The sequence below is a fragment of the Zootermopsis nevadensis genome, unplaced genomic scaffold (assembly GCF_977971745.1).
Source record: "Zootermopsis nevadensis isolate Lab colony 2312 unplaced genomic scaffold, Znev_1.0 Znev_ptg000006l, whole genome shotgun sequence".
Classification (NCBI taxonomy): Eukaryota; Metazoa; Arthropoda; class Insecta; order Blattodea; family Termopsidae; genus Zootermopsis; species Zootermopsis nevadensis.
Genome location: NW_028259138.1, coordinates 12,523,885 through 13,539,461, shown reverse-complemented (window position 1 = coordinate 13,539,461; position 1,015,577 = coordinate 12,523,885). Strand labels below are relative to the sequence as shown.

Here is a 1,015,577-nt window from a genome sequence, read left to right as displayed (position 1 = left end):
TAGAAAATTTGGAATCATCTGACTTTGGATAGGTGTCAGTCCTTTTGAGAACACGGCAATATAATTTTCGTCTCCATAAAAGCGATAAATTTCTTCTTCAACTGAGTGGTCACTAGATACTGTCTCGAGGAGTTAGTTAGTTAGTTAGTTAATTAGTTTTCTGCTTAGTAATTCAACAATTATAATGCTAGTGTCGTTTCTAGTTTCATGATGTTCTTACCAAATTAGAGCGAAGTAAGATTTCTTGGATAGGAGAGCAGCGAAGATCGAATGTGTTGATAACATGAGCCAATCTTTCCTTAGAAAATCAGGCGTCAGCTAAAAATGTCGAGCCCCGTTAAATTATAATTCCTTATAATTATAATTTCGTATAAATGGACAGTCATAATGACATCCAGTCTTGCACACGCCACTGACAGACCATCGTGCTGCTTACTTAAGTAGATTATGCTCTTTTGTGTAGGTAAGGAATAAATTAGCTAACGACATGAAACGTGACTGTTTCAGACTATAATAAATAATAATAAGATTCATCCAGACTTGTTCGGATGTTTTTTTTATTGTAGTTACATTGCAAATCACTTTCCAGCATAATAGACTGTAAAATAACGGGAAATCACGTCATTGTCAGGTCTGGGATAGTAACAGTTAAATCAATTTTTAATTCACTTCTAACGATAGCCTGTGGGCTAGGTACATGTGTCAATACAATGTATCTTTTCTGCCTACAAGACGACGTACCAATGAACGTAATGCATTCAGTAAGCATGTAAATAAAGTAAAACTTTTTATAGTTGGAAAATCATTTATATTTTAAAGAACTACATTCCAGTTAAAATATATAATACTATAATTTTACCTGTTGTCTTGTATGGGCGTGAAACTTGTTCTTTCAAATTAATGAAAGACTCTTTGAGAGAGGATGTTGAGGAGAAATCTTTGACCAAAAGGCATGATCCTTAAATATTATAAGAATGTTTAAATCAAGAAGAATTCGGTTGACGAGACATGTAGCACTGAACTGTACGTAACAGCCATCGTTAAACGTCTATCTGAAAAATACGACGACTTGCGGAACAATATTGAATGAAAATTTTTGTTTCCTGTGCCCCTCTGAACAGCTCGTGGGACAAATAAGAATGGCAAAGCCTAAAATGCCTATAGGCTGTTACAAATTGCATTAATTTTTGTTTTTCTGCGCGTGGTTCAGTGATTGAAGAAGTTAATCTAGCCTAACCTAACATAACCGAACCTAACCTAACATAACCGAACCTAACCTAACCGAACCTAACCTAACCTAACTGACTCGCCTTTCCACCTGATCCAGACGACGGGCAAAGCCCACCAAAGCCAGTGACCAATAAAATACGGATGTCATAACTTAAGGCATGAGCCTATGGCCACTAGGAACAAGTTCTGTCTCCATTTTGATAGCATTTTTTAAACTTCTTAGTGAGATTTGACGTCTTACAACTTGTAGGGCCTTATAGTCTAGCATTAGTTTGTGGACGTTTCAGAGGTCCTTGCTGCCACCATCATCAGGACGCGCGAAACTTATTACCAATTTAAACATAGAAGAGCTTCTTTATAAAATATGTGCATGAAGGAGACACGAGTCATTAAAGAGGAGAGCTGATGGTCTTCAGTGGACAGAAATGTGTGTCAGCTTTACGCTCCGGCTGCTCTAGGTCTAGGGAAAGTACCCTGGTACCATTCGATGGGAGATGGATGGACCCCATAGTTGGTGTAAATTTTGTGGTGAAGAAGGAAATCCGTGTCCTTGCAGGGAATGGATTCCAGGTCGTCCAGTCTTAATTCTTGCTGTGACGATATTAATTCAACATAAGTTGCTACTGGGGGACTACGCCATTCCATTTGCCTTTCGAAGACTTCAGCGACCTCACAGGACGCATAATTGAATGCCATTGACAGAAAATAAATATTTTTGTTTCGCAATGCAGTCATCAACAAACAATATCCTTGCGATCGAAGTCAGTGACACCAGTGACAGTGGTTTTTCTTGTTTCCGATGACACTCGAGAAGAATGTGTCGATGATGCACAAAGTGAAATGTTCACCAGAAAATGTCGTTCGAGCCTGCTTGAAATTCCTGAAGGTCATCGTGCCAATTTGAATTCATTCTTGCAAGAACAGCATAAAATAGAGGCCTATTTGGTGGGAGGGTGGGGTCTGTCCGTCTTCTCTCATGCTCCATTTCCGATTGTATGCGCTACATAAGGCTGCTCGAACACGTGGATCATGGGTTAGAACCCCACTCGAGGCTTGGATGTGTGTCCTCGTCTATTCTGCTGTCCTGTGTAGATCGGGTTTATCACCCGTCCAAGAATTCCCACCAAGTGTCTGAAAGGATTAATAATGTAAGAAGTATTTCTGAATTGGGAAATTTCATGAGGCATAATGTTAGGAGGAAAATGAAATAGGCCTATATACTTAGACTTAATTAAGTCACCGGGCAGTTTATTGACTAATTAAGCGATAATTAGCTTCTTAAGAAGGACTCTCCTTCAAGGATTTAGTTCATATATCAAATTAAAAGGAATCTGCACCCGTCATTGGAATCCACAAAGTCGATTTTGTATAATTGAGGTTATGTTACTTGGTAAATTCTCCCATAATAGTCTTTACCTATAGTCTACAGACTGTATGATTATTTTATTATGTTAGGTAACATCTTCACGTCCTTTTCACAGCATTAGAAGGGACGAATAAGATGTTCTTGGTTGTGGTTTATGTTTGTTTTAAATCTAAAATGCAAGATGTTACTGTAAACAATATTACCAACGTCATGCATGTAGGTAACTAAAAATGTTTTGGTAAAAGTTGAATGAGAGAGTTACGTTCGACATTCAGAAATACCGTCAACATATTTTAACATGCATACAACTTGATCGTAGATTATTAATAAATAAGGAAAATATGGTAGTAAAGTGGCGATTTCATTCATTGACACATTTAATTTTATATAAGTATAAAGATGTTTTGAGTTTGTGTGTTTATTTGCTGGTTTATAGCTCAAAAATGGATACACCGATTTGCACCAAACTTGAATTTATTAGTCGTGGGTTACTCAACGCCGCTCTATCAAATTCAAAAGCTGAAGGTCGTCATGAACGGAGGAACTCAAAGAGATTTTCTGTTTCTATAATACATAAAATAATACATAAAATAGCCACGAGCAAAATGTGCTATTTATCTTTGCCAGTGCGATAGCTCAGGCGGTTAGTCACTGCCTAACAGAGACACACCCCATTGTAACAATTAAAAAGAAAACGAACATGAAATAGGGTCACTTTCATTGTTGTCATACCGCGAGTGTTAATTTTTAATACTTTTATAAATGGATGTGTTTTAATCGGATGAATCCAAACATTGTTCAAGTGCACCCTAGGTAATGAATATTATGACTACTATTCTATGTTGTATCTCTTGTCATGTCTTTTGTTTTATCAGAACAATTACTAGGATGTTAGCCAGTACGGAATGCATCAGTGTACTTATCTGAACCTAACGTCAATTGGCAATTTATCGTGGATCACACTGATAATTTGAGAGTACAATTATGACTTTTGTCAAGAATTTATCTGGCAAAACGGCAATATATAACAAAGGAGCAGGAGTATTCTTTGACAGCTGCGGTCTACATATTTATTTTTCTTTTGAAATGGCCACCGAAGCTATCCTGCGAGGGCACTGCCAATACGTAAGCAAACCGGTACGTGACGTAACGGTGTGAACACTTGGAGTGGGGGAAACGCTAGTGGATCAAACTTCAGATTCTCCTTTCACAAGCTTGTGTCACCACATGCGCGGAAATTGTGCGCAGTAGTTCTGTGCGTTGTCTGGATTCTTTGTGCCATTCTTGGCATACCAAAATCAGAGTTACTCTTCATATTTACGGACCAAATACCGTCCTAATTTCCACCAAACTCGCTGAGAAGGCGTCCAACTTTCCCTCTGGTGAGTACTTTCATATTTCAATATAATTTTCATACATTACATGAAGTGTTTTTGCAGAAATAGCACTAGAATGCTAGCAATGTGATCGCGATTCCTCCAATACTTTACATACTTGTCATGTTTGCCACTACGAACTTCCGGCGACGGAGGATTGAGTTTACGTACCAGTGAGTTGTGACAAAACATGGATTTCAGGCATGTCAAACTAACCTACAGAAAACGCAACGTGCAGTTGTTTATTGATCGTGGTGTTATGTGTGGTCAGAGAGAGTTATATGTGGTTAATGGCAATATTGCGAATGCGAGGTTACTGGACTACTGCAGGAAGCATGTCGACTTCTGTTTGGTACGGTATTAAATTTGAACGATTTGTTACGTTTCATCACGTGATTATCCGAATAATCACTGATTTATAGTGCACAGATCTTTGAGGTCTGCATCATGTTGCATAATAATTAGGTTTCAGTGATTAGTATTTGTGCTACGGTATAAAATTGCGTGGAAAGTACCTGAACGAATTCTGTTCACCGATAAGATTTTCCAAAGTAAGTTTTGTTTGCAGTTAATTTTCAGTTTGTCTGTAATGGTGTGTGATGTTTATTTATCTTCAACATCTGTGTGTGTTTGAACGTAAAACAGAATACAGGTATGTAAGAAGACTGATTTTGTCAGGAATAATTATAATTAGTGTCGTCAAGCATTAAAATAGTTCCAGTGAAATTGTTGTATAGTACCACACAGTGTAGTATTTTGTTTTCGTAATCGGCCATCACTAAAGCTGTTTCACTGGTCGAATGTAGAACGCATTGTGCAGTTGGTGTGAACGAATATTAGAAATTCTAGATTATAAAGCAAGATATTACGTGTGTAACGAAGTTCTAGTCTACATGGCAGCATGAAGCTAACTCGTAATGCGTTTAATTGGTTTAAAATATTTATAATTATCAGTAATATTTAAATATAAATGTAGATGGTAACGCGAGATTCGTTGGCGTACATAACACAGTACAGTTAAAGCAGGCGTAGATTTTGCTGCGGGCAGAGACCGGGGTATGTCTCCGTTGCCTTGTTTTCTGATGGGGAAGGAAGGGCAGATAAATGCAGTACATTCATACCTTTGTTTACTCAGAATTTGTTTCTGTGAAGAATCGATCGATGAACAGTTTTTACAATGGGTTATCATAGGTCAGACCCTCGTAAGAGAAGTTTGTTTACAATTTTTATCGCAACGTTAAAGTATACATAATGTTTTAAATTTGACTGTGGTAGGGTTAGTACAGACTTTCCCTTGTATGATCATCACAGGGCCGTAACCGAGAGCTACTTTGATATAATAAGATTTTCTGGAAACATATTTTTCTCCTTAGGATCTCGTTTACACACATGGTTTATGCATTGTCATCGAGTCGTTCTCTAAAAAAAAGTTTTGTCTATCTGCTCCTCCAGATATTTCAAGAGGGATTTTTGATGTAAACCTCCCTGTGTCTGTAGCCGAAAGGATTATTGTTTTCAACAGTGGTAAAATTCTGTTTTCATTCAGATGTGTTTGGAAATATAAGAGTAAATTATTATCATTTTCGAGGCATCGTGATATATTTTTATCGTGTGCATTGGCAAAACTGTATTATAGGTTTTTGCTTAAATTATGAGCAAATTAGATTGTGATCCATACAGAATCACTTCACGTGAAGATTTAAATTTTTTTTTTAATATTTAATTGAAAATATTCTTCAAAATCGTCGTCATAGTGTGGTCTCTTTATCCCCTGTGAAAATATAATCAAATAATCAAATTACATTTTTAATGCGATGTATCGTCGAGAAATGTAGATAAGCAAGCCTGGGTGGACGAACGCAACATAGAATACAGTTCTAAGGAAGCAGGAGGTTATGTACTATTTTCTTTTAGATTCATTGTTGTGTTCGGTTTTCGGTAAACGATGTCTGTAGGCCATACGTCATTCAATGTGTTATTTTACCGCATTAGACCGTATTTTTTATGTACATTGAGCGTATTCACGGTTCATTTCGATTGTTGGCGATCGTGGTTCCATTATTCCTTCTCCATGTCCGACGAGAGTAATTTTAGTGAAGTTTAGTGTAGGTTGTCTGCACTAAAACTTGTGTCATATTTGATTTTGAACGGTAGCCGTGAAATTGGGTTTACTGTATAAGCTAATATTCGCTTAGTTCGTCAAGACATTCCCCACGTATTATGTAACCCAGAGGTTTATTTGTGTGTTCACAAAAGCCTTCTATCAGTCCCAGCGAGTCTGCAGTGCACGTCTTTTAAGATTAATCCTTATTTTGTCTTCCCATTTACGTCTGTTACCAACAGACGAAGATACAAATTATCATAATTTATTGCAATTCCTTAAAAAATACAGAAATATAAAATGTCTGATTCTGATTAAAGTCGGTATAGTAGATTCGATTATGAACAACATCGGTGTGCCATTGTTACCAACTGACGAAGAAAAATACTGCTATCGCGTCATTAATACCGTATGATAGATTCTCATGAAATTAGGATTAGTTAACTAACTAAATATGGTCAGGAAAATACGATTTTGAATCACAGTGGTTCATTATTGTTATCAACAGAAGGGAAATGCATATTTTTTCAGTGCGTGGATATTAATTTATTTTCAGTTTTGTTGAAATTCGATATTATCTACAATCATGTTTGATTTTGAAGCTCATCGATGCGTCTGTATTAGTAAAGAGTCGAGGATTTGGGTTTCCGTCACGTGTTTAACGTTTCAAAGAATCTGGTCTAGTTATTTTTCATTATTTATCCTTGTTTCGAACAGACCATTAGTAAACCCATCGGTGATGAGACATTTACAGATTGTGCAGTTGTTATAATAAATGAATGCATCTTAGGTTCGAGTGAAATAGCTGTGACTGTGTTTTGTTTTTATGCAATGCTGTTGCATGTTTCGACCTGCTTTTATCATGGAATGTAGACGGTATCAAACTTCACGCCATGAAAACCTCGTCTCAGGTTGATTTGTAAGCGTCGTATGCGTTTTAGTGTCTTCATTGGCACCTTAACCGGAAGGAAAACATTTTCCGGTGGTGCCCCGTGTTATGATTCCGTTTCCAGTCACATGACATCATTATTCAGGTACATCTCATCTTTCACGTAATCTGTGAAGGGCGAAGGAAAAATTAGAGGAGGCTGCACAATTATTATAAAATTCCACTACCTTCAGAGTTTAAAATTGCACAGAAAGTCTCTTTTAATAACCCTCTCCGTACACGTCCTTAAATAACCTCCATGAACCTCGATTCACTTTAATATTATATTTTGGTGCTTACCGTGTTGCATTAGGCCTTTGTAAATAATATTTTAATATACCCCATTATTTAATCCCGTATCTAATGCAAAGATAAAGTAAGATTTGTCCTTTGTCGCCATGAAGACGTTCGGGGTAATGGGGGTTCAGGCCCCGGCCGCTTTACCCCCGGGAAAATACTTTGATGCCCATTGAATAGGAGGTTGGGGTGTGTCCCCCAGAGCCGGTCTGGACGCAGAGATAAAAGAAAAATCTATTTTCCATACCGAACCATTTAATATGAAATTTATGGTTGTAAATGTTTTTATACATTTATATTGTGCAATTTTAATTGTAGGAAACTCAAAAGAATAAAATATTAGGTCAGGAACGAAACCCCCTCGCCCCACCAGTTGTGATCTATGTTTACGTATCACGTGTTTTTTTTTTTAAGTAGTGAATCCATGTGACGAATTTTGCTTCCGGTGTGTAGTTTGAAATGTTTTTTCAAGACGTGACTAAACATCTTGGAGCTAATACTAGTCAGCGCCAGCGGATAAAATAAATACAGTAGCACAGAAAACGATGAAAAGTGAACACAAAATTAAATTAAATACTTATTGTCAATGTAAACACTTTCTCGTATCGAGAAAGTGCCCTCAGAGGGGACGATGTGTTCGTCAAAAATGTGCATATGTCATTTGCGTCTAGCCGAAGGACTTTGTCTTAATGCACTGCTTACGCCGAAGTTGCCCCCGATGTTTATAGGCCTCGGGTTCGATTCCCGGCGGTGCCCGAATTTATAACTTGTGTTGGGCAAGGCCGTGGTCTAGGCAACACGGAGTTTTCCTCCGTTGCATCCCAACAATTACTCCATTCACACAGAGAAGAAGGCAATGGCAAACCACTTCTGGATCATCTGCCAAGAACGTATATGAACAGGTCCCAGTCCGAGAAAAGGATGGAAGGATCCTGTTCATATGGACCTGTCGTCAGACAGAACACTACAAATAATAATAAGATGAGGTGGTCTAGCGGTTAGAACGCTGGCCTTGTAATCCTGGGGTCTCGGGTTCGATTCCCGGCGGTTGGGCAAGGCCGTGGTCTAGGCAACAGGGAGTTTTCCTCCGGGGGCTTCCCCGGTTTCTCCGTGGCATCCCAACAATTACTGCATTCACACACAGAAGAAGGCAATGGCAAACCACTTCTGGATCATCTGCCAAGAACGTATATGAACAGGTCCCAGTCCGAGAAAAGGATGGAAGGATTCTGTTCATATGGACCTGTCATCAGACAGAACACTAAATAAATAATAAACTAGTTTTTGAGATATTCGATGAGGTTCGATTAAAGTATGGCTTATAACTAAGCGTCATTAAATTCGCACGACAGCTTTTTCTGTAGATCAATATGAAACTTGCGGATCGACAGACAGGACTTGGCCTCTGTATCCTGTGCAGAAAACGCGTGCCCTTGGTAAGGATGGATATAAAATCAAAAAAAAAATCAGGGTGTCCTTCAGTGCTCGTGATGATTGGGGCCGAACATCTTTGACATTCTGTAGCACTCGCCTCGCCCCCAAATACCTGGCCGCTGTTTAACTGTGTCGCTTTGTGCTGTGCACTAAAATATCCTTGTCTTAAATCTCACAAATGAATTAAATTAAAATCAGAACCCGGGCTAAAGTGTCTGGCCAGGTCCTCGAGGAAGCCAGTTCTTTTGTCTTGAAACCAACCAAGTCCCTGCGACCTGGTGATCCGCCCCGCCACCATAATAATAAATTTTCGTAACCTAATACATTTTTTACTATTGTAAAGAACACTTAAAATATAACACAGTAATGGGCTGTTGTTACTCTGAAAGAAATAATCCCAAATCTACATTCGGTTAGTCTTTTCACATCGCGCCATATTTTCTAGAATGCAGACATTGCAGAGTTTCGGAGGAACATGCCGCCTTAATCCTCGGGATAGGAGCGTTTTTCCGAAGCTTACCAACAGTATCCCAGAAGACCACGGTCCTCGTGGCATATCCCGATAAAGAATTCTCAGGTGACTAATCCTACCCATAGAAACGCACGTGTTTTTATGGTGCGAGCGAGATTCAATCTAGCGATCTCCGAGTTCTGGGGCCTCTGTCTAGTACAGGGCGATGTCCCGACCTACGTTTACCGCCTTTTATTCTGGATGTTGCCGATTGAAGACAAGGGATTCCTTATAGGCCTTCAGTGGCTCTTTGTAATCTGTCTAGGAAAATCGTGCACTTACGTCCACTATTCCCCGAGTCCGTTCCTCTAAGACACTCATCTGAACTTCGTCGACCCATCTGCAGCTTTACCGGCGAATAGTTCCAGTCGCCCAGATTTAACTATTTTCACGTTTTCTGTTTTTAAACTTCCAAATGGATTTCCCTTTTCGTCGCTTGCAACTGATTTTCATTCAGGTCAGGGCATTTTTCTTAGAGCGGCCTGTTTTCAAATGCAGTTTGTGTCGGCCCTCAGAAAGAGTTAGGTCACGTATCACAGCCCACACAGTACAGACAGCGAGCGGTAAGTTGTCTGTCTGAATGTCCTGCAAAATGCTGTGGTGTGTAATGACTAGGCTTTGTGCTACGTATTCGGGAGATCCCGGCTTGAATTTCGGCCCCGGGGACCTGTTTTAACACGTTTTTCATGGTTTTTCTCAGTCCCTCCAGCAAACTGTGGGATAGGATATTACTGCATCCTGTCAGGTGAGCAGTCTCGTTGCCTTCTCTGGCCGATGACACAAGACTTTGGAACTCGAGGTGGAGCTCTCCGTGATCTTACTCAGGATATGAATGACTCGTCTTATTGCATCGTATGAATTTTCGTGTGCATTTGGAGCCTGGCCTTCATTATCGCCCCGATGATGGGTGGGGGGGGGGGGCAGGAAGTTCCTCCGAAACGTCGGCCAATATCTGCCAGACTACAGGCAAAACACTCATCGACAAACTTTTTTAGCCAAGAATTAGCACATGCTATGACGATTCTTACATAAGGGAGGACGGAGATGAATTTTATATATATATAAAAAATAAATGTATCTGACAAATTTCGATGGAAAGAACCTTTTTATCTCTAGATAAAATGTGTTTCAAGTACCAACACCATAGGCCTACGTCGTGTATTTCACTACTGAATAGGGGGCAACATAGTTTGATCTGTTGTCACGTGCATGTACGCTAAATAAAGATAAATTAATCTTTACCTTCGTATTCCGCGGTATTCTGGAAGATGTCTTGTTATTCCTAGGGACTGACCCTCCTTTAACTGTCTTGCATTGGCCCGAGTTCGAAATTTTAAAGTTTATTTTCTTGTTTTCTGCAATTATAATACGATTTTCACTTTTAAGATCTCGTTTATCGGTCACTTCACGTTGACGTACCTGGACAGAGTAATGAAATGTAACGCTCATTGCATTTCTGCGGCGTTAAGAGAGGTTCGCCCTGATGATAGAGGCACCAAGGGCATCCGAAACGTCGGTGAAACGTCTGCCTGACGCAACAACCCAGAACAGAGCCGTCTTTCGTAACATTATGCATTTAGTGTTCGTATTATTTTAACCCGCGTGGCTTCGTTTGTTTAACGATCCAGGTGGGAGAGTACACCTCAAGGTATAGTGACAACATTTTACGGTTGGCCAAACTGCCTCGGCTTATCGCTGGCCTCTGTTGACCTTGAGAGAAGGTACTAGATGAACATTTGCAGCAGGTATGAACTGAATGTTATAGACCAGTGGTAGTCAACCTGGGATACGCGAAGACATCTTAGGGGGTACGTGAAATTAAAATATATATAATTTTATTATAAACACTGAATAATCAGTAATGTAATTTATTTAATTTATTTTAGATGTAGATTATATACTATGTATAACTTGAATTATACACCAACAACTTTGGGGGGGCACAAAATTGAAGAGAAATTATATCTGGGGGCACGCGAACAAAAAAGGTTTAATACCACTGTCATAGACGATGACTTCCCTTCATTACTATCCAAAACGTAGGGATACTATCAGGAAAACAAAAGTAACTTACTATTTTCACCATGAATTTCGTTTCTACTGAAATCAAGGCGGCAGATCTGAAAAAATTACGACGCATTTTTGAAACTGAATGCAATCTTACTTACTCTTTATACCGCATTTCCCGATTTTCCCCGTTAATTTTTAAGATCTTATTGAGTTCTGTTGAAAACTTCGCAATTCTTCCCCTGTTTACCTCAACTCGATAGGTTACATTTAATACTTGTGATGACATGTAGTCATTGGCTCTTTTTTATATTTGTAACACTCATTTTGTGTTGCGTTGTTCTGAATATGTTTACAAAAGACTTTCAGAACCGCTGTGTAAAGCTGTAGGCATTAAGGTTGATATATTCCACTCGCAAAGTAATCCAATGACCAGACTTTCTTGTACTCAGTCCATTTCACAGATCTATTGTACGAGATTTCGCTGAACTTTGAGAGGTCATTAAATGTTAAGTCGTTTCCCAGTGGAAATATAAGTTAGGTTCCAGACGCGGAACTTCTAGTAACCTGTTGAATACCAACGAATTTGAGAAAACATTGACCAAGATGGCTGATACATCGATAACGCGCAAGTCTAATATTTCGGAGGCATTAGGTTCGAATCTCCGCCGTGGACTACGAATCCTACGTGAGAGAATTCGTGGTTTTCCTCAGTCTTTCCAGGCAGCTGCAGAGATAGTACCTGTATCCGGATTTGCCATTAACACATCTGGAGCTGTGTGCGCCGTAAAATGAACAAGTCACAACACTTAGAAAGCGATTATATTTTAAAATCGTGAAGCAAGGTTTGTCATAATTAGGGCCTGTCGTTTAGATTGCAAACGGGAAGTATTAACGGTTTAAAGCAAGTGTTTTCTTGGTCCCGTTAGATATTGAGTGAAACACTGCTTTTATCGATATGTCACACAGTATGCCAACCTTCTAAACCAGTGGTATTCAACCTTTTTTGTTCGCGTACCCCCAGATATAATTTCTCTTCAACTTTGTGCCCCCAAAAGTTGTTGGTATATAATTCAAGTTATACATAGTATATAATCTACATCAAAATAAATTAAATAATTACATTACTGATTATTCAGTGTTTATCATAAAATAATTTATATATATTTTTTTAAATTTCACGTACCCCCCAAGATGTCTTCGCGTACCCCAGGTTGAAACCACTGTTCTAAGGAAGTAAAAGTCCGGAGGTTTAATTAAGTTCATCGCCGTGGACACATAATGAAAAGTGGAGGTTTGTGGCCAAGTTCACGTCTCGGCCGCTGGTAAAGAAAGACAATTCCTACCTCAGACTAGAATCGAACCCCGGTTGTGTTTTAACAGATCCGTTTGAGCTGGTGAATTTCTTGTCACAGATTTGCGTTGGGTCGGCAATACCAAGGTCATAGATTTTCTCCAGGTAGAAGAGTCATCTCTCCAGTCGACTTCAGGGCTAATGGGCGACGTGACACTAACTTAACGAACTTTATAAAATGCCAAGGACTCTTTAGTTCAGTGTTCCGTAGCCTTTTTCACTTTTGGCGAACCCTAATTTGCCAAAGACACAGGACGGCACACCCCAAAATTTCGCCACACGAAAAGGGGGTTCAGTACAACGCACGGCCGTAAATATGAATCATCATACAAATGTCATTAGGAATTCTAATTACGAAGGGTAAGATACTGTATTTTTCTGACTGAAGTGTGAATATACATTCAGGTTCTTACAAAAATTCGCGGCACACGGGTCGCGGAACACAGCTCTAGTGGTATAAGCCGACGTTTCGACATTCCTAATTCCAGCCCCTACTATTCATTGTATGTGATTCTGACCCAGTTTGTCCCACGTCATCATATTTTTTTTTACGAGATTCATCATAATGTCATCGTCCCATCTTCGCGAGCTTCCAAGTGGACACAATCCAAGAATTTCGACACCGGAGAACGCGTTCCTTAGCCATCCGAGCTTCTTGCCTAGCCAGTCGCAATGCACTTGATTACAATGTCCAAGCACTAATCCAACTGGGTGACGTTACAAATTATGAAATTCCTTGCTCTGCGAACGTTTTCCCGAGCGCTTATATCACTCGGAATACAAAATCATGCTCCTCTGTGTTAATCGTCTTACGATCATTATATTTATTTGTAGTTTAACGACGCTTTTGAATTGGAAAGGATGTCGTGGCCTCATTTAAGGTACTATAATAGCATTTCCCTGGAGGGACTGAGGAAAATTACGAAAACACGAGTCAGGATGGGCGGTATCCGGACCGAGATTTGAAACCGGGTCCTCCCGAATACGATGATTACGTTAATGGTGAACTTTACTTACAAATAAATATTTCATAGACGCAGAAGTTAATCAGAATTGAGATAAGTGTGATGGGGTGGGAGGGTTGAATATTCCTAATAAGATTAAGACGAACTTTTCTCAGTTAAACTTTAATGTTTTCTGAATATTGTTAAGTACGTGCGTTGTGGCGACGGTCAGGTAGACGACAAGTGATCACGCGATACAGCATTTAACAGCATTATCAGTGTATTTCTGTGATTAGGGCAGTAAACTTTCTCACGTGTCTTGAGGAGTAGATGGGCACCTCCCGAGAAACTTGAAGAGCAGGTAGGTTGCGTGGTGCCAGGGCCTCTGCGTCGAGAGCTATCTTTAGAGAAGTTAAAAGCAAGGCGAGCCAAAGTTATTTCTGGGAGCAAACTGCTAAGCTGACACATGCAGTAGCAGGCTAGTAGTCTCCGCCCCAAAAGCTCAAATTAAAAGCAGAACCGAGTTCAACTGAAGACTCACAGCCGAGCCTATTGTTTCTAAATTCAGCAGCCATCATGTTATATGAGACGATTAGAGAACTGAATTGAAACAAAATCTGTCAAGAGAGGGCATAGTTACACATAATGGCTGCATGATGGCCAGAATCGTATATGAGAGAAACACTAACTAACTAGATGGCTTACCGAACCCGTAGGTTCATCACCGAACTAACCAAAGCCCTCCTCCGGACCCTGTCTCCTTCAACTCCTATTTCCCATAGTTCCCGAGTGACATTATCCTCCCATCTACGTCTAGGTCTCCCCAGAGGTCTCTTCCCCTCAGGCTTCCCAAATAGTGGACCCAACCAACCAGATGGCTTACTGAACCCGTAGGTTCATCACCGAACTAACCAAAGCCCTCCACCGGACCCTGTCCTGGGCCAACAAAATCCAGTCTCCTTCGACTCCTATCTCCCATAGATCCCACCTGAGATTATCCTCCCATCTACGTCTAGGTCTCCCCAGAGGTCTCTTCCCCTCAGGCTTCCCAACCAATACCCGGTGCACACCTCTTGTACCATCCATGCGCGCTACATGCCCACCCCATCTCATTCTGAAAAAGTTAACTTGTGTGATGCACTGTTTGAATTAATGATGGTTATGTATATTTCAAAACTTTCCCCTCTTAGTTTTCCAAAAATGGGTTCCAGTAAGCTGTGATGAAAAAAAACACCATTTGAGTGTTCAAACTTTAACTTTTACCATAATAATGTATTGATAATGAACAAGCCACACAAGGAATGTAAATGGCTAATTGAACCACAACTAATTATAAATCTAATCTCAATAATATAATTATTTTAGGTTAGGAACGATTCATCGAGGTTCAAGTATTCCAACACTCTCTGGTGTTGGCACTTGGTAAATACACTAAAGACTAATAAATCAGTAGGCATTGAGAAATGGTTATAACCTCTTATATTTCCAATGCAAAGCGATTATTAATGCCTACTTACTTTCCACCCACCCTGTAGTTGAAAGATGCAGAGGGAAAGAGTTTTTAAAACATACATAATATATTTGTGGTCCGGAGCTTATAAATCTTTGCTCTGTGTACCTATTAGCTTATTGTAGAGAAGTGGGGACCTGCACTCTCTAATTTTACTTCGTTTTGTGTACGTTAAAGTATTCTAAACTTATTTACGACAGGACTGTTTCTGTTGCGAAATCGATATTCGCGCAGCTGGTAAAGAATCTCTCCCCTCTTATGATCGCCTAGAATGATCGTTACTGTGTCAGTAAAATTCATCCACCGAACCGTAAACTTAAGTCGCTTCGCCCTATTTTTGTAAATATCCGTTCCAGTATTTTTATTCCATTTACGACTAGATTTCTGAAATGGTTTGTTGAATTAAGTTCTGACCGAAATTGCACGTGATGCATGAAACTTGTTCCCACATTAATCCATCACCTTATAATAATATTTGGTGAGAAGTACAAATTACATTTTTCTACGTCTCGTATTGCTTACGGACGTTCTTGAGGAACGTATTGTGTTATTCGTCTCATATTTTTTAAAAACAATACGCGGAAACGTAGTTTTGTAGGTTTTTGGTTGGAGACGGAATAACAAATCCATTAATCAGATTGTAGTTGTTCTGCATTTATTTCTAGACCTGCGTTTATCAACCTATGGTACGTGTGCCACTGGTGGTACGCGAGCCAATGTTGAGTGATACTCGAACTAAGTAAGAAATTCAAAAGATAACATTAACATTAATAAGTTTTCCCTGAACGCATTTGGTCAGTGGTACATTTACATTATTATTAGTGGCACGCTAGCGAAAAAGGTTGAGAACTCCTGTTCTAGACCAGTGGTATTCAACCATTTTTTGTTCGCGTACCCCCAATATAATTCAAGTTATACATAGTATATAATCTACATCTAAAATAAATTACAGTACTTATTATTCAGTGTTTATCATAATTTTTTTTTTAAAATTTCACGTACCCCCTAAGATGTCTTCGCGTACCCCCAGATATAATTTCTCTTCAACTTTGTACCCCCAAAGCTGTTGGTGTATAATTCAAGTTATACATGGTATATAATCTACATCTAAAATAAATAAAATAAATTACATTACTGATTATTCAGTGTTTATCATAAAATAATATATTTTTTTAAATTTCATGTATCCCCTAAGATGTCTTAGCGTACCCCCGGGGGTACGCGTACCCCAAGTTGAATACAACTGTTCTAGACCATTCTCGTTAATGCTGTCTGGTACAAATTGTTGTTTTGAAAACATTTATGATTCCATGCAATAGGTTAAATCATCAGCAAAGATCATTCGGATTTTTTTAAACTTCAGAATGATGTGAGACTGTCTAAAAACTAAGTTAAAATACCAATAAAGCGAAGTATATCCGCTTTATCGGTCTGTTCTGAATAGGAAATGCATCAGACAGAATTTTTCGAGTCGGACTTTTATTTTCGTTTCGTTTCGTTTAAATGCATTTTAATTAGCCAGTTTAATTTCATGGTAGACTGAGTGAAAACATTTGTTCTCAGACAAATTCCACGAAACAATAATGTGATGTTCAGTCAACCTATTTTCTGTTGAATTCGTGTTTGTATTTCTGTGTACACGTTAAAGATCTCGCGTTTGTTGAAGGTGATTTTATATTTTTATTCTCTGGAGCGCAGTCATTTTTCCGATAAAGGATTTTTTTGTTTAATTCTGGTTCCAATTTTAAGGAATTTTTACTCTGAAGTTTCGTGTAAGTTCCGAAGGAACGAGTTGCCTTAATCTTCTACACTGGAAATGAGTCTAATATTGCTCAGGACTGTTCAGATACGTCACGACAGACAAAGAAAAGGATTTTGTCATCGGCGTGCAATTTTTCGTTTAGATTAATTTAATTGTAAGCAAAACTCCTGGTGGGAACTCGTCTGTGTAGCTTCTACAAAGATGCCTTAAGGCTTAAAATTTATGGTGTATAATAATCGTGTGGTAAACCTAACTTAAACGTTTTATAGCTTGAAGCCAACCAGTGGTAGACGGGTCGGATCTTTGTGGATCCAGTATCCTGCCTTATAAGAAGAGTTAATACCCGGAACTTGTCCTGCCTCGAGCCACCGCCAGCCACTCGCTCCTCACACACCACAGGTTACAACTCAGATCTTATGTTTTCGTTACCTTTCATGCCCCCCCCCCCCCCCAACCTTTATTCTATTTCAAGCGATTATTAACTTTTCCTCATTTTGTAAGGAAAAGTAGACTTACGATAAGCCCATTCATGTCAATGAACAAACATTTCAAAATGGTGGGATTTCTTCGCAGGGCCTACGAAAGAAAGACGATAATTCACATCTGCTTGGAACCCCGCGATTTTAAAGGTGGGTGGGTCTTGTAATAATCGAAGTTCGCCTCAGACCGCCCGCCTTCTGGAGAAAACTTTAAGCCTGTTTATATTAGAGGTCATAATCGGGACAAGACTGCAAGGAAGTCTCGATCGTGAATGGAATTTTGTCCATCATCGAGGACCTATGTGATTAATAGGGCTGTCCCTGATGATGGCAGTTGAGATAGTCGCCGAAATGTTGGAAAATGATTACGTAATCACACGGGTGATCGCCTGAGATGTCTGTTGCCGTGTTCTCCTTCGAGTCCCGAGTTTGTCGACCACTGGTAAGAGGGAGAAGTCTATATATCCTTCTCGTGGGAATTTTTTTCGTTGTAAATATTAATTTAATTAAATAAAATACCGCCCGGTGTAGATTTTCGAACACTGAAATTATGAAGTTTGTGTTCCATATAAGCGCCATTTGTGACTGATTTATCTGTTTAAATATTATCGTCGTATTTGCATCCAGAAAGCCGTGTCCAGTTCATTATTTGGAACAAAGGTTAATATGATTTGTCCCCGTTTTAAGGCTTTTGATGTTTCGAGCTGTAGATTCTGTGGCTCTGCCGATCAGAGGCCATTGTTTTCGGCAGGTTTCTACATGAAAGGTTTTGCCTGCCGGTGTGGCAGGCACGCCAGGTATGACTGTGTGACCACTCGGAGTATGCCAGTAATGTTGACGGCGCTGGACTCTTCCCGTCTCTGTCACTCGCTTTGGCTTATTGTCGCCAGGGAAACAAAGAACGTACATAGTCGTTTGATGTTGCGGGGAGAAGGGTGTTTTGGATTGACGATGGCGATACGAGACTGCCGCAGGGCGGGGCAAGTTTTTATAGATGTATATTATTCAACAGACCAAGGTCAGGTCTCTGGGATCGGGCGGTGAGTCGGCAACGAGAGTGGCTGGTGTGTGGCGGTCGAGTCACGCACTCCCACTCTGTTCTCGTTCTGTTTTGGTCTCCTTGTATTCTGTTTTGAAAGGCAAAAGCAACAAGTTGGCTAATCTCTTTCCCGGAGCCCCTCGGAAAAGTGTCCTTCCTCCAGATTCCTTCTCTCTGCGTCATTTGTGTACAAATCGTGAATGAAATTTGTGCTAATCTCGCTTGGGACTCTCCCGCGCGCGATCTCTCTGTCTCTTCATGCCTAGCTTATCCTCCTCTCCCCCCACGTCGTTCGTCGGGCGCCCATCGTTCATTTGCATAACCTCCTCTCCTCTCCTCTCCTCTCCTCTCCTCTCCTCTCCTCTGACGTTTCGCCATGTACTTGCTACGCGGCCATAGCTCCATCGTCCCCCGTCAGAAGCCGCGTAGGTTTGAATGAGATAGAAGCTTTTCTCCTTTCTCGTCTCTGCATGTAGCCTTCGTCTTTGGCCCCTTGAGGGGAGGGGGAGGGGAAATCAATATGGCCGGCATGTCCGTCTGTCCCCCCCCCCCACACACCCTTCGGTAGCTTTCGAGTTACCGAAGAACGTGTGAGGGATGTAAACAATAAGTTACCCCTCACCCCAGACCGACATTGCTGTCTTTTTTGCAGAATCGTCTTCCCCCCCTCCCACTCCAAGGTCTGGTTTTCGGAAAAGTGCTTCAAGAACTCGGGGGGGGGGGGGGGATACCAGCATCAAATGTGTCCTCACATGTGGACCGCGGAAGAAGTTAGGTTAGGAAATTTTGTAGGACGAGTTAACCCTTTGAAGCCGAAGATCGTCTGAATATTATTTATGAATCCAGACCGTACCGCGAAGAAAACACTTCACTTAACCATTAGAAGTCGAATCAGGCGGTACCACATAACATTTAATGGGACGCGGTATTCTTTGTCACACATCAACGGTGATAAACCCCGAGCTGATGAATGCGTAGCCCATTAAAGTGATAATTCAGTTACAAATGTACGTAGTTCGGATACCTACGTCTATACATTTACTCAAACCAGACGCCGGTGACAGTGACACATACCCTAATCTCTGAACACAATCCGCCATTGTTCTCGTATAAAAGTGATGTCACCAATATCTCAAATTAATTATTCTGCTGTACAACAATGGTACCAAATACCACTTGTGTCATTATTATGCCACTGTTGAAGCACCAGTCCTGTTCATTGGTGGATTTTATGATTATACGATCGTTATAAATCACATTGATTCCAGATTACTGTCAGAACAGTCAAAAGCGTGAACGCTTTCGAGGACGCTGACATTGTTTAGAGGACTGTGATTAATTATTTGGGGCATTGTTAAGCGGGACTCGAGACGTGTTTGTTGCGATGGAAGAGTGGGGTCCAGTTCATTGATGCTTCTTATCATGTTTTCATAGTGATTTAAACGATTACGTCACGTGACACGACGAGATAGTACTCGTAAAGATTATGGAAGCTGTGCTCTGCAGCCCGGTTTCTGCGAAGATAATTTATCTTTCCTCTTTCCTATGGCATTGCATTAAGTTTTTTTTAAACACGTTACTTTTGAAACAGTTGACAGATTTTGATTAAACAGGTTACACCAACTGATGTAATACTTTTGGAAACTACGCCACTTTCATACCAACCGAGCGAACTTCTGAGGAGGAAGGGACTCTCTTACCACGAATTTAGGATTCTACAGGTTTTTTTATAGGATTCAAATGTGTTACAAGTACGCAACTTTGTTGAGGTCAGTATTTTATAAAATAAAATAATGATGTGACGACAGTCCGAATTTTATATTTAACTTTTAATTTTAGGCGGAAAAAATAGTGAAATATTACAACCGTGCATGTAAGAAATTGGTATGGGGCTAGATTATTAACGCTCCCAAAAAATGTTTTATGATATACTTTGTACTAAAACTAACAGACGTTGCAGTGGAGATCAAAGTTTATGTAAAATAGACCCAGGATTACTAATCTTAGCCGAAGCAGTCTTCGAAGGACTGGACTTATATTTCAGGGTCCATTGATGGATTTATCTTAGCATGGTTGTGAATGTTGAGATTTCAGGTTGACGGCAGTGCGTATGGAGATGATTCTCAACTGGGATGTTGCTCCGTTTAGTTTAGAAATTAGCCGTTGATGGAGGCAGAACCTCTGAAACGTCGGTCACTTTCTACACGGGCCAAACTTTGGCAACGTCGTAACGTAACCTACCGTTTTTCAAGTCGAGAGATCGGTGTCATCAGGAATAACGCATTCCACATACGCCTGGAACTCCCATTTCATATTTTTTTTGTAGTTTAATCTTAATTTACTGCGAAGTCTTAAGTTGAAAACAACTTTCCATCTGCACACCCTTAATTAAGTCGTCACCTGAATTCGGTAGCTTCGTTTTTGTCGCTCGCTTAATTGCATTCGAAGCCAAGTAAATCCCCTTGGCATCAGTTTAAACGTGTGTTAAGGGGGTGGGTTGGGGGGGTGAAGAGAAGGGAAGGCGATTAATTTAGTACCAAAGTCAACAACAGGCAGAGTGGGAGACTAGAGACCATCATGGGGATTTCCTCTCTACGTGATCGAAGCGCTGAGTGCAGGGCAGTCCATGGCGAGGTGCCAGGCCGACTTACGCCGTCCAGGATGATGGTGGTATCTTTAACGCCAATGCCAGATTGCAGACGACATTTGGACCGCGTGCTGTCGCCCAGATAGTTTATTGCAGTTCATAATCACTCGGCAAGTAAAGGAACTGAGAACGATCACATACGTTTATGCGGGGACACATTAGAAGTTCCGATGGACCGAATAACGCGAGATTAATCCCTTTGCAGCAGTTACATCTAGGTCTGACAGAAATTGTTACAGACATCGGGAAGTAACACGTTTTTTTGGCTGCTCTCACCTGAAACATAACAGAGCAGTTCGTCTGGAATACCTGAAATATTATTTTTGCACGCTGATAAAATGTTTGTGTTATTAAGTTTCAGAATTTATTTTACAAATGTCTGTCTTTGAAGTTTCGATAGTGTCTCCTCTGTTCATGCGTACCAGACCATGTCGTATAAAGGATATGGAGGTGGATCTCCGTACATTCTATACCTCATATGAATGATCAGTTTCCGGTCAGAACAGAGTGACGGAAGTGACAAATCAGACGCCGACCGTCAATGCCTTCAGTGACTAAGTTGCATCTGACGAAAGATACGAAGTATGTAGTTAAGTTATTTAGTTAAGCGAGTTAGTGATCAGCTCCTGCATGATAACAGAGCCTCCAAACTTTCCACAAAATTTTTTTTCCTAACATACGTGAGCCTGAAACCAGGGCTGAACAAACCCACTCGTTCACGTGACGAGTGGAAAAGCCGACTCCTCTGTTAACATTCTTTGTTGTCGAACAACAAATGTTGTAATAGGCGTCGTGTGAGGGCCAACACTTTGTTGACCCTGACGTGTGAGAAAGATTAGAGAAAAATACATCGCGCCGGTCGCTTTGTACCATTTAGATTGTTTCAACACGTAGGTCTGTAAGATACCAAGAGCTGATGATAACAGTGGTTCACCTGTTTCTCCGCAATATGCTCGAGGGGACCTTTGTGTACTGAAAAGGGTTTTGGGGTTGTCCACGGCAATTTTGGGGCATTCACGAGGAGTTCTAAATGTTTTTGCCCCATAATTTATCACAGCCTCGTGATATTTTCTCTTAGGACAGTTGATACAGCGGATCAAAGAACACATTCGCACATTTTCTTTTACGGAAAATTCGTACGTAAATCTCTGTTTGCTAAGCGTGACCACACGTTTTTCAGTCTCTGCACTAAATCACTTTCACGCTTTGGCTGTATTACTTCTGAGGAAAGAGTCTCATACCAATTGGACGGGAGTGTGTGTTATTAAGGGCTGTAATTTTTGTCTTTTTCGAAACTAAAAAAGCCTGAATGGAGAATTAGAAGGATTAGAAGTTAAAAAAATACAAACTGATAAGGGATCTCAGACAGTCGCCCCGCCGAGTCATTGGCCCGCGTGTTCATAAATGGACCCGTGACTTGTATATCTTCTGTACAGATGTTTCAGTATTAATTAGGCATGTGTACGGGAACTTTGGCATAGAATTCCCAGCGCAGCCGAGCGTTTATAGAAATAACGTCATAGGCGAATACCACAATTTTTTTTATGAATAGTTCTCTGGTAAATGAGGGAGACACTGAACTAACGGGATGTCTGTGATAATTGACTGTCAGTTATATGTGGATAGCTGCGTCCCACCAGAATAAGCTGTCTCGAGAAAGGAACACATTTTCTATATGTATTTGCTGTTGGCGCGCCATACCGTTTGCCTCGTTAAGCATTAACTATGTTGGCAGGAACTCCCTCCAGATCTCATTATATGCCCCTGTTGATTGGCAGTAAGCCTTCCTGAAGAAGAAGGCTACTGTAACAGCATCTCTAGTCTTCTCCGTTAATGACAACAGTAAACTGTATCGTGGCGATTTGAAGGCGACGTTAAATAAGTGAGACGAGCAATCTGTTTCAACAGCGGAGTTTGAGAAGGCATCTGAGCCTCCTTTTTAAATATGCTTATCTGATGAAATATCCGCGTAACAAGTAAGTGACTGCGAGTAGAATTATGTGCCTTTCTCGCTTTCCGGAAGTCAGGTTCGATTCCGGGTTTTTTTTTCTTTCAAAAGCTGTGGTCGTTAGTGCGATAAATCATCTGTTGGAAGTTCCCACCGGGATGAGTCATCTTATGATGTTCTAATCCATTTTCTATGTCCTCCCGTAAGCACTGTTATCTGTGTTCCCTCATTCCAACTTTCTCTGTTTTGTATTTCTTCTCCTTTTTAGTCCTGTCCTCAGTCGTTTGTTCCAATTTTGATGCTTTCAGAGATGTCCTGTTGTCGTAACAAATCTCCATTGCAACATTCTTAACATCATCAATTATTTCGGAAGGAAAGATTTACTGTATCATGTCTGTATGACTGCTGACCTCCCCCTTCCGCGTACTTTTGAATCTGACGAATTTTCTAGCAACTTGGTCCAGCGTCGTGCCACCAGAGACCATCTATTGATCCAGGGTGTTGATATTGGCTGTGAAATGTGAGAATTCGTAAAGTTTCGTTTGTTTGTTTGTTTGTTTGTTACGTGGAACTGAAAGTAACAACATGGCGCCCGCACTAAATCTTTCACCATTCGCGCTAGCATTTGATATTATAAATAATGTAGATTACAGAATACCTACAGATTTTGTATGAATTGTTTTTGTTACCAGTTACAAACTATGTTGACAATACGGAAAAATTGATTATGTACAGATCTTAATGTAGTCGGAATGTGTACTGGTACATAAAAGTTGATGACTGTAATTTACTTACAATTTCACCGAAACGTTGGAGGGGAGTAGGCGTCTTAAGTTCTATAAATAACTTCTTAGCTCTGTATTGTTTCTACCACCTGATCTTAATATCATGGCTTCAGATTTTAATTACTCTTTTCCTTATTATTATTTAGTGTTCTGTCTGACGACAGGTCCATATGAACAGGATCCTTCCATCCTTTTCTCGGACTGGGACCTGTTCATATACGTTCTTGGCAGATGATCCAGAAGTGGTTTGCCATTGCCTTCTTCTGTGTGTGAATGGAGTAATTGTTGGGATGCCACGGAGGAAAACTCCGTGTTGCCTAGACCACGGCCTTGCCCAACACAAGTTATAAATTCGGGCACCGCCGGGAATCGAACACGAGACCCCAGGATTGCAAGGCCAGCGTTCTAACCGCTAGACCACCGTGGCTATCTCTTTTCCTTATCATTTCTTAATGTTCCGTGCCACTTTATGAGATTGTTATTTCATACAATTTGCGTTATCGATGTCCATTAATTACTAGTAAATTTAATTAATGTACACATTCGACATGGCCGTGCGATTTTTAACATGTGTGCAGTACCAGCCATTCACAGCCACTGTTTACGTCAGCATCCGAAGTGTCACACGTGAGAAAACAAACAAGGATGTTTCGAGTGTATGGACAGAGTCGCAGTTTCTAAAACACCTGTTTGTGAAAGACCTACTCGCTTTGCTGCCGCCAGGTGCCTTGTCCATCCCGCGAGTGTACGTCACCGAGAAACAGCTGCAGCATCTTTGTCGGTCCACGTGACGCAGGAAGGGTTACGACATGCCAAGTCTAATTGAAGTTATCCTTGTGGTTTCATCTCTTCGTGTAAGCCCATCAAGCTGACTTACAAGATACTGTGTTACGCCCATCTTTGCATTCGTCTCTTTCAAGCATGTTGTTCTGTCATTCGGTCAGGTTAGTGACGATTTCTAAATGACTGATTCATCTCAGCCATAATCGGTATGAAAAGAATAGGGAGACAGTATTTTGGAAATTAGGTTGTGACGGTGGGCGTCGATAGAACAAGGTTCACGATTGTGTCTAATGACTTGGCTATGTTTTTGCGGTTTGAATATTAAAATGTGAATGTGTCACAGGGCTTGAAATTCTATTACAGACCCGTCCCCCCCAGCCGATGTAGAGTTCTTTAAGCAGAAACCATCTACTTTTCCGAGTGAATACAAATTTTAAACCGCGGATACATAAAGGTTAACACAAATTGAAAATCGGTCATAGACCTAATTGATATTCGCGCCTGGCGACGGATTACTCTGTGTAATATCCATGGCAATTTGACAGTGACACATAATTTTGATTGTCAAAGAAAACGCGAACATCGTTAAGTACCGAAGTTATTCAGTGCCGAACTGGCTGGACGAGAAGCCAGCGTGGAAAGCGTCGGTTATTATTTAGTTTAACATTAATTGTTGTAGACTATTCTGTAGACTCCAGATGTCTTTTTGAACGGAAGAGGTATTTGCGTGAAATAATCTCTCTGTGTAATGTCGTGTTTAAAAAAAGAGAGAGAGAGAGCATTATCACTGCTCCTTCCCGCATGTTGGGAATCCCTTTTATAGCCTATATCAATTTGAGTGCACTTCATTAGCCACGAAAAACCTCTCTCCCGCGTGCTGCTTGCTTTTACTAATGGAATGTTATTCATCGAACACCGGGACTGCGGGCAAAAAAAACCGTTCTTTTGGTGTCACACAAAATTGTAGTCAGCGTGAAATGAAAATTCAATTTGGACATAGGAGACGACGAGAGCATTGGATAAAAAAGAGAGCCGCGTGTGTTTTCTCTTTGATGCGGTGATATTGGATGTAAAAAAGGGGAAAGAGGAGAAGGGGTGGGGGCGTGTGAGGGGGGGTGACTCAAATTTGCATTTTGCTTTGTGGATTCGGTAAACTATCACTTGCGTTCTTGCTTGTGATGTCAGTAGGTAAAGAGCTGGCGACAGGACGATGGATCTGGCTTCCATGTAACGCAGTCCCAAAACATAATCGTGTAATCGGACGACGAAATGTGCGTCTGCTTTCACTGCATCGCCAGTTTTTTTTTTGTATATATGTATATTCTGCGTCCAGACCGGCTCTGGGGCCCACCCAGCCTCCTATCCAATGGGTACCGGGGTCCTTTCCCGGGGGTAAAGCACGGCAGGGGCCTTTTGCTGACCACTCACACCCCATCTACTGCCGAGATCAAGAATTAGTAGGAGCTATACCGCCTCCCCCCCCAAGCGCCTACATGGCGTATAGTGGGACAGCTTTACTTTATTTATATATATATATATATATATATTTACTTTTTTTTTATTTAGTGTTCTGTCTGACGACAGGTCCATATGAACAGGATCCTTCCATCCTTTTCTCAGACTGGGACCTGTTCATATACGTTCTTGGCAGATGATCCAGAAGTGGTTTGCCATTGCCTTCTTCTGTGTGTGAATGGAGTAATTGTTGGGATGCCACGGAGGAAAACTCCGTGTTGCCTAGACCACGGCCTTGCCCAACACAAGTTATAAATTCGGGCACCGCCGGGAATCGAATCCGAGACCCCAGGATTACAAGGCCAGCGTTCTAACCGATAGACCACCGTGGATCATTCATTCATATATATATATATATATATATATATATATTGCTTAATTATAGACTGACACTCGGTTGAAGTTTTATAATATAATATAATAATATATCTGAAGTAGTATCAGGTAATTTTGTCCCAGTCTTTATTTTAATGAAAGCGAAAAGCAGATGAGACTACTCGATTTACGTGGCTGATAACAGGGGTCAGCAGTAGGAACTTGTGAACACACTAATTAACAGCTGTGTTCCATAGAACGCAGGAGGTCTCTTGGCCAGCTGAGATCTTGTTGTTATAGCTTCTCAAGAATGGCTGTGATCCATGGAATTAGTGAAAGTGGGGAAGAGAATTATTCCTCATTCAGATATCACTGGCCTATCTGTTCCTATTTGACTACATGGCTGACTGATTAGACGTGTGTAGCTACATGACTGTCCGATTAACGAACTAAGTAATTCTCAGCGAATTTGCATACCAGCAACCTGACTGTTGTAACTAACTCAGGTACAGGATAGTTCTCGAACAGTTGATAGATTTTCAAAGTGATCCAAAAATTATCTTAGTTCGTGGAACGCAGAGAGAAGTAAGTAGTCACGTATGTTGATGTCTAATCTGTTATCACCAACGTGCCAGACAAAATTGTAATATGTAGATGATTAATAAATTCTTCGAAAATGTTGCATGCAGGCTATTTGAAAATAAAATAAAGGTAAAATTCACTGAAGAGTTGATTAAATTCAGGGAATGTTAAAATCCAGGCCAGTCTTTGTTCCCTACGGTTGACGAATTAAAGTAACCTCAACCACATACTCACTGCGAACCCTAGATGAGGCTTACAAAAACTCCCATCCGCTACATATCCACCCTGAAGATGGCAAAGTATTTGCCGAAGTGTGAATACGAAGGCAGACCCCAACTGCATAAACTATGCCCTAGGCCAGGATCTCACCCTTTTTCGCAGGCGTACCACTAATTCTAATTTAACACATTAAATGTACCACTAACCAAATGCGACCAGGGCAAACTTATTTATGTTAATATTATATTTTGATTTTCTTACTTAGTTTCGCGTACCTCAGGTTGAGAAACACTGCCCTAGGCTGTTCTCTGCCCACGAAACTAGTCAAACTAAGACTTGATATTGAAATGTACGCTCAAGGTGTAAAATAGCGTTTTCCCCCGTGTCTGAGCGACGCGTCTCCTACAGATGTTATCGTTATTTCGCCTGTCGGAGCCTCGTGAAATGTGTGGGCGTGACGTAACGGTGGGGCTGTTTTAATAGGGAACTTCCGAGGTTTTGAAGCTCTGTGTCACCCGGCGTTTAGAAACTAACGAATTGCGTGATTACCTCACGGGATGACACAGTTCAAGAAATCGAGCAGAATTTTGTTGCTTGCGATTTCTGAAAATCCGAAATATACTTACCTTTTCGGTAGACTTAGGAAGTGAAATGGTGCATACACAAGTTTAATCCGAGTATCTGTTTCCCTGGGTGACGTATTTTCATTCAAATCTGAGAGATGAATTCCGGAATGTAGAGTAACTTCGTGATTTGTTTCTAAGAGTTGTATCGTGTAGTTGGGGGTAGTGGTGGTTGTGACGTATCGTAGTTCATGTGGATGAAACAAGAAATGAGCGCATAATTTTGATGGAAAACCTCCCGGAAAAAGCCACTTTGAAGACCGAGAAAGAGACGGCAGGATAATATTTAAATTGGATCTTGGGCAGACGGGTTGTGAGGACGAGAGATGGATGTAACTGACTCAGGATTGTGACGAGTGGCGGGCTTTTGTGTTAGCTGTGTTGAACCTTTGCTGTCTGTTACCGTTCTAAGGAAACATGGGTATATGGTCCATATCCATGTGAATGACACCCCACCCCCGCAGTACCCAGAAGTTTGATAATAAACATATATGTCAAGAAGTATGCAACATTTGTTTGAGTTATGTTTCTAGAATGCAAAATGCATATTAACTTTTTATTTGATTGTAATTATGAACCGTTGGAGCTAGGCTTATGTAATTTTGTACGGAGGGAGATTTTAAATTCGCCTCGGCACATATAGCTTTAATGAAACGGTTAACAAGTCGTCTCGAAACTTCGAGGTTATGTACGATAAATACAGTACTGTACCTATATTCTGAATCTGTACTCGGCCTAGTAGGAATTATGCATTGAAATGGGCTACTCCGACTGGATTTTTGTTGTTATTAGCCTCACCTCATTTGGAAGTCACTTTTTTATGGATGTGTCACTCACTGTGTTATGGTACACCCTGTATCAACTTATTCGTAACGGTCGCCTATCGGTATTCAACGTGTGGACTGATGTGTTCTGCAGAAAACTGGTTCTTGAACATTCTTCGTGTATGTTCGAGGATAATGTTGGCAGTTATGTTATTCATATTATGTTACAAAAACATCGTTGTGCGAGGAGAATAAATAAATGACGAACACTTCCCTGGCCTGGAAACAAGTAACTGGAAAATGGTCTACAATATCGTGTTCAAGGCGATGGGATAAAATTCTTATACGAGCTTGCCTACTCATTTGAGGTTTCCATTTCTTTCCTGTTTGTGGCAGTAATGTTCTTTCTTAGATAAATTTCAAGAAGCTCAGTTTGGAATTAATCTAGTCCCATCTGGGCAGAAAGAAATGTTTCTGTTTATGGGTGTTTTACGTTGCCTTTAAGTTTGTATTCTCGAGTTCTGAGGAATTTTACGTCAAAGGAATTTTTTGATATTCCGTGCTTAATTTTAGACATGACCTACTGTCTCTATTAATTTTATTAATATTGATTGATTGTCTAATTTTACGTGGGCGTCATGTCACACCGTAGTATAGACACTAGCCTCTTCGTTAAGGATTCGTGATGTCCAGGGCGCGCAGATGGAGTTCTCTTGTGTTAGTAATACGAGTGTGTTGGTCATCATTGAACTACTTATTAAAAATACTTTGCCGACATCTGTGTATTTACACTATTTCCAATGTCCTTCTGTAGTGACTGAAACTTCGTGGCACCAGGTGTCCCCTGAGCAGATGATAATTTCTCCGATCATCAAGTTTTCTCATATTTTTACAATACCTAAACCTCATTACCGCATTCACAAAGCCCGCCATATGATCTTAATTTGAGCTATTGAAACCTACTACTCATACATGATGATCCATTTTAATATTATACTTCTGAAATTATCCATTATGTGATCATTAGACCATAATGTTGTGTACATTGAAGTTTCTGTAATGCTTGCTGCATGTCTTGCCCCTTTCATTCGTTGGAAAAAGGTGGCATTGTGAGATGGGATGATAATCGTGAATAGAGAGTAGATAAGGGACTTGGAATGTCGCAGTTATGACTTGTTAAAGGCGTTATCCAAGTCTTCTGCTTTGACAGACAGAAAAACACCGAAGTACTAGCCGACATTTCAAATCGAACATTCCCTGAAGGATTCTAAGAGTTCTACTGTCTATAATTTATTCTCTTCTCACGTGGGCAGATGATCCTCGGGGGAGGGGGGGCCATAAATCATAAAAAAGTTATAAGTTGATATAATTGCGTCATATTGTGAATTAAAATTTAATTATTCGTGTTTTTTTCCGTCTAATCACAATTGTATATAAATAAAATTATACATAAGATATTAAAATATCATTTACATATTTGGTACAACTTGGTATGTTCATTTTTACATTTTACATTCCATTTTTATTTATTTTTACCTTATTACATTTTGTCTTCTATACTCGTTCTTTTAAGTTCAGTAATAATTAAAAATATTTTAAATTATTTACGTAACAGGCCAATGTTAAACCACTATCACTTCAAAATATACCCTCACTCCAATGAATTTGGATGTAAACATCATCAGAAGTTACACAACAACAGTAATTAAGTTTTAGTTTATAAGATTATAATTTTTAACTTTTAACTTTACACCTGAAGATGGTTCAATGTAACCGAAACATGTAGTAAAAAGTTGTACCAAATATGTAAATGATATTTTAATATCTTATGTATAATTTTATTTATATACAATTGTGATTAGACGGAAAAAAACACGAATAATTAAATAAAAAAGTTAGATAAAAGTGCAGTAGATTTTTATTGCCAACAAGTGTGTTGTATGGACAGGTACTAAACATAGGCTACTTGCTCAGTGCCTTTCATAACTACTTGTTTTCAGGAGGTGAAAGGATGGACTGTAATAAGCCCTAATTATGAGCCCATGTGTACAGAGTTAGAAAGTGTTCTTTATACGAACGTAACCAGTGTACAACGTCAACTGCAGTGGGGCTCCGCGTCCCTCTTCTTCTCTGTCCTCCTCCACTCATCTCATCCTCCTCCTCGCACGTTTATTAAATCGATTTCATCACAAGATATGTGTCCGTTGTCTGTTGAGTTAGTGGGAAACTGTTTCGTGTCTCCCCCCCCCCCTCGCCTCCAGTAGAGCTCTGTTCTCCCATCCCCCCAAAACTCATTCTCCAGAAGCGTGGTCTGTCGGCTGGCTCGGTCTTTGACGCAGCCATAGCTTTGTCTGTTGTTGTGTTTGTTGGCTACAAACTGAAACGACCCCGGCTCGCGCTCGCTGCTTGATTTAGAGAAAGATCAATAGACCGTGCGCAACACACGCGTACACTGGGTGCGTTAGTAATAAACAACTGGGCGAAACAGATGATGATACTTGCGAGGATGCAACCCACAAACAGAATGAAATCAGATATATATCACAAGTACTAAGGTCCAGTTGTTTGTCTGGTATTTGCAGACGTAAGGCCTGCTTAATATCAGCACGTAATAGAGCTATGATGACCAACAAACCTACTACTACTACTCCCTTCCTACTGAGTTGGGTAAGTTGATTGATTGCGTATGTTACGAAAGTTTGTCACGTGTCCAAGAAATTGATCGGTCAGTAATCGTTGCAGTTTTTATCGTCACATTCATCGAATCTAAATTAAAACATGACAAGGCTCAAAGGCATACATCAGTGGAGTTTTACAAATATGTACTTTGAAGTTTTGGTCTCGTCATAGGACTTTATATTTAGATGCGAATTTATTCTTGAAAAAAAAAAAAACTCAAATTATTTTCATCGTGTTTCGTTAGATGTTCATATCGGAAAAACCGTTTCAAATACGAGTTAAATAGATTTCGATGAGGTCCATTATTATTCTGCATACACTACCAGGAAATCACGATTATTTTTTTTATTTATACTTAGAATACGCCAGTAGGAAGGTCCACTGTCTGTCCGCCAGCCGATTTTTAGGTATTTTTATACAAAAGGAATTTTCACTCTGTAATTTTCCAGCCTTCTGTGCAACTCGAGATCATTTTTAATATTATCCTCACTTTTAACTTGCTTTCCACGTGATCTCTTCTTTCGATTGATCAACTTTTATGTTTAAAGCCCTGCATTAGGCCTGTAAGTCTTCTTTGTTTCTTCATACCTTCCTCTTGTAGTGAAGTAAAGTGTTATTTCTACACACTGTGTGTTGACGGTGTGGATTAATTAATCCTCGCCATCTGCGACGACAAGAATATTCTTGTATGTATTCCAGGAACAAAATTATGTGAAACAGTGTCCATGGAATGTAGAGGAGACAACAACTCCCGCGGCTGATCAAAGAAACTCATCGCCTTTTATGGAACAAGAATGTTTAATGACCTTCGACGTAGCCAGATGAATCCAGTCCTCTCATTTACAAATCACATGTCTCTAAGACCATTAGTAATAAGTTATTATTGTCATTTGTACTTTTATGTGCACCAGGTGTTGTGGTTGGGAAGCCTGAGGGGAAGAGACCTCTGGGGAGACCTAGACGTAGATGGGAGGATAATCTCAGGCGGGATCTATGGGAGATAGGAGTTGAAGGAGACTGGATTTTGTTGGCCCAGGACAGGGTCCGGTGGAGGGCTTTGGTTAATTCGGTGATGAACCTTCGGGTTTCATAAGCCATCTGGTTGGTTGGGTCCACTATTTGGGAAACCTGAGGGGAAGAGACCTCTGGAGAGACCTAGACGTAGATGGGAGGATAATCTCAGGCGGGATCTATGGGAGATAGGAGTTGAAGGAGACTGGGTCCGGTGGAGGGCTTTGGTTAGTTCGGTGATGAACCTTCGGGTTCCGTAAGCCATCTAGTAAGTAAGTACTTTTATGTAGCTCTTAAGTGATCGCTGCCTGCAGGTTTTCGTATTAAATTGTAATCACCGCTCCCAAGCGTTCTTACAAAACAACCATTTCAGTCGTTAACAGCGATTTCCTGTCAGTCAGTCATAGTGAAAGATTTTAAAATCGATCACGACTGAATTATTTATTGCCTGTAACTTTTTCATGGCACTGGACAGATCTGCAATTTTTAAATTTTATAAAGATCCATCAGATCACCCCTTTTTCACGTGTAACAATCGTTGTACTGATTGTCTCAGCTTTTCCAAGTAGTCGAGTGTTACTCGGCTTAAGTTTTTGTGTTTGTTTGAACTGTTTAAATTTTAGAATACTTAATTCGAGACGACGACATCTCCTCGATGCTTCGTTTATCAAAGTTTTCAAGTTTTTGGTCGTTCCATTGTCGACAGTCTTGTGCCTACCACGCAGATACGCCAGCTGTGAACAGAGACACGTGACTTTCTAGTAGGTGTCAGCTGTGATTTTTTTCGGGTGGTTTATACAGTTTTTGGGCATTTTTAAGGAAGAAATTCCTGCCTTGTTGACACTCTCTATACGAGAAAATGCTTAGATTGGTTATTTCTGTTGTGGTTTTGTTTTAATGTTGTGATGTATTTATGTTTACGTTTCGTAGGTAAAGGAATTGAATAATCATCGTCTTCAGTTGATTGCAGCTTTTCGCCTGAACATTTTTGCGTGGTGTTGGATTGGTCGTTCACAATTAAAAGTTGGTTAATGTGGGCACCCAAGGGCCATCGAGCACAACTCGAGTTGCACCGAATGACATTTAGAAAGCTGCCGACTTATATAAAATCTGATTAGGGCCGTGGGTGGGTTCGGCTACTGCATAACCAAGAGGCCTACCGCTGTGCTAACTAGTTCTGGGTCAGCACAACAGTAGCAAATAGAGGGAGGTTGGCGATTGTTTTTAATCAGCGTTCATTGGTTGCGTTCCTGTGGGTTGGTGAACTAGTTAGAACTGAAGGGTTGGAAAGGGTGGGGTTTGGAGGGCATATCGCGGCTAGCGGCTCGGCTACTCCGGTATATCTGCTGGCACTATGGAATGTGTGAGGAACGAGGCCCATTCCGCAAATACCCGTGGCGGCCTGCTCCCCTAGCTCTACTGATGCTGTAGGGTATCTCTTGGTCCGCCCGTTTCGTGGTCGCTTCATTAGGGGTAGCGGCTTCACATCAGTTAAATAACAGCGCCACTCCCCACCACAGCAAAACTGCATGTCCAATCAACATTTTATATAGAATAAAAATAAAGAAATTCGCCCACCACCGCCAAATCAAATCATCACACTACAGAGAAACATGGAGTATTAGGGAGAGGGGTGAGGTGGATGGAACCGACATGAGAGGGGTATTTAATTAAAACAGATGCACTGCATACATCCGGGGCGACGATGCGCGCGCATGGGCTGTGCCCCCCCCCCCCCCCGGCTACAGAATACCTGTCATGGTCTATTTTATTTATTTTTATATTTAAATCGGTAAATGTGAGGTTGTCCCTTTGCGTAGGCACACGGGGTGTGTGGAGGTACAGCTTCACGCTTCGCCCCGCTTTATTACCGGAGGAGAGAAAGACCGGTACAGCATTACCGATGACGGATGTGGTCGTGAAGAGAAGAAACACGGCCTCCCGTCTCGTAATTCGTCACGTTTCTGATTATAGACATGTGATGTGCTATATCTGCCAATTGTACGGCCTACTGCAAATATTAACCATCTGTAAAATGCTTCGTGTAGCGTTTGTAGGACTTAATGAGATTTAGATTTTCTGTCGCGTAATTACCAGCTGTGCCCCACTTACGTTACATTTAATCAGGTGCGTACTTAGTGTGTGTGAATATAATTGAAATAATCGCTGTCAGGTCGTTTTGAGACCGGGATGCTTATGAGAATGTTTGTAGCAAAGATAGTTATAGGACGATGGATAAAATAGCTTCATAATATTCACTCATCCAGATATTATGATGATTAAATTAAGGGGGTGAGGTGGACGGGGCATGTAGCACGATTGAGCTAATAAATGCTTGCAAAATTTTGCTTGGAGGGATTGAAGGCTAAAATTTAGGGATACTATTCAAGTCGATTCTCAGGAAGGGAGGATATGGGTGGATTTATCTGACTTGGGGTAAGAACCAGGTAAATTTATTGGCTAGATAAGCGGCTTTCAGGTTTTTAAGGTGGGCTTAGTTGAATATTTGGAATATTAAGGTGGGTACCACCTGGGGACAAGAATTATACCAGATGAATTAATATATAAGATCCGATTCGTATATCTTCAGGCATGAATTTTCTGACTCCTGGTGAGTTCCATGTTGCCTTTTTCCTTTCCATAGATTGGCGACTATTAAAAGTGAGCTTAAACCGTATAAAAGTTCCGTAGTTGCCCCCGAAGCTAATTAAAACATGGATGGTGTCTGAACTACAACGAGGCAAGCAGTCCTACCTCACTCACATTTTCTCGCTGACTGCGTAAATCTGTTTTACTCCCGAATAAACATATTAGCAAGGAAGCGGTCATGTGGATGCACTATCACATTCACTGTGTACCGAGTATAATCGCCGTACAACACTTTATCGGGAGAAAGTTTTTTGCTGAAAACACTTGATATTAATTTATCATATACCTGAACGTACACACAGCGAAGTTTTCTGCGAGACGGAACTCATTTTTCATTCCTTCCGGTGTCTCTTAAGAAGACACTTCTAAGCAGATAATGTAACGGTTGCTTTGAAGATTAATCCTTTTTTTTACTGTTTTTGAAGAATCTTATTCTGTTAGAAATTTCTGTGAGAACCAGTAATTTGTGATATATCTTTAACCGGTGTAAGGATAGCGGTCGACGTTCCTTTCCTCAGGCACCCGTTCCATTTAATAATGCCCAGCACTTTTAAAGAAGCATATTGGCTTGAAGGGTTAGTAGTGGATTTTTATGTTCCCCTTAGGGGAACCCTGTTAACTGGCTGTCAGTGTCTGTCCGTCCGTGTGTCCTAAGTCAATTACAGACGTGTTGGCTGCTACAGACTTTGATCGAATTTTGTGGTGTCTGTTAAAAAACCATGCAATTAAAGAACGTAGCATTCCAGTACCTTATAACATTTTTATCATCCTCAGTACCAACATGGCGACTAAGCGAAATTATGATGTGCCGCCTTTAATGTATGGTCCTGAATTTTGTATGGAGTTTCCTTTAGAAGTGTGGAACTTCTTTTCTTGTAAGTTCCATCGAAGCGAACTTTTCGGTAGGAACACCAGTCGCTTGTACTCCGAATAATTGTGGTGTTTAATAATGCTATTAAAAAACGTGTTCTACGTTTCAGACTTTATTGCATTTGTTTGTAACGTTTATCAACGGACGTCTTGCCTACTTTACATGCAAATAAATTAACGCAGTTCTACGCGGAAATTACGAAGGTAGGCATATATTTAAGAAAATAAAAGTAGTTGATGCGATGTTTGTGTGGCGTTATGTATGTTTTTCATATAAAAGCTACGAACCAGGATTAAACAGAAAACTTTCTTGACGAAGAACTTACCTGGTCTCATTCCAGATAAAGTCAGTGCCTTGGTCCAAATAGGATGATTGCAAATTAAGATGAAATTCCTGATGCAGAAGTTAAAATAACTTCAGCGTACGTTCTTGACCGAGGAGATGAAGGAACACATTTTCCACTGCGGTTTCAGTCATACTCAAAATGCCTTTGATTATTTCGTAGTTGAGCAGAGGTCAGCGATGTCGCTGTGTTTCTCGCAGCTGAACACAAATTTTACTGGAGGTCTATATTATTTGTCAAGAACATGTTTCCTGTTGCGGACCCTTCCTGCGTTCCGAAAATGGGTTGGTTACCAGTCGGTGTATCGTTGGCTTATTCGTTACTTCCGTATCAGATACGCATAATTAAATACTTTACGAAATGAGCGGGTTAACATTGTTGTAACGCTCTAGGCTTCTACCCAGGATGTTTTAGGTTTGAATGTCAGTCGGTTCACCGTCTATTTGGAAAGGAAGATTTCTTCATGATCTCACTCTTCAGGCGAATGCAGCGATAGTACGTTAAAATAGGTCCCGATCGCCTCCTTCCAAATCCTGTCCGTAATTCGTAATAATAGGTAACTGCTGTTTTCTTGTTGGATGCTATGTAACGTCTGCAGTTGGAAGGTAGTCGTTAAATATACTTAGTGTAAATAATAAAGTAAAGTTTGTCCCATTATACGCCATGTAGGCGCTTGGGGGTGAGTGGAGGTATAGCTCCTCTCTTTCTTGACCTCGGCACTAGATGGGGGTGAGTGGTCAGCATCACGCCCCGGCCGGCTTTACCCCCGGGAAATGACCCCGGTACCCGTTGGGTAGGAGGCTGGGTGGGCCCCAGAGCCGGTCTGGACGCAGAGGCTAGAGGAAATATCCTCTGCCCCCGTCGGGGATCCAACCCCGGTCGTCGAGTCCGTGACATGGTCCCAGATCATGGTATGAACTCGAAGGCCAAATGTTTCTAACCGGCCGCAACATTGGGCCTGTGGTATTTTGCCTCGGCGTTGTGTTTTTGGCTGGGTATATGACACTGAATTTAACTACGTGGCACATTGCCCTTAGGCATAAATTGCATTGGGAATCTGTCTATTTTAGCATCGTGCTTTAACATTTATGTTGTAGACTCGCTTAACTATGTGAATTGAACACAATCAAACGCCGTTCATGTACGGATAAAATGCTGGCCTCGCAGTGCCGTTATACCGGGAGGTTCCCATAAGTGGGGGTTCACTCCGTGTTCCCGTTTCTTACAGGGGAACAACAGGGATACAGTGAAAAGAACTTCAGTAACCTTGAAACTTCGATTTGATGGTTAGTTGTGATAAATAGCGTTCAGAAGTTTTAATCTTATTTGTTACGACCGTCGGTCCATTGTGAACTAGGTGTCTTACCCCCGCGGATACCCGGGTTGTACATATGCGATTTGTGGTGGACAGAGTGGCAACGGACAGGTTTTCTCTCCGATTCCTTCGGATTTCCCCCAGTCATTGCCATTCCACAGCTGATCCATATTCATATTCATCCATCTGCGGGGATAATGGGCACGTTAGCCGCCCAATCCACGGAGACAGTCTCTCACCCTGTCGCAAGAACACCTGTACCAAGCTATCCCCGGAACATCAGGAGTTAGCACACGCATTTAACGTTCAATCGGTCCTAGGTTCGATTTCGTTCTCTCATATGTCGAAGAGAATTAAAGAAAAATTTTATAATGATGAACGGAGGCAGGAAATTGGACAGACAGAGAAAATTGATGTAATGATGAACGGATGATAGCCAAGTGGGAGGAAAATAGACAAGACCAGCAAAAGAATCCCCCCACCACTTAGTTCCTTGTGTTTACAGCTAGCTCAGTGGCGTACCTACGGTTTTATATTTTACAGTATTATGTTTTAACGTTTATACGAACTAAAATTGTTTTCATATCAATTTTCGATGTAGCCTTTATCGGTTATTAAAGTCCGATGATTGATTTGTTGAGGTCAGTGGCGCCATGGAAGGCCCTCGCCCACAGTGGCTACAGCGCAGTAGTTTTAACTATGTTTGCTATGTGGGAAATCCTCCAGTAAATCGACGTACCTCCTTTATTGAAAAAAAAAACTGGTTAATTAAATTTGCCAAATTCTGTTCCAGTGAAGTAGTGGGATATTCTACACGAACGGGTCAACAAATGACCCAGTTCCTTGACAGTTTCGTCCTGAGGATCGTCATATTTCGAATCATTGGACTTTGTATTTCGTAGGTGTTTGCGTTCGTAATTGTAATCTGTTAAGAATTTTATCATGTACGTAGTAAGTGTGTGCATTTTGTTTATTTGAAGGAGGCTGGTTAATGCTCGGCTGTCATGAACTACCATGGCAATATTTCTGTAGTAACAAGTAGTGTGGATTTTACATCTTAGGCGTATCTCCAAGTTATAGGAGTTTATAAAACTTCAGTTATAGGTGATTATTCTAATAATGTAACTTGCGTAAAAGTAAAATATTTAGTAAAGTTCGTGTGGTTTTCCGATGCCAATTTTGTAATCTATCGTCTCTTTCTGTATCTGGAAGGGACCACGTACTAGAGTCGCTGAAAAAATCAAGCATTTGGGAATTGTTTTGGGGCCCGACTGTGTTAGGAGCAGTTACGAATAACTTTTACTTTGCGAAAATCAAGAATTGCCCTAGAAAGCCCGAAATGTTTGATTGCTATCATTCGAACTAGGGCCGTCCCTGGGGCAGGGGTCGGGTCGTGCTGACCTCTCTAGCTGCAGGAATTTAGTATTGCCATTCGTTTCGCAGTTTTTATGCGTAAAGGGTCCATGTGTAGCCATTAGAGTTGGATCTTAGACGCAACACCTGTAGGTCTTGTTAAAAAAGGTGATGACGATAATTTAATCTTATCTGGTTTGTTAATCACGATATCTTCTTTATTATTACTTTCTGTTTAATTGGTGCCGACATCGAGGCCTTTGTTCCAACTTGTATTTTTCGCTAGGGTCATTGGTAATGTATGTGTTGTAGCAAGTATTTCTCTTATAATTTGACTTTGTTATTCGTGCCATTGATAGCTGTCTACGATACTTGATTGTATTTAAATGTTTTTAATTATTCAGCTGTTCACACCGAATCCTGAACCGCCTGACAACGTTGCTTCCGAGTGGCCAGCACTGCTATTTCGTATCTGGAAGGTTTCTGGCTGATATCTCTGCCCAAAGACCGGTTATTCCGAGAAATGTTTTCTTGGTTTTCCTCAGTTTCTCTCCGTAAATGATGGGGGGGGGGGAAATTAATTCCTTGTATACACTTTCAGATACACATTTAATTAATCATTCTATGGTAAAGGAAGCCGTCTAAGACACTATCAGCGTCACTAAGTAAACAGCAAACCACAAACCTATCCCGCGAACTACTTCTTTTCAGAGCACTCCTTTGTATCATGTTTCTTTGAGATTCGTTTTAATATTATCTTCCCATCTCTTTTGTGTGTGTCCCCCCCCCCCCCGCCAAATACTGTTTCTTTTTAATTCTCTGTCTCATTTGTTATTCGTCGTCTGCGACTTCGCGTCATCGCCACGCACAGTTCGCCTGTGCCGCGTGTTGCCAGTCACTTCCCAACGCTGTTGCTATGGTGATAGCTAAAAGCAATAAAGTGACCACTGTGACAAGCGCTGGAGTTCCAGGCTCACTTCTATTTCCTGCATGGCCTCCTTCTTCCTCTTGTCCTCTCCAGGATATTGATTATGGTCGCCCGCCATGAGTCGAGACGGTCCTGGAGGAGAAAGGGTGGAGAGGCGGGTTGCCTGATCGGAGGAGGACCAAACCGAAAACGACCGTCCGATCTTCCCAGTTCTACTTACCTGCTTGCTCAAATCGAAGGGACGGAGGGCGGTGTGCAGAAATTGATGACGCCAGCAGGGACAGAACGGATGCTGCGACGTCATGTGGGGCGGGGGGGGGGAGGCGCAGGAAATTTGTACCGGCGTAGTGCAGTGTCCATAAAGCGAGAAGCTTCTAGTAAATTACCAGCAAGTATCGGCGTAGTATCGGAGACCTGTTTCCTTCTATCATTTACTTTCTGAGATGTTAGACTAACCTAGATGTTCTGTTGTTCATTATAGTCGGAATCTGTCACAGCAGTCAACAAACAGTGGTTGGATGCTAGATTTTACACGTTGTAATAACAACTGGAATGGCGTTTTCCGTACTGGGATGCACACATATGAATTTTTATTCAAATTCTGGTCAGTTATCTTTCTCGTACAACTTTAGTTTCAAATTATACAAACCGCGATGTCGTAAGTACCTTAAATCGACAATGACACCGTATAAGGCGCTTTAGCTCCGCGATAGTGTACTGTAGTCGCACGATCGAATTTTAATAAATTTTCTTTCTTATCTCTTTGCTATTTTACACCGAACAAAGAAATACTTTTCCAGAGTTTTGTATTTTGCCGTTCATGGCGCTAGTGACGATATCACCTCACAAGTTTGTTCGTCCGCCATGTTTATATTACCGATTGTACAAAATTTGAAAGTACGATTTTAGGGTGGTCCCCAATGGCATGACGCCACTACCAAATTTCATCAGAATCCGCCCAATGGTTCTCGAGTTGAATTATGCGGACGGACATAGGGGCAATACCACTGTATATACTTTTATTGTAAATAACGCATGATAAGCGGGGAGTGGTGAATGAATTGTGATATTGGTCAGGCGATATCTGAGCGCAGTTAACGCGAATTTGGGGAAAGGGGAATTCAACCAAAAAATTCTTGTTTTTTACTAGTCTGTTCGGGGTTAAATAAGTACATTGTTACGTATATTATCAAATTTTATTCGACGTTAAACTATTCAGGAACTGATACCAGAAGTTTCATTGTACAGCCTCTGTTAGAATTGTTTCGCACTGCACGCATTGTACTAAATGTAGCAGATGGTACAGATGGAGTACTGAAAACGGGTTTGAATTTAGGACACATTCTGCGCGTAGGATTGACACTTTTTTTCCCCCCCTTTTAACTTCTCATATGGCGACAGAGGCGTAGCTCGACCGGATAATCTGATATTTCAAAGATCCACCGCGCATTGTGTTCATTCGCGGAACATTTGCCCAGTTAATGCCTTAAGGACATTACAGTTATCGTGTCTGAAGCAAACTTACTTTCATGAACTGTCAAGTTTGTACAACCTTTGTTCAAAATACTGCGTTGCTCTGCCGACCTTCCGTTTCCTCCTCCCCATATTTCTCTTTTTCTACTTTAATTCTTTCATGAGTCAGAACCACGACTCTCATGTGTTCCATTCTTTTGCAAGCCGTTTTTTTGGACAATAATAATGGCGGACTGCCACTATCTTATAAAATAGTCCTCAACGTTATTGCATAATGCCACGCGTGACCTCTTACGGTAGGGCTTTTGAAACCACTGGTAACATTTAGCGGTTAGAACGCTGGCCTTGTAATCCTGGGGTCTCGGGTTCGATTCCCGGCGGTGCCCGAATTTATAACTTGTGTTGGGCAAGGCCGTGGTCTAGGCAACACGGAGTTTTCCTCCGTGGCATCCCAACAATTACTCCATTCACACACAGAAGAAGGCAATGGCAAACCACTTCTGGATCATCTGCCAAGAACGTATATGAACAGGTCCCAGTCCGAGAAAAGGATGGAAGGATCCTGTTCATATGGACCTGTCGTCAGACAGAACACTAAATAAATAAATAATAACGCACTGTAACTCTAATTTTACGTGGCAGTTTGAATTTCTTGCTTCAAAGTAGTTCCCAGTACGCAGTGCCAGGAGGTCTCCTGATACGGGACAACATTTTATTCAATCCGTGCACTTTTTTGGGTAAAGAATATCAGACAGAACAAAGCTCCCCCCCCCCCACCCCGCGTTCGTCACACGAGGCCTGCCCTACGTCCTCGCAAGAGATCTGAGTAGCCAGTTGTCCAAAATTAAATTTAGAATACTGAAAGGCTATTTCTGGCGTGGCAGGATGATTTCTTGTTACACTGCGTTCGCTGTTGGTACGCTTAAAGAGAATTTTATTAAATATCTACAAGTTACTTGACGGAACGGAAAGAAAGGAAGAATAAAGATGTGCGAGGCGTAAAGGATGAAGAAGATTAAGAGAAAAATTATACGTGATAGAAGGAAAAGAAACACACGGAAAAACATCACAGATTTGCTGACGATGTCACCAGCTACGGTTCCGCCATGTTCCCCGAAGACAAGTTTGGTTGATAACCGCTACACCAACCTTCGATTTCATGAGCTCTGATTCGATTTGCGACCATGAATACTTCTGTTGACAGTAGATAAGTATGATCAAGGAACGGATTTGGAAAGTGTGCGTACTCCTCATTGGAGTAATGCGTTTTCTTTGGTGGAATTCATCGAGAGAGAAATAAAAACAGTGGAGCCTGGATACCACATACTCTGTTACAGTCGTTATGATAATTGTGAATCATGGCGACATTGTATGTGGGGGGGGGGGTGCTTTCTGCCTTTGATCTTTCCCGCTCATTCGACTTCCCCACTTGGCTCAGGTTGTAAGGTGAATCTCTTGCGATGTCAGTGTCAGGTGATTTGTTTGGGTAACCATCACCGAAACGAACAGAGACAAAAACCAGTCACACAATCTCGTGGGATTCTGTGCATCTGTCGAGAAACCTGCTCCGCTGTCGTGAAGTTAGAAGAAAAACCACATCTTGACTGTTTTCAGGATGACACGACGTTGTTCCTCGTCAGCGTCGACTCTTCTAGGCTCAGTGGGTTCTTGGTCGGCTGTGCTGTGGCCAGCTACGTGTTACTAGACGGATTTCATGCTCAGGAACTCCGGGCGCCTTTGCTCTAAAGTTCCTTCGTGTGTAAAAGACTAGGCCTACATCAATGCTAAATTAAATTCAGGCCCACAAAGAATGTTCATGGGCTTTTACTGGGCGTCAGATTATTTTTCTTTATATCTTTAATCGATTGATGTTGGTAGTCACTTTGAAATTGCTGAATTCTAACAACAAATTAGCTCTTTGTAAGGTGACACCTGTTTTTATCCACAATCATTTAATAACTACCGTATTTTTTACGAACTGAAGTTAATATTTAAACCCCCCTCCCCTCCAAAACCCCCCAGCCATTCTTTCCGAAGAATTTATAGATTGTCAGTACTGTTAACATATTTTAGTAAGAGTAACACCGAAAATGTAATTATTTATTGATATTGGTCAATTTGTTTCTGTTTGACATGTAATTGCGATTAATGGATTCCAATGAAATGTACCCTTTTTTGGTCCGTACATATTTTATACATGTGACGTGTTCAAAATTGGCTCATCGTTATATTAGGGGTACATTAAATTCGGCACCTGTTTCAATATTCAGGACGTCAGAATTGGGCCTTGAAGTGAATGAAGTTGGTTTCTTTTGATTCAGAAAATATAAACAGCTTCTGTTTTCCTAGAGATCATTAACAGGGTTGTTTCTTTAGTCGCGAATCTTGGAATCCTGGTAATTGAAGAAAAAACAGCGTGTGTTTGCAGGCTGACACAGGGTTCTTGTTCATCGAAAATTAGTTCAGTGTGTCTGGTATAGAGGGACAGTCGCTCAGAGATGTCTGATTACATCTGCCTTACCCAGATATGACGACACAGTTTTATTTTGAAGATATCCGTCTTCTGGGTTATTGCGCTGTGTAGTCTGGTCGATGTTAACCAACGTTTCAGAGGTCATACTGCCTCCGTCATCAGAGTATGAAGATTTCTGTCTTCTGGGTTGTTGCGCTGTGTAGCCTGGTCGATGTTAACCAACGTTTCAGAGGTCATACTGCCTCCGTCATCAGAGTATGAAGATTTCTGTCTTCTGGGTTGTTGCGCTGTGTAGTCTGGTCGATGTTAACCAACGTTTCAGAGGTCATACTGCCTCCGTCATCAGGACGATGAGTATGAAGATTTCTGTCTTCTGGGTTGTTGCGCTGTGTAGTCAATAGGGTGTGAGGAGCTGGATTTATAGGCCGGGAAGTGAAAGGTGTAGCCTGCCCGGCCTATAAATCCAGCTCGTCACACCCTATTGGCATATTCATCGCCCTGATGACGGAGGCAGTATGACCTCTGAAACGTTGGTTAACATCGACCAGACTACACAGCGGAACAACCCACAAGACAGGAATCTTCATACTCATCGCCCTGATGATGGAGGCAGTATGACCTCTGAAACGTTGGTTAACATCGACCAGACTACACAGCGGAACAACCCAGAAGACAGGAATCTTCATACTCATCGCCCTGATGATGGAGGCAGTATGACCTCTGAAACGTTGGTTAACATCGACCAGACTACACAGCGGAACAACCCAGAAGACAGGAATCTTCATACTCATCGCCCTGATGATGGAGGCAGTATGACCTCTGAAACGTTGGTTAACATCGACCAGACTACACAGCGGAACAACCCAGAAGACAGGAATCTTCATACTCATCGCCCTGATGATGGAGGCAGTATGACCTCTGAAACGTTGGTTAACATCGACCAGACTACACAGCGCAACAACCCAGAAGACAGAAATCTTCATACTCATCGTCCTGATGACGGAGGCAGTATGACCTCTGAAACGTTGGTTAACATCGACCAGACTACACAGCGCAACAACCCAGAAGACGGAAATCTTCATACTCTGATGACGGAGGCAGTATGACCTCTGAAACGTTGGTTAACATCGACCAGACTACACAGCGCAACAACCCAGAAGACGGATATCTTCATACTCACCGCTGTGAGAACCTCAAGTCTTACACAGTTTTATTTTAGCTAGTATCCACATATCTAGCGTATATTGTGCATCACGTATGTACGAACATGTTGATTTACTTCTGGTGTTTTTTTTTCTGTTGAAAAACAAAATCACATTTGGCTGGTTTATAGTTCGTATTTAATTAAAATTGTCACGATGAACGTACGTCCACAAATGTCCGATTTGTGGCGGCGGTTGTATGCTACACGTGTTTTCATTTTTGCACATTATTTTCGCGTGTTGGATGATTTAATTTGTGTCGTCATGTTTCTTGTTTTTGTTTTGAGAATAATCTATAAATTAGTGTCAAGAAGTAAAGTCTTAACAAATAAAGGTTGAATTATAACATAAGTATATTTAAATATACAAAAATTTTGTATGTGATAATGATACGTCGCACAATATTGTTAATAACTAGGGGACAGGAAATTTCAATTTGATGTTTTACATTAAAATGCAATTGCTATTAATTCCTCATTATACATCTACAGTAGTGTCCTTACATATAATTTCAGTGCAATTTGTTATATCAGAAGGAATTGCTTTTCTCGTTGTTAATGTTACACCCGATCAAAAATAATGTTCTGTGTACCGAAAACGATCTATTATAATTACTTCAAGAGACTTTTAGCAGTGGAATGAAACAACAGTTGAATATATTTACAGTGCCATCATCAGGAGGAGAGACAGTTTTCATAGCAGATACTTTTGAGCACAGCGAGCCAGAGTTTGAAACAAAATACCGGGCGTCTCAGAAATCATTACCATTAGCAGAATTATGAATTTCGTGAAACAGGAGAGGTAGATATTTGGATTTTGAGTCACAGATGCATAAACCCCGTCAGTCGTCATTATCCTTGAGCAAATATCCAGGTGTTCGCCCTTCGTGGTGCCTTGGCAAACGTGGCATCTCTGGTGTGATGGATTCACAGCCATGGATTATTGCGAGACGCAGATAACCAGCTCACTATCCTTTTGTACTTCCAGAAAAAAAAGTCATGAGGGGTCAAATATGATGACCTTGGAGACATTCCAGTGTATTTATCTGGAAATTGCTCATTCAGGATGTTGGTCATTGTGTTGACGTTAGATGGAGAGGTTCACTTCTGCTGGAATAAGTAGCCTTCTTGTGTCTGAGGCACCACATAATTTTTCCAGCATGCCAAAGCATTCTGTTGCTGTAACTGTCGATTCGGCGCGTAGAGGCTTTGCCCATTCATGAAATCCGAAAGTAGGGCACACAAGTTTACTTTGTACCTGTCGCGTTCATTTTCCGTCACGTGTATATGTGGATTTTCACTTCACCAAGTTCTAGAGTCGTATCTGTTTGCATTAGCAGGTAAGTGAAAGGTAGCCTCATCAGAGAAGTGTAGCGTGGTTCGAAAGTTACGTTTCTGCGCCAGTGCGAACGTATCTCGGATAGGATTGGCATTTGCTTGCAATTTTTACGCGATTTGAATCTAGTTAGATATGGGAAGTCGCTTTATGGGCACTCCGGTTTGACAGCATGACGTAAGAATGCTCAGTTCGCAGACTGGCATATAATGTTGGAGGCCGGGTTGAAAAGGGGCTTCTCCCATCGCGAATCTGCTCGTTGCACATCCACTCCGTGATTGCCGATTCATTTTTAAAGTATATCGGTAATTATATGCACCACTTGCTTTAAAATTTTTAAAAAAAAGGGTTTTGTCCATAGATTTTGTATATCGGTTTGACATGATTCTCAGAATAAACAGCGATTGCGATTATTTAATTAAACAATATTAACCAACTCATATTGATAACGGAGTTTATTATTATTTTTTAGTGTTGTGTCTGACGGCAGGTCCATATGAACAGGATCCTTCCATCCTTTTCTCGGACTGGGACCTGTTCATATACGTTCTTGGCAGATGATCCAGAAGTGGTTTGCCATTGCCTTCTTCTGTGTGTGATTGGAGTAATTGTTGGGATGCCACGGAGGAAAACTCCGTGTTGCCTAGACCACGGCCTTGCCCAACACAAGTTATAAATTCGGGCACCGCCGGGAATCGAACCCGAGACCCCAGGATTACAAGGCCAGCGTTCTAACCGCTAGACCACCGTGGCGGTCTTAAACTTCGATTTATACCGTGTTAATTATTGGTGTTCAATTTTCGTTAACTTATAACTATCATAATTCTTTTTTGGGGCATTTATTTAAATACTAAGAGATCCAAATTATAAATTTACTATCGTTAGATGCGTTGGTATCATAGTAAATAAGTTCATGGCAAGAACCCGAGAGCTTACGTCAGGAATTTCTAGAACATTCTGGATAAGCCTGTTATTGTTGGCACTGGAGTTGATATTCTTCCGCTGCGACTGTTAAACAAGTCGATGAAAAGAGAACGGAAAGCGATTTCTAACAACGAGAATGTTGTGTTTTTGGGACGATCTGTATATTAATCTCTCGTAGATGTTTCATTCATGTTGGATAATGTTTTTGCAGCAGTTTTATGAAATACGTGACAGGAAGCGATGTTACTTTCTTCCAAGGATTTGTATTTTGGAACATCTGATGTGAACTGATCACGACTGTTGGTGTCTGAGCGACAAACAAAGGTGATGCACCCATCAGATCTCAGCTGAATATATACATAAAAGAAATTCTGACGAAATTGAGAAACTTAGATCTTCTTTGAAAAGATCGTGTAGTTAGAATAGTTGAAAAGACCAATGGCTAAAGATTGCGTGGAATTAAAACGGAATATGGAGACATTGGATTGACTCTCCCGGAGGAATGACCTTAGGCAAGGCCACGCACTGCCTGCATATGAAAACATTATCAATTAGTGGGTCACAAGAGGCGGTGAGTCCAAAGATGGTCTGGTAGAAGTTTACCATCGTTCCAGAGCCCTCATCTCCCTGATGATGGAGGCAACAAACACCTCTGAAACGTTGGTAAACTTTTATCAGACTACACGACGAGCTAGACCCCAGACGACAGCCATATTCAAACGCAACTCTGCGTGCTCAGTCACGTGGGGCGCGTATTCAAAAAAAGGTTTAAAATGCAGTGGTAATGGGATTGGAACCCACGATCACAAAGATCGATCGGTACGCGCTGACGTCACACGACCATTGTGACTGACATAGTGGTCTGTTTGAACCATGTGCCTTTCTAGTGGGCTTCGCCATTTTCCTTTGCCTGATGCTTAGCTAACCAGACATTAAAATGACCGATTCGGTAAATGTTTGATTTTTTTTACCTAAATCTAGATTTCTGTGACACGCTGTATATAATTGTTCGTGTATGTTATAAAACGAGTGTCCTCAAGCGGAAAGAAGGTTGTTCTCGGTACGAGAAGCTGTTTCGTTGTAATTGCTGTGACCCCTCCCCGCTATTGTGTAGTGTTACTCACGGAATGAGTAACATGGGCTACCACTCGCTCCATGTGGGAAGGTATTATTTTAAAAAATGCTCAGCAGAAACCTTTGTAACCAAAAACAATAAGGCAATAGTTTTGTACCCACAAATAACAGCATTTAGTATTCCGTTATTTAATGACATCCAACCATTTATTTTGTTGACATCTTTTGGACCCAAGAGAGTGCAGGGAGCAGAGGAAAGTAGTGAACTCCACGTTTGTACTTTTACTGATAGGAGCTGCACCAATCCATGGACGGTGTAGGGGAAGTGGAGGTAATGTTCGCGACTGTAATCTTGAGACTTTGCAAGGAATGCAGGAAGTCCGAAGGGTTAAAGGCAGACGCTATCTTGCCTCCTTCACCTCACTTCCGCACCCCACAAGTCTCAAGATTACAGTCGCGAACTATACAGTCTTACGTTGCGGCCCGGTGGTAGTATTCGTGAGGTCCCGGGTTAAAACCCCAGCCCGGAGACCGATTATCATGACGGGGTTTTGTGGTTTTGGGTAGGTAGAGGTCGGGAGAAGGAAACAATAGAATTGGAAGAATGCAAGAAAGAAAGAAATGTACTCGTACGTACGTACAGTCATCGCTGAATCATCATGTGTGTTGTTGGTCTTATGAAATATCGTAGTTGTTTTCCTTAAATCTGGGAGTAGTAAGGAAGAGTTTGGTCGGTGCTTGTGGGCGGGCGAACCACAGAAACTGAAAATGTGTCGGCTAGAGAACTGTGTCCTAACCGGTGACCTACAGACATCCTTCCTTAGCGTTGTATTATAGACGTAGGTGTTTTACCACGACTGGAAAGAATTTCTGTTGCCGAAATAAACAGAGGTTAAACGGATTTCTGCTAGTTTTTGTTTTAAGCCTTTCGTGTCATCTGCAGCTTCTAACGGTGAGACTAATAATAAACGTGAAGAAATGGTCAGGGAGTTTTCGTATGAATCATTTCATTACCCATAAAGATGGAGCCGAACTGACTATTCTGAATATGTAATTTGGAAAGTTTTACGCGAGTGATTTGGACACATGGCCGACCTTAAAATGCCACTGTTATATTTAGACGCCACAGTAACACAGATTAGTAGATCTTACTTATTAATCTCCCGGACAGCTGTTATATGTACATATGAAGGAGTGTCTTAAGTCAAGTACAGGACCTAGCGTCGTTATTGCAAAAATTTCAAAGTGACTGATGTTGTCGACAGGACATGCCTATTATCTACGTGATTTTCAGAACTTTGTTCCGCTTTCGTCCTTAGGCGGGGGGGGGGGGGACTCCATATTCTGTTGGTCCCTTTGGACAAGCTTGTCTCAGGCCTGGACTGACTCGGTCAGGGCGTCGAATAGAACGGGGTTTTGTTGTTCCGTCGGTCACCTGAAAACGGAAGTAGAACCAACTTGCGAAACGTGATTTTGATTTTAAAACAGATTATCGGAAAAAGTGCAAAGTAACCTCTGAACTTTGCTTACGTGAATATTAGTAGACATTATCGGAGGCTTGTGGGCTTACGATTAAATTTGTCACGCGACAAATGTCTGATTAAATGCGGGCGGTCCTGGACTCGGAACGAAACTGGGTGTACTGACTTGGGCGAAATTTGTTAACGTGTGTGTGATGTGTGCTGGAAATATGTCCAGTTCTGGTTCTTATCTGTCTATTAAAATAATCTGTGTACTTTACATGAAACTGAAATTGAATTTGATGATATATCTCAAAATAAGACAGTTCGTCCATAACAAGAATTTTAGCTACACAGTTCTTAATCGATGTATTACAATTTCATTTCGGTGTAAATGTAATGAATTATAAGGGACATGAATTATGACTTACAGCTGTGTGTTCTAATATCGATAGTTTTCGCAACGGTAGATTTGTTTCTGCAAGGAACTTCTAGAAAATATGCTTACTCCATATTATTAGACTCCTTACCATTCTTCGTGTAGTTTAAATATCCAGTTCAGTTGATTACACACTTTCATAAAAGGCAATGTAGTTAGGCCTGTTTAAAGTTCGTCATATTTAATCGTCGTTTACAAGAAGCCTGTTCGGTGAAGGACGTACTTTTTTTTTGTTCCTGTAAGGATCTTCTTTAAGGACCCTAGGGACGTTCATACATTTTTCCGAATATGTTTCGGGCTCAACCCATGTCGATGTAATTAAAGTACGAATTCAAAATCAAGAAATCCATGTGATGACAACAGATAACCTGAACACTATAGAGTAGGATGAACTCCCGAAACGTCGTATATATTAATGTACCTCATGGAACGGACAGTGTTCGACATTGTTCCGATGTACGTACATTGTGTCTTTATTCTAGGATTGCTTTTAAGTTTTTCCGTCAACTTAATCGAACACGTGGTATAAATCCTTAGAGGGACGTCTGTCGTTACAAGAAAACACGGAGGAACTAATTACCAAACGTGGTTTTGAACCCGCCTTCCCAATGTCGAGACGGGCAAGGTCTAAAACTCCCTTAAAATGCTAGGTCACGGGCTTTGGTTTTTCAAGCTGTTTGCGTTTAGATAAATTGATGTTTTAAATACAGAAAGCCATGTTAAATTGTCTAAAATATGGCATGTCGTCTTCTTTCTCTCAGAAGCCGACGTCCCGTGAGCGAAAGTTATGGCGGCAACACTCATTTCAGACTTAGGAAGCGACCATCTCGCTCTGTGGTTGCCTATAAAAACTAGAGAAACGGGTATTAGATGCCTCCTCCCTGCCTTTTCTAAGAATCTGAAGCCAGTAGTTCATCTGTCCTGTTCGTTTCCACCGTAACCATTGTCAGTTTCTGTTCTCTTAGTAAGATTTTAGTAGTGGAAATTTGTAAAAATTCGGCAATAGGCCTTCTAAAACACTCGGATTTTTTCCACAAAAGGAAAATCACACCAACACTTTGAATGTCGGTCGGATAATTAACTCTTTGTAAAGTATTGGTAATTATATTTACCGCCTGATTCAACCTTTGACCCTTACAAGTACAGTGTTTGCTATATGTACCACTCAATATATGCCCAGTGATTTCATCTATGGGCGTCGTGTAACTGTAATAATAAATTGCGATTAATTCCAAAATAACTTAAGCCTTGTGGTACTTACATATACCACCATCTTTGAAATTCAGTGACTCTGTGGGTTTCGTGTTATTATAAAATTAAACAGCTATTATTTCCCCACACGGCATTAACCAACTGATCTTAGTAATGGCCACGTTTTTCTTTGAGATGTGGGGCGAATTTTTTTATATATTATGTCTGTGAACTTTGGGCTTCGAAGGACCGAACAACATTAATTAACTGGTCTTTGTAATGAAGACTTATCGTGGTTTTCTTTGAAGTACGAGATGAAATTGTAATTATTGTTTAGATGAATTTCGTGATCAGCATTACGGTGACATCGCACAGACTCTGTCCCCAGAATAAACAACGATTGTTTTCGTAGATATTAGCCAACGTGTCTTTGTAACAAATCTTCTCATTTTCTTGGACGTAGGGGGCGAAATTTTTAGTGATTTATTATTTGTACGCCGTTCGTCTCTTTTAAGAATTGAGACTGGAAAAATGTCCTTCAGTCTGGCCCTTACTGTCACATGACTTCGAAGTGCTTTCTTTGAAGATGGCTGCCTTCTGGGTTCCAGCGCCGTATCGAAGTTTGAAATAATAGACGGAGATTACACTAATTAACGTTTGATTTTAATCTCAAAACTGGTGTAGGATTTAACAGTGGGTTGATACTAACCAAAATTAATTTCGCCCGAAAACTTTTCATGTAGGCGTACTTTTCTAATGTTTTCGAACTGAGTGACACCTCCCCATCATGCGCTTATGTTGGGAAATAAATACTTGAAGAATTTTAACCAAAATAGCGCTAATAAGCGGGCTATTCAATAGCACAAATTTTTCGTCTGCGCAGAATTTTAATTTCGAAAACATTTTACTTTAAGACAGATTTTTCGCTTCTGTATTTCTCTGTTTTACTCACGATATAAATCCATACTGTGAAAGGGGTACGTAAATTCTGCTAAATTTTATCGCCTGTAATTAGGCCTGTCCTTTTTTATTTTTTTAGTGTTCTGTCTGACGACAGGTCCATATGAACAGGATCCTTCCATTCTTTTCTCGGACTGGGACCTGTTCATATACGTTCTTGGCAGATGATCCAGAAGTGGTTTGCCATTGCCTTCTTCTGTGTGTGAATGGAGTAATTGTTGGGATGCCACGGAGGAAAACTCCGTGTTGCCTAGACCACGGCCTTGCCCAACACAAGTTATAAATTCGGGCACCGCCGGGAATCGAACCCGAGACCCCCAGGATTACAAGGCCAGCGTTCTAACCGCTAGACCAGTTAAATTCCGAACGAGAGCTGTGTTATTGTCCATTTGTCCAACGCCACACAATCGAAACATTCATAAAATTCGTCAACACACTTTTTTCGTAGTTAAGGCTATTGTTTTTCTGTCCTCGTCCGTCGTTCCTTCGACAGTTTTAACTCGTAAGACTCTTGCTAAGCTGTGAGAGGTGTTTTGCAGACCAGCTCGTGTTGTGTGTATAGAGCAAGTAATTTTTCCGTTTTCCTCATTCTGTCCAGACGTTTCTGGAATAATATACGCCATTATTTTCGCCCTCGCCTTGAAGTTGCGTAATCTCAACCACTGAAGTTGTATTTCAAGTGCGATCCTTGAAGTTGGGTTACGTTGATCTGAATTAATCAAAGTCACACGAGGGCCTTTTTCAACTCTCTCTTCCTCGTGTATACAGTAAACTTTCTTTGTTTTCTTATTCCGTGAATCTTGACCCGAAACTCTGTCGTTTATTTCACAAGTCCGAAGGAGAATCTACACCGAAGATGCACATCATCCAACACAACAAGAAGCAATTGAGAATTGCGTCTTTTTAACTGACAGTCTAGACTACAGAGGCGCTGCTTCCCAACGTGACAGTTGCAACTTTGCAGCCGTAATGGCCAGTGACGACGACTAGCTTAGACTCTGGAAAACTTTTTTTTAAACTTTGTATGCGATTGTTTGCATGAATATTATGCAAATTAGGAGGATGACGCACTGTGGCACGAGATTTCGAAGAAAATTAACTTATCAGCTAGGCATATACTTGTACGTAGTATTTGTATAATTTAACAATGTATCACGTAATATATAATGTGTGTTGAATAATATGGTAAGGTAAGTGTTTTAATCAACAATGATGTATAAAATGAGATCTAGCAGTCACATTACAAATTACTATCTCGTTTTATTGTTTTGACTTGTATCCGCATTGTTGAATGGTGAGGAAAGTATTGTTATGAAGTTGTCGCTTGATTATATTATCCGGAATCTCTGGTTTATAGCATATTGGCTGTTCATATATACATAGAATTTGGGCATTAATATGCCAAAGGCACATTCAACTGTCTTCCTGCCTTCCGCTAGCTAACCTGTAGTTGAAAAGTGGCTTATGGTTCAGTAGCCTTTTTGGATAAGGCCTCAATACATTGCTTTGGGAGGGCACTTAAACAATGGGGAAACCTGGTTTGGCTTTCAAGCTCGGCAATCTTGCTGGCCTGGGTATATTTTCAATGCGCGTTTTTTTTTTTAAAAAAAAAAAGCAATTGGGATTTTGTGGGTTTTTGGCATTGACGTGTTTACCATCAATGGCACCCACGAAATTAGGTAAATTTTACAACTCCTGGTATCTTTCGGACACTTCTCGCAATTTCTGCTGTGTTCGGGCGGGCGTGAATTTTGAACAGTGGGAATCCCCGTATCGCCTTGCCGTTGTGCGTTCGTCTGGTACACATTTGTGCAAAAGTATCTTCACCACGCGAAACTTAACGGTATCTATAAGCCGACGTTTCAGTTGCATTGTCTGTTGGAAGTCTGGGAATTGATTTTGCTTGTGTTGTAGATTTTCAGCGCTGAGTAATAAATACTTTTCTTGTCTTCTACGAGACACTCCCAAATCCCTTGGTTGTCGGACTACGCTTGTTAGGAACAGAATTATGACTTTGGAATGTGGAAGGAGCTATTTTTAAACAGGCTATTGTCCATACCTAACGGAATAATGAATGCAGTAGGCATGTTTGCTCTGGTGGTGTCTTTTCAGGGAGTCCGGCGGTATACCTGTTCCCTTTGTGGAAAAGTGTTTAGGGTATACATGAACAAGTAGGAAAATATGTAATTCTGCGAAGTGATTTCGAGGGATGCGAAGAACTGAGAATACCTTTCACTTTTGGCGACGTAACAAACATAGAGCTTACCTGCTAGTGTCAAACGCACGTTGAACTGGAAAGCGTTCCCGTGAGGCACTCCTGTTGGCGTCACGGGAACATTGTGCGTGAGGAAAGAACGCCCAACAACTGGAAGTAAAATTTTCGAGGTTGGTCTAAGGGTTCTGTAGACCAGTGGTAATCAACCTGGGGTACGCTTACCCCCGGGTGTACGCGAAGACATCTTAGGGGGTACGTGAAATTTAAAAAAAAATATTATTTTATGATAAACACTGAATAATCAGTAATGTAATTTATTTAATTTATTTTAGATGTAGATTATATATTATGTATAACTTGAATTATACACCAACAACTTTGGGGGTACAAAGTTGAAGAGAAATTATGTCTGGGGGTACGCGAACAAAAAATACCACTGATGTAGACTACTACTTGGGTAAGTAGAGGCCATTAGTTTTTGTTAATACGTTCAGGAAGTACATATTTTGATGCTTGTTTACGGTAAGATTTAGATTATTTTGAAGTGATTTTAATTTTTTTTCCCTTGAAGTTGTCTTACAAAATCAGTCGAATTACACGTTGTGTAAATCTTTTTTTGTACAAAAACGCAGTTTGGGCAACGTGTTATTAGATTTTGATGAAATTCTCTCGGGCTACAAGCCACGTCAGTTGGTTGAACGGTGAACATACTATATCGTCTGCGCGCAGGAAAGGGTAAGATTTGTTACCCAGCAGCCCTGAGGATGAGAGCAGAGATTGTTCTCGATATGGTTTATTCATCGTTCGGCGACCTTACTTCAGTAGCCGCGAAACCTTCACTTTATACATGTTAGATTTTTTTTTTTTTTAAAATTTTAGTATGAACTGAAAACGTGGGTCAGAATACTGGAAGGAAAGAATCAAGAGAACCAAGAAATCACGAAACAAGGAGATAAATTATTACTACTCGAACTTATGACAACACAATGTTTTATCTGTACAGTTGAGTAGCTGTATCAATAAGCTACTTTTCTGTCGAGAATGAATGGACTTTCACGAAGAAAGCATTTGGGAAACACGTGTTTCCCTCCATTCAGAGAGGTCTGCTGTATCCTAGCAACCTGTGTCAATGAGAGTAGGACTGACGTAATTTTAACGCGGTCTACGAATGTTCGAGCCCTACGCTTGTGTGTCATATCTCTCACAGGGGGGCAAAAATGCCGTCTTCCATGTTTCTTATGTTATATTGTGTATTTGTTTTTTCCTTTATAATTCATTCTTCTATTAGAGTAAAAAGGAATGAGATTATGTGTGTTTTCTTACGCGTTGGAACAACAAAATCTTTGTTTACGTCAGCTCTCGAATGTTTTGGTCCACGCTCATATTTCTTTTCGCCACCTGTCCTTTTTCCGTGAAGACGTCCTTTGCATGATCTTGGTTTCTTGGCTCCTGGTTTGCGTGTCCCGTTGAACGAGTGCCCGGAGCAGAATGGTGTCTAAATTCGAGTGAAATTACATGATAAGACGTACGATATGTGAGAAAACATTAGTCTGATGGGATGTACGTTTTGTTCAACAAACGATGCTATTTTTTCTACCTTGTAGTACACGGCAGTAATTAAATAATTGCACTTGTCTCGTGCACTAATTGGCGTGGCCACGTGGATCGGGGGTGGGGGGGGGGGCAGTGACTTAAAACTCACAATTCAGGAGACATTTCCTTTCTGTGGCAGATTCTTCACTACGAGTGTGAGTTCATGATAGTGCAGATATATTTATTGTCTTCAATCTTCTTTTCGTTGTCATTGCACCCCCCCTGCTTTAATTTACTTATCTTCAGTGATTAAGAAATATATTGTCTGTACCGGCCTATAAATCCTCTGTCCAGCATGAAATTGTTGTTTGAACGGATGGAATATAATGCTTAATATTTGGGTTTAATTACTCTGCTGCTTATCTTGTCTGATTTGATCTTTAGCAGCCTCAAAGTTATCTTCTCAGAAGATGACTGTATTCTGGGTTGTTGCGCCGCGTAGTCTGGTAGAAGTTTACCGACGTAAGTGAGCAGTTCAGTTGATAAAGTTTCGTGAAATATATTCGTAAACAAAGAATAAAATTGAGGAACAGGGAAGGAATTAAACTAAGAAAAACGTAAATAAAGAGTAGAGTACGGAAAGGAAACAGATAAACGCAAAGAATATTAGGAATAAATTGAAAAAAAAATGTAAATTATTATAAAACTAGAAAAAAATTTCGAACGAAGTAAACAGAAACAATAATAAAGACTTAAACATAGAAAATGAAGAAAAGATTATGAAAGAAGGAGTAAGTATGATCTGAAGCCTTCACGGTGACTATTTTAAGCGTAATAAATTCTTCTCGGGCTACCAGACGTGTCAGGTGGCTTAATGGAGAAAATATCAGCGTTTCGAGAACCATCTCCTACAATTACAGTGCCCTGAGGACGAGGACGAAGATGGTTCTCGAAACGTTGGTGGCTGGTAAGCGGTAATTAATTAACAAACAAGAAGCGATTAATTAGGGATTTCCATGTGGTGCTTTCGTTTCGTAGAAATTCCTAGTACAGCGTGCCAGAGAGTGTTCGTATGATTGAGACGTCTTATACATTACGCTCGGAAGATTCAGGCGACCGACAAAGCCAAGGAAAATCCCCCCGGAACTTGATCGGATTTGAGATCCGGGAATGTTCACAGGTCTTTTATGTTTCGCTGATTCATACATACCCAGTGCCTGAGATTCTGGAAATTGAAGTTTGATACGCTTATGAATGTTCGTAGCTCATTCACTACCTTCAGTCGTGGAACCAAGTTATGAAATATTCAGTCTCGACCATGTTGACTGAGCGGGTAACGCGTCATGGCTTTGATATTTTTGTTGCTAGGGGGGGGGGGTGTGAGACTGTGTCACGTGCCCATTGTCCGACCTCCAGATGGTACATTTGCCGGTGTCACTTTACCACCATAAAATCCGTGGGCGCGAACCCGGGTCTCCGATGAGATGTGGGCGACCACGGTCTGATTTGTAGTCCATTGTTATTATTGTTGTTAGTTTTGTGTTTGACGTGTGATGTTTCGTAATGCGGGTGGTTTGTGTCAAAAGTTGACTAGTATCATAGACATTCCAACACTATTATTACTTGTTTCAATTAAGTGGGATTCATATTAAATTACAGGATTGTTGTGTTGAAGAGGCGGCTCTGTATGTATGTATACCCCATAATTTAACGCGAGATGGGCCTATGTCGGCATCTCTGTAAGGTACGCATTTATCCTGTAGCTAAACAGGCTTATCTTCGCTTTGACAGTACGTGAATAGACCCAGATGTTGTCCAAACTTTCAAATAAGAACGTTTATCTAATTTAATTATTTTATAAGAATAAAACAGCCACGGTGGTCTAGCGGTTAGAACGCTGGCCTTGTAATCCTGGGGTTCGATTCCTGGCGGTGTCCGAATTTATAACTTGTGTTGGGCAAGGCCTTGGTCTAGGCAACACGGAGTTTTCCTCCGTGGCATCCCAACAATTACTCCATTCACACACAGAAGAAGGCAATGGCAAACCACTTCTGGATCATCTGCCAAGAACGTATATGAACAGGTCCTAGTCCGAGAAAAGGATGGAAGGATCCTGTTCATATGGACCTGTCGTCAGACAGAACACTAAATAAAATAAATAATAATAAAAATACAGGTAATGATGTCTCCATGTCCGTATTAATTACCCTAACTGATGGACTTTCATCAGACTCCGTATTTACATCATGCGATTTAAGACAACCCAGTTTTTTTTGTACTTTTATTTAAAAATACACCTATAAAATAAACTAATTTGTATGGAAAAATACAGGCAGTACGTTACAGAAAGAGTATTCCGTACTGTCCATGGTGTTATTAATTTTTTCTGTGGCCCTACATAAAGATATGAAGAACCAGGCGCTTCGCGGTAATTGAGAGGTTGCCGACCCTTGTTCTAGACAAAGGAAAATATTTAGCAGAAATTACAAAAGAATTGCCACTTTTATTGTCTTGTTTGAAGAGCCTTGGGGCATCTGTGTAAACCCGGAAGCTAAAAGAAATATGAAAGGGTCACCGTCGTTGCAACATCCGCGTGCCAACTTGTACTAATGGACCTCAAAAGAAAAGTAATTTACCAGAAAGTAACCTTGAGTATGTCGAGGTATCTGTTATCAGAAAGCTTTAGAGTTTCGTACACAAATAATAAATATCCATTTACGCTTATTTTTTTTATGAAAGAACTGTCAGTGAGAAGAGTGGAACTCGAATTTGGACCAGGCATCGTCAAGAAACAGTAACCTCCGAAACGTCGGTTAACTACCAGACTATACTGATGCATCAAGCCACATTCGTGAGTCCGTGAGAACCTCACAAGGCTACAACGCGTTTCTGCGAAAATGGCAACACCTGGCAGGAACTTTTTTAACCACCCGGTGATCGATCGACCCCCCCCCCCCCCCCGTACCGTGCAACAGTTGCTTTGGCTGAAACGATCTGCTCTGTTTTTTGTACGAAGCCATTCAAATCTTCAGTCGCTGAAGTGACCTTCGGCTGATACGACTTGTGCGTTTCAGCTCATTTAACGCAGTGACTGCTGTTCTTGTAAAATGCTGGCGCAAGGCTCTATTTTATGCGGAAGTGCATTTACTTCTTGAATTACGTTGCGCCAGGGGTGTACACGAAGTCCGCAGTGACTGCCCCCGGGGCCTCCGCGGTGAGAAGTCGGCGGCTGCTAACCGCCTGAGCTGTGACACGGCATCGTAAAGCGATGTTAATTAAAACAACAACGAAATTTCGGAATGCAGTTCCGCTGAACTACCCGGCTGTTATTGCTTCCTGCATCCATCCCCACCCCCAACCCTTCATGGCTTTCGGTTAGTGGCCGGTTGCAACCTGCGTATTGTTATATTGATTTCACTGGTGTATGTTCAGTGCAAAAAAATCACTCGCCATCCCCGCACCCCCCGACAGAAACACATTTCGAAATACGCTCTTGGGTTGCGGGCTGTTGTATAATGGACACAGAAATGTCGCAAATTTTGTGTGTGTCTGTCCTGATCATATACATCCATTCATCCTCTGAGATCAACTTTTATATTATCTTTTTTTTTAAAAAAAAAAGGATTCCAAGCAGTCTTCCATTAAGCATTTCCGGCTAAAATTGTGAGTGCATTTTTCATGTCTCCCCATGCGTGCTACATGACCGCAGAGATCCGATAACAAATCTCATTGCCACGACTGATAAGAATTTGTCTCCGGTGTGTTAGGTGGCCACGCCCCGGTCGTGTATGTCTGCTTCCGTTTTAAGGGGAGAGTTATTATAGATGTTTCTCGTTCTCTACCCCGGTAACCCTGGGTGGGCCCCAGAGCCGGTCCTCTGCCCCAGTCGGGGATGGAACTCTGATCGTCCAGCCTGTAGTCAGTCATACCCGGCTCTTGTCTGAAATCATGAATGAGTTATCAGTGACCTTCGCACCGGGGATCCGAATGGGTTTTTTTTGTGATGGTGTGTCGTCATTTGCCAACCACAGACTACAAGCAATGTACAGTAAAACAGTAATCAGTAATAAACTTTGTCAATCGCATAAACGTGTTTTATTGTTTTTTTATAAATTGTCTTTAATACTAAGTGTGACAGAGTTAAATATCTGGGAATCAAAATGATATTCATGAGGAAGTTAGGAGGAGATTAAATTCCGGAAATGCTTGCTACTTCTCAGTCCAAAATATTTTGTCTTCCCGTCTGATTTCTAAGAACCTGAAAATTAAAGTATACAAAACAATAATCTTGCCTGTTGTTTTGTATGGGTGCGAAACATGGTCTCTCACTCAGACGGAGGAACACAATTGCTGGTGTTTGAGAATCGGGTGTTGAGGAGGATATTTGGGCCTAGGAGAGAAGACGATGGGGCGTGGAGAAAACTGCATAATGACGAGCTTAAAAATCTGTACTCCTCCCCCAATATTGTCAGGGTGATTAAGTCGAGAAGAATGATATGGGCAGGGCATGTAGCGCGCATGGATAGGACAAGAGGTGTGCACCGGGTATTGGTCGGGAAGCCTGAGGGGAAGAGACCTCTGGGGAGACCTAGACGTAGATGGGAGGATAATGTCAGGCGGGATCTATGGGAGATAGGAGTTGAAGGAGACTGGATTTTGCTGGCCCAGGGCTTTGGTTAGTTCGGTGATGAACCTTCGGGTTCGGTAAGCCATATTCATCGCCCTGATGACGGAGGCAGTATGACCTCTGAAACGTTGGTTAACATCGACCAGACTACACAGCGCAACAACCCAGAAGACAGAAAATTTCCATCTGGTTAGTTGTTAAAATTAAAGTTAAGTTGTTAGAGTAAATTCTCCAACGTTTTGGGTTAGAACATTAACAGTCAAAGGTGTACTGTCTGAGCAGAGCAGTCCTATATTTAATCGAAATTCGTCTGACTGCTTCGAAGATGTAACATCCGATTCCACAAACACATCACAGTTATGCTTTCATTGAATCCAGTCTGTACAACGAGCGCTTGAAACTGCACAGGGAATTAGTTCTGTGTAAAAATATGTGTACACACAAGGGTAATTCTTATGTCGTATTATAATGTGTGTACACTTTTAATGGGACATTCTGTGTATAATACCAAGCCGTTGCCTGAAATCGTGTTAAGTTTACTGGTCGGGATAGTGGCGGGGGGGGGGGGGTATAAAAGAGCTGGTTATCTTCTGAACATTGCGTCAGAGTTTAAAACGGTTGGAAATGAAAGATTTAAACACCATTGACTGTGATATTTGGCGTAGAACGCAGGATAAAGGCAGAAACAAGATAAATATTGTGTAGATAACCGAGCGGGTTTACTGCGATAAGAACACATGATCTCTTGTATGTGCTATCTGACCTCTTGATTGATAAGGTGTCCAGTCCGATGCTGGACGGACACCTCGGAGTCTGTGTTTGTATGAAGTCATTGCTCGAAGTTCATTAAAAACGCGTATATGTGCGATTATTTTGTTCTGTTAATAGATTTATCCTTGCTGTAAATGATAATCATTACCAATGACGTATTAGTGTTAACAACAAAAACAAAATATGCGTAATTTGTTTTCCGCTGTGTTTTTCCTTACCAGAAGAAAGTAGCCTCAACATATGCTTTGTAACTCTTAAAGGAAACTAAGTATCGTATGTCCTTTCCAGGAATTCTTTTTCGTCAGTAACTAAAGACGTCAATATGTGACATGCACTTTTAGATCAGAACTCCATACGAGCCGTTTTCCTGTGAAATATCCTTACAGACAACTGAAAACAACCCTCGTTTACTTCTTCAACTGATCTCGTCATCGCTGTAAATGCTACAGTCTTGTAGCCCCAAGTTTCGGAAACATTTTCCGAAGTTCTCTTTAGCGGTGACTTCATTTTTCCAAAATGCCATCTGGCAAATGCTTGGTACCGTTTTCGTCGAATTGAATTTTTTAATCTTCGAGAGCGACCAGTTAGAGGTCTGAGTCGAGTGAATAAAGAATCTTATACAGAGGATAGAGAATTTGTGACAAAGGACCGTCTCAAAACAAACCAAAGGTCCTGTATACATGCTGCTGGGAGTGATTGTCGAGGTGGCTTTATGCGAGCTCTAAAGGTTTACTGAAATTGTAAAGTTTTTTGTAAAAAAACAAACTAAGGAATGTTATAGACTTGTCTGGAATTCACTTCTTGTCCAACTCGATTTCAATGCAAATTGACATGCTTATTCAAAAAATGATTAATACGAATTATTTATCTCGTTTCAGGTAAGCCTTCGGTTTGTTCTTACTACACTCAGTAGACTACATCGCTGTACATCTTGGGAGTTACTTCTCTAATGAATTTACCGAGTGTCATTACAGACACGGACTAGTCAGATTCTCAGGTAAGACGATTTGTAAGATCCACTCTTGCGACCTCCCTTTCACAAACCTAATCAAACACTTTAAAAAAATTTTCTCATGTCAAATTTTGGCCCCCACTTAATTCAGAATTTACATGCACGGTTGAACGACACAAACCTTCCCGCAGTGCGAAAAAAGAAAGAACGTTAGTGACCAATTCATGTCTGATTAATGGCGACATTTTCCATTTCGTGTCATTTTTACGCCGTTAAAAAAATTTCATTCTGTAGCTGACAACTGGTTTTCCTTATTTTGTGCATGTTTCGATTAAAATATGACGATCAGGTTCAGTGAGTCACTGCGCCAGTAATTCAAAAAGTATGTTCACTTCTGATCTATAAAACCACTAAAATACTATATATAATCGTTATTTTTATATGCGTGTGTGTGTACTTTGTGGTTGCTTATTTGTGTCGGTGTATTTATCGTCTTGTGTGGCCTGCGTTTTCGACGTTTTGGTAATCCGATGTCTTGGTGCCAAGGACTGAGGACTTACGAACATTTTTTGTGAGACTCATTTTGTTTTGTTTTTAAGAATTTTTTTGAGGTACGAAGTTAAGAAAATGTCGATTTCCGTCTTCTGGGTTGTTGCGCTGTGTAGTCTGGTAGGAGTTAACCGACGTTTCAGAGGTCATACTGCCTCCGTCATCAGAGTATGAAGATTTCTGTCTTCTGGGTTGTTGCGCTGTGTAGTCTGGTCGATGTTAACCAACGTTTCAGAGGTCATACTGCCACCGTCATCAGGGCGATGAGTATGAAGATTTCTGTCTTCTGGGTTGCGCTGTGTAGTCTGGTCGATGTTAACCAACGTTTCAGAGGTCATACTGCCTCCATCATCAGGGCGATGAGTATGAAGATTTCTGTCTTCTGGGTTGTTACGCTGTGTAGTCTGGTCGATGTTAACCAACGTTTCTGAGGTCATACTGCCTCCGTCATCAGGGCGATGAGTATGAAGATTTCTGTCTTCTGGGTTGCGCTGTGTAGTCTGGTCGATGTTAACCAACGTTTCAGAGGTCATACTGCCTCCATCATCAGGGCGATGAGTATGAAGATTTCTGTCTTCTGGGTTGTTACGCTGTGTAGTCTGGTCGATGTTAACCAACGTTTCAGAGGTCATACTGCCTCCGTCATCAGGGCGATGAAGGTTTCTGTCTTCTGGGTTGTTGCTCTGTGTAGTATGGTAGATGTTAACCAACGTTTCAGAGGTCATACTGCCTCCGTCATCAGGGCGATGACGCCCTGATGACGGAGGCAGTATGACCCCTGAAACGTTGGTTAACATCGACCAGACTACACAGCGCGACAACCCAGAAGACGGAAATCTTCATACTCACCGCTGTGAGAATCTCAAGTCTTACTTAAGAAAATGTCCTTTTCTTATAGGGTAATATTTCTTAGCCTTTCTGGTACTGCTCCCCCACTCCAAATTATCTTGTACTTAGTGATTAAATGAAATAGGCTAACTAAAATGTATATAGAAGTCGAAGTCTTGTCTATTCACATTTTTACTCCAATATGTAAGAAATGTGATGTGCTCAATTCGTGGACTTTCTGGGCACAATTTGGGAAACCCTGGTTGAGAAACGCTGTTATAGTTTATTCGGTTAAATATGACACCCCCGTTTATTCCAAGGTAACGTTCAGGGCCCATATATCAACGTTCGCTATATATTTAACATTTATCGTATTAATACAACTCAGAGTGGAACCCTGCTTTTTTGAAGTTGTCTTCATCTCGTTGCCTTCTGTGGTAACTGGTTTTACCGCGTAAACGATCTCGTATAAATACATATTTAAGTAAGTTTTAAGTTTCGGAGAGAAAGACAAAAGTGTATCGTATCAGGACACCTGCACTACACTAAAATATTTGCTGAAAAAGTTTGTGTTTATTTCCTTAGTCTGTTTTAACAGCTGTTATTGGTGTAACTGGACGTTTCAGATCTTAGCTTTCACTTAGATACGTAATCCGCACTTGTTTCGGGAAGCTTTGTGGTTACGTGCGGCACGTAAATGTGGACCTGAGCTAAACTTGGAACTCAAGCTGCTCCGTCATTACCAGGTTGAAAACGTGAATTGGCTAATTTCTGTTGCGGATATCAGCGGTTCTATAAACGAATTAAGTACTACTCAATTAATTCAAGGGAGTATAGATATTTTAGATTGTTTTCTACAGTGATGAAGCATGGTTTCACCTAGGTGGATAATTAACCCTTTGAAGTCGAAGATCGTCTGAATATTATTTATGATGGGAGGATAATCTCAGGCGGGATATATGGGAGATAGGAGTTGAAGGAAACTGGATTTTGTTGGCCCAGGACAGGGTCCGGTGGAGGGCATTGGTTAATTCGGTGATGAACCTCCGGGTTCGGTAAGCCATCTAGTTAGTTAGTTAGTTAGTTACCACGTTATATACAGGAATTCTTTTCGATCCACGTGTTTCGTGCGTTATCAGATTGCTATTGGGTTGGGGGGGGGGGTCCCCGCACACTGAGATTTGTTCGTGGGATATGCAATATTTCGTCCTTCTACATTAATTTCACTTGGTTTCTCGAAAGAACAGTTCTGGAGACCTGCTGTTATGTACGAGTCTGTTTCTCTGCTCACTTCCGTACCAGGGAATGGAGAAGTAAGAGTGAAGAGAGAGAGAGGGCTTGTTCCTGTGTTCTGGTTCTGCACAGTAGCTGCGAACACTTCCCGGTACTGAGCTCCAAGTTAATTACAAACTGCTACTGGTACTATCACGTGCTGTGACGCTGGATTCTCCGCATAGTTTCTCCGTAGTATGGCGCTAGTTACACTCTCCGCTCGCTTCCTTGCTTGGATGCATGTAGAAGCAACGTCCGTCCATAGGTTTGTCTTTACAGACCAGGATCTAATTCCTGAAGCTAGCCATCCATCACATTGTCTGCACATCGGTCCATCCGTTTATCCACCCAGTTACCCAGTCCGCCGCCCATTAAGTTAATTAATTGCAATCGTCCATTCGAAGTTTGACTCGTAGAAGATCAGACGAGCGGAACACGTGGCTTGTGTGGGGGAAATTGACGATACGTGTGAAATGTTTGGTGAATCAAGTCGAGGGGCCTATTTGTGAGCTCTGGTTGTAGGTGAGGCGGTATTAAAATTGATTTCACACAACTGTCGTCAGGGTGTGAACTGAATAGAGTGGTTTAAAATTCGGAGTCAAATTTTGGGCTTTGTGAACACGTGGTAAATGTTTGGCGCAGGCCCCAGATAAAGGCAGGGAATTCTCCGATCAACTGTATAATTTTTATTTCATTAAGGGAAAAACCTGTGTCGTTGAATTGGTTAATTAAATATTCAGTTTGTTATAATTAGCAGTCGATAATTTGATTGAGTCTGTACTGTTAAGAGATCTTGTTAAGTAATTTGTACTCCTTAGCCATGCGTACTCCACCGGTTTGTTCCCCCCATTTACGTGACGTAGCGAACAAAATTAACAAAATTAACAAAAAAAACGGAAAATGACTACGCGTGACTCGTACAGCGCAACTCATCGTGACACGTGATTAGCTTGCGTGCAGCCACGGAACAATACACGCACGCTTCCCGCGTATTCGCATTTTATTACGCCGTCCGTCGCCGTGTAGGCGCACAGTCTAGCTAAATAATTTCTGCTACAGGATCTTTGAAAAGCTGGACAAAAAATTCCCGACATTTCATTGCCGTGTTCACAAAATCCGCCATCGAAACTTATCCTGTCGGACTCGAACACATTTCACATCCGCGCACCGGGTTCATTTAAGGATATTTTAATACCCGTCATCTTCCTGTCTTCGCCTTGGTCTCCCAAGTTGTCTCTTTCCTCGAGGGGTTTCGACTGAAATGTGGATTTCTCATCCTCGATGCATTGCCGCGGCGTGATCTGACGAACTCTTGAATCACCTACAGACAACATCGGAAGATACTGTTCGCGACTGTAATCTTGAGTCTTGCGGGATGAAGGATGAATTAGGAGAGACAGCGTCTTCGGACTTCCTGCATTCCTTGCAGTTCTCAAGATTACAGTCGCGAACTATAGTCAGTCACGTGCTTAAATTTATTCTGCGTGCCTTACCTGCCGCTATGCAGCATGACTGAAACGTCGACGTTTGGACTTAAAATGAAAACTGATAACAGTAGTACCTGGTTCTGGGCTGTGGATTACATCGCGTTAGTAAATAGTAAATCCACCGACATAAATATTGAATCTGAGAGAATTATGTAAGGTCCTCCATCTTGTTACTTCGTGTGTTTAAACTCTCAAAGACGCTAGACCAGGTTTTACACCCATACACAGGTGTTGTATGTATTGTGGCTTTTATCATCGTGTTCTCCCCATAAACGATGTTCGTACGTGCTTGGGGGCTACAGGGCGTCCATACGTTCTACTTTTTTTGTTTAATAATCTAATTAATATTCACGATCCGAAAGACGATTCCGACCTCAAGTACTGAAATTTTCAAGTAAAGTGGCGCCACTAATCGACGGGTGGAACGAGAATTAAATTACCTAACAGCGTTCAGTGGCGCCCTATCGTAAGAAATTAGCGAAATGTGTAGTTTATCTTCTCTGATGAAACGTGCAGATAATGTTTCGGCTTTATGCAGTGATTAAAACGGGTACCTCATTTTATATCCTTTTATATCTGTACCGTCTGAATTTGGTTTTTGGGGGTTGTCTTGTGCTATCTAAATAAAAAATTTCCTTCTCGAAAAACCAAGTTTTAAAATCATCCGCGTCGTTTTTGTACCGCACAAAAATACCTTATTTTGTGTATCTCTCAGTCTGGCACTTTCGAATTTGATTTAGGCAGGGATGGCAAGACCTATGCCCGAGGTCACCGCGGTGTCAGCTGAGGTGTTTTCGTGTGCCCTCAAGAACTGTCACACTTCACGCCATCCGCCCTATTTTCTTAACTTTTCGGAAGGGAAATACATTTCCGGCTTTGAGCAAAGTTTAGATTTTGTCATTCTGTTTGTTTCTTTGTGTCATTCTTGTTTCCTGGACCTCGGAGTTGGAACAGCAAAAGTGCTTTCGTCAGGTCAGTGGACAGGGATGCAGATAGAAGAGTCCCATCTGCGAGCTGCGGTTTTAGAATTTCATGCTGGGGGGTGGGGGGGAGGTGAAAGTTTACGTGGAGGGCGTGCCCTTCTCGAACAATTTGGTTTTCTGGACTGTGTGTGTGAAATTGTGGGGTTACAGGGGAATAAAGTGACAGGAGAAAAAACAAATTAAAGACTAATTGTACCACAAGGAACCCAAAAAAAACAGTTTGTATTACTTACGAGTAATTCATCATAAACCTTCCGTTATCTTTGTGAAGAAAAGCTAGACGAAATATGCATTTAGCCTTGTTCCATGTTTGTGAGAGAACGTATTAAAATATCAGCGTTTGTCTGGGGTTTAGATAATAAGAATGGATCTGATAAAAAAATCATGATTTAAAAAAATTAGTGGGAATATCATTTTCGTTTTACTTTTGTTAAAGGATAGTGCGTGTTTGTTACGCCACTGTTCAGGAAACAAAGAGGTTTTGAAACCAGCCACAAGGACTGTGACACAAAGTTTCCCCGGGACATTTGTACTGTTAGGAGAAAAGACTGTGTTATCAAAAATTTGAACTATCTTCATTAGGCCAGTTCAGTGAAGGAAGTGTACATTAGCGTCGTACAGAATTTCTCATCTTCTCAAAAAGCTTTTGAGCCGAATTAATTGTAAGTAAAGTGACTTACAACTTACTTATTAAATCTGAAATGTATGCGTAAGAAATTCTTATTTCGCGAGACTTGAGTGTACCGAAATATAATTACCAAAATTTCCCTGATTTGTGGAAAATTTCTGACGTGAATCAGAGGCAGTTCAAATTTGCGTAAATCGTTGATGGCAAAGGAGGGAGTTCAGCCATCTTTTACGGCGTACCGCTCCTTATATTTGGGGTAAGGTTAAAAATATGAGAAAATGCTTGCGTAATGTATTAATGATCCATTAATCGTAAAAAGTAATGTTTTTAAATGCACACTTTTGGAGCCCGTCTTGAATTTAAATATCCTAGTTCTGTCTATCCAGGGTTTAGGATTACATTAAAATAATGCAGTTTAGGTCAAAGAAGTTTGACTGGAAAGAATGTTTAGCACGTTTTGGGGTTTAGCGCAGCAAGTGGAAATTTAGACGTTTCGGGAGATTATTTTACGAAAATAGTTTGTGGTAGAATTTTAACGTTACGCATCGTCTTTTTGATTTGCAGCGATGTGGAGGTACGAGATACCGACATTTTAACAGAAACGTACTGCCCTCATCTTCAGGGCTGGAAATACTAAGAAATTTCACGTAAGGTAGATTTACTGACAGTGCGTGTGGCTTGCTAAGTCTTGAGTTGTATGCTTTGCTAACACAAGTCTGCAGTTTGTACTACTTCATGACAGGAGAAGTCTTTAGGCTGCGTTATGTCAATATTGCGTGTAGCCAGACTTGTGCAACTGTGTCGTATGTTTTCTTGCATGCCCCAACGTGTCTGTAATTTATTTTTCATAGTCATGTCATTTAGTGTTAAAGGAGGACGCCTATGCAGTAAGATTTCTTTGAAGCGAAGATTAATTACACATATTTTGCCCCTGTGAAGTTCTGAATTTTGAGCAGACCGTCTCGGGAGTCCATTCTGACACCTGCCCTGAAGTACTCGGCCTCCATATATAGTTCTCCAGGTCTAGAATGTCTGAATATTACCTCCGACCTTTGGTGCCTCTATCTTCGGAGTTGTCTGGGGGTCAGTGACCTTTTGCACGGCGGGATGTCCGGCGCCTGTCTCGCTGGGCGATGACGTCATGACGGGGATTGTGGTTGTGAGAGTAGCTGGGGATTCCCCCATGCAGGATTTTCACACCCAATCACGCTCTTTGTGCAAAGTATCCTTTATTGTAGCCGAGATTGGAATGTGTCAACAAATTTTAGGAAACTTTCGATATGTAATATTTAATGAAAATCCTTTCAGCTGTTCTCGTTACATACGGATAGACAGACAGACATTCTTAACAAACAGTTGCATTTTTGTGGCTATAGTTTCGAATATCGTGCCTAAAAACATTTAAATGAAGGCTCAACTAACATGGATAACATTTAAATAAATCTCGATAGTGTTATCTTATTGCCTGAGTCAAGAAGGCTACGGTCTGTCCTCTTGTCGGGAGTTGAACCTCGCGCCTTCAGTACATAGCCATTCAATTCACTGACAACTGCCTCACGCTGAACATTCGTATGTCGATTCATATTTTGAGCGTTTCCGCTAGTTCTCAAACTAGTGTCGAATGTTTAGGTCTGTGCGGTGTCCTGCCTCGGATCTAATTACCCGCTCCAAAGGGAGGCAATAATACGTCACAACCCTTGGTCTTGCGAGCGAGCCCACCCGGAGCTTGTGAGCAGTAATTAAACATTCTCAAACTGTAATGCTGAGTCAGTAGTCAATGTTTCAGTCTGCAATTGTTGACTGTTACACTTTGCAATTCTGTATCATCCTGCATGGTGATAAATGGTTACCTGAGATCAGAAAACACTCAATTGTTAGCCACTTAAAACATAATGGTGTGCCAAGTTCCATGTCATACACCGACAATGAGTTTTACCCACAATCTATAGCTTCTTTAGTGGTTTTGTATGAGCCCCAGAACAAACATCGAGTGTTTGCTTGGACAGCAATAACCGTTTCATTCTGTCGTAATAGAAATAACCGATTTGTTCTTTCTTCAAGATAAAAACTTCTGAACTTCGGTTTTTAAAGTGTTAATGACGTCACCATGGTGCAATAATCGTGATTGTGAGCAACTGTAGTACGCCACGGTGGTCTAGCGATTAGAACGCTGACCTTGTAATCCTAGGGTCTCGGGTTCGGTGCCCGAATTTATAACTTGTGTTGAGCAAGGCCGTGGTCTAGGCAACACGGAGTTTTCCTCCGTGGCATCCCAACAATTACACAGAAGAAGGCAATGGCAAACCACTTCTGGATCATCTGCCAAGAACGTATATGAACAGGTTCCAGTCCGAGAAAAGGATGGAAGGATCCTGTTCATATGGACCTGTCGTCAGACAGAACACTAAATAATAATAAGATGAGGTGGTCTAGCGGTTAGAACGCTGACCTTGTAATCCTGGGGTCTCGGGTTCGATTCCCGGCGGTGCCCGAATTTATAACTTGTATTGGGCAAGGCCGTGGTCTAGGCAACACGGAGTTTTCCTCCGTGGCATCCCAACAATTACTCCATTCACACACAGAAGAAGGCAATGGCAAACCACTTCTGGATCATCTGAAAAGAACGTATATGAACAGGTCCCAGTCCGAGAAAAGGATGGAAGGATCCTGTTCATATGGACCTGTCGTCAGACAGAACACTACAAATAAATAAATAATAATGAGCAACTGTAGGGCTTAACACCCATCTTTAACATTTAGGCCTCGGAAGAAACTGTGTTCTCTCTACGGTATACATGTTCGTATTAGGCAAATTCCTCGTCCGTTCAGCTTTGTTTTGGCTAGATTCTTATATAACTCCAGTAGACGTACTGAATGATGTAATTCTAATCAACATTACAGACATTCCATATACATTTCAGATTATTGTTGCACGCAGGAATAATTATATTTATGTTGTTATCGATGTTGCTTGTCTTAATGATGTGTTTAGAAGCAAAATTATTCTTTCTTTCATGTTTTATTGTCATTCTTAAGTTCAAGGTCACTCCTTCAGCTAGCTGGGTTTCTGCTATTTGCGAGGACGTCGGCGTGTTTAAAAATGGTTACATTTCACTAACGGGTATTATGTAACATTGCGTGAACAAAGATTTTTTCTTCTGTGTCCGTAATATTTTGGTTTCGTGTTGTACTTTTGACCTGTGCTTCGTATATTCTCCTTCAGCCATACAATCGAGTTCTCCCGTGACCCCGAATGTAGGGACATTCCGTATCCAACAAGTCAATATTTTTAATATCGACCTTTCTTGTAACGTATTAATTATAAAAAAAACAATTCACAAAATATATTTTATTACATTAATTACATAACACCTTGAACTGGAGCTTCGTACGCCTGCGTCGTTAATTTCATTAGGTGATACGAAACGCTCTTTGGCTGATGGAGGTTCATAGAAATTGTACCGAAAATTGGTGTGAAATTATACATGACCTCGTTCTCTTAACATATTTGCCCTGTATGTGTGCAGGAATATGAGAACAAATCATGACACTTGTGTGTTTTACGAATTCTGATTACGAATGACAATTTTGTTATAAAATACTCACGGCACACACTTTTTGGAACACTAGGCGTAAGTGCTCATCACGATGAAATTGCGGTCCAGTCGGAATTATTTCACTGTTTGCAATTTTAAATATATTATAGGTAATTGTTAGTGCGACTAATATCAGTCCCTCTCCTCTCCCTTGGAAGAACTTGTTGCTTAGGAACGGGGTTTGTTTCCGTTATATTTTGCGTATCAAACCCCAAATGTTCGCACGGCCTCCATCGATGTAACTTATCTTACAAAATATAATTCGTACAGAAATTGTAGGTATGTACGAGTTCTGCCTTCGTATCAAATTTCGATGCCTGGATTTATTAGAACCTTTGAGTATTGCCATCAGACCGAAAGCTAATGTAATTTTTGTGTATTTTATAATTCATGCACATGTAATGGGGGTGACGCCAAGATGTTAAGAGTCGTGGAGTGCCTCGAGAAGACATTAAAAGTTCATTTTATTTACAGAGTTTTTGCGTGTTTCAATCAACTTAGAACGTTGGCGAGTTCATATATTTGTACACTGCTTCTACAATACGATAATTATTAATAAAATTAGTGGCGTGTCTTGGGTTTCACTTCGAAGAACGGATGTCTCAGTAAGGCGTGAATGTTATTCTACAGTCGTTAAGTCGTATTGAAATCACGTGATCTGCTGAGGCAACTCGGCTACCAGTTCAGGAGAGACGCCCTGTACCACAGTGGGGGAGATTCCTTTACGTGAGATGTGCCAGAGAGGATCAGGGTTTGGTGGGAGGTGTTCCAAAAGTCTGCGTCTAATTTTACAGTTTATTAGTATACTTTAGGTGATGCCACGTGTTTGGAAATGGATTAATCACAGGGCACAGTGGTCCCAGGAAGACCCAGCTTCCTAAGGCCGTTGATGACGACAAAAATAAAACAAACAAAAATGAATTCATAAAGTCGTCCGGCCGACCGACGTCGAATCCAGTGGGTAGCCTGCTGGAGTTCCAGCTTCTGGAGCGTGATGCTGACTGCTCGCCTCATGCGGGGAGAAGGAGTGGTTAGCATCCCTGTATCATATTCTAAAGACTTGATTTCATCCCAACAGGTCTTTGTATTCGAATGTTGTGATATTAATTTAAAATGGTCCTCTATCGCTTTCTTCCATAACCTTGCCAGTTCATCAAACTCAGTCATCCCATTATTTAATAGTGCGTAGTTAAAAAGTTGTCAGTGGAACCACGGTTCCGGAGAATTAGACGTAAATACGTCTATACGGAAAGGAATTTTATATATTGGCTTTAATCTAAATATTTCCTTTATACATGATTTACAATTGAGTAAAGTTTGATTAAGACTTTGCTTATTTAACTTGAATTAGTTACGCTTAAGATGGGTCTGTGGTAGCTGAATGTAATGTAATGTAACGTTTCCTAGGTAACAACAATTCCGAGTAAACACGACGTTTCCTAGGTAACACAACAATGAAGTTACACTTTTTCGTAACAATTTTTTGCCGAATGACCCTTCCTTATAGACGTATTTACGTCAAAAGGCGGAGTTCAGTGTTTTATTTTTATTTATTTAGTGTTCTGTCAGACGACAGGTCCATATGAACAGGATCCTTCCATCCTTTTCTCGGACTGGGACCTGTTCATATACGTTCTTGGCAGATGATCCAGAAGTGGTTTGCCATTGCCTTCTTCTGTGTGTGAATGGAGTAATTGTTGGGATGCCACGGAGGAAAACTCCGTGTTGCCTAGACCACGGCTTTGCCCAACACAAGTTATAAATTCGGGCACCGCCGGGAATCGAACACGAGACCCCCAGGATTGCAAGGCCAGCGTTCTAACCGCTAGACCACCGTGTTAGAAGAAGTTAATGTAGCCCCGTAGTTGGTGCTGGTAGCTGTAATTCGAATTTCAGTGAAGTGATTTAACTTTTGCGTTATTCGAAAACATTTGTTTTTTTAAAATTAATTTTACCGAGTTCGAATGTGTTTAGATGCGAAGGATCCTTTGTTAAAGAAAGATTCTTACAAGGGCTTTGTTTTACTATAATTTACGTAGACAGTAGCGTGTAAGGCTGATATTAGACCATCATATTAACATGCGTGCGTGTTGATGGTTTTCCAATGTTACTTATCGGTTGCTTTGTTTTTAGTGCGTACCCGAAACGACAGTAGTTCATAGTGTGACATGCAACTGCATATTGAAAAGTTTTACAATAAAAAAGCAGTCTTTGTTTCTCTGGAGGCGATTTATTTCGAGAATGGTTTTCTAGGGGGGGGCTTTAACATCGTTTGAAGTTTTTTTTCCCCCCGTTTTTCCTGATCAGTAGAACACTGATGTTTTAAAACACGCCTACAGCGATAATATAGAATTTCAAAATTTTTGCTTAGGGCTGTATTAGTAAATAAAAAACGCTCAACAGTAGTAGTCCGACCACAACATTGGATATTCTTCCTACTACGCATGGGTCTTCGTGCTTTACAGTAAGTATAGGGGGGATTATAATTATTGGGGCCCTGGAGCGTGCGTGCACCTGTATTGTTGCTACTAAGCGTGAGAACCATCTCCCCCCAGCCTTGCCCCCGCTGGGGTGGCTCCGGGCGGTGGCCCCTTTCTCAGGTAAACGAAGTCTGGACCGACTCATCGGTATCTTGACGCTGCGTTGTCAGTTTTCCACGCGCACAGCATCTTGTATCTACATATATTGTTATTGGGGGCCTCGTTTCGCCACATCAGCTGTTCTTGTCAACAGCTGATGCATTATCGTGAAGTAATTTACAGTTTTAGTGACAGTTTAATTCAGGGTCACTTGAATTTGAGGTTTTCACGGCGTAACAACCCAGAAGACAGCTATCTTCATTTGGTCAGTTGCATCTGTGTAGAAAGTAGGGAACAGTAATATCTAAATAAATGGCCGACTGACTCGACAGTCAGCTACCTAATTAACTCATTTGAATAACAATTTTCTTGGATATTATCCATCGTCTAGTAAATAAAATATAAAACGTAACACGACGTTTCGGAGATGGGGCTCTATCTCCGTCTTCAGGTTCCTACTCAGTTGGGCCCACTAGATAGGAGTAGGAACCTGAAGACGGAGATAGAGCCCCATCTCCGAAACGTCGTTTTACGTTTTATATTTTATTTACTACACGATGGATAATATCCAAGAAAATTTTTATTCAAATAACTCATCACCATCGTCAAGAACTTTTAGATTTGATATACCTAAATAACTAATACATTTTGTCTGATTGACCATCTAACCATCTTAACCAAGTTTATAACCATTTGCTTGTTTGTGTGTTGTTTAATTTATCCGTCGTACTCCTGAGGCGTTTGTGACGTCTCCCATGATTTTGGTAGAACTACGCAAAGCCTCCGCTAGGTTGGGCCGTCCTCAGGGATGAAAGTCTGATTTGCGAATCTCCGGAGTTCGAAATGAAGTCGGGATATTTGCCGCTACATTCGGCAATAACTCTTGTCTTCAGTTGTAAGATTTTAATGAGCTTTTCCTTTCTTTTGGAATGGTGGGTGAAGTGGATAGATTTCTGTGAGTTTTTAGGCATGGAGAAAGCTTTCTGCATTCAACTTAGTTGAGCGTAAATTTATGATATCTTAGCACCGGCCTGAATTAAGAAAAGAGAGTTCTTTGGAACACAGTGAAATCCTAAAAGTGTCCTTAACGTCAGCATTGATCACGGGGGGGGGGGGGGCATGCGGGTTGCCTAATGCCCAGGAAAACCGCGACGGGCTGAGACGCAAACATGAACGAGGCCATTAAGAGGCTGAAACGTGAAGAAGACCTCAAAGAAACAGCTCGAACTCCTGGACAGAGATGACGGTAAAGGATCGAGGTTTTGACTTGTCTGGTCGAGCCTGTTTAGTCATAAACTTCATTTACTGTGGTAGACAAGTATGGAGCGGTTCTTTGTAATAGGAGTAACGCTATTTTTCCGCGAATATGTTTGCGTTAGATTCGACACTTTATCTTAATTTATTGCCTATCAGTATTGATCCTGGCTCTGCAATGACGAACGTACACGAACATGTAACGAGCCTAATGATTAGGTTCTAATCAAAGCACGTTGTTCAGAAAATGTTGGTCGCAGTGATCTTAAATTGTGTGAGAAGTGTGTTCAGGTGGAATTGACAGGGCCTGAACAGAATTTGGGGACGACAGTGGACTCTATCTAAGAAAACAAAACGTTCGTGATAATGTTGAGATAATGATCATTCTTAGTCACCGCCTTGAAAACCTCAAATCTCACGGACTGATAATGTTTGCTACTAGTCGTTTAACAACCTTTTGTTTTATGTACCTTATCTTAAAACGTAAATATTAAAATATACAAACATGTAGGGTCTTTTGTGTCTTATTTGTGTGGTTACGTAACTTTCTCGCTCTGAGCGAAGAAAATTGAGTTTAGAAGAAAGTGAATCTCAGAGACGTAAAATAACGTCGGGACTGGTAAAAATTACATACACATGAACTTAATAATATGTAGTCTTCGCGTAATATAGCGGGTTAGGGCAATGAACTGAAGTAGGCGATGGTTGATGCATGTAGAATGTGCGGGAGAAATATAAATGCATACAAAATTGTGGTCGGAAAAACACAAGAAATCCCAGTAATATTATTAACGTTAATGTAGATACGAGGTAGGTACAACTGGGGGCGAGGTAGGGCGAAGGACGTTTTTGTTAACACGGTGATGAATTGTATTCCATGAAAACCGGAAATTTCTTTAAGCTTTGTCATACAAGGTGAGATTTTAGGTTCTGATGGCGGTGAAAATTTTGATGCTGATCTTCTGGGCAGTGATATTGTATTACCAGGTGAAGATGCCTTCTGGATTGTTACGCCAAGGACGTGGTAAAAATTGACCGACGTTTCAGAAGTGCTTACTGGCCCTGATTATGGCAGCACTTCTGAAACTTCGGCCATTATCTCTCAACATTATACTCGACGCCGTGAGAACCTAAAATCTTACGTATTATCAGGTGATGAAGAAGACCCTGCCAGTTCGTTAATCATCGAAATTAATTATTGATATAAGTTTGCGTCTTTGAACTTGTGGTGATCGGTGCAATCCGGCAACTGTGTAAGAATTCCCACCCTCTGACCTTAACCCAGTGTGAAGGCGGGGTCTACCTGCCTTCATGACGTTGCTAGTATTTCTTCTTGATACTGAAGTGCGTGGACCCATTCTGCCAGAGGGAGGTTGTGAGGATGTGCTGGGGGGCTTCGTACTTTTATGGGACTCACGTACCTGCTCTGACTTACTTGTTCCTTTCTCTTGCGAATTATGACGGCCGCCATATCCCGTTCCTGTTTAACACTGAGGTCAACTTAGAACGAAATACGACACTCGGACGTCAGAGCTTTATGCCACGTAGGGGTTGTTTTTCGCCCCTCCCCCCCTCGTACCAAATTTCGTGAGTTTGAATCCCATTCCGTTTATTTCTGCGTGTGTACGTTACCGCCTTAAGTAGTTCAGCAAATGTCTGAAAAGTATCTATAATTTGAAATGTAATTCCGAATAAGAACGGTATTGAGGGTAATAAGTTACGCCGCTCGTTTGGCAATGAAAGGTCACAAGCAGAGATTCGTTTCAGGGAGGTCGTGTTAGTTGACAATGGAGTACGTCATTCCGTCGGTTACTATAAATAAAAAATCAAAGCAGTCAAACGACTTGCAGGAAGGAGAAAGTCGACGCGTAAAATTTCAAGGAAGACAAGTCTCTGGCGTTATAATTTTAAAATCTGTAGCTTTTATCCATCTCTAGCTGTGTATTTAAAGAAAACATGTTCTTATGTTGCTCTGGTAATGTGCAGTTCCTGTCGATGTGAAGTCGGATGAGAGATGATATGGCATTTATCATTGGAGAGTTTTACAAAAACTCGTCGGACGATTTTAATTTTAATTTACAACGGGCAAGTTTAATTATCACTTTAAATAAATAAAAAATACACAAATGTTCTCATAAATTGACTTTTTTTTAAACATAGGACATAAGTTGGGAAAATGAATTTTAGCTTACTTCAGTAAACATTTACTACAGTATTAATAAAATAATCATTGTGATCAAAGTGACGTCATTTGGAAGTTTAGTTAATTTTTCGTCCCCAATTTGGCGTCGACTTATTTCCCCAACCTCTGGTCTGTTGTGCGATAGACAAAAAAGAGAGATAAACGAGAAAGACGAATTAAAACAGAATAGAAATTAGTTCATGCAGTGAAATGAAATCAAAGAGTTGATTTATTGCTTATTTGGGTTCGAATCGGAGGTCCGATGTACTTTTGTTTCTCTGCATTAGTCCTTCGTGGCTTGAACCAGAGCAGAGTTCTTATTCGTCTTACGATGTAATTACGAATTCTTTCATACCCGCTGTAAGTACTGAGAGAGAGTTTTGGACAACAAACTTGTTACCTCTTATTAGGGCTATTTTGCTTACGTTGGATTGTCTGGGCCTGTACTGGAGTTGGTAATATTTTTCTCTTTTCCAATTCTAAAATGACACTAGGCATTGTAAATTCTCCTTCCCGATGGCTACTTGTTGTTTTTTTTATGGAAATAAGGGAGGATGGACCCTGAAGCCCACTCCCGTCTTTCATGACTGTTTAGAATGACTGAAACCTTAGCTCCTTGATCTCTAAATGCCTCCGTGGAGTAGCGGAACGCACGGATTAACACGTTACAATTTATTCTCCTGTTTCTAGGTTTAATAAGCGGGCTGTATTTGTAGATTTATAATTTAAAGTTTTTGTTCGATAAAGACGCTTAATTTTGTTTCAATCTTATTGTTTATTTTGCATTCACAGTATTTTCCGGTTTGTTTGACGACATCTTTTCAGCTGTCTGTTGTTTATACAGCGTGGAATGGTAATATTATCAAGAGTGATGAAATGGCAAGGTTTTAGACGGAAACAGCTGTTACTGTTATCCCGGGATTTGGCTGGATAGTCAAAGTAAAACCAGGATAATTGTTCTTTGGCTGATTAGTCGCCGAAATGGCCAAGGTAGTTCGATTGTCGCGCAAGTCGTTCGCCGTTTCTGAGGTTTTCGTCTCTTCTCTGCGTCGTTTGTAAAACGCCTGAGTAATACCACGAAATTGGTCTCAGACTTTGTCTCTGTCGCAGTTCCTGTCCTTTTCATAATTTCACTCTGCTCTGTAGGCCTGTGACGTATAGTTTCAGCACTTGAAACAGCGTCATCCAGTCAGTGTACCCAAAAAATTAAATCTCAGTAAAGGATCGAACATTTCGATAGAAAGAGCATCATTTTAATATATTTTAAATATTAAATGTTAATTGTAGTAATAATATTTTAATATTTAATAAAATATTTTATTGTGATTAGACGGTTAAAATTAATGACGGAGGCAGTATGACCTCTGAAACGTTGGTTAACATCGACCAGACTACACAGCGCAATAACCCAGAAGACAGAAATCTTCATACTAAGAATCGCCCTGATGATGGAGGCAGTATGACCTCTGAAACGTTGGTTAACATCGACCAGACTACACAGCGCAATAACCCAGAAGACAGAAATCTTCATACTAAGAATCGCCCTGATGATGGAGGCAGTATGACCTCTGAAACGTTGGTTAACATCGACCAGACTACACAGCGCAATAACCCAGAAGACAGAAATCTTCATACTAAGAATCGCCCTGATGATGGAGGCAGTATGACCTCTGAAACGTTGGTTAACATCGACCAGACTACACAGCGCAATAACCCAGAAGACAGAAATCTTCATACTAAGAATCGCCCTGATGATGGAGGCAGTATGACCTCTGAAACGTTGGTTAACATCGACCAGACTACACAGCGCAATAACCCAGAAGACAGAAATCTTCATACTAAGAATCGCCCTGATGATGGAGGCAGTATGACCTCTGAAACGTTAGTTAACATCGACCAGACTACACAGCGCAATAACCCAGAAGACAGAAATCTTCATACTAAGAATCGCCCTGATGATGGAGGCAGTATGACCTCTGAAACGTTGGTTAACATCGACCAGACTACACAGCGCAATAACCCAGAAGACAGAAATCTTCAAACAATTATAATTCATCACAATATGACGCAACATTATCATCTCAGTAAAGGAGTTAAAAGAGAAATGTTTTGTTACGAATGGAGCATGTTTAATTTGTGAGCGTATGTAGGAGAATGTTAGTTTCACATGATTTATTTTTTAAAAAAAAAACACTTTCTCCTTCCCCGAAACGGAGCTTCTGTTTCAGAGGTAAGCATTTCGTGACGATAATGGAATGGTTACATTCGCTAGCCATTGTAATTTTGCTGTTTCAATCCAAATGGTCAAGGTTAATGCCTGAAGGAGCACGTGTAGTTTTTTTAGACGCTGTACAGGAGTTCTGTTCTCTAAATGTGTAACAGCGGATTATATGATATTTCAACGTTTTATAACCGGAGGTGTGATGTAATGTAGCAGGTCTGTTCAGGTAAAACAACCAGGTTTTAACCGCGCACTTGATAACTGATAACGGGTTAACAGAATTCAGGAACTGAAATATAGTAGAATGGATAACAGACAGATCGTTTGTGGCCGCGTTCTGAGGCACAAAAGTTTTAGGACGGCCAAGTACCAGGGTACCGGGTTCAAAACCAGATTGCATTGATTGCTCGTCATTTATTTTTCTTATTATTATTTAGTGTTCTGTCTGACGACAGGTCCATATGAACAGGATCCTTCCATCCTTTTCTCGGACTGGGACCTGTTCATATACGTTCTTGGCAGATGATCCAGAAGTGGTTTGCCATTGCCTTCTTCTGTGTGTGAATGGAGTAATTGTTGGGATGCCACGGAGGAAAACTCCGTGTTGCCTAGACCACCGTGGCTAGCCCTTGCTTTACTGTGTCATTATTATATCATTGTCCAAGGAATTATAATTGGCTGTCTAAATGTATTGTTCAGAAAAATTATTTGAAGAGATTTGTGTAAGGCAAACACTGTCTTCGCATTTAAATCACGTTCGATTTCCACCTGGGGCGGTGATATTTCGTCTTAGTTCATGAACTGGGTCATGATGCTGGGCTTTCGCGTTTTCTGTGATGAATACCCATGTTAAGTGAACAACAGGGAATTTGTTTAACAACTGAATTGTTATGAACTGTTCAAAGAAGAACGTGAACTACATGTTTGATAGGGCAGTCGAAATACCGGTGTTGTTCGTATCCAGGAGTCCTTACTTTTGTGTGGGAGGTGTCAGGAGTCCGTAGGTTGCAGAAATTTCCATTGGATGCTGTGTTACACGCATCCATTTTTGCTAAGTGATTAAGAATGACAACGCCTCGCCTTTACCTTGGTAAGAATCATAATGTTCTTTTATGCGACTGACATTATAATCTTTATAAATAGTCATGCGAGATGCCAACCTTGGCGAATTAAATGGCATTGAGTTGGGATGCTGGTTGAGTTGGTACTTGAGTCAGATGGCTCAACTATGAAATCTTTCTTTGGTGTGACAACGAAGTCTTTGTTTTAGGACTTAAGTGGACCTGTGTAGGATGACGGTCAGTTGAGATAACGAGGGATGTCGTGTATTTGCACATCGTTTTGTATTGTCGAGATAGTGAAATGCGAGAGATAACGATGTCGTGTAGCCCCGGTGGGAAAGACCGCAGTGCGCAGTGCGCAGAATGAAATTTTAGCGAGGAAATCTGTTTGAAAACCATCCCTTTGGAACACGATAATACTAAGATCGGTCATAAGTAAGTTAAGATGATAGTCGCATGAAAGCGCTCAGGATAATAATCGACGTAGTCTTAGAATAAATGTTTGTTTTTCAGAGACTTTATTTGTGGGAATTGTTGACAACGGACTGAGAGGAGTTTGGTCTTGAGACGTTTGGCTAACACAACGTTCATTTCACTTTTAATGTAATTCACCATAGGACTTTAATCTTAGTTATTTCATTGCATTTCATATCCACACAACATGCAGTAATAATATTCATTTCAGTATTATCTCATTGTTTTTCAATTTTTCAAGTAATCTGTATACATTAAGTTTTCCAACCAAACATTTTGTATGCCCCCCCCCCCCATGAACCTCGTTTCACGACGGTTATGCTACTGTGTCGGAGTATTTCACGAGATGTCTCTCTGCCCACGCCCGCATTTAGTGTTCCCTTTTGAACCCAAGTATTTTTTCTCAAAACCCTCTTTCCAGTCGCAGGTTAGGTTAGGTTAAGTTTGGTTAGGTTAGGTTAAGTTTGGTTAGGTTAGGTTAGGTTAAGTTTGGTTAGGTTAGGTTAAGTTTGATTAGGTTAGGTTAAGTTTGGTTAGTTTAGGTTAGGTTAGGTTAAGTTTGGTTTGGTTAGGTTAGGTTAAGTTTGGTTAGGTTAGGTTAAGGTTGGTTAGTTTAGGTTAAGTTTGGTTAGGTTAGGTTAAGTTAAGTTTGGTTAGGTTAGGTTAAGTTAAGTTTGGTTAGGTTAGGTTGAGTTTGGTTAGGTTAGGTTAAGTTTGGTTAGGTTAGGTTAAGTTTGGTTAGGTTAGGTTAAGTTAAGTTTGGTTAGGTTAGGTTGAGTTTGGTTAGGTTAGGTTAGGTTAGGTTAGGTTAGGTTATACGTTACATTTCCTGCCATCCGGAATGTAAAACGGTAACATTCTAGGCGTTTGCGATGGAGGTAAATGGTTTGAATCTCTGACGGCTTCCGATCCGCGGTCATCGTGTTATTTTTACCATTCACGATCATGGCTTGTTTTTATTCTTCCCCTCATATCATCTATGGCTGAAAGGGAGTGCTAAAACAACCGGAAGAATGGTTCCATCAATAAACCATTCTGCATTTTGTATCGAATTCGTCAGAAATTCGTTTGTTTATTTATTTTCGATCCGGAAGTCGACCGTCCTGAGAGATTTTCCGTGATGTTCTTTTAGTTTTGTCAGAGGTAAAACTGTAGGAACACAATTTTAAAATCAGTGGAGACGGCTTGTTTGATGGAAGCAACTAGTCATTCGCTGTTCATTTCGTTCTACAACATGCAACAGATTTGTAATCAAATTAACGGAGAATAAAACAGCTGATACCAACTTGGAAATTAAATAACGAGAAAACAAATCCTGATACTCTGGTCAGGCAGAAAAGTTCAGTGATACCAACCGCTTATTGTTTGTTGTAGGGAGGCTCACCTCTAGCATGTCATACCACACCCATCTCCCCTCCCCCCCCTCCCAGCTGTTCATGCAACACGTGGTGTTCTCTTGTAGCCTTTGTCTCAAACAACCTGGGTAAGGAAGTTGTAATCACTGTGGAACGTAGCTGTTAAGCTTATCCGGTTCGAATTGGAAACTCCATCCTTTATCTCCCTGCATTTATTCAGGATATCTGAATACAGTAAAGTATCATCTGTCTTAAAACAAGGTCTGAATTAAACATAACTCTGTCTTAATCGAAAGGGAAATTTCGATTCGGTGTGTGGGCGTGCCTGTTTATAGGGTCACACAGTGGGAAGGGAAATTGATATAAATTTCCCGGAATAAAACTTCAGCGAAACCGAATAACACCCGAATATTTTGAGATTCCATTTTAATCAGGCGTCTCTCATAACTTTCGTTAAAGTATTTAAGATTGTCGACTAGGACAGCGGCTTTACAATATCCGGAGTCAGGACAACTGGTGGGTGGCATTTTTCTCTTCGTCAAAGTCCAGAGTGGCTGTAGGTCTGCAGCTGTGTAGTCAGTGACCTGGATGGTTCACTCGGTATAATGATCATGTTAGGGGCTGAGTGATCGGTGTTCGATTCCCGGCACCATATGATGTTTCTCTCTGTCATAACTTGCAAACCGGCGATAGGTCTCACCCAGTCAACTGTGCAATTGGTACTGGGGTATTTTATCGGGGTACATTTTTGCTCCCTTGTACGTCTTAGTGGGGTAATTTTTTTGTGTTAAGCGCCACCAACGACTTTAGTCGTTTGCTGCCGAAAATGTTTAGCCGCGAAGATTAAATTTTTATTTGAAACGATTGCATTTTTTGCTGTTATATTCGTTGCCCACTGCTTCAAATTTAAAGGCTTTTTAAATTTTTGCTGTTGATAGTTATTTATGTTTTACGAAATTTATGATACATGATCAGTTGAATGCTTAGGGCTGTTAATTATACCAAGGTTTCCTTTTAACATCCCCGCTTTCAACAAGGACATTGTTAGATTTTGTCTTTGTTCGTATCATATGGTTTTAAAAACTTTATGCGTCGTGTACATATTCGCATGCAAAAGTTTCGTTTTTCTAGAACAAAAGCTGGATAAAATCGAAGTGGAAAGCTCTACAAAATTGCCCCCAATAAACTGAAACTGTTTAATGCGGAAATGGAAAAACAGAACAAGAATTTTAGAAACGATTCCGATGTGTATTTCATATTTATTGATTACTTTTCGCGTTGTTGGTATTATTATTGTGGAGTCGGTACTAAAATCTCCGACTCCGACCCCTTCATTAAAGCTCAATATGTATTAGTAAGGGTAAACCTACTAAAATGGTAAATGCACCTTAAGAGATTTCATCACCACCACGTGAATCATCAGCATAATTTTTAGACTTAAAACCTATATTTAAATATTATTGCAGAAATCGGTTGATTTATAGACAGTTTGTATTCTTAAGGTACGGAAGCCAAAGGTACAAAGCATTTTTCCAACACCCTGTGGCTCAAAGCGTCGTTGAATCTCCCTACGCGTGAGGATGATTTTGTGAATTTGAAAACGTGTGCTCTAGAGCAGTGGTATTCAACCTGGGGTACGCGAAGACATCTTAGGGGGTACATGAAATTTAAAATATATATTATTTTATGATAAACACTGAATAATCAGTAGTGTAATTTATTTTAGATGTAGATTATATACTATGTATAACGTGAATTATACATCAACAACTTTGGGGGTACAAAGTTGAAGAGAAATTATATCTGGGGGTACGCGAACAAAAAAGGTTGAATACCACTGCTCTAGGGTGTCGGTTATCTCAGGTATAATGTGAGGTGCCCTTTCCAAAACATTACATTAATTCTGTTTAATTGCAAGTTACCGCTGACGGAATTATATCGGAAAGATTATCAACACTGGATATCAATACATTTATGTTTGTTAAGAAATAAACAGATAATACTGAATTATAATTTCTTTTCAAAGCAGGCGTTCCGGCGACCGATAACAGCCCTAGTTTGCATTCTTGATTAGTATACAGGCATACCTCGGAGATATTGCGGGTTCGGTACCAGACCACCGCAATAAAGCGAGTCACACGAATTTTTTGGTTTCCCAGTGCATATAAAAGTTATGTTTACACTATCAAGTGTGCAATAGCATTATGCCTAAAGAAACATTGCGAGAATTACCAAAATGTGACGCAGAGACACGAAGTGAGCACGTGCTGTTGTCCCACTATACGCCATGTAGGCGCTTGGGGGGAGTGGGGGTATAGCTCATCTCTTCCTTGACCTTGGCACTAGATGGGGGTGAGTGGTCAGCGTCACGCCCCAGCCGGCTTTACCCCCGGGAAAGGACCCCGGTACCCATTGTAGAGGAGGCTGGGTGGGCCCCCCAGAGGCTAGAGGAAAAATCCTCTGCCCCCGTCGGGGATCGAACCCCGGGCACTGTACTGACTGAGCTACGCTGGTTCTGTATGGTACATTAACCACCCGGCCAGCTTCCTCACTAATCGAACCCCTGACAAGTCCCGCTGTATGCATCTGACCTTATAAAGAAAGGAGTAAAAATGTGAGGGTTTGGGCAATATGATTTTGTATCATTCGGTACCTGGAATTTATCTGATATGGAACATTCCTACCATAAATGTGAACTGATTAATCTGGATTCTCCACAAAATATCGCCGGTGTCAGGATACAGAGGAAAAAAACTCCCAAAAATGACAACAAAACCACGATTGCTTTTTCACAGATAATATTTGATTTTTACCTGTAATTTAGGAAAACTTATCACTTAGGCCACACAAGTTCGTGTGTGAATTGCGTAATCGTATTTATGTAATATTTAGTGAAAACACCGAACAAGATTTATTGTAGGATTCCCGAAAAAAAATGTTTTTCGCGTCGTGAACATTTTTACCACAGAACCGGCGTTATCTGCAGAATGTTGGGAAAACTAAAATGGAAGATACAATGGAAAGACTGCGGTGGTAGATTTATGCCATTTGGCGTCCTTACGGTGGTTAGACATCGATGTTATAACGCTGTGTGGATTTGCGTGGGTATACGTATCCTGCCAAAGGCCACGAAGCTCTGATGTCAGTGTCGTGCTAATACAATCATGGGGTTGCCTTGATTGGGATATGGATTCCAGATGTTCGGAGGAACCTTCTGCGTCCATCTGCCCTGAAGATGGGGGGAAAATATTTGTCCTTAAGCTTTTGTGTCAACCTACACACGGCGTCACTGCCCAGGAGATATTATTTTGTATGTACAGAAGGACAAATTCAAATTCGTATGGAATGCATTTCGAAAATATTTTGTCTATTTGAACACAGTGTCTCTGTACCTATCGCGACCCCTCCTGTTTGATAAGCTGCCCGAATCCGACAATGTTTTAGCATATTTTCTGTCCAAGTAGTGTAACACGTGTTCAGTGTCGTTGCAGTTTACAGATGTTTTTGGTACGGTATGTACAGTGCGGAAGAAAGCTAAAAACATTTCCCTCTTCCTTTCATTTCTCTTTTGTGTGGCTACACCTTCAGGCATAGCTTCATTGAACGCGCAATAAGCTCATTCTTGTGTTTCGAAACAAAACTGAAACGTGCAAGTACTTTCTTTAAAATCACGGTTCTGTGCGTGCTGTCAGCGCTGGTGATTCAAACCGGAGTTGTCGTTATCATCACCTAGCGGTAATGCAGTCGCAAACATTTCTTATCGCCAAGACAATAAGAAAACAAAGAGTCACGTGCTTCAAGCAAACTGTGAACATGCTAACAACGAAAGACCTAATCTATTTATATCCCGTATTTGGTTTAAAAACGCACCTTACTTTCAAGAAATAAAGTTTCGTGAACTTTTAATATCTTCGGGTCAGTATTTTTTATTTATTTATTTAGTGTTCTGTCTGAAGACAGGTCCATATGAACAGGATCCTTCCATCCTTTTCTCGGACTGGGACCTGTTCATATACGTTCTTGGCAGATGATCCAGAAGTGGTTTGCCATTGCCTTCTTCTGTGTGTGAATGGAGTAATTGTTGGGATGCCACGGAGGAAAACTCCGTGTTGCCTAGACCACGGCCTTGCCCAACACAAGTTATAAATTCGGGCACCGCCGGGAATCTAACCCGAGACCCCAGGATTACAAGGCCAGCGTTCTGACCGGTAGACCACCTCATCTTATTATTATTTAGTGTTCTGTCTGACGACAGGTCCATATGAACAGGATCCTTCCATCCTTTTCTCGGACTGGGACCTGTTCATATACGTTCTTGGCAGCTGATCCAGAAGTGGTTTGCCATTGCCTTCTTCTGTGTGTGAATGGAGTAATTGTTGGGATGCCACGGAGAAACCGGGAAAGCCCCCGGAGTAAAACTCCGTGTTGCCTAGACCACGGCCTTGCCCAACACAAGTTATAAATTCGGGCACCGTGCAGTCTGGTAGAAGTTTACCAAAGTTTTAGAGGTCCTTGCTGCCTCCATTATCGGGGCGACCTCTGAAACGTTAGTATAAACTTCTACTACACTTCACGGCGCCACAACCCATAAGACAGCCACCGTCGTGAAAACCTCATATCCTACTAAGTAATTAATTATTTAAGTTTGTATGTTGGCTAGATCGGGTAGTAAAAGTTGCTTGAAACGGAATTTCAGGGAACATAAATATTTTTTTTTATATATTTTTCGTCGTGTATGGGCACTCATCCAAATCACACGCCATAAAGTCATGCTACATATGTACTCTGCTTTTATATAGAAGGTGATTTACGTTGTCATGTTATTTCTTTGCAATTTATGATTCTGTATAAATTGTGTCGAAGTTGGGGCTCAATTTCGTGACCATGTTTTTTTTTTGGACAAGAATGTTCTTCTCGGTTGAATTCGAAGACGCTAACTGTAGAATAAAATTACGTAAATATAAATAATAATAATAATGATAATACATCTGTGCTGTACTGTACATTTTTATCTGCACGTATTTGTGAAAATTAGTCAGTTCCGATAAGATTTTGTTACAAGCTAATTCTGTTGTAGTGCTGTACTACTAAGCGTGGAGTCCTGACAAGTCTGTCCCGTTAGGTGCAATGATCTGATATCCAGACTTCGGCTGTAGCAAGAGAAACTTGTTTTTGCTTGGGGTATCGACTCCGGGCCAGTGCAGGAGGTAGCTTGTTACCCGTGAAATTGACGGAGTGGCGAGGTGTAGAATATTCCATTATTTTACAAACGTTGTCTCGAGTTGTCGCGAGCTGATACTCACTGCAGACACAGACTTGTTTAACGTTACGTATACCGACAATTTCTTACTTACGACGAGCCGTTTAAGCTTCATGTACGGACCAAATTACAATTGACGTTCCTCAAGAGATGTCGGACTTCGCCGAACATTATTCAAGGTCAGACATGCGTCGTGCAATCTGTGCAAAGAATGTATGAGATTTGAGGTTCTCACAGCGGTTAATAAAGGAATTTGGGCCTGAAGATGGAAGCATTGTGTTCCTCCGAAACGTATTGCCGGAATTTCTGATTTTGGGGCATACTAAGAAAGGGAGAATGTGGCCCCAGGATTGGATAATGTTGAGAAACACTGCTGTGGATCTTCAATATAATATTAGTCGCACAATCCCGCAAACAGTGGAAAGCTAGAAATGCGGACATCTTGTTATAAACGTGGAGCGGTTCTCCGTTGATCACGTGCCTCGAGGGACTGTACATGGGCCATCAGAGTTCATAAGTGTGTCGATGCAAACAAGACTGGACATCGTAATCCGTATTGGCATATCCGGAGTTTCCACACGCGTTCTTTGCAAAGCCGTACTTCTAAATTAACGCAACCCTCGGAAGTAAACATGTCCAAAACTTCAACAGTTTTTAGTAGACCCAAATTGTCGTGTAACCTCCATCTCAACTATCATAATCTAAACCAACCTAACACAACCTAACCAAACCAAACCTAACCTAACCTAACCCAACCAAACCAAACCTAACCTAACCAAAACAAACCTAACCTAACCTAACCAAACCCAACCCAACCAAACCAAACCAAACCTAACCTTACCTAACCAAACCAAACCAAACCAAACATAACCAAACCTAACCTAACCAAACCTAACCTAACCAAGTCTAACTTAAAACTCACACGACCGAAAGCATAGAGGGGCTCCTCCCCAACCGTGGGCTGCGTCCCAAAAGCCGCAACCATCTCTCACTACTGCACCCCGCAAAGAACCTGCCGTGTTCTCCCCAGTAGTGTTTTCTTGGGACGGAGGTCGAATTATCGCCCTCCAAATGACGAATCAGCACCCTTTTCCGAAATATCCCCGGCAGGTCATTTGCCATTTTTGTGCATTGTGTGAATCACATTTTCAAGCCTCCGTGAAATTGATTCGTGTTTGCTTATGGGAACTTTTTATATAATGTCTGATGGGGAGACGGTGGGATGAGTTTGTCGGCATCTCGTCGTCGGCAGTCGGGAAGCTGCAGAACGGTGCAACAAGTGGGGGCAGGAGGCGAAGGGGGTTGTCGCGGGGGGTAGGGGGCTGGCGCCGTAAAGCGCTGGCTCACATCTCTGGGGGGCTTTGCGTTATTAGAAATTAAATTACAGGCTCCTTTGGTCTGGAGCGTCGGGGCTTGATAGTCAGTTTAACGCTGGGTAGAAAGGGCTCTTACTGCACGGGCGCTTACACAATGACCTCGGGGGGGGGGGGAAATTAAAAAGACACTTTTCCCCTCATACAACATGGCTTGGAAATGGGTGTTGGTGTGGCACATGCATTTTGAATGGCTAGTTTATGGAATATAGGTCGTGGATGTCAGTCGATTGGGTTTGGGGGGGGGGTCTGGCGGGTGGGAGGGGGGGCGAGAGGAGGTGGTGGATTGTATTAGGCGAGTGGGGAGGAAGATAAAATTTATTTCAACACTTGCCATCCCCCGTTCCTCCCTCTACTCGCATATACCCCCCCCCCCCTTTCTGCTACGTTTTATATAAGCTGTAAATTTGGTGTATAATGATTGTTCCATCCCCTGTTGGAATGCGGGTTGCAGCGTTTAATATCGGACGGTTGGCTCTATATTCATGGCGCTGACTGCCCTGCTGTCCTGTTCATACATCCGCTGCGCTGTGGCATACAAATTCTGACTCAGTCGGGGGGGTTCGGAGTGAAAAGAGAGACAGTTAGTGAGTGCCTCACGCTCTGGATGGTATGGGAGGGGGGGGGGGAACTCATTGTCCCACGCGTTTAATTAATGCAGCAACCTCATCCCACTTGAACCTACCCTTCATCTAGCTGGGGCACGGACTAATACCACCGTGTGGTTGATATACCTTGTTTCCACACATGGAATTCCGATTTGCCACTGGTCTGTGTTTCACCACATGTTGTAATTTGAATCGGTTTTAAAAAAAAAACTTATGCCGCTGTACGCGATACAAAATGAGTTTAATGAAGCGATACTTGGATCTTCGGTATGGATGTAACGTTAACAGAGCTTGTGCCAACAGTCTCGTTTATACGGAAGTACTTCTGGTGTTATATATGATCGTCGTGTTTCGTAAAGATTGGACCTTTCAGTTTTTAATAACATTCGAGGAGAAATTAAGATCAGATTAAATTTGGAGAATCCTTGATACCTTTAGATTCAGGACCTTCACGTGTCCTGTGGATGTTTTGTGTGGGTGTGAAACTTGGTCTGTCCCCCCCCCCCCCTGGGGAAGGAGAACATACATTGAGGATATTTGAGAACATGTTGCTGAGAAGAATGGTTGTGATGAGAATCTGAACTAGCGATGTTCCTATTCTGTTTATTAAGCAGATACAACCATTGGCCTTTGTCGGATTGTAACAGCAGAATTGGCCCCTGTTCTTGAGCGACGAATTGCAATGCTTCAGACAGACAGACAGACAGACAGACAGACAGATTCCCCTGTTCAGCTTCGTTTAACCGTTTCCAAACCGGGTCTTTGTTAAAATACTTTCTTATTTTTAATTACTTTCATAATGACGTAAAATATGAGCTTAGATGTTTAAATGATGGAGGTAGGTGTTGCCATCTTCAAAATACGAAATTATTCTAGTCTAAAAGGGTCGATAATTCCAAGTGAAATATCTCACGCGTAACTTGTAAGAGGTTAGCGCATTTAAAATATGCTACAAAGAAGCGAACCATATTAGACAATACTTTTTTATCCTGCAATGGAATTATGAGTTTCATTTAGTTCCCCCCCCCCCCCAATTCTACTCCTCACACATCGAACCTCACGTATTTACTTCATACAAAACAAACGAGATTAGATATCTCATTCATAAACTGTATTAAAATCGTATGATTCATAAACAAAATGTGGACATTCAGCTCGCTGAATCACATTTCTATTTTGTTTTACACAATAAATTGTAATTAATGAAAAATTGCTTTAATTGTAGTGACAGGCAGCGGCGTACAGCGACTGGCTGTGACATTGCATCATGGGACCGCAATGGAGTCGCGTGTGTGTGTGTTGGGCTTCGTTTATTTAGATCGGTTGTGTTGTGTTTTGGAATTAATTAAATGCGATGACGGTCGTTCTGTGAATGTCTCGTACACATTTCATCTCATTTCTGCTCATTTTTTTTATTATTTACAGCAAAATTGTAAAACACATTAATAGTTTGTCTTTGTCATATGCCTTCACGAAGTCGGACCATTAAATGTGGTCTCTGTGGGGCGTTTATAATAGTACAGTGTTTATTTGGGTTCTTCGTGTGTTTGTAGGTTAAGTTCAGCGAGATTTTGTCGAATGTCTAGTACCTAGTGGCGTATTTCAATATGAAGAAGCAACTTGCTTTAAAATTACAAATCTGAAAGCTGATTTGAATCAGAAATATATTCTTTGAACTGGAGTTATTGTCCAAGCTTGCTGAAAGCAAGGAATTTGTAGATGCTTAGGAAAAAACATGTCGTGAATGGACCCCAGTTTCTAAAAAGTTTCAATCTGCAAGTCCGTAATTGAAGTTGTAATTTTTAAAAATATATATTGAATAACGAAATCAGAATTGTAGTCGGGGAAGATCTGTCTTTGTGGTGACTGAACTACCACCTGGACGGCTGTGATTCGATGCCTGGTGGGGTCCACCCAGCCTCCTATTCGATGGGTACTGCCCCCCCCCCCCCCAGCGGAAAATCCCCCGTGAGGCTACACCACCTGCGTCCATCTAGCGCCGAGGTTAAAAATATATTCCTGGTCCAGAGGTTGAGAGTTTGTGATTGGCGATAATTTCCTTAGAGATAGATTTTAATATTATGAAACAAGTAATGGTCCAATTTTACAAATTGCTGTCACTTATTACTCCAATTTGGAGACCAGGTAGTAGATGGGAGTATAATATTAAAGCGAATCTTAAGGGTGTGCGTTGTGAGGATGAGATCTGGACACACCTCTCTGTAGTTGTAGATTGCTAATTTTGATGTGCCCACGGATTCTGCCATTACCAGAAGGTTAATTAGGTCTTTCTTCTGATACGAATATGGAAGTTTTTGACTTGTTAGTGACAGCTTTATTATTGTTTTAATATCAGATGACGATTCTGTATATCTGATAAGCCCCACGCTTTATACTTTCTCCAGGGTATTTCCTGGGCACTTCCTAGAAACAGAGGTGCATTGCGTGTTATTTATTGACTTTGTAAATCTGCCTGGCGTTTTTTTTTTCCATCGCTCTGTTGACTGCAGGAAAAGTGAAGCATTTCTCATCTCCAGAAAGTGAAACAAATCCACACGCTTTTCCCTGCCGCTTCACTGTTTTACGCAAGGCAGAACAAAGACGCTCGGCGCTCTGGCTTAGTTGGTTAACTGTTCTTTTGGACGCGAGAAACGAAATCCAGAAGCTGTACTCCATGAAGAATTGCTATGGTGAGCAGAAGGCTCCCCCCCCCCCCCCCCCCGAAAGGGTGCAGTTATCGCAGGCATGGATTGTTAGTTTTCTGCTGATTTTATTCAAAGGGGTAATGTTCGGACGTGGTTAGTGAAGTCTTTAAGTCTTTACACGACAGTACACAGTATTTTCATAAATAAATAAAAACAGTTGAGATTTTGACAGAAAGGACACTGTGTCATCTCGGTTAGGACAAGGACATTTTAGCAGGAACATTCACATCCTCGGAAGGACACGGATAGGACGTGGGATTATTTATTCTGGCAGCAATTTGTGATGAAATTGAGAAAAGATCTTTATAATTTGTTCTCTAACGAGTATCAGGCCGTGTTCCTTGTCAGCACCATGGACAAGTGGATGTATATATTCTCGTCTTCGGCACAGGTGGAAGTGGTCAGCTTCACACTCCGTCCGCTTTACCCCTGGGGAAAGAGCCCCGAATACAGGAGGCTGGATGGACCCGTGGTGGCGAAGAGGAAAGTCTGTACTTCCCGGGATTCGAACCCAGGTCGTCTGTACCCGTAGCCCAGCCACTGTATTGCACTGGTCTGTCCACGCTACGCATTAGACTGGTCAGATCGAGGAAAATATAGCACATACGGGAAAGAATGGAGTTAACAGACCAGATGGGGCATTAACATCAACAGAGGTCTTAAAGATGTGGACTATATTTGCATTGACGTGGACGGGCTCCGGGACGAGCTGTTGTGACAATGTCTTGAAGTTTCTGGTAGTACCTTTCTTAACGGGCTGAGCGACTGTCAGCTTTCCAAGTGTTTTACTGTATGGAGTTATCGTACACGTATTGCAGTGGAATGACCCAGTTCTCGCTGAGGCGTCCGGAGGCATTTTCATATGGAGATGTCTGTTTTGTAGTCAGTCGTTGTGACATTGAAGTTTATTTTCGTCTTATTTTGTCGGTGATAGAGCCTTAAAAGTGTGTCGACCGCGTATGCGTCTTTGATTTGCATACAAAAAAATCCCGTTCCTGGATAAAATTAAATATTTTAAGAATATCATCGTACCTTACGTGCGAATGTAATAACCTTGGCATACGATGAAGTGTGTTCAGAATACTTTTAATGGACTGCAACTACATGTGTAAGGTTAGAAATTCGGAAGTGCAGTCATGGGGGTGTGCTGTAGTCTGAAGGAAGTTTACAAAAGTATCAGTATCTTCTTTTATCCTCAACGTACGTACGTAGAAAACGTCTGTGAGTCATGGTCAATGATGGCTGTTGTCTAGCTCTGGTTTGCCGGACAGTTGTTGACGTACGTCTGTTCCAGGAAAAGCCGGAGATAGAACGGACATCTTTTCTTGTTGCACTCGAATCGTGATGCAGGTTGCTCCTATGTATTGCAGTGTTGCCACATGTAAGACGAGAGAGAGAGACCATTCTATTTTTTTTTATAACAGAAGGACCTGTTGAGGGGAGTTGGATGAGTCATGTGATGAGGTCATGGAGGTTCGTCGGACAGCGCCCACTCTGGCCCGAGGCCGTAGAGAACTACTCGGTAGGGGGCTCTGTGCATCACAGAGCGGTTATCATTCATACTTTCTTTAATAAAAATAGGTTATGCGTGGGTTGGGCGGTGTTTGGTTCCAACGCCTTGAGTTTTAGGTGAGAGGTTCGGAAACTTCGTGACAGAATACGGGCGTGTTTTCGTTGACCCATTGTTTTTCAACCGGAGCGATGACGTTTCGGTCGTGTTACTGGCATCTGACTGAGGATTTCCGTGGAGGAGGAGGTTTCTTTGCTTCAGGACAATGACGTAATAGTAAGCTACATTGTACACTTATATAAAAAGTTCTTTGGATATTTTCCATCGTCTAATAAAATAATGAAATTGAACGACGTTTCGGAGATGGGGTTCTATCGATTGGGCCCAACAGAGTAGGTACCTGAAGACGGAGATAGAGCCCCATCTCCGAAACGTCGTTCAATTTTATTATTTTATTAGACGATGGAAAATATCCAAAGAACTTTTTATTTAAATAATTCACCATCGTCACGAACTTTTAAGATTTGAGAGGCATTGTACACTCCTTACCATCATCACTTTAGCTGTCCAGCGACTATCCCAAGCGTGTTTATGTTGATGGTATAATAGTAGTGATAATAACTATGATAATGGCAGTATCAACTCAGATGTTTATTATAGTGTACTGTGTCAGCTGAAAAATGAGGAGTTACAGATGCAGTATAAAGATGAATTTTAAAAAAAGTCCCAAAATAAGGATATTATAACTAACACTGACATGGGAAGACCAAGAACAAGATGGAAGGAGACGTAGTAAATTAGAGGCCAGAACAGGCGAATCACCTAACATACGAAAGAAAGATGATGAATAAACATTAAAAAGAGAAAGCACATTTAAATGGCGCCTTGTATGAAAATTTAGGTGATCTGAAGCTCTCGCAAAACGATAGTGGAACTGAGAAAAGAATCGATTTTAAGGAGGCTGAAAACTTTCGATGGATTTGTTCGCGATGGTTGGCGCCGGTAGGAGTAAGATATTTCGTATAACGGAGGATTTTTCAAAGTTTACATCTAAGTAGATCGAAACAGAGCATCAAAAGACTGTCGAAAGTTGAAAAAAGAAGATATATGAACGAGACCTAACAACTTGATCGATTGTCACATTTCGATTCATCGTTTATGACGTCCCCCGTCAGGGGGTCCACAAAGATTACCCCCCCCCCAAAAAAAAAACAACGGTACTAGTTGAGGATTTCTGTATTCTGGTAATGTTGCGCCGGGTACTCTCGGAGATATTGACCGATGTTTCGGAGGTGCTTCATGCTTCTGTGATCAGGGCGATGTTTCCCAGGTGTAAAGAATAACTTGTTTTATTAATATCAAACTTCGTGAAGTTCAGGTAAACGGAAGCAATTTACGTAATGTTTATGAAGACGCAGGGCGTGCGATACGAGGCGAAAAGAACCGGTAAGATCAAAATTGTTGGTCACCTTGTTGAGAACAAGTTAAAAGAGTAACGAAATCAATATAAGTAACATATTTAGTAATAAATAATGATAAAGTTTAAAAATTATGAAACACGAATTAAGAAACCATGTCAGTCAAAATAATCTTTCGTAAATTTGAGGACCATCTTGTATGGCCCCAACGAAGTAAAAAAATAATATAAAAAAACTCTTTGTTCTGGAAAGGTTTCTATTTTGATTTATGCTCCCTGGTGATACGTGTTGCAAATTTCTTGGATAGTATATCTGTCTTCCGTATACAGGAATTCAAGGGCAGATATTTCTTTTCGTAACTACTGCTATGGGGTTACTCAACCTACGTGAAGAAAGCGATTCCGACATAACCATCAGCGTTGTACTGTGCATTAATGTGTTTCCGGAAATTGAATTGATGTTAATAACGACAAGTACCAGTCGTAATTAAAATTGTATCGTAGCAACTTCGTTCTTGTAATGTGTCCTGGGAATTACACAACGCGAAATAATAAAACGTAATTTATTTATCTTTTTAATAATTAGATAAGTAAACAAATAAAGTGTACGGATTTATGGCTGTTGTTCAAATGGACGACTCGGTGTCCCCGGTTTGGGGTGCAACCCTCAGCTGAAATTTCGCGTTTCATGTTCAGGGACAAGATAACGTATCGATGCGTTTCTGCTGTGGCGTAGTTCATTTTTCGGGCTTGTTCAATGGTACATGAGCTACGGTCTTCAATTGTGAATGACGTACTTGAGTTGAGAGAATCTCAAGGTCATATAGCTCATGCCCCCCAACGAACTATGTGTACGTACACATCGGCTTGGATTCTTCCTTTCTCGTACGTGAGTAACATCTCGGTATCCGAAATTATAACAAACAACAGCTGAGTAGAACACTACATAGTTAAGTGCCGTACTGACCAAGAAATTTCCATCCGGAGATATTTCCGCACGTCCAACGTTTTTTGTTTGAAGTGACCGTATCTCAGAGTTTAAACATTTCCGGGCTGATGTGTAGTTGCATATTCCCTTGTTTTTTTTTGTCATGAAGCACATCTTTAAAATTATGAATTGCAATATTGAATTATTCTGTAGGAAATATTGAACTTTTTTTTAAAAAAATAAAACGTGTCTAAAATCATAAGAGATGGCGGTGCCCGAATTTATAACTTGTGTTGGGCAAGGCCGTGGTCTAGGCAACACGGAGTTTTCCTCCGTGGCATCCCAACAATTACTCCATTCACACACAGAAGAAGGCAATGGCAAACCACTTCTGGATCATCTGCCAAGAACGTATATGAACAGGTCCCAGTCCGAGAAAAGGATGGAAGGATCCTGTTCATATGGACCTGACGTCAGACAGAACACTAAATAATAATAAGATGAGGTGGTCTAGCGGTTAGAACGCTGGCCTTGTAATCCTGGGGTCTCGGGTTCGATTCCCGTCGGTGCCCGAATTTATAACTTGTGTTGGGCAAGGCCGTGGTCTAGGCAACACGGAGTTTTCCTCCGTGGCATCCCAACAATTACTCCATTCACACACAGAAGAAGGCAATGGCAAACCACTTCTGGATCATCTGCCAAGAACGCATATGAACAGGTCCCAGTCCGAGAAAAGGATGGAAGGATCCTGTTCATATGGACCTGTCGTCAGACAGAACACTAAATAAAATATAAATAAAACTCTTTATTTTTTGAACTAGTGTAAAATTACCCCCAGAAAAGCGTATTAGCAAAAGAATTTAACGAAATGTAGTCTTTTTGAACATTTTCGCTCTGAACTAACGCATTTTTGTTCCGTTCTGTGCTCCTTGGTGTTTGTCTGTGAAGGAACATTTCTGTCACAGACGGGAGACGTTTAAGACAGACCACCAACAAAATATGTGCGTCGTACTGTAGTGGACTGTGGGCCGGTCTGTCGGGGTTTGACTCCCGACAAGGGTGGAGATTTTCCTCATCGGCGCACATGACCAGAGGTCCACCCAGCCTCCCGCCCACGGGGGGGTCATTTCCGTGTTTTATTTCGCCCGAGTAATGCGGCAGGAGATATAAACTCACTCGCTGTTCTTTGGAGACTAACACCGTGGATAATATCTCTCTGCTTCTTGATGTCTGAGCACAGACTGAACATTAATTCCACCTTTGTCTTTATGACGTCACATTAATAGATGTTTGCATGACTGAGCGATAAAATAGCCAAGGCGAGAGTAAAGTTATTGAAAGCCGGGGCGGATTTCAGTTTTCTGCCCAGATGTTCAGAGGATGCAGGACAGGTTACGAGAAGATTTGTCTTGTGTTATCTGCTTGGTGTCAAAAGGGCGTCGATGTTAACCCTTTGAAGCCGAAGCTCGTCTGAATATTATTTATGAATTCAGTCCGTACCGCGAAGAAAACACTACACCTCACCATTACGAAAATCAGCTGGTTAATCCCTTCGAAGCCGAAGCTCGTCTTCATAATATTTACGAATCCAGACCGTACCGCGAAGAAAACACTTCACTTAACCATTAGAAGTCGAATCAGGCGGTACCACATAAGATTTAACAAAAGAACATCCCGGTCGAAGCCTTAATAGTGTCTGACCATTTGCAGCTCCAGAATTTCAAGACATTTTTTTCTCATCTTGATGTATTAACCACCGCGAGAATAATTCTTGGATAGTGAAATGTATAAATTCTCATCATTGTGTCATTTCGTACAGTCTTCTTCGTTCTTATGACACATACGAATCAACTCGTGAAGTTATGGCTATGCAGTTTTAGTCCTTGGGTTATATACGCTGCATTCTTTTGATATAAATCAAACTTTTACTCACATCGATTGTAAAATTGCGTCATGGTTAAATATGCGTTACAAAATTACAAACATTTGATACTTTTAAACTTTAAAAATCTTTAAGAATTTTCTTAAAATGAACTATTTTTGTGCGAAGTTATGAAGTTAACAATTATTTATTTTAATCCGTCTGATCACAATATTTAAAATTTCTTATAATTAAGTTAATAAAATATCATTGATGTTCCATATCGATTGATCGATTTACAATTTCGGAACATTTACACAACATGATATGGAACATGAATGATATTTTATTATCTTAATTATAAGAAATTTTAAATATTGTGATCAGACGGATTAAAATAAATAATTGTTATAATATTCACAATATGACGCAATTACACTATCTTATGAAGTTAATAAAACGAACTCCATAATAGCTGAACAAATGTCGTTCATTTTAACTTGAAGTTTTAAAGCATCAGATGTTTATAATTGTGTAATTGTGTGTTTTAATCAGGCGTGGCGGATTAAAAGGTGACATTGATGATGGTCTCAAATAGGTCGAAATGCGTTTGGCGGCGTAATTTTACTATTATTGTGGGTAAAATTTGGTGGTACCAGAAAGGAATATACACATTTGAACTACACGACATGTGAAGTGATAGGACCATAGATTTGTGTGTAAGAGTCGGGGAAGATGTGAGATTCTAAACTGAGGTATTAGAAACACTTTATGGACTTAATCTGCTCGGATCATGCGTGTGTGTGTGTGTGTATCACTCCGCTGTGTTTGAACGTTGCGACGTTTTCGAAGGAACTATTAGCTATTACTGTACCTAACCGCGAAAGTGACTTGATGTTTTTGTCGTATGAAATGGACGTGAACTGCGTTTGTAGTAGCACTCTGAGGTCAACGGTCTCCCGTTGACTTCTTCACACGCCGACCAAATAATATTGCATCATAAAAGCTATGCAGCCCGCGTTCCATTATGGAACTCACTGTCGAGGGTTTGCGTACTTTACGAAGCTGTGACCTGCTTACTCGACATGTTACAGGCTGGTTCTTTACTTTTTTTGTTTCTTTGATGTGGAAACGCAGATCGAAGGCGTTTGAAAACGAAGCTGAGGAGAAGTTTTGGACAGGAGGTGGGGGAGGAACTTAGATGAGGGCTGTAATTGGTAATCATTTTGTATTTAAACTTGAAGGGAGGAGACTACTTGCAATACGTAATCGTGGATGGGAGGATAATATTAAAATGGGTTTTGAAGCAATTCGATGGGATGAATTAACTTTTTCTTGGGCCGGGAACACTGTAGAGAACTTCCGACTTCCGTAAGAGGCGAATTTATTTGTGAGGCGACCGATTCTTAGGTTCTCGGGCGTTAATGGTGGACCCGAAAACTAGGTCGAGTTGTGGGTCATCTGATGTAGTTTAATTCTGTGAAATCTGGGGTTCTGTCAGCTGTGAAGAATGTCGACTGTGGTGTTCTGTGTTATCTTGTGTGTGTGTGTCGTGCGTTGGTTACCAGTGTTTCGGAGGAACGTACCACCTTCATCGCCACCTCGAAAATTATGTTCTCTGTGAACACGTTTCAGTACTGTGATGAGTATGTATACTCATTACAGCTCAGCCATGTCTGATTTAATGTTTAATAACTTGGGTGCATTTGCAACTTTCGTCCTCGCACTAAAAGCGTCCATGTCCTGAAATGTCGCAGATCGGCTGTGATTTTTCGTGTTTACTTGATGGACGGATACGAATTCTTAAAGGTTATTTTGGCGAGCTTCGCTCCTTGAAAGTTTTTAGGATTAATATCAAGAGGCGTATGTATTTAACATAAAGGGAATAAATAACTGGGGTTCGTTCGGTTTCTAGAATACTTTTTCCGACAACCTGTAACTGACTGAAAGGTGGTTTAGAAATTAACTTGTATTTTCTTGGGCGTAGAAAAATTGGTGTGTTTTTGAACAGCGTCTCATAGAATGTGGTAGCCTACTGCAATAAAACTTGCAGCATTTTTATGTTTTGATGTTGGTATCATGCTCGTCCTCTTGCCGACGTTGAACGGAAGAAGGTTTTGAGATGTTGAGGTCTTTATGTTGCAGATAGTTCGCTGGCAGCCGGCAAGATTTCCTCGCCGTGGACTCCCGCCAGCTCCGGGCCGCCGGCCGATACCAATGGCTCCGGCTCGGATTCCAAAAACCTCGACGTCGGGGACGAGGTAAGCGACGAGGTAACGTGTGAACAACTTATTATTATTATAATTATTATTATATCTATTCACCACTTTATAGGGCATGTACCCGAGACAAACCTTGCCCTGAGGTACATAGAGCAGCAGCTATTTCCGAAATACATTTGTTTTTAATACGTGTTACATGTATCATACAGTTTTATTGTGAGGAATGACTACATATCTTTCGAATGATGCATGAAGATCCTAAAATGGAAGTTTTCTGAAGTTCCCTGATGTCGTGTTCGCCCGGAATGTTGGTCAAATATTTTCTGAGTGACCTGGAGACAGTTCCAGTTGCTCCTATAATTATTGGCATTACTTTCACTTTCCACATTCTCTGTATTTCAATGAGAAGGTCCATCTATTTCAAGATCTTCTCGACTTCCTTCTTAATTACATTTCTGTCGGTCGGTATTGCTATATCAGTTAAGAGACAAGTCCCATTTTTGTTTCGGATTGTATCTTTATTATAATTGTAATTAGTGTATTATTTATTTAATGATATTGTTTACTGGCGCCAGTAACTTCAGCGTGTTAGGCCACAGCCAGAATTCTTCGTTGATGGTGTTCAAGTGAGTTCTAACTTCCGTCGATTGCCGAGCCTTTGAATACGTGGAGTTTCACTCAACTCTCCGTTTTTATCGTCGTCATGGCTTGGCAGTTACAGACAGCTCTACCGGTTCCATTACATCTTATTTTATTTACCAGAGTTAGAACACTGTGAGATTGCACAATGATGATCTTGTGGTTTCCTCCGCCACCATCTTTAAGCGATGTAGACTGTTGTTCTTTCTGTATGTGTGGTTTATCCGTTATCCTTTTTACTTTGTACAACCAAGACACAAAATGGTTCCCTATCATCGTCTCATCTTCGAATGTTTAATCTGATTATTTAAAGACGCTGTCAGTATTTTATACTCGGCCTCTTAGTGCAAATAACGAATTGGAAAGGATGTGCATAGAAGTGGTCGTGGCCTGATTTAAAATGGCATTCCAGTATTTACCTGGAGGGAATGAGGAAAAGTGCAGAAACTTCTGTTGGAAAAGCCGGTATTCGGACCGAGAACTGAACCCGAGATCTCCGCTCGGCTACTACTTTTGGTCGAAATGATTAAAGGTCAGGAGTAAGCCTGCGGGCATGGGGTGTGCATGTTTGTCGGCACTTATGTAGTACCACAGAACAGGAGGGTCGAACACCCCCACAGCCGATTTCTACCAAGATAGAACTTAATTTTCATGCCGTCCAGGTGGCCTATCTAGTGGTTTCCCCACCAATATTCCACGTGCTTTATTGTGTCCCCATCCCAGCCACATGTCCGGTCCATCGTAGCAACCTCCTTTCATCCCTTTGGGGAAATATTTCTCTCTTTTCTTCAGTCATGTCGACCCGTGTACATAAATATTTTGTCATTTTCTATTTTATTATTTTTTAAAGTATACGAATGGTCACAATTTTTTGTACAGAATTATAAGCATTGTCGGAATTTATTTTCCTCCTAATTTCATCGTGAACGTCATAAAATTTGTTATATTAATGCCCGCAGTGTGCCTCAGCGGTATTTTTCATAGAAAATGTGCAGGTACTTGGCTTTTCACGGAATATGTGAAACTGACTTGTTACTGCGTTGAGCGACTGTCTGCCACCGTGTGTATGTGGGGGGGGGGGGGGGGGCACGCTGTTCAGGCAACGTCCCCTGACACGTCCATGAGTCAATGGTTAATTTGACTTACTCATTCTCTCGGCCTGCAATTTTCCCTTCTCCGCCACACCCAGACCGGCTCTGGGGCTCACCCAATCGTCACCAGGGATCTGGGGTGTGAAATTTTTGCGTGAGGATGGATCATAAACATTCATATTACAGTTTCTGCAACGAGATAGTTATTGCGGGCAAATCTAACGCAGTGGGTGGTGACACCTCACTGGTGCGATCATTATCATCAGTAATGAACTATCATGAAAAAAAAATCACATTTCATGAATTTTATGTCAATGCTTGTGGAAATTATGCAAAGCATGAATCACGTACGGCTTGGCCACGCCGTATTGATTGGAATATTTTAAAGAATAATGCGATACGAAGATGTCTGTCTTCTGGGTTGTGGAGCCATGTAGTCTGGTAGAACTTTAACGAAGTTTTAGAGATCCTCGCTGCTTCCATCGTGAGTCATCGCCCTGATGATGGCGGCATCAAGGACCTCCGAAACGTTGGTAAACTTCTACCAGACTACACGGCTCCACAACCCAGAAGACAGACATATTCGGGCTCAACACCGTGAAAACCTCAAGTCCTGTTCAGTGATGTGATACTTTTTCAATACGACGTGTTTTTGTTAACTGACTGTGTAAATCGCTTGCTGGAAATGAGATCGTAATTAAGCATTACCCAACTGCTTATTGCCTACTATATATAGTCTTGCAGGTTGATTTTATATGAGCAGATTTCAGAGAAATTCCATTGTCTTCAGTCTGTGTTCAAAGACGTACTGCGACATTCCTTCCTTGTTGGTATGGCTGGGTTGCCTACGTCATAGGCTGATTGCAATTTATTTGAGAGCGGAAAAACGGGAATACGTAGGATTATGTCCATTTTTGGGCAGACCGAATGAATACTGACGCCTCGTTCTGCAGCACTGGTCTGTTTTACGTTTCCTTTGCACGCATTAAAGCGTTCGTGCTCGATTAATTTTATATTCTGGGCAACAAACTGAGTTCATCGGACAAATTTATTGTTTATCTATGCTAGTCCAATGTAAACAATGGGTACTTTACGCAGATGGAATTGTCTATTGTATAGAAAAAAAGCTCGTCATCAAAACGTTGGCACGTGACTATAATATATCTCTCTCTCTATATATATATATATATTCAATTCAATTAATTTATATATATAATTAACAGGACACTGAAATTACGTCCGCCCACATGCCTGATTGTAGTTAATTTTGTGGGCTGACAAACAGATATTGACAGTAGCAATTTGTATCAGCGGGCCGCAAGAACGATGCGAGCATGCCAGCGAGAAAGAAACTGCATCTGATATCTTTCACATTTTTTTTTTAGATTTTACCTTACAATGTTCAGTTGGAATGCACAAATATTTCACAATGTTGCGAAGAAAGAAATCCTTTATAGGAAAATACATTTATATTCATTACAATACCAAGTTTAAATCTTTAAATACAAGAAGTTTTATGTTTCCCATGCTTGGCATTCCGTAAACACAATTAATATTTAAAATAAAACATATTTCCTCGTCATCTGAAACTTCTGTTTCGGACATTTTGGATACGGCGAATGGTTAACGAAATGCAACGAGAAATGCTTTACGACTTTGCGTGCGGTGTGTTTGTAGTTTGCCGGTGACTAGTCTGGGTCCTTTAAACCTCATTTAGCAACTCGGGAATTAATTTGTTCCAGGTACTGAGCAAGCTCATTAACCTGCGATTCAAGATTAATGCACATGATGTACCCATTAAAATGGGGTCTGGGTAAAAGACGTTTTGAAAGTGGGAAGTGGATTAAACTGGCTGTGGGCAGGTTCCAGTGACGCGCTTATGTAAATGATTTATGAATCTTTTCGATTTTTTTGGCAAGGACTTGTTCGAACGTCTAATTTGATGCCAACTTTGCGATGAAAACCAAGCACCGCGGAGGTGGTCTCAGTTAGTTAATTAACTGACTAACTAGATGGCTTACCGAACCCGAAGGTCCATCACCGAATTAACCAAAGCCCTCCACCGGACCCTGTCCAGTTTCCTTCAACTCCTATCTCCCATAGATCCCGCCTGAGATTATCCTCCCATCTACGTCTAGGTCTCCCCAGAGGTCTCTTCCCCTCAGGCTTCCCAAATAGTGGACCCAGCCAACCAGATGGCTTATGAAACCCGAAGGTTCATCACCGAATTAACCAAAGCCCTCCACCGGACCCTGTCCTGGGCCAACAAAATCCAGCCTCCTTCAACTCCTATCTCCCATAGATCCCGCCTGAGATTATCCTCCCATCTACGTCTAGGTCTCCCCAGCGGTCTCTTCCCCTCAGGCTTCCCAAATAGTGGACCCAGCCAACCAGATGGCTTATGAAACCCGAAGGTTCATCACCGAATTAACCAAAGCCCTCCACCGGACCCTGTCCTGGGCCAACAAAATCCAGCCTCCTTCAACTCCTATCTCCCATAGATCCCGCCTGAGATTATCCTCCCATCTACGTCTAGGTCTCCCCAGAGGTCTCTTCCCCTCAGGCTTCCCAAATAGTGGACCCAGCCAACCAGATGGCTTATGAAACCCGAAGGTTCATCACCGAATTAACCAAAGCCCTCCACCGGACCCTGTCCTGGGCCAACAAAATCCAGCCTCCTTCAACTCCTATCTCCCATAGATCCCGCCTGAGATTATCCTCCCATCTACGTCTAGGTCTCCCCAGAGGTCTCTTCCCCTCAGGCTTCCCAAATAGTGGACCCAGCCAACCAGATGGCTTATGAAACCCGAAGGTTCATCACCGAATTAACCAAAGCCCTCCACCGGACCCTGTCCTGGGCCAACAAAATCCAGCCTCCTTCAACTCCTATCTCCCATAGATCCCGCCTGAGATTATCCTCCCATCTACGTCTAGGTCTCCCCAGAGGTCTCTTCCCCTCAGGCTTCCCAAATAGTGGACCCAGCCAACCAGATGGCTTATGAAACCCGAAGGTTCATCACCGAATTAACCAAAGCCCTCCACCGGACCCTGTCCTGGGCCAACAAAATCCAGCCTCCTTCAACTCCTATCTCCCATAGATCCCGCCTGAGATTATCCTCCCATCTACGTCTAGGTCTCCCCAGCGGTCTCTTCCCCTCAGGCTTCCCAAATAGTGGACCCAGCCAACCAGATGGCTTATGAAACCCGAAGGTTCATCACCAAACTAACCAAAGCCCTCCACCGGACCCTGTCCTGGGCCAACAAAATCCAGCCTCCTTCAACTCCTATCTCCCATAGATCCCGCCTGAGATTATCCTCCCATCTACGTCTAGGTCTCCCCAGCGGTCTCTTCCCCTCAGGCTTCCCAAATAGTGGACCCAACCAACCAGATGGCTTATTGAACCCGAAGGTTCATCACCGAATTAACCAAAGCCCTCCACCGGACCCAGTCTCCTTCAACTCCTATCTCCCATAGATCCCGCCTGAGATTATCCTCCCATCTACGTCTAGGTCTCTCCAGAGGTCTCTTCCCCTCAGACTTCCCAACCAATACCCGGTGCACACCTCTTGTCCCATCCATGCGCGCTACATGCCCAGCCCATCTCATTCTTCAGTTAGTTAATTACCGTTCACATTAACTCTTAACCTTTTAACGGTTCAAGTCCTGTGTATTAAGACGGAACCAAAACACGCGAGCTTCCAGGGGAAAGTGAATGAATCTACACTTACAGATTTATTCAAGTTAAGTGCCATTACTCCTGCTTCGTATTCGGGAGGTCGCGGGTTCATATTTCGGCCCGGAAACCGGCTCTCCTGACAGAGTTTTTTCGTGGTTTTTCTGGGTCTCTCCAGGCAAATGCTTGGATAGTACCTTAAATTAGGCCACGACCACTTCCTTCCACATCTCTAACAATTCATTGTTCACTGTCATCCTCTCATTCGGCGCTGTATAGGCAGAGCTACTGAAAACGTCATTAAATATACCATAAATATAAATGCGTATGCATAGTTAAAGGCCGTTCAGCTCTAGATGTTGATGTTACAGCGTAAAGCCTGGGTTAGCCGTAAACAGAATCATTTGCGCCTAGCCTTGAGATCTTGGACATTTATTTCGTGTTAAATAGCATTTTAAGGTTCCAAAGGATCAGACCGAAAAGTTGTATCGCCGTACTACAAGAACTATTTGAATTTGTTTCGTTCCTTTCCCCCAAATTACATTTTGGGAAGACCTACAAATCCAAATTTAATCGAAATCTATTTAGTTGTTTTGGCGATGAAACATGCTATTGGACAGAGAGAACCCTCCCATTTTGTGTTCATTTTAAGCGCAGTCGTAAGCCAAGGAAAAGTTCTTTTGAGCTGCAACGTTCGGTCTGATATTAAGTTAGCAGTTTCGAACAATTTAGTAGCCACAGAATGGCCCAGTTTCCAGTCTTGTGTTCAAAATGGGTCGATCGTCTCTCATTGCCCCTTTGTGGTCATTGCTCGGTGTTTTAAAAGTCTATTCTGTTACAACTCGTGTTTTAATTACGCGATTTCGATACGTCACAATAGGGGGCCAGTGTTTCAAAATGTGGGTTCGTTTTAAGGCTTTGACCGGGATGTTCTTTTGTTAAATCTTATGTGGTACCGCCTGATTCGACTTCTAATGGTTAAGTGAAGTGTTTTCTTCGCGGTACGGTCTGGATTCGTAAATATTATGAAGACGAGCTTCGGCTTCAAAGGGTTAACCAGCTGATTTTCGTAATGGTGAGGTGTAGTGTTTTCTTCGCGGTACGGTCTGGATTCATAAATAATATTCAGACGATCTTCGGCTTCAAAGGGTTAATATAATGCTTTCGAATACAGTCTGTGTAGAAATATGGTGTAGGGAGAAACGGTAAGTTATTTTTATAACGCAGGGTTTTTGAAGAACGCTGATATCGCGTTGTAGCAAAACAGACTCTAATGGCTTTATCTCTGTGTACGGGAATCAAACACTACGGAACGTGTGTCAGTCGGATGTCAGCCTACCTCTGTATAAACAACAAGCTTATTGTACACATACTGATTAAGGCAATGGGTTTAAATGTGCTAACGAGGTTAGTGAACTAATAATGCATGGTATACGGTGGGTTAATGCGTAATCCGTCGGTTTAACAGATGGCAGTGATTAACCTTCGGACTCAATAATTTAAATCAACTCGATAGGTGCACTCCGCGCATCCGTAAACACGGGCAAGGTATCGGGCTCAGCATAAAAGAATTCGCGAAATTCAGAACTAACCACCAATCACAGCCCTGAATACATTAAAACACGTGCGTTGTGTTACTGTACGCGAACTACGTTATTTTGCTGGTGTCTAGAGACATATCCTCAACTACGATAAGGAAATTAATCGGTTTCCAGTCACTGCGATGGTTCTTCGTTGTTTCTGCCTTTGTGGCGTATATTTGCGTTCATTACAAGAATGTTCTTTGCAGTGGAGTTAATGGAGGTGAAATCTTTTATATGTAAGATTTGAGGTTTTCACAGCGGTGAGTATGAAGATTTCTGTCTTCTGGGTTATTGCGCTGTGTAGTCTGGTCGATGTTAACCAACGTTTCAGAGGTCATACTGCCTCCGTCGTCAGGGCGATGAATATATTCGGAGGCAGTACGACCTCTGAAACGTTGGTTAACATCGACCAGACTACACAGCGCAACAACCCAGAAGAAGGAAATCTTCATACTCTGATGACGGAGGCAGTATGACCTCTGAAACGTTGGTTAACATCGACCAGACTACACAGCGCAATAACCCAGAAGACGGAAATCTTCATACTCTGATGACGGAGGCAGTATGACCTCTGAAACGTTGGTTAACATCGACCAGACTACACAGCGCAACAACCCAGAAGACAGAAATTTTCATACTCATCGCCCTGATGATGGAGGCAGTATGACCTCTGAAACGTTGGTTAACATCGACCAGACTACACAGCGCAACAACCCAGAAGACAGAAATCTTCATACTCATCGCCCTGATGATGGAGGCAGTATGACCTCTGAAACGTTGGTTAACATCGACCAGACTACACAGCGCAACAACCCAGAAGACAGAAATCTTCATACTCATCGCCCTGTTGATGGAGGCAGTATGACCTCTGAAACGTTGGTTAACATCGACCAGACTACACAGCGCAACAACCCAGAAGACAGAAATCTTCATACTCATCGCCCTGTTGATGGAGGCAGTATGACCTCTGAAACGTTGGTTAACATCGACCAGACTACACAGCGCAACAACCCAGAAGACAGAAATTTTCATACTCATCGCCCTGATGATGGAGGCAGTATGACCTCTGAAACGTTGGTTAACATCGACCAGACTACACAGCGCAACAACCCAGAAGACAGAAATTTCCATACTCATCGCCCTGATGATGGAGGCAGTATGACCTCTGAAACGTTGGTTAACATCGACCAGACTACACAGCGCAACAACCCAGAAGACAGAAATTTTCATACTCATCGCCCTGATGATGGAGGCAGTATGACCTCTGAAACGTTGGTTAACATCGACCAGACTACACAGCGCAACAACCCAGAAGACAGAAATCTTCATACTCATCGCCCTGTTGATGGAGGCAGTATGACCTCTGAAACGTTGGTTAACATCGACCAGACTACATAGCGCAACAACCCAGAAGACAGAAATCTTCATACTCATCGCCCTGTTGATGGAGGCAGTATGACCTCTGAAACGTTGGTTAACATCGACCAGACTACACAGCGCAACAACCCAGAAGACAGAAATCTTCATACTCATCGCCCTGTTGATGGAGGCAGTATGACCTCTGAAACGTTGGTTAACATCGACCAGACTACACAGCGCAACAACCCAGAAGACAGAAATTTTCATACTCATCGCCCTGATGATGGAGGCAGTATGACCTCTGAAACGTTGGTTAACATCGACCAGACTACACAGCGCAACAACCCAGAAGACAGAAATCTTCATACTCATCGCCCTGTTGATGGAGGCAGTATGACCTCTGAAACGTTGGTTAACATCGACCAGACTACACAGCGCAACAACCCAGAAGACAGAAATCTTCATACTCATCGCCCTGTTGATGGAGGCAGTATGACCTCTGAAACGTTGGTTAACATCGACCAGACTACACAGCGCAACAACCCAGAAGACAGAAATCTTCATACTCATCGCCCTGTTGATGGAGGCAGTATGACCTCTGAAACGTTGGTTAACATCGACCAGACTACACAGCGCAACAACCCAGAAGACAGAAATCTTCATACTCATCGCCCTGTTGATGGAGGCAGTATGACCTCTGAAACGTTGGTTAACATCGACCAGACTACACAGCGCAACAACCCAGAAGACAGAAATCTTCATACTCATCGCCCTGTTGATGGAGGCAGTATGACCTCTGAAACGTTGGTTAACATCGACCAGACTACACAGCGCAACAACCCAGAAGACAGAAATCTTCATACTCATCGCCCTGATGATGGAGGCAGTATGACCTCTGAAACGTTGGTTAACATCGACCAGACTACACAGCGCAACAACCCAGAAGACAGAAATCTTCATACTCATCGCCCTGTTGATGGAGGCAGTATGACCTCTGAAACGTTGGTTAACATCGACCAGACTACACAGCGCAACAACCCAGAAGACAGAAATCTTCATACTCATCGCCCTGTTGATGGAGGCAGTATGACCTCTGAAACGTTGGTTAACATCGACCAGACTACACAGCGCAACAACCCAGAAGACAGAAATCTTCATACTCATCGCCCTGTTGATGGAGGCAGTATGACCTCTGAAACGTTGGTTAACATCGACCAGACTACACAGCGCAACAACCCAGAAGACAGAAATCTTCATACTCATCGCCCTGTTGATGGAGGCAGTATGACCTCTGAAACGTTGGTTAACATCGACCAGACTACACAGCGCAACAACCCAGAAGACAGAAATCTTCATACTCATCGCCCTGTTGATGGAGGCAGTATGACCTCTGAAACGTTGGTTAACATCGACCAGACTACACAGCGCAACAACCCAGAAGACAGAAATCTTCATACTCATCGCCCTGTTGATGGAGGCAGTATGACCTCTGAGACGTTGGTTAACATCGACCAGACTACAAATCGCAATAACCCAGAAGACTGAAATCTTCATCGCCCTGATGACGGAGGCAGTATGACCTCTGAAACGTTGGTTAACATCGACCAGACTACACAGCGCAACAACCCAGAAGACAGAAATCTTCAATCTTGAAATGCTTTGAACGTTTTTTCAATTTTCGATATTCTTCTGGGTTGCGACGCCGTGTGGACCCTTAAGTAGATACAGACCTTTCAGAGGAACATAACTTTCTCCATTTCCAGGGTTGATGCTTATCCCTTCTTATGACTCTACGTAAACTACGTAGTTCCCAACACCCCACTTCGACCCTCAGTATGGCGACATGTTTCTCCGAACATCATCTCGCGTTTTGACACAAGTCAATCTTTTTTCTTCAGGATGACAAGGACCTGGCAGCCGCGGATGCGGAGGGCGTATGGAGTCCTGACATCGAACAGAGCTTCCAGGAGGCCCTGGCAATCTATCCACCCTGTGGCCGTCGGAAGATTATCTTATCGGACGAAGGCAAGATGTACGGTGAGTACAGTGTTTCGCCCGCGTGGGTTTCCCGTTTCATCATCGACATTTTTCCACCCTCAGATTATCGACTTTCTGCTAAAACGTGTACCCGGGATAGCTCAGTTACCTGAGTGACTGGTGTTTGGTTCCCGACAGATGCAGGAATGTCTTTGCATCCAGAACTGCTCTGGGGCCTTTGCAGTATCTTATCCACCTTACCGTGGAAGCTTCAGGACAGCAAGACAGACGACAACAGTCAAGGACTCCTTTTTCTGAGGTGTAGATGTTCTGTAATGTCTATTCACGGTGAACGATGGTTTGACTAGTGTTAGGAAGGAAATGATTGTGATCTATTTTAGGGCACTTTCTGGATTTTTGTTGAGGAACTGAGGAAAAGCGTCAGTTGTTTGTTTATTTCGAAACGTTCACTACGACTGACTGTTATCAGATATTACCAGGCTGTCAGCCGTGTCGTGATTAAAGTCTCCGACGTTTCAGGGAGAATATCTGACCTCATTATCAGGATTGTGATGCAGATATGTTTCCAGATCGTCTTTCATATACACGTCAGTCCAGTGCTCATGTTTGATTCAAACGCGGACTCTGGGCCGACCAGATTTTGACGAGATTTCCTACCGGCCATCTCCCAAGTAGGAAGCATCCACGTTCGGTTACTCAGGAGGATCTTGGAACCTTCTTTATAGTTTTACACTAGTCGCTGTATAACTAGCATCGTTGAAACATCGTCGTTAAGTGAATTAAGAAACTTTTGGCCGCAATTGCGGGATGCCCCCTCTACGATGGTGTTCTATACTGTTCGCGACTGTAATCTCGAGACTTGCAAGGAATGCAGGAATTCGGAATCGTTAAAGGCTACTGCATAGCACAGTGGTATTCAACCTTTTGTGTTCGCGTACCCCCAGATATAATTTCTCTTCAACTTTGTACCCCCAAAGTTGTTGATGTATAATTCAAGTTATACATAGTATATAATCTACATCTAAAATAAATTAAATAAATTATATTACTGATTATTCAGTGTTTATCATAAAATAATATATTTCTTTTAAATTTCATGTACCCCCTAAGATGTCTTCGCGTACCCCAGGTTGAATACCACTGGCATAGCATACGCTATCTTTCCTCCTTCACCCCTCTTCCTCACCCCGCAAGTCTCAAGATTACACTCGCGAACAGTACATTGCAGTAGTCAGAATGGCTGTATCCTCGTATCCAGCGGGAAAAAGGAACTTTTGATGCTAGACTGTTATCGTTAAAGAATGGTTGTCTGGGGGGAGGGGGGGGCTACTTCTTTGCAGCTGTATTAGCTTACGAAAATCAATGCAGCGTTGAAGTTGCAATCATTATTGTTTGTCACCCAAAACACATACTTTCACGTTCTTAAAAAAATTAATACTTTCGAGAATGTTCGAATGTGCTACTTGTTGACAGCAAGGGAGTCTTACGTGTGGCCCATGAGGAAATCCGGAACGCTGATATAACCGCTAGAGATCTTCACGAAGACTGTTCACAGAAGCTGCCTTTGCTAAGCGGTCGAAATTAGTTTTTCAAGAACCAGGAAAATTAAAATACAATCCCAGTTTCCGTTTACGTCAGTATGCTATTGATTTAAAGTGAATTTCACTTTTTTTTCCTTTCACGGTTGTGGAAAATGCCACACAACAGCGTTCTCAGGTTTCATAATATTTGAAAGTGTCCTTTTAAAAGATGGCTACGTGGGAAATTTCTGATTCCCAAATGTTTCACTTTTTAGCTTACGTAACCCCGAAGTCTGTAATTTGTTTCTAAAGCATACCCAGGCCATCCAGACAAATCAGCTGCAAGGAAAAACTATCTACCGAAATGCTGCGAAGAAATACTGAAGAAAATTTGCGTGTCAAAAATAAAAAGTGGTTGGATGGTTCGATTTTTGTTATTTGGCTTTTAAAAACGATCCGAGAAATAATTTCTTGTGTCATGCAAGGAAATTGTCTGCAGTGAATCACGTAATAGCAAGTGTTTTTGATGATTCATAGAAACGATGTGATCAGATTTTGTGAAGTCACACCGCGATGTTGCTATTTACACATTTATTTTATTATTTAGTGTTCTGTCTGGCGACAGGTCCATATGAACAGGATCCTTCCATCCTTTTCTCGGACTGGGACCTGTTCATATACGTTCTTGGCAGATGATCCAGAAGTGGTTTGCCATTGCCTTCTTCTGTGTGTGAATGGAGTAATTGTTGGGATGCCACGGAGGAAAACTCCGTGTTGCCTAGACCACGGCCTTGCCCAACACAAGTTATAAATTCGAACCCGAGACCCCAGGATTACAAGGCCAGCGTTCTGACCGCTATACCACCTCATCTTATTATTATTTAGTGTTCCGTCTGACGACAGGTCCATACGAACAGGATCCTTCCATCCTTTTCTCGGACTGGGACCTGTTCATATACGTTCTTGGCAGATGATCCAGAAGTGGTTTGCCATTGCCTTCTTCTGTGTGTGAATGGAGTAATTGTTGGGATGCCACGGAGGAAAACTCCGTGTTGCCTAGACCACGGCCTTGCCCAACACAAGTTATAAATTCGGGCACCGCCGGGAATCGAACCCGAGACCCCAGGATTACAAGGCTAGCGTTTTCACCATAAATGAAAAAAGGCAGTGGAAGAAGGACTTTTGCTGAGTTACCATAAACTCGTACACGTTACATGCTTTGCGCATGCCCAGGGCCTGTGAATCAATTCTTGTACTTTATGCAAATGTAGACAAGTCGGTCGCTAATGCGGATCACATCTTCGTGAATTCGCCAGCTGGAATATAGCTGTTTAAAAACAAAGCTCCAGAATCTTCGATCCTTCCTTGGGGAGAACGTGGTTGGTTGCTTCCTCTATTACAGGTTGCAAGACATTTCATGCAAATTTTAGCTTTCTCTCGCGGTCTGTAACAAAGACGGAAAACGCCCCGAATTAGTTGTCAGAAGACGACATTGAAGATGAACCGAACTGAGCCAATGACTCGAAAGTTGGCTCAGTAAAACGCAAATCGCACTTAAGTTTCGTTAAGGGTTTTCGTGTGTGGAATAGACGAAAAGACCTGTTGATTCCGAAGACCTGATAGACCACGGTGTTGTGTTGCGACGCGTGGAAAGACTGAACACTGGTCTCCCCCTGTGACGCGGAACGTATATTTTCTCAGTACAAACCACTTCCCTAATAAAAATCACCGATTTACGACGTACAACTTAAAGTTAACTTTTCTGGTTCATTGCATCACTACTCTTTTCAATTTCTGTTCGAGGTACTGTCTTGCTTTTGGTGAGTTCTTTGTGTAATGACGGCCACTTCAAAAATATATTCTTTTTTACTTTTAAAGCACGTTTAAATATCTTTTTAAATTTTTATTTTACCTTTGTTCTGTCATGAATCTTCATGGCTTAACACTGCAATTGCATTTCCGTACTGGGCATGTGGAGTATTATCTGTTGTTCTGTTCGAGACATGTGTTCAGGAGGTATCTGGTTCGACTATCGGCTGCGATACCCACCATCTTGACAGCTGTTTCTCACGGGCTTCCTTAGTCTCTACGTGGATCCCAACCCAGTCTTTACCCATTGACCGTCAGTGGTCATTTCATCTCATTAGACATTCTGTACATTAGCCCACTAACCAGAATGTTTGTAGCGTCAAATTTCTGCATTATCGCCAGAATTGTAATTTCAAACATGAAAGAATGTTGCATACAAAATTTACAGCCAACATTTATGATCTATATCAACTACCGCATTCCAAATTCCTGTCTGTTCATTAGTTTATCGTTTTTTAACTATTGGTATAAATATAAACCTAAATACAGGTTTTGTGCGGCCGGTGATTTGTTATTATCATATCATAAAATGTCTAAAAAAACTGGTTTTATTTTGTAAGGTATTAGTTACTGGAAGGCATCTAAATCCTGCCCCGTCTAGTGACGGGAATTCTTTACGGGTAGAACAGTCGCTCGCCTTTCTGCTTCACAGAGCCGTACAAGAAGACACGAGGGCGAATGTGACAACATTTTAGATTTTTTTTATTACCCCTTAATTTTATGTTGCGCGAGACATGTAGCATGGAAGATATGTGAAATACATACAAAATTTTAGTCGGTAAACGCGTAGATAGGAGACCTCGTGGGAGATAATGATTAGATGGGAGGGAGGATAATATTAAGATGGATAAATAAGGTGAGAGAATGTGATCCGGATTTATCCGGCTCGGGACAGGATCTTGTTAAGGGCTTTCGTGAAGACGATAGTTGGTTTCCGAGCTTCATAAAAGACGGAATTTTTCAATTACCTAGTAAACATGTTTCGACGTGCAAGATGTAATTTGGTATGAGGGCTATTAAGGCGTGTACTGTCTGGGGTCTTGAGTTCGTAGCCTGGACGAGTGTTCTCTCGTCTGTGTCGTGCTGCCCTCTGACATGCGACGACCGAACTCCACCCCAAAGTAGTTCTTCCAAATATCTAAAAGAATTCATAGTTTCTGAAGCTTGTTCCGAATCAGAAGAGACCAGAGGGTGTAATCTGTAACCGCTGAAGTCAAATGTTACCATAAATTGTGCTGCACAGTGCGAAATAGGTCAGGTGCTGGTCTTAGGGGGTGGGGGTGGGGGGGTTCACCTGTTACTGTATCAGAAAACGTCGAGAGTCGCTGATTCTTGCCTCGCGGCCTAAGTTGTTTTTTATAGCTTATTGTTTCAGCTGCAAACGTGAGGGGCCACGATTTGATTTGAGCAGAAACATTGGTGTTGATCTCTGCTAGCCATTATCTGCTAAAAGGTGTTAACTAATCCTGTCTGCCCCACTCCAATGGTAAACACAACGCCATTATAGGCGTAATATTGGAATTACCCGATGTCAGGTTTCAGCGCTGGACCCAGTTCGATTAAGTGCATTGGTAATTGCGTTGGGCTTCGGAGAGCAAATTCGTCTGTGACGAAGTTTCTTGCGGGCCTATGTTATTTCTTCCTCTGGTTCTAATCTGCAGAGAAATGTCGAGCTTAAATGCTTTTAAGTTTGATCTCAGCAAAATAACCGAATTATAATAAAACGTTTTTCTGCTGTTTTAACTTTTTAAAGCACATTGCTAACTGTCATGAACCGTTTGCCGTATCATGCAAATTTCGTGGCTGTACAAAGGAAATGTATTTCTTTTCCAAACATTAAATGTGTAATTTCGTCGATTTAAATCTTTCATTGTGTAATCCCCTTAAATATATTGTTCTCATTTACTTAATTAATCTATTGTATGTGCCTTAAGATTGTATCCTATCAGCATTTATACAACGTAATAATTGGGGGATGCCACGGTGGTCTAGCGGTCAGAACGCTGGCCTTGTAATCCTGGGGTCTCGGGTTCGATTCCCGGCGGTGCCCGAATTTATAACTTGTGTTGGGCAAGGCCGTGGTCTAGGCAACACGGAGTTTTCCTCCGTGGCATCCCATTCACACACAGAAGAAGGCAATGGCAAACCACTTCTGGATCATCTGCCAAGAACGTATATGAACAGGTCCCAGTCCGAGAAAAGGATGGAAGGATCCTGTTCATATGGACCTGTCGTCAGACAGAACACTAAATAATAATAAGATGAGGTGGTCTAGCGGTTAGAACGCTGGCCTTGTAATCCTGGGGGTCTCGGGTTCGATTCCCGGCGGTGCCCGAATTTATAACTTGTGTTGGGCAAGGCCGTGGTCTAGGCAACACGGAGTTTTCCTCCGTGGCATCCCAACAATTACTCCATTCACACACAGAAGAAGGCAATGGCAAACCACTTCTGGATCATCTGCCAAGAACGTATATGAACAGGTCCCAGTCCGAGAAAAGGATGGAAGGATCCTGTTCATATGGACCTGTCGTCAGACAGAACACTAAATAATAAATAATAATAATAGTGAATAATCCATATTGTTCACAGTGTCTGAGAATGCAGTCAGAGAACAAGTTTAAAACACTGCTGACATTAAAATGGATGGTGTTCGCCTTACTCGTGAAAGAAATAATTTTATTTTGCTGAATTTTATAGTTTAGAGCTTTGCAGTCTACAGCAAATATGAGAAATTTGTAATGATTCATTTTAGTAGAAAGGTCGTTAACAAATTTGTTAAAACGAAAGAGGTCAGCGGTCAGGGGTCTTCTGATACGCCCAACAAGGCAGGAAGAGAAGAATTATTTCCCAAGACACGAACGAAGGAATATCGATTTTGGAACCACTAAAATGAAGTAGTCCAAAATTATTAAGTTTATCCAATAATAGAGCATGAGGAATTTTATAGAAGGTCCGGCCAAGTTAAAAATAAACCGAATCAAACTATCCCTGTGAATGAACAGATGGTGAAACATCATTTAGGTCAGTTACTAAATTAGTTACCGCACGTTTTTATTTGACAGAACCATTCCGATTTGAGTTCAGCTTAGATTTAAAATTGGAGAAAAAAAGATTGTCTACATTGCTTTAATTTTTTTGGGATAAATTATTTAAAATTAAGATAGGACCATAATTAACAGCTAGAGCTCAGCTGCCTTCGTTAAAAATAGGTATTTCCGTAATGAGGAGGGGCCTTCCCACTTAATAAACTTAAGAGTGAAAATGTAACGTAAATTAGGAGGAAGTATCTCAGAACAGCCTTATTATATAATTAGGAATTTATTTTCATCCGACTCATTTCGTTCAGCGGAGACGAATAATGGCTCGCTTATCGTCTGAATCAGAAATATATTAAATATCCAGAAAATAATCAGTTCAGTTCAATCCATTTAATAATAATAAATTGCTCTACAACAGCTGAAAAGCCAGTTAGGGTCTAGTATTAAAATGAAAAGAAAATATAACAATTATTTTCATTTTCATTTTAAAAATCTGACTAATATCGCAAAGCAAAATACAGGGTGATTCAAAAGGTTGGGGCCAAACTGAAGGAGCGTATAGAGGGACTCATAGAGGACAACTTTCGAATAGAAATCCATGTCCTCTGATAATTTACCGCTGAAATAATTTGGTTTGTAAGATTGCTAATGTAATCCTTGTACATTAATAAAAAAAACCAAAATTAAGCTAGTAGGAGAATAGCAAAGTACGATTATTTCAGCGGTATGTTATCAGACTTCCCTACCTTCAATGGCCTCGACTGACTCAGGATAACTTCGGAGGGCATGGATTCCTATTCGAAAGTTGTTTCCTTCAGTTTGGCCCAAACCTTTTGAATCACCCTGTATAAAACTTTATTAAACAAATGAATGCTCTCTCCCGCAGATTGCATTGGCAGCAGCTGAGATACTGACCTTGAAATTACTATTCATACTAACAAAGTACAGCAGTCTTAATAGACCAAGTTGGTATGCGTGTATTAACAGTAATTTTGCCTTTAAAACCAAAGGAACATCAAGATGGATTCTTTGAAATTTAATGTGACTAAACCGTCTTCAGGTTTATAGTCATATACGCCATTAAAAAAAATATTGTTTAACCTAAAATTGCAAAAAAAAAAAAAAAATGAATTCATTCCACTTTAGAGGAGACAGAAATTAATTGAGTTCCGGGCGATAGACTGTCTTTCAGGAAAGGTAGACGAATGTTACCATCATCGTCATTATAATGACAGGGGGGCATTAAAGAGGTTTTTCAGAACTTCAAAAGTTCAATAAATGTACTTGCACTTCGTAATTATCCATATAGTCCGTCACGATCAGGTGCGTTTGCACCTGGCTTGTGGGACGAGAGACAGAGAAAAAAAAGTCTTGTTTCGACGAAGAAACGGAAAGAGGTGCGCAACACTGCATTCGGAAGGAGGGGGCGAAGGCGCTGGGCTTCGTGTCCAGTTATTGACCGTGTCCAGCTGCCGTCCGTCTGTCCAACGTCCCCCCCGGGAAAATGGAGTGGGAGAGACCGTCACACGCCAAGAAACGCTCTGCTTCCTGTTGGCCTGTCATCGTTTAAATACCGTACGCGCGTCTCTCTCTCTCTCTCTCTCTCTCTCTCTCTCTCTCTCTCTCTCTCTGGGCTGTTCTTTTTCGTTCTGAGAGAGAGAGAGAGCTCTCGCGTCAGACATTTTATTTGCCAGGTACTACACATGGAAGTCTCGGTGTAATCGTGAAAGGGTTACGTTGTCTCTGAGTCTGAAGACCGCACGATGAAGGCGTACGTATAGCAGGTTTACCAACCCTTACCAGACGGAGGGCCAAATTCACACTTGCTTGTCGGCTCGGGTCGCAAGGTTATAGGCTAAGAGAACAATTTATGTAAATTTCGTGGTGGTTTTAGTAACAACGTTACTAATAACGTACTGTTATTAACAGGTTAGTCACGGTGGTCTAGCGGTTAGAACGCTGGCCTTGTAATCCTGGGTCTCGGGTTCGATTCCCGGCGGTGCCCGAATTTATAACTTGTGTTGGGCAAGGCCGTGGTCTAGGCAACACGGAGTTTTCCTCCGTGGCATCCCAACAATTACTCCATTCACACACAGAAGAAGGCAATGGCAAACCACTTCTGGATCATCTGCCAAGAACGTATATGAACAGGTCCCAGTCCGAGAAAAGGATGGAAGGATCCTGTTCATATGGACCTGTCGTTAGACAGAACACTAAATAATAATAAATAAACAGCTTAACATGCTGTCAGTTTTCTGTGACAAAATCAATTGTTGTTATAACTGGATTTGCGTTTGCTTGAGTAGGGCCTGATGTTTCGGTATCAGATTTTATTTACATTGTTGCAACCATCCAAGTGTTCGTCATTAAGACGTGGCATTGTTATTAACTTCTTCATTGTCGACTTTCTTGTTTAAGCTGTATCTACAGTTAGGAACTGCCAAATATTGTCATAATAAATCGCATTTTCTGATGTCAGAGATTCTGCTGTCGTCCAGGTTTTGGCGAGACACTTTGCTAAGCTCTCATGTTCTGTCAGTAGTTGCCTGCCCTGTAATTATTAAACATTCTGAGGTAGCTGCTTGCCTTCAACGCAGTATTTTATAGGCTTAATGAACAAGGTGTGCGATCAAGAAGAGGTGAGCTACGAGATGCATTGACGCTTGGGTCGAAACGAGTAAGGAATGTTTTGTTTTGGGCTGTTCGTAGCAGCGCTACGTACGAGTAGCTGGTTTCCAGAAGGCCGACCGCCTTGAAATAACGAGATGATTATCGGGTAAACGTAGACATTGTTTTGAAACAAAGTAGCTACGCTCTCTTACTACTCGACAGACTTCGTAGTTGCAAGTTGTGATGTACAGATAAATTATTCGGCGATATTTTTCAAATTTAATCTGCTTTTAATTATATCGTGAATATAATTTTGATTTGTTGTTGAAGTCCTCAGCTACTACTATTTTCCATTTCATACCTGAAACTTGAATGTTAAAATTACACACAATTATATTTGACATTTATTTATAGTTTATTTAACGACGCTTTCTCACTAGCTCATACTATATAGCGTCGAATGAAGGTTGGTAGTGAATTGTGAATTGGAAAGGACGTGGAAGGAAACGATAGTGGACTAATTTAATAAGGTACTGTCCCTGAATTTGCCTGGAGGGATTGAGGAAAACCACGACCCCCCCTCCCCGGTCAGGATAGCCTGGCTTTGAACCTGGGACCTGCGAATACGAAGCAGGAGTGCTAACTATTCGACAAAGACGTCCGGGCTGTGTACTGGAGAGAATTACATAACGAAGAGCTTCGTTGTCTTTACATAATATTGACAAGGAAATCAAGTAAAGAAAAGATTAAGTTACTTGACTGCTGAAGACGATCGTGTATCGTGGGATTAGTACTTGAAACGCTATTTCGTGCGTTGCGAGTTTAGGAGAGGCGTTGTTTACGAAGGCACAGTAAAGATGCTCTTTCGTCGGTACAGAACAGACGGAAAAAAAGATGGCTTAAGCGTTATTTTCTTGAGGGGGGGGGGGTGAATCTGGAGTTTGATGGGGGCTAAGAGGGGATTAAAGGTTGTGCCACCCTTCACTTCATTGATTCCGTAAATAGCGAATTCCCTGCCAAGTTTACTCCATCTTCTGCCAGCCCCAGCTACTGCTTCAATATTATTCCATCAAATAAGGCGAGATTACCTCATATATTGTCAGACAGACGGGCTTGCACGCCTCGTGAGAGGCGAGGGGTGGTTTGGGGTGTAGGGGGTGTCTTAGTGACGACATGCTATTCGTACTGCTACAGCGTCGCGGCGTCGTCGTCGTCGTCGCTAGATGGCGTTAGGCTTTAAATTGGCGCTTCCAAACAGCGTCGTATTACCCAACGCTCAACTTGTGTCAGCTATAGTGTATTAACACATAAGATTATCCTTGATATTCGACTGACGTCTGCGACGAACAGCCCCCACACACAAAGACTTCTATCGTGTTTTGTGAACTTTTTCTTAGTTCGGTTCTGGAACGGGTTCCTGACGCCTTGTGTCTCTCGTTTTCGGTGTCAGCACTCTCTATTGTTTCTCGAGAACTCTGAACTTAGTGTCGAGAGGGCGTAGTCGGATGAAGGCGTCACATGTGAGGTTGAAGGATTTACTCGGTTTGAAGAACACTAGAGTTACTATGTGTTTGATTCCTAATCTGTTAAAGGCGTTAGATTGGCCGAATTACATGCGAAGGCTTCCGGTAACTCTACCGAGTTTCGATCCGGATAGGCCCACTTCCGGAGAGATGTTTGTTCTCCCTTGGAATCTTTTACTGGTCATAATGAAAACCAATACCGACACGGTGGTCTAGTGGTCAGAACACTAGCCTTGTAATCCTGGGGTCCCGGGTTAAATTCCCGGTGGTGCTCAGATTTGTAACTTGTGTTGGGCAAGACCGTGGTCTAGGCAACACGGCGTTTTCCTCCGTGGCATCCCAACAATTACTCCATTCACACACAGAAGAAGGCAATGGCAAACCACTTCTGGATCATCTGCCAAGAACGTATATGAACAGGTCCCAGTCCGAGAAAAGGATGGAAGGATCCTGTTCATATGGACCTGTCATCAGACAGGACACTAAATAATAATAAGATGAGGTGGTCTAGCGGTTAGAACGCTGGCCTTGTAATCCTGGGGTCTCGGGTTCGATACCCGGCGGTGCCCGAATTTATAACTTGTGTTGGGCAAGGCCGTGGTCTAGGCAACACGGAGTTTTCCTCCGTGGCATCCCAACAATTACTCCATTCACACACAGAAGAAGGCAATGGCAAACCACTTCTGGATCATCTGCCAAGAACGTATATGAACAGGTCCCAGTCCGAGAAAAGGATGGAAGGATCCTGTTCATATGGACCTGTCGTCAGACAGAACACTAAATAATAATAAGATGAAAACCACGGCTCTGTCACTCATAATGTCTTGATGTCAGCTGTGTTGTCATTTTGTGGAGTTTTGAAATAAAACAATTAACATTTGAGGATGAGCCCCGTCGAATGTTGAAGATTTTGCGACGTTTCAGGGTAACACTCTGGAGTGTTTGACGAAACGGTTGAAAAACCATTGTTCATACCGGCTTGCTCTCGAAAGTCTAAGCTGTGTTTTAAGTTCGATTTTTGACGAAGTTAATTAATACACAAAGCGTATAAGTTTAAATTATTTTCCCCTCTAGTTCCCTAAATATTAGACCATGTAAGAAATGTTTAAAAAAAGTTACAAAGACACAGCCCTGTATAATGAAGGCATGCCAATATTATGTACCATGAACAGTTTTTTTTTAGAAAGTGTATGAAGTTCGATTTCTGCGTCATTTAAAGTAAGGGTTATAGTGGATAAACATAAATAAAGTAATATGACAGTTTTTAGCGCATACATTAAAAACCAAATTTCATCGAAATACGTTGAGTAGTTTCGGAATAAAAACTGGGACCCAGCGGGCGGTATGAAACCCCGTAACTTTTTACAAAAATAACCTTTTGACCTGTGATCACATGATTTTCTATGATTGTCTCATTTCGTTTAAATTAGACTGTCATTCGTGGCACACCCGAGATGTGGTCTTGTTTTATATTCTGGTAACGTTCTAATCAAGGAAACTGCAACCTCTTTGTTCGGCGCCAGAGATTTACTTCCAGTTAAATTATGGTTTCGTATCTGCATTTCATTTGTAACTTTTTTTTTTCCCCTTATAAAACTCGGGAATGTTCATGTGCATTAAAATTCCATCGCATCACATCACACGAAAGAAGACCAGTTTGAAATGTCGCTCGGCGACTGTTTCGCTTGTTTCTTAGATTCTGGTAGAAATGCGAAGAAAGATTGTTCATTGTTCGTCTGCAGTCGTATGGAACAAGGGAACAAGGCGATGAACACCCGAGGATATGAACGTAGTTGGACGGAAAGTCGATTATGTGGCAGTTTTAATGATGTGATTTTTGTGAATCTCTTTTAAAAAAAACCTTCCGTGTTATTCCTACTCATAATGTGTGATGGCTACCCATGCTGAATTTTGTCTCCCACAAATTCTGTTTTCATAGTTTGTATATACGTGGAAACGGGTTGCATTTTTAAATTAACCGTGAACTTAAAAATAATACGAGTTCTGGAAACTCACTGATAGATTGGGTGCTTTTGGTCAGGGCTTTGTCGAAGTTAATGACATTACAAACAAACGCTTTCTGATAAGTTAGGTTAATGGTAATCTTATTGAAACACCGACGTATGAATAAGAATGTATAAATGGATGTATAGCACTACGTATTCGTAATCTCGCCATTAGATGGTGGCGAGTGAACAGTCTCTTTACCACCAGCAAAGGAGCCAGTTGTATTTTTTGGATACGTTGGGTGGGTCCCAGAGCCGTTGGTGACCGTAGTGGGGAACAGAACATTTCCTAAGACGGGTGTCTTTGGAGCCAGCAAGGGCCTCTGAAACGTCGGGAATCGAACACCAGATGTCTAATCCGCAGCCTACTGAAGCGAAGACAATATTTCCGTAATTTGTATGGAACAGAATTTCAGAAAAGTTTTGCAATTCTGCCGAGAATATGGAAATGTCAGTAGTAATATTATAACCTAACAAATATTCACGTCAGGACTGACTACGCTAAGAAATTAATTTATCTGAAGGTTGAGTAATAAGCCCTATTTCATCCACGTGAGAAAAATAAGTTGATCAGAGCAGACGGTATTTGCAAGTGAGATGTTAATAGCGACCAAAGGGTTGATCATCCTGACCTCTTCCTGCTTGGGGCTGGAAATATATAGCACTACTGCAGAGCGTAACTAACACTGGGTCCATAAGCACAGTAAGGCCTCGTATTCCTGCCTCACGATAACTATTTTCTCCGATCGGAGGCATTCTGCACGAAACAGCAGCGCCTTGCCACATAGACCACCGCAGAGTACGTGTTAGAAAAAAGTTGGTGCATCGCAACCTTTATTGGAAACACTTTTTATAGCGCGTGGCCTGCAGAACTGTCCAACGAATTGCAAGGGGAATTTCTCTGTAGTGTAGTGTCGGCAGTGTTGATCGTGCCTTTGAGCAGTAGATACTTGTAGTCAGTAAATTAACATGAAAACGCGTGAATTATGAAAATTCGAGAACGCAATGGGAAAATACGAGGCGCGTCCCAAAAGTAAGTTTCCCTGGGGCCGTTTACAGAAACAAAACACAATTTCATGGAAATATTTATTGCAACAGATACAGCAAGTGTCCAGCTATTTTTCAACATATTCGCCACCGGAATTGAGACATTTGTCATACCGCGGGACCAACTTTTGAATACCTGTGTCGTAGAAGTCTGCCGCCTGGGATTGGAACCACTGTGTGACAACCATCTCCGCCTCTCTGTCATTCTCAAAACGCTGACGCTGACCGGACAGGAATTTCTTGAGGTGTAGGAAAAGATGGAAATCACTGGGAGCGAGGTCCGGGCTGTAGGGTGAATGATTAAACACCTCCCAGCTGAACTCCTGCAGGAGACTTGCTGTCCGTCGAGCCGTGTGCGGCCTAGCGTTATCACTGACCGCACTTCACAGTCGGCGGGAGCTGGAATAAGAACCTCCATCTTCAACAGCTGCAACGATGCTACTGTGAGAACGCGGGAAGTGCCTTTAGTGCATGCGCCATGCTACGTCATTGCTCTATCACGTACGCACAGTCGCTTCGCGCAATATAAGGTTTGCTAGCTGTGGGACGAGTGGGAAACTTACTTTTGGGACGCGCCTCGTATGTTACTTCGAAATGGAATAGAACGTTTGCCTAGAGCAGGGCTCTGAAATTTCGAGACTTGGGGCTACGTTCAGCTTTATAATTTACTCGCGGGCCGATGGATTATAAATATGGGTAGGGTCTTATGAGTTGAAGGAACGGAAAGTGTTTTGTGGAAAATCCTCACAAGTGAGGTTTGTTAATGTTTGTCAACAGTTTATGGGCTGTAAATATGATTGTACTATTTAGACATGAACTTAAGGATGAAGTGTTTTTACTGTTAAGTTGTAAGCAGTCTAAAAATATATGCTCGAAAGCAACAGTTGTACTTTGGTAATAATTCTTGGATTTATACCCCTCCACCCAGGCACCAATGAAACTTTTGAAACATGGTGGAAAATTACAGAGTACCAACTTGCAGTCACGTTCTTACATGACTCAAGTTTTATTTTAACAGCGTGTGAGATATTCGACTGATTAAGCTTGATTAATATATGAATATCTGGTTGAATCGTGATTTGCATTGCCTACAGCCTTCCAAGTGCCATCAGTTATGCGCGTCCTTACTGCCAAAACTGTTGATATTAGCAGAGCGTGTCTTTTAGTAGCACGCAACTACTTTCCCTAGTCCAGAATGTCGCGGTTTTGCAATATACAGGGTGATTCAAAAGTCTCCATACATAGGGGAATAATGGATCAGCAGTTTCCGGGTTCCTGGATTGGTCGCCGTGGTCCCGTGGTGTGGCCTCCGAAGTCCCCAGACCTCAGCCCGCTTGAGTTTTACTTGTGGGGGCATTTGAAGGCCGTGGTGTACCAGGAAAAGATACGAAACATGGATCACCCAAAGGTTCGCATTCGAAATGCAATTACGCGCATAACACCAGATGTCTTAACGGGAGTGGGAGAAACGCATCTGTGGGTGTTTTCAAAGGAATACCACTGATGTAGAGCACGTTTTGTGAGTAAAGTGACAGTTTGTTAAAAAAGTGACCATTGAATGAGCCTGAATATATATGATGGGCCATAAGGAAACTCGTCAGCGGGTCGCGGGATCAGAACCCCGGACCTGACGGAAGGTACTTGAGGGTAGGTAGTTGGTTGCAACGTCGTTCAGTTGAGCACAGCTTTTATTATGGGAGTAGGGTTGCTAGTTCATTTGTTGCTATGAGTGGCCCTACTGCTGGTTTTTTTTTTGTGTGTGTGTGTGGGGGGGGGGCGGTTACACTTTGTTTCGTACTCTTTTCCTGTAATTAAAGCCTCGCCTGCAGCACTGTTATTCGGGGCAGTTAATGACCATTTCCATATAATATGTCAAATGCATTAACTTTAAATCAAAGAAGTTGTGCGAGCCACATACCGCCTACACGGATTATTGTTTTAGTGTCCATCGCGTGTGTGTGTGTGCCGAACACTCCTCAGTGGTGGTTATTTTCAGGGACTGTATATTAATTAAGGTTTTGTTTTGTTCAGCTTTCAACCAAAAGTCCATAATAATGGCGTGTAATTATTATTGCAGTTCGTGGAAAATGTACCCTTAAATATTGTAATATTCTATTCTTCTATACAGGGTGTTCCGAAACTTATTTTCGTTACCATTTTACGACGCAAAATAGTAGTGGTACAGCAAAAGCCTTTAATATGTAGGAAATACGAAACATTCTTTTAGTAGCATAAATTTATTAATGCTCATAACCATTGTACAGCCCGATTATTCGGTTGTAAGTAGGTATATTTAAATGTCATATTTGTGCAATATTGGTATGCAATATAAGTTTTTTTTCAGAGATATCTGGCAAATTTTTGATGTTTATATCACCAAATCTACTTTAATAAATCAAACGCCAGACTGCAGGGACGAATAAAGATTTTCCCGGAAAAGCCACCTGCTGGTGCTGCACCCGCGAGTTGAAAAACTTCGCAAGTGTTGTTCGCGCAGAGACGATGTGGAACTACATTTATAAAGAATCCACCTGTAAAGAACTCCATTAAGGAAAATGGTACCGAAACTAATTGAGAAATGTTACCTGTGGCAGAGGGACTTTCCGGGGACTGTCATAAGACGGTGACCCTAATCGGATTGGGTAAGGGGAGCATGTATGAAACTAATCTCCGATGATGTTTATTGACGAAGCTACCGGCGACTAGGTTAGGGAAAACGCTCTGTCAGGCAACAGCAGAATTACCCAAAGTTGGATATTTTCTGTGCAGTGTTGGGGCAGCAGGTCGATGGGCCATTCTTTGTCGAGTTCAATTTTCGAGGTATGTTTGAGGACTGGTTAAAGCCACAGCAGTTGTTGACATTTCGAGACGACGGATTCCCTGCCAATTTCCACTGCCAGTGCGGCGTAAGCTTGAGGACTTGCTACCAGAACGATCGGAATCAAAAAGTCTCCTGACCTCACGCCATTAGAATATTCTTGTAGGAGTATGCCAAAGAACGGGCTTACATTCACCTATGGCCAAAAGCACATACTGAACAGAAGGTACATATTCACGTACTCGTAACTAACGAACTAACTAACTAACTAACTAAGTAACTAATTAAGTTCCTAATAGTATAACCCGCAGGTTCAACACCGACATACCAAAGCCCGAACTCGTAGAAATAGTAAAGATGGATTTGCTTCGACAGGTTGATGCCCTGTAGTCTGGTAGAAGTTTACCAAGGTTTCATAGGTCCTTGCTGCCTCTGTCATCAGGGTTATCGCCCAGTCCTACAGAGACAGTTTCACCACATCATAGCATTACACAACAGTCTGGGAGAAATTTCCAGAAATTTTTTTGAAGTGATTGTGCCCCTGTTAAGCTAAAGCCAACTTAGTCAACTTAATTACAAATTATTATTATTATTTATTACGTAAGAAGCATTTGAGGTTTTGGCCACGAAGTAGTGTCGCCCTTATATTTTTGAAGGCCCTAGGAACGCACTGTTGTTCTGTGGCTTTCTGTAGGTCCAACCCCACGAAATCAGGCTGCATCCCCCATGAGCGTACATCTCGTTAAATAAAAACACTAGAAATGTTTTAGGCAAAGTGGTTTATGTTATGTGTAGTTCTTTCATACGATGAGCCCTTTCTAGCTACTTTCTTGACTTTGAAATATAAATCACGAAAAAAACTTGTCGATATTTACCATCTTCCGTTCTCTACGTATTTCATCTCTTCTAAGATTCATGAGACGGCTTATTCTTATGTTATTTAACAACGCTGTTTCAGCTGTATGATATTTAATAGTGTCGAAAATAATAAATAGGAAGATGGCCTTGGATGTGAGTGGTAAGACTTCTAAGAAGTAGCCCATTTGGAGTCACTGCTCTGACGTTCGTCTGAGGATTACCCCGAAGAATGAGGACAGTAGGAAACCGATAGGAGATGAGAAGCGAAGACTTCCGAAATGCGAATCTGGAATATTAACCACTGCACTAACTCTCGGGACACTTTTATTTAGCCTTGTGTTTGGGGTTAATCGTGTGATATGTGAGGATAAGACTTTGTTCGCTGATGTTTTAGGAGTTGATTACGTGTTACAAATGTCACGCAGTGTTTTATTGCAAATGCAAGAGTGCAGTAGTTTGGTACAAAGACCTTCCAGAGCTTCTATGTATTATAGCTTTGTTTTGGAGCGAAAATAAGTTGCCCGCCAAAATACCATGCACGCGAGCATCCTCTTATGTTGGGCGCTGCTGTCGAGGCTAGCTATAATACTGCCAGCAAGCAAGCCAACTGGGTGATACGCATTGAGCAGAAACTATGCGAAGAATGTGCAATTAGTGAGCCTCGGAAGAAAATGAAAGAAGATGGGGAGTGAGGGAGGGTGGGGGGTGGGGGTGGAGTTGCGATGGCACAAAGAAAGGGCGGGCTGGGAGGAACGCGCGGAAATTGACAGATCTCCCGTTCAAACCACGTGCTGGAGCTAGACGGGAGGAGACCAGAGAAGGATGGCGATCTATGACAAGACAACAGGAGAGATGGTCGCCTACAGTCGCTTTCTTGCACTGAAGGATGTGTCGTTGCAGAAATGTAACACGCCCCGACCGATGGAAGTAGAATAATAATAATAATAATAATAATAAAGTGGAAAATGAAAGTGAAAGTAATTCCAATAATTATAGGAGCAACTGGAACTGTCTCCAGGTCACTCAGAAAATATTTGGCCAACATTCCGGGCGAACACGACATCAGGGAACTTCAGAAAACTGCCATTTTAGGATCTTCATACAAATTTCGAAAGATATGTAGTCATTCCTCACAATAAAACTATATAATACATGTAACACGTATTAAAAACAAAATGTATTTCGGAAATAGCTGCTGCTCTATGTACCTCAGGGGCAAAGTTTGTCTCGGGTACATAGAAGTAAATACCCTATAAAGCGGTGAATAGATATAATAATAATTATAATAATAATAATAAACATGTATGAGTTTTGAGGTTCTCACGGCGCTCAGGGGCACTTACAGGCATTACAACCCAAAAGATCAACATTGAAGATAAGCTTATAAGAAAGGTGTTAAGATGTTTTAAGTGAGGCACAGAGTCTGGACAATATCATTGGTTAGAATAATTAAATAATTAGTCATTGAGATTGTAGGATGTTAGCCAGTGAAAATTCAGTTCCTGAAGATGGCAGTGCTGCTATAGATTACATTAGCAACACAAGAGCAGTCGTTACGACATCTCCTAAATTAGAAGAGGTGTCTGATTAACTTTGTAATTAAACAGATTCATTCTGTGTCTAAACGATTATGGACCCCGCGGTCCGGAGAGGCGTGAGTGGAGATTCAGTGTTTATATTTGGAGCAGCTAGTTTCATGCCCCGGCCGCTTTCCCTCCGAGGAGGGAACTTCGATCCACATTGGATAGGCGGCCGAGTAGACCCCGAGCCTGGTCTGACGGGAAATTCCTTTTCTGCCGGAAATCGAACCCCGGTCATCCGGCACCTACCTTAATCGTCATACTACTGAGATATGTCCATTCCCATTGGTTATAAATTGTCATAATTTAAATAAACTGTTAAAAGTGTTGTGTTTTGAGATAATTGTGTATTTTCTTAGCCATTGTAGGGTCACTCTTACCTTTTTATATTCCGGGATACAAGCAGGAAATTTTAACAAGAATAAGAAGGCCTCACTTTTTACTCTGGGGTTAAAAATGTAAGTTAATAATGATGGATTTATAATTTCAGAGCGACCTTTATATATAAATGATAGGGTTCAGTCTAAGCCAGCTTGCCTGAGCGACTTAAAACTCTTTAAATCGTTGCTGATTCACGCGGCATAGACGGGAAGCTGATGATGTAGATTTAAAGAGATTTCTCTCCTTGTTGATGGAGGCAGTAAACACCTGTGAAACGTCCGTAAAATTCTAGTTCTAGACAACACGGCGTAACATTCCAGATGACAGTCGCCTTCAGTAAGACAAGCTGTGTTTGAATGGATCTAAAATTACAACTCAAATATTTTAAGATCAGTGCGCTTATAACTTTAATTAAAGTATTGTCATTTCTTTTAAAATTTGAGTGGCAGAAATGGTTTATTTATTTAGTGTTCTGTCTGACGACAGGTCCATATGAACAGGATCCTTCCATCCTTTTCTCTTCTCGGACTGGGACCTGTTCATATACGTTCTTGGCAGATGATCCAGAAGTGGTTTGCCATTGCCTTCTTCTGTGTGTGAATGGAGTAATTGTTGGGATGCCACGGAGGAAAACTCCGTGTTGCCTAGACCACGGCCTTGCCCAACACAAGTTATAAATTCGGGCACCGCCGGGAATCGAACCCGAGACCCCAGGATTACAAGGCCAGCGTTCTAATCGCTAGACCACCGTGCAGCTGTGGTGGTCCACTGCGTTCTTAACTTCGGCATTAGGTGGAGATGAGAGGCCAGCTACACTTTTCTGCCGTATTTACCCCCGCGAAAGAAGGCCCCGTTCTCGACGGCGTAGTGACAGGACGAGAGGGGGGGACTTCGAATCTAGTGGATCAGGAAGGTTCTGTGTTGGTAGACCTTTAAAATATGTTACTCTTGTTATGGAAATAATGAACGCCGAAGTGACGTCCGGGCGTGTGGACCTGTTCATTGTGAGGTCATTATATGCACTTTTGTGTCAAAATCAAATAGAAATTTCCACAAAAAACAAAATAACATATGTCAAGTACAAATATTCGGCTAATTTGTTGCAGGAAATGTTTCAGTAACCCCATGTTACATACATTAAGTTAGCTTATATATGTAGCACTTAAAATTATATCAGGACGTCGCCCCAGAATAAATGTTTTCGGTGCCGCGAATCCACTAAGATCAGATTCAGCTAATGGATAGAGTCAACTTAATTAACTACATAAATGGGAATTTTCATGTTACAGGCTCTCGTGAAACACGAGAATGCTTGTGACGGTCTTCATTACCTTTATTCTTCGTGTATTTCTTGTGTACCCCACAAAAACAGGCCTGTTATCAGTTATCACTGATTATAGGATTCTGGTCTGTCCTATTCAACGAAACTTAGAATGCCGTAGGTATTTAGTAGGGCTCTTTCGATGGGGATTCTGCCTGCCATCCCCAAAGCCCCAAACCTGTACAGGAAAACAGAACACACAAAAAAAAAACACGAACACCACAATCAATTCCCCGAACGGTATTGGAACACGTGATATTGGTGCTGGAGTGCCCCGATTGCCGTCTGAGGTAGAATGCATCGTTTTTCGAAAGACATTTTTTAACCAGAAGTGTATTTGTTAGTACGCCAGATGGCAACGTTCGGCATTTTCATCTTGGTTCTGACGTAAACACGGTAGGGGGGGGGGGGGCAGGTTAATAACATTTTGTTGTCGTAGAACCATCGTGTTCATCCATGGAGCCTGTACTCATCACTTGACAGACTCTGCGCGAAAGCAAGGAGCTAGGTATTTCACCTTTACCAACCCCTCTCCCCTTCCACGCTCTTCCTTCCATCAAGTAAAAAGCCTCTCCTTTTAACATGGTTCACCCCATGTCAATAAACGAGACTCGGGAAATCGAGCCATGGTGATATAACAATTCTACTCGTAGCAAATGAAATGTTAAAGGCAAGGAGATTGAAGGTAAAGCTCCAAGAATTGTTAATCTCACTGCTGTATGTAAGAGAGTGATTAGAGTCACGCTTCGTCCACATTATCCCCAGAGAGTAAGGCTGGGTTGGCCCCAGAACCGGTCTGGAACTGATGGTGAGAAGATCTTGCCCGCTGTTACCAGACACGAAATTGAAACCTCGTCTTCCAGTAATTGAAGGAATGTGGAACTTGATCTCTGCGTTGATCATAGATCATAGGATCGAAAGTGTTTGTTAACAGAAGTTCTTAGGATGATATGAAGATCCAAGAGACGGGAGTAACCGGAGACTTGAGAAAAATGCGTAATCAGAACCTTCTTAATTTGTAATCTGATCAATTTGCGGATGTTGAAATTGGATGGGTATGTAGCACACATGATAGACGAGAAGTACATATCAATTTTGTTTGGAAAACCTGAAGGAGAGACACCATCTGGAGGGCCCAGGCGTCGGTGGGAGGATAATATTAAAATGTATCTAAAAAAAAAATGGATGTTGAGTAGGTTGTACATGCTTGGGATAGGATGCATTGCTATGGCAGCCTCATTTGAGGAAGTTATTTGAGCGACTGTTTGGTTCCTCAAGGAGGGCTTCTTCCCCACGTAGTTTTAACTTCTGTTATGTTTGCTGGAATATTGTCCCAAGTAAGCCTTGGAGATTTTAACGGTATTCTCCATGCTCCTGAAGACATTTTTCTGCTAATTCCACTCCTCTTGAGGTACTTCGTCAAGCGTCTTTACTTATTTTGGTGGTTCAAAACAATACCAAAATAACTGCATTTAGGTCTTGTCTGACAAATTTTCCGAATGTCCACCGTCTCTCATCGCAAGTGCAGAGGGATGTCTGCCTGACGCTGGGACAGTGGTGAGCTAAGCGACGTTCACACATCCCACTGTCCGTCCACACCTACACGTCTCGGGGACTGCTAATTTGATATTTCCGGTGAGTGGTCTGAACGCGAGATGGTTTGATCACATGCTCCAGTAGTCAGCAGGGACCGTTCTCCGTGGGTCGGAGGATTAAATTGCTCACAGTGGCAGCACAGAGGAACAAACCCATTTTTTATCCTCCATTTTCTTCTCTTACTTTGATCTATCTATATTCTTTATTGCTGTATTTGCTACTATATATTCCTGCCTTAACTTCAATTCTTAGCTTTATTATATATTGAGATTCATTCACTTTGCTCGAATCTTCATGAATCGTTATTCTGACAAATTAATAACTTATTTTGGGATCTAACCCGGGACTGTACGAAAACACTATACCATCGTCGAATGTCATCACTTCTTGATCTTCAGACGATAATAAATCTGTCAGCATGACAACCAGTCACATGAAGATGGGAGTAGACCCAACTACCGAAACATATACGCCTGCGGTTTCCAAAATTCTTGGTATCATTGCCAGCAACCTTTGGAGAAGCTTCTTTCCGCGAAGTTTTCCCGCACAAAATGTTGCATGCTTTTCTTGTTTCGGCTAGGCGTCTTGCGTCCACGGTCTATCACAAGGTCCTCCATTTAACCAATCCAAATTGTCTTGGTGGTGACGACAAGCCATGAATCTAGTCGTAATGTTTTTCAGTAATTATATTTTACAAGATGGTAAAGTTGCGTCATATTGTGATATAATAAGTATATATTAAATCTTGTCCGTCTAATCACAATAATTCTTATTAAATATTAAAATATTACAATAATTAACATTGAGGATGGTTCTTTTAGGAACTGAAACATGTCGTGAAACATGAAAAATGATGGTCTAATGTAAATCGAATATTTCGATAAAGAGCATCATTTAATATTTTAAATATTTTAAATGTTAATTATTGTAATATTTTAATATTTAATAAGAATTATTGTGATTAGACGGACAAGATTTAATATATACTTATATTTTACAAGTTGATCTCTCATGAATCTGTGTCGTGTTCCCATTTCAATGAGCGGATAAATGATTTGTATCTGTTTCTCCTCGCGCTTGCTACATGCCTTGTCCTTTTCCAGTTCATCACCGTCAGTATTAACGGGGGAGTAATACTTGTGTGGAGTAACGCAGTTTTCGAAGTGGACTCATAGACGGCGGGTCATCGTCTCCGTTCGTCCACTTATCCGCGTCTTTAATTTTCATTTCCAGAACGGAGTCCGGAGAAAGGTGTTTTTTTTTTTTGGGGGGGGGGGGGGGGAGGGGATCTCCAGTAAAATTTGCCGGCAGAATTTCTTCTTATTTGCACACATTTTTACAGAAATCTTATAGTACAAAATATTGGCACGAGATGTCAGACCCCTTCATGGCAAATATTTAATTTAATTCTATCTGTGCTGCGATATAGGCATGCGAAAAAATAACATGGGCATTAATGTCTTTGCATCTGATTAATTAATATCAAGGCTAATGAGTCGAGCAGAATGTCAGATGAACATATCACACTGTCGCCCAAACAGCTGTCCACGCCATGTAGGCGCTGGGTGGGAGAGGAGATATAGCCCCTACTCGATTTTGACATCGGTACTGGTCAGCACTTTGCCCTCGGGGGAAGAGACCCCCCAGTAACCGATGGGTGAGTCTCATAGAAGGTCTGGACTTCGTTGTTAAGCGCGCAGAATTTTTGTTCTGCAGTTGATGTAGCGTTGTTATATAAATCGTACGACGGTAGGTAGCAGTGTCTCTCGCATGGGTCATTAGAAGTTACGTGAGATGGAATGGAAGATGAAGGAAAGGCGAACTTGTGTTTCTCCGTATATTCTTTGTCCTCTCGCGTGGCTGGCTGCTGTTGTGTTAGATGACGGGCGTCCACACTCGCTCATGTAAGCTTTGCTTCGGTTCCTCCCACTCTCTAGTTTCATCACGAAAGTGGAAACAGCAAGATGAAAGAGTTGTTTGAACTAAAGCAAAACAACGTTTGTCCTACTCGTTTCAGTGTACACACTCTGACTACAACCCTTTCCTCTCGTTGGTCATGCCCGGTTTTGTCGAAACTTTGTAGTTAAATCTGAAAAAAGAAAAAAAAAAGCATCGTAGTGCGTCAGTAGGAAGATAGTCGTGTATGAATAAGCTAACTTCGTTGATTCTCCAAGCTTTTGTGTTCATCAGGAGGAAGTCGATTATGCTTTGATAGCCTCTGACTTGGGGGCAGTGTTCAGGAAAGTTTTCGCTTGACACTTGAGTGAAAAGTATAGACGTCGAGTCGTGTTTTGAAAAGACTTCACAGGATTTGAGATTTAAATTGAACGGGTGTGAAACTTCATTTATCACTCTTAGGGAAGAACGTAGAAGGGAGTTATTCAGGAATGAAGTGGTTTCCAGTATTTTGACCTAAGAAAGTGAACGTAACAGGAGAATGGGAGAAAACTGCGTAATTAGGAGCTTCATAATTTATAATTTGTAAAGGTGATTAGGTTAGGTTAGTATTAAAATTGGCTGTCATGGTGGCCACGCGGTCTGAGGCGTGGGCCTCGTGTCCCTTGGTCGCTGGGACCGTGGGTTCGAATCCCACTCAAGCCATGGATGTCTGTCCTGTGTACAGGTAGAGGCCTTGCGACGGGCTGGTCCCTCGTCCAAGGAGTCCTACCAAAATGTCTATAAGATAGTGTAATTGCGTCATATTGTGAATATTATAACAATTATTTATTTTAATCCGTCACCAAATGGAATCATATTTGAGTTTTAAGTTCGTAGATATTTTACACCTGATGATGGTTTTATAAAAACTGAAACATGTTGTGTAAAATGTTCCAAAATGTAAATCGATCAATCGATATGGAACATCAATGATATTTTATTATCTTAATTATAAGAAATTTTAAATATTGTGATAAGACGGATTAAAATAAATAATTGTCAAAATGTCTATATAGATCAAGGCAACGAAAAGTTGGGACCCGCAGTGCTCAGGCACTTGAAGAACGGGTCGTTCCCAGTATCCTAAGTAAGTAATATTAAAATGGATCAGAATGAAGGGGTGAACTGGAATCAGCTGGCTCAAAATTGGGTCCTGTGGTGGTCTTCTGTGAATATGGTAATATTTGTACACCTTCGGGTTCACTAAAAGCTGAGCAACTGTCAGCTTCTCATGCGTTATGGAATTAGTTAAATTGAGTTGACAAGAATTGCCCTAGTAACTACTTAAGTCAGTAAAATGAAGAATCTGATAGAGTTCTCAGGACAGGAAGTGCTTCTTCAATTAGGCAGCTTTTAGAAGTACTTCTGAAGGAGTGGAAGATATGAAAGAAACAATTCCTATTTAAGTAGCGTTTGTTGGACAAAATGAGTATTTTACAGATGTTATTAATTGTATGTTTTTTTTATATTTTAGGAAGAATTTTTTACTGATGTTATGTTAAAATTTTTTAAAACTAGTTTGTAATTGTTCTCGTCATGCTTAATCAATAATCTATTTTTGTAAAAAAAAAAAAAAATTATATTCATAATTTTACTAGCCCATTGGTTACTGCCTTCAGATTGAAAATTAAATCATAATTTTTGCATGGCTGTCATGTTTCCATTTCATATTATCATTGTTCCATAGTTGCGTGTTGACACACTGCGTAGTTCTAATTTCAGAACCACACATTAAATGGCGCTACTGTTGCAAAAATCTCGTAAGTTCCGATATCTGCCGCGATATTAATTATTGCGCCCTTTACAGTTGTTGGTGGAAAGTGAGTTTCCATGAAATGTTCCTTTTAGAAGATGAAAGCACGTAATTTTACCGATTTTCCTTTCCCACCGCAGGTCGCAATGAGCTGATTGCTAGATACATCAAGCTGCGTACAGGAAAAACGAGAACCCGGAAACAAGTGAGCTCGCATATTCAGGTGCTTGCCAGGAGGAAGCTCCGAGAGATACAGGCCAAACTCAAAGTGGTAAGTATAATTAAGTAACACACTTGCTGCTGTGAGAACCTCAGATCTCACCAGGTAAATAGCAGTTTCGTTAACAAAACAGTGCAAAGGAGGTTTGTGCGTTAAGAGGACAGGCATTTTGACAGATTATTATTGAGGTAGAGCGGCCGATTGTGGGTTTGAATCCCGTTTGAGGCATGGACGTATGTGTCTGTCCTCCGAAGGTAGAAGAGGCCTTGTGATGGGAGCAGTCCCCCGATTCACGGACTCCTGCCAAATGTTGAAAGGTGTACAAGATGGCAGACAAATTCTTCAGAAAGGTCAAGGTTCAAAGTGAGCTGTAACACCTGCTTGGTGGTGTGAAAAGTGCATGCCAAGTAACTGACAGAATTGATACTTTACAAAGATCGTAGATGGTTTGCCAGATTGGCGGACAAATTAAATATCATTCACGTCCAATCACAGGGCAGGTCACGTGGGATTTTAGGTTGAGAAAAATTGTTTTCTCTCTTAAGTGCTTTGGTTTGGGAAAAAGTAAGGCGTCAACCAGACGGAGGCTGAAAATTGAACCGAACTACTCGTGATCACATCTTAAATCACGATGATCTATTTTACTTTATCGATACTGTAGCGAAAGTTTATTGAAGTAACAAAAGATTTCATTCATGAATTTTTTTCTTGTTTATTCAAGTAAGACGCAGAACATTTTTGCAATTTTTTTGTTTTTGTTTTGCAATCTCAAAAAAATTATTTGTGCTCGTATCATTAAAATTGTCGAATTTAAATGAAAATTACAAAAATATCTGTAGTATTACATTTAATTAAAATTGAGTTATGTTGGGTTATCCATTCTCGTGTTGATTCTTACGTACAGTTTAATGGTGGTACCACTGCATCAGATGAACTGCACGTTAAGTCAATTAAGGATGTCAGAGATTGTGGTTGTGGTGTGTTTGATGATTGTACCGTCGTGGCATTTCTTTGGAGGGACTAAGTAAAACCTCGCCTCAGTCAGGATAGATGATTCTGGGGCAAGATTGAGACCAGAAATGTCGCAAACACATGACAAGAATTTACGCTGAGTAGCAGAATTTTATTAAAAAAGCTCTTCAAGTATTCGAGGGTTTTTGTTTTTTGAAGAAACATTGCCGACTGTACAGGTCATACGTAGCGCCAAATGGCAGGATGATGAATTTTAAGGGTTGTGGAAAGAAACAGTTGCGATGTATCTTGAGGCACTTTTTGAGCACTCGCCCAGAGGGATTGAGAGAAATGATATAAAATCACACACAGTCTGGTTGGTCTCTGTGCTAAGGTGTGATCCCTGGACCTCCCATGCAGAAATTAAGAGAGCTAACGACTACAACGTAATGTTTTGTATGAGAATTATTGTCACGAAATGTTTTGTCTCCTTAGTTTTTAAGGTAGTTTCTTTAACGATGCCCAGTTGGGAACTAAGAATTTGATCTTTTGGGTGGTGATGGTTGTGTTGACATGACGTAGTCTCCCACTCAGGACCATGCAGCGAAAGAGAAGGCTCTCCAAACTATGTCCAGCATGTCGAGTGCACAGATTGTGTCGGCCACAGCAATCCACAACAAAGCTGCAGCTGCAGGGTTGGCCAGCCTGGGCTTAGCATCGCCCGTCTCTTATCCTGGTGCTGTGAGTATGGATTAGATAACCTAACTTACTTCAGCATTCTCTGTGCCCTTTGAGTCGATGTAACCTGCTTTTTTTCGAAGCACTCGGAGACCTGGTGGGCCCACTTACAGGGTTAAGGTAGCTGCGTTGCATCTCAAGCCCTGAAGATGTTGGCAGAGGCCAATGTGATAAAGGAATATTCCTGGGGGCATAGGCCACAGGTAGACGCAAATAATATTATTACGATGAATTATCTCCCAGGTGTGTGGTCACAAACGTGCGTTTGTTCACCGCAGAAAGCAGTTAACGTTAATACGAGGACCGCTTTACGCTTGACTCCTTGTTCCGCTTATTGTAATAAGTGGATTCCTTGTCACCATGGCGTGATGCATCCCTGGATTAGGAAGGAGTAGGTCGTTTCCATATCTGGATAAATAAAATCTGGCATCGTGGTTACAAGTGGTCACTTTAAATGTACCAGCTTGGTATGAAAAATGCCAAAACGTTCCCACAAATTGACATAAACTATGTATGATTGACCTCCAGTAAATGAACTGGTAAGAAATAATGATAAAAGCTTTAATTGGAGCTGCTAATTAATGTGTTAGCTGCTTGTTATTTTACTAATGATTTAAATGGACAATAAATGCAAATTTTGATTTATTTTCAGCTTGAGACCGTAAAATATAGCTCAGAATATGACAACCAGTTAAATCCAGTTCACATCTTCGCAACCTAGTTGTAGAATGTTCATTTTAATATTATTTTTCCATGCCTATCTCAAGTCTTGACGGTAAAACCACTTTCCAAGAAATTTTCCTGCCAGAATTCTGTGCTTGTTCCCGCCATCAGATCTCCATAGTCACATGATGATAACATTAGTAGGAAACTGTAAAAACTTTGAAACTTTCTTTTTAAGGCATGTTTGCACTAGACTTGTAGAAATGTGCTTTCTAGTTTTTCCTTGTCTGTGTGCCTGTCCATCTGCATATAATAACTTGAAAATGATCGAATGGGGTTTCATTGTATTTGTTATTGGAGAATTTTTCTAAATTTTATTGACACATTTCAATTTTTGTCCAAAATGGACAACAGAAATGGGCACACACATAAATTTTTGCGCGTGGAGGTGACTCGTGGGGAATTCTAAACGACCTCGGTTACTTGGAGAATTCCTGCATGAGGAATTTCCAACCAGCTATGCAACCATGTCCAGAATTCTCCGTGATGATGTCACCACGCACCCTGCCGTGCAAAGGCCATTAATCCAGACTATTTTGATATACTGGCACCATGCGTGAAGGTCAAAGGTCAAATTCTGGTGAACACACAAGGTTTATTATTTTGTGCATGCATTTCCTAACTTATTTATTGATATCTGTAGAGTTTAAACTGGTTATGAAACTGATTCGACGTCACAAGTGGCTCAGGAAATTGTTGCTAGACAGAAGAGCCATAAACAAAATTGACGCAAGTCCCAGTTGTAAAATTTAGCACCTCACTGCGATTTACCTTTAATGTGAGTTTTGATATTGATTGCTTTTTGTTAGCAGTTCTGGCAGCCAGGGTTGCAGCCAGGAACATCGCAAGAGTAAGTATTTTAACACGACGTACGACATTATTCACAAGTCATTTGAATCCTACGTATATTACAGAACATTATTTTCAGAATTTACGTGACAGTGGTCAATTCAGTACGGTACAATTGTATCGGACAAAGTTGGGGTAGTTCGGTCAGTATAGTGAGTGGCTATGGATGGACTGGACGACGACTGGTTCGATCCCTGACGGTGGCAGAGGATTTCTCCTCTAGCCTCTGTGCCCACCCAGCCTCCTATCCAATAGGTAGTGGCGTAGGATTTGAGGTTCACTTCTATAGGTCAAATAGCAGCCAAAGGTGAACCTCCTGTGACCAAATGTTGTTGGTGCTGGAAGGATTATTTTATACCATAGTTCATATTTGTTAAAAGTTGGCACTGCTGTGGCGCTGTGGACAAGGCTTATACTTTAAATCTTGGGGAACAGGGGCCTGTCTTGTAAATGTTATTCAGTTTTTAAGAAACGATCTGGTAGTCGTTACGTAACCTTGACAGTTCTGGGATCAACCCTTGCTGAAATTGCGTTGTTATTAATGTCAATTGCAGTGTGAAGCCGTTTGCGCAGCCTGGCTATGCAGGCAAACCAGCTACAGCTGTGTCATCCAGTGACATGAGTCTGCAGGCACCGCCCCCTCCGCCGTGGGAAGGGCGGGCTATTGCCACGCACAAGCTGCGCCTTGTCGAATTCTCCGCTTTCATGGAACAGCAGCGAGATGCGGACACTGTACGTGTTGAGTATTTCTTATTTTCTCTTTTTATAAATTTGCTAAGATATTTTTATTATTAAAATGTTTTTGGGTGTACTTTTATGCAATGCAAAAAGTTAATTAATAAAAAGGGGAAGTAATGACCATCCACATGTTTCATCTGTAAAAGTTCTGAACATACTTTTCAGTATAAATTAAATTTTTGTGTAAGGGGGGTCTCGTATCAATTTTTTTGGATGATTTAATTTTGATTTATATTTGTCTGATATATTCATGCTTTGCATGAATTTTTTTATGTGGCGTGTTATGTGGGCCTAGCATAAACAGCAGCACTAAGAACGACAGTGTACTATAGGAAATGAGTGTTTTTAATTTTATTACAAGAAGTTACTGATTTTATATTTTAATTTGAAATCATTTAAATCTGCTATTCATTCTTCGATAGCCACGGTGGTCTAGCGGTTAGAACGCTGGCCTTGTAATCCTGGGGTCTCGGGTTCGAATTTATAACTTGTGTTGGGCAAGGCCGTGGTCTAGGCAACACGGAGTTTTCCTCCGTGGCATCCCAACAATTACTCCATTCACACACAGAAGAAGGCAATGGCAAACCACTTCTGGATCATCTGCCAAGAACGTATATGAACAGGTCCCAGTCTGAGAAAAGGATGGAAGGATCCTGTTCATATGGACCTGTCGTCAGACAGAACACTAAATAATAAAATAATTCATTCTTCCTGAGTAACTCGCCGTATAAGTATGGCGATACAGTCCAGTATACCAGAGACTGTCCATCATTAGGGTTAATGTGACAAGTGACATGATCGCTCATTTTGTCTGCATCCACGACCGGTTCTTGGAGCCCCCTGTCCTTGTCCATGAATGAACCGATATGAACAGTGGTTGGAGTCTGATGATGCCTACTTACACGGCTGATTGCCTGAGAAGGCTACGTGCATTCAAATCATATGTAACCCTGTGATATGAACTTTGTGATCTTAAAGTGTCCGTAAGTTAGAATTTGGTTTTCCTTTTGTTTTTCAGTATCATAAGCATCTCTTTGTACACATAGGAGGATCAGTCACGTACGCAGATCCACTGTTAGAGGTGAGTTTTGTCCTGACGTTCAGTATTAATTTAATCTAATTCTATATTTATGTATATATTGTGCTTGGAATTGAATGGGACATGTCAGCTGATGCTATTAATTTATGGGGCAGAGCAGAATTTTGGTTGTAAAGTTTGTAGGAAAGAGACCATTAAGAAAATCTAGAAGTGTATGGGAAGATGATATTAAAATGGATCTTCGGGAAGTTGTATGGGGGTATGGACTGGATTCATCCGGCTATGAACTGTTAACAATCTCTTGTGAATGTGATTGTGCCCCACAGTTGTGTTTGGTTGTGGCAGCGTGAAGTTCTTACTCCTATAAAGTTTGTGAAATTCTTGCGAATTTGGAATGACGTGATCAAGTTGATGATTTAGATTTGTGGTTGAAAAGCAGTGAATCGAAGCGTCAATGTTTGAATTAAATTAACAAAAGAAATATCATGGTTTGACACAGTATTTTTTTTAACTTATTTGATTCCTTTTCTTTATCTACAGGCTGTAGATGTGAGACAGATCTATGACAAATTCCCTGAGAAAAAGGGGGGTCTCAAAGAACTCTATGATAAGGGGCCACAGAATGCATTCTTTCTTGTCAAGTTCTGGGCTGACCTTAATACTAACATCCAGGATGAGGCAGGGGCATTCTATGGGGTTACCAGTCAGTAAGTATAAATCAGCATCTAGTTGTAAGTTTGGATTAATTTCTTCCATGATTATCTTTATTTTCACGCGTCATTCTTAAACATTAGAATGTAAATGCTACGGGCATAGTTGCTGTTGTCATTTCATGTATTTATAAATTTTATAACCCTAAGACCAATCTTGGAATACTTGACTTGTCAGTGTCACCTTGTGATGTCTGATTAAAAATGATGCTGTGCTGTATAGACTGACATTTCAGAAGTACTTACTGCTTCCATCATCAGGGAGGCGGCGAGCACCTCTGAAATGTCGATCGGCATCTCCGAGACTGCGCGGTGCAACATCCTAGAACAACGCGTAGAAAGTGCTCGTCTGTTACAGAATTTGGTTCACAAAACAAAGTTCAGTGTTCTACATATCAGCTGTTTGCATCTTGAGCCGAGTATTGTAGATTCTTTGTTTTGGTCCAGGATGCATCATGGGAATTGATGTAATTTAACCTTCCCCCCCAAAGAATAAATTGGTTCTGCTTCTTGTAGGTATGAGAGCAACGAGAACATGACCATCACGTGCTCCACCAAAGTGTGCTCGTTTGGCAAACAAGTGGTTGAAAAGGTTGAAACAGAATATGCAAGGTTTGAGAATGGCCGCTTCGTGTATCGCATCCATCGTTCGCCCATGTGCGAGTACATGATCAACTTCATTCATAAACTGAAACACCTTCCAGAAAAGTACATGATGAACAGCGTGCTTGAGAACTTCACCATTCTGCAGGTAACCACTAAGTACTCCTGAATCTTTTGTCTTTATCTCATTCCTAAGAAACTAAGGTTTACTATATAAAACTGAGCATTGTTCTGAAGTCTGAAGATGGCCGTCTTCTAGATGGTTGTGCCACGTCGTCTGGTAGAAGTTTACCGACGGCTGCGTCCTTCATCAGGGCGATCGCCTCGATGGTGAGACGGCAAGGACCTATGAAACGTCGGTAAACTTCTACCAGACGACGTGGCACAACAACCCAGAAGACTGCCATCTTCAGACTCACCGCCGTGAGCACCTCAAATCCTATGTTCCGAAGTTTCCTATAGTCATGTGTGAATAATATGTAGCTTCTTGTATAAGTTCCGTTGGGCAGGCAGTAGGTTCAGCCGGTGGTGAAATCAGAAGTCTTTCTGTTTATGCTGCGTCATCAGTTGGCAGAAAAGTGTGGAATGTTATTATTTATTTACTTAAATCAATCACAGCAAATCTGCAAGTGTATTATAGAGGGTTCCCTTTGTAATTGGTTATTCTGAACACCATGATTTGAACACATGCTGAACGATGGTTTGTACATATGCGTAACTCTTTATCAGTAAGTCAAAACTTGTTGAATTTTATCATGTGTCACACTCTGATAAGTAGTACTTGTCTCACATAAGTACCGTATTTTATAAATATAAATTGCACCTGACTTTTAAGAATGAAATAATAAAAAAAAATATATAATTATATCTCAAGTACCGATCAAATTAAGAAAAATTTCAAAAGGCACTGGGGTTAACTGTGGCGTAACTTCATTTTTTGGGTTTCGTCATCATCATCATCAAATAAGACTAAAAATCAGTCAGTTAATAATCATTTTGAACTCTAAAATGCAACGTTCCATCTGAACCTTCTTCTGATGCGTGTTACGTTCTTCTAATGTTCTAAATCCCTGAGATGACATTGAATGCTTTCAGGTGGTGACAAATCGGGAGACGCAGGAGACGTTGCTTTGCACAGCGTATGTGTTTGAAGTGTCAACATCAGAACACGGTGCTCAGCACCACATCTATCGGCTGGTAAAGGACTAGCCGGTCTGCCCCGTTCCAGCCCCCCAACTCTTTCCAACAGTGCCTGTACACACGTTTGGTCATCGTGTGTTCATTTCCAGGGCTCCCACTGCTATAAACTACTGAGAAGCAGATTCTGAAGAACATTGTCAAAACAATTTCCAGTTCTTAAGACATGGGGTGGGAACCCTGGTTTGTTACGAGACTATAGTAGTATTATTATCTTTTGTTATTATTGACGTCTCATTATCCTTCCCCCTCACTGTGGATGGGCTACCAAAAAGGATATTCCCTTGGCTAGGGATGCAAATTGACAAAAGGAATATTGGATTGTAAATTTTTGTGATTTTTATTTTTCATCAGTTTGGTATAAATAACGATACAAAAAATAAGTGTCATATCTTTTACATTCGTAATGAAACTGTGATTGTTTTTAACGGTGGAAGTATCTTCATCCGGAATGTTTGACAAGAACAACCTTGTTTTAACACGTTTGGTGTAATTTTTGTCCATGACTCGTTTTGTATTACTTCCAGTTACGTGTACACATTTATGTGGTTTATGATATTTTAGCGCATGGGAGGCGCTCCCAGATTCCTACGCGTCCCTATGACTTGAAAAGCCGGGGATGAATCATTGAACCAAACTGTGGTTTGTTAGGAAGTGTAATGCCAATTTGACATCCCTAAGCATTAAGAGTGCCACATAATTGAGGGATTGTACAGGGTGATTCAGACTTTATTTCAAAATTTCTGAAGATTGCTGTATTCCTGCGGTCATTCTCAGTCTGAAGTGTCCGGTGAATATGTAACTAATTCTCCATTCTCCATTATGGAGGTGTTCAGGAATGCTCTGCACGTATTTATACTGTGTTAATGTGTTCTGATTGGTTTGTAATTAATGACAGAAGTGACTCATTTTCCTCCTGAATGTGTAATGATAATAAGAACTTTGGAGTCATATATATGCATGGCTTTCATGGCCACGCAAATAAAAAATGAAGAGTTTGATTGTTAAAACAGGTGGGAAATATAGTTACCATTGGGCTTTAAAGGGTTAACAGAAAGTCGGTGGAAATTACTTCCCGCTGTTCCACGAGGATTTGCATTTGGTCACAAATGATTGTGTTAATGACTTCACTGTGGGTAAACTGAGCCTCGCTAGTAATTAGTAATACAACTGAAAGGTTTTGTTAAATGAAGGACACAATTCTAACCTCTGAGCAAAGTTCCCAGGTTGAAGAGTTTTTTTGTGTATGGTACAAAGACAGAACTTGATCACAAAGTGTTCTATGGCTCTCCGGTCCATATTCGGTCCACAGCCTCCTCAATTCTCCTCTTCCGTTCGGTCCTCTGTTAGGTCCGTCTGTCCGAGGCTTTGATTTAGGTTTCGAAACGTCTTCCTTTTTACGGTGCAAGGCTGTTAGCCTTGCGACCAGCCCCCAACCTGGAGGACCAGGGTACCTGTCTTAGTCTGACCTCTGCCCCTCGACCAAATCTGGCTAGGGAGGCCCTACCAGTAGCTATGCTACCGCCAGCATAGCTCTTGGGGTCACTGAGGTACTCAGCCCCACCACCACGACAAGGTGCAGGTACCATTAAGTGGGGACAAAGTGTTCTTTAGACTTTAATTTGCTGTACATGGAGGCACTTAGAAAATCTTCAGTTACTTACACTTAAATTGTGTTGTACTATTTTAGTGTTGTTTTCCTTCTCAACTGCGTTCTCTCTCGAGGACATTCAGGCGGTGAAAAAACACTGGGAAATTAACCACTTTCTTGCAGATGTGGTGAACACTTAAAAAAACTTGTTGATCTGGATGTATTCTGTCTGCAGCATTTGTGTTATCATTGCAAATCCTATAAGTAAAATGCATGTCCTTATTTTCAGAATGTAAAAGACATAGACATAATTACTATTTAGTTTAAACAACTCTGGTACAATGCGTACCCACAGTTCAGTAACCACCGAGAATCAGGCCCACGTTCATAGGACATTTCAGATTATGAAAATGCTTCCGGAATACTGACATAAAATCATTAATCACTCTGTATATGAAATACGAATAGCAAATTAAATTTGAGCGTTAAAAACGGCAATTTTTTGATCTCTCTTGTAGTCAAACAATATTTTCAGGGTGAGAAAAAGAAGTGTAGTATTTTGCAGTTTGGCAGCTGAGAGCTTTTACTTAAAAATTAATTATTAATAAAAATAAGTCCAAATGACGTATCAAGATGTGCTTGTTATTGAGATGCAGCATCACTATTATTATATATATAAATATGAGATATATATATTTATCATATGTCTTCTGTGAAGATGTAAACCACTCTCTCACCACTCATGCCGCATCTGTCACCTCAGCCGGCTGATTTCTCGGCTCAGTGAGCAAATACGCATCTGATTCGGCATCGAGTCTCTTCACCGACCACCGACAGCGTTCATCATTCAATCGCTTGTGTACATATATTCAGACTATGATGATGGCTGGCATTGGTTTGTTAGTTTTATTTTATTGATAAGCATTGTGCCAAGCGCAAGAGAAAAACATAAATCAAGAAGGGTCTGGTGAAAGATATTAAGAAAGTTTATTAACACATATTTAAAAAAAAGTTGGCCATATCTTGAACTGCCATATCACAGTATAGATCAACCCTTTGTACTTAAAGTAAAAGAATGTACCAGGAATTTCTAATTAAAGGTGATGCAAAGTATTCAAAAATTATATCGTATGAGACGGATGAAATTTATGTTATTTTTTTTTAATCATCGCAGTCATGCACTTTGTTAAGTGCCTTTCTGTACTCTTCACATTGACTGAGTCATATCTAATAATTGTGCTTTATATGCAGAAATTTATTTTAGGGACAGTGATTGGTCAAGAAGTCGTTAGTGGCAATAGTAGAAGCCTTCGTCTGGGTTTGAGCAGGTGAAGGGTAACACGTGCCATGTGTCAGTCTGTTATGCTGAGGGTGACATTGTAGATGGATTATCAAACAAAACTTCTTTTTAATCTTTAATAACGAGGCATGTTTCGTACTTCTTTTTATAAATGACGTAGTAAAGTTTTTATTTTGAATATTCTGGTAGAGGACCATTCATTAACCAGTAAATCCATCTTAGTTATGTACTTGAAGACTCTTGACCAAAATTTGTCCTCTGTGGTGACACGAGGAAGTATGTCTAATGGTAATCATCCCAAGTAGAGAGATTTTATGAAACAATATTTTCCATTACATTGTCATTGTGATAGAATATTTCTTATACTGCACCCAACAGTTTGTGTTTTTGTTACAGTATGTGTGAATGTAACATAGTCTTATTTTTTAGTGTTTATAATAATAATAATAATAATTATTATTACGCGGGACAGAATGAAGACTTGACGAGTCTTCTCACTGTCCACAATTTATTTTAGTTCTAGAAAGACTCAAGTGTTGTAAACACATTTTTTTGTACAAAGCCACTTCCTTTTTTTTAATTTTCCAAGTTGCCATATCTGAAGACGTCAAGTTGTACCAAGAAACAGAGAATTATATTTTACAGTTTACTTCTTTGGTACGTGAGAATTTATTTTTCAGCTTCTGGTTAAATTATGCTGTAACTTAAACTGTTCTTGGTGCAGAGTGATGTTTTCTTTAAATTAGTGTAACAAATGCTATCCTTACAATTTGTAAAGAGATTTCATGGGTTGATTGGTCAACATTGTGCTTTGTGCCCTTCTGCGTACGTGACTTTTTACTCGTGTTTAATAGCGAATAGCACGTGGTGTTTGTGCAGAAATATGGAATTTTTCTATGACTCTGCTTCTACTTTCACGTTAGAGGCAGTGATATTAATGTGTCATATATTCCAGTTTGGTACACGCCATTACTTGTAATTCAGAGCAACAGTTGACCATTGCTTTATGAAATTTCAAGATACTTTTCACAATTCTTCTCCAGTTTTTGTGTAGGTTGTGTTATGTCGTGATACGAGAATTTTTTGTTGTACTATTTTACATCTGTTTGCTGCAGCTTTTTTTAATGTATTTGGTTTGGGTTTTTGTTTGATTCCTCTAGCTTTGTACTGTAGTTGGAAGCTATTTTTATTGGCACAGAACAAATGTGTACCACTCTCTAGTATCAACCTAGATGTGGCAGCAAAACTGGAAAACAAGAAAAAAAAAAGTGAATGAGAAGGAAAATAAATTACGGACACTTTTGTACAGTTGTAATATTATATTTTGTTGGAGAAACAGTTCTCTCTGTCACTATTTCCTTATCTTTATATCTTCTTGGAACAGACAGGTTCATACAGCACTAATGTATTTTTATGTTGGACACTGCCCATTCTGAGAAACTGGCCGAGGATGGAATTTAATTGCTGTATGGTGCCTATAGCAAAAAAAGAATTTTTGTTGGAAAACCAGAAGGCATCAAGTTACTGTGGATCTAGAAAGGGACTGCCATCTACCTTTTCTGGACATCTGGTCAACCGACACCCAGACAACAGGAAAATGACCCACACAGACATACCTGCGGCTTAAAAGAGATCATCATCACCACCCTGATGGATAGAACAAACACTATCTGTGAAGAGTCCAGCCGGACCTCGGAACTACTTGTCCGATCCATTCTCTGAGCCAATGGCTACTCCCTGCAGGATATTAAGGGAACATCCAGACCCAGACCCGCCAGGAGAAGCACGACAAAAAACAGTAAGCACAGAGCACACCACCATAAATCCAAGGAACTACTGATTGCATTTCCAGACTTCAGCAGAAACATGACATCCACACAATACAAACACAAATAAACAAAATGGCCACTCAATTCAATTCCACCAAAGACAGCTCCCAAATGTAAAATCAGGTGTTTACAGGATCCCATATTCTTGTGGAAAGGAGTACATTGGACAAATTGGCTGTCATATCTCCATCAGGATTATGGAACACGTAAGAGACACCAGACTGGAGAGCCAGAGATCAGTGGTGGCTGGGCTTTTAACAGCCACCAGACACAGCATTGACTTTGATAAAACTGAAGTCGCTGCCAACGTCAGCAGCTACTGTCCCTGCATAACAAGAGTAAGCAAAGCCTGGCTGCACCTGTTTATCCCAAAATGACTGACTCCACCAGGCCCTTAAAAGGGCAGGTCAACCTTCAACTCTCCCAACCGCATGGTCAATGAAAAAAACCTGCCACTCCCTTCCAATTAATCACCGGAAATCCTTTTCAACATGGTCACCAGAACCTCATCACCTCCTTTCCTCAACCACGTGTTCCTCTCCCATTGGATATCATCCAGCTCCACCAAATTTATCTCGGCACAGTTTACCGTTGGCATTTCATGTGCAAGAATGGTGTAACTTAGCTTGCTTAGGACTCCATGTTTAGTTTTCTTTTTCGTTTGTTGCCCCATGTTATCCGCAGTGCAGATGGCAACTGCAATGTTTGCTGAAATGTAAGTTGACACCCAATATCAAACATGGCTCTCACCCGAGAGCCAAAGTTATTAAAAATAGAATGGTAGATAAAAAAATAATTCAGGAGGATGGAGGAGGCAAAAGGAATGCAGACTCTAGGAGCTATTGATAAATATTTAGCTAGAACATTTGATGGAAAAGTGAATATTTTTTGAAAATGTTCACGAGATGTTATGTAAATCCACATTAATATAGAGATGGAGGGTTTAGAGGGAGGCTAGAAGGAGATTGACAAAACTTGTTGGAGATTTTGTAAGAAAATAATACAGATACCCAAATTTGCATCAAAAGGGGCAGGTGATGAGACACTAGAAGGGGCAACGTAATGAGCATGGGCAAAGAAACTGACAGGAGAAACAGATTAGCATTAGCATATTTTTGGCAAAACCAACAAAAGAGTTGAGTAGGACATGTAAAATAATTTGTTTAAAAATATAAGAGGAAAGATTTTATTGGTATTTTACTGTGAAATAAAGTGAAGGAGTAATGTAGAATACACCGGTTGCTGTACAAGGAGAAAAATGGGATGGCATGGCTTTAGGTATTTGGATATTGAAAACAGATTATTAAACTATTTGGAAACTGAAAGGAAGAGGGAGACATTTTTATTTAATAAGTGGCTTTGTATAGGCAAATGAAGATTTAGCCTGTAAGAGAATAATAAGGCTTCAGATTTAAAAATTATTGGAATATACCTATATAAAGTTAGATGCAAGTGTATAGTCATATCAGTGAAAGTGTCAGGGCAGTCTGACGTGCAGTTCCAGGTTGAAAGGAATGGGAACGTATCATACATAACGCTGTTAAAGCTTTAATTGGTGAACTGCACAATAAATCATGCACGGAATTTCAAAGTACAACACCTTTAACTGAAAACAGTGGTTGGAAATTAAAATGAAGTTCTTACGAGTTTTAATAGATACATCCTGTTGTGTGTTAATAGTTAGGTTGACAGTCCAGCTACACAACAATTTTTTATTATAATTTAAATGTTTATTAAGATCCGCTAAATGTTTTGACCTTTCTTGGTCATCTTTAGGTGATTCTCTGTAAATGTTTGAAACTAATATATATGACTACTAAATTGTATATATATTTTCTGTTGCTGACTACACCATGTAATGGATCATGTCTTCAGCAGCTTACATATTTAAGTAGAGTGGACTACGTAGTTGTAGTTAATGGTGGAAAAGTGTAGCCAAACTCTTTAAGTTCTTATTTCCACAGTATGTACAACATTTTAAAAATTTTCTTTTGGGTAATTTTGTAAAACTAACATTTTAATATGAAAGCATATTATTCTTTTTTAAAGGAAACAATATTAAGTGTTTTAAAATAGTTTTTAGCTGATTTGTAACATGAAAATCAATTTTAATTTCTATTTGCCACTATTTTTGTCCTATTTCTCTGTCACTAATACTTTTGTAAAAACAAAAATACCAGACACTATCATGCTCTCATTTTTTTCTTCAAATTAGATTTAATTGATTTGAAAATTCTTAATAGGCCACTGAATGGTGTAGCCTACTACTGTCACTCATCAAAGTACATGAGCTTTCTCACGTCTTCAAATACATCCCACATCAAACAAAAATGTTATGAAAATATGCTCTTGCAGATACTTCAGTGGTCAAGGATCATCAGACAAATACAGAATACTGCAATGCTATTGGTAGTCTGTGTAGAATAGTTTATTTTTATACCTAGTAGGTACTGTGGAAAGTCTCCTTTGCAAGAAACTGTTGAACATTTTTTTTTATTTATTTACTTATATAACAGGCAACTAAGATGTGATTTAAAAGGGGTCCATTAAGTATGAAAGAATATGAAAATATTTCAGTACATTTCTCATGTTAGAAAGTGTGATTGTCTTTAGTCTAATTTAATTCAATTTTTAACACACTGCATAAGTAACAGACTTTTAAATAATAAATATTGATATTACATACCTTATGTTGACATTTTCTTTAATATAGATGCTGGTGTGGCATCCAGGTACTTAAAAATATGTGCAGAGCACCACCTGCACCACCCTGCTTAGATGTAAGTCAGAGAGTTAAGTCAATGGGATCTAATTACTAGTGTAGCACTAAGGGGAACATGTAGAAAAGTTGTGGACCACAACCGTTTCTCTCTATTTAAAGCATGTATTGAGCCCTTGTTTCAGGTATCTCCTTTTTTGGGGGAATAAATTAGTACCTAAAACTCCTGATGATTACATTTTAATTTAAATGGACTTTGACTCAAGATGTACAAATAATTGGCAAACTAACATCATTCTTACTGAGTTTAAACTCTGTGAATCTCATACATTGTATGAATACAACAAAATATTTTCAGATTGTTCTTGATAAACGTTTTAATTCTGACGTGAATATATATTTTCACAAGCCCTCGAGTTGATGTGTCTCATTCGTGTTTGAACTTTTTCTTCCACAAACATTCTTTTGATGTTGTATGTCATATCAGTGAGATTTATCTTGAATTTTGAGGTGTGACAATTAAATTCCCGGAATGCCCACATACATGCACCGAATAACGTGTGCACGGTTTTCACCACATGGTATGCTAGTTTAATGGATACCACCGCCCAAACAAAAATTGCTGTTGTATGCTGTGTAACTTCTTATAGAACATCGATAGTTTCCCTTCAGTGAGCGCACAACAAAAGGATCAGATTTATTACCCAGACGCTCTGAAGATGAGAGCAGAGATTGTTCTCGAAACATAGGCAGAAGATATTGTTTATTCACCGTTGAGCCACAGACTGTAAACTAAAGACCAAATAATTGACCGCATAAGCAGAAGGAAATTTATGCTGTGCGAAAATTAGTTCTTTGTTATGAAGTTGGCGAAATCGATGTGTTTGTATTGAGAGTTGGTATTAATATATACTCAGGAAGTTTGGAATATTCTAAGCAATGTTGGTAATTCGTGCTGGATCGTAAGGAAGCCAGTGACTGGGCAGAAGGCACTAGAAAATTAGTTGTTGTTGGAGAGCGTCTTAGAATTGTTGAGCACGAGGTAAGAGTTTAGTGCTAGTAAGTTCAAAGTAGAAGGTAATTTTTACTCTTCGTCATATTAATTGCGAATCGCTTGTTGGGTTTGTAGAATGCCTGATGCAACTTTGTTGGGTTAAATGAGAAGTATGTGCAAATCTTTATTGATCGGGGTGCATGGGGAGTTTGATGCCGATCCATTTCAATTCATTTATAATATATGTATGAGTACGCATAATTGTATGCCTTTAAAACATTTATTTAGATTAAGATACAAGTTTTTTTTTTCAAATATCCTTTGTAATTTTTCTCAGTACACATTGAACTGTAAAATACTTTTTGCACTTTGTGGTTATGATTAAAATTTAATTTGGCTGGGATTGTATTAGATGGTAATGTTGCTTGCTAGTAACCTTGTTTGAATTGTGAGGCTGGTTCTTATTTTCTTGTTAAATGTTAGGTGACAAAAAGTAATTAAATTTTTGTTCTTTACCTGTGGGTTTACTAATACAGGTTTGAAAATTTTGTATGTACTTCAGGGTTTGTAAAACTAAGTTGCCCATGGTAATTATTAAGCACTGTACCATGGAGATGTATTGAGATGTGGAGGTGTAGCTCCTCTATTTCTTAACCTCATAATTAGATGAAGGTAAGTGGTCAGCTTCATGCCATTCTCTACACCCTCCCCCCACCCCCCCAGGAGAGTACTCTCAGGAGGCTAGGTTGGCCCCATAGCTATCAGAATGCAGAAGCTGAGGTGTGATGGGAATTTTCCAGCCTGTATCATAGTCAATATGCTGACTGAACTACGCTCACAAAAGCATATTGTTAAGGTAGTTATTTATAAGTGTGCTGTAAAATTGCAAAGGAATTACTTGTAATTATACACTCGGTTGCCTGTTGTGGTGTATTTTGTGCTTTGAATATGTTCTGTAAGTGTTTAGTTAGCATATCCTAAATGTGATGCTTTGTGCCTGACTTGTAACATATCTTCTGTGTTAAATTCTGTGGAATGTATATTTCTTTTTATCTAAAATTTGTATGATAAAGAACCACTTTTGCTCCAGGTTTGATTCTCAGTATACAGGTTGGAAATTATTAGTAGGATGGTTTTCCTCAGTCCTTCCAAGCAAATGGTGGGATAGTGGTTTAAAATAAGTCCTTCAAAGTTAGTGCATTGGCCATTTTTTACCAATTATCTTTGTGAAGTGTGCTGAGAAGGAATTGAGTAGCCCAGTGGTTCCTATATGTCACTAGGCCCTGTTTTTCAGTGCACTGCATTGGTAGCTGTAAAGAAACTTGTTTTTCTGATACATTTTCATCTTGAATGTATTGTAATTTTAATTTCAGTGCTGTTGTTTTTTGGAGCCTAATGTATGACTAGTCAAAGTTGGAAGGAAAGAAAATTGTTTGTGTTGAACAGTAACACAGTTTACTGAAGCATTATCTTTGAAAATCACGTTAAAAGCACAAAATTTATGAAATTTCTTAAAGACGTAAATTAAATGTGAAAGCGTCTTTACAGTGGCTGAAGCCAGATTTCTGCAAGACACACAAACACAAAAGCAACTGCTTGGCTGTAGACTTCTGCCAAACACAGACTCCACCAGATCTGACCATAGGTGTCACCTTAGCCATGCTCGTATTTATTGCTGCCAGAGTTGCCGTCAGAATTTAAATATTTTTGCATTGCGTGAATGGCACACTTGTCCAGTCAAGTGTGATGGACATTGGCAATAAGGAGATTTACAAAATGATAAAGAGGAGTGAATGGACTGTTTATTTATAAATATTTATATTAAGTCCTTTCTGATCCACCACCCACATTTATTATTGTCAGCATTGCCATAGGCCCATTAAAAACATTCTGTGGTTGGTTATATGTATATTTTGTCTTTATCTTTTGTGTGCATAATATTTTGACAGGTACGTCATTTGTCAACATGTCTGTAGTCGTCAGATTAAAACAGTCTTGTTTTGTGTATATCTGGAAATTTGTTCCTACGAGAAATCCAAGTTTGGTTATAGGTTCAGACGTGTGCACATGATGACACCACGTTAAACCTCATTCATATTACATGTAGGCCAGGAATCGTCTCTTTGTTAAGCAGTTTTTATTAAATACGAAACTGTAACTAACAGCAACATAAATGTGTAATTATTGTTCAGGTGTTTTAGTTTCAGGTATGGATGCTGAAATGACTGGAGCTACAGAAACAATTCTTAGCCCCAGTTCTACTGCAGTAGACATCTCACCTGATAAAGATTGTGGTATATTGAAAAAAATAATAAAAGAAGGTGATGGTATTGAAACTCCAGCCCATGGCAACCGAGTTTTCGTACATTATGTTGGAACTCTAACAGATGGAACAAAATTTGATTCTAGTAGAGACAGAGGAAAGCCTTTTGAGTTCAATCTTGGAAAGGGTAAGCAACTGGTTAATACTGAGACCCCCTGAATGTAAGTTTGCGTGCTCTGCTAGCAGTCTAACCCATTTGGTCAAATATCATGCCGAGTTGATACTTGTGTAGATAACTTTCAGTGATATTTACACCATTTATCTTCATCTTTCCTTAGACATCTTCACTTGTTTATTCATCTCCTCATTGGTTCTTTAGTCAACATCTTTTATTTGATGATGTTAAAGGAATCAACGTGTAACACCTGTACTACTCGTTCACATCCAGGCCCGTGTGTTATTTTTTTTGGTGCTTCCGTTTTTAGCTCACTGGACTGCTAACTTAACCTCCAAGAGACAGCGGTATAAAAATTCCATCTAGAAGACAACTTATTATTTCCAGAGTTGCAGAAGAGGTATTTTGAGCTGCAGCCTAAAGCTGTCCAGGCTGCTGCATCCAGCCCTTTCACTACTGAAACATCCATCCAGACAGTGTTCTCATTGAACCTGAGACTGATGATTGGATTCTGATGATTTAAAGGTTCACACCCCTACCAACCCAGGATGCACACAAAACCAGCCAGAGGCCCACAAATCTACAAAATTGTCCCCTCTGAAACAGAGCCCTTCTGATCTATGCCATGATTACGGATGGCAAGAGCGACGGCACCCGGACCAGCCCGTAATCATCCTACGAGGACCTTGATATCTCTCTCTCTCTCGTGTCATAGAAGTGCAATTGATTGAGATTTGATTTGTATGTACTTCCTTACTCATTTGTCAGTCTGATGATTGTGTTCGAGCCAAAGTATTTTGTGTACTGTGTTATTCGAAGAAAGTTAGCAGGAAACAATTCCATTATGGGCGAGTCTACTAGCCCTGTTAAACAAGCGGTGAATTTTAAACTGTTATTCCAGAATTATTGGGTATTTACCTGTTAATCACCGTAGCTTATTCTCAGTAATGTTTCCGTTTTATAATCGAGGCTCTCCCAGTAACTGTCTGGATTTGGAATGGCAATATTTGCAGCACTGACTCACAGTGACACCCCAAACTCCCTGAATCCCTATAAGTGGTTTCTTACCTGAGTAGGATTTCTTATGCAGATTTGTTTGTATGAGGAGTTTTCACAACTGCGTATTCTATGTTGTTTGTATGGCCTGTGACAACAGAATGGCGTGACGCTGTTGAACTTGATTATAATGTTTAACGGTGTGTTCGTGTTGTCACATGTTGGACGGTGGCCAGACGGATGGCACGATACCTGGGTTTTGCTTTGGAATTATGTGGGGATTTTTTGTTCCCAAGGCTTTGTGGATGCAACGCAAGGGTGGCAGTATATAGGGGGTAGCTATATCGGGGTTTGACTGTATGTTTATTTTTTCTGACATTTCCCAGTTCCAATTGAACAGTCTTTTAAAATGTCCCTTCCTTTCAGGCTTTCTGTTAGCTTTGCTTTGATTTTTCTGTTTAGCAAAATGCTTATACACAAATAAGAAATGCTTACAATTTCCCTGAAATGTTTGTTTAATGTTATATTTAAAATTCTGCATGTATCCGTTAGTTTGCAAATAATTCGTAAGGGTAATAATTTTAATTGAAGTCAGTTGTATTTTTTTAAGGAAGTGTTATCAAATCATGGGACGTTGGCGTTGCTACTATGAAAAAGGGAGAAGTTGCAGTCTTCACATGCAAATCTGAGTATGCATATGGGAAAAATGGGAACCCACCTACAATTCCACCAGATGCCACTCTGATATTTGAGGTTTGTTTCTATTTATTTCCTTCGTGGCTGTGCGTATATGCAGTGTTATACGTACACTGTACGACAAAAATCATATGCTTGAAATTTTCTGAGTCCCATGCTGGAAGTGACATATAAGTGTACAGCTGGCATCATAATTCCAATCATTTGTAATCTTGTTTGTTTGTGGTCTTTCTGTGCCTTCCATTAACTGCAATGACTTATCCCAGAATTATGATAAACAAAGATACCGATGTATCTGTCTTATTTGAAGAAAGACATGAATATTTGTTAATTACTTAGGTATTCCACTACAGACAAAAAGAAAATTCACTTGGGAAGGGTTAAATCATAATGATGAAGTATAATAAGTCATGGAAAAATTAAAGAAATACTTGCTTCCCCCACATTTCTAGCCTTGCTCATCTCGGTAGTTTTTAACGTATTGTAATCGAACTAACTTTTCATCTGTGCAAACTTATGAATTACGAACAACATTAGCATCTTTCAAGTGTGTGCTGCTACCAGCGTTAAGTATAAGTAAACAAATAAGGCATCATGAGAGTGCTCAATAAGTTAAGCAGGAACCAACAAACGTGAAATTTAAGCAACAGAAGATAATCACCCTTCTTGGGATTGTGGTGGCTGAGAGAGTACGTTTCTGTACGGAAAGAGTTTTAGACACTTCTTCACTCTCGTGAGTATCGTTAGATACATTACAAGGTGGACACTGAAAATGTGAACAAAATCTGTCAGATTGCATGATGCATTGTTTCACAGAGTATGAATGTCATTGCGACCAAGTCGTGTGGGTATTCACTGTTTCTTGGCTTCTATTTAACAACAATTCTTCAACTACACTGGTCATATAAATCATATGGTAGGGTGATTTGTGAATTTGAGAGGACATGTAAGTTGCCAAGACCTATTTTAAAGTACTGTTCCATCAATTACCTAGAATTGCTAGAAGAAGCCTTGAAACCACGGCCTAATATAACAGTGCTAACAACTTGACTATGACATTTCATACATGAATGTGATGTGTTCTTCGTCTTATAAGGGAAATGAATGAAAGTAAATTCTTTACAGATAGAAGTAATTGATTGGACAGGAGAGGATTTGAGCCAGAAGAAAGATGGTGGCATCATCAGGTACCAGATAACTAAAGGAGAGGGTTCCTCCACCCCTAATGAAGGTGCAATAGTAGAAGGTATGAACCCCCTTACAGGGTTCTATAAATGATACTCATTTTAGTTAGATTTAAAAATAATTTATTACTGCATAATAATATTTGAGAATTTAACCAGGTAGCAGTTGTGTTACACAGCCTTTTACTGAAGTTTTTCTGCATTATGCGCATGGAAATGTTTGCTTAATATTTGCTTTCTTCAGCAACACTTAGGGGGCCGCAGTGGCCGCGCGATCTGAGGTGTGGGCCTTGTGCCGCTTGGTCGCTGGGACCGTGGGTTCGAATCCCACTCAAGCCATGGATGTTTGTCCGCGTTTTTCTGTGTTGTGCTGTCCTGTGTACAGGTAGAGGCCTTACAATGGGCCGATCCCTCGTCCAAGGTGTCCTACCAAAATGTCCATAGATCAAGCCAACGAAAAGTTGGGACCCGCAGTGCTCAGGCACTTGAAGAACGGGTCGTTCCCAGTATCCCCAGTATATTCCATTTGTTATTTTCCTACATAGGAAGGTAGTATAATATTCCAGCTTATAGTATTTTCATCATTATTAAGGTTATTTATTTATTTCTCTTTTTGTGGACACTACAAGCTTGTGTCGTTCTTGATCTTGTTATATTTGAAGCTTTTATGTATGTGGTATAATTTTGAAGTACTGTGTAAGCATGGTACGTAATTAGAAGAGATTGGTACTGATGTCATGTTTGGCGTTCCTTCTTTATATATTCATTTCCCAAGTAAACAAATTCATTTACGCCATCAAACCATTTTCCATTCATTGGAGTGTAGTACTGTGCATCTGAGATGCGGACACAAGAATGTGAAGAGTTGGGATTTTGAAAACATTTGTTCACTGACTCCCATGCTCTCGTTTTAACTTGTAACATTGATTTGCAGTAACAATTGTTGGGAAACATGGAGATAGAGTATTCGAAGAACGAGAGCTGAGCTACCCGTTGGGAGAAGGTTCTGAATTTGGAATCTGTGATGGTCTTGAAAGAGCTATTGAAAAATTTAGGAAAGGGGAGAAATCTCGAATTGAACTGAAAGCAAAATATGCCTTTAAAGAAGAAGGGAATTCAGAACTTAATATTCCACCAAATGCTGATATTATTTATGAGGTTGAACTGAAAAACTTTGAAAAGGTAAGTGTGCAAGGCTTTCGGGCCCGTTGGCTCAGACTTATCTAAGGTAGGAAAGGTTTGGTAAATGAAGACAGTGTGTTTTATAATACATTTATATTTATGTTTAAAATTCCAAGTTCATAAATTTCACCCTAGCAGAAACTTTCAGGGCTTGAATTAATATAAGTTCATTTTTGTAGGCCAAAGAAAGTTGGTCTCTGGATAGTGCCGAGAAAATAGAACAAGCTAAATTCTTCAAAGAGAAAGGGACTAATTATTTCAAAACTGAGAAGTACCCACTGGCGTTGAAGATGTATAAGAAAGTTGTAAGTTTTACGGAGTTTGACTCAGGTAAATAGAAACGTGTGTTGAATCTTTGAGTGTATGTCTTGTAAGCATTGTTTACTTTAATTTTTTTATATATTTATTTATAATTCTGAGTTGAAGTTTACGGAACCATTGCGTAGCTTGGACAGTTGGAGCAGGTTATCTTCTGCAATTAAAGTGATTGCGCTGATGCTTCATATCCATGTATGATTGTCACTTAGGTATGCAATAATCCAGAATTATGTCAGTCTCAGCCCCTGTAGAGTCTTTGCCTCTAATTTGGTACTTGTTACTTTATTTGACTTGTTGGTAATAAGGAATGAGATGGAATATATTAATTACTTAAATGTATGCTGGCTGGATGTCAAATTTTTAATTCTGAGAAATGGTCCAGACTTAGGGCATGAATCTGACCTCTTACATCTTAATTACAAGCTTTAGAATGTGTATATTATCTGTATGTATCTGATGTAACTTTACATTCATCTTTATGCTAAGGAAAATAATTACTTAAAATGTGTTCGTGAGAACGGTATGTTCATGTATTTCCTCTAAGAACCATCTCAATTGTAATTTTATTTGCAGGATTTCAGGGTGATCTTGACACAGAGCGAAAGGCGCTGTTGGTGGTGGGATATCTGAATCTTGCACTGTGTCATCTGAAACTTCAGGATCATGTTGAAGCTCGAGACCAGTGCGATGAAGCGTTGAAACTCGAACCTTCCAGTGAGAAGGGCCTGTTCCGAAGGTTAGTCTCAAAGCTCAGAACTTTGCTTTCCAATGAAGGTGAAGAGCTCGTATATTGGTGTTTATTAAGGATGTCACTTTTTTGGTTTCCTCACTGCGCATTGGCATGAGTGGTTTTCCCAGTCTAGTCGCAAATAAGCTGCGACTCCCAGTTCTTGGTTTCCTTAATTTTTTAAATATAAAATGAGCGTGGGATATCAAAGATGGTGTGATGCATTTTTCTATAGAATTCTGTAAGTAAATGAAATTGTGAATGAATATGAGCACATACAGGGGTATACAACCACATATACGCATCTGTTTTTCCATATTATATAAAAGTATATAGTAGGCCATGAATGAGCAGTCTCTTGTTTCCATGCATTATTTCTGCTCCGTGGTTGCTAGTAATATTTGGTTGTGAACGAGTCAAGATGTCCAGATAGACCAGTTTAGTAAAATTGTGTCAGACAGCTCTGTAATCGGAAAGCAACTGGATAATCCAAATGGATATTTTGTGTGTTCTTATTCTGACTGCAAGTTCATGCCTCGACAAAGATTACGAGTCATATGATTGAAATCTGAGAGAAGATTGTGTTTTCGTAATGTGGATCCTCTGTGATGTTTGTACAGGGGACAAGCAAATCTTGGGTTAGGAGAGCCAGAAAGAGCCAAGGCTGATTTTGAAGCTGTTCTTAAGCTGGAACCAAACAACAAAGCAGCAGCTAATAACGTTATCCTGTGTAACAAGAAAATTAAAGAACAGGAAGGGCGAGAAAAAAAGATATATGCTAACATGTTTGAGAAATTTGCTCAGAGAGACAGAGAGGTAGGTACTACTATCGAAACGGCTGAAGTTAACTGAAGCTTCTCGATACCGGCACGTATTAAGGTTATTTTGTTCAAGAAATATGTTAATTCCACGTCTACCAACATCATCTGTGTATGCTACGGAGATAAGAAATTGAATGCAGTTTGTATTTGCTACAGAATGATGTATGAAATTCGTTTGTTTTGCACTTGCAGACAATACATATTTTAATTATTTTTACATTTTCAGTTTGTTATTTACTTCAAACTAAACTACCGCTACTACCATATATCCTCAATTGTATTGTACATTACAGAATCGTTTAAGCTTGCATAGTTATTTGAAACATGAGTGAAACAATCAACAGGTATATGTACCACGTGTGTCCGGATGCAAGGAACATTCTTTTTCCTCCAAATACTCCCTAGAGAATTGACTGCACATTATATTTTGCATATTGAATTCTGATAGGTAACTAAAAAGTGTTTGTATATAAATAAATCTAAAGTCTTCACTAAAATCAATAGGAGATATTGGGGGGGGGGGGGGGGGGGAGTGCAGAAGGTATTAATTGCATAGTTTTTTTTCTATTTGTATGGGAATTATATACAGTAAGGATGTCACTTAATATATTGGTTTAAAAATTTTTGTAGTTGATTATAGTTTTTTTGTTTTTGTTTTTGAACACGTGAAGTAAAATGTAATATGAGCCGGGATAGCTCAGTCAGTATAGTGACTAGCTACGGGCTGGGCGACCGGGGTTCGATCCCCGACGGGGGCAGAGAATTTTTCCTCTGCGTCCAGACCGGCTCTGGGGCCCACCCAGCCTCCTCTACAATGGGTACCGGGGTCCTTTCCCGGGAGTAAACCCGGCCGGGGCGTGATGCTGACCACTCACCCCCATCTAGTGCCGAGGTCAAGGAAGAGAGGAGCTATACCTCCACTCACCCCAAGCGCCTACATGGCGTATAGTGGGACAAACTTCACTTTTTTTAAGTAAAATGTAATGGGCCTCGACATTATTTACAGTTTCAGAAATATGTTCATTGTTTGGTAAAATTCCTTCTTTGTATTGAACCACATAAATTGTTAAGTATGAAGATTTGAACATAAACAAGCAGAGTTATGTGTCAGCGTACACTGGAGTTGATTATAATTGGCATTGAGGTTATGTTGGAAATGGTAGTAATATGTATTAATCCTTCTTCTCTTTCTTTCCTTCTTATTTTGACAGTACACATAAATACTATATGGTTGGTGAGGTGATCTCGATGTTCACCCATTTGAAATTAAAGATGACAAAAAATCTCCATTTATACGTCATTCGAACAAAAAGGAAACCACCCCTAAATCGGTTTGCTATCAAGGATTTAAATAATTTAGCTTCTTGATCATCTAATGATTTATCTGAAGGAAGGAGTGGTTTTAACAACGTACTACAGATGTATTAAAGTATAAAATTAATATAATATCTTTTGGTTATGAAAACATCCCTCTTTTCTAGAAATAACTGCCGAAGGATGTTGCATATTCTTGTTATGTTTGTAAATATTACTTTCCTCAGTAGCTGTACTACTTAAATTTTGTTTGACCCTGAAATACCTTCTATAATTACAATGTATGAGTGGAATTATGTCACATTATGGTCAAACTCTCCTATATAATCACCATTCATGCTTTCAGCTGATTTTCAGCTCATTCCAGGTATAAATTTAAAGTAAAGCTTTTGTGGCGACTGAAGTTGACAAAAGACTCTTGGGTTACAGCGTTGGCAGAAGATAAGGTTTATTCACCATTCAGCCACCTGGCGCGGCTTGTAACCCGAGAATATTTCATCAAATTTAAAGTAGTAGTACGTGTTTTCAATACTGGTAGTAGGTTAGCATTGTGTACCATTCCGAGGTTCTGCCGTCAGATTCCACTCGTGAAGAAATTGAGAGATCAGATCAGATTTGGGGAGTGCTTGCTAACATGTGTATAGATTAAAATATATTAAACTGATTTTTCATGTCTTGTATGGGAGTGAAACTTGGTTTTAAATTAAGGGAAGAACAAAGATTGTGTCTGAGTACGGAAGAGAATATCTGGACCTAAGTCAGATGAAGTGGCAGGAGGCTGGAGAAAACTACGTAATGGGCGTTTTCATAATTTGTTCTCTTTACTGGATATATACTATACTATAATGATTTATACAAAAATAATAATTAGTATGTTGGTCTATAAAGGGTTGTTTTCAAGACCTGGAATCTTATTCTTGCTGGAATGAACTCGGCGTAACATGTCAGTTCCACATTAGATTACCTATTCAGCTACAATAAAAAGAAACTTATAATCATATGACAGGAATCTATGTGTGTGTAAATATTTTTAAACATTTTCCTTGTTTATGAGATGGATGTGCCTGCTTCTTTGAAAGCAGACGATTGAATCTCGGTCTGATACTTGATAATGCCGCTCTCAGATCGTCCTCAGCATTTCCAAGGCGTGCTCATACTTTGTCTTAATATATGATAATGCATAAAATGGTGGTTTGCAAATATAATATGTTGGAAATGGCAAGAACACATTGTCAGTTCTGCCACAACTGGGTATTCATTTTTGATGGTTAACCAAAAATTACATTTCATTATTTCAAAATACCAGTTGAAGGTTCCTTTCATTTGTCAGTTTTGGAGAAAGTCAAACTTTATGGGCACTGTTCATGGTTGATAGTGGGATAAATAAATAGGTTTCTTGGTATTTTATCTTCTTTCAACCTCTACGATATTTGATTCTTCTATGGTGCTTGTTGCTGAAGTAGTGGCAGAAACATTTTCTGATGTTAGACGTCCACTGGCACTTGTGTTAGGTTCGCCTCTAATGCCTTCATGTCTTAGCATTAGGGTGACTGTCCATGGTAAAGCATTTATTAAAATTACAAAAAAGTAATGTAAGAAGATGGAATTTATTACCCACACTAACAAACGCATTAAGAAACAGTATCACCAACCTTTCAACAAAAACTGCTCATAGGATACTGGACTGGATGAAAAGTTTGGGTTCATAGCCAGATTTCTGCAGGGTTCAGCTGGTACCATTAGATTCATTCCTAACATTATTAAGAGGGGTTCAAATTATAATGAAAAGAGTAGGCAGCTGTGACGACATGACAATTACCGGAGTAAGATTACTATGGAACTAATCTGTATGGCTGAGATTGACGGAACAAAACCAAGACATTGAAAGTAAACATTCGGCAAAATCGGGGAGAAGAGGTATAGCTCCTATTCATTCTCACCCTCCACATTAGATGGGAGTCAGTGGTCATCATGCCCCAGCTGTGCCTTATCCCGGGGAAAGGACCCCGGTACTGATTGAACGGGAGGCTCGGTGGGCCTCAGAGCTGCTCTGGACGCAAAGGCTAGAAGAAAATTCTGTGCCTCTGTCGGGGATCAAACCCTGATCATCCAGCTTGAAGTCAGTCACTATAATGACTGAGTTACCCCGCTCTGCTATAATACCGCTGTGTTCCGTATTACCAGCTTTGAAGCCTGTGCTTTGCGTGTGAATGTTAACCACAGAAGGGTTAAAATTGCACAGGCGTTTATGAGATGAATTCATAATTAATTTAGATTATACAGTAAAATAATGTGTAATGTATATGTTCAGTATATCATAATTCCTCGCTAACCTGGAGCATTGTAACAGTGAAGAGCGTATATTGTGAATGGTGATTTATATGGGTTAGTCTCATACCCAGTTCATTGCTGGTGATTGTAGCGATATTTGGTGTTGTGGAGAACGTAGCTTTTGTAGCTCTTGCTACAAGCTGCGTGGGTGACACTTTGCAGAAGGAGGAAGAGTGGCGGCGTAACCAGCCTGATGTCATGAAAACCTTAGGCGAATGGGGTCAAGATGAACGAGAACGTGAGATGACAGACTTTGAACGCGAGAATCCGAACATCCTCATGTTGAACAGCACTAGTGATGAATTCAAGAATATGTGAAGAGAAGGTGGCTTTTTGCACACAAATGTTCAGTCACATTTGCATGAATGGATGGTTTGTTGAGGCAAGTAGATGATTGCAGTGGAAAAATGTTGCAATAAAGTAGAGTACAACCTGTCTTTACCAGAATTATAAAGGAATTACACAGTTTCCCATTTCAAACAGGTTTTAATTTAATACAGACAGCGCAGACTGCTATGTATTTATGATACAAGTAATTTGTTAAGACATTCACGTTACATACATGTACTTGTTTAGTTTCTGTTTTATCCTTCCCTTCTATTTTTTTTTCAGAGGACATTGACAATTATTAAGTCTGCCAGTTATGGTTTACAGTATTGGAAATGACTTTCTGATCTTTTGTCCAATTTCTGTGTATATTAACGTTCATCTTTACTGCTCTGTCTGTCATCAGTGGTATCCCGTAATTTGTGATTTATTTATCATGTTTCCTCACTGATGCTTTTCATTTCTCCTTATATCTGCATAAATGTAGCCCAGTTTTTTGCTGTTTGTCTTTATTTTTACGATTTAAGGTTCTCACGGTGGTGAGTACGAAGATGGCCGTCTTCTGGGTTGTAGCACTGCATAGTCTCGTAGAAGTGTGGCCTTGCTGCGCTACAAGACTTCATGGCACTACAGTCCAGAAGACATAATTTTTGTTTGTAACGACCTTTCTAATTCAAGTTTCTGGATCAGTAGTTGTAAGTCTTTTGTCTACGAATTTCTTTCTCAAACTTCTAGTTTCCTAGCATCTCTGTGTGTCTCCAGCCTACATCTTTATTGCACATAGGACAATATTTTCCCTAACACCCTTCAATCTTCAGATACGCATTTTCTACTATCCTATACCTCCTCTATCTTCCTGCATACTTAATTAAATGTATACTTTATTTTCCCATTACTCTTCGATTCATTGCAAAATACCAGTGGTATTTTCTCTCTATATCCACACACCTTTTACTTAAATTCATATTCTTTCTTTCCACTTCCATATTAAACAAGTAATTTTACTTCATTTTTCACTTTGGTATTCTTGAGGTAAATTTTCTGTTAAAGACAGGTTTTAATTTAGTACGTCATGTTTCATACAAGATTTACTGTAATGAAATAATATTTGAAATGTTTACATCTCCACTAGTTTGTTTCTAGTGGCATTGTTAGCTGTTGGTAACATTTGTTTTAAAATGAATTTGCTGTGATACACATGGCTTCAGCATAAAAGAGAAATGCGGAAAATAATAATATATGAACATGTAAACAAGAAGGTATTGACAGTAATAAATCAGTATTTGTCCTTATGTTATGACATTTTATACTTTTCTATTACAGTACCAACACAATTACAGAAATTATTGCAGTGAATTCCCATTTATCCAGACTGATGAGGGGAGAAGATGAACGAAGAATAATGAAACATGGATAACACAAAATATTTTGTTTGGTTAATTCACAGAATATCCCAAATTATTTAGCCTCGATAGTTTACAGTATTGTTGAGATATTCAAAGAGAATTTTTTGACGTAAATACGTCTTTACGGAAGGGTCATTCGGCAAAACAGCGTTAGGAAAATGTTTAAGATCCATACCAACAATGTGTAAATATGGACCGACAATGGTCAGCTTTTATATGAACTCCTGCGTGCATAACAATGCAAGAAAAAGGATTCAAATTTCTAAAACGCCTGCAACAATATTGGCTGAGCATGCCGTAAGGCTTTATCATTTATTATGCATGCTGTATAATTGCCTGAATAAACCGTATTGCAATCCACTCCTATACCTAAGAAACTAATTGTTATGTCGTCTGTTTATTCGGCATTGTTGTGTTTCATTACTGCTGCCAACAATCCGCTTTCATTATTGCGGAAAGAGCTGAGCTGTGAATCGCTTGTAGAAGTGCGTCGTAGAGTAGATAATATTGTGCTGTTAAAAACGTTTTAGAATATCACAAGTACTTATCTTGTATAAGAATTATTAAGAAATCTGTGATACTGGCATCCACTCTCTCCATTTTAGTTTTGATTAAATTGGACATCGTGGTCTCTTACAGTTGAACAAAGTTTGAGGTAAGGGATTCCTATTTATTATTGTTCATCACATTTAATGTTTTCATCTGCATTTGTGAACTTGTGTAAGAGAATTAGGCTTGTCTTCTTTTGATGTAAATATGTCTATACGAAAGTGTCATTCGGCAAAAATAGCGTTAGTTAAGACGAAGATGTGTAGACTCACCACCGTGAAAACCTCAAATCTTATAATTTTAAAATTTGCAGTTTGTAATTATGATTCCATTGCAGACAACAGTGATATAACAAAATGACATAAGTATTAAATATAAATCTGAGATACCAAGTAGGATTTGATGTTTTCGGAGTGGTGAGTGTGAAGATGGCTGTCTTCTGGGTTGTTGCACTGTGTAGTCTGGTAGAAGTTTACCAGTGTTTTAGAGGTCCTTGCTGCCTCCACCATTGGTAAACTTCTACCAGACTACACAGTGCAGCAACCCAGAGGACAGCCATCTTCAGAAAGACCAAGTTTGAAAGAAGAATGTATAATAGGAAGTATGGAAAATGAAATATGGTGTATAAAATATTATACATATCAAATGCCAGAACTCAAATATATGTCGAAATGAAATATGGTATTTTTAATACGATAAATGAAGCATGGAACATGAAATTCCAAGTATTAAGTGCCATACATGGTAAATGAGACACCAAATATGGAATATGAAATAACATTAAATCAAGGATGAAAACTTAAATTTGAAATATGGCACATCCAATGTGAGAAATGGCATACCAAATATCAAAGTAAGAAGTATAACATATGAAATCTGAAACATAAAATACGGAATATGAAATACCGAATGCTCAATACAGAATATGAACCATCACACACTATAAAACATTAAATATACAATATAAAACACTACCAAATATGATTCACGGAATATCATATACCAAGTAAGGAATTGGGGTATCATATATGAAATACCAATTACTATATATATATATATATATATATATATATATATATATATATATATATATATATATATATATATATAAAAAGATGTATAATCAGATACGATAACCTTGAAATAAAATTAATGTAACCAGCCCTGTCATCTTATATCGTGCTAATTTGAGTACTTTCAGATAGTTGAATGTAGTCAAAGATAAACAAACTCCGGTAATGGAATTGTGCACCACCAACCACAGGGAGCTGGAGAAAGCAGGTGCAATACAATTGTAGCTTAGAAATGACATGTAGTTTATACTTTGAATGTTCGTGACAAGACGTCGAAATTGTAATATAATCTTCTTGTGTTGTGTATTTGACTTCACGTATTGGTTAAAATGAATATTTATGTTTTTTGTCGGAATTACAAGGTACGTGATTGTATACCATTTATGGATGTGTAAGGTTAGAGACGACAATTCATAATTGTGCAAATGGAAATAGCTTTGGCATGCGAAACATCAAGGAGTCTTCGAGAGCAGAGTATTTAACATAAATAATGTTTGCAACAGTTTGTACGAAATTAATTAACCACTTCGAATTTTTATTGGTCCTGTGGAATGTTTCTGTTGCCAATCGAATACCTAGTGGGCATGATCCAAATAGAAGAATGAGTGTATACATCTAAAGCAATCTTGAAACATTGAAAAACCAATAAATAACAGGAAATAAGAAACTTCTGACTCATCGTGCAACATCAATTGGATTTGTACAAATAAAATGTTTCTACTGCAAACCAACATAATTGTTTTTCAAGAAATTTTAGCTGCAGTTTGATTTGGTTGAGTATTAGCTTTCCTTCACTTCGTTCTAGGATAATTTTTAAAAGCAGACTAAAGAATTTAAGAAGTAATTGTAAAAATCCTTCATTTGTCAGTTAAGTTTGTTGATAGTAATTGACTCTCTGACAGTATCATCTCAGTGTCCAACACCTGTTATACCATAATCCGTCATTTGACCTTCTTGCATCAGAACAATTAGAAAAATTATTTCTCTGAAGTGAATTTCTAGGCAAAGAGAGTATCATAGCATTTCTTACCCCTCTGTCATTGACTACAGAATACCTATTTAGATCAAACAGTGATAATGTAGCATTTTGGCTTGTTTTAGTTACACTGTATTACAGTGTTTTTGTGCAGAGTATACATGTGTTAAACACAGAGAGATGCACGTGGCTAGCAGGCAGTTCTCGTGGATTACCCAATGTTTTATTTCCACATAGAATGAAGTTACTTTCCACAAGCGAAGGAAAACAAGCACTGAGTAATCTACGAGAACTGCCTGGTAGCCATGTGCATCACACTGCGTCTAGTACATGTATACTGTGTACAAAAACATTGTAATACAGTATAACTAAAATAAGCTGAAACACTACAGTAATTGCTGTAATTAATTTTATTTGATGCTCACAGTGTTAATGCTTAATAAAGATTCATGCACTCTCAAATTACAGTCTTGAGTACAATGGCTGGGGCAGGTAACAGTGCTGATGGTACATCAGCAGATTACGAACGTCAATATCAGGAAGATCTGGAAAGGGCCCAGGCACTTAGTCTAGAAAGCTTGGCACTGGAGAAATTTCGGATCCAGAAGCAGCAAGAACTTAAACAGTTCCAGTTGACATCAAGTTCCTGTAATGGTAGGCATAACATTTCAAGTGCAAATTGAAAAATCTCAAAACATTATAGTAATTATAATTATATAAAGTAATTGTCATAGTTTGATAAGGTGTATTACTTTTGCAGGAATAGATTGTTTTTTGTGTGTGTGATGTTCGGTCTGATCAAAAAGCCCTTCAACCCATGAGAGACATAATGGTTTCTGTTGACTTATTCTAATTTCATTAGTGTCTTCCATAGTATTGCAATTTTTACAAAAAATACATTTTATTTATTGTGATCTGTGTGTAAGTGCATTGTCAGTAGCTGTGACTTTGTGTGTTGAATTATAGAATGATAAATGAATAATGCATTGAAAGGATGGAGGCAGTCAGGTTTGAATCACTGGCCAAATGCCAAGTATTTTGGCAGGCTTTTGTTATTATCAGTCCCTTGATGTACATGCTGAGCTAGTTTCTTAAAATAGGTCATGACTGCTTCCATATCTTCCCAATTTATTATTTAATATCATAATTCCATTTGACGCAGTGTAATGTCTGTAGTTGAGAAAGCATCATTAAATAAACAAGAGAAAGATATAGATTGATAGTGTAGATTGTAACTTTTTTATTATTCTGAACTTAGAATTGTTATTTTCATTCTTTTTTTGATTTTATGTTATCTGAATTGTTTCCTTCATTCTCGTTTGATTTGTGGTAAAAGAAGTTTTATTCTGTTCATGTAGCTTCCTCTGCTGCAGTTAAAGATAAGCGAGCAGGTAACGAGGGAGTGGAAAAACAGGCGTTCCTGAAAGCTAGGCCTCGTCCGGGATCATTCAATACAGGGGGACCACGGGTACCAAGAATCTTAGCGCCGCCTCCCTCAGTACAGCGCCGCAACAGTGCTGCAGCCGATCTTATTACGTTTGGTAGCCCGGAGGGTTCACCCACCAGCCGAAACCCCCCGTGTCCTGTGTTGGATGAACTCTACAAATCCAGCAACTCTGCCTCTGCTGAAGCGTCTTCCACCCCTTTTTCATCTCAGATACAGTATTCAGCATCTGTGTCTCAGTTAGTGGAAGAGATTAACGAGTTTACAACTACAAGGCTGTCTTACTTGCCACATCCCTCTGCGCAGCTTTCACGTATTCCAGTAGGCGTTGTGACGGATGCTACGACCCAAGCTTACAGTCCATTATTTTCAGGAATACCAGCACTTCAGTCTCCAGAGCAGGTTGCAAATCTCACAGATGCAAACCCTACTTTAGACGTGCTGAAAGTTGTAGGGAAACGTGATAATAATAATTTGATAGACCTCACGCCCTTTGACAGTCTTGGAACAGAGGGAACACAGACTTCAGCGAGAGGCAGTGTGTTAGAAGTTTTCGATCCCTTGCTTTCTGGTTGTCAGCAAGAAAGTAAGCTGACAGAAGAGATGCAACAACTAGCAGTGGAACAGAACAGAGGTACAAACAAACAGACTGATTGACATAGTGAGAAACATAATAATGTGGTCCGTGGTGCAGGGTCTTCCTTGTGAAGTTGATTGTTTCTTGGCTGATTAAGAAATCCCCATCTTTTCATGGAATTTTAAAATTAATTAATTTTTTAACAAGAGCCTATCAAAGCCAGTTGACTCCAGTCCACACTCCCACACCCTGTTCTTTATGATCTGTTTTAATATTATCTCTATGTTTAGTTATCTCAAGTGATCTTTTCCCTGGAGGTTTTCCATATGGCACTTTGTATGCATTTCTTATTTCCTCCCACATGCTACGTGTCCCAACCATGTCATCCTCTTGATTTATTCATCTAAATAATTGATGGAAAACTGTATAAATTATTAACCCTTTTTTAAGTCAGAAAATTGTGGGGAGGTGAAATGCTTGAAGAAAGAGACGATTCCTAGCCAACTGCCAAGATTCAAGTACTAAATTACCACTGTATTTATCCACCATGAGGCCCAAAATAAGATTGACATCTTAAGTAACTCTATGAAGCAAATCTTTCTTGAAAAATTTGTGTTTGCTTATGAGGTCAAGAAATTGTTTGCTTTTTAGGTCATATTTTTGCTCCGTCATAAGCGAAGAACATGGACCTGTTTTTTTCTGTCCATCTATTTGTAGCCTCTTTCAGCCAAAGAGATTATGCCGTGTGTCGGTGGTCATACAAATTACATTTTCTGACATGATTGTAGAATGGCTGATCAGATTTATGTGAAATTTGGCATGAAGGTTATATGCAGTTAGAGGCTAGTAAAAAACTCATTAATTCTTACAATCTGTAATACCAAATGTAATGCTCAAAGTTGAGAGATTTTCTTTGCCATTTCACCATTACCCATTATCCTTTATAATTAAATAAACCAAGAAAGATAAATAAGTTACCAGTTACTGGTAACAGATATGTCAGTATGTATAATAAGTGTGATTTGTGATTTCAGAGTATGTTGAAGACGAGTCAGATTCAGAGAGCTCTATGAGTTTTTATGATGCGTATGATCCATTTGACTACTTGGATGGGTCAGGAACATCTGGTGATCCACTGTATGCAGCTGTTGTGAAGGATCGCACTCCAACAGCCTTATCTCCCCCACCCCCTCTACCTCCGCGCAATTCTACCATTGAAAGACGGAGAACATCAGTGGAACGAAGGGCAGGCAAATTGTTCTAACCAGTTATTTTTAATCTTTGCCACCAAATATGGGGCTGTAATACGCATGTAATTGACAGTATTTTTGGAAAGGGGGGGGGGGGGGGGGGGTTGGCCTTGCAGTTCATTATTGGAGGCACAAATTTATTTTTCCATTCAGGTGTCAACTGTGGGGAGTCAGTTGAAATAGTTCGTGAATATTAAGTATGCTTAAAAACTGGAGATTGCATGAATTAAAGTAGTTATGAAGTTGAACTTAGGTTTTCCAATGGCAAATATTTATTCTTTCTAGACCCTGGTTCTAGACACAATAGAAATGGTCTACTTCCAAGGAAAAATTGACAGTGGAACCACGGTTCCGGAGAATCTGACGTAAATACGTCTTTGTATTTAAATTATATTTAGGCAATAAATACAATGAAAGGAAGTTTATATATTAGCTTTATTCTAAATATTCCCTTTATACATGCTTTAAAATTCAGTAAATAGTTTGATTAAGACATTGCTTATTTAACTTGAATTAGTTACGCTGAAGATGGGTCTGTGGTAGCTGAAATATATTATAAAATTTGTACACTTTAGAGTATCAACATTTCGTGCAAGATTTTGATCTAGTAGTACTACATTGAGGATTTGACGTCAACATTAAGCCAAATGTTTCCTCCATAAATGTGACAAAGCTTTGATTTTCCTCCTTCTTTAAATCAATTTTAAAATATTCTGCAAATATTATAGGTCCTTATTTACTGATAATTTTACATATAGGTTACATTACCCTTACTCTTACCATTCCTGAGGAATGAGCGTTTGAAGGTGACTCGGCGCTGGATCTTACTCATCTTTGTAACTAACGCTGTATTTGCTGAATGATCCTTCCGTATAGACGTATTTAGGTCAAAAGAAGACAAGCCTAATTCTCTTACACGAGTTCACAAATGCAGACGAAAACATTAAATGTGATGAACAACAATAATAAATAGGAATCCCTTACCTCAAACTTTGTTCAATGGTAAGAGACCACGATGTCCACCCGCAATGACCAATTTTTTCAAAACTAATATGGAGAGAGTGGAGGGGAGTATCACAGATTTATTAATAATTGTTATTGTGATATTCTAAAACGTTTTTAACAACACAATATTATCTACTCTACGACCCACTTCTTCTACAAGCTATTCACAGCTCAGCTCTTTCTGCAATAACGAAAGCAGTTTGTTGATGACAGTAATGAAACAACAATGCCGAATAAACAGATGACATAACAATTAATTTCTTAGGTAAAGGAGTGGATTGCAATACGGTTTATTCAGGCAATTATACAGCATGCATAATAAATGAGAAAGCCTTACGGCATGCTCAGCCAATATCGTTGCAGGCGTGTTTTAGAAATTCGAATCCTTTTTCTTGCATTGTTTTGCACGCAGGAGTTCATATAAAAGCTGACCATTGTCGGTCCATATTTACACATTGTTTGTATGGATCTTACACATCTTCGTAACGCTGTTTTTGCTGAATGACCCTTCCGTATAGACGTATTTATGTCAAAAACGCCTGTTATACGTTGGGTAGGAGAATTGTGAGGCCCCCGGAATGTGGTGGTGAAGAGGAAATTTCCTTTCCGTGCTAGGATTAAACCCAGGCCATATATCCCATGGCAGTTACTTTACTAACTGAGCTATCCTAGTTCTTTAATTTTACACAAATTATTAAAATTAATTTTGGTGATGAAACATCTTGGAAGTTGAAAGTGGCAAGATGACATTAAAATCAATCTTTTAGAATTTCAGTTGTAGGAATTTGAAATTACGGAACTGGTTTAGGATAATACTAATTGATTAGTTATTATAATTCAGTGTATTTTTATGCTTACCAGCAGAGAGTTAAGTGTCGGTTGTATGAGAATGTGAAGGTAGTGAAGCAGAGGGCAGCTCTCCATGATTCAGAACTGCAAACATTCCACTCAATGGTGAAGAAACTTCGTGGTAAGTTGTTTCATGTGAGAGTTCATTTGTGTCAACTAACTTTTTTGGTTCCAGGAAAAAATTTCCATATATTTTTAATAGGATAATTTTGTTTGTGTGTGCATAAATGTTCGTATGTTTCAGCTTCAAAATTACTGATGTGATTTTCTTGAAGTCAGGTATGAGGGTGTGCCTGAGAACCTGTCACGCATATTTAAGTTTGGTTTATGTTGATTATATGCAAAGTCTACTCTGCATGCAGCTGAATTAATGGAATGTTTATATTTCCCACCACCACCGGCATAATATTTAATCTTTACGTTGAGGGAGTCGGATTGCGTCTGAAGAAAATTGTGAGCGGTTTATGGATGAAGGAAAGGAATGTAAAAGTATACTTTAATGATCGATTTCTAGGTTATTTGTCACCATATTTTCTGTTCAGAGGTTTATATAATCTTGAATGGGATGATAATGAATATGAATTGTAAGTAAATATTAGAAGTAGTTTGTAATGATCTGTTCATTGTTCTGTCCTGCACCTGCCTGGAAGTATTGAAGAAATTGATAAGAGCCGGCATGAATTTATTGCTGAAATGTATTTATCCACTTACTCTCTAAGCTCGCTTAATTTGTTTCTCTGTACAGCGGAGTTTCCTTACGTTGATCCTTACACAAACATAGGCTTGGTGGTGAGTCCGACGATAGATAGTTCATGTGGAGAAGGAACAAGTATCAAGTTAATTGTCCATTCCAAGAATGAAGAGAGTCCGGTTATATTTACCTGTGATGGTAAGATTAATCAGTGAAAGAAATTGTGCAAATATTGTTGAAGATTTTTCACAAATACTAGGTGAAACCCACATAGTATTATTGTTAGGGTATGAAATTACGGTGATTATGTTGGGTCATTTTGGATGGCTCAGATAAGAAATGCACACAGATTTTTGGTGGGTAGTTCACTTAGAAAACATTCGCTTGGTAGATTGAGATGGAAGGGTAATGTTGAGATGAATTTTGAGGATGCAGGTAGTGATGATTAGGGATGGATGGAAATGGCTCAGGATTGGGACCACTGGCAAGCTTCAGTGCTTGTGATGTTGAGCTTTTGATTGTTCTACCAGAGGGGTGGGTAGTAACAGGGTGAAACCCACAGAATTCTGCCATTATTATTGAGAAAGACCGTAAAGGTCTTAAATGTTTGTTGGTTAACCCTTCCACATTCTGGACAGAACAGTTCTACATGTAATTTTGTTTGATATAACAAATTTAATGGCTAAATAATTACATTTTGTAAAATTAGAAATGTTAAACTTAAAATTGCTTCACAGTTGCTTGGAGAGACGGTTGTAAAGGCAGGAATTAGAATGATGTTTATGTATTGTGTGCTGTTAGTTTAAAATTTCTGGTATGTGTGAATGCTTATAAGGACTACCGTCAGATTGTGTCTGATTCAAGTTGCTGTCATACAACCATAGAGCTAATATTGCATTTTGAAATTCATGACATTTCTGTAATTTTTAATCAATAAACCATAGATGGTCTTTGATTCACTTTATATCATCTTGATAAATGTCAGTATGTGACATGAGGTCTGTACCTTTTTGAATGTTTCCTTTGTGAGTGCACGCATACACAAACATTCCTTTACACATTCTTATACTTTTATTTTTATTGCTACAGTGAGCTCAACTGTGGAGCATGTAATCCTGCATGTAGTGTGTGAACTGGAAGGGGATTTGTGTGAAGATGTCAGTGACTATGTCCTCAAAGTATGGGGCCTTGCGGAGTACTTCACGTCTCACACTACTCTGTCTGACTACGAGTATATTCATCAGTGTATAAAATTGGAACGAGATGTGGAACTCGCTATATTACAAACTGATCAACTGAAAAGGCCTTTGGCTAGAACTGTAAGTTTTCCAGTTTTCTCTGCCTCATGCTTTCTTGTAAGCCTTAGAGACGGAAGTGCCATTGGTAGGTTCCTTTTTAAGGGTACAATTTCATTAGTTTTAATGCCGTACTGAACTTGCTTATATATTGATCAGGTTGGTATAATGGTAATGGTATATGAGATTTGAATCCCGGTTGTTCCGTTTGAGACTACTAATGATTTTATACAGTCTTTCCAGCTGAATGTTAGATTTGTACCTTGAAATAACCACAAATTCTGCCCCTCTTCACCATTTACGACTATGTGCCATATTATTTAATGTCCTTTGATTTAATATTGAACCTAAGAATAGTGTTCATTATCTTTTTAAATGCTCAATAAAATTTTTGTTTTCCCAAAACAAAAACTGAAAAAACCTTTAAAATAAGTCCTTCGGCCATATGCAGGGTCAGAGATGAAACTCCCAGCAAAAGCCTGAAGTTTTGATTAATATGTTCACTAAGTAGGAATTGAGGTTTTCACGGCAGTGAGTCTGTAGACGGCTGTCGTCTGGGCTGTTGTGCCGTGTAGTCTGGTAGAAGTTTGCCGACGTTGCATAAGTCCCTGCTGCCTCTGTCATCAGGGCAATGTTTGCTAGCTGGACTTATTACCCATCTTAGCAAATGCTATAGTTCTGCTTTATAGATCTTGGTTTCCCAATGTGGAGGCATGGGTTCAGTCACAGGACATGACATTATTTTGTTGTAGTCGTTTCATGAGTTCTAAATTTTTCAGGCTCAAGATGACAAAAGAGATGGAGATTTATCATTGGAAGATTTGCTTCCTAATGAACCAGTTCATCCTATTTCATATGATGCACTTCTTATACTCTTGGGTGTGTATATTTTACAGTTTACAAGATTCCTACATAATATGTATTTCTCATAGAATGTTACTAAGGTGGAGTAAAACGTACCTCATTCTAATTTATTTAATTTAATTTCATATTTCAAATATCATACTTAATATTAGATACTTCCTATTTGAAACTCGATATTTGATTGTTTGTATTTTGTGCATAATATTCAAAATTTCATATTTGATAGTTTGTAGTTGATGTATGATATTTTATATTTCATGTTTGATATTTCATATCTGTTGTTTGATATTTTGCAATTCATGTTTCGTATTTCATAGGTCACACTTCATATTTTATTTTGATGTTTCATAATTTATCCTTTATATTTCATGGGTTTTTGTGAACGTAATGAACAGTTTGGTTCCATAAAAGAGTGAAGTTTCTTGACTGACTGAGCAACTCCCAACTTTTGGTAGAAGACGTGCACTCGATGTGTAAATAATACATCATTTTGTTTAACAGCATAATATTTCTTTACATAAGTTAATAATTTGATTTGCTAGATGCTTTTTGGTGATTGAAAACATAATTACAGACTTCATATAAGTTTAAAATTATACTGCTCTGGTTTGTGCAGAGACCCTAGAGCGGGAAATGGAAAGAGTGCAGGCGGCAGCTAGACAGATGTGCGGCCACCATGTTCCAGGCCTGATGCCCCAACTTCAAGCCAAATGCGTTGTTCAAGCTGTGAAAGCAGTCTGCGCTCTAATGGGCAACGTGGAAACTCAGGACATCACAGAATCTGTGGAAAGCTTTGAATCTGTTTGTCTGCAGTTTATACCAGCTCCACCATCAGTAATCAATAATTTTCTGTTACATGTCCTTATTAATTTATATCTGTGAGGAAAGAACAGTGATTTCTCGATTTGTAGGTGGATTAGATGTACTGGTTATAAAGCAAATGGTGTCATGGTTCGTATTTGAGAGATTCTGGGTTTGTATCTTAACCGAGAGACTGTCTGAAGTTTTTATGGCTTTCTTCAGTCTTTACAGGTATATGCTGATATATTACCTTAAATTGCCTGTGCTGTTAGGGGGCTAGTCACTGATCTGTCCCCAGAGAGACTCCAACTTCAGTCCTGGGTGGCTGCAAGATACGTTTGTGGTAGGCCCCAAGAAGGCAACGGCAAACCACTTCTGGATCACTTGCCTAGGAAATATATGAACAGGTCCCTATCAGAGGGAACTCGTTGCTAATGTCACCGGGGGTCGGCTCCGACCCGATGGTAAAAAAAGGGGGGCCCAAGAGCATGATTTTCTTTGAGTCCTGTAATTTTCCACTGCTAATCATTCCACCATTGCTCCATACTTCATGTTGTGGTGTTTAGGCTCAGGGGAAATTTATTTTATGGCTCTGTTAATTTAATGTTTTGTTATGTTTTGTATGTTTTATATATGTTTTGTTATGTATTAGTATATATATATATATATAGTTGACTTCCCAAAGAATTTCCTGCACCATAGAGAGAGTGATGTGTTAGTTAAGTTACAGATTTTTATTTTGCCATGCAGGATGGCTCAAGACCTGAGATTGTCAGTGAAGATGGAGACTATTCTGTAGTTCACTTACGTCAGCCACTTGCTGACGCGATAGCTACCAACTGTGATCTGATTCGTGATGCTGTGCAGGGACTTATCGAGACCTACTGTCATGCCTTTAGGGTTGATTTTCAGCTTAACTCCAGAGCAGAATTGCCAACATGTGAGTTGTTTTGTGTGAGTTTCATAGCAGTCTTTATGGCTTAGAGTGTATGTGACTCCTGAAATTCTCATTTATACCTTTTCCAAGTTTAAATATGTTTAGAAGTATCTTGAAATGGTGAACTAGGTGAGATGATTACGAAAGAGTTGTGTTATTTTTTGCTCTGTGTTACAGCAAAATCCATTTGGGTCACATCTAAAAATTTGTTAACCTTTTCAAGTCCAAATTATTACATGTATCAATTTTAAAGAATTTGGGTTGTTTTTGTCGTGGAAAACATGAAGGAAACAATATTCATATCAATGTTTCTTTTATTCCTGAGAATTTTTTCTCTCGGTAAACTTGAAAAGGTTGAGGAGACAAGAAATTCTGATTTCTACAGCTCTTTTTATTAGTTTTGTTTTGCTGAGTGTGGGATGCTGGTGGACTTCGTGTTATTTTTATCATCTTGTGTATGAACCTTGTGGTCTTTGTGTAAGTCCCGCCCAATTCCAAGCCTTTGGTCTTCAGAGCAACCATACCAATTATACGTTTTTATTAATGTCTTCCCCATCTATTACCACTGACAAAGTCAGAACTTTCTGACTGGAATGCCATCTGCTACCATATCAGATCCCAGATTAAGCTGTCGATACTGTCTGTCAGCCGCTTTTATAACCATGTTCATGTCATTATCTTATATATTGTAACAAATTTCTGAAACTTGTGTGGTTTTTCTCCCGTAAATTTAGTAAGTAACTGACTGTGAGGTTCAGTGCCTTTTTTCATATGTTGATTTGTGAAGAAACTTGGAGGTTTGTTACCGTGTTCACAACAGCTCATCATTTGACCTTGTCTTGAGACCGTACGTTGCAGTAATTGAAGGCTTCGACTTCCTGTAAATTGAGTTACTGTTGTGCACATGCAGGTACGAAGGAGAGCAGTAGTGTACTGGATAGTGTACTGGTCCATGTTGGTGGTTTGCATCGTCTTTTGTCAGGATGGAACCATGACGAATTCCAGTTGGTAGCACAGATCTATCACGGTACTCGGCCTGTTGGACAACCGGTCCTCTCTCAGTCAGCGTCTCGCACAAAGGGATTTTATGATCGTGTGCTGTTTGACTCTTGGTAAGTTCATACATAGCAAGTGGGAAGGTGTACTCCAATTTAGAAGTTGGTTTATGCTGATTCAGTTGGGGTGGGGGTGAGATCTGATACTGCTCATTTTAAGTGGCATTAATGTTGCTTACACCTCAGAAGTTATTATGACTGTGGATTTGTTTATAATTGCTGTTGGAAAATTTAAATGTACAGATGGCTTGGTCTCTAGGTTGTAATGTTCATAACAAGTTGTATGAAAATCTGTTAATAGGTTCAAAAGTTGTTTGGTTGGGGACAGACACAACTGTTATATCATAAAAATGTTTTCCGGCAGAGAATAATAGAAGTAGATTAAAATTTAGCTACGCTGTGCTAGTAGATTATGATACTTTTTGAAACAACTTGTTTTATGTATATCTGCGTGGAATACAATGCATTCTTATAACATTCTTGCAGGATGAGTATCGAGAGCACAAGTGTGTGTATGTTGCCACGAGAAGCACGTCTTGTATTAGTCTTGTATGGTCGAACAATGCAGCCTCCAGAAAACACCGGAGAGGAACCACGAATAAATGAAGTCGAGCTCGGATGGTTTGCCATGCAGTTTTTCAACCATGAAGGGTAATACTATGATCATTATATGAATGAATTTCTGTTGTCCTATGTAGATCTAAGTGATTTATATGAATACAGTGTTGGTGTTGGACCCTGTATCCACCACACAGCATCTAAGCTGTTTTGCTTGGAGAGGAAAATGGCCTACAAAAACAAACATTCTCTTCCTTCGTAATCATTGTTTTACCCACAACCATGAGGGTCTTACACTGAAACATGCCCATCTGCTGCATTTACCAGACAACATCACCAGCTACTTGCAGCCAATTCATCAGGAAATAATCTGTCTGAAATGTGCTTACCAGGAATGCGTAATGTGCTTCTTGTTGTGAGAAATGGAGAGAAATGAACATGGAACTGGTGTTAGGAAGTGGAATGTACTGTTGTGTGTAGGAATCCATCAAATATAGTTATTCAGATCTATTTTGCTGAATGTAGCTTCGGCATCGAAGATCCATACTCTTCAATTTAAGGTTTATTATCGCTCATGTTCAGTTTAAGTGATACCATGTTAATAATCTCATGTTAAATTTTCTTCCATTAAGATTTTCACCAGTTGAGTATTTTCCAAGGAAACATTAGATGGGGTTTTTACTGTAGATATTACAGCTCACATTTTATCGTGTGTGTTATCAGGGTGATGGCACAAGGCAGTTTTCTTCTCTCATTGTGGCCTGCAGTAGCTGACAAGAGACTGGGGCCAGCTCCGTCCCCAGGCACACGCCCCCATGGTGACATCGATCCTGTTCTATGTAAGTGATTATGCTCAATTTTTTCTTAAATGCTATTACACTGGTATTTTTTCTTCACTTTTTTCTGTATTGCAGTGTGGTAGTGACATTTAAATGCTGTATATTAAAAGACACTTGTTTGTTACGTATCACGGCTTTTGTTATTTTATTATTGTGATATCAGGGGTCGAGCTGCCAGATCTGGGTGGACGTGTGGTGTTTCCTCCAGAAGTCAACAGAAGCGAGAAGATGAAGTCTGACGCACATGTAGCCCCTCTTCATGAGTGGACAAGTCTTGATCCAAATACACAGCAGCAGCTTTTGAACATCATAGAGCAGGACACTTTCACAAAGTGAGTTACTGCCCACAGTTCGTAATATCGTTTCAGTTTGTCATCATCATAATCTGTTAATATTTCCAGTGGGCAGAGAAAGTCTTTGTTGATCGTTGATTGATTTGTGCCAGTTTGCTCACAGTTCCTGTCATGATGAATCGGGTAGTTTTGCATGCTACTGTGCCTAGCAGTGATCTGAAAATTCTCAAATTTCAAGACTGAAAAACTGAATCAAGATTTTTGTTGTTGTTTGATCAGTGAAAGTTTTGAGACTTGTGCATTTCTAATTTGTACCTTCAGGTCTTGCGTAATGTCCTGATTTCCTTGTTTCAGATTTTGTTTATTATTTATTTATGTTTTTAAATAGTGTGAATAATTCTGTATTTGTAGTACAGTGAGTGATGTACTGAAATCTAATTTTATATTACTGCTGTGTTTTATGTGTCATGATAGTAATAAAACTTTTGTGTTGGGCTTTCTTTTGTTTTTTGCGTGTGTTGAAAATCACCTTCATTACAAGATTGTATACTTCCAATGTTATGCACACAATCTTTATTTTAACTTTTGTGAGATGGAAATTACATACATAATCTTCCGTTTGTATATTTGGCAAAGTTCTGCATTATGATAGAGATATTTTGTACAGAAGCAAACATTGTTGGTTCTTCAGAGAATTAATGATTTTGCTTATGTATAAATTATATTAACAGCTCTATAATAAAGCTTTACAGTATAAATAAAATCTGCTGTCTTTCTATTGATGTTTCTGTGGACGCTGTATGTAAGAAATGAGCTTTCCTGTTGCTTCTAATACGTATGTTGGATGTAATTGAATCTGAAGTTTTATACTGATAGGCCAATGGTGGAGGACCGTGAAGTGTTGTGGGAGAAGCGACATTACCTCTTCCACATGCCACAAGCACTGCCAAAGGTTCTACTGGCAGCTCATAGCTGGGACTGGGCGTGTATTGGAGACCTCCATGCAATGCTGCATATGTGGAGCCCGATGGAACCAGTCAGTGCTATGCAGTTGCTTTTACCATGGTATGTGTAAAGGTTTCCACGTGCACAACACTTTCTGCTGCTGCTCCTGTCTGTCCATCTTCTTTTCCTTCTTTCTCTTCTTTTCTCCTCATTTTTCTGCCTCTGCCACTGTCACCATCCTCTGTCAACACATTTTCCTCAACTTCTGCTGCTCTTTCTGCCTTTCCTGGTGTGTCCTATTCTCCAACTTTCTCAGTCTTAAGCTTTGTGCATAACACATGGGTCAGCTATTGTTTAAAAGTTTTGACTGCTGTTTATATCTTCCAGTACTTTCAAATATGAAACCTCATTGACCTGTATTTCTTGTCTCATCATATTTTTTCTTGTCCATCCCAGTGTCATCTCTCCATTTAAGTTTTATCTCTAGAACTCTTTAATCTGTAAAGGGATATACTGTGGTACTCAACTAGCACATTTCTTATCACTCACTTCAAAAACTAAAACGCTTTGCTTTTTATTGCAGTTTCCCAGATGTTGAGGTTCGTCGTGCAGCTGTGAACTGGTTACGTTCATTAGGGAGTGATGAATTGGTGGATTACCTGCCGCAGTTGGTACAGGCTTTAAAGCATGAGACGTGGGAGGCTTCACCGTTGGCTTACTTCTTGCTGGAGCGATCACTTACGTCACCACGTGTCGCCCATCATCTATACTGGCTCCTGGCACAAGCACTTCCTGGGGAGTTTCCACAGGTACAGTTTTGAAAATGGTGAATTTCTGTTTATTGTATCACTACTGAAGTTTGCTGTACATTTGCATAAAATTTCACATATGACTTGGTCATTAAGAAAGCACCTCAGAGGAAGGGAACAGCATTTTAAGAAAGGTCACTAAGAGACATTTACAAAATAACTTAAAAAAAATTCAAGAGCTCTTGCTCTGGTAAGGAAGTCTCTTCCCCCGTCTATTTATTCTTCTCCTCAAGGTTTTCGATCTTGGATGTCCTGAGTTAGAATCCCAGCCATAGGCAAGTTACTCCAGGCAAGTGCTGGCCTAATATCTTTAGGTGGGACCACTTCCTTCCATTGACTTACTAGTTCATCATATATAAATATTTGGTTAAGAAGGAACCTGTAATTTAAAATTTTGGGGGTGAAAACCGTCATGTTTGTTTTATGTTAGCAGAATTCCTCGGAATCTACTGCGGAGGATGATGTCAGTATAGGAGAATCTCGTTATCACCGTCGACTGCAACTGATGCTCCGCGCTTTGTTTGCCATATCTGGTGAAGCACTAAGAGGAAGGTTCCTAGCCCAGCAGCTACTTGTGAAGGTGATTATGTTTTATGGAAGTCAGTATTTACATAAGTTCAAAATATTTTCAGTGATAATGTTTGATAACAATTTTGTAACTGACACCAGTGGATTGTAATTTGCATGGAATTTTGTTTGCCTGCTTCACTCTACTAAATTTATTTTAATACGAGTAGAATGTAGTTATTCTGTAAGACCCTTGTTACAATTTATGTACTAAAATGTAGTGTTTTTTTTTCTAATACATTCAAAATAATGAGTATAATAACATTAGGAAATATGGGGTTGGAATTTTCTGATGAAGTGTATTCTTTGTCCAAATGCCAACTCTACTCAATTTTCTACTCAACTAAAACTAAAAAATTTTGTTGTAGAATTTGTATGAAATAGCAGGAAATGTGAAGGCAAGTAAAGAGTCCCTTCGGCTGAAGGTTCTGACACGAGATTTGGAACAGTTGCATCATTCGTTAGAAGATGCACCCACGTGTCTCCCACTGAGTCCAAGCCTTGAAGTACAGGGTGTGCAGGTGCGAACCTGTTCGTACTTCCCTTCAAACACACTGCCACTTAAAATTAACTTTCTCAGCACTGAAACAGGCATCATACCAGCCATTTTCAAGGTTTGTATACACATTCAAATTGTCATCATTAAGATAAGTCCAGCTCTATTGAAACCAGTGGAATCCTATCAATTTGTTGCTAGCTGATAGGTGGCAGTCTGATTGTGGAATTGCTGTCGTTTGAACACGTGGATGGGTTTTATACAACAGTACTACACAGCGTTACATTACACTACACTGTACAGGTTGTTTTGTTAATAAGATTTATTCTAGTCTTGTAATTAAGAGGTACCAAACATGTTTGAAATTATAACCTGTCTGAAGTTTTTCCTTCAATAGTGCTAGTATATATTTTCATCAGTATGTGGGCTGTTGATGGTAAAATTCATCTAAGGAAACCATACTTTATTATGCTGGACTGTGTGTGTTATCTGTTTCACACCACAGATGCTAACCTCATTGGCTTTTGTAGCAATTAGAATTTTGTTTGGTGAATTTTATATCTGCATCCATAAGTAACTGAAATTGTCTTACAGGTCGGAGAGGACTTGCAGCAAGATATGCTCACTATCCAGATGGTTCGTATCATGGATAAGCTTTGGCTTAAGGAGGGGATTGACCTCAAGATGGTAACTTTTACCTGTGTACCTACAGGTCACAAACGAGGTATACAGCTGATTTTTGCTTGTTAATCATAACTGACTTAATACAAATGATTTTTGGTTTGTTTAATAATGGGTTTTCAATGACATACATTAGATAGCATTGATTCAGGGTGTGCATCAGCATTTTCATGTATGAATTGAAGAAAAACATGAAAAAGTCTGTTTCCATGCCAGGATTTGTTCCTGAGACTGCCTGAAAATGAAGCAGAAATTTTATCTGCTGTGCCAGGAAAGTCTGAACTAGTCTTAGGTAGCTGAGGAATTCCTTAAGAGAAGCTTAACCGTGTGTCCAAATTGTGAACACATCGTCCACATATCTATGCCAGAATTTTGGTTTTATCAAGCTGGAGTCAATGGTTTCAACTTTGAAAGGTGTCGTGAATGTGTCACATTTTTATAAAAACAGTCGTGCATGGGTAATCTTTAAACTGGATAATCCACACATGGATAATTGGGAGTTTTCTGTGCAACTTAAAATAATATCTTATGCTGTGGTGTGTGATTAACTTTACATCAATATATTTATATCTGCAATAAATGCGCGTAAAGACCAGCGAGGTACACAAAAATTAGAAACACATTTGTTAAATATGAATTCTCATAATTTTATAGAGTGAAGGTTGATTAGAAACTTGGCAGTGCTTCTTTGTTAACTTGAATGTTATTAAATATGATTCGAGGTTTTTATGGCAGTGGGTTATTAATTTATGCACACATTACTTTTTAATTAAACATGTCATAACATCACATATTTCATTTACAGGGATGATAGAGATGGTGACAAATGCAGAGACGCTGAGAAAAATCCAAGTAGAACTTGGCCTGACAGGATCATTCAAGGACAGGTCTATAGCTGAGTGGCTTGCAAAACATAACCCGTCTGCGCTAGAGTACGAAAGGGCGGTGGAGAACTTTACAGGTACTAGTTTCGTTGTAATTGATTGTGTATGTATCTTCATAGGAAAGAAATGAAATAATTGGTGCAAAGTCAATTCATGTAATAATTAGCTGTATTCCTTGTGTTCACAGCGTCTTGTGCTGGATATAGTGTTGCCACTTATATTTTGGGTATCTGTGACAGACACAATGATAACATCATGCTCAAAACATCTGGCCATCTTTTCCATATTGATTTTGGAAAATTCTTGGGAGATGCACAGATGTTCGGAAATTTTAAAAGGTAATAATCTTTAATAACTTCTTTAGAACAAAAATAATGTTTTCAGTATTTGAAGAAGTCAGTGTCCCTGAATTTGTGTATGGAAATGTATGAAGCATTGAAGTTGCAGTGTAAATTACTTGAATGACTGTTAAAAGCAGCTTCTCAGAAAGTACAATTTGCAGTGACTTAAACTGATGAAAGATCAGGGGTGGCACTTTTTTTGGAAGAGCCGTTTGTCGAATAGTAATCAGCTGCTGCTCCCAGGGTTCAGAAACATCTTTCTCGGAATACAAAACAGGTTGTTTAAGTAACCGAAAATTTGCAGTCATACTTTTTGAAGAGTCTGAGCTGTTGAAAAATCAGCTGGTACTTACACGATAAAAAAAATCCTGTTATGATAACTGACACCACCCAAGAATCAAATGTCTCCTGAATGCAAACTAAATGCTCCACCACTGATTTGTATCTGCTTGTTATGTATAACTTCTCCAAAATAAAGGGAGTATATTTATTATTATGTTAACACCTCGGCAATTAGTTTATAGGGTGAAGTTGCGAGAATTGTAGAAATTTTACGGTACACAATATTTTCTAATATTAAAGTGAGCATTCTTCAGTGGAAGGCAAGGGTATAAATTGTCTAAAGGGAACAGTACGTGATGTATATTCAGACATTGAAGTGACTTTGGACTGAATAAGATCCCAAAATTTGTTCTTCAATACAAACCAAACAGCTAGACAGTAATCTCCCTGTTATCTAGGCTAGGGAAGGGGAGAAGTTGGATGAATAATAATAAAACATGGATAATCCAAAATATTTTGTTTTGTACATTCACAGGACTTTTTTTTTATGTAACAGTCACTTGCTTTTGTGAACTGCCAGTATGAATTTCACTATTATTCTTCCCTCCTTTTTATTCCCCTTTTGTTTCATATTAGCATTGATATTGTCATGTGCTCGAAGCCCTCTTTACCTGCATTGCTGTGTAGCGCACACACATATATATGTGTGTGTGCATGTGTGTGCGCTGTGGCTCTTATTGAATACTTTGCAGTTTATTCCTGGCCTGTGGACTATATATTTTATGTAAAGAAACATTCACCCACCCAGTTGTTCACTGCAGCGCTGTTAAGAAAGTGATATAGCGGAAACATTAAATAATTTGATGGCTGTTTTACAACGTGAAAGCTTTCAAGTTGAGCAGACATGGGAGATAATGTCTAAGATATGACAGCTGTAAAATGTATTATGTTTGATAGCGTTTAACAGACCGTGAGAGACGTTCTTTACCATTTAATTAGTGTTGGTAATTGATTTGTGTATACTCAGGGATCGGACACCATTTGTACTGACATCAGATATGGCCTATGTAATAAATGGTGGTGACAAACCAACAGCCAAGTTTCATCATTTTGTGGATATGTGTTGCACAGCGTTTAATGTTGTGCGTCGTCATGGCAGCCTGCTTCTTAATCTATTTGGTCTGGTAAGAGAAGAGATAACCTTTTATGTGAACACAGCTACATATTAATTTATAGTTTTATAAGTACCATATTTTCTTTTTCCATGAATCAAAGTAAGCTTAGTTTTGTCAAAGGGAATATGAGATGTGTACAAATTTTATTTCTTGATTCTTCCTTCACTGTATAGGTAGTATAACATTGAATGAGAGGATTGTAGTGAGTTGTGAGTTGGGAAGGATGTGGGAGAAGGCTTCTATAGCATATTTTAAGATAATCTCCCATAATTTGCCTGGAGGGACTGAGGAAAATCAAAAAATCTCATTCAGGATAGCTGGCCTCTGGAACTTCACAAATATGAAACATAAATATGAACCACTCAAGCGTGACTTTACTTAATATTTTTATTTATTATTATTAATCTGTGAAATATGGGGTTGTCTAAGTATCTAAGTATGGTGTTATGAAACCTCAATCTCTGATCTTCCCTTAGAATGATTACCTTTTTCATTTTAATAATAAAAAGTATGGCTTGTAGAGAGTTCTAGAATATTGTTCTGTTTGGTTGCTTTAGATGGCATCTTCAGGTATTCCAGGTGTAACACTTGACACAGTCCGCTACGTACAGAAGGCATTGTTACCAAAGTTATCAAATCCTGAGGCAGCAGCCACGTTTGCAAGAATGATAGAGAACTCCCTACGTTCATGGTTTACCCAGTTCAACTTCTTCCTTCACAACTTGGCTCAGTTGAGGTTTACTGGTGACCATAACGATGGTGATCTCCTCAGTTTTGTTCCTCGTACATACACGTAAGTAAAATCTGTGTGGACAAAGCTGACACTTTCAAGTTTCTAATTGGAAGTTGTGTGAATAGAAAATTTTGATGTACTAATTGACTGAATAAACTTTATACTTAATATAGCCACATGCCAAACCTGTATCATTTATCTGATATAATAGAATTCTGATCAGTCACTTCTAGATTTAAGGATTTTCTTTTTAGTTCTTAATGTCTGTGTTCCTGTTACTCCTTGTTGCCCAGTAACTTATGATCTTTTTTCCCCGAGGTTGAGGTCTGGCTCTGAGTGCCCCTTTTACAACAGCACTTTCTATGAGACCACACTCAATCTGTGACCAAGCTGGGCAGCCGCAGGACTGGCGAAGGGATGGTTAAATCCTAAAACTAGACCTTTGGGTACTAACCTGTGGAGACCCCATAATTACATGTGTTGGGATTTCTGTTATGTGCGCCACCTGCTACAATTTTCCCATGCCCATGCGTCCTTTTGTGGTCACCTCATTCACTAAACTTTTGAAAATTCTTGTGGTATTCTGGATTTTGTCCCTTCTTAATTTCTTTATAGAATTATATCGTATTAAAATTTAATTGAGAAATATACTTCTGACCATTAGTAAACAAGTGCTGACAAACACTGTAAATTAGATTTTTATTTATATATAACTTGCATATTTTTTACAGACTGCAGCAAGAAGGGCGTATACTGAGTGTCGGTGTGTATGGCTACCAGAAGCGTTATGATCCAGAGAAGTATTATGTGTATATTTTGAAAGTGGACCGGGCCAACCAACCTGACCCCACTTACTTGTTTCGCTCGTACAAAGAGTTCTGCGAATTTCACCAAAAGCTCTGCCTTCTATTCCCATTGGCTAAGTGCTACAGGTAAGCTGTCTGTTTTTTTAAGTTTATTACTCGTACTCTGCCCACTGTGTTCCGACAGTAAAGTGACCAGCACGAGAGATTGTTGAGAAACTGAATCATGACGTACTAAAAAGATTGTGTGTAAGGGTATTTTAGTTACCTGATGGACTTAAGATGCAGTGAATTAAATATTAAGGAATTCATTCCAGGATTCTCCTTGAGCAGATGATAATTATTGATTTTATTAAGAAATAACAAATGTTAATAGAACCTGAAGATCGTGACAGCTCACAACTGAACTCATTCCTAATGCAGTTCACATCTTTACAACTTGTTTCTCTTGAGTGCTATCTCATTATCATCCCGTTTCTGCTTGAGGCATCTAAGTAGACTGTTCCCTTAAGATTTTAGAATAAATATACAAGTTTGGAAAGGTGTACGATGCAGAAGACACGTAAGTCCTGAAGGCATTTTTCACATGGCAACCAATTTGGTGTGACATCTTGTAGTTTATGTGGCCACATACAGATGACAGAACTGTTGGATACCTTTTCTGCTCTCCCGCTTTTATGAAAGATGACACTGTCTTAGGAAATGGATACCTCTTGTGCCTTTTTCTTCTGTCCTCGTATGTCTCTTACCTGCACTTTACCACCGATAGGCTGCAGCGCAAATAGTTAAAATTACCTTCGATAGATTGTCGTGAATCATCATCACATTCAGACAAGTCTAAAATCTCAGGAAATGGATACTTCAAAAATATTTTCTGCTGTCTTGTTCAGGTACCGTTTATACCACCTCTGCTTTCCTAATCATCTTTATTGTCATCGAATCACCAAATAATGGCACTGATATTATATATGTACACACATAATGGGCAGTTGACCTACATGGGCTGTCAAAATCTACACTTGTTTTCACCAAACATGTAATTGATTCTGCAGTTTTAAGAATGTATAATACTCGTAAGTGTCAGAATTTCAAATTAGAGCACAGTGAACGTACCTTTACTGACCTTGTCTTTATGGATATCTTGTAGGTACCTGTTTCAAGAAAACTGTCCATTTCTTTATACAGTTCATAATTTGTGAAGATTGAAATTAATCTTGTTTAATATAAATCATTCTGCTTGATAAATTATTAGCTAAATGCCGGTCCTCTTCATCTCAGATCTTCAATTTGTAATTGTTGAATGGGTTAGCTCAATGGTAATGCATCTGTTGTATGTTATAGAGGTATCAGATTGGCGTCTTGGTTAGGGGATGTGTTGACTGAGGGTCTCAATTGTTTTCCTCAGTCCTTCCTAGTGACTGCTACGATGGTAGTGCCATAACCATTATCTCTCAATGTTATCACTCAAATGGCTCTTACGTCTCATACTGTTTTTTGTTGATTTGCATTTCATCACTGTCCGTAGCACCCTAGAGTGAAATGTGAAATTTTTATTTACGCACCATTTAAGTCACAAGACTCGTTGAAATGTTGCCTCTAACAAATTTACTTAACGGCTGTGACCTCTTATATGTACTTCACTTAAGAATGTCTCCATTACGTTTTCAGAAGCAATGTTTTTTCCAGTCAGTTGTTTTATGATTCTGACTCTGATTCTTCCTGCTCTAAAATATATAATGGAATTGGTGTTTTTGTTTTGAGAAGAGATGAATTGCCATCAGTTGGTTTGAGAGGTGAACTGTCATCTGTCTGTCTGAGAGTAACTGAACTATTATCAGTCAGTTTGAGAGACGTACTACTACCAGTCAGTTTTAGTGAAGGAGCATTATCATCTGTGTTTGGAAGTGGTGGTGATTTTGCCTTCTGGAGAATACCTTTAGGGGCAGGAACTTTGCTTTTTGGCTTCATACTCTGCCCCATGCTGTCTGGAGGACTTTTGACATCCACTGGTTGATTATTTTTCTCTGGTTTGCTTAGTGGATTTTTACTGGTTGAAGAGAGTACTTTGGATTTGTTTCCATCTGCGTTCTTTTCTTTTTTGTTTGACAGCTTTTGTTGTTTAGTGACTGCAAACACTGGTGGATTTTGCACAGAGTTATTAGGTGGTTTGTTATGGTTCTCTGGCTTGGGAAGTGGATTTTTAGTAAATGAGAATAAAGATTTTGTCTTATTTCCACCTTCTTTCTTTTCCTTTTGATTTGATGGCTGTGACTGCCCTACAGAAAGGTTTGTCAGTGAAGTCATTTGTGTAGAACTATGAAGTTCATTTGGCGCTAAGAGAGTGTTATTACCAGATGTAGGCTTAGTTTTCTTCTTTTTCCCATCTTCATTGTCTTGTTTGTGTTTTGTTGGCTGTGATTCTCCGACAGGTAGATTTTCAGGTGAAGAAGCTGGAAGTTTCTTCTTTGAATTAATTTTAAACTTATTTGCTGATAATAAGGGTAACGATAATTGTGCTGAAAGTGGTGATGCAAGTGATTTATGTGATGAACTGCTTGCAGTTAAATTGTTGTGTGGCTGAGTTGCTAGGGGAGTTGAACTTGACACTTCAAAAGGTTGGCTTCGATACACGCCAGCTAATGATCCCAGTTCGTCGCTGCTCGTAGTTGCGTTCATATTCATTCGAGCACGAAACCAGTGAATCTTGAGTCCCATGATCAAAGACATGATCAGCAGAATTACTGACAGTGTGGTGACTGCTAGTATGTCAGTATTACCTGCAACTATGGGAAACATATTTATTATTTCAAGCGTTCAGTGTGGAATATGTGCTGGGAAGGATGGTGCTTGTTAAGATGTGAGTTAAAGTGATTATAGTAGCTCCTGGCATTCATCGAAATGACATTTTGTTGACTCCAGCCATTTCTGTAATGCACGGCAGTTCTGTCTCTTGGTTTCAAGTGAAATTACTAATGTTTTTGAATGGAACTATTCAGCAAGTCTGTATGTATGGTTTAGGCTTTTAAGGTACATCAGTACTTTTGATATGAATCTGATTATATCTGCAAAGCTCTTGCTAAAGAATCTTAGAAATGCAGCGATAAATAACAGTGAAAAGTTGCATGTTTTCCAAATGCATTCTTTGTAATCCAGATTTAATTTTTAACATAAGTAACATTGTGGCTTAAATTACCAATATACTCAGTGAAAGTCTCCTTGTTCTACTGCACACTGAGATCCATACTAAAACATATTTTGAGCTATTTAAAGTACTTTATAAGGAAGATTGTGTCATGTCCACGTGTTCTCTCCCTGGAACTTCTTTCGAGCCAATTAGTGGATTTCCTTTAAATGTGGTATAAACGTCACTGTCATTAACTGCAACCCCACCTTCATATTTTACAATTTTATGTTACTAATGCCAGCTGCCACTCCCTTTGAAGTTGAAGCAACAGTAATGACACTACTAGCATAGATGCAGAACAACTTAGTAGCTGCTCAGTAAAGACTAAAGTACCATTGGTGCTGAGCATGAAGGTGGATATGTGTTCTATGAAAAATATTATTTTTATATATTACCAGCTACTAACATGTAGACGATGTGAAATTTTTTTGTATCTAACAGATTTTACATAGATGTGTACTATGGGAGTTATGCTCAGAAGTGGATCACTAACTTGGGTAATGGTACTATTTTTATTTATTACTTTTCTGTTGGCAACACCACACAGAGTACAACATCTGAAAAATGGGCATCGTATGTTTTTCACAGAGCTTGTTCTTGTAATACAGCTTCATCTTCATTCCTCTTCACTTATTTCATTACTCGTTTATATATTATACTTACGCGTTCACAAAGCACTGGTATGCATACATTGTTTGGATAATCATTTATACTCAGTATCACCTCCCCTACCATACACTCTGTAGGAGATTTGAGGACTATATTTACACAGTAAAACTTCTTGCAAGCCGTAAGTCACATAAGGACAATCCTGAACAATGCTTCCCTTGTTCTGGTCCTTTATGATCCTTTTTGTGCCATTTCATATGTCCTGATTTGGTATAAGGGCGTGAAAATGAATGGAACTGATTATATAGAAATGAAGTGTATTGTTCCCATGCCTTTGTTCATGTTGATATTTTTAATTCAGATACATTAAAAATACAGCACAGCAATACATGCTGTAATCTTTACTTATTCACAGAGAAATATATTTTTTTGTATTTGATGTTTCAAGTCTCAATTGATGTCGCACTGTAGTTTTATATGACAAATTTACCTGCAAATGTGAATTGCATGTGACTTCTTTGTTAAAGATGAAACCAAGAAATTTTTAGCAGATGTCAGTTTATAGTAAAATAACATACTATAACTTGATAGGTGGAGATAAATTTGTTATAATACAGAAATGTGTAACAACATACCTTCCAGCATTTTTTGACATGTGGATAACCTGTCTTGACTTTAGTGTACTGCGCTCTGTTCTGTTGGTGGTACATTAAAGTATGTTTGTGCAACCTTTTTGTTATCACCTGTCAGCTATCAGCCCTGCCATTTGGAAACAATTATAATCTCCCATTTTATGACACCAGTCACATTGTGTGAGACATCAGTCAGTAATACCATTGATGTAGATAAGCAAGTCTTATCACAGACCACTCCCAGTTCCATACAAATTACTTAATAGCAGGTTCATGAATCTTACATCAACATAACTGATGATGTGTAATCAGGGAAGATAAAATATTTAGGGCAGAGGATAAGCAGGTGTCTCCAATCATGATAAATTATGTGCGATGATTCAGTCATATGTGTATTTTCAGCTGCTAAGTTGATAATATTCTTACGAGGTATCAGTTTTCAGTTTGCGGTATTACTTGAGACAGTAGTGTTAATGAAATTTTGGTTGTGCTACAAGTAAAATTACTGCATAGTAAACCTCATTGCCCCCACATATAGCTATGAAGGTAACATTGCTGCTTGATACAGACTTGTTATATATGTAAGTGGGATTGTGCATAGAATTGATGAACCGTGAATTTTGTAATTTTAAATTTAAGCATGTATTGAAAGAACTAAAGTATGCATTGTGTGAAATCTTGTGCATCCTAACACTCAATAAGATAAATGTTGTAACTTTCCACTGGCTGTCAGGTCAGAAGTGTCTAGACTGTTTTCGATAATTTAAACAGAAGGCCATCTTTTCTACATTCTAAAATGATTGAAATTGGCCGGTGATGCTTGTTCTAATGTTATCTTGGTATAAACAGTTGTCTGTTTTTTTTTCTTTCAGTTTGCCCAGTGGCCTCTCTGTAGGCAGATCCAACATAAAGCAAGTTGCAGAACGACGACGTGTGGACATCGAACGCTTCTTGAGCACATTGTTTCTCATGGCAGATGAGATTTCTCATTCTGATATTGTCTACACGTTCTTCCATCCTCTTCTGAGGGACCAACAGGAGGCAAATATCAATGCAGCGAAGGTTAAAGGTAATTTTGTGTTTATCATTAGAAATGTTTATAACCCCAATACAACTCTACTTCTGACAACAGAAACTGAAAATTAAACACCAATAACATAGCCTGACACGTCATGATCCTCGGCCAGTTCAGTTGCCATCTTCACAATCTAGTTTACGACTTCCATTTTAATATTAACATCTCATGTTCTGAAGTTTCCCTATTGGATTTGTTTCTCACATCTGAGTGATTTATTCAGTCTGTTGTAACCTCCATTATCCATTTAATTTTTCTTGGCCCTGGATATTTTCATTTGCAATTCTTTCTTCCCAGAATCTTTCATTTTCTCTTTCCAGTCTATTCCTTTCTTTGTGATGGCTTCCTATACCAGCAAATTAAAAAGTCCCCAGTAGTCTGTCCCTTTCCTAAAAGAATGTAATTTTAAGTTGAAAATTTGCACTCATAATGGGGGTTAGGTTGTTATGTAAATATAAAAAAATTCTAAAAAATTACCAGCACAGCAGTCGACTCATTATTATATTTACAAACTTTTATTTGACAGTCATATAATTCAAATTGAGAAATGTTGCCAAAGTGTCAAAATTACACTTAGAACACAAAACTTTCATTAGCATAGCAGTTTTGTGAGATTCAAATATGACTTCAGATACATCACAATAGATGGATATCTCAAGGAGTAAAATAAAATGTTGCAGCAAATGGAAAAAATTTATAATCTGTAAAAGTCGTGTTTTGGACTTTGGCAATTATCTGTATTTCAATAAAATCATGTTTCGTAAGCTGAATCATCATCTACTGTCTTCAGGTATAAGGGGGAGGATAGAAACCCAAGCTGTTGGGCCCCCTGGTTGAGTTGTCTCAGGTCTGGGTTTGAAAACCTCAAAGAAAGAGATCACTTGAAAGACTTAGGCATGGATGGGAGGGTAATATTAAAATATGTTACGGAAATATTATCAGGGTGTGGACTGGATTCAGATACCTAAGACAAGAACACAGTGAAGAACCTTATGCTTCCACAAAAGGTGGTAACTGGTTGACCATCTGAGTAACTATCGAGATTTCTGGGAAGATCCACATACCGTGTGTTTAGTTTAGAATCTTACTCCGGAAAATTAAATTTGCAATTCATTCTGTGACTTCACGTACATTTTCTACCATGCCCTTCATATGCCTTCTTTTAAGAACGACGGACTCAGAGGACATCGAACCATGAATCACGACGTGTTCGTGGTCAGCTACGGTTGTCTCTACATTACCAGAGAGGAACACTTATGGTAATGGTACACCATGCCCGTAGTCTGTCTACAGTAGCTGGAGGACAGGAACCATCACCCTACGTGAAGGTGTACCTTCTCCCTGACCAATCAAAGGTTACCAAGAGGAAGACAAAAGTTGTACGTAGGAACTGTCATCCTACTTTCATGGAGATGGTGAGTCAGCACAATTTAATTTAAATGGTGTGGTGCAAATACGGAATAATTAAATATTACCATTTGATATAGCAGAGATCCAGGATACCTTAGTCAGTAGAATGACTGCCTGTGAACTGAATGACTTGGTTCAATTTCTGGTAGGGTAAAAAATATTTTTATTTATCACCACGTCCGTAAAATCTCTGTGGTCTGCTCAGTCTTGTATCCAGTGGGTATGTGCGCCTCTTTCTCTGTGGGGAGAAGGGGGATAAAGAAAGGTCAGTGTGAACCTAACCATTCACCTCTGCCTACTAATTTTGAATGCAATGATGGACTCTCAGGCCATAAAGGTATGGAATTCCTTGACCAGTTCTCAAGAAAGACCTTGTATCATGGAGTTACCTAGTAATTTTTGATCCTGTTATAGCAAAAATTTTTTTACAAAACTCTCTTAAGCTGGTACTAATCTTCCTTCACATGTCATTCTTATGATCCGTACTTTGCTGTTTTATAAATTTAAATTTGTGACAATTTGAATATTTGGTGTATGATAACCAAAATTACTAATTTAATGAACGTTGTTATAGCTGGAATATCGAATGCCATTAGATGTCGTGCGTAGACGACGTCTGCAAGCAACAATATGGAATCACGACACGCTTCAGGAAAATGAGTTCCTTGGCTGCGTATTGCTTCCACTTGACAGCGTAGACCTTGAATCTGAAACAGTGGAATGGTATCCTCTCGGAAACCTCCAGAGGTGAGGTCTCGACTCGTTGAGTATAAATTTATGAATCCTACTGCATTTAATGGGAACCTTGATCCATGAAGGAGCTGTGTTCTCTTATTACTTTTTGAGATTAAAAGTAAAAGTGATAACATTGTTTAAAGTGCACTTCTCTTTAATAGATGAGGGAATATCATATAATATTTCAATAAATTTAGTGAAAAAGTAATGAATATTATGTGCTTTATTGTGCCACTGGCATATAATTATTGTTAATGTGGGAAATTCAGTGTTCATTATTAAACTATTATGGCCATATCTGTATATGAGCTATATCAACTACTTTTTCCAAGTACTATGTATTTGGTTAACAAAGTAAAGACTGATCAATAATTTATTTTTGACAGTGTGATGATGGATTTTGTTCACGGAACGTTCATACTGGAATATGAATTTTGTAGGATGCATGTAGACTAGGGGTGTTAACTGGTCAATATTTCTATTGATGTATCATGTAATATACACATGATTACGTTAGAAAGAACAAGTAATTTAGAGTAAATGTACACAAAATACTTCTCTGTCTGAATGTTAAAAATGTTAGGTCAGTATACTTTCTAATTAGGTTGGCATATAAAGACGTCTGAACTGGAGTGCCAGCGTTAAGATAAGACTTTGGGTATACAAGTGAGAATTGTGATTGTATTGTAGTAAATGTTAAAAAACTTCAGAACCTGACATGATCATGTGACATCCATTAAATCAAGTTTGGGATGCCATGTTAGTAAGTAATATTTGAGGTTTTCCACTGGTGAATATGAAGATGACTGTCTTCTATAATGTTGTACCATATAGTTTGGTAGATAATGATCAACATTTCAGAGGAGCTTACTTATCACCCTGATGAGGGAGGTAGTAAGCTACTCTGAAACATTGCCCAATATCTACCAGACTATATAGTGTAACGTACCAGAAAACAGCCATCTTCACAGCATCACCATTTTAAATAAAAAGTATTTTCCATAAAGTGATGACACCCATCTAAATAAGATTTTAGAATTGAATTACAACATAGAACACTGGGGATACATTAACATAAAGTATTTGTAAAGTCTTTATAATAAGAGGGGACAGGCCAATTGATTTGTATGTTAACCTACGTTAATATAATAATAATCCAGTTATAGATCAGGTTTAAAAAAAGTATTTGGATTAGTTTAACAAAGGAAATAAAATAAGATTAAAAAGAAACCATGTAAATGATTTTTAGGACTTAATAATGACTTGCGTTCTCAGCCGATAGTCAAACAGTCAATGTAAGAATGTGCAACTTTAGATTTTTAGTCATCTGGGTTGTTGAGTTCTGCCTCCAAGTTCAGCATTCACTTCAGTCCTGAAGATAGAAACATCATGTTCCTTTGAAATGTTAGTATCTAGCATACTGCATGGTGTAACCTCCAAGAAGACTGCTGTTTTAACTATGTGAATAACTATACTTGTATGGTGGCCAGCGCTGAAGGGTGAAACCAACATTCAGAAAACTAATTATTCACAATATAATTTTTGACACGTTAATTATGAAATTTCCATCACAGAAGTGACAGAAAATGAGCTCTCTCTTTATGTTGTCGAAATCCAGTTCTGAAGAACTCTAGTTAATAAGCCATTCAGCACTTAGTATACATAGTCTGCCTTCTATGCTATCTCCAAATTTCAGGTGACGTGAGAATCGTGCAGTGTCGCAAAACACTCTCTCTTCATCCGTCAACTGAAAACCATATAATATGCTTTCGACAATGTTTCTGAGATGCATGAGCTGGTAAACAGTGGTGACTCCGAACAGCATTGGACTGCAAGAGAGGGATCAGAGGCAGAATTTTCTTCCAAAGTAAAAAATATGCATTAAAGTAACCCGTCATCAATATTCATGTCAAGATACATCCATGTTATGCAGTTACAATGGTTTGCATCATAATATGCCAAATTTATACATTATTTAAAACCTGAATTTTGCATCCAAATTTTAAAATATGAATGGCTCTGAGTCTAATCTGATTTTTTGAACAAATGATTAATAAATTTAATTTATTAATTATGGCAGCCCAAATATTTATTCTTAACACAGAACAGGAACTACGTATAAGCATATAGATAGTGCTCATTTCTTGTGTTTATCTCCTGTTTCATAGAATATATATTTTTGTGTCAAAATTCTTCCTTTTTTGTAGCCAGTAATATAAAGGGTTGATTGTAAAGAAAGGTGTGGTTTTTTAATACTGTAAACTGTATTTTAAAAGAACACTAAATTAAGACTATACAATAATACGTATGATGCAGCTAGCCACATTTAATGAAGTCACAACCAGCTTGTAGAGTGTACATTACTGTTTGTTAATTTTAAAGTGTATTTATTTAGCATTTTTGTTGCTGCGTACCTTTTTATTCTTAATATTTATCGTCTAACACTGTCATTTTAGATTAATTTACAAAAGTGTCCTTACATACTGTGCTCCCTGTTGAGCATTTTATCTTGTGGTTTATGATGAAATACAATTACCACTACCATTATGTAATGATGAACTGCATAATGAGTACTTGGATCTGGCCAGCTTCAACCTGTTACTGGCGTATAGTAAAACAGTAATGTATTGTGTAAGTATTGCACTTTCTTGTTAAGATTTCAGAGAGTTGAAGAATTCTGCCTATGTACAGCCTTATAAATAATAACATTTATTTTCTCCAAGAATGTGTACAGTTTACATATTTTTGTACCCTGTTTACTGGTAATAACTAATTTTAAAGGCATGATTTGATTATAAATGGGGTGGGTGCCTAACCGACCCTTGCACTGCGATCATTTCTTGCTGTTTTGTGCATTCCTATTCACTTGATCCACCAGTAGCCCCGTACCTCCCATGAAGTACAGTATCCTGCGTAGCAAGATCTCGATGAGAGCTCTTTTAGAGGTCCTAGTTTTCACATAGTCCCAGGGTCTTTGTAGAGGGCTAAGCCTCTTTAATAGGGTTCTTCCCTCAGACCTGGGCCTTTTAGTCACCTTGGTCAGGGCCTCCCAGGACTTCGGGAGTGCCACATAACCTGGAATGGCTGATGCTCTCTCTTCCATGAGATTGTGAACCAGAACTGCTGGCTCTGGAAAGGAATGATACCACCTGATTAAATCCTCCTACTTTCTGAAGTGACTGAAATGGTTTGAAAAAAATTCCTGACCAAACTGTTTGAAAATTGTCAAATTTAATTTTTAATTATTATATTAACTGACCTTGTCCTTCCTAAAATGAAATCCCAGCTACAACCTTTAGATTACTATTAAGCTATTTCTGTATCATTGGTGGACTAGTGGTAGCGTGCTTGCCACTGGATCCAAGGTTTGCGGGTTCAAACCCAGCTGAGGTCGATGGATTTTTAAGGGTGATAAAAATTTGTAGCACAGCTTCCTTCAGAGGGGAAGTAAAGCCAGCAGTCCCATGTCGTAGATTTACGATATGTAAAAGAACCTTACGAGCGTGAATGAAATGTTTCATAAGCAAAATTTATCAGTTATTTCTCATCCATGTTTCTCCTGATCCAGTCAAAACAACCCAATACAAGCTGCTGAGGAGACCAGTCTTGTGCCAGATTTCTTCCAGCATAGATGTGTATTTGATTGCTCTATTTGCAACAATATTATGGCAACAGTGACAAGGAAACAGATACGTACATTGATGTGTTCATCCCACAAATGAAAGAATATATGAATTTGGTGTCTACACATTTTTGCTAAGAATTGTAAGATGAGAAATTCACAAATTATTTTAGAACAAATTTTGAATCCTTCAAAAAGTTGACAAGTTCAGTTCTTGTATTAGTTGTGAAGCAAAATAAAAGTTATTGTTGAGCCATTGGTATTAAGACAATTTCCATATATATCCAGAGTGAAACATACACAGAAATAAGTATAAGGAAAGGAGTAATAGTTTATTAACTATTAGCAGTGTTAAATTTGCATTCCTGGTGTTCAAAAATATTCCTGGAAATAATTTGTTACATATTTGCATTATTTAAAATGAAGCCTTAACATAACTTGTTCACAGTTCAAAGAATCAACATTTTATTGCAGTTTCTGAATACAACGTTGCATTAAGGTAACAACATGTATAGAGCTTTTTACATTCTTATTGTAATATTTCTGATATATTCTTTGCTTAGTCTTCAAAATAAAGTTGGTAGTCCATGTCAAAATGTCAAAACCAAAATTTTTCAGTAAAACTTTAACTAAAGTCCAGACAATGGTAAATTGAACTAAGAAAGGAGTGTGTGTATATGTTAATGAAAATTTGAAAAGATAAAAGTGCAACTTTCAGCAGGTTTATCTGTGTTTCAATAAGAAATATGTTTGCTTGAGGGGATATCTTTATCAGTGGAAGAAAATTATGCTAAAATAAAATGTGTCATTATCAAATTCAGATTACTAATGGTAAGACAATGGCTGATTATAAGTCTAATAATAACTTGAGATCCTGTTGTCATAAGAATTCGAGACTTAACCACATATCAAAAAACTAAACTGTGTTTGTATCACTCCCAACTTTACTGCAAAAGTAGATTTGTGTTCACAAATCATAAATAAATTCTCTTAGCCACACCTAGAAATATGGATTCTGTAAACCAAAGCACTTTTCGATTTACGCGGGCCACTGAACCCTGCAAACTCACGTATAGTTTGTAGCATGTTGGTATTAACTATGGTATCACGATTAGAATTAAGAGTACGTAATTTCTTCTGCGGTAAATTTTCAGCCGTTGCCCTTGCCAACAGCTTTCTCGTATATCACGACATCTCGGGTTATGGTAAGGGCGAGAAACTGTAACGGATGTATGTGGTTGTCCAGATTTAAATTAGTTTTTGACATTTCAAACTCTTCTTAAATATTTAATGATTTATGTATAAGGTAAGTTGAAAGACACTAGTGTACTGCAAGTAGTGTTAGAAAGTGTGTGAAAATTAAAATGATTGTTTTTTAAATATCTGTGTTAGATTTCAGGGCATCCAGAAGTATGGACCTAGATTTTTCTTTACTAACATTCAGCCCGTCCCACGCGAAGAAGAATTTGAAGTTATCGAGTGCAAGCAAAAGTAAGTAATAATATCAATATGAAAATTATTTTGAAATTTTGAACTTCGTTTCTGTCAAGAGGTGTTTGATGAGCCTTGACCTAATTTTGTGACGGGTGTTTCTTGTTGCAGGATCTTCAAAACTTAAACTGAGGCACAAACAACTTTATTCAGTTAAAACGAAAGGCACAGTTCCTTGTCAGGAGAAATGTACTTCTACAAACAATTTAAAAAGTGTGCAAGAAACGTTACCAAAAATAGATTTTGCTGTTGGTGACAATGTTAAGCAGTTCTTTGGTGCAGTGCATGATAAACCTGTCATTAAATCACGTGTTGGTAAAGGAAAGGAGAACCGAGGAATTGACTCGTGCACTGTGGATTCAACTTGTGATTCAGGATGGCTAGGCACAACTACTGCCAAGAATGATCACAAAAGGTGCCGTAAACTTTCATCTGATCACTGTCTTGAAAATGGGTCCTCAAGGAAGAAACGTTCAATTGAAGTAGTAATGAATAGCTCCAATCAAAATACAATAGATGATTTGATGTCCAAAATGAATACTTGTATATCAACATGTGGGAAATCATCTGGGTCGTCATGTGGAAGCTCACGATATTTTTCCTGTTCTCAGAATGCCCCAGAATGCTCTGTAGTGTTAATTCCAGAGTCAAGCTGTTCTTCAGTGGACCAAAGATCATATGAAAAGGGAAAAAATAATGGAGTGAATGGTAGTATCATTGTTATATCTGATAGTAGTAGTACTTCAAGTGTTATTTCAAATTCTATTTGTAAAAGACAAATGAAGCATTCATTAACTTCAGTAACTAAAGAACAAAGGAGTGATGTGCAAAAAGTGAAATGTAAGGTAGTTGGAGATACATCTGATGGTGAAAATGATGTATTAGGAGCAAATAATGAGGCCCCCTGTTCTTCAAATTCAATTGTAAGAAGCCCTTTGGACTCAGATTCAAAGCTTGAGACTTGTAGTAACACCAGACATGAAGGAGGTCATGTTACAGATGTAGAATTTACACTTCCAGCCACACCACCCCAACTAAACCAAGCAAAGTATCAGGACATTAAAAATTGGTTATCAAATGTAAAATCTCTAGACAAAAGTGATTGTGATGATGCTGATGAAACACTTGAAGGAAATAGCGTACAGAAGACTGAAGAGACTGAAAGAAGTACAGATACTAATGTTGATTTGAATTCATCAGCTGAAGAAATCCTGGACAGTTTGTACGGAACAGCATGGCGCAAACAGAATGCAAATTCAAAGAGGCATAATACAGTACCCTGTAAAAAGAAATGCTCAAGAAATGTGCCTGTTGCTAGGCAATATACTGAATGGTATGAAATGCTTATAAGCCTATGCAAATTCTTTACCATTTTGTCATTAATATAATTTGTATGGAGTGTATCTTTATAGCTTGTTGACTAGCCGCATTAGGTAAGTTAAATTGGTTTTTGTGGGCTGAATAACTAAACACAGTGTTTAAGTGACAAGTTTGGTGATTGGGTTTGTCAACACTAAAAGTTTTCTCTGTGCCGAAGCACCACCTCAAGGCTTATAAGGGGCACTGAGAAAAAGCTATGTATTATAATCATCACTGGATGGAGTGTTTACTTGGTCAGAATGGTATGTATGTAATTTTGGGGTAGAGAAACCAATATTAGGATGGGCTAGATTTTTTGCTTGGATTTTGAAGACAAGGAATGCATATGTTCAGGTCATGAAGGAAACATATTGTAAGTTACTGATACATCATGGAAGTTTGTTAAAATTGCAACTAATTTGTTATCACAAGTTCACATATTATTCAAATTCTATAACAGATTTGTTGAGTTATGTTAATCATTCATTTAAATTAAATTCTTAATTAGTAACTTCTTTATTTTTGTAGAGTGATATATTCCAAAACTGGTCTTGAGAACCCTTGTGTTAAAATATATCTAACTCTCTAATGAAAATCAAACATTTGCTTTTGTACGAGTTTTAAAGTGTCTGGATCTGAGTAACAATTCAGTGCATCACAGCTCTTGCAGAAAAATAAACAAATAAGCTCTTACCATTCATTTCATTTCATGAATTACTTAGATGATCAGGAAATAATTACAGAAAATCTTAAATGAATGTGATGATATATCTCTAAATAAATTAAAGTCAAAGGCTAAGTTAAAAAATTCAGCCAACCAAAAAACAAATGAAAATAAAATCACCCCATTTAAGAGCTTTTAATTGCTACAAAAATGAGCAACGTATATTAACTACAGTTAAGTATTTTAGTCATTCCAATTGAAAGAAAATTTGAAACCTTAAAATGCTGCATATCTGTGGCTAACCGATGCAAGAAGGTGAGGTTATGTTTACATTTATTTATCAGATCCAACAAATTTACAGAATTTTATTGATATTCAAGGTGTTAACTTATTTAAACTGCTGTTTTTAGGTGACCTGAAATAACCCAAGTATTTATTATCCAGCCCTTTTAAGCACTGGATTGTTACATTTATTTTTTCAGTAAGAAGCAGAAGGTAGCCAAGAGTGGACAATCTGTTGTCAGTAGTACTGACAGTGAAGAGTTTGATAACTGTAAGTAAAGTTTGTGAATTAAAAATTTGTCCAGTTGTGTAGCTGTGTTGACTCATTTTGTGTTTATATGGGTCCTGCTAATTTTGTTGACCCACGACACAATATCCATTGCTCCCATTGATAGGATGAAGGTCAGAATGATGCTGGCTTAAGGGTCCTGGAAATTAGTGGTTAGGTCTAGTATTCTCGACATTTTAGTTTTAAAGTTACGTCATACCATGCATGATCATGTCCAACAACAGATATGCAAAGGTACTATTGAAACGGAACTTGATAAATAGAGTGTGAATTGAAGTGGTAGGTGTACAAGATTGGATTATCATGTTTCTTATAAGTAAGGACATTCTTTCTTTCTTTCTTTAGTGGTTTTGGAGGTGAAACTTAGACAGAACCTTGTAATTATGTATTTTCATAATTTGAAGAACATATAAACAATCTCCAGGTTCCACATTTCAAAAGTAAACGTGAATAGATGTATGAAGTTATTTGTTTATTTTCTTTTCAGTTTTGAAGAATGTACGCCAAAAGTTTGAATCAACCCGAAGGAATTCTGTTCTGGCAACACCAGACTTTATTGATGATGATGATTATGACAACTCTCTTACATTCTATCAGAATGTGTGTAATAGCAAGGATGTTAAGCAGGATGCATTGTGTTTGAATTGGTAATTGAACAGAATTCTTAGCTATTATTTGTAATGACTAGTAGTGACCTGTTGTTTGGGGTAAGTTTTCATTGTACAGTAATATTTTTCCAAATGTCCTGTCAAATCACAGGACAGGTACTGCGAACTTACATTTGTGAATTTAAACATTTTACATGGATGCTAGGAATGCACGTGGAACAACTGAGATCCTTTCGGCATATGCTGTAATTTGAGTAAGTTTTCTTAAATGTTCTTTCTGGTCAAGCATGCAAGAAGAACATTTTATGGACGCATTCATGTCTTTTACACTTTTCGTAGGAACTAGGTAACCTACATGACATGAGGTCATTGAACACATTGTTGCTGTAATTAGAACCAAGGTCATTGGAACACATTGTTGTTGGGCAAGGCCGTGGTCTAGGCAACACGGAGTTTTCCGTGGCATCCCAACAATTACTCCATTCACACACACAAGAAGGCAATGGCAAACCACTTCTGGATCATCTGCCAAGAACGTATATGAACAGGTCCCAGTCCGAGAAAAGGATGGAAGGATCCTGTTCATATGGACCTGTCGTCAGACAACACTAAATAAATAAATAAATAAATGTTGTAATCACCCAATTGTGATCAGACGGGATGTTTTGATTACTAAGTTTGCATGCTAATCATATTGGGATTGTCTCCCCCACCCTATTTTCATTACTGCCTGCCATGTTTGTGGAGTAGATCGAGCCAAGACCCTTTGTCCAACTTTAATACTACCCACTCCAGGTCTTATGGGTCAGAGCCAGCCATGACCCAGGAGTTGCCTACATCACTGTGAGCCTTTTGTTTGTACGTGGAAGTGACAGTGGGGAATCTTCAGCGAGCCGTGCAATCATGAAGGAAAATCCACCATGATGATGTTATCTCTGAGTTGCAATGAATCTTGAGACTTTTTTTTTAACACTAGGTTCTCCAAGCACTATGAGCAGGCATTTACCTGTCTGTTGTGTTCTGAACCTGTTTTGCAGTCATCTGTCAGTAGTTGTATTAACTCTTTGATCCTACAGCCATTGAATGTGGCAACAAGGAACGCCCTTGGGACCTTTATGACATGCGTATTACACATTTCCAATCTGATTTTTGTCAGTGGCTGTGTGAGATACAGTGTTGTCTGACTTATAGAGTAACATAGCGTTATATTTTAATTTTAAATTTACCCCATGAGATTTGTAAATAAATAGTTTTGTTGTAGTTCACCTTTTATAATCATCTTTCCACCTCATTTGATTCTTATCATCTCTGCAGGCCATACAGCATTTTTAAATAAGTTAAGAATTGCTCTTATGTTATTTATTATTTATTTAGTGTTCTGTCTGACGACAGGTCCATATGAACAGGATCCTTCCATCCTTTTCTCGGACTGGGACCTGTTCATATACGTTCTTGGCAGATGATCCAGAAGTGGTTTGCCATTGCCTTCTTCTGTGTGTGAATGGAGTAATTGTTGGGATGCCACGGAGAAACTGGGGAAGCCCCCGGAGGAAAACTCCGTGTTGCCTAGACCTTGCCCTTATGTTATGATTTCATTATAGGAAGCCGGACAGGAGTACGCCTCTATACAGCGTGGGTGCATGCAGGCAGCTGTCTTTTTCAAACAGTGGTGATGATGGTGATGACGAGCCTGCTAAAGAGCATGGCTATATTAAAAATCATGATAAACCAAAGACGAAGAACAGTGATAAGAAATTAGAGGATTTAAAGAAAAAGAAAAATATGAAAAGGCCACAGAAAATTTTAGTGTCTCCAGTAAAACAAACTTTGGTTAAACGGACTCCAAAGACAGTGGGTCAAACCAAACTGAAGTCTTGTGTAAACAAACAAGTCGGCAACAAGTTTTGCTCTCCAGTTCTCAGCTTCTTGGGATCACTCTCAGGTACTAGTATAAGGTTTCCACTGCCACAGGTTGCTGTGTCTAAGCCTCTTCATATATCCACACCATTTTATATAATTTAGTTTACAGGATGTGCAGGAATGTTTATTGTTTCTGCCTTCTCACCATCCTGCTTTATAATTTTTTGTGGTTCATCAGTTGGAAAAGCATTAAACTATTCTTTGGATCAGGTGATAATTAGCAGGATCTAGATCTTTTGTTTCTGAGGTTGTGAAAACACTGTCATACCATTCTTGCTCAGATACTCCTGTACCAATGATAATACTGTGTTGAACAAACTATTTTCTGAGGTATGTTTGAAATACACAACATTTTGGAAATTGGTTCCACTCATGCCATCAGGTGATTTGCTGTCATTACACTGATATATTTTTTAATAATACTGGGATACTGGGAATGACCCGTTCTTCAAGTGCCTGAGCACTGCGGGTCCCAACATTTCGTTGACTCGATCTATAGACATTCGGTAGGACTCCTTGGACGAGGGATTGGCCCGTCACGAGGCCTCTACCTGTACACAGGACAGAAAAACGTGGACAAACATCCATGGTTTGAGTGGGATTCGAACACACGGTCCCAGCGACCAAGCGGCACAAGATCCACATCTCAAACCGTGCAGCCACAGCGGACCCCATTTTTTAATAATTTGTTTTGTTATTAGTAGTTACAGTTGGGGTTGGACCCAGGACCTTTTGAATTATAGGCTAGTACACTAACCACAAGACTACATACTGAAGGACCCTAGTAATGATTTGTGTAATTTCAAATATTTACTCCTGGGACCATATTTTACCAAAATGACTAAATTATTCCACTTATTGATATAAATTATTTGACTTGCATTTTTCAAAATTATTTTGACATCAAATTTTTGTATAAAAATTAGATTTCCATATGCAAGTGTGTGCGTGCAAGTGCATATATGTGTGTGTGTGTTTTTACTAGAGGATTAGTTGTGTTTTAACTCTGTGAATTTTGTCATTGAGTAATTGATAATTATTGGTGAAGAAGACATTTTCTGAAGGTTTAGCATATTCACAAAATCCCACAGAGTGATATAGTTCAGGTTCTCACAGTGACTGTCTTCTGGGATATTGTGACATGTAGTCTCATAGAAATTGACCAGTTTTTCTGAAGCATTTGGTGCCTCCATCATCAGATGGGGATGATGGAGTCAGTAAGCAAATCTGCATCACCCATTTTAATGTTATTGTCTCATGGCCTGAATTATTTTCACAAAAATATAATGATTGCTGTTTATATTTTGAAGCTGGAACTCCAAGTGGACGCTGCCACCCAGAAGCACAGTATTATAAAGATAAATTCGGGAAGAAGAAAGAAGAACTATGCAGAAAACTGTTCACAATGTACAATGATAAAATTTTTGATAATAAGGTAAGGAACAGATATTAATTGTACGGGGTCATAGGTATGGAGTGCTGTCATCCCAGTAATCTGCGTTATAATGAGATTGGACATTGACCAACAGCATTTTATATTGTTTTATTCAGATTTTATAACAAATTGTCTTTGGATGCAGAAAAAGGGGGAACTAACTAAAGGTAAAAATAATCGGAATCGCACTGAAATTTAACACAAGAATGCCCGAGTATCTCTTGGAATTCACTATCATATTCATCCAAAAGTGAACATGTTTATTAACATAGAAGAATTAACTTTACGTTGTTGGAAGCTGAAGGATCAACACTGCTATTATCAAAACCACTATCGGCTCCTAACACGGGCCAGTTCAGTTCACACCTCCGGTAAATTTAATTTAATGTCATCCTCGCCAGGAGGTCCCCACCCCAACGTCTCTTGTTTCCTTCATCTGACCCACATGTCTAACCCATCTTAACCACCCACAAGACTACACCCCATCACAATCCAGTTTCCTATCCCAGCTGCCCTGACTGAGGATCCTCATGGTTTGTCCTACCTGTTACTCTCCCCCCCCCCCCCCCCCCACCTTTCCAGTATTTCATAAGAAATGTGGAGTAATAGTTCGTGAAAAATGTTTCCAGAAAGGTTAAACTTGTTACACCATCTAAAAGCATTAATGAACATAAGAAAATGTTGATAAGCAATGTGTATTAACAGTATTAATACAGAAGTTTCTATGTATGTACCATTATCAGCTGACCTACCCCCCCACTCCATGCTGCTGAATCTTCATAGCGTTATTGCTTACCTCTACATAGTTAATAAGTGACATTATACTTTTTTTAATTATTTTGTGAGCCTGCTAACACAGTTTGTTAATTTTCTTTAAGCTTCCTCAAGATATGCTTGTGGAATGGAATGTTAGGTTGAAGCGTACAGCTGGTTTCTGTTATAATCGCCGGACAGTGATTGCGCCTGGAACCAAGATCCGGACTTCACGAATTGAACTTTCAACGAAGGTAGATTGTATTCTATTACACTGTGAAAACTGTGTGCAGGGGTGGACGATGGGGATCGTGTTTATACCATTAAATGATTACTAATAATTCAATCTACATTTAGGCGTAGCCTTGCCCAAAGTGTGTTAGATAAACTTTTTGTATGAAGTTGAGGTGAATGAAATTGTCAAAAATACTTTGATTGGTTTTTACTGTGACTGTTATGTTATATCCATTGGCATATCAGAATATTGGATTGTTCTGATATACTTTACTGCCATGTGGCATGAATGTTTCTTTTCACGAAGGTGTGTGACACAGCTGATCGCTTACGAGACACCCTGGTTCATGAGCTGTGCCATGCAGCAACTTGGGTTGTGGATGATATTAAGGATGGACATGGACCCCATTGGAAAGCTTGGTAATAAGAAAGTTGTTTTATTTCTGTCATAATTTCATTCTGTAAAATACTTATATGCTTTTTGATGTATTCTGTCCTTTGACAAGTTCAAATTTTTTTTAATCGTTGCAAGTGAATTGAGTACTGTGCACCTCTGATGTGGCTTCCTTATTTTTTGATGTACACGCAGAGAGCTAGAAGGTCAGAAGTCTACAGCTGGAAGCGTTGAAAGAAGCAGGATATAGAGTTGATTTCAAAATGTGTGGTACATATACGTATGGTAAAGATGTCATGATGTAAAACATACAATAAAACCACAACTGAATGTTTTCTGTATGTAAGGTTTAGCATTTTGTTACAAGAATAAAAGGGTATTTTTGCATACCATGAGTTAACGTGTGTGTGTGTGTGGATGATTTTGGTGTAATTGATTCTTCGGCGAACTGCAGAGGTTATATAGTATTGAATTTTTTATGAAGATGATCTTTAATTGTATGTGCAAGGATTTGGGAAGCATCAGTTACATCCTTTTTCAAGGCATTGCCCTGTCTTTCACCGGGAGAGACAAGGAAACTACCCTGTGGTGGCATTAATTGTTAATGTAATTGTTTTTATTTTTAGGGCCAGGAAAGCTAGGCATGTGTTTCCAGAACTGCCACCAATAAAACGCTGCCATGATTACAACATTCAGACCAAATTCACATACAGATGCACAGGATGTGGCTACAGGTAACTGCCGACAGAATACGTCTCGTTCAGCGTATTATTTCTGGGAACAGAGTTATGTAATTAAATTATTATGTAGTTTTCAAGAGTTATGCCACAGTTATTTTTTTAACCCTGTTTAATGTTGATCCATTTTGGAAATAATTGATAAGACTAGATTTCAACTTCATTAAAGAAGAAATTATATTGGAGCAATATGAACATGATATATATTTCACCCAACATCTTTTATTATAAACCTTAAATACCAAATTTCATCAAAATACATTCAGTAGTTTCAGAGATAAAACATGCAGGAGAGAAAGATGCACAAACCCAACCTTCACTATATATATTTTGTGTACTTTGTGTAAAAATACAGAAGCGTAATATATGATTTTAGGGTAAAAAAATTATCTTCCTCTTATGCTTGTTTTGCAGTATTGGTCGTCATTCCAAATCCTTGAATGTTGCCACTAAAAGATGTGGACATTGTTATGGCATATTTGAACTCCTTATCAATACCAGGAGGAAATCTGGCACCATTGCACAGGAGGCTCTTAAGAAACGGAGTCCTGCTGGGTTTGCTCGTTTTGTCAAGGAGAACTACAGCTCTGTGAAACAATCGAGGACGGATCTAAAGCATGGTGATGTGATGCGGCTGTTAGGGCAACAATTTTCTGCCGTGAAGATTGGACCAGATGTCAGGAAACCACATTAAGTCCAATTGCTGATATAATTGTGCCACAGTCAGCAATAGGTGGGCTGATGTGATAAGGCTTAATATGTCAGATATTTTGTGACCGTATATTCAGTAATTCATGATTTAGATTGAATGTCTTTTTTTTTTTTCATTTGCTATTGATTTGCCTTCCTAGATGATGGTTGCAGACAACCACTACAGTGACATTGCTTTGCTTTAAATTATACTATACACAGTCCTGAGTATGAACAACTTAGTTGTACATTCCTGTGCATATATTTAAAGATACAAACATTTTAATGTTTTGCGTTACCCACAGTTTAACAGAAAATGTACTTTCAGACACCAGAATGGAGGCACAAATGATCCCATCTCACTCTGTTAGAACAAAATCATTGCTATACATTATTTTATTAATTTACTTTCTATACCGGTGGTACCACTACAAATGTAAACTGCTTGGAGCAAGTGATTCATGGCAGCGTAATGATGTAGAATTTTAAATTCGGGATCTGTGTGAATTTTACAACTTAATTTTGTTGTAAGATTACTAAACCTTTGAGGTCCATATGATAATCATGCAGGTTTTATTTTATTTTGTTTGGATCTTTAAACTCTTGGACTTGGTCCAACATTGGACTGATAATGAAATTTTGATGTAGGACTGAATTTAATTCAGGACCTCTTTAGAGGGCCATTTATTTGTACATTATGGCAAAACAAAATGCCATTATTTTTTCCTCCCCTAGCCCAAGTCCCACATTCACTGTTGTATTTGACTGGAATGTTGTTTTCTTCATTTAACCAACTGACGCGACTGATCGCCCGAGAAGATTTTGTTGACTAACATGAGAAATATCCAAGATCATGTGATCAAACTGTAATCCATTTGTTGTGTCATATTTGCTTTGGATTCACATTCATGAAGAAAATCACTGATGCACATTTATCAGTCACATGATATTCTAGTTATTTTGATTGCTATATGAAAAAACCAAGATAAACTTTCCAACTGAAATTGCCATGCACAATATTTTTCGTTTCAACAGATGACATAACCGGATTGCTCCAGTAATAATTGTATGTAAATAAGGTGATTTTAATTTGGGGGAAAAAATATGAATACTGTAACTGCTATGACTTTCTCTTGTAATAACTTTTTAGTTTTGATAACTGTTTGTCTTCTCAGCATAACGGGCGGATAATGTTCATATAGACAGTCATTTTTAAATATGATCTAATTATTCGACCAATTGAAATTATTAAGACTGACAAAAATCTGACTAATATGAATTTTATTTTCCTGAAAATTTAAGATTGTGAAGGGTCATCTTATATTTGGGTGAATACGGTATATACATCACAGTACAAAGCTATTCATACTTTGGACACACTTGTATTTGTTTTGTGTGTTTATAGTAACTTGCCAGGAGTAAGCAGGAGGTGAGGTCTGAGCAGAATTTAGCTTTGCTAAATGGTGACTGCCATGTCAGAATATAAAATATTCAAGTACTACTTTATGTCAGTAGAAGATAAAGCTCGTGGGATTAAGTTGTGCGGTGCTGTTGGAATTTGTAAATCGTGGGCATGTGCAATCATGGAAGAAGAGAGGGTGTTATAACACAAGTTTCAGAATCCTTAAAACTGAAAAAACAAATAAATATGAAGGTGGATTAGAGTTGACCTGGACTTTTTTTATTTACACAGAATCATACATGTCAGAATCACAAAACTATTACCCCCTTTAATTATATTGTCCCTCTATACTGCCGTGGCAAGGCACTAATGCCGGCAGCAAAGACTGACTGCATAGCCAGTTCAGGGCACCTCACCTTTGTGGTGCCATTCTAAACTGGACCTCTTTGATTCTGAGTGAAGCAGTGTACCCATGTCTCGTCACAAGTCTCTTCATTTCAGAAATTGCATTTCCCTCCAGTTCAGCGTAGTTCAAATGGTCGGAATCCACAGAAAAATATTTACCTTCCGGTTGAACGTCAGCTTCTTCGGATCCGCCGTGCACACACTTTCTTGAACAATAAGTGTTCACAAATGATTATCTATTTACTCTCAACACTTATGTGTACTGTGGATACAATATCTTGCACTTTAATTCATCTTTTCTTTCATAAATACCTCCTCAGTGCAATGAATGTTCACATCTGTGACAGCTGTCAGTTGCACATGACCATGTGGTCTGTAGTGACCTAATCATACACAATTGCATGTGATAAAGTCTTTTCCCCATAATGTGCATTTAGCCTGAGGATAATTTTAGCCAGTTTAACTTTCTCACATCAGAAATGTGATGATAAAGCTTGGAGTGACATTTTGTACTACTTCTAATGTGAAAACATGAAGGGTATGGTTGTGTGTGGAAAGTGAGAGCAGTGTTGCCACCATCTGTGATGAAGGGTAAAAGTCCAGTTCAATCTTGAACCAACCTCGTAACTTCCCCATGAACTGAAGTATTGAGAAGGGAGATTGTCTTATATTTAGTAAGTATGGTATATGTATTATTCAGTAAAACTGTTCTAACATTTTTTTTATGTTGGTATTCTAAAAAGTAATGCCATGTGGACTTGTAGGTAGGTATCAGTGTTTTGCTTCCATCTTTTGGGCTGAAATGTTGGTATTTATGTATAGGTCCATATATTGTCATCTTCACCACTGAAAATTTCATACATTCTGATTTTTGTGTGATGACATTTCACAGCTGTTATGTAGCTGACATGTCGGAAAAGGTTGTTAAAATATAGCAGTGGTTTAATGATATAGGATCTTGGGTATTATACAGTTGTGGTGTTGGTGGTGGAATTTTTATTAAAAACTTCATAAAATACTGCCTTGACCAATGAGAACTGTAATCGTATTTGAAGGCCTAGATAAATATTTATGGTTTATGTTAAATTCTCATGAAATCATGTTTTTAATCTAGTAAGATAAAATGGCTATTGAAGATTACTGTCTTCTGGGTTGTTGCACCTTGTAGTCTGATAGAAGTTTATCGACTGATGGTGATAATGGAGGCAGCAAGGACCTCTGAAACGTCGGTAAACTTCTACCAGACTACACGGCGCAACAGCCCAGAAGACAGCCATCTACAGACTCACCTCCTGAAAACCTCAAGTCCTGCAAAGTTGCTGTTGTTACATATACTGGTATTTTAGCTTCGTTCTCTTATTATTTGATATGGTATGATGTCCGTATGTGAATGTTTGTCTCATGCCTCTCCTCCCTATTAACTAATGAAACTGTTGATCTTTTATCATGACACTGGAGATACACTTCATGCAGTTGGAGGCCACTGTGCCTTTATATTTTCAGGTTTCTGACTTCTGAGGTAAGTGCAATTCTAGTGCCATTTAATACAAGGTCTGAATGTAGTAAGATTGGATATTCCTTAAATAGCCTATAAGCAATGTTTGTCTGGAAAGTAAAATGTCACAGTTTGCAGAATGTGCATGTATATTGTTGAATGTGATGATAACTCACTGTAACAAAACATATGAAATTTGGTATGATTATAATTTAACCTATAAACTTTATGTGAAACATCTTGGGTATTTAATTTGAAAACATTGTTATAGCTTTAGGATTATATTGGTCACATTTTAAGAACAGAAAATCTCTGTATATCTGTAGTAATTATGGACAAAGATATTGATTTGTATGATTATTAATTTTAATTTCTGCTGACCTGTCCGCAAAAATGGAAGAATGTGAAGGAAATGAACATCTAGTTCTTTACAATAACTCATTTTAGAAAAAGTTGTGTTAATGTCTTGTTTCTTGTGTGTTCAGTAATACAGTAGTGATGCAGTTAACACACTTCAGTTTAACCATGAGGTAAACTAGGCAGAAGAAATGGGGGCAGCAAAAAACTGAATGAAATGAAATATTAAAAAGTAGAATATAAGCATCTAAAAATAAAGACATAAGGAAAGAATGAGCGAGTGTTCACACTCGTGGCCTTGTAATATCCTGCCAACATTAAGTGGTGTGGTATATATATGTTTGATTGTGTAATGAGGTTGGAAAAATAACCAGTTTGCACATTCCTGACAAACAGCTGGCTTAAGAATAGGCTACTTTAGTCATTTAGTTGAAGCTGTTGCATGACATCTTGTGGTAAAAGGTTCTTATGCTTTTGTTTGATTTTCTTTGTTTTAATTTGTCCTTAATTTCTTTAAAAGGAATAGTGATGTACATTTCTTTTAGTACATATTTTGTATAAAGTGTAGAACATTGGCAGTATACATTGTTATTATTCTTCCTGATCACATAAATTAAATCTGGTGTTATAAATGCAGTATCTTTATTCATACTTTTGTACAATATTAATTTTTGGAAGTAAATTTGAGTTGGGGTGAATTTTACAAGCATCCAGAAAATAATGATCAAGTACATGGTGCATAAATCACTAAATGATGACACACACATTTTTATATTTTATTGTTTCATTGCTTGGACTTGTGTGAACAGGGCATGAGGGTTTTAACAGTAGCAAATAAATATTAGCACCATCATTTGTTGTTGAGATTACTAATATGTGAACTTGATGTCCCCTTTTTTTGTAATGCAGAGTGAAAAAACCTTACACTTTGTGTTTATTCTACAATTGTAATGTTAAAGCAGAAATTGTTTTTACCTTATCTCAGTGGTTACATGCTCAAAAAGTCAACTTTCATCAGTGTAAAATTAATGTAATATTATCATCTGTGTGGGTTTTCCCTTTTCAAAATCACTTAGAATTGTGAAATACGATTGTCATTACGGGATATTATTCTGGAATTACTGTTAAATTACATTGCATATTAAAACACCTTGGTAACTTTGTTGTACGTTTTAAAGGTTAATACGAAATTCGGTAAGAAAAAGATTTTCTTTCTTTGGGTGTAATTTCTGTTGAATTTCAAATATCCCACTGCCATTGTTAATACTGAATTGGTTTTAAAAATTACAATTTCCTATTTTTATGGTTAATACTAGTTTACAACACCCATCACCTTGCCAACTAAAACGAACATAACCTAGCAACCTTGACACATCTGTGCTAGTTACTCTGTTACCTTAATTTTACCAAAGAGTAGATAGTATTCTGAACTCGCCCAACAACTATTTCCCATAGTTCAAAGCAATGTTTATTGCGCACGACTTCTCCGCGCACAATATAACAGTTGAGTAAAATATGGCGTCTTGGAGGAAGGCTGTTCAAATATGTTGACGTTAAATTGGAAATATTTCCGTTTTAGATATTTGTACAGTTAGTATAGAATGTCAGAACAAAAAAGAAATACTTTGACATCATTAAGTACAAATAAGAAGGAGAAGAAAAGCAAGGAATTGTTAAAGACAGTGCGTTTTACACTTGGATTGCCCGAATCAAATGAAGAGGCATGTCCTGAGTTCCATTACGGTGCTCTACTGAATTCCGCAGAGGTAAGTTATCACTGAAAATGGTTACGTTCTTCGAAGCCGAGACTTCAGAGTGCTGATGTGTCTTCAAAGTGTGTTTTGTGTCACTTGCTATTGAAATATACAGTGTGTTTGTGGCAAATTAATTGACGTTTGTTTCGTGTTGCAACCAAAACATTTCGTTCAGTATGAACCCATTCCCTGGTTATCTAACCGAAAGACATGCTGTATTTTAGTTGTAATTTTATACTAAGAGGATTCAGGAGAAGGGTCGCCATGTTTGAAGGGAACAAGAATGTTGTTATAGATACAAATGTCATGTGAATGTTATGGGCATTAGTAGTATCTTGTCGAGATAGGTCAGATACGTCGACTGTGTGTAGATATATTTAGTTTTTTAATTATGGCGACATAATATGTGAAAAAATTGGGAGTTAATTTGTAGGACTTTCTAAACAATGACTGCTTGCCTAGATCGATCAGATTTGGTGCCACTAGCGTGAATGGCGCGCCCATATAGCTTGAGGGAATTTGGTGGACTGTTTGGATGTAGATTTTTTGTTGCGAAGTCAAATAATTTACAATGTGATAGTATATGGAGGATGATTTATTTTGAATTGTGAAAAAGTTTGACAGTACTTCGAAAACAGTAGCTACATTGTAGCCACTTCGTGGCCATAAAGTCATAGACTTGCCATTAATTAACCCTTGGTTGTGAAGTTGGTAACGTCTAAATAAGGTGATATTTTTACAACATTTATTGTCATTATGAATGCAATCATGAAATGCTAATCGGAACATAAAATATAAAAGAACAGTTCCATGCCATATTTGTAACAGCTGATACGATAACTTCTTTCAACCAAGTGGCCACGAATACAGTTGTACTGATTAGCATCTGTAGTAATTGAAGGACGAGTGAAACGATCGAGTAATTAAATATATATATATATATATATATATATATACATACATACATATATACATAATATATCCGCTTATAATATTGTGACAAGGTTATGCATGACGAAAAGTGCGTGGTTGTATTGAAATGTGAAACATTGTTCCGACCACAGATGGGCCTGAAAATTATGTGCCACATACGTTGAAGGTAGCTGTATCTTTTGTAGAAGGTACGGTGGCTTGTAATTCGACATTTTGAGGTATCTGGCCTTTCCAGAAGGGGTGGGGCAGTCAGGGTGATCGACAGTACTCAACCGATGTGGTGTTTTTTAAATTTAACCTTTGTATTCGTTTGGAGTATTAATTTAAAGTTAGCACGTGTGGTCATCCGGAGTGGTGTATTGAAACTTGACCTTTACGTTTTAAAATATTTGAATTTGGTGTAATGTAGCGAGTTGCACACTGCATTCATAACGTTTGTGTTCCTCGTTAATGGTGGCGGGTGGGGAGTCTGAGGATGCAATGGGATAGCAGGTAGTGTTCCATGCCATGTTGGAAAATGGTTTACCGTCTGTACACGGTTTGGTAATTAGTGGGAAGGGAATAGATTATCAGCATTTCAGCTGGGAGGGGTGCATGGGAACTGATTGTGGGGTTAGCGACCTGCTACTGCGGCGAAATGCGCGCGTCTCAATATAATATTACTAGCCATGTGGACTGGAAAGTGAGGCCGGGGTTTGCAGCCATTGTGAAGGGAATACGGCACGAAAGGAGGCAGCTTTAGGCGAGCGGACATATTTGAAGATGTGGGAGGTAGTGGGGGAGTTGGGACCTCACGTAGAATGCAAGAATCACAACATTGGAAGGGGGAGGGTAGAAAGAGAAGGTGATAAAGCAATTTAGATGATAATCCTGTTGACGGCCGTCATGGACAAGGAAAGAGCCGTAGCATGGTTGTTACACCGGCGTTGCTGTATGACGCCGATTTTTTTATTCATCTGTAACGGCACTTGACGTGTTCGCGATCTGACGAGCATATTGTGCGTGACGGTAGGCATGGACTTCATCGGTAGACTGTAATTGATGAGTCACAATTCCGACGCTTTGTAATTCTGAGATAATGAAAAAGATAAACATATCAGCGCGAAATAAATTTCTGTTCCACACAACGGAAATGGAAATATATTAAACTCGTATAATTTTAATAACAAACTTTTGCAAGAATCGTCCGAAAGAATAATCGAGAGCTATCGCAGAACATTTATATACAATTCTGAAAAATCGGGGACGATTAACAGTTGTTCTGTGGCAGCAAGGACCTCTGAAACGTCGGGAAACTTTACCAAACTACATGGCCCAACAACCCAGAAGACAACCATCCTCAGACTTACCGCCGTGAAAACCTCATATCCCACACAAATTTTTAATGGTTCACAGTATGGCTTTAAAAAAAAATCCAAAATGAATGTAGTTTCTTAAGTTCTGGACAATATAATTTAGTTTCTTAATAAATAATTATACAATCGTAAAACCTTGCAAACTGTGCAGTGTATTGGAATATAAAATCATATATACAAACAAAACTGAATAATTATGCAGGAACCCTTTTTCTGGATCTGTAAAAAGTAGTTGACTGTTCATCACAAAATAATCATAGACATGTTATATTGGTATGGGGTACATGGTATCCCACATATGCTTAAACAGTCTTACCTTGCAAATAGAAGCCAGACAGTTCAAATAAGTCACAAAAAGAATGAGTGTTAGCAAGACAATCTATCAAGTAATATATGTATTACATATGGGGTCCCTCAGGGCCCACCACTAGTACTTTTACTAGTTAGGAAGTAAGAATTGAATGAGTTTGCTATGCGTTTAGGACTGTTTATAAGACTATTATTTACAATTATTTATGGGGTCTCTTCTGCTGTGCAATATTTACCTGTATCATGTTTAACACTTTTCCGAATAGTTCTTACTTACATGATTTACTTAAATCTAAATTATTGGCTCTGGTGTTGGCACATTCCCAAGGATACCACCCCTCATAGTCATACATAGCGCACCTTGACTGACTTTCCCGTGGGAAGAGCCACGTTTCCTTGACAGCTCTTTTAATTTTATCCACGTTATATTAATGTTAAACAATATTAAGCAGTGTGTAATAATTACAAAGGCTCACTAATAAACACAGGATTTGTTTACTCTATTTTACATTACTTTTAGTTTCACTTGAATTTTGCGTTACTTGGACTCATATGTTGTCTAACTATAGGTTTCAAAACATTCTGTTCCGTTATGTACACACCAGTTGTAATAAGTTTCTGGCATGCAAGGGATGCAAATTTCAGAAATTCTGCTTGTCTCCTGAATGTGAATTTTTAAAATGAAGATGTAACTCTTTCAAAATGCCCCCATGGCATAGTTGGACACCTTTACTGTACTTTATCTATGGCCCTTTTGTTTTGCACAATATTTTGACATTGATACATTTGATACCATACTTAAATATGTGGATTGGCAAGTATTTAAAAACAAATATTTTTTTTCTCCATATTTAGAGTTGTGTACATTTCTACAGTATCTGGATTTGGTTTACTGGTTAGGTCAGGCTTGTTTAATTTACTTAAATTTTTTTTTTAACAAGTTTAGTTGTAGTTCTCAACCCAGTGATGTGATTTGTGTTGTCCAAAGTTTGAGTAAATTAAATATTTAAGTTGTAAATGAGGAAGTAGTAAGAGTGATGTCAGATTTGTTAGAATTATTGAGTAATATGCTAAAATGTTTGCTACAGTGAATTAGTAGCATTTTAAAGAAATTTTTAAGAAGTTTCAGTTGATTTCCTTAATTTACATTCTGGCCGTCATTGAGCAGATGAGAAAAGGTGAATATCGTAGGCTGAGAATTCTTACGTTGTATGATGGCGTAAGTATGCTAAATGGGTTTAATAAGATGGTTATGATATTAAATTAGTTTATTTTTCTTGTCATCAAATGATCCATTCAACATTTTGACATTATTTATGTATATTTCAGTTATAGTATGTTAAATATATATATATATTTTTTTCATTTTCCAGAGGAAAAGGAAAGCAAAACTTAAGTCAGTTGGCCAAGTAAATGGAGTCGATCCACTTGCTGAAGATGATGATGACAGATTGAAAGAAATTGCAAGGCAGTTTGAAGAGAAATATGTAAGTACTGTATATACATGGAAGAGCAAATGTACACTTGTCACCAACACGTTATATTTATTTCTTTGAATACAAACCTTTTTCTCACCAGAGGATTCAACTTATTGTTTCAATCACATTGTGAGTTGGCTTTATATTTTTTTTTTCTTCTGAGAAATAACTATGTTTGTTTCCCAAGTGTTTCGAAAGAAATTGTTTGACTTTTCAAAGAATTTCCTGCACCATATAGTGAGTGAGCGGGTGAGTGAGGAATACTAACCACTTCACCAGCTTGTCTGGTCTTGACATTTCAAAATAATGGTGTGCCTGTGTATAAGCATTTTTTTTTTTTTTGGAAGGCAGTATTGGAATATTGCAGGATACAGCTATAGGGCTGGAAGTACGAATAAAATAATATCAACTGTAAAATAAAAAAAGATATGAAAATAACAGTCCAAGATTTTGATGGCTGTGGTTGTCTTGGGGTTCCTTCTATACTTTTTCTGTTTTGATTTACTGATTTTCTATGGCACACCTACAGTAAGAAAATTTAGGATGTTCATTACAGATTTTGCAGTTAGTAATTACGCTTTTGAATGAAAATATGCAGAGGCTGTTTTCCTTTCCTTAACCGCTTGTCCGATTAATTTTTTTTGTGAAAGTATAATCCAAACAACATTTTTTTTATTTCAAGTTTTGGAATATACCCACAAAAATAAAATTAACAATGTGTGTTCCGATGGAAAATATTTTATTGCACTTACAAAAAAAGCTCAATCAGTATAGGGACTGGCTACAGACTTGATGACCGGGGTTCGATCCCCGATGGAGGCAGAAGATTTTTCCACTAGCCGCTGCGTCCAGACTGACTCTGGGGCCCACCCGGCCTCCTATCCAATGGGTACCAGGGACCTTTCCCAGGGGTAAAGCGCGTCCATGGCGTGTTGTTGACCATTCACTCCTGTCTAGTGCCGAGGTCAAAAATGATTAGGAGCTATACTGTCTCTCCCCCCACGCGCCTACATGGCATATAGTGGGATAGCTTTACTTTTTTACTTTATAAAATGTTTACATACTTTTAATGATTTTTTTCCAAGTTATCTCAGGTCAATTTCGATTGTTAGTAAAAATTAACTTTAGAGTTACAGTACACAGATGACACGGCCATCATTGTTAAAAGGAGAAGTTTAACTGCTTATCGCATATGAAAATAAGTTTTGCTTAGTGAGTGGATTATTTCTTCTTAATTCTTTTAGGGAGTTGGAGGTAAAAAGAAGCATGGCCGGTACGAAGATTATGTTGACCTCGGTGCTGGATACGATGAAACTGACCCATTCATTGACAACACTGATGCTGTAAGTGGAAATGTGACTCCAGCGGAAGTTGGTAGAGGTATCATAAAGCACAGTTAATAATTGCAATATGTAAAAAGTGATTATTATCTGCATGGTACTTGGTCTTGCATGAGAATTTGTAATTGCTCTGTTTGTCAAGAAATTTCCTTGTTTTTGTTCATTGCTGCTGTCGCAGGTCCATCATCGGATTTTAATCTCAGCAGGAACAGTCCATGAACTATAAATTCTTGTGATGATGTGTTGTATAATTTAAATAAAAAGCTTCTTGGATGTTATCCATCGTCTAATTAAATAATAAAATTGAACGACATTTCAGAGATGGGACCCTATCTCCGAAACGTCATTCAATTTTGTTATTTTGTTAGACGATGGATAACATCCAAGGAACTTTTTATTTAAATAACTCGCCAACGTCACAAACTTTTAGATTTGGGATGGTGTGTTGTAATTTGTAAAAATATTTTTTGTACTTTGTGCATTGTCTAAATTACAAATAGAAATTAAATGAAAAGGGACGCGGGAAATTATTGCTTATCTGTGTATTGTGCCTTGTTCCGAGTTTTGGCGCTCTAAACGATTAAGAACATATCTGAACCAATAAATGTGTCACATGGACTTATTAATGGTTCCCTTATTAATTCTGTGCAGTCTCTTGGGTTTGACACTGTCTTGTCTTTATCAGCGTACGTTGTTCCTGTCAAGTCTTCTGTGCGAACGAGCAAAATGACCTTACCGCAGAAATCGGGATTTTAAAGTAACTTACATGTTACATATTGGCATTTAACAAATCAGATATTCTTTGAGGTGGCGTTTACAGTTATGTATTGTAAAACAGCTACCTACACACAGAAGAGGCACAGATGTATCTGCAAGATACAAAGATACAAAGAATAAGTGGATAATAGTATGTCTCGTAAAGTAAAGCTGTCTCACTATACGCCATGTAGGCGCTTGGCGGGAGAGAAGGTATAGCTCCGACTCAATCTTGACCTTGGCACCAGATGGGGATGAGCGGTCAGCATCACGCCCCGGCCGCGCTTTACCCCCAGGAAAGGACCCCGGTACTCGTTGTATAAGAGGCTTTGTCAGCCCCAGTATGTCTTGTAAAAATTAAATGAAATCCGTGGCGTAACAGCTCCAGAGAGCCAAAGCCGACTAGCTTGACTGCTGTCCTCACGTTCACATGCCTAAGCAGAGGTGAACGATCATCCAACCAGATATAGGGTGACGTGTGGTCAGCACGACGAACCCTCAGCCACTGCTAGCTTTCCTGACCGGATTACGCTACTGATCATAGCTCCCCAATTTCCTCACGATGCTGGGTTGGCACCGGTCCCATACACCGGTCGAAAGCTCATGAGAAAATTTCTTCTCCCCCGAGACTCGAACCAGCGCGCATTCCGTATCGCCGGTCCGAAGCATGATGCCTCAGACCGCGCGACTACGGTGCGGGACCCAGTATGTCTTGTACGGGTAGAAATACTAGAAAATTTTAATATATTCTGAATGAAGTACTGATATTATATGTACTGTGCTCGAGACAATAGATAACACATCTTTTTTATATCTATAACTTGTTTCTGTCTCTCATTTTTTAGGCTGAGGTGTTTTATAGCAAAAAATGTTTAGGAAACATTATTTTTTTATTTAAGAATAATAAATTGTTTTAACGCTATATGTGGGGGTCTAATGTAACAAGGTGACGTTGGAGTATGATGTAAATATTTTCCCCTTTCAGTATGATGAGGTTGTTCCTGAGGAGATGACTACAGCACATGGTGGCTTCTACATTAACTGTGGTGCTCTCGAGTTTAAAGAAATATCTGACCAGTCAGACGCCGAGGAATTGAAGGAACTGAAAACAAAGAAGCGATTTAAGGTAAAATCATGTTTTTTTTTGTTTATTTGCCACGTTATCGGGACACCTACTTATGTGACGACATCGATTGCCTTGTTTTATTCTTTATTGATAGCTGTTTGCTCTGCCTGGCTTTACTCTCATTATCATTGCTAGCCATGACTTTTGTGCTAAGTGTCGGATGCCAGCGAAGTCTTATCTGTGTTAGCGTAATGGCCGTAACAGTGAACGCAGCTTTAACCGATTCTTCAAAAGCTTAATTGTTTTTTTTACTGCTAATGTAACCTCTGTCTTATGACGTGTTTATTTTATAAATGTTGACCCATCCGTTGGACTAGAATTTTTCTCTCTGTAAAATCTGATTGGCGACTGATTGTATTTTATCATTTCCTGCCTCCAATAACAAAGTGGAGTTTTTCAATCGTGCACACAAATTTTGTGAAGGACTCTGCTACCGTGGAAGAATAGACTGGACGTACAACGACATGAAAGCTAGTGGTCAGAGTGACATTGAGACATTTTGAAGGAGTGTTGCATAGTAGACGCTCAGTTTTGGTTATAACACAGTTCAGAAACCAACTGCGCTCCTCTCATTCTAAAATGTAAATGAAAGAGAAAGGGAAATAAATGTGAGATGGCTCTAGAAACGTTGGCAGGAGGTTTGGTTCGCTGTAACAGCATTTAGGATTTTATGTCATTTCTTCTTTTTCAGCGTGTTTTAACTTTGGCAGAGGAGGAAGACGCAGAAAGGAGAAAAGTTGCAAACATCGTTCAAATTAAGGTGAGTAAAACCACTTATCTTCCTTTTCTGTAATGTACAGGATCCCTTACATTAAGTTATGTAAGGTATAAAAATGAGGGGCAGGGCACACCACAAATATGTTCCGAAGTATCTTCTCCGTGAAAATAAAATTGATTATGGAGAATTTTGTGTTTGTATTGAAACTGGATTGTTTTGTAATATGCTCGTTTTTACTGAACTTGCCAGAATAAATCTGTTGCAAATTTTAAAAAAATCAGACGATGGGGAAAAGTCCAAAAACCCAACAGTCCAGATTGTCGGAATAAGTTTAGGAATGCGCCTCCGAATTCTCCCGCTATCTGATCTGGTGAACCGTTTCGTCACTGCAGAACTTCTTCAACAGGGAAGAATGAATGCGTGCATCGCTGAATATGTTGACCATTCACCTCCATGATGTAACTGAATGCCAAAGTCATGTGGTTGGCACTCCTGCTTCATATTTGGGAGGTGCCAGGTTTGAAGCTCAGCCCGCAGACTGACTGTCCTGACTGAGGTTTTTGTGGTTTTCCTCGGTCCTTCCAGGCAAATGCTGGGGTAGTATGTCATGTTAGGCGACTACTGCGTCTTTCCATATCCTTTCCAAATTGTTAGGTACCCCATCATTTGATATTATACAGTTTCTGCTACTGGCAGCATTGCGAAATAAATTATAAACAAGTAAATAAATCCTATTTTGTGTTAAACGTCCTCTGCTTATCCTACAAGCTATTCATGGTGTGGTGCTTGGGCACAGGGACAACTTTATCTCTACATTTTTGTAGCAGAACCATTTTCACAGAACATTAAGTTGGTAGATATTGGTAAAGCATTTGAACTATTTATGGAAGTCGGATGAAGATGTTTTTGGTGAAAAGTTGACGATATTTTGGTGGATGTGACGGTGCTGCACCTAGTTGAAAGAAGAGGGTGGTTGGGAGGTGAAAAATACTTTATGAACTTTTCCTTTTCATGTGACCCTTAGATTCTGTGTCATGTTGCCGTATATTTTATAACTAACAAAATACTAACGTCTCAACTTGCATATGGCAGGTTTTTGGTTACAATCTCCAGCCAGGAATTGACCTTCGTTATAGGTTATTTATAATTTTTGTCATTCCATAATATTCTGAAATGAGCTTCACATCTGACTTTTTACGTATGATGAGACAATAATACATCACTTCTTTGATGGCCTCATGGATTGGTAACGCAGTCAGATTTTTTGCTTAGGACACTCTTTTGTGGAAAATCTGCACATATTTCTCTCTCGTCTTCCCATACTATTTAATTTTAATAGAAAGTATGTACAACCGATTGCCATTAGGATTATTAGCGGTGGTAAAAATTCTGGTTTTATAGTTCAGGAAGTATTTTGTGGAAATGCATGTACACAGAATGTTCTTATAAACTCATTTTTATTTAGAAATATATGCTAGAATTGAGTCCTAAAATATTGTATTTGTTCTGTAATTGAATTGTTGTTTATTTCAGTGGATCTGGGTGTGTCTTTAAATTAAGATTGATTTAAATTAATTAAAGATATGATGAGGATGCACATTTCAAGTTACCGGTTTAATTTATTGTGCTCATATAGTGGATTTTAAGTTAAAAATACTCATAAAACAAGTGATATTGAAAAGGAGATATGAAATAGGATTGGGGACTCTATGCTTGTCTAGTCGAAGGCTGGCGTTATTTTGGAGCAACAGGTATTTTTGTAAAGGAATGTGAGAAGCAAATCTATTAATATTATCAGTATCTCTTTACTAGGAAAGTTTTATTCACTTACAAATGTTAATGTTGTTTAAAAATACACTTAAAGCTGCACCTTTGTTATAAGTGAACCATTATCGTTTAGCATTGGCAGTGACTATTATTAAATGTATTCATTCTAGTGCAAACGGTTGTGTTGCCGCTTGTCGAAGTCTCGCTTTCTACGGTTTGCGTGCGCACTCCTCTTTGTGTTAACCTGCTTGTATGTATATTTCCTTCCCTTCAGAACTCACTAGCTCTGCACTGAGTGTTTGTTCCTCTGTTTGCGTGCTGTGCACCATTTCCTCGCTCGCTACAGAAACACAAACACGCTAAAAATTTGCAGGCGAGTGGGCGGGCAGGGCGCGCGGACATGTGCAAGTCATTGCCAGTAGGTGGCTGTAGTGAGGTGAGAAAGTTGACTGTACCAATTTTGTTTGTTCTTTTGCCTGCTGCTGTGAAATTTGTAGGTGTTGAATGGTAGTACAGAATGTGTTCTTGTGAGTCCGATGTTTGACAGTGATTTAGTATTGTGATAGGGCTATTTTCTTGCATCATTTTCTGTCTGGACCAAAAAGATGTATGACGTTTTGGAACCTGGCTATGTCTGTCTGTAAGGTGGAATGGTGTCTGCTCTGTCTCTGTATCCACAATGTACATATTTTTGATCAAAGAAAGTTTTTATTATTTTGTGAAGTAGAGACTTGACATACAGATGATGCATAGAGACTGAAAATTTTTACGATGATAACGAGATGTAGTTAATAGAAGGCACCTTATTAGATTGCATAAATCATTGTGAAAGTAAGAAAAATATAAACCGATGTACTGTTCGCGACTGTAATCTTGAGACTTGCAAGGATGCAGGAAGTCCGAAGCGTTAAAGGCAGATGCTATCATTCCTCCTTTACCCCACAAGTCTCAAGATTACAGTCGCAAACAGTATATTTCATCCACTCCATTCTTAAAAGTATAGATTATATCAAGGAAAATATTACCGGAGATTACAAGGGATAATAAAAGATATGAGGTCTCTGTCATATACTACATATTCTGTGATTTGTGTTGTAATCTTATAGCCATCCACGTATGATGTACAGGATGCTGTTTTGCAGTGACGTATTTATTATTGAATCAATTTGTTATATTTTTCTTATCAGTTTTAAACCACTTGAACTTGAGATAAGTTAAGATAATTTGACTATTTTTAAAATTTATGTTTTCTAAATAATTTCAGTTATATTACTCACATTTAGATGTCGAAAAACTTCCTGCTCCAAATTTCAATCCGGGTCTGTCTTGCGACCAGAGGTTATTAACTTATAATGTTCAGTACTGTGAGTTCACTTAAGCAGTTTCCAGGCTTAGACGTATGCTGATTGTAGTCTACACGTTTGAACTGGCATGTACATGCACTTCCACATTTATAAGAGGCTCTTTTATGCAAGTAATATGTGATTATTGAAGTTGATATGTAATCATGACTGAAATTTTCTGTGTGTTGTAATCCTGTTGAACGAGTGGGATGTCGCACACACAGGAAAAGTTTGAAAAATGTCTTGACCATGGACGATTAGTGTTTTTCCTGTCTGGACATGTAAGGATAATGTGTGTTATAAATGCCATAAAAACTAAATTGGGATCCATTGATGATTATGGTGATGCAGCTTTGCAGTCGTTGTGTGAGAGTCTGTTGAATTTTGACAAATCACAAATTCATTTAAACTGAAAAGGCTTTGCAGTTAACCTGACAAAAATAGAAGGTGCAGAAAGGAGAAAGTGTTTCAAATTATTCCAGACAGAGAAGTAACAGGGCCATGAACAAATGATTATTCAGAAATATTACAACAGTTTAAGTAGTAGCTCCTCCACACCCTAAAAACTGCATCCTGGCTGGAGAAAATGGAAGGCAAAGTGTGTGCTTATGTACAACACATCAGAATGTCTGGCTGATATCGGAAAGACATAAACTATCTTGTTTAACCCAGCTGCCATCACAGTCTGACATTTATTATCTAAAACCCTCCAGTGCGAAACTACTTCTTAGTGAGTGCTTGCTCATCAAAAGGGTTAGAAATTCTTGCCAGGTGAAAACTGTGTTAGGTGATTTTCCTGAGAATTATTCTTTTATTTTTAATGATGGCTCAAGGATACCATTGGATTAATGCTCAACCAACAGTTTCCCCGCCTTTATTTATTTTAATAGAGCTTTTCTACGAGTTTACCCATGAAAAGTTATTGAAGCCGAACAGGCTAAATGTATCTATGCCACCGAAGATGACCCCTTGGGGCCAAAACGCGTGTGGTCTCTAATATACTGTTCAGTGTTAATAGTTGTTGGTTATACAGTTTTATAACTTTTACTTTCCAGCTACACTTACTGACCATTCTTAAACACAGTATTTATCAGGCACTGAAGAATAGAATCAATTTCTCTGATAGTTCTGCAGCTCAGTATAAATGGGTGTGGGTGGGGTGGAATTCAACTACACGTTACACCAGGAGGACTTAAAAGTGCCAGGTGAGTGGCACTTCTTTGCCACTTACGGGAAGAACGCTTGTGTGAAGGTATTGGTGTAACTCTTAATAGACTTGTCACATGAGCGAGTTTGCATTGACTTTATTTATACCAAATTATGACTCCATTGCAGCTTTTTGAGGGGGCCTGTTTAAGTTTAACTAACGCGAACGTTAGAGAAACCACATACGTGTGCTAATGATATTCTGTGAATAAATATTCACTGTATGTCATCTCAGTGGAGGAAATTCTTTACCACGTTCACAAGAGCCCACCAGCGGTCTGTTTTGAATCACTGTATGTGATTCAGCATCCATTTATTTTTTTCCCTTGTAGAAGTTTTCCAGATAGTGTAATTATCAGGTAGGATCTAATATCTAGCAGGCTGTTTGGCTAGCTATTTGTTCACGTATTGTGAAACATTTATGTTTGATAACTTGTAGCATGACTTTGAAACATGTGTAGGTACATTGTTATTTGTGTTCGTTTGGTAAGTTCGGAGAATATAGTGTTGCTGACCTAGTGAGTGTGTCGTGTTTGTCTAGAGACTAAGAATGTTGTTTTAACCCTTCAGCATGGAGTGATATATTGTACATGCTCGGCATATTTTTACCCTGTTGAGGAAGGACTTCTTCATATCTGACGCAATTTTCGTTTTAAAGTTATGTCTCATTTCTTAATCACATGAAATTAATTTATACCAAAGAGACTTTTCTGTAGTAATAAATTGAATACAAATGTAGTTCTCTTTGAAAGGGATGCATTGCTTGGACGTGAAGATTGATCAGTCAAAATTAAATTATCATGGATTTAGACGAAGAAATAGGCATTTATTGATACAAATGACAAACATCATTCAACTGAGGTACTCCTGAGGAACTAATAGTCACTCGACTGGTCAGCAAATTTCCTCTCTTTTATGCTACTGAAGGTTCCGTTGCCATGTTCATATGAGGGCATTTTGTCTTTACTACACACCCCTGTCTTCTGGCACACGTTTATATAAATTGACATTTAATCCAAAATCTTGGAACACAGTAACAACCCTTTGGAATGTTTTATCTGAAAGTGCTATCATTGGGTTTCCACATAAATATGTTGTCTGCGTACAGCATCAATTGTCTTTCTGTCCAATTCATTACAATGTTAAACAGCGTAGGAGGCAAAGCACTTCTGTCTTTAACCCCTGTTAATGTTTGGAAACTTTCATATTATTTTGCCATCTATGACTGCACTGTTTTCACGTTTGACGTACATGTTCGTAGTCTTTTGGATGCATTTTCCCTTTGTAATGTTTTACAGATATTGTGCCAGTTTATACTATCGTATGACTTTACAAGATCTGTAGAAGTCAAACAAATGTGATCTTACCAAACTCCCATCTTCTTTGTGAAAATGAAATCACTGTTGACATATTTATTGTTGCTAAAACCATTTTCTGTGCCTGTCTTTCTCCAGTCCCAGTACTGAGTCATATAACTCCAGTCCACACACACTGTCTGTATTCCTGTACTTTTTTTAATATTATCCCCCCATGTATACCTAGTCTTGCGAAAGGTATCTTTTCTTCAGATTTTTAAACTGAAATTTTGTATTTTGCATGTCCCCCCATGCGTGTGTTGTTTTGTTTTGAGCAGCAGTTAATTTGAAATGCAGTGTATGTAAAGGAACAAGAAATGGCGAAAGCTAAGTACTCGACGTAGACAATGATTTACTCACCGATACAAGTTGAAGTTTGTGTTTCTGGTTGGCATGCTTTTGCTGTAGTGAAAATTTATTATGCATGCTGGTAAAAGAGAAGTATTAGTCTTTCAGGTGTGTTGACATGAAAGTCATTTTGCGAAGATTCATAAAATGAGGGGTTGGTGTGAACAATGATTCTTGAAACATGAATAGCTTGCCTCGTTCTTTAATATTGAGCAGGGAATTCTGCGATCGACCGAATCAAGCTTGCCCAGTGCTGGTGAAAACAAGCTGGCAGTAGCTAACAATGCTCTACACATCACATAGGCTAGCACAGAGGCAGTGATTTGTCGTTTATTTTACTACTCACTGTCTGTGTCATTGTTTTATGCAGTTTATGTGCTGAGATCAGTCCTCTTTGTTTTTCCCGCTCTTGTAAGATTATTCAAAAATAAACAGAGATTGTGAAACATGCAATTGAACAGCATGTTTTTATATACTTTTGTGAAAAAGAAATCCTATAAATTATGTAAATTTTTTGCAGTAAATATCCTGTTTTCAAGTTCTAATTTTAGAAATGATTTTTAAATTGGTGGAAAAACGTGTTCCATTGGATCTGTCTCAAGCAAGAAATATGGTAGACAGAATGCTGTACTAAGGAAAATTGTATCAAAATTATAGAGAGATTTCAAATAATTGAAGGCGGTAATGAGAGAAGAATACATTTTTCTGACTGGTTTCTGTTGGCGGCACATGACAGTGTTCTTCACTCAAAACTTAACATTTTTCACAGATGAAGCTTATTTTCATCTGCTTGGGTATACCGGCGCTAAAAAATAATAGGTATTGGAGCAGTACCCGTTTATGATCAGAAAGTTGATGTGTGTTGTGCTTTTGCCTCAGATAAAGTTGTAAGACAAATATTATCGAGGAAGTCTTAATTGGATAAATTTGCAGGCCCCTTTTATGTGTTTGAACTGTATTATTCTGGTATGGAACAGTTTGAACATTGAATAGGAACCATTTCTAACATTTTCACTTTGATGTTGGATATCTATATTTGTTGGAGGCTATTTGTGTCACTGGCATAAGGGCAGGGGGGCTGCATTTATAGATGGTTTTGTAACTTCAAGTTATTCCTTAAATGTTCTGAGTTTTAAGAAAATGTTTTCTCCAGTGAATTTACAAATTAAAAATTTTGTGTTGAAGGGATCGATGTTTATGTCACCAGAGTATCTGTTTTCTGAATCTATGTATTAAAAGTTAGTTCTGTTGCTTGATTTTTTTCAAAATACCTCCTAAAGAGGAATTTATATATGCTACTGCATGAAGAATGTAATTATGTGCTGTCTCTCTGCTGTCGTCAGACACATTTAACCTCCCGTGGATATGACAAAGTAGTATGGAGTTGAAGGATTGCATGATTGATGTATTTTAAGAGCTGACTTAACAGCTTATCAAAGCTTTTAATAAAATTCAGGAACTTATAACTAATCTAAACGTGTAGTGACATCTTCGCATTAAGTGTAATGCGTAGATTGACATGTTAATAGTGATACTGTCATGTAGAATTTGATATTGACATATACTTGACTCCAGACATAATGGATTGTTATATCATGACCCAGGCAGCTGAAATTCTGAATATTGCCATATGGATCCTCATTTGTGAAAACTGGGTACACAGAATACATCAGTTAATATTAAGATAAGTAAGGATTTCTATTGTGCATGTCTTACTCGCCTGGAATGGAGAAATTTAAAATCTTACGGGTATCATTGAGGAAAATGGCGCTGAACACAGGATGCATCTTCAGTCTGTCAAGACGTGAATGATGTAATACTAAACACAAAATATACTCCATTCTTATGCTCGAGTTGTCTTGTAATTTAACTTTAATTTTTGTGGGTAACTGACATTGGCCGTGTTTTTATTTTGTCTTCTAGAAACCAAAGGTGCAAGTAGGAGAGGAGGAAGAGGAACTTTATAAGAAGAGAAAATTAGTGTCTCATGACCGGGAAATCCTTAAGAAGAAAAAGAAGCGTGCTATTGATGATTTGGTTAAAAAGAAGTCTGTTACGGTGAAGGATTTGCTGAGGGAGAAACGGGAGTCTTTGGAGCTGCAGACTGTATCTGGTATGATTTTTAATTTCTTGATTGCTAAGAGTCTTTTTGTGTGCACAGTTTGAATCTTACTGAATGCTGTGTTTGAATGATTAGCATTCTTATGCCATATTTCATTTTGTGGTTCTATGAGGTTTTCATGTCCTCCTTAATTCTTCCAGGCTAATTCTGGACTCAGTTCAGAAACTGTTATTAAATAAAGTACGTGCTAATAATCTGTCGACGAGTAATACCCAGTGCTGATATGAGTCAATGTTTGGCTTTAATGTTTCAAATTGGGCTGTTGGAATCCTGAACTGCTTTAACTTATCTTATAGACAAATATTTTCGCGCGAGTCGCTGTGCTGGCCAGTAAGGTGCATGCGCAAGAAAGCTCTGAATGTGCAGTACATGGAAGGTGCATTCATTCGCAGGAAGTCCGTGTGCTTCTATTGCGGTCTCTCACGTAGGACACAACAAGCAATTCCCCGCTTCATACGACACCCCATGCTGCTTATGCAGCTCACTTGTTATCGCTTACGTAGGACATTGCCTGAGTGTGATGTTTCATGCACAGTTACATGAATTACATGCCACTAATGCTAACTGTTGGAACAACACCTGAATTATAATATTAGATAACATTAAAACTAAACTGATAATATGATGTGATAAATACTATGAAAACTTTAGTAATAACATTAGAATTCTCGCAGAAAGAGAGAGACCTAGTGATAAGTACTTCAAACAGATTTTATAAAAATTACAGACATCAGAAATGTTACTTAAGAATTAGTAATTAATTAATTGTTTTGTTATATTGGTGGGCTGTACACTCAAAATTTTCTGGCTAAGTTATATTACCTTTATGTCACATTCTACTTGCAGGTGTACAGGTTTCACCAGAACAGAAGAAGCCGGCCGTCTCGAGTCCTGCTGCCGTCGCGAAACCAAGTAACACGTCCATCACCGACACCATTGAATCGGTAGTCAGTGCAGCTCGAGAAGATGATACAAGCAAGGACAGTGCAAGTTCCATCTCAAAGTCAGGTATGGACAGGCTGGATCGAGGATTTGACAAGCCACTCGTACAACTTACTGTTCCTGAACATGAGGGCTGAAGTCGCTTGTCAGAGAGACGTTGCTGGAAATATGTTAGAATTTTCAGGATGAATGGTGGCACAGCAACATAGTATTTTCTGAGGGTACATGCACAATTGTGTGTCAACTAGCGCTGCTCTTCTGGGTTGTTCGAGTTTTGACTTTGATGTTTATTCTCTGCTTTGTACGTAGTATGTGATCGTAACTTCACAAATTTGTGTCTGAAGGTTCACTCATTACAACAGACTCTGAAGAGAGCCTTGATGTGGAGGAAAAGGATAAGAGCTCAGCAAATGAGGAGGTGAAACTTCCAGATCATCTGGAGGAGGATCTGAAAGAATTGGTTGTGGCATTGAAGAGGCGTGCGTCCGAATCGTCGGCGGAGGGCAAGTGCAAATTTTTTTCCACAGAGGTCAACAATATGCTTTTGAGGTAAATTAATATATTAAGTTATTCTGTAGTTGGATAAGTTTGATCATTAAACACTTACTTAGTCAATCCTCTTCTACCAGCAGGTGTCAAGGTTTGGCAAAGAGTACACCAGGCCTTTCTATAAGAAGTATTTATTATTCTCTTCTTCTTCTATGGCTCTCTGGTCCGTATTTGGTCCATGGCCTCCTCAATTCTCCTCTTCCATTCGGTCCTCTGTTAGGTCCGTCTGTCCGAGGCTTTGATCGGGGTTTCGAAACATCTTCCTTTTTACGGTGCAAGGTTGTTAGCCTTGCGACCAACCTTCAACCTGGAGGACCAGTGTACCTGTCTTAGTCTGACCTCTCCCCCTCGACCAATCTGGCTAGGGAGGCCCTACCAGTAGCTGTGCTACCGCCAGCGTAGCTCTTGGGGTCACTGAGGTACTCAAGCCCTGGAGAAAAAGTGAGATAGGAGAGTCGCAGAGTGATATAGCGACAAAGACACAAAAGCAGAATGAAACTGACCAGGCCTCTGGTAGTTACAGGAGAAATTTAAGAGGAGTTACAGGAAACTGCAACCACTAGGAATTGTGGGTAGGTAGACGTACGAGACCCAATGTGCTCAATTCAAGAGTCAGTAGGGGATGTGAAGGGCCTGGGTTGGCAGGTGGTTTGGGGATGTATAGGGTGATTCTTAATTATGTGCAGTAATGATAAAGAAGTTCCTGCCTCATCTCCTGTTTACATTTTTTAATAGGAGAATAACCTTGATCACTTAAAACATGACAAAGTGCGTGGTTGATGAACGTGAGTACAGTTGTTTTATGTGATAGACATTGGACAGTCACCAGCTTTTGCACTAATGTGAGCAGTAGCCTAGCATCCAGGGTGACCTTGACTCTAGTGTCAGACGGGAGAGGTTGAGAGAGGCTGGACTTGCTTCTGATGTAATGTTTTTTCTGTAGTGTACGATTGTCGTTGGATTGTATTTTAAATGGTACGCCTATATTTTGTGGGTACCTAGTTTTAATATCAGCCAGATTATAGGCTCTTATAAGTGAAGTTTTTCTTGATTTTCCTCAGCTCCTCCAATAAAATGTGGAATAATAACTTCAAATACCTGTTACCTTCCAAATCCTTACCTGTCCACCATTCAAGTGCTGTAACCTGTACATTTGATAATGCTCCATTAAGCGGCCTAAGAGTCAGTCAGTCTACGTATTCTTTGTTCATGTTTTTTTTTTGATTGTGTGGAATTCTGTTAGTTCAAACATCCAAGAAGACTAATTTGTAATTTACGCTGGTTTCTCAGTACTGATAAATGCATTTTAATGAATGTTGGAATCGGTTGTTTCTCCAATAAATTTTTGCTTCAAGTGATGCTACTGCTGTAGTTTGGTTTACCTGTGTCATTGTTCATTGAAGGTGTCTACATACATTCTGGTTAATTGCTCTGTAGGTTGGAGCACAAATGTCGAGTTTTGCCATGCAGTGCTCGCCAGGCTGTGTATGGTCATTTGGCAACTTATCTTCCTTGCACCAAGGACACCCTCATCAAGAGGGCCAAGAAACTTCGGATTAAAGCTGAAGAAGATAAAATTCATGAGCTCATGAGAAAGTAAGTGTCTTATATATTTTATATTTTATGATAAGGCTGTCATGATAACATCTTATCATATTATTGATAATTATCTAAATATTCGTAGTGAGTGGACGTGTCTTGCTAGTGCCCGTGCTGTGCCTTTACAACGTGGTGCAGTTATAAAGGAATCGGCTGACTGCAGTATTCCGGGGCAATGACCGCTAGCGGCGATACTTGCGACGTGTGCAAGAAGGCTCTCTACGGAAAGCAGAAACATATTAGATGTTGTGGGCCGTGTGCTTCACGTTTTCATGTCACTTGCTTGAAAATGAGTGAGGTGGAGTATTCATTCTTTTTGTCTGATGGTGTTTCCACCTACAATTGCGCAAAGTGTGTAAATGCGCTTCGAGGCGTTAGTGGTGTAAACACACCGCCAAGGAACTCGCGTTCTGCCTCTGCCTCGGAGCTTGCTAAGAAGGTAGTGTCTCCTGTAAAGGGACCGATTCTGACAGACGTTGGGGATTGTGACTCTCTCGCTGATAAGCTGGAGATGGTGAGGCTCAATGGAGCTAGCACTCACAATCTTGTAGAAAACTTGGTGCAGTTGGTCCTCAAACTTTCTGAGGATGTGCAGCAGCTGTGCAAAGATAACGAATATTGAATTGAATAATTGATTAAAACTATTGTTTTCAGATTGAAAACTATAATTGATAGAATGATGCCGGCTGTTTTGGAGAATTATTCAAAAGAATGCCAAAGAGTTGCTGAAGAGAAGTAAGTATTGTGTCCATGTTATATCCAATTTTTTTATTTATTTTAAGAATAAAATGCCCTTCGTCTACATGTACAAATAAATTTTCTTGATATGAACATATAAATGCAAGGTACATAAGAGCTATGAACATGGATTAAAATGTAATTTTAAGGTAATTAAGTGAAAATACATACAGTGCTGGATAAGGAATGGTAGGTGGGAGGACTTTAACCCCTTACCCATGATTGGGTATTATCTGCTGTCCCTCACAGTAGGATTTAACCTTGTTTTCTTGTTCCTGAAATTTAGGTATACAGACAATGCCGTTGGAGACCGTGGCAACCTAATGCTATGTAATTCATTAAAGTCAGTAGTAAATACATGGTAGAGGCACGAACTTGTGAGGTCATAATGACACTGACGACACTTAATACAGAGTTATTAAAACAACACACTTTCATTTGAATTCCCTTATTTGCATTTGAAAATGATTGGAGTGCTTTTGGTTCCTCAACGTGTTTTGGCCAAAATTAAATGATTATTACGTAACACCATTTCAGAATGCCTCATTGATAATCTGACCTATAGCTTTTATATTCTAATGCAAAGGATTATTGTATTCTTCCATGGTGGCAGAGTCCCTCACAAGACGTGTAACTGAAAAGTTCCATTTTGTTAAGGCAACCTGTAGGAGAGGAAACAGTAAGGATAAAATCAGTTGCCTGTCGGTCAGTCTGCCGCTTCGAAGGATAAAAACAAATCTTTGCATAAGAATATGGAAGCTGTTGGTCAGATTGCCATTTGGACATTCTGGAAAGGTGTTATATGTCATTATCAACATCATCATGATTATAATCGTTTGATTTCGGTCACAACGCGTTGAGAAAGCCACTGCGCTTTTGTCGTCTTAGATTGGGCGTACTGTAAGGAAGCATGCTGCCACGTGCGTAATCTGACAATAAAAAAGTCCTGCACTTTACTCTAATATGAAATAACAGTGAAGAAAGTGGAAAATACAACTGTGTTTTGAACAGAACTAGTGGAGTGTGTACACCTAATATTTTGGCCAGGAAGTTTTGGGATGGTCCACTGCTGTACTGCAACCTTACAGGGATTTAAATCTATTATTTCCCTAAGATAAAGGTTAAAGAGATGCTATTTTAAATACTTGTATGTGTTTTTAATGGGGTCAACAGTGGCCGCACGGTCTGAGGCGTGGGCCTTGTGCCGCTTGGTCGCTGGGACCGTGGGTTCGAGTCCCACTCAAGCCATGGATGTTTGTCCGCGTTTTTCTGTGTCATGCTGTCCCGTGTATGGGTAGAGGCCTTGCGACGGGCCGATCCCTCGTCCAAGTTCTACCGAATGTCTATAGATCAGGCCAACGAAAAGTTGGGACCCGCAGTGCTCAGGCACTAGAAGAACGGGTCGTCCCAGTATCCAGTGTTTTTAATTACAATTATATTTTAGTTTTGTCATCAGGGATGTGGATTGGATTCCGTGTTTTTGGGCTCCATGGTGTTGTGGCAATAAGTGCAAGGGAATTACTAACTTAATCATTCAGTCTGTGCCAGAAGTATTTTACTGTGATGAAATGGTTCAGTTATAACAAGGATTTTGCATGATTTCCATAAACTGAGGGAATTCTCGTTCTTCCATCAGCCTTAATCCAGCACTGAGTACCTAGACAGTGATTAATTAGTTTAACATTTTTAGTTTTGCACTGTTGTCACTACATATTACTTTCTTAAAATGTATTGCTTCATTCAAGTATGAGTGCTGACATGTGATGTTCTTTTGTTTTTTCAAACAGCCCACAAATATACTGGGAGTTATATAGGTACTACTGGTAAGAGACCCCCCATAATGGGATGATAATTAAAATCGGGGCTTTTACACCAGTGGTGCTTTGCCTTATTTTCATATGCTTGGTACACCAGTGCTTTTTATTTCGTTTTAGGCATGAGGAATGGGAAAACTGTATAACCATTTCTGTCGTGGTTGATGAAGGGCCAGTTCACAATGACGGATTTGGAATCTGTTTGGATGTTAGAAAATTGTTTATTTCTGAATCAGGACCTCATGATGCATTTTTATATCGTGCCATGGTTTATAGCTTCGCTACTTCATATTCAAGAGGTTCTTTGTTCACATCAGGAAACTTACTCGCGTTGTTGAGGTTTCTTCATCCCTTCTGGTCATATTCCATGAATCCTTCATATAATGACGAGGGATCAGCAACTTTAGGTTAGTTCATTGATCACATAAAATATATACTCATCAGATCCCTGAACACACACACAGTTTTGCAATTCTCGTGGATATGCGGACAAGGAGGGTATTTCTAGAACTCTGTCTGTAGCTGTTCTCTTTCACCGATTTCTTCATATTAATTAATATTATCCTACCTTTCATTGTAACGCCACGGTGGTCTAGCGGTTAGGACGCTGGCCTTGTAATCCTGGGGTCTCGGGTTCAATTCCCGGCGGTGCCCGAATTTATAACTTGTGTTGGGCAAGGCCGTGGTCTAGGCAACACGGAGTTTTCCTCCGTGGCATCCCAACAATTACTCCATTCACACACAGAAGAAGGCAATGGGAAACCACTTCTGGATCATCTGCCAAGAACGTATATGAACAGGTCCCAGTCCGAGAAAAGGATGGAAGGATCCTGTTCATATGGACCTGTCGTCAGACAGAACACTAAATAATAATAATAATAATAATAACCTTTCATTATTATGCGTTCTTTGCGCACAGTGCATGAAATGAATGCGTACATTTCTGGTCATGTCTGTCCATCTGCCTGCGTGGTAGGAGAGGAGCCCCTTTGTGGGTTATGTTGGGTTTTGTAATGTTCCGTTGTGTTAGATGAGGGTGGTTGAGATGGGGTAGGTTAGATAGTATTGAGGGCCCACTTAGCCTTTTATTTATGAGAGATGCATCTGCTGGGTATGTCCTGTTCAAATCTAGGAGTATTTGTCGACTGTACTTTATGTTGGCGTAATGGTATTGTTCAGAATTTTCCCACTGTCCAAACAGATTCTAACCTCACAGCAGTTCGTTGTTACTGGAACATTTTTGTAATTTGTTTATCTTTATTACTCTAAATTAACAGGAGTAGAAATATAATATACTGATATTTGCAGTTTCAGCTTTATGTATACTGAAATGTTTAAATGTTTATAAATGTTTGCACCGTCTTGTCCTCCTCAGTCGACTCTTGGAAACATGTCGTTCAAGTCAGTAATGTGACGATTGTATAAGCAGCGTTGTTGAGTTAGTAATTAGCAATTTCTACGGTGTACTTGAACATTTACCTTACAATTTTGGGCGTAGTTTGGTGGACAGGTGGAAGATTTGAAATTTTGTCCGTCATTATCGTTCACAATCAGTTCAACAACATAAGATATTTATTAGTAAAAAAAATTGTTAGTTATGTAAAGGTACCAGTCTATCAGTTGAGTAGGTCAACAGGGTGCATTCTGGATATGAATTTTCTTCATTTCAGTATGGAAGATACAATTGGCATATTTTGAAACATATATCAAATGATTTTATTATGAACTGACCTTTATGATGTGTATAAAATCTTGCAGAAAAGCTTACTGTTGTTCCTGTCATTGAGATGTAAGTGAAAACCTTGATATAATTTGCCTACTCCGTTTTAATATTTAGAAAAGATTGTGATAAATCAGTGGTTTTCATTCCTTTTGGATTCATGGATTGGTAAACAGCATTTATTTTTGAAAAGACCGGCACTCTGCCTGTCTGAAGTTGTGCGGTACAAATAATAGTCATATTTTAAACTGTTGGCTTTATGTTGTGTTAAAGTCAGAAGAATAATGATCATTAAAAGTTTGTCCCGCTACGTGCCGTACAGGCGCTTGGGGGGAGTGGAGGTATAGCTTCTGTCTTTCTTGACCTCGGCACTAGATGGAGTGAGTGGTCAGTATCACGCCCCTGCCGACTTTACTCCCGGGAAAGGACCCCGGTACCCATTGTAGAGGAGGCTGGGTGGGCCCCAGAGCCGGTCTGGACGCAGAGGCTAGAGGAAAAATTCCTCTGCTCCTGTCGGGGATCGAACACCGGTCGTCCAGCCCATAGCTAGTCAGTATACTGACTGAGCTATCCCGGCCATGATGCAGAAACCAATTCTGATTTTTTTCCGCCCTTCTACATTTTCTCTTTAGTGTTTCACATGTTGCCAATTGGTCGTACCACTTACGTACCAGTAATTGTGTACAACTTTTTCCTAAACGTTTTTACATAGAAGAGTTGGATTCAATTTGGGTGTCGCAAAGTGTCGTATGTGGGATTATATGCGACATGGATGTGGACTTGGCAACATTATTCACATTGACTGTATCCCCTCAGCATTTAATTGAAGTGGTAGCAATGTTAGAATCTCCCATCGTATGTGAATTGTGTCAGGGGTAGAGAAAATTTAAACATTAATACATATTTCTTTCACATTGTGAGGTCGATACGGTTAAATGTCACTTTAACAATTCCTAGAAGTTACTGTACATATGTATTGTATTTCTTAGAATTAAATTTAGTAAAATTTGCAACATTATGCTTCATGAAACAGGCAATTTATATTTTGAAATCAACAACTGATTCTTATGTAAATAGTGCTCAGTTACATGTTTTTAGGAATTTATGTTTAGTTATAATGAGATTTATTCAGGCTCTGGATCCCATGCCGTGATACAGATGAAAACCTAGGATGTTATGAATGTGTGTGCTTTTTTAAATCAGAAATTTTTTACCACTGTATTTATCATTTTCAATTATATTTAATATACCATCTGATATAATAATTGTATTGGGTGGTATATTAAATATAATTGATTCTACTGTTTCTATTTTATGATTGGGGTAGTGCAGTGCTGCTTGTGTTCAGTATTTAAAATCTGACACGTTAAATCAAGGTTTTCCTTCGCATTTTTTACTTTTTAAGTGTCACATGTTATGATTCTTTTTACAGCAGAAAGATTTAGGAATCCTTTTTCTAAACATTGTACCACATTATATATTATTCAGATAAAGCTTTGTTGTGTTATAAATTGTTGAATTTACTTTAATGTAAAGAAAGATTTTGAGATTTCAAAATTAGGTTAAAACTTGGCGTGTTTATGTGATCGTACTGGTGATGATGACTTCGAGTGAGGCCTGCATTTGTTTCTGTTGGAGGCAGTGGTATGAGTAATCAGTTGAGGGCAGTCTTAGCTCCATTGCATGGGGTCAGCGCCTTTCATTTTTACACTGCTAATATTCAAATAATACCTCAGGCTACTATATGCAGCTTTTGTGCTAATAATCCAGCTGCTATAAAGCTCCATTTTTTAAAAAGAAAATTGGCGTTATAACTCTAATTTAATTTGGAAACATTTACTAATTTGAATAAAACCGATCTAAGTACATAATGTCATGGAGCAGAGTCCATATTGAGAAGATGTCAAATTCTCTGCCTTTTAGGGAACCTGAAGGATTATTACCATGTTGCAAGAGTCCAGTATTGGTCTCTGCCATGGGCCAGGTAAATGCAGTGCACACCCTCCCACCATGTTTCCTTCAATTTTAATATTATCCTTCCATTTATTCTTGAGGTCTTCCTATTGGTCTTCCTTAAGTTTTTCCAGCCAATGTTTTCAACGCATTTTGATTTCCGTCAGTGTGCACTGTGAGACCTGCCCATTGTATTGTGCCAAATTTAATTCTAAACAGTTACGCGAAGAGTACAAATTTTCTTCAGTCTCTCCTCACTTTATTTGTGATGGGTCTAAATATTTTCCTCAGGACCATTAATTAGTTTTCTTCCCTTGGTGTAAGAGATCAAGTTTCGTGTAATGTGAAGGGTAAAATTATAGTTTTATTTTTTTATCTTCAAATTTTTAGGTAGGCAGGAAAACAAAATTTTTTGAACTGCATGGTAGCAGATTGCATTCCTAGAACGCAATCTGCTCCTTTAATTTCTCTTCTGTAAATCCAATTTTGACTTATTACTATTGTTCCAAAATGTTTTAAGTTTGCTAAATTTTTTAAGGATTTATTTGATGGTTTTATATTATAATTTTATTTAAATATTTTCCTTCGAAGTATTTTTCTGGTCTGACGAATATTAATGGCGTCAGATGATGAGTCAGTCTCTAGTTGCTGCAGTAGAAGCCTGAGCTCCTATTTAACTCACCTTTTCATCAAACGTTATGTAAATTTCTTTCATCTGATGTACTTCACCATTGCTTATTGGTATGGTGTGCACTACTGTATTGAGGTGTCAGGGCTCTTGCTGGTTGTGGTGGCAGAAGTGTTTAACCTGTTCGTGGAGGGAGGTATCAAGGTGTTGGGTTACTTTTTTGAATGAGAAATTCTTTATGTGTGAATAAGAGGATGTTCAAACAATAAATATAAATTTTAAAGAATTATTGAATTTAGTTTAATCTTCAGCCGTTATTGATAATATTCTTGCGTCATGTGGGAAACAAAACTGCTATGCCAAGTATGTACAGTGCTGTAATAATGTTTTTGTTTTTGTTTTTATTGTTTTGAGAAAGTTAACATGCAAAAATAGGGACAAAATTATAAATGTAATGACGGCAAAACATGTCAAACAGAACATTGATCACATAAAAATCTATCTCTAACCGAAAGTTTCTCTTATAGAGAGACCAGTGTTAAATGTTTACTAATAAATAGAAACAGTTTAATGTGGAAATGGTCTTAGAAAACTGAAATTCAGAAGGAAATAGTCTGCTTGAAAAAATGTTGGCTTTCTCGTTATATATTCTTTTCCTGGAATTTATCTGAGAAGGAACATCTTGTCACAGTTGGGGAAGAATTAAGTGTAAACAAGTGACAATTGTGTTCAAAATACATAATGTACTTCTGACAGTAGTGTTTAAAGGAAAAAGGAAAATTAAATGTAAAAACCACCTAATAAACTAATAGGCCCCCTTCCAAAAAAAAAAAAAATAAATTAAAAGAAAAATTAACTAAAAAACTATAACACAAATCAAACCATAACCACCCAACCTCAATAAAACACCAGCTGAAATTATAGAACCAGAATCCTGTGCAAAATATGAAACAAGAATGTTCAGGTCACGCAGAATTCTATTGTAAGCAGCTTTTACTGTGCAGAGGGGGTTAAATATTACTCGGATGTCCAAATGCCAACATTCAGGTGACTGCTCACTAATGCATCGCCGAGTGACTTCTTTTCACTGACGGTGACACAGCATGTACAGGATCGTCGTGGGGTATTTTTAAAAATTATTTATCCGTTAAGTAATTTTATAGATGTTCATAGCTTCATCACTAGACGCTTCTTTTCTTACTTTTTATGTCGTGTCATATGCATTCTGTAGAGGTTTTAACTCATAATTCCCTTTTCAAATCAGATCCTTCGTTAACCCCTCATGTCTATGAAGGATTAATGGGAGTACAAGTAAGCGCTATTTATGTGGTTCTTGAATGCATACGTATCACATTAGATTAAGGAAGGAAAGCTGGAGGAGTGTGAGAAGATGTAATGTTGAATTATGTGTAGGGGAATTGAAGAGTTGCCTTCGTTGAGCAGTGACAGTGAAGTTGGAGATGGTGAGAACAAAACTGCTGTCCAGAAGTCCAGAGTCCCAAGGAGGAAGTTTCCATTTACACATGAAGTCAGGTAAGAGGTTAACATTGCTACAACTCGATTCGATTATGAACTATTTTTTTCAGAGTCGTCGTACACTTATGTTTCCACTAGAATGGGCCATCTTATGATAAAGCCTCCATATTTTCTATCCTGCCACAGCGTCTCTTGTAATAGCGCCCAATCTTTTTCTACGTGTCTTTTGTATTCCTCTCTCAACTTAATCCTTGATCTTCTCAATGATTGTTCACTATCTTAATTTTTTCTTTATAAATAGGGTAGTATTTTTAGTAGGGATGTAATTTTTCTGTCAATGTGGAAAATGCATGTTATCAGCTCATTTTCATTCCGTTTTTTTAATTTTCAGTTCAGATTTTATTATCAGCGTAAAATGTGATGTGACATTGGTGCGAACTTATTGGTTGTTTATATTGAAACGGATTGACACTTCTCGTTGTTTGCTGTTTGTTAGAAATGTGAAAATATTGTTATAGCAATATGTTAGGTGCATTGTATGAGGAATAGTCCCTTCGCCTTCATTGGGCGTGCATTGCAATGTTATTGTGGTGTTTGCGTGGTTTGGCTGGACTAATACTGCGGTATTACGATTGTAAAATGACTTTTCCCATTGTGTGATGGTTCTGCCAGTCCGCCCCCACATGAACTTTGCCACATTCACGAGGGATGTGGCAGGTACTGGCAACCTTCAGACCAAATTTGTTCTTAACTAGTCTAAATAGAGGAATATTTTTCTTGGCAAGAATGTGGTTGGTCTTACTGTATTTACCAGTCAGTTTGCTGACGTTTGTGTCGGTTAGATACGAATTACGGCCTCAGAAGTCTAAAGCATTAAAAAGTGTCACTAGGAGTAGTGAGTGGGCATGTTTTAAATTTTATCATTTAGTTTCCATAACTTTAATAGTTGAAGGAATTGCTTTCGGGGGTGCAAAGATTCTGTTTTGTAGTATTCTAATTGGCTTAATACTGTGAAAGGTGGTGATATAGGTATCTTGTAAACAGGTCACTGCTGTGTGAAGTGGTCCGTATCAAACTGCAATGCCTGGAACTTGTTAAACCTCGCAAGGAATCGGCTGATTTGAATTTACGTAACTTTCTGGAGATGGAAGTGAAGCCTCTTTGGCATCCTGGCTGGATGAAGGTGTCCACCCTTCTGCGGGAGAGCAGGGAAGCCCATGTCACTGCAGTGTAAGTAGAAATTTAATGGTGTAAGTTGCTTTCATGTATTGTAGTGAGAGGAGAGGTAAAAATTTGTACAGGATGTAATACATTCTGTTTGTCAGAGAAAGCCACCAGTATCATAGTGTATTTAGCGCAACTCGTTTCAAATACGAGTCTGCTACAGAATTTTTCATCACCTTAATAATTGTCAGCTGAAATTCTTATTAGTTTGGAATTAATTGTTTTGTTTATGCTTTGCGTTGCAGCACGAAACAGAAGAAGTCTGCACCAGTTAAGAAACTTACAGCAGTGCCACCATTGTACCATGGGCCTGTAACTAACGCTCTAGTTCAATCTATCACTGCCTTTTCACAAACTTCTACTGCCAGCAGCAATGCAAGAATGAAGACATCTCAGCCTGTATCGATCACGATGACACCGGTGCCCGTAACTTCTGGCACTGGCAGTTCTACCTCTCAGATACAAAATACTGCCAAAATGAAATCTGTTGTCACTTCAGAAGTGAGTTCAGTGTTCCCTCATGGTGTTTCAGCAAACGTTACAATGAGGACTAAGTGCTCAACCCCTTCATCACAGATTTCTAATTCTCAAGTACATGTCGTCTGCTCCAGTTTGTCGGTGCCGTCGTCCGTTTCTCCTAGTTACATTGCTAGCAGTGTTCGAAATTCTCCCACTAGTACAAACTCTACTAAACTGTCAAGTTTGCAGGTGGTAACATCACATTCGGTTCCTAACAGGAAGAAAAGTGGCGGTGATGTTACAATAGCCAAGGTCCCAAACTTGTCAGGGAAGAGCAGTCCTAGTTTTCAGTCAGAGAAACAACTGAACTTGTCAGGTGTTAAGCAGAAACTAGCTGTTGAGAGAATATCCCCCAAAACGCTTGATTTATCATCTTCCAATGTAAGTAGATCTGTCACAGTTAGCAGCATCTCCAGTAGTACAAGTAAGGCTAAAAGTAGTCCTGTTGAGTCGATTACTACATCGGGTAACATTCAGAAACCGGTGGCAGTGACTTCATTACCATTAATGAACATTCCTGATTGCATTAGTGTCACGCCTTCCTTGCCATCGTCGTCTCAGTCTTCGGTAACTACGACCGTGTCGTCACCAATCACCACAAAATCCATCATGAATCTGAAGCAACGAATACTTCACGACACAAGTTTGGACCAGCCTAGTACCATCACCAAAGTGAGTTCCATGTCCGCAGTAATGAAGGCGGATGATGATGGGATAGAAGTGATCGAAATCGTTAAAGATGCACGCAAGATGGAAGGCCCAAAGGCGGCTATTAAACCGGTGGGGAAGAGTGAGAATGTGACACAGCCAAGAAGTGAATTCAAGAAAAAGAAGAAGGAAATTTCAAAGGACCATGTACCCCCTGTTACTTCCACCGCAAGTTCACCCCTAGAACAGTCTGCTTCGATCGTCCCACCAGCGGCTTCGTGTCAGCAGGAAAGGGAGGTGGAGAGGCTGCTGAAAGAGGAGGAGGAGACGGCAGCTGCCGCTGATTTCCTGAGCCAAATCAATGAGTCTTTGAAGAACTTTCCAAATTCAGCGACTAATGCGGGCGGTCGTGATATTTATCATCATGAAGAAAGATTGGTTTTGTCTGATCAGGAAGCTCCATTGTACGTCGCTCCCAAGATCGAGTCTCTTTCTCCGCAGCCTGCCCCCTCTCCGTCCTCTGATCCGAGAGGAAACTCTTCTCACTGCGGAGAAGAGAAAGATAAATTGAACAGTTCAAAAGGAACGGATTTGAAGAAGGAAGTAGAACAGACTGCCCAGGGTGATGAAGAGTCTGTCCAGATAGAAGTTGATCGTGTAATGAAGGAATTAATTGAACTGCAAGGACATTTTAATGCGGAGAAAAACTCTGATCCTGTTGATTCAGAATATTCCTCCACAAGAACAAAATTCCCCCCCACTACTAAAACAAACTGTAGTTCCATATCAGTGACAGTGAGTGCGCCATGCAGGACACAGCAGTCAAAATCTAGCAAGCAGTGTGCTGAGAGTTCGGCACCACTCTTGGGAAGACGCCCTTCGACTGGAAGTACAGACGCGGCTAAGATGAGCTATGGTTTTCAAGATGAATTTCAAAAACATCTCTTTCAGGAAACAATGAATAAGCAGGACCCTGAGGTTCCAAACAGTTACAAGATGGCAAGGAGCAAAGCTCCCGTGGCACACTCTCAGGCGAACCACACGACCGTGCACAGTTCCATTACCAACAGACATAATCAGAATTCTTCCCTGGAAGGTAGGTGATTATATCTTGCTTCAGTATAAAATTTTCTCTTTTCTTTGAAGGATACATTGGCCTGTGGCAAAACTTTGACCATAAAGGACCTGAATATTCTGTAGAAATGTACTTTCTTACCAAAAAAAAAAGCTTCTAGTTCCAGCACATTGTGGAGTGATATTATGTCCTTCGATGCTGTGCAAATAGTTCATCATAATTTTCTCATCCTAAAACGTATTTAATTTGTCAAATTTCAGAGCAGTGACAATTTCCGTAGATTACGTGTGGGTGTGCGTCGGGTTAATAATTTGCCCAAAGTTGTGTAAAAGCTTTTTGATCGGAATTATTTTGAAATAGGCCTTGACCATCTCTTTCTAAATATTTTATCTACTCACAATTCAGACTGAACTTCGCAGTTGAATTTTTAGTATCCGTTCTTTGTTTCCGGGAGGTTCCATTCTCAGTCCAGAGGCTCACTGTTTGATTAAGTTTATCGCTGCTGTGCTGAGCCCCCCCCAACAAATGTCGGATTAATACCATAAAATATGCCACGACTGCTTCTGTGTACATCCTTCCTAATTCATTCACATTCATCTTCCATTTGATGCTGTATAAGTTATGTAATTGATAAAGTGTCATTGACATTAATTGAAATCATCTCACAAGATCTTGCACCTTGCAAGGTTTTTTGACGTCACTTGGTAGACCAAGGCCGGCAAAGGTTGAAATTCATGTTTTCCATAAATGTTTTTGCCTTTTTTGTGTTGAGACGTAATTTGAATAAAAATTGAAAATGTGTCTCAAATCGTGTAACGCACTAATCGCACGAATTTGATTGTAGGATGTGCGCCTGGCCCAAATTCGAGACATTGCAGTAATCCAAATTCCGCTGCACATTATCCAAAAGTAATGAGGTAAGAATTCTTGCCTCCTAATTCGGTACTTAAGTTGTAGGACACAGATCCTACTCATTGAAATTTTAGTGTGTGTAAACGAATGCAATCTATTTCCAGTGTAAATATGGAATCGTACACTGGACCTCCATACCTGAGTAGAATGTCGACTTCTCTCAATTCAATTTTACAAGACATCACGTCTAATGCTCACACACCTCAATCAGGTAAGTCCAAACTAGATTCAGAGGGGCACACTGTTGATAGACGGTATAATAAATGTAGCATTTTGTGTAATTTCCGTTGGAACCCATTTCAGATTGTCTAAGGGCCATTCACCGCTGTCGTACTTTCGCAAGAAAACCCCGAAAAGGGGTCACTTCGGTCAAGCTGACCGTAGACGACGAATGAATGAAGGTCCGTTCCCTCAAAAGCTTTGTTTTGACATAATAGAATTAAGGAGGATGTATGGAAGTAATGTCTGATACATTCTGGCTGTGGGCCTATTTGGATTCCAAATTTGTTCTGGATGTGGCATTACGGAGAAAAGTCCCGCCTCCAGCTTTTGAACCCTGTCCATTGAAACTGTAGCCAGCCACTTTACTAACTGAGCTATCGTGCCATGTTTCGAAACGTATCTTTTATATGATGTAAAAAAAATTCTTTTGTTGAATTAACCTGACAGGTAGCAGCCCTGATTGGCCCATATGCTCCAAACCAATCATGCAGGTCTCTGAATTATTTTTTTTTATTTGTTATCGAGCTTGAAAATCTATTTCTGGAGAGTTTTCTTGCAGTGAACCCATTATAGGAACCTCCCATGCAAGTAAGGAATCGATAGGAATCCGGATTTACTACTGAGATATGTGGTTTTCACAGTAGCGAAAATATGGATCCTGCCCTTTTGGAAGTGGGTGCTCGGTCACGGAGACAGTCGGATAAAAACAGACGAGCACCTTGGCATTCTGAATAGCTTTGATATCGTCATCATACCGATCTGAATCGGCTGCCAGAGACTTTGGATGGATTTGAGACGGAAGAGGTCTTACGTTGTGTGCAACCTGTTCATCGTAGACACTGACAATGTTGTCTCTCATTGCGATTTCCACATTAGCCATTAATTATGATTTGTTTTCGTCGCTAGGTACCAGCCAACATTCCCCCCCGTATTAACTCAACTGCCAGAATGTTTGGACCTTGTTGGCCAAGCACCAAGCCATCGTAGAAGATTTGCAAATGGCGTGTACATGTTTATGTGAATATCCAGAGGAAAGTGCCAATATAGTATGTAGTAACTGAACAGCGGAATTGTCGTAGGGCAACAAAGTAAGTGAAGGTAGCGTATTGTGTGATTTTGTATGTACAGGTATGTAAAGAATGAATTAACAAATTGATAATAGAACATTATAGTGAATGACTGTTACCAGAACTTTTTTGACAGTGTCTTGGCCTTTGTACTGATTCTAACAGACGTGGCAGCATTATACAATTATGTTTGATTTAATTTTTGTAAATTTATGAATTCCATGTTGATTGCTTTTTATCTTGGAAAGTTCTTTTTGTATAGTATTTTTCAATGTGATTTATCAGTTGAAAAGTTTGTTGCAGATTATGGAGTGATTATGAAATAAGTTAACTATAGACTTTTTAAATCAAGGCAGTTATATTTATACCTAAATTAAAACTGTCCTTATGTATATTTACAATAAAATGTGAAGTGATTAATGTGTTATTTTCGTTATTGAAGAAAGATGTAGCCTGCCCCAATGTTTAAACTCCGTGCAATAAAGGTATATAGCAGACGTGTAGGTAACATAACCTTGAAGCAATGGAGGTGAGTTGTCATCTTGCAACGTCTGAATTTATTCCAAGTAGAATGAAGAATCAGTATGAATGGATCCATAATATACATTGCATTTACAGCAGACCTATTGGAGACAGAGCCACGTATTAGAACAGGATTGATTGGCAGCGCTAATCTTGTCAATGGATGTGGAATTGTGTGTTAACGTAATGCATGCTGTTTGACTTTGTTGATTTGCAGACGTACAACTTCGTCTGGTGTAGCCTACAGTGAATTTTATAGGCGGGAAATGGGCCTAGTTCGGCGTGGGTTCGGTGAAGACGGGAAAGTATAACCTGAAAAGAAATAATAGTATGTAATTTCGAATCTGTGTAATTGTCACTGAACACTAGGAAGGGCATACGGAAGATCTCGTTGAGCATGCAGGACTTTACTTCCGTAAGGTTGCCTACGCAAGTTATGACGAACACGCGTTACTCCAATATGCAATATTACGACGTTAGCAGCCAGAGCAGGCAAGTAACATTACGAATCGGTTCATAAATACATTCCTTTAACTTTTATGAATGCCGCTAGGTTTTGTCTGCGTATAACAAATGTGATTAGCCATTTTATACATAGTTTTACATTTCCCCGATGAATCTGGATTCGGCGGCAGGCAAAGTTAATTTTATTAGTAATAGAGTTGGCTATGGGAAGGATGAATACACGTGAATTCTGCATCAGGTTTAGGTTAAATGGCGTGTGGGTAATATTGGTTATGTGCCACAATTTAATGTCTTACCTCAGAGTAAAGGTTTTTGTTTAATAATGTGGCAGTAGATCTCTGCATGGGCAAACTTGAGAACGTACGGCTACAGAATTTTACTCCATGTAAATCTGGAAGACTGCACACTGAATTGGTGGATGGAGGTTAAGTACCTGGTAATGGAGCCGAGTGATTCAATACTTAGAAATTCTTTATTGGTTATGGTTCAGAGCCCCTTTTTCAGCATACAACATTCTCACAACTTGTTACTTTGTTGTCCATTTTAATATTATACACCAATATTCATATTGGTGTTCCAAGACACTGCTACCTGAAGGGTTTTAGAATTAAAATTCTATATATTTGTTTATCTTCCAATCCAAGTTGTATGTTAACACTTGATTTGACTACTTGATAAAAAAATTGTAAGATTTGTCATTTCCAAATTACTTTATCTCTTCTAGGTTTGGTTATTTTCTTATCACTGCAAATTAGTGTCTTCCCTCAAAGTAACATGTTTATCAGCTATAGGCCTACAAGTAATTAGGTAAAGTGATTAAAATTTCAGTATTTTGGAAAGTAGATGCAGCAATATAAATTTAACAATGGAATAATAAGTAATTCCTTCCATTATACTGTTTTTTTTTTGGTAGTTTAAATAACCTAATATTATCTGGGCCAGTAACAAAGGATTTGGACAATTGGCCAAGAATTTCCTCCTGCCGCAAACACCTGGTTCTGTGGCACTGTACAACCTGATCATATTATGAAAGAAATTTGATAGTTGTGTGCAGATTATCAGTTTTTGAATAACTGGGAGGGTTTTCTTTATGTTAGGGCATACAAATTATGTCATAGGATTAGCCAGTGAGCCGGTTGTTGACAGATTACGATGGTCCTTCCGAGTGTAGAGTGACTTTAGCTAGGTCCCTTCCGAACACAAATGAAGAGTATGTTTACTCGGTTAGTGCGGTGTCGTGTGTGAAATGTGAACAGAATTTCAGTGCTCAAGTTTTAAATTTTGGGACATTTTGTGAACAAGTGTTTTGGATTGTGTCAGAATTTGGACTCTGATTGGATTACCAGCTCTGTGATGGAAGATGCAGTTTCAAAATGGTGAGTTCATTTATGAATTTATGCACCATATTATATTTTAATATTTAAGGCTGTAATTCTGTTTATCTGAATGAAAGTTTCTCTTTATGGTGGTTAAAGCTGCTGATCTATATTCTTCCAGAACGACTTCGTTGCACTTTTTTCTAGGTTATGTCATAGGTTAGGTTAGGTTAGGTTATACTTGGGACATGAAATTTTTTCAGGCAATTTGAATTAGCTGATCTGGCAGTGATACATTATAGACACAGAATGTGAATATAATTATTGTGAAAGTATGCTGATAATTATAATGATGGGATCATAAAGGAGTTTTATCATAATTAGATTAGTACTTGTCAGCTTTACACCTAAAATGAACGAAATAGAAAATTAGAAACTGATTTAATCATTTTTATGTCAATTGACTGATTGAGCCAATGATGTGACTGCCGTTATCCAATTTGGATGATGCAGAGGCTGGTTTTTCAGTTTCAGGTAATTAATATATCTACATCTTAAAAGATATCACAATAAAGCAAAATATTATGATTATAACCATAATGAGTTAAATAATTGTCTGTCTTGATTTCTTTCTTCATTTTGATCGGGCAGACAAGATCTGCTGAATGGAATCGGAAAATAATTCAACCATTTTTCAGCAAAGCGTATATAGTACGTCCACTTTATCTTAATTGCTACTCTGTGTATTTTTCTGGGAATCGCTTAGCTATTAAATGGATTATATATTTTCATAATTAGATAATTATTGATTCCTATTTTTATTTTAAGTCTGATATTTTCTCAGCTCACATCCACATGCAGCGGGATCTTTGGGTTGGAGGAAACTGATTTCGATACTGTGAAATAATTACATATAAAAATATTAATAATTATCTTTAAGTTTTAATGATTACACATAGTTAATAAGTTTGGGATTAAACGATATGTATAAATATGTTTTAATATATTTTAAATAATGAATATACATATAGTAAAAGACAATAATAGAGATGGATAAGTGTAAACATTAAATAGAACATTTTTCGGTTGGGGTCGATTTGCCATAAACCCAAAATGGGGTCGGTGTGCCGCCATGACTCTTTGACAGTGTTTAGTGTGCTGCGGGTGTAGAAAGTTTCCCAGCACTGATATGGAGACATACTTGCGGTAAATTTCGCGCCTCTCAAAGTCGTCGCAATGTTTGCCGTAACGGCTATCAGCGTAACGACGTGTGGCGTCGATTTGATAACTGACCGTTTTTGTGACACGGGCTTTACGGCGCCATCTGAGCAACAGTGAAAATGTGACTGAAGACCTTGTAATGTAATTGGGCATGATGTTAGAGACTCGACGACATTTGCCGCGACGCCCTCGAAAACGCCAGATTTACAGCAGAAAATGCCCCGGATGGCACGGAAGACGAAGGTAAAAATCTGAGACCGAGCGTCGCGACGGCATCACAGGACCCCCCACAAATGTGACCAAACCTTCTTCGTTAACATTGGGAGCGACTATAGCTATTCGACGCCCGGCGTCGCGACGCCTACAATGGCGACGCCATCACATGACTTCAGGAATGTAATACAAACCCTTAGGTTAACATTGGGAGCGACTTTAGAATTTCGACGCCCGGCGTCGCGACGCCTACCAAAGCGACGCCATCACATGACCTCAGGAATGTGACCCAAACCCTTTGGTTAACATTGGAAGCGAATTTATAAATTCGACGCCCGGCGTCGCGACGCCTACAATGGCGACGCCATCACATGACTCCAGGAATGTAATACAAACCCTTTGGTTAACATTGGAAGCGAATTTATAAATTCTACGCCCGGCGTCGCGACGCCTTCAAATAACGCCAAATAATTCTCCAGGCGGCACTGAACAATTAACTAGGAAGCCGACGAAATGCGTCGCGACGCCAGAGAAAGGCTTCAATCATTTGGTATATCCCTGGGCACGATGGTAGAAAAACGACGCCAAGCGTAGCAACGAGAGCTCCAGGCCTTATTCAGGTTTAGTAGCGTTTACATCTGTTTGCTGGGAGACATTTTGGCATGCATTTAATAGGTGTCAGAATGATTTTATGACATCAAATTGTGTTAACATACTTTGTTTAAACGGAGAAAAATATATGGAAAGGAGCGTTTCTTTTGTTTTTCCAAATTTAATTCAGCTCGAAAAAAAAGTTAAATCAATAAGGGTAAGAACTTGAGGGGGGAGGGGTTTAAGTGCTTGCAAAATTTTTGACGAAATTTTTATGGAAACCGCTGTGCGAAACAGTAGTAATCTAAATGCACACATATAAAACACGCGAGATTACAGAATCCCTCCTCAGCTTTCACGGATTTGATATCGTCTGGTCTTTTCCGATTAGCAATTAATCTTGAAAACTGTATGTTCCTTAGACGTTGGTGAAAGATTTCTTTCGCTGGGGATCGAATCATTGTCAGGGCTGTACCTTCGCAGAAAAACACGGACATAAATCCTCCTCGGGCGAGATTCGAACCCGCCATCTCAGTGTTAGAGAGGTGATATTATAGAAAGTTATAAACGCGATTTTGGAATGGATTTGACGTGTCTTGGCCCTGCTTTAATGAATCTGTAACCACCTGGAAACAGCTGTATTGGTGTCAGTAATATCTCATTACTGTCAGGTCCAGATTTCCGCCCGGAGTTGTCCGTCGAATTTTCTGGGGGAGAAGCCATGGCCTTCACATCATATTGGCTATCGGCCAGGACATCGCTTACACTTGTTTACCCCAGCGTCGCGTTCATCACCATGCAGACAGGGGACTCTTTCTCGGAGAATCTGGTTAACTGAGAATACTAATCGATAGTTTCACAGGACCACAGAATCCCGCCAGGATCGGCACCAATTTTTGGGACAGGGTGTTTGACCTCAGCTGTGTGTCTAGTAGCTGCCTGATTAACTAGCTAATTATGAAACTAACTAACTAACTCTGTAGTTAACCAACCCCATGGCAATGGATTTTCCTGAGCAGTTTATAGTTCTTCAACCGGCCAACAGATTGCATTCTTTAATGGAATTTCTGTGTTAAGAAACGCTTTGCTATTTGACTTTATCCTGAACCAACTCACTTTAGTCCAAATTTTTACACGTTCGTTTCTGTATCAGTATTATCTTCTGGTTTACGTTAAAGTCTCCCAAGTGATATAATCTTCTAGGTTTATTCAACTAGAATTTTAACATTTAATTCTTGTACAGCTACGCGATTGAGGGAAGGAGACGTATAGCTTCTAATAATTCTTGATCTCGATACGAGATGGGGTGAGCGAACAAATACACATCGCGAAATTTCTCTCGATGTAATCACAATTTCTCGCTTATACGTTTTGTAGATATCTGACGACGACTGTGACCTCAGATACACACTTTGGCTATCCCTGTCATATGAGTCCAGACCACAGAACAAAATCGGTCGCTGTTGTCTGGGAAGTCCCAAGGGACGGAGACAGGATCTCCTTACCTTCTCCCTCAGGATCCATCAATCGGGTCATCCCTTCAGAGCGAACCCGGATGACTGATGCCACACACTCAATCACACACACGGCGGGCAATACGTCCTCTGTGTGACTGCAGTAAAAGCGAAACCATGTACTTCTGCTGTTTCCCTTTCGCGTCTCTGAGACTGTATACGAGGTGTAATGACAAACCCAATTATTTTTAATAACACCACGCGCTTTCCAGCTGTACAAATCACGTGTATTAATGTCTTATTTGAGTAATTCCAATCGCGACTTGTCACAAGGCACTTCGGCTCTGGGGTATGTGTCGTACAGAATCCCGGACAAGTCAGAAATTTTCGTTTTATTCCATCCAGAGCCATGTTGTTGATTTGCATCAAAGTTTTTGTATTTTTCAAAAAAAATCATAGCCCTTTTGCAAGTTGATCCCACCTCAAAAGTTTGTTCTTCCGCCATGTTGGTATTACCGACAAGGTTATAGAAAGAATTCCTCAGTGACGTAACGTCCACACATAATTTAATCCAAATCCGTCCAGCGGTTCTGTTCGGAACTTATTAATTTTTCATTTCTTTACTTTTTATACAAAATTACTTTGAACTTTTTCTATTTACAAGTAATTTGCGTTGATTTACGTACCTCTGAGGTCATCATGGAAAAAAGTTTTGTTTCTTTATATATAAATTGTGACGCTATGACATTGCATTTTATTATTATAACTTAAATAAATTAACAAGTCTGCGCCTAGGGGATGGTGGGTGGGGGGTATAATGTGGCTGTCCAAAAAAGTTATTATAGAATATTACCAAATAGGCTTGTTCCTTGCAAGGTTGCAAATTATGGGGCATCCTTTCAGTTCGTCCCAGTTATTAATTCACATTCGACACGACATAAACGCAGTTGATAAAACGTGGAATAAACAGAAATTGACGATCTAATGACGTATCTGAACCGGTCCTTGTGTTCCTATAAATTAAGAGGAGACCCGGGTGACTTCAAGTTGATTGGTTACCCCGAAACTGGTTTCTCTCCTAGTTCTAAGTCTTCCATTTCCAAAGTCCCAAGTTACGGACTTAACCTCTGACTCACCACTGGCCTCACAATAAAGCTAGATCATTTTTTAATCTCTTCTGTAATTTTTCGAAATCATTATTCGGACATGCAACAGAGATTTTTTTATCATGCGAAATCGCCATCCGAGTACTCGACTTTAATAGTTGGGCTGAAGGATCTGGCGTCATATACGACAGCTGACTGATGATGATAAAAAAAATAAGAATAACGAACATGAGGAAGGAAAACAAGGCAATCTTTATCTAAGGCTGTGGGGGTTGCTTATTAATTTTTATTTCTGCGAATAAGAAGCATCATTTTTCAGGTCCTTGTTGTTAATGTATTTGCTGCTCTGAATATTAATAAAAGGGCGAAGTGGAATGAACCTTTTGTTCTGTAAGGGAGGGGGGGGGACGCATCTATGCAAACTTTGGCGCGCCCTCTTGTGTAAATATAATAAAAGACGGAGGCAGCAGCTAGCTTTTGATCCCGAGATGTGAGATGGCGTCGCGTAGCCTTGCTGTGGGAGGACACAGAGGATATGTCCCTCCTGTCCTCTCTCCGATACACTTGACAGCTTTATTAATCTATGATATTGAAAAATCTGACGACGAAACCACTGCTCAACCTCGAAGGTTCCCAGAAGATGTTACACGAAGCGTAAGTTGCCCTCGTACATTCTCGTTCTGTTTTATTCGGTCTCGTATTCAGGAATTAGTTTTCAGTGCAGATGATTTTAATTTTAATTTTCTTCCTTAACGCTGTAGTTTATCAATTATTTACCTTATTCGATTACTTGTCTTCGCCCAATCTACGATTTTCTGACGTATTAAACCCAACGTATCGATAGAGTAGCTAATATTCTTGCTTCTTAACCCTTTGAAGCCGAAGATCGTCTGAATATTATTTATGAATTCAGTCCGTACCGCGAAGAAAACACTACACCTCACCATTACGAAAATCAGCTGGTTAACCCTTTGAAGCCGAAGCTCGTCTTCATAATATTTACGAATCCAGACCGTACCGCGAAGAAAACACTTCACTTAACCATTAGAAGTCGAATCAGGCGGTACCACATAAGATTTAACAAAAGAACATCCCGGTCAAAGCCTTAATTACAGATTTCGTCTCCATTTCTTAATTTAACGAGTGGTCCAACTATTTTATGATCTATAGTCTATGTAATTGAGAAAGTATCGCTGGACAGTCCAAGAATAATGTATGCTAGTATGACCATACATATCTGGTTGAGGATCTGTAAAATTGTTACTTATACATTGTATTTTGCTTCATGTATCACTATTGTATTTTACTATTAATTCAACCAATATTTTTTGTAATTTAAACAAAACACATCTTACCAGCCGCAATTAGAGCAATTGTGGATTACAGCCTCAATTTTACTTATGATAAACTTTACTGAAATAACAAAGATGAAGATATTATAAATATATTATGTACCCGTGTGCCAAAGAAAAATTCAATAAAATAATAACATTTCTGACGCTCGCCTGTTCCAATTTCTATGGCGTATATTGTGTAGATGTTCCTGTGATATTGTATTAGTAATCAAATAAAAATCAGTGATCTTTATTCAATTATTGAATAACGTGTGTGTGTTAGGCATCCACTTTTCACTCAGGAGTTAGGTTAATACATGGAGAGTAAATATATATAATATATTAAAGTACTTAAGTGTGCCTTAAAATGAATAAAAGTTAATGAAACTCACAATTATCAGCAAATAGTGTTTCCATGATTCGTATTGATCGCGTGTTTTACGACGGCACTAATTTCGTTGCGTATTCACAAAGGTCTCCATGGGACCCTATAGACCTACTGAGTCTCTCACACAAAATTCTTCTAGCATTTATTCTAATATCGTTGTCCCATCTTCTCCTAGGTCTTCGAAGTGACATTACGATTGGGCAGGCGACCCGGTCGGAACTTTTTTTCAGTCTGTTGTCTTCTTACCCTCCTCCCTCCCTTTATTTTGCAACGTTCATCAGGAATTCATTAGCGTGTTTGCCCCTTCCCCTCATTTAATGTTCCCACCCTTGGTACAGTCACGTTCAACTGAAAATGTCGAGAGACTATCGGATTCTTACGCAAAAACCTAAATGACTATACTTTATTCACGAATTTATTTGTAGTTTATTTAACGACGCTTATTAAGTAGCTCAGACCATGTATCGTCGAATGTGAGGATTGTGGTGTAGGATTTGAGGTTTTCACGGCGGTGAATCTAAATCGCCCTGATGATGGACGCATCAGGGGCCTCCGAAACGTTGGTAAACTTCTGCCAGACTACACGGCGCAACAACCCAGAAGACAGTCATCTTATGATGGTATTGAATTGGAAAGAATGTGGAAGGAAAATGCCCTAGCCTAATTTAAAGGTACTATCCCAGCGTTTGCCTGGAAGGACTGAGGACAACCACGAGAATTTCCATTCAGGACACCCTGTAGCCCGTCAGAAATGTGAACCTGGCACCTCATACGTGTATCTGTCTGTGCTTTTTTTTTGTAAGGAATGCAGTTCTCTGCGCTGATCAAAGCGAACGCTCAGTAGGGAGATATTATTTGACGGCAGTATCTTTTGTCGTCTGAAGTATGAGTGCTTTGGACGAAGTTTGAACACAGCTGGTATTTATATCGTTTTGTTGCTTACATGTTCATTAACCATAAAACTTTAATAATATAACTCATGACAAATATTATATTAATTAGGTTCTTCATTTTTCACTTGCCATCGTCTGTATAAAAACGAAAAAAATAAGATGTGTGGACCTAAGGCAGACAAAGGAACAGGAGGCTGTAGGAGATAAATTAGAATCTTCGTAATTCGCACTGTTCGTTGAATATTATTTCGGCGATCAGATCATGTGGCATGCGTGACGGAGATGGGAGATTTAACAAATGTAATAATAATTATAATATATTCGAGTGGTACCGAATCAGTTTAGAACCTGCTGCTCTGAGTATTTCCTCAGCTTTCAAGTCAAATGACGGGGTAGCGTCTCATAGAATGTAGTGACTTTTATACAATATTATTTCCAGTTCAACATAATTTATCTTGTCGTCTCTGATTACGTAATTGTTAATAGTTGTATCACCACCGACATAATTACTCATCTGATACTACATTTCCCCAGTAGAAGGGAAAGTTTGTGAGAGGTTAGAAATATGCACACAATACTGATCGACAAACATAAAGGGGGGAAAACCTAGGTTTGGATGGGAGGATAATATTAAAATGGATGTAAGTATAATAGGGTGAGAGTGTATGGACTGTATTAGGCTCTTTAAGGACTAGTGGCACGCTTTTGCGAAGACATTAGCCAAACTTCAGGCCCCTTAAACCGCGGGACGTTCTTCACTATTTTAGATATTTAGCGAGGACTGTACTACGTGGTGTTAGTTTTGAAAAATGTGCAGATTGTGTAGCGTCAGTTGGGAAGTTATTATGAATGCTTAAGAGACAGTGACAATGGTCTATTTTAATTTGCTGTCCCAGGATATCCCTTGAGAATTGAAGTAAATCAACTCATAGATTAGCCGGTCTGTGAGCTGAGATTTGAAGCCCGGTCCTCCCGAATTCGATGCAGTGCACTACACCACAACGTACGCTTACAGTTGATAAATCGTTGTTAAATCATTATCTGTGCCTCTGAATTTAGTCGTTTCGTTGTTGAAAAGATGAAGAGCGGAATACGCTCCTGCGCATGCCCAGTGAGAGAACAGTTGAATGTGTGTGTGGGACGCAGGAAGACGCACGTCTGTGGCGTCTAATGCTCTTGCAGAATCAGCAGACTTTTCTCCACCACAAATTATCCTGAAAAACTCTCGACTCATTTCCATTTTGACTGGTAATGGACTGTGAAGAAACTGTTACAGGCAAATGGGTCCCTAGCGCCGTGTGCGACATCTTTTGTGACACAGGCGACTTCCAGCGTCCATCTGCGCCAGTGGTTCTCAACACGCGGGCCGCATGCGACCCCGATTACATTTTTCGTAGTACTGAGTCACTCTGTATGGCAAATGATAGATAATTGATATCGCCATAAACAATCCTGCAAGGTCAAACTAAGAAAACAGAAATTAAACCTGATGTTGAAATATTTCTCAGGCAATGTAAAGACAATTGACAGTCATTGAGTGGGATAAGATGTTATCTGTTTGCAGTAGTAGGCATAATTTAGTGGAATTTGTGTCACATCCGCAATGCAAGCTGCCCTCATCCATAAACTTGCTGTTGGCGAGTCCGTAAGAGGAGGGAGGAAGATATGACTCGGGTTTGGAAAAGTTGACACCTCTGATCTACGCGTTTGCATCTCAGACAAACAATACCTGTGTAAACCGGATAATCTTATCGGCTAATTTGCCTGCTCTTGAGAATATAGAGCGGAAATGTGCGTGTAGTTTTACCTCTAATAAATATTTCTATCGAAATTGGGAACAATTAAACCAAACTATCCACAAATCTGTACAGAAAATAAAATAAAAAAGGAATAAAACGGAAATTGAGGATATGTATTCATTAGTATCAGCAGCACTGGCTTGTTGGAGAATTTTAAGGAACCATCCGGGCAAAAGAAATACTATTTAAGTTACGAAAAGGTTCATGTCCTTGAAGAGACTGTTCTGGGCTTGATGATGGAGGCAGCAGGGACCTCTGAAACGTCAATAGTGTCCCACCAGACTATACGGCGCAACAACCCAGATGATTCATCTTGTATTGGCTGGATGACTTGAGTTTACTGCAGGAATAGAGATTTGTCTTATCGCATCATTTTAACACTCTGGTGCTAATTGTTTTGTTAGCATGCTTTCCATGACATGTGAAGGGATTTTCATTTGTAGAAGACGGCCGAATCGGAGTGAAACCGGCTTCAGTACCCGGCTTCCTCGCCAGAGGATAGAGGATATTCCTTCCTTTACGTCAAAGCGGTCGGAACGTGCAGCTCACCGCTATCGCTCATTTGTAACTTCATGGCTACAAAGGCAGTTTAACCTCTATTTAACTGTTTCTGATATATTTTACGACGGCCGAACTTTGGTGCGCCCTTCGAAAATTATCCAGATTTATTTTCAGAGCCAAATTCCCAGGGCGAAGTGATGAACGGATGAACCCAAAAAAAGAATATATTCCGTAGTGGGACAAAAGTTGTCCTGCAGAAACTCCACGGTTAACCAAGTTACACTTCTGCTATATTTGCAAGCCTCGATGTGCCTCGTAAGTGTGGTACAAGATACGGGTACGAATGTTGGTTTCAGAACGTCACACAAAAAAATTACCACTTGGAAGACGAAGTTTGTAACAATTCCGACACGTTTGCTCTGTTATTAGCTGAATATTTTAAATTATTGGATGGTAACTTTTGGTGGTGCTATGGTATAAAAAGTCTATAACGACAGAGGGGCGGACGAACAAGGACATCGAATATTAAATTTTTATCAAAATCAAAGTAGTGGTTCCAGAGTTATAACACTGCATAGATTTTTTTTTGTACAATTCTCTTGAAAGCCTCAAGGCATCTTGAATAAATGTATTGGGAATAAAATCGGTTTTAATTTTTTTTATTCAATATTTGTTGAATTTTTTTAAATATAAATTTTGTTCGGTTACGGTGAAGATGAGTTCAGAAATGCGTGTAGGTCTTCGTTCAAACTGCCTGTTATTTTTTTTTTTTAGATTTTAACCAAACATTGGGATGTCTGCAGCGCCAACTGAAGAAGAATTGTAATAGGCTGTAACTCACCAGTACAAAATTTTGTTAAAAGTGGTTTCGCGGTTCTCCATTTGTGGAGTTCCATTGCTCTTTTGTTTAAGCCATTGTAACAACTGAATGGGATCTTGTAATTAATAAGCCTTTAGCCATAAATCATTTACTGAATAACATGGATTTTTTATCCCGTCAACTGAAACAAAAGAAAAATCCACCAGAAAGACAGCCACAGTTAGAATAGGCTCGTGTTCAGCATCAATTGATTCCATCAACTCTTTTGCCTGAATGTTCTAGATTATTTTCTGTTGAATTCGTCCCGAGGTTTAGGTGAGGGTTCTTGGGTTGGCTTTAAAGTTCAGTTCTGTATCTGATAATGGAATGTGAACACTAGATTCTAGGCTGCACCTGTTAAATACATCGCACAAAGCTTTCTTTCTTCGCTGTCAGTTGTCCGGATGGTGGTTCCAGGTGTTTGCAGAACTTTTTGCCTTCCTCATGACCGGTTGGAGCCTGTGGTTTGCCGTTTAGGGACGGATCTCACCAACTGCCGGCTAGGCATATATTTATAAACCCACAGTCACAGTGAGTAGGCTTGGCCTCGTTGTAGGACCTAAGGTAAATATTATATTGGACAGAAACTTATACTTCTGTATACTTTAAATTCACGGTTCTAAATTTGATCTAAATCCGTCAGTATTTTCTGAGATAAAATATGGGGATGTACGTATGCCAGCTTGCTCTCATATCCTTATTGCCAAAGGCGCTTAAAGACTTTGTAGTGTGTCAAAGAATTGTTTATTTAGATCGGCTCCAAAAATAATACGTATGACGTCTTTATGTAACGGAGACGGGATATTTCTTCTAGGGGGTTGGCCACAGATTCATTAGATGAGCATCGTACAGGTCACCTTGTAGCAGATGAAATCGATATTGGAATCCACGCACCGTGAGACGAATTTGCAATTTTAATAAGTATTTTCTGTCCTGTCAGCTCGAGACGCCACATTCTTCCCGTAAGAAACAGAAAGTCTAATTTCCTTGGCCTAATCCTGCTTCCCTTATTTTATAAGGAATGATATACCATCATGTCCCTTATAATTTGGTGGATCCTAGGTAAAAATATAAGTCCTGAGACCGGCAGTACTAATTTTCTAGTCCATTCAGACAATTCAATGTAATTAATTTGGATTAAGCCACTACAAGTTTATTTCAATGGCATTTAAAATCCATTACCTGTTACTCATCCTACCCAATGACGAATAATATCAAAATAAATAAACGGATTTCTATTAAACTTGGCATGAACGTAATGCCACTGAATGGTACCCCGTCTTTGTAATGATAGTAACATCACAGCCGCGCTGTCTTGTAAGACGGAAGTGATATTGGAGAATTTTACTTACGTATTCTGAAAGTTGGCGGTGTCATAAATATTCGATAAATGTGAAAATTTTGTTGTCATGTTTTCGTATAATGTGAAGCAACATGTCGTCATGCGGAGAGAAAAATGACGTGAAAGATTCTACCGTCACTTTTCTGTGTTTCCCCTTATTCTCCGACTGAGACGTCACATTGTGAGATTCTGTTAATCTCAAATCAGATACTTAATTGAGATTGGTGCAACGAGGAGGAAAGAGACGTAATCTCTTTACAATTCGACTCGGGAGTTTCAGTACGCGAAATTCGGGAAGCCCTCTGGTGACTGGAAATTACGACATTGGTATTCTGTCGACGTCCGTGTTTCTACCTCAACCCTGAGAGAGTGACGTGATGGAGGACTGTCTGACACTCTCTCTCACTCCCGTTCATTGAGTTTCACAAGTCCAATGCGTACTAAAGCTGCCAAAAGGAACTGCTACGTACCTGGAACTACAGGACGTGGTGTGGGACCTTTTTTTTTTTTCCAGCGACACAGGCTAACTTGCTCCGCGAATTTCAGACCTCTGCACGAGATGATGTCTCTACAGGTTTACGCTTCAGCCTCCCTACCCCGGGGATAGAACCCAGGGCACCAGTTAGGAAATAGTACGGGGTGCGATCGGAAAGTTTCAAGACTGCGCGTATAAAAACCCGTACACTTATCTCAGGTATTAAATTCATCCATCACCCTCGAAGTAGTTCCCCTGGGAGTGAACACAACGATCCCAGCGCCGCTGCCAAGCCTGGAAGCATCCCTGGAAATCTTTCTTTGTCAGCCTGTCAAGCACCATCTGCGATTCTGCCTGAATCTCTTCTATCGTCTCAAATCTCCTTCCCTTTAGCTGAATTTTCATCTTTGGGAAGAGGAAGAAGTCACACGGAGCTTAGAAAGGAAGTTGGGGTCGGTTCTTGCAAGATCTTTGAGCTCCTGACAAACGAGAAGTCGATTCTGCTTCTGGTCCTCAGACAGGATGCGTCGCATGTGGAGTTCTTCCTTTAGAATCAGCTGACAGGTCCCATAGCCTATCCCAACAATGTCGCACAAGTCGTTGATGGTACGACGTCGATCTTCGTGAATGGCCTGCCGAATCTTCGTAACATTTTCGGGCGTTGTGCTCGAAGATGGTCGTCCAGAACGCTCGTCATCATCGACAGAGGTTCGGCCATTTTTAAAACGTGAATGCCACACAAAAGTTTGTGCACGACCCATTGCGGACTCCCCAAATGCTTGCTTTAGCATTTCATAGGTTTCCGTAGCCGTTTTGGCGAGTCTTTGGCAAAATTTGATGCACACGCCATTCCTGAAATCGCAGGAGGGTCGGTGTAATGCACTACCAAAACGCCCGTAACTAAGAAACAAATGCTAATTCGATGATGCCGGCTGGCACACTGATTCACTATGAATGTAGGCCGCACTCCCTAGCGGCAGAAGCTCGTACTACATCCGATTCGCCCTCTATTGACACAGTATTGAAACTTTCCGATCGCACCTCGTAATTCCTTTCCCTGTCGAAAATCAAACCAGGGTTGTCCGGTTCGCAGACTGTAAATCAACTGATTGAGATTATTATGCTCAGTAACTGTTCTTTAAGGATCCACGCAGTGATGGTGTACAGACATTCAGCTGAGGAGGCAAAACTTGACATTACGTGCTGATGTACGTTCCGCTTAAACCCCGCCGAGAAAACCGTGGTATAGACGCAATGGTTAGATCGAGCACGTTACTTATTTGTGGTTTATTTAAGAAAGCCTTCACCAGCTCAGACTGTATAGACTCGGATGATAGAATGATTAATGAACGCCCAACTTTTCACACGTTCTAACACTGTAGTGTATGTACGTATATTAAACTTTGTATCTAAACGTGTAATAACTTAAATGTAATTTACAGGCCTGATGATAACTGAAAGATCAATACATTCTGCAAGTAAAATGCACCAAGTGGGGTCTATAAAAAGTGGGAAATCTCCCTGGTCACTTGAGGCAACTGTAAGCTTCTCAAGAAGGTCTCTACTCCGTGTAGTATATCGTTAATGGGTGCAATGATACATGTGTCGTTTTTGCATTGGACGACAAAGTTAAAATTCTTGCATCTTTTCTTTTCTACGGACGATGGACCATCTGCAACGCTAAACTCATCTATCATTACTTATCTTATAGCTTTGGTACTTCTGGACAGTTTTATGCGTGTTTTATAATTATTGATTTATACAAAAAAAATTTCGCTTAAAAAATGCTTGGGAAGGGTGAATTGAGAGGCGTGCCTATGTGGAAGGAGATTCTTCTAGAATTTGACTGAAAGAATTATGTAAAACTACTAAATACTTAAGTCATTATGATGTCTTTCGACAGGTATCGAACCGGGGACTGCACAAATGCAGATCGTGCTTGAAATTTTTGTTATCTTTAAGAAGGGCGATTATAAATGATCTTTTACACTTTTAATAATTTGTTCTAAAAAAATCCGCTATCCCCAGTAATGCAGTTTGTAGCACATGAAACAAGATCTCTCATTTGTGATCGCCATTTACGTAAGAGCTCCTTTGGTGATTCTGCACGCGTGAAAACAAAAGTCTGATTCCGAACACTGGGCACCATTTTCGTGTCAGCTGATTCAGAAGCATCTCGAATGCGAATTTTGAGTTCGTTGAGATTTTGAGCCAATTAAAAAAAAAGTGGACTCAAAATTCGAGTTTATCATTCCACCTTTATTCAAGCACCTCCTCGGCGCGGTGCATGCATTATTCTATATTGAATTATTGAATTATTGAATTACTCAGTACAGCATCGAAAAAAAAAATAACCAGGAATATTTAAAATGTACGTAAAATTAGTTTAGTTATCACCACATAACTAGGAGGAAGTGTGAGGTAACTGGGCTCCAGTATAAATTGGTGTGCGTCGAAAGTGTTGGAGTGGGGGGGGGGGGGGGTCGGAACAGGTAGAAAGGAAGCCCCTTGAAATTGAGCAAAGGTTCCACACAAATTTCATAATCATGCCTCGATAAGGGGCGTCGGTTCACTGCTTTACGTGTCTAAAATTTCAAATAATTCCCTTTCATTGATTTTGCTGCCAGTTTTTCTTGCCACCCCCCTCCCACCCCCTCTACTTTCATCTATATTCCTCGTCTGTTGAGCTCGTTCCGACTGAGTCACGTCTCTGCCTCAATGGAATTGAGTCCTCACTCTGTCTCGCCAGCCTTCTTTCCCTACTTCTTTGCTACCTGCAATCTACATGCCCTCTCGTGTTCATCAAGGTTTTGTTTTGTATTCATGTGTGTAAGATACAGGAACGTATTGGAGTTCTGGATTATTTAAAAAAAAAACACGACTTTGTCATTTAGATTTTTCTGTTCGTTTAAATAACGCGCTCTGCTGCTATGAACCCGGTCCTCTTCGTTCATATTACACGGGCTAATTCATTATATTATGTCAGTACTTCAGGAATTTGTTCCCAAAAGTCCTTGAGTGACTCTCACAACCCTGACGATGGAGGCAGCTTGGACCTCTGAAACGTCGGTAAGTTTCTACCACTCTACACAGCGGTACAAACCCAGAAGACAGCCATCTTTATACTGGTTAATAATTATACATTTTAGAAACTTTTGGGGTTTAATTTCAGAATTTTCATAGCAGAATATCGAACAGATTTATACGTAACTTTTTTTTATATAGTGTTCTGTCTGAAGAGAGGTCCATATGAACAGGATCCTTCCATCCTTTTCTCTTCTCGGACTGGGACCTGTTCATATACGTTCTTGGCAGATGATCCAGAAGTGGTTTGCCATTGCCTTCTTCTGTGTGTGAATGGAGTAATTGTTGGGATGCCACGGAGGAAAACTCCGTGTTGCCTAGACCACGGCCTTGCCCAACACAAGTTATAAATTCGGGCACCGCCGGGAATCGAACCCGAGACCCCAGGATTACAAGGCCAGCGTTCTAACCGCTATACCACCGTGGCGGCTTATACGTAACTAAGGACGAATTTTTGGAAGCTGTGCTGTGCGTTCTGTCGTCTTTACGACCCTTTGTCTGCGGTAGCGTCGCATGGGAGAGTCATCACGAAAGAGGGGGTGGGATCGCGAAAGATATTGAAGGCAGGGGTAGTTTAAGGGGACGACCCCTGGCGTTTGCTCGGGAGACTGAGGAAACCCCGAAAGTTAATTATCGTTTTTTTTTAAAATGTTAGCCGGGCTAACACCACACTCCTGGTGTACAACGTATTTTCGTAAATCATTCAGCCATTGTTTTGACATAACTTCCTCTCACGTTTGTAGTTGGTCATGTTCGTTATTTTTATAAATCGTTTCTTCTGTGATATCGTCTTGTTTTGAATCTGATTTAATTTGCATGGAGTCTGCGTTTATAACTCGAGTGCAGCGTGTTTTATCTTATCGGGTCAGACAGATCTCCGATAATAGCTTACGCAGACCTGAACAAATCGGACACTCTTTGTATCAGATATATCAGTATTCGCCTGTTAGTGGTGTTATTATCAAGACGTGTAACCAATAACCACTGCATGAACGGTGTTTCCAAGTTTTCTACATTCACGCGAGAGGTTCAGTCAAACTCGTAAATTCGCGTGTTCGATTTAAGAGTATCCCGAAACGGTAGACGTGGCTTTTTAATCAAAGTTTAATACGATGAGCCCTGCGAGGATTCTATTTGAATCACATTACATTTTTATGGGATTTTTCTTTTTAGGAATTCTATATCCTATAAAAATTTCAATACCACAGGTAAGACGTAACCCTATTGGACTTACATGTTTAAAAGATTTATACGTTTAGTTTTATTTCTCATTATTGCGATGTGAATGCAATCCATTTTCTATCGCATTAAAGGGGATCTCTCACTGTGAGCCACGTAAAGCGTATACTAATATAAGCATGCACGTAAAAGCAACAATGAAAAAGTTTATTACGCAAAAAGCAAGGAAAATTTAGTTCACCTCAAAAGTGATATTGGAAGCACTAATTTGCACTTACTCGGTTTCCATTGTTGTGAATAGTCTACAATAATGTGACACTTTTAACAACAGGCTACTCCTATGATAGCAATCTTCATTACAATTCTGGCGTCCTTCGTAATGCAATAATTCCCACGTATCTCGAGTAAAATTTAATTGTGATAACCACAGTTTTATTTGCTACTGAGCATTGTGACGGGGGTGGGGGTGGGGGTGTATAGTTTACGTATCAGTCCGCCGCGCGGCGTCGTCCAGACTAAACAGCCTCTGCTTTTGCTTGTAAATACCATCTATCACTTTGTGCCCGGATCACAGCGCAGATATCCGCGCAAGAGTGACGCATTTGGGGTATTACGACTTGCTTAATGATGTACTAAATCGGCGGTTCTAAAGAAAAATTGTGCCGGCGCGCCACTTACAGTTTTATGTAAAACTTGGCGAAAGACATTCGAAAATATATCAGGAGATCAGTAGCCTTTACATTGGTGAGTTTTAGTGTACTAACATTAGGAGCACTTTTAGCTGATATTTAAAACTCTACTGATGCTTTTTAACAAATGTAATGCAAGCATACATGACGTCACGTTAATCTCATAGGTAATACGTTGAAATGAAATCAGACGGTGGATTAAAGGACCGAGTGCTAAACAGTGCCATGTAACTTGCATAGAAAAATACCTTCCGTGACTCCCACACGTATCGATTTTTTGACGTAAATACGTCTATAAGGAAGGATCATTCGGCAAAAATGTGTTACGAAAAAGGGAAACGAAAAAATATAACTTTATTGTTATGTTACCTAGGAAACGTCATCTGTTTACTCGGCATTGTTGTTACCTATAAAACATTTCATTACATTACATTCAGCTACCACAGAGCCATCTTAAGCGTAACTAATTGAAGTTGATTAAGCAAAGTCTTAATCAAACTTTACTCAGTTGTAAAGCACGTATAAAGGAAATATTTAGAATAAAGCCAATATATAAACCTCCTTTCCGTATAGACGTATTTACGTCTAATTCTCCGGAACCGTGGTTCCACTGACAATGTTTTTTTTTTTTGGGGGGGGGGATGGCAAAGCACGTGTTGCTGATTGACCATTTCCCAAGACTTTCAAACCCTGGAAATAAACGTAGCTTTCGCCAGGCCCAGAGAACAGACAGTAGTTCCGACTCATTTGTAATTAGTACGTCATTCGATGTTACATAACCTATGTAATTGGAAGGTCGTCGTTCATTAACTACTGAATGACGATGTTAGACAAAAAAATAATACTCTTGCAAATTGTTAAGTCTAACACATTTATCGTCTCGTCCAGTTAACATAATTAGATTCTTTTGTAAATATTTGCATCTATTTGTAGTTTCCGTTTCGTTGGTCCACGGAACACATTAGTAAATCCGAAGGGGGGCCACATGCTTCCGTCGGGTTACAGGTTGCCTACCATTCCCTTGCAGTATAGGACTGGGATATAATTTCTGCCCCCCAGGCTGCAGTTTAGGTATCCTAGTGACACTGGACCGTAAAGTAGTAATCATGCAACAAAGACTTTCTCTGTCGGCACTAAACAAGTTCGTTCATGGCCCCAGCTTCAAGCTTCAGATTAATTATGTCGCACTTTGATTACATCCTTAGCCCCGGTCGACTCAGAGACCAATATTAACTTTAGTGGCGATTCCAGCCCTTGTTATTGCTAGCAGTCCACGCCACACTGTTCAGGTCAGAATTACACGAATTTAGAAACTATACGTAATCTCAGCAGATGATACAGTGTCGTTAAACAATTATCAGGAATATACAGTTTTGACAATAGTCATTTTTATTTTATTTATTTAGTGTTCTGTCTGAGGACAGGTCCATATGAACAGGATCCTTCCATCCTTTTCTCGGACTGGGACCTGTTCATATACGTTCTTGGCAGATGATCCAGAAGTGGTTTGCCATTGCCTTCTTCTGTGTGTGAATGGAGTAATTGTTGGGATGCCACGGAGGAAAACTCCGTGTTGCCTAGACCACGGCCTTGCCCAACACAAGTTATAAATTCGGGCACCGCCGGGAATCGAACCCGAGACCCCAGGATTACAAGGCCAGCGTTCTAACCACTAGACCACCTCATCTTATTATTATTTAGTGTTCTGTCTGACGACAGGTCCATATGAACAGGATCCTTCCATCCTTTTCTCGGACTGGGACCTGTTCATATACGTTCTTGGCAGATGATCCAGAAGTGGTTTGCCATTGCCTTCTTCTGTGTGTGAATGGAGTAATTGTTGGGATGCGACGGAGGAAAACTCCGTGTTGCCTAGACCACGGCATTGCCCAACACAAGTTATAAATTCGGGCACCACCGGGAATTGAACCCGGGACCCCAGGCTTACAAGGCTAGTGTTCTGACCGCTAGACCACCGTGGCGGTCAATAGTCATACCTAAACAAATTTATTATTTGCAATTGGCTTTCTGGGAGATTTCGAACTTGATTTGAATTGTTACGTCACAGCATTCCTCGTTGGATTAATATTTGTCATCGTGATATTTAAGATACCAATTAATTAATCGTCTTTATTGTTAAACATTCAGTGAGGCTTAACTGTTTTCATGTGGCATTCAAAATTCCTCACGCCTACGATTAAAGGAAACATGAATAATGAACTTCAGGTGTTACAGATAAGACATTAAGTGCCTGAGTAGTCTTGAGGTCCATCCGATAGCATCAGACACAATGAGACAAGGTAATATCCTTGTATTTTATCCTGCTGTATCATCACGGTTGAACATGAAGGCAGCGTGTCCCCCCCCCCCCCAAAAAACGTTGATGTATACTCACAAGACTAGAAACCTGTAAGATTACGTACTGGTCACATGATCAAACACGCAACTCGTTACCGAGTGAGTAGAAAATTAAACAAGAACAGGCCTGCGTGAACCGCCATGTTGAATTACTCTGCAGAGGAGAGAATTTGACCTGTGGGCCTGTTTAATTATTGGACTAAACTGATATTGTGACAGCTTTGATCCTTGTGTCATTGTTTCACATAGTCAAATCGATGGACACATCTCAGGCCCCCCCCCCCCCAATTGATCTTGTTCCTCTTAAACACCGCCCTACGTTATGTGAATCACTTATGGACCGTTTCGTCCTCAATACTTACCTTTATCGACTAGCTTCGCCAGCTTCCTTCAGGGATGCAAATTGAATTTGTTAAGGTCATTAAAAGTTTTTGTGGAATTGTGGTCTTCCGGGTTGTGACGCTGGTTACTAGCGTTTCGGAGGAATGATACTTCTACCCTGTAGATGGAGATCATGCATTCCTCAAAAGTATAATCAGTGTTTTCATTGCCGTGAAAAATTATACGTGTCAGGCGCTAATTTGCATTTGAATCGTACTGGGTGTGAATTCCGATCAATTACGAGACGAATGCTGGGATAGTATATTGAGGCACACTGTGGCAGTGGGCCCTGAACATCTTCGCTTTAAATTTCGATGTATTTTCTTTTATTAGAACGTAAAGTGGCGTAAACCTTTACAAATTACAAGATTGGAACTTTTCTACAAATAATATTTATTGATTAAAAAAACCCTCCATAGAAACATGATTTTTCAATTTATACATGAATTTATGGCAGTAATAATAGATTTTCTAAAACTACAAAATGTAAAGTATCAGTTATACGTCTGTTGTAATTTATGGACTTAAACCCATAAGATAATGTAATTGCGTCATATTGTGAATATTATATCAATTATTTATTTTAATCCGTCTGATCACAATATAATTTTTTATTTAAGATTAAGATAATAAAATATCATTCATGTTCCATATCGATTGATCGATTTACATTTCGGAACATTTACACAACATGTTTCGGTTTTTATAAAACCATCATCAGGTGTAAAATATATCTAAGAACTTAAAACTCAATTATGATTTCTGTAGTTTTTTGATGATGTTTCATTATGTTTGTTTTTCCATTTTTGGACCATGGTGTTGTTTTTTTTAAATGTTATTAGATGTACATATCGGCCTGTAAGTAAATGATTGAAAGAAACACTAAAGAATTTGAAAGAATTTATAAAAGAATTTAGAGAATAAAATGCAAAATATATAAATTATAGTTAGAAAGTATCAATAAAATAAAAATAAAAATAAATATAAAAATAAAACATACCAAAGATGTAGGAGTGAGTAAACCCGTTAGATATTTTAAAATGTCTGCACGAACTTTGAAAATCATGTACGAGCTCTCCTTTGAAAATTACCGCTTACAATCTGACTGTGAGTTAATTGCTATTGTAGTCTGGCGATATTCGGAAACACTGCCTTTTTGACGGTGGTGTACGTCAACGATACAGAGAATAGACTGTACACGCGACCTCCCCCTTCCATGTTTCCTCCCCTGTGGTTCCATCGCACATCTACGAACGCCCTCCGACGAAATCTGCAATCCTTGTCCATACTCGATTTGCCTTTATTCTATATTATTTATTATTGCTGAATTTTGTTCCAAGTAATAGTTCAAGTGTTATTTATTCTGACTGTCCTTTGTATTAATAACTTCGTAAAAAATCTCGAAAGTTGGTGACCACTTTACAGCGTATCCGAAACGGACGGCCGTCATAAGGTAAGAGACCTGTAAGGTCACGTCTGTTAGCGCAGAGGTATGGATGAAGTCCACTCTCATTCGCTTTATAAAGAGGTCTGGGATACGTGAAACTTTGCTTCATAATTCCGTGTTATTAATAAGCTATTCTGGTGAGAAGGTTTATTGAAATTCAAGGGGGATGAGTTTTTACGTTCATCCCTTAGCCCCTTGCATCCCTTATACTTAATTGTTCTCCTCTCCCATATTATAAATACTTCTGAATCCTGACTTATGGCAGTAACTTGTACAGAATATTATCGAACTCCCTACTACCGACTTGGTGGTTCATCGAGCATCTCAAATTATTCTGTCGTATGAATAAAAATTTTCTTAGATATTATCCATCGTCTAGTAAGTAAAATATCAAACGTAAAACGACGTTTCGGAGATAGGGATTAGCTCTATCTAGTGGGCCCAATTGAGTAGGAACCTGAAGACGGAGATAGAGCCCCATCTCCGAAACGTCGTTTTACGTTTTATATTTTACTAGACGATGGATAATATCCAAGAAAATTTTTATTCAAATGACCATCGTCGAGAACTTTTAGATTTGATATTCTGTCGTAAATTATCGCTTTGGTTAATTTGTCGTCATTTTTAAAGTAAAAAAAACCCAGCGCTACAGGAATTTTGATTTTAGTACACCTGTTTAAAACACGAATGCCTGTCCCAAAGACTGTTTTTGCACCAAGCGTCGACGAGCCACCGTTAAATTAGGTTTACCCAAGTTCCAGAACCAGAACACAGCCACCTCACATCGACTGGCTGCCTCAACTCTGTGGGATTATGTTTAACATCCCCTCCTTTCTGGGTTCGACATCTCTCCCCACTCAGGATGTGATCTTAGCAGACTCCACCTGTGTTACAAGGAAAGTCGTTATCCTTGGCACTTTTCTTTATTTCTTATTGGTTAAGTGGTTAGCATTCCTGCTTCATATTCAGGAAGTTTTCTGTTCAAATCTTTGCCAGGAGACCAGGGTTTTCGTGGTTTTTCCTCGGTAAGTCCAAGTTAATCTCGGGATACTGCCATAAATTAAGACACAATTTCTTCCTTCAAGACTACTTCTAATTCACTGATTAATTATCCTCTGATTCGTCGGTATATAGTCTGATCTACTGGTGACTTCGTTAAATATACCACAAATAAATAAATATAATTAATAATCTACTGAAAAAATCTAGTGTGTACTTGTACGGTAAGCTCACGTGTGGAAGCTGATCATTATTCCTTGTCTGAAAGCCGTCTAATGCATCGACCGATCACTCTGTGGTGCGGCGACTGTAATATTAGGAGTGACGGTGAATTTTTCGTGTTTAGAACTTCAGTGCGCTACGTCTAAGAATGACTCATTGTTTCTTGCAGTTCAAAAACTTCCATGAATCGGAATTTAAATTTGTCAGACCAAAGCTCAGGTAATTTGGTCGTTATTGTGGTCTGATTTTAACCAAAATTGGTATGTGTACCCGTCGTCAGAATTCGTGAAAAGCCCTTCAACAGTTCCAGAGCTTTTTTACATGGGGATAAACAAATATGGAGAAGCTCCTCTTAGAGCCGGAGGACTCATCTGCTACTTTTTTATGTTTTTAAAACTAAATGCTGCAATTAAATACAGACATACCTCGGTTATATTGCGGGTTCGGTTCCAGACCACCGCAATAAAGCGAGTCACACGAATGTTTTGGTTTCCCAGTGCATATAAAAGTTATGTTTACACTATTAAGTGTGCAATAGCATTATGTCTAAAGAAACATTGCGAGAATTACCAAAATGTGACGCAGAGACACGAAGTGAGCTCATGCTGTTGGAAAAATGGCGCCGATGGACTTGCTCGACGCAGGGTTGCCACAAACCTTGGATTTGTAAAAAAACAGCAATATCTGCGAAGCGCAATAAAACGAGGCATGCCTGTAACAGTAACCTTATCGCCCTGATGATGGAGGCAGCAAGAACCTCTCTCTGTAAATTTACGAATTTACGACTACATGGGGCAACCACCCAGAAAACAGAAATTTATAACTTGTGTTGGGCAAGGCCGTGGTCTAGGCAACACGGATTTTTCCTCCGTGGCATCCCAACAATTACTCCATTCACACACAGAAGAAGGCAATGGCAAATCACTTCTGGATCATCTGCCAAGAACGTATATGAACAGGTCCCAGTCCGAGAAAAGGATGGAAGGATCCTGTTCATATGGACCTGTCGTCAGACAGAACACTAAATAAATAATAATAATAATAAGATGTAGTTAAAATATAAATTAGAAAATATTCTGTTCGGTTTTAAATCTTCTAGAACAAAGAGGGAAATACAAAATGTAAAGTAGAAGAATTAGTCGCTTGTAATCCGTAGAGAATTATCCTGGAGTTCATAGATATTGTAGTGTTTACATATCTACCAAGAAATGCCTTAAAGACAGTGTCGAATGGACGTTTCGGATTTTGTCTTATCGATAGAGATGTTACTTTCGTGTGCACTATTTGGTTTGCCTTACGTTCTAATACTCTGTGCAGGATACAAGGAATTTGATGTTTGTAGATAATCATTAATTTTGCAGAAGTATTCTGGGAATGTTAGTTGTGATGATCACACCAAAAACAGACTTAAGTCAGCTGATTTAACCTTTCTGACATTATTCTCAGGAATACGTGGGCTCAGTTCTCTTCGTGTTACGAATTGCCCAGTTCCTTCCTCGTTTAAAGTGTAGTTGGCACTATTAATGGCGACGTGAATGCGTCGCTTTGGCGTCTAATCCGGTTCTAGACAATACTGAAGTATGTTTACAAACTTCGACACAGACTTCAAACAATGGATAATAAGCCCGTGTGACTGCGTGCATTATGATGCTATATTGTTGGCCCTGGAATTCGTATAACAATGGAAATGCGGTCGGACATGCAGGGGGCGTTAGTCTTCTGGGTTGCAACGCCTTCTGGATACGTACATAGATATCAGCTTTCGGAGGAACATTTTACTTCCATCTACAGGGCGTCTTTATTCTTCCTATTACGTTCCTCTTGAACTTATATTAAGCTATGTTTGTAGAAGTACGTTCGAACCCAACACTTGCAAAGAACTAGTCAGAAATAAAACTTTATACAGATTTCCGTGGTTTATTTTAAAGTGATATTCAATGATTTCTTGGGAGTGGCTGTGGGAAATTATTCTCACGGAAAGTCTGAAGCTTATTTAACGACATAGTATCAACTGTTAGGTTTCTGTAGCGTCGAATGAGGTACATCAGGATTTTTACTTATGAATAATTAATCTGGAGGGATGTGGGTTACGCACTCTGTCAGTTTTAAGGACGACCAGAATTTGGCAAGGGACTGAAGTTGCCGTGAAAGTCCTTGTTCATGACCTGGCGTAGGATTATAAATGGACCCGGAGGCTTGCAGAATACGAAGCAAGATTGCTGACCGCTACATCTCCTCGTTGCTAGACGGCGTTGTTTGGTGACACCTGTCACTATCTACAAGAATGACAATTTGTGGCCTCTTTCAATGTACTGTCCCAGGATTTATCCCCTAGATTATTATTAAAATTACGAAAAACATCAGGAGAGTCGATAGACTGTCGAAGATTCGAACTGTGTCCCTGCCGAAGACAAGTTTATAGCTCTGTTAAAGATTCACGAACTTGTTGAGTTATTTCATTGTTTCTGAGGACACGTTTGGTCACCCCCACCTCACCCCCATTGAATTTTGGCGTGGATTTGTCAGAGTTAAGGGACGGACACGCGTGGCAGGTGAGCCTAAACACACAACACAGACCGGACGACGTGATTTATCTACAACCGGCAGAGTGCAGCGGCAAATTAACGTTTCGCAAATAAACTCTGTTATTAACAGTCTATCTCTACCTCAATTCCTTACCATATTAGAGCTACTCGCTCTTTGTGGTTTCACTCTGTGACTCGATGTATTGGTTATCATCACAGATTCGTATTTTGGGACGTCCAGTGTTCAAATGTCGGTCAAGGTAACGTACGATCCTAATTATGTCTGCTTTGATTCTCAGCTGCGTCCTGTCTTAATACAGTTCTTATAGCAGCAGAACGTTTTAACCTGTTTGCTGTGTTAGTTCGGCTAACAGAGAGCAAAGGAATGTCTCCTATATTACCTTTATGATTCAGTTGTACTCTGTGAAGTATTGGAACGGAAGAGAATCGATCAGAAAAAGCTTCGTTAGCCGACTACAGTCAACCAGAAATTACGCCCGCCGCTACTGTAAGCCACAACTAGCTGGCTAACAACGCCTGGTTGCCTGGAGCTGGCTAATGGTGCGATTTTATGTGATCCACGAAAGTAAGACAGAAGACGTTTTATTTATTTTTGGTTCTTCAAAGTGTTAGCCGGGCTAACACGGTTAACACGAACGCTTCGCCCCTGAGTTATTTTTAATATACATTTTTATTTATATTTCTTTAAGACCTATTTTAATATCTTTGCTTAGTTCTGCAAAATTATCTATTCCCCTCAGGTTTTATAACCAAAATTGTTTCTTCATTTGTCATTTCCGGGATTTGTGTTACGTGATTCTCCCTTCTCATACTTATTTTTTATGAACCATAACAATAGCAGATGAATAATACAAATTATGAGAGTCTGTCATAAGTTCAGATATCTTTCACAGTAGTTTGGTGCAGGCCTATAAGAATCGCAACCAACTCGTGATTCCGGAGTTCCAGCTGCGTTCAAGATTACGAGAATTTGCTAAATGAAAGTATTTTTCTTCGTTTGTCTCGGCAGTGCGAGAAGCTTCCAGAAACTAATTTTACGACTAGTAAATAACTGGCTGTGTGTATCGCCTCCCTCTGTCCGTGAAATTAAGATGCGCCTTGCTGCTATGTGTTCTCATATCAACTGAGAATATTAATAGAAGGCGCTGGGCTGTGACAAAGCTGATTTCATATACGACAGTGCACACAGTATTCCGTAGAATGCGCAGATTAATACCCCCTCGCTCCCCCTGAAAGACTCCTAAACTTTTCCTGCAGATCACTACAGATTCTTTCGTGACATATGGTTGATAGTTACTCAGATGATCAAGAAATTCTATGATTTTAAGGTTCCAGAACGTTCATAACCACGATTACAAAATCCCACCGTTTATTCTTATTTAAAACCAGTTAGTTGCAGTTTATATATTTATAACTAATTTCGTCTAAAATCCGCTTTAATATTATCCTCCCATCCACGCCTCGGTATTGTAAGTAGCCTGTTCCAAGCGAAAATATATGTGCCCGTCCTTTGAAATTCGTATCTACTCACTATTAATAATTATCTTTTCACCTCTTTGAACACTCGTATGTTCCTAGTTATTATAGCTGGACCCCGGTACAGATTTGACCCCGTTACTTCCCAAATACAAGTCTAGAGCGTAATCTGTACTCCTTCACCCTCGGTTGTGACGTTTGAACATCCCTCAGTTGTAAATTTCATCCGAACATTTGTTTTATCCCAGTGGACATCTTAACTTCTGCCGATATCCAGAAAGTTTCAGTTGCAACCCCTTGCATGCCCCAAACGAGATATTTCGATTTGAAACCGACTTCTCAATTAATTATGCCATTGAAAATTAATCGTGGTCATTAGTGGTCCTGCTTCGTGTTTTGGGAAACTGCTATTTAAAAGTTTGGGCTGTCCGTAATTGGAGAGTTTCATGCCTTTTTTCAATTGCTGCAGGAAAATATTACGACAGTACCTTAAAATATCTACCGAAACTGGAAAAATAAATGGCAGGATATTGCCATAAACCTGTGTATTTTTTTTTTTAGTGTTCTGTCTGACCACAGGTCCATATGAACAGGATCATTCCATCCTTTTCTCGGACTGGGACCTGTTCATATACGTTCTTGGCAGATGATCCAGAAGTGGTTTGCCATTGCCTTCTTCTGTGTGTGAATGGAGTAATTGTTGGGATGCCACGGAGGAAAACTCCGTGTTGCCTAGACCACGGCCTTGCCCAACACAAGTTATAAATTCGGGCACCGCCGGGAATCGAACCCGAGACCCCAGGATTACAAGGCCAGCGTTCTAACCGCTAGACCTGTGTATATTGGAACGTAAAAGAACACATCTAAATATGAGAACCGTCTAGCCTTGGGCGTAACACTACTAAATAAAACTCATTACTCGTTTAATTAATAGTGATGGATAACAAAAGACAATAGAATTAAGAGATATTTTTATTAAGCGTTTTTTTTATTATTATTATTGTCTCGTCTCACCTTTTTCGGTTTCCAAAACGAAGAAGAGAAATGTAATGGAGGACACTGAGAGGATGAAGTCGATAAAATAAAGTTTGCAAAGAAGAAAGTTAACCCTATATAAACCCTTGTGGACGAACATTGAGTAAAGGATCTCCCCTCTCTTGCGACGTGTATTCAATCAAAGTTCTTGGCAAAGTATACAGTGAAACTTCTTTAGTCCAGTATCGTTCGCTGGACCCAGGGTGACCTGACCCCCGGCCTGGCTAATACATAGGTACTACCCCCTTTCTGCCTCTCCACGCAGCTAGCTGTTACCGGGTAATGCAATTCTCTTTTTCTGTTTTAGTCATTGGTGCCTCCTCTACGATGTGGAGGTGAGGTGAGGGTATTAGGGGTTGCACACATTGGATCTGACCCCCGTGCTAACTGACCAAGCGACAGAGTAGAGCGACTTCCTACAGCAAACTATTCAGGCAGTCAGATAGACACATAAACAAGATTCTAGATCCCGGCTACCGTAACATATTCTCTGAACTTCATCGGTCAGAGTCGCTCAGCTGTTTAAATTCCCCGCCCTTTATGGAACCAAAAAAACTTCAGCCTTAGCCGGACCAAGTGTTATCTTATATTTAGGATGTTAACCAAAATTGTGCACGAATTTTTAATCTTTCCTATGCGTGTTGTATTCCTCTTACATATAATCCAACTTAATTGAAGCATCTTAATGTAATTTGGTGAAGAGTGAACATTTTGGTAGGAAAAATTTAGTGTACGTAATTCTGAAAGAAGCTGGTATTAGCTCTACAACCATTAAATCTAGTGTGCAAGAAACGTCATTACCAAATTATGAAGAAAAAAAAATACATTTTGGAAGTTTAAGCGTTGCATGTAGTGTGTATGAAATACAGGAAGATCGAAACGTCACGTGACTTATTCCTGACACGTGTTCTGTTTGTCAAGAAATAACCCGATGTTGTTAAGAGTTGGAATTGTCCACCGCGTTCAGCGATGCACGCGTTCTCTCGTTTCCTCATGTTTGATGCAGGATGAAGGGTTCACCAGACGAGATATTGCCGATTTGTTCTGCGCAGGGGAATCGGGAATTGTATTCCAACCTCATTCTGGGAAGTTAAGTATGAACGAGATGGCACTTGTGAAAAATACATCCTTGCACTTCGACTGTTGAAAGACTAAAGACGGACTGGCGCAAGGCCTCAGATCTGGACGAGAAATGACGCGAACGCGGCCCTGAAGCAAAGGTAGGCCACTTGAGGAACATGGAAGAATAATGTTGATCTCAAAGAAACAGAATGTCAGATTATGGACTGGATTTATCTGCCTCAGGATAGAAATCTGTGGCGGGCTTTTGTGAAAACTGTAATGGACCTTCTGGTTCCATAAAAAACGAGCAAGTTACAACATGACGTGACCTTCGTGGGCTCTTGTACAGTCACTGCAGTATTGTGTTTGTTAAACCAATGGAATTGTTTTTAATTACAGCCATAATAAAACATTTTAATATGGGTTGCATGAATTTTCGAAGGGAAGCCATTGAGACGTCCGGCCGTCTGTCACTACCGCAGACGTTCTGATAGGTTTCCGGGTATCTCCACAGCCACCCTGGGCGTGGAGATGAAGCAGATCCCGAAGTCCCGTGGGCAAAGGATTTAGCTTGGACGAGTAGATATCTTCCACACACAAATGTGCAGCATCGCGATCTGTTCTGAAGATTCTGTCTGGAGTGTAGCCTAAAGACTCACTCACATTGTTCTCTCATCGACTTGTACCACATCCAGAATGAAGGCGGGAGGTTATTCTCTTCCTGCTACAGCATCTTAGCAACAGATGAGACGATCTCATGTACAGCTCGTATCGAGCACGTGAAATTTACGTGGGTGCGTTTCAGATAGACCGCTGTGAGAATCCGTCTGTCTGCATCCGTAATCTCTCACTGAAGCCAAAATTACACCAACAAAAATTAAGTAGGTCTTCTTAAATTGTTATGAAAGGTCCTTGTACTCAAGCCATCTTGAACTCCTCGAAAGCCCCTAGGTCTTCATGATTGGGAAGGTTTGGAGTGCTTCATTATGAAATCAGTCGTCTCCTCCTCCTATCTTTTGCTTGTCGCAAAGACCTCGTTTTATTGCGCTTCGCAGATATTGCGGGTTTTTTTACAAATTGAAGGTTTGTGGCAATCCTGCGTCGAGCAAGTCTATCGGCGCCATTTTTCCAACAGCATGTGCTCACTTCGTGTCACATTTTGGTAATTATCGCAATGTTTCTTTAGACCTAATGCTATTGCACACTTAAGGCTTTGACCGGGATGTTAAATCTTATGTGGTACCGCCTGATTCGACTTCTAATGGTTAAGTGAAGTGTTTTCTTCGCGGTACGGTCTGGATTCGTAAATATTATTCAGACGAGCTTCGGCTTCAAAGGGTTAACCAGCTGATTTTCGTAATGGTGAGGTGTAGTGTTTTCTTCGCGGTACGGACTGAATTCATAAATAATATTCAGACGATCTTCGGCTTCAAAGGGTTAATAGTGTAAACATAACTTTTATATGCACTGGGAAATCAAAAAAATCATCTGAATCGCTTTATTGCGGTGGTATGGAACCGAACCCGCAATATCTCCGAGGTATGCCTGTACTGTTCTATTGCAGAGTTTGTTTAATTGTTTAACGATTGTTTCTCCAGCTGCACAAGTCGAATAAAATGGATTTTTAAACAGCAGTTGTGTTGAACGTCCTTCATCGCCCATTGTTTGTATGTGAAATAGGCTTGTACAGAATGGGGCAACGTTCATCATTTTGATTTACGTGCTACTCTGTCGGCCCGGGGGGGGTGGGGGGATGACACTATGTGCGCCATAGTGTTCGGACGACATTTTGGTAAACAGCGATCAGTGGTCGGCTGTGCTATGTCCTTTCGCCGTAGAGAGAAGTTTTTTTAAAATAATACGACACTGTGAGCAACACAACGAATATTGAGACAACATTTTAGCAATGGGAGACACAGAAAAGTGTCTAATCTCAACGCCATCAAGAACTGGCTTCTGCAACAAACCAAAAATCTGGAAGCTGAAGTGTGCGAACACCGGAAAACATTATTAAAACGGATCTTAAAGAATTTTATGTGGTGGTGTGCACTGGATTAAACTGACTTAGGATATGGTTGAGTGGTGGACTGTTGACCACCTTAAATTTCATAAAGGCGCGGAATTTATTGATAATATAAACAGTTTTTATCTCTCGAGAATGAGTCTGTTGTAAGTCTGCTTAGTTAGGCTATAATATGAATTAATGCTAACTTGTGAAGTACTAGATAAGTGAGGTGCATTTTTGGTCTTAATTTCTGCAGAGATCTGAGCTCGCTGTTCACACGACGGCCATGTTGCAGAACGATGTTGGTATCCAAGAAGTTATTTTTGAGACCGTAAAATGATTCCTAAAGAATAGGCCCAACCTCGCGAACTTTTTTACCAACTAGGTTTTTGTCCGACATGCGACTAACTTCAGCGTTACCTGGTACATCTGTTCTCTAACCCACATCACGTTCGTATCAGGCAATCATCAAATAAGGGAAAAAAAAAAAAAATGAAAGTAGGCAATGCGTGTGGCAATTTGCGGATGCAGTACGAAGGAACAGGGAAGTTATTTTGATGTTTCTTCTCTGGGATTCTAAGCATTTCCACGTTTTTGAATGCATAATGGGGGAGGGGATGTCTGTCCGTCCGTATGTTAATATCCAAGATCATTCAGCCGATTTTTTTATGGAATTTGGTATTATGAATTCACGCTTAAACTATCGAGAGAATTTAATGTCGTGGATAATTATAACTTTTAATCTAAATGAAACCCAAATTTGAATTGGGCCAAAAAATTTCTAAGCAAAATTGTAATAAGCGCTCTTCTGGGTAACACAAGGGATAGAAAATTAGTAACCGACAGAACACACAGACATTAACAATATTATCGTGTGTAAAAGTTTGTGGTGTGCACGTATTATGAAATACTAGTACAATGGCGTATTATTTTTTAACTCATTTTAATTCGATGTCTGTAGTGATTAGCTTTGTAACAACGAGTTTCTGTTTAACAGGAATAAATTAGTATAAAGGGAAATGTACAAATATTAAGAAGCCTCCTATCGCTAATGACATGAACAACTTCGGATATATTTGTTTTGGTGTGCTTCTGACGTACGTTACGTTAAGTAACCTGTGGACCCGGTAATGACAGTGTCGTCACCCAACCTGGACACGAGGCCGTCTGCAATGTTATCCAGAAGTTTTGGCGAAAGTTTCCCCGAGGAAGTGTGCGCGAGTGAGCAGGGTTGAATCCTGTTTTGCTTCTATCCTGTTTATTGTTCACACGTCCGACTCGTCCCGAGTTGTGCCGAGACTTTCTTCTTTGGATGTACACCTACGAAGAAATAAATGTATTCGTCGTATGCGTAAGTGAGTTAGTCGCACGAATTTTCCCTGCATTTCGTAGGGAGCGAAATTTTATCATTCTTTGAGACCGAAAACGGTCACCAAATATTCTTCGTATGCGGCATCTCGGTCGTGACTTATATAACCCCCTTAAAGATGGCTGTCTTCTGGGTAGTTCAGTGATCGCCCTGATGATGGAGGCAGCAAGGACATCTGAAACGTCAGTAAATTTCTATCAACCTAGACGTTGAAACAACCCAGAAGACAGCCATCTTCAGACTGCCGTGAGGACTTAAGATTTCACAAGTTTATTCTGATTGTGACTTAACAAAGTTTCTGTGTTTATAGCATAATAATTTATGCTCCTAATGACAATTATTTATTTATTTATTTGACTGCAAATGGGTTTTTACCCGGTGGCAGTGGTCCTACAATAAGACACAACAAAACATAAGACAACAAAAACAATAAGAAACAACAGAACAATGAGACAGAACAAAACAATAAGACACAAAAATCATAAGACAACAAAAACAATAAGAAACAAGAGAACAATGAAACAGAACAAAACAATAACACAAAAAACATAAGACAACACAAACAATAACAATAAGAAACAACAGAACAATGAGACACAACAAAACAGTAAGACAAAAAGACATAAGACACAACAAAACAATAAGACAACAAAACAATGAGACACAAAAAACATAAGGCACAACAAGAACAATAAGACACAACAAAGCAATGAGACACAACAATACAGTAAGACAAAAAGACATGACACAACAAAAACAATGAGACACAAAAAGCATAAGGCACAACAAGAACAATAAGACACAACAAAACAACACACCACACTCAAAATAAAACAGCTCATAATATTACAAAACCGTATAACCTAAAGTACATAACTTAAAAATTAATACCAACTAGACATAAGTCAGTAACAGTAATGAATCACACGTTTCATCAGGACCTTCTCTTCACTTCACTACACTTATGAAACCTTCCCATCCTCACCCCAATTTACCCCCCTTCACTGCACCCACCCATCTATTCCCTTTACTTCACCTCATTTATCACTTTCCTAACCTTCTTCCTAAACGTACTTGGTTTACAGGAGAGAGTCCCTAAAACCTCAGCAGGTAGCTGGTTCCAGAGTTGGATGGTCCTATTTACAAAGGAATATTTTCCGATATCTGTTCTTTGTTTTCTGCTCCTAACTTTCCGAATATGATCGACTCTGCTCAGGTAGTATGGCCTTTGCAATCTGACACCTATAGCTTTCCATGCCCGATCTCCCGTGTACGCCTTGAAGAGAGCACATATTCGTGCTATCTTTCTACGCTGTGCCAGGGTTTCCCAGTTCGAATCGCTCCTGTGATATGCAAATTTACATGCTTTCCTTTGCACCCGTTCTAACGCATTTATCTGCCCCTCCCTGTAAGGATCCCAGCACGCCGCCCCATATTCCAGAATCGGACGCACTAGTGATGTGTAGGCTAGACTTTTAGTGTTACTATTCCCCTTTTTGAGAACACGCATTGTAAAATGAAGTGCCTTCCAGGCTTTTTTCACCGTATAATTTACTTGATCAGCCCAGCTTAAATCGCTGCTTAAGATAATTCCCAAGTATTTACAACTGCTCACTTCCGGAATTATTTGGTCCCGTAACGAATAGTTTAGTGGTTCCTTCACCCGACTTCTCGTGAAACTAACTGCCTTACTTTTACTTGGGTTAATTTTCATATCATTTTCAACCGCCCACTCCCCCAGACTGTTTAGATCCATCTGCATCTTTTCTATATCTTTACTATTTATAATTTTCCTATATATTATACAGTCATCTGCAAAAAGTCTAATAGTCGATTCAATGTTCCTCCAAATATCATTTACGTACGCGAGGAATAGAAGTGGACCCAATACACTCCCTTGCGGTACTCCTGATGTTACTCTGACTTCCTCTGATAATTGCCCTCCTACTCTAACTCTCTGCGTTCGGCCTAAAAGAAATTCTCTTATCCATACGACTATCCTCGAGTCCACGCCCGATGCCGCGATTTTCATAAGCAGCCGATCGTGAGGAACTAAATCGAAGGCCTTCGAAAAATCTATTATAATCGCGTCTAACCTTCCTCCGTTATCCAGTGTGTCTGCAATGTCCTGACAAACCGTGATTACTTGACTTTCACATGAATATCCCGGCCTGAACCCATGTTGACCCTCGAATAACCAATTCTTTTCCTCCCAGTTTTTCCTCAGGTACGATGCTATAACGTGTTCCATTTGTTTGCAGACCACCGATGTTAAACTGACCGGTCTGTAATTTGTGACCAATGATCGATCACCTCCTTTGTAAATAGGAACCACTATGGCTTTTTTCCAGTCCCTTGGTATAGTGGCATTATTAATTGTTACGTCCAATAATCGCGCCAGATTTATATTTTCCGATTTATAGACAGGGCCGAAAGCCTTTACTTCTACTCAGTAAGTAGAACAGAAATTTACGTAATAAGTTAACAGTAGTGTATGGAGATCAAGAGACTTAATTCGTAGTAATCAGTACCAGCCATTGAATGTAGCAGTGCTGACAACCCATTAGGAATATGGCTTTCAAGGTGGAACGGGTTTGGTTAAAAGGAGAAAATAAAGGTTTTAGGCGTTTGTCAAACACGACTGTGGGCCACGGACCTCATATTTGCCACCACTGCACCAAACAGTGATTTGAGGGGATGAAGTCTGACATTGCAACCTGGACTGGAGATGAAAAACATACTTTCCAGGAAGTAAAACCACCCTTACTGAAAAATAATAACGTTCAAGATAAGTCTCCCTGAGGGGTATCACATTTACGGGTTGCAATGTGGATGGATTTTTTTTTTTGAGAAGGGCACTGACAAGACGAAAACTGCACGTCGTAACGACTTCCTTTATGTCTCAAAACGACGTCGTCGTAGTGCGGTGCAGTTGGAGAGCGCGTCGCCCCCGGCAGCTCCTCACTGCGGCCCAGTCCCTAGACAAGTGCTGAAATGTGTGCCCCCAACCCCCAACCCCCGTCTGTCTGCGTACATACAATTTATCGCGTCTCTCCATTTTATTCTGTATTTGGTTTTCTTTTCAAGCAATGTTGAATGCGCGGATTCACCGGAGATAGCGAAAAGTCGACGTACGAAATAAAAAGTTTTTTATATTAACCAAAAAAAAACATGACCCGAAACGTTGATTTGTCATGCAGTAACTTTTGAATAGTACTGTACTCATATTTCTCAATGATACGACCCCTTCTGTAATTATCGAAGCACCTAGCGCCTGCCTGACAAGAAACATGGTTATCTGCTTAATTTAATGAACAAAAGTAAACCAACTTAACTAAACCATTTCACTACTAACTTGATATAATCATCGTTTTTTTTTGTTTATTCATTTCCTGTGCTGACTGTATTTTATCTTATTTTGTGGTATTAATTTTATAAGTTCGTTCTGTTTTGTTTTATTTAGTATTTTTAATTGAATTATTTACTTAGGCATATTTAGTTTATTACTGATTATTATTTTGTAATAAATTAACATTGATATTTATATATTTAGTTTATTGTTTGTTTGATTTTGTATTTGTAATGTTTTATTTTTATTATTATAGAAATTAATGTTATTATTGTATTATATTTCATCCTTTACTGTTGTTTAGTGCTTGACTGTTATTGGCCTTATCTGGCTATTGTCAAGCACTTAAATAAATTAATTGAATTAATTATTATTATTATTTATTTAGTATAATATTTTATTTTGTATGTTGTTTGTTTAAAATTGAACTGATTTTAATTTAATTTTTAATTTATTTATCCATAACAATTAGCTCATTTACTTAGTAATTATTTTGCAATAAATTAATATTGTACTTTATATATTCAGTTCATTGTTTGTTTGTTTTAGTATTGTAAGATTTGTATTGTTGTTAGTGCTTGGCTGTTATTGGCCTCTTTTGGATGTTGCCAAGCACTCTAATAAGTGAAATGAAATGAATTGAATGAATAATCTGGTTGAGTCCATAACGCCAGAACCGTAATATTAAGCTCCCCAGATTCCAAAATTCACAGTTGGGAATTAATATAACCCGTTATAATCCTGTAAATTCTCAGTCTGCTTACATATGATCAGTTTAAAATTTAATCTGTTACCAGCAGCTACCCAACGGAGATTCTTTGTAGATTTAATATGTCCAGTCCGTTGTAACTGTTTTATTTTATAATAATAAATGCTAGATGAGGTGTATAAATTACGAAATTGGAAGGAAAAGAGACTCAGAATTTTATCTGCGTCGCCATAGAAGACGGATGTTAGAAGTCTCGTTCATAGTTTTTTGATTAGACGTCGATGATTGGTGCGGTATTAGGCGTTCTTGCAACTTTTCACTTGGCTTGGGTATGTAGTGTCAAATTGGAATTAATGTTACAGGAAGCGATTACCACCTATTCGGAGACATTATTCCGATATTTTCCTGGCGGAAGTAAGGATAAACACGCATATTCTATCAGTGGTGTCGATTATGAGACGTACGAGGTGCGATCGGAAGGTTTCCAGACTGCGCGTATAAAAACCCGTATACTTATCTCAGGTATTAAATTCATCCATAACCCTCGAAGTAGTTCCCCTGGGAGTGAACACAACGATCCCAGCGCCGCTGCCAAGCCTGGAAGCATCCCTGGATCGTTGTGTTCACTCCCAGGGGAACTACTTTGAGGGTGATGGATGAATTTAATACCTGAGATAAGTGTACGGGTTTTTATACGCGCAGTCTGGAAACCTTCCGATCGCACCTCGTAGATTCGAACTCACAAGTTCCCGGAAACAAAGCAGGAAAATTAGACTTTGAATGGGGAAGATCTAGTAAGATTTAAGATCAGATTTTCTTAGGATTTTCTGTTAAATCCGGATTCATCCAAGTAATATTTAAAAATTCATCTGCTGTCTCAAAGAATTAACAAAGTCGTCACTTTTGTGTTCTTTAGGGGGAAAATGTGTATATTTTGAGATCAACACGAAACTCACAAGTGCACTTTGTGGGCAAAATGCAGAATTACTGAATGTTTAAGTAGACATGCAAATTTCCTCTGTTCAACGAGGACTTAATGGCATGTATTCCTGTTACTTTACTTGTCTCTGTAAGTCGGATGTAATTTCTTAGTTAACCGAATGAGAAATGCGATTAATTGAGTAGCAGCGGTGTTTCTGTGAATATGTCGCCGTCGGATTGACGTTCTAGTTGCCATCTTGGTGTTGGGTAAATGTTCTAGTACTGTCGGACGGGTTGCCTACCTATCGATATCGTTTTTCTGCTGAGATTGAGCCAAAAAGGAAGGAAAAAAGTGTCAGAACTGCTAAGAGAAGTGGAAAAGGGATTTCTCGGAAAAGTCGAGTCCACGCGAGTATGGTTGTGTCCAGAAGTGCAAGCTGCTATCGTTAATCTGACGCAAAGCAGGTTATCACAGCGGCTGAGCTTCGGATTTGTTCGGGTTCGTTCCTTTGCCAGATTATCAAGTATGCTGATTGAGGCTTTTTCGTTTTTATTCAGTCCGCCTAAGCGAAAGACGGAACAATACCTTAAAATAGGCCACAGCTCGTCCTTCGTTGTATCGTTCTTCAAATTTATATTACTGTTTTTTTCAAAGATATTAACCACTGCGATTTAAGCAGTGTCGTTAAAATGTCTAATACAGCTATTCCGTGTTTAAACTAAATCGGTACACTAAAAGATTATGTACAGATAAAAATACGTAAAATTTCATTTCCTATTCATAGTGGTCTGAAGAATTTCTCATCGGGTTTTTTTTTTTTAGAATTCACCATTAGGAATGCCATTGAAAATAGGACGCATTACCTTCTGGACCATAATGTCAGTTGGGTTACATCGCACACTTCATATAGAGAAACTCACGTCATCTGTTAGAGGTCTAGATGCAGACGCAGAGAATATTTAAGTACTGTCTTTACCAAAATGCGAGACGAAGTCATATTTCCTTCAGAGATGTTGGAAATTTAAAATATTTGAAAATGAAAATAATTGGCCTAAATCAAAATTTAGTTGAGGAAGAAATTGACAGGCAGTTCATGTCAGTTGCCTCCTACTTGAAGACGTAAAGTTTCAAACAAAAATTAAACTAAATATTTACACTTTATTTTGTATGGGTATGAAACTTGATCGCTTGTCTTAAGGGAATCACACTCCCTTTCTCGAATTCAGAACTTTCCAGAATTGTTACGCCTTGCATACATTTCCTAACTTGTGTTTTTGCTAATTTTGTTTTTTTTTAAAAAAATTCCTAATATGAATTTTGCCTCTTAACAATTTGTCGTTTCGTAATTATTACTTTTTAAGTTTTGATTTCTTCTTAATTTGCGATTGCGTGTGTTTCTTTTGCGCCAATGGAAAATAAACACAGAAACGTGTGAGAACATTTTTGACTTTTTAAATTCACGCTGACTGAAACATTTAAAACGTGAGGTACGCGCACTGCTTTCTAGGGAAAGTCTAGTTGAGCCAGAATTCGTGCAGAATTGGGCTGTCGGCTCGGTTTATTGAATCGTGTTTGAACAGTCGCACGCTTCCCCGAGACGGGCATCAATTGGCGGGGGGTAGGGGGGGGAACTTCTCTCGCCCCCTTCCCGACTCCTTTTCGCGGTGTGTTTAGATTTCTCTGATGGCGAGAACGAGAAACTCTTTACGTCTTAGTGTTTTCTTTCCGCGTGCTTTTTCTCTCATTTCCTCGTCGGTCGCGTTGGGATTTATTTTTTAAGGCGGGGGGGAGGAGGAGAGGGGGTAGAGCGGTTACTCTTGTATTCTTATGGGGCCAGTATTTCTCATAAACACGAAATTGTGTCTCTATCTTGGCCTGCGACATTTTGACTGCCGCCTAGGGGAGAAAATTCATAAACAGGCCAAACACCACTCTGCGTTCTCCTTCATCTCTTATTTATCAACAGTGATTGGCTTAAAGAAGCCCTGCGGATATACAAAGAGACCGCAGGAGCTCTTCGAGTTATCGGTTACAACTCGTAAGATTGTTCAGCAATGTTAAACACGCGCGCGCGCGCGCAGCTTTAAAAATATCCAGAGTTAATTATTCTTCTTCTGCTGTCATTGATTAAGCCGTCTTCTCTGTTTAGAATTCAGTGTCCATTTTTGAAAGAGTCTTCGAAATTTGTCAGGACCCATCGTGAGGTCTTTGCGTTCACAGAACGACGAAACATGTGTATAGAATGTCGCACTCCAAGCGGGATTTGACTCGACTGTTGTACGATTCGATTAATCGAAGGTCGCAATGCGCCGCCAACGTTATCGACAAATATTGTGAAGAAATTGCCGTGGAAAACATCTGCATCTAAGAAAGAGGTAATAACAGGTTAAGGCAGAAAGTTACATAGCCAGATTCTTAGTCTGTATCAATCACTCAAATCAAAATAAATTACAGTGCTCAAACCAGCGAGGATGGATCGACCGATAATGTAGTGTGCATACAGCGATAACGAATAGATTAAATATAAAATTTTAGTCTCAAAATATGAAGGGAAGAAACCACTTTTGAGACGAGAGAAATATAAGTTGTGAGGGTGTGAACTGGAATGAACTGGCTTAGCATAGATTTCGATCGTGTATTTTTTTTTATTTTGAGGTCTGAGTTACCTAAATGTAGGTTTGACGGAAGCTGTAATTAAAACTATCCAATTGTGCCTTATTCGACACAGCATAAAATTTTTGTTTGTTTGCTTGTCATTTTTACTTTGTTTCTTTAATTCGTCTTTGTTTCCTCCTTTCTTTGATCCTGTTTCCATCTCTTTGTGTCTTAAGCGTTGTGAAACGAACGAATAATCAGGACACCGGTATGATTGATTAATTGAGTGCTGTTCCCCTGAGCGACCTCTTAACCCTTTGAAGCCGAAGATCGTCTGAATATTATTTATGAATTCAGTCCGTACCGCGAAGAAAACACTACACCTCACCATTACGAAAATCAGCTGGTTAACCCTTTGAAGCCGAAGCTCGTCTTCATAATATTTACGAATCCAGACCGTACCGCGAAGAAAACACTTCACTTAACCATTAGAAGTCGAATCAGGCGGTACCACATAACATAAGAACATCCCGGTCGAAGCCTTAAATGAGTACAGACGGATGATGTATTGCTTTTGGTCGTTTCGGCGGACAAGCAGCCCGGCGGGGGTGGGGGTGGGGGGGTTGCAAGAAGGCTGTACGTGACAGTGCATCGCGGTGCCTTGTGACGCACAAACGCCATGTTTATGGACACGGCCGCGCGACTCTGTCTGAATAGACGAAACTTATCGTGGCGATTGGCTTTTTCACTTTTCTAGTGCCTCGTCTTTTATTTTCTTCCCACGACGAAGACGTCTCTTTCCTTAAACTCACACTCCTCCTGCCTCACTCATCCTCTGCGTTTATTTTTTCCCCCTTTATCTCTCTTTCTATTACTTGTGGGCTGGTACGAATGTTTAGAACTTGACAAAACTCAGAGCTTAGGACACCTATCTGACATCAAATTGATGAGAGAGTTGTGCTCCAGGGTTTCGTATGCATTTCCGGATGTACGAAAGAAATGGAACTGTATCATCTGAGGCTTTCACGGAGACTAAGTATGATGAATTCCTCGAGGACGAAGATGGTTCTCGAAACGTTGGTGTTTTCACCTTTGAACCATCCGACATGGTTGGTATCCCGAGAAGAATTCATTGTAAGAAATACACGTAGAACCGTTTCTGAAGAATCGATACCCTCGCGTACGCTGAATTAACGAAATTTGAAATGCAAACAGAAGTTCGGTCGGGAATTTTCTTGTAAAGCGACCACTTGGAAGAACGAGATTAGAGGGTAATATTCGGATGTATGTTACAAGATTGATTTTTTAAGTAGACCTATGCGAAGTGAACGGAATTATCTCAGTGAAGTGTTAGTGTGAAGAGTTTTTGAACCGAAGATAAGTACAGTATGTCACGAAAGTTTCTTTTTTTTCTTCTTCAAATTATAACCCCTCGTTGCGGAAAAAATAGAGTTTAAATTTGTAGGTACATTTTGGGTCACTCTGTATTTACTACGAAAACACAGTTTCCCTCCTTTTCTGTTAACATAACACATGTGTTATTTGTCATTATGACCCAGATTTTGAGTCAGAAATTCTTGATAGGTCTATGTAGCAACTCTACACCGTTACTGAGAAGTAAGGATTTGCATTTGTTATTTCACTGGGCAATACGTTTTCGCTTTTATTTTGTTGACGTTTGCTAAATTTCTTGCCGTTTAAAAATAAATTCAGGCGAACAAAAACAATATATTTTAATGAACCTAGACTGTACATTCATTTACATTTCCCAGTTAGATTTTCCGTTTATTAGAAGTGATTTTACTATAATTCTAACTCCATTTCCGAATCTGAAGAAAGATAAATTAAAACATTATTTATGGAGGTCTGAAAGTAGTTAATTTCTGAATGTGATATAATAATACTGGAGTCATTAGCAAAGGCAAAATTTTTAGACCTAGGGCTGATGGTTACAGTCATATCATTGACATATATGAGGAAAATAACACCTTAGTTTGAGTGGGTGTTATGGTATGAATCTGATGATTTTATATCTGCTTTCTGTTTCCCGTCGTGAATGCATGATTCAAACCACTGTCCAGTTATACTTTGAATTCCATAAAACTTAGTTTTTTTCAATAATAATTCATGATTTATACAATCAAATGCTTTAGTAAGGCCACAAGAAATCCGCCAACACGCAATTTGTTAATAAGAGCACACATGATTTCGTTTGTATGATTGAATAGGGCTTTATCTGTTGAGAGACGTTTTCAAAGGAAGGCGGTGGTTTGAAAATGTTGGGTAAGCAGATTTTCACGTAATCTAGTTCGGATGTTATGCCATTTAAGCTTAGTCCACAGTTGTTCGTTTCAGTTATCGATAGCTGGACGCCATTTCTCATGAGTTTATATCGATACGTGATGACGTCACGATTGATGAAGCCACCTGTTGTGGGCTTATAAGTGAGGAATGGCTTGACTGATATTTATTTATTTTGTGTTGGAAATTTGGCAGTTTTAGTTGAAGTAGAATAAATTCTGGATGTACGTTGACAATTGGACGTAATAACATTTACTGATGACGTAGTGAAATACGTCACTAAATGAAAGAAGTTATCTGCATGGGTGCATTGGAAAATAGTTGAATAGTCTAATTTTAAAAGTTAATTGATATATATTATTGGAGTGTGTGGAAGATGCAACGTAAAATTATATCTTACTTAATTTGTTCCTGAGACTGGGAGAGATTTTTTGAACAGGAGACATTCTATCGTCTAGTCCAGCAATAAGCCTGCCATTTTTACTGTAATATCAAGTGATATGTAAAAGATTTAAATATCTTGAATGATCTGAACTTGAAACTATCTTATTCCGAGTATATATTTTTCATTGGTCAGTTGATAGTTACTCGATCGTCCAATTAATGTATTTCCCAGCCTTTATGTATCCTGAAGGATTATCAGCGTGTTATAAAACCCTTTTGAAGTCTGTACTTCGTTTTGGAGTAAGATATGTTTTGATATTGAATCGTAAGAGGTGCCTTTGTCTGCGAATTGATCGGCTCATTGCCCGAAGTCTCTGGAAAGAGCAGCGCACACAACCATGCCCCGAGCTAGGAAAAACGTTGTTTTATAACAGGCCGAAAATATTATGCCTTTCAGAAAAGGATGAGTTGGAAAAGAAAATTAATATTCGTTTTCTGTTCTGTCTCAATTTCTTCGCGGATTATAAAAGCGCCAGTTTTTTAAAATTACTTTAGGAACTAATTAAAGCAGAAGCTTCTAAAGTCTTAAAAAAAAATATATATATACGAAGCTTCGAAGAGCCGCATTTACTGAGATGAACCGCCGGTCTATTTTTATGACTGGGGCTCGCACTTAGTTAAATTAGTTCATGTCGGATGTCAGGACATTGGAACGGTCCCTAAACACATAGAAGAGTTTTCGAGGGAAGATTTCAAGAGACAAATCTTCACAGCATCCCTAGTCGAAAGAGGGGGGGGGGGGCGTTAGTGGGAAAATATAACTCCTCAGTGCTCTAAAACAACAAGGAACCCCTCTCTTCTACCACTCATTGCATGCAGAGCTGACGGATAAAGGCAGGCGATTGTTAGGGACAGACAGACAGACAAGCTCTGCAGATTTCTATAGGCGATTCGTCTGTCGGTACACAACGCTTTGCAATCTCATCAAAACGTCGAGAGAGAAAAAAGGCACAGGCTTTATTGGGTATTTAACTTCTTACGCTCATTTGATGGAGGCGATTCAATCTACGTTAAATACTTTATAGCGTTTGAAAGAGGAATCCTTTACTGTAGTGTCGTAAACCAATGACTCGCATCGCAGAGAATTCGTTATAAAATTCTTAAGGGGCGAACTTTGAAAGTAGAAGAAAAAGTTGTCGAAGGCGCATTCCTGATACAGTCATATGTCAGTTGGAAGAAAGATGGAATATTACACATTAACTAAAGAATGCAAGAAAACCGAAAGAAAGAAAGAGCTAAGGATAAAGATTGTGAGGACGAGAGGAAAACAAGTGAGGGAGAGAAGTACAAAGACAGAAAAGTGTAAAGGAAAGCAGGAAATTCAGGAAAAATGTCACGGAAATGTTTGCAGCGCATTGCAATGTTTCAACCGGGAAATAATAGGGAAAGGCCCGTGTTGGAAAAGTGGTTCTATGTCTTGTGCAAAAAAGGAGCGTAGCTGTGTGTGTGGATTTTGGTGGACTGGCTCCGGATGGAGTCCAATGACAGGCTTTTGGTCACACTGTGGTGAACTTCCGTGTTTAGTTGGTAGAAATTCCTTGATCAAATGAACAACAGTCTGTTCGAAGATTTTTTGACACAGAAACAACTCACCCGAAGATTTCTGTCTTCTGGGTTATTACGCCTTGTAGTCTGGTCTCCCCGATGACGGAGGCAGTATGACCTCTGAAACGTTGGTAAACATCTACCAGACTACACAGCGCAACAACCCAGAAGACAGAAATCTTCATACTCATCGCCCTGATGACGGAGGCAGTATGACCTCTGAAACGTTGGTTAACATCGACCAGACTACACAGCGCAACAACCCAGAAGACAGAAATCTTCATACTCATCGCCCTGATGACGGAGGCAGTATGACCTCTGAAACGTTGGTAAACATCTACCAGACTACACAGCGCAACAACCCAGAAGACGGAAATCTTCATACTCATCGCCCTGATGACGGAGGCAGTATGACCTCTGAAACGTTGGTTAACATCGACCAGACAACACAGCGCAACAACCCAGAAGACAGAAATCTTCATACTCTGATGACGGAGGCAGTATGACCTCTGAAACGTTGGTTAACATCGACCAGACTACACAGCGCAACAACCCAGAAGACAGAAATCTTCATACTCTGATGATGGAGGCAGTATGACCTCTGAAACGTTGGTTAACATCGACCAGACTACACAGCGCAACAACCCAGAAGACAGAAATCTTCATACTCTGATGATGGAGGCAGTATGACCTCTGAAACGTTGGTTAACATCGACCAGACTACACAGCGCAACAACCCAGAAGACAGAAATCTTCATACTCTGATGATGGAGGCAGTATGACCTCTGAAACGTTGGTTAACATCGACCAGACTACACATCGCAACAACCCAGAAGACAGAAATCTTCAGACTCACCGTTGTGAAAACCTCAAATCCTACATACAACTCACACGTCTGTACGCTACAAAGAGCCTGCGAACAAGGCATGTACTTTGACTTAAAATCTGTTGTGTGGAACTATTTCTTACTATCCGTAATGTTGGCTATCAGTACTGAAACAAACCACAAAATTGCTATTGGCTATTACACACTTGATATTGAAATTAATCATTTTTGCATGGCACCTACAGAGCTGGTAATGTTGTAATATCCACTTGGTTTTGGGTTATATTAACATCGTTGTTTACAGTAACAGAAATCTGTAAAAACTATTTGAACAGTGGAACGCTAGAATTACTTTAACACGTGTTTGGTTCATTATAAAACACGTTTTCGCTGTACCCGGAACCCGGTGGTCGGTCACAGCAAATTCATCAATGACCAAAAGTTACAAAACTCTTCTCGGCGCGTGTGGAATAAGTGAGTTGGTTATTTTATTCTGAAACGGATGCATAACAGATGCGTACAGGAAACCAGTCACAAGAAGGTGATGAATCATCTCAAACCCACAGTGCGTCATTCAATCCGATTCGTAACAGATACAAGAAATACTCCCCATTTTTTTACAAGCCTTTGTTTAGATCAGTTCCCTAACAAGATATGCTCGGCACACGGAAGAATTCACTAGACACACATTTGTCCTTCTGTTTGATTTTTCCTTCCATTTTTGTATTTTTATGTTACATTTCTATTTCTTTGGTTCTTAGGGAGATGCTGTGCACGAAGTACTTTAGACTTCATCATATCGATGTTGGGGTCCCCAGAAGCGCGGATCTGGGGCATCAGCCTCGCCCTAAAGACAGCCTTGCTAACAGGTAAAAAAAATTTTGATGCAATTTTTATAGAAATATTTAATGTGTGCTTAGTTCCTTACTCAGTTTAGGAACAGCCGAATAAATTGTGTACTGCTGACATGTAAGTTTTTTGTCGTGTAAATGTTTCGAAAGTGGATCGGGCGTTATGCATTCGGGTAAGTGTAAGAATGCAACTATCAAAATACGGTTCAGGATTATACATTTTTCCGGCAGCATGATGACGGATTGGCGTAAAGGCAGGAAACTTCGAACAATAACATTGAAATTATTTCTAAACTGGAAGAATTTCCGGGATAAACATAAATAGACCAAACTATTTCTCTAACTAAGGTAGGATCTTGTTGTATTCCGACTAACTAACTAACTAACTAACTAACTAGATGGCTTACCGAACCCGAAGGTTCATCACCGGATTAACCAAAACCCTCCACCGGACCCTGTCCTGGGCCAACAAAATCCAGTCTCCTTCAACTCCTATCTCCCATAGATCCCGCCTGAGATTATCCTCCCATCTACGTCTAGGTCTCCCCAGAGGTCTCTTCCCCTCAGGCTTCCCAAATAGTGGACCCAACCAAACAGATGGCTTACAGAACCCGAAGGTTCATCACCAAACTAACCAAAGCCCTCCACCGGTCCCTGTCCTGGGCCAACAAAATCCAGTCTCCTTCAACTCCTATCTCCCATAGATCCCGCCTGAGATTATCCTCCCATCTACGTCTAGGTCTCCCCAGAGGTCTCTTCCCCTCAGGCTTCCCAAATAGTGGACCCAACCAAACAGATGGCTTACAGAACCCGAAGGTTCATCACCAAACTAACCAAAACCCTCCACCGGACCCTGTCCTGGGCCAACAAAATCCAGTCTCCTTCAACTCCTATCTCCCATAGATCCCGCCTGAGATTATCCTCCCATCTACGTCTAGGTCTCCCCAGAGGTCTCTTCCCCTCAGGCTTCCCAAATAGTGGACCCAACCAAACAGATGGCTTACAGAACCCGAAGGTTCATCACCAAACTAACCAAAGCCCTCCACCGGTCCCTGTCCTGGGCCAACAAAATCCAGTCTCCTTCAACTCCTATCTCCCATAGATCCCGCCTGAGATTATCCTCCCATCTACGTCTAGGTCTCCCCAGCGGCTGTATTCCGACTGCGGATTTTAATATAGAATCTCCAGTTTCCGAGGATCCTAACATAATTAAAATTACGAATTCAGTAGAGTGTCATATATGTAAATAATTTATTAAATAACTAGATTTGCAGCTAGGGGTTTTATACTTGTTAAATTTTTCGTAACTTACAGACCGTTCTCACATTCCATCTAACTTTTTTCTCCTCTCATATACTCTGCAGACTTTCATCAAAACTTTGTCTTCTGTAGGTCTTTTTCTGTGTTCTGTTCTAAATATTTCTAAGTTTCTTTATACACGAATATTCTGTGCTGTGAAGTTTTATCTGTTTTTAGTGGCTTCATTATTTAATAAATTTGTTGATGTTAGGTTTTTGTCTCGTTTAATCACAATTCAACTATATCCTTTTGATTCGTATTCGTAAAGGAGGGAGCCATTTTGCATGCCCTATAATCAGAATGTCCTTAGGGAGATACAAAATGCTTTGTGCTTGCAGATGTTGAGAACGTATTTTATAGTCATTCCAAAATGTGTCATAAAGTTGAAGTAATGTACCGTCGGACGCCTAAGATGATCTTCCGTCTTATGTAGTATCGCGTGAGAAGACAGTGATAAGTAAATAATAACCCAAGATTATGACGTACTTCGGGTTTAGAGTATGTTAAACCTGCGGATATTATTTATTTAGTGAAATATGCTTGAGTTACGGTGTGGTATATGACACATTTAACGTAGGTTTGTAGCACCGTATAGTCTGGTAGAAGTTTACAAACGTTTCAGAGGCTCTTTCTGCTTCCATCATCAGGACGATGAGTGATGGAGGCATCAAGGACATGTGAAACGTTGGTAAACATTCCGTCAGAAAGATTTATTAAGTTTCTGGGTTGAATACTTGTCTTGTGGGACTTGACTACTTTTGAAGCTTCGTGCGAAGATTGTGGTAGAATATAATTACAGTTTAATGGGTCAGCTGTTTGTCACAAACGTTAAATTTAGATAACCAAGTATCGAAGTAGACGATCGATTCATTGGTGAAATTTTTGTTCAGTTCTCCTAAACACTAAATAGCCACATGTCCACTACATTTATTATATTTTTATTAAATATATTTATTTTGTACAGTCTATAACTTTCACTTAAATATAAATAACCCTAGACTATTTTTAATATATATTTATACGATTATTTATGTATTTCCTATGTCAATTCATACTCATTCCAAGAAAATAATTAAACATTAATTCCACAGATAAATATAACGTCTGACTGCAATAAGCAACTTACCATGAAAATGGAAAGCTACAAACAGAACTACGGATCATTATAATATATTGCATCAAATATCTAATAGTTTTTAAAATGTTTTAAATTGATAAAAACCTGAAGACGACGGTATTACCCGTCGAAACATGTCGTTTTAATAAAAGCGCTGAAAAATATAATGTAAAATCGTATTTACGATTAAGAGCGCTAATATAATATTTTACACAACAAAATGTTTTAATATTATATAATTTTTTACAACACCAATAAACTTCAAACGTTTGTGTATAGGCTGTACAAAATAAATATATTTAATCAAACACAAACATGACGCATATAAGATACAAATATCTTTTTATTATTAACTTTCCTTGAAGCCTTTTGATATTGAAGAACTTGTAGCAATGGTCGTGTTTACATTTTGTTGAAAAGAATAAAATTAATTGTTTCGAATTAAACGAGAGTGTCGTTGAATGGGGTGCAGATTTCTGGCTGTGAAATTAAATGAGTGTGAACTTTAAATTGCTGAAGTTATATTCTTTCTTCGCTTAGTATAATTTAATCGCTTTAAGGGTTGGAAAGAGGGGTGGGAGGAGTGCACATGGGTGACTGATGAGGGTGGTTTCGTCCAGTAGCTGAGAAGCGGTGCTCATCCGGCGTTAAATTGCATCGTGAGCACAATTTCTCTCCCAATGACAAAAATACGAAATCCTATCAAGACATTTCGTGCTACTAGGCCGAGTTTCCTTCGTCTCGCTTCTGCAGTAAAGAATCCATCGTAGTCTGAAAACAACTTCTATAAGTTGACTATCGTATCTTAATCTGCTGTCTTTAATAATTTATCCCCCTAAATAAAAATCTCAGTTTCTCACATCCAGATGTTTTTTTAAAAAAATATTCGCTCATTTAAAGTTCTGTTAGGTGTTTTTTTTTCCCCAGAAGTTAGAACGATTTACGAAAATATGTCGTCACAATACATCGATAATATTTAAAAAGATAGTGTAATTGCGTCATATTGTGAATATTATAACAATTATTTATTTTAATCCGTCTTATCACAATATTTAAAATTTCTTATAATTAAGATAATAAAATAATATAATATAATAAATAATAATAATAAATATAATATTTTGGAACAAAATGTAAATCGATCAATCGATATGGAACATCAATGATATTTTATTATCTTAATTATAAGAAATTTTAAATATTGTGATAAGACGGATTAAAATAAATAATTGTTAAATATTTAAAAAGTAGAACATAATTCTGTGTGAAAATGCAGTGCATTTTTCCGTTTATTCCATTTAGGCATTTGAAATTTGGGCTTGTTATATTCCGGGGCGCACAAAATCTACATTTCTTGCAAAAGTGTTGCATATCACATACGAACCAAAGTACACAGGCATGTTCTAACTCGACACATGTTTTGTACAGAATCGGAAGTTTTGTCGCCTTAATTATGAAGTTTCTGCAACGTGGCACAAATTAGCTCCACCAATCTTCATGACTGGAACGTGGGGGTGGGTGGGTGGGGGGTGAGCTTCTTTTCATCATTAACGGAGCTGATGTCGTGATTGGGGGCACCAGAAAATTCTACTGCTCAGTAATTTGGGTCGCAAGAAGATTACTTATCTCCCTGAGCATTGAAAGACTGACATACTGACATTCTAACCTAACCTATAAGTTACTTGTTGAGTACTAAATAACAAAGTCATTAACGAATCAATTAACAGACTGGTCAATAGGGGATTAATTAATTAACCGGCTGACTGATTAACGAACAAACGCACAATCTTCCTCATTGACGCATTAACTCTTTTGTTGCCTAACTAGGCAACTAATTAACGAAGTAATTAACTCAGTCATTGACTTAGTAACTGAAGGATTTACTCCGACTGACTTCTTGTTATATAGACCGACCCCATAGGTAATATATTTGTTAATTAATAGTACGTTAACTGTTACTGATTGATGGACTAATTAACTACAAAATTAAGCAAGTATAGAACAGATTAATTGACTGGGTGACTTAATAGGAAATGAAATTCCAACTGATTGACTTAGTAATTAAGTTACAAATTTAATGATTTAACTAGTCAGTAATTCATGACCTTTCTTCACTGATCACGTTTTAGGTGTGCCCAGGCATTTTCTACTTACAATTATTAATCCGTTTCAAGTTATTGCTCGTAAACTGTTTTAATTACCATCAGAACGAAGGTTTTCAACTGATTTTTTTTTCCGGTAAATGATTTTCCGTAATGCTTTGGAACAGTTAACAGAAGTATTTTTATTTATGTTGATGGTAGATTGATTTTGGAAGGAAATTCTGATGCCCAGCTTTCTTTATTTGAGTCTCAGATTCAGGTTGAGAGATGTTTTATGGTGATTAAGAAAAATAATTTTCCTAAGGATGATTGCCTTTAGCCTATTATCAGGGGAATGAAAGATAAGGCCTTAGATTTTTCTTCCTAGGTCAGAGGATTTTACGTGCGTAACTCTATACATTAAACATAAGAAATGCTGACCTACGCTACAATATGTTGGAAAGAAAGAATGTATTTGGTACCGCATGTATAGGAGGTCACGCGTAAGGCTTGTAGTTTACAGCCAAGTTCAGTGGAGTTTCTGCTTACCGCGTCTCCGGTCGTTTTCCGTGTTCCCCTGTGAACCGCCTCCTACGTATGACATCTGAGAAGTTGCGATACTTTTAAGGACAGAGAAAAACGCGAGAAGGCCTCAGTGGCTTTTTAAATAAAACAGAGGAATCTTAACGCGCCTTTCCGTCATTAATTCAGTTTACAGGGGGTGATAGACGTCTGTGATTTTAACCACATCCGACGAAACTCGGTCGGGTGGTTTCTGTTTATTTTGAAATTGTGACCTCAAACATTTCCATATTTGTTGTTTTCAACAGATAAAATGCATTATTTATAAAACGTTTAGTAATGTATTTAAATTGCCAATATTTTATATTTTCAAACATGCCGGTTAACACAAGGACGGGCCCGAGCGGACTGGGACGATGGCAGAAATCACAAATGGAATAACTATTTCTTCCAACAGAATGCATTTATGAGCTTCGTATGATTCTCAGAATAAACAGCTACTATTTTCGTAAACAGCGTTAAATCGTCTATGTTATTACGGCTGTGACACGACTCGAGCGAATGACGTCACTAGCTTCTGGATGTCAACGAAGGCAGCGTTCTTCTTAGACGACCGGGAAGATGATGTTGGAAACGTAAACCGTAGGGGTAGCAGGCGAAAGGAAAAGCCGAGCCTCTCGGCTTACAAAGATAGAAAGGGGGAGAAAAACTCGAAGAAGGCGGGAGTGAGCAAGAATTTGTCTTCGGGAATACGACTCCTGACGTGGACCTCATTTGTCGGTCGGAGAATAGTCGGAGGGGAGCGGTGGTAAGCCCGTCAATAAATGTTAGGAAAAGAACTCACCGCACGAGAAAGGAAAAAATACATAAAGGACGACAGGGGTATCCAGCATCTTACTTAAAATGAGACCAGAGTCAAAGTTTTTATCATACACCAGACCTGACATTATCCTCCCATCTACGTCTAGGTCTCCCCAGCGGTTTCTTCCCCTCAGGCTTCCCAAATAGTGGACCCAACCAACCAGATGGCTTATGAAACCCGAAGGTTCATCACCGAACTAACCAAAGCCCTCCACCAGACCCAGTCTCCTTCAACTCCTATCTCCCATAGATCCCGCCTGAGATTATCCTCCCATCTACGTCTAGGTCTCCCCAGAGGTCTCTTCCCCTCAGGCTTCCCAAATAGTGGACCCAACCAACCAGATGGCTTATGAAACCCGAAGGTTCATCACCGAACTAACCAAAGCCCTCCACCGGACCCTGTCTCCTAACTCCTATCTCCCACAGATCCCGCCTGAGATTATCCTCCCATCTACGTCTAGGTCTCCCCAGCGGTCTCTTCCCCTCAGGCTTCCCAACCAATACCCGGTGCACACTTCTTGTCTCATCCATGCGCGCTACATTCCCCGCCCATCTCATTCTTCTTGACTTAATCACCCTCACAATATTAGGGGAGGAGTACAAATGTTTATATGTAATTTTTGTAATGGGCCTGTTTAAAAGGTAGTTCGAATTAAGGATATCTTGGGTAGAGTGAGGACCAGTGCTGGGTTTGCCCTATACCTTTGCTAGAGCCTCGACCCCTGTGAGGTCGTAAAGTAAGGAGAGAGAGGGAGAGAGAGAGAGAGAGAGAGAGAACTTTTTATCGCGAACACTCTATTCCAGTACCATAACTCAACTTCATATTGTTTAACTCTCAGGTAGAGGGCGACACATCATTCCACGAGGTCACTAGTTAAGAATCAGAATTTGGTTCTCGCAGAATTCAGATTACGGATGAACACTTAACTTCCACATTGCCTGCTGTATTTAATCACGGTGTGCTGACGCTTGATCTGTTACAGCAGCTGCTTCTAGTTGTATCGAGCTAAATTTATGGCGTGTGTGTCTTATTAAAAGGGGCGTTTCATGTACAACTATCATGTTAAACTGACGGATTCTTAAATTTATATTGTTCTCTGCTTTAATTAAGTATCGTCTAATTGGGCCACTAATTAATTATGCATTGCTTTTAAAATAGACGGTGAACTATGTAAGTGTTAAATGCATCTTGTACAAGCCGTGCGTGTGCACTAGAGCAATGGTATTCAACCTGGGGTACGCGAAGACATCTTAGGGAGTACGTGAAATTTAAAAAAATATATATTATTTTATGATAAACACTGAATAATCAGTAATGTAATTTATTTAATTTATTTTAGATGTAGATTATATATTATGTATAACTTGAATTATACACCAACAACTTTTGGGGGTACAAAGTTGAAGAGAAATTATATATGGGGGTACGCGAAGACATCTTAGGGTGTACGTGTAATTTAAAATTTTTTTTTTATGATAAACACTGAATAATCAGTAATGTAATTTATTTTAGATGTAGATTATATACTATGTATAACTTGAATTATACACCAATAACTTTGGGGGTACAGAGTTGAAGAGAAATTATATCTGGGGGTACGCGAAGACATCTTAGGGGGTACGTGAAATTTTTAAAAAAAAAATATTTTATGATAAACACTGAATAATCAGTAATGTAATTTATTTTAGATGTAGATTATATACTATGTATAACTTGAATTATACACCAACAACTTTGGGGGGTACAAAATTGAAGAGAAATTATATCTGGGGGCACGCGAACAAAAAAGGTTGAATACCACTGCACTAGAGGTTACTCTTATTATGAACTTCGCTTTCAGTGACCCGTACAGAGCCTATTACGCGTCAAAACGCAGACTAAAATTCATACCCGGAATCGAGACGAAATTATAGAAGTTTTCGCATGGACGCCATGTTGTTTTACAAAATATCTGTGTGGTAATTAATAGCGGAAAATTAAAATTGAGTAATGTGAGGACAATTTAGTTACGAAGGAAAGAATCTTTCTGGGTTTAAGAAATGTGTGTTGTTGTGGCCCGTCCATTCGTATCTCGGGGTGAAACTTAAAATATTTGCTCTTTATTAACACAGTTGGTCTACTTTTTTTTTTTTATAGGTTTTGGTTCGAATGACAGAAACAAAATATAATATTTATTAACCTATATTAAATATTCTGATTTGTTAATACATTTGAATTTCAGATTAAGTAAAACTATTATGCAGAGTATGCTGAAATATCACATTTTATAATTTAATCCACGACGGCTATTTTCAACTGGAGCTAGACTATAACGTATTGAAAATATTTTAATGAAACTCTCATATTAAATATATTATGATTTAGAATAACGTAGTTAATGCTATAAATAATGCAGATTTATATTATTTTCTGTCAGAGAGGCGAACAAATTCTTTCGATCCTGAGTAGCCAAGCAGTGTAAGGAGCTCCCGAAAAACAGAGTTTGCTGGTTTGAATACCATTCATCGTGTATTGACTCGTTCATGCTCGAACGGTAGATGACTTAGGACGGTCTGATTCTCTATCCAAGTGTTTCTACCGCTTTTCTTGATAAAGATTTAGATCATTTCTACTGGAGAAGGAGCTACATTTTTAATATTGTTAGACTGGAATATAAAATAATGTTTGAGTCATAACAAAACTGTTAGTATAGTTTTGGTGCTGTGTAAAGTTCAGAGTTCAAGGGTTTTATCTCTACGAATACAATCAACCATTGGTGACATGTTTATAAATAAATAAATAACTGGAAACGATTGAAATTCAACGAAATTATTTCTGATAAATTAATTAATGTAGCGTTTTACAGTACCAGATAAGACCGCCGGTCTCAGTGAGTTACATGTTGGCCTTGTTCCAACACCATTTATATCAAGGTGCAGGACACTATCCTGAGACAACTTTCGTCCACGCCCTATCCTCATAACCCTAAAACTATTTTCATACAGGTTTCCCCATCACATTCTATGTGCATGTTTGTTTTCCCCATACGAGTCAAATGCCCAGTCCGAGCTGTGCAAATTCCTTTTTACTGAGAGTAACAGATACAATACTTTTTATTCGTTTTGTGTTCAGTACTTTACCTGCTTTAAATTGTTCGTAATTTGTGGTAATGTTCGAGTGTATTGAATTAATTCGTAAAGAGGGGCCAAATGGGAATGATCTGTTCCAAATCCATTTAGTCTACAAAAAAAAAAAAAATGCACTGAACCTTAAAATGCAGTTGTTAACTTCCTCACTGTTGTTCTGAACTTCGGAAGCTGTCACGTGGTACTTTCAATAACTTCGTGCCAAATTCATGTTGAAGAGTGTTGATTGAGGTGTTGTAGCAATGGTTGTTTCATTATGAGAGCCTTATGTTGAATATTTTCCAATGTCTGAGGCATATTTAACGTATAGACATTTCGAGAATTTGTCGTACTCACAGGCTATTAGTTGTCTATATACTAACATATTTATTATATTTTATTTCTAATATTTGTGGCGATGGTTGGGATAAAGTCTGGTACCAGTACCAGTCATTATAACATCGGTGCGGTTAAAAAGGGATTTTATTATAAGGCAACTTACGCGTTGGGCCAAAACGGCTATTATTTCTTAAGTAGTAGATAGTCTATCATAAATAGGCCATATCATACGATGGACAATGCCCAACATCCCATAAAATTGAACACACACGAGATTTCGTGTTTTTGGTCTCCCGTCTTCAGATGATTTTAGTTTGGATATTAGCGGCAGTGATCGATATCAAACACCCGGTTTAAAATTAAAACTATGGCGATTGCACTAATTGTATGCTTAGTTTTTAAAGCATGAAATACTCGCTGTAAGATGATACGTAATCCACTTGCAACATTTTCAAGTCCGTTTTAGTGTCGATAATATGAACTTGACAGTGGCGGAATATTTATGTCCAAATGCCTCCGAAGAGTTGAGATGTACACTTTCCTCGGAGATATGTAATCTCCTTGTGCATTGATTCCCCTGTTGTTATATTAGCCCCTTTGTACGGATGGAAGTGTTAAAAGGATTAAGTAGACCACGTGATAAGTTAGCGACACTGATTTTCGTTCAAAACATTACATTTATATGTTCAACAAATAGGCATAAAGCTTGACAATGTATTAAAAACTTGAAATAACGCTTTTGAAATAAGTACTATTCCTCAACCTGATAACAGCCTTGTGTTCTTAATTTTTAAAGCCTACTGGTAACTATATGTACCACCTGCTTTAACATTAGATATCTGTATTTTCTATTATTCATAGAAATAATATCAATGAACAGCATTAATCAGACGGACTTTAAAATGGAGACGCGTTCTTAAATGTTTTTGGCTTCAAACGTTTAACGTATGGTTAGAAGTCATCGATTTTTAAGCCGAGGTTTTCCTTGGAAAAGTTCCCCGGGAGAAAACGTCTTGAGTCTGAGGCTCTGTGTGGTAGAGACTAAGAATGCGGGAGTTCTTACCTCCACGTCCCTATACATCTCCATACAGTGGTGTTAGGCACGGGGGGGAACATTATCTTCTGAAGTGTCTCCATCTGCTCTGTATATTACATGTTGTTACGGTGACGGCGTTAGAGTAATAGTCTGTTCTATCATGGATGTAACTATTACAGTGTATTGAATGGTAATCTTGGTAATGCTATGGGGTAAATATATTTTATGAGAGGCTGTCCTCCTTTGTGTGACATGACGAAGCCCTCTGGACATGTTTGGCCGAGCAAAACCAGCGAGGATATGAGTGTTTCACTGTGGTAATGTACGATGATACGTTATTTAGTGACATGTTAAATCGTGGCTCCCGTATCACCACCGTGTCACTTAGTTGAAGCCAATTACTTGGCAGCTTTTTTTTTAAAATAAATTCGGGTCATCAAACTTATCAGCAAAACCTCGGTCGGATATGAACGACCAGCCACCATTTCGTACGTATCTTGAGGAGTGTACGACAAGTGTGACCCTTTTGTCGCCTAAATCTGTGGAAGTGTGATGTCTTTAATACAGAATCGTAGTTGATGTTTATTAAGTATGTACCATGAAACAATGTTTCTAGGTTCCTATCGTCGTTAAACGTGTGTTTTCTAATGGAACTTAACATTTTCTGTAAATACCGAACTGGCAAATTCCTTTCTCCATTAAATAAAACAGAGAGCTTTATATTCCTGTAAACCGTAAAGCAGCCACGGTGGTCTAGCGGTTAGAACGCTGGCCTTGTAATCCTGGGGGTCTCGGGTTCGATTCCCGGCGGTGCCCGAATTTATAACTTGTGTTGGGCAAGGCCGTGGTCTAGGCAACACGGAGTTTTCCTCCGTGGCATCCCAACAATTACTCCATTCACACACAGAAGAAGGCAATGGCAAACCACTTCTGGATCATCTGCCAAGAACGTATATGAACAGGTCCCAGTCCGAGAAAAGGATGGAAGGATCCTGTTCATATGGACCTGTCGTCACACAGAACACTAAATAAATAAATAAATAAATAAACCGTTTTATGAATTTGAAGGAGAAAATTATGAGATGTAGAGTAGAAATTAAGTTCACGATGAAATCGGAAGAATTATTCCGAAGACACTTAAGCGTGAACAAAACATTATAGACGAAGGCATGTAAAAATTATGTTGCCAGTTGTTTTGAGCGATTTTTGGACAAATATAAATTACAAACGTTTGAAAATAAAATGTAAAATGTTTTAACGTAACTTAAGACGTAAGCTGTCAGTTTGAAAGATAACAGGATGATAAGCTTCTTAGTTAAGTGGTTTCTGCACCTGATTCGTGTTTGTGATGTCTCTGGTTCAAGCTTGGGTTCGAAGACTGGTTGTCCTGACGGGCGTCTAGCGAGAACGAATATTACTTTCAATCGCGTAGTTGAATGAACCATGAATACAATAAAGAATGATCCGGCAATAACACTAACACCACTTATAACTGATTTAAAATTATTCTGTGATAAAAGGTTTTAAAATATGCATATTTGCTAAAAACTTTCTTTTGTAGACTGTAAAGTAGAAATGATGCAGCTACATGAAATTTACATTTAGCATTCGGTTTATGGAAATACGTAGGGTCTAATAGACCGTTTCAGCTACGAACGCGAAATTTTGTTTAGCTGCCCACGCCAGATTTCGCATTTGTACTCATAAATGCACCAACAATTTTATATGAAATTATTTTTGTTTGTTAGAAATCTTAAACATGGCGACTTAGCGCATTTTTTAAAATTACGTCTATATCAGAGAGAATCTGTACACAAAGGTCTGTGAAGGAAAATTACACGTATTTTTTCCCCAGAGGGCATCATCTTAGGGTCTTTATACCGTGTGCCGTACATTTTCGTCAGTGGTTCCTTGTTTCGCCAACAGCCGAGCGACGTGAAGACCCCGTCTGCTTAGGCAGGACGCATTGCAAATGCACGGAAGAGGTCTCTTGAAATACTAGCGGTATGTATACATCTGTCCCTCTGTGTTGTGCACACACATTAGCCTAGAAGATCAGGTGATGTAGCCCACTAGAACCACGCCCATTTGGACGACATGTTTTATAACATTTCGTAATCTTATCCGGCTTGGAAGTCATGTCCTATCGCTGTCACCCGCGGAACAATATGAGGTAATTCAGCCAAAAATATTCAGGATTGGTATGGAAAAAATATCAACGGATTTTTTTTCAATATGCCTGTTGTACAATACGTTTCTTATTCAAAATAAACAAAATGCTGATGTCTGTCTTGTGGCCGCAGAATTCCTGTATAATGACAAGACAGCGTATCTGTAAGTTGTCTCCGTAAAATCATCCTTTTCCTTGTTATTTCAGGTATTTACTTCCACGTTGAAGGCTGGATGTCACGAAACCAGTATCCCTGATGGCTGGTTTTTGATCTGTTAGATACTGTCGAGACATCTTCTCCTTTAAAATGCGTGTTGTGACGTCTGGACTTCAGGGTTGTCATGCCGGTTTCAAATCCTCGTCCAGTCTGTCGTCCACTGAGTATGTTACTGAGATATTCTCTAGCCGGAGGAACACAAAATTCCGGTGGATCGCATTGATTCAAGATCCCTCTTGCACAGTTGCAAGACGAACCATAGCAGAAGTATGTTCAGGTTTGACATGTGATTGACGTATGGTCTAATTAAGTGAAATATTTAAATTTATGTCAATATCTTCGTTAGGAATCTGCAAAGGGACTCTGTGACTACCGTGTAGTATGTTATGTTTCTCCACCATCACCATCTTTATCAGTACGGAATTATTTTTGGTGTAATTTATACACGGAGACCTCTATACGGCATCTGGAAAATGCATTTAATATTCGTTCGTATTGGCCCAATTGAATATCTACCTCACATTGCGACTAAATCTCCTTCTTTAGTAACGTGTAGGACACGTCATTAAAATTTTATGTGAAATGTATTCTCGACCTGTTTGATATGTAACGATAAATTCGTAATATTAGTAATCGTTCTTTAACAGAAAGGCCTTGTTACGTTGCAAATTTCCATGCTTATTTTTGACGTGACAGACCAGAGGAAAGGTTAATGTGACGAAAGAATGAAAGAAACTGATTTGTATCTACAAAAGAATGAAGCTCACGCCAATAATTGTGACGGCGATAATTTAAAAACTTTAAAAAGAATGTAAGACTTGAGGTTCTCACAGCGGTGAATATGAAGATTTCTGTCTTCTGGGTTATTGCGCTGTGTAGTCTGGTCGATGTTAACCAACGTTTCAGAGGTCATACTGCCTCCGTCATCAGAGTATGAAGATTTCTGTCTTCTGGGTTGTTGCGCTGTGTAGTCTGGTCGATGTTTACCAACGTTTCAGAGGTCATACTGCCTCCGTCATCAGAGTATGAAGATTTCTGTCTTCTGGGTTGTTGCACTGTGTATTCTGGTCGATGTTAACCAACGTTTCAGAGGTCATACTGCCTCCGTCATCAGGGCGATGAATATGCCAATAGGGTGTGAGGAGTTGGATTTTATAGGCAGGGAAGTGAAAGGTTTAGCCTGCCCCGAGAATGTCTGTTTTGGCAGAAAATCATTCACGAAGTCCGATTGATAGAAGCGCTGAGTATTGCAATTGTTTTAACTCTGTCACATTGTCTAGCCATAGCAGAAAGTTTGTCGTGTCAACATCTGTTCGTCGCATTTGCATTCAGCCTGCATAAAAATGCACCCTGAGCAGCACGTGCTAAGGTTTCTCGCCAAATTAGAATAAGAACAAAATATGAACTACTCGTTACCGACAGTTGGGGGGTCCAGTCACGTAAATTCAAAAGCGGAACAAAGGTCATATGAGCAACGGCTTACTTCAGAAGTTATACAAGGAAAGTTGTGTGAGGACGAGGCTTTTGTCGGGCTTCGTATGGCTGTCCGTCCGTCCGTCTGACCAAGCGGTTAAGCTCCAAATTTGAACGATGTTAACTTTACGTTATCGTGTCGTAATAAACGTTTCAGTAATAATAAAATTTTTATTAAATTAATTATTCGGTTTTGTCCGTCTAATCACAATTATATTTAAATTTTAAATTTTAAATATAATTGTGATTAGACGTACAAAACCGAATAATTAATTTAATATTTGATTCACAATATGACGCAATTATACTATTTTAAAAAGTAAAAATGTTCCAAATGTAAATCGATTATTCGATGTGGAACATAAAATGATAATTTAATTATCTTATTTGTAAATTTTAAATATAATTGTGATTAGACGGACAAAACCGAATAATTAATTTAATATTTGATCCACAATATGACGCAATTATACTATTTTATGAAATTTTTTTTATTATAAAGTGTGTCCTCAACATTATTTTGTGTGATGCTAACCTATTAACGATTGTAACTGAACATTTTGTGAGGTCACATGTCACACTTGTAAACTGGGATTCAAATGGTCTCAACAGATACAAAGCCTAATCCTTCGTTCCAAAAGCCCCTTCCCTTGAACCCAGGTTAATGATCTTGCACATGTTATAAATCGTTCTCTTAATCGTATAAATATAAGTTCGTCTGTTACCTGACGTAACTTTGTTTCGCAATTCGAATTTAAACTTAAAAATGAGGTCACGTAAGACGCTTTCAGCTTCAAACAATGTGACTTGCATCACTGATGCACGAATTTCCGGCCGTATCACCTACTAGTCCTAACACTGGCATCAGTAATCTGCGGTAAATTTTGTCGAGTGAAGAGGGAAAAGGATGGAGAAAGAATGTTTTAGCCAGGTAATTTTCTTTTGAGATGGCTCTTCTGCTTCTTTACAGAGCAGTGGGGTAGCTGGCTGTGTTCGATGCAGTGGCGGAATTTGTGGTAGCTTCGGTTAAGTGCATTTGCCACTCGGTACTTAGTTAATTAACTTGCACGCTGACCGACGGACTGAGGTAACCTTAAAAAAATTAATAGTTACTCAAACGAAAAATGCCAGCCAACCATTGGGCTCTTATGAACTGGTTTTATCTAGTTTAAATACTTACTATTTGAACATAAGATCTGTTTTAATATTATCCTCCCATCTACGATTATATCTCCTATATTATCTCTTCCGTTGATATCAAATCAAAATATTGTGCGTAATTTCCCCATGCCGTGTTATATGTCTCACTTTTACCAACCTTAAATTAATCACCGTATTAATTAGGTAGCTGATTTGGTTCAAACTGTGAAGCTTTTCTTTATGAAATATCCTATATTCTATCGTTAATTTCTCTTTTCATAGCCAAAATATTCTTCTTAGCATTCTCAATCCCCGTTTTAGAGAAGTGAAATTATTATAATTCCACCATTCGCGTAGGAATTCTGTACCCGGAAAAAGGAACTCGTTTAAGTTTGAGGCTAGTCGTTTGATGTTGATAAATAATGAACTGCTGTATTAAGGAATAGTAAATGTTGTGTGGAGATAGATCATGAACCTGTTTACAGATTTTTGTAAAATTTGTTAAAATATTAATAAGATGCTAAACGTTGACATTGTATCAGACGAATTTAATGTAGTCAGATTCTGAATTAGTAGAAGTTATGTGTAGAAACGGATAACTAATTTGAAATTTATACCATCCATACAGCATAGGATTTAAACTTTTCGTAAGATTAAGTGTTTTTAAGAATTTGTATAAAATTGTTGACTTTACAATATTTACCTCCAGGTGTCTGAGGACGTGATCAAAACAATTTTACGTCATACATCGTTAACGATGGTCGGAGGTAAACAGAACTGATGAAAAATAAATTTCCTTTAAATATAAAACATGCAACTTTGCGATTTAAAAAAGTTCACAAAGCAACTTATCACGTAAAACGACAACCGCAAGCCACCCTCGGTTTCGCGTGAGACATTCTTCGCGAGTGTAACCGCCACTGTTTTAACAGAGGCTGGACTCTTATTATGCGTAATTCACATCCCCAGCTTTGGCGCCGAGTTCGTGTGTGTCGAAGGGAGAGAACCTCAAAGGGCCACAAGACTTGGCAAACCACGCTTCAGGTGATACCAAAATGAGTCTCCGGAGACACAAGCCATTAACAAGCGCTCGGGACCTACAATGTCTCTCTCCTCTGTTAGCATTACAGAGGATCTCACAGTATTAATTTCTTTCTGAGATTTAAAATTGCTGTACTGGAGAACTATTATCTCGGCAAGAAAATCAAAGCTTTTCAGATGTTTGTTGCGCGCAGTGTGGTCTGAAATTTAAGGTACTTTCATTGTAAAATAATGACTTTCTTAAAATACTTTCTACAGAAATGTTTGAACCTAATAATATCACCTTCCAACATCGAATTTTAAATATGAACGACCTGTTGAAGAGACAGACATGCATTTTGAGTGTGTTAATAGCTTTTTCATTGGTCCACATATATTCTGTGGTGATTTGTGTGAGTAGTTTCTTAATAATGAAAGTTAAAAGGTTAATAAGCTAAAACTTAAATTTTAAGTTGTAAGGGAGAATGTAAGTCTAATAACGGTTTATAAGTTTAATTTGAATCATTTTTCCACGTGGTGAATACTTAACGGAGCACAGGAAAATCTATTCTCTGGTTCTGTGCAGTATTAGCTGCTTCACACAAGCAGATTTTTTTTATCTGAAATGAACGTCAAAGCAACTGATATACGCAGTTATTTTATTATTTTATTTAGTGTTCTGTCTGACGACAGGTCCAGATGAACAGGATCCTTCCATCCTTTTCTCGGACTGGGACCTGTTCATATACGTTCTTGGCAGATGATCCAGAAGTGGTTTGCCATTGCCTTCTTCTGTGTGTGAATGGAGTAATTGTTGGGATGCCACGGAGGAAAACTCCGTGTTGCCTAGACCACGGCCTTACCCAACACAAGTTATAAATTCGGGCACCGCCGGGAATCTAACCCGAGACCCCATTAGGACACCTTTCTGTATTTGTTTGTGAATGGGGGTGGGGGGAGGTTTCTTCTGAACAACACAGCGATGAACTTAGAGTCGCATAAAGGCAGGGAATTTATTTATGAGCTCAGTAAGTACAGTGTTTTAAAGAATTTTTTATCTTCTGGTGTATTAGTCAAAATAACAAACGTAAGAAATTTAAGATATTGTGTACAGAAATTGATTATTCAAGTGTATAGTTATCAATATGTAACTTTAAAGAAACTAGGTATCGTACTTCATTGTAATAAGTCTTGTTATATTGTTTATTTTTCCGTACGCAGGAAACGTGCCTCCGTATTATAACAGCCTTTTCGTCTGATTGTTCTGTTAATCGAATCCGCTAACGATGGTCAGGCATCGGTCTGAGAGCCAGTCTGGTACCTCAGAGGAGTAATTGTTATCCGTTCCTTGATCGGCCGGTTGTCAGTACTAGATGGCACTCCTAGTCATTTTCTGTAGTTGGTAGAAATGACGCGCACTGCAGGAAAATCACCCCAATTTCCACGAAAATAAAGAGAAAACTTATTTTATACTCTTGCGGAAAAAAGGGGGTAAAAGAAACAGTGGTCCGAGGATTTTGCCGGAGTTTGAGCGCCCTTTATCCTCTCCTTCAGCCCTCACAATTTTACATCCACCCTTCTTTTCTTCACACACACAAAAACTTTTTAATTTACTTTGCCCAATGTTCTGGCAAATCGCTCCGAAAATCTCACCATTCTTCTTTCCGACTCTTTTCACCTTGTTTCTTCTGCTCGTCTTTTACTGTGTTTCCATTTGTTTTCGCATTCGCTCGATCCTTTTATTCTTGGAAGAATAAAAGAAATAAAATGAGGAAATTGGATTGTTCTTAGTTTAGACCTGAATATTGCTTCCTCAAACTAAGTAGAAACTATTGGATGACTCGTGAATGAAATGTTTCAGATTCAAAGTACTTTATCACTGAATGATTCTTCATAAAGTAATTCCTTCAGTTACGAAAACACGTGACGTATTGCGTTTTACGTCTTGGCCAGTCACGGAAATGAAAATATAAAAATATCAACTTTTAAAAGTACTCAGAGAAAGTTCCAAGTTTTTCCTGACGCACTAATAACTGGTCTGTTTGCTGCATAATACTTGGTATTCTTAAAGGAACCTTTTGTTTGTTTTGAATTTTGTGACAGTTCGTAGTTCCGCGTTCTTTCATGCTGAAAGGCTGTTGGACCCACATTTTCAAGGCTGGAGGACCTCCTCTTACAGCTTTCCACACGTGACATATCTTGCTAGTTATTGACATTTTCCATTGCTGATACTAGAAATAAATGTGTCGAAAGAATATTCGGTGTTATTTTTTATCCTCATTAACAGGACCTAATAATAATAATAATAATTGCCTCTTAATTGACATTGCAATACCGACTGACAGGAATGTGATTAAGAAGGAAACAGAGAAGATCTTGAAATACAAGGATCTTCTCATTGAAATACAGAGAATGTGGAACGTTTAAGCAAAAATAATCCAAATAATTATAGGAGCGACAGGAACTGTCTCCAGGTCGCTCAGAAAATATTTGGCCAACATCCCGGGGCGAACACGACATCAGGGAACTGCAGAAGACCGCCTTTTTGGGAACTTCAAGCATCATCCGAAAGACGCTTTCATAAAATAAAATTATATAACACATGTGACACTTGCTAAAAACAAAATGTATCCCGGAAATAGCTGCTGCCCTATGTACCTTAGGGACAAGGCCTGTCTCGGGTACATGCCCTATAAAGTGGTGAATAGATATAATAATATTTATAATAATAATAATAATAGATATACCAGGGCGATGGTGGAGGCAGCAAGGACCTCTGAAACGTCGGTAAACTTCTACCAGACTTCACGGCGCAACAACTCTGAAGACAACCATCTTCAGAACACTGATGATTTTGGACTTGATTCAGTTGTTTAATTTTAAAGGATTATTAAGAGCTTTTGCTATCAGCGTGGTGTAATTTTCGGTTCTGTAGGATCAGACCATACATATTTAAAATTGTTCTATTTTGTTCTACCGTTGTGAGTGGGCTTCTGAACAGCGCGTCATCTTGTCGCCGATGGAAGAGACGGCCTTCAGGAATGTATGGTACGCAACCCGCTGGGAGACTTTTTACCGCAAAGAAATGTATCATCTTACAGATTTATACACGTGGCTTCTCAGTCGCGAGCTCTGGTGAACACGGTGATGGACCTTCGGGGTAAATAAAGGGCGAGACATTTCTTGGACAGCTGAGCAAGTCTTATCTGCTCTGTGGACTTTTTGATTCCATCTGATGTACACCCTTAATTCTGAAATTTTCTTACGAAGAAACTTTCCAGGAACGTCCTTCCAAATTTGTTATTATTTACGATATGTTTTGTCATAGTACAAGGGAAAGGGAAGGTGATAACGAATGGATTCGTAGTCTTGGCACTTGCATCAGCCGAGCCTCGAACCGAGTATCTTTCGAATACAAATCTGTATAATCATTACTTGCCCTGAGGAAGGAAGCTAACACGATTCGTCGTTCAGTCCAGAGGGATTTGGCTTTGCAGCTCGCTCCACTTTGACTGGTCTGTTGATCTCTTCACCCAATCCATGGCTGCGTCTAATCTGCAGACGTGCAAGTCTTTATTCATTAATTATCCTCGGAAGTCTCTCATCTTACGTTCTTACTGCATCCTAACTCCACGTTTGTCGGCTTTCATCAATGCGTCCATTAAGATTGAAAATTACGTTGGGCGAATTTAACTTTGGTACGTATCGACCTGTCATAACCCCCGACATTTTAGTAACCAGCTTAACTATGCAATTCTTCACCAGTGATTTGATGATAACTGCTAAGCCCTTCAAGAAACTCCCTACTTAAAAGAGACTGTAATTTTTAATATCGTGTTTGTCCCATTATTTACAACCTATCGCCAGAGATCCGTTCTAATGTTATCATTTCGTCTTATCGTTTTATACATGACGATCACATAGAACGTATGTTTTTAAAAATGTCTAAACGTACAAAACAGAACTTTAATTATTAATCTCGTAAGATCTTAAACTTTTATTTGAATAAATGTATAATAATAAGACTAAGGATACGAGTTTCGTGAAATACAGGCTTAGCTGTGAGAAGATAAGATAAGAACTGAGATTTATGTTTTTGAGAGATTATATTAATGAAATTCGAAGGCCGCTATTGGAATATATGCGTACGGACTGACTATAATATAGCCATGATAATATAAACATGATATTAAACATGATAAACGATATTCATTGCCCTGATGACGGAGGCAGTATGACCTCTGAAACGTTGGTAAACATCGACCAGACTACACAGCGCAACAACCCAGAAGACAGAAATCTTCATACTCTGATGACGGAGGCAGTATGACCTCTGAAACGTTGGTTAACATCGACCAGACTACACAGCGCAACAACCCAGAAGACAGAAATCTTCATACTCTGATGACGGAGGCAGTATGACCTCTGAAACGTTGGTTAACATCGACCAGACTACACAGCGCAACAACCCAGAAGACAGAAATCTTCATACTCTGATGACGGAGGCAGTATGACCTCTGAAACGTTGGTTAACATCGACCAGACTACACAGCGCAACAACCCAGAAGACAGAAATCTTCATACTCATCGCCCTGATGATGGAGGCAGTATGACCTCTGAAACGTTGGTTAACATCGACCAGACTACACAGCGCAACAACCCAGAAGACGGAAATCTTCATACTCACCGCTGTGAGAACCTCAAGTCTTACAACGATAAATAGATTCGACAGGGATTGTTATAGTTCTTTTATGTCTTCTTTCATGAAGTGTTGCGAAGTTTTATTTTTATTTAACATCGCTAATTATTTTGGTCGCCGTCAGCGCAGCCAGGAATGATTATGAATAAGTTGCAGTGTCTCCCAGGCAACCAGTCTCTCATAATATTTAGCTCTGAAGCCAGCTGCTGACTTGGTTAGGTAGAAGAGAGAAGTCATTTATCTCTCAGCCTCTCAGCATTAATGAGTGGCAGATTCGTGAGGCGGGCCTTCAGGTCTTTGCACAAGCTCGGTGTTGATTGGCGCGTTACGTGATAGCTATCCAAAGCAGCGATACGTGACTCTGTCGGAATTGACTACATCACACCGCTCCGTATCCATGAAGGTGTGGAAAGATTTTGAATTTGCTCGCAGAATTTCTTATTTGTTTTCTTTGGTATTTTGAAAAATTATTTTCTTTGTTTTTTTCAGTCAGTAACTGACGACTTGGGGTCGATTTACGGAAGTGTCAGATTTTTCTTCCCCGTACCACAACTCACGTATTTCTTTCTCCGAGTTCAAGAGTGCGTGGAGCCCTATCTCCATTCTATACTTCTTCATTCGGATATACTCAGACTGGAACCACTTTAGAAACCTTCAAAATTTATAGTACAATTCAATAACATATAAATCTCGCAGTCGACAAAGCGACATCAGACTTTTTACAGGTACAAGGAATTGATTTTCGTATTTAGTTTTAAATTAATTATTCGGTTTTTGTCCGTCTAAAAAAACCGAATAATTAATTTAATATTTGATTCACAATATGACGCAATTATACTATCTTACGTATTTAGTTTTGTGTTTAAGAGAAATGCAGATTTATGCCATAATCAAATTCCTCATGTGGATAAAATCTAGCGTCTCTTCAAAGGCACTGAAATGCTGTGTGGTACAAGCCCCTAAAACAGCGAAAATGATCTCCAGGATAATTTTTCACAGGATGTAAACACAGCGGTTTTGATTCTGTTGCCCCGGTATTCAGTGCTACTTTGTGCGGGAGTCTGCATTAATTTTAAGATCTAATCACTTGCAATCAGGTGATTTAGGATATTCGTAAATAAATGCGGGTCACGTGATACTGAAATATTTGAGGCTTCAGTGGGCTGGGAATGTAGATAGGATGAAAAGACGAGAATGGGCAAACTTTTGGAAAACTTACACTTAGAATACTGAGAAGAAGATGGGAGGATAACATTAAGATGAATTTTTTAGAAGTAGGTGACGATAATGTAGGTTAATATTCTCTGTGTTTAATATACGGTTTCTGATGCCAGTCGTGGCGTAGTTTTAAAACCTTCTTTGAACTTCTGAAATTAAAATGGTCGTATTTGGTCCACTCGAGATGTAATGGTGACGTCATTAGTGGGTACCTCATCTTTAGATGCCACGTGTCTGTCTTTTGGAAATAAGTAGTGAAATTTCCTCCACGTGTCTCTCACTTTCGGTGAAGACTCAGATATTGGTCTTCTGGCTTGTAACACCGTGTGGACTTGGATACCAAGACTTCAGAGGGCAAACATCGACATCATATCAACTGGTCCCGATAGTGACTTGATAAAATAAAATGAGGCTATTAACGGATGCTTATGAAAACGTTGGCAGAACGTCTCTGTACATCCAAGCAGTTAGATGCAGACCTCTGTACAGAATTGCTTGTCAAAAGGAGAATTGAGGTCAAGACGTTGTATTGGCACAAGCCGTGACCCTAATTTGTGTGCAAAGTACCCGATGATGGAATGAGCAGTTTGGCAGGGTCATCCCAACATTCAGTGGCAGATGCTGCCATGCTGGCGGGTTTTTGGAGGGGGGGGGGATGAGGGCGAGATGACATGGCGCGATAGTTAGCAGATCATGAGAGAGGACAGAGGGGGTGATGCATATTCATAAGCGCCACTGAGCGCGGGAAGTGAAGCAACTAGAATTGTAAGCGAAATGTTTCCTTTGTGCAAGAGTGACTTGTGACGGAACACAGATCAATTTCGTGAGAAGCTTATTTACTGAATGGCGAAGTGGTTGGCTGGCAAATTACCAAGTAATTAACGGCATGAATGTTTCAGTTACTAATTAAATTGCTTATTGATTGACTGGCTGGCTAAATCAATATTTTACCAAGCGTCTGACTGACTAACTAACTAACTAACCGACTAACTAATTGATCGATTAAATTATACCCACAAACTATTTAACAGACCGATAATTAAATAATTAATTGGCTTCCTCCAATAGTAGTCACTCATACACTACGTTACTAACTTGGTTGATTGACAGAATGATTAGCTCTGATACTGGAGTCGAACTTGTTAACTTACATTTAAGTAACACATCATTTGATTGACAGATCGATTGATCAACTAAATAACTTGAGGTGATATTGTTGCGTCATATTGTGATGATTATAATTGTTTATTTTAACCGCCTAATCACAATAAAATATTTTATTAAATATTAAAATATTTTAATATTTTAATATTTTAATATTAAAATATTATAATATTTAATAAAATATTTTATTGTGATTAGACGGTTAAAATAAACAATTATAAATAACTTGGTAAACTGAATGATGCAGGGTTATCATTGAAGAGTGACGCCTTTCAGAATCCAATGCATAAACTTCTTAAAGTTAACTTTATGTTCCAACCTTAATATCGGTGTCACAGCTGATCTATTGCCGCAAGGTTTCAATTCAATTCAATTCAATTCAATTCATTTATTAAAGTGCTTGACAACAGCCAAAAAGGCCAATAACAGCCAAGCACTAACAACAATACAGACATTACAATACAAAAGCAAACAAACAAAGAACTGAAAACATAACTGTACAATATTGATTTATTGCAAAATAAGTCATAAGTAAAAAACTAAATGCTATAGATAAGTAAAATAATAATTATACTAAAAACAGTTTAATATTGGACAGAAAACATACACAATAAAATGTTATACTAAGTACACAATAAAAACAATGATTATTGTTTAAAAAGCTGACTGACATCAGTAAGCAAAATACGATCTTTGTTAAAGATGTCGATGCTCCTGCAGACTGCATTGGCACCAGAAACGCATCTGGCAGAGGGACTGGCCTTGAAATTACGTTGTACAGTAAAGGTAGAGTAGTCTCTGATAGACCTAGTAGGTATGCAGAGACTAACTGTATCAACAAAAGATGAGCAAATAATTTTGCCTTTAAAAACATTGATGAGGAAAAGCGCATCCAAAAGCCTCCTCCTTAAATGTAACGATAATAAGTTTAATCTAAGTAGTATATCATCGTAATTATAGGCACACACGCCATTAAAGAATCTAGTGTAACATAGAGCTACAAATTTCCTTTGAATCCTTTCCAATTTAAAGGAACCAAATTAAATAACCTGCATTCAAAAACTCTCCTTAATTTAGTACATGTAAGAAATTGAAGATTAGTGTTATTGAAACTTTCTTTGTTATAATTTTTTGTATGAAACATCTGACTCCACTGTGTCGCGTGGAGCCCGCCGCCTACCTTGAAAATGCAAACATCCGAGTTGGCCCTGTGTCATTCTGTCGTTTTCCAAAACGAGAATTTTTCTCCCCGCAGAAGATGGAACAGAAACGCTCAAATGATTTAATTTTTTGATATCTATTTGTACGTGAAATTTTCAGGCAGTGATAATGCACAAAAATTAAGTATTAAGTTGTAATTGAATTTATATCGATTATACACCTGAAGATGGTTCATTGAAAACCGAAACATGTCGTGAAAAAGATGATGCTCTAATTGTAAATCGAACATTTCGATTTAAGGAGCATCATTTTAATATATTTTAAATATTTTAAATATTGAATGTTAATTGTAGTAATAATATTTTAATATTTTAATATTTAATAAAATATTGTATTGTGATTAGACGGTTAAAATTAAACAATTATAATCATCACAATATGACGCAACATTATCATCTCATAAGTACTAAGTTATAAAATTATGAAATATTATTTTTTTTCTAACCTCACAACTGAAATGATTGCAATTAAAGAAGAGTATTTTGAGCATTTATTAATTGGCTGGCACATAAAAACCGAACGTTGTTGAAAGAAGATACATTTGCAGAAGGAAGGTATAAAATTTAAAATATCTTTGAGTATAAACTTCAAATATAATTTATTTTAATGTTGCCTTTACGTCTTCTACTGGATTTCTGAAGTGGTCTCTTCCGCACGATTTCAAACCGAAGTACACGTGTTTCTTGTTTCTTCCATGCATGCTGTATGTCACACCCATCACACGCTTTTCGAGTTAACTGGCTGTGAACCTAGTGAATTCAGTCGATTATCATTTGTCATGTCCTTTCATAATTGCATTTTCTAAAGATAAATTATGTAGCAAATAAACGAAAATTAATACATAAAAAATAAACAAACGCATATATAATAATTATACCAACTTTAAACAGTGTATGTATTTTTTTTTGTGACAAATTTGTGTCATTTTGGTCGGAGTTGACTCCCTGATCTAACTGATCCCTGAGCTGGGTAAGTCTAAAGGTGGCCAGAATGTATTAACACTGACAAAGACAGTAACCAGGCATAGAACAAGCCCCTTCCAGTCTTCACGAATACTTTGCATACCAACAAGATTTCGTATAGCATCAGGACCTGGTAATGGAGTTTTGAAAATTAACGTAGTCTTCTTCGCTATCCTTGTGATGTTTCTCTCCCTCTTACTTCCTCTCTGTCTCAAAGAGACTTAATTACGAGCTGTAATTATGTTGAGAAACGCTACGATAGGACGACGCCGACCGTGGCGCCTCTGACGACAGAATGGGAATAATTCTTACGAAACCGACGCAGGTTCGGGTAACTGCCGCCATTCCTGAGGGCGCTAATTTCTCATCTCCCGTATTGGAACTAGAGAGATTAGCACAAAATGTTGTTAAGTACCAATAATAGTAGCTGAACAGAATAAGATTATCTTGTATAATCAAGAGTGGCATTAGCTTGTTATGAAACAGTGCGCAATACTCTTTAAGCACTCTACCCATATCGTCATATTCCGAACGACGAAACATTATTTCAACAATATTTAAATATTCCGATTACAAATATGAGTCGACTAATTATGTTAGAGAAGAAATATTTTTTATGCTGAGAGCTAAATTAAGCACGCAAATGCCCTTGGGGTGCGAAGCTAACGGAAAGGAACGTTAGAGCAGGGGGTACATGTGCTGATGTTTTATAAGGAAACAAATAATTTTATCCACTACATTGCATGAGACATTCATAATTTAAGTTAATTAGTCATCAGGTGCAATATTTTTTTTTTTGTATGTAATTCCAATATTTTGTTTTGCCCTGAATATTTCATCTTGAGCACTTCTCCACTTTCATAAACATAAACGATAAAAAAGTTAAACCCACAGCTTGATTCATAGGTACTAGATTGTCCCTCAAGATGTCACCGTGTCAAAATATGGAGGGTAAAATGAAATAATGGAATTGAATACAGAATATATGTTACATTTCAAGATTTAATAACATTAGATTTTTCTTGATCCCCATTCGTTTCAGTATTATTTTTTTTTTCAGACTCTCACTGTGTTTTCTCTATAAATGAAAGTGAAGGTAGTGGATATGGTATGGACACAATTATTAATTTAAAATTAAGAATATTCCAAAATATGTCTTCGATTTCTAAGGACAGATTTCGGTGTAGGCCCACTAATAAATGTAAGGGAAATTCTTTCTTTTTGTTATCTGTGTAGAAAATCTAACTTCCTTATCTGGACCGTAGCCAGGGAACGGTGTAGGTATCTGGACTAAATAAGATGAACGTTTGCTTACCCACGTATGTTAAAGAACTTGCAGAGATACAACATCTGTAAGGATGCATCATATACCTAAACGACACGAAGATAAACTGGTCACGAAATTCCCTACGGTTCGTCATCGTGTTCACAGCATCCCGCCATCGGATCCTACCCTGAGCCACTAAATTTCCAGTTCACTTCTTCATAGCCTTCTAGAACTATTGTAATGTTGCTTTCTGATTTCCAGGCTACCTAGCGGCCTCTTTACAAGTCAGGTCTCATGCCCCGTCAGACTCAATCATCTTGATTTAATCATCCAGAAATTTTGATGAATAAATAAATATTACGAATTTTATAATTATACAATTTTCCCCATTACGTTAGATTTAACTCTGTTAGGTGGGATCACTTCCTGCTCACGAGTGAAATATCAATGTTAGTGACATTGAAATTATGAAGACTACATAAAGGTTGTAAATAAACATTTTAATTACTGTGTATGTGTTAAAAGAGGGCAATTAGTGAAAATAGAACAGCATATTTATAGCTCATTTCATGGAGCAGAATTTCTCTCAAGAAGCTGATAGTAACTTAGCAGCTCAATGATAATGTTATTTTGTATCAGACTTGATATCTCGTCTCTCTGGTTTCTGAGTGGAAGACGTTGTTGAGGAGAGTGTTGGCACAAAGAAGGAAGTTGTCGGATACCCAGATGCTAAAATTCCTCTTGGAAATCTTGCCCGCAGGCGGGGTTATAACGTTAAACTGGATCTGAGAGAAACTGAATGCAAAATTGTTTAATTTAAATAAGGAATAAATACCAATGGCAAGATGTTTGCATTACCTACCCAAGAAAGACCCCGCTCTGTGTAGTTAGTTCGTATGGTTTCAGGTGGGAATGGACCGGTGACGCTCGTAGACTGCGATATGAGTTGCTCGTATATCCCCGTAATCTGTATTAATGTCACTTCGAGGCCCGCAATACGACACATATTTCACGTTATTCAAATTAGGACGTTATCAGTTTTCTCTTTCAATCTTCAATATAAATTGTGTGAACATGTTAATTTTATAATTTTATCTGTTAGATCTGAATATAGTCAGGGAAGCTTTTCCACCTATAAACTGGCAGTCGCTAGTTTTCCAATTAGCTACCCTTTCATTTATTTACTACATGAAAATTCGCGTAGAATTGATGAACATTCCAGCACAGGACTCCATCCAATAGTATATATTTCATAACGTGATAAATCCAAGCAACAAACTCGTGATTTTAACAATTTTTAACACCAGTTTTCATGGTTTGAAATGCAGTGGTAGAAAACAAGTTAAATCATATAGTATAAATCAAACGATTATTATTTTTAACAGAGCATAAAGGCTAGTTCTTTACATAACCATATTATATTATATGATTTAACTTGTTTTTGTCACTGATGATAGCCTCTTGAGGTCGAAACGCGTTTGTCATTAGTGTCCTTTCATAGTGTAAACAGGTTTGTTTGTATGCATATTTTATATTACAATACACTATACGGTATGCAAGGTTTTAAGATGGGAATTATGTGATTATAACCAGGGCTGTGGAGTCGGTACTAAAATCTCCGACTCCGACCCCCTTCATTAAAGCTCAATATGTATTAGTAAGGGTAAACCTACTAAAATGGTAAATGCACCTTAAGAGATTTCATCACCACCACGTGAATCATCAGCCTAATTTTAGACTTAAAACCTATATTTAAATATTATTGCAGAAATCGGATGATTTGCAGAGAGTTTGTATTCTTAAGGTACGGAAGCCAAAGGTACAAAGCATTTTTCCAACACCCTGTGACTCAAAGCGTCGTTGAATCTCCTTAAGCGTGAGGCCGAAGGCGGCTCACACGGTAGAGAAATTTTTCTTAAGATTTTATATCGAGGTCGGAGTCGGTACATTTTTACCGACTCCGACTCCACCTCTACCTAAAACTGCTTCCGACTCCGATTCCACAGCCCTGATTATAACAAAACATCCGAACTAAAAGTTGGGTTGGACCGATTCGTACAGAATTCTGTGAGGGACAATTCTTTGAAGGCAGGTGAAAGGTAGAAACAGATCCTGTGACAGTCAGCGTCAGAATGTCCAGAATGAGTTTAAACATTCTGATTGTATTACCATGCTGTTAATTAGTTAGATGATTAATTATCTAGTTACTTACTTAGTTACTTTACTAATAGGCTATTTATGTCGTTAATTAACTAATTAGATGGGTCGCAGTGCGAATATGGCGCACAATTTTGTGAGCTGCACGGCGGCTGATGCAAATGGAAAAGTGCGTGATCATGACGCGATCGCTTGATGACGGATTCTGTTGGCGAGTTGACCCTCGGATTACGTGATTAATGACCACGTGATTGCACCTTCCGTGTCCTTTCCGTGAATGGAGTGTCGACAATGGAAACCGTAACTGGCAGGCTGAGTGAAAGTTTGATTAACAAACAATGTAGAATGCAGTGGCTGACCGTCAGGGAACACGAAGGATTTCGCGGGGAGCTTTCGTCCTGAAGAAAGAAGTAGAACCAGCTACTGTAACACTGCGTTTTATTTTCACACCTAAACGATGGACAACGTCCAGTATCAATTTCACACAACGATTTTACACATTTTCATTTATGTTTTACTAATGTCTTCACGGATTAGGTCTTTTAGGTTAGGTTAGGTTAGGTTAGGTTGGGTTATGTTAGGTTAGGTTTGGTTAGGTCTAGTTAAGTTAGGTTAGGTTTGGTTAGGTTTGATTTGGTTAGGTTAGGTTAGGTTAAGTTAGGTTAGGTTTAGTTAGGTTAGGTTTAGTTAGGTTAGGTTAAGTTAGGTTAGGTTTAGTTAGGTTAGGTTTAGTTAGGTTAGGTTTAGTTAGGTTAGGTTTAGTTAGGTTAGGTTTAGTTAGGTTAGGTTATGTTAGGTTAGGTTATGTTATGTTTTGGAATGAACTCCTTAGAGGAGGAATCTGCCCCTCGTAACAGGATAAATAATCGATTATTACGCAAGCGTACGTTATGCCCCTAACAGAATTCGAACGTGGGAGTCCTAGCGTTGGACTGGGTGAAGATGGTACGAGTCTGTTTGTCGTGCGCATTGCGTATATGAACGCACAGAATGGAACGTGAAATGTTCTTTCATTTTGTCAAATTTCGCTTTCTGAAACGGTAATAGCAGTGAAATATAATGGCCACTTGATACTGTCCCGCGAAATTTTTGAAAGTTCGACAATAAAGTCCGGTGTAGGCGTTTGAGGGGTGGGGGGTGGGGGTATATTTCCGCATGAGTAACGACTGGCGTTATGCGCTGTAGGCGGAATGTCGGAGCGTTGCGACGGATGATAACAATGGAAACGAGAAGTGAAAACGCCAGATAAATGTACTCGGTGATACTGCGCTGAATTTCGAGGCTGTGTTTGATTACTGCTGACGTCATCACGTTTTGGGCGCACTTGACGGTCAGCAGAGACGGATTACATCCTCTAATTTAAAGCTTTTACACAAAACAGCTAGTGAGCGTGGAATTTCGTCTTACACCGAGGAAGGAGCGGAGATTGTGGGTGTTTGTCGGGGGCCCAACCAATTTGTCGTCTTTAAAGCTTTGACCGGGATGTTAAATCTTATGTGGTACCGCCTGATTCGACTTCTAATGGTTAAGTGAAGTGTTTTCTTCGCGGTACGGTCTGGATTCGTAAATATTATGAAGACGAGCTTCGGCTTCAAAGGGTTAACCAGCTGATTTTCGTAATGGTGAGGTGTAGTGTTTTCTTCGCGGTACGGACTGAATTCATAAATAATATTCAGACGATCTTCGGCTTCAAAGGGTTAACCAGCTGATTTTCGTAATGGTGAGATGTAGTGTTTTCTTCGCGGTACGGACTGAATTCATAAATAATATTCAGACGATCTTCGGCTTCAAAGGGTTAACCAGCTGATTTTCGTAATGGTGAGGTGTAGTGTTTTCTTCGCGGTACGGACTGAATTCATAAATAATATTCAGACGATCTTCGGCTTCAAAGGGTTAACCAGCTGATTTTCGTAATGGTGAGGTGTAGTGTTTTCTTCGCGGTACGGACTGAATTCATAAATAATATTCAGACGATCTTCGGCTTCAAAGGGTTAACCAGCTGATTTTCGTAATGGTGAGGTGTAGTGTTTTCTTCGCGGTACGGACTGAATTCATAAATAATATTCAGACGATCTTCGGCTTCAAAGGGTCAAAGAATATTTTCAGCCACATAAGGAAAGAAAGATAAAACTGGCCTGAGGAAAATATACGGACGAACGTAACAGGAGGACAGGAAAAATTGCCGTTGTATCCCCGTAAATCGAGAAAACCAGGCGAGTCGACGAGCGTTTGCAGGTTCTGGGGCGTAGGCGTGGGGTGACAATAGTTTTACATTCAGTAATGCTGCTGAAGAAAGGAACGCTTATTGAAGAAATTTCCATTTTTTTACATTCCCTCCCTGAGGATTGTAGCCTGGCTTACTTAGAGACTGACTTATCTTCACAGTTAAAATCTATGGGTTGAAATGACTTTATTTGTATAAGGAAAGCTTAATAGACCCTTACGAGAGCCAAGAATGACGCAGATTCATTAGCAAAAGATCACAATGTTGCAACTAACTAACTCCCTGGTAGCAGAACCCACAGGTTCAGCACCGACAGCACCGAAGCCCGCCACCTGCCACGACCCTGAGTCAACTCCATCCATTTTCCATCCTCACATCCCACATCCCTAAGATCCATCTTGATGTTATCCTCCCATATCCTTCTTGGTCTGCCTAGTGGTCGCTTTCCAGAAGGATTTCCCACCAAAACTCTGTATGCATCACTTGCCTTGCGTGGTACATGTCCAGCCCATCGGAGCCTCCTAGATTTCATTGTCCTCACTATGCTAGGTGACCCGTACAGTTCACTCAGTCCCTCGTTATGCGATATTCTAAATTCCCCACTTATTTCACCCGTCCTAAGTCCAGATATCGCTCTGAGCACCTTGTTTTCAAAAATTATAATCTGCGTTCTTCCTTCAAGGTACGAGATCGTGTTTCACAACCATACAAGACAACAGGCAAAATTACTGTTTTAATACATCCTGATCTTTGGTGTTTTTGGTTAGCAAATGGGATTATAAGAGTTTTTGAATTGAATAAAAATAAGCGTCTCCCTGTTCCCTTTGAAAGTTTCGAAATCAGTCAAGGATATGCTGTAAATTGTAAATTAATCTTGGTACAAGTCAGTGACGTATTCGAATACAGAGTGGTTTGATGTTTAATTAGGTGGACAAGTGAAACTTTCGGCACCAGGCCCGATTATGGTCAAATTTATTTTAGTCTGTTCTATTCCTGGGCATAATTTTCACTAATATCGATTTCCGCTATCTGAAATTTTTATTGGATCACCTCAAAGCGGTTTCTGACCAACGCCGTATCCGTAAATTTAACATTTTTCTAGCAGAATTAGAAGTTTAAGAACCGCCAACAGTAAGCCGGCCTCCGGGGGCAGTTGAATACTAAAGTTTAAATTTATTTATTTAGTGTTCTGTCTGACGACAGGTCCATATGAACTGGATCCTTCCATCCTTTTCTCGGACTGGGACCTGTTCATATACGTTCTTGGCAGATGATCCAGAAGTGGTTTGCCATTGCCTTCTTCTGTGTGTGAATGGAGTAATTGTTGGGATGCCACGGAGGAAAACTCCGTGTTGCCTAGACCACGGCCTTGCCCAACACAAGTTATAAATTCGGGCACCGCCGGGAATCGAACCCGAGACCCCAGGATTACAAGGCCAGCGTTCTAACAGACCACCGTGGCTGTAATACTAAAGTACAGTAAAGTAAAAATGTCGCGCTACACGCCATGTAGGCATTTGGGGGGGGAGGTATTCTACTACTAATAATTCTTAACCTCTGCACTAGGTGGGAGTGAGTGGTCAACCATTGAATACCTTTGAAAGTATAATTCCAACGTCCCTCGCTGCAGACAAACGATGACAAATGACAAATTTCAGTTGCTGTGAAGAATTATACACAAATTTGACTGCATTTTCACTGTTGTAACTTTGTAAATATTTAAAAGGCAGTATTCATTCCGAATTTAGATTTCAACATCCATATGTAATGGCGTAATTCATACGATGTTGGACCGGAACTGATAATTATTTATATGCCACGCTGTTACAATTCTGGCGAGACAAATAAGCTTCGAAGAGCAAGTTAGCTGAGCTGTCACGAGTCCAGTCTCCATTCGGGTGGTGTCCAATTTAAATATCTGCCTTCAAACTGGCTATCTTGAATGAATTTTTCGTGAGTTTCCTCGCTCACACCAGAAAACTTATGGTGAATGTTTTAAAATTTGTCACAACTTAGTCTTTAAAAATTCTTTCATAAACGATTCATCGCCGTCTTTATATCATAATCGACACTTTTTAAGGATTTCAGCGTATTTAAATATTTAAAGAATAGGGCATTTTGCCTGTTAGAAAGTTATCCTTATGAAATGTGGTCGATAAATATAATCATGAAGTTTTGTATAGACGGACCACGGGCGATGGTTGTGAAAATATTTTATCTAATTTCTCCACGCATTTATACCATCGACTGCTTGCTCAAGGTCGTGTGATGGCGTGGTGGTTATTCGCACTAACCTATCAACAAATGACTGAATCTCTTCGAATGTTTCCAGACCACATGTAACCAACCAAGACTTGTATATAGGACTCTGAAGGTTTATAAAAGTGTATAAACCTTTCATAATGTGTCGTGAACTTGGGTAGAGGCGTCGTGGCCTATTGAGGTTGATGTTTTGCCAATTGATGCATTGACTGAGGAAAATTAAGAGAGCGGTAAGTCAGGATGAAGAGTAACGTAGGCGATATTTGAACCAGTTGCTTCTCGAACAGAAATTACCGTTGTACCAACGATGTCATCGATACTGCGGAAATGTGTTTTGGAAACAGGTGGTAAGTGGGGTGTACATTGGCTGAGTAGAGACACGTGTAGTGGGATGTTTTAGCGACGATGACGAAACTTAAAACATTTTTTCACCAACGGAGTACGTATCTGGTGTTCAATTAGGCCTGTGTTTCTCTGTCGGAGATTCAGTCGTATGGCGTTTATTGCATAGGTTTAATTATAATGTTCAAAGAGTACAGAGCATGAAGCTCCTCGTTGTTTAGTCGTAATTGTCTTTTTCTCCAACACTTGAGCTTATTCATTTTGCTGTCAATTTCTCTCCCCCCCCCCCCCCAAAAAAAAAAATCTGCTAACAGATGTGGCGACTAGACCCTGTAGTCGCCGTGCTCAGTCTTTGATAAGAGTGGAGAATAATTTTATGTGCTCGCCCTTCCTAAACTAACCCCTTGGCAGTCCATATAACGATCTCAATTACCATCTTTTTTTCATCCCTCTACAAGACTTCCATCCCTTTCTCTAACACGCCATCTTCCTTACAAGAAGCATCTTTATCCCAGTCTCCTTTTACGCGTCCCTTTTTTCACATGTTAACATCGTCTATCTCCTATCTCCTTCGTTCATTCCTTTCCTGAGGGTGAAATAGATCTCCCCTCCTCCTCGGCTTCACAACGTTACTCCGACTCAGCGTTTTCAAATTCTACCCCCCTGAACCCCCCCCCCCCCCCAACTTCCATGCCGTCCCCCGCAGCAGCCTCCTTAGACAGTAAAGAATTGACTTGATGGTCTGTGGTTCCACGACTTACCGAAGTTCTATAGAATGACGTCATTTTATGTGCATTAGCGACCTAAGGTGGGTTTATAAGTCCTGTTTTATTGTGTGCCAAATTCAGAGTGCTCCATAATATAGAATCTTCCTTGAGCTCTTCGCAGTGAATCAGCTGATCCGGTTATTCTCTGCGATATGAAACACGAAGAATCACGAATGTCCGCTGTTGGACTCTGTCTATAAATTAAGTTAGTCCATTCAGCAATATTCAGAATAAATTTCTGTAAGATCCACTTTAATCTTATCCTCCTCCCATGTAGCCATAGTGTTCCATGTGATCTCTTCCCACAAAGTTTTACAATCAGAACTTAAGATTTTTCTTCATTTTCGACCGAAAATCGCAATTCGAATTCTGGAGGTGCCAAGTTCAAATTTCAGTCCAGTGTTCTGAATTACTTATTTGTGGTGCCAAATAAAACCACGTATCAGTAAAATTCGTTTCATCAATTCATCTTCCTGGATTTTATTGGCCTTAGGTGAAAGTGTGATCTGTGAACGGCTCCATTCGTTTATTTCCTTCCTGTTGAAATGTATTTCTAAACGCAGTGTTGGCAGTCGGAATATTTTTGTCTTCAGGTAAAAATCAAGCTTCAATCACAGTCATTACTCAAGGTAAGCACAGAAGTAAAGCTTTGGCGTTTGTTTCCTAGAGTTTGCAAAGAAGTGCTTAAATGATGGCCAAGCGATTTCTTGTTTGTATCAGTCAGATGTAAAGTCTACAAATAAAAATAAATTTGAACTACATAAGTTAAAAAAATACTAAAAAAAAAACTAGTGGTCGCTTCGCTGTGACAGACGGATTACACAACTTGTCGAAGTATAATATTTAAGTTGCAGCCATTCGCGAACTTATGCAGAATTTAATAAATTTCTAAGAAGATTATTGTTAACTGTGTGATTTGAGACTACGTTAATTTGAACATTACGTAGTGCACAGGGTTTGTTGGGGAATCTCTATTGTCATTTAATTAGTAAAATTTATCGCAAAAATTTGCCATTCTTATCGATAAAATAAGTCCAGTTAAGCTCCTTTCTTGAATATGGGGACTGTTATAGCATTTTTATACTTAGTTTATAGCCTGTACTATATAATTCATTAACAATTTTGGACACCCTTAGCTTGTTTATCGTATCTGAAGTACTTATTAAGACTAATGCAACATGAATAATTCTTGATAAAATTATCTGTTTCATGGAACATTGAACGCCTTTGGGATGTGCATCCTTGTTTCATAGTACGCAATGGTTGGTTTGTTTCTTCGTATCAGATTTGTGTTATGATTTTTCCGAGGGCCTAATGGAGATTGTATGGTGTTTGGATGGTGTCAAGTGTTATAGTTAAACCCCTGAGCGAGACAGAGACTCAATCTCAGGATCGAAAATTCAATTGAGCTGTATTTTAGCGACGTCGATAAAAGACGAGTTACCGCTCCGTGCCTCGTGGCTTTGACACTCGGCGAAACAGAGCGAATGTAGACGAGAAGCCTGTTCGTCGGTTCGAAATGCATTCATTCCAATTTCGGTTACCGCATTTCGCTTCACGTAATCGGTCATTAGTCTGTTCCGGGTGTCTGTAAGATTGTGTGTTTCTGTTGTAGAGATAAGTGATATACGAGGCTCGTCCTTAAAGTAAGTTTCCCTGGGGCCGTTTACAGAAACAAAACACAATTTCATGCAAATATTTATTGCAACAGATACAGCAAGTGTCCAGCTATTTTTCAACACATTCGCCACCGGAATTGAGACATTTGTCATACAGTGGGACCAACTTTTGAATACCTGTGTCGTAGAAGTCTGCCGCCTGGGATTGGAACCACTGTGTGACAACCATCTCCGCCTCTCTGTCATTCTCAAAACGCTGACCGGACAGGAATTTCTTGAGGTGTAGGAAAAGATGGAAATCACTGGGAGCGAGGTCCGGGTTGTAGGGTGAATGATTAAACACCTCCCAGCTGAACTCCTGCAGGAGACTTGCTGTCCGTCGAGCCGTGTGCGGCCTAGCGTTATCACTGACCGCACTTCACAGTCGGCGGGAGCTGGAATAAGAACCTCCATCTTCAACAGCTGCAACGATGCTACTGTGAGAACGCGGGAAGTGCCGTTAGTGCATGCGCCATGCTACGTCATTGCTCTATCACGTACGCACAGTCGCTTCGCGCAATATAAGGTTTGCTAGCTGTGGGACGAGTGGGAAACTTACTTTTGGGACGCGCCTCGTATGATACTTCGAAATGATTGTGTCACGAGTCAAATCGTGCACCCAAACACGATTATCCGGGAGTTCTTTTGGGTGGGGTAGGAGACGGAGGACACGCCCACATGGGTGGCTTTGTGTATCAAATGATCTGGTGACAGTTATTTCAGGGTTATTGGATCATTTAGGAGGCGGGATTAGCATTCAAATATATCTACCGTAACCAACATGGACCTGAACATTGCTGTAAAAGTAGGTTAACCTTATCTTATTAATATAAACCTGTATTTGCTCCGCAGGAGAAGTAACATTTGATTCCAGTTTTGAAATGCCAATTCGATTCACATCAGTGATTCTTGAACGGAACTCTTATTTGCTTTCTACATGTACTATCAAATACCCTTGCCAGATTTCGTCATTCAGAGAACCGAGATACTGGTAAAGATTCATAAAACGCAACCGAAGTTTCCTGGTTGAAACAACTGCGCGAAATTGAGTCGTACAGCGGTTCAGTTGCTAGAAGTTAATACATATTTTCTGAAGTGTTATTGACTCAGATTTCGAAACAATGCCAAGTTCTGGCGGAAACTCTGAAGATTAAGGGACTGCGTTTCTGTTTGAGGCTTGGTACGCGAATTACACCCCCCCCCAAACTAGGTGGTACATGTCGAATAATTAATGTTTGCCGATTGTTAAGAGCAGTCACACACTCCTTCGAGCAACTTCGATGCCTGTAGGTGAAAACTAACTTTGTAGGCCTATATTTCTATGAAGGCCTATTGTAATAAATAATTGATTATATTCCTTTAGATCATGCTTCAATCAAGAGGCGAAGAGAGAGGTCGGATTTTCACACAAAATTGTTAACTGGGTTTTATGTTACGTTTATTGTATGTATTGTGTGCCGGCGAGGCAAATAAGAGAATTTTCTATTTTTAGTGTGAGCAGTGCACTAAGACACAGTCCTTCAGCCAGGTGCGTCATCGCTGCAAATGACGTATGTAAATCTTTGGACGTATTTGGCATAAACATTGTCTCCCTTGAGCGAACGTTCTCAGCAAGGGAAATGATCTAGCTTCGTTATCTGTCTTTTTATATTTTTTAAAGTCTTACAATTATATTAGTGTTCCCTAGGTGGATTATTTGTTTTTATTTATATTTCTTCATTTGTTTTTCTTTGTGTTAATATTGTTTCTATTTTGGGTTTGCCTGTACTTGGCAGTTATATTTAATACTGTACATGTATAAGTTTAGTTAATCTGTTTGTGTAATATTTTTAATTTTTATTTCATTATTATTGTATGTATTATCAGTGTTTGCCTGTTATTGGCTTCTTGCTGTTGGCAAACACGTAAATAAATTAATTGAATTGAATTGAATTGAATAATTCTTTCCCTTTATTTGGTACGGAATCGGTCGATTCTGCCTGAATATTCGACCACCTTATGTTTTCTTTTGTTGTATGAAGATTCAGAATTTTCGCTATACTGTGAGGTAAAGTGACAAGCGAATCTGTTGCTGTCTTGCTTATTTAAATATTTATTCAGAATTATCACACAAAATTTTTCGTAATGTAATTACTTTTTAGATTTTAAGCACAGTTAAATCCTCTACTTTCTTAAGTAACATTACTGATGGTGCTGTTTCACTGTATTGCACATAACACGTCATGTTATTATATTAAGTTAAAAACTTATAATAATGTATTTCCATTTTCAACGTGAAATGCGCAGGTCTTACTGAAATATTAATTTTGTTATGCACCAATTTTATGAAGTGAATCTTTTTCCTTGAAACCTAATATACGTTTCAAATAACATAGATGCTGCAGTGGAATAATTTGGACCAAAATGAAATTTGCCCCACGTAGTTTCAGCGCAAGGCCCCCCACCATCCGCATACCAACTTTAATTTAAAGCCGTTCAGTAGGTCTGAGCGATGGCTGGATACCGAGATACATGACCTCCCTTCTTTGCGTTCATTTCACGCTTGTGTGAAGAATTCATAAACGGTCATCAAAAATGAAATGATTAATTTAAATCAGTGCCTCTCATGCTTTTTGTGTTCGATTGGAATATATTTCTTTTAGGCACACTGCAATTATAATCCAGAAATAAAATACGTAATAAGAGAACACTTATTTCTAAATAATTTTTCATTGCTACGTTTTCTCGTGAGAAATCTGTAAATTTTAGGAGAAATATTTGTAATAATTAATTTTTTAAACGCGAATTGTTTTCAAGTAAAGGAAACTTCACTCATCATAACTTTTGTAAGAACTGAGCGACACTGAAGCTTGAATGTACAAACGTATTTACTATTCGTTGCAGACTCTGTCAGCGATCGGAGTTCGTAAGAATTAAATTGCTGCAAGGAGTTGTGTAAGGCACCACCAGCTGCAAATATTACCACCATTGCCACTAATTCCTACTTCCTAGTTTTAAATATAAGTTCATTATTATGCTTTAACTAATTAAAATAAGTGACCGTAAGTAGTCAATCGAACGACGGCGGGCTTAAAACTTACCGAGTGGTTGTAAATCCTAATGGTTTCACAAAGCTTATACGAGAGTCCGTCCTACTCGACCCTGAGTCAGTCCAATCCTTCTCATATTCTCACAACTTATTTCCATGTGACCCGTTTTAATAATCTGGTATTTTCCCAGATTCTTTTCAGTTTTCGAAGTGTTCGCTTTTGTAGTTGCCCAACAAATTTTTGTTTGAACTCGTTTCGCCTCTCGGAACCATTTAACCATCCCATCGCAGTTTTTGAAATCTCTTCAGACGTAAGTGAATAAGAAAAGATACGCTTGATCACGAACGGACTGGAAAACTCGAACATCCCGGCTGTATTGCAGACGAGATGTCAGTCAGTCCGTTGTTGCGCTGAACTGTAACGAATTCGGAAGGAAGTCGCCCGACTAGAGAGACAGTGACACCATTACAGACGTTTTCCGACGGATTGGGAGTGGAGAGAGATAATTTCATTGCCTGATGCCCCAGGAAAACGACTAGACCCGGAAGATCATTCTCTTTTAAGACGGAGTCTTAGATTTCAGAACCAGGAATGCTCAGTCTGGAGCATTCGACTCTTTGTGAACTCATCCTCATCTTAAATCGTATTAAATACATAATTATAGTTCGACAAACTAGCTCACTGTTAACTATAGCTAACACTAATTTATTCAAACAGCTTACCGATTATGACTACTTAACTAATTACGATCATATATATACCTAATTATGACTAATTAACCGGTTAAAAATCAACTCATTAACGAAGTGTTTAATCAACTATCAAGCGGACGTACTCAGTAACTAACTAGTCGACGAGATATTAATTAATGAAGTAAGTAACCAACTGGTACCATAATGATCAGTTACGGTAACGGACTAATTTATCAATTATGTTGCGAAAAGGTAATTCCATTCGAGGTCACTGTTGAACCACGACGTGTGACAACAGTGACAGGTCTTGCAGGTTGCATATCCCCCCGGAGGAAAATTGCGACAGCTAGCCAGCCAGTAGACAGACAGACAGACATTTGGAACGTGAGGAAGAAAATGGGATAGTGTTAACATGAAAAAACGTTATGAAAATTCTAAGTGGATTGAACTGGCTCAGGATCACTTGTCTTTCCCCATTTAACAGAGGGTTAGTTAATTCTACACGCATCCGTTTAATCTCCAGTTAATAAAGCATGAAATATCGTTTTGTCTCTTTCTTCTACGTCTCTTTCTACTTCATTTCTCCTCTTTATTACTTTTCCTATCCTCCTCCTTTCACCATTCTGTCTTTTCTCGTGACAGGTTTGAAGAAACCTCAATACACGTGCATTGAGTCACCCGGTTTAACGTCGTATTTGAGATGTGACGAGACAGAACTTCATGTGTGACCCTTAAATTTGTTACTTTAAGTAGAAAGAAACAGTCTTAAAATTAAGAACTTAATGAGCAGTATCCGTCATTTTTAAAGTTTTTTTTGGTCTTTCATTCTGTCGCGTGCTTGAGCAAGTTAATAGAATTCTCTACAAAAATTCTTTGTTTTTGTAGACAATGATGGATAGACGAAGATTTTTGGACACGGCTTGCAAGTTTATCAGTTTTCGTCCACAATTTGTGGTTATGTGGACAGTAGTAGACATTCGGACAAGAATTCAATTTTCTCTTCGTCGTGCGCTGGATGAAATCAGAGACGAAGGTAACAGTCATCTGATACGATGTTCTGTTGTGTTTCTGCACAGCAGTCATAATCTCGTTCCACGTCTCATTTTATTTCCAGTTGTACCGCTGATAAGATTTGGCTTGTAATCCCGAGCAGAGCCGGTTTGGTTTCCTTCTTCAACGTCAATCTCATTTCTTCTGTAGTTCGTCGTTCAGGCGATATTGCGCGACTCTAGGTCAGATATTTTAACTTCTATGTCAAAACTGGGCACAAAACAGATTATAGTAAATTGAATTAATTATAGCCCTGAATATAGAGGCAGTATGTTCTTCCGAAACATTGATATATACGTACACGCCCACAAGGTGTCACTACACGCAAGACCAACATTGATATCTTCATCGCCTTCGGAACCTCAGATCTCACACAGATTCATGGTCCTAGAATATTTAATATCATCGTTCATTCGTAGTGTACAGCCTCTCGCTAATAACTGAGAAGTCAATCGTTAAAAGTTCAGAATCGATATCTCGTTATAGCAACGCAATAGCTCTCGAACAAATTGCAATTGAATAAAATAATTTTCGTGAAACTGAGAAGCGAATAACTTTCTGTAGTCCAAGTTCTAGAGAACCCGTTTTCAACTTCACCTCCTCTCCATCACATCTGTTCTTAGCGCCATCCTGGGCACAACCAGCGGGCACTTTTGTATCAAAACCTCGTAGCATACCGTCCCTAAAGTGATCTCCACCCTTTGCAGACGTATGGGGGGATTTATGGTATAGCTCCACGCATTCTTAACCCCCCCCCCCCCCCCCCCCCCAAGAAACGAAGCTGTGTGGACCTCAAAGCTGGTCCTGTCTAGTCCAGTCTTCAGTCGAACCTCGGTCGTCTAGCCCAGCGGTATTCAAACATTTTTCTTCGCGTACCCCCAGATATAATCTCTCTTCAACTTTGTACCCCCAAAGTTGTTGGTGTATAATTCAAGTTATACATATTATACAATCTACATCTAAAATAAATTACGGTACTTATTATTCAGTAAGATAGTGTAGTTGCGTCATATTGTGATTTATTAAATTAAAATTAAAATATTTGGTTATTCCGTCAAATCACAATGTATTTAAAATAAGATAATTAAATAATTAAAATATCATTCAAAAGCATCACTTCAAACAATAAAGTTGATCCATTATATGAAAATATCTGGACACGACCTCCAAAAATCTACACTACGAAAAATTATAAAAAAAAAAAATTGTAATTGAGTTTTAAATTTAATATAATTTTACACCTGATGATGGTTTAATAAAACCGAAACATGTTGTAACTGTTCCAATTGTAAATCGATTATTCGATATGGAACACAGAATGATATTTTAATTATTTTAATTATCTTATTTTAAATACATTGTGATTTGACGGAATAACCAAATATTTTAATTTTATTATTCAGTGTTTATCATAAAATAATATATTTTCTTTTTAAATTTCACGTACTCCCTAAGATGTCTTCGCGTACCCCAGGTTGAATAACACTGGTCTAGCCAGTAGCCTGGTCACCGCACTGACCTAACCTAACCTTCCCACACTGATCAGGCGTGAATTCTGAAATACGTGCAATTATCAGGTGTGTGTGTGTGTTTCTTCCCGAAAAACAGCCATCGACAAGTCATGACGAAGAGTTTCTGTTATCGATTTTCCATTCCTTTATCCTCCTTTAGCGCATTATTCCATTATTTCGCATTTCTCTGTAGTTGACGATTTTCCCTCGATCTTGAAGTTATCGTACGTTATTTCGCTCGCTTCGAAGAATCCGCGCATCTCCTTTTTTTTTATATATCCTCGCTGTTCTTTTCTTAACGTAGTGAGGCGGACAGTTATCCTGGTTAGCATTCCAACTCGATACTAAATCTTTCGCGTTTCTAGCTTTCATAAGCTGCCATGGGTTTTCAGCATGGTCAGCACAATTCTGAAGATGCACCAGTGATTTCGTGAACAAGGCAACATTTCCTACGTCGTGTATCAGCCTTGTTTTGGTAAAAGGGCATATCCACCAACTGGAACAAGATTTTATCTGCATCGCTCAGTACTGTAATAAAGTTATGACTTCTAACCATCAAAATTTACCTGTAATATTCGGTATGAAAATCAACATACTAATTAAAAGACGTTTTAACAGCGTATTTAATTATCTGAATAATTATTTATTATATACCTTACCGGCAATGTATAGAATGCCTAAAGTCAGTTGGCAAAGTATGAAATAATTCGTAATGTTAATTTTGTTCGGTTGTGTAAATTGAAATTAATCAAAGTCGATTGGGTGAGCTCTCAAGATGGAGGTTGTGCGAGATAGTCGCGAAAATATTAATCTACTGAATCTGAACTTAACAAAAGTTTTGAGAATTAAAAAAATTGTTTTATGTTAAGTTTTTACAAATATAAAAGATAAAATAAAACTGTATAAATCGTATTATAGAAACTTCTTTGTTATATAATTTGCCTAAAGAATCTGAGGCATTTTATTAAATTCCAAGGCAAAGTATAAGGAAAACTGTTAGTTTCATACATTGCCTAAAAGTTCTAGGCATTTTATAAAATGCCTGGGCATTCCATAGAATGCCTGAATTTCATACTTTGCCTACTGACTTTAGGCATTATATGCATTGCCGGATTTCATAGTTTGCCGGTAACATAGGCTCCTAACACTTTAATTTTCGCTCGATTAAATTTACGACTTTTAAATGTAATTTCAAAGTTTGCGGTATTAAAACTGTTGGATCGTTTCATATCATTTACTTTACTCGTATTTATTGTTTCTTTCCCTTCGTTCAGTTCATTTAACTTGTTTGATATTTTGTTTTCTTCGTTTTCCAACGCATTTTTGTAGACATTTATACATCTTCAGACATGACAGTAAAGTGTAGTCTTAAAACGTTAAAAAATATATTTTTGAAAGGAATTCCTGGTACTGAGCAACTGATAGGACTAGATACCCAGCCACACGGAATGAGGTTAATGCAGACCTTGTAACTTAGAATATTCATTTGGAAAGAGAATTCGAATACAGACGACATTAAACCATCAATCATGGCCGGGTTACAGAGCCAGGCAAAATGGACTAATGATTTATAAATGGGGACGAGACAAGTCAGAAGTGGATGACAAATGCATTGCGCATACTTTTAAATTCGTTATTTGTTCTTCTACATAGGTCAGTGACCTTGGTGTTCATTTATTGCCAACACGAATGTTGTAAGAAACAAAAATTTGCCTTCTAATATAAAAAGTTTATATTGTGGGTGTATATGTTTGATTATAGCTCGAGAAACGTTAAATCGATTTGCACCAAACATAACATGCTTATTCCTCGAGATTAAGAAGAAAATATAGGACGGATGAACTCCCGAAACGAGTCCTGAGTTCGATTCTCGTTGAGGACGGTTCCTTCAGCTCTGTAACTAAGCACGATAAAGTTGTTTGTTTGGAAGACAAGATTACGTGAAGAAAATTCACAGTACCAGAAACGAGTCCTGAGTTAGATTCCCAATTAAGATATCTGTAGCTCGGAAATTAAGCACGATAAAAGAACGACGACAAAGCTGTTTGCATAGAAAGATTTCAGGCAGTAAAGATTGGAACATAGATTTAAGCATTCGTCGAATACCCCCTCTGTAACATTGCTGGCAGTCTGCTAGTTTGAAGTAAAGTAATGCTCGGATTTAGTTCGTTCCATTACGTAACAAATATGAATCTGTTGTTTGAGTTATTCATACAGAAGTCGTACATTGTTTTTATAGTATCTAGGTAAATATTTATCATATGACAAAATTATTTGAATGAAAGTTACGTATCTTGGCAAGATCTGTGTTTTGAGATGTTTGCAAATTTTTTCGTGCGGTGAGCAGATTTTTAGAAAATCGATAAATTTCTATTTGCAAACCTGGGGGTGTAAATAAAACGGGTTATGATGTGACCTCGAGCCAAAATTGAATTTGCCAGACAACTTTAGCGCACACTCCCAACATCATATTTAATTAAAATCCATCCACTTATTTTTAGACGAAATAAGTGAATGGATGAACATGTCATGACCTATTGTGTTCACGGAATGTTCAAAACCCTGCAAGGGTCGAATCCAATTGAGAGAAATAGAATTTGTAGTTTATTCAATAAGTGTTTACTATTTTTTTTTTCCAGTTAAGAATATTATAATTCTTACTTTTTAATTTGTGGACGGGGGAATATTATTTATCTGTCTCCAGGTCGAGATTTTAGCCTGCGACTGCCGTGCACAAAGCTGGATTACTAAGCATTCTGCCAAGACGTAGGTACGCCTTAAATGTTCTTTCCTCGTAGTGGCAAACGACGTTCCAGGAAAACTCTTTCCTGTAAGGAAATCCAAAGAATCCTGCGTGTACGTCTAGTTTCAGGTGCGTACTTGAATACAGAAACATTGTTTTTGCTTCGTGGAGGGACTTTCGTATGATTATCGTCACCAAACGTAATTCAGTCTGTGCGAATGTGTGTGTGTGTGGCTGGAAAGGGGAGGTCGGGAAGGTTGCGTCTGCACCCCTTAGTTATTGTTTTCAGGAGGGGGGGGAGAATAGAACATCCTCCAGAAACTAATCTCGCTTGCAACGTGAAACAGAGCACAACAGACAATGCAGGGTTGCTTTATGGCACGAAAACCACTCCAAGTTATTTCTGACTATCTGACAACCTTGGATGCAATATTTATTCTACTGTTTTATGGAATCTCTACTCCTTAGCCAATCCAAGCGCAACATTGAGACGCAGTGAACCAAATTGCCAGCTAATTTAAAAAGCATTTAAATACCAGTGATAATTCTATGCACCGCCCACTTTAATATTCAGTAATTCCGTTTCATATGATTTTTAGGATAAACAGCGATCATTTCCTTCAACATTTGATCTTTGTAAACGTTAGGTTTTCATTGAGGTAGGAACGGAATTGTTTAAACGCTGTTTAGGTAATAAGCCTATAAGATTTGAGGCTTTCACGGTGACTGAATGCAGCGAAATCTTCTCGGGTGTCTGCACCGGTCGTACCGTCGCCAGGGTTCATACAGTGCACGACAAGACTGCCATCTGTGTTTGTACCAGCCGTCTATCCTTTTCCACGGAGTCTCTGCAAAGTCGGATTTGAATCCCGTATTAAATACATTATTTTTTGCATCTTAAACAATCTTTATTTGAAAATTTAGTAGAAAGAGATTATTAGGTAGTTCTAGGAGTAGATGGAGAATAATGCACAGAATTAGATTGTGTGGATGGGAAATGATTGGATTGATCGTTATAGGGCTCAGTGACCGGAGTTGAAAGGTCAGAACTTGACATCTCAAATTTGGTAAGACACATTCTGTACCAGGGAAAGAGTTCCCACACGCTTTTGCTGCACAGAGACATTCCGAATTATTCTTGTACCTGAATGTCGAGATAGAATTTGGATTAATAATTGCTCTGACATAAAGCTTCTTAAATTAATGTTCTCAGTGTCGTGTGCAGATAAACGTGAGTAGTAAATTTAAAAGAATAAAATTCGAAGTGACATTTATATTCATGTGTAATAATTACCCTTGTCTACTCCCTTCTACGATTTGTTTTAACTCATGAGTTCTGAACTTGTGTGCAGATGGTAGGATTCTTTGTTATTGCCTGCAATTATGTGTATATTACAGAATGTTCTACAAGTATTGGGGTTTATCATCGTCTTCATTGTATTTTCGGGAAAAGTTATCACAGACACCTTCTGTGTACGTTAAATTTGTCGGGTATAACCTCAAAGATTTGCATCGTAATTGTTCACTTACGAATAATACTTTATATGCAATTTGTAGGAATGTCTGCAATCTATCTTGACGTAAAATTAAGCTAGCCTCTTTCTAAATGTTTATTAGGTACCGCTGTCAGGTTGAAATCCGAAGAACATATTTTAACACAGCAGTTTTTCTTTTTAATCGAAGTATCCTGATAAAAGTTGTGTATTTTTCAGTGATGTTACCGTAGGAGATGTACGTATTGGGGCCTACGTGACTTCGAACTCACAAATTCGATCATTCGCTCGCTATCGACTGTGGGAAATTAGAAGAGGACGACTTTGGGGGTGACCTTCAGTTTAAAGACGTTCATGCCATGGTTCGCGAAAATCAATCTGATTGGTCTCCAAGCATGTGGACGCAAACATCTTGTAAGAAAATAAATACCACTTCACTTAAATTCTGGCTTGTGTTGTTATAGATAGTTTTAAATACATAGACGTCCCGATTGCAATGTGTGAAACATATTTTCCTCAGTTTTCAGTGGTTAAAAGTTAATAATAACATTAACATCAGGAGTTGCAGAATAGCAGAAGCGTTTTGATTCGTGAATTAATGAATTTGGTTTGATGATTAAGCTATTTGTATACGCAGGTGTGCGCACAGACAAAAGAAGTTAAGCGGTGGAGGGACAAACTAATAACAGTTGAAGAACGGAAGGGCGCTGGTTGTATGGGTGACGTGGAAGCTAATTGGTGAGCGGTCAGATGTTATTTACACTTGAAATGTTACAGATTTAGAGACGTTCTGGCTTGTATCGTGGCGACGCGAAGTTCGAACTAGGTCTCATGAACGATTTGTGGTTTATGCTCTCAACTCTAATCCAGTTATGACTTAAGTGTGCATCATCGTTACAGTAAATTGTGCTTAAAGTGTTGTGGCTGAAGGAACAGCGTGTTTCTACTTTCCTGTGCATCGAAATTGAAAGGTAAGCAGGGGTAACCAAAGTGATTGTCAAATGAACAGATGTCTTGTAATTCAATTCCTGCTAAGTGTATGAACCATGAGCATTTGTGAAAGATAATTTTTTTAAGTTTACGCCAGTCTCAAAAATTTGATCATCGTACAGGCTTCATATCACCATGAACAAATTTTTTTTATTGTGGGTCTCAAATATCAACTTGTCCTAACACTTAAATTAGTCGTTCTTTTACTTTGCTAGTTACTAAGCTGGCCAAGAATATTCTCCCTTGTCTTCGAAAGCGAAGTTGTATTACCGTGTTCACGAAATCACACGCTTAGACCCTGTCCTTAGCCAGTTTAATCCAGTCTGTGCACTCACGTCACTCGTATTTATCTAAAACCATGCATTCTGTTGTATTTTTAATTTCCACGAAACGTCTTACGTGTCTCACATGTGCCATTCTTCCGGATTTAATTATGATTATAATGTTATGTGATTAATACGTGATATTAACCTTGTAACAGAACTTGTCTAATTAAATTTATGGTAACGTCGGTTGTAAAACTTCCTTCCACGACAAGAAACGTTATCATGCCTCGTGTTTTTTTTCCTTCTGCTAATAATTAACTAAAATAGAAAGTTGTTTCCGTACATTATGTGCGTTTATCTGCGACCTAGAACCCCGATGTGGATCGCTGCGATAGTGTGACCTGTCTCAGCATGTGGGCGCCTGGGCCCCGGTCTGTGATAGCGCGCAACCCCCATCCACCCTGTTTTCATAGACAATTTATTGCTGCACGGGGGTAGGACCATTAAACATAAATTCAGCGGCGGAAGGGACTGAGGGGGGGCAAGAAGACACATTGCAGCCGGGTCTCAAGTAGGCGGTGGATCCTGTTGATGACATGGATACCATTTCACTGCTAGATATGATGGCATTTTAGCAAAATCTGTGTGCAGGGGATTGCATGAATGTTGTTTGTATGAAATATATTCTGTTTTATATATACACACTGGTTTGCTAACGTTATCAAACCACTTTTTTTTATCAAAATAATAAAAAAGAAATATAATCAACTAGCCAACTCGTGTGGAGGGGGGGGATGTATATGGCGTCGTTCCCAGTCTTTAAATTTGTAGCTATGAGGTAGTTTTCGAGTAAAACATTACAACTTTGTGTTTGTGATTGAATGAGATTTCTGGTCCTCACTGGGGAAAATGTGAAGACTATCTTCTGGAATGTTGCACCGTGTAGTCTGGTAAAAATTTGACCAACGTTTCGGAGGTGCGTACTGTTTCCATCGTCAGGGCGATGAGACTACACGGTGAAACATTGCAGAATTCAGTCGTCGTGAAACACCGTTTACTCTCTGTTTACCACTTTTTCTCGAGGTACCCGATGCTTTCTCGTGATTTTCCTCCGTCATGTGAGACTAATGCTGGGATATTCATACCTTGAAATATGACGCGGTCCTCTCCTTCAAAATCCTTGCATGTTCACCATTTATGAAGATCATTTGACGCTCTATGACTTGTATAGTTGAAACATGAATGTATCACAAGTCCGTACGTTTGCATATCATAATTTCAGTGTAGCCACACCATATTCTGACTGTTTAAACATTTTATTATCAATAATACCAACACGACAGCCACTGGAAGGAACAAAGTATTGTTGCTGGTTTTTCAGACCACAAGGGGGACTCTGTTACGTATTATTGTATCGTCGTTATATCAAACACTAAGATGGTTACAAACCAATATATTCATTTGGTTTTAATACCCCAATCTGAAGTGAAGTACTGTAGTGATTTCAAAAATTAGCCGAATTTATTTGTCAATTTGTCTTTGAATGTTTTCGTTCTCATATTTACGAGAATTTGATCTTTTCGAATTAAAAGAAGGCATGACACGTGATTCAGATGAGGGTCGTTACAAGTCTGTGATGGAAGTTCATTATAAATGAAATATTTGCTAATAAATAAAGTCATAGCTGTAATAAACAACGGTAAAGAACCTCGAGTGTCGAGTTTATGGACTCTGTCCGTCGTCTAATGTTATAAAATTACTGAGCTGTGTTCTTGGGCCACAGATGGCGCTGGCAGTGGACAGATGTAATAGAGAAGGTAATATTTCGTATTTCTCATGCTCTGGTTTCGTGGATTGGGTGCTTTTGGATTTCCTTTGATGTATTTTAATTACCATTTCTACGTTTGCCATTCATATGCCTCGTAAATTTTATTGTTAATATTATAATTATTTCTCGTTGACGTAACCTGATATCAGGTTCTTGTACACTTGTAGTTTGGGTCTAACCCAGGTTTTTCGCTGATCGAGATTATCTCATTCTAACACCCCCCCCCCCAATAGAATATCTGGACAAGGATAAAAAAAACTGTAAATGAGAAATAAGTCATAACCCTTAAAATGCTGATTTAGTTTACATTGAAGTCACAAACGTCAGTATAAATTGAAATGAGGATTTTTTTGTATTTATAAACGATGGTAAGAGAGAGTCGGGTAGCCGCGGACACTTGGGATGTTTTTCTCTCCAGATTTTCTTGTATTTTGAATGTAAAAGAACGAAAGAATTACTGCATTAATAATGTACCACAGAATGGGAGCAAAGTCAAATATAAGTTGCTCAAAAAATTTTAAACTGTAAATAAGTCACGTTTTTTCCCCACAATGTTCCTAGAATGTCAGATTGCACCTAGAAGTCTGTCCATTGCACGTGTAACATTACCATAAATCATGTACTAATAATTTTGATGATTTCTCCTCTCTCACTGTTTGTTTTTACGAGAAGTTTCCGTCAGAATTTCACTTCGTTCAGATTTTCTGTTAGGCATTTTTTTTTTCCTTCAAAATCTTTTAAACATGACCGCCACGATTTCGCACTGCCTCACTTGCTGGATTCAAGGGACACCTCTTATGTGCGGACATTGTTTCATAAAGCCTCGGGTCCCCCCATTTCTTCTGTGGAACCGGAATCTTCTTTAGTCCGTGAAATTCCCGACAAATGAGAAATCAAGTAATTAAGGTAAACGAAAACAAATCTTGGTTTATTGGAAATGTGCCAGTGTAGAATAATCGCTTCTTTTAGTTATTTTAAAAATTCTGTCTTGAATCAAACTTGAGCTTTTATTCTTAACACTAATTTTAGCCTCCGGACAGACGTCATCCCGTTCTTAATGTCTTCTAGTAAAGTAAAGTAAAGTAAAGTTTGTCCCACTATACGCCATGTAGGCGTTTGGGGTGAGAGGAGGTATAGCTCCTCTCTTCCTTGACCTCGGCACTAGATGGGGGTGAGTGGTCAGCATCACGCCCCGGCCGGCTTTACCCCCGGGAAAGGACCCCGGTACCCATTGTAGAGGAGGCTGGGTGGGCCCCAGAGCCGGTCTGGACGCAGAGGCTAGAGGAAATGAATCCTCTGCCCCCGTCGGGGATCGAACCCCGGTCGTCCAGCCCGTAGCTAGTCACTATACTGACTGAGCTATCCCGGCTCTTCTTAATGTCTTCTACGCTCGAGAAGTCACTACTGTTTCCTTCGTCATCATATTATGAGAAATATGCTAATCACATGTAATTAGTGGACGTTCATTACCACACACCATGAAAAGTGTCCGACGCCAGCCGAACCACGTGGCGAAAGAAAAGTCCCTTCAAAATTTATTTACGTTACTGTGACTGTAATTATATTTTAACATTTTGTTTGTAAATCAGTGTAACTAGGAAGCAATTATTGGATAGGGAAGGTGTATACAACGAATACAAGACAAGAGCGAACATTTTATTTACACTGTAGAGGATGTCAACAGACGCTTCCAGCGAGTGGTAAGGAAAACAGTGGTCTTAAATGCCAAGGCGATGATAACATGTCTTTGTCTGCTAGAATTTTTCCAGAAAGACGTGCGTCCGTTAATACCCCCCGACTCTCCCCTACCGTAATCTGTGCCATTTGTGACACGAAAACAAATGTAAGTTCCCTAAGAAGTTTAATTTGGTGTATATACAAACTTGAACACTAAAGAATTCAACAAATTTGTTATTGGTTCCTCTTATTTTGCGTGTAAGCCTGTGGTGCTGTCGGAGGTTGGCACTTAAAGGATTACAAACTTATAAAAATATGCGGCGGAGTGAAAATAAACCATAATGAATCTGAAATTACAGTTTAAGAGGGATAATGTTTGGACGATTAAGCCCACCAATACAAAAGAATAAATTTTAATTTTAAACTATTTATTCTATAGCACTCATGAAGATTTCCGTCTTCTGGGTTGTTGCGCTGTGTAGTCTGGTCGATGTTAACCAACGTTTCAGAGGTCATACTGCCTCCGTCATCAGAGTATGAAGATTTCCGTCTTCTGGGTTGTTGCGCTGTGTAGTCTGGTCGATGTTAACCAATGTTTCAGAGGTCATACTGCCTCCGTCATCAGGGCGATCGCCCTGATGACGGAGGCAGTATGACCTCTGAAACATTGGTTAACATCGACCAGACTACACAGCGCAACAACCCAGAAGACAGAAATCTTCATACTCACCGCTGTGAGAACCTCAAGTCTTATATAGCACTCATGTTATCTGCAGAGAAACACTTGTTCTGTACCACACAACATTATTTTATTTCAGTAACATTATAAAAAGTGCATTCACAGTTTTGTTCTGGGTCGTCTTATCTAACACTGTCACTCGCAGTTCACTTTTCCGGGTACCCTCCGCGGTCGTTCCTTAGATGAAAGTTTGGTGTCGAGAAATATCTGGGCCAGAAGATGCCTTGTCCTGTATTGCTTTGCACCGCTGTTTGGCTTCCCTGAGTCGTCCGGTGGATGCGTTGGTGGTTACACCTGGTAAGACGGGTCCCGCTCGTCATTCCACATGTTGGCTGCGTAAACAACACAATATTAACAACAAATTTTCTTTAAAGAAGGCACTCCACAATAATCGGGGTAGATTAGATATGTAGCAGGTTCGGGATGGAAGGTTTTATGAATTACAAATGTTAATTGAAATCGAATTTTCTAAAGTTTCTTGTGCTGTTGTTCTTTAAAGCGCTTTAAAGAGCCATTTGTTGGTACGTACAGTCTTTTTAAAAAGATTTGTAATTGAGTACAGTCACGTTCAGAAATAAAATGTGTGGAACAATGATGAGAAAAAGATGAAAGAAAGAAAGAAAGAAAGAATCTAGAGTGATGGTTTCAGGCAAGTTTTCGTAATAACTGATGTGCGGGATTTCATAACATAGAGCTCGAAGTCAATTAATAATCATTCTGTATAACGAGGAACGTAGTGATTAGTACATGACGCTGTTTGTAGCGTCACAAATATATGTTGCCTGGCAGGAGATAAAAAGTGGACCCAGGGAGGGTCTACATCGTACTGAAGTCGAGGAACGCTCTTGATGAATCGCTGCGACGGCGCTACCAAAGTCTCCCATTTTGTAACACGTGTTTGAACACCAGGGGGCCAGATCCACAGACTGGGCGTGGTTATGAAATCGCCCTTTCCCCGTACTTCTTTTGTTTGGCTAGGGTACTGAAATACAGAACGTTACAGTAGGTGAGGGGGGGGGGGGCATGTTGCCCGGTTTTGTGGTCCATCAACTGGAGGGGCCCTGTAAGAGATAGATACAAATTCTTCGGTCACGTGGTGGCAATTTTTGATCCAGTAAACTTGTGTAATGTCGCACATTGTCCATGGTCTTTGTAAATTTGATGTAGAAGACGGTTAGAGATTGAATTATCCGCTGGCCTTGTAATCCTGGGGGTCTCGGGTTCGATTCCCGGCGGTGCCAGAATGTATAACTTGTGTTGGGCAAGGCCGTGGTCTAGGCAACACGGAGTTTTCCTCCGTGGCATCCCAACAATTACTCCATTCACACACAGAAGAAGGCAATGGCAAACCACTTCTGGATCATCTGCCAAGAACGTATATGAACAGGTCCCAGTCCGAGAAAAGGATGGAAGGATCCTGTTCATATGGACCTGTCGTCAGACAGAACACTAAATAATAATAAGATGAGGTGGTCTAGCGGTTAGAACGCTGGCCTTGTAATCCTGGGGTCTCGGGTTCGATTCCCGGCGGTGCCCGAATTTATAACTTGTGTTGGGCAAGGCCATGGTCTAGGCAACACGGAGTTTTCCTCCGTGGCATCCCAACAATTACTCCATTCACACACAGAAGAAGGCAATGGCAAACCACTTCTGGATCATCTGCCAAGAACGTATATGAACAGGTCCCAGTCCGAGAAAAGGATGGAAGGATCCTGTTCATATGGACCTGTCGTCAGACAGAACACTAAATAATAGTATTCATAGCAATGAAAAAGTAATAAATATGGCAGTACACTAACAATCAGCACCTAAAGACGGGAGAAAAGCCAAGACCTCAAACGTGGTGCAGGCCTATATGAAATATAGACTTACCTCAGACACTGTACAGTGTTGAACATATGTAATACAGTTAATAATACGATGAATAAAAGTAGGCTTACCTTTATAATACATTTCCTTGTACATACTCGGGCAGTTTTTACCCTGGAAAGACAATTAAAAGTATGAATATCACATTGTTTAAATATTAGGGACTATTTTTTAAAGTTTGTTTCATCAATTGAAATGCTATTTTTTTTTATAAATATGTGTTCATTATCTGCATAATATAGACGTAATTATTTGGAGATGTGTATTAATTTTACGTCAATTATGACCGCCTAGTTCTGTTTGGCTATTGCTGGATGCAGAAAGCTATAAATTATCAGGGAGTATTTGTAGGGCCGTATATAATGTCTCATATTTAAAAATACAAGTAACAATATACAATTTAAATCACAGCTTTAAGTTTTACATGTAATGTTTGTTGTAAATATTAGAAGCCTGATTAGTGTCTTACATTGTATTAACATCGAAGGGGCTTAACATTTTGTCTCTTTTATTCTATGCCATTAAAAAAATAAGTGAAAAGTAATAATTTTGGACACGAAACATGTACCAGGTAAAAGAAACGATGAACGTTGCTAATGAAAGCCAATTATAATTTGGTCATCGGCTTAAATTAAGCAGCGGTTCAGCGGTGGTGCGCGGACCACTATTTGACAGACGTTTTTTGTTAGTTGCTGGAGAATGTTAGAGTCGTCAAAACATGGACATTATGAATCATAACAGCATTACGTAAAAACTTAATCTTCAGTTAATTAAGGAGATTCTTCCATTTTTTTCCGCTAAAAGCCCTCCGGGGCTTTCGTCCTAACCACGTAGAACAGGTTTTTGGAATTATAAAAAAATTGAAAAGCCATTGTGTTACGCAACTGGTCCACGTATCTCGAGGCTGAGGTAAGGGCACGTTTTAGAACGTAGAGGACCCACACAGCACGGAATGTTTCAGTTTACGAAGTCCGTAAGATGGAATATTTTAATTAACTTCGGTATTTGAAAGTTTTTGACGTGGTTTTCAATCCCTGGTTATACCAGTTACGACTTTTTACGTTGACTGTATAATTTGAACAGAAAAATCTTAAGGTTTGGTCATCAAATCGAAATTGTAACAAACTTCCAGTACGTGAACGTGCATGACCGCGGGGATCTGTTCCTACAAGGGTAGTCAACCTGCATGGCAGGAGGTCATTGTTTCTACGCGGAAAATCAAACTGCGTGACCTATGACGACTTAAGTGCAGGAATGACTTAAAACGCAGATGACATAAGTGCAACCACCACCAATGTGATATGACGTGAACACTTCTGAAATGTCAGTGTACTCCCAGGGGTACGCGAAGACATCTTAGGGGGTACGTAAAATTTAAAAAAAATTTTTTTTGTGATAAACACTGAATAATCAGTAATGTAATTTATTTTATTTATTTTAGATGTAGATTATATACTATGTATAACTTGAATTATACACCAATAACTTTTGGGGGTACAAAGTTGAAGAGAAATTATATCTGGAGGTACGCGAAGACATTTTAAGGGGTACGTGAAATTTAAAAAAATATATATATTATTTTATGATAAACACTGAATAATCAGTAATATAATTTATTTAATTTATTTTAGATGTAGGTTATATACTACGTATAACTTGAATTATATACCAACAACTTTGGAGGTACAAAGTTGAAGAGAAATTATATCTGGGGGTACGCGAAGACATTTTAAGGGGTACGTCAAATTTAAAATATATATATTATTTTATGATAAACACTGAATAATAAGTAATATAATTTATTTAATTTATTTTAGATGTGGATTATATACTACGTATAACTTGAAATATACACCAACAACTTTGGGGGGTACAAAGTTGAAGAGAAATTATATCTGGGGGTACGCGAACAAAAAAGGTTGAATACCACTGCTCTAAAGAGTACACCGAACCAATACTGTTGAACACAACATATAACTCTAATGCTTCGATACAAATTAAGTAATGTTTTGTATTTATCTGCAGAATTTTAATAAGCAGTCGTAATATCCCTGCCTATAAAGAAAATAAGATTATGGTGAACAATATTATATTCGATTAAGCAAGCGTTCATTTCGCATTTCTTAGGTAACTACAGTTGCCTTATCACCGTTAGCACTCACGGGGTGCGTTAGATCCGTTCTGTGGCGAAACCTCTCTTTAGCGCGGAGGGGGAAATGTTAGAGACGTAGGGTGTGTGTGTATGTGTTGGGGGGGGGGGGTAGCCGACTAATGGAAGCAGATTACCCTACCAAATATACTATCCTATTTGTTACGCCGGGCTACACTTTTCGATGATAAGGTGGTTTTTTGAATAAAGAGATAATGGAAAAGCCCGCTGGGCCATGCTGAATCTCCCCTCCCCTCCCCTCCCCCTCTACAACCACCCTCATCCCCTTTTTCGTCATCCTAGGGGTTTAGCCGTGCTAGACCGTGGGCACCGCCCGAATTCATTCGGCGGTGAGATCGTAATATCAGTACAGAGTGTTTGGAAACCAAAGACGATATTCAGCTCGATGCTCCGGATTTGTTCCAGTTCTTTGCACATTTGTTGATGTCGAACACGTATTATGTGTGTATTTATTTATTTTTTTGGTTTTTTTTTTCCACCTAACCGTAGGCTGTTAATCTGTAGACGGCTTCGGATGCTGCGTCCAAAACGCGTGGTAAGAATAATTCGACGTAATCCTATGAAACTGCGTCGCTTGTTATTGCATGATTGGGCCTGTAGAACTTTTCGCAACAGTTGACGTTTTGGAAGCTTAAGTTTGGTCTGCTTCTATCGGTTTGTCTCTAGCATCGTGTGAATCCTTCATTATTTACGAATTTTACCGGCTTTAAAATCTTCTTTCGACAGAGTCCTTGGTTTTGCCCTGATCTTGGTCCTGAAGATTTAGAACTGTTTATCTTGTTCTACCATCTCACTTAACGCATTCTATTTAGAAGGTCTTCCTGCGTGTAGCACAGCCTGTTTCGTGGACCAGCTGTTTTCACTTACTTTTATCATTTATTTTTTATGTTTTTATACAGGGTGTCAAATTTACATTTCTGAAGTTTCTTTTTTCTTGCCAGAGTTACTCTATACCCCTATTAGACTGCTTATTCTGAATTATTATTAGTTTAATTAATCTGTAGCCAGTGTATGATTATTTCATTCATTGGGCCTGTCTGGATTCTTGTCTCAGGTCTAGGTGTTGCGCTGTCGTGTCTATTTTGTTTCTAGACAATCATCTTCTCATTTCACACGATAGTTTGAGAGAAAAGATTGTAGTGAAATTACATTCCTAAGCGTTAGAAATTAATGAAGATTTCACAGAAAATAAAATATTTGAAAGTGGTTTAAGTTTGAGGGAGACGCATTCAAAAATGTTAATTTTAAGACAACTTAACGCAGACGTTACGCGAATTTCGAACTTCTGTGAATTTTTATGTCATAAGTGCGATGCAAGGCTTGAGGCTGGTGAAATGGAGCTTCGTTGTAAGAAGTCTCACTTCTTTACAGATCGTAGTTGAGAAAAAAAAATTTGAATCTTCCTCGAGAGGAAACTCAGCGATGTAAAGATATCAAACCGAAGTATTTAAGTACATCGGAAGTTTCGAAATCAGGCACAAACGTAGCACATTCTTTAAGACGTTTTTAAAAGTACGTAGTTACGTCATGTTGTCGTCCATCCAAGTACTCGTGATTCATTTCCGGTTGCTTAGAAAGACTAAAATGTGCTGAAAGTTCCATTCCACGCCTTGGATACGTCAAGCGATAACTATGAGTTCCAATGGCGTAAATAATAGGAAAGTAATCGACACAATTCTTATAATAAATAAGCAGAAAGTCTGTGAAGTTTATTACAGGCTTATTATAGTTATTATAAAATTGTAATATCTAAACATTTTCAGTTAATTTAATTTCGCAAATAGTCATATATGTTGTCTTCCAGTTGCTGATTTTTCTAACCAAACTCTGTGATGATACTCCTTTGGGGTTTAAACGTAAGTGAAGACTGTACAATAATGTCAAACTCTGATTATAAATCCTGTAAAACTTGAATTAATCTTTAAATGTTAACGCAACAGACTTGTGTATGAATGAGGGCAGGAACGGTAGCAGGATTCGAAGAGCAGCCTCTCAGCAACAAGGCCTTAAATTTATGTAATGCTCCGAGGATCAGAATTAGCGGAAGTGAACGGCATTTCAACCCACGGGATGTCACCGGAAATGAAGTCCGCAAAATTGACCGACGAGGCGGCGACACGGGAAACGCATATCGACGTATTAGCGACGACGGGATTCGAAAACAAGCCTTGGCTGGTCTCGGCGAGTGATTTCAGAGAACAGCGGACTTACGAGCAGGAAAGTGTTAGTAATTGTCAGTTGCAGCGATTTTGATCAGAAACACTGCCACAGGCTGGGGGATTATTTATTTATAACTTATTTAACGACTTAAATAGTATTAAAATATATTAAAATTGTCCGTCAATCACAATAAAGTAATATAAGATAATTAGATGGTTAAAATATTATCCTTTGTTCCGTATCGAGTACTCGATTTACATATGGAACATTCTCGACATGTTTCGGCTTTCATAGAGCCGTCATCAGGTGTATGTTATAAACTCTTAATTCAATTACTAATTTTTAATTTTTTAATTTTCTTATCATTTCTACGTTTTTCATTGTATCAACATTTATTGATGTGATGTGATTTTAATATATTTTAATACTATTTAAATAAAATCACAATATGACGCACCTACAATATCTTATTTAACGACGCTTTTCAGTAGCTCAGACTACATACCGTCGAATGAGAGGTTGATATTGAAGAATTTGGAAAGGATCTGGAAGGAAGCGGTCATGACCTAATTTAAAGTACAATCCTGAATCTGCCTTGAGGGACTGAGTAATACCATTAACTCCCTAGTCAGGATAGCCAGTCTCTGAGCCGAGAGTTGAACCCGGGACCTCTCGAATACGAAGCATTAGTGTTATGTTCTCATGATCAGTTTGTTGTTTGGAAGGGAAATTTGATATTTGAGCGTTTGTTTGAGTGCGCTGTGAGTGGACGCTACGCAGTTCTATAATTTCGTATCTTCCACGAGATTGCGGTATCTCGTTGATCGTGTACCTGAAATCTTAACAGGAACAGATAAAAACTCTCGATTACTCAGAAATCTATTTTACCCCAATCTGCCGAATAACACATTATGACCGACGTTTACATTAATTTTGTCCTGTACTGTAGCTCGTAGCACGAACAAATGAAGGGAGTGGAAAAGGAATGTGGGACAGGGGGTGAGAGGAGACGGTATAATTTCCCGTTGAATTTAAACGGACACGGGTGCTGTGCTACGGGATGTCCGCAAGTTGAATGTAATTAAGAAAACCTTCGTCTTTTGTTGTAATAGTGGCTAAGAATTGTAGTAGGTACACGCACACTTACGTATAGAAATAATGATAAACAACTAACATAGTTTTTAATGAAAAGAATGCCTAGATGCCTTCGTCTGGAATAAGGTGTCGAGAGATTCAGTCTACCTGGAACCTTCATAATTATTGTAGAATTCGCCTACAAAATGATCCGGTGTAGCATAAGGCAAGGAATTCTGTTTGAACTCTTTCTACTTCTGACGAATCTGTGTGTTGCAGACAGCAGACACGTAGGGTGTACTTATTTTTGGAATGTGCGGGGGTGATACAGACAATGAAAGGTCTGTGAGTAGTCGAAACAGAATTCAGTAACAAGAAAAATAGCAGAGAAGGAACCTTTCCAGTGGAAGAAATCACTTCGCAGGCTTACGCATGCGCGGAAGGATATTATTAAAAAGAATAGAATGTTAGCTGTAAACTGGATTCAATTGACTTTGGATAATGCCCGGTGCGAGGATGTCGTAAATGCGTTATTGAACGATCCTCGCTATCTGAGAACAATGATGCTCTGAGGTCTACCCTGCCCCAAATGTAATGGGTACGGAGTGTTCTTTGCCCCGAAATAAAGTGGCAGGAGTGTGAGACTAACCACGTATCTAATTTCTAGTTCTCTGATGCTAGTAGGTTTTAGCGTCGCTGCCTCTCAGCTTTTCTAGCGCGATGTTAGCAGAGATGAAACATTTTATTTTTAAATCCAGGTTTAGTGACATGGCAATGCACGTACCTGTGTTATATTCAGACTAATCACGGCTTTTGATTCTCAGTTGTCTTGCTGTTTCATTCTCTGGTAATACTGGGCATTTGAATGTGATAACCAGTCATGAACGCGTGGTTATTTTTTAAAAGGGACGTTAACACATCACAGCACATCAGGAATAAAGGTAGGCTACTAGACAGATCTTTTGAACACAGAGAATTACTGTCGACATAGTTGAAACGAGGTGGCAGATATTTCACTGATAATGTTGACTGCGTGTTTTGCTCTCATCCGAATCTGCTTCCCAGAAGAGGTGTCTTCCATACGTTATTTACGATTAAAAGTTTGGGTTTCTCATCTCCCGCATGCTTACTGCATGTAATTGAAAATGAGGTGGTACAGACGTAGAATTAAATAGATATTTGAAGGCTGATTTCAAGCCAACTGAGATGTGAGGAAATTAAAAATAGGGGAGCGGAGCGTTTAGAGAAAAATTCACAAGTATTGAGCCAGAAATTGGAATCAGAAGGATAGTTACAAATGAAGATAATGCCAGACTACAAAATGTTGGGCTCCATTTAAGCAGGTGTGAAGAGAAATGTTTATATTCCATGCTGTTGCTGTGCTCATATCTAAAGTTTGTAATATCCTAGCTGGACCAGAATGCACAGTGTAGATTCTCGTATTTGGAAAGAAAAATATCCTATTAGCCTTTGTACGGCTTCTCGGGAGAGATTTCTTTAAGGAGTTGCGTCATAATTGGAATTGGATACTTTAATTTAACATCTCTGGAAAAGTTTAAAGCGTAAAACCTGCACATACAATATTTTTACAAGGAGAACTGCTTAGTTAACCGTCTTCTCACCCCGTCACCCCTTCCACCCTCCTTAACAAATCACCCTTGCGAACACAGAAATGTGTACGCCGACTAATTCCTCTTGTACTCTCGTTATATTTTAGTCCAGCGTTTTGTGAAAATCGTGCAAGAGATTAATGGTGTACTGGTGCAGTGTCTAGAACAGGAGTTTTATCACCTCATGCATATTTTTATCCCCTCCCCCACATTTTTGTCTCTCCCCTTTCCAACCCTCCACAAACCCTACGCACACGTTCTCTGTCCCATTTTCTGAAACCGCGATCTCCGTTCATCTTGCCTTAGCACTGGATACTTGTTACGCGAGGGTGGGAAACTTCATCACAGTTGTGTTATATCAACTGGACACATGCAGAATCCTGGAAGGAGCTGTCATTCCCGCCTGCTCGACAGTGCAATTGTTTCTAGCGATCGGCCCCTTTAAAAGCACTTGATTGAATTTTCAGTCCACGGAATTATTTCACACGTGGACACCTGAGTTTTTAGAAACGTTCTGGTGACGTGTTAATGCGTACGTGTAACACGATTAACTCTGGGTGAAGTTAAACGGTTGATGTCTCCTCTGGTGATCGGCCGTCAGAATAGAAAATCTCGAAAGTTTCGGAGACTGTCTCTGCCAGGAACGGTTAACCCTTTGAAGCCGAAGATCGTCTGAATATTATTTATGAATTCAGTCCGTACCGCGAAGAAAACACTACACCTCACCATTACGAAAATCAGCTGGTTAACTCTTTGAAGCCGAAGCTCGTATTCATAATATTTACGAATCCAGACCGTACCGCGAAGAAAACACTTCACTTAACCATTAGAAGTCGAATCAGGCGGTACCACATAAGATTTAACATCCCGGTCAAAGCCTTAATCGCCCGTGGCTTCGTTGCATTCAGTCGCCGTTATAACCTCAGATATTACGTAATATGAAAGTAGCACGAATTAAGATAACCACTTTCTATTCGCGTGTGTATCTGCGGAACACAACAGTCTCTTAAGGTCGTACGAGAATTTCAGAATGTAAATTTTCTGATTTAATTATTACAATAAAAGTTTTGTCAGATGGGGCAATATAATATTTGATGGAAAAACAGTTTCGAGAGCCGCTTGGGACATTAGTGCAGATGGGAGGATAGTATTAAAGTAGATCTTGGAGAAAAAGTTTGTTGAACTGTGAATTGGGTTGGGCCAAATCAACTGACTGGCTTACTTAAATGGACCTTCGCATTCTGTAAAAGTAATAACTTTTTAAACCAACTGATTCTTACCTTTACTTTTATTAATATTAATAGCACAAAGGAGACTCTAATCAGTGTTTCTTGGCATGCTTGTGTGTGTGTGGGCCTACATATTAGTATATAATATGTTTTAGCATATATTATGTGGAGCATGTGTGTGTGATGTTTTTGTATGAATCGTTGCCAGGATTAAGTTATATGAGGTGGTAGGTGGTCCGAAATCCAGGTTTGACAGAATTCTGTGCTCAGAGATATCATTGGTATGATAAATTTAGAAAACATATTTTTTTTTCATTTTTCATAAATGTCTGGAGACAAATTTTACCTAAAAAAGGATTAGTTCCCTGCATATCGGTGTAGAGTTAATTTTCCAGACTTTTCTTTGCAAGTGTCCGGTTTCATTATCAGATGGACTGTCTGATATCCTGAGTGACGTTTGTGGTGGTTTTTTTAATCAGTCTCTACAGACGAATACACAGTACTTCGAAATAAAACCTCCTGGTTAGTATTCAGACAGGCGCAGGTCAAAATCTCGGTCCGTAGAGATCTGGAATGCGCCTTTGAGACCCTCCAGGTAGGAAGTAGGATAATACCTTTCGTTAGACGATGACTGCTCTCATTCCAGTTCATTATTCATTGATCATCCTATCACTCGATGCTAGCCCGAGTTACGGACAGCGTCATTAAATATTCATAAACAAATTAAAAAATAATCACCAGCAATGATCATCTTCCCACATAGATAAACGGTTTTTAAAACATGACATTGTTACTCTTGGTTTTGGGGCCGTGTAGACTACTCTGTAGACGTGCAAACGTTTGGAGACGGAGACTTCATGTTTCTCCTCGACTTTAGCATCCGCCAAAACCCAGAGCTTCATAATCACGCTTACCGCCGTGAAAACCAAAAATTTCCCACGATGTGAAACATGTTAACGGATATAATTTTCCAGGAAACTCTGTGGGTCTTCACTGTCCCTGCGCTGATCCTTAATCTCAAGAGGCCTGTTAGTGCCCCCCCCCCCACCCCTCAGGATGCCTCTTAATTACGCCCCGTGGGAAAGATTGACATTTTGAGTCAGCTTGCTGGCCTTTTGAAGCGAGAAAATTTCAGAGTGTGACGTCATTTAAGCACACTTCATGATGGTCTTTGAAGAATTGGCGGGAATGTTGTATCAGACGCTTGCTGGAAAACTAGTTTTTGACTTGTCGTGTTCTTTGATACCAATTCGAGTTGTAAGTAACCACGTTTTGATAAACAGTACGCGCTGTCGGCAAACTAAGACCTTTATTGGTCTCCAAAGTTGATGACTGATTGCACGGTTATTTTATGACGCTGTTTCAAGCACACAGTCTGTACAACATCGCATTAGATCGGCAACTGGTGGTAAAGAATTCGGTGAGAGGCGTTCATACTGTGGTAGTATCCCAGAGTTCTCATTAATATGCTGCGGAGAGCTGCTTAATGTCTAATGTCAGGAAAGTTTAAACTGGAGCTAGTTAGGCCTACTTCCTTAATACAATTGTAGAACGTTACCTCTTCATTAACCTGCTCGACGTGTGAAGAATTTCTTAGAATTGACAAACAAGCTGCAATATTTTAACAACGGCCTAGGTAACAATTTTCGCAGTTTTGTACATTTACCACTTAGTGTGACATTAACCCTGCGCCCAAGCACCATATCATTTGGAGTAACAGTAAAGTATTTTTTACTTCGCTGATATATTATTTAGAGCAACCAGCTTCTCGATTCGTCCCTCTTAACCCTTGTGGAAAGAAAGAACGTTACCTGTCGGCTAGGACTGTGACTGTCTCTGCCGAGAATCGAACCATGATTGTGAACTCCACAGCCATCAGACCTACCTTACGAGCCTACTTAGATTTAAGAAAGTGGATACGTAACGGGTTGTACGGCTTTTGAACTCGATTAAATTGTTCCAGAATCAACTGCAATGGCGTGTTTTTGAACAGCGTTCTGTTGCTAGGCGATCGGTTCTGTCACCGCCCAAACTGATGAGACGTGTGTTTTGAAATTTGACTTGTACATCTCGCGTGTATTTTTCATAACATGACGCTCGTTCTGGCATCGACCCTGGCGGTGCATGTGAGATTCTGTTTACGATAGAAAGAAAATTTCTCCTCTTTACAACTCGTGTTCCCACGTATTTTCTGCAACCCGCCAAACTTCCTTTATAATGCGTGCTGGGGTCTCCTCCGTCCTTCCCCTTCGGGCGATGGAGTTGGACCACAAAGATCACTACTCACTCATCTTTGTTTAATTCTGATATCACGAATGCGCAGAGCTTTGCCTCCACTCCTCCTATACGCCTTCATGAGCTTTAATTTGAATGCAAAGAATGGATGCGTCTACGTAAATGTTAACAGAGTTTAAACCCTGGTCGTGCCAGGTCAGGATTTCGTCAATGCTGTTAATAATGCAGAAACCTTCAATATTTACAAGTCGCCTAGTGGCGACAGTACATTAGCTGACAGTGACTGTGGACATTAAGATTTCATAGACTTATTAAAAATGAATACGTGTCTAGTGCTGAAGGTTTAACGGGGCAGAAAATGTGATGTAGCGACTGATAATACTTAATGCGGTTCACGACATTCACTGCGCTCATTATCGAAGGTCCTTACACGCAGATATATTAATTTTGTTAATTTCTTGTAATAATTTTTTTTTCTCTCAAAAAAGCTGCAGGTGCTAACATAATAGAACAGAGATCTACTTGAGAAGCTGACAGTATTTTAAGACTATTAAGACATATAATCATAGCGGGAAGTTTATGATTTGTGCTGTCACCCACTATTTTTTTTTAGCAAAAAAGACAATTCTTCATTCAGATAGTAAAGACATTTGCGGCCTTTTGTTAAATCCGAACATTCCGCCGCTGGTTCCTGTCCTGAACAATTTTAATCTGAGTGGGATTTGAGATTTTCACGGAAAATGGCTATCTTGCCCTGATTATAGAGGCAGCAGGGACCTCTGAAACATCGGTAAACTTCTACCAGACTACACGGCGATTCAGTTAACATCCTCAGACCCTTCATCTTTAATAATAATAATAACATCATCCGCGTAGGGCATCATCTCCCAAGTGATTAGTTCCCTTCAGAAATTCTCTTCTAAAATTTTGTTTTTATTATATCTGCATTGCGTTCTACGTGTCCTCCCATCTCATCGCCATTGATTATTTGATGGAACTTATATTTTTGACGAATGTTAAACGTAACGAAACTTGTCATGTGATTCTATCCGTCTTATTTTCTCCCTCTTAGTTCCAAACTCTCTCCTCAACACGCTGTTCTCTAACATCTGGTATTACTGGGGCCTAGAGTTCGAGGCTAACGTGAGTAGGGTACGTCATGCAATTGAAGACACAAATCTATAAATTCGCAAGAATTTTGAAAAGCGGTCATTTTGGAAAAACTAGTATGAGATGTTAGTACAAGAGTATACTGCATTTTGGTTTAGTGGTCTGCTTTCTGTCATCACAGAATCTTCGTGTGTTGATACTCACCTCGCCTTTTTTGAAGTCTATGTTTGTCCGGACGGTGCGATGGTTCAAAGGCTGAAACGGTCTTGCGTTGTTGCCCAGAGGAGCTTTCGGCTCGTTCATGGGGCCCTGCATTAATTTACGAAGCGCGTACAACTGAAAAAGAAACACAAACATATTATCACACGCCATAAAACTAAAGTACCAACCACAATTTGCGTGAAAAAATAGCATTCACGCATAAACTGTGAAATTTGGTAGATTAGTGTCTAGTAACTGACTACTCCTTGATGAGCCTGTATGTAGCCTACCCGATAAGCTGTCTATTAATTTATAAAAAGGGTTCTCGACCTTTTTCGCTGGCGTACTACTAATTTTAATTTTAAACATTAAATGTACCATTAACCAAATGCGACCAGGGCAAAATTATTTGTGTTAATATTATATTTTGATTTTCCTACTTAATTCGCGTACCTTAGGTTGAGAAACTCTGATTTATAGGATTTGAAATTTCGTGTTCATATCCAACCAAATGGAATATATCCTGAACCTTTAGTCCTCTATCCACACACACACACACACGTATCTTAATTATCTTGGGAATGTAATTAGTATCTTCCCGCCCATAATACTTCTCTTGTTTTATCCTAACAGTAACTGGTTAACAGTACAGATTCTTTGGTTGTTTAGCGACATTCTTTCATCTGCACAGGCCACATATTGTCGAAGTGGATTAAAATATTTAAGACTAGATATACATGCATTTTTAAAGGAGGAAGTCTATTTTAAGGCAGTACGCTGGTATTAACAGGAGAGACTGAACTAAACTATGAAAAATATGAATCCTGTTAGCCGATAACTTAGTCTAAATTCGAACCAAACGCCTTCCGAGTACAACTCCAGACCGTGCGTGCTACACGACCTCACTCGGTGTGATGATGCTATTAAGTTTGTACCCTGTCTTCGCATTGTGCGATTGTGTCAGTTGGGTAATGTTTGAGATACAGAATCCTAAAGACTGGAGCATCCATTAAAGAAGAGACGCAGACTTGCTCATGAATAGTTATATTGTCTTGTGGACAGTGAAATGTTTCAGGCGACCGAGAACAATGTCTATTGAAATAGTCAGACCCCTCTAGACGACAGTCTCTGTTTATGGAGCCATATTGTGTGCGATAAGAGAAGTTGTATCAGACGTTCCTATGCAGTGCGCCCTGCGAGATATCGAGATAGTAAAAGTGGCCGTGGCCCTATACAACGTTACAGAACATTCTACTTCCCACTACAGTGGATCGATAGGAAGACGTCGACAGAACACGTGAAGCGAATGCGATATATCGATCGAAGGCGTAGCAGCTATCACAATCTTTATCTTATATTGCAACCGTACAGGCCTGTCGTCTCATTTCTTACTTTAACACGTTAAACATTACGTATGAGATTTATAATGTCCCCGCTGCTGGAAGATCTCGGTGTTGGCCGTGCGGATTAATAGTTGGTTACATGCGTTTCTGTGTGGAATATCCCGTCACCAACTTTACGACTGAAGATGGAGGCATTAGGTTTCTATGAAACTTAGATATCAACCCCTTTGAAAATTATGTCTATCTTTTAGTGTGAAGTTCTTCATAGTTAAATATATTCTGAGAAACTATATTTATGTGATATTTGTTATTTCTAAATAGGATTTGAGGTTCTCACGGCGGTGAGTCCGAAGATGGCTATCTTCTGGGTTGTAGCGCCGTGTAGTCTAGCAGAAGTCTTATCTACGTTTCAGAGGTCCTTGTTGCCTCCATCGTCAGGTCGATTGCTCATGATGGAGGCAACAAGGACTTATGAAACGTTGGTAGACTTCTGCTAGACTACACGGCGTTACAACCGAGAAGATAGCCATCTTCGGACTCACCGCCGTGAGAACCTCAGATCCTGCATATTCAAATTTTTATCCATTTTGAGGTTCCATCCCTCACATTTCATCATCAGCTGTGCAAAACATACGGAAGTCACCCGATACGAGATTGGATGAATGAAGATGCTGTGGTATGATTTCAAACGTCACTTTTTGAGTTTTATAAATCATTACGATACCTCTGTGGGGGAGGGGGGCATTGTGTGTTGGAGGCTAATTCCATACGAAAGCAATTCCAAAGTTTTCGGATGACGGTAAGCTTAAGATACAAACTCGTCACGTTCCAGTAAGAGAGAAGTTAATGGTTATTAACTTTCTCATGTAGTACTTTTAAGAAACATATTTTATATCCTGGTATAACTTTAACGTGATCTCGTCAGCAGATAGTGAAAGGCGGAATTTCATCGTCGTAGTGAGTCTGGATGTCGCCAACTGTTTTACTCAGCTACTCTCGGGTTAAAAACTGTGAACCTGGGTTTTGTCGTAGGTTACGATGTATGCAAGGAAGTTATCGCATTCGACAGAAGTTTACAAAAACTTCTGATCGTTTTTGGACTGTGTCATCGTCTGTTTTTTTTTAAAAAGAACTCAGGTTAAAAGAGTGGCACCTACTCAGCTGGGTCCAATCAATCATGAAAAATATGTACAATCCCGATTGTAATACACTATCGTCAGTAATCTTTAAAATTTACCTCTGATCGTTCTTTTTTACTTTTCTAGTTCATGTCGAAGAATATGGTGATTGGCAAAATAGCTGAAAGTAATACTTTGGTCAGATATTTCAGTTTAATGCACAGCCTGGAGGGCATTAATGCATTCTGCAGGCTTCGGAGCGCCATCTCCACCCTTAGAATTCATATTTAGCTTACATTTCTAAACCCAGTATTTTTTTTCTAATTGTTTATATGCAACAAATCTTACGGCGAAGAACATCTGCACATTCATCGATGTTTTTCTGTAACAAAAAAACGAAGAAATTCTTAGCGCTCTCTCGTGTTGCTTTTTATATATACCGTAGAATTTGATTAAATTAAATTTGCTCGTTAATGCTTTTGGAGTGCACGGGAAATAAGACGAGGAGGACACCGTGAGGAGATCGTGTTCATGGCCCGGAAGCCAAAGGTAACATCACGAACTGAAAGTGTTAGTGAATATTTATTCAGTCTTCTGTTTTACGCGGTTTTAACTGTGGAGCAAGTATATGCTAAGGATATTATGCAGACGACATGATATGGACAATTATCTGTCCCGTTCGACACATTATATTTGGGGGTAAACGGGCAATGTGTGATTGATATTGAAATCCATATTACGTATTCGAGGGATAAGCGGGCAACGTGGTTACCTCTTGCTTGGTGATGTAGATGGGCCTGTTAAGGATGATCCAGACCGTAGTTTCCCAGCATCCTGGGTGTGTGGTGGAGCCCTCGTACGTCATGTATTGGTGAGTCTCTGGCAGGAGGCTGTGTAGCGATAGATGGCGAATTGGTGCACTGTCCGCTGTAACAAATCACCAGCGTATTCCTAAACTTTAAGCATTTTATGTGCTGATTTTAACTTAAAACCCTGTTTATTGTTCTTCTGTGTGGGCATATAATATATCTTTTTGATAATTTTTTTATATAAATGAAAAATCACAAATATATTAGCAGCGAAAAATAAGGTTTATGTTTGATTGAAACCGGCCATATTTTTAATACTCTTTTTTTCGTTTTTCGAAAATACTCGCACGCAGTTTCAACGGGATACCAGGTTGATCATGGTACAGCCTCTCCGGCGTTTTTTCCAGCCCCCCCAAGGGAATATAACTTTATAGTTATATCTTACATTTTGAGCACAAATCCTCCATCACGCTTTCTACAGATTCACTGGAGCTGTAGCCTCCTTATAGAATCTTCGATCAGAGTTGTAAAATAATACGAAATCTTGATTCTGTAGAATGGCTCGGACCAAGTCTAAGAACTGTATCAACAACTTCAATTGTGTTTGTGATATTAGGTCTTAGAATTACGTGCATGTTTCTGATACAGATTTCGGGCAGTTTTACACGAAGAATTTCTTTTTTGAGGCATGTCCTTTCTGAAGAGGATTCTCATTTGATTTATTTTTAATGAATGCACTTGAAGACTTCTCGAGATGACTACATAAGCACTGAGCATACCCTGGGCGCTACGTTGGTGTGGCCTCACCCCGAGTTCTCTCTCTCTCTCTCTCTCTCTCCTTCTCTGCATAAAGTACAATTTGCCTTGGCTAGGTGCGCGGCGGAGAGTGAGGAGAAAGGGGTGAAGAGGTTTTTCACTTCTGAAGAAGGAAAATGAAAAAAAGGAGAAGAGATCATTTGGAGCTGTTTCTAAAAAGAGTTGGTTAGGAAGATTCTCTGAAACCTGACCGTAGCCAGGTCTCGACTTTCTATTACTGCGAACCGACGGGGCGCTTGGGGGGGGGGAGGAGGTGCCAATATGACGGGCGGTAAGTAGCCTACAGCAGTCAGCGCTGCACTGGCCCCACAAACTGGTTCGTTTCATCGCTTAACGTTATCAGGCTGTTTCGTTCAAGTTGGTTGGGACGGGACGGACATTTTGAAGCCATCAGATGATTCGACAGATGTAAATATGTACAACTGTATGATCTTTGTTAAGGCTAAGGTAAAGTTAGAAACGTGTGTGGTTGTGAAGATGTTAATGACATCACGATATGTAGTGCAGTCGATAACGTAACACCCATTTCGCCGTTCCTCCGCTGTAACAAATAGTACCAAGCTTTACGCGTACGTAATTATTTGCAATACTGATTGCAATAGCAGAGACCGGCGGTGAATTTATGAATTAGGAGCTTCAGACAGCCGACAAGAGGTGGTACTGGGGCTTGATGTTGGGGGGGGAGGTTCTAAAAGAATCCCTCACCGGGAAAAAAACAAATTAAAGTTGTTACGAAACTTTCCTCACGGCTTCCAAAATGGACGTATTTTTTCTAACTACCTGAAGAAGGAGACGTGAGTACTGGATTGATCTGGCTTAGGATAGGGACCATCGGCTGTCTCCTGTGAACACAGTAATGAGCCTTCGGGTTCTGTAAAAGTCAGAGGATCTCTTGACCATCGGAGCGGACGTTAACTTGTCAAGAAGGACCCTCCATGGAGTTTATCAGCACAGAATGAGAGAAGGCAGAACTTGGAGCGTGTACTGTTAGATGTATAGGGGAGTAGACAAGAAAAGATGAGCCTCCTCAAAGAAGTTCGTGTGTGTGAAACTTAAGTGTAAATAATATACTTGAAGAGACAGTACACACGCGGAAATTCGGAAAGCTCGTGTAGATAAAACTGTTATAAACACTTGACAGAAGAGAGGATGGAATTATGAACTTACGCACTAAGGAAGAAAGATTATTGAGTTCGGTACAAACAAACGTCTTATCATTGCTTAGTATTTGAAAAAATGAAGACGAAAGACACACAGAAGCTCGTATCACGTAGGGTGACATGAGTGGGGCATGTAGAACGCACGGGGAAATTGTAAATACTCGCACAATTTGAACAGGGAAAACCTTGAAAGGGACAAGGAGGGCGTAAGAGAGGATGACGATCTTGAAGAAGAGAATTAGATTTTGACAGGATTTGGGTTGCTGCAGCGACGTGTTCGATCATCAAATCCTTTTCTTCAATCCCCTTAAAATACTTGTTTCTTGTATTCTCCTTCCACACTCTTTTCGGCGCAGTGTTCATTGATGTCTTTGTTGAAAATTTATCCGCGTCTTTAAATTTTCTCCTTTGGATTTAACAATTTTGTACGTCTTTTTAATCTGTTGATAAGTGCCGTATTTTTGCTGGCATTGGGCTAAAGGGAAATTAAAACTTTCTCATTTACAGACATGTTGATCATTGAAGGATAAAATATTTACCTGATTATGGGTTACTAGCCAGATTATTAGCAGAACAAAACAAACTGACCTACACTTAACTACTAAGGACGTACAACTAGAAAAGGCCTCGTAACGCAAAGAACTACTTTTTTACAATCTTACTCCGTATGTCCATTTAATAGTGAATTTAAATTTAATTAACGAAGTGTTAAGTTGTAATTTGCTCGTTCGTTATTACGAAATTTATTTGATTTGTTGACAAGACTCAGTGAAGAGTACAGCGGAACTCCTGGTGCTTAATAAAACTTTCACAGGAAACTTCAGGCATAAGATGGAGATAATTTTGTATTTATTAATTATATCAGATTGTGATATCATGGGTTTTTTTCGACATTTAGTCTTGAAGGTTGAAGATGGAGGCAGCGTGTTCATATGAAACAGTTGTATACACCCACAAGCCTATAAAAAAGAACAGCTCAGAAGACTACAAATTAAACCCACACTGATCTGATGAATCTTAAATTCTAGAACAAAAATTATCTTGGCGATTAAGTGCCTTAGGTGTGATGGACTATTAGTGTAATTAATTAATTAATTAACAGAGGCGTCTTATTTTTATCATAACTAAGAAGTAAAGTCAGTTTTACTTTAAACTGAAATCCGTTTAAATGTCAACTTGACTTAATTGTTTTGAAAACTTTTCTGCGGGAAAAATGTTTCTCAGTTCAAAGTTCACCACAGCAGGGTTGCAATCTTAAATCGCACAATAAACTTACCACTAAATCTGCTGTAGAATGCGTCATGCAACTAGTAAATGATCAAACTTCATCCAGTGAAACAGCTGTTACATCTACTGTAAAATGTACTATGCGACTTTTTTCATTATTATTAGTGTTCTGTCTGACGACATGTCCATATGAACAGGATCCTTCCATCCTTTTCTCGGACTGGGACCTGTTCATATACGTTCTTGGCAGATGATCCAGAAGTGGTTTGCCATTGCCTTCTTCTGTGTGTGAATGGAGTAATTGTTGGGATGCCACGGAGGAAAACTCCGTGTTGCCTAGACCACGGCCTTGCCCAACACAAGTTATAAATTTGAACCCGAGACCCCAGGATTACAAGGCCAGCGTTCTAACCGCTAGACCACCTCATCTTATTATTATTTAGTGTTCTGTCTGACGACAGGTCCATATGAACAGGATCCTTGCATCCTTTTCTCGGACTGGGACCTGTTCATATACGTTCTTGGCAGATGATCCAGAAGTGGTTTGCTATTGCCTTCTTCTGTGTGTGAATGGAGTAATTGTTGGGATGCCACGGAGGAAAACTCCGTGTTGCCTAGACCACGGCCTTGCCCAACACAAGTTATAAATTCGAACCCGAGACCCCAGGATTACAAGGCCAGCGTTCTAACCGCTAGACCACCTCATCTTATTATTATTTAGTGTTCTGTCTGACGACAGGTCCATATGAACAGGATCCTTGCATCCTTTTCTCGGACTGGGACCTGTTCATATACGTTCTTGGCAGATGATCCAGAAGTGGTTTGCCATTGCCTTCTTCTGTGTGTGAATGGAGTAATTGTTGGGATGCCACGGAGGAAAACTCCGTGTTGCCTAGACCACGGCCTTGCCCAACACAAGTTATAAATTCGGGCACCGCCGGGAATCGAACCCGAGACCCCAGGATTACAAGGCCAGGATTCTAACCGCTAGACCACCTCATCTTATTATTATTTAGTGTTCTGTCTGACCACAGGTCCATATGAACATGATCCTTCCATCCTTTTCTCGGACTGGGACCTGTTCATATACGTTCTTGGCAGATGATCCAGAAGTGGTTTGCCATTGCCTTCTTCTGTGTGTGAATGGAGTAATTGTTGGGATGCCACGGAGGAAAACTCCGTGTTGCCTAGACCACGGCCTTGCCCAACACAAGTTATAAATTCGGGCACCGCCGGGAATCGAACCCGAGACCCCAGGATTACAAGGCCAGGATTCTAACCGCTAGACCACCTCATCTTATTATTATTTAGTGTTCTGTCTGACCACAGGTCCATATGAACAGGATCCTTCCATCCTTTTCTCGGACTGGGACCTGTTCATATACGTTCTTGGCAGATGATCCAGAAGTGGTTTGCCATTGCCTTCTTCTGTGTGTGAATGGAGTAATTGTTGGGATGCCACGGAGGAAAACTCCGTGTTGCCTAGACCACGGCCTTGCCCAACACAAGTTATAAATTCGGGCACCGCCGAGAATCGAACCCGAGACCCCAGGATTACAAGGCCAGCGTTCTAACCGCCAGACCACCGTGGCAGTCAACGTAAAGAATTATTGTAAAATTGAGAAGTTCTGCATTGAGGATTTCTGCAATGGTTTCTGAATGCGACTGTCAACTAGCAATAGCATTGAGGCAGGGTTTAAGGTTCACACTCCAAACAAAAGCCTCGTGACTCTGATGTAATTAGTGAATATAAGTCCGGCTCCCAGCAGGGGGCTGAAATTCTAGAATCCCATGGGGATTACTTTATACACGCGGAGCAAAAGGGTATTTTCCTTGCACAAGACCGTGGGTGTAAAAATAGTATATGTGACTCGTATTGTGTAGAATGCAAGATATTCATTTCATTCTGACAGAAAGACCTTCCTGGCTTCCTTCCGTGTAAAACTACACACTTCTGAAGGTTCTTGTTTTACATCGTGAGACCCACCCTTGTTCTCTGTAATTCAACCGTGCACACACAGAGCTCGCCAGGGGTGGGGGTGGGGGTGCAAATTAACTGAAACGAGAGGTGAAAAAGTCTTCTAACTTTCAGGAATTGAAACGACGGAGTTCAAAAGAGCCTTAATCTACTGCATTTTCCAACCCCGCGTCTGTCCGGAGTTCTTTCATGCCTCTCATGAAACGTTCAAATTCTACGTCTCGGTTTTTAATTGGACGTTTCACAGTGGACCTGAACTGACAGAGTCCTTACCTTTGCCTCGTAGAGTCGGTTTCGAAATGCGATAATCAGAAGCTGAAAATACAAACGAGACGCTCAGCAGCTATCAAAATTTACGTACCTGTCCCATTCAGACACAAGTGTTTTAAAAACAACTTAAGATGGCGGTGACTTCGTAATTAATGAAGAGGGGACAAATGTCCTATTTCCCTTTCTGTTTTATACATTTTTATTTTTTTCGAAAGAATCAAGTTTATAAACCGTAGTTTTCATAAATTTTAGCTGTTGTTTTGTGCGGGTGTGAAACTCGGTCAGGATTTAAAGTTTTGACAGCGGTGAGTCTTAAGATGGCTGTCTTCTGGGATGTTAGGCAGTGTAGTCTAGTAGAAGTTGACCGACGTTTCAGAGGTCATACTGCCTCCATCATCAGGGCGATGAGTATGAAGATTTCTGTCTTCTGGGTTGTTGCCCTGTGTAGTCTGGTCAATGTTAACCAACGTTTCAGAGGTCATACTGCCTCCATCATCAGGGCGATGAGTATAAAGATTTCTGTCTTCTGGGTTGTTGCGCTGTGTAGTCTGGTCGATGTTTACCAACGTTTCAGAGGTCATACTGCCTCCATCATCAGGGCGATGAGTATGAAGATTTCTGTCTTCTGGGTTGTTGCCGTCATGACGGAGGCAGTATGACCTCTGAAACGTTGGTAAACGTCTACCAGACTACACAGCGCAACAACCCAGAAGACGGAAATCTTCATACTCATAGCCCTGATGACGGAGGCAGTATGACCTCTGAAACGTTGGTTAACATCGACCAGACTACACGGCGCAACAACCCAGAAGACAGAAATCTTCATACTCATCGCCCTGATGACGGAGGCAGTATGACCTCAGAAACGTTGGTTAACATCTACCAGACTACACAGCGCAACAACCCAGAAGACGGAAATCTTCGAAGATAATTAAGTTTCAGCTGGTAAAGGAAAACCCAACACCACAGACTTTATTTGTGATAAGATGTATGTATTTTGGTCGCAAGATAAATTCCCTTCATACAAAACAATAAGTAAAGATGTAGCTCTCATTTAATGTTTTACGTTTTTAGATAATGTGCATACTACCGCACTTAAACGTAAATTCTCTGCTCTGGCTTGGTGGTACTCTAGCTTATAGGTAACCCAATTGCCCCCTATTCTCTGTTCTGGATATGAACATCGCCCATACTGTACGAAATGCTATAACACGTGTTTCGCTGGAACACCCACGGGCCATTGTGTGAAGGTTGTCTTGGTAATTAGCCAGCTCTACTACTAATGTGTAGTAAATGCTCCTGAACTGCTCAATCACAACTGGTAAGTCCTGTCAAAATATTTTCCGGTGACAAAGCGAAAGAACGTGTACTCGGATTGAAAGTGGCTTTCGTATTGTTCTGGTGTTGAGTTTTAAATCCAATCGCTACTGGTGTGATGAATATTAGGGTTCCGATGGGTTTGGGTAATTATAAAAACTCTATTTAAACCATCAGATGAACAGTCAAGAGGCAAAACAAATCAATGTGTACACATACCAGAGCCATTAATCACGAAAATAATGTTCGGAAAATTACAGCGAAATCCAGTACGACAGTGGAATTAAAAATATTATAACTGACGGCAATGCACTTAAGTATACATTGGTTATTATTATTTTTTTTATTTAGTGTTCTGTCTGACGACAGGTCCATATGAACAGGATCCTTCCATCTTTTTCTCGGACTGGGACCTGTTCATATACGTTCTTGGCAGATGATCCAGAAGTGGTTTGCCATTGCCTTCTTCTGTGTGTGAATGGAGTAATTGTTGGGATGCCACGGAGGAAAACTCCGTGTTGCCTAGACCACGGCCTTGCCCAACACAAGTTATAAATTTGGGCACTTATTTTCCAAAAGTAAGAAATTTGTTTCTGTACAAGATAAAATACTAATTTCTGACGATGATCAGGTAGGTTAGAATGTGTCATCTTGATCCTAAAATACAACATTTTGATTAAATAAATGGCTCTGTAGAGGAAATAATAAATATGTAATTGATAATTTTATTGTTGATTAAATAGTCCAATCGTTCTTGATGAAGAAGAAATATATACACACACACACAAATATGAAAGAGCGGCCGAAATGTGTAAAATGTTAGAAATAAATACCGCGAAATGAAACAATTACATTTTGGTCGTGGCTGTGAAAAGAGATACCGCAAAATGATGGTCTCGTTTATTGTATATGTGAACCGCATGAATGATTTTGAATTGTTGTTAATGTCTGTTCTCCCTTTGGTGTGGTAACCTGGCATGTGAGCTTGAAGCGTGCCAACCTACTTTTCAGTTTTCACGGATTGCGCCTTTTCGCTTGTTCTCATCTAGAATTAGTTTTATAATTCGACAGTGGCTCCTTGAATGGTGTTTCGTCCTTCAGGGCAACACAAGGTAAAAACGTGTCCTGCCAGATCTATATCCAAGATAGTCCCGGGGTCGTGTTTCGAATCTGGTATTTCTCTAGTTATTTTACCACAGTGTTACCAAAAAATGTAGAAAACTAATCTGTACTCCTCCCCTAATATTGTCAGGGTGGTTAAGTCAAGAAGAATGAGATGGGCTGGCCATGTAGCGCGCATGGATGGGACAAGAGGTGTGCACTGGGTATTGGTTGGGAAGCCTGAGGGGAAGAGACTGCTGGGGAGACCTAGACGTAGATGGGAGGATAATCTCAGGCGGGATCTATGGGAGATAGGAGTTGAAGGAGACTGGATTTTGTTGGCCCAGGACAGGGTCCGGTGGAGGGCTTTGGTTAATTCGGTGATGAACCTTCTGGTTCGGTAAGCCATCTGGTTGGTTGGGTCCACTATTTGGGAAGCCTGAGGGGAAGAGGCCTCTGGGGAGACCTAGACGTAGATGGGAGGATAATCTCAGGCGGGATCTATGGGAGATAGGAGTTGAAGGAGACTGGATTTTGTTGGCCCAGGACAGGGTCCGGTGGAGGGCTTTGGTTAATTCGGTGATGAACCTTCGGGTTCGATAAGCCATCTGGTTGGTTGGGTCCACTATTTGGGAAGCCTGAGGGGAAGAGACCTCTGGGGAGACCTAGACGTAGATGGGAGGATAATCTCAGGCGGGATCTATGGGAGATAGGAGTTGAAGGAGACAGGGTCCGGTGGAGGGCTTTAGTTAATTCGGTGATGAACCTACGGGTTCGGTAAGCCATCTGGTTGGTTGGGTCCACTATTTGGGAAGCCTGAGGGGAAGAGACCTCTGGGGAGACCTAGACGTAGATGGGAGGATAATCTCAGGCGTGATCTATGGGAGATAGGAGTTGAAGGAGACTGGGTCCGGTGGAGGGCTTTGGTTAGTTCGGCGATGAACCTTCGGGTTCCCTAAGCCATCTTGTTAGTTAGTTACCAAAAAATATCTGCCGGTTGTCATATGTGATTAGGCAGACAGGTTAGTTTGTCAGAGACGGGGAATGTGAATCGAATGCACACTAACAAATGCAACATTAAACAGTTGTCAATGCGATATTACAAATTAATAGTATGACAATCGGTGCCGTGTTAAGCGAAATACAAAATGATAACGCATGTAGTGAAAGTAGTGATTACCGATATGTATCGAGAGACGAGAATTCAATTTCCTGGGGCTGTTTGTGTGGGGCTGGTGATTCAGAACGACGCAGTCGCATTGCGACTGCAAGGAAACTGGGGTAGGGATATGCATGGAATTGGAGGTCGTGGGCAATTGCAAAGTAAGCCTACTAAATTAATTCTCTTTGCTTTGCGGTGTCATTTTTTGTTAAGAAGAAATATAATCCTACTTGCTGTATAATAAAGCCGTGAAAAATTCGGTCCATGAGTTGGCTCAGAATTTTTATTAATTTCGTTATATTTATTAATTAATATCTTGTGTGGGTGTTTCTTGGTTTTCTAATGACCAAATGCAATTCTTTGTTACACGAAGGCATACGCAGACCACTGACCCACCTGTTGTGAGAGAGGGGATGGAGAGAGTTGTTACCTGCAGATAATGTTTCCCAAGTTCGGAATTTTCTTTTGGAGATTTGATTTTCGCACTGCGATGAGACAATGGTTTGCTGTCTTCTGGATTAATTTTAGACATTTATTTAGAAATCACGATGTTAATACTGTACGAGGTGCGATCGGAAGGTTTCCAGACTGCGGGTATAAAAACCCGTACACTTATCTCAGGTATTAAATTCATCCATCACCCTCGAAGTAGTTCCCCTGGGATTTCCAGGGATGCTTCCAGGCTTGGCAGCGGCGCTGGGATCGTTGTGTTCACTCCCAGGGGAATTACTTCGAGGGTGATGGATGAATTTAATACCTGAGATAAGTGTACGTGTTTTTATAGGCGCAGTCTTGAAACTTTCCGATCGCACCTCGTACGTTTACTTGAATATGAATAATGTTTAAGAATTTAGTCTGTACCTCAAAGAAAACATAACACTTCTTAAAAGGAAATAATCCCTCTTCTTCAGTGAGAATTATGCGAAAAACACGGATACAAAACTGACTGGTGATGGATGAATTAGTAATTGGTGACAGGTGATAAGAAGTGTTGCTAGTGTACTTTAAAATGTTAAGGCTTATTCGTTAACACTTGAGTAAATTACAGAATTAATGATACTGCAAAAGATGACATAATTATTAACGTTGTCGATAGTGAGTTTAATGTTACAGAAGAAATGGCTGTTTTTGGAAGTTTGAAGACTCAACAGCATGTAGAGACTTAGAACTAGAAAAATGTGTGTTAAAACTACGAGTTGAGTATTAATTTCTCGTTTCGTTCCAAAGAAAATGTCCACAAGTTGAAAATTTCTCAGAATCGATTAAGACCTGCATTTTTTTTGAGACTGAATACAAAGTTAAATGTGTTATATCAAACGCTGTTTTAGGAGCATGTCTTCGGAAGTTGGATCGTTCAAAAACTTTCTCCCTCTACCTTTGCGTTATTTTCTCAAATCTAATTCCTCGCACAGTTTTCATCAAAGTTCAGTAACGATATTACGCCCAGACTCTCCGCACGTGAAATTTTCACCCAACAAGTTTTCGGCTGTTTTAATCCCATACGTTTCTCTCAATTTAAGTACGCCCTCGCAGAACTCGATGCGTGTCGTATTCACGTCGAACAATAATTCCACTCAGATATGTCTGTGAATAGTCCGATTCACATATGTTTAATTCAAATTTATCTTTCATTCTATTCCCTCAAATAAAGGATAATTATCTTCGTAACGTTGTCCAGATTGGCTGTGGGACCAACCAGTACGATTATTCATCGGGACATGAGGGCAACTATTCACACCATCTAGCGTCCATGTTAAGAATGAGTGGAGCTATACCTCCACCACTCCTTACATCTGCATGACATGGTATTTAACTAAGCAGAGGAACAACATTTTACTGTTATGGGTTGTTACCTGCCCCCCTGTGAGTGCCCAAACCGGGCAGTTTCCATCTCGCCAAATGTGTCGCCCCTTCGATTCGCTGGTTTGGGGGTGCAAATTTACCCTTTGTAATTAAGTGGTCAGAAGCGAGTTCTTGTTACTGGTCTGATTTGTCAGTGGCTTTTGATTGATTGGTCGTTTTTTCAAAGGACGTCTTGCGGTGTTAAATCTTGGATGAAATATTTGGAAAGTAATTTTGCAAATGGACTGTACTGGAAAAATTAAATGTTAAAAGAACACTAGAACGCTGTTATGATAAAAGAAAGAACAGTTTTTGGGTAACAACGAAGAAAAGTTTCAGCTCGGAATAACAGAGCAAGTGAACTAATATTCTAAATCCAACCACTGCGTTAACCGTCTTCAAGCTACGCGTTTTGAGCTTAAATAGTTATCGATTCATGTAAATGATCTGTTTACTTCCATGTATCGATTTATAAAACGGGAAATTGGAAATACGTTTTTGAAAACAGATTTTTGGCTTGGTTGTACTGGTTTTTCTTGCCCAGAATTTTATTTTGAATCTATTTTGAACTTTTATGGATGAGTGTGTTTCATTGAAATGACTGAAGAAATAATCACTTTTGGCTTTTGCTACGCGTTTCATACGGAAACAATGTGACACTACATCTAAATTAATCTGAATTGTAATTTTCTAACACAGTCGTCGCAATTCGACACGTGGGTGGAATACAATATTTGCAAAACGGCAGTCCGTGGTTCACATCTTCGTGGAAACCAACTTTGAATGAACTGAGAACAAGAGTGTGCTAAGAGCTCTTTGTATATTCTCGCCTGCCTTGGCTTGAATTAGCCATGTTCCCGGCACGCTCATCATCTTAATTCCTTCTTGCATTGAACAGTCGTCCTTTCACCCTCGCAGGAGGAAAAAAAAACAGAATGAATATGCACTTTACTCACGCAGAGCAGTCATTTGTCAAATCTCCTTTCAATGAATTCCATTGAAATACATGAACAGCATTGTAGTTTGTCATTTCATCACAACATTATGTACACGTATGTTTGCATACACAAGTTTTGAAAGCTTTTACGTCGCTCAGAGTTACGTATGGAATACATTTTGCTACAGACGAGATGAAATACAAGACGTGTGACGACATACTCTTACTACGCGGCTCTCAAACGAAAAGAGAAGGTGGAAACTCTTATGGATAAGTTGGTTTTTGTCCGCCCATATTTCTGTAATTTAATAATAGCAGGCGAGTGTCAATGCGTACACATGGTATGAGGAGTAGGAACCACGTAAATTCACCATTACCGTTGATATATTGTAAAATGCTTAGGAAAATAAGCGTGATTATGCTTATCTAAGGTTTTATGGAAAGATATTAATTTAGTTTAATGTGGAAAATGTCAGCAGTTGACCGAAACTGTTTTACTGTGTGGTTAATGCGTGACTTCAACATAATTAATACGTCCTTGAGATGCCAGTCCATAGGCCTAGACCAGGAGTGGGCAGTTCTCACTTACATTCCGGACTGTGCAATTTGGTGATGTGTTTCTGAGTGCACATTCCTATAATACAGATTTGTTCCAACTTAAAGGTACGAGACGGCTTCTGTACCGAACTGTACTTGGCTTCAGGAGGTTACTAGTCATTTTCATAAAAGCGAAAGATAAAAAATGGAAGTTTCGTTACAGCTGCCATATTGTTAATTTTCTTTCTAAATGTGTCCATAGCAGAGGTGCACTATTTTTGAAGATCAGTTGCTACACAAAGTGTTAGAACCCTGGTCAACATATCGCACATGCTTATGGATTTCTCACGGCCGTAATGTTGGTATTATTGGTGGTAGAGAGTTGAGTACTATAGACAACCTGCGATGGCATGACACCCATACCAACTACACGAAAATAATTTACTTTTTAAGGCTTTTAAATATTCCGTCGACATGCCTAAAACGGTTTTTTTTTAAATACCCTTGTTTAAGGGTTAAAAATTGTATACTTACACGTAGAACATACACGAATGTAGTTTTATCTGGTCTTCGTAGCCACAACACAAAATCACCTAAAATAAGAAGTAAACACGTGGCAGAGGTCACAGAACACAACGAGTGTTGTGTCGGCCACAGAAGTTTCAGAGTACTCCAATAGGGACAGGCAAATGCCCCCTTGCGGTTTGTATTTATGCATGGCGTCTCTCTGCTGTCTAGTAGTGTGAAGTTGTCTTCACTGTCAGGAAAGTAACTATAGGCCTACCCACATACACAGTACCTGCCTAAGCGATAAATAAAATATATTTAAGTTTTTGTAAGTACGTCTAAAGTGGGTTAAGGAAATAAATCCAATCGGGGTATAGCATTCGAAGGCCCCCCCCCCACCCCGCGGAGGACGGAGGTCTAGCGGTTAGAACGCTGGCCTTGTGATCCTGGGGTCTCGGGTTCGATTCCCGGCGGTGCCCGAATTTATAACTTGTGTTGGGCAAGGCCGTGGTCTAGGCAACACGGAGTTTTCCTCCGTGGCATCCCAACAATTACTCCATTCACACACAGAAGAAGGCAATGGCAAACCACTTCTGGATCATCTGCCAAGAACGTATATGAACAGGTCCCAGTCCGAGAAAAGGATGGAAGGATCCTGTTCATATGGACCTGTCGTCAGACAGAACACTAAATAAAAATATAAAGTACGTCTAAAGTGGGTTAAGGAAATAAATCCAATCGGGGTATAGCATTCGAAGCCCCCCCCCCCCCCGCGGGGGCCGGCGGCAGACATTGTCATTTAATCAGGTTATTGTAAAAGTCGCTGAGCGACTGTGTGACTAACCATCCGACTAAGTCTTTGACTGAGTTAGCTTTTCTCACTCTCTGTAAGACATCTGACTTACATTCTCGCTGTTTAACGTAGATTCGACAGTTTAATTACTGCATTTGTAACGAATAATAGCAGATAATTTATGGGAATATGTATCGGTGAATTGTATAATTTTAATATATACGACGTCGACCGTGTGCGTCGTAATTTCTTGCCAGAACTTGTGTCGCGAGTCTTGGATCAGAGATTAGCGAAGTTCTCTTAAGCACTTAAACCAGGTTCATTCATTTATCTTACACGTGTCAGCACAAATGGAAGTGCCTATGGGAAACACGTTTCAGATCGAAACCCAGTTACCATAAGCATCAACTGAAGAATTCAGCTCTGTACCGCGAGTGAAAGAAATATATTTAGATTTTTCTTTTGCTCTCCCCGTTCTGCGTTTGCTTATGAAAATTCCCAGGGTAACATTTTCCGCCTGACAGTGAAGAATAACCGAATAGCTGAGATGTCGAGTTATAGGTGTTGCTGTGTAACATAATTCAAAGGGGTGAATATTCTGAAGGGTAATTTAACACTTCTTGCATTATCGGAGATGCTCTCAGCAGTAACTGTATGAATAAATCTGTTTCAAATTTTTTGTCATAATAATGGCGTGTAACACCCCAAAAAAATACTTTTGTGCAGTGTATATGTTGAGGTCAATCAGTAATGTGAGTGCCTCGCTGAAGAATCTGGATTAAATTCCTGGAAGGGAGAGGATAATTCTCGTCGCTGCCAAATTTAAACCGGTTGTAGGACCCACCCAAACATATTACACATTACGGTTAAGCGATCATGATAATTAAAATAATAATATATATAATACACGTAACATGTATTGAAAAACAAAATGTATTTCGGAAATAGCTACTGCAGGGGCAAGGTTTGTCTCGGGTATACAGAAGTAAATACACTATAAAGTGGTGATTAGATGGAATAATAATAATAATAATCATAATTATAATTATAGGAGCAACTGGAACTGTCTCCAGGTCACTCAGAAAATATTTGGCCAACATTCTGGGCGAACACAACATCAGGGAACTTCAGAAAACTTACATTTTAGGATCTTCATACAAATTTCGAAAGACGCTGTCGTAAAATATGTAGTCATTCATCAAAATAAAACTATATAATACATGTAACACGTATTAAAAAACAAAATGTATTTCGGAAATAGCTGCTGCTCTATGTACCTCAGGGGCAAAGTTTGTCTCGGGTACACAGAAGTAAATACACTATAAAGCGGTGAATAGATATAATTCAATTCAATTCAATTCAATTCAATTCTTTATTATTTGTGTGCTGTATCAACAGCCTGGTGGCCAATTACAGATACAGCACAGAGATAAACTCACAAATACAGTAAAACATAAAAGGTAAAACAAGCAATATATAAAATACATTGATACTGAAAGTACACAAAAAATTACTACTAACTACATTAGGATATTTGTAAAATAACATGCATCAATTAAGTAAATTATGCTATTATAGAATATGATTAAGTGTGACAATTTTCGTCTCGAATATGTCCAAATCCCTGCAGACAACATTAGCAGCTGATGCGCATCTAGCAGAAGGACTGTTTTTGAACAAGGGGCTAAAACTGAACATAGAAAAATCTCTCAGATTCCGAGCAGGGATGCGGAGACCGACAGCTTCCAGAAGGGAAGGACAGCATTTAAAACCGCGGTAAACCTGCGCAAGGAACAGTGCATCACTGCAATGCCTTCTCTTACGCAGGGTCTGGAGTTTTAAAAACTCTAACGCATCAGCGTAGCTGTAATGAACTTGGGGGAGGAAACGATAGTAGCAAAGGGCTGCAAACTTTTGCTGAATACGTTCCAGTTTGTTGGCATCATAATAATAATAATAATAATGTTATTTGCGATCACCATTACAATGATTATCAGTGGGGAAAAAAAAGTTTTACGTTGAACAATAATTTTTCACTCATTTTGTATAACCATTAAATTCGTATTTAAAATTTAAGTTTCGTCCGTCCTATATGAGTTGGTGGAAATTACGGTTCGAACCGTATCTGGCACGCAGTGTCTGAACCAATGTACTTCTCCATGTTTGTTGTTGACTGACGTGTTTCTGCTTTCGCTCTATGCATTTCAACTTCCGAATTGTTTGTTCGCTTCGCACACAGTCCTTATTTTATTATGACACACTTCATTACCCGCTTCAGACTTCAGTTCTCACTTCAGTACGATTTCTCTGAAAAAACATTCGAATTTCGAACTCAAGGGTGTTTACATGTATTTTCCCAGCTGCCTTTCTGTAAGCACGGGAGGCGACATTGAATTAAGCAGAAGCTGATAAAATCGAATGTACTTTCCTCTCAGAGAGCCTTTCCGCACTGACAAACAAACGAAACATATTCAGATTATTTATATATGACCAATTTAAGCCTTGGTCTTTTCAGTTATGAAATTTGTTTTCTCTGTAATTTTATAAAGCACCTATAATGATTACTGGGTTTCTTAGTAGATTTTTTATTCTCTAGACAATTTTTTTCCTGTGTAACTTAATTCTAAGAATGACAGACTGTATCTCGATTTGAAGCAGTGACCATTTTGGTTTGAACTTGTTTGGTTTTTCAGTTGAAGACTTTCCCGCTGTCTCTCAACAGTTATAAATGTCCGTGAACGTTTTGCCATAGAAATTACATACGTCCATTACAATGAAATATTCTAGCATGGAAAGGATTAAGAATTAACTAACGGCCGAGATCTATCGATAACTAACTAACTAACTAGATTGCTTACCGAACCCGGAGGTTCATCACCGAATTAACCAAAGCCCTCCACCGGACCCTGTCCTGGGCCAACAAAATCCAGTTTCCTTCAACTCCTATCTCCCATAGATCCCGCCTGACATTATCCTCCCATCTACGTCTAGATCTCCCCAGAGTTCTCTTCCCCTCAGGCTTCCCAAATAGTGGACCCAACCAACCAGATGGCTTATGAAACCCGAAGGTTCATCACCGAACTAACCAAAGCCCTCCACCGGACCCAGTCTCCTTCAACTCCTATCTCCCATAGATCCCGCCTGAGATTATCCTCCCATCTACGTATAGGTCTCCCCAGCGGTCTCTTCCCTTCAGGTTTCCTAACCAGAACCCGGTGCACACCTCTTGTCCCATCCATGCGCGCTACATGTCCCGCCCATCTCATTCTTCTCGACTTAATCACCCTGACAATATTGGGGGAGGAGTACAGATTTTTAAGTTCGTCATTGTGCAGTTTTCTCCACGCCCCATCATCTTCCCTCTTAGGCCCAAATATCCTCCTCAACACCCGTTCTCAAACACCTGCAATCTGTGTTCCTCCCTCTGAGTGAGAGACCATGTTTCGCACCCATAAGGAATTAATTGAGTTACGTCACCGCGAAAACTTGAAATCATAGATCTGAAGAATCTTGTCGTGCTTATGTGACATTTGTAAGTATTTAATTCAAATTTGATTAGAATTTTATAATTTTAAAACACACTTTACTTCTGACCCTAAATAGTTTGTCGGGCTTGCTTTATATTTACCACAGAGAAAAGAATATAATTAATAAAGTTATAAATACTTATAAAGTACACGAATTCGCTCGCTATGACAATTACAGTCCGTTCCATTTTGCAGTTCAGGGCGTTTGATAATCGCCAAGCAGCCCTAATATCAGTGTCGGTTCCTGTTATGTGTGCACCCAACAGACGAAATGTTCCCCTGAAATTCCGATGCAAGGGCAAATTTTTCTTTTCTTGTTAAAATTCGGCCTCTTGTGGATAACGTTACTCACCAATCACCAATTTTAATCCGTAAGAATTTATTTAACAACAAAACTTGGAATCGTAATTCATAAGACGTATGTCGGGGTAAGACAAACACACTGCAAATTTTGGCTTTTTGGTCAGACAAGGCTCTGACAGGTAGAGTATTTGAGGCCTTGTGTTCCTCTCAGAATTGGGTCTGTCCAGACGAGGAACAGAGCGTTCTTGAAAGTACCCATTTGCTAGCAAGTCACGTATCTTCACGTGACATGCACAAAAGGCTGTTCCTGATAACAGTGTTACCAATTCTTTTCCTTTTCATTATATTTCCCGCCCTCCGGAAAGCTGCTTTGTCTTCATCCCGAGCGTGTTCCACTTGGTTGTACGTCGTGACAACAGAATTACTGACCACCTACCCGCGTCCAGTGCGTTGAAACTTTCCCAATTTACACTTAATTTTTATTTTTGTCTGGTTACCATCTTGAACATACAGATTGTCTGACGAGTTCTTGTGAAATTTAATGACAAGGATCTACAGAGCCTATAATTGAGAATGGCGAGGGAACAGGATAAGGTAGGAGGCGGTTTTGTGCATAAATTAATGTCTTTTGGTGTTTATGAAACAAAAAGTGATGTTGGGAACGGTCGTCGCTTTCGTATTCACACGGAATAAAATTCACAACGGTTTGTGAAATGCACGTCTAATGACGAGTTCATGGAAAATCTTTTATAAAGGCGTATGAATGAAACTCATCAGGTGTACGCAAACGAATGTACAGGACAACTACCAATGAAAACGGGCAAACGCCGAGGCGTCCTGGAACTTCTCCTCCGTGTTCTTCCAGTAATTGAATCAGTAAACGTCGTTTTCAACTTTGTGAGAGCAAGCAAAGAGCGAAGTAACTTATCAGAACAGAATGGTTATTGGGAACCCGATAGTTGCCCATCTGGTCACACATTTGCCAACTCTTCATGGCATCCCGAGTTTAATTTCCGTATTCCGAAGATACCGCCATTTTACTCTGTCCTGATTGATTTAAAAATTGCTTGAATTCTCACACCTTATTTGTTTCAGGCACATTTTAATATTATCCTCTAATAATGCCTTGGTTTCCCAGGTGTTCTTTTCCTTCAGATTTTTAGACTTAAATTGTTTTGCGCATTTTTAAATCTCCTACATCCATGTCGTATTCTTGAGTCCTTTTGCGATGAGGGGCTAAAGGACCACCCCTTGTCGACCGTATTCTTCATCCGCAGTCTCAGAACGAATCATGCCGGTGATTTGTTTATTTAATATTGATTTAATGACAGTTTCTGTTGCTTGGGTTTTATACTACTGGATGATAGTATGATAAGTAAATAATGAATTGGCAAGGTTACCCCCGGGGGGAAGGACCCCAGTACCCATTGGATATGAGGCTGGGTGGGCCCCAGAGCCAGTCTGGACACATAGACTAGAGGGGAAAAAAAAATCCTTCATCCCCGTCGAGGATCGAACCCCGGTCATCCAGTCCGTTACCAGTCGTGGTGGGTCTATGTATACCATTATGAATTGTTCTTAATTGCAGGAATTTTCCTTCACGTGGGGTCTTCGACGGTTGTGAGTACAGTGTGGCCCTGCCATCGCCGTTGGAAGCCTCCGGCAGCCGAAGGTAAGTGTAAGTGAGCTCTGTAGTTGCTGATGTGTTATGTGCGGTAATCGGATTGTGGGAGTAAGAGGATTTCGCGCCGTTCCGATCTGAATGGTGATATCTCAGCCAGGAAATCGACAACCTCCCTCCCTCTTACCCTCTTACCCGTAACTGTGGGGTCGTCTGTTAACGGACTCCCCCTCTTAATCGTACAGAAACTGTAAGCTTCCCCGTTTTGAGGCGTGCGATTGCCTGATTTAAGTCATTCGCTTAAGGAAATCGCTAAGTTTATTCATACTTACTGGTTCTGAGTTAATTAGCGACGAATTCTGTTGCGTTTTGTCGTAAAGGACAATTGTGAATGATGAATTGGAACTGAGTGGAATAAAATAGTCGTGGTCTACTTTAAGGTACAATTTGGGGAATTTTTAGGAAAAAAACTTCTGGAAATCGTGGAGAAACTCAGTCTTTGAAAATCGAAACGGAGACCTTCAGAATGTGAACCAGGAGCCACTCGACCACGGCATTCGGTGATCAGTCCTTTAACTTGTTTGGTCGTCAATTGTTCAATCATTCTTATTTTTGGACTTAACTAATTTAGGTTTAAGCAACCATTACCGGTTCTATAGTTGAGTGAACCGAAATTTACAGAGTCGCATCAGAAACATGAGTACAAATTTTGAATGAAGCATTTAATGCGGGTTAAGATTTTCAATTTAGATTTCTCTAGTCTTTTTGAAGTTATTTCAGAGAACTGTGTAATTAATGACTATTAATTTATAATTCGAAATACACTCTTGTGTATAGGCAGAAGATTTTAAAATATACTTGTCGTTATTCTTCCCAGAATTCATTGTTTGTATAGCGGTTTGACGTTTCTTTTGACAGTAGCAATCAGCATTCTTTAGTGTAAACAGTCGTGACATTTTCAGTAGTGAAAACGTGGTTTTTTGCCTGCCGAGTTGTTATTTAAGGTGCCTTCTACACACAAGTATTGACATCTAACTGCTCGAATAGCATGCGACGACATGTTCATAATACAAGGAAGGAGATAAAACGTCTATTTTAATAATTCACCTCCTCTTTTAAGCAGCACTAATACTACGAAGAAGTACTTAAAATAGGTTTCACGAAGTACAGAAGGAGACAAGAAGTTGAAAAGAATCGAGGACATTAAAAAGAAACTGTGTAAATAAAGAAGGTCAGACAGGCTTGATGAGTCAATTTGTACAGAGTAAATTATATAATGAATACAAAGCCCTCTGGCGGCTGTGCGGGGAACTACGCAGCAGTAGCTATTATACCAGGCGGTTTTGTTAAAACTTTTTCCTCTCGCATTTATTGTCCTTTTAGCTGTTGATGGAGAATGAGCACTTCTCGTCAGCTGACTACCGATTTCATATGACGTAACAGACACGAAAAATCAGCCTATACACAATAATAATTATACAATTTGTAGCCAGTCACAAATAGTCATCATCCGATAACAGACGTAGGATACATCACAAAACACAAAATCGAAAATGAACGTCTAACTACAGACATGAAGAGCATTATTGAAGACAGAAAAATCTACAAATATACCTATAAATCATAAAATGCATTGCATTGAAATATATAATAGTTTTAAAAAGATAAAAACGACGATATAAACCTGAAGATGATGTCTAAAACATCGAAACATGTCGTGCAATAATTAATAAGCGCCATAATATAACATAATATAACTTATTGTAATATTTTATACTACAGATGTTATAGTGTTATATAAATTTTTAACAACAACATTTTAAATACGTTTGTGTATAGACTGAGATAATAAATATATATTCGATATATAAATAATAATTATGTTAAGTTCAGGTAATTTACGTGCCTGAAAACAGTTGAATAAAGCCAGTTAGAACCAAAGGTACGAGATAAAAAATTATGTAATCTGCGAATTATGAAACAGTTCAAGAAATGAAAATAAATACAGTCAAAATGTACAGTGTGAAACCTAAAGAGGATGGGATAAAGGAAGTAGAAATATAAGTAATGTTATAAAATATAGATTTGTTAAAAATCTGTGTCCATACAAAATATCATTGGCAGTAGAAACGTTTCTAGCTTAACCTTAAATGTATAGTAGCCTCTGATTATGTTAGAAGTAAACGTACGTCGGTGATGAAATATAGAGTAACTAATAAGGAGCTAAAAACACTGGGAACTCAAGATTATTACACAACTTGTAATTGAAGTTAATACTCATATTTTTTTTACGCCTAAGGATATAATAGTAATTTACCAACATTAAGGATCATGCAATTTTCAGAGCGAAAATTCATCACAGAATCAAAGACACGAGTACAAAATCTTACAGACTTAAAAACATTTTCGTCACTGAGGTCTGAAGATTTCTGTCGACGGTATTTAATAATCTGTAAAAGTGATAGTTTGTACTTGTCAACCGTCTGAGTGTCATTAAAATCACAACTTTCCGGAAACTGAATCTTTTCCGTCTTCCGGTCAAAGGGGTAGGACAGAACCTTAGCAACTACGACAGTTAACGTCGTGGTTACTTCAGCAGCTGAAGAACTTAAGACGCTGTGTACGTGGGAGTTCTCGCCCTGTGAACACCAGAGCCTCGAGCCGCCGAAGTGTGGTGTTGGGGCACCGTCCCACTGGGGGGCTTCGACCCCTTCGCTTTGTCCGGAGTTGCATGACGTCGTGCATATTGAAGGGTAAAGCATCCAGCTCCTCCGGAACCTCGGCTTCTGGAATGAGCTTGCCTAATTCAAGAACAGGCGTACGAATGAATCGTCCAGGTTCGTAAAAGTTCGAAAATTCACCCCGTCCCCCGCTTTCTTGAAGAGACTGCAGGGTCGATCGTGAAAATATGAATCACCGACGATGTTCAGAGGCGAAGTACGTGGTGTCCGTTAACGCGATATCACGTGCGTAACATGGACGCGGTTAACGCGAGGGTTTCAGCAGGAACTTACGCTATTAACTTTAAATAGTGACTTTATGTAAACTAATTCTGGAACTTGAGATAGTTTGGGTTGTGAAAGGCCATGTTACGAAGTAGGTGTAGGTTACGATTAAGGCCTATTAATTTAAAGACTGCAATCCGTTTTCATTCTGCGAAATGTATTTTTTTAATTTGTTAATGTACAGGGGAAAACAAAAGGGCTTTAGTGGAACAATACTGTAGTCACGGGAGGGCTAGAGGCAATTTGCATCTCTGAGTATGCGGCAGAACCTGGGATTACGTTTAATAAAACTACAGACCTCGAGAGGGGGCAGGCGGTTAAACCGAAAACTCATAATTGAATACTAATCTCTTCAGATGTGGCATGAATTGTCCTTTCGCCCGTCTGAGGCGCGGGAACCGAACAAAAACTGTACGGAGGTAAATTCCAGGAATGGAATTAGTTTGAAACGAGACAGGGGTGTACTTGTTATTACCGGGTAAGAAAAGACAAGGATACACGACGTGTGGTTACGCCCCCGATTTACGCCGGGGTTACGTTACGGCTTAAAGCGGGGTCTAATTGTAACTGAAAACACACGTAGTTCTACCTACCCGTTAATGCAAGCAGTGAAGTAATATTATACTTTGTTATTTTACGACACTTTATCTATTGGTAAAGTTAATATAGTTCCGGGTAAGAAATGACATCTTTTCTTCACAAATCGTTTCGGTCTGTGTTCCAGATTTAAACCCGGAATAATTGCTTTTATTTTCTTACGAGACTACAGGACTTAAGAGTTGTTTTATAGTCGCTAAGAGCTTATAAGATTAGAGTCATTTTGTCTGTCAACATATCTGTGTTATATATATTAAATCTTGTCCGTCTAATCACAATAAATTGTTATTAAATATTAAAATATTACAATAATTAACATTTGAAATATTTAAAATATATTAAATGATGTTATTTATCGAAATATTCGATTTACATTAGACCATCATTTTTCATGTTTCACGACATGTTTCAGTTCCTTAATATTTAATAAGAATTTATTGTGATTCGACGGACAAGATTTAATATATACTTATTATATCACAATATGACTCAACTTTACCATCTTATATCTGTGTTAGTAAGTGGGGACCTCTCTGATATCAGAAAGCGAAGTCTCAGCACCACTGATACCAAAACCCGTCAACGAACGTGATCCTGAGGCTAGTTTCTCGTGACGTGTTTTTGTACGAACGTTCTAAAGTTCTTGTCACATGGCAGGACGCGTGACTCCCCCCCCCCCCCCCCCAGCATAGTTAAGGTTTCCTTCCTGTGATATTACACCAGAAATCATTTCCACTTACGAGGCTTTTTCATGTTTTCTGATTGAGGGTATAATTTATGGAAGGGAGAAAGTTTCGCTGGCGAAACATTGTCGGACTCTATAAGGCCTGGCTTTAAGGCGTCACAAACCACAAGTCATCGTCTTGTACGCACATAAATTGTAAGCCAGTGGCTGCTGCTTTGAGGTCTGTGGGAAGTTCGTATCGATTGCTGATTAAACAAGATTTGAATTAAAGGAATCTCTCTTGTGATTTTAGAACTTTGGCTTAACTCTATCAAGGGCTCTGTCATGTTCTTAAGCAAATCCATTATCATGTTTATTCAGACCTTCAGCTAAAAACTGAAGATAAATATTTTTTTAAAATCACCGACTGACATTGAAGGGTTTTATTTATTTAAAACGACTAAAGTGGGTTGAAAAATTCTGTGTCGTAAGAGAAGAACAGATATTGACGATGTCTGAATGCAAACTGCTAGGGAGAATAGTCTTTAACCTAAGGGACATTAAAATAAAATCTTTAAACAAAGACGAGATTCTGTTTCTGCTCATAGCGTACTAATGTCATAGGCTTATTAATTCGATGGGCTTTGGATGCAGGACGTGTAGCACGCAATTAGTAGGCCACTTATTAAATCTGAACGTAGACGGCAGGATTATTGGGCTATGTATGTTACGGACACAAATATGTAGTATTAATAAATTGCGATTGTTAATTAATTAAAATAATAAATTGTGTATATGATAGACTATTTGCAAAGGTTTCATATTTGCAGACAGGAAGAACAGGATGCCTGTTGTTAATTTGCGACGTAAGACAAATCAACCGTGTGTTTCAAAACGTGTTTGTCACAGTGAGACAGCCAATTGGCTTGGTGAAATCCAACCCGGAGAGTGTTAAATGTCCCGAGAATTAGTCTCCGACTCCTGAGTACGTCTAACATGTCACAGGTTTGTGGCGAGGTGTTATTTGTGTGTGAAGCCGTCACTGACGTCACAAGGCGTGTTCATCGGGACGTTTGCTTTTAAAGTGCGACTTTTGGAGTCACATCGGATATTCCAGAGAGCAAAGTTCCTTTGGTCTCTGTACTCAGCATCGCTCAACTTTGACATGTTCCTTGTCAACACTTAACTTTATTCAGCTCGTGATTTGAAAATGACTCTAACAATCGTTATTACTCAATAAAACTCCACATATTTTGCTCGGTAAGATTTGAACTTTAATTTATGTATATAAAAATTTTAACTTAGTACCTCGTTCCTGTAGAGCCATCTTTGGAGTATGTAGTAACGCCAATGTATACTACACACCTGCCACAACCACATAATCCGGTCACATCAGAACCCTGATGATGAGGACAGAGATGGTCCCTGAAACGTCGGTTTCATCATTTAGCCATCTGACGAGGCTGAACACCCGAGAAGATGTTATTGAGCTACATCGCCGCGAAAGCTTCAAATCATACATGCTATAATCGTTCGTCTGTCATCAGTTTCGTAATCCTAGCGACGAGCCATCTAGCTCGGCGGCTCCTCAGGAATATATGCAAAGAATCAGAAGCAGTTGTGATATATTTTGAGGTTCTGTGCCCCCATCAACACTCGTCTCTCAATTAGTCTGAAGAGACAAGTCCTTTGGACACGTATCCCGAAATACTGCAATGTGCCAGAGGAAAAGGGTTCTGGTTGTGTAGCCAAGGGTGATTTGAGAGTGCGTGTGAGTGATGGATGTGCTAGCAGATGGCCCTGATAGCCGGAGTGAGAACAAATGAGCATAGAACCACGCTATGACGTTATTCAAGGATTAGAAAGGATTTTCAAAAGAAAGAAAAAGGATTTCTCTCGCACTTCATAGCTCACTTGTTTTGTCTGTCTCGCTCTCTTTTAACCTCTTTGTCGTGTGCTCTCCTCCTCGTTTCAGTCTTATTCTTATTTATTTTCCTTTAAGTGAAGATCCGCAAGCCACACGAAGACACCAAAATGTTTTGTTAAGTTACGAAAATTTTTATTTAATATTATTTCAGTAGCATATTTTGCTGAATTACTATTTAAAATTATATAAATATTCCCGCCGTGTAATGTTAGTCACACAAATGCATTTTTCTACAAAAAAAAAACAACACTTCAGAATTACGTGGGATTTTGCGAAGATTTACCAAAGGTCACTGAGATGCTTTCTTCGGGATGAAGCAACTCTTTATCGAAAAGTTTCCGTCAAATACGTCATAAAATCGCGTGCCAAATAGCATATGCGTTGTTGCATTTGAAATGCACAAAACAATGAGTAACGGGTGACTGATAATTTTGATTCTGTAAACATGTATAATGAAAATTAAAATTGTAACAAAGCGATGTTTAAGAACTTTCTTAAACACTTCAAACATTGCTTTATTACGGTTCACTTTAAAGTATATTTAAGTGTATTATTGTGATATTATTTATTTATTTATTTAGTGTTCTGTCTGACGACAGGTCCATATGAACAGGATCCTTCCATCCTTTTCTCGGACTGGGACCTGTTCATATACGTTCTTGGCAGATGATCCAGAAGTGGTTTGCCATTGCCTTCTTCTGTGTGTGAATGGAGTAATTGTTGGGATGCCACGGAGGAAAACTCCGTGTTGCCTAGACCACGGCCTTGCCCAACACAAGTTATAAATTCGTGCACCGCCGGGAATCGAATCCGAGACCCCAGGATTACAAGGCCAGCGTTCTAACCACTAGACCACCGTGGCGGATTATTGTGATAGCAAATGCGTTATTCTGCCATCAGACATAATTCTTTCGTGGAACCTTTAAGATTACTTTGAGGAACAACTCGATTCCACTAACACAGTATGAGAATCACCGAAAAGACAAATACAAATACAGATTTTGTACTATGGAACGCCAAGGCAACGCGTGTCTGAATCTTTTCTGTCTATTTCTTAAATTTCTGAGAAGTTTTCTAACTGGAGTGACGTAATATGAGGGCTTCATGGAACGTTTGAAGTCACGTGGTAAGAGAGATATATAACACAGGTTTGCATACTACTTACGTAACAGTATTGAAATGAGATAATGCCGGTGCATCGTTGAGATTTATCTCATTCAGCCGCATTAGAGCGGATATTAAGCCGTGCGTATTTTCAGAGACATTTCAGCATGTTTTGGGATCCCTCCCAAAGCCATGCTATACAAAATAGAACTTCATGCCATCGTCTGTGGGTTCGAGATTAATAACCCCTTACGCTGCCCAGATTCGCCGCCCAATCCCTTGCGATTACAACGAAATAGAATCCGACGTTTCGTCAAAAGGAATTACTGTGACGTTTTGAACAGCTGTAATCGTCTCTGGTTCGTATATGCCGATTATTGTGGTGGCGCGTTCCAATTGCGGATTGGAATTTTGCTCATGACGTGTTTTTGGACAAATGAAAGCGTACTGGAGAGGTGACGAATCTCCACGCGTCGGTGTATCCGTATTTCTCATCTCTGAAACCACTGTAAAGATTAAAGTTAGATTTGGTGGTGTGTAGTTATGCTAGACAGTGGTTTTAGTTTATATTGGCTCGCGTAAGTGACTCTTTACAGCGGAATCCTTCTTCAGGAGGTAAGATAGTCAATAAACTGCCAGCATTTTATAAAAACTCGATGGTTGTACGTAAATTACCGTCTTGGGCTTAAAATAAAAATTTGTAAGACTTTAGTTTATTTTCTGTTTTCGACCTCCGACCAACCCCCTTGCTCTAGGACCACCTCTTGTCGGCTGTTCGCGATTGCTCGTTCAATGTACATAACATTCCATATCTGTAGGCCGTGTTCCTCTCCCTCACCCAGAAAACGCGCAGTTCCGTGTTGAAAAGAGCCCCAGTTATCATGGTTCATATTTTCGGTCCGAGAGGCCTGTAACTTTTACTTTTCATGAATATCAGATTAGAGTTCAAGAGCTCGGCGCATCTTAATGTAAGCGCTACTTAGAGGCGAATGTTGAGCCTAAGTTTTATGTACTAATTATATTAAAAGCTCGTGGTTAAGAGAATTTTTCTTGAATTCAGTCCCGACCAAATTAGTGATAAATTTCAGTTAAACTTTGCGAATAAACTGAAAAACAGAAACGAACTTGTGAAGTTATTAACACACGTTTATGACAGTCTGCACGTAGAGAATTGGTCTGATACATGGGAAATGCTGACACGTTTAAAATAATTAAATCCTTTCAATACACCGAAGCCAATCGACTCTGCAATTCAATACTGGGAAATTAGTAAAATATTGGGCATGCAAATTGGTGTCATTTTCACCGTATATGACGAAACTTCCATCAGCCGCCTGGAAGTGTATAGGTCATTGTGGTTTATTTACCAATAACTGAAATCGCCAAAGCACTGTTCGCCGAGCGCTGGATTCCAGTTGTGACGTCAGTCCAGCGAATGTAGATTTCGCATTTGACTGACCCCCCCCCTCCAGCTCCCCTCCCCCCGCTCACTAACTCACACACTGAACTATTTTAATTCGTTTTTATTCCGGTCAATGAACATCTAATTCATTCACTAATTCTTAGCTGTTTACCGGGTGAATCACTCACTATATTACTCGTTCGGTAAATCACTATTAACTAACAAACATCCTGCTTATATTACTCATTAATGAACTCATTTTTACTAAATCACTGATTTGTTCACTAATTACCTTGTTCAGAAAATCATTACTTAAGTACCTGACTTAAGTAGCCCATTTTCTAACATCGTCTACCAAACTTATTAATAAACTCATTCACTAAATCACCAGCTAACAATCTAATTAGTTCACTTACCAACTCACTGATTGGTTAATTAACTAAATCACTGCCTAGTCGTCTACCTTACGCACTCGCTAATTAACTCAGCTATAGATCACTCGCTCCCCTCATGGACCCACATCAGCGGGTACGGGGACTGGCACCCCCAAGGTACCCGAGCTACCCAGTGCCTGGGGGTATAGCTGGGCTACCCTACCTCCAGGTCTGGTCCTCTAGGTTGGGGGTTGGGCGTGGGGGCAACTACCGGATGGACTCATTCACGACGGACTGGCAAACGGATTGTCTGTGAATGAGGAAGAATGGAAGAAGCTTTTGAAGAAGGCTGTACAGCCAATGATGATGATGGATCACTCGCTAACCGCTTACCCGACTAAGTCAATAACTAATTCAATTATTCACGTAATCACCACGTAACTGACTCACTCATTACATTGTACGAGGTCACAATACCCTTTACATTGTTTGTAATGTAGCCTTCTACACGGTTTTTGAAGAATGTTTGAGTTAAAAATCACAAATCTCTGTCTATCCACTCGGTATGAAAGATTATAAACCCCTATCTGCATTTTATATTTAGTCATCATCATATTTTGTTCTTAGGAATGAATCAGCGGTTGCGTGAAGCTGAAGATTTATTTTTACCCAACGCCGAGGTCCATAATACTTTCACCCCCCACCCTCCTGCATTCCTCCTTGGGATGTTGCTTACATACGGGGCAGGCTTGTTACATAACCCTCTGGCTGTACAGTGATCACCACATGGATTTAGTATTTAAAAACTCTCGAGTTCGATTATGACCGCTGCCAGTGACAAACATCTGTCAATACGAGAGTTACCTAAAGACATCATCAGTACATCCTGCAACTGGAACGTAGTTTGTATGAAACATTTATTTATTTAGTGTTCTGTCTGACGACAGGTCCATATGAACAGGATCCTTCCATCCTTTTCTCGGACTGGGACCTGTTCATATACGTTCTTGGCAGATGATCCAGAAGTGGTTTGCCATTGCCTTCTTCTGTGTGTGAATGGAGTAATTGTTGGGATGCCACGGAGGAAAACTCCGTGTTGCCTAGACCACGGCCTTGCCCAACACAAGTTATAAATTCGGGCACCGCCGGGGATCGAACCCGAGACCCCAGGATTACAAGGCCAGCGTTCTAATCGCTAGACCACCTCATCTTATTATTATTTAGTGTTCTGTCTGACGACAGGTCCATATGAACAGGATCCTTCCATCCTTTTCTCGGACTGGGACCTGTTCATATACGTTCTTGGCAGATGATCCAGAAGTGGTTTGCCATTGCCTTCTTCTGTGTGTGAATGGAGTAATTGTTGGGATGCCACGGAGGAAAACTCCGTGTTGCCTAGACCACGGCCTTGCCCAACACGAGTTATAAATTCGGGCACCCCGGGAATCGAACCTGAGACCCCCAGGATTACAAGGCCAGCGTTCTAACCGCTAGATCACCGTGGCTGTATGAAACATACTGGACAATAAAGTAATTAAGGAATTATGAATGTAGGGTGTCAAGCAGAGGAATCAGTGTTATGTGACGTGAGAAATCCCATGAGCATTTACCCATGCTGAGATACTTTATTCACAGTCATTAGATTCCTGAGAGCCATTCTGTACAGTTTTAATGTGAAAATCAATTTAGTGGAAAACCTCTCTCTCTGTCGTTGTAAATCCAGAAGTAACATGGTTGATCGACTTTTCATTGATTACTCTATATAACTCTCACAATGTGAAGGCGGCAGACAGGCTATCGCTGGCTGCAATCTAGAGGCTATATCAGACTGCTTAAGTACCATCAATCATTGGACCTAGCCACAAGGGCCCTCGTGTTATAACCCATTATAATTCCCGCCACGAGGAGTCAGTGGGTTAGAGGCCGGCATGTAACCAGACAGAAGTTGTATGAATCTCAACCATCGAAAATGACATTCACTTCTATATGTGGATATTTTAGTGCACCGCTGCGGTTTTTAAACTGTGGACAGCAACCGTCGAGGACCGCGATCGGCCTATCACCATCTCTTCTGGTCTCAGTTTATCCTGCATGGCAAAATCAGTGACAGAAACCTATTCCGACCTTCAACGGTCGTCTAGAATTTGTGTGGCTTGTTTGGACTGCAAACTCTGCTTTGATGGAAGACATTTTCCAGGTGTCTTATTTCTGGCTGGATGACCGGGGTTCGATCCCCGACGGAGGCAGAGGATTATTCCTCCAGCCTCTGCGTCCAGACCGGCTCTGGGACCCACCCAGTCCCCTGTCCAATGTGTACCGGGGTCCTTTCCCGAGGGTTATCGTCTAGTGTACGCCATATTGAAAATCGTTTCACATGTAAATGTATCCTACACCCCCAAAATCTGTTTATGTTATGTATATTACATATACATTATGTACCTACCAGTGTTTGGTGCCTTTGAGAACGTTGGCGAAGTTCGATTCGAGTTTCATGTTGAATATTACATTAACTGTACATATTTAGCGCAGACCTCCAATGCGAAACTTCAGTGACATACGTTTAATACATTTCGTAGGAGAGAAATGCTGACGGGCGGATACACAGACATGACCTCCCCATGGTACGTTAATTTTGTGCGAAAAGCACATAACAGAAGGAATAAGCTTGGGAGAGGTTAAAAAACACAGAAACACTAGCCCCGTCGACTTGTAGGTTTTGTCTTGTTGGTCAGAACTGTCACTCGGAAATATTCACAAAGAGAACTCGCAGTCATGGAGACAGATTAGAAAATGTTCTACCATTCTTTTAATTTCCGTTTCTGTAGTCGTGTGTTATCTGTCCCCGCGTATTATTTCCAGGACCGACGTCCCATTTGCCCTCTAACTCAGACTGATGTATCTCTTTTGTGTATCTGCAACTCCCATGTTCACAAGGGAGCGTCGCACAGGGCGAATCAAAAATCCAGCTCACAGCCTCTGCATTGTAACTCATCGACGTCGTCAAATCGACGATGAGATTCTTGTGTTCGCGTTGAGAGACGATTTCAGTAAAGAAGTTCATCATTCCAGATAGGCGAGAGTCGACATGCTTATAGCATGATTCCGTCGACGAAAGAACATTGCTGGGAGCGAAAATACTTGTGTACAATTTGATTTATTCATCATGGTTCAGAATTAATGTTGCAATAGTGAATCCTTTAGGTGTTAATTAGGACTACGTGAACGGGGGGAGGGGGGGGCATCGCAAGGCCTCAGACTACGCGGGTAACGTGACACATAAATACGCGTACATAAACATAATGTGGTAGACCAGTTTAATAGATATAAGTTTATGATAATGATTTATATTGATGGATTAATGAGCTTCGGAACATAAGAGGATGAATGTTAATTGAAATCGAATTTTGATGGTTTGCGCCCCGAACAATCTTTTTAAAGTATCTTGTGCTGGTCTTCTTTAAAGCGCTTGGTATGAAAATGTAAGTTCACCGCAATGTAACCGACCAAGAACCATTTGCTGGTACGTACAGTCTTTCTAAAAACATTGTAAATGGGTACAGTAACGTTCAGAAATAAAACGCAAGGAAAAAAAAAAGAGATTTCCGAGTGATATTTTCAAGTAAGTTTGTGTAATGGTTGCTGTGCGGGACAGTCTGTTATAAAAACAAGAGAACATCAAACAATCAGTCTGTATACATGCACTTTTCGAGTGCTTATATATTTTGAACAAATGTCGTACTATTTAAGTTGAAGTATAAGAATAGGATACTTAATCTGGTTTTAATATGCCTTGATAATCTAAGTAGTCTTCATGTTTCTGTATAATTAATACATACCTCCTGATTCATCGATTCTTGCTACTTTCCTTGTCATCACGATCAAAGGATACATCCACCCTCACGAAATTATGCTCTGAATAAATCTAAATATTACATGTTCTTCCTAATGTACGCTGAATAAATACTGTAATTGGACAAGCGAGCTCATGTATTTTAAAGCTCACACAGACGAGACTTCAACTCCAGTTTCCTGTGTTTAACAACTTAGCTAATGTATGCAACGCGTGAAATCATTGGCGCATTCTTTAGGATTTGACTTACGTCAGATGAAATCCTGGAATATCACTTCTCACAGGCCGGTAACTATGCGAAACAAATAATAGTATTATGATATTAAAAATAGCCCATGTGGACTCGAGTGGATAAATAAAATGTCTGACTTAACTAATTATTCAGATGCGACGAATCTGATGAAACAGCTGGTTTCATACCGTCTTTTGTTTTTTGGACCAAGTCTTGGTAGAACGAGTTTATTGTTTTCTTAGGAAATGCGATCTGGTCTGTCTGTTGATCGGGTTTGCAGAGCAGACATTGAAACAAAAAGGAAACTGTCGTTGCTGTGGCACTGCAAGGCACAGGTGCCCAATAGGGGTAGAGGCACATCTGGTCGCCAAATTCAATTAATAATTTATGCATCGTAAATATAAAATTATATACCGGGTGAGCACAAAACGATTCGGAAAATAAATGAGACGTAATTTTGAACTTCACAGCTTCACCGGTCGACAGGAAAACTTTCAAATTTTTGTACAAACCTCACGGAGACCTGATTTGTGCTCCGCGAGTCACACTCCAGACTTTTGTGCGGAGTGTCCGTAGTTATGGAAGCTACGGTAGTTGTGATTCGAATTTCATGCGTTTAGCGTAAATGAATTGTTGGCTGGGTGGTTCCATGCACGATGCTCAGCTCTTTCAGAATCTTTTCTTCGCTAACTACAGAACACTCGAACTCCTCTGTTTTGGGGTATTCATTTGTAAACAAAACTTGGCGAGGCTTTCAGTCGACTGGTGTGGGTGCGAAGTTCTAAGAACACCGTATATATTTTCTGCGTTATTTTGAAAGTTTAATGTTATTTTGTGCTCATCCTGTATTTAGTTTGAGCTTTCTAAATATTGCTATCCACCCTGACGATACTAACCTTACCAGGACCGTCCTGTGGGCGGGGCGAGTGGGGCACCTCGCATCGCCATTACGACGTATGAAATATTTCGTGCACAGCGACACCTTAAGCGCCCAAGAAATAAAGATGTAATGTGAAAATAAAATGCATGTCCAGTGCATCCTTTGGCACCGAGCACATCTTATTAGGGAAGTCATCTAATAAAGGTTTGGGGACTATTTCATCTATCGATTACGGATCTGTTACAAGAAAAATACCAAAGTAATTGGTAATTGCAAAAGCTACAATGATTCTCGGCGCTGTATTTGAATTTTCATTCGTTGTTGATGTAAAATTCGCTGTTATAATACAGGACGTGTAATTAACGAAATACAAGTTTAATTAATACGATTACCTCGTGTCACACGTAGACCTAGTGTGACGCCTTCGTAGCAGTGAGCGTCTGTGAATACGAGGATCAATGTTTTATGCAAATATCATATCTGTTGTTCGTGTCCATCGCTACAACCCTGTTTATCCGGAAGGTTAGGTTCGTTCCATTCGTATGCGACCGAAATGCAGGGAACGTTTGATAAATGCATTATACAGAGATATAAATGATCGTGCATCTGTGCTTAGAGCCTTGTAAAATACGAAACTGAGCTCAGAGTGAGCTTAAATTAATCAGTTTATTAGTTTCCGGAAGTCCACGTGACTGTTTGGGCTCTGAACAACGCATGTCAAGTGAACGATCTGTATATTAAGAATTCATACTTGAAGTTAGCAAGGGAAGAGACAGCTTGAAGAATCCGGCAGACAGACGGAGATTTTGAGCTTCTAGCGAGCTTGGCTCCGTATTGAATGAGATGAGTTGGCGTGGGTCTGGAGTTGCAAGGCGAGGGGACTGGAATTCTCGTTCAGCAGTTGGTCGTAAGAAAACTAACCCTGCGATAAAATCGACTATGACTTTTGCACATTTACCAGCCAATTTTTTTTTTTTGGAATATTTGAGTAAGAGATAGGCAAAATAGCTGGATGTCACGAGATGAAAAAGTTGATGAGAGATTTGCTGTACCGACATACACCGAATGATAGAATGGCCAATTCTGAGTTGAACCTTGAAGCTGGAGCAGTCTAATAGGACTAATCATGAAGGTGTAGTTGATAACGATATTGGTCCACGGTGTATCTTATAATTATTCAGATAAAAAATACCTTTTACGGGACGGAAGATGAATCCTAGCATCAACAAAGTCCCTCCTTTAAGTCCTGTCATAAACCAGTTAACTATAAAGTACATCTTCATAATTTATTTTAGCAAGCTTCGTTATAACATTATCGTCTCATATACGTATTAGAGTCCAAAATGGCCGCTTATTAAACTGGTGAATAATTACTTGTCAGAAGTTGTTTGAAACAGGTTTCTCTCCTCGGGAGTGAAGAAAATTTTCCACGCGTATGAAACAGAAGAAAAACAGAAGAAATAGGCCTATGTAACTTATGAAATAATCGCAACTTAATTTTTCACTGGTACTTAATGAAGCTTAACGACAACAGACGAGGGGGGGGGGAGTGGATGCTTCACACATCCGTAACTTTGACATAGGTGGAAGGTTAGGTTGTTTGGAAGTTTCTCGCCTCGGCTGCTATGCCCCTCCCCGAGGAAAGATCCCCGGTACGAATTGGATAGGAGACTCGGTGGACTGCAGAACCTGTCTGAACGTTGTGTTCAGTTGGATTCTACCTGTCCAGCCCGCAGCCTAGCATCAGCCGGACAGTATTTAAGTATCTCAGGACAGGGTTTATTGGCAGGCTGTTATGAACACGATAACGAAACTTCTGTCTCCATAAACGCTTGACTTTTCTTGGGGTTAATTTAAATTTGCGAGGCAAAACTTTAGTGTTGGTATGGAAGTGAAAAGTGTGATCGTCGAGACCAGTTTTCGATGTAGGCGACTATTGAGCTATGTGATATTTTGGAAAAAAGAAGTGTCTCTCACCTTTGTAAATGATTTTATTGAATGTGCTGGTGATGATTCGGAGTTCCGGATTGGGCGTGTCCCCGATCTGAAATAGAAGAGAAATCCGTCGTGAGACAATGATGAAATGCCTTTCTGAAATAATTCACTTCAACATGTACCTGACGAGGGATTGATAATGTATTAAGTGGACCAGAATGTGACTTTCGCCTTTGAAACACAGAAAAAGCTTACGACTGCACAAAGTTATTTAAATGTTCCGGCAGAATTCATAAAGATTACTTTTCTATTGGATATATTTTAGCTCTAAAAGTCTTGGAAAGTTAAATTCTGTGTGTGTTTAACACGTCTCATAATTAATTGAAGAAATTAAAATTATTTCGTGGGTTACCTGCTGGGTTCATGGGCAAAGTAGTATGCACTCGAATCCAACTTGGGTTAAAATTAACTCATAATGAATTTTTCTAGGGCTGCCAGCCGTGTAAGGTGGTTTAATGAAGAAAACAGCAACTTTCCTCGTCCTCAGGGCACTGCAGTTGTAGGAGATGGTTCTCGAAACGTTGATTTTATCTTAAGCCACCTTACACGGCTAATAGCCTGAGAAGAATTTACTATACTTAGTCGCCGTGAAGGTTTCAGATCATAAACTTAAGTTAATCACTGGTTTTGCGTCCGGTAACTCCGAATGTAGCCTTTTAATTTATTGTATTTGGTTTTGTAGTGCTACGTATTTTCCTCGACTCTTGTATCCTTGTCACATTCACATCTTACATACACCAATTTAACTTTTTTAATTGTTCGTTTGTTTAGACCGGAAGTGGTCATTATCAGACTCGTGTGTAGTTTGGTTCTCGGAAGAGGGGAACTCCCCCCCCACCCCTCTGTTTCCTAAATGTCGTTAAAATACTAAACTTCGTAACGTTGATAGGTGGACGTAGGAGCCGAGTCGTTAAATATTAATTACATAAGATGTGTTCTTTAAATGATTAAGTCAGTTTTATTTGTACTTGTCTATACTCAATTCCTTTGCAGTCGGAACGAAAATTTATTTTTGAAACAGCACGTGGACTTTTAAATGAGTGGTGATTGGACGAATGGAAACACGAATGCAAAAATCTCCCTGATGATGATGGTCTTTGCAAATATTTTCATTCAAAACCATCGGTTCTTCTCGCACTAGACTGTTAGTATCTTGAAATTTAACTGCTCAGAAGGGATGGGAATGTAAACAAACAAAGAATGTGAAGTTATACATACCGCACTGCATTATTATGGGGTTGCAGGGTGGGCGAGGACAAGGGGGGGGGGGTTGGTTTGCAATATGCTAATTAACAGGGCGTGTCATGGATACTGTCCTGTTCTGCGATAATAAAAAGTCAAACAAACAAACAGAAAAAAACAACAGAGGAATGCCACGCACCACAACCCATATATCTAAACGTGTGGCAGAAGATGGCGTTACTGTGTAGACGAGGGCAGTAAATTTACTGAAAATACAATTCTGCTTCTAACTACTTTTTTTCTAAATAGTAAACCTTTTTTAGTGTAGCCTACACTTGATTCTGTTTCAGGGTTGTGAAGTATTTGTAGGTCTTTGCATTTTGGAATGGAATAATTTTACATCGTGTAGTATTTATAAATGGTATTTTAAAATTTACAGATGTGAAGTTGTTCTTTTTTATTGAGAGTAATTAGAAGCCACCTAGACTACGTTTAAATTCAACGCTTGAAAGATATTGGAGCTGTAGATTTCTAGTTGAAATTCCAGCTAATATTATCCCAGTACTACAAACATTTTATCTAATTTAAGGACGGTTATGAATTTTAACACTTCTGGAACACACGTAATGAAAGTCATCAAATGGAGGTTCTCGTTTAAATAACATAAAAACACACACACGCATTTCTGTTACCAAGATCAGTCGGATGATATTATTGAAACAATCGATTTTAAAACCGAACGTGACCCCTAAATATATTCTGCGGGCTAACCTACTGAGTTATTTAGTGTTGTGGAAAGCTCTAAACAGAATTTAGTTATTACGGCTGGATGCACGGGTTTAAATGTGGTATAAATATTAAAGTATTTATAGGGTGTCGGAAATTCCGAGTTACTTAAGTAAAAATAACTAATGTAAAGCCAAAAGTTAGCATTACGCAATTTATTTTTTTATTTTTAGTGTTCTGTCTGACGACAGGTCCATATGAACAGGATCCTTCCATCCTTTTCTCGGACTGGGACCTGTTCATATACGTTCTTGGCAGATGATCCAGAAGTGGTTTGCCATTGCCTTCTTCTGTGTGTGAATGGAGTAATTGTTGGGATGCCACGGAGGAAAACTCCGTGTTGCCTAGACCACGGCCTTGCCCAACACAAGTTATAAATTCGGGCACCGCCGGGAATCGAACCCGAGACCCCAGGATTACAAGGCCAGCGTTCTAACCGCTAGACCACCGTGGCAGGTTCATTACGCAATACGGGATGTCAATAAGACATACAAGGAAAGTTGACGAATTTTATTTAAATAAGTAACTGCTATAGAAGGTAGGTCTAATACCCTGAATACATTTAAATTAATTAATTAATTCAGATTTTAGGTATTAATTAATTCCCTAACAAACTTAACAAAAATTTTAACCGAAATAGTGTTCTTAAATTTTTTAATCTGATCTTATATAATGTTCTTGAAATGTAGAAGACCAAATTAACTCCAGTACACCAATTGATAACCACTTTATTTAAGGATCAGAAAATGTGGCTAAATATTATAATATACTTCGATTTGTAGACAAAGTATACGGTTTTAGGCGCGTTCCAAATGAAAGTTGCATAACTGCACACATAAACGTCAACCCGTCTGTCTGTCAGCAAAAACTCTGAAACGGATTTTCATGAAGTTTCATGTTGGAGAATCGGCACATTTCAGTTTATTAAAATCTGTGTACAAAAATGAACCGTTTACTGTTCTTTCCATGTAATCTTCTTTGTAACATTTTATAGCCTTTTTGAAGGTTTACGTGGCGTTTTGAACGTCATCTCATGCAGCAGAACAGCTGATCGAAGCCGTGACGTTGTTTTGCGGGGATCCTTATTTCCGGAAATAGAAGTTCAATACGGAAGAGAGTATTATGCAGATATGGCACGCAACATGGTTTTCGAGTTACAGTTTGGAGGGAAGGGGGGCGGGCTGGCGTGTGAAACAGCATCGCAGAGCACAGAGCGATAGAGAATTGTCCGCGATTATGCAAACAAGGACGCGCTCTCGCTACGTTATTGTTTTGTTGTGAAGGCATTTCCGTTTCTCTCTCTCTCTGGGCTGACAAGAGGATAGTGCACAGGAAAGTACTTCGCTTCACTGACGCTAGGTGGCTCTGATGGATGGTTCGTCTGCATGCGCAACTAGCCATCATGTTTGAATTATTATTGAACCATGTAGCAGTAGTCGTTTTTGAAGAAACTGGTTGTCATAATTTTCACGATATTTTACAACAGAGAAAGTAAATATAATGGAATTTCATGTTGAAGACCTTGTTATTAAAAAAATTATTTCGTAGTTCAGACTGGCGGTTGAAACAATGCAGTCCAAATGGAGATCGCTAATGCCGATTTTACACTTCGAGGTTCTGGTAACATTTGCTTGGATCTACGATAAACGAAATGGAGTAGGGAAAACAGCATTGCGTTCAAATTCTTCTACCCTGGAAATGGAGGCGATAAGGTTTTCTGAAACGATTTTTTTAACCATATACAAGACAACATTCTAACACAGTTGACCACAATCGAAACAACGTACCTAATATTATTTAATTACTTATTTAAATCGATTCTAAAGATTTCTAACGATGTTGTTTTGACATTTTTAGTACAATTTTGGCATCTGATTACACTTAATCGTGTATTAAATAAATTATGTTTAAGGTGTTAGTAGCGTTTTGTGTATTAGTGTTGTTAGTGTTTGCCATAATAATGTTGTTTTGTTAATATTTGTTTTAGTCATATTTAATAGTTTTTGTGCTATGTCTTCATTTATATTTTGGTTCCTGATGCAGGATTCTAAAATGGAAAGTCAAATTCAATTGAACTGTTGTTATTTAGAACCTATCTAAGAGTGTAAGCGCTTAACATGGCATGTTCCTACACGTACAATGTTCTGTGGTTAGTTTTCTGTTTGTCGGGGCTTATAAAGTATGTCAATCACGTAACTCGAGTAATTTTATATTTTTTATATAATTGAAAGAATTACAGGCAGAGTTTTAACCTATTGTAGTTATTATTAATGTTGGACAATATCACCATTGCTTTAGTATTATCACCTTTCCCTGTAATTAGGTTTCATTGCGCGCTATTAAATAGACCCCCTCTTAGACAATGCCATTCTCGTACTACAGATACGGAAATGATTTAAAGGCCGTGTTCATAAGGTAAATTTACAGGTTAGATTCCTCGTTCCCCAGTAATTCCTGGGGAAATATTGATAAATGTGATTTCCAGACAAAAATGCATACGCGTATGAATTTCCTGTTTTATCCATGCCCGTTACATCTTACCCACCTAATTATTTTATTTAGTGTTCTGTCTGACGACAGGTCCATATGAACAGGATCCTTCCATCCTTTTCTCGGACTGGGACCTGTTCATATACGTTCTTGGCAGATGATCCAGAAGTGGTTTGCCATTGCCTTCTTCTGTGTGTGAATGGAGTAATTGTTGGGATGCCACGGAGGAAAACTCCGTGTTGCCTAGACCACGGCCTTGCCCAACACAAGTTATAAATTCGGGCACCGCCGGGAATCGAACCCGAGACCCCAGGATTACAAGGCCAGCGTTCTAACCGCTAGACCACCTCATCTTATTATTATTTAGTGTTCTGTCTGACGACAGGTCCATATGAACAGGATCCTTGCATCCTTTTCTCGGACTCGGACCTGTTCATATACGTTCTTGGCAGATGATCCAAAAGTGGTTTGCCATTGCCTTCTTCACCCACCTAATACTACTACATAAATCACTCTAACCATCAGATGTTCCAGGTCATTTGCATCCATTAGGTTTATTTGGCATTTTTCTGTCTTGATGGTAATCTGTTATTATAGGGTGTTAGTGCAGCGGTGGCTGATATAACATGTTGGTATTCATGAGGTATCCTTTATCGTTCCAAAGGTTTGTGACAGCAGCACTGTGAAATTTCGGGAGCACTTTTCTGGACATTGTCCGTTGTCTAGATAAAATATTTACACGACGTTTCGAGATATGGCTCTGTCCCTGCCTTCACGCAGAAAGGACAGCTTAGCTGGTAATAAAAGAGTAACTTCATCACCGGGTGGGACAGCGACAAAGCTAATACCGATATATGTATGTGTTATTTAGATAATATGCAGTGTCGGGAGAAAGTTGTCCGATGTGAATGCCCCAGTCGTGTTTAATAGCTCTGAACGCGGCGTCAGATGTAGCGCCTACAAATAGGCCGTGAACACTTTTTACAAACATCCATTCCTGGGACAACCCAGTGATCTGCTGTTTGCCTTCAGGCTCGACGAAGCTTCAGACAAAATTCTGGCTGTTGCCGGCAATGAACGAAACAACATTGATAATACAGAACTACAGGTTGCCCCGAAAAGATGTATACACAGCAGCGACTGTGGTGACATATTGTAAGTCAGTTGCTTACTGCTATCAGCTGTGTGATAAAGCTGACGGTGGTCAGTTTGATAACATACACTAACTTTGTTAATTCACTAAGCTGTCATATGTAATGGTTTAATTTATTAACTTGTCCTAATTTCATTTATTGAATTTCTGTGTGCGATTTTTGGGAGCATCTATTCATGTCAGTATAATGATAACGAGTCATCGGAGTATGAAAATTTAGCCGGTTTCAGAACCGACGTTATATTGAACAAAATAATTATTTTGTATCGTTCAAACAGTCTGTCCTTCAGACAGACTGTTTGAATTAATTGTGGAGGTTTGATATGGAAGTTAAGTGTCATAATTATCGCAGCTGGTTAGTTGCAGGAGGAATCTCGAGGTAGGGGAATTACGTTGTTTAATGGCTGAAATACTGGTCAGAGTTCATGACATGACAACAGCATTAACGTCCCGTGCGGGGGTTTACAAGTTGCATCGGGCTATTAAACCAGCTATTGTCATTGTTTGTTATAATTATGTGGTCTGTGTATTTAAAATATAATTTAGTTTGAACATACACCGATTTGTTTTTTGAGCTGCTGTTTACAAACAATTAGGTTAACTAATGTTTCAGCAAATATTATTTCATGTTGAGATTGAGGATACAGCCGCGTGGGAATTTGACGGCTGTCGTGTTGGTACCGCGCATTGCGGAATACCTCTGTGGAGGTTTTGCACTTTGGTGTCTGTCTGTGGAAACACGGGCTGTTTATGTCATCCCTGGTGGGCCTGTGTCCTGTATATGTGGTCTAAGTAACTGAATATAAAATAATATTATAGCGTATTGATCAGTTAAAGTATTAACATTCTAGGGAATGAAAATTAGAGCACGTAGAATTTGTTATCGCCTGTAAATTTTTAATACGTGAAGGAAGATATAAATTTATGTGTTGTCATGCCTTCAGATTTTAGGCGTTAAGTAAGCACAGAAACGAGCATTTATAAGACTGAAAAAAAATCCACGGAATAAATTAATTTTAGAATGGATTTTAGAGATGAGGTTGAGAGGTGAATGCGACCGTTTGGAAACTGTTTGAAATGGCGGGCTAGTAGTAATTAAATTTCTGAAGTATAATTACAGACCTCTTATTTTCGGGCGTAACTTTATGCATCGCATGCTTTTTCATGAAGGAACGAATCAAATTGTAACAGGATTACGCGAACTTCGAGACATAATTTTAATGAAAGTTGTCCACGTTGAAAAATTAACATTATACTCTACTTTAATAAATGTAAAATTTTAATACGTTGTGGGGCCTAGTCTAACGAAGATCCTGTCTGGTGTAATTTCAAATCGTGTAAAAGAAACTGTGGCTTTTATATACAAATTTGAATAGTCTTCGGACTGATCAACTTTGACTTGCCTTGGGTTTCAAGATATGTATTTTATAGCAATTGGAAAAAGCCCAAATATATGTTGAGGGCCGGATTCATGGTGATGGTACTTTGGTCAGAGAGAGGAGATTCTCTTCACTGTGTTCATAAGGTCACTTTTCAATTGATGCTCGCTGTCTGTTCTTGTACTTGTATCACAGTTGTGTAATATTGTTGTGCTATTTTTTTATTCGTGTTGCTGATTATTATCCCGAAGGACAAACTCTATAAAATACGAAGCTAACAGTAATATAACAAAGTATTAATAAAAACGACAGCGTTTCGGAAGTTATTTGTACTTCCATCTTCAGGAGGAAAATAACGTAATCTGTTGGGTTACCGACTGGAGTTGCACTTGAACTTTTAACTCTATCTTCTGGATAATCGTGGTTTTAATTAGGAAGAATTATATGGTAAATCCTGTCTGACGTGGCCCTTATCCGAAAGCTGAAGTTATACACATTAAATTACGTGGTAGGTGTAGTTAAAATGGAACATTATACACATTCTGTGGAATTTTAAATTACCGGGCTGTTGAAGATAATTCTGAAGAGGATATTCGGTGACAGGTAGTCAGGAGATATGTAGCCTCATGCTGATGTTGGCAGATTTTTTATTATTATTTTTTTTTTATATATAACACTTTTCTGGAAACAGTCATTTGTCGACAAGATTTAAAGTTCTGTTGAATATCAGAACGAGCTTAAATATTACGTCCTACTTGCAGACAGAAGACTTTTGTAACACTGGACATTTATATGAAAGGAATCTGCTTCGAATCTAGACTGGGTCACTGGACCTCGTGACAGGTTTTCGTGACATCCTTAATCTCTTCAGGCGAATGCTGGTGTACCAGATCGTATTTAAACTGGTCATTATCAGTCCTACCAGATCCTTGTGCCTCATTCTTGATCATTTTCGCTTTTCATTCTACGCTGTGTAATTAAAGCCTTTAAAACGAGCAGTGAAGTAATCTAAAATGAAGCCAACCGTTGTCAGAGAAATATGTTTTAATTATTTGTCCATTGGGTTTGCTTTCAGTTAGCTGATAGGCCGAAACGTCGTCAAAACGAAGCTTTTGTGCGGTTTGTAATTTCAGTTATCCTCCCACAAGATTCAGAACGAATATCGTGTTGGAACTCGTTGAAACGTTTCGACGTCCTCGTTTCTGTGGCGATGCTGTTAAATTATTTTCTGGAGTTTGCATTTGTGACAATTGACAGTAATCTCGACACTTCCAAATTTAAAGCCTGGTTGTGCGGAAGGGTGTGTCGTAATCGTAAAATGTCTCTGTCTTTATACGCAGACTATAACTAGAGGCTCATCAATTTGGTTTACCGATACAACGACATTTCTCAGCTTCTCATTAATTTTGTTACAGTGGGCTCAATGACACTTTGAAATCGATTGATAGCTCCCGCGAGAGATCGTGTCTGCTGACAAATTAGAAGGGGAACTTTTGTTACACTCTCAGACTGCAGTGGTTGTGTGACCATCCGTCTGGCTTTACAATGGTACAGGCAGTGTTAATGGTGTGATCGTTTAATTATTTTTCATACAACAGAAGTTAGCACCTAACGTTCGAGTCCACGTAATGAAAATTAAATTGTATGATTCAGTTACCCTTAATTTATTTAGAACCTTCCATCGGTTCGTCGCACGACGTGTACGAGGTGCGATCGGAAAGTTTCAAGACTGCGCGTATAAAAACCCGTACACTTATCTCAGGTATTAAATTCATCCATCACCCTCGAAGTAGTTCCCCTGGGAGTGAACACAACGATCCCAGCGCCGCTGCCAAGCCTGGAAGCATCCCTGGAAATCTTTCTTTGTCAGCCTGTCAAGCACCATCTGCGATTCTGCCTGAATCTCTTCTATCGTCTCAAATCTCCTTCCCTTTAGCTGAATTTTCATCTTTGGGAAGAGGAAGAAGTCACACGGCGAATAAGGAGGGTGCGGGATGACGGCCATGGTGTTTGAGGCCAAAAACTGCCGAACTTTGAGGGCGGTGTATAATCGTCTTCACTTCGTTGGTTACGTACTCAAGCCTGTACCTACTTCATATCCTCCTCATTCCGCCATTTTAAAAATCTACCTAGATTAAAATTTCAGCCTATTTGGGCATCCTACCATCTGCCATTTTATTCAGATGTTTTATATGGGCTTTGTCTGTGTACAACTAATTTATTCTGTAATGAGTCTACTTTAACTTTTTTCCTAATGTTTTCATTCGTATTATTGACAAAGGCTGACTTATTGTAACGCTGTGTTGGACAGGAATATTTGATATACCCGACGTTTCGGGAGTTGGTTCTACTCCACAGGAGCAGAATATAAAATTACTAATAAGAAATTTCTTATGTTCATTGTAAAGTTCCCTTCGGAGCATCCCGTAAGCGACTTTTTGTGTTCCATTTTTTTAAAGCAAGTAAGTAACAAGTGAGTGTTAAGGAAAAAATAGCCGATTCGTCAAACTCGGCCATTTTAGAAATTTAACTGTTAAGTGAGTTTGTGGTAACTTTGCTGTGGCTGGCTCGTCCTGTCGTATATTTGAAGAGTGAGAACTCTATGATGAATTATTGAAATGCCATTTTGCAGGGACACAGCGAAGTGTTTTTTTTTTAAAAAAAACGCTTTGCGGGGGGGAAACCATGTTTTGTACTCTTTGCATAAAGTTTTTAGAGCGATTAATTCAAGGATATGAGGTGGGGTTGACATGTAGCACGCATGAGGATATTGGAAATATATATTAAATTATTTTTTTTAAAACCAGAAGGGTAAGTCATTTTGAAGTACTCGCCGTTTATGGGGATAATATTAAAATTGATCTGGATGAAAGTACTACATACTGCCAAAAGTAATGAGTCTTAGCGTTGAGTAAAATGCAGGGAATTTCTTGATTTTATAAAGAGACGAGAGGCCATTGGTGAATTTATTCGGCCAGATGAGTCAAAACGATTTTCAAACTGCAGTCTCGTATATAACGTCGCCTATCTGTCTGGTTCAGCTTGCAGTCCGACAGGACTCTATTGCCGCATGAATGCGCTCACCACAACATGGAATTACTGGTCGTTCGATTGATAAAAAAAGTGTTTAAAAATGTGATCATCATCCGGCCGATGTAACGCCTGTTCAAAGACTGCCCGGCAATCATTTGTAAATTTTGTGGTATTCTGATTTTGCGATTATGAAATATTTCTGTGCCCACATTTCACGCTTCTTTACGCACGGTCATTTCAAATTGGAGTCGTCGTTATAATGTGGAATTTTGTGTTTTGTTAACTGCTTCAGATCACAAGTGGTTCACGGCCCAACGCACGATATCTCTGCGGGATTTCGCTCTGTAGTGATATTAAAATTGAAACTACAGCCGTAGACCCTAGTCCTTTCGAACCACAAAGGCGGGAGCTCGACAGGGACTAGTTAATCGAGATCTTAATGATTTCATGTAATTCAGCGTTAAAATTTGCCGAAGCAAAGTTATATATTATATAAGACTTGAGGTTCTCACAGCGGTGAGTATGAAGATTTCTGTCTTCTGGGTTGTTGCGCTGTGTAGTCTGGTCGATGTTAACCAACGTTTCAGAGGTCATACTGCCTCCGTCATCAGGGCATTGAGTATGAAGATTTCTGTCTTCTGGGTTGTTGCGCTGTGTAGTCTGGTCGATGTTAACCAACGTTTCAGAGGTCATACTGTCTCCGTCATCAGGGCATTGAGTATGAAGATTTCTGTCTTCTGGGTTGTTGCGCTGTGTAGTCTGGTCGATGTTTACCAACGTTTCAGAGGTCATACTGCCTCCGTCATCAGGGCATTGAGTATGAAGATTTCTGTCTTCTGGGTTGTTGCGCTGTGTAGTCTGGTCGATGTTAACCAACGTTTCAGAGGTCATACTGTCTCCGTCATCAGGGCATTGAGTATGAAGATTTCTGTCTTCTGGGTTGTTGCGCTGTGTAGTCTGGTCGATGTTAACCAACGTTTCAGAGGTCATACTGCCTCCGTCATCAGGGCATTGAGTATGAAGATTTCTGTCTTCTGGGTTGTTGCGCTGTGTAGTCTGGTCGATGTTAACCAACGTTTCAGAGGTCATACTGTCTCCGTCATCAGGGCATTGAGTATGAAGATTTCTGTCTTCTGGGTTGTTGCGCTGTGTAGTCTGGTCGATGTTTACCAACGTTTCAGAGGTCATACTGCCTCCGTCATCAGGGCATTGAGTATGAAGATTTCTGTCTTCTGGGTTGTTGCGCTGTGTAGTCTGGTCGATGTTAACCAACGTTTCAGAGGTCATACTGTCTCCGTCATCAGGGCATTGAGTATGAAGATTTCTGTCTTCTGGGTTGTTGCGCTGTGTAGTCTGGTCGATGTTAACCAACGTTTCAGAGGTCATACTGCCCTGATGACGGAAATCTTCTTATATATTATACTTATTTCCCTGACGTATTTATAGTTATTCATGTGGTCAGTGAACTTTCTCGGGTGCCATAGCGGTGAATATGGTATCATTTGATATTTTTTTTTTTGGTGGGGGGGTTAAGACACCATGTACACTTGTATGTGGATAGCAAAGTTTCGGAGGAGCTTATTGGCTTCTTCCTGAAACCAGTGGCGTATCCTGCTCTAGAAGTCGGGTGCGGAAATGCGATAATCGATATTATTTAATTCTCCAACTATCGCGCTACAACGCTAAGTCATTTTAACAACGTTGATAACAACAGTGTTTATTTTATACCTCTGCTGTATTACACAGTAAATAATTTATTTTATATTACTTGAAATTCAGTTGTCTGGCGGCGTAGCGCTAACCAGACTGCAGAATTTAGAACTTCCTCGTACCCACCTGCAACTCGACGTGGCTCGGCGTCGTAAGCCAAGAGACCACCTTGTACGTTTTCACCGCCCTGAGAACCTCAGATGTCGTGTAAAATTAATTGTACACTGTAATATTCACGCTTTTAGCGAGGATATGGTAAAATTTAAGATTCGCAACTGAGTGACAGCAATCCTCCTCAGTTTAACTCGACTTTAAAGTCATTACGTATTCAAAACATCACAGACTGTATCGCCGTCGTATACTTAAAGGCGAGCAGGCGGTCACTCTCTACGGTGGTCCGAAATCGAGCCCAGGGCTAGTTCCAGTGGGATTTACGGTGAATAAAGTGGCACTGGGACAGGTTTTTTTTATCAGGTTTCCTTAGTTTTAAATTATCATTCAACCACTGCTTCATATTAATTACATGCAATGTGGGAGACGGGTAATCAACCCTTTATCAGCCCATTTCCAAAGAGACAGACACTCACCCACAGCAAAAACAAGAAACACGCACTCTGTAAATGAATTAGTTGATTTATGTACCTGGACCATGAGAGAAATACCCACGATGCCTTGAGACTTGTCCTCTGCTTCCGACATGTTGTGGTACAGTTCTGCATTAAATCCGTAAAGCTGAATCTGCAACATAAGAAGGAATGTCATGTCAGACACAGTTTTGTACTTAGCTGAACGCAGAGTTTAAAAGAGCTGGTTTTGTTTGGATAGGAAAAGAGTCCTCACATTAATTAATTAGTAACACCTGAGTAATTCAGTGTCTTTGTTAAAGTTCTTGACAGAAGTGTTAATTCAAATTACAGGCAAACAGTGGAAAGGAAGCAACATAGAAAAATTGCAGACAAATACAATACGAACGACAAATAACACAAGAAGAGTGGCCAAATATACAAAATAAGAACACGTCTTTTATAGCCTTTTTGCAGTAATGAACTCCATAATACCGGGTTCACTTTTGCTGTTGATCAAAAGACATTCTGATTTAAGTTAATATCTATCACTCGTTTTTATAGAGCAGGTGGTTAAAAGGAAGATTTATTCTAAACTTCGTAAGTGCTTTAAATCAGTGAAAACTTATGAGCGTACGAAGCCACACGAGAAGATACCCTCAGTTCTGTCAGAGATCCAATGTTTTCAGTGACGTAACATGCTCATAGAGGGAAGCTGCAGCTAGTTGGAGGGATGCAAGGAAGATTTTGAGATAAGGCGGTCCAAAGTGACAGGGAAAAGACGGGGCTTTAGCGCATTGTACTTGGAAAAGAAGGGGTTGTCCCAGTGCCCCAACTGGTAGTGTGTTCCAATGTTTCTACGACTATCAGCAATGCGGAGCTGAAGTTGGGGTACATACTTGTTAATAATTAACTCATGTTTCAGTATAAAACACAAACTACGAAGAGAACGCTGACCTTGTAATCCTGGGGTCTCGGGTTCGATTCCCGGCGGTGCCCGAATTTATAACTTGTGTTGGGCAAGGCCGTGGTCTAGGCAACACGGAGTTTTCCTCCGTGGCATCCCAACAATTACTCCATTCACACACAGAAGAAGGCAATGGCAAACCACTTCTGGATCATCTGCCAAGAACGTATATGAACAGGTCCCAGTCCGAGAAGAGAAAAGGATGGAAGGATCCTGTTCATATGGACCTGTCGTCAGACAGAACACTAAATAAAATAAAATAAAACTATTTATAAATGTACCACCAATTTGCTTTTAGTAATAAATGCCTTTTGATGAACGTTGGACACCAAAATTTTGATTAAACTTATAACTTAGGATGATTCGAAATATGGAACACAACTGTAAAGGTATTAAGTTTCGAAGTGAATAGTAGATCTATTTTCTTTTAATGTATTGTCTGTATTCTGTAGGTGCTGTTGACGTTTCGCTGCGTGAATTGTAGTTGGTTATTATCATGGCGTGATAATTATTTTCCAAAAATTGAAATCTCTATTCGAAAAGGCTTCCTTTAGTTTATGCAATTAGACTAGTAAAAACTATTGATTAATATTAGTGTAATGTACAGATACGTTTGTGAGCATAGATTCCATCTTTGTATTAAATTTGTTGCATATAATTCGAAATACTCGTTGAGACCCTGTGATCGTAATTGTTAATACATGAAAAGGTTTTTCGTTCTAAATTGTTGGCGTGTTTATGTATGTGTGTCCTCAAAGTAATTCGCACGGCTACCACCATCGAATATTTTACTTTGCGCGGCCGGCGAATGTTTTTAAATTATAGAGCAATGTTATCTTCACGAAAGTTCCTTGTTCTCCGAAGATGTATTTCTCTAAAAAGTGTCAGTCCCTTGCATTGATTGGGCCTTGTATTCGACCGTAGAATATCACGTGGCGATTACGATTATATTACTAATGATAGACTTATATCAAATAAAAACTTGAGCTCACTTGCAGTAATACGTGATATTTGGTTTTAGAGTTAACATTTACAAAAAAAAAAAATCGTGATCATATCAGAAGTCTATTCTTATGAAAGCAGGAAAATTCAGTTATGTGGGCGTTTGTGTTTTCCGTGAGTCTTAATTGAAAACCGATGTAAATTAACCACAGATCTTCTAACCTTTACTAACACGCCTCTCAGGCTACAATTTTTGTTTTGTTTGTAGTTCTTCCTAAACGTTCATATTTACCTTTTGGTTTTTGATCGGTTGTTGGTAGCACTGAGCTAATACCGAATGGCACACAAATACAAACACGCGTGGTAGAAGTTCGATTCAAGCCCACGGCCTCAGGGTAGAAGTGATTGTTAGCGTTCAGCTCCAGCGAACACGACCAGCAAGTTGACAGCTAATGGTACTGTGTAATAACACTCAAGTGTTAGTGTGTTATATCTGAATATTTGCTGTTAAAATGACAGACACAAACGGAGGTGTGCGGGGCAGATATATATATATATATATAAATGGCGTTTGCTTCACGCTTGAAGTAACTGAATACTTTATACATAAACCCTCTGAATCTGATTGGCTAACTAATGCACGTGACTGTACAGCCGGTCAATTTGGAGGAAGGTGAAGTAACCTGAGAATTATGGGTAATAAATGCTGTTGAACTTCGTGATTTATGCAGCTGATCTGGTTTTGTTAGGGCGTTGAAAACTGATGAGGTTAGAATGGGCTGGACGTGTAGGTGGAATGTTAGAGACGGTGACGGTACACAGGTGTTTGTGTCTTCAGTTTCATAGGTCTGTGACGTGATATTAAAAGAGTCTGTTTAGGTAATGGCAGTGTATTAAGTGTATGAAATTCTGTTAAAATTGTGGCTACTGACAACCTTTGGTATAGTCTACAGATCAGGAGAAAATCCCTGCTAGGAATTCGATATACGCGCATGCGCAAAGATTTCGCGGTGAGTGACGACCCATCCTAAAAACATTCGTTCTACAACCACTGAACAGACAACAGACGACAGGCTTTCATGTGTTCTAATGGGTACAGCTTTAAGATTACCTCACAGAGGCACAGCGATTTAATCTAGAATATTATCAGAACACATTAGAGGTGCGCTCACTACACGCTACTTTTAACTGCTTGATGTTTTCAGTCTGTGTAGTAGCGTAAAACTCTGACGTGTCACACTTCCCACCAATAGCAGCCCTCTAGTCCACCTGGTAAGAAACATCCCCCTTCACCGCACCAGAACCGAGTTCCCCCCCGCAGGGATTTTCAAGTGACCGATGGACAGTATGTGTTTGTTAGGCGAGCAGAGGACAGCAGTGACAGATTCTTTCTTCTTTGAAGAATTATCATTTAATTAGCAGTTACATTAGTGCCAACAATTAAAAACAGTTGCAGCCGAAGACAGAGTAAGTTGACTTAGCGTCATCATAGAGGCATGGAGTTAAGCTTCACTCACTTACGGGTCGTCGCTGGACGAAGTGTGAGTTACCAGCCTCACCCCAAAGTTTGAACTTTTTAAATGTTATTATTTTATAGGCTAACAACATTTAATGACACGCGTTACAGTACTTAGGGACTTTTGCAAAGAGGGAACGGTATTTGATGTGTTATATGATGAAGTAAATTATTAAAGGCGTGTAGTAGCCTTCTGAACACCCTGTACTTGATCGTATAACACATTATCCGCCGCCAATACGACTGCACTCAGTTATAATAAATGAGCGTGACTTTTTAGTATTTAGGCAATAACATTGATTCTGTTCCAAGGGGACTTTAGCGAACTGCCTTAGTAATTAAGGACGTTTCTGGAGAGTGGTCTGCCTGTAATCGATTCTGCCCATTACATTAATAGAGCAATTTTATGGCCAGAACATAATGATGGTGGCCGTATTAATGAAGAAATTAACAGTAGTTGTGCAGGGGTAGTAAGTGGCCGGCTTAAAATTAAAGAAGACTTAGCTTGTAACAAAATAGTTAACTGTACTAATTTTTAGAAACATAGAAACGTGCCTGATAAAATCATACAAATAATAGGCCTATTAATATGATTTTAGTGGTTGACTCTCAGACCGCCAGCGAGAAAAATTAAGTTTATTTATTGTGGAAAGTATAATTCGCAGTAAAACAAGAGGTGAGAAACTGTAACGTGGTTTTAATATAATTTACATTGCCAACAAATCATAAATAGCTTAATTTTAATATTGTCCTCAAAACTGCGTCTCTTAAGTCGTCACTTATGTTCATGTTTTCTGACTCAAATGTATTAATTCTTTATCTCGTCCATGCGCGTTACATGCTCTGCCCATCTAATCATTAGAACATAGATAATTGTTACTGTTTCGATGACACACTGTCTGTCTACAGGTTTGTCGATCCGCTGCTGTACTTAGGGTGCTCCATTGCAAGATTTTTGCTCTGTGCGCGTGTAAGGTCTTCAGGCTGGAGTGTGTTTGATTCATTCAGGTCAGGACGCTTAGTCATAGACTAACCCACTTACCCGTGTGTTTGTGTGTACGTGGGCAGCTTTATCAAGTCGTGTAACATTGTGTTACTAGGATACCGCTAGGAACATCTCCAGTAGCATTATGTACGGTGTTTATCAACAAATTAATTAGGAAGCAATATCTTTTATGGTTTATTGAATTTATTTATAGTATAATTATGATGGAATTCAATGCATCTTGTATCAGTTTCAGAACTTCAATTGCGATTTGAATTTTTTTCGAGTTCGACTCGTATTTCATGATGGAACGCGTAAATTATAAACGGTTTGATGTGTGGTGTTTAGAAATTGGTGTCTCAAAAATTGTATCTGCCATACATTTCCCTAAAGCGAAATAATGTAGAACAAAAATATTCTGTTTACAACATGCTTTACACAAAGGTTTCCTAATTTAAATGTAAAAATCTGATACACTACGCTTAAAAATCCTTGTTTGCTATATGTCAGGCTAATGACAGTTGGATGAAAAAACCATGGTTATTTTTTTTTTCAAGAGACTGTTTCCGAAAGTTCTAATTTATTCAACATCCTCGAAAATATATTAACGAGAAATTTATCTTCAGAACCAAGTAACAAAGACAACTTTAAGGACAGAAGAATATTTATTTTTAAGAATATTTCAAGTATTTATGTCAGTATGAGTTTATGCACATGTCAAATTCATGCCATAGTCACGTCGATATCAATCGAAGGGATTGCCGTATAGAAGCCTTTGAAATTTTCAACGTCATTCGGTAGTCATTTTTTCGAAAGCATATATCTTCCGAACTGCAGGAATCTGAGTGACCATATTCATGTCAGATTAAGTTTATGCACATGTCAGATTCATGCCATTGTCACGTCGATATCAATCGAAGGGATTGCCGTATAGAAGCCTTTGAAGTTTTGCAGGTAATTCGGTAGTCATTTTTTAGAAAGCATATATCTCCCGATCTGCAGGAATCTGAGTGACCATATTCATGTCAGTTTGAGTTTATGCACATGTCAGGGTCATGTCATAGCCACGTCGATATCAGTCGAAGGGTTTGCCGTATAGAAGACTTTGAAATTTTGAAGGTCATTCGGTAGTCATTTTTTCGAAAGCATATATCTGCCGAACTGCAGGAATCTGAGTGACCATATTCATGTCAGTTTGAGTTTATGCACATGTCAGAGTCATGCCATAGTCACTACGAAATCAGTCGAAGGGTTTGCCGTATAGAAGCCTTAGAAAATTTCAAGGTCATTCGGTAGTCATTTTTTCGAAAGCATATATCTTCCGAACTGGAGGAATCTGAGTGACCATATTCATGTCAGTTTGAGTTTATGCACATGTCAGAGTCATGCCATAGTCACGTCGATATCACTCGAAGGGTTTGCCGTATAGAAGTCTTTGAAATTTTGAAGGTCATTCGGTAGTCATTTCTTCGAAAGCATATATCTTCCGAACTGCAGGTATCTGCGTGACCATATTCATGTCAGTTTGAGTTTATGCACATGTCAGAGTCATGCCATAGTCACGTCGATATCAGCCGAAGGGTTTGCCATATAGAAGCCTTTGAAATATTCAAGGTCATTCGGTAGTCATTTTTTCGAAAGCACATATCTTCCGATCTGCAGGAATGTGAGTGACCATATTCATGTCAGTTTGACTTTATGTACATGTCAGGGTCATGCCATAGTCACGTCTATATCAGTCGAAGGGTTTGCCGTATAGAAGCCTTTGAAATTTTGAAGGTCATTCGGTAGTCATTTTTTCGAAAGCATATATCTTCCGAACTGCAGGAATCTGAGTGACCATATTCATGTCAGTTTGAGTTTATGCACATGTCAGGGTCATGCCATAGTCACGTCGATATCAGTCGAAGGGTTTGCCGTATAGAAGCCTTTGAAATTTTGAAGGTCATTCGGTAGTCATTTTTTCGAAAGCATATATCTTCCGAACTGCAGGTATCTGAGTGACCATATTCATGTCAGTTTGAGTTTATGCACATGTCAGGGTCATGTCATAGCCACGTCGATATCGGTCGAAGGGTTTGCCGTATAGAAGACTTTGAAATTTTGAAGGTCATTCGGTAGTCATTTTTCCGAAAGCATATATCTTCCGAACTGCAGGAATCTGAGTGACCATATTCATGTCAGTTTGAGTTTATGCACATGTCAGGGTCATGCCATAGTCACGTCGATATCAGTCGAAGGGTTTGCCGTATAGAAGCCTTTGAAATTTTCAAATTCATTCGGTAGTCATTTTTTCGAAAGCATATATCTTCCGATCTGCAGGAATCTGAGTGACCATATTCATGTCAGTTTGAGTTTATGCACATGTCAGAGTCATGCCATAGCCACGTCTATATCAGTCGAAGGGTTTGCCGTATAGAAGACTTTGAAATCTTGAAGGTCATTCGGTAGTCATTTTTTCGAAAGCATATATCTTCCGAACTGCAGGTATCTGAGTGACCATATTCATGTCAGTTTGAGTTTATGCACATGTCAGGGTCATGTCATAGCCACGTCGATATCAGTCGACGGGTTTGCCGTATAGACGTCTTTGAAATCTTGAAGGTCATTCGGTAGTCATTTCTTCGAAAGCATATATCTTCCGAACTGCAGGAATCTGAGTGACCATATTCATGTCAGTTTGAGTTTATGCACATGTAAGGGTCATGCCATAGTCACGTCGATATCAGTCGAAGGGTTTGCCGTATAGAAGTCTTTGAAATTTTGAAGGTCATTCGGTAGTCATTTTATTCGAAAGCATATATCTTCCGAACAGCAGGTGTCTGAGTGACCATATTAATGTCAGTTTGAGTTTATGCACATGTCAGGGTCATGCCATAGTCACGTCGATATCAGTCGAAGGGTTTGCCGTATAGAAGCCTTTGAAGTTTTGAAGGTCATTCGGTAGTCATTTTTTCGAAAGCATATATCTTCCGATCTGCAGGAATCTGAGTGACCATATTCATGTCAGTTTGAGTTTATGCACATGTCAGGGTCATGTCATAGCCACGTCGATATCAGTCGAAGGGTTTGCCGTATAGAAGACTTTGAAATTTTGAAGTTCATTCGGTAGTCATTTTTTCGAAAACATATATCTTCCGAACTGCAGGAATCTGAGTGACCATATTCATGTCAGTTTGAGTTTATGCACATGTCAGGGTCATGCCATAGTCACGTCGATATCAGTCGAAGGGTTTGCCGTATAGAAGCCTTTGAAATATTCAAGGTCATTCGGTTGTCATTTTTTCGAAAGCATATATCTTCCGAACTGCAGGAATCTGAGTGACCATATTCATGTCAGTTTGAGTTTATGCACATGTCAGAGTCATGCCATAGTTACGTCGATATCAGTCGAAGGGTTTGCCGTATAGAAGCCTTTGAAATTTTCAAGGTCATTCGGTAGTCATTTTTTCGAAAGCATATATCTTCCGATCTGCAGGAATCTGAGTGACCATATTCATGTCAGTTTGAGTTTATGCACATGTCAGGGTCATGCCATAGTCACGTCGATATCAGTCGAAGGGTTTGCCGTATAGAAGCCTTTGTAGTTTTGAAGGTCATTTGGTAGTCATTTTTTCGAAAGCATATATCTTCCGATCTGCAGGAATGTGAGTGACCATATTCATGTCAGTTTGAGTTTATGCACATGTCAGGGTCATGTCATAGCCACGTCGATATCAGTCGAAGGGTTTGCTGTATAGAAGCCTTTGAAATCTTGAAGGTCATTCGGTAGTCATTTTTTCGAAAGCATATATCTTCCGAACTGCAGGAATCTGAGTGACCATATTCATGTCAGTTTGAGTTTATGCACATGTCAGAGTCATGCCATAGTCACGTCGATATCAGTCGAAGGGTTTGCCGTATAGAAGTCTTTGAAATTTTGAAGGTCATTCGGTAGTCATTTCTTCGAAAGCATATATCTTCCGAACTGCAGGTATCTGAGTGACCATATTCATGTCAGTTTGAGTTTATGCACATGTCAGAGTCATGCCATAGTCACGTCGATATCAGTCGAAGGGTTTGCCGTATAGAAGCCTTTGAAATTTTGAAGGTCATTCGGTAGTCATTTTTTCGAAAGCATATATCTTCCGATCTGCACGAATCAGAGTGACCATATTCATGTCAGTTTGAGTTTATGCACATGTCAGAGTCATGCCATAGTCACGTCGATATCAGTCGAAGGGTTTGCCGTATGGAAGCCTTAGAAAATTTCAAGGTCATTCAGTAGTCATTTTTTCGAAAGCATATATCTTTTGAACTGCAGGAATCTGAGTGACCATATTCATGTCAGTTTGAGTTTATACACATGTCAGGGTCATGCCATAGTCACGTCGATATCAGTCGAAGGGTTTGCCGTGTAGAAGCCTTTGAAATATTCAAGGTCATTCGGTAGTCATTTTTTCGAAAGCACATATCTTCCGATCTGCAGGAATGTGAGTGACCATATTCATGTCAGTTTGAGTTTATGCACATGTCAGAGTCATGCCATAGTCACGTCGATATCAGTCGAAGGGTTTGCCGTATAGAAGCCTTTGAAATTTTCAAGGTCATTCGGTAGTCATTTTTTCGAAAGCATATATCTTCCGATCTGCAGGAATCTGAGTGACCATATTCATGTCAGTTTGAGTTTATGCACATGTCAGGGTCATGCCATAGTCACGTCGATATCAGTCGAAGGGTTTGCCGTATAGAAGCCTTTGTAGTTTTGAAGGTCATTTGGTAGTCATTTTTTCGAAAGCATATATCTTCCGATCTGCAGGAATGTGAGTGACCATATTCATGTCAGTTTGAGTTTATGCACATGTCAGGGTCATGTCATAGCCACGTCGATATCAGTCGAAGGGTTTGCTGTATAGAAGCCTTTGAAATCTTGAAGGTCATTCGGTAGTCATTTTTTCGAAAGCATATATCTTCCGAACTGCAGGAATCTGAGTGACCATATTCATGTCAGTTTGAGTTTATGCACATGTCAGAGTCATGCCATAGTCACGTCGATATCAGTCGAAGGGTTTGCCGTATAGAAGTCTTTGAAATTTTGAAGGTCATTCGGTAGTCATTTCTTCGAAAGCATATATCTTCCGAACTGCAGGTATCTGAGTGACCATATTCATGTCAGTTTGAGTTTATGCACATGTCAGAGTCATGCCATAGTCACGTCGATATCAGTCGAAGGGTTTGCCGTATAGAAGCCTTTGAAATTTTGAAGGTCATTCGGTAGTCATTTTTTCGAAAGCATATATCTTCCGATCTGCACGAATCAGAGTGACCATATTCATGTCAGTTTGAGTTTATGCACATGTCAGAGTCATGCCATAGTCACGTCGATATCAGTCGAAGGGTTTGCCGTATGGAAGCCTTAGAAAATTTCAAGGTCATTCAGTAGTCATTTTTTCGAAAGCATATATCTTTTGAACTGCAGGAATCTGAGTGACCATATTCATGTCAGTTTGAGTTTATACACATGTCAGGGTCATGCCATAGTCACGTCGATATCAGTCGAAGGGTTTGCCGTATAGAAGCCTTTGAAATATTCAAGGTCATTCGGTAGTCATTTTTTCGAAAGCATATATCTTCCGAACTGCAGGAATCTGAGTGACCATATTCATGTCAGTTTGAGTTTATGCACATGTCAGGGTCATGTCATAGCCACGTCGATATCAGTCGAAGGGTTTGCCGTATAGAAGACTTTGAAATTTTGAAGGTCATTCGGTAGTCATTTTTTCGAAAGCATATATCTTCCGAACTGCAGGAATCTGAGTGACCATATTCATTTCAGTTTGAGTTTATGCACATGTCAGAGTCATGCCATAGTCACGTCGATATCAGTCGAAGGGTTTGCCGTATAGAAGCCTTTGAAATATTCAAGGTCATTCGGTAGTCATTTTTTCGAAAGCATATATCTTCCGAACTGCAGGAATCTGAGTGACCATATTCATGTCAGTTTGAGTTTATGCACATGTCAGGGTCATGCCATAGTCACGTCGATATCAGTCGAAGGGTTTGCCGTATAGAAGCCTTTGTAGTTTTGAAGGTCATTTGGTAGTCATTTTTTCGAAAGCATATATCTTCCGATCTGCAGGAATGTGAGTGACCATATTCATGTCAGTTTGAGTTTATGCACATGTCAGGGTCATGTCATAGCCACGTCGATATCAGTCGAAGGGTTTGCTGTATAGAAGCCTTTGAAATCTTGAAGGTCATTCGGTAGTCATTTTTTCGAAAGCATATATCTTCCGAACTGCAGGAATCTGAGTGACCATATTCATGTCAGTTTGAGTTTATGCACATGTCAGAGTCATGCCATAGTCACGTCGATATCAGTCGAAGGGTTTGCCGTATAGAAGTCTTTGAAATTTTGAAGGTCATTCGGTAGTCATTTCTTCGAAAGCATATATCTTCCGAACTGCAGGTATCTGAGTGACCATATTCATGTCAGTTTGAGTTTATGCACATGTCAGAGTCATGCCATAGTCACGTCGATATCAGTCGAAGGGTTTGCCGTATAGAAGCCTTTGAAATTTTGAAGGTCATTCGGTAGTCATTTTTTCGAAAGCATATATCTTCCGATCTGCACGAATCAGAGTGACCATATTCATGTCAGTTTGAGTTTATGCACATGTCAGAGTCATGCCATAGTCACGTCGATATCAGTCGAAGGGTTTGCCGTATGGAAGCCTTAGAAAATTTCAAGGTCATTCAGTAGTCATTTTTTCGAAAGCATATATCTTTTGAACTGCAGGAATCTGAGTGACCATATTCATGTCAGTTTGAGTTTATACACATGTCAGGGTCATGCCATAGTCACGTCGATATCAGTCGAAGGGTTTGCCGTATAGAAGCCTTTGAAATATTCAAGGTCATTCGGTAGTCATTTTTTCGAAAGCATATATCTTCCGAACTGCAGGAATCTGAGTGACCATATTCATGTCAGTTTGAGTTTATGCACATGTCAGGGTCATGTCATAGCCACGTCGATATCAGTCGAAGGGTTTGCCGTATAGAAGACTTTGAAATTTTGAAGGTCATTCGGTAGTCATTTTTTCGAAAGCATATATCTTCCGAACTGCAGGAATCTGAGTGACCATATTCATTTCAGTTTGAGTTTATGCACATGTCAGAGTCATGCCATAGTCACGTCGATATCAGTCGAAGGGTTTGCCGTATAGAAGCCTTTGAAATATTCAAGGTCATTCGGTAGTCATTTTTTCGAAAGCATATATCTTCCGAACTGCAGGAATCTGAGTGACCATATTCATGTCAGTTTGAGTTTATGCACATGTCAGAGTCATGCCATAGTCACGTCGATATCAGTCGAAGGGTTTGCCGTAAGAAGTCTTTGAAATTTTGAAGGTCATTAGGTAGTCATTTCTTCGAAAGCATATATCTTCCGAACTGCAGGTATCTGCGTGACCATATTCATGTCAGTTTGAGTTTATGCACATGTCAGAGTCATGCCATAGTCACGTCGATATCAGTCGAAGGGTTTGCCGTATAGAAGCCTTTGAAATCTTGAAGGTCATTCGGTAGTCATTTTTTCGAAAGCACATATCTTCCGATCTGCAGGAATGTGAGTGACCATATTCATGTCAGTTTGACTTCATGCACATGTCAGGGTCATGCCATAGTCACGTCGATATCAGTCGAAGGGTTTGCCGTATAGAAGCCTTTGAAATTTTCAAATTCATTCGGTAGTCATTTTTTCGAAAGCATATATCTTCCGAACTGCAGGAATCTGAGTGACCATATTCATGTCAGTTTGAGTTTATGCACATGTCAGGGTCATACCATAGTCACGTCGATATGAGTCGAAGGGTTTGCCGTATAGAAGCCTTTGAAATTTTGAAGGTCATTCGGTAGTCATTTTTTCGAAAGCATATATCTTGCGAACTGCAGGTATCTGAGTGACCATATTCATGTCAGTTTGAGTTTATGCACATGTCAGGGTCATGTCATAGCCACGTCGATATCGGTCGAAGGGTTTGCCGTATAGAAGACTTTGAAATTTTGAAGGTCATTCGGTAGTCATTTTTCCGAAAGCATATATCTTCCGAACTGCAGGAATCTGAGTGACCATATTCATGTCAGTTTGAGTTTATGCACATATCAGGGTCATGCCATAGTCACGTCGATATCAGTCGAAGGGTTTGCCGTATAGAAGCCTTAGAAAATTTCAATTTCATTCAGTAGTCATTTTTTCGAAAGCATATATCTTCCGATCTGCAGGAATCTGAGTGACCATATTCATGTCAGTTTGAGTTTATGCACATGTCAGAGTCATGCCATAGCCACGTCTATATCAGTCGAAGGGTTTGCCGTATAGAAGACTTTGAAATCTTGAAGGTCATTCGGTAGTCATTTTTTCGAAAGCATATATCTTCCGAACTGCAGGAATCTGAGTGACCATATTCATGTCAGTTTGAGTTTATGCACATGCCAGAGTCATGCCATAGTCACGTCGATATCAGTCGAAGGGTTTGCCGTATAGAAGCCTTAGAAAATTTCAATTTCATTCAGTAGTCATTTTTTCGAAAGCATATATCTTCCGAACTGCAGGAATGTGAGTGACCATATTCATGTCAGTTTGAGTTTATACACATCTCAGGGTCATGCCATAGTCACGTCGATATCAGTCGAAGGGTTTGCCGTATAGAAGTCTTTGAAATTTTGAAGGTCATTCGGTAGTCATTTTATTCGAAAGCATATATCTTCCGAACAGCAGGTATCTGAGTGACCATATTCATGTCAGTTTGAGTTTATGCACATGTCAGGGTCATGCCATAGTCACGTCGATATCAGTCGAAGGGTTTGCCGTATAGAAGCCTTTGAAATATTCAAGGTCATTCGGTAGTCATTTTTTCGAAAGCATATATCTTCCGAACTGCAGGAATCTGAGTGACCATATTCATGTCAGTTTGAGTTTATGCACATGTCAGAGTCATGCCATAGTCACGTCGATATCAGTCGAAGGGTTTGCCGTATAGAAGTCTTTGAAATTTTGAAGGTCATTCGGTAGTCATTTTTTCGAAAGCATATATCTTCCGAACATCAGGTATCTGAGTGACCATATTAATGTCAGTTTGAGTTTATGCACATGTCAGAGTCATGCCATAGTCACGTCGATATCAGTCGAAGGGTTTGCCGTATAGAAGCCTTTGAAATATTCAAGGTCATTCGGTAGTCATTTTTTCGAAAGCACATATCTTCCGATCTGCAGGAATGTGAGTGACCATATTCATGTCAGTTTGAGTTTATGCACATGTCAGGGTCATGCCATAGTCACGTCGATATCAGTCGAAGGGTCTGCCGTATAGAAGCCTTTGAAATTTTCCAGGTCATTCGGTAGTCATTTTTTCGAAAGCATATATCTTCCGATCTGCAGGAATCTGAGTGACCATATTCATGTCAGTTTGAGTTTATGCACATGTCAGGGTCATGCCATAGTCACGTCGATATCAGTCGAAGGGTTTGCCGTATAGAAGCCTTTGAAATTTTGAAGGTCATTTGGTAGTCATTTTTTCGGAAGCATATATCTTCCGATCTGCAGGAATGTGAGTGACCATATTCATGACAGTTTGAGTTTATGCACATGTCATGGTCATGTCATAGCCACGTCGATATCAGTCGAAGGGTTTGCTGTATAGAAGCCTTTGAAATTTTGAAGGCCATTCGGTAGTCATTTTTTCGAAAGCATATATCTTCCGATCTGCAGGAATCTGAGTGACCATATTCATGTCAGTTTGAGTTTATGCACATGTCAGAGTCATGCCATAGTCACGTCGATATCAGTCGAAGGGTTTGCCGTATGGAAGCCTTAGAAAATTTCAAGGTCATTCAGTAGTCATTTTTTCGAAAGCATATATCTTTTGAACTGCAGGAATCTGAGTGACCATATTCATGTCAGTTTGAGTTTATACACATGTCAGGGTCATGCCATAGTCACGTCGATATCAGTCGAAGGGTTTGCCGTATAGAAGCCTTTGAAATTTTCAAGTTCATTCGGTAGTCATTTTTTCGAAAGCATATATCTTCCGAACTGCAGGTATCTGCGTGACCATATTCATGTCGGTTTGAGTTTATGCACATGTCAGAGTCATGCCATAGCCACGTCGATATCAGTCGAAGGGTTTGCCGTATAGAAGACTTTGAAATTTTGAAGGTCATTCGGTAGTCATTTTTTCGAAAGCATATATCTGCCGAACTGCAGGTATCTGAGTGACCATATTCATGTCAGTTTGAGTTTATGCACATGTCAGGGTCATGTCATAGCCACGTCGATATCAGTCGACGGGTTTGCCGTATAGACGCCTTTGAAATCTTGAAGGTCATTCGGTAGTCATTTTTTTGAAAGCATATATCTTCCGAACTGCAGGAATCTGAGTGACCATATTTATGTCAGTTTGAGTTTATGCACATGTCAGGGTCATGCCATAGTCACGTCGATATCAGTCGAAGGGTTTGCCGTATAGAAGCATTTGAAATTTTCAAGTTCATTCGGTAGTCATTTCTTAGAAATCATATATCTTCCGATCTGCAGGAATCTGAGGGACCATATTCATGTCAGTTTGAGTTTATGCACATGTCAGAGTCATGCCATAGTCACGTCGATATCAGTCGAAGGGTTTGCCGTATAGAAGCCTTTGAAATATTCAAGGTCATTCGGTAGTCATTTTTTCGAAAGCATATATCTTCCGATCTGCAGGAATCTGAGTGACCATATTCATGTCAGTTTGAGTTTATGCACATGTCAGAGTCATGCCATAGTCACGTCGATATCAGTCAAAGGGTTTGCCGTATAGAAGACTTTGAAATTTTGAAGGTCATTCGGTAGTCATTTTTTCGAAAGCATATAGCTTCCGAACTGCAGGAATCTGAGTGGCCATATTTATGTCAATTTGAGTTTATGCACATGTCAGAGTGATGCCATAGTCACGTCGATATCAATCGAAGGGTTTGCCGTATAGAAGCCTTAGAAAATTTCAAGGTCATTCGGTTGTCATTTTTTCGAAAGCATATATCTTCCGAACTGCAGGAATCTGAGTGACCATATTCATGTCAGTTTGAGTTTATGCACGTGTCAGGGTCATGCCATAGTCACGTCGATATCAGTCGAAGGGTTTGCCGTATAGAAGCCTTTGAAGTTTTGAAGGTCATTCGGTAGTCATTTTTTCGAAAGCATATATCTTCCGATCTGCAGGAATCTGAGTGACCATATTCATGTCAGTTTGAGTTTATGCACATGTCAGAGTCATGCCATAGGCACGTCGATATCAGTCGAATGGTTTGCCGTATAGAAGCCTTTGAAATTTTCAAGGTCATTCGGTAGTCATTTTTTCGAAAGAATATATCTTCGGAACTGCAGGAATCTGAGTGACCATATTCATGTCAGTTTGAGTTTATGCACATGTCAGAGTCATGCCATAGTCACTTCGAAATCAGTCGAAGGGTTTGCCGTATAGAAGTCTTTGAAATTTTGAAGGTCATTCGGTAGTCATTTCTTCGAAGCATATATCTTCCGAACTGCAGGTATCTGCGTGACCATATTCATGTCAGTTTGAGTTTATGCACATGTCAGTTTCATGCCATAGTCACGTCGATATCAGTCGAAGGGTTTGCCGTATAGAAGCCTTTGAAATATTCAAGGTCATTCGGTAGTCATTTTTTCGAAAGCACATATCTTCCGATCTGCAGGAATGTGAGTGACCATATTCATGTCAGTTTGACTTTATGCACATGTCAGGGTCATGCCATAGTCACGTCGATATCAGTCGAAGGGTTTGCCGTATAGAAGCCTTTGAAATTTTGAAGGTCATTCGGTAGTCATTTTTCGAAAGCATATATCTTCCGAACTGCAGGAATCTGAGTGACCATATTCATGTCAGTTTGAGTTTATGCACATGTCAGGGTCATGCCATAGTCACGTCGATATCAGTCGAAGGGTTTGCCGTATAGAAGCCTTTGAAATTTTGAAGGTAATTCGGTAGTCATTTTTTCGAAAGCATATATCTTCCGAACTGGAGGTATCTGAGTGACCATATTCATGTCAGTTTGAGTTTATGCACATGTCAGTGTCATGTCATAGCCACGTCAATATCAGTCGAAGGGTTTGCCGTATAGAAGACTTTGAAATTTTGAAGGTCATTCGGTAGTCATTTTTTCGAAAGCATATATCTTCCGAACTGCAGGAATCTGAGTGACCATATTTATGTCAGTTTGAGTTTATGCACATGTCAGGGTCATGCCATAGTCACGTCGATATCAGTCGAAGGGTTTGCCGTATAGAAGCATTTGAAATTTTCAAGTTCATTCGGTAGTCATTTTTTCGAAAGCATATATCTTCCGATCTGCAGGAATCTGAGTGACCATATTCATGTCAGTTTGAGTTTATGCACATGTCAGAGTCATGCCATAGTCACGTCGATATCAGTCGAAGGGTTTGCCGTATAGAAGCCTTTGAAGTTTTGAAGGTCATTCGGTAGTCATTTTTTCGAAAGCATATATCTTCCGAACTGCAGGAATCTGAGTGACCATATTTATGTCAGTTTGAGTTTATGCACATGTCAGGGTCATGCCATAGTCACGTCGATATCAGTCGAAGGGTTTGCCGTATAGAAGCATTTGAAATTTTCAAGTTCATTCGGTAGTCATTTTTTCGAAAGCATATATCTTCCGATCTGCATGAATCTGAGTGACCATATTCATGTCAGTTTGAGTTTATGCACATGTCAGAGTCATGCCATAGTCACGTCGATATCAGTCGAAGGGTTTGCCGTATAGAAGCCTTTGAAGTTTTGAAGGTCATTCGGTAGTCATTTTTTCGAAAGCATATATCTTCCGAACTGCAGGAATCTGAGTGACCATATTCATGTCAGTTTGAGTTTATGCACATGTCAGAGTCATGCCATAGTCACGTCGATATCAGTCGAAGGGTTTGCCGTATAGAAGCCTTAGAAAATTTCAATTTCATTCAGTAGTCATTTTTTCGAAAGCATATATCTTCCGAACTGCAGGAATGTGAGTGACCATATTCATGTCAGTTTGAGTTTATACACATGTCAGGGTCATGCCATAGTCACGTCGATATCAGTCGAAGGGTTTGCCGTATAGAAGCCTTTGAAATTTTCAAGTTCATTCGGTAGTCATTTTTTCGAAAGCATATATCTTCGATCTGCAGGAATCTGAGTGACCATATTCATGTCAGTTTGAGTTTATGCACATGTCAGAGTCATGCCATAGCCACGTCGATATCAGTCGAAGGGTTTGCCGTATAGAAGACTTTGAAATTTTGAAGGTCATTCGGTAGTCATTTTTTTGAAAGCATATATCTGCCGAACTGCAGGTATCTGAGTGACCATATTCATGTCAGTTTGAGTTTATGCACATGTCAGGGTCATGCCATAGCCACGTCGATATCAGTCGACGGGTTTGCCGTATAGACGCCTTTGAAATCTTGAAGGTCATTCGGTAGTCATTTTTTTGAAAGCATATATCTTCCAACTGCAGGAATCTGAGTGACCATATTTATGTCAGTTTGAGTTTATGCACATGTCAGGGTCATGCTATAATCACGTCGATATCAGTCGAAGGGTTTGCCGTATAGAAGCATTTGAAATTTTCAAGTTCATTCGGTATTCATTTTTTCGAAAGCATATATCTTCCGATCTGCAGGAATCTGAGTGACCATATTCATGTCAGTTTGAGTTTATGCACACGTCAGAGTCATGCCATAGTCACGTCGATATCAGTCGAAGGGTTTGCCGTATAGAAGCCTTTGAAGTTTTGAAGGTCATTCGGTAGTCATTTTTTCGAAAGCATATATCTTCCGATCTGCAGGAATCTGAGTGACCATATTCATGTCAGTTTGAGTTTATGCACATGTCAGAGTCATGCCATAGGCACGTCGATATCAGTCGAATGGTTTGCCGTATAGAAGCCTTTGAAATTTTCAAGGTCATTCGGTAGTCATTTTTTCGAAAGAATATATCTTCCGAACTGCAGGAATCTGAGTGACCATATTCATGTCAGTTTGAGTTTATGCACTTGTCAGAGTCATGCCATAGTCACTTCGAAATCAGTCGAAGGGTTTGCCGTATAGAAGCCTTAGAAAATTTCAAGGTCATTCGGTAGTCATTTTTTCGAAAGCATATATCTTCCGAACTGCAGGAATCTGAGTGACCATATTTATGTCAATTTGGGTTTATGCACATGTCAGAGTCATGCCATAGTCACGCCGATATCAATCGAAGGGTTTGCCGTATAGAAGCCTTAGAAAATTTCAAGGTCATTCGGTTGTCATTTTTTCGAAAGCATATATCTTCCGAACTCCAGGAATCTGAGTGACCATATTCATGTCAGTTTGAGTTTATGCACGTGTCAGGGTCATGCCATAGTCACGTCGATATCAGTCGAAGGGTTTGCCGTATAGAAGTCTTTGAAATTTTGAAGGTCATTCGGTAGTCATTTTTTCGAAAGCATATATCTTCCGAACTCCAGGAATCTGAGTGACCATATTCATGTCAGTTTGAGTTTATGCACATGTCAGATTCATGCCATAGTCACGTCGATATCAGTCGAAGGGTTTGCCGTATAGAAGCCTTTGAAATATTCAAGGTCATTTGGTAGTCATTTTTTCGAAAGCACATATCTTCCGATCTGCAGGAATGTGAGTGACCATATTCATGTCAGTTTGACTTTATGCACATGTCAGGGTCATGTCATAGTCACGTCGATATCAGTCAATCTGCAGGAATCTGAGTGACCTTAAGAGGAATTGTAACTAGTAAACGGTGAGTCGAAGGGAAAGTGTGAGATGGATAAGAGCGTATTTTGATTCCCATCTTTCGTGCGGAATAAGGTTTAGTCATTTGTTGGGTCTAATATATTTATACACAACGCCTGTCTAAAAATATTGGTGCAAAGAAAAACAAACGTCCTTAAATTTATGTAATTGGGATATTCTGTTAAATTTAAATATTTGTTGATCTCTGCCGGTTTAACCAAGGTTAACTGGGCGGTTACTGACGGTGTAGGAAAGTCGACTTTGTGACCTGTCCGCACGTTTCCTGACGAACATCGCCTCTTGAGCGAGCACCTTGAGTCGTCATCGTCAGTTGCAGGACGAAACGTGGTGCCAGGTTCTGTTTCGCTTTAGTTCACATATTTTCAATTTATTTGGAGGTTGCATCTAAAATCATTAAATGGCAAGAAACGTGATATTATTAAAAATGAAGTTTTCTGCTGAAAATAATTGGAAGCGTCTAGTATGCCTTTTCACTTTTTCAACAGAAAAAAAAGGAATTACACAAAATATTGGCATTAAGGAATTTGTTTTTATGATTTCTAAAATGAAAATGCGGGAAACAAAAATAAGTTCAGAATCTTATGATTCTCCTTTATCAATTAAACTAAATACGAGATTACAAATGTAGAATTATTATTCATACATTCGCACAATATTTATTTTCGGAAGATAATTTCTTTGGGGGGGGTGCAAGGCCGAAGTTCGCATAGGGCGCCAAGCGACCTTGAACGAGCCCTATTAGATGTCACACTGCCTTTTGGTTTCAGATTAGAGCACTTTAATAAGATTTGAATAGACGCTCGGGCATGCGCTCTGAACATTTGTAAGATCTTAATGAATTCATGTTTTATTACGCAGACTGCCTGTACCAACTCTGATGTCAAATGTCATCAGCATCCGCGGTCTATCTGAAGCAAAACACTGTTCGCTCTTCTTTGAGCTATTGTACTTTTAGATTAGTTTGCTGAATTACGACTCCGCGAAATTGTTCGCTGTTGACACTAGCAAATTCGTTGCCGTGGTAACCCGCCCACAAACCAAAACCTACGTATAGCTTTTATATTAAGGTAGTTATATGACGCACAAGGCCCGTCTGATGGAAACATTTAAAGGGACAATGAGCCGGAAGTTGTTGCTGGACTTGTCTGTTCTTCGCACTGCAGTAGGTTCAGGGTGATTCATCATTTTTATATATTTCTTATATATTTTTATATTTTTTTATATATTTATATATATTTTTTATATATTTTTATATATTTTTTATATATCTCCTGCCACAACTCGGATTTTCTGGATGTCAGGAAGGCGGCGGTCAATATCACGAGCTCAAGTACTGGAGGAGATGCAAGGCTTCCCCTTTTGATTCAGGCTTACGTCCTTTTCATTCGACCCTCTTCGTACAGATTTTCTATACAATTTCTCCGTGTAATATGAGATAGAATCTTGCTGGTGAGTTTTTATATCACCATTGCTGGAAGACGCTATGAATAAAGAGATGTGGGCAGAAGAGCTTAGGATGGAAGCCGCGGTGTGATGGGTGATGGAAGGTGTCTGCTGTAATATTCTGCATTATGACCGCAAAAATTAAACACCTTTAAATTTGAGCTTCAGAGAGAGAGTTGAAATGAAATGGGAGTGAAATAGTATAAATAGTAACGAAGAGAGGAAAAGGTAAATACACTTACATTAAGTAAACAGAGAGAAAATAAAATACAAATATAGAGACTGGGAGATGAAATATGTTAATAAAAACGAAGCAAATGAAAATCTTCCTTGTATTTCGTTGCATACTCAAGACATTAAAAATTAAAGGTATGGGTGTTAATTAGATCTGCAGATTACGTAATGTGTCACATTTTTTACGATTACCATGTGTTATTTAGGTATAAAGTAAAATTCGGATGCATATGAAAAATTCGCTAACATAATAGTGTAGACTACCATACGAAGGATGAAAAATATAGACGAGCAGAAACGACAGTCACATTATGACTTAAATTTATAACTATTTTGGGGAAGTGTATTATACAGACGTATATTAATATAAATGTACATCAGAGGCAAATGTCAGAGATAAACGATGTCATAAACAAATGAAGGATATTTCAACGGCGAAACATCTGTTGCGGGCTGTCCACGGCTGTCTGAGCGGAGAATTGACTCTGCCTTCAAACAGACGTTCCAACAAGGGGCATAATCTCCATGAGTTTTGTAACTTTCTAGTGACTTGTCTCTGTCTTGTATTCCAGATGTTTTACAGTTTATGTAGAATTCAGTATTTTAGTGTACCAGTGGGTACCAAATATCGTGCAGACTGCTCCAAAAATGGAAATGTTTTTGGACAGTATGCAGCATGACGTCACACCTTCAAGGTCAAGTTAATTCTCCGTTCAGACGGACAGTAGCAGCAGCCGCCTTTCTCATCTGCATCCTGATGGTACACCGTTTGTGACCCAATTATTATCGGAAAGGGGGGGGAGGGACTTTGGAGCACAACTCTGCTTAAAACGATTATTTTGGGACATACGAGCACTTGGATTTTTAATTGTGGGAAAGAACTTTTCGATTTGCTTTTGTAATGAAATGCTTAATTTCTGAAGTTTACCACGTAATCCCTAGCGAGTTTCGATTAGTCTGCGGAAACCATTCTCATAATCGTTTTGCTAGTATAATTGTTTTGTTTTAATCTTATTTATCTAGATCAGCAATCATCAACACTATGTCGACACTATATCAAATAGGCCACGACCACTTTTTAAAATGTGTATTAACCGCATTTAGTGGCCATATCTGGTTCTCATTCTACGCTGCACACCACCTACAGTGCTTTATATGCGTGAGATCATGAATTCTAATCTTTGCCGAGCATTTATGTCCTTTCCATTAGTTTTGCCTTAACCATGCATTTGTTTGGAGTTCTTTAAAATTGGTCAATTTCGTCATCTTTTAGATTCTGTCAACGCTGTGCTTTATCCATCGACCACAAACAGCAATTATCTTTGTAAGAGCCGCGAGGTAACTTAAACGCAATTAACGATCCTCTAGAGTTAAGACCGTGTACTTAAGTGACCTAACAATTAATTACGCTACGCAACAGAACCGCTACGGTGGTCTAGCGGTCAGAACACTAGCCTTGTAAGCCTCGGGTCCCGGGTTCAATTCCCGGTGGTGCTCAAATTTATAACTTCTGTTGGGCAAGGCCGTGGTCTAGGCATCACGGATTTTTCCTCCGGGGGCTTCCCCGGTTTCTCCGTGGCATCCCAACAATTACTCCATTCACACACAGAAGAAGGCAATGGCAAACCACTTCTGGATCATCTGCCAAGAACGTATATGAACAGGTCCCAGTCCGAGAAAAGGATGGAAGGATCCTGTTCATATGGACCTGTCGTCAGACAGAACACTACAAATAAACAAAAACGCAACAGACGGACAATCGTCACAGTTTCTTCGTTTGAAGACATAACCGTATTAAGACCAAGGCTTTCAGCATAAAGAGATGAATTTTTAGAGCTGGCGAAAATAGGAAAGTATGGAACGACAGAGGGTGGGTAGGGGAGAGGAGAAAGGGAGTTATCCAGGAAGTTGGGGTGGCGCTGTTTCACCCCAGTGTACAAGGTTATAATAAGGCATCAGGCACAACATGGCCCCCTGGTACACAGAATCTTGATTTATAGCAAATCAATATCTTGACTGAATACAGCCATGGCATGGTCTCGCTGCTGACAGGGTACAGCAAAGTGCAATTCCGGGAGCTAATTATGAAGTGGATATTATGGGCTGCTCTCGACAAGACGTCGCTGTGGTGAAGACCTGTCACCACGCGGTCCCTCATGGTCGTAGAACTGAAAACATCAAAGTCATTTATTGGCTAGATTGGTTACGCGAAGTACTGATTGGTGTAAATTATCTCTCAGAATGTCACACTCTGCGTGTTACCATAATTATACCTGCGGATGTGGCAAATTGAATTATGATGTTGAACACTTGGATGACATCGCCATGGCAGACTACAAACGCAATAAATGTACGAAGGCAGAGCCTAACGTCGCGTCGCTCTGTGTGGACGTCATGTTCGGGTGAGTTCGGTTCTACAAAACATTTCCACGGTTTTATGTCTCGATAAAGGAAGAGACTGATTTTAAAGAATAATATCAGTTACAAGATTTTCAAACATAAGCACCCAGGAAGATATTTTTGTACGTAAGAGCAATGCAACAAGGGATGTTTCATAACAGATTAATTTGTTATTAATAAACGTATAAGTCACTTAGTGATGTTAAGAGACAGTGAAACAAAGGGCGATGTGTCGTTGAAGTGAACAACGCACAGGTTCGTGGAGAAACCTCCACGACTAACTGAAGTCAACTACGAAAATCCTCATTTGTAGGATCGAGAACGTAGCCCAGAGTCGCCCGAATAAAGGGCACTGAACTGTAACGCTCGGCTGATAGTGCCCCTCTAATAGACCAACGTTTGAAAAGAATCGCCAAGCCGTACAGTGCATCCTGACAGACAGTCGGTGGCAAAACCGAACTTTAAAGACTGAAAATGGCGACTTTGCCTCTCAAAAAAATGATTATACTTTTACCATACCAGAGACAATTCAATACGTTGTTGGTATATAAATTAGCGGATTCAGATTTTTTGTTTTAATATCTTAACTGCTGATTGTATGAAACAAAATGTTGTCACTTCTATTAATACATTTTCATTTTAATACCGTATTGATTTTATTTATAATATTAATGAACCGTGCATATTTTATATATATATTTGTTATTATAATACAGTGTAAGCTTCGTGGCCTAAAAACTGGCTATATATATATATATATATATATATATATATATACTGAAATTTTAATCATTATTTTAATATTTCAACAATTTGGTATTTTGCATCTCCGACATCAGTGGACTCTACATATTTTCATACACAATTATTTATATTACTACTAACAATAATTTCACAAGCCAAAATGTTTATTTAGATGCATAGAGCTACAAATAGGTCGTCGTATAACATACATGTGGATTTTCTCTACATATCCACGTATTCGCATAACGTTTGTTGCAAGGGTTGAAACATATAGTGGAGGTTTGTGTAACATGTTCGTGATATGCTGACAGCCATTCTGTTTCAAATATCTAAACCGCGTTTTGTAGTTGTCTGAGAAAATCTAAAATTTTGGACATTGAGTTCATTTGTTTTGATTTTTGACGTTCTGGACTGTACTGAACTTGCCGATCGTGTGTGACTCCCTACAGCCTTGTACTTGGCCACCAAGGTCTCTGAGAAACGTTTACATATAAAATGATGTCCTCGTTTAAATTTTAAAGATGGTAGGATAATGTCTTAGAGATAGATAAGATTTAAGTGCCGCTTTCAACTTCATTTCTCTTGGACGCAATAAACCCACGTTGAACCCCCCACCTACCCATAGACTTCATAAGCGTCCGTACCATCCCCTCCCCGAATTTTTTGTTCTCTCCAAATTCTGATGAAGAGGCAACCGCTTTCAGAATGCTGACAACGCAGAGTCCATGTCTGTAGGCGATCTTTAATGTGACGCTAGGATGTCCAGGGGAATTTATTACAGGGAAAGAACAAGGCATTGCCAAATTTTCTATCCTCTTTTTAAAGTTTGTATCAGTAAATGTGAAGATAGAATATTTCAGAATGAAAGTCTACGTCTATATTTCTAAGTTAACCTAGGATAGTAGGCTGTATGAAACAAGTGGTAGCTATATATATACTAATTAATTAATTAATTAATGCCTTAATTAATGCCTTTTTGTTTCTTTAATCACAGAATATATTTTTTCCTTCTGTTAGAATACAGGAATGTATTTTTTGAAATGTTGTTAATATGTGGTATGTTACGTAGGATTCTAACTTTCAGACGTTACGTGCACAAAGAATGAGACGCCGCTCTATCGGGAGCCCCTTGAAACATTGGAGAGAAATTTAGAAACCGGAACAAGCTGTCTTAATCCTCGAAAGAAAAAGAATAAACTTGTTTCGGTTAACTGCCACCACCGATTTAACGCCCTTTTTAATGGCGGACAAAATGTTGTGCTTTAACGAGCTTGTATCTTGAATCAGGTGTTTGGTGTCTTGCGGTGCGTGGACTAGTGACTAATTTAGTGGGACGTTTTGTTAACAACTTTTTGGCTGAAAGAGGTTTTTTTCTCTAAAGCCTGCAACCATGTTTGTCTTTTTCCATGATTTCCATCCTCTTCTCTTCTCCGCCATCTTGTCCCTGCTGTTTTGACGTGTCTGTTACTGGGTCCGGCGACTTACTGCCGAAAAGAATGTCCGAAGGGACACACAAGTGCTTTGACAAAGTTCCACATTCGTTACCGGCAAGGAACTTCACGGCGGGCAGACAGAGAGACCCAGTGCATGAGAACCGCTTTGAGGTCTTTGAAACTGAAGACAAGTAACTCAATGAGACAGAAACTCTATTAGCATTTAGTCATGATAATTCATATCCTCACAGCCCCACATACCACAGCTCCGTCTAACTGTGCAAATTAGACCCACGTCACAGCCGGATTTCCATGATGTGGCAGTGTTCTCCGTCCAACCAGTCTTTTCTATCTGTCTGCCGAGCTATCTCATCACTACGTCGTCCTGTCCATCTCAATACGCGCTGACTCGTGCACCGTGCACCCAAATGTCTGTCTGTTCATACGCCATACTTTTCTACTGCATTTGCACTGATGTGCCCCGAAACTTGTTAAAGTTAAACGTAGATTACTACAAACTCTCAGCGTGAATCCGTATGTTAAGCCTACGAATATCAAGTGATTCTGACAATCTTTTGTCGGAAGATAAATAAGTACTGAAAATTCTTAATACCCACTCGGCAAAAATGTAGTCGACTGTCTCTGTTAGATGCAAGGTATGTTGGTAGGGACGGAGTTTATTTGAAACACCTTGCTCCAGTGTCATTAATGACGAAACTCGTGATTGCACCTTCCATAAACACCATCCTCGATGTGGAATGACTTAAAACTCTCTTTTCCAATCAGATTTAACCAGAGACACGAAACCCGAGAAGCCTGGATGCCTGACAATCAGTCAAGCAAGAGACATCGCTCTATGGACACGCTAATGGGAAATTCGATTCCCATCTTCTTAACTCTGAGGTATTCCGAAATAATGTAGCTATAGACTGCCTTCCCTAATCGATATATTCAAGACTATCGACAGTGCCCTAACCCAGCCATTTCTTGTCATCTCTTTCATGATTTTTATGCGTATGAGAATGGAAGTTTGGCTCCTTGGCGTTCCGTGATGTTGAAACTACATTCGCTTGATATAATTTGACGTGTTTGTTAAAGTAAAGAGGTCCAGATTAATTTCAAGAACTGTACAGTTTTATTCGAAAAGCGTTACTGTACGAAAAAAAAAGGATTTGAACACCGAATTTGCCCGAATATATTCAGCTACCGAACGAAGTTCTCATCTAGACTTTGAAAGGTTAATAAAAATATATAGTAGACGTATAAAATTAATTAATTAATTAGTTTGTGTGTACAGTGATAACTATCCATGTATAAAGAGTTTAAAAAATATATTACCTTTACACATTTTTACTACGTGCCAGTTTTAAAACGGAATTCAATGCAAAATTATCATTCATGCGCAGAAGTAAATCGATCATTTCAGTACATGTCCGCATTTTCTGTGACAGTTGAGACATGTTCGAAGCAACTGGTGTAAGCAGCGGCCTAGCAACGAGAATGACCTTGAATTGAATATTTCTTTAAATGGGAGTGGACCTATTTTTGATTTTATTTTGTACCGAAGAACGTGACATTTGTTCGGTTGCATTTTAAATGGTACACTCTGTGCAAAGAAGTTACTTCTTACAAGTGCGTAGATACTTTCATGATTAATTTCAGTATAAAAGTTCGTTGTTCAAGCTTCAGTAGTTAATCAGTAGTTGTTATCAGACAGGAAGATATAAACATATTTCCGACTGTCTTCGTATTTTGTGACCTCAGGATGACATCCATATTGTTCGAAATTCTACTGCCATACGCAGTTCTAGGATTTTAGATTAATGGTCAGAATTTTACAGGGTGATAAGAGGGGATTAAAGTTTGGGGTTGGTGTTGAATCAGTTGTAAGCATTTTTGGAAAATTCTGCAGTTCATTAAATAAACTTTACGAGGGACCGGATGGACATGAACATTTGCTTGGGAAGAAATATGTGTCCTTTAGATAACCTTCAGGCCTTCGGAGTGTCATCGGTATCCACGGGCTGTGATCCTGGGATGAAAATTTAAGTCGACTAGGGTGTCGATACGAAGAAACGAATCCTTTCCCGGTGGCTGGTCCGTGACCATCATGTTCCTGAGTTATCTCTGTGTTTAATGAAACCAATCAGGAAAGGCTGTGCACTGCTTCGAGTCTCTCTCCTTCGCCTGTTTCCACGTAGTGCACTGCACTTCAGTCTCGAGTGAAGTGCCTTTGATCTTCGGAGAGGCGAAGGTCTGAGGGAGCACTTCTCAAACCTGTGTACCCCCAACTATTGGGAATATCGGCTTCTTCAACGGCAAATATGTTGATATTGATTTTCTGTGGACTTTCTTCAGACACCGTAGTTAATTTTCTTAGCGCCTTTCTGTTTTTCTTTGTGTGTGTGTCTGTAGACTGTTACCTCCTTTCCGTAAGTTTTTAAAATTCTGTTTCTAATTTATTTCGAGCGTCAGGTTGATTTGAACGACATACATAACTTTTCATGGTTTTTACAAATACATGTCTATCGCGTTAGGATAATGAAATGAAAGGAAATGCGATTGGCGTAATCTGTAGCACGCATGTGGTAGTCTGTACGCTCATTTACAATTGTGGTTCAAAGACCCCAGAGGTACCGTCCATATACATTATAATAATCTGTGTATTTTCAAACTGGGTATATTATTTTAATTCTAAATGTTAAAGTTTAATTAAGTATAAGAATATTTTGTTGTAAAATAATTATTGGCATGTAATAATTATTATTCTTTACGAAGTTGCTCGGAAATTCCTCCAGTGAACCTTTCTTTTATATAGAATGTTCAGTTTCCCTCCGTCCGTGTATTTGGTATTAGATGCTACCCTGTTTTCTGAGTTAGTGATTTTTCAGTGATCTCAGCGGCCCCAAAGTTTGCTGTAGGCCTCGACACGTTATCACAGTCTCAGCACCTGAACTTGGACTAAATAACTTATCTTCGTTATCCCGTTCAGTGTGTCCGTTTAGAATATGGCGCGTTAAGTCTTAATCGGGCTAGTCGAAACGTCGGCCGTTTAAAATATTAATTAATTCTTAACTTTAATGTTAAGTGGTCCATTGAAATATTTACAGATTCTGGCCATGTCTAATTTGTTAGATATATCCCCAGTTTCTCACCATATTTGTTAACAAAAAATGCTGTAAGTTATAATAGTTGCTTGTTTCTCTAACATCTTTTACCTTACAATGTGTTTAGTGTTTAATGTCGCAAGTCTTAAGTGCAGTTAAACACAATGTCAGCCTTGTATTTAGTCTGGAAAACAAATGAATGATCCCCGATAGTCCACTTTGATGAACGCCTTGCGTGTGGGATGTTCGACACCTCAATTACCCTTCTCATCATCTTAATCCAATCTCATTTCGGAGGTTAAGATATGGGTTTGCCGATCAGAGTCCTGCCTCCGAAACCATTTATTCTTTATCTCGGTAAAAGGAATTCTACTAGACGCCAGTTATTTTAAGTACGCTCTATGCGTTTAATGTCATTTGTCTCCCGCATACAGTTGGCAGAATTTGACGGTCTTGGAAGTAATAAATGGTAAAAGATAAGCTTCATTCGGTCTGATTACCACACCATTAAGGCGTGCAGGGGAAGACGGTACTCCTGGTTAATAAAGGGAGAATAATGTTCAGCTTCAAGCTCCGGCTGTTTTACCCCCTGCAGAATAGGGCAGGAAACATTGTGGATAGCAAAGTCTGTCTGTCTGTCCGTGGTGGCGGGAGTAAAAGTTGTTGCTCCTGGCTGAATTAAAAAGCCAGGGATCGGCTACACACAACAGCGTGGATTAGACATTTTTAGTATGAAACTTTACATTGTGAAAAAGGTACTGCAGTCTGAATAAATAGCAACAAATACAAGATAAGTTGGTAAATAAGACTTGGGTTGAAATGGAAGATTTGGGGTGATTGGTAGACGCACGTTACTTCAACCTGTGTACACTCAAAATGGGATAGTCTAGTGAGGCTGACTCAGATTAATTTCGGTGTATTTCTTCGCAATCAGCAAGAGTTTATGATATTATTTATGAATTTGTTTGTCATTACTGGAATTTATTTAAATTTTTGTCATTCACAAAGTTTGTTAAATGCGAGTAATTTCTCTGTTGTCAAGCAAATTTTGAAGTTCAAAATACAACTTCCAAATTGAGATACACGAAATCTGTTATTGACAACGGGTGGTAGGCGATGTACCCACGTCTTGTAACATTGCCTTTCCAAGATCGTATTGCTGCAGAGGGAATAAGTATGCGTATAGAGATAAAGAAGAAGGCAAAGAAGTGATGCATCTGAAGTCAGCCTCCCCCCCCCCCCCCCCATCTCCCGACGATCGCCAAAGAGAAGACGGATCGACGCTTACAGACCTCGCTTTCGAACACAGCCGTAAATATAAATTCCTTTAACTGAAATCCTCCATTCTCCCATCACTTCTTACAATTATTGGAAAATTTCTTTGCTACGAACATATAATCTTTTCTCACATCGATATTATTGTCCCCCTTTTTATCACTTATTCTTGCATCGAGTTTGTTCATCGCCTTTGCATTCTAAATTGTACGATGCATTATACTAGACTTTCAGCCGAATCTCGTCTGGAGGATGTATTTAATGTACCTTACACCAACGAAATTGAGAGGGAATTTTATAAACGAATGGAAGCAACAGAACAAATATTAAAGTAAATACTTTTGTGTATGAAATTGAAGGCTGAGTGTACGTGGTATTACACGAACAAGACCACGCGTTCTTAAAAGAAACAAGTCTCTGTTGATGATTTTTAAAACTGAAGGAATGGAATTGTTAAGCCGGGAATCGAATCCTGGGGTCTCGGGTTCGAATTTATAACTTGTGTTTGGCAAGGCCGTGGTCTAGGCAACACGGTTTTCCTCCGTGGCATCCCAACAATTACTCCATTCACACACAGAAGAAGGCAATGGCAAACCACTTCTGGATCATCTGCCAAGAACGTATATGAACAGGTCCCAGTCCGAGAAGAGAAAGGGATGGAAGGATCCTGTTCATATGGACCTGTCGTCAGACAGAAAAAAAACCCCTTACATTACATTCAGCTACCACAGACCCAATTTAAGAGTAATTAATTGAAGTTGAATAAGGAATGTCTTAATCAAACTTACCTCAATTGTAAAGCATGTATAGAGGAAATATTTAGAATAAAGCCAATATATAAACTTCCTTTCCGTATAGACGTATTTACGTCAAATTCTCCGGAACCGTGGTTCCACTGGCAACTTTTTCCCCCCTGAATTATACGTAGCATAAATTAAGAATGTGTGGACCTAAACGTCCTGTCGAAAGATTTGTCAGACGAAGTCTGAAGGATATTGATGATTGTCCATTATGCTGCTAATATAAACCTGTCTTAGAAGGAAATACAGTTATAGTTTATTCAACATATAAAAATAAACATGGAGACCATGCGAAATCTCTTAATTAGCTTTAATTTTGATGGCATTATATAGAGATATGCATGTGAAATTTTGAATGACGACAGATGATAATCCTGAGTGAAAATTTGTATATATAGTAGCTTTTACAAACAGGTCGACATAAAAACTGAAGTTCTTAAAAATTAGCAGAATATATAATGTAAAAAAGGCACATTTATTTCCAGGTTTCTTCATTTCGATCGAAGAATTTGAGGGAAATTAGGTGTTGCGTGGTCTTTCCAGATGTACTTTCTAAATCTGACGCAAACAGACTTTATGACATCGGACGAATGCCCGTTCGAGCGACGTCATTAGCGATTCATTACGACAGACGTCGGTGCAGAATTATAATAATGCAGAGAAAGTGTTTGTCCGACCGACCGCCATCGGCCTGCCTCTTATCTTGATTGCTTCGTGGAATCTAATTGAAGGAAGACGGAGGGTGTGAGGCAACAGTTTGCCGCTCGTTAAAATTCAGGGCGCAGCTTCGCCTGGATGTGGTGGTCGAGGGCCCTAGGGATTTTTAGTTGAATATAGAACCCCCGGTCGGTACCCTTCCCGAATATCGAATGCTGTGGCTCACCCATCAGATATTTGATCCTGAATATTTCAAGGGAATAAAATTTTTGTGTTGGATTCCGGCCTATGGGCTGTCGTTCTAATGAAAAGATTCTCTCATTTGTCGTCTTCACTTAACAAAGTTAGGATGACTTATCAAGGTGTGTGGAGACTTAGAAACTTTTTGTGTCGAAAGTCTTAGAGGGCGGAAACGAGGTGGACTGGGCACGAATGGGAGAATGTTAGCGTTTATTTTAGGGAAATATATTGTGAAGGTTTAGATTGGAATAAACCGCCCTTTGTGAGTACAGAAGTGGACCTTGAGGTTTCTAAAATGGGGGAATTTTTAGACCACAAGTTTGCAGGTTGACATCTTCACTTAACTAAGTAACTGACTGGTAATATAAATAGAACGTTTAAGAGCGCTAGTATCACTGGACAAGATTCCGAGCTAAGTGTAAGTAAGTTCCCGAGGAATGTGGTTTCAAACCAAAATCTTGTGTGCATTTTTTGTCTCGCCATCTGAGCTCAGTCCACCGTAAATAAAATTATGTCACTATACGTACAGTATCAGATGATTTTTATAGAACCCGAAGTTCATAGTTGTTCGATGTTCTTAATTTATAATTTGCCCCTTCTATGGGAAAGGAGTGGTTGTGGATGCCATGTTTGGAATCGTGATAGTTACGTATTTATGGTGAACATGTTACTTGGAGTGTAACTCACCTCGCCGGGAAATGAGTACCCATGGATCCGATGCTCGGAGCCCTGGTGATTCTTTGTGCCATAATGTATATATATCTCTTCGAACTGGTATCGATAGGTGAGCGGGCCCCCGGAAATGTTGACGTGGTGTTTCGTGTCCTTATCCACTCTGAACACGACGGTCTGTCCCGTGTTGTGCAGTGTTCCGCTAACCTGAAATAATCAGAGAAATGTCCTTGAACGTTATCGTCTCGAAACAAAAGACATTTAACTATGTCATAGTTTCTTTGGGGGAAAATGCATGCACGCTAGATATTTGTCAGTCTGTTTGTACGTCCAGAATTGCTAATGGGTGAAGGCAAACTTTGATATTCGGAGTATGCATTGAAACTTGGATGAATTTAATTTTTGGTGAATGTCTGCCTGATATAATCATCTACTTTACTTGTTGCGGAGATTTTCTTAATCCGTCATTTTCTTATCAGCGCTTATAGAATATTTATAAGTGCGATTTTGAGGTCGTGCGTAATGGTACAACCTCCACGACAGATTTCATCCAAATCCGTCCAGTGGTTCTCAAGTTGAATCCACTGGACAGACAGACAGACACTACCAGCCCATAATGCGTTCTCGCTATGCAAAAACCGCGAATGGAAAAACATACATTGAAAATAGAATGTGGATTATCGAATCTGTTAGAATGTTTAGTTTGGCAAGAATTTTGAAGGAGTAACGACAATGCACGAGATATTATCTGTAGAATCTGAAATTTGCAAGGTTAAAAGCATAATTAAATTGACAGTAATTTCTGAGACGTTCACTGTAGGACACTGTTAACTTATTTTCGATTATGAAATGCGCTAAAGTTATACTGCATCCTCATAATGTTATGATAAAAACAAAAATAGAATATTTAATACATTCGCCAAAATTGCAGTGTTATCTTATAGTGTAGTATTATGAAACACGCTGATCTCGTAATGAGATCGTACACCCAAGACTTTTACTGCAATGAGATAGCCAGGTGAATCGTGAGACAAGATAAAATCACGATGAATATCAGGATATACGATAAAGAAACTCAGTAGAATTATGAAGCGCTCTAGAACTTGTAGCGTAATATCTAGATATTTATAATCAGAAAACAAATGACTTTTGAACCGTGCTAAAATCTTGGGATATCTTGAATATTTTACTCCAAAAGTAGCTACAGTCTTATTTTGATTTGATTTGAAAGCGATAATTAAGATAAAGAAAGAATGCGTGGTTTACTGTAATGATCAAAATGTTGCTTATGAAATGCGCTAATTCTGGCGTACGCCTACTGTGTCATTGTCCTGTATGTAAGGGATACTATGAGCCGTGGGATATTTTTATTTCACACGCCACCAACTTGTTTAGTTGTCATTCTGAACCACGCGGTAGTGCGGGTTATCAGTGTTTTGTTTCTGGTAGTTTTGACTTCAGTTGTCTTTCTTACGCCGGCGTACGAGCAGGTTTGAGCCTGTCCTTGAGTTGTCAACTTCGCTACTGAAACGTAAGTTGATTCTTGGCAGTTTATCACTAAAATTCCTCGTAGATGCATTTATTATGTGGAAACGTTTTCAGGATTATTGCAAGTTGAAAAAGACGTAGAATGTATTAATATATAAAGCATCGTAAAGCCCTCACTGTGACGTTCAAAGTCATTCAGTAACTTCATTTTTCAATCTAAGATAATTCTCTAGAGAAGGTTTAAAAATAACTGGTTGTGCTTCAGAGCGAGCCCTGTAATACTTAAAAGAGTTAAGTTAATTTCTGTGGACATAGAATGAATTTCTTTTGACGGAGCACGGATCTTAAAATGGCAATTCGTTGTAGTTGTAATAGGTGTTGTATTTATTGAATGGTAGAGATGTGTACTATATTTAGCTGCGTAATAACATTACATTTATTGTTTTCATGAGGAAAACAAAATAAAATGGTAAATAACTTTTCGTGAGATTTAAAGATGCTGTTTTAAAATGCACAAACGTTTATGCCCCATTGTAATAGCTCGAAACACGTAGAAAGTATTTACTTTTGTCTAGAAAATTCTAGAAATAATTTTATCTTCTTAAATTAAAGTGGTTGTTTTAATGTGTTAATACGCAAACTAATTTTGTTCTCACGTATTTTATGGCAGAATTAATATCACTGCACAGTTACTGTTTTGTCTACAGTGCCACAAAATGTTTATGAAACTGAGAGGATGCTTTAAACTATTTCTGAATATTTTTACGCGAATTAAATACGATATTTAATTAACACTGAGGAGCACGAACGTTCTCTGCCACTGATATTAAAATTAGTCCCTGTAGTTTATGTCTGTGTCGGGCGTCCATGAGATATCAGCAGAGATAATGATTGGGGAAGTGTTTATAGACAATTTGAGTGGGGAAAAAGTGAGTGATACAGATGAGATTGTGTTTGCACTCCGGAGCGAATTGGCGGATCTGACGAAATCCGGAAGAGGGTAACGAAGATGGAAAAACATAGTCCACTAAAGCAACAGACAGAAGGGCATTTGAACAGGAGCGTAAGTGGACGTAAGGGCTAAAAGAATTTTCTTTTTAGAACATCTCTTTCCTAAGCGTAGAGACAGACGCTTCTACTCGTTGAAATATTTCGTTGATGAAGATGTACTGTAAAAAGCCTTAAAGTGGCTGGTATGAATACAGAAGCTGTGATGATGTTGACGTGTTTATCCCAAGGTGAAATGACAATTGAGTCGTTGTTGGCGTACACAGTTGGTGTTATAAAAAGGTATGCGAAAACTTAAAAAAAACTGGCGTAATATCGCGCCTTCTGCTTACAAGAGATAACAGTAAATTCTAAACATTTTTTACGACGTAAAAGTGAAGAAGTACAGAATTGAGATTCGTCGCAAAACAATGGCGGTGAAAGATTTTGCACGTGGATTTTTTAATGTTTCTATTGAAGACACGTGGCAACTGAAACAAAGGGGAGTTCACCACGTGGACGCATTTGGATTTGAAGGGAGTTATCAGGGAGCTGCCAGATGTCTTTTGCAATGGATGGTGTACGGCCAACAGCGTAAAGACAAGAATATTAAACTCCTTTGGATTTTGTGGTATTCATTAGTGATCCGGATTCCATACGTGGCACGAAGTTATGCTGAGGAAAACTGTGAATGTTTTGGACATCATTTTACACTTTTCCACACTAAAGTATGGCCATGTATGGGATTTTTCATATGAGTCATAAATCCGTCAGATGTGAACCAGCGAATTTGTGTTCATCAGTGACATACAGTAGATTCCCGTTAATCGGGGCGGCCGCTTAATTGGGTCAAAGTGTTCTACTCCCGATGTGTCCCATTTAACCGGAATCCACTCTACTCTCCACTCCGAGATATGTTAAGGAATTGCCTAATTTTATGATTTTTTTAAGAGCCAGGCGTGACCTTATGGTCATTAACTTGTATTTAAGAATCTGAGTTTCCTTGTGAAAAACATTAGCTTATAAGTTATGCAATGGTCGCTGTGAAAATTTCGTCTTAAAAATTGGGCTTCAGGGGGTTAACGTTGTACGCTTTTTGTGAGGGCTGTACTGTGTTTTGTTATGATAAGACAACTTCGAGGAATTAGGCAGGATCTGATTACAATTAAATTATATATCAGCTAATTTTAATGCAGTCTTCTACATCAAAAATTAATATCCATTTAATATCGTGCTGTTTATTCAGTAAAGGAATTGTATTGTCTGTTACAGGCCCAGTATTCATCTGGAGTTCCTTCGGAAAACCACGCAGGACACCAGGATGTCTCATATCCCTTGGTGCTTCCGACAGGTAGAAGACGAATTTTGGTGATTTAATTCGAGCCGAAATAGTTCAAAGGCACAGACAAATACCGACGACTATTGCCAGTGATTTTTTTTTTGCGGGCCTGCTCACACGTTCATTTTTTTTTAAACGTAGGTTTTGTTAGTATCGCGGTCGATTCCTTTGTGTTTGAGTGAGTGATCATTTTGCGGGTGAACGGAACTTTCATAAAACGGATTAGGCATTTTATAGAACTACACGCCGTAACGATCTGGATAGAAATTGCGGTGTACAGTGGCGTTGATCGTATTTTGAAGTGGCGACCGAAATATTATATCGCGGAATCCGTCGTGTGTTGCTTAAAGTGAAAAAGTACTGATGTCATAGTCTGCACTTAACTATAAAGAAATATCTTTTTTACCTCGAGTGTACAAACAGCTTAAACTACGTCGTTAAACACTTCTTGAAGATATAAAGGCCAGTGGGAGAGTAGAGAAGGAGCTCCACGCGTTCCTAACTCCATATTTGAAGCAAGTGATACTTAATGCGTCGAGAACCGGACCCCGGAGTCCGGAAGAAAATGTTTTGTAACGGCACTTATATTCTTAATGTTCTTGCTGGTATTTTGCAAATGAAACAAATGTCATGGCACAGCGAAGGATGTTTGAAGTGTTTCGGATAATTGCGTGCTCTCTGTTGTGAAAACTGTATTATTACCACTCGTTTAAAAGGTAAACACGAGATTTATTAATTTCTTAGCTTGAGTGGTGACATTATTCCGTGTTTCGTAAGCTGCAGTTGAACGTTACGCTTTTGTGAACATACAAAAAAATGTTATAGACGGAAACAGTGCCGTGCAGTTAATGATGAAAGTTTTGTAAAATGACGCCGAATTCTTCGGGTAAGAAAAGTTTTGCTTTCGGGCGAACATTCACAGAATTCCGCCAGTCCGATGTTTGTTTGATAGAAATTGACTTCATCTGTGTTTAAAAAGATTCGCATTTTGTGATCGTCCTGGTAAATGTCACGAACCAAGAGACGAAGAACTCGACACGTGCTTCCGGAGTGCTTGGACAACGTTCCAGTGAAAGCACCGGATTCCATTTGACACTGGATTTCGAGTCTGAAATCTTGAATGCGATAACAACAGAGACCGGAAGACGGTAAGTAAGACTGAATATTTCTAAAATACGATTTACAATTAATGTTAGGAATTGGTGTTTTGCTCGCAGAGCCGTGTATATCCTGAACTTATCAAAATGTATCTTATTTTAAGTTACCTGGGTTTAAATTCCTGCGTCAGTGATTCAGCATTATAATTTCTGTTCTTCAGTCGGTATAATCAAAGCATTTCTGATTAAGAACGTATTTTACAGACTAGATTATTGAAGTTTTAAAACGAAACTACACGTTTAACTTCAAACTCTAACTAAAATGACTTAAATTAATAAATTTTATTTCACGAAGCGTGAGAAAATTAACACCTACTTATTTCACAAATATCTTATAATCCTTTGTAATTTAAAAATTATGTTTTTCGCTATTACAGATGAAATGAGATACTTAATTAAATTGTATGTAATGAAAAAATGGTTCCTGGTTACGTAACTTGACGTCATATACTTTTCACTTGAAAGTTTTGTTGTTAGTGTTTTGGACAACACGTCTGTCGAAATAATTAATTTTCGTTTGAATTTAAAATGTATAAATTTCAGTATTATGAGGTTATGTAATACTCGTCTACAAACTTTTCCACAAGTCTGTACGTAGCAAGCATCGCTTGGATCTTAGCGCCGATCTGTCCGTTATGGTCCGCGGGCTAATTTCATGGACGGCAATCAAAAAATTGCGTCCTGTATCCTTAATTGTTTAGGAATAATTTTATTTCTTTCTTTCGTAAATTCAAATTAATTCGAATATTTCTGTTCGGTTTGAAATTTTATCCTCAAAGTCGTATTCGCAGGTAATTTACTGCTCTATCCGAGATCTGCCACAGATTGGAACTTGTATAAATTACGAATGGCTCTCGGCCACTGAAATCGGACGAGGAAAATATTATTAAATTTGAATCAGTGCACAGATTTATGGGACGGAATTAAACATTAACATCTCTTTCATTATGGAATAATGCTACGAACTTAGAACCAGTCCTGTTTGGGATAAAAATAGTCTATACACTCACACATTGCTTTTCAAATTCTTTGTAGAAATGCCATGTCTTTCATGTGTAATAGAAAATTAATTTTTTGGGGGACTCTGACTGCATATATAAAAATAGTTGTGTTAAATAATTCTGCTGTGGTATGCCTCGTCTCAGAGACCTGAACATTTTTACATCGATTATTTTATTTTGAGAGTCTTTATCAAGTGCTGACGTGATATGCTGTTGGGTAATATGAATGAGTCAAATCCCAATATATTCTCGAAGCCTCAGTCGCTCCATCATTTTATCAGCTTCCTCTCCCTTTCAACCCTCAGCTTTTGCTCCGAAAAACGTCAGTCCTGGTCGACGAAGACGTATTCGACGTTTAGGTTAGCGATAAACATTTGATTACTTTAGACTGGAATAAATTACGCGAGGCTAATTAGGTTAACGTATTACTCTGTGTTGTTTAGTTTACGAAATGTCAATGCAGAGGGCGTACCCATGGCCTCTGTAACTTGTGACGTCACGCAACAGAAGACTTTGTGAGGTTTAGGCGTGGTTTGCGGGACAGTGAAGGGAGTTAAGTCTTTAGAGGGACTGAGAAAATCACGAACTCCCAAATTCGGAAGTTGACAAGTGTGTTGTTGTAAGACTTGAGGTTCTCACAGCGGTGAGTATGAAGATTTCCGTCTTCTGGGTTGTTGCGCTGTGTAGTCTGGTCAATGTTAACCAACGTTTCAGAGGTCATACTGCCTCCGTCATCAGAGTATGAAGATTTCTGTCTTCTGGGTTGTTGCGCTGTGTAGTCTGGTCGATGTTTACCAACGTTTCAGAGGTCATACTGCCTCCGTCATCAGGGCGATTCTTAGTACGAAGATTCCTGTCTTCTGGGTTGTTGCGATGTGTAGTCTGGTCGATGTTAACCAACGTTTCAGAGGTCATACTGCCTCCGTCATCAGAGTATGAAGATTTCTGTCTTCTGGGTTGTTGCGCTGTGTAGTCTGGTCGATGTTTACCAACGTTTCAGAGGTCATACCGCCTCCGTCATCAGGGCGATGAATCGCCCTGATGACGGAGGCAGCGCAACAACCCAGAAGACGGATATCTTCAAGGGTGTTTTTATACGTATGTAATTAATTACCTTCTTTTGTGCACCGAGTTGTACGATGAAGCTTGTATTTCGCTTAGTATTGTATTTTTAATTACACACCTGATACTGAAAGAACATTTGCAAGACTCTTGTGGCTACGTCTTGAGTTTGGAGAGCTGATGTGTCAGGCGTCTAGATATTTCTCATGTATTTTTCGTAACTTTGATGAATTCAGTGTGTTATTAGGGCAGTATTCTTTAGAGATGTCAGTATTTTTCATCTGTTTGTGAGATATGAGGATCTAACGGCAATGGAAATGTTTATATTGTTCTTCTAGGTTTTAACGCCGTGTGGACGTAAGGATTTAGGTCTGAAGATTAAGGCACTGTGTCCTTCCACGTGGTGTTTTTACCCAAAAGACCAATATCGATTTCTCATCTTTCGTTGTCATGTGATAACTACCAGTTCACCCGAAGACTATTGATTGAAAAGGTCATGGCACACCCATAATTGTAGAAATAATCATGTTTTGTTGAAGGCAGTAGAATTGGAGGAATATAAGCTTTGTTCCTATAAAATCTGCAAGTTTTTGCGTTTGCCTTCATTTGATAAATATTCGATGGACATCGCTATAAGATCCTCTAGATACTGATGGATAAGAGTGACCAGAAGGTTATATTAATATTGTAATGACGACTAATAGATTTTGTAGATGAATGTTAAGCATTTGACCTTCTAAAGCTTAGTGGTAACTGTACGTGCTACTAACTGGTGCATCCAGTGTTTCGCGCAAGAGCGCGTGTGTGGGTTCTGTACGATTCTCAGAACAAACTTCGATTATTCTCTAACAGCATTAAGCAATTGATCTTTGTAATGGAGAGGCGTTGTGGTTTCTTTGCGGTAAGGACTAAGTTTTTAATTGCTGTTCAGATGAGCTTCTGGCTTCAGGGGGTTAAAGTAAGGAATTGTATAATGTGGCTGGGGGAGTAGATTATTTTCCTTGTGACGTAGTCACGAGGAACGTACAAGGAAGGAGGGGGGCGAGACACCTTATAGAACTTTCATTTACAGCGAAGATTATACTGAGAAGGAAGATCTGCTATGTCCATTTGCATAAACTAAAATACTCTTACACACTCGCCATTGGGTAAAATAGTGTATAGCTATGCATGTAGACCTATTTTACCCTTTGGTGGGGGGGGGGGGGGTTATTTTTTCTAGGCCACTGTAACCTTTAGTTTCTCGTAGTGCATACAAAAACTATCACAATTTCTGAGTTGCTTTTATTATTAAGTTTCATAAGCAAGAATCCGTAGCTACATCTAGAACACAGCTTACATTTAAATATATATATATAATAATAAATATATGAGTAAAAGAGCCCAGAGCTTCAGTGGTTATTTGCTAGCCTCGTGCAGGATACCAGGATTAATGAGTTGGAAAATATAATTACTTGTCGTACTCGTCCCTTATGTCCGTCTTGCTTCTCCGTCCCGTGGACTACTCAGTATATCCCGGGCTGCATGAGTCAATGTGTCTACCATCCAAGTGGCCTCCAACCTTGAAGTTTTCTGTCTGAAGTTTCTAACTACTTTCTTTTGTTAGGTTAAACCCGTATGACTCACCGAATTTCGTAGGTTCTTATATGGAGCGCAGAAAGATATAAGATTCTGATGTAATATCAAATATTTCCTGAACTGAATCTGATTTTAATTTACTCAGGATTTTTATTTAGGTTCTTTCCATAATGCATTTTAAAGCGAAATAAATATGGAGACATGCCTTGTTCTGTCACGTTTATCTCGACCAGTCTCCTTTTAAGACTTACGTAGTGTGTTCGCTATGGCATTTTGATTCCTCATAATGACAAATAGCTTATTTTATATTTTTAAATATTTTAATTTGTGGTCTTGCAGAGAAAAAAGTAGTGTTGGCCAAAAGATTCGGAAATACATGATAGAAAAAATTGCACTAATGTAATCTGATCATATTTGTTCACGAGGATAATTTTGATTTCTTGTTGTTCAGAAGATACTTACGCAAACTTTTATACGATGTTAAATGGTCCATGAAACGAAGTTCGTTTTAAGGACATAGGCGTGTTATCTCCCTGGACAACTCGCATCTGAAGTTTTATGTGTTGGCTATTAACATAGCATTATCATAACTTTGTGCTTGGAACATGTGATAGATTACATACCGTTACCGCCACGTGAGTGATTGGGGATCTTTCTAAATTCATGGCAGTGCAGTGATCAATAAAGCAGGAAAAAAAATCCCCCATTGATGCATCAATGAGCGAAGCATGGATACCGCCAATATGTCACCGCTGACATGACGTAATGCATCAAGGCTTCGCGCCTTTTTTTTGGCAGAACTTTATAACTAAGCGACCGCGAAAATGATGATGGCATACATACATATATCGATGTCGTGACTTGCAAACGGGCGGGGTGAGCAACTGAAGAGAGAACGCATGTGTGAATTAATTCGTGTATCCGGTAGTTTTTGACAGCTTGGGATGCCTGCGGTGATTGAGTGGGTGATGGATGGGTCTGCTGTACTCGATAATAAATATACGAGGGGCGAAAACACCCCGAGGACGTCGAAGGAGCGTCAGTACCTATCAGTACGAGAGACGCGTATTTCGAGTGTTCTGTTGTGTTAAGAATGTGTTAAGTTTAACCCTTTGAAGCCGAAGCTCGTCTTCATAATATTTACGAATTCAGTCCGTACCGCGAAGAAAACACTACACCTCACCATTACGAAAATCAGCTGGTTAACCCTTTGAAGCCGAAGCTCGTCTTCATAATATTTACGAATCCAGACCGTACCGCGAAGAAAACACTTCACTTAACCATTAGAAGTCGAATCAGGCGGTACCACATAAGATTTAACATCCCGGTCAAAGCCTTATCGTCATGTCCCTTGTACTCCACCGTTGTATTTGACTCAAGCATGTGAGAAAATGAATCTTTTACCCTTTGTTTGTTTGTTTGTTTGTTTGTTTAGTAGCCTGAATATTTTGCACTGTAACATGACATTGCCTCTCAGAGATAAGAATTTAGGTAATGTGGCAGGAATTATATCGGAACGTTGATAGACGCTACCCGTGTTTCGAGTATTACGACAGGTCATGCATAATCAACCTGAAATCACCTCCATTCTTCATGGTTCCTTCCATTGTTCTTCTGATATCTTACCCTGGATGTCTTGTGCGTCGTATGGAGCGCCATAGACTTTTGTTTTCTGTAGTTTGTTTCGTGACTTACCTTCAACGCCCTCCATACTCCGTAATAGCGTACGACTTTTGGCTTTAATGTAGGTCTTTACCAGAAAATTTTACCCCAATAAGAGCCTGTTTCAAATATGTAACATTAATTACCATAGGGATGGAATCATTAAAAGAAATGTGGGAGTCTTAATCAGTTTCACGAACTCGTGTCTTTTATGTAAATTATTTTCTGACTGTGTGGTAAGGATGCTGCATAAGTAGGCAACACGCGGATGAAGTATAAGACGGATAAAGATAAGGAGAAACTTTCTTCGCCACAATTCGTCCATTATTTTTCGTGTTTTCACACTTTCCCTTGTTCACGGTTTGTTCATTGGCGCTGTCAGAAACTCAGATCACGTTGCGTTGATTGGTTAATGAGTAGTGAATTGAAAATAATGAATGAAGCGGTCGTGGCCTAATTTAAAGCAATATTCGAGATAACCTGCCTTCGGAACGTGATTTGAAGCATGGATATCCTAAGCACAAAGCAGGAGACGCGATATTCGGTGTCTTTGTTATTCATCCTTTGCTGTTATACGAGGTTCTCGCAGATCTAATCATCCTTTCTGGGAAGTTTAGTTTGTGGTCTGTTCCCTAGCAACTGAAGGAACCCCCCCCCCCCCACACACACACCTTATTCTTTGATATCATCTTTCACGAAACCGAACATCCACGCTCATTTCCGTCGACTGTGAAAGAGTAAGGGGTCGAGTTTATTCCACTTTATTTCATTTTACGAATCCGATTTTATGCGTCGATTTCTGGGAGAACACGAAGATCAGAGGCTCTAGACCTTTCCAAACGTTCTTCTCGAGGCCCTTGTCTCTCTTATTGTCTTTACAGTTTAAGGCTTAAAATATGATTTAACCCATTTCAAGTGACCATATTTATTTACCCCGAAATCTCCACACCACAGCCACAGGGGACAGAAACCGATTTCAAATCTCGGTCCGGGCACCGCTTAACCTGACGTGTTTCCTCTGTTTGGGTATACTTAAATAGTCGTAAATCGTATACAGGTATACCTCGGAGATATTGCGGGTTCGGTTCCAGACCACCGCAATAAAGCGAGTCACACGAATTTTTTGGTTTCCCAGTGCATATAAAAGTTATGTTTACACTATTAAGTGTGCAATAGCATTAGGTCTAAAGAAACATTGCGAGAATTACCAAAATGTGACACAGAGACACGAAGTGAGCACGTGCTGTTGGAAAAATGGCGCCGATGGACTTGCTCGACGCAGGGTTGACACAAACCTTCAATTTGTAAAAAAAAAGGCAATATCTGCGAAGCGCAATAAAACGAGGTATACATGTACATCTATTGCTGTTTTCCAAATAATTCTCGTAGGCACCATGCCGTTCGACGTTTCGTAGTTTACACCGTTGAAACAGCGTCGTTAAATAACTTAAGAATCAATAAATGAATTCCCAAGCGTTGGGAGTGTCGTTAGTTAAGAATCCGATGCTACAGCTCAAAATACCAAAAAAATATTCCTCGCAAAGTGATGAAGCTGAGTTCGTAGGGCAGACGTAAGGATGTGAGGAGAGAGAAAGAATGGAGAGTGCGGAAGAGAGACAGACAGACAGTCGATAGTCTCTGTCGAACAATTAATATGCCTCATAAAAGGCTTCTCGTGCATTACTAATTATAAGTACAGGGAAAGGGAGGATTGGAGACTGTAAAGGAGGCTGAGGGGACGTGGGGTGGACAGCCATCACCCTCTGGAATTTTAATTAATGGTTTTAAATGTTACAGAATATGCAGGACAAAGGCCTAGTTAAAAATATAACGTAAAACTCTGAACTCGATACATCGCAGAGAAATGTAATCAACTTCAACAGTCGGTTCTCCTAATGCACTTCTGTAGGATAGCGCATAAAATTATATATATATTTATATAATCCTACAGAAGTGCATTTGCGGAACCGACTGTTGAAGTTGATTACATATATGTACACTTTATTAATACATATATACGATAATTTATGAGTAAAACAGGATTGGTATAAGTCGTCTACCTTATTTCAGGACAGGAAATTCTGGGAAGAATTTATGGCTCGTGTAATTCATAATTGTTCAGTCTATAGGAATATGGCAAGGCAAACAAGAACCATTAGTTAATAATTATGTAAATTAATGTGCATTTATGTGCGTAATTGTTACTAGTATTAATTATGATCTCTTTAAATGTGAGATTAACCTCAAACTCATTAGATGATATGATATGATGTGAGATGATAAAATTGCGTCATATTGTGATAAATATATATTTTTTTAAATCTTGTCAGTCAAATCACAATAAAATTCTTATTAAATATTAAAATATTACTAAAATTAACATTTAAATATTTAAACTCATTATTTTATCGCATGTTGGTAACTTTAACATGCAGACTAATAGAGTGTTGTATACGTTTGTGTACATAAATTATTTGTAGATATGTTTATGGTGTATCTTCATACAAAATTTTACGTCTCTGACTCCTCTAGTGGTGTGTTAGCTATTGTTATCACACCGAAGGCAAAATACAGATTTTTATGGGCTCCGTATTATTTTAATTACGTTGTACTAAATAAATTGCGTTGAGAGAATTTGCTTAACAGAATCATACAGGTAGGATACTGAAGCTGCTTACTCGAAAGATAGTATGAAATTTCAAATTTCTGAATAACGTCAAACTGAGACTTGGGGTTGGATGTGTAATTACTTACTACTGATTATTCCCCGAATTATTTATTCTTTAATGGACATAAGTGGTTCTAAGTAGCATCTGCTGTGATGGTTAAAATTTCGTTTCAATTAAAAAAATAAAATAATCAACTATTCTTTTCCTAAACATGTTAGGACTGATATATATTTTTAAAGGAGTTGCATTGTGTTTTCTTTAGGTCAGAATAATATAAGAATTCGCTTGTGTGTCGTAAATTTCAGGAAACTAATAACAACACTTTTAGGGGAAGTTCTCACAAAATAGTGGTATTGATTTTTAAAAACTTTATACAAATCTGATTGCGCTGTTCAAACTAGAACGTTAAACCTGAAGTACCACTTTTATTAAATAAGTGCATGAAATATGGACCAAGCCTTGAAGCAGCAACCAATCATCGGTTGCAAACTTTGGACCTTGCACCAGCGAATTTAACATTGAAATTTCGATGGCCATTCAAGCATATCATAATCATGTACCACACATCATTCCATAAAATATAACCATTGCAGCTGATTCAATGTTATGAAATAACATATTAAATATGTATAGTTAGTTCAGCTGAATTTTGTTCCTATTTTGGACACCCGTGGTTTGACTCTGGAATCAAAGTAGTGAACTTCCTCTAGGCCTCGAATCGGAAGATGTCCAGTTCGAATCTGGATCGGGTTACCGAATATACTGATTTATTTCCGTGGTTTACGTCAGTATTTCAATATTACTGCTAGGATAATGTCGATTAATTCGATAACTAAACCATGGTCACCTCTTAGATAATTATCACCTCTTGATATGATTTTACGCTGTGTATTTAGTGTTGAAATTGCGTCGGTAAATAACCTGCGGATGGAACAAGTTTCGGTCAGCGGAAAGGCTGTTTTGAGGAATTTGTAGATAAATGTTCGCTCATGAAACGCGGGTTTCTCATTTGTGTAGTTATTCCAAACCGCTGTGTTTGGTTTCATGTAATTTCTCTCTTTAATAATGTGTGGCCTCCACACGGGAATGATTCGGTGGCTTCCAGAGTAAGGGATTCGTATGGCTCTAATGATATCCGAAAACAGTTCTCCAGCTTCCAGATTATTATTTAGGTACACCGTTTTGTGATTATAATTCTGTAAGACATACAGTTTGTTTCGTTATTATAGACCAGATTAATTCTCCCTCCTCCCCCGAAGCGCATTCATGGCGTATAGCGGGACAGCTGAACTTTACTTTACTTGGTGCAATTGGACGGGAAACTTGATGGGTTATAAACCCTCACCTTGTGTTTGTCGAGATGCACTGGCCTTAGGTGAGGGTCGTACAATAGTTTGTCAGGCTCCACGTTAATTGGCGACTGTCGGCGTCCCTTAGTACAGAGACGCCACTGCGGATTGATGAGACCCCAGAATCCAGGACCTGCAACACAAGATTTTGTTACCACTCGTCTGAGTGTTGCATTCGACTAGATGCCAGATGTTAGTGTGTAATCGGCTTCATGTTCTGGCCGTTAACTATTCAAAAAACATTGCTCTGACTGAAAAAAATGTTCATGGTTATAATACAGAGGGTTCATTTGTGGTTCTTAACCGCTTTGGTACTGTTAGCTCTTCAGCTTAACCAAGGAACCAAAATGTCCCCTCCTTCTCCTTTTGTAAAATAAAAGTTATGAACCGATGTTCATTTTTCTGTTATAAAAATTACGTATCCAACCGGTCCATTATCTTACTGATATATTCCTAATTACTTCTCCAGGGATAATTGCCCTGAATTTAAGAACCAGTGAGAATAAATATCTTTAAGTTTTAATACTTACACATAGTTAATAGATTTAGGATTAAACGATATGTATAAATATGTTTTAATTTCAAGTAATGAATATACTTAAAGTAAATGGCGTAGTAATAAAGGTGGATAATTATAAACATCAAATAGAATATTTTTTGGGTAGGGTAGGTTTGTAAGAAGTTGTCGCGACCAATAAATGCCATAAACCATTAACCCCCCCCCCCCACAATATACGAAATGTGGTTGGTGTGCCGCGAGTGTAGAAATGTTGCCCAACACTGATTTATGGGGAAAGAATGGCGTAGGTAATATTGAAAAAAATTAATTTTGGTTTCATATGAAACAAGTAACTGCGTCGAATGAGTGTAAATAAAAAACAAAAGGGACTGAATAATAATATGAGTCGCCATTTTGGTTACATACAGTCAACGAAAACTGTTAAAAAATGGAAAAATAATCAGTCCAGTCAGTGCCCTTGCTGAGGATCGAATCCGGTGACTACGGAATAAATCACACACTCGTTCACGTGAGCTGATCTCATCGGTTGCTCTTACGACTATAGACTACATTTTAATATTATACTTCGTCGTGATAAACCTTTTCAAAAATCTGGGCAAGAATTAGGTACAGTGACCTATCGATTTCTCAACGCGCCATGACCAAAATTCAATTATACGACTACGTAAGACATTTTCAGAATGCCTTAATGTCAATACGAATACTTCATTTCACATTCGTAAGCCGAGGTCGTTGTATGTTTGATCTGTTCTTCCACGGAGCTCACACAGAGTTCGTGTGCCCGAGATTGGAAAATTGTACTTTATAAGAAGCGACCCCAGGCTACAAGAAACGATGAAGATACATGCAGTTTCCTGTCGGTCTTGACACACGAATTCTAATACGATGGAAGGCGAACCTTGATCTTCAGAATGCAAAGCATCGTCTGTGTTTGAAGAAGGCAAATCTGAATAAGAAAAAGTCGAGAAACCACATGCGTGCTTCTTATTCTCAGATGTGAATAAAGAAATAAATATTACGAAACCCAAAAACTTTTAAAGTAAATGACGTTTCAGAGCCTTTACAGACGATGTGAAGAAATGGTTTTTATACTGGACATGACGAAGGAACGGTGAAGAAAGTCGAAATTGAAATTATGTTGCTGAGAAACCGTGGAGTGTGAACACCCACTGTTTATCGTATGTCCAGACTAGACTAGACTATGCTAGACTTTGATCCTCTGACGTAAAATTCTTTCCATATGTACCTAATTTCAGACTGCCATCTTCAGGAGTATGTTCTTGCGTTGAAGCTTAAAGTTGGCAATAAAAAAAGTGTGTTCCTGCTAGCGTGAACCTGTGAATTTTGAGACAGTGTCTTCTAAGAAAGTTACCTTCACCTTTTTAATAATATCTAGTTGTTTCTTTCCACGAGGTGAAGGCATGTAAACTCTATATCTTATGAAGATTTCTGTCTTCTGGGTTGTTGCGCTGTGTAGTCTGGTCGATGTTAACCAACGTTTCGGAGGTCATACTGCCTCCGTCATCAGGGCGATATTTAACGTTGTAAACATCGACCAGACTACACAGCGCAGCAACCCAGAAGACAAAAATCTTCATACTCTGATGACGGAGGCAGTATGACCTCTGAAACGTTGGTTAACATCGACCAGACTACACAGCGCAAAAACCCAGAAGACAGAAATCTTCATGCTCTGATGACGGAGGCAGTATGACCTCTGAAACGTTGGTTAACATCGACCAGACTACACAGCGCAACAACCCAGAAGACAGAAATCGTCATACTCTGATGACGGAGGCAGTATGACCTCTGAAACGTTGGTAAACATCTACCAGGCTACACAGCGCAACAACCCAGAAGACGGAAATCTTCATACTCACCGCTGTGAGAACCTCAAGTCTTACATCTATATCTTATGATATCGTGGCAGTAATTTTGCTGTTCGTCGATTTTATTGAGTTTTGTGATGATACACGGCGTACGTTTTGATGTAATTTATGGCGACTGTTACGCCCACAAATTCTACGATAAAAACATAATTTCCAGTGACATATATTTTGTGTTTCTCGCAAACGCCAATGGTTGTTGCGATAATTAAGTAATTTTACTGGACCTGATATTAAAGATTATTATGATTGATTAGGACGTTTCTGTCGAACTAACAATTAAAGAAAGCACTTGTTAAATTTCTTATGTTAGCGTTTGTGTATAGCCGCAATTATTGTAGTGTTTTCAATAGTTGGCGTGTTCGTAATGGAAAATCGAAAAAAAAAAAAATGCGCCTATTAGCTCAGCTGTGACTCTGCTGTTGTGTTGGTTTGCATGTAATAACTCGAGAACCGCTAGGGGATTTTCATGAAACTCGATATTGCAGGCTTTCACTGACATTTGTCAAGACATTAAAAGCTTTGGACAGAATCGGGCATTAACTAACAAACACTTATAAACTTCACACACATCTTGAGAGTAAGTGCCGTGTAGCAGCTAAATATTTATCGTAGCCAAAAATATTTCGAAACATTTTCTATTTAAATTTGTATTTTCGAGATTTAGAATTAACGTTACATTTGGATTTTACTGTTTTCCTGTTCTCTAGTTGTATTGTCTTATAAGGCTACTTTGCTCCTCATTTAATATTCACATTTAGAAATTTCGCGAAATATTTTATTTTGATAATTCGGCTTTTAACCATTAATTTGTTAATTCTTATTAGTTTTTTTCCATTGTATTTTTGGTGACTGAATTCAGATTTTCGGTGCAAGGTTTCCAGTGTTTTCGGATTTTATAGACCTCAAGTATAATCCTGATGTTCGTATTCATTTGTTTGTTAGTTTATTTACTGAGGGTTTCTCAGCTTCGTATGTTATACAGTCTCGAATCAGTTAGTGATTATTTTGGTTCCTTGTCTTGCCAGATGAGAAGTGGGAAGTCCTGGGCCCACGTGCCCAAACACCAGATATAAATTCATGTAACTGGTTTCCGTTCAGACGGCGTAACATCTGTGGTAACAGTTGACGATCACAGGGGCTTGGTTACAGTAACCAGTTTCCGCATCTAGCACCAGGGATCTGTCTTTGTTGCAAGTCCAGACGGACGGACATTTTTTACCTGGAGGCTAATATTTTGGTGCTGGGGCTGATCACTCATGTATTACGGAGGTTTACAACGAGTGGGGGAGGGGGTTACCTTCATACTCCTATGCCCCGTCATGGCAATGGTAATTAGGCAAAGACACGTTTGTTTTTAATTTGGCTTGTAATTTAGAGACAGAAGTGTTTTATGTCTGTGTTCGGTGGTTTTGAAAGCGGTGGAAATAGACAAGAACAACATTAGTACCACTGAACCGCTTTGTAACGCCAACTTATGACGAGTCTAATGTTGTTGAAGGTGAGGGGCGGGGGACATTAAGCCGTCATCTTCTTGGAGTTCGTTAGACGGAAATGGGAATCATTTATTGGCGACGTCATTTCGTAGGGGTGTTCAGTGCTTCTAATAACCGCGATATTGAAAGTTTCTAACTTTCATTACAAGAATGCGTAAAACACCTAGACAATTAAGGGAACTTGGCGAAGTGTTCTCCGTTCTGACGTAATTCAGTCAACCGGGTTTCGCTGAGAAATGATCTGGAAGGCACATTGCATCTGGCATGCCGTGTTTATGAATTAATTGTGTGTTAGGTCAAATCGAATCCGAGTGTTTGCATTTGCTTGGTCTGTTATTGGTTCAGTTTCTGAGGCTTTATTAAGTACGTAGACCAAAGTCGGAAAGGAGAGCTGTTGATGACTTAGTAGGAATCTGGGCGAATCGTAAAGGCAAAAAAGTCATGGCCGATTTTAATGAACTCTTTCAGAACTTGTCTTGAGACACGGAGTCAGATTCAAATTCGGGACGACTCGTACAAGAATTAACGTAATTTTAACCACATTGATATGAGACTTTCTTCACATCAGAAGCCATATTAGTTCAACATTTCTTTAGAAGACATTTGGTATTGCGATGAAATAATAATTTATAGACACAGGTTAGGCACACAGATCATTAAGTTACGTTAGCTAAAGGTAGACAAACATAAAACTATCCAGAAATACAGAAGACTTTCCTTCATACTGGAAAAGAATGTAAAATATGTCTATAAAATGCGCTGTTAGAAATGAAACAGTATTTCCATACGCAATATGAAACATCACAGTGACAATGTTGAGTGAGTGTGTCTGTGGGTGGGTTCAGCCTTGCATGAATGATTCAGTTAACAGTCCGTAATCAACGGGCTATACACGTGTGTTCCAGATTTGTAATGGAGAAACCAGTCACATCAGGATATTGCACCCAAATTTATACAAAATCGACGTCAGTGGTAACCTGCTTTACGATCCCTTCGTAAACATTACATTCTATTTGTGCCCTTTCATCCGTCAATCCACCCTTCCTTCCAGACGCAATCCTCTTCCTAGAACTCATATTTCTAGGTGACACACAGCTTATGTTTCTCTAGTTACGTCTTACGCCCTTCTCATTCTGACTGGTCAGAATCAAGGAGTCAGTTTATCGCCACTGCTTGAAACATTTTTTTTTTAAAATTTAAGAGACGATAAGATCAGAATCAATTGAAACAAAATGTTACATTCCAGCTTCTGAATTTTGCTGATTATAATATAATTGAGATGATAATGTTGCGTCATATTGTGATAAATTATAATTGTTTAATTTTAACCGTCTAATCACAATAAAATATTTTATTAAATATTAAAATATTAAAATATTATTACTACAATTAACACTTAATATTTAAAATATTTAAAATATATTAAAATGATGCTCCTTCTATCGAAATGTTCGATTTACAATTAGAGCATCATCTTTTTCACGACATGTTTCGGTTTTTAATGAACCATCTTCAGGTGTATAATCGATATAATATAAATGTAATATTCTAAATGCAATCCTTCGTCAGAATGTCCATTAATATTTTAATATTTAATAAAATATTTTATTGTGATTAGACTGTTAAAATTAAACAATTATAATATAATTGGCAAAAATGCGAAGCCCATAGAAGCCCTAATAGACACTAGTGAGGTTAGGTTGGTCCAGGAGAAAACGTAGAGATGATTTACGTGTGTGTTCATAACTTATTATCAGAATGCGGGACAAAATAATAATTAATAATATTAAAAAGTTGAATAGCTTGGTAAATACAGCAAGAAATCAAAACTGTATTGACGGAGATATTTAAGATAAAATTACTTTCGGGTAATTTCTTTTGCGAATCATTTCAAAACCCGTGCGTTATAAAAATCACAAAATTTTACAGTGGTGATCATGGGATGGCAATTGTAGGCCCACTGATTAGAATTGGCATTACTGATGGAATTAGTAACCGTGGAAGTTAACTTCCTTTCCGTCTCAAACAAGATGACAACAAACAGGTGAACTTCGGGGTCCCGAAGGGAGCTGAGTGGATTACCTCATTAGTTTCCCAGTGAAGCAGACAAGATCTTGCGTCCTCAGACACTCAGAACGGCAGCACGTCTTCGTCAATATATGGGGGGGTTAACCTTGAGGGTAACTGAAATTAACACTGTGGCAGCTTCAAGCGCGTACAGAAATATCACACGGAGTCGAAGGGCAAGGGTGAACAGAGCTTCACTCCAGTTTCCATTTTGCGTCGACAGAATCAACTCATTAGTTAAACCGGCTGATATTAATTTGTCGGACAGAGGAAGATATCGTTAAGACAAACGTATGAAATGTCGTAATTGAACATCGATCTGCTCGGAGCAGTAGCTCGTGGTCTTCAGGTTCCTGGTTCGAATCTCTCAAGTCTTTCTTTTAATTTTATGTCGTTCGTGGTGAATGATAGGCAAATACTTTCTCAGAGGCTTCGATGGCTTCCTTTAGAATCCTCACTCCTTCGACACTTACGATAATTCCATAATCTCGTTCATTCCTTGTGTGACAGTTACTTCGTAGTACGCTTCAACGCACGAAATCAACAGCGGTTTGATCTCATTTGGCTTTGAGATGAAAGTTTCTTCCTCAGCGTGAGTTTTCATGCCCCTAGTTATCCGCCCCATTAGTGGAACAAGTCTAATGCAAACAGGACTCATTACTGGCAAAGGAGTAACATTTTGCTCTCGGGTTACAAGTTACGATCTCTATGTTGATACCAGGAAGTTCGAAATAACGTTACAGGATGGCTGGGCAGATGAAACAAACTGCAGCTATGAAAATGTGTAGGGTACTCCACTCTAAACTGTAGAATGTATAATTTTTATTTTTCATTTTTATTGTTTCGTAAAGCGAATGTTGTCGGATTATATTTGATAAATTATAAATATTCATAGCGCCAACATCATTGATGGTCAGTGGTTTTTGAAGTTGCTGTGAAGATATAAATTTAATCTAAGAAGACTTAGAATTATTCATTGTCAGGAGTTTTTCCATCGTCTGTTCTTCAAAACCTAGTATTACCTGATTTTTTTTTTTTATTTAGTGCTCTGTCTGACGACAGGTCCATATGAACAGGATCCTTCCATCCTTTTCTCGGACTGGGACCTGTTCATATACGTTCTTGGCAGATGATCCAGAAGTGGTTTGCCATTGCCTTCTTCTGTGTGTGAATGGAGTAATTGTTGGGATGCCACGGAGGAAAACTCCGTGTTGCCTAGACCACGGCCTTGCCCAACACAAGTTTTAAATTCGGGCACCGCCGGGAATCGAACCCGAGACCCCAGGATTACAAGGCCAGCGTTCTAACCGCTAGACCACCGTGGTATCTATTACCTGATATACTAAATAATCTTACGTTTTACAGATTAAATCATACATTACAGCACGTAACATCACGTCATAAGAAGCTCTAAAATGTATCGGATTTGAGATTTTTTTTTTACAAAATTAACTCAATATTAGGAAAACAGGCTCTTTCGCCAGTTTTGTGAAACTTAATCATGTTCAGGGACTTGTCCTTCGTTACAACATCCTCCTCTTTAATTCCTCCCGATGCGTTGTTATTTTCGATTTTCCTGGAGCCTGCCACTCGAACTGTAGTCACTCCACTGCAGCTTTGACTCCAGTTTGTCTGTTTCCTTACTCGTATCTTCTTTCGTGTTATTTGACCGGACAGAACAAGTATAGTTACTTCTGAATTGTTAAATAACATACATCGATCATCGTAAAGTATAAATCCAGATTTTTTTTTAGGCAAGTATGCAAAGGCTAGAGGCGAATACTACATTTACGTGTGACCAATTTTGGGACAACAGAGAACATTTCTATTGGAAAAACTTAAATAAATTAATAACTTGGAAAATATATTTCTAGATGGGAGGATGATGGTAAAATCGATCATAGGTTACATTGAATTTACTAAGAATAGGATCGGCTTTCGGGATAATGGACCTGTCAGTTTTATAAAATCAGCGAGTTTCTTAGCCAACTATCTAGAAATGTGTATCAGGATTAGTACGTAAGGTACTCGGTAATTCTTTCACTAATTGTTCTGTGTTTATTATGGAAAACTTTGGATAACCCTCAAGCTTTAGGTTAGGCATTGTAGGAGGGGGTGAAGGCGTGGAAAGCGGGTGTTGGGGGTTGGGCGGGAGTTGGAAGGGATGCAGACGGCCCACTGACTTTAATAGAATCCCGCCAGGATGTAATTTCTAATTAAGACAACGGCACGGTGTGAGATCAGACGCGTGCTCTAAGACCCAAATAGGCGAAAAGCCAAATATTAACACGGGAGGACCGGATGTTGAACAATTACGTGAGCTAAAGTAGTTTTCTTAAGGAAGTTCGCCCTTGCGGGTGCTCAGCTGTTCCAGTGCTTTTGCGTGCAGGAGAACTCTCTCTCTCTCTCACAAGAAACTGGCGAGTTATGGAAACGTGCTCGGAAGAGTACGATTCTGTGATGGACGGAGAATTTTCAGCGCGCGGAAAAAAAAATTACGAGATATATAAACGGAAAGGTTCTTTTCCTACCTCGAAGTTTATCACGAACTTACCTTTCTTTATTTCTTTCCTTCATTGCCTTCTCCTCTCTGTCCTTTGACTCTCTTGTGTTTCTACTGGCCGTCAAACTGACTGACCTTCATGTAATTTTTCTCGCTAATTTTGGAGCTCTTCTCAACGTGGATAAGGACCACGTGTTTCTTATTTACTATCCCATAAAGTCACATTTCTTTCACAGGAAACTCGGAATAGTAAGAGTTTTAACAGTTGAATCTTATCGACGTCCGTACCTCAAAGAGAACGCTTTGTGCTCCGGCTTGTACTCTGTCTGTTAATGTAGGTCCTTCGTGCAGTTGAGAGATTTTAAACGAACACATAACCTTTTCCAGAGGGAGGCATATTTGCAGAAATATTTCAATGTGGATTCACGTTTGAAACTAATCGCAGACTCCATTGAAGTTGAGACTTACTTTTCATTATTTAGTTGATAGTTATTGCGCTGGAGAAGAGAAAAACCTGTAAATGGGTCCTGTTTTGTACCACTGTAGCCTTATTCACATCTTTAAGATATATTTCCCAAAAGTTAGTTTTAAAATTATAGGCTCTGTCCCCGTCTATGACGAGTTTGTCAATATAGTCTCTTTCTGAATAATAGCATTACAGGTGAATATTTTCTTACCTGAGTGCCTCACGTCCAGCTAATAGTTTTCTTGTTTTAATGGCGTTGAACATGGAAAATCCAAATACACATTACGAAGTTCTCGCTTAGGTCTAGTGCCACGGTTGTTGCTTCCAGGAACGTGTGTCGTGTAATTAACAAAACGTCGACGAGTAATATTCTGTGAGACTTTCCTTTTCTGCGGTAATGTTGGCTGCCCTTGATTGCGACAGTTATGATAATCATGAAGATGATTATGATAACGTAAACTGGGAGAGGAATTAAGGCTGACTTAGACGCTGAAGTCAGTACATACGAGGTGCGATCGGAAAGTTTCAAGACTGCGCCTATAAAAACCCGTACACTTATCTCAGGTATTAAATTCATCCATCACCCTCGAAGTGCTTGACAGGCTGACAAAGAAAGATTTCCAGGGATGCTTCCAGGCTTGGCAGCGGCGCTGGAATCGTTGTGTTCACTCCCAGGGGAACTACTTCGAGGGTGATGGATGAATTTAATACCTGAGATAAGTGTACGTGTTTTTATACGCGCAGTCTGGAAACTTTCCGATCGCACCTCGTATCACACCAATAATTTTTGCAACAACATAGACGTTATTAACGAATGAAGGCACTTTAGACCCCTGCCAGTGACTTGAGTATCTTTGTTGTCGCTTAGGAGATATTTACCCATCGATCCGAAGACATCTTTCGGAATGTACTTCTAGATTAAGCAACGGAAAATTTACGTAACGATAATACATGCCTATTTGTCTGTCTATTAACGTCATTTGCGTCTTACGATTCTTGATAGAATTATTAGATATAATAATTATAATTCAGTACTTCTGTTTAGTGTGTTGTGTTTACTGCTGGATGGTCAGGTCAGTTAATGACGCGGGACTAGGCAAGTTAATTCCTCCTCAGTCCAACCATTCTTCTTCGTAGTTATAAAACCATTTCTTTCATTAAAATTGTTTGACTTAATACAAATCGCTTTGAGCATCTTCAACGTTATTTCCTGACGTCAGCTTAGAATCAGAAATAACACTCGTGGCATCCGCTACCTTAACTTCGACTGTGGAGGAAACTGTCTAGCTGGCATTTGACCTTTGGAACTTTAATTTCCGGGGGCTCCACTATGACCAGCAACTAGACATTGCAAGACCCTAATTTGACCTTAAAGTTTAGAGTTGTCCGTCATCAAATGAGCGACCATTTCACTCAATTTAGCAACCATAGCAAGAAATGACTACATCATTTAAATAGCCGATTGACCGCCGCGATCCTAACACTAATAGCACACAGAGGCAAAATTAATTGCATGTCCGGAAAACGGACTCTTTTACAAGAGTTTTGGACGTTGTCAGTGACCGCTGCAGTTTAATTGGTGTCTCGTCTGTCCTAGAGGTCTTCATCAGCCGTGTAGAACTCGCAATTATACATTGATCAGCCAGAGGCAGTGTATTTTGAAAGCTCAGCGTCGCTATCTTTTATTCAAACACAACGAAATCAAATATTACAGCTAACACCCAAAGAGCTTATTTTTTTTATAGAAGGGCTTGCTGCAAGAACAACACAAATCCTTTCTGGTTGCGAAGCAAAGACAGCGTGATGATGCTGGTAACAATAACAACAACAACATGTGATGCACTACTTAGTGAAATGTGTTTCACTGATAACTAACTAGATGGCTTACCGAACCCGAAGGTTCATCACCGAACTAACCAAAGCCCTGGGCCAGCAAAATCCTGTCTCCTTCAACTCCTATCTCCCATAGATCCCGCCTGAGATTATCCTCCCATCTACGTCTAGGTCTCCCCAGTGGTCTCTTCCCCTCAGGCTTCCCAAATAGTGGACCCAACCAACTAGATGGCTTATAGAACCCGAAGGTTCATCACCGAATTAACCAAAGCCCTCCACCGGACCCTGTCCTGGGCCAACAAAATCCAGTCTCCTTCAACTCCTCTCTCCCATAGATCCCGCCTGAGATAATCCTCCCATCTACGTCTAGGTCTCCCCAGCGGTCTCTTCCCCTCAGGCTTCCCAAATAGTGGACCCATCCAACCAGATGGCTTACCGAACCCGAAGGTTCATCACCGAACTAACCAAAGTCCTCCACCGGACCCAGTCTCCTTCAACTCCTCTCTCCCATAGATCCCGCCTGACATTATCCTCCCATCTACGTCTAGGTCTCTCCAGAGGTCTCTTCCCCTCAGGCTTCCCAAATAGTGGACCCAACCAACCAGATGGCTTAGGAACCCGAAGGTTCATCACCGAATTAACCAAAGCCCTCCACCGGACCCTGTCCTGGGCCAACAAAATCCACTCTCCTTCAACTCCTATCTCCCATAGATCCCGCCTGAGATTATCCTCCCATCTACGTCTAGGTCTCCCCAGAGGTCTCTTCCCCTCAGGCTTCCACCTGCCTGAGATTATCCTCCCATCTACGTCTAGGTCTCCCCAGAGGTCTCTTCCCCTCAGGCTTCCCAACCAATACCCGGTGCACACCTCTTGTCCCATCCATGCGCGCTACATTCCCCGCCAATCTCATTCTTCTCGACTGACAATACCGGGGGAGGAGTACAGATTTTTAAGCTCGTCATTATGCAGTTTTACTGATTTCATAAAAAAATGATCCAGTGAGGTTTGAGTTATTTAATTAAAAATAGAGGCAGAACAGACAATTTTAGATGTCATTGTGACATAGACGTAAGGAACACGGCATGATTACGGTTCTGATCAATTAATATTGAATTCTCTGTCTATGGATTTGCCAGGTTTTGATGTTTTAAATTTCCTCTTACTCAGAGAAGACCGAAACTCTTTACACCAGTTCGCACAATCAAGAGATGAGCGCCATATAACATGGGCCAGTAGCAGGCAAGAATGAAAGACGACGATGCATCACGAAATGTAAGTTTGTGCCCCGGAACAGAAGCTTAATGGACTTTCGGTAAATGTTTCTACGTTCATTCGCGTTTATTCTCTCCGCTCGCTCTCTCTTTTATGGCAAGACAAAGGGAAACAGAGAGATCTCTGAGTCCTGTCACAGGGACAAAAGAACGCTGCTTCAGTTCTTCTCCGCTTCGTTTGGCGTCGCTGTGTTTCCAGGCAACCAGAAAAGGGCAGAAAAATGACTGTGCACACCGCAAAGAAAGAAGAAATAAAGTCACGAGGCTTGAATACTAGGAGATAAAATAAAATGTACCAAATAAAAGGTCTAAAGGACATAACATTTTAAGAATATGCCCAGTAGAACATTTCTCGCTCATTTCTGAATATAAAAGATTTCGCACTGTATATCAGAGTCGTTTTGAAAATGGAAGGCAAGTTACTCGCTGAATCATGAGACACCACCCCACTCCTTATTTCGTAAATTTTTTCGTGAAAACGAAGGACTGAAGATGATTAGAAAATAATTCCAACGAACACCATTTCCGAAATTAGGTTCGCTTTGATATCGAGGGAGGAAAGGTCCCTTAGACTACTTTTGTACACAATTCAAATCGCTGCCAGGCGGCTGGCTAACAAGCCTGGGGTTTATCCTGTTTTTTTTTAAGGACACGTTCTTGTGAACAAAGGACCTTGTTGAACAATTGGTCAAGATGACCACTCATCGCCCTGATGATTCAGGCAGAAAGGACCTCTGAAACAACCCACAAGGCAGACATCTTCTAGTATTGAATGTGTTTCTAATTTTCGTGGTTAGCTTTATATTTCCTACGGATCTAACACGACATGCTTTTATGACGTCACCGTATAGACTTCACGTGTCTATTTTCCATCGTCAAATCAGAGTCAAGTACTTGATCCTATTCTGTGAGTTAATTGAATACAGAACACGTATTCACAACATATTTATTTCAAATATTAATCTCAGACATGTACCTTGGTCTTGGAAGTCTGTCTCGTAACCAAATATATCATAGATTTCCGTCTTCTGGGTTGTTGCGCTCCGTAGTCTGGTCGATGTTAACCAACGTTTCAGAGGTCATACTGCCTCCGTCATCAGAGTATGAAGATTTCTGTCTTCTGGGTTGTTGTGCTGTGTAGTCTGGTCGATGTTAACCAACGTTTCAGAGGTCATACTGCCTCCGTCATCAGGGCGGTGAGTATAAAGATTTCCGTCTTCTGGGTTGTTGCGCTCCGTAGTCTGGTCGATGTTAACCAACGTTTCAGAGGTCATACTGCCTCCGTCATCAGAGTATGAAGACTTCTGGGTTGTTGCGCTGTGTAGTCTGGTCGATGTTTACCAACGTTTCAGAGGTCATACTGCCTCCGTCATCAGAGTATGAAGACTTCTGTCTTCTGGGTTGTTGCGCTGTGTAGTCTGGTCGATGTTTACCAACGTTTCAGAGGTCATACTGCCTCCGTCATCAGAGTATGAAGATTTATGTCTTCTGGGTTGTTGCGCTGTGTAGTCTGGTCGATGTTTATCAACGTTTCAGAGGTCGTACTGCCTCCGAATATATTCATCGCCCTGATGACGGAGGCAGTATGACCTCTGAAACGTTGGTAAACATCGACCAGACTATACAGCGCAACAACCCAGAAGACAGAAATCTTCATACTCATCGCCCTGATGACGGAGGCAGTATGACCTCTGAAACGTTGGTTAACATCGACCAGACTACACAGCGCAACAACCCAGAAGTCTTCATACTCTGATGACGGAGGCAGTATGACCTCTGAAACGTTGGTTAACATCGACCAGACTACACATCGCAACAACCCAGAAGACGGAAATCTTCATACTCACCGCTGTGAAAACCTCAAGTCTTACAAATATATCATAGTTCCCGTTCTCTTTGACTGAAAGAGTACAAAGCCATGTTATTTGTGTGTAGCGAATTGAAACGATAGGTGGACCCAAGTAAAATTCGATTTAACAAGCTTCTGAAGCGGACTATACATTATGCTGGGCATGTTCTCAGATAAGGCTGTTTAACGACTGACTTGAAGATGTAAATTAAGTTTTGCTATCGCTGAATTTCGCGACCTGAGTACGGGTTAATTCCGTCGTACTTAACAGTGTATCAGGAGTTTTATTCATCTTTGTAGAAATATAGATTAAAATTTGTCATTTATAATAAACGCAAAGGAGTCTTTTCATTCTTTAATTGACTGGTGTACGAGGGTGTCTTAGCTCAGTCAGCGTAGCCATAAACAGAGTTAGTCGCAGACAAGAACAAACGTTTTTCGAATAACGAGTAGAAAAATACAACGTGTCACGCGTTTTGAGAGTCAGCTGTCTCCTGTCTGCGACTCCATTAGTGAAGGTGTTGCTATTGACAAATGACGAGAGAATAACGAATTTTGAAAAATGAACGCTACCTGCTTGCTTATTAGCTTGTTCTGCAAGATCAGGGGCTCACACTAATGGAAACATCGAGTTACAAATTGTGACGTCTCTTGTCTTGTTTTACACCCGAGCAGCGTTGCAGTACAGGATGTTTGCAAAGTAAGACGCTCAAGTGTAACAACGACACATCTCCTCTGGCTGGCGTTATTGCTTGTTGATAGTGTGACTGTACTAGAAATAAGAGCGGATTTTATTTGTCTTCTGTTTGGGAAATACTGATTTTTCGGTAGAGGCGGACATGAATTAAAGATTATAATATTATTCTTCTGTGTAGAGGTGTTACACCGCAGGGAAATTCCATCATGGTCCTATAGAAATAAAAAAAATGCTTGTCTTGTCAGATTTTTGATAGATAAATGTGACTAGCCACGTGATGAATTATACGAATTACTGAGAAATGACGCTCATGTTAGAAGAGACGGTCGTCTCTGAGCTTCGTCAGTGAAAGACATTGCTTTCTCAGCTGAAATCTTTAAAATTAGAAAAAGTGTGTTGTTTTAGTTCAAGGTTCAATGGTACTCCATACACTTGAACGCGGAATAGATAGTCAGATGGATTAGCCAGCCCCGGTAAGCCTCAAGTGACTGGCTGTTCGTTCTTTTAACATAAAGTTTTAACATTTTCCTCTGGTTTCGTTGTATTCCAATTGGCATGTTTCCGAGACAGAACAAGAACGTACTGGATAAAACAAGGTGAACATAACCTAAGCCCTTAGTACTGGAGTTAATTAGAGCAAGACCATACTTAGGCTCTGTTTCCATGGCAACGTTAACAGGCCTCTTGGCTTCACCGTAAGGAATACGTGTATCACGTGCCCTATTGCTTTGTATCTCCACGTTTTCATCTCGGAGTGTCTAGTCGAAATCCAGGCAAATTCAAAATAGAAATAGCGTAGAGATTATAAGTGACCACCTCAGAGGGCTATAAAATTATGTATGTAATTATTCTGCAGAAAATTAGTGTTGATCGTGTGAACTGAATTTGACGTTGAGATGTTGATCGTAATTTTGTGGTTGTGACGCCGAATAATCTTTGTAGGCGATTGATTACCAGCTGTTCGGAGGGACATACCGCCTCCATATTCGAGTTTCTTGACTCAGAATGAGATGATAAATTTGCGTCATATTGTGATAAATATATATTTGTTTAAATCTTGTCCGTCTAATCACAATTTAAAATTTAAAATGTTTAAAATACCATATGATGTTCTCTATCGAAACATTCGATTTAAACTAGAAAATCGTTTTTCTCACGACATGTTTCAGTTCTTAGATGAACTATCTTCAGGTGTATAAAATTAAAATTATATAAACTTAGACATAATTTCTTAAATGCAATGCAGAGTGTTGTCATGAAATGTCTGTTTTACTCCGGGCACAGTATTTAAGGGTTTCCATTGTTTGTGGTTCATAAAAGTATATTTTGACTCATGATGGTTCACAGTGGATGTTTTGGTACTGTCAGCCCCAGACGCGTGGATTCTGCAACCTCAGAGTTAGTTACAATAGTCAGTTGATTCTTTGACGACTTTAAGATGGAGAGGATTAGTTGCAGAAGCCTGGAAAATCTATTGGCCTGGAAACGGACTTAAAATGAGATGTACATTACGAACATCCTTAATAACCCTTTATAAAATTTGACAGTAGTTTTTAGGAGAGATGCTAACAAATAAAAATTACATTCATAAAGGAAATACTGCCAAAATATTTTTTTAGACGTTAATATCACTTTAGAAAGACTTCTTTGTTTTAACTTATAAGGAGTTACTACATAATTTTTCATGTACCTAGAAGACGTTTAATAAGGGTCGTGGCTGCATAAGTTTGCTGTTGTAACATCTGCATGAATCTAATCACAATTTCTAGAAATTTTGGGCCGCGTGGGTGCTCGAAAGTGTAGTTTTTCCGTGTCGGGAGGGTGGGGGGTGCCACGAGGTAAGAATATACGTAGCTTTACTTAATCTGAGGCGCCTGCTTAAAATGAACGGAGATTAAGTATGCACTGAGGTTCGTAAATGCGGGTACGAATACAAATTCAGACTCCAGGCATGGACCAAACTAGAGAACTCTCGAGGTGCGGACTGAACTACGCACGTACAAGTGCGTAATGAAATAAGCGACTTTGCGACTGAGATAATACACTTAAGTTCTCAAAAGAAGTTTTACGCTGTTATCCAACTACACACGAGAATTTAACTCCGATTGGATTGTAATGTGTGAGATTTCTGACTGTCTTCTGCGTGGTAGTGAAATTATTAACAATCTGAATTACACATTTTACTCGTGGGCAATGAACAGGTCTCCAAGAAAAATCCATAGAATGTTATGGCCGTATCGGTTAGCTTGTCCTAGTAACACGGACTTCGTTGGCTTTGAGTGGATGATAATGTAATCCTTTACACTCTGATTTCACATTTTCAAGGAATTGGAAATTTCAGATGGTAAATGTAAGAAAATCTTCCGGTGGAAATCTGCAGCAAGGAAATGAGATTTACTTAAGAATAGCAGGATTAAGACATTAGCCTCAGGGACAAAACAAAGGCATATAATTATTAGACTCAATGCGAAGTCCTTTATCGATAAAGGCGTTTCAGAATTAAGCTGATTATTAGAGTAGAACGTACTGAATATTTTACGTGTTTGTAAGACTAGAGCTTGCAATAGAAAGGTATTCTTTCGGAATACCGTCTGACTGAAGTGACTTATCGTGTTTATATTTTATTTTCTCTCATCTTCATGCAAGATCAGTACTTTACAATAGACTGTCTCTCATATTATCACCTTTTATTCATTAAAAAATTAAATATAATTCTCTGATATTGTGAAATGTTAATTAAGAATCCTGACATTGATCTGTAAAATGTTTTTTTGGTTCGTGGAATTATTACACAGCGAGGAAATTTAAGCTGTGAATGGTTTGTTATGTAGTCGAAATATGGAAATTTTGCTCTAAATAACTTGTTAATATTTTTGGTGCTATCGTTTGAACTTTTTTTGTTAGAAAGCAGTCAGATAGGTTGAAGATGAGGAACATTATTTACACGGTTGATGAAACTAAGGCAACCAGCTCCGCTGTATAATTGCATGCTGCTGTTATTCTGTGATGAATTTATTAAGAGAGGCCTCGACTATTCTCTGAGGAATGTGCTTCGTGCAAGAGCGAGCTACATGACCAGAATTTCAAGAACGTTGTCAGTGAAAACTTCATCTCATATATGCCTGTTACTATTCTAGTCAGTGTCATAAATTCTTTGAAAGATAGTTGTCACTAATTTGGAATTTCGCCCAGAACATTTTTTTTTAAAAAACAACCAATTACTTTGGAATATATTTTATTACAATGTATTTCCGGTTACTTCACTGTCGATGGTAGGGTGAGAATGAATATGTTATGTGGACAAGATGTTACCTTCCCAATAAAACATTTCGTATGAAAGATTTGCAAGGTGTAATCTGTTGAAACCATTAGATATATACAACTTCAGTGGCGAGTTATTTCAGTACCGAATTTTTCGAAATTCAGCGCACGTATCACGTTTAATATTGCCTCCCGCAGAATTAACTGCTACATCACAGTCGCGTAATACGTGCTCAGTTCCACTTGATAGGTAAGAATCTCCGTAGTCAGTTTCTAGATGGTTTTTGAAGAAGACGGTACACGTCATACCTGAGTGGCACTTTTTTTGTTAACTTCAGGCATGTGCCACTTTTGTTTTAGGTTTGCTCTAAGAGGAGATGAAGTCTCTACAGCGTGGACGTAACGAATGGTTGTAAACAAGGCACAGAAACGCTAGTCATGATGTATTCACCACGGGATACCGAAACGTCAGGCGAGAACAAAATGGAAGTGCAAACACGCGGAAGGATACATTAGACCAGACACACAATGTTTCGACTTCCTGATTACGCTGAAGAAATCTCATGACTTCGCTGTTTCTTATAGTTGGGATTTTGAAATTAGCATGTTTCTGAGTTCTTCTTAATTCTGACTTACAAGACGTGGCCACAAAAATCAGCGTACCCGGTATACGTTAACGCTTTCCGTGCTACGAACGAAAATCCTCGTCTAGAAGTTGGTCTTTTATGTTCTGTCTTTCATGTGGTTGAGAACTGTGCTGGTTTAAGCAAATAGGTCTCTCTGGGGGTTTTGGTATGTACCCCCTATAATTTGTGCTCCAAAATTTGGTATGTTGTATCTGTCTCTCTCTGTACATTAATTTATATCACAAAAGCTATGTACTTTAAGGCAAGAATGGACATATATATCGTATACAGATTTTCTTAATGATTTGGTTAACTTTATAATATGCTACAACAAATGATATCTTACACGTGAGTTTGAATTTTAAAGTGTTGGAATTTTTTTATTACAAATGTATGCGGTGTTGAAGGATGCTAGTCCAATCTATTACAGATTCTAGAGCAGTGGTATTCAACCTGGGGTACGCGTATCCCGGGGGTACGCGAAGACATCTTAGGGGGTACGTGAAATTTAAATATATATATATATATATATTATTTTATGATAAACACTGAATAATCAGTAATGTAATTTATTTAATTTATTTTAGATGTAGATTGTATAATATGTATAACTTGAATTATACACCAACAACTTTGGGGGTATAAAGTTGAAGAGAAATTATGTCTGGGGGTACGCGAAGACATCTTAGGGGGTACGTGAAATTTAAAAAAAATATATTATTTTATGATAAACACTGAATAATCAGTAATGTAATTTATTTAATTTATTTTAGATGTAGATTATATACTATGTATAACTTGAATTATACACCAACAACTTTGGGGGCACAAAGTTGAAGAGAAATTATATCTGGGGGTACGCGAAGACATTTTAGGGGGTACGTGAAATTTAAAAAAATATATTATTTATGATAAACACTGAATAATCAGTAATGTAATTTATTTTATTTATTTTAGATGTAGATTATATACTACGTATAACTTGAATTATATACCAACAACTTTGGGGGGTACAAAGTTGAAGAGAAATTATGTCTGGGGGTACGCGAACAGAAAAGGTTGAATACCACTGTTCTAGAGGACATAGATTCTAGAGGGTATTCGTTGGCTTCGTGCTGTGAGCGGTCTGCAGGCCTATGTCAGCCTCGCAGAAACATTGTTGGTCATTCCAATGGCATGAAAGTTGACTTGGTCAGATACCAAAAATACGTGCTTATACAAACATTGGAGATTTTTAAAATTACTGAAAGTATCTGACCTCTGAGAAGAGGAAACGGATGCAAGATAAATAATTAGAAGAACAAAGAAAAATACGAAAGAAGGAAACAAAAAGGAAGGAGAAAAGGTACTACAGAATTAAGAGAAACATTTTGCTGCCTGCACATTACTCGAAACACAGAACAAAGAAGCCCTGAGCTCTCTAGAAAAGTATAAAAGCACTGCCTGCCTTAATGGCACGCTGTGTAGGCATTCATTAGCTCTTGAAATCACAGAATGCGCCCCAGGGCGCCGAGCTAACCTTAAATACCGTGAAAAATGTATAAATGAAACTATGCCCTGGTTTAACACACAGTTTGTGAATTCCGTGTTTGCGTATAGATTTACTGTCAACACATATGAAGACTATGTTTTATGTTCTCACGACGGCCAGTGTGAAGAATTCTTGTCTTCTGAGTCTTGCGCATTGCAGTCTGGTAGCCGTGTCAGAGGCGTTTACAGCATCCATCATCAGACTTACCTGATGATGGAGGCAGCAACGACCTCCGAAACGTCGGTAAACTTCAGCCAGGTCACTCGGCGCTGTAACCCAGGAGACAGCCATCGTAATCGTCCACGCATATACAAGTTTTATATAGAATATATACGCAAATTCACATCCATGTATGTTTACATACAGGTATCAGGAACATAGCCAACACATATGCCGCAACTAATACGCGTGCGTGTGTTTGTGCGGATGGTTACATCTTGAGCGTGCACCGTGTTTTCCACATGACAAATGACAAACTAGCTGCGACACGTACGTCTCACTTCCAAGCACACGCACGTTTACGTAAAATATGGATGCCGACCGCCATCCGAGCATAAACAAGATTAATGTTGGGACGAGAACATTTACTAAATGAAGAAATGGTTTTCAAATATTTTTCGTTTAAAACTTAAGTTCCCTCCTGTAATATTTCCAAAGTATTAAAAACATTAAATTACTCTACAATTGACGTGCTGTATTCATATGGTTCATATTATTATGTACCATTTTCCACAAATTAATTGTTCCGCCGAAATATACAGTTACACCTTTCTAGATCCATTATTATTATTTAGTGTTCTGTCTGAGGACAGGTCCATATGAACAAGATCCTTCCATCCTTTTCTCTTCTCGGACTGGGACCTGTTCATATACGTTCTTGGCAGATGATCCAGAAGTGGTTTGCCATTGCCTTCTTTTGTGTGTGAATGGAGTAATTGTTGGGATGCCACGGAGGAAAACTCCGTGTTGCCTAGACCACGGCCTTGCCCAACACAAGTTATAAATTCGGGCACCGCCGGGAATCGAACCCGAGACCCCAGGATTACAAGGCCAGCGTTCTAACCGCTAGACCACCGTGGCGGTCCTAGATCCATTATAACACAGAATTTGATGTCTCTGTTCTCACGCATTGGCGATGTTACGTCAATAACATAATTATATCTGACATCATTTGTGAGTTCTGTCAAAGGTTTTCTGACGTTTAAGAGGTGATCACTACCTCTATGATCATCGCCCTGAAGATGGAGGTGGTAGGAACCTCTGAAACAACGGTCCATTCCTGTCTTCTCCAGATTTGTTTCAGTTGCAGAAATTACGCAGTGTGGAATGAAACTGGTACGCGAACATGAACACGGAGTTTCAAAGGATTAGTAAGGAGGAGTCAAAGTATATTTAAAAGTGGGCTATTTGCCTATTATCCAAATGTTCGCGTGGATAGACTGAGGATAATAATAAAATTTCAGTTGGGGTAAATGGTAACTGGACCGAGTTATTGAGTTATCTCTCGACTAAACGTCAAACACCTTGAGCGCTTGTCAAGATGATGATGGAGTACAAATAATTGTGAAGGGATTACATGAATGTAGATCTGTGATTCATAGTTGTATTTGCCAAGATAATAGGTTTATGACTAAGAAGGAGAGACTGACATCTAAATAATGTATAACAAACAGGAGATGATAGCAGAAACGTATACAAATCTTTATGAAAAATGTGAGATATTGCGATACATTTGTAATCAAAATTGAAATACGTCAACGAAGATTATTAAACACTTATTATTAAAAATTAAAACACTTTTTCTACTACCAAGATCATACCAAATCTGAGTTGCAGTGATCAGTCAGGTGGTGACGTTTATTTTATATGAAGCTAGAGCTGAATTACGAAAATTGAGGACGAAATTCCATCTTATTTAAGGCTTTGACCGGGATGTTCTTTTGTTAAATCTTATGTGGTACCGCCTGATTCGACTTCTAATGGTTAAGTGAAGTGTTTTCTTCGCGGTACGGTCTGGCTTCGTAAATATTATGAAGACGAGCTTCGGCTTCAAAGGGTTAACCAGCTGATTTTCGTAATGGTGAGGTGTAGTGTTTTCTTCGCGGTACGGTCTGGATTCATAAATAATATTCAGACGATCTTCGGCTTCAAAGGGTTAAAGGTTACCGATAAACTGAAGTGTATTGAAAGCGATTACGCTGCCGAATTCTGATTACACTGCTCGCGAAGTGGTCACATGTTTATGGTCTGCATAACTACAAAACTGTGATATAATCTACGTGGTAAAAACAACACCTCGTTCAGTCCTGCCCCCTCTACTCTGTTGTTCTGAACTAACTTCAATTTTGTATAATCCTCTTTGTTTATTATTTCTTGCGGCTCCCGACTGCCTTCATCAGAGCGGAAAACAGTAGCCTTTAATCCAGTTTGTAATCTGTAGACATAAATACCTGTTAACGTTTCCTGTATCAACTGTGTATTTCAGGTGATAAAAAGGGCTCAGGTTATCATGTAAGCAGAATTTGACTAACGCTACGATATTAAAACACTTGTTGTGAATAAGCAGGAGCCCGTTCAAATTAGACGAATTAAAATTAATATCAGACGCAACTACGTGGCGAACCGAGTCTCAGTAGGGGCCCGGGGGGGGGTTTACAAGAGTAGTGCAGTGAATAATATATCAAGACCTGCGAATGGAACAGGTAGAGAGAACACGTGCACAAAGGTACATGCGACTTTTTTGTTTGATAAATAATTAATTATGTTTTTTTTTCTGAATTATGCAATTACAGACACACATAGGCCTATATATATATATATACACATACACATATTTGCATACGTACACACACAAATCCAGCGTCACGTAATTATAATATGATGCCCTTGTGATATTATCTGTCGTCCCCGATAGCTTTCAAACTGACTGATGGATTTTCATAATATTGGTTATCAAAATTATGGCGGAAATGCGAATATTTTAGGTGGTAAATGCAATATAGTGTCCGGGAATATGGTTTGGTGATGTGTACAAACTCCACTAGATCATTTTCTATGATAAAAGTGTAAAGATGATGACGACGAAAAACATTTGAATATCAAACGACGAATTTGTTGCAGACATATAAATTTCGTATGCTGACATGTTCTAAACAAAAGAATACGTAATAGTATCATTAATAGCCACTAGTAACCGTGTTATTACAGGGGAGTTTTAACATACATCGTCTATTTGGGAACCTGAAAGTCTTTCTTCGTCAGATGTGTGTGTGTAGTAACCGCAGTTTTTTTTTTGTTAAATGGCGAATTATGCATCAGATAAGATTGTAAACAAATACACAACTCCTACACTCTATTGCTACGTGTTTCGGAATACTTTTTATTTCTTTTCTGACACTTTTAATCTAGATTTTACAGCTTTGTATATAATCATCACTGTTTTATTTCTACAGTGTATGTATAGAACGTAATTTCTTATTCCGGGGAAGAAACTTAAATTATAATTATCTGCAAAAAAAGTTCTTGGTAAAATGTTTGGAACTAATACGAGTGGACAATTGAATAAAAATTTTCTTGGATATTATCCATCGTCTAGTGAATATAAAACGTAAAACGACGTTTCGGAGATGGGACTCTATCTAGTGGGCCCAACTGTGTAGGAACCTGAAGACGGAGATAGAGTCCCATCTCCGAAACGTCGTTTTACGTTTTATATTCACTAGACGATGGATAATATCCAAGAAAATTTTTATTCAATTGACTCTTCACCATCGTCAAGAAGTTTTAGATTTGATATAATACGAGTGGACAGTTTAGAACATTTCACGACAAGCTCCTTTGTGATTTGTTGCGTGTTGCCTTGTGTTCCAAGGATATTAAAATGTAGGAGACTGTAATGGGCTGGGCATGTAGCGAGACACTTAATAGAAGATTGTGGTAGGGAAATCTCTTTGGCACAAATCTGTGTAAATCTCGAGAATGTACAGAGATGGCATTTTACTTAAACAGACTTGTGAGGTTGGAAAATATTTGAATTGTATACTGTAGCAGGTTTTAAAATTACCTATGCTCAAAATTAGGGTTCCATCGATATTCAGCCAAATTAAATTTAAATTTCAAGTGAATCTTCAACAAGAACAGGGCATGCCTCAATCAGACAGGCCGCTTATTCAATAACTCGGTTACACGGAAAGTCTGTGTGTGTGTGTGTGTATATATAGAAAAACAGAATTCCGTCACTATATCTTGGAGTTTGATAGTTAGGGAATAGAATATTTGTGTTGCGGGCTGCAGGCCAATTTTCCGGATCGTGGGAAATGTCTCTGCAGCGTCTGGGGTTTGAATGTCCCGAGGGAAATCGGACATGCGGTGTTGGTCGCATACCCTGGGCCACCAGGTGGCAGGCATAAAACCCACAGCTGCATACCGCCACGCTCATCTGATCTATATCTTCGACCCACAGATCAAGAAGGAAAAGGCACGTACCTCAATCGCTTTGCTGGTCAGTTGCTTAGAGAAGTAGGCAACCATTCAACCACAAAGTCAGCAGAGCTGTTAAATAGCCAACCAACCAGCAAATCAATCACCAAACCAGCCAGCCAGAACGGCAACAGGGCAGATAACAACTTGCCAGCTGCCAGAAAGGAAATGAAAGTTAAACTACCAGTCAGCAGGAAGTCAGCCATTTGATATTGTCAGTCAACCAACGATTCGGTTGACCAGCAAGCCACTGCTGATACGTGCAATGAATTTATTCAAGGGAGCACGAGCCTGTCCGTTAAATTGTGCATCCGACACTGGTGAACAAATATTAACCAAACCTAATTCTTTTTTTTTTTGCGAAATAATCGTATGTGACTTCGCATTGTACGAAGAACGATTCGAAACCTAACGATGGCCATAAAGAGCACTCCCTGTACACTGATTTGCACATGACGAATTTTTATTTGTCATTAAGATGATATAATTGCGTCATATTGTGAAACAAATATTTAATTAATTATTCGGTTTTGTCCGTCTAATCACAATTATATTTAAAATTTACAAATAAGATAATTAAAATATCATTTTATGTTCCTCATCGAACAATCGATTTACATTTGGAACATCTTTTTACAACATGTTTCGGTTCCTATACGAACCATCTTCAGGTGTAAAAGTTAAAATTGTAAACTTAAAACTTAATTACAATTTCTGTTGTGTAACTTTTTGGTGATGTTCACTTCCAGATTCTGGATGGTTCGTATAGGAACCGAAACATGTTGTAAAAAGATGTTCCAAATGTAAATCGATTTTTCGATGAGGAACATCAAATGATATTTTAACTATCTTATTTGTAAATTTTAAATATAATTGTGATTAGACGGACAAAACCGAATAATTAATTAAATATTTGTCATTAAGAACTTAGCCTGTTTATTTAAAGATACTTCCTTGAGAACCTGAAATCTCACCCAAAGAACAATTCGCTTGAAAAATATTTGTACTGATAATTCTACAGTCATTAAGAATCTCCAGCAATGGAATGAATAATGACATTTTGAAATCTTAGGAAAGTGTCTGTAATTGTGAAGGGGAGTGGAGTCACGTGTGCTTGTTTTTCGAACAGATTCATCATCCGAGCTCGAGGAACGTAAAAGATTTTTTTTCTTTGTCTTCTGGACAAAATGAAGTAGTTTCAAATACACTCACAGAGGCCTCTTCTCTCTGCTTGTCTCTGTCGTGTTCCTCCTGCCCACGGGGCCTCTGCCCCCCTGTCCTCAGCCTCCGTGACAGAGACGGATGAGGAGGGTTAGGGGAAGGTAACTGAAATTATTTCGTAGCGTGAACCTCCGACCCCTCCTTGCTTCATTTTTTCTCTCGTACTCCCCACCCTCTTCGCAGATCATTTCACATCTATTCTCCTGTTTTTTCTTTTTCATTTCAGTACCTCAGAAAGGAAGCAGTGGGAAAAGATTTCTTAAGAAAATAAAATCTACCCAAAGTGCCGATCTTGAAACTGTGTGTGCGTTTTTTGAATTATACTTTTTGAAATACGTGTAGTTTTATTCACATCGACTAAGTTTAGGTTACGTTATTAGATTATTTCAAGACACTCTATCAACTGCTCAGGTCATATGACATTGAACAGGGTCGTTCTCTAAAGGTTTGTGACAATGGCTGATTCGTTTTCAGAATTCTATATTGGCAATCACTACTGCAGAAGGTAATTTTGAAAAACACAACGTTCCTGTATTTTTCTCTACTCCCATTTTAAAAAAAATATTCATCATTATATTGGTAACTTCTTTTCACTTTTATTTTGAAACTAGGTTAGTGGTAACGGTTGGGATCGAACCTGGGGTCTTTCAAAGACTAGGTTGTTACATTAAGTACTACAATACAAAGAAGTAATTTAATAAAAATAAACCTTGTTACTACAATAGCCTTGAGACAGGAGTACACCCAACTCCCTAAACGTAATGGACACCAAATATACCTCAGACAATAGACAATGTCCGAAATTGTACTTCATATTTTGCGAGGTGTGGTTTTAGAGTTATCATATATTTCATTCACGTTTTATATTCATAGAAGGGCCAAGTTCACTGACCGTAATATTAGAAACTCTTTCGTCCTCTTCAGAAACAAGTCTGAACGCCACAACTGCTGATGCTGTAATCTCGATTTCTGTGCGCTTCTGAACACACACGTGGAGCATTCTACCGGGGGGGGGGATGATTTCTTTCAGGGGTGCCCATATTAAGGGTAATGTCTTTATTTGTCCCAGTTACCTTAATTAAAAGAGCAGAACTTTGTTCCTGTTGATCGAGTCTCATATGAGAGACAACAACTGGTTCAGCAGAAGGCGAATTGATAGATTTTGTCGAGACAGTTATGAACACTTTGGTTATGTAGTAACACGAAATCTCTTCAACAGATTAACCCATCAGCTGTTCAAAGAATAACCTCGATTAGGATGTACATTTTTTAGTTGGAACAAGAATTAAAATTAAAATATCTCCTCTTCGTATCGGAGAGATTTCTTGTTGGAATCAGTATCGAGTGAGGGTGTACGTTGTTTTCCTCAGTCACTGTAGAAAAAGACTTGGAGATAGTATCTTGATAAAGACCATGACTGTACCTTCCATATAGTTTGACGTGGGTATTCAATATCGATAATATTATTAAAGTTGCCATAGGACACGGTCTTCAGTCAGTGACCTCCGTCTCCCACCCTCACAATCTCCCTAATGCTATCATCCGATCTCCTTATTGGTTTTCCCACCAAAATTCTGCAAGAATTTCTTGTTTCTCTCACCCTAGCTACACGACCAACCCAGTGTTGCTTGGCTAGCCGAAGACTCAGTCAACATAATAAAGGTGCCTTACGTATGTACGAATTTGTTGACGGGGGTTGTTTTAAAATTTAAAGTTTCGGGGAAGAGGTTGTGAACGGCGCTTTTGAGATCCAAGCCAAGCGTTCGCTCGCTGGGTTCATTTCGAGTCGGAATGCTCTAACACAAGAGTGAGGAACGCGGTGGGAGATTAGGAAAATCATCTGTGGGGGAGGAACAAGCGAGAAATCTTGGCGATTTACATTAGAATCACCGCCGGTGGGAACAAGACAATGAGACGGAGGATGGAATGATAAACTGTCCGGAGTCAACACGGGTCGCGCTGCTTTAGCGATGTCTCCAGAGGTACCTCCGACTGCCTAATCACAAACCGAAACAATTTTTTTGCTGTCAGTATAGAATTACCCCACTGACCGATAGATTATCGTCTGAAGAGGCAGGTGAAACTGATCCTATGTTGCTAGACTAAAAAATGCGTGCCTTCTGGATGATTATTTTATTAAAAAATTCTATATTATTTTCGAAAACATTCAACCGAGTTCCATGAAGTTTTGTATTTGGGTTGGATAATGTGACTTAGTTCTGATTTTTGATTATTCCAGTTCAATACATTTAATGTGTCGAAAATTAAAGCATTTTAATTACTCTGAATGAGAAGTTAGTCGTACAGAAAATAGACATAAATTTTTACACTTAATTTTAAATGTCTCTCCTGCACAGTAGCTATGTGTAGATTGGTGTCATTTTGGAAAGAATCCGATTTTGGGCAAAACGTTTTAGCTGCCTACGCCAAATTTACATTAAAAATTAACAGAAATAAGTGGTATCAGCCGTCCTTGTGTTTATATCTCCACCATGTGTACTTAATGAGATGTTTACTTTTGTAATATCTTGCACACTTAAGTTCATGTCTTGTTTTTTGGTGATTTTGAAAGCGATATTTATCAGATGACTATAGATGTTAATGCCGATATTATTGTAATAGTCGGTTCCAACCAAAATCTAAGACCGTGCCAAATTTTGTACCTTCGTAAGTCGTTCGCCATCTCTGATTTGTAACATGTAGTCTTAAGACTGTGGTCTATACATTTGGTTTTGTGCTTTTGAGAGATTGTGTCATGTAAATAGGCAAGATGACGAATTGGCAAGCTGTCATCATAATTCTGGGTCAATGTTGAACCACCTCTCGCAGTCTCTTGTCTGTAGGGGGCATGTTTATTGGTTATTATGTTAGATGCTCAGAATATGACGTCGATTAATAGAATGACTACTAAATAATTAATAGGAAAGGATATGGAAGGAAGCGGTCGTAGCCTAATTTAATGTACTGTCCGGAGATTTGCCTGGAGGTAATGTTGAAAAATACGGAAAAGTTTCAGGAGTGCCTTATCAGGGCCTAGCTTTCTAACCATCTGACCTCGACTTTCGTTCGTTAGCTTTGTAACCGTAGGCATGGAGTGTACATATTTGCACTTTATTTTTAACCTTCGATTGAGGTAAAAGAAGACCAGTCTAGAACTTTTATAAATGGCTGTGGAAGTTGAGCGAGGAACACGCGAAGTAAGTCACTCTTAATAATTGTCGTGAAATCTGTGGTCGGCATTTATGAGAATTAATCAATACAATTATAACTGAACGGCATATACAGTGTTGAGTATGAGCGATCCATATGTGATTTCATTACAAATTAAATTAAAACTCGTGATAAATTTGGTTTTGCGCAGTGCATGTGACGCTGAGTACGTGTTTTATATGCATATTTTGGTATTGTATTCTTTATTGAAATGTTGGAAGCAGTCGTTCAGTTGCAGCAGTGTTATAAGGTCGTTATGGTACGGCAACCCACTGCTGTTAACCTCCAAATTTCATCCTTGTAGGCATTATCTGCTCTTGCCAGGAAGTGTAATGTAGTCGTTAAGCGAACTGGCGAGGTCGCGGATGTCATCTAAGATACCGGGTGCGATAAATGTTTAATATTTTTTATGAATCTTACTTTGGTCCTCTGTTCCATTGCTTCTTTTTGAAAGGGCTTTATATTAACGTCATGATTCCTAACATTACTCAACGTATTCAGTAGAGATATTCTTAAAGATGGCTGTCTTCCGGGCTGTTGCGCCGGGAATTCTGGTAGAAGTTTACCGACGTTTCAGAGGTCCTTGCTGCCTCCATCATCAGGGCGATCACCTTTGTACCGTGTGATAATAATCAGAAAAGTCTTAACTTTTTCATAGAAGTTACACCTTACAGAGAAATTCTGTCCTTACGTTTACATTTGGAAGTAGGCTGAGGCACATATAGATACAAAGAATAGCATTGCTTATGTCGTAAGCAAGGCTGGAAAATATGCAGTGTCCTTCAAGAAGGAAGACATTTGTTGTTTAGATAATGAACTTTCTGTTTATTATTCTTATATCCGCCATTTTAACGATTTGTATTGCCGTAAGAATTTAACAGAATAAAAATTATGAAATTAAGATTGTATGCTTATTACTGTGAAATGGATTGTAGTGGATCAGGACAGAATTATAGGGGTGGAATTTTTTGAATGCAGCAAAGAACATTCACGTCTCGTAAAGCAAGACAATCCCTTTATTTTCTAGATGAGAATAAAGGTTCTTTGATATGAGCTTGTCTTTAAACGAAGAAGAACATTACGTGCTGTCTCCTAGGCAAGACCCGAGGTCGTCCATAATTAGACGCAACACTGCTAACAGAAGCCTTAGATTCAAGACAGGCCTGTTTGTTACCAAAGTCCGCCATTGAAACTATCTCCAGGTGGCTCTGTCCACGTCTAGTATTACAGATTATTTTTCGAAGGCTCTGTCTTACGTTCTTACCCTCTCTTTGGGACAATTTTACAAGAGGATTCGTTGCCAAATTCTGTATGCCTTCCGTGTCTTACCATTCTAGACATGTTTACATCTCATCGTCGCGTAGATTTTACCACGCCAAAAATACTAGATGACTTGTCATGGGGTTATTTGTTATAAAAATCTCCTAAACTGCTCTATTTGTTTTTCGCGTACAAATATTTTCTTGGAAACGTTGGTTTCTGACACTTGTAATTTATGTACGTTCTTCCTTCAGATTAAAATATGACTCGTTTCGGACAAGTGGCGAAATTGTTGTTTTGAAAAGACGGCGAAATATCTTCCATCTTTCTTTTTTACCTTCAGACTTCATAATATTAACGTAGGCTGATTAGTTATTTTTGTGGTTTTCTAATCTTGTTCGTTGAGTACGGTATGAAACTAGATTTTTTTCCTCTGAAAGTGCATTTCCTCACACAATCTTTATTATAATCTTTTCGGAACCAGAGATTAGGCAGAGTGAGGAACACTCCGGTGAGCCTAGGTGTGTTTTAAATGTATAGCATCTGCAAGGAACAGCAGAACTCCTTCGGGACGACGCAAATCGAAAGGGATGTGGCCCCTAATAAAGAGATAATTGTGATAATGTTAAAAAGTTAGATACAGGTCTGAAGCGAACAGGGCGCCATCTGGTGTTTATACACATTAACCTAATTGCTTTGTATTGATTTATGTAGTTAATTTCATACACTGGATGAACCATTGGAGCTGCTATAATATAATCGTAAGATGACCAAAAACATTTGTCCCCACTTTTGTGGTGTTTGTACCCAGGGGAAAAGACACATAGGAATGACCCGGAATGAGATGGACCAACCCGTCTAGCAGCTCCGGAATCAGCCAGCAGTAGGGTTTGAGGTTATCACAGCGATGAGTCCGAAGATGGTTGTCATCTGGGTTCTAGCTCCGTGCAGACTGGTAGAAACCAGTCAGTCAGGGCAGAGTCTTGGCCGAACCGCTGGTCTCAATGCTCCGGCTACAATTACTTACTCATCGCCCTGATGATGGAGGCAGCAGGGACCTCTGAAATGTTGAAACCACCGTTCCGGCCAAGTCTCTGTCTTGGGTGACTCATTTCTAGAGTTCAAACCGATTTCACGCACGCGTCTTACTCATTTCCCTGATGATGGAAGCAGAAAGTACATCCGAAACGTTGGTGAACTTATACTAGAATATACGGCGGTATAGCCCAGAATGTTATTTGGAACTCAAAGGGTGGTTTTGCTTCAAAAGAAAAGTGATAGTGGAACCACGGTTCCGGAGAATTTGACGTAAATACGTCTATACGGAAAGGAAGTTCATATATTGTTTCCTAGGTAACAACAATGCTGAGTAAACAGATGAGGTTTCCTAAGTAACATAACAATGAAGTTACACTTTTTCGTTTCCCTTTTTCGTAACAATTTTTCGTAACACATTTTTGCCGAATAACACTGACCCTAAAATATAGACGTATTTACGTCAAAAAATTAGTCTTTTGCCATAAGAATGCGAAACTTTGAAGTACGTTCTGAGGTTTAAGCTTCAATTGATTCTTCCGTCAACTACCAGGTTTATTTCAATGCAGGGTTACATGCATGTACCATTTAGGGGCCCATTGTTTCTGCTTTTTAGAAAAACATACACAGGACCTATAGAAAATATTTTACATGTGCATTAAGCGAAATGTAGAACTCACATATGTGAACAAGCGAAATGATTGCTCCAGCAGAAGGAATTTTGCGGGGCTTCACGAGACTGAATTCTGTTCATTTCCCTTGAAATAATGCAGACGTTGCCTTCCTGAAGAGAATAGGGTGGTTTTGAAACCCGTTTCGAGGTTCAAACGTTAATTTCGTCTTGCGAGATGTTCCGGTTTCATCCGTACGTCGCTTTCATTCGTAGAAGCCACACGTCAGGCCGATCTAAAACGTGAACAGACTTTGACCTTGAACCCTGGGATATTTTGGTTTGAACACCTCTTGTGGCAAGGATGTTTCTTCGGTTCCGGAGAATTAGACGTAAATACGTCTATACGGAAAGGAAGTTTATACATTGGCTTTATTCTAAATATTTCCTTTATACATCCTTTACAATTGCGTAAAGTTTGATTAAGACATTGCTTATTTAACTTCAATTAGTTACGCTTAAGATGGGTCTGTGGTAGCTGAATGTAATGTAAGGTAATGTAATGTAATGTTTTATAGGTAACAACAATGCCGAGTAAATAGATGTTCCTTAGGTAACCATTATTGTCGATTTGTTGATAAACAGATGAAGTTTCCTAGGTAACCATTGTTGTTTATTTGTTGATAAACAGGTGACGTTTCCTACGTAACATAACAATGAAGTTACACTTTTTCGTAACACATTTCTGCCAAATGACCCTTCCTTATAGACGTATTTACGTCAAAATCTCGGTACACGGCCTAACTGGTAAAACTAGTAAGCCTAGATTTTATTGCATTCAAGAATAGTTAATGTCTTTACTCTTGAATTTAAGAACATTGTTGCCAAGATTCTGTTTTAAGGGCGAAAGATGTCTTCCATTTAGGCAAGGAAGTTAAGTGGCGTAGATGGAGTTTTGACGTGAAAGAACTAGGATAAACACATCGCTAAATCGGGGGAGAAAAGATATAGAAGGATAAGTGGCCCCGTCGACCTAGTGTGACGGGGGTCTCGCAGGTTACGCTAATGGCTTGCCACGTTCTTGTAAGACTTCTAAAGCAAAGCACCTATTACGTTAATGTCTTTATAGATTACCAGCTTTCGGCTTCTGTGCTTATACGCAAATAGCTTCGCTCACAGAAAAGAGGTTTGGCATCTCAGCGCTGGTTACATCAAAGTTTCGGTGTAGATATTACAACTTTATTTTGTTTACATTCTTTTCCGCCATTGTTGTGCACAGTTTCATGTGTGATACAATTACCGCGTGTTACAACTGGAGCGGTTCATACGCCAATGTGAGCTTAATTTAAGTTGTGATAGAAATAACGTAATGGATCTTTCGGTGATTCGAGAGGTGAAATGTAACACTTCATTTCCGCAATGAACTGTGATCAATATATTTAACAGGGAAATGAAGTGTTCATTGTTGAACAGCCACGGTGGTGTAGCGGTTAGAACGCTGGCCGTGTAATCCTGGGGTCTCGGGTTCGAATTTATAACTTGTGTTGAGCAAGGCCGTGGTCTAGGCAATACGGAGTTTTCCTCCGTGGCATCCCAACAATTACTCCATTCACACACAGAAGAAGGCAATGGCAAACCACTTCTGGATTATCTGCCAAGAACGTATATGAACAGGTCCCAGTCCGAGAAAAGGATGGAAGGATCCTGTTCATATGGACCTGTCGTCAGACAGAACACTAAATAATAATAAGATGAGGTGGTCTAGCGGTTAGAACGCTGGCCTTGTAATCCTGGAGTCTCGGGTTCGATTCCCGGCGGTGCCCGAATTTATAACTTGTGTTGGGCAAGGCCGTGGTCTAGGCAACACGGAGTTTTCCTCCGTGGCATCCCAACAATTACTCCATTCAGACACAGAAGAAGGCAACGGCCAACCACTTCTGGATCATCTGCCAAGAACGTATATGAACAGGTCACAGTCCGAGAAAAGGATGGAAGGATCCTGTTCATATGGACCTGTCGTCAGACAGAACACTAAATAATAATAAGATGAGGTGGTCTAGCGGTTAGAACGCTGGCCTTGTAATCCTGGGGTCTCGGGTTCGAATTTATAACTTGTGTTGGGCAAGGCCGTGGTCTAGGCAACACGGAGTTTTCCTCCGTGGCATCCCAACAATTACTCCATTCACACACAGAAGAAGGCAACGGCCAACCACTTCTGGATCATCTGCCAAGAACGTATATGAACAGGTCCCAGTCCGAGAAAAGGATGGAAGGATCCTGTTCATGTGGACCTGTCGTCAGACAGAACACTAAATAATAATACGGTCACTGTAGGCTTGTTGTAGAATACGAATATAGAAATTCGTCGAATTATTGTTCTTATTTTCATATGATTTAAACTTAAAGAGAGTGAGTGGAACTGGGGATTGTCATGTGCTTCATTTGCTCTCTCTCTCCCACGCCACATCGCATCATCAACTTCCAGCAAGATGGCAGTAGACTTCTCGGAGTCTGCACACGGAGTAAGCACCATCTATTTACCCCTTACTACAGACAATCTATCACTTTCTTAGCTGACTCCTGGAGCCGAAAGCGACACACGATAAGCCGCCCGCTTTTCGCAAAGACGCAGATGAAGAATGAAATGATGCAAATATGTTGAGATGTGCTCGAGAGAAACAATTTTCCATGTTGACTTCATCCATCAGGATTCGTTACCGGTGATGCGAAACCAGATTTAAGAAATGACGGCCATCACGCGAGGTTCAAGAGAGCACACAAAACTGATTTTCTGTACGTCTTTGCGTCTCTGTGATTAAATATGCTTATGTGTTTATCTCGGTTTGTTTGTTAGTTCGTTTGTTTGTTTGTATAACTCTAACACGTGTGTAACCAACGATTTAGTCTCGTACTTCGTATTCTGGGGTTTCCTTGGTATGGGGATCGGCTATCCTGACTACAAATTTTCGCGATTTTCCTAGGTCCGTGTAGGTAAATAATTTGATTGCGACTTAGATTATCGTTAAGACCGCATTGCTTAACATCATTTCCAATGCATGATTCAGCGATCATCTAGTAATTTTCTGTCGAACCGGTTGAACCACAGACCGGGTCCGGCCGAGAGTGGTTGAAGTAGACAGAGTGGCAGAGACCAGATCTGATAGGGATGGGTTATGTCAAATTTTGGAAAAAAATTATAATTTTGGAAAAAAAATTATAATTTTTAAATTTTTTCGAAAAATAAAAAATGTTGTAAATTTCGAAAAAAAAATAGAATTTGAAATATTTCAAATGTTTTTTAGATTTGTAAGCTTTTTGGACATTTTCCTACATTATTTGGTTTTTCGAAATTTTTTAAAAATGTGGGGCGTACAGAACTTCTTTGAACCTTGATCCGAAGGCACCATGTTTCATTCTTGCATTTACAGTGTTCATTTAATACATCCGTCATACATCTTAAGGTTTGTTCGGGTTACGTGCGGAAGACCCGTCCCTTTGAAATTTTCTCACCGTGTCTGCGATGATGAACAGGGATTTACAGACCTCTTAACTTCGGCGCTACAGATTAGTTACGTGATAACTTTTGCAGTATAAGTCTGCAACTCGCCTCACCACCAGAACCTAAAGTTTAATGGCCTTAAACCTTGTGGTCTCGGGGGCTAAGTCTACTCCGAAACTGCAACCAGTCCGCGGCACTCAAAATGTTGCATCGGGCGAGTGACGAAATATGACGGTGCGTCATATTCCATAATTCATTCAATTTTGCCTTTAAGGACGCCACTTCGGGGCAGTAACTGATTTCATAGCATGTGAAAATAATTTATCACATACGTGTCATGAAATCAATGGAACTTTAATCCAATAACGGACCCGAAAAATAAATGTGTTCATCGATGACACTTACGTAAGAGGTATTTATTGTTATTATTTATTATTGACTGCAAATGGGTTTGTACCCGGTGGCAGTGACCTACAATAAGATACAAAACAATGAGATACATCAACACAATGAGACAGAACAAAAACAATAAAAAAAGGGCAACAAAAACAATAAGACACAACAAAACAATGAGATACATCAACACAATGAGACAGAACAAAACAATAAAAAAGGACACAACAAAAACAATAAGACACAACAAAACAATGAGATACATCAAAACAATGAGACAGAACAAAACAATAAACAAAAGGACAACAAAAACAATAAGACACAACAAAACAATGAGATACATCAACACAATGAGACAGAACAAAACAATAAACAAAAGGACACAACAAAAACAATAAGACACAACAAAACAATGAGATACATCAACACAATGAGACAGAACAAAACAATAAAAAAGGACACAACAAAAACAATAAGACACAACAAAACAATGAGATACATCAAAACAATGGGACAGAACAAAACAATAAACAAAAGGACAACAAAAACAATAAGACACAACAAAACAATGAGATACATCAACACAATGAGACAGAACAAAACAATAAAGAAAAGGACACAACAAAAACAATAAGACACAACAAAACAATGAGATACATCAACACAATGAGACAGAACAAAACAATAAAAAAAGGACAACAAAAACAATAAGACACAACAAAACAACACATCCCACTCAAAATCAACCAACTCATAAATTACAAAACCATCTAACCTAAAGTACTTATTTGCGAGAGATAGAAGCAGAATGTGATGCAGAAGTAGGACTAGATGATTTAGGAGGAAAGGAAGTGACTGAAATTTGCTATACTCTGTTGCCACAGATTTGTATTTCATATATTTCAATGACGATTTCCTGGAGGTCGAACTTTGTTCATATGCAGACGAAACGGGGTGTAAGGATGAAATCATTGACTGTGTTGGACTGTGAGCTAATTGACAATCACACAAGGCATTGAAGTCATGATTTGCTCCATGACGTGTTGATTGAAAGGGTCCGCTTAAATTCATAAAAATCAATCAGGTCTCCTCTGCGCTATTTATGATTTACAACTCTTTTGATCCATACAGAAGGGATGTTTTGTGTTGGAGTTTTCAGCCCTGTTCCCCCCTCAGTCAAAAACCATTTATCAGACACATATTCCTCTGACATTTTTTGCACATTTCCCTCTAGTTAAGTGAGAAAGGCCTTTTTTTTGTGTGTTATTTTCACGAAAAAAAGTTGGGGATGATAAATATGATTTGTGTGACGTAATTGACCACGTGACGGATGAAGGACCAAGCCCGTTCGTCTCGCCCCTCAGTGGCGGCGATGTGAATCACTAAACAAGTGAACGTCGGGATTCGTGTATTGAAATCTCGCTTGTTTCTCTCCGATCAATCCGCCACCCGCTGATAGATTCCACTGCTGCTGTTAAGTGGCGTAAGGATTGCATACCGTTCAGGATGCTGAGGTCCTTAGTAACTTCGGTTAGAACGACTTTACACATTTTACTTGTAATATATACTAAGGAATTTCTTCACAAGATACGAAGTTACAATGACTTTATGTTTTTATAGCATCAGACAATAAAAAATAATTTTAAAAAAAGTGCTGTTTCAGTCAGACAGAATTTAAAACGCGCGTCTTTTATTTTCTAGAGGTCAAAGATCCTTTTGACTATATTTGCGGCTCTTATAATTGCTGTTATTTGATTTTTCAAAGTATTTTTTATTTATGAGTGTGGAAGGCAATTCGATGTTAAGAAGAACCATTTGCATAACCTTGAAATCTGAGATTGTGTTGTATGTCCTTATTGCATACAAGTTCGCTTGAAACACAAAATACTGTAATAAACTGAAAATGTAATAATGGAGATCCATAAATGTATTTTCTTAAAGGCATTTGTATTTCATGCCATCCAAAATATAGGAGGAAATTGCGTGTGATGTCCGACGCGTAGCGGAATAATAAAGTAATGAGACATTTCTGCACGTGTTTTTATGAATTTTGCAAATTCGATTTTCAGTGCCCCATTAGAAAGGCCAGCGAATGAAACGTCACATTCCCGGGAAATGTGATGCGTAGGTTATGTAGCATGCTTTGTGAGTTGAGAAATACATACAAACTTTCATTCCGAAAACTTTTCATGGAGAAGACAGCTTGAAAGACCTATGCGTAGGTGGGAGGATAATATTAAAATTTATCTTTAAAATAGATTTGTCAAATTGAGTTTGCATTCATCTGTATTAGAACAGGATCCACAGACTGCTTTTGTTATGAAGGTAGTGAGCAATGTCACACTTCAGAACAGGTCTCCCTGGTAACGAGCAGTGTCCAGTTGATGTTTGGAGTAAAGTGTCGTGAAATGTAAACATTTTTGCATAAAACAATAAGTCTGTCTAAAGAAGGGAAATCATAAGCAAATAACGAATAATAATAGTAATACCTAATATTTATTATAATAACATTTTGGTACTTAAAAAATATGCAGATTTAGAGTCTGAAATAAAATGTGGACATTTAAGCAAATATGTTATCTGGATCTTTCAGGGCGACTCGATATAATGAAGTTTTCTCTGGCTAGCGGCCGTATCACGTGGTTAAGAGGCGAAATAAATCCCCAAAGTTACAGCTACATCAGTTTCCTGAGGACGAGGACAGAGATGGCTCCAGAAACGTTGAGTTTTTTTCCGCCTTTTAACCACCTGACGTGGTTGGTAAGCCCGAGAGAACTTTATTATATTGAAGGAAATGTCAACTTATGTGTAGCGCAAAGAGGTTCTTTAGGCAAAACGGTGACAACTTGATAAATTTCGTGCCCCGCAACGCACCGAACACGGCATGCAGAAGAAACGAGAAACATTTTTACTATGTGACAGACATGCCATAAATTCCAGAACCGAAATGTTTTTGTAATGTTGCCTTTCGAAACAAAATGAGATCTGGAACATTATACGCTGCGTCCATATGTATGTATATATACGTATATATATATATATATATATTGTGAAGTAATAATTCTAACATTAATGAGATGGTAAAGTTGCGTCATATTGTGATATAATAAATATATATTATTTAAATCTTGTCCGTCTAATCACAATAAATTCTTATTAAATATTAAAATATTACATTAATTAACATTTAAAATATTTAAAATATTAAATGATGTTCTTTATCGAAATATTCGATATATGATGGTCTAATGTAAATCGAATATTTCGATGAAGAACATCATTTAATATTTTAAATATTTTAAATGTTAATTAATGTAATATTTTAATATTTAATAAGAATTTATTGTGATTAGACGGACAAGATTTAAATAATATATATTCTAACATTAATTTATTTTCGAGAATTATAATGTGCCATCAAGTTCCTGGTTGTTGAGGCAGTTTATACTTTTAATGATTCTCGTTGATAAGGGATGATGACGTTTTTATTATCGTCCAGGTTGTTCGAACGTATTTTTTTTTTCGTTTCTAGAAATGTCTTTAATTCCGTTCTTCAGAGCTAGAGTACACAAAGATGGTGACACTATCCAAGTCACTAAATCACTTCAAATGACGACCGCCTTGTTCTGAGGAGACAAGACAGTCACCTTGCTTCTGTGACTCGTTCTCTCATCAGTATACAACATGGAGTGTTAAGCCAATGATGAATAAATCGGAACATCTGAAGTGAAAAGTAGAAACTATTGTCCTTAACGAGCGAGAAATATTGTCGTTTCTCAATCCGAAGTATAAGGAAATGCACGACGAACAGGTCCCTGCTATGCAAGCCATACGTGGTCGTGTTCTAGTGAGGGTTACCTGACTCGGGCACATCTGAGGTTTGACGTTGACCCCCTGGGAATGATGTAAGTCTCTAGCTGCATCAGCTTTGCGGAAGCTGTGCCTACTTTTCCACCGAAGCGAAATTGGCACCTACCGGAACGTATTGATTAATTAGGATCTCTGTGCCAGATTAGAGCAATGTTTGTTTAAATACGCCAGAAATTTGCTTTGTATACTGTGTAATCTATTTATTGAGCGAGTGATTTCATTTCAAATATGAATTGAGCCATAAAGGTCGAAGTGCTTGTTACTGCAATTGGTCGCTGACGAACTGTGTTCACATTCCTCAAAGACGAAATATATTAAGACTTATCATTAGTTTTACAGGAACGTAAGTTGTTCTGGTTTGTTGATATACGACTAAAGCTTAAGTTTCTGTAGAAATTATTCGAACATGTATCCTCATAAATGTTGGTTCATATGCGGTTTAAACAAGTTTTATAAAACACGTTTAAATGGGTTTAAGGTCTTCTCTTATATTAAACAATTTTACATTATTAATACGCGCGTTTCCGCGTGCATGGATTATAGAATATTTTATAAACACTTTTCCTTAGAAGTAAGTCTGTCTTCCGTTAAAGGAATACTGTCTTGGAAGGGAGAATTTTCAGGTCCCTTGGGATTAATTTATAGTCATATTTTAGAGTATAAGAAGCCAAACTTCGTCTTTAAAAGGGCAGAAAAGTACATCGTCGTCCTTGTCTCTTGTACTGCGATTGAAGGGCTCTTTTGAACTTGTTTCTATCTGTTGAGAACATCACGGCGCTGCTGACTTATGTTTCCAAATGTAATTATGGCGGATGAATTAAGGATTTCCCCGTTATCTGAACACAGGAAACGTTTCATTCCTATCTGCAAACACTTTCTGAACGAAATGCGTTTCGTTCCTGAGTTAACATTGAAAGAAATAAAGGCTGTCCCTTCGCAAGACCAAAAACTTTTCCTTCGGTCTTCTTGGAACTGTTATCGCACTCCGGCACGTACAGAGTGCAGCACTGGTTCCTAATTCTCAAGAGAGGTAGAGTTCTCTACCCCTCACGTCGAACAGAGCGCGGACGAAGACCGAATAAAGTTCTGTCTACCAATTTATGCCTCCCTGAGAAGGTTACACATCCGGTTAAACTCTGTTTGGTCGTGCTTTACGGACGGACGGACAGACAGTCCACTATCGATCTAACTCTCATCCACGTTTCTTGCATTTCCTTCCATTTGTTCAGAGGTGCTGCAGATAAGACGCAAATCTGTCGGCACTCTGAAGCATCGCTCGGCACTTCACAGCTTAAAGAATCATAAACTTAAGTGTATATAATAAATACACGCCTACCTATGTTAGACTCCATTATTATTTTCATTGAACTCCTGTTTTATCTGTTTATATTTTAAATATTTACAACTGCATTATGTATATGAAGGATATTTGTAAATGGAAAGATGAATTGTTTATAAATGATGAATTGAAAGAATGGAAGTGGCCGTAGCCTACTGTAAGGCCATATCCAGGTAGTTTTCTGAAGAGCCTGAGGAATGCCACGAAACAATCAGGCTGATCCCAGATGGCGCCTGCCTTTAAACTTGTAAACGTAAGTCAATTTACTTTAGATTGTAAGACACACAACATAAATGAAACTGTAAGACTGCTTGCCTTCCTGAAGCCAGGCAAATATGGACGCTTGCGTGAAACAAGCAATGGCGGTGAACAAATGCGTGTGGTTTATTGTTTTTAAACAGAACAGTATTCAATTTTTTTAAAAAAACTTTGTTCTCTTAGTTTCCGCAAGTTTCAATTTCAACTTCCAATTACACAACTATGAAACTCACCAAACTGTTCTGGTATAAATGGCCATCAGAGTACAGTCTGTTCCGACAGGAAGTGAACGTTCTCCTTTTGCATTTTCATCCTATAATTTAATTATCAGGGCGATGACAGAGGCAGCAGGGACCTCCGAAACGTCGGTAAACGTCTACCAGACTAAACGGCGCAACAACCCAGAAGACAGAAATCTTCATACTCTGATGATGGAGGCAGTATGACCTCTGAAACGTTGGTTAACATCGACCAGACTACACAGCGCAACAACCCAGAAGACAGAAATCTTCATACTCTGATGATGGAGGCAGTATGACCTCTGAAACGTTGTTAAACATCGACCAGACTACGCAGCGCAACAACCCAGAAGACAGAAATCTTCATACTCTGATGATGGAGGCAGTATGACCTCTGAAACGTTGGTTAACATCGACCAGACTACACAGCGCAACAACCCAGAAGACGGAAATCTTCATACTCAATGCCCTGATGACGGAGGCAGTATGACCTCTGAAACGTTGGTTAACATCGACCAGACTACACAGCGCAACAACCCAGAAGACAGAAATCTTCATACTCATCGCCCTGATGACGGAGGCAGTAGGACCTCTGAAACGTTGGTTAACATCGACCAGACTACACAGCGCAACAACCCAGAAGACAGAAATCTTCATACTCATCGCCCCGATGACGGAGGCAGTAGGACCTCTGAAACGTTGGTTAACATCGACCAGACTACACAGCGCAACAACCCAGAAGACAGAAATCTTCATACTCATCGCCCCGATGACGGAGGCAGTAGGACCTCTGAAACGTTGGTTAACATCGACCAGACTACACAGCGCAACAACCCAGAAGACAGAAATCTTCATACTCATCGCCCTGATGACGGAGGCAGTAGGACCTCTGAAACGTTGGTTAACATCGACCAGACTACACAGCGCAACAACCCAGAAGACAGAAATCTTCATACTCATCGCCCTGATGACGGAGGCAGTAGGACCTCTGAAACGTTGGTTAACATCGACCAGACTACACAGCGCAACAACCCAGAAGACAGAAATCTTCATACTCATCGCCCCGATGACGGAGGCAGTAGGACCTCTGAAACGTTGGTTAACATCGACCAGACTACACAGCGCAACAACCCAGAAGACAGAAATCTTCATACTCATCGCCCCGATGACGGAGGCAGTAGGACCTCTGAAACGTTGGTTAACATCGACCAGACTACACAGCGCAACAACCCAGAAGACAGAAATCTTCATACTCATCGCCCTGATGACGGAGGCAGTAGGACCTCTGAAACGTTGGTTAACATCGACCAGACTACACAGCGCAACAACCCAGAAGACAGAAATCTTCATACTCATCGCCCCGATGACGGAGGCAGTAGGACCTCTGAAACGTTGGTTAACATCGACCAGACTACACAGCGCAACAACCCAGAAGACAGAAATCTTCATACTCTGATGATGGAGGCAGTATGACCTCTGAAACGTTGGTTAACATCGACCAGACTACACAGCGCAACAACCCAGAAGACAGAAATCTTCATACTCATCGCCCTGATGATGGAGGCAGTATGACCTCTGGAAGCTTCATAAACATCGACCAGACTACACAGCGCAACAACCCAGAAGACGGAAATCTTCAAATACATAATTGTTTAATGATGTAATAAGCCTTAATTCCCTTTAAAGAAAAGTAGGTTGAGTAAGAACAATCACTTGTTCGCCGCAGTGGCGCCAGCCGGCAAATTAGCGGAGATCTCGATTTGCTGAAAGTTTACGATCGTTCATCAGACTCTGGCGCCGTCACTCCTCCAGTCAGCACGCAACATCATTTGCCGATAAACATCCCATCGAGATTAGATCACTGCTGTAGGCGTAAAGTGCAGAGCGTCAGCTTTTAATTTACCTTCGACACAACACGTTGTTCGTGCCGTAATGCACATGGCCTTATTGTCAGGTGGTCCGAATCTCTGGCCTGACAAGCGACTGGTTTTAAATTGTTTTATTCAGTCGCTACAAACGAATGCAGGAATCTGATTTACATATTTGTAACCAAAATATTTTGAACGCGCTTATATGTTGAAGACCTCTACGAGATTACGCGACACAACAACCCAGATGACAGCCATCTTCAAACTCACCGCCGTAAAAACCTCAAATCCTATTAACGTGATTAAATATAGCACCGGTAGATAATAGATAATTCAGTTGTTTGACGACTACGTTTCAGTTGCTGTGGTTAGAGAGCTCGTAATCAAAGAGAAAACTCAAATTACGTATAAGTAGATAAAGATTTGGAATTAGATGGTAATGGGTTGTTTGAAGTCAAATACTTCGGAATTCTGTTGGAGGGACTGAAGAAAAAACCGTGTAGAACTTTAGTTAGACGGCATCTGACGTACAAATTAAGAGGGCCAGCGGCGTTCACAATAATAAATTCGTCTCCTTTCAGTGCAAGAAGGGGGAGGTGGTGTCGAGAATTGCTGGTGCCGTAATGTGTCCCTTTATTCTCGAGGATTAATAAATATTTTTGCGCTGTAAATTATCGTCTTTCTTTATTTCTTATTTATCGAGGTGTATGTTCGTATAATCTGTTTTTCAATGCCAGACATGATGTCGGCAATGTGTTGAACGCAGTCTTAAGAAGTTCATCACCGAATTTATAACTTGTGTTGGGCAAGGCCGTGGTCTAGGCAACACGGAGTTTTCCTCCGTGGCATCCGAACAATTACTCCATTCACACACAGAAGAAGGCAATGGCAAACCACTTCTGGATCATCTGCCAAGAACGTATATGAACAGGTCCCAGTCCGAGAAAAGGATGGAAGGATCCTGTTCGTATGGACCTGTCGTCAGACGGAACACTAAATAATAATAAGATGAGGTGGTCTAGCGGTCAGAACGCTGGCCTTGTAATCCTGGGGTCTCGGGTTCGAATTTATAACTTGTGTTGGGCAAGGCCGTGGTCTAGGCAACACGGAGTTTTCCTCCGTGGCATCCCAACAATTAGTCCATTCACACACAGAAGAAGGCAATGGCAAACCACTTCTGGATCATCTGCCAAGAACGTATATGAACAGGTCCCAGTCCGAGAAAAGGATGGAAGGATCCTGTTCGTATGGACCTGTCGTCAGACGGAACACTAAATAATAATAAGATGAGGTGGTATAGCGGTTAGAACGCTGGCCTTGTAATCCTGGGGTCTCGGGTTCGAATTTATAACTTGTGTTGGGCAAGGCCGTGGTCTAGGCAACACGGAGTTTTCCTCCGTGGCATCCCAACAATTACTCCATTCACACACAGAAGAAGGCAATGGCAAACCACTTCTGGATCATCTGCCAAGAACGTATATGAACAGGTCCCAGTCCGAGAAAAGGATGGAAGGATCCTGTCCATATGGACCTGTCGTCAGACAGAGCACTAAATAAATAAAATAAATCACACAGTAAGAATGGAAATATTCAAACGTCGACTTCGTAATTTCGAGTGGTCTTTTGACTTTTAAAGCCGTTCCCACCTCTAGGACAGAAGTAATTTTTCCAATACTTCGTTTTATAAGTAGGATTTGAGGTGTACACGGCGGTGATTCTGAAGATGACTGCCTTCTGGATTGTAGCGCCATGTAGTCTGGTAGAGGTTTACCGACGTTTTGGAGGTCCTTACTGCCTCCATCGTCATCTACACTGCGCTACAACCAAGAAGACAGCCTACTTTATTTTCTGTTTCGCATTGTTAATTGTCATTGACACTGGTTATTAAGGACACGGCACTGAAATGTCGTAAGGAACCGGAGAGGTTGACAGTTTTTCTTGCATTTCGTTAAATATTTGCCGCCTTAAAGCGTTTGTTAAGTTCCAGGTCCTAATAACATTCGGGTTGTAAGTGTTTTAGGTTTGTCAGTCTTTATCCTTGCAAGGGATGGGGTAATTTTTCTCTCCATTGCAACCGCCAGACTTTATCTGGGGTTCATCCAGCCTCATGTAAAATGGGCAGCTTTATCCCGGTTAAAGCTGCCTGACCTTTTAGCTGATTACTTTATATAGTGCTGTTTTCTAAAGGTGGGTGGAGATTTACCTTCGCGTCACCATACACTTTTATGGCATGGTGCACAAGCTATTTGCTTTTACCATTAAATTGCATATTTACATGTTGAGGAGTTTTGGGAATTTTCATAAGGTTACATTTAAAAGTTCGAATAAAGTAACAAGTGTTCCATTTAAGTGTTTAAATCAAATACGAAATTTTGTCGAAATTAGTTGAGAGCTGAGTGGTTTTTGAAATCGAACGGGGAATAAAAATGTTGTCTCAATGCGAATAAATCTCTTTGTCAGCGGTGTTGATTCTTCGGTTGCATGTGGTCACAGGGCTGGTAAATTTGTTGATTTATTGCGTCGAATTCTGAGGTAATACCATATTTCGAAGGAATATGCTGTCTTAACATTTATTATTACTAGGCTAATCTACTAACTAGCTGACAATATAAGCATTTAGTTGGTTAATTACAGAATTAGTCAAACAGTCATACAGCTTCTCAGATCGTTCATTAGTGAATTAATTTCATGAGCCTCGAGTTTCTCACGGCGGTGAAAAACCATCGCGGACAGAGTGAATTAATTAGTTAATTTGTTAGCTAATTGGTTCGTTAGTTAATTCGTCACCTATGTGAAATTGTACCGAACTTGTGAACAAGCCTTCGAATGCTTCGCCCAGACCTTGTTCTGCGTGAAAAGTATCTCGTGTTTTCGTTCAGTAATTTGCCGCTCCGACAATCTTCCATCTACACACTTCTGCTGAATATGAAGTTTTAATAAAACAAAAGCAAAACGTTAATGACCAAATTTTAGAAATCAAATTAAAGAGCTAGCAATCTTCACTGTTTTTATCATACTCAGGTCTTGGTTCAAACCTACCCAACACTTCGGAAAATAAGCTCAAAAGAGAAGGCAAGTAGTTACAGAAGAGGAGCTCCCTCTTTGATGTTGTTTTAATAATTCTACAGAGTTAATTGCTATAACCACGATAAAGGAGAGGAAATGTGGAAAGAAAGAGTAATTTATCAAATCCTACTTCTCGTATGAATGATATTCCAGTTTAGTCTGACTTATGGTCGATATGTATTTCTCATTTTTACCTTGGATACATTTTGAAATATTTTCAAAATAAATGACACACGTGGTTAAGTTAAGGGAGCAATATACATGTTTAAAATTTTTTGCTGTTTGTTCAGAAACTTCTACCATGTCGTCAACTTCCCAAAAAAAAACCCTCTTTTTAAATTTATTAATTTTATTTATTGCTGCGAAACTTCGCGGCAGGGATACGAAGTACAAATTGTTGGGGGAAAAGAAATTCTTGGAAGATATTTGGGCCTAAGAAGAACGAAGGAGGCTGAGATGTGGAGAAGAGAAACTAGTAAAAATGTTGCGGAGATTCCTTTTGGGAAAGCGGGAAATTTTGCAAAAAAAAAAAACATATTTTATTGGTGTGTCGAGATAACGCGAAGACAAGTTTCTGAGGTTGGACATAGCTCAGGGTCTCGTCTCACCTTGGACCAAAGTATTTACTGTGAGCTACAAACTAGTAACTGCTGGTTTCTGTTCGTTTGAAAACAGATTCACCAGTTTATGATACATAAGAAATGTTTCTTACAAAGTGCGCATTTACGAAATCGGACGGGTGAATAAAGTTCCTTAAAACACGGTCTTAATTCATGAAGTTTGACTTTCTGGTGGCCATGAAAATGTCGATGTTAGTATTCTTAGTTGTAATATCATGAACAATTGTTTGTATATACCAAAGTATCCTCAGGGCAGAGAGACTATGTTTCTTCGAAACGTCGGTATCTATCTACAAGGCAACACAGCGCCACCGCTCAGGAGTCAAACGAAGATAGAATCTTCATCATCATCTAATTCCAGCTGGCCATCAGTTCTTGTCGGGACACACAAAGAAAGGTTCCTCGCCGGCATTAAAAACATCCGACTGAGCATTTCAGCCCAGCTCACATCCTCAAAACGTGTTTGCTCAGAAACCATATTAATATTATTCCCCTGTCTGTCCAGACTTTACCAAGACGCGTTTGAATGCGTCCCTTCGATCCACGTAACTCATACGAGATATAATTTACTGATAACAATTTATTATATTACTCTGGCTGTTTCAGGCTACTCTTTTGTTAGATTATATAATATACTTAATCTTGTACTGTTAGTTATATTACATTGGATGTCGTGCGAACTTCTGCGGTGAACATGGCATGTGCGTCTCATATTTTATTTTCGTGAAATGCGAGTTTTAAAATAACTTAAAAATGGTAACAGTTTTTTGAATAGTCCTTTTATTGTGTTGTAGTTAAAATAAAAAAAAAATAATCTGTAGGCAAGTAGGTTGCTGTTTTGTGATGGCACTTAATGAACCACTTCAGCTAAGAAACCAAAACGTGCACCCAATCGTTTCTTCTTTATGTTAGTTATTATCATGGCGACGGAGCGAAGTTCTGTTTCAGGTGTAGACAATCTGTACTAATGGAATTGTCCTGTTTGTACGTAGCATGAATAAGTTTAATGAAGAAACGTATTCCCAGCGCTGTAAGATGTGAAACACAAAGATGGCTTTCCCGCACCAACAACATCGAATGCCTTAAAGGTACATTGTATTGACATATTTATTCTTCGTCGTAAAAATAAAATTTATTTTCTTTTAGAGTCTGGAAGAGGCCTTGCTTTTTTTTGTGGGAGGTCTGCTGTCCAAGTGCAGACGAATTTACTGAATTCGGTAAACTTTGAAGTAGAGTCCAGACACAGAGACTCTAAACTTCTCCCATTTTCTGTCCGTCGTTTCAGCTACTTGGTATGTAGGCCTACACGTTGACCGAGAGAGAGGGTTGGTCGTCCAAACAACGCCTCTACGCTCACCACCCCCTAACGGGATCAACTTGGGGTCTTGCCAATACTAGTCCCTCTGCAAAACAACCCACAAAAAGATCACGCCGATATAATAAGAGGAAATCGTCGTGGGTCTTATAATTGTGTTAGCAGCCCCAATAATACAGCCTATTTTTCGTACATACAAGTCGTTGATGGTACGGCGTCGATCTTCGTGAATGGCCTGCCGAATCTTCGTAACATTTTCGGGCGTTGTGCTCGAAGATGGTCGTCCAGAACGCTCGTCATCATCGACAGAGGTTCGGCCATTTTTAAAACGTGAATGCCACACAAAAGTTTGTGCACGACCCATTGCGGACTCCCCAAATGCTTGCTTTAGCATTTCATAGGTTTCCGTAGCCGTTTTGGCGAGTCTTTGGCAAGAGATTCAGGCAGAATCGCAGATGGTGCTTGACAGGCTGACAAAGAAAGATTTCCAGGGATGCTTCTAGCCTTGGCAGCGGCGCTGGGATCGTTGTGTTCACTCCCAGGGGAACTACTTCGAGGGTGATGGATGAATTTAATACCTGAGATAAGTGTACGGGTTTTTTTTTTTTTATACGCGCAGTCTGGAAACTTTCCGATCGCACCTCGTAAGTACCGAAATGATTGTAGAAAAGCAAACGTGATGGATGATGGTGAAGCCAAGTAGAGGAACAGACAATTGAGTCCGATTCTGCGTAGTCTGTGTCGTTGAGAACCCTGCGTGTGGCATGACGAGGGCCAAGTTTTATGTCAATAAGGGCTCAGAACTTCGAGACACGCTGTGAAGCTCGGTTGTTGTGTTTGACAAGAAGTTCTCTATCTTAGCGGGTTAGATGCAGCTGTAAGAAAAGTAGTCTTCCCACTAGACTATCAATATCAGTACATAATGGGGCACTATCGATGCTACAATTTATCTTGGTTCGTGTTTCGTGTTCATGCGAGACAAGAAATATTTCGCTGGCTGAACAAGATAAAAAACATAACAGATCACGCTGAGTGCCGTAGCCGAGCTAGAGTCAAGTGACTGCAATCTTGATAATCTGACTGACTCGTTTGGTAATGGACTGCGTAGTCATCTAGGAATCTGACAGCCTGACTGCCCATCTGTCTTTATTATTTGTTAAGGGAGTTAAAGGGATGCTTAATTAAAGGACAGGCTAAGCGTCTGATTGACTCGCTGAATTACTAACAAGATTGTAAGACTTGAGGTTTTCACAACGGCGAGTATGAAGATTTCCGTCTTCTGGGTTGTTGCGCTGTGTAGTCTGGTCGATGTTAACCAACGTTTCAGAGGTCATACTGCCTCCGTCATCAGGGCGACCAGACTACACAGCGCAACAACCCAGAAGACAGAAATCTTCATACTCTGATGACGGAGGCAGTATGACCTCTGAAACGTTGGTAAACATCGACCAGACTACACAGCGGAACAACCCAGAAGACATAAATCTTCATACTCTGATGACGGAGGCAGTATGACCTCTGAAACGTTGGTTAACATCGACCAGACTACACAGCGCAACAACCCAGAAGACGGAAATCTTCATACTCATCGCCCTGATGACGGAGGCAGTATGGCCTCTGAAACGTTGGTAAACATTGACCAGACTACACAGCGCAACAACCCAGAAGACAGAAATCTTCATACTCTGATGACGGAGGCAGTATGACCTCTGAAACGTTGGTTAGCATCGACCAGACTACACAGCGCAACAACCCAGAAGACAGGCATCTTCATACTCATCGCCCTGATGACGGAGGCAGTATGACCTCTGAAACGTTGGTTAACATCGACCAGACTACACAGCGCAACAACCCAGAAGACAGAAATCTTCATACTCTGATGACGGAGGCAGTATGACCTCTGAAACGTTGGTTAACATCGACCAGACTACACAGCGCAACAACCCAGAAGACGGAAATCTTCATACTCATCGCCCTGATGACGGAGGCAGTATGGCCTCTGAAACGTTGGTAAACATTGACCAGACTACACAGCGCAACAACCCAGAAGACAGAAATCTTCATACTCTGATGACGGAGGCAGTATGACCTCTGAAACGTTGGTTAGCATCGACCAGACTACACAGCGCAACAACCCAGAAGACAGGCATCTTCATACTCATCGCCCTGATGATGGAGGCAGTATGACCTCTGAAACTTTGGTTAACATTGACCAGACTACACAGCGCAACAACCCAGAAGACAGAAATCTTCATACTCTGATGATGGAGGCAGTATGACCTCTGAAACGTTGGTTAACATCGACCAGACTACACAGCGCAACAACCCAGAAGACGGAAATCTTCATACTAACAAGACTGTTAAGTGGCTAAGTAAGAGACGAGCTGATAGTGGAAGCTGGAAGCACCTCTGAAACGTCGATCTGTTTGGAATCTGGAGACAGCATGAACTGGTTAACAAAGAGTTTTAACCACCTGACTAACACTTAGCAAAGTTGCTGTAGTCCGAGAAATTTAGTAATGACTGGGTTGTGTTACCAGGATACACACTGCACGTATAATAAAATTGTTGTGTTATTGTTTATCATCAGGTGTAAATTGATACTTTTTTCCTTCATTAAATTAGGACTTTTTCTGGTTCGAAAGGGCCATACATGATAAATCATCATCCTTAATCTTTTTCAGAAATTGTATAATGCTCCAACACACAAACCTGACTATTATGTTACAGAATTGTGGTTTAAACTGGCCTATTTAAATTGTCTTTCATTGAAAGATTTTTATGTTCTATTTTCATGATCAGCACAGCGTGAACATTTCTCTGGCTCCACTCGGTTTGCTGTTCAACTTTATTACAGACGCTTCTCTAAATATTTAATCACGAGACATAAATAAAACGGGGTTTAATGCTGGTAGCCACACAAAATCAACACACCCACATAACTGCCTCCGGCACCTGGCTGGCGTGTACACTTAACCCGGATTATTTTACGATACTTTCTTGCTTCTAAATCTCATAGAATTGAAGATCACGTTTGTCTCGTGACTGAGTAACCAGCGCCTCCTGATGAAGGAGGCAGTAATGGAATCAGAAGTTCTTGAAACCGCCACCAGGGTGTGACTTTGACGATTGGAGCAGATGAAAAGTTTGAAATGAAAGAATGGGACCTTAGCACATTATGTCAGTTTAAACATCCCGTTTTCATTTCGCTTGTCTTCTGCTGTGATCGATGCAGCTGAACGTTTTAGGTATTTGCACGAAGTGGATGAAACGAACTCATAATGTCGAGATCGCGTCATACGTCTGTCCGTCCATTCTTCAAAAATACGGAAGGAGACCAAGAAATTAGGTTTCAGGGTTTTTCATAGTGCAAATTATAGAATTTAATTTAATTTTGGTTAAATTCAATGCATGTAACCCCTCCTTTACGTGAAACTTATATCTGACTTAATCGCTGGTCTAGCGGTTAGAACGCTGGCCTTGGAATCCTGGGGTCTCGGGTTCGATTCCCGGCGGTGCCCGAATTTATAACTTGTGTTGGGCAAGGCCGTGGTCTAGGCAACACGGAGTTTTCCTCCGTGGCATCCCAACAATTACTCCATTCACACACAGAAGAAGGCAATGGCAAACCACTTCTGGATCATCTGCCAAGAACGTATATGAACAGGTCCCAGTCCGAGAAGAGAAAAGGATGGAAGGATCCTGTTCATATGGACCTCTCGTCAGACAGAACACCAAATAAAATAAATACATACGTAGGGAGCACTCGTCTGATCTGGTCCTAAGGAGTAAGGCGAGAGAACTCCATTCTATTTTTCAGCTAGTGCTGCTATCTAGCGACCGAATTCCCTGCATGCACTTAGAGAACACTTGCACTCGCCCGGTGTATGTGTAAGCAAGTGTGTGTAGTTATTCCGTACGCTGTTCCAAAATATTCAATTTCTGCAAGTTCCGATGTAATGTACGATATTTTTCTCGTGGCTTCAGACGTAATGAATTCAAGAATTGCATCTTTCTACAATTTGAATTTATTGTGGAATCCGATCACGAGTTTCGAACGATACCATCAAAACAATTTTCCCCGTGATCGCCATAAACTGAACGAGGTAGAGAGAAAGAGATAGGCCACTTTACGTATAGTGCAGTTGTAGAATGGCTTGGTCCAGAAAAATCACACGACCGCAGATTTGAATGGTACATGCTAGCTAAAAGCACGGCAATGCTGTTGTTCGTGAAATCACATGTTTATCTCTTTTAGGTACAGAGTTACTTTGTCGCGAAGTTTTTGCTCTACTCTTTGTCAAAAATCAGAATATTTGGCTCATTTGTTGTACAGAGTGAGAACGTCGGTCCTCGGTAGGCAGTTGTTTTGATTTAGAATCCATCTGCGTTGTCATGGCAAATGTAGACGGGTCTAGGCTCGCCTACAGTACAGTCATTGGACACATATAAATAAAATTGTTGCCTAATCATTATTCCTTCAGGATACAAGCAGGCTTAAGACATGTAGGATATGAGGTCTTCACTGCGGTGAGTACAAAGACGGTTTTCCTCAGGATGCCCTGATGATGAAGGCAGCAAGGACCTCTGAGACGTTGGTAAACTTCTACCAGAGAACATGGCGCTACAACCCAGAAGACAGTCCGTGGTCTCTGCGTGTTTGTGCCCAACTTTCGGCTATTGAATAGGTTTTGACCGATTTTCACGAAGTTTGGTTCGCACGGGGCATGAGACGAAACCACGGACTCATGTTTTTAAAATTCTTTCACTTGGTAATATTACATACGCGGAAATGCGAACTTCTGAGGTGGGAGTGACCCTAGTGCAACCTAATAGGGTCCTAAAATTATGCATGTTAACAGATTATTGAAGACCATGCGAATTTCTTACGATAATCGTTTGTAGAGTGAAAAAAAAAGATGGCGGGAGTGCGAACATTTAATTTTGTTGTATTTTGACAGCAATAAACATTGAACCATTGAAGGTAGGCGTGTTAAATTTTATGTGCAGAAATATTATAAGCATGCCTACGAAATCGTAATTCGACGTTTATACGTTGAGGTTATAATCGATTTTTTTTACAAAGAACCTGTAAATAAATAATAATAACTTAATTACAGTAATAAAATACTGTAACATATTTAAAATTACAAGCATTAATAGAAAATGTGACCTGATTGGACCATTGACCACGATCATTTGCACAGTAGTTCAGATCGCATGACTCATAAACTATATAATGCATTGTTTAATTTTAACCGTCTAATCACAATAAAATATTTTATTAAATATTAAAATATTATTACTACAATTAACATTTAATATTTAAAAAAATTAAATATTTTAAATATTTAAAATATTAAATGTTAATTGTAGTAATAATATTTTAATATTTAATAAAATATTTTATTGTGATTATTTTAAATATTTTAAATATTTAAAATATTAAATGTTAATTGTAGTAATAATATTTTAATATTTAATAAAATATTTTATTGTGATTATTTTAAATATTTTAAATATTTAAAATATTAAATGTTAATTGTAGTAATAATATTTTAATAATTAATAAAATATTTTATTGTGATTAGACGGTTAAAATTAAACAATTATAATCATCACAATATGACGCAACATTATCATCTCATATATAATGCATTTCATTGGCAGATTATAAATTCACATTTTCCAAAAATCTAACATTAACAGCTGGTTGCGAGCGAAGCGATTTGTATGACTAGAAAAATATGCTTTATGAGTTCTGCCCAGAAATCTTGCTGTCACCCCATAACTTATTTACTGCTATAAAATATGAACAATAAATTTTGTGCCGTCGGCTGTATTAATTTACATTCTCAGCGGCAGTGAATGTGATAATAGAAATGCGAAGTGTTTACTCCATGTTGGAATACAAGCAGTTGCAATTTTACATATTCTTACGCACTTTTCAGAGCCTTTAGACTTCAGACAGCTCTGCTGTTGACATAGCAGTACAGTGCATAATGTCTCCCCCTCATATTTAATTAGGCGCTCAAGAGGTGAACATTGCTGCAAGTCGTCCTCTCATAAATCTAATATTGGGTTGGGTGGTAAGGTAAAAGACACCCTTAATGTTCCTTCCTACTTTACCCTCGTTGAGTTAAATGTAGACTGGGAATAGGTCTACACTAATTACATCTGTAAGAACGCATTGAGTTTCATATTTATGCTAGATAAAATTCTTCAAAAACGAATTTTATTAGGTACATGATAAATAAGGACACTTCTTGAAGTAAAACAAAGTCAGAGTGATCTACGGAGCTTCTTATGGACCACTCGTACGATATTTTAAATAAATTGGCAAAGTGTTATGGCAGAAGTAACCAATAATTTCTCTATTTTAATTTTTTTTTTGTGAGTGCGAAGTATTTACAAAAAAAACACGTGACTTTGTTCCAAGTCATCAAATGACAATCATCCAAGTACGATGCACATAAATGACCTCACGATCTATATTTCGATATCAAACCCTGATTAAATTTTCTCATCCTTTATTATGTGTTTATGGTTTATATATTTATCAAATCTAAAACTTCTTGACGATGGTGAAGAGTCAATTGAATAAAAATTTCCTTGGATATTATCCATCGTCTAGTAAATATAGTATATATATTTGTAATATAGTTTATATATTTGTTCACCGTTCATCTAATGGTTCTGTTGTCAAAGTGTCCTGCCCTTTCCTAAAGCTGTCTCTCCAGCCTTGCAAAATTCTTCTTGTGTATTCGAAGCCACAGCAATTTCGCCGAGAACGAGGCTGTATACGCAAGTCCATCCTGTATTAATGCGTTCCTTCCACGAAGAGCTTAACATTGATACATAATTGAGAGATTTTCCTGTCCGCCATTCTGCATATTGCATCTCCGAATCTGTCTAGTTAAGTTATTTAGCTTTTGGAGATCACGGTAAGAGTTGTGAATTGTAGTGTTCTGATTGTGGCGCCGTGCCGTGGTGTAAAATGTTCACAACGTATCAGAGCGGTTTGGTGCCTTGATCTTCCATCCTCGTGTGTCCCTGAAGTTGAACTTAATAAATTTCCTTTTAAAAAGACTCCCTTGATTCTTTAAATTTGTCTACAGCATAAAATACTCTTGGATTATACCTTTCAGTTATTTTTTGAAACAGTTTTCTGATGGATAATATTTCACCTAAACAGTAATGACACATCGACTTTAACATTCAGTAATTCTACATTATATTTTTTACTGAATGTGTTTATGGGTCTCGTATGATTTTTAGATGAAATATAATTAATTATTCGGATTTTGTCCGTCTAATCACAATTCATATTTAAAATTTACAATTAAGATAATTAAAATATCATTTTATGTTCCTCATCGAACAATCGATTTACAATTGGAACATCTTTTTACAACATGTTTCGGTTTGTATATAAACCATCTTCAGGTGTAAAAGTTAAAATTATAAACTTAAAACTTAATTACAATTTCTGATATGCAGCTTTTTGGTGATGTTCACTTCCAGATTCATTTTTATATTGGAGTGAATGTTTTTGGAGTGAATGTTTTTTGATGTTCTATATCGGCCAAAGATGAGAGTGTAGATACATCTTAATGTGTCTGGAAGTACTAACGTATCCGAACAGATGTGGTTCACTACTGATCATGTAGAACATCAAAAGACATTCACTCCAAAAACATTCACTCCAATATAAAAATGAATCTGGAAGTGAACATCACCAAAAAGATGCATATCAGAAATTGTAATTAAGTTTTAAGTTTATAATTTTAACTTTTACACCTGAAGATGGTTTATATAGAAACCGAAACATGTTGTAAAAAGATGTTCCAATTGTAAATCGATTGTTCGATGAGGAACATAAAATGATATTTTAATTATCTTAATTGTAAATTTTAAATATGAATTGTGATTAGACGGACAAATCCGAATAATTAATTAAATTTCACAATATGACGCAACTATATTATCTTATGAAATATAATATCTTTATATAGCATTAATGAGTCGATCATTTTAATAGAGACGCGTAGGTAGGAGATAAATACTTAATTATTATTTAGGTTAACGTGAGGCTTCAAAGAGTTAACACTGAAAGAAAATTACAGCATAATTATGTTTACAATGTGATATCAGGTAAATGAAGGTAATAAGCAGTGAGTTATACAAAGTTGCAAGAAATCGGTGGAAAACTTGGTCGAAATGATGACATTACTTGCTCTCTTCATTCGCGTAAAGAACTGGCCAGCGAACGAGTGCCAGAATAGAGGATCACATAAAGTTCATCGCTGGATTCCTTAATAAATGTTAAAATATTTCGGGGTTAGGAGGATGTGCGTAATTGTTTGTAACAGTTAATGCAAGGAAACATACATAAGAACAAGAGGCCATTGAAATGTGGGTGGGGAAAACTGGATAAAATGGTGTCAGGGAGAGATTGATTCTTTTAAAGCGATTTATTTTAAAAAAATAGACTAATGGGTATGTAGCATGCATTATGCTAATAAATAATTTAACATTTTAATTGTGAAAAGTCATGGAGAAACCAGCTGAGAGATCGGGAGAATTATTTGAAAGCGACACGGAGAGAAATTGTTTACCCTGCTGCAGGATAAGGGATTGTGGCGGACTTTTAATGAGCGGGGTGAAACTCTGGCTTAAGAAAAAACAACATGGCGGTTCATCATCAACTGAATACCAAGTATGGAAGACGGTGTGCCATGCAGTTTGTTAGTTAAGTTACTTAGATAGTTACGACTGCTTAATTAGTTATTTAATTAGAGAGGAGCGGTCTTGCTCTCAAGCCATTCGCCTCACCCGGCAGAGCGAAACCGCGAGCCTACTCATCACCAAGACAAGACTTTCGTGAACCCTGAAAACACGTGCCCTTCCGAATTTCACGACGAAACACTAAGAGTTTGGATTATCGAGGAGGTTGTCGTATCGATAATGACTTGCACGTTTATTCAGGGGGTAAGCAGTTGAATCCTCACCGGCTACCTTGGTGCTTTTAAAATATGCGATGACCCTCTGCTTCTAGGTCTTGGATAACATTGAAGGTAATCTTGCTATTTAGTGTACCATTTAGCTACAATTACGATTGCTGTAATTAGTCATTTGTATTTAGTTATAAACTGTGTTAATCCATGAATAATAAATGATGAATCTTCAACACGTATTTGAAGGATTGAATTTTTCTCGTCAGATTCTCTGGCCCGCCGTCGCTCCGAAATATCCCCACCGGAATCCAAGCAAAAAATAATTGTCCAAAACACCAGTGACTGAGAAGTTTCTTATTCAGAATGGGTTTTAGTTACATCAACTATTAGAATGTGTTAATGTCCGTGTCTGTACTTTGGTTGTGGAGGAGTTAAACTCGCTTTTGTAAGACCTTCTTCTCCTCTCCTCGCCACCCTTCGCCATGATCGTGTACTTAAAAGTTTATATCATATTATTAATGTGTAACATTTCGTAACCAATTTATCATTTTACGCGAAGGAGTTGCTATGGTATGTAGACCGCATGCATTCATGGTTTTGGTGTGCAAACCAGAAGGATATAAACAACTACGAAGACGTAGACGTAGGTCGAAGGATAATATTAAAATGGATCTTAGAGAAATAGGATGATTTGGTGTAGGCTGGATTCATATGGCTCGGGATAGGGACCAGTGGTGGGCTTTTGTGAACACGGTAATGAACCTTAGGGTTCCATAGATTTTTGGATAGTTCTTGATTGGCTGAGCAACTTTTGGCTTCTCAGGAAGGACTCGGCTTCATGGAGTAAGTACTATATTAGTTAATATTTTGTAGTGGAATTAATTGAGTGCATATCTTTGAGATCGTGATAGTTGAGTAATTTTAAAAATAATTTTATAAAAGTATTATGCCTTCGTAAATTTTATTCTGTGCCATACAAATAAACTACATATTTTCCTGCTAAGTAGCCGTAATTATTAATTAATGAGGTAAGATTTAGTGGGTGTGTGAGAAAATTGCCCATTATTAAAGAGGAATTTATACAAGACCTCATAAGAGGAAGAATTCTCTAAAAGGAATTATTTCGTAACCGTGAAATGGGGCTGTGAGGGGTTCAAGCGTCATCGGACGTGACGGACATTACGCGATACCACGGTCGACAGTGACCAAAGCTCAACGCACATTAGTAGTATTTTTTCTGTTGTGCTGTGCAGTCGTTACGTGGAACTAAGACATTCGGAAGAAAGGGTAAGGAAATTGGGCAAATAGTGTGATGCCTATTTGATCCTTGGCTGGGCCTGAACTACCTTTTTCTTACTTTCAGGACACCTGAAGAAATTGTTTCCATTTGATTCGCCAACTAACGTGAAAGACTCGACAAGAAAATTTCATCTTTCTGTAGTGACCATCGATGCAGACATGTTACGAAGTATGGAAGCTCGTGTTCCACGACGTTGCGGCCGTATGCCGTCGAATGCATGGTGGACACAACACTTACTGTAAGTACCGTCTTCTTAGTTACAAATTTGCTGTGTTCAAAGTCTGAGGTGTTTGTTGATCCTGACTTGCGTTGACTGTGCGTTCTTCTCATGTAGGTTATGCTATTGTTTTGTATTAACTCACTTGTTTTTGAGTTTCACGTGTAGTTTATTTGTAGTTAGTCAAACCCTCAGTCTGTCTGCCTCTGTCTATCGGCGTCGTCACTAATTTCTTAGCTGCTTTTGATCGGCGCAAATCTGATCCCGTTTGACGATTTTTTCTAGAGAATTCTTTCTTTTTAAAGTTTTACTTTTGTTTTGAGGTTTCGCCCCCATTCTCGTTGTGCTATGAAGACACAAAATATCCAAATTGTTGTTAATTTTGAAGATGTTTTTACGGAGTAGCTACGTATGTTTTATAGAAATCCGATACTTACTAAGAAGCTTGCTTTGTTAAGTCTTGGTGTTTCCAATACAAACTGAATGAATATATCGTACACCACGTATTATTATGACCCCTAGATAAGGTCAAACGTAAGATTCATATAACCTAGAGCAGTGTTACCTTTATGGCGTAATACTTGGCACAGAGAAACTTCTATGCGCGGAGACATATTATAGAATGGTGAGTCACGAATTGAGGTATCCGTAGGAAGCTTTATCAATATTATACGATGGGTTGTTTTCTTTTGACAAGGATAGTGAAGAAAAATTGACTAGAGTCGCCTTACGAACGGCGAGCCGATATCGGAGCCCGGAACGTCCCAAAGCAGGGGTTCTGACCTCTACGTTGCAAGTAGGGTTAAAGCCACAAGGCGCACTAGGAATGCCGTAGGACCTCGGAATAATTAATCAGGGTGACCTTTACTGCTTTTGCTGGAGAATGCGGACAGCAAAAATGTTGCTGGTCGCATGACTTCACAAGGGAAGCATTCCAGTAATTTGACATCGGATGCTTCCCAAAATTGTATCCACGGGCAGCGTTTCCTCTCCCCCCCCCCCCCCCAGTGGCTACTGTCATCCCCGCCGATCTTTGTGACGCCACTGCATTCCTTGGCAACTGAGAATACGATGCGACTTAAGATCGTAATTTAGAGGGTTGTAGCTTATTAACATCGGATGTTGCAGGATTAATAATAAACTTGGGTCGTCTGTCCTGTCGGTAGTACACCGAATGTAAGAGATTGGTTTTATCTTCAAAAAAAATTCAACACTTTCTATGTAGTGATGCGATGGATATAAGAATGCATACGGGACATTTATGGGTGGATTTTTACAAAGCTGTCAATTTGAGTATCATTTATCAGCCTTTTTTAAAGGAATTTGAAAGCAGTTTTAAAAAAATGTCGCGCTAGCAGCGAGGACTTGTTCAATGGCGTTTATTTATATCATCTGTTTCATTGTTTAATTTCTTGATGTTTTAATAGTGATTTGTATTTGTTACGTGTGTGTGTGTACTAATTTGGTCCTTGGCTACCACGTGGTTCACCGGTGGGTCACACGTGTAGGTATTTAAGTTCTGTGAGAGCCGCCAGTAGGTCACACGACTGTGTAAGTAGAGACTCGGCCTTCGTGGAGTGAAATAATGTTTTTGTAACCCCACACAGCTGATACAGGAAAAGGAACGTGACACAGAAGTGTTACACGATTTATACGATACAGGCGTCGGTCACTGTATAAATTTTTGTCCGGATAATATCACCCGAAAGCCAATGTGTCAATTTTAACCATTCTGTATCTCTCGAAGACACAAACATCCTGGAAGAATTTACTGTTCTCCTGTCACGTGTTCCGTGTCTAGATCATCATCTGTAGTCATCGAAGTTCCACACTCGTACAAAACGTCACGTTTATGAGTTACGTCGTTGCCAGGATGGAGGAGCCACTAGTCATTCCCCCCCGCCCTCCCCCCGTGTCTCTTATTTTTCTTAAAACCGAATCACAGAATCGCCCTGACAGAATGATTCGAAGTTCGAACCTCAGTAAGGTACCCGCTGTGAACTGTATCTTATTTTTCTTGTTAAATTGTATCGATATATCTCGATAGAACCGCGGCCGCTGAAGAGCCAATATCACGAGTGGTTATGGTGTAATCGTGGAATGATATTGAAACGGAAAAGCCGAAGGCCACGACGCCGCTTTGCCCACCGCAAATCCCACATGTACTGACCCTGGAGCGAACCCAGATCTCCGCGGTGAGAAGCCGACGACATATCTGATGTACTGACACGGCCTTGAATTAGGCATGTCCGATCGAAATGTGTGACCTTGACATTTGATCGCACGTGTTGTGCTGGGATCTTCCAGTAGGAGGAACGTTTGTCTCGCATTCATATCGATCATACGCGTAAATCGATATTGGAACGATGAGTGGAACTTGAGACACGAGGACGTAGATTGAGCAGCAAAGTTCTCGGATTTTGACAGGTCATCAGAGAGACCTAATCGCGCGATAGATTTCACCGACACTTAACGCATATCTTAATCATGAGTGAGGAAAATTTAACGCTGAACTGAAAGCATTTACGTCATTCTGTACCATCAAATATGCCATAATATTTCTTGGCATCCGCTGAATAAAAGCATAAAGATTAGAATTAAAAATGTACGATTTTATATGTTGCTTTGTATGGTTATAAAACTTTATGTTTAATATTAATTAAATAACTGAAATTGAAGATTTTTGAGAACATGGACTTGATCAACTTTGGGCTATTATATCAGAAATTACCTGAAGTGACTGAGAACGTTTGTCAGGACAGGAGATTCAAAGTTCGTGACAATATATAAAATATGTACTTGTTCAATTTTATCAGTCTAATCACAATAAAATATTATTATTAAATATTAAAATATTAAAATATTACATTTAACATTTAAATATTTAAAATATATTAAAATAAAATAAAATAATTCTAATGTAAATCGAACATTTCGATATAGAACATCTTTTTAATATATTTTAAATATTTAAATGTTAATTGTAATATTTTAATATTTAATATTTTATTGTGATTAGAACTGATAAAATTGAACAAGTATATATTCAACACAGTATGACGCAACATTATCATCACATAAAATATGAGTGACTACCAGTCAGCGGCGACGTTTCGGTGACCTATATAAGCCATCTAGACAAATCGTCGCATTTTAGAAGATTAGTGTTAATATTTTATATGAAATTCACTGCCGTGCTGGATATGGATCCAGTCACATTCTACGTCGACTGAATATTAAAATATAATCACAGTAAGATTGAAAATAAAAGCGAGAAAGAGGAAAAAGTTCATAATTCTCTCCACATCGCAGGAGATATGCTCCAGTTTCCGCGTAACCTAACCTGTCTCTCGATTCTTTTATCTGTCCGAAGATATTATTTATATTTTACGAGGTACCGTCTGCAGGAGAAGCCGGGGTTGCAAGCTGCACGGACCGAGAAAGGGAATTAAATAAACAATAGGGTTCATGAAATATAAATATTGTAATAAATTTCAAAAGAAGAAGATGAAACTAGATCTATTTTCCTCCCTTCCTTGCGATTTCATTTATTTCGCGCCCTATTTTCATTTCCAGTTGCCGTCCTACCTTGTATTCGACCCCCAAAAGAATGAATTTTCAGCTTCGCGCTGTAGTATTTGGGGCACGGTATGGGGGTCACTTAGCTCAGTACAAGACAGACATAAATCCTGGGAGTTTTAACAAAATAAAATGAAACGTATTTTCGGGATATGTGTGTTGTGAGAACAACTTTTGGGAGAAATATTTTGTTGTCTGGAACATCACTCACTATTATTATTCGTTTGTTTTCTTTTGTGTTGGCGAAAATTCGTGGTATAAATTACGGTACTGAAGACGAATTATGACGACGACGAGATAACGAGGCGTACTTTATTTTAGGACAATAAATGTCGATAATGTAAGTGAGATTCACTGAAAAAATATTACGTATTTCAAAGTAATGTTAATCAGAATAAATGTAATTTGATAATTCGTTTAATATTTTACAGTTACGTCGTAATATTTTCAGTGTATGGTACCGATTAGCCTTTCTGAATTGAAGGGAACATCTGAACAAACGCAGACATGATGAATTATTTCTAGAAATTCTTGTCTGAAATATTCTTACATACACTCCCTCTCCGAAATATAACTAACTTACCAACCCATGAACAATCTGATTAACTAATCAAGTACCAGTAACCCCAAAACAGATTAATTCCATGGTAAAGTTGCAGTGAGTATTTAATCAGCACGAAAAGACATTGTTTCATTAATTAATAAAAACCCACAAACTAATTACCGTCTTCACAAAACTACGTAATGGACCCTATTATTATTATTATTATTATTATTATTATTATTATTATTATTATTATTCAGTGTTCTGTCTTACGACAGGTCCATTGCTCTGCCCAAAAAGAGCTCTCCAGTTTTCCCTATTCTCAGCTTCTCGTTTTAATTCCTGAAACTTCATCTAGTTAAACTCAGCTACACGTTATGACCTTTAACCCAGTCTTGCACTGTACGTCCTTGTCCAGACACTTTTAGGTGTCGAGATTACATGCGTAAATATCTTATGTAGCAATCCAGCAGTCCTAGAAACAGAATCCTTTTCAATCTCCTATCCTTCACTCACAGTGAAAGCAAGCTGTCTCTTTCTACACAGTGTATTCTTTCTAGCCCCGTACTTCTGTAAGCGGAGATCGTCAAATAGTCTTTTTCCTATGGGACACGCGTCTTACGAATATACAGACTGTTTATGAATGACGTAGGAAACTCAAGGTGTCTGAGAACTATGTACAAAGGAGAAAATTGGGCCCTTAGAAGCAGGAGCTAATGGGATGATAAACACCGGGCTACGTAACTAGTAAGTTCATAAAATCTAGTACTAGTCTGTTCTTCTTATGATTAAACCGAGAATGATACCATAGACGAGATATTCTGGTCGGAACGCGAGGGGAAGAGGCTGCTAGTGAGATCTAGTCTTAGATGGAATTTTTCAGATCCTGTTTTCTGCAATTATTATGAAGATACTTTATTTTACGTGAAAGCAGGTACTATCGTAGCAGCTCAGAAGTCGGGTTGATCTCGGTAATACGACGTTGCGGTCAAGAAATTGTTGTCCTGTTTCATATTCGGAAAGTCACGGGTGTGAGTTTAGACCCAGAGTAAGGATATTCACCGAATGAATGGTAAAATCGAACTTTGTCAGTTCTCTTACAGAAAGCTCCTTTCTAAGAACTAATCTGTGTTAAAGGATTTAAAGTTTTCACGGCGGTGAATTTGAAGATGGCTGTCTTCTGGGTTTTAGTGCCTTGAGTCATCGCCCTGATGATGGAGGAAGTAAGGATCTCTGAAACGTCGGTAAACTTCTAACAGACTACACGGCGCTACAACCCAGAAGACAGCCATCTTCTAATTTGTGTTTCCAATGTATGTTTATGTTGAATATTTGACTAATTACTTAAGTAGTTGGAGCCGGGATAGCTCAGTCAGTATAGTGACTAGCTACGGGCTGGACGACCGGGGTTCGATCCCCGACGGGGGCAGAGGATTTTTCCTCTAGCCTCTGCGTCCAGACCGGCTCTGGGGCCCACCCAGCCTCCTCTACAATGGGTACCGGGGTCCTTTCCCGGGGGTAAAGCCGGCCGGGGCGTGATGCTGACCACTCACCCCCATCTAGTGCCGAGGTCAAGGAAGAGAGGAGCTATACCTCCTCTCACCCCAAACGCCTACATGGCGTATAGTGGGACAAACTTTACTTTACTTTACTTAAGTAGTTGACTGAAAGAAATTACTCGATGAAATTCTTGAGAAGTTCAGCTGGTCAAAGATTTCCCGGTATATTACGGAATTCAAACATTCAATACCGTTCGTAAGAGCTCGACACTAGTAGTTTTTTTTAAAGCTTGTCCTGGAAATGACTTCTAGTCGTAGTTCTGGGTGAACTCACTGTAAACATACGACAGTCTCGCGATTGTATGTGTTGAATAAGGCGAGTGTGATATGGATACAAGTCTCCGATATTGACAAGCTGATATTCGAGAAACATCAAAGTGTGAATAAATTCTTCTAGTACCCTGGTGTGAACTGCGTTCAGCCATGACGACAATACGGTCTTCATCTTGTCTGCTAGGAATCTGTGATGAAAATGTGGGAGGAAACGCGAGATTCTCCCGCAGATGTCTCTGTGAACTGCCGTCATGAAAGATGGTTTATGAGGAACTCTCCGGTTTGGGCACTTCGATATTCTTGCAATTGCTTGTTGGCTTTTCCAGTGCAGAAACCATAAATGAAGTAGATGTCATTTTTCGCGGTAGGCTTAGAAGAGTTATGATTCTCCGCTATGTCTTGAATGCAGAAAGCATTGCCACTTTCATAGAACGCTCAGAGAAGCTTCTCTGACCGGGCTGTGGTCCACCCTTCTCACATTGTTTCCCATGTCCTCACCAGATCCTCAACTTCGTCCCCACTAATGCGACCTAGGTTTAAATCCGAATATTTACACGCCTCAAAACCAATTCCTGGTGATCTCCCCGGTTATGGAGCAGCAAACACCTCTGAAACGTCGGTAAACTTAAGGCCAGACTACATGGCGCAACAACCCAGAAGACTGTTGCCTTCATTCAACCAGAACCCGAAATATCACATTTATTTGTTACGTCATAAGTTGATTTATGATCTCATTCAATTCAGGAAATTCCTCGCGGGATATTCTGGTTAGGCCTAGGAGTTAATCAGTCTTTTAGCTGTAATTAATACAAATCTCGCACGAAATCTTATCCTCGCCTTTAAAAAACCGTGATGAAGCGTAACATGTGAGGTTATGTTCGTAATCTGAGCGGTACCACGTCTCCTCCGTCCATTCTTACTTCCGGTAACTTGAAGTATTTTCTTCAAGGATAAACAAATGACATCAGCACTAAGAATTAGTAGTGATTCGTCTTGTTTCTGGAAGCTGACTAATAATGTAGCATTGTTTATGTATTTAGCAAGAGGAATGTTGAGGTACGCGTTGCAGCTGCTCCCAACAGGAGACAAGACAAAGTCTGACATTGCCCTCTGCTAGCAAAACTGCCTAACTATCAGGCTGCAACCCTTCCCACAGTTCCGGGGGTCTGTAACACGTGCAAGATTTCCTGCTGCAGTGATGAAGCTTCCTTGTTGGCTTAATCTTTTATCTTAATTTTTATCTCATTCTTACGTTTGATTTCTTTATTTCCGATTCTTAATTTTGGATGTAGAATTTCAGTTACATCAGTTATATGGCTGCGCTGATAAGACTATTGTTTTGTAAATAGTTCATAATAGCATTTCCTTCACATAATGTTATAACATATTTTTACTTCTGTCAGAAAGTATCCAGGGACCTAACCCAACCCAACCCACACCACCTAACCTACGACCACTTTAGGACTTGTCCAGGACCATTCCAGGACCCCTGGACCATTCCACTAAATCTCCAGAACACCCTGGGATCTCTCCAGGACCTCTCCTTGATCTCTCCAGATCTTCTACAGTACCTCGCCAGGACCGCCCAAGGACCTGTTTAGGATCTTTCCCGGACCAATCCAAGACCTCCCGAGGACCTCCTCATGACGTTTCAGGGATGATTGCTGCCTGTATCATCAGGGCGAACCATCTTCATAATTGACACCGTTAAAAACCGAGAAATTGCGAAGTAGTGATATTTTCTATATACCGAATACGGTCATTATACCGGCGTGACTCTGTAACCCGAACCTCGTTTGTGACAAATGCATGTAACATATGGAGAAGAATTTCTCAGATAGTAACAGGCTTTAAAATGAAGATCCCTGTCGTTGCATCTGCGTGAAAACGTCGTTTAAGAAACACTGTTAAGTTTCAGAGTACATAGAAACTTCGCTAATGGACTGTTTACGTTTTATTCACACTCCATTTGATGAATCAGCAGGAACATTTGAATTGGCTTGTGGAAATCACTACACGACCTCATCAGTAAATATCATCAGTGTCTGAAGACGATGGGGTCTGGAGAAAACTGCATAATGATGAGCTTAAAAATCTGTACTCCTCCCCCAGTATTGTGAGGGTGATTAAGTCGAGAAGAATGAGATGGGCCGGGCATGTAGCGCGCATGGATGGGGCAATAGGTATTGGTTGGGGAAGCCTGTGGGGAAGAGACCCCTGGGGAGACCTAGACGTAGATGGGAGGATAATGTCAGGCGGGATCTATGGGAGATAGGAGTTGAAGGAGACTGGATTTTGTTGGCCCAGGACAGGGTCCGGTGGAGGGCTTTGGTTAATTCGGTGATGAACCTTCGGGTTCGGTAAGCCATCTTTTGTTAGTTAGTTTTATTAAACATGGGGCTATGTCTTGTTCATATGCTGCTGTTATTCACAACTGCAGTTGTTATGAGATGCCTGGGCAGTTTATGGGATCTGATCTGATGGGCTATTTCGGCAGGAAGCTAACAAACGAATCGTTAGTTCCTGAAACAACAAACACATTCCTTCGTCCCACCAAAAACAGCTTTCTTTCTGGTACATGGCAACGCCCACATTTCATTCCCATACCGGACGTGCGTTTTCCTTGGTTTTCCTCGGATTTCCAGGTGGATGTTGTGCTTTAGACAGACAACGCCCGCCTTCTCAATTCGTCATGCTGTCGTTGTAACATCTGACACCGCGTTTTCTACGCAGTTAGTAAGGCCTCGTTAAATAAACGTCACAGTGACAGCTGCTTTTGACAGTACAGTCAGTGACGGTTCAGGGAGCCTGGTCTTTGGCGGAAGGGTTTTCTAATAATGAATCACTTTGCTTCGTGTGTAGGATTCAGGACTCAAACTCACATTTACGAAGTTACACATGCGACCCTCACTCGGGATATTTTGTCCAACATTTATGTCAGCAGCAAAAGAAAACAGCTGAAATTTGGTGTCTACTAATTTTGAACAAGTAGAAAAGCAGTGTTTGTTAATAAGGTAATGTAAGTAAACGTACTCCATATTTCAGATACTGTAATCTTTGAAGATTTCTGTCTTCTGGGTTGTTGCGCTGTGTAGTCTGGTCGATGTTTACCAACGTTTCAGAGGTCATACTGCCTCCGTCATCAGAGTATGAAGATTTCTGTCTTCTAGGTTGTTGCGCTGTGTAGTCTGGTCGATGTTTACCAACGTTTCAGAGGTCATACTGCCTCCATCATCAGGGCGATGAGTATGAAGATTTCTGTCTTCTGGGTTGTTGCGCTGTGTAGTCTGGTCGATGTTAACCAACGTTTCAGAGGTCATACTGCCTCCGTCATCAGAGTATGAAGATTTCTGTCTTCTGGGTTGTTGCGCTGTGTAGTCTGGTCGATGTTTATCAACGTTTCAGAGGTCATACTGCCTCCGTCATCAGAGTATGAAGATTTCTGTCTTCTGGGTTGTTGCGCTGTGTAGTCTGGTCGATGTTTACCAACGTTTCAGAGGTCATACTGCCTCCGTCATCAGAGTATGAAGATTTCTGTCTTCTGGGTTGTTGCGCTGTGTAGTCTGGTCGATGTTTACCAACGTTTCAGAGGTCATACTGCCTCCGTCATCAGAGTATGAAGATTTCTGTCTTCTAGGTTGTTGCGCTGTGTAGTCTGGTCGATGTTTACCAACGTTTCAGAGGTCATACTGCCTCCATCATCAGGGCGATGAGTATGAAGATTTCTGTCTTCTGGGTTGTTGCGCTGTGTAGTCTGGTCGATGTTAACCAACGTTTCAGAGGTCATACTGCTTCCGTCATCAGAGTATGAAGATTTCTGTCTTCTGGGTTGTTGCGCTGTGTAGTCTGGTCGATGTTTATCAACGTTTCAGAGGTCATACTGCCTCCGTCATCAGAGTATGAAGATTTCTGTCTTCTGGGTTGTTGCGCTGTGTAGTCTGGTCGATGTTTACCAACGTTTCAGAGGTCATACTGCCTCCGTCATCAGAGTATGAAGATTTCTGTCTTCTGGGTTGTTGCGCTGTGTAGTCTGGTCGATGTTTACCAACGTTTCAGAGGTCATACTGCCTCCGTCATCAGAGTATGAAGATTTCTGTCTTCTGGGTTGTTGCGCTGTGTAGTCTGGTCGATGTTTACCAACGTTTCAGAGGTCATACTGCCTCCGTCATCAGGGCGATATTCAGTATGACCTCTGAAACGTTGGTAAACATCGACCAGACTACACAGAGCAACAACCCAGAAGACGGAAATCTTCATACTCACCGCTGTGAGAACCTCAAGTCTTACACTGTAATCTTTTATTGAGAAAAAGTTCTCAGTGACCCACGTATCGAACTACCTATAGAATGTGATGAGGGAGAAAACATGGGGGACTCGTTTAACGTTTTGGAAGGAGAAGTAAGTAACTTAATGGAGCACAGTTCTACTTGAGAAGCTGATAGTACCTGTTTTCAGCTAGTCAAGAAATTTCCTGTTATTTCTGGAACTTGAATATTCATTTTCGTGGTCACAGGAGCACGCAACCGGTCCCTGTCCTTAGTCTCATAAATATACTTTACGTGTTTGCATCCTCTTTATACAGGATCTATATTAATATGATCGTTCCATCTTTACCTAGTTCTTCCGAGTTGTTTCTTACTTTCAGGCTTTCGAACAAAATTTTGTACTCTATTTCATCTCTCCTGTGCGTGTTGAATACCCCGCCCACCGCGGCCATCTTAAATGTCTCGGTATTTGTGCGAAAACATCAAGCAACCCACTTAGCCGGGTCACTCGGTAAACTTTCTCGCATTTGAACCAAGCACCACTGCACCAACCTGGCCTTATTTCCTTGCGAGTTCATGGCTAATTCGATGTGGGGATTGTGTACCAAAGAGCAGATAAATGTGGACACAAAACACCGCCATGTTACGAGATTAATTCCCGCCATGACCAGAATATCCGACGACTAAATACAGAAATGCAGTAGCAGTAGATTAGGCAGTGCGACGTTTCTGATTTGTGGATCCGAAAGGAGTGCGGGGGTTGGTGTAGGAACCAGTGTCCATAAAAGCTCTCTACTAAATTAACAGTGTAAGGCACGGCGAGTTGATGGCTAGGCCTCTGCGTCGGAATGTGGTTTGAGAACATCGCGTCTCGCAAGATATAGACTGCCATTGTTACTGTCTGTCTGTCTTTGTGGTGTGGAGGGGGGGGAGGGGAGATAACACAGATTTCAGTTCAAAGCCCAGCCTACTGAAACGTTTAACTTGAAGTGTTCAATTTTTCACGCCTTAATAATCTGAAATAAATAATTTATTTAGGAGTGTTGTTTTTTCCTAATAATAACTATGTATTTGACAGTATTTCAGTGTTTCTTGTTTGCGTCTTATTTATTTATTTAACGGTATATATTTATTTCGATATATGACAGGAATGAAAAATGTATATGCTTCACCAGCTAGGAATATTATTAGTGCGATCAAATAAAAGAGGATTTGATTGGAAGAACGTGTAGCATAAATCAGCTAGATGAAATATTTATACAAAATTTTAATCGAAACCTCTTAAGGGTATAAACTATTTTGGTTATGTAAGCATAGATTAGATGTTTTCTAAAAATTAGTCTTCAAAGAATAAGGTACGACTGCACCCAAACAAGGTCACGTTACTGTCCAGAGGCGAATTTATTTGAAAATTATATATATATATGTGTATTCGGCTTTATAAAAGGTGGGAGATTTCTTGATAAAACCATTATTTATATTTCCTTAATAACGAAAGCTACGAGACTTTAACACGTAAACACGTATTTTGCCGCGTTATATAGAAGTACGTGTTTTTATATTAAGCCATGGACGTGGTATTTCTATGAATTGTTTCTACAAAGCAGCATATAAAAATTAAAATTAACCACTGCTGTGTAACAATACAATTAAATTACATATCTTTGATTAATTAAAGAACACAACAGAGTTTAATGTAGTGCAGTCTCAAAAACGATGTTCTGTTGTTGCGTTGTGTTTGTTTGTGTACAAATACACGTACAAAGAAGACCACGGATGAATGATCACCAGCGAGCAATTGTCTATTACGTGGATAAAGGTGGCACGTGAAAGTCTATAGGCCTATAGTCTTGCCAAGGCATTGAACGTTGCTAGAAGAAACAGAATAATATTTCTATGACTTTGTACTGAATTTTAAGTTACAAATGAATGGTTATTGTAAATCTTGAAGGTTGGATAACTCGACTGGCCATAGGCAAGTACATTTGGCTGAAATGAACGGAATAAAATTGTGTCTTGATTAACCTTACATTCACAAATGACTTCCTCAGACTTGGTTCTGATTACGTCAAACATGAGTTAAGGAAGATCTAAGCGCGGAATTATTTTATCTGCGCCTGAGTACAACAGGTGGAATGTGCAAGTCCAACATCCGCCCATTCATAATCCAGACTAACGACAAAAGTCACTTACACTTTAAACCCGGGAATGGATCTCGGATGCGACTACGGAAGGAGGTTGGGTAGGTTGCATATCCGGCCGGGACGCGGTAGTTGGCAGAAACTCTCCTGCGTTACCTGGAATACGACCGACATCCACCTCAGAGTCTACAAGTCGCTTTTCTGACATCTAAATGTCATCATGTGTGCGCCTTTGTATGATTTTGGGCATAAATCTGTTACCAGGTGTGTACAGTAGGGTAATGACAGGAGAGGAATTTCGCATTGAAGACGCCCAGTGCGAAGTTGATGTCTTGTCCGATCGCGTCGCTGATGAAGCAACGCGGTCGCTCCAGTGCAGGTAATTGTCAACTCTCCCTCAATAATAAATGATCTCGGCAACCCCTGCACTCCTGCCACCAATTAATTATTCCGCCGTCCTCTTGTCCGTGCAGAACTCGTTAACATGGCTTCTTTCATCCCTTGTAAAGTATGTAATTAATTTTTGATATGCTATTGAATTTTGATTTGTTTTCTGAGTCTTCCCACTGAAACTATCGAACTAACGAATTTATATATTTTCATGACGTATTTTTTATTGAATCTTAACTTTTATGGGCTTGAAACATGTCTGTCACCATGAGTGAATGACACAGGTTAAGAATGTTTCAGAACTGACTGTCGATGAAATTTAATGTCTGAAATTTAATGAAATGGAGAGAATAAAATGAATAATTAAGAGTTTCTTAAGTGTGTCACTTACTATTGAAAAACGACATGGAACACGTACACAATTTTGGCTAGAAAATCTCAAAACGAAAACGCCAGGAGTAGATGCTAGGATTATATGAAGGTCTATGTAATAGAAAAATGTTTGACAGATATGCGCTCTATTGATGTGATTTAGAATGTTTCTTAGTTGTTGGCTTTTGTTATGGCTGTGATAAACTGTAGGGTCCCATAACAGTATAGAATTTCTCCAGGAGCTTTATAACTACGTGTCGCTGAAGGATGTTCTCTTGGTGAAGGCTTGAACCTAATACCATTAGGCGAAAATTGCATCTCTAAATCAATATATCCCCCCCTCCTTCGCTCTAATGGAACACGTTGGCCATTTTAACGACATTATTCAGTATCCAAAGTTATTAATGTTTAAGCCAACATTTCACTTCTATAAGCGGGTTCAATTATTTATCAGAAATAGCCAATGAAAGTCCCGGCTGCCACGCGCAGTGTTGCCAATGGATTAAGATGAACTGGAAAACGACTGTCACTGTTACCAACTTAACGACAGTCAAGATACTAACGGTTCATAAAGCACGTTTGCAGTGCGTCACTTAATGTATCGCGTTAAACGAGATTGTGGTTTGATGAGAATGCGCGGAGATCCACGGAGCTGTGTATTACCTGACCTTCAATAACGCGGAGTCTCGAAGTGATGGGTCGTATACGCGGGTTTATTATAACGGGACGAGTCTTGTAACTTTCATTATTTTCACACATAACAACTTCCGATCAAAGAGAATATGACGAAAACAGACCAGTCTACGTCAATCACGTACAGTTAGAGTTAACTGCAGTTATTGAGGGTTGAAAGGGCTACAGATTGGTTCAGATTTAGGCAACGTTAAATCGTTTGAGGGACTGAGAAAAACCGTGAAAATTTGTTGTCATGGTAGCCATGTTTTTGCTCGAGATTTGAACAAGAAATATTATAAATGCTGTCGTTCGGTAATGTTGACACATATTTTAGACTGTGGAATTTCAATTTCGTAGCAAATTAGGACACTATATATACTTTTAAGAACGAAGATTTCTGTGAAATATTTGTTGGCTCAAAAATGTCCTTTAAAATGAATGTCATTTTACATACAAAGGTGGCCACGTCCGTTCCGATGTCAGGATCATTAATCCTTAACATTCTCCTTTGTTTTTATTCAATCATTTCTTTCATTCTCTTCTCTTCCTGCCTTACGCTTTTGTTATATTCGTTCTTTTATATTTAGCCTATTTTTTTCGTGTATTTTATGGGCGGATCGTTTAAAACGGACGTACGCAATAGCAAATTAAAATGTCCACATCATTATCCAGTAATCCAATCTAACATTCGAAGGCTTCTGTTCTAATTATCTTCCATATTGATAATACCCGAGTGACAATAATCCTTCCTCCTATTTATTGATGTTTGAAACGCAAAAATTACAGCGTTTCATGGCCTTAATTATAAGATATCATAGACTTACAAAATGAAAAGTCTCTTTTCTTCTATCGGTTTAGTACAAGAGGTAAATGTTTAAAAGGTAAAACGTGTTTAACAGTTTAGAATATAAAGGTTTATAAGCCGGTCACAACAATTTGTTGGAAAAGTCTGTCCATTGTACGAGGTGCGATCGAAAGGTTTCCAGACTGCGCCTATAAAAACCCGTACACTTATCTCAGGTATTAAATTCATCCATCACCCTCGAAGTAGTTCCCCTGGGAGTGAACAAAACGATCCCAGCGCCGCTGCCATGCCTGGAAGCATCCCTGGAAATCTTTCTTTGTCAGCCTGTCAAGCACCATCTGCGATTCTGCCTGAATCTCTTCTATCGTCTCAAATCTCCTTCCCTTTAGCTGAATTTTCATCTTTGGGAAGAGGAAGAAGTCACACGGCGAATAAGGAGGGTGCGGGATGACGGCCATGGTGTTTGAGGCCAAAAACTGCCGAACTTTGAGGGCGGTGTGCGCTGGCGCGTTGTCATGATGCGTCGCATGTGGAGTTCTTCCTTTAGAATCAGCTGACAGGTCCCATAGCCTATCCCAACAATGTCGCACAAGTCGTTGATGGTACGACGTCGATCTTCGTGAATGGCCTGCCGAATCTTCGTAACATTTTCGGGCGTTGTGCTCGAAGATGGTCGTCCAGAACGCTCGTCATCATCGACAGAGGTTCGGCCATTTTTAAGACGTGAATGCCACACAAAAGTTTGTGAACGACCCATTGCGGACTCCCCAAATGCTTGCTTTAGCATTTCATAGGTTTCCGTAGCCGTTTTGGCGAGTCTTTGGCAAAATTTGATGCACACGCCATTCCGAAATCGCAGGAGGGTCGGTGTAATGCACTACCAAGACGCCCGTAACTAAGAAACAAATGCTAATTCGATGATGCCGGCTGGCACACTGATTCACTATGAATGTAGGCCGCACCCCCTAGCGGCAGAAGCTCGTACTACATCCGGTTCGCCCTCTATTGACACAGTCTTGAAACTTTCCGATCGCACCTCGTAATTTACAATTTCCTCTAGTTTTTTAAGCACTGACAATCGGTTGTTAACTGAAATACATTTTGGCCTTATCTACGCTTCTATATTGTGTTTGTGTATTTCGTGTTCCATGTCGCGTGTGTTCGTGTGAGGATACCCGATTTGCGCTCACGTATCTGTTATTTCCGGATTTGGATAACAGTTTGCATGAAAGTCGTTAATAAACTGATTCTATTAAATGAAAATATAAAGTAACAAATCCACTACAACATGTCAACTCATTTTACAGACCGTAATCAAAGAATGAGCACAACACTGACTAATTGCAAATTATCTCCAATTAAAAAGAGAGCTGTGGAATCAGCTTTTTAACAAGGTCCGCTAATCGCCTGTTCCCTTCCCACATTAAAACCTCTGTAGTAGCAAAACACATTTCTACAGTGCATTGTTTGCTTGTAGCTCTGTGCTTTGGCTCTCACAATATCAGAACTGAAACAGTGTTTTGTTGTTACTATAATTACAATCGGAACACGTGCTTTTTACCCTCTGAATTCTATTAACTGTTTTGTTCCACGAGATCCCCGTTCTGTACAAACAAGAGCTTACTTAAGTTTAGGACTTCAGTGGCGTGTCACATTACGAGTAAACATTATAAATATGTCCTAGGAACTGGTCCTCGTTTAGAGACTTATTTGATGTGAAGTGATAAGGTTCTGAAGAATATTATGTTGTGACGATATTCTAGGGTCTTGTGCCTTGCAGTGTCTGGCTTCATGCCAGCGTTTCGGAAGAACATACTGCTTCCATCCTCAGTCCTGAAGCTGATATCCATGATATATCGCTGCCAGTAAAACTTTTCAGGGCCCTGATCCATACAACCAAACTCACCTTTCTCTACTTTCTCTCCCTCTCCCACTCTCGCCATTGGTCCACTCCAATGCCTGCTCCCATTGGCTCGGGGCAGGCTACACCTTTCACTTCCCGGCCTATAAACCCAGCACCTCACACCCTATTGGCATATTCATCGCCCTGATGACGGAGGCAGTATGACCTCTGAAACGTTGGTTAACATCGACCAGACTACACAGCGCAATAACCCAGAAGACGGATATCTTCAAAACTTAAGAACTTGTGTGAAGTTCTTTTAGCAGCGTTGGATGTACAAATATAAATGGTTTCGCGTTAATAAATGTTGTAGAATCACGAACGGCTTCCATGTTGGAATCGTTGATTATATTTCGAGATAGGTTACTTCATAATAGTAATTTATTTATACGACTGTATAATTTTAAATTTGTCGGGAAGTTACTGTTTATTGACGTTCTGAATAGAAAAAGTTGGTGGACAGACACATGCTTGAGAAATTTGTGTTCTCTCGGATCTTAAAAAAATAAAGAATTTGATGTTAAATGCAACAGAACTCGGATGTATATATGAGGCATTTGTAACTTTTATTAGTGAATTTTTTTTTTAATGTGACGCCTAGGTGTAATGGTTAGTAGTTACTGGTGCTTCGTGTTGAAAAGACCTGACATCCACTCGGTTTAATATTTTTCCGATTTCTGCAGGCAAAATTTTCAAATTGTAATACATCTTTGATACCTTTTCTCAGTCGATGGTAAATTCCCAAATAATAAAAATGAATGTATTGTAAGAGACAAGAGAGCACAGAACTGCGAAGTCCATGAAGGATAATCCAATTTAAATACTATTTAAGTTATGTTCTTACCTGAAATAAAACACACCGTTTCTTATTACTCGGTCGGTTGGCTAATATTTATTAAAAATGGCTGTTCGTAGTGAAAAATCAAACTAAATCTGCTAACACACTTTTTATCAAAACTTCGAGCTACTCAACGTTACGGACGATGGTACAAATAGTTCCTGCTGTGTGCACGTGAAGATATCATACCGCCACTGCACTGGATAGAAATAAATGTGACTGAATAGTTTGAATTCAAATGGAAACATTCGGGCTAAATCAATTAAGTCTTATTGTGAGGGGAAACTGGTTAGTTTGTCCTTGGAAATATACCGGGCGTTTCTGTTTGATTAAAATTACAGACAAAAATACTCTTTAGAGCTTTTGTATTGCTTCAAAATTTCTGATTCCTTGACGGGATTTCTGTTCACGTGCTGCTGGTTACTGGTGGTTGATTGGATTAAATAATCGTGACTTTGTATTTGCTTTTCAGGAAAAAGTGCTTGAAAGTCTGGTGCATTTCGTTGGACAAGGCCTTGCCTATATAAATTTGTGTAACAAAGCCACGCTATTCATAGTAGTTATCAGAAGTCTTGCCTTCGTAGTTCCCAGGCTGCGCTAATTCGACCCGGTGCTCCGGTAGCCGTCTCAAAAACATTGACTCTTGTGGTTAGACCGTTCTAATCATTTTTCGATTCTTGCCATGAATATCTCTTGATCTCTTCGCCCTCAATTATTACCACTACTTTTGAAGCTAAATCTTGGTATCGAGCGTACGTAGGAGCGTAGAGGTGACGGAAGAGGTTTTTTTTTGGAATGTTTTTGATGCGCACGCAAGTCGAGTCGTCGTAAATATATGAAGGAGGAAACAGGAGGAGCAACATGACAATAGAAAAGTAAGACACTTTGTTTCTTAATAATTAAGAAATGTTTTAAATACGAACTTAAAAATCTGTACTCCTCCCCCAATATTGTCAGCGTGATTAAGTCGAGAAGAATGAGATGGGCTGGGCATGTAGCGCGCGTGGATGGGACAAGAGGTGTGCACCGGGTATTGGTTGGGAAGCCTGAGGGGAAGAGACCTCTGGGGAGACCTAGACGTAGATGGGAGGATAATGTCAGGCGAGATCTATGGGAGATAGGAGTTGAAGGAGACTGGGTCCGGTGGAGGGCTTTGGTTAGTTCGGTGATGAACCTTCGGGTTTCATAAGCCATCTGGTTGGTTGGGTCCACTATTTGGGAAACCTGAAGGGAAGAGACCGCTGGGGAGACCTAGACGTAGATGGGAGGATAATCTCAGGCGGGATCTATGGGAGATAGGAGTTGAAGGAGACAGGGTCCAGTGGAGGACTTTGGTTAACTCGGTGATGAACCTTCTGGTTCGGTAAGCCATCTAGTTAGTTAGTTAGTTTAAATACGTTGCTGGGAATGAGCCACCGCGGAATGGATCCCAGAGCTGTTCGGAACAAGAAAGGGCAAGTACAGGATGATTCGAAAGTTATTTTTCACATGTGAGGACAATATTCAAATGCCCCTAGGCATACAGAGGCCCTACGTGGTGCAGGGACTTGTGACGTTTTGACTGTGATCATTACCTTTCATCGGTTCTGTCGATTTGTTCCTGTATAAGAATTGTGTGTTGTGACCGTTTTGAATCATTCTCAATACCCAAACCATGATTGATTGAGCGATCATTGATTAAGTTTACGAAATGCTGACCAAATTTCCTTCTTTGCCGGAATGCACCGGTTCGACTCGGAAGTGTTTTCGCGTGTCCGGCCAGTCCGCCACAATGCACGCCGCATTTGCAACAGGATACAAACGAGAAGCTTTCGCTTGGTGTACTGAAGAGTTTTAACATGTCTGGGTAGAAGGAGAGATGATGATGATGATGATGATGAATGCAAATTTTCGTAACAATAGGTGACTCAAAATTTGTAACAGACAGAATTACGTGCCTTCAGTTTTAACTCGGCAGCAGTTGGTAATAGTCCTCCCTCCCGCTTACGTGGCTTGTTAAAAGCGTTAATGGATTCATTATACAGAACGCTCAGTGCAGAAACCGCGCATGTCCTGCTCCAATTCGATAAATTTGCCGGCCAACTGAAGCCACTAAGTTCCTCACGCACCAAGAGTCAACATGCTCGCAAATATACTACAGTAAACCGACATTTCTTTAGAATAAGTTTGTCTGTTGTTTTGTATGGGTTGAAATTGGGTCTTTTACTGGGCGTGAAGGATATAACATGACTATCAAATCTAAAACTTCTTGACGATGGTGAAGAGTCAATTGAATGAAAATTTACTTGGATATTATCCATCGTCTAGTGAATATAAAACGTAAAACGACGTTTCGGAGATGGGGCTCTATCTCCGTCTTCAGGTTCCTACTCAGTTGGGCCCACTAGATAGAGCTAATCCCTATCTCCGGACAAATTAAAAAGTCCGGAGATAGGGATTAGCTCTATCTAGTGGGCCCAACTGAGTAGGAACCTGAAGACGGAGATAGAGCCCCATCTCCGAAACGTCGTTTTACGTTTTTTACGTTTTATTACTAGACGATGGATAATATCCAAGTAAATTTTTATTCAATAACATGACTAGTTGAGATTTCGGGTTCTCACAGCGGCGAATATGAAGGTCGTTGTATTCTGGAAAGTTTCGCCATGTCGTTTGGTAGACGTTTATCGACGTTTCAGATTTGATTGCTATTATGAAGGCAGGAAGCACCCTTGAAACTTCGGTAAACTTCTGTCAGACTACACTTCGACTCTTTCCGTCTGTTGTCGAGATTAATAACATGTGGAGCTTCACCTCCACACGCCTCTTCGCCTTCGTGGTGTGGTGCAGTTTGCATAAATATCTTCAGTGAATTTGCAGTACCTAGTGGTTGTGTTATCTTCGCTGATGTCTGATGTTTCTAAATGGCGCATTTTGACATAAATTTAATGCTGACTTTATTTTTTACCTTGTTCCGCGTTTTGATACAGTCTTATTGCACTTGGATAGTGTCCTTTAATGAAATATATGGCCGTATTCAATTTGGTATCCGCTTTGTTTGTTTCAAAACGTATTAAATGTTTTAGTAAATGTATTTATCACAAATCTGTGGTGACTGAACTTCCAGTCCATCTGAATGAGACAGTAGATGGAAAATTGCGCATGGCTAATATTGATTATTTCTTATGTTCAGTTTAGCAGTTTTGTGCTGAAATGACGTAATATATCCAAGAAATTAGGCTAATATTATCAGCGTGCCGGGATGTGTCTCCCCATACAAAACCATGAAGCAGTTGACAGATTTGGTTATGTGTTTTTCTGCGTTTTTGCACCGTGCCTTCGTCTAGATGTTGTATATTTCGAAGGAACATTGTGTTTCCGTCTTCAGAGTTAAAGTGAGTAGGGCTAAGACTTAGATTGGTTATACGGGCGAAAGTTTAAATATCGGACAAGTAGCTCAGGGAGAGTAGCCAATCAGATCCACAAAAATGGAATGGAATTTGTGCCTTATTTAGAGTTAATTTTAACGAGGAACCTAATAAAACGGATACTACCTCTTACTTCAACAACGTCTAGCCTTAACCCACTTTAACCCTGAATATGGAAGAGGCATGTTCCTATGAAACGTTGGCGGACAACGCGAAGAATTGTGATTTGAACTAACATCGCGTGGAAACTTTGCATCTAACATTTGACAGATTTGTTGAACTTTGGTATGAATGGAAATTTTCATTTACTAATCGTAAGCATTTTTTGCGTTTATAGATTATATTTTAGGGCCTGGACAGAAATTTGACTGTAAAGATTAATTTCGTCTGGGGGATTAACACTTACACTTCGCTGTACGTAGCTACAAGCCTAAGAGTTCGTGTCCGTCCACCCACGCAAAGGTAATCTATCCCAGTCAACTGTGACTTCGCTAACCTTCTTCGCAGATGTCGAAGGCCATGTTTTTGACGGAACACACTTCTCAACTAATCTTACGAGGGAACATAGACTAATTTAAAACCTTGGGACGAAAATGAGTCATAATTGCTACACTTGGATTTTACCATATTCTATTCTTGATACATGTCCACATAAATACAGAGAAAAACTAGCGTAGAAAGTGTATTCCATACCGGAATACACATAAATGTCCTCATAAGTTCTGTGCAACGTGATTGTGTTTCCTTTCCCCTTTTAGATTTTAATATTTTGCATTATATTTATATTTATTTAGAGACACTTCACGTTTCAGAAGAAGAAATACATTTCGAATGCCAGGCATATAAAATAATTTGACAAAATATTTCTACTCCGAAAAATCGGGGTATAAAGAAATATAAATAGGCTTGACAAATTTCGTAAGCAATAACACTTTAAGAAACAAATAGGCGGAAAGGTGACGTGTGGACCGAACTTTGGGTTTGTTAGACATGAAAACTGTTTGTCAGTTAAATGATTTAGTAACCAATTTGTCTGTCAGTTAATCGATTTATTAGTATTACCTAAATATTAGTGCAGGCGAAAACACGTCAGTAGGAAGAATCTCGTTTCCAGAACATCCTGGAACTGCTAGTGAGTTCGTGCACCTCGGCCCCTGGAACGATACTTCACGATTTACAGGTCGTGCTGGTTGCATATAGCTACTACGATCAGATAAGCGAAATGAACCAAAAGTCGTGAGCTAATGAATAGACACGTAATGGTACCACAGGTAATTGAATTCTGACAAAGAACTGGCTGCATTGTTACAGCGACAGCATTCATGAGGATAACGTCATTTGCTGTATGGATGAAGCCGCGAATTAAAAGTTCTTCTGTTGTTGACTTCCTAAAATAGAATTTATGATTTTGGTTATGATATAGCATTGATTGCGAGGCGATGCACTGTGATTTATTGCAATGTGGTGTAATGTAAGCACGTGTGTGCGCATATAATATTTTGTGACGACTGATTCTGAAGACGCATTTAGGGAATGTTTCGTATTAGTCAGTTAAAATAATTTCACCGAAATCCCTACGTTACAAAACATTAATGATTTTTGAATATTTTTTACCAACACTAACTTGAAGGTCCGACACCGCTGATATCGACAAGCGACAGGGAGACGAACATGAGCCAGTTTTATCCACATCTCATCTTACTTTAGTAAGATCCAACTTAATGTTCAAGATGACTGCCTTCTGGGTTGTAACGCCGTGTATTCTGGTCTTATACCGACGTTTCAGGTGTACTTTCAGCCTCTATAATTTCCCCGATGATAGATGCAGGCAGTAAGGACCTCTGAAACGTCGGTAAGCTTCTACCAGACAACACGGCGCTATAACCCAGAAGACAGCCATCTTCATTATTCAATAATAATCATATTATGTATAATGTGAGCAGTTGAAAATCTTAATAAATATCAAAAATGCAGAGAAAATCATTTGTGTGTTAGTGACGTTCTCTGGTACGAGTAATGGAAATAACGTTTTGGACGTTTCGCTTACATTATTGTGATTTGCCGATTTTTGGTTTGGTGCCACGCCCATATATCAATATTTGTGTACGTGAACGACGTATTTGCTGACTTTAGGAGAATCTTTCGTTGTTCCTCGCGACAGTTACACTGTCCCTCAGCAAATTCACATCCCGTCAGAATATCATTTAAAACGCACCAATAAATAGTTTTACCTCGGCGTCAGCTGAAATAATCATTCCGAAACTCTTGTCGCAGCTGCTAACAATCTCTTCCAAAGTTATGTGAAACACTTTCTGTGCTCTGAGGGTAGTATTTCCGCCACCACAGAGCATCTAAGTTGTGTAAACATTGTCACTTCGAATCGCAGTCTACTGTCAATTATTCCTCGGACTTCATCGAGTCTGTGAGTAATTATACTGGCGTCGGGCAGAAGTTTAGAAAGGCTGGAGAGAGGATGGGAATTATTCCCTCTCTCCTCTCTTACTCTCTTTCTGCCCCTCTAAGAAATAAATCAGTCGTTTATATTATGTGTGTGAAGGCAAGTGACGAATGCTGGATTGAGTTTAATTAAAACGCCTTTGAATAACGAACGCTGCGTTAGATTCAAAGGTTCGTGTTCTCCGTCTCTTTCTAGCAGATTCAAATTGTACTGGTCCTTTATTCCACAACAGAATTTAGTTAACCGAACAATGAATTTGGGTGAAACGGTTTTCAATATAAAAGAATACCACATTGTAGCTCAAATTTATTGAAATTACGTGTACATGTCGTGTAATTTGTTGTTGTTGAAGAATATTTATTTTCCCTTCAAGTTGGTTACTGAGTGACAAATATCATAGGCTAAGCCATTTAAAATATTAACAAGGGTTTAAAATGCACGCGTAATAGAAATATAGATTTCTGCCACAAGTAAGTAATTTACAGGTTTTAAAAATTAGTTTTAAAACGTTACATGTATTTCAGACTATGAGAGAAAAATATCAAAACTCATTTGAGCTTGGATTAAAGAGTTTGCAGGCTGATAGAAATTCTACTACGTCCATGCCTGAAATATAAACTTTGTCTCGGTAAACGCTATGAATTTTTAAAAGGATTTTTCACAATGGAAACTTAAAGAAATCAAATTAATGGCGCTGGTTGTATACACGCGCCCCACAATTTCGCACTCCTTCCATGTTTATAATGTTGATCCGAGATAAGAATCACCAAAATGAGGTTGACTTTGATTAATTGTTGTTAATAAAATTATGGTGTGTAATATTCCTACGTGCCATTTGATGAGCGGACTACGAGAACGATCCAGCTTCTTATTGGTCAAACTAAAATGTCCTTCTTGTGTGTATCAGGCGTTAAGCCTTTCCTGAGCGTTCGTTCTTCTACAGAACTGTACTGCCAAATTCTCAGTGCTTTTTGGATATTTTTATGGCTAGTGGATGCAAATCGGCTCGTTGGAAGGAAAAAAAAAACAGATAGCCGCCGACGTACATCCATGTCTCAAGTGGGATTTGAACCCACAATTACAAAGAGCCAGCAGCCAAGACCCACGTCATGGACCGAATCTTTCTTCGTAATGTATAAGAGTAACACGTGCGTGGCGCAGATTATGTTGTAAAATATTTGACCGTGCCGGTTTTAATGACATTTGCTTGTGTTATCGCCGTGTTTCATCAATTCCTGTCCTTCTATTTATATGACGACCTGTGTTTCTTTTACCAGAGAATTTATAGCTTAAAAGTCTATTTCTCTGTTTACTTTGTACACGTTTTATTTTTAATTTGTCGACATTTGTACATGTGTTACACAAGTTCTGTGTTTTCAACTCGTAATCGTCCCCTTATATCTATAGGCTATATTTCTTTTTCTTGGGTCAATGTTTTAAATTAAATGAGTTATCGTAGTGAAACAATAATTAGTCTAAAATCTATAAGAAATAATAACCGTTATAGTTACCATTAAATAAAAACACTTCTCGATATCGTAATTTTGTCTCGTATAACTTAAATTTGTGAAACAAAAATTGTATATTTGTATCTTAATTGCGTCATGTTTGTGTTATATCAATACATATATTTATTTTTCCAGTCTATACACAAAACTTGTTTTAAAATAATGTTGTTAAAATTATTTATAACATCTACATAACATAATGTTATAAATAATTTTAACAACATTATTTTAAAACAAGTTTTGTGTATAGACTGGAAAAGTAAATATATATTGGTAAAAATTGTATATTTTTGTAAGGTCGCTGACAGATGGTCTGTCATTCCGAGCGCGATGGTGAGATCCAGAGGTTCTTGGACATGGGTTAAACAGTTTCTATGCGCTGAACTGAGGAGTTATACCAGGGAACAGATACACGGAAACGTTGGTGGGATAAATAATGAACTAGGTCCCATCGCTGGGAATAAAAAGGAAAATATATGAGGTGTTATATGATTCCCGGACGTTTCTAACATACAAACAGAAAGATAACGAAACTTTTTCTAGTGAATGATTTCCTAACTTTAAGCTAACACGCGTAACACACTACACTGTTAATGGATTACATGTGTAGATTTAAGTTTGCTTCTGGAAGGAGATGGAAGGTAAAACAGTGTTATTATTTCACTTCGATTCTTTTGCATTTTGTAGCCATACCAGATTCTCGACGCAGTCTCCCCCCCCCCCCCCCCCCCCCCGATCTAGGCAGCCTGTCAGCGAGACTTGTTTTCAACCCGCTAATGGCTATATATTTTGTCTACAAAATTAATTGTTTTCCCTCTTTCTGTTCCGTTCTATTTTTGTTCCGACGCCGTGACTATTATTCACTGACCAAGCCTTACTCCACCAGCTGCATCTATTGTAATATTAATTGGGCTCCACTGTAAATTAAATGATTTTGTTGAGCGTATGTGCACAAAGCACTGCCTTCTCGCAAATGTCATTGATTAAGCTACATTTTTGCATCCTCTGAACAGCGTCTGTTTGTTTGTTTGTTTGTTTGTTTCAATATGAGCACACACTTTTTTTAAATAAATATTTTATTAATATTTATTTGACTGCAAATGGGTTTTTACCTGGTGGCAGTGGTCCTACAGTAAGACACAAAACAATAAGACACAACAAAACATAAGACAACAAAAACAATAAGAAACAACAGAAAAATGAGACAGAACAAAACAGTAAGACAAAAAGACTTAAGACAACAAAAACAATAAGACACAACAAAACATAAGACAACAAAAACAATAAGAAACAACAGAACAATGAGACAGAACAAAGCAATAAGACACCAAAAAACATAAGACAACAAAAACAAGACACAACAAAACAATGAGACAACAAAACAACACACCACACTCAAAATAAAGCAGCTCATAATATTACAAAACCATATAACCTAAAGTACATAACTTAAAAATTAATACCAACTAGACATAAGAGAGTAACAGTAATGAATTACACGTTTCATATACAGTGTGGTCCTCATCTTTAATTACATAATCACTCATAAATTCATACACGTTTGTACGTGTGTAGCTCCAAAGTATGTGCGAATCGCAGTTTCTTAGAGAAAACAGTAATTTGTAATAAGGTCTTATGTCGTCATTTCCTTTTATAAATTAGTGACATTCAACATTCCACCACACGGACTTCCGAATGTAGCGTTTGTGCTAAGGTCTGTAAAGAAATTGAAGTAGATAAAATTTACAAAATACTTCAGCGAGATTCTTTCTTCCATAAAATTTAAATAAATGTAATGCGTACGGACGAGTGTTATAATGTTTTATCTTTGTGTTAATGTAATATCGTTAATAATAATATTGGTTTGTGTTTTTCTTGGCTACTTGAAAAAACTCTTAATCAGTTAATTTACTTACCAATGCTCTGAGTATCTTATTAAGCTGGAGGAACCTGCTGTCAACGACCTTAATGCGTCAGATTTAGGTATTTCAGAATATGCGCAACTAACTTTTACTTTAAAACTTCTTGACGATGGTGAAGAGTCAATTGAATAAAAATTTACTTGGATATTATCCATCGTCTAGTAATAAAACGTAAAAAACGTAAAACGACGTTTCGGAGATGAGGCTCTATCTCCGTCTTCAGGTTCCTACTCAGTTGGGCCCACTAGAGATAGGGATTAGCTCTATCTAGTGGGCCCAACTGAGTAGGAACCTGAAGACGGAGATAGAGTCCCATCTCCGAAACGTCGTTTTACGTTTTATATTTTACTAGACGATGGATAATATCCAAGAAAGGTCCGGAGATAGGGATTAGCTCTATCTAGTGGGCCCAACTGAGTAGGAACCTGAAGACGGAGATAGAGCCTCATCTCCGAAACGTCGTTTTACGTTTTTTACGTTTTATTACTAGACGATGGATAATATCCAAGTAAATTTTTATTCAATTAACTTTTACTTTGATCGGAGTTAGTTGTAATATATGTTCTTTCGTCACTGGAGAGAAATTGTTTAAAAATTCACTTCCATAACAGAACATGAGATATGAACAGCTGTACACATGCAGAAATAAGTTCTCCTGCTGAAAACCCTTAATAGATTACAATGGGCTTCTTTCGACGAATTTTCTAATATATTCTCTGTTGCTTCAGTTTAGCCGATAAATTAATGGAATTTTTGTATGTATTTTAAGCTAAAGCTTCGAATTCCACTGTGTCTGGAATTCATGGCAAAATTCCAACACCAAATAAACTTCGTTACGGAACACAGAAGCTGTGTAGGGCGTCGGAGATAGGGTATTACCGCACGAGCAAAATTCTTGATACAAAACACTAGACCCTTAAAATGTGAGCCGTGTAGTTTGCTTGTTATGATTAAGTTTTTATCTGTTAAAATCAGAGGCTAATTTGCCACACTCGGAAATTCCAGAAAGTCGCAAGGTTTTTTTTTTTTTTTTTTTTTTTTTTTGCTAATTCGGTTGTAAATTTTAACCCAGGGATGAGAGAACAGGAAACAGTTTTCTACGGAATTTCATTACGAAAGGCCCGATGGTCGTAACACCCAGTCTAGGAAGAGTAATATAATTAGTAATTAATTGATGTGCATAATTTCATACCACTAACAATACCGTGGACTGTGATGTTTCTGAGGTGGATATAGAGCCAGAGACACGTAATTCATGATGATGAAACGTGGTATTCTAAAAGAAATACACAATTGATAGCAAAGTAATAGAGTGAACGAAGTGAATTTTGTTAAGTGATAGTTTCCAAGAAAAATTTCTGTAAAGAATAACAAAAATTTCGGTGAAATGGAACCTGTGTTTGCTATTAGTACATTCATTCCGTACCTTCTACTTGTCATTAAGAAATTCCTTTTCTTTACTTTAAACATGTTTAAAATCAATGGCGACCGTTTAATTACTACAGTTAACCCTTTGAAGCCGAAGATCGTCTGAATATTATTTATGAATTCAGTCCGTACCGCGAAGAAAACACTACACCTCACCATTACGAAAATCAGCTGGTTAACCCTTTGAAGCCGAAGCTCGTCTTCATAATATTTACGAATCCAGACCGTACCGCGAAGAAAACACTTCACTTAACCATTAGAAGTCGAATCAGGCGGTACCACATAACATAAGAACATCCCGGTCGAAGCCTTAATGAATAAGATAACTGATATACAGGTGTGTGCATTGAGTTGCATTTATCTCTGGCTTTTAGTTTAAGGATGTTGTAATAGAACAAATTCATATCAATTAATTATTGGCAATAAATCGATCTTGACGTTGAATTGGCTCAAAGAGCACGTCAGCACGTTCAGTGCTTGTCACAATAGCACGTAGCACGTCTTCGGACATGATGTGGTGGGCGATTTTGCAAGTTCTGTGTGTTACGACGTACATGGCTGCTTGACGTGACAAGGGTCTTCCCTGGGGGTTGGCCGTCGTGACTACGGGTTGAGTAGGCCTATGCAAGACGCAAGAACGCGAAAGTAAGTATCCCGACCACGAGCCTGGATGAATATAGAAAATGCATGTTTTGTGAACCAACCGAGGAAGTTCTCGAGATGAAAAGGAAGGGCTTTCAAAGCACGTGCAAGTACGCACGCATATTTTATTACAACTTTTTGTTGATGTTAAGTAAATATAACTTAAGATTATTATTGACTGCGGTAGGTAGGTAGTAGGTAAGTAGATGGGTGGATAATTTGATTTATTGATTGATTGATTTATTGCTGGAAAGAAAGTAAGTAAGAAGGGAAATAATTAGACCTAATTTGTAAAGAAATGAAGGAGGGAGGGAATGAGGAAAACAATGTTGTATTTGTGTAAAGTGTTTTGTTCTGATTAGGCGTGTCGAGGGACATATATATTGTGATGGAGATGATAATCTTCTGGAATTTTGCACCTTAGAGTAATTTACCTAGAGACTTCGGTCTTCGTACTGAAATCTCACGCGTCTAGCGACATTTGACTGCTCTGAGATACAGAAATCTGTGTCTTCTTAAATTGTAGGTCATAATATTTATCGCTCTTGTCTGTACTCACCCGAAATCCCGTCGTACGTCCACCACTCCGCCCAGCTGGCCCGGATTTCTGAAATAAAGTAGAATATCCAGATTATGAAAAAAATTATTTACGTCATCGACATGAGAATGGGAATGAACGATGGTTTTTTTTTCTGATTTAGATGATTACATGCGATTAGTGTTAGATATGACCTCGTGTAACCTGGCAGCTAAAAGATGAATTATTTGAAACCAGGAGCTTCGTACGCTGTACTCCTCGCCAAATATAATTAAACTTATAAAGTCAAGGAGTATGTGATGGGCAGGGCATTTAGCACGCATGGGATAGAATAGAAATGCGTACAGGGTTTTGGTGGGCAAGCCAGAAGGAAAGACGCCATTAGGAAGATCACTTATATGTATCATTGCTGAGGTCTTGGGTCTGAAATGCGTGAAGTTTTACTCCCACGTCTCCTACACGTCTTTATAAGGCGGTTATTAAGTACAAGGACAGATTTTTATTCTATTGCACTTTAACAAATGAATACCGAGTACTCCTTTAGAATACTGACGGTGTGATGAAATCACTTTGATGAGACCTGGTTTAAGAAAGAGGAGATACAGCGAAACAGGATCTTTTGTGGCTTGTACAAGGCTCATAATACACCCCCCCCCCCGCCCCAAACCCTCAACAAAATAAGCATAATAAGACGTGTGACACCTTAAAGAAAGCAAAATACTGCTACTCCTTCTTTGCGCATGCGTCATGAATTTCATAGAGTTTATTGAGGTTATGTTCTAACCTTCTGTGCACCAGACAGACTCCACCCTAAACAATAGCGGCGTGGATTCATTCCATCTCATTTCCTACACAGAATTGTCATCCCAGCTTTTAATATTTGAAATTTATTCCCCATGTACTTCGTCGTTCTTTTCCTTCTTCGTCGCTGTTTCTCTACGCTCTTCTGTCTCTTTCAAGTGGCCCCATAAAACAGAGAATATAACACGACAAAGCCGAGCTTATTTCACTTGGAGAAAAATACAAGTTTCCATGTGGATATATTATCATAATCTTCTCTCTGACTGTGAAGAAAGTAAAGGCACTGAATGTACAGTCGTGGGCCAAAGAAAAGTCTCCCATCACGTGGGATAAAGCAGCAAGAGTTCATTACGTTTCTGAACAAGACTGGAATGGAGTTAGAATATACATTTCATATACGTATTTGTTGCTGTTTGCGTAAGATATTAGACTTTATGTCCATTCCTTGCTAAATTGTCGCGTTGCAAACATTGAAAATATACTTCCTTGTATTTTGTTAAATATCGGTTATATTAAAAAACATTTCAGATTTAAGTGTTTGATTTCCGTGAGCTTACTTTATAAAACACAGTTTTACCAGACGAGCCATTTAAAAATACAGCTTGTAAACTTCAGCCTTGCACATTTGGGGCTTATAATTACTTTGTATACACAAATTTGATTTTGGTAGACACCGAATTTTATTGAAATCCGCCCAGTAATTTTGGCAATGAAATCGGCCAAACCATAAAACAGTCGTAAAATATGCTTCATGTTTTAATATACATTAATTAGCGTACTTATTTGGTGGTTCTTAAAAAAATTTGCCAACTGTTCCGGTCTCATATCGAGGACATTGGTTCAATGGATAATCCATATTGGCTTTCAATTTCGAAAGTCGCAATGAAACGTATTTTTCTTTGAATAGTTTCGACTTCCCCCCACCCCCCGATAACTATCGTTCCAAAATGCTTCATACACCCCCATGAGTACGAGCTCCCCTAAAATGTGAGACAGGTTTAAACAGCCAGGGTACATTCGTCTGACCTGGAACCTGGCTGAACTCAAAAGTAAAGAAGTTTCAGTTTAGGGTTTGACTCCACCACAGAGTATAAATTTATCGTTAAAACTGAAAGGGGGGTGTGGCTCGTAAACAAGGCAAGACAAACTTGATTAATTGTTTATGTATTCCGAGAACTTCTGACTTCATCTGAATAACGACTAGGAATTATTCTGTTTTTTTTTTTAGTGGAACAGTATCTGAGTGTAAGGTTTAAAACTTCATTTAAGTGCTTAAAAATCTCGTCTATACAAACACTGAACAGAGAAAGTTATATGCGGTACATTTCACTACACGTTTTGCACTTTACTATGGGACATTCCACATTCTCTCTCTTTACGTAAACATGGTTTTATTTTAGAATGATAAAATAACTTATGAAACAAACCTACTACTGCACATAGCTGTCTTCTGGGATGTTGTGACATTTCAGAGGTGTTTAAAGCCTCCATCATCAGGGCGACTGCTAGATTACACGGCGGAACAGCCCAGAAAATAATGATCTCGTCGCCGCGAGAGCCTAAAGTTTCACTAACTTACTGTTGATAAGGACCAGAGTTAAAAATTGTCCTGACAGCTTCAAAAGTATCGTAATCATGACCAGTTTTATTCCGAATGTTTTTAGGACCGATTATAGTTAGGAGGTTACACACTAATGCAGTCCATCGTATAGAACTCAGTAGACTAGTGTCAGATTTTAAACAAATCTGTAATGTGTTAATAACTTTTATTTTGTGGTCGTTAGGAGACTCTTCCAAAAGCATCCTAAAGTTATTTTGCCTTTGGTTTTGTACAGTGTCCTTATCTCTTCATGCGAGTTATGTCAATCTGCTGAAAGACACAGTATTCAAGTACGAATATTCGTAATTTTCGACAAAGACAATTCTTTTCAGTTCCGAACAGCATTAAATCCAAATTGCTTTTTTGGGAAACTTTTGTGTTTTGTCCCTTCCCACAAGATCCTCCGACCGTCGGCCAATGTACAACTTTCAGCTAACTTTCAGATAACCCATCGTTGTCATAATTCAAAGACAGCAACTGTTTAAAAAAGTTACGTTCGATGACAGTTTTGTGCGTGGGGAAAATGGGAATGGAATTGAAGATTAGTTCTGAGTTTCGGCACATCTTTGAAAGGCGTGATTCTTCTCAGAAACTTTTCCATTGTATGGACCACTTCTTATCTCGAAGAATGCCTGTGGAAGTTAGGCTGGCTGGAGACTGCTTTCAGTTTTAAATCTGTATATCCAACAAGAATTGTCGTACAAATTAAGATACTTTTCCGGTCCACAACGAGAAACATTTCTTTCAAATATTACACTCATTATTTGTGGCAATTTTAATACGTCGGATTAGTTCGTCCAGAAGAAAATAATGTTAATTTAGTTTTGAAATCAAAAATTTGTGTGTTATACGCGTCAAATTATAAACTGTGGTTTCGAAAACCACATTGATAAAAGCCTGGTAAGGCTTAATGATCCGGTTGAAATAATATGCTTGTAACAATACTAAAACGAACAAATTTTGTATGAGAAACAGAACTCGAATGGACAAGCTAATTATCAGCAATAAAGCACGGCTTTAATCCAATAAACAGTCTGTGGGTGTCTAGCCTTTACTTTGGTACGATTATCCTAATTGAATGTCCCTCCAACTTTATGGTATAATATTTACCGTGAAACAAAAACTGATTATGATTCCCTCGATATTATTTACCACTTAATTAAACTTAGCCGCTGTGTAAAGGTTCCAAAAGTAATTAAACTTCATGCCATTGCTTATAAACCTGCATACTCAATGGCACGAATTCTACCAAAATCATGTCCGCTAATTTACATTTAACTCAGATTGAGGTTAAGGAATTTTTCATCGTTATGTGGTTAATAAATATTCTTTTTGATATATCTTGTAACAGGCCTGTAGGCCTAAGGATTTATGGTAAAGTAATTATTAAGTAACTTTATTGTACCGAATCTGACTTAGCTGATGATGATAAGTTGACTGCTATTATGAAACCAAAAATGTCACATCCATGTTGGCGATAAGATGGTTTTGGGTCCTGTTATGAGGCAGCTGATTGCAGGGAACTCCACGTCTTAATTATCGACTCCCTGTACTGTTACGACTTTTCTGTTATCGAGATCTATGTCTGTAACATGATCTCGTCTCATGGGTATTCCGACAAAAAATGTTTCGTCCATTTCTTATTTCGTACTTGCATGAAACATTCCATACATTTCATTGTCCAGACTTAAGTCACATAACAGTTTTAGGCTTAAATGATTACACAGCTTTGCATTTTCGTAATTTCCTCCACTCCTTTCGAGATGAAGCTCCATAATAAAGTTAAAGATACAATTTTATAAGGTCCAGCATTCGACAGTGAAATGACGTACGCACTGGCGCCATATTGCGCCGCAGTAGGTTTTCGTGTTTCAGTAACACGAGCGAAGAGTGTTTGAAAACGTAAGAACATCGCCCTTTTTACTGGGGGTTTTAAGATTTGCTTTTATATCCTGCGAGAGTGAAAAGCTGATAAGGCTGGCTGTTAAGTACGAGTATTATTAAGGAACCTTTACTGCACTCGGTATGGCCTCCCGTAAATTTCTCGCTTTTTCCAAGTTCATTCTCATTTCAAAGACACGCATTAATCAAGACGTTAGATTCTGAATGAAAGGGTAAGAACGTTCCCAAGGGCTGTGCAGCTGTCTTACGATTTGTAGGTCGAAGATGGATGTCTTCTGGGTTGTCGAGCCGTGTACTCTGGTAGATGTATACCAAAGTTTCAGAGACTCATCGCCCTGAAGATGGAGGCAGGAACGACCTCTGAAACGTTGGTAACCTCGCAAAGACTACACGGCGCTACAACCCAGAGGACCTCCATCTTCGGACTCACCGTCGTAAAATTCTCAGATCCCAAGATTTTTAGGTCGTTTCACTCAACATTTTTTACTGAATTTTTTAAAAAAAGCCGTGGTCTATTTTACTGTACTAGCCGGACAATAGCGTTTAGTGACTAATGAAAACCAGAGAATCATCAGTCAGAATGAGAGGTAATTCTGCCGAGGTTCGAACCGATTAGTGCCAGAATACAACTCTAAACCAGTACCATTGTATTAACCTGCTCAGTCTTCGGGGGTGTGACGTGGTGTGATCGTGTAAGTGGTTATCAGAGCTGACCTTTCGGCGTCACAAACCTTAAGTCCACGATTAATACCTTCACCGCCGTGAGAACCTCATTTATTTATTTCATCATTAATTTATTTACGCTTTATCAACTGCTTAGTTTCTATATCGTCAAATGGGTGGATGATGAATTTTGATGAATTACATACTATCGATCCACTAGGCTGACGTTCAGCCTTTTTTTTCAAGGAAATAACCAATCAGAAACTGTCCCTGAATTTTCCGGTTGTCCCATCACAGTTTAGAGCCTTGTTGCAGTACGGCCAGACAGCGCTTTGCGAAAATTCTCATTATGATTTCGAAGTTCTTTGTTATTTTTCACTCATTCGGTAACGTAGCCCTTAGGGTTTATACAAAAACCGACTTTTGAAAAAACCGGTTTTCGAACTCCAGTATTTCCAAAAAAAAACCCGGTTAATCCGGTTTTCGAATTTTTACAGAAAAACAAAACAAAATATAGTTAAAACATTAAAAAATATTTATACTTATTTTAAATTTTTTCAGTTTATTTGATATTTATGGAACTACAAAAATGTTACAAAATAAAATATACTCTATACAAAACCAAATAAAAAAACTAAGATAACTAAAATCCGTACAAAATATGAATTATAAACTATGTCGTTTGCTTGATAAAAGTTAAAAATTTGTAGCCTCTCAGAAACTAATTCTAATGTTTTCTTAGTATCGCAGGAACAAGCTATGAATGAGATCCAATACTCGAGAGTTGTTTTTTGGTAATGAATATCCCCGTTGTTGCAAAGACTCTCGTATGAACGAGCTCGTTGTAATGCTATTAATGGACAATCCATCCATTGCAGAAAGTTTTGCTATAATTTCTTCTAAACTGCTCTCTTTCACGAAATTTAAAATAGAATGCGTTTGTGGAGTTGCTTATCAAACATTCGCCTGACTCATGAATATTAGTTTTACTACAATATGCTTGTGCTCGAGGCGATTTCAAGTCAAAATATTAAAAATTTTTACTTAATTAATTAACTAATTTTTCCATATTAATTCTAGTATGTAAAACCGGTTTTTTTAAATTTTAAAAACCGGTTTTCGAATTTTACAAATTTATCCAAAAAAAATCCTATTTTTAAATCCGGTTTTTAAAAACCTGTTCGCGAAACATAAGGATCACGGCGTTTCTATGTCATTTTCCTGTAGTCCGAGGGATGTGGCATTCATATATGAACTTAAAATCACCTGTCAGGATAGTCGATCACTGGGCCGAAAATAAAAACGAGGCTTCTAGCGTCTGGAATACGAATGCTAACGATTTTCGGCGAACATTATATATCACGTTTAGTGTTGCATAAGAAAGTCCTATCCATCTGGACCCTAGAACACGCCACTATAAGAGCGAGTATTTTGATGCAAGTTGAACAGTTTGTTTTCTTACCAGCTGTATCGTCGTAATCTACCGTTGGTTCGTCAGCTGAATTGCTTTAGACCAGTGTTATTCAACCTGGGGTACCCGAAGACATCTTAGGGGGTACATGAAATTTAAAAAAAAATATTTATTATTTTATAATAAACACTGAATAATCAGTAATGTAATTTATTTTATTTATTTTAGATGTAGATTATATACTATGTATAACTTGAATTATACACCAACAACTTTGGGGGTACAAAGTTGAAGAGAAATTATATCTGGGGGTACGCAAAGACATCTTAGGGGGTACATGAAATTTAAAAAAATATTTATTATTTTATAATAAACACTGAATAATCAGTAATGTAAATTATTTAATTTATTTTAGATGTGGATTATATACTACGTATAACTTAAATTATACACCAACAACTTTTGGGGGTACAAAGTTGAAGAGAAATTATATCTGGGGGTACGCGAAGACATCTTAGGGGGTACATGAAATTTAAAAAAATATTTATTATTTTATAATAAACACTGAATAATCAGTAATGTAAATTATTTAATTTATTTTAGATGTGGATTATATACTACGTATAACTTAAATTATACACCAACAACTTTTGGGGGTACAAAGTTGAAGAGAAATTATATCTGGGGGTACGCGAAGACATCTTAGGGGGTACATGAAATTTAAAAAAATATTTATTATTTTATAATAAACACTGAATAATCAGTAATGTAAATTATTTAATTTATTTTAGATGTGGATTATATACTACGTATAACTTAAATTATACACCAACAACTTTTGGGGGTACAAAGTTGAAGAGAAATTATATCTGGGGGTACGCGAAGACATCTTAGGGGGTACATGAAATTTAAAAAAATATTTATTATTTTATAATAAACACTGAATAATCAGTAATGTAATTTATTTAATTTATTTTAGATGTAGATTATATACTATGTATAACTTGAATTATACACCAACAACTTTTGGGGGTACAAAGTTGAAGAGAAATTATATCTGGGGGTACGCGAACAAAAACGGTTGACCATAGTTTAATAGAATATTCTGTATTCGTTCCCCTAGCATGGGCAAAGAACGGATAAACGTACACCTGCTGGTTTAGTGACCATGTGTTGGCTGTATGCAAAGGCTTACAGGCAAGCCCCTGCAGATGGCAGCATCCATTGTTGTAAGCATAATGGACCAATTAAGTAGAAGTGCTGGTTCTTGTACCCATCTATGGTTAATTGTGCTGTACACAGTGTTTTAAGTGTAGCCGAGTGATAACCTGGCATCCGCACGAATGTGGACAAGAGATGCCACAGGCAACCGTCGGCTAGACGGCTGGGGTTTGATTCCTTAGAGGGGCAAAAACTTTTTTTGTTATATATCTAAGAAATAAGCCACGGTGGTCTAGCGGTTAGAACGCTGGCCTTGTAATCCTGGGGTCTCCGGTTCGATTCCCGGCGGTGCCCGAATTTATAACTTGTGTTGGGCAAGGCCGTGGTCTAGGCAACACGGAGTTTTCCTCCGTGGCATCCCAACAATTACTCCATTCACACACAGAAGAAGGCAATGGCAAACCACTTCTGGATCATCTGCCAAGAACGTATATGAACAGGTCCCAGTCCGAGAAAAGGATGGAAGGATCCTGTTCATATGGACCTGTCGTCAGACAGAACACTAATTAATTAAATAAATAAATATCTAAGAAATCTAAAACGAAAATGTGGGAATATTGAGAATTGTATGGATTTTTACTAAAAGTAAAGTTTGTCCCACTATACGCCATGTAGGCGCTTGGGGTGAGAGGAGGTATAGCTCCTCTCTTCCTTGACCCCGGCACTAGATGGGAATGAGTGGTCAGCGTCACGCCCCGGCCGGCTTTACCCCCGGGAAAGGACCCATTGTAGAGGAGGCTGGGTGGGCCCCAGAGCCGGTCTGTACGCAGAGGCTAGAGGAAAAATCCTCTGCCCCCATCGGGGATCGAACTCCAGTCCTTAGTCAGTCACTATACTGACTGAGCTATCCCGGCTCATATGGATTTTTACTAAATACACACAATAATTTCTCGTTTGTGTAACGTGATAAGAGTAATCAGTCAGATGGGTTTTCAGGTTCTGAAGGCGGCGAAAATGAAGGTGACTTCTTTACTGGGTCGTTGCACTGTGTTCTATGATAGGATATGACCGAAGGTTTACAGGTGTTTACTGTCATCATCGTTATTAACATCATCCCAACGTAGGAGCCATAATCACTTCTCAAACTCATTGTCAATATCTACCAGACTGCATGGCTCGACTTTCCATAAGACAGCCATCTTATAGTTCTGTCTGCTTGTCAACGATAGATTTATCTCTCTCAGTAAATGAGATTCAGTGCCAGTGAGATACAAAGAGTAGCGAAAAATCATTTACAAATTGAAGTGCAATTTTCTGTCGTCAGCATTAAGGGTTGTTAACATCTTGTGTAGTTGGAATGACGTTAGTCTCAAGATGGCTGTCTGTGATGCTTCACCGCATAGCCTGCTAGATACTGACCGATTTTTCAGAGGTACGTGCTGCCTCCACCTTCCTTATGATGGAGGGAGTAGAGATGAGTACTGTATAATTTTTTAACTGGTTGGTAATCATTTTCTGAAAATATGGAGTAATTATTAAATTCTGAAGGAACACTTTAAGTTGTCGAGTTATTTGTATGATTTGTCGGTCAGTTAGGTTCCCACTGTAACAATCTTTCTTTGACATAAAGTACAGACTTCTGCAAAAGTAGGTTACTTCGTTCTGTGAGTCATGGGAGACTGAAAGAGGTCAATGACTTTTTGAAAACTCCTCTAGATGACTGTTGGCTTGTTTCACAGAATTGCAGTGGTATATATCATGTCCAGGCTCTGGAGGTGGGATCTTTTAGGGGCCCTACGTCAGAGGAGGGTATGGAACATTTTGTTTTCCCGCTGGCACCCATAATATCCCCCCTCTTTGTCCCTGTTCCATATATAAACCTGGCGCCAGGACGCCACAGGACTAGACTGACAAAAAACCGGCGCTAGCTACAGTTGCGTTGTGGCGCCGACTTTGAGACGCCGGGCAGACAATTTAGGGCAACAACGACCAATGGCCTCCGTTTGTTTCCATCGCATCTTCTCGGAATGATTATCTTTTTTCTTAAATACGCTATCGGAATTTCGTGTTTTTGGAACATCCAAAACAAAGTATAAGAAAGGAGACGGTTGTCTTTAGGGTGCGTTTTGAAATTTCAGGAAAAGGAACACCGCAGATGGAATACAAATCACGTTCATTTTGGATTCATTTTCATTTTTGGTGTATATTATAACACATTCGAATGAGACTAATAAACATACCAACACGTTCTATTCAATAAATGAATCCGTTTCTCCACATAATCATTTGTAATGTGTATGTTACCGACAAACTATGAAATCCGGCAATGTATAGAATGCCTAAAGTCAGTAGGCAAAGTATGAAATTCAGGCATTCTATGGAATGCCCAGGCATTTTATAAAATGCCTAGAACTTTTAGGCAATGTATGAAACTAACAGTTTTCCTTACACTTTGCCTAGGTATTCTATAGAATGCCTAGGAATTTTAAAAAATGCCTCAAATGTTTTAGGCAAATTATATAACAAAGAAGTTTCTATGATACGATTTATACAGTTTTATTTTATCTTTTATATTTGCAAAAACTTAACATAAAACAATTTTTTTAATTCTCAAAACTTTTGTTATGTTCAGATTCAGTAGATTAATATTTTCGCGACTATCTTGCACAACCTCCATCTTGAGAGCTTACCCAATCGACTTCGATTAATTTTAATTTACACAACCGAACAAAATTAACATTACGAATTATTTAATACTTTGCCTACTGACTTTAGGCATTCTTTACATTGCCGGTAACGTATATACGAGATGGAATTAACTGATAAATAAAGGCATATTTCGGATAATAACAATTACGTGTGATATGATATGAGTACTTACTTTCAGGATTGTTATACAGAATTCTGTAAACACTAAAATAATTACATGTAAGCCTTGTTTTCGACGAATTCATTCATATTTGCCCCGTTGAGACCACAGCCAGGCCGGACACGACGAATAATACAAAATATCACTGTCCCTTTCGGGTATCGAATCCCCCGCCCCCATTAAATCCATAACGAGCCATTTTGTTGACATGCATTGTCTACTTTGTTTTACTGGTGTTTAGTTAAAATAGACTGTCTTAGCTAAGGTGGTTAGAGGCTGGCATCGGCACCAAGGAGACCTGGATCTAGTCCCAGGGCAGTCAAAAGTGAAATCTCTTGTATGCAGAGTGGCGCTAGGTAAGATTTCTCTCAGAGTACTCCAGTGTTCCCCCGCCAGTCATTAATCCTGCAATGTTTCGCGCTCATTTGTTACTGTTTCAAAGACGTGAGGTTGGATCAGCCCGTCTATGTTGTCACCCCGTGTTCAGATTTGTCTTCGCCTGACTCAAGAGTAAAGACGGTAACTTTGGCGCGAGATAAAACATTTCCTGGACTGAAATGTTCTCTTCAGTTTGAAACATTTATATAGGCTTATTTAAAAATTTATATGCATGTGTAGACTCTGTATATATTTCCTGTTATTGTCGGTTTGTAATTGAATGTAGAATCGAAAAAAACATTCTACAAAAATCGAAGATCTTGACGATGGCCGAGTATGAATCCGTGTGTATGACTGAGTTAATATTAACATTACATAGAGCCCATATCTGCAGTTCATTTTAAACGTGTTTTGCAACAGATACTTTAATTTTAATGTGCTTACACCACATATGTTACTTAGTACTGTTACGTAAACAACAATACATTGCACGTGACTTTTAATCTGTAGTGGGAAATGCCTTCTAGATTATTTTTACAGTTTCTAGGGTGTACGCTAGGGGAAGTTAGTCTCTTTCTAGGGAATAAATATCTCTATTAATGTACTGTGTACAAACAGTTACACAGGAATTGTCCAGAAACTTTCTTCAATGTTGAGATTTCCAAAAAGTTGTCGTGGAACATCAGACATCATATAAATCTTTAAATGTGACTGTTTATCCTAAATAATGCCAATATAGTTGTTTTCACTTGGTAGGTGACTTGAAATTCTGAACTCTTATTAATATTTCTATATTATCTTTCCACTAAGCGTCTAACAGTGCTTGAAATTAATAAGACACGTAAATTTTTTATCCATCTTCGTGCCGAACTTTACAATGTTCACCATGATGATCGCTCTGTGACGAATGAAACTGTTTAAGGATCGGACTCTCCTTCTATTCATGTATATATTTTTTTAATTTTTATATTTTTTTATCGATTGCAATACCTTCTTTAAACTGTGTATGAGACAGAATGCTGCAGACCTGTATTGATAATATTTTGTGAGATTTGAAGTTTTACATCTTCCCAAATAAATTCAGATGGTACGGCGGAAGTCTCAGCACAGTACGTTCTTTGTCCGCTATAATCTGATCAATCACATAATATTTGAGCTTTGACTTATTTAATTTGATTAAATCGTACAGTTGAGCTTTCAACACGTTGTCACAAAATGGGATATTTCTTTCCAATAGCCAGGTTTTCATTTCGTCCTTCTTTGTGTAAGACGTCGGTGGTTTGTCTGAGTGTTTTGATACGAGGCGTTATCAGTGACGAGAAAGGAGATTGCAACTAACAGGTGTCATGTTAACACAGCACAGTCACTAGACAAAAATTATCAGGCTTCCACACTGCTGCACTGACACAGACTGTACTGACCGACGGAAACTCCTTCCTTACTTCTTTGAGTGGTCCGCATACTGGGCTCTCCCTAAAAGGTCAGCGGCCATAATCGGAGGATCCAGTTCTACAACTCAGAAGACAACCTCTAAAGAACCGCTCTTACATCACGGGCAAGAGTTATAAATTTCGGGCTTAAAAATGTGCAACATTTTACCCACGCGACTTTGTGCTCTAGTTAACAGTCGCGTTACCAAACATGATGGTGCATTGTCTAACTCGAAGAACAGCGCAAGGATACGGCTTTTGGTGTCATGTACCCGGAAGCTCCGGAAATCTGATCATAAACCGCTGAAGAAACACGAACCGAGTGACAGCAGTCTTCTTTGTTATGTGATATCGCTGGCTAAGGGCGATAAGAATTATTCCAAGTAACCGACACCTGGCGGAGAATGGATAGAAATGCGGTGGAACCTCGTTATAACGCGGCCTCGGATATACCGTGGCTGTGAACACGATTACATATGCTTTACATATTTCGCATATAACGCGGGTGTTCCACTGTCAGATACAAATGTTATAATGGATCAGAGAATTCGAAGCCCTTGTCCTGTTTTCTGACTTACATAACAGTGAATTGCTGGTACCTTCATGAATTTATTTATTTATTTTATTTAAGTACGTAATAAATAAATAAATACAAAAGAAGGGAGTGCAGGATAATATCTGTCTTCTAAGTTGTTGCGCCGTGTAATCTGGCAGAAGTTTACCGACGTTTCGGAGGTCCTTGCTGCCTCCATCATCAGGGCGATGAGTAAGAATCTTGGTAAACTTCTGCCAGGCTACGCGACGCTGCAACCCAGAAGACTGCCATCTTCGGACTCTTCGCCGTGGAAACCTCAGAACCTGCTCAGTACAGGTTCAGTGTCCAGTTTGATTTTAAAGTACGATTCTTATTTTCAGAACTCAGAGCCATTTGGTTAAAGATGATGGAATTCCGGTGGCATTTTCGGATAAGTTATACAGCAGTTTTATACTATTTATGTGTCAAGTACTTCTAAATATATCATAACATTCAAATATCCAGTTTTGAGAAATCCTTGTATACACAAGTCAACGAACCCCGAGTTGCTTATGACGAATTTAATTCCTTGCCTGTCTAGTAAGTAATTTATTTTCACCCATTGTGAACACACATTTAAGCGTCGAAAACATCGTGTTGTTTTATAAAATAATATTACAAACAAAGTATTAAAACTCTATAATTGCAGACCTGTTTATGGGTAACCCACATTTAATCAGAGCTAGTGACATTTTAACCTTCACATATTCACACCGCAGATGGAAGATGTAATCACTCTGAACTCATTTGGGAGCAGAATTAAACATTCTCTCTTATTTAATTAATTATTCTTGTCCGTCTATTCACAATTTAAAATTTAAAATTAAGATAATTAAAATATCATGTGATGTTCCTTATCGAAACATTCGATTTACAGTTAGAACATCTTTTTCTTACGACATGTTTCGGTTCTTAAATGAACCATCTTCAGGTGTATAAAAATTAAAATTATATAAACTTAAAACTTAATCGTAATTTCTTATATGCAACTTTTTTTTATAGTTGTTTAACAGTTAATAGTGATGTTCACTTCCAGATTCCATTTTTTTATATATTTGAAGTTGTTTTACATATGTGCGTCGTGTTTAAATAAACTTTTTTGTTGGTGAATGTTTTTGTTGATGTTTTTACATCGGCCAAAGATGAGAGGTGTAGATGAGTTCCGATGTGTCTGGAAGTATATTATCTTTATTCTTACGTGATATTCAGTGGGAATAATATTAGCATGACTTGTGGCTGTCTTCTGGGTTTGTAACGCCGCGTAGTCTGGTAGAAATTTACCAAGTACGATGGCTCATCGCCCTGATGATGGAGGCAGAAAGTACCCCCGAAACGTTTGTAAGCATGTAACGGACTGCTTAGCCTTACAACTCTGAAGACGGCCATTTTAACATTTCTTGTACTTAGATATGAAGTGATTAGACATGGAACGTCTGCGTATTAATTATTTTTCAGTGTCTCGTGTCGCGTCTTCAGTCTGTGATGTCCTCCTCAGTCTCGTATTTCCGTTTTTTCTAAACCAGCTCGCCTCGTCTTGAAGAAGGGTAGAAAAGTAAAGAAATCTGCACTTTGTTGGAAAATAAAAACCAATGTAACTATGGTTACAGCAAAAGTTTTCCATGGGTGGTAGAAAGAGAGAGAGAAATGAAAGAATGGGCTGGCAATTGGATTCTTTACGTTCTATTCTTTTGTTCCCTTCTCCATTCTTTCTCACAGTCGGTATATATATATTTTTTTTTTAGTTTTTGCGTATACGCGTTTGTTTGGAGTGAGGTTAGAAATATTTCCATAACTTTTGAAACATTCGTTATATGGAAACTTTCACCCTCTTCCGATCTCCAGGCACAAACACGGGATTTTATTAGGCCTACATTATTTATTAAAGATTGAGTTGGACACGAAATTAGTTTGGGACTTTCTGAAATCAAATGAACTCTACCTGCTCAGAACATCACAACACCCGATGAGTTCGGTATTCACAGCTGCGATTGTATAGGAATTCGGACTTCATCAAATGGTATTAAATTCATGTACTGTCTGTACGTGCTTAATCCGTGAAACGTAAAACAAAAGGTGCACATTCCTGTGGAATTTAATAATTAATTTCAGTTCTCAGTTATGTTCCTTATTTATTTCTTAATAATTCAGTTATTTATTTAAATGCTTTACAACAGCCAAAAAGGCCAATAACAGCCAAACACTAACAATACAAACAATAAACTAAATATATAAATGTCAATGTTAATTTATTACAAAATAATAATCAGTAATAAACTAAATATACCTAAGTAATATAATTCAATTAAAAATACTAAATAAAACAAAACAGAACGAACTTATAAAATTAATACCACAAAATTAATAATAATAATAATAATATATCAAATCTAAAACTTATTGACGATGGTGAAGAGTCAATTGAATAAAAATTTTCTTGGATATTATCCATCGTCTAGTAAATATAAAACGTAAAACGACGTTTCGGAGATGGGACTCTATCTACTTTGTCCGGAGATAGGGATTAGCTCTATCTAGTGGGCCCAACTGAGTAGGAACCTGAAGACGGAGATAGAGTCCCATCTCCGAAACGTCGTTTTACGTTTTATATTTACTAGACGATGGATAATATCCAAGAAAAAAAAATCAATAATAATAATAATAATTCGATTTAATTCTTTATGTTCAGTTCTTTAAATAATAGTGTGCTGTATGAACAGCCATGTGTCCAGTTACAACACAAGACAAGTGAATAAATAAATAAACTAAATAAAGTAACAATAATCGAATTATCAGGAAATTCCACTTAAATTAATACACAGAGGTAAATGTACCTCCCGGTAAGAAAAGAATTACTTAAAAATACAGTACTGTGGTGAAACCAGTTGGTGACTGAATATATCAGTATCTTTACAATAATAATTACATTAAATTAAATTCAGTTCGTTTAAAGGACAAGAATATACAGAAAAAGTACAAGGATATAAGATTATAAAGCAGATAAATTTACATCGTGTTTATTATAGCAATAATTCCAATGACAAGTCAATGTTATGAGTAACACGTAAAAAAGTACATAAATTTCTTGGGTATAATAAAAAACTAATACATGATACATAATTAAATTGATTCTTTGCATTAAGACACGGATACAGCGACATCTCCATAGACTCCGTCACTGCAACAGTAATTATAATCATAACAAGAAGTTTAATTTGGTATTTTATAATATATAATTATTCTGGGTTTACTTTACAGTGTACTAGGGATAGTTGATGATGGAATGTATAATAGGTTTTTAGGGTGGTATTAGATTACGAAAATTTCTATTGATAAAACCGAAAATTTAAGAGTTATGTTCCAAATAAATATCTGGTCTGTTATTTATTTATTTATTTGATTAATCAGTGTTTTACATGTCTTCTGGATTGTAGCTCCGTGTCCTCTGGTACCTCTGAAACGTCGTTAAAGTTCTATCATATTATTGCTAGAACCCATAAGACAACCAATTTCATATTCGCCGCCATTAGAACCTTAATTCATGTTTAATATTTGTTGTTTAACTGGTTAGCTAGGCGGTTCTTATGTTGTAAACAAGAATTCGAGACGAATGAATTTACGCTGAGCGGTGCAGTTGTAATTGTGATTATATTATTTATTTGTACTTGAAATTATGAAAAATTTTCAGTTTTTCGTCATGTTACGTGACGTAATTTCACTAAAGACACAGTAGATTACCTTGCAGTAAAGATTGTTTTAAACACGGAGAGAGATATTTAAGTGAAAATGCCTGCCTCGTACATGTGATTACAGCGCCATTTTCAAGTTTTCCTATCGTGTCAGACTTTGAATTTGCATCTTTCTAAAATGTATCGCTACTAAAATTATTCGCAAGTACTCGTTTATTATCATCGTTGCTTAATGTGTAACCCGTAGTAAACTTCGTAATAAAACTGTCCTAACAGAGAACACGAAATCTTAATGTTCTCCTTTCCAACAACTTCTACGATAGCTTACATTACTTCAATTCTTGAAGTCATATTTCATTTTATTCTTTTAAATTTGAAAGAGTGTAGCCATCTCAGACATCAAATCTGTGTCACTTTGCATCTGACGGCCAATAAGTTATTAGATATTTGGTTTGGCTTTTACTGTAACAGCGGTTTAAGTCACTTTATCGTAAACTTGATTAAAAGATAAAGCTAATCGAATGATATACAGTTTTGGCTCCTGCATGCTACAGAGGGCAATGCATCATCATTACGAGATCAGATATGATATGTTATATGTCGTAAGTAATGCAATGGAAAGTCCTTACATGAATAGATGATTCAGACAAATGGAATTAATAGTTATTTAGATACGGATTATTGTAATATAACAATAACTTTATTTTTACATCCGCAATTATTGATATTAGTATTATAGATTAAATTTTAGTATATTCTGAGAGTAGACCACTTAAGACCGATTCGCACCCGTGATTCTTTTGTTCGGAAAAATGGCGCTCGCACATGCTGTTTTATTACGTCTTTATATTTTGTTCTCTGTAACATTGCTGTGATGTTGGGTATAAAATACACCGTCAGCGACATCTTTACAAGACACGCAATGCGGCGTGCAGGTAGGCACTTGTTTTAATCATGGCGGACAGAGCCTTCCTGTCGTGATCATATTTGCCCTCGGGAATTTCTAGGACCTTCCTCACTTCTGCGAAACTCGAGTCCACAATCACAAAACTTATCCTTTTGTAAAGTAGAAACGAACCAACTGCTCTAATTGTTTTTTTTATTATTGTACAAACTATTAACCGCTCGATGATTTCTCTTATTACGCAGCCTGAAAATTTGCAAAGGTGGACTGAAACAGTGAACAAGAAAAGGGTTGTTCATATACAGCACAGTTAAAAATAAATAAACAACATTTAGATTTTCGTGATACAGCAAAAATGCACTTGACTAAATCCGTGTGTACCAACCCATAGATAAATATTCGAAGTTCTTGTGAAATTCCAGCCAGGGGCGCTCCTCCACAGGAAAAGATATTTTGTCTAACTCAGTTTGCAAACATAAATTCAGACACGAGCGTGCAACGTGAGTTCCATAAATGGCCAATGTATCCCTGGTGTAAGCGGTTTTAAAACAAAGGTTTTATCTGCAGAGGAAAGAGTCCTGGTCGCCAAAGATGTCTGATGGAACGGTGCAAACAAGTAAGGAAAGTCTTTCAACCCAGCCCATGGTTTGAAGAGTTGAATCTGTCTGGCGTGTCATCGGGAACCCCTTAATTTTTTTAAAAAAAATCACAAGTTTCAGCCAGTCCTCTCTGAAACATGACTTTTCTCGTGCAGAATCTGTTAATAAGCTTCGACAAAACCACTTAAGTGGTGATGTGGTTGAGGTCTAGTCAGCGGTGCTTTGTGATAATTCGTCGTCATAACAGGAAGTTCGGAAAATGTAGAAGGTATTGGGTAAACGTCGTATTAACCCAAAAGACAACCATCTTCATGCTTTCAACCGTACAAAAAAACATGAAATCTCGCAGTTTCTCGTTATATTTCACGAAGTGCTTTCGCTAGATGTTCACATTTTCATGTACGAAGAGACAGAGGGTAATGGAAGTTCTGGGCCAGATTATCGGCGTTGTAATTTCATACAGCCTCGTTCCAGTTTAGTGTAAGATGAGTTTTCGTGAGCCACCTCAATTGTAATTAAGAAAAGAGATTGTAAAATCTGTTGAGGTTTTAATGTCTCACTGCAGAACGTGAGAGATGAACCGGGGAAATGCACAGTCGCTGGTACGTAATGTGTCCCAAACCTCTTTGAGGCACTAATGTTTACGAGGCTCTTACATGACCAACGAGGCCGTGACGAAAGCTATAGGGGACCACAACAAGGACTTCCACTGCAGAATCTCATAACGCGGAATTGGAAATTTTAATCTACGGTAGCGATTTCACGCAAATCGTTCATATGACGTCAGCTTATTGGCGGCAAGTATGATAATGGTTGTATTCCGGGCTATTGCGCCGTGTGTCTGTTGGAAGTTCACCGACGTTCTATGGATACTTGCTGCCTCCATCATCAGTACTTTATCGCCCTGATGATGGAAGCAGAAACCATCTCTGAAACGTCGGTAAACTCCTAGTAGACTTCACGGCGCAACAAAGCCGAAGACAGCCATCTGAGGACCGCAAGATATCACAATCCGTAATAAATCAGTTTTCAGCCATTTCCTTGAATATTATGCATCTCGAAAACTTGCTTGAAATAGAATTTTTACACTTTTAAATAAAAATTAAACATGCGAACTGATAGCGAACGTTTTCATTATGCATTCGCTTTATGAACTTCGTGCGAAGAACTCATAAAATCTTAACCTCCAGCCTAAGTTCCGGTCAGGGCGGTGGGGAGAGAAGCGAAGTTGTCCCTCGTCCTTAAATACGCCCCGCGCCACGTAAACGTGAGGCGAAGTGGAGGTATTGCTCCTGGGGATAAGACCCGGTGATCAGGGGCGGTGCACGATGTTTATCATTGGTGGTTAACATCACGTAAATTTAATGGTAATAAGCAACAAATGATTCCACAAATGTTCGTACAATTATTGAATCATTTTACTGATGTTATGTTGGACGTGGTCCTTCGTATTAACGTGTCTTGTTTTATGTACACAACGTTTTGGAGTTGGCTGTACTCTCTTCTTCAGGAAATAATATGTTCCTGTATTCAGTACATGTACCTCGGCCAATGGGCAATGTCTAACTTAACTCTGGTTTTACAAGAAACTGGATTTCGTATAGAGTGTGTAAACTGTAACACATACTTTTGGTTAAAGTACGTTTTACTCAAAATCCTTTTTATCACCAATTTTGAAACTTGGTGCCCGGATTTATAACTTGTGTTGGGCAAGGCCGTGGTCTAGGCAACACGGAGTTTTCCTCCGTGGCATCCCAACAATTACTCCATTCACACACAGAAGAAGGCAATGGCAAACCACTTCTGGATCATCTGCCAAGAACGTATATGAACAGGTCCCAGTCCGAGAAAAGGATGGAAGGATCCTGTTCATGTTGACCTGTCGTCAGACAGAACACTAAATAATAATAAGATGAGGTGGTCTAGCGGTTAGAACGCTGGCCTTGTAATCCTGGGGTCTCGGGTTCGATTCCCGGCGGTGCCCGAATTTATAACTTGTGTTGGGCAAGGCCGTGGTCTAGGCAACACGGAGTTTTCCTCCGTGGCATCCGAACAATTACTCCATTCACACACAGAAGAAGGCAATGGCAAACCACTTCTGGATCATCTGCCAAGAACGTATATGAACAGGTCCCAGTCCGAGAAAAGGATGGAAGGATCCTGTTCATATGGACCTGTCGTCAGACAGAACACTAAATAATAATAGTTCCCTTCAGATTCGAGACAGTGACAACCATCTTCCGTTTCACTGTACATACCTTGGCTCCTCGTTAAGTTTTTGAACTCGCACGTTTAGTGTAGCAAGTAATTACAGTAATTTTAAAAGTCTTCGTGTGAATAGCAGATTTTAAGTTTCCACTGTATTCTGTATATTAGATTACTGTAATAGAATGTTGGATGGGTTGTACTTTAAGATTTATTTAATAGGTGTGAATTATAGAGTTCCGATGGCCGATAGGGGAAAATAGGCGGTCTCTCTCCAGGTATAGTCATCAAATATTGTAACGCGTTTGAATTTGGCGATGTGACCTTCGATAATTATTCAGCGACGGTCAAAATCGACGTGTGGGTGTGACTGCGTCTTGTGGTGGTCCTGCTGAAGTTTCGGGGAGTTGTTAGTTTCTGCAGTAAGAAGAATCTCGGGTGAAGAGGATAACGCGAATGGAGGTCTTCCCACACTAATGGCAAACCCTCTTGTCTGTGGTGAATCACGTGGAAAAGACACGCAAAGCTAAAAATACACGCGACTATGAAATGATAACGATGTCAGGTGGCCTAGTATCAAGGGGCAGGTCACCGCATCACACAACAACCATTGATATTTTTTTATATTTTCAACATTTTCTCTTTTTATTAAATTCGCCTCAAGATTTGCAGATTAGCGGAAGAGTAGTTTGGAAATTAATTTCTTTATTAACGACTTGTAACTTAATTAAACTATTAACACTAGTAACGACTCCACACGTCTTAAGCTTTTAAATTCAAAACGTTTAACAGACAAGCATCACAGAGCGTCTCTGTATCTTAGCAACTGGATATCGCAATTAATATAAATGCGTTAGTTTATATTAATTCTTAGTATTTCATATGATTTGTGAATTTTCGGGCACTGAATGACACCAACACAAGTTATTAGTTTGTTGTAATTTTAATTGTTGGTGTAGCCGAGAATTTTAAGGACGCGTGATTGAACCAGCATTTCGGAATATAAGCCTACAGCTTTACCGCGTCATTAACCCAGTCATTTTTATCGAATATTTATATGTAGTGATTAGCATTCTGAAGATGGACCACAAAGACATTTTGTCGATGTAGTAAGCAGCCACGGTGGTCTAGCGGTTAGAACGCTGGCCTTGTAATCCTGGAGTTTTCCTCCGTGGCATCCCAACAATTACTCCATTCACACACAGAAGAAGGCAATGGCAAACCACTTCTGGATCATCTGCCAAGAACGTATATGAACAGGTCCCAGTCCGAGAAAAGGATGGAAGGATCCTGTTCATATGGACCTGTCGTCAGACAGAACACTAAATAAAATAATAGTAAGGGACGTAATAAAACATTTGGTCCTAGATCCGTAGTTTTGAACGCGGAATCAAACCTGTAATACATTAAACAACAGTGTGTTATATTTTACATTCGCTGTTTTACGCGATATCGAGAAGTAGAAATGATTGTGACTTCATACGTGGATACTGTTAAATATGCAGCACCTGTTGAAATGCAAAATCCATTAAAAAGTTGAATGCGAATGACGGCAGAGCATGACAGTTGAAATGGTAGCATTTCTCAATTAGTACGTCATTTAACTTTCAGATGTCGCTGAGGGAGACTGTCGCAATATGCTAATGGATTTTTGTTTCCATATCATTTGGCCTGAATCGACCGACTCTGGGACTCGAACTTGTTATTTGGCCCTAAAAATACTTGAACAGTGGCTGAAAGTGGCGCTTCTGTTGACAACATAGTAAAACATTAAATTATCAACACATTTTTGTTGGGGTGTTTCTTAAATCATATTTTCTTTAATATTGTTCTTAATTCAAAAGTATTATTTAAAATGGGTGTTGTAGTTCGTAATGACTTTATAATTTATGCAATGTTTTAAATTGTGAACGATGATTGTTTTTCGAATGTTTCTATGTAAACACCAGAATTAAATTTGAAAGACTGGTTTCATTCTTAATGTTTTAACGAATCAGCCCTGAAATGTAAGAAAATAGTCAAATTTTTCTGTCCTTCGATCAACACGACACAGTTAGATAATGGCGTACGTGACCAAGTCTATTGTTTCATAATTTCCTTCTGGATAGTTTAAAAGTCTACCATTCGTGATAGAATTCAATCCTCATCACAGGCGGTTAAGGAAAATATTAGAAAATTCAAATGATGGAATGGACATTGGAAATAATTCCTCATCCAGAATCGTTTCTCAGACCCTCCGTCATCCACTGTGGGTGAGATCTCGTCATTAACGATGTAACTTTCGATCCATATAAGACTTATTGATCGTATTGTTAGTTTCGAGTATTTCTGGTCCAGATCATCTGAGATGCCACAGCTGTAAGAATTTAGTAGAAAATTATAATAAAACTACTTCAAGTACGCGGTCTGTAGTGTGTTAGGTTTCTTTAAATTGTTTTGAATCTTATTTGAATATTATTAATAATAAAAATGAATTCGTATTCAGTGGCTTATGATTTGAATCAGTGAACAACATAATATTTTCACAAACGTTAACCTTTTATGAATCTTGAATGTCGTATGTTTTTAGTCCTTCTAGGCGAATGATGGGACAGTACATTGAAATATTTCACAACTTTTCAATCAAATCATTTCACGTAAGACTTGAGGTTCTCACAGCGGTGAATATGAAGATTTCTGTCTTCTGGGTTATTGCGCTGTGTAGTCTGGTCGATGTTAACCAACGTTTCAGAGGTCATACTGCCTCCGTCATCAGGGCGATGAATATTCATCGCCCTGATGACGGAGGCAGTATGACCTCTGAAACGTTGGTTAACATCGACCAGACTACACAGCGCAATAACCCAGAAGACAGAAATCTTCAAATCATTTCACCACCAAACGCGATCATCTCTCATGTTATTTGACACTAAATAATCGTTCCAGTTGATGCGATATCATTAAGTAGCCTACTCTCCACTTAGGTCTACAAGACTTGATTTCTGTTTCCTCAGTTCATTGTCAGTTTAACCTCATCTTGTTTTGTTTTCTGTAAGCCTAGTTATAATTGGTCAATATAATTCAGCAATACAAACAAATATCTTGGAGCCGTGTAAACTCGACGTCTGTATTGACCATGAAGAGGACGAATGTAATTTGGCTCTCGATACAAACTTTAGAGACTGTTTTCGTCACTAGGACGTCCGGAGTCCGGAGCGTCTGTTGAAGTAATCAAGCCTCCTGTCCCATATATCTGACCGTATGATCGTCGAACCGTGAAGCTGACACGTCCAACTATCTGATGTGCTAGTGTCCAGAACCGCCGAGAGACATGGATGAGCCCACCTTCTCGTGTAGCTTATCCGACGTATTTAGTGTAACAATCTTCTTTTAATTAAATTGTAAAACGAGCGTGTGATAGGGATGTTTCGATCAGCGGAGTTTGTGCGTTTTCTTTCTTAAACTACTGGAAAAAGATTTCGATTAAATTTGGTATTGTCGTGTAAATTTACTTTTTTTTTTGTTTCAGTCAAAATTATGAAATCCCTGCGATATATAAACCTCAATTCAAAATGCCTTGATTCCCTAAGAAAGGGGAAGGGGGAATTATAAATAAAATAATAAATTTTACAACTTCTCATTATGATCTACTATTGATGCTTAAAACATATTTCAATATCGCAAATGATTGATAAAATTCGAAAAAGAAATAACTTGTTTTTTGTTACGTATTGAATCTGTGCACTAAATTGTTGTGCAAAGAATATGAAATGTGCGAATTCTACAAATTTTAGTCTACTGAGTTCTCAACAATTCAGTGGTTATTGTTAATTCGTAACTCCAATAATTATGATCATATTTTAATTTCTTAAGATTACGGTTTGAATAATATTTTATATCGGCAAAATCATATGTTTGTTTTCTTTCTGGAGTTTGTAATTTTGAAGATTTCCGTCTTCTGGGTTGTTGCGCTGTGTAGTCTGGTCGATGTTTACCAACGTTTCAGAGGTCATACTGCCTCCATCATCAGGGCGATGAATATGAAGATTTCTGTCTTCTGGGTTGTTGCGCTGTGTAGTCTGGTCGATGTTAACCAACGTTTCAGAGGTCATACTGCCTCCATCATCAGGGCGATGAGTATGAAGATTTCTGTCTTCTGGGTTGTTGCGCTGTGTAGTCTGGTCGATGTTTACCAAAGTTTCAGAGGTCATACTGCCTCCATCATCAGGGCGATGAATATGAAGATTTCTGTCTTCTGGGTTGTTGCGCTGTGTAGTCTGGTCGATGTTAACCAACGTTTCAGAGGTCATACTGCCTCCGTCATCAGAGTATGAAGATTTCTGTCTTCTGGGTTGTTGCGCTGTGTAGTCTGGTCGATGTTTACCAACGTTTCAGAGGTCATACTGCCTCCATCATCAGGGCGATGAGTATGAAGATTTCTGTCTTCTGGGTTGTTGCGCTGTGTAGTCTGGTCGATGTTAACCAACGTTTCAGAGGTCATACTGCCTCCGTCATCAGGGCGATGAGTATGAAGATTTCTGTCTTCTGGGTTGTTGCGCTGTGTAGTCTGGTCGATGTTTACCAACGTTTCAGAGGTCATACTGCCTCCATCATCAGGGCGATGAGTATGAAGATTTCTGTCTTCTGGGTTGTTGCGCTGTGTAGTCTGGTCGATGTTTACCAACGTTTCAGAGGTCATACTGCCTCCATCATCAGGGCGATGAGTATGAAGATTTCTGTCTTCTGGGTTGTTGCGCTGTGTAGTCTGGTCGATGTTTACCAACGTTTCAGAGGTCATACTGCCTCCGTCATCAGAGTATGAAGATTTCTGTCTTCTGGGTTGTTGCGCTGTATAGTCTGGTCGATGTTAACCAACGTTTCAGAGGTCATACTGCCTCCGTCATCAGAGTATGAAGATTTCTGTCTTCTGGGTTGTTGCGCTGTATAGTCTGGTCGATGTTAACCAACGTTTCAGAGGTCATACTGCCTCCGTCATCAGAGTATGAAGATTTCTGTCTTCTGGGTTGTTGCGCTGTGTAGTCTGGTCGATGTTTACCAACGTTTCAGAGGTCATACTGCCTCCATCATCAGGGCGATGAGTATGAAGATTTCTGTCTTCTGGGTTGTTGCGCTGTGTAGTCTGGTCGATGTTAACCAACGTTTCAGAGGTCATACTGCCTCCGTCATCAGGGCTGTGAGAACCTCAAGTCTTACATTTGTAATTTTGCTTTGCTGGTATTTTCTTTTCGCCTGGAACTAATTTCAGGTATCTCATTTTGCAAATGGCCTAGGCTCTAGACGTTTGAAATATACGAGATGACTTACATTGTACCTTTCGGGCGTAAGTGTCGATTAAATCTGCTGATCCCAACAAATGCATTTCAGAAGAGCGACTACGTCTTGTTTGGGTCAAGATATGGACGTTGGGAATTACAGCAACAGGAGAAGGTAAGAATCTAGGTACAGGTACGAGGTGCGATCGGAAAGTTTCAAGACTGCGCGTATAAAAACCCGTACACTTATCTCAGGTATTAAATTCATCCATCACCCTCGAAGTAGTTCCCCTGGGAGTGAACACAACGATCCCAGCGCCGCTGCCAAGCCTGGAAACATCCCTGGAAATCTTTATCAAACACGAAGGTTAATGACCTTGATTGTGAGACTCGTGAATCCAATTAACCAATATATTTAACACCAATTTTAATACTACCTTTCCATCTAGGCCTTCGATGAGTCTGTTACCTACGTGTGCCTCATGTTCCGTCTATCTCATCCTCCTATTTCTCACCACCATATAATATTTCGCAAACGGCTGACCAAAGAATATGAATACCCTAATTATGCAGTTTCTATCTGTTGTTTCTTTTTTAAATGTGGATTGTTATTAGCCTACTCCGACCTCTTCCCCAGAAGCATCTCTCGTCATGAGTTCGCCGACAGTCTCAGAAAACAATCAGGGCCCGTATGAAATGTGCATTCATTTTCTGAAATTCTCTGTTAGCGTTAACCTGTCAGCTGTCCAGGCGACAGTATATGCATCCTGCCATGCTGACAAGGGAGACACGGACCGTGGCTTTGCGTTAATAAGACAAAAAGACGCATAACGTGTTATTGCTCATTTTGTGTGCAGGGAGAATCAGTTTGTCGCTGGACTATTCCCCGGGTCCCCTCCGTCCGACCGCTGTCTTCCTCATAAAAGGAAGCCAGGCGCGTCACAACGTCGAATTACAATTAAAACTGCAGTTGGAATAATTGAGTTGAGACCCGATTCCCTGCAGGTTTTGGTTTTGGTTTTAGCGTTAAGGGGTGGGGGAGGGGGCCCGTCGTGTTCTCTCGCCCCGTCGATCCTACAGTTTCTGGTCAGTCATGTTAAATTAGATTTTGAGCCAATTAAAACTTTTCCTATCGTTCCGAGGGATTTTTTTTAGACTGTTCAGCCATTGAACTTCAGGGCTTAAACTAGGAACACGAGTCTGTATGTGTGTGCACGTGCGAGTGTGCCGATTACACAAAATCGGCACAAGTTGGCGTCCCTTCCTTGATATTCCTCAGTCTCTCCTTAAAAATGTTGTAATTGTCTCACAAAATTGGTTACAAGAGCTTTTTTTGTTGTTGAATATTTCGGAATTAGACGTCGTTGATTTAAGATAACGTTGTTGCTGATAAACATAGAAGCTTTTTCTTTTTATACATTCATGAGATGGTAATATATATTTTTATACATTCGTAAAAAATGTTGTACGGATTTTGTCTCTGGGACAGATCTGCTGCCATATTTTCTTACCATGTGTCTTAAATACTTCTCTGCGAGTTCAGTCGTGGTTCAAAATAGTATTTTCGGAATTTTTCGTATTTTTTCAATGCATTGAGACCAGTTTTTCTATCGAGTGCCAACTGGACGTCCTTCATTTCCCTAGACAGGCCACAGACCACCAGTCACACGCTGTGAGACCACTGTCTAGAGGTTGTAGGCTTTGGATAAACTTCAGCCTATCTCCATTTGTTGGTCACGACCTGACAATTTCCCGCGAAAAATACATCCTGTGCCTGAATAAATGCTGATACTTCCGGAGAACCTGTTGAGAAGAAAATGTTAAATCAGTCTTATAAAATTGGTCGTGTCGCTTTGAATTTGGCTGAAGTGATTCAGGAACGTATCCAGTTTTTATATTTATTTTTCAGTGTTGAAACATAGGATCTTGTTATCACGTAATCGGTTCCTTAAGTCTTAGTGGAGCCAACTTTGAAAGTATTTTGATTGAAGTGAAAGTGTCATCACGTTTCTACACTTACGAATTACATTTAGTCCAGTGAGTTTAATGTTCTCGTAAATGAAGAAAGAAAATATTCATTTTCCATGTTGCATTTTGTTAACACTTTGGTTCCTCGGAGTTTCATTTGCTTTCGGATATTAACAGAACGTCGTGAACATGAGAATGAATGAGAAATTCTATATTATATTTTGACGATGTTGATTCTTTTATGAAAATTCAGGCCGTCGTGTTCCTTATTTTTTATGACAAGCTTTTTGAAGAGGAACTTTCTCGTGAATGTATTTTCCATGAAGCTTCTGGTAAATGTAACAAATTTAATGATCTTGTTATTTCTTTTGGAAAATATATTGTCAGGAAAAAAAAAATTATCTTCCATTTTCCAACTTCCAATTTGCAAGATGTTCGTATGATATCTTTTTCAGCATTTTGTGACTAATTTAGCGCTGTCCTTGCTTTGTTTACGTAAATGCTGGATGCAGATACCGCGTTTATTTAATATCATATCTTTACCTATTCACGTTTCAGAAGATGTTTCTTGCGAAATTATTTTTGAAATTCACCGTGGCTATTCTTATAAATTCAGGTGGATGAAATTGAACGTTAATTTCTCTTGAATTGTCGTATTCTTGCAATGATTTTACAATGAATATATATTTTTGCATCACTCTATGACTTACTCATCAATTTCCTTCCTCGTTGCCTCTCATCCTAGTGGTTAAAATCGAACATTTACATTTTCGATTTTTTTTAAACTTGTGGTTTACGTCGATTCTTTTGAGCGTCTTTTCGAGGAAGTCGTCGTTCGTTGGTTTTAGTTTAGGATTAATTATTTGTCGACTTGGGGCTTGTTTCAGACGCGTGATAACAAAATGTCTCTGAGGGGACATCACTCAGGAGTCTATATAGGTTCAAATTCGGGTCCTGGCTTGTTTCTCTTTTGGTACATAAGTGGCCATGACGTGATCCTGAACAGATTGTCTCAATTTTACGCTCGTACAGAAGAATCTCTGCCCCGAATCCGTCTCGAACCTTTGACGTGAAGAAAATTAGGCTCTGGCCTCACCCTGAAATCCTACCGCGTGTTTCTCAAGCAACGTGCTACATGTAACCTCCGTGATTTAGTTATAATTAAACTGACAGCTGGTAATAAGGAGTGAGTATGAAAAGCGTGGGAGTATTTAATATATTGTTTTTTAAACAACACCGTGCTGTATAAAACTTATTCAGTATACTTATGGTAATGGAATACATGCAACTTCTTAATGAATAAACCTCTCGTAAAACGTTCACCTGGAAGACCGAGATGGCGATGGAAGGTTTGAATTAAGGGTACAGAAACAATTTTTGTGAGGGACATGTGCGGGACCAATCAAAGGGTCTTGTACGTTTGTAGGCTTTGTTACTGGTGGGAATGTAAGTGATTAGACTTACATTTACGTGTCATCATTTTCTGAACATTCTGGCCTAATTTTTATATCCGTGATCTCTTTTCAAAAACTTGCCACTAAGAAACAGCAGGACCATATTCCGACTTAGGTTAAAGGTTACGTAACTGATGAGGGCGGTGATGTGTTTGTCTCACAACAACGATGGAGTGGCACAGCGGTACGTTGTGAAGAATGAACACTTCCGTTTCTCTCTACGTAACAATTTGAATTAATAGAGATATAATTTGGTTCCCGGTATAAACGGCCTATGTTCTACGATTTTGAGGTTTTCACGGCGGTGAGTCCGAAGATGGTTGTCTTCTGGGTTATAGCGCCGTGGAGTCTGGTAGAAGTCTACCATTGTTTCAGAGGTCCTTGCTGTCATCATCATCATCAGGGCGCCCTGATGATGGAGGCTTATCTGGCTTATCATGGCAATGCATGTCATCTTATTCACTAAAAATAAAATACCTTTACTTCGAGACCAGCCAAGTCGGGTCACAACAAGCCCCTAATTCATAACCATCGTCTTATTTGAAAGCTATACGCGTGTGACGTATGTTATTGAGGAAGTAAAGAAACTTCATGCAGTCATCTACAAATTTTTTTCGCAGTTTTCCCGTATAAATCACGGAAAGATCAAGTGGTGATGTTACGTTCTTGCAGGCAGGTCGTTCACTGACAGTTGAAGCACGATGTAACACAGACGGAGGGACACTGCCAGTATGCACGTTACCCTGACTGAAACGCATGGCAAATTCATGTACCGCCTCTCTGAACGGTGGCTTCGCCCCACAGCACTGATTCCACGTTCATAGATACAGAACCTTTTTTTACACAGAATTCGCATAAAACAGCGGATTTTTTTTTCATTCAGGAAGCCACAGGCGGTTCGTTCTAAAATCTAACCATCGAAAGTAATTACAAATAGGGTAAATGGAATTATTTCTTATATCTGATATCGGCCCTTTCAAATATTGTTTACACTCCGAAATACCTGTGTGTTAATATTTGAATTTATTGTAGAGATTAAATTTGGGGAATGGTGGACACCAGGATATTGTTTTTTCACCTCTGACACGATACATAAAAACTTTAAGATTAAAGAGAAAATTGGATTCTCACATTAAAGGTAATTCGTACTTTCAGAGTGTTTGAGAACATTTTGAACTAAGAAACTGGAGGACGGAAAAAAATTGCATGATGAGGATATTCAGAACGCGTGGTCGGAAGGTTCTACGGCCCATTTCGATTAGTAAATGTCCTTTGGAATTATGAATCCTTGGTTTTCCTGGAACTAGATTGCAGCCTATCTCAGAATACGTGGCACAGTGCACATTAACGTGCTCTTAGATCACGATTGAAGTCTTGGATCTGATCAGACCGTACGCTCCTTAACGCATTCGGCAATCTAAGTTAATTAATATTTACAAAATATTAAAATAATGAAATTGATGAGGATTAGATGGGCGGAAAGTGTGGCACGCATGGTATGAGAAATACGTACACGAAAGAGACCACTTGCAGGACATAGATGTAGATGGAAGGATAATATTAAAGTGAGCGACTATTAGTTTTCCAGGGAAGACTGTGTTACACGAAATTAGTTAATTTATGTTTTGTTATTTTGTTGGTATACGTTACTTTTTTTATTTATTTTGTATGTTATACTTGACTGCGTTGTAAGTAGGTCCACCGGTTACATAAACACGATAACTGAACCGGGCTTCAGGATCGTAAAGCAAGACTTTGTGATTCCATGGAAGGGAGGTAATTCTTGACAAGCTGAGTAACTGTCAGCTTCTCAAATGTGTTCCAGGAGTTAGATTACTGCATTGAACCAGTATGCTCAGTCGTGAAGATAATTACATATCTGACTCTCAATATCGCGATAATCACATGCGTAGACTATGAAATTTTCTGAAAAATTATTCGTCAAATTTGATGCCATAAATTTTGTCTGACACACCTTAAATCTGATAGATGTCTATTGAAATATATATACAAGCATATTCAGGCCTTCACACGTTCCTATTTTTCAATCCTGACAAGAACTGAAATAGTTGTATAAATTTGAAAGAAAAATTTTTATGCGAAATTTCATAAATACCCTTCAGATCAGAGGAGTTATATTACATAATGACAGACCGACACAAGACATTGGAAGAGTTAAGTTTATATGTTTCATGAAGAGGTAAGTGGTGATTAACCTTGAGAATGCGAAATCTTACCATGGCTCTGTTTAGGTTTTGAACGCGAAGTAGACCGTTCGCACATCCGAACGGCGAACGGAGCGGGTCCGACCTCACAACGGTCAATTGGCATTGTGGTGGAGTCCACCGATTTCAATCAATCAATCCATCCATCCTACGTTAAATTGAGAACTCATTTAGTGATGGTTTTGTTACAGTTTAATAACATGTCCACTGGGTAACTTTGAAAATATCATCCCAGTCCAATTTTAATCACGCCCAATAAACACTCGTTACCTGATGGAAGAATATTTCCGATGAAGCGGCGTTTGAAAATGAATTTTCGAAATTCAATTTTGTAGTGTGATTAAGTAAAATTTGTGGCGAAAAAGCTATTATTTGAAGACCGAAAAAAGGGGTGAGAGGATAATATTAAAATTTACCTTAAGAGGGTAGGTGGAGATGGTGTCCAGCGGTGGCTTTTAACATTTGTAGTGTTTTATTTTCTGTTTTAAATTAATGTTCGTCATTGTGTTCGTACGTAGTTATCCCTTCTCATCAGAATGTAATTAGGGGCTGTAGAAGTAATGCACCAAGTCACGCCCCCCCTCCCCCCCAGGGGGAGCAGGATAATTGAGAATACACGTGAGAATGTATCTCAAATCTTTACTTCCTTTCGCCTAAACTTTTGAACGACTTATGAACATAAAGGCTGGCGGTGTTTGGGGTGGTGGAGACTATTTCACCCCTGCCGAGTAGAGTAATGTGTTGTTGTTGCTGGTAGAAAAATAAGAAGAAGACTTTACGTAGCTCTTATCAGCTAAGTAGTGTTACCTGGCAGCATATATTTATAGTGTTCCCACCACTAAATTCTAACAATAGCCTCTAATGAAGATAAATGCTACTGTAGTGGAAAATGACTTAACCTTCTCTCTTGCATTTTTATAGATGATACTTGTTACTTGATAGAATCTTTCGGGAGGGAGGGGCGTGTAATGCCGGCTGCAGTTAACAGGCGCCGTGGTTGGTAGCTTATGCCTGTATTATATTATTATTTAGTGTTCTGTCTGACGACAGGTCCATATGAACAGGATCCTTCCATCCTCTTCTCGGACTGGGACCTGTTCATATACGTTCTTGGCAGATGATCCAGAAGTGGTTTGCCATTGCCTTCTTCTGTGTGTGAATGGAGTAATTGTTGGGATGCCACGGAGGAAAACTCCGTGTTGCCTAGACCACGGCCTTGCCCAACACAAGTTATAAATTCGGGCACCGCCGGGAATCGAACCCGAGACCCCAGGATTACAAGGCCAGCGTTCTGACCGCTAGACCACCTCATCTTATTATTATTTAGTGTTCTGTCTGGCGACAGGTCCATATGAACAGGATCCTTCCATCCTTTTCTCGGACTGGGACCTGTTCATATACGTTCTTGGCAGATGATCCAGAAGTGGTTTGCCATTGCCTTCTTCTGTGTGTGAATGGAGTAATTGTTGGGATGCCACGGAGGAAAACTCCGTGTTGCCTAGACCACGGCCTTGCCCAACACAAGTTATAAATTCGGGCACCGCCGGCAATCGAACCCGAGACCCCAGGATTACAAGGCCAGCGTTCTAACCGCTAGACCACCTCATCTTATTATTATTTAGTGTTCTGTCTGGCGACAGGTCCATATGAACAGGATCCTTCCATCCTTTTCTCGGACTGGGACCTGTTCATATACGTTCTTGGCAGATGATCCAGAAGTGGTTTGCCATTGCCTTCTTCTGTGTGTGAATGGAGTAATTGTTGGGATGCCACGGAGGAAAACTCCGTGTTGCCTAGACCACGGCCTTGCCCAACACAAGTTATAAATTCGGGCACCGCCGGCAATCGAACCCGAGACCCCAGGATTACAAGGCCAGCGTTCTAACCGCTAGACCACCGTGGATACATCTTATGCCTGTAGAGTGTTTTACGTGTTTGTGACTTAGTGTCGGATTAAGCTTGCTTGATTGACGAATCATTTACATACGCTGATCCTTATTTTTCGTGTGTTGTCTGTCCAACTTCTCTCTCGTTCCTTTCTACGCATATAAACGTGCGTGAGGAGACTTAGGTGATAGTGTCCAGTGACGTCATAAGAGCGTGATTAACATTCATAGCTTTTCCACCCCTGAACAGAATGTACCCTTTTCACTCCACGCAGAAATCTATTTGTGTTGCCACAATTATTTTCGTTGTAAGCGTCCATTTGTTAAATTCGATTCAAATCAGAAGAATAAAATAGAACGTGTAACATGCCTGGGAGAATGAATAACAAATATGTTAGAAACTTTGGTCGCAAAGTCTCAAATGAAGTGACCATTTTGGAGCCCTATTTGTAAAGGGAAGATAATATTGAAATTAACGTTAGAAAAATTCGATGTGAGATACTGGGATTGGTTGAACCAATTTAGCTGATTAATCACAGGTTTGAGTAAAATAAGGGACCTTCTTGAAATGTTAATTAAATTTCCGCTGTCAGGGAAAATGGTTGTAGGTCTCAGTCCCAGAGGATCGGGAAACAAACGAAGTTTTCGGAACATCTTCACAGATTAGGGGGTTAGAGAATGTTAACAAATGCTGTTGTACAATTTAAGTACGAATTTCAGACTGGATTCACTAATTTGCTACTTTACAGATTAACTGCCTTAAAGTGACAATCATACTTTGGTTATGATTTGTTTTTGTTCACTCCTTTACCTGATATAATCCTTTCAGGGAACTTAGTTCAATAAGGACTCGATATTTTGTAAGGATGTTCATCACGTGCAGCACAGAACATCCATGATACAGCGGAGAATGGCCAAAGTCGCTTGCGTTTGTAATTACCGACCCATCTCAGGTTATCTGCACAACGTACAAGCATCTTTACAATAACTTTTAAAAGCGGTATTAGAACTCGCCCTTATCTTGCGCCCAGGACATTAACGAAGGGAAGGAAAAGTTAGGGCTACCGGACTGTCTAATCGTAGGAACTGCGTACAAAGTCACAAGTTAGAGTAGATAATAAAAGAAAAAGGTTTAAAGAGATTTTGAGTCTCTTGTTATGTTGCACATTTAACGATGCTCTTTCAGTTACAAAAATTGCCTTCCATTCTTTGGAAGGATTGATGTGAACAGTGAATTGGGTGGGTCAAGGAAGGAAGCGGTGACGGTCTACTGGGTCGGAATTGGATTGTTACCTTTTATATAAAATATAAATTTTGGTAACAAATCTGTCAACATAATGATAGTAATCACCTGAATAATAATATTAATAATAATATCCCTCACAATAAAACTATATAATACATGTAACACGTATTAAAAAACAAAATGTATTTCGGAAATAGCTGCTGCTCTATATACCTCAGGGGCAAGGTTTGTCTCGGGTACACGGAAGTAAATACCCTATGAAGTTGTGAATAAATATTTGGCCAACATCCCGGGCGAATACGACATTAGGGAACTTCAGAAGACCGCCATTCTAGGGTCATCGTACATCTTTCGAAAGACGTTCATTTAAAATATATAATAATGCCTCACGCTAAATCTGATTAATGCATGCAACACTTATTAAAAAAATGTATTTCAGAAATAGCTGCTGCATTTTGTACCTCAGGGGCAAGTTTTGTATCGGGTACATAGAAGTAAATATCCTGTAAAATGGTTAATAGATGGAATAATAATAATAATGTATAAAACAAAGGATAAAAAGAAACACACACAGAGAACGTGTTACTTGTTATAAATAGTGTATTTCGTGCGAAGTTTTGGGAGTCGAATTTATGAGGACGGAAAGCAGCAGACTTTCTGTTATGATAAAATTGTCCGCCCACTTTAATGCAAATGCAAGTGATCTCCGGCAAACCCTACGTTTAAAATTTGTAAGATACTGTCGAAGGTAGGACAAGGGGGTTAAGGTAAGCAGGTGTGGGGGGGGGTTCTGAGGGTAGAACGGTTATAGCCCGTGCTGCATTTTACCCTCTCCATCCAGTATAAATTTTCACGAAAAACGAGCCCTGGACGATAACGGATCCGGAGAGACTGTAACCCTATTCATGCAACAGTGGAATGTAGTACCACGCTTTATTTCATGTGTTTGGAAACGTCCAGGATTAACATTTCGACAGGGCCTTTCGACCCCTCGCCAAGTCGTGCGTCTTCTTACACATTCACATTCCAGCTGTGTAAATCATTACTCTCGGGGACAAGACAAGTACAAACGCCGAAGTGTAATTTCTACCGCCTTGAAAACGTTAACATCTGCAGAAAGACATAATATTTGATGATTAGTTAATTTCTGCGTATAATTGTTATTAGTGCTGATTCAGACTTCCTTAACGTTGTTAGATGTAACTTAGAAGTACTTTGCTTAGGGCAGTGTTAAGTAACATTGTGTCACCCACTGCACATCATAATTTTTTTCAAAAAAAAAATGAAGGCACATCACAAAATTTCGCCTTACAAAAAATTGGGTAGAAAAGTACACATCGCTGTAAATATGTAACTGTAATTAAATCCTTTTCCAATTAGAATTCAGGCCTATAAGAACAAAATATAACATATGACGAATATAATTATCGATGAAAGAACAGTATGTGTGTGTGTTCTTTTCTGAAAATTATAATTACGAAATGTAAGATTTGTATATCAAATCTAAAACTTTTTGACGATGGTGAAGAGTCAATTGAATAAAAATTTTCTTGGATATTATCCATCGTCTAGTAAATATAAAACGTAAAAAACGACGTTTCGGAGATGGGACTCTATCTCCGTCTTCAGGTTCCTACACAGTTGGGCCCACTAGATAGAGCTAATCCCTATCTCCGGAGATAGGGATTAGCTCTATCTGAAGACGGAGATAGAGTCCCATCTCCGAAACGTCGTTTTACGTTTTATATTTACTAGACGATGGATAATATCCAAGGAAATTTTTATTCAATTGTAAGATTTGTCTTTATCGAACTGTAATGTGGGAATATACAATTTGTTATAAAAATTCGCTGTACACACCTGAAATCTTACGACGGCACACCAATGTGTGTCATGGCATAGCCGTCAAAGAACTCTGCTTTAGAGAAATTTCTCATGGAGATTCTTGGCCTATGCCGTGCTGTGTGCTAAAGGGGCTTAAATCCTGCGTGTTGACCTGTGGTTTGTGTTTCTTTCTGTGAGAATGTGGCCTTTCCTCAGTGGTATCCCGCACCGCACCAGTTCGAAGGCTTACATGCATCGCGTAAAATTTGTATGCGAATGATAACGTTGATTTATTCAATATGGAAGCAGCACATTTGTATGCGGCTGTACTTTAGCATATGTGACAAATATATGAATTGATACAGAAATGTATTTTCGTGAACCGAATAATTTACTGCTGAGTCAGATCCTTGCCGTGCATTTTCAATAAATTGTTATCACTTTGACTTGATTTATTTAAGCACACTTAACAACGTTTTACGAAAAGTAGTTAAAGTTTGTGTAGCCTCTAATGAGATGTTAAGATGAATAATAATAAATAAGGATTCGGTAGGAGATGGTCTTGACCCATGGTTTATTATGAGGAGCTATTTCGACATTTGCTTGGGAATACTGAGAAAAATCATGAATCGCCTATCAAGCCAGCAAGTAGTTACATCTATTCTGAGTTCCTAGCTTATTTTATGACACTGAACCAACTGCAAATTTGATTCAATTTGAATTATTATTTTTGTTAGTTGGTAAGGACTGTGTATTATAAACCTATTTCGCAATCTGGAAACCAAATACGAAGGTGAGTTACTCATCGCCCTGATGATGGAAGCTAGAAAGACCCCTGAAACGTTGGTAAAATTCCCGCCAGACTACAAGCCGCTAAAACCCAGCTATGAGCAAAGTAGCCCAGAATTCAGAGGCCTTCGTGAAGTGTTCGGAATGTTTAATGGGTATCAGAGGCGTTTCACGTTTCGACATCGATTGTCAAACTGGAATTGATTGTTCCTACACAACTATTAGTGTTTAGCATGACACGAACATTGTTGTAGATTGTTGCGTCGTGTTCGAGTCGATGTAGCTACTGTTCGCTGGTCGGCGTAACATTTATAGAATCGTCTGGTAACATTGATTAACTCTGCAGCAGTCTGTTCGATCTCGCATAATATATTCGCTGTAATTTAATTCTGTATGAATAAATTTCGTGTTTTTTGATGGGGATATGCGTTAGAATTGAAGTTTAACAATATGTACTAGTATTTACATAACCACGCCGGTTTCTCTGCATAGCCTGCTCAGTTTTTGACTTAATCTAAATGTGATTTAGATGAAAAGTTACGAACTTAAGATGTCAATATTAATATTCGTTACGTCGATCTCACAAGCCACGGTGGTCTAGCGGTTAGAACGCTGGCCTTGTAATCCTGGGGGTCTCGGGTTCGATTCCCGGCGGTGCCCGAATTTATAACTTGTGTTGGGCAAGGCCGTGGTCTAGGCAACACGGAGTTTTCCTCCGTGGCATCCCAACAATTACTCCATTCACACACAGAAGAAGGCAATGGCAAACCACTTCTGGATCATCTGCCAAGAACGTATATGAACAGGTCCCAGTCCGAGAAAAGGATGGAAGGATCCTGTTCATATGGACCTGTCGTCAGACAGAACACTAAATAATAATAATAATAATAACGTCGATCTCAGTGGGCATGCGCTGTAAAGTGCACGCGGTTCTGTTTTGAGAAAAAGGATTTTCCTGGTTTGTTATCAGAATTTTTAATGTAATGCGATGGAAACCAATGGTTTGGCCCTTGGTGAATACGATAATGAACCCACGGGTCTTTACTCTGATCCCTCTGAACCGTTATAATACACAAGATACGTGGTAGGATCGTAGCATTGCACTTTTAAGTGGAGATAGTTCCAGAAGAGGTACTGTACATGTGTCGTTGTTCCACTCAGCGCAAACTACATTTTCTGGGGCGGGCTCTGTTAGAGTTCGCTGTGGTTATCGTTGCCTGTAATTTATTATTCAATGTACTAGGGGGTGGAATTGGTTCTATTAAATTACTACGTTTTGTAACTAAGCCGTCCGTCTTATATCTTTATCATCATCTTCATTATTAATCTGAAACTCCTTCTGGTGTATTGATACACCTGCCTCCACATATACCACCCCCCCCCAAACCCTTACACCGATTAAATTCGAAATGGCTAATTATTCTGCTCCACCCACATTTGTTAGCATTTAACATTTCACTTCACCTCCTGCGATAACATATCTTGAACATCAAATTCTGAAAAACTGAAATGAAGTTAATTTTTTATTTATTTGTGTTATTAATTACTTGTGAGTAAGTAAGTCAGTTGCTTTGTTCTCCTGAACAAAAGCTTCGTAATTAAAATTGCCACGTTTGTTCTGCAATTCTAAAAGAATTTTAATTGAATCTTGTACTTGTTCTGGAGAGACTGCTTTCAGAAATTAAAATTCCGGAATTAGCGTTTCAATCTTGATTTGTGTACAAATACTGATTCACAGGTAAGGATTTGAAAGGAGGTAGTGCTGGACCATTGCAGAGTACTATTCTGGCGTTTGTCTCGAGCTTTTGGGCATAATAACCCAAAAATTCTGATAAGATTCGAATCGGCAACCTGCCGAGTACAGGTCTACAATTTTACCAAAAACGTAAATATTCTCAGCGTCTAAAAATACCATAACTCAACTCCGAACAATATCCCTAAGGGACCTGAAAATTTTCCATTTCACACATGTTTTAGTTCATTTCTGGTATTTGCTCGAAATTCTAGTTGCAAATATTTCATGGCACATTCTGTAGTTATTTATAATCCAAACCATCAGTTAGAAATTAATTCTTCACGCCCACACTGCACTATATTCTTTCTTCCTTTCTTTCTTTCTTTCTTCCTTTCTTCCTTTCTTCCTTTCTTCCTTTCTTCCTTTCTTTCTTTCTTTCTTTCTTTCTTTCTTCCTTCCTTTCTTTCTTCCTTCCTTTCTTTCTTCCTTCCTTCCTTCCTTTCTTTCTTCCTTTTTTCTTTCTTTCTTTCTTCCTTTCTTTCTTTCTTCCTTTCTTCCTTTCTTTCTTTCTTTCTTTCTTTCTTTCTTCCTTTCTTTCTTTCTTCCTTTCTTTCTTTCTTCCTTTCTTCCTTTCTTCCTTTCTTTCTTTCTTCCTTCCTTCCTTTTCTTCTTTCTTTCTTTCTTTCTTTCTTTCTTTCTTCCTTCCTTTCTTTCTTCCTTTCTTTCTTTCTTCCTTTCTTCCTTTCTTCCTTTCTTTCTTTCTTCCTTTCTTCCTTTCTTTCTTTCTTTCTTTCTTTCTTCCTTTCTTTCTTTCTTCCTTTCTTTCTTTCTTCCTTTCTTCCTTTCTTCCTTTCTTTCTTTCTTCCTTCCTTCCTTTTCTTCCTTTCTTCCTTTCTTTCTTTCTTCCTTTCTTCCTTTCTTTCTTTCTTTCTTTCTTTCTTCCTTTCTTTCTTTCTTCCTTTCTTTCTTTCTTCCTTTCTTTCTTTCTTCCTTTCTTTCTTTCTTCCTTCCTTCCTTTTCTTCTTTCTTTCTTTCTTTCTTCCTTCCTTTCTTTCTTCCTTTCTTTCTTTCTTCCTTTCTTCCTTTCTTCCTTTCTTTCTTTCTTCCTTTCTTCCTTTCTTTCTTTCTTTCTTTCTTTCTTCCTTTCTTTCTTTCTTCCTTTCTTTCTTTCTTCCTTTCTTCCTTTCTTCCTTTCTTTCTTTCTTTCTTCCTTCCTTCCTTTTCTTCTTTCTTTCTTTCTTTCTTTCTTCCTTTCGTTAGTGCAGGGTAACAAATTTTATCGACATTCAAACATAAATTCTCTCACTGTCCTGATGGAATATTCCTGCGACGCGTGAAGGTGGGTCCCTTTGTACCACTCTGATGCTCGTCCTCAGGCTACGAATGGAGGAGAATGCTCTCAGATATGGAGAATAGTTGAAAATATACGGAATAAATAAAAACAGACGCCAGTTTCTTTTTTTAAGTCTGAGCCAACGGCTTCACAACACAAAAAAGTGAAGAGCGAGTTACGAAACGCTCATGACAGGTTCAATTGACGAGATTTTATGAACACGGTAGTGGACTTTTTGATTGTATAAAGGCGTAAAATTATCAGTTACACGATTGTGAGCGTCTCGGATATTTTGCTAATTGGAGTTAAATGTTGACTTCTCCTTTCATTTATGGTTTTCCCGGACACAAGCGTGGACTTGTAAAGGCTCGAGCAGAGACATTTACATTTAATTTGAGCTTTGAAAGAAACTTGTACAGCGTTTGCAGTCAGAGATAAAAAAAAATGACGAATAGTTTCTAAAAAAAAAAAACTTGAATCTTTCGAAAACATAATTATCTTGCGGATGGTTTAAAAGACGTAGTCGGGTGAAATGTTTCAGCCGGGAGGCTCTCACTTTGCTGTTACCCGAGAGGATTCTTCCCCGTGCTTTGGTGAACAAGTGTTTCAATTTGTCCGCCAGAGATAATAATAAGCATTTGTATCCTCGTGATCCTGATACATTCAGGCAGATTTCAAATCCATTGATTAGAGTCATCCTTGAGGAGCTGATAGTCGCTTAGATAGTCAAGAAATTTCCCATAGTTTATGGAAACCGAAGTTGAAATCTAGTGTCCACAAGAGTTCGTCATCGGTTCCTCACCTGATCCAGCTTAATCCAATCGACTCCTCGGTCTTACAATTCCCTTCTTCCAACTAGCATTTTCTATGCATTTATCGTCTCTATTGTGTCTTTTACGTGCCCCACCCATCTAATCCTTTATTAAATCTCGTAATGATATCTTAAGACGAGTACAAATTATGAAAAAAATAAATGCTGATCACAGAGAGAATTTTTGTATGTAATTTTCTCCGAGCCCCGAATAGTTTCTCTCTCACATATAAAAATATTAACCTCGATACCTTCTTCACAGACAACATTAAATCTGTATTATCCCGTAATGTGGCCTATCAAGTTTCACACTGATACAAAACATGAGATAATAGTATAATTTTGAGGTTTTAATGTTTAAACTTATAGTATACAAGATGTATAAAATATTTTAGTAATTGAAACACAAAAATATAATTCACGATTTTACATAATACCGCTGTTATATTCGACCTCATGCTTCATAATTCCATTTTATATTTTCAGATACTTTTTTTTATATCTGGTTTAATATTATACGCCCATCTATGCCCAGGTCTCGTAAGTGTTCTCTTCCTACATGTACTTACATTTCTTGGCTCCTCGCCCTTTCTATATGTAACATACGTTTGTTTTCTCTGAATTTGAAGGCTTGAACAATATTAAATTATTGGTACAAATTGTTAAAATGTCACTTTATGAAATTTTATTTATTTCTGTGTTCATATTCTGTCTGCAGGACATCGTTTCAAACACCCAAAATACTGCTTATTTCCCTCGGGATGACAGACGAAATTTTACAACCATGTGAAGCAACATTAGTATTATAATTTTGTGTATTTGAACCTTGAATGATGGTTACCTGCTGGACGACCGTCAGAGACAGAAACTTTTGTATTTGCCGTCACTTGAACTGATGTTCCAGGGATAAATCTGACGAGCGTAATGCTAACAACTCAGGTATCTAGTGCCGCCGAGTTTAAAAATCTTTTGAGCTGTAAATCCACTAACACATAAGCCAGTCGTATTCAACCTTTTTTGTTCGCGTACCCCCAGATATAATCTCTCTTCAACTTTGTACCCCCAAAGTTGTTGGTGTATAATTCGAGTTATACATAGTATATAATCTACATCTAAAATAAATTAAATAAATTACTGATTATTCAGTGTTTATCATAAAATAATATATATATTTTTTTAAATTTCACGTACACCCTAAGATGTCTTCGCGTACCCCCAATATAATTCAAGTTATATATAGTATATAATCTACATCTAAAATAAATTAAATAAAATAAATTACATTACTGATTATTCAGTGTTTTTCATAAAATAATATATATATATTTTTTTAAATTTCACGTACACCCTAAGATGTCTTCGCGTACCCCAGGTTGAATACCACTGACATAAGCCCTTATAACATGATACTTAATCCCAGAGACGACGTTCTCAATGTTAACTTAAACGGCAACAGAAGTTGGCGTTTCGTAAGACTCCCAAGGAAACTGCGAAGCCTAGGGCTACGCGATATTAATAACTGACTGGAATATCGTCGTTGTAGATCCACCTCTGCAACCTGATCTTCCTCGAAGTATCTCTATTTCGTTTGACAGTTTAATTTCGACATAAAACGAACAGAATATCCTCATTATAAAGAAGAAATCAAACGAGTTATGAAAACCGTTCGCGTTTGGTTCTCTATAGATGGATTCATTTGCGAAGGTACGAGCGACGGAGTAGAAGAGTGGTATTTTTAAAAGGTATCTCTTATACCATTAGATTCTCTGTCAATAAACATGTGACATCTAGATCTGGACTCTGAAAGACATTTTCCTTTATTATAAACAAGTCATCATTGCTTTTGATCAACGCGTCTCAAAGCTGGCCTCTTTCCTCTGTTTCTGCTTCTGTGCGTCGCCAGATATCTTTGACACATGCGCACAATGCAGTTCCGTCAACCCGATTGACTCTCGGGTAGTTGGCGACATTCATAAATATCAAGTTGCTTAATTCTCGTTATTCGCCATTCATCTCCTTCCAGTTACCACTTGTATTTACCACTAGCTCGTTCGTTACCTGGTTGGCTATTACAGTCACTTAGTCACTTTGTTACTTAGGTACGTGTTGCTCTTTATAGCTAGCTAGTTAGTTAGTTATTTTAGTAATTTTTCATTTAATGATGTAATTATTATTTATTTAGTGTTCTGTCTGACGACAGGTCCATATGAACAGGATCCTTCCATCCTTTTCTCGGACTGGGACCTGTTCATATACGTTCTTGGCAGATGATGCAGAAGTGGTTTGCCATTGCCTTCTTCTGTGTGTGAATGGGGTAATTGTTGGGATGCCACGGAGGAAAACTCCGTGTTGCCTAGACCACGGCCTTGCCCAACACAAGTTATAAATTCGTGCACCGCCGGGAATCGAATCCGAGACCCCAGGATTACAAGGCCAGCGTTTAATTACTTTATTTGTTTTTTGAACTAGACAGATTTTGTTTACTTAAGTAAGTAAATTCTTTGATAGTTCGTTATTAGGTAGCATGTTAACAAGGTAACTTAACTATATAATCGATAATTGAGCTGGTTAATTAGCTATTTTTACTTAATAATTTATAAACCACAAGAATTAAATAGTCTCCAGAGACTTGGCGTTTGTAACACGTTTAATGAAAGTCGATTAAACTGGTTAGTTAGTTATCAGTTACTTGTTTTGTTGGTTAATTAGTTAAATGCGTTATAAAGCCAACCTTATGCGTACAAGGTTCACATAAATAATACATTACGTTAAGAACTTACATAATATTTATAAAAATCGCACGAAAGTATTGAATTGTTCATCACGAATTTATGAAAGTACTGTACTACAGAACCTGCCGAGACTTGCCAAAACAAAGTTCGTCCATATTTTAACATCGCCATCGACATAATAACGGGTTTTGATGTATAATGCTCCTGACAGTTTCCATGGAGCCAGTTGTTGGAGATTGAAGTCACTGGCAAAAATGTTTTGTGAACTGATTCTCCTAACGCCTATGACAGTGCGATGGAATGAATGTATCGAGTTTTTTTTCATTGTCCGAGTGTTATAAAATTACTTTTCGGAGCAGAATCCAGGTTTCCGAAACGTTGTAATTCTATAATATTTAACACTGAGTAAGGCACTACGGTCAGAAGGCTTGAAACTTCTATTTCAATAGAGCCATACTACACAATAGAACAAGTGAACCGGTGAGAGTGACAAGGCTAGATTCAAACAGAAAAATGCGACATCGATTTTTATCTCGTAACCTTTGAACGCAATGTCACAAAACTGGCATTGGATCTTACGCCATCTTGACAGAAGTGCTTACGTTTCGAAGAACATATTCATTCTTTAAACGAAACACCTGATACCGTTACAATGAAGACTGGTTTAGGAATAAGTAAATTCTTTCTGAATTCTCTTATCTTAAGAACACTCTTTACTTCAAACAGTTGTCACAAACGAGGCACTGTGACAAAATCATGTATAAACCTTAAGATGGAGGGGATATTCCTATCAAGAAATCGGTTTATGGATGTAAGGTCATTATTTAAAATGAAACTGGGCGAAAATATGAGAACCTTCAAGCAGTCGGTAGTAATGAAAATTCGCCAGTCTTACCTTTATTGTAAAAATAATATGTAGATCTGTTATTCTAAACCCCCCCAACAGTCAAAATCCACGCTGTACGAAATAAGACGTAATTAGAAACAATTGACCATGCCAAGGATCATTTCAGTTATGTTTGGAAAAGGGAAAATAATTGAAAAGTGATGAATCATGACGGATAGGGACTTTGCGGCACGAATAGAAGGGGAAAGCCATCTTGGTGACAGATCACAGCGACTGAGGTTAGCAAGAAGGAATAAAACCTGAGACGCCTTTATCCGTACGCGCCGAATCCTCTAAAAAATCCATTTTGACGTTTCGGAGGTGGCGAGCAGCTAAAGTGAGAGAGAATTTAAAAATAAAATTAACAAAAAGCTGTCTACAGTAGCAGCACTAACTAGAGGTCCAGTCATTATTAAGTTTGCTGTTTGATCTCGCTTTTTTTTTGTTAAAAAACTGGTCATTCCAGTCGAGTGGCTACAAATCCTTATTTGTGTTATGTATGTCCCGGGGAATTTACGTCCGAAAATCGGGTCATTCTAACTGAGGCTTCTCATTCGTAAGATGTGCGGACAATACATTAAACTGCGTACAACCATTTCTTTCGAAGTCTCTTCCAATTAATTTTTCATTAATAATAATACGAGGCGCGTCCCAAAAGTAAGTTTCCCACTCGTCCCACAGCTAGCAAACCTTATATTGAGCGAAGCGATTGTGCGTACGTGATAGAGCAATGACGTAGCATGGCGCATGCACTAACGGCACTTCCCGCGTTCTCACAGTAGCATCGTTGCAGCTGTTGAAGATGGAGGTTCTTATTCCAGCTCCCGCCGACTGTGAAGTGCGGTCAGTGATAACGCTAGGCCGCACACGGCTCGACGGACAGCAAGTCTCCTGCAGAAGTTCAGCTGGGAGGTGTTTAATCATTCACCCTACAACCCGGACCTCGCTCCCAGTGATTTCCATCTTTTCCTACACCTCAAGAAATTCCTGTCCGGTCAGCGTCAGCGTTTTGAGAATGAGAGAGAGGCGGAGATGGTTGTCACACAGTGGTTCCAATCCCAGGCGGCAGACTTCTACGACACAGGTATTCAAAAGTTGGTCCCACGGTATGACTAATGTCTCAATTCCGGTGGCGAATATGTTGAAAAATAGCTGGACACTTGCTGTATCTGTTGCAATAAATATTTCCACGAAATTGTGTTTTGTTTCTGTAAACGGCCCCAGGGAAACTTACTTTGAGGACGAGCCTCGTATAATTCTACTCTTTATAATCTTAGCGACTGGTAGCTATGTTAAGAATAAATAAATATGTTGGGGAAGTGTGAACCTGTCGGCCTAGTTTTAAGGCGTTAGCGTTCAATAAATAATGTGACAGGCAACGTTCCGTGCGTGCTGTATTTCCTGCTAAATTAGTGTAATTTATTTAATGGTTCTTTAGTTAGGTGGAAATACACTTTATGGCCTTAGGTGTTTCTTTCGTGCACAGCACAAGTGTGTGGAGTACCTGTTTTTATTTTAATGACTTTCCACTTGCAGTGCCTGCGTGTAATATTCTGCAGTACAAATGTAACGAAAATTGGAAACAGTGATGATAACATTCTCAAACATTTGAGGATTGTGGGTCTACTCAGCTGTGGATGTAATGGCAGTTGAAGATATCCCCCCCCCCCATCACCACCCCTCTTCATCTTCAACACCCTGGTGTACCGGATTATGATTGTTTGAAGCACGAACAAAGTTTTAATTGCGTCTTGAAATAAGTTCTCCCCCTCCATGAACTTGGTTTCATGAAAAAAAACACGTGAGAAGTTGGCTGAATTTCAATATAATTGTTGGTGATCAGCAGTTAATGGTGTTCAAGAAACTTCAAGTGTGGGAATTGCAAGTTGATTCAGTGATTCAGTCGCCTTTACACATGGTGTAGAGTCTTCTTTGAAAAGTTGATAATTATTCTCTGCTTTGATGTAATCGTAAGAATCATTGACGTATTTATAAAACCAATTTCTGGACTCTGCCCTGAACAGTCCACACCTTAAATCATTGCTTTTTAAAAGTCTTATTTAGTAGTATTTTAAGGCCTGTACCTTCGGCTACATTCTTGTCTTCAGTTTCAAACTCAAAATTCCTTTCACATTTTTCATTTTAACATCTCCTTCGTGTCATCCTCTGTATCTCTTCAGTTTTGTTGCTTTGACTGTCTTGGATAAAAATTGTAAATTACGAATTTCCAAATTACTCAGTTACGCCCGTTGTATTTTTACTGAATTTTTGCGTAAATTCAAAATCTTACTCAGTACCAATTTCAAAATACGTTCCGTCCATTTCATGGTAAAATAAACACAAATGCAATTGGTAATATTGATGTTAAACGAAGAAATATATATTTTACGTTAGACTGCAGTGCACATCACCAAACCCAAATTGAATTATTTTATTCTTAGTTTTGGTAATAATAATTATAGTAATTTTTATTTTTAGGTCCGCCCCGGATCCATTCTAAACTTCATCACAGTGGATTGTGTGTCCTACATTTATCGGAGAAGGCTGTGCCGTGCTACTTTAAGGTAGGACTGTTTAATCTTTATCGATTTCTTTGTAAATGCATCAAATGTAATTCCTTCGCTGCTCCATATTAATTCATGCATCATCTCAGTGAGGGACAAATCGCCCGTTAGCAGCTACAGTTCTACATCTTCATAACAATAAAAATTAATTAATATAGGGGTTAGATTTATTGTTGACAAGCTAACAGTCGCTCAGCTGGTAAAGATATTCACGAAATTTCATTACCGTGTTCATAGATCTCGCAGACGTGAGGCTGTGTGCAACTTTTGTGAACATTCTTATGCTTGTTTAATTTTTATCAGTCTAATCACAATAAAATATTATTATTAAATATTAAAATATTGTTACGATTAACATTTAAATATTTAAAATATATTAAAATGATGCTGTCTATCGAAATGTTCGATTTACATCAGAACTCAAGGAACACCCCTATCGGCTGTCCGTGACTTCTCGGCTACCCCACCTTCCTTCCGTCCGCATTCCGTGTACGCGCTCCGCCGTGGTGACAAGGCACCATTGCTGCTCTGTGTCCGGACAATCCATCCACTTCAAATTCCTGAATTCGTACTTCACGGCTTCATTTCGGGGCCCACATTTTACTTATCATTATGGCTGTTAGCAGTTCCATTGGTGTGTGTAACTCAAATCGTGTCCTTTTTCTTCCAAATTTCCTACTCGTTCTGTAGGCATATATGAATCACACAATTTGCCATTAGATATCTTCTTCTGATTAGTGTGTTAATTTTCATCCGAATATTTAATATAATTATTTTGTACAGTCTATACACAAACGTTTGAAGTTTATTGGTGTTGTAAAAATTATATAATATTAAAACATTTTGTTGTGTAAAATATTATATTAGCGCTCTTAATCCTAAATACGATTTTACATGTTATAACACGACTGGAAACAGTATCTGTGTTATTCAAATCTTAGTGAATTTCTACTGGGAGTTTGAGCAGGTAATAAATGTCACTGTGAACAGGTGTTAAAGAAACTTCATAACCTACTTTATGAAAGTGTAACTTGGGTTCTACTGAAGAGAGATGAAAGCATGATAAAGTTTGCTGAAATGAAAATTTTAAGAAGTATTAAGGAATATTATAGCCTACTTGTTTGGACAAGAAATATCATTTTGATATCGGAATACACCACCTCTCTGTAAAGGACGTCGTGAATGAATACAGACAAAACTTATGTGAATAAATTAAGAGAATTGTTGAATAAACATGTCAACATCTATTTGAAATTACCGTCCCTTTACGCATTATATTTTTAGCTAGGAACAGAATTGTAGCTTAGCCTTGGAAAGAAGACAGAAAATCGATTTCCTCAACGATCACTCGTCACAGCGTCTGAAAATAATCGGTACATGACGTAAGAATAAACGAATAAATGTAATAAGGTACGCGAAATCGGTAGAACGCGTTTTGAAATTATATATTCTCTATTGGAGTACACATTGCTAGTCGTTTTAACGGTTAAAATGCAAACATATTCAACTACTATTTAACCCTCTAAGAACCAGTGGTAACTATATGTACCACCTACTTTACGCAGTTAATAAATCTGCGTTTTGTATGTATGGGTTTCGGATTGTTCTCAGTGTAGGAAGGGATTATTTCTTTAAACAGCGTTAACCAGTTGTATTACGTAATGGTGAAGTGTAGTGTTTTCTTCGCGGTACGGACTGATTTATTAAATAATATTTAGACGAGCTGCGAGTCTCAAAGGGTTAAGTAAAGAAATAAAATATTCCGGAATGTGGCAGCTACGACCTTCGAAATTAAAGACAATTTATTTCGTACGTAAAACGGATTTCTTGTGTACATTCGCCCTTAAGAACTGTGTTAGCCTTCTGTGACTGTGTCAACATGAAACTGGGGTTATAACATCACACCGCTCTGTTTGGACAGTCCGCTCATAGGCAGAGCGACTGTTTGAGCTGCATAAAAGATGTCGTTGCTGAATGTGGCATCTAACATAATGAGTGTTGAAAGATGCACTTCACTTTGAGTACGCGTTTTTCTCTTGGGATTTTACGTTACACACGTCAGTGGAGAATTTTGATTGTTTGTTTTTTTGAGATCTCTTCATGTTCGTTATCTGTTCTCATGAGTTTTGCGATCGAAAAAAGAGCAAATACCTTGTTGTATCGGTTGTTTCAATGAACAGCAAATCTTGAAACTAATTTTTATATAATTTTACTCAGGTTTCTTTAATTTTAATCTTTATTGTATCTGATTGTACAATTCATAGACGTGCTTTTCAGATACTTTTAATGTAGCTTATTACAGTAGAATAGACAAATACATTTTACACCTTTGGAAGGTAACACAGACGTAAAGGCATTCTGCAAGTACATCTGAACTGTGTGATCGAGACAAACGGGATGGGACGTTAGAAGAAACCGAGGAACGAGGGGAAGTCAGAAAGTGGAAAATAGCGAAATTAAGGAGAAAGAAAGAAAGAAAGAAAGAAAGAAAGAAAATAAAGAATGAGACAGAAGAAAGGAATGTCTTTCTGAAGGAAATATGTATTGGTTTATACCACATTAAACGTGACATCATACTTACGCTGGAAACCAACTTCATTAAACTTAAAAGGGAATTTTGGCGTAGTGTGTGGTAAAAAAAATACGAAATAGTGCGTCTTATTTGTCAGCAAAGACAAGCTATTTCAACCCTATATTAATGCTCTTAAGTACAATGTAATGCAGCGCAACCTTAATGAGCAGCGAGGTACATTTCCCATACTAAGTGCAAATCAATACAGCAAGCACGTACGTAGTAACAATCCACTCACAGGTGTGGAACGGATACTACACTAGAGTAAACATATTTTATAAATAGACCGTGTTATTTGATGATTTTACATATATCATTGACATCACTGTTCATTTCCTGCAGATTACCTACAAATCTATTGTGACAAAGCAAACCGAACTACGGAAACCATACTGAGTGATGTCATTACGTAGTCAGAACATCGAAAAATGGTTCCGGTAAAGTTTCATGGCGTAATGAGCTTTGTGCTTTACGTTATGAACCGATTTATGTACGATGGAATATTTTCAGGAATATTCAAACTTTTATGTGATAAAATTTAATCAGTGCGTATCAACGTCTAATTCCCGCAAGCAAGTCTTAGGGTTGACAGCCCAAATACCATATTTGATTGGAATGGTCTGGTTTCCAAGGTGATTGATGATTGACTCTCTCGATATAATTTTATGTAATTCACACAAGATGATACATGTAAAGATGTAAACGTTGTCCAGGCCGATGTAGAATGATAAAATTTACAGGAGTTTAAATAAACCACGACCGCTTCCTTACATATCCTATACAATTCATTATCATTCTCTGATTCGACGTTGTATACTCTGAGACACAAACTTGTCGTTGTGTTGTGTTGGGCAAGGCCGTGGTCTAGGCAACACGGAGTTTTCCTCCGGGGGCTTCCCCGGTTTCTCCGTGGCATCCGAACAATTACTCCATTCACACACAGAAGAAGGCAATGGCAAACCACTTCTGGATCATCTGCCAAGAACGTATATGAACAGGTCCCAGTCCGAGAAAAGGATGGAAGGATCCTGTTCATATGGACCTGTCGTCAGACAGAACACTAAATAATAATAATAATAATAATAATAATATCGCTTCCATTTCAAATGGTCGTACGGCCGCCATGTTGGGAATAGTGAACAAAAATTTCCATCAAAATTCTTACGTCTTTTCAGAAATTATTGGGGGGGTAATATCACAATGATAATACGGTACATTTACATATTTTTGTCTATAGCATAATGAACATTAGCTAGCATTAATAAATGTTGGAGTGACTTGTATTTGCAATGTTATGGTTGTGAAAACGTGAATGAGAAACGTGGCACTTCTTTGTAGAGAAAATCAGACAGCAGACAAATAGATCACAGAAGATTCTAGCTGTTACGAATGTGGTCTTTAAAACACAGAGATCGATTCGCCCTTTGCTGCAATGGTAATATGACATGACTATTATTATGCTGTGTTACGTGAATGACACTTTTATTAGCAATGGAAACTTCTCCACGATTTTTCATGTATATTAACGGGGATGTCTGACAAGATAAATTACTCGTGTTCTGAGCCAAACCTTCGGACATGAAGAGGGTTTTTGCCCCAGGAAATATTATAATTTGTATTTCTCTGGTTTTATGAAACTACGTTCAAAGGAGATGTAATGTGTCAGTCGATGTAGAATAATATCTCATATTCTGTACTTTACATCAGCGGTTCAGAAAAGAATGAAGGAGAATATTAGTGAATTTATTATTGTACGAGTATTTACATAATTTTATGAGAAAATAATCATTGCGTGTGCTTGGCCCCAGTCATTTTTAATTAGTTTATGGATGGAAATAAAATAATTTTGTATTTTCGGTTACAAACATGGCGACTGCATAAAAAATAACTGATTAATTAACTCCATGGAGCAGAATACCCCATGAGAATCTAATAGTCGCTAAGCTGGTCAAGAAATTCCTGTATTTAATGCAACAGAAGATTCGTTTAAAGCCCTACAATTGTCCTTATCCTGAGCTAGATGAATCCAATTAACACCCTCCAACCATATTTCCATGAGATCTGTTTTAATATTATCCTCCCATTTAAGGGCAAGGTCTTCTTGATGCGTTCATCTCTTTTCTGTTTTTACATGTGGCATATTTAAAGCAGTCGAAATGTGAACTAGTAAAAATGTGTTCATATAGTTTTCGCATAGACTAAATCATTTGAAGAAAATTCAAAACTACTCCTTCCTGTTTCTCACAGTTAACTTTTCATATTTCATATTTTAAGATAAATAAATGAAGTGGAAATGTCGCTGTTGAATAAAAATGTGACTTGGAAATCAGATAGAATGCGTTAAATTATATTTTATCTGAGATTTCGTGTTTTCTTAGAGGCATGGACTGAATCTTTAAACATCATTTGGCTGGTCTTTGCTCTTTAACAATACTGAAACATAAACCCAGAAATAAATGATTTGCCTTGTTGGGAATTTGTTATAAACAATAGCTTCGAGTTATAGGTCGCCCAAATTGAGGTAATTAAAATAATTTATGTTAATTAGAGGTGGATAAATTTATCCTAGATATTTGTTATTTTTTATCTCCAGGTGCGTCTTGTGGCTTCCATTTTGCACTTAACTGTGTACAGAAAGACACTCAATCCTCACTGGAGACATTCCACTCTCTCCACATATGACCATATTTTTAAGACGACCAATTGGAAACATCGCTTAAATAAAATCTCGTGACCTTGTATTAAGTTCTGTGACTAGTGCCCTTCTGCAAGGCTTTCTATGATTCAAATGTGATTTGTAATCGTAATGACAGAATTATCTATATATTGTTTATTACAATAATTAACATTTAAAATATTTAAATATTAAATGATGTTGTTTATCGAAATATTAGATTTACATTAGACCATCGTTATTATATCACAATATGACGCAACTTTACCATCTCACGACAGAATTATCGTTATTTTTTAACGTTGAAATGTGTTAAATCTGAACATCTTACTACAGACACTTTTAAATTAGCCTTAATAAGTTTTTAAGGCGCCAGAGGTCGTATGAATGATATTTAAAAAAATCAGTTCTTACCTCAAAGGAAACAACGCGTCACCAATATAGAGGTCGACTCTCTCATATTATATATATAATATCGTTTTCCCATGCACATTAAATACAACGCATTTTTCACTAACTCATTCAGTACAATTTGTCAATCTGTGAAAGCGGAAATTTCGTTTTGGGATTTCCAGGCTTTGATTTTTTTTTAAAAAAAAATACCCTCAATTAAGTTAATGATCTATTATTTTAACCATAGGCAGTAATATCATAGCTGGAAAACGTTATCCTATAAACATGTCACGTAAATCCTGTGTCGTTAGTTCCATTTTAGTATTGGATCAATTTAATAGATTAGTTTCATGAAAAGCATTTCTCGAGAGGGTAAGCCGATAATAGGATGCGTCGTTGAATGTTCATCTCCCATTTCTCTCTCGCTATATGTGATGATATACATATGCACATGCATGACGTAAATATAGGCCTGTTACCTCTGAAACGCAGGTGTTACGGGCCTCTGGTTGAGGAAAGCTGGAATAGGAGACTTTCATTTTCAGGATCCATTCTGAAATATTGCTATGAGCGACACTCCTACCGGTGTTATGAAATATCTACGCCGGACGTCGAATCCGCATGCAGATGATCTATTTTATTATTTATTTATCCATTTATATGTTTATTTTATTTTATTGTTTTATTTATTATGATATATCTAACAACGCTGTCGACAGCTCAGTCTAAATAGCATCGAGTAATATTGTGAATTATTAATTGGAAAGGGTAAGGAGGCGGTCAGTTTATATTTGAGGTTACTAACCCAGAATTTGCCCGAAGAAACCCACGAAAACCTGTTGTGATAGTCGGGCTCCTGGTCGATATACTATTCCACTCATCCACGACTTTCGATACGTATTCTCTACCCCGGGTCACGCAGCAAGGCTCTTATACCTTCAGTCGTTTCTTTCGGAAGGTCAGCCACTGTAGCTCTTTTATGACCTTGATAGTTGATGCAGTGTGTTAACCTTTCTGTTTCTTACGTTCCCCTCTGTCAGTGCCCAAGATTCCTTCAATTTTCTCAGTTTGAATTTTATTAGCATGCCATTTACTATTAATCCGCGAGATTTATTTAAATTCTGTGGTTCTTTCTCCAATTTCACAGTTTCCATTTATTCGCTGCTGTAAGAAAGTCTGTTTGCTACCACTCCCCCTCCCCCCCACACGCCTTCTTGGCTCCTTTGTGTTGGGCTTTGCAAATTCATTACCGTCTGTGAATTTTAAATAAGCGAGATTGCAGGCAAAGTTACTGAGAATTATATGAGGTCTGCAGTTTCATCCTGTCTGCCCAACAGCTGTTACTGTCTTACACAAAAGTAACCACGTGACTCTACAAGACCGGCTCCTTCCTGAGAGACTGATATACGCTCAGGTAGTCGAGAACTTTCTATAAGGTTTATTAATTTGTTCGTAAGAGCCTGCCATTGGTCTCTACCCAGAGCCAGATAAATCTAGTCTACTCCCCTCACGACATATTTCTTTATAGCTTAGGGTAGGATCTATTTGTTTGTAATCGGCCTTCGGGTTTCATGAAATTCGAGGAATTTCTAGTGCAGATGAATAACTGTTAGTTTCACAAGGAGGACACTACTACATGGAGTTAATTGTGGGATTCCATAACAGCATTAGTTGCCATGATTGACGCTAGGTGGCTCAAGGAAACCCCCCCCCCCCCCCCCCGTGAGATAAGCTGATGTCATAATTATTATTATGTATATCACTTATTTTACTCGTGGTTACTAAAGTTACGCTACTGACCAGTTTACGCCACTCACTTGGACGTTGACCTAATATTTAGAGAAATGAGAGTAGAATATTTTACGAATCTTCACCCATTTTTGCACTTTGTGTAAAACTGCGCTGTTTCAAAACAGAATTTTAGCTACGAATTGTTGAATAACCGCCAGATGTTTGTCTTTTAATCTGGAAGTGCCCGGTTCAGATGCTGGCTGTCACATTTCAGTTGGTAATTCCATATTAGCCTGAAGGAATGGTATAGCCCTCAGTCGTCTCGTACTGAATCCGTTCCAGGCGATATTTCACAGCAAACTACGTCACACTTTTCTAAGTTAACCCCAGGGTATAGATTTTCTGTGATAATTTTAAAGTCGTGCTAATGGGATTATAAACAAATATCGTTTTACGTAAGCCAATTGATAATGACCGTGTCAACTTCTTAATTCCGACACGGGACACTGTCTTAAGCCAGACGAGTCCAATCCACTCTCTAGTTTTAGTAATGCAAGTACACTTACGTATTTCTGACTGTCGGAAGTGTCTAGAACTTTCGCATGAGGTTCAAAAACTGACATGAAGTTTCAAGTTTGTTTTCGACTTAGTTCGAAAGAAAGAAAAAATATTGGAAGCTAATCTGTTCTTGAAGTGTTAAGGGATGATGCAGTGTTAGATGAGATAAAAGTTTTCCTGACTCCCACATGTACAGGGGAACCTCCCCCCCCCACCCTCCCCACAAGAATGCGGATCACGTTACAACAGCCCTCGGAATGTAAACTCTGTGTTAGGGAGCCTGGCATGAAACTTTGTACAGCAGAAAGGTAGCTAAACCCACCCTGCGGTGCCTGTATGAAACATTATATCCAGTAACACGTACACGTACGTACGTATGTAGTATTAGATTCCTTTACCGACGTTATTGCATCCTTGTCTGGAGTAGGTAGCTGTCTGTCCGTTCTCCCTTGTACTTGGGTGCGAATCAGATATTCTAACGCTGTATAATTTGTAGCCAGCCACTGTTTCTTTCGCCGTGGTACGTATGCAGCAAGGAACACACAACGCGCTAGGCAAGAAACAAGATGGATGCCTCTTGTGGCCCTCATATTCACATTCTTTATCGATTCGTGAAGAAATGACAATAGCTTTGGTGAATAATTTTGCCAACGTAGTTTAAGATATGCTAATTTCTGCTTAGATAAGATCACAGTAAGGAAAGTGGTTTTGGCAAATGCAATATCTGATTGATTTCGGTTTGTATTGGCGTATGTCGACCGTCTTGCTACCCTGGACCACGATGTTCCGCATTTCATGTTTTGGGGTGAATCATACCTCAGATGGGGAGAAGTTTTGTCTGGGACAAACATGATTGTCATGGAGTCTGGAATTTGGTGTGGCCCATTAGACATGAAGTGAGGTGTATCGAAGCTCGTGTTTAAAGTAATTGTTTATTTAGTTTGATGTTGTTTACTTTTTGTGTGTCCAGATCACTTAGTGGGGTAGACGAACTCGTAGTATTAAACGTGCCCGTCATATTTTAGCGTGTATATAGGCTATACTGAACCGTCACAGCCAAAACGTTCTGAAAGTTACGTTACGACATGTTAGATAAGTAGTCAGTGGTTAGTTATGTTGGGTTTGTTAAGCAGAGATATTAGCCTTACCATCGGCTCTCTGCTGTGGGGCGTTTTGTTTTTGTAGTGTTCTGTCTGACGACAGGTCCATATGAACAGGATCCTTCCATCCTTTTCTCGGACTGGGACCTGTTCATATACGTTCTTGGCAGATGATCCAGAAGTGGTTTGCCATTGCCTTCTTCTGTGTATGAATGGAGTAATTGTTGGGATGCCACGGAGGAAAACTCAGTATTGCCTAGACCACGGCCTTGCCCAACACAAGTTATAAATTCGGGCACCGCCGGGAATCGAACCCGAGACCCCAGGCTTACAAGGCCAGCGTTCTAACCGCTAGACCATTTAGACGTGGTGTGCACTTCTGTCGTGAGTAAGGAAATGTCTTTGTGTGTGTCCTGAGAAGTAGGAAACATCGTGTTCCTACCTCTGTTCAAGTGAAACTTCTTGTCTAGCGTAAAAATACGCATTTCCCACATCGATCCCTTACCTTGGCTGCATTATGTTATTTATTTTTTGCTGTGCGAAAGAACTTACACGCACCTGCGTACGGGAGAGGGTACTCTGACTTCCTGTAGTTCACATCTGGTGCTTTCCGTATCACAGGGCAGGTTTATTAAAGTAAAATATCATTATTCCTTGCAGCGTATGAGTTTTTTCGCCGTGCATTCCAGCCTTCTCATCCTCGGGGCCATAAAAAGTTTATTTCTATTTTCATTATAAGACTGCGCTCCTTAAATTAGCCGATTGATCTAGTTTTGGGCAGAGGTCAGAATATGAATGTAGTTTGGATCCCACTCTGGGCATGATTCTTGTCCACCAAGTTCATATAAGCATAGGTACACCTACACAAGGGGGTGGCTCGTCTAAGGAGACGGCTGCTTGTCTTGGAATTTGCTGTCAGCTCGAACCGACGCGTCGGAACGAGAAAAATACATTAAACGCTTTGTGTCATTAAATAAGCGACGTCCGCGAAATAAAAGTTCCGCTAAAATGTTATCAGGGACAAGGAATATTTAGATGATATCCGTCTTCTGGGTTGTTGCGCTGTGTAGTCTGGTCGATGTTAACCAACGTTTCAGAGGTCATACTGCCTCCGTCATCAGGGCGATGAGTATGAAGATTTCTGTCTTCTGGGTTGTTGTGCTGTGTTGTCTGGTAGATGTTTACCGACGTTTCAGAGGTCATACTGCCTCCATCATCAGGGCGATGAGTATGAAGATTTCTGTCTTCTGGGTTGTTGCGCTGTGTAGTCTGGTCGATGTTTACCAACGTTTCAGAGGTCATACTGCCTCCATCATCAGGGCGATGAGTATGAAGATTTCTGTCTTCTGGTTTATTTCGCCGTGTAGTCTGGTCGATGTTAACCAACGTTTCAGAGGTCATACAGCCTCCGTCATCAGGGCGATGAATCGCCCTGATGACGGAGGCAGTATGACCTTTGAAACGTTGGTTAACATCGACCAGACTACACAGCGCAATAACCCAGAAGACGGATATCTTCATACTCACCGCTGTGAGAACCTCAAGTCTTACAAGGAATATTTAGTTGATGCATTAAGAATGAACAATAAGTGTGAAAAAAGAAAGAATTTTCGTATAAGAACAGTCAATAAGGAAAGAAATCAAATCCATCACGGATGAAGAACTTCTGAACATATAAAAATATGTGAAGAAAGTCTATTTAAAGGAGAACTCGCGAAAGTGATCACAACTTATCAACAGCCAGTTGTTACTATGGCAGAGAAGACAAGATCTTCCACGTAGATCTCTCTGTGTGTCAGTTTTGTTAAGTTGGTTTCATGTGGTTCGTGTTATGAAAATAATTATTATATTATTTAAATGATTACTAGGAAAAATGGTTTTGTGAACTTAGCTTACATGTTTATTTTTCTAAGTCTAGTAGTCGTGAATTAGCAGCCTGCTGATGGCGGTTCTATGTCGAAATATATTGCTACTTAGTCACTAATGTAACAAGAGTGTATTTAACAACTCTTGTGTAGCAGAACATAAGAATTCTGTAGGCCTATATATATATATATATATATATATATATATATATATATATATATGTGTGTGTGTGTGTGTGTGTGTGTGTGTGTGTGTGCCTTCATTCACGTGTAAATATTGAAATATGAAATTATAATTTCTATCCTTCTTTGTGTGGGTATGAAACTGATCTATTTACATTAAGGGATGGATCCAGACTAAGATTAAGAACAGGGCGCAGATGAGACATGATGGCGGAGTAAATTGTGTAACTCCTTTAAGGACCTTCGTAATTTGTACTGGGTGTGATTTCAGAATCCTCCCGCGACTAATTTGGCTGTCTTATGGGATGTTTTACTCTGTAGTCTCGAGGTTATTGACAGACGTTTCGGAAGAACCAGTAAGTTCCTCTAAAACGACGTTAATGTTTAACAGAGTACATAATGTATTCTCTTCACCAGTATTGCAGGATAGTCATGTCAAGGAATATGAGGTGAACGAGGCCATCAGATTATTTGGAAGAGATAACAAGTGTCTATAAGATTTTGTTTGGTAGGTCTGAACAGAAGAGACAACTCGGAAAAAGGAGACTTTCGTGGGAGGATTATAAAATCGGCCTTAAAAAGTTAGAGTTGTTGGATGTAGATTGTAGTCGTGTTGCTAAGAACGGGGAATATTGAAAAGGCTTTTGTGAACACGGTAATGAATTTTCAGTGTCCATAAAATGTGGTACCGTCGAACGCCTCCGATCCACACAGCGACGTAGCTGGTTAGTGGTGTACAACGGAATATTGCGATTGTAGAACTGACATTGGTCGTGACATCCTCATCGAAAAGTTCAGTCGTGTATTTCCAACAGAACAAATACATTATATATTTCGGCGCTTTTGCACGAGCAGGTATGTGGTGAGAGAATGCAATGTTAAATGTTAACGTCTCTGATGCGTTATGAATCTTTGATGATACATGAATTTAAAAGCCATGCCTTCATATTCGTCAATTGAAATAGAACGTGAGGTGTCACATATGCGCGTAAGTATGAAATTTGAGATATTTTCTTCATATCGTGGCAACTACGAGTTTTACACGAACGTGCGGGCCTGTCTGTCTGTCTGTCTCCCTATCTGGGTTATAAATTTAGCCCAGATAGGCAGGTGGTTCGCAGAACGAGGCGGATGTTAGGATGTTATATCTGGCTGCTCACACGTTCTATTTTTCTAAGCTTCTGAACGTAACAATTTCGTAGAAATTTGGTTATGTGGTCTACGAAGAAAGTTAATGGACGAATTTAATATTTATTAGTATCTGTCCAGTAGAACTCATACTTTACAAAACGCTCACGTTTGGGAAGACATCAAGAATTAGTTCAGTCAGAACAGCCTTTTTCGGGGGGTGGATTCAAACCCGTAACCTTTTGAATCATGGATACTAATTTTTTACAGAGTTTTTCGGCAAAATACAAATCCGCTACTTGAAACGATCAGACGGACAGACAAGATCTCCCCATTATGTGTGCATTTGCTTGAAATTTTGCACCTGCTATACGGGCTGTGTGTTCTCCAGGTGAATTAAAAAGTCACTGCGATGAATTGGTTTGTGTGTGTACGGAAACTGAGGGAGGGTGGAAGTAAATTTCGGTTTACGTAATTTCCGTATGCCCGCAAGATATTTTATGTACCCACAGCCTCTGTGTAAACGAAGAGTCCATAGCAACCCGCGCTTCTCTCCCGGCATTTGTTTGCTCTTACCACACTTTAATCGGCTTTATGTAATTTCTCATCCTCTCAAGTCTGTGGAATTAAAACTGTGGAGAGCTGATCTCTGGACCGCAACCATCACCTCTCCACACACATTCATCATGATTTCAATTAAAATCCCCATGTAATATCTTCAAGAGTTTGTGATAGGGGCCTTATACTCCAAGTAATGTTACTTTATTAACCTTTTGTGTATTATAAGCGGCGTATCTCATACAAAATCACTATTATATTCACCTAGAAATCCTTTGAAAATGTGACGACAGTAACGAATGGAGATAAATACTTATTAACACTAATATCAAAACGACGGCAATTTGAATTTGGAAATGTTAATACTATTCTTCTATTTTCCTTTATCATACCTGATATTTAAGATTAAATTAAAGTATGGACGAGTAAAATGTAGGCCGAAAGGTGGCAACACCTTTGAGTTTTATGAAAAATATATGAGTCGTGCTACATGTTAGAAACTTCATAGTATTCTTTTGTTCTTTGTTGGGTAAAGATGCCTGGAGCTGAATAATCGGTCATTTTAAAACCGCACGAGTCCACGTACCTTACAAAAATTTCAAAAACAAACGTGCTAGCTAATATAGTTTTTATTTTACCTTTGATTATATTTTTTTCTAAAGTATAATTGTCAATTATCTAATTTTTATACAATTATAGAATACTATAACCTTTTTCATCAAGAGTTAGTAATATAAACTAAAGTTATTTAGTGTTTTTTTTTACATGTATCCACATGATATTGAAGGAACATTGCATAAATCATGAGGTTATGTAAATTTCAGTGGTTTTGTTAGTGTCCAAAACCTACAACCAAAATCTAATACAAAATAACATGGGTGCAGGGCTTGTGTCGTTTTTCCTGAAAACAGACCGTAGATACAGCTTTCCACGCTCAGTAAATTCTTGGACTGATGTTATTTTCATGGAAAACGATGCATTAGCCTCTGATGATTGGCATGGTAGAAATACCACAATCCCCCCCCCCCTCACCCCCGAAAAAAAAATACTCACGTGGTTCTAAAATGAACCATTCAAATGCAGTGAATGCTTTTGAAAACTTTTCTTCCGTCATGGAACATGTTTCCCTTCGATCCTGCGGGACCATACAATAGAATGAGGAGTGAGGGAGCCCACGGATGGGAAATCCTTGCAGAAGACGTAATACGTCCATTCTTCTCGGAACTCCGTATAACTCGGACAATCATTCGCCTGTTTGTGGGGTAACGCTGTTTGGACAGAGGAAACGTTTCGTGATATCTTGCCGATTAAAATCTTGAGTGTCTGTGGGAAAGCTAAGCACTTCACCGTTCGACATTCCACCTGACACAGCATGAACGATGTCTTAGCGACACATTTGAAGTGTTTCTTCAACTGTTACCATAGTTACGTCTTATTTATGTGTGTAATTGTAATTGTGGTAGCAATGACCAATTTTAGCCTCGGGAAAGGTCTGTGTAGGCCTAAGCCTTGACTGTGAAGAAGAATAAGAATTTTAGTAGTTCAAGATGTTATTAATATTTTGCGCTATTTATACACTGAACATATTTTATTTAATTAAAGGCTTAATTTTTCGTTGATGAGAAAATATTTTCATTGCGAGTTTTTAAAACGAAAATGTAAGTTTAGTGAGGAAATTCGAGCTTAAGAGAGATGCAGTATGCAGTAAGATGGATAACCTGAGGGAAGAAGAAATTGGTCAGGTCTTGTAGAGAATAATAATATTAAAAAGTATTTTGTAGGGATGAGAAGCGAGATGCATGACCAATTAAAATAAATCCTAACTCTGAACAGACTAGAGAGTAACTATTTAAGTCAAAAATACTGAATTCCAGAAGTTTCAAATCTCTTCTGGACTGGCACTACTGGCTTTGATTCGTCGAGAGATATAAATTTTTCTGAACTGTTTGTAATTTCGGAGTTTGGAAGGGAGGAGTGCAGTTAATGTTGGCGTGTAGGGGCGCTGTAAAGTTTTCGGCGACGTGTTACAACAACCCTATTGCTCCAGTCACGATCCAAATTTCGCATTCCCCTCAATAGAAAGGGCTGAGTAATATAGCAAACCCCCATCCTCCCAGAAGTTAACTTTATACACATGTAAAGTAGTGTATATACAGAGACTTAACGGGGTCGATCCTAACAAACGCACGAATAAATGCATCAGAGAAGGTCCATTGCCGCAACTGTGCAAATAAGAATTATACGTTTGTTTCGGTGGTAGAAGTTACTTGCGGGTCGATTGTGTAACTGGAGTTTATACTGAGACGTGTTATTCTGATATATTATTTAGCGACTTCATTCTTTGAGGCTTTAATATCATACGATAAGTTCTGCTGTTTTAATTTTTGACAGCAGCGTAATGTTTTAGTTATTTTATTAAAACGACATTAGGTCTGCTCTTAGTTCGTTCACAGTTAATTTATGTGACGACATTTCATCAACTGAGAAATTAAGTTTGGCAGAGCAACGTATAAACAGCTTCACAATTTTGTGTATAATATAAAAATGTTGTAAGACTTGAGGTTCTCACAGCGGTGAGTATGAAGATTTCTGTCTTCTGGGTTATTGCGCTGTGTAGTCTGGTCGATGTTAACCAACGTTTCGCCCTGATGACGGAGGCAGTATGACCTCTGAAACGTTGGTTAACATCGACCAGACTACACAGCGCAATAACCCAAAAGACGGAAATCTTCATAAAAATGTTGGTTTGTTGCTTGATGATATATTTTTTAAAAAAAATCATTACTACATTGCTTGCAGTGTAGTAGTGATTTATTTATTGATTTTTATCTGTTTGTCTTTTCATTCGTCGTTCTGAGTCAGTGATATTCCGTAAGAAAAAGACACGATGTTAGAATCCTACATAAAACAAACACCCTATAAGTAGATGCCTGATATATTATTTAAAGTTTTAATTGGTCTAAATCAAAACACGTATTACATTGGATATTACTATTTAAAAGAAACACTGTCTGCACCTGTGGAGCTAATCTAAGAGATCATGACGCGTACAAAACCCGATTCATTTCAGCTAAGTCAAGAAATTGGAGATGCGACGTTGTCGAACGGTAAGGCTTCTTAGCAGAAATAGGAATCCCGCAAAGAGACTGTATAACGCGAGGATATTAAAATTCTAATAACGCTTCAAGAACGCCACCATGAATTTCTCAGTGCTTGAAAGCAAAGCCTTCGTCTTTGTCTTTTCAACTGGAGATTTTCTCCCTTCCAGGTGCCGCTGTCAGCACCGCTAGATAAAATATCCCTTCCAGCTGCCAGATTTACTGTAAAATTTATGTTAGAAGATTATATTTCCCGCCTCTTTTCATCATCAAAGTAGTACATTTTACACGAAATTTGTTTCTGTCTTGTGTTTTGCGTCTAGTAGACAAAATGAACGAATAATAGGAGTCTTTCGTACATGTTCGTCTGCGTGTTTCATATCCAGAATTATTCCATCAGTTTTGGCGAAATTTTGAACTTTGGGAGTTAACTCTGAGATTAATTTAATTTTAATTCGATTTAGTCCAGTTTAGTAGTTACCTTACTTGAAGTTATCGATATTTTCTCAAAACGACCTCTCGTATGAAAGCTGATATACTTATGTCTGACATCAAACGCAGAACTTATTAAAATCTTTAGTTTTTTTTTGTTTCGGATTAAAAACATAATGCATTGAACTCACTGGCACATAGATGGCAGTCTACCTTAATGTGCTTTCAATTAGAGATAGAGATCAAGAAATGTGTGATACGAGGTGCGATCGGAAAGTTTCAAGACTGCGCGTATGAAAACCCGTACACTTATCTCAGGTATTAAATTCATCCATCACCCTCGAAGTAGTTCCCCTGGGAGTGAACACAACGATCCCAGCGCCGCTGCCAGGCCTGGAAGCATCCCTGGAAATCTTTCTTTGTCAGCCTGTCAAGCACCATCTGCGATTCTGCCTGAATCTCTTCTATCGTCTCAAATCTCCTTCCCTTTAGCTGAATTTTCATCTTTGGGAAGAGGAAGAAGTCAGACGGAGCTTAGAAAGGAAGTTGGGGTCGGTTCTTGCAAGATCTTTGAGCTCCTGACAAACGAGAAGTCAAGTCGATTCTGCTTCTGGTCCTCAGACAGGATGCGTCGCATGTGGAGTTCTTCCTTTAGAATCAGCTGACAGGTCCCATAGCCTATCCCAACAATGTCGCACAAGTCGTTGATGGTACGACGTCGATCTTCATAACATTTTCGGGCGTTGTGCTCGAAGATGGTCGTCCAGAACGCTCGTCATCATCGACAGAGGTTCGGCCATTTTTAAAACGTGAATGCCACACAAAAGTTTGTGCACGACCCATTGCGGACTCCCCAAATGCTTGCTTTAGCATTTCATAGGTTTCCGTAGCCGTTTTGGCGAGTCTCTGGCAAAATTTGATGCACACGCCATTCCGAAATCGCAGGAGGGTCGGTGTAATGCACTACCAAAACGCCCGTAACTAAGAAACAAATGCTAATTCGATGATGCCGGCTGGCACACTGATCCACTATGAATGTAGGCCGCACCCCCTAGCGGCAGAAGCTCGTGCTACATTCGGTTCGCCCTCTATTGACACAGTCTTGAAACTTTCTGATCGCACCTCGTATCTGTTGTTCACTGATGTGCTAAACTGAATTATTAAAATAAAATCTTCCTGCTCTCTGAAGTTTAAGAGAATAAGATTATCATGTGTCTGTAATAACATTTTAAATCCTTAGAAAAATGAAAATAAAAACCCACAAAAACTGTGTACTTATAGACTGTGTGGACTGCTGTTAAAATGACGAAAGAGTTTTGAATGAGATGGAGGAACTTAAACATCCGGAGTTACATTCTCGCTACCGGAGCAATCGGGACGTCTGGTGAAGGGAAATCCTTCTTATCATATTGCCAACCTTCCCGCGCTTTTCTGCCCTCCGGCCTCGACGGATATAATACGACATCGGACAGTTCAATATGAAAAACTCTCATATATAATAATAGTAAAGACGTTAACTTTTTTAGTAAACAGCCTTGGGTTTCGTAATACGGCACGAGACGTAACCACTGATACTGTCCCTTGCTGTTTTCCACTTTTCAGTCCATATTAATAACAGACTACGTATGCGATCTGCAATATAATATATAAAAGGATTGGAAAAAAAAAAAATATTGATCTATGCCTAGAATGCTTTAATATTCAGTCAGAGAAACGACGTATTTGCTTATTCCTTTGTATTGTTTTTATATTTTCATTTTATCGTTTATATTTTAATATATCTACCGATTTCATTCGAATTTTATCGTCTCGTTTAAGAGTAAGGGGTACGTTTATTCTTATGGGACTTTTAAGGCTTTGAATGAGTGGAGATAAGTAATAAATTTTCGAATTGCATTTTTTCTTTAAAAAATTGAATCGTTGGTTTTCATATTAATACGTTCTTCATTAAACTGTCAACTTCGGTCAACTGTTAACGTAAGTTTAATTATAGAAAATATAATAAAATATTTATACGCATACATTTGCAGGCAGAACGTTTGTGTGCGTTTTTATAGTTTGGATTTCGTGTTTTCCTGAGGGTTAAATACCTTTGTTTATCGGTAAAAGAAATTCCGATTTATTATAGATAAAAAAACATATTTTATAAAATTTAAATACTATAATTAATAATCTAGAATTAATAACTATGATAATACTGACGTTATAATAGTGATGGTTAATAGGATAATGCTGCTACTACTAATAATATTAACAATAACGAAAGCAACTTGCATCACAAATTTAAAATTGAAAGTTTTGACTTGTGTAAAGTCCGTTGATAAATGATATTTAAAACTGTTCTTACCTCCAAGTAAACAAATTGCATCTTTATTACATCTCTTAATGATTTACAGTGAGATACGAACACCTTCTCGACATCTTATGCTGCAGTTGAACGGTAAATTAAAAAAAAAAATAATTATACTGATTTCTGCGTTTACCTCGTACACATGAAGGGGTTAATTTCGTATAATTTACTAAGACGAATGTTGGCAAAGGACAATTTCGTATTTTTGAAGCGAGGCCCGATTTTGACCCAAACCTTTGACCTCTGCATGGGTGAAGTGGCGGTCTGCGTCTTTCAGTTGACTGCGTTTGATGTATAGTATATCCACAGTTTATCATAGGTTTTCCACAAACTGGTTAAGGATTGAAACCAGATATTCGTTATCTGTTGCGTGTGTATAAACAAAACTCACGAGACGCTTCTGGTATTCACGTGTTAGGTCAACAGTTAAGTCTCGTAAACCAAAATCATGTGTGAGGTTTGTCCGATTTGTTGATGGACGAATTTAGTTTCGTATTTCCTTGTTCCTTCTTCCAGTTCACTGGTCTACAAAGTGATCGCTTATATGTTTTTTTTTAATTCGGCAATACTATATAATTATGCAATCTATTTTAAAGGTTTTAAAATAGATATAATATTTGCGTAATATAAAAATATGGCTGCTTTCAAAATACAGCAATATGCTGTTTGATTCTGCATTATGGATGGTAAAGTGTGAAGGGGGGATAGGATGATTATTCAAAAGAGCTAAAGTTTAAAATCTGGATAAGTGACAACAGTACTCAGAATTTAATTACGAGAAATTTTAAACGATTTATTGTGTATAGAATACATTTGTTTTAGTGCTTTTTACAAAGTCTGATTGTGTATTAAGAGTCGCTTAGTCAGTTGTTTCTGAACAGTTATTTTCTTAAGTGCACGACAGATGGGAGCGTTTTAAAACAGAGAGAAAAATAAATGATTTTAACTTAAACGCAGGCCAGCATACACACGCCATATATATTTAAAGAAACGTATCTGACAGCTAGGAGTCAGAATATTTATATATATATATAAACGTTCTGTCGTATTTGTTAGGAGAGGAAACGATGTTAACATAAGGTGATATTGTTGCGTCATATTGTGATGATTATAATTGTTTATTTTAACCGTCTAATCACAATAAAATATTTATTAAATATTAAAATATTATTACTATAATTAACATTTAATATTTAATAAATATTTTATTGTGATTAGACGGTTAAAATAAACAATGTTAACATAAGTGTATTTGCCAACACCAAACCTGTCACCTTCACGATGGAATCTGAATTATGGATGAATTTTAGAATGTTACACAATGATAAAATTATACGAAACCATCAGAATGATACGCACAAAATTTTTATAGAGATTTTAGGTGCCATCATTACCTGGCGCCTCGGATTTTGTTCAGGCTTAACCTGACGGAATTAGAAAACACGCAATGCGGGATTCTACATAATGAGGAAATTCGTAATTTATAGAGGTCAGGTGATATTGACAGGTAACAAATGAAGTTACGAGGGGTTAACTTGGATGGGATGGATGAAGTGAAAAATCTGTAAAATCTAAAGGATAATAGACAATTAAATCCTGTCTTCGGGAAATAGGTCCTGACGAAGGCAGGTGATTGACGTGTGGTCAAGTCCAGTGGCGGGCCCTGATAAAATGCGTAGAATATTCGGACTTCCTTTGCAAGAGAATTGTTTTGCGTACTTTTTCATACTTGTGTGCAATAATTGTATTTGTTTATACTGATCGTGTTGTTCTGTTATTTTTCGCTTAGAGTTTTATGAAATGCAAAAAAAAAAGCACGCTGAATTAATCAAACTGTAACAGGTTCACATTTGTCTTCGAGCTCTGAAAACTGGACACATAAAATGGCGAACATCATTTTTAGTGACGAATCCATCTAAAAATCCACAATAACTGGAAACTGTTTAAAACCTGTTAGAATAATCACTTTTTTCTGTATGTAGTCTAATAAATAACAGTGAATATTTAGCGGAAATTCTCATACTTTTGTTTATGTAAAATACATTAAGGCTGTCACAGCGGCGATTATGAACATCACTGTCTTCTGAGTGTAGTTCGGTAGAATTTTACAGACGTTTCAGAGGTCCTTGCTCATCGCCCTGATGATGGAAGAAGCAGGTACCTCTGAAACGTCGGTAAACTTCTACCGAAATACACCCAGAAGACAACTAATGATTAAGTAGTATTTATTAATACAGAACTGACATGTGATTGTCTAATGCATTAAACGGTTGCCTAGCAGCGATACAGTGATGAATATTTAGCGGTTCCATAGATAAGCCACGTCGTCTACAATACGCTAACTTTTATAAGCATAAATAATGCATGGTTTATTTATACGCTTTAATTAATTAATTAATAGTGTGCTATGAAACAGGGCCTGAATAGAAGTTATCGTCCGTCGTTGGCTAATAGTTAGCATTCCAGCTTTGAATTTCTGAGGGTCATGGGTTCAAATCTTGGTCCCGTCAGCGGCTGTCCTGAATTTTATCTTAACGAATTCGTTAAATTAGTTAACGAGCTAAGAGAATCACTGGGCTACTGAAAGCAAGAAATGGTCTCTAACGCAGATTTTGACATGGTACCTTAAAGTTGAATGACTGACTTATTCAGAATTATCCTACATTTCGAAGTTTGGTTATTTTTTTTCAGTTTAAAGTTTCATAAATTGTTAATCATGCAATATACTCGGTTATTCTTCCACTTTAATATTATTTCCAGTCATGTATCCTCCTCAGGACTTTGTTCTGAGACATCCTGATTTTATGTTTACAAAATTACGATATTTTTACGGCAATATTCATATTTATTGAGAGGAAAGTGGAAGCTGTTAAATGACTTGGTTTTACTATCAAAAACATTTGCATTGTCTGGAGCTAATCGTCCTTTCAGTATCAAAGTACAGTCGTTGGAGACATCTATTTCCAGTGGCGTTAACCAATTACAATCTGGTATTAGACTGCGCTGTGCCTGAACGATGCACTTAGGCTTATATTAATAATAGGATAGATAATAAAAATGTGTTTTGAGTTTGGTGTATATCCGTTGTTCATTAAACTGATTCGTTATTTGTGTTTTTGATTGTCCTGATATTACGCGGGACGGCAGCACAATAGGGGCAGCGAGTAGTCTACTCTGACCTCAGTTTGGCTCCATTATCGTTTTCGGGGTTTATTTTCCAATAAGTTCAAATCCAGACCCTCGCTAGCTGAATCCACCCTCTGCTCTCAACACAATACATTTTATAATGATGATCTGTTGAATATAGTTTGCTTTTGAGTTATCGAGGGAGGGAGATGGGATGAAAGGATTAAAGATTTTTATAGCCAGAATATAATCAGAGAATGCAGAAAAGAATAAAATGGATCCCTTGTCAATTAATATACTTATTTTGTGAAGATCACTTGGTTTGTTTATTTTATTTATTTAGTGTTCTGTCTGAGGAGAGGTCCATATGAACAGGATCCTTCCATCCTTTTCTCTTCTCGGACTGGGACCTGTTCATATACGTTCTTGGCAGATGATCCAGAAGTGGTTTGCCATTGCCTTCTTCTGTGTGTGAATGGAGTAATTGTTGGGATGCCACGGAGGAAAACTCCGTGTTGCCTAGACCACGGCCTTGCCCAACACAAGTTATAAATTCGGGCACCGCCGGGAATCGAACCCGAGACCCCAGGATTACAAGGCCAGCGTCCTAATCCTGTAATCCTGTAGCTGATCTTATCTCTGTTAAGCGAAGTGTTATGATTTCTGAGTGAGTAAAACTGAGGTTCAAAATGTATGAATATTATTCACTGGAGAATCTCCTACTGTCTCTTCTGATTTTGGGTACAATAATAATGGTCTTGAAATAATGCTTGAATTCCTGTTTCCTGCGCGACACTCTTTATTTTTTCAGGGACAAATGTAATATCAGTGTTTGAAAAGAAATTTTTAGAAATAACTGACGTCTGTTTGTCGGAGCAGACTTAATTGGATATGAACGATAATTTACGACGACAAAATTTATGCTCTGCACGCCTGGGTAGGTGTTATTAGTGTAGTGAATCCAAGCAACGTGCGAAAACACTGGGGAAAAAAAAAACGAATTTCCCATGAGTTTATATGTTCATTTCATTTCACGCACATCATGCGTAAAACTGATGTATTACTTTTATTTCGAACGTCCGTTTCTTCAAGGGCTGATAGATTACTATTTCGATGTCATGAATATTCTTGCTTCAAACCACTCAACCTAGGGTTATCATACGCAGACTTATGTACGCGGACAGAATAGGCCAATTTCCGCACAGCGTTAATCTTTACTGAGGTTTAAAATCTTTCTCTCAGCTTCTCCAGACATATCCTGGGTATTACCTTAAAATAGGTCACGACCCCGAATTATGATGAACGTTATGTTCATTATCATGAATGCTATATAAATAAAAGTCATGTAAACTTTACTGTTGATAATCTGCCGTTAAATAAACCCAGCATATCAGTTTAAATCCACCACGACTTATTTGTTTGTGTCTCGTTTAAGGACGCTATCATTAGTTCAAAAATATAGCGTAGAATGATAAGCTGATTAATGAATACTGAATTGTAAAGGGTATGAAAGGAAGTGGTAGTGGCCTACTTTTAGGTACAATCCTCGTTTATGCCTGGAGGAACCGAGGAAAACCAAGAAAAATATCAGACGTTCTCTGAATACGAAGCGGGACTGAATAACGTTCGACGGCGATGTTCGGCCCGACAAGTTTAAAACGACGTGTAGAAGCCGCGGAAATTTATCGGAGAAACATTTATGAGAACTGGCATTTGTGCAGAGTCTGTGTTACACGTTCAGCTGTTCTATAATCGAGCGGACTGCGGAATAAACTTTTTAATTTCCCAACTGTATTACTCTCGAAGCTTTTTCGGTCCGAACATACATGTTATCGTAAGTTAACCCTTTTGAAGCCCGAAGCTCGTCTAAATATTATTTAATAAGACAGTCCGTACCGCGAAGAAAACACAACACTTCACCATTACAAATGACAACTGGATGACGCTGTTTAAGGAAACAATCCCTTTTTACACTGAGAAAAATCCGAAACCCATACATACAAAACGCTGAGTTATTAACTGTGTGAAGTAGGTGGTACATATAATTACCACTGGGGTCTTAGAGGGTGAAATGTGAAATGATTATTGCGGATGTTTGAAGCTGAATATGACATGTCTGTTACTTAAAAGCGCTGTTATCTCGACCGTATTAAAATATTTTCCTCCTTTCTCTTACTTCACACTTCGATATGGTTATTAAATTATCTTCCGACGTTTTTGGGCTAGATTTAAATTACTGGTTTAGAGTATTCATAAAATGATAGCGATCATACCTACCACATAAAGTAGTTCTAATACGTTCTCACAGAAATGTGCATTTCACCTGTAATTATTACTAATTGAATTCCTGGGAATTTATCAATTCACAGCTGGAATTGTGGATGATGTATGTTCAACAGCAGAGTTCATGACAGTTAAAATCTTAAAAGCGAAGTTGTACTTATAGATGTGTTAAACGTTTCCTTATATTTAAAACACGTTTTTACGAATGTTGAATGTAAACGTGATTCCGTGTACCCGGATGATAGGAAGCTGTTCCAGTCTCGTTAGATTTGATGAATATTAAGTTTGTACATAATTCTCGCGGCCACCTGTCATGGGCCTACATAAACGTAACCAGCGCACACAAATAGCCAACATGTGTCTAGTTATTAGTTCGGTACCAGTGTGTGTATGATTACAATAGTTACCAACGCCGTTCTCATTGTGTGGCAAAGTAATGACTTGCAGGACCGATCAATAAGGTTACGCACTTGTATTTGGTTTGTGTTTTCGTAACAGAATAGAACAGATCGTTACGTAGAGAGTCTTGATTATAATGAATCAATTAAGAATACACTGACGGTGGCGGAGGTCATTAAATCACTTAATCTTATTTATTTAACGACACTTCATCATCTTATTATTATTTAGTGTTCTGTCTGACGACAGGTCCATATGAACAGGATCCTTCCATCCTTTTCTCGGACTGGGACCTGTTCATATACGTTCTTGGCAGATGATCCAGAAGTGGTTTGCCATTGCCTTCTTCTGTGTGTGAATGGAGTAATTGTTGGGATGCCACGGAGGAAAACTCCGTGTTACCTAGACCACGGCCTTGCCCAACACAAGTTATAAATTCGGGCACCGCCGGGAATCGAACCCGAGACCCCAGGATTACAAGGCCAGCGTTCTAACCGCTAGACCACCTCATCTTATTATTATTTAGTGTTCTGTCTGAGGAGATGTCCATATGAACAGGATCCTTCCATCCTTTTCTCGGACTGGGACCTGTTCATATACGTTCTTGGCAGATGATCCAGAAGTGGTTTGCCATTGCCTTCTTCTGTGTGTGAATGGAGTAATTGTTGGGATGCCACTGAGAAACCGGGGAAGCCCCCGGAGGAAAACTCCGTGTTGTGATTAATTATAACGAATTGTTTTGTTATTTAGAGACGATAGTTGAATGAATTGAAATAGAAGAATATCAGATCATGAAAGGTGCGGAAACAAGGATTTGAGAGGATTCGGCCTCGGTGTATTTGAAGGCGGTAATCCGGATTCTGCTTGGGGAGACTGAGGAAAACAACGATAATGCTCTTATTAGGCGATAATGCGGCCGAGATTTGAAACTGTTAAGCCTCCCTCCTAGAGACAAGTCTAATTACCAGAGAGAAAGGGAGGAGGGACATTGACGTAAGCGACTGTACCATTTCCCATGTTCGCTGACCCTTTGACCTTAACGTCATACTCCGGGGTGTAACCTCCAATGTGACTGAGAAGATAACGTTTACCCGCAAGTTCACAACGACCTCGCAACACCCCCGAAGAACAATGTTTATTAAACGTGGCAATAAAACATACCCCTAGAAGTTAACACTCGCCTTTACCCAATAATACCAACATGGCGGCCGTGCGAAGCTGTGATGTCTCGGTTTGGAGATTCGGACGCGGGGCAGAAATATTAAAAACTCGAAAGAAACTTTATGTTTGTCAGTTTCGGTGAGCGGATCGCTCCTTGGTTAGATGTCAGTCACCGTTCCTCCATTGCTTTGTGCCCGTCTGCGAATCCGACCAGCCAGTACAATATAACTGCAAAAGAAACGGACTCCAGGCTATAAAAAAAAAGATGGAAACCCTTTGATATATCAAACAGATTTCATTTTTCGTTTCTGGTACCGTTTATTTACGCAAATATCAAGACTTTGGCTTCAAAATGGCTTGAATTAAAATAGAAACGTGCCCTCTGGGCTGAAAGTTGAATTGAAATGTAGGTTTCGAAATCGGCTAAGCCTTGAGAACGTCGGTCTATTTATCACGTACGTCTAACCCACGTCATTACATTTAAGGTGTACGATCGTAAGCTTTTATACCGTGTACTAGACGCGGTGTCTTCCTCTACGCTGAAGAACCGAGGTTGTCGGTAAACAAACCTGATGTTCTGATCGTGTTTTCTTGTCATTTTCCATCTAAGTACTGGATTGGTCTTCGAAATATTTGTTCGTTATTTGTACTGAAGTTACGTTAGACATTTTCAAGGATTCTTGTCTCTGACGAAATAATGTAGCGCCTATATCGGGTACCGGGCAGCTATTTCTGCAATTATCAGAGAGCTAACAAAATAAATTTAAGTATAATCGGACGTTAAACGCACATAATCTACTTAAAAATGTTAAAAATGCTAAGTCTATATAATATTACTATTAAATTAGGAATGCTAATTAAACAAATTTGGCTAATTAAAATATTATTAAACCAAATGTCTTTAAAGTCCATATAGGTAATTCTATATTTTGTGAAGCTTTTTCTGTTCATAACGTTTGAAATGAGGAGATGTATTATCGCCATTAATTTTTAACTTTGCTTTGAAATACGCGGTAATAAGGACGCATGAGACAGGTAGGAGAGGTTTGAAATTAATGCATCACCTCACTTTCTGGTCTCATTTATTAGTGTTGATTTGCTTGCCGAGAAAGGTAACATAGACAAACCACAAAAATTCCTATGGGTAGCAAGAAGGAAGTTTGTCGGGAAATTCAGAAAAACCCAAGTTCATGTTCCATCAGAATGCAGGACAAAATCTTATGACAAAATAATAAGATAAATTTTCTCGTAAATCCTTCCAAAATATGGCAGTGTTTTTACATTTGGAAATTACACTAACAGATCAAAATGCATTCACTAGGAGTTTAAAAATTACGAGATTAAATTATAGAATTAATCTCGTGATCGTTAGTTCGCAAAACTTTATATATGCAGAACTGTCTGTTTATCTGTTGTTTCAAACGGGCGTGGAATTTTATGATAAACACTGAGGATTTAGGAGGATAGGCTGCTAAGAAAATATTTGGGGGATAATGTGAAAGAATCCTGGAAAAAAAATTTCATTATGACAAGCGTCGTAAGTTACACTCTTCAAAAAATACAGTGAGTTCACTGATAAAGTTGAACGCAACCATAACTTCCTGGCAGGAACTACTATAAAAATATAAGTCGATTTTATTGTTTTTAAGGAGCGAGACTGCAGTCGTATCGGAAAAACCTTGTAGCTCTTGGCGGTGAGTTATGCATTTCCAGCCGGCAGCCGGAGAGTGACATTTCTTGTGTTCAACTTTTATATTGGGGCAATCTAACGAAGGATTGGCTGAACATCTAGCACAGATAGATGATAAATGGATTAACAGTTTCTGTCTGACAGACGTAAAGAAAGAGATAGACCACTTGATTGTTCTAAGTAGGCTTAATTGGGAGAATAATAATAAAATTTACCTCACGGAAACATTATATGAGGGCGTGAAATGTTTTTAAATTTCTGGTAACAATTTTCGTTTGGCCAAGGCAATAAAGTGTCGTGTTGCATGACTGTATTTAATGAAATTATCTTAAATCAGGCTGGGATCACTTCTTCTAAAGCCCTTTACAAATAATCATTATTGATAACACTTTTCATAAACTATGAAGTTTAATAAAGAGTCTTTCTGTCCAAATTCGCACACGATCTCTACCACCAGGTGGTACCTACCTCAAATCTGGGATATCTAACGTCTTGTAGAGCTGGTACGATGGTGATAATAGTCGGGGGTACTCGATTTGAATCTGGGTTGGATTTTTTTTCCGGTGTTTTCAGACTAATCTTGTGATTTTAACTCCAAATGACCACTCAGGTTCCAAATCCTTACTTACTCAACATTAAATTTCGCCCGATACTATATTAATTCTACTGTACATCGTTTATTCCAATATTTCAATCTTAACTAGGCCTTTGTGGTGAAATCATAACAGCGCTTGATGTGATGGTATCCGAATTAGCCCGTTTTGTACCTTTCGTCATTGTGTTCTGTCGCGTCACAGGTAAACACTGTTAAAGTTTCGTTGGAATCTACATAATTAGTGGATCCCCTGAAACCACAAACCGAAAATGAGACTGTCATTGTTTTCGTACATTGACACACAAAGTGTTTAAGAAGCTTAAAAGTAAGAAATTGATGTCAGTTCAACGCAGAGGTAACGTTCATTCATTTTCATCCCCGTTTTACCACATTTTATATCACATAATCTTGTCGTGAAATGAAATGGTCAAAGTATTCTTTTAATAAATGTCACAAGACTTAGTGTAATTTTTGAACAAATGTAACTTGTTCGTTAATATTTGAATATTTGAAAATGCTCGTGGTTTAATTATTCGTTCTTACCTGTCGTGGTTATATGACAGTGGATGAAAAGGGGAATTTATCTGTAATATGTGATCAGGCAAGGATTTCGAACGTGGAATTCGTTTGAATGTGGCGTTGTATCCCTGTTGTGAAAATAAAGTCATGTTAGCCGATAAACCGACTGATCTCCGAAAGGAATACTTCTAGATCACAATCGTGAAGCTTTGTCATACACCATTTTCCTCTGTTCTTCGTGAAACAATCAATTAATAAAGCTGACATAAACCTTTTAGCAGAAACGTCGAGACTATATGAATACACAAATACATCTCGCCGTCATCCATCACTGACGTCATTAATCTCGTGGCAAAGTGGTGTTCTAATGGCGCTGGCTGATCAAATGCGAACCACTTCACCTCCGGGTTCTTGGAGATATTGCTCGCGTTTCCATGGATACGTATCGAAAACCCAGGTACTCCGTGAGTTAGTTTGTACGTCAGTGTAACAATTTGGAGTTATAATATTATATCGTGTATGAAGATCGATTCTTACATTATATTAATTTTAAGTTTGAACTTGAACAAAGAGTAGAAGTATGTCTAAAGTACGTTCTTGCTTCGGGGGCAACCATTTTGTAATGTACAAAGGTCATCTGATTAATACTGTATAAGGCAATAAGGATTGTTTACTCTGAGAAACCTGCAAAACTGATAAATATATGCGTAGTGAGTAAAATTCAGTTATTCAGAAAAAAAATATATTAAGTTTTCCTTATGAACTTTTAAGTTTATAAAAAATAAATAAAGATATTAATAATGATATATAATAATTTTTATGTAGGGGTTCCCTGAGACATGAATATTATTTCAAGGGTTTCGCAAGGGCAATGAGGTTGAGAAAAACTTAATATATTTTTTTTCTGATAGCTGGTTTACGCAAAAAATTACTTACGTTTTTCTCAAGTTTATTGACAATACAAAAAAAACTGAAATCGAATTGCCTGTTCAAGAGACCTTATACGGAGGTTTTCATTCACACAAAAAATTAACGTAAATAACGTATATAACACATATAACAAAACGAAAACAGATAATAACTACTACAATAACTAAATCGTTTATTGACAATGTTAAAAAGGCATAAGATAAATCAAAGTAAAATGTCATATGAACAAATATATGTGTCAAGGAAATGTTATTTTTGAAGCCAATTTAAGTAATAAAATTTACTGGAGTTACTCGATGATACGTGAATCCGCCACGTACACTAACCACTAAAGGCGGTTTCAGCCTGGCGCCGTATAGACGTCGCTAAATATATTTCTAAATGACATAACAGGTTGAAGACTTTATTATAATACCCAATAATTTTCCGAGAATATTTCGTACGCGTATAGTAAAATTACGAATATGAAATTAAACATAAAAATAACTCAAAAATACATTTACATATGATTAGCCTATTCATCACTATTTCTCGCGGAACCCCCGGCGATTGCTCGCGGAACCCCGGTTGAGAAATGCTGCTCTAGCAGATGGAAACCATGCAAAATCAGAATTCCAAACGATTGTTAAAAGAGTCTTCTGTCATGGATCTGACTAATAAAGTATGAAGCAGTTCATACAAGAATAATATAAAACAGAGATGAAATGATAGAAGACATTTTAAGCTGAACGAATTGCTACGAGTTCGTAAATGATTTGAAACGTGGCTTCGTTTTGGCATTATGCTACATCAACTATCATTCATGTATTTCTATCGGATGTAATTGCTATTGTACGTCGCCTATCGCAGATTAGTTAAGTCTTTGTGCAAAGAAGCACTGTCCGATAACCCAGATACAAATGTAGAGGCTTTTTTATTTCGGAAGCTGTCAGTTGTAACAGAGCCTCTGGGTCTACAAGCTAGACAACGTAGCCTGTAAGAACAGAATGTTATCTGTGAAAATTCACTCTGGTGGAAGCAGACAATTGCTCTGGATAAGTTGATAGGCGACAGGCAGAATAATTGAAATGGCTATTGTATTTTTCATAACAAAGACAAAATTTACATGCTTATTGAATAAAAAATATCTTTGTTTTAGTTATGAAATGTAGCTTTTGACAGAGTATCCATGTAAAAAAAAATATGTGTCATTCAGTATTCGTATTTTTTTGGTATGAATAATGAACAGATTGTTACTGTAACGGGAAATATAAAATTTTAGAGGTGGTTAAAAGAATAATCATTGCTTTCAAAAACAACTGAAATGTGTGTGCGTTACGATTGAGAACATTTTATTGGGTAGAAGTTCGAATATTTTAATCTAAATAAATCAGAATTGTTTTTTTTTTCAGCCGGTTTTTAAATTATGCCAGTGTTTCAAAGTGAATTTTATACTGAAGGTAGTGTAATGTGTGCTTAGTACAATCCTCAGTTGTTCTGCACTGACACAAATTTAACGAACTTTGAATTTTATAGTATAATTTTGCATAAACTATTTAAAAATCCATACGATTATGAAACTAGACACACTTATAATACTTATAAGTGTCGAATCGATTGTTTCATTTTTCTTCTCGGCATTTTAATACTTATATTGAAAGTAAATTGACTTAATATAAAAGGAGTAAATATTTTAAATGCTAATGTGAATGTTAAAATAGGTTTATCAGTGAAATTCGCCTACTCTTTGCATTTATAGCAGTTCAAAATACAATCAAGTTTCGATTAATTTTATTCCTATTACGTTAAGTGACTGATATGAATCATGCGAAGTCCGATCTAACTAAACGTTCTTTCTGTGATTATAATTTTAATTAATTTAACATTAAGAATGTATTTTATCTGAATGTCTGTTAGTTTTCTGCTGATTTCATAAGATTTCTCCCAGTGAAAATTTGTGTTTACTAAATGTTTATTAATTTGAAATACTATAAATTAATTCTTAACTCTTCAAGCTTCCAAATAACTTAAAAATGAGAAACATATACTATTACAGTTTTAGTCAATAATTGATTACGCTTTAGTATTATTTTCGAGATTGTATTAACCTTAAATCGTAATAAATTGTCGAAAACTTTAAATTTATAAAAAAATTGCAATTAAATATTGATATATTTTGTAACATAGGAAACTTTGTTCCCTCAAAATGACTGAGTAAAATCGCTTTGGCATTTGAACGCAAGTACCTGAATAATTGAATGTTTGTAGAAAACAGTTCGATTTACTAATGTGTACTACAGATTGGTTGTAAAAATCTTAATTGTCTGGCGCTCTGAATCGTAATTAACGTCTAACTTTATCGTCGACAATTTTTAAAAATAGCGACGCTTAGGAAATCGAACGACGCTAATGATAGCAATGTATAGCTATAATTCACTTGTCACAAAAGTAGCAATTACAAGATATTACTCACCGTGTACTGCCAGGATGGTAACAAATAAATAGAGCAGACATTGTGTGGGACCTGGCATCTTCTTTGGCTGATGGACGATAATGAGTTTGCAGGCTAGCACATTCCACGTGGACCTGAAGTTCCTGGGATCAACACCGAAGCTGAGATGTCGCTCACTTGAACTAGGCGACGCGTCGAATTTTGGATCTGATCTCTTATTCGCTTAGAAGTCACATTTAAAGACGTTTAGCAAAAGGCTATGTTTTCTCGTTGACAGTAGCGTGAATTTCGACGAGAACTTTACTACAGTATGCATATAGATTAAAATAGAAATGATTTTTTTTTATTTTTTAATTTAAATTATTCTTATACTGTTTTGAATGTATGAAGTATTTTAATAGAAATAGTATTGTATATTTAAGCATAAGCTGGCGTAATTTATATATATATATGTATATGGTCATAAAATGTGTAAATTTGACAGTTTCAGAATCTACCCTATAATTACTCAACTCTTTTCTCCACTACGGCGTTGTAATACATAAAACATATTGATACATAAGGTAAAGTTACACTTATCACCCGGTTGAAATTAAATGTTAATGTCATTGCAAAAATGTTGTACATTAGAAAGCTTTAAAAACAATTTTACAGGTGCAATAAATGAACACCTTTATACACTTTATCTACAGCCCGACCTGTGTTTGTCCACATCTATCACAGTTAGTGCGGTCCATGCACTCTCCTTACACTAATCCCTTAGAAAAGTGACACTTCGCACAGCGCTCTTCGCGTCATGAGACATCGTCGTTCGATGCGTAACGTTCCAGCGTCGCGACGGCCAATCTACGACCTGACCAGCACCTCGCGTGGCCGGCAACTGAGCTTTCAAACCCGACTCGGCTGTTTTTAATATTTCTTCGTTCGTCCGTCTGTCCGTCCGACGTTTTTCAGCGTTGCGCGCGCTCTATTGTGCGAGTCGGCGCCGCGACGCTCTTCACACTGAGCCACAGTGTTGCAGGCTTCCACGGCGCAGTTCCCCTCGACCTGTTCAAACTTCTCACTACCCCGTACGACCACTCTCTCTCACCTGTGTGAATTAATTTTCCTTTAACTCGTTGCAGATACGATCCCATGCTCGGTCATTGTTTTAGATACCATTTGCGCCGTCCTCAGAACCAGAAATTCAAGCTTTGAACTTGTGTCATTTTTAAGGGAGATTACCCTCAAAACAAAACCTGCGCGTCGCGAGCGTTGACAATGGGGAGGAAGGGGTGCCCCGCGTTATTTTACTCGTGATTGGCGGAGAATTGAAGAAGACAAGTCACGCACGCCTCGTCCAATAATAAAGAAGGAATTTTGTTCCTTTTTCAACCCCCCTCCCCCCCACCCCCCATCTGTGTCGGCGCCTGGGTGAACAAGTGGGATATTTTTCATACACTTCAGGGACCCTCTTGCGTTCGGTAATCTTCAGATGTCATCATGAGACATGGGCAGAATGCCATTAGATGTAATAGATTCGACACAATTTCATTTTTCCGCTAAACGTACGGATGTTACGATCAAATATGATGTTCTCCTGTCTCCTTAACTTACGCATTTGCTAACTAACTACTAAGCAACATCTTGCGCAGTTGGTACAGATTGTTATTACTTCAAAGTTACAGAAGGCAAGTGTTTTCCTCCTTCCAATCTGATACTTGAATAATTTCTTAAAAATTTGTAAATTTCCCTGCGTGGTTCGTCTGTCTAATTATAATTAGTGATTTTACCACCTTCAAAAATGAAAATTATGAAACCTCTTAAAATCAATTTTCTTTATCCCCTGGTACTTACACTTATATTTTGGTTCAATTTTTCTCATTGTCTTCCTGCTCTAAGTCGTCCTAGATTTAGATTTTTCTTTTAAAAAAGAGACCACGTTTCACGCCCATGTAAAACAACAGGTAATATTGTAAACTTATAAGGAGGCCTCGAGTTGAATTTTATTTTCTCTTAACTTCAGATAAATTCACGATTCCATTGTACCAATCCGTAGTATGCAAGCCCAGTCCTTCGCGATTAGAAAAACACATCATTAAGCCTTGCCTAATAAGTTAACGATTTAAATAAATAAGGCAGAGACCTTGTTAAAAATCTAAAAGTGCCTTCGCCTAGTCGAGAAATTCCTCGTCTTTTATGGAGCAAGATAGTTTATACCGTGTTCGAAATAGTCCGGTGGTACACGTCCTGAGGCATATGAAGCAGTCCACACCCTAAATACTTATTTTCTTTAGATCTAATTTAATAATATCTTTCCATCTACTCCTAGGTCTTCTGAGTGGTTCTTTCTTTGTACACCTTTCTCCTTCATAAACTCTACATACCTCCCGACAGCCTTCTGGATTTTATAATCGTTGCGGGTTAGCTTAGTCAGTGTAGTGACTCGCTACTGGACGACTGGGGTTCGATCCCAGACGGGGGAAAAGGATTTTTTTTTCCTCTAGCTTTTACGTCCAGACCGGCTCGGGGGCGCCTCCTATCCGATGGGTACCGGGGTCCTTTCCCGGGGATAAAGCTCGGCCGGAGTGTGATCCTGACCACTCACACCCCATCTACTGCCGAGGTCAAGAATTAGTAGGAGCTATACTTTCACTCCCCCCAAGCGCCTACATGGCGTATAGTGAGATAGCTTTACATTTTGTATTAGCATTTTATGAAAGGTATAAATTATGAAGTTCGAAAAAATTGTTTTTTTGTACACTTTGTGATGATGGATACAGTTAGAGAAATAATTTAGATAGTTTTCGTCGCATTATATAATCTTTAATCTTTAGGATTGTATTGATAAGAGGCGTAATGTCTGTGTGGATGTAGCCAGGATGGGAAGGCAGATTATGCTTACGGGATTTTTGTGTCGAATTCTCTCATGCGACGTCTCTTGAAGACCAAAAATGTTCGGACATGATAATTGGGGGAGGAGGGGTTGATTGATCTAGCTCAGGATCCTTTCCGACTTGAATTTATTGTAATACGCGATGCTAATGCTCCAATGTCTACCACCAGATTTTTTAGTAAATTAGTTAGTCTACTTTATTAACATGTATAATATACGGAAAGGGCTTATTAACGTTATTCAATTATATTTATTTATTAAAAATCGTTTTAATCTTTATAAAACTTCAGACGTTAATTTTTTATATGTTGTTATGGAATTCTTTCTGACATAATTGTGGTATCTTAGGTCTGAGACTTCGGAACCCTGGAATGTACCAAGTCGACGTCGAATGCTTCCGTTGTTTGTTTGAGTGCATCCTGCCAGGGTGTATCTCACCCTGCCACGGAGGTGTAATAGGGAAACGAACTTCTTTTTTTTTTTGTTGTAAATGTCAAGAATTTCACTTCATTAACAACACGCGAAGTTCTCTGACACCGACGTGCTTCAGGTAACATAATATTGCCACTTCAGAAAAAGTTTTCTTTAAGTCACAGAGTTTGAATGCAGCTGTACGTAGAGTGACACCTCGTGGTGACTTGAAAATGGAATATTCTTGTACTGACGAAGTAACGTGTGTTAGCATAATGAAATCTTCCTCTAAGAGCTGTTTTTTTTTACCTAGGGAAGACGGATTAATTTTCGGTGTGGTAATGTCCTGGTGCTGTTTTATGGAGAGATCCTACTGAACCCGTAGAAAATATGAACAGACGATTTAGTGTAATCGTGCGTAGTTTATATTAATGGCGGCGGTGATAATGATTTTGAAAAAAATATCAATAAAATACTTGTTTAAATCTTGTCAGTCTGATCACAATAAAATTCCTATTAAATATTAAAATATTACTATAATTAACATTTAAATATTTAAATATATTAAATGATGTTCTCTATCGAAATGTTCGATTTACATTAGAACATCACTTTTTACACGACATGTTTCAGTTCTAAATGAACCATCTTCAGGTGTATAAAATTATTATATAAACCTAAATATAATTTCTTAAATGCAACTTTTTAGTCAGATGTTTATCAGATTTCAAATGATGTTTTCTTTCAGTTTTTATTGTATTTTAATATCGTATTCTAAGTTGTTCGTATATATATATATACGTCGTGTTTAACATGATTTTGTGTGGGTGGATGGTTTGTTGTTGTTTTGTATCGGCCAGAAGTTGTGGAGGAGTCACGACCGTCTGGAAGTATTGCCGTGTGTGAAGATGGTTCATTTAGAACTGAAACATGTCGTGTAAAAAGTGATGTTCTAATGTAAATCGAACATTTCGATAGAGAACATCATTTTAATATATTTTAATATATTTTAAATATTTAAATGTTAATTATAGTAATATTTTAATATTTAATAGGAATTTTATTATGATCAGACTGACAAGATTTAAACAAATATATATTTATCACAATATGACGCAACTTTATCATCTAATAAAATACTTGGTATCTGCCATCAGTCAGCAGTTAAATGTAACAGTTCTATAGTTAAAATTATACGTTACCGTGGAAATGTATTAAAACAAGAAGGTTTTTAAAATAAGGATCTTCAAGAAATAGGTTAATGACTTACAGGTTACTTAATGGATTGGTTCTTTAGTTGCTTAGTGGGAACCAATTGTGCATGCTATTTATCGTGTACACAAGTCAGAATACATTGTGGTTAAGTTGACCGGAAGTTATTGTTTCTTGTATGTGGTTATTATTCCTAAACTCGCCTTCGACGTCTGTGGAAGACAACAAATGTCCTTATTCAAAGTAAGTGACTTCTTCAGCGATATTCGAATTTGATACCAACTGTATGCAAGAGTATTCGGTCCATTAAATATCTTCTCTTCAGCTCTGGTTCGTCAGTGTGGCAGGGGAACCTCCTATGACGTCCTGGCCACATATTAAATGTCGACACTCAACTGTGTATCTTTAATACGCGGGTTCATATTCTTCTCTCTTCAGTCTTATTGTTTTTTACTTAGTGAAACGAAAGTGTGTGACGGATAACCGAATATGGAAAAAGTGTTCATATCGTAACAGGAATATAGTACGATTCATGGAAGTAATTTCTGTAAAGGCCACAAAATGTCACAAAACCGAGTCGCTTAGTGCGTGCCTTTGTTTTTTCCCCTGTAACATCCTCTGTCGCAGGGGACATGCGTGTAAACTTTCGTGACAACACGGCGCCTTGTTGCGACATGTATGCTCGGAATACACACAGAATCCTCGTGTGTTCTTGCGACGAGCATTTAGAGACATTAAATCCGCCTTGTTCGATAGTTCACACTTTGGCCATCAGATCGCAGTACCTCAGTATCTATCTCACGAATTTTCTCACCTATAATTTTGTTATCTCCGCTCGTAAGGTATAGAAAGATACGATTTTAAGGTCGTGTAGAATAGCACAACATTCACATCAAATTATGAAGGAACGTCACTTAACCTATCGAATGGTTATTAGTTATTCTGGAGCCAATTGTAATTTATATTTTAATGACGTAATCGGGAGATTTATAATTCGTATTCTTTATCTCCTATTCTTACGTTGATTACATAAAGGATGTTGAAATGAACAAATCATTTAACATACACGTAAAACGATGAAATGTATGTAGAGTTTTTGGTTGGGAGTATTGGAAAGAACGTCACACCCGAACGATATATGCGCACATCGGAGAATAATATTTAAACTGATTTTAGAATAATGGTTCCTGAGAGGTAGCGTTAGTAGCGGGGTTTTTTAAACTGTATAAGAACTTAGGTTTGTGTGAAAACATGGAATTTTGTGATTATTCACGTATCACTGTCACACGCTCAAACACAATCATCATTATCATCATGAAGTGACGTCAAACGTTAATCGCATTCAAAGCCTACTTGACAATTTAAAGAAATCTTACACCCTCTGAATGTATCCGCGTTTAAAGTATCTTCTTTGGGCTGGTCTGTTCCAGAGGTGTCTAAGTAAGGCGATGCTCCTCGTTTATAGGTCAGCGGCACACTTGGAGAATGGTCAGTCTTCTTGGAGAGAACTTTGGCGATCAGTGAATCTAGGTCAACATTTACATTTCTGATGAGAAGGAAATTGGATTTAAAAAAACGTGCATTTAAACGTTTTAAAATTGCAGAACGAACCTAAAACTCCTTCCATTTTATTTCTTGTGTAACCTTACGTCTGACCGTCATCCAAATGCTATAAAACTGTATTAGAAATCAATACTATATAACGACGAACTTTCTTCGGTGTCGAGGCGTCCAGTAGGAGACGTAACTTCGGTTATGTTAATCGATTTACTTGGTTAGCGACGCTTGATCAACTGTATGGGCTATTGAACACTGAAAGATATTAAGATCTGTGCGATGTGTATGAATAGACGCGGACGTGATCTGTGATCAGTTCATGTCCAAAATTTCATCTGGAGTAACTGAGAAAAAACACGAACACCTCAATCAGGATATCCAATGTCTGAATTAGACATTCGAACCTGGGGCTTTCGGCGTGCGCGCGCATACCTTAAATTAGATCAGGACCACTTCTTTAAATATCCTTTCCAAATTATAATCTACACAGTTTGGTCTACTGTCAGCATCGTTTAGTAAACCATTTATACGGATGAAGTTCGTATATTACATTGGAAATGTGAAATTAGTTGTTACTTGAAGATCGGATATGTAGTCAGTCCCCCCAAAAAAGAATTTTAATCATAAATTGTTAAACAGCCATTTTATTGGCACTGGCCGGAAATCCTTTGCAGATAAACTTTGTAAAGTTGTTTAAGATTAATTAGGAGACAATATCATAAACTCTGATTTCTGTTCTAGACGTTTTATGTTGGGATAATCGTAGAGGCGAAAATGACTTGAAAATAATTACTTTATCATGAAAAGCTGTCCTGATAAAATTTCCAATTTCTAAGGACCAAATGTTAATCAGCGCTAATACAAACTGAAAATGGTTAAGTCTTGAACGTATGTGCAGATTACCTTAACGCAGGAATAGACGACCCATTTCATTCAATGTGCCACAATTTGAAATTAAAATATACCTGCTGTGAGACTTAAATGTAAACCCAATTGCAAGTGTGGTCATACTTCAGGCTCTAACACGTGATCATGTCAGAATGTAAATTTTTATTTCTACGTATAAATTACGAATAGTTGCTGAATCTGAAATACGTAGGACTTAGACAGACTTTATGGAAAGAACTTAAGCGTGCCAGCGGCTTCTTTCCCAGGATCTCTTTTTGGTGTCATTTTTATCAGGTAATTAAACTAAGACTCCGATATGTTATCATAGAATGATGCCCGAGTGGAGTTTAGTCAAATCCTTCCAAATCGTTCAACAGCTGGAGATAAGAGAACAAAATAGAATGTGACGTCAAAGTTAGATATTTCCTCTTGGGAAAGAAGTTAGGATAAAAACATTTGACAGTCTGACGGCTATGAAGATGTCGATGTTTGGTCTATCGAGTTGTGCAGTCGCGGATGGATCCATGTGGGCTCATATGTAGATACACTGGGTTGTAACACTCGTCTGGACCCGCGGACGAGTCCACAAGGCGTTTGGAAACCAGAATTCCAGCATCAGCATTGGCCCATAATAACCAGCAAAGGAACAACATGATTTTGAGAGTAATTAATAAATGGAAGTTTACTGTGATGTTTTGTTCTGTTGTACTCGATAGTCTTCTGTTTAACACCGGTGTAATTGGTGGTATTATCTACCATGTTTTGAAATCACAATGGACAGTCTCTCATTAATTGCATCGTCCTTCCGTAAATTCTGATCAGCGGGCGCCTGTTTCGACCTGGTTAGTGACCGTCACTAGTTGCTATATCATTTCCACATGCGAAGTTAGCGGTAACACAGCAGAGGGGCGGACAATCTCAGCGTACAATTTTACATTAAAAGTATGGGCTACTGTTGTGATTGAATATTGGCCGGATGGCGGAGGTTCGATTTTCTGCGTGAACAGAAAAAAATCCTCACCACGTCGAGACCGGTTCAGGGACCAACCTATTATACTGTGCAATGTATATAGCAGACCCTCCCGTGATGTTAAAGCCAGCCTGTGCGTGAAGCTTACTGCTGACTTCGGTCTAGTATCGAGTTATAGATTTAATATAGCCTTTCCTCTGCTCTCCTTGTGATAATTGAATGTGTTATTGTCGAATTTGATATTTGTGAACAAGTACTTAGTATGTCGTAAACAACATTAGCATATTTAAGACATTTGCCTGAAGATTCTGATAGAGTAGTATCTTTTTTGTGTGTGAATTAGATTTCTTTAGCATCTGATTAATGTAAACCACACGCGAAAAGAGACATATCCCACACGTCACGTTATAATGATTCGTTAAATGTTGTAATCGCACAAATATTTCGCCCTGCCGCCATGTTTCCCTCTATACCAATTATCTTAATAACGTTCGTATACTTTTAATAGATTTAAACATCTTAAAACTATTTTAAACTCCTATACTTAGTGTCGCCAGTGTTGTATCTCTACGATCTTCAGTTTTCATAGATAATACTCGGAAATTGTCTAGCCCCCAAAAAAATCCTTTCCAAAACACGACATAATCGCTCGTAAATAATTGTAAAGGTAATCTTTCCCTCCCTCACTCAGAGTTTTCTGTTGTATAAAATCAGCCACTGTTAATGGCGGTGATTGGGTTACAGCTCAGTTGGATAAAGGAAGGTAAACTCAGCGGCAGATCTGTATGCACAGTGGCGTCAGACAGCTCTAAGAACTTTAGTTGTAAAATGTTTATCGTTGTCGTAAGTTTTCGTGCTTGTTTGCCTTAATATTTTCTTACTGCGAAGAAGTTAGAAGTAGAGTCAAAATATGAAGCTTTTAAATTGCTTTTGATAATGAAAAAATATTTTAATATTCCGCCTAGCGCTAAGTTCTTGAGATTTTTCGGTGTCTGTGGTATATTTTAGGAATTTAATACCTGTTAGTAGGATTTGTTTACGTACTGAATTTACAGTACTTCTCTAGGTTTCTGTAAGTTTCAACCTGTAAACATGTCTATTATTATTTAGTGTTCTGTCTGACGACAGGTCCATATGAACAGGATCCTTCCATCGTTTTCTCGGACTGGGACCTGTTCATATACGTTCTTGGCAGATGATGCAGAAGTGGTTTGCCATTGCCTTCTTCTGTGTGTGAATGGAGTAATTGTTGGGATGCCACGGAGGAAAACTCCGTGTTGCCTAGACCACGGCCTTGCCCAACACAAGTTATAAATTCGGGCACCCGAGACCCCAGGATTACAAGGCCAGCGTTCTAACCGCTAGACCACCTCATCTTATTATTATTTAGTGTTCTGTCTGACGACAGGTCCATATGAACAGGATCCTTCCATCCTTTTCTCGGACTGGGACCTGTTCATATACGTTCTTGGCAGATGATCCAGAAGTGGTTTGCCATTGCCTTCTTCTGTGTAATTGTTGGGATGCCACGGAGAAACCGGGGAAGCCCCCGGAGGAAAACTCCGTGTTGCCTAGACCACGGCCTTGCCCAACACAAGTTATAAATTCGGGCATCGCCGGGAATCGAACCCGAGACCCCAGGATTACAAGGCCAGCGTTCTAACCTCTAGACCACCTCATCTTATTATTATTTAGTGTTCTGTCTGACGACAGGTCCATATGAACAGGATCCTTCCATCCTTTTCTTTTCTCGGACTGGGACCTGTTCATATACGTTCTTGGCAGATGATCCAGAAGTGGTTTGCCATTGCCTTCTTCTGTGTGTGAATGGAGTAATTGTTGGGATGCCACGGAGGAAAACTCCGTGTTGCCTAGACCACGGCCTTGCCCAACACAAGTTATAAATTCGGGCACCGCCGGGAATCGAACCCGAGACCCCAGGATTACATGTCTACTGCAAAGCAAAGATGACCACATTTTATTTCTAACTGAATCTGTTAAAACGGAGGCATTGCGAGTCAATGTACTTTCAGCACCTGGACTACATGGGCACACTGTGAAAACAATTGTGCGGTGATTGAGTCGTGCTGTGACGGCTCTGTATATACATTATATTCCTTTACACCAGTGCAGAATCCCTTAACGATGAAGCTGCTACATTTGCAGTTTGTCAGATATATCTTGTACGCACGCAGTTATTGACAATAACACATCTAACTGAACAGTAATGCGTCTAAAATACGAAATGAAGAGGTTGAACTGTCCGGACTGAGTTTATTCGTTGTTTTACTCAGTCTCTGCGGTTACGGACACTTCCTCCTATAAGATTCTTTTAAATGCCCGCGTCTCCGAGGCCTCGGTGAGTTTTATTTTGATACGTCTACTTTCCACCCCCCGTCAAGACCGACAGATTCACGGATGCTGTATGTATCTCGGTGCAGATTGAAGTGGGTCGTGACCTTCATAATTCAATCGTCTTTACCAACGGAATATATCTATACCGAAATATATTCTGCGTGTGTCTCATGTAAATTTTGTCGTATTACATTCTTTCTCCATCGGAAACATGACTTAGTTTCTAATAGTTACGTTTAGAGTTCCAATATTCCTTATTCTAACTACACGTTGTCTTTAGTGTAACTAACAATTTTATAATTTATTAAAATTAAATTATTTGGTTATTCCGTCAAATCACAATGTATTTAAATAAGATAATTAAAATAATTAAAATATCATTCTGTGTTCCATATCGAATAATCGATTTACAATTGGTAACTGTTCCAATTGTAAATCGATTATTCGATATGGAACACAGAATGATATTTTAATTATTTTAATTATCTTATTTAAATACATTGTGATTTGACGTAATAACCAAATAATTTAATTTTAATTTAATAAGTCACAATATGACGCAACTACACTATTTTATAATTTATATTATTTAAATCTTGTCCGTCTAATCACAATAAAGTCTTATTAAATATTAAAATATTACATTATTATTTTTAGTTTCCGGCCTGTTTCTTACAGCGCATGTCTCAAAGTGGCACACAACAGCAGTAAAAGTTTGGTATATCTGGTCCCAGGCTGAATGTTCAAAAGAAAACCAGATTCTTTTTTCGAGACATTTATCCGGTTACATAAATGTAGAGCGAAAATCACTGTAGAGTTGCCTAAAAATACTGATATTATTAAAAGTGGAAAAGGAAGGAAATTGTGTCCGTGAGTATTTTTCTTCTCTGATTCGTATAATTTCATTTTGAGGCTCTCCAACAGATAAGAAAGAGTTAAGGAAAGGTGACTGAAAAATTGACGCCGTTAAGTTACAGTCGAATATCAACGTAACATGAATTTATAACATGTTTTGACAACAAATATTGTATTAATTATTCGGTTTTTGTCCGTCTAATCACAATTATATTTAAAATTTACAAATCAGATAATTAAAATATCATTTTATGTTCCACATCGAATAATCGATTTACATTTGGAACATTTTTACAACATGTTTCGGTTTCATCGAACCATCTTCAGGTGTAAAATTATATCAATAAACTTAAAACTCAATTACAATTTCTGTTGTGTAGGAGTTTGGTGATGTTTTCTGGTGATGTTCATATCCAGATTATTTTCATATATTGGAGCAAATGTATTGTTTTGAAGTGAAATGCTTTTTGATGTTCTACATTATTCGATGTTGAACATAAAATGATATTTTAATTATCTTATTTGTAAATTTTAAATATAATTGTGATTAGACGGACAAGAACCGAATAATTAATTTAATGTTTGATTCACAATATGACGCAATTATACTATCTTAACAAATATTTGTGTAATACTTTAAATAGAAGTATCTTGTAGAAAATTTTATTCACATCTTTTGTAATTCATTTACGAGCATGTATCGATATATTTATATTAAAATCGACTTTGAATACGTGAGTTGAATGAAGTGATTTAGTACAGACCACAAGACATAATCTCTTGAAACAAAAAAGAAAATGGAAGATAGTGCTTTTGTGAAGACTGTGCTGAGCCATTGCAATAATAGATTATTTAAAATGCTACTTAAATATCTGTCAATTGCTCATATTCTCATGAATAAGTTTAGAAGATTCTTTTCTGTAATTAAAAATAATATTTATTTTATCCCTGTCTCCCTCTGCGTCTTCCAGGGTGCGTGACGTGAAATGCAAGTATTTCTCGAGGTCTTTAAAAGAGGTTACTCCGTATGTTGGCCATATTTTATTACGTGATAGCCTACATACATATTCAGTTTTGCTTAGTGTCCCACTCTTTCGACTTGAATTGTAATGTCGCCTGCATTATTTTACCACGAAACGATGTGTTAGCACGAGACTTTGTTGCATTACGGCAATTTGTATTCTGAATTTTTTGCCCCATTTATTAATTATATTCATAGTTCAGCCTTTCAATGATACCGAATTCTTATACCATTTTTACATTCTTTCACGAATACCGCCAGAATGTATGACGTCACGCGCTGGGTCGTGTATCGTCCGGGAACGAACCGGGCTTATGTGAGTGTACTACACTGCGAATAGTTTTGAAACAATTGATACGAACCAAGGCCAGTAAGATATGAAACATTTCTGAAGACGGCTTCACCGGAATGGGCTGAATTTTTTTTTTCTAATTTCGTACACGAAATTCCGTGAATGAAAATCATGGCATTACTTCTTCAGAATATTACTAATATTAACATTTCGTCAGATTAGCTGATGGTCAAAGTAGAAATCCGACGGACCACTGACCTCTTAACCAAGATGGCAGCGTTTGTTATAATTCTTCTTCAATTCTGGTTATGTTTGTGAGCGAATAATGCACCCAATCGTGTACCAATATACGCATTTCGTAGCCCAGAGCCGTGTTGGGGGTGGATTGGTAAACTGAGAGTGTACACAAATAGGGGCTAGAAAGGGTGAGAATTTTCACACACAGTAGATTTATTGTCCGTGGTAGAATCCGGCTTGGAAACTGGTTGTGTTGTTCTCCGGCAGATTCATTCCACTTCATTTACATGTTTTAAACACATGCGTGTGCATATGTTCGGCCAATTTATACGCGTGTATGTGTATCATACTAACATGTGGTATATTTTCTCCAGTATCGTAAACCTCACCTCTCCTACAAACGTTTTGCTGCCAACATAATTTCACTAACATTTTCCAAAACACGACTGCCAACCCTCACAACACCGATTATGTTCTATGTTGTTTACTATAGTACAATTTATGCTAATAGGAGAGCTACAGGCTCGGATAGACATCGCGTTAAAAGGTGATTTATTATGTGAAACATTCAGGAATTTATCTCTTTATATATGCACTTTTAGTTGACATATGAACTGTAACCTTTAATAATCCTGTCTTTTATTGTTCATATTTCATGAAACATGTTCTACCAGTTAAAGTGACTGAGGAAAGACAAACCTAACAGAGGTTATTCTCCAGACACTCAGCCTCTGGTTCATTTAAATCCACGAACAGGATACAACAGTTATTCTTCAAAGTTCGTGTCACATAGACGCGTCTACTCACGTCCACATTATGTGAACTTTCAGTGTTGTCCGTCATTCTGGTGGCCCCATTAATATTCAGTAGGTTTCAGCGTTTAAACTCCGACCATGCACTACGAATTTCACGTCATGTACTCACAACTTCGGATTAAAATTTGTTAAAAGTGAAGTACACGTCGAAACACCTCAGGGGTAGTCCGTGTACTCCTGAGGCATGAATGATACCCTGATATTAAAAAAGCCCACGGGTGTCCAAAATAGGGAAGGAAATGCCATGAGGCCAATTAAATTGTTGGCAAGCCCTGAGGGAGGGGCAAAGTGTTTAGGCACCCCGGAGGGGGCAAAATCCTGCTTCAAGGGAAAAAACCAGCAAGCGATTAGGTTAATACAAAGCTGTGAATCTGCAAAAATATAACAAGTACAATATCTGTACGTTTATCACATGTACGTGATTACTATACACAGGGACACGATATTTGTTTTGTACATGTGTTCAAAATAGCGTTATAATAATTAATTGCAGCTGTGTCATATTTGCACGTGCGTCTGTTTCTATTACCCTGCCATCTACCGGCTTGTCACCGCATACAAAGCATCTGCCTAACTTTAGAGAGAGGATTCTAACAGAAGTTTTTTGAAGTAGAGATTTTCGAATATTCATATTAACGGAAATTCGAAAACGTTTTTAGGAAAATGTAACTCAAGTTTGCTGTTTCATCCTACTTATTTTTTGAATTTTATGGGTTTAACAGGCCTAATTTTTACTGAAAATCGTTTCTGAAAGCAATCAAAAAATTGCAGGACAAATTTCTTTCTTAGACAGTGAAATTTCAAACACGATCAAAGCTTTATAGTCAATGTTTCTGTTTTTTTATTTGTTTGTATTATAAATAATAAAATGTTTCAGTAATACCAACAAATACGCCTAAGACCACCAAGTAATATCGACCCTTAGAATTATAATTCTATATTTCTTGATAAACGTCAATAAACATGTGTATTGCATAACAAGTATTTTGTATAATTTCAGATTATATGTCCCTGTGAAAATGTTTATAAATTCGGTTTCTGTGCATCACTAAACTAATTAGGAATAGCACAATCCCCATTTCGTCGTATTGTTTTCTTGTAATACAATTCTGGTATTTGCATTGTTTCGAACCGCTCACCGGATGACTTCAGTACACTTCCTGTGGCTGTTGATGGGAGTAGACTTTTGGCACAGGCTGTATGCGTTCCCCTTCGGGAACCCAATGATCTGTGACTCAAAGCAACGATTAAATACCAGACCAATTGAAATTAATTACGAGTTGCAAATCAGCTCAAAGCGACAGAATTCAAAGCCGCCCGCATCGCGTAACGTCTAGAGAGTGCGTTGAAAATTTTATCCTGGAATTCTTTCATAACCTGAAATTTTTTTAAATATGTTTCTGGGTAAATTAATTAAATGGGAGGACCTGCTTCTGTGTATTTATGTTGGCGAAAGGACCTATTATTTTCTGTATATATTTATTTAAAGCCATGTGCGTAATGCATTTATTTGTTAAATTTAGAAACGAATACTCTTTTCCATTTCTTGTCTTATTTTATTTTATTTAGTGTTCTGTCTGACGACAGGTCCATATGAACAGGATCCTTCCATCCTTTTCTTTTCTCGGACTGGGACCTGTTCATATACGTTCTTGGCAGATGATCCAGAAGTGGTTTGCCATTGCCTTCTTCTGTGTGTGAATGGAGTAATTGTTGGGATGCCACGGAGGAAAACTCCGTGTTGCCTAGACCACGGCCTTGCCCAACACAAGTTATGAATTCGGGCACCACCGGGAATCGAACCCGAGACCCCAGGATTACAAGGCCAGCCAGAGAGTAACCTTGAATTTTTTCTGGATAACATTAATACCAAAAACCAGATACTTAAGGTCTTTAGAGAAATTGTTGCACTGGCTATAATAATAAACTTAAAAATTATGTCAATAGGGAAGGTAAAGACAGGTGGTAGAATATAGCGTGTCATTATAAGCTCACAGAGTAACAAAAGAAAACGTTAAGAACACGAAAAGAAAGGAAATTCTGTAAAGACAATTACAAGCGAGATTCGTTGTCATCACAACCAGAGACTTTGACGTGAGTGATTTCTGCCTACGTAAATTAATCAACAAATACTACGACACTGTACTCAAACAGTTCCATTCAGATAACACATGTTCACGATTTATTTATTTTCGTTTAATGTTATCTTCCCATCTGCGCTTAGTTCTCTCGAATGGTCTCTTTCCTTGAATTGTTGTAATCAAATAGTTCAACTCATCTGTTGATTTACAATTGGATGCTAAATATCACGTTATAATTACTAGTATTGTTCAAATTAATTTGTTTCTTTTTACCAAATATTTTCGTCAGCACGTTCTCAGACACCGTCACATTAAGGGGTTCGGTCGTACCGGAGTGTTGTAGGGGTTACAAACATTTCGGTGGAACTTTACGCTTCCATCTTCAGGGTGCAAAGTGAGGTAGTACGTTCCTTGGAAACTCTGATAACCTCTTACGCAATTATTTACTCCCAGGCGTCACTTGGAAGGACCCAGAGCTGTGTTTTACGTCCCGGAATACAATTTTGACATTTTACTTCGTATCCGACGAAGTTATTGACGGATATGTCAAGTCGATTTTTGTTAGTAACACAGAATAACAATAATACAGTAGCGTATGAACCCCTGGCAAGATCTCATTTCTTCCGCATGTACTAAATTATCTTCCGAAACTTTCTGCTTTGTAGGTACCAACAGAATTATTGTGGTCCATCTAGTCACAGCTGAAGGAATGCAACATAAGTCTTTGCCGGTTCTTTCTCTCTCTCTGTTTCCATCATTTCGTCCTTCGTCTAGGAAACTGGACTGTGGAAATGTCACATGTCGGTCGCTCTGATCCGATAGGACGCCTGATGCTCTGTTTCCTGCAACACACCGCGGTCTACCGGGCCTGCAGAGACCTATGTTTTTTCTATGGCGTGACAGAATGTCACATCACGGAGTCACAGCGGTGATCTTAATACAATTAACCCCTTTCAAATACCTTCTGGATTTGAAACGCAATGTTATCCACCGCGGTAGAATTTCGGTTTCAACTGCAGTAATTTCGTGATGTTTCTCCGAAGCTACGTTTTCAACGCAACAGTGGCACAAATCGTATTCTTCTACACTTTCTTTGTTTCTTTATTTCGTGTATTATACAGTGTGTCCCAAAGGTCCCTCTCTGCAGTTGGCGGAACACAAATATAACCTGTTGGCCAACGTTAGGTTACAACACGCCTAGACTGGTTGGAAGTGATCAAGGTCGTAAGGTCACGTGCATCATCTAGGGCATGTGAGAGAGGGGGGGGAGTTTGAATCGCTTTCCACGTCCTAAATTTCTTATCAATGCACAGGAACTTCTGAATCACCCTGTACATATCATGCAATAAGGATTGCAACTAGTGAATGCGTAAATTATTTACATTTTGTGTTGTTGAATAAAAAGACACGCTAACAAATATTTCGGATGTGATTAAATTTCTTTTATGACATCTATTTGTCACGTGTACAAGGACTAATTTACGAAGATACGATGTTCTTCGTATTCTGATTAGCCCAATCTAAGTTTTACCGCTGATTATTTGCGACTGAAACGTTGACATTGGTAATTATTAGTGGGGTAGGTTATCTTTCTGACTTAATATTTTATTCTCTGTTACGTGCAGCAGCTAATACACACGAAAGCAGGATTCTGCCTTAAGCAAAGCCAATGATATAATTACTGCATTAAACTGTGTCATGTTAGTATCTTGGCCATGTTAAATGTTATCCTGACTTGAGTTTTTTTTTTTTTAATCCGGGGAAAATACCGAGATATTAACTTCAGCTCACTAGCAAGTTGGGCTTGGAGACGACGAAGAAACTAGTGAAGTGTTATGTATGGAGCAGAGACTTGGACACTCAGGAAGAAGGAACAGAAATACCTGGAGAGTTTTGAAATGTGGTGTTGGAGAAGAATAGGGAAGATCAGGTGGACGGATCGAGTGACCAACGAAGAAGTATTGAGGAGAGTCAACGAGCAAAGAAACATTCACGAAGGAAAGCTAACTGGCTGAGACATATTATGAGAAGGAATGGATTAATGAGTGATATCACCGAAGGCCAGGTTGAAGGAAAGAGAGGACTGGGAAGAAGATTGATACAGCTAACCGACGACCTTAAACAAGGAAAGAAGATGACGTTCCAGGAATTAAAACGAGAAGCCGAGAATAGGGACAACTGGAGAGCTCTTTTTGGGCAGAGCAATGGACCTGTCGTAAGACAGAACACTTAATAATAATAATTAACTTCAAACAGGGCATGATCGCTACCATATTTCCATCTCTCGATACCTCATAACCGCTGAAGTTAAAGTGACTTACTTAGGTTAAATAACATAAGAATTATTTGAGGTACGAAGTTATGAGTATATATGTGCTTTAAATAATAAATTGTGGGTCTTTATTACCAGTTAGAAGAACTTACGTGCTTAGGTAATTTATTAATTATTTTGTGTTTTCGTAAATAGCTTCTGGGTTAAATCAAATAGGCCGTGTAAGAACTTGAAACCGTATTCTAACAAAACACTTGGCCGAACGTCGTGATTTTTGCTAGATTGCCTTTCGGAATTCTCAAGTTCGATTCTCGATTCGATTACCTGGTATTTTACAAGATTTTCCTTAGTCCCTCCAGGCGAATGTGATAGTGCATTGAAGTAGACACAGATTAGCTTCTCCTTACTGCCCTTCGTCATTCAGAATCGTCCCATTAAGTTATTATATGTTATATGTCTGCTGTAGTTACCATAAGGTTTGTACATAACTCCTTTGCCGTCTATTCCTGTAATGATCAAATTAAAAACATGGCGGTCAGCGCTGGGGTTCTGTGTAGGGCAGGCCAATTTTTTTTTTATCCAGATGAGCTGTTATTAGGTTCTCAAGGATTCCGCTACAAGGATTTAGTTTAAATTAGGGGACGACTGTTGGAGTATTAAACGAATTTTAGTAAAGGACACGCGGACCTGCCCAACTTACGGTCATCAGGTTGCGCCGCGTTTTCCGGTTCGCTTATTATCTGTTGGGGCAGAGCGTCGTGAATAATTGACGCCGTCACTCTGTATATCGACATGAACCGTCGAGTGCGACGTTGTCATTATGGTCTTTGGTAGTAGTTATTAACTTCGATTAGTTCGACCAGATTAAGCCTTGAGTGTTTGTTTCTTTATCCTTCGATTTTACTAATCGCATGTTCTGTGGCCTAGGAGGTACCTCTGTTCTATTCAGGAGGTACCCAGTTCGAAACTCGGCCGTGCTACCAACTATTCATACCTCATGTAAGACTTGAGGTTCTCACAGCGGTGAATATGAAGATTTCTGTCTTCTGGGTTATTGCGCTGTGTAGTCTGGTCGATGTTAACCAACGTTTCAGAGGTCATACTGCCTCCGTCATCAGGGCGATGAATATTCATCGCCCTGATGACGGAGGCAGTATGACCTCTGAAACGTTGGTTAACATCGACCAGACTACACAGCGCAATAACCCAGAAGACAGAAATCTTCATTCATACCTCAGTTTCTGTGATATATTCCAAAGTTAAAACCTCGTATTTACTCATTGGCATACGTAAGGATAATATTAAAATAACTTTAAAATAATTCGGCTGTGGGCATAGAAAGTAAACAGGATCTTTTGAGGATTGTGGTCATTGGAAGGGTTTGCTAATAGTCATACAGAACCTTTGGTTTGCACTACCGGTTAGTTAGTTAGTTAGGTAGTTAGGATGTTAGTTAGTTAGTTAGTTAGGATGTTAGTTAGGTAGTTAGGATATTAGTTAGTTAGTTAGTTATGATGTTAGTTAGTTAGGATGTTAGTTAGTTAGAATGTTAGTTAGTTAGTTAGTTAGGATGTTAGTTAGTTAGTTAGGATGTTAGTTAGTTAGTTAGTTAGTTAGGATGTTAGTTAGTTAGTTAGTTAGAATGTTAGTTATTTAGGATGTTAGTTAGTTAGTTAGTTAGAATGTTAGTTAGTTAGTTAGGATGTTAGTTAGTTAGTTAGGGTGTTAGTTAGTTAGTTAGGATGTTAGTTAGTTAGTTAGTTAGGGTGTTAGTTAGTTAGTTAGTTAGTTAGGGTGTTAGTTAGTTAGTTAGTTAGTTAGTTAGTTAGTTAGTTAGTTATGATGTTAGTTAGTTAGTTAGTTAGGCAGCCATGCAAATTGACATAGACCTAGGATGAGTAGCAAGAAGACGTATATGGAGAAAGTTATGTAAATGGGAATATATGATAGGCAAAGAAGAACTGATAAATGTGGGATGTGTGTGGAAGCGACTGAACGTAATGTTCAATGGCGAGCTGTCGTATTAGCAAAACAATGTCGTCACATTAATTCTGCTCTGGACGGGGGTTATAAAAAGGTTCTCCACAAGTAGACTTTAAAATCGATGTTTCTCCTCATAGTTGAGAAAGAGTGACACCTAACCCCTGTGTCTCTGTTCCTTTTGCCTTATCGACGATTTCGGCCGAGAGACAAACGGGAGTTGATTTTCAGAAGGTGACTAAGTGCGTGCGTGCGTGCGTGTATCCATGGCTTTCAGTGTGTCACACCCCATGGCTGGAACGAGTGTGTCGTGACGCGTAGAAATGAGAGGAACATTGTACGTATGTTCAACTTGCCCACGAAAATCCCTTCTGATTATTTGTTATGAAATTCAACTTTTAATTCTTAATATCTTTAAGCAACTTTTAATCTAGACTTCACTATTTACTTTACAACAGAATTAATTTACTTTAACAATCAGTTTAGGTTTAAGCCATCGTTAACATTAAGCAGAGTAGAATGAGCTTATTCGTACATCTCAGGACATCTGATTGGTTAGCTTGTAAGTCACGTGACAGTCAGTAGAAACAAGAAATTTTGTCTATTTGAGATTACTCATCTTTGAAAGTTGTTATAACCCTGGCCTTAAGAGAATTGGATTTTAAATTTCGAGAGTAATAAAAAGAATTGTAGTATTCATGATGACCGAAGATGGCCTTTGGCCTCGAATTTAATTCTCATGTATCCCTGGAAATATATCAAGAGAAAGATGTTGGAAGACGCTGAAAAGATACAAAACCCTGAAAGGAAACCAGATACATGCAAAATATCCGTCAGGATTGTTGAATGGAATAGCTCTGCGAACCTTTATGATTTCAATGTGTTCAGTAGATGATAAAGTTGCGTCATATTGTGATAAATATATATTTGTTTAAATCTTATGAGTCTAATCACAATGAAATTCCTATTAAATATTAAAATATTATTATAATTAACATTTAAATATTTAGAATATATTAAATGATGTTCTCTATCGAAATGTTCGATTTACATTAGATCATCGCTTTTTACTTTTTACACGACATATTTTTTAAATATTTAAATGTTAATTATAATAATATTTTAATATTTAATAGGAATTTTATTGTGATTAGACTGATAAGATTTAAACAAATATGTGTTCAGTAGTTAAGAAACACCCTGTAACAGCTGAAATACCAAGTACTTTGACCTGTCAGTCTTATTGTTGGCGAATGTTTGCTCATTGCTGATATCTTATTCATTGTGTGTGGTTTGTTTGTCGTAGTCCACTAAAAAAGTTCTTGTACTCGGGGGGGGGGGGGGGCATAGTACCTGCCCTGTAATAAGGAATTTTCTTTGATCAACAGAAGAAAGAAACCTTCTATATTTAATGGTTCCATCACAATGGAAATACGTGTTTGCAAGAGTGAGGAATCAATAAAACTTTCAGTGTTGTTGAAATAAGGTACGCGCACTTCAACATCTTGGAGTTGTTGAAAATATAATGACCGAAAACCCCACAGAATAACCGGGCGTGTGGTTAAGATTTCCTTCAGTTTGATATAGCCGTAGTTAAGAGCCACACTGCGCAGGCGTGGGAAAATTACAGTGAAGCTAAGAACATGAACTACTGTCATCCGCTAGCAACAATGTGCAAAGGAGATTATTTACGTGTTCTGTACTGGACGATGGCCCCTGTAGCAACAATGGGTCTTCTTTAATCTCTGTCTATTATTATTTAGTGTTCTGTCTGACGACAGGTCCATATGGACAGGATCCTTCCATCCTTTTCTCGGACTGGGACCTGTTCATATACGTTCTTGGCAGATGATCCAGAAGTGGTTTGCCATTGCCTTCTTCTGTGTGTGAGTGGAGTAATTGTTGGGATGCCACGGAGGAAAACTCCGTGTTGCCTAGACCACGGCCTTGCCCAACACAAGTTATAAATTCGGGCACCGCCGGGAATCGAACCCGAGACTCCAGGATTACAAGGCCAGCGTTCTAACCGCTAGACCACCGTGGCAATCTCTGTCTATCGGTCTATCGGAAATGCGTATTGTGGAAGGTTATTTTTCCCCATTGTTTCAAAATAAAAGAGTCCACGTTTGCGTTTTTATCTTATGTGTTTGTTCAAGCAACAAAGACTAACAGAAATTTCTTAGCCAACATCTGCACGCGTAAACCAGGAGTCAGCTCTTTCGCTATAACTGCATTAAGAATCTCATTATTAAAGAAAATGTTCTTGAGCAGGTATTTCTAGATAAAACAGATTATTAATGAAAAGAATGAAAACTTTCCTCTCTTTAATAAACCAGATGGCAATGAATATAAATTTCAATTGACAAAAACTTATTTTCGTCTTCTTTTATTTCAGTAATAATAAAATGTCTTCCCCTCACTCCCAACTCCAATTTAAAATGGTAACGAGGGCCAGCAATGATTTCATTTTGAGTTTTTTAACTTTAATGAGTATTTTTCTCCGTGCATATTTTCCATTCTGCTTCCTACGTGTTTCGCCAACTTTATTTCTGAGCTCGTGGCGCAGTCTGGAGTCTCTCAGACTTCGAGCACTTTTCGTACAACTGTGACAGCGCGCTGGTGGCGCCGCGCGTGTTGAATTTAGAAAGTATCGAGAGATAACTGGGGAAAAAGTACGTAATGAGGACTTTACAAAATTTGTACATTTCCAGACGCCTGGCGTCTAAAAGTTAAGAAACTGCGAACCTCTTAAGACATTTTATATTATTCCGGTCTGTCAGATAGTCTTCATTAACATTGTATTAAACATATCAGCGTACAATCCTGTCTTGCAGCGTGTTAACCGGGCTAACACGGTTAACACGCACTCCCCCCAGAGTCAGTATCCGAATTGAAAATGTCCATTAGACGATCGGTGATGGACAATGTAATACCGTTTTGAATCCACGGCGACTAATTATTAATCGAACGTTATCAGTCAAAAGTTATGGTGTCTGTTATTATTAATATTAAGTGTTCTGTCTTACGACAGGTCCATTGCTCTGCCCAAAAAGAGCTCTCCAGTTGTCCCTATTCCCGGCTTCTCGCTTTAATTCCTGGAACGTCATCTTCTTTCCTTGTTTAAGGTCGTCGGTTAGCTGTATCAATCTTCTTCCCAGTCCTCTCTTTCCTTCAACCTGGCCTTCGGTGATATCACTCATTAATCCATTCCTTCTCATAATATGTCCCAGCCAGTTAGCTTTCCTTCATGTAATCGCCTGCAGAATGTTTCTTTGCTCGTTGACTCTCCTCAATACTTCTTCGTTGGTCACTCGATCCGTCCACCTGATCTTCTCTATTCTTCTCCAACACCACATTTCGAAACTCTCCAGGTATTTCTGTTCCTTCTTCCTGAGTGTCCAAGTCTCTGCTCCATACGTAACACTTCACTAGTTTCTTCGTCGTCTCCAAGCCCAACTTGCTAGTGACAAGTATCCTCTCTTCTTGACGAAAGCTGCCTTGGCCATGGCTATCCTTGCTTTTACTTCCTTGGTGCATAGGGCGTCCCATGGTGTCTATACGTTTACATAATTTTATTTATTGTTTAATTTACAAGAGTCTTGACTTAATGTAATTTATTCTAGGCCTAAAACACTAGTAATTATGTAACTACGGTTAAAGTTTGGATAATCTTTCAAACTGAAAAATTATGATATCGTAAATGAAGGTGCTACGTGTTCATAAAATAATATTGTCCCATCAATCAAAACGCAAAGCCGTGAATATTTTCATGGATGTACAAACTTTTCCCTAATTACGAGTCGAAATGTTCGTGACATTCTGTGTTGATAAGGCACCAGAATAACTTACAGCCTTTTGAGGTCTAGTTAGTTATCCAGAAATAAGATATTTTAGACCTCTAAATTGATCGTTAGCAAAGAGTAAGCATACACATAATTTTAATTAAGACTTTGTTATTGAATGCATAATAATGTATTTTTAAACGTGGCCTCTAATTATTAAGTAATATAACAGTTGAAGACGTTTGATAATAATGTTCTGAGAAATATACGCGAACTTAAGAAGTTTAATTGGGTTAAGTTTTAGGTTTTCATGGCTATTTTGCGGTATTTAGGGCCGCGTAATCTGGTAATTATGACCGACGTTTCGGCTTATTGCCTTAATACCAGGCTTCCAGACTACACGGCACTAAATCCCATAAGGTAGCCATCTTAAATGATTAAGTTGGTAAGCAATTTAGGGTGTTAACATAACAAGAAACTTCTTAATTTATACAGGAACTAGGAGATTATATTTGGGTGGGATGACACGGAAATCTATCTGAAGAAGGTGAGAGGATTAAAGTTCAAATGGATTGGAGATGCTGTGTGTTTGGAAAGTGGAGGGGACATCGGATTGAAGCCGGCATCATAACCCAGGAGACCAAAATATAAATTTCTATAGTCGTGTAAGAATTAAATCTCAAGTGTTTTCAGTCAGCTAAGGATAGATTTTTGTGTACGCGGTAATGAATCTTAAGACGTCAAAAACTTGCTGATATCTTAACCGTTTGAATAAAAATTCTCTGTGCCATTCTTATAGGCCTAGTATCTGAGCAAATTGCCTCTGTAATTAGTCGCTTGGTTAAGCAGTTTTTAATATTCATGGTTGACTAATGATCTGCTTAAATCTCTAGTCACTGTCATTTGATGCTTCAAAAGTAAATCGCCTTGTAAATTAATTGGTTTGTTTGTTAGTTTGTTACTTCGTAAGATTTTTAGTTAATTAGTTAACAATAGTTAATTAAATTGTAATGTAAATTACCATTTATTTTGCTTAAATTATTTATAGCCAAATTTACTAATTTAAGTGTAATCTCTCTAAAAATTGAATGTCTGTACAATATTTTATTTTCCGTCTATACACAAACTTAAAATAATGTTGTTTAAAATTACTTAAAATTATAACATTCTCAGTAGATACTGTATTTTGTTACATTTTATATTGACGACATGTTTCGATGTGTATTACATCATCATCAGGTCTATCAATTTTAAAAACTGTTGCACATCTTGCGTTGCGTATATAGATTTGTTTGATTTTAAGTCCCTTCCTTTAAATTTGGAGGTTGTGCTTGGATGTTTTATATCTGTAAAATTAATTTTCAAATCGTGATTTTGGATATTGACATAGGAAATATAATAATTTACTAATTTAAAGAGTTATTACGTAATATAACGTAATACAATGTAAAAGAATCATAATAAATAGTAGTAAAAGGTAGTAAAACATACCGGGATGTAAGTGATGTGTTGTGTGTCCGATACGTTTCTGATGAAATGTGTTTGCTGGAAATGTTATTTTTAATCTACAAAGAAATAATTCTCTCTCGTCTTTCGTTATATATTTACCGAATCGAAAAAAGTGTTACAAATGAAATTTGTAGATCATTATGAGATCTATTTTTGTGTCGTGTGTCCCAGTTATGCTTCGTTTATCAGTGCTTTGTGAAGGGAATTTATAACAACGTTTTTACCGAACTGGAGAACGGGTTGCCTTCTTTGTAGGACAGTTGTTATTGAAGTTTTTGTTTGATTTGGGACTGTGACGAGGTCTCGAGGAGATAACGTACAGGTGGAAAACCGGAATAATATTCAGAGACTTTTATTCTTTTTTCTGTTGGCTCTCGGTGACAAACTTTCGTCCAGACGCGAACTAATTCTCCGCTTCATACAATATTCATACCAAATTACCATCACTGAATCAACTTAAACTTTGTTCTTTCTCTTGTCATTCGATTTGCTTGCTTTAAATTGTTCCGACGATTGAAATGCTAATTTAAGTATCAAGATCAAATGCCAAGGACTGACTAAATCCATGTTACAAATTCCTTTAATTGGCGGAATACTTTACGCAAAAGGCATTGGAATGTATAGAATCGAAACTTTTAAACAGAAAATTGAATCTGTCTCTCTTTTAATTAACAGATACTCATTCCTTTTGTCAGAACCGAATGTCGTAGTGTTTAAGTTAACATCACTTATAAGTATTTTAGAGGTCTGCGGTTTTAATTCCATCCCTCTGACACGGTACATTTAATAAAATTCGTGGTTTTACTTATTTTCTTCAGTCAACTACTTAGATCTGCTTTCAATTTTGAAACTAAATTGGTAACCATACAGCTGTCAAACGCTACATAACCGAAGTAGTTGATTCAATTGAATAAAAATTTCCTTGGATATTATCCATCGTCTAGTAAATATAAAACGTAAAACGACGTTTCGGAGATGGGACTCTATCTCCGTCTTCAGATTCCTAAACAGAGTCCCATCTCCGAAACGTCGTTTTTTACGTTTTATATTTACTAGACGATGGATAATATCCAAGGAAATTTTTATTCAATTGACTCTTCACCATCGTCAAGAAGTTTTAGATTTGAAGTAGTTGATGCTGCGTCATTTAATAACCTCACATTCTCCCACAACCAGGAATTCTTAATTTAGCTACGTGATATCATACCTGCGGGTTTAGTGGTGATACGATATATTTTAGATAATTCAGCGTTGGTAAAATGTCGAACATATAGAGGTTTTAGGTTTGCTCTGTGTGAACGCTTAGTTAGATGGCCCTACGCAAGGCGAGTAGAAATTTCTAGCTGCGGTGTAGCGATAAACTGGACAGTATGTATTAACTTGTGTAATTATTACATAAACTGCATATATTTGTTGATTTATATGTGGTTTATGTAAAGACAATTATTTGCGAGTACTTGGGCTCCGTTCCACTCCTATATTTTAAGAAATCAATTCAGTCATATTGGCTATCATATGAATTAACTGAGATACAATTAAATCTAGTGTGAAAATTTGGTGTGTTCCTTTGGTGATGACAAGTAATGGTCTACGTTACCGCCATACGTTCTATAAGGCGTAGACAATGCGTTGAAGTTGGAGTGGATGTCAGTGGGAGGTCAATGTTGGCATCGCAGGTACTCCTTTCGATAGGGCAAGCCCCATTATTATTGTTGTTGATGTCGGAATTTTCTGGAAATCAAAGAATTTTATGAAAATATTTCTTAAAAACGTAACACGCGCATTTAATTCATACAACTAAATTTTTTTATTTTGGAACTTAAGACGAATTAATGTGAATAGAACTCGACGAGATTTACAAAAGACTTAATTTGTTAGCCTATATAAAAAAAGTAAATTTAGTCGTCTTAAAGTTGACAGAACTGAAGGAAAATAAAAATTAGTCTCCCAAATTTAAGTGATTTTCATCCAAATCGGTCCCGTTGTTCTTTGGCGTTACTTACGGACAGACGGACAGAAGAAACTCTGCACAAGTGGCAGATAATTTTTTTTTTAATTTTTTTTATAAGCGACCTAAAAAGTGATGTACGAAACTCGCTTTGCTGTACCTAGAGGTTCAGTTCAGAGGATTTTACGGGCAAGACCTCGAGTTTTAGTGCTGGAGGATTTATGCATATTTTCTTCAACCAAATCTCCCCCCCCTTCTCTCTTTTGAGAGCTACAAACGCCATTTTAACGGCTAAATTAATCGAATTTTTGAGACCTTTTTTTTCATTTTATTTTCCATGTCATATGATTCGTTCATGCTCAGAACATTATAATTTACTTTTGTGGTCATTAAAACCATTCTCGTAATCTTGAAGCAATTATTTTTCTTAAAAATGTAAATAGATCTTTTCCTTTTCTCTCCTGCCCCCAAGATATTTTCGTTGTAATTTATGAAAGACATTAAAAAGTAATAATTACGTGATAAAACGCAGAAGACTTTCCCCTCAGTTTAACCCACAAGGGAGTAAGGGGAAGTTAAATTGGGATGAGGGGTGGAAAATTTTTTAAACACTGCTCGCTCAGAGGCTGTACAAATCTTTTTTTTTTTTTCCGAGTCTCTCAGTTTGAGTATTACACCATTTGCCTTTATGCTCGCGTATTACAGATTACAAGGCCTCTCTCTTGTTTCGGTTCTAATTACATCACAGATATCACAGACAGAATCAAATGGGCCTATTAATATTCTTTTAGTTCAGACCGTGGATATGCGCTACTTACGAGTGAAAATTTCTTCACGAAAACAATTATGGGCCGAGGGCGCCCGAAATGTACTATTTTACGTCTAATTGCTATCATTTTAACCAGGCGCAGCCCCGAATATTATCTGTTCTCCCTGGTCCAGACCCATATGGGTGATATTTTTATAACATCCAATCTAAATTCTTTTTAAAGGATAAATTTATCGTTGTATTTTGGTAATGACTTCACAATAAATACGAGACAAACATTTATACATAGAGGCTCGTAGAATTCGACCATTAGTCCAAATATCAAATAAAATATTATTCTCTGTTTTGCCTTCGAAGCTTCACTGATTATATGCCCACTGTGAGCGTGGAAGGAAGTGGTAGTGGCCGGTTTTGATTCACTTCCCCGCCACTCGTGTCGCGAGACCGAGATAGGGAGTCACGTGGTCACATAACCAATGGTAGATGGGCTTGCCCTGGAATCATGAAATGTTTAGTACGAGCTGGAAATGATTTTCTAATTTTTCATCTTTTATCCGCGTCTCTTTCTTTCGTTCTCTATTCGTCAGAGCATCGCCAAGTTTGCGGTAAATCTTATTCTTCTAATGAAAATCTGACTTGTAAAGTTCCGACACGTTTTTCTTTTTACTAGAGAAAAATATGGTCGGCAGAGAGTGAAATCTTAGATGTTATATTCATCTCATTATATTGTCTGATTTCTGGCTTTTGTGGCCACGGTAATGAACGTTTACTTTCCTTGACGACAAATTTCTTAACTGCCTGACTAGTAGCTGGGTCCTGCGATAAATTTTCATGTATTTACAGCTATCTTTAATTTAAATATGGCTGACTGCTGGGATGTAGAAGTTTACAGACGTTTCGGAGGCGCTTAAAGTCGAAAGCCAAAATTGTGAAAGGATGTTAAGAAAATTCTGTCAGTGGTAATTCAGTTTAAACGTAAAGGGACATTACAGTTTGATCCAACTAAAACATGGAGTTACAGGGCAGTTTATAAACGTTAATTCGGTGATCAGATCAAATTACTACAGATAAATATGTTTAAACCACATAACATAAGAGACAGCAACATACTTAAAAAAAATTGTTCTTCTTCACAAGCGAAGAAATGATTAGGAGAATCGCTAACACAATTAGTAAATATCCCGTCTAAAATAACGGGTAAGTCTGAAAAAGTAAATAATACACGCACGATGTGGGAGATACATGGATAAAATAAATACCAAAAACTGTCACTTAAAAAACTGCAAAGTAATACGACTAGCCTGCAGTGTGTTAGACCTAGTCGTAGATGAGAAGATAATATTAAAATGTATCTTGGAAAATACTATGTGAATGTGTGGATTGGTTTTAAGTGGTTCCGTTAAGGTTTTACATATTCAGTTATGTGATAACGGTGGTGAATCTTAGGGTTTAATAAAAGCGAGGACTTAACCTCATCACCCCGCTGATGGAGGCAGCAACGACCTCTGAAATATTGGTAAACTTCTACCAGAATACACGGCGCTACAACCCAGAGGACTGCCATCTTCAGACTCATCGCCGTGAAAACCTAAGATCGTACGTAAACATTTTAAATAACGTCGTAACGTATTAGATGATTATTTTACACCGTGGAGTGTTTAATTAGTAATTGTTTACGTCACATGCAATGACCCCTCAACCCTGTCCTCCAATTTAAGCAACTTAGAACTTTGTAATATTAATAATAAAAGAAAATAACAGTTTGAAACCAGTAATTCGTTCGTGTGGCTTCACTGCGCATGTCTGAAGTAATTTTGAACGCCGTGGAAACCACATTCTTGCTCCACATTCTAGCTATTTTATATTCAGATATTCAAACTGCACCCTTCCAGTTGCGAGCCGCCGTGTTGCAAGAAAATTGTCAACCGGCGAAATCTAGACGTACACAGAGCAGAATCCATTGTTATTCATTGAAACCACGCAGATGTTCAACTGCTTTCGCTTTGTTCATTTTAAAAGACGAATTTATCATCAGGGATAGAAGAATGAAAAATTATATGTATATTCCGTTGTTCAAAAATTTCTTTCAGAACGAAACATTTTTCTAGAACAAATATTTTATGATATTGTTTAATTTTAAATAAAATAATCGCGGTGAGTCGCAAGATTCCTGAAAAATGAGTATTCCGGCCTGAAATTTACAATAGGATTACTCTTGCCTCGAAATAAGCCACGACCACTTCATGACTCATTAATAATTGTCTTAACATTACTAGTTTCCTATTGTCCTCAAAGTGTTTACGAGGTGCGATCGGAAAGTTTCAAGACTACGCCTATAAAAACCCGTACACTTATCTCAGGTATTAAATTCATCCATTACCCTCGAAGTAGTTCCCCTGGGAGTGAACACAACGATCCCAGCGCCGCTGCCAAGCCTGGAAGCATCCCTGGAAATCTTTCTTTGTCAGCCTGTCAAGCACCATCTGCGATTCTGCCTGAATCTCTTCTATCGTCTCAAATCTCCTTCCCTTTAGCTGAATTTTCATCTTTGGGAAGAGGAAGAAGTCACACGGAGCTTAGAAAGGAAGTTGGGGTCGGTTCTTGCAAGATCTTTGAGCTCCTGACAAACGAGAAGTCGATTCTGCTTCTGGTCCTCAGACAGGATGCGTCGCATGTGGAGTTCTTCCTTTAGAATCAGCTGACAGGTCCCATAGCCTATCCCAACAATGTCGCACAAGTCGTTGATGGTACGACGTCGATCTTCGTGAATGGCCTGCCGAATCTTCGTAACATTTTCGGGCGTTGTGCTCGAAGATGGTCGTCCAGAACGCTCGTCATCATCGACAGAGGTTCGGCCATTTTTAAAACGTTAATGCCACACAAAATTTTGTGCACGACCCATCGCGGACTCCCCAAATGCTTGCTTTAGCATTTCATAGGTTTTCGTAGCCGTTTTGGCGAGTCTTTGGCAAGAGATTCAGGCAGAATCGCAGATGGTGCTTGACAGGCTGACAAAGAAAGATTTCCAGGGATGCTTCCAGCCTTGGCAGCGGCGCTGGGATCGTTGTGTTCACTCCCAGGGGAACTACTTCGAGGGTGATGGATGAATTTAATACCTGAGATAAGTGTACGGGTTTTTTTTTTTTATACGCGCAGTCTTGAAACCTTCCGATCGCACCTCGTATTTCCTTTGATTTCTAAGCAACGAATATCAAACTTAGTTTTTAAGAAAGTATTGTTACATTATCACTAACTACTATTCCTGTCCTATTATTAGACTCTCTAAAAAATCTTAGGGTAATAAAGTGTCAGAAATAAATCACGATAATAAAAACATCGAGGCCGGAACACGCCATGCGTACTCTAAGGAATAACAGAGGTAAAATGTTATCCAAAGTCATTTTTTGAGATTTGTCATTTGAGGTAATTGTCAGACAGAAATAAACCGTTTTCCCATTGTTGTAAAAATATATACCAACATGACCTTTGTTGTTCTAACAATTTAATCAATTCCTGTTCTCGTAATAATGTGTTCCAACAATGACCCGCTGTCTTAATAGTTTTCCCTGCTATCCTTATGGCAGTGAATCGAAGGAGATTTAAGATACAGCTAAATGTCGAAAAGTAATGCCTACAGAATTTTTGTAGAAAGAAGAAATATAAACAGTGCATACAATGGGATAATATAGTGACTCAGAGTCTTCCAGTTCTGCTCTGAGTTACAGAAGAACGTCTTTAGCGTAGCGAGGAAATTACTTGGTCCTCAACGTGTCCAAGGAATCGGTGATATTTCTGGTTTGGTCTGTATTTTCAGATCCTGTCACAGAATAATGTTCTGTGGGTGCTCTGTTCAGTGCAGGGTACAAGTTATCTTCAACATTCTGGGTCCATCAGAAATGATATCTTTATGGAACTGAGTTTCTGAACTGATCCAACCCCAGTGTATTCTCCCTATCTGGTGCGTCGTTATGGGGCCACTTGTTCGTTCGAAAGGGCACAATGGGGCTCCTGAACAATCAGAACAGCTTGAGACGTTGACATGTCGAAGTGACGTGGTGGCCGAGATAGAGGTCTGTTCACAATGGCGTCGACTGCGATCAGCTCAGGGTGGGAGACCTGGCGTAGATGAAAGGATAATATTAAAATTAATATTCGATAAGAAACGTGTGAAGGAGTGGTCTCGATTGAAGTAGCTATGGACTGTGGCCAAAGGCGTGCCTTTGTATGTATTGTAACAAAGCCTCGCACAACAGAGTAGATTGGTTTGTTTGTAAATCTGTTGTGAATTATAGCCTACGTCATTAATTTCGGATTCAGATGGATTGTTGGGAGTTCTGTTAAATATTCGCGTAAGTTTGAAAGGAGAAATGCGAGGCAATTTTGGTGCTGGAAAGAATATTTCCCTGGAGTAATGACATTACGAGATGCGTAGTTTAACGTCGACTTGTGAATTTAAAAAAAAAATATCGACGAGTAATTCGATTAAGATTTATTCCGAGGGAGACTTTGTCTAGTGGATTCACTGAGGGGAACACAATGGAAAATATTGATGTACACAACATTCAGTGTTAAAAAAAAGACTAGAAGATTGTAAAAATTAAACTGTGAATTAATATATTTACGTTGTTTATTTTAACCGTCTAATCACAATAAAATATTTTATTAAATATTAAAATATTATTACTACAATTAACATTTAATATTTAAAATATATTAAAATATATTAAAATGATGCTCTTTCTATCGAAATGTTCGATTTACAATTAGAGCATCATCTTTTTCACGACATGTTTCGGTTTTCAATGAACCATCTTCAGGTGTATAATCGATATAAATTTAAATGTAATATTCTAAATGCAATGCGTTGTTTAAAAATAAAATTGTAATTCGTGTGAGAAAATTTATATTTGTAGATTTTCGTGATAGTCACATAACTACTTTACCCAGCTTAACACTTGACTATAAGTTGTTACAGAGTTGTCTATTAAGTGATAATCAATCAACTGGTTGTTCGAGGGCCGCAGGATCTTCCCCGTTTCATTCTCGTTGTGAACCAGGCTCGTGACATCACTTTGACTGCAACTGATCCAGCCAGGAAATGGAGGTTGTTAGCTTCCGCAAACCTTCTCCACTTTCTCTCGTCCATTTCACCTATCTCTTTCGCTATAAAGACGAGAGGCGGTCAGGCCTGGCTGCATCTAAAGGCAAAGATAACATTTCCTTGGACTCAAATGCGTCATAATCCAGCGTCGAAGTGGTTTTAACATTTTCCACTCTCCGTTTATCTTAAAGACGCGTGTCATACAACCAGAATCTCCAACAAAGATATAACCTAACTTTATGTGATAATTTGTAAATATTTTATTAATTTCATCTTCAATTCAGGCATTAATGTTCCGTCTTCAGACTACCATCTCTTCTTTGGTCATCCCTAATTTCGTCTTACAGGCGTGGTATGCTGAAGTGCTAATTTTTCGGTCTTGCTGTGTTCATAAACAGGGTAAACAGCATGTCTACTCGATATCTCATCAGAAGGAATTGCATTTAAGTAAACGTGTACATTGATTTGTCGAGAACCTCTGACAATACACCAAATATTTATGACAATTTACATGTTTTATCAGTTTTTATTTTAATTAATTATTCTTGTCCGTCTATTCACAATTTAAAATTTAAAATTAAGATAATTAAAATATCATGTGATGTTCCTTATCGAAACATTCGATTTACAGTTAGAACATATTTTTCTTACGACATGTTTCGGTTCTTAAATGAACCATCTTCAGGTGTATAAAAATTAAAATTACATAAACTTAAAACTTAACTGTAAATCGAATGTTTCGATAAGGAACATCACATGATATTTTAATTATCTTAATTTTAAATTTTAAATTGTGAATAGACGGACAAGAATAATTAATTAAATTATATATCTTCACAATATGACGCAACTATACCAACTTATGAACAGTTTTTATTTGTGTATTTTACTGTCTACGTCTTAAGTTTGTGCTAGATTCTGTTTTATGACAGTCTGTCCAGTTTACATTACCCAGCAACGTTTCTGTTGCGAAAGGAAACTCAACCAATTCGATGTTTTTTTTAATTATTATTCGTGGTTTTATTCAGCGAGCTCAGACACACGCGTTTAGGGCGAGTCATCCATTAGACACAGAAAAATCCATAATCGGTATTACGGGAAGTATGCTGGCGGACAATCAGGGGCTTGTATTATAATGGAGCAACGCTCTCTTAGACACTTGTCCAGCGCTGGACCAGTGCATCACGGGAAGTCTGTTCACAGGGACAATGGGAGAGATCATAATAGCAAAAATTAAAATGTTGATTGAAAAAAATATGTAGCTTATCATTTTATATTCCTATCGTACATGAGATTGTTCCAGAACAAAGTGCCGAGTGCAATATTTGAACCCACGTGAAAACACATAACAAAAGAACGGAGAAAATTACATATTGCCCTTGTTTGTGTGTTACAGTCGTGTGTGCGCCCATCAGGCAAGTTTGTGTCTAGTTAAAGTGCATTTTTTGTGTGTTTGTTCTTATATTTTATATTTCTTCTTTCCTTCCTCATTTAATTTCGAATTTGCAGTTCTTTTATAACCGCATGTTTAATCAGTTCCAAAGGGAATTAAATTGTGTCCTTCTCAAACCTGGATTCACCGCTGAAGGCAGAAAAGTCCTTGAAATCCAGACGAACTTCTGTTTGTACGATGGGGAACGGAAACCCGCTGGAAAATGAGAACCGTTGAACCAAAGGCGTAGGAAGGAGTTGAAAATATTCATTTCTTCCGTAATGAATATTTTGTCCGAGGTTCCGTGTGGAGGTGTAATTTAAAAAAAAAACACCGCAAAGTAATCAAGCAGTGGGATTTATCTCAGCTTAGTCTCATAGAGAAAACCGCGGAGATAATTCATGATATTAAATCCCAGTGTGAAACGAAGTAGATGTATATTTTACAAATCGTAATTCTGGAAAATAGATTTTAAAGTATGGCTCTGTCGTATTGTGTAACGTTTTAGAGCATCTGTTGAAGCTGTTAGCTGCCAATGTGATGTTTTTCATGTTTCCTCCAACTAGAGTAAAACTTAATTAAATAAAGTTCCCCCTCATAGTTATTAAGTGCCATAATATGAACACGTAATTGGATAGTAGAGGTATTACATTCTTGACCTGGGCAATAGTGGTCACCGTCACGCTCCGTCCGCCTTATCCCCAGTAAATATAACCTGTTATCCATTGGATAGAAGGCAGACCCAGTCTGGACCCAGAGGCTAAGAGAGAAATATTTTTCCCTGTTAATTTTCTGTCTGTGTTGGTTGCTACTGTTCGTAACTCATTGGTCGGGAAGTTACGTAATTCAATGTTGATCGTAATAGATTATTTATTTTATTATTATTTAGTGTTCTGTCTGACGACAGGTCCATATGAACAGGATCCTTCCATCCTTTTCTCGGACTGGGACCTGTTCATATACGTTCTTGGCAGATGATCCAGAAGTGGTTTGCCATTGCCTTCTTCTGTGTGTGAACGGAGTAATTGTTGGGATGCCACGGAGGAAAACTCCGTGTTGCCTAGACCACGGCCTTGCCCAACACAAGTTATAAATTCGAACCCGAGACCCCAGGATTACAAGGCCAGCGTTCTAACCGCTAGACCACCTCATCTTATTATTATTTAGTGTTCTGTCTGACGACAGGTCCATATGAACAGGATCCTTCCATCCTTTTCTCTTCTCGGACTGGGACCTGTTCATATACGTTCTTGGCAGATGATCCAGAAGTGGTTTGCCATTGCCTTCTTCTGTGTGTGAATGGAGTAATTGTTGGAATGCCACGGAGAAACCGGGGAAGCCCCCGGAGGAAAACTCCGTGATGCCTAGACCACGGCCTTACACTACATGAAGTCCGAAATTATTTGTATTTTGTTAAATATTCACCGTAGCAACGTGACCTAATAAAGTTATGTGATCATCGAACAAGAAAATGTTATGTATTTTGCTGTGATTTGTTGTCATGTACGTGCCGGACACACAACAGACAGGGAAAATTTTATTACTGAACAAACAAACACAGAAAAAAAATACAAATACATGTCAACTACTTCAATTTTAATAAAATAAAGAGTGTTTATCTCAGAATATATCTTCATATAGATATAAAAAAAGTTAGTGTTTTATCGATTTGTTTGCTTTGCTGTACCAATTCACTATCGGAAAACTACTTAACGCAGGTAAAGGAAATGAAAGGCCTTGTTTTTATTTTTCGTTCTGTTAATAAGACACCGACGTTCATATTTGTTTCTTGAAAGACAATTTATGTTGCAAGTAACAAAGTTTTAAGAAGATCCTTTTTAATAAATATTTTGTGTGGTTTTGTTTTGTGTGTTAATGTTTTACCGCGAAAAAGTGAAGTGAGTTATGCAAACTTTTCTTAATAATAAAGACTTTTGGATGTTCTTGGCGATGGATTACTTTTGCTTAGATGTTTATTATTCCCGTTTTTGAAGGCAGTGAGGATATACAAAATGACACTCTAGGTTGACAGGGCTGTGTGGGGCCCTTGCGGAGGGCGGGGGGGGGAGAGATTATTTAGATCATTAAATATTATATTATTAACTCTGCCACGGATATAAATTCGTCATTATTTATGTGTAGTTTTGTTGTTATCAACGAGAGTCAAATTAATTAAATAAAGGACATGGAAAGAGGGAAGGCAGTAAGAGAATGAGATTTAAAAAGGGGGTAATGATAGAGAGAAGAACAGGACAAAATGGCAAAAGGAGAATGATAAACGAAGAGGTAGGGAGAATAGAAGAATAATGTTTTCTGTGAATCATATTTCGGAGAATGATGCTTGAAAGAATGATTTCGATGACCGTCTTTTATCCGTGATGATCTCCCAGTTCATTGAGCCGTCGCTTTATCTGTAGTAAGTGATGGGATTGGAACTCATACCGCCTCAGTTTTACGTCTGGCCGTAAGCGTCGTGGCGCTGCTGTTAAAGTGACAGGCGGCCCAGACCTTAAAATAGCGATGACAATTGTGTTTACAGATATGAGGAGACGCTGGCGTCCCAGAGGCGGCGTCGCTCTTTGTCTTCCGCTCTGTTCAGTGTTTGCCCACGGCTTCAGCTTACATGTTCTGCCGACTGTTTCAATAGCGATCTTCTGTGCCTCGTGGTAATTGACTCCAACTCTGTTAAATACTTGGGACTAGGCTGATGTTTCTTAAAGAGGTTAGTCTTCTCGTCATCGGCCAGAACACCGCATTCTAACATCAATTGTCGATTGACTGACAGGGTAATTGTCGATATGTCGATACACGGAAATCTTCGATTTTTGTAGGATTTGAAGTTTTCAGGAGGTGAGTCCGAAGATGGCCGTCTTCTGGGTTGTTGTTTCACCATACATCTGCATTTTAATTTATTTCTGTGGAATGTCCTTTTTCAAATTTTATCCCTGCAAGTAATGAATTATTTAAATTTAAAAGAACGTTTGGTATGGAGAAGAGTTATTAAAATATTTGTACAATTTTATGTATTGAAGTAGCAATGTCTTCTATTTGTCGTGTTTCATTTACAAAACTACTCTATGAATTTTGATGGCATCTGATATTGGGACCTTACTTTAAGAAAGATGGAAATGACTTGGTGTCAGTAGAATACGTCCAGGCCTAGAATTATTTATGTACAATTCTTACTTAATATTAAGCCTTAAATATGGCTCGTTATGAAAGTTTGGTACATTACATAAAATGATCTTCGTCAGGTCGTCAATTTTATTTGCAGAATTTTTCTGTATGGCAAAAAAAAAAACAATTAAATGCAAAGAAAATTTTGTTAACTGTTCGTCATGTCTGCAGTCTCATTAGGTGAGCATTAATTGGTCTGCATTTGTAATAATCAATATCAATGCCGGTGAGACATTCAGCATTGATTTGTCCAACACTTAAGAATGAAAACGAAGTGAATATTATTGAGAAAAGTTTATTCCTATCTCTATAACATCAAGTTTGTGACAAAGTTAGAATTTTAATTTTGTTTGGAAAAACAATCTGATAAATTCTGCTGAATTATCTATTGATGTGTACTGGAAAGAAATTCCCAACAGCTGAACATTGGCCTGAACAAGTGTTAGGAATCACGTATAATTAGAGCAGTTGAATCGACTTTAAACTACAAATGAATTTGATTCAGTTTTGTGAGGTGGCTTACCACTCAGTCTTCAGGGATTAGGCAGTTCACTATTCGCTTGGGGTCACTGGTTCCTGTCTTTGCTTATTCCTTGCTGATTCCACAGCGCATCTGTACCACGACAAGGAAAGATAAGGTAATGGAAAGAGAAACATCTTTGCTCTGTTTCTGCTCTGTGGTAACTTTTTAGGAACGTACAGTAAAGGATTTCTTATCTATTAATAATCCTGTTTCTTCTTCATTCTCTTTTATATCCCTTGTTTTACGTGTCTAGTATTTTCTGTTCTTTTTGTCTAACTCTCTGAAAACAGAACGTGATAACGTTAAGGGCACTGGAAGATTCCGGAGAATGAACACAAGATGGTGTCAGAGACTTCTATTTTCTGATATAGCAGTCCAAATGTTCACGATAATTAAGGACATGAAAAGGGCAGTGTCACCAAGATTTATCTGAGGACGCGAGGCGTATTTAGATATTAAAATAAAAATTATCTCTATGCGTGACCTTTCAAGTGATAAGTGACAACATTTTATTTGGATAGGGTTCAGTTCATGAGACCTGTTTTTTTAATACATTACACCAACTTTTTTTTTAAAATATTTTTAATGCACAGCTCACGGGGTTTTTGAAATTTCTTATTCTTTAGGTCAGAACTGAGCAATTAGAAAGTCTTCTTTAAAGACCTTAGTTGTTTGTGTTTAATTGTTTTTTTTTGGGGGGGGGTGTTATTTAAAATTGACGTTTCAGATTACATGACGTAGAGTGAAGGAATAATTCTATATTGTATTGAAAAGCGTATGTACAGGAGTTATGTCCTCATATATCCGGAATATGTACTTTAACCTGGATAGCCTCTTTCCGGAGAAAATAATCGATCCCGGAGTTTCTGAAATGTCGAGCATTGGTGCCGAACAACTTCACTACTGCTTACGTGGTATTCATACACGATGATGTAAGACTGTCAACTGGATTTCTCAACCCTTTACCTGATCTAACTGAAGATGTTGTAATTGTGTGATATAAACCCCTGTATTGAAATGTCCAGTTACATCTGTAAAATTTCAAACTCACCTGTGTCATATTTGAGTTAATTACCGTAAATATTCTACTTACCACTGCTTCTAAAAGATTTTTCGGGGCCACGCATCGATAGATTTTTATGTGGGTAAATGTTCCGGAGTTTGATAACAGCAGCTATAAGAACCTAGCGCCCACGTTAAGAAGACATTGATTTTATCTCCAGCGTCAATGATGGGTTGATACTTCGCGCAAGGTTAGTCACATAAATTCAGGTGGCGCCTGTTATACGCCTATGCAACAGGCTTTAGCATGTAAGACGCTTATTTATTTATGAACAGTTCGATTTACGACGAGCAAACTCGACGCTGTCCATCAAATCTGCTGTCGTCAGTGTGTTAGCCACGTTTTAGACTTCACTTGGTCTTGGAATATTTATTTTTATACGGAATTTTTGTGTATTTTTACCTACTAATTCTCATTAAGTATTTCATAGTGTCAGACCGATAAAAACGTTATGCTCACCTGTTGTACGTATTAATTACTAAATGAATATTACGTATTTAGATATTTGATTAAATCCGATATTTATGACTTTATTGAAAAAGTTGGGTTAATAATCCGTGATCAGGCTCGTAACTATCATTTATAACATTTTGTTATGAGGAAAATACTGTCCGATTTGTGGCTGACCTTACAGGAATTCATTATATTGTCACTGCCCATATTAAACGCAATTTTATATATCGGTTATTCACACTTTAATTTTACATTAGTTTCATCGTTAACTGCAGATTATTAGCTATTTTTCTGCCATTCATTAAATTACCTCCAGATGTTCACATTTGAAGTTGATTTATTTATGTGTTTATTAAATTTTGTCCTTTTCAGATAACTTGAAAATAAAAATAAAATTCAATTCAAATTCAATTCATTTATTTAAGTACCTGACATCAGCCAAGCACTAAACCAAAGTACAGGATAAAATATAATAAATAATTAATTTATTTCAATAATAATAAAAGTAAAACAAAAAATGAAACTAAATATATAAATGTAACATATTAATAATAATAATAATTCGATTCATTTATTGAATCAAATTTCACAAATAAATGGGCTAAATACAATACCTAAGTAATATAATTCAATACACATAATTCAATTCAATTCAGTTAATTTATTTAAGTGTCTGCCAACAGCGAGAAGTCAATAACAGGCAAACACTGATAATACATACAATAATAATGAAATAAAAATTAAAAATAGTACACAAACAGATTAACTAGGCAACACGGAGTTTTCCTCCGTGGCATCCCAACAATTACTCCATTCACACACAGAAGAAGGCAATGGCAAACCACTTCTGGATCATCTGCCAAGAACGTATATGAACAGGTCCCAGTCCGAGAAAAGGATGGAAGGATCCTGTTCATATGGACCTGTCGTCAGACAGAACACTACAAATAAAAAAATAAAATACATGTACAGTATTAAATATAACTGCCAAGTACAGGCAAACCCAAAATAGAAAAATATTATACACAAAGAAAAATAAATGAAGAAATATAAATAAAAATGTATACTAATGTAACAAAAAGTTATATATTATTTGGTCGAGTGTACGTAGCGTCTGTTATAGGTTTATTTGTCGAAAGCAGGGAAGCTCAAAAGGTAGAGTTTTACTAAAAAGAATATTTTTTTGCAATTTTTTGACGGTGTACAATGCCGACTCTATTAACCATTATATTAAACACTCGCTATAGTTGCTCGTTAAACATTGACACTACACTCTCTCCTCTTTTGGAATAATATTAATTTGTTTTTGTAACGTTACCGAAGGCGGTAATCGTTTTCGGGATCAGCTGTTTCCAACAACCTCTGTGTAGGTGTGGCCTTTCTCACTCGCAAAGTTTGATTTATTACGTGGCTTCGAAAAATGGATGAAACGTGATCTCAAATATTTAAGAACATACAAGGAAAAATTATGTCAGACTCTGTACAGTGCGAATATCTTTGCAACAGACGAACTGTGTCAGAGATAAATGGCCGTGAAGCCGATGGGGTGTTCGAAATCGCATTGTCGTCGCCATGACAACAGATTCAGCTGCTGTGCTGATAGGTACTGTTAACACGCCGACAATAATTTCGATTGTTAAGCAGCTGATTGTGTCCGGTTTATCGAACACACGGAGAGGGGAAACAGACTTCGATAGTTTTCAGTCGTTAATAAGGAAATATCAAATTTGTGGTTAATTTTTGCGGTAGAGAATTCTAATATGGAGGCTATTAGCAGGTGTACAATTCTTTAATAAAATATTCTATAACTGATCTATAAGCCACGGTGGTCTAGCGGTTAGAACTCTGGCCTTGTAATCCTGGGGGTCTCGGGTTCGATTCCCGGCGGTGCCCGAATTTATAACTTGTGTTGGGCAAGGCCGTGGTCTAGGCAACACGGAGTTTTCCTCCGGGGTCTTCCCCGGTTTCTCCGTGGCATCCCAACAATTACTCCATTCACACACAGAAGAAGGCAATGGCAAACCACTTCTGGATCATCTGCCAAGAACGTATATGAACAGGTCCCAGTCCGAGAAAAGGATGGAAGGATCCTGTTCATATGGACCTGTCCTCAGACAGAACACTAAATAATAATAAGATGAGGTGGTCTAGCGGTTAGAACGCTGGCCTTGTAATCCTGGGGTCTCGGGTGCCCGAATTTATAACTTGTGTTGGGCAAGGCCGTGGTCTAGGCAACACGGAGTTTTCCTCCGTGGCATCCCAACAATTACTCCATTCACACACAGAAGAAGGCAATGACAAACCACTTCTGGATCATCTGCCAAGATCGTATATGAACAGGTCCCAGTCCGAGAAAAGGATGGAAGGATCCTGTTCATATGGACCTGTCATCAGACAGAACACTAAATAATAATAATAATATAATAACTGATCTATATCGCCGGAAAAGGTGGTTTTGGCCTAAGAATGAGGAATTAATGTAATTAGTAGCTTCATAATCTACGTTCCTTACCTAATATTATTTGTTTGAACGCACGAAGGAAAGCGAAATAACACGAATGGGAAATACGGAATTATATGATTTTTAAGTAAGAAGATTTCGACGTGATGAAAGAATAACTTCGAGCCCTGATTTCGATTCCAGGGAGGCAAACCCGAGTGGAAATAAACCGGACATCTGGCCATTAGTCTAAATCTGATGCTGTGTAGGATGGTTAAGAAGGTTTTCACGTTTTATTGTACGTTCATGATCAAAATAAATAATTTGATACATTTTAAATTTCGCGAAATCATCTGAATATTGGTCTTGGTGATCATATAGAAAGATTGTTTGTCTTGTTCGCCACAAATAGACGATCAGGACGTGACAGTGATGATTAATTGGCACAGTGGGATGATTAATTCTTTGCAGATGTCATTTTACGTTGGCATACGTTGGCCAAATTGTGTCCTGGCCCAACCACTCACTTTGAAGGAAGTTCTAGACGGCAATTTTAATAACGAAGTGATCATCCCTTCTTGAAATCCAAAGTATTGACGGATGTTCTGTATTCACCTTATGTGCTTTACGAGACTTCTTACAAAACTCTTTCGTCTCGACTCGACTCGACTCGACGGGAGCTCATATATACGAATTGCGTACAGCTGACGGGTTAAATCAACAGCCATTAACACGAAAATAGTCATTTATTAGGAATTAATTGTTTAAACTGTCACGTCGAATTAATAACAGGGCTTGTAATGAAGCTCACAACATATCGGAGCATCTGACTAATTACGTAGTAATCCCGCGACTGCAGTGTGGAGGGTCCTGACTTAGATTTCCCCTCACCACGTATATTACCCGAGAAATATCTCGTGAAGCTTAGCGACCCAACCAAACAAATTCTGCAAGAACAACACGCTAGCTTAATCCACTCAGACCTTACTTTACCTCTGACAAATGGAGTATTTTCAATATAGATTGATGGAATGGATAGTTAAAAAATTTAAGGAGTCTTAATATGAAAATATCAAACCTTAAATTAATTAATATAAAGCCAGCCATCTTCGAAAAACCTCAGATCTTACTTAGATGGTTAAAGTTATAAAAGCTGTTGTTCTATAAGTTTTCTTGGTTTTCTTTTGAGACTACTCCAAACCATCGTCTGTAGGGTTTGTGTTGATCGGCCTGTGACAACGGAATAAGGCTTAGCTATCGAATTCAAAGAGTTCCTTGCCATTGCACCTGCATTTTGGCTGTCTTCAGCTAACACGCAGCTTGCCGGAAACGGTCGACGTTTCTGCCAGAAGACTTTGCACCGTCTCTGTAAATCGTTACCTTAAGAAATAGCGCGATTTATCCCGTCACTGCAGTAAGCAGTACCTGTCCAAGAGACAGTTATTCCTCGCGTTCAAAGTGCCGCCATTCCACTGTTCGGATCCTGCAGCCTTTGCCGCGGAGGTTGTAGAGTGGCCATTGTTCTTCGAGACGACAAGTAATTTGCGGACCTAGTGGGAGTTTTCTTCGTACCATCAAAGCCGGCTCTGATAAACTCAACCATTGGAACGATGAGCTCTTATCCAGGGTACAGGCGACCGGAGCAATGACGTAACCACTCATTCCCATCCAGTTCCTTGATCTTACCTCCGTTAGCCTATTTCTCCATGTCGATGAACTTAAACACAGGGATGTACGAGGTGCGATCGGAAAGTTTCAAGACTGTGTCAATAGAGGGCGAACCGGATGTAGTACGAGCTTCTGCCGCTAGGGGGTGCGGCCTACATTCATAGTGAATCAGTGTGCCAGCCGGCATCATCGAATTAGCATTTGTTTCTTAGTTACGGGCGTTTTGGTAGTGCATTACACCGACCCTCCTGCGATTTCGGAATGGCGTGTGCATCAAATTTTGCACAAAGACTCGCCAAAACGGCTACGTAAACCAATACAGTTTAATTTCCTAAAATGAGTCTACGTTACGTTGTAGTCGTAATCGTCCGATTATGCTGTTAGCCACGATGATCCGGTATCCTGTCCTTCAGCTCCGGCCGGCTTGTCCTTCAATGTTCAATGTTTTAGTTCTGCGTGACTAACTGTGGGATGTCGTGGGTGATTTGAAACAGGGAAAAACCCGTAAGAAAATACAAGGCCGATAGATCGGATTTTCAGGATACTTGGATGAAATGGATTTTTACATCCATTACCAAGACACTATTCTTCCAAAGATTGATTTATTTACTGAAACTAATACATCCTTCGTTGAAGTAACAGGTAATAACGATAACAGATGTTGCCAGATGATCAAGTAATCCCATAGTCACACACTGTTGCCAGGTTTATTATCAGAATGTTACTCGGACTTCAGTGGCTTCATTATCCAGGAACACTGGTGTCTTGTCGTATTCTTGTTCTGTTACAAGTCATTCTGTTTCGAAAAGACTTTACTTTACTCTACGCTGAACGACTAAATTTAACTAATTGACGGACGACTAGAATACGCGATGAAGTGATGTAACTTGTTCTCTCGTGTAGGATTTGAGGTTTTCAAGGCGTCGAGTGTGAAGTTGGCTGTCTCTTTGCTCTTCTGCTAAGTGTGAAACCGACTCTTAGGAATAAGCCATGTTGAATTAAATTGAACCCCGTATTGCGGAACATTGACTGGTAATTTTTTTCTTTTTCCGATAGTGACTGCACTTTCCGGTTCCAGGAAGCGGTCCGGCTTAAAATCGGCACTCTTTATTCTCAGGGTTTGTTGATGGGGTGTTGAAGAACCTCAAAATTTTGCTATTGAATTCATAACGACATGGAATATCATCACATTCAATTTCGTCGTATAATTTTAAGTAGTATTCTTTTACACTTTCTTGCTACACTCTTCCCAGGTCATCGGCCAACTGCCTTCTTAGTTCGACCGTGGTTCGTACGTTATCCCATAATGCAATAGGAGCTGAGTGAATACCACTTAATCGTGTCATCCCTATTTGTGACTTTATATTACAAAATACTTTTTCAATTATTTATTTTAATCCGTCTTATCACAATATTTTAAAATTTTCTTATAATTAAGATAATAAAATATATGTAAATAAATGTAAATCGATCAATCGATATGGAACATCAATGATATTTTATTATCTTAATTATAAGAAAATTTTAAAATATTGTGATAAGACGGATTAAAATAAATAATTGTTATAGTATTCACAATATGACGCAATTACAATATCTTAAAAATACTTTTTTTCATATCGAACTGAGAAATCATTGCATTATCAAGACCCCGAGGACGCGCCCTTCGGAAGTGGCCCTCTTAAGCAGTTTCGTCTTGGAGTGTCATGGAAAATCTTGTGGCTGTAAAGTTACACGGCGGATAGCCGTTTCGCCAGCCACTCCATCTCCTTCGTGGCTTCCAATAACTTTACTACGAACGTGAGTGAGTAGGTTTATCCAGGGACGACTCTGAGGGCCATGTGACTGACAGGATTAACGCAGCGACGCAGTGCAAATCCAATACTGACGTCGCCGAACCGGGTTTTACTTTCCTGTCTGACTGCCTCGCTCTTCCTGTTCTCCCGTTTTGTATACGTAAAAACTTCTCGATGTGAAATGGCCTTCCGCGTTCAACTTCTCTACGTTCCTTTGTTAGCGGACTGAACTAGGCTTACTGAAAATCTCGTCATGGATGAAATGTTTTCGACTTTAACCACATAATTCTAATAAAGATACTGATTCTCATGCCCTTATATGTGAGTACAGAAGCATACTACAGTTACGTACCTGTAGACTTTGCAACAGAAACCATTTTTATGCATGGAAACCTTCTATTTTTGCTCTTTGCTTGGTGGTTGTTAGAAGTCATGTTTGAACTCTTAATTCTCCTAATAAATAAATAAATAAATTTCGTGGTCTAATGTGTTTGTTCAAGGTGGACCTGAACTTTTTTTTACAAGATATGTCTGCACCAGAATGACGAAATACCCTTCGTTGCTTATTGTGGCAACACTCCTTTCTTTCTCTCCCCCCTCCTCTCTCTACCCCTCCTCTCTCTCTCCCCTCCTCTCTCTCTCCCCTCCTCTCTCTCTCCCTCCCCTCCTCTCTCTCTCCCCTCCTCTCCCTCTCCCCTCCTCTCTCTCTCCCCTCCTCTCTCTCTCCCCTCCTCTCTCTCTCCCCTCCTCTCTCTCTCCCCTCCTATCTCTCTCCCCTCCTCTCTCTCTCTCCTCTCTCTCTCTCTCACACACACCCAAATACTTTCTTTAGAAAGTGAACCACTTAATTTGCTATCTGAAAGTGGTTTGTTATATGGTACATATTCACCGACGTTTTAGAGGAGATTACTGCCTCCGTTATCAGGGATATGGAGGCCGTAACCTCCTCTGAAGCGGCGATTAATATGTACAAGACTGTCTGGCGCAACTTCTCAGAGCTTCTCAGAACTTCTCAGAGGGCAGCTGTCTCCGTACTTTCAGCGAGAATGTGAAATATCGCTTTTTTTACATTCTGAGGTCCCCGTCAGTTCAAAGGAGACGGCGGCTGAGGAATGAGAACGTGTGTGCGTGCGTGTGTACGGCTGAAGGACGAGGTGGGACTCCATTCACTTCTCTCGGTTTGAAGGGATTCAAGGGGGTTACGATGCAAATTCTTGAAGAGTTCCTTATTTGCATTCATAGCAGGGCGTGAAGCCCGCCCCACGAGGGTCCCCGAGCCACCCCCCCCCCCTTACCCTCACGTTCATCAATATTCTTGTTGAATTGGCTACACCCGTCCCAAGTACTAACGGGTAATGAAATGCGTAGCCTCGTGTGAGGGCCAAGGGTCTCGTGATGTTAGCGCTGTTTTGAGTTGCATTATGGGAGCTGGAAACAAGAAATATGTACAAAATTTCTAGCAGGCAAAGTTTATGAAGCGGACTACATGTAATATACGGAAAAAAATGTATGTTAAAAGGTAGCATTAATATGGATGTTTAGATAAATAATTTAGTCCGGGAATTAATTGAGTTCTGATTTCGTAATATGATCAGTGTGTTGAATATTCGGCTTTAAATTCACTTTGTTACTTTGGCAGTAACATAGTTATCTATCGTCGTGATGATGGATTGAAATGAATCTTGGAAGGAATGTGGTGAAGGATGTGGCTCAGGTAGCGATCGCTTTCGAGATCTCGTGAACACGGCAATGAATCTCGGGGTCTTTGTATATAAGTATTCAGTCGGTTGGTTTATTTATTTCGTTTAATTAACATCTTCCCTGTTTCGTCTGGATTTTCTGGCTAATTTGTTTTTAAAACCTTGCATACCTTGTAGTGTTATTTATTATTATTTATTTAGTGTTCTGTCTGAGGACAGGTCCATATGAACAGGATCCTTCCATCCTTTTCTCGGACTGGGACCTGTTCATATACGTTCTTGGCAGATGATCCAGAAGTGGTTTGCCATTGCCTTCTTCTGTGTGTGAATGGAGTAATTGTTGGGATGCCACGGAGGAAAACTCCGTGTTGCCTAGACCACGGCCTTGCCCAACACAAGTTATAAATTCGGGCACCGCCGGGAATCGAACCCGAGACCCCCAGGATTACAAGGCCAGCGTTCTAACCGCCTTGTAGTGTATTGGAATATAAAAGCTAAGTGTGCAATCAGCGTCCAATGAGGTGTTACTTAAGTGTGGTTTTATAAAGTATATACCTTTTATACTCTGTTAAAAACCATAATCTTTTTGATTTGTATTAAATAAATTAACCTGTTTATTTCCCACTGATGAAGACCTCTTGAGGTCGAAACGCGTTTGGCATTAGTACCCTTCAAAGTGTAAACAGTTTGTATGCATGTTTTAATATGTTTTTGTCGCTCTAGTTAATTTGTTGCTGACCTGGGTAATTAGATAAGACCCCGAATATCCTTTATGGTTATATTTATCAAAATGTAGTATAATGCGGTCTGTAGGTCCTGTCATCGTTTGAAAAGCCTTTGCTTCTATCCTGGAATTTGCGAGTGAAGCTGAAACCTTACGCCCCAAAATAGATACGAGAACGGGAATTTGTGCTTTATAAAAGCCGGTGGTTTGTGCCCAGGGCATAACGAGGAGATGCCCGCATGCAAAGTTCTGTCGCGTTTGAATGGAAGTCAGATTGTCCTCTTTTGTGATTCTGATTCAATGCCCTGCACCAAGTCACAGAATTACACAGATAAAATGTACCAGTTGGCGCATTGTGCTGGCAGGACCGTTCAGTAGTGTGGACTAGAATTCCAGTTATGTCACTGTTACACAAGGGTTTTCTCGTTTCTTAACGTCAGGTTCTTCTTTTACGTAGCTAGGCCTAACTAACTAACTAACCAACCAACTAACTAACTAACTAACAAACTATCTAACCAACTAACCAACTAACTAACTAACCAACTAACTAACTAACTAACCAACTAACAAACTAACTAACAAACTAACCAACTAACTAATAACAAACTAACTAACTAACCAACTAACTAACAAACTAACCAACCAACTAACTAACAAACTAACTAACTAACTAACTAACTAACTAACTAACTAACTAGCAAACTAACTAACTAAGTAACTAACCAACTAACTAACCAACTAACTAACTAACTAACTAACTAACAAACTAACCAACTAACTAACCAACCAACTAACTAATTACCTGGCTAAATACATACTTATATTGACGGACATAGCCAAAGTATCGATTCCGTTTAAATTCAATTCAATTCAAATCATCACCAGTTTGTTCCGCGAAATACATACTTATCCTTCCATCGCATACCTTGTCTTCCTATAGACAGTTTCTGTACGAATTTCCTATTTCCCCATCGAAACTGCGTTGTCCTGTATGACTTGACCTTGGTGACAGGACCTCCTTAGGATGACTTATTAAATAACTACTTACCTCAGCAATTGAATATATAATTAAATAATATACAACTTAAACTTTACTAAGAAACTGACCTGTCCACGCAAAGAAAAGTAATTCTTAAGCCTACTAATCATTACGTATGAAGTTTTTATAGTAGGAACACTGTAGATAAATAATTATAAATTTTCTATCTTTATTTTATTTTATTTATGTAAATTGCATACCAGAACACGTGGCTGTCAGTAATTTACATTGCTTTGGTTATGAAAAATAAATCTTATTCTTAAAGTTTAGTAACTCGGTACATCTATCCCAACGTGACTTTCGATAGCAATGGTTCGGTCGCCAGAGCGTCGTTTGTGATGATAGTGTACACTAGTTGAATCTCAGGTTTACTTTAAAGTACGAGATATTTTATACTCGGGAAAGATATGGCAGTCGAAGCAATTGAAACACTGGCAAGCCTTTACTGTTCGGGCACGTCTAATCGGGTACTTTAGTGAAATGTGATCGGATAAAAAACTTAAATATTTCGGTAGAAACAGTGGTATAGATCTGAGATACTTATTTTAAAATGTTTTAGCTCACGTTGAATGTGTGGGGAGATAACATTAAACAATTTGACGATTTATATATTTACAAAATTTGTGTTACTGATATATTAAGGTAGGGATTTTAAATTCTATTCACTTCATATTTGTGTAGAGCCTGTTACGTAATTCACAGATTCATCTTTCTGTTTGTAACAACGCACAAATACAACATTTTGTTTTCGCCCCCCCCCCCCCACGCGATTAAATAATAATATACTACAGAAACAACCGACTTGTGTACGTTTACTTGAAATGTTTATTTTTATTCGAAGCAACTTGAAAACTTATGAATAAACGAAATTAACAAGCCAGTTTCAGCTCTCGGATTCCACACCTCTGTGATGTATTCATTCTCACAGATGTAGCGACCTCCGTTGTTGTCCCAACAAGATTTATCATCAACATTACAGAAGGCTCAACAATTTGCTGAATTCTTGTACAAGCAGCCGCCATCTTGTATTCACTGTGAAATATGTGTTACAGAACTTCACAGAGAACCTGTTATAACCAGATTAAATAGAGAAACATTCCGAATTTTGTAGGATTTGAAGATTTAACTTATTTTCTTTCATAAAATAGTGTAGTTGCGTCATATTGTGATTTATTGAATTAAAATTAAATTAAATTATTAGGTTATTCCGTCAAATCACAATGTATTTAAAATAAGATAATTAAAATAATTAAAATATCATTCTTTGTTCCATATCGAATAATCGATTTACAATTGGAACTGTTCCAATTGTAAATCGACGAAGTATGGTTTCTCTTTTTTTAATTAGAATTAGACCGTGATGTTTGTTTACTGCTGATTAACGTCTGAGAGAGATATTTCGTATGTAGTCACATTCTTTAATCGAAGCTGTTTCTTTAAATGTATATCATAAAGAGAATTGCCCGTACATATCTTTATGGCGTGTAACAACATTCTATGCGATGAATCTCCTTCTTATAAAATGGCGTGGAGTTTCTTGTTTGGTAGGAATTATGATGCTCCTATACTGGCTTAAATTTTAGTTTATTTATTTTCGGTAATATTTATCGCATAGACGAACAAGCGACTGTCTTCCAAGCAGAGGTCTCAAGGTACTGTTGTCATTATTAAATCGATCTGAACCTTCTTAATTATGCTTCCCTGGTAATAATTATAGAAGAATATTAATCAGTTCACTTCTAAACATTTCCATAGGCACATAGATTTGAATAACGTGAAATTCATGTTACTTCTTTAGAGTAAGAGACCAAATTTTCAGAATAACGGAACGTGTGTAATTTAATAATAATAATACGCGATATTTTCCTTGCAAAAGCTGCCTTATTTATCGTCACTTTTATCCACAAGTTGGGGCATGCGCGTTTATAACAATACATCAGCTGCCTTTTGTAGGACGTCAATAACTCACTCGGCCCTCTTAACTAAATAAAGCATTTCAGTGCTGCTAAGTGATTATTACTCATTGTTTTACGTTAAAAATACGTGGATTCTATCGTCTGCAAGTTCAGGGACCGGTCCTGTGTCCTGTATGACCTCGTATACAGCTATTAAGAGGAGTGTTAAGGCCTAATCCTCATCTGATATTTGCAATGAACATGATGTACAGAAAATATTGAAATTCGAGGGGTCGAATCCTGTGTTAATTTTCATTTTTTTAGGTCGTCGCAGACAATCGAAGTCCTGTGTGCTGTGTAAGCTTTAGTAACATTCCGGTAGTTTTACGTTGAGGGTTTGTTAACCTCGCAAGAAAAAGGACCTCTCTTCGTGCGTTGTCGGCAACTGATCATTCAGTACATTTGCACTTACGCTCCATATCTGATGGCCATTTCGGTTTGACGAGGGGCCCACTTAACATGGTATAAAATTTCTACCTGCCTAAAATTCTACTCCTTTGACATGTAAGTGAAGGCGTATGACGTCATGCCTCTGAGCTTTGGCAATGTGTAAGAAGCTTCGAGTCATGCATTTTAATGCCAACAAGAACCACATTTCGCGGAGAGGGTAGTGTGAAGTTCTAGTGTCCTTACAAAGAAGGGACCGACTGACCAACAACTAATTATCTAGGTACGTAGCTAACAAACCAATTAAGCTAGTGCAACAGTTAACTAGTTAATGAAAGACTCTCGGGCTCACAAGGTGGCTGAATGGTGAATGAACCATATCTTCTGCCAACGTTTCGAGAGCTATCTCTGCTCCCATCCTCAGGGCAGCTACGTAACAACCTGGTGCTCTGTAGCCCGACGGTCTTTCATCAACTTGAGTCGCCGCGAAAGTTTCACTTTATACAATTAACTAGTTAGCTATGAAACTGAGTAATTCAGTTGTAAGATTTTTGGTCTTCCTGAAACTGCTGGTTTAAGAAGTTACATTTCGTGGAAATCGAAGGTCCATTACAGTGTCCACAAGAATTGGATCTTGGGTCCTATCTCCTGCCACCTATTTCCAGGTCACAGGGAATGTTGAAAGAAAGAGATGTCCTCTTCCTGTCTCGTGATGTTCACACCTCGTTAAAAGATAATGTATTTTTTATTCGTCTCGTGTAATTTTGTTCGTGGTAATATGAAGCTACAAGAGATCATGTTTCGAGATCTTTCTGGAGACGCTGTGGCCTAAGCAAGACGCCGCGTTATGAAAATGCGATTTTAAACATCAAAGCGATGGTAAGGACGAGCGAATGAAGAATAAAAATAGATGGTTTAAAAGTATTAAATCACCATCTAAAGAAATGATTCTATACACACCACAGAAATTTGCTCATGGAGATTTATTCTTTCATCTCTTCTCTTCCCTTCACCGCCTTCAGTCTCTTTGAAATAAATCTCTACTACGTCAAAAATATTTACATTAAGACGTGTCATATAAAAAGTTTTATATATTAAGTTATATGAATATGTTACGTCGTCTTATAGCTTTATGTACGATGAAGTGATTTTGACAAAATTAAGTTGAATATCGCGCAACGAATTTATTGTAATTGACTCGCTATTAATAATACCGAAGCAGGGGTTTGTATTGGGTCGACATAAACCAAAAATAAATTCCCCCAGATACATTTATTATATATTATATAAATACAGCGAGTAGTTTCGAAGATGGCGTGCGGGCGGACGGGCAGACACATGCTCGTTGCCCATTACAGGTTGCATAAAGAGCTCTTGGAGACTGGGGTAATCGCGCGAGGAGGATACTTTATGTAGGTCAGCGTTCAAGACATACTTGGGTGAATTCTGGTCCAGTTTCTCTCGTCTTTGGCGGGGAACGTCGAATGTACTGGCATGTCTACGTAATTCTACTCGATTACATCGACTGATGGTTTCATTTCTAAAATAACGTGGGCCTTCGGATGGAGAATTAATGATTAAATACGCGTATATTGTTCCTCTGGTGATGGGCAGTGACTTATCATGTCGGCCGTATAATATTTTGGGGTGGGGGGTTTCCAGCTACGTGTGTGTTTACAGAGACGGGCCGTGGGACCCTATAACAGACAGACTTCATATGCGATCTTTGTATGAAAGTCAAAGAATTCGTTTGATTTTTATCCGAAACCACCGTAGGCAATTCTATGGAACTTGGTAGAGTATTAAAATGATCTGCCCTAATTTTATTTCAATTCATGTCAATCCAGTACAATCCATACTTTACATAACTTAGAATATAGACCTCATAGACGTATATATCTATTACACATAGACATGTATACGTTTACATATGAGTCTATTTCATGTACCGAAGCTGGAGTCTAGGTTGTGCTATACAAACAGAACCTGATGTCTGTAGTTCTTAACCCGGAATGGTCTACTATAACACACGCACGTTACGTACGAACATATTTAGAGTGTTGATTTTTAACGACGCTGTCAATAACAAGCTATGTAATTAATTGAGAGAATGATTAAAGAATAATGAATTGGAAAGGATATGGAAGGATACGGTTGTAGGCTAATTCAAGGTACCAACCGGCATTTCGCATACGTAGAATCCAAATATACAAATATATCCATGCATGTACATACGAATTATGACCTGACATGTCATCTGTCGATGTGTTCGTGTTTTATCACAGAAATACGTAACTACAGAACTGTGTCACTGGAGAAGTAGGACTGACAGAAGCAAGGGTTCCAGGGTAACGAACCGAGAACCTCAGATTGGAAGAGTGCTGCAGTGGAAATATAAGAAAACAGAGAAACAAACATATGAGACGTGGCGTGGAGGTTAGAGAAGAGAGGTCAGTAATCACCCCAACTGCAGTCGGATGATGATAAGTTGCCAATCGTGTTGGTACTCTTATTGTCATGTCCTTTATGGAAACCTAAGGTTCATTACCGTGTACACAAGAGACCTCCACTGGACATTGTAATGAGACAAATGAATCAGGTCTACATTATCAAACCATGTTTCTTTGCTGTACATATTTTCTTCCATTCCTATATAATTGCGCATATTAATCGGAGTTCTAAATAAAAATATTGAAGATGTCTGGCAACATAGTGCTCAGGGGAATATCTTAACGTAAGATACATTAAGTATGAGGAGATAGGAAGAAACTAACGAATAAGTTCTTGATTTTTTTTGTTTTCACATAATTTTATTCGGGGTGATTAAATCTAGAAGTTGAGATGGATTGGACACTCAGGACGAATTAGTAAAAGAAGTGCGCAACTATGTTGGATGAAAGTATTTTGGATGTCTAGACGAATAGTGAATGTTAATATGTAAACAGTTCTAAGGAATTCAGGTTATGAGTACCGGAAACCGATTTAAGCGACTTCAATGGCGAGCTTTCGTGTTCCATAAGAAGAAATTTCTAGAGCAACGTTAATTGTTTTACGCAGAACAGTCCAAAGGCATTTGCCTGCGTAAGAGAACATCAAACGAACGACATTTGCAACCCAGCTCGTCTGTCAAGGTCACTAGTGAATTGGTCGTCATTGAAGCTTTCTTGCATTCATTGCCATCAGCGCTGTTTGCATGTTAATTTTGGTTTGTCGTCCTGGGGACGATATTTCGCTCTTTGTAAAAAGACATGTGTGATTCGATTATAAGTGAAGCTAGTAAAAATGGTAATGAAATTCTAGGGCCTATTCAATACGCCTGCAGACTTTCAATAGACCGAAACAACATATGTGTGGTTTGAAACTGGAAAAATAGATGTCTGTGTCGGCCCTTCCGAAGACAAGATGCTCAGAAGATACGAAATCGTTCTGGGAAAGGCAGACGACAGTCGAATCTTTGTCGAACAGCAAGTAGAATGTTTTTTTTTCCTCTCTTCTAGATTTGAATAACTTTATATCACAAAATTATAGCTTATTCTACGTCTTATACGTTATATATGTTCCCACCAATATATTTATATCTACAGAAACCTCTTCTGTACATTTATCTGCTCTCTGCGTGACTTTTATTAGTAACTGATCAATTTTAATTATTCGTTCTCAGATTTATAAGACACAGCGGTCTGGCGTAGCTATAACGTTCACGAACCTAGAATATATATTTAATATTCCGGATGCAACTAGTTCGATAGACAAGAATTTTCATAGTGTTCCATAGTATCTCGAGGTACAGTCCCGGACATTGAAATAGGCCTCCTTCCAAGTTACGTACATAATAATTCATAACCATCTTTTCATCTAATTCGATGCTGTGTAAAAAATTTGAGATTAAATTAGAAGTAATCTGCAGAAGGCTTCTTGAAACAGCTACTGTCAGCGTTTCTCTGTAAGTGTACCTCCCAGGGATATGTGCTTGTAATATTCCGAACACATTCATAGCTTGACCTCATTCGTCTTACATCAGACCTCAGCCCCCCCGTGAACCAGGCCAGGTTTCTCCTCTGTTCTTTTTCTCTATTTGGCCGCGTTCCTGAGCCCGTTCCTATTCAGGGCGCGTCTCCTGCAGTCATGTTCCCGGATCTGTCAACTTCCCTGCTCCACCCTTCATCAGTTCAGCCCCGAACCGGAGCGACTTAAAAGACAGGGATGAGGAATGAAATAAAAAGATGATAAAAGCAATTCGAAGGGCAAATACAAGCAGAAACTCTCGCGTGCTGGTAACTTAGAAACTTCTGCAAGGAGGCAAACGAGGAGACACAGCCTTCCGATTTTCAGGTGGCCTTCGTGCTAGTAGCTACTTTGATGTTACACAATTTCAATGATGACGATGATGACAGAGCGCGAAAACACAACAGAAGAATTCAGACAGGCTAAGTTCATAAGAAGTAAAATAAAAGAAGAGAACTGATGGCGAAATACCTCTTTGGGGTTATTTCATATACGGCAACATTAAATAACATCGACCTCAGAAGAATGTACGCTTAGAAAAATGTCATTATTAGAAAGATTCTAAATAATCCTCCGTGTCTCATTTTTGTCTAAACCATGGGTTAATTTTATTGTAAAAATGTAATGCCAACTACGTGATAAGGATCACTGTAATTGTGTTAGTAATATTAATATTATTGCTACTGTTGTTAGTGATACTAATTCGTTTTCTTCTGTCAAGGAACGCATTATTTCCGTCTTGCCGTGTCCTTTCTACGACTTAAAACAATGTAGTGTATTATTTTATAACTATAATCTCAACTTCCTATTTTATTTTGACATTTTGTTTAAGGCAAGAATATAGCATAAGAATGTCTGATAAAGTTCCAAGAAGAATATTTCAATACAATAACAGATGAATAAGGAGCACTTAATAATTCGTACATTTCAAATCGTTCGAAGTTAAAAAGGACATTGTGCCCATAGAGGTCACTAGGCACCCACCGTGGTTCGCATTCCACGTTAAAATATAAGGTACCTGAGCCTGACTCTTTCACGTCTTCGCCTTCATTCACGTTTTGCAGAAGGTCAGGGGTCAGGATGGTTAGAGGTCATAAGCGTCAGAATAAGAACAGCATCAGAGGGGTTAATATGAGGGGATATGTAATGCGTAGAGCTGAACAAAATCGGGCAAAAATTTTTTTTTGAAAATTTGAACAGAATTTAGAGTACTCAAATGGGTCTAGTCAAATCAGCTGGATTAAAGTGGCTAAAAAGAGGTTTTAATTGATATCTCTTGCATGGGTAAAGAACTGTGGAGTATGTTTGTGACGTTTACATAAGCACACGTAGGCCCACACTCACAAAATATTAAAGCTATTCGCAGGTTAGCATGGCGATGGAAATGTTGCCTTGGGCTGTATTTTCGCTATACGTTTAAACGTATATTTATAGCTCACAATCTCAGGAGCTTGATTGAAGTTATAAAATATAGGCTTCTGGTAGTCTGAGAGCCTATTGCAATAAAATGGATATTCTCTCTCCACGACTTAATTTCTTCTTGGATCAACCAGCCTGGACAGATTCATTTGCCTTCAAGAGGGAACTGAAAATATTGCCGTCCCTTGCCTATGTTCTGCACAGATTTAATTTGAAAAAGAGACAGAGAAGATCTGCCTTCAATCCGGGGATTGAATGTCTATAAATCAGCCCCGGAGCTTGGCTTCGAATCGTACGGATGCTGCGTGTACAGGCCGGGCACTTAAAGCCAATTGCAATAGAATAGCAGAGAGGCGGGACGAATTTCACCTCGCACAAGGAAGAACTGGATTCTGCTATAGTGCTTCGACTTCGCGACAAAGCACAGTCTGCGAACCAAGAACCCGCTCTCCTAACCTAACCTAACCTAACCTAAACTAAACTAACCTAAACTAACCTAACCTAACCTAATCTAAACTAACCTAACCTAAACTAACCTAACCTAACCTAACCTAAACTAACCTAACCTTACCTAACCTAACCTAACCTAACCTAAACTAACCTAACCTAACCTAACCTAAACTAACATAACCTAACCTTACCTAACCTAAACTAAACTAACCTAACCTAACCTAACCTAACCTAACCTAACCTAACCAAACCTAACCTAACCTAAACTAACCTAACCTAAACTAACCTAACCTAAACTAACCTAACCTAAACTAACCTAAACTAACCTAACCTAACCTAACCTAAACTAACCTAACCTAAACTAACCTAACCTAAACTAACCTAACCTAACCTAAACTAACCTAACCTAACCTAAACTAACCTAACCTAAACTAACCTAACCTAACCTAACCTAAACTAACCTAACCTTACCTAACCTAACCTAACCTAACCTAAACTAACCTAACCTAACCTAACCTAAACTAACCTAACCTAACCTAACCTAACCTAACCTAACCTAAACTAACCTAACCTAACCTTACCTAACCTAACCTAAACTAACCTAACCTAAACTAACCTAACCAAACCTAACCTAACCTAACCTAACCTAACCTAAACTAACCTAACCTAACCTAACCTAACCTGTGAAAGTACAGATCGCACATACACTGTCTTGGGAGAGAAATGGGCCTCTGCGAAATCGATTACTAACCACCTGAGCTATGACACGGCCTTTCAAACTCATAATATAAAATTTATTAAATACTTATTTCAAAATATAAGTCTCGGTTAAGTTCTTCACAGCTGTTATCTGTAAGCCTATTATATAAAAAAATTTAGTTACGTGTTCGTCTGCCAGTTCTATCAACCGATCGTGCAGCCATCTATTAGGGGTCATATGACTTACTCGTGCTTCCATCTATCAGTGGCTGTACGAACTATGTGACAGTACACCCATAGAATGTGGCAGTAAGACCAGGTTTCCCTCTTAGCTTTATTTTGTTGTTCTAAGTTTTAAAGAATGGAAAGTAACACAAAGGAAAGAAAGAATAATTAAAGTACGTAAATCGATAATGGAAGAAAAGGGACACATGAAGAAGGTTCAAAGAAAAATGATGTTCAGTGTCTGTGGAAGCTTGTCGCACTGGTTGCCTTCTTCGCCTTTATCTCGACTCGATAACCATCGTAGATGGATAGACTGTCATCGGCAGTGCAGGTGGCGCATTGAAGAGAGCCTCTGTGTCCGCCGACTGTAGAGTGCAAGGATATCGAAGCCTTTCTTTCATTACACCAGGACTCAATCGGTCAGCCTCTTACATTCGTGTCTTCTCCCACCCCAACTTACAGGCTTTCTTTGCAGATCTGCGTGTCTGAAAGCTGTACATTTCTTCTAGTTCAACATTTGTGCCGTACTCCAGCTTGGAGTACCAATTTGTAAATGCTCTGTACCTGTTATTAAGCATCCGTGAGTGGTCTTGATATTAATTTCTGCTGACACACAGCGTGTAATAAAGGGTGTGGCGTACAAATAAAACACTGCGCAGTAGTAATATAGCGCTTTGTGACGAAAGTATGCGACAGCACGAACACTGAATTTTTTTACAGGATGGCTCAGATTTCTCACTGGTAGAAAATATTTTAAATAGGATATTTATTTTATATATTTTACTCAGATCTATACTTTGTACGTGACGAGTGTTTTTAAGAACTTGTACTGGATAGATTCGCTGTACTACACCAAATTTCATAAATAACTATCTGAGAATATGGTTTAAGAGCAGATTTTTTTTTTATAAATGCAGTCACTAACTTCTGGATTCATTTTTAAAAGTAGGTAATTTCCTCATAAATCTTTTACCATCAGCCACAAAGTTCGACCGTGCGCCATGTTCTTATGCGTTATCTGTTCAGACTTACTTTCCCTGTTGTAGCCAAGCTTAAATATGGTTGTTCGGAGCGTTTCTTTAGGTCGATCTGGGGCTGTGGTAATGGAATAGCGAGGGAATTCTTCCTCCTACTGAGCGCCCTCATGTGAACCCCAGTTTTTAAAACTACTTATGCCGTTGTTGCAGCAAGATTTCTATACCTTGTAGCGTTCTTGTGTGCTCGTTCACCAACTTCTTCTTCTTCTTCTTCTATATTTATTACAGCAACACACTCGTCGTGTAAAGGCGAGATTATGGACTAATGAATGGACCACTTGAGTCAGCGATGAATTCGATACATGAATGATGGACAGAACTTATAATTATTCTGTTTAAAATGGTTTTGCGTTGTTTTTTAAAAAAAAATTGAATTAATACGAGATGATAAAGTTGCGTCATATTGTGATAAATATATATTTGTTTAAATCTTGTCAGTCTAATCACAATAAAATTCCTATTAAATATTAAAATATAATAGGAATTTTATTGTGATTAGACTGACAAGATTTAAACAAATATTGAATTAATACATTAATATGTAGTGGTTCTCTTATCCGTTCGTGTATTTTACTTCAGATGGCACTGAACGGATTTTGATGAAATTTGGATTTGTGTGGTTTTACATTAAATATTTTGGTGCAATTGTTTTTTTTTTTCTTAGCTGTCCAGTATACGCGCTTTGCTTTAAATGAATCTCATATAGAATTTTAATTGGTATAAAAAAAGGCACGGATGTCATTAAAATCTGTCAGTTTATAGGAAAAGTTTCTTCGATTTGAAGTTAAATTACAGAGTAATAGGATGCAACCCGCTGTATAGGCCTATGCGTTTATAAGAATGGGATTTTTTGCTCTCGTGTGTGGTGGTTTTGTATTATTTTATGTTTCTTACAATTTTTTATACAGTGCGTTGCATTTAAATACACTTTATGAATTTATATGTGTTATACGTATGCAGTGTATTTTGAAAAGAGTACATTATCACACGATGTTGAAATCGAACGTTTAAACTTCATAGGCGAAACTTATGTTGAAAATTCTAAACATTTGTCAGTAGAGTATTCTTGGTTCGATGATAATATAGTCGTGGTAAATTGCTAATACGGATGAGTTGTATACATTTCAACTATTTTAAGGGGACCTGTGGATTTTGACTGAGCATAAAACTTGCTTAAGTTCACTATAATCGATTTACTATCAGCATAGAACAATTTCATCTCTGACAAACTTATAATATCTGAACTTTAAATGAAATTCCCAGCCTTTTTAATTAAACCCGTTGGTTAATTAACATCCCTAGACTTGAACCCATTGTGTTAAAGGTGAGGCCATTCCATACTCCCGCTCTTTACTTATATCTTATCCTGCTGTCTACGCTTACTTCTTTCTGTTTTCATTCTCTGACTAAAACTGTTTATGAATTTCTCATTTCTCCCATACAGCAAGTCTACAAACGCATTCTGTTTCTCAAAGGATGTCGGGTTTGCCCTAGCTGCGTACGAGTGTGGAATGTTGGCGGGGCTTAGCATCAAAGTGCCGGTAAGTACAGAACCATCTCTTGTTAGCATGCTTCTCATATTAACTGAGCTATGAGAGGAAACTGGTGTCGGCTAACCAAAGAGTCAAATCCCCCTCGTAATACATAAATAATGCTATTGTATTTTGACTGTTTATATTTATCAGCAGAACTATCAGGTATGACGTCATCACAACTGTATCTGGTGATGAAATAATGTAACTGCATTACTCGTTCTCCGTTCGAAATTGACTCGTCATCTGTACTACGTAATAAGACGGCTTACACCCTGGTATGAGGCTGAAACTTTTATCGCGTGGACACGAGTGCTCGTAAGCTTTATGGCCGCATTAGAGGCTCGAGGACGGGCACTTAACACGACTCCACACGAGTCAGCTGTGATTTGTACAACGCTGTTGTAATGACAGATAGGAATCTGGATTTTAGATGACTGGGAATGTTGATCGATTTGTGAAATAATGTCGGAAAGCTCAGGTGACTTAACACCTTTATGCGGGATCCAAACCATAACGCGAGACTTACCTGATATCATCTTCTTCACCTCTAGGCTAGAGGTTAGACCTAATTCTATAGTAGTGCAACATTTTTTTCACTGAATAGTATATTTGTTATGAATTATGAACTAATAAAAAGTTTTTAATTTCATTTGGTATGACTGTTGTACAGAATAATCTCCTCTCTTTGGTCGTCCAACTCACATTATTTGCTGTTCACTTGTTTATGAGCACAGCAATTCCTGTTTCACAGGACGATTTACGACTGTGTAAGAAAATAGTCTAGTTCACGACAAGCGGGAGAGAACAGTAGTCATTTAATTATATCTAAACTGCCACTGTAATGTCTGCATAAAATACTTTAAAGTACTGACAGGAAAATATCGTTAGTATAGCCAATTTTTGCAGGTAGTTTTATGAAAGATTTGTTTACTATTGTACATCCCTCGTTCCGTAATTCGTTATTTGGTGACATTGTATAATTAACGGAGTTGCCCCCCACCCCAAAAGAGATGAGATTCGACAAAGACGTGATTAATTTACCTAATTACGTACATAATCAATAAACTATTTTAATTAATAAAACTAATAAATAAATATTAACAAGAAGGAGACGTAAAGAAAGTGGTGAAAAGGGGAAGACATTGGGGGGGGGGGGGGGAAACTGAATAAAAAAAAAATTGTGATTATCAACTTATAATAAGTCATGAGATGGTAAAGTTGCGTCATATTGTGATATAATAAATATATAGGAACTGAAACATGTCGTGAAAAATGATGGTCTATTGTAAATCGAATATTTCGATAAAGAACGTCATTTAATATTTTAAATATTTTAAATGTTAATTATTGTAATATTTCAATATTTAATAAGAATCTATTGTGATTAGACGGACAAGATTTAAACAATATATATTTATAATAAGTCATGAACTTCTTATATTTAAAGCGTATTAATAAACCACATGGTAACAGACTAGTTTTAGAAATTTGTGGAGTTGTATCTGTCTAGCAGAAACCTCTTCAATTCTGTATTCATTCGGACTGCAAATGAATAATTGATGAATGCGCGAAGCAGGCTTGAGGCATTCTTGTCTACGTCAGGCAAAACAGTTCTTACTAGACAAACAGAAATCAATTTCTTCTGCGTTTACATTTGTACGTACTAGAATGTCAAGGCTTCAGGCAAACGAGAGCTCTTGGATTGGAACGAATACATGCAGTATACATTAGAAAGTTTTTACGTAACAAATAAATGAAAGTGTGTTGTGCTTTCGAAATAGGCCACGGCGTTTGCCTCCAAAACACTGTAGCCGGAATTTGATAATCCGTCGTATCGGTTCTCTGTTCACCCCGCCTCGTTGCACCACAGAGTAACAGTTACGTTATCGGCACTGCTCGTTTTCTGACGCGCAAGAGATTTGCGTTCTTCAGCCAGCGCTGGTGCTTGCTACGCCACACTCGGGCAGAGCTGGGATCACATGTTTTAATTTGCTGAACCACCTCTGTTAAGGCTCTGAGGTATGACGTCAGAATTCCACACTTCGGCAGATTTGTCGTATTTCGTATAATAAATTTTCTAGGCTTGTATGAAGTATTTTATTTGTAGTGCAGTTGTACTCAGTTAACATATGTTCCATAAAAACAGAACGTACATTGTAAAGACGCAGAGCGAAGCAGTTATTTCCATATAAAAGCGATATGCAGTTTTTTGTCATAAGTTTAAGTACTAAAATAATGGGTAGAAACGCGTTTATAAAGTTTGATGTGGTTTAATGTTTATATGAAGCAACGGTGGTCTGGCGGTTAGAACGCTGGCCTTGTAATCCTGGGGTCTCGGGTTCGATTCCCGGCGGTGCCCGAAGTTATAACTTGTGTTGGGCAAGGCCGTGGTCTAGGCAACACGGAGTTTTCCTCCGTGGCATCCCAACAATTACTCCATTCACACACAGAAGAAGGCAATGGCAAACCACTTCTGGATCATCTGCCAAGAACGTATATGAACAGGTCCCAGTCCGAGAAAAGGATGGAAGGATCCTGTTCATATGGACCTGTCGTCAGACAGAACACTAAAGAAAATAATAAATAATAATAATAATAATGTTTATATATTTTATGCAAATTAAGATATACAGCTAAAACTTCTAAATAAAATAATTGCCCAGCGTACGATTAAACTGAACACCAAATTCCAGGTACATGTTCTGTTTGTTTAAACAAAATAAATTCGAGTCGCTGGGAACGTGCAAGGATATTACTGATTTATAAACAACATTAAAACTTAACATTTTGTAATTCGATATTTTACGGCGCACTAAGTGCCTAGCTGAAGTATAGCTCATTGCTTATTACTACTAAACGGAGCAAACACATGCTTTATCCGGCAGCCATGTTGGCATTTATTATTTACAGGTAAAGTAATTTAATAGATTAGCTGCTTCAGCTGTGCGAGTATTTTAAGAGACGAACATCTTTTGGTTATCTGTTAGCATGCATAATCTAAGGGTCTATATTAAATGATGACTTCTTCCCACTCATCTCAGAATTTCGAAACGCCTCCATATTGATATTACTGAAGCAACTTAATTAAAAAAGCATTGAGCAATGGCAGGAATATCTAAATAAAATTTAGGTTATTCTCAGAAATATATTTGTACTGAAAAGCGCTGATACGGTGACGATTTGAAGACATGAAGCCCTTTCCGCCTTCTTAATGAAGACAAACTAGTCTTTACGAAGCAGAGTGTTGGAATGTTCTGATGTGAATCCTAGTGGTCCAGCAACAGAACTAATGGCAGAGGCTTTGCTCACTTTTGAGGCGGCGACCAAGTTGGGACTCTGAAACAGAATAAATCATTAGCACTGCCTGTGTGTTGCGGGTAGCGGACCTCCTGTCGCTGCAACGCTGCACTTGGCTTTTCTAAAGCTACTTAAATGAACCTCGAATTAATTAATGGATGAATGAATTGCAACACCGAATAGATCTAGAAGCAAATGTTTACAATCAACGCCGTAAAAATCAATCTAATATCTACGAATGTAATTAACGGATATGTTGTCTTTTCTATTAAGTAACGCGGTGTAATCCTGGGGTCTCGGGTTCGATTCCCGGTGGTGCCCGAATTTATAACTTGTGTTGGGCAAGGCCGTGGTCTAGGCAACACGGAGTTTTCCTCCGGGGGCTTCCCCGGTTTCTCCGTGGCATCCCAACAATTACTCCATTCACACACAGAAGAAGGCAATGGCAAACCACTTCTGGATCATCTGCCAAGAACGTATATGAACAGGTCCCACTCCGAGAAAAGGATGGAAGGATCCTGTTCATATGGACCTGTCGTTAGACAGAACACTAAATAATAATAATAATAATAATAATAATAATAATAGTACGCGTCTGTAATCTTGAGACTTGCAAGGAATGCAGGAAGTTCGAAACGTTAAAGGCTGAAACTCCACTTCCTCACCCCGCAAGTCTCAAAATTACAGTCTTACACTGTAAACGGCGTTCACACACAGAAGAAGGCAATGGCAAACCACTTCTGGACCATCTGCCAAGAACGTATATGAACAGGTCCCAGTCCGAGAAAAGGATGGAAGGATCCTGTTCATATGGACCTGTCGTCAGACAGAACACTAAATAATAATAAGATGAGGTGGTCTAGCGGTTAGAACGCTGGCCTTGTAATCCTGGGGTCTCGGGTTCGATTCCCGGCGGTGCCCGAATTTATAACTTATGTTGGGCAAGGCCGTGGTCTAGGCAACACGGAGTTTTCCTCCGTGGCATCCCAACAATTACTCCATTCACACACAGAAGAAGGCAATGGCAAACCACTTCTGGATCATCTGCCAAGAACGTATATGAACAGGTCCCAGTCCGAGAAAAGGATGGAAGGATTCTGTTCATATGGACCTGTCGTCAGACAGAACACTAAATAAATAAATAATAATAACGCGGTGCCTAATTTACTAAATGAAAGAGTGCGTAATTATTTGACTAACAAACCGATTTAATAATCGATTGAATAACTCAGTAAGTGACGGACAGATTAACCAAAATATTGACTACATTACCAAGCGAATGATGGATTAACTAACAGCCTGATTACCACACCCAATACTAAACTACTATATAAAATAAATCACTGACTAATTATCTAATAAACTGATTAAAAACTTCATAACTATTCCATCGTCACTGGACTGGATATTTGTGATTAATATGTGTGCTGTGACCATAACCAGAATATAAAAAGAGTATCGATATTCTAACATTAAATCTGAAATGGTAAAGATAAATTGTGTTGATTTTGAGGTCCTTATTGTGATTAATAAATCGTTTGTGATCTGCTGGGTTGTGACGAAATACATTCTTGTAGATAGTTACTATGGATACATGGAACGTATATTTATAAACTGTTCAATCCGCCCACCAATTAACAGACACATTTTGAGAGGAACCGACTGTTCAGCCATTTAACAAACTACAAATACTTTACAAAATTGACTGCTGAATTAATTCTCAGATTAAAGAGCCACAGGGTTCATTATCATTAATACAAAGCCCCCAACATTGGACTCTGCCTCACACAATTTAATACATCCTATGTTTTTAACCACGGATTTAGTTCAGCTACTATTTTTGTTACCGAAAGTCGAGGCGGCAGATACGTTCTTTTTTTAATACAGAATGTATCCATTCTGTATGTTTCCTCGTTTGACATGAACAGAGACGTGTACATTGAAAATCGATGCTCCATTTTCGCATTGAACGGTCGCTTTTAGTACGATAAGCTCGCATTAACACGGGGGCTCGTACCATATCTTCGCTGTACCGACGTCTGTTGCAGAATACCGAAATGCGGCAAAAGTTTGCACTGCAGAGATTGAGCGCGTAATCAGTCCTCAGGAAAATGTTGCTGGCGTGCAGTCAACTACTGACTGAACACAAACAGGTGTCTTCTGGGTATTAATGCCACATAACAGGCGTATGGCGTTACTTCGGAAGAACCTACCGTCTCCATTTGCAGATGTTACTGGCGCTCACTGTTATACACGATTTTGAGCTAGCCCCCGTAGATGGAGGCACAGAAAGATGTAAGAATGGATATTGAGGAAAATATGAACTGGATTAAACCAGCGCTGTCCTATTACAAGACAGCTGGTCCGTCTTATCCACAACACTCTTTTCTTTATTGTTAGTGATGATGTGGAATTATCATCGGATGTTTAGCATATTTGTTACTTTATCGTATTTCCTCTATTTAAGACACCATTGGATGATTTATTAAATTTTTTCAGGAAAAAAATGCTTATATTAAAATAGAAATTAATTAATTATTCAAACATAAAACTTGTTTTATATTAATACCTTCGGAATCTTCTTTGTTGTAATTTTTGTGTTTCCTGTTTCATATATAGCGTAATGGACATAAAGATTTTCCGTACGCTGTAGTCACACGGTATAACTTTTTGATATCGATTCTTAGACGCCATGAGACTTACTCCGATTTCGTATATTTTAAGATGTGAAGAAATTGTGTCTTAAAATCGAGGAAATACGATGATAATGGAATGATCATGACTGCGTGTGTCTGTTACGCGTTAATTGTTACAGTCGTTGCCATGGTAACGCTGTTAAGAGATTCTTGGCTTCAATTCCATTATTTCATAAATTTACTGTTTGGCTATCGATTTAAGAGATGAAACATGGAAACATTCGACTGGATTCCAGTTTAATGTTATTCTTAAATGAAAGGCTAGTTGCGCTTATTACTAATAGTGATATTAACAATCAAGGCTTGTAACATAAAAACAAATTCGGTTAAATAAAGGTAACCTGAAATCCGTAGGCCCACAAACTCTCGTCCTTTTTTTTGTAAGATTGAGCGTACAATTATTATCAGAACGGAGGTCTGTATAATTTAACGCTATAATGCTCCTAAAATTCATGTTTTCACGGATTAGACTCCTTAAAAATTCTCCTAAAATTATTTTTGATATAAATAAATAAATCTTTACATAAGAGGCGTAGCTTCTTGAATAGCAGAGCATCGCAAGGATAAACTCGAAGAAATATGCATTAATACTTCAATCAGAATTGTATCTCAAACTTCAGGATGGTAAAAGTTTAATAACGTTTCGGAGGTACATCCTGCTTCCATCTTCAATGCCTTTATGTTCGATGAGTAAACTCCTACTAGATTACATGGCGCTACAACCCAGAAGACAGCCTCAAATCATAAAGTTTAACAACATTAAGAAATAAATCAGGGAAAATGAATGCATTTAATATTTATATTGTAGTGTTACTTATGTGTAACATCTGTGGTAATGTTAATAACTCGTAATATTGCTGATTGAATTAAAATTGATTCTGCAGAGGTCATGTAGAATTGGTGGAATGGTGGGTTGTCTATAATAAACTCCTCAGAAGGGTTGAGAGTAAAGCTGTAGTGACTCTTTTTAATGTATTACCACAGACACGTGTAGGAGGAACTGTTGAAATTCGCGAACATTTCAGGTTAATTGGTTGTTGGTTAGAATGTAGCCTGATACCTCTCGAATACGGAGAAGCAGTGATAACCGGTGATCCGCTCTATTCGGCGCCACAGAACGGGGTTTTCTTAATCCTCGTAATAAACAAGATGCTTTATACAAGTCATTAGACGCGAGAACTTCGGTGGCCTAATTACGAATCGTTGTTTTCTTGGATGCAGGAATCGAAAATGATAAATCCTTTAAAAAGGTATTCAGAGTACAAATATTAAAACTGACACTCACAAATAAAGTTAAAATCACGGATAGCTTAAGTTAAGAAAGCTGAATTCTAATACTGCATCCTACTATTCGTATAAGAGCCTTCCACCCTCGTGGTTCTTCTTAGAAACGAATAACTTAAAACGTACATAACTATAGTTTTACGTGTTGTTGTGTATGGGTATGAAACTTGGTAAGAACACGAGTTGAGGTTTCAGATTTAACTGCATGTTTATTTGCTTCGTAATGTGTGAGCCTCATCGAATATTCTTACAGCGATCGAGCAGACCGATAAGAGGGATACAAGAAGTACATTTTCGCCTGAAATCTTTAATGGTAGACACCGTTTCAAAGATATACTAGCAGATAGGAGGATGTGGCCACGGTGGTCTAGCGGTTAGAACGCTGGCCTTGTAATCCTGGGGTCTCGGGTTCGAATTTATAACTTGTGTTGGGCAAGGCCGTGGTCTAGGCAACACGGAGTTTTCCTCCGTGGCATCCCAACAATTACTCCATTCACACACAGAAGAAGGCAATGGCAAACCACTTCTGGATCATCTGCCAAGAACGTATATGAACAGGTCCCAGTCCGAGAAAAGGATGGAAGGATCCTGTTCATATGGACGTGTCGTCAGACAGAACACTAAATAAAATAAATAAATAGGAGGATAATATTAAAATAAACTTAACATTAATAAATACAGCCCTCGTAATACTACTCTTCCAGTCTATTCACACCGAAAGGCGTAAGTTTTTATTTTTACTGATAAGAATTTTAGCTGTCTTATTTACAGCACTGTAGGATCGCTGTGGCAAATGTCAGTACGTAGTCTGAGAGATGAAATTGTGGTTACACCCTCGTGTAAAACAAGTGACAAGCTCGTAAAACCGGAGGCACTGCGTAGTGAACGACTCCAGCGAGTAACAAGTTAAGGGAAGAATGCTCCCAGCATACATTTCGTTTCACGACGAGACACGAAGAAATTCTGTAAATCTGTGTACTGATGTCATGACGACAATACACATCATTAGGTCTTGGCCCTTCTGCTGCGTCTAGATTTTATGTAGTTAGCTAGTTATGACTGATCAATCCATCGTCTCCTTGTACTTCTCAGTGTCCTTTTACATTTCGCATGAAAGTGCATAGGTGACCATAACTTCGTATGTCTTTATCTGTCCATTAATACCTTTTTATTAAGGCGTTTAAGAGATTCGGACGTAAACTGGCACTGTTTCGATTAACCTATTAAAAACTTGTCACAAGCGTCCATTCATATATTTGTCATATATTTGCGATTTAGTCGTACCAGCTGGATCGAGACCGCTTCGTTCCTCAATTTAAAAGATATATCAAATTGAACGATCCACTAAATCTATTACAAATGCATAAAACACTTCTCCGGGTTTGAAATCACCCGGATTCGAACTCAGACTCGTAAAAAAAAAAAAAACATTTTTGCCGTCGTCTCAGGCCGAATCAGATCCAATTCCTTTTGATTGCCGGGTCAGTAATTTCGTTACGAGTTTCATTGTAAACACTTTGATTAAGTGTACTTACAGAACGTCAGAACAGAGTATTAGCATCAAATATTAACAAACGAATTCGACTACTTAAAAACAGATGTGGAGAACACTCTTGTACATGACACGGAATAAAATAAGAAATATTCAAAATTCAAATTGTTAAGCCGGATCAATTTAAGTAGAGTTTTCCTTATCATCTTAAAAACAATTATTCTATTCATGTAAGTAGTGGGCTGTTTTCTGTTTGAAGATATCCGTCTTCTGGGTTGTTGCGCTGTGTAGTGTGGTCGATGTTAACCAACGTTTCATCGCCCTGATGACGGAGGCAGTATGACCTCTGAAACGTTGGTTAACATCGACCAGACTACACAGCGCAACAACTCAGAAGACAGAAATCTTCATACTCATCGCCCTGATGACGGAGGCAGTATGACCTCTGAAACGTTGGTTAACATCGACCAGACTACACAGCGCAACAACCCAGAAGACAGAAATCTTCATCGCCCTGATGATGGAGGCAGTATGACCTCTGAAACGTTGGTTAACATCGACCAGACTACACAGCGCAACAACCCAGAAGACAGAAATCTTCATACTCATCGCCCTGATGACGGAGGCAGTATGACCTCTGAAACGTTGGTTAACATCGACCAGACTACACAGCGCAACAACCCAGAAGACAGAAATCTTCATACTCATCGCCCTGATGATGGAGGCAGTATGACCTCTGAAACGTTGGTAAACATCGACCAGACTACACAGCGCAACAACCCAGAAGACAGAAATCTTCATACTCATCGCCCTGATGATGGAGGCAGTATGACCTCTGAAACGTTGGTTAACATCGACCAGACTACACAGCGCAACAACCCAGAAGACGGAAATCTTCATACTCACCGCTGTGAGAACCTCAAGTCTTACATGTTTTCTGTTTGTTTACGCAAATGGGTAAGATTTGTTATAATTCGTTTCTGCTTTTTTTTTTATAGAATTATTATCTTTCTTATTGCCTTCTTCTTTCTACACTTCCTTTACCTAATTCTTCCTTATTTATTTTTCTTCTTTTCTTCAAATGTTTATCATCTGCTGCTTTGCTTGTCTCTTAATTCTCAATTCTGTGACGTGGGTTAGTTACCGAGAACTTGCTTTGTGATCCACCACAGAAAGATTTTCAGTTAAAATTCGTGGTAGTGTGTCGTTGGGCTCTCGATGGCGAATTAACCACCAACACATTGAAGAAGGGTGGTTACTGATACGACTTTCTACGCGGTGACCACCTTTTGTTTATAATGCTGCAACATAACCGGAGGAAAAGATACGAGTTATCCAATGCGACTCTAATAACTGTGAAGGAAATTAAATGAAGTGATAGCGGCGATACTATCTATTTGAATCGTCTTTTCGATTCCAGTCAGTGAAGTGCATCGTTTTGTGAAAAAAAAATAGGGATGGGGGTGAGTTATTTCAAACCTCGCTCGCTTCAGTGAGAATCTCCCAATTTTCTTCTTCGTATCAGCTTCGCCCACTGCATCAGAGCCCTATCTCACACCCATTCGTTAACTTCCGCCCCGTGGAATGAGTTTTCTCGAAGACTGTTGCAGGAGCTCAGTTGCTACAGTGGATGGCTGACAGTGGGAAACATCCATCACGCACTGACCGCCTTCTCACAGTGGTTCGCAATGCTGTTTCATATTCGGGAGGTCCTGTTGACTGCCTGCCGCGTTAATTCCTTTAAATATATTAAAATCGTCCACTACATCTCCTTTCCGCATTCTTTCCAAGTCGTCATTCACGGCCACGAAGCTTTGTAACACACTATACAGTTGGAAGAACGCCGTTAAATAACACAATAATAGATTTATTACATAGACCAGTGAACGTTCCTTTGTATTTGTCGGGGTTCGTATTTGGGAATGACAGAGCTTAAGTACCTGGTGAACTGAGAAAATTTGTGGGGCGCACTAGAGAGATTTGCGGGGGAAAAAAATTGTGGTCGGAGAATTTGAATGGAGAAAGTTTTCTGCGCGCATTTACGAAAGCCAAACGCGAGAGGGAATTGGTGAAATTTGAGATAAATACCACGTGAACGGGTGCAGTGGACCGTTCAGTCCAGTTACAAATAGTCTTTTATTCTATATAAAAAAAAAGAACTTCTTGGCTGTTTATGTAACGTCCAGTGGAGTTGGTTTAAAATATACTTGTGTGAACATGTTACGAGACTTCAGTGACGTCATAAAAGCTGATTTGTGTCTCGAAACGAGGCAGAGACGTCCTCAGACATCAGATCCTGCTCATGAGTTCAGCACAGTGAAATTCAGTCTGACAATCAGTCAACCAAAACTGTCCAATTGCCAAAGAAGAGAAAATTAAGTGACTCATCCAAATAAAAACATTTCTCGTTTTAATCTCCGAAGGGAAAGTTTCTTACGATTTTCCACCTCCCCTCCCCACCCCTCGCCTTCAATCCCCAAGACACTTCGCCCTGCATCAAGAAAAGTGTGGCCAACTTTTGTATAAGATTTTTATCAACCTTATATCTTTTCATCGTTACTTTTCGAAAGGAAAACTTTAATTTCTTCTCATTCTCAGTGTTATTTTAATATGCTTGCAGCCCATCACTTTCTGCTTTAACAAATTATATTCTGCATCAGTCTTATAAGTGCGAGCAAATTAGTTTTCAGTAACTGTTTTCCAAGCCGTACCGAAGTCCTGAAGATTAAAATACATAAGACAAAGATTCCACTGCTTTTCTTGTATGATCGTGCAATTTGAAGGTAAAAATTTAGTTTGCGGTGTCTGAGAACAAAGAACTGAGAAAAATATTTGGGTGTAGGACCCTTTGCAAAATAGTCATTACTAGGTTTTCATTCCAAGAAATACGAGATGGTTCAGACATAAAGAAATCATGGTCAGTGACACTAAAGTATTTTGATCTGAAAGTCTGAATATAAAAAATAATAATAATTTGTTTGTATCAATGGACAAATTATCAATTAGACATAGAGCACAATAAATAATAATATAATTAAATAATAATAGAAAAAAATATCATTATTACAAAATTGAAGACTGGATTTTGTTGGCCCAGGACAGGGTCCGGTGGAGGGCTTTGGTTAGTTCGGTGATGAACCTTCGGGTTCGGTAAGCCATCTGGTTGGTTGGGTCCACTATTTGGGAAGCCTGAGGGGAAGAGACCGCTGGGGAGACCTAGACGTAGATGGGAGGATAATGTCAGGCGGGATCTATGGGAGATAGGAGTTGAAGGAGACTGGGTCCGTTGGAGGGCTTTGGTTAGTTCGGTGATGAACCTTCGGGTTCGGTAAGCCATCTGGTTGGTTGGGTCCACTATTTGGGAAGCCTGAGGGGAAGAGACCGCTGGGGAGACCTAGACGTAGATGGGAGGGTAATGTCACTCGGGATCTATGGGAGATAGGAGTTGAAGGAGACTGGGTCCGTTGGAGGGCTTTGGTTAGTTCGGTGATGAACCTTCGGGTTCGGTAAGCCATCTGGTTGGTTGGGTCCACTATTTGGGAAGCCTGAGGGAAAGAGACCTCTGGGGAGACCTAGACGTAGATGGGAGGATAATGTCAGGCGGGATCTATGGGAGATAGGAGATGAAGGAGGCTGGGTCTGGTGGAGGGCTTTGGTTAGTTCGGTGATGAACCTTCGGGTTCGGTAAGCCATCTGGTTGGTTGGGTCCACTATTTGGGAAGAGACCACTGGGGAGACCTAGACGTAGATGGGAGGATAATCTCAGGCGGGATCTATGGGAGATAGGAGTTGAAGGAGACTGGGTCCGTTGGAGGGCTTTGGTTAGTTCGGTGATGAACCTTCGGGTTCGGTAAGCCATCTGGTTGGTTGGGTCCACTATTTGGGAAGCCTGAGGGGAAGAGACCGCTGGGGAGACCTAGACGTAGATGGGAGGGTAATGTCACTCGGGATCTATGGGAGATAGGAGTTGAAGGAGACTGGGTCCGTTGGAGGGCTTTGGTTAGTTCGGTGATGAACCTTCGGGTTCGGTAAGCCATCTAGTTAGTTAGTTAGTTAGTTGAGTATGATATTTGTTGTAGATTGTTCTATGTTGCATACTTACACAGTTGGTATATATATATATATATGTGTCTACGTATATGATAATTTTTTATAAAAGTTCACTATTGTTTATTGATACAAGCGAGCATTGTTTTGGTACGTTATTAATATTCACACAGTTTCAAGCTACCGTAGAGCACCGCATGTGTTTTGTGATATTCTGTAACTCTGTTTCTCCGATATTATTTCTCAGCCTGCAAACAGGATAAAGGCTACTTGTAACACAGAAACGACATGTTGACACACGTCCATTACCCAACTAAATCAGACAGTAGTGCCAATAAACTACGGCAGAATACCAACCACGAGGCAAGGTCTAGCGACTACAAGGAAACACGCTTTGCTGACTTCTGTAAATAATTCAACTATTTGCTGTACCATTCGAAGCACTGCTTAGATCACATCAAACTAAACTCTGCCGATCCCCATACAGGGAACGCGACAATGATAATGCAATCAAGGTGAATTGGGCAGGCATTTAGAATGCATTAAGTTCAAAAATACGCTTACTGTAAAGCCTCAGAGGAAGAAATATTTTTGAGAACGTCCGCATGGAGCAATTATTTCATGCACCAATGTTTTAAATATTTTGTTCACTTCTAGGAAATTTAATGAAATTATTTCGGTAACATAACTTACCAGCCTCACAGCACTGATTGGGTTTAAGATATAACTGACTGTCCATGTTTACCAAAGTAAAAGTTAAACTATTTTAAACTGTAATGTCGCATATAAAGCTATCGATACCTGTATATCGATTTCCTTCTGCTAGTCTTATTTCCTTCTTCCCCGTAGTTCTGATGAACCAATTTAAATGCGACATAATAGTCGAAGTAATCTACTCGTACTTCAAAAGAAAATGTTTTCAGTTGCTAATTGGCTGGGGGTGTCGTAGTTAAGAGATTTTGTTTCAAGTGTCACCACCCCTGGGAAACGCAACACGCCATGAAAACACCGCCTTGCTATTCCTCTGTAGTTAATACGTGCTAAAGAAAATACTGTTGGAAAAACAAATGATGTAGTTGTCATAGCAATTGACATTTGGTGGAGCAAGTGATAAGGAAAGTGGAGAAGTCAAAGATGAAAGTCCAAGACTTCGCCCCAGCTTCGCTAAGAAACATGCTATTTATATGTAAATGAGGCTTCAAAAGGAAAAAGTGCAGATGTATGAGACAATGTAAGGAGAGGGGGTACCACCCCCATCAAAAATTTCATAAAAGACTCGAGATAACTTCAGTTTTTGCACCGGCTGTGACAATAGGAGAGTAGAAAATTTGCAGCGTGGTCGATCAGAATGGTCCAAGGCCTTGGATCATTCGAACACAGTTTGAATACCGCTCAGAGCATCTGTGTCATGTGTTCAGAGGTTTAGGTCTAGCTGTACGACAGTCAGTCTTGAATCGTTGCCCGAAGGTCTAATTATCTGTTGGTGAAGTAATTAGCATCAATTACTTTTGACAATTTTCGATAATTGTAAGAAGACTCACTCCAATTACAGACACTTCGTTCAAATAACGTGTGAGTGAGATCTGAATATTTATTTGAGGTCATTAAAAATTCTGTAATGAGTTGTGGTATGGAATGACAGAGACAAGAAATGAACGTGGTAGAAGTGTGAACTTTTAAAGCTGTTAGCTGCGTGTATTGTATAAGGTTTCAAAAAATAAAGTTGAGAGAGACTTCCATGCACAATAGAGTGTAGTTAAGAGATTACTACGTCCGAGGAAGCATGGAACTACGAGTGTACGAAATTATGGAAAAGTAACGAATAGATAAACTTGGAATGAAGGGTTTTTAGGCCAGAGCACGCACAAAGTTGCCCAGTTGTTGAAGAAAATGAATTTAAAGAAAGTATGACAGCAGTAATCAAAAGTATTTATTTTAATGCAAAGTAATTATATTCTGTTATTAAGGAATTCAAACGCTTTCAAAAATTTCATGCAGTGTTTTTTTTATTTCGTTGAATATGAACTGTTGAAATCGCCTGACTTTCGGCAATGTAAGAGTTCCTTTTCATTCTGAAATTTAACCTATGAATTATTGATGTAATTAAATATTTTCTTCACAAAATTTATTCCTATGTTTATAACAACGGTGGGTAAGGTACATTTTGTGGGCTCGTAGCTCAGCTTTTCCGACCTTATGGTTCTCTGCGTCGGCTTCTAAAGGACCATTTGAACTTTCGCGCTATGAATTCATTCGAAAAGTGTAGGAAGTAAGTTCCATTACAGCGTCCAGAAAAAAAATATATCTACCTTTAACGCTACACATAACGAAAGTTATGAATTTGCCATAAAAATGAAATAGGTACTGGTTTTGAACGTTGAGATTTTCACAAATTAGGAAAATAAATAATACGTTTTAAACTGTGCCTTTGGCAGTAATATGAATCTAGCCACAGCTGATGAATCTTTGTGAACCGATAGGAATTAAAGCGATCTGCCTGAAAAGTCGAAGTCTTGCAGAATGCATGTAACGTTCTGCATTACGTGTTTAAAAGCCATGAAGAAATGGCATTAAGTTGAACCAAATTTAGAAATAAATGTGAAAAGTTAAAATGACTTCTGGGGACATAACTTGTCTTACACTAAACCTTTTGACTTGTACATGAAACGATTTATTAAAATATTCTTGTTAACATTATAACATTGCTAACTTCATGCTACAAATTATTAGTTATTTAACTAATTCCATGGAGCTGGGTTGTTCTTGAGAAACTCATTTGGATAAGGAGTCTGCCGTTTTGTGAATGTTAGCGCGAAGGTCTCTTGCAGTGTGCCCAAGAACTCAGCACTAGACTCTTCTCTTGAGCTGTCTGAATCCACTCCAAAACCTAGCACTAAGTTTCTTAAGACATCTCCTTCCCTTTCCCTTGTACGCTTAGATCTCTCAAGTGCTAAAATTTTGTATTCATTTATTTGTGTTACATACCGCATCCTCTTGATTAAAACACCAAAAAATTCTGATCAGCTGCTCAGTAAATTTTCTATCGTAAAACCCAAAATTTTTCGAATATCAATTTTCGATAACATCTGAAAACTTTCTTCCCAGTAATGTCCTGATATTATATCCTTTAACATAACCATACGTCATAAAATTTGTCTGAAGCCTTGACATTTTAAAACCAAAATTTTGCATGTATTTCTTGTGTCTTTTAAGTGTGCCCACTCCTCTCTCTCGATACCATATCAGCTAGAGGTGAAGAGTAATTACGAACTTCCTTGTGTATTTTATTCCTTTATCTTTATATATTAAATCTTGTCCGTCTAATCACAATAAATTCTTATTAAATATTAAAATATTATAATAATTAACATTTAAAATATTTAAAATATTATATGATGTTCTTTATTTTAAATGTTAATTATTATAATATTTTAATATTTAGTAAGAATTTATTGTGATTAGACGGACAAGATTTAATATATATTTATTATATCACAATATGATGCAACTTTACCATCTCCTTTATCTTTGTAAATTACTTCATTTGCTATCGTGATTCAGGTTTTCAGTCAGTGGACTGACCCACCTGTGGGTCGCGTTGACTCTGCCGGTTTCCAAGTATTCGTGATTAAAGTACTTAATCTCAGGAACAAACAAGTCGATTGTCGTTGTAGATTGATCTGTCTGACGACGTAATTTGAGCTTTGTTGAATGCTTAGCTCCCAGTGGGAAAAGAATTTATTCATCATGAACAGTGAGTAAACATTGTTAGGAAGGAGACTGTCAGAGCCGATATTCGCCTGGACAAATTGAAACCATGAAACATCTCTATCAGAACATTTGTGCCAGGTACTTTTCTAATACAAATCTGTAGTATAACTGCTATGCTAACCTGTCCCATCGCTCACATTCCACAGTCAGTACCCTTAAATGCGAAGAAATCATTTGACACGCGAGTGGCCTTGAAAGTGCGTCGTGGAAAAGGCTTGTTGTTCTGCGTGTGGTATCACTCCACAAGGCCATCTAGGGGCCTTCAGACTACAAAGTGAATCACAAGTATCCCAAGCTCTTGTGGAATCTGTGTCGTATCCTATTCAGTCTATTGAGGTTTATGAAGTGCCAACACATCATTAAACGCCTGCTACGTCACACGTCAACCTCTGAGCTGGCAACGCTGATGTGTAAATGTCTTCCTGGGGGTTGTCTTACAAAGGCGACTGCACGTGAAGTCTGCCTGCTATGTACGCATATGCAATGAGATGTAAGTAAGTGGACTTTCTATGGCGAAAACTTCATACTGGCGTGTTTGCGATTTCTTCGAATTACCTAATAGTAGCAGAGTTACGTCACTGCCGACCTGCAAGTTCAAAGGTTATATATGACCCCTGTATTTCCTCTAGAATCATAGCCCTGTTAAGTTTAAATACCTTTTCGTTGTCGCTTTTAAATCGTCTTTTCTCAGGTTCAAGATAATTCTTCACTCAACGATATTGCATTTATTTTTCAGCTATCTTGGCTAAGGTTTCTTTCGTGTATTTCTTCAGTTACTGAAGGTGGAAACCTTCAAATAAATCACGAACCTTTTTCGTTCATTCAGGAAAGGATGTGTGAGAAGTATAAAAAGTGTAGAATGAAGAAACTTTATGAACTGAAGGCGATTACACAAAAACTGATGTTCTGGTCATGTAGAAGGAAGTAGCTCGGGGTAAAGACGCTTGAAGTATGTATATTTAATTCAGAGATCACGAATGAGCGGTTTTATCTGCACGTCTTTACCCTAATGATCATGACGCCAGATATAATTTACCTCGTATCAACGCCGTGTACAGTGTAAGACTGTAATCTTGAGACTTGCGGGGTGAGGATGTGGGGTTTCAGCCTTTAACGTTTCGAACTTCCTGCATTCCTTGCAAGTCTCAAGATTACAGACGCGTACTATTATTATTATTATTATTATTATTATTTAGTGTTCTGTCTGACGACAGGTCCATATGAACAGGATCCTTCCATCCTTTTCTCGGACTGGGACCTGTTCATATACGTTCTTGGCAGATGATCTAGAAGTGGTTTGCCATTGCCTTCTTCTGTGTGTGAATGGAGTAATTGTTGGGATGCCACGGAGGAAAACTCCGTGTTGCCTAGACCACGGCCTTGCCCAATACAAGTTATAAATTCGGGCACCGCCGGGAATCGAACCCGAGACCCCAGGATTACAAGGCCAGCGTTCTAACCGCTAGACCACCTCATCTTATTATTATTTAGTGTTCTGTCTGACGACAGGTCCATATGAACAGGATCCTTCCATCCTTTTCTCGGACTGGGACCTGTTCATATACGTTCTTGGCAGATGATCCAGAAGTGGTTTGCCATTGCCTTCTTCTGTGTGTGAATGGAGTAATTGTTGGGATGCCACGGAGGAAAACTCCGTGTTGCCTAGACCACGGCCTTGCCCAACACAAGTTATAAATTCGGGCACCGCCGGGAATCGAACCCGAGACCCCAGGATTACAAGGCCAGCGTTCTAACCGCTAGACCACCTCATCTTATTATTATTTAGTGTTCTGTCTGACGACAGGTCCATATGAACAGGATCCTTCCATCCTTTTCTCGGACTGGGACCTGTTCATACACGTTCTTGGCAGATGATCCAGAAGTGGTTTGCCATTGCCTTCTTCTGTGTGTGAATGGAGTAGTTGTTGGGATGCCACGGAGGAAAACTCCGTGTTGCCTAGACCACGGCCTTGCCCAACACAAGTTATAAATTCGGGCACAAATTGTTTTTCGTTACATAGCTTTAAATAAAGACAATATTTAAATGCTTACGATTAAAGTTACAGATTTCAAAAAAAAAAATTACGTCGTGTATCATCTTTGATGATCCGTATTTGATAAGTTTTTTTGAATCACACGTGGGGTGAAATTTCGGGCAGACAAGGATTTCGTCCCTGAAAAGCGGACATAATGTAATTTTTCATTATGCGTTGATTTAGTGAACTTTGTGCTCGCTTAAAAATACATACAATGTGTGAAAATGGATGGATGGACACTCGGACAACTGAGTCATCATGAGAGTGGCTTTTCAGTGAAGCCCTTGTAGTATTTAGTTCTGTGTTAAAGTACAAATAATTGCTTTTACCTTAGTCCTAATTTAATGATGTTTAGGTTACCAAATAGAAATCTGTTATGATGGAAATATTGTGCTGATAAAGGAATAACTTTGCATAATTTTTCATTAGATGCTAGCTTAATGCTCCGAGTAATTAATTCAAAAGAATAAGTACTTTTATATATAAACAGATTCAAATTGCAAATTATTTTCTCCGTGCGACACATCTCAAGAAAAGCAATTACCTCCTTTCAGACCGGATTAAAGAACAGTTTCAGTCCGGAGTCACAGCGAGTTACAAAATAAGAGAAAAATATCAGAACAGGAAAGGTCACAGTTTTTTTTACGTTTGATCTCTGACTAAAACTCGAAGTTTATATATATTTCTATTCCGAAAACAAAAAAGACGGCTTTTAATATGCTCTGACCTTGTCTAACTCCAGGGAATGTAAGATGGCGTTGTAAGAGACGAGAAGATTGTCTTTTACTGCTGAAACCGATCTTGCATGATTGTTCAAGCCTCGTGGTTCAGTCACGATGTAATTTCGAAAGCTAAACTGTCAATGATTATGCCTCAGAAATTGAAACTCAACAATTTTGACTTTCACAGATTTTTAGTTTATATTCAAGAGAGAAAACAGAAGAATTATTCTTGCTAATTACATTATTTCAAAAATATTATTTCAAGCTTGTGTATCTGATACAGCCGGGCACACTTTGAGAACCAAATACGATGCTGAGGGAGAGGTCTTTCTGTCCCGGATCATTACAGGTGACGAAACCTGGATACACCACTTTGAGCCAGAGACAAAAAGGCAGTCAATGGAGTGGCATCATCCTCAATCACCGAGAAAGAAGAAATTCAAGACAACTCCCTCCGCCGGAAAAGTCATGATGACTGTCTTTTGGGACAGTGATGGGGTCATTCTTGTGGATGTGATGCCAAGAGGTGCGACCATCAATTCAGACGCGTACATCAGGACCCTGAAAACCCTCAAGAAGCGTTTTCGACGAGTTCGGCCTCACAAGCATCCAGCAGAAATTTTGCTCCTGCACGACAATGCACGCCCTCACACAAGTCTGAGAACCCGGGAAGAAATCACCAAATTGGGTTGGACGGTGCTACCCCATCCACCCTACAGTCCAGATCTGGCACCCTCCGACTTCCATCTCTTTGGGCCACTTAAAGATGCTATCCGCGGAACAAGATTTGAAGATGACGAGAGCGTGATTCAAGCAGTGAGGACATGGCTACGTGCACAGGACAAGAGCTGGTACCGGCAAGGCATGCATGCACTTGTTCCACGCTGGCGTAAAACCGTACAAGTTGATGGGGACTATGTGGAAAAATAGTATGTGTAAAGGAAACATTGATTTATATTGTCACTAAATTTGAGCCATCTTGAATAAATATGTTCTGAGGAAAAAAATGTGGGGCATTACTTAATGAGCGACCCTCGTACATTCACAGTCGGACACGTCCTTTGAACCTTTAAATATCTGTTTCGGCTGGATTTTTTATTCTCGGGGGTTCTTGAGTACCGCGGTGTTCGTTTCGCTGAGCGAGGTCTTTCTCAGGAGTTAAAATTTGTAAATGGTAAGGAGGACAATATGTAACTACCCAGAAGATTGAAGGAGCAGGTAGTTTGTTTGACCCAAGTAAAATTTAAGAATTGACATTACCCAATCAAACGGTACTGAATTATTTGAGTGTGTGAACGATAATATGTGCACTGAATGAGGTGTGTGAAGAAACTTTACGTGATGACAGGTATTAGGGAAATATAGAGCTATTTTCAGGTAGTAATTTTTATACAGTATAGAAAAACAACATGGCAGTCGCCCGAAATCTGTTAGCGAGCATTTTGTCTGGCGGTGATATCTAAATCACAGTGTTATGTACAAAGTCTGCATAAAACAGTAATTATTACGAATTATGTGAAAATTATAAATTGGGTTATGGTGAAAATCTTCATGGTTATTTCGGGAAAATTTAGCGTAATAGTAATATGTAAGGCTACTACTGTAAATGCACACAAACGGTTCACTAAATTTTACAGATGTTAATTTTTTCTGTTCATGTTGACTTAAATGGGGGTCATAAGTTATTTACAAATGTTATTATTAATCACCATACCAACGGAATTATACAACTGTTGACAGGTGATGGATAAATTAATTGAATATAACTCCGTGAAAATTTGTTATAAATAAATGTTGCTTTAATACGCCCGAAAGAATAATATTGATACTCGTAGAGATATAATTTTGAAAAAAAATTTAATCATTATTTTCTTGTAAGTAGAAAATACGTGCCCCAACTTATAGAATTTTCATTCCATGCTCAACTTCACCTATTTTTTTCGGTCATTCTACCTTGTCAAGTAATTTGTTTAATATGGCGGTTTGTGATCTACCAGATTTTGTTGAGATCCGTTACTGTTATTTATTAACGTCATTGTCCATTTCTCATTTGCGTCTTCTGCCCTGTATGAAGTCAGTACTGAGATATAGGAAGGCAAGGACTGGGGAGCGTAAGGGTTAAAGTGTGTAGGAGAAATCCCCGTGGGAGATATTAGTGCGTCTTGTTACTGAAACCAAAACAAGGCTCCAAAAGTTTCGTTCTCTTACTTGCGGCTTCCTCTCGTGATGGCTGTAGAGTTGTAGTTTCCGGAGAGAAATCTCCTTTCCTCCGAGAAAATAACATTCAGCTTGCAGAGAGCAAGAGATATAAAAAGAGATCGATCTCTCTCATTGCTCCGGAGACCTCTTCAAAAGAGTCACCTAGAGAACGACAGAGACACCTAGATCCCCGCTCTCTTGACAACAGAGACGGCTCTCGAGAAGCGACGTCTTTAGCTAATGGCAAGGAAGCCATCCGACAGCCACGCGCTCTGGATGTCCGACAGTCGATTTACGTGATTCTACAGGAAACAAAGCAGTGGTTGGTCGCTAATTGTTACTTGCGTTATTTAATGGTAGAGATGAAAACTTAATTTAACAGCAGATGTTAGAAAATTAGAATTATGAATTGGTGATTAGCGTTTAGTTATTTAGTTAATTTTACAAATACGCTTCTGAAGTTGTACATAAGGACTAGTGTCTCTCCGTAAAACATCGCCTTGGTAATAGGCACGTAGAAAAGATGTTGAACAGATGAAAAGTATGAGAATTATCGCGTTCGGCGTCGTGTCTTTTCTGTCCAGTGCAAAAGGCGCTGAGATTATCTCTGCTTGTATAGCACGGAGGTCAAAAAGCCAGATCTGTATCAGCGTTGCTGTCGTATGCAAATTTCCGTAAATTCTTCCAGGCACAGTTTAGTCTCTAAATTTAATGATGGAAGTCTAAATATTAAATTTATGGTAAGTGAAAATACTGAAACTGTCGAGGCAAATTTTGAGTTCGCGTTCTTGAGTTGAGTTAGTTTGCAATTCTAATATGGTTTCGATTATTTTACTTATGTATTTTTTATCTGTGACCTATTTAATGACGTTGTCAATGATGTCAATGATGTCTTCGAATGGTCAGATAATTAATGAATGATGAATTGTAAGATACGTAAAAGAAACGTCCTTGGTTTCGTATTTGGGAGGTGTTGCTTTCGATCTCAGCCCAGAGACCGGTACGAAGTTTTTATTCTTTCCTGAGTCCCTCTATCATATTACCTTAAGATAGGCCACGGCGCACTTTGATGTCCTCTGCTCTTCGTTGATGATTAATCATTCGATCATTTGATGCTATATAGTCTGAGCGTAAAACCAAAAATAAAAATGAATGAAATCAAATCTGTAGGCCGACATTTGAGCTCAGGAAATCTCAGATACAAAGCAGATGTGCTAATCACTCTGTCACGACGTTCTGTATATGGTTTGGTTATTTTATTTTCATACGTCTTTAACGTTTTACATTCATATAAGTGTTCCCTAGGTGGATTATTTGTTTTTCTTTGTGTATAATATTGTTTCTATTTTGGGTTTGCCTGTATTTGGCAGTTATATTTAATACTGTACATGTATAAGTTTAGTTAATCTTTTTCATTATTATTTCATTATTATTGTATGTATTATCAGTGTTTGCCTGTTATTGGCCGCCTGGCTGTTGGCAGACACTTAAATAAATTAATTGAATTGAATTATTGTATTTACGTTTTTGTGCTGTATCTGTAATTGGCCGCCTGGCTGTTGATGCAGCACTCTAATAAAAAGAATTGAATTGAATAATCTCAGTAATTAAAGTGAACTGCCTGTTTTTACTGACCGCAAAGAATAAAAGATGATAATATTAAAATTTGATACCTTGGCCTTGTAATCCTGGGGTCCCGGGTTCGATTCCCGGCGGTGCCCGAATTTATAACTTGTGTTGGGCAAGGCCGTGGTCTAGGCAACACGGAGTTTTCCTCCGTGGCTTCCCAACAATTACTCCATTCACACACAGAAGAAGGCAATGGCAAACCACTTGTGGATCATCTGCCAAGAACGTATATGAACAGGTCCCAGTCCGAGAAAAGGATGGAAGGATCCTGTTCATATGGACCTGTCGTCAGGCAGAACACTAAATAAATACCTTGAGAAGTAGGATTTGAAGGCACGTACTGGTTTAAACTGATTTCTGATCTCTCCATATGTCTGCTTTAAGATGGTTATGAACATTCTGACATCATAAAGCAGGAATTTTTTTTTAAATAGAAGAATAACTATATAGCCCTGTAAAATTCTGTTTGAGAAGGCAAATTGTAAACTTTAAGTTTTAGTAAGGGCGGTCGTGTTTCGGTGAGACTCTAGTGCAATGCGGATTCTCCACGGACTCGCAGACACTTTGCTGGGGGGTGGGGGGGGTGGGCTGAAAGAGCTGCTAGTGGAGATTTCGGTCTGTCAAAGGTAGAAGGAATGAGAGAAAGTCATTAAACGGTAATAAACTTTCCGAGATCCCAACGGGAGTTGAACTGAAGGCAGAGAGTGGTGTCAGGCGGTGGGATCTGAAGATGGGAAGAAAAAAAACTTGCTGTGATTTGATGCGTCATTGGGATGTAATATTTTGTATCAAGGAGAGAAATATATCTCTAACACCAACCTGCGCGAGTTAAACTCTTCTTTCGTAAAGGAGGCTTTTTTGAACCCTGAGTCATGGCTGCTGGTAGAACCAGCGTAGAGCAAATGTCATTATCAAAGTCTTGAAGACTGATTCATTGCTGTGTAACGAGAAGAAATTCCTGAGCATCATTTCAGAAGATTGAGTCATGGCAATATAAAGTAACCTCTACGTCCTGTTGATAACCGCGTCCTATGTCTCATTTGCTTTGAAGATTATTAAGTCTGCATTTCACTTGTATATAATTTTAATGCATTTCTAAAAAAAATTAACAGCGCCTCTCTGCTAGGTACAATCAATCGTCTGATCTTAGTAACAGAAAGCGACGTTTTCTCAGAATAAGGAACTTAATCCTTAACTGATATTTAGATGAACCTCGTTAAAAATTATTTAAAGTCTATTAAATAAAGTGAGATAGGTCTTTAAGGTCTGAAAAGGTCGCCTTTAATGACCTAAGTTGTAACAGTATATAGTTTTTTATGTTTTCTCATTATTAAATGACAGGAGAACATGATATTTGGGGCTTGTCTACATAAGTGGTATTCAACCTTTTTTGTTCGCGTACCCCCAGATATAATTTCTCTTCAACTTTGTACCCCCAAAGTTGTTGGTGTATAATTCAAGTTATACATAGTATATAATCTACATCTAAAATAAATTAAATAAATTACATTACTGATTATTCAGTGTTTATATTAAAATAATATATTTTTTTTAAAATTTCACGTACCCCCTAAGATGTCTTCGCGTACCCCAGGTTGAAAACCACTGGTCTAGATGTTTTATAACAAGTTGGTCATAGAATGTTGCCCATGTGTCGAAGGACACAAGTGTACTGAAGCGTAGGATGATGGATTCTAACAAGTTAGGAAGCAGCATTCTTTTGAAACAAAAAATTCTATCCATTAATGAATATTAAGTCAAAATAAAGGAAAATTACACTTTACAGTGAACATTCTTAATGATATTAAAGTGGACAAAGTGAAAAAAGAGCAACCACAGAATTGTTGGAAATTTCCTTCGTTATAGAATTAAATATGGATCTTAGTTACGACCGTAAAGTGACAGGAAAGGTAGGCCTATTATCTACCTGCCCCCCTCTCTCTCTCCCCTCACTCTCTCTCTCTCTCTCTCTCTCTCTCTCTCTATATATATATATATATATATATATATAAACTGTGTCTCACTAATCATGAAGTATGGCAGACTGTTCCATATTACAGGTGCTGCTGCCATTAGGCAGCTAATAGATCTAGTGCTAAAGGAGGTGACGGTAGAAAAGGGGTAATCGTAAAGTAGAAAGAACTTAGCAGGAAAGTAGGAAATTAAGCATTGGTCTACTTCGGTTTCCTCGTACTAATTTCACTGTTGGTATTATTTATATTCTGATTAAGTGCTCCATAAATCTGTCGTTTATAAAATAATACAGGGTGGTGATTAAAAACATTTTTGCGACATGTAATCGTTACTAATAACTGCCCCGTCCCTAGTTCCGTTTTGCACGAGGTTATTTAAGTTTTCGTGGTTTCGCAGATAATGTTGTCTGCCTGGACATGTTTTGTTTCCGCGGTTAATGAACGTCAGAGCCAATGACGTAAACAGAATGACAAGGAACTCGTTGGTGTGTGGCGTCGTACGTTTTTCCGGAGCCGGAGTTCTAAGCCTCCTACCGTTTCTTTATTTCTCTTTACTCCGGATGTAGGCGGAACGAATGGCCGAGGATAAGGGAGTGGAAAACCGGAAGTGGAACCAAGTCCCGTGGGAAACCGAAAGACGATACCGGCTATGGCGGGCAAGAAGTTATGAAAAGGAAAAAAAGGGATTAAAAAGTCAGGAAGATTGCCTGCATGAGAGAGAGAGAGAGAGAGAGAGAGAAAGAAAGAAAGAAAACTTTCAGTCCCTCCATCTGACGTCAGGTAATACAACGTGTCTGTCTGACGCCCATCAAACTGATGGTCTGTTTCTATGGTTACCACAAGTATGGAATTATGAAAAGACTTGGTTTCTTATGCATGCAGAGAGAATCTGTTCTGTCTGTGCACAGCTTAATCTTGAAATAAAGAAGAAGACATGAAGCAGGTCCATCGTGTAGCGTCAATGATATCTGAGATCGTGTATTCACTTCTTAATAGAATTATTCTTACAGTTCTTAGAATGACTGGCTACGTATTGAGCGACCGGGATTCGATTACCGGAACGCGTGCAAGTTTTCTCTCTCCATAGCATTCACATCGAATCTGGGACACAAAAATGGGAATCCTCCCCAAGGGTTAGTATCTCCGCTTAGATGTCAGAAGTTAACTCTTTTCAGAGTTTTTCTGACAAAAATTCTGTATTTATCATCCATCTCACTTTTGGCTACATCCTATAGCCACAGAAACGTTAATCTGTTAATAATAATGTTTTGTAATGAATTAAATTAATTGAAGTTATTAGTAAATGTGCTAATTGTCTTTTTATTTGAACCATAACACGTGTAACGTCGTTAGATAGGATGATTATTAATTATGTTTTAGAATTGATCTGGAAGGAAGGTTGGATGTATCCTGTTTTAAGATTATTATTATTTAGTGTTCTGTCTGACGACAGGTCCAGGTCCATATGAACAGGATCCTTCCATCCTTTTCTCGGACTGGGACCTGTTCATATACGTTCTTGGCAGATGATCCAGAAGTGGTTTGCCATTGCCTTCTTCTGTGTGTGAATGGAGTAATTGTTGGGATGCCACGGAGGAAAACTCCGTGTTGCCTAGACCACGGCCTTGCCCAACACAAGTTATAAATTCGGGCACCGCCGAAAATCGAACCCGGGACCCCAGGATTACAAGGCCAATTCAAGAATTTCTTGGAGATACCAGGAAAACCACGGATAACTGCAATCAGGATGGCAATACTCCGGCGCAAAATTCTTAACGATGTCTGCCACAGCACGACGCATGAAGGATTTAAGATGATCTTGTTTCACCGAAATAAATCGGAATTGGTTCGGTTTTTTTTAAGGTTTCGGCAAGAATTTAAGTTCTTCAAAAACAAGTTAACACAGCCTACACGATAAATTATAATAAAGAATGATATGACGCAAAGAGCAGAAAATAATTTGAGACCAACATCTCTGCTACACTTTGAGGGTATCGTGCAAAGGCGAAGAGAGACTTAATTTATCTTTGTTACCACAGCAGGACGCAGATAAGAGGAAAATGAATTCAATTCCATGCTCTGTATTTATAAATGAGCAAAAAAGAAATATATCTGCAGAAGGAAATTAAATATAAAACACAATTTTAAATGCGGAGGATAAAATTTGTGAATGGGTGTTCGAGTAATGGGAACTATTTTCTTTGAAACATAAGCGTCATAACATAAAACCTGTACGCGTATTAAAATTAATGAATAAAGTTAACAATATTTATATATCATCATGTATTAAGAAGAATTAAAATGTGTAATCGAAGTAGAACAGGTATCTTACAGTCTGTTCTTTGCTATTTTGTATATGTTATCGTTCTTAATGTCCGTTTGTTTCATAAACAAATATAATTTTACTACAGATATCAAAGGACAAAGAATCAGAAATAATTTCGTATATTTTTGCACAAAATTGTTTCGTTATACATCCGAGTAGTTTTGTTACAAAAACAAATGTTCTGACAGACACAGACAGACAGACATTATGCGGTAATTTAAAATAACTACGCTAAAGACCTTCGTAAGCATTTTCTTTTCAATCAAACCAGTCTTAAATATTTGAAGCTGTTTGTGACTTTGATTTTATGAAGTTTTATTTAATATAAGCGCCAAATCTGTACGCAGTAAATTTTGCGAACTATATGCAAATAAACGCGAAAATTACATTACATTTTTTTTAAAGGAATGATCAATTTTACTTTCAGAATTCAGTAACATTCAAATTTACACGGTCAGGCTAGGTCGCTGGAGGCTGGATTTTACTATCTTACGTCAGGACTGTGTCAAGTCTGAATTACCATGCAGGGTATCAACATCTCATGCCTTAATTGCGGTTATGTAATTAAAGTATATATTATTAAGTATTTGAAATAAAACTAGGTTAATAATCTGTATAATTAATTATTGGTTTATAATTTTATGTGTCCTTTAAATTATAAGAGAAAACTTTTTAAATTTGTTCTCATAAGTTTCCTTTTCCGACAAATCGTGGTCATGAAATTTCGCTGTCAGACCATATTCCGAGTAGAGTTTAATTTACAACTTAAGAACCGATTTAAAAATCTAATGGCTGTTTTACTATTACCAGTAATTTGCTCCAGATCAGACTGAGCCCTTTTGTATAGCCGGAACGCTCCTGTTTTTGAGGTACCCAGTTCGAATCTGGACTTTTTCTTTTCAGCGGAATGTCGAAATTGTAATTTCAAAAAAAGTCACAATCATTGTTGTTGAGTCACTTTTCCTCCCAACTCATTGGATGTTGATCAGTGTCGTTAAATAGCCAAATAATCTGTGTCTTTATTAAACCACGTCACTTCGATCTGACGAATCTGAAGTCTAATGTATGAAATTACAGAATAAATATATAAAAAAAAACTTCGCAGGCTTGATTTTTATAACTTTTTGAACAGTCTGTAGTCAACGAATGCCAAAATGGGCGGGCGGCTTGGGTGGAACTATTTGCGGACCAAATTAAATAGAAAGTACCACGCAGACCACTAGTCCACCCCTAGAAACAGGAAGGGTTTTCATTGTTTCGATCTCTCCTCCAACCCCCCTCCCACCTTCCCTCTTCACAGTCTCACCCACCCCTCATTCCGTAATTAAGGGAAGTTTTCATGGACTCAGAAGCTTCCACATGCTACATACAGAGAGCAGCACGAAAAGAGCTTTCGCCTGCCGATGTGTATGTTGCATGGCGCAGGTTAGCTGAATGCCTGCAACTCAAACTCTCCGTGACGTGACTGTACGCAAACGAAACGTATTCATTAAGGAGTGTTAATCTTGCAGAAACGAAGGCTCACGGAGTCCCGGAAAATTCTCTGGGCATTACATTTGGGCAAGTTAAAACATTGGTAAAGAGTCATTCAAATATTTTCATATACTAGTTAATAAACGGATAGCTGCTCTGTGTTCATATCGATTCAATAATTTTTTGAAACAGACCTGTACAGTTTCGTCTAAATTTTAACCCAAAAGCGTAGGAAGATGGACTCACTCTTTCGAACGCCCAAGGTAGTAGGCCGGCTATCTCAGTGTTCAATGTTTAGACAACCGAATGTAGCGATTCGGTGATTTAAAAATCTCTTTTAAATTCATAAAATCCCTGGTTTGAGCTCGGAACGTGATCTGGTTTTATTGACGGAGATTTTTCGTGGTTTTACGCAACAACTCCAACATATATTAATTCATTACTTACATTAGCCCTTACACTCGATGTTACGTATACGAGGTGCGATCGGAAAGTTTCAAGACTGCGCCTATAAAAACCCGTACACTTATCTCAGGTATTAAATTCATCCATCACCCTCGAAGTAGTTTTCCTAGGAGTGAACACAACGATCCCAGCGCCGCTGCCAAGCCTGGAAGCATCCCTGGAAATCTTTCTTTGTCAGCCTGTCAAGCACCATCTGCGATTCTGCCTGAATCTCTTGCCAAATTCTCCAAAACGGCTACGGAAACCTATGAAATGCTAAAGCAAGCATTTGGGGAGTCCGCAATGGGTCGTGCACAAACTTTTGTGTGGCATTCACGTTTTAAAAATGGCCGAACCTCTGTCGATGATGACGAGCGTTCTGGACGACCATCTTCGAGCACAACGCCCGAAAATGTTACGAAGATTCGGCAGGCCATTCACGAAGATCGACGTCGTACCATCAACGACTTGTGCGACATTGTTGGGATAGGCTATGGGACCTGTCAGCTGATTCTAAAGGAAGAACTCCACATGCGACTCATCCTGTCTGAGGACCAGAAGCAGAATCGACTTCTCGTTTGTCAGGAGCTCAAAGATCTTTCAAGAACCGACCCCAACTTCCTTTCTAAGCTCCGTGTGACTTCTTCCTCTTCCCAAAGATGAAAATTCAGCTAAAGGGAAGGAGATTTGAGACGATAGAAGAGATTCAGGCAGAATCGCAGATGGTGCTTGACAGGCTGACAAAGAAAGATTTCCAGGGATGCTTCCAGGCTTGGTAGCGGCGCTGGGATCGTTGTGTTCACTCCCAGGGGAACTACTTCGAGGGTGATGGATGAATTTAATACCTGAGATAAGTGTACGGGTTTTTATAGGCGCAGTCTAGAAACTTTCCGATCGCACCTCGTACGCCATAACATACGCAGTTGAGAAAACGTCGTTAAATAAACAAAAAGAATACACTTTGTCGTCTAGCGACGCTTATATGGGGCAACGGCTATGAATTGTCGAGTTTCATTACAACGAAGAATTGACTGACAACGTCTACAAAGTACTAGACAGTTAGTCGCTGGGATAATTCTCCAGTTAGACGACAAGTCAGTCGGTTAAGTAATTCGATGTAGTAACTATATATATTCAAGATGGTTCTGGAACATCCCGCCGCGTGGACTAGTAACTGCCTTGCCTATCAGCCGATCAATTATCTGACTGTCTAATTAATTAACCATCTACGTATACGTTACTGTCCCACCGACCAGTTACATGGTTTAACACCCACACGACGGCAGAATCCAAAAGTCCATCATGAACACCTTCACCGTTGGTGAAATCTCGAACATCAAACAACATTAATATTCTTTTAAGGCTCAGAAGATAATCTGGGATGCATGTAGTGTTAGCTGTTGGTTGTTTCGCGTGTTAAGACGGATTGCTTACACAATGTATGGCATTTATACCAGTCTTCATGAAACCATGCTAGGTAGTTCTCTGTTTATTGAGTGGAAACTTGTTATAAGAGTCCCTTGCTGTTTACCAACTTAATACGCAAAATGAAAATTAGAATTAGCTCTGTAGGATCTATGTTTTAAGTCCTATTAGCACGTGTTTGTAGGATTTGAGGGTTTCACGGCGGTGAGTCTGAAGATTGCTGTTGCCCCGTGTAGTGTAGTAGAAGTTTACCGACGTTTCGGAGGTCCTTGCTGCCTTCATCATCAGGGTAATCTTCCCTAGTAGCTGGTTGTGTGCGTGTGTGTTTACTTTGGATATTGGAGTCAGGAAAGTTGCTGAACATAGGCTGGAGAGCTGGGGTTCGATTCTCGGAATGGAAAGGGATTTTTTTTTATCAGTACGTCCAGACTCCCGCTGAATTACACTTAGCCTCCTATGTAATCAGTAAAAGGGTTTTTTTACCGGAGAGTGAAGTCGATCATTCGATTCCATGTAATCCTGAAGGAATAAGATGGATGGAATTTCATAAATAACTGTTTATTTTTCGTATTATTACCCAATCCGATCCCAGGGGTGGGGTGGGGGGGGGGTTGTTCCTCAGACGTAGAGCAGCCGGAGCCGTGGTTAAAAATACGATCAACTACTTGTCCGTTACCCTGAAACGCCTTAAGGCTTGGTGGAAGCTCTGTCTAATTAAGTCGTCGTTGTGGAGGCCTGTTATGCACAGAAGTGGTTTTGGACGCAGCCACAAAAAGACAGACTTGGATCGGACATGGGGCGAGGGTGAAGGTAAAGTGACCCGGGGATGGATGGTGACAGACCCGGGACTGCTGCATGGACGAACCTCGTGATGGGACAAGACTGATGGATGGACAAGTCCAGCAGCGATAAATGGCAACACGAGGTTTCAGCCGGTGAAAAATCTTGGCACGAACTACCCCCACACGCAGCTGCAACCCCCCCACCCCCACCCCATAGGTTAATCAGCAACTTGCGGGAGCTTTTACAGATAAATTGAGAAGATCTTGCACAAGTCAGATAACGTTGCGTGCGATCCGTAGAATTTTTTTTTGCAAGTTCTGTTTTATTTCTAGAACAGAACACGAGGCGGGACGAGGCACATAAAGCCTGACTCCTAATGTTAATCATCGCACCTCATAGTTATAAATATTCAATCCTTATCTCATAAATACAAAAAAAAAAATCTCTTGACGTGATTTGTAAGTTTCATGGGAACTAATAGCAGAAATTTAACACTTCCATTACATTTTTTTACTTTTATAAAAAAATATTAGACAATATTTTGTTCGGTTTTTCGGCTTAGTATTTAGAAGATATTTGTTTTTATAATACTCATTTTTGGCTGTAGGCCTATAGCGAAAAAATGCTCGAAGGTCATCGACTGTAATTCTCCGGCCAAGAATGATTAACACATTTTTTACTGTCAAACAGTATGACACGTCGTTTTAATTAAATATTTTAAAACTCTTCTAGCGAGCCTTGTCATTGAACATGCGTGTAAGTCGGTAATTACCGGAGGTCCGGATAAAGAGAATTACCCATGGCAAAGCGAAATTTTTTTTTGCAATCAAAAATATTCCAATACGGTAGGTCCTGACATCGACACTCACCCTGGGGAAATTGAATATTCATATGACCAGACATCAGGAAGTGTTTAAAGCCTCATTTAAATATTTGTGCGTTCTTGTCATAATATTGTTGATGTAAGTAAATATATTTTTCAACATGTTATACATAAAAACCGAATAAATACGGAATTGCTATAGGAAATTTTGTAGTATCCCTTTCTAACCACATTTTCAGTAAAGTTTTGTTTACCAAAAAATTTAACTGTTAATACAAAGGCCGACATTGAATACTACGAAACAATTTATTATCCCTAAACGTATTTATTTGAAATCCGTTTTTTAATATTTCATTTCTGTTCCGCTCTTGGTCTAAATGTCCGCTTTCGAGACGCTTGCGCTCCGATGTTCCCTCCGAGTCACGTGTAGACCGCTAAAGACATCTTACGACGATGATAATGGTGATTCTCGCTCTATTACACGAGTTATTTGAATAACAACCTTCTTAGTTACGTATCCTGCATTTTCCATGTATACGTCACCTCCCGTTAAACTCTCATATATTCTTGGGAACTGTCTGGTAGAATTATCACCTGTAATCCTTGTAAACAATTTGGCTAACGTTCAACTTGTGTCCAAGAGGAAGTTATTGTCTAACTCCTTAAATGAGACGAAGTACTTAAGACAGGAAGGAATGAGTGTGGCGATAAAGCAGTGGAGAGCAAGCAATCACCATGCCCGGGAACAGACTTGGCCACAAACGTTACTTAAAGCGAGAAGGAGAACGTAGATTACCCGCAACTGCCACTAGAATGAAGCCTCTGTTAAGAACGCTTGGTGCCAGAGTCGCACTCTGGAGAAACGTAGAGCCCCTGGGGTTGTTTGGACGTCGGCCACGCGAGAAATATCCTGTCACTTCTTAGCAGTGATTTAGGCGATTTGTCCTAAGAGAAACACACGATAAACAGTCCGCTAGAAAAGCACGTTTCAAAACTTGTGATACCAAATCCAGCAATGGACACAATCCTCAGCCATCATTTTCAGGATCCATTTTGAAAAGTGTATTGCCGCTTAGCTGATCAGTAAGTTTCTTGATTTAAGTTTTATTTCATTGTTTACAGTGACACGCCGTTAGACTTTATTCTGAGATATTTAAATCCATTTTATATTGTCATATATTGTAATCCTGGGGGTCTCGGGTTCGATTCCCGGCGGTGCCCGAATTTATAACTTGTGTTGGGCAAGGCCGTGGTCTAGGCAACACGGAGTTTTCCTCCGTGGCATCCCAACAATTACTCCATTCACACACAGAAGAAGGCAATGGCAAACCACTTCTGGATCATCTGCCAAGAACGTATATGAACAGGTCCCAGTCCGAGAAAAGGATGGAAGGATCCTGTTCATATGGACCTATCGTCAGACAGAACACTAAATAATAATAAGATGAGGTGGTCTAGCGGTTAGAACGCTGGCCTTGTAATCCTGGGGTCTCGGGTTCGATTCCCGGCGGTGCCCGAATTTATAACTTGTGTTGGGCAAGGCCGTGGTCTAGGCAACACGGAGTTTTCCTCCGTGGCATCCCAACAATTACTCCACTCACACACAGAAGAAGGCAATGGCAAACCACTTCTGGATCATCTGTCAAGAACGTATATGAACAGGTCCCAGTCCGAGAAAAGGATGGAAGGATCCTGTTCATATGGACCTGTCGTCAGACAGAACACTAAATAAATAATAAATACTATACGTCTCAAAGGCTTATTTTAATAGTATAAATTAATCTATTAATAGGTCTTCGTCTTGGTTTTATACCTCGAGATTCTCAGACTAAAATTGGGTTTGCATTCAATCAACTTGATGACAACTGACAAGGCAATACGTAATACGTAGTTGATGTTCTTCAAGATAAGATGGGTTTGTCTTGACTCTGTAGTGTCCAGGTACAGGTAAAGTACACGAAATTGGCCAAGAGACCCTTTTATATATGTGGCCCCAGAAATTGTAGTTCCTTTAAAGTATCAATTTTTATTTGTTTATAATTGATGTAGTTAAAAGAATGTCTGTTTCTTATATACGAGGAAGTAAGAATTTGAGAGGATTTTCATTAATGATCTCTTGGCTTCTCGTTAAGGACCAACTTGTAATGAGATGTTACAATCTGCTATGGAAATGTCGCAATTAGAAGTTCTTTCCTATGACGCCCGTCAAGCGTGATGTGACGTAAAAGTAATGAGGGAATCTCGGGATCCAAGACAAAAATTGACGCCAGAGCAAAATTATAAACCGTGCTGAAACGAGGGGTAATTTATATTAGTAGCAGTAATCGTATCTTTCTAGGGTAAGAAATGTAACATCGGGAAAATACGATACGAATAAGAGGATAGATTTTAAACAGAGGTTATATGATTGAATAAATCGCGAAGAATTTTGCAACATGTTTGAAGCTATGGTCTGCAATTGTCTTCGTTCAAGTAACAGTGGAATAAGGACACTTTTTAATGCGAACTTAGTAATAGTACACTAACATATTTTAAGTAAGAAAACTGCATTATTTCTGCAGGTAGTCGGAGGTACTGATTTAGAACTAACAAGAGATTTTTGGAATTCAGATAAAAGAAATGAACCTACATCTAAAGTGGAGTCTGTAGAAATATGGAAGAAATTTTGTTAGAAACGTTGGCGTTATCCAATTTCGAGTCTCTTAGAACCAGAGTTGTATTGATAGATCGTTTCTTAAGATGCATGCATGAAATTTAAAGTGGATGAAGACGGAACAGAATTTAAAACCCAAATGATAACAGGCTAATAATTTCCAAGAGTAGAACAGTTTTTTTTTCTGGTCCACGGGAAGTGAGGAGATTATTTAAAATCTGGTCGTGTTTCCTATAGGAGCTCGAAACCAAGACTGTACTTAAGGACTTTATCTTCCGTGGGGCGACTGGTCTAGCAAATGGACTGTAAAATGTGCTGTACGCGTGTGATGTACTCATCGTAGGAGACAGTGGTTACCGACCAGCGTCAGGAAACCTAAAGAACAGTCTTACAACATGGCAGAGAAAATTTATATTGAGATAATTAGGGAAATAAATTGTCACAGGTGGAATAAATCCACATTGTTCTTAAAAACAAAGAACCGACAGTGTAAATATTGGAATAATTATTAGGTGCGGCCTAAAGTGATCAAAGCAACAACGCGCGCAAGGAATGCTGCATATAAGAGATGTATATATTTTAGTTTAAAATCATGGATGTAAGATATCTCTTGGAGCACAAGGCTGAACGTAATGAGATGGATTTTAGAAGGAAAAACAAGGAGGGTTTTAATTCGTTTGAACTTCATTAGTTCAGCGCCCAAGTTGTAAAGGCGATGAATTTTCGAATTCATCAATGGGAAATTAGTTGGACAGATTAAAAGATTGCTCAGGCAAATAATATCCCAGACAAATTGGTCATTTTATTCGTCAGTTAACCAGACACGTTATATTCTATTATTTGTGGTTTATCTGACCACACTGTCAGGATCTCAGAGTGGAACGTCGAATAATAGGAAAAAAAATTAATACATAATGAATTGAGAGGTACGTGTAAGGAAACTGATGTAAACTAACTTAAGATATTTTCCCTAAATCTGCTGGAGGGACTGAGAAAAATCATTAGAAATGCAGTTATAACTACCGGACCGAAATTTGAACACAAAACTCCGGAGCACACTGAGTCAGTAAATTAAGTCCAGTCTGTTCAAAAAAAAAAATTTGGCAAGTCACTTACTGGTCCATCTTCTTACTTGTTTGTCAGGCAGATGGACGGCCAATTACTGAGCCAATAATTTAATACTTAGGGCAGTTGCTAAGTTAAGAGGTATTCGCAATTTTATTCAATTATCAAAATCAATTAATTTCAATCAGTAAGTTAATTAGTTATAAAAGACCTTTCTTTATCTGTTATGTTTTTTTGTGTCTCATTGTTCTGTTGTTTCTTATTGTTATTGTTTTTGTTGTCTTATGTTTTTTGTGTTATTGTTTTGTTCTGTTTCATTGTTCTGTTGTTATTGTTTTTGTTGTGTCTCATTGTTTTGTTGTGTCTTATTGTTTTGTTGTGTCTCATTGTTCTGTTGTTTCTTATTGTTTTTGTTGTCTTATTGTAGGACCACTGCCACCGGGTAAAAACCCATTTGCAGTCAAGTAAATAATAATAATAAAATAATAATTTCTACAGAATAGCAAAATTTCTTTCTGCGTCAAACGGAGACGAGGCTGCTGACAGACACAGTCCGCCCCTGATAACCCGAGACCATTCCATAGGATGTCACCTGCAGAGGCACTTGGCCAAACCTTCCCCCATTACAGCGAGGAGATTGAGGATCTTTCTAGTACAGGCCACTAAGGCGATTTACACTATCGTGCAGACTTCTGGCTTTGAGAGCAAAAATGGTCTACAGTTCTCCGGGGAAATATGATTTATATATCGATATTATAATGGGAGAATCTTGTGTTTGGTATTATGGGGATTAAACACTGATCTCCCGTTAGAGATCGGCCTCATCTATTTCCAATTTTTTTCAAATATATTTAGGTTTTTACCGAGCTTAAAGAATCTTCATATGGACGAACTTAAACTAAGGTGATCAGACCTTAGTCTAATACCGTAATATTTGCAAAATCATTGTTTCTATCTCAATTTATCAACCTGTTATGTATCATTCATCTCTGCATTACCTCAGAAGATGATTCTGTTCAGTGAACAATTAGCACTCTTGTAGCAGAAATTGGATATGAATGTTCATCACCGCTAATAACAGATCTCCACACAGTTACCATTCCTGAGCTAGTTTAATACATTTCGTATCCTCAGAAGAAATCCTTGAAAAATCCTCGTGGATGTAATTGCCCGATTTCGTTGTCGGTCTTTCAGTGACTCGTTTTCCAGGAGAATTCCTTACCAAAATTCTGCGGTCATTGCTTGTCCCTGCCACATATCTAATACTTCTTAGTTTCCGTAATTTATCTGCAACCGGAAGTCCGGTATAAATCACGAATTTTTTTTTTGTTCTGAAATCGAATAATGAACATTTATATATGTGCCATAATCTTTGCTTTTATAACAATATTTTCATTCGCTTTTCAGATAATTTCTGTTTTTAAGTTTTATGTTATTTGTATTTATTTATTTCGAAACTATAAACAAGTTGCTTTAGGACTTTCAATACCAGATTTTCCTCAGTCGTTTGTGCTCTATATAGAAATATTAAAAGTCAGTGGACATGAAACATTATTTTAGCTGAAATATATCCTATCTGAGAATTGAGATTCTTACGTCAATGTAAGATCACGGTTGATTTAAATAACTCTATTTTCCTCGTACTCGATGAGTTCAGTACATACATTAATGTAATAAGAATCCGTTGAAACATTCAATAAACTATATACTGACTGGAGTTGATGCACGCCTTCCTCCGGGTTGAAGAAGTGTGCTGTCTGGTTACTGTACGTGTTACTATCAGCTATTTGTATGTCCATGCCTAGTTACGAGACTACGTGACAAAATTATTGCAAAAGTTACCTAATTAATCTTTCAAAAGTGAAATATGACGAAGTTAAAATACTTGTACAAATCAGAATCACAAGACGGCCATCTTCAATAGCCATTAAAGTTACAATTTTGACATAGTTTGTCGTTGTAGGTTGTGAAATGTGCTGTAGCTTCGCAATCTGCAGGTACACTGTTCGAAACCTGTCCGATAAGTTATTATGAAGTCTTATTGGTTATTTAGTCCATCGAGACAAATTCCGGGCAGTATCTTAAGGTGCTGGATCCATGCAATGGATATAGGTTAGTCTTAGAATTATTTCCAAGAAGTAACTTGGTCTAGCGGTTAGAACGCTGGGATCTCGGGTTCGATTCCCGGCGGTGCCCGAATTTATAACTTGTGTTGGGCAAGGCCGTGGTCTAGGCAACACGGAGTTTTCCTCCGTGGCATCCCAACAATTACTCCATTCACACACAGAAGAAGGCAATGGCAAACCACTTCTGGATCATCTGCCAAGAACGTATATGAACAGGTCCTAGTCCGAGAAAAGGATGGAAGGATCCTGTTCATATGGACCTGTCGTCAGACAGAACACTAAATAATAATAAGATGAGGTGGTCTAGCGGTTAGAACGCTGGCCTTGTAATCCTGGGGTCTCGGGTTCGATTCCCGGCGGTGCCCCGAATTTATAACTTGTGTTGGGCAAGGCCGTGGTCTAGGCAACACGGAGTTTTCCTCCGGGGGCTTCCCCGGTTTCTCCGTGGCATCCCAACAATTACTCCATTCACACACAGAAGAAGGCAATGGCAAACCACTTCTGGATCATCTGCCAAGAACGTATATGAACAGGTCCCAGTCCGAGAAAAGGATGGAAGGATCCTGTTCATATGGACCTGTCGTCAGACAGAACACTACAAATAAAAACAAATAAAAAACTTGAAGAATTTCTTTGCTACTTCAACACAAAAATCACATATTTTCTCTGACAGACATCCTAGCATTCCTGATCACTATAATTTGGACTCACGATGAAGTTAGTAATCTGATACGTTGAATTTAAATTGCTCCTTACACTTTCCCTTGCTAACTCGATCGTCAGTAAATAAACCTACAACGTCAGAATCCTTCGGAAGACCAATTTTCATCATGCCTTTGGTACGTGCCGCTCCCTACGTGATTATGGTTGGAATATCGAGTTTTTCTCGCGACCCTCGTCCAGATAAGAGACGACTACAGCGCCGCACTGTACAAGCGTTGGTGCCAGGTACTGATCCCTTTTAATACCCACATCCATTCCAGTTAACTGCAGTTCGTTTGTTCATTAAATTCGGCTGGTCTCTGCTAGTAGCTCGGGTGGAAAGGGGGTGGCTTCGAGCCAGGCACTCTGCACACGAACCTTGCTTGCATGCCACCCTATACTCAGTCTGGAATTCAGGGGCTGTCGTCTGCTCATTATCAGCGTTGTAGTTGGTCTTTATGGATTTTTCAGAGTTGTAAATTAATTATAATTACAATGGATGTGTAGCTCAAATGGTCAGTTAAGAAATGCAAACAAAATATTGATAGGGAAACCGCTAGTATTGGTGTGGTATTCGTGGTTTTGAAACTTGGCCTTATTTTGAGGAGGGGGGTAAATTACATGCGTTTCGGAATAAATCTTCCAGACACTTAATACAAACATGACACCTATTAACTTGTTAATGAATTGGATGAACCGATGCCCTAGATAGACATCGTCGTTGGGGATGTTGAAAGTGCTTACAGAATTTTGTTGAGAATGTCACTTTGGAAGCGGTCGCTTGGAAGACTTAGAAGGTAATGAAGGATTAAAATTTTCCTTATAAAAATTAGTTGTGAAGGTGGAACTGATTCAGTATTTATTCCATTGGCGGGCTACGATAAAGGTTGGGGAATCGAGGGGAGTGGTCTAGGCAACACGGAGTTTTCCTCCGGGGGCTTCCCCGGTTTCTCCGTGGCATCCTAACAATTATTCCATTCACACACAGAAGAAGGCAATGGCAAACCACTTCTGGATCATCTGCCAAGAACGTATATGAACAGGTCCCAGTCCGAGAAAAGGATGGAAGGATCCTGTTCATATGGACCTGTCGTCAGACAGAACACTAAATAAATAAAAAAAATAATATTAAATTTATAATGCGTACTATTCGTATAAGTTTGAGGTGTTAGCATTAATTGAAGTGATACCTGAGATTTAGGCCCTAGATATTCAGCCTTTCAGGGTAGGATCTCCTATAACTATTTCGAATCAGGTCATAAACCCAAGGATGCAGCATATTTTAATGTTATTTTTTACAATTTCTATTGCAGTTAGTGAAAGCATTATGATATGAACACTTCGGCCCCCTAATATGCACCGCACACGTGGCGAGTGCTTTCACTACTTTCTCTAGCTGTGCGGCTGATATCGTGTGAAGTTGCCCAACTTCAGAACCAAGGGGTGGGGGTTAGCAGTTGCTAGAAGCAATTAGCGGTTCACCCAGCAGTTAGAAGACTCTGCTGAAGCCACGCTAATCCCTGCCACTTCATTCCCACACCAATCGAAATTCTCCTCTCACCTTTCTGATTAACACGCCCTTCAGCACATCGTCCATTCTTAAGAAAAGTTCTTTTGTTTAACGAATCTGCGTCGAGTACAAGGTCTGTTAAACTCAGACGGAGAGAGAGAGATTCATTCAATTGCCCTCTTTCGGCAATGTTTCTCCTGCATCGCGGAATGATACGGTGAAATGTGTATGATGATTTTAAAGCTAGTTGAATTCGATCATATCACCATCTATTCCCGAGTGCAGAACGTCAGCCAGTTAGCTACATTTCATTTCATTTCATTGTTATAATATAAACTTTAAACACCTAATTGTTACATTAACAGTTCAAGATATGTAGGGACAAAAATGTGTGTAATTCTGAAAAGTAACCAGTTATTTTTAAAACACTAGAGCAGGGCGCTCCTTTCGGAGCTCGTCGGGGGGGTTGGTTGCGTTTCAAAATCTTGAGTAAGAAACTAAACCAAACCCCCCCGAAGGGGGGGTTAGTTTAGTGTCTTACTCAAGTCATTTATCAAGTCATTTGTTTACTCGGAATTATTGTGTTGGTACAACAATGCCACGCCACGGTGGTCTAGCGATTAGAACGCTGGCCTTGTAATCCTGGGGTCTCGGGTGCCCGAATTTATAACTTGTGTTGGGCAAGGCCGTGGTCTAGGCAACACGGAGTTTTCCTCCGTGGCATCCCAACAATTACTCCATTCACACACAGAAGAAGGCAATGGCAAACCACTTCTGGATCATCTGCCAAGAACGTATATGAACAGGTCCCAGTCCGAGAAAAGGATGGAAGGATCCTGTTCATATGGACCTGTCGTCAGACAGAACACTAAATAAATAATATAATAAAGTCAACAATGCCGATTAAACAGATATAACGTAACATTGTTTGATGGCGTAATTTTTTGATAGACGACAAATCACGAATTTTTATAGTAGAGAAAAACGTGTTTAGACAAAAGATCAACAATTAGAATAGTTTGTGCTGTCCATTGTGAGGGAGATGTGATATCTGGCCTGAAAATCGACTGGTGCGAAGTCCACCGTCACACAGCTCCACTTTTTAGAACAACACTGCGGTGTATTGAGATATGTTTCGCGTTCGAATATTAAACGTGTTGCCGTTTGATAACGTACGGAAGCAATCAGAGCGTAAATAGAATTGCGCGTTCGATTGTGTACGTGTGGTTTGCGTACCAGCCCATTGGCTATCCCGGTGTCACCTACGGGATACGCTCACAAACGAAAATAGAAATTATTATGTACGTGCTGAGATGATCATTAGCGTGCTTTCATGCTAATGAATTAAAGAGGACTGTTAATTGTCGCCTACTACAGACGGGAGTACGTGTAGTGTACTCAAAACAGTTTCTTTTCTTGAGTTTTGCATACATTTTATATTTATGTTCCTTTATTGTGGACACAATATATATTTGACAAAGATAATTTGCAGTGCAGATATTACACTTCCTTGAGATGATAACAAAAATTATTATCGATAGACACAGGACAGTTACGTGTTGTAATATAATTTATCTTATAGAGAATATTTCTGCATGAATTATGTTTAAAGAGTGGTCTGTATTTTGTCTTTTACATTTGTTGTGTTGTTTGTTTAGTGTTCTGTCTGACGACAGGTCCATATGAACAGGATCCTTCCATCCTTTTCTCGGACTGGGACCTGTTCATATACGTTCTTGGCAGATGATCCAGAAGTGGTTTGCCATTGCCTTCTTCTGTGTGTGAATGGAGTAATTGTTGGGATGCCACGGAGGAAAACTCCGTGTTGCCTAGACCACGGCCTTGCCCAACACAAGTTATAAATTCGGGCACCGCCGGGAATCGAACCCGAGACCCCAGGATTACAAGGCCAGCGTTCTAACCGCTAGACCACCGTGGCGGTTTTTCTTTGTTGTGTACAATGAAATAAAGTTTAATGTAGACCGCATTCTAAATTTAATCTAAATCCGGTCAATTACGTTGAAGACTAAATATAAGAGGAAACTTTATAAGCAATTTTTATTCCCTGACGATAACCCATTAACGGTGGTTTAAACAATTAACCATCGCCATTACCATTTTTTGTGTCAAGTTATTGAAAGCTTTGATTTTAGTCCTGCTGGATAACAAATATTTTCTTTCGTAAATTTCGATGTGCCATTACAAAGACAGTCTCGAGTTTAGAGTAGCTTTTTTTTTATGTTGGGCAGATCAAATTCTTCCTCCCTTTTCGATGATGAGCAAACTTTTTTTTTTTGGGGGGGGGGATATCCGGATAAATAAAGGAAGTTACACAGAAACAGGGAAAGAAAACGATAGGACTGGAAATTCCGAAATAAAAAAGGGAAACTGAAAGTGGAATTGGAGTTTTGTGAAATGGCGAATTAAATGTACCTGCGGGGGGAAGGGAGAGGGGTGTTATAACTAAAAATCCACGTTCCATTCAGTATCGGGATAAGCCCGAAGTTTTAAAAATTCATTTTATTTGAATTAGATCTTATAAGATGGTACTTGTTGAGATGTATGAAGGATTAAGTTCACAGCTTCGTGGAAAGCACGCGGCAGACGCCTCGTCTACGATCGTCCTTTAAGCCACTGTTGCAGAGTTCGAAGTAAAGAGTTTGTCCCCGGTAATGAAGTCAAGTCTAGGAGTTTCGCGAGCAGCGTGGACCCTCGGGACAGGAGCGCTGATGGATTGATTGAGTGAGGAGTAGCAAGCTAAGAGACTGTGTCATTGTGGTGACGGTACAGTCGCGGCACATCTTAGGAACAAGTGAGCAGCACACGCGAAGTGGCAAGAGAGCACAAACATTTTCCTTCATTTATTCAGCTCCTGAATATTTTGCGCGTTCCGGTTTAGAAAGCCTGAATCGGTACGCTTTAGACTACAGTGTTAACTGAACAGTTTCTGGAAAAAAAACAATCGACAAATGTATGGTAAGTTTCTGGAAAATCATTCGTTGCAGATTTTGACGTGTATATATCTGAATGCGTAACAAATTTACTGTGTTCATATTCGTAAGATTTTTTGTGGACAATTCGGTGGTGAGCGTAGACAAAAAGTTATTGACCAGGTCCAGTCATGTTCGTAACTTTCTTTATACGACGATAGTGCCAAGTTGCGGCTCCGATATTAATTTGTCTTTTTAATTTAATAATTATGCTACATAATCCATGAGACTTCTCAAAATCCTCTTTCCACTGTCTTCTTGACATCGCTGTTACTCGTAAAATTCCACTCTCCGTTCATTCTTTTCACTGCACCAGTTCTATCTACATGGTCTGTCCATCTTTTTCCACGTATAGTAATCTCTTGAGCTACGTATATTATCTGATGTTTCTCATGTAAAGTATTTCTTAAGCATTTTTATTCGCCAAATAGAGTTCCTTATCTTGTATCCTACACAAGTTCAGTTGTCCGTTCGTACGTTTTGTTTGTTTGTATGTAACATAAATGTAAATCCTTTAGCACTGTCAAGATAAAAATATCATAGTAGTTTAGGAAACAAGAAAAGTGAGACGGACAAATTTCTCGTAAAATGTTGCATCTTCACTGTTGGGTTCTCTCAATAATTTACCAGGGAGCCACTTCCTCGCTTTCTCCTCTTCCAATCCACTTCCTGACGTACATTTTTCTTTTTTTATGACTTTTCCTTTTAAGACATAAGTAGCAGCCAGAAATAAACTTCACACGGGAAATGATTCTCCGAAACGTGATCTATGTTGTCCTGTTTAACTTGCTACTCGGCGATCAATCATGAAAGTGTACACGCTTTCTATAAGAATCTATCTGTAGTTACTCTACACTGCTGTACAAAGAGTTAATCTAGTTTTTTTTCTTAGATAAATCTAGCTCTACTTAGATTTTTCTCTAGAGTAGACATCACGCCTGGGGTTCTCCATTCTACTCGCTCTGTTTTTCATTTCTTTCACTCTGTGTCCACGTAGAACCGTCCTATTTTACGATCACTTAATTAATATTTTATGTAATCCCAAATATATTCGTATACCTTAAAATTAATTATCGTGCTGCGATGAATATAAATTATTACGTTCCACAAACGACTGATTCTTCGTGACTTCCATGCAGTCAATAGTCTTGAGAATAACGTTGCAAAATTAATCCCATTTCCCAGATAACATCCCGTGTTCCTGTAGCAGGAGAGGTTGCTGCCTGATACGCTGGGATTCTGCGATACTCAGACAAGACACCCTCAAACCCGGTAAATATTGTGTTGCTGAGTTTGCGTCTGAGGGAAAATCTTATTATGCAAACTAGATTTTGTGTTGGGGGGGGGGGTTGCAGAGGGACTAGGGTGAGACATGTAAGAGGTTTAGATGTCCCGTCGTGGGAGATGTGAAGAATCCTTGGCATTATCTGATTTCAGAGTGCAAACTCAAGTAAAGTCCTTCAACATCCGAAATGAAACACACAACAGATATATTCGGAATGAGTAATGAATTTCCTTTCAAACTCCCTTTCTGCTTGTTATAAAGAAATGTGTAGCCTCTGTGATCGGATTAAATGAAGAAATTAACCGCATCAAATAAGAAAATATAATGATTCATTTATTAATATATTTAAAATCTCCTTAACGTTAAATACCAGGCTTTACAAATATATAAAATACATTTTTCTGTAATTTAATTATACTGTACGTTTTTAGACTGAAGTAAATACTGACGTATCTTGAATATTTCAGTAATAACGTACAGGACATTTTGCAAGTCGCAAACTAAGGCGTGTATTCTGTCCTGAACACCCGAAATTGGACTTAGTGCTAAATGTTCGTATTTGTGTGCAACGATAAACGATGTTACTTTGTTAACACGGCATAATTGTAAGCCAAATTGAATATCTGTGTGGGTTAATTCAATGCAGTGACACGGATGCTAGCACACGTCAACATCTGAATTACTTACTGCATTTGAATATACTGAGAAGTTCAGATAAAATGGTTTTGAGAGAAATGTGGCGAATTCTAATGTTAGCTGCGTTCAGAACATTTATTTTAGGTAGGATTCCTCAGGTCTAGGTCGGCCCGTCACAAGGCTTCTGCCTACACAGGATAACACGACATAGAATTAAGTCTTGGTCACACGGGCTGCGTGCGAAACTGCCTCGTATTTTTTTTACAACACCCGCGTAAACTGACCTGTAACCCTAACGAAGTCGCGACACCATTAAGCTGTAGTTTTCATGGACGTAAGTAATAAATCACTGAGTCTGATGGACCCTTGTGAAATTCTATACGGTAGCTGCCAATAAACTTAGTTACAAATTCGATATGACTATTTACATGAACTTTGACACAAAGTGCACTGAGATTACCTATGATAAATTTAATAAGACTTCCGCTAACACTTTGTGCAAGCGGATATTATGATTAATTGGTCTGTTAATTTTCGATTTCTGCTAGCCACACCGCGTATATTTATTTATTTATTTAGTGTTCTGTCTGAAGACAGGTCCATATGAACAGGATCCTTCCATCCTTTTCTCCGACTGGGACCTGTTCATATACGTTCTTGGCAGATGATCCAGAAGTGGTTTGCCATTGCCTTCTTCTGTGTGTGAATGGAGTAATTGTTGGGATGCCACGGAGGAAAACTCCGTGTTGCCTAGACTACGGCCTTGCCCAACACAAGTTATAAATTCGGGCACCGCCGGGAATCGAACCCGAGACCCCAGGATTACAAGGCCAGCGTTCTAACCGCTAGACCACCTCATCTTATTATTATTTAGTGTTCTGTCTGACGACAGGTCCATATGAACAGGATCCTTTCATCCTTTTCTCGGACTGGGACCTGTTCATATACGTTCTTGGCAGATGATGCAGAAGTGGTTTGCCATTGCCTTCTTCTGTGTGTGAATGGAGTAATTGTTGGGATGCCACGGAGGAAAACTCCGTGTTGCCTAGACCACGGCCTTGCCCAACACAAGTTATAAATTCGGCCACCGCCGGGAATCGAACCCGAGACCGCGTATATAGAAGTATTTAAAGAAAGGCGTGTATTTTGATTTGTTCGTAGTGTATCTTGTTACGTTATATTCCCTTTAATACATTTCAAATTTGTACCAGTTTGCTTTTACGAATGTGAAGTCTTTTGAAACTATTTCTCCTTGCAGTACAAACAGAATGTCAAATGAAATTGCTATGGCGACTACCACTTCTGCACAATTCTGTTATTTGAATAAAGGACTGTAAATGGATTTCTTCTAAGCTGTACTTCTGAGACCCGGAGGTGTAACATGAAAGGGAAACATACCGGGTACAGTGCGCCATTCTCGTCTGCAAACGTAACTTTAAGTGCTGATAGAACACTTGTTAATGATGTCAGCTGTTACCATCACATCCAATGATGAATTTTCAAGAAATAAATAAGAAACAACCCCCCCCCCCCCCCACGAAATACTGTTCATGTGAAATTTTATTATCTGTCTGTCTATAGATCTATCTTCCTAAACACCTAGTATTTGTCTTGTGTATGTGAATCTACAGAAAGTTACAAAACCTGTATTAAAATATTTATTGGTGGTTGTAGTTTAATAAAGTGCGTTTGGACCACGCTGTGGTGAAGCATGGGAGAAGATCGTGTCTGGAAAGTGGCTAGAAATTGTTTATAATAAATTAAGCTAAATTAATCTTGGATTAGCAGTTATACGCTAACCAACTTTTCTGAAATTAACGCGCGTAACGTGAGATTTTAAAACTTCGTGCAAATAGCAGGTAGAAAAGGGTAACTTAAGTAAGGGGTTGACAAGTTTAACGCTTCATTTAAAAATCCAATACGAATAAAAATCCAAGCATTTGTCTTTAAAAATGATCCGCCCACTGATATGAGCGCTGTAGAAAAGAATCCCTTCATATTTAAGTTTGTGTCTTGTATTCTAGAGTGAATATCCTTATTACGAAACACACTTTATACTACGCCTTTAACGCTGTAGAACAAAGTACGTACTAAAAAAGAGCAATGTTGCCACGAATTATGAACGGGACGTGCTCGCCAATCTCAGCTGTAGGCATGTGACCGTATCAGTTGATTGAATCAAATATCGGCCTCGGCGGAAGGATACATTTGTTGTAGTCCGCCGTTTACATCGGGATTAAGGCTTTGACCGGGATGTTAAATCTTATGTGGTACCGCCTGATTCGACTTCTAATGGTTAAGTGAAGTGTTTTCTTCGCGGTACGGTCTGGATTCGTAAATATTATGAAGACGAGCTTCGGCTTCAAAGGGTTAACCAGCTGATTTTCGTAATGGTGAGGTGTAGTGTTTTCTTCGCGGTACGGACTGAATTCATAAATAATATTCAGACGATCTTCGGCTTCAAAGGGTTAAACTGAAATTCATCATGGCGTCAGAGAAGAACGCCTTGGAGGCTCGTCCATGTCTATCTGTCGCGGTTTTCCTAGTAGGTAGGCAACCCGTGTGTCCAGGTCTATGTTCATTGCTACGCAACATTGGGAACTGACGTTGTCGGTAGAGAGACGACCTACGGGTATCGTTGAAACACATTTCTGCTCAGCAGTGACCTCGGATGGCATTTCTGCAACAGTGACATATGAAACACACAGCAGATGAATGTAGCAGTACCGCTGTTCACGTGTATTCTGAAGACACACGTTCGAATTTGTCCGCGTTGAGGTTTACTTAACATTCCTCAGTCTCCGCTGGCGAAAACAAAGGTAGTAGTACCTTCAAGTAGGTCACAGTCGCCTCCTTTCAAATCCTTACCTACGGACCATACGTGATTTTCTTTCCTTGTTATCGAACTTTGAAGTTGATGATTCATATAGGAAAGATACCCAAGATCATTTATCAAATTAAGATTTTCGTCAGTCTCACCACGTAAATGTTCAGATAGTATCTTAGCGATCCATGACTAATTCCTTTCACTAAGTTAGAATTTATCACGAACCGTATATGCTATTCAGCCTGTGAGTTTAAGATGCGTCGTTGAGGAATTTTAGAACCGAGCATTTAATATTTCAACGTCATTAAACGCTGTTTAACATATTTGACTGAATAGAGTCGTTAAATGACTTAAGAATCAGTCATGACCAACATCAGCGTGTTAAGAATAATTATATATATATTTTGAGACTTGGAAAGTCGTGTGACAATAACAAATTTTTGGACTGAATAATAATTTCTTAAATATTATCCCTCTTTGCATTTCGCTCCACAGATTAAAATCAACATCGACACAATAGTACAGCTGTGTTAACCTTACACCATCTGTGTTCATGCACTCCGCACTATTTCTTTACGTACACGAATTCGTTGCATTGAACTTAGACTAATTTCGTGTTTGCTTGGTATTTAGGAGAGCGTTATAATCGTGGTCGAAATTTTAAAATCTTGGTAGGGATGTTCTTACCCCTTTGGACCGCCCTACATGAAAACAACCCCTCTTCCTTTCTTGAGAGAAGCCTGTAGGCATGGTCGCTCTCCATTTGTTACCAATGAAGATGAATAAACAAAGAAATGTTTACCCACCGACAGACAAATTCTTCCAGTTACTGTATTGCATGCAATTCTCTTAATGGTGGTAACTGACAAGGGATGGAGGGGGTGGAACAACTGAAGCGATTAACATGAGTTTGGGGTGAAACTCTACTGACGACAAGAGAATAAAAATACGACTGCTAAATGAGAGCTAGAAGAGGTCTGTGGAGTTACAGATGTAGGATAAACCTAACCTAACAGTTAACAAATGAGGTGGAACTTCCATCCGATGGAAAAGACGTAATGGTTGTTTTAAGAAAATGAAGGAAGTTTTGTTAACGAGTGTTTTTATATACTACGATATAAAAATTCCAAACGTACTTGAAGTCTTTATTATTTTCTGTGTTTCATTGCATTCTATTCTTTGCTGTTTATAACCTAAAACCCGAATGTAGTGCTCCGGGTAGGCGACTACGTAACTGAAGCTCTTTCGAATTTTTCCTTCGTCTCTTAAGACAAATGTTGTTATATCATCTTTTAACACGTGTCACTAGGGTCTCCTTCCAAATCCTTACTAACATTAAGTTTATCATTATTTTCCTATCTGTGATGAAGCCACAAAATAACCAAATAATTAAACATCGTCTCATCGGATATGAGACGTCATTAAGTAACCTAGGAATTAAACTTCCTAGATGAATTTGTTTGTATCTAAAAAAAGCTACCTTAATAAAACGAAAACCGGCGAAGTTGCTAACCAACTACGAGTGTATATAGCATCGTTTGAACAGCTTTTTATACAAACCAGAAATTAATCAATGTCCCAAAATTTTCTTTATAGTATGAGTTAACCAAATTCAGCTGAAACAACGTCGTTACATGACCCACAAAAATTGTTATAAGATGGGCAAGTGTTACTGAACGCTTTGGCCGAGTGGTTAGCATTCCAGGTCCATATTAGTGGACGCCCGGGTTACAATCTCAGCCAGAAGACGGTGTGTCGTGAATGAGATTCTTCGTGTTTCGTTAAGGAAACAGCTGACGAAGTGCAGTCGTTAATTCTGTAATTTGAAAAATTTTATCTAAAAATATTGTTTATAAAACCGGACTTTATGATGTATGTCACGTGTCCTCATCTCTTCCCACAGACCGGATATCTTGTCTGGTGGCTTGCCTGAGCTCGTCCTCAATTGGTAGAACGGAAAAGGTCGGTGTAGCTGTGGCGCTCTGTACTTTTATTCGGGAGGTTTCGGGTTCGATTCTCTTCCGTGTTCCGGCTTCAGCAACCGATGTCTTTCTTGGTCCTCGTCAACATTTCCAGGCCTTGAAATAGGCATCCGTCTAAATCTCTACTCACAGTCCATAACCACCTCACCATCTCATTCTACGTTGTGCAGGCTCTAAAATTGAAACAGAGTAGTAATGTATAACCTGAGACTAATTAATGAAAGCAAAGAGTGACCTTGAGTAAAAATGTATCTGCATTCTTCGAGGTAGAAGCCGGGAGCAGTCAATTTCGTAACCGGTGAATCAAAATAAGAAATACGAAAGAACGTGTCTGATTGGTGATATAATTCCAAGAAAATATTTTTTTCAGTTATACAAATTTGAAAGAGTGCGCCTAAACTACGTATTCATAAATTTTAAAATCGACAAAGTTATATATTTTTTTTTTTATCAGAAACAGACGAGCGTGTCTTTGAAAATTGTACGTACCGTATGTATATATTTTTTTCCCTTTTAAAATTCTCTTGTCTCGGCACGTGTCTGCGCATATAATTCCGGGGCATAATGATTCTCATGACTCTACGCTCATCCCCTCCGTTCATCCATTAATGTTAATGATGTCTTTCAGTTTCCTGGGGGTTGCACAGAAACAGGGTACCAACTCACAACTTCTCATATTTCTCATTGTCAGACTAGTTTGTAGCTTGAGGGGACACGCACAGCCTAATCCAAATCGTCAAACGAATTTGAGACGAAAAGAGCACAAGAGATCATTAAACTGAAGATGTACAGGGAGTAAACTAGAAAATATCATAAAATTAATCAAAATATCTCACCATTAGTACTGACACATTCATGTCACCTTGTTTAATTTAATTTAATTTAAAAAAGGATCGTCTTAACTTCTTTACATCTCTCTATGATAATTTATAATATTCGCTATATTTGGAGCGAAACGTTGGTATTCCTATGTGTACTGTATTTTAATGCTGTGGATGTTAATTCACCACATTAACATAAAGAATTTAATTTGTATCTTATATGTGTCATGTTTGTGTTGATTAAATATATATATAATATATATATAATATAATTCATACTCATTCCAAGAAAATAATTAAACATTAATTCCACAGATAAATATAACGTCTGACTACAATAAGCAACTTACCATGAAAATGGGAAAGCTACAAACAGAACTACGGATCATTATAATATATTGCATCAAATATCTAATAGTTTTTAAAATATTTTAAATTGATAAAAACCTGAAGACGACGGTATTACCCGTCGAAACATGTCGTTTTAATAAAAGCGCTAAAAATATAATGTAAAATCGTATTTACGATTAAGAGCGCTAATATAATATTTTACACAACAAAATGTTTTAATATTATATAATTTTTACAACACCAATAAACTTCAAACGTTTGTGTATAGACTGTACAAAATAAATATATATATATATATATATATATATATATATATATATATATATATAAAGAATTTAATCGAATTATTTAAAGAAATCTTAATGTGGTACTCTTGGTGGGAGATCTGATAACATTGCATTTCAGCACACCTTTTCTACACCACGAGACTGCTGGTAACTTAAATTTGTTAAAATGAGGAATGTTTTATGTTTTATTAAAAAACAAGGAAAATTGGAAAGACAAATTTGAAGGGAAGACATGACGTTAGATATTTCGAGCTACCACCCACGAAAAAAGAATATGAAATGACGGAATTGGAAAGAATGATTATTATTTTGTTTGTTAAAGGACATTCTGCCTTCATTATTTATGTATCGTCGAATCATATGAAATAAATGTGTTGATGATTTTTTTTATTATGCTCTCGTCATCAGTGATATTTAATATTTCATTACACTTGTAGTAAGGGGAAACAAGAAATGTATGCACAGTTTTGGTTGCGATGTCTCAGATAATTGCGAATGAATTACGAGCCTAACCTCAAGATAAAAGTACAGGCAACGGAATGAGTTTGTGACGATGGAAAGTGACGCGGAATCATCACGTGATTTAAGAGTAATAAATATTTGGGCTTCACGACAGAAGCTCGTGTCTCGATCTGCTTAATACTTATCGACAGCTCATTGATGGAGAATGGTTAGGACGGTGGAACAGGAAAGGGGTGGTAGCTGCCACATGGTTGTACAGCAGAGATTATGAAAACAACTATTAAGGACCACGTGGTAAGAAGAAGAGACTATGAAAGACGTTTTATCACATCTTCTCGTCATCCATCCATAGCATCTTTTATACAGAACGTAGTTAAAACAAATTGCCTTAAGGGATTATCATTTCGCCTATAGCAATTTCTCCTGGTCTGAATATGCCAAGACGTCAATCTAGTTAGCGTAAGCTCATCCTCGGTTGTTCGTAAGGCATTGTTTCCGGCAATGGTTTAACAAGGGACGACGTCTAGCACTTTGCGTAGGATTCCGCTCCTAGTTTCTTGGTCAGTGGTTGACTGGGAGTCCCTCGAAGACTTCCTTCCTCCTCAGACTTGAGCACTGTCTGCGTGTCTAGACGATTGCTAGTAGTGTCTCAAAGAGTACCGCGGCGCTAAGATTTTTGGTGAGTTAGCTGATTTCTTAATTGGACAGTCAGTTAAAATAGCGCCCTTAAATGACCTTGAAAATAATCTGAAACCCTGTGTCATGTTCCACTTCGATAAAGTGTATCCTTGGCTCTTTCAGAAATCCGAGATTTATGTTTCTCCCCTCGGCCAATGAGTAGCAACGTGAAAATCCATCGAAAGTTTCCCCCCGAGCATTAGACGCAGGGATGCCAATACAGAAAATGAAAGATAAAAAATAGAAATCAAACTGGAAGAAAGTTTTTGGAAACAGGAAGTCAAGAAAGGGGAAAATGAGACAGAGAGGAAAGTCTATATAAAAGATCAACATCCATCTCGAGTAGAAATCGCGTGATGGAGAGTGACAGCAGCACTTACCCCCCGCAGCGGGGGGTGGGAGGGGGTGAAAGCGGCGAGGAAACAGAGTGAAGTGTTTTGTGCTGTCTACTGCAATAAATATCGGTACATCTCCAGTTTGTGTCGGCTGTGGGTTTCCTTTCCTATGTTGCTTTTATGTATTTTTCTACGTTCTTCTATGCTTCTACTAACCTCTGTTATTTGCTGTTTAATCGTGCACAGTGTATGTGGAAGAATCATCTACTTTTCCCACTATTGATGAAAGACTTTCGGGTTACAAGCCGCTTCAGGTGGCTGAACGGTGAATAAACCACATCTTCTGCCAACGTTTCGAGAACAATATCTGCTGCCATCCTCAGGGCTTCTGTATAACAAATCTGCAGTTACAATCTACTATTGTTATTATATATTTATTTATTTAGTGTTCTGTCTGACGACAGGTCCATATGAACAGGATCCTTCCATCCTTTTCTCGGACTGGGACCTGTTCATATACGTTCTTGGCAGATGATCCAGAAGTGGTTTGCCATTGCCTTCTTCTGTGTGTGAATGGAGTAATTGTTGGGATGCCACGGAGGAAAACTCCGTGTTGCCTAGACCACGGCCTTGCCCAACACAAGTTATAAATTCGGGCACCGCCGGGAATCGAACCCGAGACCCCGAGGATTACAAGGTCAGCGTTCTATCCGCTAGACCATCTACTAGGGCGCTACAAAGGATCAGATTTTTTAAGCAGAAGCCCTGAGGATGACAGCAGAAATTGTTCTCGAAACGTTAACAGAAGATGTGGCTTATTCACCGTTCAGCCACCTGGCGCGGCTTGTAACCCAAGAGTCTTTCATCAACTTCAGTAAGTTTGTTGTCTATTTTCATTATTTTATAAACAAACTCTGGAATGTGGTATTGTACGTGTGTGTCTGTCACCCTCAATAACTTTATTAGCAATGGGTTGATCTTCATCAAATATGAGTTAAACATCATGTAGTTGCAGGTCGCTACCGTCAGAAACGCCGATGACACTTATAGAAAAAAATCGATACCATAATCTGAAATGTTTCTATTTTAAAATGCGTGGCTTTGGTCAATTATGGATTTTTTGTGGCGTGTAAATCATTCAGTTAATGAACTATTGTAGTTATGGATGTTAAATTCACTTAAAATTTGTCATTTAACATATTTTGGGAAACATTAAAAACATTGCGATGCTACGTAGTAAAACTGTTATACCTTGAATACAATGGGAATACCTTTCACCAGAAGTAAGGATAACGTACATAAGTTTGGGTGAAACATATTTTAACACGTTCTTGAATATTTTGCATCTTTCTTTGGCCATTTGTCCAATTAAGGGAATAGTAGATTAATGTATATTACTGTAAAGAGAATCACACTACGAAAGCAGAAATAGTTTTACTTGTATGTCTTTTAATATGCAGATGAAGTTGATCAGATGTGCATTTTATGTTACCATACGCATAAATCCTAAACGTCGAACAGCTGTGTATGTTCATGACACAACGTACGTGAAACACGTGCAACATGGGTAATCTCGTCTACCCCTCCCCTCCAAAAAAAAGAACATCTCTGCGGATTTCGATTAAATTTGGTATTGGATGGTAAAGTTGCGTCATATTGTGATATAATAAGTATATATTAAATCTTGTCCGTCTAATCACAATAATTCTTATTAAATATTAAAATATTACAATAATTAACATTTAAAATATTTAAAATATTAAATGATGTTCTTTATCTAATGTAAATCGAATATTTCGATAAAGAATATTTTAAATATTTTAAATGTTAATTATTGTAATATTTTAATATTTAATAAGAATTATTGTGATTAGACGGACAAGATTTAATATATAATTTGGTATTGGAGTTCTACATTGATCGTTTGTTGTTAATACAAAAAAATTATAAATCCAGTTGTATACTTTGATAATATTTACATGTTATAATCTACTGACAGAATCCGTACTTGGGTGGATAAGTTGAAATAATTGCACGATTTATATACGGACGTGAATAGTCGGTATTCATCTTGTAACTTCGTCCACTTTGCTAGTACCTGAAGTAAACGTTATTTTTGATGGCGGGCTGATTCTACATTCTACGCGCTGTGATGAGGGAAATAATTCTTCTCAAAATGCTTTTCGGGACTTTGACACCGGTCATCCAACCCGTAGTCAGTCATTGCATTGACTGAACTAACCTAATCCAAAACGCGAGCAATAGCTAGAAATGGAAACTGAGAAACCTTTTCTGCAAACATTGGAAGAATTTTGAAGTTAATCGAATATCAATAGTAAAGATTACGAAGTTTAAGTGTAAACGCGCGCGTGTGTGTGTTTACTTTCCGATTGGGGCTTAATGAAGCGAAGAAACGACTTTGTTGTAGGAAGGCGAGAGGAAATTCATCGCTGTCAATCGAAAGAAAAATGGAGTGCAAGGAGAAAAACGGAAATGGAGTATCTGTGTCAAAAGTTTTGTTGAGAAATGTTCCTCTCGACCCCGGGGGGCAGAAGACACCATCAGATTGTTGTTACAGGAGAGACTGAAAACAAAAACACCATTAGCTACTATTGAAGATGCTTTCGTGTTAATTGTTTCATTTATCTGTGTCTGTCTATACGTCTCTCAAGTTATATATTGTCTTTCTACTTCTCTGTGCATCCGAATCTGGATGCATTTATCTTTCGCATAGGTGAAAGTATAATATTAAAATCGGTCTTAGAGAGGCGCTGGCTGTGTATTGAGGTGGCGGAGGTCATAACAACGATCACTCACAGCTTCCCACTGCAACACTAAGACGTCTGTGGTAGTATTGCCGCCACCCTTGGATCAGGACACGGCCATATTTGTACTCGCCTCAAACTTTGTCGTCGTCATTTCCCTTCCAAAGAAGCCACAGGAATTATCAACCAGGGGCTTGGCTAGTCTCGGAGTAGACGTAATCTTTTTTTATCGTTTCTCATCTGTGTCCTTTACCCCGTCAATCACACCCTTCTGGATTAAATGACTCTAAAATTTTTGAAGAGGTAAAATGATTAGATGTTTCTCACCGTGTAAAGGACTGGAAGTTTTAATTTGCAGTAAGTTAGCGTGTGTGGTGCGCTAGATCGACCTTTCAAAACACCGTAAGCTTTTGACGTTTCCATGAAAGAATCAGTGAACTTGCAAATTGTCAATCTACATTCATGGAAAACTTCACACACACAGTTAGAAGAGGCCCATCTTTATTCAGGATATTGGGTGTGTTTTTTTTAATTTACCCGAAAAATATTGAAAGGAAACCTCTCTCGTGAAAATGCCGTGCTACTAATGCATATTAAAAACAGGACACAGGATGGGACTTACACGTCCAATCTACTGCAGAACACAGAATTTCGAAGTGTGTTCTTTATATTTTCCTTCCCTCCTGCATTGCTAGTGACTGCTATCTTTTCTAGACATTCGATTTGTGCTGTGGGTCCAACCTAGATTTCCATCCTGTTTGTTCCCAGAATTAAAATAGCCACTCACCTTCACATATCATTAATTACAGTATTATTTCTCTCCACGTCCAACGTAAGGCGTGGTGAATTGGTGTAGTGAAAAGTTGTATTTACTAATCGTTTTTTACAGTGTCTAGTTGGTGCAGATACAAAAGTAGCTTCAGTGTATGGATGATAGTCGTGACAGTTACATATAATAATTGTATCCACTCGCTATTGGTTTGATGCTACTGGAGACTACCAGTTTATGAGAGAGTTTTGAAACATGCAGTTTTTATTCAAGAGAATTTGAGTGTCGTCTAAACATTCCGCCATAATCACTGTTATCGACCACAAAGTTCGTTTGCTGGTGTCCAGACACGTCTTGGGGCCCACTGAACTTTGTATCTAATGAGTGGTGAGGATTCTTGGTTCGGAATAAAACTGCCGAGACATTAAGGTCGCCTCTTATTTATTTCTAATAGCGAGGGTTAAAATAATCGTGGATATTCCCCTCGGTGTCCCCTGCATGTGTACTCAGGTCGATTCATAATCGGGGAATTCTGCCCAGTCACAAGTCGGGTGGTCGAAGGGACCTGCTAACCCTACTGTGTAAAGCCCATTTCAAAAATACTTCGTAGGTCTGTAATTCGCAAAGCCAAATTTCGTACATAGGGAAGTCATTATTAAGGACTGATACAGATCTAGCCCAGATTATTTTTCTATAAACAAAACGTTCAACATTCACTGTCCATAAGAGACACTTAAGACTGTTTAATGTAATTATTCCCCTATACGAGGTGCGATCGGAAAGTTTATAGACTGCGCCTATAAAAACCCGTACACTTATCTCAGGTATTAAATTCATCCATCACCCTCGAAGTAGTTCCCCTGGGAGTGAACACGACGATCCCAGCGCCGCTGCCAAGCCTGGAAGCATCCCTGGAAATCTTTCTTTGTCAGCCTGTCAAGCACCATCTGCGATTCTGCCTGAATCTCTTCTATCGTCTCAAATCTCCTTCCCTTTAGCTGAATTTTCATCTTTGGGAAGAGAAAGAAGTCACACGGAGCTTAGAAAGGAAGTTGGGGTCGGTGCCGTTTTGGCGAGTTTATGGCAAAATTTGATGCACACGCCATTCCGAAATCGCAGGAGGGTCGGTGTAATGCACTGCCAAAACGCCCGTAACTAAGAAACAAATGCTAATTCGATGATGCCGGCTGGCACACTGATTCACTATGAATGTAGGCCGCACCCCCTAGCGGCAGAAGCTCGTACTACATCCGGTTCGCCCTCTATTGACACAGTCTTGAAACTTTCCGATCGCACCTCGTAGTTCTCCGTTACGCAGTATTATCACCTGGACCTTTGCAAATATTCGGGTGAAATAAAAACATATGAAGATATTCTTCCTCGTGTCTTTGGGAAGACATTACATAGGTAGAAATATGATGGTCATCTTGGATTCAACAATTTAACATAATGATCTTTTTAAAATAAAATTTAAAGAAATTTGTGCATCATGTTTCCCTTCAATCCGGAAACGAGAGATTTCTTCTTAGATTCCCTGGATTGGCTGATACTATAATCCGCCCTGAGGTGGTGCGCCAGAACTATCGGCTCCTTCCTTCTAATGACAAACTTCCAGATGGAGACTCTGTATCCTTTATATGGCTTCAGCCAGGCCTGTTTTATTCCTCGTGTTACGGTATCATCCCGGGGTGGAGTGGGGGTTGCTGATTACCCCCTCGGGTCACCGGACACCACCCGTAGTATCAATGCCTTCGACCCGAGGGTGGTCACTTTTGTACCGCTCCGTGGAGTTATTATTGCTATTTAACAGTATGATCACCCGTAGATGACTAATTTTCTGTCGAAACACGTCTCATGCAGCGTATTAATAGTGCATGATGTAATCTAAAAATGGTAAAGCAATGTTGAACACGATTATGTCGTGTAATCAAATACAAGTTGCTACACTACGTTTATCTACAGTGTGACGATAATTAATTTGGCAGTAGAAATTGTAGGACGCAAGCATTTATTACTCATTTCAGTACGTATTAGTCGAACTTTGAGCGAAACATATGCACACAACCTCTCAGGCTCTCTGTATGTATTTCGCATTCAACAAGAGTTTGACATTTTAGCGACAAACGTACGAGAGGAGCTGGTGGTTTGGGGAGTGTGTGGCACTACAAAACGCCATTAACACTTCAGCATAACGTTTGAAGCACCATTATTTATACGAAACGCTTGAAATGCCCCTCCAAAATTTGTATAACAACTTCGTCCCATTCCTCGTTAATTGAAGTTCACACTTGTTGAAATTATTTCCAACTTACCCTTCAAGTCCTCAGCACGGGTTGCCATGGATAACTGTTTTGTGCGGATGTGTTTTGTTCTTGCAAACTCGTTTACTTGCTGTAATACGTTTTCACGGAGGCATTTCGATTTACAAAATAGCATGCAACTGAAATACTTTTTAAATTTCAACTGCTGATCTAAAAAAATAAGTGATTTAAGAGTAAGGGACCTTCGTATTATACCTGTAATATATTTTATAATTAAAGACTTTTTTTTGTGTTCTGTCTGACGACAGGTCCATATGAACAGGATCCTTCCATCCTTTTCTCGAACTGGGACCTGTTCATATACGTTCTTGGCAGATGATCCAGAAGTGGTTTGCCATTGCCTTCGTCTGTGTGTGAATGGAGTAATTGTTGGGATGCCACGGAGGAAAACTCCGTGTTGCCTAGACCACGGCCTTGCCCAACACAAGTTATAAATTCGGGCACCGCCGGGAATCGAACCCGAGACCCCAGGATTACATGGCCAGCGTTCTAACCGCTAGACCACCTCATCTTATTATTATTTAGTGTTCTGTCTGACGACAGGTCCATATGAACAGGATCCTTCCATCCTTTTCTCTTCTCGGACTGGGACCTGTTCATATACGTTCTTGGCAGATGATCCAGAAGTGGTTTGCCATTGCCTTCTTCTGTGTGTGAATGGAGTAATTGTTGGGATGCCACGGAGGAAAACTCCGTGTTGCCTAGACCACGGCCTTGCCCAACACAAGTTATAAATTCGGGCACCGCCGGGAATCGAACCCGAGACCCCAGGATCACAAGGCCAGCGTTCTAACCGCTAGATCACCGAGGTGAAAAATTAAAGACGTAAAATAGTAAAATTGTCCAGTCGGATCTTCGCAACTAGTAACACTTGACTTTTCATTAAAGAAAAAATCGACTACATTTTTCCGTACGTTTCTATTTTTCTGTTTGAAAGAGAAATTTGCCAGTTTGTCAACTGTTTTATGTCTTAATCTGCAAGCGATCATCTAGCTAGCGTAAATTTTAAAAAAAAGATCACTCTTAATTAAAATGCTAAGTGCCTTAGACTTAACCTAATTTTTCAACAGAAATAAAGTACGCCGGTGAACATTCGTATGAATTTATAATTTCATGCAAACCCAGTAACATTGCACCTGGGTTTTCTCAGCATAACAATTACTCTGATTCGTCTTCTGGTTTTTTTTTTTGCACAATCTCATCTGCGCAGGTCGTGTATTTTTGCAGATAAGGGCCGTGGGATTTTGTCCATATTTCATTCTCTTTAATTAGTCTAAATAACATGGCGACAGCTGAATCTGATTCTCTTCAGAATGAAAAAATCCTGTGCTTTAAAACAGGAAAGCGGCAACCTCTCTCTCTCTCTCTCTCTCTCTCTCTCTCTCTCTCTCTCTCCCTCTCTCCTGAATATTTCACCCCCGTTCTTGCCCTTTCTCTTAAAGAAGCCCTCAGGGAGTGTCCCTCTTGGAGAGAGCATAAAAAGTATGAGACTACTTGATACATATTTTGTCCCCGTTATGATGAATTGGTGTTTACCAAGTACATATTTCTCTCACAAAGACTTTTCTGTTCTTACCTTTCTAGATGGCTCCGTCTTGAAAATGTGAACACTTTTCTCTAATTTATTCATATTTTATGCCCTTAAGGAGATATATTTGTGAGAACTCAGCAGTTTCTTGTGCCAAGCTCTTGAGAGATTGCAATGGTTGGACCAGAAGATGTCGCGTCTCCCGAAGGAACTATTCAGAACAGTGTGAAGAATTGGTCACTTCTGCACTTTCTCCGGTAGTAATAATAATAATAATAATGCCCCTGGGCCATGTTGGTCTGTATGCAGGTCCATTCGTCTTCCGGGTCTCAGCTTTTCCTCGTCTCCCTACTCGTTGTATCTATTCTTCCGGTATCCTTGCTCCCCGCCCAACCCCGGAGGCTCCAGCGGTGGAAAGGATTCTTACTTTCTCTCTGGCTTTGTGAAATGTTTCAGCGGACTTTAACATTCGTGGAGTTTGGTTAATTGTGATAACACCTAACCGCATGTTGCATGGACTTCTTTAAAAGCTGATAGTTATTCTACAAGTCAAGAAATTTATTATCTGTACGGAACCCAAAATTAATTGCTGTATTAATAGAAGCCCACCATTCGAAAGTGGCCCAAACCAAGTGAATTGAATACCTATAATGCAACATGGGGTTCATATTTATAATTTATTTTCATATTTTATCTGCTTTCAGTTTCGTGATTAACGTTTAGATTTATTACTGTCATCCCCAAGTACCTTATTTGAACTTTCCCACATATTCAGATGCCTTAATAGTTATCCTTATCTTACTAAAAATATACGATATCTGTCACGTTTGTGTTTAATTGTTACAATCGTTGGCATGGTAACAATTTAAATGATTTTCGGCCTCGTGGTATGCATTAACTAACTAGATGGCTTACCGAACCAGAAGGTTCATCACCGAATTAACCAAAGCCCTCTACCGGACCCAGTCTCCTTCAGCTCCTATCTCCCACAGATCCCGCCTGAGATTATCCTCCCATCTACGTCTAGGTCTCCCCAGCGGTCTCTTCCCCTCAGGCTTCCCAAATAGTGGACCCAACCAACCAGATGGCTTACCGAACCCGAAGGTTCATCACCGAATTAACCAAAGCCCTCCACCGGACCCTGTCCTGGGCCAACAAAATCCAGTCTCCTTCAACTCCTATCTCCCATAGATCCCGCCTGACATTATCCTCCCATCTACGTCTAGGTCTCCCCAGAGGCCTCTTTCCCTCAGGCTTCCCAAATAGTGGACCCAACCAACCAGATGGCTTACCGAACCCGAAGGTTCATCACCGAATTAACCAAAGCCCTCCACCGGACCCTGTCCTGGGCCAACAAAATCCAGTCTCCTTCAACTCCTATCTCCCATAGATCCCGCCTGACATTATCCTCCCATCTACGTCTAGGTCTCCCCAGAGGCCTATTTCCCTCAGGCTTCCCAACCAATACCCGGTGCACACCTCTTGTCCCATCCATGCGCGCTACATGCCCAGCCCATCTCATTCTTCTCGACTTAATCACCCTGACAATATTGGGGGAGGAGTACAGATTTTTAAGTTCGTCATTATCGTGGTATGCATTACTGGCCATAAATCCGTACCTACTACATCTGGCGACCCACAGCAACTCTCCCCCCCCCCCAGTTTGACGGTTATAATTCCCAGACGCTGTCCGTCGAAAGGCTTAAAAAATCACAATGTCATCAGTGGGGATAGGTCCTGGGTTCGAGACCAATGCAGATGGCTCGGTGAAGAAGACCTGGGTCAGGACCGAAGCAGAGGTGAGGTTGTTGCAGGTACAAAGGTCGTAACCCGGAAAATCCGTCCTGGGTTTGAAATCGGGGTAAAGATTTTTTCTGCAACTCCGAAACTTGGTAGAGAGGAGACCAACGCCAAGACCTCGAAGATGGATGTCTTCCGGGTTGTTGCGCCGACGTTTCAGAAATCCTTGCTGCGTCGGTAAACGTCTATCAGACTACAAGGCGTAAAAATATCCCGGAAGACAGCCATATTCAGACATATCATTGTCTATACAAACTTGTCTACACGTTTAATTTAAATACAATGTAGTTAAGCTGAATAGATTTCTGGGCTAGATTTCAGTCACAGTGTAACTCATGAGAAAATAAGGAAAGATGTGTTTACAACGTTTTAGCTGAAGACCGTACGGGAAGACGTAACTTACGAGGTTCCGGATGAGGGGACTGGAACTTGGTGAAATAGGCTGTGGGGGATTTCTAATGAACTGAGCGAAGTTCATCAGTGATGCGTTCTCTTCATTGGCAGGATTGAATCTTTGAGTAGGGAGTTTCGTCATTAGGGTTAACAAAATCACAACAAGAAGACACTATTCAGTTGGGATTCGCAGATTTGACCTTGGAATGAGGTTGATCCTTCGAGAACAGAACGTCTGATGATTATGACAGCATAAATATCAGACCTGGGGGAGGGACATCGAAGAGGAGAGCGTGTGTAGGGTGTTTAGGTGCTTTTCTGTGGAGGGAGCTCGGTGATATAACTACACAGTGGTTGGGGGTGCGGGGGTTGAGTGAGTCCTAGGAAGCAAGACGAAACTCTCCAAATACAATCGGATTACATCAATTGCGAACCTCTCGTGAAGAGAGAAATGGAAGCCCTGAGGGACGGTTTGAAAGGAACACTCTTCTCTCCTTGCACAATAATAAGGGAGGGGGTTGAAATACTTCAAGTCTTTCAGCTACAAAGCCAAAATAAAGAGTGGGAGAGGTGTGGAGATAGGGGTTTCAGAAACACAGTAAAAAGGTTTTCCTTCTGTAGTAAACGAATATTTAGAGGTCTCAAAAAAACCTCCATGAGAAATGCAGTAGACAGACAGACAGAGATCTACAGCTGTACAATCACAGTTACAAGAAAATTGAACCACTTAGCTGCAGAGCGACTAAACTACATCTTGTTTATTATAATAGGTACGTATGTACAAACAAAAACAATTATTTATCTTATATAGAGGGTCGGCCATAATTCAGGCGCTTAGCACGTGCTCAGTGAAAGAGCAGTTTCTTTGCGATCTATGGCGGAGCAGCGACAATGGGTTGTCCTGCATTCGTCCTTTCTCCGGAAGATCGTGGTAAACGGTATGAAAGAGTGGATGGAGGACACAGGGAGGAATGGAGGACTGAAGCAAAGAATGCACACAGGAGGACAGAGAAGAAAGAAGGGAATGAGAAAGTGTGAAAGAAGGAAGGAAAGAATTGTTTTAGTTTAGTCCTGTTTTTTTATTAAGCGTTCGTCATACGTACAAATGAAATTTCTTCTTTAAATTCTCTAATTATTATTTGAAAATTTTCATTCTCGTTTTGATAGATCTACGTATTTATGTGGATAATTATAAATAGCAGTGTTAATTTATTGAGCGAAACGCAGAGGAAACATTATTAGTTAGATGATAGTGGGCCTAATCATGTTGGTGACTACGTAATCGCCGTAATGACTAACATTCTACTGTCTCCACAATGCGGGATTTCGTAGTAAAAGTATGGTAGCCAGTGTAATTTTGAAAATGTGTCAAAGTTCAACTGTTTGAGAACAACAGTAAAAAATGTCAAACGATACAAAGGTATAGTTTCACTTTTTACCCTGTTCGAATGAGGACGAACATAGGTTGAGGGTATTAGATAATAGGGTACTTAGGGTTGTATTTGGATCCAAGACGAAGGAAGTTAAGGAGAAAGGAGAAAATTTTGTGCCGAGGAGATAATTTATACTCTTGGTCAAATCGAGAGGGATCTTGTGGTCGGAACAATTAGATCGCAAGAATGAGGTTAAATTTCACAACAACAACAAAAATTCGAACAAAAAAAAACTGAAGTTAAGGCATGATTACGGACTTCCGTGTAGATAGGAAAATAAATTTGAAGTGGATTTGTCTGGATCGGGACAGGTGGCAGTGGCTGGCATCGTTATCACGGTAATGAAATTTCAGTTTGAAAAAAAAAATTGTTTGGCTTACCTTTACCAACTTAAGAGACTTACCTTGTCGGGGTCAACTTTGCTCCATCGAGTTTGTTGAACAGAAAAATTGATTAAAGTTTCAAGTCGAGCGACAGATTTGACACGTGATACTGATACTGTACACTTATGTAATCAGTTCGAATTTAATGAAAATCCATTCAAGTGGGTCTTTGTTCGTAATAGAAAACTTGCTATTACACGGACAGCGACGTGGTCTCCAAATGTTCGTCTCCTGAAGCGCCATCTTTTTATCAATCGATATTAAGTTTTTGCAGACAACTTCCTCGTGTGTAACGACTGCCCAGAATGGAAGGAGAGAAATAAAAGACGACGAAATTGCACGGGGAAGAATTTTATTAGGCAAAAGAAAGAAGTGATGAGTGAGTATACTTAAATGAGAGCACGAAGGGCTTTGAAGAACTGTAGAAGACTCAGGGGTAATCACTCAATAAAGGGTCTTTGAGCCGCGGTAATCCTATAACCCTTCAACACGACCAGTGATATCAGAACCGGAATGAACTCGCCACACCAATACGTCACGCTGTCATGAGCGACATCTATCCGTGTGCAACAGCGTACCAAATCACAAAATGACCTTTGCACTGCTAATAGCTTCTTACTCAGAATGTCGCGGATTCAAATATCCTCCACCCCACAGACAGGCCACCTTTACTGAGTTTCTCAATGGTTTTCTCGAGTCATTCCAGGCAGATTCGTTTTGTTTCAAGAAATGTTAAGGCAAAGTAATGTTATATGACACGAGAATATTATGATGAATGGTAAGGATTGGAAACGTCGGTACTGTGGTGTGGTTCATCATTCTCGGTTTGCGCATGCGCGAATTGGAGGGAAAATTGCAAAAAAAATTGTCGTTCACTTTTATCGAAAACCCAGCACAAAATTCAAAACCAGTGCAGTCCGAGTTTTAACCGAGAGCCTTGCCTTCGAAATACGCCAAACTTACCGCAGATAGGTCCACAAAGACACCTTACGAAAGTGAAAAACCGACGCCATTCTCCGCTGCGCCATCACAGTACCTCAGGAGAGCGACTTAAACAGTTTGGTTACCATTGGGAGCGACTTTAACAAATCGACGCTCGGCGTCGCGACGCCTACCATCGCGACGACTTCAAATGACGCCAAATTTTCATCAGATGTGTCCAGATGACTGCGAGCACTTAATTAGAAAACCGACGCCGAGCGTCGTGACGCCATCACATGACGACAAATGGCGTCAAACCCGTTGTATTACGGTGGGCACGATACTAGATACTCGGCGCCGATCAGAGGGACTAAAGCGTCGTGGTTCCGTGGGTGGAAAGTGGATACCGTTCATTATACAAGGTCTAACCTAACCCAACCTAACCTAACGTAACCTGACCTAACCTAACCTAACCTAACCTAACACAACCTAACCCAACCTACCCTAACCTAACCAAACTTAACCTAACCTAACCTAACTTAATTTTGCGACGCTGATCATGGCGTTGCCTTCGAAATTTGCCAAACTTACCGCAGATAGGTCCACAGAAGACACCTTACGAAAGTGAAAAACCGACGCCGAGCGTCGCGACGCCATTCTCCGCTGCGCCATCACAGTACCTCAGGAGAGCGACTTAACCAGTTTGGATACCATTGGGAGCGACTTTAAGAAATCGACGCTCGGCGTCGCGACGCCAACCATCGCGACGCCTTCAAATAACGCCAAATTTTCATCAGATGTGTCCAGATGAGCGCGAGCACTCAATTATAAAACCGACGCCGAGCGTCGTGACGCCATCACATGACGACAAATGGCGTCAAACCCGTTGTATTACGGTGGTCACGATACTAGATTCTCGGCGCCGATCGGAGGGTCTAAAGCGTCGTGGTGCCGTGGGCGGAAAGTGAATACCGTTCAATATACACGGTCTAACCTAACCTAACCTAATTTAACCTAACACAACCTAACCTAACCTAACCCAACCTAACCTAACCTAACCCAACTTAACCTAACCTAACCCAAGCTAACGTAACCTAACCCAAGCTAACCTAACCGTACCTAACTTAACGTTGCGACGCTGATCAAGGGATGGGTTGTACGTGTAGCTTGTGTGGGGAATCAAGAAACTGTTACATAAATATATGATTTATATATTTAGACGTGCGAAGAGAAATGTAAATGTTATAATAAAAACTGATTTTATAAAATAAAATTTAATGTAAATTTGGTCGTACTAACTAATATTACAAGTTTATTTCGTTATTTTGTAGTTAAGGTAATACATTTTGGGATTCAGTTATAAACAAATTAGTTTGAGTAAATGGGACGTAGGTAGCTAATACATGCAGGGTCCACAAAAAGTCCACACATCTTACGTCTTAGAATTGCATTATAATAAATATACTAAAAACAATCAATTTTGGAAGAAACCAGCGTAGTCCACAGTTATCTCCTAGGCCTTGGTCGTCGTATTCTTTCGTTTTTTGATGCACACGTCCTATATAACCGAGAAATATTTACGTTGGGCCGTGAGTAAATTTGCTATTTACCAATGTCTTTGGTTGAAATATCATGGCGTTCTTTTTAATTCAGAGTAGTTTGTGCCCACTAATGGTTAAGCGGACACAAGGAAATGAACAGTAGTAACAACCAATTTATCGTCAAATTTGAATTTCGGAAATTCCAAATCGAATCGTGATCCAAATAAGTCGCTTGTAAAGAACGCCATTTACAAAGTTGAATATGTATAGTATGATTTCACATTCACTGGTGATAAATACTGTCCAAAACCGCGATGCGTAATTTGTGACAACTTCTTACTATAGCACCACATCGAAAATCGATATCCCAAATAAATCGATAAGCCTGCTGATTTCTTCAAACGAGAAGTTAACGATTGAAAAAAATACATCGCTGTTGTTTTTGTCTCAGAAGAAATTAATCCGAACGAAAGTGGACTTTTGCGTCGTACTGAGGGAGATTCTGAGTGCCAAAAGCCCATTCTATAGCAGAGCGCATAAATGATACATGTACAAATGACGTAGTTCAGATAAAATTCCGCAAAATGTATATAATACATTTGTCTAACGATACGGTGTCCTGGAGCGTAAAAAACATATTAGGTCATGTAAAATCTGCTGTCGTACAGAGAGAGAGAGAGGAATTGTCCATACCGTCAATTACATTTGGACGAATGAGCCGACGTTTCCGATCTACATGTTTTTGTCAGTGTTTGTACTCTACGTGATCAAAGACTCAGTTTAAGAATAAATTATGTTGTGCTGTTTATTTCAAGAACAAACATAGGAGAGAGCACGTTTCAGAGAAGCTGAAATAGGTAGGACGTAGCTACATCGATGACAAATATAATGGAATTTGTAGCTTAAACAAAAGCTGTCACACCAGACATGTCTAGATATCCATAGATAACCTGTCATGGCGAGTTGCATGAAGGACCGGATAAATTTCTAGGGAATGCTATTACAAATGTAAACTTCATTGTGTCACGACCTACAAACTCAGAATACTTGAAGTATTCGTTGCGACTTTTCATCAAAGATACTGAGCTTATATGAAATGTGAAAACTGCTCGTCTGTTATAATCGTGGACCTAAAATTAATTTCAACGTTTGGCTGAATATAAAAAGTAACTACACTCTGGTGGCAGGTAAAGGACAGACAGACGACTATACTTTTAAGAGTGGAAAATTATTTGTCGTTCTTAGTGAGCGAATAAGCAAACCACTGGTTGCTAATCTGTCTTAAGTTTAAAGATTCCGACATCTTTAAATTTGACACCTTAAGATGGGGGTGAGTGAGACTTTTCATACCACGTCAAACCTCCACGATTTCTTGCAAGGCTGTAACAAGGCTTTGGGCCATTAGCAGAGGCTCAGAGCGAAAGGTCGGATCAGATTTATTTACCGAAGAAAAAGCATCAGTGTAATTGGTGGATGTCGGCCGTCCGATGTTGTCTGAGCGATGTCTCACCTTAACACTTTATGTACAAAGAGGAGGGGAAGAATGCTTTGGATGTTGCTTTTGTTTGCACTTTCTGTCTCCATTTCTGGATCCTGACCTCCACTGAAGAACTGCGTTTGTGCTTTCGAACTTTTTAGATTGAAGGTCTTTGAGAACAGTTGAGGAAGATATTTGGACCTAAAAGGGAGGAAGACGGATCATGGAGAAAATTGCATATTGGCGAGTTTCACGGCCTGTAATCCTCATCTGATACTTTTAGGATGATTAAATCTAGGAGTATGAGATGGGCGGGACATGCAGCACGGATGGCGAGAGGGATGTTTACAGGGTACTGGTTGAGAATCCTGAAGGGAGAAGACCGCTGGGAAGACCAAGGCTTAGGTGAGAGGATAACGTTAAGATGGACCTTAGGGAGACAGGAATCGATGGAGTCCGGAGGCAGGCTTTTGTGAACACGGTTATGAACCTTCGGGTTTCACAAAGAAAGTTGGGTGGTTTTTGACAAGATGAATATATAATCGACTTTTCAAAAAAAAATCTCCTGCACCATAGAGCAAGTGTTGAGTTATGGTGAATGTTAATTGCTCTATAGTCTGTTGAGTTCTGATATTTTGTCTTCCTTAATTATTTTATGTTATTTTCTCAGTGACATCTTCAGCTGTACACATCGTTAAAATGTGCCTTGATGCTTTTATAATATTATTTTTAATTATTTACACACATATTATCAAAAGGGTAAAGTAGGTCGGAGCGTAAAGTGTGCAATTTATCTGCATTTTACGCCGAGGTCTTATTTGTTGTTAAATTATTTAACGAGAAGCCTTGTCATGCCACCAGCAGTATTATATTATTATATTATATCAGCTATTATATTGCCAAAACATTCATGTACGATGGACTGGAAATGAATTCGTAAGAAACAGTTGTAGTTAAAATTTGACTGGACGAACTGAGGTTATCAGGATAGATAGTCAGTACCCTGGTCGAGATACGAACCGGTACACTCGAACTTACCCTCCGGAATCTCAAATTCGAAAACCGATCTGCTTCCACGCCCTCAGTACACTTCGGTGAAGAGAATGTTGTGTACGCAGAGTGGGGTTCTGCAGTGGAATTCGTGTGAGAGCGGCATACAACACTTTACTGTGTTTTAACGTCGGGTACACTTTTCAACGGATAAGGTATGCAGGTCAGTGGACATCCATCACATCCCCTTGTGCACTGTGTTAACACACTGCAGACCTGCTCGTTTGGTTGCCTACACTCGCAGGACTATGATAAGTCCTGATATACTAGTTTATATTTTTACGAAGAGTAGATACTCTAATCGAACGTCCGACTTAACAATTCCTAGAAATTCCCCGCATTTATAGAACAGAAAAATTTTACCATCGTGGCGGATGTCAAGAGATAAATATTGAGGACTTTAAACCGATTTAATTCACTTTGGAAGCTACATACAATTCAATCAACCATTATTACAGTCATGACCGTTTGATTAAGTCGTCTGAGTATAAATCATATTCTTTTTGTAAAATTAATTTAAATACTACATTCATTCAATAAGCTCGACTATTATTTTAGACATGTTCCATCGTCTTGGATATTTGTAAAAAAAACTCGTTTTGGAAACTGGATCACATATTGACGGAGACAGATCCATTTTAGGAACCGCTGTTTTTTTTAAAAAAATATAACAAAGACGATGTTCAATGTCCAAAGTAATAGACGAACTAGTTACAACACACTATCGTCACAATCCTTTAGCGTTACCATATTCATGCAGTTCATTGCACGTAACGTTGTACATTTAGAACAGTGAGATGATCTTCACCTTAGTCCACTCTTAACCTATAGGCGTAATTCGTCTAACAGCGCCATGATGTGCATTTTCAGTTCCACAGTTAGTTTAATCTTTTCTGTGCGTCGTTAACATTAGTCACTGGACGACGCGCGTGGCGTCGGCTTTAAACTCGAATTATGAACGCCCCAAATCAGCATCTGTCCTACGAGCACAATGAAATAAGTTGGCATCCGTGTATTATGACGTGTTTTGTGTTTTTATTTATTCTCTCCGAAGCAAGTCCTGTCTTAACAGCCCTAACCTTTTCCATACTTTGAATGAATTTATTCTTCAGTAACACCAATCATTTTTACCCTGAATAATGTTTTGTGTTTCACAAAATCAATGGAGAAAAGTTCTGTCTTCTGGTTTGTTACGCCGTGTAGTCTGGTAAATATGAAAAAAATATCAACGAATATCATGAAACTTATGAAGATATAAAGTTATTACGTAATAGACAGAGGCCCTATCTGTTGACACATATCAGCAATATCAAAATGGCGACAGTACAAAAGTGTTAACTCTTAATAACACCAGCAACATTCATTGCTTGGGCCTGAAATTTAGAAGGCATGAATTTGTACAAAAAATTTCCAAATAATTATTCACGTGAAATTTTAGGATAATGGAAGACAACTTAGCAACCGAACGAAATATTTTTGTCTCATAACGGCAATGATGAATTCACTGTATCTTGACATCTGAATAATATTAAAAACACGTTTCAGTTAATAGTACAATTGTTAAGTCTTTACTGTTTACAACCCTAAATTACGCTTTGTTAACGAACCCTTAGGTCTCCGTCTTCCTGCACTCCGCCAACGTCTCCAACCTGACATTTCGTAACATCGAGGTGTAGTGGTTAACACTCCATAGTATTCGGGAGGTCTTGAATTCGATTTCCGGTCGCGAGGCGACCTTACCTTGTTTAGACTTCTTTGTAGTTTTCTCACATCTTCCAGACAAAAGCTGCTGAGATAGTAACTTAAAGTAGATCACGACTTTAACCCTCCCAAATCACTGCACGTAAACCTATAATCTGAAGCTGTTGTGTAATTAATGAGTGTTGTTAAATAAACAAATAAAATATATTGATGGGATGATTGTGAATGATAAATCAGGACAGACGTGGCAGAACGTCGTAGAGGATAATTTTAACCCTGTTCATAGCGAGTTTTATTTTATCGAAGTAACATACGCCATAATTGGAAACGGCTTTACTTAATTAAACCCTACAATTAATTCGCTATCACCCTGATAATGAAGGTAGCAGGTACCTCTGAAACGTCGGTCCATGAATGTAAAGGTACGGTTAGAAAAACGCAAAAATTACCTTAAAAATATTTTTATGGAAGAAAGTTTTTAAACAGGAGCATTTTTTAAAAAGTTAAGAGACTGAAGACCTGAAAATTTTTGCATGTTTTCGATACAAACCCTAAATAGAATTTGTTTCTGAGATAATTATTATATAATGCCTGAAGACACTCGCTTGGAGTAATGAGACAAAAGTCTCATTTTCTTCCCAACTCTGTTCAAAAGTTACTATAAGCCTCCAGCTCATTATCGTACATGTTCTTGCTGAAATCTTCACCGAACTTCTTAAATCTTTATCGAACGCATGGTCTCATCCCCCCACATATAAAACACGACTCTTTTAATAGTGCGTTACCGCAACTGAGATGTCCTTATATTGAATTCTAACCTGGGGCCCCTTAATCCACGTGGTTCACGTGTCCTTGTCTTCACATAGCCATTGCCCACGTCCTTAAACGACGACAAACATGACGATATACGAAGGGTTTTCTAGGGCTGCTCAGATGCTATTTTGTGACTGGCTGAAAATTTTAAAGTTGAGGTGACCACAAAAGATGTCGGTACACGTATTTTATTTTATATGTTGTATTAATAAGAAAATAAAATGTTTTATTGGCATACAGGTTCTGGAGAATGTTATTTAGTAACACACATCAAATATCAGCACTGGTAAACTTGGGGAGAAACCTTAAAATAATAGGAGATTCGTCGGAGCTACGAGTGACTCAGAATTTTGTTGGACAATCTGAATACCGGGCCTTCAGTTAAATGTTTACTCTTTGATTGAGACACATTTGTCCACATTTACTTTTAACATGTAATTATATCCATGAAAGTTTAGATTTCCAAACGTATCAATTTCCTTTCTGTTTTCGTAAGCTCTTAAGTCAGAGAGAACAGAGAAAATTTCGTGTCTTGACATCCGAAAGTTGCCCACTACTGTCCCACATGATGGCCGACTGACGCTCTGAAAATCGCGATCTAATTTGAACGTAATCGTGGACTAAGGGTTCGATTTTGATTGGGGCGTGTATGTGTGCCCCAGATGCTGTGTTCCTCTAGAATGGATACAAATAGGACGTGAAACATTTTATGTTCTGAGATTCAGACTTGTTTGTATTCTATTGCCGTAGGAGGAGAAAATGCATTTTGCAATGTTTATGAAGAGGCCGATATTAACTGCAGCAAATACTAAGGATCAACACTTCTACCAACTTCGTAAGAAGTGCTATACTACATTCTTCCCGAGATTAACTTCATACCTAGACGAAATTCTGTGGCATCATCATGTGGATTCCGTTGCAACAGATTAAATAATGACTACATATTCTACATTTACCAAATTCTGGAGAAAATGTGGGAGGAAAATTGAACAGCACATCAGCTGTTTACAGACTAAGAGAAAAAAAAACATTATTCATGGCAAAAGTACTGCACAGTATTCTTTTAGACTTAGCATAGCTTGCACATTAAATTAATTCCGGTAATTAATATATATTAAAACGAAACCTACAATGGAGTCGGTTTGGGTAAAACTTTGTCCGGTATAATGCCTCGATCCTGCATCCAAAAATATCTTTTTAATTCCTAGTTATAAAAACAAAGCAGTCAGTTTTTATAGTAATTTTGGGCACCCCTTATAGATGATGGCTATTTTGTAAGCTTCATATGAAGGTGACCAATTGGTTCAAATGTTATGAGGCACATCTACACACGGGGTGTCCACATCTTCCGTAATTCTGACGTACGCTTCGGAAATGTGACTATTAATGGCGCCAGGACGTTTGGAAGATGAGACTTTCCTAACAATTTTCATAGATCGCTTTACGGACACAATTACAGGCCTGTTTAATCGATTCATGATATCAGTCCGTCAAGTGCCCAGATAGTTGAAGATGTTGCTTGTCAGAGTTCAACTTTCCGATATTGTTTATGAAAATTAGGCGTTTGGTTCAAACTATATTATAAACTACCCCCCCCCCACACACACACACACACAGATCTTAATATAAATACGTGGCATGAGAAAAGTTTGCACGCACATTTTCGATGTTAACACACACACAGACAGACAGACAGCATGAATTTTCGTGAAGGTTAGGTTCCGCTGACAAGGCCACAAATTGTTTGGACACCACTTGCGAAAGAGACAGCGCCCAGCCCTGGGTTCTGTAGCACAGCAGCGGCTGTGTAGAAGCATGTAGCCCTAGGGCGGACATGTCCCGACTGTGCGTTAACTTCCTGTTACAGATCATCACAGATAGCCTTAGGATCTATCCTATTGTAGGAGAATATGTCCCATGAGGATAATACGATATCGAAAGAGACCATGGCATCAGCTTATTATGGTACAATTCGCTACTGTGATCAGTACGTGGGCCGAATTATGGCTACGCAAAATTAAAAACATGTTCCATTGAAAGTTTTCTGTCAGAGTAAATAACTGAATCTGTACCAAAGCCAATTCATTCATCTATTAAAATGTTCAACAAATCTGTTATCATTCTCGTGGAAACAGTTCACCAATGGGGCTTTGCCATTTCACGATGGACGTTCGTGTTTATAAAGTTTATAGTTAAATCAGCTTAGTAAGAAATTTTCTACTTTAAAAGAATCCCGGCATAGTTTTCAGTCCCAAACCAACCGAATCCATTCCTCATATTTACATTCAATATTATTTAGATCTATTTTAATATTATCATTAATTAATTAATCTTACAACAGTTCTCTTCTAGTAGGAATTTAATTACTAATTTTCTAATGTCCCACAGGCTTATTGACCGTCTTCCAGAAACTAACCCGGGACCTCCTGAAACGAGGCATAAGTCCTCATTACTCAACCTCAGCGATAAGTTAGTATCGCTTAGAATTGGCCCATGTGGAAGGACGACCTATAATGTTAATGGTATAGATTCTGGAATGCTATCCCCACAATTTGACCCGGGACTAGGCCTTGTGGTGTGAAGTACCCTCGTTCTGATTCGCTAATACGTCGGGCCGACCCAGGTTCTTGGAGTTATCCCCATTATTAATACGATTACAACCCCCACTCTGCTGACAGGGCTTACCGCCCCGTGGTGTTCTGTCGCCCCACGTTCTGTGGCAAATGTTCTACAGCGCATAAAATGTAAGACTTTGTAATAATAATTTAACAAGAATATCTCTGTGTGCGTATAAAACATCATGGTTTCAGTTCGTCACGAGTTCCCGAAGTAAAGATTTTTCCTGTCCTCACATCACCAAAACTTTTCACCAATTAATCTGCAAGAATTAAAAATTTAAAGTTGTTACTCTGATTAAACATTACATCATAAAGGTGTCATATATATCTCCTCTTATCCTCCTTTATGTAATCACCCTAACAATATTTTGCGGCAGATAATACAAATTAGAAACCCCATTTGTTCGGCTACTTAATTTTCTGAAGGCCATTGATGAATAAATTCAAAAACATCCTTGTCTTTGGTGGGATTCGAACAGAGAGCGTGTGAATGTATATCTCAAGAACAGCACAGCGCTTTGATGATTGTTCTAATCGTGGTCGGTGGAGCTGAAATTATGAACAGAAATTCTAAAACTGCTTAATTTCTTAAACTCTTTCCTCGGCACTCAAGAACGCTGCTAACCACTCGATTAAAGTTGCGAGAGAGAGTCCTCTAAAGTTAAAGTGCTCTTCGATATCCACTGTGCCATGAGAAGTGAATTGCTGGCAACCGAGAGGCGAATGTCGGCCCCTGTGAGAGCAGAGGAAGTCGATGTTTTGTGTACAAACCTTTTTAACATACTTAAGTAGGCCTGATTTAAGTTCCACAGCAATCCCAGCGGATTACTTCTGTATGAAGGTCTAGTTTTATTGACCTCGGTATTAGGTGGAGGTGAATGGTCAGCTTCACGTTCCGATCGCTTTACCTCAGGCAGATATCCCACGGTGTACGCTGCAGATGAAGGTCACTGGTACCGAGAGCCGATAAAGACAGGGTGGCAAATAAGTCAGTCCTTAACCCTTAAGAATATAAAATATTATTGTGTTATGTACTTTGATCTTTCAGATATGATGAATAGAAATTGGGGGTTTAAAAATATTTAAAATGCTATTGAGCTACTAATCTAAACCATTTTAAGAGCTGATAATGCAGTCAGTACAAGGTAACATAGATTAACACAGTCTAATCATTTGGGCACAGCGACGGATGGAATGGTGCCCAAACGGATTCTGGTTTGCCCGATGCAGACTTTGGTAGAAATGGAACGAGTTTTTATGAAGTCCCAACCGAGTAAAGTGTTTGCATCATGGAATAAAGATTGGAAAGTTTAAAGCCGTACAGTGGAAGATGAATAGAAGGAAACATCGGATGAGGGAAGGAGAGAGGAAGAGATTGTGATAGATCGGGGAAGGAAGGGAGGATAAAACACCTGAGATAAATAACAGCTGATATCCAAAATATGTCTTTACGACTAATACCGATATAAATCGATACAATCGATGTCAGAAAATAACTTTGGAGCTTCACAATTAACGCACTGAATTACAAAGAGAACTCTCCAGTCATGTTGAAATGTGAATGACTCTATAATGAAGGACTAGCTACATCACAATGAGGACCGCACTTCATTTAAAATTACAAATCATCATAATTTACGATTGTAGGTTCAAACGCGGTGACGTCATCATGTTGCAGTTAACAGCTCAAATATACGCAATTACTGATACGTGGTTAATTTCATGGCCCACTCTTACGCTTTGTGTTGAGTGGATCCAGACGCGGGGGTGGGGGGGGGGGTGGGGGTGTCTGTTTGAACTAAATACCGAAATATTTTACGCGATTTGAAGAATCTATTTCTTTTACGAAGCTACAGAATTTTTCTATCATCCCCTGAGTCGAGTCCAGTTTTGGACCACATTAAACATTGCGTCCATTGGGCGAAGAAAGATTCTTCCCACAGATGAACTGAAAAACTAATTAAACTGCAAACTAATATCGAAGCCGGTGATAATTATTATTTCAGTTACATAAATTTGTTGATAGGCGTCAGTATGATTGGTTATCTTGAACATAACATTTTATAGATTCGTATATATAACTTTCCTTTTATGTTAGTTTTAATTAATGAAAGTGTTAATCGCTGTTTGCATCGTAGTACGAATTGTGATCGTGTTTTTTTTTTCATGAATAAACATCAAAGGGTTGATTAAAGTGAATCCACCTTCAGCTGCGAGAATTGATTGTGTTGTATATAAAAGAGCTGTAAATTCTTTTCTTAAGGATCACGATGGAGTCCTTTCAAAAAATGAAGCGATGCCATTAAGAAAATTAACAAAACTTAAGAAAGTTTTTTTTTTATTTCCAGTACTTAATTTTCCTTCTGTGCTCGTTACAGCCCACACCTCACCTTTGCGTTGCTTCCAACTAGCACATGACGCTTGCTACAAGACGAACCAAAGATCAAAGCTACTGCTGAGAAAAAGAATGAGAACTTATTTCGCTTTTAATGAGAGTTAAGCCACAAAAAAAAAATGGAAGCTTCTTCCCTGTTCTCTGAGAAATCCCGTGCAATGGAAACCGTCCGATAACGACACAGAGACAGGAAGAAAATTTCATGAAAATCCTAGCAGCAACTAACATAGGATTAGGTAATGAAACCCTCTGCGCCAGACAATGGTTCTCTGAACAAATTCGCCACATAACCTAACCTAACTTAAAAAGACGTATAATCTGATTTCTATTCCGAATGGTCTTAGATCGTTTCCTGAAAACTGTCTAGTTTTCCAAACGCTTGAAGGCATAGACATCTTCATAATAATAATTCAATTCAATTCAATTCATTTATTGAATAATATTTCACAAGTAAATGGGCTAAATACGATATATAAGTAATATAATTCAATTTAATAATTCTAAATAAAATAAATAATACTAAATAATAGTACTAATAGTTCAATTCCTTTGTTGAGTGTTTGCCAACAGCAAAGAGCCTACGACAGGCAAACACTAATACAACGATATAAATTTGATAAAAAGAAAATAATCTACATAAATAAACACTAGTATAAATGTAAAACACTAATAAAATAAAATAAAATAATAATAATAATAATAGTAATAGTTTATTGCTTCAGATTTTAAGAAGGGTCTGCAACGCTCACAAATATTTCCAAATACGTCTTCTGTACCCAAGACGCATAGAACTCACAAAGGTTTTATGGGATGGAATTTGCCTCGATGGTCATATATGAGATATAAGAGGGAAAAAAAACAGAAAATTGACAATAAAAAAAGGAAGAAGGAACACCCGCAAAAAGAATAAGAAAAACGAAGAGAAATTATATTGACCAAATCGGTACCTCTTAAAATTATAACGGCATCTGTGGATAAGTCTTGAGTTGAAGTAGAGGGACTTCGATCCAAGTGACAAGAAAAGAGAAACAAAGTTGCTAAAGCTTCCGAAGATTTCGCTCTGTCCTCGAAGTCCTCGTGGAGTTATAAACCCACAAGGAGTCGTGGGGAGGGTGGCTGTCTGACGGGAATAGTTTGTCTATAAAACCTTCTCCTGGTGACGCCGTCATTGCCCTACGAACGAATCTCGCGTGACGTTCAATGCGGAAGAAAGCCAGATAAGAGCCCCGACTTCATCGCGGAGTAACATTTCCATCGCAGCTGTAACTGTCTGGTTTATACGTCGACAAATAAGGGTGTGTGCTGCATCGCAAGTGATTCGGCGGTTTTCCGAAGTGTAAGCGAGGTATCTTTCTAGTTCTTTATTTACTGAAGATACAGGTCAGTTATTACATGGCTTGGTCAGAAATTATTTTTCTTTTCTAAGCCACGGTGGTCTAGCGGTTAGAACGCTGGCCTTGTAATCCTGGGGTCTCGGGTTCGATTCCCGGCGGTGCCCGAATTTATAACTTGTGTTGGGCAAGGCCGTGGTCTAGGCAACACGGAGTTTTCCTCCGTGGCATCCCAACAATTACTCCATTCACACACAGAAGAAGGCAATGGCAAACCACTTCTGGATCATCTGCCAAGAACGTATATGAACAGGTCCCAGTCCGAGAAAAGGATGGAAGGATCCTGTTCATATAGACCTGTCGTCAGACAGAACACTAAATAATAATAATAAGATGAGGTGGTCTAGCGGTAAGAACGCTGGCCTTGTAATCCTGGGGTCTCGGGTTCGATTCCCGGCGGTGCCCGAATTTATAACTTGTGTTGGGCAAGGCCGTGGTCTAGGCAACACGGAGTTTTCCTCCGTGGCATCCCAACAATTACTCCATTCACACACAGAAGAAGGCAATGGCAAACCACTTCTGGATCATCTGCCAAGAACGTATATGAACAGGTCCCAGTCCGAGAAAAGGATGGAAGGATCCTGTTCATATGGACCTGCCGTCAGACAGAACACTAAATAAATAAATTTTATTAAATAGTAATATAAACTGCAGAAATTTTAAAAAAATATATTTTAATAAAACTTGTAGGCTTTGATTAGCTTCGTGCTTTTATATTTCTCAGCGATGTCTCAGTTTTGAGAATAAATTACAGGCCCTATTTAATTTCATGCAACGTAGAACCTATAATGGACCGACACGAACAAAATTTAACTTCGTTCGAAACTTTGGGTTTCAGACTCACATAGTCCATATTTTATTTAAATCATTAGTTTAGAAATCTAGAAATAAAATAAGCGGACGGACGCGACTACCGATTATTTGCTCCTTTTATGCATTTCGTAAAAATGCAGAATAAAAATTGTCATGGGATAAAATCGAAAACAACTTTGATAAAGAATACTTGAAATATTTCAAAAATTCACTATCTGTTTGCACCCATTGGACTCTGAAAGACGAATAAATTTTACAGCATATATATACAATGCCGCGTAAATAAATTTTATTGCTTGCAACGCAAATATAAAACTCCATGGAAACGTGTATTATATGTACATAAATAATATTCTTTATCGTGAAGTATTCACAGCATCCAGTTGAGTGTTTTTGTGAGTGAGTAAATTGGTGGGTGAGTTTATAAATTGACACAGTAGATACATTTTATCCAAGCGCAATTTTATCATTCACTCGAAAACCGGAGAATTTTTAAGAATGACGGAAAGAATTGTCTCTGGTTTAATTAGTTCTGTTGTCTTTCCTTTTGTGTTCGCTGTCTGCTTTAGTCCCTAATGAGATGGAAATACAGAGAGCTGCCTTCTGTTTTGTGTGTGACACAGAGGCAGGCTTCTCTTGAACTGAACCGGTCAGTTGTAAGTTATGATTTGCCGTAATAAACACTTGTCATTCATTAAAGCATCGCCTCCAGCTGTCGGCTTGCCTGTATTATCAGGATACGAATTGCTGGTTGGGAGAAATTTGAACAGTGTTGTCACTACTTCTCTGTGTCGATACACACGTCATTTGCCTCTGTATTTGGTGTTTTTATAAATTAAGTCACTGTGTTATGATATGCCCATTCTTTTCTCTGCTAGCTTTTGTTTATACCTACCTAACCTAACTTATCCCAACCTAACATAACCTAATCTAACCTAACCTAACCCAACCTAACCTAACCTAACCTAACTTATCCCAACCTAACATAACCTAATCTAACCTAACCCAACCCAACCTGACCTAACCTAACCTAACCCATCGTAACCTAACCTATCCCAACCTAACATAACCTAATCTAACCTAACCCAACCTAACATAACCTAATCTAACCTAACCCAACCTAACCTAACCTAACCTATCCCAACCTAACATAACCTAATCTAACCTAACCCAACCTAACCTAACTTATCCCAACCTAACATAACCTAACCTAACCTAACCCAACCCAACCTAACCTAACGTAACTTATCCCAACCTAACATAACCTAACCTAACCTAACCCGTCGTAACCTAACTCAACTTAACCTAACCTAATTTTGTACGAACGACAATTCAAGTTGGTTGTCATTGTACGGGCACAATTTTATTCTCGATTTTAAATTTGGTGGTGGCGAAGGTTAGGATCGAATAAGAGACATTTTGTACACTAAGCTGGTACGTTAAGTAATAATATAATAAATACGTATAACAACAGCATGACAAGTCTACAACTTTTCCTTTATTTAATGATATTAGATTGTGGTGACGTTTGAACTTCATAAAAGATAGTAGTATTAGTTTATGAACGAAAAGAAATTATAAAGGCGTATTGGAGGTGACGTAAAACAGACGCTTTCTGTGCAATTTCATTCGTTCCTGCACCAGCAATAAGGCAAATGAGCGAATAATTCATTGGGAACGTTAAACTGACCTAGTTTTAAGGAAGACGAGTACAAATTTCAATTTCGTATTAAAGTTCATGGAAGCAGATGGTAAATGTATCGCATGTGGTTTATGTACATCTCTGCACTGCAGGATTAAATTACGGAAGATGAAGGCGCTTTTCACTGCTTCACGTCCACTTTCATTGATTTCCTAGTTTATTGTCCTTGTTTCAGGCTCCTTTTATGTCCTTTTATCATAAATCTACAAACTGATATGAACAAAATAATACTGAAAATTGTCCATTCCCTGCCAACATCAGTGCGAATTTCTGAGGTAGTATAATTGCGATGATGTCTTGTCCATTTTTAAGCTCGCTTCACAGACATCGTACAAATTGGAACGACGATACGTAAAGAACATGATATTTCCTTACACTGACATTCGTTAAAAGTCTAGCAAGCAATTTTGTAAGGGAACATTTTCAATTACTACTGCTCCCTGTCGAGTATAATGTTTCATTGTTCCAACAGGATACACCGACTTTGTACGCAGATAGGACGGCAGCATCATCATCCTTGTTCCTACACTCATTTGTTTCCCCCCCATCCCCTCGCATATTCATTAAACCTAAGAGTATTGCTTCAATTTCTATCTTTTATTCTTACGTTCCTCCATTTCCGATAATTCCCTCATCGTACGCTCTTATCCTGCTTTTTATTACCCTAGAAATAATTAAGGTAACTTTGGCGACCTTCCGTACATGAATTATTGGGTACGACAGAAATGTGGCACTGAGTGGTTAGAACTTTTGTCTCGTATTCGGAGACGTCCATGTTTCAAATCCTGTTCTGCAAATCGGCTGTCCTTACTGATGTTTTAATGGGTTTTTCCTCAGTCCCTCCTTACAAATGATGAAATAATACCATGAATTAGGCTGCGGTCGTTTCCTTCCACATTAATTCCAGTAATTTATTCTGTTAATTTCCTCATTCTGCCTTAAATTATCTGAAATATTGACAGCTTTATTTAAAGAAATATATGTAGGTAAATACGTAATGGATTATTTTCAAGACAGACAGCGAGTGAAACGTTTTTCTGGTTAGGTATGTAAGTAGACAGGTAGAAATGTGGGTAAAAAGGTATTCTTAAACAGAAGTCAAAATTACATTGGTATTTTATGGAATTTAGTTTGCAATTTTTCTGTATACTCAGACTGTAGTCAAGCTAGGGCTGTCCAAGGTGACTCCCGTATGAAAGACAGACAGTATGCAAAATTACTTACTCTGGTATTGTCGTTTGTTTGTTAGCTCGTTATGATTCGTTTCTGTATTTAAAATTATAGAGCTCGGTGATTCGTTTTCCCTTCAAACGCGAACTACTTGGAATTTTTACATTTATGTCTACACCCCTGGGTGCACCTGCACCAATTTTGATGAACGGTCAAATTGGTTTTAAAAAAAACGCAATGTTATCATTAGGTTTAGTCGATTACACAGGGGAAGAACACTTTGTATCTCCATGTAGCACGTGACGTTAGAAATCGTTCGTGCTTGGTCAGATTAAGTCTGGGCACGATTATCTGGCGATTACCGATTACAAAGCACGTTTTGCGTGTTTCTAATAGGACAGACTACAGGGAAAATCTTAGCGGAAACTACATTATACTTCTTGTGTTCATAGACCGAACTTCGTTTATTCCTTCGTAGCAATTCGAAAGTGGCACAAGAAATTCTTAGTTTGAAAACAGTGCCCGATACTTGCAGACATATATGATTCCTTTGTACGTGCTGTACAAGTACAAGGTGAACATAAAATTAGCAGCTTATACCTTAATATCCATTTCATTTCGTCTGTCAAACCTGATAATGAACATCGATTAAATTTCATACTGAATTATGCGTTGTAACTCACTGGCCAAATTGAATTTCATTCTCTGTCTGCACAGTGTAGTCTCCGTTTTATATGATACAGAAATCTAACTTAGATAAATTTATCAAAAATGTTTTTCTTGAAGCAAGAATTTCTGAAAATTACTTGCAACGAGCAGTCTACTTCAAATGTTTAAATTGATAACATTAAGCTGGAGAGTGGCCTTAAATTAATAACTGTACTAATTACATTACCTTACTTTACACGGTGGTCTAGCGGTTAGAACGCTGGCCTTGTAATCATGGGGTCTCGGGTTCGATTCCCGGCGGTGCCCGAATTTATAACTTGTGTTGGGCAAGGCCGTGGTCTAGGCAACACGGAGTTTTCCTCCGTGGCATCCCAACAATTACTCCATTCACACACAGAAGAAGGCAATGGCAAACCACTTCTGGATCATCTGCCAAGAACGTATATGAACAGGTCCCAGTCCGAGAAAAGGATGGAAGGATCCTGTTCATATGGACCTGTCGTCAGACAGAACACTAAATAATAATAAGATGAGGTGGTCTAGCGGTTAGAACGCTGGCCTTGTAATCCTGGGGTTCGATTCCCGGCGGTGCCCGAATTTATAACTTGTGTTGGGCAAGGCCGTGGTCTAGGCAACACGGAGTTTTCCTCCGTGGCATCCCAACAATTACTCCATTCACACACAGAAGAAGGCAATGGCAAACCACTTCTGGATCATCTGCCAAGAACGTATATGAACAGGTCCCAGTCCGAGAAAAGGATGGAAGGATCCTGTTCATATGGACCTATCGTCAGACAGAACACTAAATAATAATAAGATGAGGTGGTCTAGCGGTTAGAACGCTGGCCTTGTAATCCTGGGGTTCGATTCCCGGCGGTGCCCGAATTTGTAACTTGTGTTGGGCAAGGCCGTGGTCTAGGCAACACGGAGTTTTCCTCCGTGGCATCCCAACAATTACTCCATTCACACACAGAAGAAGGCAATGGCAAACCACTTCTGGATCATCTGCCAAGAACGTATATGAACAGGTCCCAGTCCGAGAAGAGGATGGAAGGATCCTGTTCATATGGACCTGTCGTCAGACAGAACACTAAATAAATAAATAACTGTACTAATTTATTTTCACAATTTGAACCGATATCGATTCAGATTCGGTTCAATTCGTCATATTCAGCCTCAGAGTTACCGTCTTTATAATTGTTGACGTGTAAAATATTTCGTTCGTAATTTATAGATACTTTCATGATCTACATTGATATGAAATAAACGAGTACTCGGTGGACGGAGCTCTTATGCCTAGTACGGACGGACAGAACGAGAAAGTCAACCAAAATGTCACTTGCAGAAACATCGCACAAAAATCGCTATTTCGTGTTGAGGTGATCCCGGCTTTAAATATTGGACCGTAGATCGGATAATCTGGCTGAGGATAATAGTGTTTTACTCAGTCCCTCCAGGTTGGGGTAGTTTAAACAGGTCTTCTTCTCCTTCAAAATCGCCATTCCATTCGACACTATGCAACTCATGCAATTGGTATAGAATCATTAAATCAGCCAAGAGATAAATAAGGGATTACTTTATATAGATTTATCTCCATGTTATAGATGGGATTACAATAATGGGATATGTTGTAAAAATAGTCGTACTGGGAACTTGCTTACTGTAACGTGAAATGTAGAAGCAGGGATGGCCCACTTAAAATTTATAATTTAATTCAGGGGGTACCACTTTCGGGTTTTGCTTACGCCATCGACAGTCCTGGAACTGGAATTCTCTACTTTTCTCCGGTCAAGAAACGCAAATTCCGGTGCAGCGCGGTGTAACAAGCAATGGGAGCCTCTTAACAAATTCGTAACTAGTGATCATAACAATCTTCTTCGTGGGGAAGGGCTGAATCTTACTCACTGAAGCAGAATCTTTCTTCAGAAGCTGATGGTAAGTAACCTAGTCAAATTCCTCGTCTTTTATGGAACTCAGTACTTCATTACCTTTTTCACAAGGGTCCGCAAGTTCGAGGCAGGCGCCCTTAGCTCCTTCCCGATCCCCAAGCTGGAAGACAAAACCCTATCGTAGCATCTGAGGTTTTCACGGCGGTGAGTCTGAAGTTGGCTGTCTTCCGGGTTGTTGCGCCGTGTAGTCTGGTAGACGTTTACCGACGTTTCTAAGATCCTTGCTGTCTTCATCATCAGGGTGATGAGTGTAAACTTCCACCAGACTACACAGAAGACAGACATCTTCAAAGCCCTGCCGGATATCCACGACTGCTTATTCGATATGTCTTCAGGTGTCCTCCATATCTGGAGGGTTTGGTCAGAGGACGTTCCGTGACGTGGTAATAAAGAGCCCATTTAACGTGGCGTGTCGTTGAATCAACATCTTTAAACGATATGAGAATCAATCCGTGTCAACTGCTCAAGGAATGGACTGCACAGTGATATTAGAACAGTCTTGCAGATCAGGGACCTCTAAACAGGGTCAAATTTAATTTTAATTCCCCTTTTCCTTATGTTCCTTTAACTTGTCGTGACAACAGCCCGTTAATCGTTCGTCGATAATACAGAGACACACAGAAAACACTGGTTTAATTTTGTTTTCGTTGAGGACCTCCAAGGACTGTTTTGCTTCTCCGAGTTTCAAATAAGTTCTGAATTTGACTGTCCAAGTCTCATTGGCTTGTGTCTCCAGAACGGAGGCGATCCGCAATGTATGACCTGGAAGCTAAACTCAGAATTCATAATGTCTCCTTTCTTATTGTAAAGACTTCCAGCATACAAATATTGTGGTATTAATGTTACACTTAAATTAATAACAACGTACAGAAGTACGACTCAATTTAGCTCATGTGTTGTCGTGCTAAGATCGTTGGGAAAAGTTTAATACGATCGAGTCGTGAGTGTACTTCTCGTTGATACTTTTACACTTCTCCACATTAAATTAATTAATGGAAAGAGTGTAGACCAACTCTAATCTCAGCTTCACATGTTTTCCAATTAGTTCACAATAAGTTTTCATACACTTTTGGTTTTCATATTCATTTGTCGAGGGTCTCTTAGCCCTCCCAAGCAAATTGGGGTCTACCTCCTTTCAAATCCGTACCCATAATCACCTAATCGTGTCACACTGTATAACCTTCACAGCTGAAACAGCGTCGTTAAATAAACTGATAACTTATTTTGAGTCCAATTTTCGCCCTGAAGAAATAAGGTGTTGGAGACGTAAACCGGGTTCGACTGCAATTTGGGTCTACATCAGTGTTCCATAACAGGAGTGCCACAAATTTATGTAAAAAATTGTTTCTTCTCACGTTATAATTAGAAAAAAAGGCAATAATTTATTTAAATACATATTTATGGTCATGTACAGTTTCGTACGCACTTTTCGTGAGGATTAATTTGTAGGTGTGCCGTCATGTGTCTTTTGATGAATTGGGGCGTGCGGCGAATGAGAGAAAGTCGCGTAAAAAGTGTGACCCTCTGGCTTGTGACGACACTTAATCTTCTAGGTAGTTACCAATGTCCCATAGGAACGTATCTCGGGATGAAACGCTGGTAACCGCGTACAAGGCCACACGGCGTCCAACCCAGAATACCACAGATGACGTTTTCACCACCGTGAAAACCTCAACTCTCATAAGGGGATTCAAATTCGGGTTCCATAAAATCAGGAAAAGCTTTGGATCTCTGGCATGAAATTAGAACACGAAGACGTAAGTAATGCCGCACTTAAAACACTGTTCGCCTTAAGATATAAATTCTAGATAAAAATCTCATGCTTGATAATTTTCCAATTACAATAACTTTGAACGAAACCCTCGTCTTTTTCTGACGTCTAGCCTTTGCGAGCCAATATGAAGCTACACGTATTTTAGTGGATGCAACAATTTTAATAAAAAAACACGCTAGCCGCGATATCTAAGAACATACAATACAAATGTAATTTAAAGAGTATCGTTTTCAGGGATGATTTGGACAACATGAAAGACTTTATCGTGGAACATGCACTCTTTCCTTTTTTTTGGAGTTTTAAGAAAAGTATTGTACGACGAGCAGTAGTGAACACGAACACAGCAATGACCATCGACTTTCCTACCTAATATTTCCCTTTTCATAGTTATAAATCTATTTATTTATTTGTAATATTTCTTTTTGTTATTGCATTAATTTGTTCAGCCTGTATATATATTTCAGTATATTTTATTTATTTTCTTATGCTGTAAATTTTTTTTAAATTTCGTAGTCTGAAACCCAACGGTTCCCTAAGACACCTCCTTAACTGATACTGCCCCCCCCCCAACTCAGTACTTTCAATGGTCGTCATGTTAATGTCACTTATAACATAGAATTAAAAGTTACTGAAGTAATATCTTAAGATACAAGCTGGGATGTTATTAGGAGAGACACACAAAGACACAGTTAATAAATAATAAAAACATTTATTAAACAGCGCACCCTTCATCAGTTCCTTTTTTTAATTATGGATCGTAAAGAGTCAGGCACCGGAGCGAATTGGATACAGCTGGCTCAGGATAGAGTGCGGTGGTGGGCTTTTGTGAACACGGTGATGAACCTTAGGGTTCCACAAAGAAAATGGTCTATTCTTTAACAAGCTGAGTATACAATCGACTTTTCAAAGAATCTCCTGAACCATAGAGTAAGCGAATAAGTGAGTGATCTTAAAATAAGCATTGCTGTCGTATTTAACCTCACTTATTTCTCAGCTGAGTGCGTTCTCCTCTTGCAATCGAGAATTTCTCGATCGATTGGTCAGTGAAGATCGATCTCTAGGGGGTCTGCTACTTTATATTATCCATTGCGTTGCACTTGGAAGATACCACGCCCTGTTCCGTCCTCCCGATGGTGAAGAAGATTTTGCAGGGGTAATCAAACAGCGATCTGCTTGCTACATGCGGCCCTGCCAGCGAAACTGTAATTACTGTAACGTGGTGGACCATGGCGGGCTGCTTCCGATAGGAATCTGTTATTTTTTACTTCAAAGAGTGAAACTCGTGTAAATAATATTTTAAAATGTGGTACCTACCTCCGAGAAAACACAGATTTATGTTATAATGTACAGAGAAACAAACGCTGGTTACTATGGGAACGAAACGTAGGTCTGTGCAGAGATGTTCAACTTTAAAACTGGTGGTCGGAGAACATCACCAAAAAAATGAGTCCATTAGCTTCACCATATCCGCCTGTTCGTATGTAACATTTCAAGAATCGTAAAATTTGATATTGGAGAATATTATTAAAATGTATCGAGAGATTACGATTCTAATTATAATATCACAAGAATTGACATTATGCATACTTGAATGCGTAATTTTGTGTCTGCGTGGAGCTTTGGCGAAATTTGTTAAGTGTTTATTCGAGCGAAAAATGCTTCCGACAAACACTGAAACACATTTAATGTCTAGAATTCTGCGCCACAGTTTTTCCAACACCAAAGCCCTCCGCTGAAAATGACACTGAGTGACTTCCACCCACGTCTCATTTTACAATCTGTCTCTCGAATACCCATCTTTGTGTTATTTCCTGCCTCATTCTTAGTTTTCGTAAAGAAGTCTTTCCGAGAAGTCCCCCACCAAAGTTCCGCATGTATCCCTTTCAAGTCCCAGCTACATGTCCAGCCCATCCTATCTAAAGAGTCTTAAATGTGTAATGAGAGGACTAATGTACTTGATTTTTGGTCTAGCGGTTAGAACGCTGGCCTTGTAATCCTGGGGTCTCGGGTTCGATTCCCGGCGGTGCCCGAATTTATAACTTGTGTTGGGCAAGGCCGTGGTCTAGGCAACACGGAGTTTTCCTCCGTGGCATCCCAACAATTACTCCATTCACACACAGAAGAAGGCAATGGCAAACCACTTCTGGATCATCTGCCAAGAACGTATATGAACAGGTCCCAGTCCGAGAAAAGGATGGAAGGATCCTGTTCATATGGACCTGTCTTCAGACAGAACACTAAATAAATAAAAATAAAATAGTCATATAAAGTTGGTTCGTTTGTTGTCCTTTGGATTCCATAAAAGTTTCTTTCCATCCCTAATAGGTCCTTCCTCAAAATGACTGTAAGGGTTGGAAACCCCCATCGAGAGGCTTCCTCCCCATTTGTGTAGAAATCTCTAGGCCATTACCTTAATGCTACCGATATTGGCCATTTATTTTACATTCATCCACCTGGAAAATTAATTTCACGTCAATTCGAATCTATCGTCACCTCACTTTTATTTCGGGATCGACCTGACTCCAAGGGACTACGCCCTTCCGTGTACTGCACTCTCATTGTATGAAACACCGCAGAATTATACAGGGAAGGAATCGTTTCAGTTCAGCACACGCTAAAATTTGACTGCTTTATGGTTATAACATGGCTATAACATAACTTTGTTTTAAACTCGGCTGATAAACTTTCCCTGTTAAATTAAGGAGTTATTTTATTCGGAATAACAAATGTTATTAAGATAATACAGAATTATTAACCTATATAAAAGTGCAGGGAAAGTTAGTATCATCTATTGATATCTGTAACTTAATGCATGTAAACTTGGTTACCCTATTAAGCAACTGTGAGATTAAATAATAGTCTCTGTTATTTTATAAAGCTCTTTCAACACCAAATCCTCTGTAAGGCTTTTATGGTTTGTAAAGATATACTGTTTTATTCAGATACACGGCAAAAACATTGCTTCAAATTCTGATTCAAGTCCAGTACTAACACCGCTGTTGAAGAATTTCGTATGATTGACATAACTCAGCCCCGTAGACTAAATTGGCTAGTGAGTAAAGGTGACGTTAAGCTTTCTAATCCGGGAGTCAAGATTGCGTGGAACTTTCCCTCCACGACAACGTACAAGGGTACATTTCTTTTATACTAAATTCCCTGCAGTGTGTACGTTAAAGAAAGGTGTTTGTGGGCGGATGAATTCGTTTGTACTCGCAGACAAAATACTTATTTATTTATTATTTAGTGTTCTGTCTGAGGACAGGTCCATATGAACAGGATCCTTCCATCCTTTTCTCGGACTGGGACTGTTCATATACGTTCTTGGCAGATGATCCAGAAGTGATTTGCCATTGCCTTCTTCTGTGTGTGAATGGAGTAATTGTTGGGATGCCACGGAGGAAAACTCCGTGTTGTCTAGACCACGGCCTTGCCCAACACAAGTTATAAATTCGGGCACCGCCGGGAATCGAACCCGAGACCCCCAGGATTACAAGGCCAGCGTTCTAACCGCTAGACCACCTCATCTTATTATTATTTAGTGTTCTGTCTGACGACAGGTCCATGTGAACAGGATCCTTCCATCCTTTTCTCGGACTGGGACTGTTCATATACGTTCTTGGCAGATGATCCAGAAGTGATTTGCCATTGCCTTCTTCTGTGTGTGAATGGAGTAATTGTAGGGATGCCACGGAGGAAAACTCCGTGTTGCCTAGACCACGGCCTTGCCCAACACAAGTTATAAATTCGGGCACCGACGGGAATCGAACCCGAGACCCCAGGATTACAAGGCCAGCGTTCTAACCGCTAGACAAAATACTTAAATGAAGTTAAAAGTATGTACGTAAGTCAGGGCTCATACATATCATTGTTGTTCTGCAACGCCATCTCTTGAGCGATAACTGAACTGATTTATATCACAGAGTTTATAATTACGCGTTTGGTGTTAGGTATTTACATATGGAAGTAATTGGGAAAGGAATAATTTCGAAAAGTTATTCCCTGTGGAATTTCAAGGGACTTTCGTGGCGTTTATGTGTTATTTAATGATGTCTGGGTTAATAAAATTGAAGTATGCAGACAGTTCCGTGCGGAAATAATGCATTTCAACGACATTTACAAGAATGATAATGTTACATTTATAAATCAATTGAAACATAACATTGTAATACGCTTACTTTTAAAGTATTTCGTAAAGACTATTTTTGCATTCTTGCATGCCCGGATTTGAATGGATTGCACATACGAGTCCATTGTTTCATTTTAATCACACAACACTCCCTAAATGTCTTCCTTATACATCGTTTAACAATTGTAATGTCGAAAAATGTTTTTTTTTATATATAAAAATCTTACAGATTAACACGAACATTGTTACATATTACGTACCAAAGTTTAAATAATTATATCTTGAACACTGAAGCTCGAGTTAAGTTTCTGTGAAAAGTACAGCTTTTATATCGGACCTATAAAGACAGAAACAAAATTCTCCGGGAGAAATTTAGTGCGGGCCCCGCATACCAAGTTTCATCGAAATCCGTTCAGCGTTTTCAGATATTAAAAATGCTACCGAAAGGGGAAAAGAAACTTTAATGTATTTGTTTCTGTTTAACGCTTCTAACTTTAGCAGGCGGTTTTCACAATATCTCTAGACGGAAAGTATATCTAGAAAGAGAGAATTCAAATTATTCTAAAATCCTTTGTATTTTCTCTACCCTTCGGGCACGTAAACTTTGTACAAAGATGTTCCGACTTACCCTATCTCACGCGTTTATGACTAAGTCTGTAATTTAAGTGCAAACAGTCTAGCCTTCCAGCATGGACGGTATTTACGAAGGAGAATTCGTTTCACATTCATTAACCACAAAGTATGTCGAGGCTCTTTTAACATTTCAACTCTGTGTATAAATTTGTATTTTAATTACAAAAAAAAAAAAAGAGTTGTTTTTAGAATAATTGGGATAATATTTATGAAAGAACACAGTGCAAACCTGTCCTCAAACAAAGTTGTCAACTCCAAAATGTCATGTTAACGTATCTTTAAAAGATATAAATTCGAAGGAGAAATTTCGTACAGTAAGCGAAAAAACAAGTATTGTAATGTTTATTTCGCAAGCAAGGGGCTCGAACGCCCTTCAGACAAGCATAGTTTATGTATTCTTGTTTTAATAATTAATATTCTCTGGTTCACTGACATTTTTTCTCGTGCAAAAAGTAATCAATCTAAATATTATATGTAAACTTCAGCGTTTAAGCTTGTTAGACAGCGTTTATAATTTCAGTAACTGAAAAATAATATTTCCCGTGGTTTTCTAAGTGTAAGTTTTCGTGGTTTTGTGTTTCACACTGAGGGGGGAGGGGGCTCGGGTCAGCTGGTTCCGCGTTCTCACTTCACACATCCATGACAGTGTCCAGCTCCATCGTCAAAAGTATCCTAACCAAGGGATGTCCTTATTTTTTCTGATAGCCACGAATGTCGAAAGACAAGTACATTTCGGTGGGTAGATAATTCCAATTCGTTATTTGTGTGCCTAACTTCCTTGCAAATAATAAATATCTGAAAATAAATTCCTCAGGATAATAAAGACAGTTGACTTATATAACATAGAATTAACGAAGAACATTACACATTGTGCCCCCAGTTAATATTAGGATAAGTAAGATCTCTGATGTTTAGATAAGCTATCTCAACTGGAAACTACAAATACATGAAGAAATTTCAACGGATTTCACTTGTAAAACGTTCAGTAGAACACCGAAAAGAATAATATTTAAATTAATTTTAGGGAAATAGTTTGTAGAATTGGAAAAACAAACAAACATAATTTTGTGAAATATTAGGTGTTTGTTTTTCGAAGTTTTAAACTTTCGGCCAGGTTACCAGACAGTTTGTTAGCTGAAGGAAATATTTCTGTAATCACGAAATGGGATGTGGATAAATGCTCTATTATTCTAAGCAACAAATCTAATATATTTTTCCAGAGGTAGATACTTTAATTATTATTATTATTATTATGCATCACATTTTCTATTGTATTAATGAATGTTTAAAAATTACCTTAATAAAATAAATGTTTTTTTAAATATCGTAGGCTTATCTGCGAGCTGGGTATTAATTATACTTAATGTTCATATGCTGTGTCGTAACCCATTCCTCCTTCTAAAGTTGTTGTCCCCCACTAAACAAATGGTAACCCCGGTATGCAGTCCCCTACATTAATTTCCCTATATACGAGTAGTTCCCTGCTCTCTGTGTAATTATATGCTATATTTAGCTTCAGTGCATCGATTGCTATGGGGATAAATCTCAATTGTATACTCTTGCAGGTTATGGTGTTTGGGAGAAGCTTGTAGGTCCAAATCGCGTATCCTACCTGCTGGGGGTTGGTAGTATTTTATCACTTGTAGATTCAGGCGGCGTTCAACTCCCAAAACTACTTTGGTATAGTGCTAGTTAATCACCTATACAATTTTCATTAAGGCCGTATATATATGTGCTGCCTGGGAATCGGTGATGGTTCTCACCCTCCGCGTGTCCCGTATCTCAATCGATTTAAATTATTTGAAGTGGTTCTCCCCCCCCTCCCCCTAATTTCTATACCGTGAGATTTCTATTTATGTGGTATCTGAACCTAAGATATTACAACTAGAAATTTCAACACAGATAAGGAAACTTCCCATCGTCCAATCCGATCTAAGGCCGGTTGATTTCAATCAAAATTTCCAAGACATTTAACTTAAATCCCATCAATATCCAGAGTCTCAATTTTATCTCTTCTGACGAGGTGTCTCGATTAGTGATGTTTGTTTTTCCCCCTCGTTCCTCACCACGACGGGAAGAGATTGAGAGTAAAATTATAAATAATTAAATTTTAATAACTATTATAATTCTCTCCCTTCAGTATTTTAGTTGGAGAACCTTATTTGAGGTATCTTTGCTTACATGGATGGATAATATTAAAACGTGTCTTACACAAACAGGTAGTGCAAATAAAGTGGATTAAATTATAACTTACATTATCCATTAGCGTTACTTTTGATGGTGACGGATCATTTGTTTCCGTGACAATTAATATTTCTTTCCGCTGAATAAATTGATTTACCAAGAAGAATACTGTAGTGTGCAATAATTTATTTATCATTAGTTCAGTTTCTTAATTTACTCTTTTTTCGGTTTAATCCCACAGCGTTGAATAAAGAATGACGAATTGTGTGGGAAGTGGAAGGAAGCGGTCGTGGTTTATTTAAATTATTATCCGAGCATTGTGTTGTAGGGAATTATAAAATAACTAAAAATGTCAGTCTGGAAACCTAGGCTCTGGGCCTACACCGGAACCAGGGACCTAAAGAATACGAGGTAGAAGTGCTTACTAACCTAACCTAACCTAACCTAAACTAACCTTACCTTACCTAACCTAACCTAACCTAAACTAACCTTACCTTACCTAACCTAACCTAACCCAACCTAACCTAACCTAACCTAAACTAACCTTACCTAACCTAACCTAACCTTACCTTACCTAACCTAACCTAAACTAACCTTACCTTACCTAACCTAACCTAAACTAACCTTACCTTACCTAACCTAACCTAACCTAACCTAACCTCCCGACGTTAGTTAATTGGTTAGTGAGTTTCGATAGAGTTCAAATTGAGGATTAGAGAAATTGCTTTTTTTCCATTGCCTTCACATTCTGTTGTTATGTTATGTTTTAAAATGTTGGCACCTAACCTAACCTAACCTAACTTCCTTCCGTGCGTGTTTTGATTCACTTGTTCCTGCGAAGTGGTTATTAATCAAGGCACAATTTTCCATTTCATCATGCCCACTGGTTCCACTCCAAACACTTTAGCAAATGTAGAAAGCTTCTAATTAGTCTAATAATCGTTGAACCACTACCACACAACTTTGGTTAGACCACGTGAATAATCCAGTAAAACTCCCCTCATAACGAACGGGTGTAGTTACTTAATAACTTTCAATTTACAAACACGCTGCGTTGTGTATAAAGTCACCTCGAGGTAACAGCGTACTACTTCCGGCAGAGAGGAAGGCGTACATGCGAAATTACAATGTCAAAAAGTCGAGTTGTTTAAAATACCCAAGTCACATTTAAAATGCATGTCATTAGTACTACTTTTATTATTATTTCGTAACAATTAGATATAATTTAAAAAAATTTCTAATACATTTAAGATACATTACGTTCGTCACTGCAAAGATTAAAATTTCCCACTGGAAAACAATTCTTGCCCCACGCGTGAGACATCGCTGGTATCAGACAATTTTTCATGGTCCTTCCATCGCCGCAAAGAATGCCTCGTGGCACTGTAGACTGTGTATGATATTGTATATTTCTTTGTGTTGGTTGTGAGCATTCAGAGTGCAAATATTTAGAGAACGCATGTGTAAACTCTCTGTATTTCAGTACGGATTATACCTTTCCAGTCTTGTTTTAATTCCAATTGTCCCGATGATTTTAATTGAAAACAATAGGCCTTTAGTAATCTACGTATTTGAAGAGCTTGGTGTGAGTTAGCCATGCTAAGATAGAGTGATACGTTGATGCCATCTGTTGACAGGAATAAAACCTTTGTTGTTGGAAGTTATGTTGGCCTGACATCTGTGGTCAGAAATGATCATTCGAATGGTTTTCGTTTGTGAAGTTATGGACATACCAATCTGCCATCTATGAACAAAATATAAAATGAGTAAAGGTTGCCCAAACATTGATGTAAGACTCGCAACTTAGAAAGTGAGCCCACTTGCCTAAGATGTATCCCTTTATGAATATTGAAACTTTTATTTTAACTTTCAATTGAGTAACACGTGGTGTGCCATCGTGTAGATTACGACGAAGAATTGAACTTAAATGTGGTTTGACGATGTGGACTAGATTCATCTGACTCAGAGCCTGCCTCTTGTGAATATGGTAATAGTGAGTTCCATAAAAATCCTGGGACCTTCTTAACCTTTACCTTTCCAAGAAAAACGCTCAACAACTGGTAGGGAATTTGTTGACTAGCTGAATGACTATTAGTTTCCCAGAAATGACTCCATAGAGTTAGTTAAACTTTTCAGAAAAATTAACACGGAATTAGTTAAAAGTTCAGGTCCTCTATTTGACCTGGGATATTAAAATTCAAACGAAATACACTAAAAATGCACGTGATGAGAGTGTTGTTTATTTAGATACGTATCTCTCATAGGAAGACCTCTTGTCAGAGTCAGCCTGAAATTAAGAAAATAATGTTTAATGGTACACTGAGTCAACAATTGTAAAATTTAAACTAAATAAACTTGACCTGGTTACATGTTATACAGTCAGGTATATATATATCAGAAAGTATTGAGGAAGAAATTAAACATTTGAAAATTTCCAGTGGAAACATCTTAGAAAGAGAAAGAAGAAGTTTGTTTGTTCCCTCCATAAAAGACTGATGGATCAGTACACAAGTTATTTTTAAACAATTTATTTTTCTCTGTTTCTCTTCGGACACTAACGAGACCAACAAACGGATGGTACTAGCACACCATTTATCCGCAGAGACTGATGTAAACAAAAAAACAAAAACAAAAAACAATCATGTAGCATCTGGGCTTGAGATTTGAACATGTGACTGCTCAAAAACAAAGGAAGAGCTGTGACTTTCAGTTCTAATATCTGATTAACCTTTGTTTGTTGACAATGAACCACATGCACTCGCCAATCCAATTGTTTCAGTCAAGTAAATTCAAAAGTTGTCCCACTATACAGTACAGATTATCCCTGGAGGTAAATTTAATGTGGTGACTAAGCACTGTGTAATGAAAGTTTGCAGGAAGCATTACAATGCTGATTTCATCTTTGTATGACCTGATGTATTATGTCGAAACCAATTTAATTAACATTTACATATGATGGAGGGATATTATGTACAATTCTTAGATTCTTTGTTGCACCAAATTCTGTGCATTGTGATTTCTCCTGTACCATTAGCAGTAAAATGTGATTTAGGGGGAATTGAAATTACAATTGGTTTACAACTAGTTGGAATATATTACAGCTCTGTTGTTCAGTCATCATACAATTGCAAATAATTTATTTATATTCTATAAATCCTTATTAGGCCAAGCCAAGGATGTAGAATATGTTATATACAAATACAATGCTGTAAATTACATAGTTTTAACAGCTATTTACTGATAAGACATAGAATACGTCATAATACAAAAGATGAACACAAAGTTTTAACAGCTATTTACAGACATATCTGATACAATACAATATTGCAGTAATTACATTGTGGAATCATCTCCATCATTATTTTGTATTTATAACTGAGAATTATTGTTTAAAGTAAATTTTTCTGCTGTATAGAAGTTATAAGAGATACTCCTTTAGTGTTGACTTAAATACTTTTATGTAATGACAAACGTTTTGTAGTAAGAGGAAGATTATTGAATAATTTAATTCCAGTGTAATAAACTCCTTTTCGATATTTGTTGAGGTTAGTGTTTGCATTTGAAGGTTATGTCTGAATCTTGTATTTATACTGTGCACATCACAGTTTCTTTGAAATTTTTCCATGTTGTCCACAACAAATGTTAACAATTAAAATAAGAATTCGTTGGCTAGAGGGGCAATATTAAACTTCTTAAACAATACCCTACAAAGGCCCTCTTTTTATATATGACAGTACTGCCAATGTTTGAGATCAACACATGACACTTTAGGATGATATGAAACCACAAACGTGGCAAAGAACATATTATCACATATATTTATCCCCTGACCTAGAAATGCCACCTACTTTTTAGAACGCTCCACTGGTCGGCTGTGACGTAAAATCATACGATGTAAAGGTTGGATTTCATTGGTTACTTCTGTATGTGGTGATTAGTTGTAAATTATCATGGCGAACTCTGGAGGTTGGGCGAGCACGCAGCAGCGAGAAATGTCGGAATTTGACAGTGGAGAAAATTTTTCTACAGAAGATGGATTTAACATTGGCGAACTGTGTGGTTTGGAAGGTACGAATTACGACATTGTTTTGTGTATTCACTGCAGTGAAACATTGAATTGTTGAAATGAACTCCCACATAACACTTCGTCTGCTAGGACTGTATAAAAATTTTATTTATTTGAGTAATACTTCATGTACAGTATTGCGTATTGCATATTGTTAAGTGACAGTTTGAACCCAATTTGTATTATCTTCTTTGAAAGGGCAGTACTTTTACTGCTGTAATTGCTTGCGAATTTCATACTAGAATTTCGTCAGCCATGCCCAAACATTTCAGTTCAAGTAACGTCAGTGTCAAAAGTTTTTAAAATACGTTATGAATGGAAGCACTAATCATGTTGCGTATTACGAGGACCTTGCCATGTAAACTATCTGAAAATTGTTATTAAGTATTTGTGCAATGTATTGATTTGATTTGATCTAAAAATTAAGACATGTTGCATTCTTCCTATAGCAAGAAATTTTCAGATAACAGAAACGTGTTTGCTGACCACATTGTTCACTGTTGCTATACTGAATAAATAACTAGGCAATGTCAAACAATCTGATTGCTTTGTTCTGCATAATTAACTTCACATTATTATTTTGCATTATTGACTACATGTTAAAAGGTGGTAAATAAATTTAATCCTTTATGAAACCTGAATGTTCATCACATATTTACAGATACTTGGTATTCGGTCCTTTCTTAAAGCCGTTTTATATTATCCTTTCATGTGGATTTACATGTTGCAGCCAATGTTAAAAGTAAGTTGTTGGTTTTTTTTTACAGATTTAATAACAAACTGTGAGAGTGAGTTATTCTCCAAAAATAACCTTTTTACGGATGATGCTCTTCTATCTCAACTTGTAGAAGATCCTTTGAAAATAGAAGATGATGTTTCATTTGATTTTCTTAATTTACCCAACACACTGGAGTATATCTCACACTCACATTCACCTCAACCTCAACCACAGACATCACAACAACCGAAGCTCCAACAAAACCACCAACCTTTGCTGTCAAACTCATTTCATACAAATTCAACTGCACTTCCACAAGTTGCTCAGAAATCTCCTGCCCTCATACCATCACAAAACCTTATAGCTTCACTTCCATCTCTAACCATACCAACATCATCATCATCCCCTCTGAATTCTCCCCAAAATACATTGGAAAGTGGTGTCATACATTCCTCAATGCAGCAGAGGGTTACAGCCCCTGTATGTGCAGTTACCCAGAGTCCAGCAGCCATTTTGCTTCAACCAAGTGGTGTAGGGCAGTCAACACAGCAACAGAATCAAAAGGCGTCTCTTTCATTTGGCAACATTCAGAATTCAGTGCCAGGTCAGCAACAGATACACCTCCAGTCTGCGTCTGCTACTGCAGCAGCTTTGCAGAATTCACATATCCAGTTTCAGCTGCAGGCTCTAAAACATCAGAAAACTGTCAAACAGTCATCTGTTCAGAATCAACTGTTGACGTTACAGAGCATGAGGCAGTTGCCAACAGATAATATGCAGCAGGTAAGCACATTTTGTTTTATCATAAAAACAGAGTTAAGAGACTTGTTTTTGCCTATTCGTAATACACAAAATTATTTCAAAGATTACAAAATAATTGCCTCAGAATCATCACAAATCTTGATTTTTTTAAATAACTTAAGTTGTCCTGTTCATAATTAATTTTGACTTTTCGTCCAATCATATTTAATAGTTGACGAAGTAGCTTCATCATCCAGTGGGTAGATATCCCACGGCCTCCATAGTATGCCAGGGTTAAAGGAGGTTACAATGGGCTAGTCATGCATCTTAAATGAGGTAAACAAACATGTAAAAAGTGTTAGGAAGGAAACCTCTTATAAATTATCATTTGGAAAATGATGGAGGAGATGAGAGAATAATGTTAGAATGGATGTTTCAGAAAAGTTTGTAAGAATTTGAATTTGGTTAGACTGGTTTAGGAGAATGTCCAGTTGCAGATTTTGGTGTCCATAGTACATTGAGATAATGGCCGTCTGTGCCATAGCACAGACTCTGCAACGTGCCGTCACCTTGTTTGTTGCTTCAAATTGGCGTCGGGAGTTATGACAGAAATTTCTGTTGTACTCTTTTGCAACGTTTACATGTTACTGAGTGTTGTGCAAGATTTTCTTTGTGTTCGACACAGATAAGGGTATACTAGGGCATCAAGTGTTTCTGAAGTGTAAATTCACAAAGAAATGTCAGAGAAAATGTAGGAGATGTTTTCCAGGGTTTGATTTCCTCACAGAAATGGTATTCAAAACCATGCCAATGAAGCAAGAACAATTAATATTTTAGTAGACAGGATGTAACTGTCGAGTGTTAACACAATTTCATTATTAATAAACATGTTGATTGTGCTCTTTTAGTGTTAATGTATCTATTCAAATAAAACCAATCAACTAAGGACTGTCAATGTGAGATCGAGTTTACCATCTTGAAGACAACAGTTACAGAAATTAAGTTTGGTTACAAGGTCACACGGATGCAAATTGTGTTCAGCTGTGATTTTGTAAGACCATAGTTCATTAATTTTGTAGTGCATCTCACAATCCCTTTTGATATTTCCATTTCTTGCTCAAGGTACTTAAGAGCTACACCAGGTGAATGTTCAAGATGAGCTCCAATTTATTAGACTTTTTCGTACTTGTGGGTTATCGGGACACATCACTTTAAAAATAGGTTAGGTTAGGTTAGGTTAGGTTAATGTGTGTGGATAAATGAGCTCCAATTTATTAGACTTTTTCGTACTTGTGGGTTATCGGGACACATCACTTTAAAAATAGGTTAGGTTAGGTTAGGTTAGGTTAATGTGTGTGGATAAATGAGCTCCAATTTATTAGACTTTTTCGTACTTGTGGGTTATCGGGACACATCACTTTAAAAATAGGTTAGGTTAGGTTAGGTTAATGTGTGTGGATAAATGAGCTCCAATTTATTAGACTTTTTCGTACTTGTGGGTTATCGGGACACATCACTTTAAAAATAGGTTAGGTTAGGTTAGGTTAATGTGTGTGGATAAATGAGCTCCAATTTATTAGACTTTTTCGTACTTGTGGGTTATCGGGACACATCACTTTAAAAATAGGTTAGGTTGGGTTAGGTTAATGTGTGTGGATAAATGAGCTCCAATTTATTAGACTTTTTCGTACTTGTGGGTTATCGGGACACATCACTTTAAAAATAGGTTAGGTTAGGTTAGGTTAATGTGTGTGGATAAATGATATATACTTGAAAGTTATTATCCACACACATTAACCTAACCTAACCTATTTTTAAAGCGATGTGTCCCAATAACCCACAAGTACCGACTTTTTTAAATCAGTACTCATCATTTTGGTTTTCTGTTAACATGCTATTTGTATTTTTTACTCTATTGTCAAGATTCTGAGTACTGATTCTGCCATGATCTCAGAAAATGGTGTGAATTTTCTCTTGCATTTCCTAGTGGATATACGCTTTACATATAAAAAAACATGTGCTCTAGCATAAAAATAATGCAAAGGGAAACTTACACAATGCTGAGTCATGCTAATATTGCAAGGGAAATATAAATACCACTTCCTCTTACTGTTGATGCACATAGCAGTAAGGCTGTGCTATGAAACAGACGCCGTGTGTTCTCCATGCGAGTACCAGCGCATTAATCACCGGTCTTTTATCGTTTAACTTGCGCGTTTAAGCTCGATCATACAGAGATATGGACATAGGATAAAGAAGGACAAGTTTATGATAGTTGTGTTTACTGTACTAAAATATTGTGCTCGTGTATCAGGTATTGGTTCAGGCTCAGTTAATTAAATCAGAACCACAGCTAAGTCCTGCTACAGTGATGTATACTACAGCCCCAGTGACAGGCGTGACTGTGACATCTAGTGGTAACCCGCCACCTCCACCAGCCTCCATTCACACCCTCGTTAACACTGCTCATGGTGCAATTCTAGCTACTGGTGAGTCCTGGTAAAGTGAAAATTCTTTTTTTTTTTTTAAGAATTTTGCCCATTTTAATGTTAATTTCTGAACACCCGTTCTAGTACCAGGTGACTGAAAAGAAACACGACATGTAAGCCTCAAAAAATAAATCTTCACCAGTTGCATCAACATGCAGAAAAATAAATGCATAAATCGATGAACGCAGTGAATATTTCCAACATTTAATACAACATTGGGTACTTGTGGGTTATCGGGACACATCGCTTTAAAAATAGGTTAGGTTAGGTTAGGTTAATGTGTGTGGACAACTGAACGAACTAACAGATAACAACCCTAACCTAACCTATTTTTAAAGCGACATGTCATGATAACCCACAAGTACCCAACATTGGTGTTTGTTTCTGATTTCAACGTGGGTTTTTCTCTTTCTTTCTTTCTTTCTTTCTTTCCTTCTTTCTTTCTTTCTTTCTTTCTTTCTTTCTTTCTTTTTTTCTTTCTTTTTTCTTTCTTTCTTTCTTTCTTTCTTTCTTTCTTTCTTTCTGTACTTTGTGTAAATAACAAATTAATGATACATTTTAGAGTTCTGCAGAACTAAACACGACAGGTTGTACTGTTTTAATACCAAGTTTTATTTAACGTTATGCGTTTAATTTTGGTCCAACCAACTAACCAAAAAGCTAACTAAGGGCGGAGGCCTGCGCTAGCTGGTGTGTGGTACTGAAGGTGTTCATCACTGTCTTAGGGTTTTAAGATGTATCAGTGGAAATGATATCTACTAATTTCGTTCCTTTTTAACGTAAAAAGTACTGACTTAGTTCACAATATTGTGGAAGACGCACGATTTTCAAAATAAAGTAGAAATCATCCCAGAAATTTGTGAAAAGACCAGTTTTGGGGTAAGAGTTGACAAGAAAAGGCTTTATGAGCCTAGAATCATAATAGTTTATGAAGCAGGAGAAATATTGACTTGAATTTTTCTATTTTGTAGGTATACCTCTTGTGTTGGATGCAGATAAGCTGGCTATCAACAGATTCGCAGCCATCTCGCAACATAATAGAGAGCCGAAGGTGAAGGAGGGAAAAAGAAGCGCGCACAATGCCATCGAACGTCGCTACAGAACGAGTATCAACGATAAAATAGTTGAGCTCAAGAACATGATTGTTGGAAATGATGCAAAGGCATGTGACAATTTTTATTTTTATCGTGTAATGTCGTGTACTCGCTTCCGCTTTCTGTTTTTATTGATACCTTAACCAGTCTTATGCTGAGATTGAGGTGTACAATGTTGAAATAATATTTTCTGATTTAAGTACTTCGCATTGTAATGTAATCTCTAGAGATCTTTAGAAATTACGATTTAAAGTAACTTCTTTTTCATTTTTTGACAATAAAAGGATGGGTTACCAAAAAATAGGAAATGACAAACAAAGCATTTATATTTCCCTTAACAGTTCTATGTAGAAGAGGTTAAAAATGTGAATTATCTTCATAAAAGGTATTTGTTTAGTTATAAACATTGGAAATAATGAGGATATGTCCATATCTGCCAACTATAATTCACAGTAGAATCGTAATATAACAATTTCCAATTTTCCCTTAAAAACAATATTACGTTAATGTGCCATTTTCATGTAGATAACACAATCTCCCCCCCCCCCCCCCATTCTTTAATTAAGTGAATTTAATTGGCTCAGTGACGATCTTTTGTGAAGACGGTGATGAACTTTCAGGCTCTATAATAAAGCTTTTTGACCAGATGAATATACATATCTGCTGTGTACCATGTATTTTTAATTACGTTATTTTAAGGGCAAGATAAAACTGTATGAATACTTTTCAAGATGTTTGACAAAAAGAGAAGATTAATTTTTAAAATATCGAAGAAGGAAATATCAAATTTATTCTGTGAGCCTGTGTTACTGGTAAAACTTTGCTGTAAATCTTTTTATGCCAAAAAAAAGAAGAGAATTCTGATTATTAAATATGTTGGTTACTAATAACATTATTTTTTTGCAGTATTTGTTATTAATCTTGAAAGAATTGTTTTTCATGTCTTTATTTTAGTTTTCATTTCAGCTTAACAAATCGGCTATCTTGCGGAAAGCTATCGATTACATCCGGTACCTTCAGAATTCAAATGCGAAGTTAAAACGAGAAAATATGACATTGAAAATGGCGGCTCAGAAGCCACTGAAGGAACTGTTGACAGATCCAGTAACTGCTGCAGAAATGATGAAAGATGACTGTTCAGGACCCATCACACCACCTCGTTCTGATGAATCTTCACCGTCGCTGTCGCCTCCACACTCTGACAGCAGCTCATTGCCACCATCACCTGATGATTCGTACTGTACAGAGGTATTTGCTTTATATGTTGATGAAGTATTGACATAAATTCACTGGAAACGCTGTATAAAGGCCAGTTGATTTGGGAAAATGGATTTATTATTAACATTCGGGTCTTTATTTATTGTTTGTAGCTGAAAGATTAGCAGATACAATTTATTTATTATTGTTTGATGCCGTACAATTGACATTAAATTTAGGATACATTTAAAATAGCCAAGAACTGAAATCCTGCGTTCTAAAAGTTAATGTATTTTGTGATACAGGTCAAGGACGAAGATGATGATATGATAGGTGTCGGCGTAGCCAGAGGGATGTTGGATCATTCGAGGATGGCCCTGTGTATGTTCATGTTGGCTGTGGTTGTATTTAATCCGTTTGGAGTATTTCTAAACAGATATGTTGATCGCGGCAAAGACTACTCTTCTACAGTGGTTGAAGGAAGGACCCTACAGCATGTGGACAGTGAGTACAAAAAATCTTATTTATTTTTGTCTATAATATGTTGGTTGTTTAATGATGATGTACGAGGGGCACTCAAAAAGTTCCCGGAATCGTGGTATAGCACTGTAATGGTAGGACATATGGCAACGCTTACCTAATCACCTTCAAAGTACGACCCTTGCACACACACACACTTGCTCCATCGATCCTGCCTTTGTTGGAAGCAGCGGTGGAATTCTTAGTTTGGAATCTTCAGAGTTCGGCCGTCGCATTCGATTTGATGTCCCCTTTGGTTGCGAAACGCGCCCCCTTGAGGCCCACTTTCAGAGTAGGAAACAGCCAGAAGTCACTCGGAGCGAGATCCGGAGAGTATGGCGGTTGGGTGATGACGGGAATGCTTTTCTCGGCGAGGAATTGCTGCACAACCAGCGATGTCTGGCTCGGTGCGTTATCGTGATGCAGAAACCACCCACCCTGCCACTTATCGCGCCGATTCCTCCGAACTGCTTCGCGCAACCTCTGCGACACTTGCACATAGAAATGACCCGTAACGGTCTGTCCAGGCGGTACGAACTCATGGTGCACCACACCGTCGATGTCAAAGAATGCCATGAGCATCGCTTTTTTTTTTGGATCAGACGAGGCGTGATTTCTCTGGTGGGGGAGACGACGCTATGTGCCGCTCGGATGACTGCATCTTCGTCCCATGACTCATCACCAGTGACGATCTTTGTGAGAAATGTCGGGTCCTGCGTACTTTTCTCAAACGGGAACTTTATGATTGCTCTACGTACCAACTGCTGAGGTCTTGTTGTTGATTATGATTATAAGTGATGAAGTGGAATTGGTTGTAGCCTATTTCAAGGTTTTATCTTGGAACAAATCTACAAGTTCACATTGTGTCATAACTCAGAATATACGCTGCTGTGAGAAGCTCAGATCTCATTCAGAAATTTATGAAAAAATTAGTGACTTTGGGAACCTCGTGGATTGAGATTCGATTTTTACCGAACAAATTATATTATAAGAATCCATTTCTTTTATAACATGAGTTGTGTAATTTGTGTGGGATACATAAGTGGAAAAAAGTAGGGATGTGTGGATTATTTAATATATAAACCATGAACATTAACTTTGTCTCTTCAGCCTTAAATAATAATTTGTTAACATAAACTTGTGTCCTGTATGTCGGTTCATGTTGTAATATTGACAGGTTCAGAATCTGGGATTTGGCAGTGGGTAGGTTCTTCTCTGTTCCTGTGGATGTTCAACTTTATAGTTCTTCTTGGTTGTCTTGTCAAGTTGTTCGTGTATGGGGACCCAGTAATGCCAGCCAAGTCAAAAGAATCTGTTACATTTTGGAGACACCGGAAGCAAGCCGATTTTGACTTGTCTAAGGTACGTTGATACAAATTGTTTGCGCATTTAACTCTTTCGGTGTCAACTGACAAAGATCTGTACAAGAAAAAAAAAATATCACTGAATTTTTGTGAATTTATTTTATTTTTTAGATTTGATGAACAAAATATTTATATTTTCTCACTTCACTGGGTACTTGCAATTACATGTAGGATCAATATAATTGACAAATTTCTTTCATGACTTCAGTAATTGTTAATAGCATAGGTGTTGGAAGTGAAATGTATTTGCTTAAAAAACTGAATATATGTATTAATGTTTTTCTGTGAGACATCCAATTTAATCTTGCATTTTTTTTTTTTGTTTATCCATACTTGGTGCCTTTCATGTTACAAATATGGTCGAGAAACTCTTTTGTAGTTTATTTCGATGAGTCAAAATGAAGATGGGCTTGAATTGTTAATGCTATGGAATTCTTACCCCTAGATTGAATACTGTAAATCTTCAGTTACGCCCCATAAAGAAGGGTGCAGTAAAATAGTAGGCAGAATTCTATTGTGGTTATATAATTCACAAATTGAACAAAATGCTCGTGGGAACTTGCAGGGTGACCATGCGGCTGGGGATCAAGAACTGAGACGATGCCTACAAGCTTTTGGTCAGTCTTTGCCAGGATCGAAACTGGAATTGTTTACGTCCACAGTATGGCAGATTATACGGCAAATTTTACACAGGTTGTGGATTGGAAGATGGTTGGCAAAGCATTCTGGAGGGTTTTTTGTTGACAGGTTGGTACTATATTTATATGAAGAAAGAGTTTACTCTCTGCTGGCTGTGCCCATTCCTTTCTGTATTCCTCTACGTATAATTTTTCCTAATGGACTTTATTTTTTGAGGACTTACGTACAGCATTAGACTCTGTGCCCATGGTCTGGGATTTCAGACTGTCTGGTTCCAGTGGACTCTTGTGGTTGCTTTTCCCATCTCCAATCTTGAACAGAAATAATTTCGTAAACTTAGAGAATTCTGGACCAGTCTCACCGCTCTCTCCCTCAACACATCTAACAGTGGGTTGGAATCTTTCAGTATCAGTTACGAAGGCTCTTAGTTAAACTAATAACCTTCGGAGCCATAAATAAATAAATTGTCTTTAAACCTTAGGCTGCTTTATTATCTCCTTAGCCAGAGAAAAATTATTAAACTTGAAGCAGAATCCGCATTGACAAGCCAGTAGGTAATCGCATAGTCAATAAATTCTCTGGCTTTTAGGGAACCTCAATGTTCATTACTGTCTCTACAAGAGTCTGCCGTTGGACTGATATCCTGAACTACTTGAATCCTGCGTACACCCTCGGACACTGTTGTATTATTTTTCCATTTATGCCTAGAGCTTCCCTTCACATTTTTCCATAAAAACTTTAAAATACACATACATACTATTAGGTTTAATTCAGAAATGATTTGAAAAATATTTATTTACCTAATTTTAATTAATTTAACGGTATTGGCTGTTTGATTCAAGTGTGGCAAGAAGAGAGGCATTGAATTCAACAAAGGAACTATCACTTGTGTACCATCGTTTGCATCAGTTGCACCTAGTGAGTGGATCAACAGATGGACATTGCGCTGGTTTTATGTTGGCATTTAGCGCGGTCAACATGGCAGAGGCTTCAGCACATCTCCTTTCGGCAGAACAGATTGCTGATATTTATGTGGCCGCTGCCTTGCGCGTCAAGGAATCATGCCCATCGTTTCTTCAGTTCTTTAACAGGTAAAAGAAATTTATATTGCACTAAAATGACCACGTTTCGAAAGTTGGAGAGGCGGACACGCGCTAGTGGACGTTGACGGGGGTTGAGTGCCCCTGCATATGCAGTTCATACGTTGCAATTAACACTCTGTGATTGAAGATGGCAGTCTTTTCTTTCTCTGCAAGAATCAAACAGATTGTATATTGCAGGGTCATATGTGCTAATCACAATTATGTGAAGAAATAAAGGGTTTGTCCATTGATAAATGTTGTATTGGACATTTGCGTCGAAGTAATAAATATGAGTGGTAACCAGGGCTGTGGAGTCGGTACTAATATTTCCGACTCCGACTCCTTCATGAAAGCTCAATATGTTTTAATAATGGTAAACCTACTAAAATGGTAAATGGTACCACAAGATATTTCATCACCACCACGTTAATCATCAGGCTACTTTTTAGACATATCCTATATTTAAACATACGGGGTCCGCAGTGGCCGCGCTGTCTGAGGCGTGGGCCTTCTGCTGCTTTGTCGCTGGGACCGTGGGTTCAAATCCCACTCAAGCCATGGATGATTGTCTGCGTTTTTCTGTGTCGTGCTGTCCCGTGTACAGGTAGAGGCCTCGCGACTGGCCGATCCCTCGTCCAAGGAGTCCTACCGAATGTCTATAGATCCAGCCGACAAAAAGTTGGGACCCGCAGTGCTCAGGCACTTGAAGAACGGGTCGTTCCCGGTATTTAAATATATGTCTAATAGTTATTGCAGAAATCTGTTGATTTGTATACAGTTTGTATTCTTAAGGTACTGGAGGCAAAGTTTCAAGGCATCCCACACCATGTGGCTCAACGCGTCGTTGAATCTCCCTTAGCGTGAGGCCAGCGGCGGCCCACACGATAGCGAAAGTGTTCTTAAGATTTTATGTTGAGGTTGGAGTCGGTACATTTTTACCAACTCCACAGCCCTGGTGGTAACACGCCCTCGGATGTTACTGATTTGAACACATCTTGTATGTGTTGAGCAAACCATGTCACAGAGCTTTAGAAAATTTTCATATTTAGAATTTTTAGCTTAACATTCATTTAACGTGTTGACTCAGGAACAATGCTTCTGTCTTATCTCAGTGCAGCTATTTTTATCCGAACATTAGTGATTTGCGATGTTGATGTGGTAAAGAAATTAATGGCAAAATATCTGGGTGTGTCCTTTGAGGTTATGTCCAATAAACCAATGATAAGAGAAGAAGAAATGATGATGAAAGAATTGTACCACTGGAATCATGTACAGTAGGAAAATAATCTTTGTGAGCTATATTAGAACCTGTCCTATGTACGAGGTTGAGCCAGTTTGGTCGACTGAAACAAATGTTACAGATGATGCAAAGACAAAATTACTCACGCTGTATATTTTTTGCAACTTTTCATTTACTCTTTTCTAGGTTTTATTTGAGCTTGGCCCGACATGTCTGCTTTAAAGGATGTAGCCAGGTACCTATGCGTCTACAATGGCTGTTCACCGCGTATGGACATCGATTTTTTTTATCACACCGCTGGTCGTATGGTTTCGTGGCTCCTTCTCCGTTCAGTAGCCTAGGAAACCACACCGATCCTCTGGCTTACGTTATGCGTGCTTACCGGGAACACTTGCTAGAACAGGCGTTGCAGACACTTGTGGCTCCAGGGAGCAAACTTAATGCCTATGATGAAGAACCACTGAAACGAACCCAAACATCCGATGTCCTCACGTACGTTCATCTGCTCATGGAAAATTCACTTGCCTCAGGAGGTCATAGTGATGCGTCACACCCACTAACATCCGCAAACATTCAAGTGGCATGTAAGTTCTGAAATATTATGAAATTTGAGAGAATGCTTATGCCAAACCCCAGCCGAGCTGTAACGATTGGTTGACTGAACTTTCCTTGCATAGCTTTTCTTTTATGTCTTTTTGAAATCTTCATTTATTTGGTATTTCCGGTGGCTTTACATATTTGTTTGTACAGTGACCGGAGGTGTAAATTGTTTAACTGCGGTAATTTTAAAGGAAAGAAAGTGCAAATGTATGGTAGTCCTTGACGGTATTCATTGTAATTATTCATACATTTTTGGACCAGTACAACATACAGTTGTCTGAAAATTTGTACCCACCGACGTAACCACAGAAAATACGATGTGGCAACACTGTACAGGGAGGAGGAAGTAGTGGCAATGGCTCTTGAGTGACAGACAATATCACGTCTCATTTTAGGTCAGTCGTAGATTACTTGCTTTACATGGAATTTGATGTGTAGGTTGTGGTATTCTGCGCGACCTCAGATTTGTACTTTTGAATATTCTAAAGACATTGATGACAGAATGATGGATGAGGAAAATCATGATGTAGACATTGAGGTGGTGTGATCTGGTGGCCAACCTTTTTCTTTTGGATCCATTTTAATGTTATGCTCCAGTCCAGTGGCATTCTTCCTTGAGGCTTTGCCAGTTTAAGTTTTATATGCATTTTTTGCTCTTTATTTAATTACTGATTGATTAATTAAGAGTTCTGTGTTTATATTACAGGTTCAGAGGATGAGCTTGCTCACTGGTGGTCAGGTGTTGTGGGTGTTGCAGCATATTGGTTATTGGGAGAAAACGCACAAGCAGAACGCCTTTATCCGAGAGTGGAAACATTTCCCGAGTGCTTGGATAAGTTGACGGATCCTCTTCCTCATGCTGTGCTGGCAGCAATTAGAAGTAGGAAAGTGTTTCTGAGTCAGAGTTGTCGTCATTCTGGAAACAACTCTGTTAACGAGGCTGTTTTGTCGGTGTGCAATACTGCTGGACACTGTCTTGGTGACAGCCTCACGTACAACAGCTGCAAGCAAGACAGCAGTATGGTACATGTAAGTAATGTAATTTTATTATTGATTGTTATATTTACAAATCCTATAAAAACATTTATTAATATAAAATATAGGACTGATCATGTCTAGCTTTGAAGTGAGATTTAGATTCTCATGGCAGTGTAGGCATCTGTGTTCGTCTTCTGCATTGGAATGACGTGGACTTACAGGTAGATACCAGCATTTCAGAGGAACGCAGCTGCCTCCATCCCTGAAGATACAGGTAGTATGTATATTTTATGGGGTCCGCAGTGGCTGCGCGGTCTGAGACGGCCTTGTGCCGCTTGGTCGCTGGGACCGTGGGTTCGAATCCCACTCAAGCCATGGATGTTTGTCCATGTGTTTCTGTGTTGTGCTGTCCTGTGTATAGGTAGAGGCCTTGCGACGGGCCGATCCCTCGTCCAATACTTAAATCGCATCATGAGCCAAAGTCACAGCTGATTTCTGGGGTGCATTGTAGTTGCATTGCATATACCTATGAAAAAGTGCAATACTTCTGTAGTGCAACACCAGAGACCAGTGTAAACAGCGTTAACCTGGTAGATGGTGTGTACAGCAAGAGATAATCTTTAGTGCTCACATCATGTGAAGAGAGGAATCCTCTTTGCATCTGATGCTCCTTTCGTGTGAGTGGCTGGCAGCGGGTGAATAGAAAATCAATCCATCGTTTAATATCAGTCAGTTTTAGAGAATTACGTATCAACCATTAATCACATAGTGCAGGATGAACAAATATAAAGAATTAAACTAAATTAACATATGTAAGATATGAGGTTTTCACAGCAGTGAGTATGAAGATATCCGTCTTCTGGGTTGTTGCGCTGGGTAGTCTGGTCGATGTTAGCCAACGTTTCAGATAGTGCTGGAAAGTGATACGAGCTTTCAGTGTCAGTAATAAGAAGGTGATGGCAGCATAACTACAGTTCATATGGAAAAAATTAACCCTTCATTACCATGCAACATTCTGTCAGTATAGTATTTTGCGGAACTTACACTGTTTATTCAACAAACAAAAGAATGGAACTGAATTATCTCTGTTTAAAATTTAGTCGGTATATTATTTGTGCAGGTGGCATCCTAGGAACTGATGTTTTCATGCTTGGTAGTATTACATTTCTAAAATCTTGAAACTTTAATTTTACTAATCTTTCTTACATAATTCTTTTCAAAATTCCATCGGATTGCCATCTGGCTCTACTGCTTTCCTATTCCTTTTTTTTTAGATATTGTTTCCCCTACCTTGAGTAGTAAATTCTTGTGGAAAGATTTACCTGTTTTTAAAACAACTCTGAAATGTAATACTATTTGTTATTCCACCATTGTCTCATCTGTGTACTAAGCCCAACCAACCAGCTCTTTGGACAACAAATATTTGTTATGAGAAGGGAATCTGAAAATGTTATCTTTAATTCTACTACTTGTATATTTTATAATCTGTTTGTATAGTTGGTGCAACTTCTGGTGTGTGATTGGTTGCTTGAGACACGAACCATTGTGTGGGAAGAAGGGCTGGAAATTGATGGGTCAGGTGCTGTTCCAGTTACTAACGCTGTTCTAACTGGTTTCCAGCAGAACCTGTCATCCCTTAGATGTCTTGCACAACATATTCCAGTAAGGGGCTGGTATTGAATATATAATATCTTAATTATATGAAGTTTTAATTACAAAGGATTACATTCATTCCTACATGACATTATGAAGCCTTATCTTCAAAATATATTTAAGAAACATCTTGTTTTTATTTATTTTGTTAACTGTTATATACGGACAGTATATAAATTATCTTTACAACTTGTGGATAGATTCTTTATGAAAATGACAGATACGTTGTTTGAACATCATCTGTGAGAGAAACTCCCAAAGTTTCATCGACTTCCTGGTAGATAGTAGCACCCATCGTCTTAATAAAATTCAACCCCAGATTTATATTTTAGAACCACAATGGCTACATTATATATATTATTGAAGTTTTGCCTTGTATTTTAGCGTAGAAGTACTCACAGCTTATTAGATAGATGCCTGTGAATGATTAGTGCATTTTCATGAATAATCTTATTCATACTGGAGGTAAAGCAACTAGAATGTGAGGGTGTCCATTCACCCCTGTCTAGTGTGAAGACATAAAATATGTGGTACTTTACTATGTAAGATAGTATGTCCTTGTTATTGAATGAAAGTGTCAAAATGTGAAATGTGACGTTAGGACTTCAAGAGTAGCGTAATAATAATAATAATAAATAATCCGTGGCGTAACAGCTACAGAGAACCAAAACCGACTGCTTGCCTCACGTTCACATGCCTAAGCAGAGGTGAACGATCATCCAACCGGATATAGGGTGACGTGTGGTCAGTGCGACGAACCCCCAGCCATTGCTAGTTTTCATGACCGGATTACGCTACCCATTGTATGTATCATTAAAAAATATAAGTTGCTTTAAATAGGTTGAATCCTACAGCTTACTAGACTTTACATGTGTGTTTAAGTTTCCTCGTGATCGATATTTTCAGTCGGCACTTCCCCGTGTGTTCTTATATGAAGCCATAGCACGTATGATGGCAGGTGCATCACCAGGTCGCACACAGCAACTGTTGGACCGCAGCTTGCGTCACAGGCATAGCCGAACATCTCTAATCTGTGGCAAAGGTGTGTGTCTCCACGAACAGCTCAGATTTTATATAGCATTGGTTCCAGCATGTACCATGTTATGATTCAGAAATAACGTGACCTCTTCTTCAGAATTGCCTCTGTAAAGGGATGGGACTGCAGATTTAAGCCTCCAGATCTCTATGTTGTCCCATTTTTCACCTTTTACTTCAGTCACTACTTCTCAAACAATTTAAACAGTGATCCTTGCTTCGTAGTTTGAGAACTATTGCCATGGAATGTTTTTAAACGTAAGTGCTGAAATCTAATACCACATTTTGGTCTGACTATTGAGAGGTAATTATGTCATGCTTCACTTTAGATAAAAACCAACAAGAGTCTGGAGGTGAGAGAGAGCACGCGGCAGCCCTGTACATGGCGTGTCGACATCTGCCTACTCCGCTTCTGTCCTCGCCTGGTGAGCGCGCTGGGATGTTGGCCGAGGCTGCCAAGACACTAGAGAGAATTGGTGACCGGAAACGATTGCAGGATTGTTATCGTCTTATGAAGTCGCTCGGAAGCAGTTCTGTCACAAATTGAACTCTTGTGTTAGGGCTTAAATTATCAGAATTCTGCAACAGGTTGCGAGAAAAGGAGAATGTAATAGTGAGTCCTCTACAGGAATCGTTACGGAGATTAAGAATGATGAAGAATGGTAATGTCATCAAATATTGGATAATAAGAATGGTACAACATTCAGAATAGGTGACCAATAAGAAGTCAGTACTGAATGACAGGTAAAATAATGATGCAAGGTGTAATATTGTGCCGCCAATTTGAATGGAAAGTTTTTATTCTATTCAGATTTTTAAGAACCAGGACTTTTATTTTCGCACTAAGAAGCTGGCCATAATCATACTGTTATTTATCTTTCATTACTTTTTAGCAGCATCAGTAATTGTAATCAGTGGCTCAGATTGCCCCTGCTAAAACCTTTTTATCAATTTTTATTGATCTTCCAATGTCATTTTTTCCAGCCCCCCCTCCGTTTTTGGAATTTTTTTCCTTGCAAGCACCATTTATTTGTGTAATCTGAAAATATATTTTAATCTGTAATTTCTTTCTAGTTCGTATTTAGAGATTGTATTTTTTTTACAGAAGTCTAGAAATGCATTTTAGCAGCTTCAGTCCTTTCCCCCCATCCCTCTCTCTCTCTCTCTCTCTTTTTTTGTATCCAACCTAATGATGTGTATGAAGTAACAGGTCTTGCTATTCTTATACAGCATCTTAGTTGTTGACCATAAATTTTCATTGTTCTTCTTTTTATAGCATTGAACCTTGATAATTATAAAGAAACAGATGCACACACTCATTATTATTTAAGTAACAATCAAACAGGTGATGTGTTTGGAATAGGAATGGACAGTCATATGCTGTAAGGTTGCTTTCACCCGTGAGCCGCTCAACTGAACAGCTCGCCGAGCCGGTATGCAATTCAGAGTTTGGCTCTCATGAGCCTCCGCTACAGTTACCAACTTAACAGTACCTATTACTAACTACTTGCTGAAGTTTTTTCTTTCTCACAATGTGCCCATATAAATGCATTGGCTAGACTGGCTTGATCTGCAGCTCACCGAGCTTCATGTAAAAGGGTTTCATATTAAAGCAGGTAAAACTCTCCCCACCAGTAGCCGATACTAGCCTGGAGAGTCATTTTCTTTTGAATGGATTGTGGCCTTAAAACTTTTTAAATCGGATCTTGTAAAACCTGGGACAAAGGGTTCCAGACCAGTGATCAGATGTATTAAGAGATTCACGGCATTTAAATGTGTGCCTTACAACACGTTATCAATCCCAGTAAATATGCATAACACGATACACAAAAAAAAGCTACCTGAACCGAGCGGCGGACTTTTTACGCTCGGTATTACGTCGACGAGGAAAGTATCCATAATCTTCGTAATATACTGAGACAGGCAGACATTGAAAATCATGTCCAATCAATAAAGCTCCTGTGTATTTGCTGATCACAAACTTTATACAGGTACAAACCGGATGTACGACGTAACAAACGCAATTTCATTGGGCCTCATGAATTGAAGTGAAAAAAACCTAAAGCAGACATTTAGGCATTGAATTAACATATTACCATGCACTGAAAATGATTGGTTGCCTTTTATGAAAATGGTGATATTACGTTTATACCGCTATGTGAATCCTAACCTATCATTTGCGCAATTATTTATTTACATTTTTACGCAGTGTCACCAACGTAATATATGCAGTAAATGCCAACGTGGCTTGTGGGATGAAAGTATTTTCAGTCGTAAAATGTATTCGTATAACGAAGATATTAAAATAAAACGTAACCTGTTTTTTTAAAATTCTATGTTTTTAAGTATTTTCATTGGTGAAGATATATATAAATTAGTTTCTCTAGTCTATTTCAATATATAATTGGTACGTCGTGTGTGATTTCAGAGACATCTTGCGAGTCGAGAAGCAGCAAACTAAATGTTATCGGTTTCTGTGATTATGTTGTCATATAGGGCTGTCAATGGAGAAAACGCGTAGGAATTTATGTATCTGAAATAATCCGTGTTAATTTCGTAGCATTAATTTATTTTTTGTTAGTATGTCTTTGATGTATATTTTATGTGTTATTTGCATCATTGTTGGAGTGAACAGCGATGAACATACACATATAGTAAGTTTGGCTATTTCCTTGTATGTACACTTAAAAGGGCGTTCACGAAAGCAATTTTATGTTTCTTAATAACATGGCCGTGTAATATTTGTGGTTATGATAAACGGTACATGTGAGATGTATGTATCGTGAGGATCGTTTGTTTTACTATCAGCCGCTGGGACATCGTCACTTCTGAAGGATACATATTGATAAGGAGAAGAAACGTTTAGGTCATACTTATAGCTCTACTTAGTTGTTTGCAGTGTGCTGCATATGGCTGTGTAGGATATTAATGCCATTCGACCACGGAAAGAATACCTGTAGTCTGAATCAGAATAGTAACAGGTATTTTAGGAGTTACATTTTACTATTAAGGAATATAATTTTGGACCCACATTTTGAGAATACCTTATACTTGTGTTGGAATTGTGTTTTAGTTCCCCTTGATATCAAATGGCATCATTTATCCACCTCTTTATTTTATTTCGACACTGAGTGTGAACTTCATGGTCGCCAGAGGTAATTGATGTATTAAAACTTGCCCCAGTTATCATCATTTCAAAGATTTTCTAAGAGAGACATTAAATTATTTCCACATGTAAAATTAAATGTTGAATGTCATTTCAATAATGGTTACATGACTTGGTTGCATAAGAGGTGCATTCTGAAGGTCTGTTGAATTGTAAAGTATGTGCTGGAATAAAATGTAGGGACTTTTCTGTAATTGCAAAGTTGATCTTCCATCTTTGTGAATAGCCAGAAATTTGACAGGGCGAATCGGTATGGGAGTGACATGGAAATTCATACAAAAAAGGCAGTCCGAACATAATCATTACAGTACGAGTGATGCTTGAAACAAGTTGAGACTGGCAATGGAAGTATTAAAGACAGGAACAGTGTGTGCAGGGTTGCCAACTTGTCATAGTAAATTTTGCAACATTTAGTAGTACTTTTGTTTGAATGTTATAGAAAAAATCCTTTTTCATTTTTGTGTTTTTCATGTTAGTTATATTGTATATTTATGTTTTGCTGAGTAGATGTAATTAAATTGATGGTGGATCTAGTTATAAATATTATCCAGACATGTATACACATTCATCTAGTCTACAGATTACTCTTATAGTTATTTCAGTTGCGTTAGAGACTTTGTTGGAAGATTCTGATTTAAAGATTGATAATTTATGATGTGGCTTGTGAATAGAATGTGACAGCGTGAATGTATGGTAAAGTGCGTGTCTCTCCCACAGATAAGTTTATCTAATCTAACTTAACAAACCAAATCAGAAACCTAATCAGGAAGGAACACTGTGTGATGAAACATTGTCCTATTAGATGGCGTAGTGGGTGAACCTAAATCATATATTGCACTTGTACAGTAAACTCCTGATTATCTATTTGCAGGTTATTTGGTTTGCATTTTTCACTAATTCCCTGGTAGTAGAACCCATAGGCCCAACACCGACAACACCAAAGCTCACCACCAGACATGATCCTGAGTTAACTCCATCTATTTACCATATTCTCAAGTCCTTTAAATGTTGCTTGGTTCACAAATCCATATAGTCCATCCAATTCTGAGGCTTTGTTGTTGTTGTTTAAAAAGAAAAGATTATTTAAGGCACAAAATAAGAATACATTCTTGTACATTATTACAACCAGATAGAAGCATAAATGGATAGGGAGATGTTAAAAATTGTATGGCCCTAAGATGGTGCTAGTGTCAATCCCACCTCACAAGTTTGGTCCATGTTTGTGTTTTGAATTGTAGAAAATTTAAAATTGCGATTTTGGAGTAGACCGCAATGGCGTAACGCCCATACCAAATGTTATCCAAAATTATCGGTTTCCGAAGTTAAATCTTATGGATGGACAGACTTGGTCAGCCCGGCACGAGTTCATTTTGTGCACATTCTGCAAGGAATGCATAATAAGATATTACTGCGAAGATAGTTTATTTAATGCAAAATAATTTATGAATGCTTATTCATTTGTTTTCAGTATGAGGACCACGATGAAGTTGTTCTGTGGATGAACACCGTTGGTCCATATCATAATCGACAAGAAACATATGCTTACTTTTCCCTGCCATTTTGCATGGGGACAAAGGAGAGCATCAGTCATTATCATGAAACTCTCAGTGAGGCTCTTCAAGGAGTGGAGCTTGAATTCAGCGGCTTAGATATTGAATTCAAAGGTTCTAGAAATTTAATTTTTTAATATTGATTCATCCTTTGTGTGTACACTTTGTGCATCAAAAATCAAGCTCTTGAAATTTTGTAAGTCCCATACCAGAAGTGATGTAAGCTTGCATCATAATTCCATTCATTCATAATTTCCTCATATGTGGCTCTTGTATTCCTTCTGCTATGTCTGCCTAATTTAAAACAAAACTTGAAACGATGTTAATGACTTTTCTGAGTTCTCTGAATGTAAAACAGAGTTGAAAGCTTTTCTTTGGTTTATATGGTAGGAGACTGGCGTTGCTGTGAACATTATGTTTGCATGTTCAAATTCTGGTGTCTACTGCATTTTTTCCTTCCCCCCCGTGACGTATTGCTCATCGACATTCTGATTTAAAGGTTCCATGTTCGAATCTGACCAGACTGTTTTATTTGCAAAGAATCCCTTCCCCCCCCCCACCACAAAGCATACTAATGATTAAAGTATTAATTACTTAAAGGAATGTTTTAAGGGCCTGGCATCTTTAATCGGATGTCCGGAATTTTTGACCTTGAATCGTGGATCTCATTATTCTTGGCGTGGATTTAGAATTTCATGCCAGTTCTACTTATGCCTCAAGACGTTAATCAAACAATTCAGGATAGAATGGTGATTCGTCATTGTTTAGAGGTATTCGGACCACTGTTTCATGGGAACGCTTGACAGAATGTGCAGTGTCCGCAGAGCTCTTTGTCTGTCTGTTGCCTGTAAAATGGCTGCAGTATCTGCCTTACATGCATCTCAGAATTTTTTAACTTCCCTTCTGTTAATACCTGATGCTGACACTTCGGTTTCTTGTCATATAAAACGTAATGTTCTACTGTAACTTATCTGTGCTGTACACAGAGTGAATCATGCGTGACACCGAGTCACATGAATATTGCCACTTCCTCTTATCACCTCTACTGGCACTTCAAGGTAACTCCCTGTTCCACCTGATTAAGTAGTAAAAGTGGCAGCTGATTCGGGGATCGTAGTCGGTCGCTTTATATCAAATCAGCATGCCGAAATACCATTTTTAACTTTCCGTCTTTGATCGCAATGAAATTTGGCTCATAAATAATCACTAATTTTGTTGTAAATTTGGTTCTACCTGACATAAAATGCTGAACTTTGGCTCAGTTTAAAGCCTGTATAATAAGCTTTAAAAGAATCTACCATTCCACTGCATTAATACAAAAGAACAGTTCAAGGTCATTGAAAATACTTCTTGGCCTAGAATTTTAAATGCCTAGTATGTCAGGCAGAATCAGATTTGTGAAGATTTATGAAACATTTTTCCCAACTCCGTATCTACTGAAATAATTGACATAGAACAGTGAAAGTTTGCACATATTCATTTCTAGTGACCCAAATTTCATTAAAATTATAATAGATGAGGTTGTGAGCTATGTGAATTACAGCGTATTTATCAAAAACATTTAAACGCACCAACTCCGTAGTAGCAGAAGCCACACAGAAGGATCTTAGGGAGGTGGGCGGTGATGATGGTAATACATTTAAAGCTCTGAAATATAATGAACATTTGACTTTAAGTGCGTAATTTCAAGTGTTAAATGTTGAGTGTAAAGCAGCCAGAGTATGATTCTGGCCACTTACTTCCTTGTGCTGAGATTAAGAATGCACGGAACTATATCCACCCCCTCCTTTCACCGTCATATAGCATTTTATTAAGAATGAAAGAAGCTTACGTTCATCTTGTGGTGAGGCCATAATAGGCCCCTTTGTTCAACTTGGTCCAGCATTTTAAAAATCACATTCCAGTCTTTAAAAGTAAAATAGAATAAATTGTGTAGGTCAAAGCGTGTCGTGCTAAAATAATGCATTAAAATGGAATTACAGGTTTCAGTGAACTAAACACAGTTTCATGTCTTCATGTTCTGTCATTGTAGGTAGCGAATATTCTGTATTAATTTTCTATTTCAGCTGAAATATCAAACACTCCATACTGTGAAATACAGCTCACGGACGAGAAACAAAAGGCCTTCACGTATGCCGTAAAAAATCATTACTGGTATCAGATGTACTTGGATGATCTTCCTGTCTGGGGTAAGTTGTTCGTTCTCTAGGTGGCTATACTGAAATGAAGATCGGTGTACTCCATTTATGTAATGGATACTCTGGGGTCTGCAGTGGCCGCGCAGCCTTCTGCCGCTTGATCGCTGGGACCGTGGGTTCGAATCCCACTCAAGCCATGGATGTTTGTCCGCATTTTCTGTCCTGTGTACAGGTAGAGGCCTTGCGAAGGGCCGATCCCTCGTCCAAGGCGTCCTACCGAATGTCTATAGATCGTGCCAAGGAAAAGTTGGGAACCGCAGTGCTCAGGCACTTGAAGAACGGGTCGTTCCCAGTATCCCAATGGATACTCTGACAGGGTTTCATATTTAGTATTTTTATCAAATTATTCTTATCTTTTCTAGGAATTGTAGGTGAAATGGAAGAAGATGAAGGTATTTCTAATTACTACATCTGGACCCACAAAAAATTTGACATTGGATACAATGGGAAACAGATTGTTGATGTTAATCTGACGTCGGAAAACAAAGTGAAACTGAAACTTAATGCAAAAATACCTTTCACGTATGAAGTGAATTGGAAGAAGTCCAGCGTTAAGTTCGAAGACCGATTTGACAAATATTTGGATCCAAACTTCTTTCAGCATCGAGTAAGTACATTTTATGGGGCTGTTTTATATATTTAGTTCATTGACTACGTGGTGATTGTTTTCGTGCGCAACGGACTCAAAAATCTAGATTTATGTTCTAAATATTCTTATACTCAAAACTTTATCGAATTGTTTAAAATAGATTTGTCAGAATGTGTACAATCTTACAATTTAGACCTTGTTAAGAGCTGTAATTTCTTAATGCATTATATTATTGTTTAAAATTGTATTTAAATGCTTTTTGAGCTTATCTATTAAACGTGCTTGTTCATTATATATACTGTTCCTTTGCCCTTCGTACCCCTGTGGAATAGTTGTTTCTTCCATATTTATTATTCTTTCTTGTCTCTGTAACCCTCATGCTCTTGTCTGACTACCGTGTTTCCTGTTTGGCATCTGACTTCAGTTGAAAAAATGTATACACACACATTCAGTCTCGCGCACATTTACGTGTGCGTGTGGTCTTTGTTATTGAAGAAGGGCACAAAATAAAGGGAATGAGCTCAAAAGTTGACTTTAGTGTGTACAATTCAGAGAATACGTAAAATAAATTCACATGAAATGACCTAATGGCTCTCCGGTCCGTATTCGGTCCATGGCCTCCTCAATTCTCCTCTTCCATTCGGTCCTCTGTTAGGTCCATCTGTCCGAGGCTTTGATTGAGGTTTCGAAACATCTTCCTTTTTACGGTGGAAGGTTGTTAGCCTTGCGACCAGCCCCCGACCTGGAGGACCAGGGTACCTGTCTTAGTCTGACCTCTCCCCCTCGACCAATCTGGCTAGGGAGGCCCTACCAGTAGCTCTTGGGGTCACTGAGGTACTCAAGCCCCGCCACCACGACAAGGTGCAGGTACCATTAAGTGGGGGTGTCATCAACTACTACTGTACTGTGTAAATTTTCTATTACAGATTCATTGGTTTAGCATTTTCAATAGTTTTATGATGGTGATCTTCTTGGTTGGCCTCGTATCTATGATTCTCATGCGAACGCTGAGAAAAGACTATGCGCGTTACAGCAAGGATGAAGAATTGGATGACATGGTACGTTTGAAAAAATTAGAAAGGTATCTTTCATCTTCTGTGCGTAACTTTAAGATATGTGTTACAGTTATGTGATGTAGAACTGCAGTGCGTAGTAGTAGTTCTGGAACTGTTAAATTTATATTTATTTAAATTATGAGCCATGATAGCTTGGTCAAGTAGTGATAGTTTTCACTCGGCAGAACACATGGGGTCCCGGGTTCGATTCCCGGCGGTGCTCAGCTTGTGTCGGGCAAGGCCGTGGTCCAGGCATCACAGAGTTTTCCTCCGGGGTTTCCCCCGTGGCATCCCAACAATTACTCCACTTTCATCATCATTTCGCGAAAAGGGGGGTCACGGCAGGAGCGTTAAATATCGCAGTCCCGTTCGAACCCATGTACTGATGGGTCGTGAATCCTGCTAACCACCAATGCACACCATGCTGAATGGTGTGCATTGGATACAAAAAAAATTGCAGAAAATACACACTTTTTTTAGTGTGTATAAAGAATGATTATTGCAGAAGTTAGCGTGCAGGTAAATGGGCTTGTTCTCAATAACGGAGGTTTTTTTTTGAGTTGCAAGCTTAAAAAATGGAACTGTGAATCAGTAATTGATTATAAATTATCGATGATAATAAATTTGAATTATTTATTATGGAAGACCAGAACGCTAGACATTGGAAAGAAAAGGATTAATTTGTAAACAGTGTACTTAGTTGCACGCGTTTTGCTTGGAGGTTCGTGGGTAGCAGAATGCGGGTTGACTGTCCGCGCTGCACCTCGCAGGCAGTGTGCTAGGTGCAGTGCGTGCAAGCAGGAATATCTTCCTTCTTTATCCGTCTAAGTGTTAATTTCCTTTTAAATGATCAGCCTTTTTTGAAATCGGATGTATTTATGATGTGTCGTTGCAGGAACGAGACCTCGGCGACGAGTACGGCTGGAAGCAGGTACACGGCGATGTTTTCCGTCCTGCTTCACATTCAATGATGTTCTCAGCCTTGGTAGGAGCTGGCTACCAGGTCACTGTGGTTGTACTCAGTGTTATCATCTTTGCTATCCTCGGAGAGCTTTACACAGAGTGGGTATTGGTTTGTGGTTGTCAATACAAACGAGGGTATTTCGTAAGACGTTGATTCCTCAGACGCTACTAGACGTGTCGCGGGACGGTAAATGGAAATTTTAACAAAGTCTGCGAGATATGCCGTCTGTTATGTTAGATTTGAGGTTTTCCTAACAGCGGAGATGTCAGTAGTCGTCTAATGTAAAAATTGTTATCGATTGTTATTTACCAACATTACTTTCCAATGAAGGGTTGAGAATATATTTTTTGCTGTTTATACCTTTCTGCGATTTATGCATTTTTTTAATTGATCGCTAGTAAAGCGTAATAAGAGGTTTGCCTTTTTTGTCGAACTTGTGATAAACTCAAGTGTAGGAGACTTAAATACGATTTGTTAAAAGCATTTTTACCTTAGAAATTCATTGACAATGTCTGTAGTCTGTCCAAAATTGTAGTAGTTGCAACTCTAGTTGATACGTCCTGTTCATTTTGCAGTTCCTTAACCATCCGTCAAATTAAGACTCCATCCGAGGAGTTGAAATATTATGGATGACTCAGTAAACAAATTATTAAATTATGTTGAATGTACGTAAATTACAGTAACGAGTTCAATTTATGAAACGATGTGCCGTTCACAATTCTCTAATTATTATTACAGGCGGGGTTCACTGTTGAGTACCGCCATCTTTGTGTATGCTGCCACATCGCCAGTGAATGGGTACTTTGGCGGAAGCCTCTACGCTCGTATGGGCGGAAAGATATGGATACGCCAGATGTTGCTCTCGGCATTCATGCTCCCGGCTCTAGTCTGCGGCACGGCCTTCTTCATTAATTTTATAGCTATATATTATCATGCGTCTCGTGCCATTCCTTTCGGAACCATGGTAAGCTTTAGCGCTGGTCTGACGTGTTGTGGTGTTACTGGAGTTAAACGAAAGTTGCTGATTTTGTGAAATCAGTGAATGATTGTTCTGTTGATGATGTAATATTCACTCTATTTGCAATTATAAAATTATGATTTATTTCCTAAATGCCAGTTTATGAAAAACCTCGTCTAACCCTTTCAAATACAATATATATAGTATTGAGAAGGGTTTAGTGCTGTGAGTCGTTACCGAAGCCTTTGTTCTGTGATGACAGGTTGCCGTAACATGCATTTGCATCTTCGTGATACTTCCGCTGACGCTCGTGGGCACGGTGCTTGGACGCAACCTGGCAGGACAACCCGACTTCCCTTGCCGTATCAACGCGGTGCCACGTCCAATACCAGAGAAGAAGTGGTTCATGGAGCCGGCAGTAATTGTCGTTCTCGGGGGAGTCTTGCCATTCGGCTCAATCTTCATAGAAATGTAAACAAATGAATCTCAATTTTTTTCATGTACTTGTATTAGCGGGTAGATTCGTGGGAGCGTACGAAGTATCCGACAGTGTCGCTAGCTGCGTGTTCTTTATTGAAGGTATTCAAGGTGAGAGTTGTTGGACACACTAGGTTCTTTTGAAACGCTGATCGGTTTTGGTCAGATTATGTGGTACAACATCTCGGAAGACGGCCATCTTCAAAATATTCAAATTTTTATTGCTTATGGGACTTCATTTCTATTGTGACTTGCATTTTAACTGAATGTATATTTTCCACATTAAAATACGTACAAAGCGTACTTTATCAGTCGAGGATTTGCATATACATACCAGGAAGTAATTTCTTGTTGTTGGGGCTCTTGCGCAGGCCAGAGGTGAGGGTAAACTGATTTTCAGCAAGAAGTAATGTTGTGGACTTCTGTATGGAAGGTACCCAGTTTGAATCTCTGCTAACCTGAGTGACATTTTTTGCTGTTAACTGTTGTGGCCCCCCCCCCCTCCCAGAGAATAGTTTTACAAAACAATTTTCTTCTTTTGTGGGTGTGTTTTTTGTGCCACTAATGTATGCAGAGAACGCCCGGCAGGACTTCCGACATTTGTCTCTTGCATCTTTCAGCCGGCCGCTAAGAGTCGGGCTATCCCCAGGACTTCCCCTGTGGGCTTAGTGAACTTCAGAAATCCTGGGTTTGACACAGTAGGTCTCTTTTCCCCAAGGTCATTGGTCCTTCAGGCTTGTCTCCCTTTGCGACCTTGTAGCTTTGCCCCTGTTTGGCAGTTTTGTATGAAAAGTAGACTTACGTGGACGGATGATGCGTACAGTCTGTGTTTTTTACTTGCAGGTATTTTATATTTACGTCTTTCTGGGCGTATAAGATCTACTACGTGTACGGCTTCATGCTGCTGGTGTTTATCATCTTGATGATCGTGACCGTGTGCGTCACTATCGTCTGCACGTACTTTCTTCTAAATGCCGAAGACTACCGATGGCAAGTATTCTTGTACGTCCTGATGTTGAGAAGGCGGATTTTAATTACCTTCCGTATTTACTCGTGCTTTAACATAGGTTATTTCTTCCAAAAATTGTTCTCATATGAAACATATTTAAAGGGCTGGATTGGCTCCTCCCCTCTTGTCAATAGATTGCTGCTGTCAGATGCAATTTAAAAGCTTTTTTTTTTCCCCCAGAAGAATGCAGTTTGATTTAAATTGTGTTACGAGGAAAGAAAGATGTTCGCAGTAATGAGGATGCAAACGTGTTTACATACGTTTGTTTTATAATATATGAGAAATTTTGAATTGATTTTTATGTTTATTTCAGGCAATGGACAAGCTTTCTGGCTGCGGCTTCAACCTCTGGCTACGTGTATTTGTATTCCTTTTACTATTTCTTCTTCAAGACCAAGTAAGTTTATCAGATAATTTCACGTCACATGAATTAACAAACTGGCATATCGCGTATGACGTGCCTAATTCCCATTTGAAAGTTTGAAGTTCCGCCTTTCCTCTCCGTTCTGCACCCGATCCAGAGGTTTTTCTTTGATCGTGCCATGTCTGTGTCTTTCAGGATGTACGGCCTGTTCCAAACGGCTTTCTATTTCGGCTACATGGCTTCATTCAGCCTGGCGCTTGGGATCATGTGCGGAACGGTCGGTTACGTGGGAACGAGCGTTTTCGTGAGGAAGATCTACTCCACGGTGAAAATAGACTAGGCTGAAAAATGAATAAATAATTGTTTATAATGATGTAACATCTCGTACTGACTTGACGTTAGCTGCGTGTGTTTGGGTTTTTTCAACATTGTGATGACTGTGTGAGGTAACGAGTATTATTTTGTGTGCAGAAGGGAAGAGAAACAGAGATGAGACTCGTGTCGCGTTAAAGGGCGAGGGGGTCGTGTCCCGGATTTTCGCTGGGAGATCTGCTCGTGTTACTCTCTCTCGTAAGATAAAATTCCAATGACGCGCGCGATTCCTCTCATAGAAGAAAGTAGGGAGAGGACCGCCACCTTCAGGCGCTGCACGGATGCCCCGAACTAGGAATTTGAAATATTGTTAATGTTACTGACGTACAGCCGGATTCATGATTTGCGGACTTTCTCAAACTCCGGTTTCTGTAATGTACATACTTCGCCCGGTGCGCCGTCTTGAAACCCGGTCAGATGCGGAAAATATCCAATTGTGTGCCGTGTGAAATGATTTACCTGCCGCAGGAACAGTGAACGTTGACTCCATTTTTATTTTGGAAATAAATACAATTAATTGTGAATAGAACTGGTGTTTTTCATAGTCGTATTGTAAGACGGCAATAAGAGAGAAATTGCTTTGTTAAATGAAGATATATTCCTGACTGGTTCGTAACTTATTTCTGAAATCTTCTCCGTTCTCGATTTGCTCGGTGTTTCGCGATCTTTGGACGACGATCCGTATCATAAAATTATTTTTAAGAAAGGAGGCAGTAATTGTAGTGTCTTTATGTCGTGTGTCCAGAAATTACAATTTTTTTTCTTTTCAGTCTATTCCTGGTCATTACAGATTTTTAATTAAATAAACTTGAAGGAAACCATTTTCTGGTTTAATGATATATTATTATTATTATTATTGTCCTGTGAATAAAAGACTAAAAGGACATTTAGCGATATTTATGGACCAAACCGTGTCTGCTAATATGGAATTTGCATTGAATTTTCCACCAGGACGTTAATTCAGTATCAGGTTTGTAATTTTATATTCTTAAAAGAAATGTATAAATTATTTGGTTTACTAACGGACCGCGTATTCCAACTGACTGATGATGAATAACAGGACTTTCTCTTAACTCTTAGAAAAGTGTCCCTTAGAATACTGGACAGTGCCTCGAGAACGTCGGAACGTATTCCTTAGTCTGAAAGTAACAAAGCTGCGTCTATTCTTTTTTTTTTTTTTTTTTTTGTGAAGTGCTGTTTTGGCTTAGTGTGTCTTTTTATGCATTTCTTTTGTTAAGTTAGTCGATGAACAGAAATGTACACCTGGAAGTGATCTAGCAAATATATTTCATTGCATGATTAATTTAAACGTGTTTCTAGTAAGACGTGCGTTTTTTTTACCGATGATTGGAGGATTTTATTTGAAATTCCCCCGAGCCGAAGAAGGGTGTACTTGGTGTTTTGAAAGTTGGTACCTTTTTCACAAAGCAGCGAGGGGGAAGCCAGACAGAATTATCAGTATCTCGGATCGCTCCGTTATGGATTGTATTTGGTCCTTAACAAGGCAGGTAGGCAGACTTTTTATTTATGATAAATGTTTTTATTACAGCCGTCGTTTCTACAGGGTTCTTCCTCGTCCACTTTACACAGGTTAAAGTTGGCAATTGTGGAGGCTGGCCATAGGTGCTTTCAGATCACGTATCAAGTACAGATCCAGTGAAAATTTTTATTAAAATGTATCGGAAAGCGTCTTTTATCCCTTCCTTACTACAGACCTAGGAATCCGTAGCTCAGTAATGAAACCTTTTTAGGCACGCATTGACCTAGAGTTTCTGACTCGCTGTGGTGTTCCCAGACTAGCTCTGGGGCCTGCCGAGCCTCTTGTTCAATGGCTACTGGGGTCCTTTCCCCCAGGGATAAAGCATGGCGGGGGCATGACTTTGAACGCTCGCCTCCACCTAATGCCGAGGTTAAGAGTGAGTAGGAGCTATACCGTCTCTTCTTACCCCCCCCCAAGTGCCTACATGGTGTGTAGTGGGACAGCTTTACTTCGTATGGTGTTCCCATCCAATTGGAGTAAAAGAAGGTATTTGTTTTATTGAACATTCTGTATGCATAGTTCTGTATTAATGTCATAGTATAAATAGAAAAAAGGTATAGAAATCGTGAATGTTTTTTACATTGAAAGGACAACCATGTTTTTTTAGCATTTAAGACATGGAGTTCTGGAGCTGTATACTGTATTCACATATCCCAAGTCTAGAATGTTTTCTTGCGTTTAGTTTCAATGCTATGGGATAGTTAATATATAAAAATGTGTTATAATAGAAAAATGAGATATTTATTTATGACTCGTACTTTATTTAATACACTCATTTCGACGTTTTCGTTTTATTTTGCCTGGATATTATCCATTGTTAAAATCATACCTTTAAAAAACCAAAAAGGTTGAGTTATTATTCGCAATTGTAAATCTTTTACATATTATTAATAATAGTGGCTATTACTTTTGGGGGAGGTCTTATTAGGGCATAATTGAGAACGGATTATGTTTGGAACTGTCAGACATAACCTCAAATATTTGTCCCGTTGCCATATTTGTAATTGTCGACGTAGTGTATCTGCCATGTTTTTGTTACCGATTGGGAAACTGGTTGGGATGGCTTCCAATGGCATAAAGTTCCTTCATAATTTTGTGAGAATCTGTAAGTTGGTTCGAAGGTTGAAAGTGTTTTCGCCAGAATTAACACAACCCACATTAGAATCAACGTGTCACTTGAGCCAAGACAGACCCAGTAACATGCTGTTTAGGATGTGTGATAATTATTTATGAATGGTGTTTTGGTGTTCGTATAAAGTGTGTTCAGTCGGTGCAAATAACATTCATTTAGCAATGTTCTCTGAAAGAGGTTTGCGGATCAGGAATTGAGGATGTGTTGCCGTAGTGGAACGTGACGGTCAGTGACTGTAATTAATGTATGGTATATGGGAACAAGTAAGCCGTTTTCTTTTCCAAGGGTTTAGTGAACGGCAGAGAGAGAAGTTATAAATGGAATAATAATCCTAATAAAAAAAAAGACGAGGTTCCCATATACTAACAGCACTCACAGACCGTGACGTGTGAACATTCTGCAGGGTCATTTCAAGTCACCCATCTGTCGTCATGAGCGAAGCCCGCTATCCCTGCATCCCGTTTGCTTTGTTGTATCCATCCGCCTTTCAAACCATGACTTATTGCAGTAAATGCATTATTCAGTTAAAAAAGTTATCATCTCTTCATATTTCCCCCTCGTCATAATGTCTGTATACGCTTGTAGGGTACGTCAGAATATGATTGCGGACTCTGGACTCCGGCATTATATCGAGTAAAGCGATCAGAACCCCCAAGGAGGATAGTACATTGTATAAAACATTAATTTATCCTGTTGTGTTACCACCATCGACACTTCAGCCCTGAAGATGGAGACGGTATGTTTCTCCGAAACGTTGGCATCTACCGACGAGTGTCCACGGCGAAAAAATCCGGAAGAATAGAATCTTTGTCCTCACCATCGTGGAAACCTAGAATTTCATAGAGTTATCAGGTTTACAGATATAACCATTTTCAGAACCACTTTGTATCCACCCACAAATTCACCCGTATATCTGGCGGACTTAGGACACAGGTAGCTGAACTCCAGTATAGAAGTTATCCTTGAGAAGCTGCAGAACTATTTAGGAAATGTTCTGTTTTTGTAACACCAGAATTCTTAGCACCGTAAAAATAATTCGGTCATTGGTCTTTACCACGGATCTGTTGGGAAGTTTGAAATGGGGTAACTAATTTTCTGCGTGTCCAACACTACTAAGATCAGACCTCGGTCTGTATTATTAACATTCTTTTTCACGATGTATTCCTAGAACATTATTTCTCAGTATAAATTTTGTATACGTTTCTTGTTACTGCTACATATTTAGTCCATCCTTAATTCAGCGCAATTAACAATATTAAGTGAATTTTAGACTTAATGCTGTTTGTAATTGTAATTTTGTGAGCATTTTGTAGTTGTAAATAAAATAAGTTTAATACGTTCTTTTTACAACATCGTATTTGTTTCTTAACCAGTTTTAATAATTACTAAAGCTGAGTGAGCAAGATGGGCAAACATGGTGGAATTAATAGGCGTACTACGAATTCGATTTAACTTTGACATTTAGAATAAAATATACCAATATTATAACTTGAAACATTTTGATAAAAGGTAACAGCTGCAGTTTGATCAACTTTACATTAAATAAGAAATTACAATTTAATAATTACGAATCCAGTATATTTTAACAAATTTCAAAAAAAAAAAAAATACTCATTTTTGAAAAGATTCGTACCCCAAATTGACTTCACTTTCCACTTATCTTAAGAGTTCTACAGATTACCTTTGCCTTTTAAAAAGGTCAGTTGAGTTTCCATTGCCTTAGACATGTATTCGTCTCAATTTGGCTTGTTTCGGAAGTCGGACATCTTCATTTTCACATAATTAAGAAAGCCCACGGTTACCAAAATCACCATTGAAGATACCCACTCAGGAAATAAACAGCAGTTTTTAACTTCGTGTGTTGGTCGCACTGAAAAGCTCCCACGATTTACGTGTTTTCGACTGGTCGTTCAAGGAGTCCTGCCAAATATATAAAAAGTTTTTAAAAGTTGACGTAAGATGTCTTAATAGAGGCCAAGGCTTAGAGTCGGTTACAGCGCCAGTTTAATATTAAACCGAGAGTCGCTTCGTTCTTTACCATATTTGCATTGTCTTTAAGCGTTCTTCATGCTTGGTCTCCCGTGTCCAGTGAATACTAAAGTTGTAGATGGACAAAGTTTAGAAAAGTAGTACCGTTAATTGTGGACATGCAAGTGAGAATAATCGGTAATGGTGTACGCCGGTAAACACATACGTGGAAAACAAGTCACTTATAATGACATGACAATTGAAGAGATTTCAGAACGTTGTCGTCTGTGTAATGGTTCCTGTGTATGTGTACAGTGTTCTGCCATTTCGCGTAACACGTATGTGTAGCTCATGTTGTATAGAAAATTAATACGATGGTACTTGAGGTTTGTGTGACCTGTAATACTACGCAATCCAGTCAAAGAAAGAATGTCATGTATGTGGGGTAATCGTGTATGAATGGCAATGGTTTGGCATGACAAGCAATTGTTTCTGAAAGACGCCGTTTATGTTACAACAGAATAATCCTTGTGTCTGGACATCGTGGGTTGGATGAGGATCTAGAGCTCCACATGTTTTATCCTTTCTAAATAAGGCACAGCAAACATGTAACATGCTTTCAGTAGAAACTACGTTTGAAATGAAATTTAAGTTAAATTAATTTACATAATTCTGTGGACCTAAGAAGAACGGTTTATTTGGCTACATATTAAATAAATATTTATAATAGATGAAGAGAGAACGGATTTAAAACTCTCTGGATTTGTCACAGAATATTAAAGTATAGTCAATCCGACTTACGTCATAGGACGAGTAATTGTCATGCGCACATCTCTGTGAATGCCTGATTGGATCGTCAGGTCAGTCGACTGGTGCTGCTTACACCTACCGGCTTGTTTTGTGACTTTATGTGTTCATAACGGGATCAACACTTTCATTTTGAGGTTAATAACAGATAAAATCAGGTAAACAAAAATAATTATAACTACAAATACTAGATTAAGTTAGATACAAGATTAAATTAAAATATTAATTATGCTAGAGACAACCGTAATAAAACACGACCCAAAAACAATCATATTATTATATAAATTTCACATAATATAAACAAAGGGTTCACGTAAAGTAATGATAAGTTGCAAATAAATCTACCCATTACATACAGAAGGTAAATTATCACTTATTTGTTAACAATAGAAATTCATCGACAGAGTAAAAGGAGTGTGTAATTAAGTATCTTTTTAATGCTACCTTAAATTGCTCCTTATTTACAAGACTTGTGAGATTTGATGGTAGACTGTTGAAAATTTTGATCCCTGCATAATATGCACTCTTCTGAAAACATGAGAGGGTGGCAATTGGTCTATGAAGCTGATTTTTATTCCTTGTGTTGACAGGGTGTATAGCAGAATTAGTTTGAAAGAGTTCTTGGTTAACTACAATAAAGTTCATTAATGAGAATATGTATTCACAAGGTAGAGCTAAGATCTCTAATCTCTTAAATAGACTTCTACATTAATTTCTAGGTTTTACACCAGCCAATAATCTAATAATTTTCTTTTGTAAAGTGAATATTTCTTTGATGTTTGATGAATTTCCCCCAAAAATTATTCCATATTTCATTAAAGAGTGAAAATATGCAAAATATACTGATCTGAGTGTGTCAGTGTTGCTGACATGCAACATAGAACTTACTGCATGTAACATCCTCCACTTAACTTAGTTTTTCAATATTATTTGTCCAATTCAGGTGATTTTCAATTTGCAAAACCCAGGAACTTTGTATTTACTGACTCTTGTATAAATTTTCCATTATAACCAATACTTAAAGCACATTGTGGTGAGTTGTTTGTTATAAATTTTATTATATTTGTTTTATCTAGATTTAGGGCCAGCTTGTAAGCAGCAAACCATTTACTCGTATGAGACAGAACTATGTTTGATGTTGCACAGAAATCATCAAAATTTTTATTAGAAATTATGACACTTGTGTCAACAGCAAATATTATGGGTTGGAGGAAGGTCATTTATGTATATTATAAAAAGCAAGGGCCCTAAAAGTGACCCTTGGGGAACTCCATGTTTTATTGTTCCTCAGTTTGAGAAATTTTTTTGTTTATTTTTAAGAGCTTTTACTTCAACCTTTTGTTTACTATCTGTTAAATAGGATCTGAACCATTTCACTGCCATTCCTTGAATGCCATAAAAATGTAATTTATCCAAATTTTTTTTAATGATTTACACAGTCAAAAGCTTTCGCTATATCACAGAAAAATCCTCCAACATTCATTTTTTGGTTAATAGATTGCAGAACATTGTCTGTTAGTTTGAAAGCTACATTTTCAGTGGACACACCTTTCCTGAAGCCAAATTGTTCCGGGACCAATTAGTTTTTAGTATGCAAATGAAGAGAGGATATTTGGGCCTAGGAGAGAAGACGATGGGACATGGAGAAAACTGCATAATGAGAGCTTAAAAATCTGTACTCCTCTCCCAATATTGTCAGGGTGATTAAGTCGAGAAGAATGAGATGGGCTGGGCATGTAGCACGCATGGATGGGACAAGAGGTGTGCACCGGGAAGCCTGAGGGGGAGAGACCTCTGGGGAGACCTAGACGTAGATGGGAGGATAATCTCAGGCGGGATCTATGGGAGATAGGAGTTGAAGGAGACTGAATTTTGTTGGCCCAGGGCTTTGGTTAGTTCGGTGATGAACCTTCGGGTTCGGTAAGCCATCTAGTTAGTTAGTTAGTTAGTTAGACTCCAAAAAAGTCGAAGTTGTTTATGAATGCTGTTCCATCGTTTGTATAAAACGTGAAATCACCTAACGGAGAAATGTGCAACTAGCGTGAAGTCATATGTGGACATTCCTCCGGTTTAAACGTAGAAGTTCTTAATCGCTCGCTAACATTCCGGTTCCGTTACGCTGCATATCGTGAGTCTGTGCTGAGGTCCGCTACTGTCCAGCTCAACATCTGTCCTGTCCTCTGTAGCGGCTCATAACTGCCTTCTCATCGCGTAACTGCAATTCGGTGACTCATGTATGCAACGTGGACAATGCTTCAAAACGGTCGATCCACACACAAACTGTATTTTGCGGAAGACTGACTTAGCGGCCCTCAACATTTACTGATTCATGGACCAGCACAACAGCAGGTTCCCCTAAGTCCACGTTGCTCACTACAAGTAACTAACAGACTTCTTGAGCATTACCCCGTCTTCGATGAGTCCCTATGTCCGGTCAGGACGGAGGACGGAGACAGATTTTAGTCTCCGAAACGTCGTTTTTAATCAAAATGACGGTAGACTGTGTCCAAGAGGTCTGTTATTGTTATTGTAACACGCAGACCTTCGGATTTAGTACAAGTAAACAGTCTGGCTTTGTCTAGACATGTCTGTCTACAATTAACACCTTCATTTGTTATTAAAATCGAAAATATATAAAAATAACCAGATTGGAGGGAAGTAACTTAAGTAGGAACGCTTACTGCTATGGAATGTACGTGTTTCCTAAATTCGTTCCATGTTATTTTCCGTAACTCATTGACCTTGGTGTTTATTTCTTGCAGGTTTGAGGTCGTGTGGGACATTGTTAACGCGACACTGACGTGTTTTGAACGCATAGATTTTCAACAGTGATCAGAGTAGTGAAATACAGTGGGAAAGTTGTTTTTATTCAACAATGAGAATCTTCAGTCGCCTTTCTTCTTAATATCGATTGTCTCGATACGTGTAAGGTGCTGTGACGAGCTGCCTACATCGACTCACCTCTCCACTGCGCAGGTCAGTTGCGTCACCTCTCCACTGCGCAGGTCAGTTGCGATTATATCTTATATTCGTAGTCGCTTACGTGTTTGGGTTGAGTGAAATTGTAGTCTGTTCGTTTTAGTCCAGGATTTGCTGCTCGATGAGTAAGCAAAGTGAATCAGATTATCACATTTTGGTGCGTGGGGTGACAGTAAACAAACTTCCATTGCTTTCTTCCGCCCATTAAAGAGGACAAGTCTGTCAATAATGTTTGACTCGCCTACACGTCCAAATACAAGCTTCTGTCTGCCTGTGTGCTCAACAAACACTGACAGCCAATTGGCTGTTAATTAACAGACTCATGGGAACTTTTCTGACCTCTGGTCAGCTCACTTTCTGAACAGGGTGTGGCCTTTGTATCGGAAGTACCAAAGTGTGTTCTACCTTAATGGACGATGCATTCATCTATTAAGCGACGTTTTATCAACTACATTCGTATGACGTAGCACTGAAAGAGAATTTGTATCAGATATTAGGAACTTTTTATTCCGCGTGAGACAGATTAGAAAACAGAAAAGACTTTAAACATTGAGGAAGTTAAATTATACCTGACGGTTTATTAGTCATCTTCGATAAATCTAAAGAAAAATATAAAAATAACGAGAAAGCCGTGTTATTTTATATTACGAATAATCTCTTATAAGAAGTTGCATATTTTTTTGAAAATCTATTAGCACACCTCAGCATTTTACACGGCTGCCATGTTGGTTTACTTGTTGATAGGAAATTGAAATTTCTGATCCTTGAAGAAGCATAAGGGCGCTGTACTCTCTTACCGTCCACATTTTTCATGATCGAAACTGGTGAGATGGTCGATAGCCGGGATCGATCCCCGTCAGCGACGGGAACTCCGTTTCGTAAGTCTGTAAGGATTTCTATTTCCTCGTGGGTCATTTCTGAAAATATTCTTTGGCGTAGGATTTCCGCCCATTTATTTCCACAATATGAAGATGTCTATAATATTATTAAAGTTTTCATGTAATAATATTTTATATGAATTAGTGTCTCGTCATGTAATGTGAAATGCTTAAATGAGAAATTACACCAACGAATAAACGAACTAAAGACGTATTAAAATGACAAAGAAGTAATTTAATATAACAATTATTAAGCGGATGGATAATTTAATTAATATACACGTCAATAAATTTATAAATGTGCTACAAATTAATAAAAAAATAAATTGAGTAAATGAAAATAAATTAAATTTTGATTAAATTAAGAAATAGAAAAGTTACATAAATACAGAAACAAGGTCGAAAGTGAAATTGCACCCCTCACGCGTGAGGTGATATGACCCCTGGAGAAGGAAACCTTCTACAGGGCGGCTGGTAGTTGGTCTATACCAGTGGTATTCAACCTGGGGTACCCGAAGACATCTCAGGGGGTACGTGAAATTTAAAAAAATATATTATTTTATGATAAACACTGAAAAATCAGTAATGTAATTTATTTTATTTATTTTATATGTAGATTATATACTATGCATACCTTGAATTATACACCAACAGATTTGGGGGTACAAAGTTGAAGAGAAATTATATCTGGGGATACGCGAAGACATTTTAGGGGGTACCTGAAATTTAAAAAAATTTTTTTATGATAAACACTGAATAATAAGTACTGTAATTTATTTTAGATGTAGATTATATACTACGCATAACTTGAATTATACACCAACAACTTTGGGGGGTACAAAGTTGAAGAGAAATTATATCTGGGGGTACGCGAACATAAAAGGTTGAATACCACTGGTCTTTAGGTTACTTCTGACTGTAAGAGAGTCCACGCCAGCCTCAAAGTTTACCCCACCGTACTATCCGAACTTGACCGTCCAACTTTCATTACACTTCTCAAGCATTTATATATTTAAAATCGGCCACGACCGTTTCCTTCCCCGTCACCTATGACTGACCATTCAGTCGTACCTCATTCGGCGTTTGGCTAATGGCCACAACGTCGTAAAGTAACCGAAACGTCAAAGGGTCTCGGCCCACCTGTAGATAAACATTGCCCTATCCCATCGTAGCAACTGTTAACGATGCGCGCGTTGATTTGTGGGTAACGCTGAGGTACTGATAGGTATACGACGAAAGGAAGTTGTAGTCTGAGGGAAAAGAAGGGAATTTTAGCGTGGCACATGACAACGGCTGCCTGGTTTAATGCGCCATTATGTCAAACATCATGCAGAACGTGCTAAATTGGGTCCGAAACGGCTTCTTTCCCCCAATTAACTGCGCCATATTGTGTGGGCTGGCTCGTAACAGTTGGGGGCTACATGATACAGCTATCGTCAATACCGACTCATAACTCGTGACTCCCAGGTGACGTTAAATTGGCAGCCTGATTTACCGACAGTCGACACACTCGCAAATTACAAGAACGGACGCCCGCCCGCCGACAGTCATTTCCGAAATGCGTTCTTTGTTACATAGGCACAAAGCCATTGTTACAAAATCTGCCCAGAGTCAAGATAGGATCCTTGTGTTTCGTCTTATATTCCGAGACGTCGAATTTTAAGATTTAAACGTTGGTTAATTGAAATATTACGTAAAAACTTCCCCGGAATATTGGTACATTCTGTGAAGATTCATTGCTTTCAATAGCATAGGATGTTAAATCCGGGAATCAAGGGAATAAATAATGTTTTAAACTACATCATCAACTCTTTATATTATCTGTTAAGTGTTCTTTACGTTGTAGCGTAACCTTCCATGTCTATCGCGTTTATCCTAGGAGGTCATTGTTGAGAGACATATTTTAAGCAAGGCCATTGTTGGAAGGCGCATCGGATCACAAAAGTGGAACAATGCTATACAACAATGTTAGCCGAACACGTTATAATCTAATATATATGGTATTCAAATTTGGGACGTTCTGTAATAGATAGCCTGAGTGTACTAGGGATACATAACCTTACATTTCCGTCACAATATAGAAATTACTTTCGACTGTGTTTTGTGAGAAAGTATAATTTGATTGAAGGCCGTGTTATTGTTAATGGCTTAGAGTCCACGCCAGTTTGTGGCTTATTTGTTCTGTATCCTTGCTCTGAATGTAATGTGGACTGTTTTTGTCGAGAAAGTTTCACTAAACATCTGTTTCCAACTTCGTAATAATATTAACGTGAAACCCGTATTTTTGCTCTCACGAATTCGCCACTGACGTGTGACGAAATTGAATGGCATTCTGTAGTTTCTGAACTTTTAGGTCAGAAAGAAAACCCATCTTTACTGTTTGATCTCAGTTGAACTACGTGCACTTATAAACCATTTTTAAGTGGTTTGGTACTGTCATGCGTTACTTAACGCAGAGACAAATTTGTTTCTGGACTTTTTCTGACACACGACCAGCTCAACTACAGAATGTAAAGACACTTCCACTCATACACACTCATATTTCGGTGCGTATTAACCATTTAAAACCGAAGCTCGTCTAAAAAAGAGTTAGGAATTTAGTCTGTACCTCAAAGAAAACACACCACACGTAACCATTACAAAGATCGACTGGTTAAAGCTGTTTAAGGAGATAATCCTTTTTGCAGTGATAATTATGAGATGTCAAAACATACAAAATACATATTTTTACCACCGGGTTTTAAGTGATTAAAGGAATAGCTTGACTTTTATAGATTTACGTTCTCGTAGTCGAGTTCTCCAGCAGTACGGACTGCTTTATTTCCTCGCCACGTGACCGCCACACGTCACCAATTAGGCTCCCCCCCACCCCACAGATCCCTTGCCATGTGCGACCACATGTTCTCCGTGAGGGAAGCCCCCCTGAATCCTACCAGTGGCACGCTTTGGAGTCAACTTTATCCGTGGATGTCGTTGGAGTGGATATAAACACAAAGCACTTGTAGAGATACTCTTGCATGTACTTATGTGTGCCATCCCTGTAACGCGGAATTTCTAGAACGGATTTATAGTACTAGATTAGTAGATTTTAATGAGTAATTATGAATTGAACTAATTTATAACTTTGCTAACCGCGAATCGGTAAGTTTTCAAGTATATTTGCTTTGTGATTGTTTTATATCTAGTCAGGGTTTTCTACCAAATATCTGAAGGACTCGTTGTTTAAGAATTGCATTTTTATTACGAAACTCAGAATATTCTAATTTATAAAAACTATCAGAAATAAATCATCAACGATTTTAATGTAGGGAATGAGTGAAGTTACATCAGTTATTATATTTCATTGTAAGAGTGTGTTAATTTAATATGAAGTTTCTGTAACATATTTATTTTACTATTTAGAATTCCCAGCTGATTACTCGAGATGGGCATAATTTAATCCATGCCATAAATATTAATTAGTGTAGAGAAGTTTTTTTAGAGCTTATCTTCACATCCAGTTCTAAATAACTCTTGCTGCTTCAATTATATTGTTGTTGTTGTTTTGTACGTGCCATATCTGATTAATAATAATATATGAGCTTGTTCTAAATTTCAAATGAGTTGATTTGTTTGGGGTCGCTCTGACCAGTGAGAATAAATAAATACCTTCTTGAAATACGCCTTGAGCCATCTTTCGTAGAGTGCCATCAGACCATGACTAAAAGTACCCCACTTACACACGCACAGAGCGAAAGAACAATTGTATCGAGCAGACAACTTTTAATTAGCCGATTTCATTCTTAAACTTTTTTTTTAAGTCAGACATTTTATGTCAAAAAAACCTGATGTTACATCCTCGGTAGAAAAATTATCGTAGGACAAGGAAGCTGGATTATAAATTTACCACGAGATATCAATATTACTCTATCTCACCAGATAATCGTCTATTTTCCTCAGTTTCTCCAAACAAGTATCAGCGTAATATATCTACTTTGAAATAGGCCACTGTCAACCGCTTATAAATATTTATCTAGTCAGTTTTATTTATTACGTTACAATTTATTTTAATAATTGCTTTTTAAGCAGTGTCTTTAATTAACCTTGAGAATAAATCGATACTTTAAAATGTGCTGTGGCCGCATCCTTTCTAATCCTTACATATTGAGCTCTTATTGACGTATTCTTGCCTGTTTCGACTCTACACGCTGGTATTGCAACTGCGTTGTAAAATTATCAAAGCGAATTCGTTATGTACCTTAAATTGCAAACAGGATAATTTGAGTCGCCAGTCTTCGTGTGAAATAACATTACATGGACATGAAGGAGATTAAGGATAGAGGAAAAGGAATTATGACTGTTTGTGTGATGTCATGTAAGAACTGTTTTAGACAATACAACTTACATTGTACAACGGTACTCCATCATACAGAAAGGCTTTTTGAGTCTGAATTTATTGACGTTTCATTGTGGGAAAAATGTCTGGCCGCCATGTTTGATCTCATCGTAATGAGAATTTGATTGCTATCATATTTCCTTTCGAATGAATAGCGTATGTTGCCACAGACTACTTCGAAGCCATTGATTCCCCCCCCTCCCCCCTCCCCCCCTCCCCATAAGACGTAGCGTAAGTATTTCCTGTATTTTTACAAGCAATAATATGTTTTGGGTCATAAAATCAAGGGCATATGAGCGGGAGATATACGCATCAGGGGAATAAGAAACGCTTGCAGAATTTTGGTACGTAAACCTTCGAGAAAATACCATATGGGAGACCTAAAAGTGTACAGGGTAATACTGAAATTAATCTTAGAGCAGTTCTGTGTTAATGTGTAAAGTGGATTCAACCAGCTCAACTAACTCCATAAGTACAGTCCCTGAAAAAAAAACAAGTCACGCAATAAATCAATAAATTTCCCGTCTTTTATGAAAGCCGGAATTTCATTACCGTGTTCACAAAAGCCGTTTTCTGAATTTCATGAAATCAAATCTGCATTTTCTTGGGATAAATTTCTACACTCAGGTCTTCCAAGTTGTCTCTTTTATTTCAAGGTTTTCCGAACAAAAGTTCATACGCATTTCATATCTCTCTCCCATGCGTGCCACATGTCTGTCTCATCTCATCTTTTTTTTTAGTTTATTATCTTAATAATATTTGGTGAAGATTATTGTACACGACTTACGAAGTTCCTCCTGTTACTCCTTCCCTTTTGGGTCCAAATGCCTTTTCCACAGCATCATCTTTTCAAACCCCCCACAGTCTCCATTCGTTCTCATTGTGAGACAAAGTTTTCTAATCTAATCAGACGGAGAAGACTAAAGTTTTTCAACTGCGTGGTTATTACGAACGTTCCCTGAATTTAACCCCTGTATTTTTCTGTTGTCGTAATTCAGAAATATTTAAATTTGGTCACAGTTTCGGAGCATTCATGTTATTTTATACAGTTTGATGAGAAGCCATGAAAAAGTACGTGTCTGTCGATTACTTTTCATTGCATTTATTTCTAGACCAACAACAGCAAAAAGATCTTCTCTGTGATGGCTTATTTTATATTTCTGCTAATTAATATTTTAATTTCTAAAACCGGTAGAATTTTATTCGGGTGTTATTTATAAGGAACTTCACCACACAGCGAAAAGTTATGAAGTACCTAATCAGATTAGGAAGGAAATGATCAGACAAAAGTCAGCCTAGACGTACTTTGACGTAATATTTCGATGTTCTGATTGATAGTTTTAAGTTACCTACTAAAGGCTGAGATATAAATTGGTTATAGCTCGAGTTAAACTGCTTGCGGATTTGTTTGTTGGTTCTCGAGTTCCTTGACATCGCCGTTTTAACTGCTAAAGTTAAGTGTTATCGAATGTGGTTATTGTGAATTGTAAGAAATGAGGAGGTCGTGCCCTATTTCATGGTAATGTTCTGATGTTTGAGGAACTGAGAACATTTTGGGTCATCTCACCTCGTGGTCCATTAAGTATCTTGGAAGTGGATGCCTTCCAGATGCATTACCGCTGGCCTGCCTCATACCCGGTCGTTGAAATACCCTTCTCTATCGCCCCATTAGCTCTGCAGAAGGTCTGATTACACCCGGGGGTCGTTTATATTCTGCGATATTAATTATGAGTTCGGGGTAGAAGTGGAACCGGACGACTCCCGGAATCTTATTGAGGGGGCGGGTGAGAGAGAGAGAGAGAGAGAGAGAGAGGAGTTTTAAATGTAGTTTCGTACAACAGTGACTTATCTGTCACGACTCTTCGACGTCAGACAGAACAGCTACTCTGTGCCGTTAATATTACAAGTTCGTATTTTATATACCTTTAAGACTGCGATGGGGATATTACTGGGCGAGACGATAGGTTTCAATGTTCAGATATTACTCTATTAATTGTTGAGTGTTAAAAAAAGACTAGGTTGTTAATTTCATCATGTTCGTCCGTGAGTTCGCTGGTAAACTACCAGAAATATATCATCCAATCTCTGTATGGTGGACTATTACATTTTGTATTGTTTGATTAATTTATTGAATATCTTTATTGTTTAAGTAATCAGCTAGGACTATGGAGCAGAGTCTTTATTTATAAGCTGACAGTTGTTCAGTTGCTCAACAAATATCCGTAATTTTATGGGACACAAAAGTTTATCTCTTTTACGTACTATTTCCTGTCCTGTGATAGATGAAATTATTACACGACAGTCCACTTTAGGACTATAGTGTCAAGGTTTCGTTAATTTAATTTGTTTCAAAAACAATTTTATTAAGGCCTGATTCAACTATTACTTACGTCTGTGTGCAGTGTGTTGCCAAAGACACGTAGGTATTTTTTTTTTAGTGTTTTCGATCTGATGAGTGATTTCCGGGGCAAACAAAATTTCCTCACAATATCGTAGCTAATTTTAACCACAAATAAAAATGGTTTTCAATTCGTGAGCTACGTTATCTTGGACGAATAAGTAGTAAGTGTGTGTCTCTGTTTCTCTCCTTCCCTCTCATTCAACGATATTTGATCTATGATCTTGAAACAGCGATGTTAAACAGCCGAACAATAAACCAACCACAGACTTGTGGTATTTTTTTTTTCGGAATCTGTTTTGTAATCTGTCTAGTTATGGTTCATAAGAAATCATCCTATCCACTTCTGCACAAATTATTTTCTTTAAACCGGTTTATGTGCTCGTGTTTTAACTCAGGCGTTCTGTATAGTTCTATACCTTTGTGCTTCACCATGCATGTTACATGTCCAGATCATCTCTGCCTTAAATTTAAGACGCCTAATCTCACTTTGATGTCAAGGAAAATAAATATTCCAAATATTATCTGTGAAATAATTGTGTACTGCATGTAGCCTACATGGACTGAAGATAAATGTAATACAAAATACGGAGATAAATAAATCCTGGATGTCCGATGGAAGGATACACAAATAAATTTCGTCTAAAAACAGCTAAGTTTTGTGTTTTCGCGGTCAGGAAACTCCATGGTGAAAAATCACATAAAATGCATTCATGTTTTCACCTAAAACTTAACAGTAGTAATATGAAAGGAGATATTTGTACTACAGAACGAAATATGAATGACAGGATAATATTAAAATGGATTGGAGAGGAGAAAGATGACCATATAAATTGTTTTTTTCTGATCCTAAGAAGATAAAGAATGTAATAAGGGAGTGAAATGGGATTATTTGACTTCAATGGAGAATTTTGAGTGGTAGGACAGAAGCGATCCTTACCGCTTTCAGCATGGAGTGTCCTGAACAGCTGATATATCGCCGGACCGCACTGAGAATAGGATGTTATGTGCCAGGCTGTCAGCTAGGCAGTTAGACAATTTGTTTGTTTGTTAGTTATCTATGTTGGTTTTGTGGCTAGTAACCGCGTTTGGACTTGTGGGCTGATACCAAAGTTATGATGGCAGATAAGCCGCCACATTCAATTAGAGAAATAGAGAGAGTTTATTCCTACGAAAATTTGGTATGTATGTACCTATAAGCCCTCATGGCTTTATACCCCAGAAGACCAAAATCAACATATTCACCGCCTTAAGAACCTCGAATCTCGTGTAGTTTGATACTTACTGTTAGTTACTTTGTTAAGTTTTAAAGTATATAATTAATCGCCCAGTTTATTAGAGATTCTGTTACAGACTGTTTCACATACGTCATTGGTTTACTTTATTATTATTAGTGTTCTGTCTGACGACAGGTCCATATGAACAGGATCCTTCCATCCTTTTCTCGGACTGGGACCTGTTCATATACGTTCTTGGCAGATGATCCAGAAGTGGTTTGCCATTGCCTTCTTCTGTGTGTTGGAATGCCACGGAGAAACTGGGGAAGCCCCCGGAGGAAAACTCCGCGTTGCCTAGACCACGGCCTTGCCCAACACAAGCTATAAATTCGGGCACCGCCGGGAATCGAACCCGAGACCCCAGAATTACAAGGCCAGCGTTCTAACCGCTAGACCACCTCATCTTATTATTATTTAGTGTTCTGTCTGACGACAGGTCCATATGAACAGGATCCTTCCATCCTTTTCTCGGACTGGGACCTGTTCATATACGTTCTTGGCAGATGATCCAGAAGTGGTTTGCCATTGCCTTCTTCTGTGTGTGAATGGAGTAATTGTTGGGATGCCACGGAGGAAAACTCCGTGTTGCCTAGACCACGGCCTTGCCCAACACAAGTTATAAATTCGGGCACCGCCGGGAATCGAACCCGAGACCCCAGAATTACAAGGCCAGCGTTCTGACACGTCGGACACTGCCCTCAACTTAAGATGTGTACGTCACTCTAAGTCACTGCGTAGAATCTCACTGCCACAGTTGTCAACTGTCTTTGTTTTGTGATAAGATGACGTCTTCTGGGATGTAGCCCCGTGCAATCTTGCTTACTGGAGAACACAGTCATCATCTGCGTACTTGTCTCCATGAGAACCTGAAATCTCACTTGTTTTTGTCCAAAGATGTCGCACTAAGCAGTCTCAGAGTATTCCTTGAGACTTTTCGTTCTTTGGCATGAACAGGTATTTCTTACCGGAAGCGAAGAGTAAGGGGATGGGGGTTGGGAGGAGGAAATCGCGAAAAGCCACTGTTGCACTAAAGGACTTATTGTGTAACTTCCTGGCACGTGTCTTGTTGACTATTTAACTCGGTACAGGTGAAAGGCACGGACGTAGAGGGTGGAGGGGAGGAGATAATCATTTTTAAAGAAATTGTGGAACAAATACTTTTCGACGAAATCTTGAATCTTGGCGGTCTTTTTTTTCCCCCCGACCCTTTTGTGTTCTCTGTCTCGTCCTGTCTGTCTGTCCTCCGCGCGCTGTCGAAAGTGAAAATTTTTTTAACATTGAAATATCTGGAATCGAATTGTCGCTACTCAGGTCGCAATTATTATTTGTTTCTATATTTAAGTTAAGTTATTATGGTGTTTTATCCGTACTCTACACGTGACAGAAATACATGCGGCCTGCTTTAACATTCAGCGACTCTGAATTTTGTCAACGAAGTGTGTTTATGTGTGTCGTATCATTTTTAGAAAAAAAAACCTCGTTTATTTCCTTAAATTTCATTAACCAATTGATCTTCGTAATGGATATGTGTTTTGTTTTATAACAGCAACTTAATTAATTTCTAAATACTATTAGGTAATTAACGCCACGTTGGTCTAGCGGTTAGAACGCTGGCCTTGTAATCCTGGGTTCTCGGGTTCGATTCCCGGCGGTGCCCGAATTTATAACTTGTGTTGGGCAAGGCCGTGGTACAGGCATAACGGAGTTTTCCTCCGTGGCATCCCAACAATTACTCCATTCACACACAGAAGAAGGCAATGGCAAACCACTTCTGGATCATCTGCCAAGAACGTATATGAACAGGTCCCAGTCCGAGAAAAGGATGGAAGGATCCTGTTCATATGGACCTGTCGTCAGACAGAACACTACTACTACTAATAATAATAATTAGGTAATTGCAAAAAACACTTTTAATTTCGTCACGAGCATAAGTCTTATTTGATGTTTTGAGAGAACGGGACTTTGAAACTTATTCTAATGAGTTATGACGTACGTTTTGATTTAATTTAAGATTTTGAGTTTTTCATTCCCATATATATTCGTCTATCCGTACTTACGTGTAGTCCAATTTGTTTTCTGTTCGATAAAATAATCTATGGCTGTTTGTAAACATATTTCGAAATTTTATTAAAATCAAGTTAATCTAAGTTGTTTCCTCAGGTTAGTTGGTGAAACCGGAAGGCAGGTGCCTGATTTGTCTAATAATTTTAGCGTGGTTTTTTTTAACGACGAACGTCCAAAGTCCAGGTCGGTCTTCTCATAATTATGCCAGTTGTTTACATTATCATTTCTTTACAACTCTACTCTCACCTTGGAAACGTAACCCATAGAAACACATAGATATTATCTAGATCCTGCTTTATGTGTGTCTTTGCACAACGTTTATATTAATGCATAACTCGTAGGTAGTGTTTTTTCGTGTGCGTATAGCCTACTCCCTCTTCAAAGACACTGATGTTAGAGGTGCGTAAAAAAGTAAAGCTGTCCCACTATACGCCATGTAGGCGCTTGGACGGAGAGCGATATAGCTCCTACTCAATCTTGGCCTCGGAACTAGATAGGGGTGAGAGGTCAACATCACCCCCCAGTCACACTTTACCCCCGGGAAAGGACCCCGGTACCCGTTGGACAGAAGGCTGGGTGGGCCCCAGAGACGGTCTGGACGCAGAGGCTAGAGGAAAAATCCTGTACCCCCGTAGGGGATCGAACCCCGGTCGCAGACTACTGAAAGGCGTAGGCCAGATGTTAACTCGCAGGCAACTTTACATTAAGTTCAAATAGAAATTTATAACATAAAAATTAAAGATAAATAAATACTCATCTTGTGACAATAGCAGATATTAATCATGCTACTATCTATACTTTTTTTAGGCGAAGTAGGATTTAGCTTTTCTACACACGACTCTACAACCGAGACCAGAAAAAAGCCATTTTCTCTATTGGCGTATTTTACATACATTTAAGGAAAGCTTGGCGTATGAGATCAACATGTCCGTGTGTCCGTACACTCGTAGTAACGTTTGAACCAATTTTACGAGTTTTGGTACGGACTTTATTCCACTCGAATCCACAGCAACTTTGCACTTCTTAATTTTATATCATCTATAATACCAACATGGCGGCCTGACGATCTTCCCAGGCCTGAGTGATGTTATCACTCCTTAATGCAGGGTTTCGGTTTTTATTAAGCTTCGCAGACTTTGTCGGATTAGGTCAGTCAGTAATGCGATTGGCCAGGATCCAGTTCAGCCAACAGCCTCTCCAGTGGAGTACAGCATTGCTGAGGTCTATAATTTCTTTACGTTGGCTGTATTTCTTTTGTTTCTTGGAGATAAGTGTCTTAACGTAATTAGTCTAAGAAATTGTACCTGAGACCGAGTAGAATCCAAGGAATTAATTTCAAGACAGTCAAAAATCAAGTTTCAAATTGATATTATTCATGTTCAAACAAATCTTTTAGGCCTAAGTTACGTGTTTCTTCAAAAAATTTTATTTGCATTGCAAAAAACACACACGCCGCACTCATATTCTGTATATATATTTTTTTAAACGGGAAATAAATCATTTCGAATCTTTATCTGCTTCCTGCTTCATTCCTTTCCCGTCCACTTTATTTGTTCGTGCTACGTAGTACGTTATAGGAGAATAGCAGTGCCAGGTATCAGCCGTGATACGCATCACAACAATTTTTTTTCCAGATCCAAGCTTATTTGCATATCATAATCAACTAACAAAACAAAAATCAAAGTGGCCCTTACGTAATACAGATGTGTGTAGTGTACATTGGCCTACACATATCATACCAGGTATAAATTTCTTCAGAACTGTTTGTTCCGTTTAGCGTAAGAATATATTTACTAAATACGAAGAAGTGAATGTAGTATTTTTCATTTAAAATGTTATGCTATCATTAAATTAGTCCTGACACTTTTAATGTACGTAGTTCTCAAGTAACCGCCACGGTGGTCTAGCGGTTAGAACGCTGGCCTTGTAATCCTGGGGGTCTCGGGTTCGATTCCCGGCGGTGCCCGAATTTATAACTTGTGTTGGGTAAGGCCCGTGGTCTAGGCAACACGGAGTTTTCCTCCGTGGCATCCCAACAATTACTCCATTCACACACAGAAGAAGGCAATGGCAAACCACTTCTGGATCATCTGCCAAGAACGTATATGAACAGGTCCCAGTCCGAGAAAAGGATGGAAGGATCCTGTTCATATGGACCTGTCGTCAGACAGAACACTAAATAATAATAATAAGTTCTCAAGTACTGAAATCCGTTCGCCTTCATAGCCCGGTGCCCAGACACAGGCGAAACTCCACAGCAAGTGTGGGTCGTTGAACTAGCACCCGACCAGAATTCCCCAAAACAAATATTATCGTGCGCTTTGGATTCCTGAGACCGCTGTCTCCCCATTTGCTGCTAAGCGCCTCACTGCAAGCTCCTCAGGCCAAGAAATATGTGATTCTTCACGTTTCAAAGTCCACCGCTGCCATCCGACGTCGTATAAAGAAGTAATGTTGAACCAGGAAGCAAAGATGTTAGCACTTAACTGCGTTGCAAACCAGAACTTTTAGAGTTTCTTTCTCTACGTTTCCAGTGTCTGAATTCTATTGGTGCGGTGATGATCTGGATTAAGCTTTTTAACTGGTTTGCGTGCATTAATGGCCGCGGTACGTTCACTAATTTTATGGCATATTCAGCGTTAACGAAGCTCGAATAGATTACATCTCACTGTAGAAAATCATGGAAGGCCTTAGTTAAGATAGTTGGTCTCCAGATCGAGGGACGAATCTGTTACTCCAGAATACGTAACTCCACTGTGATGTTCTGTCTGAGAATAGATCCTGCGGACAAATGAATTACGCCCTCGTTATGCCATTATGACGTGGTTTTTAAGCATCTGAACAATCTACCCCTACAGTCTAAGTCTACTTTAGTTTTTCATATAAATTGTTTTGAAAAACAGCTAATGGATTCTTCGTAGCATAAAATATTCTTCTCAGTATTGATTACTTTTCTTTATGGAAACTCTTCTGTGTATGAAATTTATTTACAAATTTATATATGTATTTTTTTTATAGCCAAGATGGTTAAAAGTCAAATTAGATCAACATTACCACGTGAAGATTGACTTGTTTTCACTCAGGATTCGTATTCGGAAGTTTACCAACTAGATTCTCGACCTGAACACGTGTCTTTTATAATACAGTTCTATTATAAAATCGACCGTGAATGCTTTGTTCATGTTTATGGCTGTTTATAATTCACATTCATTTTACCATTGGACACTCGCAGGTAGGAATAAATGAAGATTTTGGAAATCTGGCGATTATTTGTTTGATTTGTAGGTTATATAATGACGTTGTTTCAATAACATAGATTAAACATTGTCCGGGGAAAATGGGACAACAATTTCGAATTGTGGACGGGTTAAAAATTTTTTAAAGTGCTTGGCGTGATCTACTTCGATGTAGTGTCCAAGTATTCGCGTTGAGAAATTGGGAAAATCCGATCGCCTGATCGACATTCCAACCCCTCGCCCTTATAAAATTCGATAATATAATGATTATTAGGAACTGGGAAAGTGTTCGACTTTCTGTATGTTCTTCCAGTAAAGTATTCCTCACTAGAACAGTGAAGATGCTTCACTGTTTCTTTTTTGTTGCGAAGGGCTCCCCCTCCCCCGTTTATTGTTTACCTGAACTGCTGCACACAGAAACAGCTGACTACAAGAGGAAGAGACGGCTACAGCTTGCTGGTGAGCCTACCTCTGCCTTAATGTGCAAGGGTTCTCCCAATCGCAGCTACTGCAAGACAGAAAATCTGTAAAGCCAATTATTTTAGACATGTCAACAAGTATCAATTCGGCTGTGAGCTGAGAGATTATGACGAAATTTAGCCCATGAGATCTTCATTAAAATTTTAGCAAAGAAAGTCGTGATTTTAAAGTCGACCTGCTAGTGTTTCAAGAGAAGTTATTCACATTTGCTTCTTTACGTTTTAAACTATATATTTCAGATTATGATTCTGACAAAATTTATAATAATTAACATATTGGTATGGAAATAATATTTTGAGCAGCGCCGATTCGCAGAATATAGCCTAGCCATGAATGTAGACTCGGGTAATGAGAATTGACGACCAGGGTTCGATTCCCGGTATGCGCTCTGACGTTTATCTTATTTGCCAATTTTGCTTTATAATTTACAATGAAGGCGTTAAATTAAACGTAAGCGGCGGGATTGATTCTTGTGTACGTAAAAAAATGCATTTAAAATAAAAATTGGTACCTAAACATATTATCTGTTTTCAAAGAAATTTCTGTTAAGTTTTGTCAGAATATTTGGTATAAAAGTAACTTGTGTCGGGCATGAGGTATATTTCGTATTTATAATTTTCAGGCCTGCGCGGTCTCTGTTTTCGGAAATTTTATTTTTTGGTTTTATGTATATTTTATCAGATATAAATAACATTTAATTTATTTATTTTGTTGCACGAGAATTTCTTGGCCTAGTGGAGGTGAATTCGTCGTTCGGGGTAAAGGCCTCCCGACCTAGGCTGGAGATAGTTTTGTGTCCGAGACATTCGAAAGTCCGTGCTTTACTCCACGGTCGTGTGTGTTTGTGTTCTGGGGTAGGGGGGGGGGGTTGGACCTGTGGGTTTGACGTCTGCCGGATGGCGGACGGCAAGGTGGTTGTGATGTATGTACACTTCCCCCACCACCAAGCAACCCCCCACAATATTAACATCCAATTATAAGAATAAAAACCAGGATGATCCCTCATTGGTTCACATGTTCTTAGCACGTGACTCTGGTGGACAAGAACAGTTGCAAAATAAGTCTTTTTTTGTGTATTTATAAAGTTGTTTTTCTTACAATTTTTTCTGAGAGGGTTGTACATTAAATTCTGTATGTCTCTGTCTCGCTCTGTGGTAACGGAAAGAACATTAATTCAGTTATGGGCGATTCTTTGCTTTGGATGCGTGAAGATGGTCAGTGCTCTGTCGAAGCGATAACAAAGTTGCACTAACAGCAAGCATCTGCCACCAAACTGACGGTGCAGTACCAAGTCACGACAGGCCCTTAGTTACCTTAAATATAATTGAAGGTACCGTAAATATATCGCAGAGATTCACACGAATCCTGGGGTCTGCCAGACTCTCGGTACGTTACCAGTCATCAGTCGTCTACAAAAGAACATTTCTTCGGAACCTCACATTCTCTGGGGGTTTCGATTTAAAAGTAATGTCCAAGACAGCTGTGCAGTGTTGTTGTTCTAAGTAACATTCGTACTTCAGCTCTCTTAACTACAGTGCTACAAAATATATGAACTTCGGCTATTTAGTACGTTGAACTTGATATCAGTGTTACAGGACTTTTTGAATATTATCACGTAATTTGTGACTATTGGAATATTTGTGTCTTTGTGGCAGTGGGTGGATTATCGTGTTCGGTGTTAACCAACTAGCAAAATATTCGGTTACTAATTCTGTGTTAACTCCTGTCATGACATCAAAACTACAGGTGAAGTTATATTAAATAAAATCTCGAACTTACGAATAAATTTTTTTCTACAAATGTAATTACGTAGAGATACGGACTGCGTCGAAGGAAATCTGGTCTGTTTTCGGGATAAATTTCTTGTGTATGTGGTAAGAAATCAGAACTTGTTAGGACATTGTGTTATATGTAAAATTTTGTGACGTACATCAGCTTTCTACAAAGAGACGATCATGGTACCGTAAAGTTATCATTATGACAATTCCTGCAATATTATTTTTAAGATATGTCGTCAATCCACACTGTTTGCATATTATTTCAAGACCAGCTATGAATGGATTATGCTAGGGGCGTGAAAAGTGATTTGGTACAAAGTTACCGAGCATTATTTAAGAGAAAAATATTAATACGTCGAAAAGGATAATTGAACTTGTAGTTTTATCTGGAATTAGTAAACGTCAGAACTAGTAGCATTTATGTTGAAGAAATCTGGTCAGGATATGCACTTTAAACATAATAAGGATCTCTCTTATGATAATATATGAGCTACATATTTCCAAATTAGGTAAAGTTTTGCTAAGAAGTGAGGTAGCGAAGAACTCTAAGATTGTTAGCACTTAGGAAATATATAAAACTATTTTTATATAAAAAGTGAAGAAACCATGAATTGTCGCTAATAAACAAGTGAGGAACTATTGCATTGTCAAATATTTAGAAATTAAAGGAACCAAAGTTTATCAATAATTAGGACTTAAAGAAGTCTTACGTACGGAGTGACGTAAGCAATGAAATATGCTACCAAGTTTATAGGAAAAATCATGTTTAGAAGTGTAAATAAATTACTTGATTGGCGGGGATCAACTAGTAACACTGCCACCATGAGAGGATGAAAACACGCCCTGAAGATGGACTTAGTGCGATGCGAAGGCGCGTCTTCGGGGGCTTCTGGTGCCATGGTCTTGCGACCTCTGCCACTGGATTGCCGCGTACCTGGAATTATTATACCGCCTCCTTCAGGACCATCTCTACAACACTACGTCTACAACAACCCTTCGGCTTCTGGAGACGAAATGTTCTCCCCAGGGCGCATCCTGACGCCGACGTCCATCGTCACAGGATATGCCGAAGATGAAGTGAGACTGTACTCTTCGCCCTTAGGTCTAGAGAACTTGAAGACACACGGCATCAGCCCAATGAGGATATCAGGAAGCAACGAGGACTTTACAACCTCGTCTCTTCTGTACCGACATCGAGAATCTTCCCCTTTGAGAAGTGATACAAAACGCTGTGTTGTTGACACTGATAATTTGGGGGATATAAAATCTGATATTAGCTCCCCGGTGAAAAGGCAAATTTCGGATTTTGGAACTCCTGACAACTACTCAGTCTCGACGCTTTACCGATACCGCGAATTGTCCCCCGTTACAACTACGGGTTATGACGGGAAACAGTACTCTAAGTGCCTCGTACTGGATGGTTCCGTCAGTGGTACCAATGGTTCGTATTCTATGAATAAAGAAGCAGACAAGGGAAGAGATTTGTACAGGCACCAAGACACGCTTTCTCAAGACAGGTACAAGGGGCTGTCCTTGTGTGATGTATCTGCCAACACGAGCAACGATAGATCTGGAAACAGTAACACGATGTACAAGGCAAGCAATCGACAGGACATAGTCTGGGACGCTTCAGTGTCTCCACCGGTTGGAAGTCTACTGAGTGTTCCGGGCTCCACCCAAACTTCCGGGCCGCTGAATCCGGGGCTACATCTCCAGAACCGTAGTCGGAGAGGTTCTTCAAGGTCCAGTGGTAGCAGGAGGGGCCACTTTGGGTGTCCGGGATCCGAACGGGCGACCTCCCCGACAGTTGTTAAGAAGAGACGCTTGGCAGCAAACGCCAGGGAACGCCGTCGTATGAACGGATTGAACGAGGCGTTCGATCGCCTCAGAGAAGTGATACCGTCGTTGGGTGAAGATCACAAACTTTCCAAGTTTGAAACTCTGCAAATGGCCCAGACGTATATTTCGGCACTCTGCGATTTGCTGGACCGCGGGAAACGGTGATAGGGGCGAAGGGAGACACAATAGACGCACTGAGTCAACAAGTGGGAAGCTTAGTTCACAGTGAGCCGACGAACGTCACATAGGAGTTGCGAAATTCTAGACGTCGTTTGTAAAATCTAACCACCAATCACTGGCGTAATGACGCGATCTGTGTTCCTGGCTGCCTATTGCTTAAGGCGACGTTCCAGTCTAAGGGACCTTGGCACGTGTTTACGTTCAGTACACACCAAACGCAAATAAAACATCGCAAATCATTTGATGGTTAATGTGTTTAGGCTTACATGCATTGCAGGACGGCACAGTATATGTGGCTGAGTCACTCTATTGTCAATTGTTATATTTATTTTAGAAGGTGTTAGTGATAAATCTGTGATCTCATGCATTTCTAGATCATATTTAATAGGCCAGTGTAATAACGAATAATAACTGTCATATGTCGGCATTTCAAATAGCCTAATTATTCTGATGTGCGTCTTATATTTTACTTTGTTACTGGGATATTTTTACGATTGGACCAATTAGATCCCGGGTCGCATCGTCAGAGATAATAAAGATGTCATTATCAGTTTATATAACGACGCTCTTTCAGGTACAGAATGAAATGTCATGGTGAATAGCAAAGGATTTACAAGGCGGCGGTCAATGCCCACTTAAAGGTACTGTACTGGAATTCGCCTGGAGAAATCGAGAAAAAGAACCTCGTGGTCGGTATCCGGGCCGAGATTAAGAGGCGATACATTTTGAACAAATCGTCCCGCCAAATTTGATAGAGTACGATGCTTTGTACTATATAATTAACTGTAATTTTTTATAATTATTTCAGTTTTTGTTGCGTTAGACCTCAATGTAGGACCAGAGCCCCTAGAAATGACTTCACAAGACTTCGGATTTCGGAAAACACTTCCCTGTAATATTTTCTAATGCTGTTAATAGGTTTCATGCCCCGAAGTGACGAAGGAATTATATTCTCATATTAAATATATTCGTGTGCTGTACAGACTTGCTGTAAAGATTCGCGTATTTCCGATTGACAGTCCCAATTTACATTTTCAAAACTTCGATTCACCTTTGGGTTTAAGGAAGAAGGGGTGTCTTGAGGCCCACATATAAGAAGTATGATTTATGTATGATGTATGCTGCGATCAAGTTAACAGTGATATTTCATATTCAGGATGTCTGTGGTTCGAACCAATCTTCGAAAACCGAATATCCTGACAGAGCTTTTTCATGGTTTGCTCAGTCAGTCCGGGCGAATATTAGGATAGTATCTTGAAGAAGACCTTGCCGATTCGTTCCTTATCCTTTCCAATTAGTCAATTGCTTTCACCATGATTTTTGGATGTACATTTAAAATAGCGTGTGTTAAATAAATCAGGAGCTAATAAATCGATTAATTTACGTGCAAATATTAAGTTCCTTATGGATAAAGCAAAGTTTTAAGTACTTTTTGGCTTCGTGGTATTTCTGTATGAGCTGTGTGTAATTGGTAAACAGCGAGTGTTTACCTCCCTAGTGATACGTTCCTGAAATAAATGTAAATGAAATCTTGGACTGTGTGTGATAAATATTTGTAGCCTAGGGGCTTCCAATGAATTGAATTTAATTATTTTCTCTTTTCGAAAATTTAACACTTTTCTACCTTTTGGGATTCGTGGTTGCGCGATCTCTGACGTAGTGCGTGGGTTAGTGTGATAACCAGGACGCAGATGACCGTCTTCTTTGACGGTGCGCCCTGATGATGAAGACAGTAAGCGCCTCTGAAATGCCGGAGAATTTTTTATTAGAGTACGAGGCCCAACATCAAAGAAGACGGTCATCTTTTCGTTGAGTTGTTAATACTCCCGTTTTGCATTCGGGAGATACTGTTTTTAGATCTCCGCTCTGTGCTCATTATTCTGGCTGGGTTTGTCTTTATTTTCCTCAGTTACTCCAGACTCGAGCTGGGACAGTACCTTAAATTAGCTCACTTACGCGTTCCAATCAGTCACACAAAAATCGGTCTATAATTTATTTATTTATTTTGTTTGAAGCTCTCAACTATTAACCCTCTCTCCAAGAGCATAATGAATTTCTATTTTATTTGGTCAACGAAGAAAATGTGTAACAAAGAATTTAAATCAGTTTTACGTCATTACATTTACCGTCCAGTTTTCATATAACATTTTGTTTTTGTTTTTAACTTCTCTGTTTGTGTTAAACTGCGTTTGCCTGATTATGAACTTCAAACTGTATTATCCTTTTCTTGAACTAGTATAGTTAGGACTTGTCGTGAAAGGCAACAGATATGCAGATAAATCCCTGAACGGTCGATTAATTTAAGTTTATCCAAAAATTAAACTTAATAAGAACTCCCAAGAGTTTATTACCGGTCAATACAAAACTCCACTGTTCATCCGATTCATGAAACAGTTAAGTAAACTTAAGACCTCTTGGTTTCGTCTGTTTATTAAGCTCTTAGAAATGTTAAAACCTTAAAAAAAATCACTTCTTATTAAAAGACACATCTTCCTTTGTCTTTACGTAACACTGGGGAGACAAATTCTATTGGATTCCGTAGACCCAGATGTTAAATATCTGTCAAAACATAGCACGGTCTACCGAAAGATCCATCCTTCGAAAAGTAGCGACTTTTAAAGTTTTTAAGATTTTTTTAAGACTTCTTAAAAACAGAATAGGGTTAAATTTCAAAACCAAAGAAAGTAGTAATATAATACCATCGCCAAAGACATTTAGGGAATACTTTAGTTTTGTTCGGTTCATGTTCACTGAAGCTGCCGTTCGAATACCTAGACGCTAATGCGCACTTCTCTGTGACAAAAAGTTTACTGAATCGTATATTCGTGCGCGTTTAAATTTACGCATAGAAATCAATTAGAATTTCAAAAACAAATTTTTTTTAAAATAATTCAGGAACTTTTTATGCCTGTAACTGATATGTAAGTTCTTCTTTAATGTCAACTTTCAAAATTGGATGCGCCTTAAATTTAGGCATTATAGTTGTATTGACCTATGATCCTCTCAGATGTCTTAACCAGTAATTCTAATTTGTTTCTCACACTCACGTTTTTAGATTTTTCCCTTTGTACTCCATAGATTTATTAACTTTGAAAATACTTAGTGAAGAGTACAAACAATAACATTTCCTGTTTTTTTTTTTTTTCAAATTGTCTGTTAACGCCTGTTTCCGAGCTTAGAATTTTCTAAGCGCACGCAATTAGCCACTTAAAAGCAGTCTGAGGATCTTGACTGCAGTGATTTTTTAAGAGCTCTTGAGAGACATCCAGACTCTTCAGCTGGACATCCCTGCTGCCTCTCACCTGTTGAGCCACCATTGTACTGCAGGAAACCCACTTGCAGACTTCCAATTCATTGCCAAACGATTATCCAAGTTTGCTGAGTCTTCACTATCAAACCGAGTATAATCAATAAGATTTTTGTGGGTTATTCAATCCTTCCAAACGATTGCTGGGATTCCCTATATTGTCCTCCCCAGTTCGTAATTTAAGTTAGTCTTTTCATTAGACTTTTTTTTTAAATCGTTGTTACGTCTATCAAAACTAAAACTTCTTGACGATGGTGAAGAGTCAATTGAATAAAAATTTACTTGGATATTATCCATCGTCTAGTAAAATATAAAACGTAAAACGAAGTTTCGGAGATGGGACTCTATCTCCCTCTAGAGCAGGGGTGCCAACCCGCGGCCCGCGGGCCGCATGTGGCCCGCCTTGAACATTTTTCCGGCCCGCGAGATTCATCACACTTTTACAAAATATATTTATTTTATAATGGCCAAAGTAGTGAAAACCAATGTATTAAAAAAATACATTATTTGTGCATCCATATATTAAAAAATTATCTGTCGAAATTATGAGAAAAAATTAACTTTGATTTTAAAATAATATTCTTGCGAATATATGACAGATATTGCCTGTTTTATTCATTATTATTATATTATCTATGTTTACATGTAAGAATAATAGTAAACACAATAATAATAACTCATTATGTTTCAATTTTTCACTCCAAAAAAATGTCTATAGTGTATCTAAATCTAATATGGGGATATATAATTTTATATGTGGCCCGCGGAGTTATGATGCATTTCCAAAGTGGCCCGAAAGATCATTTGGGTTGGCCACCCCTGGTCTAGAGGTTCCTAGACAGTTGGGCCCACTAGATAGAGCTAATCCCTATCTCCGGAGATGAGGATTAACCTGAAGACGGAGATAGAGTCCATTCTCCGAAACGTCGTTTTACATTTACTAGACGATGGATAATATCCAAGAAAATTGTTATTCAATCGTTGTTACGTCACTGAATAGAAAACCCGCTTATTTTCCACGTTATTTAATGTGATCATCTCACTCAATAACCTGTTCAGTTGTTAATGGGTCATTTAATAATGTGCGAGCCAACGACCTAAAATCAGATCGACAATTTTCGATTATTTCACTTCTCTTTCTTAGTTTCGAAGGTCGTAGCGTCGAATATGCCGAATGGCGAATGGAAAAGAGACACGGAAGTTAGAAGCCGCTGTCTTGAGGTATCATCCTGACATTTATTTGGAGCGACTGAGGAAGAACGTGTGAAACCTGACCCCCCCCCCCCCCCCCCGTGAAGGCTGGTTTTGAACCCTGAGTACAAAACTGTGGTGCTTCTAACCGTAATGGCCTCCGAACGAGCAGCTGGTAATGGGAACAAGGAATGAAAAATGGCGTTGGTCATAAGTTGCGTGCTGATGTTTTAATTACCTTGTGCGTGTGTGCGCGCTTGAATTACACCAACTCATCTGATTCCTTATGAAATTTCGGATCTAGCCACAGATAAAACGAACTACAATACGTGTCAGAATAGATTACTTCACTGAATGTCAATTTGGATTGTTATCTAATGAGGCATCAGGAGGTCCTGTTGTGGTGGTGGTGGGGGAAGATTCTTAGATTATAGGCCTACGTCTCAACAGGAACTGAAGAAATATCACGATATTATAACGGACTTATAAAAACGTACTTGAATTTTATGCCTGACAAAGAATAGCATTACGCTGATAGTGTCAACATTATGGCTAATGGTCTCATAAACATTAAGTCAGTAATTACTAATTCTTTTCCAAATCAAGATAACGTAGAAATGTGTATTGGAGACTTAGGTCACAGATGCGGGCAGTTCAGAAACGTTCCATCCATTTTTCGCCTAATGACAATTTAAATTCGCACTGTGAGCCTTATCTTTTTCAGAAAATCAAATTTCGTCTGCATATGACCTTTGCCGTCGACAATTGAATTTAGTCGACAAGATATAGCAGACCTATGGACCTCTCAACAACAAGTGGAACAGGAGAAATCCATTCAGTATTTTCGACGGGTTTTGTATGTATATTAAAGTAGGTACCATTTCTGTAAGAGAATAAAATTGATCAGTACCATTATCTTTTTTAACTTCTTAAAATAATTTTATTTATTTAGTGTTCTGTCTGACGACAGGTCCATATGAACAGGATCCTTCCATCCTTTTCTCGGACTGGGACCTGTTCATATACGTTCTTGGCAGATGATCCAGAAGTGGTTTGCCATTGCCTTCTTCTGTGTGTGAATGGAGTAATTGTTGGGATGCCACGGAGGAAAACTCCGTGTTGCCTAGACCACGGCCTTGCCCAACACAAGTTATAAATTCGGGCACCACCGGGAATCGAACCCGAGACCCCCAGGATTACAAGGCCAGCGTTCTAACCGCTAAAATAATACCGTGTTACAATACATTACGCCGTTTTATAGACTTTTTTCGCAGCGTTGTTTAAAATATTTCGAATCCCTCCAAGTGATGTATCACCGACAGCTACAGATATAAAGATAAGTCGAATGCCTAATGACTTAAGTAAGGAGACAAAAGAAAGCTGGTTCCTTCCGTTCTTTGCATACAAATGCATATGCAGTACTACCGGTAGCAGTGAGTGGAATTACGTTTTGCATTCATTTACTGGTCTAAGACACCTGGCGAAAATAACATTAAACTTCCTGTAAATTACAGACTGAAAAAAGTATTAGTTTAAATGGCATTAAAATCGAAGGCTTCGCGTGTTAGGTACTTGGACATACAAGTAAGACCTTTATTTTACGTCTGCTTTGCCACTTTAAATAATCATTTCTGTCACAAATAATATTATCCTCTCATTTCACTTAATCATCATCATAATCATCACTTCTGCAAGTGGCGGACCGGTTTTCAAAACAACTGCAAGTCGGATAGACGTAAAAATATTGTTACATCACGAATAGCTGCTGATTTTTGAACACTTATTGAACACACTCTATGGGAATACCGAAATACAGATTTATCATTTTAAGTCCTGTTGCTTAATTTGGACTGGAGACAGTTAACTCTTGACTGGGGTACTCAACGATATTTGTATGCTCGTCTGCACTTTTCTCCCAAACTGTTACAAAAATCGATCTAATTTAGTAGATTATTTACGTGTGTACACTAAATTGTTTTAAAAAAAATTAATTTTTACCCATATTTTCGTAATGTAACTTCAACATTGCATGAATGTAAAATCTATTTTTATCACAGCCCTAATCTTATATATAGACACTACTAATTTTAGGCTAACAAACATTCGTATAGGTTAATAACTTAAAATTCCCAGTTCTTGTTAGTATCAATAAATTTTACATAAATTATTTGTCAATATGTTGGACATAAGTCAGGTATAAGGAAAACAATTTTGTATCAATTTATTATAATTTTATATTTGTATCATTGTTTGTCTAAAACTTAAAAAAAAACTTATAAGTGGAACAAAAATGCAAAATTTCGTCCAGAACGCAGGTTATTAGGACATTACACCTAGGCCTGCGTAACGCAGATTTCTGTGCACAGTTACACTCTCTCGTGATGCTGTCACACCACATGACAATAAAATAATTAATATTCTAATTTAAATTAGCTTTCAGCTCGTGTATTCCACCACTGGGTGAACTGCTGAACGACATTTAATATTAAACACCAGACGAAGATAATGTTAATGAAGAAAGTAAGCGTTTCATTGCTACAGCAGATGAAACAAAAGTCTCTGCGTGGACCAGGCACCGTTTCCACAAACAAATGAACATATTTTTACGATATCTATTAATGTCTTTTTAAGATTTTTGGAATATTCAAAGGGGAGAACAAAGGTCAATGCGTTTTAGAAAGGAAAATGGTGGTATCAGAGAAATGTTAACCATCAGATTTCCGATCGGTCTGTTGTATTGTAGGTTATTTTAAGACGCAACACCTACAGACATTCGCCAGTTAAATAAAAAAAGTAAACATTAGCCAGGGTAGCCGAAATTCGAACTACATACCCCCGAATACAAATTAAACCTGTTAGCACTTACACTAAATTGTAACATTATCGAGCGACATCAAATTCTTGTAAGGCGGAAAGGATAATGCTTACGGAGGTTTGGTTAGAAAATCTTTTTGGAAAGATATTATTTGTATAACATAATGACAGGAGAGAATATATTTTAAAAGGATCAAATTGTTGGACCCAGGTATTGAAATTTCAGGGAGTTAACTTTTCACCCTGTAAATTTGTAGTTAAAAAAATAGAAAATTCCTATTTTAAAATAAAATTCTGGATTCTCTCTGATAAAAATAAGGCGAGCGTGGTGGAATAAATTATCCAGGTAATTCATTTCTACATTGAAATGGCGTTGATTAATTGTATGTTGTAGGATATTATAATAATACAATTGCTAGTAAATTCCAGGAATTAATTGAACCATTTATAATGCATTCTAGCATATATCCCTTTCATTTCTGTCGTGAACGTTCGTCTACCCTCGCTGAATTAATCATTGGTGTGGCACATGTCTCTTGGAGAATTCCCCCCCCCCCCCCGGCGGAAGTAGCCCCCTTGCCCTTTCACTTGGTGGAAGTGAAAATATTTATCGAATAATTTTGGTCTCGTGCCGTGTAGATCCTTGATATTCGGGACTTCCGTTGGGGTGGTTTAAGGAGCGGTGCGACAGACATAAGGACGAATTCAGCCTGATATAATCAGCTTTCCCCTTTCCTTTGTTTCCTTAAAGACGCCGCGAACCGACCCCGAGGCTTGGTCAGTAAGAAATGTACAGGCATTGAGGACTCTTTCGAAGCGTATATCCCAATATTTGTACAAAACCTCAACGAGATAAAGCAGTCACATAACACCAGATTTTTGAAGGAAAAATTAAAGTGTACAAAACAATAATCTTGCCTGTTGTTTTGTATGGGTGCGAAACATGGTCTCTCACTCAGAGGGAGGAACACAGATTGCAGGTGTTTGAGAATCGGGTGTTGAGGAGGATATTTTGGCCTAGGAGAGAAGACGATGGGGCGTGGAGAAAACTGCATAATGACGAGCTTAAAAATCTGTACTCCTCCCCCAATATTGTCAGGGTGATTAAGTCGAGAAGAATGAGATGGGCTGGGCATGTAGCGCGCATGGATGGGACAAGAGGTTTGCACCGGGTATTGGTTGGGAAGCCTGAGGGGAAGAGACCTCTGGGGAGACCTAGACGTAGATGGGAGGATAATATCAGGCGGGATCTATGGGAGATAGGAGTTGAAGGAGACTGGATTTTGTTGGCCCAGGACAGGGTCCGGTGGAGGGCTTTGGTTAATTCGGTGATGAACCTTTGGGTTCCGTAAGCCATCTGGTTGGTTGGGTCCACTATTTGGGAAGCCTGAGGGGAAGAGACCGCTGGGGAGACCTAGACGTAGATGGGAGGATAATCTCAGGCGGGATCTTTGGGAGACAGGAGTTGAAGGAGACTGGATTTTGTTGGCCCAGGACAGGGTCCGGTGGAGGGCTTTGGTTAGTTCGGTGATGAACCTTCGGACTTCGACAGTCCAGCTTCCAGGTCGTGCAGATAACTTATAGAAATACAGATCTGTTCTTACTACGTGCATGTAATAAAAAGTGGAGAGGAAAATTAATGTGAGGGACTTCGTATTGAATGTCCCAAAAAAGCTGTATTTATGTAAGGTTAATATTCCTTATTGCAATACGTATACATCTTCTTGGGACACCTGTATTTTGCGTTGTTTTAGTTTTGCTTCTAAATGTTAAATTATTGGCTGAAGGACGAGATGACGTTGTGATCGGTTTTAGGAAAGGCCATAGTGTGGCATATACCAGTTATGCATTCACAGTGCCAGCTGTCAAATGATTAATGTGTAGGACCTAACAAGAAAGATTGTGTGTGGTCAGGGAATAGTTGTGTAGTGTCCAAAACGCAGATTAGACCTTCTAAATATTCCATAAACGGTCATTAGTAACACAATTTTTTTGCCTTCTCGAGGTAACTCAGTAGGATACGCTCTTAAGTAGTCAGCTTCTGGTAAATCAGAATATTACGGTGCGCCATTAAGCGTTCTAACTGCATAAGGAGATCTTGATAATTTGTGAGGCGATGAAATCAGTCAAATAATTGGGAATGATATTGTATGAACATAGAAAACGCAATGTGGGAGGACACGGGCATGAACTTGTAGAATTTTGATAGTAAATTCTAAAGGGAAATGACTTGGGTGCATTTGCCAAAAGGGACCGAGAAATGAACAAGATTGAAATTTGTAAAACAATAATCTATTCCAGATTTAGAGAGATATAGTCTACAAACTATAACCTAAATAAAATTCTTACTTTAATTAGGGGACAGACCGTCGTTAATCAGTAATGCTTTATGTGCAATATAACTGCGATGGCTATTCGAGAATTAAACCCACACGGATTACAACATTTAAAATTAATTTTTTTGAACATATCCTAGGTTTTGTATCTGCGTTTCCTCTCTGTAAATGTCATGATATTGCTGTTAAGACCAGTGGAATTTAATTTCAAGAGGCCCTTTCTCTATAACTCTGAAGGGAGGGTACTCGTTTCTTAACCCCAATGTAACAGAACTGTGCTAACAGTAAAGGATGCTTTGCATAGCGAAAATGAGAATTTTTAGTCATTTCAGGTTCACATGGTGACGAGTATAAAGATGGTTGTCCTATGGGAAGTTACGCTGTGCAGGGCGGTCGCCCTGATGATGGCGGTAGTAACCGCCTCTGAAACGTCTGTAAATTTCTGTGAAACCGTACGACGCAACATCCGAAGGGCGATTTGATGATGAATTTCGGAGATTTTTTAAAAAAAAACAATAATGGATTTTTTTAAGTCAATAACTGGTATTCATTCTTAGGGTATGGATAATCCATAAATGTCATAAGCATTTATAGTCGTTATTCGGGTCGAAATTTTAAACCAATGAACTCCGAAACAGAAATGAGGAGTTCGAATCCTTAAAACGAAATTCGGTCGATCTGTTGTGGTGGGTTACAACTAAATTGCTTTTATCGATATCGTATTCAGTTTTAACGTAATTTTCAAAATAAAAAAAAATAATCGAAATATTTCGGTGACCTGTATGATGCGAAGTTGCTACTGGTATTCAAAGCCTGTGTCATGGAGTCGTGTGTTATGCTCGTAGGTGCGTCCAGACTGCTGTTGCTCGCGCTCGTGACTGCTGTCGGTGTGTACCGATACTGCAGTGTCGCTTGGGTTTGGAATCTTGAAACCTTTGTTTGCTTCGAAATGTCAAATTATTGCCTGAAGGACGAGATGATACGAGGCTGGTCTACAAAGTAAGTTTCCCTGGGGCCGTTTACAGAAACAAAACACAATTTCATGGAAATATTTATTGCAACAGATACAGCAAGTGTCCAGCTATTTTTCAACATATTTGCCATCGGAATTGAGACATTTGTCATACCGTGGGACCAACTTTTGAATACCTGTGTCGTAGAAGTCTGCCGCCTGGAATTGGAACCACTGTGTGACAACCATCTCCGCCTCTCTGTCATTCTCAAAACGCTGACGCTGACCGGACAGGAATTTCTTGAGGTGTAGGAAAAGATGGAAATCACTGGGAGCGAGGTCCGGGCTGTAGGGTGAATGATTAAACACCTCCCAGCTGAACTCCTGCAGAAGACTTGCTGTCCGTCGAGCCGTGTGCGGCCTAGCGTTATCACTGACCGCACTTCACAGTCGGCGGGAGCTGGAATAAGAACCTCCATCTTCAACAGCTGCAACGATGCTACTGTGAGAACGCGGGAAGTGCCGTTAGTGCATGCGCCATGCCACGTCATTGCTCTATCACGTACGCACAGTCGCTTCGCTCAATATAAGGTTTGCTAGCTGTGGGACGAGTGGGAAACTTACTTTGAGGACGCGCCTCGTATTAACGCATACCCGGTGGGTACCGGGAGCTGTGCAGACGTAAGGTGTTCTATTTAGATTCGACGTCTAGAATACGTGGAGTCTTGCCTCCGCCCTCTTTGAATCACTCCTGCACCTTCGTCTGTTATTCATCTTGTTTATTCCGTCATCTTATTTTAGACTCTGTCCTGGGAGGCTCCCCAACGCATTTATATGTGACCCAAAGAAACACGAAGAGCCATACAAGGACAGTCTTTGAACTGTCTCCGTGTTGAATTCATTTGTATTCGTCCTTTGACAAGATTAGCCACATAATACAGAACTCCGTGTTGACTTCTGAAAGCTCCAGCAAGACAGAAAGGTATCGTGATTCATCCCATTCCTCTGAATAATGAAACAGAAGTTGACTGTTAAGTCAAAAGTGACTTAAGTAATCATCTGCCACCTTTGAGAATTCCGTTAATGAGTTTCTTTACGCTTATTTGCCTCAATTAAGTTATGAATTATAATGTTATAGACATAAATTTGCCGGGTTTTTTTTTTTTTAGAAAAAACTGTATCCAAGTTGTGGATATCGATAATTTTTAACTTACTTTTACAACGATGCTAACATGGCAATAGTACTTTCGACGTTCTAGGAATAGTAACGCATTCTGTTGTCAAATTGTGTATCTTATGTCTTCAGACGTGTTCTAAGGCCATTTGCTAAGGTTGGAGTCAGGAAAACATTTTATATGAACGCACACAGAGCAAAATTATAATTTTCTCCCGATGGTAGGGATGCCTCTGATGATGATTATGATGATGTGGAGAGGAGAAGAAAGATTCTGATACCTCACATTCAGAGTGTCTTATTCAATATATGACCTTGAAATTTCATATGTTGAAATTTAATTTGCATTACATAACTGTTAACGAAAGTAATTTTAATAACATGATGGCCGTGCTGAATATTTTGATAAATGAGATGGTTAACCATTTTTTCAACGTATATTAAGTTATTACCATGTTTACAAAAACAAGCATGGATGAAATGAAAATTGCGTAAAGAATTTTGATCGGAAACCACAAGGAAAGCAATTAAATTCGGGAGGAAATTGATTTGTGTAGATGTATACTGGATTGAACTGACTCAGGATAGATTTGAGTTGTGGGCTTTTGTAAACACGGTGATGAATCTTGGCATTTCATAAAATCGTGCAATACCTTGATGTTGGTCTTCTGGGTTGTAATACCTTGTGGATTAGTTGGTGGGTACCAACATTACTGAGGAATATACTGTCTTTATCTTCAGGCCTGAAGATAGAGACAGCATGTATCTTCAGAACTCTGGGATCCTTCTACAAGTTCATAGGGTGTTAGAACTCAGAATACGAATACAGACATCTATACCGCCTTGAGAACCTCAGATTTCGTAGGGGATTATGTTGACTGCTCAAGGTAGAAGACTATACATACAAGTGTATTACCTAAATAAGCGTGTAGATCACTGTCTTGTGTAATGTTGCGTCTTTTATTTTGGTACAAAATTTAAAGAAGATTATTAAGAGGTGGTTAAGGCCCCCGTCTTCGTAATTGCCGCCCTTTAAACCTAAAATGTCATAAAAATGCAAGTATCTACGTCTGATTGAGTCTGAAGAAATTTTCGTTCTTACATCTTCGCTGTTGATTTGGTTTCTCTTTGTCGTTCCTTACATAAGTTTGAGAGTTTTTAGTTTGGGTGTCTCTGCAATTTTGTCCCTTACTTTCTGTATAATTGGTTGTGACCGTGGGAGTGGGGAGAGAGGATCACGAGAACAAACTAGCCACCCATCGTGTTGCGGTGTTTCTTTTCATTAGAAATCATCATTAAAAGGACATTTGGCGCGAACATCCACTGTCGTCATATATATCGCTTATGAATCGTACGTCGGGACAGTTTCCAATGTGTTGCCTCTCTGAGGAGAAGATCTTCAACGGTTGGCTAGTTTGGCAAACTGATAAAAAGTTCAAGATGCTACGTCGAGAAATGGCTAATGAAAACCGAAGAATGTTACTGACAAAACCCTTTATATCACGTGTGCCATGAGCCCTGTTTTGTCTCGTTTTCGTATTTATGAGGGAAGACAACCTTTAGGTACAATGCTCCTGTACGCGTACGTCTGTCTGTCCGTGGTTACGTCTTATTAGATAGATGAAGTTTCATGATAGTTGTTATGAACACCATAAAAAACAAATTTTTAGTCTGTAAACCTGAATGATAGCCACGGTGGTCTAGCGGTCAGAACGCTGGCCTTGTAATCCTGGGGTCTCGGGTTCGATTCCCGGCGGTGCCCGAATTTATAACTTGTGTTGGGCAAGGCCGTGGTCTAGGCAACACGGAGTTTTCCTCCGTGGCATCCCAACAATTACTCCATTCACACACAGAAGAAGGCAATGGCAAACCACTTCTGGATCATCTGCCAAGAACGTATATGAACAGGTCCCAGTCCGAGAAAAGGATGGAAGGATCCTGTTCATATGGACCTGTCCTCAGACAACACTAAATAATAATAATAAGATGAGGTGGTCTAGCGGTCAGAACGCTGGCCTTGTAATCCTGGGGTCTCGGGTTCGATTCCCGGCGGTGCCCGAATTTATAACTTGTGTTGGGCAAGGCCGTGGTCTAGGCAACACGGAGTTTTCCTCCGTGGCATCCCAACAATTACTCCATTCACACACAGAAGAAGGCAATGGCAAACCACTTCTGGATCATCTGCCAAGAACGTATATGAACAGGTCCCAGTCCGAGAAAAGGATGGAAGGATCCTGTTCATATGGACCTGTCGTCAGACAGAACACTAAAGAAAATAATAAATAAACCTGAATGGAAGAAACAACTTGGGAGACCTAGGCGTAGATGGATGTGTAATATTAAAATGACTGTAAAATGAGTAGTGTTTGACGGTGTATGAAGAATTAAATTGACCCATAATAAGGTCAAGTAGAGATATTTTGTCAATACGGTAACGGACATTTGGATATCTGCAAAAGACATAATATTTTTGACTAAATAAGTCACTATCAGCATCAGAAGTAGAAGTCTCCTCCATGCAGGATCAAATTTGTCTTCATAGAGCCGTAGTTTAAGGCCGACAACTTGTGTTATTTCCAATCCTTAAACTGAGAGGCGATTTGAATTGGGCTGAGATTGTAATAAGGACTTTTCTTCCGAACGCGGTGGTCCTATAAGATGATGAAGTAGCCTACCTGCTGCTTCTGGTCCACAATTTATCGGAACTGACGGATAAGAATCATACAGGATCTTGCCAATAATTAATGGCAATCACTGCAATTTATCACTCACTCTTGCCTTCTGCCACCAGCAAAATGCCATTCGCCTCACCATTAACACTTTCGTTAGATTATTTCCTTTGTAATCTTACTTTACGCCGTTGTAATGAACCCTTCTGTCTGGGTGGTTTCTTCCAGATAACCACTTTCTTAAAGGATAGACATTATTACGGCTTAAGAATGTGCCAAGCCAGGTACCACTTTTCGGCAAGTCTAGAATATGTGACGAAAGTTTTTTTTTGTTTTTTTAACGTAGGCACGAGGAAACGTTTGTGGTAGATCTGGTAGATAAGTTGCCCTTTTGTGACTGATTAGATCTTAATGATTGATGATAGAATTTTAGGTCCAAAAGTTCCTTATTTCTCAACCCAATTCCCAATCCGACTTTTTATTTTCCCGAAGGAATAGTACTTCAGTATCTTACGTCTCATTGGCATATTGCTAGGATATTTTCAGGTCCTCACGGCAGCGATTATGCAAATGTCTGTCTGTCTGCTGGGTTGTTGCTCCGTGTAATCCCTTAGATGTTGAACGACGTCGTGTGTTCTAGCGACATTGTCATGGAAGGGAATTTTCTACAGTTTTTTTTCCCCTTCAAGCATAATTCCGACGTTACTTTACCATCACATATTAAATAAAGTAGAACGATGTGTAGTCTACATGAGGGATTCATAAAAATACCAATTAGAAAATCTCTCCGAAGAGTCAACAGGGAAAACCTAGATAAAGATTGGACGATAACATTGCAAATTGGCTCTGTATTAAGGAAATGGATTGTGAAGGTGTGAGCTAGTTTGAACTAGAGTCAACTGGACAGATTATGAGATGACACTGACTTTAATTCAGACTTAATCTTCCGTTTAGTTCAATAAATATTTATCGTCTACACATAAGAACTCTAAAGCCGTGGAGCGGCAAAAGAGATTAATGTTGAGAAGAATATTTAACGTTATCAGCATCGTCGTATACATAATTTGTTTAAATTTTATTATCTCCATCTTTATCTCATCCCATAACCTGTTGAATATCTGCTTTCCTATTCCGTCGAAATTTATTTATAGGCCTGTAATAATCTTATTTGTGGCCTTCAAACTCCGTCCGTGTGTTGGCTGATCTTAGATTCGGCTGTTAACATCAAGTTGTAGGAATTAATTGAATCGATTTGTGCAAGATTTGAAACGAGTACCACGGATTTCTTCAGTAACAGTAGTACTGTAGCAATGTATTAGCTTAAACTGTGAGGTGGGATCGGTCCCAGCCCCATTCATCACTGGTGTTGGACAAAGATCTCCGAGAAGCAGTTCATTTGCATGATTTGTTAATGATTTGGAGGAAATGAATAACAGGATGGTGGTTGCGGAAAATATTTTGATGGGGTAAGGGTAACTCCGCCACGGTGGTCTAGCGGTCAGAACACTAGCCTTGTAATCCTGGGGTCTCGGGTTCGATTCCCGGCGGTGCCCGAATTTATAACTTGTGTTGGGCAAGGCCGTGGTCTAGGCAACACGGAGTTTTCCTCCGTGGCATCCCAACAATTACTCCATTCACACACAGAAGAAGGCAATGGCAAACCACTTCTGGATCATCTGCCAAGAACGTATATGAACAGGTCCCAGTCCGAGAAGAGAAAAGGATGGAAGGATCCTGTTCATATGGACCTGTCGTCAGACAGAACACTACAAATAAAAAATAAAGGGTAACTGTCACATCGTTCAACTTGTAATACTGAGAAATTTCTACGGCCTTAGGTTAGAAATACGCCCAAATGTAGTAGAAATCTGTCGGTGTAGTAGACTGCTTCTTTCGGAATCCCGGAAAAAGTCACAGCTCCAACGGAGTGCAGTTGTAACACTGGTTTAAGATCCACACTTTTGGATATGTAAGTTGTAATATTCTGCACTATTGTTTTATGAATTTTCTAATGGTTTAGACTTACAAACCGAAATATGTTTTATCATCTCGTGATTGTAATTAGACGTGCAGAATAATTTTAACAAAAACCTGAATCTAATAAGATTGTGTTGTAGAATACTTATTACAGTAAATCTCACGAGGACGAGGATGGTTGAAGCGATCTCACATCTGTCTACCTGAGGCAGGTCGTTAGTGCTTGTTACGTCTGTCTGACCCATCAGAATTAGACAAGAAGAAATCACTTCTTCACACGTGCATTATCTAACGAAAAACATCCTCCATTACTCCTGATAGCTTTGTCTTCACATTGTTTTTTACACGGCGGTAACAAGGGAAGCCTATACTAAAACACCCCGATAAAAAAATAGGGTAACCTATCGAAATGCGGCACGTTAAACAAAGAAGAATCAGCCACCTCTCGCTCGTCGTGTTTGTTATTATATGAAACATCGTCATGCCTACATACACATAAGAAACCACCCTATGGTACAGGGGCCTACCTCTTTTCATTTAACAGTTGGTAAGTCAATAACAAAAACAGGTGATTGTTATGGGTAAAGGGCTTCTTCCACAAAAACAAAGTGTATTAGAGTGACCTACTTAGAATTCAATGGCGCCTTGGTCTGTGGCCGAGGGTGCTGTGTCGCACTGTCGACAGAGAAGGGTTAAGCACATGGTGAAATATGATTTTTGTGGAATTACGAACCAGCAACAAGGAGGAGGAATACTGACCCTTGAACAGAATTGAGGAGTTGAATTATTTGCTTGGGCAGTAGTCTGTCATTTCAGACAGGGCTTACACGAAGTTTCTAAATATGTGTTCGTGGTAATTTTTAAGAATTTCTTTTTAGAGATAAATGTCTGTAAATCTGTCAACAACATAGGCCTTCACTAGGTAAATGCATAAACACCTTATATTTATTTAATTATTTAGTTAAATATATACTGTAACAATGAGATGATAAAGTTGCGTCATATTGTGATAAATATATATTTGTTTAAATCTTGTCAGTCTAATCACAATAAAATTCCTATTAAATATTAAAATATTACTATAATTAACATTTAAGTTTATATAATTTTATACACCTGAAAATGGTTCTTTTAGATCTGAAACATGTCGTGTAAAAAAGTGATGATCTAATGTAAATCGAATATTTCGATAGAGAACATCATTTAATGTATTTTAAATATTTAAATGTTAATTATAGTAATATTTTAATATTTAATAGGAATTTTATTGTGATTAGACTGACAAGATTTAAACAAATATATACTGTAACAAGTCAAAAAATGTTTAAGGTTATGTTAAAAGGGTCTAGGCTACATTTTAATGATAATCTATACCCCGTTTGTATTATGTGACTATGTTTTACGACTAGACTTTCTTTTTTTTAAGAAAATTGCTCTGGTTTGTGAAAATGTGACTCGTGTTTGCATATGCGTAAGTTTTAATGTCTCTCGATGCATGTACGCACTCTCTCAATACAGGTTTGCTAGCTCCAGTAACGTACAAGAACGTAGTTTCCATTCAGATTCCGAATTTCGGGATGAAATTACTAGCTTTACTTGCTTTGTTCGTATCAGAGATATCCCGGGTTCGATTCCGGCCCAAATGCCTACTATGCCATTTGAGTATATTTTTAATTCTCCTGAATTCTTTCAGTAAAATAGTGGAATAGAGCTTCCTAATAGGCTACGGTCTACAGTCAGACGCTATGTATCCAATGCAGTTGACACGGCTTCATTAAATAAACCAATTATAATCAGTATATTTGTTTATTTTTTAGAATACACCTGAAAAAGTTGTAAGTACGCATTCCTCCTTTTATAACCAAATCCTCGTAAACTGCTTGAAAATGTAAAATATTATATTGTGGATCGAAACTTAAGACGTAATGAGATCTGTGGCAAATGAAATGATTTACTGTGTTTCCTGCGCGGTTCCGTTACGTTCAGACCTAGCGGAAACTAATTGAAAATAATGTGCCGAATTGATGCTGGACCTTTAGAAGCCGTCTGGGATTCGGTCAATCCACGAAACAAATTTTTAGGCGACGTCAAATTAAAAAAAAAAAGGATCCATTTCATTCAAACAACTATTCATAATGACTGATTCATTGGATGGAAAACAGGAAACATTTTATCAGATCGCGTCTTGTCTGAAAAATCCAGTTTGACAAAGATGGCGGTAGTGTGAAAGCTACGCGCCATTGGCGCTGTAGAGGGCGAGGACGAAAGTGGACTAAGGATCATTCAGGACGTTTCTCGTGTGATAGATTTGCTTATCCGCGCCTTTAGAGAGCGGAGATTAAAACTGTTTTGCTTCATTCATCTCTGGCATCCATCTGTGCATCCCTGACTCAACATCCTTCACGAGAGAACTCGTTCCCGAGTGACGTCTCTTCAGAGTCGTGTACTTGGATCACTGTTGCATGAAGTGGTGGTAGGGATATCGTCTGCCGTCATCTGGTTGCTGGCACCCGTGCCACGTAGCTCCCTGTTACTCGTCTATACATTATGACCGCCTTTATACCCATTAGCTTTAACAACCTGATCCCATTTTAAAGACCGTTTTCTCTGCAAAAACCTCTTTTACGCCGACCGACAAAGGGGAAAAAGGGCTGAGATGATAAGAAAGACCATCGCCATATGGGATTCAAGTGATTTTATCATTACAAACTGAGCATAGCTCGATGGCCATTGTCACCCTCTCTCCTGCCACCGCACAGGACTTCAAAGTATGAAGGACCTAGTTGCTGGTTCAGAAAGATACAGCGAAACGGAAATGAGAAGAGATTTTACCAATTGTTTTTAACAGAAAATTCTGCCGATCATGATGGCTCTGTAGCCGTTTTATTAAAAGTTTGTGAACATTTTATTAGGTTTTAGCATTTTCTCTTCCCATCCGCGCCTTCCACAAACTTTGTGATACCAGTACGTAAAAGTACAATTTTAATATTATCTGAAGATTTCCGTATGACCTCTGAAACGTTGGTTAACATCGACCAGACTACACAGCGCAACAACCCAGAAGACGGAAATCTTCATACTCTGATGACGGAGGCAGTATGACCTCTGAAACGTTGGTTAACATCGACCAGACTACACAGCGCAACAACCCAGAAGACAGAAATCTTCATACTCTGATGACGGAGTCAGTATGACCTCTGAAACGTTGGTAAACATCTACCAGACTACACAGCCCAACAACCCAGAAGACAGAAATCTTCATACTCACCGCTGTGAGAACCTCAAGTCTTAATATTATCTGTTTTGTACGTCGATTTTAAAAGTGATCTTTTCACTGCAATCTCCCTATTCCATTCTGTGCTACATATAGACTCTGCCTTTGAAAGAATGGCATTAAATTAACTATGAACCTAGGCATTTATTCATCTAGAATGCCGCCCGGGATTCAAGGTCAAATTTTAAAATGGCTCGGAAGTCCCGAGGTTGGCCTACGGTGTAGACTTTTATTTCATACTAAACGATATTTACCTGTTATATGATTTTTTCACCAGATGGGATTTTACCTACATTTATCTAGCTCCAAAATCAAACAATATTTTTCTTTTGAATCCAGACTTAACAGTTATTGGAAACTCGCATTTTTACGCGCAGAAGAATTTGATTTTAGACAAGAATTTTCTGCGTGTGGCGGAAACGTGGTTTTTATCATACTATTACATTGCAGAGGGATATTAGAAAGCATTTCCATTAGCAGCAGCAGGAAGTAAAGTGTGAAACACGGTCTCGAAAGAATTTCTCTTTTACTGGGAACGTCATTTTGGTCCATACTACTAACGTATTAGAGATGCTGATGGAAGGCAACATTGAACAAATCTACCACCACAAAATTGCACCAATTACCAGTTTTATAAGGGCTAAGCTCTGAAAAATGTAATCTTGTTCTCAGAATCCAGTCACAAATGCTTGTTTGCGAATATGCAACGTCATTTGTGTGGAACTTCGGACAGCGATGGTAATGATATCTGACTCGTCACGTTTGGTAAGGCTTGGCCATTCACCTCGTATTCTCTCACGTTACTCAAAAATCTCATTACCACCCGTTTCGGGATTAGCTCACTATCTGAAACTTACTCTTACTTAAGCTATCACGGATTGTCCCTGACCCTCATTCCGCTTAAGACTTTACCTCTAAAACAGTAGATTCCTTTAGACCAGGGGTTCTCAACCTTTTTCGCTGGCGTACCACTAATTCTAATTTAACACACGAAATGTACCACTAACCAAATGCGATCAGGGAAGACTTATTTATTTTAATATTATCTTTTGATTTTCTTACTTAGTTTCGCGTACCATAGGTTGAGAAACGCTGCTTTAGACAATTGGTAAGAATTCAAAGAATTCCTTAAATTATTAAATTGCTATCGAATTCCTATTTAAATCCTGTAACGTGGAATTAATTTGACGTCTGAAAGCCAATCAGTTACGTCTTAGTGACTTGTGCAATTAGGGAGCTTAAAATCGCGTACATATTTGGTGAATATGCAGATTTTATGTGGTGAGACTTTTAAGATTTCTTTAAAGAAATAAAATTCGATCTTTTCTGTTTCGACTCCCCTTTTGGTGGTGACCAGTGTTTCGGAGGTACATATTGCTTCCATCTTCGGGTTGAGGACGCGAATGTGAAGAGTTTAAATGGGAGGGGCACTGTAAACTACCTACAAGCTTACACTGAGTCACAGATTACAAGACCATTCTCGACTTTATTGTATTTGCATCAGTGCTTGGCGTGTATATAATATAAACAATAGTCCATGCCCGTCTTTAATAACATAATAAGTGACGATAAAGACAACTTGAAAATATTTTTTTTTTAAAATCTGATTTTTATTTCTTCTCACGTGATGTAAGTTACGCTTATAATTTAGAATCAAGACGTGAATTACTGACTTAAATGTACACTAAATTGGTGTCTGATTTATATTGTACTTTTACTTAAATCGCTGGCGTGGTTTGCGAAATCGAATGAGGACAAGTCTCTGGTTTCGCTCGTTTGACGTGACATTTGTTTCGAAATTAAAATGTGAACAGGTGGACACCTGACGACTGGGCTGTTCGCTCCACATTGTACAGTACTACACGAATTTTCCAAATGGATTATTTGCTATCCTACACACCCAAAATATATTAATTTTTCGTTTACAGAAGATACATTTCTTTTGCCCGCCGATTGTTCGGATCTGTCTAAGAGAATAAGTATTTTGCCCGCGAAGGTTTTAACCAAGGTCTGAACTCCCATTTAAAGGGGTTCCTACCACTTGTATTAGTAACAATTTAGAAAAATATCTATAGTGTGATTAGGTCGTCTGAATCGAATACAAATTATAGCATTTCACAGATTTACAAAATGTTGTATTTTTTTAAGGCGCTCTGTGTTTTTGCTTTGGGATGGCGATGCCCAGGAGTCAGATAAACCCCAAACAACGTCACTGCGCTACAGACGTAAAAATTGAATTTTTAATTGCAAAACTTTCGCAGTGAAGAAAAATACCCTCGTTGCATGTTTACCAAAGTACGAGCCGAATCTCTGCACTATATGAGGGGGAATGCTTCATGCTACAGCTGTCTTTAACTTTAAGGCAAACCGTTCAAAGTTAAGGCACTCTTCATTTCTATTTATTTATTACTTTTGTTCGCGACGAATCAGTGTCTAACGAGCCGAGCGTCTTCCAAACGGTGGAAAGTGACAGCTACATTAGCGGACACAAAGGACCTTCTCCCCACAACATCGCCGAAGTACTAACCAGGGCACTGGAAATATTTTGTTCCTCATTTTTGACAAGTGAATGAAGAATGGAGCAGCGAGAGGGTTGGGGGTGGTTATAACTAAGAGGGAGGTTCCGGGGGTAAATTAGAAAAACAAGTTGGAAGAATTTCTATCGCCTTTACCTTGTGATTTGGCTCACCGAACAATTCGTTTCTTGTAATGAGGAGGTGGAGCGTCTCTGCGGTTTGTGACTGACCCGGTGCGTGCAGCCGACCCAGTGACGTCCTCGCCGACCGTCGTACTGTCCCACCCAGCCCTACCTCTCCTCAACGTATTTAACCGCTTTTGTCTTTCTGCATAAACTCCGCATTGACAATGATGGATTAGGATGTAGTGTTCTGTTTTTTCTCATTTCGCCCCTGGAACTTGAATTCGGAATGACTCTTATTGGATTCAGAACGAAGGCGCCAGTATCAGTTCCTCAGGAGTGCAAATGTGTATTTCGTCTTGTGTAGGCTACACGGCTTTCAAAACCTCCGCCTCTTAAGCTCGTCGCTGCTTAAATGTATTAACCAGCGTCCGGTTCCCGGCAAATTCAGTATTTTTCTCTTTGCCAATACGTCCAGACGTATCGTTCCATCTTCAAGTCACCAGAGGCGCTTTCACCGGGATGTGGCGCTGACTGTGGCGAGGTCATTGCTGAGAAGATATTACTTTCTTAATTCGTCTGTAAATTCCCCGTCACACACGAAACCCAAAGGAACTTTACCATGTTGATAAGGCCCTACCATGATCTCTATCCTGAGCCAGCTGAATCCAGTCCACAAATACCCTCATTTCTTAAGACGCAATCCACCCACTTCTTGCAAACAGCCAGAAAAATACGTGGATCTTTACCTCCATGTCCCTTATACACCTTGCTTTAGCACAGAGGAAGCTTTACCTCTGCTAGGTTACACATTTTTGTCTTTATTTTTTTAATTTTGAATCTCTCGTTGGCTTTTGTTTGGCAGATACAGGCTGTCGGCGATGTTCTCCGGTGCATCCACAAAGCTACCGACAGTGTTCTTATTGCTAAGAAGTATTGCTACTTGTTTCGGGTTAAATATGCGTAGTACCGGAAAGTGATTCAAATAAAATTATAGATTAAAATAAAATCTATGCTTAATCTCGTAGAGCCTATAACATTTTTACGTCAAGTCTTTTGTGGTAATTTCGATTATTTCTGTGCGCGTTTCGTGTAAATCGGAGTTTACGTCTGTGATTCTAAACTTTTTCTGATTCACGGACTGGTAATAAATCGGTTGGGGTTTGTGAGGACCTCAGACTTATCCACCTCATGTTGTAAAGTACATGTAATGGAAAAAAAAAAAATATTAATAGCATGTCTAAATATGTTTATTTTCGACTGGATGATCTTGAACAGGAGAGAAGTAAATGCAAAATGCACAAAGAATTATTAACAAAGGAACTTGATTGAGGACTTAAATTAAGGAATTTTATTTCCAGCGTTAGGATTAATGTTTGCTGACCCTAGCACAACGTGTTACAAAAATATTTTAAAATGAAACCTCGCCCGGAGTAGCCTATTATAAACCTGTGTGACCACCCTTCCATTCTTCTACACTCAAGAGTTTCCATTTTAGTATTATACGTGGAGTTACTTCTCTCGCTGTTTCTTGTAACTGTGTTTTCGGATCACCCTGTGTAACATTCAGTGGTAAAAGAGCGATCACTTTCTCCTGACCCAGGATGAAATATGTTCTGTTTCATGTAATTTTTTTATTTGGCTGCTGTGTTTTTATTTTGAGTAAATCTACTGTGGCCGGTTTAACTGTTCCACCTGGGCTATTAATTCGACGAAATGTCAAGGAAGTCCATATATTTCATGTCTTTGTACTAACTTATTATTGGACTGGTACAATGTCGCCTCTGATTTGTGGAAAGAACTATATAACAAGTCAATTAACTTGTTCCATTTAAAGACATAGACTTCTGTGTCTCAATATGGCGTGTCTCACGTAACTATCTAATTATAAAACTTAATGCTCTGTCCTTACGCTTAAGACCTTGGAAACTGTCAGGCTTAGCCTTCAATTTTGCGTTTGTACAATTTTTTTTAAACATTTTGCAGTATACAAAGACAACAGTTAAAAATGCATACCCTGTAATCAATCAGAATAAAGGAATAAATATTGCTTTCGAATGGTCGCCATGTTATATTAAACTCTGTATGAAATAATTTTATCGAAATTTACATTGGATCGTATTACATTAAATAATTAGGTCCTGTATACATTTCTGTGGAGGGGTGATAAATATCTGGAAAGCAGCCTCTTTCAAGACCGAGAAAGAGATAACATTAAGATGAATCTCAGAGAAACAAATTATGAGGATGGAAAGTGGATAGAACTGGTGAAATAAGAATTATATATTTTTGTAATGGCATGTGATTGGTTTCTTTCGGTCTGTTTGAAATAGACTAGCCCCAAAATGTAAGTCGTTCATTGATCAGATTGAACAAAAGTCATGCTGTTTTAAGTGGCTCGTATTGGAATTCTGATTTCTGGAAATATAATAAATCCACCAGTTGGCACGACAATTTTTCATCCAATTAAATGTCATGTGAGACCAATTCGTCATCATGCCTCTGTGATTGATGAAGGAAGTTGTGATCTCCACGCTTACCGATTCAGGGCGAATTGAGACGTTGCATCTGGTTAAGATACTAGCGTGAAGAATTTTTGTGTAGTCATTTGGAGAAATAATGAAGAATGGCAAAGACATTAAACCTCAGCTCTTAGGAGGCTCAAAGAAATTGCTCTGGAGGGAAAATCAGAGATTGTGAATGTCATGCTAGAAAGGTAATTCTTACAAAAATGAAAGTGGTTTCGAAACGAAAAAATCTGAGTGATAGTTGTGAATATACAGATTTCTCCCCGCTCCCGCCCCCTCCAAAAAAATATGAAGAATCGATTGTTTCCGCCATTCCTTGGCTGTATCGAGTTGAGAACATTTATCGGTACCGTCATGATGTCAGGTCCTGTGTTGACAACGCCTTTCCCGACCGATGGGTAGGACGCAGAGGATCTGTTGAGTACCCCACACACACGACCCCCAGGATTAACCTTACCTGACCTTTTTTTTGGGTTTAGTTGAAGGACGCTGTTTATGAAAATAATACAGTTAAACAGGCTACAGACTGATAAGGTATCGTTGATAAACTAAAAATACGAGGCGCGTCCCAAAAGTAAGTTTCCCACTCGTCCCACAGCTAGCAAACCTTATATTTAGCGAAGCGACTGTGCGTACGTGATAGAGCAATGACGTAGCATGGCGCATGCACTAACGGTACTTCCCGCGTTCTCACAGTAGCATCGTTGCAGCTGTTGAAGATGGAGGTTCTTATTCCAGCTCCCGCCGACTGTGAAGTGCGGTCAGTGATAACGCTAGGCCGCACACGGCTCGACGGACAGCAAGTCTCCTGCAGGAGTTCAGCTGGGAGGTGTTTAATCATTCACCCTACAGCCCGGACCTCGCTCCCAGTGATTTCCATCTTTTCCTACACCTCAAGAAATTCCTGTCCGGTCAGCGTCAGCGTTTTGAGAATGACAGAGAGGCGGAGATGGTTGTCACACAGTGGTTCCAATCCCAGGCGGCAGACTTCTACGACACAGGTATTCAAAAGTTGGTCCCACGGTATGACAAATGTCTCAATTCCGGTGGCGAATATGTTGAAAAATAGCTGGACACTTGCTGTATCTGTTGCAATAAATATTTCCATGAAATTGTGTTTTGTTTCTGTAAACGGCCCCAGGGAAACTTACTTTAAGGACGCGCCTCGTTCATAACCGAAGTTTCCGGTGCAGTGGTTAGTACACCTGCTTTCTATTCGTGAGGTTCTGAGTTTACATCTCGTTAAAGTGGATCTCTATCCTAAGCTTTATCGTATTCTACATCAGTCGTTATAAGAAAAATTGGCCACGACTACATCCTCCATCCTCCCTGTTTCAATATTTGCACTCAGCTTGCCGTTGAAATTAATAAATTAAGCAGACTGAGCAAACATTTGTTTTACTCAACCCAAGTTTTGTCATCAGAAATGAAGTTCAACCGAAAACCAAGGCGTGATAACGTGTTGAATGGACATGCCAACTCACTCCTCAGGTTATGATGCGTCAGTGGAATGATGCATTTCTACTGTCTTCATCATAAATATCATACCGGAAGCCATTTATGCCTGTAATCGGGTGGTGACGGGTTTTGGACAATTATCATAACTGGGGATTCTGTGATCTCCGCAGATAAATTTTTCTTTCTTTGAAGATAAATTGTTCAGAAGTGGTTAATCAAATTACGGTAATGATAAGTAGTGCCAAGAGGGTTTTGACGACGGTAATTTACACTTAAAATTATTCATTGTCAGGACTTTTTCCATCGTCTGTTCTTTAAAACGACGTTTCGGAGGCTGGTTCTGTCTCCGTCTTCAGGTGAGAGGTACATACCTTTTTTAAGCAGGGATTTTATGTCAGTATTTTGCAATTTCATTACTGGTCGCTTATAGAGCTGTATGAGCGGTCTTATAATTTTTATTTTATTATTTAAGTATTATAATCAGCTGACGGAACCTGTACTTGGGTGGATAAGTTGAAATAATTGCACGATTTATATTGTCCAGTGACAGAGTCTAGCTCTATCTAAGGGACCAAACAGAGCCATCCTCCGAAACGTCGTGGTTTTAAAGAAGAGACTACGGACAAAGTCCTGACAATGAATAATTTTAAGTGCCGAGAGACTTAATTATTGAAAACAAGAAACACTGCGCAGTTGAAAGAGTGTCATTAAATAAAACAAGTGCCGTCCAGAAATCATACCTAGATTGTCGTGAAATTGGGCTCAAATATCAGGTATAAGACGGCCTAGAAATTAACAGAATTTGTAACATTTTAAACTTTTAAATTACACGGAATTTCTGTTTCTGACCTCTTTCTGTCACTCAGTTTGCCCTTTTCAGGACAGACATCTGGGAATATGGACACGTGACGGTGGTTTTATTTTCATGGGGACAGACAGACAGACAGACAGCTGGCCTCAGTATGCCTGTTTGTATGAACATGAAAGCATTGATTCGACTTTCTGTCTCATTCGGTTACTTAAGTAGGTATGAGTCACGTCAAAGAACAACTCTTCAAGTGAACCCGTAATTACTCCAACTACAAATTGATTTCTTGTAGAAATTTTTTATTTATAATCTTTTATGTGCTAATTATAATGTATCCTTCAAGAGTTAATTTACGTAGGCCTGTTTGTTTCTTATTTGTGCTGATGTAAAAACTTCAATTGAAGAGAGTGTTTAGGATTACAAAATTAGCACAATTAATCGTGGTTTTATGAACTGTTCTCCAGAACAGCTGTTTGTAATTTATGTGCTGTAGCCATAAGGTTTCAGGTGTTCTGCCTCAAAGCTTTAGGTGTGCCTCGAATTTTTATAAGAAATTGTATATTCACGCATTATAGCTCGTAATTAGGATTAGTAACACGCACACACTGGTTCATTATCGATAGTTTTACTCAGCGTGTTAATTTTTTTTAATATGTTGTACCTGAATTATTATAGGGCAAGGATTGAAATAAATATTTTTGGTCATGTGTAGTTTTTCGTCCTCTTTTGGTGAGGCGAAATTTTGTAACTTTCCGTCATGTGTCCTTGACAAATTAGGATGTACCGCAGATGAAATAATTTTGAGGAACACTGCTCTAGATCACTAGAATGAAACAAGATGTTGATTTCTATATTTTTTTTAATACAGTCTTTATGTTATTATACATTATGCAAAGAATTGTTACGTCAAAGTATTGTATTTTCCGAAAATCTATAGCCATATATATGACACTATTTAAAATGGCATTAGCGTTGATCTCACTTCTCACAAGTTAGTTCGTCCGCCATGCTGGTATTAATGATTGTAGGAAATTCAAAAGTACAATTTTATGATATTATCCGGTGGTAAAACTTCTGTATCAAATTTCATCAAAATCCGCCCACTGGTTATCGAGTTGAATTATGCGGATGGATATGCAGAGAAAACTAACCCTATATGAGTCTAACTCATGCACATCGCTCAAATAGGGCGTAATAAATTAGAAACATTTAGATGGGAGGATAAATATTAAATTAATCATAAAAAAGTAGGTTTCGAGGGTGTAGATTGGATTTATCTGGCTCAAAACAGAGTCGAGTGGTGGGCTTCGGTGAAAATGTTAATGAACTCTCAGGTTCATTAAAGGGTTTGTGGGGAGTTGATTTCCCAGGGCTGTCAATATGTGAATTGTAGTGGACGAACTTGGTCTTGAGATCAGGCGTTTGTCCAGGTACCTCGCTTTTCCCTGTCAGTTTTCATTCCACCTGTCAGCGTCCCTGAGAACTGCAAGTAATCTGGTCAGTCTGGTTGATATTTCGGGCTTGGAACTTGCCTGAACTTAGGTTAAGAAAGTAAAGTTGTTTTTATTTATTTATTTATTTAGTGTTCTGTCTGACGACAGGTCCATATGAACAGGATCCTTCCATCCTTTTCTCGGACTGGGACCTGTTCATATACGTTCTTGGCAGATGATCCAGAAGTGGTTTGCCATTGCCTTCTTCTGTGTGTGAATGGAGTAATTGTTGGGATGCCACGGAGGAAAACTCCGTGTTGCCTAGACCACGGCCTTGCCCAACAACAAGTTATAAATTCGGGCACCGCCGGGAATCGAACCCGAGACCCCAGGATTACAAGGCCAGCGTTCTATCCGCGATCAGGAGTTAGATTGGGATTCGAGGAAAATCGTGTTAAAAATATAGGATAGGACAGAGGCATACTAAGTTTTGTCCCAGATACGTTTTAAGATAGGCTGAGGTAAGCGACGATTAATTCGTTATCTGCAGCTGATGAAACTCGTTAACGTAAGAACCGAGTAGAATGGATTGGATCTGACCACTTCTTCACCGGACCTTACAGGTTAAACTCCGGCTGACCAAGTTGTGCTCTCGGAGGTAATTTTGGAAAATTACTCCGTAGGCCTATCACATGTTCATGTGAGGGGAGAGGTTACTCCTTTGGTAGCGAGGGTCATGGCTGCTTCAGAGAGACGTGATAATTTGGGGCTGTGGACTCTGCTTAAGTAATTACTGGTTCCACGCCGAGATCTACTGGTCCAGTTCCAAGTAACATCACGAAAGAGTCATTATCCGGATACTCTTGTCCATAGGACTGTAATTATAACACCTGCATTTATTTCCTCTTTGCACATTATCGTCACCATCATTATCATCTGCCTCCTCCACCAATAGCTTATCTTATCTGAGATTGTCATGATTTTCCTCAGTCCTTCCAGGGAAAAGCTGAGATTGTACTTAATAGGCCGTGATCGATTATCATTCTATTCAGATAGATTAATTTTCTCTGTAGTCTGTTCTTCTGTTTAATGTGGAATAAATACCAAAAGTTCCTTCTGCATTCTTTGTTTGTCATTTTGTCTGATCTGGTCGTCTACATTTATCAGAGATTTCTCGCCTGCTTCATGATCAGCACAAAAAACCAAATACCACAAAATACAGATAATTAAAAAAAATTACCATATCGATTTTACTAAAATTTTATATTTCTACATTAAATATACATAGATAATAGACAGAACACTAAATAATAATAAGATGAGGTGGTCTAGCGGTTAGAACGCTGGCCTTGTAATCCTGGGGTCCTGGGTTCGATTCCCGGTGGTGCCCAAATTTATAACTTGTGTTGGGCAAGGCCGTGGTCCAGGTATCACGGAGTTTTCCTCCGTGGCATCCCAACAATTACTCCATTCACACACAGAAGAAGGCAATGGCAAACCACTTCTGAATCATCTGCCAAGTAAACGGACCTGTCGTCAGACAGAACACTAATAATAAAAAATAATAATAAGATGGTAATGATCTCTACTCCTTGATGCCATTATAACTTCTGTAGTTAAAACAGCGTCATTAAATAAACAAAGAATAACAATAATTATAATCATCATTCCGGGAACCTGGATAGCGCAATGACTAGGCTCCTATCTGTTTTTCTTATCTTTGATCTAGGCATTTTCCTATTTCAATTCTTCTCAACTGAAGCGTAGTTCGTTCTGAGCGTTCTTAGTCAGAAGTCATGAATGAAGTCATAAGAGCCTATGTAGTTCACGTCAACACGTGGTAAGACGGTGCAAAGGCAAATGTCGTAACAGACCAACTACTGGGTAACCTTACAGATACAAGATCTTGTCTGTATGGCATTAACGTAGCTTTATTGACGCTCTGGACAATAACTCTCACTTAAATATCGATATTATCAGACATTTACATTTCTAGTATCTCGACCTATGTTGCCATTTAAATTATACAACTTAATACATTTAGAATTGCTACTAGAACATCGTGAAGATTTCAATTTGAATTTTATTGAAGATTTAAAGACAGGATGTTAATATTTATATTATTTTTTTAGCGACTGGTGGATTTTGTGATTTTACTCAGTTGATTCCTAAACTGTTGTCAATCATACGATGGCAGCGAGAGACAGATTCTGCATCCAGTGTTGATTAGAGATGCTTCTGCCCACTAATATAAAAAACAGTACTGTTTGCTGTAAAACTGATTAACTAATGCATCTAAGACGAATAAAATGCCAGGAGACTTAAGCAACTTTATAATGAAGAGCTCAATGCTTTGCACTAACTAACTAGATGGCTTACGGAAAGCGAAGGTTCATCACCGAACTAACCAAAGCCCTCCACCGGACCCGGGTCTCCTTCAACTGCTATCTCCCATAGATCCCGCCTGAGATTATCCTCCCATCTACGTCTAGGTCTCGCCAGCGGTCTCTTCCCCTCAGGCTTCCCAAACAGTGGACCCAACCAACCAGATGGCTTATGAAACCCGAAGGTTCATCACCGAACTAACCAAAGCCCTCCACCGGACCCTGTCCTGGGCCAACAAAATGCAGTCTCCTTCAACTCCTATTTCCCACAGATCCCGCCTGAGATTATCCTCCCATCTACGTCTAGGTCTCGCCAGCGGTCTCTTCCCCTCAGGCTTCCCAAACAGTGGACCCAACCAACCAGATGGCTTATGAAACCCGAAGGTTCATCACCGAACTAACCAAAGCCCTCCACCGGACCCAGTCTCCTTCAACTCCTATCTCCCATAGATCCCGCCTGAGATTATCCTCCCATCTACGTCTAGGTCTCGCCAGCGGTCTCTTCCCCTCAGGCTTCCCAAACAGTGGACCCAACCAACCAGATGGCTTATGAAACCCGAAGGTTCATCACCGAACTAACCAAAGCCCTCCACCGGACCCAGTCTCCTTCAACTCCTATCTCCCATAGATCCCGCCTGAGATTATCCTCCCATCTACGTCTAGGTCTCCCCAGCGGTCTCTTCCCCTCAGGCTTCCCAAATAGTGGACCCAACCAACCAGATGGCTTATGAAACCCGAAGGTTCATCACCGAATTAACCAAAGCCCTCCACCGGACCCTGTCTCCTTCAACTCCTATCTCCCATAGATCCCGCCTGATATTATCCTCCCATCTACGTCTAGGTCTTCCCAGCGGTCTCTTCCCAGCGGTCTCTTCCCCTCAGGCTTCCCGGTGGACACCTCTTGTCCCATCCATGCGCGCTACATGCCCAGCCCATCTCATTCTTCTCGACTTAATCACCCTGACAATACTGGGTGAAGAGTACAGATTTTTAAGCTCTCATTATGCAGTTTTCTCCACGCCCCATCGTCTTCTCTCCTAGGCCCAAACATCCTCCTCAACACCCTATTTGAGTGTTTTGTACTCATCACAAAATATCATTTGGTTATTGGATAAAAAATTATGAAATGCGTGGAATATGAAGTACTTATGGAAGAATTGACAGATATATAAAAATGTTTGTCTGAATACCTGCGAAGGAAAATAATTCACAAGATTAAATGCAAGGATAATTTTAAAATGGATCTTCGTAGAAAAGAATGTGAGGTGCTGGACTGGATTTTACTGCCCTTAGAAGGGGGTGGTGTGGAGTTCTGTAGTGAACACACGCGTTTTACAAAGGGGGGGGGGGTTAGACTGTTTAAACAAGTCGATACATGAAGACTTTCCCAAATTACTCGTATGCACCTCATATACACCTACGTATTCTTTTAAATTTTGTTACAGAATTACCCCGAAAGTTATTTTCTGGTGTATTTGTCGTAGGACCATAAACTTAGAACCGTAATTTTATAGCCGTCTGGGTAGACTTTGGAGAAGTCGATGCTAGATACATGATCGCAGCTTAGAGTTGAAGGCGTGAAGTTAAGGCGACGTAAAATTACGCAACAAAACGAAAGTGTTCGTTCCAAAGGATATTTAGGACAGCACAAAACGATTAAGGATTTTATTACAGGCTCCACTCCGATGACGTTTAAGGAGCCGCTCTAAATAATACGTCTGTTCGAAGCACAACGGTGAAACATTGTGTTTGGGTTGGGAACCTGATCTTCCCAGATATGGGCTGGATTAATAGTTCCACTCGAAATGCCTTCCACGATTGCACAGTTCAAGAGTTATCGATACGCACATAAATCGACTAATGTGGTCTGACCAGATGATCCGATAAGGCCAATCCATTCCGGTCGCATTTAATTTTTGGAGTATGAAGTTAGAAATTCCCGAAATTTGTTTCACTGGTAGCAAAGACCTCTGAAACGTCCTTAAACTATACCAGACTACACGGCAAAACTACCCAGATGACAGCCATATTCAATCGCAATTTAGTAAAAGTAAAAATTTAAAGCTGTCCCATTATACGTCATGTGGGCACTTGACTTCGGCACTAGCTGACGAATTTATCAGATGAACTACCGGGTAATGAATTGAGAAGGTAAGCAACGAACTAAGTAACTTTGTAGTGTAGTCTTAAGCTGGTAATAAATTTAAATCCGCGTCACTGTTATCCTGATATCAGACAAGTTATCTGAAGCGATAAGAGTTTCGTGTGAAATGTTCCCGGTTCTATTCCCAGTTAGTGCATTGGCTATCCTACTTAGGCTTTTCGTGGTTTTGATCCAGTCTGTCGAGACTGGTGCCCCCAGGAGTTCAAGAGCGGCTTTCTTTGAAGTAACCCTACCTAATAATCCTCTCATCTCTTTCGGCTGTAAAGTCTTCCGTTAGTACAGAAATGCTAAGCTAATGCTCGTCTCAATTCACTATTCACAGACGGCATACCATGACTCTTACGTCTTTTTAAGTTGATTTATTTAGCGTCCGAATGAGCAATCAACTCTATTTCTAGTCACATTTTTATGAAGCTGCGTTTTGCCTGAAGAATCCTGGCCATATTTTTGAAATGAAACGATTGTTTAGAAATACGTCCAGAGGGTAACGATTCAAGGATAAGATTTCAAGGTCACAGCCAGCAGCATTTGTAACGGGTTATGTTCCCCGTTCCTTGAAATCTCTAAAATTTTTTTGTGATTGAAGCAATTAGGTCTGTCCTTTAGGCCCAGAGAATTTGGGACAAAAAAATATACATTTCGTGTCTTGAACAAAGACCTCTAGTGTCGAAATTATGAGCTCCAAGTCGATGATTTTCATACAAGATGCGAAATATGAATTGTAAATTATATGGGAATAAGCGATCGTGTGGCCTGTCATAAGATAATCGAACCCCGGTCGTCCAGCTTGTAGCCAATTCTTTAACAAATGATACCGCGGATTACAATATCTAAAACTGATATTAAAAGAATACGTTTTGAAAATGTGGACTGGATTGAACTACATCAGGATAGGGCCCAGTAGTGGGCTGTTCTGGATACGCTATCGAAATGTATAAAATGAGGAAAGAATTCGCCTCTTAAAAAGCTATCAAGTGTTGATGAAAGACTATACTATAGAAGTTTGTAACTTAGGAAGTTTATCAGTTTCATGATAGAATTCATAAGCTGCTTACCAACAGACGTGATTGAACGCCCATGGGAACAAAGTTGTGATGTGATAAGAAATTTATCTTGCCTTTGAGCGTTCTCCGTCGAATCTCGTCCCAGCAAAGAGTCTGTCTGTAAAAACGAATAGACTTTTGTCCGATTAACATCTTTGTCTCTCAGTTGTCTTCCCTTTTGGCCAGAACGTGGCGCCATAGTCAAATATCTGCAGTACCAGCCTTCAGGTGTACAAGACAAACGACAAACTAGCCCGTGCCCAATGGACTCTTTTCGTAACTGACCCAACAGATCTCAGGTTTCTGTCGACATTTAGATAAAGTTTATTACCCTCTTGCCCGCTCGAGCTCTGCCTACAACAGGTAACATAATTACCTCCCAGTGCTTCTGTTAACTTGTTTATTAGATGAAACACATCTCAGGAATTGTCACTGAATTTATGTCTGTCCAAAAGTGGTTTAAGTACCGATACAGGCATACCTCGGAGATATTGCGGGTTCGGTTCCAGACCACCGCAATAAAGCGAGTCACACGAATTTTTTGGTTTCCCAGTGCATATAAAACTTATGTTTACACTATTAAGTGTGCAATAGCATTGGATCTAAAGAAACATTGCGATAATTACCAAAATGTGACACAGAGACACGAAGTGAGCACGTGCTGTTGGAAAAATGGCGCCGATAGACTTGCTCGACGCAGGGTTGCCACAAACCTTCAATTTGTAAAAAAAAAGGCAATATCTTCGAAACGCAATAAAACGAGGTATGACTGTACTCAACTCTAAGCACGTTAACACGTGCCCTTTGACCTCCAGATTGAACTTCTTTATTCTGGTTTATAGCTCAAACTAATTTCTCTTGAGATCCATTCAACCCTTTGCATTCTATAAACGAGACAAAAATTTCTCTTAACCAAACCCTAACCTTTCAAGGGTGAGTTTTATGTGTGACATTTGTCAATAGAAACATCTTATTAAGACATTATTGTGTCATTCAGACAGGAGAGTTCTGGATCGATTTCAAAGTATCGATATTTTTCTTCTCGCCGTTATGCCCGCTCTCTTATCCGACCGCCGTCGGCACTGCTTTGCTTAAAGGTCTATTCTGGACGCGTACGGAACAGACGTGAAAAAAACACTGGCCACGGAATGTTGTCATTTTGATTAAAGTGCAGGAGAAAACACCTTTGACAGCGGCAGACGCCTCCTTCCTCATAATTTCGAGCATTCCCAATGATGACGCTGGTCTTCTAGTAGATATGAACGTTTCGGAGGTAAATACTTTCTCCATCTTCAGGGCTGAGTTAATATGGGTTAAGATAAATTACCTTCGTGTGACTGTGAAGTACGCATGTTGCAGGAACGAATCGGTTTGCGTGTATAATTAAGTGAACTTAATTTAACTATAGTCGTACAGCAACTATCGTTCTCTGTCTTTCAGTTGGCCTTACAGTTACTTTAGGCCACTTTTCCTTTCTTTTAGTTTGGTTTAGTTTAATTTATGTACGAGTCTTTATTAGGCCATTGCTACTGTGCTAAGAGTTGACTGTCGCGGGTAGCGTAGAGAAGCTGTCCATCAGCTCCACTTCTGCTCTCTGGGGAGTGAAAACTGAAACTTTTTTTTTCAAACGCGCTGTAACCGTCGAATACCCCACCCTTAATTTTCTGATAAGATTTTTGTATTTTACGTGAACAAAAAGTGAAATTGATACGAAGCGAATTCGAGTGTGTTTTGTTTATTCGGGTATTCTAAGGCGTAATAAACAAGGATGATAAAATAGAATAAAAAAGATTAGTTTTTCGGCGAATATAGAAGGTAAGTGATCACTTGGAAATGGTTCTTAAAGACGAAGTGTGATTGTGGGAACTGGATTCATCTGGCTCAGGATAAAGTCCAGTAGTTGGTTCTTGTGAGCGTCTGTTATCGTATAAGTAAGAGCTCTGCTCTATATAATTAATTATGCAGTTATTTTCTAATACCGCTTCAGTTATTCAGTGTCAAATGCAATGTTTATGATAATAATCGATCATTCGACGCGGGTGAGGAGAACGAGACAGTAAACAGTAGAACTTCTTTTTATAACGGAGCCGATGTTGCAAAGACCCAGAGAAATTACGTAATAACGATCTTCATAATATGTGTTTGTTAGGCAAATTAAATCAAGGATTAGCTGGACGGATCATGAGTTGAAAAATGCTTGCAAAATTTTTGTAGGAAAACCAGGAAGAAAGAAACTATTTGGGGGAAGGGTGTTAGTAGACCATGAGAATCGATACGCGAAGATTTGAATTGGGTTGAACAGACTTAGAACGGGGTCCAGTGGCGTGTGTTTTGGGGGCACAGTAATCATCAATGTGGGAGGGACCCGATGATCGAACAATGGTAAAGCTGCTGATGTTGGCTGATCTTCTGGGTTGTGATACCGCGTGGACTTGTAGATTGTTACCATAGTTTCGGAGGAACACACTACAATCATTTTCAGGTCGTCAGGAGACTGAATACAACCATCGTGCGTAATAAGAAATTTATTGATCATATTACTAACCGCCACGGTGGTCTAGCGGTTAGAACGCTGGCCTTGTAATCCTGGGGCCACGGGTTCGATTCCCGGCGGTGCCTTAATTTTTAACTTGTGTTGGGCAAGGCCGTGGTCTAGGCAACACGGAGTTTTCCTCCGTGGCATCCCAACAATTACTCCATTCACACACAGAAGAAGGCAATGGCAAACCACTTCTGGATCATCTGCCAAGAACGTATATGAACAGGTCCCAGCCCGAGAAGAGAAAAGGATGGAAGGATCCTGTTCATATGGACCTGTCGTCAGACAGAACACTAAATAATAATAAGATGAGGTGGTCTAGCGATTAGAACGCTGGCCTTGTAATCCTGGGGGTCTCGGGTTCGATTCCCGGCGGTGCCCGAATTTATAACTTGTGTTGGGCAAGGCCGTGGTCTAGGTAACACGGAGTTTTCCTCCGTGGCATCCCAACAGTTACTCCATTCACACACAGAAGAAGGCAATGGCAAACCACTTCTGGATCATCTGCCAAGAACGTATATGAACAGGTCCCAGTCCGAGAAAAGGATGGAAGGATCCTGTTCATATGGACCTGTCGTCAGACAGAACACTAAATAAATAAATAAATTAATGACACTGAAGTATCATGACGTCAATTAAAGTCTAAGTTCCACTTGATAAGTTCAGTTGCTTACGTTTTTACTATAGCGAGCTGCAGGTTGTAAATTATAAATGTAGGCCATCCGTGCATTTAGCGGCAGCAATTCTCTCGCATTCAAACGTCTGCCCTTATGATGGCGTGCCATAAATCCACCCCCTAGCATTTACTGGTCAGAGAATTCCATTTGAATTCTTTTGTTCGGTATTCGTCATTTCACGTAAAAAAAATTGTCCCTGAAGACAAAATCAGTGCAGTCGCATAAGCAGGTAGCCGGTACGGCGTCTGTCTGTATAAATAGTCCATGTCAAACAAAGTCTAAACGCCTTGCATTTCACAAGCGTGGCGGCAGGGTTTTCCGTGCGTAATTTGGATGTGCGTGTCTGTCCCCTGGCATGTGATTTTCGAACATCCTTCAATAGAATCACTGGACAAAGGACGGCTCCAGACGACTTCTCAGCTCTGAACACTCATCCTGTTCCAGAGGCTGTCGCTGTAATTACGTAATAGGCTCTAGGCAGGTTAATAGTTCCTTTATTATGTATCAGTACCATTAGTATAGGCGCTATTGTATGTCTCGTTGTCTCAATGTCATAATATCTGTTCTGTTGTCTGTGGAAATAACAACATATACTATGTAGGATTCATTACAAAGACTTTCAAATAATAAGGCCTGAAACACAAAAGATGAAAATACACCCTGACAGTCCTGGACCTCGGCCGTTTTACCGATAGTTTATTGTAATTCAATATATTTCTAAGAACTAATTGCTGTCAAAGCAAAGGTTTTGTTTTGGATAATGTAAGTCATTAACAAAATCTGACCATGGACAGCTATATTTTTTAAAAACATGTGTTCATAAACGACCGCTCGATAGTACGAGAAATATCAATCTTTTGAAATTATTTATTTATTTAGTGTTCTGTCTGACGACAGGTCCATATGAACAGGATCCTTCCATCCTTTTCTCGGACTGGGACCTGTTCATATACGTTCTTGGCAGATGATCCAGAAGTGGTTTGCCATTGCCTTCTTCTGTGTGTGAATGGAGTAATTGTTGGGATGCCACGGAGGAAAACTCCGTGTTGCCTAGACCACGGCCTTGCCCAACACAAGTTATAAATTCGGGCACCGCCGGGAATCGAACCCGAGACCCCAGGATTACAAGGCCAGCGTTCTAACCGCTAGATCAATGTATCAGCCATTTTTATCGCCTTGAAACGTGTTTTGATGGCTTTATACATCGTTAATTTCAGTGAGGGAGCTGCCTAAATCGTGGGTCTTGGCCTCAAGGATAGTGGGTTCGAATCCACTCAAATGTTTCTGCTTTGATCTGTTCTCCGAAGACAAAAATGCCTTGTTATAAAACTCTTCTTATTAAACGATCCCAGTCATAATGGATGATGTTTATACGCATATAATATAGTTGACTGATATTCATAAATACAGGCTAAATGAAATAATATTATATTAATGAATGTGTTCTGTGTAAAATGTAATATATGGTAAATTAATTATTCGGTTTTGTCCGTCTAATCACAATTATATTTAAAATTTACAAATAAGATAATTAAAATATCATTTTATGCTCAACATCGATTAATCGATTTACATTTGGAACATTTTTACAACATGTTTCGGTTTCATCGAACCATCTTCAGGTGTAAAATTATATCAACAAACTTAAACCTTAAATACAATTTCTGTTGTGTAGCTTTTTGGTGATGTTTTCTGGTGATGTTCATATCCAGATTATCACCAAAAAGCTACACAACAGAAATTGTAATTGAGTTTTAAGTTTGTTGATATAATTTTACACCTGAAGATGGTTCGATGAAACCGAAACATGTTGTAAAAATGTTCCAAATGTAAATCGATTATTCGATATGGAACATAAAATGATATTTTAATTATCTTATTTGTAAATTTTAAATATAATTGTGATTAGACGGACAAAACCGAATAATTAATTTAATATTTGATTCACGATATGACGCAATTATACTATCTTGTAATATACGGTGTTATAGTTCTTTTCTGTGGCAGGACAAAAGTGGGTATGAGACGAATATGATAGTAGTGGTTTTGCTGTGGAAATGACGTATCGCTGATCTCACCCCTCTCAGTGTGAAGATATTACATCGACTCTCATAGGACTGCGGTTTGAGCCTCGATATCGATGAAACAGTGGAGAGTGGGCGACGTAAAATTGAGTATTTATTTCTCTGTTCACGGGATTGTGTCCTGTTAGATTTTCAGAAAATCTGTAGAGTGTTACCTTACTTTAATAGTTTTTAATTATTTATATTATGGGTTTTTAAATGTTTCAAATGCCAGCACCGCGCCCTGAGAAATCCATCAGATGGATGAAGTTCCGTGTTTAATTGCAAACTGCTGTCAGATTCGTTGGCAGTGCCGGAAGCTATTCAATTGCGCGAAAGTCCTTCCACCAAGAGTAGCTTTCTGTTTTCGTGTTTTCCTAGCGGTTATATCAAAGTTTGTACGTTAATTTATTTCAACATGCGATTAAGTCTGTGTTATTTTGAAACCGCTTTAAATCTGGAATCTGCGGCTTTATAGTAGAAGAATCAGGCTTTTATTTGTGCTATGTATTTCAGTTTTGCGCTCATTTACGTCGGTTTATAATGATTCTGATTATATTTGGTGGATTTCGTGGCTAAAACGAGTACTCGTGTATCTTTATTAGTTTATAGTCTGATTGTGTACACTCAGTGCAACAATAATTGATGGCCTAAAATTTACAAATTTCAAAATCGTAGGTCATTAAATATTTCAGCAGAATTCGTAATTCCAGTTTGATTTCCTTGAATTTGTCCTAATTATTTTCGGATGTCTACTCTTTTGTTTTCCCGTTTAGCCTAGTCGTACGTCTAGGAAAAATTATTACATTAACTCATGTTTTTCTCCAAGTGAGGCAGACATAACGGTAATTTTGCTTGATGGACACCTGGCATAGATAATTATACGTAATAAAACGCACGAAAATACTACATACGGACAAATACAAAAAAAATCGGATTATGACGTCAGCTGTTTGATTACGTCAGTTCAGGTTTGGGGCTATGAACATTTTAAGTGCGTGATATTTGTTGTACAGAGTGTACATGCCTTTGTGTCTGTGTTATATCTGCTAAATGTAGACGGGTCTGAATTTAATGACAGGTTAAATAAGGTATTTTGGGTGATATTTTGCGTTTCTTTTTTACGGGAAATCTTTTCGGGCTGTAAAACGTTTAGACCTTGAACTTATCCGTTGGAAACATAAACATTTTTTAGTGCTCAATTAAAAATATTTTAGAGATCTTGCATCGTTTGTGTGTTTTAATTAAGAATTTGGTTCAAAATTACTTGGACTCTCTCAGAATCCAGCAGGCAATGATTCCGAAAAGAAATCAGAATCAGTTTGACTGTGATAGAGGAGAATTGCCTTTCTGTGTGGTTCTTGGTTACTAAAATTGAACAGCATGTAGCAGGCATGTGGGAAATAAGAAATGTCCAAAACATTTAGTCAGAAAGTCTCAAAGGAAACAAACCATTTCGTAGACCTGGGTGTAGATGAAATGTTGAAGAAATGGCATGGTCTGGATACAAGTCACTCAGGATAGAATTTAATGACGGTGTTCTCTGAAGACAGTAATGAATTCTGGGATTCCACAAAATTATGGAATGCCTTCATTTTCTAACTAGACCTGCCTGTAAAATTTTCAAGAACTTGAAATCTCATATCGTAATCATGTTTGAAATTGTACGGTACAAATTATAATACACGAAGTAATTATTACTGGTAGGTCTAAATATATTTAATTACAACCCGGGGCAGAGCGCGTTTGTTAAACGCGTTAACCAGTTTAACCCGACTAACACTTCAGAAAATAAAAAAATATGATATAATATGAAGAGATAAATTTCTACTTGCAGGGTTAGTGAAGTGCTCATGTAGCACGCAGTTTCGAGTGGTTATAAATTATTTTCTTTTATTCTTTGTTACAAATGCATTTTATCGAAAAATGTTTTAATTACATAGGCCCACTGTAAATCTCAAGTACGTAATTCATTTCGAGGCAAAGTCTCTGCTTTGTTTCGATTGTGACGCTCATGTGATATTACGATCTTCCGAAAATCGATTGCTGTTTTATGATCATGAATGAGAAAAGGCTGGGATCCATTGGAACGGAGTGTGATTAGGATAGATTTCTACCCCACAACAACCAGAAGTTGAGTGTAAGGAAACCACCAAAGAATTTTTTAAAAATATTTTACGTAATGTATGTTAAAAGTATGGGTCAGATTATATAGTTAACACTCAATTGGTCAAAATTAATCCACAACTAATTATTTTTGTTTATATCTCAATTGCGTCATGTTTGTGTTTTATTGATACAATATTTTTATTTTCCGTCTATACACAAACTTAAAATAATGTTGTTTAAAATTATTTAAAATTATAACATTCTCGGTATGTTTTACTACCTTTTACTACATTTTATTATGATTCATTTACATTTTATTACGGTGTATTGCGTATTAACTCTTTAAATTATTATATTTCCTATGTCAATATCCAAAATCACGACTTGAAAATTAATTTTACAGATATAAAACATCCAAGTACAACCTCCAAATCAAGAGGAAGAGACATAAACTTAAAATTAAACAAATTAAAATAATCAATAAACGCAACGCAAAATGTACAACAGTTTTTAAAATATATTAAAATTGATAGACCTGATGATGTAATACACATTGAAACATGTCGTCGATACAAAAAATGTAACAAGATGCAGTGTCTACTGAGAATGTTATAATTTTAAGTAATTTTAAACAACATTATTTTAAGTTTGTGTATAGACGGAAAATAAAAATATTGTATCAACTAATTATATTTTATGTCAGTGTCTTAGTTAAATAAACCCTCTGAAGATTGTGTAATGGCACTGAAACGCGGTGTGTTTAAACCATGTTTATTTTAAGCTCAAATTTTACTTATTACATATTTAAACTGAAGTTAACAAAGCTTCATTAGTAGTAATTTATCAACCTATTCAGTACTTGTAGGACTCGTGTTTCTATGTTAATATGTGCGTATAAGAGAGGCGTAGATAAGACTGATAGTATAAAATATTGATGTATGCATTTTCTTACAACACCTTGTTCAACATAGAAACATTTTACTACGTTATAATAAGTGAGCCTTTTGTGCTGTTTCAATAGATAACGCACGAATGGGAGAAATGTTTACAGGACATGACAAGTGTCTGCCGTGTGGCTAGAGGCTTCGTCTCACCTGCAGTGACCTCCAGGTGCATTGTATTTCAAGGAGTGGGAGGGGGGTCAAATTACTAGGCTACTATATGGCCAGTTCTCTGTCTACTGTATTCTTGGTCGTTGACAGTCAAAACTTCTACCATACTTTATAATACTTCTGTCTGAAAATTCTGGACCACATTCTGAAGACTTTTTGTTGGTTGAATGAAAATTGGTGATTTTACACTTTTGAAGGTGATTCTAATGTTTGAAATTCTTAGCATAAATCAGGGAACAAATTGTGAATAAAATGAATAAATCACTGGATCACATCTTTGTGTCCCGAGGGGGCAAAGAGGATGGATGAATGCCTATGTCACGTGACCTTCAACGTAAACAGGGGTGAGTGACTGGCGAATTAAAGGGGTTGGTCGTTGTTTTATTCAAAGACTGATTTGATTTTTGTTTGGAAAGAATCCAAACTTAAGAACAGTAAAATAGTTTTTAGTTATTTGGGCTGACTACGTATTTTATAACGCTAAAATAACGGTAGCAGTTAGTATAGCACCTTAAACTCTGCTCGGTATTGCCAACGTGTTAATATAATCATTAATCCGCACTGGAGTGGCCCTATTATGCATTTCTCATACACAGATGTTATTATTATTATTTAGTGTTCTGTCTGACGACAGGTCCATATGAACGGGATCCTTCATCCTTTTCTCGGACTGGGACCTTGGCAGATGATCCAGAAGTGGTTTGCCATTGCCTTCTTCTGTTTGTGAATGGAGTAATTGTTGGGATGCCACGGAGAAACCGGGGAGCCCCCGGAGGAAAACTCCGTGATACCTAGACCACGGTCTTGCCCAACACAAGTTATAAATCTGAGCACCACCGGGAATTGAACCCGGGACCCCAGGATTACAAGGCTAGTGTTCTGACCACTAGACCACCGAGAACCGAACTTAGATGTTGTGTTTTGGTTTGGTTAGGTTAGGTTAGGTTCGGTTCGGTTAGGTTAGGTTAGGTTGGGTTAGGTTAGGTTAGGTTGGGTTGGGTTAGGTTAGGTTGGGTTAGGTTGGGTTAGGTTAGGTTCGGTTAGGTTGGGTTAGGTTAGGTTAGGTTAGGTTGGGTTAGGTTAGGTTAGGTTGGGTTGGGTTCGGTTAGGTTCGGTTAGGTTGGGTTAGGTTAGGTTAGGTTAGGTTGGGTTCGGTTAGGTTAGGTTAGGTTAGGTTGGGTTAGGTTGGGTTAGGTTAGGTTAGGTTAGGTTCGGTTAGGTTAGGTTAGGTTAGGTTCGGTTAGGTTAGGTTCGGTTAGGTTAGGTTAGGTTGCTTTGTATTCACAAGGTCCAGGGTTAAAATTTCGACCTGGAGACCTGATATCCTCACTGAGGTTTTTCAAGTTTTTAGACACATCATCCGGTAGATATCGGTATGATTTTTTTAAATCAAGCTGTTACTTCCTTTAATCTCATTAATTATCCATCGCTCCATCATTCAAAACTAAGGTTTATAATATGACGAATTGACTACGTCATTAAAACCACACACAAAGTTCCTAAGCTTAGATTGGAATTTTCAGTGTGTTAATACACATTGAACCAAATATAAATTGGGTCCGACTGGCTTTCTTACACAAGACACAGGTACAGTAAATTATTTTAGCATATTAGGTAGCCAAAAATTTGCATTTCTCTGAAAGGTTTATATATTTCATTAATTTATTTATGCATTTGTTTCACAGTCACAATATTTTCTGTGTAGTACAAGAAGGAAAGTGTTATTTTTAATAAAGGAATACATTATTAATAGATAATATCTTAACATGACTTAAAAGTGTTTAATGCGGTCAGACAAAGTGGTTAGCAATTTTTCTTATTCTTTTCATAATTTATATGTGTAGGACACAAATATAATTTTGTAGAAGGAAACTGCGTTTGCTAATTTCTTGTAGACCCAGTGTGTTCGTAATAAAAAATAGTATCATGGCAACGGCCGAATTTATAAATGAACATTAATAATCAAACACAACGAGACTTCGTATTTTATCGCTTTTAGTGTTAATAATTTGTCAAGTTTCTAATATATTATTGATCTTAAAATTATTTATTGTCAGAACTTTTTCCATAGTCTATTCTTTAAAACCTACGACGTTTCGGAGACTGGTTCTGTCTCCGTCTTCAGTGACAGAGACTAGTTCTATCTAAGGGACCCAACAGAGTAGGCACCTCTTACCTGAAGACGGAGAAAGAACCAGCCTCCGAAACGTCGTGGGTTTTGAATAATAGACGATGGTAAAGTCCTGACAATGAATAATTTTAAGTTTAATCTACTGTTGACAAAATCATTTAGAATTGAATTATTCTTAATCTGTTACATTTATAAAGAATTGGTTTGAAATCTCATTGTAGTCAACTTTTAAGCTGAATCTTCGGGAGAGAGATTGTGAGGTTAGAAATCGTCCATGATCTTGTCTGTTTGCGAGTCCTGCTGATAGCGGTGGTGTATTCGTTAGCATTTTTAGTTTTAAGGATATTTTGCTACACCACAATTGTCGTTGCAAATATCAGGGAGAATTTGATTGACAGCTGACAACAGAAGGAGTCAGAAAATTGTCTGTAAGCGAAACAGCTGTCATTTCAACTCGGTTTGTCTAGGAGTGATTCTAATAATTACAGCGACTATTTTCGTTAGACACAAATAATGTTCAAGTAACAATTAACTGATAACAATAAGTGTTCTGTATTTTACTTTTAAATATGTCGCCTGTCAAATGTTAATACTTGTATATTACACAGTATATTTATTAAGTCTATTGTTGTGTAGTCTCGGATGTTTGCATTTGAATAGACGGACATATTTGATTTCCCACAATGCCTTGCGACACGCGCGTAATAGAGCAGTGAGACCAAAACTACTGGTAGAGACACTTATGTCTGTCTTCCTCTGATGCCCGATGCGTTTATTCATGACTAGGCCTAATACCGGAACACTGCTAAGGAGAGCGGTAATTAACGATATGGATATCAGAAAGATAATGAGGCTCCCCCCCCCAAAAAAAGAGACAACTCTTGTACCAGCTCGTAATTAGCCAGGCATTCCGTCACATGGCTCGCCGAAAAGTAAGAATACAAAACTGCTTATATTTTTATTTAAATCATAAAATGAATACGGAATATATATATGAGAAACTAGTTTTTTTTTTTTTCGAAAGCAAGAGCCAATCTGCCAATTTAAGCACTATATCCGTGTTTGGCATCTCAAAATCGATAAGTAAACTTACTTTCATGTACGTAACAAGAGGCTTTAATACAAATTGGAGAATAAACGAATGTGTCCCAATGTGCTTCTGATCTCAGTAAGAAATATTCTTTGGTCTCACATTGAAGAATCAAGCCCTTTCGTACAGTAATTAACTACACAACTTTTCTGACTGATAATTAATGTTTATTTAGGAAGCCTTCGTTGTATGTTACAAGTATTACACACTAATTTCATATCAAATCTAAAACTTCTTTACGATGGTGAAGAGTCAATTGAATAAACATTTTCTTGGATATTATCCATCGTCTAGTAAATATAAAACGTAAAACGACGTTTCGGAGATGGGACTCTATCTCCGTCTTCAGGTTCCTACACAGTTGGGCCCACTAGATAGAGCTAATCCCTATCTCCGGACCTCTTGGATATTATCCATCGTCTAGTAAATATAAAACTTAAAACGACGTTTCGGAGATGGGACTCTATCTCCGTCTTCAGGTTCCTACACACTACACTATCTCCGGAGATAGGGATTAGCTCTATCTAGTGGGCCCAACTGTGTAGGAACCTGAAGACGGAGATAGAGTCCCATCTCCGAAACGTCGTTTTACGTTTTATATTTACTAGACGATGGATAATATCCAAGAAAATTTTTATTCAATTGACACTAATTTCACTTTAAATGCCCTCTGAAATATTTTAAGACAGTCATTTTGTGTGTGAGAACCACAAACCCTTTTTTTTTTGAGTTCTCTACAAATTCGTAACTTTTCGTATAGCCTGCATCTGACAATAGATGTAGACACTGGGCTTACAAGCGTCTGAAATGATGGATGTCGTGTCTTAACTATTTTAGCACTGTCTTGGTCATTCCCTGCACATAAAACATGTTTTCTAACTTCTGTATTTTAATCTTGTACTATTTTATACATAACTTTTATATTCAGCGTGCTCAGTAGAAGTTTCGTGTACTGTCTTGTTGTGATTAGTGCATTAGGCTGTGCAAACTGCAGTGGTGTAAGGTTCGTGTGAAAGACTCTTAGAAATAACAAATGAAAAATAAACCTTTATGCTTGTTTTTCATTCCTTTTTCACAATTCATCTCTTGAAGTAAAACCATAGTGAACGACAAATGTAAAGCTAAGAAATACTGCCGACTGCAAATCGTGATGAAGACCAACCAAAGGTCCGAAACAAAATTTACTCTTCTGAAGAACACTTTTGTCTGCCCAATTATTGAGCTCTCATTGCTACAGGCTGATATTGATGTGTAAATATGCAGATATATAACGCTGTATAATGTGTATAGAGTACCGTTTCGAATCTCAGACCCTCATTCTGCGCTCTGCACTAGTCTAAGAATCAGAAAAAAAAATTCCGGAGTAACTGCAGGACTGTGGATCAACGTGTCCTGAACTCTAGATTCATAGGTTTGAATCCCGCTGTACGTATTAGTTTTCTTGTTAAGACACAGGCCTTGAGAGTGCCCGGCCAAAGTATACTCTGGTCTCTAAAACGATTGAACATAAGCGTGGAATATTTCTACAGTATCTCTTTTGAATCTCGATAATAATGTATGTTCCATATTTAATAAGTAAAGAACGCAGAATACTAATTAACTAACTCAACAGCTAATGACATTGAGCAATTATTTTTGAGATGTTAATACCGAACACAAAACAGATTAAGAGTCATGTCTTATAGGTTAGGTTCGTACAGTCTCCAGTTTGCTTCAGTATTTTATTATCATTTCGTAAATTACACTTTTTATATACGTAAGATGAACGCAATATATGGTCAAATGTGGTTCAGTCGCTAAATAAATGAATACGGACCGGATGAGATGGGGTTGTTTCCATTTAAAAGTCTGTCTGTCTGTCTGTCACCACTGCGTCTGGCCCAGGGTGTGGGCAGTGGACGCCGAGGTCTGACTCTTGAGGTCAATACGCTGATTGCTCACTGTCTTCTGGTAGTGTCGAATCCTTCATCTGCACGCCCCATATACGTCTCCTCGCGTGATGCGAGGTTATTTTTTTTCCATATTTGAAAGGTGATCGTTGTACGGGGTCTCGAGGACTTGGTGGTGATCTCGTCGAGACTGTTTTGCATAACTCCGAAGCAGGTAAAGGGAACCAGGTGATGATGGATGAGGCGTTCAAAATGTGTGAATTCTGCACGGTTCGTGGCTCAAGAATCCCGTGACATCACGACTTTCTCACCCCCCCCCCCCCGTTTGTCTTGTTCATCCTTTATCATTCTTTATTTATTTCTTTTTATGCCTTTTCCCCCCCTCCTCTTTCTGTATCTTCTTTGCACATGCAGATTTTGTTTTGTTTCTTGCCTGTTTCCTGTGTCTTTACGTTTATTTGTTTCTTCTATTCAGCTTTTAGGTTTCCTGTTTCGCTATTTTGTCTGCCAGCTTCATGCTGTTTTATTTGTTTGCGCTGACAGTATATGCCGAGGAGTGCAAATTGCAAAGCCTCTCACTAGGCTGTGCTATTTTTTCCGTTCCTTTTTAGGTTATGTTCGGTTAGGTTCGGTTATGTTAGGTTAGGTTCGGTTAGGTTCGGTTATGTTATGTTAGGTTAGGTTCGGTTATGTTAGGTTAGGTTCGGTTATGTTAGGTTATGTTAGGTTAGGTTCGGTTAGGTTCGGTTATGTTAGATTCGGTTCGGTTATGTTAGGTTAGGTTATGTTCGGTTAGGGTAGGTTCGGTTAGGTTCGGTTAGGTTAGGTTAGATTATGTTAGGTTAGGTTAAATTATGTTAGGTTAGGTTAGGTTCGGTTAGGGTAGGTTCGGTTATGTTAGGTTAGGTTCGGTTATGTTAGGTTAGGTTCGGTTATGTTAGGTTATGTTAGGTTAGGTTCGGGTAGGTTCGGTTAGGTTCGGTTAGGTTAGGTTAGATTATGTTAGGTTAGGTTAGATTATGTTAGGTTAGGTTAGGTTCGGTTAGATTAGGTTAGGTTGGGTTGGGTTAGGTTAGGTTAGGTTATCTTTCCATAATTCTTTTCCACACACACTCCAACAATATTATTCCAACTGAGTGGGAGACCATACTTCACACCGATTACATCAGATCTAACTGTAGTATTATGTTTTAGCCAAAGTCCTAAGGTTTTCCATGAAATACGAGACATATAAGATTACGTATGGACCGGACAATGCCTCTTATATACTACAAGTTCGATCAGAATCGTAGCAATCAATGTGCAGTTGGATCATGCAGACAGGTTAAGACAAATTGTTGCGATCGCAGGACAAAAAAGTAAGAATTCTGATTGTTAGAAACGGCTTCTGTATAGTCGGATCACACAGTAATGAATCAAGGCGAATGTGAGCGAGAATGCCATTATAATCACATTAATAGAATCGAAACAGGTATCGTGACTTTGCTGTGTTTTGTTCTTACAAATTGGTTCCGTGAATTCGCACTCGGAGCGTAGAAATCCGAATTTAGAGACTGTGGTTCATGCACAATGATGTGATAATGAACATCGAAACAATTTTACAAAGAGTCGATAATAGTTTGACGAAAACAGATGAGTGCAAGAGAGCGCAACAAATACTTTTATACCTTGAAGATGACTGTCTTTTGGGATGTTACACCGTGTAGCCTGACAGAGGTTTATCGACGTTTCAGACGTGGTTTGTGCCTGCATCATCAGGGCGATAATCCGTCGATAAACATTTAAGAACTGCAATTCCTAAGAAACACTACTTTTTAATACTCCGAATATTTAATAAGTAAAATAAGAAAAATTAATTGATAATTTTGTTCTGTGAATGTCCGTACTAACAGGGCTTGAATTTACGTATGTAGTCAATTTCTTTCATAGAATCTCATCATCTCAAGCGTATTCATTGTTGGCTAATTCCATTTCACTTTTGTTTTAATAGTAGTGAAGAAAGATTTCCCTCCTGGATTTAGGCACAACAATAGATTTTTATAATCAATAATTAACAACAATGCCAAGATTTTTCCTTGCATTTTAAATGTTAAAGGTCTTCATTATTACGACACAACATTCAGAGCGCATAAAGTTTCCAAAACATTAGTGTCTATTAATGTAGGACCCTAAGCGAAATATTGTAATAGATCCTGGCAGAGGATATCAGTTTTTCGTGAGTTAGGATAATGTCGGAATACAAGAAACAAAAACAGTTCGGCAACACGAAATCTGTAGGCCTATAGGTCTATTATTTAGCCTTCGATCTAGTGGTGATAAGTAATGAATCATTGTAGTTGGGCCTTTGAAACCCCTTATGGAGATCAGCCACAAACTTATCTAAATTTTTTTTTTACGAAACATGTTGTGTTTTAAAAAAGTTACACACTTTTCATACGTACTAATGGGTTTTATTTGGAGAAATTAATTACTTAATTGTACATGTGAACTGTTTGTTGGTAATTATACAGTTCCTTAAGGAAAGGAGACGTCATTAATTCTTTTCAGAGCTTCTTCAGAAGTTGCAGACTTTATGGGCATTATCACCTAATAATATATTCTTACAGATGCACGATGTAATAAAAAAGGCATGTTTTGTTTGGTATTCGTCTCGCTATCTGTGATCTGAACAATAAATTTATCTCCTTGTGCCTGTTCGATGCGTCTTTTAGATTTCAAAGCAGTCTGTACCCACCTGTCCCTTGGACGAATGTCAATTGTTTCAGCCTCTCGTTGGATGTATTGTTGGCTTACATATATCGTGTTATAAACTGCTATAGGAATTGTACAAATTCTTGAAAATGCAATAACCCGAGGCGAGGCCGACCAGCTATACATCTGTATGCAACGAATTTCGAGGACGTAAGCAGCTGTTCGTCGTAAACTGGACCTACCATGTACACTGTGTACGGAGCACAGGCTTTCGGCCGAAAGCCTGACTGGGGTTACACTGCACTGTTACTGGATAGTAGAGGAAGGATTTGAGGTTATCACGGCCCTGAACATGAAGACGACTGTCTTCTGGGTTGTAGACCCATGTAATCAGGGAGAAATCGCCCTGATGATGGAGGCAAAAATGACCTCCGAAACGTCAGTAAACTTTTACCAGACTACACGACATTATAAAACGGGAGACAGCCATCTTCGGAGGTGCGTTGTTTGCAGAAGTGTGGTGTTTTTATGTCAGAAGTTAGGACCTGTACGATAAAAGTAGTTGTGGTACCTGTTGTGGGGGATCAGGATGTTTTGAATTAGATAAGGAGGTTAAACGGAAAGAAAACTGTTAAAGGCATTTGTAGGCACTTGGTACAAAATGTTTGTAAACAATTCACTCTCTCGAAAGGTAAAAATAGTATATTTCCAATTTCCGATATTATTAGTTGTCTAAGATGAAAATGGAGACGGCATGTCCTTCTGAAATACTGGTATCTACTTACAAGCCCACACGGAGTTGCAACCCGGAAGATCGACATTGACATTATCGTAGTCGTCAGAATCTCAACGATCAAATTAAAATTTCGTGTCATTTCCTTCATTTTTCTTTCGTGTGTAATATTTCTAAAAAAGACGTCACCAAATTATGAACGTTTCCTATGAACATTTCAGTTTCCCCTTCGTTGATTTTCGTTACAGATAAAATCCAGAAGTTTAGTGCTGAAAAATTTTATATGAATAAAAATAAAAGTAATTCAAGCAGACAGTTTCCATTAAGGTTTTTATTAATATCCGATTCTCCAGTAAACACTTTATATTTATTACAGATATCGGTATTTTATGATGATTTAACTCAGTATTGTGATGATCGGAGATATATTTTTTTTTTTCGAAAATAAAAGATGCAGATTCAATTTTAAACTTGTATCAATTTTTATTCTAATTTGGTTTAGAAGCCCATTAGAGCTCTATTGTAATATCTCACTGCTGACGGCCAATGAACAAATTCCCTTGTATTCACTGATTGCTCCAACCCTCGGGTTTTAGTCTATCCCAGAGGATTCAGACACGCTTCATGCGGTAGGCCGTCCAGGTTCAGAACTGTGAATGAGTCAGTTGTCCATAACGAAACCGAGTGCCCAAGATAATTAATTGCTTGAGAGACTATTAAGCATTTTCTTCTAACCAATCTTCGACTGTCTGGTAGCTTTATGAAGGCACAGTACTGGTTCATGTAAAGACTTAGCATAACCTAAGAGCATATATCCTGACAAAAATTTCGTGGTTTTTCTTATTAGCTATAGGCAAATTCCTCTAAAACAGGCCTTCAACATTGCTTCAAATTTTCTCACTCAGATATCACCCTGTAATTTTATACAATGTAACCTCTAAACTGGGAAGTATATTCAAATTAAGAAACGACATTTTCAATGGGTGAATTGTGAAAGTAAATGGTTTGATGGGGTTCTCTAAATATTAGGCTCTGTTATGGCTCTTTGTCAACTGCAAAGGTTACTTGTCGTAAAGTAAAAACCATAGTTTGATTGAACTTCGTGAACTTTAAATGGCGGGAATTAGGGGGGGGAGGGACTCACTGTGTTCTTGTTCTGGTCTGGGACTCACTAAGTACTAAATTTACGACATCCCAGAACAAGAATCGAACCAGGTACCTCACAACACAAATAAGATCCACTGCACGAGACTAGGATAGCGACAAAACTATGAACTTGTAGTCATGAAGTATTCGAGTATTTTTCTAGTCTCGGTTACCGGCTATCCTCAATGAGATATTTTGTGGTTTTCCTCAGTCTGCCCAGAATAATTCAAAGAGTATTTCGAAGCAGTCCACGAATATCTCCTTCCAAATCCTTGTCTTTTTACTAATCATTAGATATTTATATCATCCAACCTCGTTCGATACTGCTTAATCACTTTCTGTTGAATCCCCTCCCCAAAATTAACTAATACATTTTGATTAAATATAATTCAGATGAACTAAAACATTGGTGCAAGGTAAAGTTTTTGTCATGTTTTTATTCGAGTTTGGACTTAAAAAATGTGATGAAATTCTTGAAACTTACAGCAGTACAGCACAAAGAAGAAAATAATCCATTCCATTCACAGATCTGTACGTTGAGAAACACTGCCTTGGGGCATCTGTTAGGACCCACCCGAAAAGCGAGGTCTTATTTGATCATCAGTGATGATAGACTTCATTACGACAGAGTAAATAAAACAAGCCACCACAGAAACGAATTAAATTAAGAAGGTTAAAGTGTTTAAGCGACTTATTACTTTACTGTAAGTCTGAAGTGCTCTGGTTCACTTGTTGTAACACACGACCATAGTTCGGTAGCTTAATTATCTGCGCGTATGTACACACTAACGTCTTAATGGTTTGCTTTGAGCTGTGATGGATGATTACCATATCAATCAGCCTGACAAGATGGTATTATAATGCTATTAGTTACTTGCGGTATAGCGTAGCAGTCTGCTTGGCGAATAATGACGTGTCTTATTAGAGGATTGGGCAGTTCCTCGCTCAGTCCAGTGATGTCACGTGATGACCTCTGGAGTCTTTCTTTACTGACCAAACTTCATGGAGCGAAGTTCTTCGTTACAAGCTAGTAGTCGCGTACACAAGAGCCCTTTTTCACTGGTGTCTGTCCTGAGCCAGGTAAATAATGTTTACACATGCACACTCTATTCCGTCGTGATCCATCTTAATGTTATCCTCTCATGCTTAGTACGATGTCTGGCCTCAGTGAGACGAAAGAAATCCTCATAATATTACCATATTTTCGGAAAGACACATTTTAATAATATCCTCCCGCCTATGTCTTGTTCTGCTGAGTGGAATCATATTTAAGGTTTTCAGATTTCACGTGCGTACTTTTAAGCTTACACATGCGTGCTACAGGTGCCGCCCACTGCATACTCCTTGATTTGAGCAAGCTAATATTGGAATCAATGATGATTATGGTAATGTAATTTATCTCCGTTTTGAATGTGTCTTGCAGGTATTAAGCTCTTGCAAATGTGACAGGTTTTAAAAGCAGTGCGCTCAGAAAATTCCTGGACTTGAAACAAAGAAAGAACGATGTCCATTGAAAATGTGTCGGTACGAAAGTCACAGGGTTTTTATGCATAGTTTAACTCAAAACATTTAATTTTATAATCCGTGAGTTTTTTTTGTAGTGTTCTGTGTGACGACAGGTCCATATGAACAGGATCCTTCCATCCTTTTCTCGGACTGGGACCTGTTCATATACGTTCTTGGCAGATGATCCAGAAGTGGTTTGCCATTGCCTTCTTCTGTGTGTGAATGGAGTAATTGTTGGGATGCCACGGAGGACAACTCCGTGTTGCCTAGACCACGGCCTTGCCCAACACAAGTTATAAATTCGGGCACCGCCGGGAATCGAACCCGAGACCCCAGGATTACAAGGCCAGCGTTCTAACCGCTAGACCACCTCATCTTATTATTATTTAGTGTTCTGTCTGACGACAGGTCCATATGAACAGGATCCTTCCATCCTTTTCTCGGACTGGGACCTGTTCATATACGTTCTTGGCAGATGATCCAGAAGTGGTTTGCCATTGCCTTCTTCTGTGTGTGAATGGAGTAATTGTTGGGATGCCACGGAGGAAAACTCCGTGTTGCCTAGACCACGGCCTTGCCCAACACAAGTTATAAATTCGGGCACCGCCGGGAATCGAACCCGGGACCCCAGGATTACAAGGCCAGCGTTCTAACCGCTAGACCACCGTCGGTCAATCTGTGAGTGGGAGAGAAAAATTAAAAAAAAATGCACCCCATTTTGCATTGCTTTGATTTTTCGAAGATTTTTTTTTAGTTTCGTAATGTTAGCTTTACTCACGTCAGTGTTCACTTTCTGGTCTTCATTTTCAGACAGTCAGATTCTAGCTCTGTTTTTACAAGTTCAAGACTCTTGACACCTTCGCTTACAACATTTCGTTGTGTAAAAAAGGATATAAAAAACGATGGTGGCATTAGACTACTACTAACATTTTGTGCAAGGCAAACAAGAATGTATTGTACGTAGCGTTAGTGAAACTAATTGACACTACAGTCCGCCAATTCTGCGAGTCATCTTGTTATTAAAAATAAATGAACTGATTTTTTTTAAAGCTTGTGCTGTAAACGAGGTGAGACGACCCTGATTCGCTGGGAACCGATCAAAAACAATGAGATGACCTGAATGTTGCAGCAATCGATAAAATGGCGGCGATGATCAAAAGGTTGTTATTTCCTGGGGTCACGGTGTTTCTGTTATTGAATAGGAAATGGTAACGCCCGTCTTTTGTCGAGTCATTCATTCATTTTCTGAGTGGGTACTTTTGTGTCTGAAGTAGGAGCCCGACCCGGGAGTGGAGTTATTTTTGAAGCAGTCGACAGCACAGACGAGCGATGCCTAAAGACTGATTAACTCTGTGTTATGTCGTTACCTCGTGAGATGTATTTTACTAACACTTGGTCAGAAAAATCCGAATATAAGATAAAAAAACACAATTAGATTCTTGTCTGTAACTAACAACAAACAAACACACTCTCGCCCACGTGCTACCATTGGTCCACTCCCATACCTGCTCCCATTGGCTCGGGGCAGGCTACACCTTTCACTTCCCGGCCTATAAATCCAGCGCCTCACACCCTATTGGCATATTCATCGCCCTGATGACGGAGGCAGTATGACCTCTGAAACGTTTGTTAACATCGACCAGACTACACAGCGCAACAACCCAGAAGACGGATATCTTCATACTCACCGCTGTGAGAACCTCAAGTCTTACAAACAAACACAATTTTGTTTGAAGTTAAAACGAATTTCTCCTATGAAATAACTTTCAATGATTCTTAATAACATTCAGGAACTTTTATAAGTTAGTTCCCTATGTACATAAATGCAGTGGATACAAAAGCCATGGGGCAGGATGATAAAAATTGCACTGTTACTCATACGGTCAAGGAACTCGTTCGTCCATCACCGTGTTCATAATGGCTTAATATCACACCGTGTCCTATTCCTGTTGAATGCAATCCACACGCCACGTCTATTTTATTAATATCCTCCCATAGTACCCCTAGATCTACCAAGTTATCTTTTATATTTAGGTTTTCCTATCAAAATTATGTATGCATTTTTGTTTTCAATTTCCCGCACCTTAAATGTCCTGGTTCTAAACACGTTTGGCAAAAACGAAAAGTATTGGATTATATAATTTTCTTCATATTTTTACTTCCAGAGATTCTTCATAGAACATTGATCCCAAACTCCTTCAACTGAAATCAACATCTTTAAATAACCAAAAAATTAAATAGTTTAAGATGAAGTCTCAGGAAAATGGGTGTCCATATTTCAAACATCGGCTCTCTCCCCCTGGTTCATGCATGCTTCAGTGATCGGTAAACACTGTTTTCTGGACGTAACAAAGACGTCTTTTTGGATTTGAGACGTCGAAAGAAACACTGTGGAGCGTCAGTCAAGCCGAATTGACGGACGACGCCTCCTGATGGCTTAATTAACAAAATAAATAAGGGGGCGGAGGAGTTTCGTGATGTCTGATGGGGTGCGTGTTGTTCAACCCTTCATTTTGAGTTCAATAATTACAAGTAGACCTCTGCAGGTCTTCACATATGGCGAAGTCTCTGAGACGACTTTAAAGTTTCCTGTTCTCTGCAGAGAACAAGGATATCTTTCAGTTACTGTGTTGTTGTTAACAAGAGGATACCAAATTACAGCACACCTTGTCCGTTTCCCAGTTGGGTCCATCATGCAGATGCAAATCCTTGTTATAAAGACGCAACAGTCTGTTTACAATCTTAACTCTCTTGTCGGGATGTTCTTTTGTTAAATCTTATGCGGTACCGCCTGATTCGACTTCTAATGGTTAAGTGAAGTGTTTTCTTCGCGGTACGGTCTGGATTCGTAAATATTATGAAGACGAGCTTCGGCTTCAAAGGGTTAACCAGCTGATTTTCGTAATGGTGAGGTGTAGTGTTTTCTTCGCGGTACGGACTGAATTCATAAATAATATTCAGACGATCTTCGACTTCAAAGGGTTAATAAAAGAATTCACACACCCCTGGGCGTACGACGTCTCAGCCCTTATGTGACAATATAAATCTGGTTCACTTAACTTCACTTCCTTCCCTTGTATCCAAAGACAGGCTTATATCAACTGCATGTTCTTATGTGTTTGTGTGTGAGAGAGAGAGAGAGGGGGGAGAGAGAGAGAGAGCGAACCATAATCTAACAACGGACTAGGACATGGCATCATGAATATCGTGCAACGGGAAACCAGCGCCATCTTTATATAACTTTATTAAGTTTCGCGAAATTCGACGACATTTGGCCTCGCGTGTTTAGAGATTCTGAAAGGGGAGTTGAACCCTTGTACAGTCACAGACAAAAGTGACTACTATTTTCTTTCCTCGCTGTTTTCTGCAGTTTATCTTTTGTTTTTTTATCTCTTAAATTTATTCCGTCAATATCACCATGGCGACGTTATGAGTTACTCCCAGAATTTATTATTTTGGTAAAATTTGTTTCGAAATGTTGTCTATTGGCGTGATGTTGTCAGCATTGTGACGACGCCTTCGATAACAGGAACTGAAGACTCTTTACCATTTTGTTCATATGCCATACTTTTTGTCACAAAAGATGTTAGACAAATTGTTCTATTTATAATATATCTAAATGCTATTACTCAAGTTTAGAAACGTCTTAATAATGGAATTCGACGCATAAATCCGGTATTAAGCAGCAAACGTTTCTGAATGGAGCCGTGTGGCACTCTGGAAGAAAGCTCGGAGATAAGGAGGAAAGAAGTTCTATAAGAACAAAGAAGGTACTGTCTGTCAGAGCTGAGAAATGACTCGTCTCTCTGAATGCTGTCCTAAAAACATTACCCCCTTGTAAAAATGTCTTCACTGCTAGAACAATCTGCATATTTTATACGATGGGTGTCTTACCAGTGACTCGACTACTATAATAAATTCTTTATAAACCAAAAACATTACGAGAATTGGCCGAAATACTAAAATAAGGAAACTGATGGAGAACAGAGAGTCACCTGATGTTTCTAGGCCGTATATTAGAACAACTGTGCGCCTGCGCAAATGCGTACTCGTGTTTGAAGGCGAAGTCAGTTGTCTGCTCAGGCGGTAACTGCGAACAAGAGACGCTCTGGACTTTCGGTAACTTAGAACAGAATATTCTGGGTTTTGGGTAACTGAGAACAAATGAGGATTTAGGTAAATGCGAACAGGGGAGTCCAAGCAAGTGGGAACAAAGGAGTTGCTAGATGTCCATTAACTGCGAACAAAATCGACTACTTTAGTCTTATACAAGTTAAACATTTTAATAACTGAAACACTTTCTCAGATTCTGTTCAGATGCTGTACACATCTTTGTCTGTCGGTCTGTTTGTCACTTTGTGAGCTTCTCCGACCTCGTTGAAATGTTTGACTTACGGTTCAGTGATGATGGCTTTTTACAGACAGACTTGCGGTCTTGAATACAATTTCGGAACACTTATTAAGTATAAATGTTGGTAAATGTTTATAGCAAACGGCGCTTACAGTAGGTCCCATTGTGGCCCAACAAAAGAGATTATGGTTATTCGTGGTTAATTGAGGGATTTGTAAGGTCGCTGTGTACTAAATAATAGAACCAAATTGCAGAGTAGAGACCTACAATGAATGCAGAGGACAAAAGCAATAGAAGAGTCTAATTCAAATTGAAGTGTATTATATCGACACGGCTTCTAAATAACTGGTTAAAGGGGGAAAAAAGTAAAACGACGTAGTACAGTTAGAAAGAAAGAAAGAAGGAAGGAAGGATAAGGAACGAAAACGAAAGAGACAAAGGAAGAGAGAATAATAAATTAAAGACGAAGGAAAGAGTAAAATATCTATAAGTAAAGAGAGTTAATATTTTAATATTTTCCGTCAAATCACAATTTTAATAAGATAATAAAATATAAAATATTTAAAATATCACTTCACGTTCCGCATCGAATGATCGATTTACAAATTGGAACGTCTCTTACGACATGTTTCGGTTATATTTAACCGTCCTCAGGTATAAATTAGATTGGTATTAAATTTAAAACTCGAATTACAATCATTTACAATGTTATGCAGTTTATTGAAATGTTCTTATCAGATTACTCTTATATATTAGAACGAAGGTATTGTTTTTTATATGGCGTGGTTCATCTGATGTTCAATATTAGTCGGTGATGAGTTGATAGAGACATGACGTGTCTGGCGGAAGACATCTAGAAGTATTACTGTGTCGGGTCGAGGTTTAATACTGAATTGAGAGAGAGAACAACAGAGTATAATTACCTTTTCTCCCATTTACCGTAATTAAGCAAGCATGCCAATTTTCGGCACTGTATAGGCTGTGCGCAGACAACTTATGGATATATAAATAATGAGTGAGCTGGTAAACTAATATAATATATAGACCCACTTGATCACCACAAAAATAAATTGTGTGATTTTAGAAATCTAATATAAATTAGCCGTACATTTTTTAAATTCAAATAAAGGGACTGTTTATATTTACAGAGCATGAATAAACAGCTTACACGATTTTATAAATGTCAATTTAATAACTAAAATGTTAACAGAGCGATCGGAATGAGAGCAGACGAATTTATCCAACAGCCTCCAACCCATTTTTTCTAAAATCTGTCTTTGTGTTATCTTCTCTTCTATGCCTTGTGTCTTCCGAGTCGCCTCTTCTAACTCAGCAGGCTTCCAAACCAAAATTTGGAAAGCATTTCTTATTTCCTTCGTGCGTTACATTCTCTGCCTATCTAATACTTCTGGGTTTTATCATCTTAAAAATATTTGACGAACAGTACAAACTATGGAGCTCCTCGATATGAAGTTTTATTTGGCCTCCTGTCAATTCACCCTCTTTGGTTCAAATATCCTCCTCAGACTGTTCTCAGACGCTTGCAATCTGTGTTCGTCCCTTAACGTGACAGAGCAGATTTAATACCTACACGAGACAACAGCTAAAGTTATAGTCCTGTGTATTTTAATTCTGTTCTTTTACATAGCTCTGAGTTTGCTTCTAGACCAATACTAGAGTTGAAACAAACTTTTACAGACTTCTTATTTTCGTGTCTGGAATAAGGAATTTCGCAAAACTTATTTACCACCAAATTTCTCAACATTTGTATCTTCGTAAATATTTATGTTTAAGATTTCGGTTTCTGGATGTAGTTCGAGGTTCATATTTTGAGCTGACTCGCGCCAAGCCACCAGAGAAAATTATGGTACTACAATTGGTTTACAGTATACGTTGATTGCAGAAATTAACAGAAAATGGAAAATATTAATATAGGTCTATAGATATTCCTATAATGCCACGGTGGTCTAGCGGTTAGAACGCTGGCCTTGTAATCCTGGGGGTCTCGGGTTCGATTCCCGGCGGTGCCCGAATTTATAACTTGTGTTGGGCAAGGCCGTGGTCTAGGCAACACGGAGTTTTCCTCCGTGGCATCCCAACAATTACTCCATTCACACACAGAAGAAGGCAATGGCAAACCACTTCTGGATCATCTGCCAAGAACGTATATGAACAGGTCCCAGTCCGAGAAAAGGATTGAAGGATCCTGTTCATATGGACCTGTCGTCAGACAGAACGCTGAATAATAATAATAATAATAGATATTCCTACTTTTTCGAGAAAAAAAAATAAATTATATTGACTAAAAATCTTGTGCTGAACGATGCTTTGACTCATACGTGTCTTTCCGATATCTTCATTGTCATTTCAAGTGAGCAACTGAATAATCTGACTGATTCTAAACATTGCAAGAATTTATTGTCTTGAACTTTCGGAGATGTTCAGTGACGTAATTGAATGAAGGACCTCGATGTTAACGTATGGTTTGACTGAACCTGCTGGAGTATGTCACGCGCGGCTTGGCGTGTTGGTCGAAGGCAGACAACGAACAATTCAGATGCCCGAGAAACGGTGCTATTATGCACTGCGGTTTTTAAAAAAAAACACGCTCGTTGCAACATCTGGCAAAGCGGTTTTCTTCTGTATTCACCACAGAAAAGCTGACTGTTAACTGATAATGAACAATAACGTTTCTGGTTTGTGAGCGGGGCATTAGGAAATTTCATTTTTTTTTAAATGTTCAATACATAAATTAATTGTTTGCCTGCATAACATTTCGCAGGACGATGCTCACTTTTTTATAAATTATACTAACGCCATACACAGCACACGAAAACTAATTTATATCGGCTATAGGCTTCATTCGGTGGTATCAAATTTGTTTTTTATCTAATTATTTTATATATGCGTTTCTTTTCTCTCAAGGCGTATACGAGCTTGGTGTCTTGAAATATGCCACGACCCTCTCCTTCCAAATCCTTGCGTCTCCTCATCTCTTTTTTCACTGTATCGCGGAAACAGTGACAGTTGACAGATGCTTAGCGTAGTGCCAGAGGGCTTGCCTTTTATTCAGGAGAACCTAGGTTCGACTGCTGGCTGATGAACCTACCAGCATCCTGACAGGGACCTTTTTATTCTGTTGACATTTTGGCTCTTTTTAATGACGTTAGTTCAGATGCATGCGTTATATATCGGCGTATGCTAAAATGTAGTAAATTAAATATAGGGGCCATCTTGTTCCTTAATGCATGGAGGGACTGAGGAAGACCAAGTTATGGCTCCAGTTGTAGATTTTTTTTTAAAAATACTGTTATATCGGCCGTAATGCCGTAGTTATATTTTGGTTGTAATGTGTGCACCCTTGCCACAGGCGCGTTGAATGTGACTGTGGATGGTGACACATTCCGTTGAAAACTGGAAGCCATTTTAACTTGGCGCTATTAAAAGGCCGTTTGTGATGTCAGTTAGCAGTCAGGTTAGGTTATGTTAACAGATCAATGTACAGAGGGGGGATATATCAATTCTTCTTACCCTCCGCCTCGCACCTTGTACCATAAACTAGAAGCTCATCACGGAAATATAAGCAGGCAATTGTCTAACAGTTTTACCATATGTTGGGGGATGGCGGGAGGAAGTATTGTTATTCATTAGATTGCAGCGGTGAATTCAATACCTGCATGCAACAGTGGCTTACGCCCCTTGAACTTGAGAGTCCTACCGTTTCCTTAAGTCACAGACGTTTTAATTGTCCTTTTCGCCTCTAATCGCCTCATTTTAGACGTTGATAATAAACTTTAATAGGAATAGACCATTCAGAAACACACAGAGGATACTATTGACTTTAACTTCACGGAATAGGATCTGGCAATGAGTTACACTTTGAGCGGGATTTGAAGCCAATATCCTCACATATAGCTGCATCAAGACCTCGCACGACTTTTTTTAATGTTCTTTTTCAGTACTGTACTCTGACTTGCTAAGTTTAAGTTTATTTGATCAATAGATGGCCGTTTTAGTTCCTTGTCTGGGTCCATTATTTTTCATCTGGCATATAACTTTATTTTTACTTTTATCATCCATACTTTTTTTTTTATTTGTATTGTTCTGTCTGGCGACAGGTCCATATGAACAGGATCCTTCCATCCTTTTCTCTTCTCGGACTGGGACCTGTTCATATACGTTCTTGGCAGATGATCCAGAAGTGGTTTGCCATTGCCTTCTTCTGTGTGTGAATGGAGTAATTGTTGGGATGCCACGGAGGAAAACTCCGTGTTGCCTAGACCACGGCCTTGCCCAACACAAGTTATAAATTCGGGCACCGCAGGGAATCGAACCCGAGACCCCAGGATTACAAGGCCAGCGTTCTAACCGCTAGACCACCGTGGCGGTATCATCCATACTACCAGATTTAATTGAGGGATGATTTAAAATGTTTCAACATGGATAAACTCTTCACAAACATCAAACATTCATATTTCCATACTTTCTTTATAAGGTTCATATTATTATCTATCCGAGTGTTTCGGGTCCGATTTATTGTCTTTAGGAATTTTTTTTTCGAATTGCTCTAAAAACCACGGTCTTTAAGACGTGTTACAAAGGTACATATTTTTATTTCAGAAAGTGTCCTGAGTTTTATTCCGCCCAGTGGATGAATCGAACGATTACTTTGTGCCGCCACGGTGGTTAATAATATAAATTTGGTTATTGGTTATTCAGGACTGTGAATACGAGAAATTTATTTATTTTGAGGGAATTTATTTTCTCATTGGAATTCTTAACCTATTAAAAAGATAACAGCTTAACGCCCAATAAGAAATCATTCGTGAGAGTTTCATAGCAATTGTACAGTTGTTTGTCTCGGAAATTCTTGTTCACAATGATTTGAGAGACTTGTGCTGTTTTCACATTCAGCTGCTTTCGCATCCCCGTGTCGTCCTCACTCCGAAGCAATGCAACTTTAGTGTGGAGGACGGCAGGTGCCGAGCGACTTTCTCTTTACAGCACTCAGCATTTTGGTATTCCACCCCCACACAATGGCTTCTTCCTCTCGTTTCGCCCTCCACTACATATAAACACGCGTCCTAAGTTCTAATCACGCTAATTAATCACAGAATAACAACAGCCGACCGTCAGCCGGTGACTGCCCTACTGTTTGCATATACATGACTGCCAGCTGTGTTCTGCAGAAGTGGATTATGTGCTTTAAACCAACGCTACTTTGAACTGTGACCACTTCAATATTCCTGTCACGTTGAAAGATGAGGCAATAAATTGGATCTTTAGAAGAAAAAAAGAATCATGTCAGAGTGCGAACTGGATACATCTTGTAATGATAGGGGTCAGTTTTGGGCTCTTGTACACACGATAATGAACCTTAGGGTTGTTAGGTTAGCTCAATTCTGAAAGTTTGCTGCGATGGTGCATTGTTGAAGTAAACTGTTTTCTGGATATTATCCATCGTCCAACACTAACTAAAATCAATAAAGAACCACGACGTTTCGAAGATGGGAGTCTATTGATTTTATTAAGTCTTGGGCGATGGATAATATCCAGAAAACAGTTTACTTCATGTTAGGTTAGGTTAGGTTTGGTTAGGTTAGGTTAGGTTACGTTAAGTGAGGTTAAGTTAGGTTAGGTTTGGTTAGGTTTGGTTTGGTTAGGTTAGGTAAGGTTAGGTTTGGTTAGGTTAAATTAGGTTAGGTTTGGTTAGGTAAGGTTAGGTTTGGTTAGGTAAGGTTAGGTTAGGTTAAGTTAGGTTAGGTTAGGTTAAGTTAGGTTATGTTAAATTAGGTTAGGTTTGGTTAGGTAAGGTTAGGTTAGGTTAAGTTAGGTTAGGTTAGGTCTTCACTAGCTGAGCGTCTGTTTCTCAGTAAAATTCCGCTCTATCTGTATGAGAGTAAGGCTCTTGTCGGTACAGGATAAATCCATTTTGTGTGTTGTGCGTGTAGCCGAATTTTAAGGAAATGTCACAGCTGTTAGCACAAGAGAGTGTATTGTTTCATAGGTCACTTTTGGTTATACGGAGATGCGGGTCGTTCCGTTTGGGTGACGCGAACGACTAATGATGGCAATGACGTGAATTACAAAACGCGCACGCGCCATGATATGTATCGGGTGTCGCCTCATGGAGCCCGCTTGTACCTTCCCGTCCCGGTCGTAGTCGGGCAACTGGTGGCTGAGTTGGTCGGTCCGTTTGTGAAACGTAGCTCCGTATTTGTGTCGTCTCCTCTTTGGGTTTAATCTGTGTGCCTTCAAGATCCGTTTGAGACCTCTGGGCAAGTTCCCGGTTCGAAATGTTACCGATTCCAGACGCCGATTGGCTGGGAGGGTTCCATAGCCGGCAGAGAGAACGTCGAATCTTGGAATGGATACCAACAGTCCTTATATTTTCGGACTTTTCTTCAGGCTGTTTTGTCGAATGCTGGGAACCTTTAGATGTGTCACGACCGCTTTCTACTTCGAAATACTTTGTCTTTCTCTCAGTTTATACAATTTCCGGTTTATTCTTACGTCGTGGTACGTGTAGAGTTGAAACAACGGTGTTTTGTTGTTTCATATTTTCTTTGTGGCCAACAATTTCCTAGGTTCTGACAGACCTATAAATTAAATATCATGTTATTTTATACTAAAATTTTGAAATGCATTGGCAACATATATTTTAGTGTTTTCAGTTTACATTTATTAATGATATATTTTAATTACGGTGTAGACCTATCGCAGCCTACGTAATATTTATCTTCAATTTGAGAGTGACGAGCATCGAACGCGTGACTGTCACATATGAATACAAACGCTAATCATTTCACCACGGCGTTTGGTCTTAATTCATTCTTATAAAATCTTGCAAATGCATTCTTAATCACACTTAAGTTTTAATTTGACATGAGTGTACGCTTAATAGCAAAGCCACAAACCGGCAATAGGTCAAATAGTTAGGGGTGTGGATTTTGAGAGGGGTCACTGGGGGTGTAAGGGTTGGGCAGCCAAGCGCGCAAAACTATAGTACTATTGTTATTTGAGCTTCGCGTGCTCCTCATTATACGCAATGCGCACCCGCTGGGTGGAGTGAGGTTTTCAAACACAAGCTGTTACATGCTCCCCTAGAGGGGGAAGGTGGTTGCTTGCTTTGAGGTTTCGACACCCGTCATTGTGCTAATTAGTTACGGCAGCTAAGAGAAGAGCGATCACTTTAATTAGATTCCCAGTAGTTGAGAAATCTTCGCTAATTACTGAGATCAGCCTTTCTCCTTGACTGATGCCGTCTTCATCATAAACGCAAAGCTATCATTTTGCCTACGCACCACCTACGAAGGTATAAAGGAAAAACCTCCAAGCAGTCTCAGGTTCTACAGATCGAGAGAGGCTGGATCTCCCGTAACCGAGAGGGTCCCTTATTCCTCAAAACGAAAAAAGACGAATTCTTCAAAACGCCATGTTTTTAATTTTTTTTTTAAATTTCAACTGGGGATAGATACAGCCCAGAATAAAGAAACTGGGAACACTATTAGAGCCGAAAATACTTAGAGAAGATTCTAACGTCTGTAAAAATGTGTTAATGTTCGTAGTTCGTATAAAGATAGAAGACAAATAAAACACTGTTGTGACAGACAAGTAATTATGACAGGCCACTTCTGATGGTCTGATACAGCTCGAAATGCATTTGTCCAGCACAGATTATGTATTTTTCGCCATAATTTTATTAAAAACTAGCTGGTCAACTTAGTATTAAGTAGCTACAAAGTATAAGACCAACTATTTGTCTTCATGGCATGGTGCTTAGAATCTCAAGGCATCTTTACGTTAAATTTCAGTTCTAAAAGCGGAAGGACGTATCATCATGTATCTCATCCTTTATGTATAACTTACAAAATTTGAATAAACCAACCACTTTCATCACGATTATTGGCTATTTGTTTCCTTAATCGCTAAAAGCGTTTCGGCTTAGTTTAGCCATCATCAGTGACTACACAGTTTAGTATACGTAAAGGGTATAAGACCATCCCTCAAGAAGAACCCACTATAAACAGACCACCGTCAGTCCTTGTATACGAATGGAAAATCTGGTAATAAACGAGGTGAAAGGAAACACGAGATAAATGAATCTCACAAGAATAAGGGACGATACGTACGATGTATAACTGTCAGAACGTTTCTGAGCCTTAAACGACCGCAGGAGATTATAAAACTGAACTCTATAATAATATTACGTGAAAATAACACAAAACATTTGCATTATAATAGACGGGAAGTTAATGACAACTTACAGTAGTAATTTGCCATCATTTATGGTGATGTTGATAAGTACAGAGTGCTTGAATGTACATATATTTTCTCTCTGAACTCCAATGCCTCTTCAGAATTTCAATGTTTGTAAGATTCAGTCATTTCACTGTTACGTTGGGTTTTGTGATTTAATATGTTCTTTTATCCTAATATTAAACCAACTCATTTATAGTCACTGATGATGGCTTCATGAAGCCGAAAGGCTTTTAGCGATTAAAGAAACAAATAGGCAATAATTTTGATGAAAGTGGTTGATTTATTTAAAGTTTACTGTACAGTACAACACGAAATGATTGGTTTTAAGATTAGAAAACTGAAAGATATAATATCTCGCATATTGTATGTTGTTTGCTATCGTGTCGTCTCACAGTGATCGTCCTATGCATTATAGATGGTTGCGTAATCACGTAGAATAATGATTTATAACAAAAGTAAAATAGATAACCCAAACAATGTATTACTTTACATGACTAAATTACATGTGATCGAGCTTTTGTTACGTACGTGAATACAAAGTCGACTTATGGGTTCAAAGTATGGAATTGCGTGTTCATTTTTAGTGATATTATGAATTATATAGATGGGTTTCTGAATTCCCTTTTCAAGTCATTGTTTTTGAAAAAAGTTTCGTCTATAGGGGATCAGCTACAAGACATGAATTAAACTCGGTTTACAATATTTTGTATAAATTACGCAGAAACTTCTGAATTAAAAGTGGACTAACCGCTTGGATTACGGGAATAGGTTTGTCATCTTTGATGTCGAAAGATTTCATTGTTTTTTTTCTCTTTGGTTGCAAACTTGATGATGTCTTGGTGATTTCATTCACCACCTGTGGGCCCAGGTCGTCTCAAGGACTCACTAAGCCTCCTATTTATTGGTACGTGTTTCTCTTTCGGCAAGAGTAAAGTTGGCTGGAGCCTGTATCTGGTTATTCGGTTGAATCTTGTTCCAAGGCGAAAGTTTTATGGCCTGTTTCAGCTTTCTGAAACCCGAGGTGTATAATCCACCTTCTCGCCGCAGTGTACAAAAACAGAATCAGACGGCCATAAAACCAAGTATTGTGTTACGTAATTATTTAATGACGTCCTATTTTCCATATATCGCACAGCGGGCAGTGTTCGACAAAGGGCCGGCTGCTGTTTCACGTTCGTCCGCGGGGGTCAGTTTTATGAGCCTCTATTTCGCACGCAAACAAATGTTTTCTTTATTTATCCAATGGAGATGCGTTCTCTTTTCGGTAAACGGGGAAGCCTGCGTACTGAGTTACACGAAAAATGGCCACGTAATGCCCATAAACCGGAATTAATTGTACGGGACAGAGGGATATACGAGGTGCGATCGGAAAGTTTCAAGACTGTGCCAATAGAGAGCGAACCGGATGTAGTACGAGCTTCTGCCGCTAGGGGGTGCGGCCTACATTCATAGTGAATCAATGTGCCAGCCGGCATCATCGAATTAGCATTTGTTTCTTAGTTACGGGCATTACACCGACCCTTCTGCGATTTCGGAATGGCGTGTGCATCAAATTTTGCCAAAGACTCGCCAAAACGGCTACGGAAACCTATGAAATGCTAAAGCAAGCATTTGGGGAGTCCGCAATGGGTCGTGCACAAACTTTTGTGTGGCATTCACGTTTTAAAAATGGCCGAACCTCTGTCGATGATGACGAGCGTTCTGGACGACCATCTTCGAGCACAACGCCCCAAAATGTTACGAAGATTCGGCAGGCCATTCACGAAGATCGACGTCGTACCATCAACGACTTGTGCGACATTGTTGGGATAGGCTATGGGACCTGTCAGCTGATTCTAAAGGAAGAACTCCACATGCGACGCATCCTGTCTGAGGACCAGAAGCAGAATCGACTTCTCGTTTGTCAGGAGCTCAAAGATCTTGCAAGAACCGACCCCAACTTCCTTTCTAAGCTCCGTGTGACTTCTTCCTCTTCCCAAAGATGAAAATTCAGCTAAAGGGAAGGAGATTTGAGACGATAGAAGAGATTCAGGCAGAATCGCAGATGGTGCTTGACAGGCTGACAAAGAAAGATTTCCAGGGATGCTTCCAGGCTTGGCAGCGGCGCTGGGATCGTTGTGTTCACTCCCAGGGGAACTACTTTGAGGGTGATGGATGAATTTAATACCTGAGATAAGTGTACGGGTTTTTATACGCGCAGTCTGGAAACTTTCCTATCGCACCTCGTATGCTCCAAATTTACTTAGTCGGGATCAGTTTTAAGGTTTAATCGTGGGCATTTGTCTGGAGTGCTTAGAAAACCCTCGAAAGACTTTTCGGAAAATCTACCCTCCAGGCCTGAGTTTGAACTGGGGACCAACCGAACAGGAAGAAGTTGTATCGCGGAGAATGGTAACGTGGCATTTGATATTCGAGCGAGGCAAATACCGGCTTCTATCCCAGAACACCTGTCACTAAGACAGCACGTGCCGGTATTACTGCAGAATAACAATATGCAGGAACTTAATGCTTTTAAAGGCGAAATAGTTGAAGGATTAAAAAGGAGAAAATGTAGTAAAAATCTTCCCCTCGCAAAGGTAATTTAAATAGTCCTGAGAGTATCATACATTCAGGAAACAAAGAATACTCATAGAAACTTTGTAAGAACCTCTTTTAAAACATATATTACTTAGGACAGTGTTTCCCATAGAGGTCAAGGAAGCTTTGAGGTTCACCGGGGATTATGGTTTGTCATGGCTCTGGGGGCTCAGCAATTTTTTCACACCAAGAAACAGTGAGAGAAGAGTTCACGACCCGCTTACTTGGAAGACAGAGGCATAGAACGGAGGGTAAAACCGAATTTCATGCTGTTGAAATAGACTACAAGTTTGTAAAATGGACTGGGCTGCCTTGTTACACAGCCAAGTTAACACATGTGTTTCGCCTTTTGAAGCTATTGGACTTCATATTGCATTGCGAGGTTTTCAGTCATGAATTATTGTATCCATCTAGCTGTCAGAACGCTGGCCTTGTAATCCTGGGGTCTCGGGTTCGATTCCCGGCTGTGCCCGAATTTACAACTTGTGTTGGGCAAGGCCGTGGTCTAGGCAACACGGAGTTTTCCTCCGTGGCATCCCAACAATTACTCCATTCACACACAGAAGAAGGCAATGGCAAACCACTTCTGGATCATCTGCCAAGAACGTATATGAACAGGTCCCAGTCCGAGAAAAGGATGGAAGGATCCTGTTCATATGGACCTGTCGTCAGACAGAACACTAAATAATAATAAGATGAGGTGGTCTAGCGGTTAGAACGCTGGCCTTGTAATCCTGGGGTCTCGGGTTCGATTCCCGGCGGTGCCCGAATTTATAACTTGTGTTGGGCAAGGCCGTGGTCTAGGCAACACGGAGTTGTCCTCCGTGGCATCCCAACAATTACTCCATTCACACACAGAAGAAGGCAATGGCAAACCACTTCTGGATCATCTGCCAAGAACGTATATGAACAGGTCCCAGTCCGAGAAAAGGATGGAAGGATCCTGTTCATATGGACCTGTCGTCAGACAGAACACTAAATAATAATAAGATGAGGTGGCCTAGCGGTTAGAACGCTGGCCTTGTAATCCTGGGGTCTCGGGTTCGATTCCCGGCGGTGCCCGAATTTATAACTTGTGTTGGGCAAGGCCGTGGTCTAGGCAACACGGAGTTTTCCTCCGTGGCATCCCAACAATTACTCCATTCACACACAGAGGAAGGCAATGGCAAACCACTTCTGGATCATCTGCCAAGAACGTATATGAACAGGTCCCAGTCCGAGAAAAGGATGGAAGGATCCTGTTCATATGGACCTGTCCTCAGACAGAACACTAAATAAATAATATAATATGCTAAAGCTGCTGGTTGGTTTGCGGGTTATTTAACGATGCTATATTTACAGCAGTGTCTGTTTCGAGGAATATAAGATGAGATATTATGTTCATTATAATGACAGATACTGGGAAGGTAGGTATTCCGTTGGAGAGGCTGAGGAAAACGACGAAATACTTAGTCATTAAGATGGCTGTCTTCTGGGTTGTTGCGCCGTGGAATCTGGTAGAAGTTTACCAACGTTTCGGAGGTCCTTGCTACCTCCGTCATCAGGGCGATTATCGCTACAACGCAAAAGACAGCCAAATTCGGAGTTACCGCCGTGAAAACGTCATATTCTACGTCCTCAGTCTGTTTTTGTTGCCGGTATTGAAACAGGATAGGAACTACATTTCGAATATGAATGAGACGCCTTAAATGGTAATGGTTGCCAGGTGGGCAGGTGATTTGTCCCGTGTCGATACACGCCTGAGTGCAGCGTTCAGTTGCGAAGGGGGAAGCGAGAATAGAAATTGAACAGGAACGTACACCTGCTTGAAATCATTTTACAAATCACAAATAACACACTGATCTACAAAATATTAATTTTATCGATTCTGGCTTCCTGATGCCGTGTTGAAAGAATGTATCATGTCCATCGTCGCCGTAACGACCCTGAAGATGGGGGTGATACATTCCTGCGAAACGTCAGTAGCCGGTTACAAGATAAAACTGCGTGAAACCAGAAGAATTCTTCATATATTTATTTTATGTGTTTGGTCGATCGGTCAGTCTCCCAGAATATATGTAACTCCGCTAGATATTAGGTATTCAGTCAGTGGGTACAGCGTAGTTGGTATAAAAAATTGAAAATATTAATTTACATACCCCCATTACATGACCAGGTAGGAGTAGTCGATGAGTAGCTTTGACGATAGCCGTTGAACAGTGAAGTTTGATTATTTTTAAGCAAAGCTAATTACATTAACATGTTAATATTCATTTGTTTAAATCTTGTCAGTCTAATCACAATAAAATTCCTATTAAATATTAAAATATTACTATAATTAACATTTAAATTTTTAAAATATATTAAATGATGTTCTCTATCGAAATGTTCGATTTACATTTGAATATCACTTTTTACACGACATGTTTCAGTTCTAAAAGAACCATCTTCAGGTGTATAAAATTATATAAACTTAAATATAATTTCTTAAATGCAACTTTTAGTCAGATGTTTATCAGATTTCAAATGATGTTTTCTTCCAGATTTTATTGTATTTTTAATATCGTTTTGAGAACAATTGTCTGTGTATTTATAGAGTGAGGCAGAGAGCATTCCATAATTCAGAAAGTATGAGGATAATAGTAGTACATGTTTTCAGGACAGGTAGTAACATTTCTACCATGTGTTTCAAAAGAACTGGGAAGAGAGAAGAATTTGTTTTGACTGCCTATCGTCTGCGCTGGGATAGGGCACAGTTTATTGTTCTCATTGACAGAGTCTGTATGATCGGCACTTAACTGAAGATGTTTATATCCTCAGAAATGACATAGCCATGTCATCAAATGTTCACGAGTCTGCAAAATGTACTCGCCATAAAGAAAATATATCCTGCTGATTGATAAAGTAACTAAAACTGGCTTCATGGAACAGTTATTACTGGAACATGTAGTTTTACACGAGATCGACACCAGTCCCTATCGTAAATAAGACGAATCTAGTCCACACCCTCACACAATATTGATTCAAACTTGATTTAAGTATCTGATATCCCCTGTTTACATCTTAAAGAAATGAATTAATTAAAGAAATTGTTTTTTAACCCTTCGAAGCCGAAGATCGTCTAAATATTATTTATGAATTCAGTCCGTACCGCGAAGAAAACACTACACCTCACCATTAGAAGTCGAATCAGGCGGTACCACATAAGATTTAACAAAAGAACATCCCGGTCAAAGCCTTAAGGTCCTACGATTAGGCTCTGATCACTCGCGGGCTCATATGAGGACGGAAATAAACTTTTGGGGTTTCATAAAGACTATAATTTCTGGACTTTCTAAGAATATTTAGGGTTTTAAGAATGATTCTGTTCGTTAACGATCCTTCCACGTTTTACGCTATTGTTTGTGGTGGGAAATTGTAGTCAGAGTAGTCCCGAGTAACATAACGTACATGCCAAATTCTGTTAAAATCTGTCAAACTGTTCTCGAGTTGAATTATGCGGACAGACGTGACCAGCCTTTTTGCGCTCACTTCATGCACATAGCACAAATAACTTTTTATAACAAAAGAGAAAAACGTTTTGTCTAGTTGTATTGCTGTCATCGAAGTTTACAGCTAGTGACGTAATTATATTTGACTTGAAATTGAACATTATTTATCTTCCCAAAGATGAAAATTCAGCTAAAGGGAAGGAGATTTGAGACGATAGAAGAGATTCAGGCAGAATCGCAGATGGTGCTTGACAGGCTGACAAAGAAAGATTTCCAGGGATGCTTCCAGGCTTGGCAGCGGCGCTGGGATCGTTGTGTTCACTCCCAGGGGAACTACTTCGAGGGTGATGGATGAATTTAATACCTGAGATAAGTGTACGGGTTTTTATACGCGCAGTCTGGAAACTTTCCGATCGCACCTCGTATAACTTACATATATTTTGAACGTCATTAAACTAGCTCAGTAATGTATCGACTTTTGTTCATGAGAGTGAATTTTTCTTTTTTAAATCTCGAATTATTTTGATTTCGCGGGGAAACAATTCTCATTCAGTTAATTTGTTGGTTAGTCTGAGTCGATCATTCGGTCATTTAACAGGTTATGGAGCAACGGAGTGTGAGGTAGCCAAACGTTAAATCAATTAATTAGTCAGTTAACGAGGTAGTTGATTAGACGCGTTCTAGAGAGCGGCGTTCTGTGGGGCTGCAGTTACCGCCCACACAATAACACACCAAAATTCCCCCAGCCCTGACCTAGCTTTCCTACGCGTGCCATCTGTAGATTGGGTCCACCTCTTCCACTCGGAAGGACCCGGCGCCTTTGACCACCGTTGGTATCACTCGGTGGAGTAGTTAGCAGTGGCGAATTGTACGCTTAGTATCGGACGTGCATCTTGAAATATAAATTTTGAACACTTTTAAGCGTTTATGTATTCTTTGAACGAAGTGCGTAATGGAGAGGTAGTCTGACGATCCGAGTGTGTCACCACCTAAAATTATCAAACGATAAATGTTAAGTCGTCCTGCTTAATCGACCTCCACCACGTGAAAACTGGGACTGTGAGGATGCCTTTATTTTCACTAATTTATTGTCATTATAGTCAGTGTATAGCTTGACGCTCTGGCTAATTTATCCGGTCCGGAGATAGGGATTAGCTCTATCTAGTGGGCCCAACTGAGTAGGAACCTCTAGACGGAGATAGAGCCCCATCTCCGAAACGTCGTTTTACGTTTTATATTTTCAGTATATATTATTATTTCAGTCTATACACAAACTTAGTTTTTAATTTTAAATTTTTTTTTAATTTTAACAATAACATTTTAAAAACTAAGTTTGTGTATAGACTGAAATAATAAATATATACTGAATTTTAACACAAACATGACGCATCTAAACTATAAAGTTTTATATTTTATTTACTAGACGATGGATAATATCCAAGAAAATTTTTATTCAAATGACCCATTTGTTGAATGTTTCCCAGAGGAGGTCTGGGTTTGGACAGCGAAAAATAGCCTTGCTTCAACAGAGAATCTAACCCCGATCGTCCAACTCATAGCCAGTAAATATATGCTACAGAATTAAAACTTAAAATTTATTGAAAGTTCTTCATAAATGCAACCGAATTAGACGTGTCAGTTCTTGTAAATTCTCTCTTTAATCCTTTTAAAAGTTCCTTATACAGAGGATTACAGTTTGCTCACAGTTTGTTCACCCCTCGAGCTCAGAGAATGGCGAGTGATTCATGTGTGTTATGGGTCTGCGGCGTGATAAGTATCTAACTGCCTTTTAATTCACCTTATAGAAATAAGTGACGGAACATCTCACGAATAGTAATCAAACTCAGGACCTTTCGAAAACGCTGAGATTCTGGTCGTTGCCTCCTTCATCTTGTTCCGTTATCTTCCAACGCAAATTATGGACAGTGACGGATGCAAGTTTCTTTATTGGTCGTTCAATGGGAGGATTTGCACGCCGTCCATTGAGTTCCCGCGAATACCTCAACCCGCCCGAGCTATCAGATATTTGCGTTCCGCTTTTGCACATTTCAATAACCTCAGAAGCTCAGTGGCTGAATTCACGATCGAAACGGTTTCCTCGAATTTTCAAATCGGAAACTGTAGTGAATGTGTTCACTTTGTAAATTTAAACTCTTAAAAAATTACTGAAGCTTTCAGCTAGCAATCCCGTGCGATCATCAGATAATTTGTAAATATTCCGTCCTATTATTAATTTAAATCTTGATAGGCAGTCCTCATTTCTGGTACATAGGCCTACTATTGCAATTCCGCGTATGAAACGTAACCACTTTGAGTTCATAAAGAGTCTTTGTATTTCGTAAGTCCGTTGTGTGCAGTACAGAATGTTTCAGTGTACGCATGCGTGAAAATATGTTTGGTTTGGTTCTTGGCACCGAGGTCGAGTATCCTAAAGGTTTATTTATTATGGTTATAGTCAGTCCATCCAAGCAAATACTATGATAATTCCATAAAATAAACCACGATACTATCTTCCAGGTTTAAAATCTGGTATTTTTTAAAAAATAATTTTATATGACTAGCTGTAACCTGAAATATTTTTTTATTTATAAAATATTGAATTCCGAAAGTGAAACAAAAATATAAGTTTTAGACGCTCTTCCAATTAAAATTTGTCTATAAATTGCTAATCATATATAGGTTAACATAACCTAAAATATGTAGTTATACAATTGCATTATTTGTAAAACATGTTTAAGTTCAGTGTAATGTAAAGTCTTAATTTGTCTAAAAAATAACAAACCTCCAATGTGTGACGAGGCCAAGGTCATTCAAGGATTTTATTATTATTTAGTGTTCTGTCTGACGACAGGTCCATATGAACAGGATCCTTCCATCCTTTTCTCGGACTGGGACCTGTTCATATACGTTCTTGGCAGATGATCCAGAAGTGGTTTGCCATTGCCTTCTTCTGTGTGTGAATGGAGTAATTGTTGGGATGCCACGGAGGAAAACTCCGTGTTGCCTAGACCACGGCCTTGCCCAACACAAGTTATAAATTCGGGCACCGCCGGGAATCGAACCCGAGACCCCCAGGATTGCAAGGCCAGCGTTCTAACCGCTAGACCACCGTGGCAGGTCATTCAAGGATATATGATAATAATTCAATTCAATTCATTCATAATAATAATAATAATAAGTCCTAATTTATGTATTTGAGTAAAATACTGGGCGCAACTAACGGAATCCAGCAGTTATTATTGGAAAGCTGATAGTCGCTCAGTTAGTCAAAAAAAATTTTAGTCTTTTATGGACCCCAAATATTCATTGGCGTGTTTACAAGTCTGATATTGGGCACTGCCCTGAGCCTGGTGAATCCAGATTACACGCTCATATCCGGCATCATAAATATCCATTTTGATATTGTCCTTGCATCTATGCTTAGGTCTTTCAAACTGTCGTTGCTACCTGCGCTCGCCGACTAAAGCGAGGTTTACATTTTATAAAATCCCCATGAGTGATACTATTTCCGCATCTCTCATTCGCCCTGATTTGTTCTAAATAATATCTGGCTAAGAGTGTAAGTTAACTAAGTGCCCTAATTGGTCCTCAGATGCTAAAATTATATCATCAGATTTTAGTAAGATTCGTACCTGTTTTTATCAAAATCCGTCAATCCCTCCACCAGTTGTAAATGCACCGGGCAGGTGTAAGCACGGAAACGTCTGTGCTAACTTCCGCTTGGTGTAACAATGACCTAACTACTGAAATACGTGAAAAGAGCAGGTTATTCTTTGTCTTGTATAGACGTGTAAATCTGGTCTCTCGTTCTGGGGAAGAAGTTCGTAGCAACTGAAGAAAAATTTGATGGTGAGATTATTTGGAAACAGAAGAATCAGCATCCGAAGAACGCAGGAAACAGTGCAAAGAGCTTCTAAATTTGTATTCCTCATCTAATGTTATTACTATGATTACACTGTGAAGGATTCAATGGTCGAAACATGTAGCACGCATGGGGAAATGACAAGCACATTTACACAAATTTGATTCGAAGACCATACGTGGAAAGCACTTGGTAGATGGGAGAATAATATTGAAATGTATCTTAGAAAAATAGGTTTAGTAGAGCAGGTTTGTCACCACGGTGGTAATATACGAGGTGCGATCGGAAAGTTTCCAGACTGTGCCTATAAAAACCCGTACACTTATCTCAGGTATTAAATTCATCCATCACCCTCGAAGTAGTTCCCCTGGGAGTGAACACAACGATCCCAGCGCCGCTGCCAAGCCTGGAAGCATCCCTGGAAATCTTTCTTTGTCAGCCTGTCAAGCACCATCTGCGATTCTGCCTGAATCTCTTCTATCGTCTCAAATCTCCTTCCCTTTAGCTGAATTTTCATCTTTGGGAAGAGGAAGAAGTCACACGGCGAATAAGGAGGGTGCGGGATGACGGCCATGGTGTTTGAGGCCAAAAACTGCCGAACTTTGAGGGCGGTGTGCGCTGGCGCGTTGTCATGATGCGTCGCATGTGGAGTTCTTCCTTTAGAATCAGCTGACAGGTCCCATAGCCTATCCCAACAATGTCGCACAAGTCGTTGATGGTACGACGTCGATCTTCGTGAATGGCCTGCCGAATCTTCGTAACATTTTCGGGCGTTGTGCTTGAAGATGGTCGTCCAGAACGCTCGTCATCATCGACAGAGGTTCGGCCATTTTTAAAACGTGAATGCCACACAAAAGTTTGTGCACGACCCATTGCGGACTCCCCAAATGCTTGCTTTAGCATTTCATAGGTTTCCGTAGGCGTTTTGGCGAATCTTTGGCAAGAGATTCAGGCAGAATCGCAGATGGTGCTTGACAGGCTGACAAAGAAAGATTTCCAGGGATGCTTCCAGGCTTGGCAGCGACGCTGGGATCGTTGTGTTCACTCCCAGGGGAACTACTTCGAGGGTGATGGATGAATTTAATACCTGAGATAAGTGTACGGGTTTTTATAGGCGCAGTCTTGAAACTTTCCGATCGCACCTCGTATCTTTACGATTCATAAAAAATGGGAAATTTCTTGACGTATTGAATGTCTTTAAAATTTTCTAAGAAACTTCAGTATCATAGAGTTAGATAGTGTATTGAATGTGGCTGATTACCTGAATACGACTTATAAATTAACTAGTGGATTAGAAATTACTGCAAACACACTGTGTATTTTACAGTTCATCGAAGGCCTTCTCAGATGTCACAGGCTGAAGAATTGTTTTCTGTCTGAGACCCCTCCCCCCTCGGTTTTGTTGTAGTTCAGTGGAATAATGCAGCCATATATGTGGTCCGTACATACGGGCTATAGGCTATGTAGCGAGTTCTTTTAAACCCGTTTCTTAGTCTGATTACGAAAGAATTTCAGCAGAGATGTTTCGTCGGCGTCCTCTGATTGAAATAAAAGAAAGAAATTATGTTTAAAAGAGACCTGAAACAAGTGAACATAGATAAACTCGAACCAGATCACACCCAAAGAGTTTGTATTAACTCGACAAAAAGAACATTTTAAAATGCAGAAGAAACTGTTGAGTCCATAAAGAAGAAAATAATATCTCATGGGAACGCAAAAGCAATTACGTAAAAGCTCCTTAAATGTAATGAAGTCTCGTATATTAGGAAAGGTCTCCTTGTCAGCTCTTTGATGAGTGCCGGCAAGCATCGAATATCCTAGGAATCTTGGTCAGGAATGAGACAGGGTTGTTGGCTGAGCGTCCTATCTCCAGGCATTGCCTGCCTGACTCTGTTCCCAGCGCCCTCGTTCTAAGTCAAAGGCAACTGTACGAGAAATATAGAGAATCAAAGTTACACATGTCTATTAAAGATTCAATAGATTCACAGACCCTTTCGGACTGCGCAGGTTATGTAATGGTAAAATTTTAACAGATAGCATCCAGGTTAAAAACTCGACCGATTTCGTATAGTTCCTATGAAAACAATCGACCTTTTTCCTTCTACATTCTCTGTTATTCACTATTATCTTCTAATCTGTTTGGGCGGAATACGTTTATGGATATGTAACTATGTACCCAGTGAGAATTGTTAATAAATCAGTAATAATAATAGTCAAAACTGAGTCACAGTTGAGATATTTGAGAAGATGGTAATAAATGTAAATATAATATAAATCTCATAACATTTTCGAGAATTTCTTGTTATCGTTCGGATTACATTCATTTGTCTTCCTGCTGTAAAGATTTCTCAGGCGAATCTGTTAAGAGTACTTAACACGGCTAATCGCCAGAGAAGTCTTCACTGTATTCAGTCGTCATGAAAGCTTCGAGTGTTATAAATATTTTATTTTCCTGTATTCTATTTTAAAAAACGCGAAGATTAAAATATAGGTCTGCAGAACTAACATTGTGGGCGTGGAACTTTGTGCTGACCGGAGCACGGTTATATAAGTTGACCAGACATGCTCAAATGACACAGGGACAACAAAATTAAACAATGTCAGTGACTCATACAGTAATAGTTAACAATTAATAATTTGGTGGACAGAAATGTTATCCTGGTAAATAAAGCAGAGTGACATTTTGGTTGGACACATCTGATCATGGCGTGAGTTATCAATAAATAATCTCTCTTGTTTGAGCATCTAAGTAACTGGTAATCGGATTATGTACACTGATTTAGCTAACAGTGTGTTCATTCAGGCATTTTAGTACCTAATTACATTCCTGTCAATAAGATGGCTGCCATCTGGGTTGTAGCGCCGTGTAGTCTGGTAGACGTTTACCAGTGTTTCGGAGGTCTATGCTGCCTCCATCATCAGGGCGATGTTAAACTTCTACTGGTCTACACGTCACTACAATACAGAAGATAGCCGGATTAGTACTCACCGCCGATGGAAACTTCAAATCCTATTTGATTAATATCAAATTTTATGGGCCCATTTATTCGGGTTCTTCCTTGGAATTGTCGGGTGAATTCAATTTGGGTTCAGGTCATTAATTGGCTTAATTTCGTGACCAGAAGATGATGATTTAACATTAATTACAAATCATACTTAATCGATTTTCGTAAAAATGGTCCATATTACACAACACTGGATCTATTCAGAAAAACAGACATCATTATAAATTAAATTATAAATTTCTTTTAAACATTTTGAAGTTATTTCAGATAATTTTAACGCATACAAAGTCTTAAGTATCCGACTGACTCACGTATGAACCTGCCATAAGATAACGTAATATATTTCTGTTTTACTTACAGATTAATGCAGTGTGACCACTCCTACACCTCGGAATAATGCGCATTCCGACATAATATTTTTCGCATGTGTAAAGTGTACGTGTGTCGTTGTTGCATGCGGGTTTGATGGTTTCTTCCTTTAATCTACCGAGAATTCCACTGCTGGAAACACTTACGAGCTACGATTCAACTTTGTGAAAATAAATAAAAAACAACTTCAATAACCCATGACGTTGTAATTTAGTGTTTTTGAACAACTTTATAACAGATAGCAAGTATACATGTTTTCATGATTTGTCACCAGAGCGCAGGACGAAATCGTAGTAGAAGGATACCTAATAAAGTATTCGAAAACGATATTAGAGCATCAAAGGTAAAGTGAAATCACGAATTAATTAAGAACACTTAAATTCAGATCAGAATTTCTAATTTGTCATTTCTCATCTAGAAATCCAGAGATTAAAACACACAAAAAATATAATCTCCTCTGTGTTTTGGACGGGTTTATTTGAAATTCTTTGATCGCCCTGAGGGATGTGAAGATTGTATCTTAGAACAGGGCACTGAGTTGAATGCCTGGACCTAAGAGCGAGGAAGCGATAGGAGGCACATGAAACAGCATAATGAGGTGCTCCGTGGTTTCTCCATTCGTGGTGATCGAATCGAGCATTATGATGTGTGTGTGGGGGGGGGGGGGGGGTGCAACACGAATGGAAAATGAGAAATGCATTCAAGATTTTAGTAAGAAATCCTAAAGAGAAGAGACAACTTTAGAGACTTTGAGATATTATTAAAATTTATTTTACAGAAATAAGATTTAAGGATGTGGATTGGATTAATCTGGCTCGGGGTAGTGTTCATTAACTGGCTGCTGTAAACACAGTGCTGAACCTTCGACCTTTGGTGTCAGAAAATTTATCATTTCGGTCAGTTTCTTGTTTTTGTTTTACTTTGTGAAATTTCATATGAGAACATGGGATGCATTAAGGTTCTTAGCTTTTTTTTAAATTTTCTAGTATTTAAATTCATAGATTATTTGTTTTGTTTCAGGTTCTGGACCTATCTCACGGAGAAGACTTCAATGTCGTCGACCGAAAGGTAAAGTAATATTTATTATTATTTGTAGATGTTCTTCTGAGCATACTTGTATAGGCTTATAATCTATATTTTTATGATCGATTTATTAAAATTTTAAAATTTAAAATTTTTTAAATTTTAAAAATAGTTTCTTTATTGAGGTCGTTGACGGTGCAGCTGCTTTATATAAACAGGCGTATTTATAGTGCATTGAGGGTCCAACTGCATTCTGTAAGCATACGTCTACATAGTGAAAATTACTGTTAAGTAAAATTGTTTTCATTTATCATTAGAATAACGATGTAACATCATGTTACTGGTTCTTTAAGCAAGGAATATAGAATTGTAGGATATTCCATACACCAATCAGACAACCCTTCTTGTAATTCACAGTCGCAACTTCGTAAACTTTAACTATATCATAACAAATATCCTTATTATAACACCGAAATCCACACTGCAGCCTGAAGTTAAGATACATAATCGACTTACTATAGTGAAAGTAATTATTGCTGTTGTATCGTAATAGAATGGTATTTTATCTTCTTTTCTTTTCTTGAGGGAGGAAAGTAAAGTAAAGTTTGTCCCGCTATGCGCCATGTAGGCGTTTGGGGTGAGAGGAGGTATAGCTCCTCTCTTCCTTGACCTCGGCACTAGATGGGGGTGAGTGGTCAGTATCACGCCCCGGCCGGCTTTACCCCCGGGAAAGGACCCCGGTACCCATTGTAGAGGAGGCTGGGTGGGCCCCAGAGCCGGTCTGGACGCAGAGGCTAGAGGAAAAAATCCTCTGCCCCCGTCGGGGATCGAACCCCGGTCGTCCAGCCCGTAAGCTAGTCATTATACTAACTGAGCTATCCCGGCTCATTGAGGGAGGAAAGTAGGCTTTTAAAATCATAATACTCTGAAGATTTCTGTCTTCTGGGTTATTGCGCTGTGTAGTCTGGTCGATGTTAACCAACGTTGTATGACCTCTGAAACGTTGGTTAACATCGACCAGACTACACAGCGCAACAACCCAGAAGACAGAAATCTTCATACTCATCGCCCTGATGATGGAGGCAGTATGACCTCTGAAACGTTGGTTAACATCGACCAGACTACACAGCGCAACAACCCAGAAGACAGAAATCTTCAAACTCATCGCCCTGATGACGGAGGCAGTATGACCTCTGAAACGTTGGTTAACATCTACCAGACTACACAGCGCAACAACCCAGAAGACAGAAATCTTCATACTCACCGCTGTGAGAACCTCAAGTCTTACATCATAATACTCTCTTAATTTCTGAAACAGTTGACCGATTGTCATTAAACTTGCTATGAATGGTAACATTTTAAATTTTGTACAGTTCGTAATATAATCATGGCGGGTGGACCAAATTGTGATGCTCGAGACACACTGGGATAGATTAATACAGAATCTTGAAGTGATGTAGTAGAGTAGGCCGCTGAGAACGTGTTCGGGAAGTCCCGATTCAAATGTTTGTAGCGTCACGTGGTATACTGACTGATAAGTTATGTGGTTATTCTCCGTTTGCACATTGAAATTTCAGGACGTAGGTACCTTCAAATAAGCAGTTATTACTCCATTCTCATTCTTTCATGCTATCTGTTCGTGATAATTTTCCAACCTCTCTTAAATTTACAGGATTGAACGCATAAATTTCAAATACCGTTTTTAACAAGTTTAAAGAAATTATATAAATTTCGACTTTAGCTCAGTGTGGATTAACCTATATTAAATCAATGCAAATCAAAATTAAATTCAGTATGAAGATTTGTTATAGATTTTCATATGTAAAATTTTATTAAAATCGGTAGTTTTAGAGATTAAACTTTATTTGAAACTGAAATAGAAGTCAGGAATGCACCGCGTAAACGATTGGCTTTTGAAGTCCTGGCATTCTTTTAACCTGTCTGCACTGATTAGTGCCTGTGATTCTCAGTACTCTTGCACCGAACTGTACTCTGTTTGTTCTTGATTAACACATGCGATGCTGATATAATCTTGACCGATCTGTATCATTTAGATCGTGTATATTGACAAATTCTTGCGCTGATCTGTATCAGTGCTAACAGCTATGATTACGGAGGGTGTATCAGAACGTTCTCCAGCAATAAGTCATGGGCCCAGAGCTGTCATTAGGCCCAAACTGCAAATATCTTTCGGGGCAAACAGGCCACTGTACTCTATCGATAATCGATAGCATGATCAGAATGAGAGCAGTTCCTAACTCTTGTGCTGTGGATACTCATAAGATATCACACGCCATTAGGGAATAGACAGTGAAAATTATGTGAGATTTCTCGCTCTACCGAAACGTCGGTGCAACATCTCAGAAGACATCTTCGATGCAAATTATGTCTGGAAGTCAACAGTTGAGTTCATTTGGAACTTCAATAGAATTGCAACTCCTAATAAGACTCGTTGATTCTGGGGGACGCCTGTACGAATAATTATATATTTCTCAATTTCCTTTGTGATTCTTTATTTCAACTCCTTTTTATGTTCGTTCTCCTGAGGCGTCTGTTTCTATCCTCTCCCCTGTTTTAGACCTTTGTACTTTGACATCGCGTTATTCGCCTTAGCAGAACCGTTGTACCCGGAGGTACTTCGTCCCGGACGGATCTGGTATCCACATCCGCGACTTCGTGCTTTACGAGATTTTCCCAGGAATGTCCAGTTACGAGCCAAACACCTGCTCTGGGTGTCCTGAGTCGGGCTAACAGCCTTGAGTAAAACCATTAACAGAGACACTTAACCCTTTGAAGCCGAAGATCGTCTGAATATTATTTATGAATTCAGTCCGTACCGCGAAGAAAACACTACACCTCACCATTACGAAAATCAGCTGGTTAACCCTTTGAAGCCGAAGCTCGTCTGAATATTATTTATGAATTCAGTCCGTACCGCGAAGAAAACACTACACCTCACCATTACGAAAATCAGCTGGTTAACCCTTTGAAGCCGAAGCTCGTCTGAATATTATTTATGAATTCAGTCCGTACCGCGAAGAAAACACTACACCTCACCATTACGAAAATCAGCTGGTTAACCCTTTGAAGCCGAAGCTCGTCTGAATAATATTTACGAATCCAGACCGTACCGCGAAGAAAACACTTCACTTAACCATTAGAAGTCGAATCAGGCGGTACCACATAAGATTTAACAAAAGAACATCCCGGTCAAAGCCTTAATCCCGATGTAAACACAAACGCTGGGACAATCCTCAGAGATTAGTCGCTTAGGTGACAAAGAAAAATTGTGGGTAGTCATTAACACCGAGTAAAATAATTAAATCATCTGGATTCCAATTGTGCGCTGTTTTATGATTGCAACAACCCTCGTGGCTGATGTTAATTATTAATTAGCTGAGCTGTAATTAAAGGAGTCAGCATATCCACTCTGATTTGTTTATTTGTAACATCTTCGTCAGCAGTATTTGTGAGTGATGGAATTTATGTAATAAGTATAAGCGATGAAGTGACAGTTTTTTTTTATTTACTGTAGCAGTTGTCAGATTATCTTACTGGACATGAATGTTAACTACGAATTTCTACTAATCGATGATTCCAGTCCTCATGTATGTTCGAGCCGTTGTTACCTACTCAGCTGATTTAGGAATTTCTCGCTTTTGTGGAATCGGAAGTTTCTTAGGCGTCCTCACGACTTCCAGAAATCGGGCCCTGTACAGGGCTAATTATTTTCATTCCTCACTTTTACGCACATTTTCTCAGCGATTCTTTTTAATATTTTTTTTTTCTTCAAACTACTCCAATATCTTCCAAGTGAAAGTTTTTGAGGTATTTCGTCAGTTGAGGCTTCAGAATTAGTCTAATGCCACTCCAGTGATCTCATAAACAACATATACTGCTCCTTCATTGTATTTGAGACGTTTCGGGTTAAAATCTCTATCCGGAAACCAGGTATACTAACGTTTTTCCTCAGCCACTTTCGGAAAATGATGTGATAGCACCCTAAATTAAACCAATACCGATTCCTTCCCTTTCCTTTCCACTTTAATATCAATTCCTTCATTCGACTCTAGTCTGAGCTACTGGCAATCTCGTTAAATGAACAACAAATAAATAACATTTATGGTACCCTGAGAGATTTCAGAAGGCGGGTGGCAGATAACTTAAACCAGGTTAAAATTCGAATAATTTTTATTTTGAATTTTTAAAGCGTTACCGCTACGCTACCCTGCTTGGTTCCACGGTGCACACGAAGAGTTTCTGTGATGGTTGACAGAAATTTTCCGTCGCGTGATTATCACCGTTGCTTCGTATATGAGAGGTCCCGGATTAAAATTTCATCTCGGATACCGGCTATCATTTTCCGTGGTTCTCCACAGTCCCTCCATGACAGTAGATGCTACCATCAGTCAGGCCACGATCTTGATTCTAAATCATTATATCATTCGACGCCATGTAATCTGGCCCACTTACGTCGTCGTAATGTAAACCAGGAATAAATAAATGCGCGTTACGACTTTGCAAATAGCAGGAGGAACGTAGACGCTGCCCCACGATCACCTGCTGCTAAGCACCGTATCACCTCAAGCAATTACCCGACTCTCGTCCGCTTAACCGTGGTCTTCTTTTGCGTGAAGACGTTGGGTGCCACGTAAACCACGTGATCTGTAGCCAGTAGCTTCTCTCTCGCGGTCGGCCGCTAGGAGAGGATGGTAGGCTGGGGCCTTGTCTTAAGATGTACCTCTTAAACCAGTCAGTTGACTCCCAGAAGTCATCTGGAACAGACACGCTGGACACGTGCTACAGGATTTCTCTGTGCTCCTTTCTTCCGGGCGCTTATTCTATGACTCTTTCCTCAAAGGATATTCAGCGGCAAATGAGAAGAATCTGTCCTTCGAATGCTAATACGAGTGGTTTAAATTCGTGTTCAAGGAACATGGAACTTTCGGTTGTCGGTGTGTTTGAACGTGTTATATTAAAAGATTTTAGGTTGTTTTGCAAAGAAATTTAGCCAAACTGCATTACAGGCTGTGTGTGTACATTTGTATGTTTAAATGTGTTAAAAACTTAATAAAGTTCTGCACAGAAAGTACATTGAGTTCAGCGAAAACGTAACGTGTGTTATATTTTGAAACGAACATACAAATGGATTATCCACCAGAGTTTAAAATTGTTTAGTTAAATGTTACTGATGGTAAAGTATATCGACTTGTTCAAGTGTTAACACGTGATTCTCTGGTGTTAAAAAATAAGTTTAATCGACAGAGAGTAATCTTGAATGTATTGCGAATATTACAAAGAAGATTCAGTGCGTGTTTAATGTGCCGGATTATCGATTCTAAACTCTTGTCCTAAACATGGAGCGTGTGATAAATATTGCTGACATCTGAGTTTATGTCTTTTTAAGAAAGAACACTTTTGTGTCAGCTGTCACAATTGTGAGATGACAATGATGGCGTCATATATTTGCCATCCGCAGCATCGCGTTCCATCGACGTTGCCACGGCCATCGGACGGGTCTTCGGATGGTTACCGGAGCCCTGTGTCCAGTCCCGACAGTATATATTCATCTTCCTTCACCTCCATCCCGAGTCCAACAACCGTAAACAACCCCATTACCACGTACGACAAGCAAGCGTATCCCCACCACCCTCATGGCTACGCTGACCACACCCCCAGACCCCGCCACGATAATTCACAACAAAATCAGTATCATAATTATTACCAGAATTATTATTACAATCAAGACGATGAAAATTTCTGGCAGTACAACGAGAACCGCTTTGGGAACGACGGGTGTTTCAACAAAAAGAATCCACACGACGTTTCGGTGATGACGGAAGGGCGGAACGAGGCTGTTGTCCAGGATGTTCATCGCTGTCCATACCCGATGGTTCAACAAGAGTTTTGTAACAGTGACAGTGGTGGCGACAGTCCTGTGATATACCCGCATCACAGGGACAGGAGAGGAATGTCTTCGGGACATAAGGTGAGATCTGTAGGTCAACAGATTTCGACTCCGGGAGTGGAAGTCATGAAGAAGAGACGCTTGGCAGCAAATGCAAGAGAAAGGCGACGGATGAACAGTTTAAACGACGCCTTTGATCGTTTAAGAGACGTCGTGCCGTCTTTGGGTAACGACAGGAAGTTGTCCAAATTTGAAACACTTCAAATGGCGCAAACGTATATATCAGCGCTGTATGAACTTTTGCAGAGAGACTGAAGTCACAGTTTTATTTTGACGATCTGGCGAACATTTGTCATGAACTCTACCTTAATGAACTGTAATATTATATTGTTATTTAAATATGTGCTAAGGTGTTTTAAACGAGACATGATATATATGACAAGTGTGACACGAAATGCATTTATTTTCAGTATTTTTAAATATAATTCGAAATTGTTGCTATGAAAACTAAATTACATGCGTCACTAATCGTGTTTTGATGTTGGTACTAGCATTGGACAAGAATAAATCAGTGCCTCAATACATGAAAGAACGATGTACATATTTATAATATTGATAGAATACATTTCTATAAAGACTTATAACCTGACAACTGATGCACGAAAGTTGGATCTATTATTTGGTTTGTTATATTTAGAAATTAAGAAATAAATAAATACTGGGCTTACTTGGGTAACCCGTGGCTCGTGGGCCACGTGTGGTTCTCGTAATGTCCGTATCTGCTCTGCGATACGAGTGTTTAATATAGTCAATGTAAAGTTATTTGTGTTGCTGATCGTAATTTTTTTAAAAAAATTGTGAGATAATGACGAATCGAACACAAGCTGGTGGATTTTTTGAAGATAAGGCACGAAATGCTTCAGGCTCAGACTAACAAGGTGATTCGTAAATTTTTCTAGTTATTCGTCCGGTAAGGCGTGGGTTTCTTGAGAACCAGCTTCAAATCTTCTTTACATTGCACAGTCCAAATGTCAGGCAATGTATCTGATCTTTACTAGCTCGTCGTCTGCTTCAGATTTCAGTATTGACGACTAGCATGTCTAAAAATGTTTATTTACGATATAATAATTGAAATATTATGTGGTAATGGATTTTTATAGAAGAGAAACCATTGAAATCGTACTAATAATTCGAAAATTGAATTTATGCACGAGGCAAACATTATTTGTGTTAGATGATTTAGAATTGTGAGATATAATCGTCTTTAATAGCTCGGGGTTTGAACACGATCCTGCCTCTCCAGGTCTGATATATGGAGCTATCGAGTGCAAAGTGTTCGTATATATATATATATATATATATAAAATATTAAAAAACCAGGTAGAAAAAGAATAGTAATGTTCAACACAAATCGTTCAACCCCAAAGAAGTAATGCAGTGAATTTACCAAGTTACAAAAGAGTAGACTAACTCTTCAGAGTAAAACATACTTTAAAAACTGTTTTTTAACCCACTGGCATAAATATTAGTTTATTATAAATAAAAGTTCATTTTTTTTTCCAAAGGAAGTAAGGAGCATAGATATGAAATACTTATTTTCTTAAACTTGGTTAAATGTGTAACAAATTCCACGGGGCAGAGGCCTAATAGTCTCTCAGCTTTTCAAGAAATGTTCCGCCTTGTTTGCAACCCTAAGGTTAATTATGGTCTATATAAAAGTCCGTCACTTGTCCCTATCCTAAACCACATAAATCCAGTCTACATCTTCATGTAATTTTTCCTTTAAAATCCATTTTAATATTATCCTCCAGATGCGTCTATGTTCTCGAAGTTCCCTTCAAGTTTTCCGATCAATATGTCGTAGATATGCATATTTCACATTTTATCTGTGCGTGCTACGTGCCCTGAAATATCATTTTTCTTGATTTTATCGTACTAATAATATTTGGCGAAGAGTTAAAATTATGATGCTTATTATTATACAGTTTTCTGCAGCTTCCAGTCCCTTCAACCTTCTTAGGTCCAGACATTTTACCCAGCACTTCGTTTTCGAGTATCAAACCCATAACAAATGACGGATCAAATTTTCTTAGCTCATTACATTTCAGTCTTCACGTTTTCATACAGTAGACAGACAGATGCGACCTCCACACAATCTGTTGGTTCTATCCGCTTTTACCGTACGCAAAGACAGAGCTCTAACTTATCGTAATTACAGAAAAGTACCTGTAAGACTTGAGGTTCTCACAGCGGTGATTATGAAGATTTCTGTCTTCTGGGTTATTGCGCTGTGTAGTCTGGTCGATATTAACCAACGTTTCAGAGGTCATACTGCCTCCGTCATCAGGGCGATCGCCCTGATGACGGAGGCAGTATGACCTCTGAAACGTTGGTTAACATCGACCAGACTACACAGCGCAATAACCCAGAAGACAGAAATCTTCAGAAAAGTACCTGTTAATACTGAAAGTGTCCAACAGTAAACTCTGTTTTTTTAATGAAATTCATTGATACGATCGTCATTAAGGAAAAATAGTAGTTACTATTCTTGTGTTGGAAAAGTGTATTATATTCGAGGATAGAAGACTTTCATTTTTCGCTTTTCAAAGTGTTAGCCTGGCTAACAGGGTTAACATGGACGCTCCCCTCCTAATTGTGCGCAGAAACCATCGAAGCACGTACTTTTGATTTGGAGCCAGTCACATTGCAATTTTCATCTAGCTAACTCGTCCATCGCATTCTACCGAACACTCTTTCCTACAATCACAGTTTCATTTAGCTGCAAACTCGTGTGTGATTATACGTAGAATTTACGTGTCTGTTTTGAAAAAAAAAAATCTTCAAGTTTTTTTGAACAAATTCACGATCCATTCTACGATAAACACTAACTTCACGTCCATTATCAGCATACCTCTGAAACGTCGGTAAATTTCTACCAGATTTCACGGAGCAACAACACAGAACACAGCTTGTATTTAAGAAGTTATTATTAATGAGCATATTTCTGTGTGACTGGTTGCTTTAATACGACCGTTATTAAATCTTGAGTTGGTGAAGACAAGGACGAGGCTCCTTATAAAGGTGGATATTTTTGTTCTCATTATCTTTTGTGGGGGGGATTCGAGGGATGGAGTACTTGATGTAAGAAAATAGCAGTTTGATATCTTAGCTTAATAATGATAAATCTGAAGTCGAGTATACACAGAGATTTGTCTGTTACAAAATGAGTCTGGATACTGAAAGTTGAAGGACCAGTGTTATTACTGTCTCGTGTGTTTTGACACCTGAATGATTAATAGCTAAGAGACTTTACTGAGCTCTGAAACGGTCTAAAACAATTTATCACGGACTTTCCAGCTACATCTCTGTTTTCACCGTACCTACATTTATTTTATAAAGATTTATAAACATTTTTCTTCTTCTCGACATAAATAATAAAATGTCGTATACGTGCGTTATTTATAGAATTCAACTTAAATGATGAGAAGCAAAATTTTTATTTTTGTCATAAAGAACTCCGGGTGAGAAGCTTAATGTTATAAATCCCTTACGTCAATATTTTGCTAGGCATTGTCCATTGTCTCAGATATATCGATACACAAGATATTTAGATATCGCTTCTAAACCGGTTTTCATATTGCCTGCCACTACACTGACGGCGATGTTCAGCAGGTACCCGATACGAAATCTCGACTGTGGTATAATTCTTAGCGGTCTCACAAGGCGAATACCGAGACTCCTTAAAATAGGCCACGGCCATCTTCTTTAAAATTCGACCATACTCAGCGTTAGTGATTACCTTAAAACAACCTGCGATGCTCTATTTTTCTGAAACTGAAACTGTGTTATTATACAACGCGAAGACATTACCATATATCGACCCACGATGCATATCCTATATAGCTGGAAAAGCGTCGTTAAATAAGGGAAGAAATAAAATGACGGGAAAACATGGGAATAGAACACAATAGACCAGTAATGGCGTCTTGTCCGTCCCAGTAATCTATCCCTTTAACACCCGTGCAAACTGAACAAATTGCATTAGTCTGAGTAGGATTTTTGATCTCCAGACGACAAGCAACCATCTTTGAATTAGTCTACTTACTGGACACGGCCGGCTAGCGGTTAGAACGCTGGCCTTGTAATCCTGGTGTCTCGGGTTCGATTCCCGGCGGTGCCCGAATTTATAACTTGTGTTGGGCAAGGCCTTGGTCTAGGCAACACGGAGTTTTCCTCCGTGGCATCCCAACAATTACTCCATTCACACACAGAAGAAGGCAATGGCAAACCACTTCTGGATCATCTGCCAAGAACGTATATGAACAGGTCCCAGTCCGAGAAAAGGATGGAAGGATCCTGTTCATATGGACCTGTCGTCAGACAGAACACTAAATAAATATATAACTTACTGGACTCCTTATGGTTCAACAAATGAGCCCTAGAGAGACGAAAACTTTTGATGTCATTTCGTCTTCAGCTCCTGACAACGTAGTTAAATTGTCTTTGAGAACTTGACCGACATTGCAGAGGTACATAGTGGACCGGAATAGCTCAGTCGGTATAATTTCTTACTACGGACTGAGCCAGCTTCTTACCTTAGGGGCATCGGGGGCCCTTTCCCCAAATTGCTGCCGGGGCGTGACGAACATCTAGTGTTGAGGTCGAGAATAAAGGATCTATTACTCTTACCACCACAACCGCTCTCCGCCACCCAGCGCCATCATGACAAGTAGCCAGGCAGCTTTACTTTTATAGAGGTTCTTACTGCCTCCATCATCAGGGCTATAAGACATCGCGCTCTGAAACATCGATCAGTTTCCACCGCACTAGGCGACGGGATTTAACAGAAGACTGTCATTTCGTCGCCGTGTTTTGAGTTTAGGGACCTGCTGCTAATACAAACATAAATTAAACCTAATTTGAATGGATATTCTTTTAAGTGAAAGTCTCCTGCGAATAGTCGTGAAACATACATTTAACTTGTTACTTTGTCGTAGTTGCTTCCCAGTTCTGTTTAAACTTCGACCCCGAATGTCGTCTTAATATTTAAAGTTTCAGTCCGTACCTGAAAGGAAACAGCGCTTAACAATTACAGTACTTATTATTCAGTAAGATAGTGTAGTTGCGTCATATTGTGACTTATTAAATTAAAATTAAATTATTTGGTTATTCCGTCAAATCACAATGTATTTAAAATAAGATAATTAAAATAATTAAAATATCATTCTGTGTTCCATATCGAATAATCTATTTACAATTGTAATTATCTTATTTTAAATACATTGTGATTTGACGGAATAACCAAATAATTTAATTACAAAAAAATATATTGTTAATGCTATTTGGATAAATAATCGATGTTGTATCTGAGGATCATGAATTATTTGATACAATTTTTGGGCAAAAAAATTTATTGATTGTGTTACGAAGGGTATAAGTAGCTTTGCATGTATCTTGAAACTTTTTTTTGTTAGATTTCTTCAGTTCTTTATAGTGGGTTGTCAGCCCAGTCGGACATGCCAAAGCGTCTCAGAAGTGTTATTTTAGAACCCTGTTCTGCCGATAAGTCGGCCAGTTCACTGTGTAATATCCCATGCCTCGGTATCCATATCACTTGTACTACGTTTTGATATTACTGACTGGACATAATTCAATCAGTATTATCAAAACCTAGTACACTAGGGACAACTCACCTAGCTAAGTGACTGACCAAAAGCTGGGTTCGATTCTTCAAAAATAAAGCAGTTTTCCGTGAATCCCATTTTTAGATTTCAGGTTAGAAGCGTGCATTACCGTGGGTAAAGTCACTGGATCATGGAAGTAAACATTTCTAACTAGCGCCAAGGTTAACTTTAAGCCTGGGGTCTCGGGTTCGATTCCCGGCGGTGCCCGAATTTATAACTTGTGTTGGGCAAGGCCGTGGTCTAGGCATCACGGAGTTTTCCTCCGGGGGCTTCCCCGGTTTCTCCGTGGTATCCCAACAATTACTCCATTCACACACAGAAGAAGGCAATGGCAAACCACTTCTGGATCATCTGCCAAGAACGTATATGAACAGGTCCCAGTCCGAGAAAAGGATGGAAGGATCCTGTTCATATGGACCTGTCATCAGACAGAACACTACAAATAAATAAATAATGTATCTAATGTGATTTTTAGGTGTAGAAGGAGTTGAAACCTAACCTCGAAGAATTAGACTCATATTCCACTTTTATTCTCATCCCCTGCAATTCCAGAATTACGACAAACAATTCCCTCCATTATAGACTAGAACAACAAGCGATCGGAATTAATCCCTAAAACGCACTGCAAAAAGTCCCTACAATCACGTACAGAGCTGTAATTGTACCAATAATAATGGATATCTTAAGTGGTTGCTTTGTTCTATCTGAAGACCATAAAATGCAGAAGAATGTTCATTTCCTTGCCTTCATCTCAGGGCTGACCAAGTTTTGTATCAAATGCGCTCTGCGTTTCATGTCGTTGGATAGTTTGTGTGTATTAAAATTAAAGACGACATATTTAATACGTTGAAGAAGTGTCTTCTGATTCGTCGAGGTACTTTAACGGCAAGTCCTGTTATCAAGGAAGCTCCATCTGACTTTACTGCAACATACGTACGTAGCAGGCGTTGCCTGTCAGACAAGCTCTAGTCTGTCAGATTCGTTAACGTTTCGAGAACTTACTTTCTCCATCTTCGGGGATGAAGATGGAAACAGCGGGTTTCTCCGAAACGCTACGCACGAGTTTACACGGCTTCAGATTCTAAGAAGAACAACACTCACAAGTTGTGTCTTGTACTCTTTGGAAGAGTAAAGCAACTGTCTACTGTCGGGACTCGAATCCCGGCAGGGGCGTATTCTATTTTCGCCATCATGTTTTAGAATATTTCTAGATTCCGTTCGGGCTCCCACCTAGTGGTAAGCGGGAACACCACCCATGTTTAAGCTGCCTGGTAGTGAAGATGATCGTGTAGATATTTGATTGGACTCCTTGGATGGGGGATGAGCCCATTACAAGAATTTTACCTATACATAACAACAGAACCCAGAAGGAACAGCAGTACACCCGTGTCCCGAATGTGATTTGAACCCACAGTACCAGGGTTCTACTTACAGTACCCTGAGGACGAGGACAGATGGTTCTCGAAACGTTGATTTTCTCTTATGCCCGAGAATAATTTACTATACATAGTCGCCGTGAAAGCTTCAGATCATCAATTGCCAAATTGTTATTAATATATTTGTTTGTTTTTTAAGTGTCTTTCTAGTTTCGAGAGAGGTTATTAATTGTATTTGAAGAGAACAGATTACAAAATTGGTAACGCGTAATACAAAACAGAATGATAATGCTGCCAACCCCAGCGATCATTTAGCGTCAAATGATTCCACAGGGTGGTCGAATCCGGTGAAATTGAAGCGACTGAGGATTAATCAGCCCTAAACTCCTTCAGGTTACTGTCACTAGAACGAGTAAGGTAAACTTCAAAAGTAAGAATGGTTGGTGTACCTGCTGAGATTCGATTTGGATGATTCGTTAATTCAAACCAGAAGCGTTAATACCGTGATGACGGAGGCAGTATGACCTCTGAAACGTTGGTTAACATCAACCAGACTACACAGCGCAACAACCCAGAAGACGGAAATCTTCATACTCATCGCCCTGATGATGGAGGCAGTATGACCTCTGAAACGTTGGTTAACATCGACCAGTCTACACAGCGCAACAACCCAGAAGACAGAAATCTTCATACTCTGATGATGGAGGCAGTATGACCTGTGAAACGTTGGTTAACATCGACCAGTCTACACAGCGCAACAACCCAGAAGACAGAAATCTTCATACTCTGATGATGGAGGCAGTATGACCTCTGAAACGTTGGTTAACATCGACCAGACTACACAGCGCAACAACCCAGAAGACGGAAATCTTCATACTCTGATGACGGAGGCAGTATGACCTCTGAAACGTTGGTTAACATCAACCAGACTACACAGCGCAACAACCCAGAAGACAGAAATCTTCATACTCATCGCCCTGATGACGGAGGCAGTATGACCTCTGAAACGTTGGTTAACATCGACCAGACTACACAGCGCAACAACCCAGAAGACAGAAATCTTTAGACTCATCGCCCTGATGACGGAGGCAGTATGACCTCTGAAACGTTGGTTAACATCAACCAGACTACACAGCGCAACAACCCAGAAGACAGAAGTCTTCATACTCTGATGACGGAGGCAGTATGACCTCTGAAACGTTGGTTAACATCGACCAGACTACACAGCGCAACAACCCAGAAGACAGAAATCTTCATACTCATCGCCCTGATGACGGAGGCAGTATGACCTCTGAAACGTTGGTTAACATCGACCAGTCTACACAGCGCAACAACCCAGAAGACAGAAATCTTCATACTCTGATGATGGAGGCAGTATGACCTGTGAAACGTTGGTTAACATCGACCAGTCTACACAGCGCAACAACCCAGAAGACAGAAATCTTCATACTCTGATGATGGAGGCAGTATGACCTCTGAAACGTTGGTTAACATCGACCAGACTACACAGCGCAACAACCCAGAAGACGGAAATCTTCATACTCTGATGACGGAGGCAGTATGACCTCTGAAACGTTGGTTAACATCAACCAGACTACACAGCGCAACAACCCAGAAGACAGAAATCTTCATACTCATCGCCCTGATGACGGAGGCAGTATGACCTCTGAAACGTTGGTTAACATCGACCAGACTACACAGCGCAACAACCCAGAAGACAGAAATCTTTAGACTCATCGCCCTGATGACGGAGGCAGTATGACCTCTGAAACGTTGGTTAACATCAACCAGACTACACAGCGCAACAACCCAGAAGACAGAAGTCTTCATACTCTGATGACGGAGGCAGTATGACCTCTGAAACGTTGGTTAACATCGACCAGACTACACAGCGCAACAACCCAGAAGACAGAAATCTTCATACTCATCGCCCTGATGACGGAGGCAGTATGACCTCTGAAACGTTGGTTAACATCGACCAGACTACACAGCGCAACAACCCAGAAGACGGAAATCTTCGTCCTTGTACATGATGCATATTCGCACCAGGAACTGCTCAGAAACAATCGTGAAGAAGAATGGGTGATGCAGAGAGACCTATAAGGACTTGACACTTCTTCATAGCTTCACGGAATGGCAATAGAGGATGATGACTAGCAAAGCCTATTGCTTCATCATTTTGTTTAATGTAATATTGTTTTGTGCAGAGGCTAGCGATAATGTGACGGATGATAGTGTCATAAGAACCTGCAAATTGGATTGGTTCGGGAGAAATCTCGTTGCGGCCAATATTATGAGTTGGTAATTATCCGGAATAACCCGGAACTAACTTCATGACGTAGTAGTTTTCAAACGATGGAACGTGAAACCCTGTGAGAAGTAAGCGGACATCCGTGTAAATATATTTTTGTTAATTCGCTATAACTTAAAAAAATATATGTTAATGTTAGGAATTTCGTGAGGTTTTGTAAGCATATTTTCTCACTCTCTGGCATTCAAGAAACTCGTGATAAAAGAATAACGTTTGAAAGGGAAGTTAGAGCAGATTTAAATAATAACGCAAACCAGTGATTAGATACATTACATTAGATCGGAATTGGATTGAAATGGGACTTGAATTGAAAGACATTTCAGAATTTTCGGTAAGAGTGAAACCAATTGGAACGTCTGATTTGTTTCTTAGTTGTGACTTGATACTTTCTTGATAAAATCTTCTCATTTGATCAGCCGTGTCCAATCGCAGCAGAAGTCCATAGTTTTTGACATCTTGTCTGTCTCAGTCTTTCGGAATGTGCTCCGAATTAATGTAGCCGAGTGTTCGGTAGAATGTGATCGCCATTAAAGAATTATGTGTATGTTGAGGTCAGCAGGGACTATGAATGAATAAGCATATGACTTACTAGTCCGCTCCTATTATTAAGTTTACTAGATTAAATTAACTTAAATTTACTAGATTAGATTCAACGTATAATAACAAAAAAAAAATCTCAAAATTTGTATGTTTATGAATTATAAAGGTCTACATATGAAAATTCCACACGACTAATAACAGTTACAACTATCAAACCGCGAGATAAATCTAGATTTTACGTCGATAACGCAACGTAAAAATTTTGAATGAAATCACGTGATATAAGAAAATTTTGGTGTACTCTTGTTCATTACGTCATAAAAATATTAAGTCAAACATTAATATATAATTGTTATCATTTGACAGAGTTCTTTGTACAAAGTGAGAGAACGCATCACGGGCTGATCGTGTCTGTCCATCCGTCCGTCCAGTCGGTTAAACTCAAGAACCACTGGACGGATTTGGATAAAATTTGGTGTGGAGGTTGTGCTATTCTGCACGGTCTTAAAATCGTACTTTTGAATATGGTATGAGCGGTGGCAACAAAATGGCGGATGAGGAAAGTCGTGAGGTGGACATTGATGTGCTGCGATCTGGTTGCCAAAGGGAGAATTACCAGACAAAGCGGATTTAATAACTCTAAATACGTGTTGCAAAGGACGCATGGGGATATTGGGTGCAGTGATTTCGCCGCCATTGGTTCTGTAGTCGACAGGCCCTAGACCCTGAGTTCCCACGGCCTTCACTTACTGAGTTCTAAGTGATTAAATCTGTTTAAGTAGAACAAAGATCTGGCTGAAACACAGGGAACAATTTCTCTGAGTGTCACCCTATGTTCTCGAAACTTCTTTACAAACCAAAACAGTTAAGATCTGGAAGCGTATTAATGACGTCAACAGGACCGGACAAATTTGAAACACACCATCCCCTAATCGAAATGTCACCGTTTGTAAATTGCTTTAAATCGAACATTCAGAACGACGTGCATAAAAACACTAGGCCCTAATAAGGCCCTGTTGTGGGTTTCAAGCTAAGATGATAACACGATTGTAATGAAGGTACAGTGCTTAGAAATTGCGGATGTGCTGGAAGAACATTTATTGGCTATAATGGTATTTAATAGACTAATCTCTTTTACTGCAACCGGAGGTCGACGACTTTGTGCCAACAGCGTCCCAGCGCATATCGATAGTGCATTTCACCAACGTTAACACTACATCTGCTCAGATTGTTCGCCTAATAGTGACTGGCTAATCACGATGGATTTTACAAACACCTCAGAAACGTGGTAAACTTCTATTAGACCACACGGCCCTTCAACCCATAAGACAGAAATCTTCATACTAACCGCTGTGAAAACTTCAAATATCGCCCTGAAGATGGAGGCAATATGACCACCGAAACGTTAGTAAACATCGACCAGACTGCACAGCGCAAAAACCCAGAAGACGGAAATCTTCATACTAACCGCTGTGAAAACCTCAAATCTTACATGAATAGTAACAGTTTTTTTGAATAAATACTAAAATTTTTGGTCAATAAATCTGTATGTCTCTTACGTCTTAGGCATATTTTAAATTTAATATCGGACTTATGAGGTAACTTACTCACTTATGGCTTTTCTCACCCATGTCCATCAGTCCTCTATTCTCACGGCTAATTTCAGTAAGATTCGAGCTCTGTACAATAAGCAAAGATGGTTTAACAGGGTTTCTGCTATTACACACGATTTTGCCTTAGAACTTGTCCAGGCTATGTAAAAATGAACCAGCTGATTTTGTGGTAGCAGAAACTGCCATTGAACACTAATCTGGCCCAGTTCCACCCACTATCATCACAACATGCCTCCATCTTAGTATTTCCTCACATATTTTCAGTTTCCAATATTTACGCTTTTTAAGAGATTTCATTAACAAATTTCTCTATGAACTTTTATGTTTTCTGTCAGCAAATTCCACCCATTATCTTGATTTAACAATCCTAACAATACTATAGTAAAACTTTGGACCTTAGTCGTTTGCGATATCCTGGCTTCATATTTTTTATTTCAAAATACGTACTCCTTTGCAGTGAGAAACCACTTTCCAAAGCCACGCAAAACACTGGAAAACGTACTCTGTTGTTTTATTTTCAGTGCTTCAGAAGACAGACAGGAAGGCAATATATCTCAACTGCATGATAACAAGCATCTAAAGAATCTAAAATGTAGGCTACTTCACTTGAGATCTTATTTATTTGTCATTTGAGAAGAAAGTGGAACTATTGATTGCATTTGCGTCCAGTGACGAGGCATAATCCTTTCGATTTTGAATGTTTTTCGTTCGAAAAATTACACCTCACGATCGACCATTTTATCGGTAGTAGTTGGTTATAAAATCAAATTAATTGCAATTATATTGTTTATTACACTTTCGTCAAAAGCATGCTTTCTTATTAAGACATAGTGTTTATAACTGTATTGATTTTTGGTTCAAATGAAGCAGTCTGTCGCCAACGACAGATTTGAAGAGTTCGCTTTTGAATCTCGTTGTTCTGTTTAAGTATACGAGAATTTTAATTTGTGTACTCGTACGAAAGTATCACTGGTTTCAGCTCCTAGATGGGTCAACATTTGCTGAGTTTAGGGCTATACTAACATCCGAAAATAATTTTCTAGTTTCCAAATTACCATTATTTTACGTCTTGTGACACTTTTAATATTTTCTGAATAATATGCCTCTTATTTTGCATGCTTTGTGTTTGGTAAAGGAATAGAAAACTTTGACACTAGATTCAGATGATTAGTCAGCTTTATGCTCCGACCGATTTATCAATTGGTAAAAACCGGTATCTTTTCAAGAGGAGGCTGGGTGGATTCCGGAATCTGTCTGGGCATGGCGGCGTACATAAAATACTCTACACCTGACAGGAATCATAATTTCAGTCGAATCAGCCCAAAATATCGATGGTTACGTCTTTAACCCTTTGAAGCCGAAGATCGTCTGAATATTATTTATGAATTCAGTCCGTACCGCGAAGAAAACACTACACCTCACCATTACGAAAATCAGCTGGTTAACCCTTTGAAGCCGAAGCTCGTCTTCATAATATTTACGAATCCAGACCGTACCGCGAAGAAAACACTTCACTTAAGTCGAATCAGGCGGAACCACATAAGATTTAACAAAAGAACATCCCGGTCGAAGCCTTAATGGAAGGAACGCGATCGGTCGATAGTTACGTACTGCATTACTCTACGGGAGAGAACTCGATTCATTCAGTAGAGGTCCCCTCCCCTGATCTTACTTCTTACTATATTCGGAGTTTGTTTCTTGGTAAAACGCGATGACACAGCACATTCAGGATAAACAACGCTCTAAAACATCGCAAACGTATGGAGATTCCCAGGGAAAGATTGTGGGCGACTGTTTGAACTTCTGTGAGGTCGCATGGACGATTTTTTGCGGGGGTGGGGTGGGAGAGTGGCATGCATGAATGAATAGTTGACGGTAGAATGAATAAATTATCATTGAGTGAATGCGTAAAGGAATTTTATGAATGGACGTGAGCATAAATTTATTTTACGCATTCCTGTATCTCCTGATAACTTATTCGTAGATAATTAGTCTTATGGATGTTGTCAGACCGGACGCTTTACTCTGCACACGCTCTCCTTTCATCCGGACAAACTCTGTAAGTCACATAGAGGACGCGGCTGATTCCCGTGTAAACATCTTCAGAGTCCAAGAAGTGAGCTTCAGAGACGGCGACAAATGAGGTGAATGACCAAATCGGCTTCGAATCTCCTCTTGATGGCAACGCGCTGAGACTGTGGGAAGATGTTCTCTGGCCGGTAAGGTAAAGGTGGACCCTGAGGAATGCAGGGTGATGAACGAGACGCGCGGTACAGCCTAATTACTGAACCACAACCTAACAACTTCTGTTTCAACTACAACTCTGTCCGCTGTCACAAAATCAACAGCGATTAATGAAAATCCGTCTCAATTCCGTGACCCTTTCAATGGCGTGAACGGTCTGAAGCATCGACTGACAATTCTTGTACGTCTTAGTGTTTCGAAACCAATGCCGAGAATACTCCGCTAAATTTCTCACTAATATTTACGTTCTTCCTCGTTTTGCCCCTCAAAGCTATTGCATCGTATCTTTATCAGTAACGTAGACCTATAACTGAACCGTTTTTACAATAATCTATAAACGCTGAGGTCCTGAATCCAACCCCCCGCCAATTCCGGGTAGGTATAATGGTTATTGAGCTTGTTAAAAATTCCCTGTTTTATAGAACCCCGAAGTTCTGGTCGTCGTGTTTCCACAACCCCCTTCCCCCCACTAATTTTTCCGAAAGCCTTTTCAGTCCTCATTTCACGCATTGTCCTTCTCAGTTTAACCACAAATACTTAGTAACAGTCCGTCAGAGAACTGGGTGATTTTTTTTTCTTAACAGAGACCCGGGTTTAATCCTTGTAGTAAGATAAGAGCTTTACAAACTATCACCAAATACAGCCTCTTATAGCGTGAATTTTTTCACAGACTAGTAAGGTTCAGATGGCCCCAAGCTAAAGATTCCTCTTCCACTGTTTCGGTACCACCATATCGTGCAGAAGATTTCAAATGTTTTAACGACTTTGGGGCAACGCTAAAAATGCACTGATCCCTCGGCATTATGACTATAGAGACAAAAAAGTAATTAGTTTAGTTTAAAATGTACTAAATGTAAACGGAACTGTGCAGTATCTTATAAAAGCCTTCTGGGCAAAGCGTGGATACCTAAAGGGTACCTCCATAATAGACATGGATAAAACATTCCAAATTTACAGTAAGTATTGGAGGTTGGAGCATACCTGTTCTGTAACGCAAATAATTCCTCGATCTAGCAGCTTAAAAATTATCGATGCCCTCTGGTCGTCATCTCCTTAGGCAATGGTCCCTGTCCAGGGTACTTAGAGGTGTATTCCTAATTTGGAATGTAAATTTTGGGGCCCATATAATATCTGTAAATTTAGTCTGCATTAAACTATCAATTCTACAAGGAAATCGGTAGTATACAGTATATTATACACAGCCCAGTATAAATTATAATGTCGGTAGAAAAATATAAATGCAGTAAAACTTGTGCAGTCACACCATATCCATTGATAAATTCTATATACTTTTTGGTCACAATCATTCGGGTTTTTAGACTGAAATGTTTTATATATTTCTCACAATTCCGGTGCCTACTAAGTGCACAGCTCATTTCTTCCTCTTTGATTTTATTATGATGATAATATTCGGCAAGGACTTCAAATTATGAAGTCCCCCCCCCCCATTAAGCAGATTTATCGACTCCCAGCTCCAAACATTTTCCAAGTCGTAATCAGTGAATGAACGCAACCTGTCGAAACTTTTTGAAATCACGTGACTGTCGCAAAAGTGTCGCGTGGCTATCTTGTTACTGTCGCGTGTGTGATCCATTGGAGACGTGTGAAAGGCACGTGACTTATCGTGATATATTCCAAATGGCGACGAAATGACAATTAACTAGGCGTCACAGTTACCTTAACAAGAGAGAGTCACGCAACGTCACGTAATGTGATAAAACGTAGCGTTACATAAAACAACGCAACGAAACGCAACCTATCATAAACTGGCACATCCTAACCTAACCTAACCTAACCCAAAGTAACCTAACCTGACCTGACCTAACCTAACCTAACCTAAATCAACCTAACCTAACCTAAAGTAACCTAACCTAACCTAAACTAACCTAAAGTAACCTAACCTAACCTAAACTAACCTAAAGTAATCTAACCTAACCTAAAGTAACCTAACCTAACCTAAAGCAACCTAACCTAACCTAACTTAAAGTAACCTAACCTAAAGTAACCTAACCTAAACTAACCTAAAGTAACCTAACCTAACCTAACCTAACCTAAAGTAACCTAACCTAACCTAAACTAACCTAAAGTAACCTAACCTAACCTAACCTAACCTAAAGTAACCTAACCTAACCTAAAGTAACCTAACCTAACCTAACCTAAAGTAACCTAACCTAACCTAAAGTAACCTAACCTAACCTAAACTAACCTAAAGTAACCTAACCTAACCTAAAGTAACCTGACCTAACCTAAACTAACCTAAAGTAACCTAACCTAACCTAAACTAACCTAGCATAACCTAAAGTAACCTAATACAACCTAACCTCACTCAGCAATCCTAAACTAGCCTATACTAACTAGAAATAACCTAACCCAAAGTAATCCAAGTTAATCTAACTTGAGTTAAACTAACGTAACGTAACCTAGCCTAACGCAAGCTAACATTACACATGAAACAGGCCTACCAGAGTTACGAGACACTCTGTATATGGAATAATACTTTTCTCCTAAGTCCAGATTTCTCATAAATAAGAAAGAAATGTCTTGTCTGCACGGTATTTTAAATAGCAAGGTCCACAACAATCCAGTAATTGATTAATTGTACTTTGTGACGTCTTAATTCCGGCACTTTTATTAACCCGATTGCAGAAGAAGGTTAACCAGTGAGAAAGTATATTACATTTTTCCGCAGTTAAATGACGTAAAGTCTCAAAATAAACAGGACTGTATCAGGGGTTAAGAATCGCATATTTTTTCTTGTTTCTTGGGTTAGTTAACTAAGTGTCATTGCTTGAATTGATGAGCGTCGAATGAGATTAGAGTATTATCATGAATGGTAAGGATTTGGGAGGAACCGGTTGTTATGAAAGAAGGAAGAAATAAACGAACAAACGATTTCAGAACGTAAATAAGGAAGAATCATAGACATAAAAACATGAGGTATTAGTGTGAATAAAGAAATAAATAAATGATATTAGTAGTGATTTCGAAATGAATAAATAAATTCAAAGAATATAATGATGAAGATTTCTGTCTTCTGGGTTGTTGCGCTGTGTAGTCTGGTCGATGTTGACCAACGTTTCTGAGGTCATACTGCCTCCATCATCAGGGCGATGAGTATGAAGATTTCTGTCTTCTGGGTTGTTGCGCTGTGTAGTCTGGTCGATGTTTACCAAAGTTTCAGAGGTCATACTGCCTCCGTCATCAGAGTATGAAGATTTCTGTCTTCTGGGTTGTTGCGCTGTGTAGTCTGGTCGATGTTAACCAACGTTTCAGAGGTCATACTGCCTCCGTCATCAGAGTATGAAGATTTCTGTCTTCTGGGTTGTTGCGCTGTGTAGTCTGGTCGATGTTAACCAACGTTTCAGAGGTCATACTGCCTCCGTCATCAGAGTATGAAGATTTCTGTCTTCTGGGTTGTTGCGCTGTGTAGTCTGGTCGATGTTAACCAACGTTTCAGAGGTCATACTGCCTCCGTCATCAGAGTATGAAGATTTCTGTCTTCTGGGTTGTTGCGCTGTGTAGTCTGGTCGATGTTAACCAACGTTTCAGAGGTCATACTGCCTCCGTCATCAGAGTATGAAGATTTCCGTCTTCTGGGTTGTTGCGCTGTGTAGTCTGGTCGATGTTAACCAACGTTTCAGAGGTCATACTGCCTCCATCATCAGGGCGATGAGTATGAAGATTTCTGTCTTCTGGGTTGTTGCGCTGTGTAGTCTGGTCGATGTTTACCAACGTTTCAGAGGTCATACTGCCTCCGTCATCAGGGTGATGAACCAGACTACACAGCGCAACAACCCAGAAGACATAAATCTTCATACTCATCGCCCTGATCATACGGTTGTTCATATGTTCAGTTCGTTTGTTTGTTGAATATTTGTTATATTATCTAGAGATTTTTCTCAGCTGTTTAAACTACATAACGCATAATTTGACCGTTCACGTGACGTATGAGTTAGTACACAGCAGAAAGCTTTCGTCATCTGTGATAAATACTGAACTTTGTTTAAATTAAGAGACTCGAGGAAGACTCGATTAAGACCATCAGATTTTTGGCCGAGAATCGACTTTATTTCTCCGAAAAAGAGAGAAGGTTTGGTAACAACTGCACCTTGACATTCGACGTTGTAATTAGTAAACTCATTATCTAGGCCTCAGTAAATTAGTTGGCATTGCAGTTGGCTACTTGTTCTTGCAGTTGTTGAGACAGACTGACACGCCTTGCTGTTCCTTACATTGCCCACGGGCTGGTATCGCATGTGAACTTCTGGGGCTCGCACGAGCTACACGTGGATGTGATGACCGACCATTATAACTCAGGCCCCCCGGATGTTATAAAGCTCATCGGCTTTTAATAAATGTTAAAAATGTGTGCGGGAGAAAGACTGGAATGTTCTGTAAAACTGGTGACTCTTGTGGTACAGGTCCTCTGTCAGCAGATGAAGTCTACTTGAGAGACTGAGACACAAAGACAATGCTTGCCCAATATTAACACTGACCTTTCATAAATACGATTCAAATTTTAAGACTGTATTGGATATGTTCATGTTAAGGACGAATGGCAGATTTTGTAAATATGATATTGAAGCTTCTGCCGTCGTAAAATCACGAAAAATCTCGGTTCAAGTAAGCCCACTTATGTAAAACCCATGTAATCATGGACGTTGGTTATTTAAAATTAGATAATTCTAAACAATCTGTATCTAGACGATGCATCTAAAACCTCAGAAGATTTGTGAGCTGTGGTCATTAATTTTAAGTCGCACTGTTTTATAAAAGGTGTAATATGTTTTAATATATAGTTACCATTATTTATGAATATCGGCGATGACATACAAGTATAGAAATGAAACCAATGTGGTTCGAAACCTTTTCTTCAAGTGAACAGATGATGTGAAAATCGACGATCAGAAAAACCAAGGTTCCAGCAATCCGTGTCTTTGATTCCGTCATTTCATTTACGAATCTCAATTAAGCTTATTCAACCCATTGTCCATTTCTCCCCCTATCTCCTTGTTTCTCCTATTCCATATTCTCTTACCATCAACATTATCTCTTGATAAACTAATTCATTGCATTGTCTTGTGACACTCTTTCACGTACCCTCTCCCACCATAATTTCAATATCGTGTCATGGATAGAGGAGGACCCGTGTGATAAATCTTCTAAGATGTTAAACACAAACAATAGAACATCAAATCAGTAATATTGTGTTGTCTACGCTGTTAAAATGAACATATTCGAAACAATTTATGTATGAGACATTTGAGTGACAATTTTGGAAAAAGAAAATTAGGTAATTAAGTTGAAAAACCGTTGTTTAAAACAACCCCACAGATTGCGACAGTGGCAAATCCCTTGACCTGTATTCAGAAGTGCCCGGTTTAAAACTCGGCTGAGTTATAATATGTAAAATAGGTTTTTTTTTTAAATTATAAAATAATTAAACTACGACGTTTCTGAAGTTGAATTTTGCTTCAAAGGGGGGGGGGGGAAATAACAGAGCTTATCTACTGGGACCCGTATCTGAGGTAGACTCAGATCTAGGTCTGAAGGACAAAGTCCAGAAGAATAATTTTACATATTATAATGCACCATCTTCGTGGACATTTACAATTTTGTTCGTTTATTCCCTAAGCTAACCTAACCTAACCTAACCTAACCTAACCTAACCCAACCCAACCCAACATAACCCAACCTAACCTAACCTAACCCAACCTAACCCAACCTAACCTAACCCAACCTAACCTAACCCAACCTAACCTAACCTAACCGAAGTCATTCGTGAAATTTCTCTGTCCCTCAGGCGGATGTTAAGATTAGTTCGTTGAAATGGCCACTGCCAAATCTTGCAAATATTCACCTACTTGACATTTATGGTAATATTTCTATCTAGTTTTATGTTGTGCATTCTCTGAAGTAGAAAGAAAGTCGTGGAAATGATTTGAGAATCTCTGAAAAAGTGTTCTCAACTATTTGTTCCAGGTGGGCGCATTTAGAAAGCTTAAACCGCTGTGTCTATCGCAAATCATACATCTTCTTTTGTTACTAAGATTAGACGTCTGAATGCTTCTACTGACCACAAAATTCTCTTTGAAGCTCATATTAATTCCTCGTTATCTTCTTCGCCTTAAACTTGGCCTATATGTTAAAGCTCTGTGCTGTCCTCTGCAAAGTGTCTTCACCTTTTCCTAAGTTAGACTATATTTTTAAATCTTCCAATTGTATTATTAAATTTGTGTTTTCAGTTTATATTTTATCTGATAAACTAGTGCATTATTACCTCTAAAAACTGACGGGAATAGGATTATTTTTTGTTCAGAATGTAATACAATTTATTTCAGCATTATTTTTGAAAATCGCGTTGAAAGCACGACATTTATGAAATGTTTAAACTAAACTAAGTGAAATATGAGAATATCTGAAAGGCGACAGAAGCCAAATTCGTGTCAAACGCTTGACTTTAGACTCCCACCAAGCACAGACTCCGCCAGACCCCACCATAGACGTCACCGTAGCCTCATTTGTATTTCTTGATGCCAGAGCCGCCACCGTCAGAATTTAATTTAATTTTCTTCTCGCATCGCTAAACAGCGCACTTTTAAAGTCAAGCGTCAAGGAGTACATTCGTATGTTATGATATAATTAAAAAGGTATTATTATTTATATAAATTAATTTAATTTAACTGATTAGAATTTAATTATAATATTACTTAGGCGTATTGTTTAGCTCATTTACTGTGAATTATTATGCAATAAATGAATTGATTTATTATTATTATTATTAATATTGTACTTTTATATAATTAGATTAATTTTTTGTGTGTTTTTGTATTTTTAATGTTTTGCTTTTATTATTATTATATTTTATCCTGTACTGTTGTCAGTGCTTGGCTGTTTTTGGTCTTATTCAAGCATTCAGATAAATGTATTGAATTGAATTGAATTATTCCTAACGGTAAGCAAACACATTCCACCTCCATCTTCATGTTAACAGTGTAGTAGTGTTGTAATGGATTCCGTTGGATTAGCAGCCTGTAATCATTCGCGGGCCATTCTACCGGGCAAGTAAATAACTCAATTGGGTTGTACGTGATGATGATAACTTTATCGTCGGTGAATATGTATCAAGATGATACATACTGCACTTGCCTGAAACAAGAAACTGCTGAGAAACACCCCCTTTATCTGTTAAATGTCAGAGACGGCCTCTCTCCACGATTCATCCAGAAGTTACTCTAATATAAAACTGCTTGTACAGGGTGTCTGTTGTCAGAGAGACTAGTTACGTACGAGGCATTACTCTGAATAAAGGTATGATAAATTAAAGAATTATTTACAGAGAAAATCCCTATGCTTATAGCCAGAAATTTGTTTGTTACTGATGAAAATATTCGTTTGTTTGTTTTAGTAGGTAAATAAATATAATATTGAATTTACGTTACGTTGAATGTCTTATTTGCCTCTTTGAGGAGTGGAATAAAATAATAGATTTTGGATGGAAGGAAAATAAATATAATCCTACAGGATATTTGCAATTTCCATCAAGCATGAATGAAATGAAATAAATATAATGATATATTAAATATAAATAAATATTGAGAAATGAATATAATAGGATAACATTCTAAAATGTAACATTAAGTAAGTTTAAAAGTACTCGAAGGTACTCGAAGTTACTTAATTTGCCAGTGGGCATACGGTTGTTGGACCCAGAAGTGCAAAATATTGTGACCGAATTGATATTAGTAATGATGTTTTATGTATATGCATGTCTGTAGTATATATTTTTATTCAGTGTGAATAATTATAGGCATTGAGTAATTGTTGAAGTTGTCAGATATTTTTCTTTTTATGATACCTGTTTCGTGGTCATTTCGAAATATCCCCAGTCGCTTTCCGAATAAAAATAGTTGCTTATCCCTGATTTAGGAACACTCTGTATATTTGGATGCCAGGGGCTAAGTAAGTTTTATACACCAAGTAAGTTATTATTTTGAGTGTGCAATACCCTGATGGTTAGTGAGCTTGGAGGTGTGTCCTGTGTCCGGTGCTTTGTCGCTGTTTTAACATCAGCTTTTATAGCACAAAATGACAGGGATTGTGATAGAACAGGGTGACAGTTAGTTCAACTAAGTCTTTTCCTTGAAATGATCGTGTGATTATTCAGAGACCAGTGGAAATCTGGAATAACGTGATAGTCTTTGGTTGGTTAAGACTGCTCGAAACTTGCAACGTAGCAAAGCTAACAGCTGTTGGCTTCGACCCTTGCCTAAGCACTGTTCACTTACTATTAACCTCATCAGTTCAGACAACGGTGTTAAATAAGTTAAGGGAAGGAGATTTGAGACGATAGAAGAGATTCAGGCAGAATCGCAGATGGTGCTTGACAGGCTGACAAAGAAAGATTTCCAGGGATGCTTCCAGGCTTGGCAGCGGCGCTGGGATCGTTGTGTTCACTCCCAGGGGAACTACTTCGAGGGTGATGGATGAATTTAATACCTGAGATAAGTGTACGGGTTTTTATATGCGCAGTCTTGAAACTTTCTGATCGCACCTCGTATTCTGAACTTTACGTTCGATATAATGTGGTCACTTAAGACCGGGCTCATTCGCCGAATAATCTGACAAGTGAAGGCACAGATTGCACGGCTAATTCAATCAATACGTCACTGGCTAGTAATGATATTAATAGTCATCATTAAGAATAAAACAGCGTCATTTATACCATTACTAAGCTTGTCTTGTCTTTTCAACACTGCGAACTAATGATTTTACACTGTAAGTTCCTGGTCTAAGCTTTTTCCCATGCTATTAATAGTAATTAACACTGCATCTCCATTCAGGATGTCAGTCTTTTCATCGCTGCCAGCTTAAATGCTTAAGAATAAATGAAGATTGTAACTGTAAAACCACGCATTTATTCTGTAAGATACAATCTGACTTGAATGTCATGTCTATGTCCAGAAGTTAGAGTCACAGCAAAGCTAAATGGTTTGATCTACACTCCAGAGGAAACACGTAAATTCAACATACGTTTGATCACCACACGTAGACGAATAGAAAACATAAAGAACAAATTAGCACAGAGGTAACAGGTCTCTTTCACATTCTAGATGTAGCCTGATCAAAGCGTGCTGTGATGACGGAGAATTTCGTGAATTTTCTGTATTTTTCTCATTTATATGTTAAGATCTACTAAAATAATGACATTACGTAAACAGAAAATGACTGAAAGTTAACAAACTACGCCTTTATAGTTATTATTATTATTTAGTGTTCTGTCTGACGACAGGTCCATATGAACAGGATCCTTCCATCATTTTCTCGGACTGGGACCTGTTCATATACGTTCTTGGCAGATGATCCAGAAGTGGTTTGCCATTGCCTTCTTCTGTGTGTGAATGGAGTAATTGTTGGGATGCCACGGAGGAAAACTCCGTGTTGCCTAGACCACGGCCTTGCCCAACACAAGTTATAAATTCGAACCCGAGACCCCAGGTTTACAAGGCCAGCGTTCTAACCGCTAGACCATTGAAAATTATTTCTCAGATATTACTTTATGAGATTTCATAAATTCACTTTATGCTTTATAATTTGAAATAAATCGTAATTATGCTTATGTTACAACCAATAATTTGCTGGAGTAATATTTAAAACTACACAACACGAGGGGCTTCAGTTTGCGTGCTTTGCCATTGTTAATCATTTTCTACTGTGCTTACTACAATAAAAGTATCGGGTTTAATTGGTTAATACCTTAAATTAAATGGCTACTGAAAAAAAAGTTGCTGATGAAGGCCGGATATTTAAAGACCGAAGGACAAAGCGATTCGTACTTCACCTGTCACAGTTCTAAGTCCAAAGAATGCCTTCCAGTTCTCCAGAAGCACAATTTTAAACGTCACAGAGGTCAGTACGACTCTTTCGCTGATGAGCTGGCAAATGAACAGAAACAGATCGTTGAAATCTTTGTCAGCAACAAAATATTTTCCAAATGCACTGCAGTGAAACCAGTTACAAAGTGACTGAACAGTTAAGATGATAAAGGAAAATCTTTCACAGATGATATTTTTATTAAATTCTGCAACTTAGTAACTGTTGAAGAAATCTGTCCTGAGAAAATTAAGTTATTTCAAGACTCAGTCTTTCAGCGTGTAGTGTCTCTGTCTTTTAATTTTATGAAAACAAGTTTTGTTCCAGGTTAACAGAGGAACATCTGCACTGTCGAATAAGAATTGCCACAGTGATCTTAGTGAAATATATGAAAGATTTCGGAAGACATTGTTCTGATAGAAATCGCTTAAAACATGTCCTCGTTATTTGTTTTGGAAGTTGGACATTTATTTTCTGAAAATCTGACGAAATAATGAATTCCCAAAAAAAATTTTTTTTAGGATTATTTATGAAAGAACATTATAGAATTTTTTTTACAGAACTTTAGACTATCCTTTTATTTCAATCCATTAACTTTTTTAAAAAACATTGTAGTGATGTTATTTAATCTTTAAAGAAATTACGTAAAAGATGTGGAAGTATGATATTTTCCTCATAAAAACTTTATACGACATTTTTAATTCTCTTTCGTGAAGTCAAGTATATTCCTTTCTGTTCTATCAATAACATACTAGGCTTTTAAAGAGATTACTATTAACTCGGTAATATGGGGAAATGAATACTGGCTATATATACTCTTTCAAATTAAATAATTAAAGTCTCGCAGACTATTTAGGACATTCATAAGTTTGTCCTCGGCCCTCGACAAAGGCATGAATGGCCATGTGGCCCGTGGTAATGACAGGATTGCCGACCTCTGATAAAGCAAGCTACGCAGTGGACAGAAAGGACTCCGATATAAGCTTTAAATCGTAATAGTTTGGTAGTTCCAAAGACGAATTGTGCGGACGGACATGCTATTATTTCGTGCGTCTTGTACAAAGAAATTGTAAGGAAATGTGCGAACAAAATAGCTGAGTAAGGTAAAAAAACCTTTCCACGACATCGCGTGGACGCAGGGAAAATTAGTGGTTACTAGTTCATTTATTAATTGAAATGATCAAAGGCTTTCATTTGAACAGTGCCGCCACGGGGGCCCTCTATTTCACATTCAAAAACTTTGTGTGTGTTATGCTGTTTATCAGCTTGTAGCTTTTTGTTTCCGATGAAAGGCCTTGACGAAAATTTACCACAAAATACTGGGTGCCAGCCCCAATTGTTATGTTAGTATTTCTTGGAGGAATACCTTTCAATTTTATATGCATGCAAACACGTTATTGGTATAATTTTGATGTAGCTGTAATTCCGTATTGAAAAGAATGGCTTTTTGTTTATTTTTTAAAAGGTTGGGGGGGGGGGGGGCAAAGAAACCGACTTAACAAAAAGAAGTTTCTCTGCCACCTGGTAAATTTTGTTAGAACTGGAAATTTAGGACAAAAGAGACCGGCAGAGACACACGCAATGGAAGTCAGCTGATTGTGAGACGTTTCGGATACGTGCAGACGGGTAATTGCTGCTTCATTTTCGGACATGATAGAAATACTTAAATGGCTTTAATATGATAAACGAATGAAAGCAATGAAGGATGAAACGTAAGAAAATATTCTCTTGGAAATGATTTCACAGAATGTGCTCATGAAGTGTTGTACTCCGTGGGAAAGGGCATTCAGGGGCAAATCTGTTTCGTACTTCGTTGCCTTTCTTTTCTAAAGCTCTGTACTCTTCGAATTAACGGAGTGTCATTGAATAGACAAGCGTTTTCAATTGTTTATAGCTCCAAGGCGCTCCTCTGTCCTCGGTCCATGGGGGGTCTTCCTATATGCTCTGTGGTGTTGAACGATTAGGACGTTTTCCTGCTAAAGATTTTACTTAAACGTGTATCACAAATGTTAGATTGAGTTCTGCACACAAAAACAGCGGGAAAACTTTTTTCGGTCATGGGTTCGTACTGATCGCTTGATGCATGAAGTACGTGGTATCGAAATATCACAGACATTCATCTTTAGAAGCCGCTGTAATCGAACCTTCGACTCAACAGTGGTTTTAAAGAAAACAAATTTTGATTTTTGGTCCAGTGACTTTTCTCTCACGAAAGATTCGGTGCTGGTCCTAAACTATCAGCTGTGGACCCTGGAGATCTAAAGAATGTTACGCCCACTTGGTCCACAGCATTTTGTTTCCCTTTAACTTTTCTTTGTTTTCACGTACCAAATATTCATAGCAGGTTTAAAATGGCATTACGTCTTGAATAAATTGATTTAGTATTAATGTTCGGGGCGTGTTTTCGCTAACATATTTTCTAATTCTTCTGGGATTTGAGATTTTCACGGCTGTGAGCCTCAAGATGGCCGTCTTCTGGGTCGTTGCGAAGCGTCGACTGGTAGAACTTCACCGACGTTTCAGAGGTATTTTCTGCTTCCATCATCAGGGCCTGATGATGGAGGCATCAGACCAGACTACACGGCGCTACAACCCAGAAGACAGAAATCTTCTTTCCTATTCTTTAATCGCTTAAGCGACAGAGCTCTTCGGATGGATCATCAGAGTATCAAAAGGCCCAGTGTTAATATTAATTAAAATTATAACACTGGAGCTGAAAGAACTGTGCTTATATTCCTTAATTCTTATATCCAGAAGTGTTTAGCCAGGGTCACTGTGACTGACCAGTCTGCGAATTGCTGCTACCATATTAATCACGTAGACATATTTATTGACTTGGAAGACATGCAGTAGCCCCAATAACGTATCAGATTCTGATGGAAGGTCAGAGTGATTAAATTAAAATGTTGTTAATTTTAATTAACTGCCAGCTCTAGATGTCTTATCACACAATGGCTTTATAATGATCTTCGCTTCCTACTGGGATAATTTCTGCCAGTTACTTTTAATACAATGTAATAACGACGTAAGTGAGCGTATGGTCCTTTGTTTGTTTGTGTAGGGCGTATACTTTGCTTTGTGACTGATTCACTGACAAACTGACTGAGTGGTAAACTAGCTTATTAGGCAAAAACTCACTCTAATTGCCTAGTTTTTTATGCTGTAGGCCGTTTGGACTCCTCAGTTTTGAATTCACTTCTGAAATTATTAATCCTTTTACACGTTTCATGACCTGTTGCATTTTACGTATTGCTCACATTTTAATTATTTTTATTTACATTGGTGTTTATTTGTGTATCATGGGGTCTCTTATTCTTTATGGTTGATTTCAGCCCTGTAAATAGGTGCATCGTGTTCGTCTGAACCTAACCTAACCTAACCCAACCTAACCTAACCTAACCCAACCTAACCTAACCCAACCTAACCGAACCCAACCCAACCTAACCTAACCCAACCTAACCTAACCTAACCTAACCCAACCTAACCCAACCTAACCCAACCTAACCTAACCTAACCCAACCCAACCTAACCTAACCCAGCCCAACCAACCCAACCGAACCCAACCCAACCCAACCTAACCTAACCCAAACTAACCTAACCTAACCTAACCTAACCATCTACAAGTCACACGGCGTTATAACCTAGAAGTCCAACAACGATGATTTTAAATTCAGTTTTCTCAAAACCTGTTAAAGGAAGGGTAGACAGGAATACTTTTTTGCCACTGTCTGTAACCAATGACAGCACATAGAACTTGCTATCCAGCTGTTGTCGTTGGCTGTCTCTTCCTTGTACTTTCAACGTTCCTTTTTTAAATTTTTCAATAAATTATTAATTCGTCGCTAATTTTCCACCCTCAACTGTAAAATGTTTCACGCTCATGAACATAAGAGGTGTTTTATTCTACAAATGTGTGTGAAGCTTCTTGCAAGTTCTTTGGTCCTGGACACAAACTGAGTGAAACATTGGAAGTGATGAAAGAAATTCAATTTCCCAAAGTGAAAGTAGATCGATTGTTACTTGCTGTGGATACATCATTAGTCAGAGCTTCGTAGTGACACACAAAGGGGATGAGACCCCTAGCCGTCAAATGAGCCCCGTATTGTGGCATTGTTACCGTGCGGTGGCGATGCTAGGGTGGTCCTGTTGATTGAAACATCATCGTGGTCACTACAACTGACTCGAGAGTGAAGTACAGTCTGTTCTCATTGAAACCGTTTCGGGCTAATGACTGCCCGCTATCTCTGCGATGTGTGTGCATGCTGGTAAGATTTCATTGCCGTTAGGGGCGATGGAAGCAGTCCAGATCGGCTCTTGAACCACCCAGTCTGACATTCACAGATGACCGTAGGTAAAGGCGGTCGAAGGTCGAAACTCCCGAGATTTATAATACCCAAGATAAATTTGGTAAACGATAATGTTAAAGATCTGTGTGTGTATGATTTCCGGTTTTAATCTCTTTTGAACTAGACTCTAGATTGTACTAACAGATTTTCCATGTTTTTCCACAGTCATTCAATGCGAAATCTAGTATAGTATCTTTAAAAAGGGCATTAACTCTGCCTTTCAAATTTATATAAAGGTACACTTGTCATATAACTTCTACATCTGAATAAGCGTTATTAAATTACTTAACTGGTTAAGATTTATTTCTGCTCCAAAGTTCCACGTGCAGAAACTGGTCTATATAATACGTAAAACTTTACTTCCTACCTCAAAGAAAAACACATTACTTTGTTGATATTATTTAACGAAGTAATCCCTGTTTGTTTAGGAAACTTGTAAATGCTCTCTATAAAGAAAAACAGAATTGTTAAAGCTGGTGGTACATGTGGTTACCAGTGGGCTTTAGAGGCGTACAAGTAAGTTAGGCAAGATAACTCAATTTAAAGTAATAAAGGTTTACTTTGACTTTATTTCGTATGTTAAATGATTGGCTGCAGCTGGCGTCATATGACACGCAGTGTCGAACAGAAAAACGTTCATAACTTCAGAATATTACAATAATTTACGAATAACTTAATTCAGCATTTAGAAATCTCCGAAGAACAGTAACATATAAAAATTATGTTCACGATTAAATTAGCGTAAATGGATAATACATTTTGGAAAGCATTTCATCCTGAAGATGGAGTCGATAATATCTACCGAAAAGTTGGTATGAAGATGAATCGATCATTTTACTAAGTACTTTGTGTAAGGTTGGGAAATGTGACCCCCTCAGTATTTTAATGCAAGAATGTGGGCGTAACAATTGTAAGTGTTAGAATAGAAGATTTTCGTAAGTATATTTGTACCTAATAAAGCTGAAGTTAGTGGTAAAATTTGAATATTTCAAAATGGTGAACTTTATGTTGATTCAGGTCACTTTCTGTTGTTGGGAAAATGAAATCTAGGAGATCGCGATGGGTTGGGCATGTAGCTCTGATGTATTAGTTTTTAGTTACATGAACGTCGTGAATATTCATTCATTCTGTAGAGTCGAGGAAATTTAACGGTGATACTTCAGCGACTGTACTTCAAATCGAAACGTTTCTTTGACTGAGAATTATTTCCAAATCAACAGGAGCGCCTGTACAAATGATATACCTTTATAAAAGTTCCGACTGTCGATTGCCACATAGAAGAAACAGCCGCTGGGAAGGTAAGAGGATGAAGTGTGCTTCTATTCATACAAAGAAACTGGTATTAACGTGGGCGGTGACGACTGTTCGATTGTATCGAGTGAAGAATCGATAATAGAGCACCACTGAGTTGTTTAGGGCACACAGTGGTTTAATTACATCCCTGGAAGTCACACGCTGAGCCAAGAATCCGTCCTAATATTGAAATTTAATCGACTCCTCGCCAAGATTGATTGACTTGTATTCTTTTAATCTTAATGATTTTCTGCAAGGTTAATTGTGACGTTGGTATACGCCGTGATTGGATGGAGAAAGGTGAATTTGGCCTTGGCCTAATTTAAACCACTGATTGGTTTGTGTGTTTGTTACTTTCTGTAAAACTGTGACTATCGCTTTGATAGCCGGCGGTAAGTGTCGAAACGGGAGACACGACTTGAAAAATACTGTCGCCCGCTCGTCTTAGGTGAGGATAAAATTATAATAGTCATCAAATTTTATCGGGGCTTGGCTCAATTTTTATGCCCCATTCGATACCTAGAACTTAGGTTTCAAGTAGGCCTACTTTTTTTTAGATTTTAATTCTCGAATTTCATTGGGAATAAGGTCCGACCAACGTTAACAAATTTTATATAAAAAAGTAAATATATATAAGTTTATATTTACTTTTTGTTTTAAATCATTGTCTATACTATCTAATATTTTTTGTAAACACAATTTTATTTTATGAATTTTTTTTTGATAATAACGTGTTCCTCTATGTTTCTCAACTGACAATTTTGAAACATTAAGAAATACATTTGTTGAATTATTTTTATTTCAAGTGGTAAAATTATTATCAGAATTCCGAACAGCTGGTTTAGAATAATGTGTAGACGACGTAGTTAAACGTCTGCATACATCCGTTTATAAACATAATATATGAGTGTTGGTTCGTGGTCATTTTTAAAATCGCTATAAGACTACAGGCAACTAATAAGAAACAGTGGTAATTCTGCAACGTAAGATTTATTCAATGACTATCATTAGTTTTTCATCTTATTAATCATTTTACTAACAGCACAGAGGACGGAATTGCAATTTAATATATGTACTTTGCACAAGTTTCGTCTAAATTCATTGAAAATATGTTTTAAACTTTATTTCTTATGTACCAATTCAATTGTTTGTGGGAAACATATCATTGATATAACAACATATATCCAAGGGCCTTTGTATTAAAAACTGATAAAATAATGCAATATACATAGTCTATGTTCTGAGTAATTTCTTAGTAAATAATTTAATTTGTGAAGGCTTTGGGAGTGGCGAATGAAATTTTAGTTTGATTAGAACTTGGTATGAACGAAAGAATTTTAGAATAATATAAAATTTAAATAGTATGAGTGTATTCCAGGCATGTAACGAGGAAAAATCCCACGTTTTGTTATGGACTAGAAATGGAAAGGAATCCGAGGTGTCAGGAGACCAAGAATTTGTTCTGAAGACTGAGAAGTTCAGGCCATCCGTGGCCTATCAAGCAGGTTAAAGTAGCGGTGACGTTCCAGAATTGTATTCTCGGGTACATAAGATGAATTTTTAACAGGCTACCGGGATATCAGGATTGAGAGTTAGACGTTTGCATTCACCTCTCCTTAAAATAGGCCACGGTATTTTAAATCCTTATCTACTCGCCAGTAATGCCCATTTTTCAATCTCTATTAAAGTATTGAAGGTGTCAATCAGTATATATTACAGCAGTGGGAGGCCTTGGAGAACCGTTGAGTGTGGAAAAATTCTTCGGGAGAGGAAAAATGTGGGTTTCTGGAATGTTTTTAAACAGTCTCCTCATATTTGCTAGAAAGGATGATTACCCCTTTTTATGCAATCTGGTTTAAAGTTACTGGAAAGCTACGTCTGTAAGGTAGGCAATAAATTTCATTTACCTTCAGTTGCTAATTGAATACCGTACCTGAAGAAATTAAAACCATGCCAATTCAGCGGCGTTGTGTGTGTGTGTGTGTCTTTAGATCTAGCACCGTTTACATTTCAGACTTTTCCAATTATATGTTGCTGTAACTCTGAGATGTAGCAATCTCACGAATGCGTTGATGTAAGGAACTGCTTTATCGGAAAAGTGGCACAAAGCACAGGCGACTTCAGACGCACAATCACTTTCGTTAGTGGCTTGCCCTAAATACGTTTTTCCTAGACAAGATGGACAGAACTCGAACATCGAGGTGTAGAGGTTAACACTTCGAGGAGTTATCCGTGTTTTTTTCCCGTCTAATCACAATTGTATATAAATAAAATTATACATAAGATATTAAAATATCATTTACATATTTGATACAACTTTTTACTACATGTTTCGGTTACATTGAACCATCTTCAGGTGTAAAGTTAAAAGTTAAAAATTATAATCTTATAAACTAAAACTTAATTACTGTTGTTGTGTAACTTCTGATGATGTTTACATCCAAATTCATTGGAGTGAGGGTATATTTTGAAGTGATAGTGGTTTAACATTGGCCTGTAACGTAAATAATTTAAATATTTTTAATTATTACTGAATTTGAAAGAACGAGTATAGAAGACAAAATGTAATAAGGTAAAAATAAATAAAAATGATGTAAAATGTAAAAATGAACATACCAAGGAAGAGCGTAGATATCTTATGTATAATTTTATTTATATACAATTGTGATTAGACGGAAAAAACACGAATAATTAAATTTTAATTCACAATATGACGCAATTATGTCAGCTTCGAGGAGTGTTTAAGAGCCACCTCGTTTCCCCTAACCCAAATTTCGTATAAGGCAACCGCGGGGTGTTCTAGTGGAGTAACTACCGCGGTTGGCAAGTGATTTCTGCATTGACCTGCAGAAGACGGTCATAATAGCTGCGAGATTTAAGTCAGGAAAAATGTTACAAGGTAGTGGCCACCAAGGTCACCTGCTGTGGGGAATAATCACAGAATGGGTCCAGGCCTAGGCAACTGAACCTAGGGATGCCGATTAAAAGATGAGGTATCAGAACAGATCCACTGGTTTAGTAAGAGCACATCATTATAAATTTTTATATATGTCTGTCTGTGTGAGGAATAATAGCGAAAGACCTGACGAATGTAAATTAAAATTTCTTATTAGATGTTTATTTATATATGCCGTAAGCTATAAGTTTTGAAGTTTTACACGAAGATGTAGGGCTGTTATTATTATATTATTATTATTTAGTGTTCTGTCTGACGACAGGTCCATATGAACAGGATCCTTCCATCCTTTTCTCGGACTGGGACCTGTTCATATACGTTCTTGGCAGATGATCCAGAAGTGGTTTGCCATTGCCTTCTTCTGTGTGTGAATGGAGTAATTGTTGGGATGCCACGGAGGAAAACTCCGTGTTGCCTAGACCACGGCCTTGCCCAACACAAGTTATAAATTCGGGCACCGCCGGGAATCGAACCCGAGACCCCAGGATTACAAGGCCAGCGTTCTACCCGCTAGACCACCGTGGCTTTACACCAAAATTATAACACAATAAATAAGGCCTCTCAATTGATCGTCAATTAAAATTAGAACGATGGATAACGTCTCAGAAGTTTGTCATTGTGTTGAAAATTCAGTCCAGTAATTATAGGCTCGCCCCTTAGTACGGATACCAGAAAACAGCTGTTTAAAATAACGGAATTAGTAACGAGCCTGCGAAAATATAGCCTCAGAATTCATCGCCTCTTTTCGCCTCCGATGATACGGTCTTCCGAAGGACATAGTCTACTTTTGTTCTCAAGACAGTGATCGGAACAAAAACTAGCCAATCACACGCCAATTCTGGCCGGTGCTTGTCTTTGATTTGTGCTAGAGTGGCCGCCATATTGCACTGTGACAATCGCATCGCGACGCAGTGGAATGAGAGGCAGGCAGTCGGACAGACAGAAACAAAGGAGCGAAATTGGATTACAGGATGAAGTGCGTCCACCAAGAGCCACGAAGAATCTTGGCGCCATGTCTGACCGTGATATTTCAAGCAACTAGTCAATTCCGAGTAAAATTCCTCTTGTGAAAATTATTATATCCTTAAATCCGACGTTGAAGATTTTATAAAGTAAGGTTATGGTGCGTTTTATTATTCTGAATAACGTCCATTGTCTCAGGCCAATTTAATATGCGTATATCTTGCCTGTTGTTTTGTATGGGTGCGAAACATGGTCTCTCACTCAGAGGGAGGAACACAGATTGCAGGTGTTTGAGGAGGATATTTTGGCCTAGGAGAGAAGACGATGGGGCGTGGAGAAAACTGCATAATGACGAGCTTAAAAATCTGTACTCCTCTCCCAATATTGTCAGGGTGATTAAGTCGAGAAGAATGAGATGGGCTGGGCATGTAGCGCGCATGGATGGGACAAGATTTGTGCACCGGGTACTGGTTGGGAAGCCTGAAGGGAAGAGACCCCTGGGGAGACCTAGACGTAGATGGGAGGATAATGTCAGGCGGGATCTATGGGAGATAGGAGTTGAAGGAGACTGGATTCTGTTGGCCCAGGACAGGGTCCGGTGGAGGGCTTTGGTTAGTTCGGTGATGAACCATCGGGTTCCCTAAGCCATCTGGTTGGTTGGGTCCACTATTTGGGAAGCCTGAGGGGAAGAGACCGCTGGGGAGACCTAGACGTAGATGGGAGGATAATCTCAGGCGGGATCTATGGGAGATAGGAGTTGAAGGAGACAGGGTCCGGTGGAGGGCTTTGGTTAATTCGGTGATGAACCTTCGGGTTCGGTAAGCCATCTAGTTAGTTAGTTATATATTATACAAAGTAAAGACAATTTTGGTCTTCTGGGTTATAATACCGTTTGAACTTGTAGATAGATGACAGCGTTTTGGAAGAAAATATTGCCTTCATCTTGAAGGCTCGGTTGAAATTAGAATGATCTCTGAAACGTCAGTATTCAACCTACAAGTCCATAAGTCGTTACAACCAAGTTCACAGTCAACATCTTCACCACGGTGAGAAGTTAAAATCTCGCATGGTTAGCACCCTTACTACGAAAACCGGAGTGTCATATGGGCCTACACCGTTGCAAGAGAAGATATTTATGAACGCTGAATTTTCCAATGATTTGGATGGAACTGACTGTGGCCTGTTTATATTCCACTTGCCTGTTTGTCTTGGTAGATTGAGAAAAACTGCGAAAAACTTTAGCTGATACAGACGGTAACCCTGCTAAGATTTGAAGCAGATACCTCTAGACTAGAAGCTGCATGTATAGCGTTAATGTTACACGTTTCTGCATGGTCCAGGTTTTTAAATCATTTAGGTATTGTGTCCCATGAAAGCGTATGAGGGGAATGGAGGTAACTCTCAACAGTATTTTGACTTCTAAATTACACTTAGTTGTGAAACGATTTGTCGAGCTTCTCCCAGTCCTTTCTTTAGAAATGGCCTTCGAGGAAACTGACCGAGTTCTGGAGGCGGTCTGTCCCTTCCAGGAATCGAACCTCTGTCATCCAGTCCGTAGCCAGTCGTTTTAAATAATTAAGATACTAAAAAATTTGAATATCAGATTGCCTCAACATTGTCATGTGGCCATATATTATTAAATATTTACAAGGAGCTATCAATATTAGTGGAAGGTGCAGTGGCTAATTCATCAGACTTGTAAGAGTTGAAATCTTAATCCGTTTCAACGATACGTTACTTAGACTTCTTCCCTTCTTACAAATCCTTTCATTAAACTCTCCTACCAATCAATTATCTGAAATGTGAATGGATAGATGATCTAAGGAATCAACAGAGATGACTTCTAGATGGGAGACGCCTAGTTCATATCTCGGCTTCACTAGCGACTACCCTGAGATTCATCGTGATTTTATCAGTTCTTACATTGAAATGTATGAATCGTGCTTTAAAATATGCCTTGACCGTCTAATTTCCAGTTATCTTTCATTGCTGTGCATAATCTTTATCTCACCTCACTTAATGTTGAATAACCGTTTAAAGTTGATTAAGTTTAATTAAAAAAACCTAAGAAACTTAACTTTCCTCTTCAACGTAGTCATTTTTACGCTAATGATTTTACTTCATTACATTTTAGCTAAATGAATTAATAAAACTGTCGTCTGGGATGTTGCGTCTTGTAGTCTGGTAGAAGTTTGCCGACGTTTCAGAGATGCTTGCTGCTACCTTCATCACCCTGATGATGGTGGAAGCGTGGCGTAACATCCTAGAAGACAGTCATCATCATACACGCCGCTGTGATAACCTGACATCTCGTTAGAAGAAAATAATTCTTCTCAAGGTTGCAGGAGCCTAAATAGTCTCTGCAGTTGATACCGCATCGAACCGACCTGTGTGATGAAGGGACAAAAAAGTAACCACAGATTGAAGTAGGGACCTGAGATATGTGACTGCTTCACATCACGATGAACTCCTGGAAACAATTGCTGCTTTGATTATAGCAGTCACCGCTCCAAACTAAATTATTCTCTCTTTCTTTATAATTGGAAACTAAATCTCCCTCTCTCCCTCTCTCCCTCCCCCCCCTCTCTCTCTCTCTCTCTCTCTCTCTCTCTCTCTCTCTCCCCCCCCATACTATTCAAGAACACAACCGCGACTTGACAACAAACCGTCTTTGTGAACGAACTCACCTCAAATATCAAATAAAATAAAAAGTTTTCTGGATGTTTTCCATCGTCTAATAAAATCATAAAATTGCACGACGTTTTGGAGATGGGATTCTATCTCCGTCCTCAGGTATACCTACTACAGAGATAGAGTCCAGTGTCCGAAACGTCGTGAAATTTTATGATTTTATTAGACGATGGAAAACATCCAGAAAACTTTTTTATTTTAAAAAAAGGCACCATCGTCACAAACTTTTAGATTTTAGCCAAATATCTCATTTCTGTGTTTTATGTGTTTGGTAAATTACATTTCAACATAAAAAATTCAACCGAATTTATACACGAAATTCAAAAATTAAAATTTAATAATAATAAAAAATGTAAAAATTTGCTCATTTTATATAAACAATATGTACACTAACATTCCAACAAATATGCTACAAGATATTGTAAATAATATTTTAGATAGACAAAATATAAATACAAACCTAATAAACGAAATTATGATTATAATCAATACCATTATCAATCAAAACTATTTTAAATTCAATAACAATTATTGGAAACAAGACACCGGATTACCAATGGGTGCACCCACGTTCAGTATACTATCTGAAATATTTTTACAATATATCGAACATAATAACATCGTAAACATATTAAACAAAAATCAAATTAAATATTATAGCAGATACGTAGACGATATATTTATAATTTATGACACAAAAAAGACCAATCTCATTTCTAATATTCAGTTATTTTAACGCGATGTATCACATATTTTGGTTATGTGACGTCGGATGGGATTAAAGAGCGTTCATGTTCTGTAAAGAAAAATTAACTGAGGAAGACATTTTTATAAATTAAATACTGATTATGTTATCATCTGGAGAGGTTACTTAAAAGAATTCCCATGATATTGTGTGCGATGAAAAATATCTGTTAGTTTATTTCATCACTAATTTGTATAATTACTAATCGATAAGTTCTAATAACATTACCATACAAATAGAAGTGAGTTCTTCCTGTAATATATCTTCTCATCTACGTCTAGATGTCGTATTCTTCAGCGGTTTGTTTGTGATTTGCGACGCGGTGGAAGGCAATAGAACTGGAAATGAAGAAAGTAGTTAGGCGAATGTTTCACATAGTTCCTCAAACACAGGTACAACTTGGGATTCTTTTAAAAGTAAAAATATTCACATTTTACACAAAACGAGACTCTGGTGTTAATTATCGTTTTAATTATTTATATGCATCATTGAGTCATTAACTTTTGTACATGTCTCTCGTGTGAGGTTTCAATGAAGAGAGAAAGGCAGTGTACATTTTCATCCTAATGGACCCTGAAGGCAGATCAGCATCCAGTGCAACGGCATTCCGAACTACTGCCACGCCATCTAGATATTTGACGGTAAAAGAAAACAATTGCGTAACGAAAGCGTAGCGACGTATCGCTTTCGTGCAGTATTTGCCTAGATTTCTCAAGACAGCAATCCGACATATCCACGTCTATCCTCTTTAACACTGCCGTCTGCGATGCCAGACACCGAAATACCATTAGCTGTTCTATTTTTTTTATGAAATTCTACAAAAAGACTGAAAAAAGGGGGTAAGGGGAGAGACAACGCCATCTTTTGAAAAGAAACCAAACGCAAATAATTCTTGATTCAATTACTACACTTCTATAACTAATGCGTAGAAAATTTTGGGTTATAATTTGAATGTGTATTAATAAATTAATTAGTGTTCTGTCTGACGACAGGTCCATATGAACAGGATCCTTCCATCCTTTTCTCTTCTCGGACTGGGACCTGTTCATATACGTTCTTGGCAGATGATCCAGAAGTGGTTTGCCATTGCCTTCTTCTGTGTGTGAATGGAGTAATTGTTGGGATGCCACGGAGGAAAACTCCGTGTTGCCTAGACCACGGCCTTGCCCAACACAAGTTATAAATTCGGGCACCGCCGGGAATCGAACCCGAGACCCCAGGATTACAAGGCCAGCGTTCTGACCGCTAGACCACCTCATCTTATTATTATTTAGTGTTCTGTGTGACGACAGGTCCATATGAACAGGATCCTTCCATCCTTTTCTCGGACTGGGACCTGTTCATATACGTTCTTGGCAGATGATCCAGAGTTGGTTTGCCATTGCCTTCTTCTGTGTGTGAATGGAGTAATTGTTGGGATGCCACGGAGGAAAACTCCGTGTTGCCTAGACCACGGCCTTTCCCAACACAAGTTATAAATTCGGGCACCGCCGGGAATCGAACCCGAGACCCCAGGATTACAAGGCCAGCGTTCTAACCGCTAGACCACCGTGGCCATGAATGTGTATATAATCACATAAATATTTGAAAAGGCTGTGAACACGAGAGAGTTCCAGTAAAATAATTTAAATACTTTCATAATGAGTCGTGTTACTGGAACGTAACTTGAATTGATTCCAGTTACATCTAAGGAAATAACACTCTGAGTAAAACCATGGCAGTTTATGGAGTGATCATTTCGTTGTTGAAACTTTTTTATCAGCGTTAATAGAATATATTTAAAATCAAGAAAGACTAAAACTATAATATGTCTGTTGCTCCCAAAGATTACAGAACTGTACTTTTATACTAGTATGTTTCTATGGTTATTGTCATGGATCGAAAGTCTTTTGTCGAGTGTTTAACAATTTTGTATGCGGAATGTCGATCCGTAGTTTGAATTTAAACCCGTAAACCGTCTATCAAAACTACATTTTTTGTATAATTTTCCTCAGTTCCTCCAGACAAATCCTAGAAATCGTAATACAGACCACGGATCCATAGTTCATAAATTATCCTTCCATTTGTTGATATATAAACTACGTTTTGTGATCAGTTAATTCAGATTTCTTACTGCTAAATATATGATAAGAAATTAAATAATGATGGATATTTTCAACGCTTCATGTAACATTGTCTTTTGCCTTAAGATTTTAACGTAAATTAGGTTTTGACGATTAGTTGATCTGTATAAATTGTCGAGCTCCTCGTAATGTTAAGTCCCAAAAATTGTCCCTTTATTTAATTCTTATGCTGATTTGTGTTAAATGAAGTTAATTTTCACATTAATTGTTGCTCTGTGTGGTCTGTTAGAAGTACACCGACGTTTCAGAGGTGCTTGCTCGAAGCAATTGACTGCAGCGCCCATTAAAGATGGGCCCTGACTGGAATTTTGTGTGTTGTTAGGTGGACGGAGAATATGCAATAACGATCATTACTAGTAATTATGGAAATTGGAATAGATTACAAATGCACATATAAAGATCATGCGTCGTCCTGATGATGGAAGCAGCTATCACCTTCGAAACGTCGGTGTACTTCTACCAGATTACACGACGAAAGAGACCAGAAAACAATCATCTTCACACCAGATGTCGCGAGAACCTTAGGTCTTACTTATTATTTTTTATATATATTTTTTATTTTTATTTGTATTATGCAGCTGATAATGTTTGTACTATTGGTAGTCTTGATGGTCGTAAGTGGCCTGCACATGACAGCGTGAATATTTTGTACCAGCTGGCGACCTAATTGCTAAATTCGTGTATTTATCCGCTTGAAAACATGCTTCGCGTTGAGGTATGAAACGGCGTTTATGTAGTAAGTATGCCACAGGTTAACGGTATAAGCATTTGTCATTGGACGTCACGCGTACGTCGATGAGAAACAAAAAGACTATTAACATTACCGACAGATTAAATAATCTGTTCATTGTAACACCGAAAACCATGTTTAAACAGAGCTGGAATTTAGTTTGGAAGAGCATTTCTGTAAAAAATTAGGCACATTTAAGGGTGAACATTAATAAAATAGGCCAGTGTTTAGAATACGTTAATGCTCCACAAAAATTAATAAAATAATAAAAAAAAAATAATTACAACGTACGTAAACACAATGGATTTATGACTTGTAATTTGTGTCATAAATAATCTACATGGGAAAATACTGTCCAATTCTGTATATTGGTTACCTTGTTTTAAATTTTTTTTTTAAAAAAGAAACATGTTCGGAGATTTCGCTACGAGCAGGATTTTCTGTTTTTTAATTTTTTTTCCAATTTTTGGACGCTGGGCTTGTAATCCTGGGGTCTCGGGTTCGATTCCCGGCGGTGCCCGAATTTATAACTTGTGTTGGGCAAGGCCGTGGTCTAGGCAACACGGAGTTTTCCTCCGTGGCATCCCAACAATTACTCCATTCACACACAGAAGAAGGCAATGGCAAACCACTTCTGGATCATCTGCCAAGAACGTATATGAACAGGTCCCAGTCCGAGAAAAGGATGGAAGGATCCTGTTCATATGGACCTGTCGTCAGACAGAACACCAAATAAAAAATAAAAAACTAATTTTAGTATTTTAGAGGCTTTTTGACTAGAACTCAAAAAACTAATTGAGTTATGAGTTTCTTTATATTAAAGTCGCCCGCGTGCTGAAGCACTTCGTTTTTCTTACACATTCAGATCATTTTAGGCGCCATTTTTATGACCGCCGAACTCCCTGCCTTGCGAGAATGAGACGATCTGTTACATAAATCGGACTCTCAGTGTAGATTCTTTGCAAAAAAAACAAGGCGAAAATGTTTATCGTCTGACATTAGTTCGTAACCATTCCCGTGCAACTCCTCCCTTGCTTACAGAAATTTTCTGTTCGTTTATTTCCATAGAGTCGTATAGAACCTAATATATATTATTGAAAAGTAACAAATATTTGGCTTTTATTCTTGTGAAATGACGAATCATGCATTGATTCTATCACTGAATTTAAACCAGATAAGTGCAATATGATTTTAATTTTTCACGGTCATGAGTTCGAAGATGATGGCTATCTCCTGGGTTGTTGCGCCGTGACACACATGATGGGAGGCAGCAGGGACCTCTGAAACGTCGGTAAACTTCTACCAGACTACACGGCGCCACAACCCAGATGACAGCCATCTTCAGATAAACGCGGTCTACAAAAGAGTTATTTTAAGAGAAATGTTCCGTTTTGCAAAGCATTCAAAGTTCGGATGATTTATCCAGTCGTTCTAACCAGGTCTTCGTTGCTGTTCGTACATGCTCGATTATGCGGTAGATAAGCGCGCGGAGCAATTATCTCCGTTTACCTCTGTGAGGTTGTCAGACACAGTTAGGTGCAAACATCCAAGGTACAACAACGAGGCACGATGGTTAACTCATCTCTTCAGAGATGATAATTATGAAATTATAACCTGAGAAGCTGTAATTTGTTCACGACCAAGTATTAAGACTTCTACGTACACTCACTGCTGACGAACTGGCACTAAGACACAGATCATATGCAGCATGCAAAAATGGTCTAAGAGAGAAATCAGCTGTGATCGTAATTTAGCTAAATACGTAATTATTAAGTAGATGTCTGTCGCATCTTTCTCGATGACACTCAATATACATTACCGGGGGGCGATCGGCTTCCCTACGAGGGTACTCAACGTGCATGACCGAGGTTCATTGTCGCAACGAGGCACTCACCCTATATCAGAGGTCATTTGTCTTACGGGGCAAAGACCCTACATGACCTGAAATGATATTTGTGCAATTTTTGCACAAATCGAATCACTGTAACAGCGACATATGTGATATGGAGTGAAGAACTCCTCTAGAATGTCAGTCTTAAGCTCTCAGTGGTCTATATTGTGCTACTTAGTTACTTAGGCTACTTATATGACTAATTTGATACATACTTATTATTATTTGTAGTGTTCTGTCTGACGACAGGTCCATATGAACAGGATCCTCCCATCCTTTTCTCGGACTGGGACCTGTTCATATACGTTCTTGGCAGATGATCCAGAAGTGGTTTGCCATTGCCTTCTTCTGTGTGTGAATGGAGTATTTGTTGGGATGCCACGGAGGAAAACTCCGTGTTGCCTAGACCACGGCCTTGCCCAACACAAGTTATAAATTCGGGCACCGCCGGGAATCGAATCCGAGACCCCAGGATTACAAGGCCAGCGTTCTAACCGCTAGGCCATCTTTTCTAGGGCATTCAGCCGCGTTAACTGGTAACCGATTGCCCGAGAAGATTTTATTGATTGTACTCGCCACGAAAGTCTCAAATCCTATACATATTTAGGTACTTTTTAGTTGAATAGTCAGGTATTTACTCAGTCATTTTGATGGTAACTTTGGTAGGTGGCTAATTACTTGCACAGATAGTTACCTACTTCGATTGTGACCATGTAGGTTACGATACCGCGCATTTATCGACGTTTCGAAAGAAATTATCCCTTCCATAGTATACCCAGTAGATGGAGGAGTTACGTTCCACCAGAACGTTGATAGTCTAATCACTTAAAAGACTGTTACAAGGCTTTATAACCTATGACCAAAAATCCGCATTTTACGCCGTGAAATCTTCAAATATTTCTTACTTACTTCTTTTCTTGAGGTAACTACAGTTCACTCAATAAATTATTTAGTCCTAGTTTACGAACCGGTCTCGACTTAGGTCGCTTATGCAGTGAGGGTGCCTGGGATCATGTTATTAGAGGGAAGATGAAATGTATTGACCTGCTGGTGAAAGAGGTCAGGAGGAAGGGGAGGCACATGGGTTGCAGGTTGGACGATCTCACGAAATCTTGCGCTAATAAAGATACACCAGTATTATGGCCGAACACAATACAGTACTGTACCCCGCGTTCTATCGTGCCATCCTATCTTAATCTCTTTAATGTCATATATCGAGACACAAATCTTGTTTCTGATTGATTGTGTGTGCCATGTAGCATGAATGGGAGAGATTACGAAAGGTGGGGAATAATATTAAAATGAATCTTAGGGAAATAGTGTTGGATTGTGTGGAATTAATTAGTGAAGTTTATTAGAATTTTTGTCAGGACTTATACCTAATTACGTTAATCGTGGTCTACCTGAAGTTGCGTCCCATGATCTATTGTATAACCCACTAACCCCATATTTTTTAATCATCCTGTGGGGTGCAACGCCCACTTAACAGGTGCTGTAATTATATGACAGGCATATTCCATATCTAAGTCCATCGCTTTGGATTCATATGGGTCTCTGAATAGTTGACAAGAATGTCCAATAAGGACTTAATGAAATACCTGTTCAGATTAGATGTAGTCATATCATGGATACCTGTCATTGCCATTAGTTTCTTTATCGACAGGTTTCTTTCGTAGGTTATTTAATGACTCTGTATCAACAGCAAAATTTAGATGTTTTGTTACATCCTAAGAACACAGACACCATTACACAGCAGTCTGTATCAAAATACCACGAATCCCTTCTTATTCCTCACCTCCTTTGCTTTGTAATTCTCTTCCTTCTTCTTCATCGTATTTTCGTTTTTATTATTTTTATTTTCACACACTCCTGTTCTAAGATTTATATTAAATATTCTTCTAATTCATTCACGCATAAGACACTTGTATCCGACGCAGAATTTATTCTGAGAAAGAAGCCTTCAGATTAACGCTGTGACTCTTTGGACTGGAATTTAGTCCATCGCGACAAACAAACAACAGTGGACAAACGCACATGATCCGGGAGAAGTCCGAACCGCATCGCCCGCGTGACCAATCTTAAGCGTCTTACTTAAACTCCTTGGCCTCTTTGATCAATTATTATTATTATTTTAGTGTTCTGTCTGACGACAGGTCCATATGAACAGGATCCTTCCATTCTTTTCTCGGACTGGGACCTGTTCATATACGTTCTTGGCAGATGATCCAGAAGTGGTTTGCCATTGCCTTCTTCTGTGTGTGAATGGAGTAATTGTTGGGATGCCACGGAGGAAAACTCCGTGTTGCCTAGACCACGGCCTTGCCCAACACAAGTTATAAATTCGGGCACCGCCGGGAATCGAACCCGAGACCCCAGGATTACAAGGCCAGCGTTCTAACCGCTAGACCACCTCATCTTATTATTATTTAGTGTTCTGTCTGACGACAGGTCCATATGAACAGGATCCTACCATCCTTTTCTCGGACTGGGACCTGTTCATATACGTTATTGGCAGATGATCCAGAAGTGGTTTGCCATTGCCTTCTTCTGTGTGTGAATGGAGTAATTGTTGGGATGCCACGGAGGAAAACTCCGTGTTGCCTAGACCACGGCCTTGCCCAACACAAGTTATAAATTCGGGCACCGCCGGGAATCGAACCCGAGACCCCAGGATTACAAGGCCAGCGTTCTAACCGCTAGACCACCGTGGCCTTTGATCAATATCATGGATAATGTTAGTAAAAAAAATAACATACTGAAAGCGTCAATACGTATTTTTCATTTTAAAACACATTTTTAAATTCTCAAAGACCTTCATTCGGGTCGCTCATGTATAGATACTAAGCATTTCTATTGTAATGCCGTATTCCTTGAAAGAAAAAATATGGCATTCAGAATCAATCAGTTCACACCAGATGTGGTGTTAAAAAGTGTAACAGCCACCCAAGAAGCCGATGTATTGTCACAAAAAGTTGAGTTTTTATGATAATAAATTAATAGTTTTCCGTTGGGCAAGGTTTTTGTAGATTAGGTGATCCATTTCTTATTCAGAGGAAGACAGAGTAATCGATTTTATTATGTAGCAAAGAAAACGTCATTGACAGACAATGGTACAGAGGTTGATTTCATGCACCATTCATAAGGAACAAACCAGGACATGGTCAGACCGAAGACAACCTGGTGAGAGGCCTATTTTGTGTCCACGGAGCCATGATAGTTCATGGTTAGGCTTCATATTCATATCACACTGCTCATAATGATGATGCTGTCTGTCCATCCGTATGTATTACGTATATTTCCAAACATATCGCTCAAATTTTTATTTTATTTGGTTTTAAAATATTTCGCTAATAGTCGTCCGAATATTTTTTAGTCGATGTCGGTCCAATACGTATGTAGAAAGCTTTAAATTAACTTCGTCAGTTTTCACCGGAAAAAAAGGGTTTATTCTACAATTTTAATTAATTATTAACACAATTTAAATTAATATATGATCACCGTGAGAAATCCCAGTCTCGTATTTCAGAAATTACTACGATTCTAGGCCTGAAAAACTATTTGGCCTATTTATTTCTGGCAGTGTGAATCTGTAGACTAGTGGAAATTGTTGACAAATTTTAATTCTTAGTTCCTGATAGTTTTTTTTAGGTTGAAACATTTTAAGGGAAATTTATATGTAGGGTCCATATGGCATTTATGCCACGACGGTGGTCTAGCGGTTAGAACGCTGGCCTTGTAATCCTGGGGTCTCGGGTTCGATTCCCGGCGGTGCCCGAATTTATAACTTGTGTTGGGCAAGGCCGTGGTCTAGGCAACACGGAGTTTTCCTCCGTGGTATCCCAACAATTACTCCATTCACACACAGAAGAAGGCAATGGCAAACCACTTCTGGATCATCTGCCAAGAACGTATATGAACAGGTCCCAGTCCGAGAAAAGGATGGAAGGATCCTGTTCATATGGACCTGTCCTCAGACAGAACACTAAATAAATAAAATGGCATTTATAGAAGGTATATGACTCTGAAAGGGTCTTAGCAGCTTCTCACCGCTGGTTTGAGGTAAAGTCCTTGCAAAACTCAGGCTCTAGAACTCCTACTCCTTTGGGCTTCTACTCTCTGATGGTTCCTCCCGCCAGTCCGTGAGAAATAACGCGGAGCGATCTATTGGGACGGAAACTATTTCCTGACACGGTGTATCTCCCATAATCGGGATCGCAACACTTCAATAAACGAGTCCCACTTATGTAAACAGGAGATGATGATGATGATGGTATGATTAGGGATAAGGTTTGAGCGGTGAAGGGTTCAGCAGATTAAACAAAACCAATACAATGTTGGGGGGGGGGGGGGGTAAATCATGATAGGGCAGATGAATGACGTAGAAACAAAAAGCTATAACGCTTCATACAACACGGCGTCCCCTGCCAGTGGTCGCTTTCATTCAAGACCAGGTCCAACAGTCTGCATCCGCAGGAAGGCCACAGAAACCCCTCTCACCCCCGGGCCCAGATCACTAGTAGATGGGAGAAGTTAATATCAAAAGAACTGGCGAACATTCTTCTTTCCTTCATTGGTTTATCCTTTGTTTTTTATCCTCCTTCTTGAATACTTTTACTTTCGTTACGCGTTTTAACGTCGTGAGTGTTTTAATTAATGTCAGTGTAAGCTTTTTTTGCACAATCGAAAAGTGTTCGTGCCTCCTGTCAAATTTATTTCATCAGCTTCCCGTAAAATATCCAGAAGTTTGACGGACAGGAAATGACAAAGTGTCTTTCGAATGTACTTTAAGTCACAACTGTCGGACTCAGCGATGAAAGCAACGCGTAAGAATATAAAATATTTTGATGGGATTAAAGTCGAGTTAACTGAGCATCGAATGAGAGAAAGGCGACTCGGATGAGAGCTAAAATACTTGTTATCTTATCTGTTGCATCTTATATTCTTCTCATCCACTTGCATCTCTTACGGTCCCGAGACGCACAGATTCGTCCCTACTACAGTAAGTAATGCTCTTAAGTGTTGGCTTTGTGCGCAAACTTGCTGAAAATCAACGCGGATTAATCGCAGCTAAATTGTCTTATTTCTCTTATCGACAATGTCATTGATTTCCACTCAGGACTTAACTTCAACGTGTCTTATTTATTCAAGCAGTGGCGTTATCTCGAGTTCTAATGGTTATCAGCTGTGATTAGGGTTGGGGAACTTCATAGTTGCATTTCCTGTAAGCCAGATACGCCTATAATTCCTGTACCGCCATGATTCCGTCCAGTAGAATTATGTAGTAGTATTTTATCCACATCCGGTGTAGCTCAATACTTCAATCGACATGCCCCATACTCATTGAACGTCAAATCCTTCTACGTAAAAGTAGGTTATTCTCGGTCTAGAAGTAAGATTTACGTTAAGGTTCAAGATTTGTGTTATTTATACAATAATATTATTTTTCCTTGGGAAGGAAACAGTGACATTTCGAAATGTTGTTCACCGTTTTGATCCGGACTGTGTGCGATGACCTCATGTTTCATCTCCGGCGAAACAGAACTGATTTCTTTTAAACCGGAATGTTATATTTTTAGTCTAGACTGAAAGTTGACAAGTTTTGTCGATCTTAAAATGATAAGTGTAGCCACGCGGTCTGGGGCGTGGATCGTGGCCGATCACACGTCGAAGGAGTCCTGCCAATTGTTTAAACCGGTTCATAATACCATAAGTAATTCCAAATTGGAACAGACCTCAAGGGATAATCCGTCAGAGGTGTCCTAAACCCTTATTCTATTCACGAAAACCTCTGAACTTCTCTGATTTCCTCAAGAATAATCCTTCGTATTTAATTTGATTTATTTAACCAAACTGCCAGTATCTTTTACTGTATATTTATATTTATTTATTTAGTGTTCTGTCTGAGGACAGGTCCATATGAACAGGATCCTTCCGTCCTTTTCTCGGACTGGGACCTGTTCATATACGTTCTTGGCAGATGATCCAGAAGTGGTTTGCCATTGCCTTCTTCTGTGTGTGAATGGAGTAATTGTTGGGATGCCACGGAGGAAAACTCCGTGTTGCCTAGACCACGGCCTTGCCCAACACAAGTTATAAATTCGGGCACCGCCGGGAATCGAACCCGAGACCCCAGGATTACAAGGCCAGCGTTCTATCCGCTAGACCACCTCATCTTATTATTATTTAGTGTTCTGTCTGACGACAGGTCCATATGAACAGGATCCTTCCATCCTTTTCTCGGACTGGGACCTGTTCATATACGTTCTTGGCAGATGATCCAGAAGTGGTTTGCCATTGCCTTCTTCTGTGTGTGAATGGAGTAATTGTTGGGATGCCACGGAGGAAAACTCCGTGTTGCCTAGACCACGGCCTTGCCCAACGCAAGTTATAAATTCGGGCACCGCCGGGAATCGAACCCGAGACCCCAGGATTACAAGGCCAGCGTTCTAATCGCTAGACCACCGTGGCGGTCCTCTTACTGTATAGCGTCGGATAATTAATAAATAGGAAAGTATGTGGAAGGAAGTGGTCGTGGCTTAATTTAAGTTGCTATTCCAGCATTTGAGCGGAGGGACTGAATACAACCACTTAGAACCTCAATCAGGATTGTCAGTCTTCAGGCCGAGATCTGAACCTGAGGCCTGCAGATACGACGCGGGATTTACAACCAATCGACAGCGTCATTCGGTTTTCGTATTTTAAATTTGTAGGTAACAGAACATAAAGAATTCACTAAGAAAAAATTTTTTTTGAAAAGCCTTTCCGATACACTGAATATTGAACGAGACACAAGGAAAAATATTTTCTGACAGTTTAGTCTATTTACGAAGATTTTTTGGGGGACAGTTTTGCGATATATTTATTTGAATTTGTAGTGTATTAACTTTAAGCCAGTGAGATAAGCTAAATGTCATTCAGAAATCTCTTTTGTACTAAAACATAAACTAGTAAGGAGAAGGCTATTTTCTTAGGATTACGTTCTCGTGGGATCATGATATTCGAACTGGGGGTGGGGGAGGCCTTGTAGAAGGCGTGTCTCAAAGAGTCATCCAATTAAGTCTCATGATTTAATAAAGGGCTCGATCACGTTGAGCGTCATATCTCTCATGTTGCATTATGAAATTAAGTTATTAGAACGCTTGAAATGAAGTGGGCTGACCAGGGATGAATTACCCGGGCAGGGAAAGGGGCGAGGTACATCACAAACAAATGAGTTGCAACTGGGAACCGCGAATTAAATTTCTGATTGAAGATTTCTGTCTTCTGGGTTGTTGCGCTGTGTAGTCTGGTCGATGTTAACCAACGTTTCAGAGGTCATACTGCCTCCGTCATCAGAGTATGAAGATTTCTGTCTTCTGGGTTGTTGCGCTGTGTAGTCTGGTCGATGTTAACCAACGTTTCAGAGGTCATACTGCCTCCGTCATCAGAGTATGAAGATTTCTGTCTTCTGGGTTGTTGCACTGTGTAGTCTGGTAGATGTTAACCAACGTTTCAGAGGTCATACTGCCTCCATCATCAGGGCGATGAGTATGAAGATTTCTGTCTTCTGGGTTGTTGCGCTGTGTAGTCTGGTCGATGTTAACCATCGTTTCAGAGGTCATACTGCCTCCATCATCAGAGTATGAAGATTTCCGTCTTCTGGGTTGTTGCGCCGTGTAGTCTGGTCGATGTTAGCCAACGTTTCATAGGTCATACTGCCTCCGTCATCAGAGTATGAAGATTTCTGTCTTCTGGGTTGTTGCGCTGTGTAGTCTGGTCGATGTTTACCAACGTTTCAGAGGTCATACTGCCTCCGTCATCAGAGTATGAATATTTCTGTCTTCTGGGTTGTTGCGCTGTGTAGTCTGGTCGATGTTTACCAACGTTTCAGAGGTCATACTGCCTCCGTCATCAGAGTATGAAGATTTCTGTCTTCTGGGTTATTGCGCTGTGTAGTCTGGTCGATGTTAACCAACGTTTCAGAGGTCATACTGCCTCCTTCATCAGGGCAATGAATATGCCAATAGGGTGTGAGGTGCTAGGTTTATAGGCCGAAAAGTGAAAGGTGTAGCCTGCCCCGAGCCAATGGGATTACTGATGCACATCTGCGGTTTCGGAAAAACCTCGCCTGATATATTAGGACTATTAAATAAAGATGCATAACATGGGAGAGACATGTAAAACCTTCGGGTAATGAGAGATTATCACAAATTATTACAAGATTTAAAAAGAAATTATCCCGGAATTTTACACAATGAAAAACGTGGTGTGGATTGGAGTCTTCTATTTAAATATTTCTTAGAGTAACACGATATGGATATTAAAATTTCAAAACTCGGGTAAAATTTATGCTATCATAACCTGCATTGTTCTTGGTTTACGTAACTGTGAAAAAAGCAGGCAAATTCTTGACAATTCTAATAATTATCAAGTTCACAGCAAAGAACTTGTGCTGTGGAGATGTTTTTTAGTGTTAAGTTCTTTACGCTATGTTCTTTGATGCATTTTGTTTTTCCTTGGGCGGTTAAATCTGATCACATGATCAGAATTTCTATGTTAATTATGAACTCAAATATCATAGTCGTCACCGCAGAAACCACTTTTTGGACTCTGAGTTTAGAACAATAATAACAACAATGAAGTATTAAGTTATTTCGAATTCTGTATGACAACTCCATTGTTGATTATTCAAAACAGAATGTTTCGGTAAGACCTTGAAGAATTGTGGTGGCGCCATTTTGTTCGCTGGTGAATGGCTTATTCAACGTGGTTTTGACACCATAGGTCCAGTCTTAGGTTGTGCAGCGTTCGTTCTGAAAGAGCTGTAAACCCCATTATCCTTCTAAGTCTACTCAAGATGGGTCTGGACCTAACACTAACATCTTGAAGGATTCTAACGCCGGAAGTGATGATATATCGATAAGCATGACCCATAATTTTGTGGCCTTTCCCTTCTAATATTACATCGAGATTATTACGTACACATGTCAGATTCGATACGCTTTAATTAAACTCTACGGTAATCGAATTAGGATTTCTGAATCTATGGAGTGTGTAACAATATCACATTAAGTATAGACATGACCAATTATTTCGTAAGTCCACCATCTAGCAGTTTAATAGGTGGGAAAATCGTTCAAGACTATTTGTTCATGTGTTGATACATATGAAACTATTCAACGGATATGGATTAAATTTGGTATCTGAGACTTTCGCTGAAAGATGTTTATGCAGGTAACTCTTTATACGCGTTTAAAACGGGGAAACCTCAAATTCAGTGCACGTTTTAAACGACGTGTCTTTACAAAACATGTTTAAGATATAATATAAATGGCGTACCAGGAATAACACTGTGAAACTAATATATATTTTTATGAAAGTGTTTTAAATAAATATAATTAAATTTAAAATATTTATTTTCATTTTACTTTTGAGGTATCCCATAATTTTAGGCGATGGATATTGCTAATTTGCCTTCAAGATAAACCGACGTAAAGTCAGAAATCTTTGCAGTAACCTGACGACAACTGGACATCAGATATCATGATAATTCTACAACAAGACCTGCGCTTTTGCTAGTTTACAAAATCTCAGACGTCACGAAAGACACTTAAGTATGCTGATTTTATTTTGTTGCGTTATGTAAAGTAGAAGGGCACCCTGACTGCTCAGGGACCATCTGCAGACGGACGTAGGGCCCCTGGCATCAGCCACAGCTTTCCTGTATCAATAAAAACGTAAATTCGATTTGCATGTCCAGAAACTATCATTTGGTGTTTTATTCATTGTCCCCGAGTAAAAGCTCAGTTCAGATTTAGCAACAAATAAATAATTGCTGTTATTTGTGGTTACCCGTATAATCAACCAATCAACCCTTTACATGTGACTGCCGTGGTAAATCAAGAGTCAGCGCCTAGATTCTTGTCACATTTTTGATAGGATGATAGATCCTTGGGGTACACCGGAAGACGTGCGTGTGTTCTGTGCAGCATTCCTAAAGTTTAGTACGAAAACTTGTTAATTTTAAATTGGACACTGTTCATTTCTTGCAAATATCGTAGAAGATAAGCTCTATAATTTGTGTTGCTAAATACTATTAACTAAGAAGCTGAGAATCGCTCAAGTAACCAAGAAGTCCTCCGCCTTTTATGGAACCCCAATTCAGTTGTCAGTAATCATATGATTATCATTCGACGCTGTGTAATCAGAGCTTTGGCAGTATACATAATGCCAAAACCCATAATTGGGCACAATCGTGGTCGAGCTCAATACATCTCTCTTCAAAACCTTCCTTAATTTATTCTTCCATCACTTTCTCTATCATGTAAGTGGGCATTTTCCAAGAGGATTACCTTTAAAATTTTCCATGCATTTCTTGTTTTCCATGATAGCCACTTACCCATCCCATTACAGCCTCGTGGATTTCACTGTCCAAAAAATACTCCGAAGTTCTGGTTGTTTTAAAATAATTGATTATATATAGTTATATAAAAGAAATGATTTATATTTTTGCCTGGTTATTTCATATTCTCTGGGTGAGATTTCAGACTCTCCGGTCGGCGAGGGTGAAGACGGCTGTCTTCTGAGATTTTGCGTCATCAGTTAGTCTGATAGAGGTTTAGGGACTTTCCGAAGTCCTTGCTGTCTCCACCATCAAGGAAGCAAGGACTTCTGGTATGCCAATAAAACAACATGGAGCAACATCCCAGAAGACAATCATCTCTTCTGTCTAGTTTTACACAAGTACTCAATCATCATAATAACCTCTTCAGTCCACTCACTACAGGTAGTTTCAGGAGTCATTGCGTCTTGTTGAAGGGATCTCATCTTCACTTCATCTTGTGAGAAAGGATGTCCTCACAGATGCCCCTTTCAGCTTCGGTAGGAGATTACGTTGGGTGCAGGAAACTCTGGGCTGTATTGCGGGTTGTCTAAGACAGTGTTACGACAGCTGAGAACCTCTGCGGTCGGCCGGAAGTCGGGAAGAAGTTTCACCAAGACAGTGTCACACAGAATTGTTTTATGGGAGGCCATGGGAATCGATGGTTTTGTTGGCTGTCGCCTGCTGAGATACGCGCAGTTTCTCCTTGATCAGTTCGCAATCGAGACTTGGGTTAGCCTCGTCGTCTGCTGATCGTAGACCCCACCCCCCCACCCCCTATTGAAGCCAAGTCAGGTTTACTTCAAGTTCAGTTTCCTTTAATTTCTCGATCGTTCTGTTTATCTGGGAGACAAATTTACACGAAGTCAGAAACGCCTTTAGTTCGGCTTGGTAAAAATTATACCAATTTTATAAATAGTCCAAGATCAACTGCCCCTTAGCGAGGTGTTCTCTTGCCGAAATTTTTTTTTATAATTATAATAATTTAAAATCAGACGTTGTCGTGCTGTGGTGTGAGAGAGTCGGACCTACAAGAAAACTTAAATTCAACTGCGCAGTCGCGAAAGCAATGAAAACCGGATATTACAGATCCAGAGGCGTCTCTATCGGCTCTTTTGAATAACTTAAGTGTGGATGCGAATTAAATTGAGAAGAATTACAGAAGCGTAGAACGATCAGCTCGTGCTACTGAATCTGATTTGAAACCTCTTGAAATTCCAGCGTTGCCGTCACTGACCCAGTGATTAATGTTAACTTTTTCTAAAGCACACAACGAAGTAGGTGTCCCTCTCCATTTTTTTAACCTGAAGACGGAAGCAGACCCAGCTTCCGAAACGTAGTGCTCCGATTATGGCAACGTAGCTTGGACTGTATACAAACGAGATGAAAACAGAATTACTTCAGCACAAATGAAATCCAAGGGGGAAAATGTAGGTTATTCTCAGTGAGATTTCGGACGAATATTAAAATGTTGCGCCGTGTAGAAATTTACCGACGTTTCGGATGTTTTTGTTGCCTCCATCATCAGGTTGGAAGCAGTAAGAACCTCTGAAAGGTCCGTCAATTTCTACGTCACTATTACGCGAATGTCCAGCTCAAGAATCTCATTCAAAATTCTCAGTTACCAACGGTGATATCCCTTCTCATTCTAGCATGAAACAGGCCAGTGACAATGTGGTTCATGATGATGACTTCTTTGTGCATTTCCGGTATCATGATGATTATCAAATATCAATTGCAATTCTTGAAGTATTCTTAAACGAAAGTATTCTTGTTCGCCTTTTTTTTCGACAACTGAGCTACCGAGACAGGATGTACAAATTTTAGTTCAAGGATTGCCACACCGTGACTACATCTTCACCATTCAACTACAATGAAGACACGAGTGCCATCTGTTCGATGATGTTTGCAGCGTAGATATCGATATTGAGCGCGACCAATTGAATGTATTAACGTGAACAGGGATTGCCAACTTAGAATATGAATCATTCTGAAAACAGGAAATCGTTTTTCGTTCGTGGAAATAAGAGCCATACTATGGAGAAACCGTAATATTTATAATAATAACAATAAGATCAAAAACAGGTTTAAATGAAAATTACAAGAAAAATCATTTTGAGGTCATGACGGCGGTGGAAAGGACTGGTCTTCTGTAGACGTGACGTAACGAATTCAAAATTACATTTTGGTTTATCTTGTGTTTACACACAACTATGGTGCTACTGGAGTGGGCGCTAAGCCTACAGTCTACATTGTTTTATGTAAATCTAACAGATATTAATTGTGAATTAAATGACAGAGCTGTTTAATAATTGATGATACTGAATGAGAGAAAATTATTTGTTTCACGAATTACGCCCTCGTCGCGTCGCGTTGCGTCTGTGTGATACTTATTTGACAAACGCGTTGTTAGTTGTTATAAAGTTGGGATCTGCTAATTGTGGCTTGGCGTGGGTTACAGGGTAAATCAACGCGTGGGGTGCCGGCTGTGGGCTTGGCGTACACAAAGTAAATGTTTTGATACTTTGTGTTATTCTGCATATAACGTTTTGCTAGATTATCGAGTTGTGTGTTCAAATCAAGATAAAATTTAATGTTCGTTGGATGTAAACATGGTTCAAATTCGGTATACTCGCAATTTATTCTTGCGTGGTATGAGTGTTGTATACTTATTTGCTTTTACGTCGTTTTACATCCAAATACCTGGTAAGTTTTCATATCGTTTTATTACATTTTCATTTATAATGTGCATTGGTTTGGTGGGGGCTGAAAACATATGTTATGTATTTTGATCTGCTCAATACTGCTGAACAGGATTTTCGTTTCACTATTTAGAGACTGTTTTCCAACAAATATGAAAACTTTCTTTGGCTACAGTTTCGTGTATGAATTGTTATATTTAGTACGTGAATAAGGAAATAATACAGCCGTTTGCTTTCTTACTCTGTGCATACAGTGTTTGCCAAAATGTCATTTCGTACGGAACATTAAAAAGAAGCCTACCATTGGACCCTACCCTGTGACCCATCATTACAACTTAGGACTCTAAGATACATATCGATTTAAGTCTCTCATCTTCACCTTGATTATGCAAGTAATTTCTTTCATTGTTTTTTTTTTCCATACGAACATTTATTCCTTACGAATGAGACCGAACTTATTATAGATACTGATTCAGAATGATGAAGACTGACAAAACAGACATGGAAGAGGATGACCTGACAAAACAACCCCAAATTACACTCTGGCAATCATCTAAGGGGAACCCAAATGGGGTAGAGTGACACAGACAAAAAATCTGAGGAGGATGACCAGATGACACCACCTGTAATTAAGGGGTGTCCAAGTGGAAGCATCTTACATGCCAATAAAAGTTTCTGTGTGGTAGTGTTATGCCATGAAGGAACAAGTTCCAGATATCCTTTGGTTGGGAGGCTGGGTATGTCTTCAGATCTGGTCTGTATGAAATCCTCCTCGCTCCTGCCCCAGTCATCCAAATTATACTCTGAGCTATTGTGACTAGTAGAGGCATTAATTTACCATTTTGTTGTCATGCTTTCAGGTCTATATGGGAATAATGGTGTGCTTCCGGCAAGAACACAGTTGGATAGTAAAGCGAAGACCCTAAGTGCCAGAATACACACAAAGCCTACGTTGTTATGGCTGGCCCCTTACATTGGTCTTGACACAGAATACATGATGGATGTGTTGGCACTACTGGGCATCTTCCTGGCATTCACAGGGTAAGAGGGCATGCAATTTATTTCATTAGCGGCTTTGTTTACCAGAAATATTTTGTGGTGTATTGAAGATGATACTCATTTTATATGGAGAAGCGTGTTTTCTGGTCAGGATGTTTGCAGTTTTTCTGAGGCTGTGTGGTCAAATGGACGTTGAAAACTCCTTCCAAGTTTATTGAACGTAATCAGTCATCCTTTCATTTAATTTAGTACTAAATGTGTGTAGTTGATATGAGCTTCATTAAATACCTTTCAGAAAAACCAACCATTAATTAAACAGTCTAATTGTTGATCTTCTGGGTTGTAACATCGTGTGAATTTCTAGGTACATATCAGTATTTCATGGGGACATAATTCCTCTCTATCTTTAGCCCTGAAGATGAAAGCAGTATGTCCCTCTGAATCGTTGACATCTTCGTACAAGTTCACAGTCTTACGACTCAGAAGATGATATCAATATCTTCACTGCCACGAAAACCTCAGATCTCAATAATGAATCTTGTATTCATTAGTATGACGAAATTCGAGCTCTTGACATTTTATCACAGAGCATGTGACTGATCCCTGCAGTGATCATCTTATTGGAACACTTTTGCGATGTGATTACTGTGTACACGACTGTAATTTATATTTATATTATAAACAAATATTTTGCTTGATTATCTTTGGCTTGGGCCCTTTGAAGGATCTATGGAATGTAAATAAATTCTATTCTGATACAATTAAAGATGGCCGTAGCATGGATTTAATTTTCTTTGGCTATGCTTGACCACAGTAGCCAGTTTTAAATTGTTTCTTACTTGCAGTGGATGCGAACCCGTAGCCATTAGATAATGTACCTTTTGCAGGTTTGTCTCGCAGAAATTCTGTACTGCTCCGTCGTTTGCGGGCCTGTGGTCCCTCTACTACTCGTTATACCAAGTGGGGCAGACTTTCATGTGGTTTCAGTGGTAAGTTCTTTCTAGTACAGTATTACTGTAAATTTTTGCACATGGAACTTCTTCTATGGCTCTCCGGTCCGTATTCGGTCCACGACCTCCTCAATTCTCCTCTTCCATACGGTCCTCTTGTTAGGTCCGTCTGTCCGAGGCTTTGATCGAGGTTTGGAATCATCTTCCTTTTTACGGTGCGAGGTTGTTAGCCTTGCGACCAGCCTCCAACCTGGAGGACCAGGATACCTGTCTTAGTCTAACCTCTCCCCCTCGACCAACCCTACCAGTAGCTATGCTGGCTGTATTCCCTTACAGTACGAAAAGAGAAGGGTTATCGCTCTCACTGAAATAACACTCAAAATTGTAACGAGATCCAATTAATATATACTAACAAAGAAGGAAAAATTACAAACATGAGATACAGGCATAAACGTAGTTCATATAGAATTTCTTGCTAGGAGCCAAAAGGAAGTTTCAGATACAAATGAACACGAATTGCAGTACTGAAATAGAAATGAGATAACCGATCGAACAAATTGTCTAGAACTTTGCTTTCCTGGAGGTGGCCTGACTGTAAAGTTATTCAACGTTAACTAGGGAACCGTGGTTCCACTGTCAATTTTTTATTCATATAATTTTAAATCATGATATTTTCTTATCTGCAATAGAAACTCTTAGTTTTAATACTTTGTATTATTTAATGACGTTATATCATTTTGGGAAAATCATCTTCGCTTTGACGAAATTAGTAGGTTTCTCCAAAAAACATTGAAAGTTTCTTCTTCGTAGAGTTAATGTTGTTACTTTCAGGGATGTCTTGCTGTTGGAAGCAGGTTTCCTATCAATCCTGGTGGCGCCATTGCGCTACCAATCCCATTTAAGACGCCGAGCAGCGACTGCAGCTCCTAGTGATTCTATTTCATTCTGGCTTGTTCGGTGGCTGTTGTTCCGGTTGATGTTCCAGTCTGGAGTCGTAAAGCTCTTGAGTTACTGTCCCACCTGGTGGGGGCTTACAGGTAAATATTGTTCTTCTATAAACTTTAGGCAATGTCTTTGTTATCACTCAACAAAAGTAAATCAACGTGAAACAAAAATATTCTTCGGAAATATCCGTATGTTGATTCTCTGTGGATATGTTATTGGTGGGTTAGTTCATGGATTCACCACGGTCATTTAAGTGGTTCTTGAGAACTGATTTAAGGCATGGTGCTCATTATTACCGCTAATATTGTATGATATTGCTGTGACCTTGAAGCACACAATTTGGCGGTGGCTACTGTAACGGTTGTGTGGCGTTATACCGTCCATCACCACAACTTAGGAACTGAAGAACCGTCTTAACCACTTCCCTTATCGTCCTAAAATAACTCGGATTGAAAATTTTGCTGTAAATTTGTTACACAAGTTAACTCGCAGGATTTAGAATTTTATGGCTATCGACTTATTTTGCCGATTTCTTTTGTTTCTTGCAATTTGAGCTTCTCGCTAGACGGATGCTGCATTTAGTAGTTCACCGACAGATGCTTTTGTACATCTGTCTTTATTTCTCACAGTGCTTAGATGTTTACCCTCATTTAGCAGGTTTTTGCAAAAAGTCGTAACATGCAATGCGTTGTATTGGTTCGTTTTTATTTTCGAGTTCTTGCAGTATTTTGTGATTAAGGAACGTGAAAATTATCGTGACACTTGTGGTGATGGAAGAAATTTCTGTTGTTGAGTCCAGCAGTGATATTTCTGTGGCAGAATTATGACATACAGACTCAGATTCAGACACCTTTATTGACGTAGGAGTTTGGCAATCCGCGGAAATGAAAAACGTGCAGATGACAAAATAAGTTTTGGCCCCACATTTAAAAAGAAATTAGTAAGACGAGTGGTTAATGTTACTCTCCCATCATGTTAATCTTCCAAGATGTCACCCACCAACATTTTGGATGCACTTGTAAGTTATTTTCTTCCCTCAGAGTAAGAGATTACGTCAAATTCTTACATAACGGGCGGCAGAATTGTGTTTTTGCAAATCCTGAGATTCGGTGTTACGGACAGTAGACTGGGTGTTAAGGTTTACAACTGTATACATGCAATAAGTACTTTTTTTAATGCATTCCCCTAATTTTATCACAAACCTCATTTCTTTTTGTGTTCTTCCCAGCTACATTGCCAAATATTAATTGCATATTATGATTCTAGTTCTGTGCCGTTCGTATATTTAGTTCTGTCTATTTTAACTTTTAGACCGGTTTACGTGCTGGCTTATAGAGGAATTTCTGCATTATTCTTTAATTCCTGTCTGTCCTCTTCCAAACGTATGTCATAAAAGAACCTTCAACTTTCTTCGCTTAATAAAAATAATTTAGAACACAGAAGTTTTTCGCTCTGCAGGAGACATTTAATGTGCATAATGACAAGTTGCATTATTTTGTTATCTCTGTCACAGCTTTGTCAATTCATTTTGAGTCTCAGTGTATTCCAACGCCGCTGGCCTGGTATGCCCACCACTTGCCAAGATGGCTTCTCAAGCTTTCAACAGCTTTCACTTTTGTTGTTGAAATTGGGTTGCCTCATCTGTTTTTCTTCCCTGTTCGCTCAGTACGGATTGTCGCTTTCTTCCTTCAGGTACGTAGTAACATCACACACATTTGCATATTGTAATGTAGCGTGAAACATGTTTATACACACCGATAATTTGCGACCTCTTTTGGATATGATTAATATTTCATTTTTTTATGGTCGATCCTAAAAAAAATATTGCAGAGATAATGAATGTTTCTTATTTACTATCCTAAATGCTGGCAGTATGTATATAAGGTGAATTTGCCGCTGTGACTAATCAGGACATCGTGAATGCTTTAGGGTGTTAGGGGTAAAGTTTCACACTTTACAGACCTTGAAACTGTAGTTGATAAGTGTTGGATGTTCTACCCTGGGGAAAGAGCTTGTAATACCCGTGGATGGATGATCCTAACATCTGTCAGGACGTGGCGGACTTCCTGCCCCTGCCCAGAATAGAACGCATCCAGTTAGGCTGTTGGGAGTTCTGACTGAGCTAGCCTTGCTCCGAGCAGTCCATAACCGTATGTTTTAGCGGAGATGTAATGTCGTCAAGGCGCAAGAGGACAGCTGTCGGGTTTGTGACCTTAGTTTCTGTAATCTCCTTGCCAAAAAAGTTGTTGTTCTTTGTGCTTAGTTGACAAATTACTGAAACCATCTTTATCAGGACTCAAACCCAGGACAGTTTTTAGGGTTGTTGCCTGTGTTTCTATAATATTCTCCAGAACAAAGAACTTTGGTCTTGGCACTGTTGTTATATCATGTTTCTGAGTAATGGGAACCATGTTCGTCGGGACTCTCAAGGAATAAGCCTAGTTTTGTGAAAGTCAATTTGTCCCTTCTCAGTCTGTGAGTTTACATACAGATATACATAACCACAATTTTAAGTGAATATCTATGTAAAAAACTAAAACAATTTGTAATGGCCTAATAACTGATCCTAACTATTTATAACAAGTTAGTCATGAGTTAGGGTTTGCAGTGGTCGCGCAGTCTGAGGCGTGGGTCTTCTGTTGCTTGGTCGCTGGGACCGTGGGTTCGAATCCCACTCAAGCCATGGATGTTTGTCCGTGTTATCCTGTGTTGTGTTGTCCTGTGTACAGGTAGAGGCCTTGCGACGGGCCGATCCCTCATCCAAGGAGTCCTACCGAATGTCTATAGATCGAGCCAACGAAAAGTTGGGACCCGCAGTGCTCAGGCACTTGAAGAATGGGTCGTTTTAAGTATCCCAGTAGTCATGAGTTATTATTTAATTAATTATGGAAGGGAGAGGGCATTAGCTCACAAAACGTAGCCTGAATGAACTGCTGTCACTTTCAGGGTAGAGTGATTTTAGGTCCACTAATAGCACAGATTCCTACTCCACCTCCGTCAGGGTTGTCAGGTCTACTCTTATGCCTTACTGACGATAGTAGTAAGGGCTTTGGAATTTTATGCCAGAGATATTGGATTTGAAATGGCTGGATCCCATGAGGATTTCACCCTAACCTTTGACAGGTAACAGTTGTCAGATGTGGTTCAGAGCTCATGTTGGGCTGTTTGTCTCCCCTACCCGCCATTGTCATCATACTAGTATTTTGGTGACACCACCTCAGAAATGTACTCCTCCACTGTTGCCAAGGCAACAAGAGAGACTGAGGGTATTGTATGCCATAACTATTTGTAATAAAAACTAAATATGGTGTGTCACTTGGGATTAGAGTTTGTTTTGTTCACTTTTGCAGGTCTTACTTCAGATAGCAATTATTTTGACAGGCAACTACAATTTCTTCAATATCCTTACAATTGTACTCTGCATCTCCTTACTGGACGATGATGTCTTTTATCGCAGGAGGCTGCAGAAAGGTAAACATTGTTTGTAAAGCTTAATTTCCTTGTCGAGCTCATGCACGTCAGAACATTTTTCAGTGAAAATTGGTGAAAATATATGTTACCTTGAAACATATTTATCTGAGCTCTTTTCTCTTTTGCACTGAAAAATGATGTTCATGTTAAGATTTGAACTTTCGAAACATTTTCTTTGTTTTTGTATATATTCAATATATTACAGGGCTGGGGTCCGTAGTGGCCGCTCGGTCTGAGGCGCGGGCCTTGTGCCGCTCAGTCGCTGGGACCGTGGGTTCGAATCCCACTCAAGCCATGGATGTTTGTTGTGCTGTCCTGTGTACAGGTAGAGGCCTTGCGACCGGCCGATCCCTTGTCCAAGGAGTCCTACCGAATGTCTATAGATCAAAGCCAATGAAAACGTTGGGACCCGCAGTGCTCAGGCACTTGAAGAATGGGTCGTTCCCAGTATTACAGGGCTACAGGGTGTTCAATATAGTGTCATAAGCTTTACAATATCACATTTATACTTTTAATAATAGGTATGTATTTGTAATAAATGTGTTGGTGCAACATGCTTCGTAAATTGGTATATATCTGTTCATTCTTGGTCATCTAAGTAATGGTGATTGAATTACAGGTAAACAAGATGTGTGGTGGAGTGGTCTAGTTAGCAAGTTGGTGAATGTTGCTGTGTACGGAGGTGTGCTGTATGCCACATACATCTTGTTCTCAGTAAGAATAAGCTCTTCATGGGCTATTGAATCTGACGTGGGTAAGTACCTTTAGTTTTGCAGAATGTGATACCGTATCGCCATTTCCAGTTCCTCTTGGTATGAGTTCCACATGGAAGTTTTGAAACGTACAGTTAATTAGTATACACGTCTAAAATATCGTTAGTATTTGTGCAAGTACGACATGATCATAAAAATTGCGGATATCAGGTTTCAGACTCACAAATGTAATCCCGTCATCAAGACGCTAATCTTTACCCTATCAGCTTTCGTAACAGGGAACATGGCCAACGTAGCAAAATGCAGCCTTTAACCCCGTTTCTTGTCAGAATTTGTCACGCGGCTCAGAAGACTCATTAACGTTAATTTGCATTTATCTTTAAATAGGAAGAGATTGATGACTTTGCTTAATAGACATCTGGCATAAATCATTGTAGTTGATGGAAGGCAGAGAGAAGCCTCATACAGACACCTGTTTTTGAAACGTCGTGTGCATTCTAATCTTCGACGATGGACAAAGTCCGAAATCCAGTAACACCAACTATATCATACCATTGTCAAATCCAATTGTGGCATTGTGAGATTTACGTGAAGAATAAATATTCTATTGGCTGATGTAATAAGACTGTTGTTGCGGTATGTTTTCGCAGCATTCACAAAGCAGGAGTTAGACTGGGTGCTGTCACGTGTCGTTCCTGGCTCTGTGTACCTAGGCTTTGTCTCCTTGAGTCTAATAGTGGCTGAAGCTCTGACTGTGTCCATCTTGGAAATCCCTGGAATTTTCAGCAAGATTCAAACTATCTTAACCACGCTATTCTATACTGGAGTTGCAGCATTTGTCTTTGGCATCAGTCTTGTAAGTATTGTTCGTAAACCAAGTACAGTAAGACAAAAATAATCAGCACTATTGGTGCCTTGGTATTGCATTTGTGTAAAATATACAGAATGAGAGCTTTCTTATGACAGTAACTACTGTTTATGGTCTATAGCTGACAGTGCATGAATGTACCTTTAATCCAATCTCCGCATCTGTACAGGCTAAATTAGAATGTATGAGTACCTTAATGATAAATAATCCGTGGCGTAACAGCCAAAGCCGACTGCTGGCCTCACATTCACATGCCTAAGCAGAGGTGAACGATCATCCAACCAGATATAGGGTGACGTGTGGTCAGCACGACGAACCCCCAGCCATTGCTAGTTTCCATAACCGGATTACGATACCCATTGTAGCTCCCCAATTTCCTCATGATGCTGGGTTGGCACCGGTCGAAAATCTCGTGAGAAATTTCTTTCCCCAAGACTCGAACCGGCGCGCATTCCGTATCACCTGTCCGAAGCACAATGCCTCAGACTGCGCGGCTACGGCGCGGGACGTATGAGTACCTTACATGACCAAATTTTAGCCATTCAGAGGTGTTCGTCGAGTGTTGTATTCTGCTGCAATTTTTTTTTTCTCTGTCAGGTGTGGAATATGATGGACTTGAAATGTGGTTGTAGAGGAGACTAAGAGCTTAAAAAATGTGGCAGTGAAAAGTTATTGAACAGAAGTTTAATTGAAAACTGAGGATTTCCACTTTAAAATACGTGATATTGCATGTGCGTCGTGTGTTCTATTTTCAGGTACCTTATTCTAGCCTTCATCCTGCTGGCAACAGTACCGTGATCCCCGTCCTCCATCACTGGCATTCACGTCTGGACCATTTGCATCTCGCAAATTCATATGGCCTCTTCCGAAGGATGACCGGTGTCGGAGGACGCCCAGAGGTTATTTTGGAGGGCAGCAACCACATTGATGGACCCTGGCTTGAGTACAACTTCTTGTACAAGCCAGGCAATGTCAACTCTACTCCCTCGTTTGTTGGTTAGTTTCAAGTATACATCGTGACGAGGAAAATTCCTGCACGTGATATATCTTCAATAATTATGCGTGTCCACCAGTGTCAGCCGTCATATACCTAACCTTGTCTGTTCTTGATCTTCCCATAATCTCATGTAGCTAAGAGTATATTTTTCTGTGCGTTTTGCATACTTTCTCTATGTCTTTCCACCTTGTCGGAGGAGTCATAATGTCATTCATAGCACTGTATCAACTTGTTATATTGAACTCTGACCTCGATTAGTTTTTTTCTCTCTGTACGGAACAAGACAAGATTGTGAATTAGAAGAATTTTGCAAATAATCCTTCAATTCAATGTTTTTGGTGAAAAATCAATATATGGTTCAGAGATCCTATTGGTACTTTACATTTCTTTGACAGTTATAGTACATAATTTTGTACAAATTTCTTCATGCATGTGTGGTGGCTCAGATTTGAACTGTACATCCAACTTTGAGCAGTTTTTCATGCCCTCGCGTAGCGTATCAGCAGCAGAAAGTTTTTATGTACGATTATTAATAGATGGGCTCTGGAACGAGCAAAATTTGAGGCGAGTTTTTGACGTGACCAAGTGGACCATTCATTCTCTTGTTAGTTTATTTCTGTATCTCCATGAGAACTGAAAATTAAATTTTGACTTCCCTTTATTGTATTGCTTTTTTAACTTCTTGCGATGGTTGATATACAGAATTATAAATTAGGATACAGACATGAAGATTATGTATGTAAGTTTTTGGATAATTGATTGTTTTTGCGAATTTTATAAGTCGTCTTTATTGAGGTCATGTTAACGATCTGTGTGTGTTCTGTATTGTTTGTGAACTAGCAGTTGTTTCTTTTGTAGCTTTATATTGGTATTATAAATAGACTGCAGTAAAATTTTCATTCAGCAAAGGAAGGATGTTATTACAAGCGTGAACGTTTGATCAGGAAGTACCTACGAGAGGATGTCAGAATCTTGTCCCTGATTAACTGGTGTTTGTAATTATGTAGCACCCCATCAGCCACGTCTGGACTGGCAAATGTGGTTTGCTGCCCTGGGGACATATCACCAAAATCCATGGATTATGAGTCTGACTTACAGGCTTCTTCAAGGTCAACCCGAAGTACTTCAACTAATTGATACATCACGGAATCCATTTCCAGCTAAGCCACCCAAGTATATCAAAGCCAGTCTGTACCATTATCACTACTCGGCATGGTCGCAGAGGTAAGAAAGTTATTTTAAAAATGAAATAACATAGTTATGTCAAGGAATTTGTAGCGTAATATGTATTTTCCTGCACTTGTTTTTAGGTGGTCTGGCCCTTGGTGGACGCGAGAGAAAGTCGGCGAATACTTACCAATCTTTTCACGCGACCACCCGCCATTACTCGACTATCTGCGTAACATCAAAATCCTGACTGGAGCTTCGCAAGAGGGCACAGATTCCGGGTCACACGTTGCTCCCTGGCTGAAGGCGCTCTTAGATCGTCTTCGATATCTGGTATCTCTTGTCGAACCCAGCATCCTCCTCTGGTCCATTTTCAGTGCGGGATGTGCAATCATCACTACTTCCAGTACCACAGGTTCTACTGTGACACGGAGATAGGCACATTTTAGATTTTCATTGTCATTTCTTGGGGCTTCTGTTTGCACTTTGGTCATAATATTGGCTGGTGTGCCAGTGTTTTGATCATCTTGACTGTCTTTATTTTAATGATCTGAAATGGCTTGACCCTGAAGGTGGAAAAAGCCAAAATTCCTTAAATATTTTCAAACTACCAGCCATAAACATATTTTTGCCATCTGAAAGTGCAAACACTAGCCTCTACCGCCAGGATCGCTGAACAGCCATTTTCAGTCGAAAGTAAAAGGGATTTCCTTGTATTACTATAATACGGTGGTGGATAGGACAGTTGGCGATGATATTAATTGCGGGCAATCCTGCAGAGTTAACTTCCTACTTCTGTGATTGTCACGATTGCTCATACATTTCCTGTCTCTGAAGTGTTATAAGAGCTTTGAGGGCTGACTGATTTCTGATTCTTTTTGTGCATTATTCCTGTTTTTGATATTCATTATTTTTGTTTCTGAGAAAGTACCATTATTGTGTTCCTATACAGGAGTGAATTCCTTTTTTTTACCTTTTCCTCCTATATATCTGAATGTAAGATATGTGAATGTGTTTTTTACGCGCAGTAAAATATCAGTTCGCTGAATGTCCGCAGTACAGATTCACGTTACTATGCATACTTTCAGTATGACTTTTCTAATCTAAAGTCGTGATAAGCTTAATATTTGCATCATAAGTTTGCCGTTTGCTTTGTCTAGGAGCGGAGCTTTTGCGTTAACTGTCGGCTTGGTTAAAACTTGGAAAAATGATTTCTTACTTTTGTGGTATGTGATTCAGTGGTAATTCAAGATAAGTGATCAGATAAAACGCGTCGTTAGCCACCTAGTTGAGGCTTTTGTGGAGGAGGGAGTTTCTGATATTCCAAAACAAGATGTTAGCCAAACCTCGACTGTTAACATGCTTTAGTTGCTTACATGATCACATTTAGAGTGCTACATCACATTTTTGTTGTGTGTGTATGCTATGCTGTGATTTGTGCGTTATGGAAGATGAAATTTGTGACTGTGCTGTAGGCCAGCGTCGTATAACTGGTTTGCCACCACAAGGATTCAGGTGTGCTACAGATTTTTCTAAGAAATTGTATATTTGCATGTTATAATTAGAAAAATGATATACCATATCTTAATTAGAATTCTTTACACACACGCATGTTCACCATTGATTGTTTTATTTATTGTGTGTAATTTTTTTATGTGTGCCTGCGTTCTTATAGGGCAAGAAGAAAATCATTGAAATTGGTACATGAAATCATTTTCTCACAAAAAATGGTGGAACAGTCAAAGAATAGGTTATGCTATTTTTCTGATTCTTGGTACAAAACTGGTCCTTGGGTGTGTCTGTGAGAAATCTTTATCTTGTTGACCTTGTTACCTTTCTGTCAGCCGAAAGAAATTTTTGGACCTAGGACAGTGTTAGCGATATTATTTCTTTCTGTGTTTAAAAAACACGTACTCTTAATGAATCGTGTGACTACTAAAATAGCTTTACAGAAGTTTGGTAAGACTTTGAGTTGACAGTTCTTTCAATCTGGTATATAAAAAACATTGCAAAAAGCATGATGAAATGTCAGAACCATTAAATTGTTAGGTGCTATTTGCTACTTGGTCTAGCAAAAACTCCCTTTTTTTGGAGGCCATCTGGAAAATGTGCAGAATACCATTGTCACAGTATGATGAAAAACTTTGTATTCTCTTGGAATCGTCAACAGTTTCTTTATTGGCATCTCTCTTGACATCCAGAATGACCTCGTTGTTTCCATTTCAATCACGATGTTGAACAGAATAAAAGGAGTTCAAACAAACTTCCTTTTTTGATGAAATATTCTCGGACTACAAGCCACGTCAGGTGGCTGAACGGTGAACACACCAATTCTTGTGCCAACATTTCGAGAATCATCTCTGTTCTCATCCTCAGGGTTGCTGGGTAAGGATGAGAACAAAGATTGTTCTTGAAACATTGGCAGAAGAATTGGTGTGTTCACCGTTCAGCCACCTGACGTGGCTTGTAGCCCGAGAGTATTTCATCAACTTTAGTTGCCACAAAAGCTTCACTTCATACATGAAACTTCCTTGAATTGAAGATGTGGTTATAGGTGTATCTGGAAAATCCAAACTTCAATAATTTCTTCTTCATTATATGATTTTTGGTGACATTGTACAGGAATGATTTATCAGAATTTTAGATGTTAGTGGAGAGTACTCTGCTGCATCCTTATCCATGCATGTGTTAACCAAATTAATTAATTTCAGTGCGCGAAATACTAGTAGCTCAAACTTTGGACAGTGCAGCATATTGGACTGCAAGAATTAATTTGCCATGAAACAGCTTCTTTCATGCATTGTTTTTCTCACCAGTTGAACTTTGTGCAAAGAGAGTCAATTGAATGTAATCCAGAGTGTAAAGGTTACTTGGAAACATTGTCTGGTTTTGCAATAACCCCCCCCCCCCCCCCCCCCCCAATTTTAAAACCATCAAAGAGGTTAGCAACATTTGACAAGCTTGTCATTGGATGCCTGCCCTCAAAAATGGCTATACACAGAAAGATTGGGTGAAATTTTGTCACAGCTGAAAACAGAAATTCATCAGTGTCTTAAAATTCATGATGAATGACAGAAAAGGGTAGGATGGTGAAACGCTATTTTCTGCTCATTGATATAGTGGAATTCCTCAAGATTTTGATATCAGTTTTTGTTTGAAAGTGTTTTCAGAAGTATTCCTGCAACCCAAAACTTGTTTAAATAATTCAAGCTATGTTTAATGACATCAGGTACCATATTTACATGAAATAGATGTGATTTAAAATCTGAGTACCCCCCCTCCCACTAAGAAGTACGTCTGTACAGAAATTATTTTAATTTCATAATTAGTACATGAAAGCATGTGAAAGATGGTAGATATTTGAAAATATACTATACATTAGACTTATTGATTAGCCCTCTGTATCCCAAACCAGCTTAAGGGGAAAAAATTCCTTTGTGCAGTTTTGATAATCATTGATCAGATAATATGTGAATAATTTTAGTTGTTGAAAAAAGTGTATTGTTTAGTAAAAATACAGTTGTTACTTTAAAGTTTTAATGGTGTATAAAATATTCATATTGAACATCCTCCTGACTTAGGTCCAATTTGTACAGAGAAACAAATATTACATGAATGGTTGAGGTTAGCTCTTTCTATCGGACCCAATTGAGTAGGTGCGTCTCCCCACTTTTTAACCTGAGGACGGAAGCAAATCCAACTTCCAAAACGTAGTGTTCTTTTTAAAAAACAGACGATGGACATTGTCCAAGAATTTAGTAATCCCGATTGGAATTTGTTCAGTTAATCAGACTCTTTCCTCGTTTGGAATGTATTTCTTAATATGGTGTTAAGGTTGAATTTTGCAGCACGGTGTGTACACACTCTGGCGAAGGCACACACTACAAAAGGAGGGAAGTGGCTGTCTACAAAGTGTATTTTATGATTTTGTGCATGCTTTTTTGATCTTGAAGTATTTGTTCTTCTGTCATGAAATTTGAAATATATATTTGATATACTTACGTATCTAGCTACGTATTCAATATCAGTGTTTCTCGACCTTTCTTGTACTGCAAACCCCCTCCCCAAAATTATCTCATAAATGATTCAATAGAATGTAAACACAACTAAAATATAGATAGAGGGCATATTTTTTCATGTTTTACTTCAATGTGGAACTTAAAAAGTGGTGTCAGTCACTTTTGAGCTGTCATTTAGTGTTTAATGCAATTTAGGATGAAAATTTGTATCTAAATGAAACATTGCCAAGGTTTGAAAAGTGCCTTTATCTGTAGGTGGAGATTGCGAAGTAGATTGCAATTAACTTTTAAAAATTGCAAGTGTCAAGTTCAGTAATTCTTTCTCATATTTCTGACAAAAGGGCATGTTTAAATTCAGTGAAAAGGGTGTGTCCAGAGGTTTTTATTTTACTGAGAAAAAGTACAGCTGTTCCTGTTTCTACCTCATCCGCTGAAAGAAGCTTTTCGAGTCAGAAATTTATAAAAGACCAACCACCGAGCAACAATGGCACAATTGGCTGTTATTTCAACAGGATGAAGTAACTGTAGTGCTGGACTTCAGAAATCATGGGATCATCCTGTTAGAGAAAACGCAGAGAATGGAATAGGTATGGTGAGTTAAAATGTTTGTAGTTTGTCAAGACTGCAGATTCATCACATTCAGTGGCCTTGGTAGGCAATCTCTGTACAAATATGTCGTTTATGCGATAATTACCTGCGTTAGGATTTACAGCCGAAAAAATGGATGTCAGTTCTAGAAAGGTAGTTTTCAAATCGTTAAAATTACAATAACCTAAAATGCCTTAAGTGTGTACTACTAAGGGGTCTCGCATTTGGCTCCGCCTCCCCTGACTGGATATGAGAGTGATTACTAAAATGTATATCGGCATCAAAACGCTGACAATTAAAGAAAACCAATAATTAATGCTTGCAATATATACTTGTAGTTAGTTTTTGCTCATTTATAGTCTTCATATTGCATTTTTCAACAGTAAGTCAAATAAATAATAGTTATATCAATGAGCAATAAGATACAGAACAACTGAAGATGTGTTAATTTATGAATGATATTTGTGTTTTGATAAACAGGAAAAGTTAAAACTGTTGAGGAAATACAGTTTCGATTAGAACTGGTGTTGGAAGGTACTTGCTGCGTCTTTCACGGGGCGTGTGAGGAGCTATGCAGAGCAAATTGTTGGCAGCGAGTAGCGGATGATTGGGTTTGATTTATGCTTGTAATCGACAAAATAATAGTGATTTGAAGTTGATCTGCTAATTTCAGAACTAAAGTTAATGAATTCCTCAAGCTGTATCAAACCACAACGAATGTTTACAAAATATAGTTTGGGTAGGCGTGTTTCATTGTACGTACAACTTTTAGGTTATGTTACGGCCCGAAGTGATATTGACTGAAGTAAATGAAACTTATCATATTCTCATATATCTTCCAGTTTATTTTTATGAAAGTGCAGATTACAGTAAAGCTACTCATTGCTGAACTAGTGCACTGTCCATATCTTTTGTGTAATATGTATTTAATATTTGTATGAACTTACGTTTTTCAACTTTAGAATATTCCAATTTGAAAAAAGGGAATACCTGTTCGCCCATCCCCTGTGTCAATCAAGGATACGAATATTTATCTTATACACTAACTGAACAACTTCCATGGCTCCAATTGAACGCTTTGATACTGAAAAACTCTCTATCTTCTAACTTTTAGACTGTCATCACCAGTACAAACATGGCATGATGCAAGATATGAACCAAAATTAGGTTTATTTTATGTAGGGCCTTTAAGTTATGAGTGGTGATAATTTTTTTAAAAAGTGCAACTTTTAACTTTTCTTTTAGTACTATACCAGAAATAACATGGGAGCTGTACAAAGCTGTTGCTGCAATAACGACAGAATCATTGTAACTTGTGAAATTTGTAAGGTGACATATTACAAAAACATCTGCCAGTAGTGTTATAATTAGTATTGAAATCTGTGAGTTATGTAGGCTTATTGATTTTATATTCACATTTTAGGACAGCAGCTTTATAAATATTCAAGGAAGTCATTTGTGCTACATTCAGCGGTAGGAAACAGATGTCTGCAGTCAGAAATGAGTGGAGAAGTGTTTGGCAAGCCTGTAGAACATTCTATCCACAAGAAGTTGGTGGAGACTTTCAACCCAGTTCATCTTGATATCTTGAACGAATCACATATGCATAATGTACCACCTGGATCTGAAACACACTTCAAGGTTGTGGTTGTTTCTGATAAGTTTAACAACCTGCCATTAATCAAGGTACAGTTTATTGAATGAGATTTGAGGTTTTCAGGGTGGCAAGTATGAAGATGACTTGTCGTCTGGGTCGTTTAGACATTTTGCAAGCATCAAACATCAGTAAACTTCTGCCATATTACTCGGCACAACGACCTAGATGACAGTCATTTTATAATTTACTGTGCTTACTGTTGGACTTAATCTGCTGTAGCATTGGTGAGTTTTTCTTAAACTTACTAGAGATTAATCTCATTTACTGTCAAGCTGAGAGGCTACCTGACCAATCAGGAAGTGGTAGACCCTAAACCCTAAGTGTATGTGAATATTGACAAGTGGTGATTTTCTCATAAGTGAACTTGAATTGAATTAAGCCCACAAAGTGCACGGACAATTCATTTTCTTGCAGAGGCACAGAATGGTAAATGATGCTCTGAGTTCGGACTTACAGAATGGAGTTCATGCTCTGTCTATTGTGGTAAGTTGAGACTAATGAAATATTAAAGTATCTAATCCAGGACTGAGCAACTCAGGCATGCCCACAAATTAATTATTCATATGTTATTAAGACACTTTTCCTTTGTACCAGTTAATTTATGACGTCTCTGAATAATTATTAACAATGTTATTTGTATGTTCAGTCTGTAAAAATAATTTATAGCTATTTAACAGTTTTTTAATTACATTTTTCATGTAAGGCTGTCTGTCCATTATCATCCATCCTTAAATGTTTTGTGGCTTTTCTGAGTCGCTCCAGAAACCTGACGGGATATCCCGTCCAAAATTTGAGACTGGTACAATCTGAGCATAAGAATCTTGCTTTAAAACCAGTTTCTGGGTAGAGACAGAAAAACTGTGGAAAACTTAATCAGGATGTGTAGCGATCATATTGGGAATAGATACTTTGTTAATGTAGCGTGTAATTTCTTACACTGAATTTCTGTTGCAGGCCAAGACACCAGATCAGTGGGAGGAAAGTACAAAACAAGTGTCCCCAAGTCCAGCGTGCAGAGGTGGTTTTGGGAAATGAGGCCCTTGTCAGTAGAAAATCCTGTCGTCTTACCAAATTAGGTGATTACAAATTTTGCTTACAATTACGATATGGATTTTAACTTAATACAGATGTGGCAAGAGGTACTCATTTAACTGAAATAAGAAAAGAAATAGGTATGATATGTATGAAATATTTATTAAATTCGTTTCATTTGCAAAAAATTTTAAATTATTACTCAAATTAGCTTAGAGCCATATGGTATTTTTAGTGCTTAATGATTAGCAGCAATATCAGCTGTAGAGGCCGAGCAAGAACGGCTGGCATTTGCGCAAAGGACTGATTTTGGTCGTATGAGATGGACCCGTCCAACGCGCACGCTAGAGGTTCAGTTGGTTTGTAGCTCTGTGTTTAGATCGGTGTGTCACCGCAGCTGAAGCTGTGCGACCTCCGCTACTACTGAACTCCCCTCTCTTGGCTTACACATCACGCATTTAGGTCTCACGACTACTCGCGCGACCTATACACACACACAGCTATAATAAAAGTGGAAAGATGCACTCGAACTCGGAGTACATACATTTTCATAATTTGTCCCCTTTCCCTGATTTCATTGACTAGCTGCTGAAAGAAGCTCCTGTACCATGGAGTTAGAGATTCTTCAGGCTGTCAATGTATTCAAATACCATGTCCATAAGTTGACTTCACGACGAACCTCCAGCCATTGCTAGTTTTCATGACCGGATTACGCTACCCATTGTAGCTCCCCAATTTCCTCACAATTCTGGGTTGGCACCGGTCCCATACACCGGTCGAAAAGCTCAAGAGAAATTTCTTTCCCCGAGACTCGAACCAGCATATTTTTGTGCTCACTTCATATGGTTCAAGTAACTGTTTTATTGTCAATCATAATTTTATAATTTTTAATTGTGTAATTCTCATGCAGTTACGATACATCTTGGTTAGAGGAGTCGCACATCCGTCAGTCACAATTTCTCTCGGTTTCATAAACTGTACACGGGGCAGATAATAAATTCAATGTATTTTATTTAAATCAGATGTTACAAAATCTTATCAGCATATGAAAGTAGAAACCCACAATCTGTTCAACGCACATACGCATGATTAAACAATGGTTTGGAATTAAATGCAATGTTCTTGAAAATGATTTATCAAATTTCAAAAAAATGTTATCTTGTATTTATCACATTCACAGAAATGTCATTCTGTGTTTTAAAAACTGGCAGTCGGGGGGATAATTTGTGCCAACCTAAATGGAAACAAATATAGTTACGTGCTTTGTGCAATAGGACATGCCCCACGTAAGAGCTTACTTTTTGTCAACGTCCTTTCTCGTAAATTGCAGTAGTCTCGTGAGCATTGAGTTAATGCAAGGAATCTGCTTCTTTTGGTGCATAAAAATATTACCCGGCGTGTTTGACTCAAAGTCTAGAGCTACGCGTTGAAGAACAAATGTTAGGAGTGTGAGGATGTGAACCGAAGTTCCTTTGTCTTCCAGTTCGCAACACAGAGCCTGCATGAACCAGGAACCATTGGTAGTATTGCGCCAGGAGTAAAAACCTGTCAACAAATCAAAATAATACAAGTGAAAGAAAAATGTTAATATGATACTGCCATCTTTAATGACAGCATGGAATGAACTATGAGAATGGATCACTTGAAAAGGTGGAAAATGTCGAATTATTACGATGATACCAGTTCAAGCAATTAAAATGGACAGCACACAGAACTTACAGATCTTTTAAATACCTGGTATAGTAGAATACACTATCAGAAAATCAGCATGTGTGGGAATCTTGTATCCCATGGCACCGCCGTCAACTTCAGTCCGTTTCTGTAACGTGATGCCACCATCCAGTTTATCCCCTTGGCAAGCCTAGGAACCACATAAGAACACATGAAAGAAGAATGGGTACTTGTGAGTTATCGGGACACATCGCTTTTTGTGTCCCGATAACCGACAAGTACCGAAGGATGTGATGATTTTTCTCTTTAGGAGCAGAAAATGTTATGGTTTAGTGTTTATGCTGGCACCAACCCTTTAAGAAACAAGTCGAGTATGACGTTAAATTCGAAGAGGGACAATTGTATAAGATTAACACATTGTGACCGAGCCGTAATCACTGGCGATGGCTGTGAATATCATGAAATCAGAAGGATGATGGCCTCATGAATGACGAAGTAAGCTCTTAATCTATAACACGAGGTATTACGCCATATACCTGAACAATGTTTTGCTGTCAATTAAAAATGGTGCAGCATTATTATAAAGGACCATCTTCAAATTATTTGTTTAATAAGAAAATTAAGCGAATTAAAGTTTAATAAGATTAAAAGCAATTCTTGAAGTTCAGTTTATTGAACAGCAGTTATAATATTTTAAACATAATACTTCCACATAAGTTAATTTTTGCTAAATAATTAAATCTTCGTCAATTTTATTCTGTAACGTTTAGGAATTTAATTTTAACCACGGGGAAAATATTTTATTTAAGCCTCTTGACAAAACCTTCAACAATACTTCACCTGTAGGAAGAACAGCTTTGGTTTTCCTGCAAGAGTTGGGCACTTGTCGGCGGTAAAAGGTTTCCACAGGGACTCAGGCTTGTACGGGTTGTCTCTTGCATGTATGATTCCCATTTCACCATGAGACAGGACAGCCAATAGGAAACAGTCACAGTCTGAGTGGTCGCTCCCTGCCACTGGAATAAGCACAGATAGAAGTGCAGAGCGTACTGACTTCTTTAATAGTCGTTATGAATTACTTTTATGCCATCATTCATTCCTGTTTAAATTAAGGTTACTTTTTTTTTCACTTTGTGTCTGGCCAAGTGCTCAGTGAGAGGTGAAGCCCCCATCTGAGGACAAAACCAATATTAATTTGGGCATACTGTTCGTATCTGGTTTGGTGATTAAGGAGAATTGAGCAGTGGGTCATGCAGTTCTGCCAGGAGTCAGGAGGTGACAGTTACGTTCTTGTAGGATTTCAGACTTTCACGGTGAGTAAACCTTAGGTCATTATCGTACTGTGGCCCAAAGTAATTGTGCAACACTTGTTTTACGGCAATGATCCCCTCCCCACTGGGTAACAATCAGACTATACGTTCCACTGTTTCTGATAAAAGGCCCTTACAGTGGCGTGTGTATAAACCAAATTAGTCAAGACCTTGTTATCATGGAATTAGTGACTATTACTAAACAGCTAACCTTGCTCCACAATCTTAGTGATTTCTTTACATTTCAGGTCATCATGTACTGTAACTTGAAAACCCAAATCAATAAGAGTTTCCTTGAGTTTTTCGCGATCAACATTTGTTCCATTTCGCTGTTTCAGTGCGTGAGTATCAAACTTTTCATGATTGAAAATTATAGCCATGCCTCTCCTCTTGTAGTTCATATTGTAATATGCAGAATTCCTGTCAACTGGCATACATGCAACATTAGGGTTGGGCAGAATCCTGAAAAGAAAATATAATCTGGGTATTTACACAGCTTCTATAAAAATATGTTTATGAAGAATATTAGGAGAGCAACATTAACTATAAAAAAACAACCAGATAAATCTGATATTTGAAGTTCTTTTAGCAGTAAAGATGTCAATTTGGTTTTATGCATTTGGATAACTGTAAAAATGATTTTCAATGAAAGGTAATTTGATGCTGTTTTTAGCTAGTCACATCAGATATACAATACATTAATGATAAACTGTGTGAAATTGCCGCAACTCTGTACTCACCTTGGTCGATGCAATGCATCCCCTACATCATCACCACCACTTACAGCATCAACTTCAGCTACGTTTGAGTCGACAGTAGCCATAGCTATCTGAAAATAAACCACCTGTGACATATTATTTGGTTTATGTACATGTAATTATTTTTTATACTCAAGAAACTAGATGAGTGAACACTAAAAAGGGGTGTTCAGAAGAGGAAATAATGCAAAATGAAGTTGTAGTAACAGTAAATCACTGAAAAACGGAGAGAAAATAGATTTTTTGGACTATCCTAAGCCTCAATATTCGATGGAAGGCTTTTATTTCAAATTACCACAGTCGAAACATGAATTTTAATAATTTTGCCGGTATTTCACGTCTAGTCTAGTCTAGCCCACAGCACTTAAGATCGGTATTTGAAGGATCCCGGGATCGATTCTGATCGCTATCGCAAGATAATACATAAAGTACTTTAAGGACTAAACTCCATTCTTGAAAATGTTTGTAACACGTACCTTGCAATATCAATAACCTACAACATAACCAACAACTAACCGCTTTTTTTTCATTCTTGTTCAGGGCATTTCATATAAGTAATACAATATGAGGACTTTATACAGGTGATTTTAACACACAAATAAATGCAGAATCAATAGATTTAAATTTATTCGTACCCACTTACATGTTACGCAGTTTCTAACCAAAGTTCTTTATCATTCACATGAACTGACGTTGCGCGAACAAAGCTGCGAGAAATCGAGAACAATCGATATGGTAGGTGGGTTCGAGACATAAAAAATCGCTAGCAGAAAGCATAAATTCATTCATTCAATCATTTATTTGTCCATTAAATCAATACACACTGATATTGGATATAGCATGGACAAAGGTAAAATACAATCAATATTGAATACAAAACATGAAGAATACATTCAAATGTATATATAATGCAGATATTTATGAAAAATGAAATAATAAATAAAAACTGTTCATTGACAGATCGTACAACACAATATTGTGAAGTCCGTTAACAAATACAGTAACAATTAGCAAAGCAGATCTGAAAATATTTCAAATGCCGTCATTAGAGGAACTGTAAATAATATTCTTCAATAGAGTAGTTACACCCTTTTAGGAACAGCTCCTTCAACTTCTTTTTAACAGTCGATCGTCTCTTATCAATTTGATATGAGCTTGGAGTTTATTGTATAATTACAATGGCTGGCCTACTGTTATAGATGTTAAGGTTGTAAGGTAACTGGTGATAGTTATGAACCTATTCATTTGTAATAGCTGCATCGTTCTCTTTAATGAATAAAATTACCTGTAATTACAGTGAACATTAAAGTTTGAATCTGTAGTCTAACTATATTTCTCAACACGTGTCAGTTGGTCTCAAGCCAGTGATACATTTGACTGCCCATTTTTGCAGAATAATTTTATTTACAGCTCTGACCCCAGGCAATAATTCGATTTGTAAGAAAAGGGTGATTTAACCCATTTTTTTACAGTATATACAACATCTAAATCCACTATGAGACAATCTCTTAATTCCAAACAGAGTACCACTAATCTTATTGCGTATTTTGTCTATAAGTTTGCTGTCAGTTCCTAGGAAATTTGTGGTTTCTGCCACATTGATTTAATCCCTTCCAATTTCCGTAATTAATTTAGAGACTAGTTCATTTCTCCTCGTACAAAACATTATGAATTTTTTTTATTCAAATGTATGTTTTACTTTACTTATATTATTACAGGAACAGTTCCCAATTCATCCAGAATTTTATCCATATTCAAAATTGAAGTATCATGCCCTGCCTTAATTTAATTTTCGAATATCATTGACACAGATGAGAACTGGTCCAAGTACGGATTTCAAATTTGATGGGCAAAGTGTTTGAATAATAAAATCTCTGGTGTTTATCTTTAATCTGGGTTATCTGGATTGCTGAGTCCTGTTTGTGAGATAAGACTTAATCATGTTAAGTTTACTCAAGGCGATTAACAAGACCAAAATAATGGTGTTGCTATATAGTTTTTTTATTTAGATTTTTAATTACATCATTGATAATTGACGCTATTGCATCATTTGTAGGTTATGTTTTTTAAAACTAAACTGATAATTACTAAAGATGTTGTGTTTATGAGATGGTAAAGTTGCGTCATATTGTGATATAATAAATATATATTATTTAAATCTTGTCCGTCTAATCACAATAAATTCTTATTAAATATTAAAATATTACAATAATTAACATTTAAAATATTAAATGATGTTCTTTATCGATATTTAAAAATATTAAATGATGTTCTTTATCGATAAAGATCATTTAATATTTTTAAATATTTTAAATGTTAATTATTGTAATATTTTAATATTTAATAAGACTTTATTGTGATTAGACGGACAAGATTTAAATAATATATGTTATGTTTATTAAAGAACAATACTAGTTTCGTCCTTACACATTCTTTTGTGTAGTTGTCTACACATTATGTAGAAATTTAAACTTGGAACTTGAAATTAGTAATTTTCCAAATTTTTATTAACATCAGTTTCGCTGAATGCCTCAGACCACACATAATTTTTTTTTGAATGTGCGTAGGCAATTTGTTGGTCTGCGAGAGTTCTCCTGCTTCTCTGTAATGGTTTTTACGATATATCCTGGGAGCTATTACATTAATCTTTCAGGCAATAGACCGAGCATAATGATAAGACGGTAGGCTTTGTATTATCTGTACGTGAGTTCGACTATTATCTGTGACAAGGGTTGTCTTGGTTATGATTAAAGTTAGATTAGAGTTATTTGCAGTGTCTGTGAGCTGTTTGATATTTATATTAATATCTCATAATATAATACTTCTATCGTGTAACAAAAAGAAAAAAAGAATACATCCAATTCTCCACTTCGCTATCCGCAAACATTTTTCACTATAATTTTGTTAGTGATATTTTATTAGAGACGTATTAGTGTAATTCCACCACCTTTACGTTTACTTCTACAGGAATGAGAGAAAACAGAATATCCTGCTGGGGAGACCTAGACGTAGATGGGAGGATAATCTCAGGCGGGATCTATGGGAGATAGGAGTTGAAGGAGACTGGATTTTGTTGGCCCAGGACAGAGTCCGGTGGAGGGCTTTGGTTAATTCGGTGATGAACCTAGCTAGTTAGTCAGTATATCTGTGGTGGTGTAATGATTAGCGCGGTTATCATATATGCATTTTATCCGAGCTCAGATCCCGACAATAGCGTTTTTTATATTTGATTATAAATACAGTTTTGTTTAAAATTTATTATAAATATAATCACAGTGATTCGAACATTTTCGTCTTTAACACAAAAATATTCTTGTGGGATTAAAGAATTGTTTTATTTTAAACGTAGTACAGTACTGAGACAAATATTTTTAAGTACTCGGCGTGTCTCTAAGAGTACTCTTCAAAAGGCAACGATTTAACATCATATTCCTTTTTGCTAATCGCAAAAGTAGACCAATGGATTCTGCGAGGGTTTGGCACAGAACGTAGAAAGTGCAGATACTGTGTCAAGCCCACAAATATATTGTGCACGACAAACCTGTCCTTCCACTTACTTGCCGTGACGTAACGTGATTTTAATATACCGTTGGATGCATTACACGTCTTGAAGGCATAAGTGTATAACATTTTGGCAGTTCCAACAGCTGTTCTCGGGCATGGTACTGGAAGACACGTTTGTTTTCATGGTACGTCTTCGATTTTCTTATTGTGGACTTGTCTAGCAGGATTCCTCTGTCTCCTTGACATTTTGCGCGTTGAACGTAATCCGGGTTGCATCATCAGTGACTGTGTTTTATAACAGATGTTGAATTCGGTATTCAACTGAGAATGTACTTTAGAAGTAATTCGGTGTTACGTCTGTGATTGGCTTTGGTAGAAAAGTGACAGAAGATCTCCTCTTAAGGTAAATGTATGTATTTAAAGCAGGTAGGCAAGGCTTCATACAGAGTATTCAGGAAAACATTTGACCTTACGAGGTATGAGGAAAGGAGAATGGTACATAACGAGGAACTCTGTGATTCACCCACAGTTTTCAGGACAGTAACATCAAGAAATTTATAATTAAATAAGCGTGTAGGTGACACACGAATATTTAGATTTTTTATGGGGGGATGACTGTTACAAGGCGCCCACTTTTATGATTAATGATGAGATGGAAAGAAAATATTAAAATGTGTCCTATTGAAATAATTACGTGGTAGACGTGTGATCTAGTTTGAGATGGAACATGATCGTATCCACTGATTGGCTTTGCAATTGGCGATGATGGATTATTATCGGATTAAGAGAGAGAAAAGTTTTAAGAAAGCATTTCGACTGGATTTTAAGGCCACATTCATCACTGGGCATGGGTGGCAAACATTGTAGGCCTGTACGAATATTTTAAGCCAAGAGCGACGTATTCTTATTTAGGAGTCCCGTAAGTGAAAGCAATCTTGCAGCTGTGGCTTGCTGTGTGGACGGGACGTGCTGGCATTCAAGGTGTTTTGATCGAGACACATATGTTTTTAACTTAACTACGTAGGAAGACCTAAGCGTAGATGGGGGATAATATTAAGGCTTTGACCGGGATGTTCTTTTGTTAAATCTTATGTGGTACCGCCTGATTAGACTTCTAATGGTTAAGTGAAGTGTTTTCTTCGCGGTACGGTCTGGATTCGTAAATATTATTAAGACGAGCTTCGGCTTCAAAGGGTTAACCAGCTGATTTTCGTAATGGTGAGGTGTAGTGTTTTCTTCGCGGTACGGGCTGAATTCATAAATAATATTCAGACGATCTTCGGCTTCAAAGGGTTAAATGAACCTCATAGAAATAGTGTGTGTTGGATTCGACTGGCGAAAAATTGTGAACGCGATATCGAACATTCGATTTTATAAATCTTAGGAATTTAGTGAGCAGTTGAGCTATGATCAGCGTCTCTGTTCTTTCCCCATCGCCGAACCACTTCTCGGCCGTGTCTACCTACATGTTTCCCGTTCACTGCTGTAGCAATTGATGTCATGGTCTCGTACGTCACGAAACGACTAGCAATCTCAGCGCATCTCGAAACATTTCCTGGTAAATTAAACTGCACTCCATGAAGGAGACGTTGTGTTGTTCGTATAAGTGCTAATGGGTCATTAGTTTGTAATGAGAGCGCTAATGATAAGGGTTTTATCTATCTGAAATGTTTTGATTGCGATCGGCCTAAATCTGACCATTTTTCATATTTATCTCAGTGAAAAAAGGGAACGAGCGGTGATCAAAGATGTCTTGGATCGAGGATCCTGGCTGGAATGAGTTCCGGGGTTTGAATCTCAGTGACTTGAAGGTGGATGAAGCGTTTGTAAATGTGACGTCACTACTTTATAGCTCGTTATGGCTGTACACCCTATCGGACGAATGCTACAAGGTAAGATCTGTTATCACATCTACTTCGGATGTAGGACGCCAGTGACTAGGTTCAGAAATAATTCGGCACTCTGATCTGCCACTAGAGTGTAATTAAACGTACATGATCGTGGTTTTCAGTGTCCTTACTCTCGACTGACAAGCATTCCTCCGCGTCAGAATCGGGTCCTCACGGTTGACACCAAACACGGAACATCATGGCGTCTTCTTTTGAATGGTTCCATGGAATTCATTCAAAGACAAAACAGAAGGTGAGCATATTTAAAGAACACAACATCGTTTACAGAGATTACGTAATTGTATGTTCGTTGCCCGCGCTCCAATCTTCTTTGTGTGCTGGGAATAATATTTGGATACTTGAAAAAGCTACATAAGTCATACTCATCAATGTTTTTTTAACTGATTTGTGGTACATAGAATTTAATTTGATTTTGCAGTTCTCTTATATGTGAACTGGAGCCATCTTTCGGAGAATTTGGTGTGTATGACCTCGTTATCAGCGGAACCGAGTCTGGCGATGTCCTGTGCTCTATGACCACAGCCAAGGAACCTGTCAATATTTACTTACGTGAGTCCTAAGAAACAAACAGGATTAAAAAAATCAGAGCTTATCGTTGTATCTTTTTAAGATCGAAATTTATTTTAATAATGTCACAAAAGTTTTTGTTTCGTGCAAACTGCACACACGTCTGCGCCTTACTGATGCGACAACTTCTCCTACTCACGAGCTAATATCATAGTATAAGTTGACGGGGGCTTTACAATGTATTCAACTCTTTTACGAGTTTCATCTCCAGCAGATTTCGAAGAAATTAGGGCCAGCAATAAATATTGTTGGGGGTAATTTAATTTTAGTGTTTATAGGCCTGATATACACCGCCACGGTGGTCTAGCGGTTAGAACGCTGGCCTTGTAATCCTGGGGTCTCGGGTTCGATTCCCGGCGGTGCCCGAATTTATAACTTGTGTTGGGCAAGGCCGTGGTCTAGGCAACACGGAGTTTTCCTCCGTGGCATCCCAACAATTACTCCATTCACACACAGAAGAAGGCAATGGCAAACCACTTCTGGATCATCTGCCAAGAACGTATATGAACAGGTCCCAGTCCGAGAAAAGGATGGAAGGATCCTGTTAATATGGACCTGTCGTCAGACAGAACACTAATTAATAATAATTAGGCCTGATATAACTCTCACTTTACATTAACTTAATCGCTTTCTCCTCTATGTCTCGTAATGCCTTGTGTAGTAACAGCAGATCTGTTTTAAAGAGAGTTATTCCGTTTTACAGCACTGATTCTGTGTTTGATGGGACTGGCCATTATCTGGCTTCTGTTCTTGTCGGGGTCCAGCGTGACAAGAAAGTGGCTGGATTACAGGAGACGGATCATCGAACCGACTAGCGGGTCTCAGGTCGCATCAGCTTCCGATGGCAAGAACGTATCGCAACACCAGTCTCCTCAAAGACTCCGTCTCAAGTCTCTGGACACTTTCCGAGGGTAATGCCTAACCCTTTAAATGTGGAAGACGATGTATCTCCAGCTTCTTTTTTCTCATAATGTCTCCTATTTTTGGAAAATGTAGACTGATATAAAGATGACTGCGTTCTGGGTTGTAGATGTAGTCTGCTAGAAGTATGCCGACGTTTCAGAGGTCATCAGGGCGATGAGTGAATCTTCGCCCTGATGATATAGGCAGCTAGCTTAACAAACCAGACTCGCCGCCTTAAAAACCTCAAATCCTGCTTCCCGTTGTCTTCCTGGTTTATCGTTCCTTCTTTTCCTCATATCTTTCCGGGAATTCCCGTCTTCACTACATTTCCATCGCCGCTTTCCAACTCGTTCCAGCCCTTTGGTGTCGAGGTCCATCTTCCACTTGTAGAGACTCAGAAGCCAACAGTCTTTGCACTCGGGGGATGACGTAATCTGTGATTTTCTCTGCAGGATCAGCGTCGTTCTAATGATATTCGTTAACGATGGCGCCGGCGGGTACTGGTTCCTGGAGCATGCCACCTGGAACGGCCTGCAACTCGCCGATCTCTTGTTTCCATGGTAACTCGCCACAAGTGTTTCCTCAGGCTATCTCGCTAAACATTGAACAGTAAAATACGAAGCGTAAACTTTTGGAAGTAAATTATTTTGCCACAGCTCGACACTGAATTAAAAAAAAAATCACGTCTTTGCATCGTCCATAACGTGCCTTAGTAGCCCAGTCGCCTGTCAGAGGAAGTCAATTAACTCAGATCTTAAGTTGAATGAGAAGAAAACGTCGATGGTTTTTGGTAAAATTTTAAGTTCTGTTTTCGTACTAGGTTCATGTGGATAATGGGGGTCTGTATTCCTATCTCGGTGAGGTCGCAGCTCAAGAGGAATGTCCCTAGGTCCACCATGTTTCTCGCCGTCCTTCGGGTGAGTGAGTCCCTTTGATAGGTCCTCAGCCACTGAACCGCAGAGGATGGTCTAGGACGAACAATTTCAATCAAAATACTCCTAAACTCTGAAACAAATAAGAGTTAGTTATCACGAATTATTAAAATACATTGTCCAGTTTATGTTAACTTCGAACTTTACATTGATTTTTTTTTAAAGAAATATGTGAAAGATTTTTAAAATGCGTGGTTTTATTTTGAATATTCTTATTGTTTGACAGAAAACATTAGTGTTTGTGGAATCCAAAGTTCTTCGCAGTTCCTGCAAAAACTTTATCAGTGCTACTGTGTCTAAAAAAAAAAAAACATGTTCGTAACAAGAATTTCTATATTTACGGACCCCCTCGTAATTTTGAGACGATAGTTTCCGATGTAACTTTACTCAAATTATATTTTTGATATATGATTCGAAACAAATATTTCACGATTTAAAACAAATGCCGTGTTAGCCGAGTTAAAATACACGAAATTTCTATTATTATTTAATCTCGAGAACTCTCATTGCTACCAATTCACTTTTGCCGTTTAGAAACTAACCTAACCCGAGAATCTGTCGCTTTACTTTTAATACTTTTAATTAAGTTTTATTTTAGTCATGCTTTGGGCATTTCTGTGACGTCTTTTCCCCCTTGACAGAGAGCGTCCATTCTTTTCCTGTTGGGGCTGGTATTAAACTCTTTGTGGGGTTCAAGACTGGAGACGATGCGAGTCTTCGGCGTTCTTCAAAGGTTTGGACTTGTCTACTTCGTCGTCGCTACGCTCTGCGTATTTCTTACGTGTCGCAGCTACCGAACACCCAAGGTTAGATTTTTCCATCAACGTATCAAATACTTAAGGTAACAACAGGTTAGAAACGATAAATCCATCACAGTTTGGGGCTGAGTGTTCATGTTAGCCTGGCTAACACTTTAAAAATATATAAAAAGAGAAGTTTTTGGTCTCACTGTCGTGGTTCAGTGGCGATAAGTACATTGAAACAGCAGAACCGCTCAGGTAAAATGCATGTTACGACGCTGCGAGTGTTAGCCTCGACTAGGTGGCTAACAATATTTTTAAGATTAGAAGAACGTGTAGTGGGAGTGAAGCCACGATGTTATGAGTCGTGGAGGGCCTCGAGAAGAACGTTGGCGAGTTCATATATTTTTATACAATACGATGATCATTCTTAAAATTAGGGGTGTTTCTTAAGTTTCTGTTCAAAGATGGGATGTCTGAGTACGAATAGCGAGAATGACCCGAGATTCAAACGAGTGACTCCAGATTTGTCGGTATTACAGATTCCTTTTCTTGCGGCATCTCAAGACATCGTAGTCCTGCTTCCTCAGTGGATTCTGATGGTGGGTGTCGTGGCCGGTCACTTGGCCCTCACGTTTTATCTGGACGTCCCCGGATGTCCTAAGTGAGTAATTCATTCGACTGAAGAACGCAGGTTTTTCATGATAACATTTGTCTGCATTTCGCGTCCTTTGTGACGAGTCATGTGCCTCACTTGACGGAAATCACGAACGAAATTTTCCGGATGAAAACGGGAACAGTTTGTTTCTGAGGATCAGCCGTTGAATGGCAAAACTGATGCATCGGAAATCTACGACTCAGAGGAAAACATTGAGTTTGAATATTGAAGTCCTGGAGGAATGGATACTCAGAATTTGATGGGGTTTCGTGTATTTTGAAAATACTTCAAATTCTTGTTTAAATACACGTAAAATACCAAAAATGATTCCACGGTTAATCTAAAGCAACGAATACAAATTGCAGGTTTAATCGCGAGTTAAGTGGTAAGAAGAATCGATCTTTAAGAGAAATTAGAACATCGGAAGATTTTTATTTGTGTTTCGTCTAAAGGTAGACGGACACCACTTACTCGTTAGTGCAAATAGGGTCTTATTGCCCCTCATGTCTTCAGGGGGTACTTGGGCCCCGGCGGTGTTCAGGACAAAGGGCAGTTCAAGGGCTGTGTCGGCGGAGCCACGGGCTATTTGGACCGCCTGATACTCGGGGAGAATCACATCTACCAGCACCCAACTGCGCGGAAGGTCTACGGGTCGGGACCCTTCGACCCTGAGGGTCTTACGGGTAAGTTGTCAGTGGTCCAGCAGATTGACTGATCTTGTAAGAGACGAAGAGATTGAAGTTGGTAACCCACCTCTCCTCTTTTAGGATGCCTGCTCTCGGTGTTCCAAGTATTTCTGGGGGTGCAGGCCGGCACCACCCTTTCCTTCTACAGTGACTGGAAGGGGCGAGTGACCCGCTGGAGTGTGTGGGGCGCGGTGGTTGGTATCTCGGCTGGAATACTTTGCCTCGCCAGCAAGGACGAAGGCTGGATACCGATCAACAAGAACCTTTGGTGAGCCTCACAATTGATGATGATGAACCAGTGGATCAGAGGGCGAGCGGTCTGATATGCGACCTGTGTTTGTCCCACAGGTCGCTGTCCTTCGTACTGGCGACGTCGTGCCTCGCGTTCTTCTTGCTAGCCGCCTGTTACGTGCTTATCGACGTCAGAGGCTGGTGGAGTGGAGCTCCGTTCTTTTATCCAGGTCAGTGCTAATTTCTGCAGAAAAAGTCGAAGCCATGTTGATCCGGAAGCTCCTTTAATCCGGCAAATTGTCTTTAACACGGACACTGCTGAATGCGGAAATAATTCCGCTGGACTTTGTCTCGGAGTATTCCTACCAGTAGTTGGACGGAATTGGGCCCAGACACTGACAACGTGTGATATGCGGAATTTGCATTAAAGTTAATCCGCCTTTGCGCGGACAACTGCATTTTCTTTCGTGGGAAGGAAACTGAAGCCAGATGATTGTCACAATTTCTGTTATTAGCATCGGAATACATATTTTTTCTTGTAGTATTTGAGGTTTCCGCGACGGTGAGTCCGAAGATGGCGATCGCAGAAGTGAAACGTTCCCACCGGAAGTCGAACCCCGAATCACCACCTTATTGAGCCAACACAAGTCCTGTAAATTGTTAACACGTGTCGACTCAAATAATATTGAGCCTAGTTCTGGAATCTGGTGGAATTAATCGAAAGTCCAACCAACTCACCGTTAAAGTTACACCCTCGAGACATCACACTCACGAAAATTATCTTATTTTGTCATACTTAACGAAAGAAGGATGGGTTAGGGTGCTTGTGTCACATTTCCGAACCAGATAGTGAATTTACACAAAATTTCGTAGCCCGGGAATGTCTTTGCAGGCTGTAAGAAACCCATCGCCTCGATAAATGTTATGGACGCCATTTTGTAGTGTAACACGTCTGTATTTATCGCAAGTGTTTTTTGTGTTCCCCAGGAATGAATGCCACTATCATGTACGTGGGACATTCTGTCGCCTTCCGGATGTTTCCCTGGCACTGGTCCCTAGGGACCATGAACACACACTTTATCCTGCTCATCGAGTCCCTATGGGGCACAGCCCTCTGGGTACTTGTGGGTCTTTGGCTTCATAACATCAAATTCTTTTTGTCGCTGTAACATCGTGTGACGTAATAGTACGAGGGCTATTGAACTGGAGCACAGCCGACGAATATCCCAGTCATATTTCATTTTAATGATGTAAGGAATTGAATAAATGAATCTGTATACTTTTGTATTTGGGGTCATAAGATGATTATTCCTCGGTTGTTCATTGTAATAAACGATTTATGTAAAGGTTGGACGCCAGCGGAACATGACGAAAGAAAGAATTAGTTTGGGGAACAGTCGGTAAGGAAGGTGTTCTCTTTTCTGTCAGGGAGGTTTTAGCAGCTTGAGTGATGAGATCTGAAGACAGGAATTGGAGATGAAGATGATACTTGATTTATTGACTACGTAAAATGTAGTTACTTTTCCCGTAATTACTGAATTTCGAAATATTTAAAAATGTTGAGATATTTGCAGAAAAAAAATCAAGTGTGTTGTGAGCTTCCGCGATTAGATTCACGAACCCTCCAACCATTAAAACAAGCGACGTTAAGGATTACAACATAATTGTAGCATTTTTTTTTCCGTGTACTGTTTCTTATTCGTAATTTTTCGTATTTCAGAAGTCGGAATACTCTGCACTTACTCTGTGTTGTCGGATTTAAATCTACCCCATTTGTGACAAGAATGTTCTATCTGAAATAAATTCTGTGGAACACAATACAGAATAAATCTATTTGAAGAGAGAGCAGCACGTAAATGAGTCAATTAGTTTCCATCAAACTTTTATTCTAAAATTTTTAATTTTACTCATGGTAAATTT

At 39.0% G+C, this 1,015,577-nt stretch overlaps 16 protein-coding genes across 51 annotated transcripts; 13 read left to right on the top strand and 3 right to left on the bottom strand.

Annotated features, from left to right (window-relative positions):
* Positions 1-2,259: 2,259 nt before the first annotated feature.
* sd (TEA domain transcription factor 1 homolog scalloped) lies at positions 2,260-148,819 on the top strand. The gene is made up of 12 exons (XM_087343821.1): positions 2,260-2,263; positions 4,452-4,523; positions 100,574-100,689; positions 110,895-111,033; positions 136,993-137,123; positions 138,606-138,764; positions 140,294-140,334; positions 140,888-141,065; positions 142,090-142,152; positions 142,651-142,817; positions 143,337-143,571; positions 144,519-148,819. Exons 1-12 carry the CDS (start codon positions 2,260-2,262, stop codon positions 144,630-144,632), a joined length of 1,419 nt encoding a protein of 472 aa, XP_087199947.1. The 3' UTR covers positions 144,633-148,819.
* A 4,130-nt stretch (positions 148,820-152,949) lies between these two features.
* On the top strand, positions 152,950-166,679 carry Fkbp59 (FK506-binding protein 59kD). 5 transcript variants are annotated; one of them, XM_022064915.2, is made up of 9 exons: positions 152,950-153,101; positions 155,255-155,503; positions 157,098-157,240; positions 158,309-158,429; positions 159,302-159,549; positions 159,729-159,879; positions 160,441-160,603; positions 161,215-161,410; positions 165,223-166,679. In XM_022064915.2, exons 2-9 carry the CDS (start codon positions 155,263-155,265, stop codon positions 165,376-165,378), a joined length of 1,419 nt encoding a protein of 472 aa, XP_021920607.2. In that variant the 5' UTR covers positions 152,950-153,101; positions 155,255-155,262; the 3' UTR covers positions 165,379-166,679. The 5 variants fall into 5 exon arrangements, with proteins under 5 accessions (XP_021920607.2, XP_021920610.2, XP_021920608.2 ...); XM_022064916.2 differs by having other exon boundaries at positions 152,952-153,101; positions 155,261-155,503; XM_087343749.1 differs by having other exon boundaries at positions 153,000-153,101; positions 155,246-155,503.
* A 121-nt stretch (positions 166,680-166,800) lies between these two features.
* Pi3K68D (phosphatidylinositol-4-phosphate 3-kinase catalytic subunit Pi3K68D) lies at positions 166,801-199,935 on the top strand. Of its 5 annotated transcripts, XM_022064914.2 has the most exons (28): positions 168,494-168,623; positions 169,860-170,045; positions 170,750-171,469; positions 172,447-172,658; positions 174,529-174,637; positions 175,262-175,405; positions 176,297-176,526; positions 177,282-177,381; positions 177,983-178,200; positions 178,918-179,107; positions 180,015-180,216; positions 180,646-180,810; positions 181,441-181,556; positions 181,720-181,888; positions 182,726-182,914; positions 183,378-183,603; positions 184,037-184,183; positions 184,539-184,784; positions 185,261-185,390; positions 186,153-186,308; positions 186,419-186,569; positions 187,882-188,038; positions 188,587-188,822; positions 189,494-189,694; positions 194,863-195,059; positions 196,233-196,480; positions 197,050-197,222; positions 198,907-199,935. In XM_022064914.2, the coding sequence occupies exons 1-28, from the start codon at positions 168,581-168,583 to the stop codon at positions 198,908-198,910; spliced, it is 5,265 nt and encodes a 1,754-aa protein (XP_021920606.2). In that variant the 5' UTR covers positions 168,494-168,580; the 3' UTR covers positions 198,911-199,935. The 5 variants fall into 5 exon arrangements, with proteins under 5 accessions (XP_087199874.1, XP_021920606.2, XP_087199871.1 ...); XM_087343748.1 differs by lacking the exon at positions 168,494-168,623 and adding an exon at positions 166,801-167,448 and having other exon boundaries at positions 197,050-199,935; XM_087343745.1 differs by having other exon boundaries at positions 197,050-199,935.
* Positions 189,145-194,153, bottom strand: LOC110830247 (uncharacterized). Its single transcript, XM_022064919.2, has 2 exons — positions 193,994-194,153; positions 189,145-192,348 (listed from the first exon to the last, which is right to left on the bottom strand). The coding sequence occupies exons 1-2, from the start codon at positions 194,001-194,003 to the stop codon at positions 191,261-191,263; spliced, it is 1,098 nt and encodes a 365-aa protein (XP_021920611.1). The 5' UTR covers positions 194,004-194,153; the 3' UTR covers positions 189,145-191,260.
* A 2,064-nt stretch (positions 199,936-201,999) lies between the features above and the next one.
* On the top strand, positions 202,000-215,928 carry LOC110830249 (uncharacterized). 3 transcript variants are annotated; one of them, XM_022064924.2, is made up of 12 exons: positions 202,001-202,138; positions 202,225-202,323; positions 202,435-203,656; positions 204,829-204,899; positions 205,405-205,564; positions 207,127-207,467; positions 208,756-208,880; positions 209,759-209,887; positions 210,175-210,287; positions 210,888-210,995; positions 211,413-211,731; positions 213,094-215,928. In XM_022064924.2, the coding sequence occupies exons 2-11, from the start codon at positions 202,245-202,247 to the stop codon at positions 211,690-211,692; spliced, it is 2,628 nt and encodes an 875-aa protein (XP_021920616.2). In that variant the 5' UTR covers positions 202,001-202,138; positions 202,225-202,244; the 3' UTR covers positions 211,693-211,731; positions 213,094-215,928. The 3 variants fall into 3 exon arrangements, with proteins under 3 accessions (XP_021920615.2, XP_021920616.2, XP_021920614.2); XM_022064923.2 differs by having other exon boundaries at positions 202,000-202,138; positions 202,232-202,323; positions 211,413-215,928; XM_022064922.2 differs by having other exon boundaries at positions 211,413-215,928.
* A 918-nt stretch (positions 215,929-216,846) lies between these two features.
* LOC110830248 (yemanuclein) lies at positions 216,847-250,763 on the top strand. 12 transcript variants are annotated; one of them, XM_087343708.1, is made up of 18 exons: positions 216,847-217,113; positions 221,072-221,185; positions 222,421-222,519; positions 224,258-224,398; positions 225,090-225,158; positions 233,059-233,248; positions 234,104-234,265; positions 234,544-234,748; positions 236,186-236,344; positions 237,002-237,082; positions 238,873-238,908; positions 244,614-244,733; positions 245,721-245,906; positions 246,146-248,163; positions 248,987-249,059; positions 249,159-249,265; positions 249,358-249,455; positions 250,183-250,763. In XM_087343708.1, the coding sequence occupies exons 1-17, from the start codon at positions 216,949-216,951 to the stop codon at positions 249,447-249,449; spliced, it is 4,017 nt and encodes a 1,338-aa protein (XP_087199834.1). In that variant the 5' UTR covers positions 216,847-216,948; the 3' UTR covers positions 249,450-249,455; positions 250,183-250,763. The 12 variants fall into 12 exon arrangements, with proteins under 12 accessions (XP_087199834.1, XP_087199833.1, XP_087199838.1 ...); XM_087343707.1 differs by having other exon boundaries at positions 249,129-249,265; XM_087343713.1 differs by lacking the exon at positions 216,847-217,113 and adding an exon at positions 219,060-220,917 and having other exon boundaries at positions 249,129-249,265.
* Positions 250,764-251,160: 397 nt separating this feature from the next.
* On the top strand, positions 251,161-767,175 carry LOC110837456 (uncharacterized). Of its 2 annotated transcripts, XM_087343744.1 has the most exons (6): positions 448,632-448,689; positions 450,906-452,120; positions 520,059-520,233; positions 596,262-596,347; positions 688,690-688,786; positions 765,802-767,175. In XM_087343744.1, the coding sequence occupies exons 3-6, from the start codon at positions 520,213-520,215 to the stop codon at positions 765,832-765,834; spliced, it is 237 nt and encodes a 78-aa protein (XP_087199870.1). In that variant the 5' UTR covers positions 448,632-448,689; positions 450,906-452,120; positions 520,059-520,212; the 3' UTR covers positions 765,835-767,175. The 2 variants fall into 2 exon arrangements, with proteins under 2 accessions (XP_087199869.1, XP_087199870.1); XM_087343743.1 differs by lacking the exons at positions 448,632-448,689; positions 596,262-596,347; positions 688,690-688,786; positions 765,802-767,175 and adding exons at positions 251,161-252,706; positions 298,127-298,234; positions 386,549-386,632 and having other exon boundaries at positions 520,059-520,217.
* Positions 349,775-629,043, bottom strand: CARPA (Carbonic anhydrase-related protein A). The gene is made up of 10 exons (XM_087343739.1): positions 628,145-629,043; positions 549,481-549,528; positions 461,447-461,583; positions 447,174-447,365; positions 414,987-415,082; positions 402,594-402,660; positions 367,447-367,601; positions 364,217-364,348; positions 352,496-352,538; positions 349,775-350,887 (listed from the first exon to the last, which is right to left on the bottom strand). The coding sequence occupies exons 1-10, from the start codon at positions 628,200-628,202 to the stop codon at positions 350,844-350,846; spliced, it is 972 nt and encodes a 323-aa protein (XP_087199865.1). The 5' UTR covers positions 628,203-629,043; the 3' UTR covers positions 349,775-350,843.
* An 18,979-nt stretch (positions 767,176-786,154) lies between the features above and the next one.
* On the top strand, positions 786,155-802,707 carry SREBP (Sterol regulatory element binding protein). Of its 2 annotated transcripts, none has more exons than XM_022079574.2 (14): positions 786,155-786,297; positions 787,063-787,796; positions 790,069-790,243; positions 791,215-791,405; positions 792,304-792,585; positions 792,840-793,038; positions 794,231-794,415; positions 794,983-795,164; positions 795,899-796,147; positions 797,565-797,962; positions 798,685-799,007; positions 800,454-800,618; positions 801,516-801,651; positions 801,974-802,707. In XM_022079574.2, the coding sequence occupies exons 1-14, from the start codon at positions 786,180-786,182 to the stop codon at positions 802,189-802,191; spliced, it is 3,555 nt and encodes a 1,184-aa protein (XP_021935266.2). In that variant the 5' UTR covers positions 786,155-786,179; the 3' UTR covers positions 802,192-802,707. The 2 variants fall into 2 exon arrangements, with proteins under 2 accessions (XP_021935266.2, XP_021935265.2); XM_022079573.2 differs by having other exon boundaries at positions 792,292-792,585.
* A 1,356-nt stretch (positions 802,708-804,063) lies between these two features.
* TM9SF3 (transmembrane 9 superfamily protein member 3) lies at positions 804,064-816,634 on the top strand. 2 transcript variants are annotated; one of them, XM_022079575.2, is made up of 11 exons: positions 804,064-804,298; positions 806,279-806,474; positions 808,427-808,549; positions 808,921-809,165; positions 810,074-810,205; positions 811,098-811,264; positions 811,905-812,130; positions 812,387-812,595; positions 813,445-813,591; positions 813,924-814,007; positions 814,170-816,634. In XM_022079575.2, exons 1-11 carry the CDS (start codon positions 804,227-804,229, stop codon positions 814,312-814,314), a joined length of 1,746 nt encoding a protein of 581 aa, XP_021935267.2. In that variant the 5' UTR covers positions 804,064-804,226; the 3' UTR covers positions 814,315-816,634. The 2 variants fall into 2 exon arrangements, with proteins under 2 accessions (XP_021935267.2, XP_087199864.1); XM_087343738.1 differs by lacking the exon at positions 804,064-804,298 and adding an exon at positions 804,607-804,625.
* A 3,190-nt stretch (positions 816,635-819,824) lies between these two features.
* LOC110837444 (lipase maturation factor 2) lies at positions 819,825-996,496 on the top strand. Of its 3 annotated transcripts, none has more exons than XM_087343735.1 (13): positions 819,825-819,951; positions 822,556-822,769; positions 922,030-922,077; positions 983,242-983,422; positions 984,268-984,369; positions 985,162-985,367; positions 986,789-986,967; positions 988,626-988,746; positions 989,366-989,500; positions 990,110-990,315; positions 991,083-991,323; positions 992,332-992,548; positions 992,635-996,496. In XM_087343735.1, the coding sequence occupies exons 4-13, from the start codon at positions 983,376-983,378 to the stop codon at positions 992,927-992,929; spliced, it is 1,749 nt and encodes a 582-aa protein (XP_087199861.1). In that variant the 5' UTR covers positions 819,825-819,951; positions 822,556-822,769; positions 922,030-922,077; positions 983,242-983,375; the 3' UTR covers positions 992,930-996,496. The 3 variants fall into 3 exon arrangements, with proteins under 3 accessions (XP_087199861.1, XP_087199860.1, XP_021935246.1); XM_087343734.1 differs by having other exon boundaries at positions 822,556-822,798; XM_022079554.2 differs by lacking the exons at positions 819,825-819,951; positions 822,556-822,769; positions 922,030-922,077 and adding an exon at positions 981,726-982,385.
* On the top strand, positions 838,557-846,676 carry LOC110837446 (uncharacterized). Its single transcript, XM_022079555.2, has one exon. The coding sequence runs from the start codon at positions 840,108-840,110 to the stop codon at positions 841,260-841,262; it is 1,155 nt and encodes a 384-aa protein (XP_021935247.1). The 5' UTR covers positions 838,557-840,107; the 3' UTR covers positions 841,263-846,676.
* LOC110837447 (uncharacterized) lies at positions 926,239-928,596 on the top strand. Its single transcript, XM_087343706.1, has one exon. The coding sequence runs from the start codon at positions 927,476-927,478 to the stop codon at positions 928,253-928,255; it is 780 nt and encodes a 259-aa protein (XP_087199832.1). The 5' UTR covers positions 926,239-927,475; the 3' UTR covers positions 928,256-928,596.
* Positions 996,497-997,345: 849 nt separating the features above from the next.
* LOC110837450 (bolA-like protein DDB_G0274169) lies at positions 997,346-1,001,501 on the top strand. 3 transcript variants are annotated; one of them, XM_022079571.2, is made up of 6 exons: positions 997,350-997,480; positions 997,579-997,837; positions 998,522-998,784; positions 999,170-999,238; positions 999,710-999,831; positions 1,001,271-1,001,501. In XM_022079571.2, exons 2-5 carry the CDS (start codon positions 997,783-997,785, stop codon positions 999,788-999,790), a joined length of 468 nt encoding a protein of 155 aa, XP_021935263.1. In that variant the 5' UTR covers positions 997,350-997,480; positions 997,579-997,782; the 3' UTR covers positions 999,791-999,831; positions 1,001,271-1,001,501. The 3 variants fall into 3 exon arrangements, with proteins under 3 accessions (XP_087199868.1, XP_021935263.1, XP_087199867.1); XM_087343742.1 differs by lacking the exon at positions 1,001,271-1,001,501 and having other exon boundaries at positions 997,346-997,480; positions 997,579-997,853; positions 999,710-999,808; XM_087343741.1 differs by lacking the exons at positions 997,350-997,480; positions 1,001,271-1,001,501 and having other exon boundaries at positions 997,549-997,837; positions 999,710-999,808.
* On the top strand, positions 999,720-1,014,936 carry Hgsnat (Heparan-alpha-glucosaminide N-acetyltransferase). 8 transcript variants are annotated; one of them, XM_087343737.1, is made up of 13 exons: positions 999,720-999,831; positions 1,008,750-1,008,922; positions 1,009,042-1,009,172; positions 1,009,359-1,009,489; positions 1,010,211-1,010,418; positions 1,010,863-1,010,970; positions 1,011,231-1,011,327; positions 1,011,984-1,012,148; positions 1,012,625-1,012,746; positions 1,013,254-1,013,423; positions 1,013,508-1,013,694; positions 1,013,775-1,013,887; positions 1,014,645-1,014,936. In XM_087343737.1, the coding sequence occupies exons 2-13, from the start codon at positions 1,008,779-1,008,781 to the stop codon at positions 1,014,824-1,014,826; spliced, it is 1,758 nt and encodes a 585-aa protein (XP_087199863.1). In that variant the 5' UTR covers positions 999,720-999,831; positions 1,008,750-1,008,778; the 3' UTR covers positions 1,014,827-1,014,936. The 8 variants fall into 8 exon arrangements, with proteins under 8 accessions (XP_087199863.1, XP_021935252.1, XP_021935254.1 ...); XM_022079560.2 differs by lacking the exon at positions 999,720-999,831 and adding an exon at positions 1,003,016-1,003,109; XM_022079562.2 differs by lacking the exon at positions 999,720-999,831 and adding an exon at positions 1,004,342-1,004,376.
* LOC110837449 (caspase-1) lies at positions 1,000,779-1,003,591 on the bottom strand. The gene is made up of 5 exons (XM_022079569.2): positions 1,003,509-1,003,591; positions 1,002,980-1,003,230; positions 1,002,299-1,002,474; positions 1,001,522-1,001,648; positions 1,000,779-1,001,332 (listed from the first exon to the last, which is right to left on the bottom strand). Exons 1-5 carry the CDS (start codon positions 1,003,589-1,003,591, stop codon positions 1,001,082-1,001,084), a joined length of 888 nt encoding a protein of 295 aa, XP_021935261.1. The 3' UTR covers positions 1,000,779-1,001,081.
* Positions 1,014,937-1,015,577: the final 641 nt, after the last annotated feature.

What these genes read in the sequence shown, in the direction of transcription:
- sd (XM_087343821.1), top strand. An exon ending in CACCGATAAGATTTTCCAAA is followed by an intron (nt 4,524 to 100,573) that starts GTAAGTTTTGTT and finishes TTTATGTTGCAG; the next exon opens with ATAGTTCGCTGGCAGCCGGC. An exon ending in GGACGAAGGCAAGATGTACG is followed by an intron (nt 111,034 to 136,992) that starts GTGAGTACAGTG and finishes TTCCCACCGCAG; the next exon opens with GTCGCAATGAGCTGATTGCT.
- Fkbp59 (XM_022064915.2), top strand. Translation starts at nt 155,263, where the DNA reads ATGGATGCTGAAATGACTGGAGCTACAGAAACAATTCTTAGCCCCAGT. An exon ending in AACTGAAAAACTTTGAAAAG is followed by an intron (nt 159,550 to 159,728) that starts GTAAGTGTGCAA and finishes TCATTTTTGTAG; the next exon opens with GCCAAAGAAAGTTGGTCTCT. An exon ending in GAGAAGGGCCTGTTCCGAAG is followed by an intron (nt 160,604 to 161,214) that starts GTTAGTCTCAAA and finishes ATGTTTGTACAG; the next exon opens with GGGACAAGCAAATCTTGGGT.
- Pi3K68D (XM_022064914.2), top strand. Translation starts at nt 168,581, where the DNA reads ATGGAATTGTGCACCACCAACCACAGGGAGCTGGAGAAAGCAG. An exon ending in CAGGGAGCTGGAGAAAGCAG is followed by an intron (nt 168,624 to 169,859) that starts GTGCAATACAAT and finishes CTCAAATTACAG; the next exon opens with TCTTGAGTACAATGGCTGGG. An exon ending in AGCAGTGGAACAGAACAGAG is followed by an intron (nt 171,470 to 172,446) that starts GTACAAACAAAC and finishes TTGTGATTTCAG; the next exon opens with AGTATGTTGAAGACGAGTCA.
- LOC110830249 (XM_022064923.2), top strand. Translation starts at nt 202,245, where the DNA reads ATGGACCTAGATTTTTCTTTACTAACATTCAGCCCGTCCCACGCGAAG. An exon ending in GCTAGGCAATATACTGAATG is followed by an intron (nt 203,657 to 204,828) that starts GTATGAAATGCT and finishes TTATTTTTTCAG; the next exon opens with TAAGAAGCAGAAGGTAGCCA. An exon ending in ATAAAATTTTTGATAATAAG is followed by an intron (nt 208,881 to 209,758) that starts GTAAGGAACAGA and finishes ATTTTCTTTAAG; the next exon opens with CTTCCTCAAGATATGCTTGT.
- LOC110830248 (XM_087343707.1), top strand. Translation starts at nt 216,949, where the DNA reads ATGTCAGAACAAAAAAGAAATACTTTGACATCATTAAGTACAAATAAG. An exon ending in GGAGCTGCAGACTGTATCTG is followed by an intron (nt 233,249 to 234,103) that starts GTATGATTTTTA and finishes TTCTACTTGCAG; the next exon opens with GTGTACAGGTTTCACCAGAA. An exon ending in CATTATCCAAAAGTAATGAG is followed by an intron (nt 249,060 to 249,128) that starts GTAAGAATTCTT and finishes TTGAAATTTTAG; the next exon opens with TGTGTGTAAACGAATGCAAT.
- LOC110837456 (XM_087343743.1), top strand. Translation starts at nt 252,684, where the DNA reads ATGGAAGATGCAGTTTCAAAATG. An exon ending in GAAGATGCAGTTTCAAAATG is followed by an intron (nt 252,707 to 298,126) that starts GTGAGTTCATTT and finishes TTTGGTTCTTAG; the next exon opens with GGAGATGCTGTGCACGAAGT. An exon ending in GAAGCCTCCGGCAGCCGAAG is followed by an intron (nt 386,633 to 450,905) that starts GTAAGTGTAAGT and finishes TGTCTGTTACAG; the next exon opens with GCCCAGTATTCATCTGGAGT.
- CARPA (XM_087343739.1), bottom strand. Translation starts at nt 628,202, where the DNA reads ATGCCAGGTCCCACACAATGTCTGCTCTATTTATTTGTTACCATCCTG. An exon ending in TGCATCTCGACAAACACAAG is followed by an intron (nt 447,366 to 461,446) that starts GTGAGGGTTTAT and finishes TGATTATTTCAG; the next exon opens with GTTAGCGGAACACTGCACAA. An exon ending in CAAGGAAATGTATTATAAAG is followed by an intron (nt 350,888 to 352,495) that starts GTAAGCCTACTT and finishes TTGTTTACGCAG; the next exon opens with CCAACATGTGGAATGACGAG.
- SREBP (XM_022079573.2), top strand. Translation starts at nt 786,180, where the DNA reads ATGGCGAACTCTGGAGGTTGGGCGAGCACGCAGCAGCGAGAAATGTCG. An exon ending in TTTCTTCAGTTCTTTAACAG is followed by an intron (nt 796,148 to 797,564) that starts GTAAAAGAAATT and finishes ACTCTTTTCTAG; the next exon opens with GTTTTATTTGAGCTTGGCCC. An exon ending in AAGACAGCAGTATGGTACAT is followed by an intron (nt 799,008 to 800,453) that starts GTAAGTAATGTA and finishes CTGTTTGTATAG; the next exon opens with TTGGTGCAACTTCTGGTGTG.
- TM9SF3 (XM_022079575.2), top strand. Translation starts at nt 804,227, where the DNA reads ATGTCTTTGATGTATATTTTATGTGTTATTTGCATCATTGTTGGAGTG. An exon ending in CTTAGATATTGAATTCAAAG is followed by an intron (nt 806,475 to 808,426) that starts GTTCTAGAAATT and finishes TTTCTATTTCAG; the next exon opens with CTGAAATATCAAACACTCCA. An exon ending in GGCTCAATCTTCATAGAAAT is followed by an intron (nt 812,596 to 813,444) that starts GTAAACAAATGA and finishes TTTTACTTGCAG; the next exon opens with GTATTTTATATTTACGTCTT.
- LOC110837446 (XM_022079555.2), top strand. Translation starts at nt 840,108, where the DNA reads ATGGACTTAGTGCGATGCGAAGGCGCGTCTTCGGGGGCTTCTGGTGCC.
- LOC110837447 (XM_087343706.1), top strand. Translation starts at nt 927,476, where the DNA reads ATGACAATGATGGCGTCATATATTTGCCATCCGCAGCATCGCGTTCCA.
- LOC110837444 (XM_022079554.2), top strand. Translation starts at nt 982,292, where the DNA reads ATGGTTCAAATTCGGTATACTCGCAATTTATTCTTGCGTGGTATGAGT. An exon ending in CACCTGGTGGGGGCTTACAG is followed by an intron (nt 985,368 to 986,788) that starts GTAAATATTGTT and finishes TCTCTGTCACAG; the next exon opens with CTTTGTCAATTCATTTTGAG. An exon ending in TTGTCGCTTTCTTCCTTCAG is followed by an intron (nt 986,968 to 988,625) that starts GTACGTAGTAAC and finishes TCACTTTTGCAG; the next exon opens with GTCTTACTTCAGATAGCAAT.
- LOC110837450 (XM_022079571.2), top strand. Translation starts at nt 997,783, where the DNA reads ATGAATTCCTCAAGCTGTATCAAACCACAACGAATGTTTACAAAATAT. An exon ending in ACAACCTGCCATTAATCAAG is followed by an intron (nt 998,785 to 999,169) that starts GTACAGTTTATT and finishes ATTTTCTTGCAG; the next exon opens with AGGCACAGAATGGTAAATGA. An exon ending in TTCATGCTCTGTCTATTGTG is followed by an intron (nt 999,239 to 999,709) that starts GTAAGTTGAGAC and finishes TTTCTGTTGCAG; the next exon opens with GCCAAGACACCAGATCAGTG.
- LOC110837449 (XM_022079569.2), bottom strand. Translation starts at nt 1,003,591, where the DNA reads ATGGCTACTGTCGACTCAAACGTAGCTGAAGTTGATGCTGTAAGTGGT. An exon ending in CACTAAGATTGTGGAGCAAG is followed by an intron (nt 1,002,475 to 1,002,979) that starts GTTAGCTGTTTA and finishes TGCTTATTCCAG; the next exon opens with TGGCAGGGAGCGACCACTCA. An exon ending in AGTGTATTCTACTATACCAG is followed by an intron (nt 1,001,333 to 1,001,521) that starts GTATTTAAAAGA and finishes ATTTGTTGACAG; the next exon opens with GTTTTTACTCCTGGCGCAAT.
- Hgsnat (XM_087343737.1), top strand. Translation starts at nt 1,008,779, where the DNA reads ATGTCTTGGATCGAGGATCCTGGCTGGAATGAGTTCCGGGGTTTGAAT. An exon ending in TGTTTCTCGCCGTCCTTCGG is followed by an intron (nt 1,011,328 to 1,011,983) that starts GTGAGTGAGTCC and finishes CCCCCTTGACAG; the next exon opens with AGAGCGTCCATTCTTTTCCT. An exon ending in GACGTCCCCGGATGTCCTAA is followed by an intron (nt 1,012,747 to 1,013,253) that starts GTGAGTAATTCA and finishes TCATGTCTTCAG; the next exon opens with GGGGTACTTGGGCCCCGGCG.